General features: G+C 48.0%; 32 protein-coding genes, 2 non-coding genes and 5 pseudogenes across 43 annotated transcripts; 15 read left to right on the top strand and 24 right to left on the bottom strand.

The window, feature by feature from the left end:
• Positions 1-1,428: 1,428 nt before the first annotated feature.
• On the top strand, positions 1,429-19,537 carry EDDM13 (epididymal protein 13). The gene is made up of 12 exons (XM_068993194.1): positions 1,429-1,437; positions 1,837-1,927; positions 3,635-3,652; positions 4,813-4,818; positions 4,925-5,021; positions 7,246-7,272; positions 13,636-13,775; positions 15,351-15,377; positions 16,172-16,198; positions 18,024-18,148; positions 18,900-18,937; positions 19,534-19,537. Exons 1-12 carry the CDS (start codon positions 1,429-1,431, stop codon positions 19,535-19,537), a joined length of 609 nt encoding a protein of 202 aa, XP_068849295.1.
• A 13,807-nt stretch (positions 19,538-33,344) lies between these two features.
• ZNF667 (zinc finger protein 667) lies at positions 33,345-47,720 on the top strand. The gene is made up of 5 exons (XM_068993361.1): positions 33,345-33,465; positions 37,448-37,538; positions 39,033-39,159; positions 40,818-40,910; positions 45,142-47,720. The coding sequence occupies exons 2-5, from the start codon at positions 37,482-37,484 to the stop codon at positions 46,719-46,721; spliced, it is 1,857 nt and encodes a 618-aa protein (XP_068849462.1). The 5' UTR covers positions 33,345-33,465; positions 37,448-37,481; the 3' UTR covers positions 46,722-47,720.
• A 9,827-nt stretch (positions 47,721-57,547) lies between these two features.
• ZNF583 (zinc finger protein 583) lies at positions 57,548-66,956 on the bottom strand. Its single transcript, XM_068993363.1, has 4 exons — positions 66,855-66,956; positions 66,554-66,649; positions 60,311-61,452; positions 57,548-60,226 (listed from the first exon to the last, which is right to left on the bottom strand). Exons 1-4 carry the CDS (start codon positions 66,886-66,888, stop codon positions 59,993-59,995), a joined length of 1,506 nt encoding a protein of 501 aa, XP_068849464.1. The 5' UTR covers positions 66,889-66,956; the 3' UTR covers positions 57,548-59,992.
• Positions 66,957-88,686: 21,730 nt separating this feature from the next.
• ZNF582 (zinc finger protein 582) lies at positions 88,687-96,693 on the top strand. The gene is made up of 3 exons (XM_068993375.1): positions 88,687-88,786; positions 89,026-89,121; positions 95,372-96,693. Exons 1-3 carry the CDS (start codon positions 88,753-88,755, stop codon positions 96,691-96,693), a joined length of 1,452 nt encoding a protein of 483 aa, XP_068849476.1. The 5' UTR covers positions 88,687-88,752.
• Positions 96,694-109,964: 13,271 nt separating this feature from the next.
• Positions 109,965-117,167, top strand: LOC138096977 (zinc finger protein 583-like). Its single transcript, XM_068993195.1, has 5 exons — positions 109,965-110,083; positions 111,049-111,152; positions 112,359-112,485; positions 112,763-112,858; positions 115,260-117,167. The coding sequence occupies exons 2-5, from the start codon at positions 111,108-111,110 to the stop codon at positions 116,360-116,362; spliced, it is 1,371 nt and encodes a 456-aa protein (XP_068849296.1). The 5' UTR covers positions 109,965-110,083; positions 111,049-111,107; the 3' UTR covers positions 116,363-117,167.
• A 4,364-nt stretch (positions 117,168-121,531) lies between these two features.
• Positions 121,532-846,507, top strand: LOC138097115 (zinc finger protein 805-like). Of its 3 annotated transcripts, XM_068993355.1 has the most exons (9): positions 121,532-121,582; positions 124,259-124,385; positions 125,937-126,032; positions 129,744-131,459; positions 759,174-759,436; positions 759,512-760,189; positions 804,196-805,104; positions 833,456-834,147; positions 845,925-846,507. In XM_068993355.1, exons 1-9 carry the CDS (start codon positions 121,550-121,552, stop codon positions 846,067-846,069), a joined length of 4,659 nt encoding a protein of 1,552 aa, XP_068849456.1. In that variant the 5' UTR covers positions 121,532-121,549; the 3' UTR covers positions 846,070-846,507. The 3 variants fall into 3 exon arrangements, with proteins under 3 accessions (XP_068849456.1, XP_068849458.1, XP_068849457.1); XM_068993356.1 differs by lacking the exons at positions 121,532-121,582; positions 124,259-124,385; positions 125,937-126,032; ... (3 more) ...; positions 833,456-834,147; positions 845,925-846,507 and adding exons at positions 790,771-790,890; positions 793,621-793,747; positions 797,632-797,727 and having other exon boundaries at positions 803,681-805,311; XM_068993357.1 differs by lacking the exons at positions 121,532-121,582; positions 124,259-124,385; positions 125,937-126,032; ... (2 more) ...; positions 833,456-834,147; positions 845,925-846,507 and adding exons at positions 746,132-746,180; positions 752,938-753,033 and having other exon boundaries at positions 758,748-760,396.
• SMIM17 (small integral membrane protein 17) lies at positions 142,281-146,090 on the bottom strand. The gene is made up of 3 exons (XM_068993383.1): positions 145,928-146,090; positions 144,400-144,476; positions 142,281-142,391 (listed from the first exon to the last, which is right to left on the bottom strand). Exons 1-3 carry the CDS (start codon positions 146,088-146,090, stop codon positions 142,281-142,283), a joined length of 351 nt encoding a protein of 116 aa, XP_068849484.1.
• Positions 157,894-178,936, bottom strand: LOC138097117 (zinc finger protein 470-like). Its single transcript, XM_068993359.1, has 7 exons — positions 178,900-178,936; positions 176,470-176,596; positions 176,212-176,307; positions 173,925-174,088; positions 173,292-173,630; positions 172,851-173,204; positions 157,894-158,811 (listed from the first exon to the last, which is right to left on the bottom strand). Exons 1-7 carry the CDS (start codon positions 178,930-178,932, stop codon positions 157,894-157,896), a joined length of 2,031 nt encoding a protein of 676 aa, XP_068849460.1. The 5' UTR covers positions 178,933-178,936.
• On the bottom strand, positions 188,481-229,802 carry ZFP28 (ZFP28 zinc finger protein). The gene is made up of 8 exons (XM_068992206.1): positions 229,031-229,802; positions 228,536-228,627; positions 223,794-223,920; positions 223,616-223,711; positions 221,787-221,938; positions 220,986-221,097; positions 220,559-220,654; positions 188,481-190,186 (listed from the first exon to the last, which is right to left on the bottom strand). The coding sequence occupies exons 1-8, from the start codon at positions 229,800-229,802 to the stop codon at positions 188,481-188,483; spliced, it is 3,153 nt and encodes a 1,050-aa protein (XP_068848307.1).
• Positions 231,452-233,041, bottom strand: ZNF835 (zinc finger protein 835). Its single transcript, XM_068992207.1, has one exon. It carries the CDS (start codon positions 233,039-233,041, stop codon positions 231,452-231,454), a length of 1,590 nt encoding a protein of 529 aa, XP_068848308.1.
• On the top strand, positions 269,605-270,534 carry LOC138097134 (olfactory receptor 6Z7-like). Its single transcript, XM_068993377.1, has one exon. It carries the CDS (start codon positions 269,605-269,607, stop codon positions 270,532-270,534), a length of 930 nt encoding a protein of 309 aa, XP_068849478.1.
• On the top strand, positions 275,727-276,692 carry LOC138096127 (olfactory receptor 6Z7-like). The gene has a single exon (XM_068992208.1). It carries the CDS (start codon positions 275,727-275,729, stop codon positions 276,690-276,692), a length of 966 nt encoding a protein of 321 aa, XP_068848309.1.
• On the top strand, positions 285,226-286,199 carry LOC138096128 (olfactory receptor 6Z7-like; annotated as a pseudogene).
• Positions 291,028-291,966, bottom strand: LOC138097133 (olfactory receptor 6Z7-like). The gene has a single exon (XM_068993376.1). The coding sequence runs from the start codon at positions 291,964-291,966 to the stop codon at positions 291,028-291,030; it is 939 nt and encodes a 312-aa protein (XP_068849477.1).
• ZIM2 (zinc finger imprinted 2) lies at positions 329,955-342,575 on the bottom strand. Its single transcript, XM_068993362.1, has 6 exons — positions 342,194-342,575; positions 340,350-340,453; positions 339,713-339,760; positions 336,485-336,611; positions 336,198-336,290; positions 329,955-330,874 (listed from the first exon to the last, which is right to left on the bottom strand). Exons 1-6 carry the CDS (start codon positions 342,573-342,575, stop codon positions 329,955-329,957), a joined length of 1,674 nt encoding a protein of 557 aa, XP_068849463.1.
• LOC138097053 (uncharacterized) lies at positions 356,708-365,486 on the bottom strand. The gene is made up of 7 exons (XM_068993275.1): positions 365,403-365,486; positions 363,020-363,109; positions 362,343-362,437; positions 360,957-361,104; positions 358,684-358,773; positions 358,110-358,201; positions 356,708-356,991 (listed from the first exon to the last, which is right to left on the bottom strand). The coding sequence occupies exons 2-7, from the start codon at positions 363,087-363,089 to the stop codon at positions 356,773-356,775; spliced, it is 714 nt and encodes a 237-aa protein (XP_068849376.1). The 5' UTR covers positions 363,090-363,109; positions 365,403-365,486; the 3' UTR covers positions 356,708-356,772.
• LOC138097230 (uncharacterized) lies at positions 371,220-381,089 on the bottom strand. The gene is made up of 6 exons (XM_068993501.1): positions 381,017-381,089; positions 380,198-380,289; positions 378,154-378,259; positions 375,810-375,899; positions 373,629-373,720; positions 371,220-371,402 (listed from the first exon to the last, which is right to left on the bottom strand). Exons 1-6 carry the CDS (start codon positions 381,087-381,089, stop codon positions 371,220-371,222), a joined length of 636 nt encoding a protein of 211 aa, XP_068849602.1.
• Positions 421,252-435,861, bottom strand: PEG3 (paternally expressed 3). Its single transcript, XM_068991819.1, has 7 exons — positions 435,471-435,861; positions 435,145-435,234; positions 434,310-434,456; positions 434,128-434,228; positions 431,815-431,917; positions 431,257-431,349; positions 421,252-430,729 (listed from the first exon to the last, which is right to left on the bottom strand). Exons 1-7 carry the CDS (start codon positions 435,859-435,861, stop codon positions 424,692-424,694), a joined length of 6,963 nt encoding a protein of 2,320 aa, XP_068847920.1. The 3' UTR covers positions 421,252-424,691.
• On the top strand, positions 671,724-692,845 carry USP29 (ubiquitin specific peptidase 29). The gene is given in 11 exon segments (XM_068992209.1): positions 671,724-671,815; positions 675,962-676,118; positions 688,754-688,837; positions 690,374-690,479; positions 690,482-690,559; positions 690,994-691,328; positions 691,330-691,417; positions 691,420-692,176; positions 692,291-692,422; positions 692,583-692,690; positions 692,692-692,845. Coding segments are annotated over 11 exon segments (2,091 nt in total).
• On the bottom strand, positions 701,476-710,751 carry ZIM3 (zinc finger imprinted 3). Its single transcript, XM_068992210.1, is given in 5 exon segments — positions 701,476-702,722; positions 704,885-704,986; positions 705,683-705,827; positions 707,796-707,852; positions 710,734-710,751. Coding segments are annotated over 5 exon segments (1,569 nt in total).
• On the bottom strand, positions 724,803-730,797 carry DUXA (double homeobox A). The gene is made up of 4 exons (XM_068993423.1): positions 730,627-730,797; positions 726,750-726,852; positions 726,047-726,192; positions 724,803-724,901 (listed from the first exon to the last, which is right to left on the bottom strand). The coding sequence occupies exons 1-4, from the start codon at positions 730,774-730,776 to the stop codon at positions 724,803-724,805; spliced, it is 498 nt and encodes a 165-aa protein (XP_068849524.1). The 5' UTR covers positions 730,777-730,797.
• On the bottom strand, positions 761,320-761,391 carry TRNAY-AUA (transfer RNA tyrosine (anticodon AUA)). The gene has a single exon. It is a non-coding gene; the product is annotated as a tRNA-Tyr (tRNA).
• On the top strand, positions 784,874-788,447 carry AURKC (aurora kinase C). The gene is made up of 7 exons (XM_068993378.1): positions 784,874-785,017; positions 785,118-785,157; positions 785,382-785,573; positions 785,962-786,100; positions 786,684-786,832; positions 787,930-788,104; positions 788,277-788,447. The coding sequence occupies exons 1-7, from the start codon at positions 784,969-784,971 to the stop codon at positions 788,445-788,447; spliced, it is 915 nt and encodes a 304-aa protein (XP_068849479.1). The 5' UTR covers positions 784,874-784,968.
• Positions 842,872-845,011, top strand: LOC138097142 (zinc finger protein 671-like; annotated as a pseudogene).
• An 8,373-nt stretch (positions 846,508-854,880) lies between the features above and the next one.
• Positions 854,881-858,545, top strand: ZNF304 (zinc finger protein 304). 2 transcript variants are annotated; one of them, XM_068993364.1, is made up of 4 exons: positions 854,881-854,922; positions 855,232-855,252; positions 855,980-856,022; positions 856,652-858,545. In XM_068993364.1, the coding sequence occupies exons 1-4, from the start codon at positions 854,896-854,898 to the stop codon at positions 858,541-858,543; spliced, it is 1,983 nt and encodes a 660-aa protein (XP_068849465.1). In that variant the 5' UTR covers positions 854,881-854,895; the 3' UTR covers positions 858,544-858,545. The 2 variants fall into 2 exon arrangements, with proteins under 2 accessions (XP_068849465.1, XP_068849466.1); XM_068993365.1 differs by lacking the exons at positions 855,232-855,252; positions 855,980-856,022 and having other exon boundaries at positions 854,881-854,929; positions 856,718-858,545.
• A 14,878-nt stretch (positions 858,546-873,423) lies between these two features.
• LOC138096978 (zinc finger protein 548 pseudogene) lies at positions 873,424-874,804 on the bottom strand (annotated as a pseudogene).
• A 32,790-nt stretch (positions 874,805-907,594) lies between these two features.
• Positions 907,595-914,780, bottom strand: LOC138096194 (zinc finger protein 773-like). Its single transcript, XM_068992273.1, has 5 exons — positions 914,666-914,780; positions 914,338-914,589; positions 912,599-912,669; positions 910,771-910,897; positions 907,595-909,523 (listed from the first exon to the last, which is right to left on the bottom strand). Exons 3-5 carry the CDS (start codon positions 912,611-912,613, stop codon positions 908,352-908,354), a joined length of 1,314 nt encoding a protein of 437 aa, XP_068848374.1. The 5' UTR covers positions 912,614-912,669; positions 914,338-914,589; positions 914,666-914,780; the 3' UTR covers positions 907,595-908,351.
• A 9,330-nt stretch (positions 914,781-924,110) lies between these two features.
• On the bottom strand, positions 924,111-928,662 carry LOC138096278 (zinc finger protein 547-like). The gene is made up of 3 exons (XM_068992402.1): positions 928,534-928,662; positions 926,763-926,889; positions 924,111-925,451 (listed from the first exon to the last, which is right to left on the bottom strand). The coding sequence occupies exons 1-3, from the start codon at positions 928,591-928,593 to the stop codon at positions 924,280-924,282; spliced, it is 1,359 nt and encodes a 452-aa protein (XP_068848503.1). The 5' UTR covers positions 928,594-928,662; the 3' UTR covers positions 924,111-924,279.
• A 2,168-nt stretch (positions 928,663-930,830) lies between these two features.
• TRNAW-CCA (transfer RNA tryptophan (anticodon CCA)) lies at positions 930,831-930,902 on the bottom strand. Its single transcript has one exon. It is a non-coding gene; the product is annotated as a tRNA-Trp (tRNA).
• Positions 930,903-930,923: 21 nt separating this feature from the next.
• On the bottom strand, positions 930,924-938,997 carry LOC138096979 (zinc finger protein ZFP2-like; annotated as a pseudogene).
• A 13,849-nt stretch (positions 938,998-952,846) lies between these two features.
• Positions 952,847-963,777, bottom strand: LOC138096053 (zinc finger protein 548-like). 2 transcript variants are annotated; one of them, XM_068992129.1, is made up of 4 exons: positions 963,763-963,777; positions 956,354-956,480; positions 954,206-954,728; positions 952,847-954,037 (listed from the first exon to the last, which is right to left on the bottom strand). In XM_068992129.1, the coding sequence occupies exons 1-4, from the start codon at positions 963,775-963,777 to the stop codon at positions 953,146-953,148; spliced, it is 1,557 nt and encodes a 518-aa protein (XP_068848230.1). In that variant the 3' UTR covers positions 952,847-953,145. The 2 variants fall into 2 exon arrangements, with proteins under 2 accessions (XP_068848230.1, XP_068848229.1); XM_068992128.1 differs by lacking the exon at positions 963,763-963,777 and adding exons at positions 959,373-959,414; positions 961,478-961,571 and having other exon boundaries at positions 952,847-954,728.
• A 14,408-nt stretch (positions 963,778-978,185) lies between these two features.
• LOC138097147 (zinc finger protein 773-like) lies at positions 978,186-1,058,277 on the top strand. 5 transcript variants are annotated; one of them, XM_068993392.1, is made up of 5 exons: positions 1,051,876-1,051,908; positions 1,053,673-1,053,711; positions 1,054,969-1,054,971; positions 1,055,472-1,055,598; positions 1,057,033-1,058,277. In XM_068993392.1, the coding sequence occupies exons 1-5, from the start codon at positions 1,051,876-1,051,878 to the stop codon at positions 1,058,139-1,058,141; spliced, it is 1,311 nt and encodes a 436-aa protein (XP_068849493.1). In that variant the 3' UTR covers positions 1,058,142-1,058,277. The 5 variants fall into 5 exon arrangements, with proteins under 5 accessions (XP_068849490.1, XP_068849491.1, XP_068849493.1 ...); XM_068993393.1 differs by lacking the exons at positions 1,053,673-1,053,711; positions 1,054,969-1,054,971 and adding an exon at positions 1,052,553-1,052,555; XM_068993391.1 differs by lacking the exon at positions 1,054,969-1,054,971.
• Positions 988,554-992,304, bottom strand: LOC138096132 (zinc finger protein 304-like; annotated as a pseudogene).
• LOC138096133 (zinc finger protein 548-like) lies at positions 1,000,185-1,002,919 on the bottom strand. The gene is made up of 4 exons (XM_068992211.1): positions 1,002,814-1,002,919; positions 1,001,540-1,001,653; positions 1,001,141-1,001,320; positions 1,000,185-1,001,077 (listed from the first exon to the last, which is right to left on the bottom strand). Exons 1-4 carry the CDS (start codon positions 1,002,917-1,002,919, stop codon positions 1,000,185-1,000,187), a joined length of 1,293 nt encoding a protein of 430 aa, XP_068848312.1.
• On the top strand, positions 1,019,130-1,020,479 carry LOC138097150 (small ribosomal subunit protein uS10m). The gene has a single exon (XM_068993396.1). The coding sequence runs from the start codon at positions 1,019,130-1,019,132 to the stop codon at positions 1,019,733-1,019,735; it is 606 nt and encodes a 201-aa protein (XP_068849497.1). The 3' UTR covers positions 1,019,736-1,020,479.
• LOC138097149 (zinc finger protein 772-like) lies at positions 1,035,798-1,041,646 on the bottom strand. 2 transcript variants are annotated; one of them, XM_068993395.1, is made up of 4 exons: positions 1,041,614-1,041,646; positions 1,039,623-1,039,625; positions 1,038,220-1,038,346; positions 1,035,798-1,036,948 (listed from the first exon to the last, which is right to left on the bottom strand). In XM_068993395.1, the coding sequence occupies exons 1-4, from the start codon at positions 1,041,644-1,041,646 to the stop codon at positions 1,035,798-1,035,800; spliced, it is 1,314 nt and encodes a 437-aa protein (XP_068849496.1). The 2 variants fall into 2 exon arrangements, with proteins under 2 accessions (XP_068849496.1, XP_068849495.1); XM_068993394.1 differs by lacking the exon at positions 1,039,623-1,039,625.
• Positions 1,058,278-1,080,586: 22,309 nt separating the features above from the next.
• On the bottom strand, positions 1,080,587-1,102,812 carry LOC138096980 (zinc finger protein 773-like). The gene is made up of 8 exons (XM_068993196.1): positions 1,102,798-1,102,812; positions 1,101,712-1,101,838; positions 1,095,826-1,095,902; positions 1,092,090-1,092,197; positions 1,091,846-1,091,887; positions 1,088,279-1,088,405; positions 1,082,383-1,082,907; positions 1,080,587-1,080,705 (listed from the first exon to the last, which is right to left on the bottom strand). The coding sequence occupies exons 1-8, from the start codon at positions 1,102,810-1,102,812 to the stop codon at positions 1,080,587-1,080,589; spliced, it is 1,140 nt and encodes a 379-aa protein (XP_068849297.1).
• Positions 1,102,813-1,117,771: 14,959 nt separating this feature from the next.
• ZNF550 (zinc finger protein 550) lies at positions 1,117,772-1,127,883 on the bottom strand. The gene is made up of 4 exons (XM_068993197.1): positions 1,127,700-1,127,883; positions 1,124,988-1,125,269; positions 1,124,090-1,124,185; positions 1,117,772-1,118,778 (listed from the first exon to the last, which is right to left on the bottom strand). The coding sequence occupies exons 1-4, from the start codon at positions 1,127,881-1,127,883 to the stop codon at positions 1,117,772-1,117,774; spliced, it is 1,569 nt and encodes a 522-aa protein (XP_068849298.1).
• Positions 1,127,884-1,144,311: 16,428 nt separating this feature from the next.
• LOC138096982 (zinc finger protein 419-like) lies at positions 1,144,312-1,145,661 on the top strand. The gene is made up of 2 exons (XM_068993198.1): positions 1,144,312-1,144,929; positions 1,145,011-1,145,661. The coding sequence occupies exons 1-2, from the start codon at positions 1,144,312-1,144,314 to the stop codon at positions 1,145,659-1,145,661; spliced, it is 1,269 nt and encodes a 422-aa protein (XP_068849299.1).
• Positions 1,145,662-1,147,577: the final 1,916 nt, after the last annotated feature.

Raw genomic sequence — 1,147,577 nt, forward strand, 5'->3', positions numbered from 1 at the left:
CTGGTGGCTCAGAGGGTAAAGAATTCGCCTGCAATGTGGGAGACCTGGGTTGGGAAGACCCCCTGGAGAAAGGAGCGGCTACCCACCCCAGTATTCTTGCCTGGAGAATCCTATGGACACAGGAGCTTGGCGGGCTACAGTCCATGGGGTTGAAAAGAGCTGGACACAACTGAGCAACTTTCACTTTCATGAGGAATCGTGGGTCTTCCCTGGTGGTGCAGATGGTAAAGAATCTGCCTGCAATGCAGAAAACAGGGTTTCCCTGGTGGCTCCGTGGTAAAGAATATGCCTGCCAATGCAAGAGATGTAGGTTCGATCCCTGGGTTGGGAAGATCCCCTGGAGAAGGGCAAGGTAACCCACTCCAGTATTCCTGCCTGGAGAATCCCATGGACAGAGGAGCCTGGTGGGCTACAGCCCACGGGGTCGCAGAGCCGGACACGACTTAGTGACTGACACTTTAGTGTGTATATGTCAGCCCCAATCTCTGAGTTGATTCTTCTTCCCTTACTGTCTGGTGACCATAAGTTTGTTTTTTAACAACTGTGATTCCAGTTCTATTTTGTAGGTAAATTCATTTGTATCATTTTTTTTTTAGATTCCATATGTAAGTGATATTGTATGGTATTCGTCTTTCTCTGTCTGAATTACTTCACTCAGAATGATAATCTCCAGCTCCATCCTGAAAGCCCTGTGGCCAAAACACAATTTTTAAAATACTTATGCTTACAAAGCAGTGGTTGTTAAATAGTTGAAGGCTTGGAGAAATGATCAGTATACTGTGCATGAAAGTAAAGGACTTTGAATACTTCATGCATGAAATAATCTTTTTTTCTTTTTTTGACTTTTTTTTTTTCCTGCCGTGTGGCCTGTGAGATCTTAGTTCCTGACCAGGGATCCAACCCCTGGTCCTGGCAGTGAAAGTGTCGAGTCCTAACCACTGGACCGCCAGGGAATTCCCCCAAATCCCTTCTTAAGAGATGTATGGGCAACATATCATTTGTTGCTGTTGCTCTTTAGATGCTAAGTTGTATCTGACTTTTTGAGTCTCCATGGACTGTAGCCCGCCAGGCTTCCCTGTCCATGGGATTCTCCAGGCAAGAATACTGAAGGGGGTTGCCATTTCCTTCTCCAGGGGATCTTCCTGACCCAGGGATCGAACCTGCGTCTCCTGCATTGGCAGGCATTCTTCACCACTGAGCCACTAGGGAAGCCCTCAGGATATTTTAAAAACCCACTTATAGGTCACGGGTCCTACACAAACAGGAGATGGGAGTCGTAGGAAGGGAAAGATCAGGCTCAGCACAAAATTATTTGAAAATGTTCCAGGATAAATAAGCAAGGACTTCGCTGGTGGTCCAGTGGCTAAGACTCTGAGCTCCCAATGTCAGGGACTCAAGTCGATCCTTGCTTGCGGAACTAGATCCCACATGGCACAAGTAAGGTCCCCGGACAGCTAAATCCGTTCCGTTCAGTCACTTGGTCGAGTCTGACTCTTTGCGACCCCCATGGACTGCAGCATGCCAGGCTTCCCTGTCCATCACCAACTCCCGGAGCTTGCTAAATAAATAAACGAAAATTTTTGAAAAGTATCCGATGCACTTAACTCTTACCCAGGCACCTAAAAAAAAAAAAAAGATAAATAAGCAGACACCAATGGGAAGAAGCAGTCTGTGTGTCAGCCCCTGGTGTCGTGGGCACAGAGCAGACACCTGTCAGCCTCCAGGCGGCTGGAGGGTGTGTGTGGCCAGTTAGCTTCGCCCTTGGAATCTGGGAGAACAGCGAGTGACCAGAGCCCCGTTGGTCCTGGAAGGAGCTCATCCACCCCAACCCTCAAGCCCACTGTCCACAAGTCAGGGCCCTCTCTGAAGATGTTCTTGCTGATTCTGCTTTTCCTAGGACTGGCAGACGCCTGCATCCCGCAGGAAGGTAAGCCCAGCTCCTCCTGCCGTCTCCCCGTCCTCTGTTTCTTGTTACCACGGGCGGGGGCCTGGTGGCTGGCCTCAGAGAGCCTCCTTGGGTCCACGTCCAGGCTCCTTCCTGCTCCCTGTTTAGAAATTCTCACTTCCCCTTTCCCTTGGTGGACATGGAGGGGTGGCCAAGTCCTGGGTATCACGGCTCCTGCCCTTGGAGACACACAGACTTGTGTCTGAACCCTGGTTAAATCACTGACTTCTTAGGTGGCGCGGTAGTAAAAAAAAATCCATCTGCCAAGGCTGGAGACGCCAGAAACTCGGATTCAAACCCTGGGTCGAGGAGACTCCTCTGGAGGAGGAAATGGCAACCCACTCCAGTATTCTTGCCTGGGAAATCACGTGGACAGAAGAGCCTGGCGGGCTACAGTCCATGGGGTCGCAACGAGTGGGACATAACCGAGTGATCACAACAATCTGTGACACCAGGGGTGGGAGTGATTGCCCCGCAGAAGTCGCGTTAACTTGTCCTCGACATGCTTTATCAGAGATGACGTGTTGGCGAGGTGTCTTAGTACCCGTGATGTTAAGTTTGATCACCAACCAGCTACTATTTTCGCCTTTAAAATTGGTGGATAACCTGGCTGAGATCACTGGGAACTTCGCGGATATTCTATTGCTCCTCAGACTTCCCCCCACGAACTGCAGCATCCATCTGTGGATCTTGTCTGCCAAAATGATTGCTGTAGTATTTGCACGATGGTGATTTTCTGTTTCTCTTATTTCTGCTACATGTACCCGTTGGAATGCTTCTGTAAGACGACTCAGTGCTTCTGCTCTATTTATTTATTCAAGTAATTATATCAGTATGAATGCACGGATATTTATTTCATCAACAAAAAGTAACAGCTTATCTTTTGATGGGTGGAAGGGTGATGGCCACAAGCTCTCTTTTGGACATGCTAAGGGTGACGAGCCTGTAAGATGTGCAAGACCTCCATGGGTCACAGGTTCCATGAGGGCAGGGTTTCTGATGTCTAATTTTCTCCTGTACCAGCATCTCTCTCCCCAGCAATGTTACAAATGCCTACAGAGCAGGAATTGAGTCTAATTCACCTGCACCCCCACCATCGAGCACAGACCAGTGGCCAGTATATGTGGCTAGTGAATGTTGGGCAGATGGATGATGCAGGATAATGGATGGATGACGGGTGGATGATGGCTCGATGGATAAATCGATGGGTGGTGGATGGGTGGGTGGATAAAGGATGGATGGGTGGTGAATGGGTGGATGGAAGGATGGATGGATGGTGAATGGGTAAATGGAAGGATGGATGGATGGTGAATGGTTGGATAAAGGATGGATGGGTGGTGAATGGGCGGAAGGAAGGATGGATGGGTGGTGGATGGGTGGATGGAAGGTTGGCTCGATGGTGGATGAATGGCAGGATGGACAGATGATGAATGGATGATGGTGAGATGGATAAATCAGTGGACGGTGAAGAAGTAAATGGGTGGATAGAGGGATAATGGGTGGCGAGAGGGATGCGTGGACTCAAGCAGCTTTCCCGATAGACTGGATGGGTTAGTGCATCTCCAGTGAAACTTTCAGCTTTGGGCTCCTTGGGCACTGCAGTGATCTGAGTCTAATGCTGAATTCTCTCCCTGCTCCCTTCTTCCTGTTCCTGCTGGGATCCGGATGGCCTAACACTTTCGCCTCCAGTTGCAACTGAAGAAAAAAGTAAGAACTGTGAACATCCCAAGTCTGTATTCCCATAGCCAGTTCCTCTCAGATTCATGTAGATTTTAGAACCACTTTGCGGATTCTGGGGAAAAGTGGGCTTCGTCTTGGGAGCCAAAGCAAGCCATTGACATCTCTGTCTTCTAGTGATGCCTGCTATCCAAAGGGCTGTTCGTTCATCCTTTGGTCTGGGGAAGACAGGCTCAGTGGGTGAATGGAGAGCTCTTATCAGAAAGAAAGAATAGTTGGAATATTTTTACTAGAGTTATATTCTGACACACACACACATATATACATAAAATCGATCTGTAGGATTCATTTATAAAACTGTAAAGCTAAAGAAGTGTTCTCCGAATTTACGGTTGCCAGAAGAAAATGAGGGGAACGGATAGTTAGGGAGTTTGGATGGACATGGACACACTGATGTATTTAAAATGGAGAACCAACAAGGACCTACTTTACAGCACAGAGAATTCTGCTCAGTGTCACGTGGCAGCCTGACGGGAGCGGGGTTTGGGGGAGAATGGACACATGTATATGTATGCCTGAGTCCCTTCGCTGTTTACCTGAAACTATCACAACATTGTGAATTGGCTATACCCCAATATAAGACTAAAAGTTTTTAAAAAAGAAGTAGAGTTCTCAACATCCTTGCCAACAGTGTAACCGAGCTGTTTGATCTTTGTCTAACTGTACATGACAAACTACAAAAAATCAGTCTCTCATGAAATCCCTCCCTCGTAAGAATAGGCTAGGCTAAATGAAGGAAGACTGAGCGTGCACACACAGAGAGGCTCTTAGAACAAGACATAGCTTCTCATTCTGGGGCCCCATCCTATCTTGGGCCTCCCTGGGGGCTCAGCTGGTAAAGAATCCGCCTGCAAGGCGGAGACCCGGGTTCGATCCCTGAGTTGGCAAGATCCCTTGGAGAAGGGAAAGGCTACCTACTCCAGTATTCTGGCCTGGAAAATCCCATGAACTGTATAGTCCATGGGGTTGCAAAGAGTTGGACGCGACTGAGTTTCAGTTTCAGATGAAGGGAGAAAGGCGTGCATGCAGAAATCATCTGAGGTGGATAAATGACTGTTAACTCAAACTTCTCTCTTGCTTTTTTCTTCCATGTGGACCCCCTGACTCCTGGTCCTGTTGTCCTTTTCCAGTCAAATGTAAGTCTTATCTCCTTCTCCCAATGTAACTGGGGAGCCTTCAACCGGAGGAGGAAGGGGGACAGGGGACAGGGGGATGGCTGTCTCTCATTTTCAACCTGGGCAGCTCACAGGATGCTCTCAGTCTCAGCGCGGCTCCAAACCCAGAGCCTGCGGATCCCTGGGGCCAACCCGATGGACTTCGGGGAGGCCAACCAGCCTCCGTAATCTTGTGCAAAACGGGGTGTGAGGGACAGAGTCTCGGAGGTTTTCTGGGAATATGGACTTCATAGCTTCAGTCGGATTTTCAGCAGGACTTTGTGCTCTAACATGTACAACCAGACTGGACTGCATTGTGTGGCTTCACTGGTGGGTTGTAGATGAGAGAAACAGGGTGCAGACTGGCCAAGGCTCGCTCCTCGCCAAGTATTAACCATCCTGGCCTCTGACTATTGGTTGTTATGGAGACCCTTGTCTGCCACCCTCCGGAGACTCAGGTGTAAGGGGGGTGGGTGATTGGATGCCCAGACCATGGTATCTCAGGGTGTCTTGACCTCTGGGATAAACGTGTCTCTAAAGAGGCCTATGGGCTTCCCTGAGGGCTCAGGGGTAAAGAAAGACTGGTTCGATCCTTGGGCTGGGAAGATCCCCTGGAGAAGGAAATGGCAACCCACTCCAGCCTTCTTGCCTGGGGACTCTCATGGATAGAGGGGCCTGGGGCTACCGTCCATGGGGTCGCAGAGTCCATGGGGTCGCAGACACGACTGAGTGCCTGAGCACGACGCACAAAGAGGTCTATGGCTCTTGGAACAGGACACAGCTTCTCATTCTGGGTCCCCATGCTGTCCCGGGACCTGGGGGATGCCATGGGGTAAAAAGGATGAAGTAACGCATTTCGCCTTCTCTCTGATCCCTGCCAGCCACCTCTGAACCTCTCCTTCCTGCTGTGTGCGCCGAGTCAACAGTGCTGAAAGGTGACCTTTTGTTCACTCTCTCTCCCTTGGGGTTCTGATTGCCCTTGGCTGACAGGGTAATTTTTGCCTGCCTTTCAAGGATCTTTCTTCTTGTGACTGTCCACAGCCCAGCTTCTGATCTAGAGACATAAAAAGTCGAGACTGGATATCTTGATGAAAAGAAAATACTGCATGCCTCTCTCCTTCCCCTGTAAAAACTAGTTGATCAGAAATTGAGCACATTTCTGTGGTCCACCTGTGACTAAAGGAAAGCCATTTGGTTGTAGAGCTAAATTCAGGTCTATCTGAGATCTGTGGAGGAGGAAATGGCAACCCACTACAGAATTCTTGCCTGGAGAATCCCATGGACAGAGGAGCCTGGTGGGCTACAGTCCATGGGGTCACAAAGAGTTGGGCACGACTGAAGTGATTTAGCACACATAATTCTTCCTTCTTCTGCCTCCAAGCCCCTCACCATGGACATACACGCAATCATCTCTATGTAAGCTTGTTATTGTTATTATTCTTATCAGTATATAGACCACTTAACCCCAACCCAGCAATGGACATTATATACTCACCTTGTGGGTGAGGAAATAGAACTTTACAGAGGAAGTTGGAGAGATCTACGTTTGAATTTTTGTGCTCTCACTCATCCACTGTGTGGGGCTTCAAAAATTAATACAATATCTCAGAGCTTCAGCTATTCTCACTGACAACATGAAGACAATTCGCTAACCTGGGAGGGTTGGTGTGAAATCAGTGTAAGGAAAGAGTTGGGCATTTTTCTAGAGTCCGTGAAGAATAGCTCCTTTCTCTCTTTCCTATCTGGCCGAAGAATGGCCCACGGCTGTGTCCGCCACCCCCGCCCCCGCTCACGTAAACCTCCCCGAAATCAAGCACAAAGCCGCTCTCGATAACCCCACCTAGCCGCTCCCCGCGCCCACGGCGGCCTCCCTTTCCCGGCATCTGACCTTACTTTTGGTTTCTACTCATGGCTTCCTCTCCGCAGCCCCTGGTCCCACCGTTCTGCACCACGTCTGTATCCTCCACCACCATGCCGACTCTGGATCGACTGCCCTCAGGAATCGTAGGTAAACACCTCACCACGTTCAAGATGCCCTCGGACTGTGAACTCTGGGGGGAAACTCTGAGCGAGATTTTCTGGGCATTTGACGTATGTCTGGAGCCATGTTGGGTGATGGAAACCCAAAGATGGATCATATATGCTCACTCTTTAGGAACTCAGAGACTGATGGAAAAGACACACACAACCCAGAAATTAGAGTAGAGACACTGATGTCCGCTGGTGGTGATGGGGCTGAACAGAGGGATGATGGGAATAATGAGGAAGCCCTAAGTCATGCGCGAGCTCTCGTAGCCATACTTTCCAAAGAAGAGAGCGGCTTAAATCCGTTGAACCGGGGAAATCCACGAATTTGGTATATTTCCTTCTGCTGCATTTGAACGTCTTTCCTTACGTCTTCTTCCCCAGGTATGATGAGCAGGCTGTCAGCGGATGGTAAGTGAGACTTCTGTCTTCTCGGGCGTTTCTCTTCTCTATAAGGTAATGCAGATTTATGGAGTCTTTTGTGTTTTTAGTTATTTATTTAAATTCCGTGTTTTATTTACGTTTTCTTTATTTATTTCGGAAGAACGATTCAGACTGTATCTGATCACGTTTTGTCTCTTAGAGTTTTAAGGTAATGGAAGTTTTTATTCGTGTAGAATGAGAGCGCTAGAATTTTGCGTGAGAGATATCACGTGGTAGATTGTTTTAAGCTATAAAAGATTTATGCTCATGAGAAAAGTTGTAGGAACATAAACTGAGTGTCAAAAATCTTCCTCTCTGTCCTATCCGCAGTTCTCCTGTCTTGAAACAGCCACCACTCCTGGTCTCCTGCGCATTCTTACAAGAAATGCGCTTAGGTACCTGTATCTTCAACTTTCTGAGGTCATGACTCAAATGACTGGGTCAAAGAGCAGAGGTCTTTTAAATCTGGACAGAGGTTCGACAAACGTACAGTTCCATAAACCACCTACAAGAATGCTAACTTCCCCACACCTTCAGCAACATGGGGCAGCATCTAGCATTCTGAGTTTTCAAAACGGGATGGCTGAAAACACTGGTCCCCATGTGCACGGGCAGAGAGGCTGAACCCCAGCAGAAGTTCCCGCTATCTCTACTACTATCCAGTCCTGTGCTATCATTTATGTTTTCCAGTAAAGGACTGCACTTTGAAAGGACTTCCTGTATTGAAAAGCTTCAATAGATAAACTTGCAAAGGAAGTTTCACATTCCTTTAGTCGGTGAAAATCCAGTTTCATTTGTTTTAAAAGTATATGCAATGCAAGGAAATAGAGGGAAACAACAGAATGGGAGAGACTAGAGGAGAAGGAAATGGCAGCCCACTCCAGTCTTCTTGCCTAGAAAATTCCAGGGACAGAGGAAGCTGGTGGGCTACGGTCCATGGAGTCGCAAGAGTCGGACACGACTTAGCAGCTAAGCCACAGAGATCTCTTCGAGAAAATTGAAGATACCAAGGGAACATTTCATGCAAGGATGGGCACAAGAAAGGACAGAAGTGTCAAGGCCCTAACGGAAGCAGATGAGATTAAGAAGACGTGGCAAGAATACACAGAACCATACAAAAAAAGTCTCAATGACCTGGATAACGACGATGGAGTGGTCACTCACCTAGAGCCAGACATCCTGGATTGTGAAGTCAAGTGGGCCTTAGGAAGCATTGCTATGAAAAAAGCTAGTGGAGGTGCTGGAACTCCAGCTGAGCTGTTTAAAATAATAAAAGATGATGCTGTTAAAGTGTTGCACTCAATGTGCCAGAAAATTTGAAAAATTCAGCAGGGGCCATAAGGAAAAGGTCAGTTTTCATTCCAATTCCAAATATGGGCAATGCCAAAGAATTTTCTAAGAAGATAACTGCAAAAATAGACATAATGAAACAATGGAAATAAAGTATTAATTATAACGATACTGATGACTGCTGAGGGTCTTAGTCTGAAGATGGTTCTCTCTTCACTGGAAAGGAAGACCAGAGTGCATTAGAGAGAGGTTCTGGACAAGTTAGCATCATTTTGAGACTGTTGAGAAGAAAGAGTGTAAAGTGAATTCCATATTAGATTACATATTCCCACCATGTGACTCCAAAGGAGTAACATCTGTGTCCACCTGAGACCTTTCCAGCCATCCCCAAGGGTTCCCGTCCCAGTGCACAGGGCACGCCTGGATCTGGAGCTCCAGGGAGATGGAGACGGGAACTGGACTTCCAGGGGTACATATGCCTGGCATTTCAAGCCAGCTCTGTTCTTTACCAGCATATGGGACCCTGGGGCAAGGCTCTTCTCTTCTCCCATAGAGTAGGGCTAGTAATCCACGCTATAAGGAGTGCTTCTTAATGTTATAATAAACTATAACATTTTATATGTTATAAAAAATATATGACATTATAATTAAATCTACGAAAAACTCAGGTACTAGGAAGCTGGTTGAAGTGGGTTCAGCTCCCTGCGTCCAGTCTGTCCAGGGGTTCTGGAGTCCATAGCCCTCCTCATGGCTTCTGCTCTTTCAAAGATACCAGTTTCTCACTTCTCTCCCCTTGGGTTGCTGAAGAGCTCTGTGCTTTCCCTGTGTTCGCATCAACCTGGAAGCAGAACCCTCCTTCACTGGTTCTGATGAGAAATCGGCTGAGACCTACGAGTAATGAGTCTCGATGAAACGAGAGCGTGCAGAACAGCCAGAGCCCTGAGCAGATGGACGGCCTTCTCCCATCTCTGCTCACTCTCTCTCTTCTCATCTCCCGTTTTCCTTCTCCTCACACTGCCTGTGGAGTTCCAAGACCTTCTCCTTCTCACAAGCTGAATAACACAGGACTCCCTAACTCCTACCCTCGAAGAATCCATCCAGAAATAGCAGAGCTTTATGGGCCAAGACCTCCCTCCTTGGAAAACAGCCAGACTTCATAAATAGTGAAATGCGCTTCTTAGCCAACATGCGACCTGGCTATAAGGCAAAGACCAACGTCACATAGAGATTATTAGGCAAAATAACCTCAGATCCGGAGCTGAGTGTGGATAAAGCCATATAGTCAGGGCTTCCCTAGCGGCTCAGTGGTAAAGAATCCGTCTGCCAATGCGGGGAACCCGGCTTCAATCCCTGGGTCGGGAAGATCCCCTGGAGGGCACGGCAACCCGCTCCAGTACTCTTGCCTGGAGAATCCCACGGACAGAGGAGCCTGGCGGGCCGCAGTCCATGGGGTTGCAAAGAGTCAGACACGACTGAGCAACTAAATCGCAACTACAGAGGCCAGAGTCATGGCTCACAGACCGGAAACCATCTGTAGAGACATGAAAACCGACAGCCAGAAAGACGCAGAGCTTCAGAGGCAGAGTGGTAACTAACAAAAACGTCATGCGGGAGTTCCCTGGTGGTCCAGCGGTTAGCAAGACTTGGCCTTCCAATGCCAGGGGCGTGGGTTCTGTTATGCTCTGAGCCCGTATCTCCGAACCGACCGAGAGAGAGAGCAAGTCCACCACGGTAATGCAAAGGCAAGAAGGGAGTTTTATTTCTAGCGCGCTAGGGCCCAAGTCTCATCCGGCTCAGCAGAATCCGACAAGAGCCCCGAACAAAGGAGTATGGCGGCTTATATACAGGCAGTTCTTTGTCTCAGTTACAGGAGTAGCTGGCGTTACATGATTGGCCAGGCAGGATGAGCGCATGTCCTGTCTCTTTCTGGTAAACATGACTCAGGTACTAGAGCCCGTCGTTTGGTCCCTAACAGGTTCCATCCCCGGTCAGGGACCTAAGGTCTCAAATGCCTCGAGGCCCAAAAGCCAAAACACAAAACAATATTGTAAAAAATCCCATAGATTTAAAAAATGATCCACAGCAAAACAAAATTCTTTAAAAAACTTTCACGGAGCATCTTGGAAAAGCCAGTATGTTTCAGGGCTCTGCTTGGATCATTTCTCTTAAGCCTCCTCACCCCTGTGAGACGGGTGGATCCCATTACAATCCAGAGTGACTGTGTGCGCCCACGACATGCCTGGTTTCAGCATTAAAACTCTCTCACCCAGTGGACCCCTTCCAAGTCCTGGGCCAAGCAGGACAATAATTGTACTTTTATGAGAAAACCAAGCCCTAGAGAGATGGGGTAAGTTGCCCAAGTGCTGGGTCCAAGTCTTTCCCCGATCGCCCATCATTCTTAGGATGAAGCCCGAGGTCTTTAAAATGACCCACGGGGCCGGGCATCATCTAACTCTGGGCGTTCTTGTCCGCTGGTCATCTTCGCATGCCGTGTCCCCTCAGCAGGTCTCTCTCCATCCTTCCGAAGCTCCAGACTCCTTCCCACCCAGGACTGTCCCGCCTCCAGGAATGCCTCTCTGTCTCTCCCCTCCAAAGGTCTTCACCTGGCTAACCCCTCCTCATCTTTCAGGTGTCAGACTCAGTGACAGTTCCTCCAAGACGCCTTCCCTGGCACCCCAACAAGGTCAGCAAATGCCACTCTTTAGCAGGTTCCGGCCACACCCAGAAACCCTAGCCCTCCCCCAGATGGGTTTCTGACTCTCGAGGCCGCCTCTCGGGCCTCCACTTGCTCATGCTCCCCAAGAGTAAGACCCTTGTCCTCTCACTTTCAGTGTAGCCCTCACACCTTGCACACACTAGAGGCTCCACTGGTACTTGTTAGAGAGAGAGAGGCAACGACCGAGCCCCCACCCGCCTCGTGTCCGCTTCTGCCTCTGAATCCTCTGACCGGTCAGGGAGTCTCGTTTTGCGGTGTCCTTGTTTCACAGTGTCTTAACGCTGATCCCTGTCTTCCCTCTGCACCTCTGTTGGAACCTGGCCACCTGCACCCTCGCCTCCAGACAGGACAGAGGAAGAAAGTAAGTGCTTTTTCAATCCCGAGTCTGTGTCCTTGAGATGACATTCCCGTAACCCTCTCTGGGATTACACCTTGTTGTTCAGTTGCTCAGTGGTTATCTGACTCTTCTGTGACCCCTTGTGGACTGCAGCCCACCAGGCTCCTCTGTCTGTGGGATTTCATCATTAAAAATTCGAGGGAGGGGAATTCCCTGGTGGTCCAGGGGTTAGGAGTCTATTGGGTTTCAGGCTTGCTTGGGGAACTGAGATCCTGCATGTCCCACAATGCAGCCAAAAATAAAACAAGCTGCAGTGGAAAAAAAAACAGTGGAGGGAAGTGTTGGTGTGGGCCCTGGCATTTAGATATTGTCTTGAGGTCAAAAGCAAAACTGTTACAAATGGGCTGCAGTCAGGCTGTGCTTGTAACATTTAACAACCATTTCTGTGGGGAGAGGGTGGGGAGGGGAGCCGGGGTTTGCAAGCCACTGCCAATTTCTGTGGGGTAAATGCTTTAGCTCTGGGCTGATCTGAAGCCGCTAATTAGGCTTGGCAGTAGCTTGCGAAAGTTTTGCAAATTTAACAACCATCTCTTGCAAGCCAGCTCCAGCATAGCCCCAGTCTCAGCGCTGTGGCTCTCCTTTGGTGTGTAAATTGCTCCCATGAAAAAGGGCCTACCTTCCAGAAGGAAAAGTTTGGTGGTTCTGGGGAGAGAAAGGGAGCCATGCTCATTAGAGAGCAGGGGATGCATCCTAAGGAAGACAGACGTATGCCCCCCAGGTCAGGTGAGCTGGCGAAGCACCTCTCTCTCCCATCTCTTTTGCATCTCCAGGGCAGAGTCTTGTCCACCGCTCACACGCATAACCTAGAAGCATGTCTAACACACACGGGCTCTACTACTCTTCCTGAAGCAACAGAGAGGTCCCTTCTATGGCTGATGGATGTAATTTTTGCTAATGGGGAGGGCTGGAGGAGAACCAGCATTGGAGTCCTCACCATGGCACTCTGCGCCACACGGAACCCGAGTTTTAAGGCATGGCTCCCCAGACTGGGGCTTCCTGGTGGCTCAGTGGTAAAGAACCTGCCTGCCAAGGCAGAAGCCGCAGGTTCAGTCCCCGGGCTGGGAAGATCCCCTGGAGGAGGAAAGGGCAACCCCCTCTGGTACTATTTTTGCAGTGTTTTTGCAAGTCTATAATTAGCGCACAATAAAAGCTTACAAATAACTTGAAGAGTGTTCAGTGAGTGATTAAAGGAATGTGCTGGGGGGGGTGTTTGATTCTGCTCTCTTGCTCCCTTTTTTCCATGCTGACCCCCTGATTTCTGGTTCTGCTGCACCTTCCAGTAAAAAGTGAGTCATTCTTCCTTTTCTGTGGTAATTCGGGTGTTTTCAGCCGCTGAGACAAAAAAGGAAATGAGAAAGGAATCTTTGGATTGTTCTCACCTGGGGACCCGGGTTGAGAGAGACCCTCTGCTAACAGGGTCTCCATCTATCACTCATGACTCTGAAGGGGGCTCAGACTGACCTGCCAGGGTCCACAGGCCCGCCTGAGACCGTACGGATAATCCCCAGAATTTGTGGGAGGCAGGGGTGGGTCTGAGGCTGTATATGTGACTGGGTGTGTGAGTGCATGGCCATCAAGGCCTCCAGATTTTAGCAGAAGCCAAGGGCCACAGCCCCGGGACGCAAGAACGTACTGAGCTGTGTGTCTTTGCGGAGAGGACGGTTGAATGAGGAGGAGCTCAAAGCCACGGCTTCCTCTTTGGTCAGGCTTCCTCCCTCCTGACCTCTCAGGAGAGAAAGGAGATAAAGGTGGGTTGGGGGATCTTCTGAGGACCTTCCTCGTCTCTGGGGGAACAACGCTCAAGGAAAACAGGTGTCTGGGGAGTCTGTCCATCTGGACAATCAGGGCTCCAAAGGAGGCGAGTGCAGCGGAAGCAGGCAGAGTCCCCAGCCTGGCCCCTGGCCACCCCATGAGATCTGGGGGCACCCTCATCGCACCGTGACGGGAGGGTCTCTCCGGAGGACCAGCAGGGTGGGATGAGCCGGGAAGAAGCCAGTCACACCTTCTCATCCTCTCCCCTTTCTGCTGACGCCCAACGGCTCCCCCTGGAATTTCTCCCCATCGCCCGCGCCTCGACGGTCCTGAAACGTGAGTATCCTTTCCCACATTGTCCCCACGTCTGTCTTGTTCCCCTTCTTATCTCTGCGATGGGGTCCCCTTCCCAACCACGGCCTCCCTGATCAGAGAATCTTTCTGTATTTTGACTAATCCGGGGACTGGGAAAAATGACTGTATGAGTTTCACTTTCTCAAAGGCAGGGTGTCTTATGAGAACCAAGCCCCTGGTCAAATCAGGGACAGGGGCAACGTTCTTATGACGACGGTGAGGACAGAAAGGAAAATTCGTTCAGGGTTTCCTGGGCGCTGGGCACGCTTAATATATTCTGTTGCATCTCCCCACCAGGCAGGCAGTATTCACCTGAAGGGTGTCAGGGGGCACAGCATGGTGATGGCAAATATGCGGAGCAGGCGTGGTGGCTGCCTTCCCAGCCTGCCTCTGACCCAGCGCCGGTTCTTCAAGCCACTAGCTGCTGTTGTTCAGTTGCTCAGGCGTGTCCGACTCTTTGTGACCCCATGGACTGCAGCCCGCCAGGCCCCTCTGTCCATGGGATCCTCCAGGCAAGAACACTGGAGTGGGTTGCCATTCCCTTCCCCAGGGGATCTCCCTGACCCAGGGACAGAACCCGCGTCTCCTGCATTGGCAGGCGGACTGCTTACGTCTGAGCCCCCAGGGGAGCCCCTCTAGCCACTAGATTTCCGCTCTAACCCACACGCGGGGCTTCCAGCCCTCTCCCCTTCACGGCTCAGCACCGCCTGCCTGGGCTCCATTCTCGTTCGCTGCCGGTCTCCCCACCTTCTGATCTTATGACTTTTTTTTTCCTTCTATGGTCTCATCTCTCGCGGCCCCTTGGACTCAACACTCTGGACTTTGTCTGCACCCTTGAACACCGCCCTGCCTCCCGGACCACATTTCCTTCTGGATGGATGACGTCAGAGATCCTAGGTGAATCATCTCACTCATGCATGCCCCGAGATTTTGGCATGGGATGTTTGTTTGGGAAAAGAAAAGTCGTTCCTTTAAAAAGATTTATTTTCAGCTGTGCTGGGTCTTCGTGGCTGTGTGTGGCTTTCTCTAGTTGAGGGGAGTGCAGGCTACTCTCTAGAGGCGGTCTCGGGCTTCTCCTTGCGGTGGTCTTCTCGTGTTGTGGAGCAGCAACTCCAGGGTGTGGCTCAGTAGCTGTGGTTCCTGGCCTCCAGAACACAGGCTCAGCAGCGGTGGCGCTCAGTGGCTCCGAGGCACGTGGGATCTTCCTGGACCGGGGATCAAGCCTGTGTCTCTCCCGCGCTGGCAGGCGGATGCTTTACCACTGAGCCACCAAGGAAGGAAGCCCGGGAAGGATATTCTTTTTAACTCTCCATGTGGGATAGGACCACGCAGGGCGGTGGAAAGCCAGAGACGAGCCTCACGTGCTTGTACCTCTAGAGAAACCCCACACAGACTGATGCGGGGACAGACAGATAGCTTTAGGGCAGTATGAGCGTCCTCAGGGGGAGCCGATGAGAAGGTGCGAGAGGCAGCTGGGGTGAGTTAGCTGCGCCTTGTCGGTCTAAGGGCACTTAGCACGCTGCCTTTGGCAATGCCATGTCCACACTGTCTCTGCAGGTTTGCTGAGCCTCCAGGTGCTGAATGGTAAGTAGTGACTATGCTAATTGGCCCCACCATTTGTTTTTCCTCCTGGACACAAAAACGTAGACTTCTCAGCTTTGCTTTTTTAATGTAGGAAGAGTCTTTAAATAGCATCAAACCTTACACTCTTGGTGTTTTTTAATTTCTTTTTCAATTTTTAATTGAAATCTTACACTCTTTATCATCATCTGAACATGAAAAGTGTCTTTTTTTTTTTCATTTATCCAACAACAAGTGCTAATTAATATTAGCCTCTCTGTGTTCAGTCCTGTTCTAGATGTTAGAGATACAGTAAGGAACAGGTCAGAAATCTGTGTCCAGATAGAACTGATGAGAAGAGAACACGAATAAATAGAGAAATAGTGGGTTAGAAGTCTGATGGTTGCTAAGCCCTGTGAAGATCGCAGAGGAAGGGAGACGGGAAGGCAGGGCAGGGCAGAGGGATACGTTTTTAAAAGGTGATCAGGGAAAGTGACTTTGAGCAAAGACTTGGAGGAGGTGAGGGAGGCAGTCCCGAGCACATGTGGGTGAAGCGTGTTGCTGGCAGAGAGAACAGCAGGTGGACAGGCCACGAGGCCACGCAGTGCCTGAGACCAGGGGCTGCGGGGGGGCTGGGCTCGTTCTCGGCTCTCCTTACCTGGGGCGCCCAGAAGCGCTCTTTACGGTTTGGTCTCCGTTCATTTCAGAATTTGTTGATGATTTCTTTTCTTCCTTTCCCTCCCTCCTCTTCCTTCCTTCCCCTCCCTCCTCTTCCTTCCTTCCCTTCCGTCTTTTCCTCTTTCTCTTCCTCTTTTCAGAAGAATCAAGCGGCTGCAAGGAAGAAGGTAAGTGCACAGCATCATGCCTTTTCCATCGACACGCCTGCGAGTTCCCTCGGTCTGTGTTAAGACAAAGCCTTAAGGAGACACAATTTCAGGTGGCCAAGGTCCGGGTTTCAGAACCTGAGAGGATGTCTTTCTGAGGGGCAGCCAAAGCCTTCAGACCACCCCTACCCCCTTGTACTGCCCCCTGGTGCCAAGGACACCAAGCACACTGAGGTGTGACTGAGAAACGTCTTGATTTTTCTCAGTCGCTTCTTCTGTTGATCGCTGAGGTCTAAATCGGTTCCTAGAGGTGAAGAAGGACGTTGAAATTGATCCCAGCACTGCCAAATAAATAAGTAAATTTTTAAAAAAAGATTTGCATACATTTCAAAGGGACAGCTAAAGATGCTGAATAATTGATGCTTTCAAATCGTGCTGGAGAAGATTCTTGAGAGTCCCTTGGACAGCAGGGAGATCAAGTTAGTAAATCCTAAAGGAAATCCGTCCTGAATATTCATCGGAAGGACTGATGCTGTAGCTGAAGCTCCAGTACTTTGGCCACCTGATGTGAAGACTCATTGGAAAAGACCTTGATGCTGGGAAAGATTGAGGGCAGGAGAAGGGGGTGGCAGAGGATGAGATGGTTGGATGGCATCACTGACTCAATGGACAAGAGTTTGAGCAAACTCTTGGAGACAGTGAAGGACAAGGAAGCCTGGCGTGCCGCAGCCCATGGGGTCACAAAGAGTCGGACACAACTTAGTAACTGAACAACAACAATGAAGGGAAAGAGAAAGGAATTACAGCTACAGAGTAAATTCTCTAAGAAAAGGGCAGGAGGTGTGCCCTCCTGAAATTTCAATTAAGGAGCTTTTTTTTTTTTTTTCCCTTTACACTTGTAATGTTCTGGTTTTTGACTGGAGGGCCTGTTCCGTGAGGTGAGTTATACATGTCAAAAATGGAGAAATAGCAAAGCTAAAACCGCAAGATCAGTAAGATAGTACTAAGGGAGAGTTTATTGTGCAAGGAAGAATAATTCTTAAACTGGGAGCTTTCAAATTCAAAACTGATATGAGATGCAGGGGCAGGGTGTTCCTCACAGGGTGGCTTATAACGTGAAATTGAGGAAATTGTTTATATTTTTAAATGATGGTTATTACAATGGGGTTTCCTGAGGGCACAATGGTTGGTTAAAAGGGGACTATCTTCAACCATTCAGGGGAAGATGACTTAAGTTCTTCTCATGATTAGCAGAGACATTTAAAAGAAATGACTTCAATTTTGCTTATGTTCCTGAAAGAAGCTAGGCTTAATTTAACATTCATGACTCACGTGTGTTCCTCCACTCTGGGAATTTTCAAGTGCCATCTCCTTTTTTAAAAAAATCTTATTAGTATTAGGGTTTTTTTTTTTTTGTATGCAATATTAAAATGTAATGTAACCCTTTCTTTAAAATTTAAAATGTGAAAAGAAGAGGGAAAGAATATTGAGCAAGTGAAACTGGGCTTGTGCCCCAGATGGGGTCTGGAGTGAGGAGGTCACAGGGTCAGATCTGGTGTTAGATCCCTGTGAGCTCCAGTGGGAGCTGGTCTGGGAGAGAGGAGTGTGGAGTAGAAGGCTGGTGCAATGGCAATCAGAAGGAGATGTGAGACTGGTGCCTTGCAGGTGGAGAGGGGAGATGGGGGCACCCGGTAGCAATGGACCGCATTTCAATCCCAGAAGCAGGTGGATTGAGGGTGTGGGGTTCAGAGGGAGATCTGTGTGGACAGGGTTGTGGGAAAGACAGGATGTCCACACGGGGGGCGGCAGGTCTTCACGCTGGCCGTGTCCACTCGGATCTCCCCAGTGAAGTTCCTCCCAACGGCCACCACCCCCAAGAAGCCGCTGAAGAAGAAAACGGCGTGGAATGGGCTGAGATGCGCCTACATGATGGTCACCTTCTTGTTCGTGTCCTACAATAAAGGAGACTGGGTAGGAAGAGCCGGGTTCCTAAAGGTGGAGAGGGAGGAGAGAGCGGGAGCACGGAGGAAGGGAGGGAGGAGCTGGGTACCTCGTGGGGGAGGAGGGGGTGAACAGATGGAGGGAGGAGGGGGTGGGGGGAGCGCAGAGGAAGGGGAGGAGGAGCCGGGTCCCCAAGGCGTGGGCAGGATGTCGGGGAGCAGTGAAGATGGGGCGCGCCTCGCCGCACTCGTAGAAGGGGCAGCGCTAGGGGTTTGGGGTGAGAGACGAGGAATACGCGAGGGGCGAGGAGACGAGCCCCAGCCTCGCGCCCTTGCTTAGATGACTGGTTCTTTGATGGGGGTGACTTTGCCGCCCAGGGGACACTCAGCAGCGCCTCTCCAGGCACGTCTGGGGGAGGAGGTGCCACTGGCATCTGGTGGGTAGAGGCGAGGTGCGCGGCTTCTGTAGGATGGCGCCCACGACTAAGGCTGACCTGGGTCAAAGTGCCAGGGGTGCTGAGGCTGAGAAACCCCCAGGTCAGAGCCTCGTGTCATTTACTGGGATGGAGTGAACTGGCTGGACGATGGGGCAGTAGGAGGGGAGGCTGAATAGGCCAACCAGATCAAGGATGTCACTCCCTCCCCCGGGGAGGGGGGGAAAGGGAGGCAGGCAGGAAAGAAGAAAGGAAGCGTGGGGAGGGATGGCGGGAGAGTGGCAGAATTGTCTCACCAAAACCGTTTCTTTCTGCTTCTGGTTCCCCCCCTTTCTTCAACCTCCCAAGTGTTACTGCCATTACTGTAACCCGGACGCGGACAACAGGTATGTCCCAAGGGGAAGAGGGTTTGTCCACTGCTGGGTGGGGGTGGGGGCTTGGTCCGAATTCTCCAGGAGGGTTTGGAGATGCCGACTGTAGAATCACAGAGTTGAATGGACAGTTTCAAGTTTATCTCCCTAATCGCAAGCCACAGCTTACCAATGATAAGGACATGGAGAGCAGAAAGAATTCATTCATGAATTCCCTCAAAGGTTATGTGGGATTTTTTTTTTTTAAGTTGTGGCGGAATACGCATAATATAAAATTTACTGTGAGTAACGTTTCGGACACTCACAGTGTTGCGCAACCCTCGTGGCGATTTAGCTCCAAAAGCTTTTCATCATCCCTAAAGGAGCCTCTGCAACCGTGAGCAGTGTCTCCTCCAGCCCCTGGCAGCCACTGATCATCTCTCTCCCCACCTCTGGGCTTGCCTGCTCTGCACGCTTCGTGCACATGGACTCGTATGCTCTGTGGCTTTTTGTGTCTGGCTCCACTCACCTAGCATAACGCTCTCAAGGCCACCCAGGCTAGGGCACGTATCAGGACTTCATTATTTTTCATGACCGAATAGTATCCCTTTGCCTGTTTACTCACTCTTCAGGTGAACGGCATTTGAGCTGTCTCCACCTTTTGGCTATTGGTATGATGCTGAGAACACTGACACACACAAGCTTTCCTTGAACACCTGTTTCCAGTTCCTCGGGGGTACACACCTAGGTGTAGAAAGTCTGGGTCGTGTGATAATTCTAGGATTAACTTATTGAGAGATGCAGTCAGTACCTTTTCATCAAGTAACTGCACTATGATGAATTCTGGATTCGCTAAAAAACGGTTAAATGGTGAATTTTACGTCATGTGAATTTTACCTCGATTTTTAAAAACCATTATAAGTAAAAACAGGTGGGAGCTGGAGTCACCCCCTGGGGCTGTAGTTTTCAGACCCTCTGCAGCAGGATGTGAGCCCCTTTGGGAGCAATGAGATGCTCGACCTATCCCCCAAAGCCCAGAGCAAGCCTCATATATTCACCCCCTGCAGCAACCCTAGGTGACCCCAGTGTGCCAGGCAGGGGAAGTCCTTGTGCTCGTGAGGCACGCCCGCTAGTGGGAGGGCAGGGAATAAATCACCTGAGCTTCCTCGAAGGTGCTGTGACAGACAGGAGCTGGAGGGGGTCGCTTCTTCCACTGAGTGTTCAGAAGAACCTCTCTCTGAAGAGAAGATATTCGCATGGTGAGATGGCAAGGAGCAGCCGGCTGAGGCTTAGGGAAGCGTGGCCGGTGGGCTGGAGGGGCAAGGTGAGCGGGGTCCACAGAGCAGAGAGCCGCTCAGGATGTAAGCTGATGCTCACATACATTTCCCTCTCCTTTCTTCCCTTGCTTAGGAACAACCCCTGCTGTGCCCTCTAACCACCCTTCGCCATCTCAGCTCCACCCTCTCGAGTCCTCCGTCTCCCAGCTGGTCGGCCTGGCCTCTGGGGAAACCTCCGTGTTCTAGACTGCCGATTCGGAGGGTAGTGAGTCGAGTCCTTGGAGGGACAGCACCTGTCTGCCCAGAGGCGTGGCCAGCAGGCCTCTGCGAGCAGAAGCCCTGGGAGAAGCTGAGTGAACGCCTGCAGCGGTTTCCTCCGCAGCGCCTCTTTAGCCTTTTTCAACCCTTCCCCAGTGTTTCTGTAATAAAAGGTGCATGTGCTAGATGACTGAATGCCTGCTTCTTCCATCGAGACCTAGCTGTGTGGGGTGGCAGCGGAAGTCGCTCAGTCGTGTCCGACTCTTTGTGACCCCATGGATTGTAGCCCCCCAGGCTCCTTTGTCCATGGGATTTCCAGGCAAGGATGCTGGAGTGGATTGCCATTTCCTTTCTCCAGGAGATCTTCCTGACCCAGGGATCGAACCCAGTTTCTGCATCGCAGGCCGATTCTTTACCATCTGAGCCACGAGGGAAGCTAAGAACCCGATCTATCACGTAATTCGAGCGGCAACCCTTGAAGAAGGTGCTACCGCGCTGCCTGCTTTTTAAGTGGAGAATACAGAAGTCGGCTCCTTTCCACATCCCAGCTCCGCCCTTTACTGGACCGCAGCCCTGCGGAGGTGATTGGTTTTCACTGCCGCCTTTTACTCTCTATACAATTGGGACATTAATAGTTCATAAGTTGTCTAACCACCTGGATGAGGACCAGTTGTTTCGTTCACCAAGAAGTTGGTTAAAACGGGCAAGGAAGGGCTTCCCTGGTGCGCAGTGGGTGAGAATCTGCCTGCCAATGCTAGGGACACGGGTTCCATCCCTGGTCCGGGGAAATTCCACGCGCTGTGGGGTAACTAAGCTGGCGCGCCACAACGCCTGAGCCCAAGCTCCAGAGCCAGGGTCCTGCAACGACTAAGGCCCGCTCGCCCTGAACCTGTGCTTGGGAACAAGAAAGCCATCGCAGTGAGAAGCCAGTGGGCCACAAGGAGAGGAGCCCCTGCGTATCACGACTAGAGAAAGCCCTCGTGAAGCAAAGAAGACCCAGCGCAACCAGAAAACATTTATTTAAAAAAATAGAAGGGGCAGTTAAAAAATGCTTTAAAACCTGTCATTGTACACACATTTGCCAACGTTGCCCTATAGCACCAGCGGTTTTGTTTTGTTTTTAGTTTGAGCCTATGGAGAAGGGAATGGCTACACACTCCAGTATTCTGGCCTGGAGAATCCCATGGACAGAGGAGCCTGGTGGGCTACAGTCCATGGGGTCGCCAAGAGTCAGACTCGACTGAGCAACTAACACTTTTTTTTCTTTAGTTTGGGTCTAAGGACCTATATTTTCCAGTCTGTTCCTTAAATGGGGAGCAAACACTCTTATACAGCAATCTGAGGCAGGTGGAGGCCAGGAAGATGCTCTACAGTGTACAGGACGGCCTCCAGACACAAATGCTGATGATGTTTAGGCCGAGGAACACGGGTCCACTTTCCAAGACCCCTCACTCAAAACATCCATCCCCCCTGTTCAATCCCTGCTGTCTCCATGGCAAAGGACACTTAACAATGGGCATTTAAGCGGCTGGATCCCCTTGCAGTCCAAGGGACCCTCGAGAGTCTTCTCCAACAACACAGTTCAAAAGCATCAGTTCTTCAGTGCTCAGCTTTCTTTGTAGTCCAACTGTCACGTGACTACTGGAAAAACCATAGCCTTGACTAGTCGGACCTTTGTTGGTAAAGGAACGTCTCTGCTTTTTAATATGCTGTCCAGGTTATAACTTTCCTTCCAAAGAGTAAGCGTCTTTTAATTTCATGGCTGCAGTCACCATCTGCAGTGATTTTAGAGCCCAGAAAAATAAAGTCTGACACTGTTTCCACTGTTTCCCCATCTATTTCCCATGAAGTGATGGAACCAGATGCCGTGATCTTAGTTTTCTGAATGTTGAGTTTTAAGCCAACTTTTTCACTCTCCTCTTTCACTTTCATCAAGAGTCTCTTTAGTTCTTCTTCACTTTCTGCCATAAGGGTGGTGTCATCTGCATATCTGAGGTTATTGATATTTCTCCTGGCAATCTTGATTTCAGCTTGTGCTTCATCCAGTCCAGCGTTTCTCATGATGTACTCTGCATATAAGTTAAATAAGTAGGATGACAATATACAGCTTTGATGTACTCCTTTTCCTGTTTGGAACCAGTCTGTTGTTCCATGTCCAGTTCTAACTGTTGCTTCCTGACCTGCATACAGATTTCTCAAGAGGCAGGTCAGGTGGTCTGGTATTCCCACCTCTTGAATTTTCCACAGTTTATTGTGATCCACACAGTCAAAGGCTTTGGCATAGTCAATAAAACAGAAATAGATGTTTTTCTGGAACTCTCCTGCTTTTTCGATGATCCAGTGGATGTCGGCAATTTGATCTCTGGTTCCTCTGCCTTTTCTAAAACCAGCTTGAACATCTGGAAGTTCACAGTTCACATACTGCTGAATCCTGGCTTGGAGAATTTTGAACATTATTTTACTAGTGTGTGAGATGAGTGCAATTGTGCGGGAGATCTGGACTTCCTGTTTTGTATTTGTCAGGAATCACTGGGGACTGGAAAAGTCTGTTCACAGTGGCCCAGAGTGAAGCCTTTGATAAAATTTACCAAGACAAGATGGCTGGGCTTCCTCAAGCCCTATTCCCATGGGAATGATGGCCTCATGTTCCTGGATTGGATGTAAATGCTGAATATCCTGATGTTCTTGTGTTCAAGCATGCTCATAGGAAGCAAACTTTAGTCTTATGGTTCAATTACACACTTCATTGAAAATAACTGTGTTCCAAGAATACTATTTCATACTAGGTGGAAGTCATATAAAATTAAAAGTTCAGTGCCAGTGATGAAGTTTTAATGTAATACATACACACACCCACCACACACGCATACACAAAAAAGAAAACCATGTTCCTTATTAAGTGTAAGCTACTGCTGCTTCACAAAGTTACATGATATTTCAAAAACCCAGAATAAGAAAAAAAAAACCCAGTATTTAAAAATTCATGTGAATTCTGATTCATTAATAAATAAGAGGCTTCCAGGTAGTCTAGTGGATAAGAATGGGCCTGGCAGTGCAGGGAACACAGGCTGGATCCTCGATTGGGGGAAGATTCCACATGCCCTGGGGCAACAAAGCCCGTGCGCCGCACACAACTACTGAGGCCGCACTCTGGAGCTCGGGGAAGCGCTTCTAGAGCGCTAGCGTGTGTACTTGGGGGGATCCTGATGATCACTTGTGCACAGTTCTCTGATTGGCTGATGGTGACACAGCAGGGGCGTGTCACACGGGTTAACGGTATCAGGCCTTAGGTTGCAGGACTTCCCTGGTGGCTCGTCTGCCTACAATGCAGGAGACCCAGGTTCGATCCCTGGGTTGGGAAGGTCCTCTGGAGAAGGAAATGGCAAGCCACTCCAGTACTCTTGCCTGGAAAGTCCCATGGATGGAGAAGCGTGGTAGGCTACAGTCCATGGGGGTCGCAGAGTGGGACACGACTGGGCGACTTCACTTGGTCACTTGGTCTTGGTCTTAGGTTGCAAGAGCCCTGGGGCTATGTGTTCATCCTCATCAAGTATGAATAGTTTGTCCATTTGGTGGAGGAGGGGGTTCACAGCTGCAAAAGAACTAGCAAATGTGCATCAGCTACCATCTGGGGACTTCAGAGGGGAGCCGCAGCAGAGGCCGCGGGGGAAGGCCTAACCCTCCATCATGGGGTCCTGCGTGGTTACACTTCCAGAAACGGCACACACTATCTGCGGGTTCTCCCTGACACACAAACTCACAGCCGCAAAAACTGGAATGTACAGAGTTAGTATTTTAACCTCTGTGGGCCAATGTCTGTGGCCGCTACTCAGCTCCGCATCGTCCAAAAGCAGCCACACATGACGGGTGGTGGCGCACAGGCACACACATTCAAAACTAGTTTTCAACAATAAGTACATAAAAAGTTTCCACACAGGCTGTTGTTTCAGTCACTCAGTTGTGCTCGACTCTCTGCGACCCCATGGACTGTAGCCCGCAGCCTCCTCTGTCCATGGGACTCTCCAGCAAGAATACTGGAGTGGGCTGCCATGCCCTCCTCCAGGGGATCCTCCCGACCCAGGGATCCAACCACAGTGCCCTGCATTGGCAGGCGGATTCTTCACCACTGAGCCACCAGGGAAGCAGTACACAACCACAAATGGTGGGTTACGTCCACACAACACACAATTGCAACACCTCCCATCGTCTCAGTCTCGCGGTCCCCTCACGCGCCGCCACAAGAGGGCGCCCGTGTCCCCACCGGGCCCACACGCAGTCGCGTCATCACAAGGCGTGGAAACAGGCCGCAGGGGCTCCTGGGAGGTGTAGTCCAGTCCGAGTCTCGAAAGGCGCCGCGCAAAGGACTCTGGGGCAGTTCGTTCAGCCAAGTAGCAAACGAGATTCCTTCCACCCCTTCGCCCCTCTCCTGGGTCCACTCGACTCTAGGCCAGACAGATCGGAGCCACCGTGAGCCGGGATCCTGCAACCTCACGTCACGAGGCTTCTGGGAGGAGCAGCCTGAGCTCGCAGTGCGCAGGCGCCAGCGCGCGCGTTCCAGGCCGCGGGTGAGCCCGGCTCTACGGCCCTTTAAGTCCTGGGGGCAGAGGGAAGGGTGTTGGGACGCAAAGCCCCCGGACGGGAGCGTGTAGGTATGGATGCCCAGGAGGGCAGCGAACTGGGGAGACTGGGTCTGGCTGAGGGGACCAAGGCAGGGCCTGAGCACCTGAATCCGTCTACGTGATCGCCTCGGGACTGCTACAGGTGCGGCCCCCGGGAGCGCTAAGCGCAGCCTGCACCTGCGCGCTTTGGTGCAGGGGCGGGGCTTCGGGCGGGGCCACGCCCCCAAGAGCGGCTCGGATTGCCCGAGCGTGCCTGCCGCGGCCGGCGTGTGAGGGGGCGGGGCCTCAGGCCCGAGCCGGTGGGAGCGGTGAGTGAGCGCCTGCGCGCCGCGTGGCTTTGTTTAGGGGCGGGGCCTCGAGCGCTCGGGGACGCCCTGGGGGCGGGGCCGCGGCCCGTCGACGTGTCCCGCGCGTGACGGGGCGGGGCCCGGCGGCGAGGGCCCGGGGGTCCCGCAGGGGAGTGCGCAGGCGTGGGGAGCGACCGGGGAGCCAGGGGCGCGCGAGGCGCCGGCGCAGCCGCTGCGGTCGCCGCCCGGGCGCGACCCGGGAGGTCGGGGTGAGTGTGGGTGTGTGTCTGGCTGAGCTTGTGTGTCTGGGCGCCCGCGACCGCCCGCGGGGCCTTGTCTGGTCGTGTGGTGACGGAGTGTGAGAGGAAGGACTGCGAAGCGTGTGGTGGCGGCGCCGTGCTGTGAGGGGAGGAGGGCGTATGGTGGCGTTTCTGCGGGTCTGTGACGGAGCCGGCCAGGTGGGGCCGGGGACGTGCCTCGGGCCCGCGTGCGTCTATCCCCGCGAGGTCTGTGGTGGTCGTGTGAGGAAGACGCGACTGCGCCCGTGGGAGGGCGCCGGGGGCGGGCGTGTGAGCGTGGCTGTGGGGATTCGTGCCGCTGGAGCGCGGCGTGTGTGTGACCGTGTAAGTGGCCGTGTGGCGCTGTCTGGCGTGGCTGCGTGGTTTGGCCCGGTGGCTGTCCGACGTCAGCGGCTCTGCGGCTGTGCATGGGAGGCGGTGTCCCGGCGCCGTCGTGCTGTGTCTCTCTCCCTGCAGCCGCGGGAGGAGGGTCCCGGCGGGGAGGACGCTGCGCGGCTGCACAGGCGTGCAGGCTTCTGGGTAAAATCGGGTGATGACAGCGCCCGCGTCAGCGCTGGGACGGTTACCCGGGGTAACGTCGTGAAATCCAAATACCCAGGACGGAGCGTGGCTCTCACAGCCCGGCGTGGGCCCTGGGTGTTTGCTGTCTTGCTGGTGGCCGTGTGTCCTTGTCCCCTCCCTGAAGTGGGAGCACAGTGGGGAATGCTAGCGGAATCTTCGCCTCTGAACTTGAGATTGGGCGGTCATCCTGGAAGCTGAAGAGCTGAACTCTTCTGGCCCAGCTGCTCCTTTTTGTCTGTTATTGCATTAATGCATCTGAAGGGCGGGCAGAGTCAGCCGTGGTTTCCCAGGTGGCACACGGGGGAAGAACCCGCCTGCCAATGCTGTAGACGCAGGTCCTATCCCTGGGTCAGGAAGATCCCCTGGAGGAGGAAGTGTCAACCCACTCCAGTATTCTTGCCTGGAAAATCCCATGGACAGAGGAGCCTGGTGGGGTGCAGTCCATAGAGTCAGAAAAGAGTTGGACAGGACTGAGCGTGGATACGCGTGCGCACACGCATGCAGTCTTCCTTGGTCTCTGGGACCTGTGACTGCATATGGTTGTGTGTTTGCCTCCTAACAGTGTAGCTTGGGGGGCTCTGGGACTTCTGGTTCCATGACTCAGTTGTTGTGTGACCTGGGGAGAGGTCACTTATATTGCCACTGCAAAATGGAGATAATAGTACTGAACTTATGCTTGTGGTGAATGTTAAGTACTGGGTTGGCCAAAAAGTTTGTTTGGGTTTTTCTGTAAAATGTTATGGAAAAACTCAAGTGAATCTTTTGATCAACCCAATCGAAAAGTGCCTGACACAAGTAAGCAATATATAAATGATAATTGCTTTATTATTAGTGTAATAACTGCAGAGATTTCACAGAGAATAAAATCCACACAAGAAGAAAAGCAAAAAGTGGAGCCCCAGGGAAAGGTTTCAGGTCGAGAGGTAAAATAACCTTAAAGTCTAGGTCAAGCTTGCATTCAGAATTTTCTGGTCAGGGTCCTGGGAGGGCAGGAGCAGAGGGTCTTCCCAGATCGAGCTGTCCCGAGGGAGCGCATGGGGTTGCCATCCAAGATGGGAAGTGGCAGGGACTGGGGAGAAGTATTCCTAGTAACACAGAGATCTGGAGACATCTGTCAGCCTGTCCAGGGCTTCTCAGCTTTGGCACTTTGGATAGTTAGGGTCAGATGGTTTTTCGTTGGAATGGGGTACAGGGAAGGGCTTTCCTATATATTGTAGGATATTTAGCATTATCTCTGCCTTCTACCCGCTAGCAGCCAGAGCACACCCCGCTTCCCCAGTTTTGACAAGCAGACATGTCTCTGGACACAGCCTGGCCTCCTGTGGAGGATACAGTACTCCTAGTCAAGAACTGCTAGCGTGCAGGACCATGATGAGGGCACACCATGAACATTCTCAGGGCCTGAGGGTGGGCCGGAGAGGGAGGGGGCTCGACAAGAGAGGGGATAGAGGAATATTGTTCCGGAGAGGAGAAAGAAAAAAAGGGTATCTATGGCCTGCAGCCTGGGTGGGCTCTGAGAGGCACTCCCTCACTCAGCATTCAGATGCCTGCCGTGGGCCAGGCTGACAAGACAGACTAGGTTTCTACTCATCTGGTGCTTGCATTTCGTAGAGAGATGAAGTTAAATTTATAGCAGGTGGCAGTAAGTGTCTTAAAAAGCACAGCAGGGTGAAGGGATAATAAGCAGGGTGAAGGGATAATGCAGTGACAGTGGGTGCATTTTCAGTATTGACACCAAGGCTTCCTGTGGACATCTCAGGTAGCTCCGAAGCCAGGGATGACTCCTTGGAATTCTATTTTAAAAGATTATTGATTTATTTACTTGTTTTTGGCTGCACTGGGTTTTCATTGCTGCTCTCGGGCTTTCTCTAGCTGTGGGGAGGAGGGGCTACTCTAGTTGCAGTGTGCCGGCTTCTCATTATGGTGGCTTCTGTTCTTGCAGAGCATCCCAGGCTCTAGAGCGTGGGCTCAGTAGCTGTGGCACACGTGGGCTTAGTTGCCTCACGGCATGTGGGATCTTCCCAGACCAAGGATCGAACCCATGTCTCGTGCATTGGCAGGCAGATTCTTAACCACTGGACCAGCAGAGAAGTCCCTCCTTGGAATTCTTGGATCAGGGAATATAAGAGTTCGAGCTTATCAAAGACTTTGTTCTCCCCAGTGCTCAGGTCTGGGCTTCAACAGGGAGATCTCCAGCCTGGGGCTCCGAGACTGGGGCAGTAGTCTAAACTGTGGCTTTGCATAGAGTAGAAATCTTAGAAGATAGGAATAAGACATGCTTGGACTCAGGTCCCAGTGACTGACTTGATTATTCTGGCATCGGGCCCCGCCCTCAGTTTTTAATTTAAAAAACTCCCAAGAGATTACTGTGTACAAGCAGGGTTGAGAGCTACAGCTGTGAGAGTCTGTGGGCTCTTCTGGGGCTTCGCAGTATAAGAGAAATTAATTTTATGGCGGGGAGGGAAGAGGAGATACCAGTGCTTCCAATATCTTGTCAAAGGCAGTCTTGACCGCAGTACTTCCCTGCAGTAGGGACATTCCTACCCCTATCCCATTTTAAGTGAGGAAGTCAAATCTATTCCCACGCCCAGCAGAGAAAATAGCAGGGCTGACATTCAGGTGCAAAGCCTGTGTTTTCTGTTCAGCTGCGCTTGCGTCTTTGGAGAAAGTACCTTTCTGTATCCTTGGTGTCTGGGGCTTTCAGGTTCAGGGTAAGAGTGAGCTTAAAATACTAGACAGGTGGTACAGCAGGAACAAGCTGGCTGAACAGAGGCAGTGAGACTGTGCCTTTCAGGTATGTCAGGACCCGTCCCCCACTCGACACCCAGCAGAGCCCCCCGGATCGGGGGGTGCTGCGCCCAGAAGGGAGGCATGGCCACTGTCCAGTAACTTACAAAAAAATTCTTAGTTTTGGCTGTGCTCGGTTTTTGTTGCTTTGCGCGGGCTGTCTCTGGTTGCGGTGAGCAGCCGGCTTCTCGTTGCCGTGGCTGCTCCTGTTGCGAGGCACAGGCTCTAAGTGTGCAGGCTTCGGTAGTTGCAGCATGCGGGCCCAGTGGTTGTGGCTCATGGGCTCATTACTTGCGGCGCACAGGCTTAGTTGCTCCGTGTCATGTGGAATCTTCCTGTACCAGGGATCGAACCTGTGTCCCCTGCACTGGTGGGCAGATTCGTATCCCCTGCGCCATCAGGGAAGTCCCACTGTCCAGTAACTTGTGTGTGTGTGTGTTTCAGCAAAACTACAAAAATAGTGGCCAGATTTGGCCCCCACACTGTATTTTATGGACCTCTGCCCTAGACTATGGTTTTTCCACGAGGTCTTGGACAGAATGCTCTGTTGATTTCCCAGGCCATGGCTGGGCCTTGGGGAACCGAGGTGGGGTAGGGTGGACTTCAGAATTCTCTTTCTTAGGCCCGCCGGAAGCCAAAGCACTGGGCCAGGGAGGGGGCTGACGTGGGAGAGAACTGGGGCGGGCAGGAGCCCCCTGCTGCCATGACCTCATCTTAGGTAATGCTGATTCTTGGGCTTACTCAGAAGCCACCAGCTCCCAATCCATGGGACATCAGAGTCACCCGGGGCACTTGTGTAAAACTTGGGGCCCCTGACCCCAGACCTTCCAGGAGGTTCAGTGACTCTGTGCTGGGGGTTCATCGAGTCTGTTCTCCCAGGCGGCCAGGATAGCCTGGCTTCCACACGTGGTTCCACCTCTCAGCAGAAGTGGGGCTGGTGAGGGACAGAGGGGAGCGTGATGACGGTTTAATGGGCCAGGGCTGTCCTTCTGCAGGTGGGGCAACAGTCTGTAGAGAGACCCGACTTGCCCAAGGTCACTTGGAGCTGATGTCACGTTTCACCTCGGGTTTCTGGCAAGTACTGGTGGGGGCAGGGTTGCAGGTGAGGAGACGCTGAGCAGGAGTCAGATAGATGGTCCAGGGAATGCTTTTTGAGAGAAGTTCTTCTCTGGCCCCTGTGCGTCCAGCCCTGGAAAGATGGTGGCCAGGCTGAGGGCTGAGACTGAAGTCCTCTGCATGAGGAGGTGGAAGAGGGCTTGTGCAGCCCCCACGCCTGGGGCTGGGGCCCGTGTCCCCTGATGGGCCTCGGCCCCACCGTGCTGCCCGAGTTCCTGGGGGGAGAAAGCTGGAAGCTGGAGGATGCAGCCGTGCCTTCTCAGGAGCCCAGGGAGGGGTGGCCTGGGAGAGCAGGCCTGGGAGCTGTGGAAGGCCGCCAGGTCCACGTTTGTCCACGTACCGGACGTCGTTTCGCATTTCAGGCGTAGGCCTTGAGGACCTGTTGTGCAGAGACAGACACAGCTGGGGGCTGGCTGTGATGAGGGCACTCCTGAGTCCTGGGGACAAATGCCAGCTTCGGGGTCCAGAGGGACAGAATCTGCCCTCCCCACCACTGTCACCTGGCTGGAGGGGAGCGTGTGGTCAGAGCCCCAGCTGGGAAACGAGAGAGTTCCAAAATGTGCCAAGAGCCTGACCACAGGCCCCAAACACGAGGTCCTGGAGACGCCTGACTCCAAGCGCCCTTTGAGAGCCAAGGAGGGGCCGGATCCGGAGGGCAGTCTGTGCATGAGGACCTGGGCCCTGTCCGTCCTGCCATGGGGGCTGTGTGCCCGCCGGGAGGTGTCCGAGGCGCAGGCGCAGCCGCTCTGTTTCTGCCGCTGTGCCTTCTGCAGGGTGCTCAGGGCAGCCTTGGCGGCCTCTCAGATGTCTTCCTCGTTCTCCTGAAATGGCAGAACATTTCAGGTAGAGGGCACGCTGGCCCTGCATGCAGGTGCTGGTCTCCAGCTAGGCCTCCTGAAGCTTGTGCAGCCTCTCCGTGTCCTTCCCCAGCTCCAGTGAGCAGCATGGGGACCCCACGCAGAGACGTGACCTCAGGGAAGCCCTCCGTGAGAACGTTGCCATAGCTGGTGGGGTTCGTGACATCCTGGCAGGTGGGCACAAGGCGGGTGTTCTGGTGGGACAGGGGCTCCAGCGTTGTTGTCTTCGTGCCCAGCAGTGTCATGGGGGTTCCTGGTCGCCTCCTTGCTGCCCGCCTTCATGCTGGACGTGTCCTTGTTGAATGGATGGGGCGTAGTGCTCGGGGAAGGAGCTCTGGCCATTCACCACGAGCAGCGACATCTCGCCCCGGCCCCCGTCAGCCACCACCACGACCTTTGGCTCCTTCCTGCCTGGGCCTGGGGTGGCAGTCAGGGCTGAGGCTCCGGCCCCACGGTATCCAGAGCCAGGAGCCAGCAACACTGGCAGCAGTGTGGGGTAGAGCTTTTCAGGAAGTTTTGAAGCTTGTACTCATCCAGGTTCTAGCCATCCCCATCTTAGGAGCAAGGCTTTAGTGTTGTGCTAAATTGCACAGCCCTTTCCCACCCTGTGGTCTGGGACTCAGAATGCAGGCCCGGTTTAGATCCCTCCCCTGAGGTGTAGTGGGATCCAGCCTCTTTATTTTGTGTTGTTGCTTCGAAGAGGTGATTGTCTGTGCATTTGCCAAAGTGTAGATAGGGAAAAGGGAATTTTGAAACCTAGTGACCCAGTTCCATTCTTCAGGGACAGTCATTGCTACCAACTTCTTTATTCCATTTCCAGAACTTGTCTGTGCCTTTTCACTCAAGTATTCATATCCTGTTGGTTTTTTTTTTTTTTTACCTAAGCATTTTCCTCTACACCTATTTTCCATCATTATACCATGTCTTGGAGATCATTTCACACATGACAGGCGCAGCAGATTTCTTAGCCTCAGTAGAGCTGACCTCGTGGACCTGATTGTTCGTTCTGTGCTCTGGGCACTGTCCTGAACCTTGCAGCGTCTCTTGTCTCTGCCCATTAGATGCCTGGAGCACCTCACCCCTCAAGCTGGGACAACTGCAAATGTCCCAGACGTTGCATCTCCTGAGAGCAAAATTACCCCCAGTAAAGACCCACTGGTGTCGTGCTGCCTTATGCCTCGTAAGGCTGCTTGGTGCCCCATGTGTTCGTGTCGCGTTCCCTCACTCCTTTTCTCACTGATAGGCAGTTGTTTCCAGGCTCTTGACAGGCAGTTAACCATAATGGGGAGAACCTTTGTATTCTATTACAGGTTAATCACTAAAGGGCCATTGCTTGTGAGCTTAAGTGATGCGCAGTGGCCCATCTCTGGGGACTCTGTCTGCCAGGTGGTGAGCATGGAGGTAAACCATCTTTGTTCAGGTCTCCGGAATCATCCCAACCAGGGCCGCCTGGGAACGACGGCAGGAAGGGAGAAATTGACACATCCCTTTCAGAGGCTGACTGGAGCCAGGAAATGTTTGCCTTTACTGCCCCTCCTTTTCGCGTGAAAGAAGCCTGAATTCTAACTTAGGCAAGGTGGTTCTTTGGGACATGAGTCCGCCACCTTCTCATCTCCTGGCTTTTCGGATAAAGTCACTGTTCCTTGTTCCAGCAGCTTGTGTCTCGGTTTATTGGTCTGTCATATGCTGAGCACTGTGAGCTCGGACTTAGAAAGATGATGATAATTTAAAAACTAACACTCGTTTAGCACTGGTGCTCCCCTGAGTTCAGTGAGTGTTTTCATTCATTTAATTTTCACAGCAGCCCTGTGGAGTTGTCCTGGTTATTTTCCTCGTTTGGCTGTTGAGGAAGCTGAGGCCCAGAGAGGACAGGGAGGGCGTCTGAGTCACTCAGGGAGTGGGTGGCAAAGTCGGAAGCTAAACCCAGACCGCCTGGCTCCAGATGCATGCCCTCCACCGAAGCCCTGCCCTGGCTCCTCCTGCAAACCCTGTCATTTCACACACACGCAGGAATGTCCAAAGACGCATCAGAAACACCCGGGTCAGATAGCATGTGCACCCTCAGGCTTAGGCGGCATTGCCAAGTCGCCAGTCTCTAGCCAGCCCTGTGTGAGAATTCTTACTGCAGCCCTCTTGGTGGGTGTCAGGCGTCCTTGGTGATGCTTGGTGTAGACCAAATTAAAAAGGAACAGGAAGGCGAGCGATAACCGTGTGCTTGTTGTTGAGGGTGCAGATGAGCAGACTGAGGCTTTATGTAGCTCTCCCACAGCCAGTAATCGGCAGAGGCAAACTTTGAATCCAGAATTATCTAATGACAAACTGCTGTTCTTTGCTCCCAGCTGTGCCGAGTTCCTCGGAGGAAATTACTTTGTGGACAAGAATCACATACCTTCAGTTCATAGTGTGTGACAAACACAGGCAGCTATGAGAAACCACAGGATGGACGCCGTGCCACTTCCTGGAGCAGTCCACTTGACTTGAGGAGTCAGAAAGGAAGAATCTGGTAAGTGATTTTAAACACGGTTTTTATATTAGCACAGATCTGTCATGACGTGGAATGCGAAAGTCATCTGGTTGTTGCAGAAAAAAGAACAGAAGACTTCAGGAGTTTGATGTGGTTGGGCAGCTGCTTTGGGGTGTTCTCAGGCTGCTGAGTTAGACATTAGCCCTCCTTGCTGTGCAGGGACGTTAGTCGGAAGAGCTTACAGGCCGCGTGGCAGTGGAGTGCTGGAGCTGGCCTGCCCCGGCTCACGCAAGCCCGTAGGGCACACGTCTCCCCAGTCTCAGGCTCAGTGGCATCAGTTTGGTACCTTACAGCGCACTCTGGTGGCAGTCTTCACACCATGGAAATCGGCAGACATTGCAGGCTACCCAGCACCCATTTCAAATACAGCAGTGTGTACACGACCTTCTGCAGCAGCCATGGGGTGGTTCTCTGTGAGTCTCTCTCTGGTTCATAGGTAACTTCTTTTGTGCCGCTTCCTTTTAGATTCCACATATAAGGATGTCACACGGCACTCCTCCTGCTCTGACTTCACTCAGTAAACGCTCTCTGGGCCCATCCGTGCTGCTGCAGACGGCACCGTCTCATTCTGCTTGGTGGCCGAGTACATTCCCCTGTATGTGCGTCCGCACCTCTGTTCGCTGCTGTCAGTGCACATTTAGGTTGCTCACGTGTCTCGGCGTTGGCAGCGCTGCTGCAGTGAACGTTGGGTGCAGGTGTCCTTTCAGGTCGTGTTTTTCTCCAGATCCACGCCCAGGCCTGGGCTTGCAGGGTCATACGGTAGCTCTGCTTCTGGTTTTTAAGGAACTTCCATACTGTTCTCCATAGTGGCTGTCCCAATTTACATTCCCACCCATAATGTAGGAGGGTTCTCTTCTCTCCCCCCTCTCTTTAGCATTTATTGTTAGTAGATTTTTGATGATGGCCATTCTGACTGGTGTGAAGTGATACCTCATTGTAGCTTTGATTTGCATTTCTCTAATAATTAGCTGTGTTGAACATCTTTTCATGTGCCAGTTGGCCATCTGTGTGTCGTCTTTGGAGAGATGTCTACTTAGGTCTTCTGCCCACTTTTTGAGTGGGTTGTTTGTTTTGATGCCGTTAAGTAGCATAGTTCAGTTCAGTCGCTCAGTCGTGTCCAACTCTTTGCGACCCCAAGAATCACAGCACACCAGGCCTCCTTGTCCATCACCAACTCCCGGAGTTCATCCAAAGTCATGTCCATTGAATCGGTGACGCCATCCAACCTTCTCATCCTCTGTCGTCCCCTTCTCCTCCTGCCCTCAATCTTTCCCAGCATCAGGGTCTTTTCAAATGAGTCAGCTCTTCGAATCAGGTGGCCAAAGTATTGGAGTTTCAGCTTCAACATCAGTCCTTTCAATGAACACTCAGGACTGATCTCTTTTAGGATGGACTGGTTGGATCTCCTTGCAGTCCAAGGGACTCTCAAGAGTCTTCTCCAACAGCACAGTTCAAAAGCATCAGTTCTTCAGCACTCAGCTTTCTTTATAGTCCAGATCTCACATCCATACACAACTACTGGAAAAACCATAGCTTTCACTAGACGGACCTTTGTTGACAAAGTAACGTCTCTGCTTTTTAATATGGTGTCTAGGTCGGTCATAACTTTCTTTCCAAGGAGCAAGTGTCTTTTAATTTCATGGCTGCAGTCACCATCTGTAGTGATTTTGGAGCCCCCCAAAATAAAGTCTGTCACTGTTTCCACTGTTTCCCCATCTGTTTGACATGAAGTGATGGGAGCAGATGCCATGATCTTAGTTTTCATAGCTGTTTGTAAATTTTGGAGACTAATCCCTTACCAGTTACATTGATGAAGATATTTTCTCCCAGTCTGTGGGTTGTCTTTTTGTTTTGTTTATTGTTTCCTTTGCTGTGCAAAAGCTTTTGAGTTTGAGTAGGTCTCATTCCCGGAGAAGGCAATGGCACCCCACTCCAGTACTCTTGCCTGGAAAATCCCACGGACGGAGGAGCCTGGAAGGCTGCAGTCCATGGGGTCTCTGAGGGTCAGACACGACTGAGCGACTTCACTTTCACTTTTCACTTTCATGCATTGGAGAAGGAAATGGCAACCCACTCCAGTGTTCTTGCCTGGAGAATCCCAGGAACGGGGGAGCCTAGTAGGCTGCCATCTATGGGGTTGCACAGAATTGGACACAACTGAAGCGACTTAGCAGCAGCAGAAGGTCCCATTCCATTTGTTTTTGTTTTTATTTCCATTTTTTGGTGAGATGGATTGAAGAAGATACTGCTGTGGTTATGTGAGAGTGTTCTGCCTATGTTTTCCTATAGGAAGTTTATAGTATTCGGTCTCATGTTTAGGTCTTTTTTGAGCTTATTTTTGTGTATGGAGTTAAAGAATGATCTAGTTTCATTTTTTTTAACATATGACTGTCTAGTTTTCCAAGCACCATTTATTGAAGAGACTGTCTTTCCAACATTGTATAGTCTTATTAATAATACATTTTAAAACTCAGCGCGCTTTATCTGACATATTATCTTTTCAACTTGCAATCAATATAAACAATTACCCGTGGGAATTTTTACATTCTACTTTTTTTCATACTAGGTCTTTAAAATCAGGTATGTTTTTTATGGTTAGAGTACACCTCAATGCAGACACTTAATTTTTATTGGAGATATCTGATCTATATTTAAATTTTGTAAAATTTATTATTAGAGGGAGGTCCCTGGTGGCTTAGTGGTTAGGATTCTGGGCTTTCACTGCTGTGCCCTGGGTTCCATCCCTGGCTGGGAAGCTGAGATACTCCACAAGCCACATGGCATGGCCCAAACAAACAAACAAACCCAAATTGTCCCAGACATACTTAAAAGTTTCACAGTAACTGAACTAAGGATCAGTTTTTAATCTTAGATTAGAGATAATTTTTAATTTGATGAAAGGTTTTAATAATAATTGAAATAAAACGAAACTGTTTCTTATTTCCAGAACGCAGTGTCTGCTGGTATTCATGTTGGGTAAGACAGGCATAGAGGGACAGGGCGATAGAGGGCCTCCCTTGGAGGATTCTTGACGTCTCGCCTCTTACTCTCTCACCCTGGTGCACACCATTGAGGTTTCTCTTCCAGATTTCTGCACACCTGTCTAATGAGCCCCTTCTGCAGCTCTTGCTTCCCCCTTCCTACCCCACCAACACACATCCATAGTATTGGCCACATAGCCACCAAGAAAAATTTTTGTTAAGTGTTAAGTCGGTCACATCATTCCTCTGCTCAGCTACCACCCCTCCCCACACCTTACCACACTTAGATCAATTCCAAACTGCTTGTCGCCCCCTTCATGACCCAGTCCCTCCTGAGCCCAGTCACCTCGGGCCCACCGTCTCCCCCCTCTCTCACGCTGCTTCCGCTCAGCTGCATTCTCTCTGCCCTCCACATGCCCAGCGTGCGCCTGCTGCAGGGCTCTTGCACCTGCTGTACCTCTACCCAGAATGCCTTTCTCCCTGTGCCCAGGTGACTCACGCATGTGCTGCAGTCACGCCTTGGCTCCGGGTGGCCTCTTCTGAGAGGCCTCCCCCATGCCTGCCCCCTTTTCCCTGCTCAGGTCCTGTTGCCTTCACAGCAGGGATCGCGGCTCATGCTGGTCTCTGTGTGGGCCTGTCTTCCCTGCTGGAACGTAAGGGACTGGGAGCAGGTGCCTCTCTGCTCTGACTCTGCTTCCCCGCCAGCCCCTGGGACAGCCCCTGGCACGTGGCGGGCACGCCGCAGCTCCTTGTCAGCTGGAAGAGCAGGTGTCTGCCCCTTTCGTTGTCTCCTGACCCGGCGCCTCCTGCGACCTCAGAAATAGTGTTGGCTGCAGCTTCTCCCTGATGCTGAGAAAGGGCAGGAGTGTCTCAGATGATGCTCTGACTTCCCCGGTGCGTGTGTGTGACCAGGGTGTGGGCCCAGAGGCTGTGGGCCCTCCTGGTGGCCCAGCAATCTCACGGCTTCTCTTCTCCCCCAGGCCCACCTTCTCAGTGCTCTGCCCTCCTCCTGCTATGAGCCCTAAGACAGAGGAGAGGATGCCTGCCGCTCGGGGGAAGTCCAAATCCAAGGTAAGTAGTGAGTGCTCTTCCTTTGGGAAAGTTCTTCTGCCGTGTAGGAAACCATTTCTTTCCTTCCGGCCCCGTGGAGACCCAGGCAAGACATGGACCCTGGTTTCCTTCCATCACCTCAGAGGGTGAGAGCGTGAGCAGGGGCCCCCTCTTCTTTTCTCTCAGTGTGCGCGTGACCTTTCACCTATTCATTCAGTATCTCCAGGGGCTCTGCCTGTCTTCCCTCCCCAGAGAGAAGGCTAGAGACACCGTGATTTCTCAAGGTGGACATGAGTGCCCAGGTGGGACCTGCTAGGGCAGAGGGCTGGATGTTGTCCTCCAGAGTTAGATCTGTAATGTTGCCGTTGTTTCTACTTGTACAGCCCGTATTTACAAGGAGGAAATTTCTCTAACTTTGAGAGACTTCTGACCCTGTAGGTATTCAGGTAGAGTTAGTTGGACCCAGGCCAGTGAGCCAGCCTCCTATGATAGGCATGTTTCAAGATTTTAGCAATCAAGCAATTTTCTACAGTAAGCCTCCTGAATGCAGTTTTCTCACAATAGACACTTTTGCCCTTTAAGTTGTGTGTATTCGTTCCCTGTTGCCACAGACTTGGCCACTCAAGACAGCATACATTTATTTTCACAAGTTTGTGGGTTGGGGTTCAAACCTAGCTTGGGTTAGCTGGGTCCTCTGTTTTGGGTCTCACAAGAGTGAAATCAAGCTGTCCGCCAGCTGTGGTCCCATCGGATGCTCAGGGTCCTCTTCTGAACTCAGTGGTTACTGGCTAAATTTCATTCCTCCTCCTCCGCTTCCCGAGTGGCTCCCTTTGTCCACCTTCAAACCAGCATCGACAGGTCCAGAACCGCTCATGCTGCAGATCTCCCCTGCTTGCCTTTCCGCTTTCCTCTTCCGCCAGCTGGAGAAAATCCTTTGCTCGTGGGGGCTCCTGTGATGACACCGAGCTGACCTAGATAATCCAGGCTACTTCCTCCTATTTCAAAGTCAACTGATTTAACCTTGATAACATCTGCACAAATTTTGCCACATATAATGCACTCACATGTGGTTAGGGACATGAATCAGAAGCAAGACTGCCCAGACTGAACCCCAGCTTCCCCATTGACAAGCTGTTAGACCTCCAGTAAGCTACCTCACCTCTGGGCCTCAGTTCCCGTGCCTGCAGCATTGCTGTGGTCCTCTTGGCAGTGCCCCGGTCGCTGCCTAACGTGAGCGAGTGCGTGCAGGGTGCCTAGAAGAATGCCTTGTCTCGTCAGCGCTGTGTAAACCCAGGTTGATATGCTTTTTATGGAACAAAACCTTTAATACCAGCTGTATCATGTTGCATTGTGTTTTATTATTACAACTGCCCCTTTTGATCTCGGAACCTCAATGTTTCCTTCATAGATAGAACCCTGGCATCATGTGGCTTCCATGTTTGGAAGTCCACTGTTTTCTCCAGCTGTGTGGAAGCACAAGCCCACAGTGAAAGGACATCTGCTTTTCCATTTCAGGCACCAGTGACATTTGGGGATTTGGCCATCTACTTCTCCCAGGAGGAGTGGGAATGGCTAAGCCCCATTCAGAAGGATCTGTATGAAGACGTCATGTTGGAAAACTACCAGAACCTGGTTTCTCTCGGTAAGGCTCTCCTGCTCCCATGATCCACAACTGGACTGTTGAGGGAGATGAATCAATTAGTCAGGGGAATAGAAGCCACTCCAGTTTGGCTTTTTTTTTTTTAAATAGCTTCATTGAGGTATAATTCACATATTATACAATTCACCCATGTGAAGTATACAGTTCCGTTGGTTTTTTAAGTGTGTTTACATACTTGAGCACCCATCACCGCAGTCAATTTTACAACAGCTTCAGTTCAGTTCAGTTGCTCAGTCATGTCTGACTCTTTGCGACTCCATGAACAGCAACACGCCAGGCCTCCCTGTCCATCACCAACTCCTGGACAAACCTATGTCCATTGAGTCGGTGGTGCCATCCAACCATCTCATCCTCTGTCATGCCCTTCTCCTCCTGCCTTCAATCTTTCCCAGCATGAGGGTCTTTTCAGATGAGTCAGCTCTTCACATCAGGTGGCCAAAGTATTGGAGTTTTAGCTTCAACATCAATCCTACCAATGAACACCCAGGACTGTTCTCCTTTAGGATGGACTGGTTGGATCTCCTTGCAGTCCAAGGGACTCTCAAGAGTCTTCTCCAACTCTTCATTACCCTCCAAAGAAAGCCTGTGACTAGCATCAATCGCTTTTTTATTTACCTGTGCCAACTACCACCCCCAGATTAGGCAAACACTGAACCACTATTTACTTTCTGTCTATGAATTTCCCTTTCTTGGTGTTCCATAAAAATGAAATTAAATATGTTGTCCTTTGTGTCTGACTTCTTTCATTTAAGGTAATATTTTTGAGGTTCATCTGCATTGTAGCCTGTATCAGTACCTCATTTCCTCTTCATGGCCAAATAATATTCCACCTTTTGTTTTTCCATTCACCAGTTATAGGCGTTTGGGCTGTTTCCACTGTATGGCTGTTATGAATCTGCTGCTATGAATGTTCGTGTACAAATTTTTGTGTGGATGCATATTTTCATCTCTCTTGGGTATATGTCTAGGAGTGGTAGGTACTGGTCATATATCAATAGTAACTATAACCTTTTGAGGACTTGGGTTGTTTTTGAGAGAAATAATTTAAAGAATTGACTTTTAACAGGTACTATTAAAAGGTGAATATTGGACACTGAGGTAACACAGAGATGGTAGCTACAGGACACATCCTCCATCCTAGGGCTGGGAGGACAGAGGGAAGAGTTTGGAGTTTTAGGACTTTGGGGATGGGACTCAGATTTCAGAAGGAGAGGGGAGCACTGCCTGTTTTGTTTATCCTGCTGAGGGGGCGACATGAGGCTCGTTCTGGGAAAAAAGCAAAGCAGAAGTGGAAACCACCAGTACTGCTGTTGGTGGATGCTGACAGGGAGCAGCTGGCATGGGAGTGTGGGTTACAGCAGACCAGAGGACCGTGGGCTTGGATGTGGGAAGGCTGAAACTGAATGACCAGCCTCAGGAGTTCTGCTCCAACTCTTCCCCAGAGTAGTTGGTTTTGTAGAGTTAGAAGTGAATACCTCTGCTGTCTATGACTGACCTTTCATCCTTTTTCTCCACCTACCCTTCCCATCCTCTGTGCTCCTTTTGCGTGAATAAACCCCATTTTTCTTGAGGCAAAGCCTGATTCTAGTAGCTGTGGGGCCCACATCATGCTCAGTTCCAGTGTTTTTCCTGTGTTGTAGGACTTTCCTTTCGGAGACCAAACGTGATCAGCTTATTGGAGAAAGGGAAAGCGCCTTGGATGGTGGACCCAGTGAAAAGACGCCGGGGCTTGGGTGAGTGCCTTCCATCAAAAAAGGGCACTGTCTTTAAGATAATAATTGAGAGCCACTTTCTCCACCTCATAGACCCTAAGGTTGTGCAGAAAACTCAAGTCTCTTCAGTATGTGTCCCAGAGGGCAAATAATTAGTGTTCAACAAGCCTCTCACTAGGTATCTGATATTCTTTTTAAAAAAAAATTATTTATTTGGCTGCGTCTGGGCTTAGTTGCGTCATGCTGGATTGCCAGACTCCCTAGTTGTGACACAGGGGCTTCAGAGCTCACAGGCTTAGTTGCTCCATGGCACGTGGAATCTTAGTTCCCCGACTGTGGGTTGATCCTGTGTATCCTGCATAACAAGGTGAATTCGTAACCGTTGGACCACCAGGGAAGTCCCTGATGCTCTTTTTTAAGTATAGGTTCCTCCCAGCAGCTCTATAAGGTAGGTCCTCTTATTATTCCTATTTCATAGATGAGGGAACTGAGGGCCAAAGAAGTTCAGTGACTTGCCCAAGGTCATCTAGCTGGGAAGTAGCAGCAGAGTTGGGATTTGAACCCCAGCTTCTGATCTCAGAAGCTCAGGTTTTAATAGCCTCACCCCCATCCTGCTTTGGTTTTCATATTTCTCTTCAGAGAAAGCGTGTGTATTCTGACTTCTCTCGTGATTGTATTAATAATAATCTGACTTGCATCAGTGTCTTTATTCCTTAAAAAAAAAATTAAAAATCTTTCCCATAAGCGTTTATTTTGACTGCTTTTGAAGAACTCATTTCCTTCTCTAGTATTGATAGATTCCTCTTTGATTGGTCAAATTATAGGTTTTTTAATTTTGTTGTGTTTTTAGTTCATTTTTACAGCTATGACTTTAATTTTTTAATTCTAAAACACATAACATTAAATTTACCATCTTAACCATTTAAATTTAGTTTTTATTTATTTATTTTTTGGCTGCACTGCTTGGCTTGTGGGATCTTGAGTTTCCTGACCAGGAATTGAACCTGGGCCCTTGGGAGTGAGAGCACAGAGTCCTAACCACTGGATTGCCAGGGAATTCCCATGTTAACCATTTTAAAATGTACAGTTAAGTATATTTGCATTGTTGAGCAAGAGGTATCTAGAACTTTTTAAATATTGCAATACTGAAACTCCATACCCACTAAATACTAATTCTTCCCACTTTTCCACTCAGCCCTTGGTATGATTTTGACTACTATGGATACTTCGTATGAATGGAATCATGCAGTACTTGACCCTCTGTGACTCGCTTTTTTCCACTTAGCATAATGTCATCAAGGTTCATCCGTGTTGTAGTACATGACAGGATTTTCTTTTTTAAGGTTACATAATATTCCACTGTATGTATATACCACATTTTCTTTATTCATTCATCTGTTAGTGGACATGTGGGTTGCTTCCACATCTTAGCTACTGTGATTCATGCTGCAGTGAATATGGGTGTACAGATAAATCTCTTCAAGATCCTGATTTCAATTCCTTTGGATATATACCCAGTGTTAGTGTTGTTGAATCATATGGTGGTTCTGTTTCTAATTTTCTAAGGAACCACCATACCATTTTCCACAGTGGCTACACCATTTTTCATTTCCACCAGTAACACATAAGGGTTCTGGATTCTGCTCATCCTTATAGCACTTGTTTTCTGTTTTGTTTTGTTTTTTAATATATATATTGGCTGTTTTTATGTTATGAGGTGATATTGTGGATTTAATTTATATTTCTCTAATGATTAATGATGTTGAGCATCTTTTAATATGTTTATTGGCCATCTGTCTGTCTTCCTTGGAGAAATAGCCATTCAAGTCCTTTGCCCATTTTTTAATAGGGAAATTTGTCTTTAAGTTGTAGGAGCTCTTTACATATTCTGCGCGTTAGTCCTTCACCATGTATGTGACCTGCAGCATCCATAGGGTGCCTTTTCCCTGTTGTTCCCTCTGAAACACGAAAGCTAAGCTTGACGCAGTCTCATTCTCTTCTTTCATTCTGCTGCCTGTGCTTTTTGTGCCGTAGCCAAGAAATTCAGTGCCAAGTCCAACGTCCTGAAGCTTCGTCCCTGCGTTTTCTTCCTAGGAATGTAATAATTTTTGGCCTTAGATTTTAGGTCTTTATTTTTGAGTTAGTTTTTATATATAGTGTAACTAAGGGGTACATGTTCATTCTTTTGCAAGTAGGTAGCCAGTTTTCCCGACACCATTTGTGGAAGAAACTGTTCTTTCCCTTTTGTGACAGTCTTGGCGCCCTTGTTGAAAATCATTTGACCAGATATGTAAGAGTTTATTTCTGGGCTGTCTGTTCTCTTCCATAGGTCTGTGTATGTACCTTTATGCCACTGCCACACCATCTTAATTATTAGGAAGTCTGAAGCATCCTTCTTCATTTATCTCTTTCAGGAGTGTTTTGGTTATTCAGGGTCCCTTGAGATTCCATATGAATTCTAGGACTTTTTTCTACTGCAAAAAATATTACTGGGATTTTGATAGGGATTGTATTGAATCTGTAGATAACTTTGAGTGGTATGGACAGTTTTACAGTATTGAGTCTTTCAATCCACAAGCACAGGATGTCTTTCCATTTATTTATAGCTTTGATTTCTTTTAGCAATGTTTGTAGTTTTCAGTATACAAGTCTTTCATCTCTTTGGTTAAACTTACTCCTAAATATTTTATCCTTTTTGATGTTATAGTAAATGGGATTGTTTTCTCAGTTTCCTTTATGGAGTGGTCATTGGTGGTATATAGAAACAAAACTGATTTTTGAATGTTGATTTTGTATCCTGCCAGTTTACTGAATTAATTCACTTATTAATTCAAATTAATCAATGTTTAAGCTGTTTTTGGTGTGAAATTGAGGTAGTTCCTTCTGTTCCTAGCTTATTGAGTGTTTTTTATCATGAAAGAGTGATGACTTTTGTCAAAAGCTTTTTCTGCATCAGTTGAGATGATCATGTGGTTTTTGTCCTTTAATTTGGTGATTGTGATATATTACATTTATTTTCCTATGTTGAACTATCCTTGCATTCCAGGTATAAATCCAACTTGTTCATGTGTATGCCCTTTTAATGTACTGTTGAATTTGGCTTGCTAGTATTTTGTTTAGGATTTTTGCATAAGTATATAACAGGGATATTGGTCTGTACTTTGCTTTTCTTATGGTGTGTCTTGTTTTGGTGTTAAGGTAATGTGACCTCATACAATGAGGTAGTAAGTATTCCCTCTGCTTTTGTCCTCTGAAAGAGATCATGAAGAATTGGAATGATGTCTTCCTTAAATGTTTCATAGATTTCACTAGCAAACACATATGGGCCTGGTACTTTCTATTTTGGAGGGTTATTAATTACCGATTCAGTGTTTTAAATAGATATGTGCCTATTCAGATCATCTTTTTCTTATGTTTTGAGTTTTGGCAAATTGTGTCTATCTATAGTTTACCTTCTGCCTTTCCTGGACTTTTCCTATAATAAAACTACATTTATCTATTGAACAGTTTATGGAGTTTCATGTGGTAAATGTTGTTCAGTTGCTAAGTCTTGTCCAACTCTATGACCCCATGGACTGCAGCATGCCAGGCTTCTCTGTCCTTCACTATTTCCTGGAGTTTGCTCAGGCTCATGTCCATTGAGTCATTGATGCCATCCAGCTATCTTATCCTCTGTCACCGCCTTCTCCTGCCTTCAGTCTTTCCAGCATCAGGGTCTTTTCCAATGAGTCAGCTCTTTGCATCAGATAGCCAAAGTACTGGAGCTTCAGCTTCAGCATTTTCTTTAGGATTGACTGGTTTGATCTCCTTGTGGTCCAAGGGACTCTCGAGAGTCTTCTCCAGCACCACAGTTCAAAAACATCAATTCTTCAGCATTTAGCCTTCTTCATGGTCCAACTCTCACAGCCATACATGACTACTAGAAAAACTATAGCTTTAATTATATGAACCTTTGTCAGCAAAGTGATGTCTCTGCTTTTTAATAGACTGTTTAGGATTGTCATAGCTTTTCTTCCAAAGTATATGGTATATATTTATTCCGTAATAAAACCTTTATTCATTTCAAATTGCACTTCTGTGAATTTGTTATTAAATATTTCTATAAAGTCCTTACCATGTTAAAACTATAATAAAACACTCAAAGAGTTATTACTCTAATTATCATCATTGTTATTACTTTGATTGATAATTATTGCAACAACTTCATTTTTTTAGCACAGGAAAACAAACTGAATTTCTTGATGTCTTTCAGACTTAGGGTCTAAATGTGAGACCAAGAAGTTACCTCCAAATCAGTGCAACAAATCTGGGCAAAGCATCTATCAGAAACCAGTTTCCACGTCACAAAAAGCTCCCACAGGAAAGAGAGGTTGCAGGAAAAATTCAGTCCTAATAAAACCCAAGAAAGTACATTCAGAGAAGAAATCTTTAAAATGTAATGACTGTGGGAAGTTCTTTAGTCAGAGCTTATCTCTTAAATTTCATCAGAACTCTCATGCTGGGGAGAAGCCTTATGAATGCAGTAGTTGTAGGAAAGCTTTCAGACAGATCTCATCCCTCGTTCTTCACCAGAAAAACCACAATGGAAGGAAAAGCTTTGAATGTGACAAATGTGGGGAAAGCTTCATTCAGAGAACATCCCTGCTCCTACATGGGAAAATTCATAGTGAAAAGGAAGTCTTTGACTGCAGGAAGGCCTTGAGTCAGTGCTCATCTCTCAGTATACATCAGAAAATCCACTTTGTTGAAAATGTCTACCAGTGCAGAAAATGTAAGAAAGCCTTCATTCGCATGTCATCTTTTTTACTTCATAAGAAAATTCACAGTGGAAAGAAAATACACAAATGCAATAAATGTAGGAGAGTCTTCAGTAAGAAATCAGTCCTTATTATACATAAAAGAATTCACACTGGAGAGAAAACTTGTGAAAGTGAGAAGGCCTTAAGTCACAGTCTACAGCAGAGAAGTCACCATTTAGAGAATCCTTATAAATGCAGAAAATGTGGGAAATCCTTTAATAGAATTTCATCCATTATGCTTCATCAGAGAATTCACAATTCAGAGAAACCCTACAAATGCAATAAATGTGAGAAGATCTTCAGGCGGCTTTCAACCCTTATTCTACATCTAAGAATTCATAATAAAGAGAAACTATACCAGTGTAATAAATGTCAGAAGGTCTGCAATCGGCATTCATCCCTTATCCAACACCAGAAAGTCCATACAAAGAAAAAGAAACTGTTTGAATGTAAAGAGTGTGGGAAGATGTTTTCTGGAACTGCCAACCTTAAAATACATCAGAACATTCATTCTGAAGAGAAACCCTTCAAATGCACTAAGTGTAGTAAAGTTTTTGGCCGCCAGTCATTTCTTATTGAACATCAGAGAATTCATACTGGAGAAAAACCCTATCAGTGTGAGGAGTGTGGGAAAGCCTTCAGTCACCGCATCTCTCTTACGAGGCATAAGAGAATTCATAGTGAAGACAGACCCTATGAATGTGATCAGTGTGGGAAGGCCTTCAGCCAGAGTGCTCACCTCGCCCAACATGAAAGAATTCACACTGGAGAGAAACCATACACATGCAAAACATGTGGGAAGGCCTTTAGCCAGCGGACATCCCTCATCCTCCATGAAAGAAGTCACACTGGAGAGAAACCCTATGAATGTAATGAATGCGGGAAGGCGTTCAGCAGCGGCTCCGATCTTATTCGGCATCAGAGAAGTCATTCCTCGGAGAAACCCTATGAATGTAGTAAATGTGGGAAGGCATACAGTCGGAGCTCATCCTTGATTCGACATCAGAATACACATTCTGAGGAAAAGGCTTAAGATTGTTTTAAATATGTAAAAGCAGAGAGGGAGGCCAGCCAAGTAGCAGAGACAGAGGCATGGGAAAATGCATGTCTGTAACACAAACTAAAAATGGGGCAGTTCGATGTTGTGTCCCACCTTGAAAGCCAAAGAACAAAAGTCATTGGTGATTTGACCGGAGGATTTGAAATCAACTGAAGCAGTGACTTTATCAGAATCTTAGTTTCAAAATAAGCTCAGATGATTGGGTCAGTCATTTTTAATGAAGAGCATTTTTCATTTGATAAAAACAACTGGTACTTTATTTCCATCGTAACTTTAAAGCTATTTCATTGGTCATGTACAACAAAGTACATTGTAAATCCATTTTTCTGGATGGATCTGTGAGCCTGACTTAAGGTCATGTGAAAAAAGAATTTGAGTTTGTCCCTTAGAAGTATCACAGAAGGGATTTTCTCACAAACCAGGGTGCCATTTTCAGCTAACAGTAACTTGTGGGTGAGAATAAAGAAGACTGAGTAAAGAGATAATAGCATTCACAATTGTGTGGAGCGATAGAATCATTTCCATACTGTCTCTGTTGATATGAAGATATATGATCTTCATGGTGTGAAAAATCTAACAAGCCTGGGACAAGCTAATGGGGAAAAAACAGGATGTACTGAAGAATGAGGAACTTCAGAATGGGGAGAAAGTATTATTTTGTTTGTATATGAATTTATATTTATATGAATAAACATTGGTATTTTTATGTAAGAACACTGGTGCGCAACAAGTGATTGGTGGAGAATGGGACTGAATTCATGTTAAAAACCTAACCCCTAATGTGACTGTATTTGAATTGAGGCCTTTTGGGATATAGTAAGGGTTAGATGAGGTCTTGAGGATGTGGTCCTCATAATCGGAATGGTGTTTTTAAAAGAAGAGCCACCAGAGATCTCTGCTGTACGAGGACACAAGACAAACGAGCCCTCACCAGTATCCAGCTGTGTGTCGTCCTGACCTCAGCCTTCCAGCCTCCAAAACTGGGAGAAATGAATTTTACGTCACTCAGTTTATGGTGTTTTGTTATGGCAAACTAAACTAATAAATGAGAAAAACCCTGCATTTATGTGCCAGGCTCTTTTCTTGTCAGCTGTTCATTATATATACAATAGTGTTCAGTCCCTTTCCAGTTTGTGCAAAATATATAAGAAATAAAATCAGAGTTTTCTTTTTGGAACTGGGTTATATACAGTTGGACTCTTTTTTGTGTTTTCCTAATGCAAAAGCTATTTTTGAAAATACCCATATCTTGTTAAGACAACTATGTGGATTGTTTGACCACATGGTTAGGTCACTCTAACTTTGAACATAGCTGAGAAAATAACAACTGGATTTATGAAGGGAGCATGCATGCAGTATAATAGAACAATTAATTTTCCATTTAAACTTGTCATATCAGTCTGCAAAATCAGCATAAAAATCAGCACTTCAAGCAAATAGATGAGCAGACAACACAGAGAAGACTTGTGGAGGGCCTTGTCTTTTCTCACTACTGTTTTGTACACACACCTCTCTACTTTGTTAAGTCCTCTGCCAATCTGCCCTAAATGTTGGTTCCGAATCAATGGTCACAAACCTAAAACATGTCATGTGTACTAATAAGACACTGTTCTTGCCTTCAGGCACTTGCTGTTCAGGGAATACAGACTATTTAAATACGGAAGCATATAAGGTACACAAGTAATGTCAAGGATAGTGAACTCCATGGTGATTGATCACTTTTGGAGACTGATCGTATTAACGGCAGGATAGATATTTACTAGGCACACAAATGTTGGGAGGCTATTGAAGGCAACAGAGAAAGTACAGATGTACAAACTAATGGCAGAGGGTTGTGAGGTATTAGGGGAGTTACAAGTTCTAGCATTTAGTACAGTGACTGGTGCAAAGTAAGTGGTAAACACTCGTTAATACTGAATGAATGAAAATAACCTTAGTTTAGCTGGATTTTCTCTTAAGGCGTAGTCAAAAGGGAATACTTAAATTTGAAGGTCACCCAGACATTGAGATAAACCTGTGAAAAACAAGCCCTCACTTTAAGGAATCACTAGTGAATTTTGAAGGCTGTGATGAACTTAGGGTGATCATAGCAACAAGCAACCCTAAACCTCATCCAGTTTTTAACTATATTAATGAAAACATGAAAGGCTTAACAAGAAATGGCATGACCATTTCTAAGGATTAAAATCTATTTACTTCTGTTTCTACTGTCCAACACAAGATACATGGAGTTTGGTCAAAAGTAATTTTTACAAAGTTACAAGAAAAATCAACACCCACCACCAAGAGACAAAAGCATTCAAGAACTGGAACCAGACTCCCTGACACAGAATTTTAAATAACTGTGAGTAACACGTTAAAGGCTCTAATGAAAAAGGTGTTTAACAGGCAAATTTGATGGGTCATTTGATCAGAGAGATGGAACTGTGAGAATCAAATGGAAATAATAAAAAATTAACACAATAGAGATGAACAAAACCTTCAACAGGCTCATAGGTATACCTGACGCAGCCAAGGAAAGAATAACTGAATTTGAAGGTAAGTCAATAAAAAGTAGCTAAACTGGAACACTAAGGAGGGTAGGAGTGACAGCAAAGAATAGATCACCCAAGAGCTGTGGGGAAAGATCTGTAGTCCCCACACATAACATAATGGAATCCCAGAAAAAACAGAGGAAATGACTCATAAATATCTGAATAAATAATGGATAATGACAACAGAACATAAATCTATAAGGCTTAATACCAGGAAAGATTTTGTTAAGACATTACACAGGAACAAAATGGGGAGGGGGGACTGTATGAAATTTTTCATGAAAATATCTTTCAGAATTGATAGAGAAATGAAGACTTTCTAAAAGAAAGAAAAACAGAAAATACATTGCCAGAAGACCCTACTCTAAAACAAATGTTAAATGAAGTTCTTTAAGCAGAGGGATATGAACCATAGCATATACTCGGATGTGCACGAAGATCTGGAAATGGAATAAATGAAGGTAAGATAATTTTCTTAACTTTAAGTTCAGTCAGTTCAGTCGCTCAGTCGTGTCCGACTCTTTGCGACCCCCTGAATCGCAGCACGCCAGGCCTCCCTGTCCATCACCAACTCATGGAGTTCACTCACACTCACGTCCATCGAGTCCGTGATGCCATCCAGCCATCTCATCCTCTGTCGTCCCCTTCTCCTGCCCCCAACCCCTCCCAGCATCAGAGTCTTTTCCAATAAGTCAACTGTTTGCCTGAGGTGGCCAACGTACTGGAGTTTCAGCTTTAGCATCATTCCTTCCAAAGAAATCCCAGGGCTGATCTCCTTCAGAATGGACTGGTTGGATCTTCTTGCAGTCCAAGGGACTCTCGAGAGTCTTCTCCAACATCACAGTTCAAAAGCATCAATTCTTCAGTGCTCAGCTTTCTTTACAGTCCAACTCTCACATCATACATGACCACTGGAAAAACCATAGCCTTGACTAGACGGACCTTAGTCAGCAAAGTAATGTCTCTGCTTTTTAATATGCTGTCTAGGTTGGTCATAACTTTTCTTCCAAGGAGTAAGCGTCTTAATTTCATGGCTGCAGTCACCATCTGCAGTGATTTTGGAGCCCAATAAAGTCGGACACTGTTTCCACTGTTTCCCATCTATTTGCCGTGAAGTGATGGGACCAGATGCCATGATCTTTGTTTTCTGAATGTTGAGCTTTAAGGCAACTTTTTCACTCTCCACTTTCACTTTCATCAAGAGGCTTTTTAGTTCCTCTTCACTTTCTGCCGTAAGGGTGGTGTCATCTGCATATCTGAGGTTATTGATATTTCTCCTGGCAATCTTGATTCCAGCTTGTGCTTCTTCCAGTCCAGCGTTTCTCATGATGTACTCTGCATATAAGTTAAATAAGCAGGATGACAATATACAGCCTTGACGTGCTCCTTTTCCTATTTGGAACCAGTCTGTTGTTCCATGTCCAGTTCTAGCTGTTGCTTCCTGACCTGGATATAGGTTTCTCAAGAGGCAGGTCAGGTGGTCTGGTATTCCCATCTCTTGAAGAATTTTCCACAGTTTATTGTGATCCACACAGTCAAAGGCTTTGGCATAGTCAATAAAGCAGAAATAGATGTTTTTCTGGAACTCTCTTGCTTTTCCCATGATCCAGTGGATGTTGGCAATTTGATCTCTGGTTCCTCTGCCTTTTCTAAAACCAGCTTGAACATCTGGAAGTTAATGGTTCACGTATTGCTGAAGCCTGGCTTGGAGAATTTTGAGCATTACTTTACTAGCGTGTGAGATGAGTGCAATTGTGCGGTAGTTTGAGCATTCTTTGGCATTGCCTTTCTTTGGGATTGGAATGAAAACTGACCTTTTCCAGTCCTGTGGCCACTGCTGAGATTTCCAAATTTGCTAGCATATTGAGTACAGCACTTTCACAGCATCATCATTTAGGATTTGAAATAGCTCAACTGGAATTCCATCACCTGCACTAGCTTTGTTCATAGTGATGCTTTCTAAGGCCCACTTGACTTCATATTCCAGGATGTCTGGCTCTAGATGAGTGATCACACCTCACTCATTACCTTGTGAGTAAGGTGATGTGTACCAAGTGATTACCTTGGCCGTGAAGATCTTTTTTGTACAGTTCTTCTGTGTATTCTTGCCACCTCTTCTTAGTATCTTCTGCTTCTGTTGGGTCCATACCATTTCTGTCCTTTATTGAGCTCATCTTTGCATGAAATGTTCCCTTGGTATCTCTAATTTTCTTGAAGAGATCTCTAGTCTTCCCCATTCTGTTGTTTGCCTCTATTTCTTTGCATTGATCTCTGAGGAGATCAGTCTCTTGTCTCTTCTTGCTAGTCTTTGGAACTCTGCATTCACGTGCTTATGTCTTTCCTTTTCTTCTTTGCTTTTCGCTTCACTGCTTTTCACAGCTATTTGTAAGGCCGCCTCAGACAGCCCTTTTGCTTTTTTGCATTTCTTTTCCATGGGGATGGTCTTGATGCCTGTCTCCTGTACAATGTCATGAACCTCTGTCCATAGTTCATGAGGCACTCTATCAGATCTAGGCCCTTAAATCTATTTCTCACTTCCACTGTATAATCATAAGGGATTTGATTTAGGTCATACCTGAATGGTCTAGTGGTTTTCCCTACTTTCTTCAATTGAAGTCTGAATTTGGCAATAAGGAGTTCATGATCTGAGCCACAGTCAGCTCCCAGTCTTGTTTTTGTTGACTGAATAGAGCTTCTCCATCTTTGGCTGCAAAGAATATAATCAGTCTGATTTTGGAGTTGACCATCTGGTGATGTCCATGTGTAGAGTCTTCTCTTGTGTCGTTGGACATCTGGAAGATAGCTGTCAACAGCTGTATGCTATAGCAGTATAAGTGTAAATATATGACAGAAACGCAAAGGATGGGAGAGATTAGTAAACATCCTGTAATAACTCGTTACTTGAAGACGTATTCTGGTTAATTAGAGATGTACATTGTAACCTTAAGAGTAACCACTAAAACATTTTTTAAAGAGATGTAAGCAATTAATCAAATAAAATGGAATAATTAAAAAAATCCTTAGTTAACCCAATAGAAGGCAGAAAAAGAACAAAAACCAAAGAATAGGCAGTTTTTCCTTTCTCAGACTCACATGTAAAAAAATTCAGGCAATCTGGGCAAGAGGTAACAGATCAGAAATTAGAAAGTCCCCAAATTTACCAACTGATTTTAAATTCAAGAACTTGTGTTATTTAACTTCTTAAAGTGCAGACGCCTCCACTGCTCCTACATCTCAGTCTCCCTCCAACTTCAGGCCATCCCACCTCGAGGACCAAGCCCACCTTCCCCTCAGCTGCCGACTCCATACAAAGCAGAACCTACTTCCTTTGACATTGGCTTGACGATCTTGTGCGAAGTTGACCTTGCTGCCCCATTATGTTTGACTCCCAGTACTTCTGCCACATTGCCAAAAAATGGAATGAATTTTAAGTCATTTAGAAGAGAATGAGTAGCTCTTTGGGAAAAGTCAAGGCAGATTGTGCACTTATTTTTAACTGTTTCCTATCAGTTCAGTTCAGTCACACAGTCTTGTCTGACTCTTTGTGACCCCACGGACTGCAGCATGCCAGGCCTCCCTGTCCATCACCAACTCCCAGAGCTTGCTCAAACTCCTGTCTGTCGAGTCAGTGATGCCATCCAACCATCTCATCCTCTGTCGTCCCCTTCTCCTCCCATCTTCAATCTTTCCCGGCATCAGGGTCTTTTACAGTGAGTCAGCTCTTCGCATCAGGTGACCAAAGTAGTGGAGCTTCAGCTTCAGCATCAGTCCTTTCAGTGAATTTCAGGACTGATTTCCTTTAGGATTGACTAGTTTGATCTCCTTTCAGTCTAAGGGATTCTCAAATAAGATGAGTCCTATACTTAAAATCTTATATTTTAATGTAATTTTATTTATGACTGTGCTGAGTCTTCGTTGCTGCGGGCCTTTCTCTGATGGCGGCGAGCGAGAGCTGGTCTCTAGTTGTGGTGCGTGGTTTCTCATTGGGGCGGCTTCTCTTGCTGTGGGGCAAGGGCTGTAGGGTGTGAGTACGTAGCTGTGGCTTCCGGGCTGTAGAGCACAGGCGCAGGAATTGCAGCGCCCGGATTTAGTTGTTCCACATCCTGTAGGGTCTTCCTGGATCAGGGACCAAGCCTGTCTCCTGCATTTGCAGGTGATTTCTTTACTACTGAGCCGCCAGGGAATCCCCCGATTCTATATTTCTTCAAATGTGTTTGCAAAATACCAGGAATACAAGTTAATTTTGCAGGATAGTTAATTCTTCTGTTGACACTTTTTGACTGTGATTTTAATGATCTTTGCTAATAGACAAAACCTCATCTACCTTGCATGCTTCATGATTTATATAAGATCCTAAAAGGTGAGTTTAAGCTTGGATTTATTTCATGAAAGTTATAACATTTGCTGTAGGAAACTGGATCTATTGCTGTGGCAGATATATCAAGAAGTCAAACATTTATTCCTTTATAAAAAGCACCTGACAAAGGATAAAACAATAAGTTTAAAGAGGTTGAGTAAGATTGGCAGTTTGAATCTTTCAGGAATTTTTCCTGAAAAATGAATGGCAAGGTTTCCCATTTTATCTGAGTGGTCGAATTTTTTGGTGTAAGGTTCACAGTATTTATTCCCTTATCATCTGCTTAATAACTGTAGTGATGTCATCCCTGTCATTCCAGGTATTTGTAACTGGAATATTTTCTTTCGTGTTGTCTGAGTGAAGATATATTGGGTTTATTGACCTTTTATATTTGTTTTTTATTGATTTCTATTCTTTATTTCCATTATTATGCTACCTTTGGATTTCATTGCTCTTCATCTTCTAATCTGATAAAGGTGAGATTGAAGCCATTGAGAGCTTTATTTTACAATTTAGTGATGTTTCCTTCTAAGTAATGTGTCAGCTGCTTTCCGTGTATTTTGATATGCTGTGTTACTACTTAAAATCCAAAATGCTTTCTGTTTTGCCTTTTCTTTTAACCTGTGGGTTACTAAAAATTGTGCTATTTAGATTCAAATACTTAGGAGTTTTCCAACTATCTTACTGATTTCTGCCTGCCAGAGATGAAACGAGTGAAAGCACAGCTGTGAGTTACTAATCTGATGAGCCTGAGCACCAAGTCCAGCGTACCTGAGGCTGTGACATACATGCTGTGCATCTTTCATTTATAGCAGCTAATAAATACCTTTGTCCTAAGCTGATTTGAATTGGGTTTCTATCAGAGTCCTGATTACAGTTGCTTTAATTTTATTTGTAAATGTACTAACTTTATATACTCCCCGAGTCTTCATGAGGGGTAAGGATTTAATTCATACCACCTAGTGGGTTATAATAGCTCCTCTGATGTGTTTTAACTTCAAATACAACTAACCTACATTTCTTCTATAGGCTTTTGACAGATCTGAATCCTCTCCATATACCGTGAGCATATTGCCCCTTATCCTTGCTTCAAGCTCTTATTTCCCTGTCAGCCTCCCACCATCCAGTCTATCAGCTGTATTTTGCCTTTATATTATTAAATAGATATCAGACATATACACACACAGAGACTGCAGTGATTTGTCTATTTTAAAGCTGGAAATAAGGGGCTTCCCTTGTGGCTCAGCTGGTAAAGAATCCACTGCAATGCAGGAGACCTGGGTTTGATCCCTGGGTTGGGAAGATCCCCTGGAGAAGGGAAAGGCTACCCACCCCAGTAGTGTGGCCTGGAGAATTCCATGGGGTCTGTTATACACGTACATGCACACACATAGAGACTTAAGGGATTTGTGTATTCTAAAGCTGGAAGTAGCACTAGATCCTTCTCACAGTATAAATGTCCTCTAAGAGGCAGAGCCAGGCATTGCTGATTACATTTCCTCCTCTATGAGGCCAGTGTTAGGGTCCCAGTGCTCAAGGTTTTCCCCATATTCTGTTTCCAAAGTCATGTCACATTTTATGGGGCTTGCTTTATATTAGGACCATGATACCTGACTGGGGAAGGAAATGGCAACCCACTCTAGTGTTCTTGCCTGGAGAATCCCAGGGACAGGCGAGCCTGGTGGGCTGCCGTCTGGGGTCGCACAGGGTTGGACACGACTGAAGCGACTTAGCAGCAGCATGATGTCTGGTATGGCTTCTCCTTTGTTTTTCCCAAGCCAATAATTGTCTGTCTTTCCTTCTGATGAATGTTTGTTTTCACCATATTACAGAAATCCTCAAACTCTGTGTTGATTTTATTTAATGTAACCCATCCCTTCCTTTCTCCCTGAAGTTCCTCTTCACTGACTCCCTGGATAACTAGCCTACCAGTAATTTGGTCTGATTTTTACAGTGATCATCCTAGTCACCCTCAACACCACTTTACTAGGTTAGATTCTGTTTTTCACCTTTTCCATCCGGATTTTGCTAAAGCTACTCATTCACTGCCCTATTGAAGGACAGGTGGGCGTGAACTGAAGCAAACCGTATAGGCAGAATGTCAGTGTGAGGCCTCATGTCTCGCTGCCGATCCAGCGTGAGCTTCGAGATTCAAGCAGTCTCAAGCCCTAAGTTGGGAGCTGCTGTTCTGTATTCTACCATCTAATATTGCTCATTGGAGGGAAGGCTAATTCTACCTCAGTCATTATTCTTTATTAGGAGAAATTGACATTTTTGGAAAGCTTTTAGGATAGTGTCCTCTTCATTGTTACGGAATTCCACAAGCATATTTCTGGGTGTCTTTTAAAATTTTTTTTCTATTATAATATGGTTTTTGCCAGTTCAGCCTGCCCAACATTCAAGTGAGCTATTCCTTGCTGAGCATTCATAACTTTCTTCAGTTTAGAAAGATTCTTAATCATTTGACACATTCCTATTTTCTCTATTATTATTATTTGTGTGTGTATGTGTATGTGTGGTGGAACTCGCATTAACTAGACAGGCCTTCTACTAGACTTCCAAGTCCCTTTTGTTTCTCATTTTCTTCCAGATTTATGAAATGGAAGAATTTCCACAACTTTGTTTGAAACCTTCTATTATAACGTAATTTTTTTTTTAATTCTTAGGAGTTGTCTTATTTCTTTTTGGTAGCTTCTCATATTTGCTTTAAAAGTGTAACATCTATTCCAATTTCAAATGTACATTTTTAGTTTTATCCTCATGATATAACTTCACCTGCCCCAGGTTTAGTCCGTCTCTTGGTCCTCATCATGCTGATACTCTTCCATCATCTGTGATCATCCTCAGCTGTCTGTTCACATTTGAGAATGATACTGTTTGATTCTCCTAGGTAGACAGTAGGAGGTCTTTGGTTATTCTCACTACAGATCTGTTCCGCTGAATGAAGCGATTTACTGGGATTTCAGTGTGCCTGGGAAGGCCTGGAGAGATGATGAGAGTCTCCAAATTCCAGGAAAGGTTTCAACTTAAGCTACCAACTCTCTTTCTAGTTGCTCTAGTTCTCCGTAAGTTCATTGAATTTTTTCGTAGTTTAATGATAACATTCTTATTTAAAACATTACAGATAATGATAAATCTACGCTCTTGACCAGAATGTCCAATTCCAGGTCCCTCCGCAAGACACTTACAAATTGGATGTCTGTTCAGGACTTATTTCTGTGTATTTGCATAGTTATAGAAATGTATTTTAAATATATAGTCTCTATTAATCTACAAATTTTTATCAGTGCCTCTTAGTCAAATTCTTATCAATATTACCAGTCCATTCTTTTAAACTGGTGCCAGTATTTCTCTATTGATGGAAATTTAGATAGTTCTGTCTCATGTACTAAAACCATACGGCCCTCTGAAGGGGTTAATGTTTTAACAACTTCATTGCCTCCAGAGCGGTACTGAGAAGAGTAGTTATTTCTCTATACAACTGCCAAGGTTTTAAAATTAGATTATTTAAGTTTGCATCTCTTACTACTAGCGAGGTTAAGCAGGGACTCAGTGTCAGCAGTCTGCATTTCTTCTGACTTGTCCATTATTATCCTTTGTTCATTTTTATTCTCCCTTGGTTGTCCTTTACCTATTTATAGATATTCTTACACCTTTCCTTTTGTATTCTATTACAGCTTTTCCCCATTTTGTTTCGTCTTTTTAAAAGCATGCTGCAGTCCATGGGATTGCAAAGAATTGGATAAGACTTAGTGACCGAACAACTTTTGATACAATAAAGTTGTTCATTAATCTTTACTTTGTGACTTTTGTTTTTGTCTAGTTTGTGAAGATATGTCCAACAGCAAAGTCATAAGCATCCTAATACTTTACTATTTAACATTTATGATTTTATTCAACTAGAACTCATCTTTCTGAATGGTGTGAAAGAAGGATCCAATTTATTTTACTTACAGACGAGTATAATGGGAAAGCTTTGGTAGGGATACTGACATAACTTTCACATAAAAAATAAACTGTCTCGTAATTGTTACCCCCCAGCCTCTACACAAGCCAGCTTAGAGCATGAGCTTCTCTAGAGACCTTTGGACAGACTTGACTTCCCATTACTGAAATCCATCAGGCATACATTTCAGGTCACAGCTGTTTCTGCTACATTTCATGAATAAGCACTTTTTCCCCTTTTGTCTTTAACAAAACTTGACTCTTTTCTGATACCTTTTAAATTGTTTTATCTCTTATAGGATATGGAAGGGCAAATGTGTGTTTAATTGCAAAAGCAAGCCTTGAAAATTCTGATATTGACAAGTCACCTTTACATCAGTACACAGAAGTACCTCCTCTCTCCTATGCTTTTGCAGTGCAAACTTTATCAATCCGATATTGAAAGATGGTAGTTCACTTGTTTAACTTGTATTCTGATCCTTGTGAGAGTCAGTACTTATCATTTTCATCAGTTATCTCTTTATTCCCCTTACCTATAAGAGGTGTCATTTTCTAAATGATTTGGAGTACTTTTATGTTAAGGATATCAATCTCATAGGTTAAACATATTTTACTAATTTTTTCAAATTCTAATGTTTAAAAACCTTTTGTACTATCTTTGACTATATAAAAGTTCATTAAAGTTCTTATATAGTCAAGAATCCATGTGTGTGGTTTCTGGATCTCATGTTGTATTTAGGGAGATTGTTTTCCATGATTATGTATGGTATCCTCTAATAACTGTTTTGCATTTGGATAAAAGAATGAGACAGTTGTTCTGTACAGAAATAATTTTGAGCAGAATCTCATATACCAATACTGTTAAGCTACTGACAATGAAGTAGCACCTTTATTATATATTTCCTTTATGTGTATATCTATTGTGAATGTGTGTGTGTGTGTTGACAAACACGATGTTTCAAGCCTTAAATTCTTAGGATTTTGTTAGGTACAAAGGATCAATAGATTAATTTGGGGCTTACTAACATCTGTATAATACTGAATCTTCCCCTACAGAAGGATGAAATGTCTGTTCTTCTCATCCTCCATTAAACTTTACTCATTTTGTTTGTACTTATAGTCACATGAGAAATGGTTCCAGCACTGACTGCACAAAGCCTTCAGGAGTCAGGAAGTAATACAGTGTAAAACAAGTCAGATGTAAGGCAACAGGTAGTGGTTTGAACTGTGGAAAAGTGGAAAACAAATGCCCATCTAAAGGTACTCATTTTAAATTTCACACAAATCAAACATGTTTATGAGTTTTGACCTATAGTTTTGATTTCTTTTCCCTCTGGTCTTGGAATTACAGCTTAGAACCTAACACCTTTTCTATTTAAATGACATGGATTTAACATGATTCATCTACCTAGAATTAGGAACGCTGTTAAATTTTGTTTTCTAATCTTTGGTTATTGATCTTTTAAAGTTTTCTGTCTTTTGAGGACTATAGTGCCTTTGTTTAAATGTAAATGAATAAATCTCAGTAAATTTTACTTATTACAATTGATGTTGTAATATCTGGTTTCTTTAAACTGAATATATAATGAAGTTAGTTTTTCTTATCAACAAAATCATATTTCCATGTTTGTACTGAAACAGGAGCCATCATCTTAACTCTATCATCATGAACTCCAACATTAACTCTACTGTGTTGGATACCCTGTTCACTCAGCTTCAGAACAAGGGCTGCTCTTTTACTCAAAAATCTTTAGTCTCCTGGGTCTTGAGCTGTTTTGTTATTTCACCGATAATCACTGCTAAGGTGATCAGGTCTTCTTTGTATACATAGTTGCCTTTTTATTTTACATTAATATTTATTATGCTAGGCACTGTGCTGAGCAACTTACATGCATTATCTCATTTAACCCTCCCATTAACTTCTGAGGTAGTACCATCATTATTTCTATAATAGAAATAAAAAGACAAGATGCTTACAAGGAACAAAATGTTTCTCCAGAACTAGAGGGCTAGAAGATGGAACATTAAGAACTGGAACCCCGATCTAGTTGTTGCTGCAATATGAATTCTGAATTTTGATAAGTAGCCCAGGAATGAGACAGTCACAGGAAATGGGACTCTGAAATGTAAAGTGGGACAAGGTATTGGGGGGCAGGGGTCTTTTAGGCTATTTTGAGTGATGTGCACCTTGACCTAAGCCCTATGGGATGCCAGTGAACGGTTTTAATGAAGAAGTAATATGGTCAGACTCTTTAAATACAAGTTTGACTGCAGTATGGATTACTAACAGGAATACAGGGGGATGGGTTAGAAAGCCCTTCCCATAGTCTGTGTCAAATAGATTATCGTGTATTGGACAAACATTGATAGAATGGAAATGGATTAACGGAGTCAGATTCAAGGCATATTTAGGAGATAAAGCCTACAGGTCTTGGCAGCTGACTGGGCATAGAGGCTGAGGGGGAGGAAAGAGTCAAGAATGACTCCATAGTGTGGATTCTCTCATGATGAGCAAGGTGTGCTCGCTGCCTGAAAGATTTCCTGCAGTCCTTACATTCATAGGGTCTTTCTCCTGTGTGAATTCTCTGATGTAGAGTTAGAGACCCACTGTAGCTAAAGGCTTTCCCACAAATGTTACATTCGTAAGGTTTCTCTCCAGTATGAATTCGCTGATGCTGAGCAAGGCCTGCATTCTGGCTAAACGTTTTCCTACATTCCTTACACATGTAAGGTTTCTCTCCGGTATGACTTCTCTGATGTTGTGCAAGTGACGAACTGTTGCTAAAGGCCTTCCCGCATTCGATACACTCATAGGGTTTCTCTCCAGTGTGAACCCTCTGATGTTGATCAAGGTACGCGATCTGGCTGAAGGCTTTCCTACATACTTTACATTCGTAAGGTTTCTCTCCAGTATGAACCCTCTGGTGTTGAGCAAGGTGTGCATACTGGCTGAAGGTTTTCCTACATTCCTTACATTCATAGGGTCTCTCTCCTGTATGAATTCTCTGATGTACAATTAGGTATCCACGATGGCTAAAGGCTTTCGCACACACATGACACACATAAGGTTTCTCTCCGGTGTGAATTCTCTGATGCTGAGCAAGAAATGAACCATTACTAAAGGCCTTTCCACACTCGATACATTCAAAAGGTCTCTCTCCAGTATGAACTCTCTGGTGTTGAGTCAGGTGTGCAATCTGGCTGAAGGCTTTTTTACACTCTTTACACTGATAAGGTTTCTCTCCAGTATGAACTCTCTGGTGTTGAGCAAGGTGGGCATTCTGGCTGAAGGCTTTCCTGCATTCCTTACATTCATAGGGTTTCTCTCCAGTGTGGATTCTCTTATGTTGAGCTAGGTTTGCACTCTGACTGAAGGTTTTCCCACATTCGACACACGCGTAGGGCTTCTCTCCAGTATGAATTCTCTGATGAAGAGTGAGAGATGAGCTCTGGTTGAACACCTTCTCACATTCATTACATTTCAAGAGTTTCTTTTCTACATAGACTTTCTTATGTTTCATCTCGACAGGTTTTTTCCGGTAACTTCTCTTTTGTGGCTCATGCTTATTACGTTTCTGCTTTATATCAAAGATTGTATCCTGATGGAAAGTTTGCCAGGACTTAGTATATTCATTACTGTGATCCTCATTTAGGATTTCTCTGTGAGTGATGATCAGCTGACTAGCATGTACCTCCTGAGTTCCCAACTGGTTCTTAAACCAGTCCGTCCTTTTAGAGTCTCCTCTCCAACTGGAGCAGTTGAGGTTATAACTAAGATGGCTTCTTCCCATCATCATTACTTTGGATGATTCTTCATAAATAACTTGCTTTGATGGAAACTCCTTGTTTTTAAATGCATACTCCCAGTCTACAAGATATCAAGAAAACAGACATCTTTTGTATTTATGCATTAGGAAAGAACTTCTAAAACACAGACTGGTGAATGAACTACATGCATTAAGTTCAAGGATGTAATAGCTGGTAAATGCAATCTAACGAGATTATAAGGAATGAAAATATAGGAAAATTCATTAAGAAAATACCTCATGCATAACTATTAAGGTAACCATCAGAAAATCACAATCATTATATATATATATTCATATTAATATAAGTCTGCAAACACCCTTCCTCTCTTGCCCTCAGGTTAGCCTGCATTCAAGGTAAGTTAGTTAGCTTTAAAAAAAAAATTCATGTCAGTGTGGCTAAAAAAAATCTGTTAGATCCCCACATCCCAAAACACATGAAGTGTCACTGATTATCATGGAAGTGTTAGTCACTCAGTTGTGTCTCACTCTTTGCTACCCCAGGGACTGTAGCTCGCCAGGCTCCTCTGTCCATGAGATTCTCCAGGCAAGAATACTGGAGTGGGTTGCCATTTCCTTCTCCAGGGGATCTTCCCGACCCAGGGACTGAACTTGTGTCTCCTGCATTGCAGGTGGATTCTTTACTGCCTTGAGCCACCAGGGAACCCTATTAATTGCCACAGGCTATATATAAAACTCTATGGTTAAACTTTAGTAGTCTGAAAGCAGAATTCCTATCATTTTCTGTGTGATATGTTCCAACCAAGTGTAAATTTTTAGCTGATACTCAAGCTAAGATGCCTTCATATTGAAGTAAGTTTGTATCAAATTGTTGGTTTTATTAATCTGCCATAGGCCTTTATTTGCCTTATCTTTTCCATTCCTAAATCAAATCACCTGTTACTCTGTTCAAGACTTTCCAATGGTTTCTCACCTTATTTGTAGTAAAACCAGACTTCCTATTATGATTTACAAAAGCAATATAGCACAGAAACATAAATGTAAAATGGTACAAAATTATAGCAAATAAAATCCAGGAAAATATGAAAGCATAATCCTGACCAAGTGGAGTTCATCCCATGAATGCAAGGTTGGTTTCATATATGAAAATCAGTATAATTCACCACATTAACAGATTAAAGATGGAAATCATATGGTTGTTTCAATCAGTGTAAAAGTATTTTACTAAATTTAACATCTGTTTATCATGAAAATTGTCAGCAAAGTAGGAATAGAAAGGAACTTTCTCAAGCTGATAAAGGGCATCTAAGAAATATCTGTAACAACTTATTGGTGAAAGAGTGAATACATTTCCCTTTAAGATTGAGAACAGTGCAAGTATATTTGGTCTTAACCAATGCTGTTCAACAGTACAAGAAACCCTAGGTATTTCCATAAGAAATAAAGTTGTATTTGCAGATAACATAACTTTTCATGCCTTCCCTGGTAGCTCGGTTGGTAAAGAATCTGCCTGCAATGCAGGAGACCCTGAATCGATTCCTGGGTTGGGAAGATCTGTTGGAGAACGGATAGGCTACCCACTCCAGTGTTCTTGGGCTTCCCCAGTTGCTCAGCTGGTAAAGAATCTGCCTGAAATGCAGGAGACCTGGATTCGATCCCTGGGTTGGGAAGATCCCCTGGAGAAGTGAACAGATACTCACTCCAGTATTCTGGCCTGGAGAATTCCATGGACTGTATAGTCCATGGGGTCGCAAAGAGTCGGACACGACTGATCACATATGCACACATTACTGGAAAAAACTTATATCTAAAGAATTATGTATCTTATATCCATAAAACTATCTCTCTATATATATAGATATATAAATATAATACTTATAAGAAGCCACTACACTGGATATGACAAAACACTGCTAATAGAAAGTAAGACTGTAAAAAATAGCTAAATTTCAGGAATTGGAAAACAATGATATTAGGATGTCAATGATAAAACAATGATATTAGTTCCCTCTAAACTGATACATAGATTCAACACAATCCCAAACAAAACCCCAGCAGGATTTTTAGGTAGAAATGCTCAACTTCATTCCAGAATTTATATAGAAATGCAAATGATCTATTAAAATAGTCAGTGATTTTACAAATTCAACTGATGTCAAAATTTACTATAAAGCTACAGTAATCAGGACAGTCTGGTACTGGTGAAAGGACAGACATATATAGATCAATGGAAAAGAAGAGTTCAGAACTTAACCCATACATATATGGGCAACTGATTTTCAACCAAGATACCAAAAAGACAATATAATGGGGAAGGGAAAGTCTTTAAAAAAGGGTACCAGAGCAACTGTGTATCTGAAAAACAGCAACAGACTCATACAGAGAACACACTGTGGTTGCCGAGGGGGAGGGGAGGAGGGGGAGGGAAGGGTCAGGAGTTTGAGACCAGCGGATGCAAACTATCATACAGGATGGGCAGACAAGGCCCCCGTAGAGCACAGGGGGCGACCTGTGCGTAGCCCTGAGTCATTCTGCTGTGTAGCTGAAATTAACAAGCACTGCAAGTAGCTTTACTTCAATAACATCATTAAAAAATCATAATAAACCTCGAACGATACGGTGAGGATATGGAGCACACCTGGGATGCTACTACAATGCTGATGGGAATGAAAATACCATCTCCTTGGAAAACTAAAGTTATACATATTCCTGTCATATGACTCAGTTTTTCCACTTTTTTTCAAAGCTGGTATTAAAAAAATTTTTTAATTGGCATATAATCGCCAATTGTGTTGTGCTAGCTTCTGCTGTACAGCAAAGTACAACGACATGTGTACATGTATCCCCTCCCTCTTGAGCTTTCTTCCCACAACCCCCACCCCATTTCTCCACTTGTAGATATTTACCTGAGAGAAAGGAAAATGTATGTCCATGCAAAGTCCTGTACGTGACCACTTTATATCACCCCCACTGGAAACAACTCAAAGGTGCGTCAGTATGTGAGCGGCAAAACAACAATGTGGACCATCCGCACAGTAGACGGACACTCAGCAACAAAAGGGGCGAGTTATTCACACATGCAACACTGTGACTTTCAAAATAAATTCTGATGGTGAAGTAAACCCAACAGAACAGTATGATTCCATTTAGCTTAAAGGCAAACTAATCTAAACGACAAAGGTTAGTTTGGAGCCAGAGTGGAGAAGAATGGACTGCAAAAAGGCACAAGCTATCTTCTGGGGTGATGGAAACATTTTGTGTCTTATTGCAGTGATGGTTTCATGGATGTATACAGCTGTCAGAACTCACCACACTATAATTCACATAAATGCAATTTACTGTCTATAAAGTTAAGAAAAAGTATGGATGGAAACAAAGACTAAGTAAAGGCAGACTTCAGTGACATAAAGTAAAACTCAAGTAATGAGCTCTTTACACTGAAAATACTCTAACTTGGAACCTATAGAATAGTTTTAAAATATGTTAGGTCATATAAAATCCTCAACTCGTTAGAAAATAGAATTAGTAGTAATTGCTATCCTGATCAAATATGATAAAACAATTTGATCAAAATACAGTAAAACCAGAAAACTTTCTGTTAAACAACTGTTATGTAAATGGGAATTAAAAGAAAAGTTGTCTAGGAAATAGAAATAAGGAAACCACTAAATATCAAATACAGCTGAAACTATATTAAGAGGAAATTAAAACCTCTAATAATTTCATTAGTGAATTAAGAGACAATGAAATAATAGTTTAAGCTTTTTTCAGTTTTTTAGCATGTTTCCAAAAAATGGAAACAAAGTAAGCCTAAGAAATAAATAGTAAAAAGAAAAACCAAAGATAGAGAATTAGAAAAGGGGAGAATGATGAAGCTATATTTTATATTTAACAGATATAGCCAGAAGCTGGAATTTAAAAATAAATAAGCAAAACTGATTAATGAGTAGCAACCTAACAACTAAAAAAATTAGCTATATAAAATAAGAAAATGGGATATTTTATACTACAGTTCAAAACAAAAAGAACTGTAAGCGATTATTACGGAGAAGGCACCTCACTCCAGTACTCTAGCCTGGAAAATCCCATGGATGGAGGAGCCTGGTCGGCTATAGTCCATGAGGTCACTAAGAGTCAGACACGACTGAGCAACTTCCCTTTCACTTTTCACTTTCCTGCACTGGAGAAGGAAATGGCAACCCACTCCTGTGTTCTTGCCAGAAGAATCCCAGGGATGGGGGAGCCTGGTAGGAGGCTGTCTACTGGGTCGTACAGAGTCGGACACGACTGACGCGACTTAGCAGTAGCAGCAGCAAGCGATTATTATGCTCAGGTTCATGGAAATAAACCTGATAACCATCTAGGAAAATTAAAATTTACATAATTTAACCCAAGGAGGAAGCTACTGGGAGGCCACTTTACCAGAGGACACTGAGAAAGCTATCAAAGGTCTACTTCCCCACAGAGGCCCTGGTAGAGTTTTTCTTCCCAACTCTAAGACCGCTGACCGCATTCCTTCCCACTAACATCTAATCAGACTGTCTTCCTAGCCTCCTTCCCTCCAGTGGTATGCACTTCTTCACTAGGAAATCTTCCCATCAGGTAAGTCTCTTACTGTCCTAAGTCAAATTCATCTTTTCTTCTACAAACCTGTTCTTCCTTTTGACTTGTTTCTGTTAAATGCTATCACCTCCCAGTTACCCAGACTTGAAGAAAATACCACCAGAAGTATTCTTCCTGTGATGGTTTATAAACATCAGAATGATCCTAAAAATTTAATAGGATGATTTTCTCAAAGTAGAAACCTGAATCCTGGTAAGAGATTCAGTGAATAAATAAATGAGTCAGTCCTTCAGTCTAAAAGGAATGAATGAGTGAAAAGGAAAAAAAAATGCACTGCTGCGTCTAGATGTTTGAACACAGGATTGGAGCCACTTGTGCAAAACTGAAAGGCAAAGACAAGGAGACGCTGTGACATTTGGATCCAGAGGACAGGAGGAGGTTATCTGAGAGGACAGTGCTGTGTGGAGTGAATCCGAGGAGAGTGTAGTTTGGGAGCTCAGGCCAGGGACACCTCTGCCCCTTCCCAGGCCTGGAGCCCTTTGACGGTACCCAGGAAGCGTCAGTTAGGAGCTGGACTTTGCAGACTAGCGGAGCCTTTCCTGGCAGGGGCCTCTCCAGCCCTGGGTCTCACTCACTCACCAGGGCACGCTCCCCTCGGCGGCTCCTCCTCCACCATCCAGGGCGCCTTTCCTTGCTCCAGTAATGAGATCACATCTGGCTTAGAGACCGAAACTCCTGCTCACAAGAAATAAAAAGGGGAGTTAGCCAGGCCCATCAGTCAGATCAGGCTGCTTGGTCACTGGGAAGAGGAGGGAGCTGAGGCCGACTCTACAAAGCTACACTCATCTGGGGGAGCAGCGGGGAGGTGCAGCAGAGGCTCCCCAAAGGTGGCACTGGGAAGCAGCCTCCGTGCGGATCCCGCCTTACGGGGAGACCTCACCCAGCGATACCAGGCTCCTGTAGTTGTCCAGCATCACCGTCCTGTACAGACTCCTCTGAGCAGGGTTCAGCCATTCCCACTCCTCTTGGGAGAAATCGACAGCCACGTCCCCAAATGTCACCAGGTCCTGAAATGACACAGACACGGTCCTGCTCAACCAGCGTTCTTACCCTCACGTGAGCACAGTTTAAAGAGCTAGACTGCCTGTGTTCTTAGACAGAAACACTGCATATCGGGAGCTTCCCTGTCAGGATCTTGGGGTCTGAGCAGCACGACGTCTCTGTGCTTAGTCTTGATATTCTGTCTTGGAAAGTACACAATTTGAGAGACTCTGTACTGATGGAGAAAAGACAGAAGTGAAAATTGGCAAGAACAGAACACTGTAAACAATCAAATGTGAAATAATTCAGTACTCACTACATGCTAGAGCATTTCTCAGTGTGGAAAATCAGGACAGACTGCTGCTGCTGCTAAGTCGCTTCAGTCGTGTCCGACTCTGTGCGACCCCATAGACGGCAGCCCACCAGGCTCCCCCGTCCCTGGGATTCTCCAGGCAAGAACACTGGAGTGGGTTGCCATTTCCTTCTCCAATGCATGAAAGTGAAAAGTGAAAGTGAAGTCGCTCAGTCGTGTCCCACTCTTTGCGACCCCATGGACTGATGTGTACCAGGCTCTTCCATCCATGGGATTTCCCAGGCAAGAGTACTGGAGTGGGGTGCCATTGCCTTCTAGAGCAGTGAAAAAAGGCCTCAAGGAGGCAGAAACATGAGTTATGCTCAATTTTTATGTGCATTTTCCCAAATTATGCAATTGAATGATCAATGTTCCAGCTATATCAATTAGGGATATATAAAAATATATTTGATGCTTACTGTATTGGTACTCTAAAATTACATACAAATAAAAGCAGTAAAGAAGTTTTATGGTGGTTTTGCAAAAATATAACTCAAATGTATGCCATTACAGAGAACAGTCAGGAACAACAGAAGATTACATAACAGCTCTTGGTAACATCACTAAGTTTCAAAGACAGTTGTTAACTTATCATAAGCCCTAAAAGACAGAGTAACAGTAATTTTAACCACTATTATGTTAAATAGGGAACATTTCAAAGGTGATAATGCAGTGTGTCACAAAACACCTACAGCTCTCACTAGAGAAACACACCCAGTTGTGCACACCTAGTGAACAAGAGTTTCTGAAATGTTACCACATAGCTCTCAAATACCATGGTTAAATTAAGGATCTTTGTAACATGAAATAAGACCTAGTCTGCTTCCCCCAAATTAAGAAAATACGGATTCTTCCTAATGCGGTAAGTCCGCTCCAGACTTAATTTTTTTTGGCTGTATGATCTGGTATGTGCTTCACAGGTTTGGCACATCACAGAGCAAAACCTACCCTTAAGCTGAGCTGACACGCAGCTGCCCTCAACGGCACACACCCAAACAGCTGAGCCGACCTGTCAGATACTGAAATCTTTCCACGCTGGCTGGTGAACAGCGGCTGCAGGGAGCCCTGCTGGCGGCCATCCTCCCCACAGTCCAGGAGGGAGGGGACCGCCCGCCCTGCATCAGCGTCCAGGACCCCATGGGGGTAAGTTCTGGATGTGTCCTGGCCAGAGGGATTGTCAAATAGGAATGTAACTCCTCTTAATGTGCCTCCCGACAGAGTAGTAATACCCTTACTGAAGATGCATTTAAGCCTATCAGTGATGCTACACAGAAACATTTTTAATGGGAAGGAAAAAAAAATGAGTCAGTGTATGAATAACTGTCTGAGTAATGGACAAAAACGTTAAGGAAGCTACAAGTGAAGTGAAAGGACACCACGGACATCAGTTATGTTTATCAGCTTCTATCCTACGTGCTTCCGTCTCAGAAACAACGTGATAAAGGGAAATCTGGGCCGTGAGTGAGCGCGTCAAGGAAAGGAACACAGGTTGGGTTTAAAAGGTGAAACTTGTGCTAGATAGGGCTGGGCACCATCAATCATAAATTCTATTAAAACTCAACCACTTCAACACACTCTTTAATAAAAACTGTGTGCAAAAAAAGGTGTTCCACACACCATGTTTTCTATAGTAGAGGCCAGGCAGGTTTTGCCAGGTAAACTTCTTACGTTTTTTTTACTTGCACACATAAACAAATGGATCTGGGTTTTGATGATCTGGTTGACATTTTCCTCTTAGCCAATGAGATCTGAATACTTTCCAAATGTCTTTATTTTGATTCTATAAAACAGGAATCTTAGACCATGTTGTCACCTTATTAAAGAAGCTCAGGAAATAATGTCTGGAGAGAGCCCTCAGGATGGCACAGTAGCAAGACATGAAGCCCACCTTCTCCCACAAACACGAAAGTGACGGGATGCTCCCAGCAGCGAGAGAAGAGCAGAGAGTTAATTGCAAGGACACCCCCACGCGGCTCTCAGGTGACTTCTCTGCAGAAATACTACAGGACGGAAGGGACTGGAAAGATATGTTCAAAGACTTGAAAGGGAAAAACCTGCAGCTTAGGCTATTCTTATTGCAAGATTATTTAGAATAGAAGAAAAACAAATATTTAAAAGAAAGAAAATACTGCCTGGTATTTCTACTCACAGTGATTTTTTTCCCCTTTCTAAGTTAAAAACTCAGAAGTCCTAACCCCCAACATCTACCTACCTCCTAGAAGCAGTCAAAATGCACAGTTAGTATGTATTTGTTCAGGTTCCCTTACACAGACATATCTATGATTACATATTCATTTACTGATAACATCACTCTTACATTATCATCAATACATAATGTAAATCAGCCATATCTGATTTACTAACCCCTTGATTATTTTCAATTATGTTAGTCTTAATTTTTCACTATGATGTTACAAAGGTCTCTAGTTATTGTCTTAAAATATATTCCTAAAAGTTCCTCTCTCCATTAAGACTAGGATTTCCCAACTTACTTAACATCAGAAAAAAGTTTAAGTTACACTATTCTGGTCTAGTCAGAAAAGGACGTAATGAAAAAAAAAAAAATCAGGTTGGGACTGAAGTTTTGACCTGTAGTCAAAGAAATACTAATAAAAGTTTTTCAGGTAGGAGGAAAATGGAATGCAATGAAAAATAGGGAACACAGAAGCACTGTAGCACAAGAAGAAACTCAGAGCCCCGAGACAAGAACTAAGTATAGCTGCTGCTGCTGCTGCTGCTGCTGCATCGCTTCAGTCGTGTCTGACTCTGCGACCCCATGGACGGCAGCCCACCAGGCTCCCCCGCCCCTGGGATTCTCCAGGCCGGAGTACTGGAGCGGGCGCCACCGCCGCTCTACTACTCGGTCGCTCTACTGCTCGTGATAGAGCGCTGGTTGAGGTACTGCTTGCTGAGAAAGTGGCAGGAGTACTAACTGTAGAAGGAGGATTGCAGACGGAAGAAAGATGATCGTACCAGTAAGAAGCAGTGGATACAGATCATCCTGAAGCGGCCACTAAAAGAGTGATAGCCTGGCTGTGAGAACAGAGAAAAAATAAAACATAGACTGTTCTATGAGAGGCTTCCCAGGTGGCCAGTATACGAGACACGAGTTCAATCCCTGGGTCGGAAGATCCCCTGGAGGAGGGCAAGGCAACCCGCTCCAGTACTCTTCTGCCTGGAGAATCGCATGGACAGAGGAGCCCGGTGGGCCACAGTCCACAGGGTCGCGAGAGTCGGATGCGACGTAATGACTGAGCACAACCACAAGAGGCGTACTTTAAACATATAATCTTTAGGGGCAGAGGTTCTCAAAAACTGCATTAAAATCATCAGTGGCCTCCATAAAAATGCGGCTTCCTGGGCCCCATCACGAGAGGCTGTGATGCACCTCGGAGCACGGGGCCGATGGGCTTTGTCTGTCCCACGTCATACGCCCTCTGCCGCCTCCCATCACCAGCTCACAGGCAGCAGGAGAGACGCTGCGTGCTGGCTCTTGCTGCCCGGGCCTCAAACATTCATTCTTTTGTTGATTTATATATTAATTTGGCAAATATTTAGTGGATGCCTACTACCTATATTGGGAATACAAAGGTGGACAGAATATAGCCCCTCCCCTAGTGGAATTAAAATTCTGTCAGAGAAAGACATTCAATATAAGGTCACACAAAGTCAGGTAATATTAAATACTATGACAGAAACAAGGTAAGGTGACAGTTACAGGGGCGTTCACAGAGGTAAACACGGCCTTCCCTGGGGGCTCAGATGGTAAAGAATCTGCCTGCAGTGCAGGAGACTGCTTCAGTCCCTGGGTCAGAAAGACCCCCTGGAGAAGGAAATGGCAACCCACTCCAGGGTTCTTGCCTGGAGAATCCCATGGACAGAGGAGCCTGGCGGGCCACAGTCCTGCTGCTGCTCCTGCTAAGTCGCTTCAGTCGTGTCCGACTCTGTGTGACCCCATAGACGGCCTCCCACTAGGCTCCTCTGTCCACGGGATTCTCCAGGCAGGAACACTGGAGTGGGTTGCCATTCCCTTCTCCCGGGCTACAGTCCATGGGGTCACAAAGAGCCAGACATGACTGAGTGACTAACTTTCACTTTTGTGTAAGATAAAGATAAAATCTTAAAAATGAGCTGAGGTTTGAACAACAGTCTGCGTCAAGTGGGAGAGCTAGCCAGCCACCCTCCACGGGAGGAGAGTTACGGATGAGGACGGGGCAAATGCAAGCGTGCAGGAACAGGAGCCTGGAACGCTTGAGGGACGGCAAGGCGACCAGTGAGACTGGAGCAGACAGCAGTGAAGACGGGAGGAGACGAGGCCTGAGCGCCGGGAGCTGGGCCGTGTGGGACCTGAGAGGCAAGGGGAGGGCGCGGGGCCTCATTCCGTGGAGAAGTGCCGTGCTCCAGGACCCGAGCACTCTGCCCCCAGGAGCCCTTCGCTCTCCTGCCACCCTTCTCTCAGCAGCCGGTGCTGACCCTCAGCAGTACAGCTTGCTGCCTCTGACAGTCACTAACGGTGACGTCTGCACACCACTCCTTCCTTGGCCTCTTTCTCATTTGGAAAACAGTGTCTCAGAAAACAAGGTTACTCATAATTTTCTTCCTGGCTTTATCATTTTATGAACCTAGAAGTCTGGTGTCTAAATAGACTAGCTCCTAGGCACACGTGGTTATTTAAACCAATATTTAAAAATTAGTCCTTCAGTCACACTAGTCCATACACGCGGCCCCAGAGCCCCACGTGCTAGCTGCTGCGGTGCTGGCCAGTGCAGACCCAGCGTCTCTGCCGCCAGTTGCCTCGGCGATGCTCTGCGTGATAGAAACCAAAGGTGTAGCAGTCTGTAGTTTTATTTTTATGTTTAATCTACAGAATGTTTTTAGCCTCAAAGTATGAGGAAGAAAAGAATTTCAAGTGAACGTCCAGTCCTTCTCCTCTGATTTAAAATATCATTACACTATCATATAATAAACTAGTAGACAGTAAATGCCATGAAGACAGTATCTGTTTAACCACAGTGTTGCCAGCATTTAATATACAGTAAGTTTTTAATAACTATACGTTCAGGGAGTAAGTATTTTCCCTTTGTGCTTGTATCTGTTTCTGGACGTTACGTGCTGATCTTATTTCTCCGGCTCCCATTCTATATTATTTACTGATTTTGTTATTATAGATGTAAGCAGCCACTTTTTAACGTATAGTCAATATTCCCTCCTACCAGTCTCCTTTTTCAAAAAATGTCCTGCAGTTTTCCATGTTAACTCTACTAATCTTCACTGAATGACGCAGAATATTCGGTCTGTGGCCTGATGCTAACTCAGGATATCTCATTACTCCCGTGGAGCACTCCTCGTTAATGCTCAACCCAGTGCCTGAGGAACACTCCTGCCCTAGCTGACCCACTCTTTAATGCTCAAGACACAGCAAATCCCACTCCTCAAAACCACCCTGAGCAAGAGACCCTGTCCTGCGCCACAGCTGAGACTTCCCCAGCAGGCCCTGCCTACTCTCAAACTCAGCTCTGTGGAGAAGCTCAAAACTGCTGATCACCTCTTAGCGCCCACTTTGACCTCAATGAATCAAGTCCCTCCAGCGAAGATTTTCATATTCCACCAAGGAATGTACTTGGCCTCTTAAGACCTCCCAACTGAACACCTCACCCACAGCAAGTGCTAAACTGTCTCTTGAATAGAAGATGAAAATTCTGGCTGAGGGGGCAGTGGGGGCGGGGGGGGGGGAAGGAAGCTCACTGTGCTCGGGGTGGTGGTAGGGGGTAATCTCCTTTCACTAGATTGGAGAACATGAGGACCAGGTCACTGAATGACTGGAACTTCAGTAGAGTGGGGAATTTCAGAAGAAAAGCAAAATGTCCATGTAAAATCTGAAAAAAAACAAGGCATTTAGATAAGAGAAGAAATATTACCTTACCTCGGACATGGCTTTAAGAAATTATGACAGCTCTTCTGCCCTCCTCCTTCCGGCTCCTCTCTGAGCAGTGTTCAGAGAAAACACAGCTGGAGAGGGAGGAAGAAAACATAAAATGCCAGGCCTGCCCCAGGCTCTCAGCACCGTCAGCTGAGCAAGTCTCCTTCCTTCTCGCTGCCCTTCTCCCCACCACAGAAGTGAATAAGAGGCGTCACTCAACTGGCCTTTGCTGTCTAAATTCTTGCACCTACCTGCTCTAAGTACAGTCGAGTCATAGTGTTACATTAGTTTCAAGTGTTCAACATAGTGACTCAGTGTCTTTAGAGATCATACTCCACTCAAGGGTTTCCCAGGTGGTTCCAGTGGTAAAGAACCCGGCTAACAATGCAGGAGACATAGGAGACACTTTGACCCCTGGGTCAGGAAGATCCCTGGAGGAGGAAATGGCAACCCACTTCAGTGTTCTTGCCTGGAGAATCCCACAGACAGAGGAGCCTGCTGGGCTACAGTCCATGGGGTCCCTAAGAGTCGGACTCGACTGAAGCGATTTAGCACACTCATACTCCATTTAAATCTCCCACGTGCTTTAGACCTCAATATGCAACATAAACTCTCTGTGCATAAGATAGCTCCAGCACCCTTCAGAGTGGCACTGCCAGGTAAGGGGTATGTCCCCCTTCACAGTAAGGGTATTCATCAGCGAAATTATCCAAGGCTTCATGCTCAAGCAGTTGAGCCCACCTGGGATCCAGATCTGCCTCCTCAGTCTCTTCACTAGAGGATGACACTGAAATGTGTCCCCACCCTTTCTACAAAGATGAGATAAAAAGCTACAAAGTGAATGCCTCAGAGAAGCATCTTTACACAGGGTAGCCCGCGCAGGGGTCGTGCGGTCTGGAGGACCCTGCACCAAAGAGGACTTGCTGCTTCTGGTCCTGGCATATAAAACACACTGGAAAAGCATTCCTCAACTTTTCTAAGAAACTTCCTCGGGGTTGGGGGAAGTGTGCAGGTGCAGGGACGTGCAGAAACAGTCACCGCAACTCCCTAAGTTACGAGTCACTGTCCACGAACTCCCCTGCCTCGGCGAGTACAGCGGCAGTGGAAGGCCCTTCGGGGCCGGAGGTCAAGGCCGGCGCTCAGGGCTCTGCCCGCCGGGCCCGAGGCCGGCTTCTCCCCAGCTCTCTTTCCTCCGCGAACCCCCTCTCTCCTCCTCCATCTCGAGTCTGCCCCACTACACGGAGCCCCCAGTCCCGGCGCCCCTCGCGCTGGCGGCTCCCCGGGCGCAGCCTGCGGGTGCACGGCCACGACGCTGTCTCCCGCGTCCTCACACTCTCTTCACACACGGCCGCGCGCACTCCCACGCGCAAGGTCACGCACACAGGGGCGCTGTCACGCGTTGTCACACCCGGCCAGACCCGGTTCACACGCCGTGACACGCTCGCTCTGCCCACACACAGGCACGCACACCCTGACCCCGGCTCCCACCCGCCCGGACGCCCTCAGTCGCAGGCCTGCCCGCCCACGCGCCCCGCGGGACGCCTCACCTCTCCTCGCTCGGCGGCCGAGCGGCCCGCGGCCGGGGCGGGGTCTCGATCTCGCCGCGAGCGGCGGCCTCACAAAGGGGCCGCGGCGCCCGGGCGGGCAGCCGGCGCCGGCCGCGGGGGCCGCCGGGAGCTGGAGTCCGGCGCCGGCCGCGGGGGCCGTCGGGAGCTGGAGTCCGGCGCCGGGCCCGGGGCGGCGCGGGGCATGCCGGGACTGCCGGGCCCGGGCGCCGCGGCCGCCGGCCTCGTCCGCTCGCGCTGTCTCTGCCGCGCGCTCGCAGCCCCGGCCTTCCGTCCCAGAGCCGACCCGGCCCGGCCCAGCCCTCAGGCCGGCGGACGCATGGCCCCGCCGCCGAGTCCGCCTAGACCGGGAGGGCCAGCGTGAACTGCGCAGGCGCACCTCGCTCGCAGCGCCTAGGCGTCCAGAAGCGCTGGCCGCGCGCGGCGGCGGGGCTGTGGGGCGCACGCGCAGTGTGTCCGTGCGGGCGCCGCAGGTGGGGCTCCGGGCCGGCGCTGGGGGAACGCCGGCGGCGGGGCTGGGTGTGCGGGCCACGGCGCGCGCCGGGGCGCGGGGCTCTTCCTGGGTCCCCGCCGTCCTCCCGATCCTTTCATTTGCCACTTACTGAGGGGCTACTGGGTGCCAAGCAGGGCTTCCCACATGGCTCAGTGGTAAAGAATCCGCCTGCCAATGCGGAAGCCCTGGGTTCCACCCCTGGGTCCGGAAGATCTCCTGGAGGAGGACGCGGCAACCCACTCCAGTGTTGTTCCCTGGAGAATCCCATGGACAGAGGAGCCTGGCGGGCTAGAGTCTGGCAGGACTGAGCGACCAAGGACAGCACAGGTCGCCGAGCACTGTTGCAGGCGCTGGGGCTGCAACTAGGAACGTGCCAAAATCCCCATCCGCGGAGCTGAGGTTCCAGTGTGGGAGAAATTTAATAGGAAAAAAAAGGTACCGATAAATGCTGGGAATTGATACACGTTATAAAGAAAAGCAGAGCACAAGGCCATTCTTTCAGTGCTTTGCTCTTTTACACCCTCTTCCTATTCAGCGTGTCTGAAAAGGTTTAATAAACTCCTAGCTCTCGTCCTCGCAATCATGCCTCAGCTCTTCTGAAATTGCGTTACAGGATCTGGAGCTTCCGAGTAACTTCTCATCAAAGGAACCAGTGACAAAAAGCTGGAAATGTTTATATGGAGGAGATGTAAAAAATGCAAATGTTATACTTACAAAGATATTCAGTTCAGTTCAGTCGCTCAGTCGTGTCTGACTCTTTGCAACCGCATGAATCGCACCATGCCAGGCCTCCCTGTCCACCACCAACTCCCGGAGTTCACTCAGATTCACGTCCATCGAGTCCGTGATGCCATCCAGCCATCTCATCCTCTGTCGTCCCCTTCTCCTGCCCCCAATCCCTCCCAGCATCAGAGTCTTTGCCAATGAGTCAACTCTTTGCCTGAGGTGGCCAAAGTACTGGAGTTTCAGCTTTAGCGTGATTGCTTCCAAAGAAATCCCAGGGCTGATCTCCTTCAGAATGGACTGGTTGGATCTCCTTGCAGTCCAAGGGACTCTCAAGAGTCTTCTCCAACACCACAGTTCAAAAGCATCAATTCTTCAGCGCTCAGCCTTCTTCACAGTCCAACTCTCACATCCATACATGACCACAGGAAAACACTGTATACAGTAATAACATCTTGAATATAAACAACATGGTTAAAAGTAGAGAAATAAATACATGTGTTTGAAATTATACAACTTATAAAACTACTTGTGTGATACTGAAGCAACCTGTATTTCTGGGGTTTCGTTTTTGTTAAAGAGGGAATTAATCTGTTACAACTACATTAAGATTGCACTGCCGGGAAGCTGTTCCTATAAAAAAAGGTAAAAGGAACACAATCCACAAAAACTAGTTGGTTCTGTGTTTTAATGTTGAAATTCCGACTGTACCTAACCTCTGGCTTTCTGAAACAGTGCAAACATGCAAGTTAAGACATATCAATAAATGTTCAGGTTTTTGCAGCCTTTTCCACATTTCACAGATGTATGAAGAATCTTGAATGCCCATAAAGATGTATGGGCATCTTTACCCTGAAGGAAATAGGTGATAACAATTTTTTGTTTTCAACCATTACCTTTTAAGCTTCTGTTGGCAGAACCCTCTACAAAGCTTGCATCAAAATTGACTGTGACCTGCATAAAAAAACAAGTTTATCATTTTCAAATCAATAATCAGCAAACATGTCTGCCTAGCATATTAAATTTAATGGCGTAATCGAAGTACACGATCTTGAGTATTAGAGTATAGAATCCGAGACAGAGGACCCATTTGCTCTGCTCTCATTGTCACAATGAAGATATATTTATTTTTTCATGGATTAATACTGGAGCAAATTTAAGTCTGTACTCTATTTTGAGTTAAATTTTATAACAAGTGTGAGGTCGAAGTTCTTTTGTTGCTGTGGATGTCCAATGGCGCCAGCATTATTTGTTGAAAAGGCTATGGTGCCTCCAATAAATTGCTTTTGCACCCGAACACAATTTTTAAATGGGGAAAGGATATGGACAGACATCTCTCCAAAGAATATAAACAGAAAGTCCACAAGCACTCGAAAAGATGCTCAAATCATCAGTCCTTGCTGCTGCTGCTAAGTCACTTCAGTCGTGTCCGACTCTGTGCAGCCCACCAGGCTCCCCCGTCCCTGGGATTCTCCAGGCAAGAACACTGGAGTGGGTTGCCATTGCCTTCTCCAATGCATGAAAGTGAAAAGTCAAAGTGAAGTTACTCAGTCGTGTCCAACCCTCAGCGACCCCATGGACTGCAGCCCACCAGGCTCCTCCATCCATGGGAGTTTCCAGGCAAGAGTACTGGAGTGGGGTGCCATGGCCTTCTCCGCATCAGTCCTTAGGGAAATGTAAATCAAAACCATAATGACTTGTCATTTCACACCCACAAAAATGGCTAGAATCGAAAAGTCAGACAACAAAGTGTTGGTGAGGATGTGGAGACACTGAACTCTCATACATTGGCAGTGGGAATTTAAAATGAAGTAGCTGCCTTGGAGAAACATTCCAGACATTTCTTAAAAAGCTGGAGTTACTACATGAGCCAGCAATTGCAGTCGTAGATGTATATATACCTAAGAAAAATGAAAACACACATCCACGCAAAAACTAGTACACAAATGCTTCATAACAGCCATTAATAACAGTTCACTAATAATAATGATGGTTGGAACATCATTGCTCATGATGGCCAGCGTGGAAACAACCCAAATGCCCTTATTATTCAGTCATCAACTGTAATAAAAGCAGTGACATACTGACACCGAGCTACAAGGTGAGCTGTTGGGAGCCAGCCCATGGCAAAGGTCATGAGGAAGGAAGCCTGGCATACGCAAAGGCGTGATCAAGCCTCAGGAAACCCCCTGTTGCCGAGCATCTACCCCCAAAACCAGAGTACTTTACGGGGAGCTCTCCCCCATAACCACTTCTCTCAGAGAAGGAGTTAACTTGCAGCTCCAGTTAATAAAAATTCCTGGGCGTGATAAGAGTGTTTCAACTTACGAACTCGGAAGGTTCTCTGGCCTGCCTGATCAGGCTCATCCGGCTGCATGTGATGGTTTACAGCCTCCCAACTGTGAGAGGCACGGAATGTTTTAAAACTTTCTAAATACAGACTCTTTTGAGAAGTTAGAAAATTATTAGTATAGTATAGTGGGTTGATTAGGAATTATATTGGTGAAGGGTTTTTTCATTTTTCGTGCCAATAATTACTGCTAATTCCCTGCCCTGGGTGTGACAAGGGTGTCTCAGGTCAAACCTCTCTGCCGACAGACTAGCTTGTGTGACAACCTCTCAACCATAAACAGCACAGAGAGTTTGGAGTATTAGCATAGGGCTTTTTTCATTGATGAGTCAATGATTGCCATCAGGCCTCCATAACCTTAGGCACCTGGGAATATAGTAATCAATGTATTTGAAATATAGAAAAGGAAATATAGTAGTTTTTTGATGATAGCAATACTAGACTTTTTGAGTTAATGAATTTTCTCTTTTGTTATAGATCACTGTACTTTGTTATAAATCACTATAAATCACTGTGTCCTTGCAAAAATGTGACTTTATCACTATCTTAAGACAAAACAGATCTTAAGGGGAACATTGGTGAAGGGTTTACATTTGTTGAGCCAATATTTGCTCCTAAATCTCCATATTCCTGCCCTTATAATGAATATAACTAGCATATAGGAGAAATAAGTATTAACCTTTAAGATTAATCATGTTAAACCTTAGGTTAAGTAAATTCCTTTCTTGACTGTAACTCACTACACCCTCACCCTATAGGAATGCAACTTTATTTGGAGGGTGGCGCCTGATTTAAGAAAAAAATCACCCCTGGAAAAATAAGTTTTCTGGTTAACTGACCGATATCAGAAAGGGCCATAAAATGTCAGCAGACCTCATGGCCAGAAGATGATGAAACTCATAAGACCTTTGTATAATTTTATGTGAAGCACCTGATTGTGACAAGGGTCAGGTCTGCTGACCCCCGCGTGACTCTGTATTCATCCCTATGTATAACAAAAAGGTATACAAACAAACCTGAAAAATAAAGAAATCGGATCAGTTTCTGGAAAGACTGATTCCCCCGTGTCGTTTCTTTCTCGCTCCCCGTTTTCCTGGCTGAATTCCCATCTGAAATGTGGGTACTCACCAAGCCTGCTAATTCTGCCTGGGCTTTCTGAGGTCGGACCGGGGAGGCCTCAGTGCCTCCTCTCCTTCGGGAGAATGGAAAGACGCCTGTGGCCTACGTAGGTGGTGGTTGGTATTCCATGTAAACCAGTTATCCAGCCTCTTTTCTCCACTGATTCTCCTCCTACACCATCTGTTTCTAATCTCCCTCTGTATCTGTAATTAAATAAGTTTTTTCCAGGACGCCGACTCCGTCCCCACCTTCGAATCACCCTGGATCCACCGGGGCTGGACCCCGGCAGTGAGCCTTGAAAACATTCCACTATGTGAAAAGCCAGGCACAAAAGACTACGCGTTGTATGAGCACATTTGATATGAAATATCCAGAACAGGCAAAAATTTCAGAGAAAGTGAATCAGTGGTTGTTTGGGCTGAGGGGAGGAAATGAAGAATGAGCACGGACATCAGGCTTTCTTGGTGATGAAAATGTTTCAAGTTTAGATCGTGCTGATGGTTACACAACCCTGTGAATATGCTGAAAGACCTCCAAAGAAGAAGAGCTTCCCTGGTGGCTCAGACGCTAAAGAACCTGTCTGCAATGTGGGAGACTCGGGTTTCATCCCTGGGTCAGGAAGATCCCCTGGAGAAGGAAATGATGACCCACTCCAGTATTCCTGCCTGGTAAACTCCATGGACAGAGGGTGGTGGGCTACAGCCCATGGGGTGACAAGCGTCAGACAGGACTAACACGTTAGCCACTGAAGAACGAAAGGGAGCGGACCCTGAGAGTAGGGCTCCCGCAGAGCCTCGGTTCTCGCATTCCTCCTTTGCTCCGCCCCCTCCTTCATACACAACATGTAAGGGGGCACAAAAACCAAAACAGAACCAGAAGCCAAAATACATGATACGTCGATGAAATGCTTTTCAACATAAAGATCAGCGTAAAAAGTTCATTATGAACAAAACATCAAAATCTTAGAGACAGGATCTGGCTGCTTTATTAAACCAAGAAGTGACTGGGCGCAGCAAGACTGAACGTCACACCTTGGGAACCTACAGTCCAGAAGACAGTTGCCGATTCCAAGCATCTGATGAGCAGCGATCACTCTAAAGTGACTGTTTTTGTTTCTGTAGCCAGTTATCTGTGAGGAGATAAATTTGAGACTACAAAGATATCTTGTTCATTATCCATCTTCAGCAACAGCTTTAGAATCAGGATCTCTGCCAGAATCAATTACTGCCACGATGGCTTAAAGGTATTTTATAGCCCCATCCTTCCTTCTACATTCACTAGTTGAAAGTCTTAAGTTCTTTCTCTTCTCATTCAGTCATCATTTATTTTGGTATGAATAAATGAAATATGTTCATTTACACTGCTACTCTGGAGAAGGCGATGGCACCCCCTCCAGTAGTCGCCTGGAAACTCCCATGGACGGAGGAGCCTGGTGGGCTGCAGTCCAAGAGGTTGCTAAGAGTCGGACACGACTGAGTGACTTCACTTTCACTTTTCTCTTTCCTGCATTGGAGAAGGCAATGGCAACCCACTCCAGTGTTCTTGCCTGGAGAATCCCAGGGACGGGGGAGCCTGGTGGGCTGCCGTCTATGGGGTCACACAGAGTCGGACACGACTGAAGCGACTTAGCAGTGGCAGCATGCTGTTACTCTAATTATACTGACGCTCAGATTGTCCCAGTTATGCCCACAAAAGCCCTCCTCAAACTGAATTCTGGAGAATATGCTTCAAAGAGCTTCAACAAATATCTACATTCCTGTGACCACCTCAGTCAAGGTACGCAAGGTTTCCATCATCCCCCAGATGCCCCTGCCATTCCTTTTCCAACTTTCCCTGAACCTGTGGACCAGAGCAACCACTGATCTTTCTGCCCCTACAGTTTTGCACATGCTAGAATTTCCCTTTAAATAGATATGTGCACAGCTTAACTTAAGAACTCAGGAGACTCCTGTGCATATTTCCGGAGCTCTTTCTCCGAGTACCTCCCTCCCATCCCTTCCTTCCTCTTCCACACTCCGCTCAGCAATTGCCAGTTGCTTGAGTTTCCCCCCCTCTGCTGTTTGTCTCACTTGAGGAAATCTGGTGTGCTCTGCTTGCGTCCCTCCTTCCTGTACTGTCTGCAATAGGCCTCCAGAGAGAAAGCCGTTGCTGCTTAGGAAGTCATTTATTCTCCTCTCTCTCAGGGGCCAAAGTCTCGCATTACAGGTGTCCAGTATCTGAAGACTTGTTTCCTACATACTATCTAGTTTTCTATTTGTATATAAGGAAGGATGGCAAGTTTTGTACTATAACACCATTGTACTTGTGGGCAGGGTATCACTGTGATATTTTTTGAGCATCTCCCTACTTTTGGGCATAAGAAGATATTCCATTCTCATTTTGTACTTTCCCTGCCACCATCCTGGAATCAGACATCACCCCTATAAGCTTTGGTTCCTTTTTATTAGAGCATGATATTTAGAGACCAAGGTCTGCTTATTGCTACTGAGGCATCATTTCTTCCACGCTCCTTCACCAAATAGAGAACTAGAAAATTATACAAACACACACTTAAAAAAGAAAAGAGTAAGACTAATTAATTCAAATGAACTTTTATTTTAGAAGGTTTTGATTTACAGAAAAACTGCAAAGATCGTACAGAAGGTCCCCACACACTCTGCACCCAGTTAATGAACCAACGCTGACGCATTAGTATTAAAGTCCACACTTTCTCTCTCCCACTTTTCATCTAATGCCCTTGGTTTTCCAGGATCTCACTCAGGACACGTTATTTTTAGCAGTTGTGTCTCATCAGGCTCCTTTTAGTTGTGATGGTTTCTCAGACTTTCCTTGTTTACAGTGACCGTCACCCCACTTTTGTGGAGTTCAGGGCAGATATTTTGTCGAATGTCCGAGGACTGCCATTTGTCTGCCACGCTGTCATTAAAATGAGGCTCTGTTTTGGGAGGAAGATCATCACGTCCAAGCGCCATTTCCACGGCATCTTATCACGAGTGCCTGATCTCAGCGTGCCGTCACTATGGGTTTACACTGATCTCAGTGAGTTGCACAAACATATTTTTCATCACGAGTGCACACCAACTCAACATCATGGGGTGGTTCTTTATCTTCTATTATCCTTTATTTATATCTCTCTTTTCCCACAGTAAAACACTGGCCACCAACAAATCAATGCATTTATTCAGTTGCTCAATTCTAAAGACGCCAATGCTGGGAACGATTGAGGGCCGGAGGAGAAGGTGACGACAGAGGATGAGGTGGTCGGATGGCATCACCGACTCCACGGACATGAGCTTGAGCAAACTCCGGGAGACAGTGAAGGACAGGGAAGCCTGGCGTGCTTCAGTCCTTGGGGTCGCAGGGTCAGGCGTGACTTGGCAACTGAGCAACAACAATATGCGCATCAAACAGTTTCCAAATCCCGATACCAAAGCTATTATGAAAAACAGTCCACTAGATAAGTTCAGAGGCTGCATTTTTTCGCTTTTGGTTTTTTACTTAGGAATGTTAGCTCCTTATCTGCGATTCATAAAGTAAAACTTCTGTCGTTTGTGTTTCGCCTTTGCTTACGGTGTATTCTGCCTTACAGAAGTGCTTTAGCTTTCTGTTCTCAAGGGCAGCGGTCTTTTATTACACCTGGATTTTTAAGTCAGAAAGTCTTTCCATACATCCAGGTCATAATGGAATTCACCTCTGTACATGTCTGCTATTTGTATGGTTTAAATTAGAACTCAAGCCAACGTGGGGTTTATTCTTTTGCATTATGTGAGGTATTAATATAATTATATTTTTTTCCAACTGACTATTCAGTTAATCCACAAGCTTTTTTATTAAAAAATCCATTTGTATTCCAATGATTTGCCACATTTATGTATAGTAGACTTCCCTCTGCACTTGATATTTCTGGACAGTCTAGTCTCTCCCACCTAACAATTCATGAACTGATACCATGCAGTAGTTACAATCATTGACCCTTTTTAGAATGTTTAATAGCTGGTCATGTTAGCATACATTATAGCTTTCCTTTCTCAGAATATTCTTAGTCATTTTTGCAAGTTTACTTTTTACTTTGAGTTTTAGTATCAACTTGTCTATTTCCAATGGAGAAACAGTACTGGTATTTTTATTGGGTTTAAATTACATTTTGAAACTAACTTAGAGAAAAGCATTCTTCAGATGTGCAACGACGTGAATATGCACAGATCTCAGAAAAAACGCTTCAAGAAGGCAGATGCAAGAGGACGTGTTCTAAGACAACTCAAGAGACAAGGACGCTGGACTGGGTCTGGCTCACAAGTGTATCACCCTGGACAGAAACGCTTTCCTCATTCACAGGCCAGGTTTAACAGAGTCTGAGCAGATCCAGAACACTGGACTTCCCACCATATCAGAACAGGCTGTCCCGGCCAGGATGGGCAAACTTCAGGGCTTCTCACGCTTTCACAAACCGAAGTTGAACTACCCGTAGCTAGAGATCTAAGCCGAGAAATATCATCTCATAACAGAAAACTCTTTGACATCTCCTTCAAAACCTTTTTGCTGATTCTGTATTTTCCTTCATAATCTGCAAGTATTTCAGCATTTTTTTGACATAAACGTTTTAAAATTGTTTAGTTCCTGAGTCGTGTCGGACTCTCTGCGACCACATGGAGTACAGCCCACCAAGTTTCTCCATCCATGGGATTCTCCAGGCAAGAATACTTGAGCGGGTTGCCATTTCCTTCGCCAGGGGATCTCCTACACAGGGATCGAATCCGCGTCTCCTGTCCGGCAGGCCCATCTTTACCACTGAGCCACCTGGCCAAGAAGCGCCAAAGACTCGGACGCTGGGAAAGATTGAGGGCAGGGCAGGCGACGGCAGGATGGCTGGATGGCATCACTGACTCGATGGACAGGATTTGAGATAAGTCCGGGAGATAGTGAAGGACAGGGAAGCCTGGAGTGTTTGGGGTCGCAAAGAGTCGGACACGACTGAGCGACAACAACTGCGTTTAAAAATTAGGTACCAAATGAACTCTCGGGCTTTTTCCTCCCTCCAAGCCTTCCAGTAAAATGGCTGTGCCACGGCGACGGTGACTTAATAATGGGATTTTTTCCACATACCAATTTTACACACACAAACATGTTCCCGGCGTTTAACGGTCCCAGTCACATACTCAACGACCGGGTCAGAGCCGAACACAGCTCACGCGGGTACGGCCACGCCCACACTCACCTGCATCAGGGAGACAGCCACGCGCGAGAGCGCGCCCGACGCCCAGGTACTCACCGGCGACCCACGAGACCCACAGGCTCCTTCGGAGCCCAGACGCTTTCCCACGCCCCGACCCGCGCGCGAGCCCCGCCCACTCGCAGCCTCGCTCCGCGGGGCCAGCCTTGAGGACCGGAGACTACGTTTCCCAGAAGACACTGCGGGGCCTGTCCAACCGCGACGCAGCCTCGGCAGAGCTTTGTGCGTCTGCGCCATCGTCCGGCTCCTGAGCCCACGGGTACGGACGAGGAAGCGCACCCGGGGCTGCGGGGGCGCGGCCGCGGGGGCACCTGGACCAGAGGAGCTGGCAGGTGAGGGGCTCCGGAGCTTACCAGGAGCCCCGGGGTCTGCGCCGGACTGGGCGCTGCGGCCGGGCGGGTCACGGGCCTGGAAGGAACCGGAACGTCTCGTTTGGCCGTCGGTCTGCGGCTTTCTGGGCTTCGGACTACACTCCCCATCGGCCCTCGCGGCGCGCCCTGCTGTCGCCCCCTGTTGCCGTCAGGGCTCATAGCCCGGGTCCATGGACCCCTTAGGTGGGTGTGCCTGTCGAGGGTCCCGGCGCCCAGAAAGTGCTTGCCTATGGATGTTTTGCATCTTTCTTATGCATCCCTATAAAAATCTGGGGTGAAGTCTCGTCTCATGAGACTTTCAGAGTTGGAAGGCCCCTGAAAATTTGGAACCTAATTTACAAGCAGCGACTTGGAAACATTTTAGAGGATCTTGTTCAAAATTTGCCCAACCATTGGGGCTTAACTTGTGGCTCAGCTGGTAAAGAATCCTCCTGCAATGCGGGAGACCTGGGTTCGATCCCTGGGTTGGGAAGATCCCCGGAGGTGGGAAAGGGAACCCCCTCCAGTATTCTGGCCTGGAGAATTCCATGGACTGTATAGTCCATGGGGTCCCAAAGAGTTGGACACAACTGAGCGACTTTCACTTCCATGGTACATTCATGGGAAGATGGCTGAGTAAATCACGGGCCACCCCTGTAATGAAATAGTTACAGCGAGTACAAATAATGCTTTAAAGAAAGTTGTCATAAGGAAAACGTCCTTCTACATGATATTAAGGAACAGTGGGCTTCCCCGATAGCTCAGGGGTAAAGAATCCACCTGTAATGTGGGAGACACGGGTTTGATCCTGGTTGGGGAAGATTCCCCTGGAGAAGGAAATGGCAACCCACTCCAGTATTCTTGCCTGGAGAATCCCATGGACAGAGGGGCCTGGTGGGCTACAGTCCATGGGTCGCAAGAGTCATATGCTAGTTAGCGACTAAACAAAATCATTATTCCGTTTACACATTAAGAACTAAGTATTTGTTACATGTTGGGCAATGTCCTAAGCTCTTCTATAAAATACTACTGTTTTACTGATGAACTCAGGAAGTGGTTAGATGGCATCATTCTTAATACTTGGATGTTTTCCATTCCAGTTTAGTGACAGGCAGGCAGTGTTAGCCTGCCTGTCAGTAGGTGGGTGGGTTTGACTTCTATTGCTGAATGTTGCTGCTGCTAAGTTGCTTCAGTCGTGTCTGACTCTGTGTGACCCTATAGACGGCAGCCCACCAGGCTCCCCCATCCCTGAGATTCTCCAGGCAAGAATATTGGAGTGGGTTGCCATTTCCTTCTCCAATGCATGAAAGTGAAAAGTGAAAGCGAAGTCGCTCAGTTGTGTCCGACTCTTAGTGACCCCATGGACTGCAGCCCACCAGGCTCTTCCGCCCATGGGATTTTCCAGGCGAGAGCGCTGGAGTGGGGTGCCATTGAAGGGATCCAGTTGCAAACATATCTGTGGGTTGATGTTGTCCCACATGACTTTAGATAGTTTCTTGACATCCATCATATGATTCAACCACTCGCCTACTTGTGAACTGTTATGTACTAATCTTGATTCTGTTTTTCAGCAAATACTGTGCCCAAAGCTTCGCTCACTTACATCTCTGTGCAGAGGCTTATTTATGGTGGAGTACTGGGGCTGCCCCATCTAATTTGCCCACTGCAAACATCTGTTGACTCAAGGCAGGGTCTGCAAAATGGTGCCTGCCAAACATTAGGTAGGGCTGTAGGGTTCTTTATTAATTAGAAAGTTAGGTTAAGAGCCAGGGAGACCACTGAAGGTGTTACAGTGTGGGCACGAGAGTATTAAACGATTTGGCTCTGGGAAGCTTTCACTGAGCAGATCAGGCAGGCTGTGCTCCCTGGCCCTAGGACAGCCTTCCTTGTCCCAGGGACCCGATTCTGTCGTTGGACCAGGTCTGTGCATCCCCACCTCAGATCGCATCATCAGTGCCAAGGTGGAGCTGGGAAAGGCTCCCTGTAATTGGGGAGTGGGAAGGAGAGGTGGGCACTGTCACTGCGCAGTTTCTGGGAGCTGTGAGGCAAGCCTGGCCTCTCATATGATTGCTCTTTCCCCCCTCAGGTCTATTTCAGGACTCTGCCCTTCCCCAAGAGGCAAACCAAGAGGAGGACGCAGCAGCCCATGAAATCCTGACAGTCATGTCCCTCGTGAGTTTTCAAATCATGTAAATATTTGTTTTCCTTATCCGGAAGTTTCCCACCTGGGTTCCATCCAAGAATCTGCTTCTCAGAGGTTCCCTCCCCCTTGGCCCCATCCACACTGACCAGTGCCCACGTGGATTCATTCTGTCTTCTGATGGCTTGGTATTCTGCTGGGAGGCCAGAGGGAGAAGAAATCCATTTCCTTATATAAAATGAGAACATCCCTTACAAAAACTGAGATTTGATGAAATGGAGATGAATACTGATGAGAGATCACACACACAAAATCAGGGGAGTTGGTATTGGTTGGGCTCAATTTCAGTGTGGGGTCACCATCTCCTGTACTGACAGCTGGGTGTGTAACTGAAGTTTATCTGGGCATCTATGAGCTTAAATGCCCGCAGTAAGGTCCAGTTTGAGGCTGAACACAGCATCTGAATCTCGATCATTCTCCACCATCTTCTTCAGCTTAAGAGCAAGCGCAGTGCCGAGCTGGGACTGTAAGACAGTCAGTTAGATGGATGCATTGCTCCGAATCTGGATAGTCATAGTTTTGAAAGAGCAGAAAGACCTGAGAGACCTCTGCATCCAAAGTAAAAGAATGGTTGAATCAGTTATTTCACTTGATAGTAAATTATGCAGCTAATAAAAGTAATCATTCGAGATTTTTCCCATAAGGAAAAATTTGTGTGACACGTTTTCATATAATGATGAGCCTATGTCTTCAAGCCGTTCTTAACAAACGAAAATTCTGTTTTCTAAGATAAAACACCTGGCTTCCCAGGTGGCTCAGTGGTAAAGAGTCCACCTGCCAATGCAGGAGACATGGGTTCCATCCCTGGGTCAGGAAGATTCCCCTGGAGGAGGAAATGGCAAACCATGCCTGAAAAAGTTGCGGACAGTTTTTTTCTTGCCTGAAAAAGTCCATGGACAGAGGAGCCTGGGGGGCTACAGTCCATGGGGTCACGAAGAGTCAGACACGACTGAGCGTGCACAAGATATGAAGTATTTCTTTTACTAAAATATTTTGAGGAAAGACTACCCAAAAATTGTTGGATTCTGTTCCTGTTACTCCATAGAAGTACAGATGACAGGCCTCACGCAGAGAGTTGATCGCGTTTCAAGCACAGGGTGGGCAGTATGCTCGACTACACTGTCCTAACCGGGAAGACTCGATTTGGCTGGATTTAATTTTCCTCTGAGACCCGAGTACACGAGCTTTGGTTTGTAGTAAAAAGGAAAGTTCAAGAATACTTGAACCTCTCTTTCACCTGTGCTCATCTTTTCCTGTCACCTGGCACGTCAGGTGCCCCCAGCCCCAGCCTTATTTTTCACCAGGACTCCCCATTCCTGCAGAGACCTCCTCCATCACCTCTCATCCCATGGAGAAATGTTTCCTTGAAATATGCTTATAGCATACCTGCCTGTTGTTCCAGGGCTCAGACTTATTCAGGGATGTGGCCGTAGTCTTCTCCCAAGAAGAATGGGAACAGCTGGCACCCACTCAGAGGGATTTGTACAGAGACGTGATGTTGGAGACCTATAGCAACCTGGTCTCACTGGGTAAGGCGGTGCGGTCAGTTACTTTGGAGGTTACCCGGGGCCACATGGGTTCCTTGTCGATGTCGAGGGTCTTTTGAGTGGTTAAAGGGCAGCTGCTTGGCCTGAGGCTGCGTCTGTCCCCACCTTCCTGTGACTCTTCTATTCCTTGGGCTTTCTTGCCTGTCCTGCTTGTTGACCCTGGATCTGAATTCTGAGGCCCCACAGCATAACCGGCTGGCATGTTTTTCTGTTACGTCCAGGTCTTGCCATTTCCAAACCTGATGTGATCTCCTTCCTGGAGCAAGGCAAAGAGCCCTGGATGGTGGAGGAAGTGGCGACAGGAGGCTTGTGCCCAGGTGAGTGAGGCGTGTGTGGGAAGAGAGAACGCAGTGTGGTTGACTGCCCAGCGGGCTGACGAGGCGGCAGGCACTTTGCGTTGGAGCTCACCTTCAGTACAAGCTGGAGCACCCGGGCTCGGACCTGGGCCTCTGCTGCGTATGTCTGTTCCCCAAGGCCTTCTCCAGGACTGCACGATACACACCGTTCACACCTGTGCTGGCTGAGGAGCCACTGGCCACACATGGCCGTGGAGATTTAAATTCACTATAAGTAGATACGTTTTTTTTTGGCTACGCCTCCAGGCTTGTGGAATCTTCGGGCCCCGACTAGATGTCGCACCCAGGCCCTCGGCAGTGAAAGCGTGGGGGTCCCAACACTGGGCCACCGGGGAATTCCCTACAGTTATGTCCATTTCCCAATTCAGCACCTCGGTTGCACCTGACGCGTTCCAGATGTCCAGCAGCTACTTTGTGGCTGGTGGCTACTCTACTGGACAGTGCAGATACAGAATGTTTCCATCACCGGATACAGTTCTTTATCACGAATTACTGCCTTCAGCTTCAGCTTCTCGCTTGAACTCGATACCTGTATCCTGTCAGCTCCACTTGGATGTCCACCAGACACCTGGAACTGACGTCCCAAAGGGAGTCCTTGGTCGTTCCTGACAGGTATACCCCTCCCCGTTTCTTCTGCACATCAGGGCTAGGGGACTCTACCCGACTTGCTTAAGTCAAAAACTGCTGAGGCATCCCTGACTTTTCCCTCTCACACACGTATTCAGTCTGTCAGCAGACCCTGTTAGCGCTACCTCGGAGTAGACCCAGAATCTAAGCACGTCTCACCAACAAGCAACACTGCTGTCTCCCGCTCTCCCCACCACTTGGAGCTGCAGCGGCCCCTCCCCCGACTCTGCGTCCACTCTTGTCCACCGCCGGGCGGTCTCCACACAGCAGCCAGAGTGTGAATGCGTGCTGTGTGCACATTTTCTGATGTCAGACAGTACTGTTACACGTGTGTGTCTGTGTGTGGCTCCTCTGTGTGTGTGTGTTGGGCGGGGCTCCTCTGTGTGTGCGCGTGTGTGCGTGTATTCGTCCGTGCTCAGTCGTGACCGGCTCTTTGCAGCCCCGTGCGCTAGAGCCCGCCGGGCTCCTCTGTCCTGGGATTCTCCAGGCAAGGATACTGGAGTGGGCTGCCATTCCCTATCCCAGGGCTTTTCCTGACCCAAGGCTCGGGCCCACATCTGTGTCTCCTGCACTGGGAAGCGGATTCTCTACCCCTGTGCCACCTGGGAAGCCCTTCTCAGTCTTCAGCGAGGGTGTATTACGTCTCTGCTCACAGCTTGCCCACGGCTTCCTGTCTCACTCAAGAGACAAGCCCGAATCGATCCCATGGCCTAGAAGGCTCTGTGCCTATACTGTAGCCATCAGCCATTTGTGCTGTGGCTTTTAACGACAACTTTTAACTAAGATGAAAAGTAACATTCTATGTCACAGCTGCCCACGCCACACTTTAGATGCTGAGCAGCCGTGAGCAGCTAGGGGCTGCCCTAGTGCACAGTGCCGAATAGGCCGCTTTCAGTATCCCAGCGACTTCTGTCGGCCTGAGGTGCTCTCTGTAATCTGCCGCCTGCCTCCGCCCTGATTCCATCTCGCACCGCCCCACGTTGCTTGCTCCGTTACAGCCACACCAGCTCTCTTGCTGTTCCATTCACATAGAGTTTGGCAGGTGTCTTCCAAGGTCCAGACAGGACGTCTTTCAGGTTTTGCCAGCTATCTGGTCTGTGTCACAGCTACTCAGCTCTGCGGTAGGGGCATGAGAGCGGACAGTGCGAGTCCACCCATGCCGGCTTCGACGCATCAAGCGGATCCCAGTTTTGAGGCTTTGTCCCCAGCTCTCCTTTGCCTGGGGTGCTCCTGCTCTGGATGGGGGTTTCTCAGCCTCAGCGGTGGGATAGTTCTTCGTCGGGGAGCTAGTTGAGGCGGGAGGAGGGGATGTCATTCTATGCACGGCAGGATGTTTAGCAGCCTCCCTGGCCTCCCCTCGGTTGTAAAGCCAAAAATGTCTCCAGACATTACCAGATGTTCCCGAGGGGGTGTATGTGCGGGCGTGGGTGTGTGTGTACGTGGTGTATGTGTGGGTGTGGGTGTGTGTGTATGCATTCATGTGCGCACAAATCTTCCCTGATGAGACTCAAAGCCACCGTGTGACACGGGAGCAAAATCATGTCCAGAAACAGTTTCTGCGACGTACAGTGCACTCTAAGAGAATTTGAAATGGGACGTTAAGCGGCCAGCATGACCCCTGGGCGTGAGTGAGGTCAGGTGTGGGATGAGCGTGGGGAGAGGGGGCACACGCCTAACACGTTCAGGCTCCGGGAATTAGGGCACGGGCGTCGGGGAGGCTGTTATTCCACCTACCACACCAAGAGCACCCGGGGCCGGATTTTTGCTTTCTCATCTGAGTTTTGACAGAGTGTGTGGGGTGCTCAGCTTGTTTACTCCTTCGTCCTGTGGGTTTGTGTCATATTTAAAGAGAACTTCACCCTTTCAAAAGGCTAGGAGTCTGCTGTGATTTTTTTCTAGCTTATTTACGATGAACTGTACTATCCATATTGAATTTTCCTACTGTGCGATGTGATGTCACGTTACTGTCCAGATTATCCAGTTGTTCAAGCGGCATTTATCAGTTTATCTCCCCATCACTGCTGTAGAAAGCCAGCTTTGCCATCTGCTTTATCATCTGCTATCTGAATCTATTTTTGGACTTTCTCTTGTAGCCCATGAATCTCTAACCATGTGTCTATACCATTACTGTTTTAATTTATTAACAGTTTAAATGTATTATATATCTGGTATTAGTCCCTCTTCATTCTTGTTTTTCAGAATTTTCCTGGCTGTTCTCATTTACGTTTCTATCTAAACCTTAGAATCAGAATATTTGCTTTCAAAAAAATCATGCATTTTTTCCTTACTGTAATCACTGTAAATTTATAGATTAAGAGAAAACTGATTTTATCCTATTGAAGAACATGACAGGCTTTTCCCTTCCTTTATGACCATATCTGATGAAGATTTTCACATTTTCTTCCTCGATTTTGTATGTCTTATTACATTTATTCCTAGGTAGTTTATATTTATTGCTGTTGAAAATGGCATAATCTATAATATGGATTAATACAGCATTCATCTATATTCTACTCCAACTGGTTATTTTCTAATATGACAAAAGCTAGTCACATCTTCAGATGAATTTTGTAGCTGACCCAATTAATTGAATTTTCTCATTATTTATGACAGATTTTTATGAAACTCTTGAGCTTTCCAAGCATTTGATTATATATATATAATATAGATATATCTGCAAATGGTGATGTTTTTACATTTTTCTATCTTACAGGTTTTTTTCTCTTGCCTGACTAGGATGCTGATTATGTAGTACCCCCAGAACAGTATTAAGAAGGGTTTTACATACTAATCTTAACTTTAACAGGAATATTTTTAGTAACTTTTATTAAGCATAATATCAGCCATAGGAATGACATAGAGATATTTTCTTCGCTTAAAGAAGCATCGACTTTTTCATTTTTTTTTTCTTTCAATCTATAAAATATGGATTACATGAATAGATTTGCTAATACCAAACTCTGAATACTGAATCTCACGCCTGTTGGCCATCTGTATGTGTTCTTTGGAGAAATGTCTATTCGGACCCTTTGCCCATTTTAAAGTCAGGTCATTTTTTCGTTGCGTTCTAGTTCTTTGTACTGTCTGTATGTGACCCTCTACAGATACGTGCTTTGTAGATGCTCTGTCCCGTTCTGTCAGACGCGGGGTCCTGAAGCTTTTCCCTTGTTTTCTTCTAGGAGCTTCATATCTTAGGTGTAGGTCTTTAATCCATTTTGAGCTGTTTCATCTGATGTAAGGTTGGGGTCCTCCTTTCTTTTGCACGTGGATATCCAGTTTCCTCAGCCCTATTTGTTGAAGAGCTTGTCTTTTCCTCAGGGTGTGGCCTTGGCACCCTTGTTAAAGATCGTTTGACTGTATGTATGAGTGTATTTCTGCTGTCCCCATTGTGTTCCACGGCGTAAATACCTTCCTTTATGGCAGTTCCACAGTTTCGATTACTGTAGCTCTTTTAACATGTTTTGAAGTTGGAAGTGAGAGAGGCCTCCAACTTTGTTCTTCCTTTTCAAGATTGTTTTGGCCGTTCAGGATCCTTTAAGGTTCCATTTGAGGAAACCAACCAAAACAAAACCATAAAACTGTCCATAAGCTTTTTAGACATCACCTCATTGGTTGTCAGAAACAGCATCTACTAATGCTAAATTAAAAAACTGCACCAGATCTTGTCAGGAAAATGTAAAACTAATACAGAGGACCTCACTATCATTTTTGCTATTTTGCAACTTTACAAGGAGAAGAGAAGCTGAAAGTTGGAAAATCAGGGCTCTCTTTGTAAAGTCACTTCACAGTATATGATTAGAGACAGCTTAATTTACATGAGTGCAGAAGTGCTCATGGAACAAACACTGTACTCTGCCATCACTCATCTGTGTCAGCTGCCTTGACGGCATATGCAGCAGTTTGGAGGGAGGCGTGCTTTCAGTGGCATGTCCTTAGAGACAGCTGTTCTGGTTTTTTTTTTCCCACATTGCCCAGAACACCAATAATGTGTGATCACTTTAATTCCTAAAACCAGACTTCCACTTGGGCATAGTTACATGATCCCAAACTCACTTTCTTCTGTCCACCAGGCTGGCTGTAATAGTCCACGGCCACTGCAGTCTTTCAGTTCTTCTTCTTTATACGATGGCAGCCAGATGTTGCTGACCACTGAGTAGATGGACCACGGATACGTAGGTGGTCATTACAATGGCAGTGTTTAGACTCTGCCTTCCCACAGCTGTTAGAGCACAGTGCAGAGACCCATGAAGAGAGCTTCCCTCTTGAAAAACGAAACGTGGTGTCTGATCTTTTCACATAGTCTTATAATTACAGCTTCGTGTGTATGCATACACTGTGGTTGTGGTACAGATTTTTGAGGCGACAGCAGCATCATTCCCACAAAATTGATACTTCTTTTACAAACTTTTCATCTGTATTGTCAAAGTAATTTTTTATTCTAGTAGTTTTTGCTTAATAACTTCACACAAAAAACAAATGAATAGTGGTCTCTGATATGCTACCATAAGAAGCAGACATGCCCCCTATAAAGTCTTCTTTGGCTTTCTCATATACTTCATGAACACATTCAAAAGCACCCATTTACTTTCCCCATAGTTCCCTGCATGAAGCAGCAACCAATTCTTTATTAGCCGAATGGGACTGATTTCCATGATTGCAGTAAAATAGGCTACTGCAGTGGAAATCATGTGCCAGGTACACGAATCAAGTTCAGCAACACCATTCAGCCCTCCCTTGCAGTTTGAATAACCAGCAAAGAATATGCTCTGGAAGAGGCCACCTCATTCAATTTGGGCCTAATCTTCCAAACAAGGAACAAGGCTCTCCTTTTTCCCAGGTCACTTTTAGGCAACAGGAAAGTCCAGGAGAGACTGGTCCAGCTGACAGTAGCTGTAGCTGTGGTGTTCAGCTAAATGTCAGGGACAGAAAGCGCCACAGCAGAAGACCACAGCTGTGTCTTCCACTGGACATGTGAAAACAATCCCTGCTGTACACCACGCCCCGTCACGCAGATGCACCATCTCATTCCTCTGGCCAGAGAAGTATCTAGTCAACCCTCTCTATCGTTTTTAAATATCCACTTTATTGATGTACAATTTACAGCAAATGAAATGCCTGCATTTTAAGCATATTTTAATGACTATAGACAAAGGTACACACTTACACGACCACGACCACAGACAAGACAAATGTTCATCTCCCTGAAAAGCTCCTCTGTGCTCCTTCCCACGCAGTCATTCGTACCCCCGGCCACAAGCAACAAATGATTTGCTTTCTGTTACTCTTATGTTTTTCTCTTCTAGGGTTTCACAGAAACATTCATTTTTTAAAACCATGGTTCAGCAGTGATTCTGCTCCACGTTAACATTTTAGAACTATTCTTAATGATTTCTCTGATTACCTCATTCACCTCAGTTTATGGTATTTCCTCTCTCTCTGTTCTATTTGTCCATTTTCTAAATTCTTAATCACATTCAAGAGCATACAGATATTATCTTGAGTCTCAACTTTCCAATGTTTACTACCGAAGTTCCTTTTTCTGGAAAAGGAAAAACACACACATGCTTGTTTTGTTCTTTTTCAGTGCTGAAGTCCAGGTACGATACTAAGGTATTCTCTCCAAAGCGGCAGAGTTTCGAAGTACAGTCACCCCCGTGGGAGATAATGGAAAGCCTTACCAGCTACAGTCTTGAGTGCTCAAGATTCCAAGATGACTGGGAATGCAGAAGTCATTCTGACAGGGACGAGGGAAATCCAGATGGACATCTGAGTCAAATGATAATCGAGAATGAAGAAATACCCACTTTTGACCAGCCAGCACCCCTTACTTTTTATCAGGAAATTCATACCAGAGAAAAACCCTATGGATATAATGAATGTACAAAAGACTTCTGGCAAGAGGACTTCCTTATTAATCATCAGGGGATTCAGACTAATGAGAAGCCCTATAAATGCAAGGAATGTGGGAAGGCCTTTAAATACGGTTCACGACTAATTCAGCATGAGAATATTCATTCTGGCAAGAAACCATATGAGTGTAAGGAATGTGGAAAGGCCTTCAATTCTGGTTCAAATTTCATACAACATCAGCGAGTTCATACTGGTGAGAAACCTTATGAATGTAAGGATTGTGCAAAGGCCTTTAGTCGAAGCTCACAGTTGATTGAACATCAACGAATTCATACTGGTGAGAAACCCTATCAGTGTAAGGAGTGTGGCAAGGCTTTCAATCGGATCTCACATCTTAAAGTGCATTATAGAATTCATACTGGCGAAAAACCCTATGCATGCAAGGAATGTGGGAAAGCCTTTAGTCATCGCTCTCAGCTGATTCAACATCAGACTATTCACACTGGCAAGAAACTCTATGAGTGTAAAGAATGTGGGAAGGCCTTTAATCAAGGCTCAACTCTCATTCGACATCAGAGAATTCATACCGGTGAGAAACCCTATGAATGTAAGGCATGTGGCAAGGCCTTTAGGGTGAGCTCACAACTTAAGCAACATCAGAGAATTCACACAGGAGAGAAACCCTACCAATGTAAGGTATGTGGTAGGGCTTTCAAACGGGTCTCCCATCTTACTGTACATTACAGAATTCATACAGGTGAGAAGCCATATGAATGCAGGGAATGTGGGAAAGCCTTCAGCCACTGCTCACAACTGATTCAACATCAGGTAATTCATACTGAGGAAAAGCCCTATGAATATAAGGAACATGGGAGGACTTTAAGTGACGATTCAGCTACCATTCAACATCAGAGAATGCATGATATAGAAACACAAGTGAATTTAATAAATGTGGAAAAGCCTTCCATCAGCACTTACCCCTTATTAATCATCAGAGAATTTATGTTAGCAAGCAATCATATGAATGGAAAGAATGGGAAGAGTCCATTAGCTTAGGCTAATCACAACTTACTCTTTATATCTTGGAGAAAGACTTGAAGGATGTCATGCAAGTGAGAATTCCTTTATTCAGAGCTTTCTTTTATCCTGAGTAATAAAATTCATGTTGAAGAAAAATTATATGGGTGCAACTTTTTTAGACCATGATTGTCAAAGACAGATAGGTTGGAGAAAATTTTGTCTCTAACACATTCCAAAGTTACATTTTCTCACCACAGTGTAATAGTTTCAGCAATAGCCAAAAGTGAGTTTTCTTGGAAATTCGAAAACAAAACACGCCAAATTACTCCTGGGTTAACAAGAAACTAAATCACGCAGTTAGCACTGATGGTAATGAAAACAAAGAGGAGAGTTTTACATGCCAAGAAATGTGGGGTGTGGCTGAAGCCACTCAGAAGTTTTTTATGCCTTTAAGTGCATGTAAACATGAAAACCGGGAAGATAGTACTCAAATATATTAAATGTACTATTTAAGAAGCCAGAAAAGAATACCAAATGCCCTGATGATAGACAATAGGAAACAGAGGCAGAAAATGAGGAGATAGGAAGTAGCTGTCCTGCATTCTCTCCTGGGGCTTCCTAGGTGGCTCAGTGGTAAAGAATCCACCCGCCAATGCAGGAGCTGGAGGAGACTCCAGTTCCAGCCCTGAGTTGGGAAGATCTCCTGGAAGAAGACATAGCAACTGGCTCCAGGATTCTTGTCGGGATAATCCCATCAACGGAGGAGCCTGATGTGCTAACAGTCCATAGGGTCACAAAGAGTCGGACACAACTGAGCCGACTCAGCACACATCCTACAGTAATCTCAGTTTTTATTTCTCTCTGATCCAAGGGAAATTAAGTTTAGGAGACTGTCTCTTAATTTTCAGGTTGTTTGTTTGGATTATCTTTTATAACTTGTCACAGACAGAACAGGTTGGTTGCCTACCTAGCAGCCATACCCAGTTCCCATTCTGTTGGTAGCATCTGTGTCTTGTCTTAGACTCTGAAGATGTCAGATGCCAATTTTCAGCCTCCTTTGCAGCTCAAGATGGCCCATCCGTTCCAGTGTATGGCCAGTATATTCTAGGGATCTACCAGGTCTTCAGGGAAAGATCGTCCTCATTCACAAGAGACAGATATAGTAGGAAGACTCCCTCTTTCATTTCTTGCTTTTAAACGTCTTTCTCCGAGAACCTGATGCCTGGAGCTGTTGCAGTCATCTTGGAACCAAGAGCAGAAAAGAGAGGACCTCAAAGAGGCTGACCCAGGACCCTAACAACACGGAGTTACAGGGCCAATTTGGAACTGTCTGTTTGATGCTTTTGTTATATAAGAAAAATAAATCTTTATTGCTTAACTTACTCTCAATCGAATATTTTGTAAACTTGCAGCTGAAAGCATTCTAAATGACCAGCTGCAAATTTTACTTTATTATGATTGGTGAAAGTGGCCTGCAAGTATCTACTGTTTTGAGTAACTTACTAGGAACCCTCGCTTGGTTTTTGTCTCAGAGCGATTATTTATTTATACGTGTGGGAGTCAACGTTCCACTCAGCCCGGGGCTGGGTCAGAGCTCTTTGTGGGTGGCGGGGAGGGTATTTGGCGGTTCGGGGGAGGTGAGGGATGAGCAAGTCTTAGCTCTTCTGCCTCGACACTACCTTTCTCAGCAACCATGGCAGTGGGGCCCGTGTCCAGCCCCAAACGGATCCCAGCCTTCTTGAAGATTCTTGACATAGGATCCATAGACCCCAGAAACCACTTATGGCTGTGGGCAATTTTGAATTTTTTTTTAATTTGCATTTTCCCTAGGAAGATTGTAATTGTGTGGATTATCCACGATATCTGAGTCTTCCCCAAAATATTGACAAAGAAAACCAATACTGGATAGAATCTAAAGTTTCTCAAGGCACATTTTACCCAGGAATTATTGCCACAGGGCCAGAGGCCTTTGTCCAAAACTGGCTCCATTCCAAATATAACAAGTGGGAATTTATAGTCAAAGAGCAAGGTGGGGAATCACTGGATGTGCAGTTAACAAAGACAAATCATCGAAGATATGAGGGAGAATCTGGCTAAATGGACTTAACAGGATTCTTGCTGAAGGCTGTCGAGAGTGAAAAGATGTTAAGGGTTGGGGTAGGAGTGGGGAGTCTTGATAAACTGATCCAGCAGAATTCTTGTAAAACTGGACTCAACGGGTTAGGAACAGAACCCGAGATTGGAGCCTTGAGGACCTGGAGAAGCCTAGCTAGTTAGTTCAAGGAGAAGGTCTCTGTGTGTTTAGAGAAAGACTGCTGCTGACTGACATCGAGATAAATAGATCTGATAGAGCTGTATGCAGATACAGATATCTCCATCTCTGTATGTGTAGATAGCCCCCAACTTAGGATGGTCCAATTTAGGATTTTTTTCACTTTACAGTGGCTTGAATGCAATATTCTTCAAGAGATGGGAATATCAGACCACCTTACCTGGCTTCCCTGGTGGCTCAGATGGTAAAGCGTCTGCCTGCAATGTGGGAGACCAGGGTTCAATCCCTGGGTCGGGAAGATCCCCTGGAGAAGGAAATGGCAACCCACTCCAGTACTGTTGCCTGGAAAATTCCATGGATGGAGGAGCCTGGTAGGATACAGTCCGTGAGGCTGCAAAGAGTTGGACACGACTGAGCAACTTCACCTTCACCTGACCTGCCTCCTGAGAAATCTATATGCAGGTCAGGAAGCAACAGTTAGAATCTGACATGGAACAACAGACTGGTTCCAAATTGGGAAAGGAGTACCTCAGGGCTGTATACTGTCACCCTGCTTATTTAACTTATATGCAGAGTACATTATTCGAAATGCTGGACTGGATGAAGCACAAGCTGGAATCAAGATTGCTGGGAGAAATATCAATAACCTCAGATATGCAGATGACACCAACCTTATGGCAGAAAGCAAAGAACTAAAGAGCCTCTTGATGAAAGTGAAAGAGGAGAGTGAAAATTTTGGCTTAACACTCAACATTCAGAAGACTAAGATCATGGTATTTGGTCTCAACACTTCATGGCAAATAGATGGGGAAACAGTGGTAACAGTGACAGACTTAATTTTGGGGAGCTTCAAAATCACTGCAGATGGCGACTGCAGCTATGAAATTAAAAGATGCTTGCTCCTTGAAAGAAAAGTTGTGACCAACCTAGTTCAGTTCAGTCGTTCAGTCGTGTCCGACTCTTTGCAACCCCATGAATCGCAGCACGCCAGGCCTCCCTATCCATCACCAGCTCCTGGAGTCTACCCAAACCCATGTCCATCGAGTCTGTGATGCCATCCAACCATCTCATCCTCTGTTGTCCCCTTCTCTTCCTGCCCCCAATCCTTCCCAGCATTAGGGTCTTTTCCAGTGACTCAACTCTTCGCATGAGGTGGCCAAAGTATTGGAGTTTCAGCTTCAACATCAGTCCTTCCAATGAACACCTGGGACTGATCTCCTTTAGGATGGACTGGTTGGATCTTCTTGCAGTCCAAGGGACTCTCAAGAGTCTTCTCCAACACCACAGTTCAAAAGCATCAGTTCTTCGGTGCTCAGCTTTCTTCACAGTCCAACTCTCACATCCATACATGACTACTGGAAAAACCATAGCCTTGACTAGACGGACCTTTGTTGGCTTAATATGCTGTCTAGGTTGGTCATAACTTTCCTTCCAAGGAGTAAGTGTCTTTTAATTTCATGGCTGCAATCACCATCTGCAGTGATTTTGGAGCCCCAAAATATAAAGTCTGACACTGTTACCACTGTTTCCCCATCTACTTCCCATGAAGTGATGGGAGCAGGTGCCATGATCTTAGTTTTCTGAATGTTGAGCTTTAAGCCAACTTTTCCCAACCTAGACAGCATATTAAAAAGCAGACATTACTTTGCCAACAAAGGTCCATCAAGTCGAAGCTATGGTTTTTCCAGTAGTCATGTATGGATGTGAGAGCTTAACTATAAAGAAAGCTGAGCACCTTAGTATTGATGCCTTTGAACTGTGGTGTTGAGAAGACTCTTGAGAGTCCCTTGGACTGCAAGGAGATCCAACCAGTCCATCCTGAAGGAAATCAGTCCTGAATATTCATTGGAAGGATTGATGCTGAAGCTGAAACTCCAATACTTTGGCCACCTGATGCAAACCCAAAGATTCTGATGCTGGGAAAGATTGAAGGCAGGAAGAAAAGGGGACAACAGAGGATGAGATGGTTGGATGGCATCACCAACTCGATGGACCTGAGTTTGAGCAGGCTCTGGGAGTTGGTGACGGACAGGGAGGCCTGGTGTGCTGCAGTCCATGGTGTTGTAAAGTCAGACTCGACTGAGCGACTGAACTGAATGTGATATTCATTCAGTAGTAACTGTACTTTGAGTTTTTAATTTTGATCCTTTTCTGAGCTAGCGATATGCTGTATGAGGCTCTCATGATGCTGGGCAGCAGCAAGAAGCTCCAGCTCCAGCAAGTTATCTGATAGCCAGCATATCAGAAAGGTAAGCAACAGATACACTTAGAACCATTCTGATTTTCACTTTCAATACAGGAGTCAGTAAGTTACATCAGATATTCTTTACTATAAAATAGGCTTTGTGTTAGATGACTGTGCTCAACTGTAGGCTAATGTAAGTGGTCTGTGCACATTCAAGGTAGGTGAAGCTAAGCTATGATGTTCAGTAGGTTGTGTATTATTAAATGCTTTTTCGACTAAATATTTTTAACTTACAGTGGGTTTATCAGGCTATAACCCCATAGTAAACTGAGGAAGGTGTGTGTGTGTACAGCACTGTAACATAATAGTGTATGTTTTATATAAATATGGCACTATAACATAATAAGCACTTTACATAATTTAACTCAATTAACCCTGAGCAATTTTTGTATAGTGCCCTTTCCCTTTATGTAGCAAATTTACCCTTCCCCTTAAGGTCATGTGGTCACTCAGCTCTCAAAGCCTAAACACGGTAGTTTTTCCATACCAGGATCACCCCAAAGATGCAGCCATCAAGTCCACTGGAGCCAAGTATGTATGGGTGGCTAATTCCCTCCTCCTCCTCCATGTATCCGCCAGGAGGGATGTGTACAAATTGGAGGACAGGCGTCTCAGCTGTTGGTTAAGATCTTACTCTCAGAATTCATTACCTATCATCTAAGCATCATGATTCCACCAACTTGACTTTCCAGGGAACCGCTAAAGAGTTTGACTGGATTTCAGAAGCAACAGTTTGAGCCTTGTAAAGCTGAAAACAAGTCTGAGTTACTTCTGAAACATCACCTTCCTGATTTGCGTAGCCATGCTCGTTACCCTCCTCTGTCAATGTCCCCTCAAGGGACTGGGCATTTGGATACCAATTGCACGACTAGGTTCCATTTATTTTTCACATGGAAAGTCTAGCAATTCTAAGTCAAGTGTGATCGATTGTTGCAAAAAAGGGAGTAACCGTTGGTGGTGAAGAGACAGCAGCCTAAGAGGTTAGCCGTTGTGGGGGATGGGGGGAAGCTCACCTGGTTGGCTTCCAGAGTTGTTCCTTCTAAGCTTTTTTCTCAAAAGGTTTACAGAGAAAATGAGGCTCCTTTCACATACGATTTTAGACTGACTTTGTCTCAGGGCTTAAGCTAAGCTGCTGTTACCAGACTCCAAAATATGGTGGCTCAGTGTAAGAATTTATGTCCTGGTTGCTGAGTGTCAGCATCTTGATCTCAGAACTCTTCCCAGCTTCCAGAACTGTGAGAAGTTTTTTGTTCATAAGCAGCCCAGTCTGTGGCATTAATATTCTGCTTTAGCAGCCAAATGCACCAAGACACCAGGTGACGTGTTTGGGCAAAAAAGACACAACGTATACACAGGAGATCATCTGAACAAAATTAGGGCTGGTGCTCAGGGCAAACCAGCTTCAGCACTCTTTGCGCCTTGGAGCTCAAGTTTCCGTAGACTTTGGCCTGTTAATTCTGAGTTATTTTTTTTCCCCCAAACCTTTGACAAAGATTTTTTGGTGTAAGTTTTATTTTTAAAACCCATCTTTAGTGGAAGGGTTGCTCCTAATAACCTGGTTTATCTTCTCCTGAAATCCTGTGTCCCCCTCCCACCCCAATTTCTTAAGGTCAGTATTAAGATTATATGTAAAGATTCAAAATATGGGAAATGGGTGCTTATAAAACTGTTAGAAGGGTTACGGGAGCTCGCTCTAAGGCAGGTCTCCAGAAATGCCTCCTCTAATGTGGCAACAGCAAGATGCCAGAAGTGGTGCCCCCTCAGCCACACTAGGGCAGAGACGCGCCTCCAAGGACACACTGCCTCGGCCATGATCTGGGCTCAGAGACTAAGACGACGAAACCACCACCACTGCTGCCAGAGATGCCTAGACACCGAATTCCAGGGAAAAGGCCAGCTCACCGTCACTACCACCGCCTTTTAATAGTAGCCCACCTACTATCCCCATCAATATTTCAGAAATGAATCACTGATTGGCTGGATCCTTCCTGCTGAAGCAGGTACTCTGGGGGTTTTGGAGAACAGGAATTCCTGGATTCCTGATTGGGAGCGTGCTTTCTTCATAAGCATTATTTTCAGTTTCAAACTATTTCTACTAAAGAAGCTCTAACTGACCTTGAACTAAAACAAGTATCTCTGCTTTTTCATTATCTTTCAGATCAGGTGTCCAAATGGGAGAAAACAGAAAATTTTACAAAGATCTTGAGAATTCCAGTTTCCAAGATGACTGGGAATGTAAAGGCACATTTGAGATATATCACGGAAATCAGAAAGAAAGTTCCAATCAAGTCGTAATCACCCACGAAGAAATACACATTTTGAGACAGCAAACATCCCGTAACCTGCTTCATAAAGTTCCACCTGGAAGTAGACCCTACGTGTGTAATGAACGTAGAAAAGGCCATGGCAGAAGAAATCTCTTCTTAGTCATCAGAAAATTCATGCTGGTGAGAAATCTTATGAATGTCAGCATTGTTGTCCATCACGGTCCCAATACTCCTCATCAGAGAACTCATAGTGGGGAAAGATCCTGTGAATGTGAAGAATGTGGAAAGGCCTTTGGTTCTGTTTCACTCTTTACACGACATCAGAGAATTCATACTGGTGAGAAACACTGTGAATCTGAGGATGTGGGAAAACCTCTGTTCGGCTCTCACAACTCAGTGTCCATCATAGAACTCATACTGGTGAAAAACACTATCAATGTACTGAATAAGGAAAAGCTTTTAGTTACTTATCATTGATTACTAAACATCAGATAATTCATACTGGAGAAAAGCCCCATGTCTGTAAGGAATGTGGAAAGGCCTTTAGTGGTACCACACAGCTTAATGAACACCAAAGAATCCACAGTGGTGAGAAGTCATATAAATGTAATGAATATGGAAAGGCCTTTGGCCATCGTTCACATCTTCCTCAACATCAGAGGATCCAAACTGGTGAGAAACCCTAAAAATGTAATGAATGTGGGAAGGCCTTTAGGCAGGGCTCACAGCTTAAACTACGTCAGATAATTCACACTGGTGAGAAGCCACATTCATAGAATGCAAGGGATGTGGGAAAGCCATTAGTGCTCACAGCTCACAACACAAGAAAATTCATTCCCAGTAAATGAAAGAAATGTGGGAAGGACTTCGGGCACTCATCTTCTCAGCTTTAAAGAACTTATGCCATAGAAAATCCCTATAAATAAGAGAAGAAAAGACTTCTCCTGTCTCATTCTTAACCTTGTCAAATATGGAAATGCTTTTTGGTTTACATGTTAGATTTATCAGCATATTCATCACCATCACATTCATTCATTCATCAAAGACCCTATTAATGTAATAATGTAGAAAAGCTTCTAGACACTACCTATCAGTCATTAGCAACTGGAAAATCCATGCTGGCTGGCTAGCAACCAAAGAAGTGGAGAAATCTTGGAAACCCTTAGAAAGTGAAAATGAAGTTGCTCAGTCGTGTCCGACTCTTTGCGACCCCATGGACTGTAGCCCGCCAGGCTCCTCTGTCCATGGGATTTTCCAGGCAAGAATACTGGAGTGGGTTGCCACTTCCTTCTCCAGGGGATCTTCCCTACCCAGGGATTGAAACCGGGTCTCCCGCATTGTAGGCAGACGCTTTACTGTCTGAGCCACCAGGGAAGTCAGTCTAAGCTAATCCTAACTTAAAAAAAGAAAGCATAAGAGAGAATAATCCTGTGAATGTTAGGTGTGTGGGAAGTTCTTTAGTCATAAGTCTCTTTTAATCGAAAATTCATATTTGAAGAACGTATTGTACATTTAAAATCCCCATTCGTCATTTATGATGCATCAGAAAATGCACACTGAATAAAACACCAGGCATTTTAAACAACAGTTAAACATTTATCAAGTTGAGGAAGGTATGGAGAAGTTTCAGACAAATCATACAGGGCTGTGGCTCAGATAAGAATATAATAAATTAGACATTCACAAAATAATATTTATGTTACTTACTACCTAGTATTTTCTCCTTCAGTGAAACAACAAGAGCACAATGAAGTGAATGAGGGCAGTATAAAACAAAACCTGTGGAGTGGGGCCATAGACATTCTCAAGGTTACTACTTTAAATGCATTTATAGACAAGAAAACTGTAAGTGAACCAGAGACCTATTGAGAAGCTAGAAAATGAACATAACTTACCAATACACAGAAGAAAACAGTTCACTGAAATTTAAACAGAGGTTTTATTAACCTTGATGCCTTTCCTTTCAAAAGAGAATATAAGCACTTAAAAATTTTGTAAAAGCATTCTACAGTACTAAAAATGAGGATGTATTAACACACATAAAAGGCATTCAGAATAAGGTTCAACGCTTCACATTTTTGATAAAAGTTTCAAATTTAAATGAACTTCACTTCCTAAAAAGGAAAAACTAAAGTTTCCAGAGTTGACCAAATGCTAGCCGAGGACAGATTTTACCGGGTATTCGCGTGTTTTGTTTTACCACACCTATGGGATCTTGGTTCCCTGACGAATGATTAAACCAAGGCCCTCAGCAGTGACAGCTCAGTGTCCTAACCACTGAAGCTCCTATGAAAGCCAGGCATGTTTCTCCATGCTAATTGTGAGTTTAAATTTAAAAAGCATATAGTATATGGCATATACTAAGTTGGGGCTTCCCTGGTGGCTCAGCGGTAAAGAATCTGCCTACGGTGCGGGAGATGGAAGAGACACGGGTTCCATCCCTGGGTCGGGAAGATCTGCTGGAGAAGGACATGGCAACTCCAGTGTTCTTGTCTGGGAAATCTCAGAGACAAAGGAGCCTGGCAGGCTACAGTCCCTGGGGTCATAAGAGTTGGACACGACTTAGCGATGAAGCCACCACCACCACATATACTAGGCAGAAGGTACCTCGCAATTAACCTCCAATAAAATCCAGAGGCACTGAGTCTCAATGTTGTCCAGCAGAAAACATCTCACCATAGATTAGATAAACTACTATTTCAGTGGATGACTTTCATGATACTCTTTAAACCCCAGTATTTTTTCATAACTATTATCTCTTCTAAAGTATTACAAATACACATGTATAAAAGTATTCATAGTTTTATTCATTCAGTTCAGTTCAGTCGCTCAGTCGTGTCCGACTCTTTGCGACCCCATGAATCGTAGCACGCCAGGCCTCCCTGTCCATCACCAACTCCCGGAGTTCACTCAGACTCACGTCCATCAAGTCAGTGATGCCATCCAGCCATCTCATCCTCTGCCGTCCCCTTCTCCTCCTGCCCTCAATCCGTCCCAGCATCAGAGTCTTTTCCAATGAGTCAACTCTTCTCATGAGGTGGCCAAAGTACTGGAGTTTCAGCTTTAGCATCATTCCTTCCAAAGAAATCCCAGGGCTGATCTCCTTCAGAATGGACTGGTTGGATCTCCTTGCAGTCCAAGGGACTCTCAAGTCTTCTCCAACACCACAGTTCAAAAGCATCAATTCTTCGGCGCTCAGCCTTCTTCACAGTCCAACTCTCACATCCATAAATGACCACAGGAAAAACCATAGCCTTGACTAGACGGACCTTAGTCGGCAAAGTAATGTCCCTGCTTTTTAATATGCTGTCTAGGTTGGTCTAACTTTTCTTCCAAGGAGTAAGCGTCTTTTAATTCATAATAGCCCCCAAATCCAGAAACATCCCAAATGTTATCAAGAAGAACATGGATAAACTGATTGTACTACAGTAACACAAGAGAACACTACTCAGTAGGAAATAAATTACTAATAGGCATCATCAGTGAGTCTCCAAAAGACATGCTGAGTGACTGAAGCTGGACACACAAAAATTTAAGCACTGCTTGGTTCCATTTATATGAAGTCAAATGAAAAATTTAAAAAGCAGGCAAAACAAATCTACTGTCACAAAAACAAACTGTTTTCCTCTGAGAGTGAAGGTAGGAAATCAGGCATGAAGGAAGTTTCAGGAGTGGCAGAAATCTATCTTGATTTTAGTGGTGGTTATTGGACTGATGCTAAAGCTGAAACTCCAATACTTTGGCCACCTCATGCGAAGAGTTGACTCATTGGAAAAGACTGATGCTGGGACGGATTGAGGGCAGGAGGAGAAGGGGACGACAGAGGATGAGATGGCTGGAAGGCATCACTGACTCGATGGACATGAGTTTGAGTGAACTCCGGGGGTTGGTGATGGACAGGGAGCCCTGGCGTGCTGCAATTCATGGGGTCGCAAACAGTCAGACACGACTGACTGACTGAACTGAACTGATTGGGCTGTAATCAACAGCAAAACTGCATAGTTAATCTGTGTTTTATTATTTGTAAGTTGTATTTCAATTACAATGATAACTTTAATACAAGAATATCAAGAGAGTAAGAGTAGCATAGAATGAATGGAATAAAGTGCTGTGGTCAAAAGAGCCTTAGGCATAAATATTTCATGTGGTTAAAATAAAACACAGAAAAGAAACAGTAAAATGGTTTAAAAAAAGTTTTATGTGTGGTATATGTATGCATGTATATATATGTATGACTTGAAATATTTTATACTTTTTATATACACTTAAGCAACTTCATGAATAATATGAGTCATCTTAATAGCACATGTAGAGAAAATACTGCTTCTTTCCCTAAAAAAAAAGAAAACAGGAGTTTTCTCTTTGAGAAGAAAAAAGTCTGTCATGCAAAATAAAAATGACTTGCTATCAACATTCAAAAGCAGAGACATTACTGTGCCGTCTAAGGTCCTAGTCAAGGCTATGGTTTTTCCTGTGGTCATTTATGGATGTGAGAGTTGGACTGTGAAGAAGGCTGAGTGCCGAAGAATTGATGCTTTTGAACTGTGGTGTTGGAGAAGACTCTTGAGAGTCCCTTGGACTGCAAAGAGATCCAACCAGTCCATTTTGAAGGAGATCAGCCCTGGGATTTCTTTGGAAGGAATGATGCTAAAGCTGAAACTCCAGTACTTTGGCCACCTCATGTGAAGAGCTGACTCATTGGCAGAGACTCAGATGCTGGGAAGGATTGGGGGCATGAGAAGGGGACGACAGAGGATGAGATGGCTGGATGGCATCATGGACTCGATGGACGTGAGTCTGAGTGAACTCCGGGAGATGGTGATGGGCAGGGAGGCCTGGGGTGCTGCGATTCACGGGGTCGCAAAGAGTCGGACACAACTGAGCGACTGAACTGAACTGAACTGAATCAACATTCAGAGGGGAAAAAAATCAAATCTGCTTGCACCACATAGAAATTCAGACCCATGAAACCACCTTGCATACGGCTTTCCTCCAGGAAAGAGCCTGCTCACCAATCTTATTAGATTAGTGTTTTGCTCCTCATTTAAAGAAAGCTGATGAGGTTATTTCCACAGATGAAGCCTGTCTCCTGCTTAAGCTATCAAAACTCAAAACTGCATCCCACGATCCTACACTTCATCTTTTGCTAATGCCCTAGTAAATGTCCTTATCCTTATAAGCTTTCGCTTGTCTTTGGCTCGGTCTGAATTCTTTTCTGCAGGAAACAAAGGACCCTCACTTGGCACTCAAGCCTAAGAATTCCTGACGGTCCGAGAATGGGACACTTCCCTCTCCCATAACACCATGAATGCAGAGCTGAGGAGAACGTATACTTAAAGAGACCGTAATCTTGAACCTAATGCCACCCATATTAGACTATGTGCCAAAAGAAACGCCAGGAAAGTTCTGTCAAAACACAACTTTGTGGGAATTTCCTGGTTGTCCACTGGTTAGGACTCCTGGCTTTCACTGTGGAAGGCACGGGTTCAATCCCTGATTGGAGAACTAATAGCCCATCCCAAAAGCAGCAGTGCCGGGTGGGCAAAATGAACTTTGTTTAGTGAGCAGTGCATGTAACGGGGCTTTTTTCAATGCCTCAATCGCCTATTCAGGGATGGAATTAATTAGTTACAGGTGACTCACTGAACAAGATCCTGATGCTGGGAAAGATTGGAGGCAGGAGAAGGGGGCAACAGGATGAAATGGTCGGAGGGCATCGCCGACTCAATGGACATAAATCCGAGCAAACTCCGGGAGATTGTTTAGGACGGGGGGGCCTGGAGTGCTGCAGTCCACGGAGTCGCAAAGAGTCGGACAAGACTTAGCGACGGAACAGCAAAAATATAAGTAATATAACTTTAATAATACAAGCCCGTACGCATGCGTGTACACACACACACGCGCGTTTCTTTCATAAACACCAATATATTGCTAACGCCCGCACTACACTGTACTCGCCCATTCGGGCGGCAGCCCAAGCCAAAGACCCAGACGCCCGGCCCGCACAGCGCCGAGTGCCCGGGCCACCCTCCCCCGAGCGGCTGCGAACAGCGGCCGCCGCCCCGCTGCCAACATGGAACCCTAACCTGAGAACGCACCGCTAGCCCGGGCGGCAAGAGGAACACGTCCCGAGAACTCAGACACACCCGCGAACGCGAAGCAGGGCCCCCAGCTGCCGGCCCGACCGGAAGTGCCCGCCCCCAAGCGGCGCCCGCGCGCTGCGGTGGCTCCTGGGAGTTCGCGCAGCCCCGCAGTGCGCGTGCGCCGTCTCCCCCGCGGCGGCCGGGAGACTGGGAGGCCGCGGGACCCTGCCCGCTGGGGGCTAGCGTTTTGGTAGCGGCTGCCGAGTGCGGGACCGGGAGTGTCTGGGTGTGGCAGCGAGCTGGACTGCTTTTATCTGGCAGGGGGTGCCCGCCTCTTCACAGGGCTTGACTCAGGGATGGGGCGGGGAGGCGCTTTGGGAACGGAGCGCGCGTGCGTACTGACGCCCGTGGAGGCGGGGCCAGGTACCCGAGAGTAACGGACACGCTGGTGCGCGGTCGCCCGTGGGGCCGTGGTTTCGCGCCCAAGGGGCCCGGGTGAGCGGCGGCTGCGCAGGCGCGTAGAGTCGCGGCCGATTTCTGGAGGGCGGAAGCGCGGCGGGTGAGTTGGTTAGGCGGCCTTGGGGGGCGGGGGTGGTCGCTGGGGGGGTGTGTACCCGGGGTGTCCGCATTGGTTGGTCCGGCGTCCTGTCCGCCTGCACGGTTGTTCTCCGTGTGGTGATGGGATTTGCCTCACGCTTTCTGTGGGTGTTTGTTGAGGACTCTTCTGAGCTCTAGAAAGGCTGTGTGACTGTTCGTTTAAATTTTTATACCAACTAAACAACAATAAGGGAGAAGACCTGAAGAAAACGAATATATAAAACTAAAACTGAATCAGTGTTGTACACTTGAAATTAACACAATGTTGTAAGTCAAGTATACTTTCATTTTAAGAAATCAAGATCCTGTGAACCCATCTATTGGCCTTTTTCTAATTTGACCAGTTTTCCCACTCATGCACGTTCAGGGAGAGACATTTAGACAGGAATGGCTGCCTCAGCCATGACGGAGTGTGAAGGAAATACATATAAAGCCCTCAGCACAGTAACTGTGGTTAGTCATTTTCATCAGTGACCATTTTGAGGAACAGATGTGAAGACATCGCACTAGAATCTCTCACAACTTGGAGAACCAGTAAATCTCAAAAAAGGTGTTGTGATTGGGCACTACTCTGTTTTGATGTTTTACAGGGGGGGTAGATAAGGAGAAGGTAATGGCACCCCACTCCAGTACTCTCGCCTGGAAAATCCCATGGACGGAGGAGCCTGGTGGGCTGCAGTCCATGAGGTTGCTGGGAGTCAGACCGAACTGAGCGACTTCACTTTCACTTTTCACTTTCATGCATTGGAGAAGGAAATGGCAACCCACTCCAGTGTTCTTGCCTGGAGAATCCCAGGGACGGGGGAGCCTGGTGGGCTGCCGTCTATGGGGTCGCACAGAGTCGGACACGACTGAAGCGACTTAGTAGTAGAAGATAAGAGAAAATGACACAAATTTGATGCGTTTTTTTTTTTTTTTTTTTGATAGTTCCTTCCATCTCCTCAGCTCCATGTACACAGGACTCTGTTCTTCAAGAGAAAGGCCTCATGAAGGGGAGCACGGCCACTGGACCTCTGGAAGGCACATCACAGGTGAGTTATGGTTTGTTTTTTCTTACAATGAGACCCTAAAGAATAAAGATTAACCCTAACCCTAGAGAGTAAAGTCATCTAGTAAAACAGAAATCCTCATAAATACTGCTGTTATCAAGTGCCCTGAGCTTTAATCCCACATCCAAGGACAAATTTAAAAAGAAGTGAGATTTTCTTTTCCTTACTAGTTGGAGAACAGTTTCCATTTCACACAAACACATGTTTAAACAAATAGGTTTTCCAGGATTCTAGTAAATTATGAAATGTACTTCAGTTCAAATGTACTTATCAAAAGAGAAATCTATAATCCAGTTTTTTTAACTTAAGTGTACAGTTTTCACATTTCATTGTACTTACATGTAAATTTCGCCATTAAATACTGAGCATAAGTATATGCTGACCTTATATTCAGATTTTTAAAAAAATGTTAAGATAAATGGACAAATGGAAGAAAATGGACAAATGACTTTAAGGATGTGATGTATTAGACATTATAGAATATATTAAACAATTAGAGAATCTAGAAGGTGGTAAAATTCTATCTACATATATTTGCACATTTAGTAAACTCTGGAGGGACAGGAAGACATATGTAAAGCTTTGAGCTGCAGTTGGAGGAAAAACCCATTCAGGACTGAGCTGAGGTCCTGGGTTGCTGAGAGTCTTCCCTTGTCTTCAGACTTTAGACAAACTCAGGAGTGTTTGTCAGTCCACAAACACCACCAACTTGTACAAAATCCCGATTTGGTAGAAACAGTAGATTAAAGAATTGCTTCCTACCAGTAAAGATGTGGGGCCAGTCTGACACGAGCACTGCTGGCTAGAGACGAGACCCTGTCGGATGTTGCCGCTGGAGGCCAGGATCTGTTGATTAGAACCACAGGCTACAAACTCAGTGTAGAGGCACCGTGGCTCCTGCTTTCCTCAAAAATCCTTGTTTTCCAAATAAGTCCCTGGAATGCTTTCCTCAAACAGGGTCCACAGCCAGTTTTAACATTTTGGTTGATAATACAGGATAATTTTTCTTACCCAAAGAGTTGTTTTTCACTATCTATAATATGTATCTGTATTTGGCCAAAAAAACAACAACAACAAACCCTGGATCCTCCAGTACACGCCACAGTGCCTATGCACCACCTGCTATTTTTCAGCCAAGACTTCCCTCTCCCTCGGGCCTTGTGGGTAAGAAAGTGTTTGCCCTTTCAGCAATCACTGACATTCCGAGATGTGGCCATCGACTTTTCCCAAGAAGAGTGGGGATTCCTGGACCCCGCTCAGAGAGAACTGTACACAGCTGTGATGTTGGAGACTTACCAGAACCTGGTCTGGCTGGGTAAGTGCTCGCAGCCCTTAGTTCACATCTGCCTTCCGCTCTGTCTTCCTCCTCCTATTGGAAATCTCTCTACTTTCTGTTCATGTCCCATAAAGAGCGTAGTTGGGAATGGACAACTTCCTCCTTCCTGTCCTTCCGGAAACCTTCAAATCTTGTCTGGCCGTTCTTTTGTTTCTCTGCCCATTCTTATAAGGGCTTTGATCCTGATTCCGTGGTAGGGGGTGAATCCTTGGATAATAACGGCATGACCCACTGCCATTTCTTTCTCTTTCCAAAGGCATATCTGTTGCTGAGCCCAACATAGCCTTCCTGCTGGGGCCCGGCCCACAGCCCTGGGTGATGAGGGAGGAGGACACAGGAGCTCCAGGAGCAGGTGAGTCTGGGGCCAAGCGGAGGGAAGGATGTACGTGCAAAAGGCCAGCTGCTTCTGAGATGGCCACAGTTTAGGGCATCTTCCTTCAGAGGGCCTCTGGTCTGAGGTCCCCAGTGGATCCACCTCTCATCGCCATTCACTATTCTACTCACCCACCTTTTTAAATAATTGACTCCAAATGTAAGCTTGTGATCAGCTCTCCACCTTTACTCTTTGGATTGTTTTTCACCACTTTATCCTTCATTCATTTCATAAGACTGTTTCCTCAGAAAGATACCTCAAAACTTGTGTTTTCTTTATCCAAAAAATTCTCACTCTCACCTCTGATAAATTGAATAAATGTATCCATCCAAGAACTGTTCATTAACAAACATATTCAGTCTCTAGTTCTGGCCAAGAAAGGGAATTTTGTAAGAGACTAGAGCCCATCAAGGAATTTACTATTTAACAAGGGGAAGTAAGAGATGTTCTTAGAACAGGCACATGAAAAGCTGCTCAACCTTGCTAATTGTTAGAGAAATGTAAGTCAAAACTACAGTGACATATTACTTCACACGGGTTAGAATGACCATCATCAAAAAGTCTACAAAACAAATGCTGGAGAGAGTGTGGAGAAAAGGGAACCCTCCTACACTGTTGGTGGGAATGTAAACTGATGCAGCCACTATAGAGAACAGTTTCAGTTCAGTCGCTCAGTCGTGTCCGACTCTTTGCGACCCCATGAATCGCAGCACACCAGGCCTCCCTGTCCATCACCAACTCCCGGAGTTCACTGAGACTTGGAAGAGAACAGTATAGAAATTCCTTAAAAAACTAAAAATAAAGTTGCTGTATCATCCAGTGATCCTATTCTTGGGCATATAGCTGGAGAGATTTCTAATCTGAAAAGATACATGCAACCTCAGTGTTCACTTCAGCACCATTTACAATATTGAAGATGTAGAAACAACCTTAATGTCCGTGGACAGATGAATGGAAAAAGATGTATACATATACAGTAGGATATTACTCAGACATAAAAAGAATGAAACAATGCCATTTGCAGCAATATGGATGGTTGAGAGTATCATACTAAGATGAGGATCATACTAAGTGAAGTAAATCAGACAAAGAAAGACAGGTATTATATGATATCACTTATACGTGGAATCTAAAAAAAAAAATGATACAAAGAACTTATTTACAAAACAGAAATGGACTAGCAGAAATAAACATATGGTTACCAAAGGGGAAGGTGGGAGCAGGGATAAATGAGGAGTATGGAAATCACAGACACAAACGACTATGTATATAATAGATAAGCAACAAGGATTTGCTGCATAGCGTGGGGAACTATATGTATTCAGTATCTTATAATAACCTATAATGGATATAAAAGGAAATTTAGAAAGAACATAGATGTATACATAGGGTATGTATAATCCAGTCACTTTGCTGTACACCTGAAACTAACACAATATTGTAAATCAGCTATGCTCCAGTTTTCAAAAAGAGATGTTCTTAGATACCTTGGCAAAATAGGAACCAAGATTGGATAATTTCAAACACAGTGGTTACTGCACACACACCAGAGTGGCCAGAGATAAACACGTCTGTGGGGGATGGTGCAGGGGTCTGGCCACTTGTGTGTGCAGCTCACCTGTAGCATCTAGACCTTTTCAAGCCAAGTCCTGGGTGCACTTCTTGCATCTCATGGAAGGCTGCCGCTGGGAATGCCCCAGCTGAGAACTGGTGGGGTGGACAGTACCCAGCTCTCGTGGGCGGTCTGGGCCATGTCAGCCCTTGATGTCTGTCTTAGTCTGTCTGAGCTGCTATAACATAAACACCGCAAACCAGGTGGCTTAAACAACAGATCTTTATGTCTCACAGTTCTGGAGATGAAGGTGCCTGCAGAGTCAGTGTCTGGCAGGGCCATTTCCTGGTTCACAGATGACCATCTTCTCACTGTGCCCTCATGTGGTGGAAGGGGTCCCTTTTAGAAGGGCACTAATTTCATTCATGAGAGATTAAATTAAATAATTTAATATTTCAATGGATATTTATTAATCAACTATACTTCAGTTTTTTAAATTTAAAACTTAAAGTGCATTTCAAATTAAAAATAAGGATAATGAGGTTGCACAACATGGGCATGTATTTAATGCCACTGAATTGCACCCTTAAAATTGGTTAAAATGGTAAATTTTATGTTTTGTGTATTTTTCCACAGTAAAAAAATTTTTTTAATTAAAAATAGGAATAACCGGGTATTTGTTTCTAGCTTTTTCTGTTGGTAGAGTATGACAATAAATGTTCTTGTACATATATCCTTAAATACTAGAACCTTTTTCTAAGGATAGATTCTTAACAGTGGGGATATGTGCATTTATTTATATTAATGTGTTTATATATTTGTTTTCAGAGAATGAGTCAACACAGAAGAGCAAGGAATTGTCTTTAAGGAAGAGGATAAAAGGAGAAACACACCATCATGAGAGAGTGATGAAAAAAACGAGCAGCACGGGTAGAGAATATGAAAAGGCCTCCAGCACCAGGGCATACCTCATCATCCATCAGAAGATGAAGAAGGAAGAGAAATGCTACCAGTGTTTCGAGTGTGGGAAATCCTTCCTTCGTCGATCGACTCTCATCCAGCATCAGAGGATCCACACAGGAGAGAGACCCTATCAGTGCAGCAAGTGCAGCAAAGCCTTCAACCAGAAGGCCCACCTCGCCCAACACCAGCGCACCCACACGGGCGAGAAGCCCTACACCTGCGGGCAGTGCACACGGGCCTTCAGCCAGGTGACACACCTCACCCAGCACCAGATCATCCACACCGGAGAGAAGTTCCATGGCTGCAGCGAGTGTGGGAAGGCCTTTAGCCGCCCCTCCGCCCTTGCGGACCACCAGAGAATCCACAGTGGAGAAAAACCCTTCAAGTGCAAGGCCTGCGGCAGAGCCTTCACACAGAGCGCCCAGCTCCTCAGACACCAGAAAATCCACTCTGAAGACAAGCCCTACAGATGCAGCAAGTGCCCCAAGTCCTTCATCCGTCTCTCTTCCCTGACAGAGCACCAGAGGACTCACACCGGAGAGAAGCCCTATCAATGTGAGGACTGCCCGAAGGCCTTCTGCCGCCTCGTGCAGCTCACTCAGCACCAGAGGACCCACACTGGTGAGAAGCCCTACACGTGTCAGGAATGCGGCCGGGCCTTCACCTGCAGGTCCCATTTCACTGTCCACAGGCGGAGTCACACAGGAGAGAGACCCTATGAATGTCAGGTGTGCCGGAAAACCTTCAACAACCACTCCTCGCTGGTGACGCATGACAGGACTCACAGTGGAGTGAAGCCCTTCAGATGCGATGCGTGCGGGAAGGCCTTCAGCACTTCCTCCTCGCTCTGTCAACATAAGAGGATTCATACTGGGGAAAAGCCCTACAGTTGCCACAAATGTGGGAAGTCCTTCAGGTGCAGGTCACACCTTAGTCGACATCAGCAAACTCATACGGGAGAATACTGACCAAAGCCAACTAGACTTGGAAATGTTACTATTCCAGTTACCTAACCATCAGTCAAGATCTTGAAAACAAGCAGCCTCAGTTGACTCTGACTCTTAGAAAAGCAGCTTATTCTCAAGGTCTCAGGAGCTCACTGAAAAATAGATAATGAACCAGGACCTATTGTATAGCACAGGGAACTATACTCAATGTTTTGTAATAAGCTACACAGGAAATACAGCTATGGTTTTTCCAGTAGTTGTGTACGGATGTGAGACTTGGACCATAAAGAAGGCTGCCCATGGAATTCTGTCCTTGGTCTATAGTCTTCCCTAAGCAAGAATACTGGCTTGGGTAGCTATTCCCTTCTCCAGGGGATCTTCCCATCCCAGGGATCACACCTGGGTTTCCTGCATTGCACACGGATTCTTTACTGTCTGAGCCACTGGGGAAGCCTGAGCATTGATGAATTGATGCTTTCTAATTCTGGTGTTGGAGAAGACTCTTGAGAGTCCCTTGGACTGCAAGGAGATCAAACCAGTCAATCCTACAGGAAATCAACCTCAAATATTCACTGGAAGGACTGATGCTGAAGCTCCAGTACTTTGGCCACCTGATGCAAAAAGCTGATACCTTGGAAAAGACCCTGATACCTGGAAAGATTGAGAGCAGGAGGAGAAGGGGACAGCAGAGGATGAGATGGTTGAATAGTATCACTGACTCAATGGACATGAATTTGAGCAAACTCCTGGAAATAGTGAAGGACAGAGGAGCCTGGTGTGCTGTAGTCCATGGGGTCTCAAAAAGTGGAACACAACTTAGTGACTGAACAACAACAATGGGAAGTGAATCTGAAAAAGAGTGGATATTTGTGTGTGTATAACTGAATCACCTTGCTGTATACCTGAAACCAACACAATATTGTAAATCAGCTATACTCCAATTAAAACAATTTTTTAAAGAGCTCTTTGGATGGAATAACTAAAGACAGGGCAGAAGCAAAGCAAGTTAAAAGCAGAACATGAAACCATTATCCTGCAATCTGGAGAACTCTAGCCTCCTACTCCTGCCTGAATCCTACTCTGCTGCCATCACTAATGAACAGCAGCACTGCACAAATGCCTTTACTGGCCCTGAGTCTGTGCACCCTCACATTTAATGCCCTGAAACCAAGTTTACAACGCAGGTGTCCTGACAGCCAAAGATGAGGCCAAGAGATCACCTCTTGGCTTTTGCTTCTGTCCTGCTGGGAGAGACACATATGCCACCAAGTTCACATCTTTAGCAAGGGGCAGGGTGGGGCTTGAATGCTGCAAAGTGTGAAAAAGCAAACAGCCATGACTTAATACTTTACATCTGAAAAATGGTGCCCAGATCTGGTCACAGATGTAGCTTCAAATTACCCAACCAGTGGGCTTTCCTGAATTTCCTCCCACACTTCCTCCTACAGCTGCTGTATTTGATCGATCTCATCACTGCACCTATCACCTCTGAACAAGAATCAAGAGGCTGACACAAAGGAGTGGCACTATGATGGATATAAGGGTATCATATTAATAGATGTTAGGGGATATTCCTAAACTGAGCACACAGGATTTTTTTTTCCTTTTCAGTGCATATATAAAAGCATTTATAAAATGGATGCACCAGTGTAAAGAAGAAAAATACATACCCATTGTTGTTTAGCCTCTTAAGTCACGTCCGATTCTTTTTCAACCCCATGGACTGTAGCCGCCAGCTTCCTCCTTCCGTGGGATTTCCCATGCAAGAATACTGGAGTGGGTTGTCATTTCCTCCTCCAGGGGATCTTCCCAACCCAGGGATCAAACCCACGTCTCCTTAGGCAGGTGGATTCTTTACCACTGAGAATATAACAGTAGAGTCCATGTAAGGAATTACTCCTAAATGAGCCGACATTGAAATTCAGGATGAAAAGCTGCATGAAGATTAAAGACTTCAGTTTATTCCTCTTCCCTGTTTTCTATTTCTCCACAGCGTTTCTCACCATTCAATACATACACTATTTTACTCATTCTCTTGTGGTTTGTTTCCATTCACTTGAAAGTAAGATCTTAGAGGGTGGGGAGTTTTGTGGGTTCTTTCTCTGCTGTATCCCCCTGAATGGCTTTTCATTTGTTGTTGTTCAGTCGCTTAGTCGTGTCCAACTCTTTAGACCTAGTGGACTGCACCACACCAGGCTTCCCTGTCCTTCACCATCTCCAGGAGCTTGCTCAAACTCATATCCATTGAGTCAGTGATGACATTCAACCATCTCGTCCCTCTGTCATGCCCTTCTGCTGTCAATCTTTCCCAGCATCAGGGCCCTTTCTAATGAATTGGCTCTTTGCATCAAGTGGCCACAATATTGGAGCTTCAGCATCAGTCCTAATGAATATTGAGGATTGATTTCCTTTAGGCTTTTCCTCTTGGAGAAGGCAATGGCAACCCACTCCAGTGTTCTTGCCTGGAGAATTCTAGAGACGGCGGAGCTTGGTGGGTTGCCGCCTATGGGGTCGCACAGAGTCGAACATGACTGAAGCGACTTAGCAGCAGCAGCAGCAGCTTTTCCTTATTTGCTTCAATTTCCAAGTCAGCTACTATTTTTTTACTATTTTCTTAGTATCTCATAGCATGGGCCACTTCCACTGTGATCAGGGGCAGAATGGGGTTCAACACCAGTGCAGGTTCCAAAGAGTGATAATAACGACATTTCCATTCTGCAAGTGAGAAGTGTACTAATTTGGTGTAATAACAAGTCATTCCAGCAGGGGTTCCCTCACTGATCTCGCGGTCACAAAACAACACAGAAAATCACGTTCCCATGGGCAGGCTCAAAGGACCGCACTCGAGCGACACCGTGGTCATACGGACACAGACAGCGGAACATCACAGGTGCACACCAGAGCTCACAGAGGACTGTCCTTTCCCGTAACTACGGACGCTTCTGGTTTCCAGGAGAGGGGAGGGGGGAGTGCTCATTCTCCGCGCCTGCGTACACTCGCATCCAGCCGCGCCACGGCCCTGAACCCTCTGGCCCCGCCCTTCCGGCGTAGCCACGCCTCTGATATCCTGGGCCCCGCCCCTCGGGCGTAATCACGTACGTGCGCAGGCACTCCCGCTCTGACGCTGAGGTTCCGCCTCTCCGTCTCGACAGCCTAAGGACACGCCCCCTCGGCTAAGCCACGCCCTGTCTCCGCCCCTCGCGCTTGACTGCTCGCCCACCTGGGGCGATTCGGCGCCTGTGCGCTGGTCTCCCGGGCGTCGGCTGCCGAAGTCCTTCGGGTGAGGGCGGCTGGCTTCCAGGGCGAGGCTCGTGGGTTGGTCAGGGTGGTCTAGTGTCTGAGCCCGAGGGCCAGGCAGGGCCGCCGAGGCGGGCGGCTCTGAGCCCGGCCGTGGAGCCCCGGCCTGGGCGCCGCTGCGCGGTCGCTGCCGGGCGGACTGCATTTCCCAGAGGCCCGCGCGGGTGCGCCGAGGCTGCGGTTCGGGCCGGGATCGGCGTTTGGGGCGGCTGGATCGGGGTGTGTGAGTCCGAGAGGCAGGACTGGGCTGTGAACGTCCAGAGCGTGCGGCCGGGGTGTGCTGGTGTGTGTTCGAAACGGGTGTGTGAGAGGGCAGCCAGCGCGGGGGGCCCCGGGAGAGGCTGAGAGATCGTGGAGAAGGGGGTGGGGTGTGTGTGTGTGTGACCGCGAGCATATTGGTGTGTCCGGCGTGTGAGATGTGTGACAGTGCCTGTGTGTTGGCTTGTGAGGGAGACCAGTGTGTATTGTGTGTGCGTGTGTTAGAGGTAGCAATTGCAGTGTTTGTGTAGCTATGTGCGCGACCTTTGAGACTTGTGTGTGTGAGAGAGAGAGAGGAAAACTAATGTGTTGAGACCAAAGTGAGTAGGAGAGAGACTGAACCATGGTTCGCCACTCCGAGGTTTGCAGATACAGCCTCTGTGCGGTCGTGGAGTGTGCGTGAGTGAGGCAGAGATGAGGGGCCGTGGGTGTGTGAGAGATTGAGATTGGAGTTGTGTGTGTGATGTCTGTGATCACCATGTGTGTTTGTACATGACCTCTCTGAGACGGTGGTGTGACTGCAATGATGTGCCTTCCACTGGATGCTTGTGACTGTGTGCTTCCTGTGATCAGGGAGTATGTGAGACCTTGTATCAGTGTCTGTGTATCACCCTGTGTGGTTGTAACAGCGCCTGTGTGACTTGTGGGTTGGGAGAGACTGCTTGGAAGGTTGATAACTTTGGCCGCCTTGTACATGTTGATTTAGGGAATTGTGTATTTCCAGGATAAGAATCCTGGGGTAGAATTCCCTGCTCCCAGTCCCAAGAGTTCCACTGAGAAGCAAGAGGTGGGGTACCTGGAGCTCCTGATTGGAGCAGGGGACACCCTCAGTTCTGGGTGACAGAAAGGAGGGGAAACCAAGGGGTTGAGGACAGAGATGAGAGGGAAGGTGGTAGAATTGGGTGCTAAAGGATCCATTGTCATGGAGGAAAGCAAAGGTTTGGCAGGAGGAGGAGGAGAACCCTGTCCTCTGATGGCATTCAGGAGTCCGATTTTCAAACTGTAGACTGTATCAAGGACGGAGGAGCCTGGTGGGCTGCAGTCCATGGGGTCGCTGAGGGTCGGACACGACTAAGCGACTTCCCTTTCACTTTTCACTTTCATGCATTGGAGAAGGAAATGGCAACCCACTCCAGTGTTCTTGCCTGGAGAATCCCAGGGATGGGGGAGCCTAGTGGGCTGCCGTCTATGGGGTCACACAGAGTCGGACACGACTGAAGCGACCTAGCAGCAGTAGCAGCAGCAGACTGTATCAAAGCATGAAGCAATGTGGGAAGAAAAGAGTCCACCCTTAGCTATAGAGAAAGCAACAAATTCACGGGATTATTTTAAAAATAAGGTGAAAGAAGATAATGTATGCGGAGTATCTAGTGCATCTCGTTAGTTTTGTTCGTGATAAGACCAGAGAATGGGAATATGCGACTTTTAGAAAAGATCAAATTTAGGACCTCGAGCTTGAGAGAGAGTCATAAGTTAGACCCCTCAGTCACCACTGGTTGCCTGTAATTTCTTGGTTATGTGGGCAGTGAAACCGAAGAAGGCTGGGAGGAGGACGGGGAAGACAGAATTTTTACGCACCTTTTTCTTCTTCCAGCCTTACCCTCCCAGGACAGTGCTGTTCTCCAAGAGAGAAGCCAGGAAAAGAAGGTGAAAATGGCAGTTGAGCTAGTGAAAGCCATACCCCAGGTTAGTTATTTCATTTTTCTTCCTCGAAAGGCAGCCTTACTGTTTAGGACTTAGTAAAGCTGTTTTCTTTATGAAAGTCCCTTGATTAACAGTCTTTGGAAAAGACCCTGAGGCTGGGAAAGACTGAAGGCAAAAGGAGAAGGGGGCAGCAGAGGATGGGATGGTTAATAGCATCATCTATTCAGTGGACATGAGTTTAAGCAAAACTCCAGGAGACAGTGAAGACACGGAAGCCTGGTGTGCTGCAGTCCATGGAGTGGCAAAGAGCTGGCCACGACAGCGTCTGAACAAGAACAACAACCGTCTTATCTAAGGGCCTGGTTCCCACCTCTCCCAGAGAGCACTTCCCTTATTTTTTTACAAATAAACTTTTTTATAATAGAAACCTTGCAGACAGCAGGGGGTATGCATATGCATCACATTCCGCTTCCCCAGTTTCTAATATCTTACATTAAGTTTGGTGAGTGCTATGCTTGGTCGCTCAGTCGTGTCCGACTCTTTTTGACCCCATGGACTGTAGCCCACCAGGCTCCTCTGTCAGTGGGGATTCTCCAGGCAAGGATACTGGAGTGGGTTGCCATGCCCTCCTCCAGGGGATCTTCCCGTCCCAGGGATCAAACCCAGGTCTCCCGCATGGCAGGTAGATTCTTTACCAGCTGAACCACCAGGGAAGCCCAAGAATACTGGAGTGGGTAGCCTCTCCCTTCTCCAGGGGAACTTCTGACCCAGGAATTGAACCAGGATCTCCTGCACTGCAGGCGGATTCTTCACCAGGAGAGCTACCAAGGAAGCCCTTAATGACCCAACATTGATAGATTATTACTAAGTCCATGCTTTGTTCACACTTCCCTTCGTTTTTACTTAATGCCCTTTTTCTGTACCAGGGTCCTAGCCAGGGCACCACGTTACATGTAGTAGTTCTGTCTCCTTGTACATGACAGTTTCTCATACCTTCCTTCTTTTTGAAAACCTTGTCAGTTTTGAGAGGTCCTCAGGTTATTTTGCAGAACATCTCTGAAATCTGATGCTTTTTCCTCTGATTCGACTGGACTAATGTATTTTTAGAAGGAAGATCACAGAGTTCCATTTTCCTCATGTATCATACATCAAGGGTTCACACTATCAAGGTGACTCACTACTATACTTTGAGAGCCTGGTTGAGGTGGCATTACCAGGTCTCTGCACTGTGGGTTGCTCCTTTTTGCCCCACTTGTCCATGCTGTCCTCCCCTCTCCATTGGCAACTACCAGTTCTAGCTCTGTGTCTGTCCACAGTCAGTTTCTGTCTTGTTTGTTTAGATTCCGCAGTTAAGTGAGATCATACAGTGTTTGTCTGTCTTTGTATGACTTCTTTCACTGAGATAATGCCCTCTAGTTCCATCCATGTTGTGGTAAATGACAACACTGAGCATTACAAAGATTTTTAGTATTTTCATTGGAAATAAATGTGAAGATGAAAATGCCCGTAACACTTTAAAAAATTTCTCACAACTCTCACAGATATAGAACTCAAAGGAGTGGTTTCTAGGGGGAAGGAGGAGACAAGATAGGGGTAAGGAATTGAGAGCTATAAACTATTATGTATAAAATAAGCTACAAGGATATATTGTAGAACACAGGTAAATATAGCCAATATTTTATAATAACTATAAACAGAGTATAACCTTTAAAAATTGTGAACACTATATTGTATACCTGAAACTTATATAATATTGTTTGTCAACTATATTTCAATTCAAAAGAAAAACACCTGCGAATCTCTCAAAATTGACCAAAAAAAAGAAAATTGTCTTGATCTGCTGGTGATTATAACTGGGCATTGTCTTTAAGAAACTGAAAATAACTATTTTTGGTTTCATTTTGATATTGTCTAAATATATACTGGCTTGTTGTACTCAGATTTAGTACACAAGGTGGATGTGTTGCAGTCCTGCACTGGGTGCTTTCTCAGGTTGCTCTTCGGGTCACTGACGTGTGGCATGACATGCTAACTAATTCTTGATGGCACAGCATTAAAAACCAGTTGCATTCTAGGGGAATTCCCTAGCATTCCAGTGGTTAGTGCTTTCACTACTGGGACTGGGTTCAATCCCTGGTTAGGAAACTAAGATCCCACAAGCCTTGAGGCTCAGCAAGCGCCCCCCCCCCACCCCCGCAAAAAAAAAAAACTGCACTCTAAATATATTTTTTATTTGTGTCAACAAAAAAAAACCCAGCCATGTCAGTTCAATGCCTCTTCTTAAAGCACTAGGATCGCATAGAGCACCGTTTCCATAATATCAACTTAAATTTTCTTTTGTGTTGTTTTTGAAGGTTCAGCCATAGACACACATCCTTCCTTGAAGCCCTTGTCTACCGCCCTGTGGCCATCTGTCCGTACTTCCCCACGCCTGAAAGCTCCCATGGACAGAGGAGCCTGGTCGGCTGTAGTCCATGGAGTGGCAAAGAGTCAGACGCAGCTGAGCACACACTCACACACACAAGAGAAATGGATTCGCACCATTGTATACAATACAATTTAGCAACTTCAATAAGAACTATTTAATATTACATGTTTAAGGGTTTTTTCCTCAAAGGGCTATGTCTCACATAATGTAGGGCCAACTCAGTGCTTAAGCTTGAAGTCACGTGTGGACGTGAGTATTGCTTGATCCAGAAGGTCTTTGTGTTATTTCAGGACCTGGTGACATTCAAGGATGTGGCAGTAGACTTCTCCCCCGAGGAATGGCAATGGCTGAGCCCTGCTCAGAGAAGTTTGTACAGGAGTATGATGCTGGAGAACTATCAGAGCCTGGTCTCACTGGGTGAGGATCTTTTCCCCCTCTGCATAATTCAGAATTACCCTCAGGGACTCTTTACTTTTTTTTTTTTAAATTTGTTGTGTCTCGATCAGAATTGACTCTGGACAATGAAGAGGATGTTCAGGAACTGGTGAATATCTCAGGTTGAGCCGGTGATTTGGGTGTGTATCAGATATTTCGTGAGCGTGCCTTTTGGTCAGTTGGGAACACAGGGCACGCTGTGACTCGCACTGGTCTCCTGTGCTGGCCTGTTTTCCCTGTCGTATAGTAGTGTTACCAGCGTAACAGGGTTCACCAAGAATAGAGCCGGATCGTTATGAATTCAGAATGCTGCTTTAAAATCTGTATATCTTTATTAACTTGCAGAAAGTGAACTAGCGAGGCACACGCTGAAAATTGCTTTAGATGTTCTTAGGGAGACTAACGCCCTTGTCATCGCTAGGGCCACCTCAGGGGCTAGTTTAGCTTTGCCTTGTCTGGAGGCCCCTTTCCTGCTGCTTGCTTGTGGTTCACTAAATGTTGTGAAACTAAATGTATGTCTTTGACCAAATTTGAGAAATGTTTGACGGTTACTTAATTTTTTTCTACTCTCTCTTCTCCTTCTGGGATTCCAGTTGCACACGTTAGAATCTTGGATATTGTGCGTTAGGTAACTAAGGATGTGTTCCCTTTTAAAAATCTTTTTTCTCTGTCAGCTTAGATAATTTCTGTTGATTCATTTTCAAGTTCACTGCCGCTTTCTTTGTCCTCTTCAATGTCTTGTTAAGCCCATCTAGTGAATTTTTAAATTTCAGATACTGTATTTTTCAATTCTAGACTTTTTACTTGGTTCTTTTTTATAATTTCTATTTTGCTGCCAAGAGTATTACAGGCATATTTTCCTTTATATTCTTGAATATAGATATAATAGCTATTTTAAAATCCTAGTCTACTGATTCCAGCATCTGTGTTGTCACAGGTTGGGTCTCCATTAATGCCTTTTTTTCTGAGTATGATTCACTTTTTCCACTTTTTAGGGAGTAATTAGATTTTTTCCTGGACACTATAAATACTACATTATAGAGTGTTAGGATTCTGTTACATTCCTTTGAAGAATATTGATTGTTTTTTAATCAGACAGTTAACTCAAACTCCAAACTGTCTCTCAGTTCAGTTGCTCAGTCATGTCCAACTCTTTGCGACCCCATGAATCACAGCACGCCAGGCCTCCCTGTCCATCACCAACTCCCGGAGTCTACCCAAACCCATGTCCATCGAGTCGGTGATGCCATCCAGCCATCTCCAAACCGTCTCTAGGGGTCCTTTATATTACCTCACTTACTGCTGTCCAGTGATCTTCTAAAAATGCTGGGCTGCATTTCTGCCTCCAGTCTCTTAGAAGATGATTCCACTTTGATAGGAGTGGCTGTTAGCAGCCCCACTGAACTATGCCAGAAGCTTTATATAGCTGTCACTCCTTGAATTATTCATTCCATCATGTCATTCCATCAGAATTGAGGGACCAGCTGAAATGTCCAAAACATGACCAATTTTCATACCTTTTTCTGTATGCAGGACTTTGTATCTCTAAGCCATATGTCATCTCCTTATTGGAGCAAGGGAAAGAGCCCTGGATGATGATGGAGAATGAGATGAGAAGCCCATTCCCAGGTGAGTGTGGGAGAACCGGAGAGGGGAGTCCTTTCTAGGCAGTGGCTCCGCCATTTGCACAGGTGATCTTTCCTCCTTTCTTATGCTTCTTAGAAACTCTTCTCAAAGAAGGGCACTCAGAGCTGGTGCTCTGGGACGGGCCAGAGGGCTAGGGTGGGGAGGGAGGTGGGAGCGGGGAGCGGGCTGAGGGGGATGCATGGACACCTGTGGCCAGCTCATGTTGATGTATGGCAAAAACCATCACAATATTGTCAAGTAATTATCCTTCAATTACATTAATTAAAAGAAAAAAAAAAAAGAAACTCTTCTCAAGCCTTCCAAACCTGGGAGAAGACTGAGAGTTGACTTCTTAGCGTGAGCTCCCCAGATCTCTTCTCTTCTGCTTGTTTTTCAGTTGCTCAGTCTTTTCTGACTCTGACCCCTGGCCTATAGCATGCCAGGTTCCCCTGTCCTTCACTGTCTCCTAGAGCTGGATCCATTCACGGCCACTGAGCTGGTGATGCCATCCAACCATCTCATCCTCTGCTGCCCCCTTCTCCTTTTGCCTTCAATCTTTCCCAGCATCAGGGTCTTTTCCAATGAGTTGGCTCTTTGCATCAGGTGGCCAAAGTATTGGAGCTTCAGCTTCAGCATCAATCCTTCCATTGAATATTCAGGATTGATTTCATTTAGGATTGACTGGTTGGATCTCCTTGCAGTCCAAGGGACTCTCAAGTCTTCTCCAACACCACAGTTCAAAAGCATCAATTCTTCAGCCCTCAGCTTTCTTTATGGTCCAGCTGTCACATCCAAACATGACTACTGGAAAAACAAGAGCTTGGATTATACAGACCTTTATCAGCAAAGTGATGTCTCTGCCTTTTAATATGCTGTCTATGTTTAGCATAACTTTCCTTCCCAGGAGCAAATGTCTTTTTAATTTCATGGCTGCAGTCACAGTCTGCAGTGATTTTGGAGTCCAAGGAAATAAAATCTGTCACTGTTTCCACTTTCCCCCTTCTATTTGCCATGAAATGATGGGACTGGATGCCATGATCTTAAGTTTTTTCACTTTCTGCCATTACAGTGGTATCACTGGCATATCTGAGATTGTTATTTCTCCCGGCAATCTTAACTCTCTTCTAAAAACTCATTTTGCAAAAATCTTTATCCAGCTCCTTTCCATCCCCCTCTTTCCTTTTGACATACTGACTTAACATAAACTTCTCTGTTTTTTAAATCTTGACTCCAGAATTGGATGCTGCATGGAAATCATAACATACCCTGCTACTTTAAATCAGTTTTTGCTTTCCTGTCACAAATAGGAAAAATTCAGATCCTACCAGCTCCTTCTTAATTTTCCAGCCTTATCTTCTGTTATGTTTTAGCTTTTTCACTGTACTTTAGCCCAGAGTTTTCTTCATGATGCAGGTTATCAAGGTATGTTCCGTATGTGTTACAGGTATTCCCGCATCCTGAGTCTCTAAGCCGTGAGAGACCAGATGAGGTTAGAGGCAGTCTGAGTTCAAGTCTGACTCCCTCTGGATCATAGGCAGTGTCTTAGGATTATAATTTTCAACAGGTGCCTGATGTACAGTTGAAAAGCACCGCTCTATCCCCTAGGTCGCCTTTTCTGAACTCGCAAGCTCTTTCCCACTCAGGCTTTTGTTTTTCCTGTTCTCTCTGCTTAGAATGCTCTTCTCTTGGCTTTCTGTCTATGCCTGGCTTTCAGGCCAGAGCTCAAAAATCATCTCATTGGACGCCTTCCTGGCCACTTCATATAATGAACATTTCCCTATTCCAACCCATGCACAATCTGTGAAGCCACTGTTTCTTTGTAACACTCAGGAGAGCCCATAATTAACTTGTTTTGGGGGTGTGTGCTTATTTTTTGCCTCCCCCTCTGAACCTAAATTTCACAAAGACAAGGGAATGTTGGGATCGCATATGATATTCTGCCTTTATGAAATTCTCCTTTCACTTCTGTAACAGTGTTTGATCTTTACATTTGGGGATGATGTGGGCCCTATACTTCTAGGATCCTCCAAATATTAGAAGGGAAATAAGCTCGGCTTAGACTCGCTTTATAGTCTGGTTATGTAGGAAGCTACTATCAGCCTTAAAGAGGAAAACAGAAAGAGGAGCTTTCCTGATAAGAGGCAATAACTGTGCACGTGAAGAACAGATACAGGAAGAGGGAAAGGGGATAAAGAAGCCTGTTGTAAATCTGATGGGACACTGAGTGACAGTATGGCTTTAGGTATTCAGTGATTAAGGCAGCTTGGCATCCATGTTGAGAAAAGCCAAAAAGGGAAGGGACAACCACGGCTCTCCACGGGAGGCCGGAAATGAAGACAGCCTTCATACAACAACAAAGTAAATTTGAGGGAGGAGCAGATGACGCTGTCACCTTCCTGCTTTTCTCTTTCTAGGACTGCTCCCCTCAGTCCATCTACGTAAGAAAAACCATGGGGAATTGGTTTCTTGAGTTCTCATGGATCCAGTTCTAGAAATATTGAAGTTTGGGTGTTCCTGATACCATGAATGACCTGGGGAGGAAGCTTGTTAATATCTCAGTATTTCTTAATTGCTTTGGTAGATTTGATCCCTCCCATCTCTGAACTTTTATACTAGTTTCACTTTTTTACCACATGGATTCATTTTGTATATATTATATTTTCTTCTCAAATTACTTGCTTTGTTGGTCTGGGCTTCCTCATAACTTTCTGGACTTCTCTAGCTTGACATGTAGTGGAAAACTGTTTAGGGAGCATTGGATCAGTCAGTAATTTGTTATTATGTTTCTTGATATCACCTCTTCCCTAAAGTTTTCTCTTAGTGTCACCTCTTCTATACACATTTCTTCTTTATAGATTTATCGAGAATTTCTTCCTTGTGCCTGAGTTCCTGTGATATACATTAAGTGACTTAGTAGTAGTATAAAAGGCTCATTTATTTCTTCCCGAAAGCTTATATTCTATCTCACAAGGTAAGAAAGGTAGTGATGTGGTAGTAAATAAGAATTTAATTAATAACAGTGATACCAACTTACATATCTCTGTAAGACTAGTTTCTACAAAAAGACATGGCAGAACCCTATTAAGATGTGATAGTTTTCCTAGGCTGGTGAAAGAAAGATGATGAATGGAAAAATCCCTTAATATGCACTCTGAAGTTCAGGGATCTATGAGAAATGAAGAGCATTTACTTTATTAAAATACATGGAAATGGCTTATGGGAATGCTTTTTTCTGATTATGAAGACATGATTCTAGGATTTTGCCTAAACTCCAAGAGAAGTCACAAAGCATAAGGTATTTGTGGTTTCAGGGAATCTACAGAGATTTTTGAGTGGCAGAGTTAAGTGGTAGTATTGGCTTTTTAAGAAAATTAGCCTGGCTGTATATGCAAGTCTCCTAGAAGAGGGAGAGAATAGAGGAAGAGAATTTGATGTACAGTCTGTTATGTTAATACAGGCATAAAATATTACTGCCATTGCAGCCTGCACCTTCAGGACTCTGTTATCCTACATTTAATTTTCTAAATCACCGTTTCCATGTTCTTCTATGAGCTCTCATTCTCTGGGGTCTGCTTACATATTTTTTTCAGTTGAAATACCTGTGCATAATATATTTTGTGGAGTTCATTATTTTCAAATCACCTTTTCTGTGTTAAATGTTTCCTTTGTTATAGCCCATGATAAAGGAAACATTTGGTTTTTTGAATCTTTCAGATTGGGAATCTATACATGAGACACAAGAATTACCTCTGAAGCAGTTTGTATGTGATGATATGTTAATGGAGAGAATTGCAAGCTATGAACGTGAATGTCCTACTTTTGGAGAAAATTGGAAATGTGAAGATCTTTTTGAGAGGCGGTTGTTAAGCCAAGAGACATTTATCAGGCAAGAAAGAAGCACTCCTAAAGAAACCCTCACTGTGGAAATAGACCACAGATATAACAAACCTGAGAAATTTGTTCCTCTACACAGTATAGAAGAGACTATTTATAATAATCACAAGTCAGATAAAAAAAACTTTTCCAAAAATTCCATGGTATTAAAACACAAGAAAGTCTGTGCAGGAAAGAAACTTTTTAAATGTAATGAATGTGAGAAAACCTTCACCCAGAGCTCATCTCTTACTGTTCATCAGAGAATTCATACTGGAGAGAAACCATATGAGTGTAAGGACTGTGGGAAGGCCTTCAACCAGAGTCAACACCTTGTCCAGCACCACAGAATACACACTGGAGAGAAACTCTTTGAATGTAAGGAATGTAGGAAAGCCTTCAGCCAAAATGTGCATCTTATTCAACATCAAAGAATTCATACTGGAGAAAAACCATATAAATGTAAGGAGTGTATAAAAGCCTTCAGCCAGCCTGCACACCTTGCTCAGCATCAGAGAATTCATACTGGGGAGAAGCCTTATAAATGTAAGGAATGTGGCAAGGCCTTCAGTGATGGCTCCTCCTTTGCCCGACATCAGAGGTGTCACACTGGCAAAAGACCCTACGAATGTATTGAATGTGGGAAAGCTTTCAGGCAGAACACATCACTTATCCGTCACTGGAGATATCACCACACTGGGGAGAAACCCTTTGACTGCATCGACTGTGGCAAGGCCTTCAGCGATCACATAGGACTCCTTCAGCACAGGAGAATTCATACTGGAGAGAAACCCTACAAATGTAACGTGTGTGGGAGAGCCTTCAGCTACGGCTCATCCCTGACTGTGCATCAGAGAATTCACACAGGAGAGAAACCATATGAATGTGATATCTGTGGGAAAGCCTTTAGCCATCATGCCTCACTCACCCAGCACCAAAGAGTGCATTCTGGAGAGAAGCCTTACCAGTGCAGAGAATGTGGGAAGGCCTTCAGGCAGAGCATACACCTTGCTAGCCATCTGAGGATCCATACTGGAGAAAAACCCTATGAATGTAAGGCATGTGGAAAAGCTTTTAGCATCAGTTCGCAGCTGGCTACTCATCAGAGAATTCATACTGGAGAGAAACCTTATGAATGTAAGGAATGCGGGAAAGCCTTCAACCAGAGGGCACACCTTGCACAGCACCATAAAATTCATACTGGAGAGAAACCTTACGATTGTACTGAATGTGGTAAAGCCTTCAGCCAGGCTACCTGCCTTGTCCAACATCAGAGAGTTCACACAGGAGAGAAACCCTATGAATGTACTGAATGTGGGAAGGCTTTCAGCGACAGCTCATCCCGTGCTCAGCATCTGAGACTTCACACAGGCCAAAAGCCCTATGCATGTGTCGACTGTGAGAAGGCATTCAGAACAAAATCATCACTCACTTGTCATCAAAGATGTCACACAGGGGAGAAGCCTTACGAATGTAGTGCATGCGGTAAAGCCTTTAGCCATCGACAGTCGCTTACTGTTCATCAGAGAATTCATTCCGGAGAAAAACCGTATCAGTGTAAGGAATGTAGGAAAACCTTCAGCCAGATTGGACACCTTAATCTACACAGAAGAATCCACACTGGAGAGAGATCTTACAAATGTAAAGAATGCGGAGAAGTCTTCAGACAAAGTGTGCACCTTGCTCACCATCATAAAATCCATGCTGCAGCGTCGTCTCCAGCCCTGAGCTCTTCCCCACCCCCCGTGTCACCAAGTCCTGGGGGTGTGTCTGCTGAGTATTTCTGGAACTCATCCACGTCTTTCCATCCTCATTGCCCTAATCCAAAACATAGTCACCTCATCTGGACTATTCCAGTTATCTAAACACTGGTCCCTCTGCATCCTCTTTGGTCTCCTCCAAGTTCATTCTTCACACTACTTCCACAGTGGTCTGTTCAAATGTAAATGTAATTATATGACTCTCTTAAAACCCTCGGTGTGAAAGTTTAAACTACTTGATGCATACCAAGTGCTTAGCATAGTGCCTGACCCAGACTAAATGCTCTATAATGATAGCTTAGTATCCTTCGGAGTCTGCTTGAAAGCTGTTTTTAAGCAGTGAACTCTGGAAGACAGTATATGTACTTGGAGATCATAACAGTTTTTAAAACTGAAACTTAATGTGAATGATGAGGATTAGCATGTGTTAAAGCTTAAACATTAACACGTTTAAAGCTTTATACCACCACATATATGACTGTATTCCTTTGTTGGTGAGAAAATTCAACATGACCTAATACATAGAGTATGTTTTAGGAAGTATCTAGAACTCTGGATAAGACTGGAACAAAAGAATTAGAAAATAACTGGGAATAATGCAAGACTGTATTTAGTAAAGGCAAAAAGTAAAAATTCCTAATATTTAAAATGGAAGAAGCAGAGAACTTGAATAGTCTAGCCCTTTTTTAAGACACCTGGTTTCACAGATTAATGCTGAACCTTCAAGGACTCATAATTAAGCTGTCTAGAGTACAGAAAAAAATAATTGAAATGGACTATTTTGGAGTACTTCTAACCTCTGTTAAGGAGAACACAGGTTATGAATAAATGGAGATCCATGTTTCTAGAAGGAACTTTTAGTACTGTCTGTACATTTGGTCAGTTCCAGTCACAATTCTTTTAGGATAAATTTCCACTGACGATTTTGTTCTGAAAATCAATGTAGAATGGTAAATAGGAAAGCATCACAAGGAAATTTTTGAAAAATGATTGTGTTCCCATGAATTTAGTTACTTGCAAAAGTAATTATTTTTCACGTGTCAGTGGGGGAGATAGATTACTTAAATGGTGCTTGACAATTATCCAGCTGGAAATAAAGTCAGATCCACATTTCACCCCTTACAGAGAAGTTCATTCCATATAGATTAAAGATATAATAGGAAACACAATATTAAATTTCTGAGAAGAGAATGTAGACTATTTCTATCCCCTTGAGTTCAGGTAGGCTTTAGTAAGCAGGACACAGTCCAGAAGTTATGAAGAGGGACAGTGTTAGGTAAGACCATGTAAAAAGTTTAAACTTTTCCATGGTATAAGACACTATGCAAAGTGAAAAGACACACGACTGATATTTTATATATATATTACAAAGGATATAGCCCTTATAAAAAGTGCTGTTGCCTTATGTGGCAGCCTGGATGGGAGGGGAGTTCAGGGGAGAATGGATACATGTATATGTATGGCTGAGTCCCTTTGCTGTCCACCTGAAACTGTCATAAGATTGTTAATTGGCTATACCCCAATACAGTACAAAAAGTTAAGGAATGCTGTTGTAAAGCAGCAAGTAAGAGACCCAGTCCGACAACATCAGGTAAGATACACAGTATGACAGCAACTCTAAATGAAGAAAACAGTCAAGGAAAATCTTAATTGCACTAATGATCAGATAAATGGAAATTTGAAAAGTTCTCACCACCAGCACAAACCAGCACACACATTATGGGTAATATCCAGTACTGTTACAGATGGGACATTTTTATACGTTGGGAGGGTAAATAGGTAGAAAGACATTTTAGAAGGTAATATGGGAATCGCTGCCCACTCCAGTATTCTTGCCTGGAGAACCCCATGGACAGAGGAGCCTGGTGGGCTGCAGTCCGTGGGGCCACAAAGCAGCAGACATGACTGGATGACTAGCACACCAGCACTAACATGGTACTGTATGTCAGCATATAAAGTGTAATTAATTAATCACTGCTGCAATTCTAGGTAGTCATCTCAGAAAGCACAGGCACAAAAATAGAGACGTACATTTACCACAGAATTTTTAAAAACTTGGAACAGCTTAAGTATCCAGCAGTAGTAAACTGATTAGTTAATTTTGGAAAATCGGTTCCGTAGATTATTATGCAGTAACTGAAAAGAATGAGGACGATCTCTATACTCACAAAACTATGCCTTGTAGTTTACTGAGAATGTAATTTTCGTAACTGTAATACGGCGTAGTTACAAGTAGATAAACTCTTTAAAGTTAACGTGAACTATGTTGGTTTTGTCTGCAATGCAAATAGACACCATGCATGCACAGATTCCTTCCCTGTTGGTTGGGCTGCTCTGATGTCATTCCCTGGGGTTTTCTTTGCGTCACAAGCTGTACACAATTCACGTTAGTCCAATCAGACACTCTCTCCTCGGGACTCAGGTGGGAGCTGAATATGAATCATCTCTTGGCCACAACTTTTAAGATGCTTCCCGAGTTCCCGCTGCTCTGCTTCCTAGAGCTAAAATGTTTCATGTTCTTTCCAGGTTGTCCCCCCACCAGCATTTTGTTCTCATTTTAAAATAAGATTAAGTTCTTTTGCTGTCTATCAGGGAAAACTAACCAGTATGGAAATTGGTTAGCACTGAGTGGGTTTCAGGCCAAAGATTCTTAGAAAGTGTGGAATTATGATTAAAGTGTGGTTATTGGGTGAAATGGAGCAGAGCAGTATAAGGCACCTAATCCTGTTTTGTGCCATGAAAGTAACAGGCCTTCATAGCAACAGAAAGACAGCTCGTCAGCTGAGGTCTGGATGGCTCTTTCCTTGGATGCATTAAGAGGACAGAAGGTGCCAGTGCATGGAGTAGGTATGATGCCTGTTCAGAGCGGAACTGGGTAACAGAAAGCAAGAGGGTAAAAGGACTTATTTCTTAATAAACTTTTTTGCTCTAAGGCATGAAGTAGAACCCAAGTCATTCATGTAACATAATGGAAAGACTTATAGCTTTTATTGTTCAGTCGCTAAGTCAGGTCTGACTCTGTGACCCCATGGACTGCAACAGCCCAGGAAAAAAAAAAAAAGCAGGAAGCAGGACTGGATGTGTGTGCCCCTGGGAGGGAGGTGTGAAGAGAAAGGTGCTCACACCTCGGGGAGCGCCGGCACTGATTGGGGAGAGCGAGGGGGCTTCAGCAGCTGGGAGGGGGCGCAGCCGCAGCAGAAACGAGAGAGGCCCGCCAGGTCAGCGCTGTCACTGCACTTCCCAGCCCGAGAGGCTTCCAAGGCTGTGTGGGGAGAAGCCTGAATGCCATGGGGACAGAGGGCCATTCAGGGCCCGTGAAAGAGGGGGGAGTCACAGCACCCTTATTCTCAGGGCCCGTGAAAGAGGGGGGGAGTCACAGCACCGTTATTCTCGGCGTACTCTGGCGGGGGCAGCGCCTCTCAAACCCCACTGTAACACGCGAAGGACTCAGCTATGCTCCTGTGGTCGGCTGTGGGCTGGTGCTCCAGAACAGCTCAGCTGACTCCCGTCTTGCTTGGTGAGCCCTCAAGGCCGGAGCCGGGACTTACAGCAGGGAGACATGGGCATGGCACCAAGCTTGCTTCCGGTTCCACTGGTCAAAGCAGGCCCCATAGCCAAGCCTGGGGTGGTGTGGGAAGGGCTGACTGGGTGGTGTGGCTACAGGGAAGGATGAAATATGCCAATCACTAGTGCAGACCACCTGCATTACCAGGAATTGCGGAGGACTACAAGGTCTAGCTTAGGAGACCAGGGTTCGATTCCTGGGTTGGGAGGATGCCCTGGAGAAGAGAATGGCAAGCCGCTCCAGTATTCTTGCCTGGAGAATTCCACGGACAGAGGAGCCTGGTGGGCTACAGCCTATGGGGTCGCAAAGAGTTGGACACAACTGAGACGGACACACACACAAGGTCTAATCAGATGGCAAGATCTCCACAAGCTTATCCTAAGTAATTCATACGGTCTGTAATTTATAAGGGCTTCCTGGTGGCTCAGCTAGTGAAGAATCCACCTGCCACTGCAGGAGACGAAAGAGACTCAGATTCCATTCCTCGGACAGGAAGATCCCCTGGAGGATGAAATGGCAAACCACGCCAGTGTTCTTGCTTGGAGAATCCCATGGACACGGGCCTGGAGGGCTACAGTCCATGGGGTTACAGTCAGATGCAACTGAGTGCACACGCACACACACAATTTATAAAGAAGAAAGTAATCATCTTACCTCTATATTCTCCTTCCCACCAGTCAGCAAGCTCCTCTCCCTCGAGGCAACCACTCAGAGCAGTTGCCTCGTATCTTTCCAGAATATTCTATGCATGTATAAGCAAATTTTTATGTGGATATTTGTTTATATGCATAAATATTCTAAAAAGTTATATAATGCTCCTTTCTACCCAAATGGTACCGCATGGAATGGTTTTCCATCTTGCTTTTATTCATTGTCATCTGAGACCCTCTATATGCTTAGACAGGCAGGTGGATGTTACCATTTCACATAGTTTGGGCATAAGCTATTTTTTATCTTTTTTTTCTCTAAATCATTTTGGTTTTTTAAAATATTAATTTATTTATTTAGGGGGCATAAGATTTATTATAAAGAATCCCTTATGATTATTTAAACCTCATTGTGATTTGTTTAGCTTCAGAAAAAAAAAAATTGCTGAAAAGTATTTCTCAGTTGTGCTGCTGCTGCTGTTGCTAAGTTGCTTCAGTCATGTCTGACTCTGTGCGACCTCATAGACGGCAGCCGACCAGGCTCCCCCATCCCTGGGATTCTCCAGGCAAGAACACTGGAGTGGGTTGCCATTTCCTTCTCCAATGCATGAAAGTGAAAAGTGAAAGCGAAGCCGCTCAGTCGTGTCCGACTCGCAGCAACCCCATGGACCGCAGCCTACCAGGCTCCTCCGTCCATGGGATTGTTCAGGCAAGAGTACTGGAGTGGCTTGCCATTGCCTTCTCCATCTCAGCTGTGAGTGAAGCCTTTCTTCCAAATTTGACCTGTGTTGTAGGGCAACTAGGACCTCTCTACATAAAAGAGAATGTCCACATTAAAAAAAAAAATTGCTATGACATTTTCAATCATATAGAAAGGTATAAAGTATAGTACATGCCCATATTCAATATTTTTTAAAAATAACTTTGGTAACAAGAAAATATAATACCTGTACTTTTAAAATAAGGAAATGCACCATATTTTATAATATATATTTGCTTTAAAAATAGGCTGTGAAAATCTGTCTATATGTCTATTTTCCAGGTCAATTTTAAAGTAAATGACAGACATGCTCTCACTTCCTCAGCTTGCATCTCTAAGGAAAAAACAATTTGTACTCACTTCAGCAGGACATCTACTAAACAGAAGGAAAAATAAAGTATCCTCTACACAACCACAATACCCTTCTCACACAATGACATGAATAATCCCTTAATATCACTGACCAGTCCACACTCAGATTTCCTTGCTTCGCCCACCAAGACACGTTGGAAAAGTGATTCAATTTTATCAGAAACTAATGTGTCAAGCCAAAATCACCGCAGATGGCGACTGCAGCCATGAAATTAAAAGATGCTTGCTCCTTGGAAGCAAAGCTATTTAATGTGCTATCGACAGCACATTCAAAAGCAGAGACGTTACTTTGCCAACAAAGGTCCGTCTAGTCAAGGCTATGGTTTTTCCAGTGGTCATGTATGGATGTGAGAGTTGAACTGTGAAGAAGGCTGAGCGCCGAAGAATTGATGCTTTTGAACTGTGGTGTTGGAGAAGACTCTGGAGAGTCCCTTGGACTGCAAGGAGATCCAACCAGTCCATCCTAAAGGAGATCAGTCCTGAATATTCATTGGAAGGACTGATGTTGAAGCTGAAACTCCAACACTTTGGCCACCTGATGTGAAGAACTGACCCATTTGAAAAGACCCTGATGCTGGGAAAGATTGCAGGCAGGGGGAGAAGGGAACGACAGAGGATGAGATGGTTGGGTGGCATCACCAACGCAATGGACATGAGTCTGAGCAAGCTCCGGAAGTTGGTGATGGACAGGGAAGCCTGGCGTGCTGCAGCAGTCCGTGGGTTGCAAAGAGTCGGACACAACTGAGCGACTGAACTGAACTGTGCCTTGTCTGTGAACTGGGCATATTAGCTTGTGGAGAGGAGCAAATGATCAACACATGGAGACACATACCTCCCTGCCCACCTGGCCTCTCAGTTCTCAGCCCTGTAGAGGAAACCAGGGAGGGCCTGGGAGGAGAGAATCTGTCTGCTTTTTTTTTTTTCCTGTCCCGTCATTTTCTGCACAGGCCTTGACACACAAGGGGTCGTGAAGAAATGCCAGGTGAATGAATGAGTAAGAGAAAAACCTTCCCTGCTGGTCCAGTGGTAAAGAATCTGCCGTTCTAATGCAGGAGACACGGATTCGATCCCTAGTCTGGGAAGAGCCCACGGAGCAACTAAGCCCGTGCGCCACAACTGAGCCTGTGCGCTGGAGCCCATGAGCCGCGACCACTCGGCCCACGAGCTGCAACCACTCGGCCCACAAGCCGCAACCACTCGGCCCACGAGCCGCGACCACTCGGCCCACGAGCTGCGACTACTGAAGCCGAGTCCCCTAGAGCAGAGAAGCCCCCGCAATGAGAAGCCTGAGCACAGCTGGAGAGGAGGCCCTGCTCACTGCAGCTAGAGAAAGCCATACAGTCGCAAAGACCCAGCACAGCAAAGACGGAAAATAAACACACAGAGAGAACAGCCCTCTGCCGGCTGGTGTCTGCCGGGTCAGGAACCGCAGTGTCTCAGTCTTGCCTGTATTCAAGGTATCACCCAGGCCACAGCACAGCAGGTCCTGATGAAGGGCTTACCTGAAGGCCCGGGGAGCCGCCGGGGCGTCTGTGGGGAAGAACACTGCAGGCAGAGGTCCGCTCCAGAGCCAGTGCCGACGTCCTGAGACAGGGGCATGACGGGCTTGTCGGAACAGCCACGGGCCAGTGTGGCTGGAGCAGGGCAGGGAACAAAAGGGAGGCATGGCAGGGTGGGGAAGGCCACAGGCGAGTCCGCGTGGGGCTGGATGGCCGGGGGAGGACCCTGCCTTTGACTTCCTGAAGTGGGTGGATTACGAACGGTCTTAATTACGTTTAATGGGATCTCCCTGGCTCTTGGGTGAAGAACGGAGCATCGGGGTGCCGGTGGGGACCTCCATCATCCATGAAATGAGCGTTCTGGCACGTGACAGAGCTGAAATAAATAAGCACTGCTCTATGGTTTATCCCAGGTGGCTCTGTGGTAAAGAGCCCACCTGCAATGCAGGAGGTGCCGGTTCCATCCCTGGGTCGGGAAGATCCCCTAGAGGAGGAAATGGCAACCCACTCCAGTATTCTTACCTGGGAAATACCTTGGACAGAGAAGACTGGTGGGCTATAGTCCACGGGGTTGCAAAGAGTTGGACACGACTTAGAGACTAAAACAATAACAACAAACCAGCTCCAAATTTTTTTCTTTATAAATCCATTTTTTACCTGGACAAGTCTCCCCTTTCAACTTTTTGCTTCTCTTCCAGGAATACTTGCTTGTGCATGCTAAGTCATATCTGCCTCTTGACCACCCCAGGGACTGTAGCCTGCCAGGCGCCTCTGTCCTTGGGATTCTCCAGGCAAGAATGCTATATCGGGTTGCCATTTCCTTCTCCAGGGGATCTTCCCGACCTAAGGATGAAATCTGTGTCTCGTGTATTGGCAGGTCGGTTCTTTACCACTGTACCGCTTGAGCCGTTTTTCCAGGAATACTTAACACACTAAAAAAATAGTGATATGTACTACCTCCCTGCATATTTCTAGTAATTATCTTTCAAGACCCAGGAATCTTTTCCCAACATCTCCAAGAATATAACTGTTGAAAAAGATGGTTCATTTTATTTTCTGCACTGGTCAACACCTTTTACAAATAACATGTTTAATACAGCTTGTATATCCTCATTTACATTTTCAGTCACGATGGTTTGTTCCAACTCTAAATGAAGCCAATTTAATCCTGAACGTTGGTGAAAGTGAATCTATAATGAATCTCTTAGCTTGCTAAAAGTGCTAAGTTGCTTCAGTTGTGTCCAACTCTTTGCAACCCATAGACTGTAGCCTGCCAGGCTCCTCTGTCCATGGAATTCTCCAGGCAAGAATACTGGAGTGGGTTGCCATTTCCTTCTCCAGGGGATCTTCCCAACCCAGGAATACGAACCCAGGTTCCCTGCACTGCACGCAGATTCTTTACCCACTGAGCTACGAGGGAAGCCCCTTTTTGGCTTGAGTTCATATGAAATGAGACTCTCCCGTCTGCAACCAATAAAATCCCAAAGAATGGAACAGCTGAGGCATGTGTTTCTTTTAAGGGCCAGTTGTGGCTTGTTGAACACAATCAGCTGGAGACAGGAGTGGAGAGAGAGAGAAGCTGACACTTTACCTGCACTAATGTCTCCAAGAAACTCAAAAGAGGCCACTCAAAGTCCTATTAAAACAAAATGACTCAGAGAGTCCAAATACACATACCCAGGGAGTTTAAATAGCAGGATGGAAATATCGACCACTATTAGACAGGGTAAAATTGAAGGCAAGGGATTACATTAGTTTAAGACAATCATTTCCTATTAGGCAAAGGATTAAGAATCGGATTTTAACCAACAGTTACTGCGTGCCCACTCTACACTTGGCACTGTGCCGGGTGTTTCACATGTATTACTTAGTGGACAAAGACGCAGCAATGCTATATATATTATATGCACCAAATTACACAGCTGCTAAATACACAGTATATATTAATAAAAATAGATTGACAAACGTAATCAATACTAACAGATTTTTACATAGCCTTATTGGTTTTTGACATGTAGGTTTGGACAAAACTAAATAGCATGTGATTCTGAACAATGTAATTGATAAGATGAAGTTGATTAACTGACATGTAGTTTTGAACTCTACAGACAGAAAATATATATTTATCTGAAGTGTCCATGAAACACACACAGACACTGGATATGCTCTAGGCCAGGATAAAGGCTTCTTGAAAGGCCCTGAAAGCAGACGTGTGACGGCCCACACTCTCGGCTCACAGCGCAGTGAATTGGGAAGAAACCTCTTTTTAAATAGACCTTGTCGCTGAGTTTCCAATCACTCTTTAGAAACCCTGCGATAAAATACTTAGGCAACAACAAGATAAACAAGAACACGAATTATCCTTCTTTGAGATGTGGCCGAGGCTATAGCCAGAAGTACATTTATGTTATTAAATGCACTATTACAGCAAATAGTTTTATAAAAAGAATATAAACAAATTAAGAGGTCAACTTAAAAATTGAGACAAGGAATAGAAACAACACAGAAATAAACCCAATACATGTTAAAGGAAAAAAATTATAAACTAGAGAAAAAATGGACATAAACAAGTCTAATGCTGGTTCTTCAGAAAAATAATAACTAGATAAAACTTTGACAAATCAAAGGAAGAATGGGGACAGAATAAAGAGAAGATTTTGTTTAATTATATTGGGGCTGACCAAAAAAATTCATTCCAGTTTCTCTCTACCATCTTACAGAAGAACCCAAATGAACTTTTGGTTCAAGCCAAAAAATACTGTTCATAATTAAGCTAATCATCTGGAAGAAAATATTCAGTGGAATGAAGAATAGCCTAAGGAACAAAAGAATACTATAAATCATCAAAATTAATGGAGTTAAAAAGTATTAATGAGCTGGAAACAAGAGAAGAAACGGAGAAGCCATCTAAGAACACACGGAAACCTCCCTTCCGTAGCTCTAGGACCTGATCCCTTTCCTGAGTTCTTTATGCACGTCAAAGAATTGATACTTTTTACACTACAAGAAAGGATTTCCCTGATGGCTCAATGGTAAAGAATCTGCCTGCCAACACAGGAGACCCAGATTCTATCCCTGAGTTGGGAGGATCCCCTGGAGGAGGAAATAGAAACCCACTCCAGTAACCTTGCCTGGGAAATCCCACGGACAGAGGACCCTGGTGGGCTATAGCCCATGGGGGTCACAAAGAGTCAGACAGGACTGAGCACAGCCTAAATTACAGATCAAGTATTCAAAAGCACAGCAGAAGGTCAAATGTTACTCAAGTCCTTCTATGATGTAAGCTTAGCCACGATACCAAAACGAAACAAAGATAGTACCAATCTTATGTAAGAAGATAGAGGCAAGAATCCTACATAAAATGTCAAGGAACAGAATTCAGTATCTGAAAAGCCAGGTGTGCCACCATCCTAAGAATGCAAAGGTGATATGTAATTGAGAAACTGACTCAATTTCATTGCTTGTATGTTGCACACGTGTTCACCTTCTCTGAAGTCACGCTGCATCTTCCACTTGGTGACATCTTGCATTTAAGCAGCATTCTGTTTCTCAAGAGTACACAAAATAATACGCACTTACACTCGAAGATGTCTTAAGTTCAGTGAAATACAGTAATGCAGAAACGGCACATGAAAAGGTGAAACATAAAAGTCATCTCAATGGGTGTGTAAAAGGCATTTGATAATATTCAAGACCTATTCCTGATTTTTTAAACCAGGGCTCTTCCTTAACATGACACAAGGCCTCTATTTCAAAACAAGAGCCACCTTTATAGTTAAATGTGAAACATCATGGGCATCCCAGTTAAAACCAGGAACAGAAAGGTCACACACACCACCAAGACTATGGTCGTTTGCTGTGGAGCTTTGGACCACTCCACAAAGCCCTGAAACAGAAACAAAGAAAACGTATAAGTATCAGCGGGGGAGGGAGCCGCCCTTGTCACTTGTAAAAACCTGGGATTACAGAACTGGGAAAGAAACTGTGTATCAGGGATTGCCCTGGTGGTCCAGTGGTTAAAACTCCATGCTCCCAGTGAAGGTGGCTGAGGCTTGACCCCTGGTCAGGGAACTGGATCCCACACGCCATAACTAAGAAGCAACCAAGAATTCACACAGGCAACTAAAAGATCCCACATGCCTCAACTAAGACCCAGTGCAGCCAAATAAATAAAGAAAAATTTTAAAAAGAAAAAGAAATAGCCTGTCAGCTGTAGGGCTGTTTTAATGAAAAACTGCAAACACCCGGAAGGGAGGGGAGCTTGGGAGAGAATGGGTATGTATGGCTGGGTCCCTTTGCTGTTTACCTGAAACCACCACAACATTGCTGATCAGCTATACTTTAGTACAAAATACAAAGCTTAAAGCTTGGGGAAAAAACCAGAAATAAAATAAAACCATAGGTGTGCTGTCTCTTCCTCTCTCGGATATTCAAGAATAAACTTCCTGGGACTTCACTGGTGTCAGTGCCTGAGATTCTGAGCTCCCAATGCTGGGGGCCCCGGTTCAATCCCTGGTCAAGGAACTAGGTCGCACATGCCGCAGCTAAGACCTGGCATGACTAACTAAATAAACATTTTTAAGAAAGGATAAGCCTCCTGGCCCACAGAATTACTTTCTTCCCTTGAGCCATCCCACTGGGAGCCAGCACTTATTTCTACACTACCAAGGTTGGTTGTCCAGCTTGCCTCCTCCCACCTTGTGTCAACAAAGCCTTTTTCTAGCTTGAGCCAGTCCAAGTTGGATTTGTGATATCTGATTGGCAGATGGGACCCTCACACGTTGCCAAGAGTGATAATATGCTTTCTTTCTAATACATAAAATAAATATGTAAGTAAAAGAACCACTGTTACTATTTCACATATTGATGTCTTATGCCCCCACAAAGAAAACATTAGGTCTTCCAATGAAAGGAAAGTGCTCAATCATTCTTTCTGGTTTTACTCAAGAGTACTTGGATTAAAACACAGTAAGTAATTAGTGGATGGAGGGATGGAGGGATGAGTAGGCAAAGGGGTGGATGAAAGAAGGCACATCCTTCCAACAGTCACCAAGTAGTAGATGGACGGATGGGTGAGTAGACAGATGTGTGGAGAGAAGGATGGGTGAGCGGGTGGGCTGAATGGATGGAGTGAGGGCATATGGATAAGGATGAGTGGGCACACAGATAACTGCGTTATGGACTGACGGAGTGTGTGTGAATGAGCAGGCTGGGTGGACGAATCAGAGGACAGATGGATGGAGTGTCCAATGGGTGGATGGATGAATGGATTGGTATTGGTAGAAGGGTGAGTGGATGGGAGAGTTGATGGATGGATACAGAAGTGGATGGACGACCTCAGATGGATGGATGGGTGCATGATGGATGGATGGGTGGATGAATGGGTGATAGATGGATGATGGATGAATGGGTGATGGATGGATGGATGATGATGGCTGGAGGGATGAATGGATGATGGCTGGGTGGATAATGGATGGTTGGATGGATGAATGGGTGATGGATGGATGGATGATGATGGCTGGATGGATAATGGATGGATGGATGAACGGGTGATGGATGGATGGGTGGAATGGGTATATGCATGAGTAGGCAGATGAAAGCTTGGGTGAATAAATGAGGGGACAGATGAATGAGTGGTTAATTCATGAAGCATTTATGAGTGAAGGGTTGGAGGGTATACATGGATGGAGTTACACCGACCACCTGATACCCTCCACTCCATGTCTGACGACTATGGAACATGTCCTGTTTCCCACCAGAGACCTCGTGGGGCTCACATCCCCAGAGAGACTTTTGTGGGGCCAGGAAATTCCAGGCTGAGGAAAGGAGTGTGACAGTCCACTGAGAACTGCAGAGAGGGGTCTCATCAAAAGAGGAAGGAATCCCCAGCTCACCTGGGCATCCTCAGACTCATCGTCTTCCTCCACCGAGCTCCACTCCTGGGGAACCACGGTCTCGGGAGAAGGTAGGTCTGGGCGAGGGCAGAAATGGAGGAGAAAGGAGTCATGAGTGAGCGAGCAGGCCAGCTGGATGGGCGCTGCTTTCTTCCCACCCACCGCACCTCTCCTGCTGAAATCCTGACACACACACAGATACACACACACACACAGACACACACACACACAGAGAGACACACACACACAGACACACAAAGACACACACAGTCACACACACAGTCAGACACACAGACACACACACACAGTCACACACACCACATACACCACACACACACATACACAGACACACACACAGACATGCACACACACCACACACACACAGACACAGACACAGACACAGACACACACCACATACACCACACACACATACACAGACACACACACACCATATACACCACACACACACACACCACAGACACACACACACACATACACAGTGCATGTAAGTTGTTCAGGTGGGGTGGAGAGAAGAGGAGACCTGAGTTCTGATCCCATTTCTGCCACTAACTACCCAGGAGACTTGGACAGAGCCACCTGCTGTGGCTCACCACCTGGGCCTCTATTCCACCGCCTGGTAAATGGGTACAATAGTTCCTTTCCTACAGCCCTCTGGCAAAAACTGAGGGAGGGAGCAGAAGAAAAGCCACAGAGTTAAGCCAGGAGGATGGAGGCTTCCCCAGCTTCCAGCCACCAGTGAAGGAATCTCCCCATATTCGAATCTCAACATTCTTGTCACCGCTCAACTGGAGAGAACCAGGGGTGGGACCAAAGATGGGTATTTCCCACTCTTTTGCACCCAGGTCCTGCCAGGAGCCCCGAACCCCCTCCTCGTTGCTGGAGTGATGTTTCTGTTCCCCACACCTTGGTCGCAGGCCTGCTTATCTCCCGGGGAAGAAGGAAGAACCCTTCCCTGGTAGAAGGTTCAGCTGTCATTCTGCTATGGGGGTGCCATACGGGTTGTCCCCATCTCAGCAAATGACGCCACTCTCTGTACACCCAAGAGCTGCTAGGTTGCCAGAAGAGGCTGAAAAAGTGCCTGTGACCTGGGATCTTCCACATCTTGTTTGTCCTAAGAACCCTTCAACCACCCCGATGAGAAATAGCCTGGACAAGCCTGCTGGAGACACATGGCCATAAGTCAGCACCACCCAACCACCCAGACACCCCAGTAAGGCCATCTCACATGAACCAGCTGCCTTTTGATCCACTGCGGCTGCTCAGCGGGAGCAAACACAGGCAAGGGCAGCAGGACTATCCCCTGAGGCCACAAGCACTGCCAACCCGCAGCGTCATCGACAGATAGACTGGCTTTAAGCCACTCAGTTTTGGGCTGACTTGTTACACAGCAGAAAGCTGACTGACATGAGGCTCCATTTAAAAATGTGCTGAACGGAGCAGCAGGATGAAGTCCCCTTTCCCCAGGCTCGGCCATGGCCCCCGCCTCCCACGGGACCCTGGCCCTCACCTCTCTTGTCGCTGCCGCAGCCGGAGGCCCCAACCTCCACAGCCACCCAGTCCTTGGCGAAGGTGGCACGCTTCTCCCAGGCCTTGTTCTCCCGAGGCAGCAGCGTCTTTGCCCTCTCAGGCTCCAGCAGCCCCCGGATCTGCTCAGGTCTGAGACTCTGCATCTCTTCAGAACGTGGAACTTGAGAGACAGGCTACTTCTCCTCCCCCCGTTCCAGGGTCCTGCTGAGCTCCCCAGGGAGCAGGAGTTGGGGCCTGAGGACTGACAGACATTCCATCACTCGACAAACATTTACAGAGCGCCAGCCCTGAGCCAGGATGATTCCTGGGCGCCAGGGAAACAGGATGCGGAGATTAGCGCCAGCCCTGAGCCAGGATGATTCCTGGGCGCCAGGGAAACAGAGTGAGGAGATTAGATAGCATCAGTGGCTAGTGGACATGAATCTCAGCAAACTCCGGAGATAGTGAAGGACAGGGGAGACTGGTGGGCTGCAGTCCACGGGGTCACAAAGAGTCAGACACGACTGAGCAACCGAACAGCAACCCCCGAGACACAGCGCTGAGCGGAACAGTTTCCCTTTTGGGACTTGCTCTCTAGCGGCGGGAAGTGGGGCAGACAGACAACATGTCAAATGATGAAAAATACTCTAGAGACGAATAAAACAAGAAAGGGGACACGGAGTTTAGAGAGGATGGCCAGAGGGTGGTTCAGGCAAGTGTGCACACAAACACACACACACACTCCACACACACACTCCACAACCAAAGCACAGACCCAGAAGCTTTTAGGAAAAGAGAGTACCCCACTCCCGGTAACCTCTCTGGCTGCAAAAAGAAGGACCCCAGTCTTCCCTCGAGCCCCCTGCAGCCTTGACTTTCTCCTCTGTGATCATTAAGAAGGAGGAGGAGGAGCATCTGACCGACAAGGATTTAAAACATCTAATTTAGACACAACTAAGTGGCTAAGATTCCAAGGACCCAACACAGCGAGCCTGGGTTCCATCCCTGGTCAGGGAACTGACCCACGTGCCACAACTACAGATCCCGCGTGCCGCAAGCAAGCCCTGAGCGCTGTAACTAAGGCCTGACATAGCCGAAAACACATAAATAAATGCTTTAAAATGATATGCTCTTTAATACTCTCATTCTATATCTTGTCAACTTGACAAGTGACAGCCTCCTGAATTTCAACTTGGCAAGATATAAAATGACAGTATGAAAGGATATTTCCTTTTAAACTAGATTTTTTTTCCTTGTCTCCTCCCTCCCCCACCCCCTCACCTGCATTCTCTCCACTTTCCATGCCTTCTCACCCTTCAGCTAAAACACACGGTTAATTACAGCTCATACTAAAGCCAAAATACAGTGTCAGCAAGGACCTGCCGAAGGGCACAGGGAACTCGAGTCAGTGTTCTGCGACAAGCCCAATGGGAAAAGGGCAGAGGCAAGTGCAAGCGCAACTGACCCACCTCCCTGAAGACCTGAGACGGAGGCGGCACTGCGAGCCAGCTGCACCCCAATACGGAACAAGAATTACACAGCCCAAAGCAATCAGCGCTTCTGCCTACGGGGGCTGTCTCGCTACTTTCCCACCAAGGCTAGTTTTTGCTTTTGTTTTCTTGGGAAACGTTGTCTGTGCTCACAGCCTCCTCTCCGCACCCCCTCCACACTCCCCAGCCCACAACACAGTTGCAAACCCGGGTCTAACCTGCCCCCACCACCTGTGCGGTTGGCTTACACGATGTCTTCCTTTCAAGCGTTTGAAACAATTATTGGCATTTTAAAATGCAGACGATGTCAACTGAACATACAGATTTCCAGCGTTTCCTCAAGAAATCAAAAGATGGGGGCCACTGGGCCCGCGTCTTCACGGGTAAACAGCAGCTGGGCGGAACGGGGCGGCTTGTCCACACAGAGCCCCGGAGCGCCTTTGCCGCAACTCCGCTGCGTTTCCTCTCGCCCACGCGCCTCCGTTGAGACCTCTTCATGTTTTCCTTACAACAGAGAATTTCTTGGACCTGTATTTCATTTTCACTTTCAGAAGAGTCAAAGTAAAAGACAGAAGGGGAAAGGGGGCTCTCGATTTAGTGGTTTACACTCAGCCTGTTTGTATTGTCTGCTGAACTGCGTGCGGGATCTTAGTTCCTGCTTCAGGGATCGCACCTGTGCCCTCTGTATTGGGAACATGGTGTCCTAACCACTGAACCACCAGGAAGCCCCTGTACTCTTTTTCTAAATGCTTATACTCAGGAGTATACTCAGTGGGTTACATTATGCAAGGCGGCTAATACACGCAACGTCCTGGAACAAGAACATAAAGCCGGCTTTAGCCTCTCGAGGTAAATGACCACCTATCAAGCGGTGAACCGTGTGTTTTAGGTGAGGGTAAGAAGGCCTGGGGAGTGTAGAGAATGCAGGTGAGGCGGCGGGGGACGGAGGAGACGAGAGTCCCCGACCCAGGTCAGAAGAAGAAGAGCCCGATTCATGGAGGAGGGAGGAGGGGCACAGGACAGGGAGAAATCTGCGGGTGTGACAGGGGGGTGTGTGTGTGAGTTCACACCTAAGAGCCTCAACTATTATCTTATCATATTATCATAGTAACGGGTCATCCTCTGAGAAGGACGGACCACGATACTATTGCAACCAAACTGGCTCTACTATTGGCTTTAGCAGGTGTATAGGACAATGGATTGTCATCGTTATTATCTATTGGCTTTAGCAGGTGTATAGGACAATGGATTGTCATCGTTATTGGCTTTAGCAGGTGTATAGGACAATGGATTGTCATCTTTATTATCTGTTGGCTTTAGCAGGTGTATAGGACAATGGATTGTCATCTATTATCTACTGGCTTTAGCAGGTGTATAGGACAATGGATTGTCATCGTTATTGGCTTTAGCAGGTGTATAGGACAATGGATTGTCGTCTCTTTTGCTGCAATGTGTTAAGCATTATATACGAGGTAGTATCTAGTTTGTTTCAGGTGGAAAGTATCGATTTTCATTTTGAATGTGTTTGGACTAAACAAACAATAAACTACGGATGTCTGAAAAGAGGAGGAGGAGGACGGAACGCAGTAACCACCACCTCCACCGCAGTAAAGTAACACTGCAACCGCCGCCCCTGGCGCACCCCGGGGTTAGGCACTGCGGAGAACTCGGCGTCTTCCCATAACCTCATCCTCGCCGCCGGCCACTCTCCGCGGCAGCTACTGTCACAAGTCTGTGTGTTACAGACTGGGAAGGCCCTTGAACAAAGGCACGCAGCTAACGGGAGCCAGGCAGGGGCCCTAAACCCGACCAACTCCAGCGCGCACGTGCTCCTCGCCCGTGCAGGTGGCACACACGTGCCCAGGCAGACACACGCCGCACACATGCTCGGGGGCGCACGCGCGGGCACACAGGTACGACGCGGTTAACACGCGGGTCCCGCGAGCTCAGACACCTGACCCCCGCCAGACCCGAGCACCCACGCACGCAGCTGACGCGCCAGGCAGGCAGGGCGGTACCTGGTTCCTCGCAAAGAGGCTAAAAACCCCGTGCGACCCGCAGGAGGCGGGCACACAGGGCGGGACGGAGAAACCGGGCGAACCGCAGCCCCAGCCCAGCCCATTGCCCTGGACACTGCCCCCCCACCCCCCCGCCACCAGACCCACACCCCCTGGGGCGCCTTTTCTTCCTCACCCCGTGCGCATTCCCACTCGCACCCATCCACGCTCACGCGCGCGTCCCCGGCCCGCCGTCCGAGCCCCCAGCCCCTTTTCCCTGCCCCGCTCCTGCCCGCGGGGTCCCACGGAGGACTCACCCTTCCTACACACACCCTGTGCGCAGAGCTGGCGCCGCAGGGACCGCGGCTGCGCAGACGCGGAGGCTGCGGGCGGGAGGTGGGGGAGTTGGAGAGAGCGAGCGGCCTTCCCTCCGGCCCCCACCTTCCGGGGAGCCAGCGCCTGCAGGGACAGGCGAGGACAGCGGAGGGGCGACGGCGACCACGTGTCAGCAGTGTGGCTGTGGGGCTGCGCACGCGGTGAGCCGGGGCCAGAGTGGAACGAGCCTTCCAGCCCCGGCGGACGGGCACGTCCCCGGGTGCGGACGCCCACCGAGACCAGCGACTTCCCAGGCCCGTTGGTGGCTCCTAGTCTACAACCAGCGCCTGGGGTGGGGGGAGGCGGGAGGAGATGGGGCAGGCGTGTGACAGTGTGGGGGCTCTGAGGCCAGACCCCTCCCGTCAGAGACTGCCTTTGCCACTAGCTTGTTCTTGGGTGTGTCACTTGTCACTTAAGTGCCTCAGTTTCCCATTATGTTAAGTGGGAAGAATTACGCTTACCACCTGCCAGCACTGCTCTGAAAAAGTAAAGTGAAAAGTAAAGAAGGTATATACTCCACTTAACAGCTCTTAGCTGTGGTTGCTAAGTTGCTCAGTCATGTCTGACTCCTTGTGACCCCATGGACTGTGGCCCACCAGGCTTCTCTGTCCATGGGGTTTCCCAGGAAGGAATACTGGAGTGGGTTACCACTTCTTTCGTCAGGGGATCTTCCCAACTCAGGGATCGAACCCTAGTCTCCTGCATTGGCAAGCGGATTCTTACCACTGAGCCACCAGGGAAGCCCCTCTTAGCTGTTAGCTGCTATTATTATCAATAATACAATACAATGAACTCTGCCAAATCGCTCTCCTGGAGGCTGTATCAAAACTTAAAAGTTTTGACAAAGTCATAGTTGGGGAGGGTGGAAACAGCCTTCCTTTAGAGTCTTATTTTCTTTTTTTAAAAAATCCTTTACTTATTTGGCTGCACCAGGTCTTGTTGTGATGTACAAACTCTTGGAAGAGACCCTGCCTGCCACAGTGAGAGAAAACCCGTGCAGGAGTGAAGACCCAGCACAGCCAAGCCAACTAAAAACAAAAGCAACTTGGGCCAGCACATATGACCACCGTTCTGGCAGAAGTCGAGTGCTGGTGACATCTCTTCAGGGCTCCATGACTAGCTGAAAATTCATTCATTCGACAAATAATTATGAAACAGCTACTATGTGCTTCATGCTTGTTTTGGGTGACCAGGCCCGTCAAGATATATGGCTTAATAAAGTTTACATGCTAGTAATGATGTTAGACAAAAGGCAAATAAATAAAAAAAAACACAAAATATAGTTTGTGCGAATTCTATGAAATATGCGATGTAATCGATGGGATAGTAATGGTGAGGCCACTTTAGATGGGAGTTGCTTTTTTGGCCACACTTCAAGGCACGGGGATCTTAGCTTTCTGACCAGGGATCAAACCTGCGCCCCCTGCAGCGGACGTGTGGAATTGTAACCACTGGATCACTAGAGAAGCCCAGGAGGTGATCTTTTTTGAGCAGCGGGGGCAGCAGTTTGAGCTTATCCCTGAGAGGTGGCGAGGAGCCAGTTATGCAAGAATTTGTGGCAGGGAGAATAGCATGCACAAAGGTCCAGAGGGACAACAGGGAGGCCAGTGTGACCAGAGTGGTCAGGCAAGGGAGAGAGTGATGGGGGATAATGTCAGAGAGGCATCCAGGGTTTTGAAAGCCACAGTAACATCTTTGAATGTTACTGTAGGTGTGCTGGGAATCCATGGAAGGGTGTGATATAATACGATTTAAAATGTCAAAGCATCATTAAATTATACAAGAAATGATATAGAAGGGGCTATAGGTTTGGTGACTTCCCAAGGTGGTGCAGCAGTAAAGAACCCAGCTGCCAATAAGAGTCGTGGGTTCCATCCCTGGATAGGGAAATCCCCTGGAGGAGGCAATGACAACCCACTCCAGTATTCTTGCCTGGAGAATCCCATAGACAGAGGAGCCTGGCGGGCTACAGTCCATGGGGGCACGAAGAGTTGGACACGACTGAGCACTCACTGGTCTTCATCATCACAGGCACACTGGGAGGGTCAGTTAAGTTGCTGCAATGAACCAGGTGAGAAACGATGGAGTGAGGTGGTGACAGTGTATGTGAGAAAACAGCAGACAGATTCAATGAATAGTTTAGAGTTGAAGCTGAGAGTCCTCAAGCACGGGTGGAATGAGAAGAGAGGAAAGACTTTCGAGCTTTGAACCTGGCCAGTTGAGTGCCCTGTGGTGCACTAAGTAGGAACACGTTTTTGTGTGTGTGTGGAGAAAATCCAGATTCCGTTTGGTGCATGTTAAATGTTCAGTGCCCGAGTTTCTGAGATCAGCTCCGGGAGAGACTGGATTACTCAGATATCAGCATTCAAGGACCCTGTGGGTGAGGGTTGGATGTGGGCTCCAAACTCTGCTCAAAAAGGACATGCATCCAGCAGGTGGTGCTGGTTCAGTCGCTAAGTCATCTCCAATTCTGCAACCCCATAGACTGCAGCCCACCAGGCTCTTCTGTCCATGGAATTCTTGGAATTCCAAGAACCCTGGAGTAGGTTGCCATTTCCTTCTCCAGGGGATCTTACCGACCCAGGGATCGAACCCTGGTCTCTTGGAATGCAGGCGGATTCTTTATGGCTGAACCACCAGGAAGTTCTGCATCCCGCAGAGGCCAATGGGGGAAAGTAGGGTCCTGCTCTGTCCGTGGTGCTGAAATCCTTCAGGCGGACCTATCCATGGTGCTGAACCCGCTGGACGTGCGCTGTCCGTGGTACTGAACCTCTAGGCAAACGAGCTGGAGATTTTCTCCTCCTCCTCCCTCCCTTCCTCCTTCTCTGTCACTTTTCAAAGTACCCATCCTCCTGACCCTGCTGGTGCCTGGAAACAAAGCTCTCTGGGCTCTGGGGAGCGTGGAATGAATGCAAAAGAACGAAAAACAAACGAAGAAACTGCAGAGTCATTTTGCTTCTTAGGACGGCAGGACCTGGCTATTACTTACTGGAATTACTGACACAAAGTTTTCAAAGCATCTGTGATAGAGAAATGTACAAATGTATAAAGAGGCAAACAAGGGAAAGATGTGCCAGGACTCAGGTTGTTGGTTACGCTGGATTGGGGGCAGCAGGGAAATGAGATGGGGAATGCTCTATGAGTACATATGTGTGTGTGTGTGTGTGTGTGCGCGAGTACGTGTGTGTGTGTGCGTGCGTGAGTACATGTGTGTGTGTGTGTGTGTGTGTGTGTGTGCGTGCGCGCTCACTCAGTCGCTAAGTCGTGTCTGATTCTCTGTGACCCCATGGACCGTAGCTCGTCAAGCTCCTCTGTTCATGGGATTTCCCAGGCAAGGATACTGGAGTGGGTTACCATTTCCTTCTCCAGGGGATCTTCCAGAACCAGGGATCGAAATCATATCTTCTGCACTGCAGGTGGATTCTTTACTACTGAGCCATCAGGAAAGCCCCTATATAACTTATATGTAACTTACTGACGAAGCTTCGTTTTGATCTTGTGAGGTGGGAACTGCAAGAAGGATATTATTGTAATTTATATAAACACATCAGGCGTATATTTTATGCTACCTTGAATTATAAACATTTGAAACCAGGACCTTTTTAGTGGCACTTTTGGAAATGACAAGGAGCCTGTTGCAATTTAAAAAACCTCAAAAACCCATACTTGCAAATGATTGTGTAAACTGTTATTTTTGTATCATTTTAGTTGGTGAATAAACGTGCCAACCATCTTTCATTAGGATTAGACTCAAATTATGTGGGATTTGAATTGGGTAAGATTAAAAAAAGAAATTTTTTTTTTTTGCCATGCCACAGGGCACGTGGGATCTTAGTTCCCTGACCGTGGATCAAACCCATGCCCTGTGCACTGGAAGCATGGAGTCTTAACCACTGGACCATCAGGGAAGAGCCGAAAACCTACTAATTTTGTTACAATGATTAACAAGGTCAAAAGTTCGTGACAGATCATCAGATCTCTCTCTCCTCTGACTGCAGTATCTTAGTTCCCCGACCAGGGACTGAATCTTCACCAACTGCAGTGGCAGCATGGAGTCTTGACCACGGGGCCACCAGGGAAGCCCCAAGACCCTCAGACCTCAGCGTGGCAAAACTCAGGGATAAAGCTGGTTTCGCCTGAATTCCAGGTTCACAGGAAGCATTTTCTTATTTGGGCATCAGGAGTAAGGGTGCAAGCTAACTTTCCTTCCTGACTATGGCACACTGTGACAGGGTGTGGGCGGGGCTGGTTTCTCTGGAGGCCTCTCTCCTTGGCTTGCAGATGGTGGTCCTCCTGCGGCCTCTTCATGCGTCTGTCGCTCTGCCTCCATGCAGCCTCATGTTTCTCTCTCAGGAGGACACAAGGCCTTGTTTCAGCACCCAGCCATATGACCTCGTAGAGTCCTATTTATCTTCAATGCAGCCACGTTCTGAAGTCACTGGGTGCTAAGGTCTCAGCATTCGAATTTCAGGGGAACATGTGCAATCTACAGCATCTCCGAACTGCTAGAAACTGAGCCTTTTATAACCGCGGCTGCTGTCTCCCTGGTACTGGCGAGCGTGAGCACTCACTTTGCATTTTGGGGTGCAGGGGAGACAGCGACCCCTCCTCCCCCCATCCCCTCTTCACTTTCCTTCCTGCTGCTGAGTCACTCCTGCCAGAGATCGCATTTCCCACTTGTAACCGGGAGGGGGCATGAACCCCTCCAGTGGGAGGTGCTGAGACTGCTGTATCCAGGAAAGCCTGGGCCTTGGCCAGCTGCCTTTCCCCAGCAACTACCTGTATGCCAACCCCCAGAGCATCTCCAGAAGCCGGGGACTGGAGGTGAGTGGTGGGGGGTACTGACTACACGATCTGCCTGGACAGGCCGTCAAATGCAGCCCGAGGGATGGTCATCTCCACTTCGTCCTGGACGTGCCCCTGGACAACATCTCCCAGCTGCCACGTAGGTCTGAGGGGAGCCAGCTGTGAACCACGAGGCACGTGAGGGGACACACGGGGCTGCTTCTCCTCCGGGTGCTGAGATGTGGATCACACTCACCTCCTCCAGGCTGGAGGTGGGCTGGCAGCCGGCTCTGACCAGCCCTGCGTCCCCAGGGATGGAGGTCCCAAATGACCACAAGAAGTGGGACTGCGTGGGTGTTTTGGTCTGAAACAGAGGTGAGGGAGCGGGAGAGAGACGGAGTGCGAGGGCAGGGGCTCTGCTGTCTGCAGCTCCGTGTTGCCGGGGCCTGCCGCTTAGCTGCACCCAACTGCCCTACTGTCGACTCCGGAGATGCCCACTCATTGAGTTGCTCAGTTATGTCCTATTCCTCTGCGACCCCACGGACCGTGGCCCGCCAGGCTCCTCTGTCCATGGGGTTCTCCAGGCAAGAACACTGGAGCGGGTTGCGTTTACTTCCTCCAGGGGATCTTCTCGACCCAGGGATAGAGCCTGTGTCTCCTAAATTGGCAGGAGGGCGCTTTACCACTGAGCCAGCTGGGAAGCCCAGAGACACCCACTACCCCCATTTTAAAGTACAGTGAACTATGGCACAGAGGGCTACAAGGAGCCTGCTGAGTCACGGCAGGTGCTCGCCCAGCTGTGCCCGCCCGGGGCCCGCCCGCCCGTGCCCGCCCGCGCCCGCCCCGGGGCCCGCCCGCCTGTGTCCGCCCGGGGCTCACACTTGCCCTGGGGGTCAAGTCACTCTCCTGGCCACACACCACCCCCCAGCCCCGAGCAGGAAACCTGGTCACGTGACATCTGGTCTTGCCAATGGAGACCAAAGTCAGAGCAGAGAGATGTGACCTGGAGCCTCTTGGGCTCCACCCCCATCCCGGGGTCAAGAGAGCCCAGCGGACAGACAGGACTGAGGGCCCTCCCAGTGACCGCAGCAGTGAGAGGGCTTTCCAAAGAATATGTCAGAACAGACATCTGTGGTGCAGCGGAACCCCACAGTCATGGCAAAAGCCAGAGGGGCCATCCGACTTCAAACGTTAGCCTCCAGCAGCGTGGTGGCCTTGGGGCTGGCTTCCGCAAGCCACCCGCTTCTCCCTGACCGGGACGTGGGTGCAACAGACCCCGGTGGTTTCAGGCTGATCTGGGCAGTCACTCCTACTTATTCCCCTTCCTCAGCTACTATTTCAGGGATGAGGGCGAGACCCAGATCTAAGCCAAGCAGCACATGGCGTTCCTCTCCTCAGAATAATCAGTTCCTGGTGAGTACAACTGAAAGGAACTTAAGTGTTGTTGTTTTGCCAATGACTGGAAGAGGCCTGTCTCCAGCTGGATGTTTCTGAGGAAATGTGTCAAGAGGAGCTGCTGGAAACCACATGAAGCCGTGAGGGAAGCCAGTCTGAGGAGGAGGCCAGTGGGCGAAGCGAGTCAGGGCACCTGGACCAAGCCCACCCTGATGCCCACACCCTGCCAGACCTTCAAAACCTATTCATGTTTATACATGGCTGAGCGGCTGCTCTTTTGACCTGCAACACGAAGTGCACTTACTGATATGTAAAAAGTGGAAGTGAAAGTTCCTCAGTCATGTCCGACTCTTTGCGACCCCGTGGACATTCAGTCCATGGAATTCTCTAAGCTAGAATTCTGGAGTGGGTAGCCTTTCCCCTCTCCAGGGGATCTTCCCAACCCAGGGATCGAACCCAGGTCTCCCGCATTGCAGGCGGATTCTTCACCAGCTGAGCCACAAGGGAAGCCCAAGAATACTGGAGTGGGTAGCCTACCCCTTCTCCAGTGGATCTAAGTGGTTGCTTAGAATGAATTATTTATTCTTCATGAACACTGGTGCCAGGAAGTGTGGGACATTCAGACACCAGGATATTTGTGACCAGTAGCACTGAGTATTAAAATAACAAAAGTGGTGGAAAAGGCCCTGGTGTTCCCTGGAGGTCTAGTGGTTAGGGCTCTGGGTTTTCACTGCCTTAACCTGGGTTCAGTCTTTGCTTGGGGAAATGAGATCCTGCAAGCCTGCAGCAAAACCAACCAACCAACCAAACAAACAACCCCAAACCAACCAACCAAACAAAACAGGCCCCAGAAAGAGGGGACTCGGGGAACTCTATGTGTACACAAAGCTTCTGGTCAAGCTGAGGACATTCCTTCAAGTTTAACTGCAAAAACAACTATGAAAAGAGACTCCAGCGCGCAAGCTTATCAACTCCAGCATTTAACCCTGAGTATTAGGCCTGCTGCCACTCGCTCCCCCACCTTCTCCCACAAGCACTGAAACCGACTTTGACTGAACACACCGTCCCTGTTCCTTTCTCGTCTGATGACTTTAAAATGACGTTGGACTTCCTTCGTGAAGTTTTATTAAAAAAAATTTGAACAGACTACCATGAGAAACTCTGGCATCTGAAGCAATTACTGTTATTGCTACCTCGAAAAAAAAAATTTCCCCCCTCACGAATAACTTGCCAACTTCTACCGCTTATTAGCTTGGGGTGGGGTGAGCTCTTCCGGAACAGTTTAGCGAGACTGCAGCGGGGCTGGGATGTGGAAAGATGAAGGGTCCCCCTCTAGATCTTAGGGAGCTCACAGACAGTGACCACCTTGTTAGGACTAGAGTGCGGGTGTGTGTGCCAAGAGGAGAAATGTCCCCACGCTCTCATCCAGACACCTCCTCCACGCCCCTACCCAAGGAAGACCGGAGGCTGGAAACGCTCCAGCCCGGCGCTTATCTACTGAGAGCTCGGGTCGGAACTCTGGCCCCCTGGGTTCCTGGTGCTCCCCTGGGTTTCCAGCCACATTCAGCTTCGCAGCGTTCCCAGTACACTGGGCAAGGAGGAGCTTGCCTTCTGGTCCGGAGGTGAGGACGCCGGGCCAAGGAGCGCGCGTAAAGCGGAAGCCGGTCCTGGACCCCCACATTCTAAGATTGTGTGGGGCTGTGCCACCCTGGGCCCCCAAGTCATAGCGCCCCCGCTTACAGCCGAGGTAAGGGCCCGCCCACTTGGTGGAGGTTCAAGCTAAGGACCCCACCCACCTGGCGGAGACTCCGAGGTTAGGACCACGCCCACCTGGTGGAGACTCCGCGCAGAGGACCCCATCTGGGGGGAGACTCCGAGCCTAGGACCCCGTTCACCTGGTGCAGACTGGGGGGCGCCCAGCCTCCCTAGACGTGGACCCTCAGGTGCCGCGTGAGGTTGGTGTTCCGGCTGAAGGTCTTCCCGCACTCGCCGCACGCGTAGGGCTTCTCCCCCGTGTGGATCCTCTGGTGCACGGTGAGCGAGGAGTTCTTGATGAAGGCCTTGCCGCACTGCGCGCATCGGTAGGGCTTCTCGCCCGTGTGGATGCGCTGGTGCTCGATGAGGTAGGCGCTCTGGCCGAAGGCCTTCCCGCACTCGCCGCAGGCGTAGGGCTTCTCGCCGGTGTGGCCCGCCTGGTGCACCACCAGCGACGAGCGGCCCGTGAAGCGCTTCTTGCAGACGGGGCAGGCGTAGGGCTTCTCGCCCGTGTGCAGGCGCTGGTGCTGCGTCAGGGCCGAGTTTTTGCTGAAGGCCTTGCCGCAGCGGCCGCACTCGAAGGGCTTCACGCCGATGTGCAGCCGCTGGTGCTGGATCAGGTAGGAGCTCTGGCTGAAGGCCTTGCCGCACTCGCCGCACGCGTACGGCTTCTCGCCCGTGTGGTTGCGCCGGTGCAGCGTCAGCGACGAGCTCTTGTTGAAGGCGCGGCCGCAGTCCCCGCAGGCGTAGGGCTTCTCGCCCGTGTGCGTGCGCCGGTGCTCCGTGAGGTGCATGCGCTGGCTGAAGGCGCGCCCGCACTCCCCGCACGCGTACGGTTTCTCGCCCGTGTGCGTGCGCCGGTGCACCAGCAAGTGCATGCTCTGGCTGAAGGCCTTGCCGCAGTCCCCGCACGCGAACGGCTTCTCGCCCGTGTGCACCCGCTCATGCTGGGCGAGGGACGAGGTCTTCCGGAAGGCCTTGCCGCAAGCGCCGCACGCATAGGGCTTCTCACCGGTGTGCGTGCGCTGGTGCACCGTCAGGTTCATGCGCTGGCTGAAGGCCTTGCCGCAGTCCCCGCAGGCGTACGGCTTCTCGCCTGTGTGCACGCGCAGGTGGATGGTCAGCGACGAGCGCTCCAGAAACTGCTTCCCGCACGCGTCGCACCGGAAGGGCTTCTCGCCGGTGTGGATGCGCTGGTGCTTCGTCAGCGACGAGCTGCGGCCGAAGGCCTTGCCGCACTCGCTGCAGCCGTACGCGCTCTTCTCCACGTCCGGCCTGAAAGGATTCCCGAGGTCCAAGTGACCTGCGAGGCCCTTTCCCCGCATGGCCGACCCGGGGGGCGCTGGGGGGCACTCGGGGGCCGACTCCCGGGAGGTTCCCCGCCGTCCCTGACGGGTCCGAGCGCTCCCCCGCGGCGTGTCCGCGCGGTCACCCTGCATGCGCACTCCGCCCAGGGCGGCACCCCCGGCCCCGTGCCTCACGGGCCCTTCTGCGGATGGTCCGTCTTCCGAAATCTCCTCCTTCGGGCCCGCTTCTTTCACTGCGGGCCAAGTGTCCACGTCTGGATGGGGAGAAGGAAGAGAGGAGGAAACACGCGCGGTTAGTACTGGAAGGAAGAGGTTTCCCAAACCCGGGGATAGAGAAACCGCGGGCCACAGACGGAGCCTCTAAAAGCATAGCAATACGCTGGCGGGACACGCGGCTCGAGCGGGCAGAATCGACCGAGGAGGGGAGCTGACAAGGGGTGTTCCTTTGGGAGCTCGGAGGAGGGCACGGGGCGGGCCAGAAGGCTCGCAAATCCGAGTAAGGGGTTACTGCAAGGTCCATCCTTAACATCCCCTACCGGTTAGGCTTCTGGGAGTATCAGCTTTTATTAGAAAGAATACCAATACAGCTGCGGTTGGTGGCGTGTGAAGGTTACCCTGTCTTCCAGCTCCATCCCTCCCCACCGCGCCCGGCGGGGAGGGGGGGCCCTCACTCCCATCCTCAGGTGCCCAGTTCTGGGGCACAGGTACCCCTGTGGGCTGGCTCCAGACCTCTTCTTTTCACACATCCATCCTTCCTTGCAAATCACGGCCAAGGCGAGTCTCCAACCCCCTCCAACAGGTATCCTGTTCATTTCTATTTCCAGTCTGAGTTCCGTTAGTGGGAACTCTGTATCCTAGACGTAATGGCCCCATTCCTGACATTTAAAAACTGAGATCTTATGCAACGTCAAGAAAAGTGTGAGGATACAGTCACTAAAAGCCCTTATTTCTGTGAGGCAATAAAAAGCATATAAATCCCCACCTGGCCTCACCAGTACTGGAATTTTAGAACCCCTTGGTTAAGTGAGGCCAGACCTTCATGGTCTGGACTTAAGTAGCTTCTTCTTTTTAAAAAATGTACTTATTTTTAATTGGAGGATAACTACTTTATAATATTATATTGGTTCAGAGTCTTCTGTATGCTGATGCCTCTCAAGGCTATGTGCCACCCCTCCCCCTCAAACTCTTGAGAGTCCCTTGGACTTCAACGAGATCAACCCAGTCAATCCTAATGGGAATCAATCCGTGAATATTCATTGGAAGGACTGAAGAAAAGTTATGACCAACCTAGATAGCATATTCAAAAGCAGAGACATTACTTTGCCGACTAAGGTCTGTCTAGTCAAGGCTATGGTTTTTCCAGTAGTCATGTATGGATGTGAGAGTTGGACAGTGAAGAAGGCTGAGCGCAGAAGAATTGATGCTTTTGAACTGTGGTGTTGGAGAAGACTCTTGAGAGTCCCTTGGACTGCAAAGAGATCCAACCAGTCCATTCTGAAGATCAGCCCAGGGATTTCTTTGGAAGGAATGATGCTAAAGCTGAAACTCCAGTACTTTGGCCACCTCAGGCAAAGAGTTGACTCATTGGCAAAGACTCTGATGCTGGGACGGATTGGGGGCAGAAGGAGAAGGGGACGACAGAGGATGAGATGGCTGGATGGCATCACTGACTCAATGGACATGAGTCTGAGTGAACTCCGGGAGTTGGTGATGGACAGGGAGGCCTGGAGTGCTGTGATTCATGGGGTCACAAAGAGTCGGACATGACTGAGCAACTGAACTGATGCTGAAACTGAAGCTCTAATACTTTGGCCACCTAAAGCGAAAAGCCAAATCACTGGAAAAGACCCTGATGCTGGTAAAGATTGGGGGCAGGAGGAGAAGGGGATGACAGAGGATGAAATGGTTGGATGGCATCACCAACTCGATGGACATGAGTTTGAGCAAACTCTGAGAGACAGTGAAGGACATGGAAGCCTGGTGTCCTGTGGCCCATGGGGTTGCAAAGAGCCAAATACAACGTAGCAACTAAACAACAAGAAGGGACACTCTTCCATGTCACTGCCTACAGAGTGCTCATCTTTGAAAAACATGGTTTCTATCATATGGCTACACCTTGATAGGTTAGTCAGTCTTGTATAGGTGGACATTTAGGTCATTTCTTTCCCCCCTCCCTCATGGAAAACTTTGCACACTCAGAGAAAGATTTCTTAAAGGATAGATCTCTAAAAATGGAATAGTTGAAAATTTGGCTGATAATGCCAAGCTGTCCTCCAAAGGAGTTGTCCCAACATTATACCCCTAAAAGGACAGAGTCCCTTTCTGATAACTTCGTAATTCAGGCTATTGTTCTTTACCATCTCTGTGTACCACATGAGCAAAAACTATTTCTTTGCCTCAGTTTATATGAATAGTTCTTTGACTACTAGTAAGGTTTAAAGAGGCTTGCCCGATGGCTCAGCAGGTAAATAATCCACCGGCAATGCAGAAGACACAGGACACATGGGTTCGATCCCTGGGTTGGGAAGATCGCCTGGAGAAGGAAATGGCAACCACTCCAGTATTCTTGTCTGAAAAATTCCATGGACAGAGGAGCCTGGTGGGCTACAGTCCATGGAATCACAAAGAGTCAGACATGACTAAGCAACTAAGCACAAGGTTTAAAAACCTTTTATAAAGTGTGATCCCATGTATTTCCACATCTATGAATTGCATTCAGCCTTTTTCATATTTATTCTTAGGAGCTCTTTATATAATTATAATCTCCTCAAGGTTAGGTTTTCTCGGGTGACTCAGACAGTCAAGAATCTCCTAGCAGTATGTGAGACCTGGGTTCGATCCCTGGGTCGAGGAGAACTCCTGGAGAAGGGAATGGAAACCCACTCCAGTATTCTTGCCTGGAGAATTACACGGATAGAGGAACCTGGCAGGCTACAAAGTCGGACATGATTGAGCTACTATCACCTTCACTTTGAGCTTCCCTGGTGGCTCAGATGATAAAGGATCCGCCTGCAATGTGGGAAGACCTGGGTTCAATCCCTGGGTTGGGAATATCCCCTGGAGAAAGGATAGGCAACCCACTCCAGTATTCTTGCCTGGAGAATCCCATGGTCAGAGGAGCCTGGTGGGCTACAGCCCATGTGGTCAGAGAGTCGGACGTGACTGAGTGACTAACACTTTTACTTTCAATCCTTTGACGGCTATCCATGTGGTAAATATTATTCCCCATTTCACCATCTGTCAACTTTAGTTTTAGCTTCGAGTAGAGTGATTTCTGTGTCATCACACCTGTCCACCTTTTATCTTTGTAGTCCTCACGTGACAGGCTGATGGCAGGTAACCCAGCGAAGCGGCCCCTCACCCAGCGAGACCAGGTTCTGGAGGCTCTCCAGCATCACGTCCCTTCTGGGCAGGCTCCAGATGGTGCCACTCCTCCTGGGTGAGGCCCACAGTCACATCCCTGAATATCACTGACTCATGCAAGAAGAAACCCACAACCACTCGCCACAGGGCCCTCCTTACAGAGGTCTGGAGGAATGGATGGAAAAGCCAGGAGGGTTTAGGAAAGGCACACAGGATGTATATGAAGTCATTTCAACAAGGACCTGCCCCTCCGTTTTCTCCATGCCTCATTATTTGGGGATGGCCCTCTCACAGAGAAATAAAACAAATGTGAGGCTGTTTAGAGCAGAAAGTCACAGACTTGAGTGACAGAGAAGGAATCAAAGGCAAAATGATCATAACCCAGTGAATCAACATATTCACTGTTGTGTGTGTGTTGGTCACTCAGTCATGTCCGACTCTTTGCGACCCCAAGGGCTGTAGCCCGCCAGGCTCCTCTGTCCATGGAATTCTCCAGGTAAGAATACTGGAGTGGGTAGCCATTCCCTTCTCCCAGAGATCTTCCCAACCCGGGGATCGAACCCAGGTCTCCAGCATTGCAGTCCCCTAAATATTCATCCACAGAACTTGCTTAGATCCAAGAACACACCAACCTTCAAAAAGGTAAAGATAGATGGTACCGAGACTCAGACGGCTACTTGATACTCCCTGCTCAGTTGGGACAGCAACTATGTGAGCATTTACACCTGTCTACTCATCTGGGGAAAAAAAAAGACTCTGATGCTCTTTCAAACTGTGCGCCTGCGATTTCCCCGGCACCAGACAACTTAAGGAGCATAGTGCATGCTTGTAAGGCGTGTCAACAGCTGAGGCCAGGAAAAGGACAACATGCAGGACTGAGGTATCGGGGAGAAGGACCAGGGCAACACTGGAAAATAGATTTCACCGAGGTAAGGCCAGGTCGACAGTATTGGGCCTTGGGTGCCTTGCAAGCCCAGCTGCTTCAGCAGAGCAGGAAGACGCTAAAAAATAAATAAATAAAAAGCGTCTCTGCACCCGTCCAACCCCCTGAGGCTAAAGCTCCGGCGTCGTCGACAGGACCAAGACAACTCGTCTGGACCATCTTATGGATGACCATGTTACTCTGCTCCAAAGCTGCCAGCGTAAACCCACACCAACCCGTCAAAATCACCTAAAAACTGCAAAATAGACTAACACGTGAGATGCTTAACTCCACCACCGCAATACATCCACCAAATACTTGGTGGCCAGACTTATACTTTGACCTTAAGCCGGTGGTAAATGTACCCTGGAAGAGGGGCAAGCTCCGAAATCATGCATTCTGGGCATGTCCAGGTGCGCCCAGGCATAACTAAAAGATCTGTGGGGGGATTCAGGGGGGACTCTGTGCTGCCTAAAAAAAGAGTGTTGTTTTTATGCTGATCACACAAAAATAGTTTAAAAATCTATGGCCGAAGTAAGAGAGGGACTAGCCCAACGTAGACGAGAACGTGAGGCTCAACAAGGATGGTCTGAGTCTTGGTTTCAACAGTCCCCTTGGTTGACCACCCTAATCTCCACCTTGCTGGGACCCCTGCTAATACTTCTACTGATGCTTACCTTTGGCCCTTGTATTATCAATAGACTTGTAGCCTTTGTTAAAAAACGCATAAATACAGTACAGCTGTTTGTGCTTCGACAACAATATCAAACTGTGTCTCAGGACCGAGAGGAAGATTCCTCTATATGATCTAAGGACAGGGGGGAATGTTAGGGACCAAACGACGGGCTCTAGGACCTGAGTCATGTTTACCAGAAAGAGACAGGATATGTGCTCATCCTGCCTGGCCAATCATGTAACGCCAGCTACTCCTGTAACTGAGACAAAGAACTGCCTGTATATAAGCCGCCATACTCCTTTGTTCAGGGCTCTTGTCGGATTCCCTTGTGCGGGATGAGACTTGGGCCCTAGCGCGCTAGGAATAAACAAACTCCCTTCTTGCGTTTGCATTACTGTGGTGGACTTGCTCTCTCGGTCGGTTTGGAGATACGGGCTCGGAGCATAACACTGTTAAGGAGACATAACTCAGGTCCTGCGCTGAGCATGTCATCGCCGGGGTTTGGCCCCTAACAGTCTGGGGAGAGAAAGGGAGGCACGGTGAGAGGCCAGGCCTAGATCCGCCTCACAGGGCAGACAGGACAAACACACACTTGCCCCAGAGAGGCAGGAGGGAGGGACACACACACACACACACACACACACACACACACACACACACACGTTAATAGCAAACACTCAGGTGCTTGCCACCTGCCAAGCGCTGGACCAACACCTCTCACTTAATCCTCCTAATACCCCTGAAAGGTGGGCACTATGTCCACCCACCCCGTTTCACCGTATGATATCTGTATGTGGAATCTAAAGTACGACAGAAACGCACGTCGACGACACAGACTCGCAGAGCAGACCTGCGGTTGCAGGGAGGAGCGGGGGCGTCAGGGAAGGTGGGCTGGGGGCCTGGGGTTAGCAGGTGCCGACTATTGTATAGAACGGAGAACCAGCAAGGCCCCACTGCGCAGCACAGGGAATCACATTCAACATCCTGTGACAAGCCATAATGGAAGAGGACGTGAAAAAGCACATAAACACATAACTAAATTGCTTTGATGTACAGCAGAAATTAACACAACATTGTAAATCCACTGTACTTCAATAAAAAAGAGAACATTATCAATTTGAATGTCGGTCCCCATAAATTTTAAACAGTGAAATTTCAAATAAAAAAGCAATATAATTTTTTTTTTAAAAAAGCCCCACTGTACATCACAAAGGATCATAAACACACAGGCTGGTGTCTTCCACAAACCTCAGAGCACCATGCCTTGCACACACTAATGCCTGGGCAAGCCCTCAGCAAAAAACGTCCTCTAGCTTAAAATTCTTCTATGGCTTCCCACAGGCATTAGAAATTAGGAGTCTTCACCCCTGCCCACGTGGCCCTTATGGTCTGCCCTGAGGACCTTCTGTCTCCCACTCTACTCCCCTCTCAAACACTTGGCCTCAGGTGCACTGGCCTTCGCAGCTGCTGTTCCCGCTGTCAGAAATGCTCTTCCCTTGGATGGCTCCTTCTCACCGTCTATTCAAATGTCACCTCCGTGGAGAAGTTTCCCATTCCCAGGGCCCCAAGCTCAAGCATTAATAGCAACCACCCCTCACCCTCTGCCATCTTCTTATAGCCCGCATCATTGCTGACAACTGTCTCTTTAAAAAGTTATTTTCAAGCTTATCATCTGTCTTCCCTCCCCAAGAATGAAAGCCCCCGGGATGCAGAAATGATCATATGTGGATTGCGATTCTGGCAGCCAGCTTGTTGTTGTTTAGTCGCTAAGTCACATCTGACTCTTTGCAACCCCTTGGAAAAGTGACAGATGAGACAGGTTGACACCTGGATGACACTCACAAAGACACCATGGACAGAGATAAAGGCGGACACACAACTAAGGGTGTGGACACGGGTGGTCACCCAGGGATATCCCCCAACAGGGACGGCCAAAGACTAGACAAAGGGGACACCCACGCAGACACCGGTGTGCATACAGCCACACACTCACACGCAGACAGGGATTCGCCTCCTTCCCCATCCCATCCCATCAGGTTGGTGACGGCTTCCTGGCTCCAGGCTTCTGCCCCGCCTCTCGCTGAGCCGCACACCCTCTTGCTTCAGTCCTCACACCTTCCCCTCAGCCCGCCTTCGCTCGGCCCTCGGTTCCCAGCTGGACCCCCACGCCCCTCCCCTCGGCGCTCCCCTTCAGCCCTCAGTTCCCAGCTGGACCCCCACGCCCCTCCCCTCGGCCCGCCCCTTCAGCCCTCAGTTCCCACCTGGACCCCCACGCCCCTCCCCTCGGCGCTCCCCTTCAGCCCTCAGTTCCCAGCTGGACCCCCACGCCCCTCCCCTCGGCGCTCCCCTTCAGCCCTCAGTTCCCAGCTGGACCCCCACGCCCTTCCCCTCGGCGCTCCCCTTCAGCCCTCAGTTCCCAGCTGGACCCCCACGCCCTTCCCCTCGGCGCTCCCCTTCAGCCCTCAGTTCCCAGCTGGACCCCCACGCCCGTCCCCTCGGCGCTCCCCTTCAGCCCTCAGTTCCCAGCTGGACCCCCACGCCCCTCCCCTCGGCGCTCCCCTTCAGCCCTCAGTTCCCAGCTGGACCCCCACGCCCCTCCCCTCGGCGCTCCCCTTCAGCCCTCAGTTCCCAGCTGGACCCCCACGCCCGTCCCCTCGGCCCGCCTTCGCTCGGCCCTCAGTTCCCAGCTGGACCCCCACGCCCCTCCCCTCGGCGCTCCCCTTCAGCCCTCAGTTCCCAGCTGGACCCCCACGCCCCTCCCCTCAGCCCGCCTTCGCTCGGCCCTCAGTTCCCAGCTGGACCCCCACGCCCCTCCCCTCGGCGCTCCCCTTCAGCCCTCAGTTCCCAGCTGGACCCCCACGCCCCTCCCCTCGGCGCTCCCCTTCAGCCCTCAGTTCCCACCTGGACCCCCACGCCCTTCCCCTCGGCCCGCCTTCGCTCGGCCCTCAGTTCCCAGCTGGACCCCCACGCCCCTCCCCTCGGCGCTCCCCTTCAGCCCTCAGTTCCCACCTGGACCCCCACGCCCCTCCCCTCGGCCCGCCTTCGCTCGGCCCTCAGTTCCCAGCTGGACCCCCAGGCCCCTCCCCTCGGCGCTCCCCGCCGGCACACCCTCCCCTCAGCCCGCAGTTCCCACTGGGACCCTGGCGCCCCCCCTTCAGTCCGCACACCTCTTCTCGGGACCGACCCGCCCACTCTCCCTCTCATCCCGCCCCTACCCCGGCCACCCCCGGACTCACCCACGCCGCTCGGTCTGGACAGGGACCACCGCGCTAGGCGCGCTAGGCCGCGCGGCGCCTGCGCGGTCGGCCCGACCACACTTCCCAGAAGCCCGCGCCCGGAGCGGAACCCACCCGAGACCCGACCGCGCCCCTTCACTCCCAGAGGCTCGCGCGGCACCGGAGCCACGGCCAAAAGAAGTTGGGGAGGAAGAGGGGAGGAATCGAGGGCTGGAATGAGAGAAGGAAAACGGAGAGAGGAGGGAGATGGGGGAGGGAAGGGCAGACGAGTGGAGAGGAGAGGGTTTGCTTAGCGAGGAAGGGGGGAGGAGAGAAAATTCCAGAAAAGGAGGGTGCCAGGTCCACCCATCTCCTGGGCTGGACTGAGGGATGCTTCTGGGCAGCTTACTTCAGCGTGAGGTTATACAAAATAGCTGAATTATAGAAAATTTGTGAAACATACCGAGATGCAAAGTAAGAAACGATCATAAAAAAACAGTATTCACCCTTTTTATTGTGGCTTCCCTGATAGCTCAGTTGGTAAAGAATCCACCTGAAATGCAGGAAGCCCCCCAGGTTCGATTCCTGGGTCAGGAAGATCTGCTGGAGAAGGGGATAGGCTACCCACTCCAGTATTCTTGGGCTTCCCTTATGGTTCAGCTGGTAAAGAATCTGTCTGCAATGCGAGAGACCTGGGTTCGATCCCTGGTTGGGAAGATCCCCTGGAGAAGGGAAAGGCTACCCACTCGAGTATTCTGGCCTGGAGAACTCCATAAACTGTGTATGTATAGTCCATGGAGCCAGAGAGTCAGATATGACTAAGCAACTCAACTTATATGCCAGCTTCTGTTGTTGGCGTTTTTATGACTTAAGAACGTATTTAATCCTCACAACCAAGCTTCCAGGTGAGACAGTGGTACAGACGAGAGAGGCGGCACAGGAGGGCCATGGCGGGCTGGGGTGGGAACCAGGCCTCCTGGCTGGGCCTCTTACACCATAAATCACAAAGCCAAGCACAAGAGCATTTGCTGAAATGTCTGGGTGGCCACAGAAATGTGAAGAGTCAGCTAGTCTTAGGTAGTCATTAATGACTTCCATTAAATATTTTGACAAATGTAGATATACACATGCAGCTGTGAAAAAAAAAAACAGAAATCATAGAGGTCCAGTGTACCGTTTATCTGGTTCCTGTAAGGATGATATCCGTTGTTACCTAACCAGGCTCATTTGCCCAAGGCACAGCAAGAAAGACAACGTTTGCAACAAGGAAAAGGTTTAGTCCTAGGCAGCCAAGCAAGGAGGTGGGAGAACATCTCACCTGCCTCCCTGAGGGGAGGGGCTGGAGATATTTCGGGTTAAAGCGGCAGAATGGTCTTAGGCGTGGGGAAAGGCACTGGAGGTGGGGAGAGTGAGACAGTCTGCGTTCTGTGCAGGCCTGTCTGAGTGACATGCTTCCTCATGTACTCAACTGTGACACAGGGCATGGCCAGCTACTCAAAGGAAAAGGAGATTGCAGTCAAAAGAAGGCAAGGAAAACTGGGCAGAGAAAAACAGAAAAACATGTATTTAGGGGCTTATTTTTGATATTATGAGTTCACACTAGATTACAGGTCTGAAAAAATGCTTTTCATTTAATATAGCACAACTATCTTTTACGGCTATATACACTTTTCAACAGTTGCATATAATTCTATTGAATGAATTGAGTGTAATTAACTTAACCCTTTGCCCATGACCGTACACTGCTAAGAGTTTATCATTAAAAAGTTTTCCCATTATACATGTACCTACCTTTGTACACTTTGGCTTCTGAGGAATATTGATTCAAATGGTCTGTATCTATATAGCAATTTATATAATGGGAAACGGATTTGCCTTGTTTTTCACACATTCACCAAAACTGGATTATCACTCTTCTATGGTTTAAATCAATCTATTGGGGGAAAAAAAGTAGATTATCACTTTATTTTGCATTGCCTTGACTACTAATGATAGTGGGTAATTTTCTTTTGCTGTTTTCATTTCATTTTCTTTAAAGTGGCCACTGTTGTTTAGTTGCTAAGTCATGTCTGACTCTGCTACCCCATGGTCTGTGGCCTGCCAGCCTCTTGTCCACGGGATTTCCCAGGCAAGAATACTGGTGTGGGTTGCTGTTAGCACTGTCCATTTTCCTGAGTTGCAGGTGTTACTATTACTGATTTGTAACAGTACTTTTAATATCAGGAGTATTGCCCTTTGTCATATTTGTTGCAGACATTTTTTTCAGTCTCTCATTTATCTCTTAACTGATGCTTTCACACAGAAGTGTTACTCAGTTTAATGTCACCTCCTGCGTTACATGTACTGCTTAAGAAAGTGTGCCTCAAGCCAAGGTTACAGAAATATTCTGTTTTTCTTGTACTTTAGTATTGTAGATTTAGCGCTCTGTCAGAACTTCATCAGGGGCAAAGCATACATCTACGTCTTTCCAGAGAGCTAACTGTCCCAGGCCATCTGATCAATCTGCCTTCACCCCACTGAAATGAAAAATCCTTTTTATCATATATAAGGGCAATCAAAAATCTCCACATGCTCTTGATAAGACCACCTATCTCCGAGCCTCTATGCCAAAGTAAAGAGGAAGCCCCAAACGCCATTTTCCAGTGCTTGTGTCCTCTCGATATGAACTCCCCTCACATGGCCTTACGTAGCAGCCAAGAGGAAACTGGAGAGCTCGGGATGCTCCAGGTACCTCCAGGTGTATGAAGTGCTCCAGGTATAAGTGTTCTCCACCAGGAGTAAGAGTATCTACTAGAGGGCAGGGGATCTCTTTTTAGATGATAAAAATATTCTAAAATTAAATGTGGTGATGGTTACACAGCCCTGAACATACTAAAAGTCACTGAATTATATATATATATGGTTTCCTAAGTGTAAAGAATCCTCCTGCTAACATAGGAGACACAAGAGACTCAGTTTCCATCCCTGGGTCAGGAAGGAACACTGAAGGAGGAAATGGGAACCCACTCCAGTATTCTTCCCTGGAATGTTCCATGGAAAGAGGAGCCTGATGGGTTACAGTCCAGGACATCAGAGAGTCAGACACCACTGAGCACACACAGACACACACACACACACAGACACCCACACACACACGCACGCACCTCTCAGCAGTGAAAGTGCTGAGTCCTCACCACTGGACTGCCAGGGAATTCCTTGAATCATATACTTTAAGTGGGTGAGTTATAGCTCAGTAAGACTGCTGCCAAAACAAAATGAAACATTTGATCCCTGGTCAGGGAACTAGATCCCTTATGCCGCAACTAAGGATTCTGCATGCTGTAACTAAGACCCAGCACAGAAAACAAAAATCTCTAACAGCCTCTAAATCACAATTCACAAAGGGTGAAAAGAACTCTCATGAACCTTGTTAAACCATCAGTTCTCCCTGAAACACTCAAAGCATTGTAATTATCCACTTTGAGACTATCACAATTATTCTCATTTTGTCCTTTGTGGCTGACAGCTTTTTCTAGTTCTTCCCTCACCCCCTGGCTCTAATGCCCATATGTTCTGGGGGTGTAAGGCATCCCCTGCCAGCCCCTGGATCCCCCTGGATCCCTCTTTGGATCATTTCACATCATGGTACATGTCACATACTGACTATATCGTATTGCATTTCAAATTTGTTTGTGTTTTCCCACTAGATCTGCAAGATCAAACTTTTTTCAGTACATTTCACACCTTGCTGCATCCCCAGTACCTAAAACAGTGCCTGGAACATTAGTAAATGTTCAACTAATCTTAATTTAATGAGTATTACTGTACTTTACTCCTTGTTATATCACAGTACCATATAGATGGTCAAAATGAGCTTGTCAACTTACATACTGGGACTTCTACTGGATTAGCAGTGAATTCACGTATTTAACTTGGGAAGAAATGTCTCTGCCAGACTGAGTATGTCTATACAGAGACATGTCTAGCTTTTCATTTCCTCTGCATTTTAATATTTAAAAAATATTTAACATCTACATTCAAAAGCCAACTGCAGTATGTATGTTTTCCTGTTTTGGTATTTGTCTTGTCCGTCTCACAGAACAAGATGGGAAGCTTTACTGTATTTATTTTATATGCTAGAATAATTCAGTATCACAGGAGCCGTCTGTGGTTCTTTTCCACAGTTAAAGTGTTGAACTGTCTTTTGCAGTTTATTTCATGGCTATTAACCTACTCAAGTTTTCTAGCTGGTTCATTTTAGTTTACTTTTAATACTTTCCCCTGGCAAGTCCCACATTCTACCAATGCTTTTGTTCTAACTGGCCTAGTCTCACTCCTAAGTGCCAGGTGCGGTGAGATTTCCTCACCAATGATGCTAGCTGTCTCCTTTTTTTAAGCCTTCCTCTGCTAAACGTTGTTGTTGTTTAGTCACTGTGTAGTGTCTGACTCTTTTGCGACTGCCTGGACTGTATCCCGGCAGGCTCCTCTGTCCATGGGATTTCCCAGGCAACAATATGGATTGGGTTGCCATCTCCTCCTCCAGTAGATGGCTTTTTATTCATACAGAGGGAAGAGCAAGCCACCATGTTACCCTGGATATCATAGCATCTTTCAATTCTGAATGTGTTCATCCTTCCGACCTATAAGGAGAGTAAAGAGTTCTCTGTTTACTCTAAAATTTTAGGCTTCTTAGTCTTGACCTACTGGCTCATTATACTTGTAGCTTAACATCACTGTAAGGAAAATTCTACCTTAATGGCACTAATTATAAGTCTATGATAGCATGCTAAATGCTTTAAGTGGATTACCTATTTTTCAAAATAAGTGCTTTAAATGGAAAAGTAACATGAATAAATTCTTTATTTTTAAAAGATTCAGTTGGCTACAGTGTTAAAAATACACTTGAGGGGAGCAAGAGGAAATATGGTTGTAACACTATGCAGAAATCCAAATGAGATGGCTGCATCTTGAACTGTGATAATGACACACTGAGCTAGAAAAAAAAGTGATCGATTCTAGAAATGTTTAGAAGATTGAAACTAGAGGACGTGGTGGTAGGAAGAGGCGGCAATCACCGAGGACGAGTCTCCAGCATGAATTCGCTGATGGTGAGCAAGATGTTCAGTCTACCTAAACGCTTTTCCACATGCTTTACACGTATACGGCCTTTCTCCAGTGTGAACTCTCCTGTGCAGTGTCAGATGGGCAATCTGGCTGGAGGCCTCGTTGCATTCCTTACACTCGTAAGGTTTCTCCCGTGTGAATTCTCTGATGCAGAGTAAGGGATTTACGATGACTCAAGGCTTTTCCACGGATGCTGCATTTGTAAGTTTTCTCGCCCATGTGACGCCTTTGGTGACAGATCAGGGATGCCCTCTGTCTGAACGCCTTCCCACATTCGAGACACGCGTAGGGTCTTTTGCCAGTGGGAAGTCTCTGATGTTGAGCAAGATAGGCGCCATCACTGAAGGCCTTCCCACATTGAAAACATTCATAAGGCTTCTCACCGGTGTGAACTCTCTGGTGCTGAATAAGGTGAGCAATCTGACTGAAGGCCTTACCACTCCTTCCAGTCATGTGGTTTCTCTCCAGTGTGTATCTTCTGACGCTGTGCAAGATGAGCACTCTGGCTGAAGGTTTTGCTGCAGTCCCTACATTAGTAAGCTTTCTCCCCAGTATGAGTTCTCTGATGGTGGGCGAGGTGCGTGCTCTGCCGAAAAGCTTTCCCACATTCCTTACATTCATAGGGTTTCTCTCCAGTATGGACTCTCTGATGAAGAGTGAGTGAGCCACGATGGCTAAAGGCTTTCTCACAGATACTACATTCATAGGGTTTCTCTCCTGTATGAATTCTCTGATGGACGGTCAGGGAGGAGCCATGGCTAAAAGCCTTTCCACACACCTTACATTTATAGGGTCTCTCTCCAGTATGGATTCTCTTATGCTGAATAAGTCCTATGTGGTCAGTGAAGGCTTTCCCACAGTCGATACAATCGAAGGGCTTTTCTCCAGTGTGACAGTACCTTCGATGGCGTGTAAGAGAAGCGTTCTGCTGGAAGGCTTTCCTACAGTCAGTGCATTTGTAGGGCCTCTTTCCAGTGTGAATCCTTCGGTGATGAGCCAGAGATGAACAATAACTAAAGGCCTTCCCACATTCGATACATTCGTAGGGTTTCTCTCCAGTGTGAGCTCTCTGGTGTTGGGCAAGATACGCAAGCTGGCTGAAGGCTTTGTCACACTGCTCACACTGATAAGGTTTTTCTCCAGTGTGAACTCTCTGGTGTTGAATGAGATGAGCATTCTGGCTGAATGCTTTTCCACACTCAGTACATTTGAAGGGTTTTTCTCCTGTGTGGATTCTCTGATGTTGAGCAAGGTGGGCACTCTGGCTAAAGGCTTTTCCGCATTCGAGACATTCATAGGGTTTCTCTCCAGTATGAATTCTCTGATGAAGAGTAAGAGTTGAGATTTTGCTGAAAGTTTTCTCACAGTTGTTACATTTCAAAAGTTTCTTTTCTCCATAGACCTGCTTGTCTTTTTTCACAAAGGAATGTGTCTTTAAGCTTTTCTTATCTGTGTCAAAATTATATATTCTCTCTTTGATGGGAAATACCTGTTTTATATAACATAATGTATTCAGATGAAAAACTGTCCCAGATTTGTTAAAGTAGTCTCCTTTCTCAATAAGAGTATCTATGTGACCGACTGTCTCTTGCCTAAAATGTGTCTTTGGACTTACCAGCTCCCTCTCAAACAGGTCTTCACACTTCCAGTTTTCCCCTAATGTGGAACATTCAAGGTCATAGCTTGTAAGTCTTTCCATTATCATTGCCTGAGATAACTTTTCCTCATAGATGTCCTGGTTTAGAGATAATTCCTTTTTCATCCACACATACTCCAAGTCTGAAAGATATTAAGAAAGCAAATATCTCCTTTATTTAATGCTAGAAGAACAGAAACTTACAAAACAAAACCATTTGAATCACAACAGTTGCTGAAGCCTATAAAGGGACATGTTTTTGACAGTTCTTCAAGTTAGGTGATGTGACCATCTTTGCATTTCTAGAATAAACCCTCCTTGGGTATGGTATATTATTTCAACATGACTTTTTATTTAAGATATTGTACTAATATTTATTATTGCATTAATAATTCCCTTTTTGGGGATGCTCTTTTGGTGTCGAATGTTACACTATCTTCACAATAACATTTTAAAATAGTTCTTTTTATTCTCTGTCAAGGAAAACTTCAAACAATGATTTTTTTTCTTTACAAGCTTTATATAATTACTGTGTGAAACTATTTGGGGTTAATTGCTTCTTTTTGGGGAGGAAGCAGTTCTTAAATGACTTCCTACATGTTTTCAGTGGTACCTGGTCTGTTCAAATTTTCTATCTCTGGTGTCAGTTCTGGTAATTACAGTCTCATAAAGTATCATCCATTTCATTCAGATTTTCAAATTGTTTACAAATAGTTGAGTTTCAAAAATGGATTCATATCATTCTTTTAAGTACTTAGGCATCATTTACCATTATTTCTTTCCTTGTGTCTTCTCTCATTTGTCCTGACAGTTTATATGCTTTTATCTCTAGCAATATAAATCACTATGTGTAACTTATTTCAGTTTTCCTGAGATTCATTGTTTTTTCTAATATCTTGAGTTGGATGCTTAATTCATTTAAAAATTATTTATTGTTTATTAACATACAGTGTTAGTGACCTACCAACATCCACTTCTTGAAACTTTGAGGACTGAAAGCAGGAAAAGGCCACCCAGCAAGCCTCAGAATAAACTAACCTCCTCACTTGAAGCTCATCTCCCTGCAGTGTGTGCCCACAGGCTCTCACCTATCGCTCTAAGCCAGAAAAAAATCTTTTAAGCAGGATAGGGTGAAAAAACTAATAAACTGAAGAAAGTAACCTAAGCCAAAAACTCCTAGTAAGTACAATAAAAGGGAGAAGACAGACAAAGAAGAAGGAAATAGGTAACATTAGTGAGTTACTTTCTTCATCTTTCATATGGGTATCAAAAGATGTTATTTTGAATCTCAAGTGGATGAGTTTTAAAATGCAAATTAAAAAATACATGAAGTCACAAAGTTAACTTTTAGAACTAAAGTTTTTCAATTCAAGGGGTGGGATGATGTGAAGGGGGATTAAAGAAAAAGCACAGACAACAAAACAAAAAGAAACAACAACAATAAAGAGAAAAAATGATTAAAAGCAGAGAGAAAAACGTAGTTATACACTGGTTAACTTGATAAGTCACATTTTAAAGAAAGGAAACATTTAAACAAGTTTGAAAAATTGGACACAAACCTGCCTAAAGAATTAAAAAAATGGCTCAAAATCAGGAATAATTATAACAATATAGTACTTGAGCAGAACTAGGTAAACATCAGTGGAACACAACAGAGTTCAGAAACAGACTGGTATTGGTAGAAAGTCAGTAAAGGTTGTATGTTGTACCCGTGGGGAAAAGAAGAAAAGACCCACTTAAAAAATACTGGTAGAGGAGTTCCCTGGTAGTCCAGTGGTTTACAGTTGGCCTGCCAATGCAGGGGACATGGGTTTGATCCCTGGTCTGGGAAAATCCCACATGCTGCCGGGCAGCTAAGCCTGTACACCACAACTACTATGCCCACGTCCCGTGACTACTGAGGCCTGCTCACCCAGAGCCCGTGCTCTGCAACAAGAGAAGCCACCCCAGGGAGAAGCCCGTGCACTGCAATGAAGGGTCGCCCTGCTCACCGCAACTAGAGAAAGTCTGTGGCGTGGCAACAAAGAACCAGGACAGCCAAAAATAATTAAATAAAAGGTTGTGTATATGTGTGTGCGCAACTGCTCAGTTGTAGCCCGACAGGCTCCTCTGTCCATAACATTTAAAATGGCACACACAAAAAAAAAAAGTTGTAGAACAAAAGGTTTCAATTTGGGAAGGACTTGGAGAGGTGTTTTCCAACAAGTGTCAGAGGGAAGAAACACCTTGAGAATTGTTTTCCCAGCTGTAGCCATCCCGCATTTACCTGGGCACAGGCCTCTGGTCAACTCTCCTTTCATCATCCAGGGCTCTTTATCTTGCTCCAGGAAAGAGATCACATCTGGTTTTGAAATGCAAAGACCTGTATGTAAGAGAAAACAAGAACATTACCTATGCTGTGGATATTCCAGAGCTAAGTGGTCCTGAGAAAGAGAAACATCGCAGGAAAATGCTGATAAGATATGACAGACTACTGAGGTGGAAAGACTCCGAAGGGGAGACAGAAGGCAGCAAACGCTCTCACCCAGTGAAGCCAGGTTGCTGTAGTTCTCTAACATCACTTTCTTGTACAAAGTCCTCTGAGCAAGAGTCAGCCATTCCCACTCATCTTGGGAGAAGTCGATGGCTACATCCATGAAAGTCACTGCATCCTGAAATTACACAAATGTCCTCTTGCACAATTAGCATTCATCCCCTGACTTAGCTGGCTCTAGGGTTATAAGTTAGGAAAAAAAAAACTGGGTGAGTAATTACAGTGGGCTGTCTAAATGATAGAGATCAAGTAGTTAGTTGAACTGAACAACTTTTCTGCCTAGTTACACTTTACATATTAGGAAAAAGAAAAATACAGAGATGCTCTCTACTCTTAAAGCATTTTATGGTGTGAGGAGATATTCTCACATGAAAAAATGTTGACTGCATTCAAAACTGAGTGTCATCAGAATTTTGGTTACCTGATGCAAAGAGCCAACTCATTGGAAAAGACGTTAATGTTGGGAAAGATTGACGGCAGAAGGAGAAGGGGGTGGCAGAGGATGAGATGGTTAGAAAGCATCACTGACTCAATTCACATGAATTTGAGCAAACTCCAGGAGACAGTGAAGGACAAGGAAGCCTGGTAGGCTGCAGTCCATGGGGTCACAAAGAGCAGGGCACAACTTAGTGACTGAACAACAACAATAATCAAGGGAATTTCCCTGGCAGTCCAGTTGTTAAGATGCTATGCTCCCTCCCACTGCAGGGGACATGGGTTCAACCCCTAAGATCCTGCATGCCTTGCAGTGCAGCCAAAAACACGCCACAACAAAACAAACAAAACCCCTAGAATATTACGAAGCAGTGAATTATTTTATATGTTAGGAGTTAGCTCACTTTTCTACAAGGAGAGTCTAAAGAGCTCTGGGACTGCAACAGAAAGTTTCAAGGAATTAGGCTGACCTGATGAGCATGACTTCAAGCTCCACAATATATTCTAAGAAATCTTAGTGTTCTTGAGATACCGAGGTATGCCTAAAAAATGAAAGAAAAACGGCCTAGCAGTACTATTCTCTTTTGAAATACAAATATATTTGGATTAGGAGAGAACTCATTTGGCAAACTGTTTTTGGATAAGCTGCTGAGAAGTGTCAGGAGAGATCATACGAGATAAGCACATGACAAGCAACCCGTGTCTTGTTACATGAACTGAATTTATAACCAACCATGAAGTGAGGCTGGTTCTAGGGCGGATGGGAGATTTTCCGTTCCTCTTTTTGTGATTTCATTTATATTAATATCTAAGAATCATTTCCATAAATATCTAAGAATGAGTTTTGAATATACAGCAGTCTTGAGTAAGACCAGGGAAAAAGGTCAGATTATTCCGAAGAGTTCAGACTCTAGCACTGGCTAGCTGGGTGATCTTTGCCAAGTCGATCAACTCCTTTGTGCTTCAAGATTTCCCTCCTAAAAAATATGAGAATAATTTCAGTACCTACCTTAGAGCAGCATGGTGAGAATTAAATGAAGCAACAGGCACAGTACAGGCTAAGTACCCAAGAATTGTTATCTATGATAATGATAAAGGAAAGATGGGAATGAAAGAAGAGGAGCCCAGAAAGAGGTGAAACATTTGGTTTAATATTTCAATAAAAGCTTTACTGACATTTCACTTTACTAATTTCAGTATGCTATGGTAGTTAAGAACATGGCTGTGGTGGTGTCACACAGAAATAATTCTCATAAACACACAGGATTATGAGAGACAGTGGAGGGAGAGTTCGTGGAAGAGCAACTCCCTGAGGACACTGCTGAGAGCATATTTAGCAGAAGCTTATCTGACAGCTCAGAGGAGCATGACAAAAACCGGAAATCAAGCACAAAGGCAAACATATGAGGGAAATGGAACGAGTGTGTACACTACTTCTCTGAAGTCAGTGAAGGATCACACGGGATTCATAAGGACTTGTTCTGTGTGCAGAACAGTATCTGCAGTGGGCTGGTATGTCAGCCAAACTGTCTGTCTCATGGGCATGAGAAAGGTCACACAAGAAAGAACACAGCTGCAAGACAGCAGAGCGTGTATGAAGACTAGAAAGTATATCCTCCCACACATGGTCTCTGAAGCCAGAACACCTATGTTCAAGTCCTGTTCTGGTCAGCAAACCTAAGCTGTTAGTTTTGTTTTCAACCACTTAAGATATTTTAAATTCAAAAGAATAGTCGATTGCATTACATAGAAATATCTCTGACTAGATAGACACTGAGTTTGAGCGAGCTCCAGGAGTTGGTGATGGACAGGGAAGCCTGGCGTGCTGCAGTCCTTGGGGTCGCAAAGAGTCAGACACGAGTGAGCAACTGAACTGAACTGACCTACCATTTCCGCTGCGCTTTGTTCCAATTTTCAGAAGGAAACAAGCTTGCCAAAGTCCTGAAAAGCAAGCTAGTACTTTAGGAGAAAAAAGAAAATACTAACCAGGGACATGGCTTTAAGAAGTTCAATTCCCATCACCTCTTCTTCCTGGCTCCTCATGTGGAGAAGGGCTTTGCCCCGAGAGGGCAGAGCTGGGAGGAGGAGAAAGGAACGATGTGAAACTGAGAAGCTCTGACAGTCACAGCCCAGAAGCATCGCCCTTCAGCCCCGTCTGTTCTCTACTCCACGCTCCGTTCCTGCTGCACCCTCCTCTCACAGTCCAGGAAGTCGCTGGGAGACCTTTAGTTTACAGCTGGGGTTCTGCTCTGCTCTGGATTTCCAGGCTGAGCACAATCTCTCTCTCGCCCAAATCCACCCTTTCAATAACAATACAGATGTATGAGGCATGCTGTATATATTAAAACTCTGATTTGACCGTCAGAATCTTCAACAAAAATGGGGAATATTGTCACAGTTTCACATATGAAAGCTCTGGGAAGTAAAGTATTTTGCACAAGTCACAAGCTTGTAAACAGTGGAGCCTAGTCACCAACGCAGATTTGCCTGACTTCCACCCAAGTTATTTACTCAAGCAGACACCAGAATATAACAGAAAAAAATCCCCCATGTGCAAATAACGACTAAGGATTTGCAAAGAGTCTATGAGACTTGAAAAAAGCCATCTTCCCAAGAAAGAAGTATTACCACCTTGGTTACAACAGAGTCCACGTGGCTTGCAGATAGCTGGACCAAAAACCTGTCAGGAGACTCAGGTTCCCATTATGCTTTGTGACAAACTATTTAGTTCTGAAGAAGTCCCCTGTCCCCTAAGCCAAGTTTCTTCAATCAGGAAGAGGATAAACTGACTTGATTCTGGTTTCTTTCTTCTAAACTCCAGTGCTTTTTCAAAGCATTATAATGATGATTAAAAGAGCGAACACTTATTAAGCACTGGTTATTATGTGGTAGGGACTACACCATGTACTTCACAGGTATGAGCTCACTTAATCCTTATAACAGTATATATAATATCACCCTCATTTTACATAACAAAAGCTGGGTCTGAAAGTTTAAAGAAAAAAACTCCTGCAGTGGAGGTCTTGGGATCTGAACTCTTTAACTTATTTAACCTTCTCAGGGTCAGTTTCTCAAGTGTCAAAGGTGGTTAAGAATGTCACCCCAAGCAGATGTTGAAGGGCTTACACGAGACCCAGAATGAGAGGGACTCTAGACTCAGCCTGTCTTGGATGTGAATCCTGGCTCCTCCACTTACTAGTGGTTACCTGTCCTTTCTATGCCTCAGTGTCCTCATCTGTAAAAAAGGAGATAAGATAGCTTCCAGTTCCTACTGTTTTCAGGTTTGGTGTTAATATCCCCCGAAGGTCTTAGAACCATGTCTGGCCTAGAGAAAGCACTCAGTAAACATGAGCTACCATTACTGCATGCAGAAAAACAAGTGAAGAACAGTACGGCTATGGGCAGTGTTTCCCCCCACCCCCCCCCTTTACTCACTCTGGTTGTGAAGGGGTGTGGCTGTGAGGCAGGAATGGGGGAATATTTCAGTACGGCTATGGGCAGTGTTTCTCCCCCCGGCTCTTTACTCACTCTGGTTGTGAAGGGGTGCGGCTGGAGACAAAGCAGTGTGAGGCAGGAATGGGGGAATATTTCTGTTCACCAACGACAAGGTGGCTAAGCCACGGAAAGGCAGGGATCCCTCAGCACTTCCAAATGAAGCTGTGAATCTCGCCTTCCTCCCACATCTCATCCCAGTGATAAATGGGACAGGACTCTAACAGATTTTTAAATTCATTAATTTTTAATTGGAGGATTATTGCTTTACAATGTTGTACTGATTTATAACATAGCAACGTGAATCAGCCCTAAGTATACACATGTCCCCTCTATCTTGAACCTCCCTCCTACCCATCTAGGTCCTTAGAGTGCTAGGTTCTAGCACCTTGCATCATACAGCAAATTCCCACTGGATATCTGTTTTACACATGGCAATACATATGTTTCCGTGGTACTCTCTCAATTCCCCAGCCTCTCTTTCCCCAGCTGTGTCCACAAATCTATCCTCTAGGGCTGCGTCTCCACTGCTACCAGGCATACCAGGATCATCAGTATCATTTTTCTAGATTCCATATGTATGTGTTAATATACGAGATTTGTTTTTCTTTCTGACTCACTTCACTCTGAAACAGGGCCCAGGTTCATCCACTTCATTAGAACTGATTCAAATGAGTTCCTTTTTATGCTGCTGCTGCTAAGTCACTTTAGTTGTGTCCGAATCTGTGTGATTCCATAGAAGGCAGCACACCAGGCTCCTCTGTGCCTGGGATTCTCCAAGCAAGAACACTGGAGTGGGTTGCCATTCCCTTCTCCATTCTTTTTTATGGCTGAGTATCAAATCCCTTACGATTATGCAGTTAAAGTGACAAATAGATTCAGGGGATTAGATCTGATAGACAGAGTGCCTGAAGAATTATGGACAGAGGTTTGTGACTTTGTACAGGAGGCAGTGATCAAGATCATCCCCAAGAAAAAGCAATGCAAAAAAGCAAAACGGCTGTCTGAGGAGGCCTTACAAATAGCTGTGAAAAGAAGAAAAGCGAAAAGCAAAGGAGAAATGGAAAGATACACCCATTTGAATGCAGAGTTCCAAAGAATAGCAAGGAGAGACAAGAAAGCCTTCCTCAGCAATCAATGCAAATAAATAGAGGAAAACAATAAAATGGGAAAGACTAGAGATCTCTTCAAGAAAACTAGAGATACCGAGAAAATATTTCATGCAAAGATGAGCACAATAAAGGAAATGGTATGGACCTAACAGAAACAAAAGATATTAAGAAGAGGTGGCAAGAATACACAGAACTATACAAAAAAGATCTTCATGACCCAGAAACCACAATGACGTGATCACTTACTTAGAGCCAGACATCCTGGAATATGAAGTCAAGTGGGCCATAGGAAGCATCACTATAAACAAAGCTAGTGGAGGTGATGGAATTCCAGTTGAGCTGTTTCAAATCATAAATGATGATGCTGTCAAAGTGCTGCACTCAATATGCCAGCAAATCTGGAAAACTCAGCAGTGGCCACAGGACTGAAAAGGTCAGTTTTCATTCCAATCCCAAAGAATGCTCAAACTTCTGTACAATTGTGCTCATCTCACACACTAGCAAAATAATGCTCAAAATTCTCCAAGCCAAGCTTCAACAATATGTGAACCATGAACTTTCAGATATTCAAGCTGGATTTAGAAAAGGCAGAGGAACCAGGGATCAAATTGCCAACATCTGTTGGATCATCAAAAAAGCAAGAGAGTGCCAGAAAAACATCTATTTCTGCTTTATTGACTACGCCAAAGTCTTTGACATATGGATCACAACAAACTATGGATAATTCTTCAAGACATGGGAATATCAGACCACCTGCCCTGCCTCCTGAGAAATCTGTATGCAGGTCAAAAAGCAACAGTTAGAACTGGACATGGAACAACAGACTGGTTCCAAATAGGAAAAGGAGTACGTCAAGGCTGTATATTGTCACCCTGCTTATTTAACTTATACGCAGAGTACATCATGAAAAACACTGGACTGGAAGAAGCACAAGCTGGAATCAAGATTGCCGGGAGAAATATCAATAACCTCAGATATGCAGATGACACCACCCTTATGGCAGAAAGTGAAGAACTAACAAGCCTCTTGATGAAAGTGAAAGAGGAGAGTAAAAAAACTGGCTTAAAACTCAACATTCAGAAAACTAAGATCATGGCATCCGGTCCCATTACTTCATGGCAAATAGATGGGGAAACAATGGAAACAGTGAAATTTTGGGGGCTCCAAAATCACTGCAGATGGTGACTGCAGCCATAAAATTAAGACACTTACTCCTTGGAAGAAAACCTATGACAAACCAAGAGAGCATATTAAAAAGCAGAGACATTACTTTACCAACAAAGGTCCATCTAGTCAAAGCTATGGTTTTTCCAGTAGTCATGTATGGATGTGAGAGTCGGACTATTAAGAAAGCTGAGTGAGAAAGAATTGATGCTTTTGAACTGTGGTGTTGAAGAAGGCTCTTGAGAGTCCCTTGGACTGACTGCAAGGAGATCCAACCAGTCCATCCTAAAGGAAATCAACCCTGAATATTCACTGGAAGGACTGATGCTGAAGCTGAAACTCTAATACTTTGGCCACCTGATGCAAAGAACTGACTCACTGGAAAACACCCTGATGCTGGGGAAGATGGAAGGTGGGAGGAGAAGGGGACCACAGAGGATGAGATGGTTGGATGGCATCACCGACGCGATAGACATGAGTTTGGGTAAATTCTGGGAGTTGCTGATGGATAGGGAAGCCTGGCGTGCTGCAGTTCATGGGGTCGCAGAGAGTAGGACACGACTGAGCAACTGAACCGAATTAAATATTCTAACACTAACAGATTAAAAAAAAATTAAATACTGAGGTCCTCCTTGAAGAGCAGCAGAGCACTCAGAGGTAATGTTCTAATCCTGAAGGCTCTCCCCCCTGGGTCCTTGGAGACACCCACACAGACCTGTAAGGGGAGGGCAAGTCAAGTCCAGTTCCTGAATTCAGCTCCATACTCTGGTCCTAGGTGACCGTTTAAATCTTTGAACTTCTGCGTCCACCAGAGTCTGAGGCCAGGGCCATCATCCTCCAGTCCCTGGGCCCACGAGCAGTACCCCCAACCCCAATTTCCACTCTTACCTCCATACTCAGGCCCGTGGACATGTCTGGTGTCCCGACTTCTACATCTTCCAGGCGGGCAGGGAAGAAAGGCTTTAGCCGCCCCACCCCGACCGGGCACCTTCCCAAGATTCCAAGGCTTTGGGCCACACCGAACTTTCGGTGGGGGAGTCGGGGGTGCTGGACTGGAGTGGGGTGGTCTCCTCCGGGGGTGTTTTCAGCTCTCAGCCACGTAAAATCCTTCACTCGTTCCAATACACGCTGCTGGGACGGGCAAAGTGCACAAGAGACACGCGCAGAAACACGAGCCCCAGTCACACACCAGCCTCCTCCGCGCCCGCCCGCTAGTCGCGTCACACCTGCGCGTACACACCCTCCATTCACACACGTACCCGCCTCCTCTCCCCGGTCACACCCTCCACGCACTGTCGGTCCCGGTCGCCAAGTCACGCGCGCACGATCACGACTCCCGCCCTCCCGCGCGCAGACGAAACGCCGACCGTATGGCGCCTGCCTGGGCCCGGCTCAGCAGCGGTCGCCACCCGGACCGGACTCTCTCCTCAGAACCGGCCAGACTCGGTCCGGGCTTCAACTCCTTGCCAGAAGTGGGCGCGTCCTCACAGCACAAGGGCCCCTGGGCAACTTAGTCCCAACAGGGACGCCGGCATTTGAAGCCGGGCGAGCAGGCTGCTAAGGCAGGGCTCCTCTCCGCTGCCTGGTGACCGCCGCCCTCTGTAACTTCTCGGTGCCGCCCCTTCCGGAATGGGCCGGCCTGGAAGCCTCACAGCTCCGACTCTGGGTCCAGAAGTCCTGGCTACCTCCCGGGGGCTTCTGGGAGCCGTCTCCGGGCTCGCACTGCGCAGGCGCAGCTGTTAGGTTCAGCGAGCTGAGACCCGGCTAGCTGCGGCCGATAGTGGGCGGGGTCACAGGGTGCGTGGAGCGCGCAGGCGCATGGAGCCCGAGGATGGTCCGGGAAGCGGGCGGAGCCTCCAGGATAGACCGAGGCTGGAGATTTTGGATTTCTCCTGGTGCTTTATGACTGTGTGTACACATGTGGTGGCTGGGATCGGGGGCAAGGGGAGGCAGGTAATTTCCAAAAGTCTGCCGATTGAAGAGGGCTTCCCAAGGGGCGCTAGTGGTAAAGAACCCGCCTACCAGTGCATGAGACTTAAGAGACACCGGTCGGATCCCTGGAATGGGAAGATCCCCTGAGGGAACCCACTCCACTATTCTTGCCTGGAGAATTCCATGGACAGAGGAGCCTGGCAGGCCACAGTCCATAGGGTCGCATAGATTCGGACACGACGGAAGCGACTTAGCCCGCACAGGTCGAAGAACTGACGTTTCAGTTTAATTATCTGATTCACTTGTAAAAGAGCATCACATTTACCCTTGAAGCCAGCATTTCTCATCGCCGTTAGTTTTTGCTAAGAGCTCTCCAGCCCCTGTGCGCAGTGGGCTTGTGATCCTGCTGTATCATGAGTATTCCTTACTAATAAAACATGGGATTTCGTTTCTCTTTTGATCTCTTTCAACCAGTCCTCAATATACAGCTTCTCCGTAGTTCTGAGAATCACCCTCTAGAATCACCAATTTCTACATGAGCATAAAAGATGACTTTAACTTCGAAGTTACAGTATTGGAAGGATCCCAGGGGCCTTGAAGATCTAAAGAACTTAACAAAACTAGGATGTGGGGAAGCAGGAATCATTTAAATGCATCACATAGGTAGAGACGCAGAAATATTTAGGTGCTTCCAAAGGCTGACTCAGTTCCACCTATCTGCAGTCCAGGAGTGGCATTCCACATCCTTAACAGCTAGCACAAGGAGGGGCAGAGCCAACCAAGCTGAAGAGTGAACTACAAGAAAACATCCCTTATGGCCTGTGAAAGTGAAAGCTTCTCAGTCACGTCCCGACTCTTTGCGACCCCATGGACTATACATTCCATGGAATTCTCCAGGCCAGAATACTGAGGTGGGCAGCCGTTCCCTTCTCCAGGGGAACTTCCCAACCCAGGGATTGAACCCAAGTCTCCCGCATTGCAGGAGGATTCTTTACCAGTTGAGCCATAAGGGAAACCCATATATGAAGCCTAATATTGGCCCTGAGTTTCCAATCAAAATACAAAGAATGAAAAATCTGACTGGGTTGTTGTACTGTCAAGTGCCAACAAAGGGCTAACGTGTTAAAGACAAAAACAGATTTCAATATATATTGAAAAAATACACATATTGGGTTGGTCAAAAACTTAATTTGGGTTTTAACATGGAAAACCTGAATCAACTTGTTAGCCAACTCATAAACAGACACACATGCGTGCACACACATATTAAATATTTTGACTCTATATGACTACAAGATCATTTTACACATAAGGTTCTACAAATCACATATTTAATATATTCTGTATGACAATACTCCATAGGAGCAAACATAGAATTTCATCTTTATATTAACTGGACAATACTGTACTGAATAATCACAATGTCATCAATCTGTGTCATAATTAAAACTTTACAATAAACGTTATTTATACTTATATATTTATTCCAGTGGGACGAAACTCGTAGATCTAGAGTTCCTGTTTCAAAAGGAACGCATGTTTATGAAGCGGACAGGTCATGCCACATTGCCACCCCAAACCAGAGCAGGCGCGTTGACCAGGGTAATGACGAGCAGCCTCCTGTTTTCCACACTGATACAGGCACAGCATATTAACCAGGCTAGGCCTTAAGCCGTCTGAGAGTCAAGACTGGCTGGCACTAAATTTGTAACTTCCCGACCAATGGGCTTAAGGACCTCACGCGTGCTCTTTGAGCTCTCCAAGCGCGACGCACCTGTTGGCATGCACCGCCCATTTCCCCGCTCTGTGTGTCACAGCACTCTGTTCTTCAACGACACATTTATTCGTACACATGGTTATTTTCTGCCAGTTTTCTAGTACATCTTTTTGGCACCTTCCGCCATGCCAAAGTCGATTTAAGTCTTTGTATGGGCTGGCTTATGGTCTTCATGCCTTCCAGGGCTCCACGTCCTACTCAGTAAAGCCTCTCTCCTTTCTGTGTTTGGTGGTGGTGGTTTAGTTGCTAAGCTGTGTCCGACTCTTGTGACCCCATGGACTGTAGCCCGCCAAGCTCCTCTGTCCATGGGAGTCTCCAGGCAAGAATACTGGAGTGGGTTGCCTGCCATTTATGTCATAATTAGAGCTGCTAAATACAATTGTCTCATATTTCTTTGTAAGGTCTAGGTATGTTGTTTTGGAAACTGGGTAACTGATTATTAAAACATCATTTCCCCAATGATGAAAACCTAATCTTAAATATAGGTGGTTGTTTAGTTGCTAACTTGCGTCTGACTCTTTGGGACCCTGTGGACTATAGCAGCTAGGCTCCTCTGTCAGTGGGATTCTCCAGGCAAGGATACTGGAGTGGGTTGCCGTTTCCTTCTCCTGGGGATCTTTCCCACTCAGGGTTTGAACCTGCATCTCTTGCACTGGCAGCTGGATTCTTTACACCCACGGAAGCCAATCTGATTATAAACCAAAACATTTTTTAAATGTCCTGCTATGTTTGACAAACCATCCTTCCGTGTTTTCCACTAAAACTGTCAGAGCAAACATATCCTACTGGGACCCTGTTGTGAACGGCAATTTACAAACATTTTAATGGTAGTACTTCATCTCGGAAAATATCGTTATTTCTCCTTTTGTGGACATTATTTCCTCATATTTCCTATTGTTTGATGCTTTAATAATGTCCTTTCACCTCTATACAAAAATTGCTTTAGAGTTTTTCTTATTTTTAATGGGATAGTTGTATTATTCTCAGACAAATACTTAAAACCTTTTCTATACTTTTTTTCTCTCTGCAGGGGACCACGAGGTGGCAAGCTAGTAAGTAAATGCTTGCGGTTTTGCGGATGACGGTGTCTCTGCTGCAGCTTCTCAGCTTTGCTGTTGCGGCCTGACAGCTGCCCCAGGCAGCATGTGCCCATACTGTGAGCCACAGCTGTGGGCCAATCAGGCTTTACTTATGGGCTCTGAAATTTAAATTCCATGTCATTGTCGTGCTGTCATAAACTATTATTCTTTCCACTGTTTCCCCATTAAAATGATTTTTAAAAATTAGGCCATGGGCTGTTTGAACACAGTCAGTGAAACTTGGGCCGTGAGTCATAGTCCAGATCAATTTGCCTGAAGGTGAGTGGTTCCTTAAGTTTAATGGAATTTACTCAAAAGCCCTGGTGGCTCAGAGGTTAGAGCGTCTACCTCCAATGCGGGAGACCCGGGTTCAATCCCTGCAGGAAGATCCCCTGGAGAAGGAAATGGTAACCCACTCCAGTATTCTTGCCTGGAGAATCCCATGGACTGAGGAGCCTGGTGGGCTGCGGTTCACGGGGTCGCAAAGAGTCGGACACGACTGAGTGACTTGACTTTACCCAAGTGACTTTAAATGATCGAGTCTTGCAGAATGCTGTGATTCTCTCATCAACAAGGTCACAGCGCCTCACACAGGCAGATACATGAAAAGGCCCAGTACTCACGCAGTGTTATGGAACTGAGTTTTAAACCAAAACCGGAAAAGCCTCACTGACTATCTTGAATCACGCATTCCTGATCTAAAATCCTTAGCTTCCTTCTGTGCATCGTTTTGTCAGTTGCCAATGGAAACTTTTCTGTGTCCAAAACTAATGTTCTATAAAGAGCTAACACACTCATCCCTTGGTATGGACCGCTGGTCCTGCTACATACGTCTTACACATTCACCGATCTGAAGGATCGCGTCACCGATTTTCACGTGAGGCGTAAACGAATTCCGCGTTCAGTTCAACTGGCAACCTGAAGAGGAAACAGGACAAGAACGGGGCAGTACCCAAGCAAGAGGGAGACGGGGTGTGCAGCGCGGCCATCGGCGGCCTGCAGAGCGGCGTCTCAGGACGGCAGGGATGGCAGTGAGGGCGGGCTCCAGAGGAACGTGGGTAAGAGGTCCGCGGGGCTCGCCGAGGGAGCGGGGTGCGCGGGCGCCTCTCCCGGGTGTGTCCGCGCCTGCGCAAAGTGCGGGCCCTGCCGGAAGGCCCTGCGGCTCCGCCTGGGGCCGGGCGGCCGCTCCCCCGAGTGCACCCTCTTGTGCTGGTTGAGGTGGCCGATCTGGATGAAGGTCTTCCGGCACTCCTTGCACTCGTAGGGCTTCTTCCCGGAGTGGATCCGCTGGTGGACGCTCAGGGACTGCCGGTGGCTGAAGGCCTTGCCGCAGGCGCTGCACTCGTACGGCTTCTCGCCGGTGTGGCTCCGGCGGTGGCAGGTGAGGGACGACTTGGTCTTGAAGGCCTTCCCGCACTCGGCGCAGCCGTGGGGCCTCTGGCCCGTGTGCAGCCTCTGGTGCTGCGTGCAGGACGAGTTGTCGCCGAAGGCCTTCCCGCACTGCAGGCACTTGTAGGGCTTCTCCCCCGTGTGGACGCGCTGGTGCTGCACCAGGTGCGTGGTCTGGCTGAAGGCCTTCCCGCACTCCTTGCACTCGTAGGGCTTCTCCCCCGTGTGCGTCTTCTGATGCTGCGCCAGGTGGGCCTTCTGGGTGAAGGCCTTGCTGCACACCTTGCAGGCGTAGGGCTTCTCCCCGGTGTGGATCCGCTGGTGGGTGGCCAGCTGCGAGCTGATGCTGAAGGCCTTGCCGCAGTCCGCGCACGCGAAGGGCTTCTCCCCGGTGTGGATCCGCAGGTGGCTGGCCAGGTGGATGTTCTGCCTGAAGGCCTTCCCGCACTCCTTGCACCGGAAGGGCTTCTCCCCCGAGTGCACGCGCTGGTGCTGCGTGAGGGAGGCGTGGTGGCTGAAGGCCTTGCGGCACACCTCGCACGCGTAGGGCTTCTCCCCGGTGTGGATGCGCTGGTGCACGGTCAGCGACGAGCCGTAGCGGAAGCACTTGCCGCACGCCTCGCACCTGTACGGCTTCTCCCCGGTGTGGATCCGCCGGTGCTGGTTCAGCCCGATGTGGTCGCTGAAGGCTTTCCCGCAGTCCAGGCAGTCGAAGGGCTTCTCCCCGGTGTGGTAGTACCTCCAGTGGCGGACGAGCGATGTGTTCTGGATGAAGGCCTTCCCGCAGTCCAGGCACTCGTAGGGCTTCTTGCCCGTGTGGCACCGCTGGTGGCGCGCGAAGGAGGAGCCGTCGCTGAAGGCCTTGCCGCACTCCTTACACTTGTACGGCTTCTCGCCCGTGTGGATCCTCTGGTGGACGGTGAGGGACGAGCTCTGCGTGAAGGTTTTCTTGCATTCGTGACATTTGAAGAGTTTTTTCCCCGTGTAGATTCCCGCATGTTTTATCAGCACTGAGTTTGGGGGCAAAGCTTTCTTCACCGAGTCAGGGCGGTGGCCTCCCTCTTCCGAGATGTCGAGGTGGAACCACCTACCTGGTCTGTTATACCGACACACTCTCTCTTCAGAGAAGGTGTTGTGGCGAGCGACTGCCTCCTGCCCGAGTCGTGTCTCCTGACCTGCCAGCTTCCTTTCAAACAAACGGTCAGCCTCCCACCTTTCTCTGAGCGAGGAACACTCTACGTTAATGCCTGAAATTCTGTCTGTTACCACTTCAGCAAAGGAACTCTGCTTTGAAAGTAACTCCTGAGTTTCCTGTACACACTGCTGGCCTGAAAGATAGAAGGAGGATACACAACAAAAAACACTTCCTTTACGGAACACTGCGGAAAAGAGGAATCTGCTAAAACGGAAACTGTGGAGAAACTCACTGATGAGTCAAACCCGAATGAAATAACTAAACCCCACGACTCACAAACACGGAATAGTGAACTCACTTGTGAATGAATCCCATATAACTTCACTAAACGGTGCACCTCGGACATGCAGGAAAGTGAACTCACTGCTGAATGAAACCCTGATGAAATCAATAAACTGTACACGTCTGACTCGGGAAACTGACCTCACTGCTGAATGGAACCCTGATGAAAACAATAAACTGTGCACCTCTCATACTCGGGAAAGTGAACTCACTGCTGAATGGAACCCTGATGGAATCAATAAACTGTGTACCTCTGACACTCAAGAAGGTGAAGTCACTGCTGAATGAAACCGGGAAGAAATCAATGAACTGTACACCTCTGACATTCGGGAAAGTGAACTCACTCCTCAATGAAACCCTGATGAAAACAATAAACTGAGCACCTCTCACACTGGGGAAAGTGAACCCACTGCTTAATGAAACCCTGATGAAATCAATAAACTGTGCACCTCTGATATTCGGGAAAGTGAACTCATTGCTAAATGAAACCCTGATGAAATCAATAAACTGTGCACCTCTAACACTTGGGAAAGTGAACTCACCTCTGAATGAAACTGTGCACCTCTGACACTCAGGAAAGTGAACTCACTGCTGAATTAAACCCTGATGAAATCAATAAACTGTGTACCTCTGACATTCGAGAAAGTGAACTCACTGCTAAATGAAACCCTGATGAAACCAATAAACTCTGCACCTCTGACACTCGGGAAAGTGAACTCACTGCTCAATGAAACCCTGAATGAAAGCAATAAACTGTGGCCCTCTAACACTCGGGAAAGTGAACTCACTGCTGAATGAAACCGGGATGAAATCAATAAACTGTGCACCTGTGACGCTCCGGAAAGTCAACTCACTGGAGAATGAAACCCTGAAGAATCAATAAACTGTACACCTCCGACACTCAGGAAAGTTAAGTCAGTGCGGAATGAAACCGTGATCAAATCAATAAACTGTGCACCTCGGACACTCGGGAAAGTGAACTCAACTCTGAATGAAACCCTGATGAAAACAATCTGTGCACCTCTGACACACAAGAAAGTGAACTCACTGGAGAATGAAACCCTGATGAAATCAATAAAGTGTCAACCTCTCACACTAGAGAAAGTTAACTCACTGCTAAATGAAACCCTAATGAAACCAGTAAACTGTGCACCTCTGACACTCGGGAAAGTGAAATCATTGCTCAATGAACCATAATGAAATTAATAAACTGTGCACCTCTGACATTCGGGAAAGAACTCACTGCTGAATGGAACGTGATGGAATCAATAAACTGTGCACCTCTGACGCAAGGGAAAGTGAACTCACCACAGAATGAAACCCTGATGAAATCAATAAAATGTACACCTCGGACACTCAGGAAAGTGAACTCACCTCTGAATGAAACCCTGATGAAAACAATAAACTGTGTACCTTTTGACGCACGGGATAGTGAACCGCCTGCTCAATGAAACCCTGATGAAATCAATAAACTGTGCACCTCTGACACTCAGGAAAGTGAACACATTGGCAATGAAACACGGATGGAATCAATACACTGTGCACCTCTGACACGCCAGAAAGTGAAGTCATAGCTGAATGAAACCCTGATCGAATCAATGAACTGTGCACCTCTGACAGTCGGGGAAGTGAACTCACTCCTGAATGAAACCGAGATGAAATCAATAAACTGTGCAACTCTGACACTTGGGAAAGTGAACTCACCTCTGAATGAAACTGTGCACCTTTGACAATTGGGAAAGTGAACTCACCGGAGAAAGACACCCTGATGAAATCAATAAACTGTGCAACTCTGACACCTGGGAAAGTGAACTCACTGCTGAATGAAACTGTGATCGAATCAATAAACGGTGCACCTCTGAGTTGGGAAAGTGAACTCATTGCTGAATGAAACCCAGATGAAATTAATATACTCTGCACCTCTGACACTCGGGAAAGAGAACTCACAGCTGAATGGAACCATGACGGAATGAATAAACTGTGCACCTTTAACACTCAGGAAAGTGAACTCAATGCTCAATGAAACCCTGAAGAATCAATAAACTGTGCACCTCTAACACTCAGGAAAGTGAACTCACCGGACAATGAAACCCTGAAGGATCAATAAAGTGTACACCTCCGTCACTCGGGAAAGTGAAGTCAGTGCTGAATGAAATCGTGATGAAATCAATAAACTGGGCAATTTTGACGCTCGGGAAGTGAACTCACTGCTGAATGAAACCCTGATGAAATCAATAAACTGTGCACCTCTGACACTCGGGAAAGTGAACTCACTGCTGAATGAAACGCGGATCCAATCAATAAACTGTGCACCTCAGTCTGGAAAGTGAACTCGCTGCTGAATGAAACCCTGATGGAATCAGTGAACTGTGCACCTCTGACAATCGGGAAAGAGAACTCACAGCTAAATGGAACCATGACAGAATAAATAAACTGTGCACCCCTAACACTCGGGAAAGTGAACTCACTGCTGAATGAAACCCTGAAGAATCAATAAACTGAGCACCTACGACACTCGGGAAAGTGAACTCACTGCTGAACGAAACGCTGAATGAAATCAATAATCCGTGCACCTCTGACCGGTGGGAACGTGAACTCACTGCTGAATGAAACCCTGATCGAATCAATAAACTGTGCACCTCTGAGAGTCGGGAAAGTGTACACACTGCTGAATGAAACCCTTATGAAATCAATAAACTGTGCACCTCTGCCATCAGGAACGTGAACTCACTGCTCAGTGAAGCCCTGATGAAAACACTAAACTGTACACCTCCGACACTCGGGAAAGTGAAGTCACTGCTGAAAGAAACCCTGAAGAAATCAATAAGTGTGCACGTCTCACACTTAGAAAAGTGAACTCACTGCTCAATGAAACCCTGATGGAAACAATAAACTCTGCAGCACACACACTCAGGAAAGTGTACTCAGTGCTGAATCAAAAACACTGATGAAATCAATAAAGTGTGCACCTCTGACACTGGGGAAAGTTAACTCACTGCTAAATAAAACTCTATTGAAACCAGTAAACTGTGCACCTCTGACACTCGGGAAAGTGAAATCACTTCTCAATGAAACCCTGATGAAAACAATAAACTGTGCACATCTGACACTCAGGAAAGTGAACTCACTGCTCAATGAAACGTTGATGGAATCAATACACTGTGCACCTCAGACACGCCGGAAAGTGAAGTCACTGCTGAATGAAACCATGATCGAATCAATGAACGGTGCACCTCTTACACTCCAGAAACCGAACTCGCTGCTGAATGAAACCCTGATGAAAACGATAAACTGTGCACCTCTGACACTCGGGAAAGTGAACTCACCGGAGAATCAAGCCCTGAAGAATCAATAAACTGTACACCTCCGACACTCGGGAAAGTGAACTCACCTCTGAAGGAAACCCTGATGAAATCAATAAACCGTGTACCTTTTGACACTCGCGAAAGTGAACTCAATGATGAATGAATCCCTGGTGAAATCAATAAACTGTGCACCTCTAACACTTCAGAAAGTGAATGCACTGTTCAATGAAACCCTGAAGAATCAAGAAACTGTGTACCACTGACACCCAGGAAAGTGAACTCACTGCTCAATGAATCGCTATGGAATCAATAAAGTGTGCACCTCTGACACTGGGGAAAGTGAACTCACAGCTGAATGAAACCCTGAATGAAATCAATAAACTGTGCAAGTCTGACACTTGGGAAAGTGAACTCACTGCTCAATGAAACCCTGAATGAAATCAAAACACTGTGGACCTCTGACACTCGGGAAAGTGAACTCATGATCAATGAAACGCTGATGGAATAAATAAACTCTGCACCTCTCACACTCGGGAAAGTGAACTCACCAGAGAATGAAACCATGAAGAATCAATAAAGTGTACACCTCCCAGATTCGGGAAAGTAAAGTCAGTGCTGAATGAAACCCTGAAGAAATCAATAAACTGTGCACCTCTGACACTCGGGAAAGTGAACTCACTGCTCAATGAATCACTGATGGAATCAATAAAGTGGGCACTTCTGAAACGGGGGAAAGTGAACTCACAGCTGAATGAAACCGTGTTAAACAATAAACTGTGCACCTCTCACACACGGGAAAGTGAACTCACTGCTGAACGAAACCATGAATGAAATCAATAAACTGTGCAACTGTGACCCTTGGGAAAGTGAACTCACTGATCAAAGAAATGCTAAATGAATCAATAAAGTGTGTACCTCTGACACACAGGAAAGTAAACTCACTGCTGAAGGAAACTGTGACTGAAAGCAATAAACTGTCACCTCTGACACTCGGTAAAGAGAACTAACAGCTCAATGGAACCAAGATAGAATCAATAAACTGTGCATCTAAACACTTGGGAAAGTGAACTCACTGCTCAGTGAATCGCTGATGAAATCAATATACTGTGCACCTCTGACACCACGGAAAGTGAAGTCAGTGCTGAATGAAACCGTGATGAAATCAATATACTGTACACCTCCGACACTCGGGAAAGTGAACTCACCTCTGAATGAAACCCTGATGAAAACAATAAACAGTGTACATTTTGACGCGTGGGATAGTGAACTCACTGCTCAATGAAACCCTGATGAAAATAATAAACTATGCACCTCTGACACGCGAGAACTCACAGCTGAATGGAACCAAGATGGAATCAATAAACTGTGCACCTCTAATACTCGGGAAAGTGAAATCACTGCTCAATGAAACGCTGATGGAATCAATACACTGTGCACCTCTGACACGCCGGAAAGTGAAGTCACTGCTGAATGAAACCCTGATCGAATCAATGAACTGTGCACCACTGACACTCCGGGAACCAAACTCGCTGCTGAAAAAAACCCTGATGAAAACAATAAACTGTGCACCTCTGACACGCGGGAAAGTGAACTCACCGGTGAATGAAGCCCTGAAAAATGAATAAACACTACACCTCCGAAACTCGTTAAAGGGAAGTCAGTGCTGAATGAAACCGTGATGTAATCAATAAACTGTTCACCTCGGTCTCTAGTGAAAGTGAACTCACCTCTGAATGAAACCCTGATGAACACAATAAACTGTGTACCTTTTGACGTTCGGGAAAGTGAACTCAATGCTGAAGGAAACCCTGATGAAATCAATAAATTGTGCACCTCTGACACTCGGGAAAGAGAACTCACAGCTGAATGGAACCATGACGGAATTAATTAACTGTGCACCTCTAACACTTGGGAAAGTGAACTCACTTCTCAATGAAACTCTGAAGAATCAAGAAACTGTGCACCTCCGACACTCGGGAAAGTGAAGACAGTGCTGAAAGAAACGCAGAAGAAATCAATAAACTGTGCACCTCCGAGACTTGGGAAAGTGAACTCACTGCTCAATGAATCGCTGATGTAATCAATAAAAGGTGCACTTCTGACACTTGGGAAAGTGAACTCACAGCTGAATGAAACCGTGTGAAACAATAAACTGTGCACCTCTCACACTCAGGAAAGTGAACTCACTGCTGAAGGAAACCATGAATGAAATCAATAAACAGTGCACTTGTGACACTTGGGAAAGTGAACTCACTGCTCAATGAAACTCTGAATGAATCAATAAAGTGTGTACCTCTGACACGCACGAAAGTAAACTCACTGTGAAGGAAACCGTGACTGAAAGCAATAAACTGTGCACCTCGGACACTCGGGAAAGTGAACTCACTGCTCAATGAAACCTTGAATGCAACCAATAAAATGTGCACCTCTGACACTCGGGAAAGAGAACTCACAGCTGAATGCAGCCAAGAGAGAATCAATAAACTGTGCATCTCTAACACTCGGGAAAGTGAACTCACCTTTGAATGAAACCCTGAAAAAACAATAAACTGTGTACCCTTTGACGCACGGGATAGTGAACTCACTGCTCAATGAAACCCTGATGAAATCAATAAACTGCGCACCTCTGACAAGCGAGAACTCACAGCTGAATGGAACCATGACAGAATCAATAAACTGTGCACCTCCGAGACTCGGGAAAGTGAAGTCAGTCTGAATGAAACCCTGATGAAATCAATAAACTGTGCATCTCTGACACTCGGGAGGGAGAACTTACCTCTGAATGAAACCCTGATGAAATCAATAAACTGTGCACCTCTGACACTCGGGAAAGTGAACTCACTGCTGAATGAAACCCTGAAGAAATCAATAAAATGTGCACCTCTGACACTTGGGGAAGTGTACTCACTGCTCAATGAAACCCTGATGAAAACAATAAACTGTGGACCTCTAACACTCGGGAAAGTGAACTCACTGGAGAACAAAACCCTGATGAACTCAATAAAGTGTGCAACTATGACACCAGAGAAAGTGAACTCACTGCTAAATGAAACCCTAATGAAACCAGTAAACTGCACTTCTGACACTCGGGAAAGTTAAGTCACTGGAAAATGAAACCCTGATGTAATCAATAAAGTGTGCACCTCTGCCATGATTAAAGTGAACTCACTGCTCAATGAAACCCTGATGAAACCGATAAACTGTGCACCTCTGACACTTGGGAAAGTGAAATCACTGCTCAATGAAACCCTAATGAAATCAATAAACTATGCACCTCTGACATTCGGGAAAGAGAACTCACTGCTTAATGGAACGTGATGGATCGATAAACTGTGCACCTCTGACGCTAGGCAAAGCGAACTCAACGGAGAATGAAACCCTGATGAAATCAATAAAGTGTGCACCTCTGACACTAGACAAAGTGAACTCACTGCTAAATGAAACACTAATGAAACCAGTAAACTGTGCACCTCTGACACTCGGGAAAGTGAAATCACTGTTCAATGAAACACTGATGGAATCAATACACTGTGCACCTCTGACACGCCGGAAAGTGAAGTCACTGCTGAATGAAACCCTGATTGATCAATGAACTGTGCACCTGTGACACTCCGGAAACCGAACTCGCTGCTGAATGAAACCCTGATGAAAACAATAAACTGCACCTCTGACACTCCAGAAAGTGAACTCACTGGGGAAAGAAACCCTGATGAAATCAGTAAAATGTGCACCTCTGACCCTCGGGAAAGTGAACTCACTGCTAAATGAAACCCTGATGAAATCAATAAACTGTGCACCTGTGACACCAGGAAAGCTAAGTCACTGCTGAATGAAACTGTGATGAAATCAATAAACTGTGCACCTCTGACACTCGGGAAAGTGAACTCACCGGAGAAAGAACCCTGATAAAATCAATCAAACATGTAACTCTGATACTTGGCAAAGTGAACTTACTGCTCAATGAAACGCTGATGGAATCAATCAAGTGCGTACCTCTGACATTTGGGATAGTGAACTCACAGCGGAATGAAACCGTGATGAAAAAATAACCTTTGCACCTCTCACACTCGGGAAAGTGAACTCACTGCTGAATGGAACCCTGATAGAATCAATAAACTGTGCACCTCTGCCATCAGGAAAGTGAACTCACTGCTCAATGAAGCCCTGGTGAAAACACTAAACAGTGCACCTCAGACTCTAGAGAAACTTAAGTCACCGGAGAATGAAACCCTGATGAAATCAATAAAGTGTGCAGCTCTGCCATCAGAAAAGTGAATTCACTGCTCAATGAAACCCTGGTGAAAACACTAAACTGTGCACCTCTGACACTCGGGAACATGAAGTCACTGCTGAACCAAACCCTGAATGAAATCAATAAACTCTGCACCTCTGACACTTGGGAAAGTGAACTCACTGCTCAATGAAAAGCTGATGGAATCAATACACTGTGCACCTCTGACTCGGGGGAAAGTAAAGTAACTCCTGAATGAAACCCTGATCGAATCAATGAACTGTGCACCTCTGACAGTCGGGGAAGTGAACTCACTGGATAATGAAATCCTGATGAAATCAATAAACCGTGCACCTGTGACACTCGGGAAAGTGAACTCATCGGAGAAAGAAACCCTGATGAAATCAATAAAATGTGTAACTCTGACACTTAGCAAACTGAACTCACTGCTCAATGAAACGCTGATGAAATCAATAAAGTGTGTACCTCTGACATTCAGGATAGTGGACTCACAGCTGAATGAAACCCTGATGAAACAATGAACTGTGCACCTCTCACACTCGGGAAAGTGAACTCACAGCGGAATGAAACTGTGATGAAAAAATAACCTTTGCACCTCTCACACTCGGGAAAGTGAACTCATTGCTGAATGGAACCCTGATGGAATCAATAAACTGTGCACCTCTGCCATCAGGAGAGTGAACTCACTGCTCAATGAAGCCCTGATGAAAACACTAAACAGGGCACCTCAGACACTGGGGAAAGTTAAGTCACTGGAGAATGAAACCCTGATGAAATCAATAAAGTGTGCACCTCTGCCATCATAAAAGTGACCTCACTGCTCAATGAAGCCCTGTGAAAACACTATAATGTGCACCTCTGACACTCGGGAACATGAAGTCACTGCTGAACCAAACCCTGAATGTAATCAATAAACTGTGCACCTCTAACACTCGGGAAAGTGAACTCACTGCTCAATGAAACGCTGATGGAATCAATACACTGTGCACCTCTGACTCGCGGGAAAGTAAAGTCACTGCTGAATGAAACCCTGATCGAATCAATGAACTGTGCACTTCTGACACTCTGGAAACAGAACCCACTGCTGAATGAAACCTTGAAGAAAACAACAAACTGTGCACCTGTGACTTTCGGGAAAGTGAACTCAGCGGAGAAAGAAACCCTGATGAAATCAATAAAATGTGCACCTCTGACAATTGGGGAAGTGAACTCACTGCTCAAAGAAACCCTGATGAAAACAATAAACTGTGCACCTCTGACACTAGGGAAAGTGAACTCACTGGAGAATGAAACCCTGATGAAATCAATAAAGTGTGCACCTCTGACACTAGAGAAAGTGAACTCATTTCTAAATGAAACCCTAATGAAACCAGTAAACTGCACTTCTGACACTCGGGAAAGTTAAGACACCGGAGAAAGAAACCCTGATGAAATCAATAAACTGTGCACCTCTGACACTAGGAAAGTGAACTAACTGGAGAATGAAACCGTGATGAAATGAATGAAGTCAATAACTGTGCACCTCTGACATTCGGGAAAGACAACTCACTGCTGAATGGAACATGATGGAATCAATAAACTGTGCACCTCTGACGCTAGGGAAAGGGAACTCACCGGAGAATGAAACTCTGATGAAATCAATAAACTGTGCACCTGTGACACTAGAGAAAGTGAACTCACTGCTAAATGCATCCCTAATGAAACCAGTAAACTGTGCACCTCTAACACTCGGGAAAGTGATATCACTGCTCAATGAAACGCTGATGGAATCAATAAACTGTGCACCTCTGACACGCCGGAAAGTGAAGTCACTGCTAAATGAAACCCTGATCGAATCAATGAACTGTGCACCTGTGACACTCCGGAAACTGAACTCGCTGCTGAATGAAACCCTGATGAAAACAATAAACTGTGCACCTCTGACACTCCGGAAAGTGAACTCACCGGAGAAAGAAACCCTGATAAAAATCAATAAAACGTGTAACTCTGACACTTGAGCAAAGTGAACTCACCGCTCAATGAAACGCTGATGGAATCAATAATGTGAGTACCTCTGACATTCAGGATAGTGAACTCACAGCTGAATGAAACCCTGATGAAACAATGAATTGTGCACCTCTCACACACGGGAGAGTGAACTCACATCGGAATGAAACCGTGATGAAAAAATAACCTGTGCACCTCTCACCCTCGGGAAAGTGAACTCACTGCTAAATGGAACCCGGATGGAATCAATACACTGTGCACCTCTGACACGGGGGAAAGTAAAGTCACTGCTGAATGAAACCCTGATCGATCAATGAACTGTGCACTTCTGACACTCTGGAAACCGAATCGCTGCTGAATGAAACCCTGATTAAAACAATAAACTGTGCACCTGTGACACTCGGGAAAGTGAACTCATCGGAGAAAGAAACCCTGATGAAATCAATAAAGTGTGCACCTCTGACACTCGGGAAAGTGAACTCACCGGAGGAAGGAACCCTGATGACATTAATAAACTGTGCAACTCTGACACATGGGAAAGTGAACTAACTAATGAATGAAACCATGATCAAATCAATAAACGGTGCACTTCTGACACTCGGGAAAGTGTAATCACTGCTCAATGAAACCCTAATGAAATCAATAAACTGTGCACCTCTGACATTCGGGAAAGAGAACTGACTGCTGAATGGAACGTGATGGAATCAATAAACTGTGCACCTCTGACGCTAGGGAAAGGACACTCACCGGAGAATGAAACCCTGAAGAAATCAATAAACTGTGCACCTCTGACACTCCGTAAAGTGAACTCACTGCTGAATAAAATCGAGATGAAATCAATAAACTGTGCACCTCTGACACTTGGGAAAGTGAACTCACCTCTGAATGAAACTGTGCACCTCTGACAACCGGGAAAGGGAACTTACCAGAGAAAGACACCCTGATGAAATTAATAAACTGTGCAACACTGACACGCAGGAAAGTGAACTCACTGCTGAATGAAACCGTGATTGAATCAGTAAACGGTGCACCTCTGGCACTTGGGAAAGTGAACTCATGCTCAATGAAATGCTGATGGAATCAATGAAGTGTGTACTTCTGACTCGCGAGAAAGTGAACTCACTGCTGAATGAAACCCTGATGAAATCAATATACTGTGCACCTCGGAAAATCGTGATAGTGAACTCACCGGAAAAAGAAACCGTGATATAATCAATAAACTGTGCGCCTCTGACCTGCGGGAAAGTGAACTCACTATTGAATGAAACCCTGATCAAATCAATAAACTGTGCACCTCTGACAGTCCAGAAAGTGCACTCACCGGAGAATGAAACCCTGATGAAATCAATAAACTGTGCACCTGTGACGCTCGGGAAAGTGAACTCACTGCTGCACGAACCCATGAATCAGATCAATAAACTGTGCACCTCTGACACTCGGGAATGTGAACTCACTGCTGAACGAAACCCTGAATGATATCAATAAAGTGTACACCTCTGACACGTGGCAAAGTGATCTCACTGCTCAATGAAACGCAGATGGAATCAATACACTGTGCACCTCTGACATGGGGGAAACTAAAGTCACTGCTGAATGAAACCCTGATCGAATCAATGAACTGTGCACCTCTGAAACCGGCAAGCAAAGTCAACGGAGAAAGAAACCCTGATGAAATCAATAAACTGTGCAACTCTGACACGCGGGAAAGTGAACTCACTGCTGAATGAAATGGTGATCAAATCAATAAACCTTGCACCTCTGACGCTCGGGAAAGTGAAAAACCTGTGGAATCAAACTCTGATGAAATCAAGAAACTGTGCACCTCTGACACTCGGGAAAGTGAACTCACAGCTGAAAGAAACCCTGCAGAAATCAATAAGTGTGCGTGTCTGACACTCAGGAAAGTGAACTCACTGCTCAATGAAACCCTGATGAAAACAATAAACTGTGCACGTTTGACACTCGGGAAATTGAACTCATTGCTGAACGAAACCATGATGAAATCTATAAATTGCACAGCTCTGACACTCGTGAAACTGAATTCACTGGAGATAGAAACCCTGATGAAATCCACAAAATGTGCACCTCTGACACGCGGGAAAGTGAACTCACTGCTCAATGAAACCGTGATTGAATCAATAAATGGTGCACCTCTGACACTCGGGAAAGTGAACGGGGTGCGGAATGAAACCCTGATGAAAAAAATAAACTGTGCTCCTCTGACTCTCGTGAAAGTGAACTCACAGGAGAAAGAAACCCTAATGAAATCAATAAACTGTGGACCTCTGACACTCGGGAAGTGAACTCACTGCTCAAGGACCCGATGAAATCAATAAACTGTGGACCTCTGACACTCGGGAAAGTGAACTCACGGTTGAATGGAAAACTGATGGAAATAAAAAACTCTGCACCTCTGACACTCGGGAAAGCAAAGTCACTTCTGAATGAAACCGTAAAGAAATCAATAAAGTGTGCACCTCAGACACTGGGGAAAGTGAACTCACTGCTGAACGAAACCCGGAATGAAATCAATAAACTGTGCCACTCTGACACTTGGGAAGGTGAACTCACTGCTCAATGAAACGCTGAATGAATCAATAAAGTGTGTACCTCTGACACGCGGGAAAGTAAACTCACTGCTGAAGGAAACCCTGACTGAAAGCAATAAACTGTGCAGCTCTGACATTCGGGAAAGAGAACTCACAGCTGAAAGGAACCAAGATAGAATCAATAAACTATGCACCTTTAACATTCGAGAAAGTGAACTCACTGCTGAATGAAACGTTGATGGAATCAATACACCGTGCACCTCTGACACGCCGGAAAGTGAAGTCACTGCTGAATGAAACCCTGATCGAATCAATGAACTGTGCACCTCTGACACTCCGGAAACCGGATTCGCCGCTGAATGAAACCCTGATGAAAACAATTAACTGTGCACCTCAGACACCTGAAAGTGAACACACTGCTGAATGAAACCCAGAATGAAATCAATAAACTGTGCACCTCCGACACTTGGGAACATAAAGTCACTCACTGCTAAATGATACGCTGATGGAATCAAAACACTGTGTACCTCTGACAGGCGGGAAAGTGAAATTACTGCTGAATGTAACCCTGATCGAATCAATGAACTGTGCACTTCTGACACTCCCGAATTCGAACTCGCTGCTGAATGAAACCCTGATGAAAACAATAAACTGTGCACCTGTGACACTCGGGAAAGCGAACTCACCGGAGAAAGAAACCCTGATGAAATCAATAAAGTGTGCACCTCTGACACTCGGGAAAGTGAACTCACTGCTCAGTGAAAAGCTGAAGGAATCAATAAACTCTGTACCTCTCACACCGGGAAAGTGAACTCACTGCTGAACGAAACCATGAAAAAAATCAATAAATGAGCACCTCTGACACTCGGGGAAGTGAACTTACTGCTCAAAGAAACCCTGATGAAAACAATAAACTGTGCACCTCGGACACTCAAGAAAGTGAACTGACTGCTGAACGAAACCATGAAAAAATTCAATAAATGAGACCTCTGACACTGGGGAAGTGAACTCACTGCTCAATGAAACCCTAATGAAATCAATAAACTGTGCACCTCTGACGCTAGGAAAAGTGAACTCACCAGAAAATGAAACCCTGATGAAATCAATAACCTGAGTACCTCCGACACTCGGGAAAGTGAAGTCAGTGCTTAATGAGACCGTGATGAAATCAATAAACTGTGCACCACGGACAGTCGGGAAAGTGAACTCACCTCTGAATGAAACCGTGATGAAAACAATAAACTGTGTACCATCTGACGCGCAGGATAGTGAACTCACTGCTCAATAAAACCCTGATGAAATCAATAAACTGTGTACCTCTGATACTCGAGAACTTACAGCTGAATGGAACCAAGATGGAATCAATAAACTGTGCACATAACACTCGGGAAAGTGAACTCACTGCTCAATGAAACGCGGATGGAAACAATACACTGTGCACCTCTGACACGCCGGAAAGTTAAGTCACTGCTGAATGAAACCCTGATCGAATCAATGAACTGTGCACTTCTGACACTCCGGAAGGTGAACTCACTGCTGAATGAAACCCTGATGAAATCAATAAACTGTGCACCTCTGACACTCGGTAAAGTGAACTCACTGCTCAATCAATCGCTGATGGAATCACTAAAGTGTGCACCTCTTACCATGGGGAAAGTTAACTCAATGCTCAACGAAATCCTGAATGAAATCAATAAACTGTGCAGCTCTGACACTAGGGAAAGTGAACTCACTGCTCCATGAAACCTTGAATGCAAGCAATAACCTGTGCATCTCTGACACTCGGGAAAGAGAACTCACAGCTGCATGGAACCAAGATGGAATCAATAAACTGTGCAAATCTAACACTCGGGAAAGTGAAGTCACTGCTCAATGAAACGTTGATGGAATCAATACGCTGTGCACCTCTGACAGGCCAGAAAGTGAAGTCACTGCTAAATGAAACCCTAATTGAATCAATGAACTGTGCACCTCTGACACTACGGAAACTGAATTCGCTGCTGAATGAAACCCTGATGAAAACAATAAACTGTGCACCTCTGACACCGGAAAGTGAACTCACTGATGAATGAAACCCTGATGAAATCAATAAACTGTGCACCTCTTACACTCGGGAAAGTGAACTCACCGGAGAATCAAGCCCTGAAGAATCACTAAACTGTACACCTCCGACACTCGTTAAAGTGAAGTCAGTGCTGAATGAAACCAAGATGAAATCAATAAACTGTGCACCTCGGACTCTCAGGAAAGTGAACTCACCTCTGAACGAAACCCTGACGAACACAATAAACTGGGTACCTTTTGATGCTCGGGAAAGTGAACTCAATGCTGAACGAAACCCTGATGAAATCAATAAACTGTGCACTTCTGAAGCTCCGGAAAGTGAACTCACCGGAGAACCAAGCCCTGAGAATCAATAAACTCTGCACCTCTGACACTTGGGAAAGTGAACTCACTGCTGAACGAAACCGTGAATGAAATCAATAAACTGTGTACCTCTAACACTCAGGAAACTGAACTCACTGGACAATGAAACCCTGATGAAATCAACAAACTGCACCTGTGACGCTCGGGAAAGTAAACACACCAGAGAATGAAATCCGGAAGATATCAATAAACTATGCACCTCGGACACACGGGAAAGTGAACTCCCTGCTGAATGAAACCATGAATCAAATCAATATACTGTGCACCTCTGACACTCGGGAAAGTGAACTCACTGCTTAATGAAACCCTGAAGAATCAATAAACTGTGCACCTCCGACACTCAGGAAAGTGAACTCAATGCTGAATGAAACCCTGAAGAATTATGAACTATGCACCTCTGACACTCGGGAAAGTGAAATCACTGCTCAATGAAACTCTGAATAATCAAGAAACTGTGCACTTCCGACACTCTGGAGAGTGAACTCACGGGAGATACAAGCCCTGAAGAATCAATAAACTGTACACCTCCGACACTTGGGAAAGTGAAGTAAGTGCTGAATGAAACCGTGATGAAATCAATAAACTGTGCACCTCGGACTCCGGGGAAAGTGAACTCACCTCTGAATGAAACCCTGATGAACACAATAAACTGTGTACCTTTTTACATTCGGGAAAGTGAACTCAATGCTGAATGAAACCCTGATGAAATCAATAGACTGTGCACCTCTGACATCGGGAAAGTGAAGTGGCTGCTGAATGAAACCCTGATGGAATCAATGAACTCTGCACCTCTGCCAGCAGGAAAGTGAACTCAACGGAGAAAGAAACTTTGATGAAATCAATAAAATGTGCATCTCTGCCCCACAGGAAACTGAACTCACTGCTCAATGAAGCCCTGATGAAATCAATAAACTGTGCACCTCTGATACTTGGGAAAGTGAACTCACTATTGAATGAAACCCTGATGAAATCAATAAACTGTGCACTCTTGACACTCGGGAAAGAGAACTCACTGCTCAATGAAACGCTGATGGAATCAATAAAGTGTGCACCTCTGACACTCGGGAAAGTGAACTCACTGTTTAATGAAACACTGATGGAATCAATAAAGTATGCATTTCTGACACTCGGGAAAGTGAACTCACATCTGAATGAAACCGTGATGAAACAATAAACTGAGTAGCTCTCACGCTCGGGAACAGTGTACTCACTGCTGAATGAAATGCTGAATGGTATCAATAAACTGTGCACCTCTGACATTAGGGAAAGTGAACTCACTGCTAAATGAAACACTGATAGAATCAAATTGTGTACCTCTGACATTTGGGATAGTGAACTCACTGCTGACCAAAACCCTGAGTGAAAACAATAAACTGTGTACCTCTGACACTTGGGTAGAAAACTCACTGTTGAATGAAACCCTGAGTGAAAACAATAAACTGTGCACTCTCACACTCGGGAAAGTGAACTCACTGCTCAATGCAACGCTGATGGAATCAATACACTGTGAACCTCTGACACGCCAGAAAGTGAAGTCATTGCTGAATGACCCTGATCGAATCAATAAACTGTGCACCTCTGACAGTCGGGAATGTTTACTCACTGCTCAATGAAACCCTGATGGAATCAATAAACTGTGCACCTCTGACACTCAGGAAAGTTAACTCACCGGAGAATGAAACCCTCATGAAATAAATAAAGTGTGCACCACTGACAGTGGGGAAAGTGAACTCTCTACTGAATGAAACCCTGAGGGAATCAATAAATGTGCACTTCTGACACTCGGGAAAGTGAACTCAGTGCTGAATCAAACGCTGATGAAATCAATAAAATCTGCATCTCTGCCCCTCAGTAGACTGAACTCACTGCTCAATGAAGCCCTGATGAAATCAATAAACTGTGCACCTCTGAAACTTCGGAAAGTGAACTCACTGTTGAATGAAACCCTGATGAAATCAATAAACTGAACACTTCTAACACTCGGGAAAGTGAACTCACTGCTCAATGAAACGGTGATGGAATCAATAAAGTGTGCACCTCTGACACTCGGGAAAGTGAACTCACTGCTCAATGAAACACTGAGGGAATCAATAAAGTATGCATCTCTGACACTCGAGAAAGTGAACTCACATCTGAATGAAACCCTGAATGAAATCAATAAACTGTGCACCTCTGTCATTTGGGAAAATGAACTCACTGCTCAATGAAACGCTGATGGAATCAATAAATGTGTACCTCTGATATTTGGGATAGTGGACTCACTGCTGAATGAAACCCTGATGAAAACAATAAACTGTGCACCTCTGACACTTAAGAAAGTGAACTCACTGTTGAATGAAACCCTGATGAAATCAATAAACTGTGCACTTCTAACAGTCAGAAAAGTGAACTCACTGCTCAATGAAACCTGCAATGCAAGCAATAAACAGTGCACCTCTGACACCCGGTAAAGAGAACTCACTGCTGAATGAAATCCTGATGAAATCAATAAACTGTGCACCTGTGACACTCGGAAAGGGAACACACCGGAGAATGAAACCCTAAAGAAGTCAATAATCTGTGCACCTCGGACACTCAGGAAAGAGAACTTACTGCTGAATGAAACCATGAAAAAAATAAATGAACTGAGCACCTCTGACACTCGGGAACGTGAACTCACTGCTGACCAAAACCCTGAGTGAAAACAATAAACTGTGTACCTCTGACAGTCGGGAAAGAAAACTCACGGTTGAATGAAACCCTGATGAAATCAATAAAGTGGGCACCACTGACACTTGGGAAAGTGAACTCACTACTGAATGAAACCCTGACCAAACAATAAACTGTGCACCTCTGACACTTGGGAAAGTGAACTCACTGCTGATTAAAACCGTGATGAAATCAATAAACTGTGCACGTCTCACACTCGGGAAAGTTAACTCACTTCTCAATGAAACCCTATGAAATCAATAAACTGTGCACCTCTGACACTTGGGAAAGTGAACTCACTCTTTAATGAAACCCTGAAGAATCAATAAACTGTGCACCTCTGACACTCGGGAAAGTGAACTCACTGCTCAATCAATCGCTGATGGAATCACTAAAGTGTGCAACTCTGACCTTGGCGAAAGTTAACTCAATGCTGAACGAAACCCTGAATGAAATCAATAAACTGTGCACCTCTGACACTCCAGAAAGTGAACTCACTGCTGAATGAAACCCTGACGAAATCAATAAACTGTGCACCTCTGACACTGGGAAAAGTGAACTCACTGCTCAATGAAAAGCTGACAAAATCAATAAACTGTGCACCTCTCACACTGGGAAAGGGAACTCACTGCTGAACGAAACCATGAAAAAAATCAATCAATGAGCACCTCTGACACTCGGGGAAGTGAACTCACTGCTCTATGAAACCCTGATGAAACTAGTAAACTGTGCAGCTCTGACACTGCGGAAAGTGAACTTCTGGAGAAAGAAACCCTGATGAAATCAATAAAGTGTGCAACTCTGACACTGGGGAAAGTGAACTCACTGCTAAATGAAACCCTAAGGAAACTAGTAAACTGTGCAGCTCTGACACTGGGGAAAGTGAAATCACTGCTGAATGAAACCCTGATGAAAACAATAAACTGTGCACCTCTGACACTTAGAAAACGGAACTCAGTGCCGAATGGATTCGTGATGGAAGCAATAAATTCTGCACCTCTGGCACTCGGTAAAGAGAACTCAGTGTTGAATGAAACCCTGATGAAACCAATAAACTGTACTCCTGTGACACTCGGGAAAGGGAACACACCGGAGAATGAAACCCTGAAGAAATCAATAACCTGTGCACCTCAGACACTCAGGAAAGAGAACTTACTGCTGAATGAAACCATGAAAAAAATTAATAAACTGAGCACCTGTGACATTCGGGAAAAAAAACTTACTGCTGACCAAAACCCTGAGTGAAAAAAATAAACTGTGTACGTCTGACACTCGGGAAAGAAAACTCACTGTTGAATGAAACCCTGATGAAATCAATAAAGTGTGCACCTCTGACACTTGAGAAAGTAAACTCACTGCTGAAGGAATACGTGATGAAACAATAAACTGTGAACCTCTGACACTCGGGAGAGTGAACACACTGATGAATGAAACTCTGATGAAAAGAATAAACTGTGCACCTCTGACACTCGGGAAAGTGAACTCACTGCTGAATGAAACCGTGATGAAATCAATAAACTGTTCACCTCAGACTCTCGGGAAAGTGACTTACCTCTGAATGAAACCCTGATGAACATAATAAACCGTGTACCTTTTGACGCTAGGGAAAGTGAACACAATGCTGAATGAAACCCTGATGAAATCAATAAAGTGGGCACTACTGACACTTGGGAAAGTGAACTCACTACTGAATAAAACCCTGACCAAACAATAAATGTGCACCCCTGACACTCGGTAAAGAGAACTCACTGCTGAATGAAACCCTGATGAAATCAATAAATTGTGTACCTGTGACACTCGGAAAGGGAACACACCGGAGAATGAAACCCTGAAGAAGTCAATAACCTGTGCACCTCGGACACTCAGGAAAGAGAACTTACTGCTGAATGAAACCATGAAAAACATCAATGAACTGAGCACCTCTGACACTCGGGAAACAGAACTTACTGCTGAATGAAACCATGAAAAAAATCAATAAACTGAGCACCTGTGACACTCGGGAAAGTGAGCTCACTGCTGACCAAAACCCTGAGAGAAAACAATAAACTGTGTACCTCTGACACTCGGGAAAGTGAACTTACCTCTGAATGAAACCCTGATGAACGTAATAAACCCTGTACCTTTTGACGCTAGGGAAAGTGATCTCAATGCTGAATGAAACGCTGATGAAATCAATAAAGTGTGCACCTCTGACACTCAGGAAAGAGAACTCACAGCTGAATGAAACCATGACGGAATCAATAAACTGTGCACCTCTAACACTTGGGAAAGTGAACTCACTGTTTAATGAAACCCTGAAGAATCAATAAACTGTGCACCTCTGACACTCGGGAAATTGAACTGACTGCTGAATGAAACCCTGAAGAAATCAATAAACTGTGCACCTCTGACACTCGGGAAAGTGAACTCACTGCTCAATCAATCGCTGATGGAATCACTAAAGTGTGCCCCTCTGACCTTGGAGAAAGTTAACTCAATGCTGAACGAAACGCTGAATGAAATCAATAAACTGTGCACCTCTGACACTCGGGAATGTGAACTCACGGCTGAACGAAACCCTGAATGAAATCAATAAACTGTGCACCTCTGACACATGGGAAAGTGAAGTCACGGCTCAATGAAACCCTAATGAAATCAATAAACTCAGCACCTCTGACACTCGGGAAAGTGAGCTCACTGCTGACCAAAACCCTGAGTGAAAACAATGAACTGTGTACCTCTGACACTCGGGAAAGAAAACTCACGGTTGAATGAAACCCTGATGAAATCAATAAAGTGTGCACCTCTGACACTTGGGAAAGTGAACTCAAGTTGAATGAAACCCTGATGAAATCAATAAACTGTGCACTTCTAACACTCAGGAAAGTGAACTCACTGCTCAATGAAACCTGCAATGCAAGCAATAAACTGTGCACCTCTGACACTCGGGAAAGAGAACTTACTGCTGAATGAAACCATGAAAAAAATCAATAAACTGAGCACCAGTGACACTCGGGAAAGTGAACTCACTGCTGACAAAAACCCTGAGAGAAAACAATAAACTGTGTACCTCTGACACTCTGGAAAGAAAACTCACGGTTGAATGAAACCCTGATGAAATCAATAAAGTGTGCACCACTGACACTTGGGAAAGTGAACTCACTGCTCAAGGAAACCGTGATGAAACAATAAACTGTGAACCTCTCACGCTCGGGAAAGTGAACTCACTGCTGAATGAAACCCTGATGATATCAATAAACTGTTCACCTCAGACTCTCAGGAAAGTGAACTTACCTCTGAATTAAACCCTGATGAACGTAATAAACCGTGTACCTTTTGAAGCTAGGGAAAGTGAACTCAATGCTGAATGAAACCCTGATGAAATCAATAAAGTGTGCACCTCTGACACTGAGGAAAGAGAACTCACAGCTGAATGAAACCATGACGGAATCAATAAACTGCCCACCTCTAACACTTGGGAAAGTGAACTCAAGTTGAATGAAACCCTGATGAAATCAATAAACTGTGCACTTCTAACACTCAGGAAAGTGAACTCACTGCTCAATGAAACCTGCAATGCAAGCAATAAACTGTGCACCTCGGACACTCGGGAAAGAGAACTTACTGCTGAATGAAACCATGAAAAAAATCAATAAACTGAGCACCTCTGACACTCGGGAAAGTGAACTCACTGCTGACAAAAACCCTGAGAGAAAACAATAAACTGTGTACCTCTGACAGTCGGGAAAGAAAACTCACGGAAGAATGAAACCCTGATGAAATCAATAAAGTGTGCACCACTGACACTTGGGAAAGTGAACTCACTGCTGAAGGAATCCATGATGAAACAATAAACTGTGAACCTCTCACACTCGGGAAAGTGAACTCACTGCTGAATGAAACCCTGATCGAATCAATAAACTGTGCACGTCTGACAGTCCGGAAAGTGAACTCACCGGAGAATGAAACTGATGAAATCAGTAAGTGTGCACCTCTGACTCTCGGGAAAGTGAAGTCACTGCTGAATGAAACTCTGATGAAATCAATAAACTGTGCACCTGTGACGCTCGGGAAAGTGAACACACCAGACACTGAAACCCGGAAGAAATCAATAAACTGTGCACATCCGACACTCGGAAAAGTGAACTCACTGCTGAACGAAACCATGAATGAAATCAATAAACTGTGCACCTCTGACAATCCGGAAAGTGAACTCACTGCTGAATGAAACCCTGATGAAATCAATAAACTGTGCACCTCTGACCCGCGGGAAAATGAACTCACTGCTCATGAAAAGCTGACAAAATCAATAAACTGTGCACCTCAAACACCGGGAAAGTGAACTCACTGCTGAACGAAACCATGGAAAAATCAATAAATGAGCACCTCTGACACTCGGGGAAGTGAACTCACTGCTCAATGAAACCCTGATGAAAACAATAAACTGGGAACCTCTGACACTTGGGAAAGTGAACTCACCGGAGAAAGAAACCCTGATGAAATCAATAAAGTGTGCACCTCTGACACTAGAGAAAGTGAACTCACTGCTAAATGAAACCCTAATGAAACTAGTAAACTGTGCACCTCTGACACTGGGGAAAGTGAACTCACTGCCGAATGGAACCCTGATGGAAGCAATAAATTGTGCACCTCTGACACCCGGTAAAGAGAACTCACTGCTGAATGAAACCCTGAAGAAATCAATAAACTGTGCACCTCTGACACTCGGGAAAGAGAACTCACTACTCAATCAATCGCTGATGGAATCACTAAAGTGTGCCCCTCTGACCTTGGAGAAAGTTAACTCAATGCTGAACGAAACGCTGAATGAAATCAATAAACTGTGCACCTCTGACACTCGGGAATGTGAACTCACGGCTGAACGAAACCCTGAATGAAATCAATAAACTGGGCACCTCTGACACATGGGAAAGTGAAGTCACGGCTCAATGAAACCCTAATGAAATCAATAAACTCAGCACCTCTGACACTCGGGAAAGTGAGCTCACTGCTGACCAAAACCCTGAGTGAAAACAATGAACTGTGTACCTCTGACACTCGGGAAAGAAAACTCACGGTTGAATGAAACCCTGATGAAATCAATAAACTGTGCACCTCTGACACATGGGAAAGTGAACTCAAGTTGAATGAAACCCTGATGAAATCAATAAACTGTGCACTTCTAACACTCAGGAAAGTGAACTCACTGCTCAATGAAACCTGCAATGCAAGCAATAAACTGTGCACCTCGGACACTCGGGAAAGAGAACTTACTGCTGAATGAAACCATGAAAAAAATCAATAAACTGAGCACCTGTGACACTCGGGAAAGTGAACTCACTGCTGACCAAAACCCTGAGAGAAAACAATAAACTGTGTACCTCTGACACTCGGGAAAGTGAACTCACCGGAGAAAGAAACCCTGATGAAATCAATAAAGTGTGCACCTCTGACACTCAGGAAACTGAACTCACTGGAGAATGAAACCCTGATGAATCAATAAAGTGTGCACCTCTGACACTAGAGAAAGTGAACTCACTGCTAAATGAAACCCTAATGAAACTAGTAAACTGTGCACCTCTGACACTTGGGAAAGTGAACTCACTGCTGAATGAAACCATGAATGAAATCAATAAACTGTGCACCTCTGACACTCGGGAAAGTGAACTCACTGCTGAACGAAACCATGAATGAAATCAATAAACTGTGCACCTCTGACAATCCGGAAAGTGAACTCATTGCTGAATGAAATCCTGATGAAATCAATAAACTGTGCACCTCTGACCCGCGGGAAAATGAACTCACTGCTCATGAAAAGCTGACAAAATCAATAAACTGTGCACCTCAAACACCGGAAAAGTGACTCACTGCTCAATGAAACCCTGATGAAATCAATAAACTGATCACCTCAGACTCTCGGGAAAGTGAACTTACCTCTGAATGAAACCCTGTAGAACATAATAAACCGTGTACCTTTTTACGCTAGGGAAAGTGAACTCAATGCTGAATGAAACCCTGATGAAATCAATAAACTGTGCACCTCTGACACTTAGGAAAGAGAACTCACAGCTGAATGGAACCATGACGGAATCAATAAACTGTGTACCTCTAACACTTGGGAAAGTGAACTCACTGTTTAATGAAACCCTGAAGAATCAATAAACTGTGTACCTCTGACACTCGGGAAAGTGAACTCACTGCTGAATGAAACCCTGAAGAAATCAATAAACTGTGCACCTCTGACACTTGGGAAAGTGAACTCACTGCTCAATCAATCGCTGATGGAATCACTAAAGTGCGCACCTCTGACCTTGGCGAAAGTTAACTCAATGCTGAACTAAACCCTGAATGAAATCAATAAACTGGGCACCTCTGACACTCGGAAATGTGAACTCACAGCTGAACGAAACCCTGAATGAAATCAATAAACTGAGCACCTCTGACACTCGGGAACGTGAACTCACTGCTGACCAAAACCCTGAGTGAAAACAATAAACTGTGTACCTCTGACAGTCGGGAAAGAAAACTCACAGTTGAATGAAACCCTGATGAAATCAATAAAGTGTGCACCTCTGACACTCGGGAAAGTGAACTCACTGCTCAATGCAACCCTGATGGAATCAATAAACTGTGCACCTCTGACACTCCGGAAAGTGAACTCACTGCTGAATGAAACCCTGATGAAATCAATAAACTGTTCACCTCAGACTCTCGGGAAAGTGAACTTACCTCTGAATGAAACCCTGATGAACATAATAAACCGTGTACCTTTTGACGCTAGGGAAAGGGATCTCAATGCTGAATGAAACCCTGAATGAAATCAATATACTGTGCACCTCTGACACTCAGGAAAGAGAACTCACAGCTGAATGGAACCATGATGGAATCAATAAACTGTGCACCTCTAACACTTGGGAAAGTGAACTCACTGTTTACTGAAACTCTGAAGAATCAATAAACTGTGCACCTCTGACACTCGGGAAAGTGAACTCACTGCTCAATCAATCGCTGATGGAATCACTAAAGTGTGCACCTCTGACCATGGGGAAAGTTAACTCAATGCTGAACGAAACCCTGAATGAAATCAATAAACTGTGCACCTCTGACACTCGGGAATGTGAACTCACGGCTGAACGAAACCCTGAATGAAAACAATAAACTGTGTGCCTCTGACACTCGGGAAAGAAAACTCACGGTTGAATGAAACCCTGATGAAATCAATAAACTGTGCACCTCTGACACTTGGAAAAGTGAACTCACTGTTGAATGAAACCCTGATGAAATCAATAAACTGTGCACCTCTGACACTCGGGAAAGTGAACTCACTGCTCAATCAATCGCTGATGGAATCACTAAAGTGTGCACCTCGGACACTTGGGAAAGTGAAGTCACTGCTCAATGAAACCCTAATGCAATCAATAAACTCAGCACCTCTGACACTCGGGAAAGTGAACTCACTGCTGACCAAAACCCTGAGTGAAAACAATAAACTGTGTGCCTCTGACACTCGGGAAAGAAAACTCACGGTTGAATGAAACCCTGATGAAATCAATAAACTGTGCACCTCTGACACTTGGAAAAGTGAACTCACTGTTGAATGAAACCCTGATGAAATCAATAAACTGTGCACTTCTAACACTCAGGAAAGTGAACTCACTGCTCAATGAAACCTGCAATGCAAGCAATAAACTGTGCACCTCTGACACTCGGGAAAGAGAACTTACTGCTGAATGAAACCATGAAAAAAATCAATAAACTGAGCACCTGTGACACTCGGGAAAGTGAACTCACTGCTCAATGACACCCTGATGAAAACAATAATCTGTGAACCTCTGACACTCGGGTAAGTGAACTCACCGGAGAAAGAAACCCTGATGAAATCAATAAAGTGTGCACCTCTGACACTCAGGAAACTGAACTCACTGGAGAATGAAACCCTGATGAAATCAATAAAGTGTGCACCTCTGACACTAGAGAAAGTGAACTCACTGCTAAATGAAACCCTAATGAAACTAGTAAACTGTGCACCTCTGACACTCGGGAAAGTGAACTCACTGTTGAATGGAACCCTGACGGAAGCAATAAATTGTGCACCTCTGACACTCGGTAAAGAGAACTCTCTGCTGAATGAAACCCTGATGAAATCAATAAACTGTGCACCTCTGATACCTGGGAAAGTGAACTCATTGCTGAATGAAACGGTGATGAAATCAATAAACTGTGCACGTCTCACACTCGGGAAAGTTAACTCACTGCTCAATGAAACCCTATGAAATCAATAAACTGTGCACCTCTAACACTTGGGAAAGTGAACTCACTGCTCAATGAAACGCTGAATGAATCAATAAAGTGTGTACCTCTGACACGCATGAAAGAAAACTGACTGCTGAAGGAAACCCGGACTGAAAGCCATAAACAGTGCACCTCTGACACTCGGAAAAGTGAACTTACTGCTGAATGAAACCATGAAAAAAATCAATAAACTGAGCACCTGTGACACCCGGGAAATTGAACTCACTGCTGACCAAAACCCTGAGAGAAAACAATAAACTGTGTACCTTTGACACTCGGGAAAGAAAACTCACAGTTGAATGAAACCGTGATGAAATCAAAAGTGTGCACCACTGACACTTGGGAAAGTGAACTCACTGCTGAAGGAAACCGTGATGAAACAATAAACTGTGAACCTCTCACACTCGGGAAAGTGAACTCACTGCTGAATGAAACCCTGATCAAAACAATAAACTGTGCACCTCTGACACTTGGGAAAGTGAACTCATTGCTGAATGAAACCGTGATGAAATCAATAAAGTGTTCACGTCTCACACTCAGGAAAGTAAAGTCACTGCTCAATGAAACCCTGATGAAATCAATAAACTGTGCACCTCTGACACTTGGGAAAGTGAACTCACTGCTCAATGAAACGCTGAATGAATCAATAAAGTGTGTACCTCTGGCACGCAGGTAAGTAAACTCACTGCTGAAGGAAACCCTGATTGAAAGCAATAAACTGTGCACCTCTGACACTCAGGAAAGAGATCTCACAACTGAATGGAACCAAGATAGAATCAATAAGCTGTGCACCTCTAACACTCGGGAAAGTGAACTTACTGCTCAATGAATCGCTGATGGCATCAATAAACTGTGCACCTCTGACACTCCGGAAAGTGAACTCACTGCTGAATGAAAAGCTGACAAAATCAATAAACTGTGCACCTCTCACACCGGGAAAGTGAACTCAGTGCTGAACGAAACCATGAAAAAATCAATAAATGAGCACCTCTGACACTCGGGGAAGTGAACTCACTGTCAATGAAACCCTGATGAAAACAATAATCTGTGAACCTCTGACACTCGGGAAAGTGAACTCACCGGAGAAAGAAACCCTGATGAAATCATCAAAGTGTGCACCTCTGACACTCAGGAAACTGAACTCACTGGAGAATGAAACCCTGATGAAATCAATAAAGTGTGCACCTCTGACACTATAGAAAGTGAACTCACTGCTAAATGAAACCCTAATGAAACTAGTAAACTGTGCACCTCTGACACTCGGGAAAGTGAACTCACTGCCGAATGGAACCCTGATGGAAGCAATAAATTGTGCACCTCTGACACTCGGTAAAGAGAACTCACTGCTGAATGAAACCCTGAAGAAGTCAATAACCTGTGCACCTCGGACACTCAGGAAAGAGAACTTACTGCTGAATGAAACCATGAAAAAAATCAATGAACTGAGCACCTCTGACACTCGGGAACGTGAACTCACTGCTGACCAAAACCCTGAGTGAAAACAATAAACTATGTACATCTGACACTCGGGAAAGAAAACTCACGGTTGAATGAAACCCTGATGAAATCAATAAAGTGTGCACCTCTGACACTCGGGAAAGTGAACTCACTGCTCAATGCAACCCTGATGGAATCAATAAACTGTTCACCTCAGACTCTCGGGAAAGTGAACTTACCTCTGAATGAAACCCTGATGAACATAATAAACCGTGTACCTTTTGACGCTAGGGAAAGTGATCTCAATGCTGAATGAAACCCTGAATGAAATCAATATACTGTGCACCTCTGACACTCAGGAAAGAGAACTCACAGCTGAATGGAACCATGACGGAATCAATAAACTGTGCACCTCTAACACTTGGGAAAGTGAACTCACTGTTTACTGAAACTCTGAAGAATCAATAAACTGTGCACCTCTGACACTCGGGAAAGTGAACTCACTGCTCAATCAATCGCTGATGGAATCACTAAAGTGTGCACCTCTGACCATGGGGAAAGTTAACTCAATGCTGAACGAAACCCTGAATGAAATCAATAAACTGTGCACCTCTGACACTCGGGAATATGAACTCACGGCTGAATGAAACCCTGAATGAAAACAATAAACTGTGTGCCTCTGACACTCGGGAAAGAAAACTCACGGTTGAATGAAACCCTGATGAAATCAATAAACTGTGCACCTCTGACACTTGGAAAAGTGAACTCACTGTTGAATGAAACCCTGATGAAATCAATAAACTGTGCACCTCTGACACTCGGGAAAGTGAACTCACTGCTCAATCAATCGCTGATGGAATCACTAAAGTGTGCACCTCGGACACTTGGGAAAGTGAAGTCACTGCTCAATGAAACCCTAATGCAATCAATAAACTCAGCACCTCTGACCCTCGGGAAAGTGAACTCACTGCTGACCAAAACCCTGAGTGAAAACAATAAACTGTGTGCCTCTGACACTCGGGAAAGAAAACTCACGGTTGAATGAAACCCTGATGAAATCAATAAACTGTGTACCTCTGACACTTGGAAAAGTGAACTCACTGTTGAATGAAACCCTGATGAAATCAATAAACCGAGCACTTCTAACACTCAGGAAAGTGAACTCACTGCTCAATGAAACCTGCAATGCAAGCAATAAACTGTGCACCTCTGACACTCGGGAAAGAGAACTTACTGCTGAATGAAACCATGAAAAAAATCAATAAACTGAGCACCTGTGACACTCGGGAAAGTGAACTCACTGCTGACCAAAACCCTGAGAGAAAACAATAAACTGTGTACCTCTGACACTCGGGAAAGTGAACTCACTGGAGAATGAAACCCTGATGAAATCAATAAAGTGTGCACCTCTGACACTAGAGAAAGTGAACTCACTGCTAAATGAAACCCTAATGAAACTAGTAAACTGTGCACCTCTGACACTCGGGAAAGTGAACTCACTGCCAAAGGAACCCTGATGGAAGCAATAAATTGTGCACCTCTGACACTCGGTAAAGAGAACTCACTGCTGAATGAAACCCTGATGAACCCAATAAACTGTGCCCCTCTGAAGCTCAGGAAAGTGAACTCACTTCTGAATGGAACCCTGATAAAACAATAAAGCATGCTCCTCTGACACACAGGCAAGTGCACTCAGTGCTGAATGAGACCCTCAAGAAACCATAGACGGTGTCCCTCTGACACAGGGCAAGTGCAGTCTCTAATATGCAAGATGATTCCAGACCAGATTCGTACAGGGACCCAGCAGAAGCCAAGAGAGAACGTTTAAATGAAGTCAGCATCTGTGGAACCAGTTCCATGTCAGAAGCATGAGGAGCTGGAGAACTGTTCCGCAGTCACACCCCGTAAACGCAGGCGACGACCCCCGTCCCCTCACCCCTGGCTGTGCAGCATCGACACAGGGCATCATCGCGTCCCCGACGCTGGTCCCAGGAGCGGGCCTAACACAGAACGTCAGCCTTTCTGTAACATTCGTTGCTATGTTATGGTCATCAGTTGGGTCAGGCTCCTTGCGACCCCGTGGACTGGGGCTCACCAGGCTCCTCTCTTCGTGGGATTCTCCAGGCACGATTACTGGAGTGGGTTGCCATTCCCTACTCCAGGGGATCTTCCCAAGCCAGGGATCAAACCTTTGTCTCCTGCATTGCAAGTGGACTCTTTACCGCTGAGTATTCATTTGGAGGCCTGAAACCCTGGTGGCCCCTGCACAACCAGATATGGTGTTTCCGTCAACTGTGTCTCATTTGATTAACTGCAGCAGAGTCTGCTGATGGCGGGAGCCTGGCACTCAGGTAGAAACCACTTTACATCGACCTGTCTGCTGCCACCAGCCAGACAGAACCCTCCATTGCTCTCTGGCCCTTTATTAACCAAGAGGGCCTTGCAATGTAACTTGTCATTCTGGAGAGACTACTTTTATAGAAACAGTGAGTGCTGACATTATATCTAATTACCTCTAACATACCTCAGAATAAGTCCAGGTCTTATCTCAGACTATAAACTTGCAGGAAGGAGTGAATATACCTGAAATCCTTTTGCTAAATCACTTAGCACGAACCAAAAATTGTACAAGCAGTTATACTGCAATAAATATATGGAGATAAAAGTCGTGCTGGGGAGAGAGATGATGCGGAGAGTCACTGTCTGGGAAAAGAAGACCTTCAAAAAGGGAAACTAAAAGCTCCTTTTAAAAACGCCACATAAACACTGAAGACTTCTCTTCTTAGGTTGGTGACAAGACAAGGATGCCTGGGAAGTTCCAGCCAGAGTGAGAAGACACAGGACTAAAAGGCATCCAAGTAGAAAGGAAGAGATAAAACTGTATTTGCAGACGATATGATCTCATATATAGAAAACCCTACACCATCCATAAGAAGAGTATGAGGGCTAATGTATCAAGTCACCAGAACTGCAGAATACAGGGTCAACACACAAAAATCAGCTGCATTTGCAGACACTAGGAATGAACAGTCTGAAAAGGAACTGTGAAAATGATTCCTTGAAATACAGCACTGAGAGAATAAGGTATTTAGGAATAAAGTTTCCTGAAAAGCTGCTAGACTGGAAACCGGAAACTACCAGTGTTGATGAGTAAGGTGAAGACGACCTAGATAAATGGAAAGACATCCTGTGTTCTTGGATAGAAGACTTAACCGTGTTCACGGATGGAAACAAGGGCCATCAAACAAGCCCCAGAAGCACGGGCCCCCCACCCCGCAGGGGCGTCTCCGCCCGGCCGCCCGGCTCACCTGAGGACGGGGCTCTGACCAGCTCTCCATCCACCGTCCAAGGCGCCTTCCTGCGCTCCAGCAAAGAGACCAGGTCTGGCTGAGACGCACAGTGTCCTGCACACAGGAAAAGACAGGAGCTCTGTCACACCCTGGGCGTTCTCGGACGGACAACCAGCTCCCTGGCTTGGACGGAGGAGTGTCTCACTCCAGCAAGGCCCAGGAGGAAAAGTGAAGGGTATCTATGACAGAGAAAGTTGTCCCACTTTCTCGTCTGTAAACTTTCAACTCTGCAAACATCACACTCCTGCGAAGCAGGAGTAAAAAGTCAACCCACACTTTAGAAGGCGGCTCCCCTTGCCCGGCACCCCCAACACACACAATTCACAACCGAGGAACAGGCACGGGGACTCCTGAAGAGTCAGGTCTGGGAGAGGAAGGGCCTTACCTCCTGTCCCCGGATGGCGGTCTGCCCACACCACGCTCCTACAGAAACTCTGCCCAGCGGGGTCTGGCCGCTGCGAGACGTCTGTGGCCACGGCCGTGACGGCCACCAAGCCCTGCAATGGCAGACACGCATTTCCACCGAGCCGTGTTCATGACCCTGAGACGGCTCTGGGATGGCCATGTCCACACGCCATGAGGGGCACGGGGTTCCAGGAATTCTCACTAGCTCTGAGTGATCCCGCCACTAACGATGGAGCTGCCTATGTCGCTTGTTTGCAGGGAGGCAGAGGAAGAGGACTGAAACATCGGGGAAACTGGCTCCTCCACGGAGAACTTGCAATGCGGTGTACAGTGACTGTCCACAGCGTGCGGGCTTTCCAGAGCTCACTGGAGGCTTCCCCACACCTGACACACGGGGTGCACTTAATCCTGCAGACGGTTTTCCTCTGGTATGAAATCTGATGGCAAGGAAGGGCTGAGATCCTGCTCAGAGCTCTCTCACACCCAAGACATGTGGAACGACCCAGATTTAAACACTTCTCTATGACTCGCTGGGACGCAGTGCTCCCCCTCGCGTGTGTCTGACTGCAGCTGCTCTCTCTTGCGGGGGAACACTGTGTAAGAAGTCCCGCATTCAAAGGGAAATCCGCCCACACTTGCTGAGACAAGATCCCTCTCTGAAGCTGCATTTCTTTGTGAAGGAGACTGTGTCTCCCACCTGCTCTCTCCTGCTGAAGCAGGGAAGCCTCTGGAACCCCGCAAACTCTGCCTCCTGCCAGTTTTCTGTTTGTGCCCGACTCACCGACTGCCCCTCACATACAGCGGCGTAAGCCCAGCCTTCCCCGAGAACAGCGCGCTCTGGGGGTCTCTCCGTGCGCTGCTCCTGGGACAACACCTCTTCGCTTAAGTTCTTCTCTGAAGGCAACTCCTGGGTCTTCAGCAGAGTCTGCGAGTCTAAAGGATAGTTTTAAGAAGGTATCTCTTTTACTACATGTTAGTATGAAGACATTTTCCCAGATGGAACCAGATGGAAAAAGATTCTCGGAAAATACATATCGTTTTGAAAGCTTTCTACACAACCCGTTGGCCTTCTGATCCCACACTTGTGTGGCTTTAATACTACCACACACACTGTGAGTTTTCACACCTAGGTGTTGAGCGAGTGCTGCATGTTATATTTTTGGCAGGAGACTAGAGAAAGAGATCCGAGTGCAGGAGATGAGCGAGTTCACAGAGATTTGAATCGAAGATGAAATGTGGCCGGAACAAAGAGCGGGCAGAGGCCACAGAAGGAAATGCTTATTAAGTCTCTCTCTGAATCTTTCTCCATTCTGTTTAGCAAAGGTTTCTTCGCTTGCTCCACTTGTTTACATTACATTTACAATGCAAACTTTAAAAAAGATTATGATGATGCTAACTAACCAATGTTCAGATCCTGGCTATATATGCCAGTCTTCAACATCAATTAGAATCTCAGCTAGAGAGTCTAGCTGAGAGAGAGAGAAAGCATCAACAGAAGGGGAAAAGACCAGTTCTGTCTCAGGAAACCAGCTCAGAGAAAGCCACCGAGTTCGAAGATAAGAGGAAAACTTTCCCCCCAAACACCGTTCCAGTTCTCCTGGGTGTACGATGACCCCGGGAGTATGATGACCCATGGGAGTTGGTGCAGTTGATGACTGTTCTATGGATAAACTTTCCTCCGAAGTATGGTTTGAACAAAGGGGTCTTACAAGATTCTCAACTCTTTAGGGACGATAGTCATTTCCTATTATGGGAGCCACCATGAGGAATCTGTACTTCTGAGTCCTTGTGATTAACCTGATGTCCCGGAAATAACGCTGTGACTGAAATCTCTGCACTCCCTGTGGTTTAAACACCAGCACAACACCTGCACGAACATCCCATCGGATCAGGATCAGAGTCCTTTCCTGAGAGCCAGTCGCCTGCCTGCACGGCTGGTCTGCACACAGACGTCCACCCGGATCCCAGACGGATCACAGCCCAGCCCAGATCGCCTCCAGACCTACCGACCTGTCCTCTCCTTTTCACCTTTCTCCTCGAGGCTCTATGCTCCAGCCTTGTTCCCCTGGCGTGAAACTGAGAATGGAACTTTTTCTCCCGCGAGTCCCTATTTACACTTGTCACACGTGAGACAGCCCTTTCTATTGCACTTCTGTGCAGAAACATGCTGTCTTGCCCCCGGGAGGGTGACTTCTCTGAGGGCTCCCCCTCAGCTTCCCAGCCAGCACCTGCGGCCTCGCTCAAAGCCGACACAGGGAAAATCAGTCAGAGGAAAACTCTGAGTGCCAGTCATTTCATCAAAGCGAAATAAGACAGAACTACACCAGCATCAGCCTCGTGACGAGCAGAGATGCCTGCGTAAGCCTGAGTGACGGAAGGTCAGAGGAGCTGGAGGCAGACGAGGTCCAGAGAGCGGACCAGGGCGGTGTGTGGAGGGAGGGGAGCGCAGATGGAGAGGAGAGGCGGGGGAAAAGGGACCGTACAAAGCCCAGGCCTCCATTCTTTGATTTTCCCTCGCGGGCGGCGCAGTTCTGAAGTCTGGTGGTGGTCCCAGGCGTCCGAGGGCGCGGAGCTGTGGGTTCCTCCCCCCGCCCCGCCCCCAATGCTCACCTGGGCACTTGCCACTGGTCGACCTTCTCTTCACAGCCCAGGGTTCCTTCCTCTGTTCCAACGACGAGATCATCTCGGGCTTAGACAGGCAAAGCCCTAAAAGCGTAAGATGGGGCGAGCGGTCACGCACAGGTCGGTCCTGGGGGCGGGCGGGGCGGGGCGGCCGGCCGGCCCTTACCCAGCGAGGCCAGGTTCCTGTAGTTCTCCAGCATCACGCTCCGGTGCAGGCTCCTCTGGGCCGAGTCCAGCCGGGCCCACTCCTCCCCGGAGAACTCCACCGCCACGTCGCTGAACGTCAGTGGGCTCTGCGGTGACACAACCGCGGGCGCGCTGGACCGGGGCTCACGCCCCGCCCTGGCCCCGTACCCCGACTGTGGCTGGACTTCAGAGAGGAGACCCCGCTCTCGTAAGAGGAGGAAGCAACCAGGGGTGGTGGCCACAGAGGGAGACCTTGGGGGGAAGCACCTCTGCTGGCCCCTCGGTCTCGGACTTCTGGCCCCCAGAACTGTGAAAATCACTGTCGCTGAAGCTGCCCACCCTGCGGAGCTCTGTTGTGGCAGCTCTCGCAGACTAACAGAGGGGCTAAGAGTTACTTCCTCTCCATGTTGGCTAGATTTTATGTGTAGAGAGTAATGTCCCATAATGTGGAAATCCAGTTAACGGTTGGACCTCATTCAGTCGTAAACTTCAAAGAAGAGAGAGAGAGTGCCCCTACCCTTGGAGAAGTGGCAATTTTGTGCAGGTGACGGGGGCACACAGGTAAGACACAGGAGGAGATCAATTCAAACAATAAACAAGGGAGGCTGAGTTGTCCCATGCACAACCGGTACCAGAGCCTTTTCTACTGTGAGGACAGTCAAGTGGTCTGGATCAGCACAAGAATGGGGACACAGAGACATGCTCTGGGAAGAATCCCCAGTGTTTCCGACTTCCTGCAGGTAATAACTAGTCCTTTTTCCTCTCCGGGGGAAAAAAAGAGAAAAAGGAACCGGGAAATAAACCCACGTGACCCACGTCATGAGCATGGCACTCAGCATGTGAGGTGCTTCAGAAGCACTGTGGACGCTGACCAAGGCCCCGCCTTCCCACTTAAAGACTGATACCGTTTCACTGGAAGCAGAAAGCCCCTTGGAGGTTCAGTATCTGTTGAACAATATACAGTCACATGTTCCTTAACTTGCACAGACTTTGAAGACATCTTTAACCAAACTGTGTAGACGGGTCACAAGGATTGTGAGTGTGTGTTTATCCTCATATTCACTGAGTCGTACATATTAAAAATGTGCAGCTATGTGTCAATCTTGCCTCAATAAAGTGGTTTAGAAACAAACTAATGAACAAAACATTTCAATGCAGATATTTTTTGGCAGATATTTTCAACTGCATTCAAAGGCACAGGTGCTCAGACAGGGGCTACTTTTCTGCTTCTTTTCTGACCCAGTTCTAAAAGACGGGTTTTTGCAGATTCCAAGCTTCCATTCTAAGTCTTCCTGCTCCTTGGCTGGCAAGCCTCAGGCTTTACTTCCCCCAATAGTCAAACAGCTTTCAGATATTCCTTACTAAATGAAACAAAACATATACAGTATATGCAGCATATCAATTGTATACAAATTACTGTCTTCATATAGCACACGCTGTACACACTACAGATGCACACACTACTGCACCTTTATAGTAACTTTCAAGCTGGAGCCAGAGGAAACGTTGCCTGTTTTTCTAGCATCTGTCACTACGTTGGTAAAACTGGAACTTGTGGGGCCCTGAAGGAGAAGAATACAAGTTCAAATATTTTCTTGTACTTGGCAGCTGGGTTTTTCTGGCTTCATTTTTTTCCTTGATAAGAAACGCCCCTTCCCCACCTCTCTAACCCCATATTCCAGAGGGGCCCCATGTCAGAGCGAGTACACATCCTCTGAAGCTGTTTTCCCAATTTCTACAGACAGCTCCTCGTACACTGAACTAATGACTTTGGTTACTTCTCTGAATGTTTCTGCCCCCCTACCCAACACATGCTGAGATCCCAACACCCCGTGTGATGGTATTATTTGGAGACAGGGACTGTGGGAAACCATCCACCACTGCCCGCCCATGAATGGGATGAGTGTCCTTATATAAGAGGCCCCAGAGAGCTCCCCAGCCCCTTCCTCCGTGTGAGGACACAGTGAGAATGTGCAGGTCCTGTTCTCACTCCTCTTGCTATTATACAGATGCGTAGATTTTCAAAGGGGTGTCACAGAGTCCCACCTGTGACTGAGGAAAGACACAGCTATACAATCTGTGCCTCATAGAAGAATGTGATCCGGTGCCTTAGCACTGTCATAATGAAGATGAGATGGGCTTCAAAAACAAAGAAATAAAAACTACAGAGCAAGCTTATCCTCACAGAAAAATACTGCGCTAACGTTTTACAGGGAAAGATGAATAGAAAATAATACAGGAAAAAATACAGTAAACAGGGTTTTGTTGTTGTTGTTGTTGTTGAATTCAATTCAGGTAATTTTTCAAGTGCACAAATGAAAAGCTTGTAATAAATTATTTTGGTGACATTTACTTTTTTTTTTTTAGTAAAAAAGTAAAAACTAGAATTCTAGCTTTTGAGTCCATACTGCTATTTCACCCACATATAATTTTTAAAGTATTTTGCTTTCATGTAAGTTTGGTGAACTTAATCCACAAGGTAAGAAAAACTTCTGGGAATATACTCACAGGAAATAATCAAGACAACGCACATTCTCAGCATTATTATTGTGACACTATATTAAATGGTGAAACACTGGCTTCCAAGAGCACTTCAGTAAGACTACGTTCACATATTCATCCACCATATGTTTGCTGCATCAGGCACTGGGGCAAAGCTACCGAAAACTCCTGCCTGTGTCAAATGTACTTTGTGGTAAGAGAATCAGACAAGAGAAAAGCACGTAAATTAAGTATATGGAATGCTGAAAAGTGCTAAGGGTCTTTAACAAGTAAAGCAGGGAAGAGGGATGTGAGGAATTCGGGTGGGAGCCTCTGAAGTTTTAGCACAATCAGGAAAAGGAGAAGGCAACTTTTGGAAGGCAAAGTGCGTGACGGGGGCGTGCAGTTCACGTCAGAAGTGGGGCCGGGTGGCAGGGAGCCCTTCAGCCCCGAGAAGGGGAAGCCACACGAGCGTCTGAGCAGACCTCGGCAGCAGAAACTTCTCTGGCTGCGGCGCTGGGCGGGGACCACGGGGGCATGAGCGGAGGCAGCCGGCGGTAAGATAATGAGGACCGAGGCGGTGGTGCAGGGGCGGTGACAGCTGTCAGCTTGTGGGGACACCGTGAAAACAGCGCCGACAGGATCTGCCAATGGACCAAATACGGGAGGTGAGGCCAGCAGAGGAGACAAGGACTGACGCTAGCTTTGGCCTGAGGAACTGGGGTAGGAAACTGCTGCAGACGGGCAGAGACAAGACGCGGGCAGGGGCTGGTTCATGGGAGGACCCCAGGCGCCTGGGGCTGGATGTGTCCGCTGTGAGCTCCCTACTGGACACGCGGCTGGACACCGAGGCCTGGGGCGCAGAGAGAGGACTTGGCTGGAAAGGTGGACCGGGAGAAGCTGGCGTGTGGCTGGTCCATACAGGCGAGAACAGGGGAAGGCGGGCAGACAGACAAGAACAGAGAGCCTAGTACAGGGCCCGGAGGCCCAGTGACAGCTGCAGCTCAGGATGAAGAGCTGCGGCAGCGAAGTCAGGAAGGGGGGCGCGCCCGGTGAGCTCTTTCAGGGGTGGCCGGTACCCGTTTCTGTCAATCAAGTTTCACTGGAACAATGCCCCGCCCAATCACTTAGGTATGCTCTGTGACTGCTTCTAGAAGGCAGAGGGGAGCAGCTGCAGCAGAGACCTCACAGCCTGCAGAGCCCCAAATATTTACTACCTGGCCCTTTACAGTGACAGCCTGCCAACCCTGAACGACCTCAGACGCCAGCAACAGTCAAAAAAGACCAAGACCCGAGGGCCGCCTTTGGTAATGTGGATGGAGCTCACTGGGCGACTGAGCCTGGCTCATACATGGATGAGCTGGTGATGACACGCAGGACACACAGTGAACAGAGACAATTTATCAACATTCTGAGAAGCAACACAACCAAGTGGGGAAAAGACGGCCTTACACACTGCACCAGGGCCGCCCTTCCCTCCTCTGTCTGCCAAACCTCTCCTCCTCCTGCAAAACATGAGGCCTGGGACTTCCCTGGTGATCCAGTGCTTAAGAACCGGCCTAGCAGTGCAGGAGACGCAGGTTCGATCCCTGCTCGGGGAACAAAGATCCCACATGCTGCAGGGCAGCTAAGCAACTAGAGAGCCGCGTGCCACCATGAGAAGCCCTTGCAGAGTGACCACACAAAGTCCATATGCTGCAATGAAGACCCAAGCACAGCCAAAGAAAGGTACTGCATGGGGCTCAGAGATCACCTCCCTACCCTTCCCCGACAGGTGCCGAGATGCCGAGAGTTCCTCCAGCCCACTCTCACCATGCTAGAACTCACATTCAGAACCTTGTATGCTTCCACGACTTTCCACTAACAGGCTGTGAGCTCCCAGAGGGCAGAGGCCAGGGCTCAGCCATCTGTCTCTCCAGGGGCTGGCTCAAAGAGGACATCAGACAAACCAGGTTCAACACAAGGGGCTGTCCTGTCTGTGCTGAGCAGCACCTTTCTGCTCTAGGGAAGGGCTGACTCAGTCCTTCAGTGACCGACAAACAGAGGAAGACAAGGAGAGGAAGCAGGGAGGGAGGCCCTGGGCTGCCCCTGTAGCCCACCACTCACCAGAATGTGGGCAAATGGGAACCAGCTCCCCCGACAGGTCTCTTACACTGAAAACTTCTAAAAGAAAATAAGCGTCATTAAGCCCTGAAAGGCAAGCTTGCCTTTCAGAGAGGAGAAGAGGGAACGCCCCCTCACCTGGGACGTGGCTTGCCGTTCAATTCCTGTCCCGGCCGCCTCCTGCTGGGGCCTCCTCTCCCGGAGGGCGGCCGTGTCCCTGGAAGGCAGAGCTGGGGGAAGAGAAAGTAGCAGCTAGAGGCCAGGTCTTCATCTGGCTCCCTTCCTGCCGCGTCTTAAACAACGGCCACAAATACGAAACGGATTCAACAGGTGGAGAATCAAATGCTCCAGCATGAGCGGCGAGGGACCAATTTTGAAGGGGCAGCCGGAATAAGGTCACTAGCCTAGAGGGGCAACCACGGTGCACCGAAACAGCGGGGTGTCCGGCGAGGGCGACCCTGACCGACGCTCTCAGGCTGTTTCCAAGCTTTGGATGCCTGTCCCCTCACCCCCCCCCCCCCCAGCCCAGGGACGCCATTCACCAGCACCTGGGCCAGGAAGGCTTCTGCCCCAGACCCCACGCTCCCCTCACCCTGACAGGATGGGTTCGTCCCGTCCGCTCGCCACCCCCACCTCTGTCCTCAGGTCCCGTGGTCGCCGCTCCTCGCCGGCCCTTAGACGTGGGGCCACTCCTTGAGCGCGGCCTTCCCCGGGCCGGGCGGGCGAAGGCGACCGGGGTCCCCGCGCTCCGGCCTCGGCCCGTCCTGGCCTTGGCGCGGGGGGCGCCTCGCCGCGGCGGCGACCCCAGCCCGCGGGGCCCCGCGCTCACCGCCCCCCGCATGTCGGCGCCGAGCGCGCCCCGCCGCCGGCCCGCCCCGCCCCGCCCCGCGCGCCCCCGGCCGCCGAGCCCACCGCCCCGCCGGGCCCGCTGGGAGCCGGGCCACGCGCCGCCGCCGGAAGGGGGCGTGTCCACCGCCGCGGCGCCCTCTGGGAAACGGAGTCCCGGCCGGCGTCGCTGAGGCGCCAAGGGTTGCTCGGGCAGCGGCGAGGCCAGGGCCCGGCAGCCCCGCCCCAGGTCAGCCGCTCCCGGCCCTTCCGGCCCGCGGCGGCCCCCACAAGCAGCGGGGCTGGCGGGGCGTACAGGCAGCCTCACGAGATAGAAGCGTGCCCCAAGGGCTTCTGGGAGTCGTGCCTGAGAGGGGGTGGGGCCTGCGGCGCGGGGCGGGGCCGCGGGGATCGGAAAATGATATGATGGGCAGGACAGGTGGCGCGGTCCTTTCGGGGTGTCATCCACCAGAACTGGGGGACGCGCAAACAGACGGGCAATACTGGGCCTGGGCAGGGTCGAGACATGATTGTGATGGGGTGTCTGAGGAGCAGCGTGCCTTCGGTGTCCGGTCTGCATTCCCCCTTGACCTCAGGCGGGTCCCCTCTCCTGTTACAAGGAGTCTCCCTCATCTGTCAGCCCCATCCTCCAAATGCCAGACCTCAGCGACCGGCGGGTCCAAGCAGTCTTTCCCCAAATTTCTCTCTGGGTTGGCTCCTTTCTTTCATTCGCTTGCCATCCCCTGGGAGTGATATGCCCAGCCTTGTAAATACCACCAATTCCCTGTCAATGAAAATAATCGATGACTACTGTATAATAAAAATAGAAAAGAGTTTTATTTGAGTCAAACTGAGGACTACAGCCCAGAAGACAGCCTCCCAGATCATTCTGAGAAATTGCTCCAGAGAAGCATCGTTTTCAACAGTTTTACGTATTGTAGGAACAAAACGTTAAACAGGTCAGGGATAGGTTTCTTCAAGTTTTCAAAACAAACGGACCGCCATGCATACACGATGCCTCGGCAGTTGGCCTTGGCACCTGGGAAGGAAGTATTCTTGATGGAGTACCAGCACTGGCATCCCAGGAAGGGAGGCAGCACAAGCTTCACTTCTGGTCCATGTGCCCTTTTCTTTTATAATTAAAGCAGATGTACAACGCCTGTTTGATAGGCCACAAACAAGCTATTTTAGTTCGGTCCAGTCACTCAGTCATGTCAGACTCTTTGCGAACCCACGTGCACCAGGCCAGACTTCCCTGTCCATCACCAACTCCCAGAGCTTGCTCAAACTCACGTCCATTGAGTCAGTGATGCCATCCAGCCATCTCATCCCCTTTTTCTCCAGCCTTCAATCTTTCCCAGCATCAGGGTCTTTTCCAATGAGTCAGTTCTTCACATCAGGTGGCCAAATTATTGGAGGATTTTAGTTAGCGTAAAATTAAAATTAACTCACGTATAAGGCAGAATGACTTCCCCATATCTTTTAAAATCCTGTCCATAACATTTATCATTATCTGAGTTAGCTGACCTTTTTATGGGCTTCCCTGGCGGCTCAGTTGTAAAGCATCCGCCTGCAATGCAGGAGTCGGGGGTTTGATCCCTGGGTCGTCGGGAAGATCCCCTGGAGGAGGAAATGGCAACCCACTCCAGTATTCTTGCCTGAAAACTCCCATGGACAGTGGAGCCTCGCAGGCTCCACGGGATCGCAAAGAGTCGGACACGACTGAGTGACCCCCTCCCCCAACACACACACACACAATTCTCTCTTTATGATTTTGAACCAGGGAGACTGGCAGACGTGGGCTTGATCCTGGCACTGTGATGTCAGCCTCGAGTGAGGAGGGAACCTCACGGAGCCTCTCAGAGCCTCGGTTTCCGCAAGCGCATCACCGGGGTGGTGGTGTCTCCTGGCCAGCACTAAGGGCCTGAGCACGAGGTAGCGAAGGTTCAGTGAGCCCCCACCTATAGGAGGTCCCCGTAGACCTCAGCCTTCATGCTTGGGCTGGTCCACCAAGGTTATGTGTTGTACCATGTACAGAGGATGAGGATCACATGGTTAGACAGCATCACCGACTCAGTGGACTTGAGTTTGCGACCTCCGGGAGATACTGAAGGACAGGGAAGCCTGGCGTGCTGCAGTCCACGGGGTCGCCCAGAGTTGGACGAGACTGAGAGGCTGAACAGCAGCCACCACCAGCACCGAAGTGTCTGCAGGCTCCCCGCTGTCACGTCAGCAGGGTCCTCCTCCCGCCGAGAGCTCGGGTGTGGAGGCAGCGGCGGCCGCGGGGCAGAGCGGTGCCCCCGCCTTCTTGCCCGCGGCGTGCGTCTTCTGGTGCCGGATGAGCGCGGAGGAGAAGCTGAAGGCCTTGCCGCAGCCGCCGCACTCGTAGGGCTTCTCGCCGGTGTGCACGATGTGGTGCTGGACCAGGTAGGCGCGGTTGCTGAAGGCCTTGCCGCACTCGGGGCAGGCGTAGGGCCGCTCGCCCGTGTGCGTCCGCCGGTGCAGCGTCAGCGACGAGCTGTGGCTGAAGGCGCGGCCGCAGTCGCCGCAGCGGAAGGGCTTCTCGCCCGTGTGCACCTTCTGGTGCTCGAGCAGGGAGGACACGTGGCCGAAGGCGGCGCCGCACTCCGGGCACTTGTAGGGCCGCGCGCCCGTGTGCGCCAGGTGGTGCTGCACCAGGTGCGAGCGGTTGCTGAAGGCGCGGCCGCAGGCCCCGCACGCGTAGGGCCGCTCGCCGGTGTGCGTGCGCCGGTGGCGGCTCAGGTGCGACACCTGCGTGAAGGCCTTGCCGCACTGCGCGCAGGCGAAGGGCTTCTCGCCCGTGTGGATGCGCCGGTGCTCGGTGAGCGAGGCGCTCTGGCTGAAGCGCGCGCCGCACTCGGCGCAGGCGAAGGGCTTCTCACCCGTGTGCACGCCGCGGTGCTGCGCCAGGTGCGCGGCCTGCGTGAAGGCCTTGGCGCACTGGCCGCACGTGTAGGGCCGCTGGGCCGTGTGCGTGCGCTGGTGGCGGAGCAGCGCCGAGGAGAAGCGGAAGGCCTTGTCGCAGCGCGCGCAGGCGAAGGGCTTCTCGCCCGTGTGGATGCGCTGGTGCTCCCGCAGCGACGAGCGGCTGCGGAAGGCCTTGGCGCACTGGCCGCAGGCGAACGGCCGCTCGCCCGTGTGCACGCGCCGGTGCTGCGCCAGGTGCGTGGGGCGCGCGAAGGCCTTGCCGCAGTCGGCGCAGCGGTGGGGCCGCTCGCCCGTGTGCACACGCCCGTGCGCCGCCAGATAGGAGCCCTGGCTGAAGGCCTTGCCGCACTCGGCGCAGGCGTAGGGCCGCTCGCCCGTGTGCACGCGCCGGTGCTGCGCCAGGTGCGCGCTCTGGCTGAAGGCGCGGCCACAGTCCGCGCAGGCGAAAGGCTTCTCCCCGGTGTGCGTCCTCTGGTGCAGCGTGAAGGCCGAGCAGTAGCTGAAGGCCTTGCCGCAGTCCCCACACTTCCACGGCTTGCTGGGGCCACCGCCCCCTCGCTCCGCCACCTCCTCCGGCTCCGGCTCCGTGCTGGCAACTGCCTTCTTCAAGGTCCTGCGCTTTCTTGGAGCGCCGCGCCTCCGGGGCCGGTGGTCGGCCTGGGGAGTCGGGGGCCTGCAGCGGGTCTCGGGGGTTCCGGCGGCGAGCTCACCCTGCTCGGGCACCCCGTCCCCAGTGGGGTCTTCCTTGCGGGCCTCCTGCTTCAAACAGGCTTCTGCCTTCTCTGGCCCGGCCTTGGACCCGCCCTCGGGTTTGGGGGTTTCTCCCAACTTGGAGCTCTGGGGAGCGGCGCCCTCCAGGAGTGCTTCCATCCCGGCTTTCCGAGCTGCTGCCTCGATTTCACACCTTTGTTATGGGAAAAGTAGGGGAGGAGAAGCGGGAGAGAGAAGGAAGAAAATACAGAAAACAACGGAGAACCAAACTGGTCTGTCTCAGGCTGGGAAAGGGTCTGCGCCGGGGCTGTCTACCGGCCGCCTGGGTCAGACCGGTGTCCTGGGGCCACCTGGTGCGTCTGTTCAACAGGACATTGAACAGGATCCCGGGACACAACTCTCCGATGCCAGGAGCACCCCCATACCCGCCAGGTGCGGCAACCAAAAGTCTCTAAACCCTGCTGCTAGGGATTCAACTGCGTCCATGCAAAATGTATACCTAAGCCCTCACTCCTGGTGTGTGCAAACGGGCTCACGTGTGTACAGCGGTCAGTTATCTGCCACTGGGGGCAGCCCCCTGCGGGGGAGCGGGGGAGTGGGGGACTGTGCTGGAGGTGATGGCATCACCCCCTGAACACACCCTTCCCTGAAAGGCTGTGGATCCAGACGGTCGTGTGTCTGCCCCCTGGGCCTGAGCCTCCCTGGAAACTGTCTTCCATGAAACTGGTCCCTGGTGCCAAAAAGGCTGGGGCCTGCTGCTTTAAGCTCTTGCCACGTATTAGCTCTTTATTCCACAGTGAGGCTCCTGGAAGTGGCGATGCCAGGGCTCCAGAGCTTTTCCCCTCTTCCTCTCCCCCCTCCACTTAAAGTCACCCATGGCTCCATGAAAGCCTCACTCCTCTCCATGGCCGCACAGCAGCCGCCCAACTTCAGCCTGTACCCCACCCTCCCCTGCTCTGAGCTTGCCCTTCTCCAGCCAAAGGCCTCCTCCTTGTTCCACAAAGGACTCCGGGCATGCTCCTGCCACAGGGCCTTCTCACTGGCCGTTCCAGCTGCCTGGGAGGCTCTTCCCCCAGCGCAGGCCTCATTGAGGAAGTGATGGCGTGAGCATTCTGGGCTGAGAGCACCGCCAAGTACAAGGGTCTACAGTGGGACCACACCCAGGGTGTCGGAGGACAAGTACAGGGGCTGGGCGTGGGGCGAGGGCAGAAGCGGGACCCGGGCAGAGAGCAGGGAGACGGCACGATGCGGTGAGGGCAGGTGACGCAGGGTCTTCGTGCAGGGTGAGAGCTCTGCCGGCGGGACCCAGGCTGGGCCGGTCCCAGTGTGGGGTCACCCCTCCGGCAGCCCCCGGGCTTGAGCAGGGCCTGGCTGGGTCCCCAGAGCAGGTAGTGGTACCCACCTCGTAGGTTTGGGAGCACTGGGTCCCGTCCACGTCTCTTGGGCTGTGGCGCGTGTCCCAGCTGCACGCGCCTCCCGCGTGGGTCCAGCTGATGTCTGTGCAAGAAAGCAGCAGGGATGTGAAGGCAGATGCCTGGGCAGACACCGGACACAGGCTGTCCCCGCAGTGTGCGTGTGGGGACGGTAGGTGGAGTCAGGGCGGGGTGGACCTGGGCCTGGCAGGTACACAAACAGGCAAAAGAAGGGGAGACACAGACACGCTCAGAGGCAGTCACATCACCCACAGACACACACGGGGGTGGCACGCAACCGTACTGGGGGAGGGAGACGGTTAACAGCATCCCTCCCTTGGCACTCAGAAGCCCTTACACTCCCATATGCTGTGGGTGACAAGAAGGCTGGCCATCTCACACACGTGCACAACTGCGGTCATGCTTGCCCACACACACACACGGCTACACACATGGTAAGTCACACATGGCAGCTGCCCAACAGGCAGGCCTGGCCTGGGACACCGCCCGCAGTGGCACACCCATCACATGCAGTCATGTGGTGGGCAGAGCTTCACACAGGCCCAGAGTCACAGGTGTGCAGGGTCTCCCCCACGCGCACACAAACACAACTCCACGCTCCTGAGGTCTCTCATAAACACCCCAGGCACGGCCCTCCACACGCAGGCACGCTCGGGCACACACAGACCATCTGGCTCCAGGCTGGCAGACACACCTGCGGAGCCTTCCCACACAGCTGCAGACCCAGGAACTGTGGAATTATATACCTCACACCTACCCAGAACACATTCCACACATGCTCCAAGTCCCACAAAGACAGACGTCCCCAAGTGCTCGAATTTTCGGGCAAAGGCCGCGAGGGTCAGGCACGTGCCAACCGATAGTGACCCTTGGGGACGGACTCACGAAGTCACACGCGCAGGTGCACAGGCACAAAGTTCTGGTGTGACAGGCGGGCTCACACGCACGGTGACACATGCAGAACACGTTTGCACCGAGACAAACTGCCCCGAGTGGCACGCGGGGCGGGTGAGGACGTACCGGGGACACACAGACAGGGGCACGCGCACGACACCCGCGCGTGCGCACACCGCACCCCGGCGCCCTCGCCTCGGGACCAGCTTCGAAGGCCTCGGCGGCTTCCGCCAAGCGTGGCGGGCTCGAGTCAGTTTCTCCACCGTCTCTGGCCCTACCTGGTCCACGCGGACCCCCTGCGGCCCCTCGTCCCGCGGTGGCGCGGACATGCAGGCCTCACGAAGCAAGGCAGCAGCCTCCACAGTCGGGCCCAAGCGCCGGGCCGACCCGCTGTGTGCACGCGCGCCGGGAGACCGGCGGCCCGTTTGGGGCTCCCAAGAACTACAACTCCCAGAAGGCGCCGCGCTGCGCCCACACAGCGACTGAGGCCCCCCCGTGCCGGCGTCACCGAAACTACAACTCCCAGAAGGCCCAGCGTCTGCACGCTGTGGAAAGAAGACTCTCAGCCAGCCTCTCCGGGAGCCCGAGGAGGGCGGGGCCGGCAAATGGGGGCGGGACTCCGCGTCCTCAAGGAGGGGGCGGAGTCCGCAGAGCCTCAAAAGACTGAGGATCAGAGAGGCTAAGTCAGTCACCCCAGGTCACACAGCACTGTGGTTTGCATGCCACAGTTCACCATTAAGCAATGGAAGTCATTTGTCTCAGACGATTGCTGTAGTTCCAGCTGAGAACAGAGAAAGTGGAAAACTCGCTGACGTTGGCAAATGATTATAGCAGAGGACTTGAAATGGGAGCCATTATTGGCCTGCCGTTACCGTAAGTGCTTCCCCATAGAATTAGACTTCCTACATTATTCTCTTCATAGGGTGAGCCTTCGTAGATCATTCACTTGGCTATTAGAGAAATGGGCACAAGCTCAATTTTAGATAGTTGGGAAGGCAGAGAAACGTGTGAACGTACAATCATGTATGACACGATAAATGTATGTCACCGGAATCACAAAGCCCTGTGAGGCACCATATTACTTTATGTTCTCCCAAGGCTGCCCGTTAAACCGTAACACCTGCTTTTATTATTAAACTGAAGCATAGTCGCTGTACATTATTATAAGTTTCAGATATACAGCATAGCGATTCACGATTTTTAAAGGTTACACTCCATTTATAGTTAGTATAAAATATTAGCTATGTTTTGTATTTAGCACAGTATGTGCTTGTAGTTTATTTTACACGTAGTAATTTGTGTTTCTTAAGCCCATACTCCTATTTTACGCCTTCCACCTTCCCTGTCTCTGCTGGACATGCTGTCTTTACCCTTCAATTTTTTATTTTGTATGTAGACCTCCACAGGCATTGTGGGTTTCCCCTGTCCTTCTGGAACCTTCCAGCTCCGTATGGTAAGAATATGGCCAGTGCCCCTCCCAGCCTGGGCCTCAAGGAGCAGAACCTCTCTCCAGCCTACAGACTTGGGAGCATGAGATTAAAGGATTGTTCTCTTAAGCCAAGTCTTTTTTTTTTTTTTTCTGGTTTCATTTTACATTTGAAGATTTAAAAAACACCTCTTACACATTCCATAAACCATACAGGATTATGGGAGAGAGCTCAGAAGACAAGCATTTTTTTCTAATCGCCAAAAAACTTCCCCTCAACCCCCCGTTTAAAAAAAAGTTGGAATTAATCCAATACAAGAAAGGACCTTTCTCTTCAAGTACATGGTGTGGAAGTATCATGAAGAAAAACATTTTCTTATGCTCATTATTCCATGCTTGTCAGAGAAATCAGCCTATGAGTAGACAGTGGGGCAGGCCACGAAGGAAGGGCAGCCTCTCCACCCCCATGGACGCTTGGAGGGGGCGCACGTGAAGGGCTGGGGCGGCTGGGGCTGACTTGGTTGGCCCAGACGTCTGGGGCCTGGCTCTTCTCCACGTTGTGGCTGTTGGGACTGGTCCGACACCTCCATGTGGCCCACTTGGGCCTCCTCACAACATGCTGGACTCAGAACAGCAGCGTTTCTTATATGGTGTGCTTTAGGGCTTCAGTAGGAACTGCATAAACCAGAAGCAAGCCACTGATGTGAACAAATGACTCATTGGAAAAGACCCTGATGCTGGGAAAGATTGAAGGCAGGAGGAGAAGGGGGCGACAGAGGACGACATGGCTGGATGGCAGCACCAACTTGATGGACATGAGTCTGAGCAAATCTGGGAGATGGTGAAGGACAGGGAAGCCTGGCGTGCTGCAGTTCATGGGGTCACAAAGGGTCAGACACGACTGAGAGGCCCTGAGTGGAGGGGTGACTCGTTATACACGGCAGTTTATGGGCAATAAACTGACTGAGACAGAAGCAGGGCCCAGAGACGAGGCCGAAGGGGTCGGCCAGGTGATTCAGGGTGCTGCTGGCCTGAAGGACTCTCCCCAAGGGGCTTCCCTGGAGGGCCAGTGGCTAAGGCTCTGCACGGCCACTGCAAGGGGGCACGGATCCGAACCCTGGTGGTGGGACTGAGATCCCACAAGCTGTGCGGAACGCCGGGGGAGGAAAGCAGACTGACGTTAGCTGTTGGCCACAGCTCCCGAACAACTCCACAGAAACATCTGAGTCTGATCCAGTCGCTGGGCGCCAGAGCCTGGCCAAGCTGGAAGTAACCATCCCAGGAATTCTCCCAGGGACAGTGGGTGGGGAGTGTGCAGAGAGCTGAAGGAGAAAGAGAGATGAGAGCAGTCAGCCCTCAGGATAGTCAGAAAAGTCATCAATAAGCCTTAAAAAAAAAAAAAAAAAAGGAAATCAGCCAAACGTACGCCAGGGTGAATACGGTTTGTTCTCAAGCCCCTGCGGAGACACTACCTAGACACACCCACACGCGTTTCTCACACGAGGTGGCGCCAAGCCTTCGTGAACACTTGAGGGCGCTGTGGCTCCGCAGAAAGAAGACTAAATCCGCTCAAGCTAAACCGTTTTCTTTTTCCCCCAGATTTAGGAAGGATAAAAGGAGATTTCCGTGGAAGGCTCTGAGGTCAAGGGCTAGGGGAGGAGAGGCAAAGAAGTCACTCTAAGCTGGATTGGGGTCCTCTGCCCCTTAGGCCAAGAGATGCGATGTTAGCACCCCGCCCCCCCCTCCCCGGGAATAATCCTTGCAAAGGGGGCTCCTGGAAGAGCAAGGAATACACTTGAAATGGGCACGTTTTCCCGAACGCAGATTTGTAAGAAAAGGAATACGATCTTCAAAACTCACCACGTTTCTGTCCCCCTCTCCTTCCCAGGGCCTGGGTCCAAGTGTGTCGGGTGGGAGAAGAGATAAACGTTGTCATGCCGACGGGGGGACTGGTACCGACGCGATGTTGTCTCTAACCCTCGCAGCGCGGGGTTGACTGGGTGATGATGAAGCTGCCGCGGCGCCTGGTGGTTTGGAGTCCACGTCCACGCACTTGCCTTGGGTGGGACCCGGGTTCAAATCCTGATTCCACTACCTCCTAGCTGACCGTCCTGGGGCAAGTTATTTAACCTCCTTGTGCCTAGTATCACAGATGGTGACTGCAGCCATGAAATTAAAAGACTCTTGCTCCTTGGGAGGCAGAAAGTGAAGAGGAACTAAAAAGCCTCTTGATGAAAGTGAAAGAGGAGAGTGAAAAAGTTGGCTTAAAGCTCAACATTCAGAAAACAAAGATCATGGCATCTGTTCCCATCACTTCATGGGAAATAGATGGGGAAACAGTGTCAGAGTTTATTTTGGGGGGCTCCAAAATCACTGCTGTTGGTGATTGCAGCCATGAAATTAAAACATGCTTACTCCTTGGAAGGAAAGTTATGACCAACCTAGAGAGCATATTCAAAAGCAGAGATTACTTTACCAACAAAGGTCCATCTAGTCAAAGCTATGGTTTTTCCTGCGGTCATGTATGGATGTGAGAGTTGGACTGTGAAGAAGGCTGAGCGCCGAAGAATCGATGCGTTTGAACTGTGGTGTTGGAGAAGACTCTTGAGAGTCCCTTGGACTGCAAGGAGATCCAACCAGTCCATTCTGAAGGAGATCATTCCTGGGTGTTCTTTGGAAGGACTGATGCTAAAGCTGAAACTCCAGTACTTTGGCCACCTCATGCAAAGAGTTGACTCACTGGAAAAGACTCTGATGCTGGGAGGGATTGGGGGCAGCAGGAGAAGGGGACAACAGAGGATGAGAGGCTGGATGGCATCACGGACTCGATGATGCCGGAGTCTGAGCAAGCTCTGGGAGTTGGTGATGGACAGGGAAGCTTGGAGTGCTGCAGTCCATGGGGTCACAAAGAGTCGGACACAATTGAGCGACTGAACTGTGCCTTGTCTGTGAAATGGGCAAATTAGCTTGTGGAGAGGGGCAAATGAATTAAATTTGTGACGTCTTCGGGAGAAAAAGCTGGATGTCTTAAGTACTTACTCCCCCTAAGGTATTAGCGTAACAGAAAAGCGACAGTGTTAATTTACCAGGTTATTGTTGTCTAGTCCCTAAGTCTGACTCTTTGTGACCCCATACGTGGACTGTAGCCCGCCAGGCTCCTCTGTCCAGGGGATTCTCGAGGCAAGAATACTGCAGTGGGTTGCCATTTCCTCCTCCAAGGGATCTTCCCGACCCAGGGGTCGCGCCTGCCACTCTTGCATCTCATGCGTTGGCAGGCATATTCTTTAGCACAGTACCACGTAGGAAGCCCATATATATTTATATCACATTATAAACACATTCATAATTATAGAAAATACAGAATAGAAACTGGGGTTTCTTCATCCCAAACCTTTCCTAGGCTTTTTTAGTTTAAAACTTTTAATTTTGTATCAGGGTATAGCTGTTTAACAAACCATGCTGTGATCGTCTCAGGTGAACATGCTGTTGTACAGCAGAAATTAACCCACCATTGTAAAGCAATTGTACTTCAATAAAACTCTTTGAAACAGTGGAAGGACCAATGCAGCTGGGGCGCCAGTGGGGTCAAAGGTCTGGGGGCTCAAGTTGTGGAGAGAGGGGCTCGTCAAGGTCTAGGTGACCTGAGGACAAGCAGCGGAGGCCCTTTGCAGGACGAGATCGCTGTGGGGACATCAGACCCTCCAAAGGTCAGGGAGATTTCCTTCACCCCGCAACCATGACGCTGACTTAGTAATGGGCCGTGTGTGCGTGTTGGGCACTGCACAAGTTCTCAGACCTGGGAGTCACACTGAACCGTCTCCCCACCCCCCGAATTTCCTACTCCAAGGTGATTTTTACAGGCCGCTTGCTTCTTTACAGCAATTACTGACGACCCAGCCTCACAAAGATCTTCTGTCAGAGAAAGGAATGTAGAGAGAGCGAATGTTGAAAATGTGATCCGCTGGAACTGGGAGCTCCTGGGGTGTCAGACAGATGTGGAATATTGCCGTGTGTCTCTCAGATTTAAAATATCCGGGTGAAAAATGATAAAGATAATCCTACTGGCAAAGCAGAAAGAGAGACACAGGCATAGAGAATGGATACCAAGGGGGGAAGGCGGGCTGGGATGAACTGGGAGCTTGGAATTGACGCACACACATCCTATGTATAAACCCGGTAACTAAGGAGGACCTACCGTGCAGCACAGAACGCTGCTTACTGCGCTGCGGTGATCCAAGGGGAGGGCGGTCCGAAAGGGAGAGGATGCACCGGTGTGTCCGGGTATGGCCGACTCACTTTGCTGTGTCGCAGAAATGACCACAACCCCGTAAAGCAACTGTACTCCAATAAAAATTAATTACAAAACGAAATGAAATAGCCAGGTGCCTTGGTGCACAGTTTGGGAACCATTGGTATATTCCCCTCCCAAACGTGTATTCTCGGCATGTAAAGAGGTTATATGGAGAAGGGAATGGCAACCCACTCCAGTATTCTTGTCTGGGAAATCCCATGGAGAGAGGAGCCTGGCGGGTACAGTCCATGGTGTTGTGAAGAGTCGGACACAAATGAAGTGACTTAGCACGCATGCCAAGAGATTATATGGTGTACAAGGCTTGGTAATCGTGCTTTTTATCCTTTGACAACACGTAGCAAGAACTATTTTTTCTTCTCATTAAGACTTTTTTTCCTGCAATGTATTTAAACGGCTGCCAGTTTTGGGGCCAGCACTTTCTAAAAATGTTGACTTTATTCGCTGTTACTATATTTAACACCCACGTAGGTTCATTCAATACCACCATCACCACCACAATCAAGGTGCAGAAGGTTTCCACTACCCTCAAGCCCTCCTGTTTCCCGCTTTTATAATCGCTTCCTGCCTCGTCCCCCAGCCCCTGTCAACAACCAATCTGGTTGCCCTCTCTATAATTTCGCCTTTCCCAGGCTATCAGACAAGTGGATCAGAGACATCTTTAAGAGGATGGAAGGTCCTGGTTGCCATGGTAACCTGCAGCAGGAAGTGCCACTCAATCAGAGAAAGGAATTCAGAAATCAAGAGAAAGAATGTACACAGCGATTTATTTTTTGGTGGTGGTGGGGGGAGGTGGTAGTTAGATCAGTCCTCTCTCCTGCAGCTCACGCCATGCTATGTCGCTTCAGGTGTGTCCGACTCTCTGCGACCTTATGGACTGTAGCCCACCAGGCTCCTCTGTGCATGGGATTCTCCAGGCAAGAATACTGGAGACGGTTTCCGCGTCCTTCTCCAGGGGATCTTCCCGACCCAGGGATCAAACCTGCGTCTCTTGCGTCTCCTGCATGGCCAGGCAGGTTCTTTACCGGGAGCGCCACCTGGGAAGCCCTCAGGGCAGGGATTCCTAACCCTCCTCTGTATCTGGGGTGAGTTTCGAGGTGAAATTCCCTATAGGCATCTCCCCAGGGCCCCCTCCTCACTGATTCCCGGGGTGGCCGTTGCTGCCCGAGCCTGCACAGAACGAGCTCTCCTTGCGTTAGACGTAATCTCCACGCACAGGCGTCTTGTGGTTTTCCACTGTCAGCTATCAATACAGATCAGCACTTGCCGTGGGCGCTCGCCTCCCACCTCCGCAAGGATTGAATCGGGTGCTGCTGCAGCTGCTGACCTTCAGCACCCCCCGAGAGGAGTGCAGGGTGAGGACCAGAAACGAGGCGCTCTGCGCCCTGGGAAACACTGGCCGGACAGGCCTTCGGATAGTTAGGTACACTCAGGAGCTGAGTTTACGAGCCCAGTTCTTGTACCTCCTCATACCTGGAGAAGCTCTACTAAGCTCTGCTTCTCGTAACTAGCAGAAAGCCTCATCAGACTAGCAGAAGCCTTCTGGGAAAACGTCTGCCTGATTGCATGTATTCCCCCTCCACCAAAACCACACCTGTGCTGACCTTACCCCCACCTCTGAGCAGATTCTCAGGGCTACCTGAGGTGCTGTCTCCTGGGTTGCAGTCCTCATTTTAACCCAAATAAAAATTAACTCGAGACTTTCATGTTGTGCTTTTTTTTTTTTTTAAACTGAACAATACTCAGTGACAAAAGTATCTCACTTATTTTCTATTTCGATTTAAGGGAATGCCTCTGAGTTCATGAAGGCTGGGACGGTGGCTCAGACGGCAAAGAATCTGCCTGCAATGCAGGAGACCCGGGTTCATTCCCTGGGTTGGAAAGATCCCCTGGAGGAGGAAATGGCAGCCCACTCCAGTATCCTGGCCTGGAGAATTCCATGGACAGAGGAGCCTGGCTACAGTCCATGGGGTCGCAAAGAGGCGGACATGACTGAGCAACTAACTCACCGAGTTCATAAAGTACCTCTACGACCACTAGATGGCGCCCTTGAATCGTGAAAAAGTTTTTCCATGAAAAACAATTTTTTTTCTCCCTATTGTGAAACATAACGCATGTAGAAAAGTACACAGGCCAAGATTTTACAATACAGTAAAATTCAACAGTAATCACAGATAACCATACCCCCTTCTTAGTAAAAGCATAACTTTTGTTATTCCCAAAGATTTTTTTTCTTGTTTCCTTTCCACACCACCCTCTGGCCCTCCTCTAGACAGGAGTGTTGATGCAGTACTGGTGTCTGACAGTATCATTTTGCTTTGGCTGTGGTTGGACTTTACATATATTAATTCATGTGCTACACGGTCCTGGAAATCATGTTCAAAGGGACTTCCCGTCTGGTGCTTCCCAGTGGTAAAGAACCCACCTGCTGATACCGGAGACATGAGAGACATGGGTTCCATCCCCAGGTCCGGAAGATCCCCTGGAGGAGGGCACAGCAACCCGCTCCAGTGTTCTTGCCTGGAGAATCCCATGGACAGAGGAGCCTGGTGGGCTACAGTCCGTGGGGGTCCCAAAGAGGCAGACGTGACTGAAGGGATTTAGCACACATTCATGCATCTTGTTTAACACATTTGAGAGACTGAACTATGTTGGTGCATGTAGGTGTCATTTTTAAAAGTATTTATTTATGTATTTGGCTGCACAGAAGTGTTAGTTGTGGCACGCAGGATCTTAAGTTGTGGCATGTGGGATCTAGGTCCTTGACTGGGGATCGAACCGGCGCTCCCCGGTACTGGGAGCTCAGTCTTGGCCACTGGATCACCAGGGAAGTTCTCATTTGGTCATTTTAATAGATTCTTTTTTTTTTTTTTTTTTGTAATTTAGGTCCATTTTGTTTACAGTGAAATTTTATCTCCAGAATGTTATATTTTTCTTTTTTCATTTTTTTTGTGAGTGTTAAGTTTTCCCTATATTTTGATGTTAATGGGCATTCGTGTGGTTTCTGGTTTGACACTGCTAGAGATTCTTACACATGTCTGGGTGCTCAGTGCATCACCATCAAATACACACGCAAGAGTGGAACTGCTTTGTCATAAATCTGTGTATGTTGAACTTCAGTAGATTCTGCCAAATTTATTGTGACGGCCTCAGCAATAGCGGATGAGTATCCCATGCATCTTCCATTGGAAAGCTTGGCAGTAGGCTCTGTTTGCTGCCTGCCATATATGAGGGTTTGCAGTCCTATCTCATTATGGTTTTCTTTTGCATTTTCCTGATTGCTAACCGGTTGGTGGATTCTTTTTCATCTACTGAATGGCAGTTCTTCTTTCTGATGGGCTAGTGTAAGTTTCTTCCCCAATGTTTTCTTCTGAAATGTTTTCCTCCTCTTTCGGCTTTATAGAAGTTATTTCCATGTTTAAGACTTGAACATATGTTCAAAGATAGGTGCTGCAGGTAATTTCCCACATTATAGCCTGATATTCCATTCCTTTCATTGTGTGTGTGTGTGTGATTGACAGAGCGCTTAGTTTTAATGTACTCAAAACAATGGCTCTGGTTTTAGCAGTCTAAACAGACCTCAGAGCAATGTGTCTCCTGACTATCTTCTATGAGTTTTATTGATTTTGAATTGACTTTCCCTTCTTACTTTTTGTCTTTTACCGTTTAAATTTTCTTGGCATATAGTTGATTTACTATGTCGTGTTAGTTCAGATTTTGTTCAGATATAGAGGGAACATAATTTTAAGGATTATTTGGGCTTGAGAAAATGTCACATTCTTTCCTAATAGCGGAGAATCAGTCTAAGGCCATTTATTGAAATGCCTTTACTTTCTTCACGTCCCTGCAATGCTGTTTTTCCCTATAAATTAAATAAACATTTGTGTGTTGGCTCAGTTCTTTGCTATCTTTGCTAGCTCATCGGCCAGATTTCCTTAATTTTAGTTTAATTAACATTTTAATTTTAATTGAAGTTTTCATTTAATTAACAGTTTAATTTTAAGTTTTAATTTAATTGAAATTAAAATGTTTATTTTAATTGACACTTTAATTTTAATTTAATTTCTGTAGCTTCGAGATAAGCATTGCTTTCCACTAGAGGAGGTCCTTTATCTTCCGACATAACTTTTAGATTTGGCTTGTCTAGCTTCACACACACGCACACCCTCTTGGGATTTTCACTGGGATGGCACAAAGTATAGGCTAATATGACTGCAGCTATGAAATTAACAGACGCTTGCTCCTTGGAAGAAAAGCTATGACAAACCTTGTTGTTTTTCAGTCTCTCGGTCGTGTTCGACTCTGGGACCCCACGGACTGCAGCACGCCAGGCCTCCCTGTCCACCACCAACTCCCGGAGCTTGCTCAAACTCATGTCCATTGCGTAAAGGATGCCATCCACCCATCTCATCCTCTGTCGTCCCCTTCTCCTCCCACCTTCAATCTTTCCCAGCATCGGGGTCTTTTCAAATGAGTCAGCCCTTTGCATCAGGTGGCCCAAGTATTGACGTTTCAGTTTCAGCATCAGTCCTTCCAATGAACACTCAGGACTGATTTCCTTTAGGATGGACTGGTTTGATCTTCTGGCAGTCCAGGGGACTCTCAAGAATCTTCAACACCACAATTCATAAGAATCTATTTTTGAGCACTCAGCCTTCTTTATAGTCCAACTCTCACATCCATACATGAGTACTGGAAAAATCATAGCTTTGACTAGACAGGTCTTTGTCTAGTGACGTCTATGCTGTCTAGGTTGGTCATAGCTTTCCTTTCAAGGAGTAAGCATCTTTTAATTTTGTGGCTGCAGTCACCACCTGCAGTGATTTTGGATCCCAAGAAAATAAAGTCTGTCTCTGTTTCCATTTCCCCTCATCTATTATATTAAGCAACATTTAGCAATGCAGGGGCATAGGAATAGTGATCTGAGCCGCGGTGCCAAGGAACCCGTAGGGCTGGTGCCTTCAAAGAGTCAAGCCGTGTTTATAGGAAGCTGTCAGCGTCTGAACGACTCACCAAGCTGCCCGCACTCTCCCACCCACCCGGGGTTTCAGAAGGAGCACGGACATCCAGAACAGCGTGGGAGGTCCTCTTCGGCCTGCTCGGGCTGTCCCGGCGCCCACAAGCGCAGACCGTCTCCCGCTGCCCGCTCCTCTGGACCTGCGTGGTCACCCTCCTCGGGGACAGCCTCGTCCTATGCTGGTCGGCCACCATCCTCATCCACACGCCCGCTTCTTCCTCAGCAGCCTGTCCTTCCTGGACACGTGTGCCTCCGCGTCCAGAGTGCCCCGGGTCTGGCAAGGCGCTGGGTGGCCGTCCCCGTCACCTCTCCAGGACAGCGCTTGGCCAGGTGGCCGCGGGGCTGTGCCTGGGGCTTGTGGCGTGCCTCCCGCTGGCCGCCGTGGCCGGTGACTGCGCTGTGGCCGTGGGTGTCACCCTGTTGGCCGGGACCTCGCGGACCGCAGCCTTCCTATGGACCGTGGTCCCCGTGACGACCCCGCCCTTGGTGTCATTGCGCGGCTTCTCATGTGAGCGCCCGGCCCTGCCGAAGCATGCCTGCTCTGACCGACGAGCCGCCTGTGCTGGGCACCGGTGCCCAACCCTGTGGGCTCCTTCTGCCCGTCGTGGCCTCCTCTGGGATGATCCCCGTGGCCGTGCTGCAGACGCGGGTGTTCCCCACGGGTGGGTCAGACCTCGCGGTGGTGGCCCTGCTCCCCGGCACAGCCATCTCCATGGACGTGATCCCCCAAGCCAAGACCATCCACAACCAAGACCAGGTCATCTCCGTGGCCCGTGGTGTCCTCATCCCCACGGTGAGGCCCTCATCTGCAGCCTGTGCAACAAGGACCTGAAGGGGCCTTCAGGACAGTCTGGGGAAAGGCCTGACCTCTGAGATGCGGTGTCGAAGGGAGAGGAAATAAATTACTACAATGGATCGCTTAATCTAGGCTGTGGACTCTGTCTTGCAATAATTCTATGGATGGTGTGTTACACACACACACACACAGACGTACACACAAGCTCAAACACACCAAACTTATTTTTAAAAAGCAATCATTTCCTCTATTTCCTACTGTTCCTCTGAGGGAGTGAAGCAGGAGGCAATTGTTAGTCCTTCAGTCATTTCCGACTCTACGACCCCATGGACTGTAGCCCGCCAGGCTCCTCTGTCCGTGGGATTCTCCAGGCAGGAACACCAGAGTGGCTTGCCAAGCCCTCCTCCAGGGGATCTTCCCGACCCACGGGTGGAACCCGAGCCTCCTGCATGGGTGGGCGGATCATTTCCCACTGAGTTACCAGGGAACCCAAGACCCAGTTAAGCAGTACAAAGGATAGAGCCTAGGTTCCGTGTGTGCGTGTGGTTGTGTGTGTGTGTGTGTGTGTGTGGTGTGGATGAGAAAGGGACTGTCCCGGAAATTCTGAGTGGCTGGAGGGAGGAGGGGTGAACAGGTGGTCTCATCCCGTGCTGACCTACTCCCACAGCTAGTTTCAGGGCCCAGCAGCCCGCCCCCAGCAAGACCGACCCCAGCCTCATCAGCTGCCTCAGCGCCTCCCTCCAGAAGCTGAAAGTGACGTGTGTATCTCAGAGGCACTGGGGTTGCCGCCCTCGTGGTCCCTGCCCGCTTGTACAGCCTGGACACTGTCTCTGTCAAGAACAGTGTGGGAAGGGCAGGGATAGATCAGGAAGGTGGGATTAACTTACGCACACCACTATATATGAGACAGATGACCAGCAAGGACCTATCGTAGAGCACAGGCCCTCTACCAACATTCTGTGATAACCTATAGAAGAGAGCCTGAAAACGGACGAAAGCATGTGTATGAAAGACTGAATCACCTTGCTGTGTACCAGAAACTACCGCAGCATTTTAAATCAACCATGTGCCAATAAATTTTTTTTTAAAAAAGGAAGTGCGAAAGATTTGGATTTGACCTACTTACAGACTAGTCTATTAAATGGATGCTGGAAAACAAACATGAGGTGGGACTTCTCAGGTGTCCAGGGGTGGCTGAGACCGTGCTTCCAATGCTGGGGCGGCGGCTCGGTCCCTGGTCTGGGGGACAGAGCTCCCACATGCTGTGCGGCAGGGCCTCCCCCTCAAAAGACATTAGGTTCTGAGTCAGAGACAAAGGACTCTGTTAGTCACGGCTGAAGCAGACCCAAATGCTTCGTGTTTGTTTGCCTCGGTTATCCACGCCCTGAGTGTCAGAGAGACGGCCACAGAGAGCTCATTAGGGAAACCTGCGCGTTCGGTGGCTTGTGAAACAGGAGAGGAACACGGAGCTGCAAGGATCCGCTGCTTTTCTGGGCAACGGAAGGAAGTCTTCTCCGCGTGCAGGAGACGCTCTTCTGCTTCTGCCAGCTTTCTCCTCGCACACGCAGCCCTGAGAAGTCACCCGGGGAGGGAGAAGCCAGCTCGCTGTCTGGCCTACCCGGGAAGACTGTGCACCAACGGTCAGGACCTGGCGGAGATTTTCCCAGCGTCGCCCCCTCCTCTCTGGTACTTGCTCTTGTGGCCCCATTTGGTAAAAGTGGAAATTCGACAGCGACTAGCCCCGAGACCCGCGACCGGAGACCGGCGCTAAGTACTGGGTACTTAGCAAGACGGGGAGCAGCACCCCCGATGTGACCCCCTGCAGCAACAGCGCGGCTGTGCTGTGGTCTCCTTCTAGCCTGAGCTGGCTGACTCGTCCCCTAGGCCGGAGGTGTCACTTCCCCCATTTTGTAAAGGGCTGTGAAATTCATAATCATAGCTGGCATATTTAACTACTGTTGTGTCTCTGACTCTCCAAGTTACTGTTTTGTTTCTTTGTCCATAAGTTATAAACTCTGTAGTAAAGATTAACACATCACACCCGTAACGCAGGCAAATATTTCTCTGGTCAAATCTCTTCCCGTTATCTGCCCAGCCCCGCCATTGACTAAAATCTGTCCCTGGTGCAGAAACGACATTGAGATTGTGGATTCCATGACAGCTAAGGGAGGCGGGCGATGCTAACCAACTTGTGCCAAGGTAACCTTGAAACATATTTACGGAATAAAGTGAAGTCAGGACCCATTGTTTCTATAAAAAAGAGAAAAGGTCCCAACTGGGGACATGCTGTGACTTCAGCCGCCCGTGAAGTCCGCTTATGGCCTTATTCCAGCCTCAACAGTCACTAAGCACAGGCCACGTGACAGGCCCCGAGCTGGTTCTGGAGCAACAGGGCAGAGAGAATGCAGCTACGATTCCTCGTTTCCTCCCCAAACCCAGCATCTCTGATTCCTGAATTCACCATGCATTATGGGTGTTTAGGGTGCGCCTGTGGGTACGGCGGTGACTTTTTACAACATTCACGTGCTCGTCTCCCCAATTTAGAACAGTTCCTGGATGCAAAGCGTGCCTACAAAATGGGCTTCGGCAGCTCTGAGAAAATATCATATTATTTCGAAGGCTGGGAAAAGGAAGAAAGAGGGCGACATGGGCGGAAGAGAAGATACAGTGGGAGAGGAGGGCAAAGAACGGAAGGCCGGCACGCTCAGAAGGAGGCGATTCTAGGAGAGGGAGAGCCAAGCACACGGAGGATGCTGGAGAGAGTCGCGGGTAGAAGACACCCACAGAGAGGCAGGCATTGACCACACGCGTCAGAGAGACGACGGGAAGTGAAACGGAGGGAAAGGCAGGAAGGAAGCGGCCGGGAGACCGGTAGAGACTTTGCAGAGACGGCAACAGAGAACGACGAAGTGAGAAGGCAGAGATAAACAGAGGAGGGTGAGAAACTGAACTGATCGCGGCCCAGGGGTAGGGAGAAGGGGACGTCTGCAGAAATGGTCTGAGAGGTATTTAGAGAGCTGAGCAAGGAGGGGGTGGATTACAAAAGACAAAGAAATAAGCACAGCTCCTCCACACCCGTTTGCCTTCCATTCTCACCTCCAGGGAGGGCAGGCGGGGTTCCCCACAGAGCCCAGGGGAGCCGGTGCTCTTGTGTTGAGGTCTCCCCAGGAAGCATCGGGAGCGATGGCCCAGTACTGAGGGGGCCTATGGGGGTTAAGGGCGCTGCCCGGAGCCCTGCCCAGCAGCTGGGCGCAGCAAGTCTGTGCTTCCTCCAGTCTCAGGTGACCAGGTTCTCCGAGGAGCCAGTCAGCGCGCTTTAATTCTTCCTGCAAGGAGGCTGGTCTGGACGTCTGGCCACCTTCCTCAGCGTCTGAGCTCGGGCACCAGGAACCCAGACGCACGGGCCATCCTTGGTCCTGGGAACTGGAGGCCTGCCCTGCGGAGGGGACTTAGAGCTGCGATGCTGCCTCAGGAGAAAGGAGGTGGGTGTGTGGGAGGCTGCAGAGTTTGGGGGACTCACAGGTAGGCAGCACGGGGCTTTGTGCTCCAGAGACCCCGATACGCAAAACTGTGTGAGTGTGTGCGGGAGGGCAGTGCTGGCGGGCAGTGTCCCCTCTGTGAAGCCTTTCACGACACCGGACGCACACACGCCGGCACGCACCTCTCCTGCCAGGACGCACTGCACCCACGGCTTCAGCAGGTCGTCAGATGTGAGGGCGTCTGACCATCTCGAGCCTCAGTCTCCACTAATCAACCTTCCCAAACTCCAGAATCAGGTATACGACTGCCTGTTTGAGACAGTCTTTTTTTTATTTTTTGGACTCCCAAACCCCTAAAAACACAGTAAGTCTAAAATACGGAGTTCCCTTCCAAAACTTGGGACTGCTTGGAGAACAGGGTTTCTTTTTCCTTTTTTGAATTGGAGTATAATGGCTTCGGGCTTCCCTGGTGGGTCAGACGGTAAAGATCCCCTGGAGGAGGAAATGGCAACCCACTCAGTCTTCTTGCCTGGAGAATCCCGTGGACAGAGGAGCCTGGCGGGCTGCAGTCCGTGGGGTCGCGCAGAGTCGGACACGACTGAAGCGACTTCACTTTCACGCACTGGAGAAGGAAATGGCAACACACTCCAGTGTTCTCGCCTGGAGAATCCCAGGGACGGGGGAGCCTGGTGGGCTGCAGTCCACGGACTCGCGAAGAGTCGGACACGACTGAGCGACTTCACTTTCACGCACTGGAGAAGGAAATGGCAACCCGCTCCAGTGTTCTCGCCCGGAGAATCCCAGGGACGGGGGAGCCTGGTGGGCTGCCGTCTACGGGGTCGCACAGAGTCGGACACGAGTGAAGCGACTCAGCAGCAGCAGCAGCAGCAGCAGCAGCGCGTATACAGGACATCCCTCGTGGCTCAGCTGGTAAAGAATCTGCCTGCAGTGCAGGAGACCCAGGTTCTGTCCCTGGGCGGGGACCATCCCCTGGAGAAAGGAAGGGCAACCCACTCCAGTATTCTTGCCTGAAAAATCCCATGGACAGAGGAGCCTGGCGGGCTACAGCCCAGGGGGTCACGCAACTCTTCTCCAGCTGCCTTAGGTCTTGCGCGCACTGGTCGCCTCTGTGCATGGCCTGGTCATCCCTACCGGGCCCACCTTCCATCTGGGTTCACGTCACCCCTCCCTCTACTGACAACACTCAGCCACCAGTATCCTGTCTGTTCCGCCCACCTAGCGGCCCACCAAGCATTCCTGCCTCGGGAGCTTTGCCCTTGCTGTGGCTCCCTGCCTCCAACGCTCAGTCCCCAGATAGTTAGGGCAAGGATCCGCCTCCTCTGCAGGGCGTGAGAGTTGCCGACGTCCTGCAGGAGAGACGGGCCAGCTGTCTCCTCTGCTCACTATCCACCCCGACCATTCCCTGCCCTGGTGCTGGGGGAGGAGGAAGAGTTCCGGGCTTCGCTGCCTCCACCATGGCGGGATCTTAGGGGCTCCTACAGAGGAGGGCGGAGCCAGAGGAAAAGTCTGGAAGGATGATGAGAGAGGAAGGGGAGAGAAACCAAGGAAGACGGAGGGGAAGGAATGAGAGGGTGCAGGAAGAGCCCAGGAGACGGAGAGGCCACAGGGAGAGAAGGAAGTCGAGAAGTGCGGCGACTGTGAGTGCGGGAGGGAAAGGGGGGCGAGAGGGGTGACGCGCGTGTATCACCTTCTTAAACGTGACTATCAACCCTCGTTCTTACAAGGCTTGCGCAGGAGAGAGGCAGAGAGATGAATAAATCCAGGGAACCGGAAGACAGGGGAGGGCCGAGAAACAGAAATCGAGGCGGGAAGGAAGAGGAGAGAGCGAGAGGGGACGCCAGCGGCCCGGGAGAGGACCCGCAGGAGACGCGGCGGGGAGACAGCGCCAGAAGGAGCAGGGGAGCGGACGGGGCGGACGAGGAGTGCGGCGGCGGGAAGGCAGCGGCCCGGCGCCCGGCCCCTCAGCCCCTCCGGGGGAGCCTTGCGGTCCCGGGTCTCCCCCAGGATGGGCCCGGCCGCGGGGAACCAGGCGGGGCCTCGGACTTCCTGCCGCGGCGCTTGCTGCCGACAGCACTGCTGGCGGCCGCCCGGCCGCGGCCCTGGGCGGCGGCGCCCTGCTGGGGCTCATCGGCCCGGATCAGCGGCCGCACCGGCCCGTGGGCCGCCCGCCCGCCCGCCCACCTGGCGCCGGCGGCGGCCGGGGTGAGCGCCCCGCTCCCGCAGGCGCGGGCGCACGTGCGGGCCGGCCGGCCGCCCTGCCCCCGGCGCGCGGCGGGGCGCAGCTCCGCGTGGGCCTCTCCCCGGGCCGCTGCGAGGCCCTCCTGGCCGGGATGGCGCTTCTGCCCCGGGCGGCGCCCGGTGGGCCGCTTCTTCTGCGCGCTGCCCGCCGCGCCGAGGACCGCGGGCGCCGACTCCGCGGCCGGCCGCATGCTGGTCTCCGGCCTGCGCGCGCCCATCCTCGCGGGCCCTTTGGCCTTCGTCGTCGCCTCCTACGCCTCGATCCCGGCGGCCGTGGGCCGCCTGCCCTCCGTCCAGAGCCGCCTCCAGGCGTTGTACCCGCGCGGTTCCCACCTGGCCGCGCGCCCCGCCGAGCGCCCCGAGCGGGTGGCTGTTCTCTGTCTCGTCGTCACGCCCGTCCTGAACCAGCTCATCGACAGCCTTCGGAACCGCGAGGTCCACGCGGCGGCCCGCTCTGCCCTGGCCGGGCTCCGGGGGCCAGGCACCGCGCGGGGCTGACCCCGGGGACACGGACACCGAGCCGGGAGCCCCCTCCTGGCTCCGACGCGAGGCTCTGTGATCTTGCGCGCTGCCACTCCGTCCCTCCTAATCTCTGCGCGTTTTGGTGCGTTCAGCCTCGAGGAAACCGCTGGGCACAGGTCAGGGGCCCACCAACATTTATACAGGGCCAGAGAGGAAACATTCTCAGCCTTGCCAGCTGTCTGTTCTCTGTTGCTACTGCTCAGCTCTACCATCAGTGCCTGGAAGCCACAGACGACCCACGGGTGAATAGGACTGTGTTCGCCAAAAACTCTGATGTTATTGGATCGCTAGGCCGTCGGACTGTTTGCGACCCCATGGACTGCGGCACCAGGCTTCCGTGTTCGTCACCATCTCCCAGAGTTTGCTCAAACTCATGTCCATCAGTGATGCCATCCAACCATCTCATCTTCTGTTGCCCCCTTAAAAGCTCTTTAGGGATGTCGAAATTTGAATTTTATATAAATGCTCACCATTCACAAACTATTACTCTTATTCTAATTTTGTTTCCAATCATTTAATAATGTGAAGATCATTTTTTTTTTTGTCTTGAGGACAGTACACAATGGGCAAAGGGCCACAGTTCGCTGCCCCTTGACATAGGATAAAAGACTGACCCAGGGACTTCCATGGCCACCCAGGGGTTAGGACTCCCAGCTTCTGCACAGGTTCGATCCCTGGTAGGGGAACTAAGGTCTTGCATGGCTGTGCAGCACGGAAAATAAAACGAAGTAAAAACAAATACCAACCAAAAAAGGGAGCAGTGCCTCAAACGGAGGGAAGAGCAGTGCCAAGGCCCTGAGGTGAGCAGGAAAGGCAAGTTCCTGGCTCATGAAGTCTCTGAAGCTGGACTTAGAGAGCAAGACCAGAGCGAGGTGGTGCTGGAGAGGCGGCCACGAACCGCTTCACAAGCACCCTGTACAAGGGAGGCAGTGGCGCGAACACCAGGGGGCGCTCGCGGTAAAGAACCCCTCCGCCAGTGCAGGCGAGGAGAGAGGCGGGTTCTGTCCCTGGGTGCGGAAGATCCCCTGGCGGAGGGCATGGCAACCCACTCCAGGATTCTTGCCTGGAGCCGCCCGTGGACAGAGGAGCCTGCGGGCTACAGTCCATGGGGTTGCAGAGTCAGACACGACTGAAAGGACTTAGCATGCACGCACGGTGCACGCACCAGGGGAAGGGTGTTTCACTGGCAGGACAGCCGTGCAAAGGCCCTGAAGCCCGACCAGGCACTGAGGGTGGAGCTCAGGGGTGCAGAGTCCAAGAGGTGTGGACCCAGGCCAGCCAAGTAAGGCCCTTGGGTCTCACCCTACATTCACCGAGCCTGCAAGGCGGGTCCTGCTTGTGGGAGTGCAAGCCTCCAGTTTACCAGTCTGACCTCTTTGAAGTCGCAGAATGCTTTGAAATTCTAACAACACCCAGGATGTCAGCTCATAGAGAACAATAAAACTTACTGTCACCTTAAGTAAAAAAATTTCAGTTTGGCTCAAACGTACAATTTGGAAGTTTGATCCATTATATTATCTTTAAAAACTAATATAAAAGAGGTAGGAGTCTGTTATTTAAACAAAAGGATTAAATCTCAGTAACAACAAAACAGCCGACCCTGTTCCGTCTACTAACCTGTCTAGTCAGATTTCCCCTTTAGTAGGACCCTCTCCCCAGGTTTCCCAGTTGGCACCAGTGGTAAAGAACCCCCCTGCCAATGCAGGAGACGTAAGAGATACAGGTTCGATCCCTGGGTGGGGACGATCCCCCGGAGGTGGAAATGGCAACCCACTCCGGGATTCTTGCCTGGAGAATCCCATGGACAGAGGAGCCTGGTGGGCTACAGTCCACTGGGTTGCAGAGAGGCGGACACGACTGAAGGGACTACCGTTTTTCCTCACCTCTTCCACTCCCCCCGGGCCCCTTCATTCCCCTGGGTCCGTGCCGGCAGCCTGGGCTCCCCCTCCCCCCCCCACCCCATGACCACCGTGCCAACCAGGGCGGTGCCAGTGACATCACCCTGCCCGGCTCTGTTCACGTGCCCACGCTGGCCCTGCCGCTCGCCGCGCTCTCCCCACCTGCGTCCCTGCTCACACCGATGGGCACCTGTGCTCCCCGCCCTGCGGGCACCCTGGTCCTTCTTGCTGCGCCAGCCGGCCCTGCTGGAGACCTGCCTCTGCTGGACGTCACACCCCGGCTGCTGCCGGCCCTGCTGCGGCCCAGGGCGGCGTGTCCCCCGTGGCGGTGCCCTGCAGCCACTCCAGTGCTGTCCTGTGTCTTGGGCGAGGGCCTCCTGCCCCCTGTGGCCTGGGGGTGCTGCGCGGCTGTCTGCAGGCACCCGCACTCTGGGGCCATCGCAGGCCCACGGCTCCGCCTGCTGGCTGGCCGGAGTCGGCCTCCCCTCAGCGAGCCCCCAGTATTCACTCCCGCTGTGACGGCCCGTCTGCGGAGCCTGGGGTGTGCAGACGCCAGAGTCTTCTAGGACGAGGCACTGGTGGCCGCAGTGCTGGTCACCACAGTTCCCCGCTTTCCAAGATTCTGGCCACGGTGCTCCGAGGCCAGCGGCCCTGTCCACGTGTGCCTCCCACCTCGTTGCAGCAGTTCTGTTTCACGGCACAACAGGGGTCATCCACCCACGACCCAGGGCCAGCTGCTCCCCAGAGAGCAAGCAAGTGGTGTCCCGTTCCTCCACCCTGGTGACCTCATGTCCTCATCTACAGCCTTCGGAACAAGGAGGTGAAGGCTGCCCTGGGGCAAGTGTGCTGTCCTTACCAGGGGTCGATTCCAGGAGTGACCTTTTCAGGGCCACATTTCAGAGTCAGGAATTGTCGATGTCCAACTTTGCTGACAATCTGTGTACAGATATGTGTTGCACTCTGATTTTTTTTTTTTCTGGGAAGTGTGACTTTTCCTCAAAGTCATAATGGTGCTGATTTCACCTTTCTGTCCAAGAAAAGACACATGACCGAGTGCTCACGATATTTGCTAGTGGTGGGCAAATGAAACTAATTTGGGTCAACTAGAGTGTATCAGTCAGTGACTGGCACAAAACTGCTGTGTAACAAACCACCCTAAAAATGTAGTGTCTTCAAACAGTCATTTGTCCTCAAGAGTCTTCAGTCAGCTGAGGGGTTAGCTAATGTCTTGTGGGGTTATTTGAATGGTTCTTCTGGTCTTGGTTAGGCTTGCTTGTGCAAATGAATGTGTGCTGACTGACGTGGGTGTGGCTTGTCAGAGACACTCTGCTTTACGCTTTCCATCCATATTCTAGGACCAGAGGCCTAGCTCAAGCATGAGTTTTCTCATTTCAGTAGCTGAGTGAGAAGGTCCCAACTGGGGGATGGAATTTCAAAGCGTTGCTAAGGTCACATTGTTGTTCAGTTGCTAAGTTGTGTCCTACTCTTTGTGACCCCATGGACCGTAGCACGCCAGGCTCCTCTGTCCTCCACTGTCTCCCAGGATTTGCTCAGATTCGTGTCCATCGAGTTGGTGATGCCATCCAAGCATCTCGTCCTCTGTAAGCCTCTTCTCCCCCTGCCTTCAATCTTTCCCAGCATCAGGGTCTTTTCCAAAGAGTAGGTTCCTCGCATCAGGTGGCCAAAGTATTGGAGCTTCAGCTTCAGCATCACTCCTTCCAAATCAAAGGATTGATTTCCTTTAGGACTGACTGGTGTGATCTCCTTGCAGGTACCATTGCCAAAGTCAGATTCATGGGGGAAGGAAGTACATACTGTCTGGGGAAGGAACAGTGAAGTTCTTGGACAGATGACCTCGATATAGGGAAGAGCAAGGAACTGGGAGCATTAGAACCTACTTCAGAGAGCCCCACCGTTCAGTCCAGTTCAGTCGCTCAGTCGAGTCTGACTCTTTGCAGCCCCATGGACTGCAGCACGCCAGGCCTCCCTGTCTATCACCAACTCCTGGAGTTTACTCAAACCCGTGTTCATTGAGTCGGTGATGCCATCAGCCATCTCATCCTCTGTCATCCCCTTCTCCTCCTGCCCTCAATCTTTCCTAGCATCAGGGTCTTTTCCAATGAGTCAGCTCTTCGTATCAGGTGGCCAAAGTACTGGAGTTTCAGCTTCAGCATCAGTCCTTCCAATGAACACCCAGGGCTGATCTCCTTTAGGATGGACTGGTTGGATCTCCTTGCAGTCCAAGGGACTCTCAAGAGTCTTCTCCAACACCACAGTTCAAAAGCATCAATTCTTCTGTGCTCAGCTTTCTTTATGGTCCAACTCTCACATCCATACATGACCACAGGAAAAACCGTAGCCTTGACTAGATGGACTTGTGTTGGCAAAGTAATGTCTCTGCTTTTCAATATGCTGTCTAGGTTGGTCATAACTTGTCTTCCAAGGAGTAAGCCTCTTTTAATTTCATGGCTGCAGTCACCATCTGCAGTGATTTTGGAGCCCCGCCCCCCCCCCCCCCCCCCGAATAAAGTCTGTCACTATTTCCACTGTTTCCCCATCTATTTACCATGAAGTGATGGGACTGGACGCCATGATCTTCATTTTCTGAATGTTGAGCTTTAAGCCAACTTTCTCACTCTCCTCTTTCACTTTCATCAAGAGGCTTTTTAGTTCCTCTTCACTTTCTGCCATAAGGGTGGTGTCATCTGCATATCTGAGGTGATTGATATTTCTCCTGGCAATCTTGATTCCAGCTTGTGTTTCTTCCAGCCCAGCGTTTCTCATGATGTACTCTGCATGTAAGTTAAATAAGCAGGGTGACAATATACAGCCTTGACGTACTCCTTTTCCTATTTGGAACCAGTCTGTTGTTCCATGTCCAGTTCTAACTGTTGCTTCCTGACCTGCATATAGGTTTCTCAAGGGGCAGGTCAGATGGTCTGGTATTCCCATCTCTTTCAGAATTTTCCACAGTTTATTGTGATCCACACAGTCAAAGGCTTTGGCATAGTCAATAAAGCAGAAATAGATGTTTTTCTGGAACTCTCTTGCTTTTTCGAAGATCCAGTGGATGTTGGCAATTTGATCTCTGGTTCCTCTGCCTTTTCTAAAACCAGCTTGAACATCAGGGAGTTCACGGTTCATGTATTGCTGAAGCCTGACTTGGAGAATTTTGAGCATTACTTTACTAGCATGTGAGATGAGTGCAATTGTGCGGTAGTTTGAGCATTCTTTGGCATTGCCTTTCTTTGGGATTGGAATGAAAACTGGCCTTTTCCAGTGCTGTGGCCACTGCTGAGTTTTCCAAATGTGCTGGCATATTGAGTGCAGCACTTTCACAGCATCATCTTTTAGGATTTGAAACAGCTCAACTGGCATTCCATCACCTCCACTAGCTTTGTTCACATTCCAGGATGTCTGGCTCTAGGTGAGTGATGACACCATCGTGATTATCTGGGTCGTGAAGATCTTTTTTGTACAGTTCTTCCGTGTATTCTTGCCACCTCTTCTTAATATCTTCTGCTTCTGTTAGGTCCATACCATTTCTGTCCTTTATCGAGCCCATCTTTGCATGAAATGTTCCCTTGGTATCTCTAATTGTCTTGAAGAGATCTCTAGTCTTTCCCATTCTATTGTTTTCCTCTATTTCTTTTCACTGATCACTGAGAAAGGCTTTCTTATCTCTTCTTGCTATTCTTTGGAACTCTCCATTCAAATGGGTATATCTTTCCTTTTATCCTTTGCTTTTCACTTCACTTCTTATATTCTTTGATTATACTCTTTGCAGCCAAAGGTGGAGAAGCTCTATACAGTCAGCAAAAACAAGACTGGGAGCTGACTGTGGCTCAGATCATGAACTCCTTATTGCCAAATTCAGACTTAAATTGAAGAAAGTAGGGGAAACCACTAGACCTTTCAGGTATGACCTAAATCAAATCCCTTTTGATTATACAGTGGAAGTGAGACATGGATTTAAGGGACTAGATCTGATAGATAGAGCGCCTGATGAACTATGGACAGAGGTTCCTGACATTGTACAGGAGAGCCCGACAGTGAAACTTATTCAAACTTCTCTTTACTCAGAGACTTGGAGGGTGAAGATGTAAGTTTGTAAAACTAATGAGAACTAATAAGTTCCTTCCCACTGTAGAGCACAGGGACCTCTACTCATTACTCTAACAGCCTAGATGGGGAAAGAATCCATGAAAGAGTGGATCTATGGACGTGTATAATTGATTCACTTGGCGGTACACCTGAAACCAACTCAGAATTACGGACACAGTACATCAGCCCCACCCCAGTAAGGGATCCACTTGCCAACGCAAGAGATGAGGATTCAGTCCCTGGGTCAGGAAGATGCCCTGGAGAAGGAAATGGCAACCCACCCCAGTGTTCTCACCTGGAGAATCCCATGGATACAGGAGCCTGTCGGGCTCCAGTCCATGGGGTCGAGTTATGACAGAGTGTTGGACACAACTCAGCACACACTCGTGCATGTGTGCTAAGTGGCTTTGGTCGTGTCCAACTCTTTGCAACCCTATGGACTGTATCCTGCCAGGTGTCTCTGTCCATAAGATTCTCCAGGCAAGAACACTGGACTGGGTTGCCATGCCCTCCTCCAGGGGATCTCCCTGACCCAGGCATTGAATCCGAGTCTCCTGTGTCTCCCGCACTGGCAGGTGAGTGCTTTATCACTAGCAGCACATGGGAAGCCCAAGCACGCGCGCACACACCCCAATAATTTGTTTTTAAAGAATTACCGATGGTCCTACCTGCAGGGCAGCAAAGGGAAGACAGACATAAAGATCAGACTTTCGGACACAGTGGGAGAAGGAGAGGGTGGGACGGTTTGAGAGAGGAGCGCTGAAGCATGTACAGGACTATATGTAAGATAGCCAGCCAGGGGGAGTTTGATGCATGATGCAGGGAACCCAGAGCCAGCGCTCCGTGACAGGCTGGAGAGATGGGGCGGGGAGGGCGGTGGGAGGGGGCTCAGGAGGGAGGCGACACGCATGCCCATGGCCAACCCATGTGGATGTACGACCCATGTACGGCAAAACCCGTCAGAATATTGCCAAGTAAGCGTCCTCTAACTAAAAGAAATTAATTTTAGAAAAGTATGAAAAACATCAATGAAACATTTTGAAAAAGCTGTAAGCTTGAAGATGTCAGCCACTACCTACTCTTTGATGGGCGAGTCCCTTCTTGATGATGAACTCAGTGCAAAGAAAGTCCGAATCAATGGCAGGGAGGAGAAAGATGCGGAGCTACTGACTTTGTTGAGTTTCGGGGTCCAGGCATGCCTGGAGGCTGTTCCACCCTTGGGAATTCCTCTTACTGAACCAAGTAAATTCCCTTTTCACTGAACCCACTTTGGGTTGATGTTTGGTCTCTTTTAGTGACCTTATTTACTGATTTCATTTCCAATAACTAACATGTGAGTTACTTTATTTCTTCTCTCAAGCTCATTAAGAATTTTATTAAAATATGGGGAACTTGCTAGAAGTCCAGTGGTTAGGACCCCTTGCTCCCACCACCCGGGGCCGGGATTTGATCCCTGGTCTGGGGACTAAGATCCCTCATGCTTCTCCGTGTGGCCAAAATCAATAAAGAAAAACTAAAGTATCAGTCTAAAAGGGATTTAAAAATATAAATAGGCAGGTCAGAGAAGTTTTCAGCTCACAGACGACCACTGATGGGCTCTAGTTTTATAGAAGGAAGTTTCTCGCCCGTCTCTGCGCTCCAGGATCTAAGCGAAGGGCCTGGCATCTGGGAAGACGTGAGTCTGCGCCCGGCGGCCTGGACTCACGGAGGCTCTGAGGCTGACTCTCCTTTGCTCTTCCTCCCTTCAAGCCTCTCGGAGCGTCTGTAGAAAGCGTTCTCCACTCTGTGTCTCCTCCAAATCCACAGAGACCGTGGAAGGTCTCTGCGGTCCGGAGCTCCAGGTTAAGCCTGCCTCCCTCTCACCATGCCAGCAGCTCAGAGCAGCCAGACCTGCAGAGACAAGCAAGGGCGGAAGCGGTGGGTGCCTTGCTGAGGACCAGGTCCTCCTGTGATGGCCTGAGCAGCACTTCCTCCAGTCCCCGGCGTCTCCTCCTCTGGGCAGGAGCCCGGTCCGCCTGGAACCAGAGCCTCCTCCAGGTTCAGCATCAGCAAGAAGGAATCTGGACCTCTTTATCCTTCAGCCGTCAAGTGAAGAGACCCCACGCGATCCTTTGGGGGTGAGGAGAAGAGACCCCGGAAAGAAACTTTCTCTTATAGAACACCCAAGCTGTACCAGGTACTGACTTGAGATACTTTAGACGTGTTAACTGATTTAACCCTCGCTCAGGGGCTACCTCCATACCGCATATTAATTCACAAGGCAAAGACGGGTCCGCTGGCTTGTTGAAGATGAGACCATTAGTGTAGAGATGTCCTGGGTTTCCCTGTCTCTTTTTGGCCATGCTGGGTCTCCGCTGCTTGGAGGGCTTTTCCTCTGGCTGTGGCGAGCGGGGGCCACCCTCTAGTCATGGCGCCCAGGCTTCTCTCACTGCGGTTCCGGGGCGCTGAGCACAGGCTCCGTAGCTGTGGCTCATGGGCTTAGCTGCCCCACGGCACGTGGGAGCTTCCCGGACCGGGGATCGAACCCCTGTCTCCTGCACTGACAGGCGGATTCTTTACCACTGAGCCACCAGCAGAGACCAAGAGATATCTTGTCACTCATGTCTGTCTGACTTCAAAGTCCTTGCTCCTACCACCATGTCCTACCATCCCCAGAGGCCTTGCATGTAGTGTCTACTAGCGTGTATAATGTATTGATGATAAGGGAAAGACCATAGCTCCCACATTGCAGAGGCAGTGTTAATGGATTAAGTGACATTTCTAGAGTTACATGATGGAAATTTCTCAAACACTTTGAGGCTAAAACCCAGGTTCATTCACGTCCTTACGTCTGCCACTCGTGCTGCACTGCTTCTTTGCACAAAGCCTTTACTGAATAAATATTCATGAAGTGAAGCGGAATGAAATACTATCAAGAGGGAAGGGGCTTTTTAGGGGGAGAATAGATACATATATTTGTATGGTTGAGTCTCTTTGCTGTTCACCTGAAACTACAACCCTGTTAATCGACTATACCCCAATACAAAGTAAAAAGTAAAAAAAAAAAAAAAAAGTCAAAAAATTCTACCAGTCAAGAGTCAGTTTTATGTGATGTCCTTGGTGGTCCAGTGGTTAAGACAACACACTTCCACTGCAGGGGGCCTGGGTTTGATCCCTGGTTGGGGAACTAAGATCCCACGGGCCATGTGGCATGGCTAAAAAAAGTAGAAAAAGAGCTTTCCAATGAGAGAAAGTCCAAGTTTCATTCAGGACAATAGAATTTGAAACCAGTTCTGGGTTTAAACTCTGAGGCCAAGCTTAACTGCCACACACTACTGCTCCTTTTTCTACAGCATAGACATTATATTGTTCAAGGGGTCAATGGTTACTTTTAATTTGAGTAACATAAAACAGGCTTGAAGAGGTTAAGTAGAATCTGCAAGGAGGCAATGGAGGCAGAAAACACGGTGGCCTGAATTCTTCTGAGAGTGAGTCCTTGTTCAACGTTATGTTTCCCTCAAAACTAGCATAGATGTTGAAACGATCATGAATAAAAGTATGTGGGGGATGGGATGGCCTCTGAATACCCTAGTTCCGGGATTCAGGACACTAACGTGAGGCTCTGTCAGGCGTGTTTATAGTTTTCCGATACAGCATCCGTGGGCATTCTGGCCAACCTGAAGCCCTAAGTTAGGGAGGATGACTGTGACCGCTGCTGCAGGGTCACTCGTGACAGACGACTGTGAAAGCCTGATTTCCCAAGGTTTCGTGCCGACCGCTCCTTCCCTGCCTCTCCACCCTCATCTTCCGCTCCTCTTTGTCGTGGTCTGAAGTGGATTCATTTATTTTGTTGATAATCGCCACAACTTATAAGTCTGAGTTACCCTGAAGACATGATATTCCGTTAGTAGATTCAGTTAGCAAATGCAACACTTCTGTTGTCTTCAGAGATAAACAGAAGCCTCAGGAGACAAAGATGAAGCTTCTTACATGGAAACTCATGCATTCTAAATGTCAGTGCCTTAATATACTCTAAACTCTTCCTAAAAAGAGTTAATGCAAATAGCCTCAAATGTGCTTCCAGTTATATTTCAATGTGTTTTTTCCCTAGACAAACAGATTGCACACACATGTACAATTTACCAAGCCTAATGGCTCTATGAACAATTATAAACAGGGCTATTCATTGAGCATGGGCTTCTCAGGCGGCTCAGTGGTAAAGAATCTGCCTACAATGTAGGAGACGTGGGTTTGATCCCTGGGTCGGGTAGATCCCCTGGAGAAGAGAATGGCTACCCACTCCAGTATTCTTGCCTGGAGAATCTCATGGACAGAGGAGCCTGGGGGGCTACAGTCCATGGGGTCCCAAAACAGTTGTATATGACTGAGCGACTCAACAACAACATTTGTTGAGCATAAACATAAGAGCTACGGGAAGTGTGAATAAATGGGCGTGATACATCTGCAATCAACCACCGCAACCCAGCTAATTGTAACCTTCATGATGGCTACGGAATCCTTGTCCAGCCTCTAAGATTGCCAGATGTACCCTGACTGACATGAGTTAGGTCTACATACGTGTGAAACTTTGAGCTCTGTACCTTACATCCCTGTAGAATATTTGCCCACTGAGCCCAGCTTCAGAGACCTCCTCAGGCCCCGTGATAACTGACATCTCTCTCGTCCTAGGCTCTTGGCACTCGCTGTCCTTTCTGCCCGGAGGGCTGGCTCCCCTCGGCTCTGTGCATGCGCGGATCCTCGCACCCTCTACGTCTCTGTTCAAACAGCGTCTTCTAGGGTCGCGTCCCTCATAGTCAGAACTAATGTAGCCACATTACCTGCCCACCATCTAATTCTCAGAAGTTATCTTGGAATTCAGACTTTGCTTAGTAAAGTCTGTTTCCACCTATAACTCTGAAGCCCACTGAAACAGACACATTCCCTTCTAGGGATGCAATCTTTTCCCACCAGCTACTGTTAGAAGTTCTCAATCCTACGGGGCTTTGTGAAGAATACACGAGTTAACACATGGACGTTCCTGCTGCTGGGGCTGGCATACAGGAGGCACTCAATAAATGCGGGACCGTGTTCATCAGCATCGGCGTTTCTTAAACAGTTCGTCCTTTGTGTTCAGCTGTGCTGGCTTTTTGGTGCTGCTCTTGAACTTTCTGGAGTTGCGACGAGCGGGGGCTACTCTCTTAAGTGCGGTGCACGGCTTCTCACTGCAGGGCTTCTGTTGCAGAGCATGGGCCCGAGGGTACTGGGGCTTCGGTAGTCTGCAGTTCCCGGGCTCTAGAGCACAGGTTCCATCCCTGGGACGTGTGCTTAGTTGCTCTGTGGCAGGTAGGATCTTCCCAGAGCAGGGATCGAACCCGCGTCTTCTGCATCTGCAGGCAGGTTTTTTACTGCCGCGCCATCAGGGAAGCCCCAGTGTTTGCTAAATAAACCCAAAACCTCCACCAGAGGTTTCTTCTCCCTGCATGCACGTTACCTAGAGGGTGAAGCCCAAACGCACTGTCGTCTTTGCACTCAAGCTACCTGTTAGCGTTCCCTGTAGGTTCACTCATCTTCATCACACCACAGGCGTCACCTCCAGATGCTGCACTGGAATCTGAGGACTGAACAGACAGATCAGACCTGCTCTCATCAGGATCTTCGCGATGTCTTGGGACAGCTTGGAAGATACCTCCTGTGGAACTGGTGGTTACGACGCCGCCACACCAGAAACTGTCCTGCAGCTTTTCAAGGGATGAGGTCAGCTCCATGCTGATACAGAATCAGCTTCAAGACATGTTATTAGCGAACATTCAGGATGCAGAACATATGTCTCGTATGTTGCTCTTCATGTTTATGGGGCCCACGCACCTACAAATGATGGTGATGACAAGATCTATTTCTTGGGACCTCTCCGGCAGTCCAGTGGTAAAGAATCTGCTTTCCAGCATAGGGGACGTGGGTTCAATTCCTGGTTGGGGAACTAAGATCTCGCATGACTCGGGGCCAGGAAGCCCAAGCTCCACAGCAAGAGAAGCCCTCATGCCACAGCAAAGACCTAGCACAGCCAAACAAGGACAACAGAGCCGAAGCAAGGTCTGTTTCTGGAGGATCCCCCAAGAGACTGGTCAGGTGCTCGCCTCAAAAGAGCTCTAAGGACAAGGTGTCAGCAGTTACAGTGACATTGACTTGAATTTTTTAACCTTGAGATGTATTATCTTTTAAGAGTAAATGGTAAAATATAATGCCTATCACTAATGAGAGTGGAGAGAGACTGCCTCTGATCGTAGGTAAGAACATTGCTTTACCATCTGAGCCAGCAGGGAGCCTAAGGAACCAGTTAAATTTAGAAAACCAAGCCATGGGGACTGCTCAGTCTGGAGACAGAGGTTTTGAGGCTTCAGCTTTCAGGTGTCATTTTCAGCTAAAATTGGCTGATACTCTGGACATTGTCAGTAGTGCTGCCCTGAAAATAGGGGTGCAAGTTTCACTTAAAATTAAGATTTTCTTGGGATCTAAGGCAAGGAGTGGGCTGGTTGGACAGGGAGTGACTCTGTATTTAGTGTTTCTGGTCGGTGGTTGGAGCGAGGTGATGCCTCATTATAATTTTCATTTGCATTTCTCTTAAGATTTCAGGAGGTGAAATTTTTCCGCTAATTTTTTTTAAGCAGTGTGAGTAAAACTGACCTCTCCAGAGTGGCCTTTTACCGTCTGCCCAGTTTTGAATCTTTCTCCAGGACCTACCCGAGGATCTTTGTTGAGGACAACTGTTTTCTCCCTCTGCCCTCCTGGCTGGTGAATATGAAGAGCCCAGTTAAGAGATGTTTTCAGTTCTTGTGCCACGTGGTGTTTTTTTGTTGTTGTTTTTTTTTTAGTGATTTAGTTTTTTTTTTTCCCCTTTGGAGTAAACTTGATTTCTGTTGTTCTGTTTGTTTTGGGTTTATAGGAACTTGATTCAGTTCTCACAGATGTATATCTATTCTGTTCTTTTAAGGGGTCTTTTCCCATATAGGTTCTCTCAGTGTGTTCAGTAGACTTCCTTGGGCTATTCAGAAGGTCCCTTTGGATTATCTTTGATAATAGATAGTGTGTATGTGTTAATCCCAACCTCTTAATGTCTCCCTTCCCCTGCCTTTTATTTTAATTATCATAAGTGGGTTTTCTAAGCCTGTGTGTAGATGGACTGGTCATTCTTCATTTTTCTACTGATGGACACTTTGGGTGATGCTGTCTATTAAATATTGTCAGCAGTGCTGCCTTGAAAATAGAGCTGCAAGGATCATTTTCCACTATGCTTTTCTCTGGATCTAAGGCAGGGGGTGGGCTTGCCAGATCACGTGGTGGCTCTACACTCACTGTCTTAAGGAGTCCTCATACTGTTTTCCTTCCCGGCTGCACCCGCCCATTTCCCTCCCCGCCCACACTGCAGGCAGATTCCCTGTTCCCCTCACCCTCGGCAGCACTGAATCTTTGCAGATCTTTCGGAGGATGGCCATTCTGAACAGTGTAAGCTGAAACGCCGCCATTTCTCTCACAGTGAGACTGAGCATCTTTCATGGGCTTTATGGCCATTTGGTGCCTTTTTAAGACAAAGGTCTATTTAGATCTCTGGCCTGTTTTTCTATTGAGTTGATTGGTTTATGATACTAAGCGGAACTATTTGTTTTGAGATGAATAAATTGTTCTTAAATTTTATCATAACCATTTTTCCCCATTTGAGGGTTGTCTTTTCCTTTCATTTAGAATTTCCCTTGCTGTGCAAAATCTTTTGAGGTTACTTTTGTTGAGTTTTGTTATTTTTCATTTTTCTAAGAGTGAAACCAAAAAGTTGCTGTGATTGATTTTAAAACCTGTTCTGCCCATATTTTCCTCAAGAAGTTTAGAGTATTCATCCCTCCATTTAGCTCTTTAATGTATTTGGAGTTTCTTTTCTGTATAAGGTTAGGGAGAGACATAATTTTATTCACTTTTCCCTTGTTTAAGAAATCTCCATGCTGTCCTCTGTTCTGGCTGTTAATTTACATTGCCAGCATCAATAGAGGAGAATTCATTTTTCCCCAAAACCTCTCCACTGTTTACTGTTGGTAGTTTTTTTTTTTTTTAAGGTGGAAAGAGTATTTTCTTTTATTTTTTAAATTGATTTATTTATTTTAATTGGAGGCTAATTACTTTATAACATTGTAGTGGTTTTTGCCATCTGTTGACATGAATCAGCCATGGGTGTACATGTGTTCACCATCCTGAACCCCTGTCCCACCTCACTCCCCATCCCATCCCTCAGGGTCATCCCAGTGCACCAGCCCTGAGCACCCTGTCTCATGCATTGAACCTGGACTGGCAATCTGTTTCATATATGATAATGTACATGTTTCACTGCTATTCTCTCAGATCATCCCACCCTCACCTTCTCCCATAGAGTCCAAAAGTCTGTTCTTTACATCTGTATATCTTTTGCTATCTCGTATATAGGGTCATCATTACCATCTTTCTAAACTCCATATATATGTGTTAATATACTGTATTGGTATTTTTTTTTCTGACTTACTTCACTCTGTATAATAGGTTCCAGTCTCATCCACCTCATTAGAACTGATTCAAATGCATTCTTTTTAATAGCTAAGTAATATTCCATTGTGTATATGTACCACAGCTTTCTTATCCATTCATCTGCCGATGGACATCTAGGTTGCTTCCATGTCCTGACTATTATAAACAGTCCTGCGATGAACACTGGGGTACACATGTCTCTTTCAATTCTGTTTTCCTTGGTGTGTATGCTCAGCAGTGGGATTTCTGGGTCATATGGCAGTTCTATTTTCAGCTTTTTAAGGAATCTCCTCACTGTTCTCCATAGTGGCTGTACTAGTTTGCATTCCCACCAACAGTGTAAGAGGGTTCCCTTTTCTCCACACCCTCTCCAGCATTTATTGTTTGTAGACTTTTTGATAGCAGCCATTCTGACCAGCATGACATAGTACCTCATTGTAGTTTTGATTCACATTTCTCTGATAATGAGTGATGTTGAACATCTTTTCACGTATTTGTTAGCCATCTGTATGTCTTCTTTGGAGAAATGTCTGTTTAGTTCTTTGACCCATTTTTTGATTGGGTCATTTATTTTTCTGGTATTGAACTGCGAGCTGCTTGTATATTTTTGAGATTAATTCTTTGTCAGTTGCTTCGTTTGCTGTTATTTTCTCCCATTCTGAAGGCTGTCTTTTCACCTTGATTATAGTTTCCTTTGTTGTGCAAAAGCTTTTAAGTTTAATTAGGTCCCATTTGTTTATTTTTGCTTTTATTTCCATTATTCTGGGAGGTGGGCATAGGGGATCCTGCTGTGATTTATGTCAGAGAGTGTTTTGCCTATGTTCTCCTCTAGGAGTTTTATAGTTTCTGGTCTTACATTTAGATCTTTAATCCATTTTGAGTTTATCTTTGTGTATGGTGTTAGAAAGTGTTCTAGTTTCATTCTTTTACAGGCGGTTGACCAGTTTTCCCAGCATCACTTGTTAAAGAGATTGTCTTTTCTCCATTGTATATTCTTACCTCCTTTGTCAAAGATAAGGTGTCCATAGGTGCATGGATTTATCTCTGGGCTTTCTATTTTGTTCCGTTGATCTATATTTCTGTCTTTGTGCCAGTACCATACTGTCTTGATGACTGTAGCTTTGTAGTATAGTCTGAAGTCAGGCAGGTTGATTCCTCCAGTTCCATTCTTCTTTCTCAAGATTACTTTGGCTATTCGAGGTTTTTTTGTATTTCCAAACAAATTGTGAAATTATTTGTTCTAGTTCTGTGAAAAATAACATTGGTAGCTTGGTAGGGATTGCATTGAATCTATAGATTGCTTTGTGTAGTATACTCATTTTCACTATATTGATTCTTCCAATCCATGAACATGGTATATTCCTCCATCATTTGTGTCATCTTTGATTTTTTTCACCAGTGTTTTATAGTTTTCTATATATAGGTCTTTCGTTTCTTTAGGTACATTTATTCCTAAGTATTTTATCCTTTTTGTAGCAATGGTGAATGGAATTATTTCCTTAATTTCTCTTTCTGTTTTCTCACTGTTAATGTATAGGAATGCAAGGGATTTCTGTGTATTAATTTTATATCCTGCAAGTTTACTATATTAATTGATTAGCTCCAGTAATTTTCTGGTGGTGTCTTTAGGGTTTTCTATGCAGAGGATCATGTCATCTGCAAACAGTGAGTTTTACTTCTTCTTTTCCAATCTGGATTCCTTTTTATTTCTCTTTCTTCTCTGATTGCTGTGGCTAAAAATTCCAAAACTATGTTGAATAGTAGTGGTGAGAGTGGGCACCCTTGTTTTCCTGACTTTAGGGGAAATGCTTTCATGTTTTCACCATTGAGGATAATGTCTGCTGTGGGTTTATCGCATGTGGCTTTTATTATGTTGAGGTGTGTTCCTTCTATGTCTGCTTTCTGGTTCACAAATCTACAACATCTCTCTTCATAACACCCATTTCCAAGAGAATTTGGGTTTGCCAGTGTCTGAGTTCCCAATACACTGGGAACATATTCCCAATGTTGTATACTGCGTGTCTTTGCAGGAATCAGGATGTCGATAAACTTTGTCTCTCCACAGATGGAGATATCCCTGGAGTTGGGCAACATGACGAGGGTCCAGGAACTCGTCTTGCTGGGCTTGTCCACGAGCCCAGAAAGAAGGCAACTCCTGTTTGCCGTCTTCCTGACCCTGCACCTGCTGACCCTCCTGGAGAACGCCCTCATCGTCTTCCTCGTCCGCAGCCACACCGAGCTCCACAAGCCCATGGACTTCTTCCTGGGCAACCTGAGCTGCCTGGAGCTGTGCTACGTGTCCGTGACCATGCCCAGCCTGCTCGCGGGGCTGTGGACGGGACCCTGCCACGTGCCCTTCCCAGCCTGCATGGCCCAGCTCTTCTTCGTTTCCCTCATCTGCACAGAGTGTGCCCTCCTGGCCTCCATGGCCTGTGACCGCTACGTGGCCATCTGCCGCCCACTGCACTACCCGCTGCTCATGCGGCCCCAGGTCTGCCTGGGCTTGGCTGGGACGTCGTGGCTTGGTGGGCTGCTGGTCTCGGTGGTCAAGACAGCATGCATCGCCAGCCTGTCTTACTGCGGCCCCAGTGTCCTCAACCAATTCTTCTGTGACGCCTCCCCACACCTGTCCTGCACCCACGTGGCCCTGACTGAGCTGGTGGACTTCCTCTCGGCCATCGTCATCTTCTGCGGGACGCTGCTGGTCGCCGTGGCCTCCTACTCGGCCATCGGGATGGTGGTGCTCCGCATGCCTTCGGCCGCCACCCGGCGCAAGGCCTTCTCCACCTGCGCCTCCCACCTGGTGGTGGTGGGCATCTTCTACTCAGCAGCCCTCTTCATCTACTGCCGCCCCAGCCGCATGGAAGCCATGGACCTCAACAAGGTGCTGTCTGTCATCTACACAGTGGCCACGCCCATGTGCAATCCGGTCATCTACTGCCTGGGGAACAGGGAGGTCCACGCAGCCCTGTTCAGAACTCTCCGCTGGACTTGATCCTGGTCTTGGGACATTATCCCCATACCCCCTAATTTATATTTTCTCATGGCTTGAAACACTTAGTTAAGGGATATTGAAGAGAAAGTTACATACTGAAGGAATACATTTCTCACTTCTCATTATTTCTCACAAAGAAAGTGAAAGTGTTATCCGCTCAGTCGTGTCTGACTCTTTGTGACCCCACGGAGTGTAGCCCCTCAAGCTCCTCTGTCCATGGAATTCTCCAGGCAAGAATACTGGAGTGGGTTGCCATTTCTTTCTCCACGGGAGCTTCCTGACCCAGGGATCAAATCCAGGTCTCCCGCATTACAGGCAGATTCTATACTGTTAATATATTAAAGCTATCCAGGAAGCCTTAATATATATACGAGTTTGAAGCAATCCATAACAAAATCGTAGCTACCCAAGAGAAATGTGAACATTGTCTATAAGAAAGCAGATCATCAAAGATGACTGATAAGGGCTGGTGACCCTCATGACAAGATGCTTCACTTTATGAGTAAGCCAGGAAAGTATATTTAACCATCTCGTCAGTTTTATTAAGGGAATATTGATGAATATTTATTTCCTAAATGTGTCTATATGTCCCCACAAGTAGAAATAGATACGTACAAGGACATTCATTGGATCTTTGCTTGTAATAGGAAACAGCCTACATGTCCATACAGTGCATAGATTAAAAATAAGTACATTCATTGTAAGATAAGCATTAGGCTGTTAAAAAGAAATCAATTTGTATGTTTTGACATGGATATTTGGTTCATATATATATGTTAAGTTAAAAATAAAATATAGTATGAAATACTTCTGTATTTTTTAAAATTAACTTTTAAGTTTACAAGTGTATGTTGAACCAGAAGACCATTTTCTCTGCTCTTCAGATGCCTTGGTGCTTCTCAGAGCAAGTTGTGAACATGTGTTTCCATGCTAACGTGCACCCTAGGATTGATTCAATGAAGGCAGGAGCAGTTTCTAATTCATCTTTGTTTTTTAAAAATTTTTGGCTGCATCCCATGGCGTGAGGGACCTTAGCTTCCAGACGAGGAATGGAACCCATGCTCCCTGCATTGGATGGCGGAGTCTTAACCACTGCACAGCCAGGGAAGCCCCCCTCACCCATCGTTATACTCCTAGCAGGGCTAGGTGTTTGGGAAGGGATCTGTGAATGTGCGATGGCCTCAACTAAGGGCGGGTCTGAGGCTGACTCTCCTCTTGTGTGTGTGCACTAAGTCTCTCCAGTCATGTCTGCCCCTGCGATTCCATGGACTGTAGTCCCCCAGGTTCCTCTGTCCATGGGATTCTCCAGGCAAGAATACTGGAGGGGGTTGCCATGCCATCCTTGAGGAGATCTTCCCGACCCAGGTATCTAACCCAGGTCTCTTACATCTCCTATGCTAGCAGGTGGCTTCTTTACCACCAGTGCCACCTGGGAAGTCCTCTCCTCCCCTTAAGCCTCTGAAACGTTATATATATAAAAAAAGATTCCTCTTCTCTGAATCCACAGAGATCGGGGAAGTCTCTGAGGTCAAGAGTGCCAGCTTAAGCCCGCCTCCTTCTCGCTGTGAGGGCAGTCACCTTAGCAAGTCAGACCATCCAGAATAACGTAGAGAAACGAGGGTGGGGTGGTTGGTTGGGGTGGGTGCCTCGCTGAAGATAAGGAGCAAATCCCTCCAAGCTGGACTGAAAGGTCATTCCTCTGTTCATTGGCATCTCCTCCTCTGGGCAGGAGCCCAACCTGCCTGAACACCAGAGCCTCCTTTGGGTACAGCATCAGCAAGAAGGGACCTGTACCTTCTGTCTTTAAGCCATCAGGTGAGGGAACAAACTCCTTATGGGTGCGGACAAGGAACCATGGAAAGACGTGCTCCTTTATAGAACACCCAAGGCGTACCTTGTACCAACTCTAAAATTTATACCTGTCTCTGTAGAATGCATGGACATGTTCTACCAGACATGGCTTCTCTGGGCAAGTAGGTCAAGTGGCTTCTTGAAGAAAATCCATCTAGTAAGGGAGAGATATCCTCAAAGTCACATCTGTCTGGCTCTGAAGTGGTTTTCAACCACCATGCTTTACCATCCCAAGAGATCAGGTATACAGTAGCTACTGTTATATGGAATTGATGAATTCTAAGGGAATCTCTGGGAAAGGAGGCTAATGGGTTAAGTAACTTTCAGTCACTGAAAGTTCTCAGTGTCGCCATTGTTGTTCAGTCGCTAAGTCGTGTCCGGCTCTTTGTGATCCCATGGACTGCTCCCCGTCCTTCATTATCCCCTGGAGTTTGCTCAAACTCGTGTCCATTGAGTTGGTGATGTCATTTCAGTCTTAGGCTGTTAGAGCAAATTAAGTGAAGCAGTTGATGCCAAATTGCAATACCAAAAAAATTAGAATTTTTGTCACTTAGGCTGTGAGAAGCACTGAGCCCGCTGCCTGCCACATAGAAAGAGCTTAATATATAGTAATCATGTTGGCTACTACATTTACAGTTATAACCTGTGTGCCGACTGGAATATGAGCATTAAATGTTTAGAATAACCAGGACGCATGGATAGAGTGCATGGATTACAAATATTATAGTTTTTTCCTTTTCCCTTGTTGGTCATATGACTTTAGGCAAGTCACTTTTACTTCCTGAAGTTCAGTGATCCCCCTTGAAAAATAAGATAATGAGAGCAGTTCTTACAGGTTCTTTGAGGCAAATGAATAAAATAACATGAAAAATTCCTAGCACAGTGCCTGGAATGCTATGTTAAAGGAGAGACTTCGGAAACACTCCGATCTTTGCTGCATTGTTCACTGTGGCAAATGACTGCAAAGCTCTTATACGGCCAAGGCTTCATGTGGACCAGTCCTTGGCCAATGATCCATCCTCATCTCTTTCTGCTCTTCGTGTTCTCTAAGCCTGGTTTAAAGCGTGTCCAGAAACTTTCCTGAAGCGTCTTGGCTGTGGACATCTTTGCCCCCCAAGCATTTTTGCCACAATGATTTTCACTGGATAACTGTCCGTTTTGCCACGTGTGTGTGCTTCGTCACCCTGTGGCGTCTGACTCTTCGCAGCCCTTTGGACTGTAGCCTGCCAGGCTTCTCCGTCCGTGGGATTCTCCAGGCAAGAATACTAGAGAGGGTTGCCATTTCCTTCTCCAGGGGATCTTCCTGACCCAGTGATAGAACCAGCATCTCCTGCGTCTTCTGCATTGGCAGGCAGATTCCTTACCCATGAGGCATCAAGGAATAAAAGATTAAATGACTGGCTGACAGTTTGACATAAAGTGATTCAGCACCAAAGTCTGTCTCAGCTGTGACTGACCCTGGTGCTGTCTCTTCCCGGCTGTGTGGTCTTGGGGCAACGCATTGACCTGTCTGGGTCTCACACGTGCATTTTGGCATAGAACTGAGCGGGTAACAGGTAGGAAGGCCAGAGGTCCCCAAGCAGCAGGAAAAAATAAACTGCAAGGGGCAGATGTTTTTTCCCCTTTTCTGCTGATGAAAGTGGCTCCGCCTGAGACTGCTATTTTTTTCTTTTCTCAAACCTTGGGCTGATAATAGCTCAACAAACCAGTACTCATGTCAATTGTCTTATGGCCAGGGATGACACACCTTGTGCCATTCCATCTCAAAAATGCATATTGTGGGAGAGGGGCCTGGTGAGACGCCCTCAGCCTTGAGGTGCTTCTTTCACCTGATTAGAAGCTTGCCAACAGACATTAACTGCTTTGTTAAAAACGAGCAAGTGGGCACTCTTTCTGTCTGCTTCTGATGTCTGTTTCAGAAGCTTTCCCTTTGTCTGTTATACTTCAATAAAACTTTGCCACACAAAAATCTCCAAGTAGTCAAGCCTCGGCTCTGACCCCAGATCACAATCTTCTCCTCCGGAAGTCACGAATCCTGGCATAACACACAGCTTTCAGCTGCAGCCTTTCAGAACCAAGAATACAGCTATGGTTTCTGGCAGTTTACTGGCTTGTAGTAAAGGCTCGGTGGAATTCTAGATGTTTCCATGATTAGATTGCGTGCCCCAGTTCATATCAGTAGTTTGCTCTGTGAGCCTCAAGTGCCTTAAGTATAATGGTGAGGAAATGTGGCACATGTCTGTATATGATCACACTGACTGAATACAGAACTTACATTTTCCACCTTCTGCTGAAAAGCCAATTCATTTTTGTGGGAATCCTTCTGTGATTCAGACAGGAAGCTGCCCCTTTGTCCTTCTTAAACACTGTAATTGAGAGTCATATAATCTATAAAATAAAATCACATTAAAGGTAGAGGGATATTTTTACAGAAAGAGGGAACTGACTCTCTTGGATTTTTATTTAGAATACTTCTAAATTCCTGTGTGGGTTTCCCTGGTGGCTCAGTGGTAAAGAATCCACCCGCCAACGTAGGAGACATGAGTTCAATCCCTGGGTCTGGAAGATTCCCTGGAGAAGGTAATGGTAACCCACTCCAGTATTCTTGCCTGGAGAATCCCATGGACAGAGGAGCCTGGCGGGCTGCAGTCTATGGGATCCCAGGAGAGGTGGACATGACTAAGTGACAACAATAGCAACAAATTCCTGTTCAGTGTGTAAAGAGAATGGAAAAATTAATTTGGAGAGAATTTTTTTTTTCGGGATAGAAATGACAAAAAAATCTAATTTATTTGATACGCCAGTTTTCTCTCAATTGCTTCACTTAGTTTATTAAAACAACCTAACTGGCTTTGCTGGTGGCTCAGTGGTAAAGAATCTGCCTGCAATGCAGGATCTGCAGGGGATTCAGTTTCAATCCCTGGGTCGGGAAGGCCCCCTGGAGGAGGAAATGGCAACCCACTCCAGTATTTATTCTTGCCTGGAGAATCCCAAGGACAGAGGAGCCTGGTGGGCTGCAGTCCATAGGGTAGCAAAGAATCAGTCAGGACCGAAGTGACTTGGCATGCAAGCAACTGGAGGCAAGTGTTATTTTTCCAATTTTCAGTTGGCATAGTTTGTGTTAGGACCTAGAGTTACGACTGAGAACAAGCAGAGTACCCAAGATGTCTGCTTTCATGGATCTAAAGTGTCTTTCTCTGTAACAGTCAATTTCCAAGAGAAGTTGGGCAGCTAGTTCACTAGGGCACCCACACTCTGCGAGCGTCTTCCTAACACGTGTATCTATTTTTATTTATTTTTTATTTTTTACTATTGTGCCTCTGCAGAAAGCAGAACACAGAATGTCCACAAACTTTGTCTCTCTGCAGACGGAGAGGTCCCTGGAGTTGGGCAACATGACGAGGGTCCAGGAACTCGTCTTGCTGGGCTTGTCCACGAGCCCAGAAAGAAGGCAAGTCCTGTTTGCCGTCTTCCTGACCCTGTACCTGCTGACCCTCCTGGAGAACGCCCTCATCGTCTTCCTCGTCCGCAGCCACACCGAGCTCCACAAGCCCATGGACTTCTTCCTGGGCAACCTGAGCTGCCTGGAGCTGTGCTACGTGTCCGTGACCATGCCCAGCCTGCTCGCGGGGCTGTGGACGGGACCCTGCCACGTGCCCTTCCCAGCCTGCATGGCCCAGCTCTTCTTCTTCGTTTCCCTCATCTGCACAGAGTGTGCCCTCCTGGCCTCCATGGCCTGTGACCGCTACGTGGCCATCTGCCGCCCACTGCACTACCCGCTGCTCATGCGGCCCCAGGTCTGCCTGGGCTTGGCTGGGACGTCGTGGCTTGGTGGGCTGCTGGTCTCGGTGGTTAAGACAGCATGCATCGCCAGCCTGTCCTACTGCGGCCCCAACGTCCTCAACCACTTCTTCTGTGACGTCTCCCCGCTGCTCAACCTGTCCTGCACCCACGTGGCCCTGACGGAGCTGGTGGACTTCCTCTCGGCCATCGTCATCTTCTGCGGGACGCTGCTGGTCGCCCTGGCCTCCTACTCGGCCATCGGGGTGACAGTGCTCCACATGCCTTCGGCCGCCGCCCGGCACAAGGCTTTCTCCACCTGCGCCTCCCACCTGGTGGTGGTGGGCATCTTCTACTCAGCAGCCCTCTTCATCTACTGCCGCCCCAGCCGCGTCAGATCCATGGACCTCCACAAGGTGCTGTCGGTCATCTACACGGTGGCCACGCCCATGTGCAATCCGGTCATCTACTGCCTGGGGAACAGGGAGGTCCACGCAGCCCTGTTCAGAACTCTCCGCTGGACTTGATCCTGGTCTTGGGAAGTTAGACCCCTCCTCATGTCCTGAATAAAGAAAGCTTTTTCACTCTCCTCTATCACTCTCATCAAGAGGCTTTTTAGTTCCTCCTCACTTTCTGCCCTTAGAGTGGTATCATCTGACAGTCCCTTGGACTGCAAGGAGATCCAACCAGTCCATCCTAAAGGAAATCAACCCTGAAAATTCATTGGAAGGACTGAAGCTGAAGCTGAAGCTCCAATACTTTGACCATCTGATGCGAAGTGTGGACTCACTGGAAAAGACCCTGATGCTGGGAAAGATTGCAGGCAAAAGGAGAAGGGGGCTCCAGAGGATGAGATGGATAGCTAGCATCGCCCACTCAATGGACGTGAATTTGAGCAAAGCTCTGAAAGATAGTGGAGGACAGAGGAACCTGGGGGGCTATAGTCCGTGGGGTCTCAAAGAGTCCAACAAATTTAGGGACTGAACAACAACATGTTTTAATTTAAATGTTTCATGGTTCCAAATGCTATAATATCAAAGGCAAGTAAAATGCTGGAGAAATAGATTTCCCACCTGGTAGACATGAGCAATCAATATATACTTGTCAAGAGATACTGATTGCTATGGATTGACTATTGTAGCAGTCAATAGCAAACTCTGAGTTCCCCTTTGGAAAGGGAGCAATGTCCATAAGAAAGCAGGCCATCAGAGATGAGCTGTGATTGACTGGCAACTCACATGACTAGATGCTGAAATTGACTAGTAGAGGGAGAAAGGCAGGTTTAACAGCTCCATCAGCTTATTCCTAGAATGCTGACAAATATTTCCCCAGTCTCTCGGTGTCTTCCGACACGTAGAAATAGACAATACGTACAATGGCGTTCTTTACATCTTGGTAATAAAAAAACAGAAACAACTTAAGTGACCATCAAAAGTGAATGGATAAAATACATTCTCCTACATTCATCTGAAGCGAACACTGGGCTATAAAATGAATAGAAACAGGTTTTTAATATTCTCTTAAAAAATTTTTTTTTGACCGCACTCTGCAGTAGGTCGGACCTTAGTCCCCTCACCAGGGATCCAACCTGTGGCCGCTGCATTGGAAGACAGAGTCTTAACCTCTGGACTACCAGGGAGTCCCAAGAGATAGATTTTTATCTTTGATGTGCAAAGATATATCTTTGAGATATCTTTGAGATATATATGCTAAATGAAAATCATGACAAACAGCTATGGGTTTCATTCATTTTTTGTTTGTTGACCATTATTTTGATATAATTTCAGACTTACAGAAGAGTTGCAAGGGTGCTTAACACTCTGACATATTTGATGTGGTATTGTCACAAATTGTATATTCCTCCATTTGCTTACCCCCTTTTTCTCCCCATCACCTCCATTTATTTCTTTGAAAATGATTTGAATGTGGTTTAGAGACATTGTGCCCTTTTACTTATATATGCTTTAGTGTGTATTTCCTAAGAACAAGGATATTATTTTGCAGTCTGGAGCAGAGGAATTAACTGACTTCTAACCTGTACCTCTTTGAAAAGCAACTCTAGTAACTAGTGCTGAATATTTGTTTTCAGCTGTCTGTATATAAAATTTATGCACAGTGATACGCACAAATATTAAATGTTCAAGTCAATTTCTTTTTGACGAATGTGTATATCACCACCTCCATCAATATAAAGGGCATTTCCCCCAAAAAAGTTCCCTTGTACCCCTTTCCTGTTAGTTCTGCCAGAGGTAATCACTTTGACTTTTTTTTTAATCGTTGATTAGTTCTTACCTGTGCTAGAATTTCTATAAATGGAGTCCAGACATGGAAACAACCTAGATGTCCATCGTCAGATGAATGGATAAGAAAGCTGTGGTACATATACACAATGGGATATTACTCAGCTATTAAAAAGAATGCATTTGAATCAGTTCTAATGAGGTAGATGAAACTGGAACCTTATACAGAGTGAAGTAAGCCAGAAAGAAAAAATACAGTATATTAACGCATATATATGGAATTTAGAAAGATGGTAATGATGTCGCTATATGCGAGACAGCAAAAGGGACACAGATGTAAAGAACAGACTTTTGGACTCTGTGGGAGAAGGCGAGGGTGGGATGATTTGAGAGAACAGCATTGAAACATGTATATTACCCTTTGTGAAATAGATCACCAGACCAGGTTTGATGCATGAGACAGGGTACTCGGGGCTGGTGCACTGGGATGACCCTGAGGGATGGGATGGGGAGGGAGGTGGGAGGGGGGCTCAGGATGGGGAACACATGTACACCCATGGCTGATCCATGTAAATGTATGGCAAAAACCACTACAATATTGTAAGTAATCAACCTCCAATTAAAATAAATAAATAAATTTTTTAAGTAAAAAAAAAAAATCAAGTCCAGAGTAGACACTTGTTTGTGTATGACTTCTTCAGACCACAGTGTTTGTACCAGCAGCAACTGGAAACTGTACAAATATTTATTTATTTTGAAGATTTTTTTTAATGTGGACCATTTTAAAGTGTTTATCGAATCTGATGGAATATTGCCTCTGCTTTATGTTTTGGGTTTTCTTGGCTGCAATGCATGTTAATTCCCCAACTGGGGACAAACTTCTGCCCCCTTTGTTGGAAGCTTGGAGTCTTAGTCACTGGACCAGGGAAGTCCTGTCACAAATATTTCTTGGGCAGTAGAGAGGCTTAGGAGGGAGAGGAGATATGTGTATATACACAAAATTGGGACTGACTCTGGGTGATACACTGCAGAGGCCACCGCCACACTGTAAAGCAATTATCCTCTAATAAAAACAATTCTTGCTTATCAACTGCAGCTTAATGTGGACGGATGGTCTTACTACTCATGAAAAAATGCTCTGCTAGAATTGTGAACACACTACTTCTAAGTCTATTTTATTTGATTGCACAAAAGGGGAAAATAAAAATAATAAAAAAAACAATACATTGATAGTACTTCCTCCAAATATGCACCCTTCGTTCCAGGAATGGATAGTAGACCTACTTGGCGGGGAGTCAAAGGCGTAGCGGCTTCCCAGGTGGCTCAGAGGTAAAGCACCTGCCTGCCAGGGCAGGAGACGTGGGTTGGATCCCAGGGTTGGGAAGATCCCCAGAGAAAGAAATGGCAACCCACTTCAGCATTCTTGCCTCGGAAGTCCCATGGACCAAGGAGCCTGGGGGGCTGCAGTCCAGGGGGCTGAACAACAGTAACAACAGCAACAACAATGGCCAAGTCACGGCCCGCTCTGGGATCCCACGGACGGTAGCCTGCTACCAGAAGAAAAAGTCTTTCCCCTTAATAAGATTCCTTTGGGGTGCAAGACACTGGCTGGGTGCCTCGGAGACTATTTTGGACTTAATCCTCATGGCAGCCTAAAGGAGTCAGGGTTATTATCCCCCTACTGAAGATAAAGACATGAGGCTCAGACCATCAGAGCTTTTGTCAGAGAGAGCTTGAGTCAGAGAGAGCCTGGGCTACACCGAGATTCTAATTCCAATGCCTTTCTGTTAACCTGAACAACAGTATATTTACTGAGGCTCATGAAGTAAGTGTATTAGGTTGACGCTAGCAATAAACACATGGCACAGAGCACAAGAGAAATCTTTAGAGGACTCAAAGTAAGGCTAAGAGTTTTCTGTTAAATTTCCCTCCCTTTCTTTCTGTCTGTGTTTGTGATTTTGACTTGAGTTGCACAATGTGAAATGGATTTCTTATTGTGGGCCATGGTAAAAACACTAGATTACGCTGCACCTAGATTCCTTCATAGACAGGTGATAAATGAAAGCTACATCATACAGCATGTCTTTCATTCCTGATGCAGGTATTATTATCCTAAGTAATAGGCAAGCTGGGGGCTTCCCAGGTGGCTCAGTGGTAAAGAATCCACCTGCAACTCGGGAGACCTGGGTTCAGTTCCTGGGTCAGGAAGCTCCCCTGGAGAAGGGAATGGCAACCCACTCCAGGATTCTTGTTTGAGAAATCCATGGGCAGAGGAGCCTGGCGGGCTACGGTCCATGGGGTCGAAAGAGTCGGACACGACTGAGCCACTCAACAGCAGTAGCAATAGGTAAATCAGGCTTGGAGAGATTAAGAACCTTACAGTTAGGCAAAATTAGAAAAACAAATACCGTATGTTAAGGCATATATATGGAATCTAGAAAGATGGCTGATGAACCTATCAGCAGGCGGCAGTGGAGACGCAGAGAGAGCAGACTTGTGGACACGGCGGGGCAAGGAGAGGGTGGGAAGGACTGAGAGAGGAGTGCTGAGGGAGGTACACTACCACGCGTAAAGCAGGCAGCTGGCGGCAGGCGCTGCATGACACAGGGAGACGGGTGGGACGGGGCTGGGGTGGAGGGAGGCCCCGGACGGAGGGCATGTGCACGCTTACGACCGTTGTACAGCAGAAACGGTCACGGCATTGGAAAGCAATTATGCTCCAGTGAAAACTAACATACATGAGACTGCCATTTTGGTGTGTAGTTACACGAACTTTAACACAAGAAGGTCTTTTTTCTGCGTGACTTTTGTATAAATAGTGAGCAGATGCAAAAGAAACTATGCAACCCAGGAGTAGAGCATAAAAATGACAAAGCAGTGAGTCCTTTCACCCAGGGAATCAGCGGCACATCTAACATCATGCTCCTTTGCGGGGCTTCGCAGGGACGCTAGGGGTAAGGAACACGCCCGCCAGTGCAAGAGGCATAAGGAGGTATGGGTTCGAGCCCTGGGCCGGGAAGATCCCCTGGAGGAGGGCATGGCAACCCACTCCAGTGTCCTTGCCTGGAAAATCCCATGGACAGAGGAGCCTGGCAGGATACAGGCCACGGGGTCGCAGAGAGTCGGACACGGGAGCACGCATGCACTCCTTTATAGAAAGAGATCACAATTCACTTTTCAATTCTATTATTGGATACTTGGAATGTTTACATTCTCTTTTTTTTGCTAGTAAAATTGTGCTGCTATGAACATTACTCTGGAAATATATATATGCTTGGAACCAGAATTTCTGGGGCATAGTCTGTCTTAACATTTACTTGATAATGACAAATTGTTTTCTGAAGCTATCAAACCAATTCAGACCCCCAGAGGCAGCATATGTAAGTTTTCATTGTTAATCTTAATATTTTCAGAAGTTTGTCGTTTTCCCAATTCCACAGGTATGAAGCGGTACCTAATTTTGGTTTTAATTTCTGTTTCTTTGGTTCCTAATCAGGTGAGCATATTTTTATGTTTTGAGTGACTAATATTTTTTTGGTGAGGTATACATTCAGAACTTTTGCTCAGTTTTCTGCTAAAACACTTCTTTGCATATTAACTGACCAATTTCTATGTATATCCTACACAAGGATCCCTCCTAACTCATACATGAAGGTGAAGGTATCAGTCACTCAGTCGTGTCCAGCTCTTCGCGACCCATGGACTGTAGCCCACCAGGCTCCTCTCTCCTTGGGATTCTCCAGGCAAGAACGCTGGCGTGAGCTGGCATTTCCTTCTCACTTACGTATACTGCACGTATACTTTTTCCAGCTTGTGAATTTTCCTCTAATAGTCTGTGGTGGGCAGAATTCTTCAATGCTGCTAATTTTTAAAGATGTTAAAGTGTAAGGTTTTTGACTGTCCTCTTATCACAGTCTAAACCCCCGGTGTCATAAAAGAGATCTCCTTGTAGCTCAAACAGTAAAGACTCTCCCTGCGATGCAGGGGACCAGGGTTCGATTCCTGGCTCGGGAAGATCCCCTGGAGAAGGGAATGGCAACCCACCCCAGTGTTCTTGCCTGGAGAATCCCACGGACAGAGGAGCCTGGTGGGCTACAGTCCGTGGGGTCACAAAGAGTCGGACACGACTGAGTGACTACCACGCGATGTCGTAAAGGCCCGCCTCTGCATTGTTTTCTAAACTCTCAGAGGTTCGCACTTCACATGTGTGTTTTTAGCTCACCTGAAACTGATTTTTTACGTGTGCCATGTGATGCAGGGTTCCAATCTCTTTTTCTTTTTCTTTTTTTAAAAACACGTATTTATTTCACTTGAAGGTGAATTGCTTTACAGTGTTGTGTTGGTTTGCTGCACACCAGCATCAATCAGCCACGGGTATACATACGCCCCCTTCCTCCAGAACCTTCCTCCCAGCCCAGCCCACCCCTCTAGGTTGTCACACAGCACCAGTTGAGTTTCCATGGGTACACTAATTGTTTGAGAGCCATTTCTTGCCAAGTACATCCTTTTCCTCACTTATCTGCAGTAAAGTCATGTCATCAATCAAGTTTATATGTACGCTTGGTGTGCTTCTGGGTTTCACTCCATTCTGCTATTCTGATTACCTCTGAAACAATTTTCATTGGGAATTTTTTTAAGGTTTTTTTTTTTTTCTTGATGGGGACCATTTTAACGCCTTTATGGAATGTGTTACAATATTGCTTCTGTTTCAGGTTCTGTTTTTTTTGGCTGTGAGGCATGTGGGATCTTACCTCCCCGGCCAGTGATTGAACCCACACCCCTGCATTGGGAGGAGACGCCTTCACCACTGGGCCACCAGGAAGCTCCTCAGTGGGAGCGTTTACCACAGACATGGGAACACTGCGAGTCGCTTAGAAAGAGTTGGGGAGAGACGAAGCCACAGGGAAGCAGGTTTTGCTCGTGTGGATGGGAGAAATCTGATTTCTTCCCCTTCCTCTTCCTTCTCTATCTTTCAGCCACACTGGCCTGTCTTTTTTTTCCTTGAAGACACTGAACTCCTTCCTGACCTGTTTTTGGCAACTGCTTTTTCTCATTCCACTTCGAACACTCTTCTGCCAGCTCAATGCTCCCTCATCCTTTCCCATTAGTCAGAAACAAGCTCAGACGTCTCTACCCACCCCAAAGAAGTCTCCTCCGACTGCCCGTCCTCAAATGACCTCCTTCAGACCGTGCGGAGCATCCTGCTTTGCTTCCTCCTTGGCATGGAGCTGCTGAAATTCTGTATTTGTCTCCTGTGGGCCTCCTCCACTCCTCACTACCTAGAATGAGAATCTGAACACGCCCACTGGTTGATTTCATGCCCCTCATGTATAGTAGACACCTAATAAACATTTGCTCCTGAATACAGAGAATAGGGCTTCCCTGGTGGCTCAGACGGTAAAGACTCCGCCTACAAGGCAGGAGACCTGGGTTCGATTCCTGGGTCAGGAAAATCCCTGGCAGAGGGAATGGCAGCCACTCCAGTATTCTTGCCTGGAAAAACTCCCATTGACAGAGGAGGCTGGCAGGCTGCCGTCCATGGAGCAGCAAAGAGTCAGACGCAACTGAGTGACGAACACGTTCACACTTTTTTCAAACACATGATAAGTGATGCCAGAAATAAGTCCAAATAACACCATCTCTATAGCTCAGTCACCTAAAACTCTAAGTGAATTCCTAATATTAATGGTAGAGGCAAAGACCCCTTATTTCTGTAACTCTATCCTCTTGTGCAAGTGACACTGCCTACGGGTTTCAGTTATGTATATGAATTGGTAGAATAATGCCTGTTTGTGAAGGGTCATGAAAGTCCATTGATCTCCATGTGTTCAAAAAAATGCCACACAGTGTAGGAGTGCCTAAGCGATTCTCAGCACACGTATTTAGTGTCTTTCCTTAGAAAGACACTCTCTTTCTGGAAGGGATCTTCTTTAGAAGTATTCAGGGGAAAAGCTCACCATTGGTCTTTTTTTAATTCGTGTCTGGCTGCTCTGAGTCTTTGTTGCTCTGCGGGCCTTTCTGCAGCTGTGGCGAGCTACGGCCTCGTTGTAGGACACGGGTTTCTCATCGCGGTGGCTTCCGTGTTGCAGCGCACACGCTTGAGGGCATGCAGGCTTCAGCCGTTGCAGCCCATGGGCTTAGGTGCCTGGGGGCATATGGAATCTTCCCAGACCAGGGATCAAACCCGCCTGCCTTGGGAGGCGTCTTCTCAACCACTCGCCCACCAGGGAAGCCCATCTCATGGTCCTTTTTTAAAAAAGAAGCCATTACTGCTGGGCCTTCTGTCTAATAAGCATTTCCTCTAGAAACCCAACCCGCTTTAGGGGAGGACGTGTCTCACATTAAGGAACTGTGAGTCTTCCCTTACCGAAAATAGTGCAGACAGCTTCTGGGGTCCTGGGACATTTTTCAAAACAAAAAGAAAGAAATCCAATCCAGAAAACACCACTTAAGGTCATCAAATGTAAAGGAATAATTGTGCCTTGCGTTAAAAAGCACTTTCTCATCTATTTCCATGTTATCCGTAAGGACCAAAGATTTTGTGGGCCCCATAGCTTTGACCTCCATTTTACAGATGACATAATACAGGCTCATTCAGGATGAGTGTCCTCTATGATTACAGATGTAGCAAGTACAGTGTTAAGCTTCCTGTTTCCAGTTTTGCAATTTCCCAATTGCTCCTTGCTGTGCTCCTGACAACGGTCAGGCTACAGCAAAGCAGCTTTGCCTCAACAGCCGCTAATGGCATATGCTCTTCCTTGCTGGCCAATTTATTTCTGATGGATTATGGCCTCTAAGAGCCTGTTTCTTCCTTACTTAGATGGAGAGGGCTCTGTATTTGGGCAATGTGTCCGGAGTGCAAGAGTTTATGCTGCTGGGTCTGTCTGCCAGGCAAGGCGTGAGGGTCGTGGTGTTTGCCGTCTTCCTGACCCTGCACCTGCTGACCCTCCTGGAGAACGCCCTCATCGTCTTCCTCGTCTGCAGCCACACCGAGCTCCGCAAGCCCATGTACTTCTTCCTGGGCAACCTGAGCTGCCTGGAGCTGTGCTACGTGTCCGTGACCATGCCCAGCCTGCTCGCGGGGCTGTGGACGGGACCCTGCCACGTGCCCTTCCCAGCCTGCCTGATTCAGCTTTTTTTATTTGTCTCCCTCATTAGCACCAAGTGTGCCCTCCTGGCCTCTATGGCCTGTGACCGCTATGTGGCCATCTGCCGCCCACTGCACTACCCGCTGCTCATGCGGCCCCAGGTCTGCCTGGGCTTGGCCGGGACGTCGTGGCTTGGTGGGCTGCTGGTCTCGGTGGTTAAGACAGCGTGCATCGCCAGCCTGTCTTACTGCGGCCCCAATGTCCTCAACCACTTCTTCTGTGACGTCTCCCCACTGCTCAACCTGTCCTGCACCCACGTGGCCCTGACTGAGCTGGTGGACTTCCTCTCGGCCATCGTCATCTTCTGTGGGACGTTGCTGGTCGCCCTGGCTTCCTACTCAGCCATCGGTGTAACAGTGCTCCGCATGCCTTCGGCCGCCGCCCGGCGCAAGGCCTTCTCCACCTGCGCCTCCCACCTGGTGGTGGTGGGCATCTTCTACTCGGTGGCCCTCTTCATGTATTCCTGCCCCAGCCGCGTCGAGTCCACGGACCTCCACAAGGTGCTGTCGGTCATCTACACGGTGGCCACGCCCGCCTGCAGCCCAGTGGTCTACTGCCTGCGGAACAGGGGGTCCATGTGGCCCTGCGGAGAACCCTCCATCCCCGCAAGAGCTCCTCAGCAAGAACTGACATCTCCCGCTCCTGACTTGAGACCTTTCACGGCCAAAACACACACACACACACACACACACACACACGCAACTTCCAAAGCCAAATAGAAACCCAGAGGGAAGTATTTGCAATATAGCATACAAGGATTCTTTAGATAAAGGAGAAACATAGGAAGACTCGAGAGAAAAACAAAATGAAAATCGTTATGAACAAGCAGATTCTTGAAGGAAACGTGTAGGTGGCTGATAAACTACCCCTCAAATGTGCATCCTCGCCAGTAATCCAAGAAATGGGAATTTACTCCCTGCCCACTGAAAAAAAATTATGTAATATTTAAACTTAAGTACAAGTTTTTATTGTTACGTTGTGAAATTTGGAATAAACATTATTTTATTGAAAAATTTTGCAAATAATGCAAATGCCCACCAACATGGAATTATTTAAATCTTATTATAAGCTCTGCTGTGCTGTGTTTAGTTGCTCATTCATGTCCGACTCTCTGCGACCCCATGGACTGTAGCCTGCCAGGCTCCTCTGTCCATGGGGATTCTTCAGACAGTAATACTGGAGCGGGCTGCCATGCCTCCAGGGGATCTTCCCAATCTAGGGATCGAACCCAGGTCTCCCACATTGCAGGTAGATTCTTTACCATTTGAGCCCCCAGGAAAGCCCATGAATACTGGGGTGAGTAGCCTGTCCCTTCTCCAGGGGACCTTCCTGACCCAGGAATCGAACCAGGGTCTCCTGCACTGCAGGCAGATTCTTTACCAGCTGAACTACCAGGGAAACCCAGGACGTTATATAGACAGTGTGAAGTCACATGCATTCATTAAAGAGATTAAACCAGACACTGTCATGGGGAGATGGTAGGTTGTTGAGTTAAACATGAAAGAAGCAATATAAAAGTATGCCAAAGATTTGTAAAACAATGATAATAAACAGACTAATTGTAGTAGTTATTTAAGTTAATATTTGCCTAGAAAGTTGGTCCATAAAGAAGGCTGAGTGCCAAAGAATTGTTGCTTTTGAACTGTGGTGTTGGAGAAGACTCTTGAGAGTCCCTTGGACTGCAAGGAGATCCAACCAGTCCATTCTAAAGGAAATCAACCCTGAACATTCATTGGAAGGACTGATGCTGAAGCTGAAGCTCCAATACTTTGGTCATCTGATGTGAAGTGTGGACTCACTGGAAAAGACCCTGATGTGGGGAAAGAGTGAAGGCACGAGGAGAAGGGGGTGGCAGAGGGTGAGATGGCTGAATGGCATCACTGACACAGTGGACATGAGTTTGAGCACTCTCTGGGACATGGTGAAGGACAGGGAAGCCTGGTGTGCCACAGTCCCTGGGGTCACAAAGAGTCAGATATAATTTAGCAACTGAATGAAACAATAATGCCTAGAAAAAGGGCCTCAGTGGTAAGAACCTGCCTGCCAATGCAGAAGGCACAGGAGATGTGGGTGCAATCCCTGGATCGGGAAGATCCCCTGCAGAAGGAATAGGAAACCCACTCCAGTTTTCTTGCCTGGGAAATCCCATGGACGGGGAGCTTGGCGGGCTACAGTCCATGGGGTTGCAAAAGAGTCAGACACAACTGAATACACACGCAGGGGCTTAGAGGATATCTAGAAAGGGATCCGAAAAGGTGTTTATCAGTTATTAGCTGTGTTTTTAGGCGAGAGGCCTCAGAGCACTTGTATTTTCTATTTTATACATCTGAATATTTTGCAATTTTCTAGGATTACCTTTATAATTGAAAAAATAAGCATATTATAAAACAGAAATTCCAAGAATGAACTTCTGTAGAATGACCTACTCATCATACTAGCATATTTTTATTTTTATTTTAAGTAATAAAAATTCATGCTGACAGAGCCTCAAGAGAATTGATCATGTTCTTGTGTGGTTTGTGAGAGTTCATGTCAGTATGTTTTAGAAAGGCAGTTTACTAATAAATAACAAAAAGTCTTGAGAGTCTGGATGGCCTTGCATTAGTTAATTCTACTTTGGGAATTTATCCTGGAGAAGAAAGGGAACGATATGGGTGAAACTGACCTATTACAGGGCCTTCTCTGGTGGTCCAGTGGATAAGACTCAACGCTCCCTATGTAGGGGGCATGGGTTGAAACCCAGGTCAGGGAACTAGATCCCACATGCTGCAGCCAAGACCTGGTGCAGCCATTAAAGAAAACATTTTTGAAAAGCTGACCTACACTGTCACCTGTTCTAAACTGTTTGTGCACAAATAACCCAATGCTGCTGCTGCTAAGTCGCGTCAGTCGTGTCTGACCCTGTGCGACCCTATAGACGACAGCCCTCCAGGCTCCGCCATCCCTGGGATTCTCCAGGCAAGAACACTGGACTGTGGTTGCCATTTCCTTCTCCAGTGCATGAAAGTGAAAAGTGAAAGTGAAGTCGCTCAGTTGTGTCCGACTCTTCGAGACCCCATGGGCTGCAGCCTACCACTCAATAATTCATCCCTCAAAAGGCAGCAGAAATGCCCAATAAACTATGGCATAATGTTCCACCTCCAACTCTACTAAAGAAATGAAGCCCAAAGTAGTGGCATGAAAGCTGGTAGTGGAACATCTTTTAATATGCTCGCAGAACATTAAAAGGAAATCCTCTGAGGAAACGCAGTGTGGGACGTGGGGGCAAGTCACCCTCCCAGACAGCTGTGGGCACGTAGACTGAGGTTTTGTTTCTGGAAAGCAATTTGCTAATATTTATCAAATTTTGAATTCACGTGCACTTTGACACAGCTGTTACCGTTTTTGTCTTCATACTCTGGATTTTGAATAGCCTTGGATTCTGTTCGCCAAAATTTCCAGCCCTCTGTCCTCCAGGCTCTTTCTGCCTGGGTGGGATGATGTGAGTGGCCAGTCCTAGACCAAATCACTTAATTCCTGGCACTTTAATCTGGAATACGACCGGAATCATTCTCATACGTGTATTTTTATAGGTCAGTGTTTTAATCTTTCTGCGAGAAATCTGCAGAAGTGGAGATTCTGCGTCAAAGTGTAGGCAAAATTCAAATATCAGTTTGTTCTCCACGAGGGTTTCAGCAATTACCGCGTTTCAAAGCCACCTCAGCTGTTAGTTGCTCAGTTGTGTCTGACTCTGTGACCCTCCATGGATCCCAGGCTCCTCTGGAATCCCATGGAATTCTCCAAGTTAGAATACTGGATTGGGTTGCCATTCCCTTCTCTAGGGGATTTTTCCAACCCAGAGATCGAACCCAGGTCTCTTGCACTGTAGGCAGATCCTTTACCGTCTGAGCCACCAAGGACATCCCAACCGCAGCACAGCTTCAGGTGTTAACAGCCTCCTGAATCTTTCCTGCTCTGCTACAGTGATGGTAAAGCCTCATAACTAGCGTGTTTGCTGAGTGTTAAGGAGCTGTATCAGATTCATTGGTCATTTGCATGATCTCATCTATAAATTGCCATTTATAATTGCCCTGCTTTCCCTGACATACATATATTTTGAAAGTAGAATATCGGTCCTTTGAAAGAGCTTGACAGTTCTTTACAAAGTTATGTATAGCATTAGCATGTGTGCTGCATGCTAAGTTGCTTCATTTGTGTCTGAATCTTTGTGATCCTATAGACTGTAGCCCACCAGGCTCCTCTGTCCATGGGATTTCCCAGGCAAGAATGCTGGAGTGGTTGCCACTTCCGCCTCCAGGGGATCTCCAGCCCAGGGATCTCCTCTTGCCCAGAACTGGCAAGCAGGTTCTTTACCACTAGCACCGCCTGGGAAGCCCCTGGTATTAGTATATAACCGAGCAACTCCACTCCTAGGCATATACCCAAGAGAAAAGAAAATGTGTTTCCACAGAAAGGGTGGTATAAAAGTGTTTACAGCAGCACTATCCCTAACAACTAAAAAGTGAACACAACTCAAGTATCTTTCAGCTGAGGAATGGGCAAACTATAATGGAATATCACGCAACCACAGAAAGGAATAAAGTACTCAAGTGTGCTGCAATATGACAAACCTCGAAAACATTGCGCTAAACGAAAGAAGCCACATTTAAAAGTCCACGTGTTATCTGATCTCAATTATGCAAAATGTCTAACCAGGCAAATCCATACAGAGAGAAAGATGAACGGTTTCTTAGGGCTGAGGGGTGGAATAGGGAATTGGGAGTGACTTCCGGTGTGTACAGATTTCTTGTTTAAAAAATCGGAATATCATCGCTTTACAATGCTGTGTTAGTTTCCGCTGTACAGCAGTGTGAATCAGCCATGTGACGCATGTATCGCCTCCCTCTTGAGCCTCTCGCCTCGCATCCCGCTCCACCAGGTCCTCACAGAGCACGGAGCTGAGCTCCCTGCGCCACACAGCACATCCACACCAGCACCTGTCCTGCTCAGGATGGTGTGTATACGTCCACGCTGCTCTCTCCATTCATCCCGCCCTCCCCTTTGCCCCGCTGTGCCCACAAGTCCATCCTCTACGTCTGCATCTCTCTTCCTCTGCTGGAAATAGGTTCATCTGCACCATTTTCCTAGATTCCATGTGTATGCCTTAATACACAACATTTGTTTCTCTTCTTCTGATTCACTTCGCTCTGTACGACAGACTCTCGGTTCGTCCAGATCACGACAAATGACCTGGTTTGGTTCCTTTCCGTGGCTGACTAATACTCCGTGGCACGTCTGCACCACATCTTCTTTATCCACCACTTGTCTTGGTGGTGACGAAAATGTCCTGGAATCAGATAATGGTATTGGTTGCACAACGCTGTGAATGTGCTAAGTAGCACTGAATCATACATTTTCAAAGGATGAAGTGCATGCTGGGTGAATATCAAGTGCTGACGGCTTGAGTTCTCCACCGTGCCCCTAGCTGCTCAGCCTCAGGACCCACGCAGAGTTCTACGGAAAGCTGCCTGGACCTCCCTGTTCCCCAGGCAGTAGATGACCGGGTTGCACATGGGCGTGGCCACCGTGTAGATGACCGACAGCACCTTGTGGAGGTCCATGGCTTCCACGCGGCTGGGGCGGGCGTAGATGAAGAGAGTGGCCGAGTAGAAGATGCCCACCACCACCAGGTGGGAGGCGCAGGTGGAGAAGGCCTTGCGCCGGGCGGCGGCCGAAGGCATGCGGAGCACAGATCTGGCAATGGCCACATAGGAGGCTATGGCCACCAGGAGGGAGCCCCAGAGGATGACGATGGCCGAGAGGAAGTCCACCAGCTCCGTCAGGGCCACGTGGGTGCAGGACAGGTTGAGCAGCGGGGAGACGTCACAGAAGAAGTGGTTGAGGACGTTGGGGCCGCAGTAGGACAGGCTGGCGATGCACGCTGTCTTAACCACCGAGACCAGCAGCCCACCAAGCCACGACGTCCCGGCCAAGCCCAGGCAGACCTGGGGCCGCATGAGCAGCGGGTAGTGCAGTGGGCGGCAGATGGCCACGTAGCGGTCACAGGCCATGGAGGCCAGGAGGGCACACTCTGTGCAGATGAGGGAAACGAAGAAGAAGAGCTGGGCCATGCAGGCTGGGAAGGGCACGTGGCAGGGTCCCGTCCACAGCCCCGCGAGCAGGCTGGGCATGGTCACGGACACGTAGCACAGCTCCAGGCAGCTCAGGTGGCCCAGGAAGAAGTCCATGGGCTTGTGGAGCTCGGTGTGGCTGCGGACGAGGAAGACGATGAGGGCGTTCTCCAGGAGGGTCAGCAGGTGCAGGGTCAGGAAGACGGCAAACAGGACTTGCCTTCTTTCTGGGCTCGTGGACAAGCCCAGCAAGACGAATTCCTGGACCCTCGTCATGTTGCCCAACTCCAGGGACCTCTCCATCTAAGCACAAAACACACTGCAAAGTAGTTCACAAACGTGTCTCAGTACACCTTGCCTCAGCCAGATCCAAGCCATCACGCCACTTGAGTAAACGAGACAGCCTCTTCTCTGGCCTCCCTGATCCCACTCTTGCTGCTACAATCCTCCAAGAAGTAGCTCATGGAGCCTTTGAAAAACACAGGCTCTAGGGTCGCTCCTCTGCTTAAAGCTTTTCATCTCTCCCCCGTTATTCTTAGAATAAACCTCATGTTCCGCATCAAACTTTGCCAGTTGCTTCAGGTTTTTTTGGGGGGGAGGGCTGCGGTGGAGAGGGCTTTTTCAAAATTAATCTTTTATTGGAGTAGACTCTCCTTACAGTGCTGTGTTAGTTTCTGCCGTCCAACAAAGTGAATCAGCCATGCGTGTACAGACCGTCCCTCGGCTTGGACGTCCCTCCCAGTCAGCTCACCGCAGAGCACTGATAGAGTTCCCTGCGCTGTACAGTGGGTTCTCCTCACTTGTCTGTCTTACACACAGGACCAGGAGTGGACGTGTGCCAGCCCCAGCCTCCCAATTCCTCCTGCCCCGCCGCTCCACATGCCCCTTTGGTGTGCACACGTTTGTGCTCTCCGTCTGTCTCTATTTCTGCTTTGCAAATACGATCATCTGTGCCACTTCCCTATATTCCACGCACGTGTGTCAATATGCGATACTTGTTGTCCCCGTCCTGGCTTACTGCACCCTGCGCAGCAGTCTCTAGGTTCATCTCCACAGTGGCCCCATCTCACTCCTTGCCATGACCGAGCACTCTGCCACCTGTATGTGTGTGCCTCACCTTCTTATCCATCCCCCGTCGACAGACACTTGTGTTGCTTCCATGTAGCGCCTGTTGCTCCAATGGACACTGGGGGGTGCACATATATCCTGAATTATGTTTTCCTCTGGGTGTATGCCCAGGAGTGGGATTGCTGGGTCATATGGTAGCTCTATTTTTGGTTTCTTAAGGAAACGCCATACTGTTCTCCCAGTGGCTGTTTCAGTTTTAACTCACGGCATGGTTCCTCTTCTTCCATCTATCAAAGCCCTACAGGGATGCTTCCATTTCCTCAAATGTTGCAAGGTCCCGCCAGCCTTAAAGAATTCCCACATGTAGTCCCTTTTGTCTGGGATACTTTCTCCCCCTTCTTGCTTTTCCCATTTCTGGGAATCCTAGACATCTTTGGCATAATTTTTCAATGTCTTGTCTTCAGATAGGAAAAGAAAGGAAAGTGAAGTTACTCAGTCGTGTCCGACTCTTTGCGACCCCATGGACTGTAGACTACCAGGCTTCTCTGTCCATGGAATTTTCCAGGCAAGAATACTGGAGTGGGTTGCCATTTCCTTCTCCTGGAGATCTTCCAGACCCAGGGATTGAACCCAGCTCTTCCGCATTGCAGGCAGACGCTTTACCGTCTGAGCCACCAGGGAAGTCCAGATAACCCTCCCTTAAAAAATTCTCTATCAAACTGTGTGTCTTTGTTTTCTATCTGCATATTACAAACCAACTGTTATCATTTTAAATTACTTGTATGCTTGTTCAGTTATTCAGTGTCTCTCCAACTGGGTTGCAAGCCTGGGGGAAGGAGCTAGGTCTGTCTCACTCAGAACTCTACCCTGGAGACCCGGCAAAAGAGCACGTTGCCGGTACATTATAGGTACTCAGTACGTGTTTATTTAATGTGTGATGGATCAAGGGTGGATGTAAGGGCACCACATCTTCTAGGAGGTGCAGAAGCCCAGGATGGGGGTGGTGGCTGGGAGCACCTGATCTCGGCCTCGGTGACTGTGTCTTCAGGTTCTGGTGGTTGTTGATTTGGAAGGGAGTTGACACAGTGTGGGCAGAAGAATACACACCCTGAGTCAGGATTCCCGCCTTGTCTGCTCATGTCATCCCGGAAACGTTTCGGGAGCATGGACACGTGCTCCACCCAGTACAGAGTGGGCGTGAAGACGAACAGGCGCGGCCTGTCTAGTAGGAGTTCTCTCTGCGTGTGAGCGCATGCGTGTGTTAGTCACTCAGTAGTGTCCAGCTCCTTGTGATCCCGTGGACTATACCCGCCAGGCTCCTCTGTCCACGGGATTTCCCAGAATACTGGAGTGGATTGCCCTTTCCTCCTGCAGGGATCTTCCCGACCCAGGGTTCGGACCCAGGTCTCCTGCACTGCAGGCAGATTCTTTCACGCTAAGCCACCAGGGAAGCCCAGCTTTCTATCTAAGTATCCCTTATTGGCTAAACTTGGGCAAGTTACCTAACCTGTCCTACCCTCAATAGACTTTCAAGGGAAAAAAAGAAGATATATGTAATTAGCTTCATCTCAGATGATCTGATATCTGCATCATTAACTAAAGTCAGATAGACCTGGATCTGAACATTCAACCTTCCATTAAATAGCTGTGTCCATTTGGTCGCAAAGAGTTGGACATGACTTAGCAACTGAACGACAATGACTGAATAGCCGTGAGATTTAGACAAGCTATAGGTTCTTGTAAAACCTCATATGCAAGTTGGAGATAATTTTAGTACTTACAGAGTACTCATAGGGTTGCCGTGTATCAAGTCTCTGACACAGGGCACATGACCAGTGTTATCTGTTAATATTAAACAGTATGCCAGGGGCTTTCTTGGTGGTCCAGTGGTCCATGCATGCTTCCACTGCAAGGGGGTGTGGCTTTGATCCCTGGTCAGGGAACTAAAATCCCGCATACAGTGTGGCCCCCCCAAAAAATTAAAACTAAATAAATAGTACGCCATCCAAATATAGGTATCATCTCTCATTAATTATTACTAATGAATAATAATTGAGTGAATAAATGAATAATAATTAATTGATAATAATTGATAATTATTAATTAACAATTTCCACAGATGCACGCTATTTCGTCAGCACGGGCTGCGGCCATTCTGCGAGTGAAGTGTTATGCGCTGTGTTTGCAGACAAGGAGCTAAAGCTGGGAGAGGTGAAGAGACCTGCTCAGGGTCACACCTGGGTCTCTCTAGTCCTGCAGCCAGAGAGCATCCCTCTAGACTCTGCCGCTTCTCCGCGTGAAATGACTCGCACGTGCTTGAACCTGTCCAAACCGGATTTCAGTCCTGGCTTATTCATGTAACCCATTCTCACAGAGCAAGCACTCATGCACACAGCAAGAGAGGGCAGAAATTTGAGGAAGGGGTATCTGTTTGCACGAGGAAGGGCTGGGGAAACCTCTGACATTTTAACTGAGCCTTGAAGGGTTCTGAAAGTTAGAAAACAGATACAGTGATGGGCAACCCAGGGAGAAGGACAGCTCCAGCAGAGACACAAAGCTGCGACCAGACGTGGACCCAAGTCACTTAGCTTTGTGGGAACTTCAGCCCTGATTCTCAGCTCCCAGCCCAGCTGTTCCTTTTCCAGCATGCCGGAGTGACATCTTGGTACAACAGAAATAAATCAGGCTTCAGAATCACGTGGACCTGAGGTCCAGCTCCAAATTCTCTATACTTACTGGGATCACATCAAGCATTTTTACTTACTGAACTTCAGTTTCTCCGTTCATAAAACAGGAACCATATTTATTATAAGTTTGTGGTTGTTCGGTTGCTAAGTTATGTCTGCCTCTTTGCAACCTCATGGACTGCAGCATTCCAGGCTTCTCTGTCATTCACTATCTCCCAGAGCTTGCTCAAACTCATGGCCGTTGAGTGGGTGATGCCCTCCAACCATCTCATCCTCTGTCTCCCACTTTCTCCTTTTGCCTTCAATCTTTCCCAGCATCAGGGTCTTTTCAAATGAGCTGGCTCTTCACATCAGGTGGCTGAAGTACTAGAGATTCAGCTTCAGCATCAGTCCTTCCAATGAATATTCAGGACTGATCTCCTTTAGGATGGACTGGTTTGATCTCCTTGCAATCCAAGGGACTCTCAAGGGACTTCTCCAACACCACAGTTCAAAAGCATCAATTTTTTGGCACCCAGTAGCTCAGATGATAAAGCTCCGCCTACAATGCAGGAAACCCAGTTTCAGTCCCTGGGTCGGGAAGATTCCTCTGGAGGAGGAAAGGGATACCCACTCTAGTATTCTCGCCTGGAAAATCCCATGGACAGGGGAGCCTGGTGGGCTACAGCCCTTGGGTCACAAAGAGTTGGACATGACTGAATGACTAACGCACACAGCCTTCTTTATGGTCCAACTCTCACATCCATACATGACCACTGGAAAAACCATAGCCTTGACTAGACGGACCTTTGTTGGCAAAGTAATGTCTCTGCTTTTCAATATGCTGTCTCTGTTGGTCATAGCTTTCCTTCAAAGGAGCAAGCATCTTTTAATTTCATGGCTGCAGTCACCATCTGCAGTGATTTTGGAGTCCAAGAAAACAGTCTGTCACCGTTTCCACTTTTCCCCCATATCCTTGCAATGAAGTGATGGGACCAGATGCCATGATCTTAGTGTTTTGAATGTTGAGTTTTAAGCCAGCTTTTTCACTCTCCTCTTTCACGCTCATCAAGAGCCTCTTTCTTCTTCTTTATGAGTATATCCTAGGGTTATTTAGAGAATTTACGGAGCTAATTCAGGGGAGCCACTCAGCAAAGCACCTGACACAGAGCAGTGGCCTGCGGGCACCGTTTCCTGTCTTACCTTCTTTGCATTCCCTTCACTCTGTTCCCCAGCAAATGAAACACCCAGTACCCTTACCTGAAAATCTCGAGTAAGACGAATCAGAATGCATACAGTTAAGTCTCCTTCCTTCCTTGATGTCTCTGCCTCAGTGACGAGATGGCCAGAGCATCCACTTGGGGACAGAATTTTCAGGAAGGGGCCAGAGGGTTCAGCAATCAGAAGGCAAGGGCATCTCCTTGAATTCATGCCAGCGTGCGGGGAGCTGACCTCGGTCCTCAGCAGGAGTTCCCAGCAGACCCACCGCACACCATAACCCACCGCATCCTCCAAACTGCGTGTGTCTAGACACTGACAGGGTGCCTTTGTCCTCCCTGCCGACCAGCAGGGAAAACATCTTAAACCAAAGCTGAGGCTCTCTGACACCTCCCTTCCCTGATCTCTGTGGAATTACAGAACCGATGGGAACGTTTTTTTTTTTTTTTCCTCTAAGTTTCCATTGGACTTGAGATAAGCAGGCAAAAGCACCCCGAATTTGCAGTCCGGCTTTAGGCCGTATCAGTAAGCGTTCATGGCCTACTGTGTGCTCGAACGCTGCCTGTATGCCGGGAACGCAAAACCCAACAGATTTCACTTCTGTCGAAGGTCTGCAGTAGAGGTAGGCATGGACGTAGATGAGGACCAGAGCTCGGCAAAGTGGAGACGAAGCAGACTCGGCTAGTAATGGGGACTTGTAGGGGAGTTCGGGCTTCCTTGGTGGCTCAGAAGGTAAAGAATCTGCCTGCCAATGCAGGAGAACCAGGTTCGATCCCTGGGTCGGTAGGATCCCCTGGAGAAGGGAATGGCAACCCACTCCTGTATTTTTGTCTGGAGAATTCCATGGACAGATGAGCCTGGTGGGCTACAGTCTTTGGCTTCACGAAGAGTCAGACATGATTGAGAGACTAACACTTAAAAAAACGCTGCAGCAGATTTTCTTAAAAATGTAGTAACTGAATTAAAGGTTGAGAAAGACTTCTAAGATTGCCTTCACTCAGCACAAGTCAAGAGACACTTTTTACGCAAGGCAGGCACACAGTAGGTCACATGTAAGATTCTTTTAAGCACTCTCCTCTTTGTCTTCTGTATACACTTAGGATTTCTCGGCATATTTTAGCTTTCATTATATGTGCCCGGGCTATGACCCTGCCTAAGTCCCCATAACTAGAACATCTCTTTCCATAGCCTTGGACACCTCCTCAGGCCTGGAACACCTAGTTTCCTTTCATAACTGTTATCTTGGCTTATTCTGGTCCGTTTACTTGGAATACTCTCCCCGTTTCCTTTCCTCCTGCAGAAATACGAGTCTTCTCCTTTTTGGTTTGTTCATTTTGCTTTGGTGACCACACTTCGCAGCATGCAGGAGCTTAGCTTCCCAGCTAGGGGTTGAACCTGCACCCTCTGCAATGAAAGCATGGGTTCTCAACTGCTGGAGCACCAGGGACGTCCTCTGAGTCGCCTTTTGAGGCTGAATTATTTGGGAAAGCTACCACTAGCCTCCTTTACCACTGACCCCAGTCACCCCTTTTCTTTCCTTAGTGGAATTTCAATTGGCAAAATATGCCTAACATAATTTACCATCTGAGCCAGGTTATAAGCATACAGTTCAGGGACGTTGGTGGTGGTAGTGGCTAGTCACTAAGTCATGTCTGACTCTCACGTCTGATTCTTACGACCCCGTGGACTGTAGCCCAGCAGGCTCCTCTGTCCATGGGATTCTCCAGGCGAGAATACTGGAGCGGGTTTCCCTCCTCCAGGGGATCTTCCCGACCCAGGGATCCAACCCGTGTCTCTTACATCTGCTGCACTGGGAGGCGGCTTCTTTACCACAAGCACCACCTGGGAGACCGAGGTGATATCCTTGTGCTTTAACAGTTGAGGGCTTGGTATGAATTTTCTACCAATATAAAAAGATTGGAGAAGTATCAAAAATACTTGAAGCTTTTAATTCTTCCAATTACGAAGCAATTTTTTTTTGGGGGGTGCGGTTGTGGGGCCGTGCCCACAGCTTACAAAATCTTAGCTCCCTGACCAGGGATTGAACTCAGGCCCAAGGCAATGAGAGTGCCAAGTCCTAACCACTAGACTGCCAGGGAGTTTCCAATATTTTCTTTCTATAAGAAGTTTGAATCTTATGAAACCATATGGCAGAAAGTGAAGAAGAACTAAAGAGCCTCTTGATGAAAGTGAAAGAGGAGAGTGAAAAAGTTGGCTTAAAGCTCAACATTCAGAAAACGAAGATCATGGCATCTGGTCCCATCACTTCATGGCAAACAGATGGGGAAACAGTGGAAACAGTGTCAGACTTTATTTTTTTGGGCTCCAAAATCACTGCAGATGGTGACTGCAGCCATGAAATTAAAAGACACTTACTCCTTGGAAGGAAAGTTATGACCAATCTAGACAGCATATTAAAAAGCAGAGACATTACTTTGCCAACAAAGGTCCATCTAATCAAGGCTATGGTTTTTCCAGTGGTCATGTATGGATGTGGTGGAGCATCCAAAGAGCGGTGGGTGCGCGGGTGCAGAAGAGCTGAGAGGAGCTACTCCACGTTCAAGGTCAGGAGGGGCAGTGGTGAGGAGATACCCCTTGTCCAAGGTAAGGAGCAGTGGCTGTGCTTTGGTGGAGCAGCCGTGAAGAGATACCCCACGTCCAAGGTAAGAGAAACCCAAGTAAGATGGCAGGTGTTGCGAGAGGGCATCAGAGGGCAGAAACACAGAAACCATAATCACAAAAAACTAGTCAATCTGATCACATGGACCACAGCCTTGTCTAACTCAGTGAAACTAAGCCATGCCCTGTGGGGCCACCCAAGATGGGCGGGTAATGGTGGAGAGGTCTGACAGAACGTGGTCCACTGGAGAAGGGGATGGCAAACCACTTCAGTATTGAGAACCCCATGAACAGTATGAAAAGGCAAAATGATAGGATACTGAAAGAGGAACTCCCCAGGTCGGTAGGTGCCCAATATGCTACTGGAGATCAGTGGAGAAATAACTCCAGGAAGAATGAAGGGATGGAGCCAAAGCAAAAACAATACCCAGCTGTGGATGTTAGTGGTGATAGAAGCAAGGTCCAATGCTGTAAAGAGCAGTATTGCATAGGAACCTGGAATGTCAGGTCCATGAATCAAGACAAGAGTGAATGTCGACATTCTAGGAATCAGTGAACTAAAATGGACCGGAATGGGGGAATTTAACTCAGATGACCATTATATCTACTACTGTGGGCAGGAATCCCTCAGAAGAAATGGAGTAGCCATCATGGTCAACAAAAGAGTCCGAAATGCAGTACTTGGATGCAATCTCAAAAATGACAGAATGATCTCTGTTCGTCTCCAAGGCAAACCATTCAATATCACAGTAATCCAAGTCTATGCCCCAACCAGTAACACTGAAGAAGCTGAAGTTGAACGGTTCTATGAAGACCTACAAGACCTTTTAGAACTAACACCCAAAAAAGATGTCCTTTTCATTTTAGGGGACTGGAATGCAAAAGTAGGAAGTCGAGAAACACCTGGAGTAACAGGCAAATTTGGCCTTGGAATGTGGAATGAAGCAGGGCAAAGGCTAATAGAGTTTTGCCAAGAAAATGCACTGGTCATAGCAAACACCCTCTTCCAACAACACAAGAGAAGACTCTACACATGGACATCACCAGATGGTCAAGACCGAAATCAGATTGATTATATTCTTTGCAGCCAAAGATGGAGAAGCTCTATACAGGCAACAAAAACAAGACCAGGAGCTGACTGTGGCTCAGATCATGACTCCTTATTGCCAAATTCAGACTTCAATTGAAGAAAGTAGGGAAAACCACTAGACCTTTCAGGTATGACCTAAATCAAATCCCTTATGATTATACAGTGGAAGTGAGAAATAGATTTAAGGGCCTAGATCTGATAGATAGAGTGCCTGATGTACTATGGAATGAGGTTTGTGACATTGTACAGGAGACAGGGATCAAGACCATCCCCATGGAAAAGAAATGCAAAAAAGCAAAATGGCTGTCTGGGGAGGCCTTACAAATAGCTGTGAAAAGAAGAGAAGCAAAAAGCAAAGGAGAAAAGGACAGATATAAGCATCTGAATGCAGAGTTCCAGAGAACAGCAAGAAGAGATAAGAAAGCCTTCTTCAGCCATCAGTGCAAAGAAATAGAGGAAAAGAACAGAATAGGAAAGACTAGAGATCTCTTCAAGAAAATTAGAGATACCAAGGGAACATTTCATGCAAAGATGGGCTCGATAAAGGACAGAAATGGTATGGACCTAACAGAAGCAGAAGATATTAAGAAGAGGTGGCAAGAATACACAGAAGAACTATACAAAAAAGATCTTCACGACCAAGGTAATCACGATGGTGTGATCACTCACCTAGAGCCAGACATCTTGGAATGTGAAGTCAAGTGGGCCTTAGAAAGCATCACTACAAACAAAGCTAGTGGAGGTGATGGAATTCCAGTGGAGCTATTTCAAATCCTGAAAGATGATGCTGTGAAAGTGCTACACTCAATATGCCAGCAAATTTGGAAAACTCAGCAGTGGCCACACGACTGGAAAAGGTCAGTTTTCATTCCAATCCCAAAGAAAGGCAATGCCAAAGAATGCTCAAACTACCCCACAATTGCACTCATCTCACATGCTAGTAAAGTAATGTTCAAAATTCTCCAAGCCAGGCTTCAGCAATACGTGAACCGTGAACTTCCTGATGTTCAAGCTGGTTTTAGAAAAGGCAGAGGAACCAGAGATGAAATTGCCAACATCCACTGGATCATCGAAAAAGCAAGAGAGTTCCAGAAAAACATCGAATTCTGCTTTATTGACTATGCCAAAGCCTTTGACTGTGTGGATCACAATAAACTGTGGAAAATTCTGAAAGAGATGGGAATACCAGACCACCTGACCTGTCTCTTGAGCAACCTATATGCAGGTCAGGAAGCAACAGTTAGAACTGGACATGGAACAACAGACTGGTTCCAAATAGGAAAATGAGTACGTCAAGGCTGTATATTGTCACCTTGCTTATGTAACTTCTATGCATGAGAAACACTGGGCTGGAAGAACCACAAGCTGGAATCAAGATTGCCAGGAGAAATTTCAATAACCTCAGGTATGCAGATAACACCACCCATATGGCAGAAAGCGAAGAGGAAGTACAGAGCCTCTTGATGAAAGTGAAAGAGGAGAGTGAAAAAGTTGGCTTAAAGCTCCACATTCAGAAAACGAAGATCATGGCATCTGGTCCCATCAGTTCATTGGATATAGATGGGGAAACAGTGTCAGACTTTACTTTGAGGGGCTCCAAAATTACTGCAGTTGGTGATTGCAGCCATGAAATTAAAAGATGCTTACTCCTTGGAAGGAAAGTTATGACCAACCTAGACAGCATATTCAAAAGCAGAGACATTACTTTGCCAACAAAGGTCCGTCTACTCAAGGCTATGGTTTTTCCAGTGGTCATGTATGGATGTGAGAGTTGGACTGTGAAGAAGGCTGAGCTCTGAAGAATTGATGCTTTTGAACTGTGGTGTTGGAGAAGACTCTTGAGAGTCCCTTGGACTGCAAGGAGATCCAACCAGTCCATTCTGAAGGAGATCAGTTCTGGGTGTCCTTTGTAAGGAATGATGCCAAAGCTGAAATGCCAGTACTTTGGCCACCTCATGAGAAGAGTTGACTCATTGGAAAAGACTCTGATGCTGGGAGGGATTGGGGGCAGGAAGAGAAGGGGACGACAGAGGATGAGATGGCTGGATGGTATCACTGACTTGATGGACGTGAGTCTGAGTGAACTCCAGGAGTTGGTGATGGACAGGGAGGCCTGGCATGCTGTAATTCATGGGGTCACAAAGAGTTGGACACGGCTGAGCAACTGAACTGAACTTAACTGAACTGTATGGATGTGAGATGGACTATAAAGAAAGCTGAGTGCTGAAGAATTGATGCTTTTGAACTATGGTGCTGGAGAAGACTCTTGCGAGTCCCTTGGACTGCAAGGAGATCCAACCAGTCCATCCTAAAGGAGATCAGTCCTGAATATTCATTGGAAGGACTGATGTTGAATCTGAAACTCCAATACTTTGGCCACCTGATGAGAAGAGTTAACTCATTTGAAAATACGCTGATGCTGAGAAAGGTTGAGGGCAGGAGGAGAAGGGAACGACAAAGGATGAGGTGGTTGGATGGCATCATCGACTCAATGGACATGAGTTTGGTGATTTACAGGGAAGCCTGGCGTGCTGCAGGCAATGGTGTTGCAAAAAGTCGGACACAACTGAGTGACTGAACTGAACTGAAAAAATAAAAACTTGACCTTCCCTGACAGTGAAGTGAAAGTGTTAGTCCCTCAGCTGTGTCCGACTCTCTGCAACCCTGTGGACTGTAGCCCGCCAGGCTCCTCTGTGCATAGAATTCTCCAGGCCGGAAGACTGGAGTGGGTTGCCATGCCCTCCTCGAGGGAGTCTCCCCACCCAGGGATGGAGCCCGAGTCTCGTGCATTGCAGGCAGACCCTTTACCTGGGAGGCCAGTGGGTGCCTGTAAACTGCAGGGCACTTCTTACTGTCTAGCTGCCCCTACAGGCTGGGAGTTTTCTGGGAACTGGTCTGTGTCTAATTTTCCTCTGTGTTCTCAGTGTCTAGCAGAACCTGGCACAGCAAAGGGGTGGTGTGTGTGTGTGTGTGAGTTAGAAGTCTTTGATTGTAAGCAACAGAAATCGACTCTATTGGGAGCAAAGGAAGCCCAGGCCTCCACACTTCAATTGGCAGAAGTCTGGAGGGGCCCCTGAACTCTACGTACTCCTTCCAAGCCCTGCCCCTTTCCCTCTCAGCCCAACACTCTCACCCTTGCCGTTGCCGTTTGTGTGGAAACCATCAGGACCAGCCCCGTGGGTCCTTCGTGCTCAGTGAATAGCGTCAGCTCCCTTGGGCCATCCTGCATGCTTTGCACTCTCAGCCCTTCCCCAACCTGCGCTTCTTGTTGCTGCTGTTCAGTCGCTCAGTCGTGTCTCTTTGCGACCCCATGGACGGCAGCACGCCAGGCTCCCCTCCTTCACTGTTTCCTGGAGCTTGCTCCACCTCATGTCCACTGAGTCGGTGACGCCATCCAGCCATCTCATCCTCTGCTGCCCCTTTTCCTCCTGCCCTCAATCTTTCCCAGCATCAGGCTCTTTTCCAATGAGTTGGCTCTTCGCATCAGGTGGCCGAAACATTGGAGCTTCAGGTTCAGCATCAGTCCTTCCGATGAATGTTCAGGACTGATCTCCTTTAGGATGGACTGGTTGGATCTCCTTGCAGTCCAAAGGACTCTCAAGAGCTTTCTCCAACACCACAGTTCAAAAGCATCAATTCTTTGGCGCTCAGCTTTATTTATGGTCTAGTTCTCACATCTGTACATGATACTGGAAAAACCATTGCTTTGACTATCAGACTTTGTTGGCAAACTGATATCTTTGCTTTTGAATACAGTGTCTAGGTTCGTCATAGCTTTTCTTCCAAGGAGCAAGCATCTTTTGATTTCATGGCTAACAGACAGGCAAAACACCCAGGCATTCGCTATCCCCTTGCCAGGTTTTAGAGTCTAGTATTGTTGCAGCTGCTGGATTCAGCTATGCCTGAAGCCAACCACATCCTCCATTGCACCGAACACCACTGAGCCTGCACGTACTTCATGCGACTTGCTTATTGTCTGACTTTTCCACCATAGCGTAATAAGCTCCATGAGGACAGGGCTTTGGTTTATGTCGTTCACTACTGTATACTGAATGCTTAGAACCGTGCCTAGCACACAGTTCAGTTCAGTTCAGTTCAGTCGCTCAGTCGTGTCTGACTCTTTGCGACTCCATGAATCGCAGCACGCCAGGCCTCCCTGTCCATCACCAACTCCTGGAGTTCACTCAAACTCACGTCCATCGAGTCGGTGATGCCATCCAGCCATCTCAGCCTCTGTCGTCCCCTTTTCCTCCTGCCCCCAATCCCTCCCAGCATCAAAGTCTTTTCCAATGAGTCAACTCTTCGCATGAGGTGTCCAAAGTACTGGAGTTTCAGCTTTAGCATCATTCCTTCCAAAGAACACCCAGGGCTGATCACCTTTAGAATGGACTGGTTGGATCTCCTTGCAATCCAAGGGACTCTCAAGACACACAGTAGGCACTAGATAAAGAGCTGTTGATGGAATTAGTAAATTGCTTAATCTAACTTCAGCAAAAGTATTGAATCTATTGGAAGTCTTTGAGGTGCCTGGTTGAATCTATGGAGAAGCCAAATCATTATATCTCAGAAAACACAGACTGGCAGCAACTCCAAGGACCCCCAAGACTGAATGACTCTCTTCAGGAATGTTTCCAATGACTTGGGTTCAAACATTTTGCATCCTTGAGGCAGAAGAAGGAACAAGGAGTTGGCCACCCACTGCCCAAAGGAGGACAGGGTGCCACGGGAGGATATCTCGCCTACATAGTTACGTCCTTGTCTCTGTACGAATGCATTCAGCTACAAGAAGTCAGATGTCTCTTAAAAGTGGTATAAGTTGGGGACTCCCCTGTGGTCCAGTGGCTGTGACTACTCACTCGCAATGCAGGGGGCCCAGGTTTGATTCCTCGTCAGAGAACTAAAGATCTCGAATGCTTTAACTAAGACCTATCACAGCCAAATAAATAATTTTTTTTTAAGTGGCCTGAGTCATAGAATAAGAAAAGGCACAGACTGGAAGGGAATACCTCAAAAGACACCGTGGTACCGGACTGCTATCCAAAATATACAACGAACACATCATCCTCAACCATAAGGAAAACCATCACCCAATTTTAAAACTAGGCCAAAGAGCTTAATAGACATCTCACCAAAGACATTCAGATGCCAAATAAGCATATGAAGATATCCTCCACATCATATGTCTTAAGGAAATACACATTGAAACAACAAGATACACACCTGTTAGAATGACAAAAATTCACAACAGCAGCAACAGTAAGTGAACGGATAAACTGCGAGAGTGAGAACTTAAATGGTTTGTATGTGGGCACACTTTACAGGCCACCCTGCACCCCTGCCATGTCGCTTCAGTCGTGTCTGACTCTTTTTGGTCCTATGGACCATAGCCCACCAGGCTCCCCTGTCCGTGGGGTTCTCCAGGCAGGAGTACTAGAGTGGGGGACGTCCTTGGGGGCCCAGTGGCTGGGAGTCCGCCTTGCACTGCAGGGGCCGCTGGCTCTATCCCTGGGCCAGGAGGGTCCCACGTGCTGCGGAGCAGCTGTGCCCGTGTGCCATAGGCACAGAGCCTGCCCTCTGGGGCCCTTGAGCTGAACCTGCTGAACCCATGTGCCTGGAACTCTGTGCCCCACAGCTGGGGAGGCCGCCGCAGCGAGGGGCCTGCACACCGCAGCTGGAGAGAATTCCCCACACAGCAGCAAAGACTCAAAATAGCCAGGAAAGATGCATATCTCCTCAGTAAAACAAAAAAATACTGGAGTGGGTTGCCATGCCCTCCTGCAGGGGACCTTCCTGACCCAGGGATCGCAGGGGATCTTCCTGACCCAGGGATCGAACCCACGTCTCTTATGTCTCCTGCATTGGCAGGCGGGTTCTTTGCTGCTAGTGCCACCTGAGAAGCCCTTTACATGTCCTAAGTATGCCAACGTACTTCTTGGAATGACCACCTGTGAAAGCCAGAAAATGTAGGGTCACTGGTTTTGTTCCCCAAGCCTGAGACCTAAACGACCACAGACAACTGTCAGACATGCACCGAGTCAATGACGCCATCCAACCACCTCATCCTCTGTCGCCCCCTTCAGGACAGAGTCGTGAACAGCAGAAGAAAGATCTTTGTATGCGGAGCCCTCGAGAAGGGGAAGACGAGCCATCTGCTGTATAACGTGAATCAAAGGGTACAGGGAGGGGTGGAGTGGGGGCCTCGAGAAGGTTTCATTAATGATTCATCGTGGGAAACTTGCGTATATTCCTCCAGAGGATATCTCAGTTGGATTGGGTTTTATTTATCTATTTTTGTATTCTTTTTTTAAAATATAATTTTATTTATTTTAATTGGAGGCTAATTACTTTACAATATTGTATTGGTTTTGCAATACATCAACATGAATCCACCACGGGTATACACGTGTTCCCCATCCTGAACCCCCCTCCCACCTCCCTCCCCGTACCATCCCTCTGGGTCATCCCAGTGCACCAGCCCCAAGGATCCTGTATCTTGCATCGAACCTGGACTGGCGATTCATTTCATATATGATATTATACATGTTTCAATGCCATTCTCCCCAATCATCCCACCCTCACCCTCTCCCACAGAGTCCAAAAGACTGTTCTATACATCTGTGTCTCTTTTGCTGTCTCGCATACAGGGTTATCGTTACCATCTTTCTAAATTCCATATATATGTGTTAGTATACTGTATTGGTGTTTTTCTTTCTGGCTTACTTCACTCTGTATAATAGGCTCCAGTTTCATCCACCTCATTAGAACTGATTCAAATGTATTCTTTTTAATGGCTGAGTAATACTCCATTTTGTATATGTACCACAGCTTTCTTATCCATTCATCTGCTGATGGACATCTAGGTTGCTTCCATGTCCTGGCTATTATAAACAGTGCTGCGATGAACATTGGGGTACACGTGTCTCTTTCAATTCTGGTTTCTTCGGTGTGTATGCCCAGTAGAGGGATTGCTGGGTCATAAGGGATTGGGTTTTAAGTGACAATTAGCCAGAGAGGAGCAGAACAGTTTCAGGAAGGAAGATAGGGCTGAAGTGGGGGATAAATAGGACCCAGCAATGAGGGCCTGGGAGGCCTGACTCCAAGTTTAAACGTCATCCCTAAGGCAGAGGAGAGTGGAAGTGTGTCATGATCAAATGGGAGTGTTATAGTAAACATTTGCCTCAGGATGGTAACCAGCATCAGGGACTGACCCTCAGTCAAGACTTCTTTTAACCAATGCTTTAGCTATTTAAACATTTTGAACTTGCAAAAACTTCACAAGAATTGTTCAACAAACACCTGTCCACCTCTCACTGGTTTGCCAGCTGTTAACACTTTTCTGCATTTTCTTTATCTTCTTTCATAGCACTGGTCCTCAGTTGTCTCTGGCCTGAAGCAACGTCTCTCTGATTCGGATTGGCTGAGGTTGATCCCTATGGGGTCCCCTCCACCGTGTAGGAGGGCATTTGACAACTTTAAGAAACAGTTTTTATCTTCACAAGTTGGGGAGTGTGTGACTTGCTTCTAGTGGGTGGAGGCCAGGGATACAGCTGGACACCCTACAATGCACAGACAGTCCCTGTGACAAGAATCATCCCGGTCCAAAAGTCTGAAGTGCCACGATTGAGAGACTTCACTTTCAGGTACAGTCCCCTTTTGGTAAACCAACAGAAAATTGTGGCAGGTATCATGACTCTTCACTCTTAAACACTTCAGCGGGCATCTCCCAAGAACAAGGGCATCCTCTTTCATAACCACACTCGTCTTTCTTAACATTTACACACTTCAACCATCTAATGTGGTATTATTTTAATACCATATTAAAATTTCTTTGGTTGTTCCCATGTTTTTGTATCTATTTTTTAAAATGAAATACCCAGAATAGGATCAAGGATCCACATCGCTTTCAACTGTCACGTTAATTTGGTTTAAGTTAGAACTGGACATGGAACAACAAACTGGTTCCAAATAGGAAAAGGAGCACGTCAAGGCTGTATATTGTCACCCTGCTTATTTAACTTCTATGCAGAGGACATCATGAGAAACGCTGGGCTGGAAGAACCACAAGCTGGAATCAAGATTGCCGGGAGAAATATCAATAACCTCAGATATGCAGGTGACACCACCCTTATGGCAGAAAATGAAGAGGAACTAAAGAGACTCTTGATGAAAGTGAAAGAAAAGAGTGAGAAAGTTGGCTTAAAGCTCAACATTCAGAAAAGTAAGATCCTGGCATCTGGTCCCATCACTTCATGGGAAATAGATGGGGAAACAGTGGATACAGTGGAAACAGTGTCAGACTTTATTTTTGGGGGCTCCAAAATCACTGCAGATGGTGACTGCAGCCATGAAATTAAAAGACGCTTACTCCTTGGAAGGAACGTTATGACCAACCTAGATAGCATATTCAAAAGCAGAGACATTACTTTGACGACTAAGGTCCGTCTAGCCAAGGCTATGGTTTTTCCTGTGGTCATGTATGGATGTGAGAGTTGGACTGTGAAGAAAGCTGAGCTCTGAAGAATTGATGCTTTTGAACTGTGGTGTTGGAGAAGACTCTAGAGAGTCCCTTGGACTGCAAGGAGATCCAACCAGTCCATTCTGAAGGAGCTCAGCCCTGGGATTTCTTTGGAAGGAATGATGCTAAAGCTGAAACTCCAGGACTTTGGCCACCTCATGAGAAGAGTTGACTCATTGGAAAAGACTGATGCTGGGAGGGATTGGGGGCAGGAGGAGAAGGGGACGACCGAGGATAAGATGGCTGGATGGCATCACAGACTCGATGGACGTGAGTCTGAGTCAACTCCAGGAGATGGTGATAGACAGGGAGGCCTGGCATGCTGCGATTCATGGGGTCGCAAAGAGTCAGACACGACTGAGCGACTGAACTGAACTCAACTGAATCTAAGATGGCTTTTGTTTTGTAATTTTTTTTTAAGCTACGAGGTAGTTTTATAGATTTTTGGTTGAGTGAATACAGAAATGATGTTTTTAAATATATATATATATTTCAAACTTTAAACTTTTTATTTTGTGTTGGGGTATAGGTGATTAACAATGTTGTGATAGTTTAGGGTGAACAGAGAAGGGACTCAGCCATACATATACACGTACCCAAACTCCCCTCCCCATCACCCTGTTATCAGGCTGGCAGATAACATTAAAATTTATTCTTAAGTGAAGGGTAATTGCTTTATATTGTTGTGTTGGTTTCTGCTATACAACAACATGATTGCAATATTTAGTTTTTAAAGAATTTAGTCTATTTTTCGAAGAATTTCATCAATTTTGTCACCTTCGGGTTATATATTTTTGGCAATAATACTGCATATTTGGTACATCATGCCTGGAGACACAGGATGTGGTGCGTTTTTATCTCCAGTTCCACTTCTCTGAAAGGAGATACGCCACTTGTTACCAACAAAGAGCTCGTGTGTGGTGGGTGTGGGTCAGGTCTTTCCTGCTAGAAAGAGGACTTTTTCGGGGCAGAGGCCATGGCGAGCTCATCAGAGATGCCCAGTGCATTGCCAGGGCCTGCTCTGAGTAAACGCTCAGTGAACGTCTGAAAGGCGGAGAAGCGAGGGTGAAACCATGAAGCAGGTGGGCAGAGGTTATCATCACTCGTTCCATCCAGTAAATGTTAGTGGGTCATCTGCTATCTCAGACGAGGTTCTACTTGCTGGCGCTGCATCAGCAAACAGGTGAGCCAGAAATCCTGGGCCTCACTCTCTAATGGAGGGAGGTGAATGTAGACAAGTAAACAAGAGTTTCTCAGCTTCAGCACTAGTGACATTCTCCGTGGGGTCACTTTTTGTTGTGGTGGGGCTGTCCCGTGCATTGCAGGATGTTGAGCGGCCGTCCTGGTCTCTGCCCATTAGAGGTCAGGAGCAACCCCTCTTTCCAGCTGTGGCAACAAAGAACATCTCTAGACATTGCCAAGTTCTCTGGGAAGCAGAGGCACCGCTCACTGAGAACTGCTGCAGCAAAGGACCGAGTAAGACCACTCCAGAAACTTAATCACAGAACAGAAGCAGACTCACAGACCTAGAGGACAGACTTAGAGTTCCCAGGGGAGAAGGGTGGGGGGAAGGGACCGTTAGGGAGCTTGGGATGGACGTGTACACGTGGCTGTATTCAAAATGCTAGCCAACAGGGCCCCACTGTAGAGCACACGGAACTCTGCTCAGTGTTATGCAGGAGCCTGGACGGGAGGGGAGCTGGGGGAACAGACACGCGTATATGTACAGCTGAGTCCCTTTGCTGTTCACCTGAAACTATCACAACATTGTTAATCAGCTGTACTCCAATATAAAATAAAAAGTTAAAGAAGTTATGCATAAAGGTTCTACATCAAACCAATAGATATAGATAATTGTAATAATGTAATTTGTCATGAAATACTGAAAACCATATCTATGCAGATATTACAAAATATTTCTAGGATATTATAGAAATAAATGAGTTTGTGCCACGTAAAAAAAGTTAAAAGAAATAAGTTCTGCATTTCAGGCACTGTCATTCAACAAGTTTTCATCGGGTGTGTGGCGAAAGATGCAAAGAGGGAACCAGACAGTCAAGACTCCATCTTCACCCATGGGTCCATTTTACAAAGGGAATCACTTCTTGTAAAGACTAAATATCTCTGATTAAAAAGCCGCAGCACTGGGCCATGTGGGGGGAAATCTCTTCCTGTCCACGAACTCTGAGATGTGTTTTCTCACACAAAGGCAGAGCTGCTGCCCCTAGGGAAGAAGTGCCTGCCAAGTCCTCAGCTTCTCTGTTAACGAGCTCAACAAATCAAAAAGTTTCTTCGCAACTCCCAGGCCCTTCTCTGCTCGCCTGTTCCTAACGAGCTCAGAGGCCCTGGTCCTCAGCGGCCACCAGAGGTGAGACGGAGGCCAATTACCGCAGTCCCATCTGGCTCTTCCCTGCTATAGACACAGCCCCGCATGGCTGGATGCAGGGACCTCTCCCAGCACTGGGCTTGTGAGCAGAGTTCTCATCCTTGGGGACCCTCCGGTTTAAACTATGTGAGGCTTTTCTTAGCAGTAAAACGATAGGTGGTTATGAGGAGCTAAACTGACTTGGGGCACACGGAATTTACAACTCATGTTAGCAAGCGAGCGCAGTCTCACTGGACACCAGGATTTGCAGAGGGAGGTTGGTTGAGGTCCGTTGGAATCAGCCTCTATTGTGTGTTCTTAACCGAGTGACATCACCTCTCTGTAGACACTGAACTTAATATGCAGCTCAAACAACAATGCTGAAGGTGTGCACTCTCTAATAGAAATGAATTCCCGAGTGAGAACACCCAGACCCGTGGCTTTAATTGACATTCAGATGTTGACGGCTCCCGAGAATGTACACCTCAAGTCAGGGCCTCCCCTCTAACTCCCAGGGCCACGCAGCCCCTCTCCGACTCAGGGTTTCCGCTTGCACGTCTAACAGATGCCATAAGATCACCTCTAACTTAATATCTGTTAAATTTTTACTTGGCGGATAATTGCTTTACAGTGTTGTGTTGGTTTCTGCCATACATTAACATGAATCAGACATATGTACACACACACACACACACACACACACACACCCCCTCCCCCTTGAACCTCCCTCCCACGTCCCACCACATCCCACCCCGAGCACTGGGTTGAGCTCCCTGCTTCATACAGCTAATCCTCACTGGCTGTCTATCCCACTTCTGTGCACAAGTTTCCATGCTCCTCTCTCAATCGTCCCACCCGCTCCTTTCCCCACTGTGCCCACAGGTCTGTTCACTGTGTCCGTGTCTCCTTTGTCGCCCTGCTAATAGGTTCATCAGTACCATCTCTCTAGACTCTCTCTCTCTCTCTCTCTCTCTCTCTATATATATATATATATATATATATATATACACACATATATATGTATAAATATGACCAAACATATCCCCTCTTCAGAAGGTGAGCCACTGTTAGTCGCTCAGTCGTGGTTGACTCTTTGTGACCCCATGAATCGCAGCACACCAGGCCTCTCTGTCCATCACCATCTCCAGGAGTTCACTCAGACTCACGTCTATTGAGTCGGTGATGCCATCCAGCCATCTCATCCTCGGTCGTCCCCTTCTCCTCCCACCCCCAATCCCTCCCAGTATCAGAGTCTTTTCCAATGAGTCAACTCTTCGCATGAGGTGGCCAAAGTACTGGAGTTTCAGCTGCAGCATCATTCCTTCCAAAGAAATCCCAGGATTGATCTCCTTCAGAATGGACTGGTTGGATCTCCTTGCAGTCCAAGGGACCCTCAAGAGTCTTCCCCAGCACCACAGTTCAAAAGCATCAATTCTTCGGTGCTCAGCTTTCTTCACAGTTCAACTCTCACATCCATACATGACTACTGGGAAAACCACAGCCTTGACTAGACGGACCTTAGCAAAGTAACGTCTCTGCTTTTGAATATACTATCTAGGTTGGTCATAACTTTCCTTCCAAGGAGTAAGTGTCTTTTAATTTCATGGCTGCAGTCACCATCTGCAGTGATTTTGGAACCCCAAAAAATAAAGTCTGACAGTTTCTATTTTTTCCCCATCTACTTCCCATGAAGTGATGGGACCATATGCCATGATCTTCATTTTCTGAATGTTGAGCTTTAAGCCAACTTTTTCACTCTCCTCTTTCACTTTCATCAAGAGGCTTTTTAGTTCCTCTTCACTTTCTGCCATAAGGGTGGTGTCATCTGCATATCTGAGGTTATTGAGATTTCTCCCGGCAATCTTGATTCCAGCTTGTGCTTCTTCCAGTCCAGCGTTTCTCATGATGTACTCTGCATAGAAGTTAAATAAGCAGGGTGACAATATACAGCCTTGACGCACTCCTTTTCCTATTTGGAACCAGTCTGTTGTTCCATGTCCAGTTCTAACTGTTGCTTCCTGACCTGCATATAGGTTGCTCAAGAGACAGGTCAGGTGGTCTGGTATTCCCATCTCTTTCAGAATTTTCCACAGTTTATTGTGATCCACACAGTCAAAGGCTTTGGCATAGTCAATAAAGCAGAATTCGATGTTTTTCTGGAACTCTCTTGCTTTTTCCATGATCCAGCGGATGTTGGCAATTTCATCTCTGGTTCCTCTGCCTTTTCTAAAACCAGCTTGAACATCAGGAAGTTCACGGTTCATGTATTGCTGAAGCCTGGCTTGGAGAATTTTGAGCATTACTTTACTAGCATGCGAGATGAGTGCAATTGTGTGGTAGTTTGAGCATTCTTTGGCATTGCCTTTCTTTGGGATTGGAATGAAAACTGACGTATTCCAGTGCTGTGGCCACTGCTGAGTTTTCCAAATTTGCTGGCATATTGAGTGCAGCACTTTCACAGCATTATCTTTCAGGATTTGAAATAGCTCCACTGGAATTCCATCACCTCCACTAGCTTTGTTCGTAGTGATGCTTTTTAAGGTCCACTTGATTTCACATTCCAAGATGTCTGGCTCTAGATTAGTGATCACATCATCATGATTATCTGGGTCGTGATGTAAAGGTATACAGTGTAGTAATTTGGTACATATATGTGCATATGTGATATAGGTGTATCAGGTATATACATATACATTACAAAGTGATAACAACAAGGTCAGTTAACACCTCCACCATCTCTCACAATTATATTTTTGTGTGTTTGGTGAGAACTTAGAAACCTTCATGAAGAAAATGACTTTAAAAGATTTAATATGACCCTGCAATCCCACTCCTGGGCATATATCTGGAGAAAAACATGGCCCCAAAGGACACGTGCACCCCAGGGTTCACTGCAGCAATTTTTACAATAGCCAAGACATGGAAGCAACCTAAATGTTCACTGACAGAGGGATGGATAAAAAGATGTGGTACACACATACAGTGGAATATCCCTCAGCCACTAGAAAGAACGAAATAGTGCCATCTGCAGCAACATGGTTGGACCTAGAGATGATCATACTGAGTGGAGTAAGTCAAACAGAGAAACCAAGATCTCCTATGATATCCCTTCTATGTGGAATCTAAAAACAAATTATACAGATGAAGTGACCTGTAAAACAGAAAGAGACTCATAGACTCAGAGAACGAACTTACGGTTACTGCTTGTGGGGGCAGGGACAGATTGGGAATCTGCGATGGACATGCACACACAGTTACATTTAAAGTGAATAACCAACAAGGACCTACTGTATAGCACAGGGAATTCTGCTCAGTGTTATGTGTCAGCCTGAATGCGTGTGGAGTTTTGGAGGAGAATGGATACACATATATATTCATCACTGAGTCCCTTCACTGTTCACCTAAAACTGTCACAACATTGTCATTTGACTATATGCCAATATAAAATAAAAAGGTTTTAAAAATTAAAAAAAAAGATTTTCTGAAAAACGTAAGATGTCTGAGAAAAGTACAAGAATGCTAACAGCAGTGTTGTTCATCTTGGCAAAAAAAAAAAAAAAAAAGTGTTGAAAACAACCTTAAAGTCCACCAACATAGGGACGACTACACTGACTTTTCGTTCATAGTGTGGGGTACTATACAGCAGTCAAAAAGAAAGACGTATTTTTGTGTGATCCATGTTTTTTCAATGGGAATATCTCCAAAGCATGATAAGCAAAAAAAAAAAAAAAAAAAAAAGCACATTGCAGAAAAATTATTCTTGATAATAACCAGTATTAAGTGTTCAATAACATTAATTATCATGGCTTTTGATATTACCAGAACATTCTAGAAAGGTTTGTAACCAGGAGGCATGTCTGATGCCCTACTTGTCAAAGAGCCTCATTCTCATCCACTGTGGGGCAGAAAGTCCCCAGAGGTGGCGATGAATGAATTCCTAAGACAAACGGGAAATAGGCAACAGGAGGTGCTGTGTCCCAGAGCACATGCCGACAGAAGTCCACAACACTGGCCCACCCCCCTGCTTTCCATGCCCACAGCTCCGTAACGCAGGCTCTACCCCAGAGCCAGGATTCATCTTGCCTCTCTATCACCTCATCCCCTTGGAAGAACTGGCCTCCCACCAGCCCAGCTCTGCACCCGGAAGAGGCTTGGCCTCACCTGATGCCCAGAGGGGAGCCGTTAGGACACCCAGCTAGGTAGGTCAGGCTGCTCCAAGTTTCTGAGTGGGTTGCATCTCATACCTGGGGTGACTGGAGGCAGCAGAATGATTAGAACCTGTGGTTATAAGGGATAGTCAGCTGGTTTGAACTGCACGACTGCCACTTACTCTCTACACTGTTGTTCGGTCGCTAAGTTGTGTCTGACTCTTTGTGACCCCATGGACTGCAGCACACCAGGCCTCCCTGTCCATCACCAACTCCTGGCATTTGCTCAAACTCGTATCTAGTGAGTCAGTGATGCCATCCAACCATCTCATCCTCTGTCATCCCCTTCTCCTCCTGCCCTCAATCCTTCCCAGAATCAAGGTCTTTTTCAGTCAGTTCTTCGCATCAGGTGACCAAAGTATTGGAGCTTCAGCTTCACCATCAGTCCTCCCAATGAATATTCAGGATTGATTTCCTTTAGGAGTGACTGGTTTGGTCTCCTTGCTGTCCAGGGGACTCTCAGGAGTCTTCTTCAGCACCATCTATGAGACCACGGCAAATTGTTTAGCCTCTGTGCCTCAGTTTTTCTATCTGTGAAAGGGGGGATGATAAAATGGCACCTGCCTCCTGGGGTGGTTGGGAGAATTAACTGTGTCATATGCAAAATCGCTCACTTGGGTTGGTATCTGTCTCTCAGGAAGCAATATTTATTTTTAAAGATTTGCCTATACATAGAAAACCCTAAAGACTCTACCAGAAAATTACTAGAGCTAATCAATGAATATAGTAAAGTTTCAGGATATAAAATCAACATACAAATCCCTTGCATTCCTATACACTAACAATGAGAAAACAGAAAGAGAAATTAAGGAAACAATTCCATTCACCACTGCAATGAAAAGAATAAAATACTTAGGAATATATCTACCTAAAGAAACAAAAGACCTACATATAGAAAACTATAAAACACTGGTGAAAGATATCAAAGATGACAGAAATAAATAGAGAAATATACTGTGTTCATAGATCAGAAGAATCAATATAATGAAAATGAATATACTACCCAAAGCAATCCATAGATTCAATGCAATCCCTATCAAGCTACCAAAGGTATTTTTCACAAAACTAGAGTAATTTCACAATTTGTATGGAAATACAAAAAACCTCGAAGAGCCAAAGCAATCTTGAGAAAGAAGAATGGAACTGGAGGAATCAACCTGCCTGACTTCAGGCTCTACTACAAAGCCACAGTCATCAAGACAGTATGGTACTGGCACAAAGACAGAAATATAGATCAACGGAACAAAATAGAAAGGCCAGAGATAAATCCATGCACCGATGGACACCTTATCTTTGACAAAGGAGGCAAGACTATACAATGGAGAAAAGACAATCTCTTTAACAAGTGGTGCCGGGAAAACTGGTCAACCACTTGTAAAAGAATGAAACTAGAACACTTTCTAACACCACACACAAAAATAAACTCAAAATGGATTAAATATCTAAATGTAAGACCAGAAACTATAAAACTCCTAGAGGAAAACATAGGCAAAACACTCCAACATAAATCACAGCAGGATCCTCTATGACCCACCTCCCAGAATATTGGAAATAAAAGCAAAAATAAACAAATGGGACCTAATTAAACTTAAAAGCTTTTGCACAACAAAGGAAACTATAAGCAAGGTGAAAAGACAGCCTTCAGAACGGGAGAAAATAATAGCAAACAAAGCAACTGACAAAGAATTAATCTCAAAAATATACAAGCGCTCATGCAGCTCAATTCCAGAAAAATAAATGACCCAATCAAAAAATGGGCCAAAGAACTAAACAGACATTTCTCCAAAGAAGACATACGGATGGCTAACAAACACATGAAAAGATGTTCAACATCACTCATTATCAGAGAAATGTGAATCAAAACTACAATGAGGTACCATTTCATGCCAGTTAGAATGGCTGCTATCCAAAAGTCTACAAGCAATAAATGCTGGAGAGGGTGTGGAGAAAAGGGAACCCTCTTACACTGTTGGTGGGAATGCAAACTAGTACAGCCACTATGGAGAACAGTGTAGAGATTCCTTAAAAAACTGGAGATAGAACTGCCTTATGACCCAACAATCCCACTGCTGGGCACACACACCAAGGAAACCAGAACTGAAAGACACACGAGTATCCCAATGTTCATTGCAGCACTGTTTATAACAGCCAGGACATGGAAGCAACCTAGATGTCCATCAGCAGACGAATGGATAAGAAAGCTGTGGTACATATACACAATGGAACATTACTCAGCCAGTAAAAAGAATACATTTGAATCAGTTCTAATGAGGTGGATGAAACTGGAGCCTATTACACAGAGTGAAGTAAGCCAGAAAGAAAAACACCAATACAGTATACTAACGCATATATATGGAATTTAGAAAGATGGTAACGATAACCCTGTATGTGAGACAGCAAAAGAGACACAGATGTATAGAACAGTCTTTAGACTCTGTGGGAGAGGGCGAGGGTGGGATGGTTTGGGAGAATGGCATTGAAACATGTATATTGTCATATGTGAGATGGATCTCAAGTCCAGGTTTGATGCATGAGACAGGGTGCTTAGGGCTGGTGCACTGGGATGACCCAGAGGGATGGGATGGGGAGGGAGGAGGGAGGGGGGTTCAGGATGGGGAACACATGTACACCCATGGTGGATTCAGTCAATGTATGGCAAAACCAATACAATGTTGTAAAATAATTAGCCTCCAATTAAAATAAATAAATTTATTATTTTAAAAAACTTAAAAAAAAGACTTTAAAAAACATGGACCATTTTAAAAGTTTTTATTGAATTTTTTTTTTTTTTACAATACTGGTTCTGTTTTATGGGGTCTTTTTGGGCACAAGGCATGTGGGATTTTATCTCCCCAACCAGGGATCAAACCTGCACCGCCTGCATTGGAAGGGGAAGTCTTAGGAAACGATATTTAAATCCTAGTTATCATTCTGCTGATGTAGTATCAGGGACTCAAGGCTGAGAAGTCGAAGTGGTAAGCCTGGTCAAGCTGCTGTTGCTAGGGAGCCGGATCCGACTTGCTGTGGTGGTGGTCCTGTGCATTGCAGGATGTTGACCAACGTCCTGTCTCTACTCAAAAATGTCCCCAGATGGTGCCACAGACCCCTTTTTTGGGGGGCATGATCATCCTTGTCTGAGAGCCACTGCTCTAAGTGAGATCACCGTGAGTGGAGGCATGTAAGCCAGAGCTATGAGACGGTGGGGTGGAAATACTGTGGGCAGCACTCGTGGAGAGGCAGTTCCTAAAATCTCATCCTACCCCTGAAGCGACGCTTCCGTGCCACTCAGCAGCCAAGCTGACGTCTCGCATTGGCCAATGGCTCAAATCCAGGGTGCCTGCTCCCCTCCACTGCTTCAGATTATGACGTTTCTTAAGTTATTTATTTACTTTTGGCTGCCCTGGGTCTTTGTTGCTGCACACAGGCCTTCTCTAGTTGCAGCGAACGGGGGCTACTCTAGGGTTGCAACACGTGGCGTTCTCATGGCAGTAGCTTCTCTTGTTGCAGTGGAGAAGGCAATGGCGCCCCACCCCAGTCCTCTTGCCTGGACCATCCCATGGACGGACGAGCGTGGCAGGCTACAGTCCGTGGGGTCATAGAGTCGGACACGACTGAGTGACTTCATCCACACTCAACTCACTCTTGTTGCAGAGCACGGGCTCCAGGGCGCACAGGCTTGTTTACAGCATACGGGCTCAGCAGTCGTGGTGCACACAGGCTCAGCTGCCCCGCAGCATGTGGAATCTTCCCAGACCAGGCGGATTCTTAACCACTGGACCCCCAGGGAAGTCCCCGATTATGATGTTTGTGGTATTGCTTTTTATATCCATGCAGAGGTCTTACCACACAGTTCTGAGCAACACAGACACACCCATTTGGAGAAAACAATAGAGACAGTGTTTCACATACCAGGCACTTCCCACAGTTACACCTGTACTAACTTTACTCAGTCCTCATGATGATTCTATGGTGGGTGAGGGGACATTGTTATTCCTACATGTTTCAGATACAGAAACCAAAGCACAGAGAGGTCAAGCAACTTGCCTAATGTCACACAGCTGGTGCATGGCTGGGCTAGGATTGAACCGTGGAGGGGGGCATTTGACATGCACAGTGCCATTTCCGTTTCTTCTTCCCTCTGGCTGGTTAGGATCTTCCCAACCCGGGGACTGAACCCAAGTCTCTCTTGTCTTCCTGCATTGGCAGCCAGGCTCTTCACCACCAGCACCAGCTGAGAAGCCCTTTATATTTGAATTAACTGCCAAGTCAAGAAATTTAAACCACCACCCCCTGGAATTCAGGTTCTCTTGAAAAGTATCAGGGAATCTGGCAATGCTTGGTCCACCACCACAGTTGGCGAGAGCTTGGAGCGGCCGCCTCATTCCAACAGATTCCGTTTCCAGAGCCCCCATCACTCCCTATTCTATCAGCTGGCTGGACTCACTAATTCCCTAAATAATTCACTAAATAATTCACTGGATGTGTTTGCCCAGCCTCTGCAGATATGAGATTTTCAGACCTCCAGGGAGAACAAATCACACGTGTGGTTTCGTCTGTCTGTCTTTGTTTGGTTTTCAGGAGCCTAGCCATAGTAATCTGTAGTTCAGTCCTGTCTACGTTACAGAGGATGGTTGATTTCCATTTCCTTCCTGTGTGTGTGTGAGGGCATGCTCAGTGGCCTCTGACTTTTTGAGACCTCCTGGACTGTAGCAACCAGGCCCCTCCGTCCATGGGATTCTCCAGGCAAGAAGACTGGAATGGGCTGCCATTTCCTCCTCCAGGATTCTTCCCGACCCAGGGATCAAACCTGCATCTCCTGCACTGGCAGGCGGATTCTTTACCACTGGGCCACATGGGAAGCCCCAGGACAGGGGAGGGATCCAGAAACTCAGCCTCACAGGCCCCACATTTTCCTTGTGGCTGCTGAAAAAAATTTTTTTCATGTATTGAGACATAGGGAAGCCATTCTGGCTCACACATGGGTTAACCTGAATTCCATGCTAACTAACATATATGTGACTTAGCAGCAGCAGCAGCATATGCATTGTACATCCGCTTCAATTATTTAGGAAAAGGATACCTTGACCAGAAATGATGTCCATGTTAAAAATAAAGGTTAAGACCCTCCTTCTGGGTCAGCAGGGCTTGTCCTTCTTTGATAGTAAGACTCCCTTCCCAGGTGCCAAGTCCACACTGACTTGAGATGTATGTGCTGGTCTCTCTTTAAACACTGAAGAAATATAATCCCCCTGACTTGTTTAACATTTTTGTTCTGTTTTCAGTGGCTAAGTTACGTCTGACTAATTGTGACATCATGGACTGCAGCACGCTAGGCTCCCCTGTCCACTATCTCCCTGAGTTTGCCTAAACTCACGTCCATTGAGTTGACGATGCCATCCAACCATCTCATCGTCTGTCGTCCCCTTCTCCTCCTGCCCTCAATCTTTCCCAGCATCGGGGTCTTTTCCAGAGTCTGTTCTTCACATCAGGTGGCCAAAGTATTGTAGCTTCAACATCAGTCCTTCCAATGAATATTGAGGGTTATTTCCTTTAGGATGGACTGGTTTGATTTCCTTGCTGTCCAAGGGACTCTCAAAAATCTTCTCCAGCACCACAGTTCAAAAGCATCAATTCTTCAGTGCTTGGCCTTCTGACAGCCTTTGTTCTGACAATATATAAAACCATACTGAAAACTTAGAGTAGCTTCTCAGAATAATCTGGGAAGATGACTTTCAGTTTGGCCCTCAGTTTGGCTTATAAAAATCAAGACTTTTCTATCTTAAGTAAACACAACTCTTCTCTCTTACTACAGACTACTATTATTTTCACTGGCACTGCTTTGCATAGACAGCAGGATATCTGAAAAGCCCACCTGAGCTCACCTGGAGTCTACTTTGGGCCAGCGCTTGGTACCAAGCACGGGGCCTTTGAGCCCCTGCGGCATCACAGCACCCTCAGGTGATTCCATGAGCTTTTCCTTTTATCTGTTGCTCAGTCGTTAAGTCGTGCCCGACTCTTTGCGACCCCATGGACTGCAGCACGCCAGGCTTCCCTGTGCTTCACTATCTCCCAGTTTGCTCAAACTCATGTCCGTTCAGTCAGTGATGACATTCAACCACATCATCCTCTGTCACCCCCTTCTCCTCCTGCAATATCTGAATCTCCTTATATTAAATGATGGTCCACAACTTTTATTTGAGCTGTTACCTTAAGACCTGGAGTCTGAAGAGGGTGACGGTCCTTTTTTCCAGGCAAAGGACCCAGGGGGAAGTTACAGGTAGGAAGGCCTGGGATTTTGGAGTGAACTGGGTTGGCTTTTTTTTTCAATGTGGTTAAAACTGGAAACTCAATTTTTGATTTGCATTCTATAATAGAACGAAACTAAAAGCAGGAGACAGTTCTTCCCAGTCAGGTGCCACCCTCTGGAGCTCTGGCTGGCTCCTACAATTGATAGGGAGAACTAAGATCCTGTAGGTCATGTGGTATGGCCAATCCTGCCCCACTCCACAAGAAAAACCAAAGCCCAAGAAAACAAACGACGAAACCTATGGTCAACTGATGCAAACCAGGCTTTTCTCTCAAAGGCTGAAGTGGGCCAGGTATCATGGCAATGGGTCCTGTACTTCTTCCCTCTTTCAGGGTCCCCCCTGGAGGAGACCCGATAATCAGACGGCCTGGGTGCCAGCCCTGGACCCAGAGTGAGAGGAGGTTCAAAACTGAGGCTGGGAGCGGAGTAAGGGGGTGGTTTCTATAAGCTGTGTGGATGTTCAAGTGTGCACACCTACTTAATGCTATGCTTGTTCCGCATTTTCCTTCGGATAATCGGTGGCCCCCACCTGCTTCTGGAAGCACAGGGTTTGGCTAGCTTGAGTGCATGCAGTGGGGCAGCACTAAGAACAGTAACCCCATTCCTAGGACGCTGGCTTTTGGGGGAATTGTAACAAACAAGAAAAAGCCTGCACAACGAAGCCTACAACTGCAACAGTCTGTGGGAATAACTAAGGAAAACTTATGAGAAAAACAAAAACCCACAAGGCTTTACCAGTTGATAAGAATGCTTGAATATATAAAAGAACATCATATTCCTGGATGCTAATAAATGTAACAAGGTCAATTCTTCCTGATTTGTAAGTTCACTTCAACAATCATCAAACAGCTGTTTTTAATTGGCAAACAAATTTTTTATTCAGAAGAGTAACAATCTTATCTTTCTCATATAAATATACATACACATAAGTGTACTTTCTAAAGGCATAATGCTAGAAAACTCATATAAGGCTACAAGCAAGTTAAAAATATAGATCTCGGATATGTAAACGGTGACGAAACACACACTCTGGATGATACAGATACAGAACTGTATTATAAAATAACATTATGACGATATGTCATTTACTAAAATTGATGTTGGGGCAGTTAATGGGAGACCATTTTTATTTTCACATAATACATTCAAAGTAAATTCAGTAATAGTTAAAGTTTATTTTATATAATAAAAACTGCAGAATAAAACATTGATGTTTACAGAAGGTTAGATTTTTAGGTTTAGAAAAGATATCAGAAGAATTGAGCTATATAAAAACTGAAACCTTGTCAAAAAAATTATCCAAATGGGAAAATGTTTATGGACAAAATGAAGACAGATAATATCCTTTTTTAATAAAGAGACTGCTCCAATTGACTGGAAGATATTAAAGCCACACAGACAATGAATGCAAAGAGAAGAAATATAATTGCTTAAGACACTCAGAAGAAAATATTCAGTGTCCTTAAAAACTAAATAAATACAATTAAAATTAGATGTCCTTTCCCTTGTTAAATTATCAAAGGTGAAAAGTACTCTTAATACATAATGCTAGTGAGAATGTGTGGAAAACACAGTCATGAGTTAATGGTGGCAGTGTAAATTTGTATGTTTTTGAAAAGAAAACTTAGATGTGTATCAGGAACCTTAAAGACGTATTCCCCTTCCAATACAATCATTCCCCCTCTGATACAGGAACTCCGCTTTGGTGAAATCTTAAAGAATCCTAAGTTTAGAAAAATATTTTAAGGACCAAAGTGTTCATCACAGTATTCTTTACAATTGTGAAAAACCAGAACTAAGTTAAACATTCAAACAGAGGGAGGGCCACACAGATAAATCTCTGGGCATACTGTGCCGCTGTGAACAAGGGGAGAAAGGCTGACCAGGGTGACAGAGCAGTGTGTGAGGTGTACAATTACATGGAAAAAACAGGCCATGCACACATGGGATGGTCACAGCTAAATGAAAACTATGAGCATCTTAAAATAGGTAATACGGCCACAGTAGTTGAGATAGAACAGAGGTACCAAGGTAACCAGAGTTCCTCCCCACTACTCGCTGGAGGCAAGCACCTCCATAGTCTGGTAATTATTTTTAAATTATAAGAAAGCAGGACTTCCCTGGCAGTCCTGTGGTTAAGACCCTGCACTTCCCAACACAGGGGGCTCAGGTTCAATCCCTGTTTGGGAAACTAAGATCCTGCATGCAGTATATGCAGCCAAAAAAAAAAAAATTATGAGAAAACAAACCAAAATGACCAAAATGTTAATGGTGTTTATGGTGCACTGGAGTGGGGGTGGGGGACAGCAAGGCAGAGAGAGAGATCTACCTTTTCGTAAAATTGACATTGTTTTTAATGAGTCAAGTACTGCTCTCAAATGAACAGCAGGAATCCTTCAGAAATGCATACCTGAAAAAGAGGAAAACCAGTTCGTGCAAATCAGAAAAAAAAAAAAGCACAAAGACACAATAGTAAAATGGGCAAAAGGCCTAGATTATACACAGAGTTTAAAAGCATACGCAGGTGGGAGGGAATTCATGAGTTAGCAAGAATCACTTTTTTGGCTTATCAAACAGGCATACATTTTGTTGGTTTAAGTAATAAATATCCAGTGCTGGCAAAGTTTTTCAAATTCTTATTTATACCAGGTGTGGCAAAGACATTTCTTTGCAAATATGAACTGCTCAGTCTGTCTGATCTGGAGTGTTATGTTGAGAAAGGCTGTGGGCCAGTCTTCAGGTTCAGCGCCAGTGTGACTGATTAGCTATGCACATCCCTGCCCACCCTCCTCCTGCCCTGCCCTTAGCTGGCGGCTGTGAGTGCTGCCCCTAGGGAAACAAATTCTGCACTATCTTTTGAGAACCACAGAAATGCTTTTCACGTCTCATCTGGTAATACCACTTTTTGGAAATCTATCTTAAGCAAGCAACTACAAATACAATGCTCTATGATCTGTTCATCGAACCTTTACATCACTGTCATTTTTAAAATGTCATTACAAACTAGTGAGAAAAACAGAACTTTAAATCTGTAATTATATGAAAACTGTTTACTCAAAGAAAAAAATTTTTTCAGTACAGTGAATACTAAAATATGATAAGATGCGGCTGTGTCTGATGTATGGCTGTGGTTTATCAGCTATCACTAAGAGAACTTTAAGAACCCCGAGTGCCTACTATGTACCAGGCAGTTAGGCTCTGTCGCACAGACGAGCTCCAGGCCTTTCAAGAGCTCCAAGGGGAGGCACTGTCACCGCATTTCCTAACAAAGTGAGGATAATCAGCTTCTGAGGAGGGGCTGGCTCTGGCTTCAGGTCTGCCTGGTTCCAAAGCCGAGGCTCTCCCTGCCCTGCCAAGGGGCTCCTCAGCCAGTGAACACAAGCATGGTCCTGGGTGTGTGCTCTGATGAGAGCACCCCGGGGTAGTTTATTAGCCTGCTGTGCTTCTCAAATTTTATTTAATATGCTTAATACTATTTAATGAGGTAAGTAAACCTAACACAACTGGTAAAATGAGGGTCTGAACAAACTACTTCACCTGTGGATCTTTCCAGGCCTGACATCAGGCCTCTTATTCCCTAAGGGGGGTTAAGAGTGCAAATTCTTCATGGAGAAAGTGAGTATAGCGGAGAGTTGAGTAGTTCAGTTGCTCCCAAGAGAAAAAAAAAATCTAAAAATCTTTTAGACCTTGAGGAGAGAAGGCCAGGAGTGGTTCCAAAGCCTTCAAGATACATATACCTTTTGGCCTAGAAAGTCTATTGCTGGGAACTCCTCCTTGGGGAGCACAACCACATGCAAAGACATCAGAGCAAGTTGCTGATGGAGATTACAAGATTCAGGAGGTAATGGGGAAGCAATGCACACATAAGAGAGAAGTTTGGGTGTACCACACAGGGAGTGAGTACTCTTATACATTACCAAACAATCACCACAATGAGCCCAGTTACCATCTGCCACCACAAAGCTGTCACAGTATTACTGACTATATTCCCTATTTGTACATTATATTCCTGTGACTTATTTTATAGCTGGAAGTTTGTACTTCTTAATCCCCTACACCTTTCCAGTCTATCACCCCATCCTCATATAATACAGTATGTTAATTATAACTAAATAAAAATAAAATTTGGGGGGTTTTTTGCTTTAAAAATTTTTTTTAAAACAAATTTTTTAAAGGTTCACAATGGAATAAAAAAAAAGATAAAGAACAGTATCCCCAGTTTCCAACCCTAGAAGTCTAGTGAAATAAACTAGGCCACGTCTATGCAACCAAGTATCAGGCAGTCCTGAAAGATGAAACTGGGGGATATATTTAGGACTGTAGGAAGATATTCACGATATATTAGAAGAAAAACTGCAACTTTTAAAATAGTATTATATTTAAAAATCTATATAAACCTATACATAGGAAAAAAATGTCTGAACAGTGTGTACCTCTTTCAGCAGCAAGTATATCTAAGACAGGAAAATACAAATATTAAAAAACAAAAAACCAAAACCTCAAAGATGAAAGTATTTTCTAATTGTCTTCAACGGATATGTATTACTTGCATAATCAAAGAAAGCTTAAAACATGAGTGTTTCTAAATTTAAAAAATATTAACCTGAGTATAAGTGCCATGCCAAAACTGTCTGATGTATTAGGAATTGGTTGGGAAAAGCCAGGAAGAATAGCATTATCCTTGGGGGCGGACTAGAACAGCAGTTAAAAAAAGCAGCAAGCTGAGAGGTAACAGGCTGAGGTACCTGCCACCACAGGCAGCTCGAGTTCAGCTTGTAAAGTACGGAGGCAGTGGCTTGTGCATATCCCATAAATTCCCACTAGTCCAGGGATGACCGGCAGAGTTAACTATCCATGTTGTCACCGCTGCCATCTGTGGTATGAAAGAAGCATCGGAACAGAGTCAAGTCTAATGCTCCCTGGCTTTCTAGAGTTAAGGCCTCTTAAGAAGCCTTAGCCCACGGCCCTAGACAAATGACCCACGGCAGAACCCCTCAAGGAGTCTCTATCACCTCTTAATCCAAATATCTAAAGACCAGGATGGAGTAATGGAGGGAGGCACATAAAGAAAAGTCTAGAAGAGGTGGTGAAGAAGGAACATGCAGATGGATCATGAAGAGTCCACAGATGGTGAAAACTCTGAAACCTTCCTGCCTGTGAATGGTGCAGTGGCTTGGAGAATGACTTCAAGAGCCTAGACTTTTGGGAGGGCAAAAAGCTTGATGGGATATGATATAAAGTACACAAAACCACCTACGAGGTATTCTTGCCAAAGCAGCTGAAGATGAATCAAATTAAATTCTCCAGAGTTTAGCGTTAACTTCCAGTTATAGACAATACAGAGAGAGGGACAAGTTAAGGATACCACAGGAAGCAAACGGACACATTTAGAAGGGGGGACATTCCACAGGACAATTGACCTTGTTTCTGCCAGTACTACTTGCACAATCACACAAAGCTTAAAAAAAAAAAGAGAGAGAGAGCTAGAATGATGACTGCCATCAATCATCATTGATGGGGGGGAGATGGGGAGTTATTGTTTAATGGATACAGAATTTGAGTTTTTCAAGATGAAAAAGTCCTGAGTATCCACTGCACAATAATGTGACTCCACTTAACACTACTGTATACTTAAAAATGTTTGAGATGGTTAATTTTATGTCATGTATTTATCAGAATTAAAAATAAATTTAAAAATGAGTGCTTCTAAATTTAAAAAGTTAAACCTCAATATAGAGAAAGAAAAAGTGAGAGGAGATTGCTTTAGATTGAGAAACTTGAAATCAGACAACCAAATGCAATCAATGGAGCACATTTGGATCCAGATTCAAACAAGCCAGCTATAAAAGCACATCTCGGAAATGACTAGGAAAATCTGCTTATGGTCTGGGTAAGACACTTTGAGTTGATGTGAAATTTTCCTTTTTAGGTAGATATACTGAAGTTTAAAAAAACAGAGATGGCACAATTGAAACAAAGTGTGTTAAACAAATAATAATTGAGGTAGTATGTAGATTCAGCAAAAATGGTGAAGGAAGTAATGAAATGACAGACTGACAAGGGCGTGAGTAAAGCTATGATCCCGGGGAAAGAAGCAGATTTCACAAGGTAGGGGTGAGGTAGAAGTTATCATAAAGAAATGACAGGGTTTTCCTGGAGTTGAACGGAGAGATTAAGGAAAAATTACAACTGTTCAGAAAAGGATGGGGTCTTGTTGAAAAGGCATAGGTGCCAACATGAAAGGACTCCCAGTGGCCAGAGCTGGAACAATTCTAAAATAAGTAATGGTAGTGTTGAATCACAGCCCATGCCACAGATCCATCCTGATATAAATAAATTACTGAATAAAAATATAGGGAAGTAACTTTTCCTCACAGAATTCTAATTACTAAATGTAAAAGAGATGAGGAAAATTAAAAATCACCATTATAGTATGACAGAGTAAAAATGGCAAGTAGGTGAAACCCACTTGCTAGATGCTAGAAGTAGGTAAAAGTTTGAGGAGAAACTGGAAGCTCTCCTCAAAGTTTCTCCTGAGAGATATTTATAAATTATAAACAGAAACAAAGGCTAATTACCAACATCAACAATAAGCCACACTGACGTTATGTCCTCTGAGGCAGTGGTGGCAGGATCAGAAACAAATGTACACTGGGCGGGAGGACGGTCCCTGGGAGGAAACAGGGCCAGTCCGTGAGGGCTGTCTCGTCAGGCCCTTGGGAAGCGAGGAAGAGGGGCAGTGAGTGAGCGCTCACGTGGAGCAAGTGCTCATTTGGCTGGTGCAGGTCCTAATGAGTCATGTTTGTTTTTAACTTCACGACTCTGGAGCCACACATCGTAAATCAGAAATGGCAGGATGAGAAAAAGCAAGGCAGTGAATAAGACAGACACAAGCCACCCTGCCAGGCAAGAAGTCAGAATCTGAGACACCAGGTCCACCTGGTTCCCGTGTCTTTGCATCTGACCATCATTCAAGTAGGTGATGCAAAACCTTTACATTAGAACAGTATGGTATGAAAGGGATTTTTAGTGCAATCCGTGGCTAATACTTTTGAGTGAAGTATGCCCAGAGTAGAAATAAGACTTTAGGTGAAGCTGGCTGTGCTGACGATGCCAGAGTCCAAGAAAAGAAACAGCTTTCAAATACTCCTTCCTTTTCCAAAAATACAAAACCCCAAACCCTCAAATACAAAATTACAAAAACTTCTATTTGATCAGTAGCAGATTTACAATCTACAAGACCAATTATAAGAAAGTGTTTAGCAAAAAGATACTTCCCTAATCAGTGTCCCTAAAATTCACCTAATCCTAATTGTAAGAGAAATGGCTATCAGAACTTCACTTTAAAAATCTTTTTGATCCCCTATACTACAAGTGTCCCCATCTGATTTAACATGAAATAACACTGAAATTACTAAAAAAGGAAGAAGGCTTCAGTCAGTACAGCTATTACTTTTCTTCAGAGACCATGTGACAGGAATAAAACAAACCTGGGTTGAGCATCAAGATTTAAAGTAAGTATCTCATGGACTCTCAAAAACCAAATAATTGAACCAAACCAAGCTGGGGTTCATCACTTAAAACCCAGGTCAAATCAAATGACAACTTGGAGTTTCAAAGTTTGCTCTATCTGTAAATATGAAATAAATGTCATCAAACTAGGTGCAATGCAGCATTCCTTAAAAGATCAAATAATACATATGGCAATGTTTTCAAAATTATGAACTACTATGTAAACACATTACCAATTACTTCAGCTTTGTGGACTGATCACTATAGGTACACTTCAAAGACCTTTTTATGATGCCCTCTGCTGATATATCCCATGTGGTAAAGATATTGTATGTCAACACTCCTGTAAAAACTCAGGCAACAGAGTTCCTGTCTGGAGCCCCCGTGCCAGTCACAGATTTTTTGTCGGGATGTCAAAATCGAGGTTCTCCATTCTATAGACACCACCAGAGAAGGGCAAAATCTATCGGCATCTTTCCCATGCGACAAAAATACTCTGTAACGTTTTCTGCTTCAGTGACTGACACACGTGCTGTCCGTCTGCAAAAAGATTGTTCTATCCCCTTGCAACCTCTTGCTGTTTTCTGACTACACCATGACACATTTTCAAGTTGTTAACGAGGTGGGTGGGCTGGTGGAAGACCCTCTTACATTCAGAGCACTCGAAGGGTCTCTCTTGAGGAGAAAGCCTACGATGTTGAGAATGCTCTGACGGGAGGCTTTTCAACAGTGACGGCACTCAAGGGGCTTCTCTTGGGAATGGAGCTGGTAATGCTGAGTGAGGCAGGATGGCTGGCTGAAGCACTTCCCACACAGCTGGCACTGGTAAGGCCTCTCCTGAGCATGAGTCCTGTAGTGCTGGATGAGGTGTGAGCTCTGACGGAACCTTCTGCCACAGTCGCAACACTGACAGGCTCTTTCTCCAATGTAGTCGTGCTGTCGCTTATATCGAATCAAATACATCTTGTTTCGGGGCAACTCAAGCGGCAGGGTTATTGCTGCTCCGTGGGCTATAAGATGCTGGAAAAGATGCGCAGCCTGGATAAAAGCTTTGCCGCACTGGAAACACTCGTGGCAGTCTTGACTCTGACTTCTCTTGCGGCCGTAGACATCTGCACGCTGGGTCAAGGACTTCCCATCTGAGTGAGTCTTCTGATGTCTGGTGAGGTGTGGCATGAGGTAGAAGGCTTCCCCACACTGTTTACATACAAAGGGCTTCTTCCCCGTATGGATCTGCTGGTGTTTCTCCCGGCCTGGTCGGGTACTAAAATTTCTTTCGCAAAATTCACATCTGTAGCGCTTGTTCTCTTGGAGGCAAAACAAGCTGTGGGCCAGCTGGGACCTGGTGCAGACTCCAGGAGTAGTACGCTCCTGGGGAGCCTTTCCAGGAAGACTCTCCGATGGTTTGTTAAGTTCCGAGCTTTTCTCTAGTTGATCACCCTCGTCACTCATTTCTGTGGGCCTCAAAACTTTCGCTGGCTTGACCTGTTGCGACTCCAGAGGATCATCAGCAGACTCTACTGTGTGGGTACACCAGGAGTCACCTGCCTCCAAATCCTCTATTCCTGCCCCCGAGGATGATTTTTCTACAGGCAGGCTTTGCTCTGGAGTTAGATCACTGGATTCTGATTGTTCCTCCCAATCTAAAAGGAATGTAAAAGGTCCTCTACTATTTTTACTCAGAGAGAAACATCATTATAGTAGTAACGGAAGAGAGAGACCAAAAATTACAGAATGGTTAGTACAGAGGTTTGAGTTTTCTGGGAACCTAAGGAGAGAGTAGGAGAAGGATGGAGAAGAGAGTAAGCAAGGACAGGTGAGGGTGAGGCAGAAGAGACCATCTAGGAGGAATGAACACTGACGAAGATGCCAGAGACACCGACAGGAGAATGAGAAGGACACCAGAGAAAGAGGTGGGACTGGGGCTTGGCTGCAACTTCCAGACCATGCTTGGTACATCACTGCTGTTTGGAGGAACTAATGTAACTGTGGCCATAAAGGGATTCTACTGTCAGGTCAATCTGGGCGATACCGTATGATGCAAGTCAGCCTTCACTCATGTAAGACTCTTCAGATCCCTTAACCAGCGTCTCAGATCTCAAAGAGGGGAGATATAAGAGGTAGCATTTCTCTAACTGATCTTGTTAGGGAACACTTTTTTTTTTTTTAAAGAATCCCTATAATCATAATTCTGTAGGACTACTGAAGAAACACTGGAGTACACCGGTCAACAATCTCTCACTCAGAATAAAGCAAGACAATTCCAACTCTTTTCTTGCCTCTCAATCTCTCGTTTTACCCATTCAACTTAACATTTATTAAACGTCAATTTTGAGCAAAGCGTTATCCAAATGGATGTTCATAAGTCTGTATAAAGACTCTAATCAGGCTATAAATGTACAAAAGGAGTTTGGGGAATTAATTTCTTTTGGGAACAGAAAAAGATCAGGGAGGGGAAGGCATTAGGGCTCAGCAAGCAGTGAAGTGGGTGGCAAGCTTATTCTGAGCAGACACTGAACTATGAAAAGTACAGAGTCCTGGGGAGCAGCAATACAGGGTTATATTAGGAGTATCTATGAGAGATGAAAGTCGCTCAGTCGTGTCTGACTCTTTATGATCCCGTGAACTGTACAGTCCATGGAATTCTCCAGGCCAGAATACTGGAGTGGGTAGCCTTTCCCTTCTCCAGCGGATCTTCCCAACCCAGGGATCAAACCCAGGTCTCCTGCACTGCAGGCAGATTCTTTACCAGCTGAGCCACAAGGGAAGCCCAAGGAGCGGTGGCTGTGCGGGCACAGGAGGGCCTAGAGGAGCTACTCCACGTTCAAGGTCAGGAGGGGTGGCAGGAGGAGATACCCCTCGTCCAAGGTAAGGAGCGGTGGCTGCACGGGCGCAGGAGGGCCGAGAGGAGCTACTCCACGTTCAAGGTCAGGAGGGGTGGCGGGAGGAGATACCCCTCGTCCAAGGTAAGGAGCGGTGGCTGCGCTTAGCTGAAGCAGCCATGAAGAGATACCCCCACGTCCAAGGTAAGAGAAACCCAAGTAAGATGGTAGGTGTTCCAAGAGGGCATCAGAGGGCAGAAACACTGAAACCATATTCACAGAAAACTAGTCAATCTAATCACACTGGAACCACAGCCTTGTCTAACTCAATGATACTGAGCCATGCCCACAGGGCAACCCAAGACGGGCGGGTCATGGTGGAGAGGCCTGACAGAATGTGGTCCACTGGAGAAGGGAATGGCAAACCACTTCAGTATTCTTGCCTTGAGAACCCCATGAACAGTATGAAAAGCCAAAATGATAGGATACTGAAAGAGGAACTCCCCAGGTTGGTAGGTGCCCAATATGCTACTGGAGATCAGTGGAGAAAGAACTCCAGAAAGAATGAAGGGATGGAGCCAAAGCAAAAACAACACCCAGCTGTGGACGTGACTGGTGATAGAAGCAAGGTCGGATGCTGTAAAGACCAATATTGCACAGGAAGCTGGAATGTCAGGTCCATGAATCAAGGCAAATTGGAAGTGGTCAAACAAGAGATGGCAAGGGTGAACGTCGACATTCTAGGAACCAGCGAACTAAAATGGACTGGAATGGGTGAATTTAACTCAGATGACTATTGTATCTACTACTGGGCAGGAATCCCTTAGAAGAAATGGAGTAGCCATCATGGTCAACAAGAGTCTGAAATGCAGTACTTGGATGCAATCTCAAAAATGACAGAATGATCTCTGTTCGTTTCCAAGGCAAACCATTCAATATCACAGTAATCCAAGTCTATGCCTCAACCAGTAACACTCAAGAAGCTGAAGCTGAATGGTTCTATGAAGACCTACAAGACTTTTTAGAACTAACACCCAAAAAAGATGTCCTTTTCATTACAGGGAACTGGAATGCAAAAGTAGGAAGTCAAGAAACACCTGGGGTAACAGGGAAATTTTGCCTTGGAATACAGAATGAAGCAGGGCAAAGGCTAATAGAGTTTTGCCAAGAGAATGCACTGGTCATAGCAAACACTCTCTTCCAACAACACAAGAAAAGACTCTACACATGGACATCAGCAGATGGTCAAGACCGAAATCAGACTGATTATATTCTTTGCAGCCAAAGATGGAGAAGCTCTATACAGTCAACAAAAACAAGACTGGGAGCTGACTGTGGCTCAGATCATGAACTCCTTATTGCCAAATTCAGACTTCAATTGAAGAAAGTAGGGAAAACCACTAGACCTTTCAGGTATGACATCAATCAAATCCCTTATGATTATACAGTGGAAGTGAGAAATAGATTTAAGGGCCTAGATCTGATAGACAGAGTGCCTGATGAACTATGGACAGAGGTTCGTGACATTATACAGCAGACAGGGATCAAGACCATCCCCGTGGAAAAGAAATGCAAAAAAGTAAAATGGCTGTCTGGAGAGGCCTTACAAATAGCTGTGAAAAGAAGCGAAGCGAAAAACAAAGGAGAGAAGGAAAGATATAAGCATCTGAATGCAGAGTTCCAAAGAATAGCAAGAAGAGATATAAAAGCCTTCCTCAGCAATCAGTGCAAAGAAATAGGGGAAAACAACAGAATGGGAAAGACTAGAGATCTCTTCAAGAAAATTTAGATACTAAGGGAACATTTCATGCAAAAATGGGCTCGATAAAGGACAGAAATGGTATGGACCTAACAGAAGCAGAAGATATTAAGAAGAGGTGGCAAGAATACACAGAAGAACTGTACAAAAAAGATCTTCACGACCTGGATAATCATGATGGTGTGATCACTCACCTAGAGCCAGACATCTTGGAATGTGAAGTCAAGTGGGCCTTAGAAAGCATCACTACAAACAAAGCTAGTGGAAGTGATGGAATTCCAGTGGAGCTATTTCAAATCCTGAAAGACGATGCTGTGAAAGTGTTGCACTAATATGCCAGCAAATCTGGAAAACTCAGCAGTGGCCACAGCACTGGAAAAGGTCAGTTTTCATTCCAATCCCAAAGAAAGCCAATGCCAAAGAATCCCCAAACTACTGCACAACTGCACTCATCTCACATGCTAGTAGAGTAATGCTCAAAATTCTCCAAGCCAGACTTCAGCAATACGTGAACCATGAACTTCCTGATGTTCAAGCTGGTTTTAGAGAAGGCAGAGGAACCAGAGATCAAATTGACAACATCCGCTGGATCATGGAAAAAGCAAGAGTTCCGGAAAAACATCTATTTCTGCTTTATTGACTATGCCAAAGCCTTTGACTGTGTGGATCACAATAAACTGTGGAAAATTCTGAAAGAGATGGGAATACCAGACCACCGGATCTGCCTCTTGAGCAACCTATATGCAGGTCAGGAAGCAACAGTTAGAACAGGACATGAAACAGCAGACTGGTTCCAAATAGGAAAAGGAGTACGTCAAGGCTGTATATTGTCACCCTGCTTAGGTTAAAGCGTCTGCCTTCGATGTGGGAGACCCAGGTTCGATCCCTGGGTAGGGAAGATCCCCTGGAGAAGGAAATGGCAATCCACTCCAGTATTCTTGCCTGGAGAATCCCATGGACAGAGGAGCCTAGTAGGTTACAGTCCACAGGGTCACAAAGAGCTGGATACGACTGAGTGACTTCACCTTCACCTTCATGCAGAGTACATCATGAGAAACGCTGGGCTGGAAGAAGCACAAGCTGGAATCCAGATTGCTGGGAGAAATAGCAATAACCTCAGATATGCAGATGACACCACCCATATGGCAGAGTGAGGAGGAACTAAAAAGCCTCTTAATGAAAGTGAAAGTAGAGAGTGAAAAAGTTGGCTTAAAGCTCAACATTCAGAGAACTAAGATCATGGCATCTGGTCCCATCACTTTATGGGAAATAGATGGGGAAACAGTGGAAACAGTGTCAGACTTTATTTTTGGGGGCTCCAAAATCACTGCAGATGGTGACTGCAGCCATGAAATTAAAAGACACTTACTCCTTGGAAGAAAAGTTATGACCAACCTAGATAGCATATTGAAAAGCAGAGACATTACTTTGCCAACAAAGATCCGTCTAGTCAAGGCTATGGTTTTTCCAGTGGTCATGTATGGATATGAGAGTTGGACTGTGAAGAAGGCTGAGCACCGAAGAATTGATGCTTTTGAACTGTGGTGTTGGAGAAGACTCTTGAGAGTCCCTTGGACTGCAAGGAGAGCCAACCAGTCCATTCTGAAGGAGATCAACCCTGGGATTTCTTTGGAAGGAATGATGCTGCAGCTGAAACTCCAGTACTTTGGCCACCTCATGCAAAGAGTTGACTCATTGGAAAAGACTCTGATGCTGGGAGGGATTGGGGGCAGGAGGAGAAGGGGACGACAGAGGATGAGATGGCTGGATGGCATCACGGACTCGATGGACATGAGTCTGAGTGAACTCTGGGAGATGGTGATGAACAGGGAGGCCTGGCGTGCTGCGATTCATGGGGTCGCACAGAGTCAGACACAACTGAGCGACTGAACTGAACTGATGAGAGATGAAGGTGGATGTGACTTTTAGGCCAGACTGGGACGGATTTAAATGTTTTGCTAGAAGTTTGCATTTTCTTTTGAGAGTGGTAAGAACCTGATCAAAAGTTTGTGCTTTATAAAGTCAACTCCCTGAGTGGGGCTGGAAAAAGCAGTGGTATCACACCAAGGTTTTCACTTGTCTCAGTGAGAGAGGAAAGACCTCTGATTTCTAGCTGTAAGGGGAAAGGCAAAAATGAATGCAGGGGCTTGAACACTAGAGGATAGGGAAACTGGCCTCCCTGAAGCTGAGCAGGAGAGAAGAGATGAGCTTCAGAGAGGAGATAAAAGAAGTACTGAGTGAGAATGATGTGGTGAGGCCACACGAGCCCCTGACGTGAAAGCACCTACCAGCCTTCTCCCTAAGCTGAGTGGGCTTTGAGGACCAGCTTCCAGCCCCTGCTCACTGAGCAGGGTTGTCTCCCAAGATTCCGGTCTCACTGCTCACCTTGACATGTCACTGTAGTCCCATCTTCCTCCCTAGCATGTGACTCCTCCTCTTCCAGCTGTGAGATAATGTCAGGTTTAGGGAACTGGTACCCTGTTGAAGAAGGAGACTTGTAACTTGGGGGTTCTGTCCTGTAGCCTCAGAACTCCCAGCCTGGTTTCTAAAGATTCTGAGATAATAGGGAAAGTGCAAATTTACACACAAGAAAAATAAAACCTGTTTCCAAAGATTTTGCCACTAGGGACATATGACAATGTCCGGAAACAATTCTGGTCATCACAGCTTACCGAGGGAGACCAGGTTCCTGTAATTTTCCAGCATCACCTCCCGGTAGAGGTTCCTCTGAGAAGCACTGAGGTAGGGTAATTCCTCTGGACTGAAGTCCACAGCCACATCCTCAAAAGTCACCAACTCCTGAAATGCCAGACATACTCCTAAATGATTGAAATCCAGAATTATCCCAAAGAGGGGAAAGGTGCCTGGTAAGAGGGGACTGACCATGAAGCAGACATTCAGACAAGCAGAAAGACTCTAATCCAAAGGTTTTAGGGACTTAGATGTGTATCTTTCCTTTTAGGGACTTAGATGTGTATCTTTCCTTTAAGTCTTTCTCATTAAAATGCTTTCTTCTCTGCAATCACCCTCTGCTTTTTCAGTCTTTTAACTTTATAGAGGCTTTCAATGGTTAAGTCAAAGATCTCTCTTGGGAAATGTCACACTGCACTTGAAAATATGTGGGTTATTTTCTAATATATTTTGGTATTAATTTCTAACATAATTCCACAGTGATAAGAGAACAGCCTGTATATGTTTTCAATACCTTCAGACCATGAAATTTTTGCACTTTGTTTTATGTCCCTGGACATGTTCTAGTGTCTCCTAGTTTATAGTCTATGGGAACTTGAATAGAATTTGGATTCTCTTGTTGTGTGAAAACTACATAAATCTGAATTCTGTTGAACTGGTTCATAGTGCTTTTCAGATCTACTATATCCTTCTACTTTTATTCATTCTATTAATTTTGAATTTGATATTCAAAGTCCAACTAAAAATCTTAATTTATCTACTTAAAAATAATTGTAATTTATAGTGGAACTTCCCTCATAGCTCAGTTGGTAAAGAATCTGCCTGCAATGCAGGTGACTTGGGTTTGATTCTTGGATTGGGAAGACCCCTGGAGATGGAAATGGCAACCTACTCCAGTATTCTTGCCTGGAGAATCCCATGGACAGAGTATCCTGGCAGGCTATAGTCCATGCGGTCACAAGAATTGGACACGACTTAGCGACTAAACCACCAACCACCACATAGTGGAACTATATGTAACTTTGTTCTGGACTCTCCAAGACTCCTGTAACTGTGTTATCATACTTTCATAATTTAAAACATAAAAAAGAAAGAAAAAAAAGAAGTATATCTTTCTTTGGTCTTGAAGTCTGAGAGAAGTGGGAACATTTCTGAGATAGCTCCCACTGCTAATTTTTAGAGATTTGTGTTGGAGGAGAAAGATCCTTTTAAGTTCCTTTATAAAAAGAGAAAAATGAAAATAAAAGCTGAGCTGTATACCTCAGTCGCAGGAAAAAGAGACAATTGGGTTTAAGCTCTGGTTCTCTTTGATAAGTTCTGTGAGTGCAGATAGGTTAAGCCTCAGTGACTCATCCATAAAACACAAACAGCTCAAAAATATGAAGAGATGGCCAATCTTATTATAAAAGAAAATGCATTTCAAAATGACAAAGTGTGACTTTATACCCGTTCAACTAACAAAAATTAAGAAGTCTGACAATACCAAATACTGTCTAGAATGTGGATTCTTGGTGGTGGTGGTGTAGTTGCTCAGTCACGGCTGACTCTTTGAGGCAAGCTCTTCTGTCCATGGGATTTCCAAGGCAAGAATACTAGAGAGCGGGTTCCCATTTCTTTTCCAGGGGATCTTTCTGACCAAGGATTGAACCTCCATCTCCTGCACTACAGGCAGATTCTTTACTGACTGAGCCACCAAGGAAAATGTTAGAATGTGGACTTTTGAGACCTCTTAAAAGATCCTAAAAGTGAAGTTGCTCAGTTGTGTGCGACTCTTTGCGATCCTGTGGACTGTAGCCTACTAGGCTCCTCCATCCATGGAATTTTCCAAACAAGAGTACTGGAGAGGGTTGCCATTTCGTTCTCCAGGGGATCTTCTTGATTCAGGGATTGAACCCAGGTCTCCCACATTGCAGGCAGATGCTTTACATCTGAGCCACCAGGGAAATGTAAATTGGTAAATCACTTTGGGTCTAGAAATATACCTATTCCTAGGTATAGCTGCTCATGTGTACTGTCTTATAACCTCCAAAATCTAAGAAAGACCCAAACATTCATTTATGGAAGAAATAAATGTATTATGATACTGGGGCTCCCCAGTGGCTCAGATGGTTAAGAAACTGCTTGCAATGCAGGAGACCCAGGTTCAGTCCGAGTCAAGAAGATCCCCTGGAGAAAGGAATGGCAACCCATTCTAGTATTCTTGTCTGGAGAATTCCATGGACAGGAGACTGGCAGGTTATAGTCCCTGCAGCTATAAAGAGTCAGACACAACTGAGCGTTCAGTTCAGTCACTCAGTCATGTCCGACTCTTTGCGACTCCGTGAACCGCAGCACGCCAGGCCTCCCTGTCTATCACCAGCTCCCGGAGTTTACCCAAACCCAGCAGATGGTGGTTTGACTAGATTTTCCTTAGAGAAGGAACAATAGTGGGGGTTGGTTTTGCAGTCAGTTGAACTTGAACAACAGGTAAACAGGGTGGGCTGGTGAAAACCCTATTTCTTTTTTTTTTTAACTTGAACTTGAACAACAGGTAAACAGTGGGCTGGTGAAAACTCTTATTTCTTTTTTTTTTTAATTAATTTATTTGGGTTTTATTCCAAGGAGTAAGCATCTTTTAATTTCATGGCTGCAGTCACCATCTCCAGTGATTTTGGAGCCCTCAAAAATAAAGTCAGCCACTGTTTCCACATCTGTTTGCCATGAAGTGATGGGACCAGATGCCATGATCACTGAGTGACTAACACACATATCATCACACCATGGAATAATAATGCAGTAATACAAACTAATTAATTACAATTACATGCAACATCCTTGGTAACAGAAGGGTGAATGTAAAAAGCAAGTATTGGAAGACTACATAAGACTATGATACCCATTTCACTAATATACATCTGTTGTGTTTTCATGGAAACATTATGCAGATCAATGAACTAGAGAGCATGTACTGACTGCCCAGCTTCTATAGATGAGTTTATTTGGCTCCCATGTGTTTTCTTTTTTCAAAATTTGGCAACACCAAAATATTGGTATAATTCATATTAATTGGATTTTTTGACTTCTCTTTAAAAAATCAGAAGATCTAGAGATCTGGGTCCACATTCTCACATGGCACCATTAGCTGAAGCTGAGTCATAGCTGCCCCTTAGATGGGGCAGGTGCCCCCCAGTTTGTCAAAATCCATCCACTTACAAACTCCTTTATATTACCTCAGTAGTCTCTGTGGGCATCTTCTCTTGGGATCCTTGACATGAACACTGTAGGGACAGAGGGCTATTCTCATCAACAGATCAACGTTTCTCAACCCTTTTCCCCTTATCTCTCCCTCAAGGAGCATTTTTAAACATTTAGTTTTCCTAACTGTCAAACGCCTTCCCCCACCCATGAATTTTTTTCTAAAGGAAGCACAACAGGTTAGCTTCTTCTAGGTTTTAAAACATGATTTAACAAGAACATTAAGGAGCAAATTTTTAAAAATTCACAACAGTTATTTCATATATAAAAAGGAGCATAATAGTACAAATCACAGGAGGGTTGCTTTAAGTCAAAAGTGGAGATAAAATGGAATAATAAACAATGAAAAATTAATTCCCGAGATAAGAAAAGAGAGAAAACATTAAAGATATGGTATGTAGGGGTGACAATAAGTGTGAGAAAAAGCAGGAAAGCAAATACAAAGAGTCAGAAGAAAATTCTGATACAGAAACCAGGGAAAGGCTCAGTTAGGTAAAGTTTGTATAAAGACTTTAAGGAAATGAGGAAGTTTAATTAGATAGGGGAGGTCTAGAAATCAGAAAGGGGAGCTCCTCATACTGGAGAACTAAGTCAGAAGAAAACCTGACTCACCTGAGATCTAACAAATGGTTTACTGTCAGACATCTTTGTGTCCTCCTTTTGGTGTTCATTGGTGTTTCTATTTTCTGCAAGAACAGAGTTCCGAGCAGAGAAACCTAGAAGGGAAAGGAATGACCACAGCGTTGAGTCCAGTCTGGCAGCACCCAAAGAGAGAGTAGCCTGCCAACCCCTCACCTGTTATGGGCAGAAGCAGCACTTCCTATGACAAGAGAAAGACCAAAAAAAAAAAAAAACATTTCTCAGCTCAGTGTGGCAATTCCAGAAAAGAGGTTTGGTTATCTCCCACCTCTAAACGCTTCCATTGATTTTCAGTGCCTTCCAAATAAAGCAGAAGTTCCCTCTTTATTGGTATCAATGGTCCTAGCTTCACTGTCCATTTAGTCACCAGGGAACCTCAGTTTCTCAATTGTAACATGGAAATTACGATAATATCTCTAATTTTATGGGCTCCTGTAAGGATTAAACATTACATATGTGAAGCACAAAGCAGGCATTAAAAAAAAAAAATGACAACTCTTATTACATCTTTTTCACTCAGAGATCTAGAAGATGACCACCACCTTCCCTTACGAAACCTGAAGTCCCTTCTTGCTTGTGGTCTCTTTCCAAGAGTACCTTTCACTATTCTATAGTTTCTTTCTCATACCCTAGCAAGCTCTTTCCCTTCCCTTGAATTCCAGCTCCATCAAAGGCTATGCCTTTGACCAAGTTTAAAAATTCTGTGGGACAATATGCCCTATGTCCACTGGAGGCAGTATAACAGCCATGATTAATAAGAGGACAGACTGGAGCCAGCCACAGGTCTGAATCCTGACTGCCAATTACTGTTAGTAATTGTGGACCACAGAGAAGTTGGGCTTCCCTGGTGGCTCAGACGTAATCCCTTGGAAAAAGAAGTGACAACCCACTCCAGTCTTTTTGCATGGAGAATTCCACTGGCGAGGAACCTGGCAGGCTATGGGGTCAAAAAGTCAGACACAGCTGAACGACTAACACTTTCACAGGTAAGTTATTCAACCTCTCTGTGCCTGTCTTCTCATTTGTGGAAGGAGGGTAATACCTATTTCAAGAACTACTAAGAGAAGTAAAGCACTATTATAAAACATTTAGAATGTAGTACATTTTAAGTGTCCAATATGTTTACTATTAGCATCTTCACAATTCTTTTAATGAATGCAGGTGCACAGAATTGGACTAATAATAATCCTTGATACATCAGCATTCAGCCATACATGACCCTCATGTTTATTTCAAATTTACCTGTTTATATTTTTCAATGTAATCAACCCATCCCACTGGTCCACATCCTAGTCTTGTTCCCTTGCCTTTCTCTGCTTGTCTATTTATATATACATAAACAATGCTTTGTTTTTAGTATCAATTTCATTCAGCTTTGTTTTTAGTATCAGTATCATTCAAAGGGCTATTAGGAGTAAATGGCTTTCTTCTCTCATCATTGAAATGCCCTTAGTTCCAGTCTAGTAACTCTGAGTTTCTAAGAGACCAGTCAAATTCTGACAGAATTTAAATTTCAGGCCTCATATCTCCCACATTGCATGCCATCTTTTTTGTTGTTGACTGCGTATTGTTTTGTGTTGACACTAAAGTTTAGGCTCAAAATGAAATGTGGAAGGGCGGGGAACAAAGCAGAGAGAAGGCATACTCTCAGAAAATAGCATTAAAAGCAAAAGCCGAACCTCAAGTTTCTTTCATTTCACATAAGATTAGGTAGATTAGACTGGAGATTATAAAATTCATTCATTTAACAAGTTTTTATTTAGCTCCCTCTTACGTGCCAGGCATACAGCAAATGTTCAAAAAGTCCCTCCTCTCACCTTCCTCCTCACATGCTTGGATCAAGTCTGCCACCAGCTCTCCTGCTTCCTTGCTGCTCTTGGGCTGTTTTGACCTCACCCATATCTGAACTTTCTCTGGCAAGGTACTCAGAAACTGCTCCAGCACCAGCTGCTCCATCATCTGCTCCTTGGTGTGCATCTCTGGCTGCAGCCATCGCCAGCAGAGCTCCTGGATCTGCTTCACAGCTTGGTGAGGTCCTGTCACCAACAGGGATTGCAAATACCTTAAGTCCTGATGAGAAACTCTCAGAACCTCTGGGTTTCTTACTTCGGTGGTTTCTGGATTTTCTTCTTGATCACGTAGATGAACGAGCTGGGGATTCCTCGAGACATCATCCAAAACCTCTTTCACGTGGAACATTTTTACAGCTTGACCCTTCAAAGGATGGAGATACTCTAAAAGGCAGGCTGCTTCAAAGCACACTGTTGTGGAAGATGGTGGGCTGAGCTGTATCAGATGAAGAAAAGAGTTGGAAACCTTAGGATCTGCAGAAATTACACAGAGAGACTCACAAATGGTTTACACAGTTTAACTGGACAGTAGAGGTTATGTGAATCAAAGGAAGTTAGCTCATTTCACACAAATGCCTAAATGAATATTCACACAGATTTGTACATCTACAGACAGATTGTTGCCTCAGTCACAATATCAGGTCTGGAAGATCACAGACACAGGCTAGAAAAATCTCAGTAATGGCACTGAAGGAAAGAGACTTGAACCCCAAACCACAATCAACTGAACTAATTGATGAACTACATAAGAATATCATTTTAAAAATGAGTTAACACAAAATGAGGAAAGATCATTACATTCATCCTACAAAGGGCTGGATTCCTATGCAAAACATATAAAGAAATCATACAAATCTGTAAGAAAAAGGCAGTGATCAGTTAAATATTCAAATATATTTTCTTATTTATTTAAACATTTTAATTCTTGGCTAGAAGTTAGTCTGGGATAACATATGAGAAGATTTTAATTTTTTTCTAAATACTTTTCTGCCTTACCATCAATTTTAAATTTGTTATTACTTCCTTTTTTTGGATGTATGATACCCCCGCTGAACTGAATTTCTATCTCTACAGGCTGAAGCATAAAATTCTGAGAAAGGAGTAGCAGAAATGACTGTGAAATCCTGGCAGCCTGCCTTCCTAGGCTAGCCAGGTCCCAAGCTAGAGCAGAGAGTCACAATCCTTCCTCCTCGCCCAGAGAGGGAAAAGTAAGGATAAAAGCAGCTAATGTTACTTGGAAAAGAAAAAAAAGCCAAAGAGTCCCTAAAAAACATGAGTGGTGGTAGGTTCCATGATTTCAGAGTAAGGAAGAAATTCCAGAGAAAAGGGGATGAGTGTTGGGAGAAGGGAGTGAAGACCAAGAGATTCCAGGTGGGCAGAGGCTGTGGCAGGAGGAAGCAGGGACTGAAGGGAGCCACCAAAAGAGAAGTGCTGAGGTATGGAGAAAAGAGTAAAGCAAGGCCAGGCAGAATGCAGAGCTGGAGCAGAGGAGGGGAGCGGGGCAAGGTAAAGAAGAAGAACCAATCTGGTCTAAGAGAGGTGTCCAGGGAGTAGCTGGCACCCAGAGAGAAGGGGTGGGGCTGAGGTAAAGGAGGAGCAGAAAGGACAGGCAGAACTAAGGAGAGGAAGGAGGGCAGGACTGAGGCAAAGGATATAGAGAGGAGAGGTGAGAGAGGTGGAGGAGGAAGGCTGAGGGAACAGGCCCAGGCAGGACGGACCAGGGCCAAGGCAGAAATAGGGGACAGCAGGAAGGCTGAGGGAAGGTAAGGGCTGGGAGAGCAGAGGTGGGTCAGAGTCAGGGGGAAAACACAGATGAGGGTGGGACAGGAGGTAAAGGGGACGCTGAACGAAGGAGCGCCTGAGGTAGATAAAGGGGAGCCTGGAGAGAGGCAGGAGCAGGACAGAGGGGAGGGAGAAAGGCAGGGACAAGGCTGAGGGCACTGTCTTGAGGGGAGAGATGGGGCCTAAAGAAAAGGGGGGGTCTGAATTGGGGGAAGCTGGGGGAAATGGACAGGGGGTTTGGAGAGGAACGGGGGTCTTCAAAGGGGAACCAGGGTGGTTCTGGTCGGGGAGAGCGAGAGTGGGGTCCTAGAGAGAGGGCTGAGGGCCATCCTCGAAGGGGAGGGTGGAGGTCCTCAAGGGGGAAGGCGGGTGTCCTGAGGGGAAGGCAGGGGGTCTCTGAGGGGGGAAAACTGGGGGGATCTTCGAAACGGGGCGGGGGGGGCGGGAAGCGAAGGGAGGAGTCCTGAAGGGGGAAGGAGGGTTTTCTAGGGCAGGAGTCCTTGAGGAGGCCGACAGGTGTCTCTGAAGGGGAAGGCCCGTGGGGTCCTCGAAGAGGAGGGCAGGGACCCGAGAGGAGGAGGGGGAGGGTCCTCACCGACCAAGGAGCGAGTTCTTGGAGCGGAGAGCCGAGGGGCCCTGAAAAGGGAGGGTCTGCAGGGTCCTGGGTGTGGGGAGGAAGGTGTTCGAAGCGGGAGGACGAGGACGGACGGACCCGTCCTTACGGAAGGCCTTCAGGCCGAGGAAGCATTGGCAGGAAGCCGGGGTGTGAGCAGCAGGGAGGCCGCCGCGGCCTCCTCAGAGCCGACTTCGCCCGCGCGGCCTCCTCAGAGCCGACTTCGCCCGCGCGGCCTCCCGCACCCCTTCCCCTCAGGGCCGCTACTTCGCGCCTCCCTTCCCATCGACTTCCCCGCGAAGGGGCGCGTCTGCCCCGGCGTCCTCACAGGGACGCCCGCGCCTCCCTGCCCGCGAGCCGGCCCCTCGCCCCCAGGTCCTCTCCCTCGCGTCCGGACCCGGGCCGCCGCGCGCTCACCTCGCAGACGGACACCCTCGCCTGACTGAACCTCTCCGCCTCAGACTTGCCGCGCAAACCCGCGACGCATGCGCAACACGGTCTGCGCGTGCGCACTGTGGGTCGGCCCGCGCGCCGCTCGGAAAGCGCCGGCCGCTTCCGGCTAGCTCCGCTGGGGGGCCCGCGGGGACCGCGCTGCACGGAGAGGGCTGGGCGGGGCCGGAGAACTGCTTCCTTCACGGGCTTGACTAATTTTTCAGCAGTTAGCACGTGGTTTAAAAATTTTTTAAATAAACAGTATGCAGTGAAAAGCCTTCTCACTGTGGGTGTGCTGCTGCTGTTGCTGCTATGTCGCTTCAGTCGTGTCCGACTCTGCGCGACCCCATAGACGGCAGCCCACCAGGCTCCCCCGTCCCTGGGAGTCTCCAGGCAAGAGCACTGGAGTGGGTCGCCATTGCCTTCTCCAATGCAGGAAAGTGAAAAGGGAAAGTGTGCCACCGACCAAATTTTTATGCTATAAACCACGTAACACTCAGGTGACCGGTGTAATTATTTGAATATTTATGAATCATTATGTTGAATAATTACGAAAGCTTGAACATGTTTTCGGTGTCCTTCCGCAGTGTCTTTGTGTATATGTAAATAGAGATACCTGTATATATATATGTGCATTATACACACACGTGACTATTATTGATATAATAAATATACTACACATTCGGCACATATATATCTGTAATAGCTATAAATATTTTAAAATGTAAAATATATTTTCTAAATAAGAAACGTGACGATCTAACACAATCTGTAATGTGGTATATACTGTAGCTTAAAACGTACACTTAAGTCATATAAATACTTCCTTGATAGTACTAAAGCTTCCCTGGAAGCTCAGCTGGTAAAAGAATCCGCCTGCGATGCAGGAGATGCTGGTTCGATTCCTGGGTCAGGAAGATCCGCTGGAGAAGAGATAGGCTACCCACTCCAGTATTCTTGGGCTTCCCTTGTGGCTCAAGCTGGTGAAGAATCCGCCCGCAATGAGGGAGCCCTAGGTTTGATCCCTGGGTTGGGAAGATCCCCTGGAGAAGGGAACGGCTGCTACTGCTGCTAAGTCACTTCAGTCGTGTCCGACTCTGTGCGACCCCATAGACGGCAACGCACCAGGCTGCACCGTCCCTGGGATTCTCCAGGTAAGAACACTGGAGTGGGTTGCCATTTCCTTCTCCAAGGCATGAAAATGAAAAGTGAAAGGGAAGTCGCTCAGTCGTGTCCGACTCTTCGCGACCCCATGGACTGCAGCCTACCAAGCTCCTCCGTCCATGGAGTTTTCCAGGCAAGAGTACTGGAGTGGGGTGCCATCGCCTTCTCCGAAGGGAACGGCTTCCCACTTACCATTCAGTATCAGCTAATGGCTACCCAGTATTCTTGCCTGGAGAATTTCATGGACTGTAGAGTCCATGGGGTCTCAGAGAGTCAGACACGCCTGACCGACTATAATACATATATCATGATGACACACAGATTCATATTATATACAGTTATATATTTGTACAAATATAAAAAATGTATTTTTGTGTTTGCAAAAATACTCATAGTCTCATTTCCTACCTTTTTTATACAGAAGGTGGCAGACTGTACACATTGTTCTATGCCTTAATTTTTTCCTTATCTCAGAGAGCTTTTTATATCAGTACAAAGAGAAATTGCCTACTGTTTTTGAACGGCTGTTTGAATTCTGTTGTACTGTTGTTGTGATTTGATTATTTAACCTGTTCCTGACTACTGGGTGGTTGAGTTCTTTTCAGCCCTTTGCTACCAGTATTCTGTGGAAAACTGAGCTTCAGCAGTTCTGCTGATGTGTAAACCTTCTGGGAAGATAAATCGCCTGGAGTGGAATTGCTGAGCCACAATGCACACGTGTGTGTCATTTGGATAGAGATGTCTAAGCTGCCTTCCATAGACACTTGCATCTCAGACCCCTACCAGCCTGTGTGAGCAAACCTGCATTCTCAGTGTTACAGGATGCTTTTTCAGTTTTTCCAAAACGAGGGTTGAGAAATTTTTCATGAGCAAGGTAGAATGTTTTCCTGTGTTGAGGAGCCGTTTGTGTTTATCTCAAGATATGTAGGGAAAGTATAGTGAAACGTGCCACAATTATTTTATGCATTGTGATGTTGATTATAATGATGATGACATAATGGTTAATATTCTTGTCACTGACCTTATACCTGTGACAAAAATTAACTCAAAATGGATCACACACCCAAATGTAAAACCAAAACTAGAAAACTCCAGGAAGAGAACATAAGAGAAAACCTATAACCTGAGATTTGGTGATAACTTTTTAGGTATACACATGCTGCTCACAAACCCCTGGTGTAGGGGATTCCCCAGAAGGGCTCTCCTATGTATTTTATCTGAAAATCTACAATTTGGAGGTAATTTAAGCTCTCTGAGCCTCATTTTGTCCTTCTAAAATGAAAGGACAGCAAGTTATTAAATGTAAGGATTAAAATTGGTAGAGGTGGAAAATCTTTTCTTCCATCTGGTGAGGGTCGCTGGGTAGGTCTGAAAATTAACCAACAAAGACAGATTAACAGGAGAAAAGCTTACAACTTATTTTGATATGTTTTAGCTGACACAGGAGCCTTCCTAAGGAAATGAAGACCAACAGAAACAGACTTGAGTATTTCAAACTAGGTTTGATGAGGCGTGGACAGTTGTGGAAGAATATGATAGATTATGGAATAAGAGTAAGTGTAATAAGCTGGCAGAAACTTAGCAAGGCCTGTGTGTTAGTTTTCTTCTTGGAAGTGTTCCTCATCCTTTGGAGATAAGAATGTTCTTTTCCTCCTGGTATGGTGGGGCCGGGGCGGGGGGGGGGGCGAGGGTACCACTCCTATAAGGGAATTATGACTTATTTCACGGAAGAAGGGGGAAGGCGAAGTGATAGTGAACTTCCTGCTTCTGCTGTTTTCTCAAACTGCTTCACCTTCAATATGCCAGGTGCCATATTTTGGGGTGAGGTATCCTGAACCCCCGGAGAAAGCAATGGCACCCCACTCCAGTACTCTTGCCTGGAAAATCCTATGGACGGAGGAGCCTGGTGGGCTGCAGTCCATGGGGTCGCTAAGAGTCAGACACGACTGAGCGACTTCCCTTTCACTTTTCATTTTCATGCCTTGGAGAAGAAAATGGCAACTCACTCCAATGTTCCTTCCTGGAGAATCCCAGGGACGGGGGAGCCTACTGGGCTGCCGTCTATGGGATCGCACAGAGTTGGACATGACTGAAGCGACTTAGCAGCAGCAGCAGCAGCCACATGAAACATCCAGAGGTCAGGAGACTCCCACCTCTAAGTCACACATGTGTCTTAAGTGCATGTCAACTTCTTGGAAGTTCGTATCTTGTTCTGGATCTTGTTTTTCTCACTTTTTCTTATTTTCTAGGCTGAAGGTAACTCAAGAATATTTTCTTATGGTAGGGGTGTTGTCCAGGGTGCCTGCCAGGGGCACGACACAGAATCAGCATTAAAAAGCTGCATGTTCAACTTATGGTTGCTGAGGGGAAGGATGAGGGGAAGGGATGGTTAGGAAGTTTGGGACAGACATGTGCACACTGCTGTATTTAAAGTGGAGAATGAACAAGGACCTACTGTAAGCATGAGGAACTCTGCTCAGTGTTAAGTGGCAGCCTGGATTCGAGGGGGAGAGCGGAAAAAGGTGTATCTATGGCTGAGTCCCTTTGCTGTCCACCTGAAACTATCTCAGCATTGTTAATTGGCTGTACTCCAGTATAAAATAAAAAGTTAAAAACTTCATGTTCGATATATTAGCAGCACCTCTTAAGAGATCATAACTAGGAGGTTACATTGTCTTAAATGGTTTTCTAACTCCTTATGTTAAAATCAGAGCAGCAAGAATAGATAAACGGATATATGTTCATACATATTTAAGATGTCACAATATGCAATCACCTAAAAACAATTTATGCACATTTTACTCTTGATTTTTATTTGCTGAAAGAAAATATTGTTAAGACAAAAAAGGAAAATCATCCCCTTGAACATGATATTACCCCTGCGGTTCTTGCTCCGGTGCAAACACTTTACTTAGTCATCATATCTCTATACAACTTAAAAAAAAAACAACTTTTTGTTTTGTATTGAGCTATAACCAGTTAACAATGTTGTGATAGTTTCAGGTAAACAGTGAAGGGATTCTCCCTCAAATACCCCTCCCATCCAGGCTGCCACGTAACATTGAGTAAAGTTTCCTGTGCTATACAGTAGGACTTTGTTGGTTATCCATAAGTTTATCCACAAGAGCAAACCATAAGTTTGTTCTCTAAGTCTGAGAGTCTCTCTGTGTTGCAACTTAATTTATATCATTTCATTTTAGGTTCCACATATGAGAGATGCCATAGCTATTTCTCCTTCTCTGTCTGACCTAACTTCGCTCAGTGTGACGATCTCTGGGTCCACCCATGTTGCTGCAAACTGCATCATTTCATTCTTTTTAATGCCTGATATTCCATTGCACTGTGCACAACTTTTATTCTATGTGATATTTCACACTATGTAATTTACTATGTGGTCTCTTTAGAATTAGTGTCCCTAAGATCTAATAAATACCCAAATCCATAGAAAAGCTGAATGTTCGAGTGAGTTTTATAACATATCCCACTCAGCCTGGTTCAGGGTTCCTTAACCTCAGAGCGTTGCTCGCTGGCGCCTGGATGACTGGGGGCCGTCCTGTGCATCACAGGCCGTTGGAAGCAGCATCTTCCGCCTCTACCCACTAATCCCCTGTCCTCAAACTGTGATAAAATGCTGCCAGGCGCCCTCTGGGGACAGACAACCACTCCCAGCTGAGAAACAGTGGCCAGAGCGATGTGAAGAATGTGTTTTTGTACAGTGTGATCTATCTCCTGCATATCTTTGAACATTTATGAGCCCGAGCACAGACACAAACACACACCACATCTGAAGGGCCGTGAGCTGAGTGATGGAGAATGTTGAGCAGCCGATAAACATCACCCTGACCTCCGGGGAGGAGATGGAGGCACCGGAGATGGAATTCATCATGTGGCAAATGATGAAATCAACCCAGCCTGCATGATGGAACACGATGGAACAAAGACCCGGGACCCCCATGACGGGACACTAACAAAGACCCGGGACCCCCATGACGGGACACTAACAAAGACCCGGGACCCCCATGACGGGACACTAACAAAGACCCGGGACCCCCATGACGGGACACTATCAAAGACCCGGGACCCCCATGACGGGACACTAACAAAGACCCGGGACCCCCATGACGGGACACTAACAAAGACCCGGGACCCCCATGACGGGACACTATCAAAGACCCGGGACCCCCATGACGGGACACTAACAAAGACCTGGGACCCTCAATGCTTGCATGAGCCTCCCTGGGGACACTCCTGGATGTGCAGGAAGAGGAAGCGCCCCGAGGACCGTGAAGCCCGGTGCCTCTCTGCATTTGAGCATCGCAGCGACTTCCCTGGTGGTCCCTGGGCTGGGCCTCCCTGCTCCCAGTGCAGGGGGCCCGGGCTCCATCCCCGGTCAGGGAACTAGATCCCACATGCTGCAAGTAAGAGTTTGCCTGCTGCAACTTAGGCCAGGCACAGCCAAATGAATAAAAATACCTATTAATGTATATATCCATATATATAACATCACACTGTGAGCACAGCGCTTTCCTGAATTCTGCGAGCCCCTCTAGTGAATAACAGAACTTGAGGGAATTGAGGAATCCCAAATTTGTAGCCAATTGATCAGAAGTGTGGGCAGCCTGGCAAAGCCCAGAACACTTGTCTGGTGTCTAAAGAGAGGGCAGTCTTGTGCACCCCCCACCAAGTTAGGTATCAGTTCAGTTCAGTCGCTCAGTCACTCAGTCGTGTCCAATTCTTTGCGACCCCATGAATCGCAGCACACCAGGCGTCCCTGTCCATCACCAACTCCCGGAGTTCACTCAAACTCACGTCCATCGAGTCAGTGATGCCATCCAGCCATCTCATCCTCTGTCGTCCCCTTTTCCTCCTGCCCTCAATCCCTTCCAGCATCAGAGTCTTTTCCAATGAGTCAACTCTTCGCATGAGATGTCCACAGTACTGGAGTTTAGGTATATAGATCCCAAATTCTGTGAAAGAAACTGGGCCAAGGCAGGCAAATGAGAACAGAACCAACAAAGACTTGTTAGCATGTGTCTTGTCGAGTGTGAGACACACAGAAGCACCCAGAGATGAGTGACTCAAAGAGGGGTCAGAATTTGCAGTCTGTGTACCTAACCTATGGGCTTCCCTGGTGGCTGAGACATTAAAGAATCTCTCCCGCTGGCTAGGGAGGCTGGAGACTGTTGCGCAGGTCTGTGCTGTGTATCAGTTTCAGGTGTACAGCGAAGGGTCTCAGTCATACAGATGCATAAATCCGTTCTCAGAAAGGCCATTTTAATACCTGGCAAAAAGGTGGCAAACACGGGCTCATTTTTCCCTCACGGGGACACAACAAACACAGGTTCCCAGGGGGCTGGTGAAAGGAGTCACTTCCCGGCCTCCCGGGGGAGAGGAGACTGGCAGGCCCAGCAGGATGGAGACCTTCGAGCACGTGACCCCCAGGCGCTCATCTCCCCTTCTCGCCTCATTACCCCCAAAGCAGAGCGACATCATTTCCAAACGCCCTCGAGGATTTCCCCAGTCGTGACTTTACATTCATCTCAGGAGGCTGTGCCTCTAGGTGACTTTAAACCCTGGCCTGAGTACCACGTGAAGCGGATGGCATTTCTGAAACCAGAAGTCCACGTTTATTATTTTAAAAATACACACTTGGCGGCTGCGCCTGATGTAGGCTTTGCACCCCTCCCCCTCCCCCACCCTGTTCTCCGCCCCTCAGGGGGTTCAGCTCAAGGATTCAGGGTCTTGCTTTGGGTGACTGCAACTGGAAAATCTCCAGCAGGAGTTAGAAACCAGCCTCAGTTCCTTCGCCTTCAATCCCTTTCCTGCCCCCTCCCGGCTTGGGAACAGAAACAGCGGGGAGCTGCACACACACCCGCACCTCCCCCCACCCCCCCTGCAGCCCCTCGGGGGCATGTCAGACCAGCCTCTGCTTCTTTTATACATACTTGCAAAAGTGAAAAATTCTGAGTACGTGTCACTCGGGCTTCGCCTGTGGCACTGGGGTAAAGAATATGCTCGCTAATGCAGGAGGCGCGGGTTCGATCCCCGGGTGGGGAAGATCTCCTGGAGGCGGGCGTGGCAACCCGCTCCAGTATTCTTGCCTGGAGAATCCCACGGACAGAAGAGCCTGGCGGGCTACAGTCCACAGGGTCGCACAGAGTGGGACACGACTGAGCGACTAAACAACAATTTTATTGTTCTTAGGGGGTGAGGGTCAGAAGACCTCTCCCGCCACCCGCTCTCCGGGGAGGGGTCTCAGATCCCCTGCTGTGCCCCCTGCCCTGAGCCCCGCGCTGCCCGCGGGCGGGAAGACGCCGCCGCGAGGGCCCCTCGGCGCCGGCCCGCTAGGTGTCAGCAGGCCTCCGCGGGAGCCCAGGCCGCCTGTGCGCCCGGCCCGGCCGAGAACCGCGGGCCTTCCCGGGAGACCACCCCGCGCGCCCGCCCAGCCGGTCGGCCCCTCCCAGGCTCCCGGGCAGCGCCCCCTCGAGACCACCCCGCACCCGCAGACCCGCTCCCAGGGCGCCCCCTCGCCTTCCCTCTGCGCCTGCGGCGCCACCCCCTGCAGCCCCGGCCCCCTCCGCCCCCCAGCCGTGGGCACTGCGCCCCACCCTTCAGAGCTGCAGCGGGGGACTGCCCCCCGCCCCCCCAACCCGGCTGTGACCTGGCGCTGGTGCCCAGGGGCACGGAGTCGGGGAGGGGGGGCGGTTGGCGCAGTGCTGGTCCTGGCATCCCGCGCGGGGCTGGGGTCCTATAAACGTGCCTGGGGACCACCAGGACAAAAGGGCGGAAGGAGCGGCTCACGACCCCCGCACCCTCCTGGTCCACACGGGTACTCAGATCGAGCGGTTAAAACAGTGCCTGAAACAAATTTGTTGTTATCAGGGTTGGAGGACTGGAAATTCTGGCCTCACACCCTCTCTGTGAGCCAGCCTTCCGGCATCACTGTTTCCCTGGCCGGGGTTCCACCTGCTCCCCCGACCCCCCAGCGCCCTTTCCCCACCTGGTCCCCGCCCGGGCCCAGGTCTTCCAGGAGACGGCAGGTGCGGTTCACAGGGAAGAACCGTGTTATACTGCCGAGCCGCAGAGACACAAGGGCCTGGATGCCCGGGGCGGGGGTGGCACTGGTGTCTGGGGGCCCCGCCCTGCACAATCTTCAGATACACAGTGACCCCCAGGCACGCGGTGACCCCTCTCCCAAACACCCACACACTCACTGCTGCTCACAATGGCCTACTCTCAAACCCCCAAGATGGTGGCAACTGAGACGCTCTTGGGATGGGCACACACTTGTCGAAACACACCCTGCCTGGACTGTCTGTTACGGATGGTCCTTACCCTTAAGGGTGGTCTCTGGTCAGACCTTAATCAAATGGACTCCCAGCACAAAAGATGAGAAATGATGTAGGCATTTGGGTAGCTGGCACTTTGCGACTGTTATGAATGGACCTGTTATGAACATTCTTTATACATATGCATGTATATATGTAAAGTTTATATATGCATACATATATATGTATATATCGGAGAAGGCAATGGCACCCCACTCCAGTACTCTTGCCTGGAAAATCCCATAGACGGAGGAGCCTGGTAGGCTGCAGTCCATGGGGTTGCTAGGAGTTGGACACGACTGAGCGACTTCACTTTCACTTTTCACTTTCATGCATTGGAGAAGGAAATGGCAACCCACTCCAGTGTTCTTGCCTGGAGAATCCCAGAGAGGGGGGAGCCTGGTGGGCTGCCATCTATGGGGTCGCACAGAGTCAGCAGCAGCAGCAGCAGCATGTATATATATATGATTCATTGGAAACACTGATTCTGAAGCTGAAACTCCAATCCTTTGGCCACCTGATCTGAAGAACTGACTCATTTGAAAAGACTCTGATGCCGGGAAAGATTGAAGGCGAGAGGAGAAGGGGACGACAGAGGATGAGGTGGTTGGACGGCATCACTGGCTCGATGGACATGAGTTTGAGTGAACTCTGGGGGTTAGTGGTGGACAGGGAGGCCTGGCGTGCTGCAGTCCATAGGGTCACGAAGAGTCGGACGTGACTGAACTGAACTGAACTGATATATATGTGAGTTAACCTGTATTTCTGCAGGCAGATTCTTTACTGTCTGAGACACGAGGGAAGCCTATATATACCGGCAGGCTGCAGTCCATAGGGTCGCAAAGAGCAGACACTACTGAGGCAACAGCACATATATATGTGAGTTAATTTTTGTTTTTATTTTGTAGAAGTACAGTGGATTTATGATGTATTAGTTTCTAGTGCACAACAAAGTGATTAGGACAGAAATATATATGATTTTTCAGATTGTTTTTCATTACAGGATATTAGATAGAGCTCCCTGGGCTATGCAGCAGGACCGTATGTATTTTTGTATATAGCAGTTTGTAGCTCCTAATCCAAAATGCTTAATTTATCCTTTCCCCAGCCCCTCGCCCTTTTGGTAATTATAAGTTTGTTTTCTACGTCTGTGAGTCTGTTTCTGTTTCCTAAGTTCATTTGTGTGAGATTCCATCTATACGTTATATCATCAGGTATTTGTCTTTCTCTGGCTTCACTCAGTGTGATCATCTCTAGGTCCATCCATGTTGCTGCAAATGGCATAATTTCATTCTTTTTGAGGGCTGAGTAATATTCCGTTGTGTATATTCACCACGTCTTCTTCATCCATTCATCTGCTGATGGATACTTCAGTTGCTTCCATTTCTTGGCTATTGTAAACAGTGCTGCTCTGAACATAGGGCTGCATGTATCTTTTCCAAGTAGCGTTTTCTTCAGATATATGCCTGGGAGTGGGATTGCTGGATCATATGATAGCTTTATTTTTAGTTTTTAAGGAACCTCCACACTGTTCTCTAGAGTGGCTGCACCAGTTTATATTCCCACCAACAGCGTAGGAGGTACCATGAAACATTTTTGTACACACCCTCTGTTAGCTTAATACGCATTTCTATCAGGAATATACCCAAGAACGGGGCTCTTGGGGTTGGACATGCATGTGTACACTTATCCCAGACACCAGCTTTCTCTTCTAAAGAGCAGCACCAATCTACACTTCCACAACAATGTGCGAGAGTTCCAGGGGTTTCACTGCCTCACCAACCCTCATGTTTTTCCTTTAGTCAGTCTGAGGGATATGTGCTTGTACCCCTGGAATCTGGCTTTTGAAAGCAAAACTTTTGAAAGAAATTTCTCAAGCTGAATAGATTATAAATATCAGCAAAATTAAAACTTCAAAAATAGAAGGTAGAGAGAGAGAGAGAGACTTTTTTTGTTTTAATGAATACACCTTGTTACGACTTGGAATTCTTGTGAAATGCATGCATTATCTTAAAGAGAAAACTTGCTCTATAGTCTTCTAAATTGTTGAGGTGCTGAAGCTCATGGGTGATCAATCATTTTACTTCTCAGAAATGAGTGAGTGCTTTCCCAAGTAACAGAGGGCTGGAAACTGGTGATAATCAAAACCAGCCAGCACCAAAGAACTGTCATAAATATCTCATAAGCTGTAAAGTCACCAATACCTGCATAGAAGGAGGAACTGGAAAAGATGCTGAATGAGTCAACAACAGAAAAACCCTGGGGGAACCGCACTGCAGGGGGAGTAAACAGCCAGTGCAAAGGCCTGGAGTCAGGGTTTCTGTTGCTTGCCACCGAAGGAGTCTGATACAAAGGATTGTTGTTGTTTTTTAGCTGCTAAGTCCTGTTGGCACAGCCTCCCTGGATTTGAATCCTGGCTTGGCTCCTTATGATCTGTGGGACATGAACCTAGTGACAGGAACTCTGTGCCTCTGTTCTCTTATCTCAGAGACAGAATAACAGAATTGGCCACATGGGCGTGAGCATTAAGGGAATCAAAATGCGTAAAGGCCCTGGCTTGCTGCCTACCGCATGGTCAACGCTCAAGAAAAGTTCCTCCTTCTAATTATCTGCGTAAAAAGGGAGGAGATTCTGGTCGATGGAGGAGAGATACAGAATTGAAGAATACACTTATTCACTTGGGTGTTCATCACAACATGTGCTGGGGATAAATTAAGATAACACACCCAGTCAGAGGTGAACACATTCTCCATTCTCCTTTGCTACAGTGATAGAAGCTATTGGATGACTCAGGATTGCCCGGCTAAGGACTACAGTTCCCGGGATCCCTTGCAACTAGATCTCACCACGTGACCGTCTCTGGCCAATGAGCCGTGAGGAAAAGTGCTCTGGGCTTCCTGTAGGAGTCGCCCTTTGAAGGGCTGAAGCGTGTCTTCCCCTCTCCTCATTCCCCGACCTGCCCCGAACCAGAATGTGGACTGGGTGTGGGGGTGAGCCCTCTCCAGCCACGTGGCACAGAGCACCGACGTCAAAGGACCCTGGCTGCCCAACCCCACGGAGCTGCAGAGCCCCAGCCCTGGGGGTTTCACACACAGACCACAGCCTTGAGAGGGAGAGCAAGTTGGGTTTATTGAAGCCGCTGTATTGGGGGATTCTACATCACGGTAGCCCAGCACGCGTGATTCGGGCGCGCGCGGTCAGGAGCGGGAGACGGAGGGCCCTCGGGTCTAGGAAGCAGTGACGAAGCTGAGGCAGCACAGGGGGCACTCGCACACCTTGACCTCGCGGAACTCCAGCACAGGCAGAGGGACGAAGCTGCAGTTCGGGTCCGATTTCGAAGCGTCAGGAGCCACCTGGGGCTCGGGCTCGGGCTCGGGCTCGGGCTCGGGCTCGGGCTCGGGCTCAGCGTCATCCGGCTCCAGGTAATAGCTGAAGCAGACACTCGGCTGGAAGGAAAGCGAACAGAGACGCAAGAGGGGAATCTCAGCGTCACACTAGTGACATTTTGGGGTCATGTCATTCCTTGCAGAGTGGGGGGGGGGCATCCTGTGCTTTGCAGAATCTTGAGTACCATCAATATTATATCTAAATATATATTAAAAACATGCAAATAGAATATGCGGCAACACTCGGTGAATGTTGATAATCTTTGTACTGTTTTTATAAAATCTTGGATTCTCACATTAATTCCTAAAAAGAACTTCTTTAAGAGTAGTACTAGTGGCATTAGTAGGTAAGACATTCTTGCAGGCACCTACCTGACCCAGGGCTTCCCCTGACCTCTCCCCACGGGCCTCCTGGTTCTCACCACGGTCCCTCCAGCCTCCCCTCCTGCCTGTTAAGAAGCCCAGAGACAGAGCAGACGCCTCATTGGCCAAAGGTGAGTCACGTGCCTAGCTCAGGCCCAATCACCAGGAACCTTGGCACTGCTGGCTCTGATTGGTCAGGGGCGTACCTGGAGCTGGTCTGAGGATGGGATCAAATCCATGCAAAGTGCATGGGGACAGGGGCGCCCCCCAGAAAAGTCAAGGGGGTTAGTAGGAGAAGGAGGACTGGTACCCAGGTAGACAAGGCCATGCTTGCCTCCGCAGGAAGGACCGTTCCCTAATTCATTCCTTCATTTAATCAGCCCGAGTGTATAGAGTGGCTGACACTGGTTACATCTGATCTAGACAAGGGATACGTCACTGAACAACAACTTCTCTAGGAGGGGAGACAGATGATGAACACACAGATTCAAGGTATGTTCTTAGGTAGCAATAATTATCTGATGAAAATTCAGCATGGCAGGGGGTTAGAGAGAAATGGTGCAAAAGTGAGCAAGGGAGGCTTTGTGGAAGAGGTGGCATTGGAGCCGAGATTGGAATTTAGGAAACAGAAGGAAGGCAGGAAAGAGGGCAACACCCCCCAGAGGATGGTGGCCATATCCTGGGATGGGTGGGGGGATGGACAAGGGGCACCCAGCCACCCAAGGGTCTCCGCTGCACAGAGAAAGTGGTAGATGTGCCTGACCTCTCATAACCTAGGGGATCTCAGGTCAAAGAGAGGAAACAAGCAGGCTTACTATGGGACAGAACGGCAGGACTTTGAAGGACAGTCTTCCCTTCATTCCTCTGGGCTTCTTCTTAGGCTCATCAGGGTTCTCAGAAAGCAGGGCTGTGTGGAGGGGGAGGAAAGAGGCGTGAGACCATCTTGCCTGCCGAGGCATGAGAAACTCAGTAACAGTATCTTCATCATGAAACCAGTGACAAAAACTAACGCATGCTGAGTACTTGCCATGTCCAGGCACTCACGTATTTTACATGTATTAGCTTAACTGACTGTTCATAACAATCAGTTATCCATCCCTCTGAGACGGATACTATCATTGTCCCGCTTTAGAGATGAGGAAACTGAGGCAGGGAGGTGAGGCCCCTGCTGCAGGCTGCAGACTCTGAGCAGAGCAGTGACAGACACTGACATGAGGTGATGTCAGTGACTTCCATCCTGTGTGTCCTCAGGGCCCCCTCCCCAGGAGGAGCCCCCAGGAGATACGTGGGTGGGACTGGGCCAGTTTCCAGGGTCACCCCTCCTCATCACCTTGCCCTAGACCCTCCCACTCCCACCTGCCTACACTTTCCGCCCCACGTGGGTCTCACCTCCTTTCTCCGGAGGCTTGGTCTGCACCTCCTCGGTTTCCTTGTCCTCGATGGTGCTCAGAGGCAGCATCATGACGCGGCAGGCCCTCCCTAGAGACAGGAGACAGAGCAGTTAGTCCCTGGGTGGTGGAGCCGGGGGGCCCCGGGTGTGGCTCTCAGAGCTCGGGTGGACTCAGACAGCTCCCACGTCTCCAGGTCCCCAGCATCCAAGGGCATGTGCTGCCAATGCCTCCTGCTGGTTTCCTCGGGACAACAGTTGTCATGGCACCCGGCAAGGACAAGGGCAGGGCTCGTGGTACCGGGGGCTCACCCCCCTTTAAAACTAGAACAACCGTGACACGAAGTGCTGGGACCAGGAAGCTGCAGCTCAGCTCACTGGGTATCAAAAGGGCCCCTGGAGTCGCATACAGCAGGCACTCAGTAAGTGCACTCATGGAGCAGTCCCAGGGCTGTCTTTCAGCTCCATCCCAGGGCTACCAGGCAGCCTGCCCAAGAGGTTCAGACAGGCCCTCCACTCCTGTCCTTGCCCTTCCAGGTACAGGAGGCTTCAGTCCCACCCTCAGGACCATGGTGAGGGGAGGGGCCGGGCCCCAGACCCCCCAGCACAGCCCTGGGGCTGGGCCAGCCCTGCAGGGAGGGGGCTCGGCCCAGGCTCAGTGTGGGGACCCCACCTCTGCCCCAGCGTCACCCTGGGCAGGACTTGGGCCGTGTGTCTGGGGCGTGGACTTGGGGGAATTCCAGCCTGCTAGTCACTAACTGGGGATCTCAAGGATCAAGTTCTCCAGATTTAACAACTACATTAGAGCAAATACACAGCACACTGAGGTGTGAATTTCAAACACTGTGTGGTGAGTATCTACCTAAAAACCATTTATTTAATATACTGACCTACGTTTATGTATATATCCCTGGAAATACTTGGGACATACTTATGTCCAAAGGTAATTCATTATTTGTCTGAAATTCAAATGTAAGTAACCCTCCTACATTTTGGATGGCAAGGAGATCAAACCAATCAATCCTAAAGGAAATCAATCCTGAATATTCATTGGAAGGATTGATGCTGAAGCTGAAGCTCCAATATTTGGCCACCTGATGAGAAGAACTGACTCATTAGAAAAGACCCTGATGCTGGGAAAGACTGAAAGCAGAAGAGGAAGGAGACGACAGAGGATGAGATGGTTGGATGGCATCACCCACTGGATGGACATGAGTTTTGAGCAAGCTCCAGGAGTTGGTGATGAAGAGGGAGGCCTGGTGCGCTGCAGTCCCTGGGGTCGCAAAGAGTCCGACACGACTGAGCGGCTGAACTAAACTGATCCTGAGTTTTACCTGATAAGCTCTGATTCAGGGGTTATTAACTCTTGTTATGTCAAACTCTCCCTTCCAGAAAAAATGAGTAAAATTAATTATTAAACATGAAGCTTAAATATGGTTAAATTGACACATATTCAAAACACATTATCTGGAAACAAAATCAACACCTCTGCCTTCTTTAAACCTTCTTTAAACATTTTAAAGAAACATAAGATGCAATCAGAGACCCTCACATATAATCCCGCAAAGAAAAGACGCATCAGTTTGGGGGAACTCCCTCTGGCGGACTCCCAGGCCCACCCTCAGCCTCGCCCGGGCCCCTCGCCCAGAGGCTGTCCCTCAAAACCGCGCGCCCCAAACGTGCTCCCAGCCCCCACCCGCAGCCACGCAGGGGCACAGAGCCACTGGGGGCGCAAAAGCTGTTTTCCACGCGCACTCCTCCTCTGCGAACTTATGCGTCCTCCGTGAACCCCCAAACACATCCACAGGGCCTCCTGCCTCCTGCAAGCTGCCCTCTGGACTCCCCACAAAGTCGTTATCCTGTTTCATTCCGCACTCGCTAGCCGACCCCTGACGCCCCCCGCTGGCTTCCCAGGTGGGGAGCAGCCCCGGGACCTCCGCCTCCCCCATCAAACCGCAAAGTCCCCGGGTCCGCCCCTCCCGCCCCCAAAACCTGGGGACCAGGACCCGGCTCCCCCCCAGGTCTGTCCTGGAGGGGGTCCCCGCCATCCTCGCCTCCGGACGCCCCACTCCGGGGGGCACTCACTCCTCTGTCCCCTCCAGGATTCGCTCCCCCCAGGGGCCCCAGAAATCCTGGGGCCCGGGCTCCCCGCGCGGCTCGGAAGGGTCCGAGGCCGCCCGCCGCCCTCGGGGATCCCCCACCCCGGGCGACCCCGCCCTCCCTGCGGAGATCCCCCTCCGCCCTCCCGCCGCCCCCCGCCCCGAGCTGCTCCAACCTTCACGGCCCGACCCTTCGGAGCTGCGGCCGCGGGAGCGACGTCCGGCCCCGGGCTCGGTCTCGACGTCTGGGCTGGAGCGCGCCGGCTTGCTCACCGCTTGTCCTGGGGGCCCGGGCAGGGCTGGCTCCGAAGAAGTCCAGGGCACCTGCTGGTGAACTCGCAGAAATGAAGAGCGCTGAGCGGCTCCGCGTTACTCACGACGCTCAACACAAGCGGGTGGTTAACAGCGTGCCCGCCGCCAGCACCGGGGTGTTCGCTTCATTTTTATTATTGGGGGAGGGTCCCGGGCCTCCTCCTCCTCACCGCTTAGAGAAACTGATACAGAGGGTGGCCTTGGGCGGCTTTTAGGTGGAGGAAAATCAGTTGTGCAGGTAGCAAGGTAAGCAGTGGTTCTTAAACTTCTTACTCAGATACGAAGAAACACACGCCCCACACGTAGAAACACATGTATGTCTCATGTGTGCTGGACCCAAACTGCAAGGATCTTTCACCCTGTGCATCAGAGTCAACAGGAGTCTAAGAGTTTCCCTCCTTTTTCTAAGCATTCTCACACCTTCACCTGAGCTGATGTCAGCCTGCATCTGTTTGAAGCACCGTCATTCACCACTGCCGTGGAAGCCGTCATGGCAAATTGTACGGCCTTTCTGGATCATCCAGTCTGCGTCTCAACTACTGGATTTTAAGTGAAAACAGCCCCGACTCTACCTAAGGTTGGGGGTGGATGTGCCAGGAAGCCCTTATTCACACAAACAAGCTGTGGGCTGAATGACCGTAGTCTGCCCACCGTTGACCTAGGGACACTTTCGTGCCTGCTCCTGCCGGAAGGACAAGGGTGTTGTAGAAGCAGGACTGGCAGCCAGGTGGACAAGGCCACAGCTGGCTTTGCAGGAGGGACCGCTCCCTGACTTATCCTCTCATTTAATCAGCCTGAGAGTATGCGTGCCTGGAGCTGGTTACATCTGTCCTAGGCAGAGGAGATATGCCATTGAACAACAGAAGAGGCTCTTGACCCCACAAAACTACTCTAGTAGGGGAGAGAGATGGTTAAAACATAGATACAAGGTATGCTGTCAATAATTACTCTGAACAAAATTCAGGAAGGCAAGGGGCTGGAGAGAAACGGGGTGAAACGGAGCAAGGGAGGCCTCATGGAGGAGGTGACGTTGGAGCAGAAGTCAGAATTAGCAAGGAGGAGGCAGGAAAGAGGGCAGCATCCTCAAGGAAAACCATCCCGCCCCACAGGCTGGGGCCACATCCGGGAGAGGCAGGGGCAAGCGGCACCTGGGCACCCAAGGGTCTCTGGTGGGCAGAGAGGGTGGCCAATCCACGTGATCGCTCAGCCCAGGGGCCTCCAGTGAGAAGGGATGGAGCAGGCAGGCTTACCACGGGGCAGAACGGCAGGACTCTGAAGGACACCGTTCCCTTCATTTTCTTGGACTTCTTCGGCAGAACATCAGGCTTCTTCTTAGAAAAGAAGCCTGAGGGAGGAGGAAAGAGTCACAAGACCATCTGATCCTCTGAGGCTTGAGAAGCTCGGTAATAATAGTCTTCGTCATGAAACCAGTAACAGAAGCTAATACGTGTGGAGTGTGTTCAAAACGTGCTTTTAAGTATTGTACACGCATTCGTTTATGTGGTTCTTCATAATAACTCTCTGAGACGGGATTTATCACTAATCCACTTTAGAGATGAGCGAACCAAGGTACAGAGAGGTAGGGACACTTGTTGGAGGTCACCCAGCAGTGAGGGAGACCTGCATTCAACTGTATCCCAAAGGCCCCCAGGGAACAGACAGGAAGTGTCAGGGAGGGGAGGGGCTAGGGTAAGAAATCAGGGGTGTCCGGGGCACAAAAAGGGGCCCAAACAGGCTCAGCTCCCAGGAGCTCCCTGCAGGCTCTGAGCAGGGCTGTGACCTGCTGACGGGAGGTGATGTCAGGGAGGACGCATCCTGGGGGTCCCTGCCCAGAAGAGCCAGTGGAGACCTTTGGTGAGGGGTCCATGCTTCCCCATCGCCTGGAGACCTCCCCACTCCCGCCCTGCCCACAGTTTTCCGGTCTCACCTCCTTTCTTCGGCGGCTTGGTCTGCACCTCCTCGGGCTCCTGGGCCTCGATGGTGCTCAGAGGCAGCATGGTGACTCCACAGGTGCTCCCTGCAGACAGGGCACAGAGCAGTTAGTGCCTGGGCGGTGGAGCCGGGCGGCCCGGGTGTGGCTGTCAGAGCTCGGGTGGACTCAGGCAGCTCCATCCCCTCCCCAAGTCCTCAGGTCCCCAGCAGCCAAACAGACATGTTGGCAATGCCACCCCCAGAGAGTTGCTTCAAGGTCTAGTGTTTGATTCGGGGAGAGTGTGTGGCATGGTGTCTGGCAAGGGAAAGGACAGGGTCCATGGGTTTATGATCCTTTGAGAAACACAAGAAATATGACACAAGGTGCCAGAACCCTGGGTGTGCAGCTCAGTAAACTAGTACAGAAAGGGGCTCTGGAGTCTGGCATACAGCAGGCGCTCAGCAAGTGCACTTGTGGAGCAGTCCCAGGGCTGTTTTTCAGCTCCATCCCAGGGTTAGCAGGCCGCCTGCCCAAGGGGTGCAGACAGGCCCTCCCCTCCTGTCCTCGGCCCCTCCAGGTACTGGAGGCTTCAGTCCCGCCCTCAGGACTTAGGTGAGGGGTGGGGCCGGGCCCCAGACCCCCCAGCACAGCCCTGGGGCTGGGCCAGCCCTGCAGGGAGGGGGCTTCTCACCAGCATCACCCTGGGCAGGACATGGGCCAGTGTGTCTTGGGTGAGAACTAGGGGATTCCAGCCTGCCAGTCACTAGCTGGGGATCTCAATGATCAAGTTGGCCACATTGAACAACAGCAATGTTATAATAAATACACAGTAAATGGAGGTTTGAATTTCAGATACACAAATCAAGGTTTAGTTTAAGTAGTCTTTAAACACTGCGTGGGTCATATCTACATTTAAAACAATTATTTAAAATTTATTAGTTACCTTTACAGATGGGCTCCCAGGAAATATTTGTGACACGTTTATACTAAAAGGTAATTCAGTATCTGTCTGAAGTTTGAATTTAAGAAGGCAGCCTGCATTTTACCTGGCACACCCTGACTGGGTTTTTTTTAACCTCTTGGGCTTTCAGCTTTCCCCTCCATGAAAATTAAGACTATAAATGATTAAACATGAGGATTAAATATGCTTAAAAACATACTCAGCACACATTATCTGGTAACCTAGAGTCAAACCTCTTCCTCTAAGCGTTTTTTGAGGAGGCATGAGACCCATCGCCCACCCTCACACATAATCCTGCAAATACAGGGTGCGTCAAATAGCGCGGGAACCGCGGGCCAGATACACACACACTCACACACACGCAATCGTTGGAAACACACGTTTTCAGACGCAGACTGCGGAAACCACGGCCTAACGACACAAACACACCTGCCAACAAGTCCAGGGAAATTCAGAGACCCCCGCATTCAGGTGGGCAGGCCTGCTTCTCAGTGCCGAGCACACTCCTCACAGGCAGCCCTGATCTCTCACACACTCACACACACACACACACACACACACACACACACACACACACACACACCCTCTAGACAGGCACAAAGGCAGACCTACAGGCTGAAATGACCCCCCACCCTCCCCAGTACACTTTCCTTCTGGGGGACACCCAGGCCCACCCTCAGCCTCGCCCGGGCCCCTCCCCAGAGGCTGCCCCTCCAAACCGCGCGCCCCAAACGTGCTCCCAGCCCCCACCCGCAGCCACGCAGGCGCACAGAGCCACTGGGGGCGCAAAAGCTGTTTTCCACGCGCACTCCTCATCTGCGAGCCTTGCTCTGCGCCCTTAGTGAACCCCAAACTCACCCAGAGGGGCTCCCCGGCTCCCCACCCGTCACGCCGCCCTCTGGATCCCCCAGAGTCGTGTTCCCATCTTCCGTGTGGCCAGTTCCTTACCTGAGCCCGATACCGACTGCCCTCTCTGGTGTGCAGAGCAAACCTGTGCCTCCCGCCTCCTCCAGCAAACTGCGAAGTCGCGGGCCCGCCCCTCCCGCCCGCAAAACCTGGGGACCAGGACCCGGGCTCCCCGCCGCCTGCCCTGGAGGGGGTCCCCGCCATCCCAGCCTCCGGACACCCCAGCCTCCTCTGTCGCCTTCAGTTTTCGCTTCTCCCAGTGACCAGTGAAATCTTTAGACCTGGAGTCTCCCCGAGGTGGAAGGGATCCGAGGGTCCCCACCGCCTCCAGGGGAAAACTTGGATTTCTCCAGGGCCCCCACCGCCCGCGCCCTGGGGTCTCGGGGCCCCCAGGCAGCAGCTCCCGCGCCCGCACCTCCTCCCGGGGCGCCCCCGCCCTCCCCGCGGGGACCCCCGCCCGCGCCCCCCGCCCCGCGCCGCGCCCTCGCCCTGCGGGCGCAGACCCCGCGGAGCGGCGGCCGCGGGACTGACCTCGGGACCCGCTTCGGTCTGGGCTGCTGGGCAGGGCAGGCGGGCTGGCTCCGCGCGCGTCCTTGGTGCCTGAGCAGAGCCGGCTCCGGAGACGCTCGGGGACGCGGTGGACAAACGCGCGCTTATGTACAGGCTGAGCGGCTCGGCGACTCGCGCAACCCCCAAGCCCGCCCCCAAGGCCGAGTCAGGTGGTTCGACCGCCTCTGACACCAGCACAGGCGTCAGAAGGTTCTCGGCAACTTGGTTATTAGGGGGGAGGGTCGGGGGCCTCTTGTCTTCGTTGCTTTGAGAAACCGATATAGGAGGTCGTGATGGGCAGGTCTTAAGGGGACGAGAATGACCTTGTGCAGGTCATAAGAGTAAGTCAGTGGTTCTAAACTTGTACTTAGAGTATGAAGAAATGCCACACTGGTCGAAACACATGTATGTGTTAATAGCATGTGTCCTGGACTCAAACACAAAATATCTTTTAACGTTGGGCATCACGGTCACGGAAAGTTCAAGAGTTTCCCTCCTTTTTCTGATCATTCTCACATCTTCACCCGTGTTGATTGCAGTTTGTGTCTGTTCAGTTCCGGGTCAGTCACCTTTCTTGGCCAGGGTGTGTGGCAGGTATTTTAGACTCCTGAGCTATCAGGTCTGTGTCGCAGCTGCTCCTCTTTGCATGAACCCAACCTAGACAGTCCTAAGGATGGATGGAGTTATGTCAACATGCCCTTATTTTCACAGTCTGTGGGCTGGATGGTCATAATCTGCCCATCCTTGTCCTAAAGAATTTTTTTGTGCCAGGTCCTGGAGTAGATAAACCAAAAAGTTGCTGTGAAAAGTGCAGTTTGGACAGAAAGGTGAACAGATATGTGTTTTATGTGTGTGTATATATATATATATATAGTTTTATAGAAATTTAAATCCTGCAAAGTGTACTATAGAAATAGCAATATACTCTTGATATATGTGCAAAATTTGAAACAACCGCCTTTAAAAATAGCTCTGGTGAGCCTGGGTGACTTCCCTATAAGTTGGGGATCCTTTTCGTTCCTATTTCATAGGATTCTGGTGAAGGTTACATGAGCTCATCTATGGAAAGTGCTCAGCACGGGACCTGACAGATGGAACGTGCCCACGAAGTGTTAGGGTCTATCTAATACTATTTGTAACCAGTTGGTTAATCTCTCCCAGGAGAGGGGGTGCCCTTTGGGCCAGGCACTGGCCACTCTGAGACTCAAAGTACCCAGAGGACCGTGCAAGGAGCCAAGAGTCCCCAAGATGCACTGATAGGATTTTTTCAGGAGACTGTGCCCTTTCATCTTCTCCTAGCTGCAAGCCCACAGCCTCACTTTCTGGGGGCCACAGTGTGTGATAACCTAAGGGATCTAAGTCAGTCCTGATGCAGACCCTTCAGTGACCACGGAAGTGTTGTGTATCTGCAGTGTCCAGAGCGGTAGCCTCTGGCCATGTTTGTCTGCTGAATCCTGCCCTGAGCTGCCAAGAAACTCTGTTTTGAATTTTACTTAAGATTGATTTGTTTACATCGATCAGCTTCGTGTGGTTACTTAGTGGTTACTGTGTTGGAGAGCCAGAAAATTGTACCTGATTCCTTCTCAGATGCATCCCCCAGAGTGTCGCTGTCATTTGGGACCTGAACATCCTTCGTGCAGGGGGTCTCCCTGGCGCCTTGCTCCATGTTTAGAATGGTCTCTATCCATGAGGGTCTAGTGTGTTAGTTGCCCAGTCATCTCTGACTCCTTGCGACCCCATGGACTGTAGCCCGCCAGACTCCTCTGTCCACGGGATTCTCCAGGCTAGGATACTGGAGTGGGTTGCCGTTTGCTTCTTCTTCAGAGCCTAGCAGCGGGGCACCAATTTGGGACAACCGGAAATAGCGCCAACGTTGCAGAGAAGTTCCAGGAGGGGGCGCTGAAGTATCACCCCGCATGAGAACTTCTGGTCTACCCGAAGATGTTGATGGTGAAAGGAACAGAATCTCTATTCACAGAGGCTCTCCATGGTTTTCATGTACGTTTCAGTTATAGGGTTTTTCCACACTCAGAAAGTTTACTGTCTTTTCCAGCTTGAACTCTCTGGTGGAGCAGCAGGGAGGAGGCCTGCCTGAAGTATCCCTACCCCCCAATCCTCGGTGCATCATCCCAACTTCCCGGAGGTGTAGGTTTTGCTGTGATGAGTAAGGGGTGAGCCCTCTGAGAAAGCTTCCTCACGCTCAGGACTCCTGTGGGCTTCTCTGTGGCAGGTAGGCTCTGGGGCCTCTGGACATTTGACTTACACAGAAAGTCTTTCCTCCTCATCCCTCTCACTGATAACTGCATCCTCCCAGAGGCTCTTCTGATGCTTGAGAAGGGTCACCCAGCTGCTGAAGGCTCTCCCCCCATTCCCGGCTTCTCTCCCAGGTGCCAGGCTGGGGAACCCTCTTGTGTTGTGACAGGTGGAAGCCCATGGAAGTTGGGGATGTAATCACAACTCTGCATTGAGGTAGATTGCAGACATGGCCTGTTTTCCACCCTGCCTCATGTCTACCCCCTTTGCCCCTTAAGTGTGCAGTGCCCCCTTGTTCTGAATTTGCATTTGGCCATGGAACGTGCTTTCGGCAGAGGAGGCTGGCAAAATATGATCCAGCAGAAGGTTGAAAAGTGCTTGTGAAACGACATTTGTTTCTCCCCTGCACCTATACCAGTGCCATGAGGATGAACCTGCCCAAGCCAGCCTGTTGGAGGAGAAGAGACTTTGAGAGCAGGGCCAGGTCTCCCCAGTCCCCCAGGAGAAGCCAGCCTGGAGAGCTGAGGACCAGTGTACACCAGGCGCCAGGAGGAGCTCAGAGACGGCAGCAGAGCCTCCTCCCTGACCTCATATGTCTTTTGTTCCTGAAGATTGCCAACTAGAGGGTGTTCCCCAGCACGCACCTCCACCTACAGCACACCCTGAAAGGGATTCAGAGTGGAGATCTGGCTGAGGCACTCATGTTCCGGGAGAAGTGGGAGAAAGGACCCTCTGAAAGCAAGTCCTTTTTCCATTTTCTGTCTGCTCATTTATGTCCCTCCCCCCTAAAATAAACTAATCGTAGGAATGAGATCACTAAGTGATTAACTCCTGACTTGTGAAGAATGGACGCCTTTGAACTGTGGTGCTGGAGAAGACTCTTTTTTTTTTTCCATTTTTATTTTTATTTTTATTTTTTTCCTTTTTTTTTTATTAAATTTTAAAATCTTTAATTCTTACATGTGTTCCCAAACATGAAACCCCCTCCCACCTCCCTCCCCATAACAAGGAGAAGACTCTTGAGAGCCCCTTGGACTGCAAGGTGATCCAACCAGTCCATCCTAAAGGAAATCAATCCTGAATATTCATTGGAAGGACTGATGCTGAAGCTGAAACTCCAACACTTTGGCGAAGAACAGACTCATTGGAAAAGACCCTGATGCTGGGAAAGATTGAAGGCAGGAGGAGGAGGGGACGACAGGGGATGAGATGGTTGGGTGGCATCACCAACTCGATGGACATGAGTTTGAGCAAGCTCTGGGAGTTGGTGATGGACAGGGAAGCTTGGTGTGCTGCAGTCCATGAGGTTGCAGGGAGTCTGACACGACTGAGCAACTGAACTGAACTAATATGCTCTCCTGAATGCCTTTTCTAACCTGTTGATACTTTTCCTGGATCAATAGAAGCGTGATTAGCTCTTTTCCCCCAAAGTGCCCCTAAGCATCCAGAAGGCAGATTGAATTGGCAAGGTAACATCTGAAGAGACCTCAGCCACTTCTGCATACAATGCAGAATGGTGTAGAACCCAACCTCCTGCCTTGACGATTCACAGAGATGCCTCCATTTTCCCAAAGGTCCGTATAATCAAAGCTATGGCTTTTCTAGTAGTCACGTACGAACATGAGAGTTGGACCATAGAGAAGGCTGAGCACCGAAGAATTGATGCTTCCAAGCTGCAGTGCTATAGAAGACTCTTTAGAGTCCCTTGGACAGCAAGGAGATCAAACCAGTCAAGCTTAAAGGAGATAAACCCTGAATATTCACTGGAAGGACTGATGTTGAAGCTGAAGCTCCAATACTTTGGGCATCTGATGCGAAGAACTGACTCATTTGAAAAGACCCTGATGCTGGGAAAGATTGAAGGCAGGAGAAGGGGATGTCGGGATGAGATGGTTGGATGGCATCACCAACTCGATGGGCATGAGTTTGAGCAAACTCTGGGAGATAATGAAGAATAAGGATGTCTGGTGTGCTACAGTCCCTGGGGTCACAGAGTTGGACACCACTTAGCAACTGAACAAACAAAAGGCTGAGTAGAATCTCTTGAGTTGGTCCCTGGACATAAGTCCACCATCTCCCCAGGTGTCCTCTTTTCTGATTAAAGCACCTTTCCTATCTACTAACACCTACCTCTTGAATGATTGACTTATGAGTGCCAGGTGGCCAAACGTGGGTTCAGTTACACCTCAGATGCTAGATATGTTCAGGGGAAGATAACAGGACCCAAGAGCCTTAGATTCTTCCTGACTTAGAAAAGCACTGATCACATAAGCTGAGATATCCATGTACCATGACCGACATCAACCTTGTGCTGAGGTACGTACTTGATTGCATGGGCCCCCTTTCCAAAATCACATGCAAACTGACCTCCCACCTACCTGTTTGGAGCAGTTCCTCACAGCTCTTCAAGAGGCTGTCTCCTGGGCTGTAATCCCCACTAAATCCCCCAGATAAAACAGAAACTCTCACATTGTGCATTTTCTCCTCAGTGAACACCTTCTATGGATTTTGTGGTGGTGGTTGTTAACTGGCACTATTGTAGCTACAGATACATGCTGCACACATATTCGAAGTGTTTCTGCAGTATCTGAAGAGGTATGTGAAGGGAATTGAAAGGTCTGAGTGTTGAAAGAGGCTCTTTCACTCACAATTGTGTGACCTGCTGGGAATCTCCCCGTGTCCACCTTTGTGAGGCAGATACTGTGATGGTTAAGGGCGGAGGCTCTGGAGCCAGCCTGCTTGGGTTTGAATGTTGGCTTGACTCCTTCTGATCTGTGTGACCTGAGGCAAGTGACATGGACTCTCTGTTCTCTTATCTCAGAAAGAGGGCTAATAGTAGAACCAGCCACAGGTTGTGAGAATTAAGTGGCTCAAAGTGTGTAAAGACATTAGCTCAGTGCCTAACACAGGGTGAATGCTCAAAAACGTTTATCCTTCTAAAAACGGAGGGGATCCTAATCAATGGGAGACAGACAGAGAACTGAAGAATACATTTATTCACTCATGTGTTCATCACAACATGCGCTGGGGATAAATTAACATAATAGACCTGATCCGAGGTGGACACATTATTCATTCTCCTTTGCTATAATAACAGAAGCTATTAGATGACATGGGATTGTCCAGATAAGGACTACAGTTCCCGGGATCCCTTGCAACTAGATCTCACCACGTGACCGTCTCTGGCCAATGAGCCGTGAGGAAAAGTGCTCTGGGCTTCCTGTAGGAGTCGCCCTTCGAAGGGCTGAAGCGTGTCTTTCCCTCTCATTCCCCGACCTGCCCCGAACCAGAATGTGGACTGGGTGTGGGGGTGAGCCCTCTCCAGCCACGTGGCACAGAGCACCGACGTCAAAGGACCCTGGCTGCCCAACCCCATGGAGCTGCAGAGCCCCAGCCCTGGGGGTTTCACACACAGACCACAGCCTTGAGAGAGACAGCAAGTTGGGTTTATTGAAGCCGCTGTATTGGGGGTTTCACATCACAGAAGCCCAGCATGCGTGATTCGGGCGCGCGCGGTCAGGAGCGGGAGGCGGAGGGCCCTCGGGTCTAGGAAGCAGTGACGAAGCTGAGGCAGCACAGGGGGCACTCGCACACCTTGACCTCGCGGAACTCCAGCACAGGCAGAGGGACGAAGCTGCAGTTCGGGTCCGATTTCGAAGCGTCAGGAGCCACCTGGGGCTCGGGCTCGGGGTCATCGGGTTCCACATAATAGGTGAAGCAGACACTCGGCTGGAAGGAAAGAGAACAGAGACGCAGGGAAAGAATGGTGGTATCACACTCGCGATGTTTCAGAGTCAGGCCATTCTGTGCAGCGTGTGTGTCTGGGGGGCATCTTGCGCATTGCAGGATGTTAAACACCATCACTGCCCTCTACCCACCAGGTGCTAGTAGCTTCCTTCCTTTGCTTTTGACAAAGAAGAAATGTTTCCCGACACTGAAGGTGTCCCCTGGGGGATGAATTGCCTCTAGTTGAGAATCGCTGCTTCGTCCCATCCTTACAGTGGTTAGGGAAAGGCAGGGACCGTCTGCCCCATACACACCCATGGATACAAGATGTAGGGTTCTCATCTCATAAGTTGACGGTTGGTTCCATGGTGGGCACAGGACTCAAAATGAACTGGTCAGAAAGCTCTCTCTTTCTAGACTATTTGGCTCATCTACAAGCATCTCCCCACTGATTTCTTATTAGTTAGTTGCACAGAGAAAAGAAAAATCAGTAAGTATTCAGTGGAGAAATGGGATAAATATCTCGACTGAGTGGATCAAAATTCAAGTGCATTTAGGACATGGCATCACTTAGGTGGTGCTCCAAAGATCATAGCTTACCCTGAATCTCATTAGGGGGACAGCAGAAAAATCAAACAAGTGTAGAAATGAAACAAAACAGAGAAAGCAATCAATAGTGTGCGAGGTGTGACTTGGATGTTCAAAATCATCTGTCGTAAGAGGCAAAGGAAGACTGAGGAGACTGACCAGCTCAAAGATATATTGTGATATACAGATATATTGTGTGCGTGCTCCGTTGCTTCAGTCGTGTCTACCTCTTTGTGACCCCGTGGACTGTAGCCCTCCAGGCTCCTCTGTCCATGGGATTCTCCAGGCAAGAAGACTGGAGTGGGTGGCCATTTCCTCCTCCAGGGGATCTTCCCAGCCCAGGGACTGAACCCATGTCTCTTACATCTCCTGCACTGGCAGGCAGGTTCTTTACAACTAGTGCCACCTGGGAATCCCAAAGATACATTACCAAGTGCAATACCTGGCCCCAGTTTTCCCCCAGGCAGGACGAGAAAGAACACCAAACAGACTGCATGTAGTGAGTGAACAAACCAAGAATACGGACAGCAGGTGAGATGAAAGTGCATATCAGGGTTAAAACCTCAAAGGTCACAACAGGCCCACCGTTACATAAGAGAATATTCTTTTTCTAACGTGAAACACGAGGAGGAATAGGAGCATGTATACATATATGCATAGTACATATATGAGAAAACATGCAAATAGGAAAAAATGATAACGGTGAACTCGAATGATCTTTGCACTGTTTTTGTAAAATCTTTGATTACATTACTTCTTAACAAGATTTTCTAAAGAGTCCTCCCCAGGACTGCTGCAGGCACTAATAGGAAACGTGTTCTCGCAGGCGTTTGACCCTCTGCCTCTCCTGACCCCTCCCCACGGGCCCCCTGCTTCTCACCAGGGTCCCTCCAGCCTCCCGCTTTGCCGGTCGAGAAGCCCAGAGACAGAGCAGACACCTCATTGGCAAAGTGTGAGTCACGTGCCAGCCCAGGACCAATCACCGGGAACCTTGGCACTGCCGGCTCTGATTGGTCAAGGGCGTACCAGGAGCTGGTCTGAGGATGGGATCAGATCCGTCCAAAGGGCATGGAGACAGGTGGTCCCCCCAGCCAAGTCAAGAGGGTTTGTAGGAGAAGGAGGACCGGTACCCAGGTGGACAAGGCCACAGCTGCCTTTGCAGGAGGGACCGTTCCCTAATTCATTCCTTCATGTAATCAGCCCGAGTGTATACAGTGCTGGACACCGGTTACATCTGATCTAGACGGGGGGTATGGCATTGCACAACAGAGGAGGCTCTTGACCCCACAAAACTACTCTAGGAGGGGAAACAAATGATTAAAAAGATAGCTGCAAGCTATGCTCTCAGGTAGCAATAATAACGCTGAAGAAAATTCAGGAAGGCAGGAGGTCAGAGGGAAATGGGGCAAAAGTGAGCAAGGGAGGCTTCATGGAGGAGGTGATACTGGAAGTTGGAATCAGGAAAGAGGGGAGGCAGGAAAGAGGGCAGCACCCCCAAGAGGATGGGGGCACATCCTGGGGTGCAGGACAAGGGACACCCAGCCACCCAAGGGTCTCTCCTGGGCAGAGAGGGTGGCAGAGGTGCCTGACCTCTCAAACCTAGGGGATCTCTGGTCAAAGGGAAGAAACAAGCCGGCTTACCATGGGACAGAACGGCAGGACATTGAAAGACAGTCTTCCCTTCATTCCTCTGGGCTTCTTTCGAGGCTCATCAGGGTTCTCAGAAAGCAGGGCTGCGTGGGGCGGGGAGGAAAGAGGCGTGAGGCAATCGTGCCCTCTGAGGCTTGAGAAACTCAGTAATAATAAGATCTCCATCATGAAACCAGTGACAAAAACTAACACGTATTGAGTACTTGCCCTGTGCCAGGCACTCTTGCATATATTATACTGTAATATCTAATTTGGTTATTATCTTCATCCAACTTTACGGATGAAGAAACTGAGGCACAGAGAGGTTAGGACATTTGCAGAAGGTTGCACAGCAATGCCTTCAATCATGCATTAAATTGCATCCTCAAGGCCCTCAGGGAACAGGCGGAATGTCAGTGACTGAAGGGGCTGGAGTCAGACAACTGGGGGCTGTGGAGATAGTGATGCCCTGGGGTGCCCATGTCCAGGAGGAAAGCACAGCTGATACACGGGTGCCCCTGTGGCATATCTCTCCAGAAAATACTTAGGTTTCCCCAGAGAAGACAGGTTCCCCCAAAGAAGGTTTCCCCAAAGAAGACAATACTTTGGCCACCTGATGAGAAGAACTGACTCATTGGAAAAGACCCTGATGCTGGGGGAGGTTGAAGGCAGGGGTGGAAGGGGATGACAGAGGGCGAGATGGTTGGATGGCATCACCAACCCAACGGACATGAGTTTGAGCAAGCTCTGGGAGCTGGTGATGGACAGGGAAGCTTGGCGTGCTTCAGTTCATGGGGTCGCAAAGAGTCGGACACAACTGAGCCACTTAGTGCACGCAGCACCGACAGAGACCGTGCAGTGCCAGGCAGCTGGGCCCCAAACCAGGCATCGTGTAGGGGAGGGTCCTCGAGATGGACGGGGACAGGATGCTTAAGGCCAAAGACCCCCAGGCCAGACGGGCTCAGATCCCACCGTGAGCTGACTATTCGCACTTGTCACCCTTCAGATTTCCCATCTGCAACGTGAGGTCATTGGTGTCACTATCTCACAGGGCTGTTGTGGAGTGTGGGTGACTGGATGCAGGGAAAACTCAGAGACTGGCCCTGGCACTACGAGCCAGATGAGAATTAAGTGAAATAAGAAGCGGAAGTGAGATATACAGTGCACACCGCATATCAGACATAGATACACAGTGCCAGACACATACACATCCTTGTCTGTATGAGTGGGCACAGAACATTCTGGAAGACTGGATGAGAAGCTGGGAAGCAGCTACTTCCCTCTGGCAAGGAAGTGGGTAGCTAAGGAAGTGGCTTCCATCTTATTTTGTATGCTGGTTACACGCAGCTACAGATGTGTTGAAACAGAAGTAAAAACACACATGGGGGCTGTGCCAGTATCAGTGGACTAGTTTTCACGTTGGACCATCATCCAAATTACTGGGGGAAAACGGGATAAAGGGTCCATGGAATTTCGATGAATTATGATGGCAATGTCTTGTGAATATAAAATTATTGCAAAGTAAAGTTTTCAAAAAAGGGAGTGTCACAGCAAACCCAAGAGCCCTCCCTCATGAGACCAGACCACCAACAGGACCAGCAAGGAGCTCTGTGTTCAGTCACTAAATCCTGTCCGACTCTTTGGGACCCCATGGACTGTAGCCCGCCAGGCTCCTCTGTCCATGAGATTCTGCAGGCAAGAACACTGAGCGTGTTGCCATTTCCTCCTGCAGGGGATCTTCTGTACCCAGGGAAACGTCTGACTCCTGCATTGGCAGGTGGGTTCTTACCACGAGCGCCACCTGGGAAGCCCCCACCGCTCTCCTTCCCACTGCTAAATCCTTGGTTCAGGCCTCCATCGCATCTCAGATGAATGACCCTACAGCCCCTTGACCTGGTGACTGAGTGGAGGGTCAGCCGGCCCATGCAGGTGGCCACATGACACAAAGGAGCCCAGGCTGATTCCAGCTCCCAGGACGCAGCCCTGCAGGCTCTGAGCAGGGGAGTGACGGACTCACCAACATGGGGTGACGTCGGGGAGGCTCCATTCCGGGCGCCCCTCAGGGACCCCTCCTTCAGAGGAGCAGCGGCAGACACTCGGGCTTGGGGCCAGTCTTCAGGCTCCATGCTTCCCCATCGCCTGTGCCCTGGGGACCTCCCCACTCCCACCTGCCCACAGTTTCCCGGGTCTCACCTCCTTTCTCCGGAGGCCTGGTCTGCACCTCCTCGGTCTCCTGGCCCTCGATGGTGCTCAGAGGCAGCATCATGGCACCACAGGTGTCCCCTGCAGACAGGACACAGAGCAGTTAGTGCCCGGGCGGTGGAGCCGGGGCGGCCCGGGTGTGGCTCTCAGAGCTCGGGTGGACTCAGGCAGCTCCATCCCCTCCCACGTCTCCAGGTCCCCAGCCTCCAAGGGCACGTGCGGCCAATGCCTCCTGCTGGTTTCCTCCAAGGCCCAGGGTGTGATCTGGGGACAGCGGTGGTCATGGCGCCCGGCGAGGACAAGGGCAGGGCTCGTGGTACCGGGGGCTCACCCCCCTTTAAAACTAGAACAACCGTGACACGAAGTGCTGGGACCAGGAAGCTGCAGCTCGGCTAACTGGGTATCAAAAGGGCCCCTGGAGTCGCATACAGCAGGCACTCAGTAAGCGCACTTGTCGAGCAGTCCCAGGGCTGTGTTTTAGCTCCATCCCAGGGGCTACCAGGCAGCCTACCCAAGGGGTTCAGACAGGCCCTCCCCTCCTGTCCTTGCCCTTCCAGGTACAGGAGGCTTCAGTCCTGCCCTCAGGACCGCGGTGAGGGCAGGGGCTGGGCCCCAAACCCCCAGCACAGCCCTGGGGTGGGGCCAGCCCTGCAGGGAGGGGGCTCGGAACAGGCTGAGCCTAGCCCTTCCTGGGCAGAACCCTGGTCAGTGTGTCTGGGGACTGTGGACTGGGTGGATTCCAGCCTGCCAGTCACTAGCTGGGAGATCTCAAGGATCAAGTTTGCCAGATTTCCCAAAATGATATTACAACTAATTCATAGCAAACTGAGACTTGAATTTCAGACACACAAATCAGTTTTTATTGAAGTCATACTGAAACACCATATGGGTCAGGTCTACATAAAAACTCATTTTTAAATTTATTTTGCTAAATGATGTTTAAGTATAGGCAAGTCCCATGAAATATTTGGAACATACTTATACTAAAAGGGAATTCACTATTCGTCTTAAATTCAAATTGAAGTAAGCATCCTGTATTTTACCTGGCAAGCCCCGATTCAGGGGTTTTTTAACCTCTTGTGCTGTCAGCTTTCCCGTCCATGAAAATGAGGAAAATAAATGATTAAACATGAGGATTAAATATGATTAAATACACACACACACACACACTCAGAACATACTATCTGCTAACTTAGAGTCAAACCTCTTCTTCGAAGCCTTTATAAGATGCTTAAGACCCATCAGAGATCCTGACACATAATCGTGTAAATACAAGTGCGTCAAATAGTGGGAACACCCGGCCAGATATACACACACACACAATTGTTAGAGACGCACGTGTTCTGATGATCACTGTGGAAACCAGGGCTTACTGACACAAACATACCTGCAGACACACTGCAAGGAAACCCAGAGACCCATGAAGCAGGTGGGCAGGCCTGCTTCTCAGAACTGCAGGAAGGGCCTCAAAGGCAGTCTGGTCATGCACACCCCCACACACCCCCCAACACACACACAACTGCAGACGCATCAGCTGAAATTATCAATACACCTCACCCTCCCCAGTACACCTGCCCTCTGGGGGACACCCTCAGCCTCGCCTGGGCCCCTCCCCAGAGGCTGCCCCTCCAAACCGCGCGCCCCAAACGTGCTCCCAGCCCCCACCCACAGCCACGCAGGCGCACAGAGCCACTGGGGGCGCAAAAGCTGTTTTCCACGCGCACTCCTCATCTGCAGCCTTGCTCTGCGCCCTTAGTGAACCCCAAACTCACCCAGAGGGGCTCCCCGGCTCCCCACCCGTCACGCCGCCCTCTGGATCCCCCAGAGTCGTGTTCCCATCTTCCGTGTGGCCAGTTCCTTACCTGAGCCCGATACCGACTGCCCTCTCTGGTGTGCAGAGCAAACCTGTGCCTCCCGCCTCCTCCAGCAAACTGCGAAGTCGCGGGCCCGCCCCTCCCGCCCGCAAAACCTGGGGACCAGGACCCGGGCTCCCCGCCGCCTGTCCTGGAGGGGGTCCCTGCCTCCGGACACCCCAGCCTCCTCTGTCCCCTCCAGGCTCCCTTCCTCCCAGTGGCCAGAAAAACCCTCGGACTCGAGTCGCCCCGCGGCTCACGAGGGTCTGAGGACGCCCCCCGCCCTCAGGGGAGCCGGGGTTCCTGCAGGGCCCGCACCGCGCCACGCCCTGGGGTCTCGGGGCCCCCAGGCAGCAGCCCAGAGCGCGCCCGCACCTCCTACCCGGGCGCCCCCCGGCCTCCCCGCGGGGACCCCGCAGCGCCCTCCCGCGCCCCCCGCCCTGCTGGCGCAGAGCCCTCGGAGCTGCGGCCGCGGGACTGACCTCCGGCCCCGGGCTCGGTCTGGGCGTCTGGGCTGGAGCGCGCCGGCTTGCTCACCGCTTGTCCTGGGGGCCCGGGCAGGGCTGGTTCCGAAGAAGTCCAGGGGACCTGCGGGTGAACTCGCAGGAATGAAGAGCGCTGAGCGGCTCAGTGACAGGCACAATCCTGCACCTCCAGCGTTGGTCCCCCCAACACGAGCAGGTGGTTAACAGCGTGCCTGCCGCCAGCACCGGGGTGCTCGCTTCACTTTTATTATTGGGGGGAGGGTCCCAGGCCTCCCCCTCCTCACCGCTTAGAGAAACTGATACAGAGGGTGGCCTTGGGCGGCTTTTAGGTGGAGACTCAGTAGTGCAGGTAGCAAGGGTAAGGAGTGGTTCTAAACACCTTTCTCGAATATGAGGAAACACCCACCCACACACCTAGAAACATGTGTAGCACGTACACTGGATCCAAACACAAAATATCTTTTACGCAGGGCAGCACACTCACAGTAGCTCAAGATTTCCCTCCTTTTTCTAACCGTTTTCACACCTTCACCGGTATTAATTTCAGTTTGCACCTATTCCAAGCAAGATCGGTCACTCTGGTGGTCAAAGGTGTCATGGCAAATCGCTCAGTCTTCCTGAACCATCCACCCTGCCAGAGCTACTGGACTTGGCATGAAAGCATCGCACACTCTCCCTAAGACGTGGGTGTAGTGTGTCAACAAGCTCTTATTTACTCAACAGGCTGTGGACTGGGTGGCCTTAATCGGCTCCCCCTTGACCTAGAGAATCTTCTGTGCCAGTTCCAGGAGTAGAGAACGCCAAAGCACTCTCTGGAGAACGGGCAGTTAGGGCAGCAACGTGAAAGGGTACACTTTGTGGTTTTTCTTTAAAAATAACAAATACTTTATAAAGATACGAATCCTGAGAATTGAAAGAGTCTAATATGAAAGGAGCCATTGGGTCTTCACTATGTACAAAACTTGAAATAACCTTTAAAATCAGCATTCATGACAGTCGGGTGTCTCTCCTGTATTAAGGATCATATTAATCCATGTTTCATAGGACTCCGTACGGTTACATGAGATCATCTATGTTAAGTGCTCGCACCACGCCTGACAGGTCGAAGTTGCCCAGGAAATACTTTGTAAACCTGTGACTCTCGCGTTCTTTTCTAATAAGATTTTCTAACGCGTCCTCCCCAGGACTGTTGCAGGCACTAACAGGAAAGACGTTCTCGAAGGCATCTGACCCAGGGCCTCCCCTGACCCCTCCCCACCGGCCCTCTGCTTCTCACCAGGGTCCCTCCAGCCTCCCCTCGTGCCTGTTAAGAAGCCCAGAGACACCTCACTGGCCAAGTGCGAGTCATGTGCCAGACCAGGACCAATCACCGGGAACCTTGGCTCTGCCGGTTCTGATTGGTCAGGGGCGTACCTGGAGCTGGTCTGAGGATGGGATCGGATCCATCCAAAGTGCGTGGAGACAGGTGGTCCCCCCAGAAAGGTCAAGGGGGTTAGTAGGAGAAGGAGGGCTGGTACCCAGGTGGACAAGGCCACAGCTGCCTTTGCAGGAGGGACCGTTCCCTAATTCATTCCTTCACTTAATCAGCCCGAGTGTATACAGCGCAGGACGCTGGTTACATCCGTGCTAGGCATGGAATGAGTCATTGAAAAACAGAGGAGGGCCCTGCCCTCACAGAACTACTCTGGTAGGGGAGACGGATGATGAACACACAGACAGAAGGTATGGTGTCAAGCAGCAATAACCATTCTGAAAAAAAGCTCAGTGCAGCAGTGGATTGGAGAGAAATGGCACGAAAGTGAGCAAGGGAGGAAGTGACCCAGGAACAGAGGTTGGAATTAGCAAAGAGAAGGAGGCAGAAAGGCAGGCAAAATCTTCAAGGAAGACCAGCCCCCACACGATGGGGCCACATCCAGGACCAGGCAGGGGCAAGGGGCACCCGGGCATCCAAGGGTCTCTGGTGGGCAGAGAGGGTGGCCAATCTGCGTGATCGCTCAGCCCAGGGGCCTCCAGTGAGAAGGGAGGGAGCAGGCAGGCTTACCACGGGGCAGAACGGCAGGACTCTGAAGGACACCGTTCCCTTCATTCTCTTGGACTTCTTTCGCGGAACATCAGCCTTCACAGAAAGCAAGACTGAGGGAGGAGGAAACAGTCATGAGACCATCTGACCCTGAGACTTGAGAAACTCGATAATAATACAGTCTTCATCACGAAACCAGTGACAGGAGCTAATACGCTGACGTATGTTCCAGACATGCTTTTAAGTATTATACACGTATTCGTTTGTGTGGTTCTTCATAATAACTCTCAAGAATACTGGAGTGGGTTGCCATTTCCTTCTCCAGGGGATCTTCCCGACCCAGGGATCAAACCCTGGTCTGCCACGTTGAGGGCAGACTCTTTACTGACTGAGCGCCCAGGGAAGCCAGTAACCCTGAGGTGGGCATTATCCCCAACCCACTTAGAGATGAGCGAACCGGGGCACAGAGAGGTAGGGACACTTGTTGGAGGTCGCCCAGCAGTGAGGGAGACCTGCATTCAACTGTATCCCAAAGGCCCCCAGGGAACAGACAGGAAGTGTCAGGGAGGGGAGGGGCTGGGCTAACAAAACAGGGGTGTCTGGGCCACAAAAAGGGGCCCAAACGGGCTCAGCTCCCAGGAGCTCCCTGCAGGCTCTGAGCGGGGCCGTGACCTGCTGACGGGAGGTGATGTCAGGGAGGCCGCATCCTGGGGATCCCTGCCCGGAAGAGCCAGTGGAGACCTTTGGTGAGGGGGCCAGTCCTCAGGGTCCATGCTTCCCCATTGCCTGTGCCCTGGGGACCAACCCACTCCCACCTGCCCACAGTTTCCCGGGTCTCACCTCCTTTCTCCGGAGGCCTGGTCTGCACCTCCTCGGTCTCCTGGCCCTCGATGGTGCTCAGAGGCAGCATCATGGCACCACAGGTGTTCCCTGCAGACAGGACACAGAGCAGTTAGTGCCCGGGCGGTGGAGCCGGGCGGCCCGGGTGTGGCTCTCAGAGCTCGGGTGGACTCAGGCAGCTCCATCCCCTCCCACGTCTCCAGGTCCCCAGCCTCCAAGGGCACGTGCGGCCAATGCCTCCTGCTGGTTTCCTCCAAGGCCCAGGGTGTGATCTGGGGACAGCGGTGGTCATGGCGCCCGGCGAGGACAAGGGCAGGGCTCGTGGTACCGGGGGCTCACCCCCCTTTAAAACTAGAACAACCGTGACACGAAGTGCTGGGACCAGGAAGCTGCAGCTCGGCTAACTGGGTATCAAAAGGGCCTCTGGAGTCGCATACAGCAGGCACTCAGTAAGTGCACCTCAAGGTCAGCATTACCATCACCATGTTTCAGCTCGTCCCAGGGCTACCAGGCAGCCTGCCCAAGGGGTTCAGACAAGCCCTCCCCTCTTGTCCTTGCCCTTCCAGGTACAGGAGGCATCAGTCCTGCCCTCAGGACTGCAGTGAGGGGAGGGGCCAGGCCTGCAGGAAGGGGGCTCGGCACAGGCTCAGTGTGGGCTCTTCACCTCGGCCCCAGCATCACCCTGGGCAGGACATGGGCCAGTGTGTCTGGGGGTGAGAACTGGAGGATTCCACTCTTATAGTCACTAGCTGGGGCATCTCGGGATTTAACAACAGCAGCAAGAAAGACATAGCACCCTGAGATTTGCGTTTCAGACACACAGATCATTTTTTTTTTTTTTAGTATAAGCCATATCCAAACACTATATGGGTCGTATCTACTAAAAACTAAGTTTTTATTTATTTGGCTAAATCATGTTTAAGTATATGGAAGTCCCACGGTATATTTGGAGTGTGCTTATACCAAAAGATAATTCATTATTTATCCGACATTTAACCATGTGCACTGCATTCTACCTGCAGCTCAGATTCAGGGGCTATTTAACCTCTTGAGCTGTCAGCTTTCTCCTCATGAAAATGAGGACTATAAATGATTAAACGTGAAAATTAAATGTAATTAAACACACACACATACTCAGAACACTCTGGTAACTTAGAGTCAAACCTCTTCCTTTAAGCCTTTTCAAGAATCCTTTGACCCACCGCAGACCCTCACACATTAATTGTACAAATACAAGGTGCGTCAAACAGTGGGAACACTTGACCAGTTACACAAACACAGGATTGTTAGTAATGCACACTTTCAGATACAGACTGCGGAAACCAGGGCTTCATTGCACAAACACACCTGCAGACAAGTCCAGGGAAATTCAGAGACCCCCACACTCAGGTGGGCAGGCCTGCTTCTCAGTGCCGAGCACACTCCTCACAGGCAGTCCTGATCTCACACACACACACACACACACACACACACACACACACACACACACACACACACACACACACCCTCCAGGCAGGCACAAAGGCAGACCCACAGGCTGAAATGACCCCCCACCCTCCCCAGTACACTTACCCTCTGGGGGACACCCAGGCCCACCCTCAGCCTCGCCCGGGCCCCTCCCCAGAGGCTGTCCCTCAAAACCGCTTGCCCCAAACGTGCTCCCAGCCCCCACCCGCAGCCACGCAGGCGCACAGAACCACTGGGGGCGCAAAAGCTGTTTTCCAAGCGCACTCCTCATCTGCGAGCCTCTGATGCGTCTCAGCGCACCTGCAAACACGTCCAGAGGGTCTCCCCTGCTCCCTACCCCTCAAAGTGCCCCCCGGACTCCCCAGAACAGCTCCATGGCATCACTTCCCGTGTTCTGCTTGGCCCATTTGCTCGCTGACCCCTGACACCCCGCTGGCTTCCCAGGTTGGGAGCAGCCCCCAGACCTCCGCCTCCCCCATCAAACCGCAAAGTCCCCGGGTCCGCCCCTCCCGCCCCCAAAGCCTGGGGACCAGGACCCGGCCCCCCCCAGGCCTGTCCTGGAGGGGGTCCCCGCCATCCCCGCCTCCAGACACCCCACTCCAGGGGGCACCCACTCCTCTGTCCCCTCCAGGATTCGCTCCTCCCAGTGGCCTCAGAAATCCTGGGGCCCGGAGTTGTCCCGCGGCTCAGAGGATTCGAGGGTCTCGATCGCCCTTAGGGGAGACGCGGGTTCCTGCAGAGCCCCCACCGCCCGCGCCCTGGGGTCTCGGGGCCCCCAGGCAGCAGCTCCCGCGCCCGCACCTCCTCCCGGGGCGCCCCCGCCCTCCCCGCGGGGACCCCCGCCCGCGCCCCCCGCCCCGCGCCGCGCCCTCGCCCTGCGGGCGCAGACCCCGCGGAGCGGCGGCCGCGGGACTGACCTCGGGACCCGCTTCGGTCTGGGCTGCTGGGCAGGGCAGGCGGGCTGGCTCCGCGCGCGTCCTTGGCGCCTGAGCAGAGCCGGCTCCGGAGACGCTCGGGGACGCGGTGGACAAACGCGCGCGAATGAACAGCGCTGAGCGGCTCGGCGTCACGCACAAGCCCCAAGCCCGCCCCCAAGGCCGAGTCAGGTGGTTCAAACGCCTCTGACAGCAGCACAGGCGTCAGAAGGTTCGCGGCAACTTGGTTATTAGGGGGAAGGGTCGGGGGCCTCTTGTCTCGGTTCGTTAGTGAAACCGATTTAGGAGGTCGTGATGGGGAGGTCTTAAGGGGACGAGAATGACCTTGTGCAGGTCATAAGAATAAGTGAGTCAGTCAGTTAAGTCACTCAGTCGTCTCCAACTCTTTGAGACCCCATACACTGCAGCATGCCAGGCCTCCCTGTCCATCACCAACTCCTGGAACTTGCTCAAACCCATGTCCACCAAGTCGGTGATGCCATCCAACCATCTCATCCTCTGTCGCTCACTTCTCCTCCTGCCTTCCATCTTTCCCAGCATCTTTCCAATGAGCCGGCTCTTTGCATCAGGCGGCCAAAGTATTGGAGCTTCAGCTTCAACATCAGTCCTTCCAATGAATATTCAGGACGGATCTCCTTTAGGATGAACTGGTTGGATCTTCTTGCAGTCCAAGGGACTCTCAAGGGTCTTCTCCAGGACCACAGTTCAAAAGCATCAGTTCTTTGGTGTTCAGCTTTCTTTATAGTCCAACTCTCACATCCATACATGACTACTGGAAAAACCGTAACTTTGACTAGATGCACCTTTGTCGGCAAAGTAATGTCTGTGCTTTTTAATATGCTGTCTACGTTGGTCATAGCTTTTCATTCAAGGAGCAAGCATCTTTTAATTTCATGGCTGCAGTCACCATCTGCAGTGATTTTGGAGCCCAAGAATGCAAAGTCTGTCACTGTTTCCACTGTTTCCCCATCTATTTCCCATGAAGTGATCGGACCGGATGCCATGATCTTCGTTTTCTGAATGTTGAGCTTTAAGCCAACTTTTTCACTCTCCTCTTTCACTTTCATCAAGAGGCTCTGTACTTCCTCTTCGCTTTCTGCCATAAGGGTGGTGTTATCTGAATATCTGAGGTTATTGATATTTCTCCCGGCAATCTTGATTTCAGCTTGTGCTTCATCCAGCCTGGCATTTCACATGATATACTCTGCATATAAGTTAATGAAGCAGAGTGGCAATATACAGCCTTGACATACTCCTTTCCCAGTTTTGAACCAGTTCGTTTTCCCATATCTGGTTCTAACTGTTGCTTCTTGACCTGCATACAGATTTCTCAAGAGGCATGTCAGGTGGTCTGGTATTCCCATCTCTTGCAGAATTTTCCATAGTTTGTTGTGATCCACACAGTCAAAAGCTTTAGCATAGTCAATGAAGCAGAAGTTGATATTTTTCTTGCATTCTCTTGCTTTTTCTATCACCCAACAGATGTCAGCAATTTGGTCTCTGGTTCCTCTGCCTTTTCTGAATCCAGCTTGAACATCTGGAAGTTCTCAGTTCATGTACTGTTGAAGCCTAGCTTGGAGAATTTTGAGCATTACTTTGCTAGTGTGTGAGTTGAGTGCAATTGTGTGGTATTTTGAACATTCTTTGACTTTGGCTTCCTTTGGGATTGAAATGGAAACTGACCTTTTGCAGTCCTGTGGCCGCTGCTGAGTTTCCCAAATTTGCTGTCATGTTGAGTGCAGCACTTTCACAGCATCATCTTTTAGGATTTGTAACAGCTCAGTAAGAGTAAGTAGTGGTTCTAAACTTGTGCTTAGAGTAGGAAGAGATGCCACACAGGTAGAAACACATGTATGTGTTAATAGCATGTGTATTGGGCTCAAACACAGAATATCTTTTACAGTGTGCACCGCATTCAGGGTAATTCAAGGGTTTCCCTCCTTTTCTAATCATTCTCATGCCCTCACCCATACTGATTTCAGTTTGGCCTCTCATCAGTTCCGGATCAGTCACCTTTCTTGGCCAGAGGGTGTGTGGCAGGTATTTTAGAATCCTGGGCCATCAGGTCTGTGTCGCAGCTGCTCCTTTTTTGCATGAAAGCATCCCAAACGGTACCTAAGGATGAATGTGGCTGTGTCCACACGCCCTTATTTACACAAACAGCCTCTGGGCTGGATGATCATAGTCTGCCCACCTCTGACCTGGAGAATTTTCTGTACCAGCTCCTATAGTATATAAAGCCAAGCTGCTCTCTCGCAAAAGGGCAGTTTGGGAAGAAAAGTGAACAGATAAAGTGCTTTAAAGAAAGAAACATTTTATGAAAATTTGAATGTCTAGTCAAGGCTATGGTTTTTCCAGTAGTCATGTATGGATGTGAGAGTTGGACTGTGAAGAAAGCTGAGTGCTGAAGAACTGATGCTTTTGAATTGTGGTGTTGGAGACGACTCTTGAGAGTCCCTTGGACTGCAAGGAGATCCAACCAGTCCATTCTGAAGGAGATCAGCCCTGGGATTTCTTTGGAAGGAATGATGTTAAAGCTGAAACTCCAGTACTTTGACCACGTCATGCAAAGAGTTGACTCATTGGAAAAGACTCTGATGCTGGGAGGGATTGGGGGCAGGAGGAGAAGGGGATGACAGAGGAGGAGATGGCTGGATGGCATCACGGACTCGATGGACATGAGTCTGAGTGAACTCTGGGAGTTGGTGATGGAGAGGGAGGCCTGGCGTGCTGCAACTCATGGGGTTGCAAAGAGTCGGACACGACTGAGCGACTGAACTGAACTGAACATACAAATAGGCACATAGTGTGGAATTTGGCAGAAAATTTAAAGTGGTGGTGTTTTTAAAAAACTCCTCTGAGCCATGCTTTTCTCTCCAATAAATTGGGGATCATATTAGCTCATATTTCCTAGGGCTCTGGTGACAGTTACATGAGCTCATCTACGTAAAGTGCTCAGCACCATGAGTGACAGGCGGAAGTGCCTGGGAAATGTCACCATTCGTCTAACGTCAGCAGTAACCGATTGGTTAATCTGGCCCAGGCAGGGGAGGTGTCCTGTGGACAGGGCACTGGGCAGCCTGAGATTCAAAGTGCCCAGAGGACCTTGCTTGGAGCCAAGAGTCCCCAAAATCCACCCATGAGATTGCTCCATGAGACCGTGCGCCTTCAGGCTCCCACAGCAGTGAGCCCACAGCCTCACTTCTGAGGGCTACAGTGTATGGTCATTCTGATAATCTAAGAGATCGAAAGCGTCTCCCTGATGGCTCCTTGGAGAAGAAGCTGCCTGCAGTGCAGGAGATGCAGAAGTTGTGGGTTCAATCCCCGGGTCAGGAAGATCCCCTGGGGAAGGAAACGGCAACCCACTCCAGTATTCTTGCCTGGAAAATGCCATGAGCAGAGGAGCCTGGTGGGCTACAGTCTGTGGGGTTGCAAAGGGTCGGACATGACTGAGCACTCAGCGCAGCACAAGAGATCTAAGCCAGCCCTCACACAGATCCTTCAGTGCCCGTGGAAATGTTCTGTGTCTGTGGTGTCCAGTGCAGTAGCACTGGCCATGCTGGGCCACTGAAATGTCCGGGATGCCTTCACACTGAAGGATCCACATGAAGTTATTGCACGGAAGGCAACAAAATGAACCCCGGATCCCTCTCGAATGCAACTCCACGGCCACTGAAGGGTCTGGTGTCCTGGGCACGTTCCATCTCTCACGTGTGGTGCTGAGCACGCTACATAGACGAGCTCAAGTAACCTTCACCAGAGTCCTGGGAAACAGGAACGAAAATGACCCCCAATTTATAGGAAAGATACCCAGGCTCATGAAAGCTGTTTTTAAAGGTGGTTGTTTCAAAGTTTGCACATATAGCAAGAATATATTACTATTTTTATATTTTACTTCACAGGATTTAAATTTTCATAAACTATTTTTTTTTTAAAAAAAGCATATCTGTTCACATTTCTGCCCAACCTGCATCTTTTACTTAGAAAAGAACTACAGTCTTTAATGGAGATGTCCATGCGTTATAACCAACATGAACCTTGTAATGAGGGGTGCACGTGATTGCGTGGACCCCTTTTCCAAAAATCCCGTATAAACTGACCTCTCACCTACCTGTTTGGAGCAGTTCCTCACAGCTCTCCGAGAGGCTGTCTCCTGGGCTATAATCCCCACTAAATCCCCCGGATAAAATGAAAACTCACAGCTCTCTGTATGCATTCTCACCTCAGTGAACAACTTCTATGGATTTTGTGGTAGTGGTTGTGAACTGGCACTATTGTGGCTACAGATACATGCTACACAAATATTCCAAGTATTTCTGCAGCATCTGAAGAGTTATGTGAAGGGAGTGTTGGAAGGTCTGAGTGTTGAAAGAGGCTCTTTGACTCACAATTGTGTGACCATCTGGATATCTCCACATGTGCACCTCTGTGAGGTGGATATGATGATGGCTGAGGGCGTGGATCCTGGAGCCAGCCTGCCTGGGTTTGAACGTTGGCTTGGCTCCTTCTGATCTGTGTGACCTGAAGCAAGTGATGAGGACTCTCTGTTCTCTTATCTCAGAAAGAGGGGTAATAATAGAAGGCAATTAAGGATATCAAAATGTGTAAAGACATTAGCTCAGTGCCTCCCACATGGACGGTGCTCTAAAATGTTCATCATTCTAAATATTTGTGTAGAAAGGGAGGAGATCCTAGTCCGTGGGAGATACAGAACTGAAGAATAAGTTTATTCACTCGTGTAATCACCACAGCCTGGTGCTGGGGATAAATGAACAGGGCAGATCTCGTCAGTGGTGGAGACAATAGCCATTCTCCTTTGATATAAAAGGGCTTCCCTGATGGCTCAGAGGGTAAAGGACCTGCCTGCAGTGCAGGAGACACAGTCGGGAAGATCCCCTGGAGAAGGGAATGGCAACTCACTCCACTGTTGTTGCCTGGAAAACCCATGGACAAAGGAGCCTGGCGGGCTACAGTCCACGGGGTCGCCGAGTTGCCCTAAGTACACACACAACTTTGCTCTAATGATGGCAGCTGTTACCTGACACAGAATTGCCCGGCTAGGGACTACACTTCCCAGCATCCCTTGCAACTAGATGTCACCACGTGACCGTCTCTGGCCAATGAGCTGTGAGGAAAAGTGCTCTGGGCTTCTTGTAGGAGTCGCCCTTCGAAGGACTGAAGGTGTCTTCCCCTCTCCTCGTCCCCCAACTTGCCCCGAACCAGAATGTGGACTGGGTGTGGGGGTGAGCCCTCTCCAGCCACGTGGCACAGGGCACCGACGTCAAAGGACCCTGGCTGCCCAACTCCACGGAGCTGCACCGCCCCAGCCCTGGGAGTTTCACACACAGACCACAGCCTTGAGAGAGAGACAGCAAGTTGGGTTTATTGAAGCCGCCATATTGGGGGTTTCACATCACAGAAGCCCAGCATGCATGTTTGGGGGGTGCGCAGGCGGCCTGGAGCGGGAGGCCGGGGGGACCTCAGGATTCAGGAGATGTAGAGGACGCTGAGGCAGCACAGGGGACACTCCCAGGCCTGGATCTCCTGATACTTTGCACGAGGCTTCGAAGGGGAGGTGTACTTCGAGCCAGCTCTCGAACCTCCAGGAGAAGGTTGCGAATCAAACTCGGAGTCTTTCGAATCCATGTAGAAAGTGAAGCAAAAACCGGGCTGGAAGGAAAGACAACAGAGAGGAGAGAGGAGAACTTTACTGCCCTGGGGCGAGGGGCCCCTCGCCCTTAGTTTGAGGGGCTGAGCACAGACTTCAGGGGCAACCCACCTGGGGTTGAATTCCTTCTTCGCCCAGTACAGCTGGGGATCCTGAGGCAGATAACCTGCCCTTCCCTGGCCTCAGTTTACATTTCTGTGTAATGGACTGTAAGTAACTAACTGCTCCGTCATAGAGGCGTGTAAGGACTGAACAAGGTAATCCGAAAAAAGGATCATTAAATGTAACAATGTTTGCCGCTTTGTGAGAGCTGGAAACCCGTCAGCTGTGACAATGTTTGCTTTGCTGGTTTTCTTAAAACCATCTGCTTTCCTAAAAAATTAAACACTTCTTCCCAATAGAAAGCATCACCCACGGTGCTGGCAGTACTGAAGCTGTAGTGATTTCTGGGAGGACTGCTATTTCTATCCAATGGTTTTTGAGCATTTAGGACGCTTTAGCCTGAATGACATATCAGGTCCCATTTAATCCTCACGAGGTGGCCTCTGATCTTGTTTCTCCATCCTGCAGATGAGGAAATGGGGGTAGGGAGGCACTGGTAAGCTTTCCCACTCTGGCATTTGATCAGACGTATAGGTAGGTGGGAAACATGCAGCAGTCAGGATTAGAAATGAGAACATAAGCTTCTTGATTCTCCAGGCAAGAATACTGGAGTGGGTTGCCATGCCCTCCTCCTTCAGGGGATCTTCCCAACCCAGGGATGAAACCTGTGTCTCCTGTACTGACAGGTGAGTTCTTTACCACTAGCACCACCTGGGAAGCCCATTTTCCCAGGTAAGCGCAGCACAGATGTGAACCCGCTCCTTCCTCCTAGTAACCCCATGTGCAGTTCCTACCGCCCTGTTTCACAGATGAGGAAACTGAGCCACAGAGAAGTTCAAGAACTGGTCCCGGGTCCCACAGCTGGTAGTGGCTGACGCCGGGTTTGAACCCAGCGCTGAGACTCTGGAGTTGGGGCCCTTAGCCTCAGAGGGCTGGGGCGCCAGCTGGAAAGCTTGGTGTGGGCAGGACGGTGTTCCCTCCACACGGTGCCCTCACCTCTGCAGAACCGTCCTTCTCCTATTCCCAGGTTACCAGCCCTTCCCACTAGTGACATTTGGGGTCCAGAGCTTTCTTGCGGTGGGTGGGGCAGGGGCGTCCTGAGTATTGGAGAAATGCTAAGCAGCATTCCTGGCCACCGGATGTCATTAGCACGGCCCCTTCAATTGTGACAAACAAAAATGTTTCCAGACATTGAAGGCGTCCCCTGAGGGACAAACCATCTCTAGCTATCACCGCCTCATCCTTCCTTGTGTTTTCCAGGTATGGGGAAAGGGAGGGATCGGCTTCCCTTCGCATTCCCATGGTCAGGTGACCCGGCCTGGGGCCATTAGGGTCCTGCATCACCTCAGCTGATGATTGGTGACGTGGAGGACACAGGACCTGGAAAGACCAGTCAGAATGGTCTCTGCTTCTAGGATAGCTGATGATTGGTTCAGTGGTGAGCAAAGGACCTGGAAGGACCAATCAGAATGCTCTCTGCTTCTGGATTAGCTGATGATTGATTCAGTGGGGGACACAGGACCTGGAAGGCCCAATCAAAAGGCTCTCTGCTTCTAAGATAGCTGATGATTGGTTCAGTGGTGAGCAAAGGACCTGGAAGGACGAATCAGATTCTCTCTAAGGTATTTAGTGCATCTACAATTGTCTCTCCAATGAGTTCCTATTAGAAATGAGAAAGTCAGATATTATTCAGCGAAGAAATGGCACAAGCATCTTGGCCCAATGGATCAAAACTCGCATCACCAGTGATGGCGCACAGACTTCATGTGCATCAAAATGTGATGTTCTGAGAAGGACACGGCATCACTTAGGTGGTGCTCCAGAGATCATAGCTTATCCTGAATCTCATTCACAGGCAGATGGCCAAAAATATACCCAAGAAACCACAATATGGGAGGGGTGTGACTCTGGACTTCAAAATGGTCAGTGCCGTAAAAGGCAAACAAGGCTTAGGAGACTGTCTAGCTTAAAGAAAACTGCAGATACGTTACTAAGTACAATCTCTGCCCTAGACTAGGCCTTGTGTTGGAGGGAAAAGAATGCCAAATGGACAGCATGTAGCAAATTATTAATATCAAAACCAGTACAGGGATAAGATGAAGTGTGCATCGGGGCTGAATGCAGGAAGGTGACAATACCCCCACCCCTATATAATAGAATATTGTCTTTCTAAGGCGATACACACTTAGGTATATTATGTGTATATATATGGTAATAAATATACATATATGTGTATAATATATACATATATTATTTCTTTTATTAAAGAAAATATGTAAATAGAAAAAATGTTAGCAACTGGTGAATTTGGATGATCTTTATACCGTCTGTGACTCTTACTTTCTTTTCTAATATAATTTCTAAAGAGTCCTCCCCGGGACTGTTGCAGGCACTAAAGACGTTCTCGCAGGCATCTGACCCAGGGCCTCCCCTGACTCCTCTCACCAGGGTCCCTCCAGCCTCCCCTCCTGCCTGTTAAGAAGCCCAGAGACAGAGCCGACGCCTCATTGGCCAAGGGTGAGTCACGTGCCAGCCCAGGGCCAATCACTGGGAACCTCAGCACTGCCGGCCCTGATTGGTCAGGGGTGTACCTGGAGCTGGTCAGAGGATGGGATCGGATCCACCCAAAGTGAGTGGAGACAGGTGGTCCCCCCAGAAAAGTCAAGGGGGTTAGCAGGAGAAGGAGGACTGGTACCCAGGTGGACAAGGCCACAGCTGCTTCCGCAGGAGGGAACGGTCCCTAATTCATTCCTTCACTTAATCAGCCCGAGTGTATACAGCGCCAGACACGGGTTACATCTGATCTAGACAGGGGGTATGTCACTGAGCAACACAGGGGCTTCCTGCTGCCATCCTCCCCCTGAACTGCTCTCATAAGGGAGACGGATTAGGAACAAATAGATAAATGGTATAATCTCAAGTAGCAATAATAATGCGGGAGAAATTCAGCAAGGCAAGGGGTTGGGAAGGCAGTGACAAGGTGGGCTTCGTGAAGGAGGTGACATTGGAGCAGAGGTTGAAATTAGCAAAGAGAAGGAGGCAGGAAAGAGGGCAACACCCTCAAGGAAAACCATCCTCTTCATAGGATGGGGCCACATCTGGGACGAGGGAGGGGCAAGGGGCACCCACTACCCAAGGGTCCTTGCTGGGCAGAGAGGGTGGCCGATAAGCCTGACCTCTCAGGCCCAGGGTTCTCTAGTCAAAGGAGAAAACAAGCAGACTCACCATGGGACACGTCGGCACCTGTTTGGCTGACACTCTTGCATTCTTCCTGCTGGGCTCCCTTCGCTGACCAGTAGCGCTCTCAAAAGGCAGGGCTGAGCAAGGAAGAAAGAGGCATGAGGCCCTCTCGCCTGCTGAGGCTTGCGAAACTCGATAATAATAAAATGTTCATCATGAAACCAGTGACGATGGCTAATACGTGTGGAGGACCTGCTGTGTGTCAGGCACGCTTTTAAGTATTTTGCAGGTATTAGCTTGTTTGGTTATTCGTGATAACTCTCTGAGATGGCACTGTATTCATCCAACTTTAGAGATAAGGAAACAGAGAGGTTAGAACACTGGCAGGAGGTTGCAAAGCAATGCCTGCAGAGATGCATGAGGTTGCATCCTGAAGGTCCGCAGGGAACAGACAGGGAACGTTAGTGAGTGGAGGGGCTGGACTTGGACAACAGGGGCTCTGGAGATAGTGACGCCCTGGGGCACCCGTGCCCAGGAGGAAGGCACAGCTGATACGCAGGTGCCAGTGGGGCACATCTCTCCAGAAAACACTTGGGATTCCCTAAAGAAGACAGACATGTCGATTTGGAGTGAGAGTCCCTGCTCTTTCAAAGCTGCCCGCAAATCCATCTATTTCCTTACAGCCTCCTCCACTCCTGAGAACGGAAGCTGGCCTCTCTGGAGGACCATCCAGGCCGCCTGTGCAAACGTCCCCTGAGACGCTGCCGTCTCCCTTTTTAAACATGTAGCCCTGGATCCACTCTGCTGTGTGCAATGTGACCCAAGTATTGTCCTACTTCCACCTGCATTTATTGTCATCACCAAAGACTGGGAAGAATCCAGATGGCTACCTGCAGGAACCTGGTTAAGCTTCCCCGAAGTCTCAGTGGTAAAGAATCCGCCTGCCAGTGCAGGAAGCACACGAGACCAGGATTCAGTCCCTGAGTCGGGAAGACCCCCTGGAGAAGGAAATCGCAACCCACCAGTATTGTGGCCTGGAGAATTCCATGGACAGAGGAGCCACGCAGGGTTACAATCTGTAGGGTCGCAAAGAGTCAGACATGACTGAAGCAACTTAGCACACATCTAGCACAGAGGGACGTGGAATCCCAGGCAGCTGGAACACAAACCGGCCATCTTGTGGGGGAGGGTCCTTGAGATGGACAGGGGACGTGGTGCTTAAGGTCAGAGACCCCCAGGCCAGACGGCTTCAGATCCCACCGTGAGCTGATGATTCACACTTTCCACCCTTCAGATTTCCCATCTGGAAAACGAGGTGATTCCTGTCCCTCCCTCACTGTGAAGCATGCGTGACTGGATGTGTGGAAAGCCCTGGGACTGTGACCGGAGGATTCTCAGTGTCAGAGCAGAAATAAATGAAACGAAACACTGTAGGAGTGAAAGTTGCGTGTGTAGTACACACCCGGATATCAGACATAAATTCACAGTAACAGATACATACACATCCTTGTCTCCATGAGTGAGCATAGAACATTCTGGAAGACTGGACAAGGAGCTGGGAAGTAGCTATGTCTGGGGAAGGAACTATAAAGCTGAGCGACGGAGAGGCATGTCTGTGTTTTATGTGATGCTTACAGACTGCTACAGATTTGATAAAATACGTGGGGGAAGACACGGTGGATTGGGCCAGTATCTGTCGTACCATCGTCACATCAGCTACAACGGCTGGGCGCCCCTCAGGGACCCCTCCTTCAGAGGAGCAGCGGCAGACACTCGGGCTTGGGGCCAGTCTTCAGGCTCCATGCTTCCCCATCGCCTGGAGACCTCCCCACTCCCCGCTGCCCACAGTTTCAGCCCCACGCGGGTCTCACCTCTTCTCTGCGGAGGCCTGGTCTGCACCTCCTCCCTTCCCTGGCCCCCGATGGTGCTCAGAGGCAGCATCATGGCACCACAGGTGTCCCCTGCAGACAGGACACAGAGCAGTTAGTGCCCGGGCGGTGGAGCCGGGCGGCCCGGGTGTGGCTCTCAGAGCTCGGGTGGACTCAGGCAGCTCCATCCCCTCCCACGCCTCCAGGTCCCCAGCCTCCAAGGGCACGTGCGGCCAATGCCTCCTGCTGGTTTCCTCCAAGGCCCAGGGTGTGATCTGGGGACAGCGGTGGTCATGGCGCCCGGCGAGGACCAGGGCAGGGCTCGTGGTACCGGGGGCTCACCCCCCTTTAAAACTAGAACAACCGTGACACGAAGTGCTGGGACCAGGAAGCTGCAGCTCGGCTAACGGAGTCTGGCATACAGCAGGCACTCAGTAAGTGCACTTGTGGAGCAGTCCCAGGGCTGTCTTTCAGCTCCGTCCAGGGGCTACCAGGCAGCCTGCCCAATGGGTTCAGACAGGCCCTCCCCTCCTGTCCTTGCCCTTCCAGGTACAGGAGGTTTCGGTCCTGCCCTCAGGACCACAGTGAGGGGAGGGGCCTGGCCCCAGACCCCCCAGCACAGCCCTGGGGCGGAGCCAGCCCTCCAGGGAGGGGGCTTGGCCCAGGCTCAGTGTGGGGACCTCACCTCTGCCCCAGCACCACCCTGGGCAGGACGTGGGCCAGTGTGTCTGGGGTGAGAACTGGGGGATTCCAGCCTGCCAGTCACTGGCTGGGGATCTCAAGATTTCACAACAGCAGCAAGAAAGACACAGCACCCTGAGGTTTGCGTTTCAGACACGCAGATCACTGTTTAGCATAAGGATCTCCAAACACTGCATGGGTTGTGTCTCCATATGACATGAGAATTCCTTTTGTATTTATTCTTGTAAATGGTGTTTCAGTATTGGCAAGTCCCATGGAATATTTGGGAGGTACTTATACTAAAAGGTGGAGAAGGAAATGGCAATCCACTCCAGTACTATGGACAGAGGAGCCTGGTAGGCTACAGTCCATGGGGTCGCAAAGCGTCTGACACGACTGAGCGACTTCACTCATTTACTATACTAAAAGGTAACTCATTATTTATCTGAAATTTCAATTTAAGTATTTATCATGTATTTTACCTGGAAGGCCCCCGTTTGGGGGTATTTAACCTCTTGTGCTGTCACCTTTCCCCTCCACGAAATGAGCAGAATGATGAAACGTGAGGATTAAATAGGATTAAATGCATGTCAGGTGTTGAGCACACATCGTCTGTCAGCTCTAACTCTATCGCTGTTGGGGGAGGGGGTCAGGGGGCCTCCCCTCACTGTCTCCCACCCACCTTCCCTGAATCACTGTCTCAGATGCTGGGACCCTCCAGCCTGACCCTGACCTCCCCGGCGCCCCTCCCCACCAGTCCAGGGCCTCCTTCTGGGCCAGGTCGTCCGGGGGAGAGGAACCCTGCGGGAGGGAGAAGCCCCCCGGGTCACCGAGCCGCTGAGGCACAGGGATGAGGGGCGGGTCACCAGGTCGGGTGGGCTTCAGAACTGGGCCAGCCTTCCGGAGCCCCCAGAGCTGGGATGACCCCCCAGGATCGCGGTGACCCCTCGGGGCCTCTCCCGCACTCTGGCTCTCCAGGACGCTCTCCAGGCAGAGGCACCCGGGGCGCCGAGAGGTTTATTCAAAAGAACCGAGAGCCACCTGGGGACATGCCGCCCTGCTGCCCCAGAGGTGAAGACACAAGCCGGGGCCTCCCCGGAGGCTGCCCCACTGAGAGGCGCCCCCCCCAACAACCAGACATGACGCCCCAGATCCCTGGAGGTCGACAAGCCCCTTTCCAAGGCCTTACTCAGCAGGCATCATCACAGGCGTCCCAGAGGACCTCCAAACGCCTTCAGAAGTTCCCTTGCCCCAGACTCCCCTCTGGACTGCCCCCCAGAAATAATTTCTGGATATTCTCTTCGGTCAGGGCTGTGCCTGGACCACGACCCCCACCTGAGCTCTCCTGGGTCCTATAGTGGCCCCCCGCAAAGTCCTGCCTCCTCCCGCAAACTCAAAAGTCCACAGGTCTGCCCCTGTGGTCCCTAAAATGAGTTGTGGGGTTGGAGAAGACTCTTGAGAGGCCCTTGGACTGCAAGGAGATCCAACCAGCCCATCCTAAAGGAGATCAGTCTTGAGTGTTCATTGGAAGGACTGATGTTGAAGCTGAAACTCCAACACTTTGCCACCTGATGCGGAGAACTGACTCATTTGAAAAGACCCTGATGCTGGGAAAGATTGAAGGCAGGAGGAGAAGGGGACGACAGAGGATGAGATGGTTGGATGGCATCACTGACTCAGTGAACATGGGTTTGGGTGGACTCTGGGAGTTGGTGATGGACAGGGAGGCCTGGCGTGCTGCAGTCCATGGGGTCGCAAAGAATCGGACACGACTGAGCAACTGAACTGAAAACCAGGGGAACAGGAGGGGGTCCCCGCCACCCCCTCTTGCAGACACCCCAGCCTTCTCTGCCCGCTGCAGTCTTTGTTCCTCCTGGTGACCCCAGAAACCCTCAGACTTGGGAGGGGCCGCGAGGCTCAGAAGGTGAGGCCACCCTCAGGGAGACTTGGTTCCTCAAGGGGCCCCTCTGCCCGTCCCATTGTGTCTTAGTGGACCCCAGCCGGTGCCCCTGCGCCCCACCGTCCAGGAGGCCCCCGCATATCTTCCCTGGGTGCCCCGCCCCGTGCTCCCCGCGGAGACCCCCCACAGCGCCATCCTGCTGGAAAGGCGGAGACCCTTCAGGACTGCAGCCACAGAACTGACCTCGAGACTGACATCGCGACCCGGGTCTCTCTTCGACCCTGGGCACGAGCGGGATGGGGGGGCCGGTGCTTTTCCTTGACACCCGGACAGGGCTGGCTCTGGGGATGCCCGCGGAGCCTGTGGACAAACCCAAGAGAATGAACGCGGCTCGGTTGCTCGGCGACACAAGCCCCCTCCCCCCCCAACCCCCTGCAAACCCCAAACAGCAAGTCAGGTGGTTAACACAGTCTCTGACACCCGCACAGGCATCGTCGGAATGTTCACTGCAATTTCATTACTCGTTGGAGCGGGGGGTCCTGGGCCTCTTCATCCAGGAAGACCCCCCAGCCTGCCAGCATCACTGTCCCTCTTCTGAGGTGTCCCTACTGGACCTCAGCGCACGGCCCCTCCCCCAGCGCCCCTCCCCCACTGTCCAGGCCAGGCCTTCCTGGGAAAGGCACAGAGGCTCGGCCTTCAGAGACCCAGGGGTGGGGGGCGCTGGGGACCCTCGGGGGTGGGGGGAGGGGTGGGTCCTGCAGGATCACAGACACACAGTGACTCCCTCCTGGGAGCTGACCCCCTGCCCAGGACTCCCAGGAGGACACTCTCAACAACTCCCAGACACACCCCTGGCCCCAGAGCCCCACGTGTGCAAATGAAGCCACACTTGTAGATCCTGAAACACACGCAGATGGGCAGGAACATCCTGAGGTTCAGGGAAGCTCAGGCACACGCACACACACAGACGTGCAGATACAGCTTCAAATACTGGGCACTTCCAGGCACACACACTGAGGACACACACCTTTGCACACTTTGATCTCAAAGGACACCCTATGGGACACCCAGACCACCTCTGTCTGACACCCCAGGGTCCACCCTCAGTCTCACCTGGGGACCCACCCCCCAGAGGACGCCCCCTCTCCCCTTTACACTCCAGATGGTTTTCTTTAAACCTCAGAATCACTCCTTTGGGAGTATAGGCTTGGAAAAAATTGAAACCTACTAGGAAATCAAAGCAGACAGATATGCAGAAAGACACCCTGGTGTGTCTCTCTCAGACACCCTCAGAGACACCCAGGCATGCACACAGACACACACATATCCACACCCACACTGCAGTCACAGACATTCCTGGAAAATCAGACACCGCCTCAGCTCGCGGGCCTTTTGGAAACGCTAAGACCCGCTCACAAATCCACACACACAAACGTGCATATTCTGGTTCGCGGAGCTTGAAAAAGCAGACAAGCAGACAGTCACACACAGACACACGCGCGTACGAACTTGCAGAAACACCTATTTCCAAACAGATACTTTGGACACGGGGGCATAAAGACACACACCCCTGGGCAGACACGTTTGCAAAGCCGGAATCGGCCTCCAGACACAGGGTCCCCTCGGGCTGGCCCCCGGGGCAGGCCCTCTGTCTCCCCCCGAGGCCGCCCCCCTCAGCGGCGCGCTCCGCGCGCTCCCGGGCCCCGCCGGCCGCAGGCGCGGCGCGCAGACACCGAGGCTCCGGAACGCCTGGCAGGCGCGCCTCGCGCCCGCTTGCCCTGGTGCCCCCGAAAGGCTCCGGGGGGCGCCTGGCCCCTCCGCGTCGCCCAGGCTCCCCTCCAGGCTCCCCCCGGTCGGCCTCCCGGGCTCCCCGCGGCCCGGCCCCGCCGCCTCCCCGGGGCGCCCGGCCCGCCATGGGCGCCGCGCGGCGCGCAGCCCGGCCCTCGTACCTCCTGGCGGCTCCGGGCCGGGCGCCTGCTCCTCCTGCACCTGCCCCGGCAGGAGGCCCAGCCAGGCCCTCACCCGCACGGCCCAGTCCTCCTCGCTGCCCTCCAGCCTGCTCTCTCGCCGGCGGCCCGAGGAGCCCTCGGACCACGAGCCGCCCGCCTCGCGCCTGCGAAGGCTCTGAGCACTGCGGCCGCCCTCGGGGCGCCGCGGGCTCCTCGGGGGGCTCCCCGGCGCGCGCGCCCGCGCCCCGCCGCCCGCAGCGCACCCGCACCTCCCGGCCCGGCGCCTCCGCGCTCCCCGCGGCGACCCCGCGCCGCCCGCCGCCCCCCGCCCCGCACTGCGCACTCTCCCGGATGGCGCAGACCCTTCGCAGGCGCGGCGGCGGGACGGCCCCCCCAGGCCGGCGGCGGCTCGGAGTCGGGGCGGCTGCACCGCGCCGCTCGCCGGCGTCCCGCGGCGGGGCTCCCTGCGCCCGCGCCTGGGGACCCCCGGGGCAGCGGCGCGGAAGCAGCGGCTCGCGACCCGCGACCCCGCCCCGGCCCGCAGGGGCTCAGATCGAGCGGTTCCAGCAGGGCCCGAAACGAAGTGCCCCAAGCGCTCGCGCTGGCCCGGGTTTTGTGGTCCTCAGGGTTGGAGGACTGGAAATTCTGGCCTCACACCCCCACGCCGTGAGCCAGCGTCCCGGCATCACTGTCTCCCTGGCGGGGCTTCCACCTGGGCCCCCGCCAGTGCCCCTCCCCCACCTGGGCCCCGCCCGGGCCCAGGTCTTCCAGGAGACAGGACGTGGGGTTCACAGGGAAGAACCGTGTTACACTGCCGAGCAGCAGAGACCCAGCGGCCTGGATGCCCGGGGCGGGGGTGGCACTGGTGGCTGGGGGCCCGCCCTGCACAATCTTCAGATACGCAGTGACCCCCAGGCACGCGGTGACCCCTCTCCCAAACACCCACACACTCACTGCTGCGCACAATGGCCTACTCTCAAACCCCCAAGATGGCCCCTGAACCTCCCAGGCCTGCTGGTGATAGTTGAGACCTACTTGTGGATGGGCACACCTCGCCTGGGCTGTCTGTTAAGGATGGTCCCTGAGTGCACACCCAGTCATGTCCAACTCTTGTGGCCCCCGAGGCTCCTCTGTCCATGGGATTCTCCAGGCAAGCATACTGGAGTGGGTTGCCATTTCCTCCTCCAGCGGATCTTCCCCACCCAGGGGAACCCATGTCTCCTTCACTGGCAGGCAAATTCTTCACCACTGCGTCACTGGGAAGCCCAAGGGTGCTCACTGAGAAATGCTGTCTTCCCTTCCGGGAGCAGGATTCCAGCTGAGATCAGACCTTTCATGTCCTGGAAGAAAGGGGGAATGGATCGAGAGGAGACTTGGTTTCAGCAAGAGTGGCGAAACCTTCCAACAGGATAAAATATTATACAGAAAGGAGAAAATCTCCTTCCCCTCCAGCTCTCCCAGCCATGTTTCCTACTGAAGGTAACCTCCACTAGCGTTAGCCAATTTCCTATCTATGCCATCAGAGATAAATATGTATTCATTTATTTGTATGCTTAATTATCACTCACCTAGAGCCAGACATCCTGGAATGCGAAGTCAAGTGGGCCTTAGAGAGCATCACTACAAACAAAGCTAGTGGAGGTGATGGAATGCCAGTTGAGCTATTTCAAATCCTAAAAGATGATGCTGTGAAAGTGCTGCACTCCATATGCCAATAAATTTGGAAAGCTCAGCAGTGGCCACAGCACTGGAAAAGGTCAGTTTTCATTCCAATCCCAAAGAAAGGCAATGCCAAAGAATGCCCAAACTACCGCACAATTGCACTCATCTCACAGGCTGGGAAAGTAATGCTCAAAATTCTCCAAGCCAGGCTTCAGCAATACGTGAACCGTGAAATTCCAGATGTTCAGGCTGGATTTAGAAAAGGCAGAGGAACCAGAGATCAAATTGCCAACATCCGCTGGATCACGGAAAAAGCAAGAGAGTTCCAGAAAAACATCTATTTCTGCTTTACTGACTATGCCAAAGCCTTTGACTGTGTGGATCACAATAAACTGTGGACAATTCTTCAAAAGATGGGAATACCAGACCACCTGACCTGCCTCTTAAGAAACCTATATGCAGGTCAGGAAGCAACAGTTAGAACTGGACATGGAACAACAGACTGGTTCCAAATAGGAAAAGGAGTGCGTCAAGGCTGTATATTGTCACCCTGATTATTTAACTTCTATGCAGAGTACATCATGAGAAATGCTGGGCTGGAAGAAGCACAAGCTGGAATCAAGATTGGCAGGAGAAATATCAATAACCTCAGATATGCAGATGACACCATCCTTATGGCAGAAAGTGAAGAGGAACTAAAAAGCCTCTTGATGAAAGTGAAAGAGGAGAGTGAAAAAGTTGGCATAAAGCTCAACATTCAGAAAACAAAGATCATGGCATCTGGTTCCATCACTTCATGGGAAATAGATGGTGAAACAGTGTCAGACTTTATTTTGGGGGGCTCCAAAATCACCGCAAATGGTGATTGCAGCCATGAAATTAAAAGATGCTTACTCCTTGGAAGGAAAGTTATGACCAAACTAGATAGCATATTCAAAAGCAGAGACATTACTTTGCCAACTAAGGTCTGTCTAGTCAAGGCTATGCTTTTTCCAGTGGTCATATATGGATGTGAAAGTTGGACTGTGAAGAAAGCTGAGCGCTGAAGAATTGATGCTTTTGAACTGTGGCGTTGGAGAAGACTCTTGAGAGTCCCTTGGACTGCAAGGAGATCCAACCAGTCCACTCTGAAGGAGATCAGCCCTGGGATTTCTTTGGAAGGAATGATGCTAAAGCTGAAACTCCAGTACTTTGGCCACCTGATGCAAAGAGTTGACTCATTGGAAAAGACTCTGATGCTGGGAGGGATTGGGGGCAGGAGGAGAAGAGGACAACCGAGGATGAGATGGCTGGATGGCATCACGGATTCGATGGACATCAGTCTGGGTGAACTCCGGGAGTTGGTGATGGACAGGGAGGCCTGGCGTGCTGCGATTCATGGGGTCGCAAAGAGTCAGACACGGCTGAGCGACTGAACTAAACTGATGCATGGATATGCATGTGTGTATTTAAATGAACAGAAATATATTTCATCTGCCCCATCCCTCTGTTTCTTTCTTTAGCGTGAATGATATCCTGCCATACACACTCTTGCTTTTGTGTTTTTTTCGCTAACAAATGAATATATTTTAGAAATTGTGTCATATCTGTCCATACAGTACTGCCTCGTTCTTTTTAACAGCAGTAGACTATTGCACTGAGTGACTTTACCATGATTTGTGTAACCAGTGTCCAAAGGCTGGACATTTAGGTGGCTTCTGGGCTTTTCTTACTACCAACATGACTGGACTAACCTTCTCTGAAAGTGTGTCATCGCACACAGTTGGAAGCTTATCAGACAGGCTTTAGAACGGAAGGCACCGCATCAGAGCATACGTCCATTTCAAATTTGGGAGGAGCTCTTTCCAAGCCGCCCTTCCCAAAGAGGACCAGAGGAGACTCTGGCAGCGGATGTGGACAGGCCAAGGCCACATATAGGGACACAGGTTAAAGTCTTTACAAAAGCTGGGTCAAAACACAATTAGAAACAGCTTCGTTTCTTCACTGCTAATTACTGTTTCCTCTGTCCCCACTTCTGATTGGGTGGTTGGTCTTTGTCTTATCCGTTTATAAGAGTTCTTTACATATTAAGGATATTGATCTCGTCTATCTCATGTGTACTGAAATTACCTGTGATGTTCATTATTCATACATTGACTTTATGGTGTCGGTAAAATATTTTTGAATACATGAATGAATAACTTAACGGACCATCAAGTTCTAAGCTTGATATGCAAATCGGAAGTCATGGGCAGCGCTACGCTCCCAGGTGTATATGAAGGCAGCTTGCAAAAAACAGTTGCAGATTTAAGCACATACTCCTTGCACTTGCTGAGGCTTACTTGGCTCTAATTCAATCTAACACATCCTAAATTAAATGAACCCTTATAAACCCACTGGTGTGTCTCCCAAATCATTCCCACTGTGGAACCTGGCACCTCCAGTGGCTCAAGCCAGATTCCATGAAGGCATCCAAGACGCTCACCTCCCCCCTTGGTCTTCCACATCCAATCCCTAGAACACCCTTTGGCTCAATCTTTTATCTTTGAATCCTGAAGCTATACCGAAGCAGTGATCAGTCACCTTTCTTTTCAAGGGTCTCATGGCAAGATTTTTAGCCTTTCTGGGCCAATAAGTCTCTGTCGCAGCTAAAGGACTTTGCATTAAAGCAGTCCAGACTCACATAAGAAATAGACGTGACTGTGCCGAAAAGTCCTGATTTGCACAAACAGGCTGTGGGCTGGACGGCCGTAGTCTGTCCATCTCTGACCTGGAGAATTTTCTCTGCCAGCTCCTGCAGTGGACAAAGCAAGCTGCTCTCTGGTGAAAGGGCAGTTTTGACAGAAATGTAAACCGCTGTACTTTTTTTCTTTAAAGATATATTTTGTGAAAATTTGAATTCCATGAGGCTGAAAAAGTGGAATGTAAAGAGTAGCCAGAGAGTCCTGATTTACATTCAGAAACCGAAATAATAATCTTTAAAGACAGCTCTCACGAGCCTCGGGTTTCTCCCCTATAAACTGGGGTCATATTAGCTCCTGTTTCCTAGGGATCTGCTGACGGTTACCTGAGCTCGTCTACGTAAAGCGCTCAGCACCATCAGTGACAGGCAGAAGTGCCCAGGAAATGTCACCATTTACTGAACGTCAGCAGTAAGAGACTGGTTAATCTGGCCCAGGCAGAGGAGGTGTCCTGCAGGCCGGGCACCGGCCAAGCTGAGACTCGAAGTGCCCAGAGGACCCTGCCTGGAGCCAAGAGTCCCCAAGACACATTGATAAGATGCTCTGTAAGACTGTGCTCTTGAGGGATCTCACAGTGCCCAGCCCAAATCCTCGTTTTCTAGGGCCTATAGTGAAAGTGAAAGTCGATCAGTTGCGTCCAACTCTTTGCGACCCCAAGGACCATACAGTCCATGGAATTCTTTAGGCCAGAATGCTGGAGTGGGTAGCCTTTCCCTTCTCCAGGGGATCTTCCCAATGAAGGGATCAAACCCAGGTCTCCCGCACTGCAGGCGGATTCTTTCCCAGCTGAGCCACCAGGGAGGCCCAAGAACGCTGGGGTGGGTAGCCTATCCCCTTCTCCAGGGGATCTTCCCGACTCAGGAGCTGAACTGGGATCTCCTGCACTGCACGCGGATTCTTTACCAACTGAGCTATCAGGGAAGCCCGAGGGGCTCTAGTGTGATAATTCTGAAAACCTAAGCAATCTAAGCCAGTCCCGACATAGACCCTCCAGTGACCGTGGAAATGTTCTGTATCTACCGTGCTCGGTGTGGTAGCCGCTGGCCACATCCGGCCACTGAAATGTAGCTGGCGGGGCTGAGAAACTGTTTTGAAGTCAATGTTTAATTCATTTACATCGAAATGTCTTTTTTCGACAATCACAAGTTTCTGATAACCTCCAGCTCATACCACCACACTGAGTAAGGAACTGAAGAATCCTAACGGAGAAGCTGATGGCTTCATAAACTGCCAATGGAAGTTTAAGACAGTTTAAGATCAGCAAGGATTCATTACGCAGGACCGAGTGAAGGGTTGAGGGTACTTTCCATTTTTACAGCTTTTTGTCTGCAATGCTGGCTTTTAATCTTTGTTTTTCTAGACATAAGGAAACATTTCACTGTCATTAAATTATGACAGCAATTTAGCAAATTATACCTTTGTAAGCCGAAGTGAAACGTTTATATTGTCTCTCTACCTGATCCTTCCAGAATTTGGAAACTCTTAGCAAGTATTCTTATTTTATGGCAATGTAGTTACCTGCATAAATTCAATAAGAATCTCTTCTTTTAATGGGGTATAAATGGAAACATCGTTGAGAATATGCACAGACTATAACCAGACAGCTTTAAAGAGCCCAGGTGAACTTTAAGGAGTCACACAGCTCCTGGGAAAAGCAGCCTGGTACCTTGCTTCAGAGCTCCTAGCACCACTCCCAGGTAGACAAGGAAGGGTAGCTCCTGGCAGACGCAGGAATCTCAACTTATATTAAGGCCTTCCTTGAGAAGACAGGAAACCCCCCAAATCTGTAGTTTCTGCTATGAAATCCGACTCATCTATGGAGAGGACCACTGGCCTCCAATCTTCTCACACCGTGCTCAACACAGGAGAGATTATTCTCAGACCAGGAAAAAAGGAGATGGCATCAGAAGCAGACAGCTATCCCAAGAGGCCAGACCTGACCCATGTGAGCTGAAAATGTTAGTCACTCAGTCGTGTCTGACTCTTTGCAACCTCATGGACTGTAGCCCACCAGGCTCCTCTGTCCATGGAATTCTCCAGGCAAGAACACTGGAGTGGGCTGCCATTCCCTGCTCCAGGGGAGCCTCCCCACCACAGAATTCAGAGCTGGGCCTGCTGCATCAGAGGCTGACTCTTCACCCCCTGAGCCACCGGGGAGGCCCAGACCTGACCCATATGACTCTTTTTTTCTTTTTTATTGTGAGGACTTTTGCATATGAATGAAATGTTTTTCTGTCATAAGCAGAAGCATACGCAGAGTTTAGAAACTATTCCAGCTGATGGGCTTATGGTCAGTTACCTGTGTGGAGGACTACTGGCTTACTCTGGTGGATTTCTCTTCACCAGTGCTCTCACTGGACGGTCCTTAAGAAACTTATTCTAGAAGAAAGAAAGAGTCTTCTGCTGGGGCCGTTTTTAAAACTGAAGTAGAGTTGGTTTATATTAGTTTTGGGTGAACAGCCCAGTGATTTAATATTTTTATAGATTATTTTATATTTTATTACTTATAGTCAATCATCTGTATGATTTAAAGTTATTGCAAAATAATGGCTATATTTCTCTGTGCTGCATAATACACCCTTGCTGCTTATCTGTCTTATACATAGTAGTTTTTGCCTCTTAATCAGACACCCACCCCTTGGCCCTCCTCCCCTCCTGAGTCACCGCTAGTTCATTCTCTACATCCGTTGAGTGTGCGTTAGTCGCTCAGTTCTGTCCGACTCTTTGTGTCCCCGTGGGCTGTAGTCCGCCAGGCTCCTCTGTCCATGGGATCCTCCAGGCAAGAATACTGGAGTGGGTTGCCATTCCCTTCCCCAGGGGATCTTCCTAACCGAGGGACTGAACCCAGGTCTCACACACTGCAGGTGGATTGTTTATCATCTGAGCCACGAGGGAAGCCTTTAGTCTCTTTCTATTTTGTTATATTCATTTGTCTGTTTTATTGTTTAGATGCCACATGTAAGTAATAATATATAGAGTATTTTTATCTTTATCTGTTTGACTTATGTCACTAAGCCTAATACCTTCCATGTCCATCCACATTGTTGCAAATGGCAGAGTTTCATTCTTTTTTTTATGACTGAGTAGTATTTCAGTGTGTGTGTGTGTGTGTGTGTGTGTGTGTAAGATGTTATACGTGTAGGGATCCAACCCACAGCTCCTGCATTGGAATTTTGGAGTTTTAACCACTGGAAGAAGTCCCAAGAAATGTTCGTTATTGTAAATATTTGCTTAAAGGCAGGAGATCCTCATCAGTGGGAGAGAGATACAGAACTGAAGAGTAAATTTTTTTCACTCATGTGTTCATCACAGGCTAGTGCTGGGGGTAAATGAACATACCAGACCCGGTCAGCAGTGGACACAATGACCATTCTCCTTTGCTGTAACAACAGGAGCTATTAGCTGACACAAGATTGCTCAGCTTCTCTTGCAGCTACTTATGGGCATGTGACTGGGCTCCGGTCAATGAGGTTTAAGGAAAAGTGGTCTGGGTATCTTGGAGCAGTTTCCCTTTGAGGGTCTAAAGTGTGTATTCCCTCCCCCTCATCGTCCCCCTTCCGCCTGAGCCAGAACGTGGGCTTGGTGTGGGGGCTGAGCCCTCTCCAGCCACAGAGCCCCCAGGTCAAAGAATCCTAGCCGCCCAGCTCCACGGGGCGGCCACACCTTGGCCCCTGAGAAGTTAACACACAGACCACCCACACGAGAGAGACGGCAAGCTGGGTTTATTGAAGCTGCTGTACTGGCGGTCTCACATCACAGTAGTCCTCCACGCCCCTCTGGGGAGAGAGCAGGGGCTCTGGAGGGGGGGAGGGGGGGTTGGGGGGTGCCCTCGAGTGGGGGTGGGGGGTGGGGGTGCCCTCGAGCGGGGGTGGGGGGGTGGAGGGGTGCCCTTGGGCTCTAGGAGAGGCAGAGGATGCTGAGACAGCACAGGGGACACTCCCACGCCTGCATCTCCTCGTGGTCCACGCCAGGCTTGGAGGGGGAGGTGCAGCTCGATCCGGGTTTCGAGGTGTCAGGGTCAGACTGGGAATCAGAGTCGAAGTCATCCGTTTCCAGGTAGTAAGCAAAGCAGACACTTGGCTGGAAGGGGAGAGAACAGAGAAGTGAGAGGGGAATGTTACGCCCGGGGCACCCACTCACCCTCAGTGTGAGAGCTGAGCCCTGGCACCCAAGAGCGACCATGGGGGGCTGGGTTCCAAGTCGCTGACAGACAGCTGGGGGCTCCGGGGCACATGACCTGACCTCCGCCCACTTCCGTTTACAGTTCTGTTTAATGAAATAAAAGTAACTGCTCCCTCAGGGCCGGGTGGGGACTGAGCAGGATAATCCAAGAGAAGGATCTTAATGTCTGATTCTTAGTGAGAGAGGGTCTTACGCCTACTCAGTGCCCTCATCTTGGCAAAACCATCCTGCCTCTCTTCCCAGGAGTCTTAGCCTCCACACTAAGGATATTTTGGGTCCCGATCATCCTTTGCAGTGGGGGTCAGGGGGCCATGCTGGGAACTGGAGGGTGTTGAGAGACATCTCTGGCCTCTACCCGTAGGGTTCCCTGGTGGCTCAGTGATAAAGAGTCCACCTGCAATGCAGGAGACCCAGGTTCGATCCCTGGGTTGCATCCCTGGGTCAGGAAGATCCCCTGGAGAAGGGAATGCCTACCCACGCCAGTATTCTTGCCTAGAGAATCCCATGGACAGAGGAGCCTGGTGGGCTACAGTCCATGGGGTGGCAAAGAGTCGGACACAACTGAGCGACTAACATTTTCACACTTTCACACTAACATTTTCACACTTTCACACGAAGATACATCACTAAGCACAATACCTGACCCAGAATGGACCCTGCGATCCGGGGAAAAGAATGAAAACAAGGCAGCGTGTAGCTAATTCACGAAACAGAAATACGGACAGAGATTAGATGAAGGTGTGTCTCAAGGTGAAAAGCCTGAATGTTACAACAGCCCACACTTCTCTAAGACTGTATTCTATATCTAAGGTCATAAAGACTGAGGAATGCATGTATAAGTGTATTTATTAGATAGAACGAGCAAACAAAATATTAACAGTGGGTGAATTTGGATGAACTTTATACCATTTTTGCAAAACCTGTGACTCTCACGTTCTTTTCTAATAAGATTTTCTACCGAGTCCTCCCCAGGACTGCTGCAGGCACTAACAGGAAAGACGTTCTCGAAGGCATCTGACCCAGGGCCTCCCTTGACCCCTCTCACCAGGGTCCCTGCAGGCTCCCCTCCTGCCTGTTAAGAAGTCCAGAGACAGAGGAGACGCCTCATTGGCCAAATGTGAGTCAGGTACCAGCCCAGGACCAATCACCGGGAACCTTGGCACTCCCAGCTCTGATTGGTCAAGGGCATACCTGGAGCTGGTCTGAGGATGGGATCAGATCCATTCAGAGTGCATGGAGACAGGTGGTCCCCCCAGAAAAGTCAAGGGGGTTAGTAGGAGGAGGACTGGTACCCAGGCGGATAAGGCCACAGCTGCCTCCACAGGAGGGACCGTTCCCTAACTCATTCCTTCATTTAATCAGCCCGAGCGTATACAGTGCCAGACACGGCTTACATCTGTGCTAGGCAGAGGGGGATATGTCACCGAACAATGCCCCCACAGAACTACTCTAGGAGGGGAGACAGATGATGAACACACAGATACAAGGTATGTTCTCAGGGAGCAATAATAACGCTGACGGAAATTCAGTAAGGCAGAGGGTTAGAGCCAGATTGGGAGCAAGTGTCTAAGCGAGGCTTCATGAACGAGGTGACATTGGAGCAGAAGTTGGAATTAGGAAAGAGAGGAGGCAGGAAAGAGGGCAGCATCTCCAAGAAAATGACCCGCCAGACGATGGGGCCACATCCTCAAGGGTATACAAGGGGTGCCTAGCCACCCGCAGGTTCTCCTGGGCAGAGAGGGTGAGGTGTGCGCCTTTCTTCTCAGAACCAAGGGGGCTCCGGTAAAAGAGACGAAAGAAGCAGGCTCACCATGGGACAGATGGGCAGGAACTTGGCTGACATCGTCCCCTCCTCTTTGCTTAGCAGATCATCAGGGTTCTCAGAAGGCAGGGCTGAGGAGGGGAAGAAAGAGGCGTGAGGCCACGGTGCCCTCTGAGGCTTGAGAAACCAAGTAACAAGGTCTTTATCATGAAACCAGTGATGAAAGTCCCCCGTGCTGAGTACTTGTCATGTGCCAGGCACGCTTTTCAGCATTCTACAAGCAGGGGAGTTGTGGGACCTACTACATGAGGTAGTGTCTGGGGGTTCCTCCCGGGCACTGCTCAGGGCCCTCCCTCCTTTAGAGGAGCCGGGACAGGTATTTGGGGTTGGAGGCCCACGGCCCGGACGCTCCCGCCTGCCCACAGTTTCTGCCCCACGCAGGTCTCACCTCCTTTCTCAGGAGGCCTGGTCTGCACCTCCTCGGTCTCCTGGCCCTCGATGGTGCTCAGAGGTAGCATCATGGCACCACAGGTGTCCCCTGCAGACAGGACACAGAGCAGTTAGTGCCTGGGGCGGTGGAGCCGGGGCGGCCCGGGTGTGGCTCTCAGAGCTCGGGTGGACTCAGGCAGCTCCATCCCCTCCCACGTCTCCAGGTCCCCAGCCTCCAAGGGCACGTGCGGCCAATGCCTCCTGCTGGTTTCCTCCAAGGCCCAGGGTGTGATCTGGGGACAGCGGTGGTCATGGCGCCCGGCGAGGACAAGGGCAGGGCTCGTGGTACCGGGGGCTCACCCCCCTTTAAAACTAGAACAACCGTGACACGAAGTGCTGGGACCAGGAAGCTGCAGCTCGGCTACCTGGGTATCAAAAGGGCCCCTGGAGTCGCATACAGCAGGCACTCAGTAAGCGCACCTCAAGGTCAGCATCTGGAGTCGCATACAGCAGGCACTCAGTAAGCGCACCTCAAGGTCAGCATTACCATCACCATGTTTCAGCTCGTCCCAGGGCTCCCAGGCAGCCTGCCCAAGGGGTGCAGACAGGCCCTGCCCTCCGGTCTTCAGCCCCTCCAGGTACAGGAAGCATCAGTCCCGCCCTCAGGACTTAGGTGAGTGGAGAGGCTGGGCCCCAGGCCCCCAGCACAGCCCTGGGGCAGGGCCAGCCCTGCAGGGAGGGTGCTGGGCACAGGCTCCAGCGTCACCCTGGGCAGGATGTGGGCCACTGTGTCTTGGGACTGAGCTGGGGGGATTCAAGCCTCGCAGTCACTAGCTGGGAGATCTCAAGGATCAAGTTCGCCAGATTTAACATTATAACAAATACGCAGCAAACTGACATTTGACTTTCAGATACATAAATCAATTTTTAGTATAAATATCTCCAAACGCTGCATGGGACATGTCTACATTTTAAAACTTCATTTTAAAAAATTTACTTCAGTATATTACTGTTAAGTATAGGCAAATCCCATGAAATATTGGGACGTACTTATACTAAAAGGTAATTTATTATTTGTTGAAAATCGAATGTAAGTATTCGTCCTGCGCCCCCGTTTGGGGGTATTTGACCTCTTGTGGTGTAACCTTTCCCCTCCACAAAATGAGCAGAATGATGAAACGGGAGGATTAAATAGGATTAAATGCATGTCAGGTGTTGAGCACACAGTCTGACCCAGACCCAGGCAGTCGTGTGTCGGCTCCAACTCTACCGCTGTTGGGGGCGGTCAGGGGGCCTCCGCCCACCGGCTCCCACCCACCTGCCCTGAATCACTGTCTCTGATGCTGGGACCCTCCAGGCTGACCCTGACCTCCCCGGCGCCCCTCCGCACCAGTCCAGGGCCCCCTTCTGGGCCAGGTCGTCCGGGGGAGAGGAACCCTGCGGGAGGGAGAAGCCCCCCGGGTCACCGAGCCGCTGAGGCACAGGGACGAGGGGCGGGTCACCAGGTCGGGTGGGCTTCAGAACTGGGCCGGCCCTGCGGGGCGCCGAGAGGTTTATTCGGAAGAACCGAGAGGCGCCTGCGGGCACGGCGCCCCGCCGCCCCAGAGGCGCGGACACGGGCCGCCGCGCGCCCGCCGCGCCCCCGGCTGCCCGGCTGAGCGGCGCTCCGCGCGGCGCGGCGGGTGCGCGCAGGGCCCGCGGCGCGGCGGGTGCGGGCGGAAGCTCCCTGCGCGCCCAGCGCCGCCCCGCCCGCGGGCCCCCCGCCCGCCCGGCGCGCACAGCAGCCCGCGCGTCCCTCCCGCCTGCGCCAGCGAGCAGCAGAGCCCCGGGCCCGCGCCCCCCGCCCCTCGGGGACCAGGACCCGGGCTCCCCGCCGCCTGCCCTGCAGGGGTCCCCGCCTCCGGACACCCCAGCCTCCTGTGTCCCCTCCAGGCTCCCCTCCTCCCAGGGGCCCCAGAAACCCTCGGAGTCCTCGCGGCTCACGAGGGTCTGAGGACGCCCCCCCGCCCTCAGGGGAGCCGGGGTTCCTGCAGGGCCCGCACCGCGCGCGCCCTGGGGTCTCGGGGCCCCCAGGCAGCAGCCCAGAGCGCGCCCGCACCTCCTCCCGGGGCGCCCCGGCCTCCCCGCGGGGACCCCCTCGCCCCGCGCGGCGTCCCCGCCCCGATGGCGCAGACCCCTCGGAGCTGAGGCCGCGGGACTGACCTCCGGACCCAGGGGACCCAGACTCTGTCCCGGCTGCTGGGCAGGGGCGGGCGGGCTTGCTCAGCGCGTGTCCTTGGCGCTGGGGCCACGCTGGCTCTGGAGATGCGAAGGGATGCTGTGGACAAACTCGCGTGAATGAACGCGGCTGAGTCGCTTACAGACACGCACAAACTCCCACCCCAACCCCCGCCCCTAAACACAAGTCAGGTGGTTATCACAGCCTCTGACACCAGTACAGGCGTCGGATTGTTCACCGCAATTTCATTATTGGTGGGGAGGGTCCCGGGCCTCTTCGTCCAGGAAGACCCCTCAGCCTGCCAGCATCACTGTCCCTCTTCTGAGGTGTCCCTACTGGACCTCAGCCCACGGCCCCTCCCCCACTGTCCAGGCCAGGCCTTCCTGGGAAAGGCACAGAGGCTCGGCCTTCAGAGACCCAGGGGTGGGGGGCGCTGGGGACCCTCGGGGGTGGGGGGAGGGGTGGGTCCTGCAGGATCACAGACACACAGTGACTCCCTCCTGGGAGCTGACCCCCTGCCCAGGACTCCCAGGAGGACACTCTCAACAACTCCCAGACACACCCCTGGCCCCAGAGCCCCACGTGTGCAAATGAAGCCACACTTGTAGATCCTGAAACACACGCAGATGGGCAGGAACATCCTGAGGTTCAGGGAAGCTCAGGCACACGCACACACACAGACGTGCAGATACAGCTTCAAATACTGGGCACTTCCAGGCACACACACTGAGGACACACACCTTTGCACACTTTGATCTCAAAGGACACCCTATGGGACACCCAGACCACCTCTGTCTGACACCCCAGGGTCCACCCTCAGTCTCACCTGGGGACCCACCCCCCAGAGGACGCCCCCTCTCCCCTTTACACTCCAGATGGTTTTCTTTAAACCTCAGAATCACTCCTTTGGGAGTATAGGCTTGGAAAAAATTGAAACCTACTAGGAAATCAAAGCAGACAGATATGCAGAAATCCATCCACAGAAATCTGGGCCTGCAGACACACACATACCTGGAAAATCAGTCACCCTCTCAGCCTCCAGGCCTTTTAAAAACAGTAAAAATCCCTCGCTCCCCCACATACAAATATGTAGATTCAGATTCATACAACTTCAATCTGCAGGTAACCCACATGGACAGGTACACACACACTTGTAGAAACACACACATTTTTCAGATAAACGCCTCAGACACCAGGGAATAGACACAAAACACACCTGCAGACATATGGCGGAACTCAGAAGCACCCGAGACACATGACCCCATCTGGCTGACACCCAGGGCCCAACCTGGACCCAGCACCCAGGGCTGCCCCCCTCACACGTGTGCACCAGCCGCGCTCCAGCCCCCACCCTCAGCCCAGCACTCCTGCTCATACCCGCTGCAAGCTCAAAAACCCTTCTAAAACCCCAAACTTCACACCCACTCTGGGGAACACTCAGATGCCTCCTGAGGGTCTCTCTGCAGCTCCAACGCCCCCCACAAACTGCCTCAGGTGTTCCCTGCAAGTCGTTAATACTTGCTCCATCCGGCCAAGTTCATCACTGGCCCTCAACTCTCAATGCACCCGTCCAGCGTCCGCGAGGCACCCCCCCTCCCCCGAATACCGCCTGTCAGATTAGCACGCCCTTCACAGAGTGAACTGCCGGAATGCAGACACACAGTCAGACTCGGGTCCACGCGCACGCCCACACCCGCTCGGTGCCCTCAGACTCCACCTGTCAGAGCAGGTGCAGACTCTCACAGACGCCTCGCAAAGTCAAAATCCTTGCAGTGTGGAATCCCACGAAGTCTCCCTCCCTGGGACGCGCAGACAAGGCACACACTCCGAGTCAGTCCCACGCACCCCGGGCATCCACATGGCCCCCTCCCGCCCTGACAGGCTCACCTCGCACCCTGACACGCTCACTCACTCACACCCACCACCCCAGACCCTTCACCCTCGGAGAAACAGGTCAGGGAGGGGTGGCCCAGGACCCAGCCGCTGTCACCCCCCAGAGCGCGCAGCTGAGCCACCCGGCTTCCTCCGACCCTCTCCCCACGCTCCGCGGACAGAGACAAAGCACCCCAAAACACGCACTCTCTCTCCCTTTGCCCTCCCCCCGCACCAGCCCACCTCCCATCCTCTCCTGCCGCAAACTCACCGCTCGCCCGCACTGTCGGCCTCCTCTCTGAGCTGAATGCGGGTGGGCGGAATTCAAACCTGGACCTAAGTGCGCCCAGCACCGCCCACCGAACTACACGTCCCAGAAGGCACCGCGCCTCGCCGCTGCCAGCCTCCCTGTGTCTGCTAAGGAGCCCGAGGTTGGGTGGCGCGCGAGGACCGCTGGGAAATGTAGTCCTGAAACCGAAGGCATGGTGGAGGTGGTGGGGAGGGCGACCACGTGGTTTGCCTCACTCCTTTCACCCTAGCCCTGGGTTCCTGCAGCTGGAGAGAGCTTCACCTTCATCCGCAGGTGTGAAGAGGGAGTCGGGGGCGGGGGTGGGGTGGGGGTGGGGGGGTACTTCATGCTCAGCACCTCATCCGCTTACCAGAGGGTAAAGTAGCGTCACGGACTCAGTGGACATGGATTTGAACAGAATCTGTGAGGTGGTGAAGGACAGGCAAGCTTGGCATGGTACAGTCCACGGGATCGCAGAGTCGGACACGACTGGGCGACTGAACAACAGTGACCAAAGTAGCACCGAGGTCCCTAGAGACCCTGCCCCAAAACTTCCAGCATCCCTGAGCAGCCTTGCGCTGCCAAGGGCAGTGTGCGCTCAACAAAAAGCAAAACACTGCACTCAACAATAGCACAAGTTTACGAAGATTTTGTATGAGAGTAATTTTAAAACAGATCTCAAACGGTACTTTAAAAACAGATGGTCGTGTCTGATGTAGACATTTGAACACTGGCTATCTGGCAATATTAAGAAATTACTTTAAGTGTAATAGTGGTATTGGAATAGTTTTTTAAAAAGAGTTGTCTGGTGAATATGTACGGGGATTTGAGGATGGTTTAACACATGCAAATCAATAAATTATACAACATTAAGAGACAAAGATAAAGATCATATTATCATCTCAATAGATGAAGAAAAAGCACTGGACAAAATTTAATATCCTTTCATGATAAAAAGTCCCCATACAGTGGCTATAGAAGGAGTGAACCTTAACTTAATAAAGGCCATTTATAACAAGCCAACAGCTAACATCACATACGTGGTGAATGGCTGAAAGTTTTTCCTGTAAGATCTGCAATAAGACATGAATGCTTATTCTTAGGAGGAGGCATGGCACCCCACTCCAGTGCTCTTGCCTGGAAAGTCCCATGGACGGAGGAGCCGGTAGGCTGCAGTCCATGGGGTCGCTAAGAGTCGGATACGACTGAGCGTCTTCACTTTCACTTTTCACTTTCATGCATTGGAGAAGGAAATGGCAACCCACTCCAGTGTTCTTGCCTGGAGAACCCCAGGGACGGGGGAGCCTGGTGGCCTGCTGTGTATGGGGTCCCACAGAGTCGGACACGACTGAAGTGACTTAGCAGCAGCAGCAGCTTATTCTTACCAATCCTATTCTACATAATACTAGAAGCACTAGCCAGAGCAATTAGGCAAGAAAAAGTAAACAAAAGGCATTCAATTCAGAAAGGAAGAAGTAAAATAGATATTTAAACGAGAATCCTAAATACTCCACCAAAAATCTGTTAGAACTAACACACAAAATCAATAAAGCTACAGGGTATAAACACCAACACTCAAAAATCGGTAGCACTTCCATATACTAAAGACAAACTATCTAAAAAAGAAATTAAGAAACAATCCTATTTATAAAACCATCAAAAAAAGAAAATACTTAAGAATAAATTTAACCAAAGAGGTGAAAGATCTGTGCACTGCAAATTATAAAACACCACAGAAAGGAATCGAGTGAGCGAGTGAAGTCGCTCAGTCGTGTCCGACTCTTTGTGACCCCATGGACTGTAGCCTACAAGGCTCCTCTGTCCATGGAATTTTCCAGGCAAGAGTACTGGAGTGGGTTGCCATTTCCTAGACAGACATAAATGGGACAATATACCATGTTCATTGATTGGAAGAATTAATACTGTTTAGATTTCTATTCTATCCAAAGCAATCTTCAAATTCAATGCAATCCCTATCAAAATTCCGGAGCATTTTAACAGAAATAGAAAAGAAATCCTGAAATTCAGATGAAACTACAAAAGTCCTGACTAGCCCATACAGTCTTGAGCAAGAAAAGACAATTTTGGAATTATCACATTTCTTGATGAAAAAAGAAAAAACCTTATAAATCTACAGCAGTAACACTGGTATGGAACCAGCACTGAAACAGACATAGAGCAACGGAACAGGATAGTCAGAAATAAGGGCATTCATCTTCAGATCTTCAATACAGTTGCTAAGAACACACAGTGGGGCACAAAGTTCAGTTCAGTCGCTCATTCGTGTCCGACTCTTTGTGACTCCATGAACCGCAGCACACCAGGCCTCCCTGTCCATCACCAACTCCCAGAGTCTACCCAAACCCATGTCCATCGAGTCGGTGATGCCATCCAACCATCTTATCCTCTGTCGTCCCCTTCTCCTCCTGCCCTCAATCTTTCCCAGCATCAGGGTCTTTTCAAATGAGTCAGCTCTTCGCATCAGGTGGCCAAAGTGTTGGAGTTTCAGCTTCAACATCAATCCTTCCAATGAACACCCAGGACTGATCTCCTTTAGGATGGACTGGTTGGATCTCCTTGCAGTCCAAGAGATTCTCAAGAGTCTTCTCCAGCACCATAGTTCAAAAGCATCAATTCTGTGGCACTCAGCTTTCTTTATAGTCCAACTCTCACATCCATACATGACCACTGGAAAAACCATAGCCTTGATTAGACGGCCCTTTGTTGGCAAAGTAATGTCTCTGCTTTTTAATATGTTGTCTAGGTTGATCATAACTTTCCTTCCAAGGAGTAAGCATCTTTTAATTTCATGGCTGCAATCACCATCTGCGGTGATTTTGGAGCCCCTCAAAATAAAGTCAGCCACTGTTTCCACTGTTTGCCCATCTATTTGCCATGAAGTGATGGGACCAGATGCCATGATCTTCGTTTTCTGAATGTTGAGCTTTAAGCCAGCTTTCTCACTCTCCTCTTTCACTTTCATCGAGAAGCTTTTTAGTTCCTCTTCACTTTCTGCCATAAGGATGGTGTCATCTGCATATCTGAGGTTATTGTTATTTCTCCTGCCAATCTTGATTCCAGCCTGTGTTTCTTCCAGCCCAGCGTTTCTCATGATGTACTCTGCATAGAAGTTAAATAAGCAGGGTGACAGTATACAGCCTTGACGTACTCCTTTTCCTATTTGGAACCAGTCTGTTGTTCCATGTCCAGTTCTAACTGTTGCTTCCTGACCTGCATATAGGTTTCTTAAGAGGCAGGTCAGGTGGTCTGGTATTCCCATCTCTTTCAGAATTTTCCACAGTTTCTTGTGATCCACACAGTCAAAGGCTTTGGCATAGTCAATAAAGCAGAAATAGATGTTTTTCTGGAACTCTCTTGCTTTTTCGATGATCCAGCAGATGTTGGCAATTTGATCTCTGGTTCCTCTGCCTTTTCCAAATCCAGCCTGAACATCTGGAAGTTCACAATTCATGTACTGTTGAAGGCTAGCTTGGAGAATTTTGAGCATTACTTTATTAGCATGTGAGATGAGTGCAATTGTGCAGTAGTTTGAACATTCTTTGGCATTGCTTTTCTTTGGGATTGGAATGAAAAGTGACCTTTTCCAGTCCTGTGGCCATTGCTGAGTTTTCCAGATTTGCTGGCATATTGAGTGCAGCACTTTCACAGCATCATCTTTTAGGATTTGAAACAGCTCAACTGGCATTCCATCACCTCCACTAGCTTTGTTCATAGTGATGCTTCCTAAGGCCCACTTGACTTCGCATTCCAGGATGTCTGGCTCTAGGTGAGTGATCACACCATTGTGATTATCTGGGTCGTGAAGATCTTTTTTGTACAGTTCTGTGTATTCTTGCCACCTCTTCTTCGTATCTTCTGCTTCTGTTAGGTCCATACCATTTCTGTCCTTTATCGAGCCCGCCTTTGCGTGGAAAGTTCCCTTGGTATCTCTAGTTTTCTTGAAGAGATCTCTAGTCTTTCCCATTCTATTGTTTTCCTCTATTTCTTTGCACTGATCACTGAGGAAGGTTTTCTTATCTCTCCTTGCTATTCTTTGGAACTCTGCATTCAAATGGGTATATGTTTCATTTTCTCCTTTGCTTTTCGCTTCTCTTTTCACAGCTATTTGTAAGGCCTCCTCAGACAGCCATTTTGCTTTTTTGCATTTCTTTTTCTTGGGAATGGTCTTGATCCCTGTCTCCTGTACAATGTCACAAACCTCCATCCATAGTTCTTCAGGCACTGTATCTATCAGATCTAATCCCTTGAATCTGTTTCTCACTTCCACTGTATAATCATAAGGGATTTGGTTTAGTCATACCTGAATGGTCTAGTGGTTTTCCCTACTCTTTTCAATTCAAGTTTGTATTTGAGGGAAATGCAAATCAAAACAATAACAGGGCCTTTCCTGGCAGTCCGGTGGTTAAAGACTCTGAGCTTCCTGTGCAGGGGGCACAGGTTCAAGCCCTGGTTGGGAAGCTAAGATCCCATCTGCCTCGTGGCCAAAAACACACACGAGAGATAGCACCGCCTCCCTGTTAGGATGGCTATGGTCAAAAAAGACAAAAGATAGCTAATTTAAGGATGTGGAGAAAAGAGACCTCGCATACTTCTGGAGGAAATACAAGTTGATAGAGCTACTATGGAAAACAATGTGGGATAAATACTGCATGATCTCACTTATATGTGGAATTTAAGAAAGTCAAGCTCTTAGAATAGTCATTGCCAGTGTCTGGGAAGTGTGGTAAATGAAGGGGTGTTGCCCAAAAGGTATAAAGCTGTAGTTATGCTGGATGAATAAGTTCTAGAGTTCTAATGTACAGCTTGGTGACTTTAGTTAATAACACTTTATTATATACTTGAAATTTGCCAAAAGAGTGGATCTCTCTTCTTGCCCCCTCAAAAAGATAACCATGTGAGGTGATGGATATGTTACTTATTTTGATTGCGCTAATTATTACACAATGTTTATGGAATCAAAACATTATATTGTAAACCTTAAATAGAGAAAGCTTTTTAATATTAAGAGTGAACACCAGACTACTGGTGTATTTTCAGTTAATTCACTCTTTGGCTGCACCGGGTTTTTGCTGCGGCTCAGGCGTTCTCTAGCTGCGGAGAGCAGGGGCAGCCCTCTAGTTGTGGTTCGGGAGTCTCTCGCTGCAGTGGGTCCTTTGAGGGGCCGCCACCCCCTTGAAGCTGTCAGAACTCCCCTGCGCCCATTCCAGGATCTGACTACACCAGCCATACTTCTTTTTTTTTAAACTTATTTTGTGTTGGGGTGTAGCTGTGATAGTTTTAGGGGAACAGCCAAGGGCCTCAGCCGTATATATACACATGTAGCCATTCTCCCGCACGCTCCCCTCCCATCCAGGCTGCCGCTTAACCCTGAGCAGAGTTCCCTGTGCTCTGAAAGGTCCCTGCTGGTTCTGCATTTTGAATCTAGCCGTGTGTGCACATGTCCATCCCAAGCTCCCTAACCATCCCCCTCCATCCTTTCCCTCTGCGCCCATAAGCTTGTTCTCTGAGTCAGCGTATGCTTCGTCCTTTGCAATACGGGGTTCAGCCCATCCCAAAGGACATCAGAGAGCATTTCGGCAGCTGCCGCTCCCACGGGCAGCGGCCCCTGCTTCCCGTCGTGTGAGAGGGAGGTGGTGGATGAGGAGGGTTTTCAAGGGCTTGGAGCTTCAGAGGGGTCCCGGTGTTCCCAAGTCTCCCAGACACCACCTTTCTGATGGCCAGGATTCCATTTCTCCCGGGGCTGCCTCAGCTTTTGTCGCTGGAAACAGGGCAGGGCTATGGGCGTGGCTGAGCACAGTCCGAGACAGACCCGCAGAGTCCTGGTTTGTGCATTGAGAAACCCACCTGTGGCTTTCACCTGGACACCCTTCGCAGTCCCGGGTTTGTGACAGCTGCTGTCGAGCCCTCCCCTATCCCGCCCGCCCCGCCCCCCAAGCAGAGGGTCCCGAGGACTGACGTCAGGATCTGACTCCTCGCGCCTCAGTCTTCACAGTCCGCGTCCCCATCCCGGGGCCTGATCCTGAGTTTTTCAGAGTGTCCCGGTTTCCCTCAGGGTTTATTACGTCCAGCCCACTCTCTGTCTCCGTTAGGGCTCTCTGGGGCTACAAATGACCAACTTTGGCCACGTAGAGCTAGAGAGCAGAAGCCTGCTGGGACAGCGTGCTTAGAGAATGAACGGGGGACACGGATGCGTGGTCAGCGGTGACCTCGGGACAGGGAGGGCCTGGGGCTTGATCCTTCTCAGCAGACTTGGCAGCTCCCAGGGAGGGGAAAAGGACTTGGGGCTACTGCGCCGGTGACAGTCAGCTCGTGGGAGAGGCGTTCTTAGGGAGCCCACGGGTGGCAGTGCCCCCAGGAGCCCCAGGTGCTGGGTGCCCAGTCTCCTGGTGTAAGCAGCCCCTGGTCTGAGTCTGACGGGACCCCGGGGACCCAGGAGCATATTCAGCTGAGGCCAGGGAGGGGTGTGGCTCGGGGAATAAGTGTGTGGCGGGGGCACCGGGGAGCTGTCTGAGAGGGCAAGCGCTGGCCAGGCAAGCCCCAGCGACCCTCACCTTCTCCCTTCCTACAGGTCGTCCGTTAGTGACGAACTCTGCAGGAAGTCAGCCTTAAAAGAGAACTGACCCCTTGCCCTGACGATCTCGGATGCCCCTGGAAGGATTATTGAAGCTGTGACTCGAGAGCTGGTCAGGCACCTCCGGGCAGAACCATTCAGCTTCAGGGGAGTTAGGGACCCACACTTTATGTAATAGGTCTTCTGGTGGCTCAGATAGTAAAGAATCTGCCTACAATGCAGGAGACAGGCTGGGAAGATCCCCTGGAGGAGGAAATGGCAACCCACCCCAGTATCCTTGCCTGAAGAACTCCATGGACACAGGAGCCCAGTGGGCTACAGACCCTGGGGTCACAGTCAGACACGACTGAATACAAAGATTCCAAATCACAGTATTAACAATTTTTTTAATGTTACGGGGATCATTCTTGTTTGTGTTTGAGGGAGTATTGTATTTAGATGAGATTAAAATTTTAAATGCAGACTCAAAGTAAGTGAAACTTATCTAACGCTCAATGTCAAGTTTAAAAACGCTATTGAGATGTACCTTTTAATTTGATTAGTGCAGTTACAAATGTGGCTTTGTGTAGTACTGAGAGATCCCTTAGAAGTGAGCTGTTGAAATACACAACAATTTTAAAAGGGATGAGATTTGTAGGGCCCAAGGGGACACTAAGTGCTCGGATTTTTTAAACACCCCAAACACTTCAAATGGACAAAAGAAGAGGGTGAGAGCTATCTTATTTTCAACTTTATTTTTATTGGTGACACGATTACAGATAGAATGACCACAATCATACTAACAAACCAAAAACCTGTGCACAGAAACAAGACGAAGAAAGCGCGTCCAGATGTTACCCGGGTCTTTGGGTGGCGGCGGCGGGGGCACGCCTCTCTCCCACACTTCTGCAAGTGCCGGACACTGCGGTGACTGGAACACAATGAGATAGGCCTTCCAGGAAGGCGCGCCCCACAGCCGTCACGCCGGCAAAGACCACACAACCGTTTCTTCCCTGCTTTCCATGTTTCTTCTCCTCTTCGACCCTCTGCATTCTCACCACAAACACCCCGGTCCTGACTGTGCACAGATCAAGGTTTAACAGCAATGATTGTTGGGTGTCGGGAATACGCGTGAATTTCTTTTGCTTTACTAAATCTCCCCCAAAGTATGCCATGAGTATGTATTAAAGAGTTTTAATGGAAAAACATACATAAGATTTAATACTCAAAACACCAAAGATCATTCAAGAAATTTGAGACAAGATAGTTAACCATAATCCCACAATGACAACACTACTTTTAATTATCTTCTGTAATTTTTTTTTGATTTTAGACTTTATGCACACATATTCACTACGATCATAAATCACAAGCTTGTGCACCGATACGAGATGGAGGAAACAGATCAAGATGTTAACAGTAGTTGTTGGGTGTTGGGAATATGGGTGACTTTTTTGTTCTTTTCTAATTTATTTTGTATTTTCCAATTATTCCTCTGGGTGTGTATTATGCTTGCTAATTGAAGCAAGCATAATCAACTTTGTTATCAGGAAACTATTTTAAGAGCCATCTGAAAACATTAAGATGGAAGTGTTTAACCATAATTCCACAAAGGGAACACTTAATCTGAGTACACGTTTGGGACAGAGCTCTAAGCCTGTGCACAGAAAGAATAAGCAATATAGTGAGGAGTATATCTGTCATCTTTGGATGGTGGGTATATGGATTTTTTTTTCCCCTCCACTTTTCTGTATTCTCTGAGTGCCTGAATAATGAGCTCAAATTATGTTCACAATGGAAACGTGATTATAAACTTTTGATTAACACTATCATAAAGAACATTCAAGGAATTTAAGAAAATAATGCTCAACTATAAGCCTACAACAGCACCACCACCACAGCTTTTGACTATAAGCATACATTTTTAAACAGCTATAATTGTAGTATAAATATAATTCTGTGTCCTGCTTTCTCCACTTGGTATTCCGTAAATATATCTCCACGTCACTACATAACTCTCCATGATTATCATTTCTAGACAGCTGCATTCAGAGTCCACGGACACATTCCCTCCACCTTGCTCCTATTTTTGGCATTCATCAGCTGTTCCTGATCGCTCACTGACCAAAGGATGGTTGGCACGGACACTGGGCAGGTGGCTCTCTGAAAACACTCTACCAGTTGGTGCCGCTGACAGGATGAACGCCAGGTTCACCCCCACGCCCTGCAGGCTGGCTCCCAGCTCGCAGCCCCTCGGGGCTCCGGGGCGCCCGTTCCAACGCCGGGTCTCGTGATGCAGCTGCCCTCATTGACACCAGGCCACCAAGCGGCCCCTTCTCCTAACTGCCAGGACACCCTGCTCATTCATTCAACCTCCCCCATCGGGGCCTTCCAGTCACTGCTTCCGATGTTCCTTCCATCTGACCCTGCCCTCGCAGGTCTGGTGAGGCGTCAGGACCCCCGTCTCTGGCTCTCCCTGACTTTGGCGGTCCCTGCAGCTCTGACACACTTTCCCCAGCCCTCGTGGCAGGGACCTAGGAGGGGGGGGGTCCAGACGCGGCTCTCGAGCAGGTCTTCCCACTCTGCTCTCCCAAACAATCTGCTCTCAGCTTCTGCTCACTGCACCTACAAGGTCCTCTTTTTTTTAAGTTTTAAAAAAAATTTTAAAATTTTTTTGCCAGCCAACTCAAAGCCAAGAAATTTCTTAATAGTCCTTACACGAAGAGGGGGCGGGGAAGCAAAGGGAGGGCACAGGGCAGGACGCAGGAGACCCTAGAGCGGCGAGGTCAGCTCGGGCCGGCAGCGTGGGAGACCGGGGCGGCGGGGACGGGAGCCGCTCTGAGGGCGGCGGGGGTGCTTGTCAGGAAGGCGCGACCTGAGAGGGGGACAGATGGCAACGAAGCAAATTAAGGCTGCCGGGGAACCTGAGTCCGTGTCGAGCTCGAGTTGGCTGTAAAGAAAGCTTTTTTCTATTTTTTTTTTTTAAATGCAAGTTAGACAAGGGGTTGGTTGAGGGTCAGACAGGTGGAGAGGAGGATTAAGTCTCAGGTGGAAAGCTCTAAGGGTACTAGCTCCTGGGCACCCAGGGTGCAAACTTGCCATGTGGCGGCACGGAGGGGCCGAGCCACGTTGCTGCTTGTCACTTAAGGCAGGAAGCGCGCAAAGGGAAGTCATGAAGCCGTAGGCCCTCAACCGCATTTACAACAGGAGGGCCCCCTCCCCCTGTGGTTCGCAACCTTCATTAGGCACACGTGATCTAGTGATGGTTACAACCCACTCTTTAAAGGCAAGGATGTAAGACTCACAGGGAAAAGCTTCGGCTTTTGTAAAATTCACTATCGAAGAGACGTCAAGGTGGGTTAAAAAAATAACAAAAACTTGTAGTGTTTTTTGCATGAGACCCACTGCAAAGTTACAAGGTGGCAACCAACCAATGAGGTTACAAAAGGCCAATCCACATACAGTAAAGGCTTACACAGCACGAGGTTTCAGAAGTGTCGGTGTAGACGAGGCGCTGAAAAGGGATCAGAGAGGGCTTCCCTTCACGCAGCGAAGCGGGCAAGACGCTCTGACTTTCACGCCTACACCGTGAGGGGGTTATGTAGAGTAAGGAACCACACAGTCAGTTAGTCAAAAAGATACGGATAAGGTTCAAACAGCGCACAATAAATCTTTCTAAAGCTCTAAGATGCTTACAAATATACTGTAATTTGTTGCTCTCTTCCTCCTCCAAAAAAAAGAAAAAAGCAAAACCAGAGTACCAGGTGAGGTGTGTCTGCAGGTAAACGACCAGTGTCTGTCACACTCGGTCCAGTTCACTGTGCTGGGCTGTTCTGTGTACATCTCGGGAGGCTGTGCGCCGAGGTCCCGGGCTGTCACAGACGGGTGCTCTCTGCAGCCGCGAAGGCCCCGGCGGAGAGTGGCCGAGTGCCCTGCTGTCCCGCAGTACCTGCTGTGCTGGACACGGGAGCTGCAGGCGTCTGCACCTTGGGGCCGAGAGTCTGAATCCAGGCCGGTGGGTCAGGTTGTGCGTGGGTGAGGGGGGCCGGGTCCCAGTGGAGGCCCCGGTCCCAGTGGAGGCCCCAGCCCGCCGAGCCTCAGCTGGCGCGGGGCTGTGTCCGGGTGTCTGAAGTCCAGGTCGGGTGGGTGCAGTCCGGGCGGTTGCGGTGGGTCCGGTGAGTGTGGGTGAGGAGGGTCGGGTCCCAGGGGGGCCCTGGGCCTCAGCCGGTGTGGCTGTTCTGGTGCCTGGCCAGGGACAGGCGGTCGCTGAAGAGCTGCCCGCACACGTCGCACTTGAAGAGCTCGGCGTCGGGCCGGCCGCCCTCGGGGCCGCCGGCGCCCTCGCCGTAGAGGCCGGCGGGCTCCAGGATGACGAGGCTGGCGTGCGCCGTCAGGTGCTCGGCGTAGGCGGCGCCCGAGGGGCAGGTCTCGCCGCACTCGCCGCAGTCGTAGTACGGCTCCTCCACCTGGATCTCCTGCTCCTCGCCCTCCTCCTCGGGGTCCTCGATGCCCGCGCCGTCCGGCTCGTCGGCGTCGCCCTCGGGTTCTTCGGCGCGCTCCTCCGGGTCCTCGATGCCCGCGCCGTCCGGCTCGTCGGCGTCCATGTCGGGCTGCTCAGCCTCGGCGTGGGGCTGCTCCGCCTCGCCGCTCGGCTCCGCAGCCTCCCACTCCGGGCCCTCGGCCTCCCCGAGGGGCTCGGCCGCCTCCACCTCGGGCTCGGCCGCCTCCACCTCGGGCTCGGCCGCCTCCACCTCCGGCTCGGCCGCCTCCACGTTGGAGCCGCGGATGCGCAGGACTTCCCGGGGGACGAGGACGTGGGCCTCTGCCTCCTGGGCCGCGGCGGCCGCGCCCCCCTCCTGCAGGTGCAGCTTCTGGTGCTTGGTGAGGATGGTGCTGTGGATGAAGGACTTGCCGCAGTCCTTGCACTCGTAGAAGGGCCAGTCCCTCTTGGGCGGCTCCGTGAGGAAGGACGTGTGCACGAAGGCGGCCCCGTAGTCGTAGGGCTCGCCCTTCTCGTGCACGCGCATGTGCTCCTGGAGGTCGGCCTGGCTGGGGAAGGACTCGCCGCAGGTCTCACACTCGTAGCGCGGCTCCTCGCCCGGGTCTCGCTGCGGCTCCGTGGGCGCCGGGCCGGGCCCCGCCGCGCCCGTGCCCCCCTGGCCCTGATCAGGCAGGCCCTCGCCGGCGTGGCCTCGGGCGTGCTCGCTGAGGCCTGAGGCGTGGATGAAGTCCTGCCCGCACACCTGGCACTGAGGGCCCACCCCGGCAGGGGCGCTCTTCGGTGGGGCCTGCGGCCGCCGCGGGCTGGCAATCAGGGGCTGCATGAAGGGCTCGTACCGCCTGTGGCCGTAGAACTGGTCCTGCTCGTGGACCTTCTGGTGCTCGAAGAGGAACGAGCTGTGCACGAACGACTCCCCGCAGGCCGGGCACTCGTAGAGCTGCTCTCCGAGGCAGTCTTTCTGGTACTCGCTGACAGGCGGCATGTGCACCGCGGGGTGCGTGTACTCACGGCTGTCCACCAGGCACCCGCGGCCGTGCACCTTCTGGTGGTCCCGGAGGTCCGCGCGGTCTGCGAAGCCCAGCCCACAGTCCTTGCAACCATAGATGGAGTCTTCGGGCTCCTCGGGCTCCTCCTGCTCCTCCAGCTCTTCCTCCGGAGACCCATCCAGGCCCAGGTCCTGCATCACGGGCTCTCCAAACAGCTTCCCATCATGGAACTTCTCCCGGGCATAGATTTTCTGATGTCTGCCAAGGTCTTCAACGGTGGCAAAGCATTCCCCACACTCCTTACATTCATTGAGGACTGGCTGCTCGCAGTAACTGGTCTCACTTGTTAGCTCAGCATAGCTGGTCTGAGCTAGTGGTTCAGAGTAACTGGTCTCAGCTGCTAGCTCAGCATAACTAGTCTGAACTGCTGGTTCAGAATAACTGATCTGAGCTGCTAGCTCAGCATAACTAGTCTCAGCTGGTGGGTCATCATAGCTGATGTGAGCTGCTAGGTCAGCATAGCTTGTCTCAGCTGCTAGTTCAGCATAACTGATCTCAGCTGCTAGATCAGCGTAACTAGCCTCAGCTGGTGGTTCATCAAAACTGACCTGAGCTGCTGGTTCCGCATAATTGGTCTCAGCTGGTTCAGTATAACTAGTCTGAGTTGGTGGTTCAAAGTAACTGGTCTCAGCTGCTAGTTCAGCATAACTAGTCGGAGCTGCTAGTTCAGCATAACTAATCTGAGCTACTAGCTCTGCATAACTAGTCTCAGCTGGGGGTTCCTCAGCATATCTGGTCTGAGCTGGTTCCTCGGCATAGGTGGTCTGAGCTGGTTCCTCGGCATAACTGGTCTGATCTGGTTCCTCGGCATAACTGGTCTGATCTGGTTCCTCGGCATAACTGGTCTGATCTGGTTCCTCGGCATATCTGGTCTGATCTGGTTCCTCGGCATAACTGGTCTGATCTGGTTCCTCGGCATAACTGGTCTGATCTGGTTCTTCGGCATATCTGGTCTGAGCTGGTTCCTCCAAATATCTGATCTGAGCTGATTCCTTGGCATAACTGGTCTGAGCTGGTTCCTCAGAATAGCTGGTCTGAGATGGTTCCTCGTCGTACCGGGTCTGAGCTGGTTTCTCGGCGTAACTGGTCTGAGCTGGTTCCTCAGTATAACTGGTCTGGGCTGGTTCCTCAGAATAGCTGGTCTGAGATGGTTCCTCGTCGTACCGGGTCTGAGCTGGTTTCTCAGCGTAACTGGTCTCAGCTGGTTCTTCAGTATAACTGGTCTGGGCTGGTTCCTCAGAATAACTGGTCTGAGATGGTTCCTCGTCGTACCTGATCTGAGCTGGTTCCTCGGCATAACTGGCCTCAGCTGGTTCCTCAGCATAACTGGTCTGAGCTGGTTCCTCACTACAACTAGTCTGAGCTGGTTCCTCGGTGTAACTGGCCTGAGCTGGTTCCTCAGTGTAACTGGCCTGAGCTGGTTCCTCAGTGTAACTGGCCTGAGCTGGTTCTTCGGTGTAACTGGTCTCAGCTGCTGGGTCAGTGTAACTGGTCTGAGCTGGTTCCTCAATGCAACTGGTCTGAGCTGGTTCCTCAGTATCACTGGCTTCAGCTGATTCCTCGGTGTAATTGGTCTGAGCCGGTTCTTTGGTGTAACTGGTCTCAGCCGCTGGGTCAGTGTAACTGGTCTGAGCTGGTTTCTCAGTATAACTGGCCTCAGCTGATTCCTCAGTGTAACTGGTCTGAGCTGGTTCCTCAATACAACTGGTCTGAGCTGGTGCCTCAGTATAACTGGCCTCAGCTGGTTCCTTGGTGTAATTGGTCTGAGCTGGTTCTCCGGTGGAACTGGTATCAGCTGCTGGGTCATTGTAACTGGTCTGAGCTGCTTCTTCAATACAGCTGGTCTGAGCTGGTGCCTCAGTATAACTGGCCTCAGCGGATTCCTCAGTGTAATTGGTCTGAGCTGGTTCTTTGGTGTAACTGGTATCAGCTGCTGGGTCATTGTAACTGGTCTGAGCTGCTTCTTCAATACAGCTGGTCTGAGCTGGTGCCTCAGTATAACTGGCCTCAGCGGATTCCTCGGTGTAATTGGTCTGAGCTGGTTCTTCGGTGTAACTGGTATCAGCTGCTGGGTCAGTGTAATTGGTCTGAGCTGGTTCTTGAATACAACTGGTCTGAGCCGGTTCTTGAGTACAACTGGTCTGAGCTGGTTCTTCAATGCAACTGGTCTGAGCTGGTTCTTGAATACAACTGGCCTCAGCTGGTCCCTCGGTGTAACTGGTCTGAGATGGTTCTTCAATACAACTGGCCTCAGCTGGTCCCTCGGTGTAACTGGTCTGAGATGGTTCTTCAATACAACTGGCCTCAGCTGGTCCCTCGGTGTAACTGGTCTGAGATGGTTCTTCAATACAACTGGCCTCAGCTGGTCCCTCGGTGTAATTGGTCTGAGATGGTTCTTCAGTGTAACTGGTCTCAGCTGCTGCGTCAGTATAACTAGTCTGAGCTGGTTCCTCAATACAACTGGTCTGAGCTGGTTCCTCAGTATAACTAGTCTCAGCTGGTGCCTCAGTATAATTGGTCTGAGCTGGTTCTTCGGAGTAACTGGTCTCAGCTGCTGGATCAGTGTAACTGGTCTGAGCTGGTTCCTCAATACAACTGGTCTGAGCTGGTTCCTCAATACAACTGGTCTGAGCTGGTTCCTCAGTATAACTACCCTCAGCTGGTGCCTCAGTGTAACTGGTCTGAGCTGCTAGTTCAGCATAGCTGGTCTGAGCTGCTTCCTGGGCATAACCCATCTGCACTGACTGGCCTTGGTAGCTGGTCTGAGGGTCAGTGGAGGACAGGCTGCGAAGGGCAGACCGCAGGTAGCTCTTACTTCCGGAGAGCTTCTTCCTGTTGTGGGTCTTCTGGTGCTCAGCCAGCTCGGAGCTACGGACAAAGAACTCTCCACACTCTGGACATTCGTAAAATCTCTCTCTCGGGCGAAACGTTTGAGGCTCACCAAAACGCAGGGTGGGGATCATGGAGGCGTCGTAATTCTTGCGCTCGATGTTCTTCTTCTTGGCACGCGCCTTCTGGTGCTGGCGGCCGTCTGAGCTGGGGCTGGAGGCTTCGCCGTCTCTCTTCCACCCGCTGGGGCCTTCCCCGGCAAGGTGGTCCAGAGGGGCAGGGCGCGATGCGCGATAGAAGACTGAGCTCCTGAAGAAGCTGTGCCTGCCTCCGGCGTAAGGGCTCTCCCAGGCTGGGGGCTTCTGCGGCGGGTCACGAAGGCCTGAGAGGTATGTGGAGGGCTCTCCATCCTCCCTGAGGCTGCGGGGAGGCCGGAAGGCGGCCAGGCTGTGGAAGATGGCCCTCTCGTAGGTGCTCCTCTCATAGGCCCGGGCCTCCTGGCCGTCTTCGGGGTTGCTACTGGCAGTGAATGCCTTCTCTTCGTCCTCGTCCTCGGGCGGCCTGGTGATTGTGTGACTCTTCTGAGAGCTGGGCATAGACATGCTGTGGAGCAGCGGCTTCTCATACCCCCGGCTGTTGAAGTAGCTCTTCCGAGAATGAATTTTCTGGTGCTCCATGAAGTCTGAGCTCCGCCCAAAGGCATCCCCGCCCTCTCTGAAGTCGTAGAGCTTCTCTTTGGAGTAGGTTTTCTGGCGCCTCTTCAGGGACTGGCCAGGAACGAAGGTCTCCTCGAAGGCTCTGGCCCTGCCATCGGACGGGCTCCCCCGGCCGTGGGTCTTCTGGTGCTCCCGCAGGGCTGCGCTGTGGTGGAAGGTCTCCCCACAGACCTTGCACTCGTAGCGCTTCTCCTTCCCGCAGGCCCTCTGCAGCTCGCCGAGCATGGGGGTGCGCCTCACGGCGCCCGTGCTGCGCTCCTTCTCCCGGTCCTCATGGTTGTGGATCTTCTGGTGCTCGACCAGGGCCGAGCTGTGCAAGAAGGTCTCCTTGCACACCTTGCACTCGTAGAACTTGTCCTTGCCATACATCTTCTGAAGCTCACTGAAGGTGGGGCTGGGCAGGAAGGGCTCGTCCTGCTCCTCGTCCCCACTGCCCCCGACGTGCTCTCGGGCCTGGCCCCGCCGATGCTCGGCCAGGCCGGCACTGTTGCCGGCGGCCTGCGCACCCTCAGAGCGCCTGGCACCCGCGGGCCTGCCCTGGGCCTCGCTGACGGCGGCACCGTGGATGAAGGACTCCCCGTACTCATACAGGCTCTCCCGGGTGTGCACGATCTGGTGATCCACGAACTCAGAGATGACCGCGAAGGACCTCCCACACTCGTCGCACACGTAGGGCATGGCCGCCACGTCCAGCGGCTGAGACAGGGCCACGGGCGGAGCGCTCAGGCTGCTGGCACCCGCTGCCTTGGCGGCCCTGCGGGCCTCGCCTCCGGACTCGAAGGGCCGTTTCCTCGCTCCGCCCCTGGGATCGTGCACTGGGCCCTGCCCCTCCACATCGAAGTGGTAGCGCCTTTTTCTCTCGAGAGCACGCTTTTTGGAAACCGGGTCTGAGCTACAGCTGAAGCCTCCTCCCCCAAAGGCACCCCCCTCTGGGCCCCTCTCTGAGGCTCCCGCCTCCCTCCTGCTGAACGATGCTTCCTTCCAGTCGCCGCCTGCCCTCCGGGAGAGCCGGTGCGGCCGCTCACTTGGCTCCCGCACCCGCCCGGACCTGGAACTGCGGGCCACGTCCTTGATGAACTTCTCCATGATAACCCCGTGAGAGGATTCGGCCTCACAGATGCCCCGCCGGTGGGCTGACTTCTTGGTCTCAGGCGCCGTCTTCAGACCTGGAAGAAGCCCCGTGTGAGCACTCCCTGGTGCCCTGGGATGAACGCCTGTACCCTGTGCCCCGACCGCGTGACCCCAAGTGTCACTGCACGCCACCACATATCCATGTGCATGCCCTGTGTGACTGTGTGCTGCTGCGTGTGTGCACATGCCACCCCGTCAGGGCATGCTGCCATGTCTGTGCACACCCCCCAATGCATGGCAGTGTGTGTGCACCGCCGTGTCTGTGCACACCCCCCAACGCATGGCAGTGTGTGTACACCGCCGTGTCTGTGCACACCCCCCAACGCATGGCAGTGTGTGTACACCACCGTGTCTGTGCACACCCCCCAACGCATGGCAGTGTGTGTACACCGCCGTGTCTGTGCACACCCCCCAACGCATGGCAGTGTGTGTACACCGCCGTGTCTGTGCACACCCCCCAATGCATGGCAGTGTGTGCACTGCCGTGTCTGTGCACACCCCCCCATGGCATGTCTGTGCACACGCCCAGCGCCCCGCTCCTGCAGCAGGGCCTCACGCTCACCTCTGCTGGTGCTCGGGTAGGCACTTCTCTTTGACCTTGCCGAGTGGCCCTGGGTCATGTGTGAGTGGCCGTCGTCCTCGGCAAGCTGGACCCCTGTCCGCAGGAAGAACACAGCATGAGACGTGTCACCGTGGATGACGGGCTCTCTCTCAGGTGCTGAGCGTGCCCTGGACGGCCTGTGTCTCACTCTCCTCTCCTCACTGTCCATTCCTTGGCCCCTTGCCCAGCCTGTCTTGGTTAATTTTCCGGACTCTGCTGACAAGCTTGTGCAGAGGCCTTGAGCGCCCCTAAACCCAGAGCGTCCTTGCTGGCTCTCAGGCTCTGCCCGTTTCCCCACCTGTCACTGCCAGCACGGCCCCTCTCGGGGCCACTGCCACCTCAGACCTGACCACGTGTCCACTGGGGAAGCCACCCAGGACCCCAGACCTGCCTCAGAGCAGACTGGAGTCGCAGGGCGGCACTCTGGGGTGAGAGCCATGTGGGCGTGGCCCCGCCAGAGTGGGTCACAGGACCACTCCCCTTCCGCCTGGAGCCGTTCTGACCGCTTCGAGCACTCACCCAGTGAGAGCAGCTTCCGGTAGTTCTCCATGTTGTCCTGAATCGGGTTCTGGGGCTTGCGATCCTCGGTGAGGGCCACCATGTCCTGGTACAACACCGCCTCCTGCAACCGCAGATGTGCCCTCAGTGGGGTCTGCCCGGGCGACCGCGGCCAGGGCCGCGCCAGCGGCGCGGGAGCCACACACACACACACACGCGCACACAGTGTGCGGCAAGTGCTCACAGCGCCGGGGGTTCCGAGTGATCTGGTCAGGCTCTACTAGGGACCTACGTCGTACCTACCTTGGCGCTACACTCTGAGGAAGCTCCCAAAGACGGAGGGCACATATTCCTTGCCCTCATGCAGCTTATCATTTGGTTGGAGAGAAACAATCAGAGAACAGTAAACAACAAAGCGGGGTGCAGAGAGTCGGCGCTAAGCGGGCGTGGCGGGGACGGCTCAGGGTGGGCTGGGGGGGCGTGAGCAAGACCCGCAGGTGTGGGCGGGGCTGTGAGCGCTGCTGAGGCCCCAGGGAGGGCATGGAGCCTGAGGGGCCCCCAGCGGCGCAGCCAGAGGAACTCCAGGGTCAGAGGCGCTCAAGCACCTTCACGACCGAGCAAGCTGGGAACAGAAGGCCTCCCAAACCTCAGCGTCCTCATCTGTGAAATGGAGAGGAGGGTGTCCACCTGCCCCCCCCAGGCTGTGGGGGCCCTGTCACCTGGGCTGCTGACCTGGGGCGAAGTACGGAGGAGCTAACACTATGTGTGCATGTCCTGCCACGTGGTCTGCGGCACGTGGGGCTAAGTGTTGGGGAAGACTGGGTGGGACTCCCCTGGCGGGCCAGCAGTTAAGACCCTGGGCTTCCACTGCAGGGCACGTGGGTTCAGTCCCTGGTCAGGGAACTGAGACCCCACACGCCATGTGGCCCGGCCAAAAAGTAAAAAAAGAAAGATTATGTAAATAAAACATAAGTTGTTGTCATTACTGAACTATTATGTAAAGATACTTTGATATTAAATTTGCTATAGTTCTAGGAACTATACAACAGGACAGCCATGTGGAAGCGTAGCAGAGAAAACAAAAACGATGTGGGCACAATTAGGTGCAGCTCCTACTGAGAAAAATAAACAGGCACAGACATTGGGGTTTAAGAGAAAGAAAACCTCCTTTATACAACTGCCACTGTTCAGCAATTAGAAACAAAACCCCTGGCAAAATGAAGCAGAGCTTCAGAAATGAACCCCTTGCCAGGCCAGGGCTGTGGAGTCCAGGACGGGAAGCTGCCGAACCAGGAGGCACCGCCGGACTGCCGGTGCTGACCGCCGAGAGCTAGATGCTCCCTTTCTGGGGGCAGCCCATCCTCCACGGTGGGCAGCTCCCCGGAGCGGGCGCTGCGCGGCACTCAGGGCTGACAGCACCCCCTCCTAAGGCCTCCCCAGGATATCACAGTGCAGGAGAAGCCACAGGGGTGGGGAGCACAGGTGTGTCTGTGGTGGGACAGGAGGAAACCGGAGCTCCTAGCTTGGGGCTGGCAGAGAGCAGACGAGGTCGAGAATTTGGGGGGCCGAGGGTGCCACAGGGCACCACCCCTGGTGCTAACAGACCTCAACAGGCAATGGCAAAAGGAAAGGGGCACTTCTGACACCTTCCTGTTGGTCGAACCTGAGTGACACAGACGTGCATTACGGTCTGGACTACACTGTCCCCAGGGCGGGGAGCGCTGCTCTGACTTGAGCTGGCCCAACGAGTAGGCAGCCCTGAGCTGCGCCTGAGCCTCTCAGACGCTGCCTTCTCACATGGCTGCACAGGCGCCCTCCTCCACGCTGCCACCTCACGTGCGACCCTTCTTCCGGAGCCCCTCCTTGCCCGTGCCCCTGTCCTTAGTGCACAGGGACTCAAGTGACAGCGTGCCCGCCGCGTGCCAGGCCGCACACTACGCATCTGTGTGTGGCTCATGCATCCCTCACAACAGCCCTGGTGAGGCTATTATCACACCCATTTCACAGATGAGGAAACTGAGGCTTGGTGCAGCTAGCGGGCTGGCAGGTGGCAGAGCCAGGCTGCAGACTCAGCTCTTCTCGGCTCCAGGACCTGAGTGCCCTCTCCCTCCACTCTGTGCACGGGGCAGGTGACCCCCAGGGGACACGAGTGCTGACCTCGTTGGTGAGCCAGAAAACAGGCAGCAGTCACTGTGGCCACTGGCCACCCCTGGGCTCTCTCCCCAACCCTGGTGGGCTTCCAGGTGGCAGACAACTCAGCCTCCCGAGAAAGAAAGGCACCTCCAACACGGAGTGAAGACGGCCCTCCCAGAACGAGAGGAAACCTGGGCGCACCTCGGATCTGGCATCCAAATCCAGCAGGGAGTCCCTGCGTCTGTGCTCTCTTTCCTTGGCTCTCTCCGCCAGAGGAAGTGCAAGATCCCGCTGGTGAAACCCTGGGAAGGGAGAGGCAGCATGAACAAACGTGGCGCGGTTGGCAGGCAGGCGAGTGGGGGGGGGGTCGCGGGGACACGTACTGCTCCTGGGGCTCCGGACGGACGGCCAGCGGTCCCGTGACTCCATGTCCCGGCTTCGGCCGCGGCGGCGCTCCCGCTCCCGTGCCCGGCCTCGCTCCCGGTCTCGCTCCCAGTCCTGGTCCCAGTCCCGGTCCCGGTCCCGGTCACCTGCGGACACAGACACGCAGAGCTGACCGTGTGCTCTGCACGCCCCTCCACACCTGAACGCTATGTCTGCTCTCCCCTGGGAGCTGGGTCCCACACTGAGGGGCAGATGCCCCGGACACTGCGGCCTGGAACTGCTTCCGGGGCCTGGGCCCGCTTCCGCGGCCTCGCGCAGGCTGGCCTGGCCTTGGTCAAGCCGCTGCCCTCAAGGGGCCCGTTCCCGCTTCAGGCTCTCCCGGTGTCCCAGCTCCTGAGGTCTCCGCCTTCAGAAGGGCCATCTGCCAACCCCCCACAGCCTGGCCAACCCCAGCCCGTCTTAATGTGCCCCCACCTGACTACAGATAGACAAAGCACTGTCCCCGGAGCACTGCTGCTCCAGAAAGTTCTCTGGAGAACCTTGAACAAATGACAGCTGTGCAGGCAAAGTGGTGATGAACTTTCCCCCCCGGAGGCGCTGGGCACAGTCTGAAACAGCCTGTGGCAAATTCCAAATAGCTTCAAATTTTTAAATGTTTTCCCTCATCACTGAACAGTAAAAAGTTGTATTTCACTCCACGGATGTATCTGCTTTGATGAAAACGTCTCATTCCGCCATCCCGGAATCCCCCGCCTCAGATTCCCGAGCAGCAGCAGCAGCAGGGCCCCAGAGAAGGGTTGCACGCAGACCCAGCGGCGGCGGGTGGCTACTCACTGCAGCAGGGGAGGGCAGGGCGCGGCGGTGGGGACTCCGCGGCCCTCCGGCTCATGCCGCCTTCGCTGTGGGTGTCGCTGCTGTTGTCGTCTGAGGGGACACCAGACACGGCTCAGGGGCTCAGCCACGCTTGTCCGTTAGCTTAGACCCCGAGGGCGCCCGCTACGTCCCTCTCCATCGCCCCCAGCCCCGGTTAGACCATCAGAGCTGGGGCAGGGAGGGCTCCGGCTCCTTGCGGGCAGAAAGGCCGCGGTTGCCACCTACACCGCCCCCCCACCGCCCGCCCCGGCCCCCAGCACGGTCCCGCCGCCTTCCCCTCGGCTCACCTTCCGGCTCGTACATCTCCTCGTAATCCTCCAGCAGAGCAACGAGCTTCTCGCAGGTCTCTGGCTTTTGTGCGTACACCCAAGGCTTGATCTTTTCCGGAAGGATGGTCAGGTACTGCTCCAGAACCAAGACCTCGATGATCTCCTCCTTGGTGCGAGTCTCCGGCTGCAACCAATCGAGGCAGAGGTTTCGGAGTTTGAGAAGGGTCTTCCGAGGCCCAATGAAATCCACGTAGAGGAAGTTCCGAAACCTCTGATGAAAGAACTCAGAGTCAGTGGCGCCTTCTCCTGGGATGGAGTCCGGCTCAGACAAGTCACTGTCTAGCTCATACAGGTTTGGGGCCCAAGACTTCTTGGGTTTGGTGGCGGACAAGGACTTGGGAGGCAGCATGTCTCTAAGGAAAAGTTTCACTGGAGGAACCCAACATGCGCCAACAGGGCAGACGCGGCAGCGGGGGCAGTCAGTGCTCAGGGACCTGCGGATCGTAAGGAGACACACATGTCCCAGGGGTTGAGGACCGCCCGGCGGGAGGACAGGCCCAGAGGGGCGCCGCACCACACCCCCGACACAGACACACGCGAGGAGCCGCAAGCAGCATGCCGGCCACGGAAGGACCGCGCTCTGCTCCTGACTGCCTCTGGGACCCTGGGCCTCGGCGCCCGCGGCCTGCAGTCCGTCCCTCCTCGGCAGACCCGGGGCCACAGGCCCGCGTGCCTTCCGCGGCCGGGCCTTCACGGCCTCAGTGTACAGTGCGGGGAAGCCGCACACACACGTGACGGCGCGGGTCCTGGGCTTCAGGTGCTCTGGGCAACTTCTCTGCGCCTGTGCTCCGCATGTGCAACACGTGCTGACCAAGCTAACGGCCCCTGAAACCAGCAGCTCAGCGCCTCTGCACACTAGCCACGCCCCCACCGCACCACCCAGGGGGCTGCCCCGCGTCTGCGTCTGCAGGCAACAGCTCAGCGCCTCTGCACGCTAGCCACGCCCCCACCGCACCACCCAGGGGGCTGCCCCGCGTCTGCGTCTGCAGGCAGCAGGCATGCCTTCTCCCCCGGCATGCGCCCTGAGGGCAGCCCTGGGCTCCTGCTTGCACCCCTGCCTCTGGTGCCTGAACCGAGGTCAGTCTACTGGTGCTCCAGGCACCTCTCGAATTTAGTCTTAAATATCTGAGCTAACTGGCCTGGGCCCCACTGTGAAGGGATCAGAGACAGATGCTTCCCTCACTGGGAAGGTCAGGGGTCGACATCAGCCCTGACGGTGTTTCGTGGAGCTCGGATGCTGGCACCCAGCTCAGCGAGCCGGCAGAAGGTGGGACGGGGCGTCGCTGAGTCTGTGGGAACCCCACATCAAGTACTCATATCCGTGGTGATGACATGCCCAAGCGACCAGCAGGCTTCTGTGCGCCCCGCACCTCCTCCTGCTCTGGCCAGCCTCGCCCGAGATCCAGGGGCCTCCAGAGACCAGCACGCTACTCCCTTCACCCTCCCGACGCTGCATCTCTAGTCTAGGGTCTGCCCTCACCTTGCTGAGAGAGCTTCTCGGGCCGTGTGTGAGAGCTGGCTCCCCGTCCTCCTCTCACTCTGGCGGCATCAGCTAAGGCTCCTCGCCCCCCTCCACCTGAGCCGCTCAGCGGCCCACGAGCCCTCCGGCCCGCCCTGTCCTCAGTGGTGGGCCACGCTGGAGCAGAAAGCAGGCGGCACAGCAAAGAAGTCCAGGTCGGGGTGCAGTAACTTACCTGACAGTTTTGTACTTCTGGCTTTACTTCCAGAGAAGGACAAAACCACATGCAGCAAAAATTCTTTTTTGTTTTAAAAGGAAAACCAGTAAGTTTAAAAAAAATTGTTTTTAATGTCTAAAGAGAAAACAAAAGGGGTTTCAATTATTTCGTCTCACAGCAGCCTTCCTGCCCAGGGCCAGAGCACCTCTCTGCGGTGCGCTCCGCTCTGCCCCGTGCACACACCCCCACTCTCTCTGCAGCGTCCTGCCCGCCAGCCGGGCAGACCCTTGCCTCCGCCACTCCCATTCTGCCTGCCCTGCCCTCCTCTCCTCCACAGCAGACAGGGCACCAGGTGACAGCCTGCTGGGCAAGCCCCTCAGCTCTGGAGAGCCGCCGTGAGCTGACCCAGAGCCTGGCTAAGAGGGACTGCCTGACCAGAGCAGGGCCCTCAGAGCCCGTGGGGGACAGGGCAGCGAGCCCTGATCCCTCCGTGGCCTCCAATTCAGAGAACATGCTCCCCTAGACAGCCACAGCCCCGCCTCTCAAGAGGAGGACACCCCTGGGTATGTAAATCACCTGGTGGGAACAGGGTCCCTTCCGGAACTTCTGAACAAGTAGCTATCCGCAGGAACAGTCAAAATGCCAGGGACCTGCAGACATTTTAAAGAAAGAAATACATGGACAAATCAACACAGAAGTGTCAAGACTGTCAGAGAATTCATTCTCCATGTGGCTGTGGACTGAGACCGCGCTGTGGGCAAGGCCTTAGGTGTCGTCTTCAAGAAAAGGCCCACTCCCACATCTTATAAACCAACCAGAGACAGGAGGTAGAAAGCTTTTGAGTTTCTGCTATGAAACCTGAATGATTTAAGAAATCTAAGACAGAGAGCTCCGGGCAGACCAAATTCCCTTCTGAAGCAGACACGTACTACTAGGACTGCTGAGCCACACCCCTTGAAACTGCAAGCCACACCCCCTTGAGACTGCAAGCCACACCCCCTGAGACTGCAAGCCACACCCCCGAGACTGCAAGCTACACCCCCGAGACTGCAAGCCACATCCCCCCTGAAACTGCAAGCCACACTCCTCGACCCCATTTGTTCCTACACTAAATCTTTTATAATCTCTATACATATTACATCGTTTCTAACAAAATGAGGTCACACTAGGGGCTCTCTGTGTGCGTGTATTGTTAGACGCAGTAATTTTTGATAGACATCTTTCCAATCAGTATACATAGACTGACGTCATTGTGTCTAAAGGCCACACAATCTTCCTTTCTATGGATCCAGTCAATTCACACTTGATGGAAATGACTAATGTAAAAGCTGTTTAAAGCATTAAATGAAAATACTAGGGTATGAAACGGTATATAGCATATGTGGCATTCTTACTGCAAACATAGTCATTTATATACACACAGAAAACGATGAGGATGTCCCCACATGGAATGAAATGCAGTTTTAGAAAGCAAAGCTAGAGATGGAGGCGTGTTTATACTGAAATTCTTATGGCCATTGCTAAAGAGCTGCACAAAGTCATGTCTACACACAGAAACACACCCACATAAATGTGATGGATACAAGGTCCCAGCTTTCACATCACATCCCCCCCAACCAAATGTTGCCTAACATCCACTTATGCTTCACTCTGGTGGCCTGAGTTTGAAGCCTTAATGAATTGGGCATAGTCTTACTAAAATCAAAAAAGCTACATAGGTACTTAAATGTGTGTAAGTGCGTACAAACCAAGGTAGAAGCAAATTTCCATACAAACTGGGGCCTTCCCTGGTGGTCCCGTCGTTAAGGCTCTGTGCGTCCAGTGAAGGGGGCACAGGTTTGACCCCTAGTCGGGGAACAGATCCTACATGCCACACAGTGGGCCAAACGATACGTAAACAAAACTTGTATAAGGACCGTTAGTAAAGAGAGGTAAACCGAAAAAAGAAATGATTAATAAAACACACTTTACTATACATTCCAATTTACAATGTTATTTGAAGTTCACAATCAGAAAAAAATCTGAATCTAAATTTGAAGTAAGCTCAGCAGCTGTGGGGCTTTCCTCTCCTTTCTGTTGGCCAGTGCCCATCAGGAGCCCCTCCTCCTGTGGCTCCCTCCCTCTCTCCTGCTCCCTACCTTATCAGAGGGGCTGGAATTGAGAAGTTAGTGCCTTCGTTTCAGGGGCAGCAGGCGGCACGCTCTCTTCTCGTATGTGCTCCGTTCTCCTGCCTGTCTCTGCACACAGCCTTACTTTTTTCAATGGCTTTCATTACCCAAAAGACTATGAGCTCCAAGGAATCACTTCCTTTCCCACTCAGGGTCATGACTGATAGAAGACTCAATGAATTTCTCCTGCTTCCTTAATCACCCAATAAGAAAGAAAGGGGAGGCCTGAAGGAGTAGCTCAAAGTTGGGAAAAGAGTCTGGACACTGCAAAGGATGGTGTGAGACCAGGAGACTCTGGCGAACACACGGTCCACCGGAAGAGTCTGCACGTTCTCAGCGAGCACGAACGGTGCTCATGGTCAGATGGAACACGTGTGCAGCAGGGCAGGGTCAGGGTTAGGAAGCACACGCTCACCCCAAGGATGGTGTGGCACTGTGAGAAGGGGCTTCAGCTCACCTGGACAGACACCTGGCGTTCGGACCTCGTCCCTCTTCCTCCTGCCGATCACCTCGGAGAAGAGCAGAACAGAGCTGAGGAAGGAAAAGAAAACACGAGACCTCACATTTATTTTCCAAATACTGGAATCCCCAGGCTGGAAATGACCCCACACAGTTTCATCTTGACCTCCCACGGGGTGGACAGCTCATCAGTCTCACCCCCTGGGGTGTACGCTGTACTGTGGGCTGTAATCACAGCCTTCCCCCAGTGAGGTCATGTCAGTGGGTGTGCAACCAACTCTAAGTGTGTGTCTCAGAACCTTCTCTAATAAGCAGAGCAAAATAGTGAAAACACAGGACTTGGGGCTGATAAATTCAAGACCCCAATTTCCCACTTATTAGCTCTGTTGCACTGGCCACCCTTCTAAAGTCAAGGTATACACATTGCAGATAGAAACTGGAGGGAGAAAGAAAATAGTAATGGCTAAGAAAATAGTACTATTTATTGCTAATTATGTGCCTCCTATAGTGCTTAGTACCTTACTTTCAGCATCTCTATTAATTCTCACATTATTAATTTTCTACATATTTTACAAAAATGAAGCAGAGAACTCAGCCTCAGAGTTCACGGCAATTACAGATCAACTAATGTAATTTTGGAAAACAGTACATCTATAGATATTTTCTATGGAAACCTATGGAACAATGATATAGACACCACTTAGAAAGATGAGCTGAAATTCTAGTTTGCCATGCGATGACCAGTGACGCAATGCCAGAAGGTTTACGGTGCTGCACACCTATGCAGCATGAAGAGACTAGCTTATATCAGGACCTTAATAACAGTCATCAGCATTGCTATGAGGTAACGGCATCATTACTTAACCTTACACAACGTTTGAGGTTATCAACAAGATCCCTGTGGACGACACTACACGTTTCAAGTCCCACCGTGACTCGGAGCATGTGTTCAATCCGTGGCCTGTAGAAGCTCCTTCAGGACTGTGCCTCTGGCTTTTACGAACGCTAGCAGTTGTCAGCGTTTTATTTATAATTAGGTTCCGCCCACCACACACTTGGCAACGCCCCCCTCACACCACCCCTCCCTGCTGGGGCCGCCCCGCCCCGCCCCTCAGCCCCTCCCACCTGCCAGCACCGCCTCCGTCCCGCCAGGCCCAACGCCACGCCTCCCTCAGAGCCTTCCGCCACTGCACAAGCTCCAGGCCATCTACGAGCTTTCTTCCTTCGAGTCACCTCCTACCACCCTCAGAGCCTCCCACCCTCAAATCTCATATGCACAGCCTCCTCCACCCTCTCACTTAGGAACCCACCCTCTCCCAAATCTACTAAGGTTCTGTTTCCCACGTGACCCCTGGATGTGCACATTTGAATCCTGTCCCACAGCCCCCATTCCCTCCAGGGAACATGGCGCCATCACGCGGCCACTGAGACGTGGTGCAGAGGCAAGCAGCGGGCCACCTGGTGCCTGCACAGCGGAGAACGCGGGGCGGGCTCGGTCTCCCGGGACACCAGAGGCGGTGGCCCGCTAATCCAGCCCCGCTGGCACTCACGGACGGTGCATGCGCAGCAAGCAAAGCCCACCCCCTGCCATTCAAGATGGCGCCTGCACAGTAAGCCTCACTGCCACCTGTCGGTCGGCGGAGCTCTAGGTGGGCAGAGAGCTCTGCAGCCCCTCCCCCGGCCCGCCCCCTGAAGCCAGCCGCACGGTCATTCAAGATGGCGCCTGCGCAGTAAGCCTTGGCGCCCCCTGTCGGCCACCCGAGCACTAGCTGGGTAGGGGTTTGCAGCCCCTCCCCCGGGCTGCCCCTGCAGAACCACCGTCATTCAAGTTGGCGCCTGCGCAGTAAGCCTCGGCCGCCACCTGTCAGTCAACAAACAGCGCTGGAGTGGGCAGGGCTCTGCAGCCCCGCCCTCGGCCCGCCCCTGCGCCCAGCCCCGCGGCTATTCAAGATGGCGCCTGCGCAATAAGTCTCGGCGCACCTGTCAGTCAACAGTGCTAGAGAGGGCAGAGCTGTGCAGCCCCGCCTTCGACCCGCCCCCTGAGACCAGCTCCGCTGCCATTCAAGATGGCGCCTGCGCAGTAAGCCTCACCGCCACCTGTCAGTCAACAAACAGCGCTGGAGCGAGCAGGGCTCTGCAGCCCCTCCCTCAGCCCGCCCCCTGCTGCCAGCCCCGCTGTCATTCAAGATGGCGTCTGCGCAGTAAGACTCGGCGCCACCTGTCAGTCAACAAACAGCGCTCGAGTGGGCAGACTGCTACAGCCTCTCCCTCTGCCCGCCCCGAGACCCGCCTCACTGTTATTTAAGGCAGCGCCTGCACAATAAGCCTCAGCCTGTCAACAAACTGCAGTGGGGAGGGCAGGGCTCCGCAGCCCCTCCCTCGACCTGACCCCTGCAACTCGGCCGTCATTCACAATGGTCCCTGCGCAGTGAGCCTCGGCGCCACCTGTTGGCCAACACACACAGTGTCACAGCGGGCAGGGCTTCACAGCACTCTGCAGCGCTCAGTCCCCACAGACGGCCCGCGGTCCCACGCCCTCGGCCCAGCCAACAGGGCAACTGTGAAATGCGGCTAGGCTGCACCCACTGCCCAGTCCCCACGGCGCCAACCAGAACATGGAGCCAGAAACATCCCAGGGTGAAAGCAGTCCAGAAAGCAGTCCAGAAAGGAGTCATGCTCCGCAACCCCAGAGCAGCCAAGGAGAGGCAGCGGGCACAGTGACAGCCCGTGACCCTGTCCCTCAGGACAAACAGCTCCTTCCTGACAACAGTGTGGCCCCTGCTGATCAAAAAGAAGCCCCCCTCCCGTCACCAGACCGCACGCCTGTCAGGGCGACGCATCGCGGCAAGCCTCTGCGGCAAGCGTCCGCGGCAAGTGTCCACGGCCGACCCGAGACCAGCAAAACGGGTGAGACAGAGGACCCCCGCAGCCTTCAATCACAGCACAGACTCCGGCACAGACCCGCGGCCCCGCCCCGGCGGCTGGCCAGCCAGACCGCGCCGGCCGAGCCTCTGCCGCCCCCATCAAAGATGGCGCCGCGGCGGCGCGTTTGACTGGACGGTCTCTTCTGAGACCCGCTGTCACGACAGCCCTCGGCCCCTCCCCAGCCAATCAGAACAGCGTCCTCGCAGCCCATCTCCGCCGCCGCTTCCAAGACAGCGCCAGGGCGGGTGGGCCGCAGCTCGTCACCGCCCTGAGAACACACCCCACAGGCACTGCCACCCTCGGCCCCGCCTATAGCTCCTCCCGCCGCCACTGCGGCAAGCAAGCCCCGCCCCAGACACCGGCAAGGATGCAGGGGTGGCCGGAGGGGACCTGGCTAGTCTAGGACCCCGGGGGATAGGGGTGTCCCTTGCAGTCCCCAGACCGAGCTGAGGAAGACGGGGGGCACCCCGTGACTTCCTATGCTCATTACGGACCGCCGCCACTGCTCCGGCACCCACCCCAGCGGACTGCGGAGCCCGGAGCCCGTGGCCGTCCCACCCCCTGCCCAGGATGATCAGCCGTCCCTGTACCCGCTACGCCCAGGACAGGTGGCACGGGAGCCCCGACCCGACTCCAGCTGGCCGCGCAACATGGTGCGGCTGCGGCAAGCGCGGCAGCTCTCGCCCTCTGACCAGGGTCCCGGCTCTGCGGCATCCATCCCGGCGCACCATCCAGATGCGGTGGTGCGGGCCGGGGCAGCCGGACTCACCTCACCGGACCTCAAGGCACCGCCCTGCCCCGGGCTGACAGCTCGACCACTGAGCAGCCTGTGCAAGCTCTAGTGCCCCCACACGGCCCCAGGCGCTCAGCGGCGCCACCAGCCAAGGGTGGACATGTCCGATCCTCTGCTCCAACCTCCTTCTCCCGCAGCTCACGGCGTCTGCACCGAGCCCCGGCCCCGCGGCTCCTTGTCTGCTTCTCCGCAGAGGCGGGGCCGGGCACCGGCCAATCAACGGCTGTGCTCTGCGCCCGGGGCCCCTCGCCACACCCTCAGCCCTGCCCATCGGGCCGCGGTTGCCGTGGCGACTGTTTGGCGCGAAGGCAGGAGGTTGACGTCAACGGAGCAAACGCGAGGGGCCCTGAGGAAGGGTCTGGAAAGGGGGGGTGTGTTCGACCCCCACACAAAGAAGGGGGGGGTCACACGGAGAAAGCCTTACCAACGACTCCCAAATGCAAATCGTCTGAAGAGACCAAACAAACAAACAAACAACCCCGTACATTTGTCTAAGAAAGTGAAAAGCTGGTGGGCAAAAATATGTATGTTGAAGTTAGAGACAAACGAGAAAGTGGGAGACGAGACTTTCCTGCCTGGGACACACGAGAGACCCGGGGCTAACTTCCCCAATAAACGAAGAACTCTTGGAAACCGATAGCGTACAGACCAAATCGCGCCTGAAAAATGGGCAAAAAGGGAGGACACTGGCAATTCACAGAAAAGCACAAATGGCTGACGGACCTGCGGGACAGAACTCATGACCCGACTGCCAAAGACCGAAAACCCGAGAGCGCGGACTCGCGCGGTGCAGCCGCCGCGCCGCCGCCGCCGGCCCGGGCCACCGCCGTCCAGCCCGGCCGCTGCCGCGCGGGGCGCCCCGCCGCCTGAGGACCTGGGTGCGGCGGGCAACGCGGGCCGCGGGACGGACGACCACCGAGGACTCGGCCGGCAGTCACACCGGCGGTCCGGCCGAAGCGTGCAGACCCGACCGGTAAGTAGTCCCACTTGTTCGCTTGTTAAGGGTGAACACACGCGCGGGTAAACCTCTGGGGAAGCATGCGAGACACTGTCAGCCGGCCACCGCAGGGGCCACGGGAGTAAAGCGGCGAGGTGCGAGCGAGTCCAAGCAGGCGTGCTTAGCGAGCGCCACTTTCTATGAGAAAAAGGCACTCTGTGGAAGCCCCAAACTGTACTCGGGCAAAGCCAGACCGTGCGATTTTATGTGGCCAGTGAGAACGTAAGACTTGAATTTTAAAGGAAAAGATTCATGAGATATAATTAATTACAAAATGTACGTTACCCAAGAGCATAAAGAATAGGATATCCAAAGTGAAATTTCACATTTACACTTCGTAAGTATAAATATTTATCAATCAGTGGTTCCTGGGGATACTGGGAAGCTGCTGACCTGCGGCGGAGGGGCGAGGGGGCCAGTGTCTGAAACCCTCCAAGCCTTCAACAGTCTCCGGTCAGCCAGCAGTGCCACATAAACAGAAAATCTGAATGAAAACGCCTTTGCGCGGCACCCTTGAAACGCACTCCCCAGGAGCATCCACAGGAATTCTAGCGGGACCACTGAGAGTGAATGCGGTCCTAAGCTTAGGGCAGAGGCTTCCAAGTCTGGCCACACACGTCAGGAGCCGCTGGGGGAGCTGTTGGACGCTGCAGGTGCCCAGCGTCCCACAGAGGTGTTTTTCCCGGACCCCGGAGGGGAATTTAAAGTATGGCTAGGGTCTGGAAGGTGATTTAACACATTCACGGGCCCTCCATCTCCTCTCTCCTCAAAACCTCTGTCTGCAACACAGGTTTTTCTCTGGATCCCACATCATTCATTCCCATCAGATAGCACATGTTCTCAGAGCGTCTCCCCTTTCTCAGCACTCCCTTCTGGCACCAGCCAATAAAGCCTTCTTGATGGAGTGGTCTCTGTCACCGACTCAACAGCTTTACTGCACATTGTCTCCCCTTACCATGCCACACTGGGGGCTTCCGCCTTTCCACACTCCTGAAACCACTTGGCAATTTCAGCAGTTCGCTATGAGGCTAGGAAACTTGTCCTTAATCTCACTTGATCTTTCAGTAACATTCAATATCCTCATTAAAACAATGATAATAAAAACTCACACCATCTTATTTTCAGAGACACTACACTGCCCTGGTTTCCCCTTCTGTTCTCTTAGCTGGCTCCTGCTCCGTGCAGGCTCCCAGTGCTCAGAACTCCGTCACTAGCCTTCTCCCTCAACATCTACTCCCTAGGCAGCAGTCTCACATAGCCGGATGGTTTAAATGCCACCTGCATGCCAACAGCTCCCTCTGGCACAGAAGTCTCTACAGAACCCCAGTCTCATATACCCAACTAGCTGCTTAACAGTTGAGTGCTCTACCAGGATGTCTAATGGGCAACTCAAAACACTGAAAACCAACAGTAATTTCCCTTTTCCCTGTTTGTACAAACAGCACCAGTTGCAGTAGCCAAAAATCTTACAATTGTTCTGGATTCCTGGTTCCCTTACCAACAACATTCAGTTCATCAGCAGGTCCCGCTGGCTCTACATCCAAGATACTCTCCAGATTTGTCCCCTTTCTGCTCTGCATGATAGTCCTAATCATTACCCCCTAGGTATTAGCCTACTCACTTGACCACCTGCTTTGACTTCAAACCCTTCCCTCTAGTATTTTCTAGATAGCATCTTCTTTAACTGTGAATAAGACATCACGTCGCAGCTTGAATTACCTCCTATTCTTGACCCCAATCACACTTCAATATGTCTAAAATCCATACCATGAACAAAGTTAAAAGAAAAGGCATCAATATCTTTTGTCACAGAAGAATGTTAAATATTTGTGCTATAAAATGTAATAATCTTTTCCTTCGTATTTCTGCTTTTTTATACCTTAAGAAATCCCTCTCCACGCTGAAATCATAAAGATACAATACCCTTAAGTTTTAGTTTTTTCAGCTTAGTTTTATATATGTTCTGTGGTATGGATCTGTTGTTTTCTCCTGACATACATGTTGCTGTATGAGTGGACTGTACCTAAACCCTAGTCTGTCCCATAGGTCCATCTGTTTATCTGCGTGCATTAATTATTGGAGCTTTACAATATGTTGATATCTTAAAGGACAGTTGCCCTACCTTGTTTTTCAAAAGTGTCTTTGGCTATTCTTAACCCTCGACAATTTACTGAATCCACAAAAAAATTTAAAGAGAACTAAAAACATTTTATCACGACATCTCATCTTTCTCTATGATCTGTCCTACCTGTTTATTCATGTCTTCTACAGCCAACAACAGTATGTTGTAATTTTTTCCCATAAAGATCTTGGTTGACTTTCAGAGGTCTTTTTTCCTGTTACTTACCTAACAGGTTATTTTTGAGTTAAAACAGTGATAAAGCTTTTTAAAAATAATTTCATATTTACAGAAAAGTTGTAAAGATAATGTAAACATTCCTTACTCAGTCTCCCCTGATGTTAACATCTTACCTAACTTTGGTACGTGGTCAAATGAAGAAATTATCACTAGTACAAAGCTAGTAATTATACTACAGATTTGCCATAAATGTCTTCCTTCTGTCCCAGGATCCCATCCAGAACACCACATTACATTTAGTTATGTGCCCTTAGACAACTGTAGGCTGTGACAGATCCTCGGTATCTCCTTGTTTTTCATGACTTTAGCAGTTTTGAGGAGTAGTGGTCAAGTATTGTGTAGAAAGTCTCAATTTGAGTTTGTCTAACAGTTTCTCATGATTTGTCTTGGATTATGGTTTTTGAGAATTATCTGCTATTGCTTTTTATATGTTGATTTTTTTTTTTTTTTTTGGTAAATCCAGTGAATTTGCTGACCTGTCCTTGTTAGTTCTAATAGTTTCTCTCAGATTTTCCTGGACGCTTTGAAAATGTTAACCTGCTTATGACAATTTTTAGATTTTTATTGACAATTATATCTCATTTCTATCATAATGCATCCTCTAGGACCTCTGGGGAAATATGGAATAAATCTTGTTCTAGATTTGAAAGGGGATACTTATCTTTTACTATCAAGTAAAAATGTCCACAGTAAGCTTGTTTGCAAAGCCTCTTTATTGGGGATTAAGGAAATTCCCTTTAGTTCTAGTTTTCTAAAAATTTTTTCATGAATACATTTAATTTTTATGTAATGACTTTTCTGTTATCTGTTGGGAAGAGTATGTTATATAATCTGTTAATGTGGAGAATTAAGGCAAATTTTCTGATGTTGAAACGCGGCATTTGTAAGCCCTACTTGGTCACGATAATGAGGGTCTGATTTACATACACATGCAGCAGGGTACTACTGAGGTATATTTTACTTTTCGTTTTTGCACCTAAGTTCTCATTCTACTATACTTGTTTCATTTTGGTATCAAGCTTATACTAGCCTTATAAAATTATTTAGATTTTCTTCCTGCTTATATTCTCTATAACAGATCATAAAAAATAAGAGTTTCTCATTTTTGAAAGTTTAACATAACTCACTATAAAATTAAATCTGAGGTCTTTTTGCATGAAATATTTTTTACTTGGTTTCCTTAGTTTTGTACTGTATTTCTGCTTTGTCTTAGTCAATTTAGGTCATTTATATTTTCTAACAAAATCGTCCTCTTATTCTTCTTTTACATTTAATTTCTGTTCTCTATTTTATTATTTCCTTTTTTCTCTTTATTTGAGTTTCTTTTCCTAGCATCTTGAGTTGCACATTTAACTTATTTACCTTTAATATTTCTTAATTTTTAACAGGTACCTTTAAGGTTATTACATTCCTTTCAAGTACCACTTGAACCGCATTCCATACATTTCACTGTTGTTTGGTACTATATTCCATTGCTGCAAATAGATTTCCTCTTAGTCACACTAAGGAATGTATTTAGGTTTTCAAGTTCTTTAAAAGTCTTTTGACCATAGATTTCCAATTTAACTATATTATAGCCAAATGATATGGTCTATATGTTATTATTTGATATTTGTTAAAATTTCTTTTGTGATCTTAGGATGTAATCAATTTTTAATTGTTCAGTGTATTAGAAAAGAATAAGCATTCTCTAATTATCAGGTACCAATTTCTATTTATGTCCATAGGATCCAGTTCTGTGTTTACATTTTCAGTATTCTTATTAATTTTCTGTCTGCTTATCAATTCTAAATAATTATTTTTTTAAAAGATCTCCCATTAGCCCATGGCTTCATTCACTGCTCCTGGTAATTCTTTTTAGTTTTTGCTTTATGTATTTCAAGGCCATGTTTTTAGGTAGGAACAAGCTCATGATTTCCTGTAAATCAGATATCAAAGAAATTAATCTTGAAGTCTGCCTTTAATAGGGGAGTTAATATGTTCACATTTTATATTTCCGATACACTTGCTTGTTAAATGTGTCTTTTCCTTTGTTCCTTATTTTTTCCTTTCCTGCCTTCTACTGAGTTGATCAAGTTTACTTTTTTTCTCTTTGCTAATTTGAAAGCTTTCAATTAAATTTGTTATTTTATTGTCTATCTTTAAATTCCTAATTATATACAAGTACTTATTTTTTTAAACAGAGTGTAAAATCATAAAGGAACCTGGCATACCTTAGCAATTCATTTAATTTCTTATTCCCACTTTCCTGGTTATTGTCTAGAATTTTAGCTACATATTTTTAAAACAAACCCAAAGCACAATTTTTGCAGTCAATGATTAATTATGTTTACTGATAATTTATTCTCGTTTCCTGAATTTTACTCCTCTCTAGGTTCTTTTTCCCCCCCTCATTGTAATAAATCCTTAAATAAGCCTTTTAGTCTAGGGGGCAGTCTATTTGTGTTTCTAAAAATGGCTTTCAGATATTTTTTGAATGACAGTTTACTTAGGTATGGAATTGTAAAGTGACCCTTCTCTTCTCTTGTTCTGAAGATATTATTCTGTTGTCGTCAACATCTAACATGGCTGATGGGGTTTGCTATGATCTAAATGTTCCTAATAGCACTGGTGTTTTCCTCTGTGGCTTTTCAAAAGGTGTTATATATGGATCTATTTTCGTTTCTCCTGCTCAGAAACTGTGTGGCCAATGAAGGTCTTTCTGCCATTCTGCAGAATTCTTGGCCAGTCTATCTTGGCCAATGTAGCTTTTCTGCCATTTCAACTTTATGCTCTTCTCAACCTATTAGCGTATATTTGCCCTTCTCAGTCTGTCCTTTGTTTACATTCTCTGTTTTTCATATACTTTTCTGGGTTGCTTTCTGAGTAACTCCTCTTTTGAACTGCATCCAATATAGTGTTTACCTTGATGTGTTTTACAGTGGCCTTTTTTTTTTCAAGTTTAAGATTTTTAATCAGTACTTTTTTTATATCCACCTTTCTCAAGTGGATGAACATTGTATGAATACTATTCTTTATCTTTCAAGAATCTTAAAGTTACACTGAAATTATTAGAATTGCATTTTATCAGGAATGAATTTATCCTGACAGCTGATTTTGTTGTCTTGCTTATTGTAAGTTTTCCTATGTTTAACTCAGTGTTTTATAATTTTAATTTCTAAGTGCTTCTTAGAACACTTAGCTATCACCCCTGACCCCACCTGTCTCTTCCCTCCATATCTAGCTTTTTTCCCTTGTTTGTGTCTTCTTTGTTGTGAGAAAGTTAGTCCTGAGACAAGTTAAATGGGGGCTCTGTGCCATGTGATAAAGGGGTATGTTAGTCACTGAGCAAAATTTAAGCTCAGGCTGGGTCCACTCTACATGACCATGTTTTCACTCCTGCCACTGCTCTTAATGTAAGTTGAAGCCCTGAGTAACTATTACTGGCTTTTTTTCAGTCTCATTTCATGTCAGGAGTCTCACCCCAGCCCGTTTGACGCAATGAGCCTGGGAGCACTTCTGGACCTTGTTACTCCACAGCAGTCAAATTGTTAACCATCTCTATCTAAAGATCAGAAGTCCAATGGGTTCAGCTCTTCAACCCCACAGATCCTTGTTTTTCTGTTCAGTTTTTTACCCATACAAATGTCATACACTTCTGGATCACTGCAAGTTATATTAAAAAGAGGTTGAAGTGTGACTGCACCACTCACAGCACCATCTCAATCAAAATTATTATCCTTTTTTTGGTTGGAGGCGGGTATACTGCCTGGCAGGTGGGATCTTAGTTCCCCAACCAGAGATCAAACCCACATCCTTTGCATTGGAAACGCAAAGTCTTAACCACTGAACTGCCAGGGAAAGCTCCAAAATTCTGTTTTCTAAATTATCTACAGCAGTTCTCACTTCTTTCCCAAGTGTACAGTGGGGTTTTCCTGAGGCTGTATGGCGTGTGGTATCTCGACCGAGTGAATGCTGAAGCAGTTGAGACTCTAGCTGTTTTCATTCAAGCCTGTTGTTAAAGAGATTTGTAAAGACGTAAAACAATGCCACTCTTCTCAGTAGTCTTTTGCTTCGGGAATTATCAACATTAAATTTAAAAAAAGGTTGCTTATATTAACATGTAATAAACTTACTACCTATTTTAATTAACATACATTTAAAATTTTAATTTCTACAATTACATATATTGATAGGTGTAATCCACATAAGCAAAAATTCTTTGTGGAGTCCTTAATCATTTTCAAGAGTGTAAATGGGTCTTGAGAAAAAAAAAAAAACATTTGACAACCCCTGGTCTACAATAAATCTTTAACAGATTGGGTGATCTGGGTATTATGATCCCATGAATTTGCACAGAGTTTAGTACATGGTTAAGTCTCTCAATGAATGCTTACTCATCCATTCTTTAACAAATATTTGAGTGCCATATATATATATATATATATATATATATATATGGACCAGTGGTAGGCCAGGTTCTGGCTCACTGCAATTAAATTCAAAATAGCCCCTGCCCTAAGTCATTTATTTGATAAGTATGTCTTTAAGCTTCAGTCTAGCTGGCAAGATACATAAAGTTGAAAAAATAAACCTTTAAAACTTGCAGTGAGGAGTCTGAAGAAAAAAAACAGGCAGCTGCAATGAGGTGGAGAGGAGGGTAGGTGTTTGTATGGTGGTTAAATAGAGCAGTCAGGGAAGGCTTCTCTGAGGAAGAGAAGCTAAAACTAAACTGTGAGAAAGAGCTAGCCCTGGGAAGAGCAAGGGGGAAATATTCTAGACAGATAAAATAGCAATATACGAAGACTAAAAAGGGAAAAAAACCAGAACAGACATCAGAATGCCTGGAGGATAGCACGAAGGGAGTGGAGGGGAGTAAAATGAGGTTTTACAGCTGCGCAAAAGCCAGTTCTTTAGGAACTGGAGGCCAAGATAAAGATCTTGAATTTGATCCAAAAGGTGATATGGAGTCATTAAAGATGTTTAAATAAGGTCTGACATGATCCGTAGAAAGATGATTCATGTTGCTGTGTGGAGAACTAGGGGACTAGAGATTGAAGAGAGGAGGCCTGTGGACCGGTTAGGAGGCAGCTGTCTAGGCAGGATGACAGTACTCTGAACCAGCAGGATGGCAGTGGAGATAAGGAGAAGTGGACAAATACAACAGGTGTTTTGGAGACAAAATAGACAAACCCTGCTGATAATTTGTGTATTTGTGGCAAAGGAAAAAAACATCGCAAATGATTCCTATATTTTTGGTTTGAGCGGCTGGGTAGATGGAAGTGTTATTTAGTGAGTCGTTGAGTCACAGGTTTGGGCAGGGGAAGAGCAGAAAATCCAGAGCTCTCTTTTTGATGTGTTACATTTGAAATGCTTACCCTCAAGCAAGTGGAGATGTTGAGTTAGGTACTCTGGAGAGGTCTGCTAGAGCTCTGACTCTGGAAGCTGTGAAGTGAACACTGTACTCTACAAAAATAAATTCAAGAATATGTTCTTCAGTGTTTACTACTCTTGCATATTCAGAGCTGGATAGGTAATTATCTTAGTATACAAATTTGTATACAGTTCCTCAGTAATGCAAATCTAACCAATTTTCTTTGAGAGTGAACTTAATTTTTTAACCCCCTCTAGGAATTTCAAGAAAACAGAAAACCAAATATTCACATAAAGGCAACCAACTCTATCACAAAAACTGCTTCTAAATTCAATCAACTATCTTATGTATAGTTATTAAACAGTTAACTATACATAAGATTAAAGACAGGCAAAGGAGAACCCTGTCGCAAATCTGATGTTAACAGAGAAAAATTCAGTGTCAAATCTGGCTGATGGTGTTAAGATTCAGAACTATGAGAGTTTCTGTAGGCCAGGAAGGATCGCCTACCCACAGTTCTGCTCACACACCCCTGTCCAAGAGGGCACCAGGCACCTTCTCTCACAGGAAGCAGAAGCACTCAGAGTCAAGTTATCACATGCCAAACAAAATACTTATTTAAAAAATACAAGGTTATTCACATACTTTTTTCTCATATTGGTTTGCCAGGCAGAAAGCTCTAATCCTGAACTGGCAAAATGGCAGACACTCATTTATTCAACCATTCAATAAACAGGTATTATCAAACACATCCAGACACTGGGGATAAAATGATAAAGGAGATGCAGTTGGTGCTTTCACTGGGGCGTATGGTTCACAGATGACACCAAACAACTATAAGCAGCCACATAAGCAAGCAGTGAACGTGATGACAGCACACTGTGCTGTGAGCATGTGTCTGAGGGAGTCTGCCCTGGGCCAGGCGCTGAGGAAGAACACTGCATGTCTAATGAACAGCAGGTACAAAGGTTAGGAGGCAGAGAGGAGTACGGAGAACCGTGCAGCTAGAATACAGAATGGCTTAGGACAGAGGAGGGAGAGAGAAGTCGGACCTTGCAAGGCCTTGGAGGCCACGTAAGGACTGGAGATCCCTGACGATCACAATCTCTAGCTTACCACAAAAATTCCCCCCAGGGGGACCAGCCAGCACTCAGATCTCACTCAAGTCTCCCAAAAAGTGGCATGACTTCCACACACACTCACATGTCAACACCTGACGATGTGATGAGAATGGTATGCAGAGGTGATCTGGCTTCTACAATGCAGGTTGTCAGGCCTGGAGAGAACACACACTCTCATCTGGTTCATTTTGCCAAAGGCCCACCAAAATAAATCTGAAGAGAACAGGAAAAAGACCATCATTGACATAAAAGTAAAACATGAATCAGAAAGCAGGAAAACAGCTGGAGATTAGAGAAACATTTTATAAATTCTACATATTTCACATAACAGAAACTTCCACAGCCATTAAAAAGAAAGGATGAGAAATACCTTATGGAATGATCTCCGATACACTGTTAAGTGAAAGTCAAGGTGCTGAACACTGAATACAATATGCTTCATTTGTTAAACAAAGAGGCAAACTATATATATATTTGCTTCAATATACATGAAATAAGTTTGGAAAGAAAATACACAAAACTAGTGACGCTGGTTATCTACAGGGAGGGAAACTGGTGCTGAGAGAAGGGATGTGGGAAGGAAATTTTCACCGTATACCCTTTCTCCTTTTTGAATTTTGAGCCACACAAATAAATTATGTATTAAAAGTTAAAGCAAACATGTTAATATTAACCAAGGTTTTAGACAAATGGTATGAAAATTTTAATGAAAATGAACATTGTCAAGGAAAATGCTGCTGCTGCTGCTAAGTCGCTTCAGTCGTGTCTAACTCTGTGCGACCCTATAGACAGCAGCCCACCAGGCTCCTCTGTCCACGGGATTCTCTAGGCAAGAATACTGGAGTGGTTTGCCATTTCCTTCTCCAGTCAAGAAAATAAGAATTACTAAAACTGACTACCAAAGGAATAGAAAAAAAATCAGGAGAAATCTTCTTACAAAGAATTCCTATGCGCTAAGACTCTCTACTTCATAATTTCTACTCAAAGAGCTGACTCATTGGAAAAGACCCTGATGCTGGGAAAGACTGAAGTCAAAATGAGAAGGGGTGGCAGAGGATGAGATAGTTGGATGGCATCACCAACTCAATGGACATGAATTTGAGCAAGCTCTGGGAGATAGTGAAGGACAGGGAAGCCCGGCGTGGTGTATAATCCATGGGGTCGGAAAGAGTCGGACATGACTGAGTGACTGAACAAGACTCTCTACATTTTAATAGCCTAGCACAACGATTTTCAATCTCACAGTCTCTATGAGATTAAAAACTAATACTTATTTAGCATTTCCTGTATGCAGGATATAGCATAAAACATTATATGTATTTGCAGCTCCTCCTTATTGAGATATAGGTGACCTCATGACCTGTTTTACATGTGAGCAAAGTGAAGGTCATGGAGTCTTACTCCAACTTCCAAAGCCAGCAAATGACTGCAGTCAGACTTCAACCACTGTGCTAATATAATTTTATGCTAACAAATTGGAAAAGCTTAAAGGAATGCATCACTTTCTAGGGGAAGCAGAAATTATTTGAAATCTCAGTTTGACTGGACCTGTCCTTCAAATGCTCAAGGAGCAAATTATTCTTAGTTTGTACACATTGTTCCAGAGCATTTAAAAAGACAGAAGGCTTGCCAGTTTATTTAACTAAATTAGAAGAGTGGCCTCCAAGAACAAATTTTTTACAATAAAATGGCTATCTTGTATGAGGTATTTGCTCTATGTCAAGTTTTAGGAGTCAAGTTCTTTAAAAATGATCTGGGTGCTGCTTAGAAAACAGTCTGGCAGTTCCTTAAGCGGTTAAACAGTTACCAAAAGATCCAGAAATTCCTTTTCTGGGTGAAATAAAAACATATATTCACATAAAATCTTGTATATGAATGTTCACAGCAGCAGTATCACAAGAGTGATACTGAAGTTTCCACTTCACAAAGTGGAAATAACTGCCCATCATTTGATGGACCCACTGTTTGATGATGCTCTGAAAGTGCTGCACTCAATATGCCAGCAAATTTGGAAAACTCAGCAATGGCCACAGCACTGGAAAAGGTCAGTTTTCATTCCAATCCCAAAGAAAGGCAATGCCAAAGAATGCTCAAACTACCGCACAATTGCACTCATCTTACATGCTAGTAAAGTAATGCTCAAAATTCTCCAAGCCAGGCTTCAGCAATACGTGAACTGTGAACTCCCTGATGTTCAAGCTGGTTTTAGAAAAGGCAGAGGAACCAGAGATCAAACTGCCAACATCCGCTAGATCATCGAAAAAGCAAGTGAGTTCCAGAAAATCATCTATTTCTGCTTTATGGACTATGCCAAAGCCTTTGACTGTGTGGATCACAATAAACTGTGGAAAATTCTGAGAGAGATGGGAATACCAGACCACCTGACCTGCCTCTTGAGAAATCTGTATGCAGGTCAGGAAGCAACAGTTAGAACTGGACATGGAACAACAGACTGGTTCCAAATAGGAAAAGGAGTACGTCAAGGCTGTATATTGTCACCCTGCTTATTTAACTTATATGCAGAGTACATCATGAGAAACACTGGACTGGAAGAAACACAAGCTGGAATCAAGATTGCCGGGAGAAATATCAATAACCTCAGATATGCAGATGACACCACCCTTATGGCAGAAAGTGAAGAGGAACTAAAAAGCCTCTTGATGAAAGTGAAAGAGGAGAGCCAAAAAGTTGGCTTAAAGCTCAACATTCAGAAAACGAAGATCATGGCATCCGGTCCCATCACTTCATGCGAAATAGATGGGGAAACAGTGGAAACAGTGTCAGACTTTATTTTTGGGGGCTCCAAAATCACTGCAGATGGTGACTGCAGCCATGAAATTAAAAGACGCTTACTCCTTGGAAGGAAAGTTATGACCAACCTAGATAGTATATTCAAAAGCAGAGACATTACTTTGCCGACTGAGGTCCGTCTAGTCAAGGCTATGGTTTTTCCAGTGGTCATGTATGGATGTGAGAGTTGGACTGTGAAGAAGGCTGAGTGCCGAAGAACTGATGCTTTTGAACTGTGGTGTTGGAGAAGACTCTTGAGAGTCCTTGGACTGCAAGGAGATCCAACCAGTCCATTCTAAAGGAGATCAGCCCTGGGATTTCTTTGGAAGGAATGATGCTAAAGCTGAAGCTCCAGTACTTTGGCCACCTCATGCGAAGAGCTGACTCATTGGAAAAGACTCTGATGCTGGGAGGGATTGGGGGCAGGAGAAGGGGATGACCGAGGATGAGATGGCTGATGGCATCACCGACTCGATGGACATGAGTCTGAGTGAACTCCGGGAGTTGGTGATGGACAGGGAGGCCTGGCGTGCTGCGATTCATGGGGTTGGAAAGAGTCAGACACGACTGAGCGACTGAACTGAACTGAACTGTTTGATAAATGGATAAATAAAAGGTGGTATATCCATACACCAGAGTATCTGGCAATAAGAAATGGAGTACTGATGCATGCTACGGCATTGATGAACTTGGAAAACATTGCGCTAATTGAAAGGAGACAGTCATAAAGGCCCACAGTATCGTATGGTTCCATTTATATGAAATGTCCAGAATAGGCACAGACAGACAGAAAGTAGATGAACAGTTGCCTAGGGCTAGGGCAGAGGGGAATGAAGAGTGAGGATTTCTTTTTAGGGTAATGAAAATGTTTTAAAATTGATTTTGATTATGGTTACACAATTCTGAATGTATTAAATACCAGTGAAGTGGGTGAACTTTATGGTAGTGAATTAATTACATCTAGATGAAACTGTTATTTAAAAATATGCATCTGGGTGAGTGCTCCCAATAATCTTAATGAAACTAGAACTAATATACTTGTTTTATAGATGGGAAATCTGTAGCTCAGAGAGAATGACATTTACTCAAGTTCATAATCTGGTTGAGAGAGTCAAGACTCAAACCTCGGTCTTTCTGTCTACAGTGCTGTCTACTTCCCAACACAATTCTATGCAAATAAAGTGAGAATCTTCAAGAAATAGCCCCCTTGTTGAGAAACATAAACTCGTGGCTAACAGGTTCACAAGGGCAATCTCCTAAGAACAAAAAATTCCTACAATATTATCAAACATTCCAAACCTAGAGTGAGAGAGAAGGCTGCCCATTAAAAAGCTAGCAAGTGGTTTTCCATCTCAAATTAGGTCTGACTTTAATAAGAGTGCCCTGGAGGACAACAAAAGTAATAGCTGTCATTTATTAAACTTTTACAGCAGGCAAGGCCTGGCACCAAGCACTTTATATGCATTGGTATGTTTAATCTTTACAGCAACTCTGTGAAATAGATACTGTTATTATCCAAGTTTCCTAGATCAGCTGTGGGAGGTGGGTAGATTGTCTCAGGTCACATGCTAGTGGATGGTGGTCAGGAATCAAATCCAGATCTTCGAGACACCCAGGCTCTCACCACCAAATATACTTCTGTGCTATGAAATTTGAAAGCCATAATGAAATGGGTCATTCTTGAGAGGAAGGCAGATAATAAAAACTTGGCAAATATCAAGGGAGCGCTTTCTTCAGAAAGTGCCCTAAGCCCTTGCCATTTACCAGCAACTTTCTTCTCACTTCCAAGGAACAAATCCTATGCTTTATAAATTGTACCATTTCAGAGGAAAGAGGCAAAAGTCTTTCATTTTAACAACACAGCACAGGAGTTTTTAACCCCAAATACATCTTACTGTGAAATAGTAACAACTAATATTAATTGAGAATTTATATGTGTCAGAAATTTCTCTAAGTGTTTCATTAAGTGTTAGCTTACTTAGTACTCAAGACAATTGTCTGAAGTGGGTACTATTATAGTCCCTATCTTAGGGATTAGTTAAGAGAGGCACAGAGGTTGGGTGACCAGTGCAAAGTCACACAGCTAATAAACGGCCGGGATTGAAACCCAGGTCATCTAGCTCCAGCCTCTACCACATATTCCATTTGACGGATTCTCAGAAAATAGAGCTGATAGAGCTAGTATGTGATTCATTAGATGCCCAGCGGTGTGCACAATACAGTATGTATTGTATCAGCCTAACAACTTGAGGAGGCACATATGTGAGCAGAATACCTATTTGCAAGATGAGGAACATGAGGCTTAGAGTGCTGGTTAGCTTGCCCAAATACATCCAGTTAATACAGATCAGAACCAAGTCTTTTTCACTCCGTATCATACCACTATTCATTACGTCAGGCCAAATTTGGACACAAAATAGTTGAATGAAGTAGTTAATTGATTGGAAAAAAATCAAAATAATACTTTGTGACACATGAAAATGGTATGCAATACAAATTTCAGTGTTCATAAACACAGTTTTATTGGACACAGCCACATCCATGTTGACATACTCTCCATGGCAGCTTTCACACTACAGTGGCTCAGCTAAGTAATTCTGAAAGATACCACATATCCCACAAAGCCTGACATATTTACTGTTAGGCCCTTAACAGAAAAGATTTATGGACCCTCATTCTTTTTGGTATTAAAACTCTTAGTGAAAAATGGAGGGGGAGTATATAAAAAGTACTCCCTCAAAGGAAGAAAAAGCATGCCTTTAAAGGGTGACTGGAGTAGGAATGGAAACTTCCTTCCAAACTTTCAAGGAACAAATTTCTATTTTCCATAACGCATTCCAAGGCCTCAAAAACAGTGGAGGACGTCCCAGTTCCTTTTAATGACTGGTTCATAAAAGTTTACAATCCCTAAGCTGTTTTAATTGGAAAGAACTCTGCATAATGAAAATAACAACAGCTGACAGTCACAGAACTTTTGATTCCAGGTGCTTTGCTAAATATAAGATTTCCATCTAATCCTCAACTAGGGAAAGCAGGGTACCATTGTTATCCAATTCTGTGGATGAATTGGAGACTCAGGAGGTTAAGCACATTGCCCAAGGTGCTTAAGTTGATAAGAGCTCAGGCCTCTAACCCTTGCTTCAGTCTTCAGACCTCACTCTTAACAGGACACCATTTAATTTTAACCTGGTCTGCAAATATTGAGGAAATGCACACTTTCCTGAGGGAAAAAAAAAAAAAAGTACAAAAACTACAAAAATAAACTTGGTTGGGGGGAGTGGGGGACAGTATATAGAAGCTTCCTACCGACTCCCAGGGCTTCCTGGTGACCTGTACGGTAAAGAATCTGCCTGCAATGCAGGAGACCAGGGTTCGATCCCTGGGTCGGGAAGATCCCCTGCAGAAGGGCATGGCAATCCACTTTAGCATTGCCTGGAGAATTCCATGGACAGAAGAGCCTGGCAGGCTACAATCTATGGGGTTGCAGAGTCAGCCACAACTGAGTGACTTTCACTACCACTACCGACTTCTAGGGAACAAATAATTATGTGCCACAAATTGATTTGAGGGTGTGGAGAGAAGGGAGCCCTCCTACACTGTTGGTAGGAATGTAAATTGGTGCAGCCACTAAGGAGAACAGCATAGAGATTTCTTTAAAAATTAAAAACAGAGCTACCATATGATCCTACAATCCCACTCCTCGGCATATATCTGGAGAAAACACATGGTCCAAAAGGATACCCGCACCCCCAGCACCGACAACGTTCACTGCAGGACTGTTTACAACAGCTAAGACATGGAAGCAATCTAAATGTCCACCCAGAAATGAATAGATGAAGACAATGTGGTGCATATTTGCAACAGAATATCACTCAGCCATTAAAAAATAAAATAATGTCATTTGCAACAAATGAATGGACCAAGAGATTGTCATAGGGAGGGAAGGAACTCAGAGAAGGAGAACTATCATCTATCGCTTGTATGTGGAATCTAAAAAATAAAATTACAAATAAGCTTATCTACAGAACAGACACAGAGAAGGAACTTAGGATTACCAGTAGGGAAGTCAGGGGGTCAGGGATAGTTAGGAAGTTTGGGATTAACATTTACACATTACTATATTTAAAACGGATAATCAACAAGGACCTACCGCATAGCATAGGGAACACTGCTCAATATCATGGAACAACCTAAATGGGAAAAGACTGAAAAAGAATAGGTACATGTGTCTGTATAACTGAATCACTCTGCTGTACACCTAAAACTAACACAACATTGTTAATCAACTATACTCCAATAGAAAATAAAAAGTTAAAAAAAAAGGCTTCTCAACCAATGTTATACCCTAGCTGAGCAGGTTGCAATAGCACCCATCTGTTGACTCACCATCCTCTCTCCCCTCGAAAGGAACCCCTGTAAGATAAGGAGAGTTAACATTTTCAGCTGGACTGTGTCAGGGCCCTCACTGTTCTAAGCCTTTCTATGCAGTAATTCATCTAACCTAGGAAAGATTATTTCCTGCAGACTGAGAACCACAGAGACTAAATGGCTGTTCAAAGTCTCACAACTAACAAGTTAGAAAAGCTGGCCCCAAAGCCAAGTCAGGCAGCAAACAAAGTCAGCATCCTCAACAGATTCCCTACCATTCCATGGTAATAAATCTCAAAATCCTAATCAAACATGTTCGATCCAGGGAAAAGAGAAATTGGAAAAACTGAGCCAAACTTATGGCAGGGGTTGTGGGGGAAACAGCATTCCTATAGTGCCCAGTCAGCTGTCCTCACAAATTATCTAAACTCCCAGCAGAGCAGTTCTGAACCAAAACCATCTGACTTCCCAACTCTTGATAAAGAGACTTCAAAAGCCTTATGGTAAGTTTAAAAAGCCAGCCGCAAAATAACCACATACTGTACCATTTCATTTTCATGAAACTTCCAGAGAAGGGAAATCTAAAGAGACAAAGTAACTCAAGGTTCCTCAGTGGTAGGAGCCACCACTGACTGCAAATGCCGGCGGGACCGAATTTTGAGGGGTGATGGAAATGTTCTAAAGCTTGCAAGCGGGGCCTGCACAACTCCTTAGAGAAGTCAAAGTCGCTCAATCGTGTCCATCTCTTTGCGACCCCATGGACTATACAGTCCATGGAATTCTCCAGGCCAGAATACTGGAGGGGGTAGCCTTTCCCTTCTCCAGGGGATCTTCCCAACATAGCGATCGACCAGGTCTCCCGCTTCGCGGGCGGATTCTTTACCAGCTGAGCCACCAGGGAAGCCCGGCACAACTCCTTAATTGTGCTTTAAAATAAAAGAAAAAAAAGTTGAGTTGAACACTTACAGTGTTACCCACTGTACGTTTTAAGGTACGTGAATTTATGTCTCAAAAAAGCTGTTTAAAAGACAAGAGGCTGGCTGTTCCGACAACCGATTCCTAATCGAAGGCAGTTTCCTAGACTCAAAGCTTCCTCTATTCAAGTCAATGGTAGTCACGGGAAAGCCCACATTCAGAGAAAACACGGGGGTGCCACAGAGGTAGGGAGCGGGCCCCGGACTTCCGGAGCTCTTCCTGGAAGGTTTCTCGCTGTTCTAAGAAACCTGGCGGCGAGGCTGGAGGTCTTCGGTGGGCCCGGCCAAGAAGCAGCCCCGCAGCGCGGAGAGGCAAAGGGAACTGAGGTGGTGCGGGCACCGCCGAATGCCTCATTCCCGACGGCCGGAGTCCAGCGCGGGGCCTGACGAGGGCGCCCGGAGAGTCTCCGCAAGGGAGGGAAAACCGACGTCCCGAGGGGCTCCACGACCCGAGCCCACCGACCTCGTAGCCCGGAACGGCCAGGATGGGGATGGATCGCCTCCCGCGACGGCTCAAGATGGTGCCGGGACCCTGAGGGCCCGCGCGCCTGCGCCCTGGCCGGCTTTGCCATTGGGCCCACGCCGGGGCGTCGCGCTTTCCGCTGCTCTCCCTCCGCTCTGGGCTAGTCGCCCGATCCCTCGGTAGAGAACGGACAGAAGAATCACGCCCTCCATTTACTGCAGCTTTAGAGTCGCAGGCCTCTAAGCCGAGCCCGCGTCCCTGAGGAGAACCGGCAAGCGGCCCGGGCACAGGCGTTGCCGTGGTCAACGAGTCGGTACTTAGTGCGCAGGCGCGCCGTGCGGGGCTCAGCGCAAGGGCGCCTGGGAAACCGCCCGGAAAGCGAGCCGGGCCCTGCCCTCAAGGAGCGCTCACAGGAGCCAGGAGCAGAGAGCGACGGGCGGGTGTAGGTATCCGTCAGCTCTACCCAAACCGTCCGTGGAGAGTTGGGGAAATGTGTTTTCAGGCACAGTAGTTTTATATCATGATCTCGACAATGAGTTCCTCTTTTGTCAGCGAGTTTCAATTTTAGAATTCTATGAGGTTATATTTTGAATATTCGCTATGTTCTGGGGAAGAGATTCCGTGACCTGAATGAAAATTCTGAGAGGGCAGGCGCTTGTCAGTACAAGTACCCACTGCACCTAAAGGGTACCTGGCACAGAATGAATGCCCAATGAATAGTTTTCACATCGCTGAAGTCTGTGAAAGAGCGTTTTTGTTGTTTTAGTCTCTAAGTCGTGTCTGACTCTTGCGACCCCGTGGACTGTAGCCCGCCAGGCTCCTCTGTCCATGAGATTTCCCAGGCAAGAACACTGGAGTGGGTTGCCATTTCCTTCTCCAGGGCATCTTCCCCACCCAGGGACTGAACACGCGACTCCTGCCTTGGCAGCCTGAGCCACCTGGGAAGCTCTTAAAAGGGCATGCTGCCGCCAAAGTTGGCAGTTCCTGGTAAGTGAACCATCCGCTAGCTTGGCTGAGAAAACCAAATATTCATTTGTTAAAAAGCAGTCTAGTGTGTGAAGTAGGGTTGCATGATATAGCAAGTAAAATTACAGGATAACTCAGTTAAATTTGAATTTTAAATAAATGACAGCTTTTTAGCATTAGTATTGTCCCATACTGGATTTTCTATATTTTATCTGGCGCCCTAGTGAGAAGGCGAGAAGGCAATGTGTTAAGGTGGAGAGGGAAGATGATTTCATTCCTCCTAGAAAGAGAACTGGAGAAAAAAAAAAAAAAAAGACACCTGGAATTTATAAATAAATGCCTCCAATTATGAAGCAGACCTAAGACTGTGCTTGAGAAACTTTGATTTAAAGTCCACCTAGCCCTGTGCTAAGGATTGTATTTACATCATAATTGAAATGTCCTCTGTAGTAGGATAATTATTTTTATTTTACAAATGAAGAAAGAGGCTCAGAGATAGGAGGTGGCTTGCCCAAGTTGCCATATTTTCATTCAGTCACCCCAAAAATAGTTGCTGAGAATATTTTTGTGTGCTGTTCTGGTATTTTTATTCCACACACAGGCTGCCTCCTGAACTTGGAAATTTCAGTCTCTGCTCGCTGCTTAGGCGCCTTCTCCTTACCCACCCCAGCTGTTGTTTCCATGGTAACCGACCCTACTCTGCCTGTGTTGCTAACTAGAGCTAAGAGCTCTTGAAGGGGAACAAGAGGAACCAGTGACGTCAGCGTAAGCTGCCTAAGGAATGGGAGGAGCGCCTGGAGCCCTAAAGCTGCCTCTTTCAGTGGTTTGTGCTAGATGCCTGTATGTGTTAGAGTCTGTCTTTGGATGAGGTGTCTGCGAAAGAATAAAAAGGTGACCGCGTGACCCTCTGTAGACGCCATGGAGTCACAGACTGTCAGTTCATAAGCTGCCGTGAGCACCAGTGACATCAACATTTTGCATGCTTAATACTTATTAGTTCATTTATTCTGTCACTCAGTCAGTAGTGATCTGAAGAGAGCTGACTTCCTATGTGTGCTGAATGCTAAAGGTACTACGGCTATTAATACACTTATAGTCTCTGTTGCCCCGTTCCTTAGAGTCCATCAGGAGAGATACTTATTCATCTGTTTATTTTTTATGATTTTTTAATTGACGCATCTTTGATATACAGTATTATGTTACAAGTATACAATATAGTTATTCGGGATTTTTAAAAGTTATGCTCCATTTATAGTTATTATAAACTATTGGCTGTATTCGCTGTGTCACACAGTACATCCTTGTAGGTTAGCTTATGCGTAATAGTCTGCACCTCTTAGCCCCCTACCCCCATTTCTCCCTTCCCTGCTTCCTTCTCTCCTTGGTAACCACTAGCTCTTTCTCTACAAGTCTGGTTATTCGTTGTGCTCATGCGTTTGTTATAGTTTTTAGATTCCACATATAAGCAATATCACACAGTACTAGTCTTTCTCTGTCTGACATTTCACTAAGCATAGTCCCTTCCAAGGCCATCCACGGTGTTGCAAACGGCAACATTTCGTTCTTTCTTATGGCTCAGTAGAATTCCGCTGTATGTCTGTTGCACATCTTCTTTGTCCATTCCTCTGCTGATGGACACTTAGGTTGTTTCCGTATCTTGGCTGTTATAAACAGTGCTGCTATGAACATTGAGGTACATGTACCTTTTCAAATTAGTGTTTTCATTTTTTTTTTTTCAGATATGTACCCAGGAGCGGACTTGCTTAGGCAGATGGTAGTTCTGTTTTTCGTTTCTTTTGAGAAGCCTCTGTGCTGTTTTCGGTAGCACCCGTACCAGTTTCCATTCCCGCCGACAGTGTGCAGAGCCCCCTTGGTCCCACATCCTCGCCAGCATTTGTTTGTGTTGATATTCGTTCCTTTGGTTATTTTGTGATTATTTTTTTGTTCATCACTATATTCTGAGAGCTCATGACGTGTGAGACGTATTAGAGTCTGGGAGAAACAGAGTGAGTTTAAAAAGTAAAACGAAATGCTATGCTGCCTGGAAATGAGCCTGATAGGTTTGAGGTCAGGTATTAAACAGATAATCACAAGCGTGGCAAACGTTTGCTAAGTACCTGCTGTGGCGCCAGGCACTATTTCAGACAGAAGGACTGTAGCAATGAACAAAATAGACTCTGTGTCTGTTCTCGTGGAGTTTACATGATGGTGCAAAGAGAAGAAATATATGCAAATGAATCATTTAGTGCCTTTCATTTACAGCATTAGAGAGGGAAAGTGGCAGCCCACCCCAGTATCCTTGCCTGAAGAATTCCAGGGACAGAGGGCCCTGGCAGGCTGTAGTCCATGGAGTTGCAAAGAGTTGGATGTGACTTAATGACTAAACAGCAGCAACGACAGTCACAACGCACAAAATATTCAACTCAAATTGACTTAAATAAAAAGGAGAATTTATTGGCCTAACTAACTGAAAATGCCAGAGATATAGGTGGTCTCCTCTATTTCGAAACATGATTTCTGTTATTCTTGCAAATCTCTGTGGTTTTTCTGCCCAATATTCCCTCCCCCCTGTTTCTTGCCACAGAAGCCTTTTCTATGGAGAACTGGTGAGGGTTTGACCCAAGCCTTGTCAGACACTCTGTTCTGTTGCTGTGCCCACCGTGATTGGTTCAGGAATGAGCATGTGACTCCAGGTGAGGCATTCGGAGATACTCCTGTAAGGAATGATAGCTCTTTGCTAGGAGGCTAAACTGGTCCTGTCTGCCTGTTAGGGACAAAAGCAAGAGTCCGAGCCTTGCACTGCCTCTTCTGATATGTAGAGGGGGGAAGGTGTGTAATGGACTTAGCACAAAGCGGGCTCTCAGCAACTGTCAGCCAGCGCTGAGGGGGAGTTTCAAAGGGACAGTGAGAAGAAAGCCTCTGAAGGGAGCGGAAGCTCGCGAGTTTGTAGACCACCTCAAGATAAAGTAAATCAGGGTTCTTGGAGTGCCTGCTGTTGTTCAGTCGTTAAGTCCTGTCTGACTCTGTGACCCCATGGACTGCAGCAGCCCAGACTCCCCTGGCCTTCACTGTCTCCCAGAGTTTGCTCAGACTCATGTCCATTGAGTCAGTGATTCCATTTAACCATCTCATCCTCTGCCGCCTCCTTCTCTTCCTGCCCTCAATCATTCCCAGCATCAGGGTCTTTTCCAGTGAGTCAGCTCTTCACATCAGGTGGCCAAAGTATTGGAGCTTTAGCATCAGTCTTGCCAATGAATATTCATGATTGATTTCCTTTAGGATGGACTGGTTTGATCTCCTTGCTGTCTAAGGGACTCTCAACCGTCTTCTCCAGCACCACAGTTCAAAAGCATGAATTCTTTGGTGCTCAGCCTTCTTTATGGTCCAGTTTTCATGCTCATATATGACTGCTGGAAAAACCATAGCTCTGACTATGTGCACCTTTGCTGGCAAAGTGATGTCTCTGCTTTTTAATACACTGCCTAGGTTTGTCATAGCTTTTCTTCCAAGGAGGAAGCATCTCTTAATTTCATGGCTGCAGTCACCGTTGGCAGCAATTTTGGAGCCCAAGAAAATAAAATCTGCCACTGTTTCCATTTTTCCCCTCCATGTGTAAGTGCTATCATGTGATACTTGTCTTTCTCTGACTTACTTTTCTTGATATGACTGATCATCTCTAGGTCCATCCATGTTGCTACAAGTGGCATTATTTCTTCTTTTTAATGGCAGAGTAATATTCCGTCGTATATATGTACCGCACCTTTACCCATCCATCTGTCAGTGGGCACTTAGATTGCTTCCATGTCTTGGCTGTTATGAGTAGTGCTGCTGTGAACACTGGGGTGCCTGGATCTTTTCAAATCAGAGTTTTTGTCTTTTCCAGGTATACGCCCAGGGGTAGGATTGCTGGATCAAATGGTAGCTGTTTTTAGTTTTTTAAGGGGTCGCCATACTGTTCTCAATCGTGGCTGCACCAAATTACATTCCCATCAACAGTTTAGGAGGGTTCCTTTCTCTCCGCAACCCCTCCAGCATTTATTGTTTGTGGACTTCTTGGTTATGGCCATTCTGACCTGTGTGAGGTGGTACTGCACTGTGCTTTTGATTTGCATTTCTCTAATAATTAGTGTTATTGAATGTCTCTTCACGTGCCTGTTGGCCGTATATATCTCCTTTGGGGGAGATGTCTAGGTCTTCTGCTCGTTTTTTGATTTGGTGGTTGCTGTTGTGTTTTTGATAATTGAGTTGTAAGCTGTTTGTATACTTTGAAGAGCAAGCCCGTATCTTCTCCCATTCTGTAGGTTGTCTCTTTGTTCTGTTTATGGTTTCCTTTGCTGTGCAAAAGCTTTTTTAAGTTTACTTAGGGCCTATTTGTTTATTTTTGCTTCTATTTCTTTCACCTTGGGAGACTGACCTAAGAAAATATTGCTACAGTTTATGTGAATGGCTGTTTTGCTTGTGTTTTCCATTAAAATGAAAATCTGACTGTGTTTTCCTCTACCTAAAATCCTCAAAAAGAGTCCTACAGCTTTTTAGCCGAAGACCCAGCTCCTCACCAAGGCTTGCATGGAATGGAGACTCCAGGGTCTTTTTGGAAGGTCCAGGGGGTGGCATTTGGCTTAAACATAGGTGAACGCAGGGCATGCCTGAATATGTCTGGACGCTCCCCTTGCATCACTGTGAATGATTATGTCATGTTACTATTCAAGAAGCCCGTGTTCCTCAATATATCCTTAGGTTCTGAGGGTGTGTGCATGTACCAGTGTGTGCGTGTGAGTACAGACGTAAGGAGGTGACAGACAATAACACTGAACATGGGGCTTCCCTAGTGGCTCAGTGATAGAGAACACGCCTGCCGATGCAGGGGTCAGGAGTTCGATCCCTGAGCTGGGAAGCCCCCCAACGCTGCAGCACGCCAGGCTTCCCTGTCCTTCACTGTCTCTTGAAGCTTGCTCAAATTCACGTCCCTCGAGTTGGGGATGCCATCCAACCATTTCATCCTCTGTCGTTCCCTTCTCCTCTTGCTCTCAATCTTTCCCAGCATCAGAGCCTTTTCCAATGACTCGATTCTTCGCATCAGGTAGTCAAAGTACTGGAGCTTCAACTTCAGCATCAGCGCTTCCAGTGAATATTCAGGGTTGATTTCCTTTAGGATTGACTGATTTGATCTCCCTACAGTCCAAGGGACTCTCAAGAGTCTTCTCCAACACCACAGTTCAAAAACATCAATTCTTTGGTGCTCAGCCTCCTTAATGAGCAATTCAAATCATCTTCCTGTTCTCATGGAGCCGACAGCCTTGGGGACCACCACCATCCTGCAAGTGGACTGTTGGAGAGTTCCCACAAGCTTCGGAAAAGACAGCCAGAGAAGCAGGCCGCCAACCAGCATCCGTTAGAAACCCGTCCAGCCGCTCCACGGTGGCTCGCCTCAGCGGACGTGCTTTTGCAAGCCGAACAATCCATGTCAGCGCTCTTCCCTGCAAACCCAGCCAGTGAAAGAGCCCATCAAGGGTAGACTCACTCTGGTAAACACGCCTCCGGGTGCCAGCCCGTCGGCAGGGATCTCACTTGAGAGACCACAGTCCTACAGACGGCATGAGGCTGTTGATGCCTCCAAAGGTCCACCACCCTCCCAGCGCCAAACCCTGCATGAGATCGGTCCATCCAGGACAGAGAGACTGCCTGACTAGCAGAGCTCTCCCTCCTTAGGGGAAAAAACAAATCTGGCACTGTCCTTTTATTTATCTTTTTACCTTTTTGTTTTGTGTTGGAGTGTGGCTGCTTAACAATGTGATAATTTCAAGTGGATAGCAAAGGGGCTCAGCCATACATACACATGTACCCACTCTCCCCCACACTCCCCTGCCATGCAGGCTGCCACATAACCCTGAGCAGAGTGTCCTGTGCCGTAGAGTAGGTCCTTGTTGCTTACCTATTTTAAATATAGCCGTGTGTACATGTCCATCCCAAACTCCCTAACTATCCCTTCCCCTTGCAACTGTAAGTTCATTCTCAAAATCTGTGAGTCTCTTTCTGCTTTGTAGTAAGTCTCTTTGCATCGTTTCTTTTTACATTCCACATAGAAGGGGTGTCGTGTGATATTTCTCCTTCTCTGTCTGACTGACTTCACTCAGTGTGGCAGTCTCTAGGGCCATCCATGCGGTTGCTTTATTTCACTCTTTTCAATGGCTGGGTAATGTTCCATTGGGCATATGGGCCACGTCTTCTTTATCCGTCCTCTGTCGATGGACATTTAGGTTGCCTCTGCGTCTCAGCTATCGTAAACAGCGCTGCAGTGAGCGTTGGGGAGGCGCTGTGCTCTCATTTGGGATACTAAGTTGTGTTAGTCTGCTAGCACCGCCGTAGCAGGGCAGCACAGGCCGGGGGGCTGGAACAACAGCAGTGTGTCATCTCACGACCCTGGAGACCAGCAATCTGGGATGAGGGTGTCGGGGGTGCAGGTCTCTCCCGCGGCCCCTCTCCATGGCGTCAGTCGACCGCCTTCTCCCGGTAACCTCGCCCGGTCTTCACCACGCGTGCCCAGCACCCTCATAAGAGGGTGCTGATGGTTGGCTTAGGGCCCGCCCTAATGACCGCACCTTACTTTACCTATCTGCAGACTGAAAAGACTAAAGCTAGACTGTCTGAAGACTGAGAAGCCTGTATCCAAGCTCGGGCACAGTCTGAGCGCCTGGGGGTGCCGCGAGGGATCAGGACTTCGGTGGATGAAGTTAGAGGGCGTAGAGTTTGGCTGGTAACAGCGTAGTAGTCTCGCTTGGCCGTTTTTATTCTGGATCGTTTCTTGTTAAAGATTTTTTGATGGGGACCATTGGGCTTCCCTGGTGGCTCAGCGGTAAAGAGTCTGCCTGCAGCGCAGGAGACGTTGAGTTCAACCCTTGGGTCAGGAAGATCCCCTGAAGGGAGGAATGGCAACGCATTCCAGTATTCTGGCCTGGAAAATGCCCTGGGCAGAGGAGGCCAGCCGGCTACAGCCCCCAGGGTTGCAACAGTCACGTACAATGGAGAGGCTCAACCACCACTGTTAAAGTCTCTATTGAGTTTGTTACAATGTTGCTTCTGTTTTATGTTTTGGTTTTGGGGGCCGTGAGTCATGTGGGATCTGTTTCCCACCCTGGGATCAAACTCTCACTCCCTGCGTCGTAAGATGAGGGCTTAACCACTGGACCGCCAAGGAAGCCCCTGCCTGTGTGTGTGTGTGTGTTTTTTCTTTCTTTCTTTCTTTAAATATTTCTTTTGTACTAGGGTGGAGCCAGTCAACAAACAGTGTTGTGATAGTCTCAGGTGAGCAGCGAAGGGGCTCAGCCACCCATGTCCACGTATCCGCTCTCCCACCGAGCCCCACGCCCATCCAGGCCTCCCCGTGTTTTCACAGAGGCAGCGCGCAGCCACATGCATGGGAACAGGTGGCTCCTGCCTTCCCAAGCTCTCTGTGCTCTCCCAGGCGTGTCTCTTTCTTCCGCTGGGACACACGAAGCCCTTCTTGGCCTTGGGTTTTGGACATAGGCCATGAGTTCTCCGAGTGCACACAAGCTCTCTCCCTCCTGGAATGCCTCCTTCCCGCACCCCCACCCCGCCCACCCGGTCCGCCTTGCTCAGGGAATCCAGAGTTCTACTGGAGACACTCGGCCACACTCCAGCCCCTGCCTCCGGGTGTTAATTAGCGCCGGGAAGCTGGGGTCATTTCTCGCCACACATCCCGTGCTCCCAGTTGGAAAGGAAAGACCCACGTGGCGAATCTCACAGGACTGGAATCAGCGAGCGCCCAGCACGTCTCATGCATTTAGAGGCCCAGGTTGGGGTGAGGGACTCTCCCAAAGTCTGGAGAGGCAGTAGAAAACTCGGTCATCAAGACATGTAATGTTTTTCCTTTATTTTTTAAAAAATATTTTTTAAAACGTGGACCATTCCTAAAATCTTCATTGAATTTGAATTTGTTACAATATTGTGTCTGTTTATGTTTTGGGGTTTTCGGGCCGTGAGGCATGTGAGGGTCTTAGCTCCTCGACCAGGGATCAGACCCTCGCCCCCTGCATTGGATGGCGAGGTCCTCACCTCAGGACTGCCAGTGTGTGCCTGCTAGGTCACTTCAGTCATGTCCCACTATTTGTGGCCCCGTGGACTGCAGCCCGCCAGGCTCCTCTATCCGTGGGACCCTGCAGGTAGGAATACTAGAGTGGGTTGCATGCCCTCCTCCAGGGGGTCTTGCCGACCCAGACATCAAACCCACGTCTCTTACGTCTCCCGCACTGGCAGGCAGGTTCTTTACCACTGGCACCACGCAGAAGTCCTGAATGTGTAGTATTGTTTAAAAGACTGACTTGTGGCCATGCGGTCTCCGCAGCGGTGCGGGCTTTCTCTGGCTGCAGCGAGCGGGGCCTTCTCACTGCAGGGCTCCTCTTGCTGCGGAGAACAGGCTTGAGGGTGCGCGGGCTGAGTGCTGTGGTGCACAGACTTGGTTGCCCTGAGGCATGTGGGGTCTTCCCGGAGCAGGGATCGAACCTGTGACCCCTGCATTGGCAGGTGGATTCTCAACCGCTAGACCACCAGGGAAGCCCCCAAATGTATAATATTTTAACAATGCTTTTTAAAAAAATCACAATGAATGCAAAGCAATCAGCGACGAAGGACTCCTGTTGGGATTCACGGTGTCTGAGGCCTGCTTTAGGATAGCCGCAGGTGACCCAGCGAGCGGGGCCTGCTGGAAGGATCTGCTCCTGCCCATCCCCAATCTTCGGCCAAATCTGCCTCCAGGGGCCCCAGTCCTTTCTCAGGAGGGGAGCTGGGGGAGGAGAGGAGCAGAAACGCCTCTGAGCCGCTCCCAGGCTGGTTCCAGCCGGGCTGGCGACCCTTCCTTGGAAGGAGTTGACCTCTCATTCTCAGGGAGCAAGGCCTTGGCTGGTCATTAACCTGGAAAGTATCTGGGAGCCCAGGCCGCCCAGACCCTTCTCTTGGGGGGTGGGAAGTGCCTCTTGCCGTCATGAGGCAGAAGCACCGAGCCCCTCCCTCGGACAGTCTCCAGACAGCACAGGCCGCGGGGTCTGCGGGCCACGCCCCCTCCTTCTGCGGGCCTCCTCCTTGGCTGCCCCACCCCCATCTTCCCCCTGGCTTGCCCCCCCGGTCTCCTGAGGGCACCCCCACTTCCATTCCTGCCCTCCCACCCTCCGGTCAATCCCCCACAGAATTGAGGTTTGACCATTGCCGGAGCTTCCCTGCTGGCCCAGTGGTCAGGACTTTGCCTTCCGATGCAGGGTGCAGGTCTCATCCCTGGTCAGGGAGTAAGATCCCACACGCCTCTTGGGCGAAAAAGCCAAAACATGAAACAGAAGCAATTTTGTAACAATTCAATAAAGGTTTTAAAAATAGTCCACGGTAAAAGAAAAAAGATATTACCATCCGTTACAGCAAACCAACCGGTGCCTCCCCATTGCTGGTAGGGGGAAAAAAAATCTAGGCTCCTATTTTAATTTTATTTTTTTCAAGAGACAAAAATTAATATATGTCCATATATATTTCATATAGAACGCAGCATCACACCCTGTAGGGTATTTACTCATGTACCTGCAGATACGTTTGCAACACTTCTTAAGTCTACGAAACAGAGCAGGGAAAAATGAACAAATACATTCAGCACTTATAATATGTAATATGATAAAGAATATAAAGTACTATTTTCCTTTCAACACTTCAAAAGATGTGTATATGCTCTTTGTTTTTTTAACAAGGAACATCACAAATGTAAACTCTTAAGCCCCTTTTTAAAAAAAGGAATTAGGAGGATTTCCCTGTTGGTCTAGCGGGTAAGAATCTGCCTTGCAGTGCAGGGGATGCAGGTTCGATCCCTGGTCGGGAAACAGGTCCCTCGTGCCACAGGGCTGCTGAGCCCACATGTTGCAAGCAAGACCTGGCAAAGCTAAATAAACAAACATTTAAAGTTATTAAAAAATAAATAAATGCAGGCATATAAACAGCGAAAGCTTCAGAATCTCCACCATGGAGGGCTGAGGAGAACAATTCAGTTACCTGGAGTGGAGTGACAGGAGGCAGTTTGACTTTGCCTGAAGCTGCAGCTGGGTTTGTACAGTTTTCTAAACACAGTGGTCACTGTTTTTAAATATGTTACAATATAACTCATTGCATGTTGTTGTTCAGTGCCGAAGTTGTGTCTGACTCTGCAACCCCATGAACTGCCGCACACCAGGCCTCCGTGTCCTTCACCATCTCCCGGAGTTTGCTGAAACTCATGTCCATTGAGTCGGTGATGCCATCCAGCCATCTCATCCTCTGTCGTCCCCTTCTTCTCCTGCCTTCAATCTTTCCCAGCATCAGGTTCTTTGCGAAGGAGTCAGTTCTTTACATCAGGTGGCCAAAGTATTGGAGTTTCAGCTTCTGCATCAGTCCTTACAATGAATATTCAGGACTGATTTTCTTTAGGATGGACTGGTTGGATCTCCTTGCAGTCCAAGGGACTCTCAGGAGTCTTTTCTAGCATCACAGTTCAAAAGCATCAGTTCCGCAGTGCTCAGCCTTCTTTATGGTCCAGCTCTCAAAGCCATACACGACTACTGGGAAAACCATAAGCTTTGACTACGTGGACCTTTGTCAGCAAAGTGATGTCTCTGCTTTTTAATACTCTGTCTAGACTTGTTATAGCTTTCCTTCAGAGGAGCAGGCGTCTTTTACTTTCCTGGCTGCAGTCACCATCTGCAGTGATTTTGGAGCCCAAGAAGAGAAGACCAGTCACTGTTTCCACTGTTTCCAATCTATTTGCCATGAAGTGATGGGACCGGATGCCATGATCCTAGTTTTCCAACTGTTGAGTGTTAAGCAAGCTTTTTCACGCTCCTCTCTCAGTTTCCTCAAGAGGCTCTTGGTCCCTCTTCGCTTGCTGCTATTAGAGTGGTGTCGTCTGCGTATCTGCAGTCTCTGGAGTTGTAAACTCCTTGAGACGGAAAGTGCAGTGGTGGTTTGCAGGGCCTCAGAGAGGGAGGGTGGGGAGCTGGTGTTTAATGGGGACAGAGTCTCAGTTTTGCAAGATGAAAAGAGTTGTGGAGATGGACGGTAGTGACAGTTGTACCACATTGTGAGCGTATTAAACACTGCTGAACTGTGCACTTAAAAATGGTAAGGACAGGGACTTCCCCGGGGGTCCAGGGCTGAGAGTTCGTCTTCCACTACAGGTGGCCCAGGTTTGATCCCTGCTCAGGGAACTAAGATCCCACATGCCGTCTCATGTGGCCAAAAACAAAAACGTTACGATGGTTAATTTAATGTTATGTGCATTTTAGCGGTTTCTTTTTCTAAAGAAAAAACAAAGATGTCGGGTTGTTTCCAGTCATCTGAAGGCTTGACTAGTGGGGAGGTCCCCCTCTGGGGCAGAGAATGGCCACCACCACCAGTAAAACCCAGTAACAGTGAAGGAAGATGTGGCAGTGGGTCTTTCCCCGAAGCCTCCGCGGGGGAACCCAGCCCAGCCCCACCTTGGCTTCAGCCTCATGAGACCCGGTGGAGGCTGCCTGGACTTCTGACCTGTACAGCAACGGTCAGGTGCCCTGTGGCATCGTTTCCAGACTCCACGTTTGCAGGAATTTGTTCCAGAGCGATGAACACTAACAGTTATTGTCAGAATGGACCGTGGAATTTAAATCAGATCAGGAGGAGCTGTGGTCAGGTGCTGTGAACTGAGTGTGCCAATAAGCCACAGAATTGTCTGCGGGGCGGGGGGCGGGAAGACCTAAGGAGACCAGGGCCAGCGTTGAGAGCAACAACGATTTGATACGTGATTTCAGGCACGGTGCAGTTTCTGATGATGACAAAGTCAGAGTAGGTAGGTAGACAGACAGACAGATAAGTATGCGTAGAAAACAGTAATGGAATAAATGTCCCCTCACCTTAAGAGTCATTATCTCTGTGTTGCCTGACGGTGGATAATTTTTAAAATTAATCACATTCGATCTTTATACTTTCTTTTTTTGTTTTGTGGTGAGGTATAGCTGATTAACAGTGTTTGATAGTTTCAGGTGAACAGCATGGGGACTCAGCGGTACATATACATGGATCCGTTCTCTCCCACGCCTCTCCCCCCCCGCGTGTTTATTTTGCTTAGTTTTGGCTGCTCTGGGCCTTCCTGCTGCGCACGGGCTTTCTCTAGTTGTGGTGACGGGGGCTGCTCCCTGGTCGCGGTGCCGAGACCCCTTACTGCAGCGGCTTCTGTTGCAGAGCACACGCTCTAGCCACATGGGCTTCGGGAGTGGTGCCCTCCCGGCGTGGTTGCTGTGCGACAGAGGGCCTTCCTGGACCAGAGATCAAACTCGTGTCCTCTGCATTGGAAGGCAAGTTCTTCACCGGGGAAGCCGCACAGAAGGTCTTTAAGTTAATTTTTATGGGCATGTAGTTGCTTTAGGATGCTGTGTTAGTTCCCGCGGTAAGGCAGAATGAACCAGCCATCCGCACGCGTGTGCCCCTCCTTTGCGGGCGTCCCTCCCGTCTGGGTCACGCAGCGCTGAGTAGAGTTCCCCATGCTGCGCAGCGGGTTCTCGTCAGTCACCCGCTACGCACAGGACCAACAGGACACGTGTCTACCCCAGGCTCCCGATTCCTCCCACCCTCTGTCCTCTGCGGTGTCCAGGTCTGCGTCTGCTTGCTCCGCAGAGGACTTGACCCAGCTGTAGTCCTGCTGTGTCCCCTGTCGCCTTTGTTGCCTGTGGGTTGGCATCCTGTCCGTGAAATCGTCCTCTCAGACGGTAAAGAGTCCGCCTGCAAGGCCGCAGACCCAGGTTCAGTCCCCGGCTTGGGAAGGTCCCCTGGAGGAGGGCACGACAGTCCACTCCAGTATTCTTGCCCAGAGAACTCCATGGCCAGAGGCCCCTGGCAGGCTGCAGTCCTCGGGTCACAGAGAGTCGGACATGATGGAGCGACCCACGGTCTCACCCACTTTTCCCACCACAGCGTTGTTGCCTCTCTCCATTCACTTAAAGAATGATCTTGCCTTGGTCAGAGTCTCTACTCCTTCCTCCACCCCCACCCCAGGGGGAAAGGAACACGTCCGCTCGGCTCCCGAGACTCGCCAGGATTCAGCTCCCGAGGCTCCCCAGGATGCAGCTCTGTGCCCGGGGCCGAGGCAGGATTCAGCTCCCGAGGCTCCCCAGGATGCAGCTCAGTGCCCGGGGCCGAGGCAGCCCGGGTCTTTGTTGGAGGCGTGCGTGCTCCCTTATTGATGCCTGTTAGAATGTCATTTATAGTTCACACCTGGCTGTCTCGGGCGGGATCTCTGAATCCCTCTGGTGAGCAGCACGGAGGGAGAGCAGGGCTTCCGGGGCCCCCCGCCCATCACTGTCCTAATACGTGGCATCTAAAGGGGGCCCCAGAGGGCTCTGTGCCAGGGCTGGAACCCGGAAGCCTTCGTGGCTTCTGTTTCGCAGGGTGAGCCAGGCGAGACACTCCTGACCCACCCGGCTCACTGCTCCCCTTCCCCAGTTCGCAGGAAGGTGACGGAAGCTGACTTTCCTGGGTCTTGGGCCCCAGGAGGGGACGGGAGCAGAGGTGGGGGCTCTGTCCACCTTTCCTGGGTGGGGAAGCGCTTCACAGGCCTCGTGCTTGCTCCTCCCTGACTGAGGAAGCACTCCTGGGGTCAGGGGTCCTCCACTCCTGGACGTGGAAAGAGTGACACTGTCTTTCCCTCCCTCGCCAGGCTATACCTCCCAGACCCTCACTGCTATAGACGTCCTGTCCTTTTGTTACGGCTGAGTAATATTCCGTTGTATATGCACATTTGCAGGGCTGCGGGTAGGCCTAGAGACTGTTACACAGAGTGAAGTAAGTCAGAAAGAGAAAAATCACACATATTATGTTGAATCTAGAAAAATGGCACAGAAGAACCTGTTTGCTAAGCAGAAATAGAGAGACAGAGGAAGCGAAGAAATGTCCTGACACCAAGGGGGGAGCGGGGGTGGGGGGAGCTGGGAGACTGGGATTGGCGCGTGTCCGCCATTGATACGTGTGTAAAATAGCTGATGAGAACCGACTGCAGAGCTCAGGGAAGCCTCCTCAGTGCTCTGCGGTGACCTGGATGGCAAGGAAATCCGAAAGAGGAGAGATGTGTGTACACACGGCTGCTTCACTCTGCTGTGCACTGGAAACTGTACAATGTAACAACATTGTAAAGCAGCGTGTTGTTCAGTTGATAAATCATCTCCAACTCCATGGACCCCATGGACGGCAGCACACCAGGCCTCCCTGTCCATCACCAACTCCCGGAGCTTGCTCAAACTCATGTCCATCGAGTCAGTGATGGCATCCAACCATCTCATCCTCTGTCGCCCCTTCCTCCTCCTGCCCTCGGTCTTTCCCAGCATCAGTCTTTTCCAGTGAGTCAGCTCTTCACATCAGGTGGCCAAAGTATTGGAGCTTCAGCTTGAGCATCAGTCCTTCCAATGAATATTCATGACTGATTCCCTTTAGGGTTGACTGGCTTGATTTTGCAGTCCAAGGGACTCTCAAGAGTCTTCTTCAGCACCACACTTCGTAAGCACCCTTGTTGGCCAAGTGGTGTCTAGGTTTATCAAAGCTTTTCTTCCAGGGAGCAAGCGTTTTTTAACGCCATGGCTGCAGTCCCCATCTGCAGTGATTTTGGAACCCAAGAAGAGAAAGCGTGTCTCTGCTTCCACTTTTCCCCCGTCTGTTGGCCGTGAAGTACTGCCATGAGCTTAGTTTTCTGAATGTTGAGTTTTAAACCAGCTTTTCCTCTGCTCTTTCACCCTCATCCAGAGAGTCTTTAGCTCCTCTTCGCTTTGCGGCATTAGAGGGGTATCATCTGGATATCTGAGGTGAGGTTGTTGGTGTCTCTGCGGTGACCTAAATGGGAAGGAAATCCAAAAAAGAGTGGCTGCATGTATACGTGTAACTGATGCACTCTGCTCCACAGCAGGGACTAACACGACATAGTAAAGCTACTACAAAGACTTGTTTAAAAAAGTTGAAACCCGGAAGAAAGCAGAGAAGTCGTGCCCTGGGATGTCAGTGCTGGGGCAGTGCCCCTTGGTGGGGACAGCATGGCGCGGGGCGGGATGGGTCCTCCTCCGGCCCCTCCACGGGCCTCCGGCCCCAGCTGGAGGATTAAGGAGAGCAGGCTCCTGGCGCCCCGCAGTCTGCGGCCGCCGCCGGGGAGTGTCCCTGGAGAGCGGAGGGGCCAGAGGGCTGGAGGCTCCCAGAGGAACCGGAGACCCGAAGGTCAGCAGAGCCCTGGCCTTCCAATTAGGTTCCTTGTGACCCCGGAGGCGTGCACACTCTCCACGCGGGGGAGAAAGGCTGAAGAGAGGTGAACTGCTGGAGACAGGCCGTTTCCCAGAGAGGCGCCTGGGGTTCCCATTTCACTGTGACCCTCCGACCACTTTGCAATTAAACAGCACACCTCTCCCCATTCCCACCCTACTCTCACCAAGGCGCATCCTCCTGGGGTTAGGAAAGCCCTTGGCCAGGGTCCCCACACTGAGAGACCATTCAAAATACTGTTTAAGGCAGCAGGAAGCAGAAAATGCCAGAATTAGGCCTAAGGTGTCAAGTTAGATAAATGTATCGGGCTTCCCTGGTGCCTCATTGGTAAAGAATCTGCCTGCAATGCAGGAGATGTGGGTTCCGTCCCTGGGTGGAGCAGATTCCCTGGAGAAGGGCATGGCAACCCACTCCAGTGTTCTTGCCTGGAGAACTCCATGGACAGAGGAGCCTGGCGGGCTGCAGTCCTTGGGGTCGCAGAGAGTCAGATACGGTTTAGCGCAGACGCACACAAAGGAATGACTGGGAATAATTGCAGGGTCTTCCTCTCCCCTGGACAGTCACCCTGGCATGCAGGAGACGAGCTTCCACGAGCTTTTGCTGGAAGATGTTGACATGCTGCAGCCGCAGATTCCAGACTCCAAATAAATCTTCAGTTGTCCGATAATCGTCTCCCCGCCAGCTTCTTCCCACCAAGCGCTGTTCCATGGGGCCAGCTGAAATGCAGACTCTACAGGAAGGATGATGGGCGATCAGAGGTGAGATGATTCTGTGTTCTTAGCATGGACGGTTGCATAGCTGTATGCTCAGGCCACTGTGTGCGAATAATAATGCACTTGGCTGCCCCCTCTCGCCCTGCGTTCTCTTCTGATGTTTGCTCGTGTCTGTGGCTGCACTGGGTCTCAGTTGCAGCACGTGGCGTGACATATGAACCCTCACTTGCAGTGTGAGGGATGTAGCTCCTCGATCAGGGATCGAACCCTGACCCCGTGCACTGGCAGCGCGGAGTCTTAGCCCCTGTTTGTTGCTCACTTGCTAAGCTGCGTCTGACTCCTTTGCACCCCTGTGGGCTGTAGCCTGTTAGCTCCTCTGTTCGTGGGATTCTCCAGGTAAGAATAGTCAGTTCAGTTCAGTCGCTCAGTCGTGTCCGACTCTTTGCGACCCCATGAATCACAGCACGCCAGGCCTCCCTGTCCATCACCAACTCCCGGAGTTCACTCAAACTCACGTCCATCGAGTCGGTGATGCCATCCAGCCATCTCATCCTCTGTCGTCCCCTTCTCCTCCTGCCCCCAATCCCTCCCAGCATCAGAGTCTTTTCCAACAAGTCAGCTCTTCGCATGAGGTGGCCAAAGTGTTGGAGTTTCAGCTTTAGCATGAGTCCTTCCAGTGAACACCCAGGACTGATCTCCTTGCAGTCCAAGGGACTCTCAAGAGTCTTCTCCAACACCAAAGTTCAAAAGCATCAATTCTTCGGCGCTCAGCTTTCTTCACAGCCCAACTCTCACATCCGTACATGACCACTGGAAAAACCATAGCCTTGACTAGACGGATCTTTGTTGGAAAAGTAATGTCTCTGCTTTTCAATGTGCTATCTAGGTTGGTCATAACTTTCCTTCCAACGAGTAAGTGTCTTTTAATTTCATGGCTGCAGTCACCATCTGCAGTGATTTTGGAGCCCCAAAAAATAAAGTCTGACACCGTTTCCAGTGTTTCCCCATCTGTTTCCCTGGGTTGCTATTTTCCCTTCTCCTGGATCTTTCTGACCCAGGGGATCGAACCTGAGTCTTCCGCATCGGCAGGCGAGTTCTTTACCGCTGAGCCACCTGGGAAGCCTTGGCCACTGGACCTCCAGGTAAGTCCCAGCATTCTGTTCTGTATTTCATTATATGTTGTCCCATTGTTCTCCAGTCACTAACTCGTGTCTGACTCTTGGCCGCCCCGTGGACTGCGGCACACCAGGCTCTCCTCCACTGTCTCCTAGAGATTCCTCAGACTCACGCCATTGAGTTGATGATGCCGTCCAGCCATCTCATCCTGTTAGCCCCTTCTCTTCTTGCCCTCAGTCTTTCCCAGCATCAGGGCCGTTTCCATTGAGTCAGTTCTTCACATCAGTTGGCGTAACGTTGATCTCCATTATCTTGTAGTAACTTTGAATAGTCTATAATCTATAGAATTTTGAATTTCTTTGCTGCACTCCTGAAGCTAATGTAATCTTGCGTATCAACTGTGCTTCAATAAAACAATAAAGGACTGTGTGAAGTGGAGGCAATGGTGTGTAAAAAGTAAAGATGGGTTTGTTCAGCATAAATGAAAGGGCTTCCCTCGTGGCTCAGTAGTAAAGAATCTGTCTGCAATGCAGGAGACTGGGGTTTGATTCCTGGGTCAGGAAGAGCCCCTGGAGGGGGAAACAGCAACCCACTCCAGCATTCTTGCCTGGAGAATCCCATGGACAGAGGAGCCTGGCTGGCTGCAGTCCATGGGGTTGCAAAAAGGTGGACACAGCTGAGCAACCAAACAACGAAGGCGCGTTGCTCTGAAGGCAGCTCCTTCTGGGTTGGCCCCGCAGGACACCCCTGGTTGCAGGAGAAAGACGCGCGGTTCGGTTCACCTTGAGCCCTCCCCCCGGATGAGGTTTTTAGTCAGCACCCACAGGGTCTCTGTAGACAGGCAGGGCACAGCTGGTCTGGGAGAGCTTGGGAGACGAAAACAACTCAGGCTTGTTCAGGCCAAGAGGGGGAGTTTCCTGGCCTCCAGTAAGCAGAGCAAAGAATTGATGCTTCTGAACTGTGGTGTTGGAGAAGACTCTTGAGAGTCCTTTGGACTGCAACGAGATCCAACCGGTCCACCCTGAAGGAGACCAGTCCTGGGTGCTCACTGGAAGGACTGATGCTGAAGCTGAAGCTCCAGTCCTTTGGCTTCTACCCGGTCAGTTGAAGCCACTGGAGCTGTCTCCAGGATGGACACGTGGCTACAGCTGGGGAGGGAGGCCCAGCCCTGGCCTGCTTGTGGAAGGGATTGCGGAGGACGCCTGCTGGGGAAGGCAGAGGCCAGAGATGGGAGAGACGGATCCGTGGGGCCTGGGTGCGCCCGTGCCTGGAGCCAGAGACCCCTGTGCCCGTCAGTCCTGAGTCAGCTGTGTGAAAAGTCAGTTTTTACTGAACTCTAGCTGCTTTACAGTGCTGTTAGTCTCTGCTGCGCAGCAAAGTGCATCAGCCGCACGGGTACAGATGTCCTTTTTTTGGGCTTCCTTCCCGTTTGGGTCACCACAGTGCCCTGAGTAGCAGCGGTCCCTGAGCTCCACAGTCGGTTCTCATCAGTTGCGTGTTTTATACGCAGTGTCAGTAGCGGACCCGTGTCAGTCCCGTCGCCCAGCTCGTCCCGCCCCCGCTTCCCCTTGGTGTCCGGATGTTTCTTGGCTTCCTCTGTGTCTATTTCTGCCTTGCAAATAGGATCATCAGTATCATTTTTCTAGATTCCCCACATTTACACATTAGTATAGGAGAAAACTTTTGGTTTTGATCATTCTTTTGTCTTAGCGTTGGCAGTTAGCATCTCTGTCTCTCATCACTGAAGACACGTTTCTAAGCCCGAGCATGGCCGATCAGATGTGCATTTTGGGAGAGTGTCCTTGGATGGGGGTGGGGGTGGATGGAGAGAACTAAGGGTGGGGTGGGCCCGCGTTCTGTGACGCAGGAAAATGCGCTTAAAGGCAAGTGTGGGAGAGGGCGGAGCCACAGTTAGGCGTACGAGACGCGACAGCTCTGGGTTGGGCGGATGGAGGAGAGGGAGCAGTTGGGGTGGTTTGAGTTTGTAAACTGTGTTTGTTTCATTTCGGCTGTGCCAGCTCTTCGCTGCCGCACCGGGGCTTCCGCTCGCTGCGGTGAGCCGGGCTGCTCTCTCGCTGCGGTGCGCGGCCTTCTCCTTGCGGGCGCTTCTCCTGCTGCTGAGCACGGGTCCCCCGGGCGCTCAGGCTTTGGTAGCTGCGGCTCCCGAGCTCTGGTGCCCAGGCTTAGTGGTTGTGACACACGGGCTTAGTTGCTCCGCGGCCTGTGGGATCTTCCCGGACCAGGGATCAAACCCGTGTCTCTTGCATTGACCGGCGGATTTTTTTTTTTTTTTCTTTTTTTTACCACTGAGCCACCAGGGCAGCCCTTAACTGCTATTTTATTTTTTAATTGGAGTAAAATTGCTTTACACTGTTGTGTTCCTCTCTGCTGTGTACACTACGGGGGATAGTCTGAAGGCGGGAAGGCCCAGTGAGCGGTCTGGGTTGGCAGGAACACACTACCAGACGGCGGCTTCCCAGGGGGCTCAGTGGTAAGTGACCTGCCTGAGACACAGGAGCCGCGGGTTTGGCCCCTGGGTGGGGAAGATCCCCTGGAGAAGGGAATGGCAACCCACTCCAGTATTCTTGCCTGGAGAATCCTACAGACAGAGGAGCCTGGTGGGCCACAGCCCATGGGTCGCAAAGAGTCAGACAAGACCGAGCTACTGAACAGCAACAAAGTGTATCCTCGCCTCCCAGTTGATGCCGCCCCTCCTCCCCTCGGGTAGCCATCAGTTTGATTTTTACGTCTCTGACTCTGCTTTTGTTTCATAAATAAGTTTATCTGTACAGTTTTTTTTTTTACATTCCACCTATATGTGATGCCGTATGATAGTTCTCTTTCTCTGACTTATTTCATTCAGTATGACAATCTCTAGGTCCAATATTAATATTTCATAGATCTACACACATCTATCCAATATTATACACATGTGTATCTCTATCAGACATTATATATACACACACAGAGAGGTATGTATGTGTATATATACACATACAATACATAAAGTTTAATATGTAATAATCTATAGATTTATTATAAATTTCTTATGTGTTCACCATATATAAATTCTTATATATCTCGGTGTGTGTGTGTAAAGAGAGAGAGATTGATGTATAAATTGGTAAAATTACTTATGTAAGGGTGGTAGGATTACAATAGTTTCTTAAAGCTGTTTTATAAGATTTTTTAAAATTAAAAATATCATATGCAATTGCTGATAAACCTCAAACTATATCAGAAATGTAGAAAGAAAAACTGTAAAAATCGTTTCCACTTCCATAGGGTCAGTAGCTTCGGACATTTTCTTGTTTCTTCCCTCTCAAGATTTTCTGTACAACTCAGAGAATGAACTTATGGTTGCCAAGGGGGAAGGATGGGGGAACTGGAGAGTCAGAGAGTGTGGGATATGGGAAACCAACAAGGCCCCACTGTAGAGCGCAGGGAACTCTGCTCAGTGTTATGCGGCAGCCTGGAGGGGAGGGGGGCCTGGGGGAGAAGGGATCTGTGTGTAAGGCTGAGTCCCTTCGCGGTCCACCTGAGACTATGACAGCACTGTTGGTCAGCTCTCCTCCAGCAGAAAATAAGGTTAGAGAGAAAGACGGCTTTCAGGACCGCCTGCGCATGTAACCCCTCCCTCCGCCTCTGCACCCCTGAAACTCCCCTTCTGTGCTCCGTGGTCATCAGGGGAGGAGTCAGCGTTTGGACGTGAATCCACCTTCTCGAAAGCTGTGGTTTTTCTGGTAGTCATATATGGATGTGAGAGTTGGACTATAAAGAAAGCTGAGCGCCGAAGAATTGATGCTTTTGAACTGTGGTGTTGGAGAGGACTCTTGAGAGTCCCTTGGACAGCAAGGAGATTCAAACCAATCAACCCTAAAGGAAATCAACCCTGAATATTTATTGGAAGGACTGATGCTGAAGGTGAAGCCCCAATACTTTGGGGCTGATGGGAAGAGCTGGCTCATTGGAAAAGACCCTGATTCTGGGAAAGACTGAAGGCAGGAGGAGAAGGGGCCACAGAGGATGAGATGGTTGGATCGCATCACCGACTCAGTGGACATGCGTTTGCGCAAACGCCAGGAGATGGTGAAGGACGGGAGCGTGGTGTGCTGCAGTCCATGGGGTCACAAAGGTCGAACATGGATGAGCGATTGAACAACAACAGTAACAACCGCCTTTTCCCCCAGTTGCCAGTCTCTGAAATACAGTGGACTCTTCTCTCCACCAGAAAAAAATAATCATGTCATGGGTTTTGACCACGTGTTCACTGCTTTACCCCCCGTCCTCAGAGCAGCATCTGGCACGTAACCCGAATGCAGATACTGTGTCAATTCCATCTCAGCCCCGCTTCCTCCTGCTTCTCCAAGGCCCACAGAGCTGGCCAGTCATTTTAAACTAAGAACAACCGAAATCTGCCAAAAGCCATGTGCACACACGTGTAATCCAGGCAGCTGTGTCCAAGGTCATGATTAACTGCTAAGCCCCCCTGGATCTGTGCGTTCACTCGGTCAGCACATTCTCTTCCCGGGAAGGCGGCTGGAGGCCCAGTGGTGTGATGTAACTCTCACCACACCCCATGAGAAACATGTCTTGTAATCATTTCAGTTTAGAGATGCGGGATTTGAGGCTCAGAGCTGCGAAGGGCAGATCAAAGTGGCCTGTGAGGCCGACCCTGTTTTATGGGGTGGCTGGATGGTAACCAGGACCCGAATGGGGATCAGGAGCAGAAGTCTGTTTGTGGGCAGAGGGAGACAGGCGGTGACCTGAGCACAAGAGGTCTGGGAGCCTCAGGCAGCGGCATTTGGGAGCTGGGTCTGGGGATTGAGATTGGGGCTGAAGTTGGAACACACTGGTGGTGGCTGGACTGTGACCTGAGCTGACTTTCCTGGGGAGTGAGGAAGGCGGATGAAGGCCCTCCACATCCTCTGTGCTTGAGTTGTCTGTTGGGAGCAATGTCGATTTAGTCATGTCTCAATTGCACAGATGAGAAAAACCTACCGTGGTGCCCTAAGTGAGGAAGGGCTTAATTTTTTCTTCTCTAACTCGGGATGGACTCTTATGGCTCAGTCACTTCACCAAAGCCCTAAGTTCCTTTTTCCTTTCTTCTCCTTTCATAGTGTAAGGCTATCTTCCTCATGGTCCCAAGATGGCTGTTGCACTTCCAGACATCACACCCATGTTCCAGGCAGGAAGTAGAAGGGAAGGCCAAGTGCCTCCTCCTAATGAAGCTCTCCTCTTTATTCAAGAAGGGATGCCAAGGCGATTTTTGCCCTTGTCTCGTTGGCCAGAACTGGCTTGCCTGCTCCATTCATGCAGCCGCAGGGGAGTTCTGGGGTGGAGAGTACTTGTAACTGAGCCCATTGCCATGTGGAACAAAATCAGAGTTTGTTATTTATTTATTTATTAAAGAGCAGAATGGACATAGAGTGAAGAGGTGACTCGTTGGAAAAGACCCTGATGCTGGGAAAGATTGAGGACAGGAGGAGAAGAGGACAGCAGAGGATGGGATGATTCATGTCGATGGACATGAGTTTGAGCAAACTCTGGGAGTTAGTGAATGATAGGGAAGTCTGGCGTGCTGCAGTCAGTGGGGTCGCAGAGGTCAGGCACGACTTAGAGACTGAAGAACAGCAAGCAACCTGAGTGCTTGGCGTAGTCCTTGATGAAGCGGGGAGAGAACAAGAAAAGACTGGGGTGTGAACGGGATCACAGAAGCCACAGGTGTCTCCAGGAGGAGAACTGAAGACTTACCCCCCTTAGGAGTCAGGGTCTGGAGGAGAGAGGGAAAGGGAATCAATCACAACACCCTTCCTCTTTATCAAGTGCTTGTTACGGGCCAGACACTTGCTCCAGACCCTTTTCCTAACAGTTCTTCTTAGAGCCTTCCCACCACCCAATGAGTTTTTACATCTTGGTTTATTTCGCTGTGTCGGGCGGGTCTTAGCTGCAGCACGTGGGATCTGCAACTTCAGTTGCGGCCCATGAACTCTTGGTTGTGGCCTGTGGGGTCCAGTTCCGTGACCAGGGACCCCCCTGCCTCGGGAGCCCAGAGTCTTAACCCCCAGACCACCAGGGAAGTCCCCACCCGCTGAGGTTGACATTGTCACCCTCTTCTTACCTATAGCAAAAGGATGTCTTATGTCTTACACAAGTTAGCCAAGTCTCATCACTGGTGCAATTTCTTGAAACTTTTCATTTATTTTTTTGGAAACATAATAAACATACTTGTTACAAAGATCCCCAAAGTAGCAAAGACTAGCTCAAGAGTGAATTCTCCCTTCCATCAATGTGTCTCACTCACCTAGTCTTCTTTCCTGGAGACAACCCATGTTAACACTTACGGTCCTTCTGTGTTATTTGCAGATTCTGTGTTTACAGGTTCACCTACTCCCTAAAATGTGTAATAACCCCCAAATCAACATTCACTGAGTTTTCCTAGATGTGTGCAGAGTGGTGAAAAATTTGTCATCCTGCGTGAAGTTCTACCTTCTTGTTTCAGGTTTTGTGCTGTAAATGGGTGTCTTTTGAGCAGGCTGCTTAGTGCCACTTATGATGGGGATTGTTTCCCTTGTGGCTCAGCTGGTAAAGAATCCACCTGCAATGTGGGAGACCTAGGTTCAGTCCCTGGGTTGGGAAGTTCCCCTGCAGAAGGAAATGGCTACCTGCTCCAGTATTTCGGCCTGGAGAATTCCATGGACTGTATAGCCCGTGGGGTTGCAAAGAGTCGGACACGACTTGAGCAACTTTCACTCACTCACTCCTGACAGTGATTGGGGCTTTCCCGGTGGCTCAGTGGTAAAGAATTCATCTACCAATGAAGGAGATTTAGGTTCAGTCCCTGGGTGGGGAAGATCCCCTGGAGAAGGGAATGGCAACCCACTCCAGTATTCTTGCCCGGAAAATCCCATGGCTAGCGAGCTGGGGTCGCAAAGAGTCGGACACAACTGAGGATCTACGCATGGAGGAGAGTGGCTGACTTCCCCACACTTTGGCCAACACAGTATGGGATCAAGTTTTTTCCTTCGCCAAACTGGTGAGCAACAGGTGGTATGTGGAGGTGTTATTCTGAGTCTCTTGTACCATGGCTGAAGCCACAGTCTTTTTACACATAGAAGGGATATTCGTGTTTCTTTTCTGTGGGTAGTGGCTGAATCCCGCGACCCCATGGACTGCAGCACGCCAGGCTTCTCTGTTCTTCACTGTCTCCCAGAGCTTGCTCAAACTCATGCCCACTGAGTCGGTGATGCCATCCAACCATCTCACCCTCTGCCGTCCTCTTCTCCTCCAGCCTCCAATCTTTCCCAGCATCAGTGTCTTTTCCAGTGAGTCAGCTCTTCACATCAGGCGGCCAAAGGATTGGAGCTTCAGCTTGAGCATCAGTCCTTTCAATGAGTAGTCAGGGTTGATTTCCTTCAGGATTGACTGGTTGGGTCTTCTTGCAGTCCAAGGGACTGGACACTTAGTTTGCTTGAATGAGCGGTTGCTTGCCATCCATCCTGACACTGGGAATTAGATCCCACGAGGACAGCAGGGCCACGCTGGTGCTGACTGCCCGTGGCCCCCGACCTAGAGCTGGTGGCCGCAGGAAGAGCTCACAGCTGGCATGTTGTGGGGCTGGGGGTGGGGCTCAGGCTGCTTGACGGCCCCCCACCCCCGGGATGGCGGCCTTTGATGCTGCAAGCCCGCTGCCAGGCACAGGGTCCCCGCTGGTTTATATCAAACCTCCTGTTGGTCTCTTACTGCGTTTGCCTGAGTCCTTCCCCCTTCCCCAACGACCACGGCTCTGAGAACACCCAGGGGAGCTGACCTTAGGGTCACAGGACTCCTGAGCAGAGGAGAGGGGACTTGAGCTGAGGATGGATGGATTCGAAAGGCGGTGCAAACACTGAGGCAGCACGGTTTGATTTTTAACACATGGCCCGGTTTCCAGAGGCAAGTTCAGCTCATCAGCCTACCATGGGATTTCCCTCCAGCCTGGAACGCCAGGTTGGATTCCAAGAAATATATACATTGCAGTGTAATTAAGCAAGGAAACCGTGTTCTTGGAGCCCGGTGCCGTGTGATCGGCTTTTGGGCCACATCGACTTCCTGGCAGTAAACAGATTTAAGTACACCATCTGTTTTGCAGTTATTCCCCTGGACCTGCTTTTAGTCAGTTTCTCTCCTTTGCAGGTTCTGACAACCTTGTTTTCTTTTTCTCTCCTTTTTCTTTTTTTTTTAAACTGATGTAAACCAGTATTTGCTTTTTTTCCCCCCATGTGCCAGGTTAGATTCTTTTCATTTACATACCATCATATGTTCCGTAAAAATAAGAAGCAAGCCATCTTTCTGGTCTGTTTTGTCAACATTCACAATGATTAAGAATTTACAGAATTAGTATTCAGCTTTGTCCTCAAACTGGGAGAAGGTAGTTTTTAAAAAAAATTTTTTTAAACATTATATCAATTTAATATCACTTTATTACCTTTTTAAATTAAAATAATAAGCTTTCTTGAAAACTGAAAATTAACCATTCCCAATAATATGTGTATGCGTGATCAGTCGTGCCCAACTCCTTGTGACCTCATGAACTGGAACCTGCCAGGCTCCTCTGTCTGTGGGATTTCGCAGGCAAGAATACTGGAGTGGGTTGCCATTTCCTCCTCCAGGAGATCTTCCCGACTCAGGGATCGAACCTGTGTCTCTTGCATCTCCTGCGTTAGCCTGTGACTTCTTTACCACTGTGCCACAGGAAGCCCAATAGTGTGTTTCACAGACTAAAGGGCAAGTATCCAATTAGGGTGATTTTTTTTTGATAGGCATGGGAAATAAAATTGATAGGAGATGAGTGAAAGTGGGATCATGTGGTCTTAAAGGTCTGTTAACTTTGGGACTTCCCTGGCAGTCCAGCGGTTAAGACCCTGCACGTCCCATGCAGGGTAGAAGGATTTGACCCCTGATCAGGGAACTAAGATCCCATAGCTTCCTGGCTTGGCCGAAAGAAAGCAATTGCGTTGCTTCTTAGGACATCAGAAAGTGCCTTTGGGCAAATTCTTGTGGGGGGGGGGGGCATTTATGGTGGTGTCTGCTGTTGCCGCTCTGGGGCAGAGAGTCTTGGGTGCTGAAGCCTCTCCTTGTCGGCACTGTGACCTCTCGGGTGTGTGCTCACAAGTCCCCTCTGAGGATGGAATAAATTAGCTCGGTCTTGGGATGCCGTTCACAGCAGCTTTCTAAAACTCAGAAAGTGGACGTTTTCCCAAGTCTCTCTTTTCTTGTTTTTATTTTTGATTAGAGAGGTATTAGGTGAACAACAAAGACCTACCGTGTAGCACAGGGAACTATATTCCGTTTCCTGTGAAAAACCATCACGGGAAAGAATGTAAAACAGTACATCCATGTGTTTAACCGGGTCACTTTGCTGTGCAGCGGAAATTAACACAGCAGCGTAAATCAACTATACATCAAGAAAAAGTACTGTATGTTTTTTGTGCAAAGAAAAGGAATTCCCTTTTCATGTTCTGAGGCAACGTTAAGAGACTTCCTGTGTGTTTTTCTCCATCTCTCTTTCTGTCTCTGCAGCCGCCCCCTGGCCCAGTGTGGTTTTCCTAATTATTTACTTAACACTACCCCACATCCTCTCTGTTTCACACACCCCTTGCAGGTCGCTACCTGGTGTTAGGAGCCTGCATCATTTCACAGGCAGTCATAAGCAGGTTTCCATCAACCCTCTTCATTTAGACTATCAGACAATCTGGTTTTTTTTTCTTTTTAATCCATTTAATTTTCTGAAATCTATTTTATTGAAGTGTAGTTGATTTGCAGTGTCATGTTAATTTCTGCTGTCCGAGAACGGAATAACACCATCTGCAGTAACGCGGATGGACCTAGACATGGTTGTCCCCAGTGAAGCGGGTGGGACCCTTCCTAGTACGTGCTCCCCGTGCTGCAGGCCAGCGCTTCCCACGTTCCTGGGCGACGACGCTCCCCCCTACCCAGTGTCAGTCCTGACTTGCTGGATCCACTCCGTCCTCACTCACCCACTCGGAAGTGTCCACGGGGCAGACTGGGTTGAGCCTCACATCAGCATCTGATGTCCATTACAACTCAGCACCCCAGCCAAAACTCTGCTTGAAACGGTCCTTTGGGGGAAAGCAGTGCCTCCCAAAATTAACTTAGTTATGACACGCCATAACAGAACATAGCATAAGCTAGCATAGCAGCGTGGTGCGGCGTGATGCGCTGTACGACGCAGCGCAGTATAACACAGCATTACGTGACAGCGCGTTGCCATTGTTTAGTCACTAAACTGTGGCCGCCTGTGAATGCAGGAGATGAAGGTTCACTCCCTGGCTCGGGAAGATCTCCTGGGGAAGGAAATTGCAACCTACTCAGTGCTCTTGCCTAGAGAGTCCCGTGGACAGAGGAGCCTGGCGGGCTACAGTCCATGGGGTCAGTCGGACACGACTGAGGTGCTGAGCTCAGCGCACACAGAATAGGTAGCTAGTGAGCACCTACTGTGTAGCTCAGGGAGCTCTACTACGTTCTCCGTGGTGACCTAAGTGGGGACGCAATCCAGAAAGACGGAGGGCATGTTACGCGGAGCGGGCTCACTCTGCTGTGCAGCAGAAACGAGCACAGCAGCGTAAAGCAGCTCCAAGCCAATCGAAGTCAGTTTTTAAAAATTTAAGAAATTTTAAAATAGTGTATTGGGTACTGTTAAAATATTTTAAGTGTACAATAGGAAGCTCTAAAATAGATCATTTAAAATATTTTTTTGCGTATACTTTTGGGCAAGTAGGAGAGTCTGTTGTGACCTGTAGAGTCTCCGAAATTAAATGAATCCCTAAATTAAATCGTTAAAGAAAGAAAGGAGTCAAGTTTATGAGTGTATTCATTTCCTGGGGTTGTTGTAAGAGGTTACCACAAACCTGATGGCTTTGAAACAACAGGAATTCATTTTCTGGCGGTTCTGAGGCCAGAGCCCCGAGGCGAGGCGCAGTGTGGGCAGGGGCCCTTGTGGACACCCGCCTCTGCCTGCCTCCTGGCCTCTGGCGTTTGCCGCTGGTCCTTCCACCCACCTGAGCCCCCGCCGCAGCCATCACACGCTCCTCATCTCCGTGTGTCCCGGCATCCCCCCCCTTTTCTACAGGGACACTCGTTACTGGAACTGGGGGCTCCCCCGACTCCAGTACACGCACATCTACAGAGACCCTGTTTGCAGATAAGGTCACATGCTGAGGTTCAGGTCGGAGTTGGACCTGGGTTGGGATGAGGGGGCACTACTGAGCCAGTGCAGAGAGTCGTGGGCACAGGCTTAACGCTGGACGTGCCTGGACTGCAGAGACCGCGTGGACCGCGAGGGGAGTTGGGGTATTTTTTCCTTTGCTGTTTCGGTTTCCCTTGGGCCGAAACTCATTTTGGTTTTGCCCTAGTTTTTGTTTCATTTGGGCCGGCTTATCTTGATTTGCAGACCCAGCACTATCACCCATCCGATGCGGGTATGATCCTCACCTGAGGCATGAAGCTCCTCTCTGATGTTTAAAACACGTCAGAAGGTTACGTGATCGTGCCGTTCAAACATCTGTGCACTCAGAGAATTTCAAACAGCGAAGACAGTCACAAAAACAGGTTGGGTGCTGGAATCCTTTTCTCTCGTTTACAACACCCTTGACATCCCAGACCCACCCAAAGGTTCTTCATTTTAAGAGATTGAAACTCCTCAGAGTGCCCTAAATTCCAGTGTGGTCGTGACAGGACAGCTGTTAGCCGCCATAAATCTGAACTTGCACTCCGCTCCCATAGAAACGAAACTAAAACCTCAAATCACTCAAAAGCTCTCTTCCAGATGGAGCTGCTGTGACCATCCTAAAGAGCTCAGAGGAACACCCTTTTACTTGCTGCTGTTGCGTAGATAAAGCTGATACATGTGTCCACTTTTGGGGAATTAGCCATGCAGCCAAAGCCGTCATCGGAACAACTGATTCTCAGTGAATCTGAAAGCTGAGATCTGGCAGTCAGAAAACACGGCCCGGCCCGTGTCTGGGCTTGGGTTTCACAAGTGTTTTTATGAAAGTTCCCCTCGCATCTCCCCATGCATTCTTCTCTACATGTGACATATTTCACAGAGAGATAAGGGGAGACATTCCCACGGGCCAGAAGGAACAGAAACGGGATTCGATTTAACTTGTTTGGGATGAAACTGGTGGCCATCGAAACAAAGCCATCGAGAATTAAATAATTTTTAAAAATGGTCTCACCACCAGACGCCGTCTGCAGCTGTGGAATCCTGCCCCAGCCCATAAGCACGCTTCCATTCCAGCAACGCACACAGTGCGGTGGGAGCTGGGCCCACAGCCGAGGTTCCTGCACCCCGGGCCTGCAGAACAGACTTAAACCTCTGCCCACACCGGCTGTGCCACCTCCTATTTTCCCTTTCAACTTTTTCCTTTTTACTTCTTCATATTCAGAATACCTTTTCTTTTCTTTAAAAAAAAAAAAAAATCAGAAACTTTTACTTGTTTTTGTTGACTTCTGAGCAAGCTTCAGGGGTACTTAAGTTAACTCATAGACGCTTGTGTGTTCCTAAAAGGAAAAGTATCGTGCTTTGTTTCTTCCGGTCTCGGTCACAGAGGTTAAGAGCTTTCTAGACAGAATTTCGCTTTATTCTTTCACAGGGAGGTGTTTTGTCTGGACACCTGGGGAAAAAAAAAAGGCAGCTTATACACAAGAGCTGGTAGAATGTGATTATTGATTCTTAAAATCTGGTAAATAGAAAATCATCGGATGCTCAGTCTTACATACATATTTCCCTGGGACTTTCCCAGTGGCCCAGTGGTTAAGACTCGGCTCTTCCAATGCAAGTACTGTGGGCTCGGTCAGGGAACTAAGATCTCTCATGTCATGCAACGTGGCCGAGAAAATATTCTTTAAAATTTTAAATATATATGTATGTGTGTGTGTGTGTGTGTGTGTGTGTGTGTTCTTGATTTTTGGCTCTCAGCTATTTGGGGACTTATTCTTTTTGTCTGAAAATAGGAAGAACTTTCAAGACTCCCTTGTTTGTGCCATGGGGCCCCCATGAATTGCGCTAGCAAATCCCAAAGGAAGTTATGGGAAAACATCGGAAGAAAGTAGCTCAGCCTTTTCTGTTGAAAGGCAGTTGGCTCTGTGTGTTGCTGCTCAGTCACTAAGTCGTGTCCAGCTCTTTGCAACCCCATGGACTGCAGCACGGCAGGCTCCTCTGTCCTTCACTATCTCCACAAAGTTTGCTCAGATTTGTGTCCATTGAGTCGGTGATGCCGTCCAACCATCTCATCCTCTGTCGTCCCCTTCTCCTGCTTTCAGTCTTTCCCGGCATCAGGGTCTTTTCCAACTAGTTGACTCTTCACATCAGGTGGACAAAGTATTGGAACTTCAGCTTCAGCATCAGTCCTTCCAGTGAATATTCAGGGCTTGATTTGCTTTAGGACTGACTGGTTTGCTCTCCTTGCAGTCCAATCAACTTTCAAGAGTCTCTGTGTGCAGATACATTTATTCTAGACTTTCGTGCTTCCTCTTTTCATTCAGAATAAACTCAAGCTTGTTGTAACAGAACAGCGAGGTAGAGATCTCTGAAAAGCAACAGAGTGCCCCGACTGCTCCACTGCCACCCCACGGTGTAACAGTATGAAAAATGGTTCGTGTCTGCTGCTGCTTCCCATAGAGGAGTGCACCAGCCCAATTTTACGATCACCTTTACTCTAATCCGTTGCTTTCATCGCTGACACCTAATCTTACATAAGTGTGTTAGTCACTCAGCTGTGTCTGACTCTTTGCAACCCCACGGTCTGTCCATGGAATTCTCCAGGCAAGAGTACTGGAGTGGGTAGTCATTCCATTCTCCAAAGGATCTTCCCGACCCAGGGATCGCACCCTGGGTCTCCTGCGTGCGGGTGGATTCTTTACCATCTGAGCCAGCAGGGAAGCTCGTCGTATGTGGATCAAAACTAGGAAGAGTCTGCTTTTCAGTGAGTCACCGCTGTCGGCCCAGCGCGAGAGCTGCCCGGGTTCAGAGCTCCTTTCCCGTGCTTCGCGTATGCCCTCTCACAGCTGGAGTGACTGCTGAGGTTTGCCAAGTGACTGTTGGAAACCAGGCACGGTGCAGAGTGCTAACAGGCATTTTAAAACTTATTCTTCAGAAAAAAACGGCATCCTGGGGCTAGACTGGCTCTCCTGCCATAGATGAGGAAGCTGAGATTCTGAGCCGTTTTAACGACCCACCCAGTCACACAGCTAATACACAGCGGAGTGGGGACTCAAACCCTGGTTTGCCTAAACGGACACACAGCTGAGTGTCTCGCTGTGTTGTTTCAGTTTGATTTTTATTTTTCTTATGAATACCTCATGAGCTTGTTTCTGCTCTAAACACTCGGTTAATTTCTTCACTTAAAAAGTATTGATTGGGAGCTTCCTGGACCTCCAGCGGTTAGGACTGCCTGCTTTCACTGCCGAGGGTTCAGTCCCTGGTCAGGGAATTAAGAGCGCACAAGCGATGTGATTGGCCAAAAAAGAAGAAAACCGAGTATTGATCCAGGACTGCTGTCTGCTAAGTGTGTCATCTAACCAACACAATGCCTGTGTGGCTCTTGAGGGGCCAGAATATGCTCCCCACAAACATGCTTACTTGGCATGTGGACTGTTCTGAGTCTCGAACCGCTGAGACCTTTAAGACACAGGTGAAGCTCTAAAATCAGGGCTGCGGCTCCGCTGTGTCCCTCTGAATAGCTCGTATTAAGGTGTCTGTCTCTCTCTTGATGGGCTTATTTAGTACCCGCCCTTCGTTCCTCTGCATCACTCTCCGTCCAGCCATCCATCTGTTTTGGCTGCACTGGGCCTTCACGGCTCTCTGCGGGCTTCCTCTGGCTGTGGCGACCCGGAGCTGCTCTCCACTGCCGTGCGGGGTCTTCTCTGACGGCACAGCTCGGGCTCTCGAGCACGGGCTCAGTAGTTGTGGTGCTCAGCTTAGTTGCCCCGCAGTGTGTGGAGTCTTCCCTGACCAGGGGTTGAACCTGTGTCCCCTGCATTGGCAGGTGGATTCCTAACCACTGGGCCCCCAGGGAAGTCCCTTATCTGCGTCTTTGACCAAGCTATTCCTCTGACTGAAAGCTCTCAGTGGCTTTCCATCACTCTGGAGATAAAAAAACAACCTCTGCAGGAGCCCAGGGCCTCTCGACGCTGTGGCTTCTGATGTTCCCTGCAGTCTCACCTCCGCCCTCTGCTCGTCTGGACTGTCCCGGCCCATGGGCGGCCGTCAGCCCCTGAACCTGCCCTCCGCCTGTGCCCAGCCCCACTACGCTCATGTCTAACAGAACTGGCCCTCTGTCATCCTTCCGGCTTCGGTTTCACTGAAATCAGTGCCTCTCCGTTGTCCCGTAATAATCCAAGTGAAAAAAGATCCCCGCTCTGGTTATCTGCTGGGTCTGCCTTCCCAGCACTTAGCACCTGCATACTAAGTCGCTTTGGTTGTGCCCGACTCTTTGCGATCCTGTGGACTGTAGCCCGCCAGGCTCCTCTGTCCACAGGATTCTCCAGCAAGAACACTGGAGTGGCTTGACATGTCCTCCTCCGGGGGATCTTCCCAAGTCAGGGGTCAAACTCACAGATGCTCTGTTTCCTTGTAACTTTTTCTGTGTATCAGCCTGTCCCCTTATCTCTTTTTTACCTCCCTTACCTGAGTTGCTTAGTCGTGTCTGACTCTTTGTGAGCCCGTGGACTGTAGCCCGCCAGGCTCCTATGTTCATGGATGGCAAGAATACTGAAGTGGGTTGCCATTTCCTTCTGCAGGAGATCTTCCCCACCCAGGAATGGAACCCGGGTCTCCTGGATTCTTAACCACTGAGCCACATGGGGAGCCCCTACGCAAAGGCTTATGTCCTGCTTTTTCTCCCATTAAATATTTTATGAGGGATTTCCCTGATAGCTCAGCTGGTAAAGAATCTGCCTGAAATGCAGGAGATCCCTGTTTGACTCCTGGGTCAGGAAGATCCGCTGGAGAAGGGATAGGCTACCCACTCCAGTATTCTTGGGCTTCCCAGTGGCTCCACAGGAAAGCATCTGCCCGCAATGCAGGAGACCTGGGTTCGATCCCTGGGTTGGGAGGTCCCCTGGGGACGGGAACGGCCACCCACTCCAGTATTCTGGCCTGCGGAATGCCATGCGGTCGCAAAGAGCCGACTGAGCGACTTCCACTTCACTTGCACCTCGCTTCAGATATAGCAGGATACTAAATGTCCTTCAAAAACAAATGTTTATAAATTCTTTCGTCTTAATTGGAGGTTAACTGCTGTCCAGTGCTGTGTTCATTTCTGCTCCCCATCAGGAGGAATCAGCCGTAGGGATACACGTGTCCCCTCCCTCCCGCCCCGGCCACCCCACCGCTCTAGGTCAGCACGGAGCACCAGGCTGAGCTCCCCGCAGCAGACAGCAGGTTCCCAGCAGCTGTCTGTTTCTGGGCTACGCGCTCGCTCGCCCCAGCCTCTCCTTCCCCGCTGTGTCCACAAGTCTGTCCGCAGGTCTGCATCTCAACTGCTGCCGCGCACGTGGGTCCATCACTACCATCTTTCTAGATCCCATGCATGTGTGTTAACACATGACACTCGTTTTCCTCTTCCTGCCTGACTTTTAAAGGAAGGCGCTTGCTTTCTCTGACCGCGAAGCACTGCCTCATCTTCACACCTGATGCTCTTGGGTAGGCGTGGGATTTTCTCGGCCCTGCCCCCGTTCCCTTGGCCTCCTGCTGCCATGCGGCCCTGTGGGCATGTCATGCTGTGAATATCCTCACAGTCCAGAGGTGGGCTTGCCCGTGTTGAGTTCTGTCTGTCCTTCACTCCGAGACCTGTTTTCCGTGTTCTCCACAAAGGCTGTGCCAACCACACGCAGTTACCTTAGGGCTTTGCGCCTTTCTCCACATCTTTGACAGCCCTGGGTTTTATTGCTTTTTCCATCTTTCCCATTTTGTTGTTGTTGTTAGTAGTATATTCATACAACTTAGGAAGCAAGGAGGGGAATATTGAATGAGCGTGCAGCGTGCATCGGTGACGTTAGAATCATTACAGGGATTTCCTGGTGGTCCTGTGGCTGAGACTCCGTGTTCCAGTGCGGGGGCCCAGGTTCAGTCCGTCACCAGGGAACTAGATCCCACAGGGTGAAACCGAGAGCTCACGTGCCGCGACTGAGGATCTCGAGTGCTGCGCCCCCCGCCTGGCACAGCCAAGTAAAATGTATTTAAAAATTATTATAGATGGCTTTCAGTGTCTTGAGAAGACAGCACGTCTCAGATATAACTTGTCAGTCTCATGGGAGTCAGCAGCCTCTCATTCTGGTCTCGATGTCCAGTTTTTGGGTCCCAAGTAAGGTGATGTTTTTCAATATTTGACCCCCCCTGCCGATATCCTTTGCCTACATTTTATCTTCAGGTTTTCCCCTCTCTTTCACCTCGTCACGGTCTGGACTCCTGTGTCTGTGTAGACATGCTTTGAATATACGTTTCGTGACGTTTTCCCTCAGATGTTCATTAAGGCTTATTCGTAACGGGGTTTCCCTGTCTCTCGTTTTTCCAGTTTGCGGAGACAGACTTATCGGCGTTTTCCTTTATATTCACCGGCTTCTTTGCTTCGTTTCCCGGGCCCTTGCCCCATCCCACGACTATGAAAGTGCATCTTCACCTACACTGTCTCCTGGTGAGGTGTGCAAAGGAGCGTCCTGCCTGCTCCAAACACCCCCCCACCCCCGCGCAGACACACATGCAGTGTCCTTTAGCAGTCAGGCGCCAACGCAAGACCTGGACCAAACACGGACACCAGCCAGGGTCCCGCTGAAGGTGGTTGTTTCTCAGAAGAGACGAACCGTCTCTGAAAACTAACCATTAGGATGTCAGCTCGGACCCAGCTGCCAAATAAAACGCCAGGGCAGACACCCACCGTGGAATTTCCCCCTGATTAATGACCTACGGAGGCCAGGCTCAGGTCCAAGCTCCGTATACATAGACACCCAGCTCAGGAAGGGAACGGTTTTCCCAGAAAAGGCACAAATGCCCAGTATTCTGGCCACGTCCACTTCTAAACCATAAAGAGGTTTAACATTAGCTACCTGTTTACAGATTAGATCCCTGAGCCGTGCACATAGCTGGGTTTTCTCTGGTTTTCTGGGGTGAGAGATCTCGTGTCCTTGTCTGGAGATGAGTTGAAGGTCTGTTCCACGTGTGCGCAGTCCACTGTTTGCCTCATATACGAAGGTTTTCAGTGTCGACGCACAACGGCCGTCTACTTCCAGGTGTGTTTGTCGAGCTAAGTCACATAAACACAGGGATAACACCTCGACAGTGGGTCCCTTTCCACTCCTGTTCCTCCATACCTGACTTTATAAATCCCTAAATACATGCATTCAAGGGGTTGTTTGCTTTCTTTCCAGTGGGCTGTCTCATGTAACAGCAACCACTACGGTGCAAACACTTTTGCCAGGCACATCCCTGAGCCCCCAACCTCCAAGCTTACCCGCCTCGACGCCCTTCCGCGTGGAGACCCCAGAGTTCCCTCTGCTCGTAGCTCCTCATAAAGAGCTGGGTGTGCATTCAAAGAGCGATTGCCAACTCCTGATGTGTTCTCAGCCCAGCCGTGAGCCTGTCTTCCCTTGACACATCTCCTCTTGGTTTTCTTGACATCTGACCCTCCAATTTTATTATTATTATTATTTAATGATACAACTTCATCTCGTTGAGGGCCAAAGGCGAAGGGGGCGACGGAGGACAAGATGGGTAGATGGCGTCACTGACTCAACGGCCATGACTTTGAGCAAACCCTGGGAGTCCATGAAGGACAGGGGAGCCTGGTGGGCAAAATCGGACAGAGCTGAGTGACTAACACTTTTACTTTTCACTTTTCTCATGGCTGCTTTCGTGCCCCAGAGGCAGAACTGAGTGGTAGTTGAGTCACAGACCACATCACCTCCGAAGCCTAAAGTATTTACTCTGGGACACCTTGGGGGAAGACCTCAGCTCAGCCCGTGTGTCTAGTGCTTCAGAACTTCACGTGGACCCAGCTCTGAGGAAAATTCAAACAGAGCCCCTTACAGCGCAGCTGGTGCCCCCACCTTCCTCTGAAGAGAAGGTCTGGGGCCCCTCGAGCTTGTGGCCTGCTGCTGCTGTTCAGCGGCTCACTCACGTCCGAGTGACCCTGGGGACTGCAGCTTCCGTGTCCATGGGATTTCCCAGGCGAGAACACTGGAGCGGCTTGCTCCACAGGATCTTCCCGACCCACGGATTAAACCTGGATCTCCTGCCTTGGCAGGTGGGTCCTTTGCTGCTAAGTCACCTGGGAAACCCCCGTGGACTGTTTTGCAGAGGGTGAAATTTATCCTAAGAGCAAGAATTGGCTGAAAGGCCCAGCAGATGGTGGTTTGGCCAGATTTTCCTTAGAGAGGGAGCAATAGTGAGGGTGGTTTTTTGCAGTCAGGTGAACAACAGGTAAATCGGATGGGCTGGTGAAAACCCTATTTCTTTTTTAAAGATTTATTTATTCGGCTGTGCCAGGTTTTAGCTGCAGCACGTGGGGTCTGGTTCCCGGACCAGGGATCATATCTGTGCCCCCTGCACGAGGAGCCTGAGCCGCCAGACCAGGCAGAACCCGCAAGGTCTGGGGAGCAGTTGGCTGCAGGGCTGTGGAAACAGGGCGCTAGTTTTGCTGTTCCGGCTTCCTTGTTTTCAGGTGTGGTGGGTGAGATGAGATGCATGGCTAGCATTCATTCTAGCTTTCTTTGCTTTCCCTTTTGAAGTCATGGCTACTAGAAAAGTCGCTTACTCGCTCACATGGCTCGGCTTCTATCTCTGTTGGACGGCAGCGGTCTAGGGAGAGCCGTGCTCTGCCTTTCTGATCATCGAGGTTTCTTGTAAACAATGCCCCCAGGTTTGAAATGTGTGGAATTTGAAGTTTTGCTTTATAGGTTTATGGAGGTGGAATCCCCATGCCGTAAAATGAACTATTTTCAAGAGAACCGTATAACATAGACGACTAATGAGCACTTGTCGTACAGCACAGGGGACTCTCCTCAGTGCTGTGTGCTGACCGAGACGGGAAGGAACCCCAAAAAGAGGAGATGCGTGAGACGTGTAGCTGACTCACTGTGCCGCACAGCAGAGACGGACGCAGCGCTGCAGATGGACTGGACTCCAGGGAAGATTTGCAGTGAAAGTCTCCATCGGAAAATTAGGCATCTTTATTTTTAATTTAAAAAAAATTTTCAAACTTTAAACTTTTCATTTTGTTTTGGGGTGTAACATTAGCAATGTTGTGATAGTTTCAGGTGAACAACAGGTACTCAGCCATACATCTACGTGTAACCATTCTCCCCAAACCCCCCTCCCATGCAGGCTGCCAGAGAACACCGCGCAGAGTTCCCTGTGCCCCACAGCAGGCCCTTGCTGGTTCTCCATTGTAAATACACCAGCGTGCGCATGGCCTTCCCATCCTCCCGAAGTGTCCCTTCTACCCTGCAAACATAAGTTCACTTTCGGTCTGTGAGTCTCTTTCTCTTTTGTAAGTTCATCTGTATGACTTCTTTTTAGATTCCACATATAAGGATGTCTTTTGATACTTCTCCTTAATTTCCCTTTAACTGAAGGGTAGCTGCTTCCCAGTGTCGTGTTGGTCCCTGCCATACTGCAGTGTGGATCGCCATGAGTGCAGTGTGTGCCCTCCCTCCAGAGCCCCCCTCCCACCCCTGTGGGTCCTCACAGAGCACAGGGTTGAGCCCCCACGTCATAGAGCAGCTTCACAGCGGATATCTATATGAAAAAAATGAGGATTTTTAAAAAAATTAATTTTTAATTGAAGGATAATTGCTTTACAACATTGTGTTGGTTTCTCCATACATCACCTGAATCGGCCACAGTCACTCAGTTCAGTCGCTCAGTCGTGTCCGACTCTTTGCGACCCCATGAATCGCAGCACCCCAGGCCTCCCTGTCCATCACCAACTCCTGGAGTTAACTCAAACTCATGTCCATTGAGTCAGTGATGCCATCCAGCCATCTCATGCTCTGTCGTCCCCTTCTCCTCCTGCCCTCCACCTTTCCCAATATCAGGGTCTTTTCAAATGACTCAGCTCTTTGCATTAGGTGGCCAAAGTATTGGGGTTTCAGCTTCAGCATCAGTCCTTCCAATGAATATTCAGGACTAATGTCCTTTAGGATGGACTGGTTGGATCTCCTTGCAGTCCAAGGGACTCTCAAGAGTCTTCTCTAACACCACAGTTCAAAAAGATCAATATTTCCGCATTCAGCTTTCTTTATAGTCCAGCTCTCACATCCATACATGACTACTGGAAAAACTATAGCCTTGACTAGACCGACCTTTGTTGGCAAAGTAATGTCTCTGCTTTTTAATATGCTGTCTAGGTTGGTCATAATTTCCCTTCCAAAGAGTAAGCGTCTTTTAATTTCATGGCTGCAATCACCACCTGCAGTGATTTTGGAGCCCCCCCAAATAAAGCCAGCCACCTGTCCCCTCCAAAGAGAGCCATTCAGTAGCGTCTGGTGCATCCACAGCGGTGTACCACTACCACCTGTATCTAGAAGCAAGATACTTGCCCCCAAAGGACCCCATTAAGCAGTCCTTCCCCTTCCCCCTGCTTCTGCCCAGCCCCTGGCCATCTGGGTGGGCAAGGACCTGGAGGGTTGGTAGGCGGATGTGGGCCCGAGCTGGAGGACACCCTGGGGCTCAGTGTGGACACAGTGCAGAGAACTCCACTCAGGTCTTTCCCTAATACTGCGGAAGAACGTGGAAATATAAGCCATCCCAGTCGGTGTTCATCAGCAGTGCAGCCCAGCGGCTCTCGAGTTCCTTGGAGTCTCAGACACCCTGGCGCGCCCATTAGCATCTGAGGAGGCGCCCCCAAAGTTCTCAGGGGCTGCCGCCGCGGGTCCCGGGGGCGCCCCTCAACTGTGCAGACATCGGCCAGTCAGCCACACATCCCTCATCCTCTCCATGGACCCCTCTAGCCTCCCCATCCTCCCGTCGCCCTGGAGAACTCCATTCTCCAAATTACGCTGCTCTAGGAGTTTTCAGTGGAAGAGAAACTGCTCTTAAAGAAAAAAAAGAAATGATAATTATGTGCTGTGATAGAGGTGTTAGCGGAGGGGACAGTGGCGAGCCTGTTGTGACTCCTCAATGTATCAGCTCAAGACGCTGCCCGCCTTAAACCTATACAAGGATAGCTCAGTTCTATCTCAATGGAAAGAAGTTTTCAAGTCCAAAGATAAAAAACAGAAGGTTTTCTGGAATGCAGAAATGTGGTCCCGCATGCACTCGTCTGTGCAGCGGATGGGTGGGGGGCGCGGATGGCGGCCTCGGCCAGGCTGGCCCCATCCCCCGCCAGGCAATGTCATTATCGCGGCTCCGCTTTGTTCTCTGCGGTACCAGCGGCGGCCGCGGGCAGGCTTATCGGTCGCCATGGAAACTGCCGCCTGGCGTGGGAGGGGCGGGAGCCGGTGGAAGCGGCGGAGAGGGAGCCTCCGAGGCTGGAATTTTCCAGGCTCCGGAGGTAAACATGCTCGGGTTTGAGAAACACGGGCCAGCACGTCGCTGTCACGTCTCTGTGCCTCTTGACAGAGGAGGCGGACGGCCCGTCTAATTGCTCGAGTATTAGATTCCTCCTGGGAGGGTCGGCAATCCCGCGAGTGGGCATCACGTTGCAGCAGACAGTCGACTCCCTGAACTGCCCTTTTTAATTGAATTATGGATGGTAGGAGGCAAAACAGTAAGGAGAGCTGTAAACACGCAGAGAAAGAAGATGGATGGGTGCGACTGGAGAGGATCGCACTGAGGAAGCCAGCCAGGCGGAGCAAGACAAATGCCCCGGGGCACAGCCTGGGGGCGGGGGGGGGGCTTTGAAAAGCGATAGGGATGAGCTTGTTTACAAAAGAGAAATAGACACAGAAAGCAAGCTTACTGGGTTACCAAAGGGGAGAGGGGGCCGGAAGGCAAAATTAGGAGTCTGGGATTAACATAAACACACAAAATAGATAACCACAAGTAATAACCAGAAGGAAAATTCATCTGAAATAGGATATAGCCGTTCTGTATGTTTTTTAAAAAGAAGAGAAGATGTGAAGCTTTTACATAGGTGTTTAGTCGCTCAGTGGTGTCTGACTCCTTTGCGACCCCACAGGCTGTAGCCCACCAGGCTCTTCTGGCAAGAATATCGGAGTGGGTTGCCATTTCCTCCTCCAAGGGATCTTTCCTAAGGGGATCGAACCCGCGCCTCCTGGGTTTCCTGCGTTGACAGGCAGGTTCTTTACCGCAGAGCCGCCAGGGAAGCCCCCAAGCTTTTTTACGTAGAATGAATAAGCAACAAGTTTCTTCTGCGTAGCACAGAGAGCTATGTTTGGTATCCTGTGATAAACCATAATAGAAACGAGTGTATTCAAGAGAATATATATATATAACTGAATACATGTGAACGTATAGAGAACCGAATCACTTTGCTGTCCACCTGAAACTAACGCAGCTTCGTAGATCGACTGGGCTTTCCGGTGACTCAGTTGGTAAAGAATCCACCTGTAATGCAGGAGATGCGTTCAGGTATACTCCAATTCAACTATACTATGCTCATTCAATTCTAGTCCACCTGAAAGAAAGGAAGAAAGGGAAAGAAAAAAAAAAAGATGGTTTCAAACAAGTGCAGTGGGAGAGTGCTGTTGGGGAGGCGATTGCCAGCGTCCATCCATGATGGCGGCGTGTTGGGACTTCAGCTCCTGGTGCAGGAATCATGTTGCCCAGATGTGTGCGTGTGGAAGCTTGGAGCTTCGGTTCGTCCATTCGAATGGCTGTGCAGTGTGTGAAGACGCTCTGTTTTGTTTAACATATCCATTCTCTCCTTGGTGACATCAGGCTCCCACACCCCCGCCAGGTTTTTGCTAGTGTACACCACGCTAGAGAAGCTGGCGTGAGCCTTCGGCAGATAAATGAGCGGTTGCAGTGTTCATTCTGGTGTTTTTCTCCTTCCCCTATGTGGAGAGTCTCTCCGGGGTGTTTGTCCAGGAAGGGAATTAGGGCTGCTGTTGGAGTTCATCGCTTCAGCCTCTCTATGCATTGTGGCATGGCTGTCCCGATGGCTTTCTTGTTTTCTGTTTCTCCCACTAAAAGGAAGCCCCCGGAGGGCAGAGACGTTTTCCGTCTTCCCTCTCCATCATGTCAGAACACCAGGCACACTGTCAATACCCAGTACAACTTGTAGATGAATCATGGAAGTGCGAATTATTTTCTTTTGCCCAAAATTGGGATCATGGCACATATGTGAATTTTAATTTTTTTCATATAACATTCTCTTATGATATTAAGTATTTTGTTAAAAGTTGTTTTCATCTTTTAAAAGCTTCTTTGCAGCTGGAGGATAATTCCTTTACAGTGTTATGCTGGTTTCTGCCATACATCAACAGGAATCAGCCATAGGCATACGTATGTCCCCTCCCTCTGGAAGCTCCCTCCCAGCTCCCACCCCACCCCAGGGCTCCAGGCTGACGGAGCGCCCTGGGCTGGGCTCCCTGTGTTATGCGTCAGCTTCGAATCCGTGATCTGATTTATACATGGTGGTGCGTATATGTCAATGCTACTCTCTCAATTTGAATTTGAAAGCAAAAAAGCAGCCCCTATGTTTCAAAAACACCCATGAATCCATGGATCTGTAGGAATGCGTCTTACGCCACTCATTCCCTTGATCTTAACAGAGAAAGAGGCGCCTTTGCGGGGTCTGAGGTTGCTGACTGTCTCCGTGTGTTGCAAGAACAGTCACCATCTTTCCTATCTGGGGCGCTCATCTCATTTTTACCATTTCTGAAGTGGTGGAAAAATGCACCTGCCACGACTGTCACCTTTGAAGCCAGCTTTTATGGACAGCTGTGCACTGCTAGGTATGTCCCTGTTGCCAAACTGAGACCCTGTGCCCAGCAACCTCCTCACCGTCCACCCCCGGGCACCACCGTTCTCCCTCTGACTCTGACTCTGGGGGCCTCATGTAAGTGGGAACATACAGCTGCTGTCTAATCACTCTGGAGCAAAATTATTTTCAGAAGAGGCGATGCAGCCAAAACCAACAGGCAAACATGCGCGACACACAGGAGGTGCATTCCAGAGGTGCGCCAGGCCGCCGATTCATAAAGTACTGCATGTCACTTGTGTGACACTTTTTGTTATTCGAGTCATTCTGTGGTATTTGGGGGGTGATTCCATGCTGCCTGTACACTCATCCTGAGCACATTTTCACGTGTGTGTCACGTCTTCCTGTTTGCTGTTTTGTGTTCTCTTTCTCGGGAGAAGGACATGGCAACCTGCTCCAATCTTCTTGCCTAGAGAATCCCGTGGACAGAGGAGCCTGGTGGGCTGCCGTCCATGGGGTCACACAGAGTCGGACACGACTGAAGCCGCTTAGCAGCAGCAGCATTCTCTTCCTCAGAGAGGCTCTGCACCCGCCCCCCACCCAGACTGCCAGACTTCCAAGCCTGCTAGGCCCGGGTCTGCTCGATGGCTCCTCAGCGCTGAGCTGAGCTCCCTGCTCTGGGCACCAGCTCCCGTGATGGTCTGCTCCGCACACGTGGTGCGTGTGTGTCGCTGTCCCTCTCTCAGCTCATCCCCACCGTGCCCGTGAGTCTGGTCTTGCACAGAGGTTAAAGGTTGTTGAGGCGCTTTCTCTGACACGCTTGGGGCTGTGTTACACGTCCTTGTTCTTGGTTTCCTGACCGTCAGAGTCAAGGCCTCACCTCAGCCCCGCGTGGGTGGGTGCTCTTGTGTGAACGCAGACGGGCAGGGACAGAGTCCCAGAAGTGGAATTATTGGATCAAAGGGTAATGTGCCTTCTAAACTCTATAATCCCCGCCAGAATGTTTGCTAGGAAGGATGAACCCCAGCCGTCCCTCTCCAACACCCCTTCCTCCAGTCCTCTGTCAACCTTGGGTGGTATCAATTCTTTCATCTTTATCTGCCTGATAAGGCGGGAAATGACGTCTCAGTTTGGTTTCAAAGTCTGGGTTTTGAAACATAAGAGAGAAGTTATCGAGCACTTGACCCAGAGGAGATCCGGGCTTAGTAGGCTTTGAAGTTGGGCAATTGGGGTGGGGGGCGGGTGGGGAGCCCCTCTGAGGAAGAGAAGGCAAAACAGCAAACAGGAAGACGTGACACACACGTGAAAATGTGCTCAGGATGAGTGTACAGGCAGCATGGAATCACCCCCCAGATACCACAGAATGACTCGAATAACAAAAAGTGTCACACAAGTGACATGCAGTACTTTATGAATCGGCGGCCTGGCGCACCTCTGGAATGCACCTCCTGTGTGTCGCGCATGTTTGCCTGTTGGTTTTGGCTGCATCGCCTCTTCTTCTGAAAATAATTTTGCTCCAGAGTGATTAGACAGCAGCTGTATGTTCCCACTTACATGAGGCCCCCAGAGTCAGAGTCAGAGGGAGAACGGTGGTGCCCGGGGGTGGACGGTGAGGAGGTTGCTGGGCACAGGGTCTCAGTTTGGCAACAGGGACATACCTAGCAGTGCACAGCTGTCCATAAAAGCTGGCTTCAAAGGTGACGGTCGTGGCATGTACATTTTTCCACCACTTCAGAAATGGTAAAAATGAGATGAGCGCCCCAGATAGGAAAGATGGTGACTGTTCTTGCAACACACGGAGACAGTCAGCAACCTCAGACCCCGCAAAGGCGCCTCTTTCTCTGTCAAGATCAAGGGAATGAGTGGCGTAAGACGCATTCCTACAGATCCACGGATTTATCAGTGTTTTTGAAACAGAGGGGCTGCTTTTTCGCTTTCAAATTCCCGAACAGCTGCAAGAATGTTGTCCGCAGTGGATGACAGCCGCTCAGAACTTGTTTTCCTGTCTTGAGTAACCTCCCAGAGAGAGAGCGCGGCAGGCAGCAGCTCCCAGGCACATTGTCTCACACAGTGCCCCAGGGCGACAAGCCCAAGGGGGGCCGCGTCTGGACAGTCCCCGCAGCGTCCAGGACAGAATCGTAGACTCGGCATCCCACTTGGCGCCTGGCGTGGAGAGTGTGATTTGCCACTTGGTTTGGTAAACACTTCCCCCGTCATTTAAATTAATTCTTTACATACAGTTCTGTTTAAATAAGGCACATTTGCTTCCTCACTTTGATTTCTTTTTTACCTCCTCCTAAGTGCCCAAGACGAGTATGATGACAGCTCCCATGGAATTTACTTAAAGAGTTATTCAGAGAGTAAATATTCCTTCTTGTCTGGCCTAGTGCATCTGTATTTGAATAATGTATCATCTGAGTCAACACGGCCTTCTGTGCTCTGCGCCGAGCCTTTGCCGCATTGCATAGCTCAAGGTATGTTTTCCTCCTTTGAAAACCTGTTTGATGCAAGGAATGCTGTTCTGGTTGAAAACTGTATACAAACAAAACGGTGATGTGCAAACGTTAGTGTTTGAAATAATGAGGCTCGATCTCAAGATAAGCTATGTATTGCCATGGCCTAGTCAGTGGACTCTTTGTAAATATTACTGAGATCACACTTTGAGGGGAAGAAAACCATGTTCAATGGAAGATGGCTCGTTGCACCAGTTCATGATGAAAGCTCAAAGTCCTTACTACAATCAGCAATTTTTTCCCTAACTTAATTTTTTTAGGTTTCGTTGAGAAATGACTGACATACATCACTGTCTAAGGGGCACAGTGTGATGGTTTGCTTTACGTCTGTTGTGAAATGATTATCACAGGAGGTCAGCTGACAACTGCCTTCTTACAGAGATATGAGAAAGAGAAAAGGAGAAAAGAGTGAAGGAGAAACATTCACCTTATGTTTAGAATTCTTAGGATTTCTCTCTTAAGAACGTTCCTACCTATCATCCAATACTGTCAGCTATGGGTGTCCCCGGTGGCTCAGCCAGTAAAAATTCTGCCTGCAATGCAGGAGACCCCGGCTCGACTCCTGGGTCAGGAAGATCCCCTGGGGGAGGGCATGGCAGCCCGCTCCAGTAGCCATCTTGCGTATCATGTCCCTCCCGCATACTGCTGTTGCGTCGCCAAGTCGTGTCTGACTCTGCGACCCTCTGGACTGCAGCACACCAGCCCCTCTGTGTTCCACTGCTCCCTGGAGCTTGCTCCGCTTCCTGTCCGTTGAATCATGTCCCTTCCACATGGCTGTGGCTGGAGGTCCGTACCTTTGGACCCCCTGCCTCTAACTGCTCTTCCTCCTCACTCTGCTTCTGGTAGTCACAAGTCTGTTTCTTCCTGGGTCAGTCTTGGTAAATTGTGTGTTTCTGAGAACCCTCCCATCCCTTCTAGGTTGAGCGGTTTGTTGGCGTACAGTTGTCCACGCAGCCTCTTGCGGTCCTCCGGGTGTCTGTGGTGTTAGTTACCATAATTGTGTCTCCTGTAAACTCAGCGTGAGTTTATGGAGACGAAGCTCTTGCTGGCCTCCTGGCCCACTTTTTTGGTGGCCCAGAAACTGGCTTGTGTCTGCTCTCCTGCCCCTGTTTCCTTCTGCTTCTAATTTCCTGTTTGGAAGAGCTCTGGGTTCTTGTAATGAGGGGAAAAAAAAACCCAACATCTTTTGCAGTTGTTTTCATGACTTCTATCTTTTTGGCTGTGATAGCTCTGTTTCTTTTCATTATGACTTTTGTCTAACAGTGTTTTCAGTTATCTTCGAATTCGGAAGGCCCTGCCAGACTTTCTTTCTTTCAGGCTGAAACTTGGCTTCCACGGGCATGTTTCAGTCTCTGGCATATTTGGGTTCTGATGTGATGGATAATTCTGAAAAAAAAAAAAAAAAAGTAAATCTGATCTGAAACTAAATCATACCCAAGGGCAGTTGAAATGCTTTTTCAAATTGCCGTCATGCTGTACAGGATGGTGCTGAAAAACGGTGCGATCAGATCACTGTTTCACTAGTGTAATTGATGGACGGACCGATGAAGGAGGGCTTCCCTGTGGCTCAGACAGTAAAGAATCTGCCTGCAGTGAGGGAGACCCTGGTTTGATCCCTGGGCTGAGAAGATCCCCTGGAGAAGGGAATGGCAACTCACTCCAGTATTCTGGCCTGGAGAATCCCATGGGTGGAGGAGCCTGGTGGGCTACACTGCACGGGGTCTCAAAGAGTCGGACATGACTGAGGGGCTAACACTTTGACTTTCTCTTTCTGATGAACGAACACATACAAGAACTAGGTCCCTGAAGCACTTCCTTCCTCAGTTGTCTCTGTGTCGGAGGAACCTGTATGTGACACTCTGACTGGAACCACCAGACCTCGTCGGGACCACACGCGTCAGACAGTCGTCTGTACATCTTCACAAACGGTCTTACTTTCTGTCTGTCCATCATGTCTGACCCGAGCAAAGCAGAGATTCTGCCAAAAATCTATGCCACAGTTTACCAAAACGGTATCATCACAGACACTGCCCTGGGAGGGGTAAACGGCCGGCAGGGAGTGACTGGCGTGGGGCCAGGCATCGGTGACAATCGAATCTTCGCTTTCAGGCTTCACATTTCTCATGTTTAGAAGAGGTTTCCATGAACTGGCTTCCACTTTGTGCCTCTCAAACCTTATTTCTTCTCACATTTCTGGTGCCCGGAACCAGGCGACAGGTTCATAGCAGGAGGGCTGAAGCTGATGCTGGAGCTCCAATACTTGGCCCGCCTAATGCAAGGAGCTGACTCATTGGAAAAGACCCTGTTGCTGGCAAAGACTGAAGGCAGGAGGAGAAGGGGACGACAGAGGGTGAGATGGTTGGGTGGCATCACCGACTGGATGGACGTGAATTTGAGCAGGCAGTGAAGGACAGGGAAGCCTGCTGTGCTCCAGTCCACAGGGTGGCAGAGAGCCAGACACGACAGAGAGACTGAGCAGTCAGCAGTCATGTGTCACGGCAGCCTCGGAAACCAAGACAGAGTGACCCCTCCTTACTCATCTAGCTAGTGAGCGGGGCAGGGGGTCCGATGGTCAGACGTGCTGGGGGCAGGTTTACCCAGCGCGCCGTTGAAATTCTTCTCACGGTGACGTGGGGGTTCCCTCCGGCTGCTGTACAAAGTGCTACAGACCAGGCCTCTTAAGCATCAGAAGCATTTTATCTCCTGGCTCCAGAGGCTGCGAGGTCAAGATGGAGGTGTCGGCAGGGCGGGCTCCCTCTGAAGTCGTGTGGAAAGGTGGCCGCGGGCTCTCCCCTCCCGCTGACCGGCGGCTCTCGTCTCCGGGTCTGCGCCTGTGGCCCTCTCTGTACCTGTCTATCTGCAGATCCCCGCCGCAGGTTCCTCGGGGCTTTTGCCCTCTGCGGGGCAAGGGTTCTGTGTACGTGCTAAGTCACCTCAGACTCTTTGTGACCCCATGGACTGTAGCCCACCAGGCTCCTCTGTCCATGGGATTTCTTAGGCAACAATACTGGAGCGGATTGCCACTTCCTTCTCCAGGGGATCTTCCCAGCCCAGGGACTGAACCCGCGTCTCCTGTGGCTACCTACATTGGCAGGCGGGTTCTTTACCACTGGTGCCACTTGGGAAGCCCTCTGCCGTCCCCATCTGTCCCCAAATCTCTTCTTAAAAGCACTCCAGTCGTACTGGACTGGGGTCCACCCTATGGCCTCATTTTAACTGGATTACCTCTGCAAACACCCCCTCTCCAAATAGGGTCACATTTGGAGGTCCTGCAGGTGAATAACTGAATTGGCAGTCAGGGGAGCAACATATGGTCCCAGTGGCAAAGAATCCACTTGCCCAAGCAGGAGACACAGGAGACTCGGGTTCCATCCCTGGGTGGGAAAGAGCCCCTGGGGAAGAGCCCCTGGAGGAGGCAGCCCACCCCAGTGTTCCGGCCTGGAGAATCCCATGGACAGAGGAGCCTGGCGGGCTCCAGCCCATGGGGTCTCAAAGAGTCGGACACAACTGAGCACACACACACACGCACGTGTCTTTCCTGATTTTCCCCTTGCAGGTTATAAGATGCTGCGGAGAGTCCTCTGTGCTATGCAGTAGGCCCTCGTTGTTTGCGTGCTTTTATTTGTTTTAACTTTCGGCTGCACGCAGTCTTCCTTGCAGCTCGCAGGCTCTCTGTTGCACACGTGGGTGTCTCTAGGTGTGACCTGCCGGCTCAGTAGTCGTGGCACGTGGGCTTGGCTGCCCTGTGGCCTGTGGAGACTCAGTTCCCCACCACAGACGGAACCCATGCCCCCTACATTGGAAGGCAGATTCTCGGCCACTGAACCACTGAGGAAGACCCCCTGATTCTATATATATCTATATATAAATTAATATATATAGTGATGTGAGTATGCTGTTCCCTATCTCCTAATTTTGTTATACTTTAAAAAAATATGTAGACACATATTTAATGTATTCAGATTTCTCTTTTTGCCCTTGGCTGGGCAGGGGTCTCCCTGCTTTGCTGAAGGGGCTCCGCGGTGGCAGACGGCACCCTGCTGGCAGGGGCCCCGTCTGGGCGGGTTGATTCTCGGGGCCGGCAGTGGCTGATGGTGCTGACGGCTGTGCCCGCCCCAGGATAGTTTGATGGTCGCTTGTACAGCTACGGAACCTCCCTGCTGCCACATTTTCAAATGTAGGTTTTACCACTCTTCATGTATGGGAAAGCAGATAGATTCCTCCTGTCTTCTCCAAAAGGCAGGCAGGAGAGACTAGCAGTTATGAGGGTTGTTTTCTGTGGTTCAGTCACTCAGTCACGTCTGACTCTTTGGGACCCAGGGGACTGTAGCACAGCTACACCTGTCCTTCACCATCTCCCAGAGTTTGCTCAAACTCATGTCCACTGAGTCAGTGATGCCGTGCAATCATCTTATCCCCTGCCCTCCTTCTCCTCCTGCCCTCAGTCTTTCCCAGCATCAGGGTCCTTTCCAGTGAGTCAGCTCTTCGTATCAGGGGGCCGAAGTACTGGCGCTTCAGAGGGTTTACCATGTGCTGATCATTCTGCGTGTCTAAGTTACTTCAGTTGAGCCTCAGCGTCACCCTAACAGCCGAGGTGCTCGAGAAGAAGGGTGTAACACGTGGGTCACCAACCCAGAGCCAGCGTATAGTGGGCGCACAGTCGATCTGAACCGTAAGGCCCGAAGCAGCCCCAAAGAGAGCAGCGTGCATTCTGTTCAAGCACACACGGGGCGGCCTCGAGACTGGCCGCCTCCCAGAGGGTGAGACAGGCCTCAGCGAGTGTGAGAGGGTAGACGTGGCGTCTGAAGCGTCTTTTGTGGCCACAATGCCATGAAACAGATTAACGACGGAAAAACAAATGAGAAAAAAATCCGGGAAAGTGGCACTGGCGTGTCCGCACTGCTGTGCGTGAGGCAGACAGCTGGCGGGGAGCTGCTGTGCCACACAGGGAGCTCAGCCTGGTGCCCTGTGATGGCCGAGAGGGGCGGATGGGGAGCGCCGGGGAGCTCCAGAGGGAGGGGACGTCTGTGTCATGGTGATGCGCGTCGCCGCCCGGCAGAAACCAACACCATTTAGTGAAGCAATTATCCTCCAGTTAATAAGTTTTAAAAATGGTTACATGGCAACTGAACAACATTCCACAAGAAATAACCAACGATGAAATCAGAGAGGAAATTTTAAAAGAGATGGGTCCTGTGGACACTCAGAGCTTCCCAGGTGGCTCAGCGGTAAAGAGGCACAGGGGATGTGGCTCGATCCCTGGGTCGGGAGGGTCCCTTGGAGGAGGAAATGGCAGCCCACGCCAGTGTTCTTGCCTGGAGACTCCCCTGGACAGAGGAGCCTGCCGGGCTACAGTCCGGGGGGGTCGCAGAGAGTCGGCCCCAGCTGAGGGCCACGGAAACCAGAGAGCGAGCGCGGCCGCTCCGCGATTTCCCACTTGTTCACGGACGCCAGAGCAGGCGCCCTGAGTTCAGGGCCCTGCCGGCCGGCTCCCTCTGCTCCAGCCGGTCCCCTCGGCGCCTGCCCCCGCCTCAGGGCCTACGCGGCACGGTGTGCTGTGCCCTCCGAGGGCGGCTCCTCTGCTCATCTGCCCCAGCTCTGGGCCCCTGGGGAGGGCCTCCAGACCTCCTTGTCTAAGCCATTCCCCCCCCCGTGTTTCACCATCTGCGCCAGGACCCTGAGCTAGTCCTCATCTTAGGGCTCCTCAGCCCACCGTCACGTCACGTACGTGCTCGCAGCCCACCTCCTGGGCTAGAATAGGAGCTCCCAGTGACCCAAGGCTTCTCCTGCTGCTTTCAGAGAACCCCTGGTCTCCGGCAAGTGAGAACTTGAGTTAGAGAGAGTGAATGAAAGGACGCTGTCTTGAGTGAGGTAGCGTCTCCCGTGGCCGAGACTCCTAGCCCTAGGCGTGGCAAACAGGAAGGACCCAGCCCGACATCACCACGAGGACTAACGCACGGGCGTGTGAACGGTGAAGCGGGCAGTGTCGGTTACCCCCGGGGCTCGCTGGGGGGCTGTGTGCTGAGACCCCGGAGAAGCCGGTTCTGTCACCTTCTGCAGAGACCCTGCCTGCTGCTGCTGTTGTTTTTTTCACGCTGTGTCCCAGGCACAGAGGCGGTGCCTGAGACGTGCCTGGGGGGCGGGGAGGTGCCCACCGGACCCTTCCCCTGGCTGGGCTGCGTTGGTTTAGCTGCTCTGCTCTGTTCATCCCTCCAGAGCTTTCTCGCTGCAGCTGTTGCCATGGAAACTGGAGCCAGGGCCGTGGCAGAGGCACGGGGCTGTGGAGATGGAGAAAGACCTGCAGAATCTGGAATTTTTCAGCCTCTAAAGGTGAACACACGTGGCTTCAAAGGTGTCTCAGCACACCCTAGGCGTGGGGCATCAAACATGGTAGCCACTGGCCACCCTCAGCTCATGGAGAGCTTGAAATATATCTGGTCTCAAATATATGATATTCATTATATGTGGACTGTAAAATAATATGCTACAGGTGAATTTATTTACAAAACAGAAATAGAGTCACAGGTGTAGAAATCAAACTTACGGTTTCCAGGGGACAAGGGTGGGGAAGGATAAATCGGGACTTTGGGACTGACATGTACACACTGCTAGATGTAAAACAGGTCGCTGATGAGGACCTGCTGGGGAACACAGGGGCGGCTACTCAGCACTCCGTAATGACCTAAGTGGGCGAAGTCTCTAAGAAAGAATGGGTATATGTATACACATAGCTGACTCACTTTGATGTACACCTGAAACTAAGGCAGCATCGTAAATCAACTCCAATTCAAGTAAAGTTTTAAAAAAAAGAGAATTGGGTTCAATTTGAGATGGACTGTCATTGCAAAACACTCAGTAGATTTCAAAAAGTTAGTGCAAAAGATTTTTAATTCCTTGTTCAATATTTTGTGTTCTTAATTTCACATCTTTTTTTTTTTTGGTATGAAAGCAGTCCCTAGAAGGCGTAGAGTTTCATCTGTGGCTTGAATTTGTGGCTGTTGTATTTCTGTTGCACAGAGCCCTTCAAGAGTATATGCAAGTGAAGGAACGAACGAAAGATAATTGGTCAGAACCGGAATTGTCGTGTACTCTGCTCTATCCTGCTTTCTTTCTCAAGCAGTTTCTTGCTTCAGTAGGTAATTGAATATCTTAGTTGAAGAGTTTAGAGATAACAGTTTTCAGTAGTGAATTAGAGTGGGAGTTAATTACAATTTTCCAACCCCGGCATTAAAATGCCATTTATAATGTTTAAGAAAGGAGGCTCCTGCTCCTGACTGTAAGACGCTGTACTGCCACGGCAGTCGACACCTCGTGGGTTCTCTCCACGCTCCCGCTTCTGCAGCCTCACGGTCACTTACAGTGTCAGCGTGGCCGCCGTGTAGACAGGCAGACCTTCCCGATTTTCAGGTTGAGCAGATTCCCAGAAGCAGGGGTGCCGAGCCCAAGGGCTCCCCTGGACACCTGACGCTTTGAGGCTTGTTGCTGAAATGCTCCCGTCAGGCCGCACCCGCCTGTGTCTGTACCCGGTCCCACTGGCTCTCTGAAAGGGCCCATTTACCCTCCCTACTCCTGCCAGCGCTGAGTGTCGTCGTTCACCTCTGTCAGAGCAATGGTGTTTCACTTGGGTTTTGGCCTCTAAGTCTCCTTTCCGCCCCACTTTTTACGTCTTCCAGCTTTACTGAGATACAGCACGTATGGGTGGAGCATAGTGATTTGACTAATGCATTGTTAAATGATGATCATAATAAGTGTAGTGAGCATCCATCATCTAATATAAATGCAAAATTAATGCAAAAATATATATTTTCCCCTTGTGATGAGAACTCTCAGTATTTACTCTCTTGGCGATTTCATATACAGCCTGCTGTATATGAAAGTCGTGTCTGACTCTTTGCGGCCCCAGGAACATCAGCACAGCAGGCTTCCCCTGTCCTCACTATCTCCTGGACTTTGCTCAAATTCTTGTCTGTTTAAGCATGCCATCCAACCATCTCATCCTCTGTCGTCCCCTTCTCCGTTTGCCTTCAACGTTTCCCAGCATCAGGGTCTTTTCCAGTGAGTCGGCTCTTCATATCAGGTGGCAAAGTATTGGAGATTCGGTTTCAGCATCAGTCCTTCCAGCGAATCTTCAGGGTTGATCTCCCTTAGGATGGACTGGTTGGACCTCCTTGCAGTCCACGGGGCTCCCGGGCGTCTTCTCCAGCACCACAGTCCGAAAGCGTCACTTGTTTGGCCCTCGGCCTTCTTTATGGCCCCACCGTCTTGCTAGTGTGTTGAGGGGCAGGCTCCCTCCTGCTGCTCCTTCCCGTATGCGGAGTTAGGGTCCTTGACCTTACAGAACTATATTTCTGGCGCTTTGCCTCAAGCCCCCCCGTCATCACTCACTTCATGGGGGCCTCAGTCACACATCTGGTCACTGAAGGAACAGTCGCCTCATAAAGCAGGCAGAATACAAGTAACGCGTCGTAACACTAACAGAGTCGTGAGCAAGTGTGTGAGTTAAGGGCTTCCATCAGCTGCAGCTCAGTTTCTCCCCGGGTCATCGGGCCAGTCAGTTCTGTACCAGTCTTTAAGAGGAAAAGATTTATGGTTCTTGCCCGTAAAACTGAGGGCCAAACAATTGATACTTTCCATCTGTGGTGCTGGAGAAGTCTTGAGAGTCGCTTGGACAGCAAGGAGATCAAACCTAATGGAAATCAACCCTGAATATTCACTGGAAGAACTGAAGCTGAAGCTGAAGCTCCAATACTTTGGCCACCTGGTATGAAGAGCCGACCCACTGGAAAAGACCCTGATGCTGGGAAAGACTGAGGGCAGGAGTAGGGGATGGCAGAGGGTGAGATGATTGGATGGCATCACTGACTCAATGGACGTGAGTTTGAGCAAACTCTGGGAGATGGTGAAGGACAGAGGAGCCTGGCGTGCTGTGGTCCATGGGGTCACAAAGAGTTGGACATGCCTGAGTGGCTGAACAACAATATATTTCCCCAAAGATGTCTGCACATACACGGCAAGTGCAGACTCATCTTGACCCCTTCCAGGACTGAGGAAGGAATGTTATCTTCTGAGGAGCCGCACGGCTGGCTCCAGAAGGAAGAAGGTTGATCTTGATGGTGGAGCAAGTATTTCTGCCTTTGGGGAGAGGAGGTCAGCACAAAGTGCCAAGGCCCAACACGTCAGTGGGGAGGGAGGAGGCCAAAGGGCAGAGGACAGGCTCTCTGTCTGTATCTCTCTCGTCTCGCCCTCCTTAGAGTGTGAGTGCCCATTTCATCAGTCGTTAAAGCTTCCTTGTGACGGGGATGTTCATGTTCTTGCCTTAGTGTTCATGGATGGGATCAGGTGAAGCTCTCTCTTTCTGTTTATTGATGTTTGGATTGCCTGGGGTTTTCTTCCAGTTCACTTAAGTTGCTCAGTCGTGTCCGGCTGTTTGCAGCCCCATGGACTGCAGCACGCCAGGCCTCCCTGTCCATCACCAACACATGAAGTTCACTCAGACTCACACCCATCGAGTCGGTGATGCCATCCAGCCATCTCATCCTCTGTCGTCCCCTTCTCCTCCTGCCCTCAATCTTTCCCAGCATGAGGGTCTTTTCAAATGAATCAGCTCTTCACATCAGGTGGCCAAAGTATTGGAGTTTCAGCTTCAGCATCAGTCAGGACTGATCTCCTTTAGGATGGACTGGTTGGATCTCCTTGCAGTCCAAGGGACTCTCAAGAGTCTTCTCCAACACCACAGTTCAAAACCATCAATTCTTTGGCCCTCAGCTTTCTTTATAGTCCAACTCTCACATCCATACATGACTACAGGAAAAACCATAGCCTTGGCTAGACGGACCTTAGTCAGCAAAGTAATGTCTCTGCTTTTGAATATGCTATCTAGGTTGGTCATAACTTTTCTTCCAAGGAGTAAGCGTCTTTTAATTTCATGGCTGCAGTCATCATCTGCAGTGATTTTGGAGCCCCAAAAAATAAAGTCTGACACTGTTTTCCACTGTTTCTCCATCTATTTCCCATGAAGTGATGGGACCGGATGCCATGATTTTCGTTTTCTGAATGTTGAGCTTTAGGCCAACTTTTTCACTCTCCTCTTTCACTTTCATCAAGAGGCTTTTTAGTTCCTCTTCACTTTCTGCCATAAGAGTGGTGTCATCTGCATATCTGAGGTTATTGTTATTTCTTCTGGGAATCTTGATTCCAGCTTGTGCTTTTTTCAGATTTTTTATTCATTTTTGAAGGGATAGACTACCCACTCCAGTATTCTTGGGCTTCCCCTGTGGCTCAGCGGGTAAAGAATCTGCCTGCAGTGCTGAACCGTGGGTTGGGAAGATCCCCTGGAAAAGGGAGCAGCTGCCGACTCCAGTATTCTGACCTGAAGAATCCCATGGACTGTATGGTCCACGGGGTCGCAAAGAGTCGGACACGACTGAGTGACTTTCCCCCCACTTCCCGTCCCTGTCTGCCTGTGCCGGGTCTCTGTTGCTGCGCCTGGGCTCCTCCCAGCAGTGGCCTCTCCTGTTGCAGAGCGCAGGCTCCCAGGCTCAGCAGCCGCCGTGAGGGGCGTCTTCCTGGCTCAGGGGTTGAACTTGTGTCCCCTGCATTAGCAGGCGGATTCTTAACCGCTACACCTCCAGGGAAGCCCTGGATTGTCTTCAACAAAGCATTTCTCCCCCAGCCCCGCAATCAGAAATGTATTCTTCTGTGGTCTCTGTGTGGGTGTGTTTGGCCGCCCCTTCCCCAGCCGGGGATGGGACCCGTGCTCCTGCAGTCGAGGTGCAGAGCCTTGACCACTGGGCCATGGGGAAGTCCGTCTCCTGCGCTGTATTGAGTTGGGCTGAGAAAAGAGCCCTCCCCCTGTTCAGTCCCTGTTCCTCCTTCCTACACCCGGAAGCTCGAGTCCTCACCAGGGCTCCCAGATCTCAGTGTTACAGAAGGCACTGGCCACATCTGCACTCAGTTGGGGGTTGTCGTTGCTTAGTCCCTCAGTCGTGTCCGACTCTTTGCAACCCCATGGACTGTAGCCCACTAGGTCCTCTGACCATGGGATTCCCCAGGCAGGAGTACTGGAGGGGGTTGCCTTTCCCTTCTCCAGGGGAACCCACGTCTCCTGCGTTGGCAGGCGCATTCTTTACCATCCGAGCCACCAGGGAACTCCCTCAGTCAGGAGACAGATGTCTCATTGGTAACTGGCGGTCCTGGAAAGGAAGGCGCGTGGATGTCGCTTCCTGGCCCAATCATCGTTATTTTAGTTCAGAGATGCACCGTGGCTCATCAGCTCAGCCAAGCAACACATACTCTGCCTCCCTCGCAGGAAGCAATTGAACTTCTTGGAAATGACTCAACGTTGACCTCTGTTCCGAAGACATGAGTGTTCAAATCATGAAAATATTTCACGCCAGCCATCTCCCTTCCAGACCCCACTCTTTCACGTTCTTCTTCCTCAGCTGTCCTCTTAGCTTTCTGGAGCAAAATCCCGGCCTTCTCTTTTTCTTCCTGATGGAATGGGGGCCTGCTTGGGTCCTGGGAGCAACAAAACTGCTTGTGTGCACACAGGGCAGGTTTTTATACACAAAAGCCATCTGGTTCCGGATATGCTTGGTTAAACCGAATCACACAATGCGAGGCCATCGTGGCTGGGTCAGCGAGAAGAATTTCACTTCTGTTCCTTTGTGTTCACACACGAATCAGCGTATGCACATATATTCAAAGGAAGCATCTGCATCGTTTCTAAAGGCAGCCGGTGAGACTCAAAACCTCATGCAAATGAATCTTGGCCGCGGGAAGCCCCGCCGTCCTCTCAGCCCCGCCTGGGTAGAATTTCTGGAGGAGCGCCCACCAACCGCTGGCAGTGCTTCCAGAGCAAAGGGAATCCACCGAAGTGAACTAAGCTGAGATACAGTGCTGCTTTCCTCAGGGACCTGTTATATCTCCGGGTGGGAAAGGGGCGTTAAATAGTTCTATCTATGTACGTGTGTGTGTGTGTGTGTGTGTGTGTGTGTGTGTCTCCAAAAATTGATCACAGAGAATGAATATATTCAGGGCTCTGGATGTCAGTGAGCACATTTTCCTCCATAATCAGACCGTCCAGTGAAAAACATCGGTTATATCTAGGTGCAGTTTTCTCCAGTATTTTTCTCTATGCACATCTCCGCATGGAGTTTTACAGAAAATTTGACGTTTGTTGATTCAGTCACTAACCAACATGTCTGGCTCTTTGGGACTCCATGACTGCACCTTGCCAGGCTCCTCTGTCTTTCACTATCTCCTCCTCAAATTTCATGTCCATTGAGTCAGTGATGGTGACTGCAGCCGTGAAATTAAAAGACGCTTGCTCCTGGGAAGAAAAGCTGTGACCAACCCAGACGGCATATTCAAAAGCAGAGACATTACTTTACCAACACAGGTCCGTCTAGTCAAAGCTATGGTTTTTCCAGTAGTCATGTATGGATGTGAGAGTTGGACCATAAAAAAAGCTGAGCACCAAAGAATTGATGCTTTTGAACAGTGGTGTGGAAGACTCTTGAGAGTCCCTTGGACTGCAAGGAGATCCAACCAGTCCATTCTGAAGGAGATCAGTCCTGAATATTCATTGGAAGGACTGATGCTGAAGCTGAAACTCCAATACTTTGGCCACCTGATGCGAAGAGCTGACTCATTGGAAAAGACCCTGATGCTGGGAAAGATTGAGGGCAGGAGGAGAAGGGGACGACAGAGGATGAGATGGTTGGACGGCATCACCGACTCAGTGGACACGAGTTTGAGTGAGCTCTGGGAGATGGCGAAGGGCAGGGGAGCCAGGCATTCTGCAGTCCATGGGGTCACAGTGAGCTGGACGTGACTCAGCTACTAAACAACAACAACTTATGATGTATCAATACCGCACCAGGAATGCACCACAAGGTAACCCAAGGACCTTAGCTGACAATGACTCGTCACTCTGTTCAGTGACTGAAACAAACGTCCCGCCCTTGGGTGGGGGGAGGGGATGTCAGGAGTGGGCTCTTGTGTACCTGGGGCCAGGGGTGTGGGAACTCTTCATGCTTTCTGCTCAACTTTTCTGTGAACCTGAGCTGCTATAAAAAATGAAGTCTACTAGGAAAAAAAAACAAAAAACCAACTGGGTATGTTCGTGTGTGGCACAGCTTTCTAACCCAGCTTTGCCCTTGTGCGTATTCCCTAAAGGCTGTAAGTGTGAGTGTCTGCCCCAGGTCTGACTCACAGTTACTCCTCAGTGACCTGTCTTCTTTCAGACTCTTTCTATCATATGTTACTCTAAAGTTTAGAGTGTTTAGAGTGACACAGACTAAGGAACACCCTCAAAGTGTGTTCCCTAGGCCAGCCAAGGACTTGTTAGAAATACACGTCCTTTGACCTTATCCCAGACCTGTTGGTTCAGAAATTATGGGGGTGGGAGCCACCACTCTGAGCACAGACTGGCCCTTCTAGGGGTTCTCATGACCCTCGGGTTTGAGAAACGCTGGCCCAGACATAGCCTCTCTTTACCGGGTTCCTCGTGTGAACCATACAACTCTGACAATGGTGTTACAACCTCTACTTCTCAACTCTCCCAAGGATGCTGTTTGCCTAAAACCATTCTAGGCGCAGAGGAGAGAAGCCCATTCATTGACCTCATCCAGCGGTTAGAAGATCAGAGGCTCGTGTTGATGTGTTGCGGAACCCAACGCAATATTATAGAGCAATTATCCTTCCATTAAATAAATAAATTAATAAATAAAAGAAAGAAAATCAGAGACGTGAAGAAAGTGAAGGGTAGCTTCCTGCAAAAAGAGATCAGGGACTTTTCCCTGGTGGTCCAGTGGTTAAGATTCCCCGCTCCCTCTGCAGGAGGCCTGGGTTCAAACCTGGTCAGGGAAGTAGATCTCGTGTGTCACTGCTGAGAGTTCACATGCCCCAGCTAAGACCCCGGACAGCCAGATACGTAAACGAACGATGCCTTTGAAAAACTTTATTTTAAAAAAAGGAAGGGAGAGGATATATGTATACTTATGGCTGATTCATGTTGAGGTTTGACAGAAAATAGCAAAATTCTGTAAAGCAATTATCCTTCAATAAAAAAAAAAAAATTTTTTTTAAAGGAAAAAGAGATCAGATTTATGGTTACCTGAGGTGGGGAGTGGAGAGGGACGATTGGATGAAGGGGGTCAAAAAGTACAAACAAACTTCCGATTGTAAGATCAATGAGTGAGTGAAGTCACTCAGTCGTGTCCGACTCTTGGCGACCCCATGGACTGTAGCCCACCAGGCTCCTCAGTCCATGGGATCCTCCAGGCAAGAGTACTGGAGTGGGTGGCCATTTCCTTCTCCAGGGGATCTTCCCGACCCAGGGATCGGACCCAGGTCTCCCGCATTGCAGGCGGACGCTTTACCCTCTGAGCCACCAGGGAAGCCCTTCAGTGAGTACTAGGGGTGTGATGTACAGCGTGATCAGTATCGCTAACGCTGCTGCGTGGTCCGTGTGAATGGTAACAGGAGTGAATCCTGGGAACTCCCTGACGAGCCGGTGGCTGCGATGCAGGGCCTTCACTGCCAAGGACATGGGTTCAGTCCCTGGTCGGGGAACTAAGATCCCACAGGCCAGGCGGCATGGCCAAACAGATAAATAGACAGAATTCGCTTTAAAAAAGAAACGTAAATCCTAAATGTTCTCATCACAAGAAAAAAACGTGTTTTTTTCCCTTTTTTCTATTCTACAGCTAATGAGACGATGGAAATTCTGTGATAATCACTTCATGATGTCTGTGAGTCAAACCGTGACACTGTATGCCTTACACCTACATGCTGGATGTCAGAGATATCTCAGTGAAACTGGAAGAAAAAAAAATAAGAGAAGAGTCCTCCGTGGTGTAAGTGGGGACACGGCCTACAGAGAAGACTCCTTTCGTTGTCCACAAAGACGTGGGTTTTGACATCTGTAGAGGTGGGATTCTGTCCAGTCACACGTATGGTGTGGAACACAGTGGAATTCAAGAGCGAGGTCTGGGCTGGGATGGAGACCTGGGGGCTGAGCAAAGCTGAGGAGAGGATGGTGTGGTGTGGGGAGAGGAAAGAGAGGGGGAATAAAATAAACATTCATTAAAATGTTTTAAATGAAAAAAAAAAAAACTTATTAGTAATCACCTCCTTTAACACGTGAATTTTGGAGGATGCAACTCCATCCATAACGGAAGGTCTGGGGTGGGGGCCTGAGATCCTGCGTTTCTACAGAGGCCCCCGGGGGACGCCTGTGCTGGGTCTGTGGACCACAGCAAGCAGTGAGGCCCATAGAGGTGAGCTAGGCGGGATCGCTCAGTCACTCAGTCGAGTCCGACTCTTGGCGACCCCGTGGACAGTGCCCACCAGGCTCCTCTGTCCATGGGATTTCCCAAGCAAGAACACTGGAGTGGGTTGCTATTTCCTCCTCCAGGGAGAAGTTACTTTCTCTCCAAATCTTTTGTGACCCCGTGGGCTGTAACTCAACAGATTCTTCTGTCCATGGAGTTCTTCAGGCAAGAATACTAGAGTGGGTTGCCATTCCCTTCTCCAGGGGGATCTTCCTGACCCAAGGATCGAACTCAGGTCTCTTGTATTGCAGGCAGAATCTTTACTGTTGAGCCACGGGGGTTAAGGCCGGTCACTCTGGAAACATCAGCTGTGGCCCAGTTGAAGCATCCCGTGGGAACAGGTTAGAAATGCAGGTTTGTGGGCCCCACCCAGATTTAATGGCGTGGAGACTCCAGGGCATTCATGCACGGTTCAGCCACGTGTCTCATCCCCACCGTTCACTTCCCGCCTTAACCTCAGCGACGTCAGATTCCCCAGGTCACCATAGTGTCCGCGTGGATGGCGCCTGCAGCCCTTGAGAAGCTGGAAACGGGGATGCGGAGACCTGGTGGAGACCTGGTTTCCTGTGAAGTCGATTCCGAGTGTGGGATGGTGGCACGCACTCCAGTTGGGGTGCAGTGGGCTGCAGCCCATCCCAGAAGGCCTCAGCTCTCCCCACTGGGGTGTTTCACGGTCTGCCTGCGGCAGGTGAGAGACTCAGGCTCAGGCTGTCGCTGTGGGAACAGCTCCCAGGTCGGGGTAGGGGGCTGAGGAAGAAGCTTCCGAGACTGGAGTATTCCAAGCCCCACAAAAACAAATACCTGCAGGTTCAGAGCAACATGTGGGCACATTGTGGGGCGTCACCTACACGTTTTTGAAGAACAAGCCCCCCAGCCCATCCCCCACGATAGGCCTGTCCTTTCTGTCTACATGTCACAGAGAATTCTCCCTCCAGGGAAGACAAGCGCTGGAGTCTCGGGAACGGCTTGCTTAGTTCTCCCTGACATTACAGCTCACTCGTGGGTGACAGAGAAACGGGAAGGGGGAAGGAAGGGTGGCACGCTCAGATGACGGTGCCTGCTCAGGCCCTTCAGGCGTGTCCGACTCTCTGCGACCCCAGGGACTGTAGCCCCCCAGGCTGCTCTGTCCGTGGGATTCTCCAGGCAGGAACACTGGGGTGGATTGCCATTTCCTCCTCCGGGGGATCTTCCCAGCCCAGGGATCGAACCCCGTCTCTTACGTCTGCTGCGTTGGCAAGCCGGTTCTTTATCACTGCAGCCCCTGGAAAGCCCCAGATGACGGGAGAGCAGTGAAGAAAGTTAAACCAAGCTGAGACGTAACAGTGGCCGCCTGCGGGCCTCACGCCCGTGGGGTCCTGGGGGGACCTCTGTGACCTCTCCTCAGCCCACAGCTTGCCGCCTTTGGCTGGCGTCACGCCCTTGGGGTCCTGGGGGGACCTCTGTGACCTCTCCTCAGCCCACAGCTTGCTGCCTTTGGCTGGCATCCTACTCTTGAGACTTGTCCCTGTCGTCTAGGGTGGCAGCAGCTGTGTGTGGTAATCGCCATGTGACGACATCATCATTCATCCGTCGCTTCTCGTGGTGGGCACTGGAGTGAATGAACAGAGGTTGCAGGCAGCAGTCTGGGGCTGCGGTCTCCATGTGCTGGAGAATTTCTCCAGCTCAGACAGGCACAGAGGGAAACGTTGTGTTTAGATGGTGCTGGATTTCGCTCTGAGGCTGTGTTTTCTCTTGGCAGCTCCATATGCAAGGACCTGCCTTGTGTTCATCCTTCAAAACGTCCCCAGCATCTGGTGCAAAGTGTCATAGAGCCTTGGTTTGCACATCTCCGATATGGGTGAGTACATGAATGGATGGATTTTTTTTTTTCCTCAAAACTGGCATTGAGGTGTCTACTCATATATTTATCCTGCCTTTTCATTGAACGTATTATGACATCTGATGTTCCTCAAGAGACAAGATCTTTTAGGCAGAAAGAGTTCATTTCACGCAATGATCACGTGCATGCGTTATATACACTTGTCGCCAACTTCTTGCCATCCCAAAGAGCCAATAACCGCTCTGTAGGTTTCTGAATACCGTGAATGTTCATAGACTTTAGATTGCCAGAAATGGACTTGCTAGGTCAAAGCACACACACTTGTGTATTTATAAATGCATTTTAATTGAAGGATAATTGCTTTGCAGTGTTGTGTTGGTCTGTGCCATGCATCAACATGAATCAGCCATAGGTTTGCATATGCCCTCTCCCTCTGAACCTCCCTCCCGCCTCCCGCCCCATCCCACCCCTCTGGGTCGCCCCAGAGCACAGGGTTTGAGCTCCGTGGGTCACACAGCAGGTTCCCCCTGGCTGTCTGATTTTACACAAGGTAATATCGGTGTCTCAGGACTGCCCTCAACGCATCCCACCAGCTGCTTCCCCACCTGCTGTGTCCACAGGCTGCTCTCTACGTCCGTATCTCCACTGCTGCCCTGCAGATAGGTTCACCGGTCCCATCCTTCTGGACTCCATATATAGCACGAATATGTGATATTTGTCTTTCTCTCTCTTTCTGACTTACTTTACTCTGTATAACAGGCTCTAGGCTTATCCACCTCGTCAGAACTGAGTCAGAAGCATGCGTCTTTATGGCTGAGTAATATTCCTTTGTGTATATGTACCACAGCTTCTTCACCCACTCATCTGTCATTGGGCATCTAGGTTGCTTCCATGTCCTAGCTGCTGTAAATACAAGGCACACACACGTTTTAGGCTGTGGTACCTATGACCGAATACGTGCTTGACCACCAGCACTTGAGAATGTCCATTTCCTTGGAACCTTTCTGACTTTTTTCCTCCACTTTGCTCCTTGGACAGGTCACCTTCCCCGAGCCGCTCTGCGCCGGGCGTCTGTTTTGCTGTCAGAACTAGGATGCCGGGTCTGTGCTGTGTTTATCGCACATGTGCGCACCCTCCTGTAAATAGTCGATTCCCGTCCTTCGCCCACCTTTCCACTTTTGGTGTTCAGCTTTCTCTCTGACGTGACTCTCCGCGTACTGATGAAATAAAGCCCTGTGCTGTTGCCCCTTTTGCTAGATAGTTGCCCTGGGTTGGCCATTTCAGTCTTAGGTCCCGTGAAAGTTCCCCTCGTACATACGTTTTTCCATTCTTGTGGCGTCAGCTTTACAGGTTTGTTACTTATTTTGTGCTCATTGACTTTTTGCCATGTTTAGTAAACCCTCCTTCATCCTGTTGCTTCGAAACTATTCTCTTCAGTATTCTTGCCATGACCTTGAATCGAAAGCCAGGAGTCCTGTCCTCCGCTCCAAACACTGCTTCCCCTGCTCAGACAGTGCTCTTGGGCCGGACTGCTCAGGAGACCAGCCGCTGGGCACTTGTGGCTGCTGCGCATTCCAGACATGGCTGGGCTGGCTTGAGATGGGCCGCATGGTGGGTTCCACTTGGTATGAATGTGCGTGTTCAGTCGTGTCTGACTCTGTAGCACCCCATAGACTGCAGCACACCAGGCTCCTCTGTCCGTGGAATTCTCCAGACAAGAATCCTGGAGGGGGCTGCCACTGCCTTCTCCACTTAGTGTGAATGAAAGGATGTGAGATATCTGTCAACAGCTTTTACATCAATAACGTGTTGAAAGAGGAGAATTTCTGATGTATTGGGCGACACGCAATGTATTAGTAAAATCAGTCCCACCGCATGTTTTTTTAATTGTAGGTGAATCAGGTTTTATTTATGTGGATTGGGAGAAACAGGCCTGACTTTAGCTCAGTGTTGCTTTTCAATTACTCACTCGTCTCTGACTCTCCGTGGCCTCACGGACCACAGCGCACCAGGCTTCCCTGTCCCTCACCATCTCCCAGAGTTTGCTCAAACTCATGTCCGTTGAGTCAGTGATGCCATCCAGCCATCTCATCCGCTGTCGTCCCCTTCTCTTGCCCTCAAACCTTTCCCAGCATCAGGGGCTTTTCCAGTGACTCTTCTCTTCAGCTCAGGTGGCCAAAGTATTGGAGCTTCAGCTTCTGCATCAGTCCTTCCAGAACCCAAAATAATAAAGTCTGGCTTGTGATAAAAGGCCTCCGCATGCTGTGCTCCACAGAGAGGATCTTGCTGAAGCTGTCACATAGGAATTGGAAAGGCAGATTTAGACGATGTTTTACGTCAGCTGAGGCCTCTTCCATATTTCTGAAGGCTGTGCCAGACGTTGAGCTAAGTCCTTAGTCCTTTTTAAAAGTTAATTTTTATTGAACTCTAGTTGCTCTACAATGTGGGGCGAGTCTCTGCTGCGCCGCCAAGTGCATCAGCCGCATGTGTGCAGGTGTCCCCTCTTTTTCGGACCTGCTTCCCGTTGGGGTCTCCACGGTGCACTGAGTAGCGGTCCCTGAGCTCTGCAGTCGGTTCTCATTTACACGCAGTGTCAGGAGTGGGCACGCGTCCCTCCAGCCTCCCAGCTCGCCCCACGCCCGCCTGCCCACCTTGGTGTCTGTGCCTTTGCTCTCTGCATCTGGGACTCTTACTTCTGCCCTACAGAGGAGGTCGTCTGTGCCACTTTCCTCGACGCCGCGATGCTTGTTTGCCCTCGGTCTGACCTCCTCCACCCTGTGTGACAGCTGCTCTGTCCATCCGTGTCTCTTCCGATGGCAGCGTCGCGCTTCCTTTTATGACGGAGGGACCCCACCTCTTTTAAGACAGGAAATAGAAAATAACGGCGGTGCGCCGCCTTGGCTAGTAGAACACTCAGGTTCGAGGTGGCGCCCGCCGCGACCTGGCAGCGTTGTCTAGGGCCCTCACGACTGCATCAGCCCCACGTGCGAGACAGCAGAGGAGATGCAGGTGTGCACGGCAGACTTTTGGACTCTGTGGGAGAAGGCGAGGGCGGGGTGTTTTCAGAGAACAGCACTGAAAGATGTGTATTACCGAACGTGAAATAGGTGAGCAGCGCAAGTCCGATGCGTGAAGCAGGGCACTCAGAGAGGGTGCTCTGGGACATCTGAGAGGGATGGGGTGGGCAGGGAGTCGGGGGGGGGCCGTTGAGGATGGGGGGCAGATGTGTACCCACAGCCAATGCATGTTGACGTGTGGCAAAAACTGCCACAATATTGTAAAGTAATTAGCCTCCAATTAAAATAAATAAAATACATTAAAAAAAAAAAAAAAGACAGCATCTGTAGCCACAGGAAGGATCTGGGCCCAACTGAAACAAATCGAAGAGGTTCAGATGGCAGAAGCCGTTCTGACTGGAGACTCTCAGTCCACCAGAAGTTGTCTGAATGTCAACATCAGGCCCCGTTGCCAGATAAAACCCCAGTTCAACGACCCACCACGGAATTCTTTCCCTGATTAATGAGCTGGATGCCGGACTGGAATCCGAGCAATATATACATTGCCATCCAACCCAGGGAGGGGCCGACTTTCTCAGAAAGAGCACAACCCAGTCAGTGTTCTGGAGACCTCTTTCCAGACCATAAAAAGACGAAATGCCAGCCATCTGTTTTGTGGAGTGCGTCCCTAATTATTACCCTTCACTGATTTCTTTCCCCCGACCCTCTTCATTTTCTGGGGGTGAGTGTCCTGCCCTCTCGGGTCCCACTTCCCATCTCGAGGGTCTCTTGGGGGTCCCAGTGTGCAGATAGCAGCTGCGTGTGGATATCTCACCTTGTGGCGCCTAATGCCAGCCTACGCCCAGCTGAAGGGAATGCTGTCGTGCGTTCAGAGCAAAGCTGGACACGTGGGAATTCACCTGTGTTTGTTTCCATAACAGCTTTGCTGAGATGTCCTTCACAGACTCTATGCTTCATCCAGAATACTCACAGTCATATAGTCACCACCACAGTGAATGTTACTGTGTTTAATTACTTTTAATTTGTTGACCTGGCTGAGCAGGGGCTTAGCTGCGGCACGTGGGACCTTTGGTTGCTGCATTGGGATCTAGTTACCCAACCAGGGATCAAACCCGGGCCTCCCGCACTGCGAGCTCGGAGTCGTGGCCATGTGGCCACCAGGGAAGTCCCATTGCAGTGAATTTTAGGACGTTCTCTCCAGAAAGAAATCCTGGGCTCCTTCGTGGCCACTGTCCCTTTCTCTCGGCTCCCCTGGGCGCTGGGCAGCCACCTAGCCAGCCTCTGACCCACCTTCTGTCTCTGTAGATGTCCTGTCCTTCAGCTCCCCTGGGCCCTGGGCAGCACACTGACCCACCTTCTGTCTCTGTAGATGTCCTGTCCTGAGTCACATACAGCCTTGGGTGGTCAGCTTCTTTTACTTACTTATCTTAATTTTTCAAGTTCGTCTATGTGTAACATGTTATTACATGTAACAGGGATTTTCCAGGCAGGAACACTGCAGTGGGTTGCCATTTCTGTCTCCAGGGGATCTTTCCGACCCAGGGACCACACCTGCGTCTCCCACACTGCAGGTGGATTCTTCTCCACTGAGCCCCCAAGGAAGCCCCTATTCTAATATGTCTCAGCACTGAGTTTCTCTTTAGGGATAAATGTGTTTCACTGTGTGGACAGGCCATGCTTTACTTATCTGCTCATGAGTTGATGGGTATTTCGGCTTTTTCACTTTTTTGGCTATTACGGACAATGCTGCTGTGAACATTTAAGTACAGGTTTTTGTAAAAAGTTAGGTTTCATTTCTCTAGGAGTGGAAAACCTGGATCAAACAGGAATCCCACCCATAACCTTTCAAGGGGCTGCCACTGTCATCCAAAATGCCTGCACTATCTTACATGCCCACCAGCATTTTACCAGGATTCCAGTTTCTCCACGTCCTTACCAGTACCTGTTTAAAGCCGTCTTTTTTTTGCCACAGACCACAGCGTGCAGGACCTTAGTTCCCCCAGGGGTGGGACCTGTGCCCCTGCCGTGGGAGCACGGATTCCTAACCCCTGGACCACCAAGGAGCTCCCTCAGTCAGTCCAGTCGCTCAGTCGTGTCCAACTCTCTGTGACCCCATGAACCACAGCACACCAGGCCTCCCTGTCCATCACCAACTCCCGGAGTCCACCCAAACCCATGTCCATTGAGTCGATGATGCCATCCAGCCATCTCATCCTCTGTCGCCTCCTCCTCCTCCTCCAATCTTTCCCAGCATCAGGGTCTTTTCAAGGAAGTCAGCTCTTCGCATCAGGTGGCTAAAGTCTTGGAGCTTCAGCTTCAGCATCAGTCCTTCCAATGAATATTCAGGACTAATGTCCTTTAGGATGGACTGGTTGGATCTCCTTGCAGTCCAAGGGACCCTCAAGAGTCTTCTCCAGCACCACAGTTCAAAAGCATCAGTTCTTCTGCGCTCAGCTTTTTTTATGGTCCAACTCTCACATCCATACATGACTACTGGAAAAACCATGGCTTAGGGGGTTCCTTCGGAGAAGGCAATGGCAACCCACTCCAATACTCTTGCCTGGAAAATCCCTTGGACAGAGGAGCCTGGTAGGCTGCAGTCCATGGGGTCGCTAAGAGTCGGATACAACTGAGCGTCTTCACTTTCACTTTTCACTTTCATACATTGGAGAAGGAAGTGGCAACCCACTCCAGTGTTCTTGCCTGGAGAATCCCAGGGATGGGGGAGCCTGATGGGCTGCCTTCTATGGGGTTGCACAGAGTCAGACACGACTGAAGGGACTTAGCAGCAGCAGGGAGTTCCTTAAATCTGTCCTTTTGATTATAGCCTCCCCAGTAGGTATGAGGCAGGTATCTCACTGTGGTTTTGATTCGAATTTCCTTGATGGCTAATGATAGCAAACATCTTTTCATGAGCTAATTGGCCATTTGTCCATCTTCTTGGCCAAACGTCCATTGAGAACCTTTGTTCACTGACCCCCTTACGGCCATCCAGTTTTGGAGCAGCTGGTCTACCCGTGACAGGTTAAAATTTGAATTTTTGTGTACAGTGTAATCAGGGAAAGTAGAAAGGTTACAAGAGCGATTTAGACAGTAACCAGAGAGATCGTTGAGAGACAACCTTGGCTGGATCTGCTGATGGATAAGCTTTGTTGAACAGGATGAGATCAATTCTGAACTTTGTGGAGGTTCAAGTGCCCAAACCCCCCCAGCTCAGAAAGACTCCTGGTTAAAGCTACAAGGTTGAAAGATCATCTGGCTTCAGGGAAGGAGGGGCAGGAGGAAAAGAAGGGGACAGAGAGATACCAGGGGAGCTGGCTGGAAATAAAGGATAGAGTTAATTCTTCTCATGGACTTTTATGAATTTATTTATAAATGGTATTCACATAAAAATGTTCCATGCAAAGTAAAAGTTAGGAAACGTCCAGTGTGTGTGTGTTAGTGTGTGCTTAGTCAGGCTCAACTCTTTTCGAATTGGACTGTAGCCCACCAGGCTCCTCTCTCCACTGGGTTCTCCAGGCAAGAATGCAGAAGTGGGTTGCCATTTCCTTATCCAAGGGATCTTCCCGACCCAGAGATCGAACCCGCATCTCTTGCACCTCCTGCACTGGCTGACCACGTTTGAGACCACGGGTCTAAAATACCACTGTGGAGGGAGGCCAGGGTGATGGCAGAGTTTTAAGAAAGGATGGGAGGATTGGGGAGTTACTCAGGGCGCGTGGCATGGCTGAAGGTATTACTACATTGTAGAGGGGACGTGTGGCTGGATCTGATGTACCAGTGGACTTGGTCTCTCATTTCTCATGATGTCCATTGTGAACGTCTCTAGATGGGAATGTCAGGCCTCTTCTGATTTGGAGTTTATCTGCAACTCCAGAGGGGCTTCTGGGCTGTGGGGTCACTGGGCTGGGAACTGTGGAGAAACGAGCTGGTATGTGTAACCAGGGGAGAGGAGGAGATGGTAGCAGGGAGGAAGAACCCACCCAGGAGCCACACCAGGTCCTGAAAACCCCGCCTGGAGACACACTTCTGGGCCTGTAGCCTCTTCGAGAGTCTGGGATCTGCCCAAGGTCCTCTCAGCAGCTCCCTTTGCTGTGGAAGCTGGACACAGCTCTTCCTGTTGAGAAGGGAATTCTTACTCAGACAAGAAACAGTGGCTCCCACACGCCCACAGCCTACTCCTCCCTAAAGAACTCACCGAGAACATATTTTAAGGTAGGAGAAAACCATGCCGTGAGCACTGAAGGCTTGGGTCCCCTCCCCATCTGTTTTATGAGCTCAGATCTGCTCAGATCAGCACATCACGCGCCAGCCATTCATGGAATCCAAGGCTGCAGAGACGACACTTGTGAGCACTCTGGAGGCAGCTGTCTGTGGGTTCAAGGGTCCAGCCTCGCATACAGCAGGCGGCTAATCAGTGTTTGCAGAGGGAATTTCTACCTTCCCCACCCCCGTGACACCCCCAGCATTCTGTTCACTAAGAACCATCTTATCATGAAACAAATATTTGTGAGGCTGAAATTTTAAGAAACCCTTCAGGTCTTTGAGGTATAAACTATATATGCTGCAGTTTGTCCTTGTTTATGCAGTTAGCTGTCTGCGTCATGGTGGTCAGTCACGCAACAGCCGCTGCAGTCAAGATGTTGCTGCTGTTCAGTTGCTAAGTTGTGTCCAACTCTTTGCGACCCCATGGACTGCCACACACCAGGCTTCCCTGTCCATCTCCAACTCCCGGAGTTTGCTCAAACTCACGTCCATTGAATGGGTGATGCCGTCCAACCATCTCATCCTGTGTCACCCCCTTCTCCTCCTGCCTTCAATCTCTCCCAGCATCAGGGTTTTTTCTAAGGAGTCAGCTCTTCCCATCAGGTGGCCAAAGTATTGGAGCTTCAGTTTCAGGATCAGCCCTTCCGATGAACATTCAGGACTGATTCCTTTAGGATGGGCTGGTTTCATCTCCTTACTGTCCAAGACACTCTCCAGAGTCTTCTCCAGCATTTAAGGGACTTCCTCGGTGGTCCACTGGCCAAGACTCTGCACTTCCACCTCAGGGGGCATGACTTTGGTCTCTGGTTAGGGAACTCAGGGGCTTCCCAGGGGCCACTGGTGGTAAAGGACTCACCTGTCAATGCAGCAGTCGCAAGAGACTCGGGTTCCATCCCTGGGAAGATCCCCTGGAGGAGGGCATGGCAACCCACTGCAGCAATTCCACGGACAGAGGAGCCTGGCAGATGACATGTCCACGGGGTGGCAAAGAGTTGGACGTGACTCAGCGACTGAACTGCAGCAATTTTTAATTGGAGGATAACTGCTTTAGAATACTGTGTTGGTCTATGCCATACCTCAGCATGAATCAGCCACCGGCATACAGGTGTCCCTTCCCTCCTGAACTTCCCTCCGACCTCCCACCCTGTCCCACCCCTCTAGGTCGCCACAGAGCACCAAGCTGAGCTCCCTGCCTCATACAGCCAGTTCCCACTGGCTGTCTGTTTTACGCGTGAGAATGTACATGTTTAACAGGAGGGGAATTGGGTCTTTTCTCTTGCTCATTACAGTGCTAAGTTCTCATCTGATAGGCCATTCTTTTTAAAAAATTATCTGTTAGTATTTTGGCGTGCTGAGTGGCATGGAGGATCTGAGTTCCCCAAGCAGGGCCCAAACCCAGTCCCCTCTTTGGGGGCAGCACAAAGTGCTAACCGCCAGGGCAGTCCCTGACACGCCACCCTTGTGTGTTATGGTTTGTTTCCAATTATCTCACCAGCATGGTGTGACCGTCCCCTCTGTCCACATCTTTGTGTACTTGGATTGCAGTAACGAGGGATCAATCCTTCCAATCGGATTAGCGGGAAGACCAAAGCAGACGTGTCATGACCTTGGTGCGTACAGTATTGACGAAGTGTCCGTCAGAAAGGTCGCTGTCTGCCTGATGGACGGAGAAGGGGTGGGGCGGTGGGGAGACAGGGACGAGGCTGCACCATTCGCCCGGGGAGCAGAGGAGGAGAGGAGGGGCTGTGGCCGCCCCCGGGGTCTGGCCTTGGCCGCTCGGACCAGCCCGGGCCGCTATCAGGAGAGCAGAGGGGGCCGGCACTGAAAGTGAGAATCACGGCCGGGGGGAGCTTTTAGAGCACCCAGGGGCCAGAACCTCACACAGCAGCCTAGGCGCGGCTCCTGATCCATGTGGTTGATGAGGTTGACTCCTGGCCACAGCGCTATATGTACGCGCACATGCACAGATGTTGCTGTCCAGTCGCTCGGTCGTGTCTGACTCTTTGTGACCCCGTGGACTGCAGCACACCAGGCCTCCCTGTCCTTCAGCATCTCCCAGAGCTTGCTCAAACTCATGTCCATTGAATCAGTGATGCCATCCAACCATCTCTTCCTCTGTCACCCCTTCCTCCTCCTGCCCTCAATCTTTCCCAGCATCAGGGTCTTTTCAAAAGAGTCAGTTCTTCACATCAGGTGGCCAAGGTATTGGCACTTCAGCTTCAACATCAGTCCCTCCAGTGAACATTCAGGACTGATTTCCTTTAGGATGGACTTATTTCCTTTAGGATGAATCTCCTTGCAGTCCAAGGGACTCTCAAGAGTCTTCTCCAACACCACAGTTCAAAAGCATCAATTCTTCAGTGTTCAGCCTCGTGTACAGTCCAACTCTCACATCCATGCGTGACTACTGGAAAAACCATAGCTTTGACGAGACAGACCTTTGTCAGCAAAGTGATGATGTCTCTGCTTTTCAGTACACAGCCTAGGTATGTCATAACTTTCCTTCCAGTGAGGAAACATCTTTTAACTTCACGACTGCAGTCACAGTCCACAGTAATTTTGGAGCCCAAGAAAGTAGCATCTGTCACTGCTTCCACTTATGCACGTACACACACGTATATTTCCCTTTCTGCTGGTGCGTTTGGGGCGTTTTGTTCTTCTGTTCTGACGGTGTCATGAGGCGTGGGGACTGGCGACCAGGGCCTCTGCATCGGAAGTGCAGGGTCTGTAGCAATGGGCTACCAGGGAATTCCTAGATTTCTATCTCTGTAAACATAGATATCTTGGTAATTTAGTAGCTCAGTCGTGTCCCACTCTTTGCGACCCCGTGGACTGCAGCCCACCAGGCTCCTCTGTGCCTGGAATTCTCCAGGCAAGAATACTGGAGCGGGTTGCCATTTCCTTCTCCAGGGGACCTTCCCGACCCAGGGATCAAACCTGGGTCTCCTGCACTTCAGGTGGATTCTTTACCAACTGAGCCAGCAGGGAGACCCAAACATACATGTCTTATACACATATATTTCTATATAAACACATAGACCTTACACATAACAAATGGAGAAACATACATGTGACATACATTTTTTTCTCCTCTGTATAAAGAGGGAGAGAATTTCGTTTCCAGAAGAAGCACATTTTAGGTGATACTTCTAAAGCATGCTTATATTTTTCTTTTATGATCACTTCCCTTGTAACCATGCCAAGGTTTTAACCATGGAGAAAAGGAAAGACCCCTGCCCTGAAGAGTAACACATCTACCATGGGTTCAGTAACCGCTTCCCTTGTGATGTCCATTGACCTGTCTGTTTATCTCTCCTTTGTGGGTGGAGAGGCTGACCCATTTGCAAGTAGATTTCAGACCTCCGGGCCGTTTACCCCCAGACGGGTCACCATCGCCCTCCGTTAGCAGGAGCGGTCTGTTGTATAAACACAACGCCATTAGCTGCACTGAGCAAAATTAACAGCACCCCTGTGTGCAAACAGCGGTTACACATCAACCAGCGCTTCTGGAGATAACAGGCTGAAGCCCCGTGTTTACCAAGTTGTTCTCAATTTGTAGGGCAGGCTGATGACCCTGCAGTGCACGTCTGGGTGTTTGAGTATCTTATCCTGAAGGGCTGTCACAGATCCGGCACACAGTTAATGTTCAATGAGCACTCGCCACCTGGGTTGTGCAAGGCGTCCCGAGCACGCCCAGGCAACGTGATGCCTGTGCATCTGCTGGTCTCTGCCCTGACACAGCGAGCGTGCCAGCCACGCTCGTCTGCACGCCTCCACACTCACGCGTGTCTGTGGGCGCGGCTGCACCTGGCAGTTTGGGGGTCTCTCTGAATGAGTCTCATCGGCGTGCAGTTGCTTGGCAAGGTTGCGCTTGCTGCTGGTCTGCAGCAGTGAGTCAGCCGTACGTATGCCTGGACCCCCACACACCTGCCCTCTGCCTTGGACTTCCCTCCCGTTCAGGCCGCCCCAGAGCACTGAGCAGAGCTTCCTGTCCTCTGCAGTCCGTTCTCATCGGCCCCTGTATTGTCCACAGTCCCGCAGCATCAGTTCAACCCCCCGCTTCCTCCCTCTCCCCACCTCCCGTCTCGGTGCCCGTACATTTCTTCTCTTGGTCTGTCTCTCTCTGTTTCTGCTTTGCAAACAAGACCATCTGTACCGTATTTTTCTAGAGCCCACATTTATGTGTTAATATGTGGTAATTTTTTTCTTTCTGACTGACCTCACTGTGTATGACACTCTAGGTCCATCCACATCTCTACAAATGACCCAGTTTCTTTCCTTTTTGCGGCTGAGGCGTATTCCATCATGTATCTACACCATATCGTCTTTACCCCTTCCTCTGTTGATGGGCATTTAGGCTGCTTCCATGTCCTGGTGATTGTACTAATAAATAGTGCTGCAGTGAATCCTGGGGTCCGTGTGTCTTCTGGAATGATGGGTTTCTCTCAGGAATAGGCCCAGGAAGGGAATTGCTGGACCATACGATAGTTCTGTGTTTAGTTTTTTAAGGAACCTCCACACTGTTCTCCATGGTGACTGAGGTTTAGAATGTTTTTTAAAAAAATATATATATATATTTATTTAATGCATTTATTTGGTGGCACCAGCTCTTAGTTGCAGCCTGTGGGATTTCTTTCCCTGACCAGGGGTGAACCTGGCCCCGTGCTTTGGGAGTGCAGTGTCTTAGCCACTGGACGACCAGGGAAGCCCCTAGAACGCTTTTCAGACTAGCTGGCCAGAGAGATCCTGCCAACGCCATCCCACTGGCCCCTCCTCCAGGAAGATGCTGCCGCTCCTGCATGCTGTGGGCCTTGGTGTGGGGAGGGGAGTCACTTAAAAGCGCCAGGAGTATGACTCGAAGGGGGTGAGGGCCGATTTAAGCTGGGGAAGGAGGCAGGGCCACGGAGAGGCCATTGCCGGAGCTGAGAGAGATGGTCAGTCAGCAGGGAAGCCTGGAGCGTTCCGGAGCAGAGGTGGCAAGACCGCAACCGACAGGCCCCGAGTCAGGGAAGGCCGCCTCCGAGGCCTCAGGCTCGGGTGAGAGACAGGGGTGGAGGAGGTGTCTGCGGTCGACCGTCCCGCCTGGGAGAGGAGAGTAGACGTGCAGTAAACAGAGGGCCAGGGGCCGTCAGCGGGAGAGGACGAGCCTGCACCCGAGCCGGCCGCTCCCGCCCACCCTCAGCAGCGCCCGCACCTCCCGAGTGGACGGGAGCCCTGCTCTCACCGCTCTCCCCGTCCCACCCCTCCTCCTGGCCACTCACTCAAACCCGACTGCGACCACACCACCGTGGCCCACCAGGCTGCCGATCCCTGGGGTCTCCCAGGCAGGAACACTGGAGCGGGTTGCCAGTTCCTTCTCCAGGGGATCTTCCCGACCCAGGGGTGGAGCCCGAGTCACCTGCACTGGCAGGCGGGTTCTCTACCACCGAGCCCGCAGGGAAGCCCAGTCTAGCTTTGTCTTTGGTGCTGCTCAATCGCTCAGTTGCGTCTGCCTCTTTGCGACCCCATGGACTGCAGCACACCAGGCCTCCCTGTCCATCAGCATCTCCCGGAGTTTACTCAGACTCATGTCCATGGAGTCGGTGACGCCATCCAGCCATCTCCTCCTCTGCTGCCCGCTTCTCCTGCCCTCAGTCTTTCCCAGCATCAGGGGCTTTTCCAGTGAGTCGGCTCTTTGCATCAGGTGCCCAGAGGCTGGGAGCTTCTGAGCTTAGGCCGATCTTTATAAAGTACAGTTCCAGCCAGGAGCCTCCTGGGCGCTCCTGCGTCCTGCCCGGCTCAGCAGTCACCCAGTGTCTGAACACACAGATGTTATTCTTATTCCAGTATAGCTGGGCCAACACACCAGCAGATGACTGCCGTGACAAAGATAACGAAGGACTTCCCCGGCGGCCCAGGGGTTAGGACCCTGAGATTCCACTTGGGTTCCATCCCTGGTCGGTCAACAAGATTCCACAAGTGGCACAGCGCGGCCAAAGTAAATAAATAAACAAGCACTAGAATAAAGGAAAAGCGCTTGGCCTGCCTAGTTGGCAGGGTTCTCGGTCTTGGCAGCGGTCCCAGGGAACCCGCCAGCCCTGGCCGAGCAGGGTGCCCGGTCAGCGCGCTGGTGATGCCCGAGGCGCCGGGCGCGTGTCTGAGCAGCAGAGCCCTCGCTGGGCCCACTGCTGCACCGACAGCTGCTCGGACTCAGAGGGGAGGCCGTGTCGCCCACTGGGCTCCCAGTCTGCTGCTCTCTGGGCTGCCTTCCTCCCCGTGGGCACTGCCTCTCGTCCTCCTGAAGTGTGGACAAACTCGGGTTGCATCCTGCCTGACAGTGCTCGTCCGTGCAGGCCCATCTCGGTGGGACCTGTCTCGGGGTCAGGCCTCCCCGTCTATAAAGGTGTAGACGCGTTTGCTGTTTTCCAGCTGCCCCAGAGGCTCCTCCTCGCCCTGCGTCCTGTCCACACCCTGTACAACAGCTAACCGTTAACCGCCTGAACCCTCTTTTCGACTCACGTTGAGCCCCAAATTCATCCTCGGCCACCAGGAGAACCAGGAGCTGTCTCCTCTGGGAACTGGGTCTTCACTGAACCGAAAAAGTATCCATCTGCAGGGTCTTCTCCAGCAGAACAACCCCAGGCAGGCCCCTTGCCCCAGAGAATTCCAGTGAAGGGGGAGAGCAGACAGAAGGAAGTACAGGAGGGTGACAGGGATGTATCTGGAAAGGCTGGAGAGGCGGATTCTCTGTAGCCAGTGGTTCTTGACTGGGCGGGGTGGGGGGGTGCGCCTTGCCTCTTCCACCTGTGGGGACATTCTGCAAGGCTCAGAGACGCTCTCGATCGTCACAGCTGGGGTGTGGGGACGGATGCTGTGGTAGCTAGTGACTAGAGACCAGGGATGCTACTGAATATCCCACGATGCACAGGACAGCCACCCCCACCCCCAAAAAGTCTCTCAGTCATGTCCGACTCTCTGTGACCCCAGGGACTGTAGCCCACCAGGCTCCTGTGTCCGTGGGATTCTCCAGGCAAGGATACTGGAGTGGGTTGCCATGCCCTCCTCCAGGGGATCTTCCTGACCCAAGGAAGAAACTGGGATCTCCTGTGTCTCCTGCATGGGCAAGCAGATTCTTGACCCACCGAGCCAAGAGTAACTGGCCCAAAATGTCAGCTGTGTTGAGGGTGAGGAAGCTGCTCTATAACTCAGCCCTTCTGCTTGTGGATAAACACCCCAGGGATGGGAGGAGGTGCAAGGGTGCCTACTGGTGAATCTGTCCAGGGCTCTCTGTGTGCCAGGCCCCGCCCTGTGATGGGGGCTGTGCATATTCCTTGTAGTGAAATTATGTCTACCAATAGGAACAGATCGTGCTTCGTTCCTTTGGAGGAATACACTGTAGCAGATTTAGAAACGAGTAGACCCATATAGATGTGTGTGTGCGCGCTCAGCCGTGTCTCGTCGTGACCTGTGGACTGCAGCCCGCCGGGCTTCTCTGCCCATGAGACTCTCCAGCCAGAATACTGGAGTGGGTTGCCGGTTCCTCCTCCAGGGGGTCTTCCCGACCCAGGGATTGAGCTCACGTCTGCTGCAGTGGCAGGCGGGTGCTTTCCCGCTTAGCCACCTGGGAAGCCCCCTCCGTAGAGACACATGAGAGCAGGCTGCCTGCTGGGCCTCCAGCCTCCGAGTGGGACCCACAGAGGCCCCAGGCCCTTCTGTCCCTGGGGGTCACAGCTCCCAGTTAGCACGTGCAGCTCCCGTGAGTCAGCGCCCCGAGAACAAGAAGACGCACAGGTCTGTGCCCTGCAAGGAGGAGAGAAACTGTCGCTCCTGTGGGTGGATGTTTATTATGCACCTGAGGTATGCTGCCTGGCATCCTGAACCTCCCCAGCATCCCCATCACCACACACAGCTGACGTCAGAGCCTGGAAAATTCCAGCCTCACTGGTGCAGTCCCCGACCCCCTCCCTCCCCTGCTCCTGGCTGTGGTTTCCATGGCAACAGCTGGAGCCTGCCTTCTTCTCCACCAGGTAATTACTCCTCAAGGGCAGGGGCAGCGCGCCGTTGTGGGGGGAGTGTGGGGAAAGGGGACAACCCAGCCCCCAGGCCTCCTGCAACAGCCACTGTCCTGTCCCTTAAAACACACTCGAACAGGAGCTTGGCAGAAGGCCGTGAATTCGTCCACCTGGACCTGCACGGAGTCACGCGTCTTTTGAGCACCAGTGACACCCACTATGGCCTCTTCTGTGCTCACTTGTCTATTCATTTATTCAGCAAACATGGATCCACTGTGCCCAGAGCCGGGGGTACGAGAGAAAAACAAACACTGGAAAAGGCACGCTCTTCGGCCCAAGAGCCAAGCTGTTGGTGACATTTGTTCCTTCAAACAGGAATGTTTCAGATTCATTTAGCCAAAGGTTATGGAAGGACCACTGCGCACTGCGTGCCAAGGGTCACGCGAGGTGCAGAGAATGTCGTAAAGAGTGAACGTCAGATCCCTGCCCAGAATGCCCGGTAGGACCTTCGAACACTTTCAGAAAGACAATGACTGGACAAAGGAGTGGAGTCTGTTTGGCTCAAAATTAGGATTCCGTGCCTTTATTCACTTGACATCACAGACTAGCATGAAGTCTGGGGCTCTCGCAGTGGTTCAAGCGGTAGAGGATCCACCTGTAACGCAGGAGACGTAAGAGATTAGGAGATGAGGGTTCGGTCCCTGGGTCGGGAAGGCCCCTTAGAGAAGGGCATTGCAGCCCACCCCAGTGTTCCTGCCTGCTGGGGTACAGTCCATGGGGTGTCAGACACGACTGAGCACGCAGGGACATGTGCAGAAAGCATTCTGTGTATTTTCTTGAAGGGACAGGCAGTTAGTGGGATGCTGAATACCCTGGAGACCCAGACATAGAGAACTAAGGTATGGACACCGAGAGGGGAAGAGGAGGTGGGGCGCCCTGGGAGACTGGGAGTGGCGCATGCGCAGTGCCGACGCGTGCGCGCAACAGGCACCTAACGGAGCCTACTGAGCAGCTCGGGCCGCTCTGCTCTGCGAAGACCCAAGTGGGGAGCGAGTCCAAAGCAGGGGGTGTGTATCTGTACACGGGGCTGATTCACGTCGCTGCACGGTAGAAACCAACAGCCTTGTAACACAACTCAACTCCAATAGGGAAAAAAAACCGCATCTGTTTTTAACAGCGAGTGCTTTCATCAAACAAAATAAATTAAAAAGAATCTGAGTAGGAGGAGAGAGGGCAGCATTTGGGCGGAGAGAGAGCTGAAGGTTTTCAATGTTCTGCTCCCCATCAGAAAGCCTGGGTGAGTCTTTGTATAATTTGCGTGGAGAAGGGGCTCGGTGAGCACCGCTCACCGAGTTTACAGCCACAGAGAGGAAAAGGTAAACCAGCCTGGCCCCCAGAGAGCTGAGACTGTAGGCCGAGAAGAGATCAAAAGCAACGTCAGACAAAATAAAGTCACCCAGTGCGTAAGGCCACTGGCAACCCAACGGGAACCAAAGAAACGATTCGTTTTATATGTCCATTTGGTTTAAAAGGAAATGAATTAAGAACATGGGAGAAGGAATTCCCTGGTGGTCCAGTGGTTAGAACACCACACTCTTGTAGCCAGGGGCCCGGGTCCCTTCCCTGGTCAGGGAACTAAGACCCCACAAGCTGCACAGTACAGCCAAAAATTTTTTAAAAATAAAGCATTGCTAATGTATATATATATATATATATATATGGGTGAAAATAAACTTTAAAGTATAGTATTTCAGAATGGACAGAAAGTCTTCATAGGAAAAAATTGAAATGTTAAAAAAATTACAAAATAACATTCCAACCTCTTTGTACACCAAAAAAAAAAAAAAGACATGAAAACCAAACTGGCAAGTCATTTTTCCAGTTGTCAAGTGGACAAAAATGGGAATATAGACAAAGAGAGTTGGTGATTGTGTGAAAAAGAAAACGCTGATGCCTTCACAGGCTAGTGGGAGGATGCAATTTGTTACAACCTTCCTGGCAGGTTCTTTGGGCAGAAGGCATCCAGATTTCTATGCGCCTGCTCTTTGACCCGGCAAACGCACCCCTGGAAATCTGTCCCCTGCAGACGCTCACAGAGGTGCACGCACCACAGGGTGCTCGGTCAGAGGTGCTGGGGAAGGACCAGCGCGACAGTCCTTGTCTGTGTGGGGCCTGGAAAGTGCTGTCGCGGCCGGGTCTTAGAGCCCAAAGACATAAATGCTTGCGTGATGAGGAAACTGTGCTCTGAAGGCGGTTTGATGGTATGATTCCGTGTTACATAGACAAGAGCTGGATTAAACTCCTGCACACACATCGCTCGGGCTTCCCAGGTGGCGCTGGTGGTAAAGAACCTGCCTGTCAGTGCGGGAGACTTTAGAGACCCGGGTTTCATCCCTGGGCCAGGAAGATCCCCTGGAGGAGGGCATGGCAACCCACTGCAGTATTCTTGCCTGGAGAATCCCATGGACAGAGGAGCCTGGGGGCTACAGTCCGTGGGGTCACAAAGAGTCGGACACAACTGAGCCGCTCAGCACTCATAAGGCCAACTCGCAGAGCAGCTGGACAGTGTCTAGAAGAGCTGGTGATGGGCATTCCTCGACCACTCAGAAAATCCACCTTGAGGTCTGTGCCCAGCACAGACTCTCACCGTGTGGAAGGAGACTGGTTCACTGTGACCCTCACCCGTCCGACAAATGTTGAGCAGAATCCACGTACCGGATGCTGTCACAGGCGCTGGAGACATGCAGGGTTGCTTGTCATAGCAAGGGGAAAACACACACACACACACACACACACACACACACACCTTAAAGGTCCACCCGTGGGAGAAGAGGCAGATTAACTGATGTCTGTTGGTCCGTGGAGTGTGATGAGCCACTGAAAAGCAAGAGTGAGGGGCCTCCCTGGCGGTGCGGTAGCTAAGGCTGCGGTGTTCCCAGTGCAGGGCGCCTGGGGTCCATCCCTGGTCAGGGGCCTAGGTCCCACTCGCTGCAGGTAGGAGTTCAAGGGCCACAGCGAAGACCCGGCTCAGCCAAATGAATAAAAGCAGATGCTGAGAAAGCAGCAGGAGGGAGCACTGGCACGCATACACCAGCACGTGTGGTGTAGATGCTGGGGTTGCTGCTGTACAGCTCTCTGATGACCTGGGGGTGGGGCGGGCTGGGAGGGGCAGGGAGGCTCAGAGGCAGCGGCCCCGTGTGCACCTGGGGCTGGTTAGAGACCAGCACGACATTATAAAGCGATTGTCGTCCAGTTAAAAGCTGCTGCTGGTCAGTCACTACGTCGTGTCCGACTCTTTGAGACCCCATGGACCTCAGCACGCCAGGCCTCCCCGTCCACCGCCAACTCCAGGAGTTTACCCGAACTCATGTCCATCGAGTCGGTGATGCCATCCAGCCATCTCATCCTCTGTCGTCCCCTTCTCCTCCTGCCTTCAGTCTTTCCCAGCATCAGGGTCTTTTCCAGGGAGCCAGCTGTTTTATTGGAGCTTCAGCTTCAGCACCAGTCCTTCCAATGAATATTCAGGGCTGGTTTCCTTTAAAATTAAAAATAAATAATTTTTTAAAAAAAGAGAAGCAAGGATGAGGAAATGTGCCCAAGTGGCTGGATGATTAGTAAAGCTCCCACCCCATGTCTCTCCCTCTCTGCTCCAAGTTCTCCAAGATGCTGCCCTCACATCCTCCCGAAATGTTTTCTCTCCTCTCTGTCCTCTGGCACTGTTTGGAATCTGGGGACAGGCTCCCCTCGGAAGGTGGGCCGCTCATGTGTGATCGTGCTCGAAACACAGGGCCGCAAGCGGTGGCTCTCCCTGCTGGACAGACTTGGGGAGGAGGGCGGAGCCCCCATGGCCGGAAGACTCCTGAAGGAGGGTGGCACACACGAGCGTGGCACACCTCATTATCTGCCTACTCCATATGCTACGTGGAGCACCGTCTGTTCTGATGTGTGTGTGATGTGTGTGTGTGACGTGTGATGTGTGTATGTGTGTGATGTGTGTGTAATGTGTGATGTGTGTGATGTGATGTGATGTGTGTGTGATGTGTGTGTGTGATGAGCACCGTTATATTATATGCGGTATAAAATGGGCAACTAGTGAGGCCACTGCAGAGCACGGCGACTCTCCTCAGTGCTCTGTAACGGCCTGTGCGGGAAAAGAATCGAAGAAAGGGTGGCTGTATGCAGCTCTTCCTGTGATGCGTGTGTGTGTGTGTGTGTGTGTGATGTGTGTGTGTGATGTGATGTGTGTGATTGTGCGTGTGTGTGATGTGATGTGTGTGTGTGATGTGTGATGTGTGTGTGCATGTGTGTGATGTGTGTGTGATATGCGTGTGTGTGATGTGTGATGTGTGTGTGATGTGTGTGTGTGATGTGCGTGTGTGTGATGTGTGATGTGTGTGTGATGTGTGATGTGTGTGTGATGTGTGTGTGATGTGCGTGTGTGTGATGTGTGATGCGTGTGATGTGTGTGTGTGATGTGTGTGTGATGTGTGTGTGATGTGTATGTGTGTGATGTGTGATGTGTGTGCGATGTGTGTGTGTGATATGTGTGATGTGTGTGATGTGTGTGTGTGATGTGATGTGTGTGATTGTGTGTGCGTGTGTGATGTGTGTGTGATGTGATGTGTGTGATGTGTGTATGTGTGTGATGTGTGATGTGTATGATGTGTGTGTGATGTGTGTGATGTGTGTGTGCGTGTGTGATGTGTGTGTGTGACCTGTGATGTGTGTGATGTGTGTGTGTGATGTGTGTGTGCATGTGTGTGATGTGTTTGTGATGTGCGTGTGTGATGTGTGTGTGTGATGTGCGTGTGTGTGATGTGTGATGTGTGTGTGATGTGTGATGTGTGTGTGTGATGTGTGTGTGTGATGTGTGTGTGATGTGCGTGTGTGTGATGTGTGATGCGTGTGATGTGTGTGTGTGATGTGTATGTGTGTGATGTGTGATGTGTGTGTGTGATATGTGTGTGATGTGATGTGTGTGATGTGTGTGTGATGTGTGTGATGTGATGTGTGTGTGCGTGTGTGATGTGTGTGTGATGTGTGTGTGTGACGTGTGATGTGTGTGATGTGTGTATGTGTGTGATGTGTGATGTGTGTGTAATGTGTGATGTGTGTGATGTGATGTGATGTGTGTGTGATGTGTGTGTGATGTGTGTATGTGTGTGATGTGTGTGTGATGTGTGATGTGTGTGTGATGTGTGTGTGTGATGTGTGTGTGTGCGTGTGTGTGATGTGTGTGTGATGTGATGCGTGTGATGCGTGCAATGTGTGATATGTGATGTGTGTGATGTGTGATGTGTGTGTGATGTGTGTGTGTGTGTGATGTGTGATGTGTGTGTGTGCGTGTGTGATGTGCGTGTGTGATGTGTGTGATATGTGTATGTGTGATGTGTGATGTGTGTGTGATGTGTGTGTAATGTGTGATGCGTGTGATGTGTGATGTGTGGTGTGTGTGTGATGTGTGTGTGATTTGTGTGTGTGATGTGTGTGTGATGTGTGATGTGTGTGTGCATGTATGTGTGATGTGTGTATGTGATGTGTGTGTGCGTATGTGTGTGATGTGTGATGTGTGTGATGTGTGTGTGTGATGTGTGTGATGTGTGTGTGCGTGTGCGCGTGTGCGCGTGCACCCATGCACACACGTGCATACACTCATTCAGCCATGTCCAATTCTTTGGCACCCCATGGACTGCGGCCCACCAGGCCCCCTGTCCACAGGATTCTCCAGGCAAGAACACTGGACGGGTTGCCATTTCCTTCTCCAGGGGGATCTTCCCGAGCCAGGGCTTGAACCCGGGTCTCCTGCACTGACAGGCATATATATTCTTTCCCACTGAGCCCCCTGGCAAGCACAATGAGGGCAGTAAGTTTACCTAACTCTGGAGCTTGGTATTTAGAAGCTCACTTGCCCCGACATATACCTTTTCCAACTCTGAAGATGTAATAACGATATTGTGGTCTTGAAAAAATGTATGTGTCTATAAACTGATTCTGTGAATGCATATATGTGTATGTATAACTGAGTCACTTTGCTGCATACCTCAAAAGTGACACAGCATTGTCAACTATTCACTTACAGAGCAGAGACTCACAGACCGAGAGAATGCACTTGCGGTTGCTGGGGGGGAATGATGGGGAGTGTGGGACGGACATGCACCCACTGCTGTATTCAAAATGGAGTACCAGCAAGGCCCTCCTGTGAGCGCAGGGAAGGAACTCTGCTGGTGCTATGTAGGAGCCTGAATGCGAGCGGAGTTTGGGGGAGAATGGACACGTGCGTATGTAGGGCTGAGTGCCTTCGCTGTCCACCTGCGGCATTGTTAATCGGCTCTAACGACCAATACAAAATAAGAAGTTTAGGAAAGAGGAAGAAGCACCTGCTTCGTGATAGCCAGGCTTGTAGACCCCGATGTCGTCTGACTTCAGAACTGAAATCTCCAGCCCGCAGCGGCCCCCCCTTGCCCTCGTCTCCGCCGTCTGATCAGGCAGCGGTTGCCATGGCAATGGCCGGCCTCGCACGCATCAGGCGCAGGCTCTTGCGGGAACACAGATGACAAAGCGCGAAGCCGGGGTCCGGGTAAGGGGGCGGCGGGCCAGGGCCGGGCGGGTCCACACCTGCCACCCCTCCGCTCCGGCTCCGTCACCGGGTCAGGCCGGCCTTTGTGCACATTCCGACGCGGCATTAGACAGGGGTCACTGCAGAAGAAAAGGGAAGCGGGCTGCCTGGGTCCCCGCAGGCCTTGGAGAACTCGCAGGCCTCCTGCCAGAGCCGGGGTCATTGTTACCCGCCTTTCAACGCCCAGTGATCGGGTTCATTCAGCATATGATTGAAGCCCGCTGGGGCCGCCGCTCTCCCTGCAGCCAGGGATGCAGTGTTAGGGAAACACGGGTGTGTGCCCAAGACCCTCACGTCTGAGGTTTCTGTCACGACGGGTGCATTGATTCGCTCAGCAAGCAGCCTCCGAGGGCTCGCTGGGTGCCGGGTACACGTGGACGAGATGTGCGGATGAAACAGAGACACAAAGATCTCTTCCCTGGGCTTGACATGCGCACACTACTGTATGTAAAACAGATGAGCGATAAGGCCCTGCTGCATAGCGCAGGGAACTCTACTCAGTGCCCTGTAACAGCCCGCGCGGGAACAGAACCTAAATAAGAACAGACGTGTGTGCATATAACCGAGCCCCTTTGCTGGACGTCTGAAACTAAACCAGCGTTGCCCATCAACTATTGTTGGTGAGTTGTTCAGTCGAGTTCGACTGTTTATGACCCTGTGGACTGTAGCCTGTCAGGCTCCTCCATCCACGGGCTTCTCCAGACAAGAATACTGGAGTGGGTTGCCATTTCCTCCTCCAGAGGATCTTCCCCACCCAGGGACTGAACCTGGCTCTCCTGCATTGCAGGCGGATTCTTTACTGCCTGAGCCGCCAGGGAAGCCCCAAGAGGATGGGGTGCCCACCCCCACTGGCTGACTGCACCCCGCTAGGCGCCTGCTGTGTGCCTGCCCTTCAGCCCTCATGACAACCCTGAAAGCTGAGGGGAGCTCTCCCCCGCACCCTGCCGGTTCACAGATGAGGCCCCCGAGGCTCACGGAGGAAGACAGGAGGTCCTCTGGCATCTGGTCGGATGTGGGGACGTGGACCCAGGCTGGCCTCATCCTCATCCATCATGCCTTTTCTCTGTCGTCGCCAGAGCCTGCGTTTCCTCCTCTGATCAGGAGGGCCCGTGAGGGCATGGGCAGCCCTGTGGACTTTATTAATTGGCCACTGCAAGTGTTACTGTCGGCTTCCCTGGTGCCTCAGTGGTGAGGAATCCGCCTGCCGGTGCAGGAGACCTGGGCTCCATCCCTGGGCTGGGACGGTCCCCTGGAGGAGGGCACGGCAACCTGCTCCAGTATTCTTGCCTGCAGAATCCCGTGGACAGAGGAGCCTGGCCCGCTCTGGGGTCAGTCAAGGGGTCGCAAAGAGTCGGACACGACTGGCTGAGGGAGTGAACAGGTGCTGGTAGAGATGACACCGTTTATCTGCGTGAGCAGGCGTGTACGATGAGTGGCGCTGACAGGCCCTCTCGACACACTCCACACGTGGGTCTATGCCTCACACACAGGAAGCGCTCAGCGCTCGTTAGCTTGGCGTTTGCAGCCGAAGTGGGAAGCTCTCCCTTGTCTTGCTAAAGGCTAGAGTGGTCACAGGGCTGCAGTGTATGGTTGGGCAGGCCGTTCACTGCACAAGGGTGCAAGTGGGAGACTTGGAATCCAGACCACCCTGAGCCACCCCGCTGTGCCTTGCGGGGTGAGGCTGCGCCCTCCCAAAGAGACGGCGTCTTTGGCTTCTTCACGCGGAGGCAAAGGCCTGGATGAGCCACAGTCCTGGAGGCCGTGACTCCTCGGGAACTTGGGACACCAGGCCCAGGAGAGGCCTGTGTCTAACAGCCCGCATTCTTGGCAGCGAGCCGCCGAAACCACGGGGTAGGACTCCAGCTGCTCAGAGAGATGTGGGGGAGATACCGGGCAGATCTGAGGGAAGCCAGGCAGGCTTTAGGTTCCCAGGTGAGGTTCTGGAGCCAGACTTGTCAGAGACAGACTGGCCTCAGGACTGGCCTGGGGAGAATACGGGGGCCGCCGATCCCAGGCTCAGGAACTCACCGCCACCTCTGCCATCTTTGGCCGTGAGCTCTCACGCTTCAGAAGGCATGCTCTGCTGGGCCACTAATGGGCGTGCATTGAGGGGGAAAAAGGAGAATCCTTACCCACAGCGAGAGAATCAGGAGGAAGAGAGAAAGAGGAGAGGGCAGGAGCAGAGAGAAAGAAAGAAAGAAAGGAGAGGGAGAAGGGGAAAGAGAAGCAGAAAGAAAAGGGGAGAGAGAAAGACCAGGACCCGCTTCACCGTGTTTCTGTAGATGCATGGACAAACATGCCCAGAAGGCACGGTGACAAATCAGAAAGGCTTCTCATGTAGTAAGGGTCTCAGATGTAGTAAGCGTCAAGAGACCCACTTCTGTGTCTCAGGTATTGTCAGTTTTTGTTGGTCTTTTACTGTGATTCGACATCATGCTGGACTCTGGAAGTGGGCTGCAAACGCCTGAGGCCCTCAAGGTCCCGATAAAGTCACTCGGCGCAGGGAGTGAAAGCATCAGAATATCAGAGTCAAGATTTTGTTTCTAGCCCAGAAACGTTGAGAGAAACTGGCTGGTAAGCGGCCCCAGGCATGTAACCTACAGGACAGACAACTAGTCTTCTAGGTGTTTACGGTTTGGGGGGGTGCGTGTCTCCCAGAATGCTGGCTGTGTTTCACTGTTTCCGAGAAGGCCGTTCACTTTCTGCGTGAGAAGGCAAATACAGGGAGAGCTGGGGCTCCGGTCTGGCCTTTCGCTCATTAATCAGGGAAAATCCTGAGGGAGGTTGATGTATCTGGCACACAGGCTCAATGGGGACGTTCTGAGAGCTCCGTCCAAAGGGCCATGGGTTTCCGGGAGAAACTTCTGCCCCGTATGAACCGTCTTTTCAGTCGGATGCTGGCTCGGCTTTCTCCGTGAGCAACCGCAGCCAGGACGGCGGTGAAGAACAGAGTTTCCTCTGTGTGGGCAGCAGCGGTCTCCTGGCTGCAGCTCCACGCGAGGCTCGGTGTGAACGTTCTTATCGTCATGCACAGGCGAGGAGCTGTTTCAGCAGGTCGCGAAAGCACGCAAGCGTGAAAGAAGAGGACATAACCACGTAGAAACCGTGAGATGCCACCTCACACCCGTTAGGATGGTAATGATTCCTTTAAAAAAAACAAAAGCAGAAAATATGGCTGGCCCTCCATATCCGCAGGTTCGTCAGCTGTAGATTTAACCCACCGCACGTGGATTCAGGCTCAACTTGGCTGAACCGGTGCCTACTGGAGAGCCACGCCTGAGGGACTCGGGCAGCCTCGGAGTTCTGACCCACGGAGGTCCCAGAACCAATGGGGGACCGTGCCGAGTCCTGGCGAGCAGGTAGAGAAATTGGAACCCTTGCCCACGGTTGTGGAAGTGTAAAATGGTGCAGCCGGTATGGAGAACAGGCTGGAGGTGTGTCTCCAACAGGAAGGAATCTGCCTGCAATGCAGGAGAAGCAGGTTCCATCCCTGGGTCAGGAAGAGCCCCTGGAAATGGGAATGGTAACCCACTCCAGTGTCCTTCCTGGAGAATTGCATGGGCAGCGGAGCCTGGCGAGCTACAGTCCATGGTGTGGCAAAGAGTCGGATACAACTGAGCAACCAGCACGTGGACTTTCAAAAACGCTGCTGCCAGAGTTGCCATATGGGGAATTCCCTGGTGGTCTAGTGGTTAGAGCTCCGTGCTTCCACTGCCGGAGACAGGGGTTCAGTTCCTGGTAGGGGAGTTAATGTTGCAGGGCCAAAAAAGAAAGAATTGCCATATGATCCTAGAATTCCATCCCTGGGTATACACCCACAAGAGTCGAGAGCAGCATCCTGACGAGATGTTCGCACACCCGTGTTCACAGCAGCATTGTTCACGTGGCCAAAAAGTAAAAACCATCGAGCGTCCCTCAGTGGGTGAACAGATGAATGAAGCGTGTCCACCCATTCAGCGGAATATGACTCATCCTTGAAAAGCAAGGAAACTGTGATGCAGGCTACAACGTGGACCAACCTTGAGGATGTTCTTGCTGTTCACTCACTAAGTCGTGTCTGACTTTGCGACCCCATGGACTGCAGCACGCCAGGCATCCCTGTCCATCACCAACTCCTAGAGTTGCTCGAACTCATGTCCATTGAGTCAGTGATGCCATTCAACCATCTGTCGTCCCTTCTCCTCCTGCCTTCAGTCTGTCCCAGCATCAGGGTCTTTTCCAATGAGTCAGCTCTTCATATCAGGTGACCAAAGTATTGGAGCTTCAGCTTCAGCATCAGTCCTTCCAATGAATATTCAGGACTGATTTCCTTTAAGATGCACTCATTTAATCTTGCAGTCCAAGAGATTCTCAGGAGTCTTCTCTAGTCTTCTGAGGACGTTATGCTGTGAAATAAGCCAGTGGAAAAAAGACAAATCCTGCATGATTCTGCTTGTATGGGGCACCTAGAACAGATTCATAAAGACAGAAAGCAGGGTGGTGATTTCGAGGGGCTGGGGAGGGAGAGTGGGGCGTTCATGCTTAATGGGGACAGAGTTCAGTTTTGCAAGACAAAGAGTGTTCTAGAGACGGACAGGCTGATGGTCACACAACAGTGTGAACAGACTTAATGCCACTGAACCGTGTGCTAAAAACTGGTTCACATGGTAAAGTCTGTGTGATCTGTACTTTGTCACAACTTAAAAAAAAATGTTAAATAGTGCGCATGGCTATGTAAAGGAAAATGTGTGCCACAACAGGTTAAATTCACTCCTGTAGACGTGGTCGTCAAGGGACTTGATATCACGACGAAGAACGTGCTTTCGAACTGTGGCGCTGGAGAAGCCTCTCGAGAGTCCCTTGGACTGCCAGGAGATCCAGCTCCTTTCTACCTGCGGTGGTGGACACATCCACCCTGGTGAGCTTTTCTGGCGATGTGTTAAAGTCTAAAATAGGCTCATCTTTTTTTTTTTTTTTTAAATTTTATTTTTAACTGAGGTATGGTTTTTCACAGTGTGGTGCCCGTCTCTGCTGCACGGCAGAGGTTCACATGTGTGTACAGGCATTCTCTCTTTGCTGGTCTTTTCCATCGTGGTTTATCGTGGAATATTGAATACAGTTCCCTGCGCTCTACAGTCGGACCTTGTTGTCCACCCTTCTCTGTGTAACAGTTTGCCTCCGCTCATGCCCAACTCCGGCCCATCCCTCCCACGTGCCCACCCCCGACTGCGTTCTCACGGCGCTGAGCCTGTTTCTGTTCTGTAGATAAGTTCATTTCTGCCATATTTTACATTCCACGTATCAGTGATAGCGCGTGGTATTTGTTTTTCTCGGTCTGACTTGCTTCACCCAGCATGACAGTCTCTAGATGCATCCGTGTTGGTGCAAATGGCATGCTTTCATGCCTTCCTTCCTACAGCTGAATAATATTCCACGTGTATCTGGGCCGTATCTTCTTCACCCGTTCTGCTGCTGATGGCCATTTAGATGGCTTGCCTGTCTTGGCTATTGTGACGGCTGATGTGAACACTGGGCTGCACGTATCTTTTCAAATTAGAGCTTTCTCCAGATACATGCCCAAGACTTGGATCGCTGAACCACATGGCAGTTCCGGTTTTAGTTTTCTGAGGAACCTCCGTGCTCTTCTCCTTAGTGGCTGTACCAGCTTACATTCCCATCAGCGATGGAGGAGGGCTCCCTTTGTGCCACACCCTCTCCAGCGTTTATTATTTGTAATGGACTGGTTCCAAACAGGAAAAGGAGTACGTCAAGGCTGTATATTGTCATCCTGCTTATTTAACTTATATGCAGAGTACATCATGAGAAATGCTGGGCTGGAGGAAGCACAAGCTGGAATCAGTATTGTGGGAGAAATATCAGTAACCTCAGATATGCAGATGACACCACCCTTATGGCAGAAAGTGAAGAAGAACTAAAGAGCCTCTTGATAAAAGTGAAAGAGGAGAGTGAAAAAGTTGGCCTAAAGCTCAACATTCAGAAAACTAAGATCATGGCATCTGGTCCCATCACTTCGTGGCAAATAGATGGGGAAACAGTGGAAACAGTGGCTGACTTTATTTTGGGGGGAGGTCCAAAATCACTGCAGATGGTGACTGCAGCCATGAAATTAAAAGACGCTTACTCCTTGGAAGGAAAGTTATGACCAACCTAGACAGCATATTCAAAAGCAGAGACATTACTTTGTCAACAAAGGTCTGTCTAGTCAAGGCTATGGTTTTTCCAGTGGTCATGTATGGATGTGAGAGTTGGACTATGAAGAAAGCTGAGCGCCAAAGAATTGATGCTTTTGAGCTGTGGTGTTGGAGAAGACTCTTGAGAGTCCCTTGGACTGCAAGGAGAGCCAACCAGTCCATTCTAAAGAAGATCAGTCCTGGTTTTTCTTTGGAAGGAATGATGCTAAAGCTGAAACTCCAGTACTTTGGCCACCTCATGCCAAGTGATGACTCATTGGAAAAGACTCTGATGCTGGGAGGGACTGGGGGCAGGAGGAGAAGGGGACGACAGAGGATGAGATGGCTGGATGGCATCGCCAACTCGATGGATGTGAATTTGAGTGAACTCCGGGAGTTGGTGATGGACAGGGAGGCCTGGCGTGCTGCAATTCATGGGGTCGCAAAGAGTCAGACACGACTGAGCGACTGAACTGAACTGAGCTGAATCTGTACCCTCACACTGTAAGAAGCTGCAAGTTATAAAAGCTTTCAGTGAAACATAAAATCCATGCTGCAGGTGCCTGCAGGCCGCAGAAGGAGCCCAGTCCCGTGGCACCTGTGTCTGTGAAGAGCCTCAGCGCGTGGCATGTGGTCATCCCAGGGCCACCCCACATTGCATAGTTCACTGCCAGGACTCAGCGTTCAGCTGTGCTCCCAAGCTGGTCCTCAACTGTCACACCCTGTCCTATTTTCATCCTCCTACTGGGGAACTGACATTCGTCCCTTTCTCCATTAGATATCTGTGTTTTGGGTAACGCTCGCCCCAAAAACTCCATTTGTGAGCAGTTCCTAAGAGGGCCAGTCTTCCCCAGAATCCAACACAGGCTGCCTTGTAAGGAGGAAATGTTCCTCAAGGCGCAGAGCGAGTGGGTGCGGGCGGCAAGCGCGGTTTGTCCTCTCCGCACCCTCCTGTCACCTGGAGAAGGTGCCGAGATGTTCCCGAGCCCACACGCCCCTCCCTGGAGCCCCGCGCCCCTCCCTGGAGCCCCGCGCCCTGCTCCGCGGGCTCTGCGCCCGGCTCCCGCCCCTCCTGCCCGTGCCGTTCCCATGGCAACAAGCAGGCGGCCTCTGTGTCAGAGGTCTGCAGGGAGAGCAGCCCGCAGCAGTGGACGACAGAACCAACCGGTCTGCGGAGGACTCAGGCCCGAGGAACGTCCCCACAGGCGTGTGTGTGTGTGTGTGTGTGTGTGTGTGTGTGTGGTGGTGAAAAGCCATATCACATAAAACCTACTATTTTAACCGTATTTAACTGTGCAGTTCAGCACAGCAAGTACTTCACCTTGATGCGCAGCCCTCGCCGTGGTCTCCGGAATGTTTCAGCTTCCTGAAGGGAATCTCTGTCCGCATTAAGCACCGAGTCCCCCTTCCCAGCTGCACCCCCAGCCCCGGCACCTACCAGTGTACTTTCTGACCCTGTGAATTTGACTGTTCTAGGCACCTCCTATGAGTGCGGTCAAACACTACTTGTCTGCACCCCGTGTGTATTGGAAGGCACTTTTGAGATTAATGTATGTCCTCTGGGTCTCCCAGGTGGCTCAGTGGGAAAGAATCCATCTGCCGGTGCGAGAGCCGTGGGCTCAATCCTGGGCAGGGAGGATCGCCTGGAGGAGGAAATGGCAGCCCACCCCCGTATTCTTGCCCGGAGAATCCCATGGACAGGGGAGCCTGCGGGCTGCATTCCCCGAGGTCGCAGAGTCAGACACGGCTGAGTCACTGACAGTACATGTCCTAACAGACAGATCGCGCCTTCTTTGTTTTTCCCCTGTGCTACGCAGTAGGCCTTCAGCAGCCAAGCTGGGCCTGTCCTCTGCTGCAGCTGACCTGCACCCTTGGCTGTCTGTAGACTTACAAGCCACGGGTCTCCTGTGAGCCCCCGAGGCATTGTTCCCTTAGGTCATTCATTCACTCACCCATCCACCTATCCAGCCATTCACAAACTACGCATTTCCCCAACAGTCATGGCTGACCCTCTTCCAGGAGGTGAGGCCCCAGCAGTGAATTTCAACCAGGAGTAGGGGAGATGGTGCCTCTCCCGGAGGCCTTGGAAATATTTTGGTTACCACAACTTAAGGTATGTTGTTAAGTCGCTAAGTTGTGTTGCGACCCCATGGACTGCAGCCCTCCAGGCTCCTCCGTCCAAGGGATTCTCCAGGCAGGAGTGGAGTGGGCAGCCGTTTCCTTCTCCAGGGGATCTTCCCGACCCAGGGATCGTGCTCCTGTCTACCTGTATTGGCAGGCAGATTCCTCACCACTGAGCCATCGGGACGCCCGAAAGGAGGATGAGTGCTGTTAGCATCCAGCGCACAGAGGCCTGAAGGTGCTGCTAAAACAGACACCCTACGATATACAGGACAGAACAACGCACACTCACATACATGCCGAAGGATTATGAATCTCTAGTCAGCAGCTAAGATGCCACATGCCGCACGGTGCCAAAATAATAGTAAAAGAAAACCTTACTGATCAGTTTGCTTCTATTAAAGCCAGGAAAGCAGAATTATACTAATGCTGGTTTTTTTCCTCTTTTGTATAATTAAACTATTTAAACATAAGATATTGTTGTCAGTTTTAACTTGCCTGCTTCTCAGTATTCAGGAAATATTAGTCATTAAAAATGTTGCATAAAAGCACATTCAGAGGGCCTCTCCCTTTCCCTTGGCCTCAAGCGTCAGCATGGTTCAGCGCACACTGGACTTCACATCTTTGATATTTTCTTCTTTTTTTGGTATTCATTTTGGTTTTATAAAATACAGTGTTAAAATAACATTTATCTTGGTGGTGAGGTCTTTAGCTTTTTAAAATTATTTCCCTCCACCATGGGTGGGTTTTTCAATTTTTACTCTTTCTTTGACTGCATGGCCTGCAGGATCTTAGTTCCTCCACAAGGGATTGCACTTATGTCCCCTGCGTTGGAAGCACAGGTCTTAACCACGGGACTGCCAAGGAAGTCCCCAGTGATGAGGTTTTCGCTGCCTCTTTAAGTCACCCTCATCCTGCTCCCAGCTGTGCCTTTGAGAATGTGATCTTTGAGCTGAGATGTGAAGATTGAGAAAGAACCAGTCACGGGGATGATGAGGAAAGACAAAAATCCAGTTTGAGGGCAGAAGAAGTTTTGAGGGGATGACCGGGAGTAGAGTGGGGAGGGTCGGGGGCCGGGGAGCGCAGGCTCTGCGGTGGGAGGCTGGCGGGGCTGGGATGCCAGCGAGCCTGTGGGCACCTCTCAGCCTCTGTGTCGCGGGGCCGCTGAACGAAGCTGAGTTGAGGGGCGGGCTGACATGGTGGGACGTGTCTGCAGATGGCCTGGGGCTTGCTTCAGGGAGGACAGACTGTCTGAGGAGCGGGAAAGACCCCAGCCCTCAGGATGTCACGGTATGCCAGGGGGAGACGGTGGCCCCCTGGCATAGGCCCCCCGGACCAAGGCGGAGGCAAACAGTGAGAACCCTGTCGTGGCTTGAAGGCTGAGCTGAGCTCAAGGGTTTGTGTTGGCGGAGATGGGTGCACGTGGTGTGGCCAGGGTGGAAGAACGGAGGGTGGCCTCCATTTTCACGGAAGTGTGGTTGATCCACAGCGTTGTTCCGGTCTCTGCTGGGCAGCGTAGGGAGCCCTCCTACACTGTTGCTGGGAGTGTCAATCCAGGCAGCCCCTGCAGAGAACAGTATGGAGGTTCCTCAGAAAACTGGAGACAGTCACCGTAAGGCCCAGCCGTGCCGTTACTGGGCGTCTGTGTGGACTGGACATAATGCAGTGAGCTCCACGCGTCCCAGTGTTCACAGCACTGTTCACAATAACCAACACGTGGAAGCAGCCCGGGTCCATCGACAGATGAATGGGTAAATGGATGGCATGTGTGCACACACGCGCGGAATGCTAATCGGACACTGGAAAAGGAAATGGTGTCTTCTGCAGCAACACGGATGGGCTGTGAGATGATCAAACTAAGTGAAGTAGGTCCACACGAGAAAAACGAGCGCCACGGGCTATCACTGACGGGTGGAATCTAAAGTATGGCGCAGAGGAACTTATCTGCAAGGCAGAAGCCGCCTCGCCAACACAGAGACCAGACTTGTGGTTTCCAAGGAGCAGGTTTGGGAAGGATGGAGGGGGAGGTTGGGGTTAGCAGGTGCGAACCATTACACACAGGAGGGACAGTGGGGCCTACCGTGGCGCCGGGAGCTGTATCCGTTCTCCTGGGATAAACCATGGTGGAAATAATGTTTAAAAGAGAAGGGAAGGAATGGCTTCTATTTCGAGTCTTTCTGTTTTGAGTTTGGGTTTTTGTGTGGAGGCTGGTGCCACGCACGGGCTTCCCTGGTGGCTCATTCCCTGCAATGAAGGAGACTCGGGTTTGATCCCTGGGCTGGGAAGATCTCCTGGAGAAGGGCACGGCAGCCCACTCCAGTATTCTTGCCTGGAGAATCCCATGGACAGAGGAGCCTGCGGGCTACAGTCCGTGGGGCCGCAGAGAGTCGGACATGGCTGAGCGACTGACACTTCGCTTTTCTGGAGCTGTGACTAGAGGACCAGAAGGCTGGGGTGGGAAGCAGATTCAGGAGACCGAGGTCTTGTCTGGGGACACGTTAGCTTAGGACGCACATCAGTTTGCCCACACGGCGGAGGTGTCAAGGAGGCCAGGGTTCAGCTGGGAGATGCAGGCTGGAGACACAGGCTAGCGTGGAGGCGCTTTTTGGTTTTAGTAGACTGGGCTCTGGGTGAGAGGGTGGCCGGGAGTGGAAGCCGGGCCCGAGCTGGCCCCAGCCTCTTGGCCCTCAGGCCCCTGTGTGGTCCGCCCGCGGGACGAGCGGGCTGAGCTGAGCAGCCCGCAGATCACAGCAGGGCTGTGCGGTCTCCCAGGCTGGGTGTCAGAGGCCTCACGCTCTTCCTTCCCGCGCTGTCTCGGCATCCCTGTGAGCCCGGCGCCCTGGCACGCCGGCCCTCGGGCAGCCTTCTGCAAGGACAGAGATGACGTGGCTTTAAGGGAGTGAAACATAAAGGGTGTGTCTGTTCACTGAGATTCCTTTTTCAAATGTGGGACCTGAAGGCCGTTTCTTCGGCTGAAGTCTAGTTGGCTTACAAAGTCACGCGACTTGTAGGTCTGCAGCAGAGCAATCCAGTCACACGTTCAGTCTGTGTGTTCCTTTCCCAGATTCTTTCCCATTGTGGTTTATTGCGGGATGCTGACTAGAGTTCCCTGTGCCGTACAGGAGGCCCCTGTTGTTTCCCTGTTTTACACAGAGTAGTTTGTATCTGCTAATCCCAGACTCCTCATTTATCCCTCCTCACTTCCCGCTTTGGGAGCCATGGTTGCTTTCAAGTGTGGGAGTCTGTTTCTGTTTTGTGAACACGTTCGTCTGTGTTGTATTTTAGATTTCGCACGTAAGTGGTATCACGTATTTGTCTTTCTCTGTCTGGCTGACTTCACTTAGGATGATAATCTCTGGGCCCAGTCAGGTTGCTGCAAATGACATGGTTTCATTTCTTTTTCGTGGCTGAGTAGTACTCCGCTGTATATGAATATTCACTGGAAGGACTGTAGCTGAAGCTCCAGGACTTTGGCCACCTGAGGCGAAGAGCTGACCCACTGGGAGAGACCCTGATGCTGGGACTGATAGAGGGCAGGAGGAGAAGGGGACGGCAGAGGAGGAGATGGCTGGATGGCATCCCCGACTCGACAGCCGTGAATCTGAGTAAACTCCAGGAGATGGTGGAGGACAGAGGACACTGGCGTGCTGCAGTCCCTGCGGTCGCAACGAGCCGGACACGACTGAGGGACTGAACGAGAAGAGCCAGCCACATCTTCCTTACCCGTTCATCTGCCACGAATGGACACTTAGGTTGTTTCCATGTCTTGGTTATTGTTAACAGCCATAAAGCATTAAATCTGAAAATTAGGATACACAGTTATTACAAATCCTAATAAACGGTGACCAACAGTGCAGAACCGCAGGAAGCCTGCTCTCTTGCTGGCGTTTCCAGGTGGCAGGTCTGAGAGATGTCACTCTCTGTTTAAGCCAGGTTGAACTGCGCTCCTCATGTCTCGGAACCATCCTGACGGGTTGGTCTCTCTGTTTTGAAGCCTCTGCCTTACTGAAGTTAAGCTCCACGGAACCAGGGCCTGCCGTTTGGTGATTCTTTGGCACCATCTCCCCAGGGTCTGATCCTGCTAAGGAGCTGCCGTGGTATTCAGTTGCTCAGTCTTTGCGACCCCACGGACTGCAGCATGCCGGGCCTCCCTGTCTTTCACCATGTCCGGGAGCTTGCTCAAACTCATGTCCATTGTGTCGGTGATGCCATCCAACCATCTCATCCTCTGTCGCCCCCTTCTCCTCCTGCCCTCGGTCTTTCCCAGCATCAGGGTCTTTTCCAGTGAGTCGGCTGTTCGCATCAGGTGGCCAAAGTATTGGCGCCTCAGCGTCAGCATCAGTCCTTCCAATGAATATTCAGAACTGATTTCCTTTAGGGTTGACTGATTTCATCTCCTTGCGTGGTTTGCGTAATTAACGTCTAACCCACAATACACACTTGAATCACCTTGAGACATGGTGTGGTTTGCTCACCACCAAATCCTCTGACCCTCAGCAAAGTGCCAGACGCAGAGTGGACCCTTGGGAGGGACTGAATTAGTGTATTCTGAGCTCCACGAAAGTGGAAACTGGGTCTTTTTTTTCCCCTCTCATCATTTTACTCCCCGTGCCTAGCAGACTGTAGACACTCGGTGAATACTGGGAGGGGATGCGTGTGTAAACAAATGAGCAAATGAAGGAATTATAGACGGTGGGAGGCAGATGATATGTATGCCACCGGCCCCTGCAGCCACTACTGGGCTGAAAACCGGGAGCCTGCAGAAGGCCCGGGGCCATCTTTCTGCCCATCTGCAAAGGCTCGGGAAGCCTTTGAAGGGCATCAGAGATGCCTCAGGATGACTCGTGACAGGCACGCAGAGCGGCGGGGCTGTTGCAGAAAACGGTATGGAGGGTCCTCAAAAAAAATACCAAACACAGAAGCACTGTGTGATCCAGCCATTCCACGTCAGAACTGAACGCAGGGTCTCGCCCGTGTCCATGGCAGGATGATCCACAATAGCCAGGATGGGGGAGCAGCCCACACGGCCACTGACGGCCGAGTGGACGAGCAGAGCACAGTGCGTGAAGTGGAGAACCAACCAGGACCGACTGTAGAGCCCAGGCAGCTCTGCCCCACGCCACGCGGCAGCCTGCATGGGAGGCGAGCCTGGGGAGAATGGACACGTGTGTGTGTGTGCCTGAGTCCCTTAACTGCTCACCTGAAATGGTCACGACATTGTTAATGCACTATACCCCAACGTAACATTGTTAAAACATTTAATTTACATTTTTTAATTAAAGTTTTAAAAATCACAGTGGACACAGATGATGAGATATTGCTGTTGTTCAGTCAGTCAGTTGTGTCCAAATTTAATTCAGGTGCCCATTGTATCTACTGCTGTGGGCAAGAATCCCTTAGAAGAAATGGAGTAGCCTTTCATGATCAACAAAGGAGTCCAAAACTCAGTACTTGTGTGCAACGCAAAAATGACAGAATGATCTCAGTTTGTTTCCAAGGCGAACCATTCAGCATCACGGTAACCCACGTCTATGCTCCAACTACTGATGCCAGAGAAGAGGAAGTCAGACGGTTCTATGAAGACCTACAAGACCTTCTAGAACTCACACACACTCACAAAAAGATGTCCTTTTCATCATAGGGGCCTGGAATGCAAAAGTAGGAAGTCAAAAGATGGAATACTATGCAGCCTTAAGAAGGAAGGGAATCTGAGGTGTCTTACAAACGCTGAGGACTTAGCTAAGTGAAATAAGGCAGTCACAGAAGGACAAATCTCACATAATCCCGATCATACGAAGCACCTAGATAAGTCAGTTCACAGAGACCCAGTGGAGGGTGTCGGGGGCGGGCAGATGGGCCCAGAGTTCCTGTTTGGGAAGACGGAAAAGTCCTAGGGATGGATGGTGGCGTTCTTTTCAAAACAGTCTGAATGTGCTCAGTCATACACAGCCGTGCACCTGAAAAATGGTCACACTGGTAAGTTTTATGTGTTTGAAAGCGTTAGTCGCTCAGTCGTGTCTGACTCTCTGCGACCCCATGGACTGTAGCCCACAGGCTCCGCTGTCCATGGGATCCTCCAGGCAAGACTGCTGGAGTGGGTTCTCATTCCCTGCTCTGGGGCATCTTCCCAACCCAGGGACTGAACCCGGGTCTCCTGCACTGCAGGCAGATTCTTGGTCATCCGAGCCACCGGGGATATATGTAGTTACCACAGTAACATATTTTTTCTTTCAAATGTGCCTGAACGGCCGGTGTGACATCTGCAACTTTAACAGTGTTCTCCTCGCACCATCATGGCGGGCTTGGCATCAGCAGCTGTGTTTCCTCTGTGGAGCGTTTACGGGGCTTTTGCATCAGAAGCGGGGACTTGCGCTGTTGCCATGGAAACTGCAGCAGCATGGAGAAGGGGAGGGGGCTGTAAAGGAGCAGAAAGAGCCGTGGAGGCGGGGGCCCTCCGAGCTCTGGACTCACACGGTGTGTCTGCTTTGTAGTGAACGAATGGATGAAAACGCGGCCCTTTGTCCCCAGTAGAACAGTCGCCCTTCCTCCCCCAGAGGGAAGCTCCGGGACAGGGGTGCACCCGCAGTGTCCCGCCCAGGGCTGGGTGTGGGCGAGGTGGTCTTCTCCATGGTCCTCCTCAGAGCGCCACTTGCCTGTGGAAAAGGGGCCCTCGGTCGTGTCTGACTCTTCGCGACCCCAGGGACTGTAGCCCGCAGGCTCCTCTGTCCGTGGGGTTTTCCAGGCAGGAATACGGGAGTGGGTGGCCGCGCCCTCCTCCAGGGGATCTTCCCAGCCCAGGAACAGAACCCGTGTCTTCTGCACTGCGGGCAGATTCTTCACCGTCTGGGCCACCAGAACTTGGGATGAAACAGATTCTCACTTAAGACAGAGTCTCTGGGGACTTTCCAGGTGGCCCAGTGACTAAGAATCCCCCTGGCAAGGCAGACGGGCCTGCCTGGTGGCTGAGCTGGTGAAGAATTCACCTGCAATGCGGGAGACCTGGGTTCGATCCCCGGGTTGGGAAGATCCCTGGGCTGGGCAGATCCCCTGGAGAAGGAAGAGGCTACCCACTCCAGTATTCTGGCCTGGAGAATCCCATGGACTGTATAATCCATGGGGTCACCAAGAGTCAGACCCGACAGAGGAACTTTCACTTTCCCTCTGCAAGGCTGGGGATGCAGGTTCGATCCCTGGTCGGGAAACTGAGGTCCCACATGTCCTGAGCGACTAAGCCGAACTGCCACAACTAAAGAGCCCACGAGCTACAGCTAAAGATTCTTCGTGCCGCAGCTAAGCCAGAGGCAGCCAGACACATAGTAAGCCAGAAGGACATATATGTCTCTGTAAAAAGGACAGGGTCCTTTCCTTCAGTCTTTTGAATGAAATCTCTGGAAAAGGAATGCAGTCACACCAGCTCTCCTTAGCACTGTTGTCTACTCACTCAGTCGTGTCTGACTCTTTGTGACCCCTAGACTGTAGCCCACCAGGCTCCTCCGTCCGTGGGATTCTCCAGGAAAGAATACTGCAGCGGGTTGCCGTTTCCTTCTCCAGGGATCTTCCTGACCCAGGGATCGAACCCAGGTCTCCCGCATTGCAGGCAGACGCTTTACCTTCTGAGCCACCAGGGAAGAAGCCCTTCCTTAGCGTCTTGGCTTCTGAAACGAGATTTTTTTGCCACTGGTATTCGAATCAAGTGCAGATTCGAATTGTTTCAGCTCTGTTATCTAACGGTGACCCTAAGTGTGGACCAAAGAAACGCCTCTTTATTAAGGAACTGTTCATCTGCTCAGTCAGTTGGCGTATCGGTTATCTTTTGCTGTGTAACAAACGATCACAAACTCAGAGACTTGCAGCTGTGCTCACTGTCTCAGTTACAACTGGGGGTGAGCATCTTGCCTACCTCACCGTATTTCAGTGGGCCCCACACGCTGCAGCGGAGGGGTCAGCTGGTCAGCTTCCACCTCCAAAGCTTCTCCTGATTTGAGACTTAAATGCCTGAGCCCCACATACTTTGCCATGAATCAAGAGGATTTAATGGTTTTCTTGAAAGCAGCTCAACACAGCTAATGGCTTGGAGACACCCGTTTCCAGTAGAGAAAATGGCGTCAAGTTAAGAGTCTTTTTGGCAGATACTAACCTCTGGAATAGACTTAAACAAATGTCCTTCCAGTTTTGGGGCACCCAGTCTCACTCCTCTGATTGTTTAAGGCAGTGGCCCATGGTGGTGAATACCTATCGTTGTGCCTGGCACGCAGGAAGTGCCCGGTTAATGTTCGTGGAGCAGAACACCTGAGCTGCGTCCCACATGTCGCTGTCTAGCAGCCAGAAGAACTTCAGCTGGGTTACACTTCAGCTGACTTTGTGCGCATGTGCAGACACGTGCGTAGGTGTCACTCACCATCTGTAAGAGGTAGGGCTGCCTGTGACTCTTAGCCGCCCTGCACATAGGATCGTCAGCACCAGCTTTCTAGATTCCATGTGTACGTGTTAAGATACAGTATTTGTCTATCTCTTTCTGGCTTACTTCATTCTGTATAATAGCTCTAGGTTCATCCACCTCCTTAGAACTGACTCAGGTGTGTTCCTTTTATAGCCGAGTGATAGTGCACTGTGTTTATGCCACTACAACCTCCTTAGTTTGTCAGGGGAAGGAGAGGGTGGGACAGTCTGAGAGAGGAGCATTGGAACATGTACATGACCATATGTAAAAGAGAGAGCCAGGGGGAATTTGCTGTAAGATGCAGGGAGCCCACAGCCGGTGCTCTGGGACAGCCTAGAGGGGTGGGGAGGGGGTTCAGGAGGGAGGGGACACGTGTATACCTGTGGGCGATTCCTGTGGACGTCTGGCAGAAACCCACACAGCCTCGTAAAGTAATTACTGTATAATTTTAAAACAATTTTTTAAAGCTGGATTGTGTCATTACCGTGAAGGCACCGCCGCTGCACCCTAAGGGTGTGGTCCCCTGGCAGCTCCACGTCCCCAGAGCAGGGGGCCCGCCTTCAGTCTCTGCTCGGGGTACCAGACCTCACATGCCGCAGCTCAGAGATCCTGTGTGATGCAACCAAGACCCGACGCAGCCAGATAAATAAACGCAAATAGCTTTTAAAAAGATGTGGTCCATACATCCCGTCTCTCTGCTGTCGTCCTTGAATTCCTTCCACACTGACCGGTGGAGCCCCCTCTGCCTGAAGGATATGGTGCGGCGTGGTCCTTCCCTGTGACCAGAGCGAATCCATGGGTGGGTGGTTTTTTTTTTTTTTCAGGGAGCAAAACAGGCAAATTTTCCTTTGAGAACATGTAAGGAGGGCGGGAGGCCAACAGAGAAGGTGGAAAAATGGACAGTGTGGTCTCGTTTAGGAGACATAGTGCAGGAAGGAAGTTCAGGACTTTGTTGTGTTTGGAGGGGTGTGAAGGAGGAAAAAGCAACACTGGACACGTGCATGCTTAGTCGTGTCCGGCTCTGCGACCCCGTGGACCGTAGCCCACCAGGCTTCTCTGTCCTCCACTGTCTGCCAGAGTTTGCTCAAGTTCATGTCCGTTGAGTGGGTGATGCCATCCAACTCTCTCATCCTCTGTGCCTCCCTTCTCCTCCTGCCCTCAATCTTTCCCAGCATCAGGGTCTTTTCCAGTGAGTCGGCTCTTCGCATCAGGTGGCCAAAGTACTGGAGTTTCAGCTTCAGCATCAGTCCTTCCAATGAATATTCAGGGTTGATTTCCTTTAAGTTTGACTGGTCTGATCTCCTTGCTGTCCAGGGCACTCGCGACAGTCTTCTCCAACACCACAGTTCAAAAGCATCAATTCTTCAGCGCTCAGCCTTCCTTATGGTCCAACTCTCAAATCCATGTATGACTACTGCAAAAAACCATAGCTTTGACTATTCAGACTTCTGTAGAAAATATGATGTTTCTGCTTTGTAATACACTGTCTAGGTTTGCCATAGCTTTCCTTCCAAGGAGCAAGCGTCTTTTAATTTTATTTCAGCAACGTGTAGACTGCATTTATTTCTTAACGTCTCTATCAACATGTTACTCAGTGTGTGTTAAGTGTGGGCATAAAACATGATGGAGATACAGTGATAACAGATGACAAGCTCCTGCATTCCAAGAAACCCTAAGTAAATAAGCAGTTGTCACGAAAACAGTTTCAGAAGGTGCCTGTTCCTATTCCCTTTCTAGCCCCTATGCCAGGAAGAGTGCCTGGCACACAGTGGGAGTCACTGAGTCTGTGAGCGAGTGATGAGGACGTTCGTACCGCCAGGGCTTGCGGTAGGTCAGCAGCTCCTTTAAAAAGGTCTGCAGAGCCGGTGCGGCCATCCCTTCCCGTCTCCCCCACCGCCCTTCTGCTACACCCTTTCCCACTTTAACGCGCATAAAGGACTTAACGGAACCAGTGCTGTCCAGCCAGCAGCCTGGAGAGTTTACCATGGTTCCCCCGAAACCGGGCTGGAAGTCCCATCAGGCATCCTGGGCTCCTCCGGCGCTAATGGGCTAAGGCTGTTGCCGTGGAAACTGCAGCTGGAGCCGGGGAGACTGGAAGGTTCCGTGATTCGGCTCCAGGTGCGGTGTGGTTTCATCCGCGTGGTGGTCCAGCATTCAGTAGGAACTTAGTATTTGTGACTGGAGGGATCACCGTGTCTCAGGGGTCACCCTCTGAGTGGGGGGCGGAGGGGTGCCACGCACCTCGTTTCCCCTTGTACTTGGAGAGCGTTCTCCTTGGGAGGTGGGCATCTATATAGTCAGCGTTTGAGTCCATCCGTCATCCCTGGACGGCGCCTCCTGCCCGTCTGTGTTGTCTGTTGTTTTCTGCATCTTGTGAGCTTTGGTCCTCCTGGGGGAGAGCTTGCTCACAGACTGCCCCACCGAGGGCTGCCTGCGTCTTAGAGATGGCTGCGTGCGTGCTCAGTTGCTCGGTCCTGTCCAGCTCTTGGCTACCCCATGGACTGTGGCCCACCAGGCTCCGCTGTCCCTGGGATTCCCCAGGCAAGAATTCTGGAGTGGGTTGCCATGTCCTTCTCCAGGGGGTCTTCCCCACCCAGGGACTGAGCCCTCTTCTCCTGAGCCTCCTGCATTGCAGGCAGGTTCTTTCTCCGCTGAGCCCTTGGGGAAGTGCAAAGCGCTCACCTACAAGCATCTCTGAGCCTCCCAGGTCACCCCTCCCATGCCAAGCCCCTTCTTCGGCTGCCCTGGGTCATCCCAGGGCCAGGTTCCAGGCGCTAGAGCCCAAAGCTTGGGGAGTTATTCAAACTAGCCAGCGCTGAACCGTTCATCCTCTCCCATGGAGACCCCGGTGAAGGACCGGCTAGACTTGCCCCTCCCTCCCGAGCCCTGGAACCCCCGCCCCGACCTGTGGCCCTGCACGACTTGCCCCTTCCTGGTGGAAAGGTGGATGATAAAAATCTCTCAGTGGCATTAGCCTCTCTGAGCCCCTCTGCTAACTGCTAAGTGGCTTCAGTCGTGTCTGACTCTGTGCGACCCCATAGACGGCAGCCCACCAGGCTCCGCCGTCCCTGGGATTCTCCAGGCAAGAACACTGGAGTGAGTTGCCATTTCCTTCTCCAATGCAGGAAAGTGAAAAGTGAAAGTGAAGTCACTGAGTCGTGTCCAACTCTCAGCGACCCCATGGACTGCAGCCCACCAGGCTCCTCCGTCCATGGGAGTTTCCAGGCAAGAGTACTGGAGTGGGGTGCCGTTGCCTTCTCCGCTGAGCCTCTCAGTGACCCACATAAATTAGCCCCCTTGGGGAACAGTGAGCACCCCCAGGACCCACCCCCTCCCCTGGTGGGACCGTCCCTCCAGTCTCCCGGGCGGTTCCCGTGACCCGTCCTCCTTCACGCAGGTGTGTGCTCCAGCGTCACCGCCTCTGGCCCCCAGGTCTAACCAGAGCGGCCCCTGCTTTCCACTCTCCATTCTTTCCTACCCCAAAGCCGTGCCTCCCCTGGCGGCACACTAGGACTGTCTGTCTCACCCGGAAACCCGCTTTCTGCGGCGACAGCTGTCTGCTCCTGCTGGGGGCCCATGGGCCTTCCTCTCCAGAAGACAGTGCTTACACCCACCGCTCTTTCCAACAAGTGGGCTTTCTTTCAGAGTCCACAGATACCCAAGTGGTGAAATTTTTGACACTGCTCCAAAATGCATTTATTTTTTAACTTTTTTTTTGGCCTTGCCAAGTGGTATGTGGGATCTCAGTTCCCCAATCAGAGATCATTTCCCTTCAGTGGAAGCCCAGAGTCTTAACCACTGGACCACCAGACAAGTCCCCCAAAACTTTATTGTGAAAAAAGACAGTGTACCGGCATGTTATTTACATACAATAAAATGCAGCCGTTGCCAGGATACAACTAATGGGTTCTGGCAAACGTAAGTAAGTATGTGATCAACCCCACAGTCCAGATGTAGGACATTCCAGGGATTCATTTTCTTGTACTTTAGTATTTTTTCTCTTTCTTTTTATTTTTTAAATTATGAAAGTATGATAACATCTTTACAGGAGACTTGGAAAATACAGGAGAAAGTTACATAGAGTTCCACTATATATTACAATTTTTAAGTAAATAAATAAAGATCTTTAGTTGAAGTTTCAATGTCAAGAGCTCAAAAATTAAGAGAGTGAATAGACAGAAAACTAGAAGGATAGTAGGAAAGCACTTTGAACCAATTCAGCATAATAAAGATTCATACAATTTTCACAGAAGAGCAGGATACAAATTCCATTCAAGTTCCCATAGACTGTAAACTAGGAGACACTGGGTCATATCCCAGTGCAAAATTTCATGGTCTAAAGGTACTGAAATCATACAGAGTCTATTTTCTTATCACTGTGGAATTGTGTTAGAAATCACTATCAAAAGATATTTGAGAATAACCCACATATGTTAAAGTGCAATGTGACATTTACCAAGAGAGGTCTTTGACTTAGTCCTGGAAAGCCTCAGTTCAGTTCAGTTCAGTTCAGTCACTCAGTCGTGTCCAACTCTTTGCGACCCCATGAATTGGAGCACGCCAGGCCTCCCTGTCCATCACCAACTCCCAGAGTTCACTCAGACTCACGTCCATCGAGTCCGTGATGCCATCCAGCCATCTCATCCTCTGTCGTCCCCTTCTCCTCCTGCCCCCAATCCCTCCCAGCATCAGAGTCTTTTCCAATGAGTCAACTCTCCGCATGAGGTGGCCAAAGTACTGGAGCTTCAGCTTCAGCATCAGTCCTTCCAATGAACACCCAGGACTGATCTCCTTTAGAGTGGACTGGTTGGGTCTCCTTGCAGTCCAAGGGACTCTCAAGAGTCTTCTCCAACACCACAGTTCAAACGCATCAATTCTTCGGCGCTCAGCTTTCTTCATAGTCCAACTCTCACATCCATACATGACCACTGGAAAAACCATAGCCTTGACTAGACGGACCTTTGTTGGCAAAGTAATGTCTCTGTTTTTGAATATGCTATCTAGGTTGGTCATAACTTTTCTTCCAAGGAGTAAGCGTCTTTTAATTTCATGGCTGCAGTCACCATCTGCAGTGATTTTGGAGCCCCCCAAAATAAAGTCTGACACTGTTTCCAATGTTTCCCCATCTATTTCCCATGAAATGATGGGACCAGATGCCATGATCTTTGTTTTCTGAATGTTGAGCTTTAAGCCAACTTTTTCGCTCTCCACTTTCACTTTCATCAAGAGGCTTTTTAGTTCCTCTTCACTTTCTGCCATAAGGGTGGTGTCATCTGCATATCTGAGGTTATTGATATTTCTCCCAGCAATCTTGATTCCAGCTTGTGTTTCTTCCAGTCCAGTGTTTCTCATGATGTACTCTGCATAGAAGTTAAATAAGCAGGGTGACAATATACAGCCTTGATGTACTCCTTTTCCTATTTGGAACCAGTCTGTTGTTCCATGTCCAGTTCTAACTGTTGCTTCCTGACCTGCATACAGATTTCTCAAGAGGCAGGTCAGGTGGTCTGGTATTCCCATCTCTTGAAGAATTTTCCAGTTTATTGTGATCCACACAGTCAAAGGCTTTGGCATAGTCAATAAAGCAGAAATAGATATTTTTCTGGAACTCTCTTGCTTTTTCGATGATCCAGCGGATGTTGGCAATTTTATCTCTGATTCCTCTGCCTTTTCTAAAACCCAGCTTGAGCATCTGGAAGTTCACAGTTCATGTATTGCTGAAGCCTGGCTTGGAGAATTTTGAGCATTACTTTACTAGTGTGTGAGATGAGTGCAATTGTGCGGTAGTTTGAGCATTCTTTGGCATTGGAATGAAAACTGAGCTTTTCCAGTCCTGTGGCCATTGCTGAGTTTTCCAAATTTGCTGGCATATTGAGTGCAGCACTTTCACAGCATCATCTTTCAGGATTTGAAATAGCTCAACTGGAATTCTATCACCTCCATTAGCTTTGTCCCTAGTGATGCTTTCTAAGGCCCATTTGACTTCACATTCCAGAATGTCTGGCTCTAGGTAACGTTAGAAGACTGGAAAGAAAAAAAACCACACACACACACAGAGGATGATTGCAGAGAAGAAAGCATTAAAATGAGAAATTAGAATGAGAAGCAAGGGTGCATTTCTGTAGAGTAGACAGTCCATGTGTCGCCGGTGAGACACGGTTGTTGGATGGGGGTTGACCGCCTCCCCCCCAGCCCCACCCCCAGCCATCTCCGGGAAGGACTCTCTCTCTTTCTCCTCTCACAGAGTCCTGTGCAGGGTGAACCCACAGCACATATTTATTTATAGATATTTATAGGATAAATTATCAGACGGAAGCGTCGCCAGGCAGACCCGGATCTCTACAGGAAAAAATATAGTAGAGGTGGAAAAAATAATTTTCTCTCTGCCCTCTGAGTTCCTGGCTGAGACCCCTGTAATAAAAGATTAATGACAGGGAAAACAGAAGTTTATTGCCATGGGAGAGAATCCGGGGAGATGAATAGCTCCCTGAGGGGCCTAGAGTTTAGGTTAAATACCATCTCAATAGGGGACGTGGGGCTGGACGATGTGAGTGACCTTCAGGAGAGATGAATGGTCCCTTAGAAGAATGTTGTTGAGTCGCTCAGTCGTGTCCGCCTCTTTCTGCGACCCCATGGACTGTAGCCTGCCAGGCTCCTCTGTCCATGGGATTCTCCAGGCGAGAATGCTGGGGTGGGTGGCCATTTCCGCCTCCAGGGCATCTTCGTGACCCAGGGATCGAACTCGATGCTCTTGTGTCTCCTGCACTGGCAGAAGGGGTCTCTACTGCTGACCCGCAAGGGCAGCCCCCTTAGAACAGACAAGCAGTACAACAGAGAGACGCTGATGAAGTTTGCCGGGTTGTGGTGGCTGCTTCGAGTCTCCCCTCTGTGAGTTGGAAGCAGTCTTTCCTGGGTGAGGAAACTCCCTGGAGGGGACTTGTGGCACGTGGGTTCCCTTTAGGAAGATCCGTCTTTCGGCCAAGTTCGGGGAAGGCCTGTCCCTGCGCTTGCCGTTTTCAAGTGCCTGCAGCTCAGTGACCAAAGTGACAGAGTCGCGCTGTTGGGGGCAGCCTATCCTGAACTCCTCACGGTCACAGGCCGGGGGATGGCCCGTTCTGCTGACCATGTCTTGTGTGTCGACTCACCCGAGCAGGCACCCAGGAAACATTTGTTGAATGAATAAGTGAAAGAACAGACGAAAATGTAAGGAGGCCTCTCAGTGTGTGTGACACAGGGTCCATGTGAGAAGTGGGGCTTTGTAGACTCTGGGGGGCCCAGGGCCGCGTTCTGGCCCTTGCTCAGAGTGTCAGAGAGTGGGGAGGCGGGCACAGCCACGGTGGGGGTGCCTCCAGGCTGAGAGCCTCCCGGGCCTCCCCACCCCTCACTCAGACTGGCTGCTCAGCCCTCACATCAGCCTGCTTCCTCCTCCGGGCTCTTGGGTACCTTAGCAACCCAGGCAAGCTCAATCTGTTGCCATGGAAACAACTGCCAAGAGGAGTAGGGGGACGTAGCTGAGAATCAGCAGAGTGGGCCTCGGAGGGTGGAATATTCTGGAATCTTGTATCAGACTGAGGGTTTAAAACCCCAGCCGAGAATCCTCTGGTTTCACGTTCGTTGTCTGCGAGTAACTAGAAATGCGTGTTCTCTGGGGCGCTTCTGAGAGGACTATAGCATGGTGCAGCTGCTGCGGATAACCGTATGGAGGCGCGTCAGAAAACGAGGCCCAGAACCCCCACGTGTGGATGCGCGCTCAGCCCTGTCCGACTCTGTGTGACCCCACGGACTGTGGCCCGCCAGGCTCCTCTGTCCATGGGGTTCTCCAGGCAAGGATCCTGGAGGGGGTTGCCATTTCCTTCTCCAGGGGATCTTCCCGACCCAGGGATCGAACCCTGGTCTGCTGTGCCTCTTGCATGGCAGGCAAATTCTTTCCCTGCTGAGCCGTTGGAGGAGGCCTGGAGCAGCAGGGAATTCCGTCTCTGAGCGTGTAGACCCCAAAGGATTGAAAGCAGGGACTCAGGCGTTTGTGCACCCATGTTCATAGAAGAGTTATTCCCAGTGTCCAGAAGGCGTGGGCAAGCCAAGTGTCCATCCGCAGTGGATGGACACACAATGTGCTGTATACACGCACCGGAATATTTATCCCACCCCCAAAGGAAGGACATTCTGACAAAACGCTACGGCATAGGGGAGCTTGAGGACATCAAGCTCGGTGACATCAGTCAGTCACGGACAGATACTGCGTGACTGCTCTTACGTGAGGTCCCTAGACTGCGGTAGAGACAGAAAGCGGGGTGGTGGGGGCTGGACTGGGAGGGAGGGGGCTTTACTGCATGGAGGGGACAGGGTGTCAGCCGGGGAGGACGAAAAGAGTTCTGTGGACGGATGTGGTGATGGCTGCAACAGTGTCAATGGACTGAGTGCCACAGAAAGGCGTGCTTATAAAATGGTTACAATGGTAAACTTTACGTTATATGCATTTTCCTGTCTTAATGTGGCTGTGTGTGTGTGCGTGTGGGTGTGGGTGTGGGTGTGTGTGCATGCATGTGTGTGTGTGTGGCTGTGTGCGCACACATGTGGGGGCTGTGTGTGCGTGCACACGTGTTTGTGTGTGTGTGGGTGCATGTGTATGCGTGCGTTGTGGCTGTGCACGCACACGTGTGTTTGTGCACGTGTGTGGCTGTGTGTGTGCATGTGCATGCGTGTATGTGGCTGTGTGCGTATGCACGTGTGTTTGTGTATGTGTGTGTGGCTGCCTGTGTGTGTGTGCGTGTGTGACTGCACACACGTGTGTGTGCACGTGTGTGCGTGTGCATGCGTGTGTGGCAGTGTGTGCGCGCACATGTGTGTGCGTGTGTGTGCGCGTGTGTTATTGTTTACCTGTCTGCATAGGGTTTAGTTGCAGTCCTCGGGGATGCAGAGTCTGACGCAAGTGACCGCCTGAGCCACCAGCAGCACCGTTCACTCCCTGCTCTGGGGCCGCAGAGCCCTCTTCGGCCAGGGAGACAGCCACACCGCCCCCGCCTCAAAAAGTGTCCACTGCGCCTGCCCCCACCGCCCCCATCATCATCCACGTGTCTCGTGTGTCCGGGCACACCCAGCCGAGGCGGCGACCACAGGCGGCGGAGAGGTGCTGACTGCATGTAGGATGTGGTGGAAGGCGTTCATCTGATGATCGGATTAATGTGCCTAATCTCCTAATAACCATGAGCGCCACGACTGCAGGGAGCTTGTCTGTCTGGGGGCCTGGCTCATAGCAGAAGCTCCATCAGGATCCATGCTAGTCATTTATTAAGAAAGCCCAGTGGGACTTCCCTGTGGTCCAGTGGCTAACACTCCGCTCTCCCAGTGCAGGGGGCCCAGGCTCAGACCCCGGTCGGGGAACTGGGTCCCACACGCCACTGCTGAGACCTGGCACGGCCAGATACATGTTTTTTAGGGAAGAAAAGGAAGGACGCCCAGGATCTCGTGAGGCTTTGCCTGAGCTGGCTGCCGAGTGGACGTCCCCCGCTCACCTCTGTGTCCGTCGCTGACTGCCTTGCCGTTTCCAGCAGGTGTCTCGAGGTTCCTGCTTCGGGGCCTTTGCTCTTACCGTTCCCTCTGCCTAGATCTCGCTACTCTATTTTCAGAGAGCTCCAGGTTTCCTCCCCGTCATTCAGCTTTCTGCTCGGATGTTACCCTTCCTTGTTGTTCAGTCACTCAGTCGTGTCTGACTCTTTGCGACCCCATGGGCTGCAGCACGCCAGGCTTCCCTGTCCTTCTCCAGCTCCCGGAGCTTGCTCAAACTCACGTCCATTGAGTCAGTGATGCCATCCAGCCATCTCATCCTCTGTCACCCGCTTCTCCTCCCACCTTCAATCTTTCCCAGCATCGGGGGCTTTTCCAGTGAGTCAGTTCTTTACATCAAGTGGCCAAAGTATTGGAGTTTCAGCTTCAGCATCAGTTCTTGCAGTGAATATTCAGAGTTGATTTCCTTTCGGATTGACTGGTTTGATCTCCTTGCAGTCCACGGGCCTCTCGAGAGTCTTCTCCAGCACCTTAGCGTGTATCTAAAACAGTCCCTCCTGTCAGACAGCTTGTCGACCTTTTTCTTTTTTTAAAATTTGTGTTGGAGTAGAGTTGATTTACAACGTAGTTAATTTCATGTGTATGACAAAGTGAACCAGTTAACCACGTAAGCCGGTGGCTTCCCTGGTGGCTCAGATGGTGAAGAGTCTGCCTGCAATTCAGGAGGCCTGAGTTCAACCCGCAGGTCAAGAAGATCCCCCGGAGAAGGGAATGGCAGCTCGATCCAGCATTCTTGCAGCGTGTCGAACACGCCTGAGGGACTAGCACCGCCACTTCTCATGCCGAGGCCCGCCCTTTGTGAAGTCTTTCCGCCTGCAGACCTGCAGAGTGTTGAGCACAGTTCCCTGTGCTGCACAGCAGGTCCTTATTAGGTGTCTGTTGCACGGAGAGTGGTGTGTGCATTTCAGTCCCAGTCTCCCAGTTTACCCCTCGGCTCCTTCCCGCCTGGAAACCATGAGTTTCTTTTCTGCCTCTGTGACTCTCCTTCTGCTCTGTGAATAAGTTCATTTATACGCTTTTTTTTTTTAGGTTCCACATATACACAGCCTCATGTACTTTGTCTCTCTGTGTCCGCCTTACTTCCCTCAGTGTGACGGCCTCTAGGTCCGTCCCCGTGGCTGCAGAGGGCACGGCTGTATTCTCTTCTACGGCGGCACAGTGCCCATTGCGCGTATGGACCAGCTCTTCCTGAAACGTTCCTCTGCCTGGAAATCTAGGTTGTTCCCGTGCGCTGGCTATCGTGAGCAGCGATGCTATGAACACAGGGGGGTCTGTGTATCTTTTCCAGTGACGGTTTCCTCCGGGGACATGCCCAGGAGCGGGGTTGCTGGGCCACGTGGTAGCTCTCCTCCATCGCTGGCGTTGGGCTCACCCTTCTGCTCATCCTCCAGCTCCCCCGCACCAGGGCAGGCTCACGGGCTGGGCTCACAGGCTCAACGGCAGAGGCACAGGCTGCCATTTCCCCAAGACTAGTCGCCTACCTGCCCCCCGGAAGATACTCGTCCCCTGTGCCCTTTGTTCAGGAAAGAGCCTGACGCTGGGGATGAACGCACATTTCTCCCGCTGGGACAAAGCACAGGGTAGAAACCTGTGTGACTGACAGTTATTCTCTGGCCAGAGACCGGGGCCTGGCATGCCAAAGAGCCCGGTCGGTATTTACCGAGCGCCCTGATGCATTCTGAGGGCGGAGGGCACTGTTATCGCTGGGGGCTGCGGGAGCCGCCGGCTTGTAACCGATTCTGCAGAGACCGGCGCATGCGTGTTTCTCTTCTTCTGCACCCCGCATTGCAAGGCACCCCAAGGTGGCTGCAGCCTGGAGCACCTTCTGCCTCCCCCCGACACCCACTGCCGTCTTTTGATGAGATTAATCAACCTGTGTGCCCGCTCCCTGTCCCCAGATTGCCATCTGCCCTTAGCAACAGAGATAGGAACCGACCATCGCCATGGAAACCGCAGCCACCGTGGGGAAGGGGCGGGGCCGCAGAAGGGGCGCGGGGAGCCCAGCCTGCGAACCAGGATTTTCCAGTCTGTGGAGCCTGTTTCGAACCCTGACCTGGGACACGGTGTGCCTGCCTTAAATATTTACTGAAATAATGAAGGCCTGAGCCTCAGGGCAGGTTAGTGGGGAGCCCCCACGGCCCCACTGCCCATTTTTGCCTATGGAGAGAGTGTAAAGTCCTTGGCGGTGAACTGAAAGTTGGAAACCCGGGAGATTTTGTGTCTGTTGTCTTTTCTTGGTTCAGGTTCCATCTCAGTGAAACTCAAAGCTCATCTGGGTGGCCTGGGCTTGCGTGTCTTGAAGCAGGGCTTGGATTCCCAGCCAGAGGTTGGGCTGGGTCACTATGGTAAAAGCACCAGATCCTAGCTACTGGACCGGTGGTCAGGGACAAGGCCCTGGCCCTTTGGGTTTGGAGAAGGGAATTGTCACAAAGACAGAAAGTGGGGAAACAAGGACTGGTGCTCAAGCTGAAGCCGCCTGATGCGAAGAGCCAACTCACTGGAAAAGCCCCTGATGCTGGGAAAGACTGAGGGCCGGAGGAGAAGGGGGCGACAAAGGATGAGGTGGCTGGATGGCATCACTGACTCAGTAGGCATGAGTTTGAGCAAGCTCAGGGAGTTGGTGATGGACAGGGAGGCCTGGCGTGCTGCAGTCCAGGGGGTCACAAAGAGTCAGACATAACTGAGTGACTGGACAACACAGCAAAGAGACACGGAGAGACGGTTTTCCTCTCCATCACTTGAGGACACGGCGGGCAGCTGGTGGGTACTAAAACAGGTTTCCCGGCGGTGCTGGTGCCTCACTCCAGCCTTCCCAGCGTCCAGAACTGTGAGAAGCTGCTGCCCGGGGCATCTTGTGAGGACAGCTCACACTTGGCTCTGTAGACCGTCAATGAGCTGCTTTCTCAGGCATTCCCCCCGCCCCCCAGCCCCTCCGCAAGGCCCCCAAAGCCAAGTGGAACTCCCTACAGTTACCCTGTGACCCCAGAAGGGAACGGTTGCCATGGACACAGCAGGGGTGGTCAGTGTCCAGGAGACCCATCCCTTTGCCAACCGCAGGCTGTTTGCAGGGTGTTTCCTGGATTGCGCCTCTCACCAGTGTCTCTCCAGCTTGCTTTCTGTGTCCTTATTTCCTTGGAGAGGACTCCCTCTCCTTACCCACAGCAAGAGCGCGTCTGTCTGTGTAGTCTTTATCTTTGCCGCCTTTTACCTTGAAAGAAAAGATCCGGTCTAAAATGTCCTGGCGTTCCTCCTCCTAACAGTAAGGTATCAGTTGAGTGAATCAAACATTTAAAGATCCCACTCGTTTGTTGTTTTTAACTATTTATTTTCAAACTTTGTGTTGTACTGGGGTAGAGCCGATTAACAATGTTGTGATAGTTTCAGGTGAACAGCAAAGGGATTCCGCCATCCATATACAGGTATCCATTCTTCCTCAAACACTACTCCCATCCAGGCTGCCACAGAACATTTCATTTTATTTTTCACACTGTGCTACAGGTTTTAAGGTGCAAATTATCACAGGCAGCACTGTGGAAGAACAATGCTGTCGGCTAAATTAAGGCAAAAATGTGGGGGAAAATATCTGAAAAAAAAGTTAGAATAAATGAAACCTCCTTGTCGTCCTCTCCTCCTCTTCCTTCTTTCTATCTGCTTTCTGCCCACTTTGCCTTGCTTCTTTCTTGTGCAGGCATCACTGTGTGATGTTAGGTGCTCGGTGGTCAAAGCTTGCTGCACCGCCTGACGCTTCCTAGGACACAACAGACAGTGGCTAGATGACCAGATACATGAAGGAACACATTTTGCTTCTGAATGGAGTTACACAGGTTTTATATGGTTTGGCTTCCTGTCTCTCTTTCTTTCTTTCTAAAACTTTAATTATAACATAAATGTGTCCCAGATCATTAGGTAACCTGGAACTCAGTAAGCACTGAACAAACGTTTGTGGTTATTTTTATCATTACCGTGGTTGTTATCAAAATTTACAGCTGCCAGATTTAACAAATGAAAATACAGGATCCTAATTGAACTTGAGTGTCAGATAAACAACAAGTACTTCCTGAGATCGCATACTTGATTACATCGTAATGATGAACACACACACACGAGGCAGAACTTTGTAGTAACAAAACTTACACAAGAATTTTGTCCAAAGATCAGCGCTCAAAATCACAGCGATGTTCTTTCATTGCCTCCAAAACATATTTGTTTCAGATGTCAACATCAGTGCCATAATCTAGTAGACGGTAGTTTTCTTTTATCAGCTCATTTCAGTTCATTTCTTGTATAATTTACCTCTTAAAATCCACAGCCTCGAAGCAAACAGACAACAAGTGAACCTGCTTCTACAGTCTCTGCAGCAGGCACGAAAACGTATTTTAAGTATCTTCAGAGTACAGAAATACAACAGTTTAAGGACGAAAGCATTACTGCAAGAGACATCTCAGGCAGTTTCCTTTTATGGAGTAATAGCACTAAAAATATATGTCATTTTCCAAAAGACTGGCCTAACTGGTAATCTAATTATGATAATTAGGTAATTCCGTGGTAAACTCACTCATAAATATTTTCTGAAAACTGATGGATTTTAAGTATAAAGAAATTTCTTTACATTATTCCACCAATGACAATGAATACTTTAATGAACAATGAAGTCTTTAATGAGCCCATTAAGAGAAACCAAAATTTCCTAAGACTATATGGTATGAATCAAACCTGAGTAATTCAGGAGGAAAAAAAAAAAAAATCCGAAAACTTGTAGTATACTTTAAACTTTTTTTTTTAAGATTTTTTTTTTTTGGAGTGTGGACCATTTTTAAAGTCTTTATTGAATTTGTCACAACAACACTTCTGTTTGATGTTTGAGTGTCTTGGCCATGAGGCGTGTGGATTCTAAGCTCCCCGACCAGGGGTGGAACCCGTACCTCCTGCTTTGGAAGGCGAGGTCTTTAACCAGTAGACTGCCAGAGAAGTCCCTTATTTATTACTTCTATGATGTTAAATTGTAGTGGAAACCTTCCTGCATTCTGTTGCTGGGATCTACCACCTTCGTTCAAGAAACTCTCTCTGCATTTGAATAAACGCAAAATACCCATCGCAGGACACTTCCAAATCAGAGATCGATATTCCGTGTTACCCCAAATAGGAAACACCCCCAAACAAAGCCAGCACAGACCCTCTTCCAGACCCCAAACCGTCTGAAGGAGAGCTTTCGGCCTCAGAAGGATGACCGAAGTGGTCTGTTTCAGAAAGCATCAGAAAAGCGGCAGGAGGCAACAGTTTTTTTCTTCGTAAACTCGACACAGTGTTTCGGGGTTGACACTGTCAGGTTTAAGGTTTATTAGCTCTAATTGCCCATCTGGAAACTGAACCGTGGACATTGACATCGTGCAGCTGGAAACACTTAGTGGAATGAGTCTGTTGGCTTGTTTTCAGTTGGGAGCGTGAAGGTGAACAGGAATGGGTGCGTCGGACCAGTCTGCAGGCCAGTACACCCCCAAGATGTGTCTCTAGGAGCACGTCTTCAAGATTGAAAACCAGCTGCTTTTCTTTCTAAGAAACGAGGTCCTTACTGTAGCACAGGGGCCTCCGCTCAGTAATCATGTGGGACGGGAGAGGAGTCGGGGGGCAATGGGTACGTGTCTATGTAGGACTGAGTCTCTTTGCTGTCCACATGAAACCATCACAGCATTGTTTGTTAATCGGCTATACCCCAACACAAAATACAAAGCTTTACAAGGCAATAAATAAAAGAAAGTCACACTTTGGAAAAAAGCAACAACAAAGAAAATACACTGGTAGACCCAGGGGCCAGGGGTGCCGGCTGGGAGAGGCGATGGGGACTTGGTGTTTAACCGGGACAGAGTTTCCGTTTAGGAAGGGAAGCTCTCGGGAGACGGACGGTGGTGAGGGTTTCACGACAATGTGAGTGTCCTTATTACCGCTGAACTGCACAGTTAAATATGGTTAAAATGGTGGGCTTTATGTGATGTGACTTTGACCTCAATTAAAAAAAGAATGTTTTTAATAATACGTTTGCCAAAAAGAAAAAAAAAAATCCCTGTTTTCATGGGTTTTATATCCTGTCAGACAAGAAGGCTATCAACACAGGAGCAAATATATGAAAGAGGAATTTCTAATAGCAGCCCGTGACATGGCGAGCACAAAGCAAGCCGATGCGGGGTGTGTATATGTTGTTGTTGTTTAGTCACTAAGTTGTGTCCGACTCTTTGTGACCCCACGGACTGTAGCTCACCAGGCTCCTCTGTCCATGGGATCCTCCAGGCAAGAACACTGGAGTGGGTTGCCATTTCCTTCTCCAGGGCATCTCCCTGACCCGGGGATCGAACCACATCTCCCGCGTTGGCAAGTGCTTGCTTTACCGTCCGACCTACCCAGAAAGCCCCGCGTGTACAGATACCCCTCTGTTTCGGGTTTCCTCCCCGTTCAGGTCACCGCAGAGCCCTGAGTGTGTGGCACAGCAGGTTCTCATCAGGCAGCTGCTTCACACATAGTGTCAATAGTACGTCCGTGTCCATCCCAAGGTGGTGTGGCGCAGACTGGACTCAGGAAGACTCGAGCTGCGGGAGACTCCAGAGCGGGCAAGGGAGGGGTCAAAGCAGGGAGAGCGAAGGCCCAGAGAGGCAGGAGGGGCTCTGCTGGTCTGTAGCCAACCAGATGACCGCTGCACACAGACAGGGCCTTGGGGGGGGGGGGGCTGGAGAGCTCAGCTGGGCCGCAGACGTGCTGCGTGCTTAGTGGGTGCACAAGCAAGAACAGAGACACACTGTGTGTGTAGGAAGAAAGCTGCCACGTGTGCGCACATGCTCAGTCTTGTCCAGCTCTTTGCAACCCCGTGCACTGCAGCCCGCCAGGCTCCCCTGTCCGTGGGCTCTCCCAGGCCAGAACACTCGGATGGGTTGGCCATCTCCTCCCCTGGGGAATCTTCCCGACCCAGGAACTGAACCCAGGTCTCTTGCATTGGCAGGGGGATTCTTTACCACTAGCGCCACCTGGAACGCCCACATGACCCAGCAATCCCACTGCTGGGCATATACCCTGAGGAGACCATAACTGAGGAATGCTGGGCATATACCCTGAGGAGACCATAACTGAGAAAGACACAGGTACCCCAGTGCACACTGCAGCTTTATTAATAACAGCTAGAACATGGAGGTAAGCTAGATGCCACTGACAGATGAATGGACAGAGAAGATGTTGTGTATGTATATGGCATATTCAGTTCAGATCAGTTCAGTCGCTCAGTCGTGTCTGACTCTTTGCAACCCCATGAACCACAGCACGCCAGGCCTCCCTGTCCATCACCAACTCCCAGAGTCCACCCAAACCCATGCCCATCGAGTCGGTGATGCCATCCAGCCATCTCATCCTCAGTCGTCCCCTTCTCCTCCTGCCCCCAATCTTTCCCAGCATCAGGGTCTTTTCAGATGAGTCAGCTCTTCACATCAGGTGGCTTAAGTATTGGAGCTTCAGCTTCAACTTTGGTCCTTTCAGTGAACACCCGGGACTGGTCTCCCTTAGGATGGACTGGCTGGATCTCCTTGCAGTCCAAGGGACTCTCAAGAGTCTTCAACACCACAGTTCAAAAGCATCAATTCTTTGGCACTCAGCCTTCTTCACAGTCCAACTCTCACATCCATACATGACCACTGGAAAAACCATAGCCTTGACTAGACGGACCTTTGTTAGCAAAGTAATGTCTCTGCTTTTGAATATGCTATCTAGGTTGGTCATAACTTTCCTTCCAAGGAGTAAGCATCTTTTAATTTCATGGCTGCAGTCACCATCTGCAGTAATTTTGGAGCCAGAAAAATAAAGTCAGCCACTGTTGCCACTGTTTCCCCATCTATTTGCCATGAAGTGATGGGACCAGATGCCATGATCTTAGTTTTCTGAATGTTGAGCTTTAAGCCAACTTTTTCACTCTCCTCTTTCACTTTCATCAAGAGGCTCTTTAGTTCTTCACTTTCTGCCATAAGAAGGGTGTCATCTGCATATGTGAGGTTATTGATATTTCTCCTGGCAATCTGGATTCCAGCTTGTGCTTCTTCCAGCCCAGCGTTTCTCATGATGTACTCTGCATATAAGTTAAATAAGCAGAGTGACAATATACAGCCTTGATGTACTCCTTTTCCTATTTGGAACCAGTCTGTTGTTCCATGTCCAGTTCTAACTGTTGCTTCCTGACCTGCACACAGATTTCTCAAGAGGCAGGTCAGGTGGTCTGGAATAATAGTGAGCCATAAAAAAGAACACATCTAAGTCAGTTCTAGTGAGGTGGGTGAACCTAGAGCCTGTTATACAGACTGAAATGAGTCAGAAAGAGAAAAACAAATTACATTAATGCATATATATGGAATCTAGAAAGATGGTACCGATGAACCCACCTGCAGGGCAGGAATCGAGTCGCAGACATAGAGAACAGGCTTGTGGACACAGCGGGGCAAGGAGAGGGTGGGAAGAACCGAGAGAGGAGCCTTGCAAAAATACACCGCCACGTATAAAATAGCAGGTGGGAAGTCGCTGTACAACACAGGGACCCAGAGGGGTGGGATGGGGTGGGAGGGGGGTGGGGGGCACATGGATACCTGCGGCTGCTGGATGTGGATGTATGGCAGAAACCAACACAACACCCTGAAGCAATTATCCTCCAACTGAAAATAAATACAATTTTAAAAAGAAAATCTTCAAAGAAAAGAAACTGATTTTAAAGAACGCTCTCTCCCGTAAGACAGATAGGAGCGCTGCGTTAGTCTCCAGACCTTCCATAAGAAATCGCACAGATGGCATGGTTTAAATTGCAGAAATCCACCCTCTCTCAGTTCTGCAGGCGGGCCTCCCTCTGTCCCGAGTCGGCAGGCTTGGTTCCCCCAAGGCCTCTCTGCTGGGCTGCCCTCTGCGCTTGTCTGTGCCCTGACCGCCTCTCAGCCTTTTTCTGAAGTTTACTGGTTTGGGGTTGTGCTGGGTTTTCGTTGCTGGGAGGGCGTTTCTTCAGCTCTGCCATGCGGGCGCTCCTCTCCGGTCGCCGTGGGCTCCGGTCGCCGTGGCTTCTGCCGGGAGCCGGGCTCCGGGGGCTCGGACTGCAGCGGCCCCGGCTCTGGCTCTAGAGCTCCGGCTCAGTAGCTGTGGCGCACGAGTCCAGCTGCTCCTCAGCATGCGACTTCCTCCCGGAGCAGGGGTCGAACGCACGCCCGCTGCGTTGGCCTCACACTGAGCCTCCACGGAAGCCTCCTCCTCTTATTCTTATAAGGAGGTGCAGCCACTGAATCAGGGCCCACCCATCGGACCTTGTTCTAAGTGAGTCACCTCTTTAAAACCCTGTCCCTGGGCCGACGCATTGGAAAACTCCCTGATGCTGGGGAGGACTGAAGGCAGGAGAAGAGGGTGGCAGAGGATGGCATCACCACCTTGATGGACAGGAGTTTGAGGAAACTCCAGGAGATGGTGATGGACAGGGAGGCCTGGCGAGCTGCGGTCCCTGGGGTGGCGAAGAGTCGGACACGACTGAGCGGCTGGACAAGTCCTAATACCGCTTCCTTCTGAAGCGCCGAATGGGGTGTAGGATTGTGACGTGTGGATGGGGAGGGGCGCCCCTAGCCAGTACAGAGCGGCCTTGCCTTCCGTGATCGCTGCTGTTCACACCTCCGCCTCTTCCTGGCACAACTGCCCAGGAGTCGAGGGGCCCGCGGAGCGAGCACGTGCGTGGTGAGAACAGGCAGCGCTGGTGTGGGGGCGCCGGCGGGTTGCGAGTTCTGAGCCCGAGCGGGCGCCCGCGCAGGCCCACCGATGCCCCCTGAAGGTGTGGTTCTAGGGAGCGCCCCCGCGTGCCGCCCCCTCCGCGGCGGTGTCTGCCCTGTGCTCCGCATCCCACCCAGCTGGGACCGCGGAGACACTCTGGGCTGTTGCATAGAGCCCGCAGAAGGGGGAGGCGGGTCCCGGGGAGCCCGGGCCTGGAATTTTCGGAAATCTGAGGTTCCCACTGTCGGCGTCCCCGGCACACACAGGGTCCCTGAGTCGCGCTCGCTGGGAGGAGAAGCAGGCTCCCCGTGTCAAGCCAGGCAGCGCGCAGCGGGGATTAGCCGCGCCCAGATGCCGGGCCTGGCCGAGGAGCCGACACTGTTCTCATGGCTTCTCTGCGGGAATGTGTTGGCCCAACTAAGACCTGAAAATCTCAGAGTGGAGCGCTTGACCGGGTGCCAGGCAGCTGTTGAAGCCCCCGTGCTTGTGTCTCGCCCGTTCCCACAGCAGCCGGGCTGTGTCCTGCACAGCTGCAGTCGAAGCTTCCAGACACGCCCGGACACACGGGCGAGCAGGCCCGGAGGTCCGCCGTCCCGCGCCGTGTCCACACCGAGCCCGCGCCGTGTCCACACCGAGCCCGCGCCGTGTCCACGCCGAGCCCGCGCCCTGCCCGCCGCCCACAGCCCTGCTGGGCTCCTTCACACCTGCCCAGGCGGCAGCGTCCCCGCCAAGTGCCCTCCACACACAGACTGATGCAGGCAGGAGGAAGACAGGCGTTGGAGTGGCCGCGCTGCTGACCTGGATTTCGTGGCGGCGCTGGGTTCCGGCCGGCGTTCTCGGTCCTGTCCGACTCTCTGCGACCCCAGGGACAGCAGCCCGCCAGGCTCCTCTGTCCGTGGGACGCTCCAGGCAGGAATACTGCGGTGGGTTGCCATGCCGCCCTCCAGGGGGTCTTCCCAGCCCGGGGACTGAACCCAGGTCTGTTGCCTTGACAGGAGGATTATTTCCCACTGAGGCGCCTGGGAGGTCCCTGCATGGCCTTATGAAAGGAAGTGAAAGTGCTAGTCACTCAGCTGTGTCTGACTTTCTGTGACACTTCTGACCACGGGATTCTCCAGGCAGGAATACTGGAGTGGGTAGCCATGCCTTCCTCCAGGGGCTCTTCCCCACCCAGGGATGGAACCCTGGTCCCCTGAATTGCAGGCAGATTCTTTACCATCTGAACCACCAGGGAAGCCCCTCATGGCCTTATGAACCGTATTCCCGAACTCACTGAGTCATGGACGTTAAATAAGTCCTGCTCGTCACATGCTGGAAGAAAGAGAATGCAGGTGGCAGAGGCAGGCCCGTCTCCTAGGTCAGGGCCCCACCTGCCGCCGCCTCCCCGGCACCCTCACCTCTCCAAGCATCGCCACCTCGGACGCAGACAACGATGCCAAGCGGCCCGGCTCACCCAGTTTTGGGAAAGAGGCAACGAATTCACACACGTTGGCGAAGACACATAGGATCGTGCGGACTCCTCCGTCTTATTGTGGCCCATTTTCACCCACATTCCCATGTGCTTTTTCAGAAGAGCCGCCCAAACCTGGAGACCACCCCCCTCTGCTCTGTCCCTCCTGGCCCTTCCTGCGAACTGCCCAGCCCTCCCGCACTGAGAGTGATTCAGGCCAGACATTCCAAGGCACAAAGACCCCCACTTCCTCCAGAGGCGGCCTCGTCAGCTGCGGCCATCTGGCCCAGAGCAGAGAGGCCGATCCAAGGCCCCACCGGGGGGCCCAGAGCAGAAGGGCGGTGAATTCCACCCTGTGAAGACTGAGCTTCTTGTGACCAAACAGCTTTCTCTAAGACCCGAGATCCCAGGATGGGGTCTGGATGGCCGGCTTCCCACACTGGGCTTATCCGCAGGACTCTGCCGGGAGGTGCTCTGTGGAGTGTCAGCCTAGCGCTGGGCCTGCTCTCAGAGGATCAGGGGAGCAGGGGTCTGCCCGCGGCTCTTTGATGACCTCAGCAGCCTTGGTTCAAGCTCTGCCACGAAGCCAGTGTCACTGAACAGTGTGTGAAGGAGAGGATGGGTGAGGAAGATGTGTACAAAGCTGACTCTGCGGACAGTGTCCCAGCCCCTGGGGGCGAAGCGGGGCTCTTTTTTCTGTGGGTCACGATTTTATTCCCCACACCCGAGGACAGGCCAGTCCTGGGGCGGGGTGGGGCTCGGTTGATGTTTCTGACCGATCGATATTCAGAAAGCGTGAACTGCTGGCGCACTGCGGAGAAGACACTCAGGGTTTCCGGCCACGTCCGCGGAGGCTCCTGACGGTCCTCCCCTCGGCAGACGCGCTGCGGAGGGTGACTCACAGCTGTGCCCGCAAAATGAGCATTGACCCCTGGAGGCGAAGGCCCCGTCGTTGGACGGCCGGGCCCCCTCCCGCAGCCCTCCACGCCCGGCTCATCTGGCGTCAGCCCCCTCCTCGCTGGGGCGCCCACCTGCCCCTGAAGGATGCGCAGCTCCGGCTGTTGCTATGGAAACCGCAGCTGGGCGTCAGGGAGGCGGGGGCCTGGGGACTGCACCCCGGGAGCCCTAGAACGGAATTTTCCAGGCTCTGCGGCGAGTGTGGCTTCAGTCCTGCGGCCTCGTCCGACCCGAAGCCTCGCCCTGGGCCCGTCGCAGCCTTCCCTTTCCCTTCGGCTGTCTGGCGCGCTGGATTCACCTGCGCTCGTGCCCCCACCCACCTCCCATCACACCTCTTTCCTACCCGGTAGGCAAAACTCCGAGCTGGACCACTCCGCCTCCCAGCTTCCCGGCCCGCTCGGGTCTTCCCCTGTCTGCAGAGTGCGCGCGCCCTCCTAGGGACACGCCCGTGATTGGGGTGAATTGCGGTGCGGTGCGGCGGTGTTTCTGCCCTGCCCCCCCGCATCCCACCCTCCTCCTACAGAGCCGAGCGCAGCGCCCTGGGCGACACAGCGGGCGTCCCGCGGCCTGTTTTACGCACGCTGGCGAACATGCTCAGTACCACTCTCTCGAGTCTCCCTCTTCCCTCGCTCCCGTGTCCACCCGTCTGCGCTTTTATTTTTAATGTTTTATGGATTTAGTGTGTGTGTGTGTAATTAGTTGCTCAGTCGTGTCTGACTCTGCGACCCCCAGGACTGTAGCCCGCCAGGCTCGTCTGTCCATGGGATTCTTCAGGCGAGAACACTGGAGTGGGTTGCCACGCTCTTCTCCAGGGGATCTTCCCAACCCAGGGATCGAACCCGCGTCTCTTAGTCTCTGCACTGGCAGGTGGGTTCTTTACCAGCAGCGCCAACAGAAGCCCCGTATACTTAATGGACAATCCCTTAAATATATTTTTGAAGATAAATGTTATAAAACTGGAGCCATAGCATTAGAGTTACCAACTCAGGGAAGTCCCCTTAGCTAGTTTAAATCGTGGCTGTCATACACCTCGAAGAGATCTTACTCTTATGTAATCCTGCTGTTTGCGCCTTAGCTGCGTGATTCGCTCGCCCGTTGTGTACGTCTGATCTCTGTTCCTGCCCTGCACACAGTTTCATCCGCACCACTTTTCTAGATCCCGCGTGCGCGCGTTAATGTACCATGTTTATTTTCCCCTTTCTGACTTCCCTTCACTCTGTATCACAGACGCTAGGTCCATCCACGTCTCTGCAAACGTCCCAGCTTCGTTCCTTTTGCTCTTTGACATAAATCACAGCAGTATCTTTTTGGACTCGCCTCCTAGACTAATGAAAAAAAAACAAAAATGAATGAGGCCTAATTAAACTAAGGACATTTTAAGGGGCCCAGTCGAGTGGCGGTGAGTACATTGACACTGCTGTGCGAGTGTGCTGTCCGTATTCAGAGCTCTTCATCTCCTAAACCCGAAACTCTGCCGCTTGAACACCCACTCTGCGCCAGAAGCACCGCCCTGCTTTCTGCCTCTCTGAGTTCAACATCTTAAGGACTTCATGGAAGTGGCATCAGATGGTACTCAGCAGTCTCTCAGCGAAGTCATCTCACTTAGCCTAATGCCCTCGAGGTCCAGCCGTGTGGTCGCAGGTGTCAGAGTTGCCTTTGTTTCTAAGACTGAGTCATATTCCATCGTATGGACGCACCATGCTGTGTGTGTCCACTCATTCACCAGCAGACACTAGAGTTGCTTCTGCCTTTCAGCTGTTGTGATTACAGCTACTATGAACATGGGTGTACGGATATTGTTTGGAGACCCTCCTTTTAATTCCTCTGGGTATATATTTTGAAGCTCCAGTGCTTTGGCCACCTGCTGTGAAGAGCCGACTCATTGGGAAAGACCCTGATGCTGGGAAAGACTGGGCAGGAGGAGAAGGGGACGGCAGAGGATGAGATGGTTGGATGGCATCACCGACTCAACGGACGTGAGTTTGAGCAAGCTCTAGGAGTTAGTGATGGACAGGGAAGCCTGGCGTGCTGCAGTCCATGGGGTCGCAAAGAGCTGGACACGACTGAGCAACTGAACAACAGATATACCCAGAAGTGGAGTTGCTAGATCAAAGGGTGAGTCTGTTTCTAACCTTTTGCGGCATGACCGTACTGTTTTCCCTGGTGTCTGTCCTCCCCAGCTCCTCAGTTTTAACCACAAGAACCAACTTGACTAAGATGAGTTTCCAGCTCAGCCATTTGTTGTAGGAGTATTAATGCTTTTGGTGACTCTTGAGGGAAGCTTTCCTGCCAGCCTGGTGCTGTTCCCAACATCTCCCAGTGTTAAAACCACTCAATAATCGTAAAAATAATGTGTTATGTTTGGTTTAATAAGCAACACAGTAGCACTCATGCTATGCCATTCAGTCCTCGGAATTCTTTTTAAAAAAATTTTATTTGTTTTTGGCTGCTTTGGGTCTTTGAGCTGCATGTGGACGCTCTCCAGCTGTGGGGATCAGGGGCTCCTCTCCGGTTGGGGTGCGGGCTCCTCACTGCGGCGGCCTCCCTCGTTGTGGAGCACAGGCTCTGGGTGTGGTCGGCAGTGGCACAGGGGCTCAGCTGGCCCGTGGCATGTGGAGTCTTCGTGGACCAGGGACCGAAACCATGTCCCCTGCACTGGCAGGCAGACTCTTAACCACTGAGCCAGCAGGAAGTCCTCTCTGCCTTCTTTCTGGATCTTTACTGTCTGAGCCTCTGCAGAAGCCCGTGGCCTTCATAGGGGGGTGGTGTAGACCGAGAGTAAGGGAGACTGCCAGAACTCAGAGCCGACCCTTGGAGAAGGGAAAGGCTGTCTGTTTCGCTGTGGCATCCACCCAGTCAACCGTTCATTCATCTAAATATCTACCCGTCCGTCTACCCATCCACCCATCCATCCAGCATCTACCCGTCCGTCTACCCATCCACCCATCCATCCAGCATCTACCCGTCCGTCTACCCATCCACCCATCCATCCATCATTCTATACAGTGATTGATTTATGCATTCTAGTGATCATCCATCCATCCATTAGTCTAACCATCCATCTCTTCAACAGTTCATTCATTTAAATCTCCACTCATCCATCCATCCATCCACCTAACCATCATCCATCCATCCACCTAACCATCATCCATCCATCCATCCATCCATCCTCCTAACTGTCAGTGACGCCTAATGTGGCTCCCGACATATGTTGAAGGGGTAAGTGCCATAAATACATTTGTGTTTGGTGCACCTAACCATCATCCATCCATCCATCCATCCATCTAACCATCATGCATCCATCCATCCATCCATCCGTCCATCTAACCATCTTCCATCCATCCATCCATCCACCTAACCATCATCCATCCATCCATCCACCCAGCCATCATGCATCCATCCACCTAACCATCATCCATCCATCCATCCATCTAACCGTCATCCATCCATCCACCTAACCATCATCCATCCATCCATCCATCTAACCGTCATCCATCCATCCACCTAACCATCATACCATCCATTCATCTAACCATCATCCATCCATCCATCCACCTAGCCATCATGCATCCATCCACCCGACCATCATCCATCCACCCAACAATGGAAATACATCTCAAAGAAACAAAAATGTGAACACCTTAGTGGTATATTAGCCTATGTGTCTATTCATTAAATGTGAGCCAGATTGCACTGTGTGATTCTTCACAGCTCCCCATCTGAATCCACCTCCTTCCACTTTCTTTCTCACTCACTCCATCACACGCCTTGGCCTCCCTGCTCTTCTTCAAGCACGACAAACTTACCCCAGCCCCGGATGTTTCCAGGTGCCCTTTTCTATGCACAGAGTGGTTGTTTCCCTAACAACTTGAAGGCTTGTAGCCTCCCTTCATTCACGTCTGCTCAAATACCTCCACCTCCAGGAAGACCTCCTTGATCAGCTCAAAGATCCCCCTCCTTCACTCTCCATCTCCTCACCCTTGCATTTTACAGAACTTACCACCGTCTGGTATTTAGGTTAGATTTATGGGCTGATGCTGTCCCATAAAATGAAAGATTCAGGAGAGGGGAATCTGTCTCCATTTCTACTTTATACACATTTGACTCGGTGCTGACCGATCTCAGGAAATGTTTTCAGAGTAAACACGCAGTCTGGGGGAGGTGAAGAAAGGAATGAATGGGCGTCCGGTGGTCACACACTGGGCCTTCTGTCTCGCCCTTTCATCTCCTAGATCTAGAATAAAGCATAGAAAACAGGCAGCAGCTCCGTGAATACACGCGGCTGCGTGCATCTCATTATCTCGGTTCACATGCAGTATGCCTATGTGCTAAATAAATGCAGGGTGAAAGCACGAACTCATCAACTGCTGGGTAATTTCTTCAAGATTCGTAATTTCTCTCAGAGGTGGTGGAGGCTCCGGCAGCCGCTTTTTTTTTTTTTCCTCTCTCTCTGCAAAGATGGTACCACTGACGCATTCCAACGTGTGCAAAGTGTGCAGACGTGCGCACGGGCAGCTGCCCGCTCCCCCCGCCGCCTGGTAGGGCAAGGCTGACGCGCACCCCTCCCTCCACTCGCAGCGCGGGGGGGCCCCACGTCGGCAGTGACGCAGGTGGGCTCAGGCTATTGCCATGGAAACCGGAGCTGCAGTGAGGAGGGGGGTAAGAGGGCGCAGGGACCCCGGATGCCTCAACCTCTGCAGGCAGTCTGTGTGCATGGGATCCAGACCCCCGCCGGGCACACAGTAGGCCCTCAAGGCAGGTCTCGGAGGCTGACGGCTTAGCCCCCAGAAACCCGAGGATTGCAGCCGCCGCCCTGGCTCAGTTTCTGACGAGTTTCTGTCCCAAGCGTGTGGACGTGAGGGTGGTGGGGATCGTCCCGTCCTTTCCCTCGTGAGTTCTCCTCCAGGAATTGAGACGGGGTCCAGCCCTGAACACCGGGGAAGAGTGCTAACCGCCCCCGGCCACTCCGCGCTGTGGACGTGTCACCTCCCCGCAGGCCCTCCGCCTCGCGGCGGGGACAAAGGGCTCTCACCCACCTCTCGGGGCGGCTGAGGACGGACCTCCGCCCAGGGAGTCGGGCCCAGGCAGCTGGGCTCTGCGACAGTGGGGGACCCAGTGAGCGAGGACCCCCAGCCGAGGCTGTTCCAGGCAGAGGGAACAGCCAGAGCAGAGCCTCCCACCCCCACCCCCCGACCCCCCGCCTCTGTAAGATCAGAGAGAGGCCGGGGTGTCGGGGACGGGGGGGCAGGGGGCTGAAGACCTCACAACCGGCCCGCCTCAGGGGTCCCTGTGCTGGAGGGTTAATGCGCTGAGGATACCGTTCTGAAATTCTTTTCCTTTTTTTAATTATGAAAGTATGATAACACATTTAGAGGAGACTTGGAAAAATACAGCACAAAGTTACATAGAGTGCCGCTATATATTACAATTATCTTTCTCTGTAGATAGATGAAGGTTTTTAGTTGGAGTTTCAATATCAAATTCTCAAAAACCAGGGGCGTTAAACAAGGGGCAGACATCACAACCATCGTGCAGGCCTTAATATTAGCTCTGAAGGGGTGTTTTGGAAGTGAGGTCCAACAGGGCGGGGAGCTGTGCGCCCCCACTTAGTCTTGCCTCCCTGGGGTGGTGCAGTTGCTAAGTCGTGTCTGACTCTTCGTGATCCTGTGGACTGTAGCCCGCCAGGCTCCTCTGTGCATGGGATTTCTCAGGCAGGCATACTGGAGTGGGTTGCCAGTTCCTTCTCCAGGGGACCTTACCGACCCAAGGATCAACCCCAGATCTCCGACTCTGCAGGGAGACTCTGCAGAAGCCTCGGGGCAGGTTTGGGGCAGTTCAGAACCTCCCTCCCCCCCAGGAGCCGTGCTGCCCTCTGCCCCTCAGAGAGGGGGCGATGGGTACAGGCCTGGGGGGGAGTAAGGTCCGATGGGGCCCCAGCACCTCTGAAGCTCCACACTCACCCACCAGTGACCCTACCCACAAGCCCGAGGGAGCCTAACACTGAATAGTTGGGCTCGACCTGTGAGTGGCCGAGGGCGAGACTGCGGAAGAAAGCAGAGAGCCTCTTCCGGCCTCTTTGAACCGAGAGGCCTGCATTTTCCCTCTGTACTTCACCCTGCAAATTGTGCAGCCAGTCCTGGCCGGGTGGGTCAGCCCCGAGGCCAGATGGCCGGGACCCATGGGGGCCGTGCGCGGGGAGGGTGCTGACTTGCGGGGGTCCTCCCTGTCACAGGGGGCTGCTGCTGTTTAAAATGTCTATTTGCTGTCCAGGGGACAGGAGGCGTTGGGGTGGGGGAGGGATAGACGGATAGGAGGAGGTGGAGGCTGGGGGAGGGACGGGGTCGGAGAGGAGGGCGAGCCGGGGACACTGAGGAGCGTCAGGGAGGAAACGGTCCAGCAGGGACAGAGGCGGGGTCGCCTGGCTGCATCTCCCGCGGCCTGAAGGAAAGCCGATGTGGAGCCTGACCTTGACCCCGTGACCTCCTGAGGCCCCGCCCCCAGGCAGCAAGCAACCCCCCACCCTGGGGTGAACCCCTCTGACTAGGGAAGTGGGGGGCTCTTGCTGCAACCACCGCTGCGGTCAAAGAGCTGGAGAGGCCCACCTCCTAACTGTGGTTATGTTTGAAGCACCCGCGGTCTGTGAGGCTGTGGGTTCATTCTTGAGAGTGTGCCGTCTGTGGGTTTGGACAAATGGATTAATACAATGACGTGTGTCCATCCTATGGGCTTCCCAGGTAGCTTAGTTGGTAAAGAATCCGCCTGCAAGGCAGGAGACTTAGGTTAAATCCCTGGGTCTGGAAAATTCGCTGAAGGAGGTTATGGCACCCCCCCTCCAGTGTTCTTGCCAGGAGAATCCCATGGACAGAGGAGCCTGGGGTCGCAAAGAGTCGGACACGCCTGAGCAACTCAGCACACAGTCAGAAACTCCCACCCTGCGTGTGTGGCCACCTTTGATTTCTGCTCAGGTTTCTCGCCCTCCTCCCCACACGCATCCCTGGTGATGGACAGTCACTCCTGGCTTCAGCGGGACCTGGGAGACTCCCGTCAGAGCGCGCAACCCTCCAGCGAGAAGATGAGCCAGTTCTGGGGCCTAAGGTACAGCATGGTGGCTGGAGGTAACAGTATCGTCTTGTATACTTGAAAGAGATTGTGGTTGTGTCGTCCAGTCACTTTGTCACGTCCGACTCTCTGTGGCCCCACGGGCTGCAGCACGCCAGGCCTCCGCGTCCTCCACTCTCCCGGAGTTTCCTCACACTCATCTCCATTGAGTCCGTGACGCCGTCCAACCATCTCCTCTGACCTTGGAAAATATTACATCTTTTTTTCCCAAAAATTTTAAATGCCTTATTAAAGGCTCTTAATATAAAATGTTTAATATTATAACCAAGTTACAAGTCGTCAGAATTTTTCATTTTTGAAAACATTTATCAAAGAACGAGCGGCTGACACCTCCCGGGGTGGTGATGGGGTGCAGCTCCCCACTGTTTCTGTTCCCAAGCCGGGAGAGGGCAGGAAAGGGATTGAAGGGGAAGGAACTGAGGCTGGTTTCTAACTCCTGCTGGAGATTTTCCAGTTGCAGTCACCCAAAGCAAGACCCTGAATCCTTGAGCTGAACCCCCTGAGGGGCGGAGAACAGGGTGGGGGAGGGGGAGGGGTGCAAAGCCTACATCAGGCGCAGCCGCCAAGTGTGTATTTTTAAAATAATAAACGTGGACTTCTGGTTTCAGAAATGCCATCCGCTTCACGTGGTACTCAGGCCAGGGTTTAAAGTCACCTAGAGGCACAGCCTCCTGAGATGAATGTAAAGTCACGACTGGGGAAATCCTCGAGGGCGTTTGGAAATGATGTCGCTCTGCTTTAGGGGGTAATGAGGCGAGAAGGGGAGATGAGCGCCTGGGGGTCACGTGCTCGAAGGTCTCCATCCTGCCGGGCCTGCCAGTCTCCTCTCCCCCGGGAGGCCGGGAAGTGACTCCTTTCACCAGCCCCCTGGGAACCTGTGTTTGCTGTGTCCCCGTAAGGGAAGAATGAACTCATGTTCACCACCTTTTTGCCAGGTATCAAAACGGCCTTTCTGAGACCAGAAAAGACTGGGTGGTAAATGTTCTTGCCACCAAAAAGAGAGGAGCAGAGTTTCTCACCAGTAGTGTGTAGCAACCTAAATGGGCAAAGGACTTGAATGAGAACAGATACGTGCATATGGATATCCGTACTTCCTAGACTGCTCAGGGGCAAAGCACTCGCCTGCCAATGCAAGAGATGCCGGAGACGTGGGGTCAATCCCTGGGTGGGGAAGGTCTCCTGGAGAAGGAAATGGCAACCCACTCCAGTATTACTGCCTGGAGAATCCCATGGACAGGGGAGCCTGGCAGGCTACAGTCCATGGGGCTGCAAAGAGTCGGACACGGCTGAAGCAAGGGAGCATCCATGCGTGTACCTAACTTAGTGCAGGAGGGCGTGAGAGACGGGGCATTAGCTTTCTGGTAGGAAAGCTGATGACTCTGGGAAGATACATGGACCCCCACTTTGGGGAATGGGTGGGAGGCAGGGTGTGGGTGGAGTGTCTGGGTGTCTCTCTGGGTTGGTTTCAACTCCATGTCTCCCAGAACAGGGAGTTGCTCCCAGGAGGGGATTAATGACACTGGAGGCTCTGCTTTGGGGCAGATAAGGGATTCTGAGAACTCAGATGCCCTCAGCTTGGGACAATTCACGTGCCAAAGTGCCGTCTTTGTGGAGGCATTTCCCAGCCCCCGTCTACAAGCATGTGACAGAGCACCTTCTGTGCACCAGGCACGGTGCTGGGCGCTGAGTTACTCCAGGAACAGGGTCTCTGCCTCCGGGGCCCCTGGGTTATTGGAACAGACAGGCGGGCGTTCCTCAGGAGCTCACACGAGCATCTGTTTCAAGAAGGAAAATGTGTTTATCCAGCACCCCCTCCCCACCTGCAGTGAGACATGCCCCCCTGGGCGGGAGTCCACAAAGTGATATAGGCATGGGTGAGCCGAGACGGAGAGAGGGAGGCCTGGGGTCCTGCTTTAGGCGGGGTGTTGGGGAGGGGGCTGTTTCTGAGAGGAGGGGGTTCGTTTTGGTTGTGGCTGAGCCTGGCCTTGTGGGTCTCGGCCTCTGTGAGACTGGGGAGGGGTAGGGTGGCCGGGGCCCCTCAGTTTCCCTGCGGGCTGGGGAGCCGGGGGCGGCTGTGCAGGGCTGTACTGAGCACCAGGAGTCCGCACACACCACAGAGGTGGGGGGCACGGCTGCCCTCTCTTTACACACTGGCCGAGTGTTCTGGGGGTTCCCAGGCTGACCCGGTGGCTGCAAATTCGGGACCCCTCAATCCCTGCCATCAACCCCTTGAGTTCTGTTATTCACTAGAGGGGCTCGCAGAATTCAAGGAAGCGCCATGCTCCCAGTGTGATGCTATATGTGTGGATATATACAGTAACAGCTACTTTCATTCATTTGGTTGCGCCCAGTCTAAGTGGCAGCATGTGGGATCTAGTTCCCTGACCAGGGATGGAACCTGGGCCCCCTGCACTGGGAGCGGGGAGGCCCAGCCCTGGGACCACCAGGGAAGTCGCTGCGATGCTCAAATGCAGAGAGGCACCGGGCATCGGGGTCCTTGGGGCGCTTCCTCTTCCTGCACATCCAGGAGTGTCCCCAGGGAGGCTCATGCAAGCATTGAGGGTCCCGGGTCTTTCATAGTGTCCCATCATGGGGGTCCCAGGTCTTTGTTAGTGTCCCGTCATGGGGGTCCCGGGTCTTTGATAGTGTCCCGTCATGGGGGTCCCGGGTCTTTGTTAGTGTCCCGTCATGGGGGTCCCGGGTCTTTCATAGTGTCCCATCATGGGGGTCCCAGGTCTTTGTTAGTGTCCCGTCATGGGGGTCCCGGGTCTTTGTTAGTGTCCCGTCATGGGGGTCCCGGGTCTTTGATAGTGTCCCGTCATGGGGGTCCCGGGTCTTTGTTCCATCGTGTTCCATCATGCAGGCTGGGTTGATTTCATCATTTGCCACATGATGAATTCCATCTCCGGTGCCTCCATCTCCTCCCCGGAGGTCAGGGTGATGTTTATCGGCTGCTCAACATTCTCCATCACTCAGCTCACGGCCCTTCAGATGTGGTGTGTGTTTGTGTCTGTGCTCGGGCTCATAAATGTTCAAAGATATGCAGGAGATAGATCACACTGTACAAAAACACATTCTTCACATCGCTCTGGCCACTGTTTCTCAGCTGGGAGTGGTTGTCTGTCCCCAGAGGGCGCCTGGCAGCATTTTATCACAGTTTGAGGACAGGGGATTAGTGGGTAGAGGCAGAAGATGCTGCTTCCAACGGCCTGTGATGCACAGGACGGCCCCCAGTCATCCAGGCGCCAGCAAGCAACGCTCTGAGGTTAAGGAACCCTGAACCAGGCTGAGTGGGATATGTTATAAAATTCACTCGAACATTCAGCTTTTCTATGGATTTGGGTATTTATGAGATCTTAGGGACACTAATTCTAAAGAGACCACATAGTAAATTACATAGTGTGAAATATCACATAGAATAAAAGTTGTGCACAGTGCAATGGAATATCAGGCATTAAAAAGAATGAAATGATGCAGTTTGCAGCAACATGGGTGGACCCAGAGATCGTCACACTGAGCGAAGTTAGGTCAGACAGAGAAAGAGAAATAGCTATGGCATCTCTCATATACAGAATCTAAAAAGAAATGACACAAAGGAATTTACAAAGCAGAAAGAGACTCACAGACTTAAGAGAACGAACTTATGGTTGCCAGGGGGGAAGGGATCGTCAGGAGGTCTGGGATGGACACGCAGACACGGCTGTATTTAAAATAGCAACCAGCAAGGGCCTGCTGTGAGCGCAGGGAACTCCGCTCAGCATTACGTGGCAGCCTGGATGGAGGGGGGCTTGCTTGTATATGTATGACTGTCTCCCTTCATTGTCCACCTCAAACTATTAACACCATTGTTAATCAGCTATACCCCAATCCAAAATTTTTATTTAAAAAATCTTTTTAGTTAAAAAAAAAAAAAGTTGTATAAAGATATGATGACTAAGTAAAGCATTTGCATGAGCGCAGGCACCACGAGGGTAACATCATTTTCTGGAGGATGTTTTTCCTTTTCGTTTTAATAATACTTTCTTTCAGCAAATAAAAATCAAGAGTAAAACAGCTATAAGTTGTCTTCAGAGGATTACATATTGTGACATCTTAAATATGTATGAACACATAACCCCTTTCTCTCCTCTTGCTGCTCTGATTTTAATGTAAGGAGTTAGGAAACCATGTAAGACAATGTAACCTCCTAGGTATCACCTCTCATGAGGAGCTGCCGATTAACTGAACATAAAGCTTTTTTTTCAGTTTTTCATCTTGCGTGGGGAGATAGCTGATTAATAATGTGACAGTTTCAAGGGGACAGCAAAGGGACTCAGCCATGGATATACACGTATCTGTTCTCCCCCAAACCCCATCCCACCCAGGCCGCCACATAACGCTGAGCACAGTTCCCTGTCTCTACAGGGGGGCCTTGTTGGTTCTCCATCTTAAACACAGCAGTGTGCACATGTCCGCCCCGCACTCCCTAACCATCCCTTCTCCCCATCCTTCCTCTCAGCAAACATACGCGGAGCGTGCAGCTTTTTAACACTGACTCTGTGCCATGCCCTGGCAGCTACCCCAGTCAAGGCCCCCATACATAAGAAGACATACTTGAGTTACTTTCAGTCTAGAAAATAAGAAAAAGTGGGGGGAAACAAGATCCAGAACAAGATATGGACTTCCAAGATGTTGACGTGCGCTTGAGACATGTGTGTGACTTATCGGTGGGAGTCTCCTGACCTCTGGATGTTTCATGTGGATTCTGAGAAAAATGTCTGCTGCTTTAATTAGATGGAAATGTACACAACAGAGAGCTTTGCATCAGGTCTGGTATTTACTGCATGACTCCCGGGGACATTCCAAGCTGGGTTGTTGACCTGTTTTCCTCTGGACCCCGAGCCTTGTGTTAACTCCTCAGTGACTTCTCGTCAGGAACCCGGCGATCCCTGTTGGAAATGCCCGTCTTGCTGCCCCCTTATCTCCCTTCCTCCCTCAACCCCTCTTATTTCTCATGGTTGGGTTGCTGTTATTTAGTCGATAAGTTGTGTCCAACTCCTTGAGACTCTGTGGACCGCAGCACGCCAGGCTCCTCTGTCCCTCACCATGTCCCCGAGTCTGCACAAAGTCGTGTGCATCGAGTCGGTGATGCCATCCAACCATCTCATCCTCTGTCGTCCCCTTCTCCTCCTGCCTTCAATCTTTCCCAGCATAAAGGTCTTTTCCAGTGAGCCAGCTGTTTGTATCAGGTGGCCCAAGTATTGGAGTTTCAGCTTCAGCCTCAGTCCTTCCAATGAATATTTAGGACTGAGTTCCTTTAGGATGGACTGGTTGGATCTCCTTGCAGTCCAAGGGACTCTCAAGAGTCTTCTCCAACACCACAGTTCAAAAGCATCAATTCTTCTGCGCTCAGCCTTCTTTAGAGTCCAGCTCACTTTCGTATGTGACTAGGTGTTGACCCTAACGAAAAATTGGAAACAGGCATTAACCTGAAACACGGGGCGTGAAAATCAAAACTACTCTGAGATACCAGTTCGTGCCCACTGGGGAGGGCATGTTTTGTTTTTTTATTTCTGAAAGAAAAATGTCAAGTGTTGATAAGAATGAAGAGGAGCTGGAACCCTCACTTCCTGCTGGGAAGAACTCCATGGTGCGGGCTCCGTGGAAAGTGCTTCGGTGATTCCTCAGAGCGTTACACATAGGTCCACCACGTGTACCCAGCAGTCGCGCTCCTGCGTGTGTGTTCGTCCACGTTCAGAGCGGCACTTTCCACAGTAGCTGAAGGGAAAACCCAACAGCCCACCAGCACGGGCAGGCATAAAACAGGGCCCGTCCGTGCAGTGGGCTGCAGAGGCGGCTCCGCCCCCGGGTCGGGAAGACCTCCGGAGGAGGGCACGGCAGCCGGCCCCAGTGTGCCTGCCTGGAGAGGCCCACGGACGGAGGAGCCTGGGGGCTGCAGTCCACGGGGTCACAGGGGGTCAGACGTGACTGAGCGCCCAGCACTGGCTGGCCGGCCGGAGCCGGGCACACAGGACTCTGCTCTCGTAGGGTCTCCCGAACTGGTGGACTTGTAGGGACGAAACGTGGAATGGCGGCTACCAGGAGGAGGGGTGGGGGAGCGGGAGGCTCTGCTTCCGGGTGGGGCGAAGGAGAACTGGAAACCGGGTCACAGTGCAGGCCGCGCAGCACGCTGAGCGTACTGATGGTCTGCCTGTGCGCTCAGAAGTGGTTCAGACGGTCTGCTGTGTGCGTGTTTCACCACAGTAGGAAAATGTGTAATGTTGGAAAACAGCATAGACCACGCCATTCCTAGTCTTAGACAGATATTGAGTAGATATTGAAACTACGGCATTTTTAATATTTATATTACTAAATAATAGTTATTCAAGATAAATATTTACTTTTAACAACTTTTTTGCATTTAATTTTTAGTGGAGTAGAGCTGATTTACAACGCTGCGTCAGTCTCTGCTGTGCAGCACTGTGAGTCAGCTACACGTGCGCGCTTAGTCGCTCAGTCGTGTCCGACTCTGCGGCCACGAGGACTGCAGCCGACCAGTCTCCTCTGTCCGTGGGATGCTCCAGGCAAGGATACTGGCATGGGCTGCCAGGCCCTTCTCCAGGAGATCTTCCTGACCCAGGGACTGAACCCTGGTCTCCCGCACTGCAGGCGGATTCTTTACCATTTGAGCCGCCAAGGAAGCCCACGAATTAGCTCTCCATATACAAACAACTCCTGCTTTTTAGTTTCCTTCCCATCCGGGTCACCACAGAGGACTGAGTAGAGTTCCCGTGCTGTACAGTAGGTTCTCATCAGTTATTGACTTTATAAAACTGTTTAGACCTCTACGTGAATATTCACAGCAGCCCTACTCATAATAGCCCCAAACTGGAAGCAATACAGATGGCCCTTTCAACAGTCCGATGAGTCAGGAAACTCCAGGGCATTGACACCGGGGAATACTACTTGGCGGTAGAAAGGAGCAGACTGTTGGGATAAGCCAACAATCAGAACCATTTCCAGGGTGCTACGGTGAGTGGAAGGAGCCAGACTCGGGGGGCTACCTGCTGTCTGATTCTATTTACACAACATTCTTTTTTTTTTTTTTAATTTAATTTTAAAATCTTTAATTCTTACATGTGTTCCCAAACATGAACCCCCCTCCCACCTCCCTCCCCATAACATCTCTGTGGGTCATCCGTATGCACCAGCCCCAAGCGTGCTGTATCCTGCGTCAGACATAGACTGGTGATTCAATTCTTACATGATAGTATACATGATAGAATGCCATTCTCCCAAATCATCCCACCCTCTCCCTCTCCCTCTGAGTCCAAAAGTCCGTTATACACAGCTATGTCTTTTTTCCTGTCTTGCATACAGGGTCGTCATTGCCATCTTTCTAAATTCCATATATATGTGTTAGTATACTGTATTGGTGTTTTTCTTTCTGGCTTACTTCACTCTGTATAATCGGCTCCAGTTTCATCCATCTCATCAGAACTGATTCAAATGAATTCTTTTTAATGGCTGAGTAATACTCCATTGTGTACATGTACCACAGCTTTCTTATCCATTCCTCTGCTGATGGACATCTAGGTTGTTTCCATGTCCTGGCTATTATAAACAGTGCTGCGATGAACATCGGGGTACATGTGTCTCTTTCAATTCTGGTTTCCTTGGTGTGTATGCCCAGCAGTGGGATTGCTGGGTCATAAGGTAGTTCTATTTGCAATTTTTTAAGGAATCTCCACACTGTTCTCCATAGTGGCTGTACTAGTTTGCATTCCCACCAACAGTGTAGGAGGGTTCCCTTTTCTCCACACCCTCTCCAGCATTTATTGCTTGCAGATTTTTGGATCGCAGCCATTCTGACTGGTGTGAAGTGGTACCTCATTGTGGTTTTGATTTGCATTTCTCTGATAATGAGTGATGTTGAGCATCTTTTCATGTGTTTGTTAGCCATCCGTATGTCTTCTTTGGAGAAATGTCTATTTAGTTCTTTGGCCCATTTTTTGATTGGGTCGTTTATTTTTCTGGAATTGAGCTGCATAAGTTGCTTGTATATTTTATGGATTAGTTGTTTGTCAGTTGCTTCATTTGCTATTATTTTCTCCCATTCAGAAGGCTGTCTTTTCACCTTGCTTATATTTTCCTTTGTTGTGCAGAAGCTTTTAATTTTAATTAGATCCCATTTGTTTATTTTTGCTTTTATTTCCAGAATTCTGGGAGGTGGATCATAGAGGATCCTGCTGTGATTTATGTCGGAGAGTGTTTTGCCTATGTTCTCCTCTAGGAGTTTTATAGTTTCTGATCTTACATTTAGATCTTTAATCCATTTTGAGTTTATTTTCATGTGCGGTGTTAGAAAGTGATCTAGTTTCATTCTTTTACAAGTGGTTGACCAGTTTTCCCAGCACCACTTGTTAAAAAAGATTGTCTTTACTCCATTGTATATTCTTGCCTCCTTTGTCAAAGACAAGGTGTCCATATGTTTACACAACATTCTTGAGAAAGCAAACGCGCAGGGCTGGGGAGCAGACCCGAGGGGTGCGGGAGACCTGAAACTCTAAAGGGAACCCCAGGGGGTTCAACTGGGCTTCCCAGGCGGCTAGTGGTCAAGCGCCGGCCTGCCAGCGCAGGAGACAGGGGAGGCGCAGGTTCCGCCCCAGGCTGGGCAGAGCCCCTGGAGGAGGGCGCGGCGACCCGCTCCAGGACTCTTGCCTGGAGAAGCCCACGGACAGAGGGGCCCACGGGCTACAGTGCACGGGGTCGCAGAGAGTCGGGCACGACCGAAGCAACTCAGCACACAAGGGGCTTCAGGGACGGGAAAGGACAGTTAGCTCCGTGTCCCGTCTCTGCGGGGGGTCACACGAGCCCGCGGCTGGGTTAAAACTCAGAGTGCCCAACACCAGACCAAGCCCGTTGTCTTGTTTGACGGGAGCAGAGCTGGTTTACTGTGCTGCCTGAGTTTCGGGTGTACAGCGCAGTGATTCAGCGGAACGTTCCCGTATATTCTTCTGAGCATTCTTTTCGGACTGTTCCCTCCTGGACCAGCCCTCCCCACCCCGTGTCCCCGCCGACTGTCTCCCTGCGGCCCCCGCGGAGCTTAGCCCTTGGCGCCCGACCCCCTGGGGGCAGGGACCCTCCTGTCTTATCGGGATGAGATTAGAAGCCAGTAAAAGTGAAATGTGCGTCACCAGCTCCTTACATGTGGTCACCCGGTTCCCAGCCCCAGGGTGGGGCGGGGGGATGTTTTTCCCCAGGGGACGCCGGGCAGAGTCTGGAGACTTCAGCAGGGGGACGGCGTGCTGTCGCCTCCAAGTGTCCGAGGCATTGAGGGAGACTGGACCACATCCTGAGCGCCCCAGACACTTCCCGGCATCCGTGAGCCCTGCTTGAGCAAACCCACACTCTGGCGAGGACTGTCCTTTCACAGGCATGTCTGAACACAGCTTTGCATCCCGGCCTCGTAAGATGTGACTGCAGGGGAGCCGGCTGTGCCTGGGGGTGCGGGGAGCCGGGGCAGGCGGCCCTTGCAGACCCATCTGCGAGCCTGCATCCGCTGTGTCAACCACCGTGAAGGGAGCAGAGACACGGCCGCCCCAGGAAGTCAGGGCACGCCAGCCATCGAGAGCATCTAGGGACAGTCCAGTTCAGTCGCTCAGTCGTGTCCGACTCTTTGTGACCCCATGGACCACAGCATGCCAGGCCTCCCTGTCCATCACCGACTCTTGGAGCTTACTCAAACTCCTGTCCATTGAGTCGGTGATGCCGTCCAACCATCTCACCCTCTATCGCCCCGTCTCCTGCTGCATCTAGGGACACACTCCGCAGACAGCTGCGGCTTCAGTGTCTGCATGGCCTGACGACAGACAGACCCAGCGGCATCGGGTGGGTCCCAAGCAGCCTCTTCTTCCCAGGGCCTTGCCCCTCAGGCTGGGGGAAAGTCCATGCTGAGTGGTCAGGTTCAGCTTTTGCCTGGTGATGGGACCTTTTTTTCTTCCCCCCGTTTCAACTAAAGTATAGTTGATTCTCAATGTTGTGTTAGTTTCCCGTGAATAGCAGAGTGATTCAGTTAGAGACACACACACACGCATATATATCGTTTTTTCACATTGTTTTCCATTATAGGTTATGACAATATGTTGAATAGAATACAGTTTCCTCTTCTCTACAGTAGGTCCTTGTTGGTTATCTATTTTACATATCGTTGTTCAGTTGTGTCCGACTCTTTTCGACCCCATGGACTGTGGAATGCCAGGCTTCCCTGTTCTTCCCTATCTCACAGAGTTTGCTCAGACTCATGTCCATGGAGTCAGTGATGCCATCCAACCGTCTCATCCTCTGATGCCCCCTTCTCCTGCCCTCAATCTAGTAGTGTGTGTATATTAATCCCAAGCTCCTGGTGTATCCCTCTCCCCCGAATCCCTCTCCCCTTTGGTAAGCATAGGTTTGTTTTCTGTGTCTGAGTCTGTTTCTGTTTTGTAGATAACTTTATTCGTGTCACTGTTTAGATTCCATAGGTAAGTGATATCGTCTGGTGTTTATCTTCCTCTGTCTGACTTAACTGCACTCAGTGTGATCATCTCCGGGTCCATCCACGTTGCTGCACGTGGCATTATTTTATTCTGTTTCGTGGCTGACTAATATCCCATTGTGTATATGCACCACGTCTTCCGTATCCATTCCTCTGCCAGGGGACGCTTAGGTTCTTCCTTGTCTTGACTAGCGTGAGTACCGCCGCTGTGGACACAGGGCTGCGTGTGTACTCTCAATTTGCAGTTTTGCCCAGACATATAGCCAGGAGTGGGATTGCAGGATCATACGGCAGCTCCAGTTTTGGTTTTTTAAGGGGCATCCACACTGTTCTCCATACTGACCGCACCAATTTCCATGCCCACCAACAGTGTAAGAGGGCTCCCTTCTCTGTACACCCTCCCCGGCATTTTTAGTTGGTAGACTTTTTGATGACTGGTGTGAGGTGGTACCTCACTGTAGTTTTGATCTGCATTTCCCTAGTAACTAGCAGGGCTTCCCAGGAGACACTAGTGGTGAAGAACCCGCCTGCCAATGCAGGAGTCGTAAGCGATGAAGGGTCGATCCCTGGGTCGGGAAGACCCCCTGGAGGGGGGCATGGCAACCCGCTGCGGTGTTCTGGCCTAGAGAATCCCGTGGACAGAAGAGCCTGGTGGGCTACAGTCCGTGGGGTCGCAGAGAGTCGGACATGACTGAATCAACTTTGCACACACATGCACACAGAGTAATTACTGGCACTGAGCATTTTTCACGTGCCTGTTGGTCATCTGCATGTCTTCTTTGGAGAGATGTCTGTTTAGCGCTTATTTTTCAGTTGTCTGTTTCAGTATTCGGCATGCATGGACTGTTGGGCGACGTGACATTTGAGCTTCATCCCCCTGGGCCCTGAGGGCTGGGGTCAGAATGTTTCTTCCCTCTCAGTCTTCTTTCCCGTTTGGCACTGGATGAAGCCCCTGGTCCCCAGACCTAGGTACTGTGTGTGGATAACAGTGTTTAGTGAGAGAGGGGGCCCTGGCTTCCTTTCCTAAATTGGTTCTAGGCACCCCCAGGGTCCCCACCTCCTGGTGTGCACACCCTCCCCAGTGAGTATCCCTGGGACTCAGGACTTGGCTCTGGCCCGTGGACCACGGCCAAGACCCTGCAATGCCACTTCCATGATTGTGTCTCATCCCCTAAGCTCTGTCCTGCCGGCAGACTGGCTCTGGTTTCTCTCCGCTTCTCATAAACTGGCCATGTCGGCAGAACTCAAATGGCCAAGGAGCCACAGGTGGCCCCCAGTCGACAGCCAGCGAGAAGCTGGCCCTCCGTCCTATGGAAGTGAGAGTGTTCGTCATTCAGTCGTGTCCAACTCTCTGCAACCCCACGGACCGTAGCCCACCAGGCTCCTCTGTCCATGGGATTCTCCAGGCAAAAATACTGGGTTGCCATTCCCTTCTCCAAGGGATTTCCCCCACCCAGGGATCAAACCCAGGTCTCCCACATTGTGGGCAGACGCTTTGCTGTCTGAGCCACCAGGGAAACCCTCCTCAGTCCTGTAGTCCCAAGGAGACAGGTTCTGCCGACCCCGAGTGAGCTTGGAATCACGTCCTCCCCCGTCGGAGCCTCAGTGGGAAACAGCCCTGCTGTCACCTGGATCACGCCCTGTTGAGACTGAGCAGAGGGCCCAGCTCAGCCACGCCTGCATTCCTGACCCACAGAAATGGTCATTTTTCAGCCTCTAAGCTTGTGGTTATTGCAACACAACAATGGAAAACTAAGGCGCTCACCACCACCCACCCCAGAGAAAGCAAATAGGATTATTACTATATGCTGTTGTTCAGTCACCAAGTAGTGTCCAGCTCTTCGAGGCCCCACGGACTGCTATACCTATGCATGTCTATTTCTACATGAAGTTGCAAAGTAAGAAAAATGAGATTCCTCCCATGTTTTCCCCCCAGGAACACAGGGTGTCTTTATAATCAGAGTGCAGGAGACCTGGTTAAACATGACCCCAAACCATCAGCATAAAGATGTAAATTCATGAATATACCACAGACAGTTTGAAGATGTAAGTACCTGGCGAGGCCAGGGCAGAGAGGAGCCCGCCGTAAACAAGGTGGGTGGCGAGTCTCTCAAGGGCCACCCACTGGTGACAGGATCCAGCCCACAGCCCTAGGTGATCTGAAGTTCGCGGGGCAAAGGGGGACATGCTGTCTTGTGGGCAGTGAGGGCCACAGAATTTCCTCTTCAGGGGAACTTGGAGGAGGCAATGTTTTGCGAGAGGTGGGAGGTTAGGAATATATCTGGAAACGTCATTTGTTTACCTTCTTGACTGTCCATGCCTAGCTCTTGTGAGAGAGGGAAACAGAGACTTCCCTGGTGGCCCGATGGCTAAGGCTTCACCTGCCAATGCACAGGGTGTGGGTTGGGTCCCTGGTTGGGGACCTAAGATCACACGTGCCTCATGGCCAAAAAAACCCAAACAAAACAGAAGCAGTGTTGTAGCAAATTCAGTAAAGACTTTAAGAATGGGCCACATCAAGAAAAAAAAATTTTAATACAGATATTTTAAATAAAATATATTTTATTCGAATATTTAAAGATACTTTAAATAAAATATTTAAAAAGGAAGTGAAAACAGGAGGACATCCCTGGTGGCCTAGTAGTTAAGACTCAGCACTTTCACTGCTGAGGCCCAGGTTCAATCCCTGGTCCCAGAAGCCCTGCTCCATGGCCAAAAAAGAAAAAGGAAAGAAAACCTAATATTATTACTGTGTATATATATTTCTACATGAAGTTTCAATGGAAGAAAAATTAGACTCCCCCCTCCCCTATTGTTCTGTACTTTTCATTTAACTCGGGGATGTTTTTCCGGAAATCAGAGTGGAGGGGATTTATGGATCACTAATTATGTGCCAGGCATTGCCATCTCCATCGGGGACTCAAAGCCATTACATTAGAAAATGAGAGAACAGATTCTCAGCCTTTGAAAAATCCGGGAATAATTACAGCCGGTGGTCTCCATGGAAACAATCAGCAAAACAATCTTAATGGACTCGAACACCTTTTTTTTCCGGCACCATTTTGAAAAGGGCATCTCTTGAATAATGAGCATATTGTGTTGTTTCTGAGAGACCCATCTCCTTTTGCTATTCATTAAATGGCAAGTTGCATCCATACACACGGACTGGGCGCCCGACCGGGACTTCATCATGAATTTGGGGAGTTTTTAATGTCACAGCTTGGGCCCAGGTCCCTTGTATACACACCTGGTGTGGCCTCTTCTCAGGGGAGGAATTTCAACCCCACTCCCCCCAAAGTCGGACCTTATTTGGGGCGTTTTATCAGCTCAGAGCATCCCTAACTTGTTGACAGCATTTCAGCAGCAGAGGCTCTCTGTCTCCATGGCAACCCCCATTAGCCTCAGGTGCCCGTCTGCCCTCGGCTCCCAGGTACCCGCAGCATCTCCCTCCGCGGACCCCTGGCGCGGCCCGCCCTCTCCTGCGAACCGGGCAGCCTTTACGCCATCCCTGCCTGCTCGCCCTCCTGGAAACTCTGCCCTCGCCTGGCGTGTTCAGCTAAGGACAGCGGCGTCACTGGATGACTCAGAAACACACGATTTTCTCTACCCGCAGTTTGCCTCTGATGGAATCGATCTCCTTAGGAGATAAACACCTTTGAGGGACAGTGGGTATCTTGCTTCAGCTGTGTCGTAACCTCAGCGTGATGTTTTTCTGTTAAAAATAACTTCCCTCCACCCTGACCCCCTGCCCCGAACTTTCCACAGCATTTGCGCAAGTTTGAGCTTTAAATCAATCAGTGTACAACCTGTCGGGTTCTTGCTGTTTCTGGGTTCAGAGAGCTATTGATCTTCTTCCCTAGTTTGCTGAATTGATCTTACTTCTTGGTTGTTCTATGGAGTATTTTGTCTCTCGAGTCCGTCCCTGTCCTGAAATTGGGGCTTTCCTTCTCTCTTTGCCCTAATGATCCGTACCTGTAGACAGCCATCTCATCCCCATTTAATTCTTCCCCTTAATTTTCATCGCAAAATGAACTCACACACGCTGTTTGTTTTTGAAATCAAATAACATTGATCTGTGTGTCTGTGAAACAAACAAGGGGAAACGGAAAAATCTTTCATCGTGGCAAAGGAGCAACCAAATATTTGAAAGGCTGTTTTCAAACACAGATGGACCTAGAGATTGTCACACCGAGTGAAGTTAGTCAAACAGAGAAAGACAAATACGTGATATTGCTTATATGTGAAATTTTTTAATGGTGCAAACGAATCTAGTTAGAGAACATAAACAGAGTCACGGAGGTAGAAAACAAACTTATGATTAACAAAGGGAAACGTTGTGGTTATTGAGGGGGGGCAGAAAAAACTAGGAGCTTGGCACTGACATATACACACTGCTATAAATAGAATAGATAACTAGTAAGAAGCTGCTGTATAGCAGGAAACTCTCCTCGGTAATGACCTTTATGGGAAAAGAATCTTAAAAAGAGTGGATTTATGTCTATGTATAACTGAATCCTTTTGCTGTACAGAAGACACGAACACAGCATTGTAAATCAACTATACTCCCATAAAAATTTGAAGGGGGGGGAAAAAAAGATTATTTTCAGTCATGTTCCTGGAGACCACCCGCATCCAGGGCTGGCTGAAAACGCAGGACACCCTGGGAAGCAAGGTCTCCGCCTCAAGCAGCCTTCCGCGCCGCCCCGCTCCGGTTCCTTTCGCCGTATTCCGGTGTTTTTTTGTCGCAGTCACCAGTGACTGAAGTCATCTGGTTTGTGCCTCTGCTCGCTGGTTTATTGTCAGTGACCTGGTGAGAGAATCGGCCCCCCCACCCCAGCCCCCGAGTCCCGAAACGCTTGCCTATCTGATTCACCTCTGCGTTCCCAGGACCCGAAAGACGCCAGATTTTTGCTGTGCTCGGCATACATGTTTTGAGTGAATATAGGATGTGTCAAAGGTTATCTCAAATATGCACGTGTCCTTTGGCCCAGCAAACTGACTTGTAGACTATATCCTGCAGGCGAAGCTGAACCTCCGCCAAATACAATACAGACACGTTGCTTTTCCGTGGCTTTTCGGGAGCCGGGGAAAAGAACTGAAACAGCCCGCCGGCCCGTGGGTGGAGGAACGCTGAAATCCATGCCGGTGTCTGCGCGCCGTGAAGGATTCTGCCGCACGCCAAAGCGAGCGGAGAAGCGCTTAGTCCTGACAGGGAGCCATGCCCACCACGGGCTGTCAGACGCAGCACAGGTGTCAGAGAGTCGATACTGTCGTGTTGGGTGATGTGCAGATAAACGTACTCGTAACCGCACGCGAGGGTGTAATTGTGCACAGTTACGTGTGCATAATGCCTTAAGAACTGCGGATGTGAAGCTCAGCGCTGGGTAACACGGCAGAAGCTGGTGTTCTGGAAGCTGCCACCACCCAGGGAAGGGAGAGGGGCAAGACGAAGCAGTGAGGGCGGGAGACAGATTTCTTTTTGTTCCGCCTGATGAGTGCTTTTGTGCTCTTCTTCAAAATGAATCATTCCAGGAGCGAGCCTAACGGGAGACAGCGATTTGCATGACGTTAGCTGAAAGCTCCATCTTGCGAGGTGGGCGAGAGGCTAAGGTTTCTGTGATGTGTGTGCTGAGACTTTCCAAACTGCTGTCGCAGAGGGCAGAGAGAAAGAAAAAGATGAACGCACAGGATAAAAATTAAAGTTTTAAGTCATGAGGAAAAGGTAAATGGCATTTAGAAGGCGATCAAGGAACAGCTGGAAGATGAAAATTTTAAAGGAGGATGTTAAGATGCAAAAATATGGCGTGGCTAATGTAAATTGCAGAGAAGATACAGAAGGTGGTCTAAGAGACCACAAAACATTGCTGAGAGGTTAAATAAGGCCCAAATAAATGAAGAGACACATGAGGCTCAGATGTTTGAACTCTTTTTTTAAATTTCAGAATATATATATTTTACTGAAGCACAGTTGACTTACAACGTTCCAGGTGCACAGCACGGTGATTCAGCTATACATATACACATATATCATTTTTCAGATCATTTTCCATTGTAGGTCATTACAAGATACTGACACTAGTTCCCTGTGCTACACAGTAAATCTTTGTTGCATATCTGTTTTTTTTTTTAATTTGAAATCTATTATTCATACTAAGTCAAACAAGTGGGGTCAAAATGTCATAAGTTTTTTTCAGTTAGGCAAAAACTTATAAGTTTTCTAAGATATAGATATTATACATGTTATTTATGTAATATGTATACAAAGGCTTTTCTACTATGCTTGATAAAGGCTTGAGAAAGAACAGCAGAAAGAAAGAAAGATGAAGAAATTGGAAAACAAACTAAATGAAATGAGAGCACTGAGCATGCTCTAGAAAAAGCGAAACGAAAAAAAAAAAAAAAGAAAAGAAAATGTGAAACGAGCTCGGCGAAAGACCCAGAACTCTCGGCAATGTCAGCAGGACTGTTTCCTCAAGGTTGGTCTCATATTCCCAGTGCCTTTTTTTTTTTTTTAGAATCCACACACTGATTCTAAAGTTTATCTGGAATTATGGGAGGGGGGAATAAAGTACGAGCTTGAGATGAATAGCTATACACTACTATATAGAAAATAGACTAAAAAAACCACCAAGTACCTACCGTATAGCACAGGAACTATTGACATATTCTGTATACCGCAATAGCTGTAGTGGAAAAAGGCCTGAAAAAATATGCACACATATATAAATATCTGCATGCACACAAGTGCATTTACATGCAAACCTGAATCACTTTGCTATGCACCCGAAACTAACACAACATTGGAGGTCAACTGTTGGTTGCTGTTGCTTAGTCACTAAGTTACGTCTGACTCTTTGGACCCCATGGACTGCAGCTCACCAGGCTCCTCTGCCCTTGGGATTTCCCAAGCAAGAACGCTGGAGTGGGCTGCCGTTTCCTTCTCCAGGAGATCTTCCCCACCCATGGCTCGAACCCGAGTCTCCTTTACTTCAGCTAAAAATAAATCAATAAATTTTATATGGAATCAGAAAGGATCTAGAATTGGAAAAAAAAAAAAATCCTCAAGAAAAACACGACAAAGTCAGGGCATTTAAGTGGTCTGATCTCCAGTCTTTGTTAAATACATTCGCAAAATAGAACAGATGAGGTAGAAGGGTAACTATTGCAAAATTCCCTCCCATCCTCCATCCTCCAACTACTGACTTCTCCTCTTGTGAGGCAACCAAGGTTATCAGATTTTTGCTGTGTGCTCGCAGGTTCTGGGCTTCCTGGTAGTGGCTCAGCCGGTAAAGAGTCCGCCTGCAGTGCAGGAGACTTGGGTTTGATCCCTGGGTCAGGAAGATCCTCTGGAGAAGGAACTGGCAACCCACTCCAGTGTTCTAGCCTGGAGGATCCCATGGACAGAGGGGCCTGGCGGGCTACAGTCCAGGGGGTCGCGAAGAGTCGGGCATGATTGAGCAACTAACACTTTCACTTGCACAAACATACTACGTATGCAGAACAAGTATGCTTTCTCTTTTTCCTACACTGACACAAGGCATGATGCTCTGTCAAGGTTTGTGTTTTACTTTTTTTGGGTACAGTTATGTATCTTAATGATTGGTCCATAACAGTTGCACAGAGAGGCACTTCGGCCCTTTTCATGGCTGTATAGTATTCCACAGCTAATATGCTTAAGTGTGAGTGGACGTTTAGAGTGTGTCCATTTCTTATTACAAATTCTGCGGACGTGAATAAGTTGTTGGGGACGGTCTAGGGCTGTGAAGAGAGACGCTAGCGTGAGGCATCCAGGCCTCCATGTACCTGGACAGTGCAGACCCCACCCCCCACTGTCTGTGCATTTGGCAGCCTCCGCCTGGGTCATCTCAGAAAGTCCTGAATGTGTCTGGATCATTGCTTCCTGCTTAGAGCTCATCTCCATACACTTAATAATAACAATAATATGACCCATATCACCTTGATTCTGAACTGTTTTCAAAACTAAATTTTAAAAACTTAAAAAAATGAGATAGAAGCAACCTAAATATCCATTTATGAATGGATAAAGAAGATATGTGTGTGTATATATATATATATATATATATATAGTGGAATATGACTCAGCCATGAAAAGGAACCAAATAATGCCATTTGCAGGAACATGGATGGACTTGGAGACGATCGTCCTAAGTTAAGTCAGACAAAGACAAATACCATATGGTATCACTTATATGTGGAATCTAAAAAAATGATACAAATGAATTTATTTACAAAAGAGAAACAGGCTCACAGACTTTGAAAACAAACTTACGGTTACCAGAGGCAGAAGGGTGAGGAGGGATAGATTAGGAGTTTCCACTTAACATACACACACTATTATACATAAAATAGATAACCGACAAGGACCTGCTGTGTAGCACACGGAACTGTATTCAGTCCTCTGTAATGACCTATGTGGGCAAAGAATCTGAAAAAGAACATATATATGGGCTTCCCAGGTGGTGCCAGTGGTGAAGAACCCGCCTGCCAGTAAGGAGACATAAGAGACGAGGGTTCGATCCCTGGGTCGGGAAGACCCCCTGGAGAAAGGCATGGCAACCCACTCCAGTATGCTTGCCTAGAGAATCTCCGTGGACAGAGGAGCCCGGTGGGCTACAGTCCATGGGGTCGCCAAGACTTGGACACGACTGAAGGGCCTCAGCACAGAACGCGTGTATCACTGGCTCACTCTGCTGTACACCTGAGGCTAAGGCGACTTTGTAAATTAACTACAATCCAATATAAGATAAAAATCAAATTAAAAAATAAATGAGAGCTTATTCGGTGTACTGAGAAGAAAAATATAATATTTGACAGAGCAGACGTTGAGAACCCTGTGCGCTCTTCCATCAGCCTCTTTCCTGGGCGGCGGAGGAGGCACGAATTTTCCATCCTGCTAATGGCTGTTTTAACTGCTCCATTCCGGGCTAAGAGGCTGACATTTAACCGATAAATGTCACATCTCGAAACCCAGCACAAAAAGACATTTCTACAGAACTGTTAAGAGCCCTTTTCACTTGCAAATTTCCAACCTGAGCCCATCTCCGCGGGCTTGCATTATTCATATAATTTGGAAAATGACTCACCGTTCCTGAGTCGTGATTGTCTGCAGGGCACAAGCCTTGAAAGGTGCCACGAAGCAGCTCTTTCCAGCTTTTAAACAAGACAAATATTCACCTTTTTTTTCCCCCCTCTTCAGTGTCATGGGATTATATTTTCTTACAGCAAAGGATTGCTCACACATTTTTAAAAGTTTCCATAATGCTTCTCACTGGGAGATATAAAACACAAGGGGGGAAAAAAGGTGCCTCGAGCTCATTTGTACAGCTTAACACACGAGTTCCCAGGTAATAAAGGAACCAGGGCTCCCCAGGAAAAAACCACCACCACCACCCCTCCTCCAGAGATAAACACCACGCCAGCTTTGAGGATAATCACTCCCTGGCTGTTCCTCTTCGTTTCACCCGCCCGGGGTAAACCACTGTTGACTTTTGTTTGTAAAACAACCACCTTTTCATTTGTTAAAATGGTGGTAATCCTTGTTTTGTTCTGTTTCTTTCTTTCTTTTCTCCCCAGCTCCTCCACGCCTCCCTCTTCTCTCCCATTTAAAGCAAATGAAACTGTTTTGCTTTTTCTCCATCATTGCTGGGATTCAAGTTGCTCCCTCTTTCTGAAAACCTTCACTGTGGTCCAATACACAGGACGCAAAGTCTGCCCCCCACTGTTTTCAGCGTCCACTCAGTACACTCACGTTGCAGGGCGCCGTTTCACCGCCTTCCACCTCCTTAGCGCCTCCTCTTCCCCAACTGAAAGTCCCCGTTTCCCCCCTGCCAGCCCTTGGGAATCGTCATCCTATTTCTGTTTTTATAAATCTGACTCTTTTGTTGTTCAGTTGCCCAGTCGTGTCCGACTCCTTGCGACCCCATGGACTGCAGCACGCCAGGCTTCCCTGTCCATCACTATCTCCTGAGTTTCTTCAAACCCTTGTCCATTGAGTCGGTGATGCCATCCAACCATCCCATCCTCTGTCGTCCCCTTCTCCTCCCGCCTTCAATCTTTCCCAGCATCAGGGTCTTTTCAAATGAGACAGTTCCTCTCATCAGGTGGCCAAAGGATTGGAGTTTCAGCTTCAACATCAGTCCTTCCAATGAACATTCAGGACTGATGTCCTTTAGGATGGACTGGTTGGATCTCCTTGCAGTCCAAGGGACCCTCAAGAGTCTTCTCCAACACCACGATTCAAAAGCATCAGTTCTTCAGCGCTCAGCCTTCTTTATGGTCCAGCTCTCCCAACTGTGCACGACTACTGGAAAAACCATAGCTTTGACTAAATGGACCTTTGTCAGCAAAGTGACGTCTCTGCTTTTTAATTCGATGTCTAGGCTGGTCATAGCTTTCCTTCCAAGGAGCAGGTGTCTTTTGATTTCATGGCTGCAGTCACCATCTGCAGTGATTTTGGAGCCCAAGAAAAGAAAATCTGTCACTGTTTCCACTTTTTCCCCTTCTATTTGCTATGAAGTGATGAGACCAGATGCCATAATCTTAGTTTTTCTAATGTTGAGTTTTAAGCCGGCTTTTTCTCCTCCTCTTTAAAGATACTAATTGATATTTGTATAACGAGTGAGAGAAGGAAGGAGTAAATTAGTGAACGGTGAGAAGCGCTGATTGTCACGCCCCAGACACTTGTCCAGCTGTTAGAAAGCTGTGCTCTCTGCCTCGCAGAGGCCAAACACACCGGTTTTGAGCCCGCCTCGGCCTGCAGTGGCTTGAAGCCGCGTTTTGATTCCCAGCCCAGAAACTGAAGTCAGGCCCGGGCAGTGAGAGCTGAATCCTAACCAGTCGACCGGTGGTCAGTGACAAGGCCCTGGCCCCTACGGCTTTGCAGAAAATGAAAATTCCCACAAAGAGACGGAAAGTAGCGAAACAACTCAGGTGTTTGTTAGGAGGAAAAAGACCTCAGTATGCGTGGACAGACTCGAGGGTGGACTCAGAGGACCACTCGCACCCTCCTGTGGTTAGAATCCTTGCGGCCAGAATCTTGGCCTTCTCTGCCACCGAAGCCGAATTAAAAAAAAAGAAAAACAAAGACAGAGTTTGGAGGAAACAGACAGGTGACTTTAATTCCCGGCCGTGGAAGTGGGGAACCCAGCAGGCTCACGCTGCGAGAGCTGTGGCCCCTAGTCTGTGAAGAGTCTAGGGGCTCATGTGAGACCAGGGCTCCCGGGCAGGACCCAGGGACGGAGAACAAAGGCGTCGGGGTCTTGGCCTCTTCCTTGCCGCACCATTTCAGAACCAGTCGCAGCCTGGCTTTGGTGACCCAGTAATTGAGTCTGGTTACCCGTAGCCCTTCTTTCTGTGAAGCAGAAAGGGAAAAACTCCAAGAGGTGGCCTGCCAAGACAGGACTGCAAAGGTGAGCATGGCATGCAGGAGGTCATGAGCATAGAGTCAGAGGACAGGAGGTGCAAAACGGGGCTCCCACAGGGCTAGGGGGCAGAAAGGCAAAGTTAGTTGCAGACAACCGACCACAAACAGCTCGTGTGAAAGCCAGGAGCAGTCAGGCCTGCTCACTGTTGTTCAGCCGCTCAGCCGTGTTGGACTCTTTGGGACCCCATGGACTGCAGCACGCCAGGCTTCCCTGTCCTTTGCTATCTCCTGGGGTTTGCTCAAACTCATGTCCATCGAGCCAGTGATGGCATCCAACCATCTCATCCTCTGTCGCCCCTTCCTCCTCCTGCCCTCAATCTTGCCCAGCATCAGGGTCTTTTCAAATGAGTCAGCTCTTCACATCACGTGGCTGACGTATTGAAGCTTCAGCTTCAGCATCAGTCCTTCCAATGCATATTCAGGACTGATCTCCTTTAGAATGAACTGGTTGGGTCTCCTCGCAGCCCAAGGGACTCTCAGGAGTCTTCTCCAGCACCACGATTCGAAAGCATCAATTGCTCAGCAGTCAGCCTTCTTTGTTCTCGGGAAAGAAAGCCTCATTCCTCTTTTCCTTTTCCCTGCAACAGAATCACTTTTATGGGGCGTTTCTTCTGGGTTTCCTCTGGCCAGTCATCGTGCTTTGCCTGGTTGTGAGTCTGTATTTGGTTTAATCTTAGGTTCCCTCCCCGTGTGTGTGGTCATCTCTCAGCCAAGATGGATTCCGGTTACGAGGCCTATGGGTAGGTTAACATTCCTTTTCTGACCTCCACGGAGCTCTGTAGTCAGGAAGCTCTCCTTGACCTCGAGAAGGAGAAGTATGCAGTCTCTCTTCTGGGCAGGCTCCTCTCCGCCTCCTCTTCATCCTGCAGTCTGTCCACTGGCGACAGACTCCAGCTGCTCAGCCTGGGGCTTGTCCGTGTCTTGCCTCAGTTTTCTCCTTCTGAAAAGCTGTTCTCCAAAGACATGATTTTTGAATTTATTTCTCTTTTTTTTGGCTGCACTGCATGGTATATGAGGTCTTAGTTCCCCAACCAGGAATTGAACACTCACCCCCCTGCGCTGGAAGCCCAGAGTCCTAACCACTCGGCTGCCAGTTGTTCAGTTGCCCGGTCGTGTCTGACGCTTTGCGACTCCTTGGGCTGCAGCGTGCCAGGCTCACCTGTGCTTCCGTGTCTCCTGCAGTCCAAACTCACGTCCTGGGTCAGGAAGATCCGCTGGAGGAGCGAGAGGCTGCGCACTCCAGTGTTCCCAGGCTCCCCTCGTGGCTCAGCTGGTAAAGAATCCACCCGCAATGCGGGAGACCTGGCTTCGATCCCTGGGTCGGGAAGATCCCCTGGAGGAGGGAAAGGCTAACCACTCCAGTGTTCTGGCCTGGGTTGCAAAGAATCAGACACCACTGAGCAAACTTCACTTTCACTTTTTAACTTTCATGTCCATCGAGTCGGTGATGCTGTCCAACCATCTCATCCTCTGTCGTCCCCTTCTCTTCCTGCTTTCAATCTTTCCCAGCATCAGGGCCAGGGAAGTCCCGAAAGACACAATTTATTTAACACTCATGATACACAGGCCTCAGCCCTACTGACTGAAGTCTCAAGCCCATGCTCTGGACCCCCAAGTCGGGCCAGTTTCGGGGTCCCCTATTCCAGTGTCCACATTCCCTCCTCAAGCCCCTGGTGATGGAAGCAGGTTCAGGTAGTTGCCATGGAAACCAGTGCTCTCCTGAGCTGGTGAATGATTTCTGAAATTAAGTGTAAAAGCCAGGTCTGAAGGACCAGAGTGAAAGTGCTATTATTTGTTGTTAAAAAAAAAAAAAACAGAATTGAGGTTAGAAATAAATGCACATTCTCAGAGAATATAGAAAAACAAGAAAATTGTCACTGGGAAGCGTGGACGAGAGAGAAAGAGGATAAAGTGAGCGGCGGGGGAGGCATATTTGTTTCTGCTTTATCATTTCTCTCCTGCTCTCATGCAAACAATCATCTGTCCTAAAATTAAAATAAGCAAGAGCATCTGGAAAGTCAGAGCCACTGATACAAAGTCCAGTCTTTCAGCTTGCACCAAAATTGCTTCAGTGAAAGGTGGACGATATGATTACCAAAGTACAGTAACAAACAACAGCCAAGTGTTCTCCTCGGGAAAAGTAGACCCAGGAGCAACTTTAATAAACCTAATAGTACCATCCGTATTCCTATGAGCCCTGTTGGAACAATGAACTGTCTTAATATATAAAGAACTGAGGGAAGGGCGGCCAGCCCCCGAGGCAGGCGATATGCATACAGCTATGGCCGCTCCCGCTGTTGTATGGAAGAAACCAACACGGGGTTGTAAAGCAGTTTTCCTCCAATTAAAAGATAAATAAGCAAAAAGAATTAAATTGTCAATAAAGAAAAAAGTAAGGATCTCAAGGGAATAATAAACTGCAATAATTAACAAGTGAATCATCACGGGAAATGCGAAAAGAAAAAAAGGAATATTACTCAGCCATAAAAAAGAATGAAATCATGCCGTTTGCAGCACCTTAGACGGACCTAGAGATGATCATACTGAATTAAATGGGTCAGAGACAAGTATTACATGGTATCATTTATATTCAGAACCTAAAATATTATATAAACGAACTTATTTACAAAACAGAAATATAAATAAAAATACAAAATACAAAACGGAAATATACCCACAGATACAGAGAACAAATTTACGGTGACCGCAGCGTAAACGTGGGGAAGGGTGAGGGATAAAGCAGGAGTCTGGGGTTAACCGATCCACGCTCCGGCATATAAAATAAATAAATTCAATTTTTAACTTCCTTTTCTGTGCTTTAGGCGTATGTTTACCAACATGGCACCCCGCAGGTACCCGGCCAATCCAGGCAGTATAATTAAGAGACCTGTTAATGAGATAAGTAGGTGATATATATGCAGGTCTAGTAACTATTTTTTTTTAAGCCTCATTAACTGCTAGGGGTGGGCTGGACCAGGCAGGCTCCGTAGTTGCCATGGGAACCGCAGCTGGCAGGGGGGAAGGAGGGGCTGGGAAGGGGGCGGAGAGAGCCCCAGCGACTCCGGACTCTCGACTCCAAGCGAGACTCTCGGAAGTGGGGGAGGGGAGGGGCGGGGAGGGGTCACAGCTGGAACTGGGTGGCCCCAAGGGTGTTTACAGAGTGAAGAATGAAATGCAGGGTCTGCGCTGAGCAGTTCAGCTCGGGGGAATAATCTTTTCTAGCTCATTGTGTCCTTGCAAATATCAGATGATGTTTATAAAGCATATGGTGCATTTCTGGCGTTTCCATGGTGACAGGCAGACACACTGCAAGAGAATCACCTGTTCTGATGGTGGAATGGACCTGATAAAAACGCAAACTCTTGAGGCTTACCTTAGCCCAAAGAAGTAACTCTCTTGGTTAGAGAACTGTACCTCTTCTCGAGGTGTAGCAGGAATCTCTCTTGGCCTTCTGTCTGTCCGTCTCTCTATCCATCTACCTGTATGAATATACGTGATTTGCTGTTCAATACTGGCTGAATTAAAATTATTCTCCGTTGACTGTCAACTCCTACCCACTACAGTGTGTCCCATGAAAGCAGAGGTCTTTCCATCTGCTTCCTTCAGTTCGTGGAAAATCACAGTTCTGGCTTGAATGGGGTCTCCCAAGACTAAGATTTTGAAGTCCTAGCCCCTAGTCCCCCAGAATGTGACTGTGTCTGGAGACAGGGGTTTTGAAGAGGTGATTAAGTTAGAACAGGGTCATTAGGGCAGCTTTTAATCCCTCCCGTGGTTGTTCAGTCGCTCAGTCGTGCCCCACTCTTTGCGACCCCAGGGACTGCAGCACGCCAGGCCTCCCTGTCCATCACCAGCTGCCAGAGCTTGCTCACATTCATGTCCATCGAGTCCGTGACGCCATCCAACCATCTCATCCTCTGTCGTCCCCTTCTCCTCCTGCCTTCAATCTTTCCCAGCATCAGGGTCTTTTCCAAGGAGTCAGTTCTTCTCATCAGGTGGCCAAAGGATTGGAGTTTCAGCCTCAGCATCAGTCCTGCCAATGAATATTCAGGACTGATCTCCTTTAGGATGGATTGCTCAGATCTCCTTGCAGTCCAAGGGACTCTCAAGAATCTTCTCCAATACCGCAGTTCGAAAGCATCAATTCTTCAGCGTTCTCTGGTGTTCCTATAAGAAGAGGGGATTATCCAGAGGGAGGGGACATAGGGATACCTATGGCTGATCCCTGTTGATGTATAGCAGAAACCAACACAATATTATAATTATCCTTCAATTAAAAATAAATATTTTTTTTAAAGAGGTGATTAGAACATAGACACGCTGAGAGAAGACCGTGGCCATTTACAAGTAGAGTCTTCAGAAGAAACCAAGGCTGCTGACACCTTGATCTTGAGCTGCCAGAATGAGGAGAAAAACAATTTCTGTTGGAAGGCCCACCTCCCCCCCCCCGCCCCCAGTCTGTGGTACTTTGTTATAACAGCCCTAGCAACCTAAAACAATCACCCTTTTTTTTTTTTCTTAAGTTTGTGTTTAAAAAGCAAGAAACAGTCTGAAAACATGTGCATATAATTGATGGGAAAGCAATTACTTAACATCTTAGAACCACCATGAAGTCTACAAATATTGATAATAGATGCTGGAGAGCGTGCGGGGAGCAGGGGACCCGCCTACACTTTTGGTGGGAATGTAAGCTGGAGCAGCCACTATGGCGAACAGTACAGAGGTTCCCTAAAAACTTGAAGACAGAGGAAGCATATGGTCCCGCAGTCCCGCTCCTGGGCTTAAGTCTGCGGAAAAACATGGTTTGGAAGGATACATGCACCCCAGAGTTGTCTGCAATGCTGCCTCCAGGAGCCAGCCCAACGTCCATCCACGGAGGGGCAGATAAAGAAGATGTGCGTATGCACACTGGAATATCGGTCAGCCACAAAGAAGAATGAGGTTCTGCCATTCGCCGCAGCTCGGAAGGGCCTGCAGATTTCCACACTAGCCCAAGTGAAGCGACTCGGAGGAAGACCAACGTCGTATGGGACCATTTCTATGTGGAAGCGTGAAGGATACGAGTGAACTTACAAAGCAGAAATATGACTCACAGGCATAGAAAACAAACTTATGGGTAGCAAAGGGTTAAAAGGGGAGGGATAAATTAGAAGTTTGAGATTAACAGGAACACCCTATTATATATAAATAGATAATCAACAAGGTCCCACTGTATAGCACAGGGAACTCAATATCTTATAATAATAATGGAAAAAATATTCTATTATAGGAGATTATAAAATATATACGATATATAAAAATTCTCCCCAGGTGGCGCAGTGGTGAAGAATCCACCAGCAATGCAGGAGATGAGGGTCCCCTTCCTGGACTGGGAAGATCCCCTGGAGAAGGAAATAGCAGCCCACTCCAGTACTCTTGCCTGGAAAGTCCCATGGACAGAGGAGCCTGGTGGGCTACAGTCCATGGAATTGAAGTCAGACTCAACTTAGTGAGTAAACAACAACCACGTAGACACATATGTATAACTGAATCAATTTGCCACCACCTAAAACGTTGTGAACCAACCACACTTCAATAAAAATAAATAAATGGTGAAAAAGCTTATATTAGAAACTCTTTAAACAAAACCCTGCAGGACTAAACAACCTGAACTTTGGAGACCCATGAGTGAATTCCGGCAGAAATGCTGATCCGCAGACTGGGTCTGTGCTTCCTAGTATTTAGTGGGAATCCCATCCGGCTGTCCCCCGCGAGAGTGTGGGCAGTGGTCAGGAGGAAACACGTGGCCTTGGGGTGAGTGGTGGGAAATGGCAGCATCGTTCCCTCTTCACTGTCCCTCCCCCGCAGCCCATGGGCATCCCACACTCCCCAAAGGAGCCAGAGTGAGAGTTTGAAGCCCTCACACAGACCAGGCGGCTTCCCCTCTGCCACCCAAACATGCATCTTTGCAGTGGACTTTCCAGGGGATATAGAATGAAACCCCACGTCCTCACCCGGACAACATCCTGGAGGAGGGATCTGCAAGCATCTACAAAATTCGCAGGCACACTTTCCCTCTGGCCCGCAGGCCATTGATCAATACTTAATCTAAACCACAAGCGCACGCAACCTTGAATCTGCAGCGGCTCCCTGAGTTCATCCAGGAGTCAGAACAGAATTCGGGTGGAACAACATCTGTGCAGTCATAGATCGTTCACTGCCCCGGGGCATTATTGTCGTCATTTTTATAGCAGAAACACACCAGAAATGCGTCAGGAAGTCAGCCTGTGAGATTACAGCAAAGCCACGTGTGGAACGGTCCATAGCCGTTAAGAATGCAGAACGTCTTTGTGCCTGCAAGGACATCAAGCCCATCCATCCTAAAGAGAATCCACCCTGAAGATTCATTGGAAGGACTGATGCTTAAGCTGAGGCTCCAAAACTTTGGCCACCTGATGGGAAGAGCCAACGCGTTGGAAAATACCCTGACGCTGGGAAAGATTGAAAGCGGGAGAAGGGGGTGTCAGAGGATGAGATGGTTGGATGGCATCACCCACTCAATGGACATGAGTGTGAGTAAACTGCGGGAGCTGGTGATGGACGAGGGGGCCTGGCGTGCTGCAGTCCATGGGGCCGCATAGAGTCGGGCACGACTGAGCGACTGAACAGAAGCAGCTTTGTGCCTTAACGCGGGATCAAGACGTGGTGTGAAGTGATGAGGGCAAAGTGTCAACCAGCGCAACGCCAGCCACGCTCTGTGTCTGTGAAAAGAGACAAATGGTGTGAACATCAAGGTATATGTTGCCGCCGATTCACGTATAGAACACTCTGCAGAGAGACCTAGGAACTGGCAGCCGGGTTTGTCTCAAGAGCAAGCGTTGGTAAGCTTTTTCTCTAAAGGGCAAGTACTCAGCTCTGCCACTGGGGTGGCAAAAGCAGCCTCAGACAGTTGTTAAGGAATGGAAATGACTGTGTCCCAATAACGCTTTATTTACAAGCGTAGGTGGAGCCAGGTGTGAGCAGATGGAGGGTGATTTCCCCTTTTTATTTCCTTTATTGAACTTTAGTTGAGGTACAATGTGGTGTTAGTTTCGGGCGCACAGCACAGTGATTCAGTTACACACATAAATAATAGCCTGCTTTGGCTAGCTAACCCCAAACTCCCGATTCTCCCCTTCCCCTTGGAGACCACTAGTGTGTTCTCTGTGTCTGTCAGTCTCTTTGTGTTTTGTAAACAAGTGTGATTGTATCATATCTTAGATTCCACGTGTAAGTGGGTATCATCTGATGACTTTGTTTTTCTAACTGACTTCCCCTGGCATGGTAATGTCTAGGCCCATCCGTGTTGCCGCAGAAGCCATTATGGGATTCCTTTTCACCGTTGACTAATGTTTCATTGTCTATGCACCACACCTTCCTGACCCGTTCCTCTGTCGGTGGACACAGAGTTACTTCCTTGTCTTGGCTGCAGTGAACACCTGAGGGGCATCTGTCTCATCGAATTAGAGTTTTGTCTGGATATGTGCCCAGGAGTCGGATTACTGGATCATATGGTAACTCTGTTTTTAGTTTTCAAGGCACTGTTCCCCGTGGTGGCTGCACCAAGGTACATTTACAGGACGTTTCTGGGGGCTGGGTTTTCTGATCCCTGGGCTGGAGCGTGAAAACTAGGGCAGGAGCATCGGGCCAGAAAGAGAAACACACCCTCCTGGTTCCCTTCCACGCAGTTCTTCGAATCCTCCAACGACGCCTACGGGAGAGGAACTGTTTTTATCCTCAACACACAGGGTTGGAAACCTCTCTTTAGAAAATTGCACAAGAACGCAGCTGGGAAGTGGGGGAGCCAACACACACCCACGCCGAGTGACTCCACAGTCTGATGGTGGCCACGTGTCACTACCCGGCGCTCCCCCGCGAGGAACCAGCCTTCTGGCTCCAGCCTGGAAGGAGAGAAAAGACCGGCTGGCAAGGAGAGGGGAGTCGGGGCTCCCGTCTCTCTCCCCGATCCAGGTTTTGGGGCTGAAGTGCAAGGGGCCCCGGGGAATTTTAAACTTGGGTTTGGTCTCAAGTCAGTCCATATAAGCTGCTCGAGTTGCTGGAAGTCAGGTTTTCCTCACTGAGGGACTTCTTGCTCTGCAAAAGGCTCTGATGGCAGCATTTCAAGTTCCCTAGATTGCAGATTTTCGGTCCTCCTGAGGACACGGGTTCGCGGGCTGTTTATACATTCACTCCCGGTTTCATCCATCACTGCCTGCTTTTTGGTTTTTGTTTGTTGGTTTTTTCTTCTGTCGTGCGTTTGGCTTGGCTGCCCCGGGTCTCAGCTGTGGCACTGGGATCTCCGGTCTTTGTTGAGGCATGAGGGTCGGGTGTTTTTTAGTTGGGGTATGCAAACTCTTAGTTGCAGCTAAGATATACTTCTTACATATCTTACTATCTTAAGATATATAGTAAGATATAGTTCCCCAACCAGTGATGCAACCTGGGCCCGCTACACTGGAAGTGCAGGGTCTTAGCCACTGCGCCACCAGAGTGAAAGTGTTAGCTGTTCAGTCGCATCTGACCCTTTACAACCCCATGGACTGCAGCCCACCAGGCTGCTCCGTCCGTGGGATTCTCCAGGCAAGAACACTGGCGTGGGGAGCCATTCCCTCCTCCAGGGGATCTCCCTGACCCAGGGATCGAACCCAGGTCTCCTGCACTGAAGGCCAATGCTTTATCATCTGGACCCCCAGGGAAGCCCCAGTCGCCAGCGTGTTTTAACGGAGCAAAAGCAGCTGGAGCTGGTCAGTGTTTTACGGGCTGCCCCCTTACCTTGGCTTCCCAGGCGACACAGTGGTAAAGAATCCATCTGCAGTGTAGGAGCCGGAGGTTCAGTCCCTGGGTCGGGAAGGTCCCCTGGAGGAGGAAATGGCAACCCGCTGCAGTGCTCTCTCCTGGAGAGTCCCATGCACAGAGGCGCCTGGCGGGCCGCAGTCCACGGGCTCGCAGAGTCTGACATGAGTGAGCGCACGCACCCTTACTGTGACGGAGGAACTGTGTTTCTCCCATCATTGATGCAGGAAGGAACCGAAGCACAGAGAGATTGAATAAGCCTCCGCTGGACACACAGCCCGTCGGGACCCACACTCAGTTCTCTTGAAACCCGCTTCTGTCAGCGGACAAGGTCTACTGATAGCCTCAGGTGCCCGAGTGTCTCCTGATCTCCTGGCATCCCTGACCCTCCCCTCCTGAGCCCTTCCACCAATGGGGCTGGACCCCAGCCCTTCAGCACCATCCCAGAGTTATAGAAAGGCCCCCGAGACTATGTGCACCTTGGATCCACCTCTCTCGGTGGTCGGGACACCACCTCTCCATCTGATGAGCATAGCTTCATCACTCAGCCTCCGTGACAACCGCAAACTATTTTCTCTCTTGTAAAAAGTCTTCCAACCTTTGCATTTAACCCAAGGCATCCAAACATGACCCCTTCAAAACGTAACCCTCATCACAATGATGAAGAGTATGTTCTATGATCTGTTCTGCATTTATCTCACGCGTATTTCATGGATACAGCCCTTCTCCGTTTGAAAGATAAATCTGATCAGATAAACTTGACGTGTATCGAGATTTCACACCATCCGTGGTCGCAAGAGAGGCTTCTAGCAACTGTGTTGTCCAAACACACCTTGAAATGTTCCCACAACGGAACCGAGTCTTGGTTTTCAGAATTGAAGTCACGCTTGTTAAAATGAACCGAATGCAAAACCCCCACCCTGTTGGTTACCGAGCTGTATCTCGTGGTGTGGATGGGCCAGGTCCCGGTGGGATGGCTCACTTGTGCATGAGAGAGCCTGGAGTCCCACCCAGCTTTTGGCGACCCTGAAGGTAGGGCTGCTCGAAACCTTTGCATTCAGGTTTTCCTTTTTTTGCAGGTCAGATAACTCAGACTGAGAAAGCTGGATGCAAGGGTGAGTGTGTGTTTAACTGTGAAAGAGATGGACCAATCGTTTTCCTGGGGCGGGTGCCATTCTGTGCACCGCCCCCGCTGTGGTGAGAGTCGCTGAGGCCTTGGTGCGGTCAGCAGTTGATGTTCCTGTGGCTTCCGGCGGCTGTGGGTGTTTCAGCGCATCTAATTCCAGTCCTCCTGGGGGCTGTGATTTGAACCCATTCAAGACTTTGCCTGCCTCTCCTTGGTGAACTATCTGTTCAAGTCTCTCTTTCTCGCCCTCGTTTTTTTTTTTTTTTTAAATACTAAGAACTTTATTGTATGCCTCTGCCAGTGAACATAAAATACTTACTCTTGTGAAACAGAAATTCACGAAAATTCAGAGGTAATGTTAAGAACTGGCAGAAGTGGAAATTTGTATTGTGTGGCAGGTGTTACAGAGACAGGCTTTGGAACAGGCTTCAGATTTAGACCTCCTTTGAATATTCACTGGTTCATGAAGAGTGGTCTAGAAAACCTTGTAAAGATTCCTTTTTCCATAAAGAGGAGCAGGCTTTCTGGGGTCTGACAAGTCTCCTTTGTAAAATTCTATTTTTTAAATAAAAATGATATATATTTAAGGCAAACAACATGATTTGCTACACACATACTTAGGGAAATGATTACTGCAAGCTAAATAACATAGCTTCTCACACAGTTGCCATTATTTGTATGATGAGAGCCCCTAAAATCTACGCTCTCGGTAAATGCCGAGTATTCAGCATAGTACTTTTTGGTTGTCTATTTGCTTCATTCATCTTTACTGAACTATAGTGGATTTACAATGGCCTGTTAGTTGCAGGCATACAGCAAAGTAACTCAGCTATATATATAACTGAGTAAATATAATTATACATACACGCTATGTACATTCTAGTATGTATATATATGTGTGTGTATATGTATGTATATATATGTCGTTGTTTAGTTACTAAGTCGTGTCCAACTCTTGTGCGGCCCCATGGGCTGTAGCCCACCAGGCTTCTCTGTCCGTGGGATTCTCCAGGCGAGAACACTGGAGTGGGTTGCCACATCCTCCTCCCAGGGATATTCCCCAACCAGGGATCGAACCCGCGTCTCCTGCGTTCTCCTGCTTCGGAAGGCGGATTCCTTACCATTGAACCACCAGGGAAGCCTTTTCTTTTTTTTTCTTTCAGATTCTTTTCCCATATAGTTTATTGCAAAATGTTAAATATAGTTCCCTACGCTGTACAGTAGGTCCTTGCTGTCTAGTTTCTACGTAGTAGTTGATACCTGCTAATCCTAGGCTCCTAATTTATCCCCGCCCCCCCCGCATATTTCCTCTTTGGTGATCATAGTTTATTTTCTGTCTGTGGGTCTGTTTTATACATAAGTTCATTTGGATCATTTTTCTAGATTCCACCTGCAAGCATTGTCTTATGACATCGTCTTTCTCTGTCTGACTTACTTCCCGTAGTATGACCGCCTCTAGGCCCACCCACGTTGCTGTGAGTGGCACGATTTCATTCTTTTCGACAGCTGGGTAATATTCCACTGTCTGTGTTTACCACACCTCCTTTCTGTCGATGGACGCCTCGGTGCTGCACACTAGGCCTCCAGACGTCTTCATCCCTCACAGCTTGACGTTGTCCCCTCCGCCCCTCACCCGTTTCCCCATACCCCCTCTCTGGCAACCATCAGTCCACTCTCGGCTTCTGCGAGCTGACTTTTCCGGATTCCGCACGCGTGAGAGTGCGCACTTTTTCCCCTTGCCTGACTTGGGTCCCCTAGCATAACGTCCCCTGGCTTCACCCGTGCTGTTCCAGATGGAAGGATCTCTTTCCTTTTTCAAGGCTGAGTCTTACTGCGTCACATTGCTATCCCTCAGTTTCTTTATCCATTCCTCTGTCTGGGAAGACCGGTCTTTTGCCTGTTTTCCGACGGGGTCATGTGTCCTTACCTGGAGATGTTTTTAGGTCCTATCCCCTAACTGATTTTTATGAGGAAGGAAATGGAAGCACAGAAAGGTTAAGTGACTGGCCCGAGAATGCACAGCTGACCCCTGCAAGAACCGGAAAGCAGGAAGCCAGGCCTCCTCATTGGCAGAGAGGAAGCAGAAAGCCCTCAGCCCTCTGGACTGACCTTTACAGACACGCAGTCGTTCTGTGTTCTGAGAAAGCAGCTCCAGAGGGTGTCCCAGAATGGGATTGTCCAAGGACCTCTGAGGGACTGACTCGTACCCACCTGAGGGCCTTTACACCTGCTGCCCTGCCCCTGGCCAGGGAAGTCCTTACCCAGACATCCTGCGTCTCACCCTTCAGGTCTCAGCTGCCACATCGTCACCTTGGAGGGCCATTTCCAGAGTTACTCTGACTGTCTCCTCCTTCCAGGAGAGTTTGAGCTCCACGAGGTGGGGTGGTTTGTCTGCGCTGGGTCACATTTCTACCCCATCTCTCACCAAATGCTTTCTGTGCCCCCAAACATTTTTACTTCCTCAAACGTCCCACATTCTTGAGACTTCCTTGGCGGCCCAGCCGTTGAGACTCCGAATTGCCACTGCAGGGGCACTGGCTCAATCCTTGCTCAGGGAACTAAGATCTCACATGCTGCGTGGTGTGGCCAGAACTTTTCAAAAACAACAAAAATATAGTGCCACGTTCTCTCCAGATACAACCCAGCAGAAGCGACACACGACACATACTTGTTGAATGAAGTAACAAAAATAGCAAACGTGAAATCTGGGAATGAACTGTTTTTAACAAGTTGGCAGCCACCAGATTAGAATCATGGAAATTGTCTTCTCCCGAGAAAACACATGCTGTTTTTGCTCGAGTTCTGACGCGTCTCTGGTTCCAGGAGAAATTCCCTGTGCACCGTTAGGTTAGTGAGGAGGGTCCCTGCAGGCCCCTGCAACAAGACAAGGGGCAGGAGCCAGCCCCCGGCCGGTCCCACATCCCTGGCCAGCTGCTGTTCACGGTCTCATGAAATGACTTTTTTTTTTTTTTTGGCCTCACTGCAAATGGGATCTTAGCTCCCTGAACCAAGGATCGAACCTGTGCCCCCTGCAGTGGAAGCACGGCGTCCTAACTGCCGGGCCACCAGGGAAGTCCCTTGTGAGGTGAAACTGATGGTGTTGCAGCTGCTCCCGTCTTCCGTGGAGTCCCCTGCGTGGAGGTGGCGGGCTCCAGCACCCTGATGGGGTCTGTCCTACAGAGAGGAGAGGACCCTGGTGGGCCTGGTCTGACGAGGTGAGCCCTTTCCAAGCTTGTCACAGAGGAGCCAGAGAGACACGCTCCTGGGAAGAGGGGGAAGCGCCTGCCGTGGTGGGATTCCCTGCAGGAGGCCCCGGACGGGGAGCTGAAGCCACCCCCACCGACAGCAGAGGAGAGGCAGGGGTCCCGGCCGTGGAACTGCAAGACTGATTCTGCCTACGGCCCGTCTCGCTGTGCCTGCATGCCTGTGTGTGTGTGCTCGTGTGCAGGCGTCTGCATGTTTCTGAGCATTTGTGTGTGTGTCTATATGTGTCTGTGTGTGTGTCTGTATGTGCCTCCTTGTGTCTGGGTGTGTCTGTGTGTCTCTGCGTGTGGCTCTTTGTGTGTGTGTGTGTGTGTCAGTCAGTGTGTGTGTAGGTGTTTGTGTATGTGTCTTTCTGTATCTGTGTGTCTGCGTGTGTTTCTGTGTGCCTGTATGTGTCTGTGTGTCTGCATGTCAGTGTGTGTGCCTGGATGTGTCTGGATGTGTCAGTGTGTGTGTCTGTGTGTGTGTGTCAGTCAGTGTGTGTGTGTGTGTAGGTGTCTGTGTATGTCTTTGTGTATCTGTGTGTCTCTGTATCTGTGTGTGTCTCTGTGTGTCTGCGTGTCAGTGTGTGCCTGTGTGTGTCTCTGTGTGTCTGTGTCAGTGTGTGTGCCTGTATGTGTCTGTGTGTGTTTCTGTGTGCCTGTATGTGTCTGTGTGTGTCAGTGTGTGTCTGTGTGTCAGTGTGTGCCTGTATATGTCTGTGTGTGGCTGTGTGTGTGGCTGTGTGTTTCTGTGTGCCTGTATGTGTCTGTGTGTCTCTGTGTGTCTGCGTGTCAGTGTGTGTGCTTGTATGTGTCTGTGTGTGTCTCTGTATGTGTATCAGTGTGTGTGTCTGTGTGTGTCTGTGTCAGTGTGTGTGCCTGTATGTGTCTGCGTGTGTCAGTATGTGTGTCTGTGTGTGTCTCTGTGTGTGTGTCAGTGTGTGTGCTTGTATGTGTCTGTGTGTGTCTCTGTATGTGTATCAGTGTGTGTGTCTGTGTGTCAGTGTGTGTGCCTGTATGTGTCTGCATCTGTGTGTGTCTGCGTGTGTCTGTGTGTGTCTGTCAGTGTGTGTGCCTGTGTGTGTCTCTGTGTCTGTGTGTCAGTGTGTGTGCCTGTATGTGTCTCTGTGTGTCTCTGTGTGTGTCTGTGTGTCTCTGTATGTGTGTCTGTGTGTGTCTCTGTGTGTGTCTGTATGTGTGCCTGTATGTGTCTGTGTGTGTCTGTGTGTCAATGTGTGTGCCTGTATGTGTCTGTGTGTGTCAGTGTGTGTCTGTGTGTGTATCAGTGTGTGTGTCTGTGTGTGTCTGTCATTGTATGGGCTTGTATGTCTGTGTGTGTCTCTATATGTGTGTCAGTGTGTGTGCCTGTATGTGTCTGCGTATGTCAGTATGTGTGTCTTTGTGTGTCTCTGTGTGTGTGTCTTTGTGTGTCTCTGTGTGTGTGTGTCAGTGTGTGTGTCTGTGTGTGTCTCTGTTTGTGTGTCAGTGTGTGTGCCTGTATGTGTCTGTGTGTGTCTGTGTGTGCCTGTATGTGTCTGTGTGTGTCTGTGTGTCAATGTGTGTGTCTGTGTGTGTCTGCGTGTGTCAGTATGTGTGTCTGTGTGTGTCTCTGTGTGTGTGTCAGTGTGTGTGCCTGTATGTGTCTGTGTGTGTCTGTGTGTCAATGTGTGTGCCTGTATGTGTCTCTGTGTGTCAGTGTGTGTGTCTGTGTGTGTCAGTATGTGTGTCTGTGTGTGTCTCTGTGTGTGTCTCAGTGTGTCTGTGTGTGTCTGCGTGTGTCAGTGTGTGTGTCTGTGTGTGTCTCTGTGTGTGTCTGTGTGTCTCTCTGTGTGTGTGTCTGTGTGTCTGTGTCAGTGTGTGTGCCTGTATGTGTCTGTGTGTGTCAGTGTGTGTGGCTGTGTGTGTTTCTGTGTGCCTGTATGTGTCTGTGTGTGTCTCTGTAGGTGTGTGTGTATGTCAGTGTGTGCCTGTATGTGTCTGTGTGTGTCAGTATGTGTGTCTGTGTGTGTATCAGTGTGTGTGTCTGTGTGTGTCTGTGTGTCTGTGTGTGTCTGTATGTGTCTGTGTGTCCATGTGTGTGCCTGTATGTGTCTGCATGTGTCAGTATGTGTGTCTGTGTGTGTCTGTGTGTGTCTGTGTGTCTGTGTGTGTGCCTGTATGTGTCTGTGTGTGTCTGTGTGTCCATGTGTGTGCCTGTATGTGTCTGTGTGTATCTCTGTGTGTGTCTGTGTGTCTCTGTGTGTGTGTGTCAGTGTGTGTCTGTGTGTCAGTGTGTGTGCCTGTATGTGTCTGTGTGTGTCAGTGTGTGTGGCTGTGTGTGTTTCTGTGTGCCTGTATGTGTCTGTGTGTGTCTCTGTATGTGTGTGTGTATGTCAGTGTGTGCCTGTATGTGTCTGTGTGTGTCAGTGTGTGTGTCTCTGTGTGTGTATCAGTGTGTGTGTCTGTGTGTGTCTGTGTCTGTGTGTGTGCCTGTATGTGTCTGTGTGTGTCTGTGTGTCCATGTGTGTGCCTGTATGTGTCTGCATGTGTCAGTATGTGTGTCTGTGTGTGTCTGTGTCTGTGTGTCAATGTGTGTGCCTGTATGTGTCTGCGTGTGTCAGTATGTGTGTCCGTGTATGTCTCTGTGTGTGTATCAGTATGTGTGTCTGTGTGTGTCTCTGTGTGTGTGTCAGTGTGTGTGCCTGTGTCTGTGTGTGTCTGTGTGTCATTGTGTGTGCCTGTATGTGTCTGCGTGTGTCAGTATGTGTGTCCGTGTATGTCTCTGTGTGTGTATCAGTATGTGTGTCTCTGTGTGTCTCTGTGTCTGTGTGTGCCTCTGTGTGCCTGTATGTGTCTGTGTGTGCCTCTGTGTGCCTGTCTGTGTCTGTGTGTACCTGTCTGTATGTGCGTGCTTGGAAGAGGGTCCAGAGCAGACGGCAGCCCGAGTGACACCTTGCTTCCACCCTGGCGAGGCCCTCCGAGTCACCCGGATCCCTGGCCAGAGGACGTGCTCACATCGGACTGTAACACAGCACGGGAGACCATCGCACGCCCCGCGGGGCATCCCGCAAGTGCTCCCGAGGACCACACACCGGCAGGGAGACCGCAGTGCCCCACGCCCAGACCCCAGGACAGAGGCTCTGGGTCGCGTGTTAGGATGAGCACTTGGGGGCCACTGAGCAGAGCAGTTAGTCCCGGGGACCCGCCTGGGGCCACACAGACCTGGTCCACGGCCTAGCTCTGCCCCGTCAGCCAGCGTCAGAACTCCCTGGCCTCAAGCTGTCCCTCCGTAAAGCGAGGGTAAATGCAGCGCTTTTCCGTGAGTTCCTGGAGTTGAATGACTTGACCCGTGCCCACAGGCCGCCTGCAGTCGTCGGACCCAGACTCTGTTTCACATTGCTTTTGCTGTTGCTGCTCAGCCGCTCGGTCGCTCAGCCGCTCCGACTCTGCGACCCCGTGGACTGCAGCTTGCCAGGCTTCGCTGTGCTTCACTAGCTCCCAGGGTTTGCTCCAGCTCCTGTCTGTCGAGTCGCTGATGCCATCCAGCCATCTCATCCTCTGCCATCCCCTTCTCCTCTTGCCTTCAGTCTTTCCCAGCATCAGGGTCTTTCCCAGTGAGTCCACACTGCGCATCAGGTGACCAAAGTATTGGAGCTCCAGCGTCCGTCCTTCCAATGAATATTCAGGGTTGATTCCCTTCAGGATGGGCTGGTTTGATCTCCTTGCAGTCCAAGGGACTCTCAGGAGTCTTCTCCAGGACCACGATTCAAAGGCTATACGAGTGTATAAGGGCACATGCAACGTATTGTTAAATGTCACAGACACACACACGGGCACAGCAAGACTCCCAGACAAAGGGAGCCCCCCTCGTTTTAATTCACATCTCCGTGGAATTTGTCCAGTAAGCATTTAATGGACAGCCACTGGCTCCAAGACCCCGGCGAGAAGGGTCTGTGGGGCAGAAAACAACTTCCTTTGCAAAACAGAGTTGCGAAATGACCGATTCTCCAACTGCAGGGGAAAACTGCTCAGGAACAGAATGTGGTGATAACGACTTGCCAAACAGATGGTTAGTGTTAAAGGTTTCCTCCGCGTTTTGGAAAGGACTGTCTCCAGCACGCCGGCTGCACCGGGCTGGGTCCCAGAGAGCGGTTCCCATCCCCTGTTCCGCGGGGATACGTCCTGCCTGGCCTTGAGCTCAGTGCAGGCTCCGTGGGATTCCGGAGAGCCGAGGGTCCGTCCCGGCCATGTGGCCACAGGAGGGAATTCTAACTGCCCCTTCCCATCCCTCTGCGGCCCCTGGGGCCGTCCCAGGGTGAAGCAAGAGAGGCGCTCTGCTTGGGTGTAAAATTTAAGTGGGTGGTGGGGCGGTGGTGACAGGGCTGCAGACATCAAGCAAGATGATATTTGAATGCAACGTCTCCTTAACATTTCCAAATTCATGGGGGAAAAAAGGCAGGATGAAGAAAATATCTGCATTTTAACTAGAGACAGGATCTCAGAGTCGGGTGTGTTGGGGTGGATAATGAATGGGTAAATCCTGCTGCGTTCAGAGTCCGATCCTGTCCGGATTATAAATGCTGGTGTTGCCTGCATCCTGGATTTCTGGCATTATTTTTTATTTTTCCAAATATCGAGTCAGGGCGGTCCAGCGGTTAAGACTTCGCCTTCCAATGCAGGGGGTGCGGGTTCAATCCCTGGTTGAGGAGCTAAAATCCCAAGTGCCTCAGGGCCGAAAAACCAAAACATGAACCAGAGGCAGCAGTGTAACAAGTTCAATAAAGGGTTTTAAAAAGTATATCCCAGCAAAATTTTACCTTGAAAAAAATAGCACCTTGATCCTACCGTGTGTAGCGGAGGGAACTATATTCAGTACCCCAGGATAAAGCATAATGGAAAAGAATATGAAAAATAACACATACATGCTGTATAACTGAGCCCCTTTTCTGTGCAGCAGAAGTAAGCTCAGCACTGTGAATCAACTGTACATCAGTGAAATTTAAAAAAATAAAAGCGAGGGCCTTCCCTGGGGGTCCAGTGGCTCAGACTCTGCGCTCCCAATGCAGGGGCCCGGGGTTCAATGCCCAGTCAGGGGACGAGATCCCACGCGCCACAACTAGGACCCGGCGCAGCCAAATCAATAAATACGTAAAAAGGAAAACAAAAACAAAACCAGATTAACTGGAGAAAACAAATTTTAAAAAAAAAATGAAAATTAAGGGCAGCTTCGCCGAGGTGTTTGGCAAGCAGCCGTTGGCCGGGGCTCGCGCCTGGCACCGCAGGCCTCTGGGGCTGGTGCCTCAGGCCTCTGGGGCTGGCACCGCAGGCCTCTGGGGCTGGCGGGTACCTGTTGCAGGGCCGCCTCCGTGCGCGGTGGCATGCCCAGCATCCCAGGTCTCCACCCACCGGATGCCCCTCCCGTGTCCCCTTCGCACTGTGACAGCCACAGGCATCTCCAGCATTTCCCGGTGTTCCCTAGTGGGCACCGGCACCCCTGACTGAGAACCGTTGGTTCAGCCACACTTTTCACACTGTTTTGTTTTCAATGTATTTCCTTTTTAAAAAAAATAATAAATTTTATTTGTGTTTTATTTTTACATTATGAAAATATGGTAACACAGTTACAGGGAACTTGAAAAATACAGAACAAAGTTACATACGTCATATGTGTTGTGCTTAGCCATGGCTGACTCTTTGTGGCCCCCATGGTGCAGCCCGCCAGGCTCCTCTGTCCGTGGGATTCTCCAGGCAAGAACACTGGAGGGGTTGCCATTCCCTTCTCCAGGGGGATCTTCCTGACCCAGGATTTGAAACCATGTCTCCAGCATTGCAGGCAGATTCTGTGCCATCTCAGCCACCAGAGGGGCCCAAGAATACTGCAATGGGTGGCCTATCCCTTCTCCAGGGGACCTTTCTGACCCAGGAATCGAACCGGGGTCTCCTGCATGGCAGGCGGTTTCTTTACTAGCCAGCCTACCAGGGAAGCCCCAGAGTTACATATAGTTTCACATATGTTGCAATTATTTTTACGTAGATAAAGTAAGATTCTGTTTGGAGTTTCAATATCAAATTCTCAAAAATTAATAGAATGAATAGACAGAGAAGTAGAAGGATATGGTAGGCCTGAAGAGGTCTATGAACCAATTCAGCGTAATTAAGATTCATACAGTTGTCCCACAACAGCAGGATACAAATGCTATCCACGTTTGCAGAGACTATAAATTAGGAGACCCTGGGACATATCCGGGGACGTAAACCAAGGTGCAAAAATTTCATGATCTAGAAGTTTTGAAATCACACAGAGTCTGTTCTCTTACCCCTGTGGAATTATGTTAAAAATCAGTATCAAAAACTATTTGAAAATAAGCCACATATTTTCAAGTGCAATAAAACTTTTTCAAATTGCAAATGAAAAATAAATTTTTTAGAGGAATCGGGTTCACAGCAAAACTGAGCAAAGGGGGACTTCCCGGGGGGGGGGGGGGTCCAGTGTTTAAGACTCGTCACTTCCAATGCAGAGGGCACGAGTCTGCTCCTTGGTCACGGAGCTAAGATCCCAGCACTCGGAGGCCAAAAAATTTTAAAAAAAACAAGGAAGCCTGAGAAACCGGCAGAGCCAAGAGGTACCTAAGGAGTCACAACAACTAAACGTAACATCGTATCCTGGCTGGGATCCTGACAAAGATAAAGCGCATGGGGGGGAAACTGAGGAAATCGGATGGATTTGAAAAAAAAGGTACAGAGGGCTCCCTACACCTGCTGTCCCATACACGCCCAGTGCCTGTTGTCAACACCCCCCACCAGCACGGGACGTTGGTCACAGCAGATAAGGCCGTCACAGCAGGCGAATCTCACTTCAGGCACTGACACCTCGTCATCGCCGTGTGTCCCCATTCACTGTGTGTCAGTGATGCCGCTATCATTGTACATCGTGGGGATTTGCACAGCCGTGTGAGGACATGGACACACCGGATGGCCTCAGACGGAGCGTCTCGGTGCCCTAAACGTCCTCTGTGGTCCATCTGCCCGTCCCTCCTCCCAGCCCTAGGCAACCTCACACACACACACACACACACACACACACACATTCTCTCTCTCTCCCTCACACACTGGAATGCCCCCAGCTCTCTGCTAACCCCCGTATCCTGAGTTCCCCCTTGACCCCTGGGAGCCGGGGACCGTCTCATCCCAACCGGGGTGAGGACATGTGGATCCCGAGGGCTAGCGAGTGTGCGTCTGTCCGCGCGGATCCCTGACACGTGTCTCCGAGGTGGCGCAGAGCAGTCTGGATGTGGGCCAGGTGTGGAGGTGAACGATGGCCGTGGAGAAGGGTCGGGGAGAGTCCGGAAAACACGCAAGAGGCAGAAGTCTGTTGGGTTTTTTTTCTAATTTTTATTGAAATTAATTGACAGTTAATTTCTGATATACAGCAGAGTGATTCAGTTATATACATATATATATATTTGTTGCTGTTGTGCATGCTAAGTCCCTTCAGCCATGTCTGACTCTGCGACCCCGTGGACTGGAGCCCGCCAGGCTCCTCTGTCCATGGGATTCCCCAGGCAAGAGAGCTGGCGTGGGGTGCCACGCCCTCCTCCAGGGGATCTTCCCGACCCAGGGATGGAGCCCACACCCCTTATATCTCCTGCATCGGCAGGCGGGTTCTTTACCACTGATGCACCTGCGAAGCCATTGTTTATATGTGTGTGTGTGTGTATGTCTAAATAGTCTTTTCCGCTACGGTTTATCCCGGGATATTGAAGACTGTTCTGTGTGCCGTGCAGTATGCAGTAGGCCCTCGGTGCTTATCCGTCTCACACAGACCGGCTCGCGTCCTATATATACTATATATATTGTTGTTCTTGAGTCACTCAGGCGTGTCCGACTCTGTGCAACCCCACGAACTGTAGCTGGCCAGACTCTTCTGTCCGTGGGATTCTCCAGGCAAGAAGACTGGAGTGGGCTGCCATTTCCTTCTCCAGAGGATCTTCCCCACCCAGGGATGGAGCCTCCATCTCCTACACTGGCAGGTGGGTTCTTTACAGGGAAGCCCTGTAGACTGTCAACATGAATGTTGATACTAATCCCAGACGCTCACCTGTCCCTTTGCCTCTGTTTGTAAAGCCCCATGGAAAGTGAAAGTGAAGTTGCTCAGTCGTGTCCGACTCTTTGTGACCCCCACGGACTGTAGCCTACCAAGCTCCTCTGTCCGTGGGATTCTCCAGCAAGAATACTGGAGTGGGGTGCCATTTCTTTTTCCAGGGGATCGGCCCGACCCAGGGATCGAACCTGGGTCTCCTGCATTGTAGGCAGACGCTTTAATACCAGAGTCTTGTGGACTTTCAGTTTTGGGTTTTTTTTGTTGTGTTTTGTTAAAACTCACTCTGTCCTTGTGCTCTGCCCTGTCTGTCCCACAAAAACACCTGTGGACCGTGGCCCGCCAGGCTCCCTGTCCATAGGGTTCTCCAGGCAATAATACTGAAGGACGTGGCAGCCCACTCCAGTGTTCTTGCCTGGAGAACCCCAGGGACAGAGGAGCCTGGTGGGCTACAGTCCATGGGGTCACACAGAGTCAGGCAGGACTGAGTGACCAACCACTACTGCTAGACTCCTCTTGCGGAGTCCTGCTGCTGCTGCTGCTAAGTCGCTTCAGTCCTGTCCGACTCTGTGCGACCCCATAGACGGCAGCCCACCAGGCTCCTCCGTCCCTGGGATTCTCCAGGCAAGAACACTGGAGTGGGTCGCCATGTCCTTCTCCAATGCGTGAAAGTGAACTCGCTCAGTCGTGTCCGACTCTTAGCGACCTCATGGACTGCAGCCTTCCAGGCTCCTCCACCCATGGGATTTTCCAGGCAAGAGTACTGGAGTGTTGCGGAGTCCTAGGCTTCTCCATTTCCAAAAAGCCAGACGAGCAAGGCCTGGATTTCTGAAAAACCTGAATGTCTGTTGTGAAAGCATCGTGGTGGGTGGAAGGGTTTGCTTCTACAGGGGGCAGGCTGCAGGGCGAGCCAGCATGTCGCAGACCCTCCTGCCTTTCCTCCGGAGAGCCTGCCGCTCTGACGGGTTCCTCGGAGCTCGTGCTGATGAACAGCAGCCCCCTTACCAACCGTCTGGCGGCAGCTGCCGGGCGATCGAGGCGGGGACTCAGGCCTCTGCGGCCTTCACGTGCGGCTCAGAATCAGCCTGCGAGCACCGGGGCCGTGCAGCTGTCGGGGGATTAGCTGTAAGGAAAGGCGATCCCGTGACGAATGGGTCAGGTATGTCCGCCCCTGGGAAGCCGAAGCTCCAAGATCTGGCCGATAGGAAACCGGTCGGCTTGCAACAACAGAAAACTCGTTTGTCTTCTGCGTCCTTGTCGGGAAGCCATGCTGTGGGCTGCCTTGAACGTGGCCGGAGAAACAGAACGGGCTTCCTGGGGGGGCTCAGATGGTAAAGAACCCGCCTGCAGTGCAGATGTGCTTTGATCCCTGGGTCGGGGAGATCCGCTGGAGGAGGGAAAGGCTGCCCACTCCAGTATTCTGGCCTGGAGAGTTCCGTGGACAGAGGGGCCTCGCGGGCTACAGGCCACGGGGTGACAGTCAGACACGACTGAAGGAGTAACAGCAGCCAGAGAAGCAGGACGCTCAGTGCACACCCCGTGCAGGCTGCCTGCCGGCTGTGGGACTTGGTTTGGGGAACCCCTTGGGCACTTTGCTCAGAGTGTGTCACCCATGGTTCCTGAGATGTTCTGTTTCTTACTCGTGATCCCAAGGAGGGGTGCTTGGCAGTAGAACGATTGTGCTTCCCCCGAAGGAAAGCCTGTACCCACAGTGGCCAGAGTCGTGACCACAGGTCTATCCCCGTTTCGCTTGCTTCTCCTGAAGCTGAGAGGCGCCTGCCACCCCCGATGTGGTAGGGATTGGACGAGACTAGGACGAAAGATTACTGTTTAAAATTAAAGATCGCCTCTTTCTGAGTCTCCCCCTCACCTTCCCAGGGGGCGGTGGAGTTTGAAATAAAAGGAGGGGACGTCCCTGGCGGTACAGTGGATAAGAATCCACACGCTAGTGTAAGGGACACGGGTCCCATCCCTGCTCTGGAAAGATCCCGCATGCTGCGGGCAGTTAAGCCCATGTGCTGCCACTCCTGGAACCTCGCTCTAAGGCCCACGGTCCAAACAAGAGAAGCCACTGCTCCCCACAGCTAGGGAGAGTCCGCACCCAGCACAGCCAAAAATAAAAATGAATTTTAAAAATATTTTTTAGAAAGAGAGAAAGAAGGATGTGGTCAGACGCACAGTGTAGAAAGATGGCTTTGGCCTTCAGTGCATGAAGTGATGGGTGGAGGATAGTGTCCTTGGAAAGTTTAAAAATAGACAAAAGGCAAAATAGCAACATTTATCCCATTGCACTCATCATTTCAGTACTTTTCTCTACAGCAGAAACTAACACGATGTTATAAAGCAACTATATGCCAATAAAAAGTAATGTTAAAATAAAGAAAATAAAATTATTCCTTTTATTTCTTTTTTTTAAAAAGAAAGTTTTTTTTTAACTCGTTAGGAATTCCCTGTTTAGTGGTTAGGACTTGGCGTGTTCACTGCTGCAGCCCAGGCTCAGTCCCTGGTCAGGGAACTAAGATTCTGCAAGCCTTACAGCAAGACAAAAAAAAAAAAAAGATTTTTACTCATCAAAGACTAGATACAACACAGACACGCACCCACATGAATAATAATAATTCATAATAGCATTATTGTTTCATTATTTTTGGTTTAATTCATAAAGTGGAATACTATACAGCTATTAAGAAGAAGCACAGGCCAAATGCTGTGTAGTTTATGTGAAGGGGCTGCATTCATATGTGAGGATAACTATCATTCTAAGGTTGTTAGAAATGAAGATCTACCAAAAAAATTAGCTTTAATCAAACTAAAGATAAAAAAGAATAATAATTGAAGGACATGGGGGAAAAAAAAGGAACACAGAAGTGTTCTAAATTCCAATATGGGATGATCTCCAAAATATATTTTGGTGGGAAAAAAGAAGATACAGAACGGTGGCTTTAGTACACTACATTTTGCAGGAAAAATGGGAAATTTATACATGTATCTACTTGTGTGTCCATAACTCTATGAATAAACAAAGTATTGCCTGTATCACGGGTTGCTTCATAAGAAGGAAACTGGGTAGCATAGGATGGGGAGAGATCCTTTTTATTTCACATTTTAAAAATTTGTATAAATGTTTAAGTTGAAGTGTAGGTCAATTTACAATGTTGTGTTAGTTTCAAATGTACAGCAGTTATCCAGTTACCCACACATATCTATTCTTTTCCAGACTCTTTTCTAAGTCGTTACAAGATGTCAGGATCCTTCCCTGTGCCATTCACTAGGACCTTGCTGTTCATCTGTTTCATTAACATGTAGTGTCTAGCTGTTAATCCAAACTCAGTCTGTCCCCCTCCCCACCATCCCTTTTGTTCTCTGGGTCTGTGAGTCTGTTTCTGTCTGCAAATAAGTTCCCCTGCATATTTTTTCGCCCACATATAAGCAATGTCACATGACATTCGTCTTCGTCTGACTCCATTTAGTACGACAGTCTCTGGGTCCATCCGTGTTGCTGCAGGTGGCATTATTTCATCCTTCTTTATGGCTGAGTCACATTCCATCGTCTATACGCCCCACAGTTCCTTCATCCGTTCGTTTGTCAGCGGACATTCCCGTGGCCTCCCCGTCTTGGCTATTGTGAATAGTGCTGCTGTGAACACAGGGGTGCCCGGACCTTTTCGAATTATGGTTTTTGTCTTTTCCGCATTGTTGCCAAGAAGTGGGGTTGCTGGATCATGTGGTAACTCTACACTTAGCGTTTCAAGGAACCTCCGGCCTGTTTCCACAGTGATTACCCCAACGCATTTACATCCCCAACCACAGTGCAGGAGGGTGCCCTTTTCTCCACGTCTTCCAGAGGGGCGTCTTTCCACTGCTTGTCTGTTTGAATCTTTGAATGTGTTGCCTGTTCCAAAAAATGAATAAAAGTAGATTTTAAGTGAAAATAAATAACCTTGAAGATAAACTAAACCAGGAGATTTCAGCCCTGTTTCCCTAGCAGCCCCAGCCTTCTCCATCGTGCTGATGGAGCTCACCACAGGAGCCCAGGGGCACTTAACCGCACTTCCGCTTAGCCCAGCTTCCGCTTAGCCGCACTCTGACCCGGTCTGCGGAGCGAGAATCGCCCTCCCTTAACGAGTGTTCCATCTTCCCTTCCCAGGTGTGTCGTCAGCCCCAAGGAAGAGGCCGTCAGCCTGAGACCAAGAGGGTCCAGGGGCGAGTTCCCCCGGATAGGAGCGAAGGTAAGAGCGCAAGGACCACCCCATGCATCACCTCCCAGCCCTCCTAGGCCCCGCAGGTTGTGGGGAGGCCGGTGGGGACCAGTGAGGCTGGGCACCGCATCTGGTGCAGTCACAGCGAGAGCGGGTGGGGATCCGGCAAGAAGGCTTGGGGGCGAGGCTTCCCTGGTAGTCCAGTGGCTAAGACTCTGCGCTTCCAAAGCAGGGGGCCCAGGTTCGATCCCTGGTCAGCGAGCTAGATCCCACACGGCGCAACTAAGACCCGGTGCAGCCAAATAAATACATATAAATGAACATTTTAAAAGAAGAAGGTTCCAGAGGGGACCTGGGGTCAGACTTGCATCGAATGTCAGCACTGTGCACAACCTATTCCTTCTCCCGCAGGGCAGGATTCTAAACAGGAGCGGCTCCTTCTCAGATCTGCCTTTTAGGAAGATTATCTGTGCTGCTAGAATGATAGTCACCAAATTCCAGGCCTCTCAAAACTGCTTCTGTAGTCCCCATCATCAATGTTATTGTCTGTGTGGTTCTCTCCATAACAGTTTTTAAAAAAGTTTCATTGGACTCCCTGCTTAACTGAAATAATCTCATTAAAGGTAACTTTAAATTTATTTTTATTGATATGTTAAAAGAAAACTTTGATTCATAACTTACAGAGTAAACCAACATTAGCTCAAAATTTTAATTAGCCATCCAAGGAATCGAAAATATAAAATTACTAGAAGGAAGCTTAGCAAAAAGTCCTTCTGATTGTGAGTTAATACAAATATCTCTTTGATATTACTCCAAAGCCACAATTCAAAAATTAATAAAGAATGATAATTTGGACTTCATAAAAATTAAGAATTTCTGCTTTCCTTTTTTTTTTTTTAATTTTTCTTCTGGGCCACACCTCGAAGCTTGCGGGATCTTGGTTCCCCAGTGAGGGATTGAACCTGGGCCGCCTGCAGCAAAAGCGCTGAGTGCTAACCACCAGACCACCAAGACAGTCCCAAGAGCTTCTCCTTTGAAAGACTCAAAATATGGAGTGCTTCATGCATTTGCTTGAGCCTGGGCCATGTGAATCTTATCTGGATCAGTCCGGTTTTAGTATATGTGCAGCTGAAGTGAACACGGTAATTTTCAAATGGAAGCTTAGTCGATTTACAGTATTGTGTTAGCTTCTGGTCTACAGCAAAGTGATGCGGCTATACATGCATTTGGATATATCTGTATTCTTTTTACACTTTTCCCATTATGGTTTATTGCAAGATACTGAATGTAGTTTCCTGTGTTGTACAGTAAATCTTTGTTGTTTATTTTATACACACGGTGCATGTATATATTAATCCCAAACTCCTAATCTCTCTCTCCCCCCATAATTTTTATACAATGATACCTGCCCATCATTTCTCAGGACACCTGGAAAAATAATTTAAAACAGTAATAAAAAATAAAGATAGGTTTACTGTTCAGCCATTTAAGAAATGAAATAATGCCATTTGCACCAACGTGGACGGACCTAGAGATGATCATAGGAAGTGAAGTACGTCGTAAAGAGAAAAACAAATACCCTGGGATATCAGTGATAGGAGGAATCTAAAATATGACAGAAATGAACTTATCTGTGAAACATAAACAGACTCAGACGTAGAGAACAGACTCATGATGGCCAAGGGGTGGGGGCGGGAAGGATTGGGAGTTTTGGGGTCAGCAGATGTCAGCTATTATATACAGGACGGATAAACAGCAAGGCCCTACTGTGGGGCACAGGAAACTCGGTTCAATATCCTGTGATAAACCATCATGGAAAAGAATCTGAAAAAGAATGTGTATGTGTGTGTGTGTGTAACTGAATCACTGCTGGACACCTGAAACCAACACAGCACCGAATCAACCACACTGCAATAAAAGTCTTACAAATGAAGGCAGTTTTCCTTCAACCTTGGGAATGACCCGAGCGAGACTGTTCTAACCGGATCCGCTGTGCCCTCTAGACTGGGAGGGCTTCGCAGGCGGCGCTAGCGGTAAAGAGCCCACCTGCCAACGCAGGAGGCAGATGCAGGCTCGATCCCTGGGTCGGGAAGACCCCCTGGAGGAGGGCGCGGCCGCCCACTCCAGGGTCATTGCCTGGAGAATCTCATGGACAGAGGAGCCTGGCGGGCTGCAGTCCGTGGGGTCGCCCAGGGTCGGACAGGACTGAGCGGCTTGGCGCGCACGCACCAGATTGAGCAAAGGCCCTGGGGCAGGGCCGCGGGCGGCGGTTCTGGGCGCAGCAGGAAGGCCGCCGGGCGGGAGCGCGGTGGGCGGTGGGGGGGCCACAGCGGCCTGTGCGCCAAGGCCGGCGGGTCTCCGCAGGGGCTGACGTCGGATCCGTGTCTACACAGGAGCCCCCCGGCCGCGCGGCGCGGAGGACGCGGTGGGCAGAAGCCCGAGGTCGCGGGCTTGGCCCTCCGGCGCCGCCCGCCTTCTTCTCACGCGCGCCCCCCGCGGTCCCGGAGGAAGAGGCAGGTGTGAAGCGAAGCCTCCGAAGAAAGGGGTCCCAGGAAGCCACGCCGCGGCCCTCAACCGGGCGACTGTGCCCCCGGGAAACGTTGGGCAACTCCTGGGACGCTGCGGGTGGTCCCGAGGGGGCCGGAGGCGGGGGTGGCGGGGTGGGGGTGGATGCTGGGGTCGGTGGGCGGAGACCAGGGACGGCGCACAGCGGAGAGCGAGCGCCTGCAGGACCGCAGGAGCCCCCGGGCTGCGTCCGGGCCCGCCCCCGCCCCAGGTTCCACCTGCTTTCCCTTCGTCTGAGACCCGTGCACGCGCAGGCGTGCCTCCGTGTGTGTGCAACGACGCTGCCCGTATACACATGACCTGACAAGCATGTGTGGATCTCAGCTCTTCCCTGCCCCCACCCACCAGCTGTGTGCCCTCGGGCCGGTTGCTTAACCTCTCTGAGCCCCAGTCGTCTTGAAATCGGGGATCATCAAAGGAGCCCCTCACACGGTTGTTGGGGAGCGTGGTTCATTTGGAAAGGGCCTGTGGACAGGGCCTGTCCCGAGAGAGGGCGTTGAACGCGCGGTGGCCATCATCACCACTGCTTTTCTTAGTACTGGTCTCGGTGCTACCAGCTGGGTTCTGAGGATGGCTGGGATGGCTCAGTTGGTAAAGAATCTGCCTGCAGTGCCAGAGACCCAAGTTAGGGAAGATCCCCTGGAGAAGGAAATGGCCACCCACTCCAGTATCCTTGCCTGGAGAATCCCGTGGACAGAGGAGCTTGGCAGGCTACAGAGTCAGACACGATGGAGCGATTAACACGAGCTGGGTTGAGGATGGGGGGGGTCTTGCCATGTCTCACCTGGTAGGCCACGGGTGGCCGTGCACCCTACTAAGGGGAGGACCTGTGGGTCACCCTCCACGGGGTGGAGGGGGTCCTGACCCCACTGGGAAGACTCTGACGTATTGTCTGGGGAGGACACAGCACAGAACAAGATGACACCCAGCCCGTCAGCCCCCAGCCCTGCTGTCTCCTCCACGGAGAAGGGGCCCTCTGTGGCCACAAGCCTGTTCCTTTCTCAGACTCTGCCTGCTGGGTGCATTTCTTTCCAGCTGGATAGGTTTTAGAGTAACTCTGATGTTTTTCTCTTTTTTTTAACCTAAGAAAAAAATCATCTTTGTTGTAGCAACTTGAGAAAATGCAGATTAAAATAAAGAAAGAAAAACTGGTTACAGTCCCCGCCGGCACCAAATCTGTTTTCAGGCTTTTTTTTTCCCCCCTCTTTGTTTTTGTCTGGTTTTGGCTTCCTAGGTGGCTCAGTGGTATTTAAAAAAAAAAAAAAGAAAGAAAATCTTCCTGCCAACGCAGAAGACCTGGGTTTGATCCCTGAGTCAGGAAGAACCCCAGGAGAAGGAAATAGCAACCCACTCCAGTATCCCTGCCTGGAGAACTCCATGGACAGAGGAGCCTAGTGGCCTACAGTCCATGGGGTCAGAGAGCTGGACGTGACTAAGACTTTCGGGCTTCCCCGGGTGGATCAGACCGTAAAGAACATGCCCTCCCTGTCCCCACCACCTCTTCTCTGAATTCAGAGATAGTGGATTTACAACACTGTATGAGTTTCAGGTGTACAGCGTACTGACTCACAATTTTCAAAGGCTAGACACCATTTGTAGTCACTGTAAACTATTGACTACCTTCCCTATGCTGTATAGTTACAGTATATCCACATAGCTTATTTTATGCATAGAAGTTTATGTATTTTAATCCTCAGTGGTAAAGAACCAGCCTGCCAATGTAGGAGACTTGGGTTCAATCCCTGTGTCAGGAAGACCCCCTGGAGAAGGAAATGGCAACCCACTCCAGGATTCTTGCCTGCAGGATCTGATGGACAGAGGAGCCTGGCGGGCTACAGGTCACCAAGAGTCAGACACGACTGAGCAACTCAGCACCTCCCCTGCACGGCCTCTCCCCACTTCCCGCTCCCCACTGGTAACCACAGGTTTGTTCTCACATCTGTGAGCCTTTTCTCTTTTCTTTTTGTTATGTTCACGCGTTTGTTTTGCATTTCAGATCCCACATATGAGTGATATCATGCAGTCTTGTCCTTCGCATTTCAGTAAATCCATGCTATTCTCTGTCGCCCTCTGCTGGCGATTCTGTTCATTGTGACCAGGGTTTTTCTCCCGAGCCATGCGCCCCACCAGAAAGGCCCCTGGCTCGCAGGTCCCGAGCCCTCGAAATGTGGCTGGTGTGAACCGACGTGTGCTGTAAAGTGTGACACACACCGGGTTTCAGAGGCTGTAGGAGAAAAAGGAGATGAGGCAGCTCGTTGGCAGTGCTGGTTTTGTTTTGTTTGTTCTTAAGCACCTCACCTGACTTTGGGGATCTTAACTTCCCAACCAGGGATGGAAGCCGGGGCCCTTGGCATGAGAGGGCAGGACCCTAACCACCGGAGCCCAGGGGGTTCCCAGCCGTGATACTGAGGACGCGAGAGGAGATCTTGAACACTTAAGTGGCCCTTGAGCAGCACGGGCTGGGGTGCCAACCCCCGAGCAGCTGAAAATTTGAGTGTAGCTTACAGTCAGCCCTCGTGCCCAGGGTTCCTCTCTGTCCGGGGCTGTGTACTCAGGGTGTGTCTGCTCTCCCGTTCCCTCTCGAAAAAACCGGCGTACAAGTTGGCTGCATTGGGTTAAATGAGAGCTGGTCTTAAAATCGATGTCACCGGTGCTTTTTCTATTTTTTTAACGAGGATACTAGGAAATGGTGTTACCTGCGTGGCTTGAGTTATATTTCTTTACATGCCTTTGGTCTGGACTATTATAAATGTGTGTGTGGACCAGCCTTGGGGGTCAGGTCCCCTGTGGGGGCCGTCCAGTGTGCTGTGGGATACTGATGGGGGTCTTTGCATAGCAGCAGCAGCAGCCCTCAGTTATGACAACAAAAATGCCTCCAGACGCTGACAAATTGTCCCCTGAGTGGCAAAATCACGCTCAGTTAAGAGCCACTGATTTATATGTGTGTGCGCTCAGCCTACGAATTTTTAATTTATAAAATATATTATGTATTTTATATATAAATCTATTCATTGATTTTATGTACATATATACGGATGTGAGAGTTGGACTATAAAGAAAGCTGCTGCTGCTGCTAAGTCACTTCAGTCATGTCCGACTCTGTGTGACCCCATAGAAGGCAGACCACCAGGCTCCCCCGTCCCTGGGATTCTCCAGGCAAGAATACTGGACTGAGTTGCCATTTCCTTCTCCAGTGCATGAAAGTAAAAAGTGAAAGTGAAGACGCTCAGTCGTATCCGACTCTTAGCGACCCCATGGACTGCAGCCTACCAGGCTCCTCTGTCCACGGGATTTTCCAGGCAAGAGTATTGGAGTGAGTTGCCATTGCCTTCTCCGAAGGAACTCCCTAAGCCATGGTTTTTCCAGTAGTCACGGATGGATGTGAGAGTTGGACCATAAAGAAAGCTGAGCGCAGAAGAATTGATGCTTTTGAACTGTAGTGCTGGAGAAGACTCTTGAGAGTCCCTTGGACTTCAAGGAGATCCAACCAGTCCATCTGGGTGTTCACTGGAAAGACTAATGCTAAAACTGAAACTCCAATACTTTGACCACCTGATGTGAAGCACTGACTCACTGGAAAAGACCCTGATGCTGGGAAAGATTGAGGGCAGGAGGAAAAGGGGATGACAGAGGATGAGATGGCTGGATGGCATCACTGACTCAATGGACATGGGTTTGGGTGGACTCCAGGAGTTGATGCTGGACAGGGAGGCCTGGCGTGCTGCAGTCCATGGGGTCCCAAAGAGCTGGACACAACTGAGCGACTGAACACACGATGGGTAAAATACAGCTGGCCCTTGAACAATACAGGTTTGAACTTCACAGATCCATTTATCTGCAGTTTTTTCTCAATAGTACTTCCCGCAGTGCCACACGATTAGACCTACGGATACCAAGAAACCAAGCGTACAGGGGACTGACAGCAAGTCATGTGCAGATTTTTGACTGCACGGAGTCAGCACCTCTAACACCCCCACGCTGTTTAGGGGCCGACTGTGTATCGGTTACTAATTATCTACCATATGTACTGCAAAGTGAAGTGAAGTCACTCAGTCGTGTCCGACTCTGTGCGACCCCGTGGACTATAGCCTACCAGGCTCCTCTGTCCATGAGATTCTCCAGGCAAGAATACTGGAGCAGGTTGCCATTTCCTTCTCCAGGGGATCTTCCCAACCCAGGGATTGAACCCGGGTCTCCTGCATTGGAGTCAGATGCTTTAATCTCCGAGCTGTGTGCCTAGAGCCATGTACTGCAAGGTATACACATATTTATGAAGTGAAAACCTATATACAAAAGACAGCTAAACGTAACCCTTCCTGAGCCCCAGTCATGTGCAAGCTCTGTGCTCAGTGCTTACGGGATTTTCCCTCCCAGTGCTCACAGTGAGCCCGGGGACGGGCGTTATTATCGTTCTTTCATGCAGACGAAGAAAGGGAGGCACAGGGAGGTGAAGCCACTGGCCCCGGGTGCACAGCTCATTGACCCGGATTCAAATCCAGACGTTCCACTGAGGAGCGCCTGCCCCGCAGCCAAGGGCGGACCTGTAAGCCCCCGGGATGTCTGTGTGTCGTGGAGCAATGTGACTATGGTTAGGGCCGTGTAGTGTAAACGTGCAGTTTGTTAAGAGGGTCGTTGAGTACTCAGCACAGACCTGAAGAGGAAGGGGAGGAGGGAGAGGAGGTGGAGGGAGGGGAGGAAGGAAGGAGAAAGCCAGGAAAGGAGGAGAAACTGGTGACTTGGAGGTGGCGGAGGTATTAACGTGGTTGTGATGGTTATTTCACTGTGAACACTTGCATCAAATCGCCCTTCTGTCCAACGTGAATGTATACAATTCTAACGTGTCGGTTATACGTCCATAAAGCTGAGACCTCCATCCGTGGGGGTCCGTGTGCCCTTCCTGGAACAGGCGCCCTCCCGGGGGAGGGGGAGTGGAGGAGGGGGGTCAGGGTCACAACTTCTGCCTCCCGTGGAGGCCGGAAGAATCCAGGCACTCGGTCCCTCCCAGTCTGCTCCTGTGAGACTGTGGGAGAACAGGAAACACTGATCCGCTCACCCGTTCGCCCACCCGAGTCAGGCTGTCTGTCCTCCGGACCTACTATGTGCCGGGCACGGCCCAACGCTCTCAGGGCCCCCGGGTAACTAGGGCAGCACAACTCTCAGAGACCCCTGACCCCAGCAGAAGACAGGACCCCGCAGCAGGCACACGCAGCTCGTTGGGAGGAAGTCAAGCGGGCGGGAACCTGCCTGGTGGCTCAGACGGTGAAGAGTCTGCCTGCCGATGCGGGAGACCCGGGTTCCCCTGCGTGGGGAAGATCCCCTGGAGGAGGGCCCGGCCCCCCACTCCAGTATTCTCCCCTGGAGAATCCCGTGGACAGAGGAGCCTGGTGGGCCACATACAATCCACGGGGTACTAAAGAGTCGGACGCGACTCAGCACGCACTAAATGATGGGCGTGGGATTCTGGAAGATTCTAGAATCTTTACCTTTATCTAAAAATCTCTACCTTTCTCCAAGGCAGAGAACCCCATGAAGTCTCTTCTGCATTGGGGAAGGGAGGTTCAGAATGGGGGTGGGCGAGAGGCCAGAGCCCCCTTCTCAGCATCGCCCCCCAAGAAGCGCCCCCTCCCCAGAGTCCAGGCAAGGGTTCGAACACGCACGCACATACGGTCTAAGTCCTGCGCCTGGAAAATTCCAGACTCCAGGGTCCCCCCACCGCCCCTCTCCTGCTTCTGCCGCAGCCCCACCGCCTCCCCGCCGGCTGCGGTTTCCATAGCGATGGATGTCGCCCGCCGACAGCTCTCCAGGCTGATAAACGACCGCGGCCTGATGAGGGCCAGGAGGGGGAGGCCGGAGCAAGGGCTCCCCATTAGTAGGCCACTCACGACTTTGATCCAATTAAAGTGCATCTTTAGACTGGGGTCTGCGCGGGGGCAGGCGGGGCGAAATCCAGGCGGGTTTTCTGCAGACTTCCCAAGTGGCCCAGAAGAGCCGCAGATACCATCCACCCCACCTATTCGCCAGCGTGTTCCTTCATTCCTTAAGCCACTTATTTATTCCAAACATATTGACTGGGTTAAATAGATGATGAACACAGATAATTCAATTGCTACATTAATTCTGTGCCTATTTTAAGCTCCAGGCTTCTGTCTGGAGAGACCTAGGAGGACGAAGAAAAAGCCGCAGAGCCTCCTTCGAGGAGGCTCTGGGACTGCGGTTCAGCTGCCGGGGCGCGGACGCGGAGACTGTATTGTTATGACGGCAGGCGCGCAGTTCTGGGAAGACAGACCCCGCAGCGTCAGATTCAATCTCATGTTTTCCCTTTTTAACAGTAGTACATTTTATTATTTTTTTTGTATACCTGTGGCTGATTCATATTGAGGTTTGGCAGAAAAAACAAAATTCTGTAAACCAATTATCCTTCAACAAAAAAATAAATTTAAAAAAATCTTCATTGAAGCATGGTTGGTTTACCATGCTGTGTTAGTTTCTGGGGTCCAGCACAGTGATTCAGACATAGATATAAAGATACATATGTATATTTTTCAGATTCTTTTACATTCCAGGTTATTACAAGATACTGAATATAGTTCCCTGATCTGTATTGGTTATTAAAAGTATATATCTGATAATTCCAAACTCCTAATGTATCCATCCTCCCCCCACCCCCACTCACCCCCTTGGTCACCATAAATTTATTTTCTATGTCTGTGACTCTGTTTGCATTTTATAAGTAAGTTTGTTTTATCATGTTTTTAGACTCCGCATATAAAGCGATATCATGAGCTTTCCTGGTGGCTCGGTGGTAAAGAGTCCGCCTGCCAACACAGGAGACATAGGAGACACAGGTTTCATCCCTGGGTCGGGAATATCCCCCGGTGAAAGGAATGGCCGCTCACTCCAGTATCCTTGCCTGGAAAATCTGATGGACAGAGGAGCCTGGAGGGCTGCAGTCCATCAAGTGAAAAAAGAGCAGGACACGGCTGAGTGTCTAAACAACATAAGCGATATCATATGATGTTTGTCTTTCTCTGACTTACTTCACGCAGTGTGACAATTTCTAGGTCCATCCACGTGGCTGCACGTGGCATTATCTTATTCTTTTTTATGGCTGAGTGATACTCCACTGAGTGATACTCCACTGTGTATATATACCCCATCTTCTTCATCCATTTACCTGTCGATGGGAACTTACGTTGCTTCAGTGACAGTACATTTTAAATGGTTATCACGTCTCAACTCTGTGGACATAATAATCTTATGGGAAATACTGTCTAGTGAAAATTCAACTTTCCTGCCAGTCCCAAGTCACCCCGTTCCCTCTGAGGAATGTGGAACATCATCCTTGACGAGGCATTATAAGCACATCACATTGGCAGTTCCTTCCTTTTAAAAACAGAATAGTGATTTTTGCATCCATGTTTTCTGCAGCTTGCTGTTTCCTAATGTGAAGACAGCATAGTTTGGTGGTTAAACGCCTGGACTGAACGCACTGTCTGAATCTGACTCCCAGCTTGTCCACCTGTTACCCTGGGACCCTGGGCTTCCTCTCTCGGTGCCTCCATTCCCCCAGCTCTGAAATATCGCCGACTCGGTGAACATGAGTCTGAGCAAACTCCGGAGATCGTGAAGGATGGGGGAACCTGGCGTGCTGCAGTCCAGGGGGTCGCAAAGAGTCAGACACGACTGAGCAACTGAACACCAGCAAAGCAGGGGTTGGGGTGAGAGCTGAAAGAAGAGCAGCTGGGAGGCGGGTGCCTGTGGGGTCTGTATGCACGTTAAATAAATGAGTCCTGGTGATCAGTCTACACTGGGACTTCAGCAGATGACCCATCCCTCTTACAGATTCAGGACACCCCACGGTATGGTTGTCACTCGATATCTCACCTTGACACTGAGGCTGGGCCCCTCCTCTGGCAACTGACATGGCTGCAGTCAACTCCGGGACGCCCCTGCCGTTGCACGTCTCAATACGAGTGCAGCTGTGCAGTTTATTCTTGGAACTAAAACTGCCAGGTCAAAGGGAAAGAAGCCTTCTGATTTTGCATCTTTAATGCAAATCGCCCACCATAAAAATCGTGCCTGGGGGATTCCCTGGTGGCCCAGTGGTTAAGACTCTTCACTTCCAGTGCTTCCAAGGCAAGGGGCACAGGTTCAAACCCTAGTCAGGAAACCAGGATCCCACGTGCCGTTCAGTGCAGACAAAGGAAAAAAAAATTTTTTTTTAATTGTTAACTGTTTAAGTGTGCAAACAAAAGGCCCACCAGTGCATAACTGTATCTCCAGAAAAAACTATCCTTCAAAAATGAAACAGAGGGACTCCCTTCGTGTCCCAGTGTTAAGAATTCACCTTGCGATGCAGAGGACACAGGTTCGATCCCTGGTCAGAGAACTAAGATCCCCCATGCTGCAAGCAACCAAGCCTGCACGCCACAGCTGGAGAACCCTCAAGCCACAGCAAAGCCCTGATGCAGTCACAGAAATAAAAAAGTGATTTTTTAAAGGAAGAAAAAACAAAACACTTTCTCAGACAGATAAAAATGGAAGGAATTCATTCCCAGACCTGCCTTGCAAAAAACATATATATATATATTAAAAAGAAGTTCTTTAAAGAGAAGTGAGAAAAACAAAAAAGACGGAGCCCCTTTACAAACCCGCCGCCGATGGACACGCCTTGGAGCAGCAGTGAAATCATGGGAGAGCTCACTTCAACATAAAAATGCAGTTTGCTGATTTTTCTTGAACATTCAGAGCATCTAGCAACACTGGTTCGATGTCATGCGTACAAGCCACTGGCTGGAGTCTGGAAGCAGTTGCTCAAGTTACCGAGTCCCACCTTCTCTGCGTGGCCACACTGCCCACCACCCTCTGTACGTTCAGACGCTCATCAGCGTCCACTTCGTGTGCTTGAGGCCGTGGTTGCCTTTCATAGGAGGTGTCACTCCGCACCCTTGAGAACACTGAGGCCAGACTGAAGAGAAGCGCTCACCTTAGGAAAATGCCAGGGCTTTGTCCCAAGTGGCCGTGCCATTGTCCACTCCCATCGGCAACGTTTCTGGGGCTGCACCCATCTCCCCAGCGCTCAGGGCGCCATTCTCTTTATTTTTCACGCTTCTAGTGAGTATGTAATGATGATCACTTGTTTTATTTTTTATTTTATCCTGGAGTATAGTTGATTTACAGTGTTGCATTAGTTTCGGGAGCACGGCACAGTGATTCGGTTGTGCACGTACTAATACGTGCTTCCATTCTTATTCGGATTCCCTTCCCATTTAGACCGGTACACAGCGTGCGGCAGAGTCCCCTGTGCTCCGCAGTAGTAGGTCCTTGCTGGCTCTCCATTTTAAATACACGGCAGTGCGTGCTTGTCCATCCCAAACCACCCCTTCCCTCCCACCCTCACCGCCCCCCAAACAACCATAAGTTCCTTCTCCAGGTCTGTGGGCGTCTCTGTTTTGTAAATAAGCTCCATTTTAAATACACGGCAGTGCGTGCTTGTCCATCCCAAACCTCCCCTTCCCTCCCACCCTCACCGCCCCCCAAACAACCATAAGTTCGTTCTCCAGGTCTGTGGGCGTCTCTGTTTTGTAAATAAGTTCATCTGTATCGTTTGTTTAGAGCCCACGTATAAGTAATATCACAGGACATTTGCTTTTCTCTGACTGTACTTCACTTAGTATGATCATCTCCAGGGCCGTCCAGTTGCGGCAAACGGCATCATTTCAGATACTTAGTTTAAAATAAAGGAGAGGGAGAGGATATATTAGTATCCTTATGGAAATGAAAAATACTCTGAACTGTACATTGGGCACAAGCCCCAGCCCACCTTCTTCCCTTCCTGTGTCACCCTTGTGAGACTCTGAGCTGGGACCTTTGGGTTTCAGGGGTGTCTGGGGCCTTGGGAGTGGGCCCCTCTCCCTGGGAAGAGATGCCCCTGAGGCTTCTCTCCCCCTTCACCTCTCCTGCTCTCAGCCCCAGGGTCAGACAGCGAGGTCTCCTCCCGTCTGAATATCAAGGCCCCCTCAGCCCGCCTCCCTTAACTGTTTATCCCCCCACAAACGTGTCCTCTGTCTCACCCTCCATTTCCTAAGTCATTCTGCCTTTCAGACGCCTCTCCTCCCACCAAACAATGCGTGGATGCCTCCACACATCTGCGTGCGTGATAGGTGAGGCACCTGCTGTGTGCAGGCACTGGGCTGGGCCAGGGGTGCAGGAGGAGACCGAGACAGACGGCTCCATCCCACGGAAGGCACAGACGGCTCCATCCCACGGAAGGCACAGACGGCTCCATCCCACGGAAGGCACAGACGGCTCCATCCCACGGAAGGCACAGACGGCTCCATCCCACGGAAGGCACAGACGGCTCCATCCCACGGAAGGGAGCTCACTCTGCAGTGGGGAGTGGGGGGATGATAAAGCAGGACAAGGGTTAGGGCGAAAAAAAGACCCTGATGCTGGGAAAGATTGAGGGGTGAAGGGAGGTAATAAAGCAGGAGAAGGGTTCAGTGCAGTTCAGTCACTCAGTCATGGCCGACTCTTTGCGATCCCAGGGGCTGCAGCACGCCAGGAAAAGGGTTAATTAGGGCAAATTAAAACAAGGATTAGGGAAGAAAAAAAAGGCTCTGATGCTGGGAAAGACTGAAGGCGGGAGGAGAAGGGGGTGACAGAGGATGAGATGGTTGGATGGCATCACCGACTCAATGGACATGAGTTTGAGCAAGCTCTGGGAGTTGGTGATGGACGGGGAGGCCTGGCGTGCTGTGGTCCATGGGGTCACAAAGAGTCGGACACGACTGAGTGACTGAACTGACTAGGGGAAATACAGAGATGGGGGTCAAAGGGTTGGAAGTTTCAGTTACGCAAGAGAATAAGTTCTGCAGATTTAATGTACAACCTGGTGACTGTGGTTAATACGACTATGCATGTGTTAGCCACTCAGCCATGTCCAACTCTTCGTGACCCCATGGACTGTGGCCTGCTAGGCTCCTCTGTCCATGGGGTCCTCCCAGAAAGAATACTGGCTTGGATGACCGTTCCCTTCTGCAGACAGTCCCTTCTCCATCTGCCGTCTTCCCTACCCAGGAATTGAACCCAGGTCTCCTGCATCGCAGGCAGATTCTTGACCGTCTGAGTCATTATAAAAGTATACAAATTGTGTACCTGACCTGTGCTAAGAGAGTTGATCCTAAATGCACCCACCATAGACACACACAAAGTTGTAACTGTGGGGTAAGGGGTGTGTCCGTAACTTGATTGTGGTCATTTCCCAACTTATACATATATCAAAATATATCGTAATTATACCTCAATAAAACTAGGGGAAAGAAAAGAAATGAAGAAGGTACTCTCAGGTGAAGGTAACCTCAGATGCTATGTATAAAATAAAGCAGGATTCTGAGTAGGGGAGAGGAGGGAGCAGGGGCTGAGTCCTTCTTTCACTAAGGGTCTAAGGGCAGCCCAGGGCTTTGGGTGTTTAATTACTTCTCTCTCCCTCATTTCCCCATTCTGACGCAGGTGAATCCTGGAACATAGTTTTTGTTTTGTTTTTTGTTTTAATCCTGGCTACACTACGACAGGCACGGTGCCGAGTGATTTACAAACAGCATCTATTATCATCTGCACCACACTCGAAGGATACAGAAAAATATACGTATCTCCCCACTTTTAGATAAGAACGCTGCCTCAGAAAGGTGACGTCACTTTCCCATGATCCTGTATTTTTGTTCAAACTCTCCCCCTCTCCCTCCCCCCACCCCGGCCAACTATTTATTGGGAATCAGTTCGTATGGCAGGCTGGAACTCTAACCCCCACGCAGTCTGGAAAGTTCCTCCCGCTAAGTGGCTCTCAGCCTCGTCCGCATCCCTCGGGCTGCAGTTTCCATGGCAACAGAGCCTGCCTGCCTCCCTGAGACCCCGCCAATGCTCTTAAGGACCAGGGCCGAGTAATGGATTCCAGAGCTGTCGAACAGAAGGGCGCGGTCTGGGGGGAGGGCACACGGGCTTCTGGGATCGGGGATTCTGTCTTTTGAGAAGGTCGCAATGGCGTCTTTGCAGGAGGGGCGGGGAACCTGAAGACCAGCGTGGAAGTCACAGGTGTATGTTGCAGCCTCCGGCACCGATGACGTAAACAACCTTTGCTCTCGCCAGTAATCAGTTATTTGACTGATTCATTCTTTCAACAAAGGTTTATAGAGTCACTGCTGTCTGCCAGACTGTTCTGGGTGGTGGTCGCCTAAACCAGAGTTTTCGTTTTCAAGCAGGTTGATTTTCTATTGGAAGATGCAGTGAATACAAATATATACATGTAAATACAAGCACGCTTTTATTTATATACAAATAATACATAACAGCGATGTGTGCAATATATGATTATTACATATATTATCGTAAATAATATTTGTTTACTTGGTATACACAATATTTCTGTATAAATAATACATGCACATATAAACAATATAGGGATTCCCACGTGGTGCAGTGGTAAAGAATCCGCCGCCATGGCAAGAGACACAAGAGATGTGGGTTCAATCCCTGAGTTGGGAAATCTCCTGGAATAGGAAATGGCAACCCACTCCAGTATTATTGCCTGGAAAATTCCATGGACAGAAGAGCCTGGCAGGTCACAGCCCATGCGGTCGCAGAGTCGGACACAACTGAGCATGAGCATACATGCATATGCTAACATATGTAAAACACACATGTAAGTAATATGTAAGCATATACACATATATAACACACACATGTTCATATATATTGTTACCTAAAAAAGTATAGTCACAACCTGAAAGCAGAGAGTCATTTTATTGGGTAGGAGTGCTTAGGACTCCAAGCCCGGGAGACAGAATCGCAGTAGCTCTGAGAAAACTGCTCCAAGGAATCAGGGGGGTAAGTCAGGATATATGCAGGTTTGCAACAAAGGGAGAAGGCAGCTGAAAATCAGAGATCAGGTGTCGAGTTAAGGAATTTAGCGTTCGATGGGCGGGGAGACAGGAGGCTCTGGGCTTGCTGCGTTAGCTCCGTTCTTACACACCTCCGCTGTCTGGGGCCGCTTCCGTGTCCTTGTTCACCTGGCTTCTTGCATTTCCCCAGCTCCTCAGCAATCACCGTGGGGGTGGCAGGATCCGCTGGGTCACAGTTTGGGGAGTGCTCATTCCCGTGTGGAGGCCAGAAGTCGCTGATGGCTGTGACAGTTCTTGCTTATTAACATGGCAGAGGCACTTTCGTTTCACAATATGTTAAAATCTGTGATAGCATTACGTTCTCTGAAGAATGAAATATTGGGGTAAGGCACAGAGCGCCCAGTCAGGAGTGACTTTGGTCAGGGGAGTGATCAGGGAATTTACAAGAGGCTAGGCCAGTTATCTCTGTCGATGAGTGGATAGACTTTGCATGCATTTTCCTCTAAACTCCAAGTCCAGACTATTCTCCTGGGACAATTTTGGACATCCGCCCCCCACAGCCCTCCTAATATTAAAAATTCCTAGTTTCTCCAGCACCCAAAGTTAACACATCAGATGAGGTCCAGGTTTAGCCGAAAAGATTAATGACAGAATTTTCCTCTGTGGCCTTCTGACATTCAAGGATCTCTTCTCTTCTGAAATATCTCCTTGAGATTTCAAGTCACTAAAAATATATCTCCTAAGGGCCAGATGTGTGTATTTAATACAGGATCAACAAAACAGACAAGATCTGTCACTGAATGTTCACCGTCAGGCAAGGATGCAGAAAGCAAATGAATAAGAAATAAATCACCACGTTATTTCAGACAATAAAAGGGCGCAGTGGAAACACAAAAGAAGCCACAAGTGTCCAATTTTCCAATAGTCACATTTAAAAAGAAGATAAAGAGACATAGGCAGAAGTAATCTTAACAGTAGGTTTTATTAAACCCAATACAAAATATTGCCATTCAAACCAATAACACCGATGTAAAAAATAAAAAAGATCAATGAAATGTTTTAATTTTTTTGTTTCTAGGTTTTTTAAAATCCGATGTGTAGTTCACAATTACAGCCTGTCTCTGGGGAGACTAGACACATTCCAGGCACTGAAATAGCCACAGTGGCTTGCACCTGCCATGTTGGAAAACAATCTGTAAAAACTGCTGGGAAGAAAATTATCAGGGTGAGAGGAAATGAAAGACAGGTGGGAAGGTGGGTGAGTGCTTGGACAAGGTGTTTTGCTTCAGAGAGTAGCCCTGGGTTTGTCTTTCACCTGCACAGGCGATCCTCAAGGGACACCCGACTAGTAAGGCCTGGGAAAACCAGACTGATTGAATCCTCCAGTAGCCTGGAGTGATGACTGTTCCCTTTTGAGCAAAGTAATCTGAGGTTTCAGAGAGGCCAAGCCAAGCGCTAAAGACCCTGTGTTTCCCCAAATTACAGATACCAATATTTTTCTGTACCTCCTGTCTTTTCTCTCTTTGTGGTTCAGTCGTGTCCTACTCTTTTCGACCCCCTGGACTGCAGCCCTCCAGGCTCCTCTGTGCATGGGATTTTTCAGGCAAGAATCCCGGAGTGGGTTGCCAGTCTCTCCTCCAGGGGATCTTCCCGCCCAGGGATCCAGCCCCCGTCTCCTGTGGCTCCCGCACCAGCAGGCGGATTCTTTACCACTAAAGCCACCGATATTTATCTGCGTTTCATACACATTCTCAAATAATCGCTACAGATATGTCTTGACTCATTCGCAGATAATCAATAGAGATATTTATTGACAGGCCGCCCTCTGCCTACACTCGGCTCAGCATCCGCTCGTCACGTGATGTGAGGGACTGGAAAATTCCAGTCTCCCGGCCTCCCGCCGCTCCTCACCCCAGCGCATCTCCTACTCCGCGGTGGTCCCCATGGCAACCGTCTCCGCCGCTCCCGGCAGTCGAGTACCCTTGAGGGGCCGGAGGAGTAGGCTAGTCGGCCTCCGAACAGCCTGGGCTCGGGGATGGTGTGATGGGGGTGTGGGGAGGGCTCGGTCCCGGGATCCCTCCCCCGCCCACGTTCCTTTTAGCGCTCGTTAGCAGTGTCTCCTCGAGTGGGGTTTGTGCAGAAGGGCAGAGATGAAATGGGCCGTGCAAGCTGCTGCTGACTTAAAGAAATAACAGCTTCCTCCATTAAGCAGCTGCTGGAGGTGCCGGCGACAGACGTCTTATCTCTGCCGACCATTCAGCCGTGTCCCATTCTTCCTCGGACACACGGTGATTGAGTGCCCGGGACATTGTGCGCACTTGAATGTAATAATTGTGAGACAAGGCCTGGCTATGCCGAACGCAGACTGGGCTTCAAAAGCTTCAAGTGTCTCTCTCCCCCTGACAAACCTCAGCACGAGGGTTCCACTCGGCCTTCTTTCAGGAGATGCCCCGCACCTGCTTTCTGGTACCCATTAGCACCCAAGTACCCCCGCGAAGCTGCAAGGGTTTGAAAGACGCCAAAGACTCGACCGCGACTCAGGAGCCGAACGACTCGGCTTCTGGGGCCCGCGGGGGAGGGTGCGGCGGCGGGGGAGGTGGGCTTTGTCCGCGCATTCAGAAATGGACTTTTGTGGATTTTGAGAGGTGGCCGTGGTTCATCAGAGTTCAGGATCTGGGGACAGGTGCCTCCCCGTGGGACTCTGGAGGGCTGGGGAAACTCAGAGACTCGCTGCTTCAGGAGGGGAAGCAGATGGTGTGAGGGACAAAGGGCTGAACATCTGCTCGAGCAAATGTTTGCTTGTGTTTTTTTTTTTTTTTTTTTTCCCCCGTGAAACTGTATAAACTGTCAGTGTTGTCCTCTAATGATTATGGGCCTTTTCACAGAATGGGTTTAAAGAAAAAAAAAAAAAAAGCCTGGTCATGGTGGCTCTAAAGTTTGATCCTAAGAAGAAGACGCAGTTTAGAGAGAAGAGTTTGTGCAGAGATTTTGTTGTCCAGTTGCTCAGTCGTGTCCAGCTGTTTGCGACCCCATGGACTGCAGCACACCAGGCTTCCCTGTCCCTCACCAACTCCTGGGGCTTCCTCAAACTCACATCCATCGAGTCGGTGATGCCATCCAACCACCTCATTCTCTGTCGTCCCCTTCTCCTGCCCTCAATCTTTCCCAGCATCAGGGTCTTTTCCAGTGAGTCAGTTCTTCGCATCAGGTGGTCAGAGTATTGGAGCTTCAGCTTCAGCATCAGTCCTTCCAGTGAATATTCAGAGTTGATGCCCTTTAGGATGGACTGGCTTGATCTCCTTGCAGTCCAGGGGACTCTCAAGAGTCTCCAGCAACACAGTTCAACAGCATCAATTATGCTGCGCTCAGCCTTCCTTATGGTCCAATTCTCACACCCGTACGTGACGACTCAGAAAACCGTAGCTCTGACTATATGGACCTTTGTCAGCAAAGTGACGTCTCTGCTTTTCAATATGCTGTCTAGGTTTCTCATATGTAGGTTTTTTCCAAGGAGCAAGCGTCTGTTAATTTCATGGCTCCAGTCACTGTCCGCAATGATTTTGGAGCCAAGTAGAGGTTTTGGTGGGGAATAAACTTGAAGTGTTTATTCTCAGCCAGAATTCATGTCAGAATCCTAAACAGAACAGACAACAAAGAATTCAGAGATGACGACCAACACCCACACAGGCAGATAACCTGAAATACCCATAGTGTGGGTGAGTCTAATCAGCCGGGGAAATCGAACTATATGAATTATTCCTGCCTCATCCCTCGGCTTGGTCATAGAAAACGTACATTTTTACAAACTCCAGCTCTTATTGTACCATAACCCGAGGCAAGCTCAGTGTTCTTCAAGAGAGGCGCTGGCTACATAAATTCTGAGGACTGCATTCGATGGAATTCAATGATGCTGGGCAAAACCATAAAGACATCCTTTAGAAACTGAAAAAGCAAAATATACAGTGAAATGAAAGCTAGGTGTGTAATGGTGTGAAGGGCTGCTACAATTTGTGTAAAAAGGGAGAAAAGGAGCATATATATAAATATATATAGTTTGATACAATATACTGACTTGGCTAAAAAGTTCCTTCAGATTTTGCCATACAATCTTAGGGAAAAACTCAAACTTTTTGGCCAACTCAATAGTACATTAGATAGTAATTATAAAACAGACAATATGTAAAGAATATAAATAACATCTACACACACGGGCTACCTCTCTGACATCACTGGGTGACTGGTGGATGAGCTGATGTCTTAGGTCGATGCTGAAGACTGAACATTTGTGTCTCCCCAGAATTCATATATTAAGCCCTAATCCCCCTGGAGGAAGAAATGGCAACCCACCCCAGTATTCCTGCCTGGGAAATCACATGGACCAGAGGAGCCTGGTGGGCTACAGGATGTGGGGTCACAAAAGAGTCGGACACAACTTAGTGAGTAAACAACAGCAAATGAAAAATGGCAGAAAGTAGTGGGACGAAACGGTGAATACGTCGGTCAGTAAAGTTCTTGGTGAAAATGAAAAAAGAAAAAGAGAGACCTAATCCTCAGTGGGACCGTATTAGGAGTTGGGCCTCTTGGAAATGCATAGGTCTTGGGAGTAGAGACTTCATGATGGGTTCAGGGTCCTCATAAAAGAGGCCCCAGGAGCTCGCCCACCCCTCCCACCACAGGGGTTTATAGCAGGAGGCCGGACATCAGGGAACCAGGAAGTGGCCTCTCCGCCCACCAGCTATGTGCGTTCCTCTCTTCCATGTTTATTGACTCAGTGTTGATTTATGAATTCTGTCTTTAGTTTGTGGGATATCATTTGTTACCATCAGAGTTTATTGTTTTCCTGGAACTGCTCCAGCTTTGATAGTGAAACTCCCTTCAAGTTTGCATCTGTGTCCTTTTGACATTTTTTTTTTTTTTTCAGTCCTCCCATAACTTTTAGGCACAAGATATTCTGGGCTTATCTGCTGTTTTTCTTGCCCAGCTCCAGAGTCAGCCATTTCTCCAGGCTGTGCTGGGTCCCTTGAGTGGAGAATGGCATTTGGAAACCAGGATCTGAGTGATTGGTTTGCTCTTTTATAAGTCATGTTTAGGTCAAGAGGGCTTTTTAAAATTTTGTTTTATTGAAGTATAGTTCATTTTCAATGTTGTATTAATTTCTGCTGTATAGCAAAGTGTATATATATGTGTGTGAAGTCGCTCAGTCGTGTCCGACCCTTTGCGACCCCATGGACTGTAACCCACCAGGCTCCTCTGTCCATGGGATTCTCCAGGCAAGAGTACTGGAGTGGGTTGCCATTTCCTTCTCCAGGGAATCTTCCCAACCCAGGGATCGAACCCGGGTCTCCTGCGTTGCAGGCAGACGCTTTATCCTCTGAGCCACCAGGGAAGCCGCATATATATATGGGAGACATATATACATAGAGGGACATTCCTAGTGGCTCAGAGGATAAAGAATCTGCCTGCAACGCAGGAGACCCGGGTTTGATTCCTGGGTCAGGAAAATTCCCTGGAGAAGGGAATGGCTACCCACTCCAGTATTCTTGCCTGGAGAATCCCACGGACAGACGGAGTGACTAGCGTGTGTGTGTGTGTTATACTCATTTGTGTCATGCTCAGTCATGTCCAGCTCTTTGCCACCCCATGCACTGCAGCCCACCAGGCTCTTCTGTCCATGGAATTCTCCAGGCAAGAATACTGGAGTGGGCAGCCATTCCTATATATATATATACTCTTTTTCCTGTTCTTCACCATTGTGGTTTATCCCATGATATTGACTAGCGTTCCCTGTGCTCTACAGTGGGCCCTTCTTATCCATCCTGTAGTGCTAGTTTATACCTGCTAATCTCAGCCCCTGCTCCACCCTCCCTGCCTCCCCCTCACGTTGGCAACCACAGGCTGCTATGTCTGTGATTCTGTTTCTGCCTCGTAGGTAAATTCTTTTGTATCATTTTTTTTAGGTTCTTCATATAAGTGATATCAAATGATATCTGTCTTTCTCTATCTGACTTATTTCACTTACTATGGGGAAATGGCAACCCACTCCAGTACTCTTGCCTGGAGAATCCCATGGAGGGAGGAGCCTGGTGGGCTACAGTCCACGGGGTCGCAGAGTCGGACACGACTGAGCGGCTTCACTGTCACTCTCAGGATAGCGCCTCGCTGCATCTGTGTTGCGTGCGGCATGCTTTGGTGCTTCTTTATGGCCGAGGAATATCCCGCGGTGTGCGGATACCCATCTTCACCCTTTCTTCTGTCGGCGGGCACCTGGCTTGCCTCCGTGTCTCGGCTGCTGTAAGCAGTGCCGCTGTGAACACACGGGTGCGTGTGAATTTCTGAGTTAGAGTTTCATCTGGATATATGCCCAGGAGTGGGAGCATAGGATTCCATGGCAACTCTATTTTCAGTTTTTTGAGGAATCGCCATGCTGTTTCCATAGTAGCTGCATCAACTTACATTCTCACAAGTGGAGGAGGGTTCCCTGGGGAAATTAGGCTTTATCCTGAGAAGTGACGTGGCTAGATTTGAGTTCTAGAAAGGCCTCTTCAGATATGAGTGTGGAAAATAGACTGGTAAGCACAGAGCTTCCAAAAATACAGCCCTTTAGGACGGCCCTGGTGGTCTGGTGGTTAAGAATCCACCTGCTAAGGCAGGGGCCAGTTCCTGGTCTGGGAAGATTCCACATGCCGTGAAGCAGCTAAGTCCTCGAGCCCTGACTGCGGAAGCCCGCGTGTTCTAGAGCCTGCGTGCCACAGCTCCTGAGCACGCCTCCGGCGACTCCCGAAGCCTGTGCACCTCCAGACTGCCCCACGAGGGAAGCCGCTGCAGAGAAACGCGCGCACGGCAGCGGAGGCCCAGAGCAGCCAAAGCCAGCTGATACTAAGACATTTTAAAAAGCAAAATACTGGCCTTTATGTACCACAGCGACGAATTTTGCCACATCGGAGTCTTTGTGGTAACACTGGACACGATACTTTTTTTTTCCCTTTTAAATTGCTCTCTGTTATACCTGAACTATAAACTCCCTTTAAAGGGAATTTTAAATCATGGCCCTGAATGGAAGCACCATTTTCTCTCATCGTGGAAGATGAAAATAAACATACAAGGAAAACACACTTAACATTCAGTTCAGTTCAGTTCAGTTCATTTCAGCCACTCAGTCCTGCCCAACTCTTTGCGACCCCATGAGTCGCAGCACACCAGGCCGCCCTGTCCATCACCATCTCCCGGAGTTCACTCAGACTCTCGTCCATCAAGTCGGTGATGCCATCCAGCCATCTCATCCTCGGTCGTCCCCTTCTCCTCCTGCCCCCAATCCCTCCCAGCATCAAAGTCTTTTCCAATGAGTCAACTCTTCACATGAGGTGGCCTAAGTACTGGAGTTTCAGCTTTAGCATCATTCCTTCCAAAGAAATCCCAGGGTTGATCTCCTTCAGAATGGACTGGTTGGATCTCCTTGCAATTGCCAGCCAAGGTTTTGAGCCAAAGACTTGCTTTTGTTTATTTGGGTGTTTTTTTTTTTTTTTCTCAAAGGAGATGTTGGTGAATAATATTCACTAAAGATATTCAGTGTTGATACTTTCAAATTCTGGTGGTGTGTGAGGAGTCTTGAGAGTCCCTTGGACTGCAAGGAGATCAAATCAGTCCATCCTAAAGAAATAAACCCTGAGTATTCATTGGAAGGACTGATGCTGAAGCTGAAGCTCAAGCTCCAATACTTTAGCCACCTGATGGGAAGTGTGGACTCGTTTGAAAAAGACCCTGATGGTGGGCAAGATTGAGGGCAGGAGGAGAAGGGGACGACAGAGGATGAGATGATTGGATGGCATCACCGACTCAATGGGCATGAGTCTGAGCAAGCTCTGGGAGATAGTGAAGGACAGGGAGGCCTGGTGTGCGGCAGTCCATGGGGTTGCAAAGAGTCGGACACGGCTGAGCAACTGAACAGCAAAGACATTCGAACCAAACTAAGACGTTACCCTTTATGCACTGCGATGGGCCTGAAGATACTGAAAAGGAAATTTGTTTCTTCTTTTGATTCAAACATTATTTAATGTCGTGTGTCTAGCTTTTTTTTGTTTGTTTGTTTTTGCCACGTGGCTTGTGGGATCTTAGTTCCCCGGGCAGGGATTGAACCGAAGCCATGGCAGTGAAAGCTCAGAGCTGCCTGGCGAGCTACAGTCCAAGGGGGACAAAGAGTCGGACACGCCTGCAGTGACTTAGCACAGCACAGCACAGTATAAACGTATCTTCCCTAATGGTCCCGTTCCTCTAGAGAACCCAGACTAACGCACAGGCAGGCCTCGCTGGTGGCGATCTGCCCGGAGGAGAGAAACGTGTGCACAGTGCTTTCTCCTGGTTCATTTTCTTTTTCCGGACTCAGTATTTTTGAGATGTCCGTAGACAGCGGGAGAAGCTGAAGTTGACTTCATGGCACCTGCAGAAGGACTGGGCACAGGGCTTCAAGAGCAGAGGGTGAAAAAGGCGCGACTTCTGGGATGTCAGCTCGGGCAAAGTGGCACCTCCCCGCAGCGTTCACTGACACAGGGCCCCGGGACACGGAGCGAGCGCGCGAGGCGGCTGCGATAATTACCCAGGAAATATACGTAGGCGGCGCAGGCAGGCTGGGGGCAGGGGAAAAGGGAGCCAGAATTGGAGGGACATTACTGGGGCCAATGTGAAAAGAACAGCTCAGAGACCGTGTGCTCTGGCAGGAAAAGCAGCAAGGGTGTTTACCGTCCTCGCACGGCCAGGAGAGACAGCTTGCAGATTGTCAGTGGAATTTTCCACCGAGCTAAAGGCCAGGCCGGGCTCCATGAATGATATACATCCCCGTGTAATTAAGAGTGGGGAAGTTTTCTCTAAGACGCCAAACGCTGTGGACAGTCTCCTGGAGACATCTGTTTACCATCATTCATTTTGTCTCAGTACCCACCTGTTTCAGCAAATTTTCCCCGCTTTCAACCCTCCACCCAGTTTCCATCCAAATCTTGGGAACTGACAGCACTGAATTTTATCATCTGCGGGGCTTTATTTATTTGGACGTGTTAATCACGGTGTCCTGGCACACGAGAAAATGCGCGGCGGAACGCTTCTGGGATCAATTTCCCTAATGTAGTCAAAAGCAGTGAAACATTCCGTGTAATTTGCACCCTCTCCTTGAAAATATCAACATCCCTTTCGTATCAACCTAAGGTTTCCTTGGCCTCAGTGCACCTAGTGTGGAAGTTCCCTGCCCAGGAATCGAACCTGGGCCCCCTGCAGTGGAAACATGGGCTCTTAACCACCAGGCTGCCGGGAAAGTCCCCACGCTTCTCCTTTCTGACATCTCCACTTGGGCATCTCAAAGGCATCTCAGCAAAACAAATGCAAACAGAAGCCGCTGGTTTCTGCTGCCACCCACTCAACCTGCATGGTTCCCACAGCGGGGTCTCACAGACGTCACAGGACCTAGAACCACCGGTTCCTTCTCAGTTCTTTCTCTCACAGCCCATAGCCAGTCCATCAGAAGAATCAGGTCCCGGGACTTCCCTGGTGGTGCAGCGGATAAGAATCTGCTTGCCGGTGCAGGAGACTTGGGTTCGATCCCTGGCGGAGGAGGAGCCCACATGCCTTGGAGCAACCGACCGCCACGACCACTAAGCCTGTGCGGTGGAGGCCGGGAGGTGCATCCGCTGAAGCCGTGCGACAACAGCCCACGCTCTGCAACCAGAGAAGCCGCCGCTGCCGCGAGAAGCCTGCCCCCCGAGAGCAGAGCAAATCCCATCAGGGCAACGAGACGGGGAAAGACCAAAACTAAAATACATGAATGCCCACAAATGTTTTCAAAAAGAAAACCAGCTCTGAAACTCGTCCAAAAATACACCCGAAACTTCAACAACTCCTTGCCCTGCCCATCGTCACTGCCCCGGTCCCTGACGCCGACAGCTCTTGGCTGAATGATTTCAGGAACATACCACCGCCAACCTGTTTTCCCGACTTCCAGTCTGCCCCCTCGAGTCTCCTCTCAGCACAGCCTGATTGTAATTATCCTAAAATTCTCTATATATTTTTTAAAGTTTTATATATTGATTTAGGCCATCACAGCCTGTGGGATCTTAGTTCCCCGACCAGGGATCGAACCCAGGCCCTCAGCAGTGAAAGGGTGGGGTCCTAACCACTGAGCCACCAGGGAATTGCCCTAGACTCCTGGAAATCCTCCCCCGGCTCCTGTCTTGCTGGGGTAGAGAGAGGCGGTGGGCAGAGCCCCGTGTGTCTGTTCTCCAGCCTTCCTGCCTCTCTCCGACCCCTGCCCCGCTGCGGCCGCGCTGACCCCCGCAGGCCGCCCTCCGCCGCCCCGGCCTCCAGCCGGCTCCCTCTCGCCCTCTCAAGGACACCGCACCCGGGGCGCCCCCCCGGACCAGCAGCCCGGCCCCCTCCTCGCCTCGTGTTCCTTTCTCTCCAGGAGCAGGAGGGCGGCCCCCGGTCTGGGGGCTCGGGTTCCGTTAAACATCAACCCTCAGCAGTGTTTGCACATACAAATGGGCTTCTTTCCAAAACAGAGACAGACATAGAAAACAGACTTATGGTTACCCTGGGGGAGAGTGGAGGCATAAATTAGGGGTAGAGCATTAACCGGTACCGTCTACCATATGTAAAGTAAACAGCAGTGACTCACTGTAGGCACGAGGTGTGTGCGTGCTCAGCCGCTCAGGCCTGTCGGACTCTTGGTGACCCCGTAGACCGCATCCCGCCGGCTTCTCTGTCCGCGGGCTTCCCGGGCAAGAGCACTGGAGAGGGTAGCCATTGCCTTCTCCAGGGGGTCTTCTCGACCCAGAGATGGAAACTGTGCCCTCCTGTACTGACTGTTTGCCCCTGAGCCATCTGGAAAGCCGTGTAGCACAGGGGACTACATTCAATATCTTGTGTGCGTTTTATATCTATACACAACCGAACCACCTTGCCGTGCACCTGAAATTCAACTCCTCTTAAATTTAAAACAAAGCAAAACAGCGTGTTCTCACAGCACACCAGCCTCAGAAAAGGCCACTCAGCAACCGTAATGGATTGAAACAAAACACAGTTCTCCGAAATCGTGTCTGAACACAGACAAGACACGAACATCGTCCACGTCACAGAAATGAGCAAACAGTCCTCACTCCCGGGTAATTGTTGCTGGTGTTTTGTCACTAAATTGTTTAGTCGCTAAGTCCTGGCCAGCTCTTTGCAACCTGGTGGACTGTCGCCCGCCAGGCTCCTCTGTCCATGGGATTCTCCAGGCAAGAACTCTGGCGTGGGGTGCCATTTCCTCCTCTGGGGGATCTTCCCCACCCAGGGACCCAACCTCCATCTCTTGTGTCTCTTGCATTTGCAGGCAGATTCTTTACCACTGAGCCACCTGGGAAGCTCAGATTCATCTTCAATTCCTTTTCTCACATCCCATGGCCAGTACATCAGAAAATCAGGTCCAATACTCATCCAAAAATATATCTAAAAATTCATCCACAGCTCACTTTCCCCGTCGTCACTGCCCTGGTCCATAACATCCTCAGCTCCTGGCTGAATGATTTCCGGAACACACCACCCCCGATCTGTTTTCCCCAAATCTGTACCCTCCCCCTGGGTCTACTCTCAACCCAGCATAACGGTCATTATCCCAAAATCCTCTTTATTTTAAAATCGCTTTGTTTTTTGGTTTTTCACTTTGTTTTTGGGTGCTGCATAGCTTGTGGGGGGCTTGCAAGAGACCTGGGTTCCATCCCTGGCTCAGGAAGATCCCCTGGAGGAGGAAATGGCAACCCACTGCAGTATTCTTGCCTGGAAAATTCCATGGATGGAGCAGCCTGGTGGGCTACAGTCCATGGGGTCGCAAGGAGTCAGACATGACCAAGTACACGTGTGTGCAGAAGACAGCTTGTGGGATCACAGTCCGCCCACTGGGATCAAACCCAGGCCCTCAGCAGTGAAAGGGTGGGGTCCTAACCACTGAGCCACCAGGGAATTGCCCTAGACTCCTGGAAATCCTCCCTGGCTCCCATCTTGCTGGGGTAGGCGGCGGGCAGAGCCCTGTGTGTCTATTCTCCAGCCTCTCCTCCGACCCCCGCCCCCCTGCGGCCGCCCTCCGCCGCCCCGACCTCCACTCGGGAGGCAGCACAGCCGGCTCCCTCTCGCCCTCTCAAGGACACCGCGCCCGGGGCGCCCCCCGGACCAGCAGCCCGGCCCCCTCCTCGCCTCGTGTTCCTTTCTCTCCAGGAGCAGGAGGGCGGCCCCCGGTCTGGGGGCTCGGGTTCCGTTAAACATCAACCCTCAGCAGTGTTTGCACATACAAATGGGCTTCTTTCCAAAACAGAGACAGACATAGAAAACAGACTTATGGTTACCCTGGGGGAGAGTGGAGGCATAAATTAGGGGTAGAGCATTAACCGGTACCGTCTACCATATGTAAAGTAAACAGCAGTGACTCACTGTAGGCACGAGGTGTGTGCGTGCTCAGCTGCTCAGGCCTGTCGGACTCTCGGTGACCCCGTGGACCGCATCCCGCCGGCTCCTCTGTCCGCGGGCTTCCCGGGCAAGAGCACTGGAGAGGGTAGCCATTGCCTTCTCCAGGGGGTCTTCTCGACCCAGAGATGGAACCCTGGCCTTTGGCATTGGCAGGAGGGGTTTCTATCACTGGGCCACCTGGAAATCCCGTCTGGCACAGGGGACTGTATTCAACATCTTGCATCTGTGTGTATGTGTCTAATATATGGAGAGAACTGGACATACATCTGAAACCAGCATGATATTTTAATTCAACTACACCGAGACTTAAACCAAGCAACAGCAAAGAGTGTGTTCTCACAGAACATCAGCCTCAGGAAAGGCCACTCAGCAACCGTGATGGATCGAAGCAAAACAGCCACTCGGTAATGGTGTCCGACCACTCCAGTGTTCTTGCCTGGAGAATCCCAGGGACGGGGGAGCCTGATGGGCTGCCCGTCTATGGGGTCACACAGAGTCGGACACTACCGAAGCGACTTAGCAGCAGCAGCAGCAATGGTGTCTGAACACAGACAAGATGGGGACACCGTCCATCTCATGAAACATCCTCACTCCAAACTGTCCTCGCTCCTGGCTAACGCCGCTTCCTAACCAGTTACAGCTGTAGCCTTGCTCTCTGGTTGAGACCCTTCTTCTCCATAAGATTTACTAAGAAACTCAGTCACAGAATGAAGCTCACTTCCTGACACAGCTCATCTACAGAACATAACCCAGCTTCCATAAGCTGTCCTCAAAATCCCCGACTCAAATCCGAACCCTGTAATAGGGTTTTTAACATATTGCATCGAACACCTGTTCAATATAATAGGTATTTTCAATATCATCTCACAGCTTCCTGTTGCACTTTTTCTCCCTCATTTGAACCATAACCAAGGAATTCACCATAGATGTCTTCCAGGAGGTCTTTGCGTTGGGGCGTCAATTCCCCTTAACACCCAACACTAACAGCCTATGGATTTCATTTTATCATATTCACTGTCTCTTCATTAGAACATAAGTTCTTTGAAGACAATGACTGGCAGAGTTAGGGCTCCACGAATTTTTAAAAAACACCTTTAATTTATTTATTTAAAAATTAAAGGAGGCTGAAGGAGGTCTTAGTTGCAGCATGGGAACCCTTAGCAGGGGTATGTGGGATCTCCTTCCGTGACCAGGGGCTGAACCCGGGTCCCCTGCATTGGCAGGCTGACTCTTAACCGAGGGACTGCCAGGGAAGTCCTTCAGGAATTTGTGTAATGGAATTATCCAGGAGGAAGTTGAAACCCAGTGGAGGGAGTTGTAGGGGGGCAGCGCCCTCTTTTCTGACAACTGACCTCAGTCCTTGGAGAAGATGTGGCAGCAAGCAAGTGGACCCCAGGGGGAGCGAGAGCTTTGGTTCCTGCCTTCCCGCCCGGGGGCCTGGCCCTGCCTCTCAGCTCGGAAGCAGCCGGGAACAGCTCCGTGATTCCACCAGGGGGGCCCTCCTCCCGCCCCCTCCCCACCTCCCGTGCTTGGTCCAGGTTTGGCTGGAGGCCTTCTCTCACCTGACGCCCTCCCAGCCGCTCCGCAGTCTGTCTGCCTCTCCACCTTGGGCAGGGACTCTTCCCTGTGACTTTAGGTTCCTGTCTACTTGCTGTCTTTCAGAATACGTCTCTGGCATTTCCCTCCTTTCACCAAGATTACGTTGAAAATTCGTACACCTGTGTTCATAATACCGTTAGTCACAAACGCTCAACTGTGGAAGTGGTCCAAGGGTCCACTGAAGAATAGATGGGCAAACAAAATGTGATGGGTCCGTATAACAGGATACCACCCAGTCTCAAAAAGGAAGATTTTTGGTGTCTGTTCAATGTGCCGGAGCCTTGAGGTCATTATGTTAAGTGGAATAAACCAGTCACAAAAGGACAAGTACTATATGACTTCACTTATATGCGGTTTCCAGGGAACTCAAACTCACACTCAGGACAGTTAACATTGGTTTGATCGATTCAACCGTATTCAAAGTTTCCCAAATGCCTCAGGCTTCTTCAGTTCTGCAGTATCACCTCCACCGAGAAGGCCTCCCAGGTTTCCCCCTGTAAAGCATGTCTGCCTCACTTAGCCTCTATTTTGGGTGTGTTTAGTTGCTCAGTTGTGTCCGACTCTGTGACCCCATGGACTGTAGCCCGCCAGGCTCCCCTGTCGATGGGATTCTCCAGGCCAGAATCCTGGAGTCGGTTGCCATTTCCTTCTCCAGGGGATCTTCCCCACTCAGGGATCGAACCCAGGTCTCCTGCACTGCAGGCAGACGCTTTACCGTCTGAGCTACAAGTCGGCAAACACTTTCTGTAAAATGCCAGGTTGTTGGTTTTGTTTTGGGGCCTCATGGAGCAGCTCGTGGGATCGTAGTTTCTGTACCAGGGATCCAACCTGAGCCCTTGGCAGTAAGAGCGCCAAGACCTAACCTTTGGACTGCCAGGGAATGCCCCAGCTTGTAAATCTTTTAGGCTTTGTAGCACAGAGTTCTCTCCCTGTTGTAATAGGAAAGCAGCCACAGGCAACATGGAAATTAATTAGTGTGGCCATGTTCCAGTAAAACTTTATTTATGGACACTGGAAAAAGATCAGAATACATTCAAGGTTAGTTAAGCTGTAAGACCCACTCTAGGTGGGAGGCTTGGGGGCTGGAGTGCCCTCGAGAACGAGACAGGCTGTGCGCTGCACGGAGTTCACACCGAAAGACAGACCCTTGGCAGCTGAACCGATTTTCAAAACCCACTTTGGATATGGACTTGTGCTGAGAAGAAAAGGAAGCAGGGTGATAGTTAATATATTTGTTCACTTATTTTTAAATTGTGTTTATTGATTCATCATGGCCGCACTGGGTCTTCCTCGCTGTGGGCAGGCTTTCTCTAGTTGCGGCGAGGGGAGGGCTACTCTCCTGTTACGAAGCTCGGGCTCAGTAGTTGCGGTGCACAGACTTAGTTGCCCAGTGGCGTGGGGGATCTTCCCAGACCGGGGATCAAACCCGTGTCCCCTGCATTGGCAGGAGGGTTCTTCACCGCTGGAGCACCAAGGAAATCCCCCCATTTATTTATTTTCCCAGGGGCCACAAAGGGAGCTCAATTTTTAATGCCAGAGAGAAAGACAATACTGGAGAAAGTCTGACTAGAAGCGGAGAGCTCTGGGCTTCAGTGCCGTTTTTTGCCAGTTCCTAGCCAGGCGACCACAAGACACCGTCTACCTTCCCAGCTTCGATTGGCCCGCCCGTCGGGTCAACGTCTCTACAGCACGCGCATGTCTCAGCAACTTTGTTGCCTTCTCCCAAGTTTTCCATCCATTGAACTTCTGCTTATTCCTCAAAGCCCCCCTCATCTGTTTGCTTCACTTTTTGCAGCACCACACGGCAAGGAGGACTTAGTTCCCGACCAGGGATCGAACCCGAGCCCCCCTACATTGGAAGCACTGAGTCCTAACCACTGGACCGCCAAGGAGGTCCAGCAGGGCGCGATTTCAGAGCAAGACTCTGATGAGGAGAGATTTGCCTCCTTTTTAGTTTTAGGGACCCCAGGATTCTCCATTTGCAACAGCGGCCCCCCTCTGCCCGAGTGCCCCAAGGCACGTGGTCTCTGGCTCCACTTTGAGAAACTTGGGCTAAAGGTGAAAAGGAAAAGTTAATATTTTCACATAACCTCCTGCTCTTTCCGCCTCTATAACTCAGCTTGCTCCTTGCAAAGTCTAGGTCACACAGTCTCAGAAAGTGGGGACTCACAATAGCTAGGAACCGGAGTTTATCTCACTCACCCTTGTCCTGCTCTTTGCAACCACCCAGCCGCTGCAAACCCGCAAATCATGCCGGTCCGTGTATAAAACCTCAGTAACCCCTTTGTTTGGAGCTCAGAGCTTGCAGGGTTAACCCCGCCGGCGTGATAACCCTGGGTTCTCCAGCTCTGCGAGCGCGGTGCTTGGTGTCCCGAGTACTGGTCTCTGCAGCAGCTGGCGTCACATCTGCTGCTGAGAACTCTGCAAGAAGCATTTGCTTTACGCTCGCGGCGACCTCGTGATCATGGAATACTTGTAGTTTCTGTTCTAGAGGAGGAAGCTGGGGCTTCGAGAGGCAAACCCACTTGCTGAGTTTCCTTTTTTCTTTTGGGCTCTGCTGGGTCTCCGTTGCTTCTAGTTGCGGGGAGTGTGGGGCTGCTCTCTGTTACGGAGCAGCGGCCCTAGGGCACGTGGGTTCAGGAGTTGTGGCTCCCGGGCTTAGTTGCTCCGTGCCACGTGGGATCTTCCCAGATCAGGGCTCGAACCCATGTCGTCTTCACTGTCGGCTGGATTCTCGGCCACTGGATCAGCAAGGAAGCCCCAGTTCCTGAGGGCCTCCACTGCGCCTTCATACCTTGGGTGCGTCCCCTGTGTGGACAGGAGGGACTTGAGTCCCACGTGGTCTGCAAAGCCCACGACCTCTCAGTCTCTGAGGCTCCTGCTGTCCTTTCCCCAGCCTCTCCTTCTGGGCCCCCATCCCACCTCGGTTTCCATGGCAGTAGCCAACAGCCTCTATCTTCACACCAGGTGGGAGGGAATTTCTATGACCTGAAGAGGGTTAGAGGGGTTGTCTTCGTCCCTTGGCGCTGTTACAGCAGAACGCCCACAGATCCGGTGGGCTGTGAACGACAGACGTTTCTCTCTTACATGTCTGGGCGGGAAATCCAAGACCTAGGCTCCAGCAGATGAAGCGCCTGGTGAGGACCCCACTTGTGGAAAGTGCAAGTATCAGCGGCTCAGCCGTGTCGGCCTCTTTGAGGTCCCATGGACTGTAGACTGCCAGGCTCCTCTGTCCATGGGATTCTCCAGGCAAGAACACTGGAGCGGGTAGCCTTTCCTTTCTCCAAGCGGACCTTCCCAACCAGGGAACGAACCCAGGTCTCCTGCACTGGCAGGCGGATTTTTTTTTTTTTTTTAACCATCTGAGCCACCAGGGAAGCCCTTACTGGTTCGCAAATGGCTACATTTGCTGCTTTTTTTTTTTTTCTTGGCACGTGGCACGTGGACTCTTATCTACCTCCCGCAGGATGGAACCTGCAACCCGGGCACTGGAAGGCGGAATCTTAACCATCGGACCACCCGGGAAGCCCTGTGAAGAGCCACTTCTAGCTATGTCCACCAGAGGGAGCTCTTGGGGCCTCTTTTATGGGGATATTAATCCCCAGCCTCGAGACCCAGTCAATCACCGGCGGGCCCGCCTTCAGATACCAACACACCGGTGGTGAGGATCCGACAGACGAATTTGTGCGACGCAAACATTCCGTCCATAGCCGAGGGGACGCCAGGCCCGCGTGGCTGGAAAAGGAAGGGCTGAGAAAGCCTCAGACCTCCTGCTGCCCAGGACGTGTGTCACGCCTGCTTTTGTCCCTAGTAAAATGAACATTTACATTCTTTACAAAAGGATGAAAAAGAAAATGAAAATTCCCTGGTGGTCTAATGGTTAGGGTTCTGTGCTTTCACTGCGCAGGGCCCGGGTTCAATCCATGTTCAGGGGATTAGGATCCTGCTGGCCATACAGCCATACAGTTAAAAACTAAATGGTTTTGTCGTCTTTTGCGGACGCTAAAGAAATCCCAGATTCTAGGCAGCAGTGGCTGCAAGTGCCAGTAGCTCAAAGCATAGTTATTTAAATAATTAAAAATAAAGCTGTGATTTGTGACAACATGGATTAAATCTAAGGGCATTATGCTAAGTGAAATTAGCCAGACAGAAAAGACACATACACTGTGATCTCGCTTATAAATATGTGGAAACAACAAAAAAGAAAAAAATCAGACTCATAGAGTAGAACAGTGGCTTCCAGGGGCTGGGGTGAGGGTGGGCGAATAGGAGATGCTGGTCGAAGTGTACAGGCTTTCAGTTTTAAGACAAATTCCGAGCTCCAGTATACAGCGTGGCAACTGTAGACGCTGACACTGTCATATGCTGGACACGCTAAGAGAGCCGATCTTCAGCCTTCATTCGCAGCGGAGGCACATAAAATCACTCAGATAAAAGCAACTGGACACCGACTTTTAAGGTAAATATGAAGTAAACGGTAAGTGCATGCAAGCGCCCGAGGCCCTGCATTCCTGAGGGGCTGGGCTGCGGAAGGGCCCTTTCATTTCTCCAGTGGGATTGCTGGTGGTGGGCCCGCACGTGCACAAGTGAACCCTGCGCTGTGATAGACACACGTTCATGTTATGAGAGACAGAAATGGGGCGAGATGCCTCAACGCATGTGCAGGGTGTGAGTGTGTGTGTGTGTGTGACAGTGTGTGACAGTGTGGATGCATGTGTGAGTGTGTATGAGTGTGTGTGTGAGTGTGACAGTGAGACTGTGAGAGTGTATGCATGTATGTGTGACTGTGTGTGGGTGTGTATGCGCGTGTGTGTGACTGTATGTGTGACAGTGTGTGTGTGTGAGACCGAGTGTGTGAGAATTTATGCGTGTATGTGTGACAGTGTGTGTATGCGTGTGTGTGTGACTGTGAGAATGTGTGTGTGTGTGTGACAATGTGACTGTGTGTGACAGTGTGTGTGACACTGTGACTGTGTGTCAGTGTGTGTATATGCATGTGTGTGTGACAATGTGTGAGTATGTGTGTGTGAGAATATGTGTGTGAGTGCGTGCATGTGTGTATGCATGTGTGTGTGACTGTATGTGTGTGACAGTGTGTGTGTATGCGTGTGTGTGTGACAGTGTATGTGAGAGCGTGCGTGTGTGTATGTGTGTGTGACAGTGTATGCGTGTGTGTATGTGTGTGAGTGTGAGTGCATATGTGTGTGTATGCATGTGTGTGTAACAGTGTGTGTATGCGTGTGGGTGTGTGTGTGAGTGCGTGCGTGTGTGACAGAGTATGCGTGTGTGTGTGTATGCGTGTGTGTGTGCGTGCGTGTGTGTGTGTGTGACAATGTGTGAGAGCATGTGTGAGAATATGTACGTGTGTGTGCGTGTGTGTGTGTATGCGTGTGTGTGACAGTATGTGCGTGTGTGTGTGTGTGAGTGTATGTGTGTGTGTGTGTGACTGAGTATGTGCGGGTGTGTGAGTGCATGCGTGTGGGAGTGTATGCGTGTGTGTATGTGTGTGTGTGTGTGAGTGTGTGCGTGTGTGTGTATGCCTGTGTGACAGTATGTGCGTGTGTCTGAGTGCGTGCGTATGTGCATGTGTGTGTGCGCGCGTGTGAGTGTGTGTATGCGTGTGTGTGTATGCCTGTGTGACAGTATGTGCGTGTGTCTGAGTGCGTGCGTATGTGCGTGTGTGCGCGCGTGTGTGAGTGTGTATGCGTGTGTGTATATGCCTGTGTGACAGTATGTGCGTGTGTCTGAGTGCGTGCGTATGTGCATGTGTGTGTGCGCGCGTGTGAGTGTGTATGCATGCCTGTGTGACAGTATGTGCGTGTGTCTGAGTGCGTGCGTGTGTGTGTGTATGTGTGTGTGCGCGTGTGAGTGTGAGTGTGTAACAGTGTGAGTATGTGTGTGTGCGTGCGTGTGTGTGAGTGTGTGAGTGTGTATGCGTGTGTGTATGCCTGTGTGACAGTATGTGCGTGTGTCTGAGTGCGTGCGTATGTGCATGTGTGTGTGCGCGCGTGTGTGAGTGTGTATGCGTGTATGTATGTCTGTGTGACAGTATGTGCGTGTGTCTGAGTGCGTGCGTATGTGCATGTGTGTGTGCGCGCGTGTGTGAGTGTGTATGCGTGTGTGTGTATGCCTGTGTGACAGTATGTGCGTGTGTCTGAGTGCGTGCGTGTGTGTGTATGTGTGTGCGCGCGTGTGAGTGTGTGTAACAGTGTGTGAGTATGTGTGTGTGCATGCGTGTGTGTGAGTGTGTGTGTGTATGCGTGTGTGTATGCCTGTGTGACAGTATGTGCGTGTGTCTGAGTGCGTGCGTATGTGCATGTGTGTGTGCGCGCGTGTGTGAGTGTGTATGCGTGTGTGTATGCCTGTGTGACAGTATGTGCGTGTGTCTGAGTGCGTGCGTATGTGCATGTGTGTGCGCGCGCGTGTGTGAGTGTGTATGCGTGTGTGTATGCCTGTGTGACAGTATGTGCGTGTCTGAGTGCGTGCGTGTGTGTGTATGTGTGTGTGTGCGCGTGTGAGTGTGAGTGTGTAACAGTGTGTGACTGTGTGTATGTGCATGTGTGTGCGTGCGTGTGCGTGTGTGAGTGTGTGTGTAACAGTGTGTGACTGTGTATGTGCATGCGTGTGTGCGCGCGTGTGAGTGTGAGTGTGTAACAGTGTGTGAGTATGTGTGTGCGCGTGCGTGTGTGAGTGTGTGAGTGTGTGTGGTGGGGAGGGCACTCGGAATGCTTCTCAGCGCTTCCTCGTCACCCGCCCTGCTCTGCCCTTCGCTTTCCTTGCAATGGTCCTCTTGCGCTAACTTACCGCTTCTCCCCACACTCCCCCGTGTTGAGGGGAACTAGGACCAGAGCCAACGCGAGAGCAGAGCCTTCCTCTTCGCCTTCCGCTGCCTCCCCGTCCGTCTGTCCCCCCCTCCCTGTCCGCCTGGCGCTTCTCGCCCGGGAGGCAGCGGAGGCCAGAGGCGCGCGTGGGCCTTTCCGGGAACCCCGGCCCGCGGGGACCTCAGACCCCGGGCTCGGGCTGGCGGCGCGGCGGCAGCCGCGGCCTCGGGAACGCTCCGCCGCTACAGGAACCCCCGAAGGTGAAGGAAGCCATCTCAGGGGTAAGGATCGCTCTCAAAACGTCTCAGCAGACACAGGCTGCCGGCCCGTCGGCCAGATCTGGGTTGCCCCCCAGTCCCACCATTAGCGAGGAGATCGGGGCCTCCCAGGAGAGCGAGACCCATCAGGATTTACTCCCTTCGCGAGGCTGGGGCCGCTCTTTCATGACGCAGATTCTCACAAACCTGACTCCCCACCTCCCCCCTTTTTCGTTTTCCCTTTTTAATTGGCCATGCCACCTGCCACGTGAGATCTTAGTTTCCAGACCAGGGATCAAACCCGTGCCCCCTGCGGTGGCAGCTCGAGTCTTAACCACTGAACTGCCAGGGAATTCCCCTTGCTCCCTTTCATCATTCAAGCTGCAGCTCAAAAGTCACCTCCTCCGAGAAGCCCTCCTTGAACGCCCCATGCAGAGTAGCCTTGCTAGGCGTGCACTCTCCCTCACCAACTTGTCTGTCCCAGGAGTCTCCAACCTCCCGGCCTCAGAACGGTACCTCCTGTCAGATCAGTGGCAGCACTGGGTTGGAAATAAAGCGCACAATAGATGCAGTGGGCTTGAATCATCCTGAAGCCATCTCCCCGCCTCCCCATCGACGGAAAAATCGTCTTCCACAAAACCGGTCCCTGGCGCCAAAAGCTTGGGGACCACAAGTCAGGATATTTATCACAATTGTAAATTATCTTGCCCATTTTTGATTTCTAGCAGGTAGATACCACCATTATTGGCATTCGACAGGTAAGGGAAACAGAGGCATCTTCTCCAGTCCCTGCTGGGGGAGGGGGGCGTACCCTTACTCCCTTTCATCACTCAAGCCACAGTTCAAATGGCACCTCCTCCAAGAAGCCCTCCATGAACACCCAATGCAGAGTCAATGTAAGGGTGGATGCTGAGTGTGCACAGGTGTAGATGTTACCATTGTCAGTGGAAACCATCAGTAAACAATCTATAAAAAAACAAAAACAAAAAACTTTCCTGCTGGTCCAGTGGTTAAGACTCTAAGCTTCCACTGTAGAGGCACACGGGTTCAATCCCTGATCAGGGAACTAAGATCCCACATGCCCGCATGCTGTGGACCAAAAAAAAAAAAAAATCTATGGTAGGAATAGAAAAGAGTTTTATTTCCACTGGATTACAAAATGGAAGAGTGTCATAAAGGCAAAAACCACAGGTAACAAATTGTTTGTCCAGAATTATCATTGAATCTGTTCAGAACACGTGCTTGTAGAGCGAGGATTGGCTGGGGTCTGAAATGGTTGCTTAGTTACGAGGGGAGACCTTGAGCCCGTGAGGTTGCAGCTGGCAGCGGTTCGTAGCTAACGTTTTGAGCACCGGCTGGTGGTAAATGGAATCCCGGATAAGCCAGAACGGCTCCCCCACCCCTCAATGTGTGAACGTTTCTCCTGTCTTCGTCTTGGCTTCCTCCCCATCATTTACCTGTGTTGCCTCAGCTGCGGTTGCGGTGTGACCCTGGTTCTCTTAAATTATAAATCTGAGACATGCCTACCATTAAGCAAAGGTTGAAAAGGAAAATGCCCGCAGGCAGGACTCCTGAGCGGCTTGCAAAGCACAGGGCAGCTGGGGCTCGAGCAGCTAGCCAGGGCCCACGAGGCGGGTTAATGCTCGACCAGGCGCCAGGCGTTTGCGATGGCTTCCTTGCCCATCAGGGTCAGCACGAGGGCTCTCAGGCGGATGTGTGATGTTGGCAGAGAGGAGGCTGAGGCGGCGGGTGGGGCGTGGAGGAAACGCTGTACCTGGGGTGCTTCTTCTCACCCTGGCACTACTGGCCTTCGGCGTCTGATGCTAATCTGGGACTCATTCTTAGTCCCAGGAGAACTGGGGCCTGGCCTCCCCCCGCCTCCCATCTCCTGCCCCTTGTGAAAACCCGAGACGTCTCCAGACATCCCCCAAGTGTCCGCTAGGGGGCAGACCGCCCCTGGTTGAGGAGCAGTGCGCTCAGCAGAGCCCGCTGTAAACAGGGCTGAGCCCCCGAAGCAGATCTTGGTTTCGGAGGTCTAGGAGCATTACCTTGAGAAGTTCGTGCTCTAAACCATCTAAATTCCCTTTCATTGATTGTCCAGTGCGCGTGCTTAGTCACCCAGTCCTGTCCGACTCTTTCTGACCCCACGCCTCCTCTGTCCGTGAGATTTTCCAGACAAGAGTACTGGAATGGATTGCCATGCGTGCCTCCAAAGGATCTTCCCAAGCCCAGGGATCGAACCCAGGTCTCCCACATTGCAGGCGATATATATATATATATTTATTTAACCATCCAAGCCACCAGGGAAGCTCAAGAATACTGGGGTGGGTAGCCTAGCCCGTCTCCAGGGGAACTTCCTGACCCAGGAATCGAACCAGGAGTCTCTTGCCTCGCAGGCGGATTCTTTACCAGCCGAGCCACCAGGGAAGCTTCATTGTCCACGCAAGTATTTAAATCATGAAAACATGTAGCTAGTCAAGAGTGGGACGATTGGGGAAAAAAACGAATGGGACGTCTGCGTATTGCCGAGCCTTGAATAGACGTGCAGTTTGTGAGAGAAAACGGACTGTTTTTCGGAGCACACAAATGGCTCCTTGGATTATTTGTTTTATTTTATTATTTTATTTTGTCTTTGTACGTGTGATTATGTCCGCGAATTTCGGTGGCAGTTGCTGTATATTACCACTAGATGGTGCCCGAAGACAAGAAATAAAGCCTTTCGCGGCGTCTCCAGCAAGACTGCTACTCTCTATTTTACCACGAGGTGGAGCCAGAAGATAAGAAAGAAAGCCTTTCGGCCCGTCTGCAACAAGTACGTTCCTCTCTCCTTACAGGTGTCTGTTGTTAGCTGGTTAAATTGAGAAGCCCCACAAGTGAGACACTTCAGCGTCACCAACACAGCTTTCCGTATTATCCGACTCTAACAGTTTTTCTTGAAATAGGCACAGTTTATTCATTTTCTTATTTTATTTTAATTATAATTGATTTATTACAACGTTGTGTTAATTTCTGCTGTATAGCAAAGTGATTGAGATAAACAGATATATACATTCTTTTTTAAAATATTATTTTCCACTATGGTTTATCACAGGATTTTGAACAAAATCTGTGCTTTACAGCAGGGTCTCGTTACTCCATTCTAGACGTAAAAGCTTACACCTGCTAACCCCAAATTCGCTCTCATTTCCCCCGCAGCCCCTTCCCCCTTCGCAAACCGCAAGTCTGCTTTCTACGCCCGTGACTCCGCTTGGCAGAAAGGCTCGTTTGTGTCCTATTTCAGATTCCACATGTAAGTGATCTCTTTCTGACTTACTTGCTATGACCATCTCTAGTTGCCTTAAAAACAAATTTTAAAAAGTACATCAATTTCAACAGAAAACTGCAGCAGCCGCGATAAATACAAGATGATAGCAAGAGAGAGGAAAACGGAGAGCGGGACGAGGGGAGGGGAGGAGTCTCTAACCAGAACACTAATCCTATCAGAGCCCCAGCCCTGTCATCTCCTGAGGCTTCATTCCCTCCATCAGGCCTCAGCTCCAGATACAGTCGCGCCGGCCCCTGGAGTCTCAGCATTTGGGAGGAGTGGGCAATGACACAGCTGAGCCCACCGCATTTATTTTTAGCTGGAGGGTAACTGCTTTAGGGTGTTGTGTTAGACTCTGCGGTACCACGAGGGGAATCAGTCGCCTGCCTGCGCGCCCCCTTGCTCTTATCCCGGCCCTCTAGGTCATCAGGCCCCGCCAGGGTGAGCTCCCCGCGCTGCGGAACGACTTCCCGCTCGTGTCCGCCCCTCACATGATAACGTGTCTGTTTCCTGCTACTCTCCGAACTCTGCCCTGGGGCCTCAGACGGTAGAGAATCTGCCTGCAGTGCGGAAGACCCAGGTTTGATCCCTGGGTCAGGATAGATCCCCTGGAGAAGGGAAGGACAACCGCTCCAGTATTCTTGCCTGGAGAATCCCCTGGACGGGGAAGCCTGGCGGGCAACAGTCTCTGAGTAACTATCTTGCTCTCAATTCATGTGACTATTGATTTTTGTCATTACTTCTTAAAGACCTCTCTCTCTTTTTTCCCAGAAAAGAACCCGAAATACTCCAATGGAAGACTTGGCAGTGAATATAAACAGAGTCCTCAAAAGAACTACGAAGGGAGAGGCGGGAATTCTGCAGCGGGTCAGCGGTCAAGACTCTGACCCCCAGCACAAGGCTGAGTGCAGTCCCTGGTCGGGGAACTAAGGTCCCACAAAGTGCAAAGCGCGACCCAAACAGGGAAACGAGAGGGAAAAAAAGCTGCGGAGAGAGCGAGAGTGATGGGAGAAAGGTGCGGGTGAAGAGAGAAGGAAGAGCGCTTCGGCTCTGGAGGTTCTGCTGGACACTCGTGCAGGTAAACATGACGGGTGAAAGGCTTGTTGATAATTAACTGAGCCTGAACATTAGTTTTGCATATGAACACTAGGCACTGTTCCTTGTTGCCTGTTTTAATGTATGCTGACACTCCTAAGCAATGTGACGGCCAGAATGTAAGGGAATATTGTCTTAGGTGAGATTTTGCCAAGTGGGGAACATCATTTCAAAAATCACAGTGCCCCAAGCAATGCCCTTCCGGCCATCTGAGCTGTCAGTATATACCGAGTCGGTGGTTGTGTTAAGGCGACTCTGCAGGTGTGCAGATAATCTGACTGCTTGTGTCTTGTTGTTGTTCAGCCGCTAAGTCCTGTCCCACCCTTTGCGACCCCATGCGCTGCATCACGACAGGCTTCTGTTCTCCACTGTCTCCCTAGTTTGTTCAGATTCACGTCCACTGAGTCGGTGATCCCGTCCAACCATCCCATCCTCTGTCGTCCCCTTTTCCTCCTGCCCTCAATCTTTCCCAGCATCAGGGTCTTTTCCAATGAATTGGCTCTTTGTATCAGGTGGCCAAAGTATTGGAGCTTGTGTTTGACGTCAAGCAAAATCATGCCAGAACACTTAGAAATACATGTTATTATTTTTTATTATAAATGACTTTCCTTTTGTTTTTCCATCATATTATTGTTAAAACATTATGTTGATGTTTTAATATTTTGCCTCTAGAAAGGCAGGGTTGGGAGGGGTTGCTTTTGGGGGGTTTTTGGCCATGACACTAGTTTCCTGACCAGGAATTGAGCTTGGGCCCCAGCAGTGAAGGTGCCGAGTCCTCACCACCAGACCTGAGGGGGATTCCCCAGAAAGGCAGCATTAGCTAGGAGTCTCATCTCAGTATCGTTCACGGGGACGTATAAAGTAAAATACCTGTTATAAAAAGTGAGCCCTGGGTTTGATAAAGTAAAGAAGAACTTAGCCAGGAGAAAGAAAACCGTGACTTTCAAATGGACTTTTTGGTAGATGCAGGGAGCTATGAGACTGAAGTCAGTGGTTAAGGAGGGAAAAGGAACTAATGGATTTGCAAGATATGATGATGGAGGGAAGGAGAAGAAAAGGAGGTGTCTAAGGAGAAGAACTCTTTTAAAATCAATTTTATTGGTGTATAGCTGCTTTACGGCGTCGTGTTAGTTTCTGCTGTTGTTCAGTTGCTAAGTCAGGACTCTTTGCAACCCCATGGACTGTGACACTCTAGGCTTCCCTGTCCATCACTAACTCCCAGAGATTGCCCAAACTCATGCCCATCAAATCAGTGATGCCATCCAACCCTCTCATCCTCTCTCGTCCCCTTCTCTTCTTGCCTTCAGTCTTTCCCAGCATCAGGGAGTCAGCCAGTGACTCAGCTCTTCGCATCAGGTGGCCAAAGTATTGGAGCTTCAGCGTCAGCATCAGCCCTTCCAGTGAATATTCAGAGCTGATTTTCTTTAGGGTGGACTGGTTTGATCTCCTTGCTGTTCAAGGGACTCAGGAATCTTCTCTAGCACCCTTCGAAAGCTTGTACACACTTCTTACTGAATGTGAAATTGTGAGAAATGCTTAGTTTCCTGATTACTAGGCTGTGATGTGCCTCTTCCACAAAATGTGGCCTCCCCGGTTCGATTCCTGGGTCAGGAAGATCCTCTGGGGAAAGGATGGTCTACCCACTCCAGCATTCTTGGGCTTCCCTGTGGCTCAGCTGATAAAGAATCCTCCCGAAATGTGGAGACCTGGGTTCAGTCTCTGGGTTGGGAAGAGCCCCTGGAGAAGGGAAAGGGTACGCAGGCCAGTATGCTGGCCTGGAGAATTCCATGGACTAGAGTCCATGGGGTCACAGAGTCAGACATGACTGAGCGACTTTCGCTGAGGGAGAAGCATTTGCCGTCTCTTCACTGAGGCATCTTCTGCACCCGGAACAGTGCCTGGTGTGTGGCGAGCACCCAACAGCTGTTGTCTAGTGGACGAAGGAAAGTTTCCTGCGAAGACAGGTTGGGTGAAAGCCAGAGTTCATAGGAAACTTACTTGGAGGGTGTACAGCTATACTTTAAAACTCTAAAGGTGATGGAGTTATATGCAATGTATTTATATACATGTCTATTCATCTTAATTGTATTTTTTTTAATTTTTATAGGGTTCGGGTGTTTGGGATCTTTGTCCCTGACCAGGGATTGAACTTGTACCCCCTGCATTGGCAGCTGGAAAGGGACCACCAGGGAAGTCCCTTAAGTTTAATTTTTATAAATACTATTTATCATATACAACTTAAAAATCTCTAGTCAGAATAAGCATTAAAAAAAATACAGAATAAGCATTTAAACCAGAGTTGCTCTCCACTACCTTCTCTGACAGAACTCACATCTGTAAGGCCAAAATTATTTAAATAGCAACACTAAGATATTTTATGCCTTTTCAACACTCATTCTCTCATGATTGTGCAATGGCATTTTCCAGCAGCTATGTAGTAAGTGATATCACAGCAGGTTGCGTGCAGAAGCAGGTACAAGGTTTCAGCCGTCTTCTGTTAACTCAGACAACAAATAGACTGCAAACCTGTAAAACAATGCAACTTTTCTCACTTAAAATAATTTTTGGTTTTAGAAAAAATTAATTATCTTTAAAAAATTGTGTTACTTATGATAGCATATAATGGGTTGGTGATTGTGATAAATTGATATATAAAAACATGAAATTAAATTAGTCAAAAATAGTGCACCTTGGAACACAGGATCTGTAAAATGGGCTTTGGGGATGTATTCACATTTATTATACAAGTTACACTGAAGAACTAGGAGCTCTATCTGTGTATGCATCTGTGTGTAAATGCACAAACTGTATTAAAAACTGGAGTGTGTATCTGTGTGTAAGCATGACCACATTCACCCATTCATCAAATCCCTATTGACTGTCTACTGCTGTGAGCAAGACAGCCTCTTTAACAGAGCACACGGACAGGCAGAAGGAAGCAGACAAGAAGCACAGAAAGGACTTCAGAAAGGGCGTGTATGATGTGTCTGTGTGTGAGAGAGATGCTGGGAAAGGATGTGTAATCCACTTTTTCACAGGATGACAAATACGATTATTTTAAAATAAAAACTCAAAAACTGAACCTGCCGCAATCTAAAAGTGAAAATCATTGCAGAGTTTCCACAAAGAATGCACAACTAGAGAATACTTATTAGAGAAAAAAGTGGAAACTACATTAAAGCCGGAAGAAAAATGTTAACCACACTATTTGGTGATTGTTGGCATTATCATTAGATTGACATCTATTCTTACATCTTACTTTCTAATAAAAATATATGTACGTGTGAAATTTATGGAAAGTAGACTTTGCATGTCTTATTTTGTTTTTCACTCAAAAATATATCTTGTATATCAGTACCTTTCTTGTAAACTGACAGAAGCAAGTTTAAAAATATCTTGTAAAACTACATCACAGTATCAATGAAAACTCTATCAACTATCTATAAACTATAAGCTTAAATTACAAATGGTGAAAACTGCATTGTGTCGGTAAGAATAACTGATAGCCTTCATTTGTAAAGGATTTTTATAAATTAATGGGGGAAAAGTTAATTCACCTTTAACTTAAGAGGTACATAAGCAAAAGCATTAGTAAGCAGCCAAAGAGAAAACATGCATAATCAAAAAATAGATAAAGATGTTCAAACACTTTGTACTACAAAGAAGATACATTTCTGCTAACCTACTGACAAAAATTAGATGACTGTAATACATCAGTGATGGGAAAAGTGAAAGTTGCTCAGTTGTGTCCGACTCTTTGCAACCCCATGGACCTTCTCCAGGCAAGAATACTGGAGTGGGTAGCCTTTCCCTTCTTCCAATCCAGGATCTTCCCAACCCAGGGATCGAACCCAGGTCTCCCACATTGCAGGCAGATTCTTTACCAGCTGATCCACAAGGGAAGCCCAAGAATACTGGAGTGGGTAGCCCATCCCTCCTCCAGGGGATCTTCCTGACCCAGGAATCGAACAGGAGTCTCCTGCATCGCAGGCGGATTATTTTCCAACTGAGCTATGAAGGAGGCCTAGATACATACTCAAATACTGCCAAGGTGATGTAAATTGGTGAAAGTGAAAGTGAAGTTGCTCAGTCGTGTCCAACTCTTTGCGGCCCCGTGGACGGTAGCCCACCAGGCTCCTCTGTTCACAGAATTCTCCAGGCAAGAATACTGGGGAGGATTGCCATTTCCTTCTCCAAGAGAACCTTCCCAACCCAGGGATTGAACCAACATCTCCTGCGTCTCCTGTACTGGCAGGCAGACTCTGCCACTGAGCCGGGAGGGAAGCCGAGTTGGAGATGAAGAAAGCCTGATTCAACGTGTTGATTCGGGAGGGCTTTTTACATTCTCTGTGACCTTGGATATTGGCATTTTGAGAAGGGAGTGCTCACCCAAAGCTGGAATGATGACAGCTGCCTGCCCCCTGACGTCTCCTCGGGGAACAACTGGTGAACTCGAATCCCGATGACTCCTCCTTTCGGGGAATTTAAGGTCCAGCGAAGGCAGGTTCCTCTGAAGGGGGCACTGAAGTCATGGCCTGCCAGCAAAGTGACCAAGGGCACGGACTGCGGCGGGAGGGCGGCAGGGGCACCCGCCCGTGCCCTCTCTTCACCCTCCAGACCTTGTGTTAGGACCGCTCAGGGAATTGAAGACGCGTTCATTATCGTGATGGACGATCTTCCCTTTCCCCTGCGGCGTGCTGGGCTCAGCACGGTTAGTGGCTGACCGTGAAGGAAGGGGGTCACTCACTGCCTGCGGTCGTTTCCAATGATGCATCCCTGTTGCCTTAGTTGGGTGACTCACAAAAGCCCCTTAATCTAACGTTTTGGGAGCTCAGTCTCCCTAAGTAAGTAAGTAAAGTCGCTCAGTCGTGTCTGACTCTTTGTGACCCCATGGACTGCAGCCCACCAGGCTCCTCCGTCCATGGGATTCTCCAGGCAAGAATACTGCAGTGGGTTGCCATTTCCTTCTCCAGGGGATCTTCCTGACCCAGGGATCAAACCCGGGTCTCCTGCGTTGGAGGCAGACTCTTTAACCTCTGAGCCACCAGGGTAGCCCTATACCGGTTATTTTTTCCATTTTTGGGCTGCGCCGGGTCTTCCTTGCTGCGCAGGCGTTTCTCCCTCTGCTGTGGTGCGTGGAGGCTGCTCTCTAATCGTGGTCCAAAGGCCGCTCACCGTGGGGGCTTCTCCGGCATGGAGCGCGGGCCCCAAAGCACAGACTCAGTAGTTGTGGTGTGTGGGCTTAGCTGCTCTGCGACTTGTGGGAACTTCCTGGATCAGGGATCGAACCCATGTCCCCTGCACCTCCAGGAGGATTCTTAATTACCAGGTTCACCAGGGAAGTCCCCTACTGGTTAAATATCGATAAAGCTGAATATTGCATGCTCACTTGCAAAATTAAACTGTATTGAGGAATTTGAACCAAATAGACTGATCTGCAAGAAACCTGAATACAAGTCACAGAATTCTGCTTCCTGCAGGAACAGAACCCCAGATCTCCCCAGATGAGGCGCCCTGCTAGTTTAATATAGTCTAGACTGCTGTTTCGCTATTGCTAAGTCGTGTCTGACTCTTCACGGCCCCACGGGCTGCAGCACGCCAGGCTCCTGTCCTCCTCTGTCTCCCAGAGTTTGCTCAAACTCATAACCATTGAATTGGTGATGCTATCTAACCTTCTCATCATAGCAAACAAACAAAAACCCAGACACTTAAAGTTCTAGGCTGTGAGACGTCAGAATAACCCTTTAAGTTAGACTAGAGGCATGAAGCACAGGGTTTCTGAAACAAGATGAATTGTTAGGCTTGGTTGTGGCAAAGAGTTCCAAGTCAGCTAGTCAGTGTTAGGCTTGTGGAAGTACTAACATAATCCGGGTGATTAGGGAGGGGTGCGCTTGGAATGCTTTTGAGAGTGGATAAACTTACAGGATTGTGGACAGAGATGAGTTTAAAACGTGTTATCTTTTCCTTATAACAACCCTAAGTAATCATTGCCCAGATGTGACCAAGGACAGCTCTCCAGACTGACTCATGTCTTTTGGGGATGAACTGTGGCTGGGCAAAGGGCAATTTTTATGTTGGTTTCATTGGGGTTCTGATGCTTCTTTTCTAAAATTGAAATATCAGAGGGGAGTCGCCATTCCTGACGGCCCGAAAAGAGATGAGCAAATGAGTGGGGAAAAGAAGGGAAATGAAGAGGTTTTTTTTAAGTTTCTGAAAGCTCTCTGTCTCTGTTTTGAGATGTATGTCTCTTCATGTCTGTCTCTCTTTCTCTGTCTCTGAATTTTGATAATTATCTGCTACGAGAGTTGACCATCTCACTCCATTCCCTTCCTCTGTATATACATTTTAATGTATTTATTTGGCCTGTGCAGGGTCTTAGTCGCTGCCTGGGCTTCTCTAGTTGCAGCGAGTGGGGCTACTCTCTGCTGCAGCGCAGGGGCTTCTCACCGAGCTGCTTCTCTTGGTGCGGAGCCCAGCTCTGGGCACGTGGGCTCAGAAGTTGCAACACGCAGGCCCTAGAGCTCGGGCTTGGTAGTCGTGACACACGGACGCCGCTGCACCACAGTACACGGCCTCTTGCCCGACCGGGAATTGAACTGGGGTCCCCTGTATTGCCAGGTGGATTCTTCAGCACTGACCCACCAGGGAAGCCGTCTGTGTCTCTGTTTTGAGATGCATGGCTCTCTCCCTTTTGTCCCTCTCTCTCTCTCTCTGAATTTCACTAATTATCTGGTACACCAGCTCATCACCTTCCCCATTCCCCTCCTCTGTGTATATTCGACATGGGCGGTTGCATACCCAGCGTTTATTCTTCTCCCAACCAATTCTTCCTAACGTGGCATTTATCACTGAGCCACGTCAACTCTTTGCGACCCCATGGACCATACGGTCCATGGGATTCTCCAGGCCAGAATACCGGAGTGGGTAGCCTTTCCCTTCTCCAGGGCATCTTCCCAACCCAGGGATTGAACCCAGGTCTCCCACGTTGCAGGTGGATTCTGTACCAGCTGAGCCACAAGGGAACCCCAAGAACACTGGAGTGGGTAGCCTACCCCTTCTCCAGGGGATCTTCTCCACCCAGGAATTGAACCAGGGTCTCCTGTATTATAGGTGGATTCTTTACCAACTGAGCTATCAGGGAAGCCATTCTTCCTAATAAAATTGTCCCAATTTTCCTTGTAACAACCATTCTGCCATCCGGCCCTCCTATTACAATGAATGCTGATTTATCCCCAGTTGCAGGATAATGATAATTGTTTTAGGATTGACCAGCCCTTGACACAGTGAAATTTCAGGTAGTACTTCATGGGAAATAGATGGGGAAACAGTGGAAACAATGTCAGACTTTATTTTTGGGGCTCCAAAATCACTGCAGATGGTGACTGCAGCCATGAAATTAAAAGACACTTACTCCTTGGAAGGAAAGTTATGACCAACCTAGATAGCATATTCAAAAGCAGAGATATTACTTTGCCAACAAAAGTCCACCTAGTCAAGGCTATGGTTTTTCCAGTAGTCACGTATGGACGTGAGAGTTGGACTGTGAAGAAAGCTAAGCACCAAAGAATTGATGCTTTTGAACTGTGGTGTTGGAGAAGACTCTTGAGCATCCCTTGGACTGTAAGGATGTCCAACCAGTCCATCCTAAAGTAGATCAGTCCTGGGTGTTCACCGGAAGGACTGATGCTGAAGCTGAAACTCTAATACTTTGGCCACCTCATGCAAAGAGTTGACTCATTGGAAAAGATTCTGATGCTGGGAGGGATTGGGGGCAGGAGGAGAAGGGGACGACAGAGGATGAGATGGCTGGATGGTATCACTGACTCGATGGACATGAGTTTAGGTGAACTCCGGGAGTTGGTGTTGAACAGGGAGGCCTGGCGTGCTGTGATTCATGGGGTCGCAAAGAGTTGGACACGACTGAGCGACTGAACTGAACTGAACCTGTTAAATATCATATCACTGTATCTGTAACTGAAAGTGGGTTCTGGCTGCTCAAAACTCAAAGGCCACTAGAGAGTCCAGGTTGATGGAAAGGAAAGTTTGCTTTATTTTAGATGCTGGCAACTGGTGGGGGGGCTGAACCCCCTCTGCCCGCCCCAACCCTACCCCCACTGACAATCAGAGGCCGAGAGCATTTATAGACAGAGGGAGAAACGGCAGAAACAGTCAGACCAGGCCGAAACAGCACAGTCAGCTCTGACGGTCACCTTGAAATCGGTCATCAGTGGTCTGACCCGCGTTGTCTCCATTGCTTTAGGTACAGTTCGTCTTCGGTTCCGTGGTTTGCTCCCATCTCTTTGAGGCCAGTTCTCAGAACCGTGGCAGCTATGTCGTGGCCACAGTTTGGTCACCGTCTGGTGGGGTTTCAGTAGCTACAAGACCGCTCACAGGATACGGCTCAGAATATTGTCTGTAGCCCCTGAGAAGGAACTAAAGGTCTTTGGCTCTGCTTACTGACTAGACTATCACTATTTGATCTCCTTTGGGTGTTTTCCTTTGCTTCTGCATTTTCTCACGTCTCTGATTAAACTTATTCTTTGGCTAAAATTTTTCCACAGCCTAAAGGCAGGCTGAGGACATGGGAGGCAAGAACCATAGGGCCCTCCTCCACTTCATATGAAGAATAGGAAAAAACCCAGATGGCAGAATGCTGGTAAGCCGATTTGCCCAATAACCCGTGGTGCTTGGAACAAAGAGATCATTAAGGTAAGAAGAAAACGTTGGCGTGTAAAAGAGAAAAGTCAGGGACAGGACTGTGAAGTCCTTGAACGAAGAGGCTAGATTTTTGTTCCAGTAAAAGTACAGAACTGCCTCTTACAAAGGGTAAGTTGTCTAGATCTGCAAATAACTGCTCTAAGGACATGTTTAGAGACCCGATCCTAGGCCTCCTCTTCTCCCTGGCTATAAAACTCAGGTTTAATTGGTTAGTTGACTTCATTCTGCATGATCATGATTTGATAAGTAAAATTAAATGCCACGGGAAAGAAAACTCAGAAGCAGATACAGAAATCCCCCTTGGCTTACCTGACTTCAGCAGCATGACTGGGTAACATTAGTTATCCACCTTTTAAGCCATCCTTCATCACCCGCCCCTCCTAACAGCCCCCCGACAGAGCTTATATTTTTTTTAACGTTCTTCTTTCTTTTTAAAATTTTTACTTGTTTATTTTCGCCCACGCTGGGTCTCCACTGCAGTGTATGGGTTTCTCATTGTGGTGGCTTCTAGAGCACGGACTCAACTGCTCCACGGCACGTGAGACCTTCCAAGATGGGGGATCAAACCTGTGTCCGATAAGTGCCTTCTTATCCGCTGCACCACCAGGAAAATCCAAAACTGTATTCTGAATCTGTGTCTTCTGGAGAACTGCCACGCTTCCATGCCAGCTCGCTCAGTCACGTCCAACTTGCTGTGGCGCCTCTGTCCTTGGGATTTCCCAGGCAAGAATACTGGAGCGGGTTGCCATGCCCTCCAGGGGATATTCCCGACCCAGGGATCGAACCCTCGTCTCCTTCAGCTCCTGCATTGCAGGCAGGTTCTTTACCACTGAGCCAGCAGGGAAGAACTGCATAGCTTTAGCATGTAAGTAGTCCCCCAAAGTGTCTTTTAGCTAAGCCTAAGGAGAACACGGAGCGAATATTATTACATAGGGTTTTCCACTACTGATGATGCATTCTAGCTTAAAGTGTATGTGTGTACTTTTTTCCTTCAGGTTATATAAATTTTCCTTGCAAAGAAGAGGATGAATCCTCTAAAGATACACGGCTTTGTTCACATTTGGAGCAAGAGAGAGAAGCTCTTGTGGAAACAGTGGAAGGAGAGAAGGAAATTAGCCTGGCAGGCATCTTCAACTTGGAAGGATTTATCCGGGTTTTTCAGTTTAGCAACAATGTTACAAGTGTGGCCCTTACACACTGTGGAAAGAGACAAGGCTGTCCGCATTTAACTCTGCAAAACAATAGCTGCTTGTTCATTGACAAATTATCCCACAGGGAGCTGAACAGTTGAAGGCCTTCCTGGACGCAGTCTGTCAAAACAAATCCCAGCCACCCATGAAACACAATCGTGATTGGGGTGTTTTTGGTGGGAGGAACACACAGAAGGAAAGGGACAAAACTCCATCTCACCAAGTCCATGACAAGCCCTGTGATGCACCCTTTAATACAGAAAAAGCAAATGAAACTCTCTCCCCTCCAAAGATGACCTTGTTCAAGTCACCAACACTTGCCAGAAGAGGACTCTTAGAAAATCAAGGAACAAAGAGGGAAAAAATGCTATCACCTGGTCGAGAGATGAAGGGTCCCTGAGAGAAAGTAACCCTGAAGTAAACAGAAATTGAAGACCAATTCCTTTGAGTATACAGAAAGTAACAAGGATGAACTGTTGCATTCAGAAGGTCAAGAAAAACTTAGAAATTCAACATGTGAAGACCATCTCTACTGAAAACGCCAGTCTAGCTCAGACTGTTGTTTTAATCCAGGCTCTCTCTTGCAAAACAGGTTCGGAGTTCCCATCAGAACAAATATATACCCATGACGACCTAAGATGGGATGACCTTGACACTCACCCAGAATTCTGGCAAGGGTTCCCCGACCTAGGGAACACCTGTTACATGAATGCAATTTTACAGTCACTGTTTGTGATTCCCTCATTTGCTGACGACTTACTCATGAAGGGCATATCGTAGGAGAAAATTCCCTTTGTTGCTTTTATTACGTGCCTGACCCAGCTACTTGCTTTAAAAGATATTTGTAACCCGGAGGGCAAGAAAGAGCTACTTGTCAATATTAAAAATGCTATTTCAGCCGTTGCAGAGACTTCCTCCGGCAACGTGCATGCAGTATGATGCATATGAGTTTTTATGGTACTGTTCGGAGCAGCTGAAAGAAGACGTGGAAAAGTTAACCACCACTTTGAAGACTGAGAGGAAAACGGGGATGGAAATTCATCGTTGCAGATGTAAGTGGATGACGCTGCCTGCCAGATACTTGTTTGTCCCGTTGTGGCTAACTTTGAGTTTGAATTGCAGTGCTCCGTTATCTGTAAAGCCTGTGGACAGGTCGTTCTCAAGACAGAGCCAAGTCATTATCTACCTTCTATCAACCTTCCCCAAGAAATGAAACTACAACTGTCCTCTATTCAGAATTCTTTTGATCTTTTCTTTAGGGCAGAAGACCTTGAGTATAGCTGTCATGAATGCACCCACGAGATATCTGTTGCAATGCACAAATTCAGTAAGCTTCCCAGGGTGCTCATCGTCCATCTGAAATGCTATAGCTTTAATGATGCTTGGTTGCTAGTGAAGGATAACCAGCCAGTTGCTATTCCTAGATTTTTAAACTCATCTTCTCATTGCAGTGAGAGCACCAAGTTACCTTTTCCTACTGCCGGTAACACACCTCCCGGGGACTCCAAAATGCTAGAAGTCTCTCCAGAGGTGTTTTCTGAGATCCTCGCCCCATTGTCACCTTCAAAGAAGTTGATCTCAGAATCCAGCGATTCCTTGGCAAAGAACGCTGAACCACTAATGTTCCAGAAGATCGTTGAAGGGTCAAGCCAAGAACAGCAGCAGAGAGACCTGGAAAATGGTCCCGAATGGAATGAAACGGCCTCAGGAAGGGCAGGAAAGGAGCTACCAGCAGCTGACTCAGGGATGGGTCAAGAGCACACATCTTACGATCTGTAAAGATGCACATGAATTTACCAGCAGCCCGCACCAAGTCTCAGAGAGGCTCAGCTCCAAGAGGCGCCTGAAGATCAGACCTTAAGAGACCTGAGAAGGCAAGGCACTCGTAGAGCAGATGTGGGCGGTGTCACGGAGTCCACTGAAGACTTTTACAAGGCTCATGAAAACAGGATTCCGGAAAGATCTCAAGGCGTGGCTGAAAAACTGCAGAAGTGCAATAGGAAAAGAATCGTCCAGGAACTGCCCTGAAGGGAATCGCCTCCAGGCGTCAGGAGCTGGGTGCCCAGGAATGCGCGGGAAGGGACTTCCAGGATCACCAGAAAGACCTCGGGGACTCCCTCGGTGCTTTGGGTTCTGATGCGAACCCTGGAATTTTAGACGGGGGGGACACAGGAACTGAAGCCAGAGGGTAAAAGGAAATGCCTACCGGCTCCTCTGTGTCATCAGCCATCTCAGGAGCCCCCCAGATTCAGGCCATCACATCAGCGATGTTTACGACTTTCGGAAGCAGGTTCACGTACCATGGCCTACTAGTATCAGAAATCCGAGAGTCCGTGATGCAGGAGGCTGGGCTTCACACTGGGTATGTCTTCTTTAATGTGCACGATGAGATCTGTCAGGTGCTGTTGAGAAAGGCAAGGAATTCTCACTTAGGGTGCACATAGGGGAGCTCCCTCAAGAGGCGTAAGAAAAAGGTGGCTCGGGACTCCACTGGCGGCTCAGTGGATAAGAATCTGCCTGCCAAAGCAGGGGACCCAAGTTTGATTCCTAGTCCGGAAGATCCCACATGCTGCGAAGCGACTAGCCCATGGGCCACAACGACTGAGCCTATGTTCTAGAGCCTGGGAGCCGCAGCTGCTGACGCTCAAGCATCTGGTGGCCGCGCTCCACAGCGAGAGAAGGCACCGCGATGAGAAGCCCGCTCCCTGCGGCCAGAGAGGAGCCCCTGCTCACCGCAACGAGGAAAGCCTGCTCCCTGCAACGAGGAAAGCCTGCTCCCTGCAACGAGGAAAGCCTGCTCCCCGCAACGAGGAAAGCCTGCTTCCCGCAACGAGAGAAAGCCTGCTCCCCGCAACGAGGAAAGCCTGCTCCCCGCAACGAGGAAAGCCTGCTCCCCGCAACGAGGAAAGCCTGCTCACCGCGCCGGAGACCCAGGGCAAGCAAAAAGTAAAAAAAAACAAAGATTTCAAAAAGAGGTTTCACTTTTAAAAAAAGGAAAGAAAGAGATGACTCTTGCACAGATCTGCTTGCCTGCTGCACCCAGTCCCTCTTCCTCCGTGGAAGGAAGATTCTGAACTCTACCCAGAGATGAGAAGACAAGGAGCTTGAGAGTGAAGTTCAGACAAACGCTTCTTATGGGAAATAACCACGCTAACTGCAGCAGACCCCGAAGCTCAAACTGAGATGGGTCGTCCTAGCCTGTAAGATTGGAAAATCACTTTTCGCATTAATGGGGTGGTTTTCAAAATGTTGGTCCCGCAGTGGCAGCAGTAGCCGGAGGCTGGTTAGAAATGAACCGACCTGGAACCCGTTTCAGACCAACTGAATCAGAAACCGGGGGCGCGACTCAGTAATTGACGGAGATCTGGTGTTCCAGAAAACATACGAGCCGCTGCTTTCTTGTGAAGGGTATCTTCGTATCTTTCACTAGTGTATATATGAGTTGTTTGTTTTATGTAAAGGATTTTTTTTTGTTTTATGTAAAGGATTTTAATTGTGTGTTTTCAAGTTCCTCACATGCATGCATACCTTTCCATTGTAAATGTGTTAAAATAAAACCCCAACCAATACATGTACCATCGACTGGGCTTCACAAAGTTTTGTGACTGATTACTGGTAAAATTTGCTATTTTACAATAAAATCAACTGTATTTTTACATTCTTCCAGGAATTGTGGGGAAATAATTAATGGGAAATTGAGTATGTTAAAAAATTATATGAGGTTGATTTTGAAAATTCAAAAGCATCTTAAAATGTTGAAGTTATTAATATTAATAAGACTATAAATATTTATACATGAATAACATAACCTAGTAGCCAAGGCTTAAACAGTCTTTCAGTACTGAGTGTCAGTAGGCCATAGGAGTAAGGGTATGAAAGATGAGAGGATTTTGTGAGTACAGAGAGATAAAGTCCTGGTGAGGAAAAAAATAACTAATTCTGGTGGGAAATTCCCTGGGGTTCCAGTGGTTAGGAGCTGGCGCTTTAACTGCCAGGGACCCAGGTTCAATCCCTAGCTGGGGAACTAAGACCAAAAAAAGGAAAAAAAAATCCTGGTGATGTATAAAATATAGGACATGTTTACACAGTTAGAGGCAGGAAACAGGAGGTGGGAGGAAGCAAACAGAGCTATGCACAAGGTTTTTTAAAGTATTATTTTAGCATTTAAGGGGGAACGACAGAAAGTACTGTGTAAAAAACATTTTTTTAATTTAAAAAAAGAATTAAAAATAAATAAATGAATTCAAAAAAAGAAACAAACATGTCAATAATTCCACTGTTAGTATTTCTGTGTTCTCTTCCAATCCTACATACATAACCATGAAATATAAATTTGCTTGCACATAGTTTAATGTCCACAGTAATGTGCTTGCCCGTGTGTTACCTCACCTGCTTTGCTCTCTCGACTTCTCACAGGTGCGCTTGACCTTCTTGGGCGTCACTGGAGGGCAGGGAAAGCAATCAGAGCAATGACTCTATTGGGAGGGTAACAGGCAGGAAGGCCAGGGTCTCCAAACAGAGGAAACAGGCTGCAAGTTGTCAGACATTTTCCTCTCACTTAAGCGGCAGGAGGAAACAACTAGCGGTATATTTTTTTCTATATATAAATTTAAAAGGAGGTTTCTCTTGAAATACTGTGTCGCCATAATGACACCTGGTTTCACCTGAAGTTAATTATTCTCAAACCTTGAGCAACCAATGCATTTTTCTTATGGAAATGTTTGTCTTAAGCTATGTTAATGTACTATGCATTTTCCCCTGACTCTGTCTTAAAGTGGGTTCCACCTTATGGCTCAGAACCTACTTGACAAACCTGTATGTTATACTCAGATATTGTTCCCCTCATCTATGTAAACAAAACTATTTGTATGGTGATCTGCCCTTCTACAAGATTCAAGTCAATCGTTTTATGGCCCGGGATGAATCATCTGGTGCCAAGATTATCCCAAAATGCATTTTATGGATGGGGGGCCTGGTGCCATCCTGAGTTTTAAGACATTGCTTTCTTTCATTAACAGACTGCTAGTGACTATATAACATCCAGCTGAAGACTGGCAGGGGGGTACTCATTCTGCCCCCTTCTGATGCCTATGTCAGAAGCTTTCTCTATCTCCTTTATGCTTTAATAAAACTTCATTACACAAAAGCTCTGAGCGATCAAGCCTCGTCTCTAGCCCCGGATTGAATTCTTCTCCTCCAGAGGCCAAGAATCCCGGTGCGGTGCCTTTTCGTTCAGCAACAATCTTTCAGCGTGGTGTAAAGCCCTTTAAAAAGTAACAGCCAAGTTCTGTGAATGGAAATGTAGGGCTCAAGTCACATTCTGCTTTCAAAGTCATAACAAGGTCAGATGAATTAAAATGAAAACATAAAAGCAGGAGTGAACGAAGGAAAAAAAAAACATAAAAGCAGTAACTCTAAAACCCACTGCATTTACAGATGCCACGAGAAGGAAGGCCATCAATTCCAAGGTCAAAGTCTCCTTCACGCCATGATGGCACCACTGAGCGGTGAACCCAGCGTGGAGTCACACGGGCTGATTTACGAGCCAGCCTTGGCGCAGTGAGTTTAAAGAAAACTGCCGGGCTGCGTGGGTACCACAGACCTGCAGCATCCGGTGGTCCCCTGGACGCTTGGCTTTCATTTAACCCCTGTATGTGTAACGCGATTTCCCGTCTCCTGTCCTCACCCGTGACTTCACAAGGTCTCCGAGCTTCCCTCCCAGATCTCCCCTCCACATCCGCGTCCTCTGTTCCTTGGCCTCCGGTTATCCTTGCCTTCTTGTGCATCTCTTTCCTCCTTCCCCAGGGCACTGTCAAGTGTAAAGAAAGCTCAATATCCAAAAAAGAAAGTCGTGGTGAGCAATCATCTCCTATTGATTTAATTCGTTGATTTACCATGTTGGGTTCATTTCTGCTCTAGAGCGAAGGGATTCAGTTACACGTACATGCAGCCTTTTTCCTATTCTTCTCCGTGATGGTTTACCCCGGGTACTGAACAGAGTTCCCTGTGCTCTGCAGTAGGACGTCGTTGTTTATGCACGCTACATCCAATCGTTTGCACCTGCTAATCTGAAACTCCCAGTCTACCCTCTCCCACCCCTCATCCCCCAAGGCAACCGCAAGTCTGTTCTCTGTCTGTGAGTCTGCTCTTGTTTCAGACACGTGTCGTGTTTTAGATTACACAAGTAAGTGGCACCTGGTCATTTCTTTCTCTGACTCCTTTCACTTTGTCTGACAATCTCTAGGTCTATCTGGATCTCTGCAAATGGCAGTATTTCACCCTCTTTTGTGGCTGAGTAAACTCCGGGAGTTGGCGAGGGACAGGGAAGCCTGGCGTGCTGCAGTCCGCTCTTTGCTGGGGTCACAGAGAGTCGGACGCGACAGAGCGACTGAACTGGATATTCCAGAGTATTTATGTACCACGTCTTTCTCCATGTACCTGGTGACGGACATCTAGTTTGCTTCCATGTCCTGGCTGGTGTAAACAGTGCCGTTGTGAACATAGGGGCGCATGGATCTTTTCAAATTATAGTTTTGTCTGACTATATGCCCAGGAGCGGGATTGCTGGGTCATATGGCAGCTCTATGTTTAATCTTTTGAGGAATCTCCATACTGTTTTGTATGGTGGCCGTACCAATTTACATTCCCACAGTGTAGGAGGGTTTCCTCTTCTCCACACTCTTTTCAGTGCTTGTTATTTGTAGGTATTTTTTTTAGGGGACACCTCATGGCAGGCGGGATATTAGTTCCCCAACCAGGGATCCAACGTGTGCCCCCTGCTGTGGAAGCTGGACCACCAGGGAAGTCCCCAAGGCAAGAACTGTAAATGCGGGTGCACAGTTTATTATTAGAGACGTAGCGCAGCCACCAGTGTGAGAGGACACAGAGAAACACCTTGTGTAGTTAAGGCAGAACCAAGGCAGAGATGCGCACCCTGAGAGAAAGGATGTGGGGTTCTCGAGAGGAGGGGTGCAGCAAGAGGCAGTCAAGTCGTTCAGGGAGGACAGGGCTTCCGGGCCTTTGCGTAGCTTTACCCGACGATCTGACTCTTTTTCCACACTTGACCTACCCCAGGACCCTCCCCCGGGGTGCACATGCACCCTTCAGCTGAGATGGATCTCAAAGTGAAGGCTTCTGGGAGAAGCAAGACCCATTATTCAACAGTGTGTGTGTTCAGTCACTACGTCCTGCGTCTTTGCAACCTCATGGGCTGCAGCACGCCAGGCCTCCCTCTCCATCACCATCTCCCAGAGTTTGCTCAAACCCATGTCCATCGAGTCAGTGATGCCGTCCAGCTACTTCATCCTCTGCCGTCCCCTTCTCCCCCTGCCCTCAATCTTTCCCAGCATCAGGGTCTTTTCCAGAGTTGGTGCTTCATCCCAGGTGGCCAAAGGCTCATTATGGCCTGGAATTATCCTGATTTTTTGACTCCATGAAGGCTTTTGCGCATGTGTGGTGCTGGAGAAGACTCTTGAGAGTCCCTTGGGCAACATGGAGATCAAACCACTCAGTCCTAAAGAAAATCACTGGAAGGGCTGATGCTGAAGCTGAAGCTCCAATACTTTGGCCACCTGATGAGCCAACTCATTCGAAAAAACCCTCATGCTGGGAAAGATTGAAGGCACAAGGAGAAGGGGTGGCAGAGGATGAGACAGTTAGATAGCATCACCGACTCAATGGACATGAATTTGAGCAAACTCAGGAGGACAGAGGAGCCCGGTATGCTGCAGCCCACGGGGTTGCAAAGAGTCAGATACAACTCAGCAACTGAACAACAGTGTCTCCCTTGCCCCAAGGATGGGAGGTAAGTGATCTCGTAATCTTTTTAGAGGGTTTAGTCCAAGTCTGTTCCTGCCATAAAAATGCCCAATGTCTGGTGATTTACCCTATTCCCATTGCTGGTTTTTATACCAAGGTGTAGATCTTGAAACAGAAACAGGGGTCCAGTCATGAATGCATAGTCCCGGAGCCCCCTGGTCTCTTGCCTCAGGAAATGTAAACGGGGGGCTGCTGATGAATGCAAGGTCCCAAGATGTGTGAGCAGGAGGTCAGTTGTTAATGCGTAGCCTGGGGCCATCTCCTGCCCCAAGAGCACTCCAGTCACCATCCATAATATAATATTTTCTCAATTTATTGTCTAATCCAAAAGTGAAAAGATTTCACCTTATTCTTATCTCTTCCCCCTACTGTGACATCTATTGTGTTCTGTCAGCGTTTAAATTAATTTCCAGGTTACAAGAGCTTCCCTGGTGACTCAGAGGGTAAAGCGTCTGTCTGCAGTGCAGGAGACCTGGGTTCGATCCCTGGGTCAGAAAGATCCCCTGGAGGAGGAAATGGCAACCCACTCCAGTACTCTTGCCTGGACAATCCCATGCGTGGAGGAGCCTGGTGCAGGCTACAGTCCACGGGGTCGCAAAGAGTCGGACACGACTGAGTGGCTTCACTTTCAGTTTTCTTTTACTTTCCAGGTAACAAGCTATAAAGACAAGGTAGTGGTTGAACCTGGAATCAGTTAGGGAGGAAAGGAATGACTCGGAAGACTTACTTCCCCAAGGGAGAGAGAGTGAGTGTGTTCCCATTTAAATGAGGGATGGTTGTATTATGTGAAGCAGGAAGATGTTTCTGCTGTCGTGTGGAATTCAACTTTCTGAAGACCTCCATCTCCATGGGTGGACTGTCCATGGCAGAGGGTGAATCTAACTAACACCCATTTTAATCCTCTTCTAGCTTACCTTCCTGTGTTGCAAAGTCTGATTAGCTACAAATGTTATTTTCCAGGCTCCCTTGCTTTTGCTAAGCAGACATGTGTGAGACTTGGAGTAAGATACTGCCTGGCAGTGAGCAGCAAAAATGCACGCAGACTTCCCCGATGGTTTGGAGGCAAAGACTCCGCACTCCCAATGCAGGGGGCCTGGGGTTGACCCCTGGACAGGGAACTAGATCCTAGATGCCACAACTAAGCCCCAAACAAATAAATGCTGAAAAAAAATACATGCAATTCATGGACAGACTGGTTCCAGGTATCAGCTAAAAAAGATGTACAAGGTAAGAGCTATGAGTTAAGTTTCACTGGAGGCAAAATGAGGACTATGGCCTGGGAGACAGCACCTCAGAGAGCTCGGAGAGACTGCTCCAAAGAGGCAGCGAGGGAAGACCAATATGTGAGATTTTGGTGAAGGGGGAGTTCAACGCAATCAAGCACTTACTTTACAAAACATTTTCTGCTGCTCATGAGGAGCTGATGGCACCATGAAGGGATTTAGTGATTTTCTAGATACAGGAGATGCAAGGACTGGGATCATGAAATCAGCTCCTGAAAATATCCAACTATCTAAAGACCAGTGCGATCAATTTCTCTGGCACACAAAGTGCCTCTCTCTACCCTGAACTCCGTTCAGGCATAGAGTTCAGTCTCTGCAGAGGCAGATGGCAGATGCCCTCAGCAAGAACCAATTTGTGGTCGACACAGGAAACTAGGTGCTCACAATGGGTGGAGTCAGCAATTCTGGGGTTTTTCCTCCTGCTCACCAAGAGAGATGAATTATCTCCCCTTTCTCTTGGAAAACAAAGTGAAGTGGGGAGGTGGGCAGAGATTTTTGTGGTGTGAAACATCTATTTGTCCCTCTTTTTTTCCCAACTTTGAAGACTTACCAGGTACTTTCAGTATATTTCTCCTGGGTTGCTAAATTCATTGACTTAACAGATCGTGTTCCCAAATAAAAAGCCCCAAATAAATAAATACTAGTATATGGTAACGGAGAAGGCAATAGCACCTCACTCCAGTACTCTTGCCTGGAAAATCCTATGGACGGAGGAGCCTGGTAGGCTACAGTCCATGGGATCGCTAAGAGTCAGATATGACTGAACGGACTTCACTCTCACTTTTTACTTTCATGCACTGGAGAAGGAAATGGCAACCCACTCCAGTGTTCTTGCCTGGAGAATCCCAGGGATGGAGGAGCCTGGTGGGCTGCCGTCTATGGGGTCGCAGAGTCGGACACGACTGAGGTGACTTAGCAGTAGCAGCAGCAGTATATACTAATACAAATAAATACTACTACTACTATAATCCATCCAGGGCATTTTAGTGATGCAGCTATATCGTTCCATTTTATGTTTATTGTCCCCAATTAGCGATAGTATTTATCTTAAAAAAAAAATACATGGGACATCCCTGGAAGTCCAGTGATTAAGACTTCACACTCCCAATATAGGGGGCATGAGTAAGATCCCGTGTGCCCCACAGGGCAGCCAAAATAAATAAAATTAAAAAGTTAATTAAAATTTAAAAAGACTTCACCTTCCAATGCAGGGTGTGCGGGTCCGATCCCCAGTTGGGGAGCCACGATTCCCCCCATGCCTATTGGCCAAAAAAGCAAAACATAAAATAGAAACAATATTACAACGAAGTCAATAAAGATTTTAAAAAATGGTCCAGGCTGAAAAGTCATTAGGGCTTCCCTGGTGGTCCGGTGGTTAAGAATCCACCTTGCAATGCAAGGGACACCAGTTTGATCCCAGGTCTGGGAAGATCCTACATGCCTCAGGGCAACTAAGCCTGAGCACCACAGTACTGAGCCGGCACACCTAGAGCCTGCGCTCTGAGACCAGAGAAGTAGCTGCAGTCAGCAGCCCCTGCTTTACTGTGACTGGAGAAAGCCCAAGTGCAGCAGCGAAGACCCCCCACAGCCAAACATAAATAAGTACATCTTTTTCTTTTTTTATATAAATACATCTTTTAAAAAAATCTTTAAAAAAAAGAATAAAGAGATGTATTAAAAATAATAATAATAAATAAGGAAAATTTAAAAATGGATACCACAGATTGTAGTCACTAGAACAAAACTCCATGAGCATTTTTGTCAATTTGGTTTATTGCCACATTGTCAATGTTTAAAAGTATCCCTGGTATACAAAAGGTACTTAATATTTGCTGAACAATAAACAAAATCAATCTTCAAAGGGTACACAGCACTCTCAGGCTGCCCTCCGATGGAGTGTTCTTACCGATCATTCAGTGGGAACTCCTGGAGGACTATTCTAGGCTAGCCTCTAAGGGGAGCATTCCCTTATTTTAATGTGTAGGAGGTGTGTATCTGTTGTGAATTCTTCTCTGGTGTTTGATAAGATACGACATGTCAAGGAAGACTTTTCCACATTCAGAACACGCATGAGGTTTTTATCCAGTATGGATTTTCTGATGCAGGCGGAGGCCTAACTTCCAGGTAAAGAATTTTCCGCATTCCTGACATTGGTAGGTCTTCTCTCCGCTATGAATTCTCTGATGGCTGTGAAGATTTGACTTCTGAAAGAAAGCTTTCCCACACCTGTCACATTCGTAGCATTTTTCTCCAGTATGGATTTTTCTGTGTTGAATGAGATTTTTCTGCTGGATGAAGGTATTGCCACATAGCTCACAGGTATAGGCTCTCTCGTTAGAGTGGATTTTCTCATGGTCAATGGCATTGGATTTCTGGGCAAAAGCCTTTCCACATACGTTGCATTTATAAGGCCTCTCTCCTGTGTGTGTTCTCTGGTGTTTGACAAGATCTGCCTTGTAGAGGAATGCTTTTGCACAGTCGTTACAGCTGTAGGGTTTTTGTCCAGTGTGAATTTTTTTATGTTGAAGGAGGGTTGAGCCCTGTTTAAATGACTTCCCACATTTATCACATTCATAGGCTTTCTCTTCCTTGTGAATTTTCTCATGATTAATGCAGGAGGATTTCCAGGAAAAGCTTTTCCCACATGTTTGACATTCAAAGGGTTTCTTTTCAGCATGAGTATTCTGGTGTTGGACAAGGTTGGGCTTTTGCTTGTAGACTTTCCCACATTCGTCACATTCATAGCATTTTTCTCCTGTATCAGCGTTCTGATGTTCAGCAGCCCTACTCTTCTTGCTGAATGCCCGTCTATGTGTATTACGTCCAAAGGACTCGTCAGTGGCTTGTCTCCTTAGGGGACTCTGAAGGTATGACTTTGAACTGAGTGACTTTCGATGGGCATTCCACAAAACTTGGTTTTCTTTAAGTTTAGATGAATCATTGCCAATTCTTCTTTTGTATATATTATACATATTATTTTTTACATGGCTTTTCTTATCTAAACTATGTTTCAAATGTTTTCCGCATGAGTCACCGTCAAGGAGTCTGAGCCTCGAAGGAACACTGTCTGTGCTTGGGAGGAAGATGTCTTTAGGTTTGTCACATTCAAGGTCTTTGTGGTCAGTCAGTGTCTCCTGGTTGCCGGATGCAACTTCTGTCTTGAGGTTCTGCTCTATGTCCTGGAACCTCCAACTCTGCTCTTCAATGGCCCAGTCTTTTTCTAAAACAGAATAGAAAGAAACGGACTTCCCTGGGGATACAGTGGATAAGAATCCTCCTGCCAATGCAGGGAACTCGTGTTTGATTCCTGGTCTGGGAAGATAGCACATGCAACAGGGCAACTAAGCCCGTGGGTGCGCAGCTGCCAAAACCCGCCTGCTCTAGAGCCCAAGCCCCACCAGAGAAGCCACCGCAACGAGAAGCCCAAGCTCTGCAACGAGGGGCAGCCCCCGCTGGTTGCAACTACAGAAAAGCCTGAGCAGCTCTGAAGACCCAGCACAGCCAAAAACAAACAAACAAATAAACATATAGATTTAAGAAGACAAAGAAATGCTCTGTGTGGATCTCCCCACTCGCATGATTGAAATGAGATACTGTAAATTCTCTGTTGAAGAGATCACTCTGGTTTCAGGTGTGAAGTCTGTGGGAAACTAACTTAATTGAAACTTGATGGAGGAACTCTAAAGGAGCGGATATAACCTCAGGTGGTATTGATCAAGAATGATCAAAAACAGGACTTCCTGTGACCGCTGACCACAGCCGAATACCTGCCGACCGCTTACTGAAGGTCACGTGTTGTGTAGCAACTGTGTCTTCAGTTTCAGATAAATGGAGCTTAAGATCCAGGACAGACTTATACTCAAAGTTGCCTGCAATGTGTGCGTTCTGGTTCGCTTTTTCCTAAATAAACACGTGTGTGCTTAGTCGCTCAGTCGTGTCTCACTCTTTGCGACCCCATGGACTGCAGCCCGCCAGGCTCCTCTGTCCACGGGGATTCTCCAGGCAAGAATGCTGGAGTGGGTTCCCATTCCCTTCTCCAGAGGATCTTCCCCACCAGGGATCAAACCAGGGTCTCCTGCATTGCTGGCGGATTCTTTACCAGCTGAGCTACCAGGAAGCTTTACGATAGACTTAGGTAATCCCATGCTTATGAATTGCTGTGCGCGTGTAACTGCGTCATGCTCTCTCCCATTTTGAGCTGCATTTGGCCTTCGCTGCAGGGCCTGGGCTTTCCCAGTGGAGGCATGTGGGCTCCACTGCCTTGCAACATATGGGATCTTAGTTCCTTGGCCAGGTATAAAGCTGCACGCCCTATACTGGAAGTCAGAGTCTCAGCCACTGGACCACCAGGCAAGTCCTGGATCTTGTTCTCTTTGTGGTTTGCTTTGATTAATTAATTTTTAAGTTGAAGTACAGTTGGCTTTCAGTGTTGTGTTAGTTTCAGGGGTACACACAAGTGATTCTTTTTCAGATTCTGAATATGTCTGAATATTCTCAACATATTCAAAATATATTGGAATATATATACAAAAGAAGATACATTATGTGTATATATGTACACAATCTGTACCTATGAAAGTTAAAGTGTTCGCTGTTCAGTTGTGTCCAACTCTTTGCAACCCCATGGACTATAGCCCACCAGGCTCCTCTTCTCCAGGCAAGAATACTGGAGTGGGTAGCCATTTCCTTCTCAAGCAGGTCTTCCCAACCCAGCGATCAAACCTGGGTCTTCTGTATTGCAGGCAGATTCTTTACCATCTGAGCCACCAGGGAGGTCCATCTGTATATATATATATACACACAGACTTCTTACCTAGATTCTTTTCCCATATAAGTTAAGCAGCTGAATTTTGGATCCGACTTTTTCAGTTCTTTTGCTATGAAGCAAATTATTGGGAAAAGTCATACAATTTGAATGATGTTTATAGACAAATACTAGCATTGCTTTCGGTGCTGCGTACCCAGTGTCAGCCCCCGTACTGTGATCATGCCCTCATAAGAGAAGGCCCTTGAGCGCAGGGAGCAGAGGAGAGCCCAAAGAGAGGAGAAACAGAGTTTACTCGGAAAGGAAAATTCAGGTTAAAATTAAGGAACATGGCTGTGTGGAGAAAAATACCTGGAGATTCTCTCGTTACGAAAAAAAAAGTCAGTAGCTTCCTGTGACTTTGGTCCACTCAGGCTAAAGGACTCAGTGGTTTTTCTAAAAGGTCAGGTGGGGTGGGGGGAATTCCCTGGCCTCCCTGTGGTTAGGAATCGGTGCAGAGAGAACGGGTTCAATCCCTGATCAGGGAACTAAGATCCCACAAGGGGCGCGGTGCGGCCAAAATTAAAAGGATGGCTTCCATCCACGTGACTTTAGCCCTCCCTTTCCTGGTTATGTACCTGCTGGACCGCAACTCCTCAGCACCTGTGTTTCTACCATCCACGGCTCCTCACCATTTTCCAACCGCAAGATCACTTCCGGTTTGGCAGAGTCCTCTCCTCCTGTTCATCGAAAATACAGAGTTTGAAGTTGAGTGTCTGAGTTTTTGTGGGAACGTGGTGTGTGTTTGTGTGTCTTTCCGTGAGTGTGTTTGTGTGAGTTCCGTGTGTCTGAGGGTGTTCCTATGTGCTGGAGTGTTTGTGTGCTTGTGTATGTGTTTGTGTGAGTACCATGCCTGAGGGCATTCATCTGTGTTGGAATGTTTGTGTGCTTGGGTGCGTGTTTCTGTGTTTGTGTGAGTGATATGTGTCTGAGGGTGTTCAAACGTGTTGGAATGTGTGTGTCTGTGTGTGTATGTGTTGGTGTGAGTGTTGTGTGTCAACCTTTGGTGGAGGGAACAGATGGGGAGATACAGCTAGGAGTGCCTGGGGGCTGTCAATCCAAATACAATTTTAAAATGCTTTTTTTTTGGAGGATGATGTTTCCCCCAAAATCAGGTCCAGAACTGGGGTGGAGAGAGAGGCCCCCACCCACAAAACTGAAAGAGGCCCTCATCCTCAGGTTACTCGCACAACCTGAGATGGAGGGTTCCTTAAATTTAGCCCACGTGCACCTCACATGCCCTAATCTCTGTCCTGCCATGAACATATCCAAAGCAAATAGCATCTAACAGCCAAAACTGGTAAGCTACTCGGGGTGAGTGCCACGAGGTTCAGGCTTCAGGTCTTGAGTGACACTCCCCCAGGAGCCATGCTTACCCATGGAGACCAGGTTCCTGTAGTTCTCCAAGGTCACATCCCTGTACAGGCCCCTCTGCTCAGGACTCAGCTGCTGCCACTCCTCCTGTGTGAAGTCCACGGCGACATCCTCAAAGGTCACGCCTCCCTGTAGCAAGTTCCTGACCTGCAGAAAAATACCCCCAGCCCCAGAGGCCTGGTGAACAGGGATTTATTCCCACTGAGCCAAGATGGAACTGTGCATCTTATTCACCGAATGTTACGTGTGCTCACTGAGTAAGTTGTGTCCACCTCTCCGCGGCCCCATGGACTGTAGCCTGCCAGGCTCCTCTGTCCAGGGGGCTTCTGAGGCAAGGATGCTGGAGTGTTGTAAAGCAATTATCCCTCAATAAAAAAACAGACTAAAAAAGAAAATGCTGGAGTGGCTTGCCATTTCTTTTTCCACAGGATCTTCCGAACCCAGGGGTTGAACCCATGGCTCCTATATTAATAGATGAGTTCTTCACCACAGAGCCACCTGGGAAGCCTCTCTATGATTGCTGTGTCTGGGAGAAAATTAATTGTACCTGAGATATCTTGCCAATGAGCCGCAGCCTCAGGGTTACATTTCTACAAACCCTATCCGGTTCCATCGATTTTACTTTCTAAACCTCTCTCAGCTCTATTTGGTGGTCTCCATTTCCCCCACTGATCCACAATATCTTTTTTTTTTAAGATAATTATGATTTATTACATGCTAAACTCTGCAGTTTTCTTGGCTGTGCCACAAGGCATATAGGATCTTAGTTCACCAATAAGAGATCGAACCTGTGCCCTCTGCAGTGGAGGCTCGGAGTCTTAACCCCTGGGCCACCAGAGAAGTACCTATGATCTTTTTTTTTTTTTTACCCATTCTTAATTTTTTTAAATTGGAGGGCAATTGCTTTACAATCTTGTCAGTTTCTGCCAAACGTCAACATATACCAGCGATGGGTATACAGCCACAGGTGTCCCCTCCCTCTAGGAGCCCCCCTTCCCACCCCTCCAGGTTGTCACAGAGCACAGAGCAAATTCCCACCAACTCTCTGTTTTTCATATGGTAAAATGGGTATATATTTCAATGCTACTCTCTCAGTTCATCCCACCCTCGCTTCTCCCTGCTGTGTCCACAAGTCTCTCCTCTATGTTTGCGTCTCTATTTCTGCTCTGCAAACAGGTTCATCAGTACCATCTTTCTAGATTCCATGTATGTGCGTTTATTTTTTTTAATGTGCATTTATATACAAAATTTCTTCTTCTTCTGACTCACTTCACTCTGTATAACAGGTTCTAGGCTCACCCACCTCACTAGAACTGACTCAAATAAGTCTGTTCCTTTATTTAGAACAAGGCATTAGCATATGAGATGGTTGGATGATATAACGGGGTCAATGGATATGAGTTTGAGCAAATTTCGGGAGACAGTGAAGAACAGGGAAGCCTGGCGTGCTGTAGTCCATGGGGTCCCAATGATTGGACATGACTTGGCAACTAAACAGCAACATCCTTGCTCTTTCACTGCTCCTAAACTGACGCCTTCCAATCTGTTTTTCACAGGGCGTGGAAATTGGATTGTGACACACCCCAGTTTAGCGGCTTTCCTTGGTTTGGGGAAATGGTGAAAAGTGAAAGTTGCTCAGTCCTGCCTGTTTCTTTGTGACCCCATGGGCTCTACAGTCCATGGAATTCTCCAGGCCAGAATACTGGAGTGGGTAGCCTTTTCCTTCTTCAGGGCATCTTCCCAACGCAAGGATCGAACCCAGGTCCCCCGCATTGCAGGCGGATTCTTTACCAGCTGAGCTACTAGGGGGAAAGGGCACCCCTCCTTTAGACATGCGAGAAATAAGATATTGTCTCCCAGATCAGTGAGCAAAGGATGTCACAGGCATCAGCGATCAAGGGAAGCTGGTGAGGCCCAAGGGAATTCAGGGTGTGAAAACACAGGACGCTGCCCCAGAGAAGTGTGGAGCCTATCAAAGAAGGAGGGAGGGAGAGGGGATGGAGGAGCGGAGGAAAACTGCCACAGAGGCTAGCAGAGGTTAATTCTGAGGAATGGGAATGTAGATGGCATGTTTGCTTGTCTGAGATGATTGGATTTAAAAAAAAAAACACTCACCTGGATATTTTTCATTTCCTGTTCCTTTTGAGCCATGCCGGTCTCGGGAAGGAAGAGCTGAGGGAAAACAGAAAAAAGCCATGAAAAACAGAATGTCCGGAGCTGCCCAGTCCTCCAGTACAGGCAGCACTGCCCGGACCCTTCAGAAAAGGCCTCGCTTGTCCTCAACGGTCCCTGTCGGGCGACCCCGCTGGGTGACATCAACCCATAGAATTGCCTTGACCTCTCACAACTTACATCTCCTCGATCCTGTGATTCTACTAGTAATCCTCTGCCTTCAAGTAAATAACTACGGGGCCTTTTCCGGTCCCTCAGCGGTAAAGAATCTGCCTACAATGCAGGTCTCGCAGGAGATGCATTTTTGACCCCTGGGTCAGAAGATCCCCTGGAGGAGGGCATGGCAACCCACTCCAATATTCTTGCCTGAATAACCCCCTGAACAAAGGAGCCTCACGTGCACGGAGAGTCAGATACCACAGAGAAGACTTAGGGTGGCGCAAATAACTACGAAAGTGCAAAAACAGGATCGAGGACAAGACATCTCACCGTCGGCTTATTTTCCTCAAGAGACGAGTGGAAGCAGCTTGCAGGTACAGTAATCAAAGTTTTCTTTCTTTTTTTAATAATTAAAAAATAATACTTTTATTGACTTCTTTATTTTTGGCTGTGCCGGGTCTTCCTTGCTGCACAGGCTTCTTCTCTGCTTGCGGGGAGCGGGGGCTGCTCTCTAGTTGTGAGCAAGCTGACTGTGCAGGCTTCTCGTCTTGTGGAGCTGGGGCTCGAGGGCTCGAGGACTTCAGCAGCTGCGTTTTCCGGCCCTCGAGCACAGACTCAGTCGTTGTGCTTAGTTGGAGGGAGGGAGGTGTGGAGCTTAGCTGCTCCTGGGCATGGGCGATCTTCCCACACCAGGGATCGAACCCATGTCTCCCGCTTTGGCGGACGGATTCTTGACCACTAAGGCATCAGGCCAGCCCAGGTGCTACAATCAAAGGTTTCTTAAGGATCCGACGGTGCAGGCTCTACTGTGTACAAGCGGAGTCATCAGGTCAGCCACCTGCACACCCTCCAGGAACCCGCCTTCATGCCTCTCACCCGTGAGAGTTTTCAAAGGCACGGTCGTCTCTGAGTCAGTTCGGCCTGATTTGCAGTGGTCCATAAACGTGCCAGATGGCTCAGGGGTAAAGAACCCACCTGCCAATACAGGAGACTTGGGTTCGATCCCTGGGTGGGGAAGATCCCCTGGAGCAGGAAATGGCAACCCATTCCAGTCTTCTTGCCTGGGAAATCCCACGGACAGGGGAGCCTGGCGGGCTACAGGACACAACTAAGCGAGTGTGCACACGCATAAACTTGCCAAACGGGTGCAGCAAGGACAGCCACCTTTCTCAGAACCCAGCCTGAGACCCAGAACAAAACAAGAAAAGGGCCTGAGAGGGCGTCTTTCTGGATTTTCTGCCTCATCAGAGAAGGCAGGGTCCCTCTATCTCCTCGAACTGCTCTGAAGTCTTCCAAACCGCAGTCTTCCCTCTCACAGGGAAGCAAGGCAGGAAACAGGCCTGTCACCCGCAAGAAGGTCCCTTCCCCAGGAGGGCGGAATCCAGGCAGGGGAAGCCTGGGGGAAGCAGTACACGCCCTTTGCCCTCAGTTCAGTTCACTGCAGCTCAGTCGCTCAGGCGTGTCGGACTCTCTGCGACCCTGTTGACCGCAGCACGCCAGGCCTCCCTGTCCATCACCAACTCCCAGAGTTTACTCAAACTCATGTCCACGGAGTCGGTGATGCCGTCCAACCATCTCATCCTCTGTCGTCCCCTTCTCCTCCCACCTTCAGTCTTTCCCAGCATCAGGGTCTTTTCCAATGAGTCAGCTCTTCGCATCAGGTGGCCAAAGTATTGGAGTTTCAGCTTCAGAATCAGTCCTTCCAATGAACATTCAGGACTGGTTTCCTTTAGGGTGGACTGGTTGGCCTTAGTAGTTTCAATTCTGAGGACATCTTCTTTTCTCTTTCTAATAATAGCTACTTTTTCTTCATCTCTTTTATTTGATGTTCTTTCTCAAGCTTTTATCAAGTGCAGTAGAAAGGCTTTCATATACATACATATAAATAGTAAGTAAAATATAATATATATATTTTAGAAAATGTAGGCATATTTGCCTAGCTAAAAAATTTAAGACATTTTGATTCTACTTGCTTGACTTAGTATGAATAGAAAGCTAGATTTCTAATTTTAAAAACATAGATACACAAGAAGCAACAGAGGTTTACTGTATACCACAGGGAACGATAGTCATTATCTTATAATAACAAAATAATGTATGCGTGTGTATATGCCTGAAGTACCTCGCTGTGCACCTGAAACACTAAGTCAGCTGTGCTTCAGTAAAATATGCATATTAATTAAAAATAATAAATGGCTACTTTTCTTTCTTTCTTTTTTTTTGCTGACCCAGGTGGCTTGTGGGATCTTAGTTCCCCAATCCTGGACCCAACCTGAGCCCCCTGCACTGGAAACATGGAGTCCTAACCACAGAATCACCAGGGAAGTCCTGTATTTTCATTTTTTTAATTGAAGTATAGTTGTACAGTATTACATAGGTTACAGGTATATAATATGTATGCGCTAAGTTGCTTCAGTGGTGAACGACTCTTCACAGCCCCAGGGACTGTAGCCCTCCAGGCTCCTCTGTCCATGGGATTCTCCAGGCAAGAATTCTGGAGTGGGTAGCTGCGCCCTCCTCCAGGGGGTCTTCCCCGTCCAGAGATGGAACCCAGGTCTCTTACGTCTCCTGCACCGGCGCTAGCGCTGCCTGGGAAGCCGTACCGGTGTGCCGCATAGTGAGCCGCGAGTTTTACAGGCTACACCCCGTTATAGTCATTAGAAAGCACTGGCCGCACTCGCCACGTTGCACAGTATATCTTTGTAGCTTATCCCGCACCTACTCGTTTGTCCCTCTTCATCTCGCCCCCCTTGCCTCCCTCCCCTCACTGTTAATCCCTAGTGTGTTCTCTGTGTCTGTGAATCTGCTTCTTTTCACTACATTCACTAATTTACTGTACTTTTTAGGTTCCACATATAAGCGATACTGTACAGTATTTGTCTTTCTTTGTGAAGACATCTTAGTTTCATCTTTCATTCTTCTCTGACTTTTAAAAAGAACGTATTACCTGGCAGGGAATTTCCCAACTAGGGATTGAACTTGGGTCCATGGCAGTGAAAGTGCAGCATCCTAACCACTGGACCACCAAGGAATTCCCTCCCAGTTTTTTTTTTTTTTTAATTTATATCTCAAAAATATGGTTTAAAGGCTTTTTTGTAACTTCACTTTTTCTTACAAGTTACTGATTTATCCGTCTTTTCTGAGTTGCTACCAGTGAACATTTTCCTACTTTCACAGATTTTGGAGTCATTTGTTCAACTTCTGCTGTACGGATATTTTTTTATCACAAGTAATAATTGCCTTCTGACCTCTTTTTCAGTTTTTCTAACGCTTGTGTTTCCTTATTGCTCCCTTTTTAGGTAACTTCGCTCTGTTGAAGGACAATTAGTAGAAATAGTATATCAGTTAGAAGGATTAGAGAAACAAGTAAGAGGGAAAAGATATTTTTTAAGAATACAGTTTCTGTACAATTTGTAGTTTCAAAATTAAACATTGACATGTTCCTCTTTTTAAAACAAAAATGTATAAAATCCCTATTGTATGTGTTTTAGAATATTCTTTAATAGTAGGCAAAAGTCATGCAAGATAATTTAAAAAAAATTATTTTTTTGCTAAAAAACTGTTCTAAACTGAATAAAGAAGTAAAACCCTACATTCTCATTCATTCATTTTTTAAACAGAAACAAAAAAGGAGACAAATTCATAATTTGGGGATACGGAGAACAGATGTTACCTATTCATATAAACAAGGATTTCTCAACCTCAGCACCATTGTCATTTGGACCAGATGTTTACAGCAGCTTTATTCATAATTGAAAAACTTGGAAGCAACCAAGATGTCCTTCAATAGGTAAGTGGGTAAATAAACTGATATATCCAGACAATGGCATATTATTCAGAGCAAAAAAGAAGTAAGCTATCATCATAGAAAGACATGTGGAGGAAAATTAAATGCATATTACTAAGTAAAGAAACCAATCTGAAAAAGCTGCATACTACATGATTCCAACTGCATGACATTCTGGAACAAGGGGAATTATGAGGACAATAATGAGACTAGTTTCAGGACTCCCCAGTGGTCCAGTGATTCGCACTCCCAATGTTGGGGACCTGGGCTCAGTCCCTGGTCAGAGAACTAAGATCCCATATGCTGCAACCAAGAGGTCTCCTGTGCCTTGATTAAAGATTCAGCGGCAACTCAGGCCTGGCTCAGCCAAATAAATAAAGATTAGTTGCCAGGGGGTGGGGGAAGGGAGAGAGAAACAGGCAGAGCAGGAGAGCAAGAAGGGTCTTTAGGGCAGTGAAAAATACTCTGTATGATACTATGTTAATGGTTTTATGTCATTACATGTGTATTCAAGCCCGAAGAATGTTCAATAACAAGAGTGAACCCTTAAAAATAAGTAACAAGGGAGGAAAAAACCCAAACGAACAAGGAAAGAGTGGACCCTTAGGAAAACCATGGACTTGGTTGGTAATGATTGGTTAATATATGTTGATGGGGGGGACTATACGTGGATAAGGTAGGAAGCATATGGGAAATTTCTGTACTTTCCTCTCAATTGTCTTATAAAACTAAAACTGCTCTAAAAAAATTAAATCATTGGGAACTCCCTGGTGTTTCAGTGGTTAGAGCTCCATGCTTCCACTGCAGGAGTACAGGTTTGATGCCTGGTTGGAGGACTGTTTCCCTGGTGGCTCAGATGGTAAAGCGTCTGCCTGCAGTGTGGGAGACCCAGATGCGATCCTTGGGTCGGGAAGATCCCCTGGAGAAGGAAATGGCAGCCCACTCCAGTACTCTTGCCTAGAAAATTCCTTGGATGGAGGAGCTTGGTGGGCTACAGTCCATGGGGTCACAAAGAGTTGGACACGACTGAGCGACTTCACCTTCTTTCACTTTGGAGGACTAAGATCCCACATGCCCCCTAGCCAAAAAAAAAAAAAAAAATTATCTTAAAAAAACATCAAGGACTTCTCTGACAGTTCAGGGGTTAAGACTCCATACTCCCAGTGCAGGGGCTGAGGATTCAGTCTGGTCAGGGAGCTAAGATTCCACGTGGTGTTCATGGTCCAGACCAAAAAAAAAGGAAACAAAAGACCCTCTACCCCCCAGAAACTTAAAAACAAAATTATCAAAAACAATCCTGGGGGCTTCGCTGGTGGCTGAGCGGTAAAGAATCTGCCTGCGAATGCAGGAGACACAGGTTCGATCCCTGGGTTGGGAGAATCCCCCGGAGGAGGAGGAAATGACAACCCACTGCAGTATTCTTGCCTACAGAATCCCAGGGACAGAGGAGCCTGGCGGGCCCCAGTCCACGGGGTCGCAAAGAGTCAGACACGACTGAGCGACTGAACAAGACGAAGGTAAAAGGTACAGGTATGACACTGGCATATAGCACAGAGCTAAACGGAGGGAAAAAGGAGCAGAAATTCAGCTGCACTTTTGCAATGAGCCCGTGCCAGGACCGTGGGGGCCCAGGTGGGCTCCGCTAGAGAACAGACAAGCAAGCTGAGCAGAGAAAACAGTGAAGTCAGAACTGAACCACGGGCCGTGGTGCGGAGGATTCAAGGCCACTGAAAGTACTGCGGACATCCTGGGAGCACCACTTTCTAACACGGAAATTCAGATCTCCTATGTACAAACGTAAAATGTTTGACTTTCAGGGAAGGGGAAAGAACAGCCTACCTCCAGCAAAGTCTGGTATGAACTCTCTAGGTTGATTCCCAGCACCTGTGGTTGTTTCTTCTCCTTGGGTGGACTGGAAATGAAAAAATGTATGTATTTAAAAGCTAAATGAACCATCAAATAAATGTAATCAGCCCCACCCCTCTCATCTTAAGATCCTAATCTAGTCAGGAAACAAAGACTATCTGGTCAGAAACAGGAAGCCCCACCTATTCTAATCCTATCAAACATCTTCAGCTACAACTTCCATAAAACCTCATGAATAAATGCTGTGAAAGGCAGGAGAAGAAGGGGGTGACAGAGGATGAGGTGGTTGGATGGCATCACTGACTCAGTGGACCTGGGTTTGAGCAAGCTCCAGGAGACAGTGAAGGACAGGGAAGGCTGGTGTGCTGCAGTCCATGGGGTCACAAAGAGTCGAACATGACTTAGCAACTAAACAACAAGACTTTTCTATTAAAACAGGCCAGTGTATTTCCAGTGGAAAGTTTAAAAATCCCATTCAAGTGAAATCTTTCGTCCTAAATTGAAAAAATAAAGAAAAACACAAATATTTATCCAAATGAATGAAAGCCCCATGAAATAAACAAGAACATTTTACTTATTAGTTTATTCTTTGAGCTCCCCGACAATGGTTTTCAATGTTTTTAAAAAAAAAAAAAGGTTGAATATTTTTGGATTAAACTATCAGAAACTTCGATGTAAAAATGAAAGTTAAAAATGCCTTTTTATCTTCATAAATTTGTTTCCGGTTGCAAACAGCTAGCAAACTGAAAATGGCTTGCTTTAATCAGCTGACTACACTGATAGGGAATTGTTCTCACAGAGGAAGAAGTCCCTCTGCCTCAAGGGGCTGCGCTCCATTTCCTGCGTGCTCGTTCATCTTTTGCCATCCCATGAGTGTAGCCCGCCAGGCTCCTCTGTCCACGGGATTCCGCAGGCAAGAATACTGGAGTGGGTTGTCATTTCCTCCTCCAGGGGATCTTCCCCGACTAAAGATCGAACTTGCCTCTCCTGCACTGGGCAGGTGGATTCTTCGCCACTGAGCCACCTGGGAAGCCCCTTGCGCTCCAACAGCAAGAGCTCTTCAGCCATTCTGATGCTGCCAAAATGAGACCAACGTGCCAGGCAGGTCCTAGCCTCATCTGAGTCTTGAATTTAAATACTTGTTTCATGATCCCCTGCCTAGACATAGCGACGCTCCAAAACGAAATGGCCTAATCAATTCTGAAAGATTACCGCAGATTCCATGAGGTAGGCTGCAAGAGACGTGGTCTCCTCTCAAACATATCTGAAGATGGGTACTTTAAAAAGACGTGTGTGCTCCGTCGTGTCCAGCTCTGTGGCCCCACGGATTGTAGCCAGCCAGGCTCCTGTGACATTGGGATTTCCCAGGCAAGAATACGGGAGAGGATTGCCATGCCCTCCTCCAGGAGATCTTCCTGGTTCTTGGATTGAACCTGCATCTCCTGCGTCTCCTACGTTGGCAGGCAGGCTCTTTACCACTAACGCCACCTGGGAAACCATGTTTTAAATGACCTGACTGGAAAGGGGAGGCATGAAAATGCAAAACACAAAGGATTTTCGGTAAATCGTATTAACAGCAAATGTGCTTCTCTGCTGGGGGATGTGGATAAGAGGGGAAGGGTGTGCGTGGTGGAGGGCAGGGGACGTATGAGAACTCGATTCCTTCCTCTCAATTCTGTTGTGAACCTAAAATCTTTCTATAAAAAATGTCTTTTGGGAAAATGACCTGATTCTACCAGCCAGCCCCTGGTAGAGGAGGGTGGTAAAATGAAAGGGACTTGGGGGAAATCCCTGGTGGTCCAGTGGTTCAGACTCAGTCGTTTCACTGTGGGGGCTAGTTCAATCCTGGTTGTGGAACTAAGATCCCTGCAAGCTGTCTGGCAAGGCCAAAAGTGATAGTGGCTCCGCTGTGTCCAACTCTTTGCAACCGGTGGTCTGCGGCTGCCAGGGCCCTCTGTCCGTGGAAATCTCCAGGCAAGAGTGCTGGAGTGTGTTGCCGTTCCCTTCTCCAGGGACTCTTCCCAACCCAGGAATCGAACCCGGGTCTTCTGCATTGCAGGCAACTTCTTTACCATCTGAACCATCAGGGAAGCCCAAAATTCAGGGAGAAAAACGAAAGGAATGTTTTACATCACTCTTTTTTTTTTTTTCCCTAATGGTGACCAAGGCCAGAATTTCTATGAGCAAGCTGCTTTATTATCCCTCAAAAGTGTTAGGACTCAGAATTATTGTTCGTGTTAATGGAGAGGGTTTCTTCAGATGGTTTTGACTCACAGTCTTGGAGAATGAATTTATGGTTGTGGGTTAGGTGGGGAAAGATGGGAGCTAGAGATAGGGAGTTTAGGATGGACATACATACACTGCTATATTCAAAATGGATAACCAAAAAAAAAAAAAAGGATAACCAACAAGGACCTACTGTAGAGACAGGGAACTCTGCTCAGGGTTAATGTGGCAGCCTGGATGGGAGGGGGGTTTGCGGGAGAATGGATACATGTGTATGTTTGGCTGAGTCTCTTTGCTCTTCACTTGAAACTATCACAATACTGTTCACTGGCTACACTCCAATACAAACTTAAAAAAATTTTTTTTAAGATTTTTTTGGAGAAGGAAATGGCAACTCACTCCAGTATTTCTTGCCTGGGAAGTCCCATGGGCAAAGGAGCCTGGTAGGTTACAATCCGCAAGGTTGCAAAGAGTCCAGGAGGACTGAGCACACGAGTGTCGCGTCACGTCACTGTTACAAATGCTGCTTGACCGTTTTTTGACAACTTAATTTTTAGTGACCTGTAAGCTGACTGTAATGATGAGATATATATATATATGTATTTAATCCCTCTCCCAAAGAAAGCGTTATTTATTTCCCAACCCAGATCCTCAGATTCCTTGATGAACAGAAACCGAGCAGAGGTGAGATGAGAAATTCAGGCAAGGCTTTTCTGGGACTCTGACTGCAGCACAGGGGAGCAAGGACCAGTGACAGGTGCCCTGGCTCCTCTGGAGGACAGCGGGCTGGCTCCTTAAATGGGGGGAGGGCGGGCGAGGACCCAGAGGTCGTGGGTCACCGGAGTGGCGGCCTGGGCGGTCCGCACACTCTCTGGTGCCGTGTGTTGGGATCCTATGCAGCAGCAGCTTTTGCTCCAGGCGTCCCAGAATCGGCAGTTGGTCCGATTCTGCATAACCGTGTTGAGTGCACACGGATGTTAGATCTTTTGAATCTGTTGCTGGAGGAGGCCTCTGTCTGGTTGCACGTGCTCCGATGGCTGGTCCCAGGTCCCAGCCTCTCAGATTCAGAGATAAATGGTGGGAGGGCCCATAGGGATATTCCAGTCTGGAGTCTCGAAGTCTTATTTGACAATATGACTGTTAATCTCCACAGAGTCACAACAAGAATTTCAGAGTGGTGTAGATGGTCAGAGATTTGATAGAATTGGATTGATCCCCAGCACATAAGAACATCACAGGCTGGTTTACTGTCTCTATGGAAATTCACCTGAATCGTTCCCTACCTCCTGTCTATTCCCTGGGAAGTTTCCTGGATGTCTAGTGGTTAGAACCCCTGTTTGGGGAACTGAGGGCCCACAAGCCTCAATGTGACTGAGATTTTTTTTTTTTTAAGTGAACATGAGGTTTCCAATGGTAGGTACTGTCCCCAGACTCAGAACTGGAGTCCAATGACAAAAGCATGTTTCTTAAATAAATATAATTTGAAGGGGAATTCCCTGGTGGTCCACTGATTAAGGATCCATGCTTCCACTGTAGGGGAAACGGGTTCAATCCCTGGTGGGGGAACTGAGACCTCACATGCCTCTCAGTGCAGCCAAAAAAATTTTTTTTAATTAAAATTTAAGTTTTTGATAAGTAATTATAACCTAACATGTTATAAATATGATCTAGGAACCTTCTTTCTATTGTAATACCTTACCCTATTCTGCTATAGTTTACATGGAAGCTTGTTGCTGTTCAGTTGCTAAGTCGTGTCCGAGTCTTTGGACCCCGTGGACAGCAGCACATCAGGCTTGCCTGTCCTTCACTATTTCCCCAAGTTTGCTCAGATTCATGTCCATTGAGTCGGTGATGCCATCCAACCAGCTCATCCTCTGTTGCCCCTTCTCCTCCTGTCCTCAATCTTTCCCAGCATCAGGGTCTTTTCCAATGAGTCAGCTCTTCGCATCAGGTGGCCAGAGTATTGACGTTTCAGTTTTAGCATCAGTCCTTCTGATGAATATTCAGGGTTGATTTCCTTTAGGATTGACTGGTTTGATCTCCTTGTATTCCAAGGGACTCTCAAGAGTCTTCTCCAGCACCACAGTTCGAAAGCATCAGTGGAAGCTTATGGCTCTCCAGTGGATATTCTTCCAGCACTGACCCTCCTCTGAACTGAAGCCGTGTCCTCTGACAATCTCCCCATGCTGGGAGAGGCTGGGGATTTAGTGGTTAAACAAGGCACACTCCGGCCCCACTTGCCACAGCCACTGTACATCAGCAAAAGACTTCCATACTCCAGACCTCGGTTGCCTCATCAGTAACAACACGGTGAGAGTGGAGAGGCTGTGAGCATTAGATGATGTAATACATGTAAAGAACTCAGAAGGATGCCCAGCACAGAGTTAATTGTTTGTGTTCATTATTATTAATATCTTTACCTTGAGAGCTGCCATTCCTCAGACAGATTCAGGGGTTTTGAAGTAAACCATGAGGTCACAAAGAGTCAGACATGACTGAGCAACTGAACAACAGCCAGCAAACCAGGTGGACGGGACATTCGACTTTCATCTTAACCCTGTCTGATATCATGCTCTAACTCACAGCCGTAGCTTCTCTTCCACTGGCTCTCAGCTCTTCCTTGCCCTCTTTATTTTCCAAATGGATGCCCTTTTAAGCATAAGTTCAGTTCAGTTCAGTCGCAGCACGCCAGGCTTCCCTGTCCATCAACAACTCCCAGAGTTTACTCAAAGTCATGTCCATTGAGTTTGTGATGCCATCCAACCATCTCATCTTCTGTTGTCCCCTCCGCCTCCCGCCTTCAATCTTTCCCAGATCTTTTCCAATGAGTCAGTTTTTCGCATGAGGTGGCCAGAGTATTGGAGTTTCAGCTTCAGCATCAGTCTTTCCAATGAACACCCAGGACTGATCTCCTTTAGGATGGACTGGTTGGAGCTCCTCGCAGTCCAAGGGACTCTCAAGAGTCTTCTCCAACACCACAGTTCAAAAGCATCAATTCTCAGCGCTCAGCCTTCTTCACAGTCCAACTCTCATGTCCATACATGACTAGTGGAAAAACCATAGCCTTGACTAGACAGACCTTTGTTGACAAAGTAATGTCTCTGCTTTATACTATGCTGTCTAGGTCGGTCATAACTTTTCTTCCAAGGAGCAAGCATTTTTTAATTTCATGGCTGCAGTCACCATCCACAGTGATTTTGGAGCCCCCCAAAATAAAGTCTGTCCCTGTTTCCACTGTTTCCCCATCTATTTGCTATGAAAGGATAGGACCAGATGCCATGCTGTTAGTTTTCTGAATGTTGAGCTTTAAGCCAACTTTTTCTCTCTTCACTTTCATCAAGAGGCTCTTTTGTTCCTCTTTGCTTTCTGCCGTAAGGGTGGTGTCATCTGCATATCTGAGGTTATTGATATTTCTCCTGCCAATCTTGATTCCAGCTTTTGCTTCATCCAGCCCAGCATTTCTCATGATGTACTCTGCATGTAAGTGAAATAAGCACGGTGACAGTATACTGCCTTGACGTACTCCTTTTCCTATTTGGAACCAGTCTGTTGTTCCATGTCCAGTTCTAACTGTTGCTTCTTGACCTGCATACAGATTTCTGAGGAGGCAGGTCAGGTGGTCTGGTATTCCTATCTCTTTAAGAATTTTCCACAAGTTTTGTGATCCACACAGTCAAAGGCTTTGGGATAGTCAATAAAGCTGAAGTAGATGTTTTTCTGGAACTAACGCTGATTATAAATCCTTGAACGGCTCAATGTTTTCCCTTTCTGTTAGATCTCGAATTCCTATAAGGGCTGCCTCTTCGGCCACCCGTTACTTAGAATTAACTTTCTCCTAAACATCAGATCAGACAATCTTTCTTCTGGTACATGGATATTTTGTTTCTCTCCTACCTGAGGACTCATTAATACTCATATTAAGTGCTTATAATTTTTTTTTAATTTTTGTTATACTGGGTCTTCATTGCTGCTCGTGGGCTCTCTCTGGTTGAGGCGTGCACGGGCCACTCTGCTGCAGCGTGCGGGCTTCTCACTGGGGCGGCTTCTCTCGTTGCAGAGCGTGGGCTCTAGGGCCTGCCGGCTTCAGTGACTGCAGCGCGCAGGCTCAGGAGATGCAGCTCCTGGACTCCAGAGCAGAGTCTCAATAGTTGTGGCTTACAGGCGTGGTTGCTCCTTGGCGTGTGAGATCCTTCTGGACCGGGGATTGATCCAGGCAGGTGGATTCTTCACCCCTGAGCCAACAGGGAAGACCCATGTTAAGTGCTTTAGTGCAATTAGTTTTAAGTTTTTTCTTCTGGGCCATGGATGTATATTCTCTTGAAATATATCCTTATAGTTTCGGTTCTGTTGTGATTACGATATAAATTTAAATTATACTTTCAAGCCTATTAATGCCATCATATAAGTAGGTATCAGTGTTTGAAGTGCACATTTATTAAATCAGAAAAACAATGTTACTTTTTTTTTTTGGTCACACTTTGTGACATGCAGGATCTTGTTCCCTGATCAGGGATCAAACCCTCTGCTCCCTGCAGTGAAACCACATAACTCAACCGCTGGAGCACCAGGGATTCCCTGTTCATGCGCTGCTGAATGAAACAGTTATTCACTTTCTGTCACACTCATCATTTCTAGTACCCAGTGGTCCACTGTGACTTGTGGCTACTATATTGTTTCGGGGTGTGTGTGTGTGTGTGACTACTATGTTGTTTCAGGGTGTGTGTGTGTGTGTGACTACTATGTTGTTTCGGGGGGTGTGTGTGTGTGTGACTACTATATTGTTCCGGGGTGTTGTGTGTGTGTGTGACTACTATGTTGTTTCGGGGTGTTGTGTGTGTGTGTGTATGACTACTATATTGTTTCAGGGTGTTGTGTGTGTGACTACTATGTTGTTTCGGGGTGTTGTGTGTGTGTGTGTGACTACTATGTTGTTTCAGGGTGTTGTGTGTGTGTGTGACTACTATGTTGTTTCAGGGTGTTGTGTGTGTGTGACTATGATGTTTCGGGGTGTTTGTGTGTGTGTGACTACTATGTTGTTTCAGGGTGTTGTGTGTGTGTGTGACTACTATGTTGTTTCAGGGTGTTGTGTGTGTGTGACTATGATGTTTCGGGGTGTTGTGTGTGTGTGTGTGACTACTATGTTGTTTCGGGGTGTTGTGTGTGTGTGTGTGACTATGTTGTTTCGGGGTGTGTGTGTGTGTGACTACTATGTTGTTTCGGGGTGTTGTGTGTGTGTGACTATGTTGTTTCGGGGTGTGTGTGTGTGTGACTACTATGATGTTTCGGGGTGTTGTGTGTGTGTGTGTGTGTGTGTGTGTGACTACTATGTTGTTTCAGGGGGTGTGTGTGTGTGACTACTATGTTGTTTCGGGGTGTGTGTGTGTGACTACTATGTTGTTTTGGGGTGGTGTGTGTGTGTGTGACTACTATGATGTTTCGGGGTGTTGTGTGTGTGTGTGTGTGTGACTACTATGTTGTTTCAGGGTGTGTGTGTGTGTGACTACTATGTTGTTTCGGGGTGTTGTGTGTGTGTGTGTGTGTGTGTGACTACTATGTTGTTTTGGGGTGTTGTGTGTGTGTGTGTGTGTGTGTGTGACTACTATGTTGTTTCGGGGTGTTGTGTGTGTGTGTGTGACTATGTTGTTTCGGGGTGTGTGTGTGTGTGTGACTACTATGTTGTTTCGGGGTGTTGTGTGTGTGTGACTATGTTGTTTCGGGGTGTGTGTGTGTGTGACTACTATGATGTTTCGGGGTGTTGTGTGTGTGTGTGTGTGTGACTACTATGTTGTTTCAGGGGGTGTGTGTGTGTGACTACTATGTTGTTTCGGGGGGTGTGTGTGTGTGTGACTACTATGTTGTTTCGGGGTGTGTGTGTGTGACTACTATGTTGTTTTGGGGTGGTGTGTGTGTGTGTGTGTGTGACTACTATGTTGTTTCAGGGTGTGTGTGTGTGTGACTACTATGTTGTTTCGGGGTGTTGTGTGTGTGTGTGTGTGTGTGTGACTACTATGTTGTTTCAGGGTGTTGTGTGTGTGTGTGTGTGACTACTATGATGTTTCGGGGTGTTGTGTGTGTGTGTGACTATGTTGTTTTTTGTGTACTATATCAGACATACATTTGGGTTCTGGACCCAGTTCCGGCCAACCAATGCTGGAGACACCTACAATTCAACCCAATTCTGACTCTATTGACTTGGAGATAGTGCCGTATTCCAAGCGTTAGGGGCTCAGTCCTAAGACTCTGCTACCAAACTCAAGTTCCACTGCTTATTGCTCAAAAATCCAATACTTAGAGACATGTGTCGGGTAAAAGCAAAGACAGCTTTATTGGGAAAGCTGACAATCCTGGGAAGAAGCTGGACTCATGTTCCAAAAAACCAAATCCCCATTGCTGATCAGAGGGCAAGAGATTTTAAAGAAGAATTTCAAGAATACACAGGTGGGTGTTAGGGGTGGCTGCATGCAGAGTACAGTCATCTCTGACAGTCAGCTTGAAATTTTTCGTGGGTGGTCTGACCAGTGTCATCTAGGTTGTTTTAAGTACAGTTAATCTTCAGTTCCAGGGTCAATTTGTTCCTATTTCCTTGAGATGAACTCTCAGAATTGCGTAAGATGGAGCAGCTTATGTTGTGGCTCTAGTCTGGTCATGATGTAATCAACTTCTTCCAACTGATGGGGGCTCCGGCATTAAAGGACATGGCTCAGAAAATGATCTAGAGCCCTTGCGTGCTAAGTCGCTTCAGTCATGTTGGACTCTTTTTGACCTCATGAACTATAGCCTGCCAGGTTCCTCGGTCCGAGGGATCCTCCAGGCAAGAATATTGGAGTGGGTGGCCGTGCCCTTCCCCGGGGATCAAACCCTCATTTATTAAGACTCCTGCGTTCACAGGCAGCTCCTTTACCACCAGCGCCTCCTGGGAAGCCCGAGACAACCCTTGTGAAGGAACTAAGATCCTTGACTTTCACGGCTGAAGTATTTCATTTTTTTTCAAAATTTAAACTTTTTATTTTGTATTGCAGTATAGCCAATTAACAATGTAGTGGTAGTTTCAGGGGACCAGTGAGGGGACCTAGCCGTACATATACGTGTATCCATTCTTCTCCAAATCCCTCTCCCATCTAGGCTGCCACATACCACTGAGCAGAGGGTCCTGTGCTTACAGCAGGTCCTTGTTGTTATCCATTTTAAATACAGCAGTGTGCACATGACCTTCCCAAACAAAATCTCATCTTGTTTGACTGTTTTCCTTTGTTGCTGCATTTTTCTCATTTCTCTGATTTAACCTATTCTTTGACTATAAATGTCTCCAACCAATCTCAAGTTCACATGGTTACCTGTATGTCCTTCTGACCAATAGGCTATAAATCAGAGGTTCCCAGAAACCCTTCTCCTTGGGTCTGATTAATTTGCTACAGTGGCTCACAAAACTCAGGAAACTCACTAGATTACAGATTTATTACAAAGGCTATTAAAGGATATAAGTCAACTGCTGCTGCTGCTGCTGAGTCGCTTCAGTCGTGTCCGACTCTGTGCGACCCCATGGATGGCAGCCCACCAGGCTCTGCCGTCCCTGGGATTCTCCAGGCAAGAACACTGGAGTGGGTAGCCATTTCCTTCTCCAATGCATGAAAGTGAAAAGTGAAAGTGAAGTCGTTCAGTCGTGTCCGACTCCGTGCGACCCCACGGAATGCAGCCCACCAGGCTCCTCTGTCCATGGGAGTTTCCAGGCAAGAGCACTGGAGTGGGTGCCGTTGCCTTGGCCACATAGGGTTGGTGAGGTATGTGACAAGGGGCTCAGAGCTCCCATGTCTTCAGCGCATCAGTCTCCCTCCTCCCCATGTTTGCTCTGAGCCCATCCTTTTAGGGCTTCACTAGAGTCGGACACCACTGAGCGGCTTCCCTTTCACTTTTCACTTTCCTGCATTGGAGAAGGAAATGGCACCCCACTCCAGTGTTCTCGCCTGGAGAATCCCAGGGATGGTGGAGCCCGGTGGGCTGCCGTCTATGGGGTTGCACAGAGTCGGACACGACTGAAGCACCTTAGCAGCAGCAGTTTGATTAAAATCACGATACCACACATTTTGATGATTTTTGCTTGAACCAGTAGTATTCTTATGACTGAAAAAAAATGATGCTATTTTTAATTATTTCATTGTCCTCAAGATCTGTTGAACTCTGAATCTGGATTTGGTCACTAGGGCTGCGTGGTTGTTTGTGTCATCTGTCTCTGTCTCCTGAGGTCCTCTTTACCATCTCCAGAAGCTGAAGCTGAAGGTATGTTTGGAGGGATATGTTAAGGAAGATAATTAATGTGGAGTCCAGGCTGATGACATCAAATACACCGAATCCGTCTCCCTGTTCACTTTGTTCTTCTGGCTCCAGAGAAATAAAACCGTCACTATGGAGTGCCGTTCTGTATACCTAGAGCGGAAAGGGAAAAGAAAAATGGAAGAAACCAGTTTATACATACCCAAATGGAGGTCAATTCTTTCCAACGTTCCAGTCAAATAGGGAACCTCCTACCCCTTGGGAAAGCCGTGCATTAGCCAGCCCCTGGCAGAACACACCTGAGGATTCATTCTGCCAGTAACTCAGTCATACCTTCCACAAAATCTGATTGTTTACCATGTGCCAGGATGAGGGAAAATATTAATAAACAAAGGGTTTCTGGGTTCCAGTTCAGAGCTTGAAAAGTGGGCAGTGGAATTCCTCAGGAGGACCACAGACTTGGGAAGAGCCTTGGGGACTGTGACCACCCCCTGACCCCGCCGAGGCACACTTGAGTGGAAACCTCATCCACTGCCCCAGAGGAAGCTGGAGCTGACTCCACCGTGTGGAATAGCTGGCACTCAGGAGACTCTGATTGTGAGTCACATTGGGAACAACAGGCTAGTACCTTGAACACTCCCATATCAGAGATCCTGTCCCTGGTTTTGTCTTCGGTCTAAAGCTTCTTCAAGGCCTCTTTTTCTCTGGATACGGAGTCTAGATCTTCGGTTTTGGAACCAAATCTAAGTAGGTAAAACAAAGAGATTTAATGAGAAAACAAATTGATGTCAGCAAGTCTCACCATTGCTCATCTTATAAGGCAAAGGAGAGGAAGAGATGGTTTCTTCTAGGCATAATTCTCAAACCACTGACAGTCCATATGACATCTGGGAAAGTCTATCACATCTCAAGATAAAGTTCAAAATTCTGAATTTTTTTGGGGGGGGGTGGTTGTTGTGTCTGTGGCTTACGGGGATCTTAGTTCCCCAACCAGGGATCAAACCCGTGTCCCTGCAGTGGAAGCATGGAGTCCTAACTCCTGGACCACCAGAGATGTCCCTCAAAATTCTGAATCTTGTACAAATACCTTAATGATTTACTGATAGGTTTCATATCCTGAAAGTCCCCACAATTCCCTCATTATAAGTATTAGTCTTTCCTAAAGGGCCATACCTGTATTTCAGCTTTTCCCTCTGCCTGGAATTCTCTTCCCACTTCTCTCCTTCCTCTCAAAAATGCCTGATTTTACTCTATGACCCAGAAGAGGGTAATGTCTTCTAGGAAGACATTGTTATCCCACGGGTGCATGCATGCTCAGTCATATCCAACTCTTCGGAACCCCTGTGGACTGTAGCCCACCAGGCTTCTCTGTCCATGGGATTCTCCAGGCAAGAATGCTGCAGTGGGTTGCCATTTTCTCCTCCAGGGGATCCTCCCCACCCAGGGATTGAACACGAGTCTCCAGTGTCTCCTGCGTTGAAGGCAGATTCTTCACCTACTGAGCCACTGGCGAAGAACTATTCAAGCCAGAAATCCCACTTTTCATCTGTCCTGCTTATCTTCTTTTCATGTACAACATACTATGCTGTTTGTTTTTCTTAATATTTATTTTATTTATTTGGCTGCACCAGATCTTAGTTGCAGCACGTGGTTGGGGTTTTTATCATCGCAGCATGCAAATTCTTGCCTGTGGCATGTGAGATCTAGTTCCCTGACCAAGGATTGAACTGCACCCCAGGTATTGGGAGTATGGAGTCTTAGCCACTGAACCACCAGGGAAGTCCCCATCTGTCCTGCTTGTGATGTCTATGAGAACAAGTCCCTGATGGAGAAATCACTCAGAGATGTCTCATTATGTACACACAATATCAAGTCCCTTTTCGATTACCTGGACTCTTGACTCTGGAACCCCAATTTCTTCAGCAAGTTGCTCTCTGGAGTCAATCCCAGGATAAGGGTTTTCTGTGAACGCGTTCTTGAGAGTTTGTAACTGAGAAGAAGTGTAGCTGGTACGACACCGTCTGTCTCTTCCATCTGGAGTAGGGGTAGGATTGGAGGTAGAGAAACATTTGGGATCAGCTTACATATTCAGATGAGGAACCCAAACATGTTCTCACCGTCTAACTTGGAATCTGTTGCCACTCCTTGAGAAGGTGATTCAAGGTGGAGGGTTCTAGAAGAGTGTGTACTCAGTCGTGTCCTACTCTCCACGGACTGTAGGGCGCCAGGCTGTTCTGTCCGTGGGATTTCCCAGGCAGGACTACTGGAGTGGGTTGCCATTTCCTCCTCCAGGGGATCATCCCGACCCAGCGATTGAACCCACGTCTCTCTGAGAAGCAGCAGTATTTGGCTGAATTGCTGGACTCAGAATATCTGGACCTTGTGGGGAGACTTTCCAGGGGCCTTATTGAACCCTGTGCTCCTGGGATGCCTTGACCAGGAGACCCTGAAGGAGGAAACATCCCTCTCCCACTCTCCTCTTACAAGCCGGAGAGGGGAAGAGATGGTTTCTTTTAAGTGGTGCCACGCTCAAGAGGCACTTGCGTCCCAGGAGGCTCTGGAGGGGAGCAGGGCTGGAGCAGGCTGTTTACCTTGAATCTTCTCTTTGGGGGAGGCGTGCTCTTTGCTTGGGTCTAAGTTCTTCTTGGGTCTCTTCAGGAATCCATGCCTCGCTCTTCGATTCTGAAACCATATCTAAGAGAGGAAAAGAAAACAAGAGAATTAAACAAGTTTATGTCGTCTCGGCTCCACTGCTGCTCTTCTCCAAAGGGAGTGATTCTGGGACTGCCAGTGGTTAGGGCTGTGTGCTTCCATTGCAGGCGGCGTGAGTTCAGTCCCTGGTCAGTTCAGTTCAGTTCAGTTGTTCAGTCGTGTCCGACTCTTTGCGACCCCAGGAATCGCAGCACGCCAGGCCTTGCTGTCCATCACCACCTCCTGGAGTTCACTCAGACTCACGTCCGTTGAGTCCGTGATGCCATCCAGCCATCTCATACTCAGTCGTCCCCTTCTCTGCCCCCAATCCCTCCCAGCATCAGAGTCTTTTCCAATGAGTCAACTCTTCGCATGAGGTGGCCAAAGTACTGGAGCTTCAGCTTTAGCATCATTCCTTCCAAAGAAATCCCAGGGCTGATCTCCTTGCAGTCCAAGTGACTCCCGAGAGTCCTCTCCAACACCACAGTTCAAACGCATCAATTCTTCAGTGCTCAGCCTTCTTCACAGTCCAACTCTCACATCCATACACGACCACAGGAAAAACCATAGCCTTGACTAGACGGACCTTAGTCGGCAAAGTAATGTCTCTGCTTTTGAATATACTATCTAGGTTGGTCATAACTTTTCTTCCAAGGAGTAAGAGTCTTTTAATTTCATGGCTGCAGTCACCATCTGCAGTGATTTTGGAGCCCAAAAAAATAAAGTCTGACACTGTTTCTACTGTTTCCCCATCTATTTCCCATGAAGTGATGGGACCAGATGCCATGATCTTCGTTTTCTGAATGTTGAGCTTTAAGCCAACTTTTTCACTCTCCTCTTTCACTTTCATCAAGAGGCTTGTTAGTTTCTCTTCACTTTCTCCCATAAGGGTAGTGTCATCTGCATATCTGAGGTTATTGATATTTCTCCCAGCAATCTTGATTCCAGCTTGTGCTTCTTCCAGCCCAGCGTTTCCCATGATGTACTCTGCATAGAAGTGAAATAAGCAGGGTGACAATATACAGCCTTGACGTACTCCTTTTCCTATTTGGAACCAGTCTGTTGTTCCATGTCCAGTTCTAACTGTTGCTTCCTGGCCTGCATACAGATTTCTCAAGAGGCAGGTCAGGTGGTCTGGTATTCCCATCTCTTTCAGAATTTTCCACAGTTTATTGTGATCCACACAGTCAAAGGCTTTGGCATAGTCAATAAAGCAGAAATAGATGTTTTTCTGGAACTCTCTTGCTTTTTCCATGATCCAGCGGATGTTGGCAATTTGATCTCTGGTTCCTCTGCCTTTTCTAAAACCAGCTTGAATCTGGAACTAAAATTCCACATGCCATGACATGGCCCCTGAAAGGGGGGTGGGCAGTGATTCTTATGAACCTTAAACTCAGGATTATCACTGATCTGGTTACATTCAACCAAGCCTTAGATAAAGGCTTGGCATTCAGCATCTTCATGACCTGGTCCCAACACAATTTGCTATAATAATCTCTTTTTTAAAAGATTTTTTATATGGACCATTTTTAAAGTCTTTATTGAATGTGTTACAATATTGCATCTGTTGTTTACCTTCTGATTTTTAGCCATGAGGCACGTGGGATCCTAGCTCCCCAATGAGGAGTTAAACCTGCACCCCTTCACTGGAAGGCAATGTCTTAACCACTGCACCACCAGGGAAGTCCCCTGTAATACTCTTTTCAAGTTAGTAAATGGATGCTGTAATTATTCTGCGTGTAAGATCTCTGTCAAGCCTGAATCTGCAACTCTGCACCTGGGCTTCCCAGCTGGTACAGTGGTGAAGAATCTACCTGCCAATCCAGGAGACATGGGTTCCATCCCTAGGTTGGGAAGATCCCCTAGAGAAGGGAATGACAACCCACTCCAGTATTCTTGCCTGAGAAATCCCATAGAGAGGGGAGCCTGGAGGGCTACAGTCCATGGGGTTGCAAAGAGCAGGACACAGTGGAGCGCACACACACCAGTCCGCTATTCCCTGGCCTTCTGGAATCCACTGGAAGGAGAAGGTTCACCCTCACACCATCCAGCATTCCTCGGGCAGCTACCGCGTCATCAGACACTTGCTGATGCCTGTGACCACATCACCCAGACGACCCACTTGGCTTTTACACCCTGGAATAAGTGTGTCTTCCCGCCACCACGCCATCCCTCTTTTCTGGAGGTGTGTCTGCACGTTTCCTGCCCACTCCTGGAAGCTCCTCCACTCTCGGCGCCCACATTTGGACAGGAGGCTATGAGCAACCTTCTTGGGAGTTCATTCTGAGGATCAAGCAAAGCACTCCACGCAACGCCCTTATCACGCAGGCTGATGGTGCCTGGTCAGTGAAGGGTCCCGCCCCCTTTCTTTTTTTATATTTTATTTTTTATTTACTTGACTGTGCCAGGTCTTAGTGGTGGCACCTGGGATCTTTAGCTGTGGCATGTGGAATCTAGTTCCCTGACCGGGGATCAGACCCAGGACCCCTGCATTGGGAACATGGATTCCTATTCCCTGGACCACCAGGAAAGTCCCTCCTCTTATTCTTGAATAGAGGTTTCTCTCCAACAGCTCTCTGTGAGAAGCACGAAATGCTAAGACTGCCCTGGTGATCCTGCGGTTAAGACTCTGCACTTCCGCTGCAGGGAGCCCAGCTTTGATCCCTGGTTGAGGGACCAAGATCCCGCGTGCCAGGCAGCATGGCCAAAAACCTAATTAAAAAAGAAGCACAAAATGCTGTGAATATTCTCACAGTTACATTATTGCAAACATCCTAAGTTATCTTCTTGGCAAAAAAAAACACCCTTAAAATGATATGCTGTCGAATGTCATGAACATTCAAGTTTAGAACAGATTGACAGATTGTCCCCCAGAAACATTGCGCCAATTTCAGTTAACAGCTTTCGCGATCACCAAAATTTTGGGGAAAACGATTTTCACTCTCCTTGAATTTTGAGGTGTGCATTCTCAAAAAATTATGCAAATGGAGTATCTCCTGCCATATCAGTAAACAAGGATGTCACAGCCATCACCGATTCCAGCCCTCCAGGGCACTCAGAAAGGAGAAAATACCTGGAATCTAACAGCCGTCAGATCCCAGCCACTCCTTGCGATGAGCCCCAAGGGAGCTCAGGGTGTGAAAAAACACAGGATATTGGTCACACAGCTGAGGTGTATATGAAAGAAACGATTTCAGTGAGCCCAGACTCTTGCGCTTTCTCTTACATAGAAAAGCACTAAATTCCTTCACTTGGGATATCTGTGTTTTTTTTTTTAATCACAAAAGTCCTTTGGATGTTCAGACTACTCGCCGTTTGTTGCAACGTCTTTTTAACATGGGGCTTCCTAGGTGGCGCTACTGGTGACGAATCCGCCGGCCCACGCAGGAGCACAGGAGTTTCCTGAGTCAGGAAGAGCCCCTGGAGAAGGAAATGGCAGCGCACTCCAGTATTCTCGCAAAGGGTCGGACGTGACAGAGCGCAAATATAACCCGGCTCCTCCCTCTTCCCCTACAGCCTCCTTGGAGCAGTTCCCTCAGGGTTGCTTGAGATGCTGCCTCCCGGGCTTGAAGTCCTAAGAATTTCCACTGAGTAAAAACCTAACTCGCAACTTTAAGGTTGTGACTGTTTTTTTAAGTCGACACAAACGCCTGTAGCTACGTCTCGCTACATCTAGCTGGGAGTCTTAGCTGCTGGGCCACCAGATAAGTCCCCAGCCCCCCGTTCCCACCCTGAGTTTCTGCTTCTCGTCCTGGAGATCTGGAACCTGGAATGTACCTGGATCCTAGACTCCTCAGTGTTGATTTCCACAGCAAGCCTCTGTTTGGCGGTATAGCCAGGGTAAGGGTTTTGGCTGAATGCCTGGACGAGGATCTTCAACTGCTCTTCTGTGAACGAGGTACGGCTGCGCCTACACTTTGTCGCCATGGTCTCTGGGGAAAGAGAGACCGATAAATCGGAGGAGAGAAGCATTAAATGGGCCGTTGTATGTATTCATGCTTCAGCTTGGAGCTTGTCTTTCATTCCCTCTTTTCATTTTGAATCCACCAGAACCCAGACGGAAAGAACCCTCGATTATGAAGCCCTTAAGTGCACAGGGTGGTGATTCTTGACGCTTCCTTAGTTGGCCCGGAGGCCACGACTCGGGACTGTTAGGACCAAACTGAAGCCAGGACAGGCTCTAAGGGGCAGGCTAGGCCTGAGGTTTACTCTCTAGAAAAGCTGAGGCACTGGGAACTCCCGCAGGCAGTGTAGCTTGACCAATCAGAAAAAATCCCCGTAGCACCCCCCCCACCCACCCACCCCCGGCCCGCGCCAGACCGGAGCCAATCCAGATAGGGATGCGAGGTTTAAAAGTCCCCCGCGCGCCTACGGTTTAAGCAATCAGCTATGCTGTTACAGAAACAAAGAACCGTCTGTATAAAAGGAAAGGGGATTCAGAACTCGGGGCCCTTGTCGGATTCCACTGTGCTGAATGAGACGTGGGCCCTAACTCGAGTTAGCAATAAACCCCTTTATGCTTTTGCATTGCTGTGGACGTCTTATTCTCTCAGTTTTGGGGACTCGGACTCTGGGCATAACAGGGACATAATGTCTTCTGTTTAAAAAAAGAAAAAAAAACCATGAAAAACTGATGTTTCTCAATCCTATGGATCAAGAACATTGTGAGTCAGGAAGACGCTGGTGACGTCATGGCAGTGATGGACACTTGAACTCACAAAGAGCGCCTGTTACAGGTATTGCTGAGCTCCTTTCAGGTTTTCTGGTTAGAATTCCTAGGTACAAACTGACGCATTTTGAAGTTCATTGCCCTCAACAAATAGGGTCAGTTTTCAATTTATTTTTTTTCTTGGCCTCACTGCATAGCATGCAGGGTCTTAGTTCCCCGACCAGTGCTTGAACCTGTAGCCCCTGCAATGGAAGCACCGATTCTTCCCTGCTGGACCACCGGGGAAATCCCCCTACAAATACTTTTTTAAACACCATGGGGCGAACACAATTCATACATTCAGTAGAACCTTCAGATAGGGAATACATGCCATGTGGCATGATTTTAGATAGGATACAGCTCATTCAAATAGCCAAATCTGGAAAACCTGGGCTTTCGTTTTGGAACATGAATGAATTAGGCTTGGTAAACTAAATAAGATGAAAAAGAAAGTTACTGAATGCTAGAGGTTCATTTGGAGCTGGACTCATACAAAGAGGAAACCTAGAGATTCTGAGTTGCTTTGGTTGACACCTCACAGAGAAGAACATGCTGGATCATATATATGGCAGTTCTATTTTTCTTTTTTAAGGAGACTCCACACTGGTCTCCTAGGTGGCGCTAGTGGTAAAGAACCCGCCTGCCAATGCAGGAGACGCAAGAGCCAAGGGCTCCACCCCAGGGTCAAGATCCCCTAGAGAAGGAAATGGCAACCCTCTCCAGTATTTCTTGCCTGAAAAATTCCACAGACAGAGGAGCCTGGTGGACTACAGTCCATGAGGTCGCAAAGAGTCGGACACAATTGAGTGGCTAAACAACAACAATAGGTAGTTTTAACCCCAAATCCATTTCCTTGTAATGGATTACAAAGAATAATTTGTAATTCTAACCCCCAATACATCTCCATGACATTTTTCAGAATGCTGTTTTGTAGTAAGCTGAAGCAACTGAACACCCATTGCTGGGAGAATGGATAAGTAAAACCTGGCATATTCCGGGAATGGAATTTTACACATAAGACGAAGTAATGAGGGAAAAAATGACGGAGAAATAAGCTAGGTAGAGCAGGAGGGTTGGAGAAGAGACAATGAACCAGAAGCAGAGGAGGTCTTAGACCTCCAAGTGGGCAGATTATATGGGTCCTCTTGAGGCCATGTGCCTTTGACTCTTAGTATGGTGGGGCTTCCCAGATAGACCCAGGTGCAATCCCTGGGTCAGGAAGATCCCATGGAGAAAGGAATAGTGACCCACTCCAGTATTCTTGCCTGGGAAATCCCATGGACAGAGGAGGCTGGCAGGCTACAGTCGTGGGGTCGCAGAGTGGGACACGACTGAGCGATCTTGGCTGGCCAATAGTGAGAAGAGTTGATGAAACAGTTTGACAAGATCACACAGGCTACAGAGTTGAAATAGATTGAATCAGGGCCAGGATGGGAGCAGAGAGATCGATTCTTGCCATAATCCAGCGACGATGGTTTATGTTTAAGTGTTTTGTTAAAGCCAACAGAATTCTCAGCCTGGTTAGGTGTAGCTTATGAATTCCCCGGCAAGAACACTGGAGCGGGTGGCCATTCCTTCCTCCAGGGGATCTTCCCTACCCAGGGATCAAACCCAGGTCTCCTGCCTCGCAGGCAAACTCCTTACCATCTGAGCCGCCAGGGAAGCCCTCCTATGAGAGAAAGACAAGGTCAAGAATGCCGAGGTTTTAGGCACAAACGGTTGATATTTGGTGGGCAAGGAGAACAGGAGGAGGGAGAACTGGGGTCTGAACATGAGTTCTGTCTGGGGCATGTTGGTTTTGAGATACCTATTACAGACGAGCAGGCAGTTAGATGCACAGAGCTGAAGTTCAGGAGACAAGTTCAGTCTGGAGAGAGAAATCTGAAAGCTACTTCGATTCCAAAAACTTACTGGTCTCGGGACTTTGTGATGACCCCCATCATTTCCTTGGGTTTCCCAGGTGGCGCTAATGGTAAAGAACCCGGCTGCCCATAAGGGATGTGGGTTCCATCCCTGGGCAGGGAAGATCCTCTGGAGAAGGAAATGGCAACCCGCTCCAGGATTCTTGCCTGGAGAATCCCACGGACAGAGGAGCCTGGCGAGCTACAGCCCAGGTGGATGCAAATAGTCGGACACGCCTGCAGCAACTTAGCACAGCACAGCACGTAGTTCCTCTTCCTTCTCATCACTTTTCCCTTTCATCTCCCTCCTCAAAACAACTTTGTATTGTTCAGTCGTTTTCACCCTCCTCCTGTATTGCCTGGGTCTTGCGTGCCTCCATCTTTTTGAAATTCCCAATGCTCAGATGCAGAGAAATCAGCATGCTTTCATATTACATGAGGGGTCAATTTTCTCTTACCTAGCACAGTTATTGAAACGCTTGAAAAATGGGACTCCCATACCTTCTCATAAGCTCAGTATGTTTTCAGTCCAATTCTCCTCCTCCTCCCCACTAACCAAGGAAAAGAGCACAGCAGTCTGAAGTGTGAGGAACTTACTGTCGGAAGGACTGTCTTGACCCATCTGCAAGAGAGCTCCAAAGTCTGTTTCCAGCAGAAGGCAGGTAAGCAGCACTGGCTAGGTTGGCTTTTATATGAGCAGTCTATTTGGCCCCACCCACTTACTTAAGTATAAACCCATCTAATCCAGCAAGGACTAGATAGGATCTTTTCTTCCTTTGAATGAATTATTTATTTACTTATTTTTATTTTTTGGCTGTGCCCCTTGGCATGTGGGATCTTAGCTGCCCGAATGGGAGTCAGACCCATGCCCCCTGCATTTGAAGCAAGGTGTTTGAACCAGTGGACCACTTATACCAACATCTATACTGAACAAGTGCGTTTTTGAGTAGAATTGCACTTACGCATTTTCCCCCCATGTTTGTTATGTACATATTATTCACTTTGAAATTGCTTTTTCATATTCTTCACTTATCTTTTGAAGTGGTAGCCTTTTTTTATTTAATTAATAACTAGCAGCAGGATTGAAGTGAGGTAAAATCACTAAGTTGTATCTGACTCTTTTCACTGGAGTGGGTTGCTCTTTCCTTCTCCAGGGGATCTTCCCGACCCAGGGATTGAACCCAGGTCTCGAACCCAGGTCTCTCTCCCACATTGTAGGCGATGCTTTACCATCTAGGGAAGTCAAGCCGCAGGATTAGGGTGAGGCAAATGAGGTTCTCATTTCTAGGGAGCAATATTTAAGGGGAGGATGCTAGATTTGTTCTGTGGTCAAGACAAATGATATTTGGATGCAGTACTTAAAAAATTAAAAGTAATTGCAAAAAGTCCATGTTTTCAAAATGTAAGAATTGTAGATAAGGACTTCCCTGGAGGTCCAGTGGTTAAGACCTCACCTTGCAGTGCAGAGGGCATGGGTTCCAGCCCTGATCAGGGAACTAAGATCCCACATGCCCCTGGGTGTGGCAAAGAAAACAAACTGTCAGTAAAAACAGGATCCTCTCCAGTAGTGTCAGGAGTTGTGCATCCGAGGGCACATGTGCTGTGACTGAAAGGAGCTCTCCTTGGCAATTTCTTCTCTAGGTCATTGGTCAGTTTTGAGGGAAGCTGACAAGTCCTTTCAATTTTTCATAGTTGTCATCCACCGTAATGCAAAATGGAGAAATTTTATTACTCATATATGTTCGTGTGATTCAGGAGGAGTCAAAGTGTCAGGTGACAGCACTGAGGAGGACCTCTGCTGTAAGGAGCGCGTTGACTGACTGGTTTGATCTCCTTTCAGTCCAAGAGATTCTCAAGAGTTTCCTCCAGCAACACAGTTCGAAAGCATCAGTTCTTTGGCACTCAGCCTTCTCTACGGTCTACCTCTCACATTCACGCATGATTGCTGGAAGAACCGTAGCTTTTACTATACAGACCTGTGTCAGCAAAGAGACGTCTTTGCTTTTGAATATCCTGTCTAGGTTTGTCATCGCCTCTTTTCCAAGGTGTAAGAGTCTTTTAATTTCATGGCTGCAGTCACCATGAAATTAAGTTACCTTATGACCCAGCAATCCCATTCCTGGGCATATACGCAGAGAAAGTCAGAATTCAAAAGATACACGCACCCCAATGTTCATAGCAGCACTGTTTACAATAGTCAGGCATTCTTTCCTGGTTCTCAGATCTCCCCTTATTGGCTGATGAACCTAAGTTATGTTGGGCGGCGCTAAACTCCTCTCTGGAAGAGTAGATTATCCTTGAAACTTAGTTTTGAGAAGAGGTACCTGGGTTACGCTAAATTGAAAGACTGGGAAGCCTTGCTGGAAAGTCTCCCTAACCCAAAATCTAATTCATTGCCTCATTAAAAAAAAAACAACTAACTGTATTTATTTCTTTATTTTTGGCTGCACTGGGTCTTCATTGCTGGGAGGGCTTTTCTCTAGCTGCCCTGAGCGGGGGCTGCTCTCTAGCCGTGGTGTGCAGGCGTCTCTTCTCACAGAGCTCCAGGCCTGCAGGCTTCAGTAGCATGTGCAGAGGCATGTGGACTCTAGGGCACAGTCTCAGTAGCTGTGGCTCACAGGCTTAGAAGCTCCACAGCATATGGGACCTTCCCAGATCAGGGATCAAACCTGTGTCTCCGGCATTGGCAGGTGAATTCTTTACCACTGAGCCACCAAAGAAGCCCTCATCACCTTTTTAAGCCTCTTCTAGGGTTTGTCAAGGATAAATACAAATCTTTAAAGTCTTTCCCAGAAATAAGAAAGCTTTAGTCATCTGAGCAAGCAGATTTAACTTACTCCAACAGTTCTTTATAAACTAGTAAGTTTACATTGTAATACCTGATTCACACCCAAGTGTCAAAGCCATGAGATCTCTAGTTTTGCCTGTTTATATGTCTGTGTACACATTATACCTTTGATAAAAGTCTCTACCTCTAGATAAGGTTTATCAAAATTAAATTTAGAGAAGAGCTCTATTTAATCGACTTAAAAGGTCAATGCTTAAAATTAAATATTTTTTAAATGTGAAAGAAGCTGGCTAAAATGAATTTCAGGTTCATGTGATCTAAGAAAAATCCGATTTTTTCCTTTCTTTCCTGTATTTTTTTTTTTTTTTTTTTTGGCTGTGTGGGCTCTTTGCTGCCTTGCGGGCTCCCCTAGCAGAGGCCTGAGGTCTTAGCTGCCCTGTGGTGTGTGGGCTCCTCGATCCCCCAGCAGGGACGGAACCCGCTTCCCCTGCATTGGAAGTCCCCTTGGCATAGGATGTAAAGCAAGTGTGAGTCCAGCCGGTGCATGGAGCAGGAAACTGCGGTGGAACAAAGCAGGAAGCAGTAAAAGATCATGAGGACTTTTGAGACCAAGGGGCCAACGCAGTCAGACTTTTGTAGAGAAGGCGTCCTCTTATGTTGTAGATTACTTCCATTGTGTATCACTTTTCCGTTGCTGTGTAAGTGTTTTCATACATGTGTGGCTTAAAACAATGCACACCAATTATTTCACACTTCTAGTGGATCAGGAGTTTGATCATGGCTTAGCTGAGTTGTCTGCTTCAAGGTCTTACGAGATTGTGCTCAAGTCATCAGTGAGGACCAAATTCTCAATGAAGACTGGATTGAGAAACAAGATGCTTCAAAACTCATTCAAGTTGTGGCTAGAATGTATTTTCTTGTGGTTGTAGGACTGAAGGCTTTAGCTTCTTGTTGTCTGTTGGTGAAGGTCACCCTCAGCTCATACAAGCTGCCTGCGCTTTCTTATCTTGTGAGCCTGCCAACATGGTCACTTGCTTCCTCGAGCCTGCAAAGGAGAGACAGAATCCAGAAAGATAAGTCTAACCCTGTACACATAATCACACATATCCCACGACCTTTGGTGTATTCTGTATGTCTAGAAGCAAGTTACAGATGTGGCCCCAAATTGAGGAGAGAGGTCGTACAAAGGCTAGAACATCAAGAGGCAAGGATTTTGAGGCCCACACTGGTTATATACATACATATATCTGTATAGATATCTATATAGGTATAGATATATTTGTGTATGTGATGATTTAAATGGACTGCAAGGAGATCCAACCAGTCCATTCTGAAGGAGATCAGCCCTGGGTGTTCTTTGGAAGGAATGATGCTAAAGCTGAAGCTCCAGTACTTTGGCCACCTCATGCGAAGAGTTGACTCATTGGAAAAGACTCTGATGCTGGGAGGGATTGGGGGCAGGAGGAGAAGGGGACGACAGAGGATGAGATGGTTGGATGGCATCACCGACTCGATGGACGTGAGTCTGAGTGAACTCTGGGAGATGGTGATGAACAGGGAGGCCTGGTGTGCTGTGATGCATGGGGTCGCAAAGAGTCGGACACGACTGAGCGACTGAACTGAACTGAACTGAACTGAACTGAATGATTTAAAAATTACAGGATATTAAAAAAAATTATTTTCTTTTATTTTTGACCACACTGGGTCTTCACTGCTGCGTGTGGTTCTCTCCTGTTGCGGGGAGCAGGGGCTAGCCTTCATTGCAGTATACAGGCTTCTCTTCTTGTGGTGCACAGGCTCCAGGTTCAGTAGTCGTGGCACACAGGCTTGGTTGACCCACAGCATGTGGGATCTTCCCAGACAAGGGATTGAACCCATGTCCCCGAGTTGGCAGGCAGATTCTTAACCATTGAACTATCAGTGAAGTCCAGGACATTTTTAAGAACAGCACAGAGAAACTCCATAGAGCCGTAATGTAGATTTATCCACTAATATTTTGTGACATTTGCTGTAGCATTCTCATTCTCTCTTTCCTTCCCATTATCCATCAATTAGTATTTGCCTAAACCATTCGAGAACATTACACTTACTGTCTCTTTCTTCTTAAATATTTGTTTGTGTTTTTTTGAGGCGGGGGAAGCAAAGCATTATCTCACACAGCCAGAGGGAAGTTTCCAATGTCGGGGAATTGAACATTAAATCAATAGATACATACGGCTCATGTTACATTCATCATATATAATCCATCATATGCAGTGTTGCTGTTGTTGCTGTTCAGTTGCTAAGTTGTGTCTGACTCTTTGTGACCCCATGGACTGCAGCACTCCGGGCTCCCCTGTCCCCCACTATCTCCCAGAGTTTTCTCAAATTCATGTTCATTGAGTCAGTGATGCTATCTCTCAAATGTAATATCATCTATCAAACAATGGATCAGTATCAGATTTGATCTGGTTAGGCGGAAGTTTGTTTTCTTTGGGGATTTAAGTATGGTCTTAGGTAATATGTATGAGTGCCAAATTGAGAAGGGGTGGGATATGACTGCTTGTTTTCTGTGTAAACTGGACTGGGTTATGCTACTCAGTTTTGGATCCAATACTAATCTGGGTGTTGCTGCGAAGGTATTTTGTTGATGTGCTCAGCATCTGCAATCAGTCAACTGATTATCCAATCTTTTAAAGATTTTATTTTGATTGAGTCTTCCTTATCTAATCAGTTGTCAGGGCTTGAGAGGAAAAGTAAGGTTTCCCTGAGGAAAAAATCCAGCTTCAAGCCTGCAGCATTAGTTCCGACTGCAGTTTCCAACCTGTTCTCTACCCAGTGGATTTTGGACTTGCCAGGCCCCACAAATGCATAACCCAATTCCGTGAAATAAATCTCTTATGTTGTTCAGTTGCTAAGTCGCGTTTGACTCTCTGCAGTCCCATGGACTGCAGCATGCCACGCCTCCCTGTCCTTCACTATCTCCCAGAGTTTGTCCAAGCTCATGTCCATTGAGTCAGTTATGTTACCTAACCATTTCATTCTCTGCCACCCACTTCTCCTCATGCCCTCAGTCTTTCCCAGAATCACAATCTTTTCCAATGAGTCAGCTCTTTGTATCAGGTGGCCAAAGTATTGCAGCTGCAGCTTCAGCATCAGTCCTTCCAATGAATATTCAAGGTTGATTTCCTTTTGGATTGATTGGTTTGATCTCCTTGCTGTTCAAGGGACTCTCAAGAGTCTTCTGTAGCACCACAGTTCAAGAGCATCAGCTATTTCACACTCAGCTTTCTTTGTGGTCCAACTCTCACATCCCTTCATGACTACTGGAAAAACCATAGCTTTGACTATACGGACCTTTGTTGGCAAAGTGCTGTCTCTATTTTTTAATGCACTGTCTGGGTTTGCCATAGCTTTCCTCCCAAGGAGCAAGTGTGTTTGAGTTTCATGGTGGCAGTCGCCACCTACAGTGATTTTGGAGCCCAAGAAAATAAAACCTGTCACTGCTTCCACTTCTCTTTTCTTAAAAAAAAATCAAATCCCTTAGGGGCATTTTATGCACTCTCTGATTCCAGTTCTCCATCTGTTCAGTTCAGTTCAGTCGCTCAGTCGTGTCCAACTCTTTGCGACCCCATGAATCGCAGCACGCCAGGCCTCCCTGTCCATCACCAACTCCTGGAGTTCACTCAGACTCACGTCCATCGAGTCCGTGATGCCATCCAGCCATCTCATCCTCTGTTGTCCCCTCCTCCTCCTGCCCCCAGTCCCTCCCAGCATCAGAGACTTTTCCAATGAGTTAACTCTTCGCATGAGGTGGCCAAAGTCCTGGAGTGTCAGCTTTAGCATCATTCCTTCCAAAGAAATCCCAGGGCTGATCTCCTTCAGAATGGACTGGTTGGATCTCCTTGCAGTCCAAGGGACTCTCAAGAGTCTTTTCCAACACCACAGTTCAAAAGCATCAATTCTTCGGTGCTCAGCCTTCTTCACAGTCCAACTCTCACATCCATACATGACCACTGGAAAAACCATAGCCTTATGCACCCTCAAATCATGAAAACTGTACTTTATTCTTTCAGCGCCACATTTATGGGGGGGGAAATTGTTACAACCTCACCAGAGCCATGACAGGCTCAGAGAGGTGCACTAGGCCAAAAATAATCCCTGAGTCATGCTTCCGGGGCTTCTGGGGATGATAACTCTGGCCAATCAGAGGGATGATAACTGGCCAGTCAGTAAATACCAGGAAACCCCTGCAGCCAGTCAACCCTTGCCGACTCCCTGTCTTTGTTCTAAACTTATAAATCCTGCTGTAAATCTGGCTCGGGGCTCTTGTTCTACTCCACTGCGCTGGATGTGACGGGAGCCCTGGCTCGAGCTAGCAGTAAACCCCTTTATGCTTTTGCATCGCTGTGGACGTCTTCTTCTCTCAGTTTTGGGGGCTCGGACGCTGGGCATAAGAAAAATCAGCAATGCTGACTTCTCAGATTGCTTAGTCTACCTCTTGGTGGACACTGGAAGCTCTAAGACGAGCTTGTTAGTTTCCTGTCATCGATTGCTTGGGTCTCGTGTTCACACTCTGATCATTTTCTGTCTTCACTCACTCCCTTGACAGTCTCATCTAACCATGCCTTGAAATGATAGTGTAAGGTAACTCTGAAATTTATATATGCAGGCTTGAACTCTCTCTTAATGTTCAATCATAGGTTGAAATGCCTAAGCGACACGTACTTTGTCGTCTCATAAACGTTTCAAATTGATCATGTTAAAAACTGGAGTGTTTGTCTTCCCTGGTGGCTCAGTGGTAAAGAATCCACCTGCCAATGCAGGAGACATGGGTTCAATCCCTGGTCTGGGAAGATCCCATATGCTGAGGAGCAACTAAGCCCATCAGCCACAACTACTGAGCTTGTGCTCTAGAGCTGGGAGCTGCAACTATTGTCCACGTGCGGCGACGAGGCCCGTGCGCTCTAGAGCCTGTGCTCCACAATAAGAGAAGCCGCTGCAACGGGAAGCTCGCATACCACAGACAGAGAGGGGCCCCCACTCGCCACAACTAGAGGAAAACCCCGCACAGCAGCGGAGACCCAGGGCAGCCAAAAACACCAAACATGGAGTCTTCATTTCCCCCCAGGTCTCTTCAACTTGTGGCTTTCAGGGGATGGAAAATCCATTCTTCAGGTGATCTATATATGAAGGAGACTCAGGGTAGAAGATGACTCAGGGGAGTGCAGTAACCAATGTGTGCAGTGCATCAAGATGGGACTTCTGGTTTCCTTGTCAAGGTAGTTTTTAAGCTACTTTAAAAAAATCTGTTCCCTCAGAATGCTACCAAGCCAAACTCGGGTTCCCTCACTCCATGCACAGCAAAGCCAACCTGACACTGGGTTGTGGTGAAAGTACAGTGTTTATCGCAGGGTGCCAACCAAGGAGAATGGGGAGCTCACACTCAAAAGACCTGAACACCTTGACGACTTCAGGCGAGGGTTTTTATTAAAAAACATATTTATTACTAATTAGTTAATTAGTATATGGCTGCACTGGGTCTTTCTATGGCACACAGGCTCTTCACGGCTACGCTCAGGCTTTCTCTAGTTGCAGAGACTACGGGCTACTCTTGAGTTGTGGTGGCTTCTCTTGTTGCTGACCACAGGCTCTAGAGCATGAGGGCTTCAGTACTTGTGGTGCGTGGGCTTAGTTGCCCTGCAGCATGTGGGATCTTAGTTCTCAGACCAGGGGATCGACCCCATGTCCACTGCACTGGCAGGCAGATTCCTAATCCCTGGGCCACCAGGGAAAGTCCCCAGGCAAGGGTTTTTAAAGACAGTGCTAGGGGAGAGGGTCCTAGGATACATGATCAGCTCATGGAGAATTTTCTGATTGATTGATGCTGAGGTAGCAGGGCGGTGTTTCAGGAATCTCACCATCAATCTTCTGATTCCAAGCAGTCTGTGGTCTATGTGTTTGAGGTCAGCAGTTTCCACCTGGTGGGAATTTGGTTTCTATTAAAAAAAAAAAAACAACTTAAAATGTGCTTCAGACATTGTTAACTGTCTTCCTCGAGGAGAGCTAAGCTCTTATGACCCCATCCTACAGATTGATGTATTGCTTATTTTCTCCTTCTCTGTTTGACTGCCTCTTCTTTGTTCCAATTGTTGCCTCTTAAAATGATTAACTGTTGGAGCCCACCGTTTGGAAATCAGGGAGGCCAAGCCAACTAAAGCTGTTGCCACAAACAAGAAGGACGGACACAGAGAGGTGTGGTGGTGGAAGAGGCTCCACATGGTCCCTCTAGGTTTTGAGAAGAGGCTCTTGGGAATTCGCTGGTGGTCCAGTGGTTATGATTTCGGATGCACACAGTAGTAAGCGGCAGTGAATAGTAGCTGGAAGCAAGGTCTTGGTTTTCCGGACCAGGAGTCCTAACCACTGGACCACGGGGGCCAGCAGTTAGGGCTTGAGTCCCTAGTCCTTGCCTGCCTAGTCAAGAATGAATTCAGACAAGAAGGCAGAAAGTCAAGCGTAAAAGTTTATTGAAAAATACATTCAGAAAGGTGCATGGGAAAACTTAAGAGTCATGACTTTGGGAAGTTTAAATCCTTTACAAGGGGGCAGCTTTCTGGGTCTTTGTCTTCCTTCTGGCCAATCATCTTGCTTTGTACCCCACTCCTGGCTACATTGTCTCAGGACACTTCCCTGGGTGCACACACACACACACACATACACCTCAGCCAAGATGGATCTTGAAGTGAAGGCTTCTGGAAGGAGACTCATTATGGCCTGGTGTTATCCCCTGACTTTTGACCCCAAGGAGCCTTTCTGCTCATGTGCAGTGTCTCCTTTGTCCCAAAAGAGGACACTTGACCCAAACAGGGTTTTGCCCCTTTGTCTTTGCCATGATTATTATCATTTACAAGAGCTTCCCAGGTGGTAAAGAATCTGCCTGCAATGCTGGAGACGCCAGAGACAAGGGTTGAGTCCTGCAACCCACTCCAGTATTCTTGTTTGGGAAAATCCCATGGACAGACAAGCCTGCCGGGCTACAGTCCATGGGGTGGCACAGCTGGACAGAACTAAACACAGTGTACAAGAAACAAAGACTGGCTATTTACCCTGTTTCTGTTGCTTCCATTTTTGAAGGGCAAACAGGGGGCTGATTTTAGATGCCTTGACTGGAGTCCACCTACATCTTGTCTCTGGAAATGCAAACAGGAGGCTAGTCGTAAACGTCTAAGCTTTAGCCCATCTAACTTCTACCTCAATTAGGACCCCGAGTTTCCACTGCAGGGATGCGGGTTCCATCCCTGGTCGGGAAACTAAGAGCCCACAAGCCTCGCTGGGTAACAAAAAAGAGAGAGAGAGAGAGGATCCAGGAAGGAGCAGCGGGGTAAGGAAAACCACTGGGCCAGCTGCAAGCCCAGGTCACAGCCCCACACCCTTTGCACTTGGCCCCACCGGGGGCGAATGTCCCAGCACTCCGAGCCTCAGTTTCCCTGGGTCACTGCACGGACTCTCTCGGCCCCGGCCCCTCGTCCACCCGACTTGAATCCAGTATGAAGAAGCATGTCTAGGCTGGCCTCAGCTCCTCGTGTGGAGGAATACGCGGCTGGTTACGCGGCTCCCCGCCTTCGCGGACCTAGCGGAGACTATCTCACCCAGAGGCGATGCGCCTGAGGTGGGCGCTGGCCAATGACGCAGGGGCGTTTCCTGAGGCGTGGGCGGGGCTTCCGGTTTCTCTCTGCGGACGCCATTTGCCTACAGGGTTCGCTCCCGGCGGGATTCGACGGGCGGAGCGCGGCTCCCTTGGCCTTTCGTGGGGCCCGAGCGGAGGGGTGCGGATCCCTTTCGAGCCTTTGAACGGGTCGTGAGTCCCTAGACGGTGGCGTGCCCTGGTCGCCCGCCGGCCCGCGGCCTCTGCGGGCCTCAGCAGCGGCCCTGGTCTCCGCGTTCACGAGGGCGGCGCCCGGCTCTGGGGCGGCTTGTTCGCGGAGGGCGGCGGTCAGCCGAGGTCGCCCGGCCCAGGCGGGCGGAGACGAGGGTCAGCGGGCCGCCCCGGGCTCGCCTCTCCCAGGCGGCCTGGACCGCAGCTCCCATCATGGCGGCGCCGACCCACCGGACCCAGGTGAGTGGACGGCAGTGGCGGTACCGCTCGTCTTTGAGGGCAGAGGCGGTTCCGGCAGGCACCCCGGATGTGTCCGCGCGGCCGTGTGCTCTGGTGTGTGGAGCCGCTTTGCCACTTACGTAGTCCCGGTCTTGAAAGCTGCTAGGCTCTGACAGGTGCCCAGAAGTTGCAGAGAAATGACTGTTGCTTCCTCCGGGTTGTTATTCAGTCGCTCAGTCATGTGCGAGTCTTGCGACCCTGTGGACTGTAGCCCGCCAGGTTCCCCTGTCCATGGGCTGCCCCTTTTTTTTTTTTTTTTAAACCGCTGAGCCACCTGATGAGCCCCCATCATATTTGGTAAATCCCTAACGCTACCGTGTGCTGCGAGAATACACCCAGGCCCGCCCCCCACCCCCGCCCCCTCTGGTGTTACTCCCCCTGGTGGCCTTGGGCGTTGGAGGGCGAGATGAGTGCACCGACAGAGTCAAGGTACAGAAGGCCCACGAGGTTGCCACGGTTCCTCCCAGATGCTGAGACTTGCCTTGAGTGGGCGAGATCCTGTGGGCCTTTGGCGAATGCTGCGCTCACTTTCAGCCAGGTCAGCCGTGGTGGCCAATCTCATGGCCAAAGCGAGCGTTAGCCTTGGCCATTTGTGCTCCCTGGTCTGAAGTAGTCTTGGCACGGGGTGAGTTTTGGCAGGGACTAGGAAGAAAGAGGCTAAACGGTTCATTGTGGAATCTCCCTGGGAATCTGGGGACCCAGGAGGGGCTGAGGAGTTGGTCCAGACCCTGCCGTTACCCAGGTAGATCCATCCCTTCAGGAGTTTCTCTCGGGAGGTCTGTGATGAAGGCTCTGCTCCTCTGCCCATGTTCACAGAAATATTTTCAGGCATGATGAAATGGATTTAACAGCAAACATTTGCTGTAAATGCCTCACAGCCTCATCACTAGGTGTTCACTTTGGTAAAAGAATGTCCGGTTACACTGTTAGACCCTGAACTAACACTGGCCTGTGTTAAAAATCTTGCCTTTGGTTTGTAGGACACACGATTGGGTGGATTGGTGGAGCTCCCTTAGCCTCAGGTCATTGTCTGGCGTGGAGGTAATGAGAGATTTACTCAGAGCCTGTGGGAAAATCAAGGAAAATACCAAAGCCAATGGAATGTTGAATAATTTTCTGAAACTCACGACTGTTATTGGTGAAGTGGGAACTGTTATTGTATTGATCCAGAAACGGAGGCTCAGAGAGATGAAGTGATTGATGTCTCCAAGGTAACACAGCTGGCAAGTCTCGGGTTTCAAGAGTTTGGATGCAGACCACGGGAGACTGACAAAAGAACTGGGGACTTTTAGTCGCTTTAACCAGGATATGAAGCCCTCAGCATGGGCCAGGCAGTTAGCAGGACCAGGGAGGCGCAGGTACCGCTGCTGTTACCGTTATCGATACTGCTATGACCATTGTGCACTCATTCCTGTGATGTCCCAGAGCCCTGTCTGCATTTCACAGCCCGCACATCACTCCCATCGTCTTGTGTGGCTTTCCAGTGGTCTCACATAGGAGGCTTCTCTTACGGGCTTCGTGACACACTACTGTATTAGGTCCAAAACGTGGTTCACCTCCCCTTCAGCCCAGCCGAGATCTTGCCCTCGGGAGATGCCCCATAATTAGGGTCTTGATCTCTCTGCTTCTTTACCAGCCTTGTAGAAATGAGCTCTGTTACCTCTGCTTGACAGGTGTCTGTGACCTTCGATGACGTGGCTGTGACTTTCACCCAGGAGGAGTGGGGGCATCTGGAGCCGGCTCAGAGGACCCTGTACCAGGAGGTGATGCTGGAGACGTGCAGGCTCCTGATGTCTCTGGGTAAGGCCTCTCACTCAGCCATGCAGGGCGCCTGCCGCTTCCCTGCAGGCACACTCTAGCTCCATGCCGAGCTGATCCAGACGCCTGCCCGCCCTACAGTGTCACTCATGTTTGAGATTCATCTCTTCCTGCCTGCTATCTTAGTGCCACCTTGGGCAAGAAAGACCCCTTTGGTTCTTAGAAAGTGGTGGAAGGAAATGAATGTTCAGCAGAACCCAAAGGCAGCATTTCCAGTCGGGCCACATGGGACTGAAATAGGAGAACCAGGATTCCACCCTGGCTTCTGGGTCTCCTGGCCTGGCTTCTTTCTCTGGCTTTGCTCATGTCCCTGTTTTTCAGAATGGTTTTTGGACCCCAGCAAGTTTGACAGGAGTGACCACCCCAACCCCTGCTCTCCAGGGCTCCCAGATGCCTTGTTTCTACTGCTTTGTATGTTTATATTGTTGCTCTTTCTCTGCCGCAGGGCTCTGGGTGGGGGTGGGGGTGTCCGTGAGGCGGAAGTGACCACCTGAGCCTCTCAGCCCAGGGCCCAGCACAGACCGGCCTCTGTCTGAGGTTCCTGTTTCACATTCCAGAGAGGGAGCGGACCGAATGAGACCGGTTCCCAAGCGTCCCCTACAGCCGAGTGCACAGGATGTGGGTGACAGGCTGTTCTCCAGGAAGAGGGTGCGCAGCCGGGGCCCCAGGAGGCCTTTGCCTTCGGTGCCAGCAGGTCCTGTCTAACCGCAGGGTCTCGGTCAGGGGGCTTCTCTGTCCTCCTGCGCCTTCACGGGTGTCTCTATGTTCACCCAGTCTTGGCCGGGATCGTCTGCTGGTCCGAGAAGAAGCTGGGAGAGGAGTGCCTCTCAGCATGTGGCGATTTTGTGCCCAGGAGATACCGGGCAGTGTCTGCAGCCGCATCTGCCCGTCACCTGTAGGGGTGGGTGGTCCCGGGGTCTGATGATGAGTCCAGAGATGCCCCTCAGCACCAGAGGGTGGACACAGCCCCGCTCAGCCGAGGATGACCCAGTCCGCACGGGCCGGAGAGCCACGGTGGAGAAACAGCAGCTCGCAGATGGCCCCGTCAGGCCGCTCAGTTTGAGGGAAGGGAGGGCTGTAAAGCCAGGGCTTCGGTGAGACAGGCCTGTTCTTAGAGACCTGGGATTGTGTTCTGTGTCAGTGAGAGGAGGTTGAACAAAATCAGGAAAAGCTTGACATATTTAGATATTTTGTAACAAAAATGCCCACCACGGAGCCCCGACCACTCCACCCGGCTCCCCAGGCTCTCCCCGTGCGCGTGGCTCCGCTCACACTTGACATGTTTGCCTCAGGCCTCTGAGCTGCTGTTCTGCTTTCCTGGTGGGTGTTCTTGGGCATTTCGGCTTTTCTTTCGGCCCTCTTCTCCGCACCTTCCTGGTGGAAAGCTGAAGTGGGTAGTGGGGAGGCACCTTTGGGAAGCAGGTGCCACTCTCTCCAGAGATTTAGAAGGTTAATTATAGGAAACAAGTGCCTCATGAGGGAAGCCATAGTCTCCATTCGTTTTTAAAATGTCACAGATAGTAGCATCCTCTACCAGGTCTTCCCTTTGGCAGGTTGAGGAGTATACCAGGATCGAAGACAGGAGCTCAGGAACATGATTGTGTATGATAGAATCCCTAGTAGAAAGCCAAAAGCGTCCAGATCTGATTTCTGTCCTGGGAGAGGCAGTTCATAGGTATCCACTAGAGTGAGAGTTTTAGTGTCCCCGGTGAAGTCATCGTCACTGATGGGCCGTGGGTATGCACTCCACTTGATGACGACCTCGGTGTTTGCTTGCTTGTTTGAAACAGTGACTTTCTAGGAGGGTTCAGGTCTCTGAGTTATAAACCACTGAAAGTACCCAGACCAGTATCAGAACAGCAGTTCTCAGAGTGGCACAGGGCTCTTATTCAAGGTTTGGTTTGTTTTGTTTTGGAGTTCAGGCCAGATGGATCCCATATCAGATGAGCAGCTGCCCGGGCCCTGAGGCGGTCCCTGGTTAGTGTGTCCCCGGAGCGTGTGCTCCCGCAGTCTCACCTCCGGCCTCGTGGGATGATGGCAAGCTCCGTGCATAACCACAGGGAGGACAGTGTGAGTGGCCTCCTGTAGAACCAGTCTTGGTGTGCAGAGAGGGGAGCCACGTTCCCCTTCAGTGTAGCAAAGGGCACTGGGACGTTCCTGAAGTTGGTGTGGGATGTAAGTAGGCCAGGGAACCTTGAATTAAGGCTATGGGGCGAGATAGAGGTTTATTTGGGGATTTATTTGTCAGACTAGCATTTGAAAAGGAGTTGTTGAAGGAAATGATTATTCTCTAGTTAAACCAGCTATTTGGGGCCGTGAAGCTCAATTGAGTGCCTCTCTCCAGAGCCCAGCATTGTGTAGTTTGTGAAGTGAAGTGTGTATCTTGGTCACTGTCAGTAAGGTCTGTCGCTCCAGAGGGACTCAGGAGCGTCCTGGCAAGGCTTGCGTGCTCACCTTTATAAATGTAGGGACTTGTGACTTTGACTTATTTTTATGATACCTGTGAGACAAGAGGTTCTTTACCCTGAAGGGGGCAGTTTTGAAGTGATGGCCCAACAGTTGATAATGAAGGTGAGGCCGTTGGCTGATCAGGGCCTCTGGTACTGAGATGAATCCCTGAAGAGGCCACACAGTGTTTCTTAGGTCCCGTTTTTCACTGGGACATTTCTGGCTACAGGGTAGAAAGCAGCAGCATTCTACTGAGCTGCACCGTGTGTGATGGACAGCAGACTGGGGGACTCCCCCAGCGGTTCACTCGCTCAGTCCCAAGGAGCTCCCTGGGTAGCCGAGGCCCATCGGGAGGGCTGACCCCTCCAGCACCACGGCATCTGGCAAGGCGCTGAGGACAGGAGAAGCCACCGCTGCCTCCGAGTAGAATGTGTCGGAAGGCCTAGGGCCCGTGCCACCCTGTCCTGATCCCTCGGTGGCTGTGCTGAGGTTGGGCTGTGCTGTTCTCATGACCCAGAACGTGAAGGGCAGCTGGGTGTGGAGGTCAGAGGTCCAGGTCTGAGAGAGCCTTTGTTGTCAGGAGAGTCTTGTGTGTGGCTCGTGGTGGTCTGGACAGCATGTCGCAGCAGGCTGAGGGCACAGTCTGGGCATCTCATGGCCCCGGTCTGTGGTTCAGAAACTCCAGGAGGTGTGCGAAGAGGTCGTCAGAGCCCTTTAGTGAAGGAGTCTCTGAGGGCGCTAGTGGGACTGGCTTTCCAGCAGTATCGTGAGCAGGTTTTAAGAGCCTTTGCTGGAGGGAGGCCCGTTTAAGGTGGGCTGATTTATAAGATTCAGCATCAGGGAGATGAAGTAAAAGGCCACCAAAGCCGCACTAAATGGGAGTGTCGTCTAAAACTCGTCCCAGACGCTTAACCGATGCTGGGCCTACTGTCTGTCCTGTGTCAGATTAGCACCTCCTTAGAGGGCTGTGGTCGATGTAACGTCGCCTGCGCCCCTGCAGAGAACGGGTGCAGCTGGGGTCTCAGCTACCGAGGGTGTGGGTGTTGGCAGCCTGGGAGAGGAGTTCTGTTTCCCTTCAGACTGAAGGCAGACCAAGGCTGTGAGGCTGTCAAAACAGACACCAAACAGAGCACCTTAGCCTAGTCTGTCAGGGCAAGCAATTGCTGGCTTCTAATAATGCTGGGTTTGGGGTGTGTGGGTCTTGTTAGTCAGCTCAGTGGTTAAACAGCTTTCTTTTCACAGTTTCTGGAGGCTGGATGGCCCAGTTCGGTTCCTGATAAGGGTCTCTTGCTGACCGCCTGCTTGGGAGTCCTTACCTGACCTTTGCTCTGGCTCGGAGGGACTTCCTCTTCCTCTTCAAAGGGTACCAGGCCTACCAGATCAGGGCCCTACCCCATGACCTCGATTCTCCTTCATTGCCTCGTTAAAGGCCCTAAGTCCAAATCGGATCACACTGGGGCCTAGAGGGTAACACGTTCAGCTTAGGGGAACACAGTTCAGTCCATGGCAGGAGCCGTAAAGCTGGGTGGAGCCACAGAGTGAAGGTTGCAGCAACTCACAGTGAGGGCCTGGGTCTCTTCAGGTTTAAGAACAGGCGCCGTGGGGATCATCACCCCTGATGAAATAGGTCTCACATATAAGGCTTGCTCCCTGAAATTTCCTGCTCTGCTTACATTGGGCTGGATCAAGTCAATTAATTTAGAAGTGCCGGAAATTCATTTTAATTATGTATTATGTCAGAGCATCAGTGCCCAACGTGGGGTACTTTTAGAACAGTGGAGACTTGGCCTATAGGAAGTTCAGGCAAAGCTGTAGAGTTAAAGTGAGACATGCCCGTTTTTCCTCTTGAGTTACTTTTTAAGATGGCAGAGTACAGTGTTTCAGTTTAGGGGTATTCCCAGGTATAATTATGATTTGAGCCACAGTATTAAGCTCATGAGGTTTTGTCTGTTGGTGCAGTTTAACAAATTCTGAAGATAATTCAAAAACTTGTAGGATCAGACAAACCAGTTTGCGCCTTGTTATGTTTCAGTAATATAAACTTTTAAAATACGTTCAGTTATGTTATTCATATATAATAATTTACTGTGTAAGTTTTAGTATAAAAATTTTGGATTTCCAGTTGGGTCCAACTATTAACTGTGCTCTAATTTAGTTATGTATTGTATATTATTTCGGTAAATGTTTTACTCTGTCCTTGTTATCTAGGGCTTTTGGTTTGGTTTTTGTTGTTACTATGTTTGAATCAGTACCAGTCCAGAACCAGTATTGTGTTTGCTAGACCTGGCATTTGCTTGGCATATAAGGTTTAAAGTGTGTGCCATCACTCCCTCCCTTTTTCCCTTTTGGGCTTTTACTCTTTTAAAGCCCTGGTTTTTAGTTTTCGTCTATCTCCTGTCGGGGAGGGGCTTGGGCCTCTAAGCTCAGCCTCTCCCTGGCATGGCCCTGGTGCCTGGCATAATAATTAGTCCCTTCCTCTTCCTCTCCACTCCTCTTACCCTCCAAACCAAAAAAAATAATAAATTTTTTGTTTGGTCACCTTTCTATCCCCAACCATTTTTCTTTCACTTGGGTGTTTTCCTGGTAGGCTCCTAGCAGTCCCAAGTGGTGAGTCTGTGAGTGGCGGCCTCCCTTCCTAGGGCGGGGCTGGGGCTCGTGCCTCTAGACAGCAGTGGTGCGGCCTTCGGGCATCTGTTCCGCAGGAGCGCCCAGACCCACGGCAGGGCTCGTGTGGTCTGGAGTAAGCTGGGTTGGGTGCCTCTCCGCACCTGCCCCCGGACTTCAGTGACGTTGGCTCAGTGGGTCACAGCTGCATCTTTGAGGGGACTTTGGCCTGGTGCAGTGCCAGGTACCTGGTTGCCCCCGGGTCACCAACCCAGAAACGTGGTATGTCGACCCTAGAGAGACCAACTAACAAGATTAGTCTCTTCTCAGATCAGGTGGCAGCTAGGGACTCAGAGCCCTTGCAGACTTGGCCTGTCACAGCTTCCGACTGCAGAGCTTTGCTTGGGATCTAAAAAAAGACTTACATCAATGACGTCATCATACCTTATTTTGACTGAAAAGAGTCGATGATTCAAATACGTGAGTTCTTTAAATTATTCCATCAGTTTATTGCCATTTTAAATAATGTATTGCATTTAAATTGCTTGGCACAATCCCTGTGATATGGTTATACCCTGTACAAATTAATTTCCACTTATAGTTAAGATTAAAAGTTGAAAGTGATGTGGTGGGTTGGTTAAGCACCTGGACTGGACTCCTCCAAGGTTCAGCAGAGTCTTCTCAGGGGGCAACATTTGAGCAGAGACCCAGGGAGGAGGGTCAGCACGTGCGAAGGCCCTGAGGTTGTCGGGAGGGTGGCTCCTGGTGGCTGAGCCGTGTGCCGGGATCGGAGCAGACAGGAGAGCCCAGTTGCTTAGTGATGAGTGAGGAGCCCCGGGTCTGCCGGATGAGATCATCTCTGAGTCCTGGCGCCCCCGCCACCCACATCCTGTGGAGCCCGCGTGTCTGGCCCCTGCATCCATGTGGCTGCCTGTGGCAGCTCGGCTCAGTCTTGACTCTGGAGGAAGGTTTTTATTACCTCACCAGTCAGAAGCGCAGGGCTGGGACTGGCTCCTGGATTGGTGGCTTGCAACCCAATTGTCAGCTGCTTTGCTTCTTCCTGGTCTAGGGTCTCGGGCAGCTTTCCTGACAGGCAGGCCACCCGGTGGGTGACCCAGGCTGCTGCAGGACACGGCACCAGCGAGTCCTCTCGCTCAGCCATCCTGGACCGGGGCGCCATCCTTCAGAGCGCCTGGTGTGGTTAACCTGCTAGTTGGTGGAGACCAGAGTTTTCGGCCCTTTTTGATGCCAGAGTCTGGGGTGGTTTAATCTATTGCTGCCCAGGCCCTGTCTGCAGAGATTAGCTTTCAGCTGGATGTGAACCAAACATCCCGGGAGGTGTTGATGCTCACATGATTGAGACTCACTTGGATTAATTAGGAAACAGCGTCTGGAAGGAGCGGGTCATGTTCTCTGGGTCTCTGGCTACAACTGAACACGTCTCTTGGAGCTCTGTGTGATAGAGGTCAAAGGGATGAGGTGCTGTCTACACAACTCTCACTGCTGTCTGAAGTCTGGGTCCCAGCAGTGCTGCTTCTGACTTTGCTTTCCAGGTCACAGTTCCAGATTTCTGTGGGTGGGAGCACCTTCATTCTGAGGTCCACATCCTAAAGTCACACGCTAGACTGAGAGGTCATTTTCAGTTTTCACAGAAGCCCCCGTGTGTTCCTTTTTTCTCCATGCCCAGGGTGTCCTGTCCCCAGACCTGAGCTGATCTACCAGCTGGAGCACGGGCAGGAGCTGTGGACGGTGAAGAGAGACCTCTCCCGAAGCACCTGTCCAGGTAGGAGCCAAGCTGTGGGCAGAGACCCTGCCCGAAGCCGCTGGCCCTGGTTCCCTGGGAGGCGTCTTGTTGGGGCCTCTAGTGGTCTGGAAGCCACGGAGCCCTTTGACCCCAGGCCCCTCTGTGCTCGCCGAGGACAGTGGTGTAAGAGCTCAGATGTGTCCTGGGGTTCAGGGCTGGGTGCCGACCACCAGCTCGGTGGTCCCAGTGGAATTCGGGATCTCCTTGTGTCTGCGTGTAAGTTCGGCTGAGTTACAGCCTGGCTGCTGTGTCAGAGGGACTCCGGCATCTCGGTGCTCAAGCACGTGGAGGCGCTGTTCCTGACTCACACCCGGTCCCTGTGGGTCACGGGGAGCTCTGCGGGTCACTGGGAGCCCTGCGGGTCACGGGGAGCTCTGCAGCACACGGCCGCTTGGGGCCCCAGGCTCGTTCTGTCGTCAGTGTGTGACTTCAGGTTGTCCTGACCCCCCGCAGCCAGCAGAGAAGTGGGGGAATGACGCTACTCTGACTCCCATAAACACCAGCCCTCTGATGGCTCCACTGGAAGGCACTGGGCTCTTGGCCACACTTGGGGGGTGGGCAGGGAGCTGTGACTGAGCCCTCTGTCCCAGGAGAGGAGCAGGAGGTTGGTGAGGGGGGTCTGCTCCTGAAGGCGCCAGTCGCGATAGTGGCTCTGTCCTGGGGTTGCTGGGGGTGTGCAGTTTTAGAACATAAAAGTGCTCGGCACAGGGTCTGTGCCGTAGTCGGTGTCTCGTGGGAAGTGAGCTGCTGGTACCGCCACGTCCCGTTAGCCATGGTGAGCAGTGTGGCTCACATCTTCCCCTCCCAGCGCCTCTCCAGCCCTCTGCTTCCCCTTTCCCGAACTGTGGTTTCAGACACTTAGGAGCCCTCCCCGTCCCCTGTCGCCCGTCCCCTCCCAGTGACGTTTGTCCTGTGTGCCCTCGTCTGGGCTGCTGAGGGCACTGGCGCCGTCCTGTGGTGCTGGGGCTGCTGCAGAGGCGTGCTCTTTCCACTCCTAGTCACTCGGTGGCCCGGCTGGCCTGTGAGCGTCTGTGTGTGGCCTTTGGCGGCCCCTCCGAGGGGCCTCCCAGCCTCTGCCCCCTGCTCTCCATACACCTCCACCTGAGGATCTCAGAGGCAGCCAGTGAGCACATTGCCTGGCAGAGAACCCATCCCGGTGCTCACTCCTCCCCTCCCACGCTCGAGCACATGGTCCTGCCGTCCGCGCAGGTTGGAGACTGGATGCCGCCCCAGACCCTCGCCCCCACCTCCAGCAGCCCTGCATCCGGCCGTCCCGACAGTGACTGCCTCCCCAGTGCAGATGTCTCGGCGCATGACCCTGGGGTGTCAGCAAGTCTCCACAGTCAACTCTTGCTTGGTCCTCAGCCCTTCTGCACTCAGGTTCCCAGGCTGTAGTTTTCCTTTCACCTGGCGGAAGAGATCTTGGCACACTTCATGGCCAGTTCTTGAACCAGAGTCTAGGTTACACCTTTTAGGGAAAGTATTTCTTATTTACTGCTTGTTCAGTAACTTTAAAAGTGAAAGTGAAGTCGCTCAGTCGTGTCCGACTCTTGGAGACCCCATGGACTGTAGCCTGCCAGGCTCCTCTGTCCATGGGATTTTCCAGGCAAGAATACTGGAGTGGGTGGCCATTTCCTTCTCCAGGGGATCTTCCTGACCCAGGGATCGAACCCAGGTCTCCCACATTGCAGGCAGATGCTTTACCTTCTGAGCCACCAGCGATTTGTCTACTCAACATAAAAATGTGCCCAAGTTCCTTCCACTTGAAGCAAGTAAATAAAAAAATATTCCTGTTTCATATTCATCCACTCTCTAGGGCATTTCATTGTTTACATTTCGTCACTCACAAACAGTGCTGCCAAGAACATTCGTATGTATTGGCCATCTTGCACACGATTAGGCCTGTCTGTTGTTATTTCTAGGAGTAAAATTGTTGGCTTGTAGCCTGTGCAAACTTTCAAGTTTAGGCGACAATTGCAGTGGTTTTCTAAAAGAGATCTGCCTATCCAGACTTCTCTAACTTCCACTGACTATGTCCTGTTCTGTCCTTCATGCTCTCAGGCACGTTTATTTTTGCTTAACAAACTGACAGAATTGTGTCTTAGGTGAGCTTGCCTTACATTTCCTTAATTGTTCACAAGCTTTAGCTTCTCATCATGTAATTATCGGCCCATTTGTACAGTTGTCCTCCTCATCGGCAGGTTCTGGATTCATCAAGCATGGATTGAAGAGACTGGGGGAAAAGAATAATCCCAGAAAGCTCGAGAAAGCAAAACTTAAGTTTGCCTTGTGCTGGCAATTATTTACATAGCATTTACATTGTATTAGATATTACAAGCACTCTAGAGACGATTTAAAGTACACAGGAGGATGTGTGCAGGTTATGTGCAAAAACTGCCATTTTAAGTAAAGGACTTGAGCATCTTTGGATTTGGGTGTTGAGCAGGAAGTGTCTGATACCAGTTATTCCCCTGTGGATACTGACAAACAACTGTATTTTCTTCTTTGAAATGTCAGTTCATCGAAAATGCCAAGTGTTCTGTTAACTTTGTTTGACTTTTGTTTTTAGAGATTTTTGTACGTTACTGATACTTTTATCAGTTACAGATGCTGCTCCATCCCTAATATCAAAAAGATGTTCTCATTGTAAGATGTTCTAAGCTTGGCACCTGACGTTAACTCTTTCTGGTGTGAGGTAGAATTTGAGGACAGTGTGAGACAGGAATACAGTGTTCTCCTTCCCAGTGTCCCCCATTTTTGTAGCTCCATTCACTTGATACTTTTTCCTTTTACTGTGAACTGCTCTCCCTTCTCTGCCATTCCCCAGAGCTCCATGTGTGTGTCCTGGACTCTGTTCTTTTTCCATTGCCTGTTTGTCTTCTCTCTGTACCAGGACCACAGTGTCTTAAAGTCTTGAATCCTGTTACCTGCTAAGGTATCTCTCGTTTTCTTAATTCTCATTATTCTTGCATCATTGATTTTTCATGCAAATCCCATGGTAAAACTACTGAGTTCCACCATAACGCAATTGGTATTTTCTTGGAAATTTTATTGAATATACAAATTCATTGGGATAGAATTGTCAGCTCATATGATTCTTTTTTTTTCAGTTTTATTGAGAAACAATCGATATACATATACATTACTGTATAAGTTTTAAGGCACAGCATGCTGGTTTGATTTACATATATTATGAAGTGATTACCAGCTGGTTAAGCTAACGTCCGTCTTCTTGTATCAGATCAGTTCAGTCGCTCAGTCATGTCCAAGTTTGCATCCCCATGGACTGCAGCACACCAGGCCTCCCTGTCTAGTACCAACTCCCAGAGTTTGCTCAGACTCATGTCCATCAAGTCGGTGATGCCATCCAACCATCTCATCCTCTGTTGTCCCCTTCTCCTCCTGCCTTCAATCTCTCCCAACATCAGGGTCTTTTCCAGTGAGTCAGTTCTTCACATCAGATGGCCAGCGTATTGGAGTTTCAGCTTCAGAATCAGTCCTTCCAAAATATATTCAGGACTGATTTCCTTTAGGACGGACTGGTTTAATCTCCTTGAAGTCCAAGGGAGTCTCAAGAGTCCTCTCCAATACCACAGTTCAAAAGCATCCAGTCTTGGGCGCTCAGCTTTCTTTATGGTCCAACTCTCATATCCATACATGACTACTGGAAAAACCATAGCTTTCACTAGTCAGTAGAATAACTGACTTTGTCAGGAAAGTCAGTAAAGTAACGCCTTTGTCAGTAAAGTAACGTCTCTGCTTCTTAATAAGCTGTCTAGGTTGGTCATAGCTTTTCTTCCAAGGAGCAAGCATCTTTTAATTGCATGGCTGCACTCACCATCTGCAGTGATTTTTGGAACCCAAGAAAATAAAGTCTGTCACTGTTTCCATCATTTCCCCATCTATCTGCCATGCAGTGATGGGGCCCGATACCGTGATCTTTGTTTTTTGAATGTTGAGTTTTATGTCAGCTTTTTCAGTCTGTTCTTTGTCTTTCATCAAAAAACTCTTCAGTTCCTCTTTGCTTTCTGCCATAAGGGTGGTGTCATTGCATATCTGAGATTATTCATATCTCTCTCAGCAATCTTGATTCCAGCTTGTGCTTCATCCAGCCCGGCATTTCGCATGATGTACTCTGAATATAAGTTTAATTTAATCACGGTGACAATACATTAAAAAATAAAGAAGAAAAGGGAACAGGGAAAAAAATGTTCTCCTCGTGTTGAAAGCTCTTAACAACACTCTCTTAATGGCGCTGCTTCATTCCATACAGCAGTGGCAACTATAGTCGTTGAGCTGCACATTGCGACCCTCGGTTGCTCAGTCTTGAAAGTGGGAGGCTGCACCTTTTGGCCGTCTCTCCCTACATTAAATTCGTCATCGGTTTAGCTCCTCTTCAATGTCTTCAAGTAAAGTTTTGACATTTTCTCCATCTAGATCATGTGTATTTTGCTAGTCTTTTCACCAAACTGTTCAGACATAACAGACCCAGTGTGTCTCTTCATCCTGCTTACCATCCTGCCTTATGAGCTATGGCCTGGGAGTTTTCACAGTAACTCAAGTCAGCTCCCCTGGACTCTCATCAGCACCATCCGCGTGACCTGTGGGGCTTTTGTACATTGTCTCCTGAGGCTGTAGCATCCTTCCCACTGTCTCTCTGGGGCAGTGCCTGTTGTACCTGGAGTTGGTGCAGGACTCCTGTGGTGTACAACTCCCCTGGCCTCTTCCTTCGCACAGTTAGCCAAACCCCAGATTAGGAACATAGAACTCCAGGGCTGCCGTGTCTGCCTTGGTCTTCTAAACCAACTGAAAGTCAAGAGACTTCCCAGTCCACCCTCAGGTTCATTGATTTGCTAGACTCAGAGAAACTCCCCTTGAACCTGTTATGCTCACAGAGTATGTTTGGTACAGGATACAGCTCAGAAGAAGGGCCAGAGGTATTCCAATCACAAAGCTTCCGTGTCTTCAGCGACTCTTCACCTCCAGGAATCAATGTTTGGCAGTATGTGCACGGAGTGTTGGCAACCCATGAACCTCACCAGAGCCCGGGTATGTAGGTTTTGATTGACCTTCGTTACAGAAGCATGACTGACTGAGTTGTTGAACATATGACTCAGTGTCCAGCCTTCTTTCCCTCTCCAGAGCGCCAGCGAATAACGCATGGTTCAAAACCCCAAGATGGTAATTACATGTGTGGCCTTTCTGCTGTGGTCATATAATGTTATCTCTTTAGCATAATCTGTCTAGGTTCCCATAATGAGCTATCTGTTGTCATAGAATATAAAGTATGTCCCTGACCAGGGATTAAACCGAGACCTGGCAGTGAATGCACCAAGTCCTAACCACTGGACCTCCAGGGAATTCCCCTTTTCCTAGTGTTCTCACAGCAATCGGGACGTCCTTGCTTACAGAAGCTGAAAGCACACAGAGGTGTTGTTACCTGTCCAGCCGTGCCTATAAAATGGTGGTGGTGTGTGCACCCCATATCCTTGATCTCCTCACCTAAACTCTCTGACGGAGTCAGCAGTCTAAGGACCAAGGAAGAAGGAAATTAACAATCCTGAGAGTCAATGGCAGCAAAGCATAAGGACCCAGAGGCACTCTTTCATCTTTATTTTTTTCTCACTGAAATGCTAATTTCATTTCTTCTGTGTTGGATTACTAACGGGCCCTGTTTATTGTATTTCTTTCAGTTGACAAAGGAAAACCCAAGACTACAGAACCTACCAGTTGTGAACCAACGCTGTTTGAGGGAGCCTTTCTCCAGGAACTGACACAGAGAGGCCCAGGGGACTCCCAGTTGGGACAAACCAAGGATCGGGATGGGCCGCTGGAAATGCAGGAAGACCACTTTGTACCAGGGATCAACCCCCAGAGGGAGAAGCCTCATGAAAAAATAAGTCCTGAACATGGCAGCTTAAAGACAGCTGGTAGTGTGTGTTCAAGGGTCGAAGAGGAGCCAGTCCCTCTAAGGAGTGCTGTCCATGACCACGACTCCTGTGGATCAGGTAAATATCCCGTGATTCAGGAAGAGGAAAGTCTCTTCAAATGCAATGAGTGTGGGAAAGTTTTTAACAAGAAACACCTTCTTGCTGGACATGAAAAGATTCACTCTGGAGTGAAGCCCTATGAATGCACTGAGTGTGGGAAAACCTTCATTAAGAGCACACATCTTCTGCAGCACCATATGATCCACACTGGGGAGAGGCCCTACGAGTGCATGGAGTGCGGCAAGGCCTTCAACCGCAAGTCCTACCTGACACAGCACCAGCGGATCCACAGTGGGGAGAAGCCCTACAAGTGCAGTGAGTGTGGAAAGGCCTTCACCCACCGCTCCAATTTTGTCTTACATAAGAGGAGACACACTGGGGAAAAATCCTTTGTGTGCAAAGAATGTGGGCAGGTCTTCCGACACAGGCCTGGATTCCTTCGCCATCACATCATCCACAGTGGCGAGAATCCATATGAGTGCTTCGAGTGTGGCAAGGTCTTCAAACACAAGTCCTACCTCATGTGGCACCAGCAGACCCACACTGGGGAGAAGCCCTACGAGTGCAGCGAATGTGGGAAAGCCTTCTGTGAGAGCGCAGCCCTCGTTCACCACTACGTCATCCACACCGGGGAGAAGCCCTTCGAGTGCCTCGAGTGCGGGAAGGCCTTCAACCACAGGTCATACCTCAAGAGGCACCAGCGGATCCACACTGGGGAGAAGCCTTTTGTGTGCACCGAGTGTGGAAGGGCCTTCACCCACTGCTCTACTTTCATCTTGCATAAAAGGGCCCACACTGGCGAGAAACCTTTTGAGTGCAAAGAATGTGGAAAAGCCTTTAGCACTAGGAAAGACCTCATTCGGCACTTCAGCATCCACACTGGAGAGAAGCCTTATGAGTGCACGGAATGTGGGAAGGCCTTCAACCGCAGGTCTGGCCTCACCAGACACCAGCGGATTCACAGTGGAGAGAAGCCCTATGAATGCATGGAGTGTGGGAAAACCTTCTGCTGGAGCACAAACCTCATTCGACACGCCATCATCCACACTGGAGAGAAGCCCTACAAGTGCAGTGAGTGTGGGAAGGCCTTCAGTCGCAGCTCCTCACTCACTCAGCACCAGAGGGTTCATACCGGGAGGAACTCTGTCAGTGTGACAAATGTGGGAAGACCCTTCACAAGTGGGCAAACCTCTGTCACCCTGCGAGAACTCCTACTGGGGAAAGACTTTCTGAATGTAAACCCAGAGGAAAATCTTTTGCAAGAGAAAGTATCTACTGTGACATCTGATCGTACATACCAAAGAGAAACCCCTCAAGTATCTTCGCTTTGAGAAAACCTGTCAGATCATCCATAGTTGGGTCAAGATCTGTTTTAGAAATTGACCCAGCGTGGAGCCTTATTCTGCATCTGAGAATTCATCCTTAAGGGAGAGACCAGTGTTTACTGTGCACTAAGGAAAACTTTAGCTGTGTTTTTCTCCTTCGTTTACACTGTAGTGTTATCTCAGGAATTTTTATAAAAAGAAGATGGAAACTTAGATAAGCAAATGAAATACAAACACAGTTCCTTTGAGACTTCTCTGCAAGCTTATGGCACTTTGTCATGGGTTCCTTAGTTTACTTGGGGTGAGTGGAATGTTATTTCACTGGCAGAGGGCCTTGACCCTTTGTGGGTCTTGTATATACACTCATTGTTATCCAGTGTCGGGAGAGTTAAGACAGTTGAGGGCAGGTATTTAAGTAGATAAAAATACACACATGATATATGGGCACATTTTATTGCACCAGTCAAGACCTTCAGGCTTTAGTTTTTTTAAAAAAACCAAACTGTTCCTTTGGTGGTTTTAAACACCAAACATCCAGACCTTTTTATTGATTCAGTCTGTTTACTTAATTTTAGCTCTACCATAAATCTTAAAATTGGATGAATGAATCATCTCTATTATTATTTAAATTGATTTAGCTTTCCTGGTTCCTTGGACTTCCCATATAAATCTTAGCATGCAAAAAAATATTGCTTCAGCATTTATAGAGATTGATTCAAACCTATAGAGCAGTTTGTTCAGAAGTGACACTATGAACACAGTACATGATATGACACGTCATTAGCGTTCTTGGTATTTCATTACCATTTTGTAATTTTCAGTAATGTGGAGTTGCTCAGTCGTGTCCAACTCTGCAACCCTGCAGACTGTAGCCCACCAAGCTCCTCTGACCATGGGGTTCTCCAGGCAAGAGTACTGGAGTGGGTTGCCATTTCCTTCTCCAGGGGATCTTCCCAACCCAGGGATCGAACCTGGGTCTCCCGCATTATAGACAGATGCTTTACCATCTGAGCCACCAGGGAGGTCCTGCTGCTGCTGCTGAGTGGCTTCAGTCATGTCCGACTCTGTGCCACCCCAGAGACGGCAGCCCACCAGGCTCCCCGGTCCCTGGGATTCTCCAGGGAAGAACGCTGCAGAGGGTTGCCGTTTCCTTCTCCAGTGCATGAAAGGGAAAAGAGAAGGGGAAGTCGCTCAGTTGTGTCCAACTCTTTGCGACCCCATGGACTGCAGCCCACCAGGCTCCTCCACCCATGGGATTTCCCAGGCAAGAGTACTGGAGTGGGATGCCATGAAGGCAAGTCCTAATTTTCAATAATACAGGCCCTATAAACTCTTAAAAGTGATTTATAAATGCATTGGTGTTTGTTTTTTTTTTTTGGCCTTGTGTCTTGTAGGATATTAGTTCCCCAACCAGGGATCAAATCCAGGCCAGCTCAGAGTCCTAACCACTGGGGTGGTGGACTGCCAGGGAATTCTCTAGTGATACTGATTTTTAAACTTCATTTCCTTTAGTAGTATATAGAAAGATCATTGTTCTGGGGGTGGTATTTTGGTATCTTGTAGCCTTGGCTGAACTCACTTATTTCTAGTCGTTTCTTTAGATAGAATCCTTGGTATTTTGTGCATAGAAATGTCAACTGCAAATACTTTTTTTTCTTCCCATCTGTATTCTTTTCATCTCCTTTTCTTAATGCACTTGCTAGGACTTCCAGTATGATGTTGAGTAGGAGCAGTAAGAGGACATCCTTGATTGGTTTCTGATATTAGGGGGAAAACATTCAGTTCTCTCATCAAGTACAGTGTTACAAGTTTTTTTTTTCCCCATAGACTTTTCCTGTCAAGTCTGGAAAGTCCCTCAGTTCATAATTTGGTGAGATTTTTGTTATGCTTGAGTGTTGGGTTTTGTTGGATGCTTTTCCTCTCATCAGTTGATGTGATCGTCTGATTTTTCTTTGACACCCGATCGATACGATGTATTACGTTGAGTTGTGCATATTGAACCAGCCTTGCATTTTTGGAGTAAACCCCACTTGGTCATGGAGCATACATTTTAAAATATAAAAGCACTCAGTCTGATTGTATTTTTTGAGGAAGTTTTCCTCTAATCTCTTGATTGATGGTGCATAGTTGCCATACTTTGTTTTTAGCTACTATCATTGTCTGATTTTGGTGTCAAGGTGATAGTGGCCTCTCAAGTTCTGTTCTTTAGGAAGACAGTGTGTAATTGTTTTTAATTGTTGTTTTAATGTTTTATAATAGTCCAATGAACCATATGGGCCTGGAGATTTTTTGAATACTCGTTGATAAATATGGAACTATTCATAGTGTCTTCATATTGGATAAATTGGATAGCTGGTCCTCTTCAAAGAAATGTTTCATTTCATCTCAATTTTAGACTTGTTGGAAGTATTCCCCCCCTTTTTTTTTTTTAACAGCAGCAAGGTATGTACTTATATTACATTTTATTCCTGATTTTGCAAATAGTCATCTGTTAATCATTTTCAGTCGTCTTAGACATTTACCAATCTTACTGATCATTTGAAGAACCAGCACTTATTTTTTTTTTCTGTTCCTCTCTGTTTTTGCCTCCACTGATTTCCATCCCAGTCTTTATGATAGCCTATCTTGTGCTTTGCTCTGGTTGTATTTTGCACGTTTTAATTTTTGAGGGATGCTGAGATTATTGATCTGACACTTTTTGTTTTTTTATGAAGCATTAAGTATTATAAAGTTCTACCACAGCACTGTTCAAGTTTCATCCCACAAGTTTTTATTACAGTTTATTCAGTTCTGAATACCCCTTGATTCCTTTAGAGACTTCTTCTGTCACCTGTGGATTATTTAGAAGTTTTTTTTATTTCATTTTCTACTGTTTGAACCATTTTCTGGTATAATTTTGTTATTGATTTCTTGTTTGTTTCACTTTTGGTTTAAATTTGTTGAAGTTTGTTTATTGCCCTTGGGTGTGGTATATTTTGTTGAATGTAAGACTTCTTGAAAAGAATGTGTGTTCTGCTGTCATTGGGTGGAGTTTATAAATGTCTGCACAATTTTCTTTGTTGGGGATGTTTTTCAGATTCTGTATATCCTTGCTGACTTTCTGTATAGTATTTCTTGTCAGTTGCAGAGAGGAATGAAGAAGTCTTGAAGTATAATTAAGGAATTGTAGTGTGTGCAGTTTGTATCTTTTAATTTCTTGTAACAGCAATAGTTGGGGTCATACTTTTTTTAATCCATTTTGTCACTTTTAATTCATGAATTTAGATCATCTAAATTTAAAATAGTTAATGACGCCTTAGCGCTTAAGTGTGCCATTTAATTGTTTGTTGTTGTTTTCCCTTTATAGTGTTACTCTTATTTTCTAGTTATTGTTATTTAGCTTTCCTGTCCTTCCTGTGGGTTACTTTAATGTTTTTTAGAATTCTGCTTGATATATCTGTAATGCTTTTGAGTATATATTTTAATTTTTTGTAATTGTATGTAGTGTATTACATATACATAACGTAATCACAGACTGTTACCAGTATTTCAGCACTTTGACATGTAGAAACCTTGATTTCATTAGGGCTCTTTTACATTCCTTGTTCTTCATATAGTTGTTCTACATGGTTTCTCATTGTATACTGAGCACCATATTGGATATTGTAATTTTTGCCTCAACTGTCTTAAGTTTTTTCTTTTTTTTTTTTTTAAAACAAAGTTCCTGAGAAGTGAAGTCTGTGTATCTCTGGTTTTGTAAGGTTGTTGCTGAATGAAAAGATGCTGGGATTCTTGGCCTCCGGAGGAGCAGAATTCAACCTGGGGCCAGAGACGAGGCTTGATCGCTCAGAGCTTTTGTGTAATAAAGTTTTATTAAAGCATAAAGGAGATAGAGAAAGCTTCAGACATAGGCATCAGAAGGGGGCAGAATGAGTACCCCTCTGCCAGTCTTCAGCTGGATGTTATATAGTCACTAGCAGTCTGTTCATGAAAGAAAGGAATGTCTTAAAACTCAGAATAGCACCAGGCCCCTCACCCATAAAATGCATTTTGGGGTAATCTTGGCACCAGATGATTCATCCCGGGCCATAAAACAATTGACTTGAATCTTGTAGAAGGGCAGATCACCATACAAATAGTTCCATTTACATAGATTAGGGGAACAGTATCTGAGTATAACATACTGGTTTGTCAAGTAGGTTCTGAGCCATTAGGTGGAACCCACTTTAAGACAGAGTTTGGGGTAAATGCATAGTACATTGACGTAGCTTAAGACAAACATTTCCATAAGAAAAATGCATTGGTTAACTTAAGGTTTGAGAATCGTTAACTTCAGGTGAAACCAGGTGTCGTCATGGCAACACAGTATTTTAAGAGAAACATTTTAAAATTGTATAGAGAAGGGAAAAAATACTGCTAGTTGTTTCCTCCTGCCGCTTAAGAGAGAAAAATGTCTGACATTTGCAGCCTATTTTCTCTGGAGACCCCTGGCCTTCCTGCCTGTTACCCTCTCAGTTTTACATTTCATTGTTCTTTCTCCATTCTTGAAGTCCCAAGTCTTCTATTAACATTTCCCTTCTGTTTGGCAAGTTGTCTATATCTGTTCTTTCTAAAGTATGTCTGCTGTTAATGAATGTTTTTTTCTTCTTCATTTATGTCTTTGCCCCTTCATTCTTGAAAGATATTTTCATGGGACATACGATGTGCGATCCACAGTTCTAGGACAAAAGAAAACATATCTGTTTTTCCACGTTCCATCTTCTGTGCACCATGGTTTCATATGAGAACTGCCTATCACCCCGTTACTTCTCTGTCTGTAAAGCATCCTTTCTGTCACATGCTTTCTAAGTGTTTTTTCATTGTGGTCAGAAGTTTATGGTGTATCCTGGCATAGAACTTTTAGGGTCTCTCCTGTTTGGTGTTTGTTCAGCTTTTTGAATCATGTGGTGTATGCCCTTGCCAAATTTGGACATTTCTAATTATTATTCAAATATTTTTTCAACCTCACATTTTTTCTTCTCTTAAGGACTCCAGTAACATGAGTGCTAATTCTCAGGTTTTGTACCATAGGACCCTTAGTTCCCATCTTTTTGTTTTCCCCAGTTTGTATCTGTTGCTCATATTGATTAATTTTGATTGATTGTTCTTTGAGCTCACTGATGCCGTTCTCTCATATAATCTATTGGGCTCACCCAGTGAGTTTTCATATTGTTTTTTAAATTTTTCAGTTGTTTGATTTCCATTCGGTTATTTTATATGTATTCTACATTTTTGCCTAGTTTATAATGCCAAAGAAGGACTCTGAGAAAACAGGCAAACCTGTAGTCCAAAGTCATGATTCTCTGGTGTTTTTATCTTTGTATTGGGATAGAAATCCTAAATTAACTAGAGGAATGAAAGGCCTTATATCCACAGGTATCTCTGAGAACAGATTTTACAACTAAGGGTGACCTCCAGGTTGTTCAGAGTCGTGTTCTCCAGGGGAGGCGTGTGTGTAGAATTTCCTGGTTCTCAGGCTTGTCACAGCCGCAGCGGAGGAGGGTCACTCCCCCTTTGGGATCACTCCTCCTCCTCGTGACTGACTGGATCCCCCACCTCCACCCCCAGCCTGTTCAGGATCTCTGTCTGTGTGCGGCACCTCCTTCTATCCTTGGTGGTCTTTAACTTCTCCCTCTTAACGCCCTTCTAGCCTCATAATCTGTACAGTGAGCACCATATTGGATGTTGTCATTTTTGCCTTAACTGTCAAATGTGTTCAGTCTCTAGTCTCACCCCTGGGCACTTTCTGCCCCACGTGCCCATTGAACATGCCCTTCTTTCTCTCTCAAACACCCAGTGGAACTATTCTGTCCACTGTCTGTCCTCACCTCCCTGTGGTATGCTCCAGTGACAACTAAAGAGTGACCTCCACCACGGTCACCTGGCTTGCGCAGTCCTCACAAAGTTCCCATTTGTACCCCTCTGTGCCCACCTCATTATTGGACCCTTGTGCTGCCCACCCCTCTTTCTCAAGAGTCCTTGGCTGGCTTCTGAGCATTTCTGCTCTTTTCCTTAATAGGGTCTGTGTTTTCCATCTATTAAATAGTTCTACTTCCCAGGATCCACGTGTGGCCTTTGTTTTCTCACTTGTGATGTGTTCCATGAGTGAGTTAATTCCCTCTCAAGGCATTTTATCCACAGTGGTCTGCAGAGTTCCCCCAGTCTGTGTCTCCTGGTCGAATGTTTCTCACCGGCCATCCTTCCACACCCACTGTTTATATATACTGTGTGCCTGTGTCCTGTGACCATGGCCTGGAGATAAACCTATCATGAGAACAGCAGGCAAACATTGTTTATATGTATGAACTCTTAACCTTTGCAGTGACTATATGGTGGATAGTGTCCCCATTTTACAGATAGGAAAGTAAAGGCATAGACAAGTTGAGGAATTTGTCCAGGGTTTCATTATGAGAAAGTGTAGGCACTGGGATTGGAGTTAGCTGCCTGCAGAATCCATGCCCTTGACACTTAACCTGTGTCGCCTTTCATAGGATGGGTGAGTGCACCACTGCAGAGTAGACCAAACCTAGATCATTTGCAGATTACTCTCCTCACTTGACATTGGCGCTGACCATCCCTCTAGGATGAGTGAGATACACTGAACTCCCTCTAATGGCTGCATAACGTGTTTTAACTGTAGAAGATACAGTTGGTTTGCGGTGGCAGGAAGATCGCAAAGGGCTGAGGTTTTCAGCGCCCGTATTCCCTGTGAATCCCACTGCCATCTGCCTTATTGCCCAGGCCAGACGGACACCTTGCAGCCATTTCTTCATCCCACATCTAACCACTGTCCCGTTCTGTTTTTTTCCCCTAGTAGACGCCCAATAGATGTGTGTTTTAGTGAATGGCTATACACACCAGGGAATGTTTATCATAATGCTTGGCTTCCTCACAGTGTTTACACAAAGCTGTGTGTATAGTTGCCACCATGTAGAACATATGTTGACCTTGAAGAAAAGCTCCAGAAGCTTTTATGGCCAGATGGAAGTCAGGATGAATGATTGTATCGTGTGATCAAGACCACACTTGGTTGAGCAATTTGCTAGGAAGACTCACAGGACTCATGTTTTGTTACCACTCAACAGCTACGCTTATTCCACCAAAACGATGAAAGCAAACTCAGCCAAGAGGAAATGCACAGGGACCGGGGCGATCTGCAGTTGTCCTGGCTCGGGGGAGTCACGTGAGGTGTGCTCAATTTTAAGCTTTTTCAAGGAGGGACAGCCGTCGGGTGAAATGTCACATGAGGAAGCTAGCTCGAGACTCAGGGTTTCCTTGGGGCTTAACCAATATACCAAACTCTAGACCTCCAGAAGGACAGCAGATCTTTGGCATAAACCACACCGGTACACACAAAGCTTGAGCACACTGAGCCACCCATTTGTGGGAAATCCTCCAAAATCTAAAGTCTCAAACCACAGCCCAGGGTAAGCCTGCTAGCTCAAGAGAATAGCGGTCTTGGGCCTGCTCTGTTAGGTCGTCGTAGCACCTTACATGGAACTAAGATGCTGATTAATAAATTCAGACTTCTGTAATGTTAAGCACAGTTCCCTAAAAGAGTCATAATTTTGAAGTAAAATCATTATAACCAAAAAAATTTTTTAAGATATCACTAAGCCAAAGTAGAACTTAACAAACTAGCCAGATTTAATTTAGTGATGACAACACACAGAGGAAGTCTGGTGACAAGGACCTTGGCTCTTTGTGATAACTGATGCACGTGTGTAATGTGTATGCACCACTTGAGGCCATATGTTTCTACATAGATGTGTAGATACCCAGTACATGTGCATCTTTATAGGTGAATGGCTTCAAGTGGTCTGATGTGCAATACACCAGCTGTTTCCCTTTATAAAGATGTAAGTGCCCGATCAGGGCTGTGTTTCTGAGGCACATAAGTCAGCAGTTGCTCATCTCTCTCTTCCTGCTGTTGGTACTCTGCCTCTGTCTTCAGCAAAGAGAAATAAGGAGTGTTTGTGTCATCCCGCGCACCTCATTTGAAACTAGACTCCCTTGTGTCAGGCTGGGTCACCTTCACCATCTGGGGGAGTTTCACCTGGAGCGAGGCGGGGCAGGTGGTTCCTGCAGGGACGGCTTCGCCAACGGTGCTGGAGACGGGCAGGAACCCGGTCTCCGGGGGCATCTCTGCTCCCCGGGCGCTCGGGCTCTGACCCGCAGACCGCCTTTCCCTCTCAGTCCTGGGATGCCCGGCAGCCTCTGGGATGTTCGGTGATGTCATGCTTGAGGTTTGAGGGCTGAAGACTTCTCATCTCTGCTCACGGGTGTGTTACGGAAGTAAAGTATAAACAGGCCACCTAGCGGGCCTCCCTCAGAGCTGTGTCAGGGCCCCGGGCCCTCCCGTCCTACTTCTGACCTCTGGCTTACCTGCTGGGAGACTTTAAAACCTTTCTGGCACGCTCCTCCTCCCCCTTATTTTGGATGCTTAACGTTGAAGTATGTGTTTTTATTCTGAGGTTCTAAGATTTGGGACCCCGCTGATCCTGTGGAGACTGCTCCTAGAGCTAGCTAATCTCTGCAGATAATTTTCCCTGTGGCCGGTGCCCTCCGTAGACAAACCAGCCGTTCCAGAGCCAGAGCCCCCAACGACTGCCTTTATCATGTCCCCATGCTTCAAGACCCTTCCCCAGATAACCAGGCAGTTGAGGGCGGCCCTTGCCCCTTGAGCTGTGCTGGCATGAACCAAACTAGCAAATCCTGAACCTACTTGGCCTGCCTGCGTCACCAGGCCCATGCCTCGCAGTGAAGATCACTTTATCTGCAGTCTCTCCACCCTCCCCTCCACCTCTTTGCCTCTGACTGTCCTCAGGGGTTGCCCTACGTGGCCCCGTGGAGCACAGCAGGCCCTTGTCTTAACTGGAGCCATAAGTAACTCTTCAAAGGCCTCGTATCAGGATAGCAAATCCTGCCCTTTAAAACAATGCCCGAAAGTGTTCATGAGATGATAAATACTAAGAATTTAGTGGCAGATCAGCCACTTCGAGAAATGAGGGTGCCAGCGCACCCAGCCACATGCGATCTTGGAGTTGGACAGGTGTGGAGAGCCACAGACGAGAGCGCCAACCAGGGGCTGTCCAGGTGAGCAAGTAGAAAGCAGGGATCCAAGGGGCCAAGATGTTCCTGAGTAAGATCACACTCCGTCTCCCCTGGTGCTTGTATTTTAGGAAGATGGTTTCAGATGCCCGCACAGCCCCACACATCAGACGGTGACAGAGCGCGACTAACGGGGGGCCACAAACTCCTTAATGACAACTTAGTCTCCGTGTATCATCTCCCAAGTTTCTGGGACGTGAAGGAAGAAGCGCCGCTCGTGTGCCGAGTGCCAGGTAGGTCCTGCTACGTCATGCGTTCTCTTGGCCATCTTCCAGCTGACGGGCACCGTCCTCACTCTCCCTCCTCCCTCACGGCCTCTGTACTGCCATCAGCAGCAGCTCTCACTGTTGCTTGGTCTAGCGTCATCTCGTGTGCTTGCTGTCAGGATAAGTCACACGCGTTTGAAGTGCCTTGCTTGCACCTAGGCAGTCATCACCGTTTTCCCCACCGCCGAGTGTGCCCGTTGTTTGTGTTGCCTGTGACCTCACCTGCCTAAAGCCTGTTTTTCATCTGCTCTGCCCCTCACCCTTTCTGACTTGTCCTCATCCTTTGCCCTGAGCGTCCGGCGCCACCGTCTCTGCCACGTCTCACTTATTCGCCTCTTTATGCCTCCCTCTTCGTTTGAGGAGTGCCCTTGGGATTCTCTTCATTTCCTTGTGATAATTGCACTTCACCGTTACCTCATCCTTTCTTTTTCCTCCATTTCCCAAACCTCCTTCCTAGAGTCCTGCTGTCTTCATCACCCTGGCCAAGATCAGGAGTGACTCCCGTGTTTATATAACATAAGCCCTGGTCTTGAGACGGAAAATCACCTCACTGACCATTCTTGAAAGACACTCTTTTTTTTTCAGTTCCTTATCCTCACTCTCCTGGTTTTCTCCCTCCTTTCTTTTTTTCTTCCTTGCTGACTCATCCACTTCTAGCCACCCACGCAGTTTCGAGATTCCTAAACACTTTTCACAGTCCCTTTTCTTTCTCTGTGGTCTCTCCCTAGGCTTCATCCACATCCTTCATCCGGCTTCACTCATCTTCATTGTCGTCGTTTAGTGACTCAGTCATGTCCAAGTCATGGTGACCCCGTGGGCTGCAGCACGCCAGGCTTCCCTGTCCTTCACCGTCCCCCAGGAACCTGCTCAAACTCACGCCCATCGAGGCCATCCGACCATCTCTCCCTCTGTCGTCCCCTTCTCCCACCTGCAGTTTCCCAGCATCAGGGTCTTTTCTAATGTGTCAGCTCTTTGCATCAGGTGGCCAGAGTACTAGAGCTTCAGCTTCATCGTCAGTCCTTCCAATGAGTATTCAGAGTTGATTTCCTTCAGGATACACTGGTTTGATCTTGCAGTCCAAGGGACTCTCAAGAGTTTTCTAACACCAAAGTTCGGAAGCATCAATTCTTTGGCACTCAGCCTTCTTTATGGTCCAACACACACAGCCATACATGACTACTGGAAAAAACAGTTTCGATTATACAGACCTTTGTTACTTTGAACAAATTGGAATTTATTTTCCTTGTCCTGACTTGGGGCTCTAGACCTGAATCCCTGATCACTGTCCCCACTGGAATGTTTCGAAGAAGTCGGTGCCCACCTGACTTTTTAGGGCCCGAACACGGCTCCCACTTCTCCCTGACGCTGGCCCACTCTAAGCTTTGCTTCTGCACTGCGAGGCGCTGTTTGCTGACCGAGGATGGAAACCCCTGGCTCAACCTTGTACCCGCTGTTGCCTTACGCTCCACATGCCAAGTTGCCAGTCTCACCTCTCAAATGCCTCTCAGGTTTGTCTTCTGCCATCTACCACTTCCTTTCTAGACCATAGCACATTATCACTTCGGCTTCCGCTCAGTAACTAGGTCTTTTTTCACCTGTGTTTCCGCGCCAGTCCATTCTCCACACTGAAGCCTGAGGTGCAGCGCAGGTTAGACTGCCACCTGCCCAACACACATGCCCTTCAGTCGTTTCATGACTCGCCTTACGAAGCCCATCCTTGGGGCCCTACCTGGTGTGGGACACGTCTAATTGGTGGCCTTTGCTCTTGCGCGATCCCACTGCTCTGCTCTTGACTTGTGTTTCCTTTTGTCTCCCCACCCGTTGCTGGGCTCTTCCCTACACTTTGGCTGGAGAATGAATGCTTACCCTTCACAGTTCAGTTCAGTTCAGTTCAGTTCAGTCGCTCAGTCGTGTCCGACTCTTTGCAACCCCATGAATCGCAGCACGCCAGGCCTCCCTGTCCATCACCATCTCCCAGAGTTCACTCAGACTCAGGTCCATCGAGTCGTGATGCCATCCAGCCATCTCATCCTAGGTCGTCCCCTTCTCCTCCTGCCCCCAATCCCTCCCAGCATCAGAGTCTTTTCCAACGAGTCAACTCTTCGCATGAGGTGGCCAAAGTACTGGAGTCTCAGCTTCAGCATCATTCCTTCCCAAGAACACCCAGGACTGATCGCCTTCAGAATGGACTGGTTGGATCTCCTTGCAGTCCAAGGGACTCTCAAGAGTCTTCTCCAACACCACAGTTCAAAAGCATCAATTTTTAGGCATTCAGCTTTCTTCACAGTCCAACTTTCATATCCATACACGACCACTGCAACATCACATCTTACAACAGATAGCACTTCCCCAGGGAAGCCTTTACTGGTATTCCCATCTAGCTCAGTACTTTCCTTTTTCAAGGAGACTTTCATGTCTGCCCAAGACCACCTTCAGGCTTGGTGTCACCATAGAAAGACAGAGACCGCGACCCGCAAAGGAAAGAGGCAGCTAGAATAAAATGCAAGAGGAACCGAGCACCTCGCCCAGGTGACTCCCCGTGTGCAAATCCACAGAGCTGCGTGACAGCGTGTTCATCAACACTAACAAGGGAAGGTCACCCCAGCTTCCCGGCCCACAGATGCCTTTATCGAGGCAGCGACCACGGGGACACAGGGTCCGCAGAAGGCAAAACGTAGTGTAGTCGCAGGCAGACAAAACCTACCCTTCACCGTGAGTCACACTGTTAGCATAAACTTTCTGGTCTTCATGATACAGTGGGGCCCACAGACATAAGCAGAGAAACCACTCTTACCAGGCAAGACCGTCTAAGGATGCAGAGGTAAGGGCAAGTCTTTTTATTTTTTTCTGCCACGTCACATGGGATATTGGTTCCCTGACCAGGGATGGAACCCAGACCCCAACCGTGAAAGCACCGAGTCCATGAAAGCAGTGGTCTGTGAAAGCACTGGTCCAGTAATGACCTCACTGGGCCACCAGGGAGTTCCCCCACAGGTACATTTTAGAACATGTTCAGCAGCATACGAAAACCTCCCTACAATGGCTGACAAGGTTCTGTACAGTTTGCCTCTGTTTTCTCTCCAAGTTTATCTCGCACCATTCTAATCCCTGCAAATTATGGCTAAGCCACACTAGCCTTGCTTTTACTCAAACACCCCAATACCCTCCCAACCCAGGAATGTCTTTCTCAAAGAGCCAGGGGTCCATTTCTATGAAATGAAGTCATCAAAGGAGATAGCATCTTTCTGTCCCAGTGGCTCAGCTGGTAAACAATCTGCCTGCAGTGCAGGAGACCTGGGTTCAATCCCTGGGTCAGGAAGATCCCCTGGAGAAGGGAATGGCAACTCACTCCAGTATTCTTGCTTAGAGGGTTCCACGGACAGAGGAGCCTGGCGGGCTAAGATCCACGGGGGTCGCACAGAGTCACACACGACTGAGCGGCTGTCACTCACACATCCCAGTTTCCTGTGGGGCAGGGGTGAGGGCAGGAGCCCAAATTGCTCCAAGTAGCGAAACTACCTCCCATCACAGGAGAAGTTAGTTTTCCCCCATAGAAAGCCAGTGTGACAGCAAGTAATTCTCCCCATTACTGGGGTAGTGTAGCATGAACTATGTGTCCTTACTTTATAGGACTAATTGTTCATTTGAAAACGTAGGTAATGGTTTGTGTCTGTTTGGCTATATGAAGGGGTGAGTGTTCTTTGAAGTCTCTTAACAACCATCCGCATCAGATTCTGGTCTAATACTTATACAACTTTAAACTTTTATTTCTTTACTGTCTTTGCAGTGAGACTTTTCTGAATGGGGAGGAGGCTTTTTCTTTTTAAATTGTAGTTCTCCAACAATTTACCCTATTTCCTATCTTAAAGAGTTCAGTTGCAATTGTTTTGAAATTTCTGTATATGTCAAACAAATATGTGGGCTGGTTTTACTAGTTGAGACCCAAAGTGGAAACCAATTACTGAGTCCAACAAATAGAGTTGACCCTTGAACAATAGGGGTTTGAACTGCATAGGTCCACTTATATGCAGATTTCTCTTCCAATATACTATAGTACTATACCATCCGGGGTTGGTAGAGTCCCTCCCTAGATGCAGAAGCAAGGATACAGAGGAATGGCAAATGCTGATAAGATAGGCTGGAACCCTTGCTGCAGGACTTTCAGCTGGACAAACATCTCCTCCAGCAACAAAATACAAAGAAACTATAAGGGACTAAGAATACCTGCTTGCATGTGCAGATTATGAGCAATAAGATACAAAAAGACCAAAAACTCAACTGCCGTTTCTGATGAGCTGGGAACAAAAGGACCGTGATGGGAGCAAAAACAGTGTACTGGCATGCTCCCTGCACACAGCACCAGCCAGGGGGTGGCAGACAACCTAAGCCACGTCTCCATCCCCACCCCTGGGCCCACCGCGGGCCCACCCCTGGGCCCACCGCGGGCCCACCCCTACCCTCACCTGGTTTAAGAGACCAACTCGGCCCCTGCCCTCCAGGGAGCGAGTCAAGGAACCTGTTACTTGTTTTCTCCCTCCTGCAGCAGGAATCTTGCCTATGAAGTCTGGCCTGAATTTCTCCTCAAGCCTCTTTGTTATCGCCAAGGTTATGACTTTGTCTACAGACCAATGCCAAATGAAAAATACAGAGACAGAGTTTAGAGGATATAGAAAGATGGTTTTAATTCTCTGCCCGGTGAGGGGAGAATACAGCAGGCTAGCACCTCAAGAGCTCTTGCAGGCCCGTCCAAGTTTCTTCTCTAGACGATTCACTATTCCCTTTATTTTTCTGTTCTTAGAGGAGGAAAAACTTCATTTCTATTTTTTCTATAACACTCATCCATTTCTATTGATTAAGGCGTCCAAGAACCCTGGTGGTAAGACCAAGGGCTAACACTGCATGCCACATGAATAGTCCCCAACGAGGGATCGATCCTGTACCCCCTGCACTGGAAGCACGGAGTCTTAACCACTGGAACTTTGAGGAAGTCCAACGTGTGGATTTTTGACAGTGCTGAATGTCAGCCCCACCCCAGCCCTCATTTAAGGATCAGCTGTACTGTAGTGAGTACATGAGAGGGGAGCAGTGAGTGCAGCTATGGGTCCCTGCCCCATGCCAAATGGCCTGGGCAGTCCTGGGCTGGGGGAGGCTGGTGTGTTGAGAGAGGGCACACAAGCCATATGATATCTGGAGACAGAAGCAGATGTCAGGGAGCTCCACCGTGGTGACCCTCATGCATGTGAGTGGTTGAGGAGGAACCTGCGGAATGGCCTGAATAGGACAGGACCCTCAAGCTGGGGCAGCTTGAGTTGCACTTGGTCCTGGTGTGTGCCAACAGCATAACATGTCCCTGTTACCGAGTCTAAGCTCACTCTGCTCACCGCACAACAGGCCAATAAAATCAAAGACAGGTATTGAGGCAAGGAATACGACGTTATTTAGAAAGGTGGCTGACAGAGAGGATGGCAGACTAATGTCTCAAAATAACCATCTTATCTTCGTCTGGATGCCAGGTTCTTCTCTAAAACAGAGAGGGAGAGGATGTGAGGAAGTAAAGTAAAACGGCCTTTTATCTTGCAAAACAGTACTGGATGTGTTCATTTCTTCTTTCAGTTCCGTTCAGTTCAGTTGCTCAGTCGTGTCCGACTCTTTGCAACCCCATGACTTGCAGCACGCCAGGCCTCCCTGTCCATCACCAACTCCCGGAGATCACTCAAACACACGTCCATTGAGTCAGTGGTGCCATCCAGCCATCTCATCCTCTGTCGTCCCCTTCTCCTCCTGCCCCCAATCCCTCCCAGAATCAGAGTCTTTTCCATTGAGTCAACTCTTCGCATGAGGTGGCCAAAGTACTGGAGCTTCAGCTTTAGCATCATTCCTTCCAAAGAAATCCCAGGGCTGATCTCCTTTAGGATGGACTGGTTGGATCTCCTTGCAGTCCAAGGCACTCTCAAGAGTCTTCTCCAACACCACAGTTCAAAAGCATCAATTCTTCGGCACTCAGCCTTCTTCACAGTCCAACTCTCACATCCATACATGACCACTGGGAAAACCATAGCCTTGACTAGACGGATCTTTGTTGGCAAAGTAATGTCTCTACTTTTCAATATGCTATCTAGGTTGGTCATAACTTTTCTTCCAAGGAGTAAGCGTCTTTTATTTCTTCTTTAGTGCAACCATTCACAGGTGGGCTGGGTCAGATTGTCTCTCTGTTAGCTGAATAAAGATACTTAGTTTAACAGTCAGGCTGAGGGGAGGGTTCCCCAAGGCAGGCTATTATGTATGATTATACTAACAAAAGCAAACACGCCAAAACAACTAAAAGCAAAGGTTAAAGTCAAAGAAACAGATCCAACACGGAGCCAAAACTGGCTCTTCTGTGCAACACCCTGGCAGCTTCCTGCAGTCAGTCACACCGGCCATTTGGCTCCCCAGGTGGTACTAGTGGTAAAGAACCAGGCTGCCATTGCAGGAGACGTAAGAGATGCAGGTTTGGTCCCTGGGTTAGGGACGATCCCCTGGAGAAGGGAATGGTTACACACTCCAGTATTCTTGCCTGGAGAATCCTATGGACAGAGGAGCCTGGCGGGCTACAGTCCATGGGGTGGCGAAGAGCTGAATGAAGAATCTAAGCTACTCCATTTTGTAAGGTTCCAGGAAAAGAGCCTTTGGAAATCCCCTGACCTCACCCCACCACCTGCGAACCAATCAGAACCCTTGGCCAGCCCAGGAAATTCGAGTCAAGCCTGGGAAAGCAGAACCAATCAGAACTCAACACCTAACCCTTCACCAGAAGGTGACCAATCAGACCCGGAGACTCCTGTTTTTTGAATTTTTCATGCGATAATACCCTATATAAGCAATACCCTATATAAGCAATGTAACCCAGAGCTCAGGGCTCCTCCCTATAGCTGCTGCGTTGGTATTGGTGGGAGCCCCAGCTTGAGCTTGGTAACAAAAACTCTCTTGCTTTTGCATCGGATATCGGCTCCCTGGTGGTCATTGGGAGATTTCATGACTTGGGCATAACATTTGGGGGCTCGTCCGGGATCTCCCACTGGCTCCACGGGAAGACCAATCCGGAGAGTCATCTGCAGCCGGTAAGCTTTTTTCTGCCTTTCTTTTCACTCCTGGTAGGGCCTGGTTTCTGAGACCAGTATACGACTCAGGCGGACGCGCCGGAGAGTCACCGGTGGGGGTCGTTGGGAGACGTCCCCGACCCCGGCGTGGGGGGACGGAGTGCCCCTGTTCTCTGCAGACGATAGCGGGTCGCTCCCGCTGAACGGCCGGAGGCCGTCGTCGTTCGGTTTTACCTCCGGACTCGCGGAGGTGTATTTCTCCTGTCTCTCTGTCTGTTTGTGTGGCTGTTCGTATTGTCTGTGTTAATTTACCAACATCTGACTGACCCAGGGACGATGGAGCAACGCCATTCTAGCCCCACACCTCTATCCTTGGTAACTGACAATTTTAAGGAGGTCAAGATGTGCGCTCATGACCTCAGTGTAGAAATTAAAAGGAATAAATTAATCACTTCTTGCAGCACAGAATGGCCGACCTTCCATGTAGGCTGGCCCTCAGAAGGCACCTCTGACTTGGGAACTGTACACCAAGTCCGAGATATCATCTTCTGACCGCGGATCGGACACCCTGACCAAGTTCCCTTTGTCAGCACATGTGTCTCCTCAGACAATTCATTTCCGAGTGTTAGACAAGAGCCCAGTTTCGGGCCCTGGAAGGGGTCCCTCTTCCTGCAACAAATGGCGACTCTGGCGGGGACTCTTCTTCGCCGAGACTGACGTCCTGACCACTCAGGGTACTCAGGGGCCAGCTTGCCTGCCAATGGACCAGACCCGGCGGCCGCACCTGGGACCCTTTTGTCCCTGGTCTCCTCCTGACGCAGACAACTGGCCACAGTGCCCCAACCGGTAAGGAACAAGAGACTTTATTGACCTCTCTCCCCTTCCCTCTCTGTCTCCTCTCCTTAACCCTTCCTATCCTTCCCTGTTTTTCTAGTCCCCCGGTCCTGGATGCAGGAATCTGGTCGAAGGGCCCTCAGCCTGAGCTGAGGATTGGAGACTGATCACCTCCTCTTGGCAGAAAACTCGAATTCTGGTTCTGATTTCTGGCAGGGCCGAGTTCCAGTCCTCCCTTCTCTGGAGGCCCAGGGAAAAGTCCCGTAAGGCCTGGGCATCTGTAGGTGGCAGGAGACGTCTGTAAGGCCACCCCTCTTGCCCCCCCTCTCCTGCCTCCTCTCCCTTCTTTTTCAACCTGGCTTCCTTTCCTTCCTCGAAATCTTTGATGTTAGTACTTGGATCTGAAGTTCTGTGTCTCTATAGGAGGTTTTCTGAGAGACTGTATTTTTGTATTTAATGGCTTCTCTGGTGGAGCCAAGGTTAAAGCGTCTGCCTGCAATATGGGAGACCTGGGTTTGATCCCTGGGTCGAGAAGATCCCCTGGAAAAGGAAATTTTGCTTTGTCTGGCAACCATGTGGTTTAGACCTGCCGCCATTTTGTTAAAACTTGATTTTCTTTCCCTGTGCCTTGAGACCAGGGCTCTCAGGAACACTTATCTAGACCATCTCTAACTCCTGACACTGAGGAAAAAAAAAAAAGACTTGAAGCTAGATCTTACACTGTGTCTGTCTAAATATGTCTTGGTAATATTTTTGTATATGATCTCTATTTATTTGGCTTAAAAAAAGGTAAGCACTTACAAATCAAGTAATTCTAAATTAAACACTAAATTCCAGGTTTATGTGAACTGGGGAATATTCAGTGTTAAATACCTGATATTAATGTTTGTTTGTTGACCTGTTTAATATAGACATGTCTTAGAGTACTTAACGTTAAGTAAAATATTTTCATTGTACCTAGGTTTAATATGAGTTAAATATTATATCTGTTACAAGTTTGTCAACAAGAAAATTACCTCAAGTAAAAAAAACTTCTAAAAAATGTAAATGAGATATGAGCTTTTATATAAACTCTATTAAGAATAATTATTCTTTAAAAATATCCGTCTAAAATAGTCTCTCCAGATTGGTGTAACTTAAAATCTGACCAAATGTTCTAAACCCTTTTAATTGATCTCTTTGATAAAACTTCCTAAATAGAACTCTTTTGAAGTTCTTTTGATCTCTAGATAACTTTGGGATGTTTCAGAGGGCCCCTGGAACATCTCAAAGAGAGATATTAAACTGCTAAATTACATGGAAAAGATTATCAGATGAGTAATAAATCCACTCAGGTTATAATGTATGGTAAAATTACTAATACAGATATCCTAAAAATTATATGGAGTTTTTAACATTCTGATATGTCCTGGTATTTTAATGGAAAACCTGATGACTTCACAAAAGTTAGCAAAAGGACTGAATGAACCAGTGAATATGCTTATAACTTTTATGGTTTCTATCTGAAAAATTATGGGGTTGAATCTTATGTTTTCAGGGAGTAGGGGAAATCTTCCTCTCAAACTAATTATGACAACACTTTGGTAAAATTAAACATTATAAACAAAACAATTATATTTTCTATCTGACTCCTCCAAAAATTGGAAGTTCTTAGGTTTCCAGTAAGTTTATCATATGAGTTAGGAAGGTTATCTCACGGATACAAAAATCTCAAGAAATTTTTGAGACCTTAAAAAGGGAAGAATTCACCTAGATTTGTTAGGCAAAATCTGTGATAAGCCTTTGGTGTGAGTTTCCCAGCCCTGTTTTATTTTAAAAGTTCAGTCTGAGACTCTATAAATGTTTCAGCAAAATAAAAAGCCTATGATCAATTATGGTTATAAAAATCATCAGACCAAAATCAGTGAGAACAGACCTATTTTGCAAACAAACTAGCCTTAATTTGGTTATATTTAATAAAAATAAGGATAACTTTCAAGAGAAAAAGATATTTCAAAACGTTAAATACCAGTTTGTTAATGGAGGTCTGCATCTAGTAAGACTCATCTCTTAGATAGTTCTTTGCTGTTATGTGATGTTAATGTAAAATTTAATTGAATTCTTGAAGAACACCCTAAGTTTGTTTCTGAAGCTTAGCTCAGTAATCTATCTTTGGATGAAGATCAGATGCCTCATGACCTGCAACCAGGACTGGAAAAGACATAATTTAAGGGACTGCCTCCAACCTGGATGGAAGGACTTTTTTATCAGGAGAAACTACACTACACCAGGATGAGAAGATGACGACGTCAGAGGTAGACAGCTTCCCCGAGATGCTGGACCTGATTCGTATGATCATTTATGTTTTCTTGACTTCTTAGACCTTTGCGTAGAAGTCAAATGCTTTTCTATCATAGGCCTGATCCTATGCTAGTTTTAAAAATCAATCCAATTGTTGGGTTTGTGGCCAATAACCTGTGTCTAGTTCTGGGTTACCTTGGTAAATTTCTCTATTACCAGACTCTAACTGGTTGGCCCTGAGAAAATTTACTTAAAAAATTAAATCATACTAAAGATAATCAGTCTAGTGACACTAGAAAACTGGGCTATGTTCCTTATAGATGGTGCCAATATATAATTACCCTGGAAGATAAAGATTCTACAGGGCAGACTAAGTCAGATGACCTGAAGATATACTGGGCTACATCTAATGGAAGTTCTTAACATAAGTCTTACTTGTGGCTTTACTAATACTGCTGGCTATGTTATTTGTATTTCACCTGTTTTACAAAATTGCTGTTTCTTACACTGTATGTGTGTGAGGCCTCTAATAGAATAATATATAGTCCCATATGAGATCGATGATGGTAACAGTGTAACTCTAGATATGGGAAGAAGCAACAAGAGGGAATGTTTTCCTGGACCAAAAAGCTAGTAAGACAGGTGGTCCAGAGAATTTTAGATACTGTTTTATGGCCTAGTCCAGTAACAGCACACTGAGTGGCCTGTTTACCTGAAAATGGACACTCTCAGCACCATGGGATAAAACAGTCATAAAGTGCTCCCCTCATAATCATGGTCAAGTTTATAAGCAAAATGGGGCTCTGCCAACTGAAGACTGACACTCGCCATCTGCATCTACAAAGATTAAATCATGGCCGCTGCAACTGCTGACTTTCAACGCCCCTGAAAGGAGTTCAGGGTGAAAATCAGGAATGAGGCACTCTGTGCTCTGGGAAAAACTGGCAGAACAGGCCTTCAGATAGTTAGATCTTTTCAGGGGAAGATTTTATGAGTCCCAATTCTTGCATCTTCTCATACCTAGAGAAACACTGACGTCATTAATGGTGAAATCTGCTTTGGCTATTAAGGAAAAGTTTACAATTAAAAGTCAAAATAGAGTAGCTATGGTTCAAATATCCTGGGAAATAACTAGGTGATGCTATGGGCGTACTTTCAGATTAGACCTTGTATTGCTAAACACTTGAGTTTTCTGAGTCGTGTCAGGCTTGGATGCCACCATTTTCAAAACAATGTCTGCTGGAAGCTAGTAACCTTACTTTTTATAAAACTAGACAACTGGCTACATGGCTACAAGTCTCCCTGAAGTGCCAGGTCCAGACTGGGTTTCAGACCTATTCTTCTAAAAAGAAATGAGATTAAGATTTTAATCATACAAGACTCAGATCTAAAACTTGGAACTCAGAAATACTTCCAATTCAGTGTCTATACTCCAAGCTGGGGCAGTCCTATGCCCCATTTTGACAGGAAGTTATCACAGTCATAGTTGCCTAGTTCCCTAAAATTAAACCTGAGCGGGACTCTGTGGGGCTCTGGAGTGCAAATCTGTTCTGTGTTCTCCATTTCTTATCTGTAGGATATAGACTTTGTTCAGCTTCCTTGGCCTTCGCTGAATTCCAAAGCATGGATTCAAACAATTGCTAATCAGGGAAGGGAGGGTCTACAAAAACAGAAACAATCAAAGGTTGGTATAGCCTCCAGACAGAGTCCTGGTTCCTACTCAAAGAAATATGCATAGCAGTGTCTTTGAGCCCCCACTCAGGTGGAAGATGGTAACCTCAGACTGAACACAAGATTCCTGGTCACAGCTCTGTTGCCTCACCACCAACCCATCAGAAGGGGTCACAAACCCTGTAACCCTCACCCCAAATGTTGCCTTCCGTTTCCGGAGACCAGAGATGACCATCCCGGTAGGTCTCCTGTTTGGCCCTTGTCTATTTCATCTCTGAGAGGGGCCAACTAAATTGCTGTTACTACAAGGGTAGAAGCTGGTTTCAGATGTGGAAAACCCCAACTTAGATCAGGTGGAGAGACTTCTGCTCTACTAGGCAGGCCTACGCCCATGCACAGCAGGAAGAAGTTACAGAAGAAAGAAACCTCCGCCCCAATTCCCAAGAAGTATCTTGAGTATGAAGTCTCTCAGAGGGCCTATGTGCTGCGTTAGGGGAAGAACGTTGTTTTTATGTGAATCACTCAGGGGTAGTCAAGGAGTCCCTGGCCAAGATAAGAAAAGGGCTGAGTCAGAGAAAAAAAGAAAAATATCTCAAACCTGGTTTGAATCCTGGTTCAATTCATCCCCCTGGTTCACAACTCTCATATCCTCCTTGGTGGGGCCCCTGATTATCTTGTTACTGCTACTCACCCTCAGGCCATGCTTACTAAACTAACTAGTGGCCTTCATTAAAAACTGCATCAACACAGTGCAGCTCATGGTACTCAGATCCCAATATGCGGCCCTGCCAACGGTCCCCTTAGTGGGAGCCAATATAGAGCTGACCCCAGACCCATGATTGGGTCTGTCCTGGATCCTAGTGAAGGGGGGAATGAAGAATCTAAGCTACTCCATTTTGTAAGGTTCCGGGAAAAGAGCCTTTGGAAATCTCCTGACCTCACCCCACCACCTGTGAACCAATCAGAACCCTTGGCCAGCCCAGGAAATTCGAGTCAAGCCTGGGAAAGCAGAACCAATCAGAACTCAACACCTAACCCTTCACCAGAAGGTGACCAATCAGACCCGGAGATCCCGTTTTTTTGAATTTTTTGCGCGATAATACCATATATAAGCAATGTAACCCAGAGCTCAGGGCTCCTCCCTATAGCTGCTGCGTCGGTATCAGTGGGAGCCCCAGCTTGAGCTTGGTAATAAAAACTCTCTTGATTTTGCATCGGATATCGGGTCCCTGGTGGTCATTGGGAGATTTCACGACTTGGGCATAACATTGAACACGACTGAAAGGACTTAGCACACATACCTCCTTATGTCACTGACTTTCTTAACTCACTCAGTCAGAGATTTATATACATGTTCATTCATTCAGATAGTATACAGTCCATGGAATTCTCCAGGCCAGAATACTGGAGTGGGTAATCTTTCCCTTCTCCAAGGGATCTTCCTGACCCAGGGATCGAACCCAGGTCTCCCACATTGCAGGCGGATTCTTTACCAGCTGAGCCACAAGGGAAGCCAAAATCAGATACTATGCATTCCATGGAATATTCTTAGGTTCTTAAAGAGATGGGAATACCAGACCACCTGACCTGCCTCCTGAGAAATCCATATGCAGGTCAGGAAGTAACAGTTAGAACCGGACAAGGAACAATGGACTGATTCCAAATTGGGGAAGGAGTCTGTCAAGGCTGTAAGTACATCATGCAAAATGCCAGGCTGGATGAAGCACAAGCTGGAATCAAGATTGCCAGGAGAAATATCAATAACCTCAGATATACAGATGACACCACTCTTATGGCAGAAAGCAAAGAACTAAAGAGCCTCTTGATGAAAGTGAAAGAGGAGAGTGAAAAAGTTGGCTTAAAACTCACATTCATAAAGCTAAGATCATGGGATTTGGTCCCATCACTTCATGGCTAATAGATGGGGAAACAAAGGAAACAGTGAGAGACTTTATGTTTTTGGACTTCAAAATCACTGCAGATAGTGGCTGCAGCCAAAAAAAAAAAAAAAAAAAAACCTACAAAGAAATATCTCTTAGGAATAGGATGAAAAAACCCTGCACAAAATATTAGCAAAACAAATTAAGTACCATATCAAAAGGATCATATACCATGACCAAATGCAGTTTACTCCTGTAATGGAAGGACAACAGAATGAAAGATAAAAGCCCACATGATCATCTCAATTGATGTCATAAAAGCCTTTGACAGAATTCATGATTTAAAAAAAAAATCCACAAACTAGGAATAGAAAGAAAGTACCTGAACATATGACAGACTTTATTTTCTTGAGCTCCAAAAATCACTCCAGAGGGTGAGCGCAGCCATGAAATTAAAAGATACTTATTCCTTGGAAGAAAAGCTATGAGCAACCTAGACAGCATATAAAAAAGCAGAGACATTACTTTGCCAGCAAAGGTCTGTCTAGTCTAAGTTATGGTTTTTCCCATAATCATATATGGATGTGAGAGTTGGACTATAAAGACAGCTGAGCGCCGAAGAATTGATGCCTTTGAACTGTGATGTTGGAGAAGACTCTTGAGAGTCCCTTGGACTTCAAGGAGATCCAGCCAGTCAATCCTAAAGGAAATCAATCCTTAATATTCATTGGAAGGACTGATGCTGAAGCTGAAGCTCCAATACCTAGGCCACCGGATGAGAAGAACTGACTCATTTGAAAAGACCCTGATGCTGGGAAAGATTGAAGGCGGAGGAGGAAGGGACGGCAGAGGATGAGATGCTTGGATGGCATCACTGACTCGATGGACGTGAGTCTGAGTGAACTCCGGGAGTTGGTGATGGACAGGGAGGCTTGGCGTGCTGCGATTCATGGGGTCGCAAAGAGTCGGACACGACTGAGCGACTGAACTGAACTGAACTGAACAGCAGAGACTCTGCACACCACTCCCCGCTTGATGCCTTTCTCTCCACTTGTGTCTTTCTGGGGCGTTTCCCGCTTTCTTGGCTCCATGCCCGGCCCTCTCATTGGCCCAGTGCCCTAAGTCCCGCCCCCAATCACCGGACCGGAAGCTCTCATTCTTGCCTCTTCCATTGAGCATGCTTCCTAAGCGTCAGAAATTTTAACCAATGGGAGCCAACCAGGAACTACCTGCTCGGCCAATGGGGCCAGCGCACTTAGTATAAAGAGCCTAGCCTTCGGCGACAAGAAAGTTGCCCCGATTCAGTCCCTGAGAGGCTCTCCCGAGAGTAGGTTGTCGCGCAGCTGGTTCCCCGAGTCTGTGAGGGAGCAAGTGGCGACTACAGGAGCCTCAACCTGAATGTTACCTCCTGCCTGGACACCCAGCTCCGCAGGGCGTCCTCCCCCGCACCGTCTCTGGTCATGAGCCATCGAGGAACTGCGAGGAAGGCGGGCGGGATGCAGCCCGCAGGTGGGAGGGTAGAGGGTGTTTAGAAGACAGGCCTGGGGTCGGCTTTTGGGGGTGAGGGGGTGCACAGAACAAAGGATGGACATCTCTTTTCTTTTTTCAGTAGCTGCAGCAGGTCAATCGGTGCCCGGAGCCCCAGCCACGTGAGCGCCTTTGTTTTTTATCAGGAAGAGGAAGGGAAGTGGGACCGAGGGTTGAAGAGCTAGCCGCACGTGTGAAGTGTTGCCTTAGGGGACCGACAGTTATGGACCCCTTAAGAAGGAAAAGGGGCCCGGGGAGGGAAACCGTGAAAGCAGAAGGCGAGCACGAGGGACCCCTGACTCTCCACCCACCTCCGAAACTGAGGCGCTCTGCTCTTTCCTGTCAGGCGGCGTTTCACAATTGATGATTTTGAAATCGGGCGTCCTCTCGGCAAGGGAAAATTTGGGAATGTGTACCTGGCTCGCCTGAAGAAAAACCATTTCATCGTGGCCCTGAAAGTCCTGTTCAAGTCCCAGATAGAGAAGGAAGGCCTGGAACACCAGCTGCGCAGGGAAGTTGAAATCCAGGCCCATCTCCAGTAAGGAGAGTCTTACGAGTTTCCTGTGCCGGTTCTTATTTTTTTCTCTTTCTAGTTTTCCTGTTCCGTCACTGACATCTGAACTCAGCGTTTCCCCCAGTACTACCTCCAAATAAGCCCCTTTGCTTTCATCTTAAAGTTTTTTCCCTCTCTGCAGTTCATTCCAGTTATACCATGTAAAGCTCCCTGCATCAGACACTCGAATTCTGACACCCGCTTCGTTTTCCGCTCACAAATTTACAGACGGAGCAGTTCCTATACTGGTCCCAGCACAATTTGCCCCTCTGTGTGACCAGTCACTTATGATAGCATCATGAGTTGGGCCTCGGGGAGTTGTGTTTTGTTTTTTTAGGGAGCAGTCTTGACACTTACTCCTTCTATCCTCCAGACACCCCAATATCCTGCGCCTGTACAACTACTTCCATGATGCGCGCCGGGTGTACCTGATTTTAGAATATGCCCCAAAGGGCGAGCTCTACAAGGCGCTGCAAAGGAGTCACACGTTTGACGAACAGCGTACAGCCACGGTGAGGCGGGAGGGCTCAGGTTCACGAGTTTACTATGGGCTGGTGTGGGGGTCATTGCTTGAGGCTTTCATGAGTGTCCACGTGGCTTCTTTCTTTGTTTCATTCTCTAAATTATATATAGTGACTCTTTATATATATAGTGACACTAAATTATATACAGTGACTTACATCCTACAACTTCATATTTGGACACCCTAATGCTCAGTCGTGTCCAATTCTTTGCGACCCCATGGACTGTAGCCCCCACCAGACTCCTCTGTCCAAGGGGTTTCCCCAGCAAGAATACTGGAGTGAGTTGCCATTTCCTCCTCCAGGTGGATGCCCTAATAATTACCCCCAGAATATTAATAAGTACTGTGTATAAGTTTGGATTCTTTGGTTGTGAGCAACAGAATCTAACTGCACTACCTTATGGAAAGAAACATGAAATGCTCTGAGGGAGTTCACTGAACCAATGAGTGGCACTGACCTAGAGATAGGAAGCAAGAAATTTTGGGAGGGCTCCAGATGGGTAATCAAGCATCAGTCATCATCGTCTTGTGGCTGGCTTCATTTCCAGACTGCTTTTTCATGTGTCACACAGATAATAGAGGAGTTGGCAGATGCTCTGATCTACTGCCATGAAAAGAAGGTGATTCACAGGGACATTAAGCCAGAGAACCTGCTGCTGGGGCTCATGGATGAAGTGAAGATCGCGGACTTCGGCTGGTCTGTGCACACCCCCTCTCTGAGGTCGGTCCGGTGGGTGCCGGTTAAGATGGTCTAGTTTAATTCATCTCACATGTAAGACTCAGACACAAACTGAGTTTGTATTTAAATACTGCCTTTTGAAATGCATATTCTAATATATATTTGTTGACTAAAGAATGGGGTTCCGCTATACCTTTTGTTTTAAATCCTCTTAACATAAAAGTTTATCAATAAATTTCCATGTAAATACGTCAAGAACTATTGTGCCATAATTCCACAAATTTTACTCTATCAACAAAGCATAATTATACATGTATATAGGGCTTCACAGGTGGCGCTAGCGGCAAAGAACCTGCCTACCCGTGTAAGAGATGTGGGTTTCATCCCTGGGTCGTGAAGATCCTCTGGAGGAGGGCATGGCGACCCACTCCAGTATTCTTGCCTGGAGAATCCCATGGACAGAGGAGCCTGTCAGGCTACAGTCCATGGAGCTGCGAAGAGCTCGAAGTGACTGAAGTGACTTAACACACACACACATGCACATAAATACATGTATACATATGGTTGAGTCCCTTCGATGTTCACCTGAAACTACCGCAACATTGTTAACCAGCTATATGAGTGAAAGTCACTCAGCTGTGTCTGACTCTTTGCAACCCCGTGGACTGTAGCCCGTCAAGCTCCTTTGTCCATGGAATTCTCCAGGCAAGAATACTGAAGTGAAAGTTGATATTTCCTTTTCCAGAGGATCTTCCTGACCCAGGAAGTGAAGCCAGGTCTCCTGCATTGCAGGCAGATTCTTTAATCAGGTATACCCCAGTACAAAATAAAAAGTTTAAAATTTGAAAAAAAAAAAAAAGGCATAACTAATTCACTTGGTCTCTCTTGTTGCGCCGTCAGTTTGTTCCAAATCTTCCTTGTGAAAGCTTCCTGGATCATGAGCTAAATATAAATAATTGTAGAAAGAATCTCAGAATATGGAATTGATAGGTCCCAGTACTTGTGTTTTCCAAACCTTGATGCATGTTAAAACTTGGTGTTTCCTGATTTCTGTGCTTGGGAGGGGACTGCCTGGGCCTGGAAGCTGGGCACGGACAGCTTCTCTTGTACTTAGTGCCCCTTTCTCTGCAACCCTCTAGGAGAAGGACCACGTGTGGGACGCTGGACTACTTGCCCCCAGAAATGATCGAGGGGAGAACATACGATGAGAAGGTGGATCTATGGTGCATTGGGGTGCTCTGCTACGAGTTGCTGGTAGGAAATCCACCCTTTGAGAGTGCCTCCACTAGTGAGACCTACAGACGCATCCTCAAGGTGGGATGGCCACACTCTGGGCATTCATGTGGGAACTGGTTGGTAGGGCGTGGGGAGGTGGGTGGGCCTGCGGAGCCTGGGACACACACAGTGGTGGTCTACTAACATCTAGGACAGTGCCTTGAGTGCATCAAGGAAATTAACCACACTTCTCCTTCTCTGGCCTCATCAGGTAGATTTAAGGTTTCCTCCATCAATGTCTTCCGGGGCTCGGGACCTGATCTCCAAGCTTCTCAGATTCCAGCCCTTGGAGAGGCTGCCCTTGGTCCGGGTCTTGGAGCACCCATGGATCCGGGCCCACTCTCAGAGAGTGCTCCCCCCATCTGTTCAGAGGGCTTTCTGAGCCCTGTCCAGCCCTATCCCTTTGGGATTGCTCATGGAGCACCGTTGGCTCTGGTATCTCACTTGCCTTTTGTTTCTTCTAAGATGCATCATTTTATTATCATACTTAATAAAAGTTGAATCATTTTGTACCAAGTCTCTTTTTAAAACATCCGTTTGGCTGCGTCTGGTCTTAGTTGCACCAACTCCCGGAGTCCACCCAAACCCATGTCCATTGTGTCAGTGATGCCATCCAACCATCTCCTCCTCTGTCATCCCCTTCTCCTCCTGCCCTTAATCTTTCCCAGCATCAGGGTCTTTTCAAATGAATCAGCTCTTCACATCAGGTGGCCAAAGTATTGGAGTTTCAGCTTCAGCATCAGTCCTTCCAATGAACACCCAGGACTGATCTCCCTTAGGATGGACTGGTTGGGTCTCCTTGCAGTCCAAGGGTGCATTGCCTACCCCCTATCTCAGGGGCCCCTAGGTTCACTTTACTCTTCCCAGGTTTTCAGGAGAATGTCCTTTGTAAAACAGGACTAATTAACCCAGTGATCACACATTGCACTCTCTTTATACTGACATCCAACATGCTGCCATCTCTAAGATAAAATGTGTTGCTGCACATCAATGCCACCCGATTCTCAAATGAATTCACTAGCATTTGTATGCTGTTGTCATATTCTGATTCCATGAGGAAAAACCAATCTCCAGACTCTTCTGAAATCTAACCTCTGCTTGCAGCAGTTGCAGAAGTGCTCTTCCAGCCGCCCCGCCACGTCCTTCTGGTGGCAGCTCCTCCCTTCATCTACCAAAAACTGACTGTTCAGTTGCTAAGTCATGTCTGACTCCTTGTGACTCCGTGGACTGCAGCACACCCGGTCTCCCTGTCCTCCACCATCTCCCAGGGTTTGCTCAGATGCATGTCCATTGAGTCAGTGATGCCATCCAACCATCTCATCCTCTGTCACCCCCTTCTCCTGTCCTCTCAGTCTTTCCTAGCATTCGGGTCTTTTTCAGTGAGTTAGCGCTTCAGATCAGATGGCCAAAGTACTGGAGCTTCAGCATCAGTCCTTCTGATGAATATTTACAGTTGATTTTCTTTAAGATTGACTGGTTCGATCTTGCAGTCCAGGGGACTCTCAGGAGTCATCCTCAGCACCACAATTCGAAAGCAAGAGTAAATATCCAGACTACCTAGTGGGGAGCTCAAACATGTTCTTTGCTCACTGCAGGTGCTTTTTTCCCCCTAAATAATTGTTTATTTGGCTGTGGCAGGTCTTAGGGCCCTCAGGATCTCTGATCTCCTTGGGGCATGCAACCTCTTAGTTACAGCTTGTGGGATCTAGTTCCCTGACCAGGGATGGAATCCCGGGTCCCCTCCATTGGGATCGCCAAGTCTAAGCTACTGGACCACCAGGGAAGTCCTCCACCCTTGCAGGCATCTTTTTCACCTCTGTGTCTTCTGACTAAAAATCACTCCATGTAGAGTTTGCCCTGTTATTCCCACCACCATATTCAATATTCTTCTCAATATGAAATGTCCAGCAGAGGCGGGACCACATCTCTGTAAGACTAGAACCACTAGGGAAATACAAACAATTCAGCCACTCCTCTCTCGGATGAACAGTCCCATCATTGCAGATTTATCATTTAAATGCTCCAAAGGAATTCCTTAGCGGTCCAGTAGTTAGGACTCTGAACACTGTGCCCAGCCAAAAAAAGAAAAAAGAAAAAAATGCTCCAATACGTTGATTCATGGTTTTTCACCTGCACCGTCAGTGCTCCCTCGCTCCCCCCGAGCTGTGCGCGCTGTGAAGCGGGTCTGATTCGGGGCTTCGGATCTCCTAAATATTTTACATCGAGGTAGAGCGGCTCTTTTTGCCTTTTCATACTGTTCATGGGGTTCGCCGACTCGATGGACATAAGTTTGAGCAAGCTCTGGGAGTTGGTGATGGACAGGGAAGCCTGGCGTGCTGCAGTCCGTGGGATCGCAAAGAGTGGAACACTGGGAGCAGCTCTGGAACACGCTCCACTGCCGGTTGTCTGCACAGAAAAAACTACATTACCCAGAAAGTGCTACACCGCGCGACTGCAGCAGGCCCTGGGCCAATGACGGCCGGGGGTGGGGAACATTTCCTGCCGAGAGGTGGGACTTCCGGCCCCACCGGTGGCGGACGTCATTTGAGTGCGACGGCTGGGTCCACGCCAGCTGTCGGGAGGGGTAAAACTATTCTGTGGCCTCTTCCAGTGCCGTCTTCGCAAATGAGCAGAAAGGTGGCTTGGGTTCCCTTGCGCGCGTTCGAGCTGGCTGTGAGCCTCCGCGTGATCGGCCACCTCACCCAGAGCAAGGAACGAGCGGCGGTCGGCTGAACCCGCGGGACTCGTCTCTGTCGCCGCCTCTCCGGGTCCCGCTGTCTCCTGAGGGGCCCATGATGGCGGCGGCGTGGATGGACCCGGCGCGGGTGAGTGGACGGTGTTTCTGGCGTTGCTGATTCGGAGAGAGCTCCTGAGCTGGGTGGAATTCAGGAGAGGCATTGAGTTTCTCTGCAGTTGTGTTTGTGTGAGACCAGTGGAGCTGACTCGTCACTCACTTTATCTCTAGTCCTAGAACGCGCAAGCCTGAATATACAAATGGGAAACAGATGGCGTATAAAATTGAAGCTTTGGCAAATAACCAGCCTAGGAACCCAGCCCCTCATCTACAGTCAATAACCCAGGAGTTCTGCCCGGTCTAAGTCAGACTTGCCTGAAGTCAAATTCCTATCTCTAGAGAGAGCTTCCAGGAGGAGAAGCAGTGACAATTGAATCCTCGGCCGCAAATGGCCAGGACTTGATTAATAATTAACCCTGTCCCTAATTCTTTTCCCCACTTCTAACTTAGACCAACCAGAGAAAGCCCATCCATAGGTGCACGCTTAAACAGTCATGGAGGGTGCTGTTGGATTATATGCCAGAGAGTTTTGAGTTATTTTTTTATTTAGGTACACCAGCATGTGGGATCACAGTTCCCTAGCCAGGGATGGAACTTGCATTGGGAGCACTGAGTCTTAGCCACTGGACCACCAGGGAAGTCCCCTGTCCCCTTCCTTAGAGAGTTTTAATTAATTAAACATATCATCTGATAGTCATTGTTGAGGCCCTGGTTAATTTTGTTTCTCTTTACCTACCTGCCCCAAATGTCCCTAGTGATAACAGTTTATCTAACACCAGAAATGAGTAATATTGCAGGATTCCTATGTATGAACAGTTTATTAGGAATTTCCACATCTTTAATTGAAGTATTAACTCAAGAAAACTAATGGGATCCCCTGGTGGTCCAGGGGTTAGGACTCTGCGCTCTCCTGGGTTTGATCCCTGGTTGGGGAGCTAGGGTCCCACAAGCTGAGCAGTGCGGCAAACAAAACACAACACTTGATACACAAAGATGTGAGCGCTGAATGTGTAAGGTGAAAAAACCGTGAGCCAATGTCTTGGAGCATTTAAATGGTGGGTCTGCAGTAGCAGGGCTCTTCATCTGAGAGTGGGGTGGCTGAATTGTTTATGTTTACTTAGTGGTTCTGATCATACAGGGATGTGGTCCTGCATCTGCTGCATGTTTCAGGAGAATGTGTCCAGTATATATGGTGGTGGGAGTAAGATGAACAAGGCAGACTCTGTGGAGTGTTTTTAGTTAGGAGTCACCGGTGAAAATGATGACTTGAGAGCTAGGGGCTTAGTCGCTTTTTTTTTTTAATGTTTATTTGTTTGGCTGTGCAGGTTCTTAGCTGCAGCACGTGAACTCTTAGTTGTGGCATGTGGGGTCTAGTTCCTTGACCAGGGATTGATCCTGGGACCTGTGGACTGGGAGTGTGGAGTATTAGCCACTGGACAGCTAGGGAAGTCCTTTTAGTTGCTTTTAGACATGACATAATGCTCTCAGCATGGGGCAGGCAACTAGCAGGACCAGTGAAGCTCAGGTGGTTGTTGTTCAGTTGCTCAGCCCTGTCTCATACTTCTTGACACCATGGGACTGTAGCCTGCCAGCCTCCTCTGTCCATGGGATTTCCCACCAGAGATACTGGAGTGGGTTGCCTTTTCCTTCTCCAGGGATCTTCCTGACCCAGGGATTGAACCTGAGTCTCCTGTATTGGCAGGTGGGTTCTTTAACACTGAGCCACCTGGGTAGCCCCTGGTGCTGTTGTTAACATCATTTGTGTTATTATTATCACCGTGCACGCATTCCTCTGACATTGAAGCACCCTTTCTGTCTGCATCTCTCAGTCCTAGTGTCGTTTTCATTGACTTTCCTCATTTTCCAAGGGCTCCTGCCTAGGAGGCTTCTCTTTTACACTGTGATCATACTTTTCTTTATTGTGCTTTGTAGATTCTGTGGTTTTTTGTTTGTTTTTATTGCAGATTGAAGGTTTGTGGCAACCTTGCATCCAGCAAGTTTTTCATCATTTGCTTTCGTGGTGTCTTTGTGTCACATTTTGCTAGTTCTTAGAGTAGTTGAGATGTTCCACCCGCAACAAGGTTACAGCACAAGATGATGGTTAGCCTTTTTTAGCAATAAAGTACTTTTTTATTAAGGTATCCAAAGTACTGTCTTAGACATAGTGCTATTACACCCTTAGTAGACCGCAGTCTGGTGTAAGCGTTGGAAAACTTTTATTTATTTTTGGCTGCACTGGGTCTTTGTTGCTGTACAGGCTTTCTCTCGTTGCAGCGAGCAGGGTGGCTACTCTTTGTTGTTGTGCGTGGACTTACTGTGGTGGCTTCTCTTGTTGCAGAGCAGGGCCTCTAGGGCTCACGGGCTTCAGTAGTTGTGTCACACGAGTCTACTTGCCCCGAAGCATGTGACATCTTCGTGGACCAGGGATTAAACCCGTGTCCACTGCATTGGTAGGTGGATTCTTAACCACTGGACACCAGGGAAGTCCTAAACGTAACTTTTATTTGAAGTGGGAAGCCAAAAACATCATGTGACTTGATTTTTTGGAGTGCTGGGGAACCACACTCCCAGTATCTCTGAAGTAGGGCTGTAATGTGTTATGTCCACAGCATTGTCCACCTCCCCTCCAGCCTAGTGCAGAGGAGGTGCCCGGTGATGAGGGCCTTGACCTTTCTGCTCCTTTACCAGCGATGCAGAGACAAGCTCTGATCCCACCCAGTCGTCCCAAAGCTGATGCTAGTATCTGTATTCGACATTCCAGCTGTCTGTGACCTTCGATGACGTGGCTGTGACCTTCACCCAGGAGGAGTGGGGGCATCTGGAGCCGGCCCAGAGGACCCTGTACCGGGAGGTGATGCTGGAGAACTGCGGCCTCCTGGTGTCGCTGGGTAAGGCCGCCCGCTCCGCCGTGTGGGCCCTGGCCACCTCCTTCATCCCAGACCCTGGCTCCATCTTGGCTTGTCAGGAAGGACTCAGGAATCCCCCCTCCCTCCTGCTTCCTCACAGCTTCACTCACGTTTGAGATTCACCTCCTCTTGCCTCCTGTCTCTGTGCCTCTGAATAAAGTTCCCCTTTGGCTCTTAGAAAGTGGTGGAAGGAAATGAATGTTCAGCAGAACCCAAAGGCAGCATTTCCAGTCGGGCCACATGGGACTGAAATAGGAGAACCAGGATTCCACCCTGGCTTCTGGGTCTCCCGTCTGGCTGCTTTCTCTGGCTTTGCTCATGTCCCTGTTTTTCAGAATGGTTTTTGGACCCCAGCAAGTTTGACAGGAGTGACCACCCCAACCCCTGCTCTCCAGGGCTCCCAGATGCCTTGTTTCTACTGCTTTGTGTGTTTATATTGTTGCTCTTTCTCTGCCGCAGGGCTCTGGGTGGGGGTGGGGGTGTCCGTGAGGCGGAAGTGACCACCTGAGCCTCTCAGCCCAGGGCCCAGCACAGACCGGCCTCTGTCTGAGGTTCCTGTTTCACATTCCAGAGAGGGAGCGGACCGAATGAGACCGGTTCCCAAGCGTCCCCTACAGCCGAGTGCACAGGATGTGGGTGACAGGCTGTTCTCCAGGAAGAGGGTGCGCAGCCGGGGCCCCAGGAGGCCTTTGCCTTTAGTGCCAGCAGGTCCTGTCTAACCGCAGGGTCTTGGTCAGGGGGCTTCTCTGTCCTCCTGCGCCTTCACGGGTGTCTCATGTGCACCCAGTCTCGGCCGGGATCGTCTGCTGGTCCGAGAAGGAGAAGCTGGGAGAGGAGTGCCTCTCGGCATGTGGCGGTTTTGTGCCCAGGAGATACCGGGCAGCGTCTGCAGCCGCATCTGCCCGTCACCTGTAGGGGTGGGTGGTCCCGGGGTCTGATGATGAGTCCAGAGATGCCCCTCAGCACCAGAGGGTGGACACAGCCCCGCTCAGCTGAGGATGACCCAGTCCGCACGGGCCGGAGAGCCACGGTGGGGAAACAGCAGCTCGGGGACGGCCCCGTCAGGCCGCTCAGTTTGAGGGAATGGAGGGCTGTAAAGCCAGGGTTTCGGTGAGACAGGCCTGTTCTTAGAGACCTGGGATTGTGTTCTGCGTCAGTGAGAGGAGGTTGAACAAAATCAGTAAAAGCTTGACATTTAGATATTTTATAACAAAATTAAACAAAAATGCCCACCATGGACCCCGGATCCCTCCACCCGGCTCCCCAGGCTCTCCCCGCGCGCACGGCTCCGGGCCCACTGGCGTCTTGCTGTTTCCGCACACACTTGACATGTTTGCCTCAGGCCTCTGAGCTGCTGTTCTGCTTTCCTGGTGGGGTTCTTGGGCATTTTGGCTTCTCACGTGGCCATCTCTTCTCTGCACATGGCCACCTTGTTTCCTCACCAACTGTTTCCTGACCACAAACTCTCTCAGCAGTCCCTCCGCATCACTCTAGCTCTTCCTTGTCACTGATTTATATCCTCTAAGCCAGCAGTTCTCCTTCCCCAGGGGCACTTAGGTTGTCACCACTGGGATGGAGTTGCTACAGGCACCTACTGAGTGAAGACCCGGAGCGCCTCCACACATCCTTACACTATGCAGGGGAGACACATTCTCTCCCCTTCTCCTCAGCAAAGAACTTTCTGGATCTGAATGTCAGTTGTCCAGAGGCTGAGAAGCCTCATTTCTGAAGGCTCGTGGACATTTCATCAGGGGCACTGGGAACGACCCTGAGGAAGGCCTTTGTTTATTCTTTTTCCTGCCTCCTGATTTTTTAGGGAAAATCTGGTTCAGTACTTAACTCTTCTTCCGCCCAACTGTTGCTAATTTCCCCTCTTCAACAGGGCGGGCATCCCTGAGCAGCGGTGCAAGCTCGCTGGCCCTTAACCCTCACTGTTGGATCCCTTGGCTGCATTTTCAGGTTGAATTATCATCAACTTGTCAGCCTCTGGGTTTCTGTTTCCCATTCACCAGAGCTGTACAGGAATCCCTTTTTGAAGGGATATGAGAAACAGAAAAAGTGCGTCACTTGTAGCACCGGTGTTACTGTGAATACTAGTCAGAGCTCACCCTGGTCGCTGACTGACCGCACAGCAGGCCCAGTCCGGGCACTGTTCTGCTCCTCCCGTGTGACCCTCGGGCTCGCCTGGCCCTCAGCAGAGTCAGGGGAATTTGGCTTCGGTGGTGAGCCTCGTACAGTGGAACCTGAACAGTAAGGAACATAGACCTTCACTTTGTGAAGCTGTCCTCTGTGGGGTTCCTTTGATGTAAAAATCCTTTTTTTAGTGAAATACTGATGGCAGTAGATGTGACCACGTCCCTGTGCAGGAGTCCCGGTTTTATTATTTTCTCCCAGTTCATGAAATGCTGAAGTCTCCTGAGTCTGCCCCTCTCTGGCCCTGCTCCCAGTGGTTGCACCTCCCTCACAGCTGCCCCGCACTTGGCCTCAGAATGCTGGCCCCACTCAGGGGTGTCTGCTGTTTCCTCCTCAGTGTGGTGTTGGGGAGACCAGGGTCAGAGCCAGACTCTGGTGCTCGGTCCCCGCTTTGCACCTTAAAAACTGCGTGGTCCTGGGCAATTACAGACCCCGTCTGGGCCTCGGGGCTCTCCCTGGTAAACTGGAGTAAGGTGGAGTTTAATTCCCAGGTCTGCAACAGGGGTGAGTGGGTCACTTTCTGGAAAGGGTCGGAACAGTGCCTTGAGTGACCAGGTTTTGTGCAGGGTAGCACTGCGAACCTCACCACCACCGCTGCTGTCGTTACTCATCAGGATTGTCATCATCTCAGGCCTGGACTCAGCACCTTCGGGAGCAGGCTTGTGCAGCTTTGTGGTGGAGCAGCACACAGGGCCGAGATGGTTAGGCCTGGGCTCCGTGTCGGCCCAGCTGTTCACCACTTGTGGGCTCTTGGGCAGATCACATTATCTGCCTGATTGTTGCTTTCTGTATGATCTTCATCTATAGAATGGTGCTACTCACAGACTCAGAAAACAAACTTATGGTTACGAAAGAGGAAAGCAGGTGTGGTGAGGGATAGATTAAGAGTTTGGTATCAACAGGTGCACACCTCTGTATATAATAATAGATAAGCAACAAGGTTCTAATATAGCACAGGGAACTATATTTAATATCTTATACTAACTTATAATGGAAAAGAATCTGAAAAGCAATGTGGGTATTTGTGTATGTGAATCACTTTTCTTGTATACCTGAAACAAACATGACATTGTAAATGAACTTTAATTTTGAAAAAAATAGTGGTTCAATGATTAAGTCTCTGCCTTCCCAATTCAGAGGGTGATGGGTTGATCGCTGGTCAGTGAACTAGGGTCGTACATGGCTAAGAAAAGAAAAAGTGCTGATCATAATGTGTACTTGCTGAGAATGCTGTGAGGAGACCCTAGGATAAACTCATCCGTGGTCTGTAGGAAGAACGATACAAAACTTTGCTTGTGTTCTAAAAACAGAACTAATCAATGGAGACACGTAACCTTGTTTTGAACGAAAAGAGTCAATATTTTAAATATGTCAGTTGTTTAAATGACATCATAAATCTATTTCAATTTTGAAGTAATGTAGTGCATTTAAGTTGCTTGAACACAGTCCTTTGACTATGATTGTTAACTGTATATTAGCTTTTGATTTAGTATCAGGAATAAAAGCTCCCTGGCAGTGTGGCTTGTCTTTGGTTTTTGGGTCACAGTTCCACATTTTGTGTGCATGGGAGCAGCTTCATTCTGAGGTCCACATCCTGAAGTCTCACACGAGACTGAGAGGTTTTCCCAGTTTTCACAGAAGCCCCCGTGTCTTCCTTTCTTCTCCATGTCCAGGGTGTCCTGTCCCCAGACCTGAGCTGATCTACCAGCTGGAGCACGGGCAGGAGCTGTGGACAGTGAAGAGAAACCTCTCCCGAAGCACCTGTCCAGGTAGGAGCCAAGCTGTGGGCAGAGACCCTGCCGGAAGCCACTGGCCCTGGTTCCCTGGGAGGCGTCTTGTTGGGGCCTCTAGTGGTCTGGAAGCCACGGAGCCCTTTGACCCCAGGCCCCTCTGTCCTTGCCGAGGACCATGGTGTAAGAGCTCAGATGTGTCCTGGGCTTCAGGCCTGGGTGCTGACCACCAGCTCAGTGGTCCCAGTGGAATTCGGGATCTCTTTGTGTCTGCGCGTAAGTTCGGCTGAGTTACAGCCTGGCTGCTGTGTCAGAGGGACTGCGGCATCTTGGTGCTCAAGCACGTGGAGGCGCTGTTTCTGACTCACGCCCGGTCCCTGTGGGTCACGGGGAGCTCTGTGGGTCATGGGGAGCCCTGAGCGTCATGGGGAGCCCTGCGGGTCACAAGGAGCCCTGAGGGTCACGGGGAGCCCTGAGGGTCACGGGGAGCCCTGAGGGTCACAGGGAGCCCTGCGGGTTACGGGGAGCTCTATGGCACACAGGGAGCTCTGCGGCACACGGGGAGCTCTGCAGCACAGGGCCGCTTGGGGCCCCAGGCTCGTTCTGTCGTCAGTGTGGGACTTCAGGTTGTCCTGACCCCCCGCAGCCAGCAGAGAAGTGGGGGAATGACGCTACTCTGACTCCCATAAACACCAGCCCTCTGATGGCTCCACTGGAAGGCACTGGGCTCTTGGCCACACTTGGGGGGTGGGCAGGGAGCTGTGACTGAGCCCTCTGTCCCAGGAGAGGAGCAGGAGGTTGGTGAGGGGGGTCTGCTCCTGAAGGCGCCAGTCGCGATAGTGGCTCTGTCCTGGGGTTGCTGGGGGTGTGCAGTTTTAGAACATAAAAGTGCTCGGCACAGGGTCTGTGCCGTAGTCGGTGTCTCGTGGGAAGTGAGCTGCTGGTACCGCCACGTCCCGTTAGTCATGGTGAGCAGTGTGGCTCACATCTTCCCCTCCCAGCGCCTCTCCAGCCCTCTGCTTCCCCTTTCCCGAACTGTGGTTTCAGACACTTAGGAGCCCTCCCCGTCCCCTGTCGCCCGTCCCCTCCCAGTGACGTTTGTCCTGTGTGCCCTCGTCTGGGCTGCTGAGGGCACTGGCGCCGTCATGTGGTGCTGGGGCTGCTGCAGAGGCGTGCTCTTTCCACTCCTAGTCACTCGGTGGCCCGGCTGGCCTGTGAGCGTCTATGTGTGGCCTTCGGCGGCCCCTCAGAGGGGCCTCCCAGCCTCTGCCCCCTGCTCTCCATACACCTCCAGCTGAGGATCTCAGAGGCAGCCAATGAGCACACCTGGCAGAGAACCCATCCCGGTGCTCACTCCTCCCCTCCCACGCTCGAGCACATGGTCCTGCCGTCCGCGCAGGTTGGAGACTGGATGCCGCCCCAGACCCTCGCCCCCACCTCCAGCAGCCCTGCATCCGGCCGTCCCGACAGTGACTGCCTCCCCAGTTGCAGATGTCTCGGCGCATGACCCTGGGGTGTCAGCAAGTCTCCACAGTCAACTCTTGCTTGGTCCTCAGCCCTTCTGCACTCAGGTTCCCAGGCTGTAGTTTTCCTTTCACCTGGCGGAAGAGATCTTGGCACACTTCGTGGCCAGTTCTTGAACCAGAGTCTAGGTTACACCTTTTAGGGAAACTATTTCTTATTTACTGCTTGTTTAGTAACTTTAAAAGTGAAAGTGAAGTCGCTCAGTCGTGTCCGACTCTTGGAGACCCCAGGGGCTGTAGCCTGCCAGGCTCCTCTGTCCATGGGATTTTCCAGGCAAGAATGCTGGAGTGGGTGGCCATTTCCTTCTCCAGGGGATCTTCCTGACCCAGGGATCGAACCCAGGTCTCCCACATTGCAGGCAGATGCTTTACCTTCTGAGCCACCAGGGAAGCCCCTTAGTAACTTTATCCTTTGTCTACTCAACATAAAAATGTACCCAAGTTCCTTCCACTTGAAGCAAGTAAATAAAAAAATATTCCTGTTTCATATTCATCCACTCTCTAGGGCATTTCATTGTTTACATTTCGTCACTCACAAACAGTGCTGCCAAGAACATTCATATGTATTGGCCATCTCGCACACGATTAGGCCTGTCTGTTGTTATTTCTAGGAGTAAAATTGTTGGCTTGTAGCCTGTGCAAACTTTCAAGTTTAGGCGACAATTGCAGTGGTTTTCTAAAAGAGATCTGCCTATCCAGACTTCTCTAACTTCCACTGACTATGTCCTGTTCTGTCCTTCATGCTCTCAGGCACGTTTATTTTTGCTTAACAAACTGACAGAATTGTGTCTTAGGTGAGCTTGCCTTGCATTTCCTTAGTTGTTCACAAGCTTTAGCTTCTCATCATGTAATTATCGGCCCATTTGTACAGTTGTCCTCCTCATCGGCAGGTTCTGGATTCATCAAGCATGGATTGAAGAGACTGGGGGAAAAGAATAATCCCAGAAAGCTCGAGAAAGCAAAACTTAAGTTTGCCTTGTGCTGGCAATTATTTACATAGCATTTACATTGTATTAGATATTACAAGCACTCTAGAGACGATTTAAAGTACACAGGAGGATGTGTGTAGGTTATGTGCAAAAACTGCCATTTTAAGTAAAGGACTTGAGCATCTTTGGATTTGGGTGTTGAGCAGGAAGTGTCTGATACCAGTTATTCCCCTGTGGATACTGACGAACAACTGTATTTTCTTCTTTGAAATGTCAGTTCATCAAAAATGCCAGGTGTTCTGTTAACTTTGTTTGACTTTTGTTTTTAGGGATTTTTGTACGTTACTGATACTTTTTATCAGTTACAGGTGCTGCTCCATCCCTGATATCAAAAAGATGTTCTCATTGTAAGATGTTCTCAGCTTGGCACCTGACATTAACTCTTTCTGGTGTGAGGTGGAATTTGAGGACAGTGTGAGACAGGAATCTGGTATTCTGCTTCGCAGCGTGTCACCCATGTTTCTAGCTCCATTTACTTTATATTCTTTGCTTTTACTGTGAGCTCCTCCCTTCTCTTCCATTCCCCAGAGCTCCATGTGTGTGTGTTTCCTGGACTCTCTGTTATTTTTCCGTTGCCTGTTTGTCTTTAGTTTGGGTTTAGTTTGTCTTTCTTTTCCTGCTGAAGTTGTTAAGTTAGGCTGTTGACTTGAGATCTTTTTTCTTTTTCACTGAAAGTGTTTCTAGCTACATATCTCCCTCTTAACAACTGCACTCACTGCATCCTGTAAGTTTTGGTATTTTGTTTTGTCTTCATTAGAAACAAATCATAGTTTGTTTGATATCTTTTTAAATCTGTTGAGATTTAATTTGTGATTTAACCTGTGGTCTGTTTTGGAAAATGTTCCGTGTCTACGTGGGAAGAATGTGTATGCTATTGTTGTCGTGTAGGATGTTCTGTACGTGTCTGTTAGACACAGTTGGTTTATGTTAAGTCTTCTGTTTCTTTACTTATCCTTGGTCTGGTTGTGTTCTCCATTATTCAGAATGGGATATTGAGGTCTCCGTGTTTTTTTGTAGTGTTGCCTCTTTCTCTCTTCCATTCTTTCAGTCTTTGGTTCATGTATTTTGATGTTCTTTCATTATATAGTTGTTTACAGTTACAGTTTCTTGCTGTATTATAGCTTTTACTTATATAATATCTTTCATTGTTGCTTGTAATCTTTTTTGATTTAAAGTCTGTTTTGTCTGATTTTAATGTGGACAATTTTGTCTGCTCTCTTTTTGTTAGTATTTGTACAGAGTCTTCTTCCACCTTTTGACTTTCAGACTGACTGTGTCTTTGTATCTGAAGTGAGTCTCTAGTGGAAAGCATATAGTTGGATCGTGTGTTCTCAATTCTGCTAATCTCTGTCTTTTAATTGAAGAGTTGAGCCATTTACATTTACAGTGATTGTTGATATGGAGAGACTTCTGTCATTTTGATCTTTGATTTCTATGTGTATTCTCATTCTTGCTTTTTAGTCTGGTTGATATTTTATAGTGAAACATTTAAATTCATTTTTCATTTCCTTCTGCATACGTTCTCTAGGCATTTATGGCTATCATGGGATTATATTTAATGTCTGTATTAAAGTTTTAACATTAATATGATTTTATACCAGCCTCACTTCAGCAACAACAGAAATCCTTTAGAGCTCTGCCATTGCCCCTTTCAAGTGTTTGTGTCACAAATTACATCTTTATGTGTTGTGCATCTAGAAACTTAAAACTGCTAATTCTTTTAAATGTGTTAGTGTCTTAAATTTCTAGGAAGCTACACATGGACTTAGAAACTAAAGTTATAATAATACTAGCCTTTAGGTTAATACTTTTAAAAAACAATCTTCTAAATCATGTAAATACACAATGTAGAGCTATAAAATAATTCTATCTTTTATAACTGCCCATGTATTTACTATTATGAAGCTCTTTATTTCTTCATATGGCTTTGAATTACTGGCTAGTGTTCTTACATTTCACCCTGGAAGTCCTCCTGAAGAATTTCTTACAAAGCAGACCCTGTGGTAACAAACCCCTCCAACTTTTGTATATTGAGACATCTTAATTTCTTCCTTGTTCTTTCGAAGCACAGTTTTGCCGGATACAGGATTCTTACTTGACACTTTTTGTTTCTTTTACGCTTGAATATATTGAACCACTGCTTTGTGGCCTCCCAAGTTTCTGATGAGAAATCTGATAATCTTATTGAGAATCGCTTGTATATAACAGGTTGCTTCGTACTTGGTATACTTTTTCTTTGGCTTACAAAAGTTTGTTTGCAGTTTCCTCAGTGTGTGTCTTGAGTTTATTTTGGACTTCACTGAACTTCTTGGATGTTCCATCCATTCTGGGGCGTCTTCAGCTCTTCAGACACTCTCTTTGATCCTTTATCTCTTGTCTTTCTGGGAATGTCTCAGTGAGTATGTTGGTTCATTAAGTGCATCACAGGTGCCTTAGGCTCTACTCAGTATTGTTCAATCTTTTCTTTCTGTCTGTTTGTTAGACTCAGTATTTAACATTATTCTATCTTCAACTTGGCAGATTATTTCTTTTTTCTATATAAATTTTCATTTGAATCATTCCAGTGAGTTTTTCACTTTAGTTAATGAAGTTTTTGCTCCTGAGTTTCCTTCTCATTTCTTTTGCTCTCTTCTTTTTCTGACTGCACTTTGTGGCTTGTGAGATCTTAATTCCCTGACCAGGGATTGAACCTGGGTCCCTGGCAGTGAGAGCCTGGAGTCTTAACTACTGAACCTGTGGGAATTCCCTCTTTTTCTTTTCTTTTTAGGTTTTCTTTCTTTGTATTGATAGTTCCATTTTGTTTTTACCTAGTTTTCTTGACTTTCTCTGTATCTTTCTTTCGCTCCTTGAGCTTTTATAAGATAGTTGTTTCAAAGCCTTTGTCCAATAAGTTTTCAATAGATTTTTTTTTTTTAACAGATTTTGGAGGGCTTCTAAACATTAGCTACCATCATCAGACTCATTAGTCTCTTGGCATTGATGTATGGCAATATATGCATGGAGTATTGCCAACATAAGAATTCCACTGACTCTCATTACATAAACACAGCTGATTAAGTCAGTGCCTGTGTGACTCAGTGCCTTGCCTTCCCTTTGTCTGTTCCCTAGTTGTTATCTTATGGCTCAAGCCTTAGCCTTCTGATCATATAGTTGGTCTTTCAGGTTTTGAACTGAGTCATCTCTCCAGCATAAACTGTCTGGACCCACATGAATTATTTATTTGCATAACTCTCCAGTCTGGAATTGACTGTGTCTTTTTCCAGCACCCCATCCCCTCACACAGCCACTCCTCTGGGCCCCTCTTTCAAGGTTTTAACAGTCCAAGATCAGGAGAGAAATAAATTGTTATCCTGGGATTCAGAGGTAGGGAAACATGGCAGACACAGAGGCTCTATTTTCATCTTCAGTTTTTACACTGAAATATTGATCTTCCATGCTGGCATCATTAACAGGCCTTTCTGTATGTTGAATTTCTTTCAGGTGACAAAGGAAAACCCAAGACCAGAGAATCTACCACTTCTGAGCCATCCCTGTTTGAGGGAGCCTCAGTCCAAGAACAGCTAACACAAAGAGTTTCAGAGGACTCCCAGTTGGGCCAAATCAATGATCAAGAAGAGCCATTGGAAAGGCATGAAGGATGCTTGAGACCAGAGATAGAACCCCAGAACGGGAAGCTCCCTGGGAATCCAAGCTGTGTACATGGCAGCTTAGGGACAGCTGGTGGTGTGTGTTCAAGGATCGTAGAGGAGCCAGTCCCTCCAGGGGGTGCTGTCCATGACCATGACTCCTGTGAATCAGTTAAAGATCCCCTGATTCAGGAAGAGGAAAGTCTCTTCAAATGCAATGAGTGTGGGAAAGTTTTTAATAAGAAACGCCTCCTTGCTCGACATGAGAGGATTCATTCTGGAGTGAAGCCCTATGAATGCACTGAGTGTGGGAAAACCTTTAGTAAGAGCACTTACCTCCTTCAACACCACATGGTCCACACCGGAGAGAAGCCCTATAAGTGCATGGAGTGCGGCAAGGCCTTCAACCGCAAGTCGCACCTGACACAACACCAGCGGATTCACAGTGGGGAGAAGCCCTACAAGTGCAGTGAGTGTGGAAAGGCCTTCACCCACCGCTCCACTTTTGTTTTGCATAACAGGAGCCACACTGGAGAAAAACCGTTTGTGTGCAAAGAATGTGGAAAAGCCTTCCGAGATAGGCCGGGTTTCATTCGACATTACATCATCCACAGTGGCGAGAATCCATATGAGTGCTTCGAGTGTGGCAAGGTCTTCAAACACAGGTCATACCTCATGTGGCACCAGCAGACCCACACTGGGGAGAAGCCCTACGAGTGCAGCGAATGTGGGAAAGCCTTCTGTGAGAGTGCAGCCCTCATTCACCACTATGTCATCCACACTGGGGAGAAGCCCTTCGAGTGCCTCGAGTGCGGGAAGGCCTTCAACCACAGGTCATACCTCAAGAGGCACCAGCGGATCCACACTGGGGAGAAGCCCTATGTGTGCACCGAGTGTGGAAAGGCCTTCACCCACTGTTCCACTTTTATCTTACATAAAAGAGCCCACACTGGCGAGAAACCTTTTGAGTGCAAAGAATGTGGGAAAGCCTTTAGCAATCGGGCAGACCTCATTCGGCACTTCAGCATCCACACTGGCGAGAAGCCTTATGAGTGCACGGAATGTGGGAAGGCCTTCAACCGCAGGTCTGGCCTCACCAGACACCAGCGGATTCACAGTGGAGAGAAGCCCTATGAATGCATGGAGTGTGGGAAAACCTTCTGCTGGAGCACAAACCTCATTCGACACTCCATCATCCACACTGGAGAGAAGCCCTATGAGTGCAGTGAGTGTGGAAAGGCCTTCAGTCGCAGCTCGTCCCTCACTCAGCACCAGAGGGTTCATACTGGGAGAGACCCTGTCAGTGTGACAGAAGTGGGAAGACCCTTTACAAGTGGGCAAACCTCAGTCAACCTTCAAGAACTCCTATTGGGGAAAGACTTTTTGAATGTAACCACTGAGGAAAATCTTTTGCCAGAAGAAACATCTTACTCAGAATCTGATCATTCATACCAAAGAGAAACCCCACAGTTTTCTTCCCTGTGAGAAAAACTATTGCAGGATATTAATTATCGTCTAAAGACTCATATTGGAAATTGACCCAACCTAGAGCCTTATTCTGCACGTGAGAATTCATCAAGGAGAGAGACCCAGTGGTTATGCACTTCCATCTTACTTCTTAGTTTACATTTCACTATTATCTCAGGAATTTTTTTTCAAAAAGGGAGAGACTTAGAAAATGAACTGCAAAAAAGTTTCTTTCAGACTTCCTTGCCAAACTGGCGCTTTGTCATAGATTTCTTAGTTAACTGGTAGGAAGAGGGTTTTGTTTCCATGGTAAAGAACCTATACTATGTGTCTTGTATATACATTCGTTGCTATCCAGTGTAAGGTGAGTTAGACAGGTCTGGAACCTTTCATCGAACATCTTTGTTCTAAAACACTGTCTCTATTCTTAAGGAGCTTAAATTTTGATTTGAGCCACTAAATACTTTTATATTTAAGGAGCTAAGAATTCACATATGAATGGGCATGTTGTTTTGCACTGTTTAAGACTAGGCTTTTATTTTTTAAAGACAAACCTTTTTTATATGGTTTTAAAGAGCTAATACGCAGACTTTTTCTTGGTCCTGTACTAATCCTGGTTTACTGATCTAGTTATATGGTAAGTCTTTGAATTGGGTAAAGTGATTCCTCTTTACCCAGTTCAGTCTTCTTATTTAAAACTTCAGTCTTCTTATTTAAAACTGATTGAGCATTCTTATTATTTTGAATTTCCATATAAAGTTTTATGTAAGTTTTTACTAGAAAAATTGAATTTTAAAAGAAATGGAGTTAAATTGGCAGAATAATATGTTTAGAGTTAGCATGTTTGCTGTCTTGAGTCTTCCAGTTTATGAATGTATTATGTCTGTATATTTATTTGCTATCTCTTGATTTATTTCATTATTGTTTAATAAGTCTCAATAATAGGTCCTATACAGTTTTTATAAGATTTATATATAGATGTGCGTTTTTTGTTTGGTTATTTTTAGTAATTATAGATTGCATTGATTTAAAAATTTTCAACTTCCATATAGTCTTTAGTATATATATATTTTTCATATCCTACAATCTTGCTATTTCTTTTGATAGAATGCTTGGGATTTTCTACATAGAAATATCATCTGCAAGTAGAGAAGTTTTATTTATTTCTTCTCATCTATATACCTGTCATTTCCTTTTCTTGTCTCGTTGGACTAGCTAGGACTTCCAATATGATTTTGAATACTGGTAGTGAGAAAACATGTCCTTGGCTGGTTCCTGATATTAGGGGGAAAACATTCAGATTTTCATCATAAACTATGGTGTTAGTTGTAAGGTTTTCTTCATAGAGCTTTCTTTATCAAGCTTAGAAAGTTTCCTATATTTCTAATTGGCTGAGAATTTTTGTTGCTATGAATGAGTATTGAATTTGTCAAATGGTTTTCTTTTAATCAACTGATAGAATCTTGTGTTTTTTTCCTCTGTAGGCTGTTGTTATATATTACGTTTATTTGAGTTTTGAATGCTGAGCCAGGCTTGTATCCTTGGAATAAGCCCTACTTGGTCATGGAGTACAGTTAATTTTATATATGTTACTGTATTTAATATGCTGGTATTTTGTTGAGGAAGTTTTCCTTTCATTTTATGAGTGACAGTGGTACGTATTAAGTAGTTTTATTTATTTCTTTTTTTTTTCTTTCTTTTTCCATTGTCATTGTCTGAGTTTGGTGTCTAGGTGATTCTGGCCTCTTAACATATGTTAAAAGGTGTTCTATTATTCAGAAGACAGTGTCTAGTATAGAATTGGTTTGGTGTGTTCTTTTAATGATTGGTAGTATTCTCCAGTGAACCATTTAGTCTTGAAGAGTTTCCTTTTGAATGCTTCTTAATTACTTATTTATTTTATTTAATATGTATGGAACTATTCAGTTTCTATTTCATATTGGATACGTTTTTATAGTTTATCTTTTTCTAGAAATTGTCCCATTTCATCTAAATGTTCTTATTTGTTCAAAGTGTTCCTTTATTATCATTCTGATGGCAGCAGAATCTGTATTTATAACCCATATTTTATTCCTGATGTTGGAAATGTGTTCTCTTTTATCTTTGTCTTCTCAGACATTTATCAATTTTAAAAATCATTTACAAAAAAACAGCACTTTATATCATTTTTTCCTCTGTCTTTTCCTGATTTCACCGATTTTTTTTTCCCGTGATCCTTATTACACCATTTCTTCTATTTGCTTTGGTACTGTTTTCCTCTGCAGTTTCTTGAGGCGGGTGCTTAGGTTATTGTTTGAGGTTTTGGGTTTTTTTTTTCACTTTATTAATATAAGCATTAAATTCTATAAATTTCCCTCAGTACTGTTGTAGTTTATTATGTTCTAATTACATTTCATCCAGGTCTAAATATTTCTTTATTCAGGACTGTCTGTGTAACCCATCGATTATTTAGAAGTATGTCATTAAATTTTGCAGTGTTTGGAGTATTTTGTGCTTTCTTCTTGTTTTTGATTTCATTTGTTGTATATTTGATTTGACTATTTAAATTTGTTGTGGTTTGTTTTATGATCCAAGATATAGTCTATCTTGAATGTTCAATGAGGCTGCTGGGAAAGAATGTGTATCCTGCTGTCATTGGGTGGAGTCTGTACATGTGTGTTCCTGATCCTGTTCATTGATGATGTTTTTCCGATTTTGCCTGCTGATTTCCTGCCTCGAATTTCTATCGATAGCTGAAAAGGGGGGTGTTGTCCTGCAGTTTAATTCTAGAACTGTCTCTTCCTCCTTGAAGTTCTATCAGTTTTCACTTCTTGCATTTCAAAGCTCTGTTACTTGGTACAGATGCATTTAGGATTGCTATGTTATCCTGCTGTGTTGACCCTTTTATCATTATTCTTTGTTTTCTTTTTGCTCCTGTGAAATTTTTTTGCTTTGAAGTATACTTTATCTGATATTAATATAGTCACTATTGAGATTTTTGGTTAATGTTTGCATGGTTTATATTTTTCCATAATAATTATATTTTCAACCTTATCTATATTGTTACATTGCAAGTAATGTAATATGTGAAGAGCATATACTTGCCTCATTTTTTAATGTCCATTTTACTGATTTCTTTTTAAAAATTGGTATGTTTAGGTCATTTAAGTTTAAAATAATTATTGATATTTTCAGGGCTTACACTTACATTTTATGATGTTTTTGTTACCTGGTTTTTGTTGCCCTGTTGTTTGGTTTTGGGAGGTACTTTTTGTTTGTTTTGCCTTCTTTTGAGTAGTTACTTTAATGTTAGGAATTCCACTTGATGTATCTGTGATGTTTTTGAGAATATGTCTTGGTTTTTAGTGGTTACTTTAGGTATTATATTATACATACATATCAGAGTGTACAGTATCAACACTTTAGCACTTTGACATATAGAGACTTACTTCCATTGGGTACATTATTCCTCATTCTTTAATATAACTGTCTATAAAGTATTGCCTTTTTGTATGCTGAGCACCATATTGGATTTTTTTTTTTTTTGCTTCAGCTGTCAAACCACTTTTGCAAAACTCATAAGAAGCCCAGTCTGTTTACTTTTACTCATTACATTGTTCTTTTCTTTCTTCTTAAAATCCCAGGTTTCTTCCATGAACAGTTTTCTTTTTAAATTTTTTACCCCAGGAACACCTGTAGCCTGTCTTTTGTGGTAGGTTTTCTGGTAACAGATGTTTTTGTTTTCCTTCTTCTAAGAATGTCTTTGTTTCTCCTTCATTCCCAAAGGATGGTTTTGTGGGCTATAGGATTCAGGGTCAACAGTGCTTTTCTTTTAGTGCGTGAAAGGCAAGTCATCTCCTTTGTCTTCCATGGTTTCAGATGAGAAATCTGCTGCCATTTGACTCATTATTTCTGTATCTGTACTGTATCCATTTTGTCAAGTACTTTGAGTATTTTTTCTTGTATGTAGAGTTCAGAAGCTTGATCATGATGCAACCTGCCATAACATTTGGGGGGCTTATCCTGCCTGGTGTTTGCTTAACTTTTAAAATTTTGTAGTATATGCCATTTTGAAAAATTGGGAAATTTTTAGTTGTGCTTCAAAGAGTTTTTTCATCCCTTCTCTTTCAGGGGCTCCAGCAACATGAATGGTGTGCTCTTGTTCTTGTTCCATAGGACCCTCAGATTTGTACCTTTTGTTTCCCCAGGGTGTTTTTCTCTGCTGCTTATATTAATTACTTTCCATTGAGCTCTCTTTGAGCTCACTGATTCCTTCTCTCTCATGTATAATCTACTGTTGAGCCCACCCAGTGAATTTTCATTTTGGTTTTTCAATTTTTCAGTTGTTTGATTTTCTGTTTTGTTCTTTTATACATCTTCTGTTTCTTTGCCTAGTTTATGATGCCAAAGAAGGGCTCAGAACACAGCAAAACTTGTAGTCCAAAGTCATTGGTCTCTGGTAGTTTATCTTAATTATTAGAAATCCTAAATTACCTGGAGGAATGGAAGACCTGCAGTCTTCTTTGTTGTTATCCATAAATAGTTCTCAAGAAAATAAAACTGGGCGACCTTCAGCTTGTTCAGAGTTCTGTTCCCCAGGGGAGATTTGTGTGTGAGATTTCATTGCTCAGTAAGACTTGTCACAACCTGAAGAGTAGGGGCTACTCCTCTTGCGCAGTCACTGTTCCTCTTTGTGGTTGAACACATTCCCCCAGTTTGCCAGCGTGTGTAGGACCTCTGTCTGTCTTTCATGCCTCAGTTTTTGGTCTTTAACTTCTCCCTCTTAATTCCCTTATGTGTCCATAATCTGTACCTGTGTTCCTCACCCCTAGGCACTTCATGGAGAAGGCAGTGGCACCCCACTCCAGTGCTCTCGCCTGGAAAATCCTATGGATGGAGGAGCCTGGTAGGTTGCGGTCCATGGGGTCGCTAAGAGTCCGACACAACTGAGCGACCTCACTTTCACGCATTAGAGAAGCAAATGGCAACCCACTCCACTGTTCTTGCCTGGAGAATCCCAGGGACGGGGGAGCCTGGTGGGCTGCCATCTATGGGGTCGCGCAGAGTTGGACACGACTGAAACCACTTAGCAGCAGCAGCAGCAGGCACTTTATGCCTCGCTTATTCATTGAGCTGTGCCCGTGTGCTTTCTCTCACAGACACACGCTGTGTGACCGTTGAGTCCACTGCCTGTCCTCGCCCCGCCTGTCCCTCTCACACCAGTGACAGCTAAAAGGGGATTTCTTTCACGGTCTCCTGGCTTAAGCAGGTCTTAGAGTTCCCTTGGTCCTCTTCCCCTACCTCCCAGCCCCCTTTGGACTGCTGCCCACCTCTCTGACTTCAGTGTCCTTCCCTGGTTTCTCAGTTCTTGCCCTTCTTCAGAGAATCTGTCTTCAGCCCCTGTTTAGTATTAAACAGTGCGCTTCCCGGGTTCCATCCAAGGCCACTGTTTTCTCACTTGTGATGTGTTCCACGAGTGAGTTAATTCCCATTGAAGGTATTTTACACTCAGTGAGCTACAGAGTTCCCCCAAATCTGTGTCTCCAGCGTGACTGTGTCTCATGTCTGTTACCCATTGTTCATAATTCCACGCCTTCTGTGTGTCCATACACACTGAGTCTGTGGACGTGTCACTTGGCCAGAATCCGCGCCGTGAGGATGCACCCATAGGAACTGTAAGAGCAAGCCGGCACGTGGTGTTACTGTACATCCGCCACTGGCGTGAATGTTTAAACATGTCAACTCTTAACCTTCCTAGCAAGTTGATGTGGTAGGTAATATTACCCTCATTTTACAATGAAAACCGAGGAATAGAAAGGTTAAGGAATTTGCCCAAAGTTGTACCGTTGTTACAAAGTATGAGGTTAGGGATTGGAGGCCATTTAGGCTGGCTACAGAGTCCATGCCCATATCCCTTCCCCAGATTCCTTCATATAGTGTGAACCCTTGTTTTCCTTGTCACGACTCACTTTTACTAAAATGGATCAAGTAATACGTGTTGATCTCTGACCCCCGTTTCTCATTCTGCAGTACATCTTGGCCACCCTTTCAGTTTGAGTGGGAAACCAAATTCAGTCATCAGTGCTTACATCATCTCATAACTTTGTCAAAGATATAGATCAGCTCTGGAGTTTGAAGTGGCAGAGAGATCGAAGAAGGCTAAGGTTGATTTGGTTTTGGACACTGTGTTTGAGGTGCCTGAGAAACATCTCAGTGAATCCCGCTGTCGTGTGTCTGGTTGACCAAGCCACCTTACAGCCATTTCTCTTTCATCATCCTCACCTCCAGCCACTCTCCCATTCTGTTCCTTTAACCTTTTCGTTTCCCTCATCAGACACATTAACATTTCTGTTTCCTTCAATATATGTGTGTGTTAGTGAATGGCCACACACAGCAGTGTATTTTTACATTGATTGCCTCTCTCCCTCACAGAGTGTTTACACAAAGCTGTGTATATAATGGGTACCGTGTATGACATACTGTTGCCCACAAAGAGAAACCACATGCACTTATATGAATAGAATGGTCAGACTTAAGAGTCATGATGAATGACTGTTGAAAGTCCTCAAAATTATCCAAGTTATGATTACTAGGAAAACATCAAAGAAAGCATATTATCATGCTTAACATTGATGTTTTATGACAGCAAAAGAAGACAAAGCGATCTCAGACAAGGGGAAAGGTACAAGGGTTGGAGTCCAGAGGAAGCCAGGAACAAGCTTTAGGAGTTCTAGTGAAGTTGCTGTCATGTCCGACTCTGTGATCCCATTGACTTCAGGCTACCAGGCTCCTCCATCCATGGAATTTTCCAGGCAAGAGTACTGGAGTGGGTGGACATTTCCTCCTCCAGGGGATCTTCTGAGCCAGGGATCAAACCCAGGTCTCCCTCATTGCAGGCATATGCTTTACCGTCTGAGCCACCAGGGAAGCCTTGGAGTTCTGAGCACTTAGATTAAGTTGTGTCAGTGAATTTCAACAGCATGTGTGAAATGGCTCCTAGGGGAGCTCATTAGAACCTCAGAGCCCAGTATTTTTATTGGGCACTCTGCTTGGAACATAACATTTTTGACCTTCAGAAGCATAGCAGGTCAGCAGCAAAATACAGAGACAGTACCTATACTGAGCCATTCATCCTTTCTGGGCATGACAGCAAACATCCCAAAGTCTAAGTCCCTAAGCTTTAGCCAAGGGCAAACTGAAGTTCGAAGGATAGACCGCATGTTAACTCACTTTCACAGTGACTTAAATGATACCAAAATAGGGAAGAAGTTCAAATTTCTTTAACAAATACTAAGCAAATACAGTTTGCTATGACAAAAATAAGTCATAGCTTTGAGGTGAAGGTTTAAATATATATAAATCATTGTAACAATAGTTACATCAGAGCAGAAATTCTTACACGTGTTCAGGATTTAATGATGACAAAACATACAGACTATCTGGTGAGAAAGAATCATGCCTCTCAATAAATCTTTTATCTGTTTAGACACATTGCTAAGTGATTTGACTTGCAAATATTCCCTGTATTGGCCTCTCTTTCTACAGAGATGTTAACAACCATGTTAATGCCATGTATTTCCATTGCACATATGTCAACAGTTTCTCCTGTATTCTTTCTTCCCACTGTTGAAACTTGTAGCCTTTGACTTCAAGAAAGAGAAGATTAACGAATATGGGGTCATAATTCCTGCGTTGTTAAATGTGCATCACTAGAGATTAAAGACTCTTGTTGCAGGCTTAGTCAAGTTCATGGACCTGTCTGTGAGTTTTACTGAGATGGTCATGGGAGTGTTTTTTTCAGCTGGGAGGGCCCTCTACAGAGGTGTGATACTGGAGACCTATACGAATCTGGTCTCTGGTTGTACATGCCGCTCCCCTTTGTACTCAGGGTCTGACCCATAGACCACCTTTCCTGTCTCAGATGTGGGATGCCCCACGGCCTCTGGGGTCATTGACATCGTCCTTGAAGTTTGATGGTTAAAGATTGGTAATCTGTTCACAGGTATGTTACATACCTGACAATTGAATAGTCTAAGCTAAATTATAAATGGGTAACTTACTTTGCCTTCCTCGAAGCAGTGTCAGGAGCATAGGCCTCTAATCAGATCACCTCATTATACTTCTGTCCTTGTTCTAACTAGATGGATGGCTTGAAGGAAATCTCTGTCTACTGTGACTTTTTAATTTGGAGATCCATGTTTTAAGCATATACTTGTTGTTTTTGTTTCCCCTCTGCCTATTTTCTGGTCTCTACGTCTCTCTTGATTGTTTGACTGCCGGGCCCCAGCAGCTTCCTGGATGTTAGTTCCCAGACCAGGGATCAAACCTGGACCCTCTGCACTGAGAGCACAGAGCCCTAACCATTAAACCACCGGAGGATTCCAAGACTGCCCCTCTCAGGGCTAGCCAGTTCTTAGAGGTAACAGACTACTCTTAGGGGCTCTTCCTTTCATCTGTAAATCAAACAACCCCAACCCCCTAATAGAAACCCCTTCTCTTTCTGACTCTTACACTTCAATAGACTATACTTCTCATCCCCTAACGGCCTGTGCCAGGCAAATAAGGACGGCCTCCGTGCTCCAAGGCCTGACAGTATTCAGACTGGCCACTACCAAGCCGTTCGTCCTGCCTTGCCTCGCCTTTCCTGTCGAAAACAAGCTCTGGACCGCCCTTTGCTTGCTTCTGTCCCCTGAGCCGTCCCGATCTTCCCCCTTGGGCCCTTTGCGATGCTCCCCGTCTCAAGTTCTTAGGGATCTGTGGAGCATAAATTTGCCCCCTTGTGTCAGTTGTTACCATTTCTGTGTATCTTACTATGGTAGATGAAACAGTTCCTGGGTATATTTCTAGAACACGCACGAAACATATTACAACTTCCTCGTAAGGGCCTACAAGGCTCTACACAGGGAGCCTGAAAGTGATACTGGGGATGAACAGAAAGCAGCAGATGACAGAACTCCAGGGTCAGGACCCCAGTGTGGCATTCCTTTGTGGTTTGCACGGAAGAAAACTACGTTACCCAGAAGTGTGAGCGCCGCGTGTGAGCGCCGGTACTGGGCCAATGACGGCTGAGGACGGGGGCGGGAGTTCCGGGCCCTTAATGCCTGTGCGTCATCAGGCGGGGCCCAGCGCGTGCCTGGGGCTGTGAGGACGGAGAAGCCGGCGCGGCCGCGTTTCCCCGGCAGGCGCTGGAGAGGCCGGCGAGGAAGCTGCATCTCAGCTCCGCGTCGGTCAGTGTAGGAGCCTGACACGCGCCCCGGGTCCTCCGTCCCGGGGGTGGCTCCTGAGCGCTCGCCGGGGTCCCGATCCGTCCCCGCAGCTCTGACGCGATAGCCTGGGCCTCTGCGCCTGGGCTACTGAGGCTCGGAGAGCGACGGTCCGCCGCGGCTGGCCCGGCCTAGGCAGGATTCGGGCGGCGGGCGGCGAATCCTGGAGCCGCCTCTTGGCCCCACGCTCTCCCCAAGGCCCCGCGATGGCGGCGGCGTGGATGGAGCCGACGCGGGTGAGTGGACAGCGTTTTTAGCACTGCTGGTTCGGAGAGGACTCCAGGGCAAAGAGGAGGCTACGGAGCCATCGGGTTGCTCATTGTGCTTGTTGTTGATTTGCAACAACCGGCTTGTCATTTATCCTCAGTCTTAGCACCTTGCCGGGTCTCGGTCAAGTGTGTCATCATTGCGTGAAGGATAAATGAGGCTTTTGAGGTAGAAATTGCCAGGCAGTCAGTGTAGAACTCTGAGACCTGGGTCTTGTTTTCAATAAACATCTCGCAACCCACTCCAGTACTCTTGCCTAGAAAATCCCATGGACGGAGGAGCGTTGTCCATGGGGTCGCAGAGTCGAACATGACTGAGCGACTTCACTTTCACTTTCCGTTAGTCTAAAGCTTAAATCCTTTGTCCGGAATTCCTGGAATATGTCCTTAGTTTGATAAATTATCAGCACTCAGATCCAGGGAAGTAATTAACTTCTGTTCCATATGCCTGAGAGCAAAACAACTGGTGATCATTAATCTTCAACCCATACATCTGATCCATTGTAAAATGGCCAGGAGGCATGAAAAAGGGTGGCGACTTAATCCCAGGAGCAAGAGAAGCCATAAAGATGTTAAACATTTTGACCTTTAAACTGAGTGGTCACAACGTAGTTTAAGGACAGGAGCTAACCAAAAATGTACAGATAAAGCACTCAGTTCAGTTCAGTCGTTCAGTCGTGTCTGACTCTTTGCAACCTGGTGAACTGCAGTACACCAGGCTTCCCTGTCCATCACCAACTCCCCGGGCTTGCTCAAACTCATGTTATGGTGATGCCATCCAAACATCTCATACTCTGTTGTCCCCTTCTCCTCCTGCCCTCAGTCTTCCCCAGCATCAGGGTCTTTTCCAATGAGTCAGTTCTTGGCATCAGTCGGCCAAAGTATTGGAGTTTCAGCTTCAGCATCAGTCCTTCCAATGAACACCCAGGACTGATCTCCTTTAGAATGGACTGGTTGGATCTCCTTGCAGTCCAAGGGACTCTCAAGAGTCTTCTCCAACACCACAGTTCAAAAGCTTCAGCGCTCAGCCTTCTTCACAGTCCAACTCTCACATCCATACATGACCACAGGAAAAACCATAGCCTTGACTAGACAGACCTTTGTTGGCAAAGTATTGTCTCTGCTTTTCAATATGCTGTCTAGGTTGGTCATAACTTTTCTTCCAAGGAGTAAGCGTCTTTTAATTTCATGGCTGCAGTCACCATCTGCAGTGATTTTGGAGCCCCCAAAAAATAAAGTCTGACACCGTTTCCACTGTTACCCCATCTATTTCCCATGAAGTGATGGGACCGGATGCCATGATCTTCGTTTTCTGAATGTTGAGCTTTAAGCCAACTTTTTCACTCTCCTCTTTCACTTTCATCAAGAGGCTTTTTAGTTCCCCTTCACTTTCTGCCATAAGGGTGGTGTCATCTGCATATCTGAGGTGATTGATATTTCTCCCAGCCATCTTGATTCCAGCTTGTGCTTCTTCCAGCCCAGCGTTTCTCATGATGTACTCTGCAAATAAGTTAAATAAGCAGGGTGACAATATACAGCCTTGACGTACTCCTTTTCCTATTTGGATCCAGTCTGTTGTTCCATGTCCAGTTCTAACTGTTGTTTCCTGACCTGCATACAGGTTTCTCAAGAGGTAAGTCTCTGGTATGGGACCACCTCATATACAAAATAAAATTTGTTTCAATTTTAGGAACTTTACTAAATTTTGAGGTACTTTAAAGTTCAAAGAATGTGTATCTTATATGTGGCTGACCATCATCAGTTCAGTTCAGTTGCTCAGTTGTGTCCAACTTTTTGCGACTCCATGAACCGAAGCACGCCAGGCCTCCGTGTCCATCACCAACTCCCGGAGTTTACCCAAACTCATGTCCATTGAGTTGGTGATGCCATCTAACCATCTCAACCTCTGTTGTCCCATTCTCCTCCTGCCTTCAATCTTTCCCAACATCAGGGTCTTTTCAAATGAGTCAGCTCTTAGTATCAGGTGGCCAAAATACTAGAGTTTCAGCTTCAGCATCAGTCCTTCCAATGAACACCCAGGACTGATCTCCTTTAGGATGGACTGGTTAGATGTCCTTGCAGTCCAAGGGACTCTCAAGAGTCTTCTCCAACACCACAGTTAAAAAACGTCAATTCTTTGGCACTCAGCTTTCTTTATAGTCCGACTCTCACATCTGTACACAAATACTGGAAAAACCATAGCTCTGGTTAGGCAGACCTTTGTCGGCAAAGTAATGTCTCTGTTTTTTAATATGCTGTCTAGATTGGTCATAGCTTTTCTTCCAAGGAGCAAGCATCTTTTAATTTCATGGCTGCAGTCACCATCTGCAGTTATTTTGGAGCCCACTCGAAATAAAGTCTGTCACAGTTTCCCCATCTATTTGCCATGAAGTATTGGGACCGGATGCCATCCGTGATCTTAGTTTTTTGCCAGCTTTTTAGTCTGCTCTCTCACTTTCGTCAAGAGGCTCTTTAGTTCCTCTTCGTTTCTGCCATTAGAGTGATATCATCTGTGTATCTGAGGTTATTGATATTTCTCCCAGCAATCTTGACGTAGGTTGTGCTTCACCCAGCCCGGCATTTCACATGATGTACTCTGCATGTAAGTATTTAACTGCATATTTAAGTATTTAACTGTATAATTAACAATATACAGCCTTGACATACTCCTTTCCCAATTCGGAACCAGTCTGTTGTTCCATGTCCAGTTCAGACTGTTGCTTTTTGACCTACATACAGATTTATCAGGAGCCAATAAGTTGGTCTGGTAGTCTCTTCTTTTTAATAATTTTCCACAGTTTATTGTGATCCACACAGTCAAAGGCTTTGGCATAGTCAAAGCAGAACTAGATGTTTTTATAGAACTCTTTTGCTTTTTCTATGATCCAGTGGCTGTTGACAGTTTGATCTCTGGTTCCTCTGCGTTTTCTAAATTCAGTTTGAACATCTGGAATTTCTCGGTTCATGTACTGTTGAAGCCTGGGTTGGAGAACTTTAATCATTACTTTGCTAACATGTGAGATGAGTGCAATTGTGCAGTAGTTTGAACATTCTTTGGCATTGCCATTCTTTAGATTTGGAATGAAAACTGACCTTTTCCAGTCCTGTGGCCACTGCTGAGTTTTCCAAATGTGCTGACATATTGAGTGCAGCACTTGCGCAGCATTGAAAGCACGAATGACACGTCATTCAGTCACCTCCACTAGCTTTGTTCTTAGTGATGCTTCCTAAGGCGCACTTGACTTCACACTCCAGGATGTCTGGCTCTAGGTGAGTGGCCACACCATCGTGGTTATCTGGGTCATTAAGATCTCTTTTGTATAGTTCGTCTGTATTTTCGCTACCTCTTCTTAATATCCTCTGCTTCTATTAGGTCCATACTGTTTATGTCGTTTATTGTGCCCATCTTTGCATTAAATGTCCCCTTGGTATTTCTGATTTTCTTGAAGAGATCTCTAGTGTTTCCCATTCTGTTGGTTTCCTCTATTTCTTTACATTGATCACTGAGGAAGGCTTTCTTTTTTCTCCTTGCTGTTCTTTGAAACTCTGTATTTAGATGGATATATCTTTCCTTTTCTCCTTTGCCTTTCATTTCTCTTCTTTTCTCAGCTATTTGTAAGGCCTCCTCAGACAGCCATTTTGCCTTTTTGTCTCTCTTGGGGATGGTCTTGATCACTGCTCCTGTACAGTGTCACGAACTTCCATCCATAGTTCTTCAGACACTCTGTCTATGAGATCTAATTTCTTGGATCTGTTTCTCACTTCCACTGTATAATCGTAAGGGATTTGATTTAGGTCATACCTGAATGGTCTAGTGGTTTTCCCTACTTCCTTCAATTTAAGTCTGAATTTGGCAATAAGGAGTCATGATCTGAGCCACAGTCAGCTCCAGGTCTTGTTTTTGCTGACTGAATAGAGCTTCTCCATCTTTGGCTGCAAAGAATATAGTCAAAGTGATTTCGATATAGACCATCTGGTGATGTCCATGTGTAGAGTCTTCTCTTGTGTTGTTGGAAAAGGGTGTTTACCATGACCAGTGTGTTCTCTTGGCAAAACTCTGTTAGCCTTTGGCCTGCTTCATTCTGTACTCCAAGGCCAAACTTGCCTGTTACTCCAGGTATCTCTTGACTTCCTACTTTTGCATTCCAGTCCCCTATAATGAAAAGGACATCTTTTTTGGTGTTCGTTCTAGAAGGTCTTGTAGGTCCTCATAGAACCGTTCAACTTCAGCTTCTTCGGCATTAGTGGTTGGGGTATAGACTTCCATTACTGTGATAGTGATTGGTTTGCCTTAGAAACAGAGATCATTCTGTCGTTTTTGAGATGCACCCATGTGCTGAATTTCGGACTCTTGTTGACTATGGGGACTACTCAATTTCTTCTAAAGGGATTCTTTTCCCAGAGTAGTAGGTATAATAGTCATCTGAATTAAATTCACCCAAATCAGTCCATTTCAGTTCACTGATTCCTAAAATGTCGATGTTCATTCTTGCTGTCTCTTTGACCACTTGCAATTTGCCTTGATTCATGGACCTAACATTCCAGGTTCCTATGCAATATTGCTCTTTACAGCCTCAGACTTTACTTCCATCACCACTTATCCACAGCTGGTCCTTGTTTTTGCTTTCACTCAGCCTCTTCATTTTTTCTGGAGATTTTTTCTCCATTCTTCTCCAGTAGCATATTGGGCACCTACCACCTTGGGGGCTTCACCTTTCAGTGTCATATCTTTTTGCCTTTTCATACTGTTTATGAGGTTCTCAAGGCAAGAATACTGAAGTGGTTTGCCATTCCCTTCTCCAGTGGGCCACGTTTCGTCAGAACTCTCCACCATGACCCATCCATCTTGGGTGGCCCTACCCGGCATGGCTCATAGTTTCAATGAGTTAAACACGGCTGTGGTCCATGTGATCAGTTTGATTAGTTTTCTGTGATTCAGTGTGGTGGCTTTTCTCGTTTTGGAGCACAGGCTCAGTAGTTGTGCACAGGCTTAGTGGCTCCAAGGCATGAAGGGATCTTCCGAGGCCAGGGATCAAACCCATGTCCCTTGCATTGCAAGGTGGATTCTTAACCACTGGACCCCTCGGGGAGGCCCTATTGCAGCTCTTAAGTAGTAGAAACTAACATACGTTAGGTCCCACCACAGCCTGTACGTTCACTCTATCCTCTGTGAACTGTGCGTGGGGTGCCTGGAGATGATACCCATAAAGTAAACTTCGCACGCCAGGCAGGCTTCTTTCTGGTAGACAGTTTTGGCATGAGCCAGGAAGATAGCATTTCAGGAGGTGGAGGTGTGTGGACCAGAAGAAAAGCATACTGGTTGTTCCGGAAGCCCCCAGAGGGCCTGTACAATTGCCAGAATCCCTCCCACTCCCCCATCTGCTGAGACATGTGAGAAAGATATGATCTTTTCTATCAAAGGAGAAGTTATAAGAAATAGAAAGCGGTTCATTCTTAGGATACTTGAACAGAAAGGTAGAAAGTGAAGTCGCCCAGTTGTGTCCGACTCTTTGCGACCCCGTGGACACCAGGCTCCTCCGTCCATGGGATTTTCTAGGCAAGAGTACTGGAGTGGGTTGCCATTTCCTTCTCCAGGGAACTTCCTGACCCAGGGATGGAACCCAGGTCTCCCACATTGTAGACAGACGCTTTACCATCTGAGCCACCAGGGAAATAAGATTCCTAAAATGGCAGCTAGTTGCCAATCCTTTGTTCTTTTCACTTCCTCATTCTCCTTCCTCACCAGGACATTTTGGCGGGCTAATTTCACGGGCTTTATCCTGGACATGAGAAAAGAACTAAAAGGGTGGGGAAAATCGTTACTATAAATCATCCAATCAAAAACTTAGATGGCCTCCAGGAAGACTGTGACTGTGCCACTCTCAGCCTGTGAGCAGCTGGAGGAGGGAGCCTGCATTTTAGGAATAAAACCAGCGGGTTTCCCACTCCGTGCGCTTGCTCCCAGACCTTTGCAGAAGTAAAGACCGCCTCATGGAGCCATCTTCGGTTGTCTGTCTTACTCCCGCAATACTGTTTGAGAGCATTTCCAGCAGGAGTGTCCTGGGAGGGCCAGACAGTGCACTCATTTGCTGGGGGCTCCATCCTGCTCAGCCAGGACAGACAGCCCACCTGAGGCCTGACTAGAGCCTGCACCGTCCTCAGCAGCTCCTGGTCCCTGGTCCCGAGGCATTTCCTCCAGGACACGTGTGGTCAGGTCTCAGGTAGAGATGAACAGGGATGGCTCCTGTGAATTCTCCCTGGGAGTCTCCAGGATTCAGACAGCAACGGGAGCCCATCCAGGCCCGTCCACTTCCATGCAGGTATCACCGCCTCGGGTGACGCTCCTGTGAGGTGGGCGATGATGAGTCTGCTCTTCTGCCCACGTCTGCAGAACTACTTTCAACGGTGGCTGAAGTGAATGTAACTAGGAAGTTTACTTAAAACATCTCACGTCTTCGTTAACTGGGGTTTTACTTTGCCAGTGGGTCAAGGGAACCTGGGTATAAATCCCGCCTCTGATCTCAGCTCATGTAAATTCTGGGTGAGCCCGTTGAGCTCCCTGGGCCTCAGATCCCATTACTAACATGAATTTGATGGCAGCACCAACCCCATGGGCTCTGGCCAGTCACCCAGTTTTTCTGCTATAAATATTTTTTCTTTTGTTCTCAAAAATATTATCATTCAATGAGAGTCTTTGTATTGACTCAGAAATTATTCAAGGTTCAGAGAAAGTAAGTGAGGCCCCCAAGTTCATTCCACAGGCAAGTGTTGATTTAGGACTTTGAATTCAGACCTCAGAAATGGGGCTTCAGAGCTGGGGACTTTCAGGCACTTTAACAAAACATGCAAAGCGCTCCCCATGAGGAGGCACGCAGTGGGGGCCCGTTGGGTCCGGCGTGCTGTCTCTGTGACTATCATTGGTGTTGGGATGTCATGTACATTTTCACCCTTTTTCTTTCTCATGTTTCTGACATCGTCACGCCCTTACCCTCTGTGCCCCACAGCCCCTGCAGATGGTGCCGACCTCGGGTCATTCTCTGTTGGCTCCCACACGGGAGGCTTCCGTCTCCTCCGTGGCTGTGGTCACCCCTGGGTGGTTGCCGCCTCCTTGCGTCCCGCACCGAGCTCAGCCCGCAGGAGTTGTCCGGTCTCTGCGTCTTCGCCATGGAGAGGAATGGGCTCTGATCCCACCAAGAGCCCCAAGACCAACCCCGCTGCCTCGGTTGACTTTCCAGGTGCCTGTTACTTATGAGGACGTGGCTGTGACCTTCACCCAGGAGGAGTGGGGGCATCTGGGCCCCGTCCAGAGGATGCTGTACTGGGAGGTGATGCTGGAGACCTGCAGGCTCCTGGTGTCTCTGGGTAAGGCCCCCACTCTGCTTCTCTTCTCCCTCTGGCTCCAGGTCCAGCGGGCTGAGAAGGCCTCTGCGGCCCAGCCAGCCTCCTCCCCGAGAGCTGCAGCTGCTTTCTGTTCTCACCCCTTCCTGCCTGGGCCCCGTAGGCCTCACTGAGGGAGGGTTGGACCAGAAGCCTAGTTTGCCTTTGGTCACAGCCAAAGGAGAAGGGTGTGTCGGGACGGCATGGGGGCATTTCACAGAACCCGGAGGTCGGAATCCCCGCTGGGCTCCCTGCGGGGCTGATGCAGTGACTTAGAGAAGCGTGCTCTGCCCCGGCTTCTGGGGCTCCCGTTCTGCCTCTCTGTGGGCCTGCCGTGTCGCTTTCTTTTTGCAGCGCTTCCTTTTTCTTTTGCTGCTGCAGCTACTTTGCAGAAGGAAGTGAGTCCCCAAGTGCTTGCTGTCTGACGCCCGCACCGCGCTCCCCTCTGTTTCCTTCTGGGTGTCTGTCTTGTGCCCCTGTTCATGCTCTCCTCAAGTCATCGTCCCCCACACTATCCTCAGAGGGTAAGAGAAGGAGGGTTGTTGTCATGAGTCCCTCAGAAAGCTTGACCCACTCAAAAGGCACATCTTGATCGTGAAAAGCTCTCCTTTGCGATTTTTGGTGGCACGAGTCCTTTCTTTTGTGAAATCTTGACAAGAGGGATACTTGATGTTTGTACAAATGTCTCTATTTGATCCAATCATGGGGTGGGATTCCCACCCCAAGTTTTTATTTTTAGTAGTTTGTGAAAGACTGAATTCAGGTGTCCCCAGGTCTGCCCCTCCCTCCGGCCCCATTTCCTGAGCTCTGACTCGCCTGCTCGTGTCGCCCTCTCCCCACCACAGCCGCTTGTCTGAGGCTGCTGGCCTCACACCCACTGTTTGCCGTTCCCCTCTTACTGGAGCTCTTGGGAGACCAGGTCTGGTGCTGGGCCCCTGGCAGCTAACCCCTGCTCTGCTGCCCTGTCCACGAGCGGTGTGTCCCTGGGCAGGTGACTGGACCCCGCCGTGGGCCCATTATCGCATAGGCTGTGTCTCCTGAAGTCATCCAGCGTCTTCCGCACGTGGCCGGCGGTCCGGAGGGTGAGTGCGCGCGGGGTCAGCCGTTGCGGACCCTGCTGCTGCCACTGCCGTTAGTGACGTCATCACCCTCCTTGTCATGGCCACACGCTCGCCTCAGCGTTTTCTGAAACAGTGTGGGGTGGCTTTGTACGTCGGTAGGCCGGGTGCCAGGGCTGAGTAGACCTTGGTCTTCACCTTGGCTCAGCCACTCATGGCGTCACGGCTGCAGCGGGCCATGACGTTTCACCTGCCTGAGCCCCCGTTTCTTTACCTGTAAAGTGGCGCTTACTGCAGTGTGCACTTCGCGTGGGTGCTGCAAGGAAATCCTGCGATAGAGTTTCTCATGCAGAGTCCACAAGGACGGTCAAAGTAGTGCTTTGCTTAGGACCTTTTTAGGACACAGATCCGTGCAGACACTTACCTTGTTCTTGAATGAACAGACTCAATATTTTAGGTGTGTATGTCGTTTCTTGTCTAAATTAGTTCTTAAACTTAATTCATTTTTTTTTAATGCATTTAAGTTAAATTGCTTGGCATAGTCCCTGGAATATGGTTATACCTGTGAATAATGTTTTTTTAAGACTTTTTTAAGTTCAGTTTTAGGTTCACAAAATTGAGAGGGAGTACAGAGACTTCCCACAGTCTGCTCCCTGCACAGGTGCATTGGTGGTGGTTTAGACCCTCAGCCGTGGCCGACTCTGTGACCCCAGGGACTGGAGCCCGTCAGGCTCCTCTGTCCATGGGATCCTCCAGGCAAGAACACTGGAGTGGGTTGCCATTTCCTCCTCCAGGGGATCATTGCCCCCTTCATTATCTGTGTTCTCCCTACATGGTACATTCGTTACAGCTGATGTATCTACATTAACACATAATGACATAAAGTCCATAGTGTGCATTAGGGTTTGCTCTTGGTAGTCAATGAGTTTGGACGGATGACATGTATCCATCATAGTATCATACAGATTATTTCTGTGGCCCTAAAAGTCCTCTCTGTTCACCCCCAACCCTCACCAGCCTCTGATCTTTTTTGACTGTCTTCATTTGTATTTTCCAGAATGTCATATAGCAGTAATCTTATAGTACTTAGGCTTTTCAGGTTGGCCTCTTTCACTCAGTAATGGGCATCTGTTTCTTCAGGTCCTTTCATGGCTTTTTGATGCTGAATAATATTGTCTGGACGTGCCATAGTTCATCCACTTACCCACTGAAGAAATCTGAAGTGAAAGTGAAAGTCACTCAGTCATGTCCAACTCTTTGCGACCCCATGGACTGTCCACGGAACTCTCCAGGCCAGAATACTGGAGTGGGTAGCCTTTCCCTTCTCCAGGGGATCTTCCCAACCCAGGGATCGAACCCAGGTCTCCCGCACTGCAGGCGGATTCTTTACCAGCTGAGCCACAGGGAAGCACATCTAAGTTGCTTCCAAATTTTGGCAGTTATGAGAACAGCTGCTGTAAATGTCCGTGTGCAGGCGTGAGGTTTGTAGGCGGACATACGTTTTCAGGACCTTTGGGTAAAGAGTGAGGACTGTGACTGATGGGCCCTGTGGTGAAGGTATGCTTCGTTTTTTGAGAGCCCACCAGACTTCAGAATGGTGGCACCGTTTACATCCCCACCAGCGTGAGTGAGGGCTCCTGGCGCTCAGCGTCCTCCGCAGCGTTTGGTGCTGTCAGCGCTCCTGTTTCATCCCTTCCCATAGGTGTGCACTGGTGTCCAGTTTTAATTTGCATTTCCCTGGTAACAAGCTAAAGGTAATCAGTCCTGAGTATTCATTGGAAGGACTGATGCTGAAGCTCCAATACTTTGGCCACCTGATGTGAAGAAGCAACTCATTGGAAAAGACCCTGATGCTGGGAAAGATTGAAGGCAGGAGGAGAAGGGGACGACAGAGGATGAGATGGTTGGATGGCATCACCAAGTCGATGGACAAGAGTTTGAGCAAGCTCTGGGAGTTGGTGATGGACAGGGAAGCTTGGTGTGCTGCAGTCCATGGGGTCACAAAGAGTCGGACACAACTGAGCGACTTAACTGATGACAGTCTGTGGAGCGTCTTTTCATATGCTTATTTGCCATCTGTATATTGTCTTTGGTGAGATGTCTTTTAAGGTCTTTGCTCTTGCCTTTGGGGAGGTGTCTGATAAGGTATTTGGCTCATTTTAAAATGGGGTTTTCTTACTGTCTAATTTTAAGAAATATTTGTATTTTTGGACAACTGTCCTTTATCAGGTATGACTTTGGCAAATATTTTCTGCTATCTGTGTGTGGCTTGTCCTCTCATATCTTTTGGCAGAGCAGAAGTTTACAGTTTTTATGAAGTGCAGCTTATCAGTCATTTCCTTCATGGGTTATGCCTTTGGTGTTACATCTAGGAAGGCATCACGTGCCTGTAGTCGCCTAGGTTTTCTCCTGTGATATCTTACAGGAGTTTTACGGGTTTGTGTTACACTTAGACCTGTGATCCACTTTGAGTTAATTTTGTGAAGGGGATAAGGTCTCTGTCGAAGCACGGCTTTTTCTCATGTGGCTGTTCTGTCCCGCCGCTTGCGGGAGAGACTAGCTTTTTCACGTGTGGCTGTTCTGTCCCGCCGCTTGCGGGAGAGACTAGCTTTTTCACGTGTGGCTGCTGTCCCGCCGCTTGCGGGAGAGACTAGCTTTTTCACGTGTGGCTGTTCTGTTGTCCCGCCGCTTGCGGGAGAGACTAGCTTTGCTCTGTCATACTGCTTTTGCACCTTTGTCAGCGGTCAGTTGAGTGTCTTACGTGAGTCCGTTTCTGAGCTTTCAGTGCTGTCCCGTTTATCTTTCTCCAGTTTCACACTGTCTGCATTACTGTAATTTTATTGTAAGCCTTGAGGCTGGATAGCATCCGTTCTCACGTCCAGTCTGCTAATAAGTTCATCAAAGGCATTCGTCAGTGGTGTTTGATCTGTAGCGTTTCTTTTCGCTTCTTAACTAGGATTTCCTTCTGTCTGCTTACATTGCGCATCTGTTTCTGGATGCTGTCTGCTTTGTTCATTAAAGCCCTTAGCGTATGAATCATAGCCATTTAAAATCGCCGATCTGATAATTGCAGTATCCCTGGCCTGTCAGGTTCCGGTGCTTGCGCTGCCTCTTCAGATCATGTCCTTTGACTTTAGCACGGCTCACAAGTTCTTCCCGACAGCTGCACGTGACGTGGAGATGACTCTCGGGCCTGCCTGTTACTGAGTCCCACTTGCCTTCTTTTGCTCTCAGAGCGGTCTGCTCTGAACCTGCAGCAGCCCTTCAGTTATAATTCAGGTTTCCTCACCTGGCGCTGCTCCCCGTGGCAGCCGCTGCTCACTGTTCTCTGCTCACGTGACTCACCGTATTCCCTCTGTCTCCAGGCTTGGGGACAGAAGTCTACGCTGTTCCCTCGCTTCTGTTATTGACCCAGGATGACTCAATTTTTCTGTCTGTTCAGCTTTCCGCTTGTTGTTAAGATGGATTGAAGACTTGGAAGCTCCTTACAGGCATGACTGGAAATAGGAAGTCTACTAAACATGACTTTTGACTTACCTTTAGGGTTAAAGAAATGCCATGGCGACATGGCAGATGAAGCTCCTAGACTCAGAAGCCTCAGTGCAGTGAAATCTCAGGAAGTGACATTTGAGCTGAGACCCAAAGAATGAATAGCAAGCTAGCTGGAGCAAACTGGGAAAAAACAGCCTTCCAGCTGGCAGGACAGCACATGCAAAGGCCCTGAGGTCATAGGGGGCTTGGCTCCTGACAGCCAAACGCAGGCTCCTTAACTTGCATTGCCCTGTCCCTGAGCACGTAAGCAGATGGGACGAGCATCTGCTGAGTCCTGGCTCTGCTTTAGGGTCTGCAGCTGCACTTCCTGTGTGGGTCCCGGTACCTCTGCCAGCGACTTATCTGCGTCCCTGACCCCTCATTTGTTGATGTGTGTTTGGCTGCACATGGCAGACCAGCTTCAAGCAGTCTGTGCCCCGAAGGAAATGTATCATGTTGTCCAAGAAGCTCAGAGGTGATGCTGGCTCCCAGGCAGGGGGTGCCAACTCAGGTGTCTGTTTCTCCCCATCCTTGGTCAGGCCAGTCGCCTCACAGACATCGCAAGATGCTTCCCGAGGGCGGGAGCAGCTGACGTGGGTCACCCGTGGACCTTAGCTGCTGTCTGTGGGGCGATGGAGACCAGGCTCCATAGCCTGCCAGGTTGGCCGCCAGCACCCGGGGAGCATTTAAGTCCACCGGTACTTGGACCTTTCCCCACAGACTTTGTCTGGCCTGCTCTGTGCTGGTAACAGGACACCCTGAGTGCTCCTGGTGTGCAGGGAGGGAGTGGAGGACCCTGACTCCGCTGAATTAGGTAGAGTCTTCAGGAAATAGTCTGAGCGGTGTGGGGTTCTGGGGATGGAGATCAGGGAGGGGTCCTGTCCGTGCAGCTGGCAGTCACATCTGCCGTCTTTGGGGAGTGAGGGTGGTGTTCTCACATGTTTCCCAGGCGCAGGGTTCTGTTTGCCTGGAGGGGAGCAGCCGCATGTTGGGGTCTCTTCCAAACCCTGCAGTCCTGCTCTCGATTGAGACGCTTCTTTCTTCCTCCCACATATTCCCCACATTCTCTTTTTTTCTCTGTGAACAGGATGTCCTTTGCCTGAGCCAGAGCTGATCTCCCCAGCGGAGCCCGGCCCTGAGTCACAGACATCGAGGAGAGGGCCCACCCCCGGCTCCTGCTCGGGTGAGTACCCACAGCTGGCCGGGGGGTCACAGCAACATGCACACCTCACGGGGGCTGTGGCCTGTCTGCTATGTGAGAATGTTCCTGCCGTGGCTGCTCTTGGCGTGGGGGTCCCTGCAGCCTTTGAACCCATGCTTGCCCTACCCTGTGACGCTGCTGGGAGGCGTGGGGTGTGTCAGGTAAGTTCAGGCTCTCGGCTCCATGAGCTTGGGCTTAAAGACTAGGTGTAACACAGCACACAGCCTTGTGGTCCAAGGATGTTCCGTGGTCTTTGTATGTGAGTTTGGCCAAGGTAAACCTAGCTGCTCGAACAGGCATATTCCCGAATCTCCATGGCACAATGTATGGAAAAGTGTTCTTCTTGAGCCAAGGACCACGTGGGTCCATGGGGATGCGTCAGCAGGGAGCTTTTCAGGGACCCGGCTGCCTCCTGTCGTTCGTGTGGGCCCGCCAGCGTTCCTGGCGTCCTCCAGCTGGCGGAGGGGAGACAGAAGAAGGGAAAGTGTCACAGCCACTCCCAACACGGTGTTTCCCCTCACATTCCGCTGACTCGAGACTTGGCCTTGTCATCTGGTACCCGGGGCTGGGAAGAGAGGCTGAGTGTGTCCACGGAGAGGAAGGACGTGGTTTGGTGAGCGTGGTTGGTTACACTGTCCGCTCCTGGAAAATTGCAGTTGTCCTGGTTTCTGCCTCATTGGGTGGTTAGAGAATGTAATAGATTGTGTGTGAACTTGCTCCTCACTGGGCCTGACCGTAGAGTGGCTCAGCAGACGTGAGCTGTTGGTGTCATGGGACTAGTGCTTGCGCGTCAGGGCAGTGTCTCACGGTTCCTCCTGGGCAGCGGGAGCTGTTCTCACCTTGTCCACCACCGTCACTCCCCGCACCGAGCGGACAGATGCACCCCCTTGCTCTCGTCTTCTGTCCTCTTTGCCTAAACCTCAAGGCCCCTCACACTCAACACGCCCGAGAGAGAGCTCGGACCTTGCCCATTCGTCCTGCCTCGCGTGCAGGTCAGGAGGCGGGTGCACCTCAGACGGCTCCTCGGCACCCCCGGCTCCACCAGCGCCTCCATCCAGGAGACACCAAACCCTGCCCGTTGCGCACGCACGTCTCTAGTGCGTCACCTCCACCAGCTGTACGAGACCCGCCCCGACACTCTCAGTGCAGGCTTTCGGCTTCTGCCTCGGTGGTGCCCGTGCGCTCCTGGCTGGTGTCCCTGTCTCTGCTCTGTGCCCCGTTGTCTGTCTGTCCTGTCTCGCACACTGACCCCCACAGCCTCTCCCCAGCCCCCGAGGTCTCAGCCCGTCTTCATGTCACACACAGAGCCTGGCCCTTGCGCTGCTTCATCCTCGCCCCTCCCCTGTCACCGAGTGTCCTGTGTGGCTTCCACGCTCGCCACCCACTGGCCGCTCTTTTCCACACGGCGATGTCTGTGTGCCAGCACTGCTCTCGCCCTCTCCCTCCCCGTTTCCTCACGTCTGTTCTCTGTCTGAGTCTCCATTGCTGCCCTGCATGCAGGGTCATCTTTTTGTTCTTAAATAACTCTCCAAGGTTAACCCACACATTCGTGGTCTCACACCTTCAATTTTTTTCTGAAAGTTGAGCTTTAAGCCAACTTTTTTGCTCTCCTCTTTCACTTTCATCGAGAGGCTTTTTAGCTCCTCTTCACTTTCTGCCATAAGGGTGGTGTCATCTGCATATCTGAGGTTATTGATATTTCTCCCAGCAATCTTGATTCCAGCTTGTGTTTCTCCCAGTCCAGCGTATCTCATGATGTACTCTGCATATAATTAAATAAGCAGGGTGACAATATACAGCCTTGATGTACTCCTTTTCCTATTTGGAACCAGTCTGTTGTTCCATGTCCAGTTCTAACTGTTGCTTCCTGACCTGCATACAGATTTCTCAAGAGGCAGGTCAGGTGGTCTGGTATTCCCATCTCTTGAAGAATTTTCCACAGTTTATTGTGATCCACACAGTCAAAGGCTTTGGCATAGTCAATAAAGCAGAAATAGATGTTTTTCTGGAACTCTCTTGCTTTTTCCATGATCCAGCAGATGTTGGCAATTTGATCTCTGGTTCCTCTGCCTTTTCTAAGAACATCAGGGAGTTCACGGTTCACATATTGCTGAAGCCTGGCTTGGAGAATTTTGAGCATTACTTTACTAGCATGTGAGATGAGTGCAATTCTGAGGTAGTTTGAGCATTCTTTGGCATTGCCTTTCTTTGGGATTGGAATGAAAACTGACCTTTTCCAGTCCTGTGGCCACTGCTGAGTTTTCCAAATGTGCTGGCATATTGAGTGCAGCACTTTGACAACATCATCTTTCAGGATTTGAAACAGCTCCACTGGAATTCCATCACCTCCACTAGCTTTGTTCGTAGTGATGCTTTCTAAGGCCCACTTGACTTCACTTTCCAAGATGTCTGGCTCTAGGTGAGTGATCACATCATCATGATTATCTGGGTCATGAAGATCTTTTTTGTACAGTTCTTCTGTGTATTCTTGCCACCTCTTCTTAATATCTTCTGCTTCTGTTAGGTCCATACCATTTCTGTCCTTTATCGAGCCCATCTTTGCATGAAATGTTCCCTTGGTATCTCTAGTTTTCTTGAAGAGATCTCTAGTCTTTCCCATTCTGTTGTTTTCCTCTATTGCTTTGCACTGATCGCTGAAGAAGGCTTTCTTATCTCTTCTTGCTGTTCTTTGGACCTCTGCATTCAGATGCTTATCTCTTTCCTTTTCTCCTTTGCTTTTCCCCTCTCTTCTTTTCACAGCTATTTGTAAAGGCCTCCCCAGACAGCCATTTTGCTTTTTCGCATTTCTTTTCCATGGGGATGGTCTTGATCCCTGTCTCCTGTACAATGTCACGAACCTCATTCCATAGTTCATCAGGCACTCTATCTATCAGATCTATGCCCTTAAATCTATTTCTCACTTCCACTCTATAATCATAATGGATTTGATTTAGGTCATACCTGAATGGTCTAGCGGTTTTCCCTACTTTCTTCAATTTGAGTCTGAATTTGGCAATAAGGAGTTCATGATCTGAGCCACAGTCAGCTCCCGGTCTTGTTTTTGTTGACTGTATAGAGCTTCTCCATCTTTGGCTGCATAGAATATAATCAGTCTGATTTCGGTGTTGACCATCTGGTGATGTCCATGTGTAGAGTCTTCTCTTGTGTTGTTGGAAGAGGGTGTTTGCTATGACCAGTGCATTGTCTTGGCAAAACTCTATTAGTCTTTGCCCTGCTTCATTCCACATTCCAAGGCCAAATTTGCCTGTTACTGCAGGTGTTTCTTGACTTCCTACTTTTGCATTCCAGACCCCTGTAATGAAAAGGACATCTTTTTTGCATGTTAGTTCTAAAAGGTCTTGTAGGTCTTCATAGAACCATTCAACTTCAGCTTCTTCAGTGTTACTGGTTGTGGCATAGACTTGGATAACTGTGATATTGAATGGTTTGCCTTGGAGACGAACAGAGACGATTCTGTTGTTTTTGAGATTGCATCCAAGTACTGCATTTTGGACTCCTGTTGACCGTGATGGCTACTCCATTGCTTCTGAGGGATTCCTGCCCGCAGTAGTAGATATGATGGTCATCTGAGTTAAATTCACCCATTCCAGTCCATTTCAATTTGCATGCTTCCTGGTTAGGTCCTGGTGCACATATTGGACTAATCCATAATGAAAAGTTAAATCTGATTGACTGACGTTTTTGCCCTGTGTCTGGCCCTCTACTGGGCACAGCATAGGCAGTGTGTCATTTCATCCTCACAGCAGTCCTACAAGACAAGTTCTCGCTTTAGCTTTAATTTTCAAAAGAGGAGAGTGAAGGCCTGTGACATTTGAGTACCTTGCCAGATGCCATAAAGCTAACATTGAGTTCTTTTGGAATTCAGGCCTAGGTGTTTGTGGTCAGAGACCATAATACTCACATGACCTCTAACTTCTGTTCGGTGGAGCCCAGGTACAGGTTTCACTTCATCGTTCTATGGGCTCGTTGTCATCACTGATTCATGATGACCTTGACTAATTGATGTAGGAATGAAATTATTTCTCTGCTCATTCGTTTCTTTTTGAACATAATGCACTGAACATCCCTAGACTCCAGTATGAGAACCTTGCTCATGCCCTCCTGTCTCAGCGTGGGCTGCTGTAACAAGAAAGCCACAGCCCAGGCAGCTCAAGCAGCAGGCTTTTGTGTCTGTCAGTTCAGGAGTCTGGGAAGACCTGGATCAAGGTACTGGCAGATCCCGGCTGAGGAGGGCCCACTCCTCTGTGTGCAGACAGCAGCTTTCTCGTTCTGTCCTCATGTGGCAGAGAAAAGGAGCAAGCTGTCTCGTCTCTCTTCTCGTAAGGACGCTAATCCCATCTCAGGAACCCTCCTCCCGCCAACCTCGTGTTCTCATGCAGGGCAGCTCCCTGGTTCTGGAAGACTCTGCGTTTGTTCGTTCTCTTTCCTAAGGCTGAAAGAACCTCCTAATTTTCTCTACACTGCAGCTTCTACCACATCCATAGGTCTGCCCTTAGCAGGAAGCCTCCGCAGCCCATTCCTGTCTCCCATCTGGGCAGCACTAGGTACCCCTTCACTGGCTCCCCTGCGCATAGCACCATGAGGTGTTGTGGTTTGGAGCAGACTCACCACACGCAGTGTCAGCATCCCTCTGTCTGCCCTCCTTGTCTCCAGACATTCTGTCCTCTGTCCATGCTCTCCCCCTGGGGACATACCCTCCCTTTAAAATCTTCAAGAATTCAAACAGGAGAAAGAAAGAAATTGCAAACCTGAGTTTCGGAGACCTGAAAAGAAGCAGGCTGGAAAGACGGCCACTGGCTTCATCTTATTCTCGCTGACATGGTGATTTAGTTTCTTCTACCCTGCCATCACTTACGAGCCTTTCTGTGTATTGTCTTCCCTCTAGGTGACAACACAAAACCTGAGGCCCCACAGCCTGCCCCTTCCCCCCCAGCCTCATCTGAGGAAGTCTCGCCCCAGAAACGACCGACTCAGCGGGCCTCAGGGCACTCCCAGCTGGGGCAAACCAAGGATGGGGATGGGCCATTGGAGATGCAGGAAGGTCCCGTGAGACCAGGGACAGGCCCCCAGGGGAAGGAACTCCCTGGGAAAGTGAACCCTGATCATCATGGTTTAGGGACAGATGACTGTCTGCCCTCGAGGACTGCACAGCAGCGAGTCCCTCCAGGAGACATTCTCTATGAACAGAAGTTACGTGGGCTGGTGCAAGGACCCCTGACTCATGAAGGGAACTTTCCCTGTAAGTGTGGGGAATGTGGGAAAGCTTTCAACACACATGGCTTCCTTGTTCAAGACGAGCAGCTTCACTCTGGAGTGAAGCGCTGTGGATGCACAGAGTATGGGAGAGCCTTCAGCAAGAGCGCACACCTCCTCCAGCACCACCTGATCCCCACCAGGGAGAGGCCCTATGAGTGCAGCGAGTGTGGGAAGGCCTTCCACCGTAGGTCACAGCTCACAGCACACCAGTGGATCCACACTGGGGAGAAGCCCTATGAGTGCAGCGAGTGTGGGAAAGCCTTCCACCGCAGGTCACAGCTCACGACGCACCAGCTGATCCACACCAGGGAGAAGCCCTATGAGTGCAGTGAATGTGGGATGGGCTTCTGTGACAGCACTAGGCTCATGAAGCACTCCGTCATCCACACCGGGGAGAAGCCCTACAAGTGCCTTGAGTGCGGGAAGGCCTTCTACCGCAAGTCGTACCTCAAGGAGCACCAGCGGGTCCACACCGGGGAGAAGCCCTATGTGTGCACCGAGTGTGGAAGGGCCTTCATCTACTGCTCCACTTTCATCTTGCATAAAAGGGCCCACACTGGCGAGAAACCCTATGAGTGCAAAGAATGTGGGAAGGCCTTTAGCAGTAGGTCAAGCCTTAACCGACACTTCACCATCCACAGTGAAGAGAAGCCGTACAAGTGCACGGACTGTGGGAAAGCCTTCAACCGCAGATCGTACCTCAGCAGCCACCAGCGGATTCATGGCGGAGAGAAGCCCTACAAGTGCGTGGAGTGTGGGAAGGCCTTCTGGTGGAGCTCAAGCCTTGTCCGACACGCCATCATCCACACTGGAGAGAAGCCGTGTGAGTGCAGTGAGTGTGGAAAGGCCTTCAGTCGCAGCTCCTCCCTCACTCAGCATCAAAGGGTTCATACTGAGGGAAGGCCTGTCTCTGTGACAGATGGGGGGGCAACTCTGCACACTTATGTCGTTCCACGTTTAGAGTTGAGCCTCTAAGAACTCTTTCTGGGGAAAGACTTCTGCGTGTAACCCCTGCTGCTAATGCTAAGTTGCTTCAGTCGTGTCCGACTCTGTGCGACCCCATAGACAGCAGCCCACTAGGCTCTTCTGTCCCTGGGATTCTCCAGGCAAGAAAGCTGGATTGGGTTGCCATTTCCTTCTCCAATGCATGAAAGTGAAAAGTGAAAGTGAAGTGGCTAAGTCGGGCCTGACTCTTAGCGACCCCATGGACTGCAGCCTACCAGGCTGCTCCATCCTTGGGATTTTCCAGGCAAGAGTACTGGAGTGAGGTGCCATTGCCTTCTCCTGTAACCCCTGAGGGAAATCTTTTGCCAAGGAAATACCTTACTCAGAATCTGATTATTCATACCAAAGAGAAATCCCCTCATTTTTCTTCCCTGTGAGAAGACCTGTTTGCAGGATATCAGTTGTCATCTAAAGAATCATGTTAGAAATGGAGTCAGCCTAGAAACTTAATTCTATATCTGAAAATTCACGTGGGAGAGTGAGCCAATCTTTACTGTGGACTTAGCAAAGTCTTCAGGCACGTCTTCCTCCTCAGTTTACACTGCAAAATTATCTCAGGGATATTTAAACAAAAGAGGAAGAGACATGGAAGAGAAGAAGAAATGCAAACACAGCTTTCAGATTTCCATGACGAGCCTGTGGCAGTTTGTCATCCCTTAGTTCATCTGAGGTAAGAGGAGTGTTGTTGCAGAGATCAGAGGACCTCGTTCGTTTTATCTCGTATACACGTACGCTGCTGTCCACTGTCAGGAGAGTTAAACAGTTGAGGGTGCATCCGAAAAGCTTTACTGAAAGTCACCTTTGCTTCCCTAGTAGCTCAGACAGTAAAGCATCCACCTACAATGCAGGAGACCCAGGTTCGATCCCTGGGTCAGGAAGATCCTCTGCAGCAGAAACTGGCAACCCACTGCAGTATTCTTGCCCAGAGAATTTCACGGACAGAGAGGCCTAGCGGGCTACAGTCCATGGTGTTGCAAAGAGTCGGACATGACTGAGCAGCTAACACACACACCTTTGTTCTACAGCATTGTCTCTACCCTTGAGTAGCCTGTGTCTTCATGAGAAATATGAAGCCTTGACTTAACAATGCACTTTCATATTTAAGGGGATAAAAATGTATATATGAATGAACCCATTTTACTGAAATGATTGATACTTTTGAAACATAATGTGTCATGTGTCTTTAACCAGCTGACACTCATACTTAATCTGTTTCTCTATTTGTCTGTCGGGTGAGGAGGACAGTATAACTGTGCAACCTTCCCGGATGGATCCCAGTTCTTCCCTCTGATTCTTCCTTAGACAGGCTTCACGAACACTTCAGTGGTTTTCTAGAGGTTGAATTGCAGCCGCAACAGAACAAAACACACAGCTAAATTAAGCTAAATGATAGCAGTACATTCAGAGAAGGAATCTCCTTTTTAACCTTACAAAAGATTGTGTGAAGATTCACTGTCAAGTAAAGTGACAAGAATTTTACCGATTGAAATGAGCTTGTGTCAGTACAGGTACAGGTGAGTTCCACAGTGTCGCCATTGGCTTAGTCCCAGTGTAAGGACTAATGACTGATATCATTTGTCAGGGTATTTTGAGATTCCTTCCTTTTATTTTTTTAAGCAACATGTGATAGTATTATCATCTCACGTTAAGAAACATACTGTACAGAAAGACATAAAAATAATCATGTATTCACTCTGAACCCTTCTCAGGGCTTTTCAAATGACTACACGTCTAGTTTTTATGGCCATTGTAGGCCATGTCATTTCTGTTGTGTTACTGCTAAGTCGCTTCAGTCATGTCCGACTCTGTGTGACCCCATAGACGGTAGCCCACGAGGCTCCCCCGTCCCTGGGATTCTCCAGGCAAGAACACTGGAGTGGGTTGCCATTTCCTTCTCCAATGCATGAAAGTGAAAGTGAAGTCGCTCAGTCACGTCTGACTCTTAGCGACCCCATAGACTGCGGCCCACCAGGCTCCTCCATCCATGGGATTTTCCAGGCACACTCTATGGCATTATTGTGAAGGCCACTCTTTATCCTTTTCATGTCTTGTCTAAGAAGTCTTCAGCAAGCTCTAAGTTCTTAAATCTCTGATACATATTGAGTTACTTTTTGTATTAACCGTGTGCAGTTTAGGTTGTGTTTTTGTTGCCTAAGGATGTTCAGTTGTTCTGGCACTGTTTGAATAGTTGAAAAGACTATCCTGCCTCTATTGAACTGAACTTAGTGGGAAAAAAAATCTATTGGGCATACTAATTTTTGGACTGTTTCTGAGTTCTTTGTGTTATCCTACTGATCTGTGTATTTAAACCTCTGCCAATACATTATGTTGAATACTGTAGCTATCATTAAACCTTAAAACTGGATAAAGTACTTCCATCTTCGTTATAGTTTTTTTTTTTTTTATAGTTTTAAAAATTGATTTAGTTTCCCATGTCAATTTTTCCTTTGGTTTTCTGTGTAAGTTTTAACATGTGCTGGTCTATATATTAAAAACGTCTTGTGGGATTTTTATAGAAATTCCATTAATCTATGGATCATTTTGGTGAGATTTGGCATCTTTATTATGTTGAGTCTTCCACTCCATGAACATGGTATGTCTCTTCATTTATTTGGATCTCTGATTTATTTTATAAGTGTTTGATAATTTTCAGCTTACAGATCCTGAGCATGTTTGTTAGGTTTTTATTGAGTTTTTAACTTCAGTTTTATCATTGTCATTACTGTTATTGAGAAATATAATTAATGTGTATATGTTGACTTTGTATCCTGTGCCCTTGCTGGACTCATTTATTAGTTCTAGCAAGTTTGTTTGTTGGCAGATTCCTCAGGATTTTCTTCATAAGCAATAAGTTACCTATCTGCAGCTCAGCTCAGATGGTAAAGAACTTGCCTGCAATGCAGGGGGCCCAGGTTCAATCACTGGGTTGGGAAGATCCCTGGAGCAGGAAAGTGGGATCCCACTCCAGTGTTCTTGCCTGGGAAATCCATGGAGAGAGGAACTTGGTGGGCTACAATCCCTGGGGTCACAAAGAGTTGGACACAACTGAGTGAATAACACTTACCTGTGAATATTGAACATCTTATTTCTTCTTCCTTAGGTATATCCCTTTTATTTCCTTTTTCTTTCTTTATTCTGCTAGCTAGAATTTCCAGTACAATGTTGAATAGAAATGATGAAAGAGGACACCCATGTCTTATTCTTAATGTTAAGGGGAAAGCATTCAGTTGCTTGACCATTAAATAAGATGACAGTATGGGTTTTTATACAGATGTTTTAAAACCAAGTTTGGTAGGTTTCCCTCCTAATTTGCAAAGAGCTTTCATTATGAACTGGTGTTGAATTTTGTCAAATACCTTTTCTCTTTCAGCTGATGTGATCATACGACTTTTCTTCTGTAGCCTGTTTATATGATAGATTGTCTGACTGGATTTGAATGTTGACCCAGCCTTGCATTTCTGCAGTAAACCCTGTAGTTTATGGAACACACACACACACACTCCTTTTGCCAGTATTTTGTCGAGAAATTTTATGCATAAAATCGAGCATATTGGCCTGTTTTTTTTTTTTTTGGCACTGCTGTCTGAATAATACTAGCTTCCTAAAATGAACTTTGAGTGTTTCTTCCTTTTTCCCTCCCAGCCTGGTTGAGATTTTGAGAGTTGGTTTTTTTTCTTCTGTAAATATTTGGTAGAATTCTCTGGTGAAACCATTTTGGCCTGGAGATTCCATTTAATGGAATTCATTAACTTCATGAGAATATGTAGGGATGTTATTAGCTTTGATACATTGTAAGGCAAAGTTTCAAGTTGAATATCTTACAATGATTTAAAACCAGCAAAATTATGCTTTGAATAATAGGACTTGAACACTTTAAAGGACCATAGAGACCCTCTCCAATTTAATGATTAGAAAACTCAGGTGCAGAGAAGGCAGGTGACTAGTGTAGGCCCGTATTCTCAAGATAAGGCCAGATGGTATCCGTTTCTCCTAGCCTGTTGGAATTCTGCCCTTTATACTGCTTATAAAAGCCCTATCCAGTTGGCATTGAGGATGTGATTATTTTCAAAAAGCACATTTTGATGATCTTTGCTTCCTTCAGGCATAGGTTATTCTGTAACAATTTTAAGCACATCTTTAGATGTTTTCATTCAGATCTTCTGTTACTAATCTGTGTCCTGTTTTATTGCACTCTCTGTTTTATTTCATCCTATGCAAATTAGATTTATCTTTTTATGGTCCTGTGTATTGTCAGTTTTATATATATTTATTTTGTGCTAACTCTAATATATTTATTTTCCAAATTTTTATTTGCTTTATCTCTGTAACATATCTTCAAAACTGTGACTTATAAACTGAATATTGCTGGATAGTTTTCAGCCTACTAAAAACTACTGACAACCAATTCAAACATTTATTACATGTACATTTCATGTGATAGCTGGCATATTTGATTTAAAATGCATCTTCCTCTTGTGCTTTTCAGGTCTGTGTCTTCGACATTCTTTTAAAAATTTCTGTAGATTATTTACATTCTTCACTTTTAGTTGGTAATGTATATACTTCTGTTTTATTAGTGTTTAAGTTTAAAAATTATATTCATGTCTTTAAGACAACAAAGTATAAGTTAATATCTTAATCTTTTGCACGATGTGGATATTATTGAGGATCACATGGTAATTCCATTGTTCTCCTCAACAAGATATTGTTCATGTTTTACATAGATAATGAATTAACTGCATTTATTCACAGGTGCCCTTTCCTTGGATCTTCGGTCCTCTGTCACTGCAGACCTTTCACCTGGGATCATTTTCCTCTGGCCTTAAATGTAGTTCATTGGAGTATAGTTGCTTCACAGTGTTGTGTTATGTGTGGGTTAGTTATCTACTATTTCATTCTCTTTTTGAGAAACATTTTCAGTATATCCTTCCACTATGTCCTGGACCCACTATGTTGTATGTGACTGGAGGTGATTTATTTTGTGTTAATAGTTTCCTGGTATTAAGGAACAGTGTTTGAACATGGTACAAGAACAACGCATCCTAGAAATTCTAGCAGGCTCAGTAATTAGATAGAGTGTTGAGTTGTTGGAATAATAAAAGGAAGACTGTGTGGAATGCATAGGAGAAATAATGTCTGGTAACCAAGCCGATGGATTGCGACATAAACTGACTAGATGACTAACAAACCCCACTGTCTCTTTTTGGCTGCCTGGGCGGTCAGCATGTCCTAGCTTTCCTTAACAGTTAACCCTGGGACCATGTGCATGGGTTGGGGCCCGATGAATACATGCGGGAGTGGTTGTGGACGCGCGTCTTAATTGCTCTTGCGTTTGTGCACCGTTCTGGGAATCTCCTCAGTGGTTCTCAGTCTCAAACCTCCCCAGGACGTAGTGCTCCCTCAGGTGCTGTAGGTTCAGAAGGGGGGTTGATGGCAATGATGTCTTGATGAGGACAGGTCCTCATGACCTGAAAAGCCTCTGAGCTTCCAGCTGGGCCATCTCATCATCACATATTTGTACCCAAGTCTGCCAGAAGAAGAGGACAGGAGGGCAAGAAGGAGGCCCCAGTTACTGGGAACTTGATGACATGTCATCATGTCATAGACGTGAAACCATCAACTCCACTCCACACTTGGACCTGAGGGCACTTAGTCCTGATGTTCCCAAGATCAGACTCTTACTTGTAATAATGCAACTCTGGGCATCGTGCCTACCTGTAGTTTAAGAAGTCTATCTGCTCTTTAAGAGATAACTAAATATGGATAGAAAAAAAGGACTATGCAAAATAGTACATACAAATGTATGCTTTTTATGTAAAGCATTTAATCAGTACCTGAGAGTTTGAAAAGTTTGAAAGTCTAGTCACTCTTTGCGACCCCATGGATTGTAGCCCACCAGGCTCCTCCGTTCATGGGATTTTCCAGGCCAGAGTACTGGGGTGGGTTGCCATTTCCTTCTCTAGAGGATCTTCCCAACCCAGGGATCGAACCCGGGTCTCCCACATTGTAGGCAGACACTTTACCATCTGAGCCACCAGGGAAGTCCTGAGAGGCTACTTGCCAAGTCAAGGAATCATGTTTTCATAAATAATGCCAACATTCTTGCAAAGAGGTATCCATGGCTTAGCCTTTCACAGCCTTGTATGTGAAAGCGTGTCTGCAATCCCACGGACTGCAGCCGGCCAGGCGCCTCTCTTCATGGAACTCTCCAGGCAAGTATCTGGGGTGGGTTGCCATTCCCTTCTCCAGGGGATCTTTCTGACTCGGATCGAACCTGTGTCTCAGACCCGCATTGCAGGCAGATTCATTACCATCTGAGCTAACAGGGAAGCGCCCTTCTCCAGGAGATCTTCCCAATCCAGGGATCAAACCTGGGTCTTCTGCACTGCAAGTAGATTCTTTACTGTCCTATCCACCAGGGAAGCCCCACGTTAATACTAATGACAGTAGTACTGTTCAGTCAGTCGTGTCCCGCTCTTTGGCACCCCATGGACTGCAGCACCCCAGGCTTCCCTGTCGTTCACCATCTCCAGGAGCTTACTCAAACCGGTCCATCAAGTCGGTGATGCCACCCAACCATCTCATCTTCTGTCATGCCCTTCTCCTGCCTTCAATCTTTCACAGCATCAGGGTCTTTTCTAATGAGACGGCTCTTTGCTTCAGATGGCCAGCGTATTGGAGCTTCAGCCTCAGCATCAGTCCGTCCAATGAATATTCAGGATTGATTTGCTTTAGGATTCACTGGTTTGATCCACTTGCAGTCCAAGGGACTCTCAAGAGTCCTCCAACACCACAGCTCAAAAGCATCAGTTGTTCAGCGCTCAGCCCTTTTCATGGTCCAACTCTTAAACCCATACGTGACTGCTGGAAACGATTTTGAACCAGTCTGTTGCTCCATGTCCATTGTTGCTTCTTGACCTGCATGCAGATTTTGCAGGAGGCCAGGTAAGCTGGTCTGGCATTCGCATCTCTTTAAGAATTATCCATAGCTTGTGAACTCAGCACCAGTCCGAGCTCCTCATGCCCTGCGTCTGGATGGAACCCTAAGTCCTGCAGTGATCAGAGAAGGCGGGGCACTGCCCCCAGGCCTATGGCAATTTGGGCACTCTCCTTTAAGAGGAAGCCGCGCCCTGTATTAGGAAAAAGTGAAGCTAAGTTATCTCCCAGTCTCTCCGCGTGGTGCCGAGGGGCCATCGCCAAAGAGAAGGGAAAAGGCGCACGCGCGTTGGCACAGGCTGGGAGTTAACTGTTGCACAGAAGCGGATGCCACCGGCACTTCCGCCTTCACCCCTGGGCCAATCACAATCCGGGAAGGGCCGTTTCCGGCGGCTTCGGGGCGGGAGTTCCGGTCTCGTTGCGGTAGAGCCTCCTTCCGGGAGCGGTTGATGGTTGAGAGGCGACCACGTGGACCGGAGCACAGCTCCGGGACCGTGTCTCTAGGGCCGGGCGTGGAAGGCGAGCGAGACAGCGGGCCTGTCTCCGCACCCCATCGGAGCCGTGACGCCCCAGCTCCGGCTCCTTCGCCGTGACACTGTGTCCCCGTCTATGGGACAGGAGACTTCGCGCCTGGCGTTTGCCAGGCTCCGCCAAGACTGCACGTTTCTGCAGGCCTCCACCCGCGCTCCGTCGCCAAGGGCCCCGAGGACGGCGGCCTGGGCCTTTCGGGCATTCGACGTCATTTTTTTGGTTGTTGTTTGACTTCATTTTATGGCGGGCTTCGGAGTTTGAGGCGCGGCCCGAGCTGAGCCTGCCCTGGTCTCCCGCCTCTCGGGGCCCCTTTCCGCCCACTGTGTCCCGTGGCAGTGGCAGGTGCGGCAGCACCGATGAAGCCGGCGCAGGTGAGTGGAGGGCCACCCAGAGCCACGCCCTTGGCGATAGCTGCTGGTGTTTTTCCTGGGACTCTGCCTTCCCTTCTCCCGGTTCTTGGTCGCGGGTCTCTGGAGGGAGTTACTTCTGGGGTAGGCTACCGAATTCAGGCATATGAATAGATTCCTAAAATGACAACTACGGGGGTAAATTTCGGCACCATGTGCCGACTCTCAGGGGTGAGCCAGAGTTGGGAGTGACCAAGGTCTACATTGTGCCTTAGGGGAACAGAGAGCACCCGGGCTGAGGTCAGGCCTGGAATGACAGCCAGAGGAGCTAGGCCTCCCTTCTGAACGTTTGGAGAGAAGGTGGAGGTGATTTAACACGTTTCCTTACGTAGGTTTCCTCTGGCTGCACAGAGGAGGCTGTGGAAGTGAGGGAAGAGGCAGGGAGCCCTGGGAGGATTGTGAGCCGATAGCTTTAAGATCCAAGTCCAGGGGACCGGTGGGCGAAGGTGAGCCCGAGCTCACCTGGGAGATCCAGTCTGAATGACACCAGGACAGCAGGCTGGCAAGAGAGAGTTTGAGGTCGGTCATACTGTACTTAGCTTAGGAAGTATTTTTTTCTGCCCTCCTGCCTGGTTTTGCTCTGAGCTGCACACAGTAATCAGAGGGAAAAGAGGAGAGAGCAACTACCAGTGTGGCGCACAGTCGGGCGTCTCCTCTGAGTTGGGAGACTGGGGAAGAGAGGGACGTGGGGTGCTCTGGGGCGAGATGCTGCCTGCCAGCTTATCTGTCCCCATCGTGGCAGGGTGGTGTGACCTTCGAGGATGTGTTCGTGTACTTCTCCCGGGAGGAGTGGGAGCTGCTGGAGGAAGCTCAGAGACTCCTGTACCGCGATGTGATGCTGGAGAACTTCGCACTGGTGTCATCGCTGGGTGAGTCCCTGTTGCTACCTGGTAAATTACCCCAAAGCTTAGTGCGCTGAATAGACACACGTTTATCTTACAGTTGCTTTGGGTAAAGAATCAGGCATATTCTACTTGGGAACCCCTAGCTTAGGGTCTTTCATGACCTTGCTGGCAAGCTGCCCAGGGTTTCCATCTGATCTGAAAGCTCAACTGGTGGTGAGTCTCCCTTCAGGGTCATGCACGTGGCCAGGAGGCTGTTGGACGAAGCCCTCCCTCAGTTGCTCGCCATGTCGTGTTCTCCTTAGGCCGGTCACAACAAGGCAGCTGATTTCTGAGATGACGGCAAGAGACAGCATCCAGGAGAGAAACTGATATTTTTACAGTCTGCCCTCAGAAGTGCCATCCCACAGTGTTTCATTATTTTCTAATGAACAAAATTATTTTCTGTTCATTATAAAATAGTGTTTAAACCCAGCCAGCACTCAGCTGGAAGGCATTAGAAGGGACGTGATTCCCAGTTTCCTGAGCTGAGTGTTGTTTTTTCTTATGGGCAGTTCTCGGTGTCTCACACTTTTGTCACGGCGCAGCTTCTTTCCTTGTTCCCTGGAGTAGGAGTGTGAGTCCTAGGGTGAGGGGCACCTCCCTCCTCTCCCAGAGCCGCCCCAACCTCTGCTGCCTGGAGCTTTGAGATGAAGGATTTGGGGGTGAGAAGTCTTGCAGTCTGCCCCCGACACGCCAGATCTCTGGTCTCCTGTGCCCCGGGTTCTGCCCCATTCCGCCATCTTCTCTGTGAAGGGAGTCTCCCAGGGTCACTACTGACCCCTCATCAGCTGTTCTTTCCCATTAGGACTTGCAGTTTCCAGGTCTCATGGGGCTACCCAGCTGGAGCCGGAGGGGAGCCTGGGGTGCCTGAGGAGGTAGACACTGCTCCGGTCAGAGCAGAGAAGACCTGGAGGAGGCCCAGGCCTGGTGAGCAGAGAGCGCGGGCAGCAGGGCTGGCCCAGGCCTGGTGAGCAGAGAGCGCGGGCAGCAGGGCTGGCTTTGCTTTATAACAGCAGTTTGCGCTGCACCTGTGGTGTCTCCTCCCCCGTCTTGGATGCTTCGCTTGTTTGTCGCTGCTGCTCTGCCCTTGGGCGCCTGCCTGTTCCACCCCCCTTTCTAGTCGCACGTCTCACCTGACCTCTTGCTCCTCCACACAGCACTCCACAGCATTGGGTTTCTTTTAACATGTCATGAGATGTGCACATATCCTTACATTTCCCTTCAACACTGTCAGGCCAGATACTCAGTTCTGGGCCAGGTTTGATATTCTGTCAGGCCAGGTTTTTCTGGCCCTGGCTAGACCCTTTCTCACAGCACTCACCTGGCACAAGGAACCAAGAGCCTTGCTTCAGACCATCTGCATGGTGCGGTTCAGAGTGCCCTTGGCCACGCTGCCCCATCCTGGTATCCCCTCCTCCGAGGTTCCCTTCCTCTGTAACAGTCAGAGGCCCCTCCTCCTCCTGATCCTGGGCCCCATGTGAGGCCCGCAGTCCCACAGACCCATTGCCGGTTGTATCAGGTGCACATTTGTTACTGGAGGCCACCAGCTGAACATGCGCTTCAGCCACATCTGTCGTCCTTCAGGTTGTTGGCACGGAGTGGCGGGTGTGGCTGCATCTTCTGAGCAGGGGGTTCCTGTGAGCCAGCCGCAGATGAGAACTGCCCAGGCTGAGCCCTCCATCCACATGGCTCACCCCTGCGACATGCATGGCCCAGTCTTGAAAGACAGTTTGGCGCCTGGCTGAGCCACAGGGAACTCCCAGCAGGTGAATCATGGGGAGAGATTTCGGGTGTAGTGTAAACCTTGACCAGATACAGAAGTGGTGGAATGGAATCTTCAGAAGAGAAAACCCAGGCTTCATTTGTAAAGCGCTACGGATCCTGTACATCAGAGACAGCCTTCACTTGCAGAGAGGCTGGCGAGAACTTCCCAGCCAGCACCTGGCCCCTCGCCATGGGGAGGAGCCAGGTGGGCATGTTGGGAGCTTATTCTCTGCTGTCATCGCCACGAGGTCCTTTTGGGTATTGGATTCCTGTTGGGCCAGAAAGCACAACTGAGGCCATAAAGCCTTCTGCCTCTCAGTGGCCCTTGGAGGGAATGTTGCTCCAGGGTCAGTTGACTCTGGGACTCTGGGTTGGAGCAAACTAGAAATCAGAAATGCGAAGGGCCCTGGAGCCCAGGAACAGTTTCCCACAAGGAGAGTCTTCAGGAGGATGATCTGTGAACACCGTGGTGTGAGAACAGGTGACAGTCTGCACTCCAGCAGTCACTGGAGCAATCCTCCGGTAGATGCTTTTCATAAACAGAACTCAACGTGCACCAGGGAAGGCTTCCATGATCTACACAGGCAAGTCTCTGCAAGTGGAAGAAAATGTGGGACAGTTTAACAAATGTTGATGTGCCTTTCTCCTGAGGGTGGGCCCAAGTCAGCACATGAGGATTTATGCTCAGCAGAACCACAGGAGTGGTCAGGCTCATGCAGCAATAGCACATTCACTCTGAGAAGCCTTATAAATGCAAAGAGTGTGGGAAAGTATCTTGTGTCTGCTCTGCTTTTGTTCCAAGTAACATTTCGCACTCCAAAAACAGTCATACTTTGAGTGCAAAGTATGTGGGTATACCTGCTATGGCAACTGTTTTTCCACTCATCATGTGAGGGTTCTCACGAGAGAGGACCCCAGAGTACAGTGAATGTGGAAAGGCCTTCATTCTCCCTTATTTGTCTGGCCTAATAGGATCCATGCTGGAGAAAAACCCTTTGAGTATAAGAATATCAGAGAGCCTTTAGTTATAGTTCCTCCCTGATTCCATACGGGAAGGCTTACATGAGGGAGAAACGTGAATCTAGTGAATGTGGACAGTGCCTCTTCATTCATTCATTCCTTACCAAGCCTCAGAGTGTTCATACTGGGGAGAAGCCCTGTGAGCGTAAGAAATGGGCCAAAGCCTTTTACATGTGAACTTGTCTCAGGCACTATCAGAGCACTCATACTGGGAAAAGACCTTTTGAATGTAACTCCTGGGGAAAATCTTCTGAACAGAGGAAGCTTTGTACTCTGAGGAATTATACCAAAGAGAAACAAGTGTTCGTATGCTGTGAGAAAATCTTCTGAGATGAGTTATCACTTATTGTCATTTGAAGAGTCATACAGGAAATTGGTCCATCCTAGGAGATTGCATCTGAGGATTTATAAAGGAGAGAGAACCAGTGGCTACTGTGCAGTTTCAAGACTCTTCAACCATAGCTCTACCATTACAATGCACTGAAAAATATAACGGGCGAATAAATGTATTTATGACTTTTTTTCTGATTTTCCTGAGAAACCAATGACAGTTTATTCAGTTCAGTTCAGTCGCTCAGTCGTGTCCAACTCCTTGCAACCCCATGAATCGCAGCACACCAGGCCTCCCTGTCCATCACCGTCTCCCGGAGTTCACTCAGACTCACGTCCATCGAGTCCGTGATGCCATCCAGCCATCTCATCCTCTGTTGTCCCCTTCTCCTCCTGCCCCCAATCCCTCCCAGCATCAGAGTCTTTTCCAATGAGTCAACTCTTCGCATGAGGTGGCCAAAGTACTGGAGCTTCAGCTTTAGCATCATTCCTTCCAAAGAAATCCCAGGGTTGATCTTCAGAATGGACTGGTTGGATCTCCTTGCAGTCCCAGGGACTCTCAAGAGTCTTCTCCAACACCACAGTTCAAAAGCATCAATTCTTTGGCGCTCAGCCTTCTTCACAGTTCAACTCTCACATCCATACATGACCACTGGAAAAACCACAGCTTTGACTAGACGGACCTTAGTCGGCAAAGTAATGTCTCTGCTTTTAAATATACTATCTAGGTCGGTCATAACTTTTCTTCCAAGGAGTAAGCGTCTTAATTTCATGGCTGCAGTCACCATCTGCAGTGATTTTGGAGCCCCCCAAAATAAAGTCTGACACTGTTTCTACTGTTTCCCCATCTATTTCCCATGAAGTGATGGGACAGGATGCCATGATCTTCGTTTTCTGAATGTTGAGCTTTAAGCCAACTTTTTCACTCTCCTCTTGGCTGGCATTTTTTGTTGCTGTTTTTGGGTGGCAGGGGAGGTGTTTGAGAGATTAAACACCTGAATTAATACGCACTGTGTGCCACGCCCCACCAGGAAAGCTGGGAGCTTGAGAACATCTCTGCAAATGTTACTTGTTACAAAACATCATCTTAGGTGACACCTTGGTTTATGAGGCCTTTAAAACTTAAGATACAAAAATGTTGTCTACAATTGTAATCTAAAGACATAAGGACACACTTATGAATGGGTACATTTTACTTTACTACTTAAAACAGTTTAAGTTCATTTTTATTTATCTGTTAATTATCGAGATACAATTGACATAACTATGTACATTTAAGATGTACATCATATTTATCTGATACATTTACACTGTAGTATGATTGCCATCGTAGCATCAGTCAGCCTCTGTTAGCCACAGAATTATCATCTCTTCTAGTGGTGGGAACAGATGAGATACCATCTCTTGGCAAGTTTAATGTTTATAATATAGTTTTATTGTCTGTAATCCCTGTACTGTATGTAAGATCTCTCGGAATTATTTGCCTATGAGGTGTAAGCGTATGCCCGTGAACATCATCCTCCCACCCCCTGACCCCACCCCCGGCCTTTGGTAACCATCACTGTAATGTTTTCCAGCTCAGTTTTTGGTTTTGTTTTGCTTTTTCCACATATAAGGGATATTATACAATATTTGATGTATATCACTTAGCATAATATCCTCAAGGTCCATCTGTATTGTTGCAAATGGCAGGATTTCCTTTCTCCTCAGGGCTGAGTGGTATTCCATTGTTGATGTATATATGTTTTTATTCCTGTATCCGTTGACGGACGTTTTGGTGGTTTCCACATCTTTGCTATTGTGAACTATAATAAACATGGAAGTGCTCCTGTCTCTTTAATAACCTGTTTTTCTTTCCTCTGGAGCTTGAGGATGATATTGATTGGGATTGCAACTTGTCTGCACCATGCCCATCCCCAACCACATGGCCTTGGTCATGTCACTTAGGCTTGGGCTTGAGTATTTGTGTGTGTAAAATAGAAACCTTGGTTACATAGAGTCAGGAGACCAGCAGGAGGGAGCTCTCACACCCTGCCGTGGACAGCAGTGCCCAACAGGAAGGAGAAAGGTTCCTCTTCTTCCAGGAAAAGACGCAGTCAAGGAAAAGCCCTGGACTCTCTCCTGATTCACGTTTCCCCTCTGTGAAAGTGTTCTCTTGCTGTGCAGGTCCTTGTTTGGTGGCACGCCATTATTGCAGGCTCCAAATCAGAATTCTCAGTTGATCCTGTGTGAGCCCCTCTTTGCTGGAGAAATAGCTGGCAGTCTTCATTTTAGGGGAACAGTGTTCAACAGGAAAAACCCAGAGTTCAGAGGTGAGTATCAGACTGGCTGCCTGATCTCCAGGGCCCCCTGAACTCTGCTGTCCCCCTTCCAATCACAGCCCTTCCATGGCATGTAATTTGAATCTGAGATACAGATAGAAATCAGCCCACACGTCGAATTCTAGACAGAGGGAACCTCCTGTGCAGTGATGGGGAGCGGGGCACACGATCCTGAGGCACGTGAGAAATCGAAAGTTCAGTGTAGGGAGTTCTGAGGGTAGGGTCTGGGCACGGAGGTGGCTCACCTGAGGGGCTTGTCAGTGGGGTCTCCCAGAGAAGGTGAATTCTGCGTTGGGAAAGCCAAGGGCACATATATTCTGCAGGGATGCTGTTCCAGGAGTGCCCAGCTGTTTGCGAAGCCCTCGTGGCAAGACTCCCTCAGGGGGACGAGGCCAGTGCAGAGCAGGAGACGTGGGTCCAGCATGGACGCCTTGTCACAGGCACCAGCGGCAGGCACATGCAGGGCACGCTCAGAGAGGCCATGGGGCTCACAGAGACTAGCAGGAGACTGCAGTGCCATCACACACAGGGTTCCACAAAGATGAATCTGCAGACGTGCAACTTGGACACATGCGGGACACAAAATCCTATGCAGAAGTACACACAGATAGCCACCAGGACACAGAATAGAGAGGATATGTTTATGTTGACCAAAGACACACACACTCATGAAAACAGACACAGGATGCCCAGGTACGTGTGCTCACAAGTCCCATACGTACCGTGAACAGTGCTCACAGGGATGTGCACGTACAACACACAGATGCATCCACTGGCACAAAGATACGTACATGCAGACGTGGGGCACTGGTGTGCGGAGATGGAGACACCCAGAGAGAAACTCCTGAACACACACACGCTACACAGGACACAAGCAGCAACGGGTACACAGAGAGGGGCACAGGGTGAGAGGCAAAGGTAGACACCTTTGTACAGCCACGTTGGCAGATGTACAAATGGTTGTACATGAATAGGGGGAACCATCCAGAGACACACAACAGCTCACTCGCTCACGTACACACACATTTACATGGGCATTCCCAAGTGCAGATCACATAGAATGTGATGATAAACATTTAACTCTGCTCTTAAGAAAACAGTGGATCTAATGAGGTGGATGAAACGAGCCGATTATAGAGTGAAGTAAGCCAGAAAGAAAAACACCAATACAGTATACTAATGCATACATATGGAATTTAGAAAGATGGTAACGATAACCCTGTATGCGAGACAGCAAAAGAGACACAGATGTATAGAACAGTCTTTTGGACTCTGAGAGGGAGAGGGTGGGATGATTTGGGAGAATGGCATTGAAACGTATAATATCATACATGAAACGAATCGCTAGTCCAGGTTAGATGCATGATACAGGATGCTCCAGGCTGCTACACTGGGATGACCCAGAGGGATGGTATGGGGAGGGAGGTGGGAGGGGGGTTCAGGATGGGGAACACGTGTACAACCTGTGGTGGATTCATGTTGATGTATGGCAAAACCAATACAATGTTGTAAAGTAATTAGCCTCCAATGAAAATAAATTTGTATTTTTAAAAAGTGCATATAGATTATGTAAGTTGATTACAAATTTTATTGATACAAAGGGTGTGACATGCTTCCCAGGTGCTGCACTGGTAAAAATCCACCTGCCAAGGCAGGAAATACAAGAGATGTGGATTTGATCCATGGGTTGGGAAGATTACTCAGAGCAGGAAATGGCACCCCACTCCAGTATTCTTGCCTAGAGAATTCCTTGGACAGGGGAGCCTGGAGGGCTACAGTCCGTAGGGTCAGAAAGAGTCTCAGCATGTCCCAGTCATGCTCAGACATGACTGAGCAGTTGCTCACAATGCAGTTTACAAATGGTAATGGTACATCCAATGGTTTCTGTTGCAAATTCCACAAGCCAATTAATTAATTCTTACACAGTGCTTTCATTAATTTCAATTTTAACTCTTTGTGTCAAGATGAAATTTCAACATATGTATATATGTATATATTAGAAATAAGCAAATCCAATTCTAAGCATATACCCATTTAAAATGAGGACTTTTTTTTCTCCCAGATATATATACAAGAAAGTTTACAACAGATTTATTGATAACAGCCAAGAGGTTGAAACAACCAACCCAACCATCAGTAGGAACATGCCTAAATAAATTATGATCTGGTCACATGAATGAAGATGTAAGAGTGTAGAATGCAGAAGATGAATAATAAAAATGGGCATCTGGTGATCTGATCAATATTTTGTGCTAGAAAACTGGCTACTTGTTCCCCAATACTCTTTTCTCCTTCTGGACACCCAGGAGGATAGGCATGTCCCACCACCTTCCCTAACTTAACTTGGAAGCATGCAAATAAATTTTGGCCAATGGAAATGGGCTGGAGTGATTGTGAAAAATGTTTCTTCAATTTATCTTCTCATTTATACTCCTTCCTGGGGTACCTCTGTGGACCTCAATAGTTCCAGTTGTCACTCCTCCCCAGGAATGATTACTTCTGTGGGAGCTGTAGCTCCAGGTGATGGAAAGATGATATCTTGAAGAGGACCATGACCTGAGCCACTAGATACCAGGCTGGGCCACCTGACGATCATACATTAGTACCAGGTCTGCCTGTTGAGGGTTATGGTGGAAGGCAGGAGGAGCCTGAGTTTGTTCTGAATTAGGCATGATTTTGTCATCTCACACAGTGAACCATGATATGAAACTATGTTAACTCCACTGCCCATTTAAGTCTAACAGAAATTACTCTTGATACTTCAACGTTTCGAATCATATGGTCTGTAGAAATGCATCTGTTTGACAATAGACCCAGTAGTTTATGACAATTGCCTGCATTTATTGTTTTAAAAAATAGAATGAACTTACAGGTATACAGCTGTGATCTATGCAAAATGTTTGCCATTACCTATAATGCTACTTGGTGAGTCAAGACTGATTGCATTTATATTCTGAAAAATATGATCAGTGATTCTGCAAAGAGCCTCCGACATCCTCCTCTAGCTGTATGTGTAGGAAGTTGTGGTCATGATGAATAGTAACAGTCAGCTTGTGTGTGTTCAGCACCAGGTCTTGTGCTAAGCACTTTTCATCTCACTGTCCATTTGGAAGGTATTTTCTCATTTTAATTGCTGTAGTTGGGGTAAGGAGGTGGTCATGACTTTCAATTCCCACGCCCAGGGTTTTTGTGTCAGAAAGTGTAGGTTGGATCCCAGAATGTGCTTTTTGAGCAAGTTCAGAAGGGATGCTGAGCCCGTTTTAGATATCAACGAATAGCAGGCACATTTCATGTTACGACAGGAAGACTGCACAAGAGAGGGGTATCGATCTCTTATATATATATAGGGTTAGGGTTATATATATATATATATTATATATATATATAATATATATATATTTCCTTTTGGCCGCGAGAGTAGCTTGGGGTTTGTAATTCCCGACTAGGGATCAAACCTGGGCCCCCTGTTGTGGAAGGGCAGATTCCTAACCCACTGGGCCACCAGAGAATTCCCTTCCATCCATTCAATTTAAATCTCAGTCTCCAAAACTCCCAAGAGGTGAAGCAGCTCTCCTAGGATGAAAGAATGCTCCACCTGCTGGAGACGTCGGAGGACGCCGCTTTCCTACATGTCATCACAGAAATGTGGGCGCGTCGCCTTTATGGGGAGGTCGGGCACTTCCCGGATGGCTCAGATGGCTATGCAGGAGACTCGGGTTCAATCCCTGGGTCAGGAAGTTTCCCTAGAGGAGGGAATGGCAACCCACTCCAGTAGTCTTGCCTGGAGAACTCCATGGACAGAGGAGCCTGGGGGGGGCTACAGGCCATGGGTCACAAAGAGTCGGGTCCGACTGAGAAACTACCACCTTCTAGAACTTAAGAACCTTTCTCTCTCCACCTGCCTCCGCGCAGCTGTCGGGGACAACCAGAAATCGGCCTTTTCCCCGGCTGGATGTGGGCCACAGACTCCTTTATCCAGAAGTCTGTTTCGCGGCGCATCCGCTCTGCGCCAATGGCAGCCCAGAAGATGCGCGTTTCCGTCGGCCCTTTCAGACAGAGGCGGGACTTCCGGCGTCACGGTCGTGACGTATTTTGCTGGTGCCGGGAAAGTGGCTGCGGAAGCTGCGAGTCGGCCTGGGCGCCGCTTTCCGTGCGACTCTCGGGAAGCGAATAGGAACGGACGGTAATAAGGTTGGGGCCTCCGTCCGCGCCCTTAGGACGATCCATGGTCGCCGCCGTGGGACGGGCCGCCTAGCGCGGAGCAGTGGGCTGGGGCTGTACTCCTTCCCAGGCCTTCGCGCTCGCTCTCCGTCCTCGTTCGCTTCCGGAGGCGGCACCCGGAGCCTGTGCGCCGTTTTGGACCACGAGGAAGCCAAGGCTCCGAGCTCGACCATCGTCCAGGGCCCACCACACCCGAGGGGGTGTGCGGGTCCCGCTGCTCCCACTGCAGTCGCGTTTCTCGACCTGGTTCTACTCACAGGACCCCATGGCGGCTGCGGCGCCAACGAACTGGGCTCAGGTGAGTGGAGGGTCCCTCAAGCCCTCGCCTACTCAGGTGTGGCGGACGTTGTGTTCTCAGGCTTTCCGAACTTGGTCTTCGTCGCTCCCTTCTCTTGAGTAAGAAGGCGGTGAAGGGCGGTCATTGACGGTGAATACGTGGGGAGGATCCCGTTCCCAGTGTTGACGGGATGAGGTGCGAAATGGTTTCCAGGGCTTAGGAGCCCCCAGGTACCAACACTTGGAGGTGAGGTTGGATTAGGTATGTTCTGGAAACGGCAGGTCGCTGCGGTTATGTGTGCTCAGAACAGAGAGCAGGCAGGCAGGAGTCGGACTGGAATGGCAGTCTGGGAAGCTGGACCACTGTTTTGACGGTGATGGGAACCGCGGAAGGTTTATAACAGAGAAGGGAGGTGATCTGACGTTGGGTGTTAAAGGTCCCTCTGGTAGCACAGTGGAAAGACTGGGGAAGCCTGAGGGTGGGACGTGAGACCAGGAGGGTGTCGACTGCAATAGTCCAAATGTGTTGATTGTGGGTGACTAGAGTGGTGGCTGTGGACGTAAGAGAAGTGTGTGAATTTTGTATGTTTTTAAAGTAGGGCCGATGGAGGTTTTCTGATGAGACGTATTGATGTTTTGGGACTCTTCACCTGTCCTTCCCTCTGCGCTTGAGTCTGGGGACCTTAAAGGAGGAGTCCTTTCTAGCCCAGCACCCTGAATCTAAGCCAGGAGTTATATGAAGAGGCTCCTGCTTTGGGCAGCCAGTAGGAGGAAGACTGGACTGGTGCATTAGACTCAGGAACATCTTATGCAAATGCTTAGAGGTAAGATTGAGTTGGGAGTCCTTAAGGAGCCGCGGGTCTTAGTTCCGTCTGTTGAGAAAAGGGTCAGGAGTCGGGCAAGAATGAATGGCAGGCTGAGGAACTGGGCTTCTTGTTTTGAAGGTGATGAAAGACATGGGCTTCCCAGATGCCTCAGTGATAAAGAGTCTGCCTGCAGTGTAGAAGACGCAGGAGACACGGGTTTAATCCCTGGGTCAGGAAGATCCCCAGGAGGAGGGAAAGGCAACCCATTCCCAGTAGTCCTGCCTGGGAAATCCCATAGACAGAGGAATCAGGCAGGCTGCAGTCTTTAGGGTCCCAAAGAGGCAGATTCAACTAAGTGACTGAACATGTGGCATGCACAAAAGACATGGAAGATTTGGAGCAGAAGAGAGATGCCCTGAATCAGATCTTAACAGGCTCCCTCTGGCGGCTGTCTGGTTGAGAGTGGAATGTGGGCATTAGGGAGGAGGCTACTGCAGTGGTCCACAGAAGTGCTGATAGTTGCAAAGAAAGTCCCAGCTGGGCACTGAGGACTGGGTGTCTTGCTCAGGCACCGGGGTGGCAGTGGTGCCTGTCAAACACAAAGGAGTTCTTCCTGGATGCTGTGTGCAGAGTGGCTTCAGGGGTGGGGTGTGCCTTGGAAGTGTGGACTGGAAAGTTTTTAGTCTTAATGGAAGGGGACCCCAGATATGAGGAAGGTGTGGTTCAGAGTGATGTACATGGTGGGACGAGCATGGACTGATGGCCTTAAAGTTGTTTCTGGGAGGCATGGTCAGGAGGACGCCAGCGGGAGAGTGTTTGGTGCCCTTCTTGCTGGACCCATGGCTTACATAGTCTCTGTCTGCCCACCTGCCTGATTTTGCTCTGGGCTGCACACGGTGATCAGAGGGACAGGAGAGGGTGGCCAGGAGTGGTGTCATGGCCGAGTATCACCTCCGAGTTGGGAGGCTGGGGAGCAGAGGAGCCAGGGGGTGGGAGGTGAGTGGGGGGCCTGGGGAGTCCTGTTGTCTGTGGGCTCAGCTGTCCCCTTCATGGCAGAGTGGTGTGACCTTCGAGGATGTGTTCGTGTACTTCTCCCGGGAGGAGTGGGAGCTGCTGGAGGAAGCTCAGAGACTCCTGTACCGCGATGTGATGCTGGAGAACTTCGCACACGTGGCCGCCTTGGGTGAGTCCCTGTTTCAGTTACCTATTGGTACGTGTCAGACTACTCCAAAAGTGAGTGATGTAAAACAATAAAAAGGCCTTATGTAAGTTTCAGTGTGTCAGGAACTCGTCACACCTCACCTGGTGCTTTTGGCTCAGGGTCTGTCATGAGGCTTCAGTCAAGCTCCCAGCCGAACTGTTCTCATCTGAAGGCCATTCTCGGGAGGATCTCACTCACAAGCTCGTGTTTTGTGTTTCCAAGAGGTCATTCCTCGTGGCTTGTTGGACTGTAAGCGTTGGTTCCTCGCTGGCTGTTGGTCAGAGACCCTTGGCTTCCTTGTCACCGTAGCCTTTCTGTAGCGCATCTCACAGCAGGGAAGGAACCTTCTCTCTGAGCAGAGAGAATGTCCAGGACGGTAGCTGGTCTTTTTCTAACCCAACCTGGAAACAATGATCTGATCATTTTTTCCTGTTCCGTTCTTAGAAATGGGTCAGTCAGTGTAGCCTCCGGTCAAGGGAAGTGGCTCATGCAAGGGCAAGAACACCAGGTGACAGGTCTTCCTGGGCCATCGGAGAGGCTGCCTGCCACAGGCCCACACGCCGGCTGCAGTGTCCTTGGGTTCGGTTTTTCCCTGGTGCCCTGTGGGCAGCTCTTCCTGTCCTGCCAAATCAGGGGCTCTTCCCCCTCCCATCTTGGTTCCCAGGGTCGGGGCTGTGGATGGTCAGGCAGAGCCGTGGTGGTGTCCCTTCCCTGAGCAGTCTGACGCCTGCTGCACAAAGCCATTCTCGATCAGGTTAGGAGTTCAGGGCTCTGGCTGACAGTCTTGGGGACGGACTGTGCCAGGAGATATAGGTGCTGACATCGTCACTGCTTGTGGAGGGCTTAGGGGTGTTCTGGCGAGTCCTCCTTCAAGTTTTTGTTTTTTAACATTTTCTCTTCTCTGTGGGATGAGTCTATCTGGGCCTTTCATTTGCCCTGCCCTTTTTTTTTTTTTTTTAATAGGAGTAGGGCTGATCCAGAATGTTATTTTCTTCCCACCTTTTTTTTTTTCCCATAACTTCCACCTTCCAGATCCCATGTAGTTGCCCAGTGGCAGATAGGCAGAAAGTGCCGGGTGCTTGTGGGTGGACCTGACTCCAGCCACACTGAGAAGCCAGAGAGAGCCTAGCACTGCCACATAGGAACTGAGAGAACCATCTGGGGGCAGGGTTCATGTTGTACTGTCAGCCTGTTCACCAGTGGTTTCTTGCCGAGGCCCTTGGCAGTACCTCACTTCTCCCTTTCCTCTCCATTCATTGCACTTGGTGTTTCTCCTGTCTTCCTTCCCTTGGCTGTTTTCCCACCTCTCTGGCCTCTGTCACTCATTCCCCTCAGCTTACTCTGAAATGCTCCGTAACATTGGCTGCTTTAACACGCTACAAGTTGTGCACATATCTGTAAGTAGTCCAGAAGAGCCACCTACTTACTTGCAGTTAGATTTTCCTGGGCCTGGACACAGCCTTCTGCACCAGGCCCACCTGACAGCAGAAGCCAAGGCCCTGCCGGAACCCTTCGTAGAGGAGTGAGTTGGAGACCTCGCCTCTGCTTCCAGTACTGTCTGCTGTCGTTGTGTCTTTACCCAGGATTGGAAGTCCTCCATACCTTCCAAGGTGCAGGAGTGACAGTGGGCCCTTTCTCACTGATCCTGGCCCCCTCATCCTGCCAAAGCCCACGGACTCACCCACTGGTGTGTCACACACTCAGAGGGGATGGACTTGCTGCTTCCCACCAAAGTCAGCGTGTCCTTCACTAGCATCTCTTTGCTTTCAGGTTGTTGGTGTGAAGCAGACAATGAGGAGGCCCCTTCCGAGCACAGTGTTTGTGTAGGAGTGTCAGAGGTCAGGACTCCTGGGTCCTGTCCACTTATCCAGAAAGTCCATCCATGTGAGAGAAGTGACCTGCTCTTAAAAGACATTTTCCACCTGGCTGAACACCAGGGTTCCTGCCCTGCACAGAACCTGGACACACGTGACCCCTGTGGGCAAGGATTCCTGCTGAGTGAAAACTTTAATCAGCACCAGAAACCACATAGTGGGAATGATCCCGTCCAGGGGGATGGTGATGAGGCCTCATGTGTGAAGAGCTGTGCCGTCTCCGAGTTAGGAAGACCTTTTATTTGCAGGGGGAAAGGGATGGACGTGCTGGATAGCTCTAGCCTTTTCCAGCACCAGAGCACTCACAGTGGACTGAGTCCACACAGAATAGCTGAGTTTGTGGAATCATTTGCACACAAGTCCAGTCTCAGTTGTCACCAGGGAGACAGTGATGAACTGATGTTTCTCAATTGCACTGATGATGAGAAAGCCTTCATGAACGCCTTCACTCTCCTCGACAACCAGATAACTCAGGCGGTTGAAGTGCGATCCCTTAGATGCCTACCTTGTGGAAATCTGTCCAAGGAGAAATCCGCTCTTATTCATCACAGAAAACTTCATGGTGGGAAAACATCACATGTGTGTAAGGAGTGTGGAGAGGCCTTCATTCACTCGTCTCACCTAAAAAGTCACCAGAAATTTCACACTGGCAAAAGACAATATACGTGCAGTGAATGTGGCAAGGCCTTCAGCCGCAAAGACACACTTGTGCAGCACCAGAGAGTTCACACTGGAGAAAGGGCTTATGACTGCACTGAATGTGGAAAAGCCTACAGCAGAAGCTCCCACCTTGTGCAGCACCAGAGAATTCACACCGGAGAAAGGCCTTATAAGTGCAGTGAATGTGGGAAGGCCTTCAGTCGTAAAGACACACTTGTGCAGCACCAGAGATTTCACACAGGGGAAAGGCCTTATGAGTGCAGTGAATGTGGAAAATTCTTTAGCCAAAGCTCTCACCTTATTGAGCATTGGAGAATTCACACCGGGGCGAGGCCTTATGAGTGCATTGAATGTGGAAAATTCTTTAGCCATAACTCCAGCCTCATTAAACATAGGAGAGTCCACACAGGAGCAAAGTCTTATGTGTGCGGCAAATGTGGGAAGGCTTTTGGCTGCAAGGACACACTTGTTCAGCACCAGATAATTCACACTGGCGCACGGCCTTATGAGTGCAGTGAGTGTGGAAAGGCCTTTAGCCGTAAAGATACGCTTGTGCAGCACCGGAAAATCCACACTGGAGAAAGGCCTTATGAGTGCAATGACTGTGGAAAATTCTTTAGCCATAGCTCCAACCTCATTGTGCACCAGAGAATTCACACTGGAGCAAAGCCTTATGAATGCAGTGAATGTGGGAAATGCTTTAGCCACAACTCCAGCCTCATTCTACACCAGAGAGTTCACAGTGGAGCAAGGCCCTATGTGTGTAGTGAATGTGGAAAAGCTTACATTAGTAGCTCCCACCTTGTTCAACACAAGAAAGTTCACACTGGAGCGAGACCTTATAAGTGCAGTGAATGTGGGAAATTCTTTAGCCGCAACTCTAGCCTCATTCTACACCAGAGAGTTCACACTGGAGAAAAGCCTTATGTGTGCAGTGAATGTGGGAAGGCCTATAGCAGAAGCTCCCATCTTGTTCGGCACCAGAAAGCTCACCCTGGAGAAGGACCTCATGAATGCAGCAGTTTTGGTGACCCTTTAGCTGCATCTCTCAAATTTGTTTAACGCCCAGAAACTTCACACGGGAGAAAGGCCTTATGAATGGAGTCAATGTGCTGTGTCCCTGTTCAAGATTATAGGAGTCACACCAGCAAAGGTGGGAATCATCGTTGGTACAGAGGCACTGAGATAGTGGAATGGGGATGACTGAGGCTCAGGAGAGGATGGGTGTCTGTTCTTAAGGCGGCGTCTCTATATGTCTGCGATTTTGGCTCTATGGCATGAAATTATACAGAAATTCTCAGGGCCTTCACATCTCCGAGTCTCCTGTGGCCACCACACTGTCTCAGTAAATAAAGGTCTGTGGATTCCTGTACCTCCCTGGGCTGTTTACATTCTGGCCGTCACTGCACAGGCAGGAGCCCCAGCAGTGACAGCAGAGAGACCAGGGCTCGGGCTTCTCTGACCAGCCAGCGCTCCTCGTGACTGAGGTGGGCGTGAACTTCGTTGCTGTGCAGTTTTTGCTGATCCTGAGGCAGGGCTTATGCTCCTAAATTGTGTAGAGAGGGATAGAGTAGAACCAGAACAGCTGGCAGATGGGGCTTTCCAAGAAGAATGGTAAATATGGATATTTATGGGGAATATTTAGTTCTTAACATCTGTTGAGGTATGATGACATGAAATAAATGGCATGTATGTAAAGTGTAAAATGTCTTATGTTTCAGCATGTGTATGTACTGACGAGACCACACGTCAAGATAATGGAGATATCCAGCACAGCCAAGAGATTCCTTGGGTCCCTTTATAATCCTCCTCCTCGTCCTTTCTAACCCCCCCTTTCCCACAACTCACATTTAGTAGCAAGCATATTCTAGAATTTCATATAAACAGAATTATATACTTTGTGGAGAGTGGGGACTCTGGCACTTTTCACCAACCATAACTTTTTTGACATAAGCCGTAGTATTGCATGTACCAGTTATTCATTTGTCTTGTTGAGCACTATTCCGTTGTATGGATACACCACAATTGTTCTTGTATCCATTCACCTGTTGTTGGATGTTTGGGTTGTTTCTGGTTTGGCTGTTACAAATAAAGCAGCTGTGAAGATTTGTGTATTATCATTGAATTATATTCCATTGTATGGATGTACTGCAGTTTGCTTATCCATTCGCTGACTGAAGAACAGCTTGATTGCTTCCAAGTTTTGGCATTTATGAATAAACCTGCATCATGCATTGTGTGTAAGTGGACGTAAGTATTCAGTTCATTTGCGTTCAAGCCAAGGCGTATGATTTGCTGGGTCACAGTAAGAATACGTTTTCTTTTTTTCCATTTTTTGGCTGTGCTGCGTCTTCACTGCCATGTGCAGGCTTTCTCTGCCGTGGCAAGTCGCGGCTGCCCTTTGCTGTGCTGCGCGGCTTCACGCCTTGGTGGCTTCTCCTGTTGCAGAGCATGGGCTCTAGGCTTGTGGGCTTCAGCAGGTGCAGCACATGGTCTCAGTGCTTGTGTTGTGCAGGCTCAGGAGTTGTGGTGCACTGGCTGAGGTGTTCAGTGGCATGTGGGATTCTTCCCAGACCAAGTATTGAACCCATGTCCAGCACATTGGCATGCAAATTCTTAACCACTAGACCACCAGGGAAGTCCAGTAAGAGCAAGACACTGTCTTCCAGAATGGCTGCAAAACATCATTCTGCATTCCCAGCAGCAATAGAGAAGAACTCTGTTACTCCATGTCTTTGTCAGCATTTGGTGTCATCAGTGTTTTAGACTTTGGCCAAATAGGTGTGTAGTAATATCACGTTCTTGTTGCTCTAACTGCAATTCTGTAATGACTTATGACAAATATTTTTTCATATTCGTTTAACAGTGTCTTTTGCTTTCAGAGCGGAAATTTTAACTTTTAGTCAGTTCCAAGATACTCAGTTTTCTTTAATGGATTGTGCTTTGGTGCTGTAGCTGGAAGCTCCCTGCCGTACCTGAGCTCTTCAGTGGCTCCTCTGTTGCCTTCTGGATGTTCTGTAGTTTGGTATTTAGGTTTATTATCCATTTTCCAAAAATATTTGTGAAAAGTGGAAGATTTGTGCCTGGATCATTTTTTTTTAAACCCCGTTTGTTGAAGACTATCCTTTCTCCATTCCTTAGCCTTTGCTCACTTTTTAAAGATCACTTGACTATATTAGTGTGAATGTGTTGCTAGACTCACTGTTCCAGTTCTTGCCATTTATTGTGATAATCATCATATGGCTGTGGGGCTTTTTTCTTGTGTGTTATTTATATGGTATATTTCATTAATTGATATTCAAATGTTAAACCAACCTTGTATCCCACGATCCCACTGGATCATGTTGTATATCAGTAAAAACTTAGTATAGTTCTATATAAATTCTTTGTGTCAGAATTGATAATTAGTATCTTTCTAGGAATTTGTCCATTTTAACTAATTTGTCTCATTTGAGAGGGTTAGGATTGTTTATAATATTCCCTTATGAGATTTAATTTCTGTAGGGTCAACAGTGTCTTCACTCCTGATTTTGTTAATTTGTTATCTTCTTTTTTTGTCAGCCAACCTAGAGTTTTGTCAGTTTTGATCTTTTGAAAGAGAATTTTTCTTTAATTGATTTCTAGAAGAAATTTTTTTCCTGTGTTCTGTTTCAGTGTTTTGTTCTGATCTCTTTTATTTCCTTTTTTAATACTTGCCTTGTGACTAGTTTTGTCTTATTTTCCAAGTTTCTTAACATGGAAGTTAAGGTTATTGACATCATTCTTCTTTTGTAATAAACTGTAAAGCTTTATGTTTCCCTCTAATCATTTAATTTGGTTATATCACATCAATTTTTATATGTAGCATTTTAATTTTTATCTAGTTAAAAATATTTTTGTTTTTAAAACTTCCCCTGTAATTTGGATATTGAGGAGTATATATAATTTAACAAGTCTCTTCCTATTAAATTTGCAGGGGTAGTCAGAGAAAGGCACATAATTTTTCAGTCAGTGACCCAGGCGTTACTCTTGAAATGGGGCAAATCTGTGGGTTATTTGAAATATCTTCCACTCTTTGGAAGACATTGAGCTAAGGTGTTGGTGTTTAATGTAGAAAAAGTAGTCCCATATCTACCAGGAACTGATGAGGATGATCAAATATAGTTAACTCATGTTTAGTGTTAAAGAATATGGCAGGTTGTTGGGTCCTGTTCCTTCCTCAAAGCAACCTGACTGTCCTGATATGAGGGATTTTCTTTGTATTAGTTTTTCTTCATGAAATGGGACAACCTTTTAAGTTCTGTTTTTGTATTAGGTCTCCATCCTGAAGCTTAACATCATTGTAAAATGACATGAAACAGATGCTCTTACATCAGCACCTCTGTGACTCCGAACTGTGGAAATCAGGAATTTTTCCTAGTCTGTTGTGACAATCTCCTATGGGTTAAAAAAATCATTGTTTTAATGATTAAGTTATTATACAATCCACTTTTGCTGTTAATACTTCAGCTATGGCTTTTAGGAGACTTGGACCTACTCTCCTGACCTTTCTATGACCCTCAGGTTTATTGTGGAAACAGAACTCCTGTTGGTCTCTTCCTGATCAGTCCAGTTAGTTCTTGCCACCTTTGATTTACTATCTTAGCTTCTAACCAGGTTGTATAAGTTTGGTGACTTTGGTTAGATGTACCATAAAGAATTATAAAAAAAAACTTTTTTAAAGGATTCTAAAAAATTTTAATAATTGCTGATTTTCCTCGGGTTGAAGAGAGTCTTTACTTATATCTCTCAATTCAGCTTACATCCAAGGTTTAAAATCTACAATTTCTTGCATTGCTGACTCGTGGCTGGCATTGATCTTTGCAGGTAACTGGCATTTAGGGTTTTAAGGGAGCTGTTAAGAAGCGGCGGTGAAACTGAGTCCCACTACCCCGAGTTCCCGTGCTGAGTTTCGATTAACCTCTATCCAAAATTGTTCCCTTTCTTTTCCGCTCTTAACTAAATCTTATGCTGACTGAATACTAATCAGCCAGTCAGATGACTGAAATTGCTGTTGTTGCTATCATTGTTAACGTACAGACTGGGGTGTTTATCCAGGACAAGACGAGCTGACAACTTCTAGGTCACGGACCACCAGACCAGAAAATCATCAACCACAGGCATCCTTATTCCTGAAACTGTGATTAAGAAATGTAAGATGGTGATCAACCCCAGCCTTTTCGTTCTTTCCCGCCAGAAACCCCTACCAGAGACCCGCTTGCTGTGGGCCTAGTCTTGTCTCCCATTCCCTTGGTTAGTGCCCCACGACAGTCCTTGATTGGCGGCTGCAAACAGTGTCAATCTGACTTTTGCCTAATAGTGGGGAGGCAGCAAGGAGAGAGGGTCGAAGAAGAGCGATCCGAAGGATAAGGGGCAGGACAGACAGCTGAATGTGGGAGGGGAGAGGGCCGGATGTAGGGGGAGAGCCCCGGATGTGGGAGTGGAGAGAGCCGGATGTAGGGGGTGGGCCCCGGATGTAGGGGGAGAGCCCGGGATGTGGGGAGAGCCGGATGTAGGGGGCGGGCCCCGGATGTGGGAGGAGAGAGAGCCGGATGTAGGGGGCGGGCCCCGGATGTGGGAGGAGAGAGCCGGATGTAGGGGGCGGGCCCCGGATGTGGGAGTGGAGAGAGAGCCGGATGTAGGGGGAGAGCCCGGATGTGGGAGGAGAGAGAGCCGGATGTAGGGGGAGAGCCCGGATGTGGGAGGAGAGAGAGCCGGATGTAGGGGGAGAGCCCGGGATGTGGGGAGAGCCGGATGTAGGGGGAGAGCCCCGGATGTGGGAGGAGAGAGAGCCGGATGTAGGGGGAGAGGCCGGGATGTGGGGAGAGCCGGATGTAGGGGGCGGGCCCCGGATGTGGGAGGAGAGAGAGCCGGATGTAGGGGGAGAGCCCGGGATGTGGGGAGAGCCGGATGTAAGGGGAGAGCCCCGGATGTGGGAGGAGCGAGAGCCGGATGTAGGGGGCAGGCCCCGGATGTGGGAGTGGAGAGAGAGCCGGATGTAGGGGGAGAGCCCGGATGTGGGAGGAGAGAGAGCCGGATGTAGGGGGAGAGCCGGATGTAGGGGGAGAGCCCCGGATGTGGGTGTGGAGAGAGAGCCGGATATAGGGGGAGAGCCGGATGTAGCGGGCGGGCCCCGGATGTGGGAGTGGAGAGAGCTGAGTGTGGGAGGCAGCTGGAGGTCATGGAGGTGGCGGGTTTACAGGGCATTGAGTCTCCCTGTTCCTGCTGAAGCTTGTCTGCTTGCTCAGTAGGTTTAGCCAAGGACTCTTTAGCGATGTAACTTTTTTTTCAGAATTGAATTTGGAGGCCTCTGCGTACTAATAAAAAAGGCTATCCATTGGGCCTGAGAATTCTAATTATTTAAAGGATTCCTTCATTTTCAACGGTGTCTCTCAAATGAACCTTTTTGTTCCAGTCAGGTGTTCCCCTGAGTGGTCATTGAGGGCTTAAGTCATCCCTGGTACAGTTATCCTATTCAACACGACAGGCACAGAATTAGGATTGTAACAGGGATAGGAAATACAGGGATTTTTCAGGGGAGAGAAGATTCAGACTTAGACAACCCTGAGGCCAGGCAGTGGTCACTAGGAATGTAATTCTTGTGGACCTTAGTTTCCTAACGTGATGTTTGGCCTCCTCACCCCACAGACCCACAGTGATTCCCCTGGCATGTGGATACTGGAGAGAATGTTCTATAATAGTGCCCAGCTCACACTACTATACAACAATTTTGAGATAAAGGAGACCTCATTTGGTTTATTGGTGACCGACAGGACAGTTTGTCATGTAGCCTCCAGTAGTATGAGAACTGCAAACCCATTGGTCTGTGAAGCTGGTCTGAACAGGTTTATAGGGCAGTACTTCTGTTCCCGCCATGATTCAACTCACAACAAAACTACAGTTTTTGACGGCACAGAAAACAATAACCAGTATCTCAAAGGACAACACAAGAGGTTTGCAAAGAAATGGCCTGATCCTCCAAGTATCTCAAACAACTAGGAACTAACGACAAATTCCAGGTGTCAGACTGAGAATGAAAAGCCAAGGAACAACACAAAGCAGTTTAGACACACTGATCTGCCACGTCTTCATGGACTCCAGTTGTCCTTGGGAAGCGAGGCACAGGGGACGGCTGCGGTGCCGCACCTGGGGCAGGCTGGGGTCTGCAGTGACAGGCGCTGCAGACCAGATCTTGGTGGGACTTCCACAGTAAACATGAGAGCTGTTATGCAGCTTCTGCAGTGGATGCATCCAGTTTATCTTGTTCCCTTCCCCACTGAGTGTTGATTAATGAGATACAGGCTCAACAGTAGTTCGAGCTGGAGGACTGATGATGATAATCAGTGTGGAAGCTCCTTACAACTTGTTAATCTGAATTTTTCTTCAGTTCAGTTCAGCCGCGCAGTCGTGTCCGACTCTTTGCGACCCCATGAATCGCAGCATACCAGGCCTCCTTGTCCATCACCAACTCCCGGAGTTCACTCAGACTCGTGTCCATCGAGTCCGTGATGCCATCCAGCCATCTCATCCTCTGTCGTCCCCTTTTCCTTCTGCCCCCAATCCCTCCCAGCATCAGAGTCTTTTCCAATGAGTTAACTCTTCGCACGAGGTGGCCAAAGTACTGGAGCTTCAGCTTTAGCATCATTCCTTCCAAAGAAATCCCAGGGCTGATCTCCTTCAGAATGGACTGATTGGATCTCCTTGCAGTTCAAGGGACTCTCAAGAGTCTTCTCCAACACCACAGTTCAAACGCATCAATTCTTCGGTGCTCAGCTTTCTTCACAGTCCAACTTTCACATCCATACATGACCACTGGGAAAACCATAGCCTTGACTAGACGGACCTTTGTTGGCAAAGTAATGTCTCTGCTTTTGAATATGCTATCCAGGTTGGTCATTACTTTTCTTCCAAGGAGTAAGCGTCTTTTAATTTCATGGCTGCAGTCACCATCTGCAGTGATTTTGGAGCCACACAAAATAAAGTCTGCCACTGTTTCCACTGTTACCTCATCTATTTCCCATGAAGTGATGGGACCGGATGCCATGATCTTCGTTTTCTGAATGTTGAACTTTAAGCCAACTTTTTCGCTCTCCACTTTCACTTTCATCAAGAGGCTTTTTAATTCCTCTTCACTTTCTGCCATAAAGGTGGTGTCATCTGCATATCTAAGATTATTGATATTTCTCCCGGCAATCTTGATTCCAGCTTGTGCTTCTTCCAGCCCAGCGTTTCTCATGATGTACTCTGCATATAAGTTGAATAAGCAGGGTGACAATATACAGCCTTGACGTACTCCTTTTCCTATTTGGATCCAGTCTGTTGTTCCATGTCTGTTGTCTGTCTGTTCCATAACTGTTGCTTCCTAACCTGCATATAGGTTTCTCAAGAGGCAGGTCAGGTGGTCTGGTATTCCCATCTCTTTCAGAATGTTCCACAGTTTCTTGTGATCCACACAGTCAAAGGCTTTGGCATAGTCAATAAAGCAGAAATAGATGTTTTTCTGGAACTCTCTTGCTTTTTTGATGATCCAGCGGATGTTGGCAATTTGATTTCTGGTTCCTCTGCCTAAAACCAGCTTGAACATCTGGAAGTTCACGGTTCACATATTGCTGAAGCCTGGCTTGGAGAATTTTTAGCGTGTAATTTCTTGCCAATTACTTTTTCCACTTGCTTTAATAGTAGTTGAAGAAATCATACAGCTCTAATATTTCACTATAATGTTGTCCATCATTTTCAATACTGGATGAATAGTCGCATATCGTTCAAAGACCTTGAAGAGGACTTTTACCACATTTAAGAAATAGCCACTCTTCATGAAATCTATCACAAAAAATGTATACTTGCATTTTTATATTCTGTTTATACAAAAAATAGATAATAGCAAGGTGAACAAGAATAGAAAACATTGCTTTTTTCAATTTCCCACGTGCATCAGTTTGTCACAAGTCCAAACTCATAACTGAGAGTTGAAAGGTTGAGCCTTTGAAATGTTTGCAAAGTTGTGAAATAACAGTGACTTGAACTTGGTATCTAGTACAAAGAAAGAAGGGGAGAACTACCTGTTTTCCTGCCTGCAAGAAAGAGCTCTAGTTGTCAGGCAGTCACCTCAAAATGGGATTGAGGAGTTGTCACTTTCAAAAATTGGCATGTTTAAGGACTGATGAATTTCCAGGAGTGTTACTGGGCTCTAAGTGGGGTTTCTATAGTGAGGCATTTGCTGATTGGTTGTTACCTTTTAAGCTACTTTGGGGCCTGAACACTGTTGGCTGAATTTTAGAAGGTTGGCACTGTCAATTATTTGCTAATTTCTGGAAGCTTGAGTTTACTGGCGAGAGGCTGTTGCTGACTGGTTTTCACAGATTCTCTGAAGTTATCTCTAATAAATGGAGTTTTCTTGTTCAAGATTTTGGAATTTGGCTACAGGAAGTCTTTGCCTTCCACTTACGAAAAATAAACACATTAATTCTCAGTGCCCTCTTTTGTTCTTCCTTAGCCAGACTCTCAGAAGAGACCATAAGGCATTGTTGAGAAGGTTGTTTATGGGGATATGTTTATGAGCTAATGTTGCCCCTAAATTATTTAATTGGCAATTACAGTGAGAGAATAAGAGCTCTAACTGCTAACTTTTTGTAATGTTAAAAAACAAAAAAGGTGAAATCAGAATATTTAGGGTGTTCTGACAGTATCAATACAGGACACAGAACATGTGCTCTCTACACAGAACAGCTGGAAGTCTTATTTCCAATGTATGTCATACAGCTACTCTTGTACCCAAATCCTTTTTAGTGCTAACTGAACATTTATAGGTTAGTAAGTACACAACAGCACAATTTCGTTATTCATTTTTACCTATCTGACAACTCTTTTAAAATATTGTCTTTACCCTTCCCTCCAAACTGTTAATGCATCATGTTTTCAAATATGAAAATAATCACATTTTTAAACCAAACTCTGAGTGTGTCTAAGGTTTCAGCAAGCCTTGAGGTCTTGGCTTCATTTTCTGACTTCTCAGACTCAGTGACTCTTACTCACACTTGATCTTAGCCAAAAGGCCAAGAAGCAATCAGTGACTCTTACTCAAACTTCATTGATTTCTTTTCACCCACTGTCACAAATAAATTTCTCTAGAACCATTTCTGCCACTTCCCTTGAAAAACTATAAATTATTAATAACATTTAATAACATCCATTTAACAAGTATTTTTCCAAAGAAATATCTCAACTGCCTGTGTATATACTATTGCAATAATTCACAGGTGAAATGATAAACCATTTCCCAGCAAAGAGATGAGATCATGGAATCACAAACCTTTACATCAGGGATAAGCTGGCCCCTTTGCACACATGGTCAGATTCTGAGGGGCATACACTGTCCTGGCAGAAGATGGCATGAACTAAGTTCTGCTTCTGTTAGAGAGGTTTCACATTCTTAATTACTGACTATTCAGGCAGGAAAGACATTTTCTGTGGGAACCAGGGGCACCTCATAACCCTTTTAAGCTACTTTGGTGACTGCAAACATCCCTTTTCCATGTTTCCCATCCTAAGCCCCGTCTGGGGGCTTTTCATATTGTGTTTGAGTGAACCTACTGGAAAGCAGTGTTCATGTTTTTGACAAGCAACAAGATAGCTGACAACTATGAGATGATGCTGAGTAACGTTACAGTATGGCGGATCCCTTTCTATGTGCAGTCATTGGAAGTTTGCTAAGATTCATGCAGTCTGAAATAATAGCTCTAAACATTTCTGTGACATGCCCTAGATTACATTCCAAGGAACTCTGCATATAAGCCCTTTGAGAGGCAGCAAAACCCCGCTGGGTTTATAGCTTCAGAACCTCATTTCCCAGAGCCCTTCCCATCCTCCCTTAGCCTTTAGCCACAATCTGGAACTACCAACTTTGAGAAAGCACAGGTAAGTAAGGTAGTGGAAACTACTCTACCCACAAGGCTGTGCAGCTATGACCATGCACCAGAGAGACTTCTGGGTAATGTAGCTTCCTCTGCCAACACTACCCACCAACTCTTGGAGAGTAAGTCACTTCCTACCAGACCTGTAAAAGCCAAGAGGCACCCTCAGGGACACCAGGAAAAGAGTTCCCTGCTCCAGCCATGGGAGGGCCTTTGGTTACTCTTAAGTGGGATGCTCCTAAATTTGTAGAGGAGTCTTGGAAAAGCCCACAAAGCTTAGGGACCTGTAATTTGAGATAGCAATATATTTGTAATAGTGGTAAAGAACCCACCAGCCAATGCAGGAGACATAAGAGAAGCAGGTTTGATCCTTGGGTCAGGAAGGTCCCCTGGAGGAGGGCACAGCAACCCACTCCAATATTCTTGCCTGGAGAATCCCATGGACAGAAGAGTCTGGCAGGCTACAGTCCATAGGGTCGCCAGGAGTCGGACACGACTGAAGTGATTTGGCATGCACACACGAACCACATCTAGTTCTAATCTACACACCGGATGGACACATCGTATGGCACTCGATGTCCACTCACAGCTGTCACCTATCTTGTTGCCTGTAAAACACATGTAGGCTAAATTTTTAGAGACTGTTTCATGCCCTTCAACATGCAAAAGACCCCAGACAGGGCATGAGGGAGAGTTGGAAAAGGGGTATCTTTCCTGCCTTGATAATGAGTGAGTGTGGTCCAACCTAGCAAACAACACTTTTATTGAAATGTTTATTATTCTGGGTTTCTTTCAAAAGCTGAAGCCCAGCCCTAAAGGAGAGCAAATTATTGTACACCATTTCCTGCCAGGATACATCACTAAACACTGAAAGATGATAGATGACAAATTTTATGTATATGTTACCACCCCAAAATGATTAATGATTAAAAAAATGGATAACTTTTATGACACAAACACATAGCTGAAAGACACTACAAGAAAAAAGCCAAATAAGAAAAATATAGAAAGAAATGCCAATGGAAGCTTGGCTTAAAAGTTTTTAAGATATTAATTTCCTATGAAACAATTTAAATTTCCTTAATTTAAACTTCACTTACCCACTTTAAACAACTTTTTCTCAGAGTGATTGTCATAAAATGCAGCTCTAGTATATAACAGGCCCTTGCTTATTCCTATATGGTGCCATGCTTTTGCACACACAAAATAATATTAAATACTAAAAATACATTTTAGATATCTACAAAAAACAAATGCATTTACTGAAAGCAGCCATCCATGAATAACAATAAAGTAATAGAAAATATAAACTGTTCTGGGAATCCCCTGGCAGTCCAATGGTTAGGACTCTGCTGTTTAACTCCTGAGGTCCTGGGTTCAGTCCCTGGTAGAGAAATTAAGATCCTGCAAGCTGCATGGTTTGATTAAAAAAAAACACCAAAAAGACAAAAAAACAACTTCACACTGTACTAGCTCCCTGGAGATGGCAGGTTGGCTAGGACTGAGAGAGAGAATACCAAGGAGTCAGTGGAAATTCTATAAGTAATGGACATGTTCATTATTATGATGTTGGTGATGGTCCCCTTATGCACTCGTGTGAAAATACATTTTACACTTTCAAGAATGGTTTAATATGTGTCAGTACCTCAGTAAATATGTCAATAAAATTTGGGTTTCTTCCTCTACAAATATCTGGCAAAGTATTAGTAGTATGGACTCCATCAGCACCCTTCCCTATGTCTTAGGTGGGTCAATTTTGATTCCTTCTCAAAACAGAAGGAAGTACTAACAAATGCTTCAACATGGGGACATTATGCTAAACTAAATAAGCCAGTTGCAAAGATGTGAAAAATGTTTGATTACACTTGTATAAAGTATCCAGAGTAATCAAATTGATAGAGACAGGTCTGGTAGGGAGGGCATAGGAAGAGATCTTGTTTAATGGGTGTAGCGTTTTATTTTTGCCAGATGACAAGAATTCTGGAGATTAGTTGTGCAAAAATGTGAATTTTTACACATACTAAACTGTACAATTAAAAAGGTAGAGGGTTAATTTTGTTACATGTATTTTACCACAGTCAAAATTGAGCAGATATTTTGCTGAAGTCTTTTGCCATTTGCAACAGTCTGCTGTTAAACTTTTTGGTGCTGAATGAGGTGGAAGTTTTGGCTGAACATAACTTAAATCACTGCCCAAATAAAGTCTTTCTCCATTGTGAAATCTCTGATGTGCAACAGGGCTAAGTTTCACCTAAAGACTTATCCACACTCATTGCTCTCAGAAGGCCTTCCTTTGCTGTGAACTCTTGATGTCTGAGAGATGTACCAAAAAGCTCCCCATGTTTCCTGTACTCTTAAGGTCCACGCCAAATCAACTCATAGGGTACTTCTCCAATGTATGGAGTTTGGCGTTCTTGCGTGCTAAGTTGCTTCAGTCGTGTCCAATTCTGTGCAGCCCTATGGACTGTAGCCTTCCAGGCTCTTTTGTCCATGGGATTCTCCAGGCAAGAATACTGGAGTGGGTTGCCATGCCCTCCTCCAGGGGATTTTCCACACCCAGGGGTCAAACCAGCATCTCTTGTGTCTCCTGCATTGGCAGGCAAGTTCATTACCACTAGGAGTTTGTAGTAGTACCTAAAGAATTTACCATATTCTCTGAATTCATTAGGTTTTCACCACTGTGAATTCTTGCTCAGTGAGGTTGTTCAGTTCAGTTCAGTTCAGTCGTTCAGTCATGTCCGACACTGCAACTCTATGGACTATAGCACACTAGGCCTCCCTGTCCATCACCAACTCCCTGAGTTTACTCAAACTGATGTCCATTGAGTTGTTGATGCCATCCAAACATCTCATCCTCTGTCATCCCCTTCTCCTGCCTTCAATCTTTCCGAGCATCAGGGTCTTTTCAAATGAGTTAGTTCTTCGCATCAGGTGGCCAAAATACTGGAGTTTCAGCTTCAATGTCAGTCCTTCCAGTGAATATTCAGGACTGATTTCCTTTAGGATGGACTGGTTGGATCTCCTTGCAGTCCAAAGGATTCTCAAGAGTCTTCTCCAACACTACAGTTCAAAAGCATCAATTCTCCAGTGCTCAGTTTTCTTTATAGTTCAACTCTGTTTATAGTCCAACATCCATACATGACTACTGGAAAAACCAAAGCTTTGACTAGACAGATCTTTTTTGGCAAAGTAATGTCTCTCTCTGGTTTTTAATATGCTGTCTAGGTTGGTCATAACTTTTCTTCCAAGGAGCAAGCATCTTTTAATTTCATGGCTGCAGTCACCATCTGCAGTGATTTTGGAGCCAAAAACAATAAAGTCTGTCACTGTTTCCATTGTTTCCCCATCTATTTGCCATGAAGTGATGGGACCAGATGCCATGATCTTAGTTTTCTGAATGTTGTGCTTTAAGCCAAATTTTCATTCTCCTCTTTCACTTTCATCAAGAGGCTCCTTAGTTCTTTTTCACTTTCTGCCATAAGGGTGGTGTCATCTGCATAACAGCAGATTCTCCTGGCAATCTTGATTCCAGCTTGTGCTTTATTCAGCCCAGCATTTCTCATGTACTCTGCTATTGTGATCCTTTAATGGACTGGAACCTGGTGGTCTGGAGTCGATGATAAGAAAGTGAAAGATTGAAAGAAGCTAACATTCCCTGGTTTATGCAGAGAACCAATAAAACCCTAGTACAGGGCTGGCACCACTCACGAAGGCACAGGGCACCCTCTCGAGGAGGTCTTGAAAGCCCGGGCAGGAGAGTGAGCTTGGTGGGTTTCCATGCTCCAGAGAATTAGCCAGAGGGAGGGAAAGAGAGAGAGAAAGAAAGACACGGGGACCCAAGCCTCTGGTGGAGCAAGGGTGCTTTAATGATCTTTCTGTGAGTATACAATGATAAAGATCAGAAAACCAAATGTACAGCAACCATTACCAAGGGAACAAGGAATTAACAATGGTCATAAGGTCAGGAGACAATCCATATCTCAAGAAAGAGGATCGAGACTAAGCAGTTTTGTCATAAGGAGAATAGTTACTGAAGGAGATTCATGCATGTGTTTCATCCTATGACCTCAGTGCTGGGAGTGGCATGCTGTTCCACTCATTCCTGTTGCCATGAACTGATAAGGAACAGAGGGTTTATGAGAAACAGAACGCAGGAATCCTCCTGTTAAACGTTCCCTGACACTCTGCATATAAGTTAAATAAGCAGGGTGACAATATACAGCCTTGACATACTCCTTTCCCAACTTGGAACCAGTCTGTTGTTCCATGTCCAGTTCTAACTGTTGCTTCCTGACCTGAATACAGATTTCTCAAGAGATACCAAGGGAATTAGAGACATTAATTAGAGATTAATATTAATTTAATTAAACTAGAGATACCAAGGGAACATTTCATGCAAACATGGGCACAATAAAGGACAGAAATGGTATGGACCTAACAGAAGCAGAAGATATTAAGAAGAGGTGGCAAGAATACACAGAAGAACTATACAAAAAAGATCTTCACAACCCAGATAATCACGATGGTATGATCACTCACCTAAAGCCAGACATCCTGGAATGCAAAGTCAAGTGGGTCTCAGGAAATGTCACTATGAACAAAGCTAGTGGAGGTGATGGAATTCCAGTTGAGCTATTTCAAATCCTAAAAGATGGTGCTATGAAAGTGCTGTACTCAATTTGAGAGCAAATTTGAAAAATTCAGCAGTGGTCACAGGACTGGAAAAGTTCAGTTTTCATTCGAGTCCCAAAGAAAGGCAATGCCAAAGAATTCTCAAACTACCACACAATTGCACTCATCTCACTCTCTGGTAAAGTAATGCTCAAAATTCTCCAAGCCAGGCTTCAACAGTATGTGAACAGTGAAATTCCAGTGTTCAAGCTGGTTTTAAAAATGGCAGAGGAACCAGAGATCAAATTGCCAACATCCGTTGGATCACTGAAAAAGCAAGAGAGTTCCAGGAAAACACCTATTTCTACTTTATTGACTATGCCAAAGCCTTTGACTCTGGGGATCACAATGAGGTTGGCATTGTTCCTAAAGTGTTCTCCATGTTAAAGTCACTCATATTTTCCTCATTGTGGATTTTCTGGTGATGGAGGAGGTGGGGCTTCCTAATGAAGGCCTTTTGACATTTTCTGCATGTATAAGGCCTTTCTCCAGTATGGGTTTTCTGATGCTGAAAAAGTACATTCTTGTGGCTAAACACTTTCCCACACTCTCTACACTGATAAGGCCACTCTACCATGTGATTTTGCCAATGTTTAATGAAATTGGAGTGGTACTGAAAGAATTTACCACATTTGCTACATTCATAAGGTCTTTCTCCAATATGATTTTGCCAATGATTAATAACCTTGGATGTGTACTTAAAGAATTCCCCACATTCACAGACTGGCTTATAAAGAACAGAACAGAAAAAGGCTTTTCTACAGTATGAGTTCTTTGATATCCAGTGAGTGTGGAGGTATACCAAAAGAATGTCCCACATTTCCTGCACTCATCAAGCCTTTCTGTGCCATGAATGCTGATGTTTAATGAGGAGGGATGCGTACCTAAATAATTTTCCACATTCACTGCACTTGGCCTTTCTCCAGTATGAATTCTCTCATGTTTAATGAGTGTTGACTTATGTCTGATGAATGTGGAGCTGTACATGAAAGTTTTCCCACATTTGCTGTACTCATAAGGCCTTTCTCCAGTGTGAAGTCTCTCATGTCTCACCAGTCTGTAGTTGTATCTAAAGCATTTCCCACATTATCTGCACTCATAAGGGCTTTCTCCTTAGTGATTTCTCTGATATTTTATAAAGTAGGCTTTGTACTTGAAGCGTTTCCCGCATTTTCTATGCTCATAAAGCTGTATTCCAGTGTAGATTTTCTGGTGTTCACCAAGTATCTGTTTTCAGCTGAAGGCTTTTCCACACCGAATGCACCTGTAATCACTCTGTTCATGACCAAAGGCCTCCTGGCACTCAGTGTCCCCATGTGGCTGCCCCACACCACGAGAGGCCAGCTGCTGTAGAAGGCCTGTGCTGCCCAGGAAGGGCTTCCCATCTCCACTGCAGGTCCCATCTTTCCTGTGTGAACACTGCCGTTAGTCAGAAATGAAGGCTGCCCCTCAGCCCTTCTGCAAAGTTTGTCTCTAATCTCCTTCTGGTGCTGGGAAAGGTCTGGTCTGCAAATGTACAGTCCTTCACCAAGGTACATTCCATCATGCTCAGGCAGAGGAAAAAAGTCTCTGGAGAGTGGGCCACACATGTCACTGGGCTGGGCCTTCCTGGAGGATGGATCTGGCTTTGTGGTCCTGACCTCTGACATCCCTATAGAAACACCTTGCTCAGAAGAGGCCTCCTCACCCTGGGCTCCATGCCAACAACCTGTAACCAGATACATGCTGGTAAAGTGCATGTTGATTTTGATGGAAAGGACAGCCCCATCAGAAATATGTGTGTCACACACATCCAAGACCAAAGCCAGAGAGAGGAAGGCCTGCTGTGCAGAGATGGACGTAGGAGCTTCCATGATGAGAGAGCCCTGACCACAGCTAAAGACTGAAGGAGGAGTTACTGTTTCCACTGACTTGAGATGCTATGATAAAATACTACAGGCTGGCTGGCTTAAAAGGAAGAAAATTTATTTCTCACACTTGTAGAAGATGGAATGTGGAGATCAGTCTGCATTTTTCTAGGGTGCAGACTTCTCATTGTCCTCACATGGTGGGAGGAGCTTTTATGACAGCATGAATCTCATTCACAAGGGCTCTGCCTCCATGACCTGGTCACCCTAAAGTCCCTATCTCCCAATACTGTCACCTTGGGCACAAGGTTTTAAACATATGGGTTTGGGGGCAAAACTAACATTCAGACCATAGCAGGGAGGAGAGGGAGGCCTCCAGGTAAACACGGGCATGGCTACTAGTGACAGTGAGCATTGTGGCAAAGGTTGTTTCCAGAGCTGTAAATACCTGACAACAAAAGTGACCTACATTCCAAGAACTATCTGGATATGTGCAGACCTCAAGACATCTCATGTACAGGTCAAATGTAGAGCACTACAAAGGGTCCAGTGAAATGGAACAATATGACAAATGAAGGCCTCCATTGGTGTGCTTAGAGTGTGGCAACACAAAGACAAAGCAGAAGAAGAGGAAGAAGCAAGGTGTGGCCAGTGGTCGTAGCATCAGTCAATGCTGAACACAGAACAGGTTCCCAGCTCTGACCTGACACCCTTTCCCAGGATGTTGCACCAAGCCTGGGTACTTTTAAGTGTCTCCTGCCATCGATGCAATAATGCCCACACTATAAGGTACCCAGGGTTCTCTCTGCTGCTCCAGGTGAAAGACAGAAAAAGGAAGGGCCGGCACATGTCCAGAGAGATTCAACACAGGGCATCTGACGTGCTAAACCTGGAAAATCCTGCCAAAATTGGAAGAGTTTGGCTCATGAACAACCACCAACCTCAGGCTATCAGTCAAGGCCTGATACCTGTGCACCCCTGTCCCAGCACCCCATTCCCACCAGATATGACAAAACCAACAGTTCCCTGCACATCCCACCTCAGTATCACCTGCAGCTGTCTGGACATTCTGCATCCTGTGGCCAGGACTCCCTGCCACACTTTCCCCCATCAGTTGTCAGAAATGGAACCATTCCATATAACCCAGGACTAAATATAGGGTTCTGGGCCTGGTGAGAGCACACGGTCTATATATACAAGACAGAAAAAAGGGGACAGAAGTCTTGGGACACTGCCATTTCCTGAGGGCGTATATATCAGGATGATAAAACCAGCAGGTGATAATTAGGACGGGTAGGAGGTGGGACCCCTCCACTCACCTGTACAGGGTCCATGAGCATCTCTGCTACTGCCATGGGGCCCTGGGGAGAGAAGGAAGCCATGAGAAGTGGACAACAGTGGTAGGATCCTACTGCAGAGCCGGACCTCCACCTCTGCCAAGCCCTGGTGTAGTGGGATCTCAGCCTGACAGTCTAAGCTCAGTTCAGTTCAGTTCAGGCGCTCAGTCGTGTCCGACTCTGCGACCCCATAAATCGCAGCACGCCAGGCCTCCCTGTTCATCACCAACTCCCGGAGTTCACTCAGACTCACGCCCATCGAGTCAGTGATGCCATCGAGCCATCTCATCCTCTGTCGTCCCCTTCTCCTCCTGCCCCCAATCCCTCCCAGCATCAGAGTTTTTCCAATGAGTCAACTCTTGGCATGAGGTGGCCAAAGTACTGGAGCTTCAGCTTTAGCATCATTCCTTCCAAAGAAATCCCAGGGTTGATCTCCTTCAGAATGGACTGGTTGGATCTCCTCGCAGTCCAAGGGACTCTCAAGAGTCTTCTCCAACACCACAGTTCAAAAGCATCAATTCTTCAGCACTCAGCCTTCTTCACAGTCCAACTCTCACATTCATACATGACCACAGGAAAAACCATAGCCTTGACTAGACGGTCCTTAGTCGGCAAAGTAATGTCTCTGCTTTTGAATATACTATCTAGGTTGGTCATAACTTTTCTTCCAAGGAGTAAGTGTCTTTTAATTTCCTGGCTGCAGTCACCATCTGCAGTGATTGTGGAGCCCAAAAAAATAAAGTCTGACACTGTTTCCACTGTTTCCCCATCTATTTCCCATGAAGTGATGGGACCAGATGCCATGATCTTCGTTTTCTGAATGTTGAGCTTTAAGCCAACTTTTTCGCTCTCCTCTTTCACTTCATCAAGAGGCTTTTTAGCTCCTCTTCACTTTCTGCCATAAGGGTGGTCATCTGCATATCTGAGGTTATTGATACTTCTCCCAGCAATCTTGATTCCAGCTTGTGCTTCTTCCAGCCCAGCATTTCTCATGATGTACTCTGCATACAAGTTAAATAAGCAAGGTGACAATATACAGCCTTGACGTACTCCTTTTCCTATTTGGAACCAGTCTGTTGTTCCACGTCCAGTTATAATTGTTGCTTCCTGACCTGCATACAGATTTCTCAAGATGCAGGTCAGGTGGTCTGGTATTCCCATCTCTTTCAGAATTTTCCACAGTTTATTGTGAAGCTCAGTTCCTCAGAAAACAGTACTGTCTCTTACCAGGGGGGTGACCCAGGAGAAGGACTGAGCCTCAGGAAAAAGAAAATGCTACTTAAGATATGAATGCTTCCAACCTCACAGGGCTCATATTGGTATCTAACATAAGGAAGACACACCATGTATCAGCTATGACTGTCCATAGGAACAACAGTTTTTGTTTTTAGTATTTATTTATGGTCACATCAGGTCGTATTTGTGACATGCGGAATCTTCTGTTGGGGCGTTCAGACTTCTCTAGTGGCATGCCAGCTCCAGAACTCGCAAGCTTAGTAACTGCAGCCTCAGGCTTAGTTGCTCCGTTCCATGCAGGATTTTAGTTCCCTGACCCAGATCAAACCTGGGTCACCTGCACTGAAAGGCAGACTCTTAACCACTGGACCACCGGGGGAGGTCCCATGATCAACAGTTTTGTACATATTTTCAGTGCAAATTGCCGGGGTCTAGCCCCGGTGGATCCAGGGTGATTCGAAGGTGGGGATGGAGTCGGCGTCCTTGGAAATAATTTATTTAATTACAGATAGAGAGGGATTAAAAATTAGCAGAGAAAAAGAGGCTGAATAAGTTGGTTTACATGGAATACCAATCACCACCTATGTAGGCCACAGGCGTCTTCCGGTTCTCCTGACAGAGAGGAGGCACTGAGGTCCCCCTGGTCTGATCTTAGAAGCCCAGGCAAAATTAGCAGGCTTGGTGGGTACCCATGCACCAGATGGGAATTCGGCCAGAAAATAGTAGGAGAGAAAAAGAGGCTGAATAACTTGGTTTACGTGGGATACCAATAAAATTCCAAGACAAGGAATTTGCACCATCTACGTTGGGCCACCGGCGCCACTTGAATATCGGAAGGTGCCCCTCCTTGGGCTCCTTCTCGCGTGGGCTTGAAAGCCGGAGTAAGTAAGTAGACATGGTGAGCACCCACGCTCCAGATGGGAATTCAGCCAGAAAAACGGGGAACAAGAAAGAACAACATGGGGGAATCAGTCTTTCCGGGAACTGATCCGATTTCTTTATTTTGGGGTTTGCTTATATACCTTTTGTTACACATAGGGATGAATACAGAGTCACGTGGGGGTCAGCAGTCCTGACCTTTATCAAAATCAGGTGCTTCACATAAAAAGGTCTTAGGGGTTTTACATCATCTTCTGGCCATGAGGCCTGCTGAGATTTTATGACCCTTTCTTTCTGATAGCCAAAAAACTTATTTTTTCCAAGGGTGTTTTTTCTTAAACCAGGCACCACCCTCCAAATAAAGTTGCATTCCTATAGGGTGAGGGTGTAGTGAGTTACAATCAAGAAAGGAATTTATTTAATCCAAGGTTAACATGATTAATCTTAAAGGTTAATACTTATTTCTCCTATATGTTAGTTATATTCACTATAAGGGCAGGGAATATGGAGATTTAGCAGCAAACATCAGCCCAACAAATGAAAATCCTTTCACCAATGTTCCCCTTAAGATCTATTTAGTCTTAAGATAGTGATAAAGTTACATTTTTGCATAGCAAGGACATAGTGATTTATAACAAAGTACAGTGATCTATTACAAAAGAGAAAATTCATTAACTCAAAAAGTCTAGTATTGCTAACATCAAAAACTACTATATTTCTTTTTCTATATTCCAAATATGTTGATTAATATATTCCCAGGTGCCTAAGGATATGGAGGCCTGGCGGCAATCATTGACTCAACAATGAGAAAAGCCCTATGCTAATTAAGATTCTCAAAATACTCCAAACTCTCTGTGCTGTTTATGGTTGAGAGGTAGTAAACAATCATGTGTGTAGTGGCAGGAGTATGGATAATCCTGTCACACAAGCTAGTTTGCCAGCAGAGAGGTTTGACCTGAGACACCCCACTCCAGTACTTTTGCCTGGAAAATCCCATGGACGGAGGAGCCTGGTGGGCTGCAGTCCATGGGGTCGCACAGAATTGGACATGACTGAAGTGACTTAGCAGCAATTATTGGCACAACAAATGAAAAACCCTTCACCAATATAATTCCTAACCAACTCTCTATACTAATAATTTCTAACTTCCCAAAAGACTTTGCCTTTAGTAAGTCTAAAACATCTCGTGCCTCTCAGGTTGGGAGGCTGTAAACAATCACATGTGGCCAGACGAACCTATACAGGTGGGCTAGATAACCTTCAGAGGAGTCCGTGAGTTGAAACACTCTTGTCACGCCAGGAATTTTTATCGACTTGGAGCTGCACGTTTACTCCTTCTCCAAGAGAATCGGTGGGGAACAGCCCCCCATAAAGTCAGAGGTGTAGGCGAGAGCATGAAACAGTAAAGTAGATAGACTCTGGTTTTGGGGGTAGATGCTTGGGAACAGGGGGTTTCCTGAGGCTTGATCACGCCTTTGCGTATGCCAGGCCTCCTTCCTCATGACCTTTGCCATGGGCGGAGTTCCTCACACTGGTTCCTGGCAGCAAATGAAGTGGCAGAGTGTTGAAACTTGGCGGTCTTCACTTTTACTGCTTTCTAAGATCTCAGAGGATATCATACATGAAACTGCATTGTAAGCAAATAACACCTAGAGGTAAATCAATAACAAGCCACTTATAAAGTGTCTGCATAAATTTAAGAGTGAATGGGCTCATTTCTAATTGCCTGCGTGTGTATTTAGAGAAATATTGATTCATTTGTTTAAATTAATTTTCACACATTCTTAAGTTAATGGGTCACGGGGAGGGGCTGGGCAGGCAGGTCAACTGTCAGTCTATTCAACGAGCAGACCCGTGAGCAGCTTCTTGGGAGCCCTTGACTGAAGCAGAGTCTCATCCCTCCTGCCCTGAGGCGTGAGGTGAGGCAGGTGCTCTCGTCCACGACCCACTGGCTGCAGCAGCCTGGCTGACCCTTCCCTCCTCCCACTGGGGCGGCCCCAAGGGTCAGCAGAGCCAGCAAGCAGAGAATCCACTGCAGCACCCACAGCAGGCTCCACAGAAGGAAAGCTCTTACCTGCTGCAGGCTCCCATTCTACGCGGGCCAGAATCCGTCCTCCGTCAGGTCTGCTCTTTTCTGAGAGGGAGCATCAGGGACGCCAGCACCCAGCCCTCACATCCTGCCCTCCCCACCCTTATCCCAAGGCCAATCTCAGGCAAGCTCAAGACCTCCTCCACCTGATCCCTCCTGGCCCAGTCCACACCCTCCACTCCTTTGGTATCTCCAGCCCCACCTCCTTCCTCGGCTTCCAGACATGTTCACCTCCACATATGCCAGCTCCGTTTGGTGACATCTCCATCTTGACATGCGTCAGGATAAACATGTCCAAATACAGCAATGATCTCCCCGCTGGAACCTGCTCTCTCGCTGCTCATCTACATATTTTCAGGCAGAAGAATCCTTGAGATGGCCCTTCCCTCCCTGCTTCTGCTCACAGTCACACGCGGCGGACAGAAAATCCTGTATGCGCGACAGACGAAACCTACCCAGAGTCTCACTCCATCTCCTGCTACCTCCCTGGTCCAGCCTCTCCCACAATTCTCCTGGGGTCTATCGCGGTGGCCTCCTTGGCAGTCTCCCTGCCTCCATCCGCATGCTTTTCTCCCGGATTTTATCTTCTAACTCTGGACACGGGTTTCCAATCCCCAATCCCTGCACAATCTTCCGTGGCTCCCACCTGCTCAGGCTCCCATTTCAGGTGAGATACCTCGTTCTCTTCTGTCCCAGAAAAAAAGTGACCCCCGGTTTCCCCAAGGCTGCCGACTCGGTAGCATCCGCACGCCGTGCACCATCGCCCCGAGGGAACTCTCTCCCTCACCCCGGCTCACTGGCTGAAAGGCGGCCGCTCGCAAGGCCGGCCTCAGTTCTGGATTCCATGGCTGACCGGCAGGGGTCTGAGCGGGCGTTCCTCGGTCCGGATCTGGGACTCGGGCCAGGTGGGGGCCCGGGAGACGGAGAACCCACCTCAGCCGACCTCGCCCCTGAGCCTCTCCTCCCGCTTTTTGGCCCCATCACTTAGGTGCCTGACGAGGGACATTTTAAGCCTTCACCGTGGCCTGCCAGGCTCTTCCGTCCATGGAATTCCACAGGCCAGGACACTAGCGAGGGACACCGGAAGTTCCGCCCCAGAGGCTGCACACGCAGCCGCTCGTCCCACCTCTAGCCTCTCATTGGTCCAGCCGCCGCCTATCACCGAGGCAGTGAGGGTTCAGCAGGCCAGTTTTCGTCCACATGCGATCAGGAGCCGGACTTCTGGCTTCTATGAGCCGGCTGGTTTTCCTGCTGTTTTCACCGTTCTTAGGGCTTTTTCTGAGTGGGGACCGAAGTGAATGGATCGCGCGAGGAGGGACGTTGGCCCGCTGTCCGTAGCCGACTGAACCCCCAACCCAACCCCCAGAGCCCACAATCGACGGCGCTGCTTTCGTTGCCGTTCTCGCTTGCCTCGGTCACTGGCCGCGGGGAAAGCCGGGTGGGGAGAGGCGGCTAGGTAGCTAGTGCATTGATACAGAAAATCATTTAGTTGCAGCGACACACTAGACACTGGAGGAGTCCCACTGGAAAAAGGCCTTTTTAGTCCCATTAATGTGGGAACGTTTTGTAGTTAAAACTCCAGACTCCGTAAACTAGCGGATTCACGATGTGAGGCCTTTTGAGAACAGCGGATATGGGAACATCATTGCATGAGACTCCGGTCTTAAACATGATTGAATTTACCCTGGAGAAATGCCTTCTGAGTGCAAGGAATGTTGGAAAGTCTATACCAAAACTAGCCACACTTCATTTAGCTCCAAAAAATTCACACCAGAAAAAGATCTTAGGAAGGAAGCAAATGGGGAAAAAACTTCAGCCAAAAGTCAGCTCTGATTGGCGATGTGAAGTACGTATTATGTACGTTGGGGTTTGTTTTCATCCTTGTGTTAAAACACACACACACAAAACTTGGCAACATAAGAATTTTAGTGTGCAGTTAAGTATTGTCAAGTACATTCTTACTGTCGTGCAACTAATGTCCAGAGCTCCTCTTCCTCTTGCAAAAATGCAACTCTGTACCCATTAAATAACAAATACTCCTCTCCTCATCCATCCCCTGGCAACCACTATTCTACTCTCTGTGTCCTTGAATTTAACTGCCCTAACTGCAACAGCCACTGGATCACTGAAAAAGCAAGAGAGTTCCAGAAAAACATCTATTTCTGCTTTATTGACTATGCCAAAGCCTTTGACTGTGTGGACCACAATAAACTGTGGAACGTTCTGAAAGAGATGGGAATACGAGACCACTTGACCTGCCTCTTGAGAAATCTGTATGCAGGTCAGGAAGCAACAGTTAGAACTGGACATGGAACAACAGACTGGTTCCAAATAAGAAAAGGAGTACGTCAAGGCTGTATATTGTCACCCTGCTTATTTAACTTATATGCAGAGTACATCATGAGAAACGCTGGGCTGGAAGAAGCACAAGCTGGAATCAAGATTGCTGGGAGAAATATCAATAACCTCAGATATGCAGATGACACCACCCTTATGGCAGAAAGTGAAGAGGAACTAAAAAGCCTCTTGATGAAAGTGAAAGAGGAGAATGAAAAAGTTGGCTTAAAGCTCAACATTCAGAAAACGAAGATCATGGCATCTGGTTCCATCACTTCATGGGAAATAGATGGGGAAACAGTGGAAACAGTGTTTATTTTGGGGGGCTCCAAAATCACTGCAGATGGTGACTGCAGCCATGAAATTAAAAGACACTTACTCCTTGGACAGAAAGTTATGACCAACCTAGATAGCATATTCAAAAGCAGAGACATTACTTTGCCAACAAAGGTCCGTCTAGTCAAGGCTATGGTTTTTCCAGTGGTCATGTATGAATGTGAGAGTTGGACTGTGAAGAAAGCTCAGCATCGAAGAATTGATGCTTTTGAACTATGGTGTTGGAGAAGACTCTGGAGAGTCCCTTGGACTGCAAGGAGATCCAACCAGTCCATTCTAAAGGAGATCAGTCCTAAGTGTTCACCGGAAGGACTGATGCTGAAGCTGAAATTCCAATACTGTGGCCAACTCATGTGAAGAGTTGACTCACTGGAAAAGACCCTGATGCTGGGAGGGATTGAGGGCAGGAGGAGAAGGGGATGACTGAGGATGAGATGGCTGAATGGCATCACCGACTCGATGGATGTGAGTTTGAGTGAACTCCAGGAGTTGGTGATGGACAGGAAGGCCTGGCATGCTGCGATTCATGGGGTCGCAGAGGCGGACATGACTGAGCGACTGAACTGAACTGAACTACCTCATGTAAGGAGAATCATACAGATTGTGTCTTTCTGAAGACTTCACTTAGCATAACTTCACATCTCGTCCATCAGTTCATATTTCAGAAGTCCCTTCTTTTTCTGAGGCTGAATAATACTCAGTAGCATGTGCACACCACATCAGTGCATTCATCCATTGACGGACACTAGTTTTCCCCATTATCTGGCTCTTGTAGAGTGCCACTGTGAGAATGACTGCACAGACATCTCCTTGTGATGCTGCTTTCAGTTCTTTCGGGTATGCAGCCAGAATTGGAGTCTCTTGTTCATTCTGTTCTTGTTCTGTGTTCATTCTGTTTTTGATATTTTGAAGTTTCCTCTGTTGGATGTACCATTTTAAGTTTCCATCAAAGGTTCACAGAGTTCCAGTATCTCCACAACCACTTCAACATAATTTTACTTTCTATTTCATGTTTCGTAGTAGGTGTGCTAATGGATGTGAAGTAGTGTCTGACTGTGGTTTTATTTATGATCATATACTTCTTGGCCATTCGTGTGTATTCATTTTTAAAATGTGTTTGGACTTGACTGGTGGTTCAGTGGTTAAGAATTTACCTGCCAATGCAAGGGACATCAATTCAATCCCTGGTCCAGGAAGATTCCATGTGCCACAGGGCAACTAAGTCTGAGATCTGCAACCACTGAAGCCTCCATGCCTAGAGCCTCTGGTTTGCAACAGGAGAAGCCACTACAATGAGAAGCCTGTACACCACATGGAGAGTAAGCCCCACTCACTGCAACTAGGGAAAGCCTTGTGCACAGCAACAAAGACTCAGTACAGCTATAAATTAAAGAATTGTCTATGTTTACCATTTTAAAGTATTTTTTAAGGTTATTTTTCTCATTCTTGAGTTGTATCATTTCTTTATATATCTAGACACTTATCAAATATACAATTTGTAAATGTTTTTCTTCCATGCAGTGGGTTGCCTTTTCACTGTTAGTTGTGTCTTTGCACAGAATTTTGTATCTTTATTTTTCCTTTTGTTTCCTATGCTTTTCATGTCAACACCAAAAAAAATTTTCAAATCCAATATCATGAAGCTTTTCCCCTATGTGTTCATCTAAGTGTTTCATGAGTTTACATCTTACTGTTAGGTCATCGATCATTTCGAACTCATTTTTGGCCATGGTGTAAGAGTCCAACCTCATTCATGTAAATGCAGATATCCACTTTCCTACAATTTGTTGGAGAGACTGTCCTCCCATTGAAATGTCTTGGCACTCTTGTCGATTATTTCTTTAAATATATTGGCTTCCAGTTCTGGGCACTCTGTTCCGCTTCTGTGGTCTAAAAATTTGCTTTTATGACAGTACCACGGTGTTTTATTACTTTTTAAATTTTTATCACAGTATTGTTGATTTACAGTGTTGTGTTAGTTTCAGGTGTACAGCAAAGTGAATCAGCTGTACATGTACCTGTATCCATTCTTTTAAAGATTCTTTTTACAGAGTATTGAGTAGAGTTCCCTGTGCTACACAACAGGTGATTACTAGTTATCTTGAAATGTAATTTTATGAAAATACTATCTTGATCCACTTTTAAGTCCCTGGCTTGATGCTAGTTATTTCCTCTTTTGAAGCAGCTGATCAAGTCCACACCCAATCACTGTCCATATCAGACATTCACACTCTGGACTGCTATACACCATCCCTTATGTCCCAGGGCCAGAATACCAGGCAGCTGAGACAGCCTCTGTACCCTTTCTCCTTGAAGTTATTCCAACTAGGTCATTCATGGGGAGCCTGGGAATCCTAGCTAGCCGCACACCACTTGCTATATACAGGGTGCTCCCTACAGTGCAGGTTGCTTACCACGTCTCTTTGTACAGCCTGTTGTGTGCCCTACCTGATGCCCTTATCCCATTCTAAGCCCTAAGGAACAGAGTTCTGCTTTTTATCTAGCCAAGTGTCATCAAAAACATTTAAATCTTACAAAACGACTGTACACCCAGAAGAGTATTAGGAACGCAGTGAACATTGAAAGTTATTCAGCCTAAACAGTTATTAGCCTAAACTGAAACAGCACTCAGTTCAATTGTTCAGTCATGTCCCACTCTGTGACCCAATGGACTGCAGCATGCCAGACTTCCCTGTCCATCACCAATTGCCGGAGCTTGCTCAAACTCATGTCCATCAAGTTGGTGATGCCACCCAACCATCTCATCCTCTGTCGTCACCTTCTCCTTCCTACCTTCAATCCTTCCCAACATCAGGGTCTTTTCGATGAGTCAGTTATTTGCATCAGGTGGCCAAAGTATTGGGGTTTCATCTTCAGCATCGGTCCTCCCAGTGAATATTCAGGAAGGATTTCCTTTAGGATTCAGTGGTTTCATCTCCTTGCAGTGCAAGGGACTCTCAACAGTCTTCTCACAACACCACAGTTCCAAAGCATCAATTCTTCAGCGCTCAACTTTATAGTCCAACTCTCACATCCATACATGACTACTGGAAAAGCCATAGCTTTGGCTAGAAGGACCTTTGTTAGCAAAGTAATGTCTCTGCTTTTTAATATGCTGTCTAGGGTGGTCATAGCTTTTCTTCCAAGGAGCAAGCATCTTTTAATTTCATGGCTGCAGTCACCATCTGCAGTGATTTTGGAGACATAAATAAATAAATAAATAAATAAAGTCTCTCACGGTTTCCATTGTTTCCCCATCTATTTGCCATGAAGTGATGGGACCGGATGCCATAATCTTCGTTTTTTGAATGTTGAGTTTTAAGCCAGCTTTTTCATTCTCCTCTTTCATCAAGAGGCTGTTTAGTTCCTCTTTGCTTTCTGCCATAAGGATGGTGTCATCTGCGTATCTAAGGTTATTATTTCTCCTGGCAATCTTGATTCCAGCTTCTGCTGCATCCAGCCTGGCATTTTGCATGATATACTCAGCATATAAGTTGAATAAGCAGGGTGACAATATACAGACTTGAAGTACTCCTTTCCCAATTTGGAACCAGTCCATTGTTCCATGTCTGTTTCTAACTGTTGCTTCTTGACCTGCAGACAGGTTTCTCAAGAGGCAGGTCAAGTGGTATGGTATTCCCATCTTTTTAAGAATTTTCCACAGTTTTCTGTGAATCACCCAGTCAAAGTCTTTGGCATAGTCAATAAAGCAGAAGTAGATGTTTTTCTGGAACTCACTTTCTCTTTTGAGATCCAGTGGATGTTGGCAATTTGATCTCTGGTTCCTCTGCCTTTTCTAAATCCAGCTTGAACATCTGGAAGTTCACAGTTCACATACTGTTGAAGCCTTGCTTGGAGAATTTTGAGCATTACTTTGCTAGGATGTGATATGAGTACAACTGTGCATTTGTGCATAGTTTGAGCATTCTTTGACATTGCCTTTCTTTGGGACTGAAATGAAAACTGACCTTTTCCAGTCCTGTGGCCACTGCTGAGTTTTCAAAATTTGCTCTCAAATTGAGTACAGCACTTTCACAGCATCTTTTAGGATTTGAAATAGCTCACCTGGAATTCCATCATCTCCACTAGCTTTGTTTGAAGTGACACTTCCTGAGGCCCACTTGACTTCGTATTCCAGGATGTCTGGCTCTAGTGAGTGATCACACCATTGTAGTTATCTGCATCGTGAAGATCTTTTTTGTACAGTTCTTCTATGTATTCTTGCCACCTCTTTTTAATATATTTTGCTTCTGTTAGGTCCATACCATTTCTGTCCTTTATTGTTCCCATCTTTGCATGAAAAGTTCCCTTGGTATCTTTAATTTTTTGAAGAGATCTCTAGTGTTTCCCATTGTATTGTTTTCCTCTATCTCTTTGCATTGGTCACTGAGGAAGGCTTTCTTATCTTCCCTTGGTGTTCTTTGAAACTCTGCATTCAGATGGGTATATCTTTCCTTTTCTCCTTTACCTTTAGCTTCTCTTCTTTTCTCAGCTATTTGTAAGGCTTCCTCAGACAACCATTTTGCCTTTTTGCATTTATTTTTTGGGGATGGTCTTGATCACTGCCTCCTGTACAATGTCAGGAACCTCCATCCATAGTTCTTCAGGCATGCTGTCTGTCAGATCTAATCCCTTGAATCTATTTGTCATTTCCACTGTATAATCATTAGGGATTTGATTTAGTTCATACATGAATGGTTCAGTGGCTTTCCCTACTTTCTTCAATTTAAGCCAGAATTTTGCAATAAGGAATTCATGATCTGAGCCACAGTCAGCTCCTGGTCTTGTTTTTGCTGACTGTATAGAGCTTCTCCATCTTTGGCCACAAAGAATATAATCAATCTGATTTCGGTATTGACCATCTGGTGATGTCCATGTGTAGAGTCTTCTCTTGTGTTGTTGGAAGAGGGTGTTTGCTATGACCAGTGTGTTCTCTCGGCAAAACTGTGTTAGTGTTTGGCCTGCTCCTTTCTGTACTTCAAAGACAAACTTGCCTGTTACTCCAAGTATCTCTTGACTTCCTACTTTTGCATTCCAGTCCCCTATGATGAAAAGGACATCTTTTTTTGGGTGTTAGTTCTAGAAGGTCTTGTAGGGTTTTCACAGAGCCATTCAACTTCAGCTTCTTCAGTATTACTGGTTGGGGTATAGACTTGGATTACTGTCATGTTGAATGGTTTGCCCTGGAAAGGAACAGAGATCATTCTGTCGTTTTTGAGATTGCACGCAAGTACTGCATTTCAGACTCTTTTGACTATGAGGGCTACTCCATTTCTTCTAAGAGATTCTTGCCCACAGTAGTAGATATAATGGTCATCTGAATTATATTCGCCTATTTCAGTCCATTTTAGTTCACAGATTTCTAAAATGTCAGTGTTCACTCTTGCCATCTCCTATTTGACCACTTCCAATTTGCCTTGATTCATGGACCTAACATTCCAGGTTTCTATGCAATATTGTTCATTGTAGCATCAGACTTTACTTCCATCACCAGTCACATCCACAACTGGGTGTTGTTTTTACCTTGGCTGATGTCTCTTCATTCTTTCTGGAGTTATTTCTCCCTAATTCTCCAGTAGCATATTGGGCACCTTCCTACCTGGGGAATTCACCTTTCAGTGTCAGAAAGATGTGAGAACCCCCAGGGAATTTGACTTTGGAGGCCAGTGGGATTTGATTACAGAGCTTACACTGAATGGGGAAAACACTCTTGGAGGGCACAAACAAAACGTTGTGTGCACCAGGTCCCAGGAGAAAGGAGCAGTGACCCCACAAGAGACTGACCCAGACTGACCTTGACTTGGGTCAGTGGTGGCCTGCTGCAGGGTAGGGGGACTGAGTGCAACAGTGCATGCATGGGACCTTTTGCAGGAGGTCGCCATTATCTTCATTACCTCCAACACAGTTTTGTCTCAGGTCAAACAACAGGGAGGGAACACACCCCACCCATCAACAGAAAATCAGATTAAAGATTTTCTGAGCATGGCCCTGCCCATCAGAACAAGACCCAGTTTCCCCCTCAGCCTCTTATCCTTCACCATCAGAGGACAGACAGACTAAAAACCACAATCACAGAAAACCAACCAACCTGATCACATGGACCACAACTTTGTCTAACTCAATGAAACTATGAGCCATGCCGCGTAGGGCCACCCAAGACGAACAGGTCACGGTGGAGAGTTCTAACAAAACGTGGTCCACTGCAGAAGGGAATGGCAAACCACTTCAGTATTCTTGCCTTGAGAACCCCATGAACAGTGTGAAACAGCACTAGTAAATTTAAATCCGGGAAAAACCTTAGGTGTGTGGGCAATGCACTTCTTTCCTTGTCCTACATAATCACAGAGCAAAGTTCTGGAAGTTAGTCTTTGTGAAGGAGGAATCAGCCAGGAATTGAACTGCAAGCATCCAGACATCCTAAGGAACTTAAGTCCCGAGTCCACTGGAGGCTTTCACAGTAACCTCGCCCTTTGGGACCATCCTGGAATCCTTGCCAGTATCTGCTATAGAGCCTTCCTCCTCCACCACACGGCACGGACGCAGTGCGTGTGAGTCAGTGTACATGTAGAAAGTGACACTTTCTTCTTCATCTGGAGGGCTCAGCAGCCTCCTGACTTCGGGATGTCTCCCTCCCCTCCCCACTCCCCAGAGTTTTGGGTGTGGTGATATGCAGCTCTGGACCAGATGACTCTGGCTGCTTCTGCAGGCAGCTTGTGGAGACATCCCTTCTTGATGAGTAGATATGATTGACTTGTAGTTGTTGGGTTGATTTTTCCACCCTCAAAGTCACCCAGGCCTGGGTTATCAGCAGAGCTCAGAAGGGTCTAAAACTCCTGTCTCCCACATCAAAGCTCTCTAGACACAGGGACCACCACCCTACTCACCTGTCCGGCGATGTCAAGGTTCCCCATTCTCTCGCTCATGAACTCTGTCTTGTTAACAGAGATGTTTCATTGCCCGCATCTGCTCTCCTGTATCTGTACCATTCTTAATGATGCCCTTCTTCCCTGTTCATGTCTCTGTGCTCAACCCACCCCTCAGAGCGCGGTGCTTGCTGTGTGGAGCATCCAGGCCACCGGCGGGCCCCCTCTGAGTGACCACAGCCATGAAGATGACGTAGAGAAAACTGGACGATAGAATGAACCCTAGTGGGCCCTTCGTCCATTGTGATGCAGCTCATTCCTAATTCTGGCACTGGGGGCCCCTGGTCTCTTTACGGGCCCCCTTGTCCCAAAGCGCTCCCAGGAACGGAAAGAACTCTCTGCTTCGAACCAAGGATCATTTCCTGAGAGTGAATGCTCTGCAATCTCCAACTCATGGATCCCAGGGCTCAGATTCAGGTACAGCTACAACCCAATTATTTTGTGAGGAGCTAAAAGAGCACAGATCTTCAAAATGCTACTTTCACAAAGAATACAGACACCACAAGCTATTCTTCAGACATTGCACATTTAGCAGGGAAAGATGATTATTTTCTCACTAAGAGCTGTGTATGTCCTAACAACATAGGATAGAAAGCACAGGAGGGTTTGTGCCCTTGGCAACACAGAGTGTGCATTTGATTATATAAAAGCCTCCAAGGAGGGCTCAGAGTGAGGACTTGCTATATTTATATCTCTGTGGACAATACTTTTCTTTAAAACCAAAGGTCACACTGGTTATTTCATCCAGTTTTGAAATTAGCCCCAAAGATTCTTCCAGCCGTTAAGAGGAAATTTAAAAACATCCTGACTGATAAGAGCGTCCTGGGGGCATCAGACTACAGGCGTGACTGTGGGACTCACACATGCTACAGGCTCACCTTGGTTTGCCTGGTAAAGTTCTAGGCTCTTTACAACACTTCACTGAAACTTCCTTTTTTTTTTTTTTTTTTCTGCAAAAAGCACTGTGGTTTCCCTTTGATTGTTTCAGCTTGAGGCTGAACCTTCAGAAGAGAAAGTCGCCCAGTCCAGCCTGGGGACCAGCCAGCCTGCGGAGGTTGGTCAGGTGGGCAAGCATCATCTTTTCACCTGCTCGTGCAGGACGTGGCTCTAGGAAGTCAGGGAGGTGGGGTCGGCAAGGGGAAAACCCGGGGCCTGGGGACCCACGGCCTGGTTCAGGTTCTTCTCCGTGAGCAGGGCAGCCCCACGGCGTCCGCGGTCTGACCCCTCCCTCGTCCCCAGACCGCTTCTCACGCCCTGGAAGAGGGCGGGGCCACAGCATTGGATCTGCATTTTCAAGAGGCTCCGGGACCTCCTGCTTCTCCTCTGTCAATCTGAGGAACTGTGGCCCATCCCCTCCAGAGCCGCCTCATCGTCGGGGTGGAAAAAGCCCTCAGAGGTAGGGTAGGAGGCCCGCAGATGCACGTTGACCAGGCGGGTGACGCAGTCTCCATCTGGCTGGAGAAATTATACCGAATCTGGGAGCTCACAGCTGGCCGGCAATAAGCAGCTCAGCTCAGAGAATGTTGTTGGCTGGTCCCAGAGGCCAAGGACGTTGAGTGGGTGATCCTGGAGGTTAAGACTGAATCAAGGTTTGGAGGGTGATCGGAGGCTGAAGGAAGGGGCATCCTGGGTCTGTTCCGACCAAACACTGTGGAAGTTAGAGACAGACCCGTGGGATCACCCAGAAGCTTTCATGATATTAAGCTGTGAGATTTCTTCTCTGTGTTTGTTTTTCTGAATTTAACAGGAATTTACCCTACATGCGTGGTTAGTCACTTGTCACGCGACCCTCTTTGCAACCCTGTGGACTGTAGACCTCCAAGTTCCTCTGTCCACGGGATTCTCCAGGCAAGAATACTGGAGGGGATTGCCATGCCCTCCTCCAGGGGATCTTCCCAACCCAAGGATCGAACCTGTGTCTCTCATGTCTCCTGCATTGGCCACCCCCCCCCCCCCTTTTTTTTTTTTTTACCACTAATGCCACCTGCGAAGCCTGGAATTTAACTTAACTATGTATTTTACTGGGATTGCTGTAGCTGAAAGTCGATACATAGCAGACTTCTCAGGTAGTCTTAGAAATGCTTGTCCACTAGAGAGGAAAGACTTCAAGAAACACCAGGAGGAAAAATTAGGACTCACCCAGGATGGCCACACACCTCGGTGATCATCTCTGCCCCTCTGGGTAAAACAAACCATCCAAACAATGGTTAACACTCCAGACAAACAGTTCTTCCCGTCCCCAAACCGTCCTGAATCCACTGTCCCTGAAACTGACTTGGCACACGCTGGCCCTCCAGTAGAGACCATCACCTCCCCCAGCCCTGTCGCCAGCTCTGCCCCCTTCAGACTGGGCCCTCACAGCAGGCACTTCCCATAAGGTCTGCTGCCCCCGCGCGTGGGCCGACTGCTCCTGTGTGCAACTGGTCTTCAAACGTGTGAGTCTGCTGGGGACGCAAGGTGAGCACCCGACTCCTGTTCTGAGCACGTCAGTGTAGAACCCCAGGCAGAGATCGCTGGGTAGAATCGGCCCATCTCCATGGCAACCACTGTCATGGGCCATCTTGGCTCGTCATGACCCATCCTGTCCCTAACCAGCCAGCTCCCATCTCCATATTAGGCCAAGTGGGCACCAAAAGAGCCCTGACCAATGACTTGACGCCACCCCTGTCCGTAAGAATTTTCTTTATCTCAAGCTTATAAAAACTAGCCAAAACCCCACAAAGGCATCGCCTCTCCCTGTCAGGAAGTCAGCCTGCTGTCTTCTCAGGGCCCCTCACTACCTCTTTTTTTTTTTTTTTTTTTGGCTCTCAATAAACTCTCTCTTCTAAAATACTGCGTCTGGAAACTCTTTTCCAACCCACGCTCAGACTGCCCCAACCACCAGCACACCATCAAACCTGCAGGGGTGGTGGTAGGTTGGGGAAGGACAGGGTTGTCTCCCAGCCAGGCCGAGGCTGCCTGGTCACACTCAGTCCATGTGCGTGATTGTGATCCTGTGTGTGACCCACACACCAGGTTCTGGGGCCGCCCTCTCCCGTGCCTGTCTCCCTGGAGCCTGTGTGTATTTGTGTGCTCACACTCCCATCCATTCCCACAAGCCTCTGATACGTGTCGCATACCCTGGTCGTGTTCTCGTGTCTCACAACTCTCATACACCTCTTCTGTCGTGGACATGGAGGAATGTGTATGTGTGTGCAGGCTTGCAGAGGGGTGTCAGCCTTCAGACCCCACCACAGTGGCCCCAGGATGTCTGTGCACGACCTCCAAGTTGTGCTGAGTGTATCTTCGTGTTACTGAGTTCAGCGGTTCCTTCCCTTGCCGTGCATAGCCAGTGAACACGCCAAGGACTTTTGGGTAATTCAGAGGCACTTATTCCTCGTGACAAGGAGATGGGGAGCCAGCTCGCCAAGCCCTGTGCTGGGGAAGAAGCTGTAATCCTGGGGGCATGCATAAATGCATATTCATGAGAGGCTGGGCCCAGGACCGGTCACTCGACTTTGCCACTGTCTGGGAGTCAGTAGGCCCCAGGCTGTTTGCTCACAGTGTATAATCTTTTCTCTTGGGATTCACTGTAACCTTCTCAGAACGGCTGGGTATTTGGAACTTCCAGCAGGGCATCTCCTGCAGTCTCTTAGAGCATTTCCCTTAGCAAGCCCCGATGGTAAATTCTTTCTCTGTCCCTTTTAGATACACGGTAAAGCTTTGGCAGTACTTCCTTCGTGGCTCGGTGGTAAAAAAAAAAAAATTCCGCCTGCCAATGCCTATCAGGGAATGTTTAACAGGAGGATTCCTATGTTCTGTTTCTCACAAGTCCTTTGTTTCTTTTTAAGCGGAACAGCGCACCACTCCCAGGAACTGGGGTCACTGTGTGAGACAGGCTTGAATCGCCTTTAGTAAACTTTCTCTTTATGACAAAACTGCTTCGTCTCCATCCCCTTTCTTGAGATATGGATTGTCTCCTGACCTTGTGACCATCATCATCCCTTGTTCCCTTGGTAACGGGTACTGTACGTTTGGTTTTCTGATCTTTATCACTGATGAAAGAAACTTCTTGTACTACAGCTTATATATACTCACAGAAAAATCATTAAAGCACCTTTGCTCCATCAGAGCTTGGGTCCCCGTGTCTTTCTTTCTTTCTTTCTTTTTCTCTCTTCAGCTGATTCCCTGGAGCACAGAGACCCATCTTACTCACTCTCCTGCCTGGGCTTCTAAGACTCTCTCCCGAGAAGGCACTCTGTGCTTTCATCCCCTCAAGAGGGCGCCGATGCCTTTGTGAGAGATGCAAGTCCTGTGTCAAGGACTTTATTGGTTTTCTGCATAAACCTGGGAGTATCAGCCTCTTTCTCTCTTTCACTTTCTTATCATCGCCTCCGGACCACCAGGTCCCGGTCCATTAAAGGATCCCAACACCAATGCCAGATACACAAGAGACATCGGTTCGATCCCTGGGTGGGGAAGATCCCCTTGAAGAAGGAAATGGCAAACCCACTCCAATATTCTCGCCCGGCCCATCGACCAGCCGCCATGGGGAGCAGGACAGGGTCTCCCGAGACCGGCCTGACCCCAGCCTGCCTGCGGGCAAACCAGGAAACCCCAAGGCTGGGCTCTGTCTCCTCTACCCTTAGGCCCCAGGGTCTGGGACAGCGGGAGGGCCTGGGGGCCCAGACTCCGACATGCGGGCAGAAGCAGGGGCGGCTTGATCTCAGTGCGGTGTTTTTCTTCGCAGGAAACTAGCGGGGTGCCCTGGCCTACTGGTGGCTCAGTGGTAAAGAACCTGTCTGCAACGCAGTAGACATGGGTTGGAGCCTTTGGTTGGGAAGATCCCCTGGAGGAGGAAATGCCAATGCACTCCAGTATTCTGGCATGTAGGGCCATAGTCCATGGGAACACAAAGAGTTCTCACAGCCAAGGGTCATTTTTCCCCCCTCTAATATTTGGAGCCACCTCTTTAGCAAGGGGAACCATCAGGGAAGATGGGGCCTCCAGACCCCTGGCTCCCGGTGTGTAACTGCGGCATCATGCTCCAGGATGAGAGCTTCTAGGACTCCTCTGGATACAGGCAAGTGGCTCCTCTGGTATCATCTGAGTTTCCAAGCACATTCAGGATAAACTAACAAATGGACTTTTGTCAAGCCTCCTCTCCCTTGAAGACCAATGAGAATTCTGCCTGAGTTCCTGCCTGTAATGGGCCTCTAACTGGTAATGGGCCTAGGGGAAAACCACTAGCCTATTCGGGTATGACCTCAATCAAATCCCTTATGGTTATACAGTGGAAGTGAGAAATAGATTCAAGCATTAGGTCTGATAGACAGAGAGCCTGAGGAACGATGGATGGAGGCTCAAGACACTGTACACGAGAAAGGGATCAAAATGGCCCTCCCCTCAAAAAAAAATCCCCAAGAAAAAGACACGTAAAAAGGCAGAATGATTGTCTGAGGAGGTCTTACAAGTAGCTGAGAAAAGAGGAGAAGCTAAAGGCGAAGTAAAAAAAGGAAAGATATTCCCATTTGAATGCAGAGTTCCAAAGAATAGCAAGGAGAGAGAAGAAAGCCTTCCTCAGTGATCAGTGCAAAATAGAGGAAAACAATACAATGGGAAACACTAAAGCTCTCTTCAAGAAAATTAAGAGACACCAAGAAAATATTTCATGCAAAGATGGGCACAATAAAGGACAGAATGTTATGGACATAACAGAAGCAGAACATATTAAGAAGAGGTGGCAAGAATACACACAAAGAAAGTGAAGTCGCTCAGTCATGGCTGACTCTTTGCGACCCCAAGGACTGTAGCTGGCCAGGCTTCACCATCCATGGGATTTTCCAGGCAAGGATACTGGAAAGAGTTGCCATTTCCTTCTCCAGGGGATCTTCCCGACCCAGGGATCAAACCCGGGTCTCCCACATTGCAGGAAGACTCTTTACCATCTGAGCCACGAGGGAAGCACAAAAAAGATCCTAATGACCCACATAATCATGGTGGTGTGACCACTCACCTAGAGCCAGACATCGTGGAATGCGAAGTCAAGTAGGCCTTAGGAAGAATCACCACAAACAAAGCTAGTGGAGGTGATGGAATTCTAGTTGAGCTATTTCAAATCCTAAAAGATGCTGTCAAAGTGCTGCACTCAATATGCCAGCAAATTTGGAGATTGGAGCAGTGGCCATAGGACTGGAAAAGGTCACTTTTCATTTCAATCCCAAAGAAGGGCAATGCTAAAGAATTTTCAAACTACCATAGAATTGCACTCGTCTCACACACTAGCAAAGTAATGCTCAAAATTTTCCAAGCCAGGCTTCAACAGTATGTGAACCATGAACTTTCAGATGTTCAGGCTGGATTAAGAAAAGGCAGAGGAACCAGAGATCAAATTGCCAACATCCGTTGGATCATCGAGAAAGCAAGAGGGTTCCAGAAAAACATCTACTTCTGCTTCATTGACTATGACAAAAACTTTGACTGTGTAGATCACAACAAACTGTGGAAAATTCTTCAAAAGATGGGAATATCAGACCACCTGACCTGCCTCCTGAGAAATCTGTATGCAGGTCAAGAAGAAACAGTTAGAACTGGACATGGAATAACAGACTGGTTCCAAATCAGGAAAGGACTATGTCAAGGCTGTATATCATCACCCTGCTTATTTAACTTATATGCAGAGTACATCATGAGAAATGGCGGCCTGGATGCACCACAAGCTGGAATCAAGATTTCTGGGACAAATATCAATAACCTCAGATATGCAGATAATACCACTCTTATGGCAGAAAGAAAGGGGATCTAAAGAGCCTCTTGATGAAAGTGAAAGAGAATGAAAAAGCTGGCTTAAAACTCAACATTCAAAAAAGAAGATCATGACATCCAGTCCCATCACTTCATGGCAAATAGATGGGGAAACAATGCAAACAGTGACAGACTTTATTTTGAGGGGCTGCAAAATCACTGCAGATGGTGACTGCAACCATGAAATTAAAAGACACTTGCTTCTTAGAAGAAAAGCTATGACCAAGCTAGACAGCATGTTAAAAAGCAAAGACATGACTTTGCCAACAGAGGTCCAGTCTAGTCAAGGCTATGGTGTTTCCCACAGTCATGTATGGATGTGAGAACTGGACCATAAAGAAAGCTGAGCACTGAAGAATTGATGCTTTTGAACTGTGCTGTTGGAGAAGACTCTTGAGAGTCTCTTGGACTGCAAGGAGATCCAAGCAGTCCATCCTAAAGGAAATCAGTCCTGAATATTCATTGGAAGGACTGATGTTGAAGCTGAAACTCCAATACTTTGGCCACCTGATGTGAAGAACTGACTTACTGGAAAAGACCCTAATTCTGGGAAAGACTGAAGGCAGGAGGAGAAGGGGATGACAGAGAATGAGATGGTTGGATGGCATCACCGACCTGACGGACATGAGACAGAGCAATCTCCAGGCGTTGGTGATGGACAGGGAGGCCTGGCATGCTGCAGTCCATGGGATCACAAAGAGTTGGACACGACTGAGTGACTGAACTGACCCAGTGGACTATTAGCTATAAAAAAGGAACAAAGTAATACCATTTGTAGCAACAAGGATGGACCTAGAGATTGTCATGCAGAGTGAAGTAAGGCAAACAGTGAAAGACAAATACCACATGGTGTCCCTTACAAGTCAAACGTAAAAAACGAAGGAAACAAACAAACAAACTTGTTTACAAAGGAGAAACAGACCCACATACATGAAAAACAAACTTGTTACCAGTGGGGAAAGCAAGGATGGAAGAGACAGATAAGTATAAAAATTGGGATTGAGATATAAATCAGAGATCACAGCCTTGTCACGGTGAAGTGAAGTGAAAGCCATTCATTCATGTCCGAGTCTTTGCATCCCCTGGGAAAAACAGTCCATGGAATTCTCCAGGCCAGAATACTGGAGTGGGTAGCTGTTCCCTTCTCCAAGGCATTTTCCCAAGTCAGGAATCGAACCAGGGTCTCCTGCATTGCAGGTAGATTCTTTACCAGCTAAATACCAGGGAATATATATATATATAGTGAAGTCGCTCAGTCGTGTCCAACTCTTTGCGACCCCATGGACTGTAGCCCACCAGGCTCCTCTGTCCATAGGATTCTCCAGGCAAGAATTCTGGAGTGGGTTGCCATTTCCTTCTCCAATATATATATTCATGGTGAAGGGGTTTGTATAACTCAACGAAGCTATGAGTCACGCCATGCAGGGCCACCCAAGACAGATGGGTCATAGGGAAAGTTCCGACAGAACACTGTCCACTGGATGACAGAACAGCAAACCACTACAGTATTCTTGCCACAAGAACCCCATAAACAGTATGAAAAGGCCAAAAAAGATATGACACTGGAAGATGGGCCCCCCAGATCAGGTGTCCAATGTGCTACTGGGGAAGAGGAGAGAGCAATGACCAACAGCTCAGAAAGAACGGAGTAGCTGGGCCAAAGCGGAAACAATGTCAAGTTGTGGCTGTGTCTGGTGGTGAAAGTAAAGTCCAATGCTGTTAAGAACACTATTGCATAGGAACCTGGAATGTTAGGTCTGTGAATCAAGGTAAACTGGATGTGGTCAAGCATGAGACAGCAAGAGTGAACATCAACATCTTAGGAATCAGTGAACTAAAATGGACAGGAATTTATTTAATTCAGATGACCATTATATCTACTACTTTGGGCAAGAATCCCTTAAAAGAAATGGAATAGCCCTCAGAGTCAACAATAAGAGTTTGCAGTGCAGTACTTGGGGACAATCCCCAAACCAACGGAATGATCTCATTTCTTTTCCAAGACAAACCATTTAACATCACAGTAATCCAAGTTTATGCCCCAACTACTGCTGAAGAAGCTGAAGATGACCAGTTCTATGAAGACTTAAAGACTTTCTAGAACTAACACCAAAAACAGGTCCTGTTCCTCTAAGAGACTGGAATGTAAAAGTAGGAAGTCAAGAGACACCTGGAGTAACAGGAAAGTATGGCCTTAGAGTACAAAATGATGCCAGGGCAAAGGCTAAGAGTTTTGCCAAGAGAATGCACCAGTCATTGTAAACCCTCTTCCAACAACACAAGAGAAGACTCTACACATGAACATCACCAAATGGTCAATACTGACATCAGACTGACTATATTCTTTGCAGCCAAAGATGGAGAAGCTTTATACAGTCAGCAAAAACAAGACCTGGAGCTGACTGTGGCTCAGATCATGAACTCCTTATTGCAAAATTCAGATGTAAATTGAAGAACATAGGGAAAACCATAGGCCATTCAAGTATGACCTAAATCAAATCCCTTACGATTATACAGTGGAAGTGACAAACAGATTCAAGGGATTAGATCTGACAGACAGAGTGCCTGAAGAACAATGGACAGAGGTTCGTAACACTGTACAAGTCAGTGACCAAATCCATCTCAAAGAAAAAGAAATTCAAGAATGCAAAGTGGTTGTCCAAGGAGACTTTACACAGAGCTGAGGAAAGAAGAGAAGCAAAAAGCAATGCAGCAAGAGAAAGATATACCCAACTGAATGCAGAGTTCCAAAGAATAGCAAGGGGAGATAAGAAAGCCTTCCTAAGTGACCAATGCAAAGAAATAGAAGAAAACAATAGAATAGGAAAGACTAGAGATCTCTTCAAGGAAATTAGAGATACCAAGGGAACAGTTCATGCAAAGATGGGCTCAATAAAGGACAGAAATGTATGGACCTAAAAGAAGCAGAAGAGATTAAGAACAGGTGACAAGAATACACAGAAGAACTATATAAAAAAGATCTTAATGACCCAGATAACCATGATAGTGTAACCACTCACCTGGAGCCAGACATCTTGGAATATGAAGTCAAATGGGCCTTCAAAAGCATTCCTACAAAGCTAGTGGAAGTGAAGGAATTCCAGCTGAGCTACTTAAAACCCCAAAAGATGAATCTGTTAAAGTGCTGGATTCATGTCAGCAAATCTGGAAAAGTAAGAAATGGCCACAGGACTGGAAAAGATCAATTTTCATTCCAATCCCAAAGACAGGGCAGTGCCAAAGAATGTACAAGCTACCATGATTGCACTCACTTCACATGCTAGTAGGGTCATGCTCGAAATGCTTCAAGCAAGGGTTCAGCAGTACATGAACTGAGAACTTCCATATGTATAAGCTGGGTTTTGAAAAGGCAGAGGAACCGGAGATCAAATTGCTAACATCCACTGGATCATAAAGAAAGCAGGAGAATTCCAGAAAAACATCTACTTTTACTTCCCAGACCACCATAAAGCCTTTAACTGGGTGGATTACAACAAATTGTGGAATTCTTTAAAGAGATGGGACTACCAGACCACCTTACCTGCCTCCTGAGAAAACCTATATGCAGGTCAAGAAGCAACAGTTAAAACTGGACATGGAACAATGGACTGGCTTAAAACTGGGAAAGGATTACAAGGTTGTATATTGCCACCCTGTTTGAAAGTCAAAGTATTAGTCATTCATTCGTGCCCAATTTTGTGACCCAATGGACTTTAGCCAGTCAGGCTCCTCTGTCCATGGAATTCTCCAGGCAAGAATACTGGAGTGGGTTGCCATTCCCTTCTCTAGGGGGTGTTCCCGACCCAGGGATAGAACCTGGGTCTCCTGCATTAAAGGAAGATTCTTAATCATCTGAGCCACCAGGGAAGCTGTCTATTTAGGTCACCCTGTTTTTTTAACTTATATGCAGAGTACATCATGCAAAATGCCAGACTAGATGAAGCTCAAGCTGGAATCAAGATTTCCAGGAGAAATATCAACAACTTCAAATATGCAGATGATACCCCTCTAATGAAAGAAAGTAGACAGGAACTAAAAAGCCTCTTGATGAGGGTGAAAGAGGAGAGTGAAAAAGCTGGCTTAAAAACTCAACATTCAAAAAACTAAGATCATGGCATCCAGTCCTATCACTTCATGGCAAATAGATGGGGAAACAATGCAAAGAGTGACAGACTTTATTTTTGGGGGGGGGGGGCTGCAAAATCACTGCAGATGGTGACTGCAGCCATGAAATTAAAAGACACTTGCTCCTTGGAAGAAAAGCTGTGACCAACCTAGACAGCATATTAAAATCCAGACATTATTTTGCTGACAAAGGTCCGTCTAGTCAAAGCTATGGTTTTTCCAGTAGTCATGTACGGAATGGAGAGGTGGACCATAAAGAAGGATTAGCCCTAAAGAACTGGTGCTTTTGAACTGTGGTGTTGAGAGGACTGTTGTGAATCCCCTGGACTGCAAGGAGACCCAACCAGTCCATCCTAAAGGAAATCAGTCCTGAATATTCATTGGAAGGACTGATGCTGAAGCTGAAGCTCCAATACTTTGGCCACTTGATGTGAAGAACTGACTTACTGGGAAAGACCCTGATGCTGGGAAAGATGGAAGGCAAGAGAAGAGGGCAGCAGAGGATGAGAGGGCTAGATAGCATCACCGACCCAATGGATATGAATCTGAGCAAACTCTAGCAGACAATGAAGGACAGGGAAGCCTGGTGTGCTGCAGTCTGTGGGGTTGCAAACAGTTGGACACAACTTATTGACTGAACAACAACTATATATAAAATAGCTAACTGATAAGAACTTACTGTATCTAGCAAAGGAATTCTACTCAGTACTGACGAATCACATGGGAAAAGAATCTACAAAAGAGTGGACATATGTATCTGTATATGTGATTCACTTCCAGTGCACCTGAAACTAACACAACATTGTAAATCAACTATACGGTAATAAAAATTGTTTGTTAAAAAAACCCTCTAAATGTGTGTATGTTTAAAGCTGTAAGTTTAGGTACTGTATATAATAAGTGTGTATCAAAATCTACAAATGGAATCAATAAAACAGGTATAATATATAATAATTTCATTCATAGAACTAAGTGAACACTAGTAAGAGAGAGCAAAACAAAATTAAAAAGTGGAAATGTACATTTAAATACAATAATTTAAACACAGATGTTAGAAAATGCAGGCTGTATATACCCCAGAACACATGGCAGGTATGGCTACAGCAGTAATGTTTATAAATACAGAAAGCAGGGGAAAAAGAAAAATAAAGAAGAAATCCATAAACAAAGAAGAGCTTTCCACAGGAGTACTTATAAAGTCATTTTACTCATATATTCACACCTACAGGATAAAGCACAAGAAAGGAAAAACCACGTGTTAGGGAACTGTTGACTGAAACTGCCTGCCTTGGCCAAGCACAATGACAACCACTTGCCTGAGTTGCCTACCAACAGGAGGTCCTGATAAAGATGGAGGTTCAGTCTCTGAAAACTAACTGGGAGATTTCACGAGGGTCTGAGAGGAGGGAAGAGGTATGTCCTGCCTACCTCCCAGAATCCCTCACACTGGAATCCATCTTGGCAGGGAGGTGTGTGTGCCTCCAGGAAGAATCCTGAGTCAGAAAGGTGGGCCTGAGACACCTGCAAACTGACCCCAATACCATAAAACCGGAGCCACGCGGTAGGGCCGTTCTCCTGGGCTCCCTGACCCTGCTGCTCCCCACCCAGGCACCCCTTTCCAATAAAGCCTCTTCTCTGTCAGCACCTGTGTCCCTTGTAACAATTCATTTCCGAGTGTTAGACAAGAGCCCACTCTCGGGCCCAGGAAGGGGTGCCTCTGAGACCCTGCAACCCACATACCAGGACTTAAACTGGCCAGAACCCAGATGGGAACTTTTAATTGAGATCACACACCTGGTCTCAGATCTTAATGAACTGCAGGTTTTTGATGTCTCCTCACAAAAAGAATTCGGTGAGATAGGTGAGAAGTGGATTTACTAAGAGAGAAACACTCCACAGAGTGTGGGCCATCTCAAAAGCGAGAGGCCTCAAAATATGATGAGGTTTCTTCTTATGCCCTGGGTAATTTCACAGGCTAATGTGTAGAATTATTCCAACCTATGGGGGAAGTGGCACGGAATTTCAGGAATTGGGCCACCACCCACTTTTTGGCCTTTCATGATTAGCCTTAGAACTGTCATGGCACTGGTGGTGAAATGATTTAGATGCTAATGTATTCCACTGAGAATATAATGAGGTTCAAAAGGTCCACGGGAACTCAGACCCTACGCCATCTTGGACCTACCCGGTTCTAACCAGTTCTAGTCACCTCCTACGGATATGTCGCTCTTTTTCAGGCTGTGACCTGTCCCCTTACCTCCTGATTCACCCCTTCCTGCAACAAATGCCTAGCCATGAAAAACATGGGTGAAGTCACACCATATTGTGCAAAAGAAAAAAGTCATAAAACATTCATTTTCATAAAGTTTTAAAACAAATGAGTGAAACGAAACAAAAGTCGTCAGATGTTTTCCACATAATTGGTAAAAAAGCAAGAAAGGAAAGGAGGGACTTCCTTGTTGATCCAGTGGTTAAGAATCTGTCTGCCAGTGCAGGGGACACGGGTTCGATCCCTGATCCGAGAAGATTCCACATGCTGCAGCTACAAGCCTGCTTGACCTACAGTCCGTGCTCTGCAACAACAGAAGTTTGCCTAGTGCAACGAAGAGCAGCCACTGCTCACTACAGCTAGACAAAGCCCTTGGGCAGTAAAGAAGACCCAGTGCAGTAAAAACAAATCAATTAAAAAAAATAAAATGAAGGAAATGTTTATTTAAAATATTAACCAATACATTAACTTTCTGAAGACAGGCAGAGCTGTTTTGAAAGAACCCCAGAGGCAGCTTCTGAGGTCTGATGTATATACCACTTTTGACCTGAGCAGTGAATAGATACTAATTTTACAGCTTATTCAACTGCACATTGAAGTTCTTGGCACCGCCCCACCTCCACCCCCCACCCCCCCACCACACAGGTTATGTTTCAAAATTAAGAGAGCCAAGGTTTTTGGGGACAAAGAAAAATAACTATAGTTTCCCTGGTAGCTCAGTGGTTAAGACGGGGCCTGCCAATGCAGGGGACATCAGTTTGATCCCTGGGTTGGGAAGATATTCCCTGGAGAAGGCAATGGCAACTCATTCGGGTATTCTGGCCAGGAAAATCCCAAGGACAGAGGAGCCTGTGGGCTACAGCACACAGGCCGCAGACTTCTAGATTCCTCATAACTTGTGCATGTACCTGCTTGAGCTTGTTCAGTCATGTCCAACTCCTTGCCCTCTTCCAGGGGATCTTCCTGACCGAGGCATCGAACCCACACCTCCTGCGTCTCCTGCATTGGCAGGCGAATTCTTTATCGCTGAGCCACCCGGGACGCCCCCATGTAATTTAACAAACTAATAAAAAATATTTCTCTCTGAGAATCCTTGGCCTTCTAAAGCATCTTAAAGTTAGCTGGAGGTTGAAAGAAATTTTAGAATCTATCAAATACTAACCGAAGTGAAAAGACTTCAACAGGAACATAGATCACTTAAAGGCAAAGGAACGCACAAGCTGTTATCAAAAGCAGTATTCCAAGAAAACTTTGAAGGGAGAAACAGACTCCGGTCTTGTTCTGGTCTCTTCCCAACAAAATCCATTTACCCAACTAGATTTAATCCAATCTAAGAAAATCCTGCTCGTACACAACTCTAAAAACATGTACTTTCTTATGGAAACTACCTCAGGGTTGCACTGAGCACCTTTAGTTTCCTAAATAAAATACCTCTTGTCTCTCTCTGTCAAGGAAAGCCAATATTCACTAATTAATATTTCAGTATCATTTTCTCCGGGCTTCCCAGGCGGCTCAGTGGTAAAGAATCCGCCTGTCACTGCAGGAGACGCCGGTTCTGGAGAAGGGAAAGGCAACTCACTCCAGTATTTTTGCCCGGAGAATTCCGTGGACAGAAGAGACTGATGGGCTACGGTCCACGCGGTCAGGAAGAGTTGGCCACGACTGAACGACTAAACAGCAGCAGCAACAGGAGACCACAGATAAAGAACAAAAGCGCTGCTGAGTGAGACGGGTTGAGGGAGGAAGACGCGGCATTTACCCGAATGGGATAGACCTACGCCGAGCCGGGGGCCAGCGAAGTGTGTTGACGAAGACGCGGCCGAGCAACAAGGCACCTCCCGGCCCGAGACAGAGTCAGCCCACGCCAATCCGCAAATCAAAGTAAGCAGCGGGCACAGCGCTTCCCAACGCCCCGACCTCAGCCGGCCAGCGACCAGGGGCTCCCCACCAGCGCGCAGGGGCGCCAGCACCACTCGCCCGTAGAGACCGGAAGGCCCGCCCACACACCGTCGGCTAGAACGGAAGTGCCTCTGTCCCGAGCCGTCATTGGTCCAGAGGCGCCGAGGAAAGAGTTCCTTACATTCGTGTCCTGTGGACTTGGCCAGGGGCGAAGCTCCCCACCTGCGGTAAACGTCCAGCCTCAGCAGCAGGCTGGCTGAGTAAGACAGTCCTGAGGCTCTGAGGACCGGGGTGAGGTTTCACGCTTCGTAAAGAGGATGAACCGAAATTTCCATGGAACGTGGTCTTAGCTGATCACAGAAAGGTGGCCAGACATAATATTTCAGGTGCTTCCAAACCAACAAAACCAAGTGGGTACATGATACCAGCTTATAAAGTGCATCCACTTATGTCTGGTTCAGTCGCTAAGTCGCCTCCAACTTTTTGTGACCGCATGGACTGCAGCATGCCAGGCTCCTCTGTTCTCCACTAGCTCCCGGAGTTGCCCAAATTCATGTCCACGGAGCGGGTGGTGCTATCTAGCTCATCCATGCATAGCTGGGATCTGATAGACATTGTGTTATTGCTCTTCCAATGGATGTAGGCTAAAGATTTACTCTGTGAGTTGCATTCTGTTAGGTCAGAGTTAAGGGAAAAGACTCCAGACATGGTCATGGTGAACAAGACAGAGGAAGGATATGGGGCAACAAGAAGCCAGTGGACCATGCGTTGTTTTTCTGGTTCCCTCAAAAAACAGCAGAGCCAGTGATGGTGTCCCATTCGGGGAAACCATTTTTGTATCTGTGAAGAAGCATGTAATGCACACACCAGTCATTTCACCTTTTTGCTGATTGCCTGTCCCCACACCTAAAACCACGCTCTCTCTTTGTCCCCTAAATATCACAAGCACCTGGCCTCCAGGAAGGTAGATATGAGACCGTCTCCTGGCTTGGCTGCACTGTGAATGAACTTCCTCCCCTGCAACCCTTAGTATGTCAGAATTTGGTTTCTTGCACCTCTGTTGCGGTAAAAACTTAACATTCATAACATGGAATTGCCCACAATTGGAGTGCTCATATCAGGGAAATTGATATGACCATCAAAAGTGGGGTGGGCATATTTTTTAATACATGTCTAGATATAAAGTAATGGAAACTGTGTTAACAATGAGGACTATTCTTGGTGAACAATATTCTGAGCACAAATATTTATTCCATCCAACAAAGTCACGAAGAAAAGTTCCAACATATTTTTATTTTCTCAATTACTAATAAAAGACTCACATTTTATCATAGACACACACCTGGCAAATGAATATAAGAATGAATCATTCGGGAACTGCAATCAGCATAGTGAGATACAGCTACATTTTATTTTTGGCTTCACTGGGTCTTCACTGCTGCACAGTCTTTCTCTAGTTTGAGAGAGGAAGGGCCACTTTTGAGCTGTAAGAGCTTCTCACGTTGCAGAGGACGGGCTCCAGGTGCGTGGGCTTCAATAATTGCAGCAAACATGCTCAGTAGTTGCATCACGTGGGCCCTAGAGCATGCGAGCCTCAGTAGCAGTGGTGCACTGGATTTAGTTGCGCCACATGAACAATCTTCCCGGGTGAGGGATCAAACTCGTGCTCCCTACACTGGAGAGCCGACTCAGCCACCAGACCACCAGGGAGTCTGCCTCTACGCTCTTTAATGAAAGTGAAAGTGAAGTCGCTCAGTCGTGTCCGACTCTTTGCAACCTCATGGACTGTAGCCTACCAGGCTTCTCTGTCCATGGGATTTTCCAGGCACGAATACTGGAGTGGGTTGCCATTTCCTTCTCCAGGGGATCTTCCCAACCCAGGGATCGAACCCGGGTCTCCCACATTGTGGGCAGACACTTTACCATTTGAGCCACCAGGGGAGCCCTTTTTGATGAGGTAATACTCAAAATACTGGCCATATCAACCAACTACTAGTGAAGAATACAAGAAAACTGGAATGTTCCAATATCGATGGGATGGCAATAGGGTATAATCATTGACTTTTGAGTATGAAACCACATGGTGATATAATTCTATGTGTATCTTCATATTAAGTTTATCTGTAATAACCAAAATCCCACCCTTTTAAAGATTAATGGAGGGACTTCCCTGGTGTCCAGTAGCTAAGACTCCACACTTCCAGTGTAGGGAACCCAAGACCAATCCCTGGTCAGGGAACTAGACTCCCCGTGATACATCTAAGAGGGCCCATGGGGCAACTAAATATACTGTGTGCCTCACTTAACACCAGGCACAACAAAATACAAAAAAAAAAAAAAAAAAAGACAGGTAAACAATCAATGGGTGGTATATCAAAATAGTGTATTTTTCACAGAAAAGAATTACTTGTAACAGCAAATCATTCTCCAAGAAATTATGCATCATGAAAAAAGAGAGAATTGCTTAGAAGAAAGCAGTTGTCAAGCAGGGTGACTTGAAGACAGAAACATCTGTCATAAGCATGACATGACTCAATGCCAAAGAAAGTAAACCTCTGTCAACAGCTATCAGAACCCAGAGTGCATGTGCAAGGTCAAAGCTGCTTAGTTCCTTTCCTAGGCAGGTGATAGATCTAAGAGCATGACACCACTCAAGTGCTCCGGTTACATGTGCTTTCCTTCAGGGGACAGGAGAGCAGAAAGGTCTACCTACCCTGATCACACTGAGGGGACTGACGCCCACAAGAGGATCTTTCACTTGGCAGAAGAAACTCACAATGACCAGAAGTCTGGCAAGGCCGCTGCACCGGTTAGGAAGTAGATCTGAGCTTCTTAGAAGCTTCCAATAAACCAGAACCCATAGGCCATCTCTGTACCAGGGCTGTGCAGATGGATGGCATTCAACTTCCAGGTGATGATTCCCTTACAGAGCCTGTTCAGTAAGATGTATTAAGAATACAGCTCATCTGCTGGTCTCTTCCTCTAGTTTGACGGCCTTTCTCAACAATGAACTTCATGGTGACAGATGAGGTTAGACCTTCAGCAGAAAATTTCCTACGTGCTCTGTACTCTTGGGTCTACCTGGGCCATGATGGTTTTTTTTGACAAAAAAAAAACAAGTTTCCACAGTACTGCACTTGTGAGGTCTTTCTGTGGTGTGAAATTTTCTTTTCAGGTGCTTTGGCTTAAGACTTCTGCACATTCAGCGCATTTAGGTAGCTTTTCTCCAGTGTAAATTCAAGTGTTTAATGAGACTAGTTTTATCCCTAAAGCATTTTCCACATTCACTACACATATAAGGTCTTTCTTCAGTGTGGACTCTCTGGTGTTTAGTAAGAACAGACTTTTGGCTAAAATATCTCCCACATTCACTGCACTGAAAAGTCTTTGCTCCACTGTGAATTCTCTGGTGGCCTTGAAGGTGGGCCTTTTGCCTAAAAGACTTCCCACATTCACTACACTCATAAGGCCTTTCCCCACTGTGAATTCTTCTATGCATAAAAAGGCTGGAGAAGTACCTAAAGGCTTTCCCACATTCACTGCACTCATAAGGCCACTCTCCAGTGTGGACTCTCTGGTGCTGAATAAGCATGCGTTTACAGGTGTAGGTTCTTCCACATTCTCTACATTCATAAGGCCTCTCTCTGGTGTGCACTCTCCAGTGCTGATCAAGCTTGGTTTTAGTACTGAATGTTTTCCCACATTCACTGCACTCATATGGTCTGGCTCCAGTGTGAATTCTCTGGTGCACAACAAGCTGGGAGTGTTGCCTAAAGAACTTTCCACATTCTCTACACTCATAAGGCCTTTCCCCTGTGTGAATTCTTCTATGTATAGCAAGGCTGGAGCTGCATCTAAAGACTTTCCCACATTCACTGCATTCATAAGGCTTCTCTCCGGTGTGGACTCTATGGTGCTGAGCAAGCCTGGACTTCCGGTAGAAGAGTTTCCCACATTCATTGCACTTGAAACGCTTTTCTCCATTGTGAAACTCTGCTACAAACTCCATCATTTGTGGTTTAACCTGGTGCTGGACGTGGCCAGAGCTACCAGGGAAATCCTTCCTCACCTCTTGGCACATAAAAGCCTTTTCCAATGCATGGATCGTGCAGTTCTTCATTAAGGCCTTACCCAAATCTCTTCTCATGAGCTTCTCTCCACAATGCTGGTGGGATTTCACATCTGTCCCACACGGTGTCTGGCCAGGGTTTGTTCGCAGGACCTCGGGTCCACACAAACCACCTTCTACGGCCAGGTTACCCATCTCCCAGGGACAGACCATCTGGCTGGACAGGTCTGTCTTTTTGGTATTTCTCTGTGGCACTTCTACAGAAACATTCTGCTCAGAAGGTGTCTGTTCATCCTCTGCTGTATGACAACACCCTGAAATTAAAAAAAAAACACACACAAAAAACTGGTAGTGAACTTCATGGAGGAAAACGTAAACAGAGGCAGCCCCATCACAAACTTATATCTGACATAGAAAGAATAAATCCAACAGGAAAAACGAACTGTGGGCAGGACAGGAAAGCCCCAATCTGCCATACTGGGCCTCGGTAGGTCACGGAACAGTGAAGATGCACCAGGCAGACACACAAAGGTGGGAGGTAGTGCACAGAAGAGCAACAAGCAGACAGTACACCCCTACAGGAGCAGTTTTCGCCAGGGCCTTGGCTGCTGGTGACACATGTGTGCTGTGTGGAAAGCTATGTCCAGGCCCAGGATATTCTGACTCTCACTGAACAGCTGGTGTTCAGGGCAGGACTATTTCAATGATAGATGCAGGCCTCGTGACACATTAACGTAGGTGAAAAATGGAAAGCATGAGCGTGAGGATGCTGAGGAATAATGAGGAGTGGAAGACAAAGGTGTTAAGAGATAATCCTGGGTTGGAAGCTAGAGTAGAAATCACAGAAGGAATCTGTCAGGGACTGAGGAGAAACAGAGATGAGATAATCAGCCACTGGTCACGGACTGCAAACAGTGTTCGGGCCAGGGGAGGCTTCAAATCTGATTTGAACCTAGCCATATTATTTCCTCCCCGTGCTGCCAATCACCAGGGCCAGACCCACTTTGAGCCCTTCTTCCTGTCGCTAGAATCATGTCCACTTTGATCCTATATCCAAAGATTCTCCACTCAACTCCAACTGGACAATAACAGGGGACCTAGAAGATGCAAGTGCTAAGAGAAAGAAAGGACAGGTGAGTGGTCAGTACTGGCCCAGGAGTCCAAAATAATAGTACAAAGAATCTTCTATGATGGTTTCACAGGAACAGCCAAGAGTACTTCCTAAACAGGGACCACACTGGATCCCAACAATTCCTGGAATAGTGAGCCCCAGGAAATGTCAGCTGGAAGGGAAAAGACTCTGGAGCACAGAGGTGCAGAGGTCTACAGAATCAACTTAGCAGGCAGTGGTGGAGAGGAATGGAACTCACTGAGCTGATTCAAATCATTTGACCTATAACAGCTTCACTGAGAAAATTTCAGAATAGCTGGCATGGGGGCTACTTGTAAGAATTGAGAGAGGTGCCCACTGTCCAGCTGTTAAGACAAACAGACTTGCCTTTGGAGAAAGGGAAAAGGCAGACATCTGGTCAGAATGCCAGGACAGGGGTGAGGGCCTTACCCAAGGATGCAACCAGCGTGAAGTTCTCTAGCATAACATCGTGGTACAGGAGTCTTTGGGCCTCACCAGTGAGCCTCCATTCCTCTTGTGAAAAGTACACAGCCACGTCCTCAAAGGTCACAGGACCCTGGGATGATGAGGACAATGTGTGCATAAGCAGTCTCTCTCCCCAGGACCCTGTAAGTACCCTAACCCCAGTCCCTACTCTGGGGTCATCATCCTCCACAGGTCCCTGATTCAGAGAGCAATGCTTCCTTGAACACCAACTCCAACCCCCAGCAACAACACACAGGTCTAAAGACAGATGACTTCTAGGCTGTGGGCCTGGCATGCAGGACCCCTTCCCTCTCCAGCAAGACAACAGCCCGACAGTCCCCAGGGTGATCCAATCCAGACACCAGCAACTTGAACCCACCCTTCTCAAGGTCCTATTAACAGGGCCCTGGATCAACTAGTTCAGACACCTTCCCCACATGCATATCACTCAGTGGACTTTCTCAGACATCTGACCCCCATCATCACTATCTGGACCACAAAGTTGGCATATCTCCTGCCTCCTCATATACCCTTCTGCACATGGCAACAGAAAATCCTTGTCAATGTAACAGGTTCCCACCATATCCCAACTCTTCCCTGGGAGCTCCCCAGCCCTGTTCTGAAGGTTTCCCCACCAGCCCTTGGTCCTGGCTTTATCCTCAGTCACAACACGCATATCTAGATACCCCTGGTCCAGTTACACTTCCATCCTGCACATTATGTCTTTTCAACAGTTACAATCTTTGTCCATATAACATCCATTTAAAATGATGTTAAACTCATCTGACATCCTGTCACAAACTTTCGAAGTTCCACTACAAAAGCCTGGTGAGTCACAGGAAGGGAAATATGCGCCAGCCTGACTTTGCTATCACTTCATCTCCATTTCTGCTTTCCTTCTTCATCAATTTCAAAGCCACTCCCCCAAAGAAACCTGACCTACTATCCGGACTTCCCCTGCCCTTCTTGCTGATGACCACTCCTCTTGTCTGTCTTGTGACAGTACCCCCTCTCCTCCTCTGTCCCCAGATGGCACCCCGAAGCCTCCCCAGCACTCTAGATCTACATGTTCAGCCATCCACTTGTCTCCTACAGTTGGAAGTCACTGAACATCTGAGGCTCAACAGGGCTGCAACTCAATTCCTAATATTCTTACTGAAAACCACTGACTTTCCCAAATCAATTGATGACACTTCTACTCTTCCAGATGCAAATAAAAAGACTTTGGAGGCATGTGGCCCCTCCACATTGGAAAACCTGGTCAGCCTCTACTTAAAAGCCAAATATTCCTCCTACCTTCACACCTACCACTTTGATCCAGCTATAACCAATGCAAATCTGGAAAATTAAGACAGTCCTTTGATTATCTCCTTGTCTTCCTCTCCCCCAAGTGGTTGTGCACTCTGAAGCCAGAGGGAGCCTCTTAAAACCTAAGTCACATCACTTTTCCTCTCTATTCCAAAAATTCCATTTCCACTATCATTCTCAGAACAGAAACCCATCTTCGCATACTACCAGTCTATCCTAACTCTGGTCTTATCAGACATTAACAAAGACATACAAATTCTAAAACACATCCATCTCAACTGCATGCTCAAGCATCTGTGTGGACTTTCCCATGAACTTAAGACAACTTTTCACATCTCAGTCCAGTGGCTGCCCAAAACGGGCATCTCTTTAGGTTATCTCTGACCTGGACTTGTAAACCTGGGCTGAGGGTTTCTGAATGGTTTCCAGGCACCAAGTCCAGGAAGAATAGCAGCAAAACGCTTCCAGGACCCCTGACACTCACCAGCGAACAGTCCATAAGTGGTTCCGCTGAACGTGGAAAAAGCAGGGCAATGTAACTTCAATTTACGCCAGCTACACAGACAAAATAGATGGTTAGCGAGTGGACCATTTACCATTTAAGGCAAAGACAAATACTCAAGGGAAAACAAAAGCATGTAAAAGATGAGTTGTGGAGTTATGCAATGAAGTCATGTGGATATCTTGAGAAAAGGTTTTCCAAGAGTGGGACAAACAAATGCAAAGCCTATCAGTCACGTCTGATGTGCCTGAGTGTATCCACGAGTCTAGTATGACTGGAACTCAACAATCCAGAAGAATGCGGTACCGGGTTGCAGATGAAATGCTTGTATTACAGCTCTGTGTGTGCATGCTCAGTCACTACACTACTGACTCTTTGTGACCCAATGGACTGTAGCCCTCCAGGCTCCTCTGTCCATGGGATTCTCCAGCCAAGAATACTGGAGTCAGCCGCCATGCCCTCCTTAGGGACCTTCCCTACTCAGAGATCGAGCTTGCGTCTCCTAGAGTGCAGGCAGATTCTTCATTGCTGAGCCACCAGGGAAGCCCCTATTATAGCTGTAAGCCAGGTATTAATATATCAAAATAAAGTATATCTGTTTCTGACACTTCTGTTTGACTGCCTTCTATTTTCTCCTTTGCCAATAAAACATTTTTCATAGATTACTGCAGTTTGACCTAACTTCTGAACAGTTTATGATTCCTTTTCCAATTTTACTTTGGTAATCTTAAAAATTGTTTTTGAAAAAATCTGCTATACACTAAGTTCTGATCTAAAATTATTAGAACATTATATAACAGATTTCAAGACGTTCAAACAGACTAAAACAGAGTTACAAGAAAAAAATGATACCAGAAAATTAATCTGTGATAAAGGGGTTGTTGCTAGAATCTAAAAGTGCTTGGCCTCCAACAGCTTGAGATAACTGGACATCACTGATGACTCTTCAAACCCAAAACAGAGAAAAAAACCTATGGGACCTGACCTTTATTCCACCCTCATTATATAAACATGGAAATATCTTCTTCGGTTCTAAACATCTTGATAGGAATTCCAAGCATTATAACATTCTATCATCACAATGATTAATTTAGTCTCCCTGAAAACAAATATTTTAACAAGATACATTAATCATCTTCTCTTTCAGTATCATCAGAAGATGATGACTGAATAGTAAAATAATCACTAAAAAAGCAGAAAACCTTCAAGTGGCTGTATACTGTAAAACTGTTAACTTTATATAATGCATAAGAGTGTATGAAAATACAACTACGGGATCCATCAATAAGTACAATCATCTCATTCAAAGAATTAAGCTAAAATTAATAACATGGAGCAAAAGATCAAAAAGTCAAAACTTCATTGAAATACACACTAACATGTCCTTTATACACAACAGAACACACGGAAGGTATGGCTAGAATAGCAATGATTATAAACACAGAAAGCTGAGAGAGAGACAGAGAGAGAAAGCCTTCAACAGCAGGATTTAGAGACATTTTACTCACTCACTATGTAAAATTACAAAAAATGAAAAATTAGCAGATAGCCATGAAAAAAATGGGAAAAGTCACATCATCTTGTGCAAGTGAAGAAAAACACAGAATACACATATGATTTCAGCCACAAGAAAGTTTTAAAACTGAGCAAAGGGAAACTACAGTCGTTGAATATTTTCCACACAGCTGGCAAAACTATCATGAAAGTAGAGAAATGCTCACCTGAAACATCAGACAACACCGTAACATTTGGGAGACAGGATAACTGTTTTGGAAGGACCTCCACAGACGGCTTTTGGGTCCTACTTGTATCTCCTTTCTCGACTTGACCAGTGAACCGCTATTAACAACAGCTGCTTTTTCAACTGCAGGTGGAAGATCTCAGCATTTTTTTTTCCCACGCAGGTTTTTCAAAATTAGAAAAACAGAGGTTTGGGAGAAAAAATACACACACACACACACACACAAAGGACACTAGTGAACACAGATAAGAAAAAAATGCCGCAGAATGATAAGAGTTGGCTGAGGGCCCGGAGAGGGCAGCGTTTACCTGAAGCGGATGGGTCAGCACGGCCGTCCCAGCAGAGCCTGAGAGCGGCGGGGCCCGGCCACGGCGGCGCCTGTCCCGGACCCAAGTCAGGTCAGGCTCACGCAGAGCCTCAGACCCTCCTCAGAACAGCCGGCACAGCGTCTTCATCTGGGGACCTTTAAGACCCAAACTTCCCCAGCGGCTACCAGATCCCTCCGGAAGACCCGCCCGGACGCCGACCTCACAACGGAAGTGCCTCTGTCCTGAACTTTCAGTTGACCCAGTGACCCATACACACCGCGCCTTGCATTCCGGGTAATGTAGTTAACATCGCTCTCGGGCGCTGCAAGGGGCGGTGCTACCTAAGTCAGGGAAAATTCAGCCTCACCCTCTGGGTAACGGGAAGCTGTTCCCTAAGGCTCAGAATACTGGCGGGGGTTCACCCTTCTTAAAGGGGACGCACCCAGATCTCCTTGGACCACAATACTTAAAGGGGACACACACAGATTTCCGTGGAATGTAGTCTGTGCTGATCAGAGGGAGGAACCTAGATATTGGGACTTTCCTGGTGGCCCAGTGGTAAAGAATCTGCCTTGCAGTGCAGGGGAAGCTGGGGTTGGATCCTTGGTTCCAGAAGATTCCACACGTGGAGGGGCAACTAAGTCCATGGTCAATGAAGTCCACATGCCACTACTAAGACCTGAGGCAGTCAAAAAAAAGAGAGAGAGAGAGAGAGAGAGAGAGAGAGAGAGGACCCCAGATGCAATATTTCAGATGTCTCCCAAACCTAAAAAAGCAAATGGGCACATGATACCAGGTTGTCACTCAGACATAAAGTGCATCTAATAAACTGTATCTTATTGCTGTACCAATACCTGTAAGCTGAAGCTGCAGATTCATGCTACAGATTTATGAGTGTCACTGTGTTTGGTCATGGTCAAGGAAGCAGAGAGTAAAGACAGCCATAGTAAGCAAGACAGAGGAGGGGTGAGGGGTAACCAGAAGCAAGCAGGCCACATGCTGTGTCTCTGGTAGCCTCAGAAGAAATGTAAACCAAGTGACAATGTCCAGTCGACACAGATTTCTTACTTCATATTTTGATGTGTATTTAGTATTTTTCTAGCAGCTAAGATCTACCTATTTGAAAGTGACTTCCTGCATGCTATTTTCTCCCCAGACAGTGACTGTATAGTCTCAGTCCTAGTTTATTTCCAAAGGGGGCAACTGAAGCCTGAGATAAAGGATTGGATTCCAAGATCCTCTTTCCTGGCTGGGGACAATATAATTTCACCAGCAAGTGCAGTAAAAATGCAAGAAGAGTTGAAAATATTCATGAAGTGTTATAACTGCTGAAACCAGTCATCATTTAATTATTCAGTTAGTGGTCAAAATCACTTTTCACCATGTGAATGTTTAGATCTCAGTGAGGTCCCTAGACACAATGATTTTTGAGAAGTGAGGGAATGAAGCAGAGCTCACCTAGGAAACTCTGCTAACCTGTGATTATAGTTTTGTAACGTGATTTATTATTATTTAAAAAAATTTTAAGTACACCTTGAAGGGTTATGAAAACAGAGCAAATAGCTTTGCCAGAATACTTAAAGTATCTCTAGCATCATACTTACTCCCTCTTTAAAAAAAACCCAGATATTAATTATCTGTCCCATTACAGGTACTATTTTGGCTGCATGGCACACATCAAGGGCCACAGAGTCAAAGACTAAAGCCTTCATGAGGCTATCATTCAAGTTAAAGGCAATGGACAGTAAAAATTAATGACAACATAGTCAATTACATAATACTTTTATGTACTGAGCATTAACCGAAATTTCAGAAATGAAGACCTAATTGAACTAAACAAGCATTTATTGAGGGCTTGTTAGGACAGCAGCCCAGGAGACAGAGACGCGAGAAGCACTTAAATTGTTTGACCTTGAACTGAAAAATGGAGAAAGCTTATAATGGCAAAAAATAAAGGCCCGAGTTGGTTCCATAAGTTGTTTGCCAAGAATTAAAACTGGAGCTGGCAACAATCAACAGTGCTTCTATTTACTTATTGATGGCAGGCTTCCTCCACTTGTGGAAAGTGGGGGTTATTCCAGGTGTTGTGTGCAGGCTTCTCACTGCAGCGGCTTCTCTCGCAGAGCATGAGTTCTAGGGCATGGGCTCAGCAGTTGTGGCTCATGTGTTTAGTTGCCCTGAAGCATGTGCAATCTTCCTGGAGCTGGGATCAAACCTGTGTCCCCTTCATTGGTAGCCAGATTCTTAACCACTGGACCACCAAGGAAGTCAAGGGCCCTAGAAAGCAAAGATTGGTTTGGGTCTGAAATGGCTGTACAGTTACAAGGGAGAATGTTGAAACTGCAAAGCTGCAGCTAGCAGATATTTTAAACAGTCTAGTGTGTTACTGAACTGAACCTGTTTGCACTCACCTACTTTCTTCCGATTGGTTGGTAGTAAGTTAACAAGGCAATGCTTCAGGAATCTTCATCAGCAACCTTCTGGTTCCAGGAAGGCTCAGGCCAATGTGCTTGTGATCAGCACGCAGTCATCATCCTCAACCTAGGTACAGGTTTCTTTCTGCAAAACACCACAAGGACATGCCTTAGATTATTGTTTACATCCCTTTGGGAAGCAGTAGACTTCCTCTGATTGCTTTATCACTGATTTATTGTTCAAGATGTTATAACTTTTCTTACTTGACTGCTTTTCCTTTTTTCTGGACTCTTAGAATCTCTGCTTAGGAACTGCTTAAGACTGCTCTTTGCAACCAGGGAATGTCTAGGAAACTGGTGCCTTTCTCTACAAACAACAAATGAGGGTGGGTGGGAGCAGGGTGTCCCTGCTGGTCCAGTGATTAGGTGATTAGGACTCCAAGCTTTCACTGTTGTGGGCTAGGTTCAATCTCTAGTCAGGGAACTAATATCCTATACATTACGTTATGTCAGAAAAACAAAAAAAAGACAAATGAAGGACAAAGATGGACTTGGGCTGGTTACCAAGTCGGTTCTCACCAAATGGCTTTCAACACGCATATGGCTACTGGTGACTAGTTGGCACTGTTTTGAACACTGCTGACGGACATAGACATACCTGATTCTCAGAAGCAATGCCTCACTTCAAGGACTGTAGGAATATGTACAGACTTCATAACATCTAACATGTAGGTCAAATGCGAAACACTGTAAAGGGAGCAAAGAAACAGCACGTGTGACCAGTGAAGGCTGCGTAGGTGTCACTAGAGTGAAGCAACAGAAAGAAAAATGGGGAAAAAATGATTTGTGTCCAGTGGTCAAAGCATCAGTCAACGATGAACACAGGACAGGCACTCAGCTCTGTCATCACAACTTTCCTAGCAACCTCTCAACAACATCATGTACTTCGAAGCATCTCCTGCCATCTATATAGTAATGTCCACACCCTCATGCACCCAGGGTCCTTACGGCTCCACTGATATGGCACCTGAAGGAGGGCGGTCCTATGTGAAAGACAGAAAAAGGAGGGGCCACCACGCACAGCAAGAGATCAAACTCAGGGCATCTAGCATTCTAAAATTCTGAGAACTTAAGAACATGAAATTGACAATGTGGCAGATCCCAAGTAGGTACAGGACTCAATAATGTCAACATTTTGGAAAAATTTTTAAAAGGTCATACTTAAGAGATTAAAGGGAATTAATCAACAAGTAATGTTTATTGCAGCAATGAAATTAAAAGATGCTTACTCCTTGGAAGGAAAGTTATGACCAACCTAGACAGCATATTAAAAAGCACAGACATTACTTTGCCAACAAAGGTCTGTCTAGTCAAGGCTATGGTTTTTCCAGTGGTCATGTATGGATGTGAGCGTTGGACTGTGAAGAAATCTTGAGTGTCGAAGAATTGATGCTTTTGAACTGTGGTGTTGGAGAAGACTCTTGAGAGTCCCTTGGACTGCAAGGAGATCCAACCAGTCCATCCTAAAGGAGATCAGTCCTGGGTGTTTATTGGAAGGACTGATGTTGAAGCTGAAACTCCAATACTTCGGCCACCTGATGCGAAGAGCTGACTCATTGGGAAAGACCCTGATGCTGGGAAAGATTGAGGGCAGGAGGAGAAGGGGACGACAGAGGATGAGATGGACATGGGTTTGGGTGGACTCTGGGAGTTGGTGATGGACAGGGAGGCCTGGTGTGCTGCGGTTCACTGGGTCACAAAGAGTCGGACATGACTGAGCAATGGAACTAAATGTTTTGCATCATGACTGCAATTAATATACCTTAAAACAAACACATTTGAAAAAGACTCAGACTCAAAGTGGCAGGCTGATTAATATCCCCAGAGACAAGTGGGTCATCATCCCTGAACCTCGTTAACTGTTACCTTACACGGTCAGAGACTTTGCCAGTGCTGTTAGGGGTTTTGAGATGAGATTGGCCTGAAGCTCATGTTTGCCCGGGGTGTGTACTCACAGGTCTCCTCGTAAAAGACACGCAGAGGGAGGCGCACTCTGCAGAGGAAGGCGGTCTGATGACTGGAGTGCTGCACTGCTGCTCTCTGAGGATGAAAGAAGCGGTCTCGGGTCAACACACACAAGGGATGCAGCTCTAGAATCTGGAAAAGGCAAGGACGGGGATTCTGACTCCACCCCTGTGAAAGTGACCTAAGACTTCGGACTCCGGAACAATGAAATAATTAAACAGATGCTGTCTGAAACCGTCACCTTTGAGCTTATTCGTTACAACAGCTGTAGGAAAGGAATACGAGTTAGTAACATAAATTACTGGTTGCTCCTGCCATACTGAAGCACAGCTTTCCTAGAAAACGTTTCATAAACTGAGATGCCATAAAGCAGTATACCCTTCTTTCTCAAAGTTCTGATTCACCACTTCAGTTTTATGGAAGAACCTCCATTCATACAGTGTAATGGCTTTTTCATAAAAGTGACTAAAGAAACCTTGCCAGGTTTCTTTCGATTCTGTGAAAATAAGTACTAACATAAGTCTTTTGAGACAGGACAAGGCTAGGCGTTCTACGTAAAAATGACCCATAATGTGAGAATATGAATGAACAATACCCAAGAAATTATCAGTAATGCTGGAAAATTGCAAATTTTGGGGATCAAACAGGGCCCTTTCCATTTTTGTTATGTTTGAAAAATATCTATTCCAGAAAGGATTTTCAGGTTTGTATTTTATAGTTAAAAGGGGGACAACTCTCAAATGGCATGAGAAAACTTTTGGCTTGAGAAGTATAAGCATAGGAAAAACTTTATCAAAGCCTGCACTGCTAAAATGTTTTACATCAATGATCCTTAAGAAAGCCCTTTTAAAACAGAATTATGTTCCGGAATGACCAAGACCACCCTCAGATTCCACAGGACTCACGGAACTCATGGAAGCTCTTTAATTAAGGCCTATGGCTTATTACAGTGAAGGATACAGATAGAAACCAGCCAAGAAAGATGGCACAATAGGACAGAGTCCAAGAGAGATCACGTTGCCAGCTTCCGGTTGCCCCCTGCCACTCCCCTTCAGCCTGACATGGACATGTGGCAATGCGCATCTAGTATTGCTAAGAGGGAACCCCATGCAAGCCTAGGTGTTGTCCAGGTTTTCTGAGTGTCTGCCACACAGATAAGGGGCACCCATGTGACTAACCTGTTACTCCCTAGCTTCTCCAAATGTCAAACTGGTATTGAGAGCATAAGCCTCCCAGTATCCCAGTACAGTATTAACAGAAACTGCTCAGCCCAGCACAAGGCCCCAGGTAAACAAAGACACTCTTATTGAGCCAAATATGTCAAGTGCTTAGAGGTTATCTCCCAGGAGTGGGGCAAGTCAGTGCCAGACATTTCTTTGGAATGAAGAGGTTGCGCAACTCAGGCCTGTATGTCTTCCTTTACACAGGCCAAGTAAAAATACTCAAAACTCATACCATTCCTATTTTACTGCATTTTAATAGTATCTGGCTTCTCAAGGCTAAGTCATCTGATAATGGAAATAGAGTACAAAGGTGTGCTACTGCACCTGTCTTCCCACGTCCACGTCGGGTGACCTTGAAACATGCCCCAAGGGTGAACAGAAGCTGACAAACGACAAATTCCTGGGCTTGTAGTACAGAACTACAGAAAAGAAAACAGCACGGTAAAACCCTCCTGCTTGTAAACTGCCTTCACTGATTATGCTTGCTCTGGGGACCTCCCATCCCTTCCTTTAATTGTATACAAGTTTCCCATGGCCAAGGTGCTATCACAAGAGGTGACACCTTAACAAGCCCTAGAGGTGACACCTCTGACATATGGGCTATAGTAAAGGAGTCTCAAGTTCTTGGGCACCTGGAGTCAACTCTTCTTGAGCAGGCTACAAATGATCAAAACTACCAACCCCTAAAACTGGGCCTGCCCAGGTGTCTGATGGCTAAAATTTTGACATCAGATGGCTAAAATTCCATGCTCAGATCATGCAAAGTGCCTCCATTTATTAACATGCATCTGTGAAGGAGCATGTGATGCACACGCCAGTTAACTCACCTTTTCTCTGACTGCTTGTCCCCACACCTAAGAGCAGGCTGCCTCTTTATCCCCTACGTATCACAAGCACCTCACCTCCAAGAAGGTGGTGGTTCTGAAACTTGTCCGTCTGCGTCCTCATGTGGCTGTCTTGTGAAAGAAAATTCCCCCCAGCAAACCTCGGCATCTCAGCGTTTAGCTTGCTGCACCTCTGGTTCAGTAGCAACCACACACACACACAGCATGAAATTGCCCACAGTTGGAGGACTCATGCCAGGAAATTGGCAAACACAACAAGGAAAGGTCAGTTGCCTTTTTTATTAACTGTCTAGGCCTAAAGTAATAGAAGTATGTTAGTAATGAGGAGTATACCTGGTGAATAATGTTGTCAGTACAAATATTTATGCCACTCAGCAAAGTCAGTCACTGAAAGAAAGTCAAGTTCCCACATATTTATCATATTCTCAGTCACTAATAAGAAAACAGACATTATTTCAAAGAAGACATACACCTGCCAATAAATACAAAAATGGTCAACATCATTAATCAGTAAGGAAATGAAATCAGATCATAGGGAGATACATCTCCACACTTTTCAAACAGGTATATTTAAAATACTGACCACACCAACCACGTTCTGGTGGGGAATACAGGGGAACTGAATACTATTGAAGGGAATGCAAACAGGTACAGTCATTAATTTTAGAATATGAAGCTGGACGTTCATATAAAGGATTTTATGTATGATTACAGTAAGCTCATCTGTGACAAGCAAAGTAGAAACAAAGCACAAAACCCCATTTTTTAAAGAGATGAATGGATTAAAAAATAAAATGAAAATATACAAATAGTATATTTATCAGGAAAAAATGAGTTATTGACATTGGCAACTTAGATGATTCTCAAAATAACTGCGCACGGAGAAAGAAAATGACAACTACAAAAGTAATCATTCAGACTTCAATGATATTGCTATGCTTAGTCTTGCCCAACTCTGTGCAACCCCATGGACTATAGCCCGCCAGGCTCCTCTCTCAATGGGAATTCTCCAGGCAAGAATACTGGAGTGGATTGCCCTGTCCTCCTCCAGGGGATCTTCCCAACCCAGGGATCAAACCCAGGTCTTCCTAACTGCAGGTGGATTCTTTACCATCTGAGCCACCAGAGAAGCCAATGATATTAGAAGTCTGGAAAACACTAATTTAATGAGAGAAAAATCAGTCAATAGCAGTTGCCTGGGATCCTGGGAGACGTATGGTAGTGATGGATGTTTGCTATGATGACGGTTCTGTGACTTTGCAAGTGTTAAAACTTACTGAGCTGGTAAGTCTGGTAATTCAGCTGCAGTTATGCTCAACGCATGGCAACTGTACATCGCAACCAAATGGGATAGAAATTGGCTTCACATAAAAGTCTGAATCTCCACTTTGGAAAAGAACTCTGGCAACCACACCTCAAATATACCACCTCTCCTGATCTCATGGGAGGAATTCGGTCACAGTAGAAATGAAGATTGCTGAACAATAAAAAGGTGCTTACACTTGAGTTATTTAGGAACTCTGCCTGGGTGCTAAAAATCACATGCCTGGACTACAGGACTCTCACTCTCATTTACCCACTGCTTTCACTGTGCAGCAATGGCCTTAAGATAAACACCTTACAGACACTATGCGATGCCAAAACCTTTACATTCTTCAGTCACTGATTGCAGGCTCAAGAGGAAGAGAAACACGACCGTAACTTCTGAAAATTTCTGCAAAAACCTTATCATCAACAGCCACAGTTATGGGAACATTTATGAATGCCCTTTTAAAAAAGGTGTATCCCTTCACCAAGTATGGTTCCCCCCAATGTCTGTAGCCTAATACGCAGCAACACCAGCCTGCCATATTGTGCACATTATGGCACATGGCTCTGTTCCAGCTGGACCTAGAGAACTGCTTCCACTGAACAGTACTAGGGGGATGATGTGATATCCCACGTGAAAAGAGCAACAATTCACACAGCTCCAAAAATCACTGGTGCTGCTCACAGTCCTCATCTCAAGGTGGCCTCGGGACCCATCAAAAATCCTTTCAGGACCCATCAAAGATCCTAATATCCAGGTCACAGCATTAGTTCCACAGAGCCCTGGAGTCCATACCAGGAGCCCTTGGACAATGCAAATTAGACCAAAACTAGACTGAACACTATTCTCTGTCATATCATCCCAACTGAGGTATTACACAAAGTCTGAAACACCCATAAAACTGTTTACTCTTCATCGTGACAGTCCAGTTTGGATCTTAACAGCAGTTTGAAAGCGAACAAACCCCAAGATGCATGTTGTCTTAAACAATAGTCTTTATTTTTACACAGAGCAGTGCAAAATGAGGCAGTTCCCCAAAGGGTGACTTGGAGCTAGAAAATCCATCTTGAACATGACACGACCCCATACCACCAGACAAAGTAAACCTCTATGAGCTGCCAGTAGAACCCAGACTGGATGCCCAAGATCAAAGCTGCTTAGGCCATATCCTAGGCAGCTGACAGGATCTAAGAGTATGACGTCACCCAAGGGCTCAGGCTACACATGCTTCACTCTAACGGACAGGAGAGCACAAAGGTCTACCTACCCTGATCACACTGGCGGACTGACGACCAGAACGGGCATCTGCCATTTGGTAGAGGGAAGAAACTCACAGTGACATGAAGTCTGGCAAGGCTGCTGCACAGGTTAGGAAGTAGATCTTAGCTCCTTAAAGCTTACAGAGAACCAAGTATCCACAGGCCCTCTCCACACCAGGGCTGTGCACATGGATGGCATTCAGCTTTCCGCATAGAGCCTGTTCAGTAAGATGTATTCATTAAGGAGACGGCTCATTGGCTTCTCTCTTCATCTGGTTTGAAGGTCTTTCTCCAGTATGAATTTTCTGGTGACCAATGTGGTTATACCTTCAGCTGGAAGATTTCCTACATTCTCTGCACTCTTAGGTTTATCTGGGCTGTGAATGTCTAGTGCTCAATCAGAGCTGATCTGTGACAGTAAATATTTCCATATTTATTGCACTTGTGAGGTCTTTCTGTGGTGTGAACTTTTCAGCTTTTTTTTTTTTTTTCCCTCCTTCAGGTGCTATAGCTAAAGAAGTTCTCCACATTCGGTGCACTCAGGTGACTTTTCTCCAGTGTAAATTCAGGTGCTTAATGAGAGTAGATTTCTGGCTAAAACATTTCCCACACTCACAGCACTTATAAGGCCTTTCTCCAGTGTGAACTCTCTGGTGTGTAGTAAGAATAGAATTTTGGCTAAAACATTTTCCACATTCACTGCACTCAAAAGTCTTTGCTCCAGTATGAATTCTATTGTGGACTTGAAGGTGGGCTCTTTGCCTAAAGGACTTCCCACATTCATTACACTCATAAGGCCTTTCCCCACTGTGAATTCTTCTATGCATAACAAGGCTGGCCATGTATCTAAAGGCTTTCCCACATTCATTGCACTCATGAGGCCACTCTCCAGTGTGGACCAGCTGGTGCTGAATAAGCATGCGTTTACAGGTGTAGGTTCTTCCACATTCTCTACATTCATAAGGCCTCTCTCCAGTGTGGACTCGCCGGTGCTGATCAAGTTTGGTTTTAGTACTGAATGTTTTCCCACATTCACTGCACTCATATGGTCTGGCTCCAGTGTGAATTCTCTGGTGCACAACAAGCTGGGAGTGTTGCCTAAAGAACTTTCCACATTCTCTACACTCATAAGGCCTTTCCCCTGTGTGAATTCTTCTATGTATAGCAAGGCTGGAGCTGCATCTAAAGACTTTCCCACATTCACTGCATTCATAAGGCTTCTCTCCGGTGTGGACTCTATGGTGCTGAGCAAGCCTGGACTTCCGGTAGAAGAGTTTCCCACATTCATTGCACTTGAAACGCTTTTCTCCATTGTGAAACTCTGCTACAAACTCCATCATTTGTGGTTTAACCTGGTGCTGGACGTGGCCAGAGCTACCAGGGAAATCCTTCCTCACCTCTTGGCACATAAAAGCCTTTTCCAATGCATGGATCGTGCAGTTCTTCATTAAGGCCTTACCCAAATCTCTTCTCATGAGCTTCTCTCCACAATGCTGGTGGGATTTCACATCTGTCCCACACGGTGTCTGGCCAGGGTTTGTTCGCAGGACCTCGGGTCCACACAAACCACCTTCTACGGCCAGGTTACCCATCTCCCAGGGACAGACCATCTGGCTGGACAGGTCTGTCTTTTTGGTATTTCTCTGTGGTACTTCTACAGAAACATTCTGCTCAGAAGGTGTCTGTTCATCCTCTGCTGTATGACAACACCCTGAAATCAGAAAAATGCAGGTGAACTTAATGTAGGAAAAGGTTTTTAAAAAAGGCAGGTGTGTTGCGCCATATGTGTCTGACATAGAAAGAATAAACCCATGGGACTAGTTCAGGACAAAGGAGCTCTGGGCAAGTAAGGAAAAGCCCCAATCTGTAGAACTGGGCTTCTACACATCACAGAACAGAAGGACTCACCAGGCAAAAGACACAAGAGGGTGGATATTAAATGGAGGAGCCAGGGGTCCACAACGCACTCCTACAGGAATGGTTTTCACCAGGGACTTGGCTGCTGCTGACACATGTGTGCTGTGTAGAAAGCTATGTCAAGGCCCAGGATATTGTGTCACTGAGTAGCTGGTGTTCAGGACTATTTTAAGGAGAGGTGCAGGTCTTATGACATAGTAAGCATAGGCAAACAGAGGAAAGCATTAGAGTGAGGATGCTGAGGAACAATGAGGAGTGGAAGCCAGAGAGGTGAGGGATAATACTGGGTTGGAAGCCAGGGTAGAAATCACAGGGGGAATGTGTGAAGAATGGAGGAAAAACAGAAATGAGATAACAAATCACTGGTCTTAGACCACAGTGTTGGGCCCAGGACATATTCAAAATTTAACGGAATTCAGCCACAACATCACTGCTCCCTGTGATGCCAATCACCAGGACCAGACCCATTTTGAGCCCTGCTTCCTGTGCCTGGAATCATGTCCACTTTCTCCTATACCCAAGGTTCTCCTTCCAGCTTCAACTGGACAACAACATGGGACTTAGAAGATTCACTTTCTAAGCAAAGAACAAGACAGGTTAGCATTAAGTACTGCCCATGGGGAAACAACCAATCTCAAAAGAATTCAAGAAAAAAATAATGATAAAAATAATCTTTGATTCTCATAGCTATAGCCAAATGCACCCCATAAATGGTGACCATGCTGGGTCCCAACAATTCCTGAAACAGTGAGGCCCAAAGAAATGTCAGCAGGAAGGAGGCAGAAGCTGCAAAAGGTACAGAGGTCTACAGAGTCAACTTGGCAGGGAGAAGCTGAAATGAATGGGAATCACTAAGCTAACTCCAAGGCTTATGATCCAGAAAATTTTTGCTGAGAAAACTTCAGCTGTTGGCATTGGGGCCACCTGTGAAAGGAGGTGGAACACACACTCACTCAGGCTTGGCACCCACAGCACAGAGGACAGGGAAGCAGTAATAATACAGAGGTGCCCACTGTCTAGCTGTGAACAGAACAGACTTGTTCTTAGAGAAAAGGGGGAAAGCAGAGACTTGTCCAAGATGCTGGCATATGGGTGAGGGCCTTACCCAAGGACACAACCAGTGCAAAGGTCTCCAGCATGACATCGCGGTACAGGAATTTCTGGGCCTCACCAAGGAGCCTCCATTCCTCTTGGGAAAAGTACACAGCCACATCCTCAAAGGTCACAGGGCTCTATGATGATGGGAACAGATGTGTGCATGAGCAGCCTCTTTCCCCAGGACCCCATGAACACCCCCAACCCTAATCCACATTCACTCTGGTGTCATCATCCTCCCTGGCTCCCTAATTTAGAGGGCAGTGGTACCCAAAACTCTTCGTGCTTGAGCACTAGCTCCGAACACCACCACCAACACGCAGGTCTACAGACAGATGCCCTCTAGGCTGTGGGCCTGGCATGCAGGACCCCTTTCCTCTCCTGCAAGACAACAGCCTGACAGTCCCCAGGTGATCCACCCAGACACCAGCAACTTGAACCCACCCTTCTCAAAGTCCTACTACAGAGCCCTCAGTCAATTAGTTCACACACCTTCCCCACATGCATATCATATCACTCCACAGACATTCTCAGACATCTGACCCCCATCATCACCACCTGGACCACAAAGTTGGCTTTCTCACCAGGCCTTGATCCCGACTTTATCTCAGTCACAACACACATAATCTAAATACCTCTGGTCAGATTCCACTTCCATACTGCACATTATGTCTCTTTAACAGTTCCCGTCTTTGTTCATTTAACACCCATTCAAAATCCACACCCACTTGACACAGCCTACAGAAACTGTGACATTCTGTCACAAGCTTCCCAAGTTCCACCGCAAAAGCCTAGTGAGTCAGAGGAGAATAAATTAGCACCAGCATGACTTTGCTATCAATTTATCTCATTTCTGCTTTTCTTCCACATCAGTATCATAGCTTTTCCCCACAGAAACCTGACCTACCACCTGGCCTTCCCCTTCCCCTTAGCTTCTTGCTGATGACCACTCCTCTTCCTTGTCTGTCTGTGTCTCCTCTGTCCCCTAATGGCGTCCGAAAGCCTCCCCATTGCTCTAGGTCTACATGTTCAGCCATCTACTTGCCTCCTACACTTGGGAGCCACTGCAACATCTGAGGCTTAGCATGGCCAAATCTCAATTCCTAATATTCTCATGGAAAAGTCCTCTTACCAGACTTCCCCAAATCAGTTGATGGCACTTCCACTTTTCCAGATGCAAATGGGAAAAACTTTGGAAGCATGTGATTCCTCCACATTGGAAAATCTGATCAGCCTTTACTTAAAAAATAAAAAATGTAGAAACCAAGTAGTTCTTATATCTCCACATCCACCGCTTTGGTACAGCTAGAGCCATGCACATCTGGAAAATTAAGACAGCTTCTATGTTTCTTTGTCTTCCTCTCCACCAGGCTATTGTGCACTCTGTACCCAGAGGCAGCCTCTTAAAACTTAAGTCACATCACTTTTCCTTTCTATTACAAAAATCTCATTTCTGCCAGCAGTCTCAGAACAGAAACCCATCTTATCAGGCTACCAGTCTAGCCCTGATCCTGGTTCTCTTGTTCTCTGTTCCTACTGCATAAACAGAGACCCAACAGTCCTAAAATACACTCATCTCAATTGCATCCTCAAGCATTTGGACATAGTAACCCCTATACATACAATCTTTCACATTTCAGTCCCCTGGTTGTCAAATTTGGAATCTTTCCATATACCCTCTGGCCTGGACTTGGAATTCTGCACTCAGGGTTTCTCTAGGGTGTCCAGACACCAAGTTCACAAAGAGCAGCAGCAAAATCTTTCAGAACACCAACACTCACCAGTGAAGAGTCCATAAGCAGTTCTGTTGAACATGGAACCTGTGGGAAGAGTAGGGCCATGTAACTTTAATTCCCATCAGCAACATAGACAAGAAAGATTAATGAGGTAACTATTCAATATTTCAGGTGAAGACAAATTACTCAACAGAAAACTAAGGCATAAAGAGGGCAGAAAATATTATGGAGTTGTGCCATAAGGTCATATGTCTGACTTCAGAAAAGGTTTTCTAGAAGTGGGACTAATAAGTGCAAAGCCTCTATATTAGATTCATGTCTGATGTGTCTGAGTAGCTCCATGAGGCTAGTATGACTAGGGCCCAATGATCCAAAGAATCAGGTATCTGGTTAGATAGGAGATGCTTGTGGCAAGTCATATAGGGCTATTATAGCCCCAAGCCATGTATATAAAAATTAAGCAGAGCTCTTTCTGACATTGCCGTTTGATTCCATCTTCCATTTCTCCCTTACCAATAATAACTTTTTCCTCTCATAGCTTGTAGCTGGACCCAACATTTGGACAGGAGTTTCTATACTCCTTTTCTAATTTTACTTTGGTTATCTTAAAAATTGTTTTTTAAAAAACTTATACTTGAACCATATTCTTTAATATATCCAGTTTTTTTTTTCCTCCCATAAATGTTCAAACAGATTAACTTCCTACAAGCTTTTTTCTCCTGTTGTAGAGAATGGAAACACCACTGACTAACTTCACTTTGAAAATGAATCTCAGAATTCTCTGGTTGCCCAGTGGTTAGAATGTGATACTTTCACTGCAGTGGACCCGGGTGCTATACCTGGTTGGGGAACCTAGATTCCACAAGCCAAGCAGTGCAACCACAAAATGAAAAAAAAAAGAGAGAGAGAGAGAGAGAGAGAATTACAAGAAGAAAATGGCTCCAGAAAATTAATCCATGAGAAAGGGGTTATTGCTAGAATCAGAGTAAAAGTGTGTGACTTCCAACAGTTTGAGATAACTGGACATCACTGATGAGTCTTTAAACTTAAGACAAAGGAAAGAACCTATATGACCTGATCTCTGTTCAATCCTCTTTAAATAAACATGAAAATACCTTCTTGGGTTCTAAGTATCTTGGTAAGGATTTCCAGCATTATAAGTTTTTATTTTTACAACGATTCATTTAATCCCCCTTTTAAAACAAGTGTTTTAACAAAATAACTGAATCATTTTCTTCCAATACTACCAGAGGAGCATCACATAATGGTGAAATAAATATTAGCAGAGTACAATCACTGAAATAGAAGAAAAACTATTAAATGGCTGTATACTGTAGAACTGTTAAGTAGGCATAATGCAAAAAGAGAGTGTGAAAATACAACTACGGGATCCATTAAAAGTATAAACATCTCATTCAAAGGACTAAGTTAAAATTAGTAAGATGGAGCAAAATAGGATCAAAAGGTAGAAATATTCATTTAAATACAATAATAATTTTAACATATATGTTAGACAGATATGTCCTTAACACACAACACAAGGCAAAGAAGTTATGGCTAGAATAGCAATGGTTATAAATACAGAAAGCTGACCAAAAAAGCCTTCAACAGCTGATTTTATAAAGACATCTTACTCATATAATGTATGTGCTCAGTCACTCAGTCCTGTCTGATTCTTTGTGACACCATGGACTGTAACCCGCCAGGCTCCTCTGTCCATGGGATTCTCCAGGCAAGAATACTGGAATAGGGTACCAGAGGACCTTCCACATCCAGGGATCGAACCTGCTTCTCTTGTGTCTTCTGAACTGGCAGGTGGATTCTTTATAACTACCGCCACCTCAGAAGCCCCATAGACTGTACACTCACTATATAATACTGCAAAAGTAAAGAAAATTAGCGGATAGACATGAAAAAATGGGTGAAGTCACACCACTTTCTCCAAAAGAAAACAAAAACACTTAATACTTATATGATTTCAGTTGTAAAACTTTTACAACAACTGAGCAAAGGGAAACTACGGTCGTCGAATATTTTCCACACAGTTGGCAAAACTATGTGTGTGCACTAAGTCGCTTCAGTCGTGTCCGACTCTTTGCGACCTTACCGACTGTAGCCCGCCAGGCTCCTCTGTCCATGGGATTCTCCAGGCAAGAGTACTGGAGTGGGTTGCCACTTCCTCCTCCAGGGGATCTTCCTGACCCAGAGATGGAAGGTGAAGTCGCTCAGTCGTGTCCGACTTTTTGCGACCTCGTGGACGGTAACCTACTAGGCTTCTCCATCCATGGGATTCTCCAGGCAAGAATACTGGAGTGGATTGCCATTTCCTTCTCCAGGGGATCTTCCCAACCCGGGGATCGAACCCAGGTCTCCCGCATTGGAGGCAGACACTTTAACCTCTGAGCCACCAGGGAAGCCCAGAGATGGAACCCATGTCATTTATGTCTGCTGCACTGGCAGGTAGGTTCTACCACCAGCGGCATCTAAGAAGCAAAACAAGAAAGCAAAACACAAAAACAAAAACGCTCACCTGAAACAAAAGACAACATCTTAACATTTGGGAGACGGGACAACAGCTTTAGAAGGACCTCCACAGGCGGCTTTGGGTCCTATTTTGTACCTCATTTCTTGATTTGAGCATTGAACGGCTATTAATAACAGCTGTTTTTTCAACGGCACGTAGGTCAGAAGCATTTATTTTCCCCCAAGCAGGTCATATTTCAAAATTAGAAAACCCGAGGTTTGGAGAAAGAAAGAAAAACATACACAGGACACTTGAAAGAGAACACAGATAAGAACAAAAATACCGCAGAATGAGAAGAGTCGGCTGAGAGCTCGGAGGGCGCAGCGTTCACCTGAGGCGGATCTGTCAGCACGGCCGCCACAGCGGAGTCTGAGGGCGAAGGTGGGGCCCGGGCACCGCGGCGCCTGTCTCGGCCCCAAGTCAGGGTCAGGCCGGATGGCGCAGAGCCTCAGACCCTCCTGAGAGCAGCGGGCACAGCGCCTTGCTGCCTTCCTTCACCTCCGGCCGGCCAAGTTCTGAAGTTCCACACACGAAACCAGGCTGGAGTTTAAAAATGTCGCCCGCCGCACCGGCCGGAAGACCCACCCAGACGCCGTCTTATAGAACGGAAGTGGCTCAGTCTCGGGTTTGCATTGGCCCAGTGACCCATACGGGCTGCGCTTTGTTTTCAGGGAAATGTAGTTCTGTCGGCCATGGCTAGGTTCGGTGCTCCAGACTTCCAGGAAAATTCCGTCCGACCCCGGTGGGTGGCTGGGAAGCCGTTTTCCAAGGCTGCGAGTTACTGGCGGGGTTCACGCTTCTTAAAGGGGATGCACCCAGATATCCGTGGAACCACTTTCTCAAAGACAGAAAAAGGGGGTGTCAGCACGCGTAGAGAGTCACACAGGGCATCAAGCCTTCTAAAATTTTAGGAACTTGACATTGAGAATGTGGTACAGGTAGAGGACTTAGTGACGTCAATATTTTGGGAAAATTATGAGGGCATACATACTTAGAGGTCAAAGACATTTATGATACACACCTACAAGTAATATTTCGCATTATGATTGCAATGAATATACCTGAAGACAAACACATTTTGAAGGGCTTAGACTCAAAGTGGCAGGCTGAGGAATATTCTCCGAAGACACCTCGGTCCTCATCTTCGGAACTCATAAATGTTACCTTATATAGTCAGAGACTTTGCCAACTCGATTAGGGATTTGGAGATGAGATTACCCCAAAAGTATGTTTGTCCGGAGATGTATTCCAAGGTCTCCTCATAAAAGACAAGTAGAGGAAGGCTGTTTGATGACTGAAATGCTGCACTGCTGGTCTTTGAAGAAGGAAGTGGTCTTCAGCCGTCAAACACAAGGAAGGCAGCTCCAGACTTTGGAAAAGGCAAGGGCCACAATTCATTCCTAGAGCCTCCAGAGAGACCAAGCCCCTAGTCACACTTTGAGTTTATCCCTGTGAAAGTGAGTTAGACTTCTGATGTCCAGAAGAGTTAAATAATTCATAATGTTTCGTCTGAAACCATCAACTTTGTGGTTATTCATTATAGCAGCCGTAGAAAATGAATAAAGTTTAGTGACTTGGGCTTAATTACAGATTGCTCCTATTATCCCAAGGAACAGCTTTCCTAGGAAATGTTTCATAAACTGAAATGTCATAAAGCAGAAGTATTCCCTTCTTTCTCAAAATTCTGATACACCACTTCAGTTTTCCCAATGAACAGCCATTAATATGGTGTTATGGAGGTGATGGCATTCCAGTTGAGCTATTTAAAATCCTGAAAGATGATGCTGTCAAAGTGCTGCACTCAATATGCCAGCAAATTTGGAAAACTCAGCAGTGGCCACAGCACTGGAAAAGGTCATTCCAATCCCAAAGAAAGGCAATGCCAAAGAATGCTCAAACTACCCCACAATTGCACTCATCTCACATGCTAGTAAAGTAACGCTCAAAATTCTCCAAGCCAGGCTTCAGCAATACGTGAACCGTGAACTTCCTGATGTTCAAGCTGGTTTTAGAAAAGGCAGAGGAACCAGAGATCAAATTGCCAACATCTGCTGGATCATGCAAAAAGCAAGAGAGTTCCAGAAAAACCTCTATTTCTGCTTTATTGACTATGCCAACCCTTTGACTGTGTGGATCACAATAAACTGTGGAAAATTCTGAAAGAGATGGGAATACCAGACCACCTGACCTGCCTCTGGAGAAATCTGTATGCAGGTCAGGAAGCAACAGTTAGAACTGGACATGGAACAACAGACGGGTTCCAAATAGGAAAAGGAGTACGTCAAGGCTGTATATTGTCACCCTCCTTATTTAACTTCTATGCAGAGTACATCATGAGAAACGCTGGACTGGAAAACACACAAGCTGGAATCAAGATTGCTGGGAGAAATATCAATCACCTCAGATATGCAGATGATACCACCCTTATGGCAGAAAGTGAAGAGGAACTAACAAGCCTCTTGATGAAAGTGAAAGAGGAGAGTGAAAAAGTTGGCTTAAAGCTCAACATTCAGAAAACGAAGATCATGGCATCTGGTCCCATCACTTCATGGGAAATAGATGGGGAAACAGTGGAAACAGTGTCAGACTTTATTTTTTGGGGCTCCAAAATCACTGCAGATGGTGACTGCAGCCAGGAAATTAAAAGACGCTTACTCCTCGGAAGAAAAGTTATGACCAAACTAGATAGCATATTCAAAAGCAGAGACATTACTTTGCCAACAAAGGTCCGTCTAGTTAAGGCTATGGTTTTAAATCACTTTTATGAAAAAAGCCATCAGTTCAGTTCAGTCACTCAGTCGTGTCTGACTCTTTGTAACCCCATGAGTCACAGCACGCCAGGCCTCCCTGTCCATCACCAACTCCCGGAGTTCACTCAGACTCACGTCCATAGAGTCTGTGATGCCATCCAGCCATCTCATCCTCTGTCATCCCCTTCTCCTCCTGCCCCAATCCCTCCCAGCATCAGAGTCTTTTCCAATGAGTCAACCCTTCACACAAGGTGGCCAAGGTACTGGAGTTTCAGCTTTAGCATCATTCCTTCCAAAGAACACCCAGGACTGATCTCCTTCAGAATGGATTGGTTGGATTTCCTTGTGGTCCAAGGGACTCTCAAGAGTCTTCTCCAACACCACAGTTCAAAAGCATCAATTCTTCGATGCTCAGCCTTCTTCACAGTCCAACTCTCACATCCATACATGACCACTGGAAAAACCATAGCCTTAACTAGACGGACCTTTGTTGGCAAAGTAATGTCTCTGCTTTTGAATATGCTATCTAGTTTGGTCATAACTTTTCTTCTGAGGAGTAAGCATCTTTTAATTTCATGGCTGCAGTCACCATCTGCAGTGATTTTGGAGCCCAGAAAAATAAAGTCTGACACTGTTTCCACTGTTTCCCCATCTATTTCCCATGAAGTGATGGGACCAGATGCCATGATCTTCGTTTTCTGAATGTTGAGCTTTAAGCCAACTTTTTCACTCTCCTCTTTCACTTTCATCAAGAGGCTTGTTAGTTCCTCTTCACTTTCTGCCATAAGGGTGGTATCATCTGCATATCTGAGGTGATTGATATTTCTCCCGGCAATCTTGATTCCAGCTTGTGAGTCTTCCAGCCCAGGGTTTCTCATGATGTACTCTGCATATGAGTTAAATAAGGAGGGTGACAATATACAGCCTTGACGTACTCCTTTTCCTATTTGGAACCAATCTGTTGTTCCATGTCCAGTTCTAACTGTTGCTTTCTGACCTGCATATAGGTTTCTCCAGAGGCAGGTCAGGTGGTCTGGTATTCCCATCTCTTTCAGAATTTTCCACAGTTTATTGTGATCCACAGAGTCAAAGGCTTTGGCATAGTGAATAAAGCGGAAATAGAAGTTCTTTGGATTTCATAAAGAAACATGTACTAATGTGTCTTTTATAAAACCCAAGTGATGTAATCTGAACTTTGGAAAGCAGGAGATTCCTGTATTTGATCAAATTGTGGAAATTATGAAAAAGTATCAATGTCTGGAAATATACTTTGAATTATTTAAAAGTTAAATGAGGCAGGGTAGGGCTAAGTGTCCTATGTAAAAATGAGTAATTATTTTTATGTATGTCAAGTATGTTAATTATTAGGAGTATAAAGTGGTGAATAATGTTATGGAAACCTAGCCAAGTCATTCAGTGAAGAAAACTGAAGTTCCATCGCACTTATTGTCTTCTCAGATATCTGGCAAATGAAAACAAAAATGTCCAACATCACGAATTAGTAGGGAAATGCAATCAGATAATAGTCTCCACACTTTTTGAAACAGGTAATATTTAAAATACTAACCATACTAACCAACTACTGGTGAGGAATATAGGGGAACTGAATACTGTCAATGGGAATGCAAATGGGTAGTCATTCATTTTAGGATATGAAACCAAGTGTTCATATAAAGGATTTTATTTACTTGTTTGCTTACTTGTGGTAGGCAAACTGGAAAGAAACCACAAAACCCTATCCTTTAACAGATTAATGGATAAACAGTTAAACGATGGACTATCCAAATAATATATTTATCAGAAAAAAATTATTCACGTTGGCAACTTGGATGATTCTTAAAGTAACTATGCATGTAGAAAGAAAATGACAAATATAAAAGTAAACGTTAAACACTCCAGTGATATTAAAGTTCTGGAAAACACTGCGTTACTGAATTGGAGATGTACCCACAGGCCATCTCCACACTAGGGGTGTGCACACAGATGGCATTCAACTTACAGTTGAGGAGTGCTTTACAGAACCAGTTCAGTAAGATGTATTAAGTAAGGAGACAGCTCATTTGCTTCTCTTCTCATCTCATTTGAAGGCCTTTCTCTAGTATGAGCATACTGGTGACAAATGAGGTTAGACCTTTGGCTCAAAGCTTTGCCACACTCACTACACACATAGGGGCTCTACGGGTAGTGATGGATGTTTGTTATGATGATGTTTCCATGCATGGTTGAAATTTATCAAGTTGGACAATTTAGGGATGTTCTATTCAGTGCAGACCAACTACACATAAGCTCAATTAAATCTGTATAAAAATTGACTTTACATAAAAATCTGAATCTTTTTGGAAAAGGAGAACTCTGGCAATCACACCTCAAATCCATTCTCTCTCTTGGTCTCGTGGGAGGGATTCTGTCACAGTAGCAATGAAGACTGGTGAGCAATCAAAGTTACCCAGGAACTGTCTGGGTCCTAAAAATCACATGCCTGGACTACAGGATTTCTGCTGTTATTCCCCACTGTCTTCACTGTGAAGTAATGGCCTTAGATAAACAATTTGCAGATGCTATATGATGCCAAAACCAGTTCTGTAACACCTGAGAATTTTTGCAAAAACTTTATCATAAACAGCCACGGGAACATTTGTGGATGCAGTTTTAGAAAAGGTGTGTCCCTTCTTGTTTGCTAGTCTCTCAGTTCCTATTAACTCCATGCCTGTTTCTGTAAAAGGTGTGATTCCCACCCAATGTCTGTAACTTAACACTCAGCAACACCAGCCCCAAGCTGTGGATATTACGGCATGTGGCTCTGTTATGGCCGGACCTAGGGAACTTCTTCCCTTGAACAATACTGGGGGCATGATGTGACATCCCATGTGAAAAGACAACTTATGCAGCTCCAAAAAAAAAAAAAACACACACACACACACAACCCACTGGTGCTGCTCACAACTTTCCTCATCTCAGGGTGACCTGAAGCCCTACCAAAAAATCTGACATCTGGTCACATTAGTCCCACAGAACCCTGCAGGCTACCCCAGGAGGCCCTGGGTTACAATGTAAATTAGATCAAACTAGACTGAATACTGTTCTCTGCCATTATCATTCCCACTGAAGTACACAAAGTTTGGAACACCCACAAAACTTGTTCCTCTTCATCCTGATAGTCCAACGTGGTTCTTAACAGCAGTCTCAAAGTGAACAAAACCAAAGACGCATGTTGTGTTAAACAATAGTCTTTATTTTTACACAAAGCAGTGCAAAATGAGGCAGTTCCCCAAAGGGTGACTTGGAGCTAGAAAATCCATCCTGAGCATAAAAGGATCCAATACCACCAAATAATGGAAACCTCTATGAGCTTCCAGCGGCACCCAGACTGGCAAAGCTGCTTAGGTTGTGTCCTACGCAGTTGACAGGACTTAAGAGCATGACACCACCCAAGTCCTCAGGCCACTTATGCTTCCCTCTAGGGGACAGGAGACCACAAAGTCTACCTACACTGATATCACTGTATGAAGATCTGCCACTAGGTAGAGGTAAGAAACTCACAATGACATGAGGTCTGTCAAGGGCCCTGGGAGGTCACAAAGTACAGCCTAGCTCCTCAGAGTTTCCTAGGAACTGGGTACCCACAGACTATTGCCACATTAGGGCTGTGCACACAGATGGCATTCAACTTACTGTTGAGAAGTCCCTCACAGAGCCAGTTCAGTAAGATATATTAACTAAGGCAACAGCTCATTCGCTTCTCTCCCCATCTCATTTGAAGGCCTTTCTCTAGTATGAGCATACTGGTGACAAATGAGGTTAGACCTTTGGCTCAAAGCTTTTTTACATTCACTACACTGCTCTATGGGCTGTTAGGTTCTGGTGTTCCGTTAGAGCACACATTTGACAGAAAATATTCCCCCACTTGCTGTGCTGGTGCTGCACCTCTGTGGTGTGAACATTTTGGTGTTAGTTAAGTTGGGTGCTTTGGCTAAAGACTTCTCCACATTTAGTGCATTTGTGTGGTTTTTCTCTGGTGTGAACTCAGATGCATAATGAGAGCAGAGCTTTGGCTAAAACATTTCCTACATTCACTGCACTCATAATACGTCTTTGCTCAAGTATGAATTTTGTAGTGGACTTTAAGGCCTTTCCACATTCACTACACTTGTAAGGCCTTTCTCCAGTGTGAACTCTTCTATGTTTACTGAGGCTGGATATGAACCTAAAGACTTTTCCACATCCACTGCATTCATAAGGCCTCTCTCCAGTGTGAACTCCCTGGTGCTGAACAAGTTTGCTTTTAGTGGTGAAGCTTTTCCCACATTCACTACACTCATATGGCTTGGCTCCAGTGTGAGTTCTCTGGTGTACAACAAGTTGGGAGCTTTGGCTAAACAGCTTTCCACACTCTCTACCTTCATAAGGCTTTTCTGTATGAATTCTATGTATAACAAAGCTGGAATTACATCTAAAGACTTTCCCACATTCACTGCACTTGTAAGGCCTTTCTCCAGTGTGGATTCTCTGGTGCTTAAAAAGTATGGGTTTACAGGTAAAGGTTTTCCCACATTCACAGCACTTGTAAGGCCTCTCATCAGTATGGACGGACTCTCTGATGCTGAGTAAGTCTATATTTGTGACAGAAGGATTTCCCACATTCATTGCACTTATAAGGCCTTTCTCCAGTGTGAATTCGCTGGTGCCATGCAAGTACATGTTTGTCATTAAAAGCTTTCTCACATTCACTGCACCCATAAGGCCTTTCTCTAGTGTGGACATTCCAGTGCTAAACAAATATATATTTATATCTGAAGGCTTTCCCACATTCAGCATATTCATAAGGCCTCTCTCCAGTGTGGACTCTCTGGTGCTGAGTAAGCTTGGACTTCTGGGAGGTTTTCCCACATTCGTGGCATTTACGCTGCCTTTGTCCATTATGAGAAAATTCCAAAAACTCAGTGTCCTTTTGCAGTTTAATCTAGTGCCAGAAATAGTGAGAGATACCAGGGAAATCCTTCCTAGCCTCACAGCACATAAAAGCCTTCCCCAGTGCATGGACTGTGCATCTCTTCATAAAGGCCTTACCCACATCTCTTCTAAAGAGATAAACTCTTTAGAGTTTATGTGAAAACAATGGAGGTAAACTCCACTGTTCTGCTGAAATTTCACACCTGCCCCACACAGGGTCTGGCCAGGGTTTATTCCCAGGTCCTCAGCTACACACACACCACCTTCTACATTCAGGTTACACATATCCCAGGGAGAGGCTGGGTGGAGAGGTCTATCTTTAAGGTATTTCCCTGTGGCACTTCTACAGAAACATTCTGCTCTGAAGTTCTCTGCTTGACCTTTATTCCATGCCAGCAACCTGAAACCAGAGATATGAGGAGGAATTTCACATAGATTTTGCTAGAATGGGCAGCCCCATTACACATGTGTCCGACACAGAAGGAATAAAACCATGGGACTATTTTGAGGACAAGGGAGCTCAGACAGGTTAGAAAAGCAGTGCTGTGCAATAATGGACCTCTTCACGGGACAGTCTGACAGCAACAGCTAAGTGGACCCCACAAATAGTGACCACATTGGTTCCCAATAATTCCTGGTCAGTCAGGCTCCAGGAAATGTCAGTTGGATTGAGGCAGAGATGCAGGGGTCAACTGAGTCAAACTGGCAGTGAGTAGCTGAGAATCCAGTGAATTCATTCCAAGTCTTTTGACTTAGAAAATCTTCATTGAGAAAACTTCAGAGCTGTTGGTATTGGGGCTACCTGTGAAAGGAGGTGGTACACACATTCACTCAGCCTTAGCACCCACAAAACAGAGGACAGGGAAGCAGTATCAGACATGCAACCACCATCCAGCTGTGAACAGAACAGACTTGACCCTGGAAGAAAGGGGAAAGTCAGAGACCTGCCCAGGATGCTGGGACAGGGGTGAGGGCCCTACCCAAGGATGCAACTAGTACCAAGGTCTCCAGCATGACATCATGGTACAGGCATCTCTAGGCCTCATCAAGCAGCCTCCATTCCTCCTGGGAAAAGTACACAGCCATGTCCTCTAAGGTCACAGGGCCCTGTGGTGATGGGAAGAGACGTATGCATAAGCAGCCTCTCTCCCCAGGACCCCACGATCAGCCCACCCCAGCCCCCCTAACTCTGGCATCATCATCTTCCCATTTCCTAACACAGAGGGCAGTGGCGCCCAAAACACTTCATCCTCCCTTGCACGCTAGGTACGATTCTCAGTGGCTACAGGCAGGTGGATAGACCGAGGCTATCTGTGTGGTGGGCTTGGCATGCAGGGCCCCTTCCCTTTCTTGTAAAACAACAGCCACAGTTCCCAGGATCATGTTTCCCAGACATCCAGAAGCTTAGGTCCACCTTTCTCTCAGACTCCTAGTACCTCAGGAAGTTAGTTCACACACCTTCCCCACAAGCATATCACTCAGTGGACTATACATCTGACCCTGATCGCTGCCACCTGGTTCACAAAATTGGCATGTCTCCTGCTTCCTCTCATCCCCTTCTGAACATTCAGAAAGTGCCTGACAAATACAACACAACCCCACTGTACACCCACTTTCCACTGACAGCTCCCTAGCCCTGTTCTGAAGGATTCCCCACTAAACCTTGTTCTTGACTTTATCCTCAGTCACAACATTCAGATCTAAATACCTCTGGTCAGTTTCCACTTCCATACTGCACATTATGTCTCTTCAACAGTTACAATCTTTGTTCACATAGTAATCGTTCAAAATCCACACCCAGCTGACAGATCTTGGGTAAATTCATCTGACATTCTATCATGCTGCTGCTGCTAAGTAGCTTCAGTCATGTCCGATTCTGTGTGACCCCATAGATGGCAGCCCACTAGGCTCCTCCGTCCCTGGAATTCTCCAGGCAAGAGTACTGGAGTGGGTTGCCATTTCCTTCTCCAATGCATGAAAGTGAAAAGTGAAAGTGAAGTCACTCAGTCGTGTCCGACTCTTAGCAACCCCATGGACTGCAGCCTACCAGGTTCCTCTGCCCATGGGATTTTCCAGGCAAGAGTACTGGAGTGGGGTGCCGTTGCCTTCTCCGACATTCTATCATCAAGTCCCCAAATTCCACCACAAAAGTCTAGTGAGTATACTGGAGGGTCAATAAGCACCGCCCTGACTTTGGTATCACTTCAGCTCCTTTTTTGCTTTTCCTCTGCATCAATTTCATAACCACTATCCCATAAATACCTGGACCACATGATGGATTTTCCCTCCCCCTATCTTCCTGCTGATGACCTTTGTAAAAGCCCCCCACCTTCCCTTGTCCCCTCATGGCATCCTGAAGACTCCCCGGCACTCTAGATCTGCAAGTTCAGCCATTCACTGGCCTCCTATACTTGGGAGTCACTGGAACATCTGAGACTCAACACAAGACCCAATTCCTAACAGTCTCACAGAAAAGGACTCTGCTTGCTGACTTCCCCATCTCAGATAGCACTGCTATCTGCTGATAGCACTGCTGATGTAAAGGGAAAAAAACTTTTGGAGTCGTCTGTGACATACTCCACATTATAAAATCTAGTCCACTGTTAAAACTTTAAAAACAAATCCAGGAGCCAAATATTTCTCCTACCCCCATATCTATCACTCTGGTCTAGGCACAACTACTGCTCCTCTGGATGATTACAATAGCCTCCTTGCTATCTGCCTGTCTTCCTCTTCCCCAGCCTATTGTGTATTCTTCAGCCAGGGGCAGCCTCTTTAAACCTAAGTCACATCACTTTTCCCCTCTGTACCAAAAATTCCACATCTGCCATCATTCTCAGAACAGAAACTCAACTTCTCAGGCTACCAGTTTAGGCCCGACTCTGGCCCTCTTGCTCTCTGTTCTTACCAGACATTAACAAAGACCTACAAGTCCTAAAGCATTCCCACCTCTATCACAAGCTCAAGCATTTGTATTGACTACCCCTGTACCTAAGACAACTTTTCACATCTCAGTCCACTGGCTGCCAAAAATGGGAATCCCTCCATATAACCTCTGGCCTGGACTTGGAAATCTGGACTTAAGGTTTCTCTAGGATCTCCAGACACCAGGTCCAGGAAGAGTAGCAGCAAAACACTTCCAGAACACCTGACACTCATCATAAAAAGTTCTGCTGAATGTGAAACCTGTGAGAAGAGCAGAGCCATGTAAGTTTAATTTCCATAAGCAACATAGTCAAAAAAGAATACCAATGAATGAAACATTTTATATTTAAGGCAAAGAGAAATACTTGAGGATAAAATAAAGCATGTAAAAGATGACAGAAAATATTATGGAGTTTTGCCATAAAGTAATATGTATGTCTCGAGAAAAGGCTCTCCAGGAGTGGAAAATGTTATGCCCAAGGTTCCAATCCCCAGAACTGAGAGAACAAGACATCCGCAGCAATGCAAACGCAAAAAGGGAATTTATTTCTAGCTCTAGCCAGGACCCAAGTTTCATCCAATGCAATGGAGTGGAACAAGGGCCCCGAGCCCTGAATTACAGGAGTATTTATAGGGTTAAAACAAAGACAGGGAGTTGACAGGGGTGGATTGGTTGCAAGGGTTCCTTAGCATCTGCTAATTGGCTAGATTTTTGCACGCGAGGGCTTTCTCAGGGGGGTTTTCGTCCCTGTCCTGATAAGCTTGAACCAGGCTACAGGGAGTATACTGATTGGTCGAGTCCTGGCGCCTGCAGAGGATGATCTCAGCTCCTCCTTGGCAATAACTCAGCCCCTCTGTAAAGGAGACTTAGGCCTACCTTGGCCCCCTGAAGCCTGTCATGGCGCCTGTTTGGTCCTAACAGAAAATACGAGTGAAAAGTCTATCAGAGTCATGTGCAGTGTGTTTGAGTACCATGTATGAAGATAGTGTGACTGAAGTTCAATGAGAAAAAACGAAAGCAATCACGTTGGTGAGGAAATGGTTGTGGCAGGTCATATAATGTTATTATACCCTAGGCTACAAATAGCAAAGTTAAGTCTCACTGTATGTACAGGTCTGACACCTCTATTTGATTTCCTTGTTTCTCCCTTGTCAATAATACATTTTTCTCTTCTTCTCGCTTGTAGTTAGCCACAAGTGACCAGGAGTTCTTATACTTCCCTTTCAAAGTTTACTTTGGTTATGTTAGGTAGTTAGAATAGGAAAAAGGAGTCCAGAATGGTAGTGGCTAAAAGACGAAGAAGGAAAAAGCCTGTAAAAATAGAACAAAGGAAGGCCTGAGGACGGGCGTGAGAACCTCAGGCAAAGGAAACAGCCCTCCGGGCTAGCCCAATTTACACAGGCCAGGCTCAGGGGGAGGAGAAAAACCATGAAAAGAGGAGCCAAAATTGAACAGCTGGCTTCTCTTCTCTTCTCTTCATGTTTTTTGGGTCGGCCTGCTCTCACGCCTTGAGGATGTATTTTTCTTTGCTTGCCAAATAAAACTGATCTGTGACACCAAGCTATAATACTGATCTGTCCATTGCTTCAAATTTTTGCTGTGGCAAGACAGAACTGAGGAAATTTGACATTCCCCCAACAGTTATGTTAAAAATTGTTGGATATAAAATTTCAGCTCACATAATTCACATATTAAACTCTGATTTGAAGTTATTATTACATTATACAACAGAATTGAAGAACATGTACTTTTTATTTATATTCTTTGATAAATCCATATGGGTTTTTTTCCACCAACGATCAGAGAGATCATTTGTAAATCTTCTTGGATTCTAAAACATCTTGATATGGATTCAAAGCCTTATAAGTTATTACCCTTAAAAGGATTCACTTTGTCCCCCTTATAACAAATGTTTTAACAAGATGTCTTCATCATTTTCTCTTCCAATACCACCCGAGTAAAGACAAAGTGAAGTCACTCAGTCGTGTCCGACTCTTTGCGACCCCATGGACTGTGGCCTACCGGGCTCCTCTCCATGGGATTTTCCAGGCAATGGTACTGGAGTGGATTTAAATAACTTATAAATAATAAATATTAGAAGAGTATAATGACTGAAAAAGCAAAAACTCTCTAAGTGGGTGTATAATGTAAAACTGTAAATGTATCAAGTGCATAATAAGTATGTAGCAAAATTAACTACAGGTAGATTAAGTATAATCAAGCCATTCAAAGAAATGTTAAAATTAGTGACAAGGAATTTTTAAAAAATTAGTAACAAGAAATAAAACAAGACTAAAAAGTGGAAACTTTCATTTAAATAAAATAATAATTTTAACATATATGCTACACAAATGTGTGCTGGGTATATCCCAGAAGACATGGCAGGTATATTTATAGTCGCAATGTTTATTAATACCAAAACAAAACAAAAACAAAAAAAGCTTCAACAGCTGAATTTATATGGACACTGTCCTCATAGGTTCATACTACAGAATACTGCACAAAAAAGGAAAATAAATGAATAGCTATGAAAACATGGATAAAGTCATTCCAAGTTGTGCAGATGAAGAAAACACATCATATTTATGTGATTCCACTCAGAAAAGAATTTTAAAACAACGGAATGACGGTGAGCCATAGTCCTTGAGTAATTTTCACATAGCTGGCAAAATTATCAAGAAAAGCAAGGAAATGCTTCCATGAAAGAAAACCTTAACTTTTGGGGGATGGGATAATTGTTTTAGAACACCCACATTTATACAGCTTCCGGGATCCTATTTATACTGCATTTCTTTTTTTGTTTTTTAAATTTGGCTGCATCAGGTCTTAACTGCCACACTAGGGATCTTCACTACATCATCATGCAGGATCTTTTCCCTATGGTTCAGGAACTCTTGAGTTACCTCATGCGTGCTCAGTAGCTGTGGGTCATGGGCTTAGTTGCTCTGAGGCATGTGGGATCTTAGTTTCCTGTGTGTATGTGTGCTAAGTTGCTTCAGTCGTGTGGGCTCTTTGTAATCCCACGGACAGTAGCCTTCCAGGCTCCTCTGTCCATGGGATTCTCAAGGTAAGAAGACTGGAGTGGGTTGCCATGCCCTTCTCCAGGGGATCTTCCAGACTCAGGGATCAAACCTGGGCCTTCCACATTACAGATTCTTTACCATCTGAGCCATCAGGGAAGCCTCCTAATTTCCTGACAAGGAATCAAACCCTTCTCCCCTGCATTGCAAGGCAGACAATTTACCACTGGACCACCAGGAAAGTCCCTATATTGAATTTCTTGGCTTGAGAAGAGAATGAATATTAATTTTAGAGCTGCTTGTTCCACTTTACTAGGAGGTTCTCTGCAAATTTTTTTCTACACACCTCATATTTCTATATGTGGAAAACCAGCTGTTTGGGGAAACAATAAATAGAAATATATGACACTTGTAAGAAAACACTGTTAAGGACGAAGGTACCACAGAATGGCAAGACTTGGCTGAGGGACTTCCCTGGTGGTCCTGGAACTAGGACTCTGTGCTCCCAATGTAGGGGTCCCTGGTTGGACCCCAGGTCAGGATCCCAGCTACATGCCTCAACCTCCATGCTGCAAAGAAGACCTGGCACATCCAAATATATGAATAAAAAGAAAATATTTTTAAAAAATGAAGAGTTGAAAGTGAAGTCACTCAGTTGTGTCCGACTCTTTGCCACCCCATGGACTGTAGACTGCCAGGCTCCTCCGTCCATGGGATTTTCCAGGCATTTCCTTCTCCCAGGGATCTTCCAGACCCAGCAATTGAACTGGGTCTCTGGCACTGCAGGCCAACTGTACCGTCTGAGCCACCAGGGGGCTTCCTCAATGGTTCATTGGTAGAATCGGAGTCCACCTGCCAATGAAGGAGGCATGGGTTCCATCCCTGATCCGGGAAGATCCCACATACTACACAGCAATTAAGCCTCTGTGTCACAAATAATTAGCCTGTGCTCTAGAGCCGGGCTATGCCCCAACCAGTAACGCTGAAGAAGCTGAAGTTGAACGGTTCTATCAAGACCTACAAGACCTTTTAGAACTAACACCCTGAAAAGATGTCCTTTTCATTCTAGGGGACTGGAATGCAAAAGTAGGAAGTCAAGAAACACCTGGAGTAACAGGCAAATTTGGCCTTGGAATACGGAATGAAGCAGGGCAAAGACTAATAGAGTTTTGCCAAGATAATGCACTGGTCATAGCAAACACCTTCTTCCAACAACACAAGACAAGACTCTACACATGGACATCACCAGATGGTCAACACCGAAATCAGATTGATTATATTCTTTGCAGCCAAAGATGGAGAAGCTCTATACAGTCAACAAAAACAAGACCAGGAGCTGACTGTGGCTCAGATCATGAACTCCTTATTGCCAAATTCAGACTCAACTTGAAGAAAGTAGGGAAAACCGCTAGACCATTCAGGTATGACCTAAATCAAATCCCTTATGATTATACAGTGGAAGTGAGAAATAGATTTAAGGGCCTAGATCTGATAGATAGAGTGCCTGATGAACTATGGAAAGAGGTTCATGACACTGTACAGGAGACAGGGATCAAGACCATCCCCAAGGAAAAGAAATGCAAAAAAGCAAAATGGCTGTCTGGGGAGGTCTTACAAATAGCTGTGAAAAGAAGAGAAGTGAAAAGCCAAGGAGAAAAGGAAAGATATAAGCATCTGAATGCACAGTTCCAAAGAATAGCAAGAAGAGATAAGAAAGCCTTCTTCAGCGATCAATGCAAAGAAATAGAGGAAAACAACAGAATGGGAAAGACTAGAGATCTCTTCAAGAAAATTAGAGATAGCAAGGGAACATTTCATGCAAAGATGGGCTCGATAAAGGACAGAAATGGTATGGACCTAACAGAAGCAGAAGATATGAAGAAGAGGTGGCAAGAATACACAGAAGAACTGTACAGAATGGATCTTCATGACCCAGATAATCACGATGGTGTGATCACTCATCTAGAGCCAGACATCTTGGAAAGTGAAGTCAAGTGGGCCTTAGAAAACATCACTACGAACAAAGCTAGTGGAGGTGATGGAATTCCAGTTGAGCTGTTTCAAATCCTGAAAGATGATGCTGTGAAAGTGCTGCACTCACTATGCCAGCAAATTTGGAAAGCTCAGCAGTGGCCACAGGACTGGAAAAGGTCAGTTTTCATTCCAATCCCAAAGAAAGGCAATGCCAAAGGATGCTCAAACTACCGCACAAATGCACTCATCTCACACACTAATAAAATAATGCTCAAAATTCTCCAAGCCAGGCTTCAGCAATACGTGAACCGTGAACTCCCTGATGTTCAAGCTGGTTTTAGGAAAGGCAGAGGAACTAGAGATCAAATTGCCAACATCCGCTGGATCATGGAAAAAGCAAGAGAGTTCCAGAAAAACATCTATTTCTGCTTTATTGACTATGCCAAAGCCTTTGACTGTGTGGATCACAATAAACTCTGGAAAATTCTTCAAGAGATGGGAATACCAGACCACCTAACCTGCCTCTGGAGAAATCTGTATGCAGGCCAGGAAGCAACAGTTAGAACTGGACATGGAACAACAGACTGGTTCCAAATAGGAAAAGGAGTACGTCAAAGCTGTATATTGTCACCCTGCTTATTTAACTTCTATGCAGAGTACATCATGAGAAACGCTGGACTGGAAGAAACAGAAACTGGAATCAAGACTGCCCAGAGAAGTATCAATCACCTCAGATATGTAGATGATACCACCCTTATGGCAGAAAGTAAAGAGGAACTAAAAAGCCTCTTGATGAAAGTGAAAGAGGAGAGTGAAAAAGTTGGCTTAAAGCTCAACATTCAGAAAACAAAGATCATGGCATCTGGTCCCATCACTTCATGGGAGACAGATGGGGAAACAGTGGAAACAGTGTCAGACTTTATTTTTGGGGGCTCCAAAATCACTGCAGGTGGTGATTGCAGCCAGGAAATTAAAAGACGCTTACTCCTTGGAAGAAAAGTTATGACCAACCTAGATAGTATACTCAAAAGCAGAGACATTACTTTGCCGACTAAGGTCCGTCTAGTCAAGGCTATGGTTTTTCCAGTAGTCATGTATGGATGTGAGAATTGGACTGTGAAGAAGGCTGAGCACCGAAGAATTGATGCTTTTGAACTATGGTGTTGGAGAAGATTCTTGAGAGTCTCTTAGACTGCAAGGAGATACAACCAGTCCATTCTAAAGGAGATCAGCCCTCTGTGTTCTTTGGAAGGAATGATGCTAAAGCTGAAACTCCAGTACTTTGGCTACCTCATGCGAAGAGTTGACTCATTGGAAAAGACTCTGATGCTGGGAGGGATTGGAGGCAGGAGGAGAAGGGGACGACGGAGGATGAGATGGCTGGATGGCATCACGGACTCGATGAACGCGAGTCTGAGTGATCTCCGGGAGCTGGTGATGGACAGGGAGGCCTGGCGTGCTGCGATTCATGGGGTCGCAAAGAGTCGGACACGACCGAGCGACTGAACTGAACTGAAGTAGAGCCGGGGAGCCACATCCACTGAGCCCAAGCCCTAGAGTCCTGGCTCCGCAATGAGAAGCCAGAGCACCACAATAGAGAGTAGACCCCACTCTCCGCCTTTAGAGAAAGGCCAGCGCAGCAATAGCAAAATAAAAGTATTTTAAAAAAAAAAGGAAAACACGCTGGCCGAGGGGCCCAGAGGTCAAAGCAAATGAACCTCAATCGTACCCATCAACGCAGCAGTTCCAGCCGAGTTCCAGCCCGGAGACAGATTCTGGCCGAATGGAACCCACGCCGAGGCTCAGATCCGCCTCAGGACAGCTGTACCAGCGCCCACCCAGCTCGCTATACCTCAAGGCGGCCCAGGGTTCCCAAGATCCCCACCAGGGAACCGATTTCACCAAATGTGACCTGAGTTCACAGAAAGTCGCTTGCGGTTGACGTCGGAAGGACCGCCCAGACGCGGTCCTCTAGAACCAAACTGCGTCTCTTCACATCCTTCGCTGGTTCTGTGCTGCAGAACCAATGGGCGCACTGCCTTCCGGGTAATGTAGTTTACGGAGTTTCAGGCCTTGGCAAGAGGCGGTGCTGCCCAACTCTGGCAAAGTTCAACCTCAGAGAGTTGCCAGAAGGGGTGTCCCTAGGCTCTGAGTCCTGGGGCGGGGTTTCACGCGGCTGAAAGGCGATGCATCCAGACTTGTGTGTAATATACTCTGTGCTGATCACGAGAGGTACAGAGACAGTATTTCAGACGGTCCCCAAACCTACAAAACCAAGTAGGCACAAGATACCAGGCTGTATCGTGGGGACGACAGAAGATCAGATGGTTGGATGGCATCACCAACTCACTGGACAGGGAAGCCTGGGGTGCTGCAGTCCATGGGGTCACAAAGAGTTGGACACGACTGATTGAACAACTAGGCTGTCGCTCACACACACACAGTGCATCCATCCAGAGTTCGGGTCTAACAAATGGTGTCCTCAGTTCAGTTCAGTTCAGTCGCTCAGTCGTGTCCAACTCTTTGTGACCCCATGAAATGCAGCACGGCAGGCCTCCCTGTCCATCACCAACTTCCGGAGTTCACTCAAACTCACGTCCATCGAGTCGGTGACGCCATCCAGCCATCTCATCCTCTGTCATCCCCTTCTCCTCCTGCCCCCAATCCCTCCCAGCATCAGAGTCTTTTCCAATGAGTCAACTCTTCGCATGAGGTGGCCAAAGTACTGGAGTTTCAGCTTTAGCATCATTCCTTCCAAAGAACACAGAGGGCTGATCTCCTTTAGAATGGACTGGTTGGATCTCCTTGCAGTCCAAAGGATTCTCAAGAGTCTTCTCTAACACCATAGTTCAAAAGCATCAATTCTTTGGTGCTCAGCTTTCTTCACAATCCAACTCTCACATCCATACATGACTACTGGAAAAACCATAGCCTTGACTAGACGGACCTTTGTTGGCAAAGTAATGTCTCTGCTTTTGAATATGCTATCTAGGGTGGTTATAACTTTTCTTCCAAGGAGTAAACGTCTTTTAATTTCCTGGCTGCAATCACCATCTGCAGTGATTTTGGAGCCCCCAAAAATAAAGTCTGACACTGTTTCCACTGTTTCCCCATCTATTTCCCATGAAGTGATGGGACCAGATGCCATGATCTTAGTTCTCTGAATGTTGAGCTTTAGCCAACTTTTTCACTCTCCTCTTTCACTTTCATCAAGAGGCTTTTTAGTTCCTCTTCACTTTCTGCCATAAGGGTGGTGTCATGTGCATATCTGAGGTTATTGATACTTCTCTGGGCAATCTTGATTCCAGCTTGTGCTTCTTCCAGCCCAGCGTTTCTCATGATGTACTCTGCATAGAAGTTAAATAAGCAGGGTGACAATATACAGCCTTGACGTACTCCTTTTCCTATTTGGAACCAGTCTGTTGTTCCATGTCCAGTTCTAACTGTTGCTTCCTTACCTGCATACAGATTTCTCAAGAGGCAGGTCAGGTGGTCTACTGCTCTGCAAACACATGTAGCCTAAGCATTAGATTCAATTTGTAACTTTCACTGTGGTAGGTCAGGGTAAAGCAAGCAAAGATTAAAGACAGCACCATGATGGGCCAGACAGGAAGGTGGACTTCTGTGCTAGACCACTGGTTAAGAATTCACCTGCCAATGCAGGGAATACGGACTTGATCCCTGGTCTGGGTATATTCCACACATCACAGGGCAACTAAGCCCATTCTCCACAACTACTGACCCCGTTGGCCTAAAGCTCATGCTCCACGGTCAGAAGTCACTGCAATGAGAAGCCCGCGTACTGCAATGAGAGTAGCCCCCCTCCCCCCGCCACCATCCCACATTAGAGAAAACTAGCACACACAGCAAGGAAAACCCAGCATAGCCAAATAAAATTAATAAATTAAAAAATATATATATTTCTTCTGTCTCTACACAAATGCACGTGTGTGAGTATGCACACACACACAAACACTGATGGGTTGTTTTGCTGGAGATCCCAATATATCATGAAACTGAACACTTAAAATAGTGAGATGATACAGTGTATGTTGTGTATTTCACCGTGAAAATTCCCTAAGAACTTTTATGACACAAAGATGTAGGATAAGGACCCTAGAAAAGTCAAGAAGAGAAAAATCTAGAAAAATGTCAGTGGAAGCTGTGTATGATGCAAAAGGTTCAAAATTTTTTATTCATAAAAAATTCATACAAAACTGAATTTCAGTTTAGTTTCAACTTCAGTTCCCACTTTAAATAACATTTTCTCAGTGATAGTGAGAACAACAAAAACCACCCACATTTGCTTACAAACAATGCACCTCTAATACATAAGCCTTGCTTATTTTTATTTGATGTCATTCCTTTGCACAAATATAATAAAAAATATATTTATGAACTTAGTGAAAATTCATATAAGAATACCTGTAGGATTTCTTTTATATAAAATTCTAGAAACTGTAAACTACCATGCCTACTTGGAGATGGCAACTTGGGTAGGGTTGGTGCTAATGGAAACTCTGTAAGTAATGGACATGTTCATTACCACAACTTTGGTGATAGTCCCACTATGTACACCTATGTGAAAATACAGTTTACAATTTTAATAAATGAAATTGAATATGCCAATATGTCAGTAAAGCTATTAACATATGTTCCATATAAAATCAGGATCTCTCGTTTCTCTAAATGTCATCATATCAGACAAACTTGTGTCGACAATCAGCACCTTTCCCCATGTTTTAGGCAGGTCAATTCTGATTCCTTCTCAAGACAGAAGAAAATGCTGACAAATGCTTCAACATGGGGACATTATTCTAAGGTAAATAAGCCAGCTGCAGAGATGAAAAAATGTATGATTACACTTATGCAAAGTATCCAGAATAATCAAATTCATAGACAAGAGTGTAAAACAAGAGTTAGACAGGTAGGGTAGGGAGGGAGAAGAGAGAGCTGTTGTTTAAGGGGTACAGAGTTTCACTTTTGCAAGATGAAAAAGAATTCTGGAGACTAGATATTAATTTTTAAACACACTAACCGAACATTAAAAGGTAGAGGGTAAAGCTTGTTACATATGAAAGTAAAAGTTGCTCAGTTGTGTCTGACTCTTTGCAGCCTCATGGACTATACAGTCCATGGAATTATCCAGGCCAGAATACTGGAGTGGGTAGCTTATCCCTTCTCCAGCAGATCTTTCTGACCCAGGAATTGAACCGGGGTCTCCTGCATTGCAGGTAGATTCTTTACCAACTGAGCTATCAGGGAAGCCCTAAGGTTGCTCAGTCATGACCAATTCTTTTGCGACCCCATGGACTATATAGTCCATAGAATTCTCCAAGCCAGAATACTGGAGTGATTAGCCTTTCCCTTCTCCAGCGGATTTTCTCAACCCAGGGATTGAACCCAGGTCTCCTGCATTGCAGGCAGATTCTTTACCAGTTGATCCACCAGGGAAGCCCAAGAATACTGGAGTGGGTAGCCTGTCCTTTCCCTAGCAGAGCTTCCCAACCCAGGAATCAAATCGGGGTCTCCTGCATTACAGGTGGATTCTTTACCAGCTGAGCTACCAGGGAAGCCCAGAAGTTAGATGTATTTTACTACCATCAAAAAAAAAAAAAAAAAAGACATTCTGAGGGACAGATTAGAGCAATTTGCTAATCTTTCCCCATTTGCAATACTGCCTCTAGTGTGAACTTTTTGATGCTGAATGAGGTCGAAGTTTTGGCAGAACACATGTCCATAACTGCTGCCCTAAGGCCTTTCTCCGTTGTGAAATCACTGACGTGTAATTGGGTTGGAGTTTAAGCTAAAAACTTACATTCACTGAAAAGGTTTGCCTCTGGTATGAACTCCTGATGTCTAAAGTGGGGAGCTGTACCAAAACAACTTGCCATGTTTGCTGTCCTCAGAAGTGAACATAGCCCAGCATAACTCATAGGGGCTTCTCCAGCACCTATGAGTTAGGAGTTTGGAGTAGTAACTCATTTACCATAGCTGTTGTATCCAACCAGTCCATTCTGAAGATCAGCCCTGGGATTTCTTTGGAAGGAATGATGCTAAAGCTGAAACTCCAGTACTTTGGCCACCTCATGTGAAGAGTTGACTCATTGGAAAAGACTCTGATGCTGGGAGGGATTGGGGGCAGGAGGAGAAGGGGACAACCGAGGATGAGATGGCTGGATGGCATCACGGACTCGATGGATGTGAGTCTGAGTGAACTCCGGAAGTTGGCGATGGACAGGGAGGCCTGGCGTGCTGCGATTCACGGGGTCACAAAGAGTCGGACACGACTGAGTGACTGAACTGAACTGAACTGTACTTATATGGTCTTTTGTTTTTTAATTGAAGCATAGTTGATTTACAGTGTTTCAGGTATATATCAAAATGATTCAGTTTATAAATAAAATTCTTTCCCAGATTCTTTTCCATTATAACTTATTACACGATATTGAATAGTTTCCTGTGCTATACAGCAGGCCCCTTCATAAGGTCTCTACCACTGAACTCTCTGCTTCATGAGGTTGGGGTTGTATCTAAAGAGTTCCCCACATTCACAGCACTCATAGTGTCTTCAGTGTGAATCTTCTGGTGATGAACAAGGTGGGACTTCCTAATGAAGGCTTTGTGACATCTGCTGCACTCGTAAGGCCTTTCTCCAGTATGGATTTTCTGGTGCTCAACAAGTATATGCTTGTGGCTAAAGGCTTTCCCACATTCTCTGCACTCATAAGGCCTCTCTCCAGTGTGATTTCTCCAATGTTTAATGAGGTTGGAGTTGTACCGAAAGAATTTCCCACATTCACTGCACTCAAATGGCCTCTCTCCACTGTGAACTCTCTTATGTCTAATGAGTCTGCAGTGGTACCTAAAGGCCTTCCCACATTCACTGCACTCATAAGGCCTTTCTCCAGTGTGATTTTGCCAATGTTTAATAAGTTTGGATTTGTACTTAAAGTATTCCCCACACAAGCTGCACTCATAAGGCCTTTCTACAGTATGAACTCTCTGATGTCTAATGAGGGTGGATGTGTACCTAAAAAATTTTCCACATTCACTGCACTCATAAGGCCTTTCTCCGGTATGAACTCTCTGGTGTTTAATGAGTGTGGAATTGTACCTAAAGAACTTCCCACATTCATTACACTTATAAGGCTTTTCTGCAGTATGAACTCTCTGATGTCTAATGAATGTGGAGCTGTACCTGAAAAACTTCCCACATTCAATGCACTGATAAGGAGTTTCTCCAGTGTGAACTCTCCCATGTCTTATCAGTCTGTAGTTATACCTAAAGAATTTCCCACATTCTCTGCACTCAAAAGGCCTTTCTCCATTGTGCTTTCTCTGATGTTTCATGAAGTTGGCACTGTACTTGAAGAATTCCCCACATTTGCTACACTCATAAGGCCTTAATCCAGTGTGAACTCGCTGATGACTAATGAGCGTGGAGTTGTACCTAAAACATTTCCCACATTCACCGCACCGAAAAGGCCTTTCTCCAGTGTGGATTCTCTGGTGCTGAACAAGGTGAAATTTTCTAATGAAGGCCATCCCGCATATGCTGCACTCATGAGGCCTTACTCCAGTGTGGATTTTCTGATGCTCAACAAGTATCTGTTTTCGGCTGAAGGCTTTCCCACATTGAGTACACCTGTAACCACTCTGTTCATGACCAAAGGCCTCCTGGCACTCAGTGTCCCCATGTGGCTGCCGCACACCACAAGGGGCCAGCTGCTGCAGAAGGCCTGTGCTGCCTGGGAAGGGCTTCCCATCTCTCTTGCAGGTCAAGTTCCTCTCTCCTGTGTGAACACTGCTGTTGGTCACAAATGAAGGCTGCCCCTCAGCCCTTCTGCAAAGTTTGTCTCTAATCTCCTTCTGCTGCTGGAAAAGGTCTGCTCCACAAATGTACAGTCCTTCATCACAGTACATTCTGTCATGCTCAGGCAGGGGTAAAAGGTCTCTGGAGAGTGAGCCACACATGTCACTGGACTGGGCCTTCCTGGAGGATGGATCTGGCTTTGCAGTTCTGACCTCTGACATCCCTATAGAAACACCTCGCTCAGAAGAGGCCTCCTCACCCTGGGCTCCATGCCAACAACCTGTAACCAGATAGATGCTGGTAAAGTGCATGTTGACTTTGCTGGAAAGGACAGCCCCATCAGAAATATGTGTGTCACACACACCCAAGACCAGAGCCAGAGAGAAGATCTGCTATGCAGAGATGAACCTGGGGAGCTCCCATGATGAGACAGTCCTGTCAACAGGTAAAGACTCAAGGAAGAGTTACTCTTTCAGTCCACTTGGGACGCTATGATAAAAAGCTGACTAGCTTATAATAAACAGAAGTTTACTTCTCACATTTAAAGAGGATGGAACCCAGAGACGTGTATGCATTTTTCTAGGTCACAGACTTCTCATTGTGTCGTCACACATGGTGGAAGGAGTCTGGAAGCTCTGTGCGGTCCCCTCCTTTTTTTTTCTTTTAATCTATTGGGCTGAGCTGCGTATCATGTGAGAGCTTAGTTCCTTCAACAGGAATCTAACTCAGGCACTCTGCATTGGAAATGTAAAGTCTTAACCACTGGACCACCAGGGAAGTCTCAGTGGGGTCCCCTTTTAAAAGGGCATTAACCTCATTCTTAAAGGCTCTGCCCTCATGACCTAATCACCCCAAAGACCCCATCTCCTAACACTGCCACCTTGGGCATGAAGTTTTCAACATATGGAATGTGTGGAGACACAAACATTCAGACCATAGCAGGCCTCCAAATCATCCTCTGCAAAGGGCCTCACCACACCCATGGCTATGGGTGACAGGTGAGCTCTATGACAAATTTGGTGCCCAGACCTTGAAACATCTGATAGAAAGGAGATGCTAAAGTTCTAGCACTATTTAAGGATACATACATGCAGACCTCAGCACATCTTACATATAGAGCAGTGATATGGAACATGTGACAAGCGAGGGTCACATAGGTGTGGCTGGAGGGTGACAGAAGAAATAAAAATTGGGAAGAAAAGGAAGAAACGAGGTATGGCCAGCGGTCATAGCATCAATCAATGGTGAACACAGAACAAGTTCCCAGTTCTGACATGGCACCATTTCCCAGGACCTCACACTGAGCTCGGGTAATTCTGAGTGTCTCCTGCCATACATGCAGTAATGACCACACTGTCAAGCACCCAGGGTCCTCCCTCCTGCACCAGGTGAGCACTGATGTGGCATCACAAAGCTGCCAGTCCTACGTGAAAGACAGAAAAGGAGGGGCCAGCATATGTCCAGAAATTCAACACAGGGCATCTGACATGCTAAAATTCTAACAGCTTCACAGGGGAGACTGCAGAAGCATTAATGGTCCCAAAATTCGTATCTTGGTTGGTGCCTGAAAGAAATGTCAGCAAGAGGAGGGGAAGGCCTGGGGCAACAAGGGTCCAAGCATCTAGTCTGATCACCTACCAGGGACAAGCCAGGTCAGAGGGGGTCTCAGATAAAATTTAGATTTCTGACTCCTGAGCCCTGTCATGCAAGTTCTCAGAGTGGAAGAGCTAGGGCTCTGTGGGGAGAACAGTGACACTGTACACATGGTCCAGCCCCAGCACCAACAGCACACATACCAGGAAACCAGGAAAGGAAGGTCTCAGTGTGGGGAGCACAGAGCTGCCCCTGGGAAAAGGGGTAGAACAGAGTGCAGCCCAGAACACTGGGTGAGTGTGCAGAGCTTACCCAGGGAGGTCACGAGTGCCAGGTTCTCTGCCATCACAGCATGGTACAAGTGTCTCTGAGCTTCATCAAGGAGGCCCCACTCCTCCTGGGAGAAATATACAGCCACATCCTCAAAGACCACACAGTCCTGCCAAAATCAAAAGAGTCTGGTTCATGAATAGCTTCTTGTTTTAACTCAGTTTTGTGGATTCTGTATTTATCTATTTGCCATCCATTAATTACAGGGCTAAACATAAGGCCAAATTTGTTCATATCTCCCTTGCTTCCAGAGCTCATACTCTGAACCAACTAACTCTCACTCACCAGGTCAGTATTTCCCCTGCCCTAAATCAGCCCAGAGCCAGGTACCAGACAGCTAGAGACAGTTCCCGTACTCCAGGTACACAGAATTATCCAAACTAGTCATCCCTAAGCCTTCTGTCCAACCCTCCCCACATTTCCCCTGAAAATCCAAAAAAGGCTCTGACCACTGGTTTCCCCAAACTGGTGCTTGCACCTGCCAACCAAGTATGGTTGATTCTCCACATGACCCTGGGTTATACAGTGTGCCTCCTCTCGGGAAATGTAAGCAATGAAACTTTCTTGAAATGTCATTGGCCTCTCTGTGTCACCACTCATCACCACCCACCCACTTCCACAAGTTAATATCCTCTGGGAACAACCACTGATGCACGTCGCTCTCCAGGACCTTCACCCTCCCCCTACGCATCTGTCCCCACTCAGCCTCCTCCCACATGTCCCACCCTCAAGATACGTCCTAGGGGCATCAGTGCGTGCTCTCTTCTCATGACCATGGATCCCTGTGTCCAGTACACAGCAGAAAACAAACCACCATGTAGGCTGTGGACTGCCATGCATGGCCCTACCCCTCTCCTGCTGGATCCCTCCCCCAGATGCTGACCCTCAAACAAACTCAGATTTGTCCTTGTCTTTATAAGCCCAGGGCCAGGGCTCAGGGCCAATCGTTCACTCTCCTCCTCACTGCCTCTCACTTGAGGGACTGCAGCTTCCTGACAACTCTGACCCTTCCATGGTGACAGCACCACACCCAGCCCACCACAGACACCACAGGCACTTCCTTCACCTCCTTACAGGGTGCTCTGCACATGGAGTCCAGGCAGTGAATGGCAAATGCATCCAACATTTACTGCAGCCAATCCTGCCCCTGAACACCTAAGTCCTCTAAGACCAGGGCCCACCCCAAGCCCTGGAGGCACACCCCAGAAGGTCTCCCCACAGGGCCCTGTTTTTTGCTTCCTCCCTAGCCATCCCGCCTACATGAGACCTCATGTCCCCTTAGCTCTCTCCCTCTTCTGCACTGCAAGGATTGTCCCACAAGCAGTCAACACCTTCCTCTCTCTTCACATGAAGCCCAGGCGCACAGACCTCCCCAGTCACATTCCCACTGCACCCTAGGTCTAGAGACTCTCCCAGCGAATCCCTTTTCCATCCTAAACATCCATCTCCTGTCTGCCCTGGCCTGAAGACTTTCTCACACCTACACCCTGCTGTCACACAGACACTTTGCTTCCTCATCTGTTTTGGTGATGCCCATCACAACCACCCAGGTATCCAACCCAGAGACCTACGACTCAGGCCCTTCATCCTCACTCCTTGTCCTCTAATGGCATCCCCACCACCAGCTAGAAATGATACTGCCTAAATATTATCTGCAACTTTATCCTAGTCTAACCCAGGGCTCCTATGCCATGGCTGTCTCCACCTTGGATCCTTCCCCTGAAACCCAGACTCTGTGAGAAAGTGATTCCCTGGGGTCCCTCCCCCAGATGCTGACCCTCAGACAAACTCAGGTTTGTCCTTGTCTTTATAAGGGCATCAGTGCGTGCTCTCTTCTCATGACCATGGATCCCTGTGTCCAGTACACAGCAGAAAACAAACCACCATGTAGGCTGTGGACTGCCATGCACGGCCCTACCCCTCTCCTGCTGGATCCCTCCCCCAGATGCTGACCCTCAGACAAACTCAGGTTTGTCCTTGTCTTTATAAGGCCAGGGCCAGGGCTCAGGGCCAACTGTTCACTCTCCTCCTCACTGCCTCTCACTTGCGGGACTGCACTTTCCTGACGACTCGGGGATACCTCCCCTTGGGAATCTCTGGAACATCTGTAACATGGACAAAAACTGACTCTTCTTATTCCATTTGGAAATTCTCCCTACGACTAGAGCTGCTTCCTCATTTTAGCTGATGAGGTACTCATCCTTCCTAACAAAGCCAGAAACCTTGGGTCTTCCCTGATTCTTCCTATCAGCCTACCTCCTTGAGTACCTCATTCTCCATTACATAAAATATGGACAACACGTCATTGTAGACCACCTAAATATATGATATTTAAAATATATCATAAAATATAAAATTTAATATATAAAATATGACAAAATATATTCAATTTAAATACATGATTTAAAAAAATGGGCAGCTCTATCCCTACCTTCACAGCCACCACTCAGGTGTAGCCCCCACAAACACGCACATGGATGATTGCAGAAATTCCCCTCCTATCTCCCAGCCTTCATGCACACCTAGTCTGTCTTCTACTCTGCAGTCACAGGGAGCCTATTAAAATCTGAGACGTGGCACCTTCCTGCTCTGCTTCAAGCATTCCCTACCTGCCCTCAACCTGAGGGTTAGAGAATCAGGACCTCAGGCTATCAGTCAAGGCCTGATACCTGTGCATCCCTGTCTCAGCACCCCATTCCCACCAGTTATGAAAGAACCAGCAGTTCCCTGCATATTCCACCTCAGTATCATGTGCAACTGTCTGGACATTTTAAATCCTGTGGCCAGGGCTCCCTGCCACACCTTCCCCCATCAGCTGTCAGCAATGAAACTGCTGACAAATCTATAACACAGGACTAAATATAGGATCCTGGGCATGGTGAGAGCACATGGTCTACAGATGCAAGACAGAAAACAGGGACAGCAGTCTTGCGACACTGCCATTCCTCAAGGGCATATATATCAGGATGGTAAAACTATCAGGTTGATAATTATGACTCACCTGTACAGGACTCATGAGCATCTCTACCACTGCCATGGGGCTCTGGGGGAAGAAAGAAGTCATGAGACATGGACAACAGTGCTAGAATCCTACAACAGAGTTGGACCTCCACCCCTTCCTGGCCTTGGTTTAACAGGATCTCTGCCTGTCAGTCTAAGCTCAGGCTTCCCTGATAGCTCAGTTGGTAAAGAATCTGCCTATAACACAGAAGACCCTAGTTTGATTCCTGGGTTGGGAAGATCCCCTGGAGAAGGGAAAGGCTCCCCACTCCAGTATCCTGGCCTGGAGTATTCCACAGACTGTATAGTCCATGGGGTTGCGAAGAGTCGGACACGACAGAGCATGTCAGAAACCAGTACTGCCTCTTATCAGGTGGCCCTGGAGAAGGACTGAGCCTCCCTAACTTCAGACAAAAGAAAATTCTACTGAAGATAAGAATTATTCCAACCTCAGAAGACTCATACTGGTATCTAATGTAAGGAGGACATACCATGTATCAGCTATGACTGTCCATAAGAACAATAGTTTTATATGTATTTTCAGGCAATTGACGTGGTATAGTCTTGAAATTTGGGGTCTTTACGTTTTTTTAGTATCTCAGATGTCATACATAAAACTTTACCTTGTAAGCAAATATACGGAGGTAAAGCAATGACAAGCCAATTACAAAGTGTTCACAAAGATTTAACCGAGTGAACAGGCTCATTTCTAATTGGCTGTGTGTGTATTTAGAGGAATACTGATTAATTCTTGGTTAATTTTCATACATTCTTAAGTTAATGAGTCATTGGGAGGGGCTGAGCAGGCAGGTCAGCTACTAGTCCATTCAGCAAGCAGGCCTACTCAGTAAATAAGGGAGCTTGCTGGGAGCCCTTGACTGAAGCAGTCTCATCCCTCCTGCCCTGAGCGATGAGGTGAGGGGTGAGGTGGGTCTAGGACTCACTGGCCCCACCAGCCTAGTTGACTTTCCCTCCTTCCATCGGGGAGGCAGTGAGGGTCGGGAGTCTGCCAGTGGAGAATCCACTCCAGCACCCACAGCAGGCTCCACAGAAGCGAAGCTCTTTACCTTGAAGACACAGGCCAGAATCCCTCCTCAGACAGGTATGCTCTTTCCTGGAAGGAGCATCAAGGATGCCGGCACCCAGCCTTCACGTCCTGCCCTCCTACTGTAAGCCCTCCCCTCCCTCACCACAGAGCCCATCTCAGGCAACAAGCGTATGACCACGCCCCCCCTCCTCAATCTGATTCCCACGCCATGCTGGGCCAGTCCACATTCTCCTGGCAACACATGGAGCATCAGAAAGTCCTGTGGACTCTACTGAAGAAAGCTACCCAGTCTTATCCCATCTCTAATGTCCCGCTACCTCCCTGGCCCAGCCTCTCCCAAAATTCCCCTGGGGTCTATAGCACCTCCCACTCTTCCTGCCTCCATTCGCATTTTCTCCCAACTTCTAACTCTAGACACGGTTCTCCCAGTCCCATCTCCTTCACAACAACCTTCCATGGCTCGCACCTGCTCAGGTTGCCATTTCAGGTGAGGCACTCCGTTCCCTTCTGTCACAGAAAAGAGTGACCCCAAGTTTCCCCAAGGCTGCCGACTAGGGGAGGACCTGCAAGCCCTGCACCGTCGCCCAAGAGGGAACTCTCTCCCTCACCCCAGCCACTAGCTGAAGGGCGACCCCTCACAAGGCAGCCCTCAGTTCTGGACTCTGGGGCTGACCGGCAGGGACCTGAACGGGCACCCTTCCGTTCCGTCCGGATCTGGGACTCGGAGTCGGGCCAGGTGGGGGCCCGGGAGGCGCAGCACCCACCTGCGCCGACCTCGGTCACTGGCCGGTGGGAAGAGCTGGGCCAGCAGAAGCGGCGAGTGGGGCGGGAAGGAGGACACCGCCGACAACTACGGGCTCAAAGGGCCTCAGAGCCGATTCTGGATAGCGGAGACAAATTGCCTCCTCTCGCTTTTCCGCTAGGTCACCTCACCGCTCAGCGGGCTAAGGCAAGGCCCATAGCTGAACAGCCGAACAGCCTCCCAAAGACTACCGGAGAAAACGCCGGAAGTCCCGCCCCAACGCAGTGCGCACGCACACACGCGTGCCTCTCCTAACCTTTCACTGGCTCAGTCACAGCCGCCTCGCACCGTACAGACTTCTGGGTGATGTAGTTTCCGCTGCCACCACGCTTGCCTCTGGTCAGAGCAGAACTCACTTCACTTTTTTCCACGGGCTGAGGGAAACCAAGTTCTCAGGCTCCAACGATGAGGCGGAGTTTCGCTTGCTTTTATAAGGGATGCACTCTGATTTCTGGAGAGCAGTCTAGGAAATTCACAAAAAGTTTCAGTTCAGTTCAGTCGCTCAGTCGTATCGACTCTTTGCGACCCCATGAATCCCAGCACGCCAGGCCTCCCTGTCCATCACCAACTCTCGGAGTTCACTCAGACTCACGTCCATCGAGTCGGTGATGCAGAAAGTTTGCTGCTGCTAAGTCACTTCAGTCGTGTCCGACTCTGTGTGACCCCATAGACGGCAGCCAACCAGGCTCCCCTGTCCCTGGGATTCTCCAGGCAAGAACACTGCTGTGCGTTGCCATTTCCTTCTCCAATGAATGAAAGTGAAAAGTGAAAGGGAAGTCGCTCAGTCGTGTCTGACTCTTCAAGACCCCATGGACTGCAGCCCACCAGCCTCCACCGTCCATGGGATTTTCTAGGCAAGAGTACTGGAGTAGGGTGCCCTCGCCAGAAAGTTTAGGGACCTCATATTTCAAAATGTGAAACAAAAGCTCAGTTCAGTTTCTCAGTAGTGTCCGACTCTTTGCGACCCCATGAATCGCAGCACGCCAGGCATTCCTGTCCATCACCAAATCCCGGAGCTCACTCATACTCACGTCCATCGAGTCGGTGATGCCATCCAGCCATCTCATCCTCGGTCGTCCCCTTCTCCTCCTGCCCCCAATCCCTCCCAAAATCAGTTTTTTCCAAAGAGTCAACTCTTCGCATGAGGTGGTCAAAGTACTGGAGTTTCAGCTTTAGCATCATTCCTTCCAAAGAACACCCAGGACTGATCTCCTTTAGAATGGACTGGTTGGATCTCCTTGCAATCCAAGGACTCTCAAGAGTCTTCTCCAACACCATAGTTCAAAAGCATCAATTCTTCGGCGCTCAGCTTTCTTCACAGTCCAACTCTCACATCCATACATGACCACTGGAAAAACCATAGCCTTGACTAGATTGAGCTTTGTTGGCAAAATAATGTCTCTGCTTTTCAATATGCTATCTAGGGTGGTCATAACTTTCCTTCCAAGGAGTAAGCGTCTTTTAATTTCATAGCTGCAGTCACCATCTGCAGTGATTTTGGAGCCCAAAAAATAAAGTCTAACACTGTTTCCACTGTTTCCCCCTATATTTCCCGTGAAGTGATGGGACCACATGCCACGATCTTAGTTCTCTGAATGTTGAGCTTTAAGCCAACTTTTCACTCTCCTCTTTCACTTTCATCAAGAGACTTTTTACTTCCTCTTCACTTTCTGCCATAAGGGTGGTGTCATCTGCATATCTGAGGTTATTGATATTTCTCCCGGCAATCTTGATTCCAGCCTGTGCTTCTTCCAGCCCACCGTTTCTCATGATGTACTCTGCATATAAGTTAAATAAGCAGGGTGACAATATACAGCCTTGATGTACTCCTTTTCCTATTTGGAACCAGTCTGTTGTTCCATGTCCAGTTCTAACTGTTGCTTCCTGACCTGCATACAGATTTCTCAAGAGGCAGGTCAGGTGGTCTGGTATTCCCATCTCTCTCAGAATTTTCCAGAGTTTATTGTGATCCACACAGTCAAAGGCTTTGGCATAGTCAATAAAGCAGAAATAGATGTTTTTCTGGAACTCTCTTGCTTTTTCCATGATCCAGCAGAAGTTGGTAATTGGATCTCTAGTTCCTCTACCTTTTCTAAAACCAGCTTGAACATCAGGAAGTTCACGGTTCACATATTGCTGAAGCCTGGCTTGGAGAATTTTGAGCATTACTTTACTAGCGTGTGAGATGAGTGCAATTGTGCGGTAGTTTGAGCATTCTTTGGCATTGCTTTTCTTTGGGACTGGAATGAAAACTGGCCTTTTCCAGTCCTGTGGCCACTGCTGAGTTTTCCAAATGTGCTGGCATATTGAGTGCAGCACTTTCACAGCATCATCTTTCAGGATTTGAAATAGCTCAACTGGAATTCCATCACCTCCAGTAGCTTTGTTCATAGTGATGCTTTCTAAGGCCCACTTGACTTCACTTTCCAAGATGTCTGGCTCTAGGTGAGTGATCACACCATTGTGATTATCTTGGTCATGAAAATCTTTTTTGTATAGTTCTTCTTTGTATTCTTGCCACCTCTTCCTAATATCTTCTGCTTCTGTTAGGTCCATACCATTTCTGTCCTTTATCGAGCCCATCGTTGCATGAAATGTTCCCTTGTTATCTCTAATTTTCTTGAAGAGATCTCTAGCCTTTCTCATTCTGTTGTTTTCCTCTATTTCTTTGCATTGATCGCTGAAGGAAGTCTTTCTTACCTCTTCTTGCTATTCTTTGGACCTCTGCATTCAGATGCTTATATCTTTCCTTTTCTCCTTTGCTTTTCGCCTCTCTTCTTTTCACAGCTATTTGTAAGGCCTCCCCAGACAGCCATTTTGCTTTTTTCCATTTCTTTTCCATGGGGATGGTCTTGATCCCTGTCTCCTGTACAGTGTCATGAACCTCATTCCATAGTTCATCAGGCACTCTATCTATCAGATCCAGGCCCTTAAATCTATTTCTCACTTCCACTGTATAATCATAAGGGATTTGATTTAGGTCATACCTGAATGGTCTAGTGATTTTCCCCTACTTTCTTCAATTTAAGTCTGAATTTGGCAATAAGGAGTTCATGATCTGAGCCACAGTCAGCTCCTGGTCTTGTTTTTGTTGACTGCATAGAGCTTCTCCATCTTTGGCTGCAGAGAATATAATCAATCTGATTTCAGTGTTGACCATCTGGTGATGTCCATGTGTAGAGTCTTCTCTTGGGTTGTTGGAAGAGGGTGTTTGCTATGACCAGTGTGTTCTCTTGGCAAAACTCTATTAGTCTTTGCCCTGCTTCATTCCGTATTCCAAGGCCAAATTTGCCTGTTACTCCAGGTGTTTCTTGACTTCCTCCTTTTGCATTCCAGTCCCCTAGAATGAAAAGGACATCGTTTTTTGGGTGTTAGTTCTAAAAGGTCTTGTAGGTCTTCATAGAACCGTTCAACTTCAGCTTCTTCAGCATTACTGGTTGGGGCATAGACTTGGATTACTGTGACATTGAATGATTTGCCTTGGAGACGAACAGAGATCATTCTGTCGTTTTTGAGATTGCATCCAAGTACTGCATTTCGGACTCTTTTGTTGACCATGATGGCTACTCCATTTCTTCTGAGGGATTCCTGCCTGCAGTAGTAGATATAATGGTCATGTGAGTTAAATTCACCCATTCCAGTCCATTTTAGTTCGCTGATTCCTAGAATGTCGACGTTCACTCTCGCCATCTCCTGTTTGACCACTTCCAATTTGCCTTGATTCATGGACCTGACATTCCAGGTTCCTATGCAATATTGCTCTTCACAGCATCGGACCTTGCTTCTATCACCAGTCACATACACATCTGGGTATTGTTTTTGCTTTGGCTCCATCCCTTCATTCTTTCTGGAGTTATTTCTCCACTGATCTCCAGTAGCATATTGGGCACCTACTGACCTGGGGAGTTCCTCTTTCAGTATCCTATCATTTTGCCTTTTCATACTGTTCATTTGGTTCTCAAGGCAAGAATACTGAAGTGGTTTGCCATTTCCTTCTCCAGTGGACCACATTCTGTCAGACCTCTCCACCATGATCCACCTGTCTTGGGTGGCCCCACAGGGCATGGCTTAGTTTTATTGAGTTAGACAAGGCTGTGGTCCTAGTGTGATTAGATTGACTAGTTTTTTGTGATTATGGTTTCAGTGTGTCTGCCCTCTGATGCCCTCTCGCAACACCTACCATCTTACTTGGGTTTCTCTTACCTTGGAGGTGGGATATCTCTTCCCGGCTGCTCCAGCAAAGCACAGCCACTGCTCCTTACCTTGGATGAGTGGTATCTCCTCATCGCTGCCCTTCCTGACCTTGAACTTGGAGTAGCTCCTCTTGGCCCTCCTGAAAAACAGAAGGAGGGTCTCAAATCTACAAATGCAAAGAGACAACCGCATATTATAATGACACTCTGTGTGCACTTCTATAATCAGCTATGTTGTTGCTTTTCAGATACCGGTAGACTTGAAGTGGAACTGGACCCTCTGGTCTTTCCTGAAACAGACTCTGCCCAACTCCTTGTCCTTTGCCTGCCTCTTGTCTGTAAAAAAAAGTACTGTAGCCCCCTAGTCCTCCCTGAGTCAGGGAAGATAGCGACAGGCCCAAGGAGAGTCTCCTCATGAATAGGCAAAAGGCAAAGCCACCTACTTGATTTCCACCATGGTGAGAAGCCATGCACTGCAACTGAAGAGTAGTCCTGGCTCACTGCAGCTAGAGAAAAGGCTGTGCAGCAACAAAGACCCAGCACAGCCATAAAAAATAAATAAAATTATATGCATATACAATATTTTATATATATATATATATATATATATATATATATATATATATATAGCAGCAGAAATAATTCTAGGTGAGCGTAACTGTGACATGTAAAAAAAAAGTTAAAATCTTAGCCAAGTTTAAGCTAGAGGTAGTGAAGTCTGAAAAGCCAGAAAATGAAACTGAAGCTGTGGCTTTATCTCCAAAATGTGCTTCTATTTCATACTTTGCCACCTTCTCTGTTTATGCAGAAATGTTCCTGTTTCCTAAGAATCTGTATATGTCTGTTTAGCGTTCATTTATAGCAAAGCCAAACTAATAATTTCTCTCTCTTGCAAGTCAGCTTTCATAGGCTCACAAACATATTACATGTTTAATATTAGTATTACATATTCTAAACACTTCTCATAGAAACACTGACATTTTTTTTTTTTAATCCCTGCTGAATTAGGGATGTCTCCACCTAGGGGTCAGATGATAAAGAATCTACCTGCAATGCAGGAGACCCGGGTTTGATCCTTAGGTTGGGAAGATCCCCTGGAGAAGGAAATGGCAACCTACTCCAGTATCGTTGCCTGGAGAATTCCGTGGACAGAGGAGCCTGGCAAACTATAGTCCATGGTGTCGCAAGGAGTCGGACATGACTGAATGACTAACATTTTCACTTTCACTTAGGTAATCCATGCTTCTTCAGTCTCAAAGGCACTGTAAAAATTAAGTAACCTCAGTTAGTGAAAGTGTTAGTTGCTCAGTCATGTCCAACTCTTTGCAACCCCATGGGCCACAGCCTGCCAGGTTCCTCTGTCCATGGTATTTCCTAGGCAAGAATACTGGAGTGGGTAGGCATTTCTTTCTCCAGGGGATCTTCCCCACCCAGGAATCAAACCCAGGTCTCCTGCAATGCAGGCAGATTCTTTACCATCTGAGCCATCAGGGAAGCAATCTCCATGAAGGAAAAGTAAAAATAAGATAAATTCCTTAGGAAAAGAACATATAAAACGGACCCAGTCTAACAGGAACCTGAAATAAAATGGAGTTGGGAGGGGCTTTTCTCCCACCCCTGCATGCAGCTCCACTGTTGCCTTCTTGATTCTGAAGTGTCTTAAGTGCACTGCTGACCCCCTTCTATCCTTGGCCAAGAGTAGCCCAGCCCCTCTACAGCAGGGCTGCTGGATCAAGCAGACAGGGCACAGGGGCCAATCCAGAAAAGCCAGCAAGGGCCTCTCCCAATAATCTTGAGGACCAAATATAGGGACAAGTCCCAGTGCTGACAACCAGAGCAGTAGAAATAGCTAGGGGCTCTCCCACATGGACTTGAAGCTTCTCCATGACTGGCGCTTGAGGGTAGCTGATGTGCACCATTCAGTTAGTAGAGTTCAGAACTCTCCCATCACAGTTATTTTATTTATTTAATTTACTGAGCCGTTGGCACAGCTTGCAGGATTTTAGATCCTCAACTAGGGATCGAACCTGTGGCCCCTGCAGTGCTAGTGTGGAGTCCTAACCACTAGAATTCCACTAAGAAATTCCCTAGATATTTTTAAAAGAAAAAAAATGTTTTCTTGGGACTTCCCTGGTGGCCCAGAGGTTAAGAATCCACCTTGCAACCAAAGGGATACCAGTTCGATTCCTAGTCCCAGAAGATCCCATGTGCCATGGAGCAACTGAGCCCCTGGGCCACAACTGCTGAAGCCCGAGCACTCTAAAGCCCATGCTCTGAAGCAAGAGAGAAGCCGCTGCAGTGAGAAGCTGGTATACCGCAACTAGAGAGCAGCCCCTGCTCACCACAACTAGAGAAAGCCAGGGTGTGGCAATGACGACATACCATGGCCAAAAATTTAAATAAATAAGATAAACCTTAAACAAAGTTTTCTTTTCTCCCTCTTCCTGAATAAATGGTAAAATTAAAAGTCTTTATCACTGCCTTTCCTTTAGAACCATATCTAAAAGAGAGTACCTTGCCCTATACTGGTCTACAATGGTGGTTAAATTGTCCTGTATTCCTGTTTTGAATATCCTGCATTTTTTACTTACTTATGGCAAAGGCTACTGTTCATGGGGTTCTCGAGGTAAGAATATTGAAGTTGTTTGTCATTCCCTTCTCCAGAATACTGTCCAATTGTGGTGCTGGAGAAGACTCTTGAGAGTCCCTTGGACAGCAAGGAGACCAAACCAATCTATCCTAAAGGAAATCCACCCTGAATATTCATTGGAAGGACTAATGCTGAAGCTCCAATACTTTCGCCACCTGGTCGAGACCTGGGTTCAATCCCTGGGTCAGGAAGATGCCCTGGAGAAGAAAATGGCTACCCACTCCACTATTCTTGCCTGAAGCATCCCATGGTCTAGAGGAGCCTGGCAGGCTACAGTCCATGCGGTCACAGAGTCAGACACGAGTGAGCGACTGACACAAAAAACAAGTCCCCCACCCAGGTGGAGGATGCTGATTACTTGATGCCTACAATAATATTCCCAAAACATCACCCAGGTACCTCAACACCAACCAATTAGAAGAAAGTCCACAAGCTGCACCCCTCAACCCAAATGTTGCCTCCAAACACCATTGCCTAAAATCCACCCGGAAGTCCGGGTCTTTTGAGCTAGAGCTGCCTGGTCTCCTCACTTGATGTCCCACAATTAACAATGCACTCTCATTCACCGCAACCCGGTTAGTAGATTGGCTTTGCTGTAAAGCGAATGAGTAAATGCAAGTTCAGTTGGACAGCAGACACTAGATGGTTTAAAAATTCTCCTACTGGACTTGCCTGGTGGCTCAGGGGATAAGAATCTGCCTGCCAATGCAGGGGAGAGGGCTTTGATCTTTGGTCCGGGAAGATCCCACATTATGGGGAGCAACTAAGCCGGTGCGCCTCAACTATTGAACCCACATCCGGCAAGGATGGAAGCCCGCGCCACCTAGAGCCTGTGCTCAGCATCAAGAGACGCCACCGCAACGAGAAGCCCAAGCACAGAAACGAAGGGTAGTCCCCACTCACTGCAACTAGGAAAGGCCCACGCACAGCGACGAAGACCAAGTGCAACCAAAAGTAAAAAATAAAGTTATTTAAACAGATCTTCTACCTATAGCCTGGCGGTCTCAAGATTCTCCCTTGTAAGTATGCAGACATTTCCAGTTCCAATCAATCCTTGCTTTACAAGCACCCTTACTTCATGACAGCTCCAATGACAATTTTTCACAATTTATTAAAAAAATCATGGCCTTCCTTTTTTTTTTTTTTTTTGGCATCCTAAAATTCCTCCATTTTGTAGTCTGTTGTTAAGTCACTTCAGTCGTGTCCGACTCTGTGCAACCCCACAGACATCAGCCCATCAGGCTCCTCTGTCCCTGGGATTCTCCAGGCAAGAATACTGGAGTGGGTTGCCATTTCCTTCTCCAATAGATGAAAGTGAAAAGTGAAAGTGAAGTCACTTAGTCGAGTCCGACTCTTAGCGACCCCATGGACCGCAGCCTACCAGGTTCCTCCATCCATGGGTCTAGGGAAACATTATTCTACCGTTTCTCAAAACTGTGTCTTTCAGGCTGCAGTCCTAACAAGCCTCCAATAAATGTCTCTTTCTATCAATCAGGTATTTTTTTTCTGAAATTTTGGTTAGCACTCATTACACATAAGTCTTATGCAATTGAATACCTTATCATTAAGTTTGTACTGTCTATCGCTTTGACCAAAAGGTCAGACTCAAGAGGAAAGAGGTTCTTGGTCTCTTTGGATCTTGATGAGCTTATACAGCCAAAGTAGTGCTTGGAATGGAATATGCAGTTTAATGAGTGTTTGTCAACGAGGGTACAAATATGATGCTATGGATGCCCTGTTTGCTTTCAGCATTCTGGCAAATCAATCTGCTCTCTCCACATCTCCCTTCAAGCTGGTATTGTTTTGTATACAAAAAAAGATTATTATTAATTGTTTATTAAATAAATAAACAATAAATCGCAATTTAGAGAAGCCAGATTCACAGACTAGCCAGGTTCCTGTGTAACTGCACGCTCAGCTTCATTTTCTCACTCCCAGTCTCCAGTGTCTCTTTAAGCTTTACTAAGATCTTAACTGTATGGACATGGCCAAGAGGTATTTTGGCCAGCACTTTGAATAGCTGATGATTGGTTTCAACAACTTCAACATTTCACAGATATTTTCCTGAGGTAATCTCAACTCTATGCATTGTCTCTACGCTTGCAGGTGAAATTATGTTGACTCCCCAGAAAGGAAGGAGGATCATGAAATTGCAAGGCTTTATCTCAGGGTTCAATTGCCCCTGTCCCAAAGAAGCTATGACCATAACCATGGAGTCACTCTCCAGGCAGGAAGTGACAATAGTTATAAGTCACTCTTCTTTTCAGATAGGTAGATTTTAGCTTCTAGACAAGAACTGCTGCTGCTGCTAAGTCATTTCAGTCGTGTCCGACTCTCTGTGACCCCATAGACGGCAGCCTACCAGGCTCCTCTTTCCCTGGGATTCTCCAGGCAAGAACGCTGGAGTGGGTTGTCATTTCCTTCTCCAACGCATGAAAGTGAAAAGTGAAAGGGAAGTCGCTCAGTCGTGTCTGACTCTTCATAACCCCATGGACTGCAGCCTACCAGGCTCCTCCATCCATGGGAGTTTCCAGGCAAGAGTACTGGAGTGAGGTGCCATTGCCTTCTCCGAGACAAGAACTGGATATATGTTAAAATGTGGAGTCTGAAATACGTGTCAGTTCTTGAATAGGACATACCATCACTAAGTGTACTTTTTTCTGAGGGAACCAAAGACACGGTACATGGTCCATCTGCTTCTAGTTGCCCCACATCCCTCCTCTGTCTTATTCACCATGGCTCTGTCTGGAGTCTTAGGTTTTTCGACTATGACCTAACACAGAGACCCTCATAAACTGTAGCCAACAAGTCAGGCTACATTTATATGAAAAGCAATAAGACAATGTTTATTGGACTCCAGCTATGGATGGATTCAACCTGGTATCATGTGACCACTTAGTTTGGCCAATTTTGTTGTTGTAGTTTAGTCACTAAGATACCTCCGACTTTGCAACCCCATGGCCTGTAGCCCGGCAGGCTCCTCTGTCCATGGGGTTTTTCCAGGCAAGAATACTGGAGTGGGTTGCCATTTCCCTCCTGGATGGGATCAGGGATAGAACCCTGGGTTCCCATATTGGCAGGTGGATTTTTTTTTTTTTTTTTTTTTTACCACTAGCACCACCTGGTAAGCTTTGGGGACCATCTCAAACTTTCTTTTTTTTCTTTTTTTTTAAGTAAAAGAAGGCTAATTCAGAGAGAGACACACTCCATAGACAGAGTGGGCCATCTCAGAAGGCAAGAGAGGCCAAACATTTGAAATATTACTGTCACTATACTTCTATGTGATCAGCACAGACTATGTTTCATGGAAATCTGGGTGCAACCCCTTTAAAAAGCGTGTAACTGGCCCAGTCTTCGCAGCCTGGGGACCTCACAGCAACCCTACTGGTGAGGCGGGACCATTCTCCCGAATTGGGCACCATTACCTCATGGCCGCGACGGGAGCGCTATGAACTACATTACCCTAAAGGCACCGCGCGAGGCGCCAGGGACAATGGACCAATGAAGTCTCAGGACAGAGACACTTCCGTTCTAGAGAACGGTCTCTGGGCGGAGCTTCCTGTGTGGGTCCCCGGCGAAATGCTGTAAAGTCGGGTCCGTTCGCGGTTGGGGTGCGTCCGAACGCTGAGCAGGCCCGAGACCTGGGAGCCGGAAGGCCGCTGTGCCTGCTGTTCCGAGGCGAGTCTCAGGCTCGGCGTGGGCGCCATCCGACCTGACTCTGTCTCGGGGTCGGGACGGGGTCTGCAGAGCCCGACCTCGCCTTCGCCAACGGACTCCTTTGGCTGCAGCCACGTTGATGGTTCCGATTCAGGTGAATCCTGCGTCCTCAGGGTCCTCGCCCGGTTCTTTTTATCCTTAGTTATCTTTGTTCTTATTAGTATATTCTTACTATCGTCTTATATGTATATTAAGCAGATCTAAAATTAGTATCCGTTAACCGCCTGAGATAAAAAAAAATATGCGTTAACAGGACCCCAGGAAGCCGCCTATGTGCTTAGTCGCTTCAGTCGTGTCCCTTGCGACCCCATGGACTGTAGGCCGCCAGGCTCCTCTGTCCATGGGGATTCTCCAGGCAAGAATGCTGGAGTGGGTTGCTCCGCCCTCGCGCAGGGGATCTTCTCAACCCAGGGATCAAACCCCGGTCTCCCACATTGCAGGCGGATTCTTTACCATTTGCTGCTGCTAAGTCGCTTCAGTCGTGTCCGACTCTGTGCGACCCCATAGACGGCAGCCCACTAGGCTCCCCCGTCCCTGGGATTCTCCAGGTAAGAACACTGGAGTGGGTTGCCATTTCCTTCTCCAAGGCATGAAAGTGAAAAGTGAAAGGGAAGTCGCTCAGTCCTGTCGACTCTTAGTGACCTCATGGACTGCAGCCCACCAGGCTCCTCCGTCCATGGGATTTTCCAGGCAAGAGTACTGGAGTGGGGTGCCATTGGCCACCAGGAAGCGCAAAACATACCCATCCCCCCAAAGTTAAGGTATTGTCTGTTATTTAAAGTAAGGGTTTCCTTGCTTTTCTCGATAGTTTTGCCAACTATGTGGGAAATATGCGACGGCTGTAGTTTAGTTTCGCTTCTTCGTTTTAACACTTAGTGAATGGAATCACATAAGGCTTCCCTCGTAAAGCGTCTGCCTATAATGAGGCAGACCCAGGTTCGATCCCCTGGATCGGGAAGATCCTCTGGAGAAGGAAATGGCAACCCACTCTAGTACCCTTGCGTGGAAAATCCCATGGACGGAGGAATGTGGTAGGCTACAGTCCATGGGGTCGCAAAGAGACGGACACGACTGCTAGTTTCTCGACAGTTTTGCCAACTATGTGGGAAATATGCGACGGCTGTAGTTTAGTTTCGCTCCTTCGTTTTAAAACTTAGTGAATGGAATAATGTAAGTATTACGATGTCTTTTTCTTCATTTGCACAATATGATGTGACTTTACCCATGTTCGCTCCTTCGTTTTAAAACTTAGTGAATGGAATAATGTAAGTATTACGATGTCTTTTTCTTCATTTGCACAATATGATGTGACTTTACCCATGTTTCTCATGCTACGTTGTTGTTCAGTTGCTAAGTCGGTTCCGACTCTTTGTGACCCTGTGGACTGCAGCATGCCGGGCTTCCCTGTCCTTCATTATCTCCTGGAGTTTGCCCAAATTCATGTCCATTGAGTTGGATACCCTCCCTCACGCAGAGTAGCCAGTCATTTTCCTTTTTGTGTAGTTTTTTATAGATATGAATATATGAGTAAATGTCTTTATAAATTCTTCTGTTGAAGGCTTTTCTCTGTGTTTTTGTTGTTGATGGTGGTGGTGTTTGTTTTAGTCCGATATGTCTATAAACAGTGGTATTGTAGCCACACTTAACATGTGTTCTGGAAAGATACATTAAGCACACGTCTGTTTAGTTTCTATGTTAACATTTTTATTGTATTTAAATTAACATTTCCACTTACTGAATTTGTTTTCCTCCATACTACTAATTTTAACTTAGTTCTTTGAATGAAATTATTAAACTGTTTCACAGTTATATTTTGATACACACTTATGCCTTATATAAACTTCTGCTTTACAGTCTACACACACGCATAGACTGTTTTAATATTTTAAAAGATTGTGCTTTTCCAGTAATATTTATTTCACTGTTAAATAATTTTCTTCTGGTGATCTTGTAAGGGAAAATTATTGAGATATTTTATTAAATACCTGTCTTAAGTGGGCTTTGGCCTTATCATTATAAGGATATATCATTATGTATATAACATATATATATAATATCATTATATAATCATTATCCTTATCATTATAAGGATAAAAGGTTATAATGCTTCAAAACCATAACAAGATGTTAAGAACTCAAGAAGATATTTCCGTGTTTCTATAATGAGGATGACAAGAGGTCAGGTCCTATCAGTTATATCCTTTCTCTTAAGTTTAAAGAGTCCAAAATGAGGTCCAGTTATCCCCAGATGCTGGAGGCAAAGCACTTTTACTCTGATTCGAGGAACATCCCCTTTATCAGAGATTGATTTTGCATGCAGTCAGTACATGGTGGTTCCGTTCTCTACTACAGGAGAGGAGAGCATATAAGAATTACAGATAATCTGTCTGAATATTTATGGAAAAGTTTTAACATCAAAAAATACGGATAAATAGGAAAAGTACATGTTCTTGAATTATACTATATAATGTTATAGTAATTTCAAACCAGAATTTAATCTGGATTATACAACAATAACTTTTAATATAACCAGAGAAAAATTTGAAAACGACATGTAAGAACTCCTGGTCACCTGTTAGAGCCAAACATAAGCAATAGGAAGAGAAAAATGTATTATTGGCAGGGGGAAAACAGAAAAGGGGACTCAAATGGGAGTGTCAGAAACAGACCTAACATAAAATGGAGTAAATTTTGATATTTGTAGCTCAGTGTTATAATAGTGCTATGTGACCTGCCACAAGCATTTCCTTACCAATACAATCCCATATTCTTCTGGCTCATTGGGTTGCAATCACACTAGCCTCGAGGGTGCTACTCAGACACACCAGACATGACTCTGACAGGGAGGCTTTGCACTTGTTTATACCACTGTTGAAAAACCTTTTCTCAAGTTATCCTCGTGACTTTATGGCACAACTGCATAACATTTTCTGTCCTCTTTTACATGGCTTTAGTTTTCCCTTATGTGTCTGCCTGAAATATTAAATGATTCACTCATTCATCTTTTGTCTGCTGCTGATGGGAATTAAAGTTACATGGCCCTTCTCTTCCCACAGGTTCCACATTCAGAAGAACCATGTATGGACTCTTCACTGGTGAGTGTCTGGTGTCCTGGACGTCTTTTGCTGCTACTCTTCCTGGACTTGATGTCTGGAGACCCTAGAGCAACCCTCAACCCAGGTTTCCAAGTCCAAGCCAGAGGTTCCATGAGGAGATTCACATTTTTGGCAGCCAGTGGCCTAAATGTGCAAGCTTGTCTTAGGTACTGGGGGAAATCCACACAAATGCTTGAGGATGCAACTGAGATGGGTGTGTTTTAGGACTTGTAAGTCTCTGTTAATGTCTGGTGAGGACAGAGAGCAAGAGGGCCAGAGTCAGGCCTAGTATGATACTCTGCTGAGAAGCTGTGCTCTCAGAAGTCTGTTCAGAGTGACGGCAGCCATGGAATATTTGAAATAGAGGAGAAGAGTGATCTGACTTAGGCTTTAAGAGGCTCCCTCTTAAGTGGAGATTGCAGAACAGACTGGGGGAAGGGAAGATGAGGAGATACAAGGCGGCTGTTGCAGTCGTCCAGATGAGCACTGGTTGTGGCTAGACAGGGGTGGATATGGAGGTAGGAGAAGTACCTGGCTTCAGGATTTTTACAAGGGCTGACCAGACTTTCTAAAATGGAGGGGTCATACATAACATCAGAGTTTATGCCCTTTGCTTCTGGAAGGGTGGAAGTTGCATTAACTGATGCAGGGAAGTCAGTGATAGCAGTCGTTTTCACTGAGAATATTAGGAACTGGGTTTTGGCCCTGATGAATCTCAGATGATGTTCCAATGACTCAAGTATAGGAGACAAATGAGTGGCTGAACATGCAGCTCTAGAGGGCCAGGAGGCTTCAGGGTGCAATTATGGGACAAGGGAACAGGGGAGCTGTTACAAAGGTCATCAGCGGGAAGGTGTGTATGTGGGGGGTCAGCAGGTGGCCCAGGTTTTCATGGAAGAGTGGCCATGAAATTGATGCAGAGGGAAAGCAGAAATGGAGATGAAGTGATAGCAAAGTCAGGCTGGTGTTTGCTTCTCTTTCTGTGCAGTTACCAGGCTTTTGTGGTGGAACTTGGGGAGTTTGTGACAGAATGTCATGTGAATTTTTGTAGGTGTGTCAAGTAGGTGTAGATTTTGAATGGCTGTTATATGGACAAAGATCGGAATTGGTAAGGAGACATAATGTGCAGTCTAGAAGTGGACCCTGACCAGGGGTTTTTAGGTCTGCATGTTTTGACTGAGGTGGGGAAGCCTTCAGAACAGGGCTGGTGAGCTGCCAGTGGAGAGTTGGGGTTTGGTGGGATTCTGTTGGCGTTGAACAGATTTTCAGGTGTCATGTGCAGAAATATATATGAGGAGATAGGAGACATGATAGTTTCGTGGTCCAGGTGCTAGTGTTGGGGGTCAGATGTATGAGGTGGTCCAGTGGGTGACACAGATGTGGGGAAGGTGTGTGAAGAGATAGTCCCAGTGCCCTCATTCCAGAAGGTTGAGAGAGGAGTACGAGCCCAAGTTGTTGGCATCTGGGGTGCATCACCCTGGCAACTGTCAGGCTGTTGTCTTGCATGAGAGGGAGTAGGCCCTACATCCCAGGCCCACAGCGTAGAAGGCGTCTGTCTGCAGATGTGCGTGTTGTTACCGGGGTTGGAGCTAGTGCTCAAGAAAACATGAAGAGTTTTGGGTACCACTGCCCTCTTGAGTTGGGTCGCTGGGGAGGATGATGACCCCAGAGTGAGTTTGGACTAGGTTGGGGGTACTTATGGGGTCCTGGGGAGATGGGCTGCTTACGCACACTCTGTTCCCATCATCACAGGGGCCTGTGACCTTTGAGGATGTGGCTGTGTACTTTTCCCAGGAGGAATGGAGGATCCTTGATGAGACCCAGAGACACCTATACTGCTATGTCATGCTGGAGACCTTTGCACTGGTTGCGTCCTTGGGTAAGGCCCTCACCCCTGTCCCAGCATCCTGGGCAGGTCTCTGACTTTCCACTTTTCTCCAAGGCAAGTCGATTCGTCTCACAGCTGGACAGTAGGCACCTCTCTATTACTGCTTCCCTGTCCTCTGTGCTGTGGGTGCCAAGGCTGAGTGAGTGTGTGGACCAACTCCTTTCACAGGTGGCCCCAGTGCCGGCGGCTCTGAAGTTTTCCTAGTGAAGGTTTTCTGAGCCGAAAGACTTGGAATGAGTCCTGTCATCTCCCTGCTGAGATGACTCTGTAGACCCCTGCACATTTGTGTTCCAGGCTCTTTCCCCTTCCAGCTGACATTTCCTTGGCCCTCACTGTACCAGCAATTGTTGGGACCCAACATAGTCACTATTTCTGGGGTTCACCTGGCTATTTCTATGATTCCCCCCACAAAGATTTTTTTATGTGATAGTGTCTGTTTCCTGAGACTATTTTGGAATTGATTGCCCCCATGGGCCAGTACTGACCACTCACCTGTCCTGTCTTTCCCTTAGGACTTGCATCTTCTAGGTCCCATGTTGTTGTCCCGCTGGAGCTGGGAGGAGAACCCTGGGTACAGGACAGAGTGGACATGACTCCAGGCACAGCGAGAGGGGCTCAGAGTGGGCCTGGCCTTGGTGATTGGCATCAGGGGGAGGAAGTGATGTCATGGCTGGATTCAGACCGTATCAGGAACGTGTCCTGTGCCCAACACTATTTTGGTGCCAAGGCCAGTGACTGTGAACCTCATTACTCTCTTTCCTCCCCATTGCTGACACTTTGCTCTTTCCGTCATACCTGCTCTGACTTTGCGCCCAGGATTGTCCCTCACCTCTCTGCCTTCCAGTCCTCGGTGGTCCTCTCCATCCTCACTTCTCTGCTTTTCAGTATTGTCCTACACCTAACATGTCATGAGGCCTGCACTTATCCTCTAAACGGTACTTGAACACTAGCTACTTGGTGACAATTGGATTTTCCTGGGTCTGAATACAGCTTTGCACACAGCACACATGTGTACCCAGCAGCCAAGGCCCTGGTGAAAACCGTTCCCGGAGGAGTGAGTTGTGGACCCCTGGTTCCCCGTGTTCTGCACCCCATCCTTGTGTCTTTTGCCTGGTGAGTCGTCCATGTTTTGTGATGTGTAGAGGCCCTGTCCACACAGCAGCCCTTTCCTAACCTGCTCCCACCTCCCTTGTCCTGAAAATAGTCCCATGGATTTATTCTATGTCAGACATGTATTGTGATGGGGCTCCCTACTTCTACCAAGATCTACATGAAATTCACCCCCATTTCTTTGCTTTCAGGTTGTTGGCAAGAGAGCAGAGGTGAAGGAGAAAACTTCTGAGCAGAATGCTTCTGTAGAAGTGCCACAGATAATTACTTCAAAGACAGACCTGTCCATCCAGAAGGCCTGTCCCTGGGAGATGGGTAACCTGGATGTAGAAGGTGGTCTGCATCTCGCTGAGGACCTGGGAGTAAACCCTGTCCAGACACTGTGTAGGGCAGGTATGAAATTTCAGCAGCACAGTGGAGAGAAACTCTTTAGAAGAGACATGGGTAAGGCCTTCATGAAGACTCGTACCGTTCATACAACCAAGAAGTCTTTCCCATGCCAGGAGCCTGGGAAGGATTTCCCTGTTAGCTTTGATCATCTCCAGTACCAGGTCACTCCACAAGAGGACACCGAGTGTGTGGATGCCTCTCACAATGGACTGAGGCACTATAAGTGCAGTGAATGTGGGAAAACCTTCTGCCGCAAGTACAGGCTTGCTCAGCACCAGAGAGTCCACACTGGAGAGAGGCCGTATGAATGTAGTGAATGTGGAAAAACCTTCAGCTATAAACACATTCTTGTTCAGCACCGGAGAGTCCACACTGGAGAAAGGCCTTATAAGTGTAGGGAATGTGGGAAAGCTTTTAGCAACAAACCCACACTTGTTAGGCACCAGCGAATTCACACTGGAGAAAAGCCTTATGAGTGTAGTGAATGTGGGAAATTCTTTAGCCAAAGCTCCAGCCTTAGTGAACATCAGAGAATTCACACTGGAGCACGGCCTTATAAATGCAATGAATGTGGAAAATTCTTTACATCCAACTCCAATCTAATTAAACACAGGCGGGTTCACACAGGCACAAGGCCTTATGAGTGCAGTGAATGTGGGAAATTTTTTAACCAAAGTCCCAGTCTCATTAAACATCAGAGGATCCACACTGGGGAAAGGCCATATGAATGTAGTGAGTGTGGAAAAGTTTTTAGCCAAAGCTCTACTCTCATCAAGCACCAGAGAGTTCACACTGGAGCAAGGCCTTATAAATGCACTGAATGTGGAAAACTTTTTAGCCAAAGCTTTGGCCTCACTCAACACCAGAGAATTCATACTGGAGAAAGACCATACGAGTGCACTGAATGTGGAGAATTCTTTAGCCAAAGCACCCAGCTTACTCAACACCGAAAAATTCACACCAGAGCAGGGCCTCTCGAATGCAGCAGATATGGAAAAGTCTTTAGTCAAAGGTCTACTCTGATTGAGCACCAGGAACATCACAGCCCAGATAGACCCTATGAGTGCAGTGAGTGTAAGAAAGCTTTCAGCCGAAGATCTAACCTTCTTCGTCACCAGAAAGTTCATACGGGACAAAGACCTTCAAATGAGATGAGCAGAGAAGCAAATAATGAACTGTCTCCTTAGCTAATACATCTTACTGAACAGGCTCTGTGAGGGACTCAGCAACTGGAAGTTGAATGCCACCCATCTGCACAGTCCTAGTGTGGAGATTACCTGTGGGTACCCGATTCGTTGGAAGCTTTTAGGGAGCTATGCTGTACTTTCTGATCTGCCCATGGCCCTTCCCAGACTTCATGTCACTGTGAGTTTCTGTGGTAAAAATCATCTTATTTCTACCAACTGGTGGTCATCTCAGTGTGAACAAAGTTGGGTAGACTTTTGTGCTCATGCATTCTCTGGAGGAAAGCTTGAGTAGCCTGAGCACTTGGATGTTATTCTGTTACGTCTAACTGACTAGAACATTGGCTTAACCAGCTTTGACCAAGGTGACCCAGTCTGCAATCTGCTGGTGGCTTGTTTACTCTCTTCAGTGGCATTATTTCATGTCATGCTCAGAATGGTTTTTCCAGCTGTATGTCACCTGTTTGGGAACACTGTATTCCTCAGTGAGGATAGTATCATGGCAGAGAGTAGTTTTCATTGCAGTTTTGGTCTAATTTGTTTTTTCAAGGCCTCCTAGGGTAGACTGCAGGGCTTTGTTGTGACTTGAATGTCATAATTTTTGGTTTCAGAGGTCACCCTGAGATGAGGGCAGCCATGAGAACCACCAGTGATTTTTGGAACAGCATGAATGTTCTGTTTTCACACGGGATGTCACATCATCCCCCCAGTGCTGTTCAAGGGAAGAAATGCTCTAGGTCCAGCTGGAACAGCCACGTACCATGATGTCCACAACATGGCAGGCTGATGTTGCTGAATGTTAGATTACAGACATTGAGCAGGAACCATACTTGGTACAGAAGACACTCAGGGAATTAATAGGTCCTGAGAGACTAGCAAAGAAGGAATGGGCCTTTTCTAAAGTTTCATCCACAAATGTGACTGGCTGTTTAGGAGGTTTTTTAAAGAAATTCTCCAGATCTACAGAGCTACTTCCTCCTGAGCCTCCAGTCAGAATCAGACTGAATAATGTAAAGGTTTTAGGATCCTCATAGTGTCTGCAGGTTGTTTATCTCAAGGCCATTGCTACACAGTTGTGGAGGAAAAAAAGAGGGAGAGTGGAAATCCTGTAGTCCAGGCATGTGATTTTTTAGGACCCAGGCAGAGTTCCTGGAGAACTCAAGTGGAAACACCTTCCATTGCTCCTCCGTCTTCATTGCTACTGGGACCCAAGCCCTTGCATGAGACATGGAGAGGTGATGTAGTTATTGTGTTGGTTTCCAGAGTTCTACTTTTCTAAAAAGGAGATTCAGATTTTTATGTAAAGCCAATTTTTATTTAAACTTAATTGAGCTGTATAGTTGGTATGCAGTGGACTGAATATACTTAAAATGTATAGCTTGGTAACTTTTACTATGTGTAAAATCACAGAACCACCATAATAACAAACATCCATCATTCCCACATCTCCCTTCCGAAATCTCCCTGGGCTCCCAGGCAAATGGAATTCAATTTATTTCACATTCTGTTAGTTTTCTAGAATTTTAATGTCATTGGAATGTTAATGTGTTTACTTTTGTATTTGCCTTTTTCATTCATGGTACATAATTACCTTGAGAATTATCCATATTGCAGATATGAATGGTTGTGTTTTTGTTTGTTTTGCCATGCCACAAGGTTTTGGGATCTTAGTTCCCCAAGCAGGGACTGAACCCAGGCCCTCAGTGATGAAAGCACAGAAACCACTGGGGAATTCCCTGATAGTTAATTTTTTTAATTCCTGAAAAATACACTGTTTGGATATATTAACCCGTTGACTATTTATCCATTTATCTGTTAATGGATGAATGGGATTTTGTGTTTTGTTTCCAGCTTGGCTATCACAGAAAGTTTACTGTGAACATGTACATAAATTTTCTTAAAAATATTTTCTTATAAATATTCTTTCTGAATATATGGTTTCATATTCTAAAGTGAATGACTACCCTTTTGGATTCCCATCAACAGTATTGGGAGCATTCCACCTCCCCTATATTCCTCACCTGTACTTGTTTGGTATGGTCAGCATATTAAATATTAACCTATTTTCAAAGTGTGTAGTTACCTCACTATTGCCTGATGGTCTATCTGGTTGAACATTTTTAATGTGTTCACTTGCCAAGTGCATGTCTTTGATAAAATACTTATAATAGTTATTTACCATCTGGTAGTGAATTTTGGAGGTGGTGATGGCACCCCACTCCAGTACTCTTGCCTGGAAAATCCCATGGATGGAGGAACCTTATAGGCTGCAGTCCATGGGGTCGCGAAGAGCCGGACATGACTGAGCAACTTCACTTTCACTTTCCACTTTCATGCATTGGAGAAGGAAATGGCAACTCACTCCAGTGTTCTTGCCTGGAGAATTCCAGGGATGGAGGAGCCTGGTGGGCTGCTGTCTGTGGGGTCACACAGAGTTGGACACGACTGAAGCAACTTAGCAGCAGTGAATTTTGGCTGATATTTCCTTTTTTATGAATAACTAAGAAGACAATAAAAGAAATGTGTTAGAACTTGACTTTTCTTCAGTTCAACTTGGCTGGGTGGAATGAATGTTTGTGGTATTCCCCATGTATAGTCCTCATTATTAACTCACTCTGCACCACTTTCTACAGTCTCAAAAATTTATAGAACAGCAAATCGACCCCCTGATTGTAGTGTTTGCCAATTTCCCTGGTACAAATACTCCAAACTGTGGCAATTTCAAGCTGTGAATATGAGGTTGTTACCAAACCAGGTAACATTTCCAGAGGTGCACAAGCCAGAAACTGAGACACTAAGACTTAAGCGAGGGGGTAGCTGGAACCTGCCAACATGGCTCCTCTTGGAGTCTCACATTATGCCATCTTCCTTTGCTACTCTTTATCTGTATCCTTTTCACTGTAATAAACTGTAGCCACTGAGATCTTAACTTTAATTTTTTATTTCCCCTGTAACAGGTAAGTTTCTCTAGAACTATATATTTTCCCCAATTTCATTGAGTAACTACATAATCATTGTTAATGACTTTCTGTAATATTCAAGTATTATTAATGTTGAGTTTAGCACAGGATTTAGGTAAGAGGAGAAAAGGAATAGATTTTTGGATAGGGAGGTTAATCATAAACTCAGCAGGGGAACTGAGTTTCTGAGGTGGCGCTAGTGGTAAAGAACCCGCCTGCCAATGCAGGAGACTTATATTTAAGAGACATGGGTTTGATCCCTGGGTCGGGAAGATCCCCTAGAGGAGGGCCTGGCAACCCGCTCCAGTATTCTTCCCTGGGGAATTCCCATGGACAGAGGAGCCTAGTGGGCTACAGTCCATAAGGTCAGACACTACTGAAGCAACTTAGCATGCACACACAGTTTCACTACCTTTTCCCAACAATTCTCTTAAAACTCCAAATGCTAGTTACCTCTGAAGATCAACCCCAGCTGTGAGTCACATGCAGAAAATTGTAGAATTTAAACCTTGGACCTGAGCTGAATTAAAACATATAACTAAAGATTCTCTTCAACCCAAGTAAGACCAGCAAGTAGTTATTTAAAAATTTAGAATTCTTTAGGGTACATCTAACTAAGGTCATCTAACTTATACAACTTGTATACATGTTGGTTGGAACATAAGATGCTAAGCTTATGTGATAAGGTGACAAAGGCTGATTGGAAACTGATCAGGAAGGGATCAACAGGGAGTTCTCTTTCCACGAAAACCCTGAGGATCATAGAAAGGTCAGGAAAGGAAGTCTAAGGCTATGAAAATCCAGACCTGAAGTATTAAAAAGAAAAACATTGCAATTTAATCAGCGAAACAAAAATATGTTTAAGCTGTAGATTTTCAGGACAGACTAGCATATTTATAAGATAGGATCCAAAGAAACATGTCCCTGCAGATGATGAGCAGGGGCTAAGGGGCCCACATACCAACCAACTGCCTATTGACAAGGACACTTGCAAATAAATAGAATGAACACTGGAAAAAGATTTTCCTATCTTATGAAGAAAAACTGACACGAAGAGTATGCCTCAAATCAAAACAGGGTGCCCTGAGGAAGGGAAAGTGCCCAATAGCCTGCCATACCCTTTAGTACTCAAGATGAGTTGACTGTACATGGTCATCCTCATCAAATTCTGGTAGACATGGAGGCTAATGCTACATTAATCACCAACAGCTTAGCTCAATCTCTTCCTGACAGTGGAAGGTATTTCAGATAACCCTGATTTCCCCCATTTCAGCTGTAAATACTTGCACTGAAAAATCATAAGCATTCTTCCCACTCTGGTACCATCCCTGCAAATTTAATAGGAAGAGACTTATTAAACTACACATTGCCCAATATCCTAATTACAAGGGAAAAATTTAAAGGAAATGTATAGCATTATTTACAGTTTATTACAGAAGAAGAATGATGTCAATAACCTAACCTTCCTTGTTGAGAAACCAGGAAAATAAGACCAAACCCTAAAGCAAAGAAAAGGAGATGATAAAATTAGAACAAAATATTGAAACGAAACTTTAAATGAAGAAAAATGTTGGTTCTTTCAAAATTGACAAAACTAGGTTGACTGAAAAGACAACAAAACCAAGAATGAAGACACTACTGACTAAAGAAATTGAAGGTATCATAAGGGAATGATTAAAAAAAACACAAACACAAACATTTACAAAACAGAAACAGATGCACAAACTTAAGAGAACAAACTTGGCGGGGGGGTGGTGGGGGGATGCGAGAGATTATTGAGTTGACTGACATGTACACAGTGCTGTATTTAAAACAGACAACCTACAAGGACCTACTATATATAGCACAGGGAACTCTGTTCAAAACACTGAAATAACCTAGATGGAAAAAGAATTTGAAAAAGAATACACACATGTATATGTATAACTAAATCACTCTGCTGTCCACCTGAAACATAACTATATTCCAAGGAACAACAGACTGGTTCCAAATAGGAAAAGGAGTACGTCAAGGCTGTATATTGTCACCCTGCTTATTTAACTTATATGTAGAGTACATCGTGAGAAATGCTGGACTGGAAGAAACACAAGCTGGAATCAAGATTGCCGGGAGAAATATCAATAACCTCAGATATGCGGATGACACCACCCTTAAGGCAGAAAGTGATGAGGAGCTAAAAAGCCTCTTGATGAAAGTGAAAGAGAGCAAAAAAGTTGGCTTAAAGCTCAACATTCAGAAAATGAAGGTCATGGCATCCGGTCCCATCCCTTCATGGGAAATAGATGGGGAAACAGTGGAAACAGTGTCAGACTTTATTTTGGGGGGCTCCAAAAATCACTGCAGATGGTGATTGCAGCCATGAAATTAAAAGACGCTTACTCCTTGGAAGGAAAGTTATGACCAACCTAGATAGTGTATTCAAAAGCAGAGACATTACTTTGCCGACTAAGGTCCGTCTAGTCAAGGCTTTGGTTTTTCCTGTGGTCATGTATGGATGTGAGAGTTGGACTGTGAAGAAGGCTGAGCGCCAAAGAATTGATGCTTTTGAACTGTGGTGTTGGAGAAGACTCTTGAGAATCCCTTGAACTGCAAGGAGATCCAACCAGTCCATTCTGAAAGAGATCAACCCTGGGATTTCTTTGGAAGGAATGATGCTAAAGCTGAAACTCCAGTACTTTGGCTACCTCATGAGAAGAGTTGACTCATTGGAAAAGACTCTGATGCTGGGAGGGATTGGGGGCAGGAGGAGAAGGGGACGACGGAGGATGAGATGGCTGGATGGCATCACGGACTCGATGGATGCGAGTCTGAGTGAACTCCGGGAGATGGTGATGAACAGGGAGGCCTGGCGTGCTGCAATTCATGGGGTTGTGAAGAATCGGACACGACTGAGCGACTGAATTGAACTGAACTGAAAGCTGTTCAAGAGAACAAAATTGAAAAAATTACTTGACTGTATTTTTATTGAAAGTCTTCCCACAAGAAAATTCCAGGCTTAGGTGCCTTCACTAAGGAATTCCAGCATGCATGTAAAAAAGAAGTATCACTCATCCTTCAAAACTCCTCCAGAAAATAGAGGAGGAAACAATTATTCTTTGGCATCAGAATTACTCTGATACCAAAGTCGGAGAAAAACAGATCTATAAACCCATTACTATTAATCTGTCTATACAATACATTAACAAAATATCAGAAAACTGACTCAGCAATATATACAATGGATTATACAAGATGATCATGTGGGATTTCTTGCAGGTAATGCAAGATTAGCTCCCATGGACAGAGGAGTCTGGCAGGCTACAGTCCACAGGTTGTGCAGAGTCAGACATGACTGAAGCGACTTAGCACGCAGGCACCATTTAAAAAGACAATGAAAATATTTTAAAAACCACAGCCACGTGATGATTATCTCACTAAGTGGAAAAAACTGGAACAGAAAACACAGAAATAGATCCACACTAATACAGTAAACTGATCTTTGAAAAGGGAGTAAAGGCAAAGGAATGGAGAAAGGATAGTCTTTTCAACAAATGGGGCTTAAAAACATGATCCAGTGGTTAGGACTCCCTGCTTCCACTGCAGGGGATGTGGGTTAAAATCCCTGGTTTGGGAACTAACATCCTACAAGCTGCACAGCACGGAAAAAAAAAAAAAGTGATCCAGACACAGACCTGCCACTTCTCACAAATATTTTCTCAAAATGGATAATGAGCCTAAATACAAAACAGTAAAACACATAGACGATAATACAGGGGGCACAGACCTTGGGTTAGGCAATGATGTGTTAGACACAACACCAAAAATACAATCCAGGAGAGAAACACTGAGTAATTTGGACTTGAGTAAAGTGTAAAATTTCTGTTCAGCGAAAGACACTGTTAAAAGAATATGAAGATATTCATCATATGTCATTAGAGAATTGCAAATGAAAGAAACAACAATATACAATTACTACATACCTACTTGAATGGCAAAAACCAAAACACTGACAACATCAAATACTGACAAGAACATGGAGCAACAGGAACTCTCACCTACTGTTGGTGGGAATGCAATATGATACAGCCACTTTAGAAGGCAGTTTTTTTAAATTAAACTAAATATTCTCTTACTATGTGACCCAGCAAATCATGCTCTGAGGCTTGAGCTGAAATGAAGTGAAAATGTATACTGTTGGGAGCCACGTTAGGCATTACTGATAAAATGGAGGCACGGCACCAGCCCCCCTCTCCTCATTCCGCAGGCACGGTCCCGGGATGAAGAAGTTAAGTTTTGTGATCCTGACTTGTTCTTTCCTTTCTTCGGTTGAGTTGGCTGGAAGGAATGTTAAGGTGCTTATTGTTCTTGAGAGAAGCATGAGAAAGCACAAAGCCTTCTGCAGTTGTGCCCAGAAAATAATCTATAAAGTAACCATTGGCATTTTTTCATGGATTTTTGCAAAGACTGTCCCAGGATGAGCATGTAGGCCACACCTTGAGGCCATGGGAAAGATTGTTATCTGAGACCTGTTTGTGAGGGAAATGTTTATGGCAAAAGAAGTTTGCTGAGTTTAGGGTTTAGGAATAATTAAAAATAGTTAGAAGCCTTTTTAGGAGATAGTGAGCTTAGGATACTAAGGGCAAGCGGGATTTAAAAAGATAAGAAATAGACTGAGGAATGTGATATGTGGCCCAGACATAAGCATGTTACAATGTAATCATAAGTAAACACAATTCTGAGAGAATCGCTGAAGCAGGAACTCTGAAGGACAACAAGGAGATAATAAATCTAGGTGAGGGGGAGGTGAAAATGTAAAACCTCTGACCTAAAGCTTTTGAAAAAGTATAAAAGAAGACCTGATGCTTGAAATAAACATGTAGTCCCGTACCTCGAGTCAGAGGCTACATCATTTCCCGCCGACACCGCTCATCCCTTCAGGCTGATTCCCTGGCTGCTGGAGCTGGACTCCGGCAGTATACCCACACAAAACACTGCATACTGCAGGTTCAGTCATAGTGCCAAAACTTGGACGCAATCAAGATATCCCTCAATGAATGGATAAACTGTGGTACAACCATACAATGGAAGGTGATTCAGTAATAATTTATACACAAATCGTCACAGCAGTTTTATCTGTGACAGCACAAAACTGGAAACAACCCAAATATCCACTAACAGGCAAATGGATAAAAGACAATTGTGGTATATCCATACAATGGATGAATACTCAGCAATACAAATGAATACTTGATACATGAGGCAAATGGATCAATTTCAAAATAGTTATGGCTGGTGAAAAAAGTCAGAGTTCCCACTCCCCAGAAAATATACATCAAATGATTTTGTTTATATAAGATACTATAAAATGCTTGCTATTACTTGTGAATTGTGGGAAAGGGGCTTAGAAAGGACTGGGCAAGAAACATTATAAAGAGACACAAGGAATCTCTTGGCTGTGTTGGACATCTCCATTATCTCAATGTCTGGTCTCATCAGTATATACACATGTTGAAACATAACACATTTTATATTTTACATATATGTATCTCATGTTACCATACCTCAATAAAGATGTTAAGAACTAAATATTCCCCATAAATATCCATATTTACCATTCTTCTTGGAAAGCCCCATCTGCCAACTGTTCGGGTTCTACCATATCCCTCTCCACATGACTTAGGAGCATAAGCCCTACCTCAGGATCAGCAAAAACTGCAAAGTAATGAAGGCCATGTCCACCTCAGTCACTAGGAACGCTGGCTGGTCAGAAAAGCCTGAGCCCTGGATCTCTCTTCTGTCACTGCTGGGGCTCCTGCCTGTGCAGTGATGGCCAGAATGTAAACAGCCTAGGGAGGTACAGGAATCCACAGACCTTTATTTACTGAGACAGTGTGTCAGCCACAGGAGACTCAGAAGTTTGAAGGTCCTGAGAATTTCTGTATACTTTCATGCCACAGAGCCAAAATCGCAGGGACATATAGAGATGCTGCCTCAAGAACAGATACCCATCCTCTCATGAGCCTCAGTCATCCCCACTCCATTATCTCAGTGTCTCTGTACCAACGATGATTCCCACCTTTGCCGGTGTGAGTTCTATAATCTTCAAAAGGGACACAGTGCATTTACTCCATTCATAAGGCCTTTCTCCAGCTGAAGTTTCTGGGCATTAAACAAGTTTAAGAGACGCAGCTAAAGGGTCACCAAAATTGCTGCATTCATGAGGTCCTTCTCCAGGGTGAGCTTTCTGGTGCTGAACAAGATGGGAGCTTCTGCTATAGGCCTTCCCACATTCATTACACATGTAAGGCTTTGTCTCCAGTGTGAACCCTTTGGTGTAGAATGAGGCTAGAGTTGCGGCTAAAGAATTTCCTGCATTCATTGCACTCATAAGGTCTTGCTCCAGTGTGAACTTTCTTGTGTTGAACAAGGTGGGGGCTACTAATGTAAGCTTTTCTTCATTCACTACGCACATAAGGCCTTGTTCTACTGTGACGTGTCTTTTGTACAATGAGGATGGAGTTGTGGCTAAAGCATTTCCCACATTCACTGCATTCATAAGGCTTTGCTCCAGTATGAATTCTCTGGTGCACAATGAGGTTGGAGCTATGGCCAAAGAGTTTTCCACAGTCATTGCACTCATAAGGCCTTTCTCCAGTGTGGATTTTCCAGTGCTGCACAAGCATGTGTTTACTGCTGCAGGCCTCCCACACTCACTGCACTCCTAAGGCCATGCTCCAGTGTGCATTATCTGGCGCTGCTCAAGTGTGTCTTTGTAGCCAAAAGCCTTCCCACATTTGCCACAGATGTAAGACTTTGCTCCTGTGTGGACTCTCCTACGTTTAATGGGGCTGGAGTTACCGCTGAAGAAACTTCCACATTCAATGCACCATAAGGCCTCACCCCAGTGTGAATTCTCTGGTGCTGTACAAGGTGGGAGCTTCTGCTGTAGGCTTTTCCACATTCAGTGCAGTCATAAGACCTTTCACCAGTGTGAACACTCTGGTACTGAACAAGTGTGCTTTGACGACTAAAGGCTTTTCTGCATTCACTGCACTCCTAAGGTCTTTCTCCGGTGTGAGTTCTCTGGTTCTGAACAAGGTGCACGCTTCTGTTGTAAGCTTCTCCACATTCACTGAACATATATTCTTTTGCCAGTGTGAAATTTCTGGTGGGTTTTTAGGTGAGACAGGTGAATGAAGGCCTCTCCACACTCCTTACACACATGTGATGTTTCCCCACCATGAAGTTTTCTGTGATGAATAAGAGTGGATTTCTCCTTGGACAAATTTCCACACAGTAGGCACCTAAAGGCTCACACTTCAGCCTGATTTATCAGGTTGTCGAGGAGAGTGAAAGCGTTCAGGAAGGCTTCCTCATTGTCAGTGCAATTGAAAAGTATCAGTTCATTACTCTCCCTGGTGTTGCCCAAGACTAGACTTCTTTGAAAAGATTCCATAAACTCAGCTGTTCTGTGTGAGTGCTTTGGTGTTGGAAGAGGCCAGAGTTATCCGGCATGTCCATCACTGCCCCTGGCAAGTAAAAGGTCTCCCTAACTCATGGAGAGCTCTTCATATGTGAGGCTACATTATCATCTTTACTGACAGGATTCTTACCACTATGTGGTTTCTGGTGCTGATGAAAGTTTTCACTCAACAGGAATCCTCATCCATAGGGGTCACATGTGTCCAGAGTCAGTGCAGGGCATGAGCCCTGGAGTTCATCCAGGTGTTAAAATGCCTTTCAAGAGCAGGTCATCTGTCTCACATGGGTGAGCTTTCTGGATAAGTGGACAGGACTCAAGAGTCCTGAACTCTGACACTAATTCTATAAAAACACTCTGCTCAGAAGGGGCCTCCTCACTGACTTCTTCACAACAATAACCTGAAAACAAAGAACTGCTAGTGAAGGACATGCTGACTTCAGTAAGAAGCAGCAAGTGTGACACACCAGTGAGTGAGTCCATGGGCCTTTGGCAGGATGAGGGGCCAGGATCAGTGAGGAAGAGCCCATTGTCAGTCCTGGGCCTTGGAAGGTATGGAGGACTTCCAATGATGGGTAAAGACACAATGATGGTGGACAGTACTGGAAGCAGAGGCGAGGTCTCTAACTCACTCCTCTAAGAAGGGTTTAAACAGGGTCTCAGCTGTTGGTGTCAGGTGAGCTTGGCTCATCTGTCAGAAGGCTCTCTCCAAGCCCAGGAAAATCTGATTGCAAGTAAGTAGCTTGCTCTTCAGGACTACATATGGATATGTACACAATTCATGACACTTTAATGCAGCCAATGTTGCAGAGCATTGTGGGGTGAGCAGAGGAGAATGAGTGACAGACATGGAGGCCAGAGAGGTGGGAAAACAGCCAAGGGAAGGAAGACAGAAGAGAAATGTCAAGTGCCAAAAATGGTGAGGAAAGGGAGAAGTGAGGTACTGTTATGGGCCTCGGCAAGAAAACACTGGTGAACACAAAGTAGGCTGATGGTACAATGTGAGCCCAACCCTCAAATGGCTCTCTCTCAGCTCCCTGCTCTGGGCTGTCAGTGTGGCTGGAGACAGGTCCACCCACAGGCACTCAGGGCTTTCTGCCTTTTTGCCACTGGGCAACTACATGGGGTCTGGAAGGTGGAAGTTGTAAAAAAAAAAAAAAAAAGCACAGATGAGTGGCCCAGATAGACCCATCTCAGAAAGAAGAAAAGGTTAAAATTAAAAAGACAAAAAACCACATAGGAAGATTTGGCAGAACACCTCTATGCCCTCCACAAGCAATGACATGTCAATAGCTACAATTTCTGGCAAAGTCAGTCCCCGAGAACTGTCAGCCAGAGGATGGGGGCAGAACATAGACATAGATGCATCATGGACCTGGAAGTGCCCAAGCCAGGGAGAATCTGTGAAGCCAACTCAAGAGCCCTGAACTCAACCTTATCCAGAAAGGCTCTGGGCAGCAGATGTCAGGACTGCTCAGCGAGGGGACACTACACACAGCCCTGGGCATCCACAGCCCCTACCCTGGGAACCAAGATGGGAGGAGGAAGAGCCCCTGACTTGGCAGGACAGGAAGAGCTGCCCACAGGGCACCAGGGAAAAACCGAACCCAAGGACACTGCAGCAGGCGTGTGGGCCTGTGGCAGGCAGCCTTTCCAATGGCCCCAGGAAGACCTGTTGCCATGTTCTTGCCCTTGCACGAGCCACTTCCCTTGAACAGAGGCTGCAATGACTGACCCATTTCTAAGAACAGAACAGGGAAAAATGATGGGATCACTGTTTCCAGGTCTGATTAGAAAAAGACAAGCTACCATCCTGGACATTCTCTCTGCTCAGAGAGAAGGTTCCCTCACTGCTGTGAGATGCACTACAGAAAGGCTACGGTGACAAGGAAGCCAGGAGGCCTGTGACCAACAGCCTTACAGTCCAACAAGCCACAAGAAATGACCTCTTGGAAACATAAAACATGAGTCAGTTTGTGAGTGAGATCCTCCTGAGAATGGCCTTCAGATAAGAACAGTTCGGCTGGGAGCTTGACTGAAGCCTCATGACAGACCCTGAGCCAAAAGCACCAGGTGAGGTGTGACGAGTTCCTGACACACTGAAACTTACATAAGGCCTTTTTATTGTTTTACGTCACTCACTTTTGGAGTAGTTTGACATGTACCAATAGGTAACTGAAACAGGGACTCACCCAAGGCGGCCACGTGTGCGAAGTTCTCCAGCGTCACATCGCGGTACAGGAGTCTCTGAGCTTCCTCCAGCAGCTCCCACTCCTCCCGGGAGAAGTACACGAACACATCCTCGAAGGTCACACCACCCTGCCACAATGCAGACAGCTGAGCCCACAGACAACAGGACTCTCCAGGTCCCCCACTCACCTCCCAACCTGTCTCCTCTGCTCCCCAGCCTCCCAACTTGGAGGTGATACTCGGCCATGACACCGCTCCTGGCCACCCTCTCCTGTCCCTCTGATCACCGTGTGCAGCCCAGAGCAAAATCAGGCAGGTGGGCAGACAGAGACTATGTAAGCCATGGGTCCAGCAAGAAGGGCACCAAACACTCTCCCGCTGGCGTCCTCCTGACCATGCCTCTCAGAAACAACTTTAAGGCCATCAGTCCAGGCTCCTCCCACCATGTACATCACTCTGAACCACACCTTCCTCATATCTGGGGTCCCCCTCCATTAAGACTGAAAACTTTCCAGTCCACACTTCCAAGGCACACCCCACCCCTGAAGCCACTCTGCACAGTGTCCAGGAAGAACTCCTTTGTGTTTATGACAGGCTCAACTGCCACCCCGGTGCCTGAGCAAGACACCCAGTCCTCAGTGCCCAGTTGGGACTTTCTTTGCCACCATCAACACTTCTGTGGACCGCTGTAGTAGTCTTCTCCCTCACGCCCACACTCCATTCTTCACCAGACAGCAGCCAGAGGGAGCCTGTTTTGATTCAGAGCATCTCTCTTCTCTTCCAAATCGACCATGTCTTTTGTGCATGCTACATATTCACTTAGTCATGTCTGCCTGTTTGGGACCCCAAGGACTGCAGCCCACCTCGTTTCTCTATGGGAATTCCCAGGCAAGACTACGGGAATGGGTTGCCATTCCGTCCTCCAGGGGATCTTCCTTACCCAGGGATCAAACCTATGTCTCTTGCATCTTCTACACTGCAGACGGAATCTTTACCACTGAGGCATCCCGGAAGTTCATGTCTTTCATCACCTTCAAAACAGAAGCCCAGCTCCTCAGCCTGCTGTTTTTGCCCAACTTCCGGCCTTTTTCTCAACAGACAGAATGAAGACCTGTGGTTTCTTGATGACTCCCAACTCAATCTTAACCCCTTAAGCACTTGTGCAAGTGGTTCCTGAGTCTAATACGCCCTTCCACTCCTCCTCCTACAGGCTGCTCAAAGCAGGAACCTCTTCATAGAACTCTTGGCTTAGATTCAGGGTGCTGGGCTAGAACAGGACTCCTACTGTAAGGCCCCCAGACTCAAGCACAGAGGGAGGGACAGGTGAAGAGTCCCAGAACATCACTACTTCTCATCACAAAATCTCCACCGGCCCTAGTTTAAAAACATACAAAATCCATACAGTCTCTAACGTCCACTTTTGGACCCACCATCAACACACATGGGCAATTGCAGTCAATTCCGCCTGGTCTCCCTGTCACCCTCAGGCTTCCCCAATCTTTCCACTCAACTTAGAGGGAGCCTGTCAACACAGACGTCAGATCACCTCCCTTCTCTGTTATAAACCTTCTGTGGTTCCCATCACCGTCAGAACAGACGTCCAGCTCCCCAGGCTGCCATACCAGTTCGGACTCCTGACTGCCTGCTCTCTGTTCTCAGCACACATAACCGCAGAGACCTGCCGTTTCCAGAAAGTGCCTAATTCATCCTCACCTCCAAGTGTTTGTACCTGGGGCTCCTAAGCCCTGCAAACCATTTCGCACCTCATCCCATCAACACTGGGAAGGGGTTCCTTGCCACATGTTCACCGTCACTGACCGCCCTTCACCGCCTTCATACTCAAGAGAAGGGAGCGACCAAGACCAAGTTCGGAAAGCCTGAGAACACAACATTCCCCACACCTGAGTCGGGAATGCTTGAAGACTTTCCACTCACCTGAGCCTGGTCCATAAGCGCGGCAGCCGCCACGGGGTCCTATGAGCAGAACTGGGCTGAAAAGCCGGCGGAACCCGCGCACTCCCCTGGGTGTGGTGAGCCTGAGAGGACGGTCGAGTTCTGAGCCTCAATCTCCTTCTAGTCAAAAGGCGCAGAAGCTTAGGATGCTGCCTCCAGAAGCGGACGAGGACAGAGGGTGGTTGCGAAGGCCTCCGAAGGAGCGCGGCCTCAGGCGACAGCTTCACGATAGGCGGCCCGTCCCACGACAGCAACCATGTTTCGTAATAACCAAGCAGATAGAAGTCCCACCTTTTTTTCTGTCCTCTGTTGGCCTCTCCAGAGCCTCCCCAAAAGCGGACCCCAGTGAGGACTCCCAACCCACACAGGCACTCCAGAATCCTGGGCACCAGCAAAAGACGTCACAACCGTGAGGCCAGAAATCCCACCTCTGCTTGCAAGGGCCACTGGCACAGCGCGCATGCGCTGGGCAGAGACCTCTAGGTAAAGAAGTTTGTGCACCCAATCCACCCAGGCAAAGGGCAGGTTTCTGGTTCTCCCTGGTAGTTGCAGAGGCGGATGGAGGCAGAAAGGTCAGGGAGAAACTATGTTCTGAAGTGCCAGACCTCAAGGTAAAGGCAACGCGCCCCTATTTCCATGGTGACCTGTGACAACACTGTGACCCTCAGTTCTCAGCTGCAGGTTATTCAACATGGGCGGATCCACTTCTAAGCCAGAAGAAGCGCCTTTGGAGTGTATCCTTCAGTTCAGTTCAGTCGCTCAGTCGTGTCCGACTCTTTGCGATCCCATGAATTGCAGCACGTCAGGCCTCCCTGTCCATCACCATCTCCCGGAGTTCACTCAGACTCACGTCCATCAAGTCGGTGATGCCATCCAGCCATCTCATCCTCTGTCGTCCCCTTCTCCTTCTGCCCCCAATCCCTCCCAGCATCAGAGTCTTTTCCAATGAGTCAACTCTTCACATGAGGTGGCCAAAGTACTGGAGTTTCAGCTTTAGCATCATTCCTTCCAAAGAAATCCCAGGGCTGATCTCCTTTAGAATGGACTGGTTGGATCTCTTTGTAGTCCAAGGGACTCTCAAGAGTCTTCTCCAACACCACAGTTCAAAAGCATCAATTCTTCGGCGCTCAGCTTTCTTCACAGTCCAACTCTCACATCCATACAGACCACTGGGAAAACCATAGCCTTGACTAGACAGACCTTTGTTGGCAAAGTAATGTCTCTGCTTTCAACAACCTCAGATATGCAGATGACAGAACCCTTATGGCAGAAAGTGAAGAGGAACTAAAAAGCCTCTTGATGAAAGTGAAAGAGGAGAGTGAAAAAGTTGGCTTAAAGCTCAACATTCAGAAAGCGAAGATCATGGCATCCGGCCCCATCACTTCATGGGAAATAGATGGGGAAACAGTGGTAACAGTGTCAGACTTTATTTTTGGGGGCTCCAAAATCACTGCAGATGGTGACTGAAGCCATAAAATTAAAAGACGCTTACTCCTTGGAAGAAAAGTTATGACCAACCTAGATAATATATTCAAAAGCAGAGACATTGGAGTGTATCCTTAAGAATTGGAAATTCTTCAAAATCGAAGGGTTAAAAAAGAAGAGACTTAAATTCTATTGTAACAGTGCCTGGCCTTTTGATCAGTTGGGGAATGGAGAAAAACGGCCTCCAAACAAGTCTCTATATTAATAATACCATTCTGCAGTTGAATCTTTATTGCTGCTGAATGGGCACGTGGAGTGAGATTGCCTCGTGCCTGCCTCAAGAGAAGCAGAAAGGGCAGACTTCCCACCTCCCAGATCTCGGGCTGGTCCAGCGTTTCCAAGCTCCCCACCAAGTAAACACATCCGTATTTACAAAATGTCTCCCGCGGTGCACACCAACAGACCCGCCCAGACATCATCCTCCAGATCGGAAGTGCCTGAATCTTCAGTGATCGTGTGACAGGTGTGGTGCAGTGCCTTCTGGGTAAAGTAGTTCACTGGGTCCCAGGTCCAGATAAGGGGAGGTGCTCCCCAGATCCGGAAAAGGTTCCCCCACACCACGGAAGTGTTGCTGAAGAGGAGGATCCTTAGGCTCTGAGGCGCAGGCGGGGTTTCAGGTTTCTTAAAGGGGATGCACCTAGATTTCCATGGACTGGACTGTGGTGGTGGTAGTGGTTTAGTCTCTAAGTCATGTGTGACTCTTGTGACCCTGTGGACTGTAGCCCGCCAGGCTCCTCTGTCCATGGAGATTCTCCAGGCAAGAATACTGGAGTGGGTTGCCATTTCCTTCTCTGGGGGATCTTCCCAACCCAGTAATCAAACCCAGATCTCCTCCACTGCAGGCAGAGTCTTTACTGAGCTACACGGGAAGCCTTGTGGGTTTCAGATTTCTTAAAGGGGATGCACTTAGATTTCCATGGACTGGACTGTGGGTCCTTCATTCTGTACACTCTCTTCCCACTTAGCCAGTTACTGGAACACATGCCCGTTTGGAAGGGGCTTATCCATTCTAAAGGGCTTCCCTGGTGGTTCAGATGGTAAAGCATCTGCCTGCAATGCAGGGGACCCGGGTTCGATCCCTGGGTCGGAAAGAGCCCCTGAAGAAGGAAGTGGCAACCCACACCAGTACTCTTGCCTGGAAAATTCCATGGATGGAGGAGCCTGGTAGACTGCACTCCATGGGGTCTCAAAGAGTTGGACACGACTGAGCGACTTCACTTTATCAATTCTACATTGCTGCAATCTCCCCCAGTCCCTATTAACCCAGTCACTGTTTCTGTACACAATATGGTTCCCAACCCTAGGCCTTCTGAGATCTTAAGTCCATGGACATATACCTACATGAGTTTTTTTCTTCAGGACACACAGCTTCTACGGCGGATCTCAGAAGACAGCTCTCTCTCAATTTTGCCATGGGACATTCACTAAATTTAAGGGCCCCAACTCAGGCTACTGCCAAATACCGCTGTTTGCAAACCATCTGCCCCAAGTGACTGTGGATCCACAAATAATTTTCACATCTAGGGCATGAGATCCTGGTGCAGGGGCCCTTCAGATTTTCCTAGGAAGTCTCAGGAAGCAATACAAGTAGGCCAGATTTACACCGAGAGCCGTTCGTTTTCCTCCTGCTATTTCCTTTAGGGCATAAAAAGTTAAATAGTAAAGATAGCTTAAACAATAAGACTGAGGGGAGGAATGGAATAGGAAGTTAGGATTAGCAGATGTAAACTTTTATACATAGAATGGATAAACAACAAGATCCTACTGTAAAGTACAGGGAACTATTTAATACCCTATTATAAACCATACTTGAAAAGGATATTTTTTAAAAAGAATATATATGTATAATTGGTCACTTTGCTGTGTAGCAGTAATTAACCCAACATTGTAAATGAACTATACTTCAATTAAAAAAAAAAAAAAAAGAACTTTATTGCAAGAACCAGGAAGGCTAGCCTGGAGTTTGAGGAGCGGATAAAATGGAGGCTGGAAAAATCTGTCAAGACTATCAGGAGACAATCACTAATGACCCTGAACAAGGGAAACCTCTGAAAACTGCCAGCAAAGCCAGATCCAGTCCTCTGGCAAAGCTAGGTGATGTCCACACCGTAACCAACCAAGGGGGTGGGGCATGAACTCTTACCAAAGGGCTCAAATGACTGGCGATACTCCAGATAAAGCAAGTGAAAGTGAAAGTCACTCAGTTGTGTCCAACTCTCTGTGACCCCCATGGACTATACAGTCCATGGAATTCTCCAGGCCAGAATACTGGAGTATTTTTGTGTAAAAAAAAAATTACTAAGTAGACACAGTGAAAAGACAACCCTCAGAGTGGAAGAAAATATCTGCAAACTATTTAATAAGTTAATACACAGAATATATAAGAACTCTAATATCTAAATAATAATAACAATGACCATAATAACATTAAAAAATGGGCAATGGATCAGAAGAGACATTTTCTCAAAGGACTAATACAAACAGCCAACAAGCAGATGAAAAACTGTTCAACATCATTAAATGCAAATCAAAATCACAATGAAATATCACCTCATGTCCCTTCAGTTCAGTTGAGTTGCTCAGTCGTATCCGACTCTTTGCGATCCCATGAATCGCAGCACACCAGGCCTCCCTGTTCATCACCATCTCCCAGAGTTCACTCAAACTCATGTCCATCGAGTCAGTGATGCCATCCAGCCATCTCATCCTCGGTCGACCCCCTCTCCTCCCGCCTCCAATCCCTCCCAGCATCAGAGTTTTTTCCAATGAGTCAACTCTTCCCATGAGGTGGCCAAAGTATTGGAGTTTCAGCTTTAGCATCATTTCTTCCAAAGAAATCCCAGGGTTGATCTCCTTCAGAATGGACTGGTTGGATCTCCTTGCAGTCCAAGGGACTCTCAAGGGTCTTCTCCAACACCACAGTTCAAAAGCATCAATTCTTCGGCGCTCAACCTTCTTCACAGTCCAACTCTCACATCCATACATGACCACAGGAAAACCCATAGCCTTGACTAGACGGACCTTTGTTGGCAAAGTAATGTCTCTGCTTTTGAATATACTATCTAGGTTGGTCATAACTTTCCTTCCAAGGAGTAAGTGTCTTAATTTCATGGCTGCAGTCACCATCTGCAGTGATTCTGGAGCCCAAAAAAATAAAGTCTGACACTGTTTCCACTGTTTCCCCATCTACTTCCCATGAAGTGATGGGACCGGATGCCATGAGCTTCATTTTCTGAATGTTGAGCTTTAGGCCAACTTTTTCGCTCTCCTCTTTCACTTTCATCAAGAGGCTTGTTAGTTCCTCTTCACTTTCTGCCATAATGGTGGTGTCATCTGCATATCTGAGGTTATTGATATTTCTCCCAGCAATCTTGATTCCAGCTTGTGTTTCTTCCAGTCCAGCGTTTCTCATGATGTACTCTGAATAGAAGTTAAATAAGCAGGGTGACAGTATACAGCCTTGATGTACTCCTTTTCCTATTTGGAACCAGTCTGTTGTTCCATGTCCAGTTCTAACTGTTGCTTCCTGACCTGCATACAGATTTCTCAAGAGGCAGGTCAGGTGGTCTGGTATTCCCATCTCTTTCAGAAATTTCCACAGTTGATTGTGATCCACACAGTCAAAGGCTTTGGCATAGTCAATAAAGCAGAAATAGATGTTTTTCTGGAACTCTCTTGCTTTTTCCATGATCCAGTGGATGTTGGCAATTTGATCTCTGGTTCCTCTGCCTTTTCTAAAACCAGCTTGAACGTCAGGGAGTTCACGGTTCACGTATTGCTGAAGCCTGGCTTGGAGAATTCTGAGCATTACTTTACTAGCATGTGAGATGAGTGCAATTGTGCAGTAGTTTGAACATTCTTTTGCATTGCCTTTCTTTGGAATTGGAATGAAAACTGACCTTTTCCAGTCCTGTGGCCACTGCTGAGTTTTCCAAACTTGCTGGCATATTGAGTGCAGTACTTTCACAGCATCATAGGATAGTGTTATAAAAAATAAAACAAGGAGAAAATAAAAATATTGCTGAGAGTGTAGAGAAATTGGAAACCTCGAGCTGTGTCAATGTAAAACAGTCCAACTACCACGGAAAACAGCCCCTCAGTTCCTCAAAAGAAATAAATATTGAATTACTATATGATCCAAAAACTCTGTCTGGGAATATACCTTAAAAGGACTGAAACCAGGGCCTCAAAGAAATATTTATGCCATCATATTTATAACAGCATTACATACAACAGCCAAATAGGGAAAGCAACTCAAGTGCCCAATGATGAAAGGAAACAGAAAAAGTACGATGTACAGAAGATGGAGCATTACTCAAAATAGGAATGAAATTCTGACACATGCTAGAACATGGAGGAACCCTAAGAACATTATGCTCAGTTAAATATGCCAGCCACAAAAGAAGAATAACTTGATGACTCTTATATGAGTTACCCAGTGAGAACAATTCATACATGGAAAGCAGAATAGTTGTTGTCAGTCAATAAGAGGGGGGAAGAAGAATTGCTGTCTGATGGGTTTAGTTTTATCAGATGAAAAGACTTTTGAATATTTGTGCACAATGTGAATGTATTATTACTACTGAACTTACACTTAAATATGGTTGACTGTAAATTCTATGTTACATGTACTTCACAACAATTAAAAAAATTTTAGACACCTATATAGCAGTCCATCCCAGTGCTAAATCAGACCAGACTTTGCTTTGAGGTCTTCCCCTGTTTGCAATACTCTTTAGAGTGAACTTCTTGGTGTCGAAGGAGGTGGGAGTTTTGGCTAAAGCCTCTCCCACAGCTGACACATTCATAAGGCCTTTCCCCAGTGTGAACTCTCCGATGTTTAATGAGGCTGGAGTTGTACCTAAAGACTTTCCCACATTCTCTGCACTCATAAGGCTTTTCTCCAGTGTGGACTCTCTGATGAATAATGAGGGTGGAGCTGTCCATAAAGAATTTCCCGCATTTGCTACATTCATAAGATTTTTCTCTGGTGTGGACGTTTTGGTGCCGAATGAGGTGGGAGTTTTGACTGAAGAGTCTACCACATACACTGCACTCATAAGGTCTTTCTCCAGTGTGATTTCTCCGATGCCTGATGTGATTTGAGTTATGCCTAAAGAGTTTCCCACATAAGCTGCACTCATAAGGCCTTTCTCCAATGTGCGCTTTCTGATGCCTCTCAAGTGTGAAGCGGTACCTAAAGAATTTCCCACATTTGCTGCATTCAAAACGCCTTCCCCGAGTGTGAACTCTCTGATGAATAATGAGCCTGGAGCTGTCTACAAAAAATTTCTTGCACACACTGCACTCATATGGTTTTTCTCCAATGTGAACTCCCTGATGTCTTTTGAGCGTGAAGCTGTACCTAAAGAATTTCCCACATTCGCTGCATTTATATGGCTTTTCTCCTGTGTGAACTCTCTGATGAACAGTGAGTGTGAAGCTGTCCTTAACGCACTTCCCACACTGGCTGCACTCATAAGGCACTGACCTAGTGTGAACTCTATGGTGTGCAGCAAAGCCAGACTTTTGTGCAGAGAACCTTCCACATCCAAGTTGCTCAGAGAGTCTTGTCTCAGTATTGGTTTTCTGCTGCTGAACCAGGTGGAACTTTCTGATGAAGGTCTTCCGGCTTTCACAGCAAAGGTTTTTCTGGTGCTCAACAATTGTGTGTTCTTGGCTAAAGGTCTTCCCACATTCACTGCACTTGTCATCATTCTGTCCACTTTCAGAGGCTGCCCTGCCCTCCATGTCACTGTGTGGTTTCCCTTCCATGTGAGGGGCCTGGTGCTGGAGAATGCTGGATTGGGCTAGGCACTCCTGCCCTCTCACCCGACATGGCCAGGTCTGATCTGTCACGTGAACACTGTCGTTCTTCACACAGAAAGTCTTACCCTCACCCCATCCAAGGGGTTTCCTTTGACGTGGCTCCTTTGGATGCTGGGAAGGACTCTCCCCACATGCAGACACCTCCTGCTCAGGCTGTGTCCCACCGTGCCCAGCCAGGAACAAAGTGTCTTTCAAGAGTGGACCACACATCTTACAGGGATGAGCCTTCTGGATGCATGGGCCTGGCTGTGGAGTCTTGACCTGTGACCATGCAGCCACATCATGCTGCTCTGAAAGGGCCACCTCATCCTGGGTGGTATGCTGACAACCTGGAAGGAGAGATGCCAACAAAGGCAGTCCCATCAGTGTGTCTCAGACTGGCCCAGTGATAAGTCTGTGGGATTGCAGAGGCCTGGGGCTAGAGCCCATGTGAGGAAGGCCTGGGGTGCAGAGTGGAGACTGGGAGGCTCACCTGAGGGCAGAGCCCAGACAACTGACCGGCCAGGGCAGGAGGAAGGGGTATGGTGCAGGGAGGGGAGGAAGGTCTACAGCTCACTTCAACAAGGCCTGACTACTGGTAACTGGAGAGCAATGTGTAGAAGGCTCTGTCCAGACCCCAAATGTCTAAATGCAACATGGCAGTTGGACTACAAGGAGTATTTACGGATGCGTGCATATGTTCCACCACTTCAAATGGAGCTTATGTTGAGAACACTGCAGAAGGAGCAGCGGAAAGGAATGGATGAGAGCCAGGGCCACAAGTGAAGAGTCAAAAAATCAATCGGGAAGAAAAGGAGGACGTGAGGTGTGGACTCTGGCACCACACACTACTGGATATAGGACACACGCCCCGTGTGACAGGACCCCAGCTCTGACGTCTCACCATTTCCTCACCCCCACGTGCCAGGGCTATGCGCTCTTGAGCCTCTCCTGACCTTACGGAAATAATGTCCACCCTGTCAGGCACCCAGGGCCCTCCTATTGCTCAGGGTAAGCAACCACCTGGGCCTGAAGAGACCACTCAAAGAGGAAAGACTGGGAGAGGGATGGGGCCCACTGTATGAAATCCCATACTCTGAAACGATCAATACAAGGACAAAGGACGGTCTAAACATTCCAGTGGTAGACCAATGAAGTAGAACACTCCCTCTCACCAGACACGAAACTAACTCGAAATGGGTTATAGACTTAAACATAAGTCATGACACCATAAAACTCCTAGAAGAAAACAGAGGCAAAACATTCTCTGACATAAATCAGACCAGTATTTTCTTAGGTCAGTCTCCCAATGTGACAGAAATAAAAACAAAAATCAAGAAATGGGACCTATTCAAATTTACAAGCTTTTGCACAACAGAGGAAACCATAAATGAAACGAGAAAACAACCTACAGAATAAGAACCAATTGTGGGAAGGTCAGAGGCGCCCCTAGAAAGTGACGAAGAGTAAAGCCCAGCCCAGGATGCTGTGGTGGGCAGGGGGGCCTTACCTACGGAGGACAGAAGTGCAATGTTCTGCACCATCACTTGATAGTACAGGAGTCTCTGAGCCTCATCAAGAAGTCCCCACTCCTCCTGGGAGAAATATATGGCCATGTCCTCAAAGACCACAAGGCCCTGTAATAAAATTATAGTTCACCCCGTAAGCAGCTGCGCGTGCAGTATTTCCTTCAATTTTGTATTGGTCTACTCTTCCTCCACCAATTCCAGGGCCAAACTAACCACGAAATGTGTTTATATCTCCCCTGCCATCTGGAGTCTGTGGTCTGACATGTATGAGCACTCAGTCACTCAGTAGTTGTGTCCTACTCTTTGTGACCCCATGGACTGCAGTCTGCCAGGCTCCTCTGCCCTTGGAATTCTCAAGGCAGGAATACTGGAGTGGTTGCCCTGCCCACCTCCAGGGGATTTTCCCACCCCTGGTATCGAACCCGTGTCTCTTGCGTCTCCTGCATTGGCAAGTGGATTCTTTTACACTGAGCCACCTGGAAACCCCTCCATGGTCTGAACCACCTCCTTATCGAAGTCTCACAAACCAAGTCAGTATTTTAGAAGGCACAAGGGCCTCAGTGTCTCCATCTGTAAAATGGGAATAAGGATGGTTTCAATTCAGAGGGCTGAGACTGATATCAAACATAAGAAGTACATACTATGTATCAGTGGTACCATCCACACAATCAAGGGTTTTGTGTGCACTTTCAGTGGAAATGAATTGGTACAGTTTTAAAATTTGGGTGTGTATTTTTCCTACTTTTTAAGGTTTTAAGATGTGAGAAGTAAAATTTCACATTGTAAGCAAATACGTAAATGTATATTATCATGCAAACCAATGATTAAGTGTCTGGATAAATTTAACTAATTCAATATGTTCATTTCTAATGGCCTACCTATATGTGTATATTTAGAGGGATATCGGTTCATTCGTGTTTAAATCAGTAACTGTGTCATGTACTCTTAAGTTAATGAGGTGCAGGAAGGCACTGAGCAAGCGAATCACCTACTAGTCCTTTTGAGCCTACCTGTAACACAGCCTGGAGGGAGCTGCAGGGAGCCCTGGGCTGGACAGCGCACCACCCCTCTTGCTCTGAGGGCTTGAGAAGATGAGGCAGTGCCCTGGTCTGGGACTGGCTGCTCCAGTAGCTCAGGTGCCCTTTGCCATGTTCTATCGGGAGTGGTTTTGAGGGCCTGTGTAGCCTTGCAGTGGGGAGAATCTATATCAACTCACCACTCAACCTCCTTCCCAGGTCAGCTCCTGAGTCCACCTGGATGGATCCTTCTACACACAGGCCAGAATCCATCCTATAGCAGGGCTGCTCCCTCCTACACCCATCTGTGCCCTCACCTCTAGTCTCAGGCCCTCACTTGAGCTTCTGACTCACAGGGTATAAATCACACATTCCCAAGACCCCTTTCCTGAGTTTGAATAAACTGCTAGTACAGGTCCCAGAAATGAAAAGAACACTTTACTTACTAGACTACTGGTTGATTATAAAAGCGCACAGCTCAAGAACAGACAGGTGGAAGAGAGCTTCCACATTCTCTGGAACTTCACCTCAATAGCGCCTCCCTATCTTCCCAACCCGGAAGCTCTCCGAACCCTGGCCTTTTGGGGTTTTTTAATGGCTCCATTATACAGGCATGACTGATTCAATAATTGTCTTTGGGGGCTTCCCTGGTGGGTCAATGGTAATAAATCTGCCTGCCAATGTGGGGAAACGCGGGTTCCATCCCTGATCCGGGAAGATCCCACAGGCCTCAGAGGAACTAAGGCCGTGTGGTACAAGTACTGAGCCTGCACTCTAGAGCCTGGGAACCACAACTACTGAGCCCACGTGTGGCAAGTACTGCACAGACCTAGAGCCCGTGCTCCCCAATATGAGAAGCTACTGCAGTTGAGAAACCTGTGCACGTAACAGTTCCCACCCCCGCCCCCGCCGCAACTAGAGAAAAGCCCAGTGGGCAGCAAGGAAGACCCCAAACTGCCAAAAATATATAAAACTATTTTTAAAATAATAATAATAATTGGCTATGGGAGCCAGATTCAACGTCCAGACCCTCTCTTCTCCTTGAACGGGCGTGAGGTGGGACTGAAACAGGCAGCCCTCAAATTCTAAAATTGGTTCTCCTGGTAATCAGCTACCATCTTGAGGTGCTTCCACAAGTCAGCTCACTCACATTACAAGACACAATCACTCTCAACACTTAGGAAATTCCAAGTGTCCTGGCAGTTGTGAGTCTACAACTGTGGGTCAAGACCAAATACACAAGGGAAATACATTATGATCATGCGAATGGACACATCTATATTGCTTCTAAATCACAATATCACAGGTCCTGTCTTCCTCATTCCCTTCTCAACCTTCCACGATTCCCATCCGCTTAGGATGTCATTTCAGGTGAGACAGCTCGTTCCCCTCTGTCCCCGGAAAAAAAGTGACCCCAAGTTTTCCCAGTGCTCCGGACTCGTGAGCATCTGCAAGCCGTGCACCGTCCCCCCGAGGGAACTCTCTCCCTTACCCCTGTCCACTGGCTGAAGGGCGACCCCTCACAAGGCTGCCCTCAGTTCTGGACTCCATGGCTGACAGGGCCACTCCGTCCGGATCTGGGACTCGGAAGCTGGAGTCAGGCCGGGTGGGGGCCGGGAGACGGAGAACCCACCTGAGCCGGCGTCATCGCCGCGGCCTCGGTCGCCGGTCGTGGGAAGAGCGAGGACGGGCCGAGGGCACTGCCGTCAACGACGGGCTCAGGGGGACTCACAGCCGCCACTGGGCAGCGGGCCCAACGCACCTCCTCTCGCTTGCCGCTCCGTCTCTTCGGTGCCCACCATGCGACTGAAAACCCCTGAACAAGTGAGCAGCTGGACAGCAGCTCAGAGACTACAGGCAAACGCCGGAAGTCCCGCCCCCAGGCGATGCGTACGAACGTATGGAGGCGCTCTTCAGCTTTCTATGGCTCAGCCTGCACCGCCTAGCATTGTAGAGATTTCTGGGTAATGTAGTTTCCGCTGGCGCAACGCCTATCAACTCTCAGAGCTGCCTAGAGTCCCTCTGGCGCGCTGGGAAACGGAGTTGCCAGTCTCTTAAGATGTAAAGAGAAGGTGGCACGAATACACAGAGGAACTGTACAAAGGAGATCTTCAGTTCAGTGCATTTCAGTCGCTCAGTCGTGTCCGACTCTTTGCGACCCCATGAATCGCAGCATGCCAGGCCTCCCTGTCCATCACCATCTCCCAGAGTTCACTCAGGCTCACGTCCATCGAGTCGGTGATGCCATCCAGCCATCTCATCCTCTGTCGTCCCCTTCTCCTCCTGCCCCCAATCCCTCCCAGCATCAGAGTCTTTCCCAATGAGTCAACTCTTCGCATGAGGTGGCCAAAGTACTGGAGCTTCAGCTTTAGCATCATTCCTTCCAAAGAAATCCCAGGGCTGAGCTCCTTCAGAATGGACTGGTTGGATCTCCTTGCAGTCCAAGGGACTCTCAAGAGTCTATTCCAACACCACAGTTCAAAAGCATCAATTCTTTGGCGCTCAGCTTTCTTCACAGTCCAACTCTCACATCCATACATGACCACTGGAAAAACCATAGCCTTGATTAGACGGATCTTTGTTGGCAAAGTAATGTCTCTGCTTTTGAATATGTTATCTAGGGTGGTCATAACCTTCCTTCCAAGGAGTAAGTGCCTTTAATTTCATAGCTGCAGTCACCATCTGCGGTGATTTTGGAGCCCCCAAAAATAAAGTCTGACACTGTTTCCCCATCTCTTTGCCATGAAGTGATGGGACCAGATGCAATGATCTTCATTTTCTGAATGTTGAGCTTTAAGTCAACTTTTTCACTCTCCTCTTTCACTTTCATCAAGAGGTTTTTAGTTCCTCTTTACTTTCTGCCATAAGGGTGGTGTCATCTGCATATCTGAGGTGACTGATATTTCTCCCAGCAATCTTGATTCCAGCCTGTGTTTCTTCCAGTCCAGCGTTTCTCATGATGTACTCTGCATGGAAGTTAAATAAGCAGGGTGACAATATACAGCCTTGACGTACTCCTTTTCCTATTTGGAACCAGTCTGTTGTTCCATGTCCAGTTCTAACTGTTGCTTCCTGACCTGCATATAGATTTCTCCAGAGGGAGGTCAGGTGCTCTGGTATTCCCATCTCTTTCAGAAATTTTCACAGTTTATTGTGATCCACACAGTCAAAGGCTTTGGCATAGTCAATAAAGCAGAAATAGATGTTTTTCTGGAACTCTCTTCCTTTTTCCATGATCCAGCAGATGTTGGCAAATTGATCTCTGGTTCCTCTGCCTTTTCTAAAACCAGCTTGAACATCTGGAACTTCATGGTTCACGTACTGCTGAAGCCTGGCTTGGAGAATTTTGAGCATTACTTTACTAGCATGTGAGATGAATGCAATTGTGCGGTAGTTTAAGCATTCTTTGGCATTGCCTTTCTTTGGGATTGGAATGAAAACTGATGTTTCCAGTCCTGTGGCCACTGCTGAGTTTTCCAAACTTGCTGGCATATTGAATGCAGCACTTTCACAGCATCATCTTTCAGGATTTGAAACAGCTCCACTGGAATTCCATCACCTCCACTAGCTTTGTTCGTAGTGATGCTTTCTAAGGCCCACTTGACTTCACATTCCAGGATGTCTGGCTCTAGGTGAGTGATCACACCATCGTGATTATCTGGGTCGTGAAGATCTTTTTTGTACAGTTCTTCCGTGTATTCTTGCCACCTCTTCTTAATATCTTCTGCTTCTGTTAGGTCCAGACCATTTCTGTCCTTTATCGAGCCCATCTTTGCATGAAATGTTCCCTTGGTATCTCTAATTTTCTTGAAGAGATCTCTAGTCTTTCCCATTCTGTTCTTTTCCTCTATTTCTTTGCATTGATTGCTGAGGAAAGCTTTCTTATCTCTTCTTGCTATTCTTTGGAACTGTGCATTCAGATGCTTATATTTTTCCTTTTCTCTTTGCTTTTCGCCTCTCTTCTTTTCACAGCTATTTGTAAGACCTCCGCAGACAGCCATTTTGCTTTTTTGCATTTCTTTTCCATGGGGATGGTCTTGATCCCTGTCTTCTGTACAATGTCACGAACCTCCGTCCATAGTTCATCAGGCACTCTGTCTATCAGATCTAGGCTCTTAAATCTATTTCTCACTTCCACTGTATAATCATAAAGGATTTGTTTTAGGTCATACCTGAATGGTCTAGTGGTTTTCCCTATTTTCTTCAATTGAAGTCTGAATTTGGCAATAAGGAGTTCATGATCTGAGCCACAGTCAGCTCCCGGTCTTGTTTTTGTTGACTGTATAGAGCTTCTCCATGTTTGGCTGCAAAGAATATAATCAATCTGATTTCAGTGTTGACCATCTGGTGATGTCCATGTGTAGAGTCTTCTCTTGTGTTGTTGGAAGAGGGTGTTTGCTATGACCAGTGTGTTCTCTTGGCAAAAGTCTATGAGTCTTTGCCCTGCTTCATTCCGCATTCTAAGGCCAAATTTGCCTGTTACTCCAGGTGTTTCTTGACTTCCTACTTTTGCATTCCAGTCCCCTATAATGAAAAGGACATCTTTTTTGGGTGTTAGTTCTAAAATGTCTTGTAGGTCTTCATAGAACCGTTCAACTTCAGCTTCTTCAGCATTACTGGTTGGGGCATAGACTTGGATTACTGTGATATTAAATGATTTGCCTTGGAGACGAACAGAGATCATTCTGTCGTTTTTGAGATTGCATCCAAGTACTGCATTTCGGACTCTTTTGTTGACCATGATGGCTACTCCATTTCTTCTGAGGGATTCCTGCCCACAGTAGTAGATATAATGGTCATCTGAGTTAAATTCACCCATTCCAGTCCACTTTAGTTCGCTGATTCCTAGAATGTCGACGTTCACTCTCGCCATCTCCTGTTTGACCACTTCCAATTTGCCTTGATTCATGGACCTGACATTCCAGGTTCCTATGCAATATTGCTCTTTACAGCATCGGACCTTGCTTCTATCACTGGTCACAACCACAACTGGGTATTGTTTTTGCTTTGGCTCCATCCCTTCATTCTTTCTGGAGTTATTTCTCCACTGATCTCCAGTAGTATATTGGGCACCTACTGACCCGGGGAGTTCCTCTTTCAGTATCCTATCATTTTGCCTTTTCATACTGTTCATGGGGTTCTCAAGGCAAGAATACTGAAGTGGTTTGCCATTCCCTTCTCCAGTGGACCACATTCTGTCAGACCTCTCCACCATGACCCACCTGTCTTGGGTGGCCCCACAGGCCATGGCTTAGTTTCATTGAGTTAGACAAGGCTGTGGTCCTAGTGTGATTAGATTGACTAGTTTTCTGTGATTATGGTTTCAGTGTGTCTGCCCTCTGATGCCCTCTTGCAACTCTTATCCTTTAACTTGGATTTCTCTTACCTTGGATGTGGGGTATCTCTTCACCGCTGCTCCAGCAAAGCGCAGATGCTGTTCCTTACCTTGGATGAGGGGTATCTCCTCACTGCCGCCCCTCCTGACCTTGAACGTGGAATTGCTCCTCTAGGCCCTCCTGCGCCCGTGCAGCCACCGCTCCTTGGACATGGTGTAGCTCCTCCCGGCCTCCGCCCTTGACTTCAGATGTGGAGTAGCTCCTCTCAGCTGGTCCTGCACTGTCTCAGCCTGGCACTCTCAGCCACCGCCCCTGACCTCAGACGTGGGGTAGCTCCTCTCGGCTGCCACCCCTGACCTTAGATTATAGGCTCTTAATGACCTAGATAACCATAGTGGTGTGATCTCTCACCTAGAGCCAGACATCTTGGAGGGTGAAGTCAAGTGGGGCTTAGGAAGCATCACTAGAAGAAAGCTGGTGGAAGTGATGGAATTCCAGCTGAACTATTTATAATCCTAAGAGGATACTGTTAAAGTGCTGTACTCAATGTGTCAGCAAATATGGAAAACTCAACAGTGGCCACAGGACTGGAAAAGGTCAGTTTTCATTCCAATCACAAAGAAGGGCAGCACCAAAGAATGCTCAACTATCCCAACTGCACTCATTTCACATGCTAGCAAAGTAATGCTCAAAAATTCTCCATGCTAGGCTTCAGCAGTACATGAACTGTAAAATTCCAGATGTTCAAGCTGGATTTAGAAAAAGCAGAGGAGCCAGAGATCAAATTGCCAACATCAGTTGGATCATAGAAAAAGCAAGATAATTATGGGAAAACATTTACTTCTGATTCATTGACTGCACTAAAGCCTTGGTGTGGATCACTACAGACTATGGAAAATTCTTAAAAGATGGGAATACCAGACCACCTTACCTGCCTCCTGAGAAATCTGTATACAGGTCAAGAAGCAACAGTTAGAACCAGACATGGACCAACAGACTGTTTCAAAATGTGGAAAGGAGAACATCAAGGTTGTATATTATCACCCTGTTTATTTAGCTTATATACAGAGTCCATCATGAGAAATGCCAGGCTGGATGAAGCACAAACTGAAATCAAGATTGCCAGAAGAACTATCAATAACCTCAGATATGCAAATGACACCACCCTTATGGCAGAAAGCAAAGAGGAACTACACAGCCTCTACATGAAGCTGAAATAGGAGATTGAGAAAGCTGGCTTAAAACTCAACATTCAAAAAACAAGGATCATGGCCTCTGGTCCCATCACTTCATGGCAAAGAGATGGGGAAACTGTGGGAACAGTGACAGTTTATTTTCTTGGGCTCCAAAATCACTGCAGATGGTGACTGCAGCCATAAAATTAAGACGCTTGGTCCTTGGAAGAAAAGTAATGACCAATCTAGACAGCATATTAAAAAGCAGAGACATTACTTTGCCAACAAAGGTCCATCTAGTCAAGGCTATGGTTTTTCCAGTGGTCATGTATGGATGTGAGAGTTGGAACATAAAGACAGTTGAGCACTGAAGAATCAATGCTTTTGAACTGTGGTGTTGGAGAAGACTCTTGAGAGTCCCTTGGAGAGCAAGGAGATCCAACCAGTCCATCCTAAAGGAAATCAGTCCTGAATATTCATTGGAAGAACTGATGCTGAAGCTGAAGCTACAATACTTAGGCCACCTGATGCGAAGAATAGACTCATTGGGAAAGACCCTGATGCTGGGGAAGATTGAAGGCAGAAGGAGAATGGGACAGACAATGAGATGGTTGGATGGTATCACCGATTTGATGGACATGAGTTTGAGCAAGCTCCGCAAGTTGGTGATGGACATGGAGGGCTGGTGTGCTGCAGTCCATGGGGCTGCAAAGAGTCTGACATGACTGAGTGACTGAACTGAACTCCCAGGTGGCACAAGTGGTAAAGAACCAGTCTGCCAATGTAAGAGAGACAGAAGAGATCTGGGTTTGATCCCTGGGTCGGGAAAATTATTCTCGCCTGGAGAATCCCATGGACAGGGGAGCCTGGTAGTCTAGAGGAGCCTGGTGGCCCCCAATCCGTAGGGTCGCAAAGAGTTGGACACGACTGAAGCACTTAGCACATACGCACACACTTGGAAAAGCTGCAAAAGGTTGCATGCTAAGTCACCTCAGTCATGTCCAACTCTTTGTGACGCTATGAACTGTAGCGCACCACACTCCTCCGTCCATGGGATTCTCCAGGCAAAAATACTGGGATTGGTTTCCATTCTCTTCTCCAGGGGATCCTGCTGACCCAGGGATCAGGCCCATATCTTTTATGTCTCCTGCACTGACAGGCAGGTTCTTCACTACTAGCATCTTCTGGCTAGGGCTCTGTTATTTCTGTCACTCCCAGGTGGCGCAGTGGTAAAGAATCCACCTGCCAATGCAGGAGACAGAGGAGACACAAGTTTGATCGCTGGGCTGGGAAGATCCCTTGGAGGAGAAAATGGCAACCCACTTCAGTATTCTTGCCTGGAGAATCCTTTGGACAGAAGAGCATTGTGGGCTATAATCCATGGGGTAGCACAGATTTGAACACAGCTGAGCACACACACATTCATTTCAGACTCTGTGGAACACAGCAAGGTCCCAGCACTACAAACCCCAATGGTTACAACATAACATGACAGTCTGCTTATGCTCTTAGCTATCAGCTATCTTGTTACTTTTCAAATACAGCTACACTGATGTCTTAGAGGCTGTTTAATTCATATAGAGTTCCATTTATGCAAGTTGAAACTAATTCTGGAGATTAGTTGCACAAATATGTGAACTTTTAAACACACTAATCCGTTAAGAATATGAACATTCACTGAACTCAGAAGGCCATCTTCAGGTGTGAACTCGATGTCTAATGAGTGGGAAAGTGAAAAGTGAAAGTCACTCAGTCGTGCCCAACTCTTTGCGACCCAATGGACTATACAGTCCATGAAATTCTCCAGGCCAGAATACTGGAGTGGGTAGTCTATCCCTTCTCCAGCAGATCTTCTCCACCCAGGAATCAAACCGAGGTCTCCTGCATTGCGTGCAGATTCTTCACCAGCTGAGCCACATGAGAAGCCCTTGTGGATAGCTCTACCAAAACAACATTCCATGTTCACTGTACTCAGAAGGCCCATTCCAACGTAACTCATAGGAGCTTTTCCAGTGTTAAGAATTGGTTGTGTTTTTTGTTCCATTGCTAAGTCGTGTCAGACTCTTTGCAACTCCATAAACTGCAGCACATCAGGCTCTATCCTCCACTATCACCTGGAGTTTGCTCAAATTTATGTCCATTGAGTCAGTGATGCTATCCAATCATCTCATCCTCTCGCCCCGTTCTCCTTTTGCCTTCAATCTTTCCCAGTATGAGTCTTTCCCAGTGAGTTAGCTCTTCCCATCAGTTGGCCAAACTATTGGAGTTTCAGCGTCAGCATCAGTCCTTCCAATGAATATTCAGGGTTGATTCCCTTTGTGATTGACTGTTTTGATCTCCTTGCTGTCCAAGGGATTCTCAAGAGTTTTCTCCAGCACCACAGTTTGGAAGCATGAATTCTTTGGTGCTCAGCCTTCTTTATGGTCCAACTCTCACATCCATATATGACTACTTGAAAAACCATAGCTCTGACAATACACACTTTTGTTGGCAAACTGATGTCTCTGCTTTTTAATATGATGCCTAGGTTTGTCATAGTTTTTCTTCCAAGGAGAAACTGTTTTTTAATTTCATGGCTACAGTCACCATCCTCAGTGATTTTGGAGTCTAAGAAAATAAAACTTGCCACTTCTTCCACTTTTTCCCCTTCTATTTGCCATCAAGTGATGGGACCTGATTCCGTGATCATAGTCTTTTGAATGTTGAGTTTTAAGCCAGCTTTTTCACTCTCCTCTTTCACCCTTATCTAGAGGTTTCTTAGTTCCTTTCTCCCCTTAAACTGGTACATCTGCATATCTGAGATTGTTGATATTTCTCCCAGCAATCTAGGAGTTTATCACTGTACCTAATTTACCATAACTTCTGAACTCATAATGTCTTTTATTTCTTAAAAAATTTTAGTTGATTTACAATGTTTCAGGTGTACAGCAAAGCGATTCCATATATATTTTTTTCATTTTATGTCATTTCAAGATATTTAATATAGTTCACTGTGCCATACAGTAGCACAGACCCTTTCACATGATCTTTACCACTGTGGATTCTGTTTAATGTGGTTATATCTAAAGAATTCCCCACAGCACTCATTCACAGCACTCATTCTGTCTGCAATGTGGATTTTCTGGTAATAAATGAGATGGGACTTTATAATGGAGGTTTTCTGATATTTACTGCACTCAAAAGCCCATTCTCTAGTAAGATTTTTCTTCTATGTTGCCATCACATAGAAGCCTTTTTGTATATTTTATTCCCTTCTGGGGACAACACAAAACCTGAGACCACCTTGCCTTCTCACCTGGCCTCGTTTGAAAATGTCTCATCCCAGATTCAGCGAGCCTCAGGGGACTCCCAACTGGGACAAGCCAAAGATCAAGATGGACCACTGGAGGGCTTCCCTCATGGTTCGGTTAGGACCAAACTGGAGCCAGGACAGGCTCTAAGGGGCAGGCTAGGCCTGAGGTTTAGTCTCTAGGAAAGCTGAGGCACTGGGAACTCCCGCAGGCAGTGTAGCTCAACCAATCAGAAAAAATCCCAGTAGCCCCCCGCCCGCGCCAGACCTAAGCCAACCCGGATAGGGATGCAAGGTTTAAAAGTCCCATGCACGCATACGGTTTAGCCAATCAGCTATGCTGTTACAGGAACAAAGAACCGTCTGTATGAAAGTAGATGTGATTCAGACCTCGGGGCTCTCATCAAGACGCCACTGCGCTGGATGAGACCTGAGCCCTAGCTCGAGCTAGCAATAAAACCCCTTTGTGCATTTGCATTGCTGTGGATGTCTTATTTTCTCAGTTTTGGGGACACGGACTTTGGGCACAACATTTGGGGGCTCGTCCGGGATCCCTTTAACTGGGAAGAATAACTCCCTCCTGGCAGAAGGGGTATCCTCACTTGGAGGAAAGGTACCCAGATGGTGGTGTCAGGTCTGGTCAGGGGCGGGTTAGTCGCCCTAGCTAGCATAAGGCCAAGGCCCAGCAGACGCGCTGGAAGGCAGCTGGCTTTGCAGGGGAGAGGAAGAGCGCTTCTCTCTCAATCCTGAATCTGGCGGGCAGTGGACGCCTTTTGGTAAGGTAACCTCGAGGGACAGGAGAAACCAGGGGCCCTAGGAAGACCTAGTACTGTGTTCTCGGCCGATGTGTATTTGACCTCTGTTTGTTGTATCTTTGTGTGTGCCGGCATTGTCTCTGCTCTTTCTGTGTTCATTTTGTCTCCTGTGTTTTTCTCTGTAATCATGGGGCAAGCAACTTCCACTCCTCTGTCCCTTATGACTAACCATGTTTCTGATTTTAAGTCTAGGGCACAGGACCTGTCAGTACTGGTAAAGAAAAACAAATTAGTAATTTTTTGCTCCTCTGAATGGCCTACTTTTAATGTTGGCTGGCCACGAGAGGGAACTCTCAGCCTGCCAACTATTCAAGCTGTCAAAGAAAAAGTGCTCACTCCTAGCCCTTCTGGACATCTGGACCAGACACCCTACATCTTAGTCTGGCAGGATTTGGTGGAAAATCCACCAGCCTGGCTGAAACCCTTCATTTCCCCATCCTTTATTTCCCCTTCCCCTCCTTCCCCCCCACAGGTATTTGTCGTGGAGGCATCTAAAGAGGAAGAGCATAAAGATTGCGACGGCTGGGCGAAGCCGGTATTCCAGAAATCCTCACTATATCCTAACCTAATTGACCTGGAAACCGATCTCTACCCACCTCCCTATGTACACCTGCCTTTGCCCCCTCAGGTACCACAGATATCTTCTGAAGGAGCACGAAGAGACACTGAACCTTTGGCCCCAACCCAGGAAGGGGGCCCTGCCCAGGGGACTTGAGGAAGGACCAGGGGGGTCCTCAGCTTGGCAGACGATGGTGACCCGGAGGCCCCCACCTCGACGGTCCGGGCGTTCCCCATTTGGGCAGGGCCGGCCCACCCGGATGGAGAACGAACATACCAATACTGGCCCTTTTCCACTAGTGATCTGTACAATTGGAAAACTCAGACCTCTTTGTTATCAGAAAAACCCCAGGGCCTCATTGATCTTTTAGAATCTGTCCTCTTCACTCATAATCCCACTTGGGATGATTGTCAGCAGCTGTTGCAGGTGCTCTTCACCACAGAAGAACGTGAACGGATTCTGTCGGAAGCATGGAAAAACGTTCCAGGGGTAGATGGAAGACCCACCATGTAGCCTAATTTGATTGATGAGGGATTTCCACTGACGCGACCCCACTGGGATTTCGAGCGTGCTGAAGGTAGGGAGCATCTCTGAGTGTACCGCCAGACTCTTATGACTGGCCTCCGAGCAGCCGCCAGGAAACCAAAGAATTTGGCCAAGGTAAATTTGGTTAGACAGGAACCGACTGAGAGCCCGGCAGCCTTCCTAGAGAGGTTAATGGAAGCTTTCAGACAATACACCCCCATGGACCCACAGGCTGATGAATCACACGCGGCAGTTATACTAGCATTTGTGAATCAGGCAGCCCTGGAAATCAGGAGAAAGTTGCAGAAAATAGACAGGCTAGGGGAGCAATCAATACAAGATCTAGTGAGGGTGGCAAAAAGGGTTTTTAATAATAGGGAGACTCCCGAGGAGAGGGAGGAACGGATCAGACGGGAAGAAAGGGAATATAGGGCCGAAGAGAATCGGAAGAATCAGAGAGAACTGGCTCAGATTTTCCTGGTGGGGACCAGACAGGGGCCTGATCCCCAGAGAACTAAGGACACCAGGTTAAAGGACAAAGGGAGACCAGCCAGGCAGGCACTGAAAAAGGACCAATGTGCATATTGCAGAGAGCAGGGACATTGGAAGAATGAGTGCCCTAAGAGAAACCAAGTGGGGGGACCACCCAGGAGAGAGGCACCCTCCCTGGGAACCCACGTTTTATATCCAGGAGAAAATAGTGATTAGGGGAGTCAAGACTCGGCACCCCTCCCCGAGTCCTGGGTAACTATTTATGTGGACGGGAAACCCGTCGGCTTCATGGTAGATACACTCGGTCCTCAATCGCAAAGAGGGCCCGATGTCCAAAAAGACTAGCTGGGTACAAGGAGCCACTGGGACAAGACAATATTGCTGGACTACTAAATGTCAGGTGGACTTAGGGGCCCAGCGAGTGTCTCACTCATTTCTAGTGATACTGGAGTGCCCAGCACTCTTGCTAGGAAGGGATCTGTTATCCAAGGTCAATGCGCAGATCCACTTCGCCCACGGGGGAATATAAGTTATGGATGGGACCGGACATCCAATTCACGTCCTGTCCCTCACACTGGCAGACGAATACCGACTGTACCAGCTGGAACCCCCAGCCTGGCTGTGGACCCAACTGTGAAACCTTGGGTTCAAAAATACCCTTTGGCCTGGGCAGAAACAGCAGGGGTAGGACTAGCAAAATGGAGACCCGCCTCCATCATTGTCGAATTAAAAGCGGATGCCACCCCTATACGGGTGAAGCAATACCCCATGAGTCAGGAGGCCCGACGAGGAATCGCACCACACATACAACAGCTCCTGGAGGTGGGAATTCTCAGAAGGTGTCAATCCCCATGGAATACCCCCCTACTACCTGTGAAAAAGCCTGGGGGAATGGATTTCAGGCCAGTCCAGGATCTTTGTGAAGTCAACAAACAGGTGAGTGACATTCATCCCACGGTCCCCAACCTGTACACTCTTCTGAGTGGCCTGTCACTGGACTGTGTCTGGTATACAGTTCCGGACCTGAAAGGTGTCTTTTTCAATTTGCCTGTGGCCCCTCAAAGCCAAGAGATCTTCGCTTGCGAATGGGCCGACAAGGGCGGCCAAACCGTGAGACAACTAACCTGGACTCGCCTCCCACAGGGATTCAAAAACTCACCAACGCTGTTCAACGAGGCCTTGGGTGGAGACCTCCGTGAGCACCGGGTTGATCACCCCGATGTTGCACTGTTGCAGTATGTGGATGACCTTATGTTGGCTGCTACTACCGAGGAGGCATGCCTAGAGGCAGCAGGTGACCTCCTCCAGACTTTGGGGACATTAGGATACAGGGCCAATGCAAAAAAAGCCCAAATAGCTAGACAGGAGGTCACTTACTTCGGGTATAAGATAAAGCAGGGGAAAAGATGGCTGACGCCATGAAAGAGACTATTTTGCAAATCCCCGAGCCAACAACTCCCCATCAGGTGAGAGAATTCCTAGGAACTATTGGGTATTGCAGACTGTGGGTCCTGGGATTTGCCGAGAAGGCCCAGCCATTATATGCAGGGGGTAGAGAAAGTAAAAACTGGACTCGGACTGAACCAATGAGGCAGGCCTTCGGGGACTCAGGCAAGCTCCGCTAGAAGCCCCGGCCCTTGCACTCCCTAACCCGTCTAAACCATTTCAACTCTTTATAGACGAAAAGCAGGGAGTGGGAAAGGGGGTCCTGACGCAACAATGCGGACCCTGGAGGCGACCCATAGCCTACCTTTCCAAGAGGCTGGATCTGGTGGCTGCTGGGTGGCCGCCCTGCCTTCGTATCATCACGGCCATGGCTCTCCTGGTCCATGATGCTGACAAGTTAACCTATGGACAGTGCCTCCTGGTCTACACTCCTCATGCCATTGAAGGAATCCTCAAGCAGCCACCGGGTAAGTGGATCTCCAATGCCCTCTTGACTCATTACCAGGGCTTGCTGCTGGATACCCCCCAGATACACTTTCAGACGCCCTGTTTCCTGAACCCGGCCACTCTCCTGCCCATCCCAGAGAAAGACGGCCCCCTCCATGATTGTGGTGAGGTATTGGCCAATGTGACGGCCATACGGAAAGACCTCAAAGACGTGCCCTTGAAAGACAGTGAACTAGTATGGTTTACAAATGGAAGTAGTTTTGTGAAAAACGGACAGAGAAGAGCAGGGGCAGCGATTGTAGGTGACTCTGAGAGGGTCATCTGGGCTGAGGCTCTGCCCCCTGGAACATCCGCTCAAAAAGCAGAATTAATAGCCTTGATACAGGCACTGGAAAGGGCAGAAGGAAAAAAGATCACCATTTATACCGACAGCTGGTATGCATTTGGCACAGTGCATATCAGGGCTCAATATATAAAGAGCGGGGGTTCTTGACAGCAGAGGGAAAGGAAGGTAAAAACTTATCTGAGATCCGCAGACTCCTAGCAGCAGTCCACCGGCCCCGAGCAGTGTCCATAGTGCATGTCCCAGGGCACCAAGACGGAGAAGACGTCAGGGCTAAAGGCAACCGTGCCGCCGACGCAGCTGCTCGTGAAGCGGCCACCAGAGACCGCGACACTCACACCCGCATACTGACTGTGGGCCTGCCAGCCCCGGGAATGGGAACCCTGCCACCAACCCCCGAATACTCCTCCTCCGATCAAAACTGGATTCAAGAAAATACCAGCCAACCTGTGAGTAAAGATGGATGGCATCGAGACCAGGATGGCAACCTGTTGCTCCCGGCTGACTTGGGCCGACATCTTTGTATGCACTTACATCAGACCACCCATTTGGGAGAAAAGAAAACTTTGTCACTTCTGCAGACAGCTCGCCTGCGGTTTCCCTGACAAAAAGCGACCATACAGGACATAACTTGTGCCTGCAAAGCGTGCCAGATGATGAGACCAGGAAAGGGACAACACACGGGTATAAGGTACCGAGGGGAGAGGCCAGGACCACATTGGGAGATAGATTTCACTGAGGTAAGGCCAGGCAAGTATGGGTAATGTTACTTCTTAGTCCTGGTAGATACCTTCTCTGGGTTGGTGGAGGCATACCCCACTAAGAGGGAGACAGCGGGGAGCAGGACCGGCAAGATGGCGGCGCGAGCGGTGTTTGGGGCCCTGGGCCGGCGTCTCTGGCAGGGTTCAAGGAATTTTTCTGTAAGCAGTTCTAGGAGCAGTATAGCCAAAAACGATGGCTTTCTTCTCAGCACCAGTATGAAGTGGGTTCAGTTTTCAAACCTACACGTTGATGTCCCCAAGGATTTGACCAAGCCTACGATAACCATTTCTGATGAACCGGACACATTATATAAGCGCCTGTCAGTTTTAGTAAAAGGCCATGATAAGGCTGTATTGGACAGTTATGAATATTTTGCAGTGCTTGCTGCTAAAGAACTTGGTATCTCTATTAAAGTACATGAACCTCCAAGGAAAATAGAACGATTTACTCTTCTCAAATCAGTGCATATTTTCAAGAAGCACAGAGTTCAGTATGAAATGAGAACACTTTACAGATGTTTAGAGTTAGAGCATCTCACTGGAAGCACAGCAGATGTCTACTTGGAGTATATTCAGCGAAACTTACCTGAAGGAGTTGCCATGGAAGTTACAAAGACAAGATTAGAACAGTTACCAGAACACATCAAGAAGCCAATTTGGGAAACAACACCAGAGGAAAAAGGAGACAGCAAGTCATAAAGTCCCACAGTGACCACTTGTGCCAGGATGTGGAGTGAACATGTCAAGTGGAGGGACCCTCCAGTGAGAACTATTTCAGGTCTACCCGACTGCGCTCCTGAGGCCACATAGCCTGATCAGTGTAACGCGGGGGTCAGAACTTTACGATACACTGGCCTGTTGTGCAAGAACCACTTTATCTGTTCTTCTGTAAGCCTCATGTATTTCAGTTCTGATTTTAACAAATACGAGCAAACCATTTGGACCACTCTGTGCCAAAACAGGGAAATTGACATTTTATTATTCTGCTGTTGTTATTAGTTTGTACTGATTGTGATTTCTGTCTTTTCATTCATCTAAAAATGAGTGTTCCACATACTCCTCACACACATTTTTTTTCTTTTGAGGGACCTAAAAGGAACCTTTGGTCAATTAAACATTGAGCAGTTTGAGTTTTGGTACTTACCTAGTGTAGGCTGGCATATGATAATTTGGGATGGTGACCTCCAAGTTTTGCCTCATGTGAGCATTACGTTCTTAAAAATGGATATACTTTGCATCAGATCAAGCATGTTTGTGGCTTGCGCTGAACCCCTCTGGGGCTGCCTGGAAGGGTCACTGTGATGGAATTTGAGCTCTCGAGAAATCACTGATTATTGGTTCCTTCATCCTGTAAGTCATTTATTCAGTAAGCTTTTCTTTTGTTAGGTTTGCACCCAGTACTGTAGTAAATACCAAAAATTGAATAGCAATAATGGCTTTCAAACATTGTGCAAGGCACAAATAAATACTTTTCCTTATTAAAAAAAAAAAAAAAAAAGAGGGAGACAGCAATGATGGTTGCCAAAAAGCTCCTAGAGGAGATAGTGCCTAGGTTTGGGCTGCCGGTAACTATTGGCTCTGATAATGGACCTGCTTTTGTGAGTCAAATTGTTCAGGGACTGGCCTCAGCCCTGGGGACCAAGTGGAAACTGCATTGCAAATACAATCCCCAGAGCTCAGGACAGGTAGAAAGAATGAATCGGACTCTAAACGAAACTTTGGCAAAACTGGCAATCGAGACTGGCAGGGACTGGGTGACCCTCCTTCCCTTCGCACTCTTCCGGGCGCGTAGTACCCCCTATAAGTTAAACTTGACACCGTTTGAGGTTGTCTACGGAAGTCCTCCCCCAATATGCCCCATTTTTCAGGGAAAAGCAGAGCCTCATCCCACCTTTAGGGCGTTCTGAGAGGCAGTCTTGGCCCTGAGCAAAGTGCACGCTCACATCTGGGCCTTAGTTAAAGACATTCATGAGGGCCAAAACCAGGGACCATCCCTACTCATAACATTGGACTGGGAGACTGGGTATGGGTCAAACGACACCAATCTAAAACCCTAGAGCCCAGATAGGAATCCTTATGTTGTTCTTCTCACCACCCCCACTGCCTTAAAGGTTGACGGCATTGGACCTTGAGTGCCCTGTAACCACGTGTGCCGTGCCACTCCAGAGGAATAAGAAAAGGCCCAGGAGGAATGGAAGGTGACACTACATCCCTCCAATCCTTTAAAAATGAAGTTCATCTGCCAACAGGTCCCAGACGGATCACTCTGACTCTCCTGCTGGTGGCCGTCTTCCTCGACCCTGGGACAGCCAGCGCCAACCCGCATCAGCCTGTCAAGATTACCTGGACACTGCGGAACGGACTGACTCGGGAGATACTCAACTCAACCACCGGAATTCACCCCCCCTCCCCAACACATGGTGGCCAGATTTATTCCTTGAACTTAAAGACCTCATAGAAGGATACCCAGCCAAAGGAGGTTACATGCAAAACGGCCCCGCATTCTGGGCATGTCCGGGCCATCTGAAAAATAATTGGAAAACTTGTGGGGGCCTACAACATTATTTCTGTCAATCCTGGAGTTGTGTAACCTCAAATGATGGAAAAGCCAAATGGGGGGTAGAAAATCATGACATAGTTAACTTTTCATACACTGGATCCCTATGTCCATACGGCCAGGAGACCAATTGCGGGGGCAGACCACGTCCAGCCCAAGTAAAAATAATATTCAATCAGGAGTTGGCTAGGCAAGAGAGGTCTTGGGTTTCTGGACTGTCCTGGAGACTGCAAACAACTACGGGACCCTATTGGCTTGGCCCATATTACGGAGGAATTCTAGTTATTAGCCAGACAATAGAACCCATCCAGACCCAAAGTGTGGGCCCCAATCAGGTCGAAAATCCAGACTCGCAAAAAGTAATCAAGACTAACCCGACCCAGGGGGCTACAACGCTGAGCCCTACACTCTCTGTTTCCTGGCTAAAAAACCAGCTCAATGAAATGGAGGCCCTCGGCCCCTTGACCCGCATCCCTGACTTAAGAACATCAGACCCATTATGGGATCTAGTTAAGGCAGCCTTTACAGCCCTAAATCATTCCAACCCAAATGTAACCCAATCTTGTTGGCTCTGTTATAATCTTTACCCTCCCTTTTATGAAGCAATAGGCTTAAATGTTTCTTACAACCTGTCCACTGGCACAAATCCACCCCAATGTCGCTGGGGAGAACGCAAGGTTGGTCTCACCATGAGAGAAGTCTGGGGAAAGGGACTACTTTGCCTAGGTACAGTCCCACCTGAAAAGACCTCCTTGTGCGCCCGAATGGCTACTCTTACAGGACTAAATAAAACAAAACGGGTTGTGCCTGAGGCAGGAGGTTGGTGGATCTGTTCACATACCGGGCTGACTCCTTGTTTACATACATCGGTTTTTAATCAAAATAGAGAGTTTTGCGTTTTGGTGGCCGTAATGCCAAAAATCGTATATCACTCTGAAGAGGTTAGGTACACCCATTGGGTTAGAGAGACAACAAACCAGTTAAAAAGAAACAAAAACAAGAGAGAGCTGGTCAGTGCCATTACTCTGGCAACCATGTTTAGTCTGGGGGTTGCAGGGGCAGGAACAGGAATAGCCTCTTTGACCTTACAGGGACAAGGATTTACTTCCTCGCGGGCAGCTATAGATGAAGACATCACCCGCATAGAAGAATCAATCAGTCACCTAGGAAAATCACTAACTTCCCTGTCCAAAGTGGTCTTACAAAACCAAAGAGGGTTAGATCTGATTTTCCTACAACAAGGGGGACTCTGTGCGGCTCTGGGGGAAGAATTTTGTTTTTATGCAGACCACACCAGGGTGGTAAGAGAATCTATGGCCAAAGTAAGGGAAGGGCTGGCCCAACGAAAAAGAGATCAAGAGGCCCAACAAGGATGGTTTGAGTCCTGGTTCCAACAGTCCCCGTGGTTAACAACACTAATTTCCACCCTGGTGGCCCCTCTAATAGTGCTACTATTAATACTTACTTTTGGTCCATGCATTATAAATAAGCTTGTTGCCTTTGTAAAAGACCGCATCAATACCATCCAACTGATGGTACTGAGGCAACAGTATCAGGCCCTGCCCCAAAATAAAGAGGAAGATTCTTCTATGTAGCTGAAGACAGAGCAGGGAATGTTAGGACCAAACTGGAGCCAGGACAGGCTCTAAGGGGCAGGCTAGGCCTGAGGTTTAGTCTCTAGGAAAGCTGAGGCACTGGGAACTCCTGCAGGCAGTGTAGCTCGACCAATCAGAAAAAATCCCTGTAGCCCCCCGCCCGCGCCAGACCTGAGCCAATCCAGATAGGGATGCGAGGTTTAAAAGTCCCGCACACGCGTATGGTTTAGCCAATCAGCTATGCTGTTACAGGAACAAAGAACCGTCTGTATGAAAGTAGATGTGATTCAGAGCTCGGGGCTCTCGTCAAGATGCCACTGCGCTGGATGAGACCTGAGCCCTAGCTCAAGCTAGCAATAAAACCCCTTTGTGCGTTTGCATTGCTGTGGATGTCTTATTCTCTCAGTTTTGGGGACACGGACTTTGGGCACAACAGTTCAGTGGTAAAGAACCTCCCTGCCAATGCAGTAGATGCAGGTTTGACCTCTGAGATCCCACATGCTGAGCACCACAGCTATTGAGCTTGTGTCTAAAGCCCAGGAACTGCAACTAGTAAGCCCACGTGCTGTAACTACTGAAGCCTGCGTGTTCTAGATCCCATGCTCTGCAATAGGAGAAGCCACAGTAGTGAGAAACCCACACACCACAACTAGAGTGTAGCCCCTGTTTGCCACAACCAGAGAAAAGCCCACGCGGCAACAAACACCTAGCACAGCCAAAAAATAAAAATTAAAAGCAGTCTCATCCCTTCTATTAAAAAAAAAAAAAGATGGACCACACGTGAGACCATAGGTAAACTCTCCAGAGGGAGAAACTCCCTGGGAAAATGAGCCCTGAACACAATACCATGGTCTGCACTCAAGGACTGTGAAACAGAACAGGGTCCTATGGTCCTCCCTCCACTGGCCCCATGTCCTCTACCTGCATTTTGTCTGTGCAAAAACCTTAGCCAAAGAATAGGATTAATCAGAGAAGTGAAAAAATGCAGAAATAAAGGAAAACAGTCAAAGGAGTTCCCACCTGCCCCACTGGCCTCCTGCACTGCAGCTGAGCCCATCCCCTGTAGAGGACTCCGGAGGAAGGATACAAGACAGCGGCTGTCTGTAAACCAAGGAGGCCGCAGAGGCACCTAACAGCATCTTGATCTTGGACTTCTGGCCTCCAGAACTGTGAGAGGATATATATTGTTTAGGCCACTTTGTGGTATTTTATGATGGCAGGCCTAGCAAACTAGTAATATTACCAAGTTATTTATGCATGCGCATATGCAGAATCTTTTTTCCCCCTAGCTATTGGCTCTAATCAAAAAAGCTGCTGTTGCTGTGAACAGTACAAGCATTTCTGTGGACAGAGCTTTTTAAATTCCTCTTGGCAATATACCTACAGATTACAGGGCTGTATCACGATAAGTGCATCTGTCATTTTATAGAAGTTACGAGTTTTTTAAAGTGGGTTTTAACATTTTGCATTCCATCAGTAATGTATGGGAGTTCTATTGCACTGAGGCATGCTTTGGTGTCTTGTGTATAATTTGCACTTTTCTTAGCGATTAATGATATTGATCATGTTTTCACATGCTTAATACTTTTTGTTGTTGTTGCACTGTGCAGCATTTGGAATCTTAATTCCCAAACCAGAGGTCGAACCCTTACCCCCTGCATTGGAACTGGAGAGTCTTAACCACTGGACTGGACCGTAAAGAAAGCTGAGTGCTGAAGAATTGATGCTTTTGAACTGTGGTATTGAGAAGACTCTTGAGAGTTCCTTGGACAGCAAGATCACACCAGTTCAGTCGCTCAGTCGTGTCCGACTCTTTGCGAACCCATGAATCGCAGCACGCCAGGCCTCCCTGTTCATCACCAACTCCCGGAGTTCACTCAGACTCACGTCCATCGAGTCTGTGATGCCATCCAGCCATCTCATCCTCGGTTGTCCCCTTCTCCTCCTGCCCCCAATCCCTCCCAGCATCAGAGAATTTTCCAATGAGTCAACTCTTCGCATGAGGTGGCCAAAGTACTGGAGCTTCAGCTTTAGCATCATTCCTTCCAAAGAAATCCCAGGGCTGATCGCCTTCAGAATGGGCTGGTTGGATCTCCTTGCAGTCCAAGGGACTCTCAAGAGTCTTCTCCAACACCACAGTTCAAACGCATCAATTCTTCGGCGCTCAGCCTTCTTCACAGTCCAACTCTCACATCCATACACGACCACAGGAAAAACCATAGCCTTGACTAGATGGACCTTAGTCGGCAAAGTAATGTCTCTGCTTTTGAATATACTATCTAGGTTGGTCATAACTTTCCTTCCAAGGAGTAAGCGTCTTTTAATTTCATGGCTGCAGTCACCATCTGCAGTGATTTTGGAGCCCAGAAAAATAAAGTCTGACACTGTTTCCACTGTTTCCCCATCTACTTCCCATGAAGTGATGGGACCGGATGCCATGAGCTTCGTTTTCTGAATGTTGAGCTTTAAGCCAAATTTTTCCACTCTCCTCTTTCACTTTCATCAAAAGACTTTTTAGTTCCTCTTCACTTTCTGCCATAAGGGTGGTGTCATCTGTGTATCTGAGGTGATTGATATTTCTCCCGGCAATTCCGATTCCAGCTTGTGTTTCTTCCAGTCCAGCGTTTCTCATGATGTACTCTGCATATAAGTTAAATAAACACGGTGACAATATACAGCCTTGACATACTCCTTTTCCTATTTGGAACCAGTCTGTTGTTCCATGTCCAGTTCTAACTGTTGCTTCCTGGCCTGCATACAGATTTCTCCAGAGGCAGGTCAGGTGGTCTGGTATTCCCATCTCTTTCAGAATTTTCCACAGTTTATTGTGATCCACACACTCAAAGGCTTTGGCATAGTCAATAAAGCAGAAATAGATGTTTTCTGGAACTCTCTTGCTTTTTCCATGATCCAGCAGATGTTGGCAATTTGATCTCTGGTTCCTCTGCCTTTTCTAAAACCAGCTTGAACATCAGGAAGTTCACGGTTCACATACTGCTGAAGCCTGGCTTGGAGAATTTTGAGCATTACTTTACTAGCGTGTGAGATGAGTGTAATTGTGCGGTAGTTGGACGTGGGGTAGCTCCTCTTGGCCACCACCCCTGACCTCAGACGCGGGGTGTCTCCTCCCGAGATCACACCAGGCAATCCTAAAGGAAATCAGTCCTCAATATTCATTGGAAGGACTGATGCTGAAGCTGAAACTCCAATACTTTGGCCACCTGATGCAAAGAACCGTCTCACTGGAAAATACCCTGATGTGAAAGATTGAAGGCAGGGGAAGGGGATGACAGAGGAAGAGATGGTTGTATGGCATCACTGACTCAATGGGCATGAGTTTGAGTAAGCTCCGGGAGTTGCTGATGGACAGGGATGACTGGTGTGCTGCAGTCCATGGGGTTGCAAAGAGTTGGACACGACTGAGCAACTGAACTGAACCACTGGACCTCCAGGGAAGTCCCATATTCATGTTATCTTCTTTGGTGAAACATGTATTCAAAAATTTTATTTAAAAAAAATCGATTTTCCTTATTCTTGTAAAGGTTATTTTAAAATTCTGGACACCAGTTATTAATCAGATGAAGTTTGGTTTATACTTTAAACTTTCTTCTTTCCTTTTTCTGTCTCCACTATATGGCTTGTAGGATCTTAGTTCCCCAATCAGGGATTGAACCCAGGCCACCCCAATGAAAACACCAAGTCTTACCCACTGGACTACCAGGGCATTCCTGAGACTTTCACAAATGGTCTTTTAAATAGCAAATATTTTTAATTTTGAGTAAGTCTCAATTTATTCTTTTGTTTGGGTTTTGGTTTTTATGTCTGGTAAGAAAAAGTCTTTGTTTAGCCCATGTTCAAAGAGTGCTCCTCATCCATATCTCCTATGAGATGTATAGTTTTTGTTTCAGACATTCAAGGTTATGAACTTCAGATTACTAAATGGTGAGATGTTGAGGGTTTCTGTTACTTTATTTTTCATATGGATGTTATTTTAGAGCATTTTGTTGAAAAATTATTGTTTTAGTCTTAAAATACATTGGCAATTTTATTGAAAATACAGTACAGGTGTGGGTCTGTTTCTGTACTCTATATATTTTTATTATCTATCCTTTCATCAGTATTATACTTTCGTTAGTAAAGCTCTATAATTCTATAACTGATTCTTAAAATCAGACTAAAACCTTTAAAATTTGTGTTCTTTCCAAAATGTGAGTATTTTAGGTCCTTTGAATGGTCATATGAATTTTAGAATCATTTTGTCAATTTCTACCAAAGTCACTGGGAATTTGATAGCTGTGTGAATCAACAGCACAATTACAGAATAAATTAAAATATTAAGTCCTTAGGTTCAGAAACATGGTTATGTCTCAGTGAAGTTTTGTGAGTTTGCTTTGTAGTTGTTGAATGTATTTTCTTTCATAAATTCCTATATATTTCATATATTGATGCTACAGTAAGCAGTATAGTTTTTCAACTTCCTAACATTTATTGTATACTGACTTTTTATCCTGTAACCATGACTAACCAATTAGATCTTTTTAAAAAATATATATATAGTAAAGGGTTTTCTAAATAGATAAGCATGCCATCTGTGAATAATGGCTACTTTGGTTCTTCCTTTACAATTTGCACATCATTTATTCTCTTTAATTTTATGTCACCAGAATAGACTCTCAGTGCAACATTACACAGAAGCTGTGACAGTGGACATTCCTCCTTATTCCTGGTATCAGAGGGAAAACATCCAAAAACATCCAAACTTTCCCCATTAAGTGTAATGTCAGCTTTTGGTTTCTAATGCTACCATATATTGGTTCCGACATCAATTTTCTGACACCAACTACTCAGAGTTTGTGTTGGTCTCCACATCTTTAAGGGTTCAGTCCTCCACAAGAAAGTCCTCCTCACTTCAGAAAAGAGTTTCAAGTCACAGGGCCCAACTGCACTTCTGGCCATCTGGCTATAATTTCAGGAGTTCTCATGATCCCCTCAGCTTCAATAATTGGCTAGATGGCTCAGAGGACTTACTAAGAGTGCTATATTAATATGATTCCAGTTTTGTTATCAAGAATACAGCTCAGGAACAGCCAACGGAACGAATGCAAGGGCAAGGTATGGGCAGGTCCCAGGTGTAAAGTTTCCATGACCTGTCTCTGGGGAATACAGACATACCACTCTCCTGCACATCAATGTGTTCACCAACCAGAAGCCCCATCCAGTTTTGTCCATCCAGTGTTTGGATCTGAATTTGATTACACAGACACAACTGATTAGATCATGGTCACATGCCAGAACAAAACATCTAGACCCTCTTCTCTCCCCGCAGGTCTGTCTGGCTCAGTTTCAAACTTTTAATCATATGCTTGGTCTTTCTGGTAACAGGCCCTCATCTTGAAACTTTCTAGGGGCTTATCAAGAGTTACCCCATTTGTACCAGAAAGACTCCTATCACAGCAGGAATTTCATGATTTCTCAAGCTCTGTGACAGGAACCTGGGACAAAGACCAGATATATTCATTACACCACCAGTTCAGTTCAGTTCAGTTCAGTCGCTCAGTCGTATCCGACTCTTTGCGACCCCATGAATCGCAGCATGCCAGGCCTCCCTGTTCATCACCATCTCCCAGAGTTCACTCAGACTCACGTCCATCGAGTCAGTGATGCCATCCAGCCCTCTCATCCTCGGTCATCCCCTTCTCCTCCTGCTCCCAATCCTTCCCAGCATCAGAGTCTTTTCCAATGAGTCAACTTTTCGCATGAAGTGGCCAAAATACCAGAGCTTCAGCTTTAGCATCATTCCTTCCAAAGAAAACCCAGGGTTGATCTCCTTTAGAATGGGCTGGTTGGATCTCCTTGCAGTCCAAGGGACTCTCAAGAGTCTTCTCCAACACCACAGTTGAAAAGCATCAATTCTTCGGTGCTCAGCCTTCTTCACAGCCCAACTCTCACATCCATACATGACTACTGGAAAAACCATAGCCTTGACTAGATGGATCTTAGTCGGCAAAGTAATGTCTCTGCTTTTGAATATACTATCTAGGTTGGTCATAACTTTTCTTCCAAGGAGTAAGTGTCTTTTAATTTCATGGCTGCAATCACCATCTGTAGTGATTTTGGAGCCCAAAAAATAAAGTATGACACTGTTTCCACTGTTTCCCCATCTATTTCCCATGAAGTGATCTTCTCACAAGCTAGTAAAGTAATGCTCAAAATTCTCCAAGCCAGGCTTCAGCAATACGTGAACCGTGAACTCCCTGATGTTCAAGCTGGTTTTAGAAAAGGCAGAGGAACCAGAGATCAAATTGCCAACATCCACTGGATCATCAAAAAAGCAAGAGAGTTCCAGAAAAACATCTATTTCTGCTTTATTGACTATGCCAAAGCCTTTGACTGTGTGGATCACAATAAACTGTGGAAAATTCTGAAAGAGATGGGAATACCAGACCACCTGACCTGCCTCTTGAGAAACCTATATGCAGGTCAGGAAGCAACAGTTAGAACTGGACATAGAACAACAGACTGGTTCCAAATAGGAAAAGGAGTACGTCAAGGCTGTATACTGTCACCCTGCTTATTTAACTTCTATGCAGAGTATATCATGAGAAACGCTGGACTGGAAGAAACACAAGTTGGAATCAAGATTGCCGGGAGAAATATCAATCACCTCAGATATGCTGATGACACCACCGTTATGGCAGAAAGTGAAGAGGAACTATAAAGCCTCTTGATGAAAGTCAAAGAGGAGAGTGAAAAAGTTGGCTTAAAGCTCAACATTCAGAAAACGAAGATCATGACATCCGGTCCCATCATTATGCCATACCTTCTAGTCAATATGGATTAAATTAATATATGTTCAATTGCTAAACCAACGTTGTGTGCATGGGTACTAAGTTGCTTTAGTCATGTCTGACTCTTTGCAACCCTTGGACTGTAGCCTGCCAGGCTCCTCTGTCCATGGGATTCTCCAGACAAGAATACTGGAGGAGGTTGCCATGCCCTCCTCCAGGGGATCTTCACGACCCAGGGATCGAACCTGCGTTTTCTACATTGCAGGCAGATTCTTTACAGCTGAGTCACCCGGGAAGCCCCTAAACCAACCTTATATTCATGATCAATTTTACTAGGTTATAATCATTATCAGGAGTGTAAAACTGGCTTAACAATTCAAAATATGCCATATATAAACACACATTTAATTCTCTAAAATTTTGTTAAGGATTTTTTTTTTTTTTTTTTTTTTTTGCATCTACACTCACAGCCTGATATATTTCATTACCTAGTTTTGCTCTTAGGGAACTAAGATCCCACATGCCACATGGCACAGTCAAAATATAAAACAATCACATATTATCCATTATGTCTCAGAGACATCTAGTGCTATACCTTCTTTCCTTGCTTATATTTATAAACATGTGATTCCCCTTCTTTTTTTTTCTGATGTAATTGGAGGTGTTATCAATTCTACTAATTTATTCAAAGTATCTGCTTTAGGACGATTCATAGATTTTCTTGAAAAAAAAAAAAAAAGTACATGAAATTGATTCTTAATATACTGGAAAAAATACCAGTAACCTATGAGACAGAGCAAATAAATGATACGAGCCCCATGGCCATATCAGGTTTCCATGAAAGGAAGTTCCCAGGCTCTAATACAAAAGTGCTGAGCCCAGGGAAACCCCCAAAATCATCCTAATATGAGAAAGAACTTACAACCTGGGCGTGCTAAGGTGTCTGGAGTCCAATAGAGCACAGGACAAGAGAGAGACCTACAGAGTGTCATCTTCAAGTATTCAGCTCAGTACAAATCTGTATATATAGGTAGGGAAGGACCAGAGGTTGGGTAAAGAAACACCCAAAAGGATTCAATGAAACAATTTCCAAGGCTAATGTAGAGAACAGAATAGCACCTGTTCCAATCAGTTTAAATCAGAAACCTTAGGAAGTATAAGGTAGAAAACACAGAATGACTTGTGTCTCAGCAGAGGGTGAGAAAATAGCCTTAAAATGAATGCTGCAATAATTCCACCTAAAAATGTTTGGGATTAAGATCCCCAAAGATCATACTCTTTCTAGGGGAACTTAAGCATGTAAAATATTGAGAATATCTCTGGGACTTCCCTGGCAGTCCAGTGGTCAAGACTTTGCTTTCCAATGAAGGGGGTGCAGGTTTGATCTCCGGTCAGGGAGCTAAGATCCCACATGCCTCATGGTCAAAAAAAAACAAAACATACAACAGAAACAATATTGTAACAAATTAATAAAAACTTTCAAAACACAGTCCACATTAAAGAAACCTTAAAAATATATAAAGAATATCTACTGAAAAGCAGGTATTTTCAGTACCCAAAAAGGCAAAGGGCTTCCCTTGTGGATCAGCTAGTAAAGAATCCGCCTGCAATGTGGGAGACCCGGGTTTGATCCCTGGGTTGGGAAGATCCCTGGAGAAGGGAATGGCTACCCACTCCAGTATTCTGGCCTGGAGAATTCCATGGACTGAATAGTCCATGGGGTCGCAAAAAGTCGGGTGTGACTGAGTGACTTTCACTCACTCAAAAGGCAAAATGAGTATTGAATCAAAACTACACAATGTTAAGTGTGTGACAAGGTGGATTTTAGGGCAAAGAATATCACTATAGATAAAGAGGACCCCAGGCCTTAGTTGTGGCCTGGGGGATCTAGTTCCCTGACTAGGGACTGAACCCAGGCCCCATGCATTGGGAGTATAGAGTCTAACACTCTGGTGGCACAATTGGATAGCGCGTGGTACTTACACAGAGTCTTAACCACTGGTCCACCAGGGAAGTCCCAAGAGGGCCTTTTATTAATGCTAAAGAGGTCTACTCATTAAATGGACATAACAGTAGGAAATGTTTATTCACCTAATAAAAAGACACAAAGCAAATAAAAAAATAAAAATATAATAAAAATAAATAGCACAAAGGAAAACATGATAGAACTAAACAGAAAAATAGGAAAATCCACTTTTAGAGTCAGAGATGTCAACAACCCCATTCAAATAATTGACAGAGCAGTGCCCATCCCATCAGTAAGGATACAGAAAACTTAGACATTATTAATTACATTAACTTGAGATGACATTTGAAGAAACTCTCCAGCAAACAAGAAAACAATATACATTCATTTCAAGTTAACGTGAAACACAGGATAACCCATATTCTGGGCCATGAAGCAAATACCTATAAATGTAAATAATTCAAGTCATAATGTGTATACTTTGACCATAATGAATTAAATTAGAAATCAATTACCAAAAAGAAAAGCCCAAATAACATACTTCTAAAAGAACCATGTGTCAGAAGAAATTTAAAATGAAACTGGAAAAGGTTTAAAATAATTTAAATGAAAATACAACATATTGTTTTGTGGGAGGTAATTAAAGCAGTTGTTACAGGGTGGTTCGTAGTATTCAGCACCTGTATTAGCAAAAAACCCAAAGGTTTCAAATGAAGGAACTCAGCTTCTATGCTAAAATGTAGCAGAAGAGAAATGAAAGATAATAAAAGCAAAAGGTAACAGTAAAGTCAAAATGAGGGAAAACAAAACAGAAAAATCAGTGAAGTCAAGTGCTCTAAGATCAATAAAGCTGGTAAATCGCTGATAAAGAAAAAAAATACAGACATTATCAGTATAAAAATGAGAGGAGGCACCACTACAGATTCTACAGGTACTAAAGTAATAAGAGAATAGCTTGAAAATTTTGACTACTTAAAAAACTCCGAGAGATACAAACTACCAAAGCTCACTGTGTGTATAGGTGTGTGTGGGGGGCATGTGTGTGTGTGGGTAAATTCTATAAACCTAGGTCCACTATGGCTTCCCAAGTGGCGTTAGTGGTAAGCAATCTGCCTGCCAATTCAGCAGACGCAGGAGAGGCAAGATCCCCTGGAGAAGAACCTGGAGAAGAAAATGGCACCCCACTCCAGTACTCTTGCCTGGAAAATCCCATGGATGGAGGGCCTGGTAGGCTATAGTCTATGGGGTCGCAAAGAGTCAGACATGACTGAGCCACTTCACTACACTACTAAGAGAGGCAAGTTCAATCCCTGGGTTGGGAAGATCCTCTGGAGCAGGAAATGGCAACCCACTCCAGTATTCTTGCCTGGAAAATCCCGTGGACAGAGGAACCTGGTGGTCTACAGAGGGAGAGTCGGACACGACTGAGCAACTAAGCATAGCACAGGTTCACTATGGAATTTTAGTTAGAAACTTTTCCACAGAATAGACTCCAGGCCTACATACTTCACTGGTGAATTCTATCAAACAAGAAATAAATACTGTCAATTCTTCACAAACTTGTCCAGAAAATTAAAAAGCAGGGGACACTTAACCAACTTATTCTGTAAACCCAACATTACGCTGATAGCAACCAAACCCAAGCATTAAAAATATCAGAGCCAAAAAAAAAAAGAGAGAGAGAGACTAATAGCTCTCGTGTCTTGTGAGCATAGATACAAAAATCTTCAACAAGAAAACCAGTGTATAAAATTGAACCATGCATAAAAAGAGCAGTGCATCATGATGAAACGGGATTTACCTCAGAAATGCAAGGTTGGTTTAACTTTTGAAATCAGTCAATATGATCCTCATTAAAAGGCTATACACAAAGGGAAAAAAAGAAAAACTATGATTGTGGTCACCAGTATCCAAGAAATGCTCCCACAAATACCTACCATGTTACATTCTCACTGTTGTAAAGTGAGTCCCCTTGCACTGTGTACCAGGATTAGTCTGTATTACCCATAGAGTAAGTCAGAAACGGTGGCACATCACTTCCAGGTTAAGGTCATAACAGAAACTGTAGCTTTGTCCTCTTGCTTTGGAACTATTTCTCTAAAATGGAATACTTTAAGTAAAAGTATGGATGAAAAAGGATGAACTGATACACAGAACACTGATAAATCACAAAATAATTATGCAGAGTTTAAAAAGCCAGAACCATAAAAATACACTTTAAGTTATTCTATACACACATACATTTTAAATTCTAAGAAATGCAAACAAATCTATAGTGACAGAAAGCAAGATGAGTGGTTGCCTAGCAAGGGTGAGGGGAAGAGATACTACAAAAGGAATCAGGAAACTTGGTTTCAAAGGTGCAAACATGTATCAAAACTCAGTGGTAAAGAATCCAACGGGGGTTCAGGGGTTCGATCTCTGGGTCGTAAAGATCCCCTGGAGAAGAAAATGGCAACCTACTGCAGTATTCTGGCCTGGAAAATCCCATGGATAGGAGGACAGAAGCCTGGAAGACTATAATCCATGGGGACACACACACACAAAAATCAAATTATACACTGTAAATATGTGCAATTGCAGAATATTTTCATTGTATTTTGGATAGTAACCATCGCTGTAAGATCGTGAGACACAAATATGAGAGTCGTGAGAATTTCCATAAACCCTCATACCAAAGTCATAGTGATGGACAAGTTTGTGGATACACCTTTAAAAGAGTTACATTCCCTGTTGTTGGCTATGGTCTCCCAATTTCCTATTAATCAGTGTCTCTGTATCAATTATGATTCCTAACTGGTCCTTGTAGGTGACAGTGACATCTGCCTACCAATAATACCCTACTAAATGATAGATGTCAGGGATGCAGACAGGTCCCAGGGAATCAAATTCTGAAACATTCCCTAGGAAGAGGGGGCCCAATTCATGCTGTTCCCACATACATCAGAGGCTGTCAAGACCTTGACAACCTGCTCAAGAAGACCCTGGTCACACAAATCATCTCAACATACAGGACACACAATTAGGCCTGCAAAGCCCGGTATTCTTTCCCAGGAGGCCTTGAGCAGCGATGTAAATTAGGCTGAAAGTAGAATAAGAGCTGTTCTTTCTTTAATCATTCTGCAAATACCACTGAGACTCAACAGGTGGCGCTCTCACACAAGCTATTCATTCTTTCAGGCTGGCAAGCCCAATCCTGTTCTCAACTCAACCCACAGAGTGAACAAAATTCCCAGGAATAAAGATAGCTTAGAAACTAAGGCATGTGTTGCAAAACCAGAACACTATGAGGCAGATAATTTCCAGGTCAGGTGACTCGGAGGCTGGTCAAACTCATCATGAGGGTCACAAGAGACCAACACCGTCTGAAATATGGACATCTCTGCAGGCAACCAGAAGAACTAAGCTTGCATTCTTCTGACTCAAAATGGGTCACACCCATGCTTCCACCAGTAGGGAGCAGGAAAGAATGAGGATCATCAATAGGGTCAGGCTACCGATGGTGCCCTCTAGGGAAGACAGGAAGAGCAGAGATCTTGCCCATCAAAGCGTCTGGGGTGACATACGCACAATGTGGGGCCCTGCTGTTGCACAGATGTATGGCTTCTTTCAGATGCTGGCAGTGACATGCTTTTGGCAAGCACGCAGAGACCTTTCACAGTGGCCAAGGCATGTTACAAAGTACAAAACTGCCCCCAGAAAGCTTCCCACAGAGCTGACACACAGAAGAATCTCCTCAGGGTGGGAGTTCAAACACAAGGCTCATCTTCTAGCTTATGGCTACTCACAAAGGCTCCTCTTGGAGCCTCTCTCTGGTGTCACTATATTGAATAAGACAGAGTATTCCCTGCTCTCCTAAGGCCTTTCTCCAGCATGAACCTTCCAATGTCTGATGAGGGAAGCCCTTTGCCTGAAGGCTTTCCCACACTCACTGCATTTATATGGCCTTTCTCCAGTGTGGATTCTAAGGTGCTGCATAAGCACATGTTTGTGGCTAAAGGCTTTTCCACACTCACTGCACACATACGGCTTCTCACCATTGTGAACTCTCTGGTGGGCAATAAGATCGGAGCTTTGGCTGAAAAACTTCCCACATGCAATGCACTCATAAGGCCGTGCCCCAGTATGAACACTCCAGTGCTTAATGAGTCTGTATTTGTGGCCGAAGTATTTCCCACATTCACTGCACTCATAAGGCCTTTCTCCGGTGTGGATACTCTCATGCTGAACAAGCGTGGATTTGTGACTGTAGGCTTTCCCACATTCGCTGCACTTGTAAGGCCGTGCTCCAGTGTGGACTCTCTGGTGTACAATGAGATTAGAGCTATGATTAAAAACTTTCCCACATATGCCACACTCATAAGGCATCTCTCCAGTGTGGATCCTCTGGTGCTGCGCAAGTATGGGTTTGCGGCTAAAGGTTTTCCCACATTCGCTGCACTTGTAAGGCCTCTCTCCAGTGTGGACTCTTTGGTGCTGAACAAGTGAGTCCTTGCGGCTGAAGGCCTTCCCACATTCGCTGCACTCATAATGCTTTTGTCCACTGTGAAAGACCTCTGCACAGTGGGTGTCACTTTGTGGGTTCCACTTGCTAAGAGGGTAATGCTGCTGAAACATGCTTGAGCTGGTTGGGAAATCCTCACAACCCTCCCTCGTGGTAAAAGGTGTCTTCAACGACTGGACAGGGCAGCTGCTCACAAGAAGGGCCCTGTGCACGTCCCTCCTGCAGGGTTTCTCTCCACTGTACTGACTGTGGAGGGGGAAGTTTGCACTGAACCACAGCTGTTTCCCACATGCCACACACAGGTATGATTTCTGCCCAGGACGTGTTTCTTGGTGCTCAGCCACGTGCAGAACATCTCTCAAGATTGGGCCAGATGTCTCACAGGGATGGGCCTTCTGGGAAGACAGAATCATCTTAGGAATCATGCCCTTAGACACTCTTTTCACAGAAATGCTCTGCTCAAAATGGATCTCATCCTCCTCCTCCATTCCATGCCAACAACCTGAAAGCAGACAAATGCTGGTAAAGTACACAGTGACACTGGTGGGAAGGGGCAGTTATTACAGACGTGTGTTTATCAAAACTAAGACTGAGGTCTGCCTCAGGACAAAAGGCCAGGGTGTAAGTTGAGCAAAGGGCTGCTCCACAGTCTTGGCATCTAAAGGTCACAGGCTGGAAGCGGCCTTGATGGGGAGAGGACACAGATCTGATGAACAGCCCAGAAAGAGCCAGGGTCCCCAATGAAATTATCCACAAATGCATTGTAGGAAGGCCTTGGCGGCTGGGGAGACATGCAGAAGAAGAGTGTGTTTACTAAACAGCTACAAATGAATAGAATAGCTGGTATTTAAGAATTATTTGAAGAACATGCACCTCTCATGACACAAAGCATATAAGCCGGTGTTGGAGAGCAGTACAGAGGAAGCAGTGGAGAGGAACAGCTGAGATGTGGGCAGAGGTGAGGAACTGCCAAAGGCCAAAGGTCACAGCATAAAAGGTAAGTGTATAAACAGGGCAGTAAAGACAGGAATGAAGTGTGGGCAGTGGCCTTGGCACTTAAACCACTGTGGGCACTGAGAGGCTGGAGAGTGACCAGAACCCAGCCTGACATCACACTTTCCCCAGCTCCCACTCACCAGGGCCACCTGCACTCTGAGCCTCTCTGGTCAGGGCTGGAGTTGTGTCGGCCCAGTCAGAGACCCAGGGCTCCCTGCCAAGCTCCTGTGGGGAAACCCCATGGGACATAGAAGATGCATATCCTAAGGAAAAGACAGGACAGGTAAATGGCCAGCACAGGTGTGGGTGACCCACCCCTGAGAGAAGAAACCTAAATATCATGAAAATAACTCTGAAGTATTGTCTTGCAGGAATAGCCTAGTGGTCCCAACAAGTAGTGATTGTACTGGGTCCTTGGGATTCCTTACAGGTAGGCTATGAGAAATGTCAGCTAGAGGAAGGGGGCACAATCTGGGGCACAAGAGTGCCATGGATCTGGACAGAGGCACCCAGTCAGGGAGAGGACAAACTGGACGTGATCCACTGGGTGACAACTGGACACTTCATGCCTGCATTCCTCCATGCAAGCCTTCAGGGCAGCACGTAGTGGGACCACTCAGAAACCAGAGGTGCTAGAGCCCACAGTTCACACCTGGCACCCACGGCACCTACTCCAAGGAACCAGGGCAGGTGGTGGTACTGCCTATGGCTCTGATCCAGGAAACAGGGAAGGGGGAGAGCCCAGTCCAGGCACTGCAGGGGACAAGAGGGCCTTACCCAGTGAGGCCATCAGTGCAAAGTTCTCCAGCATCACTTCGCGGTACAAGAGCCTCTGAGCCTCATCAAGGAGCCCCCACTCCTCCTGGGAGAAGGACACGAACACGTCCTCAAAGGTCACATTCCCCTGCCATAATGGGGAGAGCAGTCTGTGAGCAGTCTCCTTCTCAAGGATCCCATCTGCCCCCACAGAACTCCCCTGACCATTCCTTCCCATCCAGCTCCTCAACTCAGAGGAAACACCAGCACCAGGTGCCACATATGTCTGCTCTCTCCTCAGGGTCCCGTTGATCACTGTGTCCACCCACAGCAACAACGGGCAGGTGGGACAGAAAGGCCTGTCTAAACTCTGGGGCTGGTATGGTGCACAGCACCCCCACCCACCTCCTTCCAGCCAGTTCTTTGAAAGTTGCTAAGATCATGATTACCAGACAACCAAAGTTAGGCTCATCTTTCTTCCTTAAGCCTCCCAAACGAGGGCCCAAGGGCCATCAATTCACACTCTTTTTCCACATGCACACCGTTCTTCTGGATCACTCTCTCACAACTCTGGTCGCTTACCCAGTTATTGGCCTTCATCATCACCTTCCTACAGGGCTTTCCTTGTGGCTCAGACGGTAAAGCGTCTGCCTACACGGTGGGAGACCCAGGTTTGAGCCCTCGGTCTGGAAGATCCTCTGGAGAAGGAAATGGCAACCCACTCCAGTATTCTTGCCTGGAAAATCCCATGGACAGAGGAGCCCGGTAGGCTACAGTCCATGGGGTTGCAAAGAGTCGGACACGACTGAGCAACTTCACTTCACTTCATCACTTTCCTAGCTCATTAACGGCCCCCCAGAGAGCAAAGCCTGCTGGGTAATGTAGTTCACATGCCACCAAACCTTGAGGAAATCAACAGGTAATAGACACAGAGCTGGCACGCAGCCATTTGCAGCACCCTTTACTGAGTAACCATTACCAGGCAACCATTCCTGGGAGACTGCAGGAGGGTGTTGCAGCCTGGAGCAGAGACCAACACCTTGCCTCATGACTCCAGGGTGCGGCAAAATGCGCCCTCTTGACTGTCCTAGTAAGTATGCCAAACGGTCGGGTGGGACGCGCTCTCTGCTCTGCTTCACTGCCTGCCCCTAAGTTCGTCCCCAGGGAAACAAAACAAGATGTTCCTAATCAACAGCAGAGTCATAACTTTACTCCCTCTTTATGGCGTGCTGATCAAACTACCCAGTAGAGCTCTTCCCTAATGAACTCTTCCCTAATGTGACTTCTGCCAATAAAAGTGCGGGCTGAAAGGAGCCATTTTGTCTTTCTGTCATGGAGCGCAGGAGGGTCCCCTGACTCCCTGCTTGCCAAATTATATGTGTCTGTTTTTTCCTTACATGCTCACTGTATCAGGTATTTCTCACCTGCTGTGCTGAACGCGGCAGGAGCGTACTGTTGTGTTGTTGTAGTTTCTCCCTTGTAAACCTATGTACACGCCATCTTCTACTTTTTGGATGTCTCTCTCCTGAACCCCTCCATATAACTTCAGCCCCATGTCCAGCAGCTCACTGGATACCTCAAGAGTTCTCTGGCACATCTCAGACTCTCCACGTGGCCACAAATAAAGTACTGATACCCATATGCAGAGTTACTTCTACCACTAACTTGCCCACCTCAGCTGATGGTGCTTCTACCCTTCTGACTGATATGGCCCAACACCTTGGGGCTGTCTCTTTCTTACACAGAAAAGCTGACCCAATCACTTCTCCCATCTACACAGCGACCCCTCTGGCCCAACCATTTGTTACAACTCGCCTGGAATACAGAAACAGCCTTCTCCCCAGTCTTTCTCCTCACCTCTATCCTAATTCCCTCTATCCTAATTCCCTCAACCCTCACCACATAGCCTGTTCTCCACTTGGAATTCAGAGTTGTCTTTGTTGCTGTTTAGTCACTAAGCTGTGCCCAACTCTTTGCAACCACATGGATTGTAGCCCGCCAGGCTCCTCTGTCCATGGGATTTCCCAGGCAAGAACAATGGAGTGGATTGCCATTTCCTTCTCCAAGGGATCTTCCCAACCCAGGGATCAAACATGGCATCTACAGGGAAGCTGTGAAAACCCAGATCAGATTACCTCCCTCCTCTGCTCCACATCTGCCATGGCTACACCACCTTCATAACAGAGGCCTAGCTTCTAAATTGGCCATTTCAGGCCTGACTCCTGTTACCAGACTTGGTGAAGATCTGTAGTTTTTTTTTTAATTCCCAATTCAATCTCACCATCAGGTATGCTGGTTCCTGTGCCTGGAACAAACTTCCACACCTTATTCCAATGGTCCCCAGGAGTCAGTGCCCTGCCATATAACCCCTGGACTGGACTGAGAACTCTGAGCTTGGTGTTTCTCAGGGGTCCTCACACTCAAGAGCTGGGAGAGTACTATGTAACGTGTTCTATGAAACCACAATCCTGGAGCCCTGGTGGGTGAAGGTGAAGGTGGAATCGATGAGAGACTGGCTATCCTCTTCTCACTGTATCTGCTGCTGCTGCTGCTAAGTCGCTTCACTGGTGTCCGACTCTGTGCGACCCCATAGACGGAAGCCCACCAGGCTCCCCCATCCCTGGGATTCTCGAGGCAAGAACACTGGAGAGGGTTGCCATTTCCTTCTCCAGTGCATGAAAGTGAAAAGTGAAAGTGAAGTCGCTCAGTCGTGTCCGACTCTATCGACCCCATGGACTGCAGCCTACCAGGCTCCTCCACCCATGGGATTCTCCAGGCAAGAGGACTGGAATGGGGTGCCATTGCCTTCTCCGCGTCTCACTGTATACATCCCATAATTACTTCTGAGATCAGGGAACCTGTAGGTACAGGGAAACTGTGAGAGAGAAACGACTAAATAGCCGCAAGAGAGCCTCAGGCCTCTGTGCTGCTGCTGCTCGGCCATTAGGACCTGGAGCTGACAGTCTACCCTGTGTGCCTCAGTCCTCTGGGCCATCTAACAACTGCGTGGCCTTGGACCATCTCTCAACATTTCTAGGCTCCACTGTCCTCACTAACATCAAGTCTGTTCACACCTGGACAGTCTACATTTTAAACCATCCTATATGGTCTCTTTGTTTAGAACCTTCCGTGCTCCCATCACCTTCAGAATGAAGGCACAGCTGCTCAAACCCTCTGATCTTTTCAGACACCAAGGACTCAGACTCCAGGTTTCCCAAATGCTCTGCACATTCCGGCCCCAACTTCTGCAACGTCCTGTCATCCCATCACGCGCGGTGTCAGAAATGTCCGCCCAAGAGCGCCCCCACAGTCGGGACACAGGGCCCAGCGCTGCGGGGCTCTGAGGCTTCCCTCATTCGAGGCTTCAGGATTCAGAGACGGAGGTCGAGGGAGGTGCCGGGGGCGCAGCACCCACCTGCGCCGGGTCCGTCAGCACCGCGGCCGCCATCGGCACCTGCGGACTGGGGAAGGCGAGTAGCTGCAGAGCGGCTCCGGCGGCCGGGTCACCCGAGCAGTGCCACTACCAATCCTCAGGTCCGCTTCTGTTCAGGGCAACAACGCCTCTCACGTTTTCCCCATCGCGTCACCCTCTGTGTGACGTAACCTTCTGCATACGGATCTGGTGGACTAATCCGAAAGCAAACAATATGTCCGCCCAAGAAGGGAACAGGAAGTCCCGCCCAGGCATCGTGCCTATGAACGGAAACGCCCCTTTCGTGGGACCTCATTGGCCCAGAGCTGCCGAGGCTCCTGGGTAATATAGTTCCCACAGCACCAACGATGAAATGGGGCATTGGCGCCACCTCCAGGTCACAAGTGGAGCTACCTAGCTAACGCCGCCTAGAAAAGGTTTCTTTCAGTTTGAGGATTAGGCAGAGTTTGAGGTCATGGAAAAAGCAAGAGAGTTCCAGAAAAACATCTATTTCTGCTTTATCGACTATTCAAAAGCCTTTGACTCTGTGTATCACAATAAACTGTGGGAAATTCTGAAAGAGATGGGAGTACCAGAGCACCTGACCTGCCTCTTGAGAAATCTGTATGCAGGTCAGGAAGCAACAGTTAGAACTGGACATGGAACAACAGACTGGTTCCAAATAGGAAAAGCAGTACTTCAAGGCTGTATATTGTCACCCTGCTTATTTAACTTATATGCAGAGTACATCATGAGAAACGCTGGGCTGGAAGAAGCACAAGCTGGAATCAAGATTGGCAGGAGAAATATCAACAACCTCAGATGTGCAGATGACACCACCCTTATGGCAGAAAGTGAAGAGGAGCTAAAAAGCCTCTTGATGAAAGTGAAAGAGGAGAGTGAAAAAGTTGGCTTAAAGCTCAACATTCAGAGAACTAATATCATGGCATCCGGTCCCATCACTTCATGGGAAATAGATGGGGAAACAGTGGAAACAGTGTCAGACTTTATTTTTCTGGGCTCCAAAATCACTGCAGATGGTGACTGCAGCCATGGAATTAAAAGACGCTTACTGTTTTGAAGGAAAGTTATGACAAATCTAGATAGTGCATTGAAAAGCAGAGACATTACTTTGCCAACAAAGTTCCGTCTAGTCAAGGCTATGGTTTTTCCAGTGGTCATGTATGGATGTGAGAGTTGAACTGTGAAGAAACCTGAGCACCGAAGAATTGATGCTTTTGAACTGTGGTGTTGGAGAAGACTCTTGAGAGTCCCTTGGACTGCAAGGAGATCCATCCAGTCCATTTTAAAGGAGATCAATCCTGGGTGTTCATTGGAAGGGCTGATGCTAAAGTTGAAACTCCAACACTTTGGCCACCTCATGCGAAGTGTTGACTCATTGGCAAAGACTCTGATGCTGGGAGGGACTGAGGGCAGGAGGAGAAGGGGACGACAGAGGATGAGATGGCTGGATGGCATCACCGAGTTGATTCACATGAGTTTGGGTGAACTCCGGGAGTTGGTGATGGACAGGGAGGCCTGGCTTGCTGTAATTCATGTTGTCGCAAAGAGACACAACTGAGCAACTGGACTGAAGTGACTGAAGGTATGGGAAAGTCATTCTGGCTTATACAATAATTTAACTCGAACTTTAGGCTAACCAAGACAGCCTATTGGTGGCTTATCCAATATTCACTGCATATCTGCATTAGTTATTAAAGAAAAGAACACACTCACCAGAAGTAAAGACTGTCTGTTTTTGAGATAAAAACATCTCCCCTTCCTGGGATGCCAAAGCTAGTACTCCTTTGATGATAAAATTCCTTTGCCAGGTGCCAAGGCCATATTGAGTAGTGTATGTGCTGATGTGGTTTTTGGTTTGCTTTTGTTTTGGGGGATCTTTGACTACGTCATCGCCTACATTCAGGACTCAGTCTTTGCTTCATCACCAAGTTTTTTATATTGGGCATCGCACTGGCAAAGGAAACTTGGTAACATATAATTGGTTCACTCTAAGGAAACCGCTTTCTTGTGGTCCTCAAGATCCTCTTTAAGTCCTTCAAGAGAATGAAAGACTGGAACACCAGCTGTGCAGGGACATTGAAATGCAAGCCCATTTACAGTAAGGATGGTCTCTACATGAGTCTGGCAGAGTTCCTCACTAATACTCCACCACCATCTCTGCAGCTCTGTTACTCAACGCAAGTCCGTGTGGCCCACAAAGAGTGAGGCCAAATTATACCAAAATGTAGGAGTTTGGAGCAGTAAAAGGTTCACTGCAGAGACAGGTAAGAAGATGGATGTCTCATGCCCCAAACCCCAGACTCCCTAAAAGCTTAAGAAAAACTGAAAAGTGGAGGGGGGGGTGTGGTTAGTTGTATTGAGTAGAAGACATGAGTGTTGAGGAGAGGCCTGGCTGAAAGGGATGCAAGCTGATCTCTAAACTCCACCCCAGACACACCCAGGAGAGCTCGCACACATGCTATGAAATAACGGCAGCGACTTTTCAACTGCTACACATGAGCCCTGGGCACACAGTGGATACAAAATGACCACAGCAGCTCTCTAACCTTGGGTAGTTAGGCAGTTAGGAGCTGATACAGGGTTTATGAATATTCTACATCTAATTATCACAGGTGGAATTATGGGGAGATATAAACAACATAGCCTGCTGTTATATAACTTTTATTGTTAATCAGCCTTGAGCATATGCCCATTTGTATTCCCTTTCATTGATTTGTGTACAAGCCCTACATTGCACAGGACATAACCAAAAGGAGGAGCTGTTGTTGCTCAGCCTTTGTTCCAAGGAGCAAATGTTGTTTAATTTTATGGCTGCAGCCATCAACTGCAGTGATTCTGGAGCCCCCGAAAAATAAAGTCTGTTGCTGTTTCCATTGTTCAGTTCAGTTCAGTTAGTCGCTCAGTTGTGTCTGACTCTGTGACCCCATGGACTGCAGCACACCAGGCCTCCCTGTCCATCACCAACTCCTGGGGTTTACCCAAACTCATGTTTAAACCTGTCAGGATGGCCGAGTGGTCTAAGGCGCCAGACTCAAGCTCAAACTCATGTTCATTGAGTTGGTGATGCCATCCAACCATCTCATCCTCTGTTGTCCCCTTCTCCTCCTGCCTTCAATCTTTCCCAACATCAGGGTCTTTTCAAATGAGTCAGATCTTTGCATCAGGTGGCAAAAGTATTGGAGTTTGAGCTTCAACATCAGTCCTTCCGTTGTTACCTCATCTATTTGCCATGAAGTGATGGGACCAGATGCTATGATCTTAGTTTTTTGAATGTTGAGTTTCAAGCCAGCTTTTTCACTCCCTTCTTTCACTTTCATCAAGAGGCTCTATAGTTTCTCTTTGCTTTCTGCTATAGAGTGGTATCATTTACATATCTGAGGTTATTGATATTTCTCCTGTCAACCTTGATTCCAGCTTGTGCTTCATCCAGCCTGGCATTTCGCGTCTTGTACTCTCTATATAAATTAAATAAACGGGGGGTGGGGTGGGGTGGGGGTGCACAATAACAGCCTTGATGTACTCCTTTCCCAATTTGGAACCAGTCTGATGTTCCATGTCTGGTTCTGCTGCTTCTTCACCTTCATACACGTTTCTCAGGAGGCAGGTAAGATGGTCTGGTATTCCCATCTTTTAAGAATTTTCCACAGTCTGTTGTGATCCACACAGTCAAAGGCTTTAGCATAGTCAGTGAAGCAGAAGTACATGTTTTTCTGGAATTCTCTTGATTTTTCTATGATCCAACGGATGTTGCCAATTTGATTTCTGGTTCCTCTGCCTTTACTTAATCCAGCTTGAACATCTGGCAGTTCTCACTTCACATACTGTTGAAGTCTAGCTTGGAGAATTTTTAGTATTATTTTGCTAGCATGTGAAATAAGTGCAATTGTGTGGTAGTTTGAACATACTTTGGCATTGCCCTTCTTTGCGGTTAGATTGAAAACTGACCTCTTTAAGTCCTGTGGCCACTGCTGACTTTTCCAAATTTGCTGGCATATTGAGTGTAGCAATTTCACAGCATCATCTTTTAGGATTTGAAATAGTTCAACTTTGAAAAGACCCTGATGCTGGGAAAGATTGAGGGCAGGAGGAGAAGGGGACGACAGGATGAGATGGTTGGATGGCATCACCGACTCAAGGGATGAGAGTTTGAATAAACTCTGGGAGTTGATGATGGACAGGGAGGGCAACGTGGGGTTGCAAAGAGTTGGACATGACTGAGTGACTGAACTTAACTGAATTCCTTCACCTCCACTAGCTTTGTTCGTAGTGATGCTTCCTAAGGCCCACTTGACTTTGCATTCCAGGATGTCTGGCTCTAGGTGATTGATCACACCATCGTGGTTATCTGGGTCTTTAGTTCAGTTCAGTTCAGTCGCTCAGTCGTGTCCGACTCTTTGCGACCCCATGAATCACAGCACGCCAGGCCTTCCTGTCCATCACCATCTCCTGGAGTTCACTCAGACTCATGTCCATCGAGTCCGTGATGCCATCCAGCCATCTCATCCTCGGTCGTCCCCTTCTCCTCCTGCCCCCAATCTCTTTCAGCATCAGAGTCTTTTCCAATGAGTCAACTCTTTGCATAAGGTGTCCAAAGTACTGGAGTTTCAGCTTTAGTATCACTCCTTCCAAAGAAATCCCAGGGCTGATCTCCTTTAGAATGGATTGGTTGGATCTCATTGCAGTCCAAGGGAGTCTCAAGAGTCTTCTCCAACACCACAGTTTAAAAGCATCAATTCTTCGGCACTCAGCCTTCTTCACAGTCCAACTCTCACATCCGTACATGACCACATGAAAAACCATAGCCTTGACTAGACGGACCTTAGTTGGCAAAGTAATGTCTCTGCTTTTGAATATACTATCTAGGTTGGTCATAACTTTCCTTCAAAACAGTAAGCGTCTTTTAATTCCATGGCTGCAGTCACCATCTGCAGTGATTTTGGAACCCCCAAAAATAAAGTCTGACACTGTTTCCACTGTTTCCCCAACTATTTGCCATGAAGTGATGGGACCGGATGCCATGATCTTCATTTTCTGAATGTTGAGCTTTAAGCCAACTCTTTCGCTCTCCTCTTTGACTTTCATCAAGAGGATTTATAGTTCCTCTTCACTTTCTGCCATAAGGGGGATGTCATCTGCACATCTGAGGTTATTGATATTTCTCCCAGCAATCTTGATTCCAGCTTGTGTTTCTTCCAGTCCAGCGTTTCTCATAATGTATTCTGCATATGAGTTAAATAAGCAGGGTGACAATATATAGCCTTGACATACCCCTTTTCCTATTTGGAACAAGTCTGTTGTTCCATGTCCAGTTCTAACTGTTGCTTCCTGACCTGCATACAGATTTCTCAAGAGGCAGGTTAGGTGGGCTGGTATTCCCATCTCTTTCAGGATTTTCCACAGTTTATTGTGATCCACACAGTCAAAGGCTTTGGCATAGTCAATAAAGCAGAAATAGATGTTTTTCTGGAACTCTCTTGCTTTTTCCATGATCCAGCAGATGTTGGCAATTTGATCTCTGGTTCCTCTGCCTTTTCGAAAACCAGCTTCAACATCAGGGAGATCACGGTTCACGTATTGCTGAAACCTGGCTTGGAGAATTTTGAGCATTACTTTACTAGCGTGTGAGATGAGTGCAATTGTGCGGTAGTTTGAGCATTCTTTGGCATTGCCTTTCTTTGGAATTGGAATGAAAACTGACCTTTTCCAGTCCTGTGGCCACTGCTGAGTTTTCCAAACTTGCTGGCATATTGAGTGCAGCACTTTCACAGCATCATCTTTCAGGATTTGAAATAGCTCAACTGGAATTCCATCACCTCCACTAGCTTTGTTCGTAGTGATGCTTTCTAAGGCCCACTTGACTTCACTTTCCAAGATGTCTGGCTCTAGATTAGTGATCACATCATCATGATTATCTTGGTCATGAAGATCTTTTTTGTACAGTTCTTCCGTGTATTCTTGCCACCTCTTCTTAATATCTTCTGCTTCTGTTAGGTCCAGACCATTTCTGTCCTTTATCGAGCCGATCCTTGCATGAAATGTTCCCTTGGTATCTCTAATGTTCTTGAAGAGATCTCTAGTCTTTCCCATTCTGTTGTTTTCCTCTATTTCTTGGCATTGATTGTTGAAGAAGGCTTTCTTATCTCTTCTTGCTATTCTTTGGAACTCTGCATTCAGATGCTTATATTTTTCCTTTTCTCCTTTGCTTTCGCCTCTCTTCTTTTCACAGCTATTTGTAAGGCCTCCCCAGACAGCCATTTTGGTTTTTTCCATTTCTTTTCCATGGGGATGGTCTTGATCCCTGTCCCCTGTACAATGTCATGAACCTCATTCCATAGTTCATCAGGCACTCTATCAGATCTAGGCCCTTAAATCTATTTCTCATTTCCACTGTATAATCATAAGGGATTTGATTTAGGTCATACCTGAATGGTCTAGTGGTTTTCCCTGGTTTCTTCAATTTGAGTCTGAATTTGGTAATAAGGAGTTCATGATCTGAGCCACAGTCAGCTCCCGGTCTTGTTTTTGTTGACTGTATAGAGCTTCTCCATCTTTGGCTGCATAGAATATAATCAGTCTGATTTCAGTGTTGACCATCTGGTGATGTCCATGTGTAGAGTCTTGTCTTGTGTTGTTGGAAGAGGGTGTTTGCTATGACCAGTGCATTTTCTTGGCAAAACTCGATTAGTCTCTGCCCTGGTTCATTCCGCATTCCAAGGCCAAATTTGCCTGTTACTCCAGGTGTTTCTTGACTTCCTACTTTTGCATTCCAGTCCCCTATCATGAAAAGGACATCTTTTTGGGGTGTTAGTTCTAAAAGGTCTTGTAGGTCTTCATAGAACCATTCAACTTCAGCTTCTTCAGCGTTACTGGTTGGGGCATAGACTTGGATAACTGTGATATTGAATGGTTTGCCTTGGAGATGAACAGAGATCATTCTGTCGTTTTTGAGATTGCATCCAAGTACTGCATTTCGGACTCTTTTGTTGACCATGATGGCTACTCCATTTCTTCTGAGGGATTCCTGCCCGCAGTAGTAGATATAATGGTTATCTGAGTTAAATTCGCCCATTCCAGTCCATTTTAGTTCGCTGATTCCTAGAATGTTTACGTTCACTCTTGCCATCTCTCGTTTGACCACTTCCAATTTGCCTTGATTCATGGACCTGACATTCCAGGTTCCTATGCAATATTGCTCTTTATAGCATCGGATCTTGCTTCAATCACCAGTCACATCCACAACTGAGTATTGTTTTTGCTTTGGCTCCATCCCTTCATTCTTTCTGGAGTTATTTCTCCACTGATCTCCAGTAGCATATTGGGCACCTAATGACCTGGGGAGTTCCTCTTTTGGTATCCTATCATTTGCCTTTTCATACTGTTCATGGGGTTCTCAAGGCAAGAATACTGAAGCGGCTTGCCATTCCCTTCTCCAGTGGACCGGGCTCTGTCAGACCTCTCCACCATGACCCGCCTGTCTTGGGTTGCCCCGCAGGCATGGCTTGGTTTCATTGAGTTAGACAAGGCTGTGGTCCTAGTGTGATTAGATTGACTAGTTTTCTGTGAGTATGGTTTCAGTGTGTCTGCCCTCTGATGCCCTCTTGCAACACCTACCATCTTACTTGGGTCTCTCTTGCCTGGGTCTTTAAGACCGTTATTTATTTATTTATTTTGTATAGTCCTGTGTATTCTTGCCACCTCTCCTTAATGTCTTCTGCTTCTGTTAGGTCCATACTGTTCATTTCGCTCGTTGTGCCCTTCTTTGCATGAAAATGCTGCCTTGGTAGCTCTAATTTTCTCGAAGAGTTCTCTAGTCTTCCCATTCTATTGTTTTCCTCTGTTTCTTTGCATTATTCACTTATGAAGGCTTTCTTCTCTCTCCCTGCTATTCTTTGGAACTCTGCATTCAAATGGGTATATCTTTCCTTTTCTCCTTTGCCTTTAGCTTATCTTCTTTTCTCAGCTGTTTGTCAGTCCTCCTCAGGCAATCATTTTGCCTTTTTTCATTTATTTTTCTTGGGGATGGTTTTGATCACTGCCTCCTGTACAATGTTACAAACCTCTGTCCACAGTTCTTCAGGCACTCTATCAGATTTAATTCCTTCAATCTATTTGTCACTTGCACTGTATAATGGTAAGGGATTTGACCTAGGTCATACCTGAATGGCCTAGTGATTTTCCATACTTTCTTCAATTTAAGTTTCAATTTGGCAATAAGGAATTCTTGATCTGAGCCACAGTCGGCTTCCAGTCTTGTTTTTGCTGACTGTATAGAGCTTCTCCATCTATGGCTGCAAAGAATATAATCAATCTGATTTTGGTACTGACCATCTGGTGATGTCCATGTGTAGAGTCGTCTCTTGTGTTGTTGGAAGAGGGTGTTTGCTATGACCAATGCGTTCTCTTGGGAAAACTGTTAGCCTTTGCCCTGTTTCATTTTGTACTCCAGGGCCAAATTTGCCTGTTACTCCAGGTATCTCTTGACTTCCTATTTTTGCATTCCAGTCCCCTATAATGAAAAGGACATCTTTTTTTGGGTGTTAGTTCTAGGTGTTATAGGCCTTCATAGAACCATTCACCTTCAGCTTCTTTGGCATTAGTGGTTGGGGCATAGACTTGGATTCTGTGATATTGAATGGTTTGCCTTGAAAATGAACTAAGATCATTCTTTTATTTTTGAGATTGCACCCAAGTGCTGCATTTCAGACTCTTTTGTTGACTATAAGGGCTACTCCATTTCTTTTAAGGGCTTCTTGCCCACAGCAGTAGATATAATGGTCATTTGAATTAAATTTGTCCATTCCAGTCCATTTTAGTTCACTGATGCCTAAAAAGGAGAAAGCTGGAAGTATAAAAGGGGAAAGCCAAGAGGGCTTGACTGGAAGGATGAGGACGACTCCTTCGGGAGTGTGAAACTAATAAAAAATCTCTCTGAGCTTGAACCAGGCTGTAACTTGTCTGTTCTACACCTTTTGGTCCATTGCTCCAAATTTTTCTTGTGACGAGACAAGAATTGAGGAAGAGAAATAAACCAACCTGACAGTTGTTGCAAACTTTTGGTTTCAGATCACTTGTTCTTGAGATCAAGTCACGGTCAAATGATATTTCTATAAACCTATATCAGATGAATAAATTCTCTGTTAGGACAAGAAAGGGCAAGAGCCCAGGGCACAACTTTCACCCTCCAAGGTCTAGGTCCTGGCTGATGAGTGGAGAGTTCCTGCTTGGGCCCATAATCCTGTCAGGGAACATTCATCCAGCGCCCAATCTGGGTCCTCCTGCCAGTGTCCAGGCTGGGCAACAGAGGCAGGTTTTAGCAGGCAGTGCACTCAAGGTCAGGTCCCAAGCCTCAGCACAGCTATCATCACTGAGGGAGCCAGGTGCCCAGGACCCAACTAGCTCTCAGGCTCCTCAGATGCCCCAACGGGAGTGGAGTGTACGTGCGTCCCAGGTCCTGCGGACTGCAACCCATGCACACTGCTGCTGCCACCAGGTCACGGAGGCAGGGATGGCAGAGAGGTTCCTCGTTGCTTGAAGACCTAGTCCCACCAGTGGGCCACGGTGGCAAGGGCTCTGGAGCTCCGCAGGACACGGCCCCTGCCTCCCCCCAACAGTGCCCCTCAGCTCACCCGCAGCCAAAAGGCCATGAGTCCTGGAGTGTCCCCAGGAGAAAGCCACCCTTTGCCACACTCTCCACCAGTGGACCAGCACCTGGCCGGTTGGCCCAGCAGGACCTCTAACCGCCCTACCTAGGTTTGGAGCTAACAGTCCCCACAGCTGTCTCGCGGTAACGATTACGAGGTAAGGGCTATGCGGTAACTGGCCCGAGCAAACGGCTGCGCCAGCCCCGCCCCATTACCGGTCCACTTCCTGCAGGTTTGGCGGCGAGTGGACTACATTACCCAGCAGGCGCTGCTTCCTGAGGGGCGGTGCTCAGCCGCCAGCCCAGATAGTTCCCCGTTGGAACCCGCGGGGCGGGACTTCCGCCTTCGGGGTTGGGGCGGTCGCTTTTGGGGGTCTCCAGGGTCTGTGTGCTTGATGAGAGGCCCCGGAAAGCTGGTGTTGAACTAGGGTGACGGGAGCGGGAAGGGGCGAGAGGAGGCTGACGTTCTCTTCTCGGCACTAATGCGGGTCTGACGTTCAGCAGCGGCGCCCGGGAATCACCCGATTCCGATTCCGTGACAGGGATGCGTGGGGCCCGCCCTGGTCCACAGCTCCTGGCCCTGCTCCGCCCACAGAGTCCGATGGCAGCGGCCGCTCTGAAAGTCCCGCCTGAGGTAAATGTTCGTCCTCCGGTCTCTCACCGCCGTCGCCCGGCTAGACGATAAAGGCTCCCCACCCCCCGCCCTTGATCGTCCCCTGCTCAGGCCCCTGGGTCCAGGTCTGTAAGGAGATCGTGGGTGAGAGGCCGTATTTCTGTCAGCCAGTATGATGGGACGTGGGAAAGGGTTACGGGCCTCGGGACCGGCACGATCAAAGCCTTGAAACAGTAACTGAACTGAGAGTATTAAACTTGAGATTTGTCTGGAGTCTGCACGCAACCGCATGAGAGGATGAGTCGCATGGGACAAGGCAGCCGCAGCAGCTGGGCCTTCATTGTGCGGCCGCCAGTGGCCAGGGAGGGTTGTGAAGAGGAGAGGCTCAATCTGTGTGTCAAAATTGTCCAAAGTCTTCGCAGGGAAAAAGAGACAGGGGTAGGGGTGATGAGAGTGTGAGTGGAGACTGGAAGACCTGTGACGAAGTAAATACCGTGGAGTGCTGGTGGGCTCTGGACTGTAGCCGCTGGTGGCCAGAGTGGGGAGAAATGATCAGGTCTCTCACAGGCTTTAAAAGCGGGACAGACAGGATTTCCTGCCGCACCGGCTGTGGCTGTGAAAATGTAGGGAAGGAAGGACGAACCTGTTTTTTGGTTTGCAGGGAGCAGGTTTCAGGGAAAAGATTGGGAGTTGGATTTTGGACGTGGTAACCCTGAGGTTTCCCACAGTGGAGGTGTCACATGGGCAACTTGCTCGCTCACCTGAGGGGTTCCGGGGTTCCAGGGAGGGATCTGGGCTGGAGATATCCAAGGGATGGTGGAGGGTGGCCTGGTCCGTGGCATGGACTGGGGCTTATATTTAGAAGGAAGAATGTTCAGGTTTTTATTTCAGATGAGCCTGTAGGGTGGGCCGCCTCCAGAGGGGTGGATTCCTGTGCTCCAAAGTGTTTCTGGCTGGTATGGAGGAATGGTTAGCGGACCCAGGTCTGGGCTGGAGACTGAGATGGTCAGTGGTGTAGATTTGCCACTCCAGGCTCAGCAGGCCCTCTTTCCCCCTTGTGGAGAAAAAGAACACTCAGGTAGGCTAGTAGGGCATCTCCTTTGATGCCTAAGTTCCCCCAGCTTTTAGGACAGGAGGCCTGAGTAGCTGCTCAAGTGGAAAGGCCTCTAGCAGGCTTCCCTCCGGGAGGGTGTATACCAGGCAGCCAGTTGCCAGTTGGACTAGTAGCTACTCAGTTTTCTCAAGCCTAATCCCCTAGTTTCTTATCTTGTGAGTTTATGAATAAATACTCATTTAACACTAACTGGTGAAAATACATATATACATATGTACATAAATATGTATGTATATGCATGCACACATAGGCAGTTAAGACAATGCAGCTTTAACAAGCTAACATATAATAATTAGTTGAAATACCAATATCCTGATAAGCATTTGATTAAATCAAACATCTTCAATATTGTATTTTCTTAGTTAAAAGGCATGTTGAAAAAGTACATTTTTAATACCAACCAGGAAATGCTGACAGAAGCATCACTTATGAGGACAGTGAGAGTCGATAGTTAGAACCTGATGCATAGAAATGAGCAAACAATAGCCCTCTTGGGTGGACATCATTATTATCCACATTTGACAGATCACAACACTTCACAGGGAGGTCGAGTATTTGTCCAAGATTACACAGCTGTTAAGAGGCATGCATCACCGAGGACTGAGGTACCTTGGTTGAGCTGTTTGGGCCCAATATTATTGCCTTCTTCTCATGGCCTGGCTTTTCCATAGGTTGCTGTGGCTGCGGAGTGGCTTCCAGACCATGAAGAGGTAAATGATAGGTGTCCTGGATCCTTACCCTTTTCACCTCCCACTTGCTTGGGCTCCAGCATTGTAGCGTTCTGGGACTTGTTTTACCTGCTATGCTCCTCACTGTGCCATCTAAGATCCCTGAAAGGTGGTCATCCAAGATCAGGTCCCTGAGTGCAGACCAGGAATCATATGGTTTGGTTCCCATTTCTGGCAGCCAGTGGCATGAAGCCTAGAAGAGAGTCCATTCACGGTGATTGTTAGAAAATATTAGAGGTGAGGTTGAGCTGGGAATGCCCAGCAAACTTAGGTCCCCCTCATTTGTGGAGGAAACAGCAAGCAGCAGAAGTTAGACCTGGAATGGTGGTCTCCAGAGGTGTGCCTCAATTCAGAGGGTGGTGGGAGCCACAGGAGGTTTAGAGCAGAGGAAGGAACTGATCTGAGCCAGGCTTAATAAGCAGTCAGTTGAGTGGTAGGGCGCCCAGGGAGGAGGCTACTAGCCCAGGTGAGGGTGGTGGTAGATGGGCCAGAGTAGTGGCAGTGGAGGTGGGCAACATGTTAGGAGTGTGAGTTTGTTCTTTCAAGTAGGTCTGAGCAGGCTCTCTGATGTGGAAGGTTGGGAGAGAAAAGAGGAAGTGTCAGGTGATTCTGAGATGTTTGGCCTCACTAGCCAGAAGGAGGGAAGTGCCACCACGTCCAAGTCGGTGGCAAGAGGAATTATCACTGGGAATAGGGAGTTAGGTTCTGGCTGTTGAATCCAGAAATCCTTGAGTGGATTCCTCCCCTGGGCACCTGGACACACAGGCTGGAGTTCAGGTGAAGGGTTCAGATTGGATTCACCCACAGTGTGGATGAATGGATGGGCCAGGATGGAGCTGTGATCAGATTTGGCAGGGGGCACCTTCAGGACCCGTGGCAGTGCATTAGGTAACAAGGGAGGGGAGGGTGGGGCTGATGACTGGGTCTCTTGCCGGATGGGGTGCTGGGTTTCATAGACACACACGAGGGGAGTGTGGTGGTCATGGTGGGGAGGCATTGTAGGGGTCAGGAGGATCTGGCTGGAGGCCAGATTTCCGTGGGGCGTGGACCTGAGATGTAGGTGGAGACCAGGCAGGGAGATGAGAGCAAAGCTGGTGCTACTGCTGATTCATCCAGCTGTGGGTTCCCCAGGCTCTTGTTCTTATGGCTGCGAGGACCTGGAAGTCAGCACAAAGTCACACGGGGTCCCCTGGGACTGTTGGTGGGCATGATGTGAGACAGGTCGACCTGGGCTTTGAGCAAGTGTCAGAGGATGCTGAGACTGGTCAGGAGGCTGCTTTGTAGCACAGAATGGAAGAGGGCTGAGTGTACCTGAGATCTCCAGGTTTCAAGATGCTGAGGATGAAGCCAGGGTAAGGGCCAAGTAGGGTCAGGGCCATGAGGGAGGTGTGGTGTGAAGAACAATATGCATGTTGGGAGAGCGCCAGCCAGTGGCCCCAGGCCCTTGTACTGGGGTGAAAGGAGAAGGGGACTGAATTTTGGTGGTTCACCACAGTCTAAAGGATCTTGGGTGAATTGTCTTGCAGAAGGGTGAGGCTCTGTAGGTCAGCACCAGAGCTCAGACGACACCTGTCCCCCACCTGTTGTTGCTGAGAACAGAACATGGTGATCACTGGGGTGGCCAGGAGGGCGGGCATCAGCAGCACCAGGGTCTGGTATCTCCACTGAAGTGGGGAGCTCGGGAGGAGGGTTAGAATCCCAGGAAAGAAGGCATGTAAACTGAACCATCCCCATCATGGCAGGGCCAAGTGACCTTTGAGGACGTGGCTGTCTACTTCTCCTGGGAGGAGTGGGGGCTCCTTGATGAGGCCCAGAGGCTCTTGTACCATGGGGTGATGCTGGAGACCTTCTCACTGATGGCCTCTCTCGGTAAGGTCCTTGCACCCTATAGCTCCTCCCCTCTCCAAGGGCAGGTCCATCCCTCCCAAAGCTGGTCTGTGGGTACTGCATCCTTTCTTGGGTCCTAGAGTAGGTATAACAGCCAAGCCTGGGTGCACCACCCACTTCTGTCCCCAAGCTGCTCCATGGTTGTGCAGGAATGGGTTTGGGGATCCCAAGTCTTGCGATCAGATGGATCCTACGCTACTGGACTCTCCCTGGCCTGGTGATGCCAAAGAGATCCATGGCAGTCCAACACCCCCACTTTGGCCCTCCTCTTTTGGCTGATAGGGGATCTGCCTGTGTCAGGAACTGAGGCGCTGACCTGGCCACTGCTTGACCGGGATGTTTCTGCAGCATCTTTTTCCAACCTTCTTGTTGGTTACGCTCAGCCTGAGTTCCTGTGGGCTACTGAGGAGTGGGTCATTTTGACCCTCCTGCCTTGTTCCTTCTGTAGGACTCACATCGTCCAGGAACCATGACATGACTCAGCTGGAGCAGCGTGGGGAGCCCTGTGTGCCTACCGGGGGAGTCTCAACCACACCCACAGCAGCAGGTACATGGAGGGAGGTGGCGGAGCGTCGGGGTGAACCCAGGGATGAGTTCACACCAGGAATCTCCTCAGGAGGCCCTTATGCTTTGGTATCAGACAAGGGGCCAAGGCTGATTTCCATCTTTTTTCCCTCAGCTGCCAGGGCTGTCACCTGCCCTCTCTTCCACTCTGCAGTGCTCGCTGACAGTGGCCTCATTTTCTACTGTTTTATGACCTGGCTAGTCAGCTGTGCCATGAGAGGAAACACAGGAGAGCCTAAGAAAAAACAAACAAACAAACAGTTGATTGTGCTCACAGGTCCAAAGAGGTCGTCCCTACCTGTCGAGAGGGAAGCGGGGGTCACACTGGACGGAGTGGGCTCCAGCAAGCAGGGAGAAGCGGAGGGTGAGGACCGGTTAGCAGGTGCCTTTGTTGGTGGGGAAAGTACCAGAAAAGGCACAATGGCATTTTATGGGTGCATTTGAACATAATTAGGTCACACTCAGGGGAGGACAAGAAGGGCTGCTTGTGCAGGGGACCAGCCTCCTTACACCAGTGCACCTGGGCAGGGTGCTCCAGCCTGTGGGTTGGGATGCTGACACAGCCGGAAATAGGGAGCTTCACAGGTTACAGTACAGCTGATGCTGTGGTATCTCAACATCCTTAGCAATGCTCACTGTGATGGGTGACACTTGCCACCTAAGTTGTGGCGATGCTAAAGGTCACTGGAAGATTTGGGTTTTGCCACTGAAGGCACGTTGCAACAAAGGTGACAACTAAGAAGGGTCCCAGGAACCCCTTACTGCCTGTGTCAGACACGTGTGAGGGTGCTGTCCTGTCCTGCCAAAGTCTATGTACTCACAGACACTTCATCAGCATTTCTGCACTTGCAGGTTGTTGGTGTGGAGCAGAGGCTGACGAGGCACCTTCTGAGCAGAGTGGTTGTGTAGAAGTGGACAGAGCAAACCTTTACCAACACCAGAACCTGAACTCTGGAGAGAAACCCTCAAGAGAAGAGCATGAGGAGAATGGGAAGGTCTTCCCAGGAAGCTCTGGTCTTCCCAAACCTCAGGCGGCTCCTAGTGGAGGCGAGCCATGTAGGAGCACGAAAAGTGGAGAGGGCGTTCCCCCTGGGAAAAGGCATTACAGGTGTAGTGAGTGTGGGAAAGCCTTTGGTCAGAAATACTTACTTGTTCAGCACCAGAGACTACACACGGGAGAAAAGCCTTATGAATGCAGTGAATGTGGGAAATTATTCAGCCATAAATCCAACCTTTTTATACACCAAATAGTTCACACTGGTGAAAGGCCTTACGGGTGTAGTGAATGTGGAAAATCCTTTAGCCGCAATGCTGACCTCATTCAACACCGGAGAGTCCACACTGGAGAAAAGCCTTTTAAATGCAGCGAATGTGGAAAAGCTTTCAGGCACAATTCCACACTTGTTCAGCATCACAGAATCCACACTGGAGTAAGGCCTTATGAGTGCAGTGAATGTGGGAAGTTCTTTAGCTTTAACTCAAGCCTCATGAAGCATCAGAGAGTTCACACTGGAGAAAGACCTTATAAGTGCAGTGAATGTGGGAAATTCTATAGCCACAAGTCAAGCCTTATTAATCACTGGAGAGTTCACACTGGAGAAAGGCCTTATGAATGCAGCGAATGTGGGAAATTTTTTAGCCAAAGCTCGAGCCTTGTGCAACACCGAAAAGTTCACACTGGAGAAAAGCCTTTTAAGTGCAGTGAATGTGGAAGATTCTTTAGTGAGAATTCTAGCCTTGTTAAACACCAGAGAGTTCACACTGGAGCAAGACCTTATGGGTGCAGAGAATGTGGGAAATTTTTCCGCCACAGCTCCAGCCTTGTTAAGCATCGGAGGATTCACACTGGAGAAATGCCTTATGAGTGCAGCAGTTGTGGGAAATCATTTAGCCAGCGTTTCAACCTTGTACAGCACCAGAAAGTTCACAGTGGAGAAAAGTCTTGCAAGGTTCAAATGTGACTGACCCTTGCTTTTCTACCTGAGTATTAGATTTTCTTAAGTAAATGTTTCTTCATTTGCTGTATATCCTTCAGATCACTTTCAGAGGCTTTAAATGATGTTTTTATAATTTTCACCCATTTCCCTGGGAAGCAGGCCTGCAAAGCTCCTCACACTGTCATGCTGGAAACTGATGCAAATATTTAATTTTTTAAAGAATTTGCCACCTTGTATTCTAAATGGTTATACCATTTCACATTTCCTGGAGTGTGTTTCTTTTCCAGTTTCTTCATATCTTTGCTGAGTTTTGTATGTAAAATATTGGCCATATATTTTTAGCAATTCTAGGGAATGTCTAGAAGTATTTCATTGTGATTTAAATTTGCATTTCCCTAGTGACTTGGTGTTCAGTATTTCTTCCTGTGTATTTGCCATCATTTCTTTAGTGAATTATCTGATCAAAGTTTTTTGCCTACTATTAAAAGAACTGTCTTGCAATTTCTTAATATATTCTGGATGCAAATGACTCATTTGATATATACTTTACCAATATTTCCTCTAAGTCTGTGGCTTTGGTTTCCTTAACAGTATCTTCCCTAGAGTAGAATTTCTTAACTTTCATGAAATACAACTTATCCATTTGTTCTTTTATTGGTTGTAGTTTTCGTATTGTGCTCTTTTTCTCTTATGATACTTTATCATTGCCTGTAAAAAAAAAAAAAAACACCTTTCTTGGGTATGCTATTGAAACCCTAAGAGCCCTTTTAAATATCTAATCTTGTGAAATCTTTGTTAGTTTAAATACAGACAAAGAATTTCAGTGTATGTAGAAATGTTTACATATGAACATACCCCCTATCTATTCAGTGACAGCCTAGAATGCAGACATATTCCAGCAGCTGTGAACATATTTAATGTCCAATTATTGGCTTATGAATACAATATTTCAGTAAAAAGAATGAGAACTCCTTAGATAAGAGGCCACTTCTAGGTTAGAGCTGGAAAAGTTTAACATAAGCCAAGGAAATATCCTTGCCTTCGAAAATAAAGAAGTACTTGGGACTTCCCTTGTGGTGCAGTGTGTAAGGTATAGTTTGGGCAGAGGCAAAAAAAAGAAAGACGACCTCAACAGAAGTAGGTTACCTTTATTCAGGCAAGGAGGGGCGACAGTTGGCCTAACGACCAGCTGAGCGCTGAGAGGGATCAGGGAGGCTCCATATTTATAGGGAGGTTTATGGAAGTGATAAGGGAAATGTTAATCAGGCGGGATGTTTTGGGTATGCTTTAGCTGAGATGGCATTTGTAGTTGGGCAGGGGGTGATAAGTCTTCTGGGCAGGTGTAGGGGGAGGAAGGTTTCTGGAGAGGGGGTGATAAGTCCCAGATAGATGCAACCGGCCTGGAGCATCAGGGCAGGACCTAAAGTTCTGTTTTGTTTTCTCCGAAGTTAGATGATTCAGCAAGGGCCTTTGAGACTGTTGTTTTCTTTTCTAGGCCCAAAAGACTCCCTCATTCCAGACCGTGAAATCATAAAAAAATGGGGAAAAGGGCACCGTATCTCTCTGGCTACTTCCTACCGGATATGGGCGATGATTTTCGGTCTGGAATGGAGGATCGTCCTAGGGCCCACGGTCTCCTTTTTCTGAGCTTGGGGTGAGGCTCTCGAGAAGAATGGTCTTGACCTGATCTCAAGAGATGGCCCAAATCTGTTCTTGGAGAAACCTTTGAAAGAGATTGAAGGGACAGGGTCCAAATAAGAGGAACAGAATGATGAGTACCAGTGGTCCCAGGAAAGGGAGCGACCAAGGGAGGGCCTGTTGGAACAGGTTTTGGGGACTGTAGATATTTTGTAACTCTTTTCTGCGGCATTCAATTCTGTCTCTAACTTCTTTGACTCTACCCTGGACTATGCCCGTTTCATTAACAAAATAGCAGTAGTCCTCTCCTAGGAAAAGGCAGGTCCCTCCCTTTTCTGCAGTGAGAAGGTCCAGGGCTCACCTATTTTGTAGGGCCACAGAAGCTAATGAGTTAATTTGGCTTTGGATTGAAACGAAGGACTCCACTACCTGCTCCATGTCTTCATTAAGTTCTTGGGACAGCTTGTAGTAGAAATGGGCAGAGGTTGAGATGCCTCCAATGCCGGTGCCTAGGGCTGCTGCTCTGCCAGTCCCCATCAGGAGGGGGGCTATGACAGCTGTCTTTTCCCATGGGAAAGTTCCCCTTGGGGGTAGACTATTTGTTCCACCTCTTCTTCTTTGAGGAATGTTAGGCCCAGGGTCAGGAAGACCAAGATGCAAGGTCCAGGGGGGTCCGAGGGGAGAAATGAATATGCATAGGTCCCGCAGAGAATGAAGATTCCCGGATTGGTGCAATTATTTGTGCTCTTCCAGAGAACCCAAGTGGGACAGAAGGAGGGAGGGGAGTTTGTAAGACCAGTGTAGTTGGGACTAGAGTAGTTAATACAGGTTAGGTTTGAAGAGGCTGAGAGTGGACATTGTCAGAGACTGGCCCAATGAGTTGTGTAGTTTTTTGCTGGGAAGGGGCGGTATAGTTGCCCTGTGACAGCCAGGTTGAAGGTAAAGGAATTGCTATGTGTGGTGAGGGAGACACTGACATGCATGTCCAGCACTGGGATGTGTGTGGTGTGTACTGGAAGAATTGGAAGGAAGAGTTGAGAAGGCAGGTAAGGTGTTGGTTGCCAGAGGGAGGTTTTAGGAGAGGCCGTAATTGGCGTTTATAAGGCTCAGGGGTCGCCTGTAACCGGGAAATTATGTTCTTTCTGACTTATTCTGGTTTCTTTTCCCGGTTTTGATCTAGTACCCCGCCCCCGTCTGAGTACCCCCAGTGGGTAATGGGATAGAAACATATGTTTCTTCCATTTGGCTTATGGCAGGTACTCACAAAACTCCCTCTCTTTTGTACTTTAACAGAGAGTAGGGATTTGGACTTCCCGCCCCCGAGGTTCATGGTGCGTGGTTTTGGAGCTGTGTTATAACATGAGGAATGAACATAGGAATAAATGTCAGAGCAGGGGCAGGGAGTAGCCAGAAGGCTGGGAGTGCAGCAAGGATAGGGAACAGAGGCGTCATGGGCTGTTAGGCAGCGCAGAGGAAATAGCAGCCTAGGAGTGGAACCCAGCTGGCAACGCAGGCGATACCCACGGAAAGACGAAGGGTAGGTGGCCAGTCCTGAGGGGAGACAGTTACTAGGCCTATAGCAAGGACTAAGATTAAGAGTGCAGTTATAGTTAGAGAGACAGGGAGAGGCCAGTCAGGGCGAGGGGCAAAAGGCCCCAAGTTGGTTGTTGTTTGAATCTGAGGGGGAACGGTGTTCATTAGGATGTAGAATGATGTGGAGAATGAGAGTAAAGAAATCAGTTTCGTCTGGAGTCAGGTTGTAGAAGGTTCCCTGGAGCCACAGTTGAGACACCAGTGTAGTCAGGTCTTTGAAGGAGGTTTCTGTGGGGGCGCTGGTTCAGAGGTAGTTGGGTCAGGAACAGTTGTAGGTTGAAGAGTCCAGGTCATTCAGTGTCTTCTTGGATGGTTGACAGAGGTTGTTGCTCGGTCAATTTTAAGGAGGTAGGTCCTTGTGAGGGAGACCTGATAGGTGTCATTTAAGGAGGGCAGCGCAGGATCGGAGGTGACCTGTTTTAGGCAGGAGAGGTGTACCCAGGAGGTGACCTTGTCGAGTTTAGCTGCAGTTGGGGTAAGGAGGATGATTTTGAATGGTCCCTGCCGCTTTGGGGTTAGGTCACCCCGGGGATTATCAGACAGACAGCCATGTCCCCAATTTGTAAAGGGGGCAGGGAGGCTTGGGGGTCAGGGGCAGGAAAGTTGTGGTTGATGTATTTCCAGAGGGCATTGCGGAGTTCCGCCAGCAGAGGGAAGCTTGGTATGGGAGGAGGTTCAGGGGGGAGTCCAGGAGGGAGCATGGGCCTTCCATACATCACCTCAAAGGGGCTCAGCCCCAGGGGCTTTCTGGGCAAAGCTTGTATTCTGAGGAGAACAGTTGGCAAAAGTTTAGTCCAATCTAGGTGTACTTCGAGGGTTAGTTTGGTAAGGGTTTCTTTGATTATTCTATCCATCCTTTCTAGCTTTCCTGAGGACTGGGGATAGTATGTGGTCCACTGGAGAAGGGAATGGCAAGCCACTTCAGTATTCTTGCCTTGAGAAACCCATGAACAGTATGAAAAGGCAAAATGATAGGATACCGAAAGAGGAACTCCCCAGGTCAGTAGGTGCCCAATATGCTACTGGAGATCGTTGGAGAAATAACTCCAGAAAGAACGAAGGGATGGAGCCAAAGCAAAAACAATACTCAGTTGTGGATGTGACTGGTGACAGAAGCAAGATCCGATGCTGTAAAGAGCAATATTGCATAGGAACCTGGAATGTCAGGTCCATGAATCAAGGCAAATTGGAAGTCATCAAACAAGAGATGGCAAGGGTGAACGTCGACATTCTAGGAATCAGCAAACTCAAATGGACTGGAATGGGTGAATTTAACTCAGATGACCATTATATCTACTACTGCGGGCAGGAATCCCTCAGAAGAAATGGAGTAGCCATCATGGTCAACAAAAGAGTCCAAAATGCAGTACTTGGATGCAATCTCAAAAACGACAGAATGATCTCTGTTCGTCTCCAAGGCAAACCATTCAATATCACAGTTATCCAAGTCTATGCCCCAACCAGTAACACTGAAGAAGCTGAAGTTGAACTGTTACATGAGGACCTACAAGACCTTTTAGAACTAACACCCAAAAAAGATGTCCTTTTTATTCTAAGGGACTGGAATGCAAAAGTAGGAAGTCAAGAAACACCTGCAGTAACAGGCAAATTTGGCCTTGGAATGCGGAATGAAGCAGGGCAAAAACTAATCGAGTTTTGCCAAGAAAATGCACTGGTCATAGCAAACACCCTCTTCCAACAACACAAGAGAAGACTCTACACATGGACATCACCAGATGGTCAACACCGAAATCAGATTGATTATATTCTCTGCAGCCAAAGATGGAGAGGCTCTATACAGTCAACAAAAACAAGACCAGGAGCTGACTGTGGCTCAGATCATGAACTCCTTATTACCAAATTCAGACTCAAATTGAAGAAAATAGGGAAAACCGCTAGACCATTCAGGTATGACCTAAATCAAATCCCTTATGATTATACAGTGGAAATGAGAAATAGATTAAGGGCCTAGATCTGATAGATAGAGTGCCTGATGAACTATGGAATGAGGTTCATGACATTGTACAGGGGACAGGGATCAAGACCATCCCCATGGAAAAGAAATGCATAAAACCAAAATGGCTGTCTGGGGAGGCCTTACAAATAGCTGTGAAAAGAAGAGAGGTGAAAATCAAAGGAGAAAAGGAAAGATATAAGCATCTGAATGCAGAGTTCCAAAGAATAGCAAGAAGAGATAAGAAAGCCTGGTTCAGCGATCAATGCAAAGAAATAGAGGAAAACAACAGAATGGGAAAAACTAGAGATCTCTTCAAGAAAATTAGAGATACCAAGGGGACATTTCATGCAAAGATGGGCTCGATAAAGGACAGAAATGGTCTGGACCTAACAGAAGCAGAAGATATGAAGAAGAGGTGGCAAGAATACACGGAAGAACTGTACAAAAAAGATCTTCATGACCCAGATAATCATGATGATGTGATCACTAATCTAGAGCCAGACATCTTGGAATGTGAAGTCAAGTGGGCCTTAGAAAGCATCACTACAAACAAAGCTAGTGGAGGTGATGGCATTCCAGTTGAGCTATTTCAAATCCTGAAAGATGATGCTGTGAAAGTGCTGCACTCAATATGCCAGCAAGTTTGGAAAACTCAGCAGTGGCCACAGGACTGGAAAAGGTCAGTTTTCATTCCAATCCCAAAGAAAGGCAATGCCAAAGAATGCTCAAACTACCGCACAGTTGCACTCATCTCACACGCTAGTAAAGTAATGCTCAAAATTCTCCAAGCCAGGCTTCAGCAATATGTGAACCATGAACTCCCTGATGTTCAAGCTGGTTTTAGAAAAGGCAGAGGAACAAGAGATCAAATTGCCAACATCTGCTGAATCATGGAAAAAGCAAGAGAGTTCCAGAAAAACATCTATTTCTGCTTTATTGACTATGCCAAAGCCTTTGTGTGGATCACAATCAACTGTGGAAAATTCTGAAAGAGATGGGAATACCAGCCCACCTAACCTGCCTCTTGAGAAATCTGTATGCAGGTCAGGAAGCAACAGTTAGAACTGGACATGGAACAACCGACTTGTTCCAAATAGAAAAAGGAGTATGTCAAGGCTGTATATTGTCACCCTGCTTATTTAACTTATATGCAGAGTATATCATGAGAAATGCTGGAGTGGAAGAAACACAAGCTGGAATCAAGATTGCTGGGAGAAATATCAATAACCTCAGATATGCAGATGACACCACCATTATGGCAGAAAGTGAAGAGGAACTAAAAAGCCTCTTGATGAAAGTGAAAGAGGAGAGAGAAAAAGTTGGCTTAAAGCTCAACATTCAGAAAATGAAGCTCATGGCATCCGGTCCCATCACTTCATGGGAAGTAGATGGGGAAACAGTGGAAACAGTGTCAGACTTTATTTTTCTGGGCTCCAAAATCACTGCAGATGGTGACTGCAGCCATGAAATAAAAGACGCTTACTCCTTGGAAGAAAAGTTATGACCAACCTAGATAGTATATTCAAAAACAGCGACATTACTTTGCCGACTAAGGTCCATCTAGTCAAGGCTATGGGTTTTCCTGTGGTCATATATGAATGTGAGAGTTGGACTGTGAAGAAGGCTGAGCGCCAAAGAATTGATGCTTTTAAACTGTGGTGTTGGAGAAGACTCTTGAGAGTCCCTTGGACTGCAAGAAGATCCAACCAGTCCGTTCTGAAGGAGATCAACCCTGGGATTTCTTTGGAAGGAATGATGCTAAAGCTAAAGCTGCAGTAATTTGGCCACCTCATGTGAAGAGTTGACTCACTGGAAAAGACTCTGATGCTGGGATGGATTGGGGGAAGGAGGAGAAGGCGACGACCGAGGATGAGATGGCTGGACGGCATCACGACTCGATGGACGTGAGTCTGAGTGAACTCCGGGAGATGGTGATGGACAGGGAGGCCTGGCGTGCTGTGATTCATGGGGTCGCAAAGAGTCGGACACGACTGAGCGACTGAACTGAACTGAACAGTGGAGGATGGCGGCTTTGTGTGGTAAGAGTGCTGCCTCTAGAAGTTTGTGGATCAGGTCTGAATTAATCATGGGGGATCCCTTTTGGGTCAGGAAACCTCTTTCTCTCCATATTAGGATGTTTGAGTGAAGTATTTTATAGGTATATTTGGAGTCTGTGTGGATGTTAACCCTTAGATTTTTAGCCAGAGTTAAAGCTCTGGTGAGAGCTATCAGCTCTGCTTATTGGGAGGTGGTGTGAGGTGGCAGAGGTGAAGCTTTAGTTATCTGGGTTCTGTGATTGTGATGAAGGTCCCCCTGGATGATGGCATATCCTGCTGCAAAGGGTGGGGATTTTTGAAAGCTGCCATCAACGAACCAGTGTGGGGTGTCTGGGTCTAGGATGGGCTGATCTGTTAAATGTTGGAAGGGGTTTTGGGTAAGACCTGCTCTTAGGCTGCAGCTACGTAGGAGGGATTCTATTGTAGAGGGCATGGGTAATAAGCTGGCGGGGTTAAGGGGAGAGCAGGGGGAGAATGAGAGCCGAGGGTCGAGGAGAAAGGCATGTGGGACCTGTACCCTGGAAAGGGGAAGGGAGAAGAAAGCCCGATGTGGTAGTAAGTCTCGGAAGGTGTGTGGAGAACAGACTGTTAAAGGGGCGTGTCTGGAGAGTTGATTTGCTTCGGGTACGAGGGCTGCGATAGCAGCCATGGCCTGCATGCAGGGATGCCACCCCTGGGTCACCATGTCCAGCTGTTTTGATAGATAGGCTATGGGAGCCCAGGTATCTCTGGCCCACTGGCACGGAAGTCCCAGGGCCTCTCCATGGTTGAAATGTGCAAAGAGGAAGAATGGTCTGGTGTGATCTGGCAGGTGGAGAGCGGGCACTCGAAGGAGACTCTGGGTGAGCTCGTGAAGAGGATTGGCCAGCGAGGAGGGGTTAAAGAGGGGCTCATCCAGGCATCCTTTAGTTGCCTCATAGAGCGGCTTTGCAATGAGGGAGAAGTTAGGGATCCAGATACGTAAAAAGTTTAGGAGGCCGAGGATAGACAGGAGTTCCCTTTTCGTTTTTGAAAGTGGACAGTTAATCAAGGCCTGGATTCTATCTGGGGGAATAGTTCTTTGTTAATGGGATGTGGAGAGCCCCAGGTAGGTGACATTTGTCTGGGCTATTTGGGCCTTAGACTGGGATACCCAATAACCCCAGGATCCCAGGGCCCCAAGGAGTCTGGCAGTATGTTGGAGGCAGAGTTTTCAGGTTAGGCTACAAAGGAGGAAGTCATCTCCGTATTGGAGGAGATGACTCGGGGGCTAGGTCGAATGTCTGTAGGTCCTTTTGTAAAGCCTGTCCAAAAAAAGTGGGGACTGTCTCTGAACCCTTGGGGGAGAACTATGCATGTTAGTTGTTGGGAAACGTGAGTCTCGGGGTCTTGCCAAGTGAAGGCGAAAAGGGGTTGGGAGAGGGGGTGGAGGGGAATGGTGAAAAAGGCGTCTTTGAGATCTCATACCGTGAAGTGGGTTGCAGTCAGGGGTATGGTAGACAGAAGGGTGTAAGGGTTAGGGACTACTGGGAATGTCACTGTGATGGCCTCATTGACTTTTTGCAGACCCTGGACCAGTCTCCAAGAGCTTGGTCCCTTCCTTACTGCCAGAATAGGGGTGTTGTGTGGTGAACGGGTAGGAATTAGGATAGAGGCTTGAAGATGATGGTCTGTGATAGGCTTAAGTCCCTTGTGGGCCTCCGGGGTGAGAGTACTGCTGTTGGGTGATTATAGTCGAGGGGTCTTTTAGGGTAATGTGGACTGGGGGCTGATGTTTGGCTATGGATGGGTGATCAGTGTCCCAGACTTGGGGGTCTAAGGGGGGTAGATCCAGGGGAAGGTCGGGGTGAGGGATGGGGACCGTCCAGGTGCCATCTGCATGCAGAATATAGAGACTGTATCGAGGTGGGGTATGGTAATAAAGGCCCCCAATTTGGATAACAAATCTCTCCCTAGGAGTGCCGTTGGGCACTGAGGCATTATGAGGAATGAGTGTATAAGGGTCAATTTTCCAAATTGACAGAGTAATGGAGGGCTGATTTTTGGCCTTAGGGGAACTCCAGAGACCCGCTTGATTGTGAGTTCTGAGTCTTGAGTTGGGCCAGAGTAGGCCAGTTAAGAGAGAGAAAGTGGCTCCAGTGTCTACTATAAAAGAGGTCTTTTTTCCGGCCACTACCCCATCTACCCTAAGTTCTGAGCTTGTGTTCAGGACACGGGCTGGGGGGCTGGAACCCAGGCCCCATCATTGGAACAACTCTTGTAGGCTTGGGCCAGGGTTCTGGGGAGAAGTGGGGATTTCCCCAGAGGTGCCAGGGCATCTCTGTAGACATTCCACTCTCCAGGTCTGGGAGGTGGGGACCTCCCCAGGGGTGCCAGGGTGTCCCTGCGGACAGTCCATCTTCCAGTGTCCCCATTGGCCACAGGTTGGGCATGCTTTTGCCAGGGGCTGTGGGTTTGGGCATGCCTTTGCCCAGTGTCCTGACTGGTTGCATCGGAAGCAGGGTCTGGGGGTGGGGTGGTCTTAAGCCCCGTTCTGGGATGACTTGGGCTAGGCTAATCTCTTCCCTTAATTGCTGCCACCAAAAGGCATATTTAGCTTTTCTCTCACGTTCTTTTTCTCTCTTAGCCTCCTCCTCTCTATTATTGAACACCTTGAAGGCTACTTCTAGAAGGTCTCCTTGGGGGGTCTCAGGCCCTTTTCTAGTTGTCGATTCTTGTGTGTGATGTCAGGGGCGGACTGGCTGATGAATTGAACGTGAAGGTAGAGTGACCCAGCAGGGGTGGTGAAGTCTAGGTCGGTATACTTCTGGGCTGCGTCTGTGAGGCGTGCCAAGAATAAGGCTGGGTTTTCATCTGCCCCTTGGGTGATTTCTCTGACTTTCTCATAATTGACATGGATATGAGTATTCTTCTGCATTCCTTCTAGAATGCAGGTAATCATATGATTGAGTCTCCTGATACCTGGGCCACCGGGCTGGTAAGTCCAGCGGGGATCTCACTGAGGCACGGCCTCATCAGCAACTGGGCTGTCCCGGCCTTGGTTATGTAAATGATCAGCATGGGCTTTTGCCGCTTGCCAGATACGGTCTTTTTCATCTGGGGTGAGAGTGGCATTTAGGATATAACATATGTCACTCCATGTGAGGTTATACGCCTGGGAGAGTCTCAGAATTCTCTTCTGTATCTGGTAGGATGTTCAGAAAATGATCCTAACTTTTCCTCTATCTGGCTTATATCTGACAATGAAAATGGCACATGGACTCGGGTGGGGCCCTCTGGTCCTCCCACCTCTCTCAGGGGAAACGTGTTGGGTACGTGACGGTGGCAGGGCAGGGCAGGAAGGAAGTGGGGGGAGGGAGTCGGGGAGATGGGGTAGCGGGGTTGAGGGGGAGTCAGGAGAGGTTTCACGGCCAGTAGGTGAGTTCGATGAAGGGGGAGGAGAGGTTGGTGGCCGGTAGGGAGGGGGCTCATCCACGGGGTCAAACTCTGGGGGTGCGGAAGGTCACGGTCTGCGGTTACTTGAGGAAAAAGAGCCTTTTTGCTTGGGAGGCAGGGTGCATAGAAGGACCTCGTGGGTGAAACAGGCCTTGCATAGGGAGGGCCTGCTCCGAAGGGCCTAAAAGGCTTGGGCATATGTGACCTCCGACCACTTGCCATTCAAGGAAGTCGGTGAGATTTTGAAGAATGTTAAAGTCAAATGTGCCGACTTCAGGCCAGTGGTCTTGATTGTCTAATTGGTATTGAGGCCAAATCTGTGTACAGAGTTGTTTTAAACGGTTAGCTTTGAGTTCAGTGAGTGAGAGTGGTTTGCGATTTTTGAGAACACAGGTCAGAGGGGAATCTTTTGGTAAAGATTGGCCAGACCCCATAATTGAAAGGCAAATAGAGGCTGCTATTGGGAGCTTGAGTCGTCACCTGTAGTCGCAATAGGAGTTATGAGAAGAGAGCTCTGTGTCGAGGTGGAGCGTCCCCCACAGTTGCCTAAAGAGTGGCCCTGGGCAGGGGTCCCCAGGACCCAGAGAGGACTGAGTTCTAGGGCGCCTCTAGAACATCATCCGGATCTTACCTTCATCTAGGGGCCGGCCTGAGTGGAGTGTTGCATGTAGAGCAGTCGAATGGCAAGAGTTCCCTATTCTGGAGGTCGTCAGAGACAGAGAGAGGGAAAGGGGGTAGAGCCGAGGCCTGGGGGTATGCAAAACACCAATAAGGCCTTAGGACAAGGCTCGCACCGCTTAAGAAGGCACTAGGTGTCCCCGAGGGGAACTTGAGCCCTGGCAGAAAAGTGAGCTCGGAAGGAGAGTGAGAGAGTGAGACGAGTGCCTCACCCCCTCCCGGGTTTCTGCATCAAGAATGTAAGCTGAGCGCTGAGAGGGATCAGGGAGGCTCCATATTTACAGGGAGGTTTGTGGAAGCGATAAGGGAAAAACGCTAATCAGGCAAGATGTTTTGAGTATGCTTTAGCTGAGATGGTATTTGTAGTTGGGCAGGGGGTGATAAGTCTTCTGGGCAGGTGTAGGGGGTGGAAGGTTTCTGGACAGGGGGTGATAAGACCCAGATAGATGCAACCAGCCTGGAGCATCAGGGTGGGACCTAAAGTTCAGTTTTGTTTTCTCCGAAGTTAGATGGTTCAGCAAGGGCCTTTGAGACTACTGTTTTCTTTTCTAGGCCCCAAAGACTCTTCACAGTGGCTAAGACTCTGCACTCCCAATGCATGCGACAGGGTTTGATCCTTGCTTGGGGAACTAGGACTCCTACGTGCTGTGCAGCACAGCCAAAAGAAAAGTAAAGAAATAATCAAAGAATAATGATGCGGCAGCTTTCTATTACTGTACTGACAGATAACCACAAACCAATGGCTTGCTGCTGCTGCTGCTGCCAAGGCGCTTCAGTCGTGTCCGACTCTGTGTGACCCCAGAGACGGCAGCTCACCAGGCTCCCCCGTCCCTGGGATTCTCCAGGCAAGAACACTGGAGTGGGTTGCCATTTCCTTCTCCAATGCATGAAAGTGAAAAGTGAAAGTGAAGTCGCTCAGTTGTGTCCGACTCCTAGTGACCCCAGGGACTGCAGCCTACCAGGCTCCTCTGTCCATGGGATTTTCCAGGCAAGAGTACTGGAGTGGGTTGCCATTGTCTTCTCCGAACCAATGGCTTAAACAACACCAATTTATTATATTATGGTTCTGTAGATCGTATGTCCAGTAAGACACGGATGGGTCTGACTGGGCTAAACTCAAGTTGTTACCAAGGTTGTGTGTGTGGTTTTTTTTTTTCCTGGAGTGTTTAAAGAAAATTCTGTTTTCTGCTCATTTGAGTTGTTGGACAATTTCAGTTATTTGTGGTTCAGTTAAGTTCAGTTCAGTCACTCAGTCATGTTTGACTCTTTGTGACCCCATGGACTGCAGCACACCAGGCCTCCCTGTCCATCACCAGCTCCTGGAGTTTACTCAGCATCATGTCCATCGAGTCAGTGATGCCATCCAGCCAACTCATCCTCTGTCGTCCCCTTCTCCTCCTGCCCCCAATCCCTCCCAGCATCAGGGTCTTTTCCAATGAGTCAATTCTTCACATCAGGTGGCCAAAGTATTGGAGTTTCAGCTTCAGCATTAGTCCTTCCAGTGAATATTCAGGACTGATTTCCTTTAGGATGAACTGGTTGGATCTCCTTGCAGTCCAAGAGACTCTCAAAAGTCTTCTCCAACACCACAGTTCAAAAGCATCAATTCTTCAGCGCTCAGCTTTCTTTATAGTCCAGTTCTCACATCCATACATAACTACTGGAAAAACCATACCTTTAACTTGACGGACCTTTGTTGGCAAAGTAATGTCTCTGCTCTTTATATGCTGTCTGAAAGTGAAAGTCAAGTTGCTCAGTCATGTCCGACTCTGCAACCCCGTGGACTGTAGCCCACCAGGCTCCTCCATCCATGGGATTCTCCAGGCAAGAATACTGGAGTGGGTTGCCATTTCCTTCTCCAGGGGAATCTTCCCGACCCAAGGATCGAACCCAGGTCTCCCGCATTGCAGGCAGACGCTTCAGCCTCTGAACTACCAGGTTGGTCATAACTTTCCTTCTGAGAGGGTAACAGGCAGGAAGGTCAGGTGTCTCCAAATGGAGGAAATAGGCTGCAAGTGTCAGACATTTTTATCTCTGTCTTAAGCGGCAGGAGGAAACAAACTAGCGATAGTTTTTTCCTTCTCTATACAAATTTAAAAGGAGGTTTCTCTTAAAAATACTGTGTTGCCATAATGACAGGTTTCACCTGAAGTTAACTATTCTCAAACCTCAAGTTAACCAATGCATTTTTCTTATGGAAATGTTTGTCTTAAGCTATGTTAATGTACTATGCATTTACCCCAGACTCTGTCTTCAAGTGGTTGTGCCTAATGGCTCAGAATCTACTTGACAAACCAGTATATTATACTCAGATATTGTTCCCCTAATCTATGTAAATGAAACTATTTGTATGGTAATCTGCCCTTCTACAAGATTCAAGTCAATCGTTTTATGGCCTGAGATGAATCATCTGGTGCCAACATTATCCCAAAATGCATCTTATGGGTGAGGGGCCTGGAGCCATTCTGAGTTTTAAGACATTCCTTTCTTTCATGAACAGACTGCTAGTGACTATATAACATCTAGCTGAAGACTGGCAGGGGGGCACTCTTTCTGCCCCCTTCTGATGCCTATGTCCGAAGCTTTCTCTATCTCCTTTATACTTTAATAAATCTTTATTACACAAAAGCTCTGAGCGATCAAGCCTCATCTCCGGCCCCGGATTGAATTCTCCCACAGAGGCCAATAATCCCAGCGTCTTTTCATTCAGCAACAACCTTTCACTTCCAAAGAGCAAGCGTCTTTTAATTTCATGGCTGCAGTCACCATCTGCAGTGGTTTTGGAGCCCAAAATGATAAAGTTTGTTTCCACTGTTTCCCCATCTATTTGCCATGAAGTGCTGGGACTAGATGCCATGATCTTAGTTTTCTGAATGTTGAGTTTTAAGCCAACTTTTTCACTCTCCTCTTTCATCAAGAGGCTCTTTAGATCTTCTTCGCTTTCTGCCATAAGGGTGGTGTCATCTGGATATCTGAGGTTATTGATATTTCTCCCAGCAATCTTGATTCCAGCTTGTGCTTCATCCAGCCCAGTGTTTCTCATGATGTACTCTGCATATACGTTAAATAAGCAGGGTGACAATATACAGCCTTGACATACTCCTTTTCCTATTTGGAACCAGTCTGTTGTTCCATGTTCAGTTCTAACTGTTGCTTCCTGACCACATACAGATTTCTCAAGAGGCAGGTCAGGTGGTCTGGTAATCCCATCTCTTTAAGAATTTCCCAGAGTTTATTGTTGTCCACACAGTCAAAGGCTTTGGCATAAGCAATAAAGAAGTAGATGTTTTTCTGGAACTCTCTTGCTTTTTCAATGATCCAACAAATGTTGGCAATTTGATCTCTGGTTCCTCTGTCTTTTCTAAATCCAGCTTCAACATCTAGAAGTTCACAATTCATATACTGTTGAAGCCTGGCTTGGAGAATTTTGAGCATTACTTTACTAGTGTGTGAGATGAGTGCAATTGTGCGGTAGTTTGAGCATTCTTTGGCATTGCCTTTCTTTGGAATTGGAATGAAAACTGACCTTTTCCAGTCCTGTGGCCACTGCTGAGTTTTCCAAATTTGCTGGCATATTGAGTGCAGCACTTTCACAGCATCATCTTTTAGGATTTGAAATAGCTCAACTGGAATTCCATCACCTCCACTAGCTTTGTTTGTAGTGATGCTTTCTAAGGCCCATTTGACTTCACTTTCCAGGATGTCTGGCTCTAGGTGAGTGATCACACCATCATGATTATCTGGGTTGTGAAGATCTTTTTTGTATAGTTCTTCTGTGTATTCTTGCCACCTCTTTCTTAATATCTTCTGTTTCTGTTAATATCTTCTGTCTATAAAATTTCTGTCTTTTATTGAGCCCATCTTTGCATGAACTGTTCCCTTGGTATCTCTAATTTTCTTGAAGAGATCTCTAGTCTTTCCCATTCTGTTGTTTTCCTCTATTTCTTTACACTCATCACTGAAGAAGGCTTTATGTCTCCTTGCTATTCTCTGGAATTCTGCATTCAAATGGGTATATCTTTCCTTTTCTACTTTGCTTTTCACTTCTCTTCTTTTCACAGCTATTTGTAAGGCATCCTCAGACAATAGTTTTGCTTTTTTTGCATTTCTTTTTCTTGGGGATGTTCTTGATTCCTGTCTCCTGTACAATGTCACGAACTTCTGTCCATAGCTCTTCACACACTCTATCAGATCTAATCCCTTGAATCTATTTGTCACTTCCACTGTATAATCCTAAGGGATTTGATTTAGATCATACCTGAATGACCTCGTGGTTTTCCCTACTTTCTTCAATTTAAGTCTGAATTTGGCAATAAGGAGTTCTTGATCTGATCCACAGTCAGCTTCCAGTCTTGTTTTTGCTGATTGTATAGAGTTTCTCCATCTTTGGCTGCAGAGAATATAATCAATCTGATTTCACTATTGATCATCTGGTGATGTCCATGTATAAAGTCTTCTCTTGTGTTATTGGAAGAGGGTGTTTGCTATGAGCAGTGCATTCTCTTGGCAAAACTCTATTAGCCTTTGCCCTGCTTCATTCTGTACTCCAAGGCTAAATTTGCCTGTTACTCCAGGTGTTTCTTGCCTTCCTACTTTTGCATTCCAGTCCCCTATAATGAAAAGGACTTTTTTTTTGGATGTTAGTTCTAAAAGGTCTTGTAGGTCTTCATATAACCTGTCAACTTCAGCTTCTTTAGCATTACTGGTTGGGGCATAGACTTGGATTACTGTGATATTGAATGGTTTGCCTTGGAAATGAAAACAGAGATCATTTTGTCGTTTTTGAGATTGCATCCAAGTACTGCATTTCAGACTCTTGTTGACTATGATGGCTACTCCATTTCTTCTAAGGGATTCTTGCCCACCATAGTATATATGATAGTCAGCTGAGTTAAATTCCCCATTCCAGTCCATTTTAGTTCACTGATTCCTAGAATGTCGATGTTCACTCTTGCCATCTCCTGTTTGACCACTTCCAATTTGCCTTGATTCATGGACCTGACATTCCAGCTTCCTATGCAATATTGCTCTTCACAGCAGCGGACTTTGCTTCTATCACCAGCCACATCCACCACTGGGTGTTGTTTTTGCTTTGGCTCCATCCCTTCATTCTTTCTGGAGTTATTTCTCCACTGATCTCCAGTAGCATAACTGGCACCTACCAACCTGGGGAGTTCCTCTTTCAGTGTCCTATCTTTTTACCTTTTCATACTGTTCATGAGTTTCTCAAGGCAAGAATACTGAAGTGGTTTGCCATTCCCCTCTCCAGTGGAACACATTTGTGGTTGTGGGACTGATATTCTTGTTTTCTTAAAGATGAAACAGTACCAATTGTATAGAAATTCTTCTAAAAGAAGATTCAAACACTTCCCAACTATTAATAGTTAAGTGACTGTTACAACTGTTAAGCAGCTAATGTGCATGCTAAGTGGCTTCAGTCGTGGCTGACTCAGTGCTATCCCATGGACTGTAGCTCTCTAGGCTTCTCTGCCCACAAGATTCTCCAGGCAAAGATACTAGAGTGGGTTGCCATTTCCTCCTTCAGGGGATCTTCTTGACTCAGAGATTGAACCCATTTCTCTTATGTCTCCTGCATTGGCAGGCAGGTTCTTTACCATGAGCACCACCTGGGAAGCCAATACTTCAATAATCAACCAATACGTCAATATAAAATAAAAAGTTAAAAAAAAAAAGGGACTAGCACCCACATGAACATAGCAAACTGAATCCAGCCATATACATATGTGAACACATAAATCATAACCTAGTGCTGTTTATCAAGAATGCAAAGATGATTCAACAATTGAACCTGTTATCTGTCTTAATAGACTAAAAAACAATAATCTCAAAGATGTAGTGGGAGCATTTCTTAGAATTAAAACCAGTGAATGATAGAAATTCTCAGCAGATTCGGATTAGATGGGAACTTCCTGATATAGTCCATCTATGAAAAAAAAAAAAAAAAACACAGCTAACACATTTGATGTTGAAAGCCTAATGCTTTTGCCCTGATATTGGGAATAATGCAAATGTGTCTCTGCTCATCACTTCTATTTAACATTGTATTGGTACTAAAGAACTGTGTTTGTAACATGAAGGGGGAAAAAAAAAAAGGTCTAAAGATTGTAAAGGTAGGGACTTCCTTTGTGGTCCAGTGGCTAAGACTCTGCTCCCAAAGCAGGGGGCCAGGGTTCAATCCCTGGTCAGAGAACTAGATCCTACATGCCACAACTAATAGTTCACATGCTGCAACTAAGAACGGGCGGAGCCAAGTAAAAAATATTTTTTAAAAAAGATTGTAAAGGTAGAACCAAAACTTCTATTCAAGTAAGACGTGATTATGTTGAAAATTACAACTCATTCACTAGAAAGCTAGTAGATCAAATGATTGAGAATGATTGAGTTTAGTGAGGTCACAGGATAAAAGGCCAATATACAAAAATGACTTGTTTCTGATACTAGCAATCACTGTTTGGAAATTGAAAAAAAAATGATATCTTTTATAATAACATCAAAATATGATGTATTTAGAAATAAACTGAATAAAAATATGTTCAAAAACTATTAAAAAATCATCGTACACCACTGAGAAATATTAAGGACCTAAATAGTTTCACTGGCAAATTATACAAAACATTTAAAGGATAAATAATACCATAATAACACGTCTTTTCAGAAAATAAGAGGAAGGAATGCTTCTCAACTCATTTTAAGAGATGAGCCTATCTGATACAAAAATGTAACAAGCACAGAAAATAATTACAGAACTATTTCCTGGTGGCTCAGTCAGTAAAGAGACTGCCTGCAATGAAGGAGACCTGGGTTTGGTCTCTGGTTCGGGAAGATCCCCTGGAGAAGGGTATGGCAACCCACTCCAGTATTCTTGCCTGGGAAATCCCATGGACAGAGGAGCCTAGTGGGCTACAGTTCATGGGGTCACAAAGAGTCAGACACGACTTAGCTATTAAACCACCACCACGACCACAGTCCTAATTAATAGAGGTGAAAAAATATACAGCAAATTAAATCCATAAGAAAGTAAATATGCATCACTGGATTTTACCAGAGGAAAATATGGCTGACTGAACAGTAGGGAAACAATTGGCCCTCATCCCTCGCCTGTTCAGTGACCAGAGAGAGCCTGTTGATAAAAGCAGGGCCCTGTGGGGCTCCTGGGCACAGAGCCTTTCAGTGTCCCTCATTTCTTTGGTTACAGGACATAGCCTTCATTCAGCCTCCACGACCTTACCTGAGCTCCAAGGGGCAGGTAACAATTCCAAGCAGTTGTTAATTAGGGAAGGGAGGGGATGTGAGACCAGAGAGAAACGAGCAGTCAAGAGCGGCCTTGGGGGAAGGTCCAGTTTCTCCACCAAGGGATACATATAACAATATCTTTGAGCTATTTTGTAGATACTGAAACCCCCTCCAGGTGGGAGAAATTAATGATTAAGAAGGTATGCTGCCCACAAGCATGTAGACCTCAGACCAGCTGGACCCGAAGGTTGATGATGCGGACTCCTACTTACCTCACCATCAACCATTCAGAAGAATGTTTGATGCTGATCATGCCCTCTTTGAACAATTACTACAAAATTTTCAACTATCTTCTCCAAGTGGGAACACACAGTTTAGAGGGAACATGCTGTGTCCTCCTCCTACTTCATCCAAAATTCTTTCTCTGCGATTCAATTCACACAGGTGAACAGAAAAGCTGAGCTTTAGGAATCACTATTAAGAGCTGAGTTAGGGCACCTCTCTCAGCTCTAACCGTCTATGGCTCCCACAGCCCTCACAAGGCCCAGCTCCTCATTTGCCATTCCGTGGCTGATTTCTGCCTACCTGGTCTCAGGTCCCAAAAACATAAAGTACACTTACAGTTTCAAGAACATCCCCAGTCCAGTGCCACACCGAAGCATATGAACATGCTAGTTCTGGAAACCCTTACCTCATCCTACTGGGTTCCCAAAATGGACGTGTTTCACACAATCCCCTACTCGATTAAGAACCATGGGCCAAGAATGACTCACCTCTGGGTACCCCAAACTCCAGGGCAGAGAGAGCGGAAGGCTAAAGTCCCAGGACAAAAGCATCCTCTATGTCATGTCCCGAGGCTAATAGGACCACGGTTCCAGGGGCTGGTGGCCTAAAGGCCACCGACTCACCTGCGTCCGGCCCAGCTGACCGTCGCCAGTGGACCCCGTGAAGTGAGCAGGGAGCCCGGCGGGTCCTTCTAGCTTAGTGGATTCCCTAGTTATCTGGCACTGGTCAGGCGTGACCTTGGGTGACCCGCACTAGGAGCCTCAGCTCCTCACGTGTAAAAGGCACACAAGGACAAGTACGCCAACTCCAGGAACCAGAAGGAAGGAGGGCTGGTGCAGAGCCCGAAGAATGCACAGCCAGGCGGAGGGCTTGCACAAAGGCGCAGAGAAGGGTCCAATTCTCTTTCCCTTGCTTCCTTATTTGATCCCTAATAGCTACCCCGGAAATACCCCCAGGGCTGGACTCGGGTCTCCACCAAAGAGAGGCACTGACCCCCATCAGCCTCTGTCACGTCATCGGAAGTCCGGCCTCCACCTCCACGGGAGGTTCCAGCTCTGTTCTGGGTCGTCACTGGACGAGTGTCCGCCGCCCACACACAAGCACAGGCCGTTGGGTAATGTAGTTTCTATCTTGCATCCCACCCTTCCCATTCTCCACAGCGAAGGCCAAACAACCTTCGAGACCCTGGAAAACAATGCTGTGCTGTTCCAAAGATGACCACGCTAGATTTCTGTGGCCATGTTGGGCAAAGCCATCCACAAGAGGTATTGAATCGGAGACCCCTGCCTGTGAAGCCTTTGGCAAGCTTCTTAAGTCTCTCACACCCTCAGGAAAAACATGCCACTAAAAATCACGAGGAAGGGTACTCCTCGGTGGTCTCGTGTTTAAGACTTGGTGCTTTCACTGCTTAGGACCCGGGTTCCGTTCCCATCTGGGGATTTAAATGTAGGCACTCAACTATGGCGCAGCAGTGAAGAATCCGCTTGCAGTGCAGGAGACACAGGTTTGATCCTTGGGTTGGGAGGATCCCCTGGAGGAGGAAATGGCAACCCACTCCAGTTCTCATTTGGAATATCCCATGATCAGAGGAGCTTGGTAGGTTACAGTCCACGGGGTTGCCAAAAGTTGGCCGTGACTGAGCAGGCACACGCAATGTCTAGTGTATGAGGTAAGGGAGCAGCTGATACTTTGGTATTCTGTCAATGTCTGTTTCTGAGAGTGAACGGTTGGTTCATGGCTGACAAGTATCCAACAGAGCAAAAAACGAAAAACCAACCAACCAACCCAAAATGGTACTAGAAAGATAAGTTGCTTACACTGTCTTTGTGAGCTAACATTAAATGATGATGTTACTCAGTGGTTCCCAAGCCGGTAACATCAGCATCACCAAGGAAATTTGCTAAAACTGCCTGTACATGGTCAGTTCATGGATAGCCTGAACCTGCAGCTCCCAAGACAGCACTAAATCCTGGGGCATGTGAGAACAGCAATCACACACCCACAGGGACATCCCAGCAGAGAGGCAAAAATGAGATGATGCCGTGAAGACACAATTTCACAATCGCTTCTGCCCATATGCCATTGTCTGAAACTCATTGACATGGTCCATGGAAGAGAAGCTGTGTGTTGATACAGAAACAATTGGATAGGAGACCATCTATGCAGTATCTAGTACAATCCATCAGTTCAGTCACTGGAATAATGGATTTCATTATCCCTCCTACATATTCAGCACTATTTATTACTTTTTGGTTGAAAACCTCAAACCCCATTCCTCTGTTCTTAACCTAAACTAAGACAACAAGGCAATAAACAAAATAAGCTGTCACTCATTCTCAGTATTATTATGGCTCTGGAAGACAGTGGCAGGAACCAGTGAAGGACTTGCTGAAGAGACAGGCTGCCAATCTAGGTTTCTATATACACAGCAAAGTTGCCTTTTAAGAAAAAGTACGAGTAGGCACTTCCCTGGTGCTCCAGTGCTTGAGCCCTTGCTCCCAATGCAGGGAGCACAGGTTTGAATGCTGGTCGGGGAACTAAGATCCCATGTGCCACAGGACGTAGCCAAAAAAAGAAGAGTATGACTGTTTTGAACTCCATATGGGAAATTTAATAGAAAATTAACACACACAAAATGAAATCCTAAAGTTTATATTTAAGGATTTGGAAGCCGATCTCAGATGGAAGACCTGCAATGATAGAAACAATGAGGATCCAAGAGGGCAAATGCCTGCACAGATGGATACAACTGCTCATAATTTGCATTAAACATGAATGCTGTTTCCTGTGGAGTTAGAATGATGGAATTAACATACAAGGTCTCAACACACAGACTGAGATACAGATATACTGCTAAGTGTCTTACATAGTAGCGAAAAAGAAAAAGTACTTATAATTCTGTGCTCTACTGTTTTTAATAAGTGCTTATAAATCTTAAACAATAACAAACACAATTAGAGAATGTGCTTTCCAAACTAGAATAAAGAAAACCTATAAGTAATTAATAGAAAATTTAAAGGGAAGGAGGGGAGAAAAAGAACAAGTGATGCAAAAAAATCCAAAAAATAAGAGTGCATATTTAAACTCAAATTCTGTATATCAACTATAACATTAAATAAATATGGGATAAGTTAAATTAGCAGTCAGTACTTTCGGACAGCTCAAAATTCCCTTCACAAGAGATTTTTAAAGGGAGGTTTTGAATTTCTATTCAGAGAAACAGAAATTTGGCTGATGGAGAACCAAGACCTTATGCTGAATGTCACTAGAGCCCATGATTAAGCTTCTTAAGAAATAAAATCTGCTGAGAAGCCATCAGGAAATTACCAGCAGCACAGCTCCTGGTGAGGAAAGAAGAGAATGACATGGAGGGGTAACTTGTGAGTAACAGCAGCCAACTTTTAAGCACATCCACATACCCAGCCATATGACAGGCTCTTTACAACACTATCCTTTAACCTGCACAACAACCCGGTGAGGCATGCTGGTCAACACACTTGTTTCATAAATAATGAAGGTTCCAATGGTTAATCCAACTCCAAGTTTACAAGGGAGAAAACCAAGAACCCAAAAGTTCCCTGAGTTGGTCTGAGTTATGAGCACCGCTGAGTAGCACAGCTGAGAACGGTGGGCCAAGTGGCGGAGATCTCATCACTGCTCTCCTCACCCTCCTGCCTGAAGTCATATAGTCTGGGCAGGGCCGGGACCCTTCCTGGATCAGAGAAATAAGCTCATGGAAAATTCAGCTGCCCAAACTACCAGGATGACCTACAAGAAGTCTTTCTGACTTTTGTGTGTCCCAGAAAAGGACCTTCAGCCTCACTCACCACACTTGTGGAACTGGGAACTGTGACACTTGTGACTAAGAAACTGGAACACACTGTCAAGCCATGGGTCACGTTTCCTATGGATGCAGAGGGCTCTGTCAGGGCTGAGGGGCAAAGTCGTTCCCGGAGACTCACCCCAACATCAAAACCACACACGTCCCATCAACTCTGCCTCCGAACACGTCCCAGGTCACCTCTTAAGCCACCATCCTGGGCCAGTCCACTGTCAACATCCTCCTGGACTGTAGTGGCCTCCCCCCTCTCTCCAACATCAGTTCTTTATCCTCCTCAGTCTGTGCTCCACACAGCAGGCACAGGGCGGCTTAGAGACAAATGACATCATCCTGCTGTCCTGTGAGTCCCTTCCTCAGCTCCCAGAGCAGCTGCAATACAACCCACATTTCTCATGATGCCCTGCCCCTCCGTCTCACGGCCCACCACCTGCTTCCTCTGGACCCACTGGTCTTCAGCTGTCTCCTCTGGCAGTCCCAGCTCTGGCCTGCCTCAGGATCTTGGCACATGCTGTCCCCTTTGCAAGGAGCGCTCTTCTTCATCTTCAAACACGGCTGAGGCTCCTCTGTCCCTCACAGTCCTGTATACCTTCTGTTCCTTTTCCCATGCATTACAGATTAACAGACATCTTTCTACTTTCACACACATGCAGACAGACTTGTGGGGAAGTGTCATGACTAAGGTCATCCAGATGGTGATAGGCACAGCTCAGGAACGTTGGCATCCCAACTGTCCGCAGAGTCCAAGCTCGCAGCCACTGGACCGCTCCTCCTGATCACATCTGGCCTCCATGCCAAAGTTTTGACCTTGTTCTTCATTATGCTGAATGGGGATTGCAGGCATGTTACTATCACAGCAACAACACTGGCGTACCTCACCTGTGTGTTATGTCGGTTTCCCATTCTAGACGTGAGTCACAAGACTCATGTCACAGTCACCCATGTATCTCCATAACCCAGGACACTGTGTGGAGCAACAGGGATGAAAGATGAGGTTCTCACAACTCCTGCCCATCAAACCAGCAAGAGCACAGTGGACCCCTCTATACACAGAAAATTAGATGGGGTGACACAGGCCATTAGGGAAAGGGGTCCTTCATCCATGGGGATGCACGTAACTCCTGTGTTGGGACAAACTGAGTTCCAGGTCTCTTCATGGGCCATGTAACAAGCAACTTTGAGGTGTAAAAAGAAAATCCTTCTGCTGAGAACCACGTCACGTCTTGGGACATGATCTCCTCAGTGAAAGGGCTCAGCTACAGCTAAAGGTAACACACAATCACAGCAAAACTGAGCACATGAGGGGACATAGGGTATCACTTGGGTACATAGTCTCAGATGCCAAAGAACATTTTTCCTCTGGCCAAACTATTCACCACAATAGTTACTTTAAAGAAGTCTTCCCGATATGAGTTTTCTGATGCTGACTGAGCCCAGCCTTCTTGTAAAAGGCTTTGCCACATCTCAGACATGTGTAGGATTTCACTCCACTATGAATCTTTTGATGGGTGGTGAGGGTTGAGCTGTAGCTGTAGGTTTTTCCACACTCACTGCACTCATAGGGCTTCTCCCTAGAGTGACATCTCATGTGGCGAGTTACAGAAAAGCTGTCACTAAAGGCTTTCCCACACTCTTTGCACTCAAAGGGTTTTTCCCCAGTGTGGGTTCTATTATGCCGAATGAAGTCAGAGTGGTGGGCGAAGGCCTTTCCACACTCACTGCACACATATGGCTTCTCTCCAGTGTGACTCCGCTGGTGCCCCGTGAGGTGTGACCTGTGGCTGAAGGCTTTGCCACACTCAGCGCACACGAAAGGCTTCTCTCCAGTGTGAATCCGCTGGTGCTCCGTGAGGTGAGACTTGCGGCTGAAGGCTCTCCCACACTCACTGCACTCGTAGAGTTTCTCCCTAGTGTGAATGCTGTAGTGTAGAGTGAGGTCTGCTTTCTTGAGAAACGTCTTGCTACATTTTCTGCATTTATAGAGTTTTACTCTAGTGTGAATCCGCTGATGTCGAAGAAGGAAGCGATTCTCGACAAACCCTTTCCCACATTCCTTGCATTTGTAGGAATTCTTCCCTCCGTGAGACAGTGGGTCTGCTCTTGATCCATGTGACTCACGTGCATGAGGAGCATCTTCTGAGGAGACTTGATCTTGTAAATCTTTTGACCCCAGACTGTTGCCTCTCCCCAGATCACCACATTCAGGGATCCTGTTTCCAGGGAGGGTTTCCTTGCGAAGGACTGTTGCTGTCTTCAAATGCCCTCCCTGCTTTTCTGACGCTCCTTCCGGTTCCCGAGCTTGCCCCAACGGAGAAACACTGCAGCCTTCCTGAGTCAGTGCCCTCTGAAGTAAGCGTCCCTTGAACAAGGCTTGCTGAGAAGCAGTAGTCTCTGTGGTCTTGGTTTTTGCTTTGTCACCTGAAGGCATTCCAATATACAAATGAGGCCTATTAGTAATGCCAACACAGAAGAAACAAAATCACCAAGCAAGCAGGAAAAGGAAGACGGAAATGTGGACCCCTGATACCCTGCTGTGGTTTGGCTGGAGGTATGCGGTCCTGAGAACCTCATCTGAAGTGCCGCAGAGTGATGAGAGAACAGCGAGCACTGACAGAGCGGGGAACAGTGGGACTCACATGTGGCTGCCAGGAGTGCCAGAAGGTCAACCACACTGGAAACTGTTGGGTGCTTTTTCTTCAAGTTAAATATACACCTATCCCATGTCTGAGTCAATCCAATTCTGGGTATATGCCCAACATAACTGCTCACAGGAGTTATGTTCATAATGTCCAAAAAAATGCTTTGGTCACCTGATGCGAAGAGCCAACTCATTGAAAAAGACCCTGCTATTGGGAAAGACTGAAGGCAATGGGAGAATGGGGCAGCAGAGGATGAGATGGTTAGACAGCACCACGGCTTCAACGGACATGAATCTGAACAAACTCCGGGAGACACTGCAGGACAGAGGAGCCTGGTGTGCTGCAGTCCATGGGGTTTCAAGGGTCAGACACGACTGAGCGACTGAATGACAACTACTGATGTTCATCAACAGGAGGATAAATAACAGAAACTGCAACATATTGCTACAATGAGATATTATACAGTATGAAAGCATCACACTCCAAGCAAGTGCAACCCCATGAATGAATATGATTTAACCTAAATCAAATCCCTTATGATTATACAGTGGAAGTGACAAATAGATTCAAGGGATTAGATCTGATAGACAGAGTGCCTGATGAACTATGGACGGAGGTTTGTGACATTGTACAGGAGACAGGGATCAAGATCATCCCCAAGAAAAAGAAATGCAAAAAAGCAAAATGGCTGTCTGAGGAGGGCTTACAAATAGCTGTGACAAGAAGAGAAGCTAAAGGCAAAGAAGAAAAGGAAAAATATACCCATTTGAATGCAGAGTTCCAAAGAACAGCAAGGAGAGATAAGAAAGCCTTCCTCAGTGATCAGTGCAAAGAAATAGATGAAAACAATAGAATGGGAAAGACTAGCGATCTCTTCAAGAAAATTAGAGATACTGAGGGAACATTTCATGCAAAGAGAGAAAAAGTGAAGTTGCTCAGTTGTGTCCAACTCTTTGCAACACCGTGGACTGTAACCCATCAGGCTCCTCCGTCCATGGGATTCTCCAGGCAATAATACTGGAGTGGGTTGCCATTTCGTTCTCCAGGGGATTTTCCCGACCCAGGGATTGAACCCAGGTCTCCCACATTGCAGGCAGATGCTTTTACCGTCTGAGCCACCAGGGAAGATAGGCACAATAAAGGACAGAAATGTTATGGACCTAACAGAAGCAGAAGATATTAAGAAGAGGTGGCAAGAATACACAGAAGAACTGTACAAAAAAGATCTTCATGGCCCAGATAATCACGATGGTATGATCACTCACCTAGAGCCAGACATCCTGAAACCCGAAGTCAAGTGGGCCTTAGGAAGCATCACTACAAACAAAGCTAGTGGAGGTGATGAAATTCCAGTTGAGCTATTTCAAATCCTAAAAGATGATGATGTGAAAGTGCTGCACTCAATATGCCAGCAAATTTGGAAAACTCAGCAGCGGCCACCGGACTGGAAAAGGTCAGTTTTCATTCCAGTCCCAAAGAAAGGCAATGCCAAAGAATGCTCAAATGACTCCACAATTGTACTCATTTCACACGCTAGTAAAGTAATGCTCAAAATTCTCCAAGCCGGGCTTCAACAGTACGTGAACCGTGAACTTCCAGATGTTCAAGCTGGTTTTAGAAAAGGCAGAGGAACCAGAGATGAAATTTCCAACATCTGCTGGATCATCAAAAAATCAAGAGAGTTCCAAAAAAACATCTATTTCTGCTTTATTGACTATGCCAGAGCCTTTGATTGTGTGGATCACAACAAACTCTGGAAAATTCTGAGAGAGATGGGAATACCAGGCCATCTGACTGGCCTCTTGAGAAATCTGTATGCAGGTCAGGAAGCAACAGTTAGAACTGGACACAGAACAACAGACTGGTTCCAAACTGGGAAAGGAGTAGGTGGACCTAACATATTGTCACCCTGCTTATTTCACTTACATGCAGAGTACATCATGAGAAACGCTGGACTGGAAGAAGCACAAGATGGAATCAAGACTGCTGGGAGAAATATCAATAACCTCAGATATGCAGATGACACTACCCTTATGGCAGAAAGTGAAAAAGAATTAAAGAGAATTATCCTCTTGATAAAAGTGAAAGAGGAGAGTGAAAAAGTTGGCTTAAAGCTCAACATTCAGAAAACTACAATCATGGCACCTGGTCCCATCACTTCATGGGAAATAGATGGGGAAACAGTGGAAACAGTGTCAGACTTTATTTTTGGGGCTCCAAAACCACCGCAGCCATGACTGCAGCCATGAAATTAAAAGATGCTTGCTCCTTGGAAGAAGTTATGACCAACCTAGACAGCATATTAAAAAGCAGAGACATTACTTTGCCAACAAAAGTCCATCTGGCCAAGGCTATGGTTTTCCAGTGGTCATGTATGCATGTGAGAGTTGGACTATAAAGAAAGCTTAGCACCAAAAATTGATGCTTTTGAATTGTGGTATTGGAGAAGACTCTTGAGAGTCCCTTGGACTGCAAGGAGATCTAACCAGTCCATCCTAAAGGAAATCAGTCCTGAATATTCACTGGAAGAACTGATGCTGAAGCTGAAACTCTAATACTTTGGCCACCTGATGTGAGGAATTGACTGATTTGAAAAGACCCTGATGCTGGGAAAGATTGAAGGTGGGAGAAGGGGATGACAGAGGATGAGATGGTTGGATGCTATCATCAACTCGATGGACATGAGTTTGAGTAAACTCTGGGCGTTGGTGATGGACAGGGAGGCCTGGCATGCTGCAGTCCATGGGGTTCCAAAGAGTCAAGACATGACTAAGTGACTGAACTGAACTGAATGAATCTCAGAAACATTCTGATGATCAATAGGAGATAAGCAGAAAACACACTAGGAAGTTCTGTTTTACCCACTTGTGAATAGTAAAAACTCCTTCTACTGGTGGTTATGTTTGTAAGAAGTTGTATGGACTAAGAAGGCTTGCAGGAGCCTCCTAAGGTCAGGATCTTGACCTGATGGTAGTTATTTGGATTTAGTCATGTGTCAAAATTCATCAAGCTAAGCCCTTAAGAGTCATGAACACTGATCTGTGTAAATTACACTTCAGCTTACAAAAAAAACAAAAAGAATAAGGGGGATGAATGGAAGTCTAGTGTAGACCTTTCTTCTACAAACAGCCTCGGAGAAGCTGGTTGTACAGACAGTCACACTGATCAGAGGCCATTCTAGAGCTCAGGGATTGGGGGTCTCAGGGATTGGGAATAAGAGATGATAGGAACGCCCAAGGTGGGAGATGCTTCTAATGCAGGAATTTGTCATGAGAGGGACAGAGGGAGGTGAGAAGAAAGGCTTCAAGTGGCAATCAGATGCAGATGAGTCTGAAAGGACTGAGTGAAGGGAAAGAGAAGCAAGCAGTCTTTCTTTCCAACATGAATTTTCTCACAGGCTGAGGCTTCAGCAGGTGGAGAGTGGTGAGGGTTTGAGGTGAGGTGAGTGGCTGGGGGAGCTGGTGTGGAGACACAGCAGAAGTGCAGAGATCACGGGCGTGCAGTATCATGCAGACGAGAGATGGTGAGAGAGGTGGACCGGGGTGAAGTTCAGGAAGGCGATGCAGTCAGGAATGATGCGGGGTATGTGAGGGATAGAACTAGGCACGGCTGCACAAGGGATCCAATGATCGTTCGAAGCTGGTTCTGGCCTTTTCAACCTGGGTGTAACTTGTGTCCCCAGAGAGGTCTCAATAAGAAGCTTCCCCAGAATTTCACAGGCAACAGTCCCTCCCAGTCTGCAGTGACCACCACTGCCTGGATCTTGGCAATCCACCTGAGGAAGTGCTTGGGGAAAGAGCTCTCTTCACCATCCGTAGCTCTCGTCCAGGATGCAACAGGCAGGTCAGTTCTGGTTTAGAAATGGGATACCCTGTTTGTGGACATACAGAACAAAGGTGTTTTGTAAAGACTATGAAGACTCTCTCTATAGAGTGTGATTTTTAGGATAGGGAAGATTTCAGAATAATAGTGCTCCCATGCACGAAAAAAAATGCTGCCCTGGGTCCTGAAACCAAGGCACAAACACCAGCCTTGGGCAATGTCTACACAACAGCCTCCATCCTACAGAATCCAAAACCTGCTCACGTGCAGCCACGGGACCCCTGGAAAAGACACCCACTTTCCCCACAGATGTTCTCTGATTAATCTAAGTCCATGTGTCTCACCAGGTGATGCCAGATTCTCACCACAGGCCAGTTCAAATCAGGTCTCTGGGATCAGGCCTGGGGCCACCTGACCCAGCCAGGTTGGGTCAGTCAGATCCCTATCAGGGGAATCTTTTACAGGGGCCTCAGGCTGAGGCCCTGCTGAGTGCTGGGGCAAGAGGTCACTTCCTATCACAAAAACACCTTCACAGAAAGGGCATGACATAGACATGCTGGAAAATATAGAGATAAGAAGTCTGGGGGTCTCAGAGAGAAGGACTGAGGTGGCCATTCCTACCCAAAGCTGTTGTGAAAAGACAGTGACCCAAGCAGACTCACGGAGAGAAGCCAGGGTGAGACCCAGAGCCAGGGTGCGCATCTGCCTGCGGATTCTCCCAGGTCCTGGGGACAGGTCCTCAGGACACCCTGCTCCCAGGAACCCCACTTCCTCCCGCCAGGAGGACCAGGCTTCTTGCTCAACTATCCATGTTGGAGACAAAGGGAGAGCAGTTGGGAGGAAGCAAGCCCAGAACATGGCGAGGAAGATGGGTTGGGGGAGGAGGGGGGCGGGTGGCCCCACCATCCAGGCCTTGAGAGGATGGAACCCAGAAGGAGGCTGCAGAAATCCCACCCCTGCCACCACGGAGGTGAGGAGAAACTTACCCAGTGAGGCCAGGAGCCCGGAGGTCTCCAGCACCACCTCCTGGTACAGGGTTCTCTGAGTCGGGTCCAGTAATTTCCACTCCTGCCGGGTGAAGGTCCCAACCACATCCTTGAGGGTCACTGGTGCCTGGCAAGTCAGACAGAGTAGCATCATGTGCTTTGGGGCTGTTGGATGGGATCAGAGCCTGTTTATTTCAGGTGTTTGCCTCAGGCCTTTCCAGCCTGCTGTAGTTGGGAACACAGGTTCTGGTGGCGGATGGACAAGGTGTGAGTTTCAACTAACTTGAGAACTGTGTAACCTGGTGCAGGTAACAACACTTCTGAGCCTCAAGTTTCTCTACTATAAAGCATTCTGTAAAATAACAGAACCTAATTTTGAAGAGGTGGGGATTGAAGGAGATGAAAGGTAACAAAAGTCCCTCAGAGCAAACCAAGGGCCCCATGAAAGCCCGCTATGACCATTGCTTTTTACGATTATTTCTCCTCTTTGCCCCTCTAAGGCCCTGGAAAATCTCAACCAGCACACAGCTCTGCACAAAAAAGCCAGATCCCAAGCAAATGGGTGCAGGCGGTACTTTACCTGGAATTAGAAAGATCAGGAACTGCTTCAAAGAAGAGGTGTTATTTGAGCAAAGATCTGAACAATGCACAGGGATGAACTGGGGACCATCCTGAGTGAGGAGGACTGCAAGGGCAAAGGCTGGGAAGTCGGTAAGAGTTGGGCAAGTGGAGGATGGTGCAGCTGGAGGGCAGTGAGCTGGGGAAGGGTGGGAGGGGAAGGGGATACACAGTCCACACAGAGGGAGTCAGAGGGACAGCTGCAGGGGGCCGTGCTGGGGTCTGAACTGATTCCAAGTGTCATGAGCGCCCACTAGCTCACAAGCAGCTAGTGAGCCCGTTACATATAGGGCCGGCCCTGTTCTAGGCCCAGGGATAAAGCAGCAAACGGGTTCACGGATCCTCAATAAGCAACTGAATGAATGAGCAAGACAACATCAGCTGGCTCTAAGGATTCTGGTGATGAGAAAACAGAGTGGGGGGCAGAGGGGTGGCTTCCCTCATGGTTCAGTGGTAAAAAATCCGCCTGCCAATGCGGGAGACACCCGTTCGATCCCTGGTCTAAGAGGATCCCACATGCCTCAGAACAACTAAGCCCAGGCGTCACACTCAGTCTATGCTCTAGAGCCCAGGAGCTGCAACTACTGAGCTCATGTGCTTAAACTACAGAAGTCCCAGTGCCTGGAGCCCGGACTCTGCAACGAGAGAAGCATTTGCAATAAGAAGCCCGCACACCACGAAAAGGAGTAGCCCCGGCTCACCGCAAGCAGAAAGAGCCTGTGCAGCAACAAAGGCCCAGAACAGCCAAAAATAAATAAATAAATAAAATTATTAAAAAGAGAAAGAAAACAGAGTGGGAAGATTAGAGAAAGTGAAAGTGAAAGTGAAAGTCGCTCAGTCATGTCCGACTCTTAGCAACTCCTTGGACTATACAGTCCATGGAATTCTCCAGGCCAGAATACTGGAGCGGGTAGCCTTTCCCTTCTCCAGGGGATCTTCCCAACCCAGAGATCGAACCCAGGTCTCCTGCATTGCGGGCAGATTCTTTACCAGCTGAGTCACAAGGGAAGCCCAAGAATACTGGAGTGGGTAGCCTATCCCTTCTCTAGGGGAATCTTCCCAACCCAGGAATCGAACCGGGATCTCCTGCATCGCAGGCGGATTCTTTACCAATTGACATATCAGGGATCAAGGATGCACACAGATTGGGAGCAAATGTGAAAAGCCCTCTCTGATGAGGGGGCCACACAAACAAAAAGCAAATACACAAGACAATTCCTGGTGGTGACTGGAGCTGTGACAAGAGCAAACAGTGTCACACGCTGGAGAGAATTCTGGGGCCTGCTGTGTGTTGACATTCAAAGGCTCCCACAAGGCACCATCACCCTATCTTTAATCAACTCACTTTTCACATAAAAGGAAATGTCTTTAATAGAAGGATGAATTTGCTGCTGAAAATGGCAATCTAGTTTTGCATAAACAGATGGCAGCTGCCAAGATGAATCCAGTGACCTTCCTGGCTCTCAGCCCACCCCAGGGTCCTCCTGGCAGAGGAGCAGTGAGGTGGTGCTAGTGGTAAAGAACCTGCCTGCCAATGCAGGAGATGCAAGATGCAAGTTCAAACCCTGGGTCGAGAAGATCCCCTGGGGTGGGAAATGGCACCCCATCCCAGTATTCTTGCCTGGAGAATGCCATGGACAGAGGTGTCTGGCGGCCTGCAGTCCATGGGGACACAGGAGTGAACGAGGTCTGACATGACTGAGCATCCTGACTCTAAAAATACTGCACACACTGTGCATCTGTCCCCAGGCTCTCCTTCCTGTAGGCCTCACCTGGACACAGGCCTGAGACCAGGGGAACCCCAAGACCTGATTCCCCGGGGGGGAGGGTGTCCCTAAGATCATCTCAGGACAAGGGGCTCTGCTCCTGAAGTGTATGGAGCGATGCTACCTGGCTGGATCCTGGGGAACACCCTCTCTGATCACCGTAAGCCAGGAGAAGGAAATGTCAATACCCTCATTAACCCCAAGGTATGGGAGACAAGGGCAGTGATGAGACCTGCTCAAGGTCACAGCCCTGGGAAGGGCACGGACACAACACACACTGAAGTCTCAATCCTGTTGCTTGAGCGCTTTCCTCAAAGCGCTCCATTCAGGTGTCCAGGGACAGAGAAGGTCTGAGACAGCCCATCTCTTCAGTACTGCCGTTAGGACAAGCCTAGGGGAAAAGACTTCGTTCAACCCTAGAAATCAGAGTAATGGAAGAGCCACAACTAGCATTTCCTGGGCGTCTCTGAGTGCACTGTGCTGCCGTCAGTGCTTTTCACACCCTGCCCTACTCATCTCTCACCAGAACCCAGGAAGAATATGCTGGGATTAACCCCATTTCACAGCACAGGAAACTGTGGAGAGTCAGGACCTAGCAACACTCCCCGTTAGTGGGCAGGGACAGACCCTGGAGCTGAACCCAGGATACGGGCTCTAAAGTTCGTTCTGCACACCTGCAATACACATATGGAGGATGGCACAGAGGGCTCCACGTATGTGTGGGGGTTACAGGGAGCCCTCTCCTTCACTGGCGACTCCACTCGACATGTAGAGGAAACCTATTAAAATCTGGATCAGCTTCCTTCCCTCCTTGCCTCCAAATCCTCCATGGTGCCCACCAACCTAAGAAGTGGACCCTTTCTTCCGTCCGCCACTCCAGACCTTTCTCCACGGTTTCCAATGGGCTATGCGAGTCACAACTTAACGCCGCTCAGCCTCACCTCCAGCACTTTCATCTAGTGGTTCATGTGCTTGGGACACCCCTGCACAGATCAACTGCACTGGGAACCCGTCCATATCAACCCCGGCCTGGATTTAGGACACTCGGCTGGGCCTGACAGACCAGCCTCCACAGTCCCCAGAGTTAGGGGAAGCAGAGACCCTGGGCAACCCTTTCCTCTCTATGGAGCCACTGGGACGACGTGGCGGGGGGTTCAAAGGGCCTGAGGGGCCATCCACTCACCGGTGCCGGGTAGGTCTGGGCCGCCAGGGCCGCCATGGTGCCCTGCGCAGGGTCCCCAGGCCACGCAAGGTGGGGAACCATGGAGGGTTCCGAGGGCTGAACTGTGCCCCGCCGCACCACCCCCACCACGCCCACCCTCGACTCGACTCCTGGGCAGCGCGGGGAGGGAGGCTCTTCCCCACTCGCTCTGCTCCAGCCTCGAGTACGCTGACAGGCCCCGACGTGCCCGCGAAGCTAAGCACACCTCAGGCGGCGCCGACGAGACCCCAGCGCGGACGCCACCGGAAGTCTCGTGCAACGCGGGATCCCGGTCCTGCACAATCATTGGTCCAGGGCAAGCGGGATCCCGGTCCTGCACAATCATTGGTCCAGAGCAACCGCCTCTTGCCGCGGAGCCTCCTGGGTAATACGGCTACCGCCACCCGTCCTGGTACTTTGAAGGGCGCGATTCTGGGAATTTCTGCTGAGGATTCTAAGTACCCGCGTAAAGGGCCCTGGAAAATGACATCCTCGGGCTCCGGGGGGCGGGGGGCGGGGAGGAGAAGGGTGGGGGGAAAGAAGCGGCGCTTGGCGTCTTCTTAAATGGCCACCACCCCGTCTCCGTGTAGGATCTTCCGCAGCTAAGGAAAATTCTTAAACATGTTATTTCATGTGCCATAAGGCTAAAATCTCTGAGGGATACGCTGGACCATGATACGCAGAGTGGAAGCAAATTCAGGGATTTCCCTGGTGGTCCAAAATACTGAGCCACTGTGCTCCCAATGCAAAGGGCTCGGGTGTATCCCTGATCAGGGAACTAAGATCCCACGTGTGGTGCAGCAGAAAAGAGAGAGAGAAAAGGTGCATCCACTCAAAGATTGGACCTGATAAACATTATCTTGCTGCTCTTCGACACAAGGAGACAGAAGCCTGAGGGTCATTCTGTGAACTCCAACACCAGTGATGGACCACAGGGAAAAGAGTTCATAGACAGGAAGACAGAGATATCAGGCAGCCTTGAATCATGTGGCCAAGATGCTGTCTCTCTTACCCTCAAAAAACACATTTCCCCTGCCTCTATACTCACCGATTGTATTCCTATCCAGCCCACCTGTTATGTCAATATAGCATTTCTCACTGCACATTACAAGGGAAGTTTATTTCTTTTAGTGGTGATGACACCTGAGATCTATTTGAAAAGGAAATTTACCAAATTGCATTTTCTGCAAGACATTTCCTGCAGTGGTAGACATGTGTACAAAGTGGCCTCCTGAACTCAGATAAACATAATGTTTTTTTATTTCAATCTGGTGTAATGGCAATACTATCTGCCAAAGGATTTGAAATTATTTCTGAGAAGATTGTGAAAGGTGATTCCTCACCAGTTTCAGTCTGATAGCAAGATTATGCACAATGACTTCATTCTGTACATTCGTCCTTATTCAATGAAAATTCACTCTAAGATGCCACATGTTTTCATTATGTAGTGTCTTTATTACTGAAGATCTGCACATGGCTGTGCTTACACAGCTTCATGTCATCAGATCAAAACATGGCTTCCCCACCTCCTAGTCAGCCTCACACTACAATAAAAAAGATGACTCAAGGTTTCTATCTAAGCTGGAAGGATAGATTTATCAGTCATTGAGATGGGAAGGGTGGTGGTGGTATAGACGGAGGAGGTTAGAAAGAAATATTTAAAATTCACTTTTGAACATATTTTATCTTAGAATCTATCAAACACCCAAGTGAGACAGGCTGTAGGCATTTGAATGTAGGACTCTGATACTCTGATTTTTTAAAATGACTTTATTTATTTACTTTTTTTTGGCTGTGCTGGGTCTTCACTGCTGTGTGGGCTTTTCTCTAGTTTTGATGAGTAGGGGCTACTCTCTAGTTGAGGTGTGCAGGCTTCTCATTGCAGTGGCTTCTCTTGGGGAGCATAGGCCCAACAGTTGTGGTGTACGGGCTTAGTTGCTCCATGGGCATGTGGAGTATTCCCAGGTTAGGGATCAAACCCATGTCTCCTTCACTGGCAGGCGGATTCTTTTTTATTTTTTGGCAGGTGGATTTTTACCACTCCAGAGCCTCCAGGGAAGCCCTGACTCTTCTTTTGGCAAAACAAGTGAGATGTTTTATTCTTTGATGGGCTGATTTTTAAAGAATGATCAGAGCTATGCAGTCCAGACTCCCCAAGAGAAGAAATTAATGTGCAGAAATAATGCCAAGTAAAATGTCACATACCTGGATTCTTGCAGTTACAGGTAAATCTCATGTTTTAGAAAAAATAAACAGCAGGATATCTGGGAAATATTAAAGGACTGTCTGGAGCTACAAAAAGATGCTCCTTTTTCTTAAGGTGGAATAAACATGTGGTACTTACCATTCACATTCCTGATCTCCAAAAGGTAGATTTCAGATAAGAGATTTCAAATCAGGCTGCACCTGATTTGCTAGCTCTTTTCCTTTGCTTGTACTCAGTCATTTAACTTCTCATATTAATTTCCCCTAGGTAAATCATATGTCATTGAACTCTGTGTCAGGTTCTGCTTCTGCAAAACCCAACCTTAGGCAGAATATGTTTGGTCAAAACCTAAGATATCAATCATGTGAATCATGTCAGTGATATTAGGTTTCTTTTCCATAAGAATATAAGCAAAGGCCAGGAAAACTGCCTGAAATATATAACTGCAGAATCAGACTAAATCTGGCCGTAGCCTGTTTCTAACAAGAAACTGAGTTGTTTTTCAAAGACAGAACAAAACCACAAGTCATGCAGTCAAACCATGCACTAGGGTTTCAACCTCAAACACCACTCAGGATCAGAATTCATCCCCCGTCCCTACTTTTAATTTTCTTTTTCGTTTTTATAGTGTCTTTGACTGGTTTTGGGATCAGGACAATAATGAATGACACTGTAGAATAAATTTACGTGTGTTTCATCCTCTTTAGTTTTTTGGAACAGTTTGAGAAGTCGTATTAGCTCTTCTTTATATACTTAGTAAAACTCCTCTGTGAAGCAGTCCAGCCCTGGACTTTCGTTTCCTGGGATTTTTTTTTTTTTTAAAGAACCAGAATATATATTCCTTTCAAGTGTGCATGGAACATTCTCTAGTATAGACTACACACAACCACACAAAACAAGCCTTGATAAATTTCAGAGGACAGAAAGTTAAAGCATCTTTTCAGAGCATGATAATATAAACTCAGAAAATCAATCACAGAAATAAAAATGAGGAAAAACAAAAACCCAATTACATGGAGACTAAGCAAAATGCTACTAAAAAACCTATGGGTCAAGGATGAAATCAGGCAGGGAATCAGAAAATACCTCAAGAAAAATGACAATGAAAACACAGCCTTATAAAAGTCTATTGAATGCAGCAAAAGCAGTTCTAAGAGGGAAGCTCATAGGGAGGCAGGGGTTCCTCCAGAAACAAACAAAATCTCAAAAGATCAACCTAACCAACCACCTAAAACAGTTAGGAAAAAAAAAAAAAGAGCAAAACCCAAAGTCAGCAGAAGGAATAAATTTATAAATGTAAAAGAAATAAATAAAACAGGTGTGTGTTTTTTTTTTTCAAAGACAAGATTCATAAGACCAGGAGATAATTTTTTGAAAGGGTAAACAAAATAAAAAATCTCTAGTCAGGCTCACCAAAAAGAAAAGGGAGACAACCCAGATAAACAAAATAGGAAATCAAAGAGGAGAAGTAACAACTGATACTATAGAAAAACAAACAAAAAATCGTAAGAACATACTTCATAAGCCAATAAATTCAACAACCTAGAAGAAATGGACAAGTTTCTAGAAACATACAGGAAAAAGCAGGGTGAGAGTAAGCAAATATATCCACAGTTGTGCAAATGAACATGAAATGTGTGTTTTCATCTAATCTATTTCAAGACATCAATATGTGTTGGTGTTTCAGACATATATCTAGGAATATGGAATGCATTAGTATAAACATGTAAACACACATTTTCCTACTGGAACTTACTCTGTATTTGTTGGAAAATACAATAAGCAGCTCATCTAGGACATTAAGCTGCATAGTGTAATGGATGGTGACGGGTCCTAAGGAGGTTAAGAAGGGCAGAAAATGGGTGATGAGAAAATTAGGCGTTTATGATGGGTTGAGGCACTAAACTGAGTGTCCATATTTGGACTTCTAGTGAAGATGGAAACTGAGGGCATATTTGAGGTGGTTTATTTCATCCTTTCCTATTGCTGCAGTCACTATTTTGCCTTATTGAATGAAACCGGAACTCTAGGATGACACTAGAACCCACTGTCCTCCTTTTATTCTCATGCGGATATTTTAACAATGATTCAAAGGTAGTCTTTCTAATAGCTTTATGTGGATGTTCTTTATTTACAAGATTAAGAAAGATCACTACTAGGGAGGTCCCTGGTGGCCTAGTGGTTAGCACTTTCACTGCTGTGGGCTGGGTTCAATCCCTGGTTGGGGAACTGAGATTTCACAAGCTGTCTAAAAAAAAAAGAAAAACCAAGGAAAGAAAACAAAACACAAAAACAAGAAGGATCACTTCTATCATTACTTTGATATCTACGTGTAATAGATATGAACAATCCACAAATTGAAGATTTTTCCATTCAATATCATCACATGTACAAAATACCTGGAAATGTAAGATCTACAAAGGGAAAACTAAAAAACACTGCTAACAAAATTAAAGATCCGAATAAAACGTTATGTTTATAGATTGGGACACAGTCTTTCTTCTGTGTGCGTGTGTGTTCAGTTGCTCAGTCACGTTTGACTCTTTGTGACCCCATGTACTGTAGCGCAAAATGCTCCTCTGTCCATGGGATTTCCCAGGCAAGAATAGTGGAGAGGGTTGCAATTTCCTACCCCAGGGGATATTCCCAACCCAGGGATGGAACCCAAGTCTCTTAGGTCCCCTGCATTGGCAGGCAGATTCTTTACCACCGCGCCACCATCAGTTCAGTTCAGTCACCAACTCCTTGCGACCCCAAGAACTGCAGCACAGCAGGCCTCCCTGTCCATCACCAACTCCCAGAGTTCACTCAAACTCATGTCCATCGAGTCAGTGATGCCATCCAACCATCTCATCCTCTGTCGTCCCCTTCTCCTCCTGCCCCCAATTCCTCCCAGCATCAAAGTCTTTTCCACTGAGTCAACTCTTCGCACGAGATGGCCAAAGTATTGGAATTTCAGCTTTAGCATCAGTCTTTCCAAAGAACACCCAGGACTGATCTCCTTTAGAATGGACTGATTGGACATCCTTGCGGTCCAAGGGACTCGCAAGAGTCTTCTCCAACACCACAGTTCAAAAGCATCAATTCTTTGGCGCTCAGCTTTCTTCACAGTCCAACTCTCACATCCATACATGACTACTGGAAAAACCATAGCCTTGACTAGATGGACCTTTGTTGGCAAAGTAACGTATCTGCTTTTCAATATTCTATCTAGGTTGGTCGTAACTTTCCTTCCAAGGAGTAAGTGTCTTTTAATTTCATGGCTGTAATCACCATCTGCAGTGATTTTGGAGCCTCCAAAAATAAAGTCTGACACGGTTTCCACTGTTACCCCATCTATTTGCCATGAAGTGATGGGACCAGAAGCCATGATTTTCGTTTTCTGAATGTTGAGCTTTAAGCCAACTTTTTCACTCTCCTCTTTCACTTTCACCATACTGAAGATTAAATGCAATTCCAATCAAAATTCTAGCGGGAATTTTTGTTATGCACAAATTGAAAAGTGGATTCTAAACGTTATATGGGGGAATTCCCTGGTGATGCAGTGGTTAGAACTCTGCACTTCCACTGCCAAGGGTACAGGTTCAATTCCTCCTCAGAGAACTAAGATCCCATATTCTGAGCAGCCAAACAAACTTCCTATGGAAAGGCAAAGGACCAAGAATGGCCATAATAACTTGGATAAAGAAAGTCCAAGGAGTACACAACCTTGAGATCAAGACATATTATTGTTAAAAATAAATTATTCAACACATGAAAGTATTGGCATAAATAAAGTGGATAAATGCAACTGAAGAGAAAGTTCAGAAATAGACATATATAGACATGATTGACCTTCCATGAAGATACTAAAGCAATTCAAGAAATAAGCTATACTATTTTAAATCAATATCACTGCAGCAATTGGGTATCCATATTCTTTCAAAAAATAACTTTCCAAATCAACTGAGGATGGCTTATTAATATCATTAAGAAACCTAAATTTAAAAGTTACAGAAGGAAATATAGGAAAAATTCTGTCTTTAAATTTGGGAAATATTTCTTATTTACAACACCAAAAGAATAATCAGTAAACGAATAAATGGACAAATTAAACTACACTAAAATTAAAGCATCAGGGAATTCTCTATGCTCCCACTGCTGGAGGCACAGGTTTGATCCTTGGTTGGGGAACTAAGATCCCTCATGTCCAGCAGCATGGCCAAATAAATAAACAAAATAAAACAAAACTCTTTCTCTGGAAATGTGACTGAACTGAGATGACCAAGTCTCTGGAGGAATGCTGGTAAATATTTCCAGCAGAGTACCTTAATCAATAATCCATGAAGAAACATCAAGTCAGTAATTAAGAGGGTAAATCATATGAACAGCAATTTCCAATGATATATGGGTGAAAATTAACACATGGAAAATGACTCAGCATCATGTCATTAGGAAAATGCTACTTCAAATCACTGGACACAGCTATGACATCATAGAAATGAGAAAGCCCAAACACACCAAGTGTTGCCAAGAATGGAAAGAACAGAAACTCGGATTTCAGTGCTTCCAGTGAGACTGTAAAAAGATTTAACCACTTTAGAAAAGGTTGAGTGACTCCACAAAAGTTGCACATCCACCTACTCTACAACACAGAAGCTGTGCTACCAGATGTTAACTTGAATGAAGGCAAGCCCAAGTTCAGAAGGGCACTTCCCAAGTGTGAACTTTCCTGTTTTTTATGAACCTGGAGCTGCCTACAAAGAACTATGCTCATGAGGCTTTCATCTAGTATGAATTCTCTGGTGGACAACAAGACTTGTTTTGTAAGTGAAGGGCTTCCCACATTCACTGCACATAAAAGGTTTTTCTCCAGTGTGGACTCGCTGGTGATAAAGCAGCCTTATTTTGAAGATGAAAGACTTACCACATTTGCTACACGCATAAGGCTTTTCTCCAGTATGGATCCTTTGGTGAGCAAGAAGGTTATTTCTGTACAGGAAGCACTTCCCACACTCACTGCACTTATGAGGATTCTCTCCAGTGTGGATTTTTTGATGCTGGACAAGTGCATCCTTGCAAATGAAGGCTTTCCCACATTCATTACACTCATAGGGTCTTTTTCCAGTGTGAGTTCTCTGGTGTTCAAAAAGTTTATATTTGTGGACAAAGACTTTCCCACAGTTACAGCACTCATAAGGCCTTTCTCCTGTGTGAACTTTCCGATGGTGAATAAGACTGGAGCTCTGTCTAAAGAACTTCCCGCAGTCATTGCACAAATAAGGTTTTTCTCCAGTGTGAACTCTCCAGTGCTCCGTGAATTTGTACTTCTTACTGAAGGCTTTGCCACATTCGCTGCACTTGTAATGTCCTTGCCCAGAGTAAGAGACCTCTCTCCTCTGCCTGCTTCTGCATGGATGCTCTCCATCATGGGAAGAATGGTACTGGAGAAAGCCCAGGCTCCCCAGGAAAGTCTTCTCAATCTCTCTGCACCTGAACACAGGGTCAGCCAGGTACAGAACATCTTTCTCTACCAGGGCACACATACTGGAAGCGAGAGTCTTCAAGATAGAAGGGTCTGGCTGTGGATTTCTGTCTCGTGTCACTTGCTCTACAGAAACACACTGTTTAGAAATGGCTTTCTCAGCTTCTCCTCCCTGCCAACAACCTGAAAGGAAAGCAAAAAGTACTGATAAAGTGCGTGGAGACTTTTGTCGGACAGAAACCCATTACAGATTTCTTTATGACATATCAGAGAGTAAGCCCATGGCAAATGATTCAAACAAGGGAGGCAGACAGGTGGCAGAAGGGGCTACTGTGAATACTAGGCCTCTGTGATCAGAGAATAGGGAAAAAGACAGGATGCCGGGATATGGTGCTGTGCTAAGAGGAGAGGCCTGGAACTACCCACTCTTCTGCAGGTGTTCAGCAGGATTTTGGGGTGGTGACAAGTGTACTAGGCAGAATGTGCCCCACTTCCAGAAAATGCATTCACACCTTACTACTCAGTGTTTGAGGAGTATATAAGAATGTGTACCTCCCAAGATACATTAAGAATGGATTACTGGTACTGTAGATTTCAAATATATATATATATACACACACACTAATATGACATTTGTTTTTCTCTTTCTGACTTATTTCACTCTGTGTAATAGGCTCCAGGTTCATCCACCTCATTAGAACTAATTCAAGTATGTTCCTTTTTATAGGTGAGTAGTATTCCATTGTATGTATGTACCACAACTTCCTTATCCATTCATCTGCCAATGGACATCTAGGTTGTCCCACATGCTAGCTATTGTAAACAGTGCAGGGTAGCAAAATAGACAGAGACATAAACAGCAGACATTTGGAAACAGTGGAAGAAGGAGAGAGTGGGATGACGTGAGAGAATAGCATTGAAACATATACATTACCATATGTAAAACAGATGGCCAATGGAAGTTTGCTGTATGACACAGGGAACCCAAAGCCGGTGCTCTGTGACAACCTGGAGGGATGGGGTGGGGAGGAAGGTGGGAGGGGGTGTTCAAGAAGGAGGGGACGTATGCATGCCTATTGCCGACTCATGTTGATGTATGGCGGAGGCATCACAATATTGTAAAGTAATATCTTCCAATTAAAATTAAAAAAGAATCAACTACTGGGACTTCCCCAATGATTCGGTGGTAAAGAATCCACCATCCAATGTGGGGTGGGAGGGGATTCTATCTCTGGTTGGGGAACTAAGATCCCACATGCCACCAGTGTGGCAACCACAAGTGAACAAACAAAAAAACTAGAAAAAAGAACAGCCTTCCATTGGCGAAGATTGCAGGGAGAGAGGGAAAGGAGAGATGCAGGTGACACTGGGGCAGAAAAGGACAGCGGTATGAACTCACAGTAGAAATAGACAAACGGGGGAAGTGTCAAAACGGGGAAGAAGACAGAAGTGAGGTTCAGCCAGGATAAGCTAAAAACTAACACAGTCGTGGAGGAAAGACCTGTCCCTGCAGGATTAGAACTCATCAGTGACATCATGCCTTCCTACAGCTCCTGCTCACCAGGACCTGGATCCTGTCAACCCTCTTCCTATGACCAGAAAGATGTCTACTTCGTCAGGCACCCAGGGCTGCCTCTGCCCCTCAGCTCAGGATGGGTGAGGGTGGAACCTACCAGATCAAAGGCCTGATTAACCTACCAGATCAAACTGGGCAGTCAAAGACACCAGCCCGGAGTGACCCAAACAATGACAGACTTCAGGAAAAATATTTATTATTAGGAGAACCTCGAGGAGAGTCTTAAAAAAAAAAACCTAGTGTTGACCACAAATGCTGACCACGTAAGTGTCTGTTATCACTGAGGCAGGTGCTGCACAAAAATAGGTTAGAACCTGAGACACAGATCTTCCACCCAGCACAACAGTCAATACACCAAGTATTGGCAAAGCAAAGGAGAAGTGGACAAGCAGGGAACAAGCCTCCAAGAACAAACCCTTCTGTGAAAGGCTTCAGGGCATGTGACACAGACTGAACATCTATGAGGAGCGGGGCACAGCTCAAATGCCAGGAAGCCAGGGAAGGAAGCAGTGTCCATGGCCTAAGCTAGGAAGGCTGGAGTGAGCCAAGCAGAGAGCAGGGCCGAGTCCAGCACAGGCAGTGTGTGCGGACGCAGTTCTTACCCAGGGAGGCTATCAGGGACAGGTTCTCCAGCACGACGTCATAGTACAGGAGTCTCTGAGCCTCGCCGAGGAGCCCCCACTCCTCCTGGAAGAAGGACACCGCCACATCTTCAAAGGTCACAGGGCCCTGTCAGGAGGGGGACATGAGTTCACAGCGGCCTCTGTAACCAAAACACCCTCCCCACCCTCCCAGGCTTCATGGCACCAACACCGTGATCTGAGGACCTGAATCTGACATGGTCCACCTGCTGTCCCCCTGCTCAGGAGTATCTTCACACCTGGACCCCGCCCCCACCTGATCTCCAGATGTGTGTCTAGTTGTACACCTGACACCTCCCGTGAGGCACCCCTGCCACATCTCAGAGTCAGCACGGGGATACCTAATTCTGGACAGTCCTGCTCGTCACTCCTACTTTTTTTGGCTGCACCTACTTTTTTGTGGCACGTGGGATCTAGTTCCCTGACCAGGGATCGAACCCTGGGCCCCCTACATTGGGAGCGCAGAGTCTTGGCCTCTGGACCACCAAGGAAGTCCCGTCACTCCCACTTCTCACTTCCCATCTCAGACACAGTGTCCCTACTCTCACCTAAAGGCAAACGTCGTGGTGTCACGTCAGACGACTGTCTCTCACCCTGCACAGCAGAAAATCATCCAGCTCCTCAGACTGCCACCCTAGGAAAGGCTCTGCTCTGTCTTTATCCACCCACATTCTGGGTCCTGCAGTTTCCTGGGCACACTGGACTTGGTCTCACCTCCAGGCACATGGACAGGGTGGCTCCTGTCCCAGGAACATCTCACCACCTCACCTTCTCCACTGGACACAGGAGACCACCTCAGTACAACTATCAAAACTGAGGAGGGGGTTCATGGGAATCTCTGAATTTGTAGGCAAGTGGGACAGAAGTACTGGTAGCCTGGGAACCAGAGATCAGAACTGGCCTGTCTAAAGAGGGTCCTGTGCCTGAGGTGACCCAGGGCCAGAACTAAGGCCCAACAACCCCAGGACAACTGTGTCTCCTGTATCTGTGTGTTAGGACCAGGGGTGGGATGACGTCTAGGAAGGTACTGCGGCTTCTTCCACTTACCTGTCCAGCGACCATAAACGCTGCTGCTACCTGGGAACCTGTGAAAAGAGGGAGGATCTGAGATCAGGGTCATCTTGGTGAGGATGGAAAGGCGGAGCCGTGTCCTCCCTTTCCTTTCCTGGAGACGAGTCACTTCAGGCTAACCTCTGACCCTACACCCTCAGGCTTCAGAGCAATAACCTGACAACTCAGATAGCCTTCGACAAAGATTCAACTTCCTTCAGTTTCAGTGTCTTCATGTGTAAAATGGCAACATTTATGGTGCCCATCTCATGATGTTACTGTAGGCATCAAATGCATTATTACTGTATGTCTGGGGCTATCACTGAGCTATAACAGAACACAGGATTACCACATCCACAAATGTTTTTGAAAATTTGATACTTCTTACATGTCTTTTAAGTCAGTATATAAATGTGACATTTAATCAACACCTTGAAGTTTCTGTGATTCCTTCTATGATTTCCTATCTGACACCAACTATAGTTGGTGATATATGATATCTTTTCTACCACCAATGATCAGATTCCATGAAACCAACTGGGTGCCCTACATTAACCGTATTCTGGCATCCAGAGATTAGGGACAAAATTTAAAGGTTTAAGGGCTCAGTCTCACTGGCCTATCCCTTTTTAGAGAGGCCAGTTCTGATCTCTGGTTCCCACGCTACCAATACTTCCGTTCCACTTGCCTACAAATTCAGGGATTTCCATGAACCCCTCCTCAGTTTTGATAATTTGATAAAATGACCCACGAAAGTAAAGAAATCACTTTCCTTTCTTCTGGCTCACTGTAATGGATACAACTTAGAAACAGCACAATGGAAGAGAAGGCTAGGTGGGGAAGGTGGGGGGGGCGCACGGGGTGTGATGGGAAGCAGGGGGTTTCCAGGTCCTTTCAGTACATGCCACCATCCTAGGACCTCCACCATTTCAATGTGTTCACCAATCTGAAGGAAACTTCATCTCACTCTTCAGCAGTTTTTATACCTAATCTAGTTTCCTTCTGATCCTTGTGAGGCCCCAGGGTGGGGGTTTACACTAATTGCTTGGTTTTTCTGGTGACTGGTACCATGCTGAGGCTGCCTAGGAGACCCACCCTAAGTCATCTCATCATAAAAACTCCTGTGTGAAAAGGGGGCTACTTGTGAATAACAAAAAAAGTCCTGAACTCCTAGGAAATTCCAAGGGCTTCAGAGATCTATGTGAAGAGCCCAAGACAAAAACGACATTAAACACGTATGTAAGATTATGCACAGACATAGACCGTCGTTTTCAGCAGTTATTATCTGCTTATACAAGGTTAACTTGTGAAGTCTATACGTTTTTAACCTTGTGGTTTCCTGGAAGAGCTGAGGCATCTGTGCTTTGACTGAACCTGAGCTTGACTCACTGGTCAGTATGGTCCAGTTTTTCTGGCACCACAAGGAATAGACAGTTGGCTGAGTGTTCCCAGCAGTCCGTGTACACAAGCACCCTGCTCCTTCCCCATCTCCACCCCAGTCAAGGTTCCTTACTGCTTCCCCCAGAAAGCGCTGGAGCCACAGGACCCTCCCATCCGGCAGCCTCAGGAAGTCCCACTCTCTCTTTCATCTCAGGTCCCCTTTCATTGAGAAGTGACAAGACTTTCCCTCCTAAATTTGAGATCCAGACACGGCTGGAGTCCAGCACTTAGGCCGACACTACCTGGGCATCCTTCAGCCAGTGACCTCCTCCCTCCATTCTAAACTATAAATTTCAGCAACCCCTGTGTCACCTCAACTTTGGAATCTAAGAAACAGCACATACCGAATTCAACTTTTACTATCTCCCTAAAGCCAACTTCTCACATCAGTGTGGTCTCAGGTCTTACAGATGCTCAGCCAAAAGAAAACCTTTACTGTCCTTTACTCAGAGCCACATTTACGGCACCAGGAAATCCTGCCAATTGTCTTTAAGGTTTTATAATACAATTATTTATATTCCTTCAGTTCAGTTCAGTTCAGTCACTCAGTCATGTCAGACTCTTTGCAGCCCCATGAATCGCAGCACGCCAGGCCTCCCTGTCCATCACCAACTCCCGGAGTTCACTCAAACTCATGTCCATTGAGTCGGTGATGCCATCCAGCCATCTCATCCTCTGTCGTCCCCTTTACCTCTTGCCCCCAATCCCTCCCAGCATCAGAGTCTTTTCCAATGAGTCAACTCTTCGCATGAGGTGGCCAAAGTATTGGAGTTTCAGCTTCAGCATCAGTCCTTCCAATGAACACCCAGGACTGATCTCCTTTAGGATGGACTGGTTGGATCTCCTTGCAGTCCAAGGGACTCTCAAGAGTCTTCTCCAACACCACAGTTTAAAAGCATCAATTTTTCGGCACTCAGCCTTCTTCACAGTCCAACTCTCACATCCATACATGACCACAGGAAAAACCATAGCCTTGACTAGACGGACCTTTGTTGGCAAAGTAATATCTCTGCTTTTCAATATACAATCTAGGTTGGTCATAACTTTCCTTCCAAGGAGTAAGCATCTTTTAATTTCATGGCTGCAATCACCATCTGCAGTGATTTTGGAGCCCCCTAACATAAAGTCTGACACTGTTTCCACTGTTTCTCCATCTATTTCCCATGAAGTGATGGGACCAGATGCCATGATCTTAGTTTTCTGAATGTTGAGCTTTAAGCCAAGTTTTTTCACTCTCCTCTTTCACTTCCATCAAGAGGCTTTTTAGTTCCTCTTCACTTTCTGCCATAAGGGTGGTGTCATCTGCATATCTGAGGTTATTGATATTTCTCCCGGCAATCTTGACTCCAGCTTGTGCTTCTTCCAGCCCAGGATTTCTCATGATGTACTCTGCATGTAAGTTAAATAAGCAGGGTGACAATATACAGCCTTGATGTACTGCTTTTCCTGTTTTGAACCAGTCTGTTGTTCCTTATATATATATAAATAATATAATGGTTATATTTAATATAACCATTAATGTCATTCATATTCTTTTTATTTAATTCATTTATTAAAAATTAATAAACATACAACATTGTTAATTGTTTATATCTCAATACAAAATAAAACATTTGAAAAAAAAATTAATAAACACAAACCTCAATTAGGGTTGGCCAGCTGGACGTGGGAGCCCTTACTGACCTGACACAGTAATGGTATTCAAAAAAAAGAAGGGTCTCTCCTTTCCTGAAAATGTCTCAGACAATGAAAAGCCATGGACTCACTGGTGGCTACAGCCCATCTAACTTCCTTCTTTAATCTACACAAAGTGTTAGCTCGGACGGTTGTATTGCCCTTGAATTTAAAGTTCTTTCTTCACTGCGAAAGAATTTGGAGACAAAGTGGAGAGGTTAAGAAAGCGAAGTGAGAGTCTATTTAACAAGGTTATGCTCTCAGCGGGAGAGGAGAGAGAGTTGAAAACCTGGCGTCCCAGGTTTCTCAGGCAAGGCAGTTATGAGCGGGATAGAAATGAAGAGGCGGAATGCTCACGAAGAAGGAGAAGTCTGGGTGTCAGATTCCTTGATTTTAATCCAGCTGTATTTTCCAAGGGGAGAAGGGATTTTTGTCCTTGCTTAGCTTCGATCAGAAGTGTTATGACGTCCGTGCCTGATGGGTGCTTCTAAATCTGTGCGGCTAATCTTACTGTATTGAGGACATCATGAGCAAAAGTTACCTTTGGACACAGGAGATTCCCACCTTTCTCCTCCTTTCTTTGTCTGCTACCCAGACACTTACCACCCAAGATCTCTGATTTCCTATCAGTCTGGAGGTTCCTGCTTTCCTCTGCCTTCGCATCCCCTGCCCCTGCCCCCATTTCTCTGCTCATACCCAGTGACCTGCCTGCCGTAATAGCTGCACACCCCGACTGCAAATCCCTGATGCTCCTGAGAGGGGAGACAACTTTACAAAAGAAATGAGGGCAGTCGAATTGTTTCAGGTCGGCCACTTCCAAAGTCACTAGTGTCGTCCGGAAACCACTCGAATCTCTGGGCTCTAACGCAGAAGCCTCTTCCAGTCTCCACCTCATCACCCCTTCCCCAGTCAGTTCTCCTCTGAAATACTTTAAAACTGGAGCATCTTCCTGACTTGTTCACAGCCCTCCGTGGTTCCCAGAATGCGGACTGTCGGCCCAGCTGACTGGTTGACTCCTCCTTAATGTCCCGTCCCTGCAGACAGGACTCCAACCCCAAGTTTCCCTAATGCTCCGGTTCGTGTGCGCCTCCAAGGAGCGGCACGCGCCGGGCCCACGGCCTTTAACACGCCACATTTCATCACACAGCGTGTCAGAAATGGGACCGCCACACACGCACGCCTAAAGTTCTGCACTCAGGGGACTGAACCGCGGTGCCCTGAGTAGGTGACCCTCATGGGGGCTTGAGGATCCGGGGACGAACAGTCACCTGGGCCGGGTCCTGCCGCGCGTCGGTTGTCATAGGAGCCATTCGGTGCAGCAGGGAAAACCTGGGCCGAAAACCCCGAAAGCGGTTCCGCAACACGCTCACTCTTGTGCAATGTGGACGGCGACCCTCGGGATCTTTCCAGTTTCTTTAAACTCGGCTCCACCCAGTGATTTAGAGCCCTGGGTCCTGCAGACAGCCGCAAAAACGGTCAGCCGACCACCAGAAAGACGCCAGAAGTCCCGCCGCCTAGTTCACATTCCCGGAAAAGCCCTAGTTGAGCACCAGGCCGCGCACAGACTTCTGGACAATGTAGTTCCCCTGCGTCCAGGGGTTGCCGGGTGGACCAGACCCTCCCCCTCCCCCTCCCCCTCCCCGCAGGGCACTAATGGGCCAAGCCCGCCGGAAGAACCGCTTAAAAACACATCAAAACAGACCCAGCAAAGCCTGTATGTAAGGAAACAAGATTTTGGAATAAAAAAGGCACTTCTGTATTACTGTCTAAAAAAGAAAATACATGGAACTAGATAACAGAACTCTATAGTGGATACTGTCGGCCTAAAAAAACCTGAGCGGTAATAATCAACCACAGCACATTTGCTTGTGATCAAGAATTGCAACTCGGTGCACATTAAAGTATCAGGGCTTCCCAGGTGGTACAGTGATAAAGAATCTGCCTGCCAGTGAAGGAGATTCAAGAGACTCGGGTTCGATCCCTGGGTCAGGAAGATTCCCTGGAGGAGGAAATGGCCACCCACTCCAGTGTTCTCGTCTGGGAGATCCCACGGAAAAAGGAGCCTGGTGCGCCACAGTCTCTGGGGTCCCAAAGAGTGGAGGAAACTGAGCATGCAGGCACATTAAAGTATCAATAGCAATAAAAAAAAGATGTTGTCTAGGGAATAAAAGGTGCTTTTAAAGACAAAAAGAGGTTCGCATTCCAACGGATTTTAATTGGAGTTGGAGGCAAAAGCTAGTCTTGGAAGAAAAGGATTGAGTGCTATGGCTATCACTAGAGGGAGGTAACCTGTGTGATAAGTTGCAGACATTCTTGGAGAGTCCTTGGAATATTTGCAGGTTGGTCCAGATCAAAAGTTCATGGTTTCACAAGATGGGGAGGTACCGGAGACCCACAATTAGAAGCCTCCTATGGAGAAGGAAATGGCAACCCACTCCAGTATTCTTGCGTGGAAAAGTCCATGGACAGAGGAGCCTGGCGGGCTGCAGTTCATGGGGTTACATGACTGAGAACGCATGCTTGAGGATGGAGGGAGATGGGTTGGTAGCAATAAACTGGTAGCACTAAAAAAAAAAAAAAAAAAGCCTCCTAACTCCAGGTTAAAAACCCCTTGACATAAATGATTCCACTTTACTTCACATTTCCAAACATTACTGATTTGTCATGCCTTACAGTTTTCAAAGCAAATATAAATGTTTTCACAGTATATACACAAACTATATGAAAATAGCAGGCTTTAAAAAAAACATAAAAATTGAAACAAGAAAACATTGAAGATACTGAGCTATACATTTTAAGTTAATATATAAATAATAAATAAATTCAACAAGTACTACAAATTAACAAGGAAAAGACTGAAAATCTTCAAAGGCAAAATTCTTGTATGCCATTTGAGATCAGAATTACAAAACACATTGTTATGCCCAAAGTCCGAGTGCCCAAAACTGAGAGAATAAGACGTCCACAGCAATGCAAAAACATAAAGGGGTTTTATTGCTAGCTCGAGCTAGGGCTCCCGTCTCATCCAGCGCAGTGGAGTCTTGACAAGAGCCCGGAGCTCTGAATCACAGCTGCTTTTATACAGGCGGTTCTTAGTACAGCTGGCGGGTAATGATTGGCTGAGCCATACACGCGCGGGCGATTTTCAAATCCCGCATCCCTATCCGGACTGGCTCAGGTTTGGCGCCAGCGGGGACTTTCCCAGGGTGTGGTTTCCCGGAATCATGACTCAGGTTTTACAAGAATCTGAATCTTAGGCCTAGCATAGCTGTTGAGCCTGTCATGGCTCAGGTCTGGTCCCTTAACACACAAGAACATTTTAAAAAAATTATTTTATTTTTCATTAGGAAAAGGAAAAGGCAACCAATCAGATTGATGAGAGCTAAGTAAGTCTGATATTATCTAATGTCGGTAATACTAGAGAAATTAATAAATATCAGAAACCTTCATTAGGTTATCTATTAAAATTATTTTGCAAAAAGCATTTAGTACTACATAGCTCAGGTGGTAAAGAATCCGCCTGCAATACAGGAGACTTCGGTTCGATTCCTGGGTCAGGAAGATCCCCTGAAGAAGGGATAGTCTATCCACTCCAGTATTCTTAGGCTTTCCTTGTGGCTCAGCCAGTAAAGAATCCGTCCGCAATGCGGGAGACCTAGGTTTGATCCCTGGGTTGGGAAGATCCCCTGGAGAAGGGAATAGCTACCCATTCCAGGATTCTGACCTGGAGAACTTCAGGGACTTTCACTTTCACTACAGTTACTTGAAATTTTTGTTCCTTTGTGCAAAAACTTCTATTGATATATGCACCGCATAAACCAGTCTATCAATCAGAAAACATGTCAGATATTTCTAAGTAGCATTGCTGTACCTGTCAAAAGCATGAAAAAAGAAGCAAAGAAGGAAAAATGTCAAGAATTGAATGTAAAACTGAAGTTTGAAAATTCAGACCATATCAGTTCAGTTCAGTCGCTCAGTCTGTCCGACTCTTTGCGACCCCATGAATTGCAGCATGCCAGGCCTCCCTGTCCATCACCAACTCCCGGAGCTCACTCAGACTCACGTCCATCGAGTCCGTGATGCCATCCAGCCATCTCATCCTCGGTCGTCCCCTTCTCCTCCTGCCCCTAATCCCTCCCAGCATCAGAGTCTTTTCCAATGTCAACTTTTCGCATGAGGTGGCCAAAGTACTGGAGTTTCAGCTTTAGCATCATTCCTTCCAAAGAACACCCAGGGCTGATCTCCTTTAGAATGAACTGGTTGGATCTTCTTGCAGTCCAAGAGATTCCCAAGAGTCTTCCCCAACACCACAGTTCAAAAGCATCAATTCTTTGGCGCTCAGCGATCTTCACAGTCCAACTCTCACATCCATACATGACTACTGGAAAAGCCATAGCCTTGACTGGACGGACCTTAGTCGGCAAAGTAATGTCTCTGCTTTTCAACATGCTATCTAGGTTGGTCATAACTTTCCTTCCAAGGAGTAAGCGTCTTTTAATTTCATGGCTGCAATCACCATCAGACCATACAAATCTATATAAATAGATTCCTTGCAGGGAAAGGAAACTTGCAGGATAAAACCGTTAATATCTTGTGTACCACAGCTAAGTGCACAAAATAGGATATTGACATGAAAATGGGACAAACCAGCCAGCATGAAGGAAGCCCCAATGGACTTAACTCTGGGAAATTTTGAATTTCTAAACAAATGACAGTGCTGGACTTTAACCTGCTTAATAATGATTTAAATACTTAAAAATCCACTGATATTGATACAAATTAATGGACAACTCACTTGGGAAGCTGAATTTCAAAGTAGAATGCCAACTAATATGGAAAATTGAAGGAAGACTTCCCCGGTGATCCAGTGGCTAATACTCTGCACTCCCAATGCAGGGTGCCTGGGTTCAATCCCTGGTCAAGGAACTAGATTCCATATGCTGCATGCCACAGCTAAGACCCAGTGCAGTCAAATAAACAAATAAGAAAATGGATGGAATCTGAAAATCCTCAATGGTGGCTAAAACTAAAGGACGAAGTATTGATATGGATCAGTATACTTACACAGTTTCAAAATATCTTCTGAATATTTATTGGAAAGGAAAATAGTAATTCTAAAGTCAAGAACACAAACTTAAATAAGTGCCTAAAATGAATATACACATTGAGAAGCATGGACATCACATGCCTCCTGATAAGAAGTACTGTGAAATATAAAATATCACTCCTGTGGTTTCTCTTTAAAATAATATAGAAGTGAAATACAGTCATTAGGGAACACCAGAAAAATAAAAGGGAAGTTTACAAAATAAATGACCTATATTTCTCCAGATAATCGAGTCTAAGGAACTCACTGAAACACTGATGAACTGTTTCATTAAAGGAGTGCAGAGGGTAATGATAACTAAACATAACATGCAATTTTGAATTTGGTTACGGACCAGGAAAAATGCCAAGGGACAATATTGGGATGAATGATAACATTTGAATATGGACTATGGATTAAATAATAGTATTGGAAGTTCCTGGTGGCCCAGTGGTTAGAACTCTGTGACTCCACTGCAGGGGGCACAGGTCTGAGCCCTGGCTGGGTAACTAGGATTCTACAAGCCATTTAACATGGCCAAAATTTTTATTAAAAAATTAGTGTTTTACCAATATTGAACTTCCTGATTATGATACTACTCTAACATAAAATGTGCCCTTAGGTATAACATACATTGAAGTACTCACTTGTACAGAGGCAAAATACTTCCAGATTAAACTCAAATTGCTCGGAAATACACAGTAGTATGTATGTGGAGACAATGATCAAGAAAAAGGTGCAAAACAGGCAATTGTTTAACCTGGGTAAAATTTATGCAAGAATGTCTTTTGCTATTCTTTCAACTTTCCTGTAAGTTTGAAGCTATATGAAAAATTAAAAAACACAAAAATATCATATAATCAATTCAAAAGATGCATAAAGTACAACTTGATGCTAATTCACCCATTTTTTTTTAAAGCATAGACTGGATTTCCTTAGACATCTAATCTATAAAAAAATTCTACAACATATACCATATATATGATGTGATGTTATATTTCTCTTAGGATCAGGGACTAAAGAAATATAATTGGTATCTTCTCTGTCCTTCAGCAGTACTCCATGGAAACTACTTAATTCTATATGAGAAAAAAATATATATGTATATATGTATTTACATTAGAAAGGAAGACATAAACTGTCTTCTCTCACCTTGAAATATGTGCTGGAATGTTACCATCCATCTTAGTCCTAATGTGAAGAGTCTACTGATGTTGGAAGCTGTCTGTGCCCCTGCAGTAGAAGTGCAGAACCTTAACCACTGCACTGCCAAGGAAGTCCCTGTATGGCTCATTTTTAAAGTTAGTACTGATTAAAAAAACCTCCAGGACAAATTTTAAGCACTCACATCCAATGCTAGAGCAAAGAAGTCAGTCCAAGGTTGCAACTGTGAAACCCACAGAAACATACCTACATGTTTACATCTGGACTCACCCAACATCCCTGGCACTGTATTCTATTAAAAAACAAAACAAAACAAAAACTTCACACAAACCAGACTGGACAAGGAGACTCCTTCCCCTTTATAGTCACCTTAACTCAGATGTGTTTTATTTTACTGAATGGCTCAGATGGTATAGAATCTGCCTGCAGTGCGGGAGACCTGGATTTGATCCCTGGGTCAGGAAGATTCCCCTGGAGTAGGGAATGGCTACCCACGCCAGTGTTCTTGCCTGGAGAATCCCATGGACAGAGGCGCCTGATGGACTACAGTCCATGCAGTCAGAGAGAGTCAGACACGACCGAGACTAACTCTTTCACTCTTTCCCTAGAAAGCTGCAGAGAGGGGTCTTGGAAATGTCCGGTCCTGTCCCCAGGATGAGAGAGTTTGTACTCACCTCACAAGGCCACACGTGTACAGGACAATCACCTTGCTGCCAAGAGACAATAAAGAAAACAAACACGCCGACAAACCACATTCATTACATCAGCCAGTGCGGCCCTTCAAAGACGTTGCAGATGAAGCCATTTCTGTTTCAAATCCTGCAACGTCTCCCCACTTCATTTAGAATCAAAGCCAAGACCCTCATCGTGTTATGCAGTGTTTGCCTGCAAACAGAACCCCAGTCCTCTCTGAAATAATCTCCTGTTATTCCCCCTTCATCACCGATTCAGCTCTATGACCTCCTTGATATGCCTCAAATATTCCAGGATATGTTCCAGCCATAAAGCCCTTGAACTGGACATTCCCTCTAAGAGGAGAAAATTTCTCCTGATACCCACAGAGCCTGTGCCTTCTCTTCCAAGTCTCTGTATAAAAGCCACCTTCTTGAAGATGTCCAAACTTTATTTGATACACTTATGACCTGTCCTTATCCCCTCATAGCTTGGTGTATATGATTCAACTTACCCTGCTCCAGTTTTTCCTTCAGTAATACTTATGATCATCTAGTTTTTTATACAGTTTATTTATTACGCTGTTTATGTTGACTCTGCAGGGCAAGATTCTTTTTTTTCAACTTTTTTTGTTCAGTGATGACTTTCAAGTGCCCAGAACAGTGATTCAGGCATCTAAGTGAAAAATGAATGATTAAAAAAAAACCCCCCTAAGAATGGAATCAAGAAAGAGTGATGCAGCAGGAACTGGGAGAGAGGTTCAAGAGGGAGGGGACGTACGTATACCTCTGGCTAATTCATGTTGATCTATGGCAGAAACAAACACAATATTGTAAAGCAATTATCCTCCAATTAAAAATAAATAATAAATACAATTTAAAAAAAAAAGAGAGTTGGGGGAGGGAAATAAATTGGGAGATTAGGATTAAGATACACAAACTACTATATATAAAAGAGATTACCAAGAACAACCTATTGTATAGCACAAGGAGCTATACTCAATATTTCGTAATAACCTGCAAGGAAAAATAATCTGAAAAAGAATGAACGTATGTATCTGAATAACTAAATCACTTTGCTGTACATCTGAAACACAACATTGAAAATCAAATATATTCCAATAAAAATAAAGCCCCTAAGTGATGTGGATCGATTTATCTTCCACATTGCTAAATATCTTTAAAAAGACCCTGGTGAAGACTGAAAATGCAGTGTATTAATAGCCTTGAGTAATTGATTTGCATGCAACTTCACTGAGGTTTGATGAATTTTGGAGTGAAGTTTCCTAAATATACTAACTGTTGCTATTTTTGCAAAATGTGTGCATATGTTAATACATGTGCTTCTTTTTAAACTTAAAAACATAAGAAGAGTGAGAGTACTGAACATTTAGAACCAGACAAACAAGTTTACTTATTAAAAAAAAATTCAACAGCCTTTGGGGTGTATATTTAATTTGGTGATCCTTATGTGGACCATTCTCTCCTTAAATATAAAATATAAACACTGACATCACCAGATGGTCAACATTGAAATCAGATTGATTATATTCTTCACAGCCAAAGATGGAGAAGCTCTATACGGTTAGCAAAAACAAGACCAGGAGCTGACTGTTGCTCAGATCATGAACTCCTTATTGCCAAATTCAGAGTTAAATTGAAGAAAGTAGGGAAAACCACTAGACCATTCAGGTATGACCTAAATCAAATCCCTTATGATTATACAGTGGAAGTGAGAAATAGATTTAAGGGCCTAGATCTGATAGACAGAGTGCCTGATGAACTATGGATGGAGGTTCGTGACATTGCACAGGAGACAGGGATCAAGACCATCCCCATGGAAAAGAAATGGAAAAAAGCAAAATGGCTGTCTGGGGAGGCCTTACAAACAGCTGTGAAAAAAGAGAAGCAAAAAGCCAAGGAGAAAAGGAAAGATATAAGCATCTGAATGCAGAGTTCCAAAGAATAGCAAGAAGAGATAAGAAAGCCTTCTCAGCGATCAATGCAAAGAAATATAGGAAAACAACAGAATGGGAAAGACTAGAAAGCTCTTCAAGAAAATCAGAGATACCAAGGGAACATTTCATGCAAAGATGGGCTCGATAAAGGACAGAAATGGTATGGACCTAACAGGAGCAGAAGATATTAAGAAGAGGTGGCAAGGATACACAGAAGAACTGTACAAAAAAGATCTTCACGACCACGATAATCACAATGGTGTGATCACTCATCTAGAGCCAGACAGCTTGGAATGTGAAGTCAAGTGGGCCTTAGAAAACATCACTACAAACAAAGCTAGCGGAAGTGATGGCACTCCAGTTGAGCTATTTCAAATCCTGAAAGATGATGCTGTGAAAGTGCTGCACTCAATATGCCAGCAAATTTGGAAAGCTCAGCAGTGGTCACAGGACTGGAAAAGGTCAGTTTTCATTCCAATCCTAAAGAAAGGCAAAGCCAAAAAAATGCTCAAACTACCACACAAGTGCACTCATCTCACACGTTAGTAAAGTAATGCTCAAAATTCTCCAAGCCAGGCTTCAGAAATACGTGAACTGTGAAGTTCCAGATATTCAAACTGGTTTTAGAAAAGGCAGAGGAACCAGACATCAAATTGCCAACATCCAGTGGATCATGGAAAAAGCAAGAGAGTTCCAGAAAAACATCTATTTCTGCTTTATTGACTATGCCAAAGCCTTTGACTTTGTGGATCACAATAAATTGTGGAAAATTCTGAAAGAGATGGGAATACCAGAGCACCTGACCTGCCTCTGGAGAAACCTATATGCAGGTCAGGAAGCAACTGATAGAACTGGACATGGAACAATAGACTGGTTCCAAATAGGAGAAGGAGTACGTCAAGGCTGTATATTGTCACCCTGCTTATTTAATTATATGCAGAGTACATCATGAGAAACACTGGGTTGGAAGAAGCACAGGCTGGAATCAAGATTGGCAGGAGGAATATCAATAACCTCAGATATGCAGATGACACCACCCTTATGGCAGAAAGTGAAGAGGAACTAAAAAGCCTCTTGTGAAAGTGAAAGAGGAGAGTGAAAAAGTTGGCTTAAAGCTCAACATTCAGAAAACTAAGATCATGGCATCTGGTCCCATCACTTCATGGCAAATAGATGGAGAAACAGTGGAAACTGTCTTATTTTGGGGGGCTCCAAAATCACTGCAGATGGTGACTGCTGCCATGAAATTAAAAGACGCTTACTCCTTAGAAGGAAAATTATGACCAACCTAGATAGCATATTGAAAAGCAGAGACATTACTTTGCCAACAAAGGTCTTTCTAGTCAAGGCTATGGTTTTTCCAGTGGTCATGTATGCATGCGAGAGTTGGACTGTGAAGAAAGCTGAGCACTGAAGAATTGATGCTTTTGAACTGTGGTGTTGGAGAAGACTCTTGAGAGTCCCTTGGACTGCAAGGAGATCCTACTAGTCCATTCTAAAGGAGATCAGTCCTTGGTGTTCTTTGGAAGGAATGTTGCTAACGCTGACACTCCAGTACTCTGGCCATCTCATGAGAAGAGTTGACTCATTGGAAACTACTCCAATGTTGGGAGGGATTGGGGACAGGAGGAGAAGGGGACGACAGAGGATGAGATGGCTGGATGGCGTTGCTGACTCGATGGATGTGAGTTTGAGTGAACTCCGGGAGTTCGTGATGGACAGGGAGGTCTGACGTGCTGCAATTCATGGGGTCGCAGAGTCGGACACGACTAAGTGACTGAACTGAACTGAATGATACTTTTAGTATTCCAATTTCTTATTAGTTCAAGTAGCTCATGACTCAAGCCTTCGTATTTCTCACAAATAATTAAGTGCCTAATGGCTAGGGAGAGCAGTGAACATATAAAAATAAAGGGCTGCACCCTTTTCCTCTCTCAAATACTGCCCCTCAAAAATAGAACTGATCAAAAACAGCAGCAGCCTTGGCAGGAAAGTCTGGAAGAGCTTGCAAAAGCGCTTCCGTTGTTTGTTTGTGCTTCCCTAGTGGCTCAGACGGGAAAGAATCTGCCTGCAACGCAGGAGATCTGGGTTCAAGCCCTGGGTCAGGAAGATCCCCTGCAGAAGGGCATGGCTACCTACTCCAGTATTCTTGTCTGGAGAATTCTATGGACAGGGAAGCCTGGCGGGCTAAGGCCCAGGAGGTCACCAAGAGTCGGACACGACTAAGTGATGAACACTTTCACTTTTCATGTTTATAGTCTTCCTCTGCGTCCCCTCCACCTCCTTGCTATTTTTCCTTTTGGCGACACTCTGGGGCTTGCAGGATCTTAGTTCCCTGACCAGGGATGGAATCCAGGCCCTGAGCAGTGAGAGCACAGAATCCTAACCCTGGACCACATGGGAGTTCCCTTGTTAGTTTCCTTTTCAACATAATGCTGAGATGGCCTCTTAAGTGCAAACCCAAGGGAGCCCCGGGGCTGGAGGTTGCTGTAAGTGCAAACGCCTCCGAGTGTGCCCCCTCTGTGCTTCCTCACAGGAAAAGCCCGAGCTCGTGAGGTTCCGATGCGGCTCCAGCGTCACAAGTGGTGGATGACCTGCCACAGAACTTTTCTCAAGGCGACAGTTAGGTGGTTCCTCCTCACTACACCATCTCAGGTGGCAGGAAGACCTTTCTCTTAGCTCAGGTTATCTGCGGGCGGTCTCTTCCCAGTGTGTGCTCTGAAGTTGACAGAGGTGGGCCCACGGGTGACAAGCCTTCTTGCTGAGTTTCTCTGCAGCCTGAATCCTCCCATGATGGGGAGCTGAAGGCTCCGGATATTTACTGCATTCCCAGGCGTCTCTCCCATGTGGCCGCCTGTGGGTTTGAAGAGGGGACCAAAAAAGCCTTCTCCAGCGTTCTTGCTGGGAAGAACGTTCCCCCTCCAGCCTGGATCTCCTCCGTAAGGACCAAGGGCGAGCAGCGGGTGAAGGCCGCCTTCTCAAGTGTGAACCCGCTGGTGCTGCAGGAGGTGTGACCTGCGCTTGAAGGCCTTGCCGCACTGGGAGCACTTGAACGGCGTCTCCGCGGTGTGGATGACCGAGTGCTGCAGGAGGTAGGTGCTCCGGTGGAAGGCCTTCCCGCACTGGGCGCAGGTGTACGGCTTCTCGCCGGTGTGGACCCGCTGGTGCTGCAGCAGCTCCGAGCTGCAGCGGAAGGCCTTGGCACACTCCGCGCACTCGTAGGGCTTCTCCCCGGTGTGGATGACGTAGTGCTGGATGAGGTGCGCTCGGTTGCTGAACGACTTCTCACACTCTTTGCATTCGAAGGGTTTTTCGCCCGAGTGGGTCCGATGGTGGCGGATGAAGGTGGAGCGGTGGGTGAAGGCCTTGCGACACTGGCTGCACTCGTAGGGCTTCTCCCCGGTGTGCACCGGCTGGTGCTGCAGGAGGTAGGACCTGCGCTTGAAGGCCTTGCCGCACTCAGCGCACCTGTACGGCTTCTCCCCGGTGTGGATGAGGTAGTGGCGGATCAGCGTGGAGCTCTGGCTGAAGGCTTTCCCACACGCGTTGCACTCGTAGGGCTTCATGCCCGTGTGAATCCGCTGGTGGCGCACGAGGTACCATTTCCTGTTGAAAGCCTTCCCGCACTGCTTGCACTTGTACAGGCGATGAATGGGGGAGCCTCTTCCAGGTCGCTGTGTGTCACGTTCGTGGAGAACATCCTCCTGAGAGACTCTCTTCTGGAACGCTCCTGGGTGCAGACCATCACCTGCCCCTACACCGTCATCCTCAAGGCTCATCTTCCGCGGATGGGCCTCTTTGCCAGCGTCCACCTCTGGCTTCTCTGGAACGCTCCACATTTCCAAGAGCCCTTGTGCAGCCCCGGCTCGCCCCAACCTGGAGTCCCAGGAAGATCCCAGAGTCAGGCTTCCCTGGAGCAAGGCTTCCTCAGATAAAACTGGTTGAGAATTGCTTGACTCTCTGGTCTGACATTTTGGTCTGTCACCTGGAAAGAAGCCGATACATGAAGGAGGGTTTTCAGTGATGCAACAGGGAAGGAACTAAAGTGACACTTCAGTGGACAAACGAGGAGAGAGCAGCACCTCTGGCACCTGCTGTGGCTTCACACCAACAGAACCTAGATTTCCAATTACTTTTTATGGTCCTTGTACCCTGACAGCACGAAAGGGGTGAGCCGAGGGCAAGCTGGGCCGGGAGACAGAGGCCCTGGAGCAAGGGAGGGAGGACCGTTTCAGTAACACTGTCTGGAGAGCATTTGCCCCGAGGATTGATGCCTTGGTTCTATAAGAGTGCAGGAATATGCCACCTTGAGACACTGGGAAGAAATAGCCCATCTTCCCTGAGATGTGTTGTGTGTGTGTGTGTGTGTGTGTGCGTGTGCGTGCGTGTGTGCGTGCGTGTGTGCTTGGTCATGGCTGACTCTTTATGACCCCCATGGACTGTAGCCCGCCAAGCTCCTCTGTCCATGGGATTTCCCAGGCAAGAATACTGAAGTGAGTTGCCATTTCCTTCTCCAGGGGATCTTCCGGACTCAGGGATCGAACCTACATCTCCTGTGTCTCCTATGTTGGCAGGCAGATTCTTTACCACTGTGCCACCTGGGAAGCCCATAAGCTGGGTCCTAATGCAGACACGGGAGTTGCCAGAAAGAAGGATGGGGTACTGGGTTGAAATAAAAGAGTACGTGTGAGTAGATTCACCCCTAGAGACTGCTTAAGAATTCTAAGAAAATGGACTGTTACTCAGCCATGAAAAAAGAATAAAAGCATTTACAGCAACACGGATGAACCTAGAGAGGGTCATACTAAGTGAAGTAAGTCAGACAGCAAAAGATAAATATCATCACTTACATGCGGAACCTAAAAAACCCCAAAAGATACAAACTCAACTTATTTACAAAACAGAAACAGACCCACAGACAGAAAACAAACTTATGGTTACCAAAGGGGACAGGGTGAGGAGGGAAAGATAAATAGGAGTTTGGGATTACTTGATACACACTATTATATATGAAATAGATAAACGACAAAGACCTCCTGTATAACACAGGGATTATACTCAGTATCTTGCAATAACCAATACAGGAAAAGAATCTGCAAAAGAATATATACATGTGTGTATAACTGACTCACCTTGCCATACATCTGAAACTAACACAACAATGTAAATCCACTCTACTCCAATTTTTAAAAAAAGGTGCCTAGAAGATGACCTGGGAGGTAATAAGTGTTATCTAAGTAGTTGATGCTTCCCTGCTGGCTCGGTGGTAAAGAAAGAGAAATGGGTTTGATCCCTGGGTCAGGAAGATCCCCTGGAGAAGGAAATGGAAACCCACTCCAGTATTCTTGCCTGGAGAATCCCATGGACAGAGGAGCCCAGTGGGCTATGGGGTCCATGGGGTTACAAAGAGTCAGACATGACTTACTGAGTTAACAAAAACTAAAACAAGTGGTTGATACACAAAACCCTGGAAATAGTGCCTTAAAAGAAGAGAAAGAATTCCCTGGCAGTCCAGTGATTATGACTCATATCCTCACTGCTGAGGAGTGGGCTCAGTCTCTGGAGATCCCGCAAGCCTTTGTGACGTGGCCAAAAAGGAAAAAAAGAGTTAGAAAAAGAAAACAGCACGAGAAGCCTGGTGGAGGCAATACGACAAGGGCGGTGATAGGAAGGAGACAGTGACCATCTCAGAAGAGAAGGGGCAGAGGGACACACCCGGCCAAACGGTAGGAAACACAATTTTCCGCTGCTGAGGGGCATTAATGTGGTGTCAGCAGGAAGGGCTCTAGAGTCAGAATGCCTCAGTTCCAGGCGTGGCTTGTGGGATCTTAGTTCCCTGACCAGGGATCAAACCCTCGCCCCCTGCAGTGGAAGCAGCTCTCACCACTGGCCCGCCAGGGAAGTCCCTTCTCTCTTCTCTAAGTCATAATTTTCTCACCTGAGAGACAAGAAGACTGTTTCTCCAGCTGACATGAAGGTTAAATGAGAAAATGCCTGTGAAGCTCTTGGCACAGTTCTTGGCGCCGTGTGAGCGTTTATGGTGGTTAATTTTGTACATCAAGTTGGCTTGGTGGTTGTGCCGAGCTCTTTGTCCAAATACCATTCGGCATGCTGCTGTAAAGGTACTTTTTAGGTACTACTGACAGTGAAATTCTCAGACTTTGAGAAAAGCAGGTTCCCCTTCATATGTTGGGCCAAATCCAATCAATTAGTAGCCTTAAGAGCAAAGACAGGGGTGGGAGGGAAGGCCAAGAGGGAGAAGAGGTATGTATGCCAATGGCTGATACATGTTAATGTATGGCAGAAACCAACATTGTGAAGTAGTTATCTATGGCAGAAACCAACACTGTAAAGCAGTTATCCTCCAATTAAAAATACATAAATTTAAAAAAGAGAGAGAGAGAAAAGACTGAGATGCCCTAGGAGGGAAGGAATTCTGCCTCCAGACTCAAGGCTGCAAGCATCTACTCTCCCAGCTTACTGGCCTGCCCTGCAAATTTCAAAATCTCTTAGCTCTCACAATCATACAAAGCCAGATCAATAGACTAGATCTCAATGGACACATGTCTCTTTTGGCTCAGATTCTCTGAAGCAGTCTAATGTCAGTATCCTCATTGCTTTAGGGGGCAGTTAGGATAACAGCAACTCCACCATCCAGGACAAGCCATCTTGTTCTACATGCCAAAGAAAGAGGCCTCAGAAGAAACGAACCTTGGTGATACCCAGCCTTGAGAACTGAAACTGCTGTTCAAGGCACCCACTCCCATCCTCAGAAAGAAACAAAGAAAATCTATCCACAATGACAGAGTGTCAACAGTGGGGATCGCTATAGGAGCAGCTACTGACAAGGATGGGGCGCCAGAACCTGCCACAGTCCTGGAAATATTCTAAATTTTAGGTGGGGTAAAGGATACTTCAGTTTATATGTATATTAAAAAGTAAAGCTGAAAAAAAAAGTGAAGCTGAAATCCCACTCCTGGGCATATATCCAGACAAAACTCTCATTTGAAAAGACATGAGAGAGTCAATTTCAGGCTGATAAGCACTCTGGGGTCCCTGAGGAGGAGACAGAGGGTGTGGCGTCTCAAGGAGGAGAAAAGGCCAGACTCTTCTTTTCTACATTCCTTAGTCTTAGTCACAAAAAACGTGTTTTTCTTTAACACAACTAAACAACTCAGCTTCAACTCTGTACTAAGGATTGTATAACAACAATGTATTCTGCTTGAGGACAGTTTCTTCTTCTTGAAAACCTTCTGACTAATCCTGTTATGTTAAAATGTATATTATGGGTTATGGCAGAAAGTGAAGAGGAACTAAAAAGCCTCTTGATGAAACTGAAAGAGGAGAGTGAAAAAGTTGGCTTAAAGCTCAACATTCAGAAAACGAAGATCATGGCATCTGGTTCCATCACTTCATGGGAAATAGATGGAGAAACAGTGGAAACAGTGTCAGACTTTATTTTTGGGGGCTCCAAAATCACGGCAGATGGTGACTGCAGCCATGAAATTAAAAGACGCTTACTCCTTGGAAGGAAAGTTATGACCAACCTAGATAGTATATTCAAAAGCAGAGACATTACTTTGCCAACAAAGGTCCGTCTAGTCAAGGCTACGGTTTTTCCAATGGTCAGGTATGGATGTGAGAGTTGGACTGTGAATAAAGCTGAGTGCCGAAGAATTGATGCTTTTGAACTGTAGTGTTGGAGAAGACTCTTGCGAGTCCCTTCAACTGCAAGGAGATCCAACCAGTCCATCCTAAAGGAGATCAGCCCTGGGATTTCTTTGGAAGGAATGATGCTAAAGCTGAAACTCCAGTACTCTGGCCACCTCATGTGACGAGTTGACTCATCGGAAAAGACTGTGATGCTGGGAGGGATTGGGGGCAGGAGGAGAAGGGGACGACCCAGGATGAGATGGCTGGATGGCATCACCGACTCGATGGACATGAGTCTGAGTGAACTCCGGGAGTTGGTGATGGACAGGGAGGCCTGGCGTGCTGCGATTCATGGGGTCGCAAAGAGTGGGACACGACTGAGCGACTGAACTGAAGATCTTCCTATTGTCAGTTCGAATCCTGTCATCTTAAAATGCAAGTTGTGGGAGCAGGTCTAGTAAGATCTTTACAACCTTGAGACATTCTTTTGCAGATCTTTTTCTTCTATTTCTTACTATATAAATCCCTTTAATATTTGTTGTAAAGCTGGTTTGGTGGCACTGAATTGTAACTTTTGCTTGTCTGAAAAGCTTTTGATTTCTCCACCAATGAGGTGAGACATTCTTTTGATTCACTGTAATAACCAATTAAAAAGTATATAGCTCTCTTGCTAAGACTAGCAAGAGGGGCACTCACCGTCCCACTTCTGATGTCTCTATGTCAGAAGCTTTCTCTGTCCATTTTTCATTTTAATAAAACTCTGCTACACAAAAGTTTTTGAGTGATCAAGCCTGGTCCCTGGTCCTGAAGCTAAATCTTTAGAGATCATGAATCTGACATCGTTCACCCTAGGCTGTCAGACACACGCACCCCTGTGTTCACAGCAGCACTGTTCACAATAGCCAAGACATGGAAACAACCTAAATGTCCATCGACTGATGAATGGATGAAGGTGTGGCGCTTATATACAGCGGAATATCACTCAGCCATAAAAAAGGATGAAATTATGCCATTTGCAGCAACACAGATGGAACCAGAAGATATTATGCTTTAGTGAAATAAGTCAGACAGAGAAAAACAAATGCCATATGGTCTCACTTATATGTGAAATCTAACTATATGACACAAAAGCACTTGTCTATGACACAGAAACAGATTCACAGACGTGGAGAACAGACTTGTTGCCAAGCGGGGTAGTGATGAGGGGGAAGGACTGGGAGTTTGGGATCGGCAGCTGCAAACTATTACACTTAGGATGGATAAGCAGCAAGCCCTACTGTAGCACCGGGAACTACGCTGGATGTTCTGGGATAAACCAGAGTGGAAAAGAATATAAAGAAAGGATATACAGATGTGTATAACTAAGTCACCTTGCTGTACAGCCTAACTAGCAGAACACTGGAAATCAACTGTACTTCAATGTAATAGAGAAAATTAAAAAGAAAAAAACAAGGAGGAGGAGGTGTCTGGATCTCTAAACAATGGTGTGGTCCTGAGCTTGCCAGCTGATGCACACTAAACCTCGATGCGAGAGAAACCTCCAGACCCCACAAAGGGCTTCACATGGCACCTCAGAGGCGGTGGTCCCCGCACGTTCTGAAGGCTGCCATGAGCGCAACTGGCCAGCAGCTACCAGTTCCTACCTGGGCCGGTGCTATGCGGGAGGCCTCTGGTTCCTGTCCACAGCTTCTGCCCATGCTCCAGCAGGTGGATCAACTCTGGTTTGGGAATTGGATGCCCTGTGGATGGAGCAAGAAACAGGATACAGGTGTTTGATGAGAAGAATGAAACCCTCCACCCTGTCTGGGACTCTGTGACAGGAAGAGGAAGACCATGAATGTAGCTGCTCCCCAAGTAAATAAAGTATTGATTCATGACCTGGAACCAAGGGCGCACACACCACTCCAGGGCTTCAACTGCCGTAGAAGGTAGGGTCGTCTGTCTGCGCAACACCTGTGCCCTTGAACATCATCACTGGAAGCCGGGCCCGTGCAAGGGCACAGGACAGGACCCTGGGAAGCAGACGCTCCTTCCGGAACGTCTTTGATGATTCCTCCAAGTCACCCTGTGCTTCAGAACCACCCAAGGATGCCTAAGCCCAACCTCAAACCAAAAGAAACAAAACTGCTCAGGGTCACATCGAGGCATCAGTAGTTCTCAATTCCCTGGTGGCACTGATGTCAAATGCTATGGAGGGCCTGCCTGCCTCACCTTCTCTTCAGAGAGCAGCCCTGCTACCTGGCTGGGGGGACACGTGACCCCACCAGGTTGGGGCAGTCAGCTTCCCGGCAGAGGAGTCAAGAACAGGGACCTCAGACTGATGCCCCAGGGTACTGGGCACCGGGATGAGGGCTGGTGTTCACAGGGACACTGCTTCTATCCCTCTGATCCCTGCTATATACACAGACCAGGCAGGAGGAGGAGGGCCCAGCAAACTCCAGGGCCTGTGGGGAGCAGCAAAGGTGACTCCTGTGACCTTCTGATCAGCCAGAAACCAGCAGGAGGCTGGGCTCCGCACAGGTCTAAGAGCTGAGCACGTACCCAGGGAGACCAGGAGCCCGCAGGTCTCCAGCATCACCTCCCGGAACAGGGTCCTCTGGTCCAGGTCAAGTTGTCCCCACTCCTCCCGGGTAAAGGTCACGGCCACGTCCTTGAGGGTCACCACCACCTGGAGAGTCAAACACGGCAACACTGGTGATGTGCACTTGGGTGGGATCCAGCCTGTCACTGTGTTGCTGGTGAAGGTGCAGAGACCCAGGCCTGAATCGTGAGGCCTGCTGATGGCCAAGTTCTGGGCTGGGTTCAGGGGGAAGCAGGTGCAGCCTTGGGGCATAAAGCAGTTGTGGCTGAGAGGAAAGCCTCAGGTGAAGGAGGCCACGGGAGATGACACAGACAGTGGTGTTCCACGAGGTCGGGGGGCAGAGTCAGTGCTCCGGGAAAAATGCTCAAGATGCAATTCCAACAATGGCCACAGCAGCGACAGCACCTGAGCTGCCCTCACGCGGTCTGAGCGCCTGCCCAGGCTGAGGGCTTCACCCGCTGACGTTCAAGTGACTGCAGATCCCTTGCTCTGGGCCAGAGATCCGGGGTTCAGATGAAGAGTCTGAAGTCTGACACTTGCTGGCAGCGTGACCGTAGGCACAACATCTCATCATTTCTCCAAGCATCAGTGTCACCATTAATACTATGCTCAATCCCAATGTGCCGCGATTCTGAGAACTAAAGAGAAAATAACAGATGCGGGAGGGCCGGCACAGTGAAGTGCTCCATGTCTTTTGTGACTTTTAGTAATTCCCCCTACAGCCCTCGAGGGAAAGGTCACCATCACCTCCCTATCTCAGCCAGAGCTCTAGGTCCAGGGAGCCCTAGAAAGTCACCCATAACCTCAGATTTAAGCTACAAAAGCTGGGAAATGCCCTGGTTGCCCAGTGGTTCGTACTCCACGCTTTCACTGACAAAGCCCAGGGTTCGATTGTTGGTTGTGGAACTAGGATCCCACAAGCCATGTTGCATGGTAAAAAAAAAAAAAAAGGAAGAGACCTGGGAACTGAATATCCATCCAGCAAAAGACAGCAGAGAGTTACCAGAAGATGCGCAGGGGGGAGCCAGGGGAAAATAGCCAGGAAAAGACTATCCTAAGAGGAGACACTGAGGCACAGGGGTGGGGAGAGAGGCAGCCCTGCAGAGATCCGGGATCAGGGCCCCAGACAAAGGGAAACGCAAGGGCAAGAGCTGCACACTGGGCAGAAACGAGTGCAGCAAGGGAAGAACGGGAGGGGGGAGCACGGAGGAGCTCACAGGGCAGATCCAGTACAGCCCCGTGGGCCGCGGAGCAGGAGACTGTATTTACTGTAGCTGTGCCGAGAGCACCTGAGTGGGAGGCTCATTCATCCCACCATCTCCTGAGCACCTTTTATAAGCCTGGGCCATTCCAGGTCTTGGCAGAGAGCACTACAGGCGCTCAAGTTCTAGGGCTGGAAACAGATGCTAAATGAACAACTAAATAAATGAACACAACAATGTCAGAGGGACCAAAAGGTTCCAAACTCAAGAAAAACGAGCCCGAAGGCTGAGGAGGTGACTGCCTGCTTGCGACTGGGCACCAGGAAAAGCCTCTCTCAGGACAGCCAATGGGAATGAGTGTGAAATAGAGAAAAGAAGGCGACCGAGTGGATGGGGAAATCAACAAATAGGACAAGTCCTGACGTGATCAGGACTGCGAAGAGGGCACTCAGGGCAATGGCTATGCAGTCACCCAGGACCTCTTCTGCTCTTATGTCCAAAGGAGCCCACATTCCTGTACACCACCATACTTCACCATCGGAACGGGCTGTAAACCAACCAAAACCCACTGCCACTTCTGAAGTGTATGTGACCTATGTCGGGCTTAGAACGACTCTGTGAGACCCTATGGACTGTAGCCTGCCAGGCTCTTCTGTCCATGGGATTCTCTAGGCCACAATACTGGAGTGGGTTGCCATGCCCTCTTCCAAGGGATCTTCCCGACCTGGGGACTGAACCTACATCCCTTACATCTGCTGCACTAGCAGGCAGGTTCTAGAGCCACCCGGGAAACTGAAAGGTAAATTGGCCTTTTGGGCTCCGAGCTGGTCCTGACACCTTTTCTGTCCTAGCAGAGCAGCAATCCCCAGACTGCTGCAGGCTACTGCTGCCTCTTCCCCACTCCAGCCCTTATCTTCATAGAGGATTCAGGAAAGGGAAGCCAAGGACCAGACTCCCCCAGGGATGCGCCTCTGCCATCAACATGGGCTCAGGAGGCAGTTCCATGAAAAGACAGCCAGAGTGATGCTCCCTGGACCATACTGGACACTAGATAATACATGCCATGCATGTGTCTTTTCTAGTTTCCTAAACCCAGGTGGAGGAACTTTAATATAAAAGCCAAGCACAGGAACTATCCTGGCGGGCCAGTGGTTAATAATCCCCGATTCAGGTGACACCAGTTCGATCCCTGCTCGAGGAACTAGGATCTCACAAGCCTCACGACTCAGCCAAAAAAAAAAACAAGTCAAGGGCAGCACTGAAAGTTACCCAAGGTCCTAGACTCGGGGAGGGGCGCGGGCTCAACGCGCAGAAAGGTCTCGGGACCGTGCGGCCTGCGCTCCGCCCCGCGGGTCCTTCCACGCCACTGGTGTGGGCTTGAAGGGAGGAACTCTAGAAGGCGCGTCTCGCCCTTTTACACGGCGTCCCAGCGACTGACAGAAATAGGATCCACCGTACGGAGCCCCTAACCTGGGCTCCCACACGGAGCACAAGCGACGCCCTCCCGAGGCTCCGAGACAGCGTCCTGCAGAGGACAAGGCGCCGAGACGCAGGCCACCGCCGGCCAGCCCCGCAGGGCGCCCGGGCCACGCGGGTAGGTCCGCGCGGGGGCGCGTCGTCCGCTCACCTGCCCCGCGGTCAAGAGCGCCGCCATCGCTCCGCGGGGAGCGCGGGAGCCCGCGGCCGCGCCGGCGAGCGGCCGGCCCGGGCGGCTCAGCCCACCCTCCGCCAGGTCGCACCGAGGCGCGCGTGCGCCTGCCTTGCTGTCCTCGCCGACCCGTCCCCAAACCCTGGGAAGCAGTCACCAGAGACAGACAAAACCTCCCCGTCAGCAACGGGCAGCCGCGGGCCACGCCGGAAGTCCCGCCCCAGGAAGCGCGGCCGCCAACGCCCCCTCCGGCGCCCTCAGCGTGGCGTCCCTCCCAGCCGCCCTAGAGCACGGCCTTCTGGGTAATGTAGTCCTGCCTCCGTCCGACAAGGGGCTGCGGCTGAATCGCGACCCCATAGACAGCAGCCCACCAGGCTCCGCCGTCCCCGGGATTCTCCAGGCAAGAACACTGGAGTGCGTCGCCATGTCCTTCTCCAATGCAGGAAAGTGCAGAGTGGAAGGGAAGCCGCTCAGTCGTGTCCGACTCTGAGCGACTCCATGGACTGCAGGCTTCCAGGCTCTTGCGTCCATGGGACTTTCCAGGCAAGAGCACTAGAACGGGGTGCCATCGCCTTCTCTGCCGAGAAGAGGAAACCACTCCTTCTGGGAGTCAACGGCCCAGAGGCCTGGAGTCTGAAGCGGGCCAAGGGCCTACAGAGGCTCCAACCAAGGAGACGAGGCATTGCATGTTTCTCAGCAAGTGGACGTACTGTATTGTAAATCTTTTTAAACTTTGCGTTCTGCTGCCTCACCATCCCCGCAGGTTGTGAGCACCCCGCTCAAGTGATGACTGAGCTCAGGTACACCACTCAGTTCAGTTCAGTTCAGTCGCTCAGTCTGTCCGACTCTTTGTGACCCCGTGAATCGCAGCACGCCAGGCCTCCCTGTCCATCACCATCTCCCGGAGTTCACTCAGACTCACGTCCATCCAGTCCGTGATGCCATCCAGCCATCTCATCCTCGGTCATCCCCTTCTCTCTCCCGCCCCCAATCCCTCCCAGCATCAGAGTCTTTTCCAATGAGTCAGCTCTTCACATGAGGTGGCCAAAGTACTGGAGCTTCAGCTTTAGCATCCTTCCTTCCAAAGAAATCCCAGGGCTGATCTTCAGAATGGACTGGTTGGATCTCCTTGCAGTCCAAGGGACTCTCAAGAATCTTCTCCAACACCACAGTTCAAAAGCATCAATTCTTTGGCACTCAGCCTTCTTCACAGTCCAACTCTCACATGCATACATGACCACAGGAAAACCCATAGCCTTGACTAGAGGGACCTTAGTTGGCAAAGTAATGTCTCTGCTTTTGATTATACTATCTAGGTTGGTCATAACTTCTCTTAGAAAGTGTCTTTTAATTTCATGGCTACAGTCACCATCTGCTGTGATTTTGGAGCCCAAAAAGATAAAGTCTGACACTGTTTCCACTGTTTACCAATCTATTTCCCATGAAGTGATGGGACCGGATGCCATGATCTTCGTTTTCTGAATGTTGAGCTTTAAGCCAACTTTTTCGCTCTCCTCTTTGACTTTCATCAAGAGGCTTCACTTTCTGCCATAAGAGTGGTGTCATCTGCATGTCTGAGGTTATTGATATTTCTCCCGGGAATCTTAATTCCAGCTTGTGTTTCTTCCAGCCCAGCGTTTCTCATGATGTACTCTGCATAGAAGTTAAATAAGCAGAGTGACAATATATAGCCTTGACATACTCCTTTTCCTATTTGGAACCAGTCTGTTGTTCCGTGTCCAGTTCTAACTATTGCTTCCTGACCTGCATACAGATTTCTCAAGAGGCAGGTCAGGTGGTCTGGTATTCCCATCTCTTTCAGAATTTTCCACAGTTTATTGTGATCCACACAGTCAAAGGCTTTGGCATAGTCAATAAAGCAGAAATAGAAGTTTTTCTGGAACTCTCTTGCTTTTTCCATGATCCAGCGGATGTTGGCAATTTGATCTCTGGTTCCTCTGTCTTTTCTAAAACCAGCTTGAACATCAGGGAGTTCACGGTTCACGTATTGCTGAAGCCTGGCTTGGAGAATTTTGAGCATTACTTTACTAGCATGTGAGATGAGTGTAATTGTGCAGTAGTTTGAGCATTCTTTGGCATTGCCTTTCTTTGGGATTGGAATGAAAACTGACCTTTTCCAGTCCTGTGGCCACTGCTGAGTTTTCCAAACTTGCTGGCATATTGAGTGCAGCACTTTCACAGCATCATCTTTCACGATTTGAAACAGCTCCACTGGAATTCCATCACCTCCACTAGCTTTGTTCGTAGTGATGCTTTCTAAGGCCCACTTGACTTCACATTCCAAGATGTCTGGCTCTAGATTAGTGATCACATCATCATGATTATCTGGGTCATGAAGATATTTTTTGTACAGTTCTTCTGTGTATTCTTGCCACCTCTTCTTAATATCTTCTGCTTCTGTTAGGTCCAGACTATTTCTGTCCTTTTTCGAGCCCATCTTTGCATGAAATGTTCCCTTGGTATCTCTAATTTTCTTGAAGAGATCTCTAGTCTTTCCCATTCTGTTGTTTTCCTATATTTCTTTGCATTGATTGCTGAAGAAGGCTTTCTTATCTCTTCTTGCTATTCTTTGGAACTCTGCATTCAGATGCTTATATCTTTCCTTTTCTCCTTTGCTTTTCGCCTCTCTTCTTTTCACAGCTATTTGTAAGGCCTCCCCAGACAGCCATTTTGGTTTTTTGCATTTCTTTTCCATGGGGATGGTCTTGATCCCTGTCTCCTGTACAATGTCACGAACCGCATTCCATAGTTCATCAGGCACTCTATCTATCTATCTATTTCTCACTTCCACTGTATAATCATAAGGGATTTGATTTAGGTCGTACCTGAATGGTCTAGCGGTTTCCCCTACTTTCTTCAAGTTGAGTCTGAATTTGGCAATAAGGAGTTCATGATCTGAGCCACAGTCAGCTCCTGGGTCTTGTTTTTGTTGACTGTATAGAGCTTCTCCATCTTTGGCTGCAAAGAATATAATCAATCTGTTTTCGGTGTTGACCATCTGGTGATGTCCATGTGTAGAGTCTTGTCTTGTGTTTTTGGAAGAGGGTGTTTGCTATGACCAGTGCATTTTCTTGGCAAAACTCTATTAGTCTTTGCCCTGCTTCATTCCACATTCCAAGGCAGAGTGATGAGGCTGTGGCTCCCGGAACTAGCTTCCCTTCTTGTCCTCCCTTGTGACCTAGTGACATTCCAGTGCACCAGTGAAGTCCCCTCATGACATTTGCCTGTAGCCCCTCTGGGTACAGCAATAATGCTGGTTGTCTAGAGGCCCTCTTTGTCTCTGGGCTTTCCTCCTACTAAGTTAAGCAGGCTCCCAGGATAGCATGTCTGTGAGAGCTCAGCTGCTTCAGCCATGTCTGACTCTTGTGACCCCATGGACTGCAGCCCATCAGGCTCCTCTGTCCATGGAATTCTCCAGATAGAATACTGGAGTGGGTTGCCATTTATTTCTCCAGAAGATCTTCCCCACCCAGGGTTCCAACCTGAGTCTTCTGTTGTCTCCTGAGTTGCAGGCAGATTCCTTACCCACTGAGCCCTCAGGGAAGCCCACAAAGAAACTACAGGGGACTGAAAATAACTGTGCATGTGAAGTTAGGACAAGTTATAAACAGTCAGATGCCAAAAAACCTAACACCCAGGTATGGCTTCTGAGGTGTCTGGAGCAAAATCAGGGCGCTGTGCATGAGCCCTGCCGGAAGTGCCACCAAGGGCGTGGGCAGACGACCTAAACTAGCTTCAAACGGATCGGGGCAGATACAATTAAAAAGAAAAAACAACAACGAGACATCGAAAAAGAGCAACGTACTAAATGCTACTTCCTCCTAGGACATTGGCTGCCATGATCACAGTCTGAGCATGTGTGAAATGGGGCAACTTATCCCCACTTCCCTGGTGATCCAGTATTTAAGAATCCACTTGCCAATGCAGGGAACATGGGTGTCATCCCTAGTCTGAGAAAATTTCACGTGGGCAACGCAACTGCGCCAGTGTCCCACAACTACTGAGCCTGTGCAGTTACTGAAGGAAGTGCCGAGAACCTGTGCTCCACCTGTGCTTTCACTAAGTGCAGGGTGAAAAAGCTGGCTTAAAACTCAACATTCAAAACGCTAAGATCATGGCATCTGGTCCCGTCACTTCATGGCAAATAGATGGGGAAACAATGGAAACGGTGAGAGGCTTTATTTTCTTGGTCTCCAAAATCACTGCAGATAGTGACTGCAGCCATGAAATTAAAAGACACTTGCTCCTTGGAAAAAAAGCTATGCTCAAACTAGACAGCATATTATAAAGCAGAGACATTACTTTGCCAACAAAGCTCTGGTATAGCCAAAGCTATGGTTTTTCCAGTAGTCATGTATGGATGTGAGAGTTGGACCATAAAAAAGGCTAAGCGCTGGAGAATTGATGCTTTTGAACTGTGGTGCTGGAGAAGACTCTTGAGAGTCCCTTGGACAGCAAGGAGATCCAATCAGTACATCATAAAGGAAATCAGTTCTGAATATTCATTGGAAGGACTGATGCTGAAGCTGAAACACCAATACTTTGGCCACTGATGAGAAGAACTGACTCACTGGAAAAGACCTGGGAAAGACTGAAGGCAGGAGAAGGGCCAACAGAGGATGAGATGATTGTGAGTCTGTTTACCTCAGATTGGGACTTGAACCAAGCCAAAACCCAGTTTGGGACTTGAACCCACGTGGCTGGGACTCAAACCCAGCCAAAACCCACAGTAGCTGGTTTCAGGACCTAATGAAGCTCAGGTCCTTGATGTCTCATGACAGAAAGAATTCAGTGATGACCAAGTGATAGGTAAGAAGTGGATTTATTTAGATTCAGAGAGAAGCACACTCCACAGAGTGTGGGCCATCACTGAGGGCTAGTGTGGCCCTGAAATGTGGCGTGGTTAGTTTTTATAGGCTTGATAATTTTACATGTTAATGAGTAGGAGGATTATTGCAGCTGTTTTTGGGAAGGGGTGGAGATGTCCAGGATTTGGGCCACCACTCACTGCTCGGTCTTTTGACGGCGCCTTGGGCCTCTCATGGCACCTCTGGGTGTGTCACTTCACTTACTGACTGACGATCAAGGTCTAGTCTTGTCTGGAATCTTGGTCCCACTTGACTCTTTTTTTTTTCAGTTTTTATTTTCACTTTATTTTACTTTAGAATACTGTATTGGTTTTGCCATACATTGACATGAATCCACCACGGGTGTGCATGCGTTCCCAAACATGAACCCCCCTCCCACCTCCTCCCCATGACATCTCTCTGGGTCATCCCCGTGCCCCAGCCCCAAGCATGCTGTATCCTGCATCGGACATAGCCAGTTTATGTTATGAGCTCCCTGGTGGCTCAGACGGTAAAGCATCTGCCTGCAATCAGGGAGACCCAGCTTCGATCCCTGGGTCGGGAAGATCCCCTGGAGAAGGAAGTGGCAATCCACTCTAGCACTCTTGCCTGGAAAATCCCATGGACAGAGGAGCCTGATAGGCTACCGTCCATGGGGTCACAAAGAGTCAGATCAGACACATTTATGTTGTGCCCTTGGGCTATGCCATTCTTTACAAATGTGTGCCCTGCCTGCCCCTTTCCCTCCTGTTACAGTTGGATGGCATCACCGACTCAATGGACATGAGTTTGAGCAAGCTCTGGGAGTTGATGCTGGACAGGGAAGACTGGCGTGGTGCAGTCCATGAGGTCGCAAAGAGTTGGACATGACTGAGTGACTGAACTGAACTGTGACTGTAGCCCATCAGGCTCCTCTGTCCATGGGATTCTCCAGGCAAAAGTATTGGAGTGGGTTGCCATTTCCTTCTCCAGGGAAACCTAGGTCTCCCTGGTGGTGCAGAGGTTAAAGCGTCTGCCTGCAATGTGGGAGACCTGGGTTCGATCCCTGGGTCAGGAAGATCCCCTGGAGAAGGAAATGGCAACCCACTCCAGTATTCTTTCCTGGAGAATCCCATGAATGGAGGAGCTTGGTGGGCTACAGTCCACGGGTTGCAAAGAGTCGGACACGACTGAGCGACTTTTTCACTTTCACTTTCTCCCTCATTGCAGGCAGATTCTTTACCGTCTGAATCACCAGGGAAGGCAGATGGTAAATGCATTTGTAGCTGTTGTTCCTCCGTCTCTGGCAAATGCTCTTGGCAAGTGCCAATTTGTAGTTGACATCAGCGAGGAATGAGGAAAAATGTGCAGCCAAGGAGAGAGCTTCGGGTTGTCCACATGGCATAGAGGTTCTTACCAAATAAGACTAGGAGTTGAGAGTCTTCCGTCACAACCCAGTCATGTTCTTTAAGGTCATTAATGGCTTGAGAGCCAGAGGCAGCCAGTTGATCTCGAGGTTTTATATGAGATTGAAAGCAACAGTTAGAAATAGACATGGAAAAACAGACTGGTTCCAAATAGGAAAAGGAGTACATCAAGGCTGTATATTGTCACCTTACTTATTTAATTTATATGCAGAGTACATCATGAGAAACGCTGGGCTGGATGAAGCACAAGCTGGAATCAAGATTGCTGGGAGAAATATCAATAACCTCAAGATGCTTACTCCTTGGAAGAAAAGTTATGACCAACCTAGATAGTATATTCAAAAGCAGAGACATTACTTTGCCGACTAAGGTCCATTTAGTCAAGGCTATGGTTTTTCCTGTGGTCATGTATGGATGTGAGAGTTGGACTGTGAAGAAGGCTGAGCACCGAAGAATTGATGCGTTTGAACTGTGGTGTTGGAGAAGACTCTTGAGCGTCCCTGGCATTGCAAGGTGATCCAACCAGTCCATTCTGAAGGAGATCAACCCTGGGATTACTTTGGAAGGAATGATGCTAAAGCTGAAACTCCAGTACTTTGGACACCTCATGAAAAGAGTTGACTCATTGGAAAAGACTCTGATGCTGGGAGAGATTGGGGGCAGGAGGAGAAGGGGACGACCGAGGAGGAGATGGCTGGATGGCATCATGGACTTGATGGACGTGAGTCTGAGTGAACTCCGGGAGATGGTGATGGACAGGGAGACCTGGCATGCTGCGATTCATGGGGTCGCAAAGAGTCGGACACGACTGAGAGACTGAACCTAACCTAACTCAGATATGCAGACGACACCACCCTTATGGCAGAAAGTGAAGAAGAAGTAAAGAGTCTCTTGATGAAAGTGAAAGCGGAGAGTAAAAAAGTTGGCTTAAAGCTCAACGTTCAGAAAACCAAGATCATGGCGTCTGGTCCCACCACTTCGTGACAGATGGGGAAACAGTGGCTGACTTTTTTTGGGGGGGCTCCAAAATCACTGTAGATGGTGACTGAAGCCATCAAATTAAAAGATGCTTACTCCTTGGAAGGAGAGTTATGATTAACCTAGACAGCATATTAAAAAGCAGAGACATTGTCAACAAAGGTCTGTCTGTTCAAGGCTATGGTTTTTCCAGTGGTCATGTATGGATGTGAGAGTTGGACTATAAAGAAAGCTGATTGCCAAAGAATTAATGCTTTTGAACTTTGGTGTTGGAGAAGACTCTTGAGAGTCCCTTGTACTGCAAGGAGATCCAACCAGTCCACCCTAAAGGAGATCAGTCCTGGGTGTTCATTTGAAGAACTGATGTTGAAGCTGAAACTCCAATACTTTGGCTACCTAATGTGAAGAGCTGATTCATTTGAAAAGACCCTGATGCTGGGAAAGATTGAGGGCAGGAGGAGAAGGGAACGACAGAGGATGAGATGGTTGGATGGCATCACCGATGCAATGGACATGGGTTTGGGTGGACTCCGGGAGTTGGTGATGGACAGGGAGGCCTGGCATGCTGTGGTTCATGGGGTCGCAAAGAGTCAGACACGACTGAGTGACTGAACTGATACTGAAATCTATTTCACTGGGAAAGCTGGAGAGAGTCCCAGTCTTGAATCACTGAGGCTTCCTGAGGGATGAATTCTATGCTGCCTTCCAGGGGTAGGGCTCTGTGGCCTCTCAACCTAATGAAATCTAGTTGATAGAGGTCTCTGACTTGACAACCATTTGTAAGTGAATTTAAAGTATAATATGTGAAACAATGCAACCAAATACAGCAATCAAGAATATCTTTTATCTGGGATTTCCTTGGTTTTCCAGTGGTTAAGACTCTGCTCCCAGTACAGAGGGCAAGGGTTTGATCCTTGGTTGGAGCTGGGATCCTGCATACAGGGAAATTAGGCAAAAAAAAAAAAAAAGGGCGGGAGGAGATTAACATGGAGCTCCCTGGAGTAGGGCATGGCAACCCACTCCAGTATTCTTGCCTGGAGAATCCCACGGACAGAGGAGCCTGGCAGGCTACAGTCCATGGGGTTGCAAAGAGTCAGACACGACTGAGTGACTAACACTAATATGGAGCTGGTTAGTTAACTAATTAACTAAAATGTTAATTTCATAGTTTGTTTTGATCCACACGATCAAAGGCTTTGGCCTAGTCAATAAAGCAGAAGTAGATGGTTTTCTGGAACTCTCTTGCTTTTTCAACGATCCAACGGATGTTGGCAATTTGATTTCTGGTTCCTCTGCCTTTTCTAAATCCAGCTTGAACATCTGCAAGTTCAGGGTTCATGTACTGTTGAAGCCTGGCTTGGAGAACTTTGAGCATTACTTTGCTAGCATGTGAGATGAGTACAACTGTGTGGTAGTTTGAGCATTCATTGGCATTGCCTTTCTTTGGGATTGGAATGAAAAATTTCCTTTTCCAGTCCCGTGGCTACTGGTTTATTCTTGACCTCTGGTTTCTTGACTATGCCAAAGTCTTTGACTGTGTAGATCACAACACACTGTGAAACATTCTTAAAGAGACGGGAATACCAGACCATCTGACATGCCTTCTGCAAAACCTATATGCAGGTCAAGAAGAGTTAGAACAGGACATGGAACAACAGAATGGTTCCAAAATCGGAAAGGAGTATGTCAAAGCTGTATGTTGTTACCCTCCTTATTCAACTTATATGCAGAGTACACCATGAGAAATGCTGGACTGGATGAAGCACAGACTGGAATCAAGATTACTGAGAGAAATATCAATAACCTCAGATATGCAGATGACAGCACCCTTATGGAGAAAAGTGAAGAACTAAAGAGACTCTTGAAAGTGAAAGAGGAGAGTGAAAAATTTGGCTTAAAACTCAATGTTCAGAAAACTAAGATCATGGCATCTGGTCCCATCACTCCATGGCAAATAGATGGGGAAACAGTGACAGACTTTATTTTGGGGGGCTCCAAAATCACGGCAGATGGTGACTGCAGCATGGAATTAGAAGATGCTTCCTCCTTGGAAGAAAAGTTATGACCAACCTAGACAGCATATTAAAAAGCAAAGACATTACTTTGCCAATAACGGTCCGTCTAGTCAAAGCTATGGTTTTTCCAGTAGTCATGTATGAATGAGAGAGTTGGACTATAAAGAAAGCTGAGAACTTTCTTTGAAGAATTGATGCTTTTGAGCTGTGGTATTGGAGAACACTCTCAAGAGTCCCTTGGACTGCAAGGATATCCAACCAGTCCATCCTAAGGGAAATCAGTCCTGAATATTCATTGGAAGGACTGATGTTGAAATTGAAACTCCAATACTTTGGCCACCTGATATGAAGAGCTGATTCATTTGAAAAGACCCTGATACTGGGAAAGATTGAAGATGATAGGAGAAGGGGTCGACAAAGGATGAGATGATTGGATGGCATCACTGGCTCGATGGACATGGGTTTGAGCAAGCTCTGGAAGTTAGTGATGGACAGGGAAGCCTAGTGTGCTGCAGTCCATGGTGTTGCAAAGAGTCAGACAGGACTGAGTGACTGAACTGAACTGAACATGTTAATTAGTGCACCTCTTGCCCCTCCCCACCAGGTAAAACTATGAACTTTGACCTGGTCCAAAGGGTAAATATTCCAAGGACTCAGAAAGAATGCCTAAAACTTGCCACAACACAGGGCTTACATCTTCCTCTAGTGATGGCCTTGGCACTCAACCCTGTTCTACCCTGTTTGGCTACCATACTCTAGCTTCTGAGTCCAGCTGCAATTAAAATTCTTTGTGATACAAACCTCTCTTTGCCTTAAAAGCTCCCTGACGTTTATTCCCTATCAGGAGACCTTTAGTGCGGCTATTTGAATATGTGTTCGCAATTGTAACTCTCTGATCCTGTGTAAACGTGTCGGGCAACATTATTGCCTCTGGGGTTTAGTTAGGTCCACAGCACCCGTTACAGACTTTATTATCTGACCATATGGTTTTTCTGTTAGCCAGTAATGAAATACACCGAGATATTTTGTTGCATATAATTCCCTTTAAATTTTTTCCCTTCAAATCATACTGACTTGATTTTACTTGCAAATTTCTCAAGATTTTCATAAGAAGGAATAAAAACTGAGGACTGCGGCTACTCTCAGTCTTTTCACGAGGGAAACGCTTGTTTGCTAAACCTGTATTAACTTCTAGCTGAGAAATGGTAGTTAAATCAGAGTTTTGTAAAGACTATACCTAAAGGCTTTCTTGGGTTTACTTTTTAACTTGTACTTTCGTCAGAACATGGTAAGGCGAGAGCCGGAGGGTTTTGTAACTCAAACCGGAAGCGAGGGAACTACACTACCCAGAAGACCACTCGCCGGTCAGCCTTGTTCTCCGCACCAATGAAGCCCCCAAACTCGGGCTCTTCCGGGATTGCGAAATAGGAGGGGGTGGGGCTTCCGGCGTCTTTTTGATGGCGGTCGTTTGACGGCTTTTGCTGCCGACAGCAGAACCTGAGACTCTAAATAACTGGTGCAGCCGGCCTTAGAGAAACTGGGAAGAACCCAAGGGGCGCCGTCCACAGTGCACAGGAGTGAGCGGATTTCAGGACACTTCCAGGATTTTCGGCCCAGGTCTTCGCCATTATCTCGCGCGTCTGCTGGCACCACTGCGCCCGCAGGGTCCTATGGCAACCGACGCGCTGCAGGACCCGGCCCAGGTGACAGTTCCGTCTCCGGATCCTCAAGGCCCCATGAGGGTCTCCTGCTCACAGCGCCGCGGCTTAGGCCCGTCTGCAGAACTTTAGGCGTGCGTGTGTGGCGGTCCCATTTCTGACACGCTGTGTGCTGAGGTGTGGTGTTAAAGGCCGTGGGCCCGGCACGTGCCGATCCTTGGAGGCGCACACGAGCCGGAGCATTTGGGAAACTTGGGGTTGGAGTCCTCTCCGCAGGGACAGGGCCTATAAAGAGGAGTCAATCGTCTGGGTCAGCTGGGCCGACAGCATTCTGGGAGGCATGGAGGGTTGCGGATAAATTAGGAAGACGTTTGAGTTGTAAAGTATTTCAAAGCCAGCCCCGAGGAGTCCAAACTGGGGAGGAGAAGATGAAAGTGGAGGCGGGGAGACCTGGGGGAGGCTTCTGAGTTAGAATCTGAAGAGTAAGATGTTTTATGGACGAGAGTGGTGGGTGTGAAGTTGCTGACCTGAAACAAATAGCCTGCCCTGTATTTCGCACACAAAAAATAGGCTTAAAAATAATTTTTTTTTTCAGGACCATTCGGGGAATTGCAGTTGGGGTGTGTGACTATGGGGGAGCTAACACTTTTATAGCGATTACAAAAGGAAGTTAAAAGGGCTGTAGGCACCAAAGAGCCCATGGCTTTTCATTGGCTGAGTCCTTTCCAGGAAAGAGGAGACTCTTCTTCCTCTGGAATACCATTCTTGTCTCAGGTCAGTGAGGGCTCCCTCTTCTGGTGTGCCAACTCTAATTGAGGTTTCCGCTTATTAATTTTTTCTTTCCAAAGGAACGTAACAGGTAATATTCCTAATAAGCCTTACAGGTAATTGGCACCATTGCCTGGTGAAGTAGATGTGGCTCTGAGGTGAAGACAGAGTCAAGGACGGTAAAGGTTTTCTTTACGCCCTGAGACCACACTGATGTGAGAAGTCAGTTTTAGGGAGAGAAGAAAAGTTGAATTTGAGACATGCTATTTCTGAGATTCCAAAATTGAGGTAATGTAGGGGCTGGTAGAATCTATAGTCTGGAATTGAGGGAGGAGGTCACTGGCTCAAGGATGTCCTTGTGACACCTAAGTCTGGATCTCAAATTTAGGTGGGAAAATCTTTTCACTTTTCTGTGAAAGAGGACCTGAGATGAAAGAAGAGGTGGGGCTCGAGGGCAGAGTGGATAGGACTTTCAGATGCTGCCTGAAAATGGGAGGGTCCTGAGGCTCTAGGGCTTTCTAAGAAAGCAAGGGTGGGTATAAGGAGTAAAGAGCTTTGGCTGGGAAGGAGGTGGAGAAGGAGGGGTGAGGTTGTGTACATTGACTGTGATGAATACTCAGCCAGATGACTGTCTATTCCTTTTGGAGCCACAAAAATTGGGCGATGCTGACCAGTCAGTCAGTCTTAGGTTCAGTCAAGGGCATAGGTGCCTCAGCTTTTCCGGGAAACTATAAGGTTAAAAATATGTAGATTTAACAAGTTAATCTTGTATAAGCAAGTACTCACTGTTTAAAATGAGAATGAATATCTGTGCTATAATAATATACATATGTTTAGGTTTTATCTTGGGCTCCTTGGAATTTCCTAGCTTTAGGGCTGTTCTTTGTTAAAACTTGCCCCTGTTTCGCACAGGCGTTTGTTTATAATTGAGGTGACTTAGAATTGGACTGGTCACCAGGAAATAAGGGGAATAGAAGGCTAAATTCTCAGCCCCACGTGGAAGTTCCCAAGAATCAGAGGGGAACTGGAGATTATGTATAAAAATGAATGAAATTCAAGGAGCCTCAAGATTGCCGAACACCTTGAAATGATGGAAGTCCTGGGAGGGTGGCATGTACTGAAAAGGCCTGAAACCCCCTTCTGCCCTCCACCCCCTCTACCTAGACCTAGACATCCCTTCCATTGGGCTGTTCTAAGTTGTATCCATTACAGTAAGCCGGAAGTGAGAAAAGTGTTTTCCTAACTTTCATAGGTTATTTTATCGAATTATCAATACTGACAGGTTCAGGGGAATTCCTGAATTTGTAGCCAGTTTGACTGAAGAACTGGTAGCCTGGGGGCCAGGGATTGGAACTGGCTTCTCAGAAGAGGGCAGTTTATGGGACTGAGCTCTTAAACCTATGGTCATGTATTTTAGGGAGTGTAATAATAAGAGTGAATTCTGTCATGAAATCAAATAATTGGTGGTGGAAAAGAGATACTTTGTCTCAGAAAGCCTTGAAAGACATGTAAGGAAATCCTGATAAAAAAAAAATTTATAGAAATCTTCAGTTCAGTTCAGTCACTCAGTCGTGTCCGACTCTTTGCGACCCCATGAATCGCAGCACTCCAGGCCTCCCTGTCCATCACCAACTCCCGGAGTTCACTCAGACTCACGTCCATCGAGTCAGTGATGCCATCCAGCCATCTCATCCTCTGTCATCCCCTTCTCCTCCTGCCCCTAATCCCTCCCAGCATCAGAGTCTTTTCCAATGAGTCAACTCTTCGCATGAGGTGTCCAAAGTACTGGAGTTTCAGCTTTAGCATCATTCCTTCCAAAGAAATCCCAGGGTTGATCTCCTTCAGAATGGACTGGTTGGATCTCCTTGCAGTCCAAGGGACTCTCAAGAGTCTTCTCCAACACCACAGTTCAAAAGCATCAATTCTTCAGCGCTCAGCCTTCTTCCCAGTCCAACTCTCACATCCATACATGACCACAGGAAAAACCATAGCCTTGACTAGACAGACCTTAATCCTGTGTTATGTCATAGTGAATCTTAGTCTGGGAGAGGTTAATAATGCATTTGATGTTTTCACAACATTAGGAGATAGACCTTTTAAGTGTTGCCCTTTTACACCTGAAGACACTGAATCTCAAAGAGGTTGAGTCTTTATTAAAGGCTATCTGAGTTGTCAGGTTATAGCTGTGAGGTCAGAGGTCAGCCTGAGTGACTCGTCTTCAGGAAAGGGAAGGGAGGACACAGCTCTGTCTTTCCATCCTCACCAAGATGACCCTGATCTCAGATCCTCCCCTCCCTCTTTTCACAGGTTCCCATGGTAGCAGCAACCTTTATGGTCCCTGGACAGGTAAGTGGAAGAAGCCCCAGTACATCTGATGTCATCCCACCCCTGGTATTGACACACAGATACAGGAGACAGTCATCCTGGGGTTGTTGGGCTTTAGTTCTGGCCCTGGGGTCACCTCAGGCACAGGACCCGTGAAGTAGTACTAAGGTGGTCTCCTGTATCCACTGGAGAAGGTGAGGTGGTGAGATATTCCTGGGACTGGAGCCAGCCTGTCCGTGTGCCTGGAGGTGAGACCAAGTGGGGCGTGTCCAGCAAACTGCAGGACCCAGGACGTGGGTGGATGAAGACAGAGCAGAGCCTTTCCTAGGGTGGCAGCCTGAGGAGCTGGATGATTTTCTGCTGTGCACGGTGAGAGACAGTCGTCTGACATGATGCCACGACATTTGCCTTTGGGTGAGAGTAGGGACACTGTGTCTGAGACGGGAAGTGAGAAGTGGGAGTGACGGGACTTCCTTGGTGGTCCAGGGGCCAAGACTCTGCGCTCCCAATGTAGGGGGCCCAGGGTTCGATCCCTGGTCAGGGAACTAGATCCCATATACCGCAGATAAGAGCTGGTGCAGCCAACAAAAAGTAGGAGTGATGAGCAGGACTGTCCAGAATTAGGTATCCCCGTGCTGAGTCTGAGATGTGGCAGGGGTGCCTCACGGGAGGTGTCAGGTGTACAACTAGACACACATCTGGAGATCAGGTGGGGGCGGGGTCCAGGTGTGAAGATACTCCTGAGCAGGTGGACAGCAGGTGGACCATGTCAGATTCCAGACCCTGAGGTCACAGTGTTGGTGCCATGAAGCCTGGGGGGGGTGGCAGGGAGTGTTTTGGTTACAGAGGCCGCTGTGAACTCATGTCCCCCTCCTGACAGGGCCCTGTGACCTTTGATGATGTGGCGGTGTCCTTCTCCCAGGAGGAGTGGGGGCTCCTTGGCGAGGCTCAGAGAATCCTGTACTATGATGTCATGCTGGAGAACCTGTCCCTGATAGCCTCCCTGGGTAAGAACTGCGTCCGCACACACCGCTCGTGCTGGTCTCGGCCCTTCTCTCTGCTTGGCTCACTCCAGCCTTCCCAGCCTGGGCCATGGACACTGCTTCCTTCCCTGGCTTCCTGGCATTTGAGCTTTGTGCCCCAACCTGTGCATGTCTAGTCCTGTATCACATGCCCTGAAGCCTTTCACAGAAGAGTTTGGTCTCGGAGGCTTGTTAACTGTTTGTCCACTTCCAGTTTGTGTTGCCATCACTTGTGTATTGACTGTTCTGCTGGGTGGAAAATCTATGTCACAGGCTTTAACCCTTTTTGTGTGCACTGCTTGTCTCAGGAATTAGAGACATGTGGTCAGCATTTATGGTCAACACTAGGTTATTTTTGGAAGACTACTTAAGGTTCTAGTGCTATATATATGTATATATATATATATATATATATTTTTTTTTTTTTTCCTGAAGTCTGTCATTGGTTGATTGACCCTGGGCCAGTGTCTTTCTCATAATGACCCCATTTTCCCTTCAGGCCTTTGATCTAGTAAGTTTCACAGTCACCCAACCTGACCTGGGGATGGAGGTGGCCCTGGGTCCCTGATGAGGTAGACACTTCTCTAGTCATTGGAAGAGGGTTACTGGATCCTGGGCCTGGTGAGCAGGGGCTGTAGGACCGCACATTATAGGTCATTTCTAATCCTACAGGGAAATGTCCTTTGCCCACTGGTGTTTTAGCGCCCAGATTCATCATGGTCACCCTCTCTTCTTTCTTTTCTTCCCTGTGTGGACACTGGGCCCACTCATCCTTTCACTGTGACTTCTCACTGCTCTGTCTTTTGCCTTAGTGTCCTCCACACCTGCCCTCTCCCTCTCTCTTTGAAACGTTCTCCCATATTCTGTGTTTAGTATATCGTATATGTTTAATGTGGTTTTAAAGTTGCATGTTTTCTTGTATGGTATTTGAACACCAGGCAAACAGATATAATTGCATTTTCCTGGATTAGGACACACATCAGTTCTACAGAGCTGACACTTGTCTCCACCAGAAAACCCTGCTGACTGCCACTGGCCAAGGACTGAGTTGTTCCAGGGTCTCCTCCTGGCACAGCTCCATATCCCGTGTTCTCCTTGGTTTGAAACATTTCTATTTTTGTGACCACCAGGGGCTAAGAAATGCATAGTATCCCCTTCTACCGCTTGACCCTTCCTCCCTTGTTTTGAACACAAACACATGGGCTCATTCCTACATGTATCCTTCCCCACCAGAGTCTCCATACTTACCAGCATTTTTTATGGTTTCAGGGTGTTGGCGTGGAGGAGATACTGAAGAGCCCTGTTCTGAACAATGTGTTTCTGCAGAACAAGTGACACGAGACAGGAATCCACGGGTGGACTCATCTATCCTGAAGGCTGTCACTTCCACTGACATGTGTGCTCTGGTGGAGAAAACCCTGCCCTCTTCTGGGGCTTCTGGGAAAATGCTTACTTCTCACTTGCAGCAGTGCCAGACACAGCTAAGTGGAGAGAAACGTCTCAGGAAGGACGAGAATGGGGCCTTGCTCGTGACAAGCTGCAAGATCTTTGTACCTGACACTGTGTTCACATGTGGAGAGGTTGAGGAGGATTTCCTCGGTAGCCTTGGCTTTCTCCAGCACCAGCCCTCCCACGATGGAGAGCATCCACGCAGAAGCAGGCAGAGCAGGGGAGCCTCTCACCTTGGGCAAGGGCATTACAAATGCAGCGAATGTGGCAAAGCCTTCAGTAAGAAGTACAAATTCACAGAGCACCTAAGAGTTCACACTGGAGAAAAGCCATACAAGTGCAATGATTGCGGGAAATTCTTTAGACTCCGGGGGGGTCTCTCTCATCATCGGAGAGTTCACACAGGAGAAAAGCCTTTCGATTGCAGTAAATGTGGGAAAGTCTTCATCTACAAATGTAAGCTTGTTCAGCACCAAAGAGTCCACACTGGAGAAAGACCCTATGAGTGTCAGGAATGTGGGAAAGCTTATGCCCGCAAGGATTCACTTGTCCAGCACCAAAAAGTCCACACTGGAGAGAAACCTCATAAGTGCAGTGAATGTGGGAAGCTCTTCCTGTACAGAAATAAACTCCTTGTGCACCAGAGAATACACACTGGAGAAAAGCCTTTTATGTGCACTGAATGTGGGAAGTCCTTTAGTTACAAAACAAGTCTTATTATCCACCAGAGAACTCACACTGGAGAAAGGCCTTATATGTGTGGTGAGTGTGGGAAAGCTTATGTCAACAAAAAGAGTCTTATTGTCCACCAGAGAATCCACAGTGGAGAAAAAGTTTATGCCTGTAAGAAATGTGGGAATTTGTTTATGAGCAGCTTTGCCCTCAACAAACACCAGAATGTTCACACTTCACAGAGGCGTTATGAGTGCAGTGAATGTGGGAAAGGGTTCAAGAGGAAAATCACACTCGATGAGCACCAGAGAATCCACACTGGAGAAAGACCCTATGTGTGCAATGAATGTGGGAAAGCCTTCAAGCTGAAGAACACACTAATTAGCCACCAAAACGTCCACACTAGAGCAAAGCCTTTCCAGTGCAGTGAATGTGGGAAGCCCTACAGTAACAAAACAAGTCTAATTGTCCACCAGAGGATCCACACTGGAGTGAAGCCCTTTCAGTGCAATGAGTGTGGGAAGCCTTACAGTTACAAAACAAGTCTAATTGTCCACCAGAGAACCCACAGTGGAGAAAGGCCTTATGCGTGTAGTTCTTTGTACACAGCTCCAAGGTCATGATCGTGTGCATGTGTGCGTGTGTGCGCGCGCACACTCAGTCGCTCTATCATGTCCAACTCTTTGCAACCCTGTGAACTATAGCCTGCCAGGCTCCTCTGTCCATGGGACTCTCCAGGCAAGACTATTGGATTGGGTTGCCATTTCCTACTCCAGGGGATCTTCCAGCCCAAAGGACTGAACCCATGCCTCTTGTACTGGCAGGTGGACTCTTTACCACTGCGCCACCAATGGTCACACTGGAGAAATGCCTTCTGGACTCATGCTTTCCTTCACTTGAGTTAATACCTAGTAGCGCAACTCCTCATCTAGAGTAAGTGAATGTTACACTCATGTAGGTCAGTCCAACTCTTCTAAAAGTGGTGGTGTCCTTTTATAGTCTCATCAGAAGCACCATAAGCCAAGATCCTGTCCTTTACATTCTTACTTGGTATGTTCAGGCTTTCCAGTTTTAGTGACACCATAGTTGCATAGTGGGACCAAGTGATTTTAATTTGCATTTCTCTAATGATGTGATGCCAAGTGGTCTTCCATGTGTTGATTTCCATCGACATATCATTCTTGACATTTCTGTTCATATAACTTGTTCTAATTAGTGAGTTTTGACATTTTGTCATTGCTTACTGATTAAGGTACTCTAATGGAAATACTTAGCAATACAGTCTTCCAGAGTTGGTTTCGTCTTTTCAATCACATCCAGAGAAAAAGTTTTTAATTTTATTGTAGTCTAATTTGTTATTCTCTTTACTTTTTCCCTTGCTTCCTCCTGTAACTTTTATGGTTTGGGGTTTTTACTGATGTAAGGGAATTATTTTCAGTTAATTGTGGAGATTATTTTTTAAAATATGGACACCCAATTCCTGCCATGATAGTGATTTAAAGATTACGCCTTTCCCCCGAATTGCTTTAGTACTTTATTGAAGGTGAATCATTTATGTATGTTTATTTTTGGAATTTCTATTCTGTTGCATTTACCTACTTTATTTATGCCAGTATTTTCATGTATTGACTAATTTGTTTTCATAATATGTCTTGAAATCAAAGTTGTGTACTCCCTTGACTTCCTTTTTTTTTTTCTTCAAAGTCTTCATAGTCATTCTTGGATCTTTGCTTTTCATATGAAGTTTAGAATCCACCTTCTAGTTTATACAGTACAAAAATCCTATTAGGAGTTTGACTGGGATTGCATTGGTTTGTTTTTATTTTTGATTTTTGGCCATGCTATGTGGCTTACAGGATCTAGAGTCCCTCAACCGAGGCAATGGCAGTGAAAACACAAGAGTTCTAACCATTGGACCACCGGGACATTTCCTTATTAATTTTCAATTTAGGAAGAAATACTGAGTGTCCCAATCCATAAACATGATAAGTCTCCTTTTATTTAGATCTTAATTTTTGTTAACAGTGTTTTTAGATTTCTTTTTATTGGTCTTGCATATGTGTTTTCTAAATCTGGTAATACTATGAATGGGAATTAAATTTCTTTTCCTTTGTGAATTGTTGAGTGCTAGTACACCGAGAGAGATATCAAACTGCAGATAGAAGCAATCCTTAATCATTTTATAAATAACATCTACAAAAAGTTATAAATACTGTATTTTTGAACCATTATTAAAATATTCCTATTAGCATAAAAGAAGGACAGCTGCTCATTGTTCTCAATTCAGCATTATCCTGGAGTTCCAATTTCATTAAAAGGCAAAATAAAAATATGAAGCAATTGGAAAGGAGGAAATAAACCATCTATAGTATGTCCTTAGTTTTCATCTTCACTAGTAGTACAAATATAGACACTCAATGACTGGACTCATCATAAACTCATTATTTTTTTTAATCACCCATTTGCTGCCCTTACTTCCTTAGGAACCATCACCTTCTATGACACTATGCAACTTAAATAGAAGAACGGCTTATTGTAT

This window comes from Capricornis sumatraensis, chromosome 20 (assembly GCF_032405125.1).
Source record: "Capricornis sumatraensis isolate serow.1 chromosome 20, serow.2, whole genome shotgun sequence".
Classification (NCBI taxonomy): domain Eukaryota; kingdom Metazoa; phylum Chordata; class Mammalia; order Artiodactyla; family Bovidae; genus Capricornis; species Capricornis sumatraensis.

Bases quoted from the DNA above. Each gene is read 5' to 3' on its own strand.
- LOC138096194 (XM_068992273.1), bottom strand. The intron at 909,524-910,770 runs GTAAGGCCCTCA...TTTTAATTTCAG, and splicing joins CACGCTGGTTGCATCCTTGG to GGTGTTGTCATACAGCAGAG.
- LOC138096133 (XM_068992211.1), bottom strand. From the start codon at position 1,002,919: ATGGCCATATATTTCTCCCAGGAGGAGTGGGGACTTCTTGATGAGGCT. The intron at 1,001,654-1,002,813 runs GTAAGGCCCCCC...CTCTCCTTCCAG, and splicing joins TGCACTTCTGTCCTCCGTAG to GTTGTCAGCATACCACCCAG. The intron at 1,001,078-1,001,140 runs TTTGCTGTGAAA...AGCAGAAAACCA, and splicing joins TGTTGAGCACCAGAAAAACC to ATACTGAGACAAGACTCTCT.
- ZNF304 (XM_068993364.1), top strand. From the start codon at position 854,896: ATGCTGGAGAACTTCGCACACGTGGCC. The intron at 855,253-855,979 runs GTAGCCTTTCTG...TCCACCTTCCAG, and splicing joins CCCTTGGCTTCCTTGTCACC to ATCCCATGTAGTTGCCCAGT. The intron at 856,023-856,651 runs GTGCTTGTGGGT...TCACACACTCAG, and splicing joins AGATAGGCAGAAAGTGCCGG to AGGGGATGGACTTGCTGCTT.
- LOC138096982 (XM_068993198.1), top strand. From the start codon at position 1,144,312: ATGTGTGCTCTGGTGGAGAAAACCCTGCCCTCTTCTGGGGCTTCTGGG. The intron at 1,144,930-1,145,010 runs GTCCACACTGGA...CTTGTGCACCAG, and splicing joins CACTTGTCCAGCACCAAAAA to AGAATACACACTGGAGAAAA.
- ZNF667 (XM_068993361.1), top strand. From the start codon at position 37,482: ATGAGCCCTAAGACAGAGGAGAGGATGCCTGCCGCTCGGGGGAAGTCC. The intron at 39,160-40,817 runs GTAAGGCTCTCC...CCTGTGTTGTAG, and splicing joins CCAGAACCTGGTTTCTCTCG to GACTTTCCTTTCGGAGACCA. The intron at 40,911-45,141 runs GTGAGTGCCTTC...GATGTCTTTCAG, and splicing joins GAAAAGACGCCGGGGCTTGG to ACTTAGGGTCTAAATGTGAG.
- ZNF835 (XM_068992207.1), bottom strand. From the start codon at position 233,041: ATGGAAGCACTCCTGGAGGGCGCCGCTCCCCAGAGCTCCAAGTTGGGA.
- ZNF583 (XM_068993363.1), bottom strand. From the start codon at position 66,888: ATGCTGGACAACTACAGGAGCCTGGTATCGCTGG. The intron at 61,453-66,553 runs GTGAGTGAGTGA...GATATCTTGTAG, and splicing joins GCCGAGGGGAGCGTGCCCTG to ACTGGGAGTATGCATTTAAA. The intron at 60,227-60,310 runs ATGTGTAAGGAA...GAGAAACCTTAC, and splicing joins ATACCGGAGAGAAACCTTAC to GAATGTAACATTTGTGGGAA.
- LOC138097230 (XM_068993501.1), bottom strand. From the start codon at position 381,089: ATGATGCTGCCTCTGAGCACCATCGAGGGCCAGGAGACCGAGGAGGTG. The intron at 378,260-380,197 runs GTAAGCCTGCCT...GTTCACCCGCAG, and splicing joins TCCTGCCGTTCTGCCCCGTG to GTCCCCTGGACTTCTTCGGA. The intron at 373,721-375,809 runs GTGAGACCCGGG...CGCCCCACGCAG, and splicing joins CAGGCCTCCGGAGAAAGGAG to CCCTGCTTTCTGAGAACCCT.
- LOC138097147 (XM_068993389.1), top strand. From the start codon at position 978,186: ATGGGTAACCTGGATGTAGAAGGTGGTCTGCATCTCGCTGAGGACCTG. The intron at 979,235-1,057,279 runs GCCTCTCGAATG...CCCTGGGAAAAG, and splicing joins AAAATTCACACCAGAGCAGG to GCATTACAGGTGTAGTGAGT.
- SMIM17 (XM_068993383.1), bottom strand. From the start codon at position 146,090: ATGCAGAGTCTCAGACCTGAGCAGATCCGGGGGCTGCTGGAGCCTGAG. The intron at 144,477-145,927 runs GTGAGGGCCAGG...GCCCTCGCCCAG, and splicing joins CTGCGGCAGCGACAAGAGAG to ACCTACCTTCTCCCGAGACC. The intron at 142,392-144,399 runs GTGAGCTGGGGA...TTTCTGTTTCAG, and splicing joins ATGAGTCTGAGGATGCCCAG to GGCTTTGTGGAGTGGTCCAA.
- ZIM2 (XM_068993362.1), bottom strand. From the start codon at position 342,575: ATGTTCCACGTGAAAGAGGTTTTGGATGATGTCTCGAGGAATCCCCAG. The intron at 340,454-342,193 runs GTGAGAGGAGGG...TTTCCCTTCTAG, and splicing joins CCAAGCATGTGAGGAGGAAG to GTTTCTCTGCTCGGAACTCT. The intron at 330,875-336,197 runs GTGAGCAGTGAG...CATTCCTTTTAG, and splicing joins GACTACAGTGACATGTCAAG to ATTGGGAGGAACAATCAGAA.
- LOC138097134 (XM_068993377.1), top strand. From the start codon at position 269,605: ATGGAGATATCCCTGGAGTTGGGCAACATGACGAGGGTCCAGGAACTC.
- LOC138096127 (XM_068992208.1), top strand. From the start codon at position 275,727: ATGTCCACAAACTTTGTCTCTCTGCAGACGGAGAGGTCCCTGGAGTTG.
- ZNF582 (XM_068993375.1), top strand. From the start codon at position 88,753: ATGTTGGAGACCTATAGCAACCTGGTCTCACTGG. The intron at 88,787-89,025 runs GTAAGGCGGTGC...TGTTACGTCCAG, and splicing joins TAGCAACCTGGTCTCACTGG to GTCTTGCCATTTCCAAACCT. The intron at 89,122-95,371 runs GTGAGTGAGGCG...GTTCTTTTTCAG, and splicing joins GACAGGAGGCTTGTGCCCAG to TGCTGAAGTCCAGGTACGAT.
- LOC138097053 (XM_068993275.1), bottom strand. From the start codon at position 363,089: ATGCTGCCTCTGAGCACCATCGAGGCCCAGGAGCCCGAGGAGGTGCAG. The intron at 361,105-362,342 runs GTAAGCCTGCCT...GTTCACCAGCAG, and splicing joins TCCTGCCGTTCTGCCCCGTG to GTGCCCTGGACTTCTTCGGA. The intron at 358,774-360,956 runs GTTGGAGCAGCT...TCCTGTCTCTAG, and splicing joins CGAAGGGTCGGGCCGTGAAG to GGAGGGCCTGCCGCGTCATG.
- LOC138096980 (XM_068993196.1), bottom strand. The intron at 1,091,888-1,092,089 runs GTGTGCTTAGCT...GACCCTGCGCAG, and splicing joins TCTCGTCGGCGCCGCCTGAG to GGCACCATGGCGGCCCTGGC. The intron at 1,088,406-1,091,845 runs GTGAGTGGATGG...CTGACTTGCCAG, and splicing joins CCCAGACCTACCCGGCACCG to GCACCAGTGACCCTCAAGGA.
- LOC138096053 (XM_068992128.1), bottom strand. From the start codon at position 959,408: ATGGCAGTGGTAGAGATGCTCATGAGTCCTGTACAG. The intron at 956,481-959,372 runs GTGAGTCATAAT...TGATTTTGGCAG, and splicing joins TGCTCATGAGTCCTGTACAG to GACTGTGTGGTCTTTGAGGA. The intron at 954,729-956,353 runs GTAAGCTCTGCA...ATCTGGTTACAG, and splicing joins GGCACTCGTGACCTCCCTGG to GTTGTTGGCATGGAGCCCAG.
- LOC138097115 (XM_068993355.1), top strand. From the start codon at position 121,550: ATGGCAGTTGAGCTAGTGAAAGCCATACCCCAG. The intron at 126,033-129,743 runs GTGAGTGTGGGA...TGAATCTTTCAG, and splicing joins GATGAGAAGCCCATTCCCAG to ATTGGGAATCTATACATGAG. The intron at 760,190-804,195 runs GTCAGTGTGACA...CACACCGGAGAG, and splicing joins TTCATACCGGGAGGAACTCT to AAGCCCTATAAGTGCATGGA.
- LOC138096278 (XM_068992402.1), bottom strand. From the start codon at position 928,593: ATGGCCCTACTCTTCCCACAGGTTCCATGTTCAACAGAACTGCTTATG. The intron at 926,890-928,533 runs GTGAGTGTTGGT...CCATCATCATAG, and splicing joins TGCTTATGGACTCTTCACTG to AGCCCTGTGACCTTTGAGGA. The intron at 925,452-926,762 runs GTAAGGCCCTCA...TTCTGATTTCAG, and splicing joins TGCACTGGTTGTGTCCTTGG to GGTGTTGTCATACAGCAGAG.
- EDDM13 (XM_068993194.1), top strand. The intron at 16,199-18,023 runs GTAAGTGCACAG...GGATCTCCCCAG, and splicing joins AAGCGGCTGCAAGGAAGAAG to TGAAGTTCCTCCCAACGGCC. The intron at 18,149-18,899 runs GTAGGAAGAGCC...CAACCTCCCAAG, and splicing joins CCTACAATAAAGGAGACTGG to TGTTACTGCCATTACTGTAA.
- LOC138097133 (XM_068993376.1), bottom strand. From the start codon at position 291,966: ATGGAGAGGTCCCTGGAGTTGGGCAACATGACGAGGGTCCAGGAATTC.
- PEG3 (XM_068991819.1), bottom strand. From the start codon at position 435,861: ATGCTGCCTCCCAAGTCCTTGTCCGCCACCAAACCCAAGAAGTCTTGG. The intron at 434,457-435,144 runs GTGAGTAGCCAC...CTGTGTCCGCAG, and splicing joins CCCTGCCCTCCCCTGCTGCA to GTGACCGGGACCGGGACCGG. The intron at 431,350-431,814 runs GTGAGTGCTCGA...TCCTGCGGACAG, and splicing joins CCGGAAGCTGCTCTCACTGG to GGGTCCAGCTTGCCGAGGAC.
- LOC138097150 (XM_068993396.1), top strand. From the start codon at position 1,019,130: ATGGCGGCGCGAGCGGTGTTTGGGGCCCTGGGCCGGCGTCTCTGGCAG.
- ZNF550 (XM_068993197.1), bottom strand. From the start codon at position 1,127,883: ATGGCGGCGCTCTTGACCGCGGGGCAGGTGAGCGGACGACGCGCCCCC. The intron at 1,125,270-1,127,699 runs GTTAGGGGCTCC...TTATGCCCCAAG, and splicing joins TGCTCCGTGTGGGAGCCCAG to GCTGCACCTGCTTCCCCCTG. The intron at 1,124,186-1,124,987 runs GTACGTGCTCAG...CTCCATCCACAG, and splicing joins CGGGCTCCTGGTCTCCCTGG to GGCATCCAATTCCCAAACCA.
- LOC138096977 (XM_068993195.1), top strand. From the start codon at position 111,108: ATGAAGGGGAGCACGGCCACTGGACCTCTGGAAGGCACATCACAG. The intron at 111,153-112,358 runs GTGAGTTATGGT...TTGCCCTTTCAG, and splicing joins CTCTGGAAGGCACATCACAG to CAATCACTGACATTCCGAGA. The intron at 112,486-112,762 runs GTAAGTGCTCGC...CTCTTTCCAAAG, and splicing joins CCAGAACCTGGTCTGGCTGG to GCATATCTGTTGCTGAGCCC.
- LOC138097117 (XM_068993359.1), bottom strand. From the start codon at position 178,932: ATGGGAATTGAACTTCTTAAAGCCATGTCCCTG. The intron at 176,308-176,469 runs GTGAGAGCGTTT...TCTTACATACAG, and splicing joins CAGCAACCTGGCTTCACTGG to GTCTTTGCATTTCAAAACCA. The intron at 173,631-173,924 runs GTAAGTCCAAAG...ACTCTTCATCAG, and splicing joins ACCTGTTTGAGAGGGAGCTG to AGAATTCATACTGGAGAGAA.
- AURKC (XM_068993378.1), top strand. From the start codon at position 784,969: ATGAGCCATCGAGGAACTGCGAGGAAGGCGGGCGGGATGCAGCCCGCA. The intron at 785,158-785,381 runs GTGAGCGCCTTT...CTTTCCTGTCAG, and splicing joins GTGCCCGGAGCCCCAGCCAC to GCGGCGTTTCACAATTGATG. The intron at 786,101-786,683 runs GTGAGGCGGGAG...TGTGTCACACAG, and splicing joins ACGAACAGCGTACAGCCACG to ATAATAGAGGAGTTGGCAGA.
- DUXA (XM_068993423.1), bottom strand. From the start codon at position 730,776: ATGGCGACAAAGTGTAGGCGCAGCCGTACCTCGTTCACAGAAGAGCAG. The intron at 726,193-726,749 runs GTAAACAGCCTG...CCCCTACTCCAG, and splicing joins CCCCAAAGAGAAGATTCAAG to ATGGAAGAGACAGACGGTGT. The intron at 724,902-726,046 runs GTAATCGAAAAG...TTACCTACTTAG, and splicing joins TTCCAGAGTCAAGAGTCCAG to ATTTGGTTCCAAAACCGAAG.
- ZFP28 (XM_068992206.1), bottom strand. From the start codon at position 229,802: ATGCAGACCGGACACCGAAGGCACGCTGCTCCTCAGACACCCCATCAC. The intron at 221,939-223,615 runs GTGAGCATTGGG...ACTATCCTTTAG, and splicing joins GACCAGTGGCAAGTGCCCAG to ACTCGCAGACTCTGCTGAAG. The intron at 221,098-221,786 runs GTGAGTCGGGCA...CTGCCATTGCAG, and splicing joins CTGTATGTGAGGGGCAGTCG to GGCTTGGTGGCCGTCACGGC.
- LOC138097149 (XM_068993395.1), bottom strand. From the start codon at position 1,041,646: ATGGCGGCCGCGGTGCTGACGGACCCGGCGCAG. The intron at 1,036,949-1,038,219 runs GTAAGGCCCTCT...GTCTGCTTTCAG, and splicing joins TGCACTGATGGCCTCACTGG to GTTGTTGGCATGGAATGGAG.